Source organism: Crocodylus siamensis, chromosome 4, assembly GCF_052110815.1.
Source record: "Crocodylus siamensis isolate JL-2025a chromosome 4, ASM5211081v1, whole genome shotgun sequence".
NCBI lineage: Eukaryota > Metazoa > Chordata > Crocodylia > Crocodylidae > Crocodylus > Crocodylus siamensis.
Genome location: NC_143398.1, coordinates 42,562,144 through 43,474,883, shown reverse-complemented (window position 1 = coordinate 43,474,883; position 912,740 = coordinate 42,562,144). Strand labels below are relative to the sequence as shown.

Below are 912,740 nucleotides of genomic sequence, written 5' to 3'. Positions count from 1 at the left end.
TGTGCCAGGCTGCAGCCCCTCCACTTCCACCTCCAGAACCTTCTCTTGAGGTTCTGATTGAATTTTATCCCCCACCTTTTTGTTTTGGGTCACCCCGTCCGCAGCCCCACCAAGTCCCGGGACCTCCTGGTCAATCTCTTCCTGGTCCTGGCCAAGTGGGCCCTGTACTTGACCAGGAAGGAGGCTCTGGCCAGGAAGGTGCCCAGAGACTGAGGGGCTGCTTTCCTCTCACTTGTCCGTGCACATTTCCTGGCACGGCACTAGTAGGTATTATCCACCAGCTCCTTGGGTGCCTTTGAGGACTGGTGGGTGCAGCCCAGGGGGCTCTGCTCAGTGTCCCCCTCAGGAGCACTTATTTCATGTTTTGACCATTTGACCCACACAACACTCTTGTCCTGTTTTTTTCCCCCATTAGTTGTCCCAAGTATTTTGTTGCAGCATTCACCCGTTAGCCCCCATACAATAGGGGGTGCTTGTTAGCCAAGTGGGCCTCATGGCCCACGGTATTTGAATGTTACAAATAGGAGCAGGTCCAGGTGTGGTGCAGCTGCACCACCCTTTGATTCCTCCTTCACCCAAACTTTAAAACCAACTATCCAGGAGGAATAGGGGCATTTCTATTCAGGCAACCCTAAGGAAGTCAATAGACTTCATGGCTCATTATAATCTACCTGATTCCTGCTAATCTCTCTTCATTCCACAGATGTTAATGACCCTCTCTCCTTTTTAAGGGTTTGAATGTTCCCTTAATCAAGCTATCCTTTTTTCTGCGGTTTTTGCCATCTGTTAGCCATTCCTAGTAATCTTTCTTTTACATTTCACATCCCTGCAGATTGCTTTTAGCTCTACCTAAAAAACATTTTCTCAGGTGTGTTAATATTAAGTCAGGTGAATATTAAGTCAGGTGTGGAAATGATTTACAGTGAAGTGTTGGATGCACTGTCAAGATGCTCCAAATGGCTAGATTTTTGTTTTACGAATATGAAGAGATGCACATTTAACTATAATGAACAGAGGACTAATACAATATTTTTTGATTATTTTTGGCCTAATTCTTTGCATTTTAAAACTTTATATATAACCCAGCACACAAGTGTGCATTCCTATACAGTTATATTTGTTAGTGCTTCAATTTTGAATTGAATGTTGTAGCACTGGATCCTATCATATTAATAAAGCTTTCAGTTTCTCTTTAACTGGAAAAAAATTGTGTTATATTTGATGAGACATCACACCATCTGCACCTGTTTTCAAAATCCTAGATCTCTCCATGCATGCTATAGTAAAGTATTTGAAAAGTTAGGCGTGTAAGAGCTGTGGTTCCTCCTTAGCCAGTCATTGCCCTACTTTTCTCTACTTCTTTGAAGGGAAATGTCAGAAATCAGTCTCTGAATTTCAAAGAGAAGTCTGTACACCACAAAAGAAAAAAAAAAGGAAATGAGAAATGGTATTTGAAACCTCTTCATCCCTGCATTGGAATAGGGAGCAGGAATATATGCCCCTGCAATAAGAACAAGTGTAACAGGGAACCCTAGCCCTGTTACTAAGAGACAGGGTGGTCCATTTAAATCCAGAACCTTCCAGTCACGGCTGGCCGGTCAAGTAGGGGTTAAGGCTCAAGCCCTGCCAGCCGGTCAGGTGACTGGAAGAGTAAGGCCAGGATCCTACAAATGGCAAGTGGAGAAAGCCAGAGGGGCAGCAGGGTGGGGGACTCCCAATGACCATAATGCTGTGGCCACAGTCTCTGTTGAAAGAATATGTCATGCTGTGAGCCATCCTCATGATCATCTAAAGTAAGCAGGCATGTTGCCTCTTGTTTCTGTATTATCATTTTTCCATTATATTGTCTTAGAAGCCTGTTTTGCGTTGAATGTTAAGATCGGTGCTTTGGGTGAGGCTATTTGGGGAAGAAGGAGGCCTCATTGGGGGCCCACTGCAGTGTGGGGACCCCAGCACCAGAGAAGGCACAATATTCGGGGGTGAGCTGACCCCAGCACCAGAGAGAGCGCAGTATTTGGGGTGAGCAGACCGCAGTGCCAGAGAAGGCACAGGAGCCTGAGTGAGGGGTTTTTTTGAGAGCTAGAGAGCCTGGGAATCAAACCCTGATTAGTGGGGGGGTTTTGACTGACAGGCCTAGCTAGAGAGAGAAGGGGTAGGCCCACAGCAGCTGAGACCCCAACATAAGGAGGAATTTACAAATACCATCTGCAAAGCTTAGACTGTGGTGTAGGAGAGGAACAGAGCCACAGATAGAGCCCCCTGGCATCGGGGCATACAATGGGCAGCCTACCGCTTAATTAACAACAATTTATTAACAACAAGTTATGGCAGGCCAGAAGGTGGGCGGTTGGCCCATAATGGGTGGGTGGGGCCATGACTGACCCCAAGCAGGCCTCCCTGTTACAAACAAATACAGAAAACCTAATAGATACCACTGCAACCATTTCTCCATTTTTACCCCCAATTCAGCAAAGAACCCAACTGTGCATATTTGTTTCTCTGAAATTAATGGAACTTAACGATAACTACTAAACTTGTGAGTCTTCTATGGGCCAATGTCTGTGGAAGTTTGTAGGAGAAAAAAAATCCCTCCTAAGATATCAAGAACAAATTAGTGAAAATCTGGTCTCTGTTACTGTTTCAAAAGGTACTGGCTAGGTACAGACAGTCAAAAAACCCAAGGCTGAAACAATTCAGTCTTTGCAAGTTAGTCTGAACTGCACAGATTAAACTGAAACAGAAGTGAACAGACATTTACCTTTGATTCAGGAAAGGCAGCCACATACCTGCGGCGGCTCAAGCCAGAACAGAGGTGCTAGACCATGGCTTTCTGGATGTGTGTTCACTTCCTCTTCCTGCTGCCCCCAAGGACTCTGGGATTTGCAGTCCAGAATTACAGCAACAGGACTCTGCAGAGTTGCTCATCACTTCCTCTTCCTGCTTCCAGCTGCCCCTGGGATTTGTAGTCCACAGTTGCAGCTAGCAGTAAGTCTGAGTGAAGGAAGGTGTGTTTAACCCTCCTCATGGGTGACTGGTGCTGCCTTAGTCAGGGGGGGACGTGCCCCCCCTGCGACCAGTCCTACCAACCGCAGGGGGTCCCCCAGAGCCAATCCTGCCAACCTGGGGAGGGGTCTCCCTGTGGTCAATCTTGCAATGGCCAATCACAGCAGCTGCTTCCAGGAGTGGCTGCAGCCACTTCTGGGAGTGGCTGTAGCAATCGGCCAGCACTTGCAGGGGAGGCACCAGTGCTTCCGCCCTGTCCATCACTGAAGCAGCGAGTGCAGCCCGTCAGGGGGTGCACCAGTGCTCTCAGGGGGTGCATGTGCAGCCCTTACGTGTCACCACTGACTCTCCTCCCTGGCCCCAGGCCCCAGCTGAGGTTTGCATGAGGGGGCAGTCACCCACTGTAGACTGGGATGCATCCCCAGCTGGGCTTGCCCCCTCCCCACACACACAGCCCTTTGTCAACCAGCCCTCACTACTCCAGCTAGGAAACAGGGGTGGGGCTAGCCCAGCTGGGGATGCATCCCAGTCTACAGTGGGTGTCTGCCCCCTCATGCAAACCTCAGCTGGGGCCTGGGGCCAGGGAGGAGAGTCAGTGATGACATGTAGAGGTTGCACAGGGGTGCACATGCCCCCCCGAGAGTGCCGGTGCCCCGCCTGGAGCAGGCAGCACAGCCCAGTCTAGGGCTGCAAAACATGCTGAAGGACTCCAATTTAACTTGAATCAGGAAGGGGTCTGGGACAGAAGTTTCATGAATAAGTTTGACCCAAATCAGTTAAGTCTGATACTACATCCAACCAAGTTAATCTTAAACCAGTTTCAGCCATTTTGAAACTGGTTTATGTGCACTGAACTTCTGTGCTGTTACAGGTTTAAACCAGTTTCTCATGACAAACTGGTTTATGTGTAACTTCTAGCCCTAGCCTTAAGATTGGTGAACATTGTTTTTTCCTCTTTTATATAATTGCTAAGTTTTGTGGAAAACTATAATAAAATAAAATACAGTACAAGAGTTGTGCAAAAAATATGGGATTACTTTGGGGGGAAAAGTAAGCATAGTAAGCAAAAAACAGATCTTAAAAATAAATGAAGAAAAGGACTCCCTTATTGGATCATCATGAAAATCAAACACATTCCCACCCCAACCTTTTGCTTTGCTCTCAGTCTGGTGTCACTTTCACTCTCACCCTTTCTCCAGCCTGATCCTGGCACTTTGCTGCCCATCTTATTCTTCTTCCTTCACCCTACCTGATCTGCCACATGCCGTAAAAAGTGGCTGCATGTGCCAATTGCAGTATGCATGCCACTGATTGGCCACCCCTAGTCTAAAGCCACAAAATGGAATAATTAGTCTCAATCAAAGTCTCCCAAAATGTTCAAATGTTTTTATTTGGGTGTATTTATATGAAAACTGAAAAAAATATAAGTCATGGCTGCAGCTAACTTGAAGTACACGCTGGGTCTCTTTCAGCTCTTTCACAGGAGATACCTTGCAGTTCAGTAACTCTCAAACTAAATATCTAGGTTGCAGCTGTCCTCTTCTAACATAATACAACAAGAGCAACAATATTTAGTGCCGCAAAAAAACTTTTCTCTAGAAACCACTAAACCCATGACTGAGTCAAGTGACCCAAAGAACTAGCTTCCTCAGAATGAACATAACAATTATTCTCCAACAGGTACATAGTAAGCAAAAAAAGTAAAAACAATAAAAGCCTCAATTCACCTAAACTTCATGCTTTCTTGACAAATTTTGATAAGTTCCCAGCTATTGCAGGGGCAGGCAGTTATTTCAGGTAGAAAGTCACTTAACCAGTTTTGGCAGGCTGTCAAGGGTCACCCCTTGACAGGTGTCCCACCCCTTTACAGGTGCGCTGCCCCCAGGTCACCATCTTGGGACCAATGTCCCAATGTCTCAGGGCCAGCACCAGTGGGGCCCAGAGCAGGCCACAGGCTGGCAGGGGTCTGTGGGGCCAGGTTGGGCTACACCAGCAAGGGGGGGGGTGTAACAGGGGTCCCACTTTCGGAGCCTCTCCGGACGTGCGGCTCCGCCCTCCTGCAATGGGCCAATCTCCCGCTTACTCTCGCCTGCCACGCCTGATCTTGCTTATAATTGATGAATGATTGGAATTAGCGGGAAGCTGCCCATTTTTGTGCGCCCCAATGACAGGGTGCGCCGTCTGCAGCTCCTTTTCCTCCCCTGCACCACAGCCCAAGCCTCACAGATGGTGCTGGTGTGATCTATCTTGGGCCATGGTATTAGGTCCCAGCCCTTTGTTTGCCTTCGGGGCTCCTTGATGCCCCTTCTCTCTCGGGGCCCCTCACTGCCCTCTCACTCTGAGCTCCTCACTGCCCCCCAATGCCGGGGCTCCTCGCTGCCCCCTAACTCTGGGGCTCCTCGCTGCCTCCTAGTCAGGGCTCTTTGCTGCCCCCTAGCTCTGGGGCTCCTCACTGCCCCCCTAGTCAGGGCTCTTCGCTGCCCCCTTAGCTCCGGGGCTGGGCCAACATGCCCCAAGCAAAGCTGTGCCCTCTCCAACACCACTCGCTGTGCCCACTGGGTACCAGGAACCCCCAGATTATTGGGGAGCTCCCGTGAGGCCTCCTCACACCCCTACAGCCTCACCCGATCCTCCGGTCAAACAAAACACAAACGCAAAGCCCCCGGGCTACAACATAAAAGCTAGACCATTCTGGTCCAAAAAATAGAAATCTCTCCTTACCAAAGAGAGAGAGAGAGCTCATCCACCCCCAGCAGGGACTGGGGTGTTCCAACATCCGAGCTCTCCCCTCGCCCAGGCTGAGTTCCTCCTCCCTCGGCTGCTGGAGGGGAACTGCTCTCCTGGCCTTCTGCCTGGGCCTAAGAAGGGCTAAGCTTCACCCCTTCCTGGCTCTAGGCTTCCCTGGTTGCTAGGGCAACCAGCACCTGCGCAATCCTGGTGACTGGCAGCTGTGCTTCCCCTTTCCCGCCACTAGGGGTCTCTCCCGAGCCATTTCTGCTCTCAGTTGCAGAGCACCTGAGCCCTGCGACAGGGGGCAGCTGGCCTGGCTCCATAGAGCCCCTTCTGGTTGAGACTCTGTACTCCTACCACCCTGCTCTGGGCCCCACTGGTGCTTGCCCCAGGACACTGGTGTGGGCCCTGTGTACCCACTCACTCCCAGTGCCCCCCAGCCCCATGGTACAGGTGGGGGGCAGCGTGCAGCCCTGACCCCCTGCTCACCAACAGGGAGCAAGCTAGTGCTGAGCACGGGGAGAAGTGGCCCCTCCCCCCCCATGGCCGGCGCTCCTTGCTGAAGCTGCTTGCAGCCTGTGGAGAGCTGTCCTGAACAGGCACAGGCAGCCCCAGGTGGGCTGCGAGCTGCTGCAGCATGAGGTGCTGGCCACAGGACAGGTGAGGGGCTCCTTTTCCCTGCACTCAGCACCGCCTTGTAACCTACCTCCACAGCCAGCCTGGGCCCCATGCCAGCTCTGGGCTTGCCCATCAGGGTTCCATGCAGTGGCAGCAGCTTCAGGCCTGCCCCCCATTTGCCATGCTGGGAAGTGTTTGCCACTGCCATCTCTGGGCTGCCCCACACGCGAGCTGTGGGTGAGCAGCAGCAGCGAACACTGCCCAGCATGGCAAGCAGGGGGGCCACAGCTGCTGCCACCATATGCAGCCCTGACAGGTGACCTCGGAGCCAGCGCAGGGTCCAGGCTGGCAGTGGGGGCAAGTTACAAGCTGGTGCTGAGCATAAGAAAAGCAGCCCCTCCCCCACCGTGTGGCCGCCCCATGCTGCAGCTGCACAAGGCCTGCATGGAGCTGCCTGTGCCTGCTCAGGACAGCCCCGTGTGGGCTGCAAGCAGCTACAGCAGGGAGCGCCAGCCACAGGGTGGGTGAAGGTCCACTTTTCCCCGGGCTCCTTCTCTGCTTGGGGTCCTCCCCCACCCCCTCTGACATGCTCCCTCCTGGGGTTTCCAGCTGGGGCCAGGGCTGGGTGGGCCCTGCTGTTGCAGGAGCCTGCCAGGCTTCCCCTGGGTCCTACTGCCCCTGGTTCCTGTCATTGTTTACAGGAACCAAAGACATAAATATTAATTTTCTAAATTTTTTAGGGGCCCCACAGGCCAGATAGAATGCCCTCATGGGCTGGATCCAGCCTGCAGGCCGCATTTTGCCCTCTCCCGATCTGAACTATAAGACTCCTTGGGGGCCAGGTCTGGACACAGCAGCAGTAGGGTGAATGTATTGAGGAGTTTGTGACCCCTTGCAGAGCTATTCTCAAAGACACAGAGTCGCTGTCTGTCTCAAAATTTATTCAGCATGCTGGGCACTCTGAGCAAACTCAGAGGCCCCAAATAAAACTGTTAGAGGCATTTTATAGTTTACAGACAAGATGCGTGCACAGGTGAGAATTTTCCACTGTGAAAGAAAACAAGATATCAAGTCAGTTTGAGAGACCCTTAATTGGTTTAAACTGGTTTTTGGCTATGTGCTTGTTTTTGAAACGCTAACTAATCCTTGATTGCTTCAGACTTTAAGGCTACTAAGGTTTAGTCATTCCAGAGTCTTATCAGGCTGTGTTCATGAAATGCTGAGTCTTGCTTTGTAGTTGATTTCTACAGTATTATCTATGATCTTGTTAGAAAATTTCTACAAGTGGCAGCAGCATGGAAAATGGCAGGGCAAGAGGCCTGTGTCAGCACAGCTGTCACTTATCTCCCTGCTGCTGAATTCTTTCCCCAGCAGGGCTCCTATTCCCCAATTCCCAGCTGCTCTGGGAGCTCTGCAGGCCAGAGGAAATGCTTCCATGGGCCAGATCTGGCCCACGGGCTGTATATTTGATGCCTCTGGTCTAGGAACACACTCTTGAGGCACCACCAGCTGCCTCCTACAATCTCAAAATCCATTTGCCTCAGGGGGAAGCATATTTTCTGTCAAGGAGTCCCCAGTTCCACCACAGTCTCTTCCTGCATTTCTCAGTAAGAGCAGCCTCAGAGCTGGGACTGTCACCAGCTCTCAACTGTTCTAATGACCAGTCTCCAGTTCTGCTTGGAAATCAGTCATTAGGTGAAACAGTGTCCCTACCACTGACTCTATGCCACTACTAACCTGAATCTGATTCACAGAACCTGGCAACAATGTCTCAGTTTCCCTACTGTTGAATGGAGTCAGCTCCAGGAAGGGTATTTTCACAAGATGGAAGCAGTAGCTTGGTGTCTTCCAGCTCTTTTACCTGTGCCTCTTTCAGAGCCAAGTAGAACTCTCTGGCATTAGCCCCTTGTAAGGGCCAAGGCATTGTGGGTGTCACCAAGCCAAGAGTGCATATCACCAACAGATCTGTGAGTATCTCTAGTTATGTACCTTTACTCCCCACAAAACCATGCCACTTCAGCGATATTGGTGTAGTGTGGGTTTACATTGAATAAGATATGGAAAGAGTCCAGCACAGACAACAAAAATTATTTGAGGCCTGGGAAGCATGATTTATGGTTATAGTCTTCAAATACCTGAAGGGAGGTTATAAAGAGATGGAGATAAACTTTCTTCTGTGGCTATAGGAAACAAGACTTGGAGCAATGGCCCCAAACTGCAGCAGAGGAACTTTCTGACCTTGAGGTGATCAAACATTGGAACAGTTAGAATTTCCATCCTGGAAATTTAAGAGTGTATTAGACGGACACTTCAGAGCAGATCCTGCCTTAAGCAGAGGGCTGAACTAGATGATCTCATGAGGAAAGAATCCCACCCCTTATATCCTATGATCTTGTGAGCTTACTATCCTAAATAATCCCTGCAGGATTAGATAGTCATTACATATGCTTTTTTCTGAGTCCATTATATCAGGTTGTACTAGTGTCCGTCCCCTCTGCACCCATGTCCCACAGATTTTGGGACTTTTTCTGTACATCACTAATACAGTTGGTCCTGTGTTAGGCCTGAGGACACAATGCGATACAGCAGGCTGGATTCAGCAACATGAACACAGTATTCTCCAGATGAACTTGTGCTGTGTCAACCTCCCTATGAAGAAACCCCAAAGGCTTGAAGTCAGACAGCCTACCTGGGTAAGGGGACACTAAGTTAAACTCTGGTGATTTGTTTTTACTCCCCCAGCTCTGAGTCTTGGTCATTCTGCCTAACTGTATCCTGTTTCCACACAAGAATAGAACCTCAGACCTCTGGGACTTCTCAGAGTTGGACTTTTAAGAGTGGCAGCTTTCCGTTATTTAGGATTACCAATTCCCACTTCCAAGGATCCCTTGGTTGACTGCTATTTTGCAAATGTTGGCTATTTCATAGGCCAAATCTGGTGCATCTGCCCATCAGCTCACAGTGTGCATTCACGTAGGTTTTTTCCAATCATTTTGGGTTCATGTGAATGCAAACAATGTAATTCTAATCACTGAGATGATACGAAACATCTATAGTAGTAATCCTAAAGCTTTCCCCATTTGCTGAGGTCCTCTCCTATATGAATATTCTCTTATAAAATTTTTGCTACTCCTCAGATTTTTCCTGTAAGCTCCAAATATCAGTTGAAAAGTATAGAGCAGAGCTTTTTTGGGTTTTTTTTAACTTTTCTAGGTCATCAGACCTATCCATTTGGCTCTATGTCTCTATTGCTTTGGCCCCAGAAAAGACAACAGACAACAGTACTGTTCCACACTGGGCACCGCACCACTACAAAGAGTAGGTTAGAAAAACAATATTCGGAAATGGCTTGGATAGCAGTGTTCCTTCCAGGAGCAAGAGTCTGGACAAAGCGAATTCATGAGGTTCCTTCCAGCCCTACTTTTTTTTGAAAGGCAGTTGACTAGGCATCTATGTTTACCGTGTGTCTAAACTGAAGCAATTATTTAATACCTCTTTGGTTAGAATTCCTTGGTCTCACCTTTCTTATTAGACTGTAGTCTCTCTTCCTCTTCATTCTCCCAATTTCCAGATTCTGCTTGCACTGTCTCTGTCCCAGTCAGGAAGCTCTTTTCCTGCTGCAGCCTTGTTTTCTCAAACAGAAGATTTGCTGCCTCAAGCTGCAACTGTTGCCATTTCAGGGCAGATTTCAGGAAATCCAACCTGGATAATGCTTCCTAATACTCTCATAGTCCTTATACCCTTCTCCCAGCATGGTAGTACCTATTCATTTAGTCCCAATTCTCCACAGGCTGCCTATGGTAAATCAGATTTTCCCTGGATCCTTGTCCAGATTTGGTTAGTGGTTCCTTACTTGGTTTCTCAACACAGCAAGCCAACCAGCTGAACCTTGTTTAGCTTTCCAGGTCTATTTCCATTTTTCAGGGAGCCATTTAGAATTACACGCCCTGTGTCAACATCCTGCCTCTATTGCCAGCTGTCAGAGCAACCTGCATTTCAGACCCCCTGACAGTCCCTCTTGAATTGTACTACTTGGGCACGGGCATGGCTTTGCAATGAATAGCTTCCCCATTGTTTTTTTTTTTAAAGACCTTGGGTATTTTCCCTGGCAAGATCTTTATTACTGTTTGTTTCCTGCTCCACCAGAAGCTTAATTTGATTTTACTACATGAAGCCAAAGATCATATATCATCAAGTTGAGGTACACCTGATTGCCATAAAAAATAATAGAGATATTTCCTACTTTCTCCACAAAGTATAAGGACATTTTTATTCCAGAATTGTTAGCTGAAAAAAATCTGGCCTTTATTATTTGATTCTTCCTTTTATTCCTCCAAAATCAGAAAGGTGGAGATTCTGTTAACTTTAAAGTACCGTAGGAGTCCTACGTAAGGACAAAAGTAAAAATAGTCTTGTAATTCTGGCAAAGCCTGTTCCTGCCTCCACACCTCCATAACTGTGGAACTCCTTTTGCCCAGTTTTGTTGTTCAAAAAAAAAGAAAGAAAGAAAGAAAGAAATATTCAGAACCCAGTAGCTGTGCATCTAAGAGTGGAGACACAAGCAGAAAGAAGGGGCTTGAGCACGGGCTGGGTCAGACAGTTGGATGCCAGGCAGATTCTGCCATCCTCCAGTCTTGTTTCAGGTGTCTTGATAAGAGACCCCACAGTCCTACCCACCCAAAAAGCCTATATATGCTTTATGGTCTGATGTCTTCCCCACCACAGCTAAGGTGCTGAGCAAATGGTATGCCTCTCTGATGTTACCCTTATAAAAATACTATAAGATAGTATAGTATCTTATAGTCATAACAAGTTATTGCGGGGCTGGGAACCCAGTCAATTGACTGGTCAAATATTATTGATTGGCTAGTTAATTGACTGCGTATTTTTGAATGGTCAAAGATTATAGCAATTTTACAAAAAAAACCCTACATTTTTTGTATGTTGCAGTGGTATAGGTTGTAGCTGTGTTGATCTAAGGACATAGGGAGTACATTTTTTGTAGTTTTCTTGATCAAAAATATAATTTTTTGCTGTTTCTGACACACTGCTTAATGGAAAATTTGTGTTTTTCTCTGTATTATTTGGACCTATTGGCAATTAAAAAAAATGACTTATATTTGAATGGTCACTTGATGGAACTTTATTTGACTGATCAGCCCTATAGTACTATAATACTATTGCAAGCTGTTGTTTTCTTCTGTGTGGTTTGCAATAAAAATCTTGACAACTATCATCTCAGACTATCACAAGAGAACGTTATTAATATATACAAATACTAATAAAACTGAATGTACATATATGCTACTGTATCTAGATCTAGATATGATAGTATACAGATATATACACATTAGTTTTTATCTTTTAAATGAGTGTATTATAAAGTACTAGGCATAGCTATTTGGAGCATTCAAGATGTACTGCAAACTGTAGTGCTATATTAATGATTCAATAGCAGTGCAAGGATTAAAACGCTCAAATTATGTTTATGAAATCAAATCTCTGTGTGTCTGCTTTGTGCATCACATGTTATAAGGATAATGAATAGTTCCATAGCAACAAAAGTCTAGAGCTAAACCATTACCTTGATTTTGATTCTTGGACAGAAGGAACATACAATAAAACAGAAATACCAATCTTCAAATAACAGCAATTGAATAGAAGAGGCTTTTGCAGATTTTTTTCCAATCAGCATAATATTTGTGAGTTTTCTTTGAAAAGAAGATACCATACTCTGAGAACAATAGAACACAACAAAAGAAAGTTCTCCTTAGGTTTACAATTAAATATTATTGAGCAATTCAAAAGTCATCCAGTCAAGCAATTTTCTAAATCATGAAAGGATTATCTAAATATAGAGTATGAAATTCTAATTAGTTATAGCTCTGGCAATATTCAGAAAACAGCCAGCTGAGTGAAGTTCTGAGAGAGAGAGAGAAGAGCAATGTGTGTTATACAACTTAATAGCTAATATTTTAGCCAATAAATAAATAGGAGTGTGTTTATGCTATGTTTTAGTCAAGCTGAATGGTAGTCAGAATAAAAAGAAGTTGGAAATCTCCTATTTTATTCTATGGGCCTGGCACACATTCATTTCACAGGGTGATGAGATCTGTTCCATAATCCCAATACTAGTGCCTCCTGCCACCCTACACATGTGTGGCAGGATGCGCAATTTTGGGATTGAGGATCAGATCCCAGTCATGCAATTAGTACTTGCCAGTGCAGGAGGAGACCATGATCATGGGCTCTCCCCACATGGGCAAGTTGAAAGCTGAGTTCCTAGTGACCTGTTATACTCCGGGGCTGGGGCCAACAATCAGTTGACTGTTGGTCCCAGCACCAGGACTGCACTAGAGCCAGTTCCAGACTCCAGTGTGGTCTCAAGGCTGGAACCAATGATCACCATGAGTCTCCAGCCAGTTTTGGGCTGTCCCAGGGCTGGAACCCACAGTTGTTGGTCTCAACCCTTGGACCCACCAGAGCCAGTTCTAGACTTCAGTGCAGTCCTAGGCCCATGGAGTCACCTGGATGCCCCAGGGCTGGGGGAGCTCTCAACCAAGCCCTGCCATGCATCAGGCTGGGCTTAGTTGAAGAAGTTATTCCTAATATCCAATCCAAATGAACTTTGCTGCAACTTCAAGCCATTGGTCCACAATGACTGGTCTGCAGCAAGAGAGAAAATGTTTTCCCTCTTCTTTATGGCAGCCCTTCAGATATTTGTAGATTGCCATCATGTCCCTTGTTAAGAGCTAAATATGTCTATTTCTTTCAGCCTTTTTTCATCTGACTTGCCTTCCAAACCTTTTATCATATTTTTCCCTTGTCTCTGAACCCTCTTTAAAATTTTTAAAATGCAGAGCCCAAAACTACACATAAGTCTAGATGATTAACTAGTACTGAGTAGAGACACATTATCACCTCCCATGTCTTGCACCTAACACTTCTATCACTGCATCCCAAAACTGCAGTTGCCTTTTGTGCAACTACACCACACTGCAGGCTCAGATCAAGTCTGATCCAACAAAACTCCCAGATCCTCCTTTCTAGTGCTGCCATCCAGCCAGATGTCACCTATTCTGATTTCGTATTTTTTAATTATTTTTCCTTAGGTGTAGCACTTTGTATTTGTCATCACTGAACTTCATCCTGTTAGCTCCAGCCCAACTTTCCAATCTGTCAAGATTCTTCTGAATTGCATTCCCATCATGCAATGTGTTCACAATGCATCCCAATTTCATGTTGTCTACAAATTTATTTGAGAAGCTCTCTACTCCACTGTCCAGATTGTTAATAAATATGTTGAACAGCACTGGGCCCAAGACAGACCCCTGTGGGACTCCTCTTTGAACCATCCTGCCATGGATACATTTATAATTATCCTTCGCTTGTAGCTATTGATCCAGTTGTCTATTCACTTTATAGCAGCTTTGTCTAGCCCATATTTCTCCAATTTCTTTATTAGAAGGTCATGTGGGCTCTTGTCAAAAGCCTTGCTAAAGTCCAGATACACTAAATCCATAGCATTCCCTTCATCCACCCAAGCAATTATTCATCAAAGGAGATCAAATTTGTTTGGCAGAATTTTCCCTTAGTAAATCCAGGCTGGCTGTTTGTGATCAGCCTTTCCTCCTCCAGATGCTTACAAATAGGTGTCCCTAGAATATGCTCCAGTAATTTGCTAGGTATTGAGGCTAACTCAGTTGTAGTTCCCCAGGTACTCTTTCTTGGCATTTTTACAGTTCTCTGGTACCTCACCCATCTACCATAACTTCATGAAGACCATTGTTAACAGCTCTGAGATCTCTGCCTGTTCCTGCAGTACTCTGGAATGAAGTTCATCAAGCCCTACTGACTTAAATCCACTCAGATTCAGATCCATCAAAAGCTCTATGACTAAGGATCTGCCTAATTTGCAGGGGCTTCTCCCTGCCCCTCCTCCCCCATATTGCAGGCAGAATGCAGGTATGGGTAGCCATTTCATGGGCAAAGAATGGCACCCCTCCCCTCCCAATGCCTATGACTGGCTGGGTGTGTAACCCCTCCCCTTACTGCTGATTTGGGGGGTGGTACATGGCAAACAGCCCTTGCATCCAGTGGCGACGTGTAAGGGGTGCACGGGAGTACATGTGCACCCCCTGAGAATGCTGATGCACCCCCTAACAGTAGCATTGCCTACTTAGGCAGCAAGGGGGGGGAACAGGTGGGAGCACTGGTGTCTCCCCTGAGAGCACTGGCCAGGGAGTGGGGATGCCAGGAGAAGTGCCACTGGCACTTCTGGACGCATCCCTGGCCCTTCCAGGTGCACAGCTGGCACTTCTGGGCAGTGTTTCCTCTTAGAGCCAGCTGAGAGGGAACGCTGCTTCCAGGTTGGCACCCATGACCGGATGTGGAGGATCCCCCCCCCCCCCCCCCACAGTCAGTGCAATCAGCTGTGGGGGGACTCCTCTACACCCCTCCCCCTGAACCTCCCACTTCCCTTTCCCATTCTGCCAGGCTGCTGCAATGCATTGAGGACTGCTGGCTCCCTCTGAGGAGCCAGCATTTTCTTTTCTGGAAAGGGTTTTTTCCTATGAATTTCACAGGCAATGCCAAATTTCATTAAATCTATGAAATCTGCAAAACTGCAGATTTGATAGGTCCCTAACTGACTCTCTTTTTGTCATCTCATCCCTCAGCCTGTCCCATTCCTTAGATAAATAATCCTTATTAGGAGTCTGGTTGCAGCTTTTTTGTTGTTTTTGTTAAGACTATGGCATGGTAGCTGTTGAGTAGCTCCATCTTTTCTGCATCTTCTGTTAAGAGTTTGCCCTGGTTATTTAACAGTGGACCTATACATTCCCTGGTCTTTCTTTTCTGGCCAAAATGCTTAAAGGAACTCTTCTCATTGTCTTTAATCTCCCTTGTCAGATGCAGCTCTTTTTTTAATCTCGTCTTCCTGATTTTGTGCCTTCATGTTCTTACTATTTTCTTGGGCAGTTCACCAAAGAAATACACATTTTTCCATTGCCTGTATGCTTTCCTTTCACAGTTGAGACTTCCTTAAAAATCTGCCAAGGACATATATGAACAGCGGGGTTTCTGTCACAGGTTAGAGTCCCAATCACATTTCTAGTGAAATCAACAACAGCGTCAATGTGAACATAGGTGCATGAATGACTGGTGCCTCCCGTGACTCGGGGGGCACCATGGTGGTGAGTGGGAACTGTCCGCAGCCACCACCGGCGGTGTTGGAGGTGGGGGGGTGGCGAGTGGTGAGCTAACAGCCGCACTGACAGCAGTGGGAGGGAGGGAGGGGGAGCAGTGACCTCCCACAGAAGCCAGCAGCGGTGGCCAATCTTAGGGGGGGCATGTGTCCCCCCCAGTGCTCCTCATACACGTTGTCTGTGAGTAGGTGCATGTTATATGTGAGATTTCCTGGGTTATACACACAGACAATTTCCAGCAAGTTCTCTAGAGAGATAACTACATTGTTTATTTAAGAAAGCAGAAGAATTATATAATCTGGCAGTTTTTTAGCATCCAGAAAGTCTATCCACTTTTGTCTCTAAAGTACCCACATATTTATTGTGTCTCTCTCCTGGAAGGATCACTTGCAGAACACTGTATTCCTGAACAAGTACAAGTCACACCACTCTTTTGAGATACAATGGACCTAATTTACAGAAACATTAAGTCCCCTTTACACCACTCTGCCATGTAACAAGCTGGCAAAGAGCTCTTAAAGAGTGCGTAAAAAGCCTCTCTAAGAATACTGACTGTACAGGGAGCTACCCTATGTGGTATAGTGAGGCTTTAAGGGCTCTATCCCAAAACTACTCAAAGGACCCTGACATTATGTTTGTCTATAGCCCCCTCTACACGTGCAGGTAAAGGTGTGATTGGATCTAATGCACCCATTGTGGTGCGTGGAGTGCCCAGTGGCTAGGAGATTGCAATGGTTGGGAGATCGCAGCAGCTGTAATCTCCCAGATGCTGCCTGAAGAGCCCTTGCACCCCTGCAGCTGGGAAACTGCATTGGCTGTGAGCTGCTTCCCCCAGGGTATGTTGTGCTCCCTAGTGGTTGAGAAATTGCAGCAGCTGCAGTGTCCCAGCAGCAGGACTGCCAACACAGGCAGATTAAAGCTGGATAGAAACAGGCTATAAAGTTATTACCTGTTTTTGAGCAATAACTTTATAGCTGGTTGGACCTTTCTGAGGTGTAATAAGGTGTGTACAGAATTTTTTTTTCACTATTTAAAGCACTTTATTGCCATAACTTAACAGAAGTGCAGAGCTTTACAGCACTTTAAAAAAGGGGACCAAGCTTTAAATTAACCCCTATTAAATGAGTATTAAATTTGAAGCACTGTATTTTACAGCATTTTAACAACCTACAATGATTAAATAACTTCTTTATGCCAGTCAAATTTCTGACCAGTGAAGAAGCCCCAGGACCAGAGCACCCTTGCCTCCTAGCCTAGAAAGTGCAGAGAGGCTCAGAGCCCCTCCTTGCTGCCCCCCAAACACTGCACTTCTGTTATGTAACTTTATGGTGCTATAACTGTAAAACACACACACAGAGCACGTGTACACATGCACATATAGCCAATCTAAATTTATTGCTCCATTAACAAGGTAATTTTCAACACCTATAACATGTAAAGAAGGTCTATATTACAGAACCATACTATGCCACCATGTTTTTAGCAGTAAAGCACCTAGTGAAGGCATCACATATTTTGGCAAAAGGAGTTTCTCTCCTGGGGGTTCTCTATCTTACAGTGGGGCACTGAGCAGGCTCAAGTGAATCTAGGGAGCACAAAGATATGTCAATATCATTTCCACTTCTGAGAACAAGGGTTTTAATTCCCCCATCTGTCCCATCAGACCAATTGCACAAGCCAAACCCAAAAACGAGACAGTGGGAATCACCCCTAAGACTCATACCACCACACCTATCAAGCACATGATCTTAAACAAACACAGATCTTGAGAGTAGCAGTGGGTGGACCCATGGGAGACCTTCATTCCCTCCCTTCTAAGTTTTGGTGCTTGTGGAGGAAGAATAAGTAGAAAGGTACGTTTCTTGGGAGCACTCTCAGCAATAATACAGAAGTATTCCAGTTGTACCTAGGGATTGTAAAGAGGATATAGAGGTAACTTTGATCCTGCCATCATAAACATAGTCAAAAAAGAGACTTGTGTAGTTCTTATTTGACACATCACATGAGATACTTAGAGCTAGGATGGGGAGCAGACTAGGAAAACTAGCTAGGAAGAGCACTGCAGTAGCTGAAACAACTGTGTTTTATGCTTCTTAGCTGGGGCTGGGTTTTACGTTCCATAGGTCTTTGTTGTCTTCAAACATGACTCAACTCGCACACAAAACCTTGATGAAAAATTAAAAGTATGCATAGATGATACGAAACCTTAAAAGCATAGTGAATTTGTTTGTTTTTAAATAGCATTTAGGAACAAGAGTCAAAATTAAGAAACACAAACACTTGAAAATGTGGGGTCACAGATAGGCTGTCAAAAAATCATAATTCTCACTCCATTGGGGTCCTGTCAAAAAAACCTCAGAATATCCAAGACAGTCTTAGTAAGTCATACTAGGAGGTGGCTGGGTCATTAGCAGGGATCCAAATTTTCTGTTTGCCACAGTAAAACCCAGGTTCTCATTTTAAGGAGAAAACCCCATATTTTCTTATTTTAAGGGAAAACACAATTTTTCTCCTTTAAAAAGAGAAAAAAAACAGTGGGAACAGTGGGTTTCCCCTTGCAGGCTGGCAAAGTGCTGGAGGACAGGAGGAAGGTGATCAGGCAGGGTAGACTGTGTGTATGTGTGCACGTACGCATTCACATGGCTGCCAGTCAGTCTGGAGAGGAGCTCTCATAGGTAATTCTGGTGTGCGTTGTGGGGGACAGGGCAAAAGGTGAAATGAGCCCCCCATAATGAGGGAGGGAAGGAGTCGGGCAGAGCCAGGGCTGGGGCTGCTGCCCAACCTGGGCAGTGCATGGGGCTTGGGGCCCATGGCCAGAATGCATAGCTCAGAGCCTGAACAGGGAGCAGGATGGGGCCATGGACGGCTCATCTGGCGTACAGGGTGGGGCAGGGTAGGAGGGCTGTCTCCCTGCCACTATACACTATACACACTCCCGGGGAGGGGCATGAGGATCATGCGCCCCCAGATTTGTGCACAGGGTGGGGACAGGCTGCCCGCTGTGCACTCAGGCTCTCCACCCTGCTGCCCTCCCCCAAGGACCTCCATGGACCAGTGACTGGGAACCAATGTGGCAGGGCAGAGTGGGGTGGGGAAGCTCAATACTGCCACCAGTGGAAACCCCACGCTGCCATGGTGAAGTGCCCCTGCCAGCCCAGCAGCAGTGGGGGTGGTGGCACAGAGGCCACATGTCCCCCATGCTCCACCCCAGGAGTGCACGCAGAAGCAGAGAGCTCTCCCTGCCCACCCCCACCCCCCACCAAGCCTGCAGCAGGGAGCCCACACCTGCCTCCCCTATGGGCTCCACTCCAGCCATGCTGCCCATGGGGGAGGGGGAGCCAGGCTCTGCTCCATTGTAGTGGCTGCCACCTCTCATGGGCAGCAGCCAGGGCTTCAGCACTGCTGCAGGGGACAGGAGGCTACGGACCTGGGTCCCTGGCCCAGAGCCCTAGCAGGGCTGGGCTGGGGGGCTGTGGATGGGAAGTGAGGGTCAATGGCATGGGCAAGGCACCAGCATATCAGGGCTGCTCAGTGCCACAAAGCAGGGGAGGAGTGGGGTGACACAGCCACAGCTGAACCCACATTTTGGGAGTGAAGTGGCAGGGATCTCTGACTTTCCATGATAAAAACCCAAAATCAAATGCCAAAATGTACAGGTATTTAAAGGCTGATGTTATTATAGTGACTGAGGCACTGGTAGGCTCCCAAATTGTTTTAAAATTGTAAATGTATCAATAAAATATTGTGATCAACTGATACCTAAGTATATACACTAGTGTTTCATTTTAATCACAGAAAAATGCTGATTTGGGGGTTTTTTACATCAGATAATTTGCGATTTTTAAACAGAGAAAACCAGGATCCCGTGTCATTCATTAGTAATTTACAAATGTATCCCTTTTTCCCCTGTACCAAGGGGCTGATGATTTGGAGATTGATATGTGGAATTTTCAGAACAGCTCTTCCCCTTCTATTGCTATTTCCCATAGAGATGAACATAATTTAGCGATAATATTCTCTCTCTCATTGACTGCCACAAGAGTTTTAAAATAGCCCTCTGCAGAAGAGATTCATAGCTAAATGGGGACTGCTGATAGTCTATAAAGCAAAGGTTCCCAAATGTTCTTATCGTGTACCCCCTTCCAGATTTACCAGCTGTCCACATACCCCTACCAGCATACATTGTATTTTTAAACCCTTAAATGCCAATTATTATTAGAATGAAAACTAAATCCACCATTACACAATTTCTCCCACATACCTCCCAAAGATGTCTTGCATAACCCCAGGGGTACATATGCTGCAGTTTAGAAATCCCTGCTATAGAGTATTTTCTCATAGCACACAAGGAGGAGGCTCTCTTTATTTCCAGCTTCTGAACTGCATTAAATTAAACTAGCAGTATTATGTCATTTTTGTAGTCGTACAGAGATGATGTTAAGTGGTACAAATGGCAGGAGACATAGGGCACATCCACATGAGCACGCATGTGCCTCTTGCCCTGCCTCAAACCCCTTTGAGGAGAGGCAATAGGCATGCATGGGAACACAAAATGTTCCTGGATATCCAGAGGTCTAAAAAAAGCAAAGTACAAAAAAGTGATGTGGCGGGCAACCAGAAGCTGGGTCCTCCATGGAGATTCTCTGGCTGCCAGAGCATCTCTATGGTTGGCCCCACACCCTGGTGCTGAAACACGGCCGGCCAGGCCACGTGTTTCAGCACCAGGGCTCTGGTGCTGGTGTGTAAGGGGTCAGGGGGCTAGAGGAGGGAGACCTCTGCCAGCCCCACCCACTTCCCCAGGCCCCCGACCACTGATGCAGCCCGCCCCTCCCCCGCCAGTCTCCCCCCCCCAGTTCCCCAACCCCTGGCAGGGCTTGCCCCGACCCCCACCAGCCCCCCGACCCCTGCCACAGCCAGCCCCTTCCCCCACCAGCCCCCCGCCCTGGTCGGCCCCATCCCCCCACCCCATTCTTAAAAAAAAAATTTAAAAAAAAGGAACAACAACAACAAAAACAGCACTTACCAGCAGTTGGAGCTGCCGTGTGGCTGCCTGGGGCCCTGCCCACACAATGTGAGGCAGGCTGACAGCCCCAGAGACCCCAGCCCAGGCCCTCCTGCCTCCCCCCCACTGTCCTGTGCTGCCCCACGGGGCTCTGCCAGGAGGCCCAGGAGCCTCCCTATCCCTGCTTCTAAGGTAAGCAGAAGCTTTTTTTTTCTGTTCTTTTTCTGTTTTTTTTGTTTGTTTGTTTTTTAAGTGATGGTGCCTGGGGTTGGAGGGTAGCCTGGGGCAAGGTGGGGGGTGAGACTTGGTGGGGCAGCCATTGTGGGGGCTGCAGCAGCTGGTGGGGGATGGGGCCATGTGGGTTTGCAATCAGGGGACTGGGGTGGGGTATGTGGGCCTTGCAGGGGGGGTGGTAGCTCCTGCAGGGGCTGGACCCCTGGTAGGGGGGCTGAATCCCCTGTTGGGAAGCCATAGACCTTGTGTGGGAAACCAACCCCTTGTGTGGGGGCCATCACCCTGTGGGAGGGCAGCAAAATAAGTATTCATGAATTCATGAAACCTGTATTTAGAGTTCATTTTATTATTATGATAAGAGACTCACTTTAACACTTTAGATGTAACAATAACACATTGCCCAACTGATCGCTGTCTCTGTCTCTCTCTCTCTCTCTCTCTCTCTTTATAGTGGTCTTTTGTTTTACTTGTAGAGGAACATGGATTTGAGAGTATTTTAGAGAGTAACTTTGGGATTTTTTTTATTGGGGATTTTTCAGTCTTCCAATAGGGAACACCAGAATTCCTGCTAGAGAGGCCAATGGCAGGACCCTGCCTGCTCAGAGTTGGCACCTTGGACACATCTGGCTATAGCTGACCTCCTTCAGTTCAAAGCAGGCCACCACACCTGGAACATCTTCTGGGTGATAGCTGCCCAGATGGCCTGGCAGAGGGCACGAATGGCAGTAGTGCCGCACAAAGGCCAACCCTGCAACCGCAGTCCACCTGCAGCTGGCCCAGAGGGGCAGATGCCTCTACTGGCTCTGCAGTCCCCATCTGAGTCTGTCAGGTCCACAGCAGATCACAGCCAGGCAGCAGCCCCCACTGCCAGACTGCTGCAGTAAGGAGAGGGTGCAGGGAACTCTCAGGGCTGCTGCAGCAGTCCAGCTGGCACAACAGGTAGTGTCCACAGCTACCAATTGGCTGGGCCCCAAAAGCTCCTGAGAGTTAGTAGCCCTGAGCTACTTGCCAGGGTGTCTTTTTATACTGCTGGGGATAGCACAGGTGCTGGCCCTGGGCTCTAGCTCCCCCTGGCTGAAGATCCAGGAGGAGCCAGGCAGGGTTATTTTGCCCCAAGTGGCACAATTGGCTCCACAACAGAGTGCACATCTGAGCATGTGCACTGAGGCAAAAAGCCCCAACTCAAATTTGCACCGCTTCTATTTGAGCTGCTGCAAGCACATGTGCTTGCATGTGTGGACGTACTCATAGCCTACAACAAAGCTGTATGCATTACTGCTTTTTTTTTTCAGTTTAATTGCAGTTATAAAAAAAAAAATCTTATTGGATTGATTCAAAGCTATGTTAAAATATTTTGAAGTGACAAAAAGTTTTAAAAATATTCATTTCAGATTAACAATCCAGATTTGAATTTTGCCAGGACAGACAGACAAACAAAAAATCCTTACCCAACTCTATTCTACTCCACTTGAGGAAGATCTTTCTATTACATTGTATGAGCAAAGTTTATGAAAAAAAAAGTTTTAGAACATGTGTTCTGAAGTTAATGTACCTGGTGATATAATGTCTGCTCCCTGATGCACTCTTGCATTCATATTGGAGAACTTCACAATTTCACTTAGTAAGCAAAGGAAATTGTTTTCAATATGAAAAACTAGGAATTGGTTCAGCATTTACTATTAACTGCTTCCAAGCTTTGTAGGGTTGGAGAAATCATTTAAAAATAACATTGTGCAATGGAAAAGGATCAAGTAATAGTTTAGGACTTAAGGGAAACATTCTTAGGTTTACTTAATGGAAATCACAAAGGAAAAAAAAAAGAAGGAAAGAATGTTCTCCTAATAATAACCTCAACAAATGTGGTCGTCCAAATATACAGATAAATAAATAAATGAGGAAAATGACTTGTGTTTTGCTCTGTATAATAAGGAGTTCAGTATTTAAACAAGAGAACAGTTGAGAATTTTCCTATGTGTTTTATAATGGAGCAAAACTTTAAGTGCCAGGATGTCTGCTCCGAACTGTGCACCATCACTTTGCCACCTCTGTTCAGCAGTACAGACTATTTCCACTGGATGGCACCAAATTTTATTTTTTCAACAAACTAAAATCAGCTGGTGAGGATTTAAACAAGTGCGGAATTTGGAGGAGCTGGTTAGGAAAGGTAATCAAGATCATGAGCTTCTTCTGAGCAATTACAAACTAGTGCTTAAATAACTAGAATTTATTATAAGAAGCAAAGAGAAAAGTGAATTTATTGATATGGCTTGTATCATGCAGACCTTTTGATACTTGCTTTTTGCATTCTCAGTTCAACAAAAAATGTGCATTTCTGTACCTTTCAGCCCCTGAGGTCTTTTAGGACAGCTTCTGCCACTAGTTATGTATCTGATGATATGGACAAACATACATGTTAGCTGCTTTCAAAAGGGGAAAAGGAATTGGTTCTTGGGACCCTGCAGCAGATGCTATGATCTGTTACATCTGCACAGTGAGTGAATTTTGAACCTGATTGAAAGAGTTAAAACTTGAAGCATATTTGCTACACTTGTCTTGCTACAGTAACTTCTGTATCCTTTGATACAGTAACCTTTGATTTTGTAAGGATTGTTACCTCTATCTTTATCCTGGAGCTCCAATTGATGCTAGACTCAATAGCACCCATGTAAATAGGGGTGCAACAGAGGGTAGCAATCGAAGGGCTAAATACTAACAGCTACGTTTATCCTGATCTTTGAATTTTCTGTTGTTTAGTATTTAAATTAGCATTTAGTATTCTATCAGTACCCTGCTGTATTAAAACAAGCTTATTTACTAGAATACTTTACTCCTGAGGATGTTTCATCTTTGAATTCTATTCAAGGTGTCTAAGCACTTAGAGCTCAAGGTAAAGTCTAATAAAGGACTTAAGTGACCACACACGCCTTCCAAAAACCAAAGAAAAAATGCCAATCAGATTCCAAACCCCCTCTACAGTAATAAAAAAGATGACATTCTTCCATATTTTTGTAGCCACTGTAAGAACATCCCTTCCCAAATTCTAAGAATTCCATTGTGAAACCATGGAAGTACTTTTCCTCAAAAGATAATCTTTTGAGATTATTAGAACATATTCCTTTGCACAGTTTTGCTAGTGCCATGCATATTGTTAGGTGCCCAACCCCTGGAGTGGAATGCAATAGCCTAATGTCTTTTAGGGTCCTGACAGTAGCACAACTAAGGGTGGCCAAGTGGCACATTGATTTAGAGTGGGCACCAGAATGGCTGTCCTCAAAGGAGCGCACCCCAAGGCAGTGACAACCCCCTCCTCTCTCTTGCTCTCTCTCTCCATCACTTAGCACAACCCTTCTCTTCCCCTCTCCTCGCCCCACCTTCCCCACCCCCACAAAAAAAAGAGTTACTCCTCTGCCTCCAATACAGTACATGGGAAGGGTTAGGGCTTGTCTACACTGGTGAGATGGGAGGTCACAGCACCAAGCGGCCCAAACAAACCTGACCTACACCCTGACAAACTGGACCCATTTCTAGGCTTCAGACCAATACATTTGCTAATCAGGCTGCTCCCAGTTCATATTCAGCAGCTGCTCTCAGAGCTGCCAAAGACAGAAGACTCGAGGGCAGGTGCACAGAGAGATGAACCTGGTGCATCTCCCCTAACATACATCTGGGTTAGAAAACTGATTACAATCTCCTAGGTCCCGCAGACAGGCAGTTAAAAAGTATGGACACCAAGCAAGAAGCCACCTAGGGAGTCAACAGGAAATACTGCAGAAAGAACTGTGTTTTAACCACCAAAAGCTGGAGTTGGTGCCTTTGTCCACTTGGAATCCATAGGGAGCACTGAGGAAAGGGTTGTCTACTTGGAAGCCCAGATTTTTCACCAGAATGAGTGTTTACATTCCCAATTTTCCTTTAAAATTGAGCCAAAAAGGAGAAGGAGCAGGAGAACACAAGGTAGATATGGTGCTCCCAAGACTGTTTCCATATTTGATTCTAATATTGTCTCACGAGAAATACAAAAGCAGTCTCAGTTCCAGAGAAGAGAAACCAGGATTTCTTCCTCCCAAATGGAACCTAACCATTAAACTCCATTTTGTGCTTTCTCTCTGTGAAATTTTCCTTTCTTTGATACCCAGTGTGTGTTTTCAACATAAGAAGTAAAGAATGGCTCCAGTTAGCCTTGCCTTTAATGTTGTGGATCAGGCATTATCAGAGATAATGGGAAATGAAGGCATGAACCCCTCCAGCTGAAGAAAACCTAGAAACCCAGTCTTCTACTTCCTGGGTAAAAGCTCCAATCACTAGATATTATACAAATCAGGAGAGTAAGCCCTGCTCAGCTCTATCCAAAAATGGATGTAGGTGCTACCCCTCGTGAGCGCTTCCCAAACTCACGTAGCTGGTGCTGTGTGTGGCTATTTGATTGTTTGGTCCAAACCTGCTCACCTGCACACAATAGCCTCATTTCCTTGGCTGCTTTGTAGTAGACTGTCAGTCTACCTCGGTGTTCTTAGGTGCTTCCATATCTTGTTTTTTTTTGTTCTTCATGTGGACAACACCAGACCACCAACCACAGGAAACAGTCTTGGTCCTCTGGCACATCAGTCTGTGGAAAGTGTACTGTAATGTCCCTATACTAAACAAGAGGTCTCACTTTGCCATCAATTTCTTAATTGTCTTCACTTCTGTCTTCCTGTTGCTCTGTACATACCCAGGAGAAGATGCCTTGTGCTCAAATTCCCATTTGGCACTGACTCATTTGAATTCTGCTGCTGTGTACTCTATATTCCATTTTCTTAGCACAGACTGTCAGGTGGGCCAGATTTTGCAGGATGGATCTTCATTTTCCAAATCACAGGCTTTATCTGATTGTTCTGCAGACAGCCATCTGCCCAGAAACTGCAAAAGAACTCAGTGTACCCATGTAATTTCTGTTACTTAAAAGGGATCAGGTCTTTTTCAACCTTTTGAACGTATGCTCCCAGGTGGGCATTTATGCTTAGGCTATGAATCATACTCCCTAGATTGTCTCAGGCATGCGTCTTTCCCCAAGTGGGACATACATCCCTTTCTCATGAAGCAAGCTGTTGTATCTGCTGGGAGTACTGATCAATCTCCTTCAAAACAAATCCTGTTTTGCAGGCACTACACATCCCTCATCTGGGAGGAAGGGCTAACATCCTGGGGCATTTGTTCTGTGCAATCTGGTCAACTGCAGAATATAAACTCTCTTACTGCTAGCAGGAACTCATTCTTGTCAGTGTTTTGTGGGATTATCTGGATCCTCCCTTCAGATGTGATGAATTACAGCATGTTGATATACTCCATCTCCTGCTCCTATAGAAGCCAGGTTGCCCTGCTCAGTATACCTGACACTCACAGTGCTTTCCTGTCTAGCAGCTTATCCTCGCATTATAGCCCTGGAGTCTCGATAACATGTTGTAATTACTTCGGTGCATTCAGAAGTGACATTTTACGATGCTTTCTAAAGGTTTCTGATAAGACTGAACATCCACTTTGTGCAAAACGTGAACTGATGGATTCATTCTATTCCAGCAAACACAGCCAGTACCTCTTGTTTCTAGTGAGCATCCCCCAATTTTTTTTCCACCTGAAAGGCTCAAAGTCTTGTGACAGTTGTGCACAGAATCTGGACAGGTAGGAAGCTATCCCTGTAAATCACTACACTTCTTTCATGTCCTATGGAGTAGGCATTTTGTTAATGATTCTCAGTTTCTCCATGCTTATCTGAAGTCACTCAGTAGACAACTAATGCCCGTTTCAGACCTAAGCCTTACCTTGTCTGAATTCAGCCAATGACTCCACTCCCATACGAATTTAGTTACTGAACTTTGGTGTAATGGATGCCTGGATCACCTCTTCCTAGACGTCTTCTCCTATATTAAGAATGTCACCAGTTGCACTTTTAATTCCTGAGAGTCTCTCTACTACCTACTTCAGTCTAGCTTGGCCTCAGGTGTGTTCCACTGTAATGCCCATAAGCATTCATGTGTAGCAGTACCTTCCAAAAGACCAGCCCAGTTATCAAATGGCTGAATGACTCATCTAACTCAACATACCTGGACTCATGACTGACCTCACGAAGAGCAGAGACTTATACCCTAGTAGTATATCTTCAATTATTGATCATGGGTAGTGATTTCTTTCCGATGGCCTATTCATTGGTTTGGCATCCATGGATATCCTGAGTTTATTTGAAGGCTCTCATCATCATTAGACTGTACTCTGGCTCTACACTAATTTCAGTGGATATACAATACCTCCTTTTTGCAGGCTTGCCCATTGCTTTCTTTCTGTGTATGCACAGAAGCAAACCAGTCTGAGCAGCACATCCGCTTCTAAGCCCCTGGGTGGCCCAGTCTCTGAAACATGTTTTGTGCATAGCTAACCCACATCAACATCACTGAGTTTAGTACAAATTACAGCAACCCCAGCCACTTTCACTCAAAAATACAGTCCTGCCACCTTGCCTTTTAAATCCTAGCCTATTGCTTAAGAGTACTTATCCAGTAAGCAGGAGACATCTAAGTTTGTGCATATCCAAACCCACATTTCCCTCTTTCCAAGAGATTCTCCTAAGTACCAGACATCAGAATAGTTAACTCAGGGCATTCTTCACTCTCCTGCTGAAACTGGGCAATTGTGCAGAAAGGAATGCAAGTCACGGGGCCAAAAGGAGAACAAGCACAAAGGAGCCTAAGTGTGTACAAGGGTTTGGGCACTCAGAGTTTTGGTTTTTATCCAGTGTAATGTACATAGCAGTCCTGAGAGCAGGGGCCAGAACTCCTCACTCCCAGCTGAGCACCCCAAGCACTAGGTTACAGAACCAAGTTTCATTTTGCTGTATGCTCCTGGCTAGGTTTAAGAAGCACTTGGAGAAGGAACAAAGAGAAAGGTTCACAGAGTCATAACAGAAGCTTTGGGGACGTGAATTACCATAGCTTTAAGGCAAAAAAAATAATCTGAAGAGGTTAAATTTTTTTTTTTTGCTGAAGGTACGATTTCTTGGCCGCGTTCTGTTTGAAGAGCTGAACTGCTGTGAGAGCTGTATCTACATTTGAAAAGCCTATTAAGAAGAGCTAATCCTAAGTGGATCTCCCCACCTGTATGCCACCTAAATCAAGACAACACATGATGTCAAAAGAAAAAATGACTGACTATAGCTTTTATACAAAACAATGCAAAAAATGTATCATCTATCACCATTAAAAGCGGAAGTCTTCCATGCAACTGGACTAGGTGGGAGGAGTTAACAGAATTGAACTTTGCAAGACCTGAGAGAGTTAAATGGTTTGCAACCTAAAAACCTGTTAATTTGCCAATATATATTTGTCAAAAAGGCAGCAGGATCTATAGAGCATAGGTCTCTAGCGACAAATTCACTGATGGAGCTAGGAAAAAAAATCCAGCCAGGCCTTTTGAGCTGTAGAAATCTATTGTCTTCTAAAGAAAACCACCTCCGTGCACAGAAAAAAAAAGTCTATGAGAGAAATCAGGGACTTCTGATGAGCGGGTAACCAAGTTACAGTTGATTATAAAAAGACTGTTTTCCCAGATGTGGGTGTCACACTGAAGGACAGGATTCTAATAGGATCAAACTCAAAAGAAACAAATGAAAAATTACAATTTAATATTAGCAAAAGCCATTACAATAGCCAGAGCAAAGAGACAGCCAAAGAGTGGATGAAAGTACCCAGTAGCAGCAGTCATGATGTGCATATGGTGAAAAAAAGAAAAATGGCTAATAGACAAGCAACAAAAAGATAGGGGAACAACACAAGTGCACACTCCACTTACACGTTAAAAGAGAAGCGTGTAGCTAAGACACAGAGCCAATTTCACAGCAGATGTGAACTGAATCCTGCAAAGCAGTAGGAAGGTGTAGCACAAGGGAAGATGAGCATAAAGAGCCACAAAGCAAATCATTTTGCATGAGCAGGCTCACAGGCAGACAAAAAAGTACAGGCCATAAAATTCATGCAACTGGGGAATGTCTCCAAGCACAGTAATTTAGCAGCAAGGACTGAGTATCCTTCTCGCTGGTTACTATTCAGAATAAGGAAAAGGGTGGTGATGAGGCAAATGTAACTATATTATGATGTCCAGAAGAACCACTAATAAAATTCGTAAGTCACACGAAGACGCATATCAACTGCATCCCTGAGACACAATGTAACAAAAGTCTGGCACTCACCATGACAAGAACATCTATCAGTAAGACGAGCAGGATATGCAGGGCATTCTCTCTGTACAAAAGGGAAATGCAATGTTATGTGTAAGCACAAGTCAAAATGTCAAGGAGTTAGTTTTCTGTCTAATGGACAGCAGCACTAGTATTGGGATTGAAATTATTATAAAAAATCCTCATGGCAATGGAATCTATAAAAGGACTTTTCATTGCAGAGGAAATTAAGTGGAGATATTCAGTCCATCAGATGAGACTGGTTGAAGAGCACAAGTTAACCACCTTCAACAATCCACTTAGAAGTCTATGATTCAAGAAAATGCCCTTTTATATGCACAAAGAATATTCCAGAAAAAAATGGTGCTTGAAATACTAGACAAGCTAATAGAATTCCAGATCTCTCTGAAGAAACAAGGAAACACCAGAAAAGAACAGGAATGCAACCTAAAACTGAATCACACCTAAATGCAAATCAGTGTATAGCAGGCAAGTTAGGGCATGGGCACAAAAATAAGTTACCAGAAAGTAAAAAAAAAAAAAAAAGACTTACAACACATTAGTTGCTGTATGGTAATTGCCCATGTACAAACTTTTATCCCATGGCACATGAAGGTAAACTAAGTGTATCTTAGTTCTCAACAAAAGGATGAACTACTGCGGGTTAGCTTTCTTTTACCATGGGATACGAGTATGCCCATGGGAAATTACCAGAGAGCTGGTGATAACCAATAAACCCCCACCTTCCTTTACCCCACAGTAACCTATGCCCTTATTTTGTCGCATCTTAGAAAAGGGAAGCATCAGACCTCCTCCAGACAAATCAATAAAGTGGTAAAAAGCACCAATGTCCCATAAAGAAATGGAAGCCATACTAGAAATGGTGACCAACTTATCAAGGTTTATACCAAAGAATTAAATCAAAATGCCTCTCTGAGAAGCGGGGTAGAGGGAAACAGCAATAGTACCGGGTAGCAATTCATTCCAAAAGATTAACTTTGCTATTCCCAACAAAGATAAGATGCTGTTGTGAAAATAAGGAGATAGCGTTACAAACAGATGTCTCTCAAGTAGCAGAGAGAGTAGCACTGTTACAGGAAGACGCTCTAATGACAAATGACTGCCAGTACAGCTGTAATGACTGCTGATGCCAGTACAGGAAAGTTATGCTCAAATCAAAATGGAATTATTTGCCATTATGGCTTCTGGTTAGATATTTCATCAACACATAAATGGCCTCAGAACAACTGTTGAAACTGGTCATAAACCCCCAGAATATGCTCTTGACAAACCTCCAGCTATGGCACTGCCAAGATTTCAGCACAAAAACTTAATGCTGCAGGGGTCTGAAAATATATAACCCAGAAAAGAAATTCATACAATAAAGCATCTCAGAGTAATCTATAGTGCAAAAGAGGGGGCAGACTGAAGAACTGATGTATGTGAAACTACAAGGCTTGCTAGGGTCTATGAAAAAGCTATCAGGAAAAATGAGAAAGAGAGGGACAATGAGGCACATTTTAAAAGGAACTTCAAGGACAGCATGGCTTAAACAAAACCAAGTTCCCCTTGGCTATCAGAAAAATTCTAGAATGAAAAAGCATTGCTAACTAAGTAAAACAGACTAGTGTTGAAAGAGGGGAAATCGTGATTCTAAAGAAAAGGCATCCAGAGACTGAAAAAACAGATACACGAAGGGCACCTCAGCATGGACCTATACAAAGGCAGGCAAGGGACACACTTTAATGGGGCCACCTGACAGCACACACAGAAGAAGTGATCATTGCATTTTTGCAAAGTTCCAGAAAAAGAACTGCAAGGAACATATGATAATTTGTGATTCACCTAGTAAAACCTGGCAGCAACTGGCAATTCAAACAAAGAGGAAATTGCTACCTGCTGAGAGTTGATTGTTCTGCTTGTTTTTCAAAGTAACTCAACTAAGCATTACATTAGCTAGCACCATAGTGAATTACACCAAGACAATATTCACCAGACTGATATTTGTGATGAGCTAATTTGCAGTAATGGACAACAGCACACATTTGAGTAGTTCTGAAGGTTTGCAAAAGATTAGGATTTTTCACATAAGTAGCAGTCTGTTACCCACAATCCAGTGGACTAGATGAAAGTATGCACAAATAACCAAGCACACATTAATCAAGGCAAATTAAGATGGTCAAAACTTTTACCTAATTTTACTTAAACCCTTGAACACACTTAAGGGAGCAGGACTTCCAATATATAAAAGGTAAATGAACAGAACGTTTAAATTACTGATGCCTCCATTTTTTTTCAGTACAATAAAATAGAGCTCAATGAATAGAATGACAAAAGAAATCATACTACTACTACAAGATGCCACAATGCTGAAGCCTTTCACAAGAAATCTCAGGATAACAATACAAAGTCCAAATGGTCAGTGGTACCCTAGCACAGTAATTGAAGTAGCAGAACAACCCCCATCATATGTAATACACACAAAGAACAAACAGTTATTATAGTGAAATCATAGATCTCTGAGAGCAGCTCCTATTAGTGCAAACACACCTGAGGATGAAAATACAACCTGTTATGCCGAAATGGCAACTAAGGAGAACACTTGCTGCAGTCTCAACACACCTATAGTACCACCTGCTAAGCAGAGAAGAGAGACAATGCAATTACAACCTACATAAGCACCATCACCAGATGACCCAACAGCTGGATTAATAGATACATGCAGCAACACTTCCTCCAGACACAGGACAAGACACAAATGCTAAAGAGGAAAGACTTACTATGATATGTCCTAATGCTGTTATTAACAAGGAATATCATTAACATCATCTGTAAGTTTCTTTTCTTTACAGTGAAAATGTATTATATATGCCTAAGCCATGCATAGGCTACAAACTTACTGTACCCAGAGTGGCACCCTTAAACAGCCCACATTGCTCCATGCATACTACCACTTAGACCAGACACACTGTAACCATGTCCCATGTCAACGAGGATGAGCTAATCAGCAAATATGCTGCTATGATCCAAGCAGCAGTGTGCATAGGATCATAGAAAAGTAGGGCTGGAAGGGACCTCAGACGATCACTTAGTCCAGCCCTCTGCTCAACCTTGACTAAACCATCCTAGTCAAGTGTCTGTCCAGCCTGTCCTTGAAAACAGTATAAAACAGTGTACAATATTGTTGGGTACCACTGCCTGGCTCTCTGAGTTTATGGTACAGATACATGAGCTTGGGTAACTACTGAACTGTTCCTTTAACAGGGACAGAGTTAGCGACTCTTAACTACTAGCTCTTGGTTGCTCCCTATGTGTGCTGAGCTACTCCGTGGAAAGGCTGAGAGTGTATTTGATCAGCCTGTTAATAAAATCTTGCTTAATTTACTATTGGGAGTGGAGTAGGGGGGAGGCTAAGTGCCCCCAAAAGAAACAAGAGCCCCAGCCTACCCCACACCTTTCTTAGCAGCTCAGGTGGTGACAAGTAGCGGCAGCAGCAGTGACTCCTTCCAGCTGCCACCACCGCAGCCCCCCCCAAGAGCCAGTGTGTAATTTGAACCTTGGTTGGGAGAACTGCAAAGCAAAAAGCCAGGTCATCAAAAAAGTACCCACCATTTACTTAACAGCTGCAGTTATCCTCAGTTGTCTATTTCAGACTCAGTCCTGCACTGACGCCAAGATCCATTCTGGTGTAAGCATCCATAAACACAGTTGCCTGAAGACAAAAAAAAAAAAAAAGAGGTGGCCTTCATATGTATAGCTCTTAAAGACCGGAAACATGCCTTCTCTGTGTATTTGTACAGTATCCAGCACAATGGAACCTTGCAATTAATAATATATTAACTTCCTTTTTGAACAAGTGAATGAGCCATTATGCAAAGCCAAAAAGAGAGGGAAAAAACAATATGTTACTAACCTCCAATTTCCCACAACCGCCCACTAAATTCAATTGTTTGCTTCCTATTTACCAGCCACAGACAACAATTGCTTAACACTCTGCCCTTCATAACTGAAGCATCAAGCAAAGATTTAACTAGATCGGATTTCACAGAGATGACAAGATCTGTCAGTGACTTTAACAATCAAGATTTTCTCCTCCGTCTGGTTTTGTGTGCCAAGTTTCTTTGTGGTGCACTGAGTTCCTAGCCATAATCAGTGTAATTCCATTGCAAAAGTCTAACAAGTTCAGATTGTTTTTCTGTAAAGGAGTGATCAGCCATGGGTTAGTCAGTATTATAGTAAGATTTGGTGGCTACCATCCGTTGCAAAAAGTATGTTCCTTTTAATTAATGGAGAGTTTAATTCAGGAGAATTTTGTTATGACCCACTTTTGTCTTTAATATGATCAAATACAAAAAGATGGAATTAGTAGTTGGATTTAGGTTTTCCACAGTTTTGAATTCCATCTGTCCTCCTTGACAACAACTCCATCCACTTGCACGAAGAAAATGTCAAAACTAATATAGCCAATACCATGACACAATTTAAGCTATTGGATGAATAAATTGAACCTTTGATTATTTCTTTATTATACATTTCAGGAAAATCTCTCCTTGTTTTGAGAAAACAACAAATAAGCACAAGGAGAAACCTAGTACAATATGCTCACTCATTGGGATTTGATTGCTTTTTGAGGTCAGCCTTGAACTGGATCATTCAAAAGATTTGAACTTTGAGATTTCTACCTCTTTTAGGATTTTGAAAGTACCTGAGTTAACCCCAATCACTTTGGCTATACATAGGTTTAATTTTAAATCTGTTTTCTTCCACTGAATAATAGTCTGTATTAATATAATAAGTTAATTAACAACCTCTTTACACTGCTACTAGTGTTAATAGCTAATGAACCATAAAAGCAACACTCAGTTCTTCAGTTGGATTCATTTTAAATTTAGCTTTAATTTGTTTAGATCTCTGCTGCCTTATTCTGTGCTATAACTGTTGCGATTAACAAAAGTATCCCACTGTGAGTACAAAGCTAATTGCACAGAATATAGTTACAGAAAATGTACACTGGATAGATATTCATCACAGAACATTTGGTCCTTTCAGAAGTATAATAATAGCCTGATTCTGCAAAATACCCATTGATTTCAATGGTTACAAAATCAGCTGTACATGTACAAATTCAGAGAGAAAATTTAAAAAGAACCCTAACTCCAAAGGGTGGTGTTTTGTAGGTGCTATTTTGTGTGTCTAACTTATTGTTTATGACCATGCTTGTGTAAATGTCACCTGTAATTTTAGAGATTGATTTTGAATACTTGACTGTCATTGTCCTTGTTTCCAAATCTTGTTAGAATGGAATTTTAAGTTTCCACGTCTTCATATGGGTGTGTATGAAGAGTAACCACAAGTCCATCTTAATGGGTTGTTGTTTTTTTTAATATTCATGTTATTTCCTTTCAAATGCACTCAAACTGAATACTTCTCAAACTCAGTCCAGCTCCCATTGAAGTCAATGGCAAAACATTGATATAAAACTTCCTATAAAAATCACCATTTTGATAAAATGCTGGAATTATTCATTATTAGCGGAATTCTTAAAAATTGGACTGAAATCTTCAAATTTAAGTTATATAGGCATTTTACTCTATATTGAGAATTCTTATGGAGAAATAGCACGTGGTATGTCTATCACTCAGATCTTTAAAAAAAAAAGTAGTCAAACCCATGATGAAAAAGGTTACAGACAGGTAAACAAGCAGGTGGTAATTAATATAGCTATCAAATGTAGCTATGTAAAGTAAACATAAGCACATATATTTTAATTTTAATGGCATATATTCAACAACTGGTTTGGTTTGGTCTGGTTTATGATCAACAATCTTGAAAAGCTGCAGGTGACATGGGCTTTTATTTTCAATGAAGTTCCTTTTTCAAAAGCAAGCAAAAGACTGGTTTCCTGATTACTCCAAAACATGCAAGATGTATAAACAATTCAACAACATTTCACCAAGTCAACCATGTGAAGTAAGGCAAATTAATGTTAGGTGATGCACCCCACTCCTCTCTCTAAACAAACAGAGGTAGGCTAGTCATGTTTCTCTTTCCTATTTATTTATGGTAATGCTTTTTTTCTAGCTAGAGGGCCCAGAACATTTGCGTTTTCCCAGCAGCACCTTCCACCAAATACAGAAATCCTGCTCTAGCGTATAGAGCAACTAGTGTCCCATGCTAATAAACATGGTCTGTTAAGTTTCTCCAGGCTACTACTAGGATTGTAAAATCTTCAGAAGAGAAACTATACCTATTTCTGTGCTTATACAAATTTGTTTTAAATCAGGTAAGCACTCAAACCTGCAAATGGGGTGACTGAGGCACAGAGATATATTAATTTACAGTCTATTTATCCTATATGGTGCATAGCATTCAACCTGAAGAGCTGGTGAGCTGCATTAAAAATTGATCAGGGGAACACAGGAGGATATTTTAGAAGCTCTGTAGAAAAGATAAGCCAACCAGAAAGAAGGTGTGATAATTCGGAATGACCAGAAAACAAGAATCCTGGTTCAAGAAAAGTTTTGAAGTTTCAGAATTTTTTCCTGCAACATGATACATTCAGGCCTTTTCTTTCCTTCTTTCTTTTCAATTTTTTTTCAATGGATCACCATTCCTGGAATTATCATCACAGTGGACTATTGACAATTCATCAACACAGCATTAGACACAGACCTACCCCAAGAGATCCAGTAGCCCATTGGTCAGGACAACCACCTGCTACCTGATTCAGAGTGACTGAACTAAAGCACTAAAGAATCAGTTTATCTTTCTGTCGGAGCTGTTTCACTTTATATAATTAATTAAATATTAATTAAGGCAGAAAGCGACTTATTCTAGGGCCCTCACCAGGAATACGGAAGACCCAGATTCAAGGCCATACAAATTATTTTTGCTAAACACCTTGTTTACTTCTCTCATTCACAAATTCTCTTTTTGGGAACATATCTTCTCATGAGCTGCACTCATTGTTTGCAAGCTTCTGCTGCCACCCCTCTCTGTGCTATATAGAAGTGGGGATTTTCACATCTGATCCCATTCTAAGCCTATATGATTTGCTGGTAATTTTTAACAAGGAGGAAAGAGAGAAATGTTGACCTGACCCCTGACTATTGCCATCAGGATATAGAATTTTTTACAGTATCTACTTAAATAGATAAACTACTACATGCCTCCTTAAATCAATTAGAGATTAAAGACAGTAAGAAATGCTTGCTTTTTTTCTTAACCTTAGGAAAAATAATTACCACCTATTCTGTTTATACAACCACAATAATGTAATGAATATTATTTTTAGATTCTAATTTCAAGTCTTATTTTGTTTTCTTGTAACGTTTTTGGTATAAATTACTTTCTGCAGTTGTCTCTTGCTTGTTTAGATATATAATCACCTATGAAGGCACACACAGACACATGCACACACCTGCCTTCATGTGATCTTTTTTTTTTTTTATAAACACAGAGGTTTTTACTATGACCAGAATCATTCATAATTTAAAAACAAAGTTCCTGACTGAGATTATATCCCTTCTGAAATCTGAAAGCACTAAAGAGAACATACAGACTGTTTGGCTATTTCATAGTAATATCAAACAATAAACAGGCATTTTAGAATATTTTCAAAATATTATTTTGCATCCTTAGGTCTATTTAATAAGAGTTCTGAGCCAAGATCTCTTTTGAATGATGTGAGGCTTAGAGGTTCACAGGTTAAAAATGAAATTTCAGTTCATGAGACTTGTGACTGTAGAGAAGCTGCTTCCAGGTGGTTACATTTTCAGTTTCCTTATCCTTATTTTCCACCTCAACTCTCACACATCAGATGCTAAATTTTCATAAATCTAGGTCTACAACAAGCAATTTTCTACAGCACTTCTCCGATTGTGTTGGGAATCTAAGATGATCTACTGTGAATCATAAAATAATGGAGGTGAGATCTTAACACCCCTAAAAAGAAAAGGGCATAACCCTCATTTTTTTACTTGCAACATTGTCTATCTAATGCTGAAACTGATCAAATAAGTCAGGTTAAAGTTTCAACCCAATAACTGGACAATGGCATAATTAAGTATCTTTGATGAAGTTTCTAAGAGCATGTGGATGTTGTACCTAACCCTGTTGCTCTTACATAATGCAGAGAAAGGTTCCTTCACAACATCTGATGAAGTACTCTGCTTATGAAAGCTTATGCTACAAATCTCTGCCTTATTTGGCCTATAAAGGTTCAAATCTACCTTGTATTCTTACAGAATACCAAGCTGAATTTTCAGTTTAGGAAGTACTGTTATGTTTCAGTCAGTTTAGTGACTCAAAGTGTCCTCTGAATAAAAGCCTAACTATGAAACATCATCAGTGATTTGGCATCCAAGTGTCTTCCCTCTAAATCATCAAAGCTCACTTTGGTCCAGCGATGCCCTGAAAAAAGCACAGAGCAGGTTTTCTAAATTGCCACTAGTGTAGGAACAGCAATTAAACCAATACTCTCTTACCTGACAAGTTTTACATTCCATTGGTGGTACTATTATTTAATACATAATAATACCAAAACTTCTAATCATGTACTAGGGTCTAATTTTGCCAGGCACTGCCAAACACAGAAGAGTCCTTGCCCCGCAAATTATGCTACAGTATACGTATGGTGCACCTATGGAGGGAGAGGTGGATGGGAAGTAACATCTTTTCCCTCAGATATTTTAGCTGCAAAGTCCCATTAAGCTGAACTATTCCTGGTAGTAGGCTGCCTGATCAAACCATTTTGCTTCCACCTGGCTTCAGAATTCAGTTTCTTAATTACATTGATTCTGAGTGACCATTTCAGAGACGTAATAGTGGTGTTAAGGTTAAAGGGAATAATCAAAAAAAAAAAAACAAAAACCCAGCTCTCATAGCTCAGTTCCATCCCATGTCCATTTCAGATGTTCTAGGGATACAATATATTGTTTCAGTCACCTGTGGATTTTATCCAAGATTTTTGAAGCTAATGAAACCCAGACCTTGTTCTTGCCTGCTCAAGCATTCCAATGTGTTCACAAGAGTTCTTTCCCCAAAAGAGGTATTTTTTACACTAACATGGTTTCTACCAGTTGCTGACCCTTCATCTCCTTTCTGCAAAAGACCCCTGAACAAGTAATAGTGAAAAAACTCATAATACCGCTTCCTTTTCAAAACAAGCTTCAGATCTGGCATGGAAAAAATGTTGATTTCTATCGCTGGCTAGGTTCTTACAGCAATGCATGGAGGTCAGGTTCCCTCACTAATTCTGGAGGCTCTTTCAGCTCCCTTTGATAGTGTTAATAGGACTTGCTGTTTATATAACTGTGGTACCTGACATGAGTGGAAGGAATTCTGCTCAGTCCTAATGGAGAAATCCTGGAGGGAGGTGAAGGGCAACATCTCTTCCTTTCACAAGGGCTCTCAGCTATAGATTTCCACAGGCACCAGTCTCATCTCCCTTTTATTCAACATTAAAGTGAAGCCCTGTTGTGGCTGATTATGAGGCACTATGGACAACAATGGCATCAACATGCTGATGCTCAACTTTGTCTCTGTTTCATCCAACCAGCTGCATCCATCACCCAAGGATCTCTCAGTGTCTGGCAGAGATAGAGGCCTACATGATAACCAGTGTTTATGCTCAATATGGAAAAGATGAAGGTGATACCAATTAGCAAGCAGAATCATTCTGATGAACTGAAAACTATTAGTGTTTTTTTAAAGTAGATATATGATAATCTGTTGTCAAACTAATTCACACACTAAATATTATGCTATTCTTATTCTCATCTGATTGGATTAAGCAAAAGGTAGATTTTTTTTTGCCTGAATAGGAGATTAAGCCCTTTCCTCCCATCTATAGATTTCACTAGATGTATATAGTGGTATAATGTGAAAGTTGCACAATACACCTGACTTGGGACTAACTTTAAAGGCCAGGTGGGTTCAGGTACTGCTGAACAGGCTTATGAGGACAATAGTCTGACCATAAAGTTAAAAAAAAGTTACATAAAGATAACAAACAGGCAAGAGTATAGTCCCAAGGGAAGACAAGTCAATTGAAGTGATTACCTCAGTCAGAACTCATGCCTCACCCTTTGACAACCTTATCTAGCACGCTTCAGAGTAAAAGTTAAGTTCTTTGTCTCTACCATGTTTGACAGTGGCTAGTTAATGCACAGTCATTATTCTTTGGTAAAAATATCTATGTCAAGGAGGACATAGGTCCTAGGTTTGGCAATGCTTATGAGACTTTTGTAGAGGAAAGGTGAAATACTCGTTAGTATTTTTAATGGCCCAGCTACTTCAGGGACTGTCTTCTTCACTAACCAACTTCAAGAGCTCAACTTCAGAAATAATAACCTGACTGCCACAAGGCCTGAGAAGGCCATGGTAGGCATTCATGACAGCAAGACTTTGCCAGTGAAACCTGTTCCAAATTTCTAAGATGGAAGCCAAAATGAGATTTGCTCACTGTACTTGGAAAGGGGTTTTGCTTGTATTCTGAGCAAATGAGACATTATAAAATAATAAATGGTAATTAATTATATGAATACTAAGTCACACCTCAGAAGCCCCATCGTATGTGCAATCAAGGGAGCTGAACGCTGAACAGCAGTTCCAATGTCAGCACCTACCTCCCTACAGCCTCCTCTACAGCCACAGTATTCCATAAATAGATGTACATTTCTCCTGTCCCACAAGGTGGGATAAGGCTAGAGAGAAGGCAGGGAAAACTGAAACAGCTATTTTTTGTTACTGAGTGATCTGTAACCAGCTGAAAGAAAGACTATAGTTAAGGCACTAAAATTACTTAAATTTCTAGTGCCATAACAGCATTCCTCTACAGCAATCAGTTAGACCCAATTTCTTTTGAATTAAGTTCCTAATACCCCTGAAGAGCTGCACCCTAATGTTTTAATGCCTCAATCTGTCATCTGTAAAATGGGAATAAAAGCACCTCCTTACCTCACAAGAGTGCTGTGAGGAGAGAGACAGTAAACCTTGTGAGGCACTGGAATACTGTGATAAAGGTATATAAGCATTATGTCATAGGCAGACAGACAAGCTCTTTTAATATTTGGGTTCTGTCTCCTCTGAAAGCTCAGGGGCAACATGTGGTCTCTCTTGTTCAGCTGGATATCTGAGAAACTTCTATGCTATAGGTTTATCTTTTTACTCAGGCATCTGTACTGGGATAGGGATGGTAAGGAATAAGAAATTAGTGGAGCAGGAGGGAAACTTGAGCTTCTGACTTGCCTCCGCTGGTAGCAATGAGTTATATAAAATTACTGCACTTTATAACTGGTTCTAAGTAATGTTCAGAGTACTTGTAGCATATGGGAAAACATACAAATGAAATCCTGGTTTGCGTTAAGTTAATGTGAGTTTTACCATTGACTTTATCCCAGAGTTTTTATATTAGTAGAGTTCTTGAAAGACAACTCTGAGATTGAGCCAGAAAGCCACAGGAACAGACTTTGCCCTTTCAAAAATGACATGGCTACTAAGAACCTTCCATCTCCTTCAGCACAAAAGCTCATTCTGAGACTCCAGCAGGGATGCTGATGCCTTTCCTAATTTTCTGTGAGCATGTGAATGTTCACAGAAAAGCCCCCAACTGACCAGCTTTAGAGCCAAAATCCTGATCCCTGTGCAAAGCCAACCTGAACAAGATTAGGTAATGTGGCTGGACCTGTCATTTCATAGGGTGATAACAGAAAAGCTCAGGGAAGCACTGGCTGTGTGATCACAAGGTGTCCAAGGGTCTGCTGCAGGCCAGTGAAAGGACATTTTATAAGGTTATTGGTATCACATCCTACCAGACACAATGGAGAAACAATAAACTCAGTCAGACTTTCATTTTGATCTGGTGCAGTCTAGAAAGGGCTTCAATACCAGTCTGATGGACTGCCTAGATAGCATCAAGTGAGCAGGAATTAATCATTTGATGAGTGAGGAGTATCTCTACACTCACATGTGTAAGCAGCAACTTGTTCCTAACGAAACCCAGGTTTTTCCTCACAGCAATCTTGTTTGGGCTTGGAAATGTTATGAGAGGTGATTGCTGAACAGGGACCCTGGCTAAACACAATTTCAATATTTCCAACCTCTAGCTGCTTGCAATATATCCAACTTCCCCACGGTTTTTTTTTTCTAAATTAAAAGGTTTGTAGTATTTTGAGGTTGTACACAGGGGGTGGTTTAGGGTTTGTGTGGGAGTTGGTATTAAGCTGGCACCAGGAATTAGAAACTCCTTTTGGACTTTATGTTGCCACACAGCATTTAATTACTGTACTTCACTCATTGCGGCTATTTATTGCACAAACAGAACCTGCACCTGCCCTGAAAATGCTAGGTTTGAGACCAAAATAACTAAAAATGTACTAGGTGTTTGTGGCATCTGTGGCTTGGACTAGATTGGGGTGGCCAACCTGCCACAAGTTCCAGGAGAGGCACAAGCAGAAGAAGAGCAGCAGATCCAGGAGGGGTAGATGATTCAAGTGGCACTTAAGAAGGATGCAGGGCTAATCTGTGGCATGCCTGGACTGGATGAGGTCCCTGCTGCCCCTACAGTTGCAGACACAACGCACTGCTGCTGCCTCAGAAGTGATGGGGAAGTGCTCCCTGGTTTTAGCTCCCTTCCTGCTTGCCCAGTCCCTAATGCAGACTTTTAAGAGAAAGACTTGGAAAGCCAGAGGTGAAAGCCCCTGAGGGTCAGCCTGGTAACCCTGCCAGCTGTGACACAGATCTTTCTCCTCCAGTGCTCACTATAAGTCTCGTTTCCCAGGGTCTCACCTCCCTAGAAGAGGTGAACAACTGTGCCAGATAGTAAAACATAGAAGGCACCCGTTAGGCCTCCTTCCTCTTGAGTCTCGAGGGGAGGGAAAGTTTGGAAAGATGTCCCAGGGCTGTGAGGGCAAACCGGTGCGCTGCTGGAGGTGGCTATCTGGTGCTGACCTCCCTGCTTAGTGCCGCATGCACTCAAGGGCGCTGCGCCCGCTCCCTATGCGCTGCCACAAGCCTCGGGCTCCTCTCCTCGAAATGCCTGTCAGCAGCCAGGCGGCTCTGGCTGCGCAGCAGCTCGCTTTGTCCCTGGAGGCGAGGAGCTGCGCGGGGCGGGCAGGCCGCAGCCCGGGGGCACAGGGCGAGCGAGGTGACCCCGCTCCCCCCTCACGCAGGCTGAAGGCGGTGGCGACGGGCGGGACGCGGCGGGGCAAGCCCCACGGAAGAGCGGCCCGCAGCGCCGCCCGGCCCGGGTCGGTGCGGTCCCTCCTTCCCGCCGCCCCCGAGCCGCTGCGCAAGGGCCGGGCCCAGGCCTGCCCCCTCCTCCCCGGGGCCGCCGCGCCAGGCCCCGGCCCTTCGCGACCCGCCGGGACCCACGGGCCCGGGCGGGAGGGGGCAGCCCCGGGGCGGTGCCCACCCGCGCGGCACTGCGGGGCCACGCAGCTCCCGCAGTCCTCAGAGCCGGGCCCGGCCCCGCGCCTTTTTTGTTTGTTTTGCTTGTTGTTTTTGGTTTTGGGGTGGTTTTTTTTTTAATTCTTGGCATTGCATTTGACAGCAGGAGGGAGATTTTCCAACCAAGCAATTCCCCGCGCAGCGCGGCCAGCGGAGAGCGAGGAGCGTGCTCGGTTTTCAAGGCTGGTTGGCAGCTTCCCGCGAGCAGCTAATGGTATAACAAGCGGGCTTTGATAAAGCCGAACTAATTACCCCTCTTAATTAAAGTCTTTAGCAGTTGTTGCAGTGTTTTGGCAAGAAAGCTGGAGAGGTTTGCAGTTAGCAACCCCAGAGCCGAGGCTCACAGCGGAGCTGCTGCTGATTAACGCGCGGTGCATTTCAAGGACCTGGCACCCAACCACCGCGCTGGTCCGCGTCCATCTTCCCTCCGCGGCTGGCGACACCCCGGCACCCCCGCATGTCGGGAACCGCAGCTTTCTAAGAGGAGCAGCGCTCGGGGAGCCCAATGATTTCAGGAGCTGGCGCGCCCTCGATGAGTCAATCATCGTGTTCCGAGTATTTATTTTTTTTCCACCAGGTCAACGCATTCAATGTTTCACGTGCAAGACTCAACTCCGTACATAGTGAACCAGCTCTGTCCATAGAGATACGATATTCAAGAGGGGGAGGAACGGGGGAGGAAATCAAGAAGGGACAACCAGCAGGCATGTGAATCAACACAATGGAAATATATACACATCGAAATAATTAAAGTGGTGCAGCATTCCCGGCTCGAATAATACAGATCCCAATAAATACATCAGAAATTGGCTTGGCTTTTTTGCTTTTAAAACCATCTCCAAACCTGAGATGTCAAAGGGGAGGGGAGGGAAAGGAGGGGGGGCGGGAATCGAGTCTTCCAAAAAAAAATAGGAGGAGGGGAAAAACAAACCAAAACAAAACAAAGAGAAGGAAACGATCAGCCCCGTAAATGTGAGTGGCGATATAGAGCATAATACACAAAACCGCTTAACAGGTGCATGCAAAGAGGCGGCAGAGCTCCGGGCCGTGCTGCCCTCACGGCTGGGGCTGGTGGAGAGGCGGCTGCAGCAGGGGGCCCGGCGGCTGCAGGGCTGCGGGCGGCTGGTCGGGCCCCAGCTCGGCGGGGGCTCTGGGCAGTCCCAGGGCGCTGTCGTGCAGCTTGCGGACGTGCTTCTTGAGATCAAAGTTCCTGCAGAAGCCCTTGCCGCAGGTGGGGCACGTGAAGGGCTTCTTGTCGTTGTGGGTGTGCATGTGGAAGGTCAGGTTGTACACCTGGTGGAAAGCCTTGTTGCAGATATTGCACTTGAACTGCTTCTCCCCGCTGTGGGTCAGCTTGTGGTTCTTGTAATTGCCTGCGGACACACAAGGAGGGCAAAGGGACACGGGGCTGAAAACTGCGCGCTGCGTGCCCTCCCCGATCCCCTCCCAGCCCGGGCACGGCGGCCAGGCGGCCTTGGGACAGCGCTCTTCTCTGCGCCCCGGATCAATGCACGCCCAGTCCCGCCGGTCCCGGCACGACCTCAAGCCACCTCTCAACGGAAGAAAGCGGGTCTTTCCAAATGACCTCCGCGCCGGCGCCAGGATCGAAATGAACGATTAGGATCGGCCCGCGAGCCCCGCGCCGAGCGGCAGCGCGCCCGGGGAGGCTGGCAATGCGCTGAAACCTGCGGCTGGCGCTTGGGAAACAAACCCAGGCAGCAGCTGCCAGGGCAGCGGGCTCTGCTGTATTCCCGCCCCGCAAACGGCCGGTGGTGGGACCCAGTCATTTGATCTAGCCGTGCAGTCAGCCACGGAGGTGAAAAAGTGAAATCATAATAAATGATAATGGTCAGAGAAAAACAAAATATCCCCGCGCCGGTTTCGGCGGCCCAGAGCGTGCCCGGTACCTTTCTGATGAAAGCCCTTGCCGCAGAACTCGCAGACGAAAGGCTTGTAGCCGGCGTGTATTCGCGTGTGCGTGTTTAAAGTGGAGCTGCGGTTGAAGGCTTTGCCGCACTGGTTGCACTTGTGAGGTTTTTCCTACGGGGAAACAAGAGGCAGCGAGTGCGGGGCTTTGGGAGGACTCCTGTTCGTCGGGGGGCTAAACACCTCCCGCCCGAGGGCGTCTGCAACGCTCCCTGTCCTGCTACACGTGCAGCCGGCGGCTTCCCACAGCCCTACCCGGGGCCTTTAGGTTTTTCCTCTAAAAAAAAAAAAGCCCGAACCCCAATGCAATCCCCTCGCAGCCCCGCCCGAGTGCCCCCGCGACCGGCCGGCGGCCGGAGGGGTATTCACCTGCGTGTGTATGATCTTGTGCCGGCAGAGCGTGCTGGCCTGGCGGAAGCCCTTGCCGCAAACTTTGCAGACAAAGGGCCGGGCCCCCGTGTGCACCGGCATGTGGCGGGTTAAGTTGTAATGTGCGTTGAACACCTTGGGAGGGAAAGCAGAGAGAAGGGACGTTAAGCGCGGGCGGGCCGGGCCGGGCCGGGCCGGGCCGGGGGGCAGCGGGGCCGGGCCGGGGCAGCGCGGTACTTGCCTTGCCGCACACCTCGCACGTGAAGACTTTGGGCTTGCTGCTGGGCGAGCTGCGCCCGAACTCCGAGCCCTTGAAGGCGATCTTTTCCGAGAGGATCTGGGCGCTTTCCTTCATGTAGTGCTGCAGCTGCGCCTGCGAGAGGTCCTTGAAGGCGACCCCCGCGGGGTACTTGTCCGCGCCCGGCAGCACCAGCTTGTTGCGCTCGGCCAGGTACGCCTTGGGCGGCGGCTGCAGGGGCGAGCTGAGGAAGTAGGAGGCCACGGGGTGGATGTTGACGCCGGAGGAGGGGTGGCACGGCCCGTCGCCGCGGTTGAAGTAGCAGAGGGCGCCCATTGCGTGGAAGGAGGAGTGGTTGACCACGCGGGGCCGGACCAGCTTGTACTGCTGCAGGGGCAGCGCCTCGCGGGAGAAGTCGCCCTTCAGGCTCAGGGCGCAGTTCAAGAGCTCGCCGCAGCTGAAGGAGGCCGGGGAAGAAGAGTCCAAGTGCGCCTTCCTCGGCTCCGGCCCGCCGCCCGCCGCCTTGGCCAGCGGGTCGTAGGCCAGCGGCACGAAGGGGATCATGCAGGGGATGGAGGAGTTGAGGTGCAGCGCGTGCTTGGGGTCCCCCTTGGGCCCGGAGCCCTGGAGGAAGTGGGGCACGGGGATGGCCTTGGGCTCCGGGGTCCTGGCCATGATGCGCTCGATGGAGAAGGCGAGCGGCTTGGAAGTGCTGATCATGTTGCTCCGGGCGGACAGGCTGTCTCTGGCTGGAGCAGGCGCTAGGAGTTTGGTCGCCGTGTGCTGGCCACTATTGTCCATGGCTGGATCGCATTTGCTCGCCGGGCTGCGCCGCTTTGGTAGACGCCTCTTCCCCCCCCCTCCCCCTTCTCCTGTCACTGATCTGCGAGGAGGGAGAGCAGCATCCTCGCCGCCGCCGTCACCAGAGCCGCCGCCGGCGGAACCAGCCTCCCCGGCCCGGGGGCCTCGTGCCAGCCCATCGCGGCTTGCTCCGGCGCTCCAGTGACTCGGGGACAATCGCTACTTATTTCTGTCAATAGGACGTGTTGTGTCAATAGCGCAGCCGCGGCCCCGCCAATCGTTAACTTCCGAGCGCAGAAGGTAAACTAGATAATTGCTCAGTTCGCTTCCAGCAGGCACCGGGAAAGTTTTCTCCCCCCGCTCCCCGCCGGCGCCCGGCGGCTACTTCTCATTGGCTCCCGCCCCGGGAGGAGGTGCCTCCGGCCCGCCCCCTCCCTCAGCCGGCGCGGGGCACGGGGCGCGGCCGGGCTGCGGGGCCACGCGGCGCCGCGATCAATGCACTTGTTTGGCTTTAAGTGACATCATCTGAAATCGTTGCGCGGAGCTGGGGCCGGCTCCGGGCCAGCGGCCGCGGGAGAGCCGCTGGGGGGAAGGGGGTTGTTTCCGCGCCACTTCACAGCCGCGGCCTGTGCTGCCTGCCGCTGCCCTGCGCCCCGGACACGCCGTCCCGGCCCGGCAGCTCGGCCCAGGGGGGCCGGGAGAGCCCCAGGCACGGGCTGCAGTGCGGCAGTCTGCCCGCGGGCTCCGTGTCCCTGCCGGGCGTGACATTAGAGCTGTACCTGTGCAAGGTGCGCACGTACCGTGCTGTGCCGAGGGAAACGCCCGCCCGCACGATCGTCTCACTACATACATCTACATCGATATATCTATCAAATGCTTCGCTATAACGACATACGCATCTATCAAGTGCTTCACTATAACGACCTACGCATTTATTGATATATATGAGTATGCATGTGTGTGTACATATACACACAAACACACATTACATACACAGACACACATAGTACACACACACACGCATTATATATATATATATACACCTACATATATACACGCACATATACACACATTACATACACGCATTATATACACATACACAAATATACACAGACGCATATATACACACAAACACACATTACATACACAGACACACATAGTACACGCACATTATACACACATATATACACGGATTATATATATATGTACACACCTACGCACAAATACATATATATAACATTACATTATACACACACACACATATATAATATATACATGTATATACACGAAGACGTATATACGCACGCGCACACAGCTGCCCATACACACCTGGCAGACTTTAGGCGCGCATATGCACACAGGTGCGCGTACAACAGGAGCGCGCGCGCCTCCAGCCCCCGAGGCAGCCCGCGGACAAGACGGCGCCGAGCGGCAGAGGCGGCCCCTGCCCCGGGTGTGTGCCGGGCGAGGGGCGCGGGCCCTGCCCCACATCCGCCCCTCCAGACAGCCCGAGACGCGCGGGCCGTGCGGGGCGCGGAGCCAGGCGTGTGCCCGGCGGGCAGCGCTGCGTGAGGCGGGGCTGCCCGGGGCCCGGCCGCGGCTCGGGGAGGCCCAGGGCGCACGTGGGGACTCCGGGCCGGGCCAGCGGGGAAGGAAGGAGCTCCCTGTCCTGCCGAGCCAGGTCCAGCCGCGCGCCCCGGGCCCTATGGGCTGGGGGGTGTCCTCGCCCTCGGCGTTGCCCCGAGCACAGCTCTCCGGCCCGGCCGTGGGTTGGCGTCGCCCCGCCGGCCCCGCTCCCGGCCCGGCCCCACCTGGGCGCACACAAAGGCCAGGCCGGTGGCTGCCCCAGCTGGAGCAGAGCCCGCGGCAGATGGGTCGCGGCTAAGTCGTTAATTGCCGCCTTGGAGGGGCCGATCAGGTTCCCGGCGCCGGGCCCTCCTCTTACCTGCTGCTTCCTGCCCCCGGAGCCTGACGGAGACGCTGCGATCCAGGCCCGTGCCTGATCCGCGCTGAGGGACAGTGCGTCCAGACGTGCGGAGCCCGGCCCACCTTCACCGGGGCTCTGCCGGGGCCGGAGCATGTGACTGCGTCCGAGGGACCGCGCGGCTCTGCCCCAGCCCTTCCCCAGCCGGCTCCGCACCGGCCGCCCGGCTCTCCGGGCCCGCGGATCCGAGCCTGCTGTAGGGGCGCGGGGCCGGGCGGGAGGCCGCGGAGGCGGCAGCGCTGCTGGTACACGGGCCCCTCGCCCAGGCGTCCGCTGGTCGTCTCGCTCCGGCCAGCGGCAGCAACGCGGGGCCGCCCCGGCTGCAGCCCCGCGCCCCGCGCCGTGAGTCCGGCGGCTGGCGGCGAAGGCGGCGCCGGCTGCCGTCCCCCCGGGCTGGCGCAACACGTGTTCGCCTTTCGGCTCCCGGCCCTTCCTTGGCCGGGCTCCCCAGAGCCACCCCCACCCCGCAGGGCCCGAGTGCCTTTGGCTGTCGTCCGCCCTGGGAAAGCGGCTGCTCTCCTCGGCCAGCCGTCGGCCCCGCTCCTTCGCCCCTGGCCGCAGCTGTCGCCCGAGCACCGGCCGACTCCTCTGGAGCTGGGGCTACAGCCAAAGGCGATTAGAGGGAGGCACTGCGCAGCCGAGCCCTTAATCTTTCATTTCTTCCTATTTAATCCCAGCCATCGTTCCGCCGCCGAGGCTTTTTAAAGTAGAAAACGAATCGGAAAGGATAATAACGGGGCTAACCTGGTGCGGCGGGCGCGGAGCGTCTCCTACAGCTGCCTGCGACGCCCTGACCCGGCTGCGTCTCCCAGCCGGCTCCTTCCTCTGCTGCCCGCCAGCTGCGGCGGGAGAAGGCGCCGGGGCTGTAGGAGGCTTTGCCCGGGATTGTTTTTGCCGGTGGCTTCCAGGGAGGGAGCGAGACGGTGAGAAGAAAACACTTGTGGCCCCGGCAGCCGGGCCCCTGCGCTGGGGCTTCGTTTGCAGCAATCTCTCCTGCTCCTCGTGCTCTGATCCACGCGCTCCCGCGGCGAAGCCGGAGCCCGAGCCCGAGCCCGAGCCGGAGCGGGGGCTGCTGTTCCCTTCCCCGCGGTCCTGCCGCACTGCTCTTCCGCGGCGTGAACCGGGCACAGGCGGGGGCTAAGCCACCGCGCCTCGGCGTGTCTCACATCGCAATTAGCCCCTGGCTCCTGGGGTGGCCGCCCTGTGTCACAGCCAAGGGCTCGGGTTCGTTTTGTTCTTGGTGGGGTTTTTTAAGTGACACGACAGGCGGTTTCTAGAGGGATCCAGCGAGGAGAAACGCATCTCGGCGCCAGAGCAGAGCGGCTGCTGTGGGGCCGGAGAAGCGCTCTGCCCGGCGCGGTCCGCGGCCCCGTCCAGGGTCCCGCACGGCGCAGTCCTATGGACAAGAGCGGCTCCAGCTTGCGGGAGATCCGCGGGTCCCACCTGCGGAATGCGGGTGCCGGGGAAAAACCTGCTTGTTTTGTATTTTTCGTTGTATTTATTTATTATTTTAAAAGGCAGGAGAGTGAGGCTCGCCTTCGGGCCGGCGTTTTCTCTCTCTGCCGGTACTAAGGACAGGGGTAACGACGCCGCGGCTTTCGTTTTAAATTAAACCTTTTTTTGTTTTGGTTTTGGTTTTTTAAAGGGACTCGATGGGAGAAAAATAGCCGCAGCCAGCCCACGTCCCAGACAGCAGCCCCGGCTGCGGCTCGGCACGGAGCACCAACCCGGGGCATTTTTCCACGTGCAAACCCTTTAATCACGTCTCACTCCAATTAGAAGTGAGCGCGCAGAGCAGCGCTCCCCGCTCGCCCTAATGCATGCATGCGATTTGTCTCCCCGCAGCAGCTCGAGACATGAACTCTAGCAATCACGGCTAATCTAATCAGTCCGCCTATGAGGGGACCCAGTGGTGTCATCAACTCCAAAGGGCCCTTGGAAAAAGTGGCTGGGAGGGGCCAGCAGCAGCTGGGACTATGAATGACACTTTCCTACTTGTTCCTTTCCCAGTTCAGCACATGCTTAGCCGTATTCCTGTGAAGTGAACGTGTTACACCGCCGGGCTCGGGCAAGCGCCCTGCATCGGCTCGGCGGTCATTGACTTTTCTTTTCTTCTAGGCTCCGCGCGCCAGGAGCCGGGCGGCGCCGGGCGCCCTGACCCGCCCGCGGGGCACCTGCAGATCTCCGGGCGCTGCCGGGCGCCGTTTTCCCCTTCCGGTTAGAGACCCGGGACGAGATGCAGTCCCGGGGCAGCCCCCCCCGCAGGCCCCGTGCGTGTGTCCCGGCTGTCTCTGAGCAGCACCGTCACCTCTGCAGCGCCGAGAAAAAAAAGGAAGAGCCAGGCCCTCCACCGGAGCCGGAGCCGGAGCCGGAGCCTGGGAGCGAGAGGAGGGGGCGATCCCCCCAGTCCGGTCGCGGGGCAGCTCAGCACGGCTCGCTTCCACTTCCCCCAGTACAAACGAAACACGGGACAAATCCGGGCTGTGAAGTGAGCCTGGCGGGCAGGCTCCGGGCACCTGCACGGCACTGCGGCGAGCCCAGCCCCGCTCGGTGCCAAGGACACTGAAGGAGTTTCCATCCACCGATAGAAACCAGTTCCTACTTTCTTTTCCTGTGAGAAAGTGCTGTCCCTGCTAATGCCGTTTGTTCGCTAAAGTTTTTTTTTTTTTTGTTCTGTTGCCTAAAAGCCAGTTTAATAAATGTATTACAGACACAAGGTGGCTAAAGCGAACGGCTCTTTTCCTTGTCTCCCTAACACACCTGCAGAGCGGCTTCGCTTCTACGTCCGCGGACGCCACGACGACCCTGGGTGGGTTTGGGGGGTGCGGGCCAGGTTGCTGGAGACGGAGCCGGGCAGGGTGTGATGAGCTCGGACGGGGCCAGGGCTTAGCAGGAGCAGTGCGAGCCCGCGGCCCCGCGTTAGGAGGTCCCGCCGGCTTTTGCGGGCTTTGCTGTAGTTTGCAGGGCGTGGGGAGGGGCCGCTACGTGCCCTGCGCCGCAATCAGAGAGAAGGAGCCCTGCGAGGGTGGGCCAAGGGGGCTCTGACCTCTCCCTTTTCTTTTGTAGAAATAATTCTCGGATTTTCAACGTGAGTGTAAGTGAGGAGTTAAAGCATCAGTTTTACTGGCAAGGAGCCGAGGGAGGGCAAATCCCAGAAGGGATTCATCATCTGTATGAGAAGCAACGTATGTGCACACATGGAAATCGCTAAATATCAGTACAGGGAGGGGGCTTTTGACGTCATTCCCCGGTAACAACCAGCAGATGTGACGTTGCAGCCCCTTCAGCCTCGGAAGAGCAGTTCTCGTTCAGATCCGTCCCTGGGTCAGTCCCGTTTAGAGGGTGAGGCTCAGAGGTTAAAAGACATGCCACAGGGCGGGGCCGTGGCAACACGAGGGCTGGGTAGAGCCTAACTCCGCGTCCTGTGCCCTGAACCCCTCTCATTCCCATCCCTTTATGTCAGTGGGCTCTGGACGAGACCGAAGCCTGATCCGCGCGTGTGAGACGCTCTGCTGTGCATCTTATATCGATCAAATACGCTGCTGAGGAAGCAAAAGCGCTCTCCCAAGCCCCGGAAGGGAGGCTGAGTGTTTGTGGCCTGCCAGCAGCTGTGCGGAGCTGAACTTCGCCTCCCCATTGACACTGGCTCTAGAGCCCCGGTTGAGCTCCCGCAGGCAAGGGCAGCTCAAGCCGTGGCGGCCCCCCAAAGCCGCTTTCCGCCCTTCCCGCGCAGGAGCCGCGGACATTCAAAGCACAGGGCCCTGGAGGGCCCCGGCACTGGAAGCCGCCGAGGAAAGGAGCAGAAGAGCTCGGTCCGCTCAAGGCTGCTCCGCTCCCCTGCCCAGACCTTCACGCGTCCCCCTGCTCTTCCCCTCGGTGTCCCCAGCCTGGACCTGGCTCCTAAGGGTTCATTCAGACTGCCAGGACTCGTCCCGGGACTCCACCAAGATCGCTGCTGCCGGATTCAAGCGCGGGGACTGCGGCTCCTCTGCCTCCCCCTTGGACAGCGCTGCGGGGGCGCTGGGCGGGGGCACTAAGATGGGTTTCCCTCCCCACTCCCGGCCCCGTGGGCCCACACGCACGTGCCCAGAGGCCCTTCCCACGGTCCCGTGCCCGTGGCTTCCAGGGCGGAGAGGACCTCGCCCGTGCCAGGGCCGTGGCAGTGCAGCGGGCAGCCTGCCCCCGCCCGGGTCCTAGCCCCAGCGCCTGCCGGAGCCTCGCGCGGGGCGGGCTCTTCTCTTTCACATCCAGCCACGCGCCTGGGACGCTCGGAGGTGGCTCTAGCTTGCGCAGCTCCCTCCCGCCGCTCGCAGCCCCCGCCGGAGCCAGTCCTGGCACACCTGCCTGCTCGGGCGGGAGCAGCATGCAGCGGTGCCAACCTCTGTGCCGCCGGGCCCGGGGCGGGCCGCCCGCGTCTCGGGGTGCTGCGGCGCCGGATCCCGCCTCCCTCGAGGTCAGGGACGTTTGGCGCTAGACTTTTCCGGCGGCCTGAGCACGCCAGCCATTTGCCACCGTGCGGCCGGGCCCAGGTCGGCAATTATGCCCAGCCGGCTGCTAGGGAAATATCTGAATTAGTTTCGGGGCGGGCGGAAGCCACTCGCTCGGGAACGCAAGTGCTCAACGACCAGCGGGGGCGGCATGCTGGTCACGCCGCCGCCCTCCAGGACCAGCCGTCTATCCTCCCTTGTCCTTTGGGCGCTGACTTCGTCTCTGCCGCAGGCGGGGGCTCCTTCCCGGCCCGGGCACAGACCCGCCCCCGCTGCTGGCCTTTGTGTTTCACAGCGCCCCGCGGACACTTCACCGCACCTGATCCGTGGGGCCCAGTGTCGGCACTGCCGAGGCGTCCGGGGCGGCGGGCAGGGCAGGGCCGCCCGGGGCGGAGCGGCCGGTCTCACGGCTCCTCCAGGCTTGCCTAGTCTGACCTCCCCCGAGAGAAAAGCCACCGCGTCGCCTCGGGGATTGTTGCGCCAGCGACCAGGACCCAGCCCCGGCGTAACCTCTCGCGATTGCCTCTTTGAGTATCAGCAGGGGTGACCGCCCCCTCGGCTGTAAAGCCTGGGGGAGCGGGCCGCCGGCCGTGGGGGACACTGCCACGGGATAGCGGGCAACAGGGACTCACGCTGGGACCCAGGGAAAGTGGGCAACAGGGCCTCACGGGACGGTGGGCAGCCGGCCGTGGTGCCCCGAGGGGGTGGGGAGCGAGCGCTGGGGCTGACCCAAGGGAAAGCCTTAGCCCCAGCGGGCTCTGGCTCTGAGCCTGGGGCTGCGATCACCCGGGGCGCCCCGCACCCCCCAGCCCTGCTCTCGCTCCGCGTGGCTCGTGTGCTGCCGCCCCGCAGGCGGGGGAGAGCAGCTCCGGCCGGCGGCCCCAGCCGGGGCGGGCACAGCACAGGGGAGCAGGGCCCCGCGCCTTCCCTGCCGCTCCGCTGCCCCCTGCAGCCGGCGCCTGCCCCGCCCCGCCGGGGCCCCGGGGCAGCAGGTAGCCGCGCACACACCTTGAGGCTCGGGGCGCGGGATGGAGATTATTGGATTAGTGACCCGCAACGTTAATTGCCCTTGAACTCCCCCGGCCCTTCCCCCCGCACAGGTCTGAAAGCAAACCCAGACCCCGGCATTGCTCATTCCGCACGAGGTGTCTCAGCTCCTCCCCGCCGGGGCCGGCACGAAAGGGGCAGCGCGGACTTCCCACCACCGACGCGCTGCGAAGAGGAGCTTTGCCCGCCCCCGGGGTCAGGCCCTTCCAGCCTCCAGATCAGTGGAGCCCCGCTTCCCTTCGCTTCCCGGGGAGACCCCTGGCCGCGGGGCGGCGCAGCGCCGGGCACACGGGCCAGGTGCCCACAGCTTCCCAGGACCTCTTCAGCCGCCCCTCGGCGAGGAGCCCATCCCGGCCTCTAACCTCTCGCTGCCCTTCTCTGGCCCTCTGAAGGGCCGGGACCCAGAACTGCCCCCTGGTCAAGGCCTGGGCGCCCCGTAGCAAACCCGAGGGAAAGAGGTGCTTTCGCTCGGGTTTGCGGGTGCTCGGTGCACGCCTGTCCCCAGTGCAACAGGCAGCCCCCGCTCCCCGCGGTTAAACCCATCTCCCGCCGCCGCGCCTCGCCCCGCCAGCTGTGGTGCGGCCGAGGCAGGGCTGCTCGGGTTTGGCGGAGCCCGGGGAAGGAGGCGGGGCGGCGCTGTGCAGCGAGCCCCACCGGCGCACGCGGGGAGCGGGCAGCGCCGGCAGGCCCCCAGCGGCTCCCCTCTCCCAGGGGCTTGAAACGGGACACGGCCGGCAGCACCGGAGAAGCGCTGCAGCCTCCTTCCTCGCCCCGGAGGCGGCCGAGCTAGGCTGGGGAAGGGTTTCGAGGGGAGCAGCTTCCCCACCTCTACCCCGCTGCGGTAGCCGCCTCCTCGGCCTGGGAGTCTGGAGTGCGCGGGGCACTTGCCTTCCCCAGCAGCAGCGCCCGCCGCCGGCCCCGCCTCGGCGAGCACCAGCTCTCGGCAGCTCTGCGCTTCCGGCGGCGGCGGCGCTTTGCGCTCCCATCGCCCGCCGAGGTTTCCCGAGCCAGGAGGCTTCACCTAAGGCTCTGAATTGTTCCAGGAGTACAACACTTCACTCTGGTGAATTAAACGCAGGCATTTAGGGTCAAGGAGAACTTTAGTAACCTCTCTCACCCCTTCTTTGGACGTTGTTCTTTCAGCTTTCCTCTGGATTCCTCCGGATTTTATCCCTCTGAAGGGAACAATTTGTACCCCTGCCTCAAGAAAACAACCCACCCCGTCAAACAAAAAAGCAGCACCCAACCTAGTGACATTTTTTCATAGAAACAGCTGTTTTGAGAACCATTTCTGACTTCTTCAGACGCACATCTAAAGAGAGGATTACAGTCATGCCCATGGCCTTGGTTATTCAGGTTGTTCTCCAGTTGAAGTGGGTTATGGAAAAAAAAAGTTTTTGGAAATAACGTTTTTAAAAAGGAAACAATACAAGGGTTCAAATGCTTTGAAATACTGAAAACATTTTTTTATTTTAGAATTCTATACAAAGTTGGATAGATACAGAAGGGGTCACGACAAAATGTGTTCTTATTGCCTGCAAATTGTCACATAGAAATAGAAACATTGATGGCAAGCTTACTGACATCCAACATGATGAGATATCCTTAAACTTGCAAAACAAACATGGGGGGGACAGAATACAAAGCGCTCCTAAGTAGTTAAGTGTCCTTGAAGTCTTCCTATGTATATATCAAACTTAAAACACTAAGAACCAAGGTATAAGTTTTAATGCACACTGCACAATAATGAAAAATTAAGTACAAAGCAGGAACAAATACAAGTAAAGTATAATCCTGAAAACACACTAAATTTTATCAAGGGCACTGAATTATTCCAAGAATGACTTCCTGTCTAATGTGTTTTATGGGAGGCACACATCTTGTTTTCTGCACAGGACATCACTATTTGATGGAGTTACAAGAACAGATGGTAACTAACAAAGGAAACAAACTTGACCACAAGTGCAACTCAAATTCCATGCCAGTATTCTCACAGATCTAAGCAAAACTACACACTAAATTATGCTAAAACTGTTGTTCTCAGAAAGTCCTTGGCACTTTTCTCCAAATAACCTTGCTCTCAATTTAAAAAAAAAGGAATGAATTACATTTCTCCAATTGTGTTATAAGGCAAAACTATAAATGCAAATACCAAGACAAGTTACAAAACAAACACCTAGCATTAACTTCTAGGTGAAATAGCTCACTATTACCCTTCTTCTTCATCACTGTCTTTCATGGTGATACCTTGAAGTCCTCCTGCATCAGAGACTGAGACTGTAGCCTCCTCTACTGTAAGACGGCTGTGAACAGTATCATAGGTTTTACTGTTCAATGTTCCTTCCAACACACCCTGCAACCTGAAGTCTCGGTAGGTTTTCTGTAGTAAGGAGAGACAGTCTGAATGTATCATTGGACTTTCCCAAAGTCTTGGCATATGCATAAAGTGCCTGATAGTCATGCACTATAAAATGTTGTAAGGCAGGCCCAGCATTAAAAAAATGTGATTACTGTAGTGTGTAAACTTTTGGTGAGTGCTCAGCAATTTCTGGATGTTTAAAAATGTCTTCTATTGAGCCCTACCAAAAGGAGGGGCTGAAAGTCAGTTATCACATTCGAAAATGTAGCACCCAATGACAATGTTATGTGCCTATATATCCACAACTTCTGATTACCTGTGAACTTTTGCCTAGGGAGAAAAAAAGTGTTATACCAGTCAAGTACGGAGAGATAGATAACAAGTGACAAAAGGCCAACTTATTTGAGGTGTTAAGCACTTTGTCAAAGTTTGTAAGATGTGTTACAATTATTTCTTCAAGGCAGTTTTCTCTTGTGCACCACTTTAAAAAGGAATCCTATTTCCTGGGACAACTTCTCTCCAAATTTGCCAATCTCCAAAATACTTAGCTCTCAAGTTTTCCTACACTCTGGATTAAACATAGTGTAACTTTCATTAGTGGTAGCGACAGTGAAAGTGCTACTATACTTCAGTCACATAGACATAGACAATTTTACAAAACAGGAACAAAATTATGTACCCAATGCTAAATTGTTATATGCCAAAGGTCCACAGCTTGAAAACCCCTTTATTAAGGGGTTGTATGTTGTATTAAATTTCTGTAACCCACTTCGTGCACATTTCTCAGTAATTCTACAGTTGTCTCATTTATTCTGTGAAAACGTGACAAAGAGCTTTCTGAATACCTAAATCAGTTCACAAACTTTTGTAAATCAGTCTTAAGTATACACATCTTGAAGCTGGGAAATCTACACTTGTATAGACAACTGTAAAACTAGTTTAGTCTAGCAGAAAATCTTAACATCTAGATTTCTTCCCTCATAATATAATTTCCTTCGCATTTATCTCTGGGTTATAAACTAGGTGTCAAAAAACAAATTAGGAAACAAATTTTAAAATGTGTCTATATCCTGTGATGTAACAATTTCTATAGTGACTATTTAAAAAAGAGTGAATATTCACTGAAGTTCTAATCATCTCTAAGCTCTTCCTTTTATTCACTTGTCAAAGTTTTGTTTCTGATGCATAGGTTTACCATGACATATTTGAGTTTTTGCTTTCAGCGAGAAGAGTGAGAGGAGTTGCATTTTTCAGGGAAGACACGCTAAGGTAGGCAGCAGGAAAAATCCCAACAGATCCCTCCTTCCTCTCCAACATTACTCCAGAAGGATGTGATCAGCCCCTCACTAAGGCCTGCTTCCCCTTCCACCCATAACTGTAGGAAATTACATGCTTTTTTTAAAAAACAAACAATCCCTGCTCAGTACTTCCGAGATGGTATACCACTTCCTCTCAATACTTTTTGATGATCTGTCAAAGGGGAGACCTTAATTCTGCCACTAAATGTGGTTATTCCTTAAATCCTGTTAATGTAAGTATACCTGTTGCATTGTTTGACTTTTGGAGATTGACTAAAGACACAAGCCATTCAATGAATTATTTCCTGTGCTCACAAGCTTTTGTTAGTGCCTTGCCTATTCAATTTTATGTATAACATCATATATTCTTCACCAGCTGAGCCTACAGCATTTTCTCATGCTTTGCCCTCTTTCTTTCTTTAGAGAGCCTCTTAGGACTCAATCTTGGCTCTTCTCCTTATAGAATTTCTTGCTGGATGATAACCTCCATTTGCAAATTTCATCCCTTAACTTTCCCTAATTTCCTTCTCAATCTCTCATCTGTCTTCAGTCTGGTGTCTTTACTTATTCAGAGATTCATGGATGCCTTTATTCCATCCCACAACATCTCACTTAGACTCAATGGATGTGTCCAGACAAGAGCAGATGTTTGTTTTCCCAATGACAAGTAGTAGCAGCAAGTGCACCATCCTGTTTTTCTGGGTGTGGATGTCCTGGGGTCAACCCTCCTGCACTTCCACTGCAAAGTAGCAGCGTGGGGAATGTCTGCACATGTGGTGTGTGGAGCCGCAGACAGGTCTGCGGTGCCACATACTAAATGTCCATGCTCATCTGGATGTGGCCAATGTGAGCTCTTACCAAACACACTGGCTTCACTTTTGTCATTTTTGATAATGCCAGCATCCTTTTCTGTGTCCCAAAACACAACCCTGCTGCTGTCTCTGAACCTTCTCATTATTTTTCCCTTCCCCTCTAGTCTATTAAACTCTCATTTATTTTTCCCAGAACACTTCAAAATTCCTTCCTTCCTCTCCTTATTTACTGCCAGCACACCAGGCAACACCCTTTTAGCAGAGGATAAGAGAGACAATGAAGAGAGCACATCTCCTCCTTTTTTAAAGTCAGTTCAACAAGCATCCCATCCATTGGTTTGGAGGAGCAGTGTCCAACTCTCCTCCCTCTCCCTCCCCTTGGCTGGATTGATATAGCAATACCTCCCATATTTCCAACTGCTTTAACTATCACCTATTAATTTTCCATGTAGACTCTTGTAGCCTTTCTTTGGTTAATCTTTCACCTATTCCACTGATTCTGTTGCCTCCAGCCTACTCAAAACACAGCCATCAAGATTTTCACTCTCCTAATACTCTAAAGTTCACATACTAATACTATCAGTTTCCCATATTTAATGTTTTACGTTAATGTATTGAATAACCTGTAGCATTTACACTTAAATTCAATTAAATCAGCAATGAACAACCATTAATTCAAGGGTAACCAAAACAACCAGAAGATGGAGGCATTTTACCTAGCTCCTTCCAGCATCCTTAACCCAATCCCATAGACTAATGAGTTCTGCAGCTTGCCCTGAAAGCCTTCCTGTTATCTCTCAGATCAGATAGAGGAGTAGGTTCCACAGCAGAAGGCTGTCAGTGAAAATGCTCTCTTCTCAGCCCTCAAACATATGCATCAGCTTAAGTATCCCATTTATTTCAACTACTGGTGTGAACTATAGTCTTCTAAATGCACAGATTAAATAAATGTCTTTATGTTTTACAACTTTCAAACTTTGAATTTCATCTAGAAATAAGTTCAAAATTCAGTGATGTAAAAGTGTAATGCGGTTCTTGTAAGTTGAACCAATTAAGTGTGTACATACAGATGTACAGTAACACAGATGGGACTGAGTACTTCAAGGCCTTTTGTAATGCTAAAAACTGTAGGCATTTAAACCACCTTTGGAACATCCCTCTCCTGTCTGTAACATACCATGTATTCAGCCATAAAGTTGCTACCAGTCCTACCAATAGGTGATCTCATTGCTGCCAGGACTGTTCTTCGTCTGATAGTTAACCATCGTGTCAGGTTGCAGTGTGTTAACGTAGACAGCAGTGCTGTGGCTGCAGTTAATCCTCCCAACACAATGCACTGGTCACTGTAAGTGGCATTTTGGGATCTTCTGGATAATACTAACCTGGGCTCAAGTCTTCCAGAAGCCCATACTTAAATTTGGCTCACCCACACTTAAAATTTACTGTATGCATTTCTTGGGACTTATAGAGCCTTTACTCCAGAACAGTGTGGGTTAGTACCATCTCGACTGTTGTTTTTCCTTGTGGAATGCTTTGTAGAAGCCAACACTGGCAGAGGGTCTTAGCCTCCCACCACCATCAGTAGCATTACCTCAAACCAGGAGCCTAATTCTTTTCCTACTGAAACCAATGGTGTTTTAAGATGGCAAAGCTAAAATTGAACTGAACTGATGTTGACCTGATCATGGTAATCTCTGCCATACTGGATATTTTACTGGTTTATGTTGGAAATTTTATATATAATCCCTGTGTCCATGAGTTGAATTTATGTTGATATTTCAGCCATGACTACAATGTGTGACAAGACAAGTAGGAGAAATCAAAGCTACCTCTGAAGCTAGAAGCTTCTTATGGGATATTTCTATGGACAGTGAGGAGTACTCAGAGTTACAACAATTGAGGAGTAAAAAAAAGACCAAACATATAAAACCCACAACTTTACAAAGGGATATGAATCACTGACTTCATGGCTTGCCTCCAACTAACGGGGGTATGAAGAAAATCCTTTAGGACAGGGAGCTTTTTCTGAAGCATTTGATGATTGTTATATTGAGAACATCGGACCAGAGAGATCAGTGGTTTAAATCTATGATGGCAATTCCTATGCTCTTAATTCCCTTGGTCTTAATTTCTGGCCTATGAAAAATTAGGAAACAAAAAGTTCTCTCATTACCCTATTCCCCAGTTTGTACCTAATAAAGCATAACAGATTATAAAAAAATTAATTGAAAAAAGTTAATCCGTTTTTGGGAGACAAGAAAGGACGTCAAGGTAAAAACAGCAGATTAAAAAAACCCAACTACTATATATTTATAAAAAGCACACTACAAAGTCCATATCCAAATGGCTCTAATCTGCTTGTCATAGTGAATATAGAGTGTCATCAAGATTTTTGTTCACTGTTATTTATCATTAGGGACAGCATGGATAATACCTACTAATTCAAGGATAATTAAGTAAGAATTTTAAATATACTTTGTTTCCCTCATATGGAAAACAAAAGTGAACGAATCCATGGGATAAATTAGCAATTTTTTTTATGGAACATAACTGAATTTACAGTGATCCATGTTTATCAATAGCAATTTCTTGTCTGCTAATCAGACCTCACTTTTCTCTTTGCTATACAATTTTATCTAGATGCACATTGTTTACCTTCACTATCTTGATGAGAGTCTTCAGTTGGTATATGTGAAGTTGAAGGTCTAATCTGTCAGCCAACCATACGCATATGACTTTCATGGAGCTGCTGTACCATTGCTGGAAGGGAAAGAAAAAAAAACCAAACAAACCCTGCAGTATTCATTTAAGGTATTTGGTAATGTGAAGTAATAAGACACTTTAAAATAATCACAGATCAGCACATGAAGTCAAGGATGATATCATTTCCTGTTAAGAGAATTACATGTGTTGCTAGAAAATCAACTAAATTGACCTAGACTGTTCTCTACATGAAACAGCAACTGCTGTTTTGTCTTTAAATTGTAACATTTTCATGTGAAATAGTATTTTGCATGCTTTTCTGTTATCAAGAACAGGCATTAAATGTAGAGGTACACAAAAGAATTAACTGCTGAAACAGCAGTGGAAAAAGCAGTTAGGTTTTCTTTAGAGAAAGATTTTTTCAGTTCTTCACATTTTCATACCAGGCAGGAGAATGGCATCAAATGTAGAATAAAGGCATCTAACAATGATTTAAAAATCCTGAAGTCCTCACTTTTCTGTATTCACCCCCTTAGGTGAACACCCAAACTTGAGAAGAGTTTTAGTTTTATTTTTTTTAAGGAAAGATTAGAGAAAGATAATAAGTGGAGTAAATATTTTTGGATTTTAATTTATGCTGATTAGCAATAATATTATTTCTTTTTTCTTTTTATGTGCTAGGCACATTGTCACTCAAAGCTTTATGAACAAATACAGCAAAAATAGTTTTCCTGAAGTTGGTGTTCATTTCATCATGAAAATAATGTTTGGATCAAATTTGCTACTGGCCACCTGGTACCTTCTTATTACATAGACTAAGATTTATTAACCTCTTAGACAATGCTATTGCAGTACTTTTCTTCTTATATAATCTATCAAAGAGATGCTATTATTTCAGCTATGAAAATAAAGGGATTTGTTTCATTTTAGGAGTAAGAGATTATACTTTGAGAGAGCTCAGGTCTCAGTCCTGTTTATAGCCTATTTACAGTCAGTCTTTCCCCACAGGGACAAGATTTAAATCCTTTCCTAATGCCATCACCTCTCTCTTTACTACCAACAGAGCTATATCTGCATATCTGAAAATGTAACCTATTGTACAAGGTACATATGTTATATACATTCAAAGGATATGCAGTTTTTAGCACTTTCTGAATATAGTGAGCAGCAATAAAATATATTGGAAAGTTTAAGACAATGTAGAATTTGTTTCTGGGTAGAATTTAACTAATGGGAAAGTAATTAGTACTCAATATATCAAGATGCAAACTTCCTGTTATAAACTTTGAATACACACACACACACACACACACACACACACACACAGTTTCTTTATAGCAAACAATACATTTTGTCTCAGCAGTGACAAGCAATTAGCTTTACAAAATGTTTGTAATAATGAAAACTAAGATATTAATATAATATTGACTTGTATTTGTAAAAGTTGTTCTAACATCATTTTGTTGAATAGGTATAAAATATGTTTTAATTACAAATCACAGAAAGTAAATTAGTCTTATATTTGATCAAACATTTCTATTAATTTATTACTTTATTGAACTGAAAAACACTGCATAAAATGCATGTGGTTATACAATTTCCACAAAAATTAAGTAACTTAATTAATTTAATATGTGAGATGGATTTGTTATCTATGAAATGTTTTTCTGGCTCATTGAAATACGTTCTTAATAGGATGTCTTTTATTTTATTTGTTATACACACCTTTGTTTAAAGCTTTGCATTCAAATTGCTTTACTTTTTGATAATGCATAATGAGTTTTGTTCAAGTGGGGGCTGTAAACCATACACAGAGGTTTCCATGTATATATAACAAAAGGCATTTCACCACATTCACTTGCTGGACTCTGTTGACATGATAAACGTGAAATCTCCTATGTCCAGGCGTTTTCTCTCAACCATCTATTGTTACTTACAACAAGATAAGCCTAATCTATTCGCTTACCACTCAGGCTTTACACATTCTATTAATTGGTGTAATTAATAGGGGGGAGATATAGAACATGATTATATCAATTAACTTTAATGAAACTGATGATCTTACATAAGAAAAATCCAATGGCATGGCAACAGTTTATTTCTTGAAGGGGGTTGTATATCAAATAATTGGTAGGCAGCAGAAGGGGTGTAAATGGCACAAATGAGCAAACTACAGATACTTTGATGAATTCTATGGAAGGTTATCCCTGTGTAATACAATTGAAATTAACCCAGCTGCAGAGGCATAGCTAAGATTAAAGCATGCCCCATTTTCTCAAAAAATGTGTCTTTCCCCCACTAATAAAAGGAAGTAAGTTACGAAAAACTACCACTGAATCCAAACTCAGCAAAAATAAAGACAAAAATACAGCCAAGCAACTACAGTCACTCTTTAGCATTAGTTCACCTGAATCTGTGTAACACTAATGCTGTAGAGATAAAATTTGGAAAGCAACTGAAAATTTGCTTTCTCCATTTTATGCATTGTGTAAATGCCAATTTTGAGACAGATACAAATACTTTTAGAACTAAAAAAAATGTTAAAATGTTAAAGGTTGGAGTTTTTGGTAGCCTAATTTTAATGTTAATCCTGCAACAAATGTTTACAACAAAGTAGCTGTGAAGTAATACTATAATGTTATTTTGTATTATATGAGTAAATATTAAGAGAACCATTATACAGCAAATGATCAATTGATATGTTGAAGAAATGTATTTTTAACCAGAATCACAGGAAGGATAATTTTAGGATCCACCACCAACATGAACAGATAGAATATATTTATTTTCTTTTGGCCTCTTGCACAGACTTTGAATGCTTAGCATAGATTGATGCAGAATAAACACTTGGTATGTCATCTAGATAATATAAGGTGTTAAAAAAAGATGTTTTCCCAGTTTTGTTTTTTGAATGGATCCTAAAACAAATGGTGCTACATATCTCCTGGGGAGCTGGAATGCAAGGCCTTGCATTTTGATCGTCATTAATACAATTCACAGGCATAGTGCACACCTAACATAACATTTGGAAGATCTGTTGCAAACTCATTTACAAGCCTGAACAATTAGATAATGGCCCTTAACTTTCAAGACTCTAAATAAAAATAAATACATAAAAATAAACCCCAAATCATTTCCCTTTTAACTGGTTAAAATCACCTTTTCTCTTCTAGCAATGGCACTAGAAGGGCATTATAACTCTTGCAGATGTCAGTGATATGGCATTAGTGGCTTATTCTTTGCTGTGGTCTTCAAAGGAATAAAGCAGCAAGTGTATATTATATTTTTTTTTCTTATCAGTGCATGACAGCAGCCAACCACTTTAACAAAAATGTTCCCCCCCCACCCCCCTTATTCATAGTTCATCCAGTTCCTGTAAGGGCATGCATTACTCACTTCATTTTCCTGAGATATCTCTTTTAAAGTAAAAATAAGAGAAAAGGAAAGGCTAGGGTTGACTCTGTGAGACCCCTGTATTTATTCACACTTATTGTGCATGACTGTAGACTGGTAAATCATATTAGCAGCCCATCTCCCCATCAAGCTGCTACTTGCTTTCCAGCCCTGGGAAGGTTCAACAAATCAACAGGAGCACGGAAAACAGAACATCAGTCTAATCTAGTGTTTAAGGTGAAGTTTTCAAACCCAATCTAAGAAGATCTTTAGAGCAAGCAACAAGCTGAAGGGCTCAGAAGGTGGTATTGACAATGAAAGAGTGTTGAAATATTGAGAAGCGCAGCACTTGTGCATTTTTAATAACAAGAGGGTCAACAAGGACACAACTCCCTCAGTGCCAATAGTTGCCACTGACTATGGAAATTGCCACACCAGGGCTATAAACGCTCTCAGTTCATCAGCTTTCTTAAACAGTTCATCAGCTTTCTTAAACACCCTAAACCCCCTCAGTGGACCTTTAGTCTTGAATTAACAAACCAAAGCAATGAAAGAGGGTGCAGCTTGAATGGCTAGCATTGATCCCCAACTGTGTTCAGCACTGCTACAGGCACTGAAAAACTCTCTCCATTGTCAATAGAAATTGACAAACCTCCTCTCCTAAATAGTACAGCTGAGCCAGGCTGGATCCATGCAGCTGTAAAGGGCTCCACTCTCAGGGCCCAGGAGCACTAACAATAGAACAAGCATGAGCTCTTTGTCAGTCCCAGACTCTGCAATTTTCTAACAAGGATTAAAGTTGTTTCTCGGCAGTGCTGGTGAAAAGAGATTTAGCAACATACCGTGCTTTCTTCATGCAAGTTAAAGAGAAGTAGTTAAGGAATTTCATTATTCTGTTGACTATTGGAAATGCAAAACAAATATATTAAATATTCACAATCCTTTTTCTTGCTTAATCTATAACATTTTGAGAATGATTCAATTAAATATAACACTTATCTTGTGAAAGCAAGCACTTCAGATGCATATTTGAAGTTTTATAAAAAGGTGCAGCTGTTTGCCACCTGGGATGAGGACTCAATACATACTAATACACAATGCCTTACACCTTCTTGGTCTGATATTCCTAAATCTGAATCACAAGACCCCATAGGGTTTCTGTATCTTGGCTGCTCTTGGGAAATGGGCACCGTCAGAATGCTGCTTCTGATGAAGATGAGAAATGTACCTTTTTTGGAGGGGGGGAGGGATGTAATGCTTTTTTTCCCCCCACTTAAATCTTCAGCCTGTTATTGATTAGGAATTGGTGTTGCACAATGACAGGTTTTTACCTCCCCTGGCTATATTGTTTTGTGAGGTACAATAATAAAAACCACACTTTTTACTGTAGAGATAGCATGGCAAGACAATGAAAGCTATATTTCCTGTGTAAAATAAATATTTGAGCATCTTTTATAAAAAAAAGCATATTATTTCATAAATAGCTACATTTAGAATACTGTACTACCTGTACAAAATGTATTGTAATTTTGTAAATGCAGGATATCAAAATGTGTTGTTATTTAAATTTAGAGTATTAACATATACTAGGTGCTTTAATACTTCAGAAAATGATATTAAATAATGAAAAATACCATTTAGCTTTTAAAAATACAGATTTTAGAAAAGAGGAAAGTGGAAAAAAACCCCCAAACAATTTCAATGAACAGAAAGCTTTGTTCAATTGTCTAATGTATCAACATTTTTTTTTACTCCCATAAAATCAGGGTGGCAATACTGGCTTTTTCATAAAACAATTTGAGGTTTGTAAGATACAGCAGTAGTAGTATCTTCAAGGATGCATTTTGTACTAAGAATTTATGTTTAATATATTTACATTTGAGTGCTAAGCTAGGCTGCTAAATCAGTAAGCAATCACTTAAATAAGTGATCTGATTTTCATAAGTACTGAGCAGCTAGTTCCCATTATTTCTAATGGCAGCTTCAGAAGCTCACCCTTAAAAACTATGAACTGACTTGGAAAATGAAGAACTCTTGTATACGAGTGTCCTCTTTTAGACTGTTGCATATCCTGCTCTCTTGACTTTCCTGGTTACTGAAACTGTAACCCTAGTTGAATCACTCTATCCCAGAAAGATTAGGACCACACTTCCAAACCCTGTGGTCAACAGATGCCTGGAGTTGCTGGGGTGGGAATTTCTTTCCTTCAGCAGCAAAGCTGAGGGAACTTTATCCAGTTTTTGTCCAGGACTTATCATTCTTTTTCTGAGATATCACTCTGAACAATTCCAACTTGAACTACATGGCCCATTCAGTCTCTTTGGCAATTTGAGATATGGAAGACATGGAGGGATTCCACTAGATTCAGGAAATCCCATCTACGTGCCTCCCTGGGGTCATCTAGGTGGGGAAAAGACTAGGCAGAGAGTGGGGTTAGGGAATCAGAAATCTCTGTAAAATCATTCTTGAGAAGAGTGCATATCTGTACATGGGAGATATCAAAGATACTCAGGATGTGATCACATTTCTTCTACTGTAGCACAAATCACATCTCAAAGTTCTGGTAGGCCTCACACTGGGGATGCAGGTAGGATCAGGATTTGGTTCTAAGAGTCTAATCCAGCAAACAACTTTTCCATGCTCTGTAGTACTAAGTACCTCTGGGAATGGGAATATATAATTTGTATACCTCTGGGAATGCGAATATACAATTTTGTTTTACTTTAAAAACCTAACTTTTCCCTCCTAGGAAGTAAAGAAGATATCTTTCATAATATTTTAATAGTTACAGATATATCTTTTTTCCTTAGGCAAATTAGTAATTTTTCTATACCAAATAATTTTAAAAGTAACAATTTAGGTAAATATCATGTGTTGACTCTACCTTTTAGTCTGAATTATTTTCAGAAAGTGTTTCTAGACTGCACACATTTTATAACAAAGTATCCATAAAGAGGTATATAATTTAAGAGTATAAATAGTCAGATAACTTATGCAGTTCAGTTGCCAGAACTGGAAGTCTTCCAATTTATGAAGACTACAGAACAGAATTTATATTTAGCATCTTATTTTGCCCTTGATATTTACTACTTCTGTATTTGATGTACTTTGGTGTATTTTACTAACGAACTGCTAAAGTTGAAAGCATGTTTTAATGCTGCTTAGATACACTCCAGTAACAATTTATTTATGTTCAAAAACTCTTAACTATTTTTTACTGCGTGAAAATGAACAGTTAAGGGATATCACCAATATACCTTCATCATTCACTATAACCATGTCTGATTTACAGCCATCTTTTTTTTGTTGTGTAGCAAAAACAGGATGCTCAGTGTATACTAGTGACTCTGAATATAGTTGTATAGTATATCTTAAAACTATATTAGATGCCATAATAATTCTATTAAGTTTTTGATAGTGTGATGTTGGAAAAGTAAAATAATCATATAATGACTAACTGATCTTTTGAGTGTTATGATGTGTATAAACTATTTGATGTTTTAGGTTAATATGATTGTAGGGCAGACCTCAAAAGTTGTTTACCCTACTTAAGATATATTTGATAACAAGTACACAGTGTTGTAGTGAGTACTGTTGTGGTATAAATACATAGCATATTAGAAATGGCTGCTTTATTTTTTTTTTTAAATGTGAGCTCTAGTGATTGTTATTTTGACTTAGCACTGCCACTTTTAGGAATCAAAATGAACATCAAGGAAGTGACATAAACCAGAGAGAGAGAGAGAGAGAGAGAGAGAGAGAGAGATGAAGCTTTTCTTTATAAAAATAGAGGGACTGGCTGCATACCTTAACCTGCAAACAGTTTACTGTTTTATTCAGAATTCCAGGATTTTGTAAAGAGATTTACCTTGTTTCAAGTGCCAGCCGGACTTCACTGAAATACATTTTCATACACTTTGTAATTTTTTTTCTTTTCTTTTTGCTTAGGAATTTCATAAAGCATAAATATAAGTAAAAATATATGTGTATACGTAGAATTAAATCTACTAAAAAGGGTACATAGGAAGGGAAATTAAGTAGATGAATGTATGCATGTGGAGGTTCCTTGGTATCAGGCTGGTGCAAAGTGGAAGAAAATTAAGACTTTGTTTTTTACACTGGATAATAGATGCTTAATGTTCTCAGTCTAGAACATTTTAAATGTTTAAATTTAATATGGATAACTCTGTATTTCCTATTCCCCTCTTTTATCATCAATTTCTGTTACTCCTCCCTACCCAAATAACCTGCATTCATTGTCCGTGTCTCCCCAAACCTCTAAAGCGTCTTTTTTATAGCATGCAAACTCTATTTTTCTAGCTAGTTTTAGTTCCAATTTGCCAGTCTCTAATCAATCTCTTTCCTGATTACACCGATGAAAGGTTCATATGGTCTAGCTTTGTAACTTCTCCAACTCATAGCTTCACCAAAAAAACCCAGTAAACAAGACAAAACCCACTTGCAAAGCACAGGAAAGTCAACTAACCAAAACACATTTGGAGTAGCTAACTACTACATGATTATGGAATCGCTGCCTATAAATGCAAATATTTTATAGAGGACATTAATCTGTTCCTATACAGTATACTAGATTGCTATATGGGAGAGAGACAAAATATTAAAAAATATTTAAAGCATTTCCACAATTTTATAACTGCAGTCTTTGTGACCTGCATCTCCTATGTGTCTTCTTCACATATGGTAAATATGCAATGAGGCTGGGGGTTGTAAAATTATATCTACACGTAGCTGTCCGCTCAACCTGGACATCTGTAATGTTGTTCTTATTTTAAATATTTGTAGTCCTATAGTAATTATTAAAATGAGAGACTGATGGCAAATATAGCTTCTCTAGCCCACTATGCTAGCACACTTTATTCCTGAAGTACACTTCCTATGTTATGCCAATATTAGGGCTACCTCAAACAAATATTGCCAGTCATGCCACATTGTGCGCTGTGCTGAGTGATCATTTTTTGATACAGAAAACTGTTTGTGTAGGAACTAAATAAGGCTGCCCAATTAATGTTCCTGAAGGCTTCAGAAATCTTAGGCCCTAAATAAGAAAAACAAATCAAAGAAAAAAGGCAAATTTATCAATGACTTCATAACATTATCACTAAGGCTCCTGCCTTACAAACAGAAGTGTAACTGGGTGAAAGCCACACACACGGCAGAGTCAGTGGCTGTACTGTCTGCAGCTGCATCAGCAGGGTAACTGCTGCTTTTTTTTTGTGGTCCTCTCCTACCCCACTCATCCACCGTGGTTACTGCCCTGGTCACCTCTTTGTTACTCTATTGCTTACAAACACATGTGTATGCACTTAACTTACCTGAGGTAAGATATGTAAGTGCAGATATGTAAGTGCAGCAACTACCCAAGCAGATATGTAAGTGCAGCATAAGAATTTATAATGAAGCATATTATTCTCTGGGTGCCCAATTACTTCAGCATCCCTTATACAAGTGGATCACCCTCTTCTTCACTTGGACTTAAGCTAAATGTATTTTTAATTAAAGCATTAAAATGCTGTCTGCTCTAGACATTTTTGCCAGTAATATGTAACACATTTTTCTCATTTTAATCCTTTTCATCTCTGACACACATCTTTGCGTTTCATACACATGCATCTTTTGTATTTCATTACATCTTGAACTTTTATATGTGGTGTTCATTATTTTTGCTGTTTGTTTTGCACATTTTAAATATGCACAGTGCAGAGTAGAAAATGAAGGAGAGTTGCTTCTGTGCAAGGATGGTAAGTAAAACAGAGAGTATCTGAAGCCCCTTTTCCTGCTCAAAAGAAATCACATAGGTCTCATCCATGTGCTTATTTAAGTCAATGGCAAACATCACACTTACTTCAGTGCTGCAGGATGAGACTAAGCAGCATTTGCCAAATGATTACAAACTCCACAAATTGCTTCAGGAAGCTCTGCTGTGTCTTTTCATTAGCTTATTTTGATTTAAAAAGTAACATTCTGTTGTTTTGTCCTGTTTCTCATAAAACAAGATTATTCTCATTTCGTGTCTCTCATTTTCACTTTGTTTACTCAGGGAACAATACAGTTATATTTCTATTTGTGAAGATTTGCACAGATTTTTCTACAGTAAGCTTCACCTAAATGAGACATGAGAAAAAAACAAGCCTGCATGATAAGGTTTCAGAAACTGTGAGTTTCTGCTACTGATTGTGCGTGTGTGGATTACAGTACATCAAGAAATCAATATTCCCTAGATGGTGCTTGTGCCCAGCACTTCATGGTGAACAAACATTAGATAAAACAATACAAATGGTACAATCCCTATTGATTTTCCTTGACTGCACAGAATGTGAAAGCTGCAGCCATAGTTAACGTTTACCAATAGACTCATCTAAAGTTTCAGTGCTACTTTAAATTTTTCATTTGTACATGCCCAATTGATTTCATTAAGGTACCAGACACTTTTCAAGCCATCTAGATAAAAAATACGATGCTTGTAATGAGCGTCTGCTTTGTGCCTAGCTCTAGCAGGATAAGAGGGTTAAGGGGTTAATACTGAATGGATGTTGGGAGGAGTCCACTATTTATTTGATAAGGTTTACTATTGTTGTTAGTGAATAGGCCCTGTGAGTGATGGATAGGTGCACTGAAAAAATAACTAAATTAATAGATAGATCAGAGCATAAACATGTCTAATAGAAAACTGTACTGAGAACTCCAAACATTCAAAATTAATGATTCACAGCTCTCCTAGATTCATGAGAGCGATGCTCTTTTCTTTTAAATTTGCTCTCTCATTTTCAAATCTGTAGGATCCATGATAGCTCCACAACTACAAGGACTAGAAATTCACTTTTTAAAAAGTGAAAGCTGAGATTCTCACACAATCAACTGAAATCAGGAGCTTCAGTTTTATCACAGGTTGACAGCTCAGAGAAAATGCTTCCATTTCCTTTTCTGCTCAGCAGAACAGTTTTTAGTTTCATCAGATACTGTATAATACTTACCCCACTTTTATAATATCTAATGCAAGAAAAATAGTAAGCTTAGGGAAGATGGAAGCAGGGAATAGGTGGCAGCTGTCAATTCTCAGCATGTAACATGCTGACTGAATTAGACTGTATGTGCGGTCTTAAGGAAAACTACTCACATGCCGCTTCAGGTGGGTAAAAATATAGGGCACTGTTATAAGATGGAGGTTCCAAGAGATTAAGGCAAAGCAACGTCAAAATGAAGATGCAGGAAAACCTCAGGATTGCATCTGGAACAGATACTATGTTAAGGCCTGGGTGATAATAGCCAGGGAATTATTTGCAAGAATGCCTTAATAGAAACCACGCTCCATATAATGCTCACCCTGGGCTCCATTGTCCAAGATGCTCAGCATTCTGTTCCCGAGGTAACAAAATGATAAAGCACAGGATTAAAGTTAAGCAGGTGACAAGTCTTACTCATTTCAGCAGTAACAGATTTTGCTGAATCACCATCAGAATGCTCAGCACCATTCAGCACTGGGCCTTTGCGCCTTGATATAACTTCAAAAAAAATAAAAATATAGCTCCTCTATTCTTTATGAAATCAGTCTCCTGTAATGTTCTCAGCTATTTTAATGAACAGTTCCTCTTTTATACAGCTTTTTATCTCAAGAGGTGAAGGAAAAATATTTAGAAAAAGTCAATAATGCTGTAGTGAACTTTTAACAACACATTTGCAAGATGCTGATTACTTTGTGTTTGTGTTCACACTTTTGCATGTATACACAAAGCATCTTGGTGAAAGTGCCAGAAAATTAAAAAGATTTGTTCTTTCTTTCACCTAAAGAAAAGTGATACTACAAACTGTTTTAAAGAGACAAACATTTTTTCAGTTCAAGAGAAAACCTCAGATTCATTCACATATGAAGGGCTTCCCCTTTCCCCTCTCCCCCTTCCACCAAAAATTAGGCACAATTAAAGGTGAGTAAAGACTTTGGTGGAAATCTAAAGAGCATCGGCAAATCTGAGCACTGCTCAGCTTTTCAATTGCTTTTCTCCTTCTCAGTTCTTTTAAATGGTTTTCTATAGCAGGAACATTTTTCTTAATTAGTCACAGCTAATTAGTGTTCTGGCATAGACAAGTAATCAGAAATGTCAGAGCTGCAAGGCTACATCTCCCTAATCCTTTGATAATAATTTAGCCTCCTGGGAGGGCCTCAAGCTGCGGTAAGTAGTGGCTGACAATAAGGCAAAATTAGGTGGGCAGCAGACCATTAGGATAGAAAAATAAAAAGCACTACCAAATCCTGCTGAGCACCATCAGGCAACTAACTACACTGCCAGATGAGGTGCCTGTTTAAGCCTGTGTTGTTAATTAGCTGATTCTACCAGACCTGCCACATATGTCCAGGTGCATCATGCAAAGATGTGTATTTCTGGGTTTAGGCCAAATGACAATTGTGTTCTGCGATCACATTTCAAGAATCTGAGAAAGAAGTCCACATATTTCTTGAAGATTATTCTGAATTATCAAAGAAATGAGAAGATCAACAAGCTGCAATACTTATTCTTGTTGAGTTTCTTTTAGGTAATTAGGTACGCTCTTCTCAAATTTCCTATATTTCAATTCAAATACAGCTTTTGATTCAAGTGAAGGCCTTTAAACCAGCCTTCCCCAAGTCCCAACTTGCAGATTTGTCTTGGCATATAAGATAGATGAAAAGTAGACCTTTTTGTAAAATCACCCTCTTGCAATAATTATATAATGTTGAAGATGAGGATTATTATCTAAAACTAACATGACAGGCAGCAATTTGAGAATGAACAAATTTTTTAAAATCAAGCATTACATTTTCTACAAAAAACATGCTACCTACTAAATGCTACAATAATGTTACTTTTTGAGACAGACATAGACAACACGGTGAACAAACCAGTACAACAGAACAGGTTGCATATAAAACAATCTTTTCTTATACAACTAAAAATCACTAGAAAAAAATCTATTACTTCTTACTTACCAAGGAGAAAAACTTACACATTGTTAAGTAGAGATAATGTTTGCAAATTATTATAAATGATCTATAAAAACATGCAGCTGAAAGGCCAATACACTGTTTGCTAAAAGATACTAGCAGACATTATGACAAACAAACAGTTAGACAAGTACTTCATATCCACCCTTCAGCACATAATGAGGTACACAACATAACAATCTTTAGAAATAAACTATTACCTCAAACAGCCTCAAGTACATCATTGAACTTATATCATCCATCCCTTTCTACTAATGGAAAAGGAAAATAATGGTTATGACATGGAAACATGATTAGTATTCAATTCAGAGTGTTGACATTATAACCAAAATGATGGAGCAATCAGTTTATTTGACACAAAAAAATTAAAAATAAATATCATGACTGGCTATGACAAGTCAACAGGGCTAATTTTTTAATATTGCAAATACAACAGCAAAAAGAAAAACAAAACACAGAAAAAAACCCTAAAAATAAAGGTTATGGAAAGCTGGGATGTTTGGACACTTTATGTTATATGTCATAAATGTCCAGGTCTTTCTAAGAACCAAAGAATGTCATATGAGTGCTTTAACCTTCCTTTCTATTAAACTATTCAAGGTCTGTGTTCACACACACGTGCACTGTGGTCACCATGACCAAGGCCACAAGTCTGAAACACTTGGGTGTGCAAGTAGTCCTGCTGAAGTTAATGGGAGTAATGCTGTGTCAAAAGCCAAGCTTGCATGTCAGACTGTATCTAAAACTGACACTAACTAGAGTTACTCCACTGTATCATCTCACAGTTGGCAAATACTGACTTTTACATTATTCCTACTGTAAGTATATACATGTGGATAGTAAAACAAGGGTATGATTCTTTCAGTAATGAACAAAGTGGTTTTATTTATTTTTTAAGAGGAACAACAGGTGTACAACTTGTAATGTAAAATAATGGTTGGATTATTCAATATCTGAATGGGTTCAATGGCTTTAATCCATCCAGCTGGGATTAGGCTCCAGGGGTCCTGCACTATTTATACCTGTCCTAAATTGGAGTCCAGGGGCCCAGTGCTGCTCAGCTGGCCTGTCATTCATGGCGAGCTTCACAGGCTGGATGACATGGTGCCAGGGATTGGCCTGTGAGCTTGGGGTTGATCACCCTTGCATTACACCATTAAATGAACATGTGCCAGAGTCCTAAATTCAGCCAGTCAGGATATTGAGATAGGTGCATAAATTAAATCCTGCTTTCACTGAAGTCAATGGCAAAAGTTCCATGGACTCCAATGGTGTAGGACCAGCTCCTTGGAGAAAGTTTCCATTAGTGGACGTTTAGGATATTATAAACACGTATTATGTATGTGCTGGATAAATGACATTCTCCGGATGTTTGTTCAGTGCTTCCTAAATCGTTTGCCTAATAGACTGTAAAAAAAATTGGGTCTTATTGAACACTCTGATAGCCCACTTTTATGCTGGTTGAACTCCCCTTAAATATTTCATCCTCTAGCTCTCCAAATATCCCTCTAGGAGTTCTTCACAGAAAGATGAAAACAATTTTCATGCACTGGTTCAAACAAGTTTGAATATTTTCAAATAGATCTTGGCTTAAAATACACTGATTGACCACTATTTTAAAAAAGGACTACATTTTACATGACAGCAGGCAACTTGAATCATTTATAAGCACAAGGGACTGTTTAACTTTGTGATTTACTAGTTATGCATGGCAAAACAGGTATATTGCAGAAACACACAAGATCTATTTTGAACAACTTTTATATAAAGAACCTAGGGGCCCCATTACAACTGTAGGTAAAGGCATGAAGGGATCTAATGTGTGATCCACACAATCGCACCCCTTGCTATGCCATATGTGAGGCATGATTGTGGGATCGTGCATTAGATCCCATTGCATTTTATTGCCTGTGCCCAGAGAGCCAGCTCCCAAGCTCCACCATGGGCAAGAAGCAAACTCCTGTGGAAGGGAGCAATTTCAGCTGCAGGGCTGCCAGCCACAGGGGTGCCCCATGCACCGCTCACGGCATCCCTGAAGATCTCCGAGCTAGGTCCTGGCACCGGGAGACGCATTGCCAGGATCCAGTGTTTGCAGCTGCTGGGGCTGAGAGTCCTGTCAGCTGCGGAACTCCCTGCTCCAGCTGGGTATGGTGCATCCCTGTGGCTGGGCGCCGATGAGACTCCCAGCCAGAGGGGAGACTCTGCTACACATGCAAATTAAAGCTCAATAGCAACCACTCATAAAGTTAGTACACATTTTCAACTTCACAGCTGGTTGGAGCTTTTTATAGCGTAATAGGTATTTTGCACATGTAGCTGGTCTTAAAGTAACTGCACAATTAACCAGTTAATTCCATGATATTTGTAATGTGTTGAGGGGGCCCAAAACACATTTTGGCTTGATTCGCCATCATGTTTACCTGTTTTACCTGATTGCAGCTTGATTGATTTGCATGACTTAAATGGAGTTACACACCTGTATAAAACTGAGTCAGTGCTGCAGTGTTATTAGGCCTAGGGTGCATACTTAAGTGGTTCTGAAGTATGAATTTTCAGATTGAATAAAAAAAAAAACAGCTTGGCCACTAGTCTGCTGAAGTAGGTACCTGTGGCCTATAGAATAGCCACCAGACTCCAAGTCTCATTAGCTATTAAAAATTTACTTTAACCCAAAAATGCATTTTTTTCTGAGATATGCACAGGTAATTGAATTTCCCCCCTTCACCCAGATGCCAGTTTCCCAGCTGATGAAAACACAAAATAATGTTAGTAGGAAAACAGTACTGAGTTGCAACTGTAACCAGACATAAATAGCTGGAGGAATCAAACAAAAACATTAAATCCCCTTTGAGTGCTTTCGACAGCATGGTGTATGCAAGTTATATTATATATATATTGCTAATTTTTTACACTGATAATCATAGGCAAAATCTTGCTCTCAGTTACACTTGTTTAAATTCTGAGTAACCTCAATAAAGGGGCATTATAGCTATGGGATCTACTCTGGATTTACATTAGGGAACAGAACAGGGTTTCATCTCTTGTTACAGTAAGTGGTTTTATACATCAACTTTCATATGTGTGATAATGTATTTCTGTTTAATTTCAATTCATTGACTCTCTGGGAGTAGTGTTATACAGTAAAGAGGTAACAATATTCAGTGAATATAGCATATATGAACAAAAGCAGAAATGGAAATGGATATTTTTCTTCACAGGATACCTACATACTTGAAAAATCTTGAATACCTTTTCCCTCTCTTATTTCTATAATGTTAGTGACTAAAGGTCTGATCCAAGTCCTGTTAAAGTCAATGAAAAGACTATCATTGACTTCAGTGAAAGCTGAACTTGGCCGTAAAACATGTATTATTATTAACATTCAGAAAATTACAACACAAGCAAAAGAAAAAAAAGGAAAACTTGAAAATGAAACATATGCTTATAGATTCAGTGCAACACCAAACTGAAGCAGAAGTTGCTAATATGGTTTTAGTGCGTTGTGAAAGTGCCAGCTGGATGGATGATAATTTTTCTACCCCTGCAGGGCATCAAAGCTTTTATAAAATCATTCTTTTCACACATATTAACACTTAGCTTATTAAAACAGATGATACTTTTTTTTTTTGTGTAAAACTGCCTAGGAGTGTCTAGAAATATAAAGTCTGAGAGATAAGTCTCATTTTGACCACCCAACCTAACAAACAACAAACACTGACATGACATCTCATGGCTGAGAGTCTATGTTAGGGGACCTCCTGCAATTGCCACAACTGAAGTGTCACAGTAAAGGCTGTGAATTGCTGTTATGAAAACATTTGCTGTAACTTGCATAATTAAATGAAACTGCCAGAAAAGCTTTCTAAAATGCATAGTAGATGGTACACAAATAAATACATTTCAGAGCAAACACTATGCTTCAGAATTAGTATTGTAATGGATTGTGGTAAACTGGATCAAAGGCAGAATTACTTCCTCTGTTAAGACAGCTATATAATTACAAGTAACTGACATCATCCTTATGTAAAACAATAGCTTTCTTGATTTAAGCTTCACATTTTAACAAAAGAATCAGATTGTATTTCCGTTTTTGTGTGAGTGGTGTTTTAAATACCTATAAGACAGGTTCAGAGCTTCTAATTCAGGCCATGTAAAGGCATTCCAACTGGGAGAATAGCTGCCCTTCTGGTAGAAACTGAGCAGACAAGCATTCATTCAGTTTCTCCTTGGAACATGCTTTCTCCTTCAGGAGGAAGTTATTCCAGGTGTCAACCTGGAGGATCTCCTCAGAGAGAAAAACTCTTTTGCAAGAATGAATACCTGGACATTCCCATTTTGGTCTGGTCTGGAAAGGGACCAGAGCAGTGGGGCAAAGCCCCCTGCCTGCTCCCATGACCAGGATCCCTGGTCTGAAGAGCAGGCAGGGGGCTTTGCTCTACTGCTCCCAGTGAACATGAAGACAGCAGAGGAGCAGCCAGCACGTGCGCCCCACCTGCTGCCAAGAATGGCAGTGGGGACAGCTTCCCTGTCCCTGCAGGCTTTGAAATTGCTACCCATGTCATGCAGACAGGTGAGATTTAAAGCCTGCAGGGCCAGAAACTGAGGCTGAGGAAGCTCTCCTGGGCCTGGTTCCCATTCCTATGGGCTTTAAAAGCTGTGTGTGTTGCCCAGCTGGGAAGCCCATGTGGCAATTTAAAAACTGTGATTCAGGAACTAGGTTGGGGAGGCCCCCCTTGGCCCTGCTTTCCTGCACTTCTGGCTTAAAACACCCTGTGTGCAGTTCATCTGGGCAGCACATGCAGCAATTTAAAAGCTGGGGGCTTGCCTATTGACAGCTGGTTCCCTTCCCAGGCAGGGGGGAGGACAGGTTTTCAAGCAATAGGCTCCTTTAAAGGCAGGGATGGCTTGTGGAGCAGCCCTCTAGTGCCCCTGGCTGAAGAGCTTGCCTGCGTAGCTCTCCAGTCAGAGGAGTGGAACACATGTAGGCTCCCAATCCTGGACTGTTTTTCTGCTGGTAAGAATTTCAGAGAAATGATCGCCTATTTGTGGCCTCAGACACAGATGATACAGGAAGTCATTATGTTTCAAGTAATGGTCAAAGCTTGAAGCAGTGGAGATATCCAGAGACAGTACTGTGGCAGGCCTTGTGTAAGGAGAGATGTTGAGGAGGAAAACTTTAAACCAAAACAGAGGGAGAACATTACAAGACAAGGGAGATTGGGGTGAGAGGACAGGCAATAATCTCAGTACAGGCAGATGCAAAGGTGAATGGGGAATTAGAAGGAAAATGTGGGCAGAGCTGGGGTCTGTGGAAGACTTTTAAAGATGAGGATGAAAAGCCCACTTGAAAGCTGAGGTCAATAGGCTGAAGTTGTGAACATTACTGACTCAGTAAGTATTTGACTAATTTTAAACCCCTGCAGTTGAAATTCTTAGACTAAATGTACCATAAAGTAAATTCCAGAAGTCACTTATCTAAAGCCATTGTAAGAAATTTGGATACCTTTAACACAGCTGACTTTCTTACTTAGTTTGAATGAAGAATAAGCCATGAGAGCTGTTATTTAGGGAAATAAAAACAGTTTCTTGATGCATTAAGAAAATCCATTGCAATACAATTCTGTCTGTGGCACATCAAAATCAAAAGGTAAAATAAAGCTGCATTACATATAATGGGAAATGATAAAATAACTTTTTAAAATTGTAACCTTAGAACATTTGATCTACTCATTCTAACATTCCAGCATTTATAGCCGTCATGCAGGAAATGCTTAAAATTAAGATGAGCCTTAGTAGCTAAACAAAATAAAATAAAAAACAAAGCAAAAATGAGCATGAGAGAGAAGCATTCTGACCTGTGTGCTGAATGCCATCAAAATGCAACTTATCCCTTCCAAATGTAACCATGATGCCAGCATGCCTTGCAAGGGTAGTTACTTACATCAAATAACTTTTCTATATACATTTCCTCATTGACCTTTTCTCGAAATATATCTTGGTTTTGCCGAACAAACATGATGTAGGTATCTGCTAGATCCATTCCCGGTTTCTGTGGTAGTGAGGGGGGGAAACACAAAAAGACTGTGTGACTTGCAGGCAAAGAGATTTTTTTAAAAAAAATCACAGTTGTGATTAAGAGTTTACTATTAGAACTGAAAAATGATAACAAGTTATTTGCTTTAATTGAAAGCTGTTGTGAACCTTAGATTAGAGGCCGACATATAGCAGGAGTTAACATGAAAAACTCTTGGTATTGTAATTTCTTGAAGATTTTGAACTACTTGTACAGCCACGTATTTCGGGTGGAACTATGGCCCCACTCATGTCCATAGCAAAGCTTACATAGACATTAATGAGGCCCAGATTTTATTGCTACTGATTCTATGTTCTTGTAATATAATTTTTCATGTTCTGAAATACTGAGGCAATAGGACTTAGGAATAATTAACTTAGGGAGAAAATATGTTATGTTCTCTTGATGCATGAATACAGCAGGAACAACACAATATATTTTAAATAGTTCATGTTTGTGTATCTATGAAAGCTAACAATCTTTTTACATAAACACTTTTTATATGTCTACTGCTTATACATGGAAATAGAAATATTTCTATTTCTATACACACACAGAATTCTGTGATTTTTTTCTGATACATCATCCTGATTGAGATTGTGTCTGTCTTTTTGGTATCACCTATTTATATACAAATATATATATATATATATACACACACACACACACATATATATACACCTACACATATATATACATCTTTGAATACAGATATCTAATCTCTCTCTCTACATATATATATCTATATATAGAAATATGTATGTAGAAAGAGAGAGCAAGAGAGAGAAAATACATATATCTATATCTAATCTATGTATAGTGTCACGGAGTGGGGCCTAGGAGCGGCCGTGATCCCACTAGTGCCCCCTGCTGAGCCAATTAGGCAATCCAGCACCCTCTTTCTCGCCCGCCATGTCTCGATGGTATGTATAAATTTCTATGGGAGGCTGCCTTTGATCCCCTTGTACACGGAGTTATGCTGATACTGTCTCCCGTTCCGTATGGAGTGACCAGGTGCACCCTCAGCCTTACGGGCTATATGTGCCTCCTACCTCCCCTTTATCACGCCCCAAGCCTCGCAGCTCTTCCGGACGTTATCAGGTCCTTTTCCTTTCTGCGCCCTGCCCGGCGCCCCTGGGCTTGTCACGCAACCGGCGCCCCTCTATCAATTAGCCCTCTCGGGCTTACCGATAGTACTCTTCCCAGTTGGGCTCAGGTGGCCTGAGCCTTACCTGGCCCCTTTGACCCTTCGGAGTCCCCACCACTGTGGAGCCCCTCTGGGACCCTTTCCAGTCCGCACCCCTACTGGGGTTTCTATCAATAATATGTGCCCGCTCCTGGGGCTTCTGTCAGTACACATGCCCGCTCCTGGGGCTTCTCTCGTACAGACTGGGTCCTATCGGGCCAGTCTCTTCGTGCTTAAGCACTCCTAGCCCTCACCGGGCTTCTCAATATGTTTATTCCCCTTTCGGGGCTTCTCAAGTCCTTCTCATTGTTGGGGCTCAGGTGGCCGTAGCCGCACCTGGCCCCCTAGACCACCATCAGGGTCCATCACCCTACTTGGGCTTCTCCGCTTATCACCCCACAGGGCTGGGGTCAATACCCCTCAACACCGCGCCACACTGGCGCGAACAGCTATGCCTACCCGGCACCGCTCACTGTACCCCACAGGGCACCAGGAACCCCCAGATTACTGGGGACCTCCCGTGAGGCCTCCTCGTACCCCTACAGCCTCACCCGGTCCTCCAGTTTGTAGCAATAACAAACAAGAAACGTCAAGCCATGAGCCAACTGGTTATAACCGAAAACAAGTCTCCTGGCTAGAACTTAACGGCTGTGCCCTTATGGCCACTATGTCCCACCTTTAAGCTTCCCAGTCAGGGTTCTCTCCCCCTTACCATGATGCAGCCGCCTGAGTGACCAGGCTGCACCGCTTGCCTCTGCTCTGTTTGGCTCTACTGCAGAGCTCTTGCATCTCCGGTTGTCAGCAGGGAACTGCTAGCTAGGCTTCGGCCTGGGCGGTTTATAAAGGCCCGGCCTTGCCCCCTTCTGGTCACCTGACCAGCACGGTTGCCCCAGCAACCATCACCTGAGCTGCCCTTGTGATTGGCAGCTGCCCTTATTCCTGCCTAGGAACAGGGCACCTCAGTGCCCCTGTCACATACAGGTATAGATATAAATATATATTCCAGAGTATATCCAAATACAGGGAGCAAGCAGGCTATGCAGTCCCATCATAGATGTTATTTCATTCTGGCTGGAATGGTGGTGCTTATCGCTGCCTATGTGGTCCATGGTTCTATTGGAGTCTTTCTCAGATGGTCTCTAAGGCCATTATTCATATTAGCTTATTTAAAACTTATAATAAGCCTTCTTCAACGTGGAATAAAACAAGAGCTTAAGATTTATGGATAGCCTTCTTCAATGGTTTCAGGCTTGGGTAAATTTCATTCCAAAAGTCTATTATGCCTGAAAACAGTATTTTGACAATCTTCAGAGTTTGCAAATGAAGGATAACGTTTTTGGTAACCTAGATCAGATGATCGTCCTGAATGTTTCGTAACAACACTTACTTCATAACTGGCTTGACTACAAAAGCTGTTTCTAAAGGCTTGGCTAAGCTGTGTCTGGTGCAGACCCTCAATTGTGGGAGAGGATGGTGGCTGTATCCAACATCTGCAGTCTCAGACATCTATTAAGGCAGCATAAAGGCTGCTCTAATTCATAGTTATTCATTACAGCTTCCTGGGAACTGTTATAATGATCAGGGATTGCCTGAGCAGCATGAGGCATCACTGCATGTGTCAGAAACTATTCTCCAGTCAAATATTTATCGTATTTTATAAAATTACATTTAAACATATGACAAGACATATGTGTATCAATACCTACCTTATTGCTCTATAAAGGTATACAATTGTGTTCTTTTCCCTCATTCTCATGAACTATCATGAGAAAAGGGGCAGGGATAATTGAGTTGGAATATAAAAGTAGTAGGGCTCCAATGTGGAGCCCTTCTGTTAGCCTCAGAAACTTCATCTAAGATTTCAGAATGTCCGCCCTGTGTCAAATTGAGGGTTTTTTTGTTTTACCGGGGCATGAAAAGAATGGTATAAATTTCTATGGATGAAGATTTTAACTGATTTTTAATGCTATCAAGTATGTGCAGATGTCATTAAAAACAGATAACATTTAGTAACTTACAAAGTCATATACAAAATGAGGAACAGTTGAGAAGCCTGCTTCTTTCTGTTTTTACCGTTCTTATATATATTGTTAAAAAGCTCTGTTCTTGGACATTTATTTCAATGACCTCTCACTTCAGCTTAGGAACAAAAATATTCCCACAGAATTTTAATACCTATCATTTCTGTGATACATGCACAATTTTTCCTTCAGGAACTTAAATAAAGAAATATTTGCCTTGAAAACAGTCAAACCTAGAAAAATAACATTTCCCATTAGCATCAACTCTTCATTTTTCTTTGAGATGTTTACCTAGTCTTGAAGCTGCGACATATGGGAATTTCACACCTAGTGAATATATTTTCATGTAGCTTGTGGCACAAGACTATAATCATTAAAAGAATACACACAAGTAAGAGTAACTGCAACAGCTGGTGACATTTACCAATTAGAATTACAGTTCTTTAAAACACTTCATTCTTTTTTAATGTGCGCAAGATAATTATCTCTGAAATTACTTGGGAAAAAACCTGTAATTTTCCTTTTAAAGTTTCTACTTATAGTACAAATGTGTCTGGAAAAGGAACAGTATCACTGTTTTTATGTTCCTTTTTGGTAAAGCTCTCTAGTTCAAAGACTACTGAAGACTTATTCACAAACTCACCCAAAGCTATTACTAAATTTCCCCTTGTTACATTTCATTTGGGATAGATATTTTTTAAAACTTTCAATAAACAAACAGTAAAATGTCATCATCTCTTTAAACTAAGGATATTCTCCCACTTATTGGCTGTTAAATAAGAAAGAGAGAAAAGGCTGTTATAAGCAATAAAACACATCACCGACAGAATGTCTGAAGTTAGAAATTATTCTAGTATTGTTGATTTTAATTTCAGAGAAAACATTAATTACAGAAATATAAATATCCAGAAGTCTATAAAAAGACTGACTTGCATTAAGTGATTAAGTGTGCCTTAAATGACACTGAGTTATACTTGAGGTAATTATATCATGGTATAGAACAGTGGAATTTTCTTTAGACTATTATTAATATAGAATAGGTTTTAAACGGGGGCAAGTATGTCATGTCTTTTAAACCGGAAGTATCAAATTCTGCTTCCTAATCCCTGCATGCAACTCCTATTGAAGTCACTGGAAGGGAGTTACTTGGATGTAACTGAGAGCAGAATAAGTGTAAGGGTTTTCTAACTGGCTGAAATCTTACAGTAAAGAAATAACCACAGTTTGTGAAGGATGAAAGTTACTGTAGTGTTGTTTGTTTAATTCACAGCAGTAGACAAGAGTTTTGTTTATCTGAGAATGAAAGAGTAAGACACAAAGAGATTAATGGAAAAACTGAAAGCACAAAGACATCAAATAAATACCAGGAAATGAAGTGTTTTTAATAGGGTTACTCTGCCGCTGGTTACACAAGTAACTGAATACACTGGCAAGTGAATGAGTTTAAACAAGGGTGTAAGCTTCAGCAGATTCTTTCTAGGGTTAATCACTAGTTAACCTGGCAAGATGAACACGCTGTTTAAAAAAAAAGAGAGAAAAAATTCCTTGTTAATTATATACTGCAAGTGCTCTTACTTCCTGCTGCTGCACCTAATCCCACAGGTGCAGGTCTTCTCTTTTACTATTCACTGGTAGGTGGGTCCTGCTCTGCAGTCATTTTTCATAGCAACAGATTTAGATACAGAAGCTTCTGCTTAACCTTTCACTAGAGGTTAATAACACAACAGGAAAACACTGTCATGGGGCCTATTTAATAAGGAGACAAAATCTTAAATACACTATTACAGTTTCAAAGATGATTCAGAAGCTACATTATAATTGACTTAATTTGAAAGCACATGTCTTTTCCCCTGGAAAATGCTCGCCTGCAGCAACCAATCAAAAGTAATGCTATATTGTCTTGATTTCTGAGAATTAAAGGGTTTTGTAGTTGAAAGGCCTGCAACCAATGCTACTACTTACCACTGCTACTATTATTATTAATGTTTCCCTATGGGGGAGATACAGCTTGGTTCATATGTGCTGCTTTACAATGCATAAACTTGTCCCAAGCTCAGTAGAAACCACATACATTTGTGTAAATACTTGAGTTACATTTATCCTTATTTTAGCACTGAGAAGAGAACGCTATTCACATATTGTATTAAACTGACTCATTTTTCTGAGAAAAAAATCTAGTTCTATAAAGGTTAATGCACCTGTAAAGCATTCATTCTTCAAGAGCTTAAAATGGGCCTTATAAACTACTAACTAAAGCACTAGGGTGGCAATTAGCTAGAAAGGAGTGACGAGCTGAAGGAAGCTACATGGGAGCATCTACTTAAAGTACCATCATCACAATGAAAGGAAGTTATGTGGTTTTGCTCACTCAGAAAGAAATCACTTGTCTGGATACTGCTAACTATCTCTCCGAGAGGTAACTCATGACCGATGCTCATGACTGGCTGGCTTTGAAAAAGACAGGGTGGCACAAATGTTAGTAATTCAGAAATGTGGGTTAGATACCTTTGAAACCCCTTTTTCTTTACCCCTACCTTATCTTCAGACAGCACAAGTAAGGCAAAACAACACGTTATTTGTACATTAAATTTGTTTGCAGGAATTTAGTGTGAGCTGGACATGACCATGAGGAAGTTGTTTGGATGGAAAGAAAACCAGAGGAAAAGATTTCTTGACCCCTTCCACATCCTCTTTGAGAGCAAGAGTAGCTTTTGCACAGATTAAAGGGGAACATGGTAAAAGAATGGTGTCAGGCAAACCTTAGGCCCTAGTCCTGCAAACACTTTTGCAACTAATTTTCTCTGAGTCCTATGAGACTGTGCAGGGTGCATGTGCTTACAACACTGGGCTCTTAATTCTCTAGTACATGGGGTCTTTAAGGTGCAGTTGCCATGACAAAATCCATTTTTAAACATCAGTTTTGCAAAGATATATATTTTACTTATATTATCTTAACTTTCCCACTGACTAGAGTGGGTCATACTTCATATCCACACTTACCAGATACTTCAAAACATGTGACAGGGTTAAGAACAGACTCTACTGAGACTGCTCCGGCATGTCACAGCACACTTAAAGCTTTGCATATAGATTTCATATTCGTTTACATATATATGGATTTCAAAACAGAAGAGACTTGTTTCTGAGTTTGTGTCAAGCAGGAAAAAGAGACTTTAAAAGAACATTAGAAGATCCTTCCTAAAGAATAATGGCACTATATGGTATTGAGGATAGACTTATTTTCAATAAATCAAAACAAAAAACCAAAACCAAAACAAACTGAAACCAAAGCCTTTCAGTTCTTAAGGGCAGTTAAATGAGGCACTGAAGGAGTTAAAATATGACACACATCTGGAAATAAAGACAGATCACTATGTTTGTAAGGAACATGGATCTGGAACAGCTAGCCAGCTCATATCAACAGTGTAAGATTACTGTGGCTGAGGATATACAAATAAGGAAAGAAGTTTCAAAGGCTCTTTTCTCCCTTCCAGTCCTTATGACAATGCAGATGTGGGGTAGAGAAACAAGGTACTGTGCAACTGTAGAACACCTGTGTTTCTGAACAGCCCCAAAATATGAATGCAACTGTACACCTAATTTTTTCTTGTAATGATCTGTTTACATGCACAAAATGGGTAATTGCAAATACAAGTGACTAGACAGATATGTAACCACTCATTTGTGTAAAAAATAACTTGATTTACATGGTGAGAAACTGCATGGACAATTTTGTATATGCAATTGTGTACAGCATTTAGAAAAATCAAGCAAATGATGTCCTGTCAAGGTTAATTATACACTTTTCTTTCTACATGTTGTCACTTTCTCTCTTGATGCTCTGTGGTGAATAGGCTGTATATACAAACCACTATGGTGGCAAAGAAAAAGCACAGCCAGTGTTGTTGCAGTTCACTCAGATCCTCTAATGTTTTTTTCTAGGGCTTTGAAAGAAACCAATCAACCAGTTACAGAAAAAAACTGAGTGAATATTGAGGAAACCTATTTCTGACATGAACAAACCAACCATCCATTTCCAAAAAGCTCCTAAACCCAAGCATTTGATTATTAAAACAACATTATCAAGACTAACAAACTTCGGCTATGAGTACTTCACTGATGTGCTCTCTGCCTTTCCCCTTCTTTTATTTGACTGTGTGGTCTGCTGAGCAAAAACTATCTTTTCTGTGAGAAAAGAACTTAGCATGTTTTAGGGAGCAAAGTAATCTATGCCAATAATTTTTCTTAAAATCTTTAATATCTCCATAATTTATCAGTGCTACTTCTATTCTCAGTTCTGGGCTTTTGGCACTGTTCTGAATATTTTTTGCTGGAACTTTAACTGGTACGCTGATGTTCATAAGGACCACAGATCTAAAACAGCTACCCCACTCATATCAACAAAATAAAATTTAACCCATGAAGGGTGTTCTTTTTCTTCTCCTCTCCTCCTTTTCTTCTTTTTCTTTTGTAAAATACACATGCTACAGTCAGACACCAAACATCCCCAAAAAACAAATCCTTGTGACAGGGTGCCTTCTACATTCCCCAGTAAAGGCTTTCTAAAAAGAAAAGAAATATTGTTTTTACTGTCCTTGATTTAAACAGAAATGGAAAAGGAGATAGTTCATGATGGTTATATTTTGTCCTTGAAAAAGCTGAATCAATGGAAGAATGGATCACAACACTTAAACACTTTTCAAAAGACAATCTGACAGATAAATGGGAGCTCTGAGCTTACTTTCCCTATTCATGTTGGGAAGGCCATATGATGAATACATATTATTTTTGTTGTAATTTTGCCCAATTATTTAAGTATAAAATGTAAATTAACTAGACACTTTAATATAACTGATTCTTCCCCCATAGGTACAGAAATGCAGGATGCTATCAAAATCAAGGAATATAAAAAAGTAAGCAAAATGGACTATTCTATGATTATTCTCTCCTTAATTGGTCCTTTATTACTTACCACTTTCTCTCTCCTATTTTGTCTGTCTCAGTCTATTCATTCACATATGATATTTTTTAAAATTTTTCTTTTGTGGATTTAAATAGTCTATTTCCCACTTATTTCAGTAAAGAACAGGATGGACACAAATTAAGTCTGGGCAACACTACCAAAACTGCTCTGAATGCCTGTGGTTCCCACATCACATGTAAAACTAGGAAACCCACAACCATTTGTTTCACAGCTTCCAAAAGTCTGGCACAGATGAATACATATATGCCCAGGAATAAACTCATGATTTTTAGGAAGAAAAGGGTATGACAGACATTCAAGTCTCAGCCTCTATTCATAATGGGATCCTTGACTACAGAGATACTTAACGTTATGGTCAAAAAGAGGGAGTGCTGAAGAGCTGTCCAGAACAAGGAAGCTGTTTTCCTGAATTGGGGCCTTGTGATTAATTTTGCATTTTCAAAGCAAACTTGGCCCTAAAATATGCCTTTTTTCTTTTTTAAGCTACAGAAAGCACAGAATATTTTCAATGCATGGAATTTCCAAAATGGGCCACACACCTGTAATGTTCAAAAGGTCAGCTGTTGGTGTGGTTAAGCAGTTATATTGCTATTCTGAACCTGGTGAACATCATCATGATAGCACAGATGGCAAATATCTTCCTACTCTAGACCCAAATACTATATTTTCTTGTGCCTTCAGAGCCTGGTTTGGCATTGGTATAAAATTAAAACACTTTAAGGCTGCTCCACTTAACAGTTAGCTACAACAAATCTCAAATGAGTGTTATGCGTCTAAAAAGCAATATTGCTTAGCATCTAACCCTCCTCACCATGTCCCCGTACATCTTCCTATACTATGAAAATATGAAAGAGAGAACAGAATGAAGGGTTATTAATTGGTAGGGAGAACCAATTCATTTTATTTCATGAAACAATACTTAACTCAAGAAAATTACAACTGCTTCCCTGTTGGCTTTCTTAGCCTACCACACTTCTTGGAGTTAATCAGGCCAGGACTCACTGCTGGTAAACTACACAGTACATCCAGGGCAGTTTTTAAATGTCCTCCATTTCCCACTATTTTCTCTTTATATTTCAATTTTTCCTGATGCAGTGCTTTTACAGGTACTGTGGAAACTAAAGCTACCATTCTGAGCTCTTCATATTATTCTTGCAGTTACATTTTTCCTCAGAGGTGGTTCCTGTGGTGTCCATGAAAAGAAAACTGGAGATTTATGTTTTGCTGTGCAGCTACATCTAGATCAGCCATTCCCAAGCTAAAGGGTCATGACATCAAGCAGGATCACAGTACTTGTGAGTGGGGCTGTGAGTCTCAGAGCCTGTAATTCCCTTAAACCCACAATTAACCAGTGTGCCTTAAGAGGTGGCAGAAATATTCTGCTCTTTAGCTGCTCCATGATAACTGTGCCTGTACTCACAATTGCCCCAAGGTAAGTGAAAGCTAAACCAGAAAAATTTAGCTCAGTTTCATTTAGGAGTAACTGCCTTGATTTAGCCGTCACCACAGGGTTAGAGTGGAAGACTGACCATTAGCACAGAGCTGCTGAGGGTCAATTAAGTCCTGCTCCCTCTTAAGTGCAGACACATGACTGGTTACTTCTGTCCTGGTAAGTTCTGGTTCCCTTTTAATTAATGGGTTGGGACTTATAATGCCTCAGGTGCTCTGCAGTAGTTGTTCCTTTGCCTGCTCTCATCCTGTGGTGTGAGCTAGATGAAGACAGCTTGCCACTATATAAAAAGGGGTTAAGTTTCTGTGGTTTAGTTTCTGTTTGCCACAGGGTGTTTGCATACAGGGTGGAAGATTTACTGTGTCAGGTGAGGTGCATTAACTGTGTGTGTGTTGGCTTCTATTGTGCAATAAGTCAGTAGTGTAATGGGAGTGGAGGGCACTGTGGAGGGGGCATGGCTGGAGCACAGAGGTAGCCTCCACTACAGTGTACCTCCACCTTACAACACCCCTGCAGTAAGTGAAAGCTAAACCAGGGTAACTTATCCCTGTTTCATCAGGGGTAAGCTTCCTTGCTTTTGCTGTCACTGTAGGGTAAGAGCAGGCACTAGCGGCAGTTACTGTGAAGCAGATGAATCATGGTAAATCCACCTCCCTTTAATTGTGAGAACATGAACACTGGTGACAGCATGTATGAAATTATCTAAGTGCAGCTAACATGAGAAAACTTTGGGACCTGTTGATCACAACCCTGTTGTTCCTGCTCTTTGGGAGATCATTTGTGAATCAGATCTTTGGAGCAGTGGCCCACACCTGGATGGGTGGAACTGTACATACCCCAGCATGAAATCTCAAGCCCTACTTGGAACAACATTGGTTCCTGTATATCTTTGTTTCCCTGTGAATTTGGGTGGGTTCAGAATTTGGCCATCAGACAAAATGGAATTTATCACATATTTGAAGCAGTATCAAACTAAAAGCAGCAGTGACTCACATAGCCTCACACGGCAAAAAAGGAGGATTTTCACAAGTGTATTAGCTCACACTAATCCAAAGGGGCATCAAAGAATCACACGAGGCAGAAGCACAACACACTTGCTCCACATGCACTAAGACAGAAAACAAACACAATGTCACTTGCTGCCTTAGTGCCTCACTGGGCAAATGAAGGCTCTCTCTCTCTCGAATGCATAATGATGCATGTCCTGCACTGGACTCAGGCAGCTACACTAGGTCTGTTTCAGGGCGCAGTGTATGCGGCATGGGTGGGATATGTTTTGTGAATTTACAGAACTCTGCCAGTTCACATGAAAAGCACTCCCATTTTTCTAGTATATATATATAAGGAAACAAGGTCTCAAAAGCTCTTATCATTGGCCCAAGTCTTCTGTCACTGAAGTTGAAGGTGATGATAAATGCTCTGTCTGGGTAATACAAGAGAGAGGGGACATTTTGTCAGATGAGGAGGAACATATTTTCCTTGGAGACTGGAGGTGAAGGCTCTCAAGTGCAGCAGTCCTTTGACAACACTCACATGGTCTTGGAGTCAATGAATGTTTGCTCAGGAAATTCAGGTCACTGGAAAGGAGATGGAGGTACAGATTTTGGCCAGGCCACATCTTTATTTTGTCCATGTACACCCACCTCACACATTAGACATTTAACAGGGTCCAAGGAAGGCTTACAGGGCTTTCATGATATAACCAGTATCCCAAAGTTGGCCTCTCAGACTACCCTGCTAGGACTCCATGAAATTCTGATTCCAAGGTGCACCTAAATCTGTGACGACTTCAGGCCTCTTCTTACAGGCACAATGTCCATCAGCTAAAACTGTAGCTGACTGAGAGCTCGCATGTTCAGCCTTTAGTCGTACTGGACACTGGCCTCAAATTATGACAACAGATCTTAGGCTTCTGAATTCTAGTATTCTTTACCTCACCTCCTCCCTCTTTTCTGGGTGCAATGCATCCCAATTCTTGGCTCACCCTGAAATCGTATACAATCCAACATGGTAGAGGTGAGGAAGGCATTTTTTTTACCAAGTTTTGTCTTGTCAACACCTACCTCTTGGGGAAAATGTTTCGCCTAGTCCGATGAAATGTCCCCTCCATCTTACATTACCCAGACAAAGCGTTTGTGGCAGCAGACTTGGGCTAATGATAAGAGCTTTTGAAACCTCTTTTCCATGCAAAATGGGAGTGCTTTTCATGTGAACTGGCAGAACTCTATTAATTTAAAAAATAATTTTTTCCACTGGTATTTGTCTTGGTGTCTGAAATGCCTTTCCCAAAGGCTTTTGAGAAAATCCCCTGACAAAAAAAATATTGCCAAATTGAACCCATTGCTTTGAAAGGAGGACAGGTGGAAAGTTTCTGATAAAACAGTGATTATTATGATTTGGTAAAAGGAAAAAAGTACCTAACCAAAGTAAGACAAAAGACCAAAAATATTAAGAAGGAAATTTCATAAACAGCTTTGTGTTGTGAAAGTTGGAGAGAAAAATAAGACAAAGATAATGTAACAACATAATAGAGTTCTACAAACCTGGTAAGGATTTTAATTTTATTGAGGGTCTTTGGATTTTTATTATTGAACCAGTGAAACCTCATAGATATCAAATTTCTAGGGTATGAAACTGAGAAATGGATTTCTAGCTCCTATATAAGATAATGTATTATTTTTCATAATAAACTGTATTTCATGTTTCTTGTTGCATCAATTAAGAAAGACTGTATTAGAAGAGGTATTTCAATATTATTAAATTCATCACATTTTATCACTATATTTACTAGCAAAGATTATTCTACAATTCTGCTAGAGAGGTGGCAATGAAAAGCCTTGTGAGAGAACGGGTTATTTTTGTTGAGTTACTGACCTTTTTCAGGGCTGTCCAAATTCAGTGGCCAGGGGCAATGTGTCTCACTGCTTGTGGACCCTAGGTTGCACACTGCGTGGGTTACATGCCACAGGGGCCGCACACCACACAGGGCAAAGGCAGAAGGACTGAATCTTAAGTAGAGAATTATGAATGGTGGATATCTAAGGACACTGCCTGTATGTATATTATCCAATTGCCAAAGTGTTACTAATCCTACACATCTGAATAATATATCCAAATGATGAAATGTCCCTTATGATAAGGTTCCTAGGTTACAATCCTCTTTCCTCCCACAACTGAAAAAGTGCATTAAGAATAACCTTTCTAAGCTTTGCTTTGAGACTTAGCTGTTGCTTGAGGGAAATGAAATGCCCTCTAAGGATTGTGGTGGCTGTTTAAATACTTTGTGTAACAGTATAATGAACCTCTGTAGAAAAGCAAAGTGACAACAGTGAAAAATGCAAAACAAGGAAGCAATATTTATTTGTGCATTGCATTACTCTTAATATTAGGGAAAAATGAACTAGAAGTCATACTTACAGGTACATCAACATATTTTGCAGCCGCTTTCACCTTTAGGAAATGTAAAAGTAAGAAATAGTGTAAATGGGAACCACTGGGATTATGTGTAGTTTCAGAATCAATAGCTGGTCAAAATTTCTTATACTTACAGTGAATGAAAGGATCGATGAGAAGAAAGTGCCTTCATCATACCGTGATAATTTAGACAGCACACTTTCTAATACTGAAACAAACTAAAAACAAAACAGAATAAACAAAAAACCGAGTATAAACCGAGTATATATATACACATAAACAGTGTCAAAGATAGCTTTTCTGAGTGGGAAATGAATCCTTCCTCTTTTGGCTTGCATTGTATAACAGCATAGGAGTCTGTACAAACCTGACCTCTTTACCTCCTAAAGAGCTAAATCATAGGAAACATTTCTTTTCTCCTGATCAGCAGAGACAAAACTGACAGAAGTCACTGCCTACAACTGCTGCAGACACCTGAGAAATAGAAACCCAAACTAAATCAAAATGCAAAAACCCTCCAGAAAATGGCAAGCTAGCTCATGCCACCTCTAGAATGTATGGTTTAAATAGTATAAGTATCACTTGTATAGTGATACACATATTTTTATACATTAAAATTTCATAATGCATCACAAAGTTTTCCACATGTATACTTGTTTACAGTCATTTGACTTGCACTAATACACCCACTGGAAAACCTTTTTTTCAATATCATAGTGATGGAAAATGAGGATGGACTGCAGTTACTGAATTCACCCTGATATTAGAAATTGTTCTTATTTTTAAAATGGAGATGAAATTACTAACACTGCTATCACTGGTTTGTGAGTTAATCCCATGGACTATGTTGGCACAGCTCTAAGGAAAGTTACCGAACTGCTTCTGAAGAGCCTACTAGGGATCAGAAAACATCAGGCCCTGGCTCTTTGGTCTACATGCCCTTTGATGTGCTTTGGGAGCAGAAAGACAAATGTGCTTATTCTCTGAGTGGTATCATTCCTGAATCAGGATGATGTAAAGGTAGGGTGGACCCATCTTTGCCAACTACTACTGAGTTTTGGCACTAAGCACAGTTCTTGCAGATGCACAAATGGGATCAAAGAATTACAGAAAAGTACAGTTGGAAGGTACCTCTAGAGTCCAGCTAGATCCTTAACCTTTTGTAAAACTTACCAACCCCACTCTTCCAACTCAATTAAAAATAAGGAAACAAAAAAGCCCTCTAACACCTCCGCTTATAATATTTAGTTTGTATGGCATTTAGGAGATCATATGCAACTTAAAAAAGCTGCCAATTACTGCCCATGTACATACTGCTCACAGGTGAACTTCCTCATGACATACATAAAGAATGTTTAAAAAGTAACTGTTTGCTGCCTATGCACTCCTTCCCAGAATCAAGAAGCAGCATTTTATGAGTGTGAGGACAGGACAAAATTCCATCTGGCATGCTGTTAATGGGCACTGTAACAGTGTCACAACAGTGTCACCTTACCTTCTCCCCAAGAGGAGCTGAGATCATCACATTATAAACCCTGCTCCTAACAGTTCAAGGAGCAAGATTGTGTGTACAACTGTACTCTTCACTTATCTATCAACCCCATCTAATCTAATCCTTCACATTTATAATGATTTATTATCATGATAGTAACCAAGAGCTGTACACAGATTTAGAAAAAAATGAACAGGGAGCTTCCTGAAAGGATAGTAGTTGCTGCTTTGCTCTGCTCTGGGTATAATCAAGGTTCCTACCTTAGATGGGATGCTTTGCCATTACATGCTATACAGCAATCATTGCTCAGACACCACAGTCTTCATCTAACAATGTTTATCTTATTCAAAATAATTATTTCTGCAAAACATTAGTCAATATTACTCTGGAAAGGCCTGCTGTAGTACTGAATGGTTTCAGAAATGGTACTGTGATAATGGTTACAACATTTTGAATAATATGAGAACATAAAAAAGAAAAAAAAATCCCTAGCAAATCTAGTTAAATACAAAGCTTCTGATGGAGCTAGCTAGTGTATCTTTAGCTGTTTCCTGTGATGTCTCTATATAGTCCTGAGGGACTATGTAAGTACTTCTGGGTATACTCTACATTTTCAGATCTTCTCAGTTTGTCACAGTAAGACAAGTATTATATTGCTTTATTATTTTGTCTTGTTCAAGTGACTGGTTTAATATTCTGAAACAGGAAATAATATTTGTTAAGTTAGCAGTGAGTACACAAAAGGTCACTGAAATAAAGAGTATGAGTATCCTTTTAATTTCCATAGGGAATTGCTATGGTTAAAAGCAAATAATGAAAGCTTTATCCTCCTGGAAAGAAACAGTGAGAATAAGGAAAAAGTCATAATAAATTGCAAGAGCACAAAAATAGTGTAATAATATAATATTCTCTTTGAATGCCCTAAATAAAAATATACTGATACTATAAAACACAACTCCTGATTCTTGCTGACTGAGAACACAAGTGAAACACCAACTTTATTTTGCACTTCAAACTATTACTTGCAGTGGAAAAAAAACAAGCACTGCTCATATAAGCTATTAATATTTCAGTCTGAAAAGACTGACCATTTACTTGAAAGCTTAACCAGTCATAAAAACTGGCTCTCCCCTTTCCTAGTTTATATTCCTGTACTAGTATCAGTGATTACTGATTAAGAACTAACTTAGTTTTGATCATGTACTGTTTTCAGAAATTTCCTTGCATATGCCCATTACAAATATGACTATCTTTATCCACATAACTTCAAATATTACATGCATTCTAATTAAAGAAGCTTACATTTAGTAGCATTTTTTATTTCATTTACATATATGCACAGAAACTTAGATACAATATTAGCCCAAGTGAGGATTAGCTTCATGTAATGCTTCAAACTTATACATCTTAGTCATTTGTCACTAATATGTGCACAAAAGAAGATGTATATGTATTTTTGTGACTTCATATAGTTTTAAAAAATTTGGACATGTTTTGCTCAAACTTCTATGAAAAGTTCACCTTTGGCATGAGCCCAAGTATGGGGAATATTAGTAAAAATATAATTTTTGAAAAATCTGTGAACAAATGAATAAAAGGCATAGTGGAAACTTGAATATAACCTTAAATATAGCATTCTTCATTGGCACCTTCATTAATTCATGTATCCAGTAAATATAAACAGTTTCTCTTATTTCTGAAATGCAAATATTTCTGGGGTTGAACACATTACATGTTTAATAGTACACTGAGACTGTACTTGAAAGGAGAAAATTATAGTTTAAAAGCTATGCACTTATATAGCACTGTTTTGTTGTTTACTATTTTTAAAACTATGCGTTTTTATTTTTCTATGCATCTGTGATTCCAACTAGATAAAGACATACTAATACCAATTCATTTTGCTTCACTTAATAAACATCCTCTTAGTATTTACAGTATGACAAAATCTTTTAAAAATACATTTAAAAAATAGCCAATTCCAAGAGGTAACTGCTCCCTGAATATTTTAAAAATCAAAATAGTTCATAAAGAAAAAGTAAAAATAGATATTCAGCTTTCCTTTCTTTAAATACTGTTGTAATTACTGATGTAAATACTGTTTTAAAAATGGAGAGAAAGTTTTCTTCATGCTCAAAAAATAAGTATGAAAATCACATAATTAGAAAGGTGGTACTTGTGCTACTGGCTGCCAAAAATTCATAGGATGTAGTAATGTACAAAGGCGAAACATCTCCGATTAGCAAATACAATAAAAATGGGTACCCTGCCAATTTCATTCTGTAAAAATTCATGTTAACTTTGGCAAGTATTCTTTACAAACCTTTTTTCAGTTGCATTACAAAAAAATACAAAAGGAATTGCATTCTATTTAACAATATAAATATATTCAATATAAACATTAGTTTAATTTACCAGCTGAGAGCTGAAAATCCATAATCTGAAATGCATTTATAATGTTACTATAACTCAAAATCTAAGCATGTTTACCTTTGAAACAAGAAGTGAAATAATTTCTTTAACAGTTTCCTCAATCAAGTCATCTATTTTGGAATGGTATTGTTTCTGTATTTTAAAAGACAAAGAGAGCATTAGAATGTACGTGAACACACCACTTTTGTCATAAGTCATAAATGGTACAAAGCTGCTAACCCTGACAGATCAGATTTACTTAAAATTATCATTTTGAACATCAGAAGAACAAAACCTTGAAAACGATCCACCCAATCAACACTTTCTTACATTCTGTGTTGAAAATTTTCCCATGTACACTGTTGAGTTAAGCAGCTAATGGGGTTACTATTTAGATGAATTGAGTTCTTATTCTTATTCAGGCGAAGGAATGTGAAGGATACTTTTTGTCTTCTCCTATATAATTAAGGTGGCCATGTATTTTTTTTCTAAAGGGTTGGTTTAGCAGGAGAAGCAAAAAGACTAGAAAAAGATTTAATTAATACAGCATTTCGTGTCTGACAACTCTCATTCATAAGTTATTTTAAATGTCCCTTAGAAATAAAATGAGCTCCCAATTGTTCATCCTAAAAGGGTCTTTTTGTCAGCACAGTGAGCTGCAGTTTATACAAATCTTACAATATGCTCAAGCAAGGGCAAAATTAAAATTTCATCAACAAAGCTGAATAGATGGTAACAAATTAATAGGCCATAAAAGGCATAATAAACCAGTCCTCATTCTTTGTAGCCTTTTTCTCCTGTTTTTTCCTTGAAAAAGATGCCTCTAAATAAGTGCTGTTTCAAATAAATCTGAAAGACTTTTTCGCTTTCTTTAGATAATACTACAGAGCTCCATCCTGAAATTAACAGAAGGGAGGGCTCCTATTCTGCTGGGAAGGCACATCAATTTAAACAGCAATTCTTCCTTTAGAAACATTTATCTGACAGCAAAGATTGTCCCCAATAGCCACTTCACAGAAAATGTGACTTGTAAAGACTAACCCTATCTTCATAGTTCAAGGCTACTTAGAACAGCTAACAACATAATGCTCGGAGTAAAAGTACTGAGGTCAATATAAACATTAGCCTAACTTAGCAGCTGCCAGCTGAATAGTTGGTTCCAAGTTGTAAGTTTTTGAAGGCTATTTTATTTCTCTCTCAAAGTTGCAATGTAAATCAAAACATGAAGTCAGATTAGTACAACATATTTAGGAGACTATTTTCTAAGCAGTAAATACCTACTGTAGTTACATTTAAATTGAGAGCATACAGCTATGTAAATTTATATGTGTGTATTTAATTAATCAGCAGACCAAATATTATTATTATTACTACACCTTCTCTCATTTTAAAGATAGTCTTTCCTTTAAAAGCAAGCAAACAACCTGCAATTGAATATACATTAAATATACATCAATGCACATATTATTCTTTTTAAAGAATGAAGGAACATGGCAAAAATATACAGAAAAAACTGTGGCTGAACACTACAGATTTCTAGTCCTTACCACACACACAAGGGGGTTTAACAATGTTTTTAACAATTTTGGGGGGCATTTGAGCATGTATATCAATCAATATCACTGACTTTGTTGTTTAGGCCACCTCCAGACTGCAATGCATCCTGGCTACCCAGCAGAACTATTTAAGATTTAAGTTAATAACAAGTGACCTGACATAAAATTTCCTCAGTTTCACCTCTACAGCTAACAATTGCAGAGTTCAAAAATAATGTAAACAAACTCCACTTTTAGCTCTCTAAACCATAGATTTCCACTTTCTTCTTCTATTTCCAATTTGTGTCACACTGGGCCATCAAGGGGCACTCAGCATGGTGGAAAATAGCTGGGTAGTCCTAAAAGTATGGCCACATGAAAGATGTTGGGAGAGTTTCAGTCCTTGGTTACAGTGCAAGTTTGGTTGTTGAATGCTTTCATGAACAATCTGTGAGGCCATGTATACTTTTAACCTCTGTTTTTAACCTTGGTTTTTTTCCTAATAAAAATAGTCTAAATATCTTTCCTGTTCCCTCCTCTTCTCCCTGGCAAACACACACATGAATGAATAGGAAGTGGGATTTTAATTCATTGGCTAAAGTGAGTCTCTTATATGAATATGTGTTGGAAGAAGAGATGAACCAAATGAAAACATTAAGCCTAGGGACAGACATTACATATAAACCAGTTTAAGTGATCAGAAACTGGTTTAAACCTGTAACAGAACATAAGTTCAGTGCACATAAGTAAGTTTCAAAATGGCTGAAACTGGTTTAAGATAAACCTGGTTGAATGTAGTATCAGACTTAACTGATTTGGGTCAAACCAGTTTATGCAATTTCTGTCCCAGACCCCTTCCTGTTTAGGTTAAACCACAGTCCCCCAGCATCCCAGATGCTTTGCAGTCCTGGGCTGGGCTGTGCTCTGTGTTCCAGAGAGCAGGGCTGGACCTGCCCCCTTCCTCCCTTGCCAGAGCTCCAGTGGAGACTGCAGGCACAGCAGGGTTTGCTTACCTTCCTCCTGCTCTAACCCTCCTCGCTGCTCACTGCTCAAGCAGGGATCGTCCCTTCCCTCCCACAGCACAGACCTGAACCCCACAAACCCTAGGCATGTGGTATGCTAGCTAATGCTGAGAGATGTCTGCATGTGTGTGTCTCCAATTTTACTGGGACAGGAGAAAGGCAGACAGGACAAAAGCAGGAAGAACACTTTGAGCTTTTTGGAGCTAATCAACAACTCAGCTGGTAATGTCCCTCTGTTCCTTCTTTGGAAAAAGCTGTTTACAAAGAGCTTGAACTAGTGAGAGAGGCTTTTGTTTTCTTGATAGGCTGCTAAATGCTGTGTTCTCAGCTCTCTGCCCCCTCCCACACTTGTCAGGTTTGCAGACAATCTGAAGAAGCAGGGAGAGGGAGATTGAAAAGCTCAGTATCATCAACAGATGCATGCACTGCACACCCCCCTTCACCTCAGAGTGCTAGCTTGTGGTTGGGGTCTGGCAACACTCCCTCCCCTTGAGCAGTGAGCAGGAAAAAGCCTGGGACAGTGCAGGCAGGGTGGAGCTCTGCTGGGGCCTGGCCATGCCTCTCTCAGCTCAGCAGTATAGAAGGGACAGGAGGGCTGCTCTAGCACTCCCCACCAGCTTGTAGCCTGTGCCACTGCAGGCATATGCCTGCATTTCCTTAGTCCAGAGGGACTGTCTCTGCAGTTGCAAACTGGTTCAGCCTGGCCAGGTTAGACTAACCTGCAAAGATAGAATCAATTCAGGCTCAGGCTTTTTGAATGTCTGTCCTTAACCTAAAAGACTCTGAGACAGGCTCACCAAAATCATGACATTGGTAAGGCATGAGTCATAAGGTAATGAGTCAATAATTCTGAAATATCCAAGAGATATCTTTCCTACTTTTAAATTATTTTACCTGTGATTCATTCAACCATCTAGAGGAATGGGATTTCCTCTACTGTTCAAATTAGCCAGGCTACACAGACCAATCAACCATCTCTTTCATGCCCACTTTAATTTCTCCTTCTCCCTTGTTCTTTGCACTGTATTAAGCTTATTTGTCTTTTTGCAGAACTCTAAAAGTCCTACAAAATTTAGATTATAATGTTTTAAAATAACATATATTACATAAATTATCCATTCTAACAAAATGTATCAAACCTTGACTAAAAAAAAAAAAAAAATCAAATGCTTCTTTATAGGAAAAAAAAAAATCCAATCTGTTCCCAAACAGCAAATATATGTATCCAGGAACTCAGAAGACTAGTATTCACAGGTTCTCAGTTCAGGAAGGTAGTTCAGCATCTAATAGCTGAAGGTAATATCTTCTAAGGATGACAACTCAAACTTGCAGCACCTTCAAAAATGGTACGTACTGGTAACTTTCTCATTGTAATCCATCTCTTATTAGCATATTAATTGGCCACGCCCACGGCACAACGGGCTGTGAACAGTGCTGAAAGAATTGATACTGTAGACTCAGATTGTAGATGTGGAAAGAGATACAAGATTATATCCACAAAAGTATGTATATGATCTGTCAAAACCTTTCATAAAACCTGATAGCCCAAGAACTACTTCACAGTTAGGGCGGCTAGGATTTGGACCCAACTTCCAAGGGAAGTGGTGCTGGCTCCTACCCTGGGAGTGCCTACCTGGCTGGGATCATTTCAGCCCAGTTTTTTCTCCTGCCTTGGTGGGGGGTTGGACTTGAAGATCTATAAGGTTCCTTCCAACCCTACTTCTATGATTCTATGAATATGGCATCTGATGGTCTAATGAAAATTTCTATTTAAAAAGAATATAACTGTTTTGGCCACATCCAATCCATTCTAAACTTCTCCTGGAATTCTAGGACATTGCCAAAGCAAGAGAATTTATTCACTGACTAAGAGTTTCTTTGGTGGGAGATTTTTTGAGATTATTCTGAATAATGCATCTATTTTATAACAAATTGAAAAGGTTGTTCATAATACAAAGCTTGGATGATTCCAGTTTATCTGTCTGACGTAATCACAATGAGAAGAAAACCTAACAATGGCCATGTGTCTGAAGGAGAGAAAGTAAGGGAATTTAGAATTAAATGTAGACTGTACCAGAAGAATTACAGGGTGAAATTTTGATTTCAGGTGAGATTCATTCCTCTGATTATGCTGAGAGTGGAAATTACCTCTCACTTCCAACCTACTACCGCCCATCCCCAGTGCCCAGCTTCCCAGTGTGTGGGGCAGGGGATGGGTGTGTGGGGCAGGGGGGAGCACATGCCCCCCAGATTTGTACACCTATAGAGGGTGCAGGGCTGCCCACCTCTGCAGTCCAGTGGGCAGGACTTGGAGCAGGAATGTAGAGCAGGACAGCGACTCATTGCTACCAATGCCACCAGAATCCCATGCTGCCCACAGCGTGAGGAGTAATGGACAGGCTGGGGGGAGGCTGCACTGCCTTCACTTTCTCCTGCTACCAGCTGGTTATGCACTACGGCTCTATCCTGCTGCCATTGCCCAGCAGCCACTACTGCCGCTCCCCTCAGGCACTCCGCTGCTGCTCTACCCCAGAGAAGAGGTGGGGTGGTGGGCAGTGTTGCCTGGCCCCCTCTGCCAGGTCCTCTATGCCCACCTCTTCCTCCCCTCACCCCACAGACTTACCTACAGGGAGCTGTGGGAGCTATTCTCCACACTGTGTATGTGTACATGGTGCCCCCTGCCTTATTACCCTCTTCCTGCTTCCCCCAGCCCCAAGCGGCCCCTTGCATGCTGGAACTCTGCCAGCCTGCAAGAGGAAATCCACAGTTTTCCACATTTTTCTCCTTTAAAGGAGAAACCATTTTTAAAGTTTGTTTGCAATGCTTTCTTATATTCTTGTGACGCACTTTGAGGTTGTGACCTACGAGGTGAGAAATGCTTTTCTAGAGAACTCTGCATTCCCATGACAGCAATGTAAAAAATTTTCTGAAGATGGTCCAGGTAGACCCCTTTACATGTGACATCCCTGGGAAAGTAAGAGGAGAGAGTGTGGCTGTTCATCTTCTGTGTGATAAATCTTCACAGGAATGATCCCTTCCCTCAATGGGACTTGCCTATTTCCAGTACACTGCTTGAACAATAAGTAGAGGTAGGGCATAAACTTGCAAAGGCAGCCTGAAGTAAAGAGTTCTAGACCTGCTGCTGTTGTGATGGGCTTTATTATGAGGTGTTTTTTTTGCCTCTCCTGATAGGTTATGGAGATTTCAAAATTGTCTGACCCACTCAGTCCTAAAGAGGAGCAAGAGGATTATCACAACTGTGATACCAGAGCAAGCAAGTTAGGGTACCTCTGCCAAGCCACAGTGGGGTTACTTCCTGTTTGTTTGCTTGCTTGCTGTTGCAGGAGGTGTTGAGGTAAACAGGAGATATTTCTCTAACCAGCCTGACTCATGCTGAGTATGGATAAGACAAATTTGGAAGATATCTAGTAAATTTAAACAACAGAGGAAATCCCAGGTCTAGGTTGCTGAATTGGCAAACGCAGCAGCAGAGTTTATAATTTGCCCCAAATACTGAAAATTAGTGAAGACAATGCAGCTTATTACAACAAAAGGCACTTACCCACTGACTAGCAAACTGGATCATGTCATATGAAATTAAAAGAAGAAAAATCAGATGGCATGGCAAAGAACAAGAGAACAATGAACACTTAAATCAACATAAAAAACGTAATACTTAAAATGCTAACTGAAATAGATGAGCTAATGAAATGAAGAGCATAACTGTCAAGAGAACATAAACAGGCAGTCAACAGAAAAGATATAGCTAAATAAAACAAAAGTAAAACTGCCTGTAACAATGCTATGATATATAAATATATTTCTACAAAAAGCAGGGATTTATTTTGGTCAAATTCTGGCACCTTGTTTCTCTCTCCCACCAAAAAACAAATCAAACCAAATTACACAGCAATCATCATCACACATTAATCTTGTAAAGCAGCATCCATTACACCCCATTATTTTGGCTTCCTGCAAACTGCAATTGCTTCCTCTCCAACTGCACAGCTTTTTCCTGCCCAGAGCTGTGGTATTTTTTGACCAAGAGAATCTAGGGCGGTAGCCAATTAAAGTTGTATATTAACCTCCCATATCATGTACAGCATGGAGTATCTCCTCATCTTGCAATAGCTCACTATAGCCCTGTCTGTAGAGCATCTCAAAGATGACCTCTAAAATGATTCTGGAAAAGCAAAATTACATTTTATCACTTTTACTTGATTATCTTCTCCTGGATATGATTTATGTACATATGTACCTATTCCAGTGGGAGCCAATAAGATATAAATCTAGTCCAAAGAAAAGGATTGACGTTTTGGCTCAATCATATTATTAAGACGTAGTCCTAATATGGGATATTCGCTAGCTTCAATGTAGGAGAAGTTCTGGGAGGGATACCCGATTAGTTTATCATACTTGAGGAAGCAAAATCTTCTCTAAGTTCCCCAGAACACACAGGAGTTATGGGCTCTGTACTGGCCATTAGAGTGGAGAGATGGGGGGGCAGTCTGTACCTTTAGTGATGCTTAGTGAGCACCCACCAAAAATAAAAGCTGCTTAACACATTTCAGATCCCCAAATATATTAATAAAAGAAACTTGCTTCTAAACTAATGTAGCAGTGACTGCCCACAGTATTAGACACTTCTGATTACCTAATAATAGAATTAAATACCTACAATTCCACCTACCTCTTGCCCTCCATCCAAAATGCAGAGTTTAGCAGTTTGTTTTTTGGCATCAACTAATACATTAAACATTGTACACAGAGAAGCAGGAATGCGCAAGTCTGTTGATTTGTTTGTCTTTTGCAGCTTCAGTTCAAAAGCAACTCTTGTTCTATTTATTAAAAACATTAATTCATAACATGAAAATCTGTCATAATTCAAAGCAACTGATGCATAAGACCACCTCTCTAAATGTATTAATTTTAACCTTAAGTGTGTGAGCATCAGAGTGGAAGTGTTTATGAACATAATTCTATATGCAGTAGTGTATGATAGCTACCTGTTCAATAGAACATCGCAGTGCCGGTAGCCTCAAGGTTCTGCATCGATTTAGCTGATTTAGTTAAACAATAAATGTATTATGGTTTTGCCTATTAATTAACAATAAGCTTCCTAATACACCAGCTGTGGATAATTTTCAAGCAGTAAAAATGAAAATCTAAAAGAAATATTTGGCTTGTGTGTTAAAACCCAACATCTCATTATCATACCATGGATTCACTTATGATGCACACCTTTTACAGTTTTAAAAAAATGACATTTGCATAAAAGTGAATTAAATTATTTCCCTTCTTCCTAAAACAAAGATAGATGCAAAGTACAAAAACCCCCCTTGAATCTCATCGCACACTGCTGTAAATGAGGAGTAATGTCACTGATGTCAGTTATGTTGCATCAGCATAAATTCAGTGAAAGATCAGAGTAAGACTCATATTATACACATGTAAAACAAATGAGGTATCCAGCATCCAAACTTGTGCAAATTAAATGAGACTTGTTTTTTTCTACATGTCAAGCTAACAGCCTCAAAAAGATTCTCCTCAAAACCCTTTGATCTTGTTATGACTTAAAAAAATCCTGCAATCATCAGATCTCTTTTCCATACCCTGTTCACATTAATTAAATCACCTCTCAGTCTTCTTGTTGGTAAAACAGACTAGCTTGAACTGTTTAGGTCTCCAATCAAATAGTGTCTTTTTTCAAACCCTAGATAATTTCTGTCTTCTTCCTTGAGTATCTTTTTTGAAATATGGACATCAAAATTGGACAAAGCATTGTGGTACCAGTTTTTGTAGGGACATTATCAATTCTTTATTTCTACTGATATACTTTATTCTTTTTATACATTTGAGAATCAAGCTTTTTAGCTACAGCTAAAAAGATCCCTGATCTGGTCTGAGAAGATTTACCTTCCATGAAATTATGGTAACTGATATCAATTATGATTTCACTTTCTAATTTTTGTAATAAAGTCCCAAACTAACTATTCCGTTATTTTGCCTAGGATTCGTGTCAGGATACCCGGTCCATTAACCCCTCTGGGGATCATTCTGCTTACTATTGCTAAAAAATTAGGATTATTTTGGCAGTCCTCCAACCTGGAGTTTGCCCAGTATTCCAATATTTTATAAAAATTAATATTAGTAATGCATAATGCTCCTGAGCTAGTTCTCTCGAGATACAAGAGTGTAGATTACCTGGGCCGGTTGATATGAAAATATTTAATTTTGGCAGATGCTGCTATTTATCTTCTTTTGCTAAAGATGCTGAACTTTCTGTTCCACCCACAGCATCACATGAGATGTATACATCTTTCTGCTTCATTCAAAATACATCATTTATGATTTGACTATCCATATCTACCAATGGACTTATACCTGGCCTAGGGATTTTCTTCTTGCTAATATGTTAAAAAAATCTGCCTTATTGCATTGGTCATTGATATTTTATTGACTTTTTAAAAGTTCCCATTATAAGTTGTCTATATTTTTTAAACTTTTAATTTATAATAATTGCCATTTACTCCCTTTTTCTTACTATTTATATACTGATTATGTTTTATTGTTGTTTCACATCTTTTAATCAGGATGGTAAACAGGTTTTTCCAGGTTTGTATAATCATGACTTTTTAGGTACCCAGTAGGATAACCTCAAACAATATTGATTTTTATACTATTTCTGTTAAATTTAGTGATGCCATGAATATATATGGACATTTGGGCTGCCTAAAAACATGCTCAGGGCAGCAGAAAGGGGGAGGAGTGGGGGGTGGGAGGGTGGTACTTTAATTAAAGTGGCTCCTGGACAGCTGGTCTAATTAAAACAGCTCACCATCACATATATTAAGCCCTAAAGGTTTTCAAAATGGCCATGGGGCATTCTTTCTAAAACTCTTCCAATGGGATTTAGATAAAGTGCCCCTGTGATCAGTTTGAAATGTGCAGGGACTTAATACATGTGATGGTGTAGTGACGCTGAAGTGTTTTAACTAGAACACAGAACCGACTCCATTAGTCAAGTCTTCTCTGATACTTTGTAATTAGTATGTAAACAAGCATGTCTATAGGCACCCCTGGGGAGTGGCAGTCTTACTGGGATTCACTCTTTTTTCTAATGACTGTGCTAGTAATTCAAGATAGTGTTTGATATAAAAGAGCAGCAATAGGCTATTGCCCATTCTGTATTTCCCAAGAGCTTGGCTTTAGAAACCTCAGATGAATCAATCATATCTATCTTGTATTGTAAGTATAACACACTTTATTTACAGCTTTATTTGGTATATAACATCTTTCTTACAGACTACTCTAAAATAATTACATAGTGAATTCATACCATTATTAATGTAAGATGAAAATGATAGAAGAAACAAGAAAAATTAAGGAGATATGGAGAAAGAAGAAAGAATACATCAAAAGTGACTTGAAAAGAGTAATATATAAAGAATTACATTATAAATATAGAATCAAAGTAAGAATATTTTGCTTATTTATTAACTTTCATGGGGATTTTGACAAGATACCTAGACATTTTGATTAAGGCTTCCTGGAGGCTAATTTACAAATCTGTTACAACTTTTAACAGACAATTGTAAAAATATAACTGTACCTTTTGACGCAAGCTTCTATCATATCAGTGGCCATAAGTTTAAGTCTTTGCTCTAAATGATGTGCAAATTCTGGTTCTGGCCAGTGTAGATCAAAAACAAACATCTGCAGTGCATCCAGTTTCCAAAAGAGATCTTCTGATGTAGCTGAACCATTGCTATAAAAAAAACAAAAACAAAATCCAGAATATATAAGAAGATATAAGCCTTCCCTGCCCCTCTGATCCCAAGAGGAGTAGTCATCAAAGAAGAGCCCTTCCTACATCTTTCCATTCCATTTCTAATACACATCTCCCACAGGCTACTGAGGGTCAATGCAAGTGTGTGAAAATGGTTGTAGAAGCCCTGTCCTTTTGATTGAATATTATTTCCTCCAGGGTGTTAAATAAACCCACCTTCATGTTGGAGTGGGGTAAGGGGAAAATATGAGCAATGGGAAGTAGCCCAAATTCAAAAGAGGCAAAGGTGCTGGCACAGGCAGTTTCATTTAAAAAGGGATGTTCCCATTACAATGAAAGCTTTCCACTGAGGACACTGACAGACATGCAGTCCTGCTCTTAACTCTTGGCCCTTCACAGAAAGCACCAAGATTTAGAGTGACCCCTCCCCCCCAACATATGTTCACTGCTGAGTCAGGGGGGTGAGGGCTTGAACTCCACTTTGGAGCCAATCCAGGAGGAGCTGCCTGGTGTGGCCCCTTTCCCCTAACCCTGCTACCCACTCCCACCTCTGGTGCTATCTGCAGGATGGGAGGGGGAAAAGGGAGGGAGAAGGAACTCTGGGCTGGGTTTTACCCAGCCTGAGCGGGAGGGGGACATATGGATTGGAGACCCTCTGAGGTGGGGGGCTCCAATCCATTTTCCCCCTGCTTCCAGCTCAGGCTGGGCAAAACCTCCTCTTTGCTTCTGCCTCTCCTTTTGTGCAGACAACACTGGGGGCAGAGCTGGGCTGCATCGCACACTTGGACAGACAGAAGTTAATGAAGGCACTCTGCTGTGGAGTGCCATCATCTGAACCCTCATTACATGATGGTTAATTTGTTGTGCAATCAGGCACTTCTAAAGTGCTCTGCAGCTGTGCAGTTTTGTCAGGGCATGGCTACAGAATGATTTCAAGGGGTCGATTACACCAGTGGTTCTCAACTTTTTTTTATACCAGGACCCATCTGTAAACTTCAATGACTAGTCTCAACCCAGTGCCCCTCACTCCCTCCCCACTACCCCCCATCCCCACCTCTCTAGTATATGGGGCAGGGTAGGTGTGTTGGGCAGAGGGTCTCAAGCAGCCCCTTGCAATCTGGAACTCTACCAGCCTGCAAGGGAAAAGCCAGGGTTTCCTATGTTTTTCTCCTTTAAAAGAGAATCCATTTTTAAAGTTTGTTGATCCATTTTTAAAAATTGGGTCACAACCCTTTCTTATTTTCTTGCAACCCACTTTTGGGTCATGACCTATGGGTTGAAAAACGCTGGATTACATGACAAATATCACTTCAGTCAGTACCCGGTTTTGCTTGCTTTCACAGCAAAAGTGAGTAGATCAACCAAAGTAACAAAAATACTTAAATGCAGCGTACTGGGAGGGTCACACACAGATGGATACTTTCTTTATGTCTGTGCTTTAACTTGTACTGAACAACAGGTCCCCAGAGGAGAAGCAACTTATATTATCATCAATAATTTTTACAGAATGAGAGAATAAGAGGGAGGAGGTTTTAACAGACACCTCAACTCAGTGGTCCACTACACATCTGTAACTACACTGATAGCATTATAATAAGCAGACCAAATCATTTCCTTCTGTCCTAATGTCCTAATATTTTAATAAAAGTTGACCTGTTATACAAAGAGACTAACATCCCATGGACTAACATTCCAAGTAACAAACATATCAACTTACTTAATAAGCATAAACGACAAAATCTGAGTTCACTAGCTTTGATGCAGCATTTTAATTTATGACTAACCATTTTCCTTCCTATATCTCATGACAAACGAGAATAAACATGAAGGGGCTGAGTGCCCTCAGCTCTCCTAAATGAATCAGTTGGAGTTAGAAGTGCTCAGGACTAGGCAAGGTGAGATTAAAAGGAGTTAGAGATGGATAAAACTTACACAATCCAGCCCTGTAATAATAATAATAATAATAATAATGATGATGATGACGACAGACTGTTATCTATCCAGTAATTTTCTCCTGTTGTGTTTTGCCCTGTTTTAAAATACTCAAGTACTGAAGCTTTTACCACTTCACTTAAGAGGATATTGTAGCCTAGTATCTTACCATTAGGGAGAGTGTCATGCTATTCTACACACATTTTCCTGCTTAATTCTGTTTAACAACTGTTGGTTATACCTCTCAATGAATCTCTGAAATCTACCAACAGAAATTAGAGATGATTAATTGGTTTATTAACATTCCAGCACCATTCTCTATTTATGTAGTTTTGTAGCTTGTTCTGATTACAATGTTTTGTGGAAGGGACTTTTTCCTGACATGGACCAAAAAGCACTAAGGGTGTTCAAATTAGGAAAAATCCCATAGTGGTTCAGTCATACTAGGGTAGAATTGCTCCTTTCATCATAATGAATACCTGTCACAGCAGTGAGTCTGGTCCTTATATATGTCATATTTGTACAGTATTTTCTGCTAAAATGAGACAGTCTGCTGGTATGGAAAGAGAATGAAAAAAGCATAAAAATTAAAATGTCACAGGATGGGGGAGGAGAAGCTAATATGGTTTTATATGAAATCTCAAAATATATTAATTTTGATGAGAGTATATGTCTTCTAGAAAGCAAAACACACTTGCTTAACAAAGCTGATCATTACTTTCCACTATTAGATCTATTGGGATTTTAGCCATTTTAATTTTTGTTCTCTGTAGCCATATATTTTTGCTTAACAGGACTCCAAACTAAATGGAATCCTCTAAGACTCAGGAGGACTCATGTGTTCTCAATACTGTCAATGTATTCTTATGCACGTTCACTCCCTGGTGTCCACTTAAACTGGTTTCATTATACAGCCAAATAAGGTTTCACAATTATAATAATTGTAGTAATAGCCATTGGTTCATGAAATTTGTGAGAAACACTGTAATTAACTTCTCCTGTTTTTACATGATTTGGAGCCACTGTTCTTATTCATTTCACCATTCAGTATCGCCCAGTGACATTCAGACCTATTTTTATAAAGATATAGAATAATATATTATATGGCTCAGAGAAAGGAAGACGTGACAACAGAATGAAATCACATGTTCCTCAACCACACATCTAGGTGGAGGTCTGTGATTTGATCTTTTTTAACTATTATAGTAAATTACTCTGGAGGATTGTGATTTTTTTAACTGACATGCTAATGCTATTGGTTCAACAGTATATACTTTATTTGAGCCTGATCCTGTTCTTTGGTATGGATCTAGTAAAGCACTTGTGACTATTTAATTTTAAACTTATAAAGCACACAATTTTAAGCACTGAACAGGGCTTTATGATTTGTATAGTTCTTGTTCTCTCTGTCTGTATCAGTTAATTATTATTAGGTTGTAATGGTATAAAAATGAAACGTACATTAGACTCATTTTATTTGTGTGTGTGTGTGTAGATAGATATAGATGCACACACACACACAAAATATAAGAAATTCTGATTTCATACAAGTTATTTGTTTAAACTTAAGCACACACTGAAGTGTTCTACTGAGTTGGGACCTAAATACTCAGCATGTCGTAGGACTGAGCCCTTTGAACAAAGGCTGCATCTTCTATTTTCCATCACGTGCTTCTAATTATTCTGCTTAGCCTGCAGCCTACTGATTTAACAAAATAATATTTGGATTTTAAATGTAATGGTACTCTCACCTAGCATCCTTTAGGGATCCCACTGTAATGCTGTAGGCACCCCTCTCCCCATTTAATTCCTAATGTGAGTATCCTCAATGCTATGAAAAGCATGAAGCACTAATGCCTTCAATGAGCTACTTGTCTGAACAAATCTTTGAAGAACTGAGCACCGCGCTTATCCCGCAGCAGGTACTGAGGTATGAACTTGCTACTTCTCTGGAACGGTGCTGTTTCATTTTCCTCCATTTATACACACAAACTCAACATTGTTTGCCCTTTCCACGCCCCCATTATTTTATGACCAGTTCTTATCCCTAGTTTATGCTATTTCTACCCTTTCCTGAAGCATACCAAGGGTGATTTTTGAATTTATTTGACAGTATTTTATAGGCTTATCATTGCACTATTATTCACCATCATGAGCACCTGGTTGAAGTCACACTGGCAGAAAGAATGCTTTGAAAAAATGGAGGGTCAGATACTCAGCCGTAGTTCTACTGCCTTCATAATGCTTGGGCACAGCTAGGCCAAATGAGAATTCCTTCAGCAGATCACCACTGGTATAATGTTAGCAAGGCTGATTCTTATACCCTACTCTCTCCAGGCACAGAAAAAGTGCCTGTCTATCAAGGTATGTCTTCAGTCTTCCCTTTGTGAGCTGGGCCCTCCGAGATCCTCTCTGATCTCTTTTCTTTGGTCCCATTCATGCCCTTGGAATCTACAGGTGCCTGTGTTTTCTTTTTGTTCCCCTGTGTGAGCAAGTGGGGTGTCCTAGTAGGGATTAGGAAGCCTGTGTTCTTGCCTTTCCATGCTTGATATGACAGGAAGTGGAGGGGGATTTGCTATGCTACGACGGCCTGAGCATGCCTGTCTGCCTGCCCCTTATACATTTTTGGGGGGCCTTGTTCCTCTGTGTGGGGAACTGATAATAGGCATACTGGATGTGTACAACAAGCCCACAGTGCTGAGACTGGGGTCAGGAGTTGAGAACAGGCATGCTTGGTGCAATTACAAGCTCTCAAAGTCTGGCACTGGGGAGATGAGAGATGAGAACACCCACTGAGATGAATGGAGCAGTTCATCTCTCTCAGACCTATTGTTTCAGGCTGTATTCATCTTCATGGAGCATTCTCATTCAGTTGGGAACATCATGTTGCTTGATGAGAGCATCACATTGAGATGAATGGGGAACTTCACACAGATCTGAAAACCTCTTTCTGTTTAAAGGTCAGTTCTTTGAAGGCCCAGTCCACATTACAAAGTTGTATCGACAGAACTCCAGTTTTGCCAGCAAAACTTTGAGCATCCAAACTCCTCTGCAGCAGCGGCAGCAGAACCCTTGCATCACAGCCAGAGTTCTGCTCAACTGCTCGAGCTAATTCTTCCAACAGTCAATACAGGTGGAATGACTATCACAATGAATACATTTGAAGCACCTGCAGATCCTTTGAATTGGTTATCTGCCAGCCTGGGGGTAGAGTTAAGGTTGTACAGGTATGTATCTCTGTTTCCTGGTTTACAGAAGTTTGAGTCGGAAGAACTTTAACTCTTCATTGCTTGGTTTTCTAAAGTCTGAATTTTGCTGAACTTGGCATTCTGAAAGTGTATGAGGTAATGCTGAATTAAAGTATACCAAGGATAACAAAGAATGTTATCATTCAAAATATGATATACTGCATATATAATGGAATAATATTTACAAACACAAACATTCATCTCTTCAAAACTGCCCGAAATCCAGCTTAAATGTAAGGTTTAACATTTGTAGTAGAATAAGATTCAAATCTAAAAGGGGTAAAAATGCATTTTAGACTAATGAATCTTAATTAACAAGATGACTGTAAGAAGAAATCCAACCTGACTAATTAAAACCTTTACTTTGCCTTCCCCTAAATACACTGTCCCAGCTCTCTTGTCCTTCCACTATGTTTTCCTCAGCCAAATCTGAAACACCATGCTCCACTTGTCTAGCCAAGGTGTCCTCAGAGTTAACTACTCATGGGACCAATCAAGCAAAACACTGAATACTACACACAACACTTTACTCTCTTAATATCTCCCCGACCTTAACATGCAATGCCCCAAATGTACCATTAAACAAAAGGATCAGCAAAAACAACTGAAAACACAGTAATGATCATCTTGTGCCAGTGTTATGTAAGGGAAGAGTATACATGTACAGTTTCTTTCTGTAGATTGAAGGAAGCAAGGGGGCGGGGGGTAAGAAACTTACTGATGAAAATAGCAACAGAACATCTGCAGAGAATCATTTAGCATAATCTGCACACAATATTTTGCAGCATAGTTAAAAAGGTAAAGGACAAAAGAGTAAGTGTAAACTGTGTCAGAGAGGTAAATCCATTTTAGTATCTATGACCACAATTCATCAAAGCACATAAAGAGATGCTTAACCATAACTATATTCTTAAGCCCATACCTATTCAGCAAAGCTCTTAGGTGAGAGCTCAACATATTGTTGAACAGGAATGGATTTAAACACTTGCTGTAAAGCTTTGTTCAATCGGTGCCTATAAAGCTTTACTTTGGAGCCATAGCCGTTAGTAATAAATGTTAGCCTTTGAAAAATGTCTACTTACTTCACAAACAAAAGGCCATATTCAATAACAGAAATAGGCTGATGATTTGGCATTCTTACAAGATATTAAAAGTTACTCAGTTGATTCATAAAGTATAATTTCTCAGTGTGGTTGTATCCACTAAAAATGATTGCCTGCAAGCCCCCCAACCCTCCCACACCCCCTTCCCTGAAAATAAAGAGCTTTTGCAGTAACTTTAAAGAAATTATTCCTAAAATATTGTTTGAATTTCATAGTATTTTGGTGCCCATCGTTTACAGTTTTGTATGCAGAAACTGATTTTTGCGTGTGCCACAAGCAGACTGGAAAGATAAATATGAATCCCTAGTTTCTGAAAGAAAAGTACTTTTCAGCTTGGCTAATGTCCTAGCCGACAGTGTTTTCTCTAGAAAGTTTAGTGGCACCAGACACACATGACAAAAATCCCACAGGTTGCAACATGAATGTAGATGCCACTTGGAACAAAATATTATTTCTTATAAACTGCTCTTTTGAAAAACATGATCAGTCACTTGTCTTGCAAATGAGCATTCTGAATAACTCATAGACATCAAGAAGACTGCTCCACAAGGGGGCTAGAGACAGTAGCCAGCAGTCAGTTGTGTAGGCAGCACTGGAAATCTACTGAACGAGGTGAGCAAGATGCCTCAAGTGAACTTGCACAATACATGTTCATTACAGCTCGTCTCACTAGAAACAGCCTGAGAGCTACGGCCTGTGAGCACTTGCTGACTGTAGCACAAGTACTAGCTGAATGCAAAGCTGGATTTTTCCTTTCAGAACTTGGTGTGAGATTTGGCATGCCACTTATATTCTTGTATACCACAATGGCATTTTTTCCTGCAAGGATTTTTCTTTCATATCCTCTTCAAATACTTACAGGTCAATGCAGCAGATGACAGAATTTGACCTCCTTCATTGGCCATGTTTTTAGTAACAAATTCCCTCTCCCTCTTTCATATTAAAAAACTGCCCACAGGACACCAACAGCATGGACAAACATTCACTTGAAGTGGTTTCAAAAGAGGAGGGGGAGCTGCTATAACAAGAACAATTACTTGTGCAGGAGCTTACGACTTTAACCCTGCTTCAGCCAGAGTTAAATTACAGCTGTTTAGCTCACTTGTATTAGTATAAGCCATGCACATGTAACAGTTTGAGCCTAACATCTGTGGGTCATTCTTGTGGGCAGTGTCCTTTCCTTTTTGAAACCACTCAAAATGAATGGTTGTCTATGACTTCAGACCTGGCACGTGTCATCCTCTGCCACACTTCAAGTTTGTTTTCCAAAATCTGGGAGGCTTTAGAGGTTTTCAAATAACAGTTTGGGAGAATGTTTTCATCTAGGCAAAAGCAACATGTTTTTCCCTAGGTTCATTCTCAGAAATAGTTAAACAGTTCTGGCTAAAACTAAAGGGGAAAAAGATCAGCATGAAGCAGATGCTTGGAGTGGAAATTTTCAGCCAAAATGGTTAAAATTAGGCAGAGGTGGATACATCTACTTGTGCTATTAAAGCGACAAAATTAACTCTGGCATGGTACGTGCCAGAGTCAACTGTTTCCAGGTGCACTGTCTACATGTGCATCTGGGACTGCAGCACTTTATGCTAGGGTGGAGCAATCCCCAGGCTGGCATGAGGCTGGGGTGGGGGATGGTCAGCCCTGGTCTCCGGGTGGCAGTGTTGGGCAGTGGAGGGGCTGGCTCGGGCACAAGGGTACAGGGTTAGGTGGCAGGAAGTCCCCGCATTTTAGCATCCTCATGCCCAAGTCAAACCCTGTCACTGTCTACATGTGTTTCAGCGTACATAATTACTCTGTCATATGGCAGAGTTAATTAATTTACTGTACCTTAATACTGGCAAACATGTAGACTGTTACGCTTTGCTGCAGCCCTAATTACTCAACTCTGCGGTAAAGTGCACCTGTAGATCTACCCAGTATAAGTAAATGAAAACAGGTCTTATAATGGAAGTGCTGGAACCCAGTCAGTGTTACAACTGCTGCCTACAGCAGTGTTCTACGTTAGTAGATATCTCAGTTTTAGGAATTACTGTATGACAGTTATTGATTAAATGTTTCCACAGCATTCATGTGTAACATGTATTTTAACATTAATTTTTACTGGGCAAAATTACTAGGATGCAGGTGGTTAGAAGACTGAACCTAAAAACGTATACGAATCTCACCATGGAATAAGAAATAGAGGATACTGAAGGAGGGGAATAACTAGCTAGAAAGGGTTTTTTGAATGGCAAATCATCAGGGAGTTGCAATTCAGAGCTGGAGTAATGATTTATAAAGTCAAAGGTATACAGATAGAAAAATGTTAGCATTACAGTTAAAAAAAAAAGAGTGTTAAAGCCCAAGGATGAGAAGAGAAAAGGTTGACAATTTCCGAGTACAGTCAGTTAGAACAATTTCCATAATACCTAATGAACAAGTGCCAGAAGTCTGGAGACATATTTCTCAATATACTGGTTATATAATTCTTAGCACAAACACCAAACTGCTCACATCTCCTTGTAAGAAAATGTTAGAGTTCATTCAAGTTAAATTTTAAATAATTATGTTTTGCTTTAAAGCATATGGTCAAATTATTTTTCATAATTAAGATGGTTTTCTATCATTTTTCCTATTAATCCACCTCTTTGGAAATCTGTAACCGAAACATTTCTTCACCCAAAATGGTAAATGCAAAATTACAGAATTATGGAAAAGTAGGGCTGAAAGGGACCCGCAGAGCTCACCTAGGCAAGATCATCCATACTATCCCATACAAATCCTTATCTAACTTACTAGTAAAGCTATGCAATCAACTTGGTCACACAACTACAAAGCATAGATAGCACCCTAACTTGCCACAATGGGGGTTACTGTCTTGTTGCTGAAAGCTTTTAAATTGTGCTTGAGAGATCCAAAGAAGAGGGCCAGGCCCCATGCTACAGAGGCAGGCAACTCCCCCCTGCCCTCTCCCTGCCATTCTGAGCATAGGATAAAATTCCTTCCTTATCCCTAATATAGCAATCAGTCTGACCCTAAACAGAGGGGCGAGACCCTTTTACAAGGAATCTTTGGGTTTAAGTCCCAGATGCAAAAGTACTGGTACACCCCACTCAAAATCCCCAATCCCCAATGCTTCTGAGGAAGGTGAACTACATCCACCGCCCCTCACCTCCCCCCCCACTTCTGCCCACACACATGTAGCAACAGGAGTGGAGAAAGCCTTTCCAGCTCCAAGTGGCAACCAGCAAAACCGAGAAGTATGAGAAATATTAAACACCTTCCACTCTTCTCTGCAACCTGGGGACAACAAACACAAGTCCCCACAAGCTGGGGGATGGGGGACTACTGCCACTGCTGGCCTGCTGAGCAACCCTTGCAAAGCCAACAGCCCAAGGCACTTAAGGGAGCCCACCCCTACCCCAGCCCTGGCACAATCTGTGGGCAAGGCAAGAGCCCCTAAGGGGACACTTGCCTGCCTGTACACAAATGTTAGGAGCTTGGGGAATAAGCAGGAGGAGCTCATCCTCCTGCTTAATGCAAATAATTATGATGTCATAGGGATAATGGAGACCTGGTAGGACTCCACCCATGACTGGACTATGGGTATAGATAGCTATACCCTATCCAGGAGGGATCATGTAGATAAAAGGGGCGGGGGTGTAGCTCTCTATGTTAAGGAAGGCTATGCGTCCCTGCAAACTGGTGTTGGCAACCAGGGTGGATGACTGGAGACCCTCTGGGTTAAAATCTGTGGTGAACACGACACAGGGGACACAACGGTGGGAGTCTACTACAGACCTCCCACCCGAAGTCAAGAGCTTGACCAGGAATTCGCCCAGGAACTGGCTGAGGCCGCATGTTCCAGGACTAGGGTTGTCATGGGTGACTTCAATTACCCGGACATCTCAGGGGAGGATCACTCACCAAAATCTGAGTGGTCGCAAAGCTTCCGATCGTGCATGGATGACCTCTACCTGACTCAAGAAGTCTATGGGCCAATGAGAGGCAAAGTGCTGCTCAACCTGGTACTGGCTACGGGGGATGACCTAATCGGCAACCTATTGATCAATGGGAAGCTGGGTGACAGCGACCACGAGATGATCATCTTCACCATCTGCCGTAAAGCTGGCAAGACACTCAGCAACACAGAAGTCCTTGACTTTAGGAAAGCCAACTTTGACAAGCTCAGGAGGCTTGTCAGTCAGGCCCTAAGGGACCATGACCCCAGAGGGAGGGGAGTTCAGGATCAGTGGTTGCTGCTCAAGGGAGCAATCCTCAATGCACAAGCTAATTCTATTCCATCTCGCAGGAAAGGCAGCAAGAGGGCACAGCAGCCCCCCTGGCTCTCCAGGGACCTAGCAGACCTCCTGAGGCTAAAAAGAAAGGCCTACAAAGGATGGAGGACAGGATTCACCTCCAAGAAGGATTATTCTGCACTGATTCGGTCCTGCAGGGAGCAAACCAGGAAAGCCAAGGCTGCAACTGAACTCCAACTAGTTTCGAGCATCAAAGACAATAAAAAGTCCTTTTTCAGATATGTGGGGAGCTGGAGGAAAAGCAAGGGCAACATTGGACCCCTGCTGAACCAGATGGGGCAACTGACAACTGACACCCAGGAAAAAGCTAACTTATTACATGGGTATTTGTGTCAGTCTTTCATCAGTCCCATGGTACACCCATGCCCACCATGGGACAGGGCAGTCCGGGTGAGGGGGATCCAATGCCTTCCATTAATGCTGACCTCGTGAAGGAACACCTTGAGAAGCTGGATACCTTCAAGTCAGCCGGCCCTAACAAGCTACACCGCAGGGTACTCAAGGAGCTGGCAAGCATCACAGCCCAGCCTCTGGCATGGATCTTTGAAAACTCCTGGCGCTCTGGTGTAGGGCCCGAAGACTGGAAGAAGGCCAATGTGGTGCCTATCTTCAAGAAAGGGAGGAAAGTGGATCCGGCTAACTACAGGCCCATCAGCATGACTTCTGTCCTGGGGAAGATCTTAGAAAACTTTATTAAAGAGGCCATCCTTAATGGACTGGCTGACGCCAACATCCTAAGGGATAGCCAGCATGGGTTTGTTGCGGGTAGGTCTTGCTTGACCAGTCTCATTTCCTTCAACGACCAGGTGACCTATCACCTGGACAAGGGAGAAGAAATTGATGTCATATATAATGACTTAAAAAAAGCATTCGATTTGGTATCTCGTGATCACCTCTTGGTGAAACTGACTAATTGTGGCCTTGGGTCCACCATGATCTGCTGGCTGGAAAATTGGCTCTGTGGTCAGACCCAGACGGTAGTAATAGATGGAAGTCAATCATCATGGTGCCCTGTGACCAGTGGGGTCCCCCAAGGCTCTGTCCTTGGACCCATATTTTTCAACTACTTCATTAATGATGTGCACATTGGAGTCAGGAGTGGACTGGCGAAGTTCGCCAATGACACCAAACTCTGGAGCAAAGCATCCACACCAGAAGACAGGAAGGTGATGCAGGTTGACCTGGAGAGGCTCAGCAAATGGGTGGATGAGAACCTGGTGGTGTTTAACACTGAAAAATGCAAGGTTCTCCACCTTGGGAAGAAAAACCTGCAGCATCCTTATAGGCTTGGCAGTGCTACGCTGGCTAGCACTACAGAAAAGAGAGACTTGGGGGGTCATCGCTGACCAAAAGGTGAACATGAGCCTGCAACGCAATGCTGCGGCTAGTAAAGTGACTAAAATGCTGGTTTGCATTCACAGATGCTTCTCAATCAAATCCCAGGATGTCATTCTCCCCTTGTACTCGGCCTTGGTGAGGCCGCAGCTGGAGTACTGCATCCAGTTTTGGGCTCCACAATTCAAAAAGGATATGGAGAAGCTTGAGAGAGTCCAGAGGAGAGCCACGTGCATGAGCAGAGGTCAGGAAAACTGACCTTACGACGACAGGCTGAGAGCCATGGGGCTCTTTAGCCTGGAAAAGAGCAGGCTCATGGGTCATCTGATGGTCACCTATAAGTTTATCTGAGGGAATGGTTGTTCACCAGAGTGCCCCAAGGAATGACGAAGTCGAACAGTCACAAACTCCTGCAAGACCGTTTCAGGCTGGACATAAGGAAGAATTTCTTTACTGTCTGAGCCCCCAAGGTCTGGCACAGCCTGCCATCGGAGGTGGTTCAAGCACCCACATTGAACACCCTCAACAGTAAATTGGATGCTTATCTTGCTGGGATCCTGTGACCCCAGCTGACTTCCTGCCCTTCGAGTGGGGGGCTGGACTCGATGATCTTCCAAGGTCCCTTGCAGCCCTAATGTCTATGAAATCTATGAAGTCCATCAAACTATCTTACTGGACTGTCAGAGCTCCCCTTTCTGTATCACCTCCATAAACTTATCCCAGCTCCTTTAACTTTCTCTTATAACTCATGTATGCTCTATCCCTCTACCTTCCCCAACATACACAAATAGTACAGTATTGTACTGTAGACAGGTGGCATATGGGCTGTCAGCTCCATTTTTGTTACACCGAGAATGAAGAAACATTATGGTGATAGAAAAAATATGTATTTTTTTCAACAACATGAAAATTCATATCGTTCAAATGCTGTGTCCATTAAACCTTCATCATTTTCCTTTAGAATTTAAACTTTAAAAATCTAATAGAAATCTTTCAATTGGTTGGTCAAACGGTTTTCCAAAATATTTGGCATATACAGTGACTTAATCACACCCATACAGAAACATTAAGTACTACTTAATTTTACAAAAATATGGCTTAAGAACAATTAACTGAAGTGTCTCTCCACTGCTGATTAATTAAGAAGAGCAATTATGTCATTTAGGGTGTTAACTGCTAATTACACCATAAAAGACCTTTGTCAAGTTGATTTTAAGTGAGATATTAAGTATAACACTCTGCTGTAATTTTATACACTAAAAACACAACTCACAGACATTCCATGCTTGCTCACAGCTGAGCAACTATAATATTCAACTAAGTGATCATAAACACCATGCAATCGAAATTTAACTGTACAGAACATTAGCAAGACCATGCAGAGTTGACATACAGTCAGAAAATTAGTGAAGAATACACACGTGGAATCATATAAAGAAGCCATCCAAGTTGGTGTAGAAAAGCTAGGAATCTGTGGAAGATTAAGAGGCAAACTTGGAACTTTTGGAAGAGCTACATTGGGAAGACTGTTGGTGATGCTCCTGTGAAGAAAACAATGTAGGAACACAATAAAAATAGAATTTTTAGGACAACAGGGGAGCAAAACCAGATCAGACAGAAAGATAAAGCCATGTGGGTTAGACCTTCAAGGAAACACTTACTTGACAGGTTGCCATGATTCTTGTTCAAGACCTCTGTGAATGGACTGAGCGATAGATGATTCCATGAGATCAATGTAGCGGATGACCAGGGGAACAAAAATTTCTTGCAAGTGCTTGTGAAACTTTCCATTGCACAAAAATACTTTAAAAAACAAACAGAAACAGTCCACATTTATTTATCAAGCTGTGATCCATTTAGTTAATATAGCAAAAAGAATTTCCTAAAACATTCCAGTACATAAATAGTTCTAAGAGCAGTGATAGATAGCATGACCCCTTTTCTGCAATGGACTTAATATCAGACTCTTTGCTTTTGCTTCTAAACAACTAACAAATACAGAATTGGGCCGTGATTAAACAAAGCACTTAAGCATGTGCTTAACTGTCATTAATTATAATGTCATTTCATTCTAATACTCAGACCTATACATCAGGGAATTCTTACCTTTAAGAAAATGCTTAACAGTTTCACTGAATTGGGGCTTAGTAATTAGCTTGCTCTAACAGAATATTTAGCTACTAGGTCAGTGAACAAAACAAAGCAAGATATATATCCTATTAGTCATGAAGAAATATCCAATCATTACTCTTTAATTATCTTACATACATGTCCAAAAGCCACAATCACGAATAGCTCTGTACAAATAGACAGATCCTGCAAACACAATGACTGTGGCTAATGTCTGAGAGAGGATGGTGACTACGAATATCATGCACACAGCTTGACTTGAAGAATATTTTTAATGGTTCAAAAACTACATCAAAATATAACCTCCTCTACTCCAGTACAAAAAAGTGGCTTTTGTTTCTTTCATTGTCTCTTATTTTTATATTTTTTATTTGTGAGCATTTTCTTTCTCCTTCTATATGGAGTATCCCCAAGTATTCCCTTATCTAGAATCACAGCATTAGTACCTTTCAAATGTTTACATTAATATATATTATATATATATAAAAACCAGTCAGCACAGACTGTAGACCCTCTCCCCACCATTGTTTTTATTCCTGGGAAAGGCTTAAGCCATGCAGTACATCTGGAAGACATGGAAACTGTTCGGGAAACATTTTCACTATGGCCTAGGGCCCTTCTACACGTACAGGTAAAGGTGCAATGGGATCTAATGAGCAATTCACACAATCCCAGGTTCCCCCTGCATCTGCTCCCATGCAGCTGATGGGACTCAGCAGGTTCGCAGATGGACAGGGCTCACAGCAGGGGCAGCGGGGAGAATGCTGCAAGCCCTGCATTTATGAGGCTAGCAACAGCAGCTGCAGAGTGGCAGCAACGGCAGCGTTTTCTGTGCTGGCCCTTTTATGTTCTCTCCAGCCAACAAAGCTGCTCCCACTGCCCCTGAGGAGGCTTGCAGGGGTGGGGAGAAGACAGTGTTTTCCCTGCTGCAGTTCCATAGCTGACAACACTGCCACCACTGTGAACCTTGTCAGCTGTGGGGCTGTCAATGGGTGGTGCACCCCTGTGGCTGGGAGCCCCTCAATTGATGGGGCTCTCAGCCACAGGGGAGCACTTGGTCACACATTCAATTCATGGCATGATTAGAACAAGCTATGTAGGTTATTGCTTGTTTTATCATGCAATTAATTGGCTGAACATGTAGGTGGGTCACAATTTAAGACATGATTAACATGTATAGAGAGGGCCCTAGTTTCATCCACTGATGTCAGTAACACCAGGGACTGCTGAGGGTTTAGGCATAATATTGTTATTTCAAAGTAATGATCTGAAGCCAAGAATTATTTTCATTAGAAAGAGATGCTATTAACCACCTTTATATTCACCTCTTTGCAAAGCGATATGAAAAGTTTTAATTAGGTTATTTTGCCATAAGTATTTGTACATTAAGCATTTCATTTTTTAATAGGACTTTAAAAAAGTGGCAGCTTTTTATTTTAATATCTTGTAAAATTAGCAAAATAGTAGTCAATAATATTATGAAATAAAGGGATTGATCCTTAGCACAAAGGTGTGTACATACATAGAAATTCAGTGTTCCAAGCCCAAGGACCACCCCAGCAAAGACTTGAATACCCCTAGCCTAAGAGACAAGGAGAAGAGGAGTATCAGCTTATGATTAGAAAGGAGGCAGTTTCAAACCCTACACTGTTAAGAACTTAAAGCTGGCATTGTCAAGTTTTTCTGAAGTCAACATGTCACTTTTCAGGCAGTCATTGAAGACAATGTAGGACTGGCATAATATAATCACAGGTGCTTGAAGACGTGAGCAAGCACGCTATTGCTTTCTGAACAAGCTGTAGAGATGCCCTACTGTAAGCTCTGCTCAGAGGGAATTACAATAATAAAGCTTCATGGGCAGGAGGGCATGTGCTACTATTGAGAAGCCAGAATGGAATTAAAAAGGGGCACAACCAGTAAAAATTGAACACTGAAAAAAATGGTCATACTATACTGATAGTCAGCTTTGCAAGAAAAGGAAATTATCTAAAATAATGCCAAGAGTTTTAACTTGCCTTTATCACCATACAAATCTTACTTAGAAGTGATATACAGGTTGTAGCCATATTGGTCTATAGGCAAAAGGAACTGGAACTCTTGGCAGAGGTGACATCTTTTATTAGACCATCTAGATATATGCAATAAAAACCCCTTTATTTGCAAGCTTTTGGGCACACACCCTTCTTTAGGCATAGAAGAATGCAAAGATTGTAAAATTTCTCATAGGAGAAATTTCTCATGGCCACCTCCCCTTGCGGGGTCTGCTCCCTACTGGGGTCTCTGGTGCGCCAGCTGGAGGACCTCCAGGCCACAGTCCAGAGACTGCGTGCCATCAGGGACTGCGAGCAGGAGATAGACTCCTACTGCCAGGCCCTTCTCCCCCGGGAGCTGCAGGGGAGAGCTCCGTCTCCCTCCACGACTAAGGAGGACTCTGGGACCTCCCGCTCTGCCCAGTCAGGGGCATGGACCAAGGTGGTCAAGGGCCCCAAGGCCCGCCGCACCAAGGGCCCTCCCTCGCCGGAGCTTAGCAACAAGTTCGCACCTCTTGCAGCCCCAGCAGAGCCCACGCAGTTGCCAGCTCCCGCAGGCAACCCAGGCTCGACCGCAGCTACTGGCCCCGCTCTCCCCAAGACAAAGCGAAAGGTGTTTGTTGTGGGAGACTCCATCCTGCGGGGCACTGAGGGGGCAATCTGCCGCCCTGACCCCTTAGCCTGGGAAGTCTGCTGCTTCCCGGGGGCCTGCATCCGAGACATTGCGGAGAGGATCCCGCAGCTCCTCTGGCCCACAGACCACTACCCCATGCTCCTTATTCATGTGGGCACCAATGACACGGCTCGGAGCACCCCCAGCCAGGTCATGAGGCGCTACAGGGAGTTGGGAGCGGGGCTTAGGGGTCTGGGAGCTCAGGTGGTGTTTTTGTCGATCCTCCCAGTCTCGGGCTATGGGCTGAGGAGGGAGAGGAGGATCCACGCAGTGAACCAAAGACTGCGGCGCTGGTGTCATCGGGAAGGCTTTGGCTTCCATGACCACAACCCGCTCTTTGGCGAGAGAGGCAGCCAGCTGCTGGGAAGAGATGGCCTCCACCTCTCTCCCCTGGGGAGGAGGCTCTTCTCAGCCAGACTGGCTGACCTGCTCCACCGGGCTTTAAACTAAGCCCGCTGGGGGATGGGGGGACTACTGCCACTGCTGGCCCGCTGAGCAACCGTTGCAAAGCCAGCAGACCAAGGCACTTAAGGGAGTCCACCCCTGCCCCAGCCCTGGCACAATCTGTGGGCAAGGCAAGAGCCCCCAAGGGCACACTTGCCTGCCTGTACACTAATGCCAGGAGCCTGGGCAACAAGCAGGACGAGCTCGTCCTCCTGCTCAGTGCAAAGAAATATGATGTCATTGGGATAACAGAGACCTGGTGGGACTCCAGCCATGACTGGACCATGGGTATAGAGGGCTATAGCCTGTACAGGAGGGATCGTGTTGACAAAAGGGGCGGGGGTGTAGCTCTCTATGTCAAGGAAAGCTACATGTCCCTGCAAGCTGATGTTGGCGACTGGCATGGACAGCTACAGCCTCTGGGTAAAAATTCGTGGGGAATACGGCACAGGGGACACAACGGTGGGAGTCTACTACAGACCTCCCACTCAAAGTCCTGAGCTTGACCAGGAGTTTGCCCGGGAACTGACTGAGGCCGCTTGCTCCAGGACCTTGGTTGTCATGGGTGACTTCAATTACCCGGACATCTCGTGGGAAGATCACTCAGCTAAATCTGAGCGGGCGCAAAGCTTTCTCTCGTGCGTGGATGACCTCTACCTGACTCAAGAAATCTATGGGCCAACGAGAGGCAAAGCGCTGCTCGACCTGGTACTGGCTATGGGGGACGACCTAATCGGTGACCTAGTGATCGATGGAAAGCTGGGTGACAGCGACCACGAGCTGATCACCTTCACCATCCGCTGTAAAGCTGGCAAGTCAGTCAGCAACACAGAAGTCCTCGAATTCAGAAAAGCCGACTTTGACAAGCTCAAGAGGCTAGTCGGTCAGGCCCTCAGGGACCATGACCCCAGGGAGATGGGAGTTCAAGAAGAGTGGTTGCTTCTCAAGGAAGCGATCCTCAATGCACAAGCTAAATCTATTCCAACATGGAGGAAAGGCAGCAAGAAGGCACAGCAGCCCCCCTGGCTCTCCAGGGACCTAGCGGACCTACTGTGGCTAAAAAGGAAAGCCTACAAAGGATGGAGGACGAGATTCACCTCCAAGGAAGATTACTCTGCGCTTAGAGTTTATTAAGGAGGCCATCCTTGAGGGACTGGCCCAGGCTAACATCCTAAGGGATAGCCAGCATGGGTTTGTTGCGGGTAGGTCTTGTTTGACCAATCTCATTTCCTTCTATGACCAGGTGACCTATTACCTGGACAAGGGAGAAGAGATTGATGTCATATATCTTGACTTCAAAAAAGCTTTTGATCTGGTATCCCATGATCACCTCTGGGCCAAACTGGCCAGTTGTGGCCTTGGCTCCACCACGATCCGCTGGCTGGGAAATTGGCTCCGTGGTCGGACCCAGAGGGTTGTGATTGATGGCAGTCACTCATCGTGGTGCCCTGTGAACAGTGGGGTCCCTCAAGGCTCTGTCCTTGGACCCATACTGTTCAACATCTTCATTAACGATGTGGACATTGAAGTCAGGAGTGGACTGGTGAAGTTCGCCGATGACACCAAACTTTGGGGCAAAGCATCCATGCCAGAAGATAGGCGGGTGATCCAGGCTGACCTGGACAAGCTCAGCAAATGGGCAGACGAGAACCTCATGGTGTTTAACACCGAAAAATGCAAGGTTCTCCACCTTGGGAGGAAAAACCTGCAGCATCCTTATAGGCTTGGCAGTGCTACGTTGGTTAGCACTACAGAAGAAAGAGACTTGGGGGTCATCATTGACCACAAGATGAACATGAGCCTGCAATGCGATGCTGCGGCTAATAAAGCGACCAAAACGCTGGCTTGCATCCATAGATGCTTCTCGAGCAAATCCCGGGACTTCATTCTCCCCTTGTACTCGGCCTTGGTGAGGCCGCAGCTTGAGTACTGCATCCAGTTTTGGGCTCCACAATTCAAAAAGGATGTGGAGAAGCTTGAGAGAGTCCAGAGGAGAGCCACGCGCATGATCAGAGGTCAGGAAAACAGATCTTACGATGACAGGCTGAGAGACATGGGACTCTTTAGCCTGGAAAAGCGCAGGTTCAGGGGTGATCTGACGGCCACCTATAAGTTTATCAAGGGTGACCACCAGGATCTGGGGGAACATTTGTTCACCAGAGCGCCCCAAGGGATGACGAGGTGGAACGGTCACAAACTCCTGCAAGACCGTTTTAGGCTGGACATAAGGAAGAATTTCTTTACTGTCCGAGCCCCCACGGTCTGGAACAGTCTGCCATCGGAGGTGGTTCAAGCACCTACAATGAACACCTTCAAGAGTAAATTGGATGCTTATCTTGCTGGGATCCTATGACTCCAGCTGACTTCCTGCCCTTTGGGCAGGGGGCTGGACTCGATGATCTCCCGAGGTCCCTTCCAGCTCTAATGTCTATGAAATCTATGCCTGAATGTGCCCACCTTTTTCTCTTCAAGTAGAGACTGACCCATGACAGCTCCCAATGCTCAGTTGAGCATGGAGCAGCTCTAGGGTCCAGGACACAACAATAACCTACCCAATCAGTGGTACTGGGCTGGCGGCAGAATTGGGTCCTGGACCTAGCAACCCTACCTGATCCCCAAAGGTAGATGTGGGGGTGCCATGAGCCCAATATCAACAAGCATCTCCCTAATCTCATGATCACTGTGCTCTGGGCCTTTAAAAGTGGGCATGTTAGAAGCCCTAACTGCACATCTGTTTTCTTTCAAGTTCCCAGTTCACTCATGAAAGCAGCACCTAGGGAGCTGGGAGCTCCTTGCTCCCTAGCTGCAAGCACTGCTTCATGGTGTGGGGCACATGCAGCTGGGCAGCCAGGAGTTCCTAGTTCTCTCTGTCCCAGATCATGGTTTCCTCAAGCAGAGAGCTTTAAAGAGCTTTAAAGAGTGTAGTGAAAGCATATTTGCATCAATAGACTTTTCTATGTCCATGTACACCTTTTTTCATACAGATGTCCTTTTGCCAATGTACAATGGTCTGTGTGACTGAGTGGAATTCACATTATCAATAACTTTTTTTGAGAAAACAAGAAGCCTGAGATACTGGAGTTTGAGCTTTCTCCATCCTACCAGATTGTGTAGCAAGAACATTCCACTACGTGAGGCAGATTTTTATCCAAATAATTCCTTTAACCAACAGCAGCCATGATAGCAAGACATTTCAAGAAGTAAGCCCTCAACACATTGCCTTTTCTAAGTTAGCTGCTGTCACACTGTCAATTGGTGTACTAAGGTTTAGTCAGAGCAGCTTTACAAATGTTTTTACTGAGCAACACTTTATGGAGAGTACTTGCTTTCCTAGAGGCCATCTGAATTAACCTTATAACATTCCTAGTTTCTACTAATCTGGGAAAGTGCCTGTGTCACAAAGCAGTGCAGCAATAATGCCAAGCAACTGTACAGTGAGTGATGCCAGAAAGAAGAGCGATGCAGCTGGAAGTAAATGAAACATCAGAGCAGAGAGGGTCCTGGGTAAGGAAAGTCACTGAAAGATAAGACATAAGTTATTTCAATTTTACAAATGTCCATGCCCCAACATTTACTTCAGTCTGAGGCAGGCAACCTTTGGTAGCAGAAGCTATCCCTCACATCATTCTATATTAAGAGGGATTCATTCAAGGATTTCTTAATGCACTAAACTCAAAATGTGGATCACCTGTATAAGTAGCAGCAGAAAATAAACTGCATCCTATAGCAACTCTTCTCTCTAATATGACTCATTATTCATGTGGATGGAAAAATAAGATGGACGTGACAAACTAAAGCAAAGCCAACATCTGCTCAGATCCTCAGGTACTCTAAAAACTTCAAATGTAGAGATATGGAGTGCAGTGAAATCCCCAGTGTGATCCTGATAATGTATATGTGGGACAATGACAGGTAACCATGCACATGATAACAATGAAGATTCAAGCATGCTCTGACAGTATGACTGGAATAAGCAGAAAGAGGGAGATACTTATAAAAAATGTGCTAAATCTGGGCTTAAACAGGAAAAATTATTCAAATGACACTTTATGTGGAGTCATACAAAGAAAAAAAGGACACAGGGTACTATAAATGAAGATGGAGAAACATTTTTCTCCTTTGCCAGAGCATGCAGGACATAAGACACTATTAAACTAAAGCAAAGTAGATTTATATCAAATCTCAGGAAAAGAATTACTAATTGTAACAATAGCAGGGCAAAAGAACAAGCTACCTAGGATTGCTGTGGACTTTCCTACACTGGATTTTAAAGAAGAGACTTTATAAGCACCTATCTCAGATAGGTTTTGGCTAAGTGAATCATGCGTCTGCTCAGGACATTGGACTAGATGACCTGAGGTCCCTTCCAACCCTGTGATTCTTTATGTAGAACCAACAGAAACTAGTAGTTAATTAAGACATTGTGTTACAAACTCAACTACAGACATGAAAGGCACATTTTGCAAATCTTTCCATTTTGTTTAATTTATCAGACCTCTGAAAGACATCTGTGAAATATGCACCTATCCATACAAAATGTCAACCTTCTTCTATCTTTTGCTTCTTTGTGGTCTTAAAAAAAGATAAAATACATTCTTCCAACTATACAAGGTCATTTTTTCAACTCTCTTCTTTTTTGTAAGTACTGTTTTAGCTCAAGTTTAAAAATACAGAAAGCAATTACTCATGAACTGAGGACTAACCTCACAATTTTTTGCTGCAAAGATAAAATGCTGCAAAAATTACCATATCTTCTCATATATCATGTCCCCAAATAAGAAAAGCATCCTGTTTTTAGAAGGGAACATGAAGATTTTTTTCTTTAGTTTTAATTGAATCCTGACTGCAGGGCATCTTGACCACAAGGTACCTGACTGTCACTACTGAGGCAAAAATGGCATGTGGTATGCAAGTAAATATGATAAAGAAAGCTACCACAGGTTTTGCTTCACGCTCCATCTTTTCTATTGAATTTTCACATGCATTAGCCATTTTAAATGTAATACTAGTAGATCTACATAATACTAAGAAAGGCAAAAATAATAATAATATAAAAGCATTTTGATCAGAATTATCAAAATGTTACGATGCATAATAACTTTGCTCTGCTCAGGTATCTTTTCCATTTTACTTCAGCATATGCAGAATGAAAGCCAATTCTGTGGTATCTCCAGAAGACATACTATGCAAGGTTAATTATATGGAAATTGATCTTTCTTGATCCATTTCCAATCCAGTTTACTAGATACTGTTATACTATCTGTCTTCTCAGAAGATTGTATTATCTTTTTATACTAAGTCTTCTCTTGTACCTTTATAACAATAAATCACTCAACTATACTGAAGACCTGTACATACCAATATATTGCAACTTTATTTTAGATATTTTACTTCATATGAATGATATCCCTAAAATAATTTAGTGAAGTAAAAAAAATCATGACAGAGTGTGGGACAAGTTGTGCTATGTGCAGCCAACAGAAAATATAGGCTTTAAATGAAAATATGAAACCAGATAGACCGGTGTAAAATGACCGCCCCAAAAGCAAGAGCTGCAAAAGAAGCCTGCTGCTAAAACAGCAACAGTAAACGGGGGAGGGGGGGCAGGTCTTCAGTTGGCAGTGTAAAGAGGCAGAAAAGCTGACCAAAAAGAGATTCCCACAGGAGAAAAATATCTCTGGGTGATGTGAAAGTTAATGTACTTGGCTACTAGACCACTTTTGTTCAGCTTCCTGGCATGCATGACTGAGGACACTTCAGAGTGTCATTGTGCTTTAGTTATCCATAGCTCAAATGTTGGGCCATAAACCAGCCAAAGTAGTTTGGAGCTGACTTGAAGCTGCTCTAAAGTAACAGACACTGGCACACTTTTGGTTCTAGGACCGGGGACTTGCAAATTGTTCCTTTACAGCCCTCCTTGTCAGCTGTGCCCTGTGCTTTACTGAATGCCACGGAAGATTGAATCCTGCTTATCTAGAACAAGAGTTAGTCCAAAAATATAATCTGCTACCTATTGTTCACATGCAAAACATTAAGGGAAAATGCAATTTGGTCTTCTTTAATACAATGGAAAACTGTGTACCATACAGGTCAATCTTTTCTTTCCTGCTTACTGCTGAGTTAATGGAAGCTGTGCTTGGATGCATTTTGCTTTAATCTAGTATAATGCCTTGTATTCTATAAAAGAAACTCAAAAATGTCTAATGGTTTTAGAATAAAACAAAACACACTGATAAAAATTACACACTCTCATTATTCTGCATTCTTCCTAGCACTAAATTTTTGAGATATTTATGAAAATAATCTCACATAAAGATTTACTTAAATGCATTCAATATTAGTTAGATTATTTCTATATTGTTGGCAGTTCACTCATGTCAGGTTTATATGAAAACTGATTCCTGCATCTCAGATTTAGAGCTCATTTAAAGCTCTTGAGATAGAATAACACGCAGGTGTCAGTCCTCCAAATTTCAAAGGTTGAAGATTAACCTAATATGCAATATGGTGACCTAACAGTTCTTCATTTGAAAGAAATCTGAAAAGTAATCTCTGATATAGCCTCAGTGTGAGAATAACCCAGTGGGATTTCCACCTCTTCATTTCCTAATGAGTTTTTTGATAATGAGAGGTGACTTTGCCAGTCACTCTGGGCTCTATTATGGTTAATTTGACTCCACTTCACTCTCCTTGTTAATTATTAACACTAGCCTTTTTATCCTCATGAGACCACATTCCTGTTTTTCCCTTTTTAGATTTTTATGAGCCTATCTTTATAAAGGTAAAAGTCTTTGAGAACAGGTTTTCACTTAGTATAAAGCCAGAACATTTATTCCATTTAGGAAGACTCTGTTACATCGATTGTATAAGCATGAGGTGTTCTTTCTGATGGCTTTAATGTACTAGCTATGTGAAAGGGCTGTTAATTAAAGAATAAGCACTGTGGTATGTTTCACTTGGGAATTGGTTCTTGATAGAATGGTCATTTGCCACTTGCTAGCATATTCACCGATTAAAAGGTGACTAGTTTCAAGGATTGCTTTTCAACAGTGTTGAAAAAAACCTGATCTGTACAATTTTCCAGATGGGTTTCACCTGTCAGAAATGGTCACTTTCTATATGTATTGCGATTAGGCGAATTATGGAAATAGTATACAGGTGTGACATTTACTTTTTATAGTCATTGCTTCTTTCTCTTTTGGTAACATTTTACAACCCTGCTGATAATTGCTTCATTACGAAAACACATTTCCCCGTTTTAATAAAATGCCTTTCCTGAGACTGTTTCCTTAGTAATCATTTAGAGTAATTATCCATTTAATCTCTTCAAAGAAGAAAAAGAAAGCAGTAGCTTACTAACAGTATATTCTTACCTAAGTATGGAGCAAGTATGTTTGTATTGCCTGTGTGAGTTTGGAAATCAATAGACAAAGAAGCCCAGACTGTGAAATAAAAGGGGTAGTTAAAATGGTGGTGTCATAAAATCTTCCGAACTAAGTACAGACAGTCAAAAAGCCCAAGGCTGAACTGATTCAATCTTTACAGGTCAGTCTAAGCTGCATAGACTGAACTGATAAACAAGTGACTAGACATTCACTTTTGATTCTGGAAATGCAGTCACATGCCTGCAGTAGCTCAGGCCAGAAGCTGAGGGATGCTACAGCACGCCTACCTGCTCAGCTGGAGCAGACACCTTGGGCCAAAGCTCATTTGTCCACTCTGGGGGGATACGGGGGGAGGGAGGGTTGTGGTAGAGGTGCAAAGCATCCTGGGATGTTGGGGAACTGTGAGTTAACTTGAATCTGGAGGGGATCTGGGACAGAAGTTCAATAAACTGATTTAACTTAAATCAGTTAAGTCTGATACTACATCCATCCAGGTTTATCTTAAACTGGTTTCAGCCATTTCATAATGGTTTATGTGCATTGAACTTCTGTTGTGTTACAGATCGAAACCAGTTTCTGATCACTTATACTGGTTTATGTGCAACTTGTGTCCCTAACCCTGAAGATCAACACCCTTATTGCTGCAATACAGTTCCGTTCTCTAGATCTAAGGGTCTTGAGTACTGCCTAATATCAAATTAATAGTTGCCACTGGTTAAATTAAAAACAAAACAAAACAGAACAAAAAAGCCTGTTCCCACCCCTGCCCAAACCTTAATATTCCACAATACAAATGCCAACATTGCAATTATCATTCTCATTGGCAATTTCAGCTCAGACACCAAGGATGGAATGGACACAAAGAACTTTTTTACACCCTTTCAAGCATCTCATAAAAGCTAACAGTTAAGCATATAGGTGTGGCACATGTAGGAAGTTTGTGTTGTCTAAAATGCGCTTTTACTAGGGAGCTCCAAAGGAGCAATTTCCAGCACCATTCACAGAACACAAACAAAAATAAGACAATAGCAATAAAACCCATGCACCTTCTCTCACTTAGAAAACTATGTAAACAAGACAATTATACATCGAGAGTGTGGCTTTGCACTGTACCAATTAATGAAAACACAATTAAGTGCTCATAGTAAGAGATTGTGATAATAAGGGCCACTAACAGAACATAAAACAACAGAGGAATACAGGTTCCTATATGACTATATTACCAATGCTTCTCAACCTGGGCTAGGATGACTAGTTCTATGGCTGAGAGGACAGTTCAATATTCATGTTTATCCAGCCTTTGCCTGCAAAGCAATTTGCCTTTGAAGGCGGTAGTGAACTACACTGTTGCTACTTACTGCTTCTTGTGATGTGGATACTTCTTCAGTAGGAACTGCATTAAGTGATGTGTAACTCCTGATTTAGCACAAGCACTCACTACCTGATGAAATTCAATTATAAGCAATATAAGTTACAGCACCTCTGATCTTGGAGTCAAAGTCACTGTATCTTAGTTCCAGTCCCTCAGGTCATGCTGTTTTCTATACTTAACAACAACTGAAACTAGCAAAGATCATTTTTGGAATGGTTTTGAAGAAAAGAATAAAAAATTTGGTTTTCAGTGCATATAAATATTTTGTAATAAAAATGGAAAAGCTTGGAATTAATTGAGACATAAAACACAGCAGCATTTGTTTTTTGAAAAAAACGTGAAGAACAATAGATCATTCTATTTTTCTCTTATCAAGAATAAGCAGTAAATATAGTAAATCCATGTATAGTAAACTCCATGTATATTGCCTTAAAATGCTCTTAAAAATCTGCCTGCACATTATAGTGCAGCTTTTAAATGCTTTTAAATTTAACTCGACTAACGTTCATGAGTTTCACTGATATTTCTTGAGTAAAATCACTAACAAAAAAGAATAATAAAGTGTAAGTGCTGTATGCTAGACATTTTAAAATTGGCCAGAGCCAAAGAAAGTTAAAACACTGTCTTGTACTCATGAAGTCCAAATTACTGTACAGTACAATGTTTAAAAAAAAACAAGACATTTATTTTGCCTATATGCTTTACTCCAGTTAATGCTGAGTCTTCATTGCCATTATAAATATAGTCATCATTAAAGCAGTTACTTAAATAAATGCTTAGCATGAGTGTAAATACAGACAGACCTATTTAAATATAATATAGTAATAACAAAATATCAAATATTTATTTTGATGAGTTTAGAGTTGAACAGCTGGGGCAATACTATCCGGAAGGGTTTAGCTATAGGAAAGACCTGAGTGGCAGAAAGATGAGCAACAGCTTCATTCCAGAGGAACTCAGCACAGAAACAGGCTGAGTAAAGACGACATTTTATTTCTGCTTTGTTCTGTAAATGATAGAACTTAGAATTTTAAAAAAAAAATATTTCTATAAAACAAGGAAAGAAACTTCTGGACCTTACTGTCATTTCTTAAGAAGTTATTTAGCAACTGAAAAAGTGGAAAACTGTCCCAGGAATCTTGTGGCTGTGCCTCCAGTACCGAATCCATATCAACAGAGAAAAGGGACAAAAATTTCTCTGCATGCTCAGCCAATAGGTCTGGCCACCAAGCAAATGCCTATAAAATGAAAAAAAAATTAGTAAATGTAATCCCCAAATAAATTAGTACTATGGTGCAAGGGTGAACTGTGGATGTCATATAGTTATATCTTTTATTATACAGAGTTGATGTGCATTGCATGTGTAACAAATATAAATGCATTTTGAGAAGTATCAGAAATAATCTGAATGTATAACTCTGAAAGATAAAAATCACTGTCACAAATGCAAAAAAAAGAAAAAGCAGCAAGTAGGTCTCTGAAAAATGAGTATAGTAAATCATTTAAAAAAAATGAATATAATTCCACTGAAGGTAACTGTTTTTGCCAGGCAGAAAGGGGAAGAAAACAAACAAACAAACAAAACCCCCACCAACTGAAACCCTGAAGCATTCTTTGGACAATTACTCTTATTTTAGGTAAATTAAATGCTAATGCAATACAAATTACCCTTGTATTTCCCAAATACTCTATGCACCAAGAAATACAGAAACACTTTTTGTCCTCACTTATTTATCATAATAGATTGTTTTACATTTCAAATACTAGATAAAATTAATAACCCCTGCAATCTGTATTTCTGATTGTAGAATCCTCGTTTTTAACTCTTAGTTTGTTCTGAAGAGACATCATGAATTAATACAATTTGTCTTTAATGTATTTTATGGCTATGTTTTTGGAGATTCAGTAATCCCTAATTTACAATATAATTTTATATTAATGAAACGGCATTTTGCACTGTGCATCTTTCATGAATATAATCTCTGTGCTTTAGCTGGTTTTACTTCAGAAGAACAGTCAGGAAATCTGTAGAAAAGTTCTGCGTTCAGGCAAAGTTTGAAGCTTCTTCACACCCACATCCTGTCCTTTTACCTGTGTTTACATTTCTGTACTTGGAGGAGGAAAAGAATGATACATATTGTAGTTGGCTGTTATATCAGGGTGAGAAATATGAAGGAACGTACTGGTGCTAAAGATGAAAGCAGATAATTTTTCAGAGTTCTAAACTCAGAGTTTAGAATTCATATGAAAATCAATCTAACTGCCGAGAGTATTTTATTCAGTGTCCTGGAAATCATCTGATGCTAAAAAAGTCACCTAAATAAGATTTAAAGTAGATTGACATTTTCAGAAGCGGCCTCCTAATTCTGAACACCTCTGTTTTTGAGGTACCAACAAAGGTGCTGAGCTCTCCCAAGTCCAGTTAAAATCAATGACCTACTGCAAATAGAAGCAAAGAGCATGACAGTTAAAAATCAAGCACTGGTGGGCACTGGCAGGTGCCCTTTTGAAGTAAACAAAATTATTTTCACAAGAGATAGCCAAAACCCGAAAGGTCCAGACTACTGTCTTCCTCCATTTAATATCCATTTGCAAATGACAAATTTTCTTGAACTCCCAAGAATTATCTGTCAGAAATTAGTGAGCAAGTGAGAAGAATGGTGAAAAGATACAATAGCTAAGATGTTGTTTCATCAAAATGCATTATATGGCAACAAGTTACATTTATTTACTGATTAGTCTCAGACATCCTAAAAGAACAAAAACATCTGACCTGATTAAAGAAAAAATGAAGTTCTTAAATACTCATAGGAAGTACCAATGTGGAAAAATAAAACCAGAAACAATAAGAACAATTTACACCACATGTTCAAGACAGTAACAGCTCCATGGTACAAATGGTAACGCCCACCTCAAACAAAGACAACAAAACAAAAAACAAACAAAGAGAAAACAGTGGTGCCTTGTTTGTAATTAATCACATACCTCTCTGGCCTGTGGGAATCCAGAAATTTTGGAAGTGTTGAGGAACAAAAGGAAAGTTGAAGTATTAAAAAAACCCTCTTAAAATCACCTCTTTGAGAGGCTACTAATCATTTCTCTTCACTGTATCATCATACATCAATCATTTCTTCAATGTTTTGACTCTTGGATTTACACTCAGGAGTAGGGCTGCACATTATATACTATTCTGCTCTTTTTTTCACCTACATTTTAATGTTGTATGTTTGATTATTTCATGAGTATCAGTAGACTAGATTTCATGCTGAAAACAAGGGGAAAACTATGCAAGAAACCAACCAACCAACCAAAAAAACCCCTTTAACCTGATTGAGGCTTCTGAACTAATTTCACATGGACAGATAAAAGACATACACGTCTTTAAAATGTTACATATAAAACTATATTTAAGTAATACTTAAATGATGGGCTTTACTTGTATATTGGTATTTTATCAGATACCTTTGTTTTTAAATGACAAATGTTCTTACATCAATGCACATTCTCAAAAGACAAGGAAAAAAGCATATATATTTTTATTAAGAAATCATTTACAGTGTAACATAGTGGCAATACTAGTGTGGAATAAAATCTCCTGGGAATTTATTTCAAATTATTGAAGCAGCTGTTTTTCAGTATAAAATAAAATAACCATAACAAGTTCACACATGACAGATGTAAGCTAAAAAACTGGATTTCACCGTGTGAGCTAAAAACAGATGTTTTGAATGATCATATTTATAACTATACACACGCATACACACACACTAAATCTTGATTTATCTCTGCATAATTTCTGCCCCCCCAATTATTTTTGGATTTCTTTAAGAATGTCTTTTAAAGTAATTTCCTGCATCTTACAAAACTAGACCTTTATATTAAATAGTAATATGATGCTTTTCTGTGTATATGATATTGTTTATTTTTTGTAATACATTTATATAAAAGGTGCTATTATTGTAAAGTCTATTGTAGTTTACATACCAGGGAACAAACGTCTTGTGAGTAAATAAAAAATATGAAATTGCTCTATTTTACCTCTTCTGTGTTAAAATGACATTTTAAAAAGGACAACTTATATAGGCACCATTCTTCAGGCAGTCAAAAGAAGTGTAGAAATAATGCGAATTTTACTGGTCATTATTTTTAAAGTTAAAATCAACAGGTACAAGGCACAATAAAATATAAGGTTCAAAGTTGTATTTCTTTTCCAGTTTGATCAAGGGGTGAGAAATTGGAAGGAACAACGGTATAAGGCTATGAATGTTTTCCAAACCATTTCATCACCTCTGGCACAAATACCCCCTCTCCATTTTATGCTCTTTAATTCTAATTTCTAAATCCTTAGCTTATTCAAGGGAATTCAAGTAGAGATTTATTTCACTTCACTTTCCATAAGCTTCAAAATTCTTATTGCTCTGTAAATGTGAACTGCCTTGAACATATGTCAAGAAACTAAAGCTAGGATATTTCTTGACAGAATTGCTTCACATCATAGGGAAACAATGTAGGTATGAACCATTATCTAAAGCGAATACAGCTCTAGCCTCACCTCTGAATGATGCTCTTCATTTTGCTGCAATACTTCGATGCAGAGTTCTGCAAGGTGAAGAACCTCTTCCAGCTTTCTAGCAGGTATTGCTTGGTTCATGGTCTCTAAACAATGCAAAAAAACAAAACAAATATTTTAAGTAGAAATAAGGCAAAACAACAAAACCCAGCCCACTGTATGTTGGCAGGGAGTGAATAATGCAGTAGTAGGTAATTTTCAAATATGGAGGTGATTCAACATTTTAGGGGGCTTTTTTAACAGAAATGAATTGCAGTTGTATTACAGATTACAGAAAATATTTTATCCACAAAGGAATCACTGGCTACTGTGAATACTACCTGATTTAATACATGAGAACTAACAGGTGCATCAACACATTAGATGCTCAACTTCTGCAACAAGCAAGTTCTAATTCTTTTCAAGGTCAGGTATACAAAGCAGCAGACACTACAGACCCTTTTTCTTATTGTATTGTCAATACAATGCCATTCTCACCAGATGAGTCATTACTGTCATTAGCAAGATTCATGCTTTTTGCAGCAGTTAAAATTCCAGGCATGTTTTATCTGAATAAGAGCCTAAATTTTAGGTCGACATAAAATTCAGAAAGTACAAGAAACAACAATGACATCATACAATTAATTGATTCTTCCATCCCCAATCCCAGCTTTCAATAACAGGACATTCTTTGAAGATGAAGGTCCTTTTCAACATGATAGTGAAAAGTAGCACTATCAAAATAAAGATGTTATAATTAGACTCCAGGGTACCTAACAGAAACCATGCATTGAAAACACAGTCATAAATGAAAAAGATATAAATGAAACTAGAATATTTCACTTCATAAAATGTAATTTTGACAAGACAGCAAAGAGCATAAAGTTGGAATAAATGTAACTAAACCTTTTAAAAGGCAATTAATTTAGATGAAATATAATATCTATAGAACTACATCTCAGTAAGGGAGGGGGGAACTAACAAATTAATATGAGAAAAAAATAATACCATAAAGATAAATATATTGGTGAGACTATATCATTACTTCTTGGAATGGAAAAAAAAATGTTCTTATATGTGACTGTATGAGTGTGAGATAGAGGAGCTCACCCAGTTAAAGACCCTGTGCCGGGGATAGTAATCTAAAGGCATGGGGATGGAAACTAGGTCCTACATTATAAACCAAATACAAGGAAATATGATAAAAAACGGAATGTGTCAGAGTCAGAAAATTCAACCTATTATTTTTTTCTTTACTTATGTATGTATATGATTAAACTAGTAGATGCCAGATACACCACATTCCCAGTGCAGAAGTCTCCTTGGATTCAAGCACAGAAGTTTTTTAACCTGACCAAGAATCTATTAGAGACAATATTTTAATGCCTCAAATAAGAACAACGAAGATCCAAAATGGAATTATATGCTGGAGCGGGTCAGGAATTTTGCAATGAAAGGTTTTTTGATAGTTAATACTGGTTTGTTGAAATAAAAACTTTCTACAAAAACATGTCAGTTTCTACAAAGATGGGATTTTTAGTCATAACCACAGAAAGAAACGATCACCTACCCCAGCATATCAAAGAATCTAGTGCTTAGGTCACTCACCTGGGATGAATCAGATTGGGGCTCAGGTTCCTGCTCTGCCTAAGACCGGTGGCTTTAATCCGTCTCTCCTACATCCTCAGGATATGTCCCCCTGCCATACAACTATTAGCTATTCTGAATGGGGTTTCTCTCCCTTTTCTGCTGCAGCTGTTCCAATTCTTATAAATAACACCTGGGCACAGAAAATGACTAACTATTGCTCAGGACTTGGGCCACTTGCTTATAATGTGGAAGACTAGGGCTGAAGCCCCTGCTCTAATGGGTTATTTAATAATTCATGCAAAGGGGAACAGCTTCAGCAGGAAACTGGGAAAGACTCAATCCAGAAGTCTTGTGATTTGGGAATCTGTGGCGCTGATTAAGATATTTGCAAGAGGTATATTTTTGCTGCATCTGGTTCAGCTCACTAGCACCATGCCTAGGCTCTTTGGAAAGCTCAGTATATAAATACCACACTTTCTCTTTTGAATCAAAAGTTAGAACACAAATATAAATATTTATAACCTACTTAAAAACTAAACTTACTACCAATGTTCAAGCAGGCTGTTCTATAATTTAGCACTGTGGGTGCAGCCACGTGTGCTTTACTAAGTTGTTGACTAATTAACTCCCTAGTAAAGCATCACACATAGTGCTGGGGCTTCTGAAGGTGACCCAGCCAGTCCCTCCACCACCCAATGCAGCCACCAACAGCCCGGGGCTGATCCCCTAAGCCTGCTGCCATCCTGGGCTGCTCTGTTTCTGTTCTAACTGCTGTAGTCTCAGGTGCATGTGTATATGCTGCACCTGGGAGCTGCTGACTCTACTCCAAACTGCCAGAATGTATTGCTCCATGTTAATCGCACATATAGACGCACCCAGTTAAGTATAATCTGCTGTTATTCTGATATCGTTTCCCACTAGTCCCCTGGATTGTGGACAATGGGGACTAGTGTTTATGGGCCTTTGTACACACCGCAAAATTGCCTTAAAGCAGCTTAAACGCCCTTTTGCACTGCATTAATGGTGTAGCTGTTTGCATGTTTGGCAGCATATTTTGCTTTAATGGTGCTGCTGTTTGCATGGTTGGCAACGTATTCCACTTTAAATGACTTTGGAACATAGCAAGGTAAAACACCTCAAAGTGTTTTAGTTTGCTACCCAACGAAGTGCAACATTGCATGGGGTGCTGGAAGCCAATGTGGTCAGGACTTGGCAGGTCCAGTGCAGCCATTGCCTGAACAGAATTTAGAGCCTGAAGGAAAATATATTGGGATTTTTATTAAATAAAATTGAAATATTATTTAAATTGAGGGTAATAAAATAAGCAGAGCAGTTTCATTTTTAATCAACAACTCTTTAAACAAGTCTTGCATAATCCATATACATCAGTTGGCCTGGTAATTTCGTAAAAGTGCATTCTTGAAGCTGCAGTGCATCAGGAGCTGATAAAGTGAGACCACTAATCTTTGGCAGCTCCTGATGCACTGCAACAGAAGACTGCAGTTAATTGTTCTTGGAATTCTTATCCCTTCTGCAGCAGTCATCTTTTGGACTGTACCATGTGGTAACAGTTTATAACTGAAAATATTATCAGGAACATATTTAATAATCAGCTTTTCAATTTCTCTTGTACTATATTAACCTTATTGATAATGGCAAGGGAAAGACATTACGCATAAACCATTTCAAGTGATCAGAAACTGGTCTAAACCTGTAACAGAATTTAAGTTCAGTGCACATAAGCCAGTTTCAAAATGGCTGAAACTGGTTTAAGATAAACCTGGTTGAATGAAGTATCAGATTTAACTGATTTGGGTCAAACTGGTTTATGCAATGTCTGCCCCAACCCCTTCCTGGTTTAAGTTAAACGAGAGTCCCTCAGCATCTCAGATACTTTGCAGCCCTGGGTGGGGCTCTCTGCTCCAGCCCAGCAGGGGCAGGCCCCACCCCTCTGCTCCCTAGCTGGAGCTCTGGCAGAGACTGCAGGTACAGGCACTTGCTTGGGCTTCTCCATGCTCCCTCACCCCTCACTGCTCAAGCAGGGATTCCCTTCCTCTCTCCTTCCCATCTCCCACAGCACAGACCCCAGCACCATGGACCCTAGGCATGTGGTATGCTAGCTAATGCTGAGAAGTGTCTGTGTGTGCATCTAAAATTTCACCAGGACAGGCCGATAGAACAGTGTCTGCTTAAGGGTTCTGGAACTTGGACATTACCACAAGTCAGTTGGTAATGTTTGTCTATTCCTTCCTTGGAAAAAACTGTTCAAGAAGAGCTTAAACTAATGAGAGAGGCTTTTGTTTTGTTGATGGGCTGATAAACACTGATAAATCCTGCTGGCTTGCTTGCCTGTCAGTCTGCTGCAGACAATATGAAGAAGCAGGGAGAGGAAGATCGAAGAGCTCTGTCCCATCAACAGATGCATGCACTGCACACCCCTGCTTTACCCTGAAGTGCTAGCCTGGGTCTGGGGTCTAGCAACACTTTTGCCCCTTGAGCAGCAAGTGGGGAGAAAGCTGGGACAGTGCAGGCAGACCTCCCTAATCGGAGTGTTCTGGCAGGGCCTGGCCATGCCCCGCCTCTGCTCAACACTATGGAAGGGAAGGGAGGGCTGCTCTAGCATCCCCCGGCTTCTAGCCTGAGCCACTGCAGGCATGTGACCACATTTCTTCAGTCCAGAGGGGATGTCTGTGCAGTTACAAACCGGTTTAGCCTAACCAGGTTACACTAACCTGCAAAGATTGAATCAATTCAGGCATGAACGCCACATGCCCACGGAGGCTCGCGGGGCATGGTGAGCTCCCACAGGTAGCCACGGTGCTGTTGGCGGGGGGTGGGGGTGGGTGGTGGCAAGCACTGACCAGTGGTCAGCAACCACCCGCAGATTCCACCGGCAGCATCAGCAGTGGCCAGTGGCGATCATGGACTACCCGCAGATGTCACTGATGGTGTCAGCGGGGGTGGTAACTGGTGAGCGCCCGCATGCATGTGCACCCCCTATGCATCACCAATGAATTCAGGGTTAGGCTTTTTGAATGTCTGTTCCTAGCCAAGGAGGCTCATTTTCTTCTCCATTTATTACTTTGGATGCAATTGCATAGTGCCCATGAAATCTGGTAAAACAGCCAGAAATTGTTGAAAAGCATGAGATCCAAGCAGGTTTGCAATGCTCAATGCTTTTTTTTTCTGAAGGAATGAACTGTATATCTGAATGTTCCTTGCATGAATACCCTGAAAATGAGCAAGAAGTGTGACCCATATGCTCTCTTTTACTTTTGGACCCAGTGACTCTCTCCAATTTGGGCACAGTCTTGAAGAAATATAGTGTTGGGGGCCTAATCTGATTTTTTTTTGCCACATCTTTTTTTTCATTCAGAATTTACTGCTTCCATCATTCAGCTTTTCATCCAAAGAAAACTGCTGGTTTTTTCTACTGTCACTCTTGATAGAGGGATTTAGAGAATTATCTGGAGTATAGGCAAATCTGTCAGTCAAAAAAGCAAGGCTACCTACATGGACAAATGAGCAACTTAATGACTATGAAGGGGAGAAAGGCCTTACCAAGCATCAGCTGTTTTGTGGCAACTTATCTCTATGTCTGCTCTTATGCTACGCTACATGAAAGTTAAACTATGGTAGCTAAGCCCTATGGATTTAGCAAAAGCAATTGCTGTTTATCCTTTATTTTCCATGAATAAAAGCAAGCACATAGACAATTACCACAGAGTAGCTGATACGTAGAAAGACTCTGTTCACTTTAAGTTGTTTATTTTTCCAGCAGCACTTTCAGGTTTCTGGTTCTAGATCAGGCAGAAATTTTGTCACCCAGTTTACCAATTATTCCTCTTCCTATCTGTGCAAGCAGTCATGTTGATGACACCTTCAAACCTTACTCTGCTCTCTCTGTATACCTTGCTCTGTTAACTTCTCTCTTGGACATGTTACTTCTGCTACACGGAATTTACTTTTTTGTTTAACTGTAGCCCAGCATTTCTGACTCTCTGAAGTCACCACAGTCTCCTGTCATGCTCTTCTACTGCTCTTCCTGATGTCCAGATGCTATCTACATAGATGCTGTTATGCTCTATGTCATCAAAAATATGTTCTATTTTTCAGTCTCGTGCCTCAGGTACTGAATACAAGCTAAACAACAATGTTCCGAATGAGGTATTATGTGTGTACAAACATGCTCTCTGCTTGTCCATGGGCACTTGCCAAAACCCTGCTGAATCATTCACTGTACAATACTTTGGCATTATCCATAACTCATATATTTCTTTTATAGGTAGTTAAACATTTTCCCTCCTTATACCTTTGTTTAAACCTTTTAGAACCATACATAAATGAAGGGTTCTATCATAACTTTTTTTTTCTGTCCAGACCAGGAAGAATAGCTGTTCTGTTTTGTCTACATGTTTATGGAATACCCATCTCCTCTTTCACCGTCTGCCTTAGGCCCATAGCAGATGTTTAATTAAAGGCATGATGGGATCTGATGTGCAATCCCAAGTACCGCACCTCCTGCCATGTTACACATGCATGCATCACATCCCAAATCCACCATATTGCCAGTGCTGGGGGAATCTGGGATTCTGTCAAATAGCAAGTCAGCCAGCTAATCTGTGCTCCCAGCCTCAGGAGTGCATTGGAGTCAAGGACTCCCCTGTGCCCCCAAGGCTGGGAGCGCTGATCAGCTGCCACTTCCAGGCTCAGGGGTGCAGCAGAGCCAAGCACTCTAGTGTGCCCTGGGAGTAGCAGTCAGTTGATCTGTGCTCCCAGCCTCAGGAGTGCATTGGAGTGAAGGACTTCCAGGCACTCTTGAGGCTGGGAGCCCCAATCGGCTGCTGCCTAGCCACATGTGCAATTTAAGGTATGATGGGAGCCAGCCAAAGTTAATATGTATAATAACTTTGGGGCTCATTCTTTGTTTTGTCACACCATTAATTGCACTGAAGTGTAGCCAGGTTACTAACTGGTTAATCATGTCTTAAGTGTAATGTCTGCCAGGGGCCCTAGCGTGAGGGCAGCTTTTTGAATGGGCAGAACTGTGAGGGCCCTTTCAGCTCTGTTCAATACTCTATCAGGACATTGCCATATTCCTGGAAGTGGTCATCAAACTCTCTCAACTGTATTGGTACCCTGCCTCTCCAACAAGTACATCCTCTTAGTGACATCAAGGGACTGGAAGAGTTTTAAATTGGAAATGTGTGCTTTTTTCCAAGCACTATGACAAAACTATATCTTTCACAATGGCTTTCTTATCCATATATCCAGTTCACATATTTTTTTAGTGGGAATAAGTTTGCTACTGAGAGCCTTACATTTTATACATTAGTCTTCCTCCCATTTGTGGGGTTTTTCTAGTGTGCCACTGAATGTCACTGGATTCAGCTTTACAGAGTGCCTTGTGTGCTTATTTCTAATTAGAATTGACAAAAAAAATTTCTGGCAGGAACTGTTTCTACTATCTGAGAACACAGTTAAGCATTACTAGTGGGGTAACAATATCTATGAAGCAGGACAAAAAACAAATAAATACAAAATAAATTAATACAAAACAGCACTGGGCTTCCTCCCCCCCGACCCTTACATGTGGCTAACTGTGCTGTCCAAAGGAAGCAGTTAGGGAAGGGTTAACCTGCCTGCCTGGCTCCTCCTCCCCCATTAAGCTGGTGCTCTGAGCTGAGCTCAGCCCAGCCCAGCTCAGAGAGCAGCAGTGACAGTGGCAGCTGGGCTGTCAGGTTGCCCTTGCCTGCTTGCTCCCCCAGGACAGACAGTCACAAGTAAGCAGGGAGCAGAAGGGGGGGCAGTTAGGAAGGATCTGGGGTACTGGAGATGGTGGAGGGAAGGGCAGTCCGGGCCAGGGGAGGGTTCGGGTGGGTGGGGTGTTCACACTAAGATGTAGCCTAGAGTAGTTACACCTTCGTCTAACATAAGCTGTGTAACATAGATCAGAGAGAATCCTGCCCTGGAGTGGTGTAACTTTAAACCACATAATGAGTACTTAAAACTAGTTTCAGATGTGAATACAGACATTCCAGGTTATAAGAGCTCATTTTACTTTCTCAGTTTCCCCATCTGTAACATAAGGATAGTACCACCCATCTCTGCTCCCCCTTTCATGATAAGGGTTAATTTGTTTTCATACATTTTTATGAAGCAATTAAGCACTGTTATCATAGGGCCATGTTTAGGCTTCATATAAAGTAATATTTTCCTTAATTTGTAACTGTTACCAGACTAAGCAATCGTTTTTGCCCTAATAACTAACTATCCTCTTTATCCCAAGTCTATTGGCTTATATGAGGAGATGCTTTATTTTGCTTGAGTATATAAGCAAAAGGCCACAATGCTTAAGCTAGTGCATTGGAAAAACAATGGCTGTTTTTACAAGTGCTCAGGTGGGGGGGTGCTGTAATTAGAGTGGTTCCAAGAGCCTCTCTAATTAAAGTGCTGCAGCAGCTCATGTATCAGCATCCCTGTGCATCAAAATGGCAGTGGGGCCACTTTAACTAAAGTTAATTCAATGAGCTTTAGTTAAAGTGACCCCACCACCATTTTGAAGTATGGGGACGATGACACACAAGATGTGGAGGCTGGCTGGAGCACTCTAATTAGCATGCTCCAGCAGACTCAATTAACTGAGTCCGCTCCAACGCACTGTAATTATGTGTTGGACCAGCCTCCCAGCACATCTACAGCTACCTCATGAGACTAATTCTAAGGTTTTTCTAAAATGAGGGTACATGCCCCTCACTTGTACAATCAGCATTTTAGTTGAAAGCCTCAAACTCTCTGGAGCCTCTGAAGAATATATTGTTTTCTTTGCGTGAGTGATTACAACCACTTTAAAATAAAGAAATGGAATTCTGTTTTGTCAGTTTTCATTATATTCATTATGTCCTGCTGCCCACATTGGTAATGATTGTTAAGATGCATTTACACAGCTCAAACTAACAAGGTGCTATAGGAGATTAGCTTCTGTAAGTCAGCAAGTATGCTTCTTGACATCTTTTAGTAAACAATCAGCCAAAGCCATCAATTATCTGTTTTCAACTCATCTTTCGGACCAAATACAAATGTAAGAGAGGCTTTGGAAATAATGGATAGCATCTCAAGTATGCATTATCAGTGAGTCACATATTATATCAAGAAAACTTTGCAAACAGAGCCAAGTAAACTGACTAATTTCAAGGTCTTGAAATGATAAGGTGACTACTTCATAGATCCAACAAAGCTTGATGCTAGAAGAACTATTAGATCATCTAATCTGACTGCCTATGTAGCACAGACCATAGAATTTTCAACTGGCTATTCCTGCACCGAGCCCAGTAGCTTGTGTTGGGAATAAGCATAACTTTTGTTTATCTAAAGCAGCATTTGTCAACCCGTGGGTCACAAGAATATATGAAAGGGATGTGAACAAAATTTAAAAATGGATCCTCCTTTAAAAGAGAAACCATGGTGTTTCCCCTGCAGGCTGTAAGGGGCTGCTTGGGGCCTCTCATGCCCCACCCTCCATCCCACACACTGGGGGCTGGGGCCTGAGGCCAGGAGTACTTATACACTGAAATCAAGGCTTCCTGCAGTCATCTTTGTGGGAAGCCAAATAGATGCATCTCTCTGAGTCTGTTACTGTAAGGAATTCTCTCTAAACCTCAAATACTTTTCCAGGTGTTTTTCTGCATACTCTCTAATTTTTCAACATCTTTAAAAAAAAAACTGGTAACATCAGAACTGGATATAATATCTCAGTACTGGACTTGCCAATTCTATATACAGAAATAAAATAACCTGACTGCTCCTTCTCATTGCTCTCTTGTTTATACAGTCTAGGATGATATATTACCCTTTCTACCACAACAATCATAATGGAAGGTTCTGATGAGTTGCTTGTCTACTCTGGCCCCTCCAGAGCACCTTTTCTACTCTGTAGGTATGACTAGTATTTCTTATTACTCAGATATATAGCTTGCAGTTTATAGACTGCATCAAAACACCTTTTGCCTTAAACAGACCCAGGTTACCAAGCAGTCTAGATCAATCTTTGTGACTGTCCTGTCTTTATCATTTATGTATGATGCCGCTAATCTGTGTGCCCATAAATTTTATCATCAGTGATTTTATACTTACTTCCAGATCACTGAGGAAAATATGAAATAGCCTTTGGGCTAGTCCAGATTCTTGCAAAATCCCAAAAGAAACACCTCAATTCATAGATGATACAGATAAAAATGATTACGAGTGCTTCTTTCTTTTCTGCCTCATTATTAATATTTACCACCTCCAACTCATAATGGCCTACACAACTGCTAGGATTCCTTTTTCCCCTAATATATTTTAAAGATCTACCTATGATTAACAGGTACCCCTGACAGGAGGTAAAGCATAGGTGCAATATTTCTTGAATTAGCAAAATCACGATTGAGAATGTCTAGAAATTCTAATCTGTTTTACTATTTGCTGCATAAGTCTTCCAGGCAGGATTTCCTAAACAGAAATACTCTATAATAATACTTTCTGCACATTACAGGCAGGTGCTTAAGGAATAAGACACCCTGTTCTCCAGTTTGACTCCTCCGTCCAGTACCCCTTCCTATGCTTTGTTATTTAACACACAGATTCACATGAATCTATGGCTCACTGGGTCTGAGTTATTGAAAGGGCAGTTACACCTTCTGCAACTGCCACTTGCTGCTTGTGTTCACCTACCTCAAAGTGATGTTTATCTACTCTACTTGTTTTTATTAAGGCCATTTTCACTGTATGTGCAAATACTATTTAAATAAAACCCTTTATTTCAAGAAGTGTTCAGTGTAAATTATATAAGGCCTGCTAAGTGATCAAAATAACTTTTTCCATGAAGAAGGCATGACTAGGATATATTACACAACAGAATATAACATTTTAGATTATTTTTCTTCTTTTATGCTATATACATTTTGTGAAGTACGTATCAGTATGTCACATAGGTATGGACCTACCTAAATCACAGTGGAAGTTCATAGTGCAGTGGCACATTTAATTTTGCTCTTTTTTCTGTGCACTTCCCCCACTGAGTGGCTGAAGGGTAATTAATGCCAGTTTTTGCCTCCTAGCTACTCAGTGGCAGGGGCGGGGGTTACCAGGATGCACAGAGTCCAATTAAAGGCACCCCTGTGCTGCAAACTTCCACCACAATTTAAGTAGGTCCCTACATGTAGGAGCTAAAAGATTCTATGACATGAACTCACTGTACCACCATGGGAAGGAATATGACTTGTCAGGGAACAAAGCTAAGAGTTGTGCTGCAATAATAATTGATAGGTGACAATATATAACGATAAAATATACTTCTTTGGCAAGTTCTAGCTATGGCCAAAAGTATGACCTGGACAACTCACAAAACACTTCAGTTCCTATCTATTCTTGATTTCTTGACCTAAGGCTTAACTCTTTGAAAATTGTTTTGAAATCCTTTTAGGGAAAAGGTGCTCTAGAGGGATTAGTGCACATTTTGCAGATTTTGAGAGCTGATGACTCATAACTTTCATATGAATCAACGTTTTATAGTAAATCTTTACAAGATTAGTTTAAGTATTCCTGAATCATCATTACCTTTCACAAACAGCTTAGACTAATCCCCTATTCAGTTTATACATGTTCTAAATTTTCAAAGTCTTTGCTTGCTAGTAAAGCAAGCAAAATGCTTGCTTGCATCCACAGATGCTTCTCAAGTAAATCCCAGGATGTCATTCTCCCGTTGTACTCGGCCTTGGTGAGGCCACAGCTGGAGTACTGTGTCCAGTTTTGGGCTCCACAATTCAAAAAGGATGTGGAGAAGCTTGAGAGAGTCCAGAGGAGAGCTACGCGCATGATCAGAGGTCAGGAAAACAGACCTTATGAAGACAGGCTGAGAGTCATGGGACTCTTCAGCCTGGAAAAGCGCAGGCTCAGGGGTGATCTGGTGGCCACCTACAAGTTCATTGGGGTGCTTACCAGGATCTGGGGGAACATCTGTTCACCAGAGCGCCCCAAAGGATGACAAGGTCGAATGGTTACAAACTCCTCTATGACAGTTTCAGGCTGGACATAAGGAAGAACTTCTTTACTGCCCAAGCCCCCAAGGTTTGGAATAGACTGCTGGTGGTGGTGGTTCAAGTACCTACTCTGAATGCCTTCAAAAGACATCTGGATGTTTATCTTGCTGGGATCCTCTGATCCCTGCTGACTTCCTGCCCCTGGGGCAGGGGGCTGGACTCGACGATCTTCTGAGGTCCCTTCCAGTCCTAATGTCTATGAAATCTATGTCTATAAATTCTGTTCATAATATTTTATGCTTAATTTATACTGCTTTTCTACACACAGGCCTCATTCACCTACCCTACTTACACACGTACAAAATAAAAACACATCATTAAAATGATCAAAGCCTGAAGGTACCAATTCCCTTTATCCTCATATGCAAATATTTGTCTTCTATTTCCAAGGGAAGAAAGAATATGTAATTCAGTTCCGGTCATATGGAAACTGATGGTAAAATTCCCCTTCGATTTTAATAGCAGAAGGATCAAGCCCAAAAATATGGTAAGATAAATTACATAAAAAGCTGTCTGTTTCAGGAAGTACCCCTCTTCTGCATAAAGCAAGAACTATTAAAAGGGGGTAACTAAGTTCCCCTAAAATGTTACTCTAATATGAACTCAAATTATTTTTCATGATAGCAGAGGCACAGAGAAAGGAAGGGTGAAGTCACAGGTTACACTTAGACCATACTAAATCTGTGGAATATTAAGCAGCTTTGGAGTTAAAACATACTGTGAGCAGTTGCATGTTATGTTTTAATAACATTTTTTGCCTGCAGGGCTTCTGTTTGTCAGCAGAGGGCTGGTGAGCAGGGGCATGGCTAGAAGCCAGGACAACTGGGCTCTACCCCTGGCTGGAAATGGGAGGAGCCAGAAGCAGTGCATCTCAAAGCAGGACCATCCCCAACTAGATCATTCCAACCAGGGATCTGTCAAGCTGGGCCTTAAAGACCTCCAGGGATGGAGATTCCATTGCCTCTCTAGGAAACCCATTCCAGTGCTTTACCACCCTCGTAGTGAGAAAGTTTTCCTTAATATCCAACCTAAATTTCCCTTGCTGCAATCTGAGACCATTGATCCTTGTACTGTCATCTGCCATTCAGTTTTAATTCAAATGAATCAATAGACTTATTTTTATATGGTTAGAAAATAATTCTGTTCTGTACGTGCACTACATTTTTTTTTACAAAACAAAGCAGCGAAATTTCTGCTTTATGTAAAAAATGGAATTAAATCTCAACTATGGAGTTGAAACCAATATTTGTTTAATTATAATTTGGATTTATGAGAATTGCAAGTCATGGATCTTAAAATATTTTACTAAAATATTATTACCATAATTCCCAATAGTGAAACTGATGCACAGGGTGATTAAAAGAGAGAGAGAGGAGAATAGATGCTGTTCAGAATCAAAATCCACCACTCTTAGCCATAATGTTGCCTAATTTCATCACAGGTGTTACAATATCTGATGCTTTCTTTAAATGTAATGGGTGTGTAACAGACTCAAGGAGATATATGACAATCACAAGAATTTAAGATCATATTTTAAATATATATATTTCTGGCTCCCATTTTTGAAAAATCTGAAAATGTGAAACCAAAAGGTTAAAAAATGAGAAACCAAATAAACAGAACAAAAAAAAAATCTTTTAATTTTTACAATTGTAATGTTTAATTCATGATTCGCAGCATGTGACTCAGCAATATTTCAAGGCCAAAAGGAATTCCTTGAAGGAATATTAAAAGGGCAGAAAAGGATATTTTGCACTGTTTTCTGGATTCTAATGACTATAGATTTTTTAACAGAAAAAGTTGGAAATGCTGAAAGTATTACACTATAATTTTCTCTTCTTTAAATTTAATTTCAAAAAAGGAAAACATCAAATGATTATTTTTCTGCTGTTCTTTCATACCACTTGTTGCTACAGAATATTTATATCCCTATGGTAATAAAGCTAACAAACATAAATAGGTCCATGAATAGGCTGAGGGCAAGGGTATTTTCTTATGTCCTCGGTGATTTTCATTTAGTTGTATAGTAATCAGAGACCAGCAACAAGGTGTTATGTGACTGTGCAACTCACTGATTTCCTTTGTTCATTCAGTAAAGTGAACATGCACTGAGAGCTTTAATCAAGCCCTCTCACCATATGCACAATGACTCTCTCTCCACTTGCTGCCTCAATTTCAATAATGGTTGTAGTGTACTTGTTCTTAAGTTGGATAGAGCCTTATGATCTCTGAGGGCATTTTACGTGCTTCTCTTCCAGTAGAAAATCTGTTCGTAATGGTTTAGTAACTACTAATTTATTTAAAATAGAGCAAACATGTTGGTCAGTTACTGACCCACTGCTGGTTGGGGTTAACAGTAACTTAGATCTCAGCAATGTAAATAACTAAAAGTGATGGTTGATTGGTGGCTTATGGTTAGTTTTGGAGTAGGTGGACAGTTTGCAGCATCCCTTTAGCCTGCTTTTATTTAATATATTCCAGCTTCTCAAATCAAAACAAATCACCAGGATGTCTGATGAGGATAAAGGTCCAATTTTTATAACCAAAGAGCTTTTATTTTAAAACAAGTATTTTTTAATAATACAACTCTCTGTATGCTGGCTGACTGTTGCAATAGCAGTGGAGGGTATAGCAGAGGATAGATCATTCTAGATATATCATGTTTATATGCTCTCCCTTTCAAGCATTCACTCCTGCCATGGGTGAAGACAGGTCTATTTGTTATGTGGAGGACAGTGGGCCTAGGTCCACCAAGAAAACTATAAGCTTCCCTCAGGGAGGCTACTAAAAGCCTAACAACCGACTGAGCGCAAAACAAATGAAAAAAAAAAAAGCAGGGACACGAATGAAGACTGTAGGCTAGTAACAACCGTTCAAGGTAGGGGTCACCAAGCAGAGAACACTGGCCAGTGCCCGCCAGTGGGGAGGCTCAGGAGACCTACAAAGACCCAGTGCTGTTTTGGCCAGAAGGACCCCAGTGCCCACCTCTGGAAACTGGCCAGGAGGCCCGGGGGCATGGGCATGGTGTTGAAACAGAGCCAGAGCATGGACAGGGTAAGTTGGTTGATGACCAAGGCCCTCCCTTGGAGGGAGAGGCACTGAAGCAGCTCCATCCAAGTCTGTAACCACTCAGACATCTTGACTTCAAGTTGGTTCCAGTTCTATGGCAGGGAGCATGACTGGGGACATGTAGACTCCAGACAGAACAGTGAGCTTGTGCTCCATCAGAAGCTATGGAGCACAGGTGGGAGTGAGCTGACCTGCCGCCTGTCATCTACCATTACTACTGCTCTTGACTCACATGACCCAGGCAGAGGAGGCTGCCAAGCAGATGGATTGGTAGGCCTTCACCTGCACAAGGTCCTCCAGAGCCCGGATGCTAGGAGCATGTCATGAACATACACTAAAAGGACCACTCTTATGGCTGCCATTTGATGAGGATCAACCTCACAGACACTCGGAGGGGTTTTGGCTTCAGTCCCTGCTTTGTGTGATTTCTCCAGGTGCTCAACTGGATGCCGATGGAGCCTATGCCCACTGGGCAGGAAATCACACAAAGCAGGGACTGAAGCCAAAACCCCTCCGAGTGTCTGTGAGGTTGATTGATCCTGCTGGTCAATGTCTCTGCCCACACTACCTCAGGTAGCCAGGGCCCCTTGCATAACATCATCAGGTGGCATGAGGTACACTGCTACCTCCACCCCAATGCATTCCACTCTGAGCTTTATTTGCAGACATTGGTGCATATTATAAGGACCCCCCAAGATCATGGTGGCTTCTGAGATGCCTGGCAAGGAAGTGTTCCAGAGGCCAGCCCCCAAGCAGCAGTGGAGAAATGGATCTCTGATTGGTGACCCTTGAGTTCCTGGGGGACCTGGGTACCAGAGTGGACCTGAGTTCTGTCCTCCTCAACACACCTGTCACACTCTCCCTCCTCAGCCTGGGAAATGTCACCTCCCCAGTCACTATTCTCCTGCTGGTATGCCAAGACCTCAGCTTCTACCAGGCATGATCCTTTCATTGCCAGTTGACCTTGGCACAGAGATGGCTGGGTGGGGTGGGCTAAGGGAGGGAAGTGGAAAACAGGGCTCCCTCCTTTTTATGGGATAGGGAGGGGGCTAGCTGGCACAGTTAGTCAGGGGTGTTTCCTTGGGCTGCACTGTGTGTGGCAAAGTAGAGGGGGCTGTGAAAGGTGCTGATGGGCCTGGTGTGTGTGTGGTGAAGAGGTTTGCATAAGGGAGGTGCAGGAGGCAGGGAATGATGCTGGGAATAATATACACAGACATACAAGAGGGAGGGGAAGGCTCAAAGCTGGCTTGCTCAGCTCAATCACAAACACTGGGGAGTGGGAGAGGGGAGTGTAGGACTCACCACATGAGGGTAGACACAGGGGTATCACAGCAGCAGGTGCTGTTGGTGATGCCCATTACTGCCTACCCATTCAGATTGAAAAAAACTATATGGCAAATTATTTATTTCTGAGGAGGGAAAATAAATGGGGTATGTGATGAATGGCTGCTCTATAATAAATTTAAAACAAAAAAATATATTCATAGTGTGCGAGTAGAATAATCTTTCCTACATAGGAAGAAACTGGGGGCAGAGAACATACAGTTCTAAGTGTTATTAACTGGAGTGTGCTCCTTGTTTATGGAATCATACATTAGACTCATCTCAAAATACCTAGTGATTATAGTCTTAGAGTTTAACAACCCAGGATATGTTCAGACCACATAAATAGAGAACATACCTCACGTTATGTATGAAAATTTTACTTGTTATTCCTATGACTTATTTACAAAATTCAAAATATTTGTAAGAAATATTTATATGCAAGAAAGTCATATTAAAAATATTTTAAAATTTCAGCTTCTCAAAAGTTCGCTTGTTCCTGAATGGAAACTGCTTGAACATAAAATATTATTTGTATCAAGTGCATTTGATATCAAGATAATTTTCCTGGTACAAATTATGAAGAGATTAAAATGCCCTTAAAAAATATTAGAAAAAAGTTATAATGGGCAAACTTTAACAGAGGACTTGCCATTATTCTCTTTGTAATATGAACAATTAAATAGATTATGCACAACAATGAGAATTTCAGCATGGCATTCAAAACAGAATGATAACATAGCACTCTGTTACTTTGGTAATTTGTTATAAATGTTAAGTTTCTTCAGACAGAGGTTTTCTTTACTATAGCATTGCAGCATGAGTGCTAAGTAGAATGCTGATGTAAGTACTGCTAACACCGCAACATCTACCATTAAAAAAGTAAGTACTGTCTTCAGGGAAACACTCTGAGTCTAGTTCAATTGAGACACTTGTGAAAATGTGAACACTTAGGAGTTATACCTGAGAACCTGGCAACCATCTTGCTAAGAAAGGATTCTCACAACACAAAGAATCTGCATGCTCAACTCTGTAGTGCCTTCTATTCAGCATATCTCTCCATTTCAAGATCCTACATTAAAAATCTAGTGCATGAGTTAAAAGGTTAATGATAATTACTATGGAATAATGTTCCATTAATTATGGCTACAATGTGGAACAGTGTTAGGGCTAAATCCCCTACATATTATGGGCCCAATCATGTTCCCACTAAAATCAGCAGGAGTCTCACCACAGGCTAGAAGATTGGGCACCACTGATCTAGAAGGCTGTTCTGCTGTCCTGCAAAATCTAGGTGATGACAAGGACCTTATTTTAAAGTGTGTCAATCCCCAAAAGTAAGGTATAGATGGGGAAAAAAGAGGGCAATAATTGAAACAAAATGCAGTCTTCTCTTCTACTCTGCCTATACTATTTTCTATATCTCCATTTCATCATTTTATTTTATGGATCTAAATAATTTACAAGAATAATAGAGCAGCAAGTTTAAGTGGCACATAAAAAAACTGATTTTAAAACAACAGGCATCACAAAAGTGCACAGTTGAGAAGTCTTATACAAGGCAAAAGGATGCTGTTTCTAAACACATAATGCTACTCTGATGTTCAGCTGCTAAATTACATGTACTACTGCTCTATTTCCTCACTTAAAATTAGAAATAATTTGTCAGTAACAATATGAAATATAACTAAATTAATAGTAATCATGCATATGCATACCTATTAATTACAATAACCATGTAAATGTGGATACAGACATACAGACACACACACACACACGCAGATTTCTTCACCTCTTTCTAATAACCCTGAGAAAAAAATCATGCACTTCATGAGTACCCAAAAACTTATTTGGAATTCATTGGGAGTTTTCAGCACAAAGGGAACGGAGGATGGGATTATATATTATGACCAGTGAATTTTAAAATCTAATTACATTTTTACCATGTACAAGATAATGCTGGTTTATTTGTTACAGAAATTGCTGCTCTTATGGGGGAAGCAGAACTGAGAAATGGACTCTGCAGTCAGCAGTTGTCTTCCTGACCCCACCATTAGCACCAGTAGGGAGTCGCAGCTTGACTCACATTTAGACAGCTTTTACATCATCACCTCTGTCTTCTGAAATAGAAAGTGACCTCATCCTGGGAATATCACCAAGACAACCCTCCCCTGTTGCTGACATAGTTTATATTGTGGCAGCACATCTCAAACCTCCAGGAATCAAGGTTCTACTGTGCAAGGTACTGTATGAATTTATGATAAAAATACCCTATAGGTATATTTAAAGATGTGTATGCACACAATATACACTACATATACCAAATGCTGCATATACAAAGTACACATTGCAAATGAAAATTCTCTCCATTTACAAGGAACAGACCACTACTCAAATAACTGTGTTCCAGGTATGCCCTTTCATAGACCATTTTGCAATTTCTTGTCCATAAACACTCAAGGGCTGATCTCATAAACTCCCTGAAATCTGGACCCTGAAAAACTATCACTATCCCAAATCCCAGGTGACACCAGAAAAGTAAGACATGTCCAAAACAAAGCCACACCATAGAGTTATACTACCAATCATCTAAAACTAATTTTCCTATTAAGACCTTTATCATCATCAAGATATGCAATGGAAAATAAAACCAACTTCCTGTGATGACAATGCCTAAGCACAGACAGTCAAAAAGCCCAAGGCTGAATAGAGTCAATCTTCACAGACTACTACCCTGAGTAGACTGAACTGATAAGGAAGTGAATAGACATTCAACTTTGATTTCAGAAATGCGCCACATGCCTGCAGTGGCTTAGGCCAGAAGCCAGACGGAACTAGAGCACACCTCTCTGGTTGGTTGGAACAGACAGCTTGAGACAAAGCTAGCCTGCCCACCCTGTGAGGGAGGGAGGGGATTCAGGGAAGGTGCAAAGCATCTTGGCATGCTGGGGGAATGCGAGTTGACTTGAACCTGGAAGGGATCTGTGACAGAAGTTTAATAAACTGATTTAATCTAAATCAGTTAAGTCTGATACTATATCCATCCAGGTTTATCTTAAACTGGTTTCAGGCATTTTGAAAGTCATTTATGTCCACTGAATTTCTGTTGTGTAACAGACTTGAACCCATTTCTTATCACTTATAGCAGTTTATATGTAATTTCTGTCCCTAGCCTATAAGATTAGCTGTCAACAAAATTAGTCTGATCTGATTGCAGAAGTAAACTTGTCTGCATCACTGACACATAACTTCAGTTACCTCTCCATTAATGGGGAGGAAATGGGCACTGCAGAAATGTACATGTCTATTAAGTTCACTTTGCCTGAACAACAAACATAAATCAAATTCACTTACATTTTAAATCATTTTCACTTTCCAGTTCTTTTACATAATAAGATACTGTAATGTTTCAATTGCAAACAAGTGAATATTACCTTTCAGAGATATATTCTCTGCTGATTTTCATTAACATTTTAAGAAAAGTGGATACAATTCCATTTATTCCATTCCCTGAGGTCTTTACCTCAATACTTCATTCAAAGAACTTTCATAGATCACAGTGATAACAACAGATTTAAATCAGAGAACAAGTGTAAGGATATACATCCCTCAGAAAACCTAAATGCTGACAATGTGCCTTTACTTACAAATGTAGACAAATAAAAATAAAATATAAGCTATTAATGAATTTCCATGTTTACAATTAAAGACAAAATCCTATGTGTTAAAATATTTTTTCACAATCACATCAAACTTCAGACATTGCTGAATTTTACAATTATCTAGCTTATTAATCAACAGTACCCATCATATTTGTTTTTTACTATTGTGAACAATACATGTTATACTCTATAATCAGTTGAATTGTAATTTGTATATATATTTGTGTCAAAATGTTGATGAATTCAACAAAAATGAGAAAGGAAATACAGTACACAGAAAACTGTGGTACATGCATGCGTACACACAAAGATAAATCACCTTGATCCTTCTCTGTTGTTGCTAAAATATAAAAAAAAAAGAAAATGAAGAAAAACATCAGATAAAAATAAGGTACTTAGTTTAACTTCATTTAAGTACAACAAACATCAGACAACATAGTTCAATGTTTTGTCCGTTTAAAATGCTTATGTGCTACTCATATCTGACTATACTTTGAGAACAATTCTCTTTCTGGTTATGCCCATGGAGTCAGCCTGAATATACGTTACATACTCTGAGAAGTTGGTAAAATGAATAATAGTAAAAACCGGGTTAGGCTATTACTGTTGTTATAACCATCCTTGTGGATTTAATCTGTTCTTGATCATCGTTAGTTTAAGGCCAGTATCACCACTGAACATTGTACATGTAGTAGATTGACTTCTGAGAGAGTGAGGGGAAGTTATTGACTAGAGAACTAGTCACAGATTTGGTATCTAGAGAAATATTCAGGAACTAGAGAAATATTAAGAGATTTGGGATCAGGTCCAATTCCAATATGATAATTACATCTGAGATTTTTAGGCATATTTTAGACAATACTTAGATACTTCTGATGTGGTACAACTAATAAAAAATGACTAATGATTATAAGGAGACAGAAGTCAATTTCAGGGTTCAAAGTCTAGAATCAACACAGAAATAAAGTATCTGCCAATAAGATTTTGGCTTAAGCGTATGATTTTGGCTTATGAAACCTTAGTACTAGAAGAGAGGGATACAGGCCTTTTTAAAACTGAAAGTTGGTAACTAAGGGTTTTTTTTTAATCTTATGAAGCTGGAGCCTTTTACCTCCAATAGCATTCTACTTCATTTTTTAAGGTGGTATGTCTTCTTGAGGCAAGTACACTTGAAAAAAGAATTTTAAAACTGACTTTTGACATGGGGCTTACTATTACATGTCTGTATATCCACTTGGAGAAATTTATTTATGCATCAGGTAGGTAGCAGTGGCTTGATAAAACACAGAAAAAATCACTTCAGTTAAAACACCTATGAGGCCAAATTCCTGCAATTTCAGTTTTACTTCAGCAACTACAAGCATGCTTTGAAGTGCAGAATTTGGTCTTTTACTTTGCATCATTTGCAGAGGTGTAGCTAGCTATTTCATCACCCAGGAATGGGTTGGGGGTAGGAAAGCTGGCAGAGTCTTTCCTGATTCACTGTACTCTGGCTGCTGCTGCTCAATGTGTTGTGGAATTGGTTCAGACTGCTGCAGCTACAGAACTGGCTCCCTGCACACCAGCTGCAGCACCCTTCAATGGCACAGATTCCTTTGGTGCCACCCTCTAAATCCATGCATAGGACTAGCGCCATGCTCCCCTACACCTGGTCACACTAACGATAAATGCACTCCTACACTTTTCCAAAATAAAAGTTGGAACATCCGTGCAATGTTGTATTATTTGTTTCCGTTTTTCTTACAATGCTCCCACAACCTAAAATATACATCCAGCTATGGTTATCTCTCTAAATTATTTCTATTTTATTCCAACAGGCTTACTAAATGTTCAAGATAATTTAAGAGCAAAAATCCCAATTACAAATGTGAAAAATAAAATCTGAGAGAGAAAAGGTATCTTTGCTTTCTTGTTTTCCACAAAAGATCCAATATTCATCCTTCTTTCTTTAACACAACATGATATCATAATTAATTATGGTAAACTGGTTACTAAGGTAGTTTCATGTTGTTACTCCCATGATATAATATCGGTTGCTATAGCGATGAGCTGGCTTTTTGTTAATCACTTGTGAGATTGGTTAACTCATGTTTGTCAGTGACTTTGACCAGAGCTGGAATAAGACAAAAAGTGGATTTTATAACACTACTAAACACATCACCCTCCTTCATATCTATCGGGTTTGATGTTTTGACTTTATTTAATTCCAGTGTACTACCAGAAATAAATTCTACCAAAACAGAATGTTATGTTAACAATAACATGGAATTTTTAAGCCAACATCATGTTCTGTTTCCTGTAATCTGACACACATTTATGGTTTATATTAAAAAATACATATTTATGCAGGATTTACTATTTCTAGAATTTAAATCTGTATCACTATATTACACTGTTATATGGTTTCTGGAAAATAATTATTGCATTTGAATACTGTCAAATTATTTTATTGTTAGCATACTTTACTGTTTTACAGAATTTTTACAATATTACAATAACCTTTATATAATAAAATACTGATTTCCTAGCAACAACCCTGATTAATCTCATTTTCCAGAATATATATAAATTATAAATATAGGAAAAACTCATATTATCATTAAAGCTATTTGCTGTTAGTATATTTATAATAATTAAAAGGCCATTGACGTTTTATCAGTTTATGATTGTATCTTACTATATATACCAGTAACTTTTCTATCTCTGACAATGACAACTCAACAAGCATAAATTGTGTTTATGTGCCTGACTAAGGTATTCAAAAGACATCTCTTGCCTTGATTTCCAAATTTCATGGTGCTGATTAGGAAAGAATGCACTGTCAATAGTTTATTAGGAATATTTAGAGAAAGTAAAAATTAGCCATGAGCACACATTTATATTTGATAAAAATTCAAAATAAGAACAAAAGACAACTTAAACATAAGGTCTGGATATTTTGTTCACGCAGGTTCCCAGGAGGCATATTAAAGCAATGAATAGGAAAAAGCTCTATAGTTCACCAGCTGAGATTTTAATGAGACATTTCCCCTTGCTGTGGTACAGGTTTGTTCAGGAAAGGGAAAAGGCTGCTCACAGAATATTCAGTTAATAGGCACTGTTGGCTTTTACAGTCACTTTGGCAGTTGATCACTATACTCACCTTCTATTTTGGCATATTCTGTAAGTCGAGTGTAATTGATCAAGGCAGCTTTCTCCAGACATTTTCTGACCACTTTCTTCACCTCTTCTGCTGGTATGGGAGTGGCAATATCTTTCATTAAAACCTGTGCCAGAGAATCATATTACTTGGTTGCCCATTACCCAAAGCTCCAGAGCATAACTGGAATTTAATAACTATTTTAGATCTGCTAATAATTAACGGCAAAAATCAAAGAGGAATCATTTCAAATCAGTGGTCCAGTTGGTTAATAAAGTAGGTATTTGTTTCTAGAGGTTTGAGTTCTAACTTTGTTTTGGTGGTTGTGTTAGTTTAGGGGCAGGGAATTATTTTGGGCAGAGGGCTGCTTACCGAGTTTTGGCAAGTCATCAAGGGCCGCATAACAGGCAGCCCGGGGCAGATTAATATTAATTTTCTAATTTAAGGGCCCTGTGGGCTGGATACAAATGGCCTGGCAGGCCACATCCAGCCCCCAGGCCTCATTTTGCCCACTCCTATGTTAGTCTGATGGTTTCACCTTTATCCTAATCTACAGAAGTTATAAGATCATTTCTACAATTTGACACCATTCAGCATGATTGTCAGTCTCTGAGTGAGAATCAAGAATGGAATACCAGAAGTCCTGAGGTCTAGATTAAACTACAGCTAGAGACAGGGATAGCACCATTTCCATGTGACCCTTTTTGTATTACGTTCAGTTCTTAGTGGTGAAATGAACCCCACAAGTTCATGAACATCAACTGGCAATTTTAAAAAGGAAGAAAAAAAAACACTAACAAGACTTATCATCACTGATTATTTTTCTTCCTGCATACAGTTATTAAAATTCAGCAGAACATACTTGTTCAAAAGGATTAGCTATTTAGGCAGAGTACCAGAGTTTTCCTGAAATATTTTATTATGGTAAGCTAGAAGACTAGGCCATAAAAAGACTTTAACATTTTAAATATTTATTTTTTAAATTGACTAATCTGTAAAAATCTTCCAGTTTGACCTTTTGGAAGTTAATTGAATTTAGCCACTGGCTTCAATTGAATCAGAATGTCCCTTGAATTTTACAGTTAAGTTGGCCTCTGCTAGTTTAAACTGAAATAAAACTTGTCAAACTTACAAAAATGCTATTTATATTTTGTAATCTAAATATTGCAAATAAAGATTTAAAGTTTGACAAATTAATTACTTTTTGAAACACAATTAATTGTTGACTAAAATGTCAATACTGCTTTGAAAAAACTCAAGACTCAATTAAAATGAGGCAAGTTGGACCCAGATAATTTAATCTGTAACTTTAAAAATATATTTTTTGCATAATACCAAGGGTCTCGTATGTACCCAAGTCTCCAACAGTGTATTTAATAATGCAATAGAGGTAATGCATATTAATATTTTACTTTTATGGGTAATTTAGCTATTAGTTTTCTTTTCTTGTTTTTTGACTATCCATACTTAGGTGTACCAAAATTCAATTTGATTTTATACAAATATGTTTATTCTACACTTGAACTCAAGAGTCTAAACCAGAAAGGAAGAGTCACAATGTTTACAGGTAAGTATAATAAAAGGATGTTCACAGATGTAGGAAGGCACATTTTCCCTAATTCAACTTGGCCCTTTTTAACTGTAGCAGCACAAATAGAAATATTAGCTCCACAAAAATGATGTCTACATATATGGCAATATATTAAATGAAATCACATTTAAAACCAAATATACAGAATTGGTCACCCAATAGTGTATAGGCCCTGGCAGAATTTTGCAATAGCACAAAATGGCTGTCACTTCCCCTTTTTCGGATGCATCAGGCAATGGACCAGTACCATCCAAAGGCTGGACAGTACTAGAGAGGATGGGATAACTGTCTAGAAAAGACAGAATATTTTGCTTTAACTCACCCTCTTAGTAGTTTCCTGGACTTTAATGCTCCTCATTCACAAGGGAGCATAAATGCTGTTAGTATTGTCTGCCCTCCGCAGGAGCTAGTTCTAGGGAATTTGTTGTAGCCAAGTTTTATTTATATGTTACATTTATATTCCCGTGTCAATTTAGATAAATCTAAACTTTTTCTTTATAAATTGAATCAAATTTTGATTTTCCAATGTGTTTATTTAGATTATATGGATATTTTTAAAGTTATATTTCAAGATACAATCATAACATTTTGTGACCATAATAATCAAATGATAAAGACACAGGGAACCTTTGCAATGACTTAAGAGAAAGTTCTGGTACATATATTTTATTATTAGACTTTGTCAGTTATTTAGCATATAATAAAACCACTAGTATGGTATCTTAGCAGATATTCCTTCTAGCTCAATAATAAAAGAACATACAGATGAAATATCCTAGAATTGAAATAAACTAAAAAGACATACCCTTTCAAGTAATGAAAGTGTGGCTTTTAAAGCTCCTTCAGGACGTCCAAATGGAAAACAGTATCTTAAAAAAACAAAACAAAAACAGGATAAATTTTCCAGAGTGTAATATCTAAGTTAAGAATGTAAGCATAATGGGTATATATTATCCCACTACTCCTTAATTTGCATTATTGGAAGGGACATATATACTGAACACTGATAAATGATTCTTTTATATTTTTTCACAAATCCAATATGGAGGACCGAAATCCAAGCTTGTTGCTTGGCCCGAAGGATAGGAAAGTGCAAAAGACAAGAAGAAATTAGCCCGGTGACTGAATAGTGGAGGATATCTACAAACAGCTGTGGGTTTTATGACTGCTTCCATCTTGCTGAAAAGGCAAGTCATTTCTGACCTTAACACCTTAAGAATCTCTGTAAGAAAATGAGGCTTATTATAAGGCTCACTCTACCTCTTTATACCCTGTTTTAGTATTGATTTAACAATGGAAGGAAACTGCATAAATGGGTGCAAATTACAATGGGTGCAAATTACTTTTTGGGGGGGGGTTAACTAAATCATTTATCATTAGAACACATTTTATTTTGGCTTAAATTGTAAATTCTACCAGACACAAACCTTATTGCCTTTTGTGCCCGGTACAGCACTTATAGTCTTTAACTACTAAAAGAATAACAATATCAAAAATGCAAAAGATGAAACAAAATAAACTAACGTGCTGCCACTCCTACAAGCTGTAGAGCTCATTCTAAAACTCTCTTAATCCTATCTGTGAAGCTTGCTGGGATAGCCCCAATTGAAAAAGGGATTTTCTACTTTGCTGAGATTATTTGTATGTGATTGTTTATTATTACTAATAAAAATGGTAGTCCTATTTTCTAACATTTTTCCAATAACAATTGGATTCAGAGTGATGAGTTTTAGAAATCACTTTGACTGACATTATAGATCCTTGTAAATGAGGTCAGACAAATCATTTTAGCAGACATAGCACCAATTTATGACCTGCTTTATTTTGCTTGCTTACTCTGTGTTAGTAACTCTTAGTGGGCATTAATAAATTAGCAAAACAGATTTAATCAACTTGTACTTTCTTAGTCTTAATCCATCTATAAATAAAATACAAACTTGGCTGCTTTATTTGCCTCCTCCTGCCTCCTCAGTGTATTTGCATAATCCATGTATTGTCTTTCCTATTATTTACTCCTATTAACCCGTAGGTGACACAGCTCATGCATAAATGCCACTGATCCCTAGATAACATTTAGCATTTCAAATCATGAGGTCCCACTGGGTATGTCCTAAAGTGTTGCTACTTTCATATATGTAAATAATGTAATGAACTTTTAAAGTACACATAATCCTGAGCCAATGCTATAAACTAAGTAAGTATACAGAACCCTAATTAACATTTACAATTCTCTATTACTACAGCCACTAAAGGTAAGACCTACTAAGCATTTTACATTACAACTACCTATTTTCACACATTCATACTTTCTGCAAATACCTAATAGGCTTCATTGCTGCATACTATGTGTCTGACCAAAAGATAACTTTTTAGGAAATTGGAAACAAAAATTATGGCTATTTCTGAGTTATGATGGAGTAAAAATAAAGAGCAGTAAGGTTACGTACCATACAGAACTATTATTTTCCAAGATTAGCTGTCTTTACAGACTCCCTTTTGGTATGCATGAGTCCTATACATGCAAGACTGGATTCTTTCAATCAGCAGTGTCTATTCAGGTCAAACCCAAATCCTAGATGACCTTATGCCTTCCCATGAGGGGGCAGAAATTCCACAGGAAACCCAATCTGTTCTTTCACCAACACAACACCTGAGAACAGCAGGATGCCGTTCTTGTTGACCCAAATAATGTGGACAAAGCACAAGAGTCCACGTGGAGAACATGTTTAAGAATCAAAGGTACTGTAAAATACATATATTTTCATTTTTTTTTGAATGACTGTCCACATGGTTTCCATTGCTAGTAACTAGAAGACAGTTATCAAATAGGGGCTGGGGTAATGTAGGCATTAAGGTGCATGGTTGACAGCCCAGAGGTTGAAGTTTGAGGCGCAGCCCTGTCAGGTTCCAACAGATCCTTGAATTTTGCTAAATACCTAGTCACAAGGACACAAAAAAGGAAAGAAAAGGGGTAAAGCAAGGGACAGGACTGGAAATGGATAGAATAGCTCTTGTTTACAGTTTCCAGGGCCCAACAGCCAGAGATGATCCAATTCCAGGGTGAAAAGTAGAAATAAATGATCTTTGAGAGCTCCTGTGACACTAGTCCCTGATGCATGATAAGACTCAAAGTGAAGGGCAGAAAAGGATGTAGAGATTCATCGTTACTAGAACGTTTTCTTCTCTCTCACTGGCTCTGAAGTCCCTTAAGACTAGTTAAAGTAATGAACAGAAGAACACTGCCTGGAGATAGCCCGAAATTTTGTTTTTTTCTTTCTGTCAAAGGGAAGGTCTTTTGTAATTGTCTGAGCTGTCTGAACCTCTCTGGGAATTCCTGAAGATTGAGGCAGGAAGCCCATCACTGTAGGCACTGCTCTATCAGATGTAAAGGCTACCAAATGCTCCCTGCATCCTTGCGTATGATGGTCTTTAAGTACTCTGTCTGTTCTGTTGATTCCAATTCAAGTAATTGCAATCAGGACAGAAACACTTATCAATTAGTAATGGCAAACAGTGTATTTGAACAGTTCTAGTCTTCCTCTCTCTGTACAGACTGAGCACCCCTCTGTTCCTTCAACCTTTCCTTGACCATAGCTACCGCACAAGACCCCTGTATGGAAATAAAGATATCTATGTCTCTTGGAAGAGACATCAAAAATATCTATATCTCTGATACCTGTTGTAAGCTTGCCTGGATGTGACCAGAGGTTGCTGGCATGGTCACAGGTCTCCTGGGGGTCCCAACAGAACTTTAATTTCGACAACAGTAAGCCATCACGTACAGAGGAGTCCAAGATATTCATGGCATAGAAGAGTCCAAGGTGGGCAGCAGTTTGTGAGGTTTTTCCTGCATTTGTTCCAGGGGTATTCTCAAGAGTCTCTGTCACACACGCTTGATAAAATTGTTGTAAAGCCATCAACTGAGCAAAGTCCTGAGGAACTTAACTGCCTTGGTGAAAAAGGATAAGATTAAGTCAGCAGAGATGAGCTACTCTTTCTTTTGCCACTTTCTTCCTCTTGTCTTTCTAGAATCTGAAGCCTAGCTGATCTGGCTGTATTGTATTATATTCTCTCTTCGAGGAGCATAATCTGAAAAAAGCAGGGCAGGCGTGAATATGTAGGCTGTAAGCACCAGTACAGCCAAGACTGATAAGAGAACAGAAACACATGGATGGGTACTAGGAAGGATGTTCCTGCTAAGTCCATATAATTCTCTGTTGTCTCAACCTTACTTTAGCTGTTGGATATTAAAACTTAAGTGTCTAAGAAGTGGTCTGATTTCTAGAGGTGCTGAATACCTAAGGCTCCCATAGATTTCATTAATGAATTTAAGTACCTAACTCTGGGGTCCCAAGTGAAATATTTTGTCTGATGTTCTAACTGTTCTGAAATATTCCCAATACTGATCAGATGACAGAGGGAACAAATCCTATCCACTTCTGTCCCTTCCACCCTTCTTTAAGTTTTAAGGAGACGATATTTTCTGCCATTATCATCATCACCTGTACATCTGATGATATGGAGGTCTAAAATTTGCTAAAACAAGATATTTCCAGTATAAGGATGTATTCAGCCTCCAGGGGGCTGAAATCCATCAGCAGGTGGTTAGCAGTTAATAAGGTTAATAGTCTGCCTTGCTGGAAGGCTGCAACTGATGACTAGAAAATGGGGATGGAGTCATAAAGAGAGTTAAAAGCTCCAGAAAAGGGCAAGGGGGAGAGGAGGTGGTGGCGCTGGAGAAGCACAGAGCCGGGGTTACCCCTCTCAAAGTCTAAACTAAAGAAGATCACAGGTTTTGGTTTTGTTTGTCTTTTGTAGGTTTTCTTGTTTTGTTTACTGTGGGGACAAGGTTGCCCCATGTAAAATAAACTGGCTAGAAATCCTGAACATGGTGCTGATTAGCCTTGATAATGAAGCTGAGTTATCTGCTTGCGCCAGAAACAAAACTTGGTTTACAGTTGATCTTAGTTTTACATGAACCTTTGATGCCACTTAAAAACAAATGTAACTACACAGACAAGGCCTTTCCTTGCAACACAAAGAACTGCGCCTATATTAGGTAGCTACGTTTGGAGCACACATGCGTTGTTTCTTTACTTTTCCTGTATACTACAAAAATGTCCCACCGTAGCATCTCGTAGACATCGTAAGTATGGAGCAAGACAAGGGAACAAGCTGGGAATAGGCTGACAAAGGGACACTGAATGCATGTTTATCTAGATACAGTGGTGCTAACTGCCCATGGAAGAAGCAAAGAGAGGCTATGGTCTCAGTCAAACACCAAAGAGTAGCCCTCAAGACACTACATCTCAGCACTCCAATCCCGACTTCAAAAAGCAGTTGTTGGCTGCTGACCTGCCTTATGTTGTATGGATGTAAAAAAAGATTGTTTTGATTTTATGCAAATGAAGACAATTTTGCCTACAGGACCGTATAAACTCCAAAGGGCCTTCAGCTGATGTTTGTGCAGGATAAGGTGGTCAACATCAGTAGGCATAGGACCAAAGCTCCCCTCTTTTTCCCATTTCATCATATTCAGAGAATGCATTTGGCCATGTGGTAGAGAAGAGGTTGCAGTGCTTTGCTGAAGCTGGGTGAGTGTGCTACCCAGCAGAACTCTTTTAAGCATGTGGGCCAATGATCTGGAAACCACTGAGCTACAGAAAAGTCTACCTTTTCTGCGAAGGGTGTCATCCTGTCAGAAGAATCCTTGGTCTGCTGTGTTCTCACCGCCTTGTTAGGGGATAAAGTCCGTATGAGAGATATACCTTCTTCATTCACTGTACCAATAAACTCAGTAGCTGGTGGTTCATTATCACTATTCCTGTTGTCTCAAAAGAAAGGGAATCTAGACCTTCATCATTCACATATATCTAGGCCCACATCAAGACCCAAACCACTTGGTACACTATGTTTGAATACTTGACATACGTACCAATACTTGACAACATTCTAGACATTGAGGGACATAATTTTGAATTGCCTATCCTGAAGCACTGGGAAGCAAAGGATGAATTTTAAGAAGTGAGTTTTGAGGTTCGGTAGTTGTTGTCAGTAGCTTTTCAGCTGTAAAGGGCACCAGATACCTTCTTAGGCTACTAGTTGCCTCACAAACGTTAGCCCCTGAAAAGTCAAACTTAATAAGTCTCATGCCTTGACTGAATAGGCACTGAAGGTAGGACCAATGCCTCAACTCTGTTCTGGAACACTGCTGCCTCCTACCTCTGTTAAGTGGTAATCAGTACCAGAGTCGAAATGGTCTTCTTGGTCAGTGTAGCTTGAAGCTCCTTATTAGGACCCTCATGGAGAAAGATTGATTAAAGGATTGATGTCCTTCTTTTTGGTATTTATGAAGCTTGCACAGATTACTCCAGTGGAGCAATTAAGCAGGCTTTTCTGCCTTTTTGAACATGCTTGGAAAATGACTGTCATGCAGTATGTCAGTCAGGAATGAATGTCCCTTTAAGAAACAAAATAGGGACCTGGAGGGTGCACCTACACATGAAATCAATGCAACACAATAAATTCTGGAGCATGTCACTGAAGTTTACATGTGCATCTGGGACCGCAGTACACTGACCCAGGTCAGGGCAGCCCCAGTTGGCAGGGGTCAGTCTGCCAGCCTGGGGTTGTTCTGACCCAGCTCAATGTACTGCAGAGGATCTGACTGGGACACAAGGATGTGGGCCTAGCTGGCAGGCAGCCCCTGCACTGAAGCACCCTTGAGCTCCAGCCAGCCCTATCGGCATTTACATGTGTATTGCTGCGCACTAAATAATGACACTGTAGGACAGTGCTTGTGTATACTATGGACTTAATTAGTTTACTGCAGCCTAATAGGGCTGCATGTATAGACACTGAGACTTTACTGTGGAGCTAATTAGGCAGCTCTGCAGTAAACATCTCATGTAGATGCACCCAGATTGTCCATTGTTAAGTGAGAGCAAAATTTCACCAGATTGTCCATTGTTAAGTAAAAGCAAAACTAGCTTTGTCAGGGAAAGGGGAAGACGAGGGCAGCGGAAGCCTTGGACCACTAAACCAAGCGTCACCCACAAGAACAGCCCAGCCTAGACCGATGACAAGCAGAACAAATACCCAAGTAAGCAACAGGGGCCTGGGTAGTACTGGGATGGGGGGGGGGGGCAGTGCACGCATCTTCAGGAGGCCTCAAATGCCTCTACACTAATGCTTGTAGTATGGGGAACAAGGAGGAGGAACTTACCCTCCTGCTAGCTAACACCAACCCAGACATAGTGAGGCTCACTGAAACATGGTGGGACCCAACGCATGACTGGGTGGTGAATATCAAGGGCTATAGGCTGTACAGGAGGGATAGGGCAGGGGGAAAAGGTGGGTGAGTGGCACTGTATGTCAAGGAGAAATACACATCCTCAACGAGTAGCACTGGGTCAGTGGAGGGGCACACTGAAGGGTTAGAACAGTAGGAGGTCGATGGGAAAGGGACTTAATGGTGGGGGTCTACTACAGACCACCCAACCAGGGAGAAGGGCTAGACCTGGAATTCTTAAGTCAGCTCATGGAGGCAGTTAGGTCAAAGGATGTGGTCATCATGGGTGACCTACACTTTCCAGACATCTGCTGGGAAGAGCAGTCACCCAGGTCTGACTGCTCACGTAGGTTCCTAGCTGAGATACAGGACCTCCATCTAACCCAAGAGGTGCACGGTCCCACCAGGGGAAACACCTTGTTGGACCCGGTCCTGGCCACGGGTGACTACCTGGTGAGGGGTCTGTGGGTGCTCGACCATGTGGGTGACAGTGATCATCACCTGCTGGAATTTACCATCCAGTGAAAGGTGGCAAAGGCCTGCAGCAAGGCAGAGCCCTGGACTTCAGGAGGGGTGTGGACAAGATGGAGAGGGTCCAGAGAAGGGCCACCCACATGATCAGGGGGCAGCAGGGCAGGTCCTACAAGGAGAGGCTACAGGACCTGAACCTATTCAGCCTCCACAAGAGAAGGCTGAGGGGGGATCTAGTGGCTGTTTACAAACTAGTCAGGGGATACCAGCAGGCATTGGGAGAGTCCCTGTTCCCCTGAGCGCTACCAGGAGTGAAAAGAAATAACGGTCACAAGCTGGCAGAGGGTAGATTCAAGCTAGACATCAGGAGGTGCTACTTCACTGTCAGGGCAGCTAGGATCTGGAACCAACTTCCGAGAGAAGTGGTGCTGGCTCCTACTCTGAGGGTCTTCAAAAGGAGGCTAGATGAACACCTTGCCGGGGTCGTTTGTCCCCAGTACTCGTTCCTGCCATGGCAGGGGGTCGAACTTGATTATCTGCTCAGGTCCCTTCTGACCCTACCAACTATTAAACTATGAAATCAGCTTTTAAACCCCAGATCCTTTCTGTTGCCAAGTTGCCATAGTTGTCAGAGAGATTAAATTAAACTAAAACAAAAACATTTTTTTTTTTCTTTTGTATATGAACACTATTAGTGTTCACCGTGACTAACAGCCAGGACTGGATCGGGACAGTCCAACTGGTGGTCTGTGAGTGATTAACATGTGGCTGGGGGGGGAGGAGGGGGGCGGTTGTGTGCTGTTTGCACAGCCTGTGTGGTGGGGGAATCTTTGGGAGATGCCCAAGTGGTATGTGGTCTGCGGGCTGCCTGCTGGCACTGCATGCGATCCCCAACCGGTAAGTTGAATAGCTCTGCACTAGGTAAAGAATAACAGGAAGACACTGAAGAGCTCCTGTCTCACTGTTATGAGTGGCAAGAAGGAGCTGAGGGACAGCTGGTTTTGCTCTGCTCTTTATGTTCATAGGTAGAAGGACAGCATGAGGATGTATAGGGCACAGATACAATGCTGGCATGCCCTGTTGGCCAAATGAATACAAAGTCACGTGCATGAGATACATAGGGATCACGGATGAAATTCATATGATCAGTAATTGTTCTTTTTGTACTATAACTCTGAAAACAATCTTTGAACTGGGCAAGAGCAAAAAAAGGTGACTTAAACAACAAACCCAGTACAAACTGTTCACTGAAGCCTGGGGCTTTACATAGTATGGGGGAACATATATAAATGTACAGGTTAGTAACTGAAAAAGGGGAGGTGGAGGTAGATATCCAGAAAAATACTGTACACCGATGAGCCCATTTAGGAAGCAGATACTTGCATATGGTATCTGATAAGCTCAAAGGTTAAAAAAAATAAGTCAGCTGAGCCAGTTATGACACAGTTCGCTTACATGGTTTTACTGATCAACATTATTCCAGAACTTGGTATGATTTAAGCACTCATTTTCACTTGCACATTTGATAGAGTTACATTTAGAGTTTTATAGGTGGAAATGGTAAGGTTAAGATCAGGGATACGATTTTTTACTTAGTGAAACCTCAAGGCAGAGGATTAATTTAATCTAAGTGCACATTACAGCCCAACAAACTTATGGCTGAAGTATATATTATCTTTCTGACAGGCATCCAAATGAATTCATAATATCATATTTACTATACCATGAACTTTTCCTGAAGTAGCAAATGCTATATTTACTGTGTCTTGTCCTTGGTCACAACTATGTTCACCACAATGTCAAAACCCTTTTGAATGAAGCTCATTATGCACTGAGCAAATTAAACACTCACCTGAAGTGGCTTATCTGGTTTTCTAAGAGGGTGGAAAGTCTGTCTTTAATTTCCTCAAACCTTTCTTTCTCTTCAACTGATACTGTTCCAATTCCATCAGGCCTGAAATACAATATACTGATTTAACCTTTTGATCTTTTTTCATATATTTACCATACAAACCAAATCTGTCTGCACCCTTGGTATGCTTTCATTGATTAAAACTACAGTTTTTGTTTGAACAATGGTGCTTCAGTGTAAAAATGTCCTTACATACATATGTCCTTGGCCCTTGCTGTGAAATATGCACAATATTATTTAATGCCTATGGTTAAAGGACAAAAGTGCAACTTCTCAAAAATCAACTACATTTAGAACTTAGTTCAGGCTTAATTAGCCACCCTATTTTTCTGTGGTATATCATTACAGCTTTTCCTGTCATCAACAGCACTGCCAATAACAGCCATGCTTGTCCAATTCAAGGCAATGCACTGTGTTCCTAAACCATTCTCCAGCTGGGTGCTGTTCTTACACATGCAACTGAATATTCCAGTACAACAAGTTAGGACTATTCTTATCCTTGTCCTCCTAATTCCAGCTCTTTGGCTTTTTAAGATGCACACTCTGAACAAATGTGCTGCTGATTCAGCAGAAAAGATGACTTAAGTGAAAAAGCCCCCCACTCTAAGCAGGTAACTCTTGGAATCGCTACATATACCACCAGTCCAGACCTACCAATTCCTAGGATTTTCACTTCAAATGAAGTTTTGCTCAATATAACGGAAGTAGCATGTAAACACATGGCAGCTACCAGAAGAAATCCCAAAAGATGAGGTTCTGTTTTAAAATACCTTCCTTCCTGATTTTAGTTCTGGTAATGAGTAAATGGCCTTAAAGAGATGCTTTTTTTGGGTTGTAATTTATACTCTGGCAAATTGCATTTGAGACTGAACTGAGACTGCAAATGTGAATACTTGCACCTCCAACTTTCTTTTTTCAGGTGCAAAAGTGGTACTTAGAAGTGTAGGTCCTCTGACTGACACCAGCAAGTCCACTTTCTGGGTGCAAACACAAGTGCAGATTTGCTATCGGAGGATGGGAAGCTATGCTTCAGCCATTTAAAAAAATATTCCAATAGGCATTTCGAAAGACCTATCAAGCAATATGAATCCCCATAACATGTTGAAACATAATGAAGCAAATACTTGACATAAGAATAAATTACTGTCATAACCATACCTCTGCAGGTCTTACTTTGATCTGCAATGCTCTTCACTGAATATACCTCTATATACAGAGGACTAGTGTAAGATTTATGCATTGTTCAAGTCCCACTTAAACCTTCAGTAGTTTTTTAAAGTGGGGTTTAAGCAATGTTTATACCTTGTGCTGGCTCTGTACACAGAAGTAGATTTTGCCCAGTGTGGATTGTCAAAGGATTACATACCTTAAGGAAAGGGCACTCATATACTAAATAATGCATAATAGTGACTTAAGCTACAGTGAACAAATATATATAGGTATCAATGTTCTCAAGCGAATTCCTAATGGAATGAGGTCAAATATATTTATATTTTAGTCTCTATCAACATTTCTTTTAGAGAGCACCTATTAGCTCTTGTTGTAAGCAAGGCTATATCAGACTTTCATTACAATCACCTATTTTCACATGCTTATGAGAGATAATTTCTCCTTTTGCTTTGCAATTTCCCATGATTTGTTTCATTTCAGAAATGTAGGTAGGAAAAAATGAACAAACAATATGCCTGTCCTTTTTTTTTTTTTTTTTTTTTTTTTACTGCATACCAGCCAGTGTTACCCCTTCCATAACAGGACTGGCACAGAGTTTTCTTCTTTAGTCAGCAGGGTTGCAGACTTCCCTAGTCAAAGTATGATCTTTCCATTAGTATCCTCTCTCTAACAAAAACTCCTCCTATGTGGGATGGAGGGCTTTGCACCAAGAAGAATTTTACCCCCCCAAATCTTATTCAAGATCAAAGAGTTGTAACCCCGCTATGCAATAACCCGCATAAGTTCTTGTCATTATTTACATAGATTGAATACCATTTTTAAAAGTGAATCTCAGTAGAAATAAGGATATAAGGTCACCTCTGTTTGTGCAACTGACCCCTTGCAGACTGACCTGCCACAGGTCCGGCTCCTTGCCACTTATCTGATGCACAAGGTCAGAAGTTTGAGCACCAAGTGGCATTAATATACTTTAGATAGGCAACAGCAAACTAAAGATGACAAAATATTTTGTATGTAATACCAGAGAAAGGAATATACAGGTAAAATGTGTCCTCCATTTATGCAAGATCAATATAATGAATTTATTACTTATGCTGAAGACTGATGGGAGTATATCAACCTTTCTGCTAGTGCATTTTTTTCTAAATATTTCAACGGCAATAGGTATCATTAGGCCTTCATATTTATAAAATACTTCATGAAAATCCAAAATAAAGTTGATATAATGAAATAATACTAGCTGGTGAATTCGTGAAATTACATTTAGAAAAATGGCAATTTAAGTTACATTATACTGTATTTACTCGAATCCAAGTCAATCCTGAATTCAAGATGATGCCCCCCCAATAATTAGATTCTATATAAGGACTATTTATAATTTGTTATAGTTTTCAAGGTACAGATTCTAATTATCAGAGCAGTGTCTTAAATTTGTCCTACCCAGCAGGGAAAAGAATGGTTGGGAGGGTAAGATGGCTGGCAGTGGGGTGGTCAGATGGCCTTCTTGCCCTCTGCTTCACTCCCTATTACTTCCCCCCCACAGCCTTCATTCTCCCCCAGCCCAACTCCCCTCCCTACAGTCGTCTGCCCCTCCACTCCCAATCCCTACAGTCTCTGCCCCTTCCCTTCCTTCTCCCCTTACTGTCAGATCCTGCTGAGCTCTGTTCCTTCCCGGAGTACAGCATGTGGAAGCACAGCCCCCACCAGAACTGCTGACTGACTGGGCAGGAGCCATGTAGTAGTGTCAGTGCTGTCAGACAGAGGACAGAGCAGTTTACATGTACTCTGTGCCTGGGAGGGAACCCATCCTGAGCTGAAGCTAAGCTGCACCTGACAGTAAAAGGGGGAAGAGTGCGAGTAGGTAGAAGCTGCAGAGGACAAGAGTGGGGGCGGAGACTACTGTGGGTCTGACTCTGGCCCTGACCCAGGCCCACAGTCCAAGCTGCAGCAGTTGCCTGGCCCTGCCTCCTCCACTTTCTATGCAAATCTAAGATGCTTCATGGGCGAAGAACCCCAGGAAGTGCCCTCCAAAGCAGAATGGCAGAAGGTTCCCTCCAGAGCCAGGGCTGCTCATGGCAGTGCAGTATCAGCTTCCCTTGTCCAGCTGAGAAACAGCTATGAGGCCCTGGTGACAATGGAGGAAGAGGAAGGAGAGGAGGAAACCTCTGGAGATGAGGCTACTCCATGCACAGAACAGGCTGAAGGAGGCAAATCGATGCAGAAGAAGAGATGTTGGGTGCTTGTCATGGGTGACTCCACTCTGAGAGGAACAGAGGGTCCCATCTGTCACCAGGATCCCATGACACATGAGGTCTCCTGTCTGCCCAGAGCGTGGATTCAGGATGTGACAGAGATGATCCTGGCTCTTATCTGGCCCACTGATTACTACCCCATGGTCCTACTGCATGTGGGCACTAATGATGTGGCCAGGAACAGTCCGGATCACCTGATGAAGGAATACAAAGCTCTGGGAAACAAGCTGAAGGAGACAGGGGCACAAGTGGTCTTCTCATCTGTCCTTCCAGTGAGCAGATGTGGACGACGCCATGAGACCCACTTCAGGGAGGTCAGCTTGCGGCCTAGGAAATGGTGTCTTTGGCTTTTTGGACCATGACCCATACTTCAGAACAAGAGACACGCTGGGATGGGATGGGCTTCAACTCTCCCCCAAAAGTAAGCATGTGTTCTCTTTCAGGTTGGCTGATCTCCTCTGGCAGGCTTTACACTAGGCTTGTCGGGGGAAGGGGAGGATGAGGACGGGGTTTGCCATGGAACACCGAAGCAAGAGACACCCACAAGAACAGCCCAGCCAAAGCAGACAACGAGCACAAGCAGTACCCAGGTAAGACACAGGGGGACCTGATAGTCCTGGGATTAGCAGGGCAGTGCATACACCCTCATGAGGCCTAATACCTCTACACTAATGCTTGTAGTATGGGGGAAAAGTAGGAGGAACTTGCCCTCTTGCTAGCTAACACAAACCCAGACGTAGTGGGGCTCACTGAAACTTGGTGGGATCCAACACATGACTGAGGATAAACATCAAGGGGCTATAGGATGTATAGGCGGGATAGAACAGGGCGGAAAGGTGAGAGTGTGCTGCTCTATGTCAAAGAGCAATACATATCTGCAGCAAACAGCACTGGGTCAGAGGAGGGGCAGACAGAATTGCTCTGGGTCAGAATACAAGGGGGTCGGGGGGAAAGGGACTTAACGGTGGGGGTCTACTACAGACCATCCAACCAGGGGGAAGAACTGGACCAGGAACTCTCAGGTCAGCTCACGGAGGCAGTTAAGTCAAGGGACGTGGTCATCATGGATGACCTATACTATCCGGACATCTGCTGGGAAGAGCAGTCGGCCAGGTCTGACTGCTCACGTAAGTTCCTAACCGAGTAACAGGACCTCCATCAAACTCAGGTGGTGCACAGTCCCACCAGGGGAAACGCCTTGTTGAACCTGGTCCTGGCCCCAAGTGATGACCTGGTAAGGGGACTGCGGGTTCTTGACCACCTGGGCGATAGCGATCATTGCCTACTGGAATTCACCATCCAGCGCAGGGTGGCAAAGGCCTGCAGCAGCCCAGGACTTCAGGAAGGCAGATTTCAATGAGGTAAGTAGACTAGTCAGGGAGGCACTGAGGTCCAGGAGGGGAGAGGATTTGGGAGTCCAAGAAGAGTGGTTGTTCCTTAAGGAGACAATCCTCCAAGCCCAAAGGGTGACAATCCCAACATGGATCAAAGGAGGCAAGAGTGCTCAAAAGCCCCTGTGGCTCACCAGAAGCATCCAGGAATGTCTCAAAGCTAAAAAGGAGGCAAACACCCAATGCAAGGGGGGTGCTATCACCGAGGAGGATTATACCTCCATTGCTCGAGATTGTAGGAGGGCTGTTAGGAAGGCTAAGGTGGAGATGGAACTAGGACTAGCGACTTGGATCAAATATAACAAGAAGTCCTGTTTTAAATACATAGGAGGTAAAAAGAAGGTACTGGGTAATGTGGGGCCTCTGCAGGACATGCTTGGAAACCCGGTGGTCGCACCAGATGACAAAGGTAACCTCTTTAACAAATTCTTTGCCTCCATTTGTCATCCCCCCACTGGGATCCCGGATGGACCCAGGGGAGGCGCAGCCAGGCCCAGGGTCAGTGATGACCTAGTCAGGGAAATTCTGGTGGGACTAGACATGTTCAAATCAGCAGGTCCTGATGATATCCACTCCGGAGTGCTGAGGGAATTGGCAGAGGTCAGGGCGGCTAGGATCTGGAACCAACTTTTAAGGGAAGCGGTGCTCACTCCTACCCTGGGGGTTTTTTAAAAGGAGCTTAGACAGACACCTTGCCCGGGGTCGTTTGAGCCCAACATTCTTTCCTGCCTATGGCAGGGGGTTGGACTTGATGATCTGCTTATGTCCCTTCCGACCCTCCCAACTATGAAACTCTGAGAGATCTTTTCCCCTCATGCTGATTGGGAAAAAGACCTTGTCTTAAATTCAAGTAAATATAGTATTTATCACCTATTGTTCATAGGGAAAAAAGTGAGGCCAGGGATTTAAAATGTCCATCTACTAAGTGTCTAGAAAATAATCCTATCATCAGAGATTTTCACAACTTGCGCCCTGGAAAGAATACATACAATTCTGAAAATGCTAAGTACATTCTGGTATAATTTGTGTGTGCAATCCTTGTAAATAAATACAGGTTTTTCATAGATTTTCAGGGTTGGAAGGGACCTTGGTAGATCATCGAGTCCAACTCCCTGCCCTGGGCAGGAGAGAGTGCTGGGGTCAGACAACTCCAGCCAGGTATCTATCCAGTCTCCTCTTAAAGACCTCCAAGCTAGGGAGAGCACCACCACACCTGGAAGTCCATTCCAGATTCTGGTAACCCTTATCATAAAGAAGTCCTTCCTAATGTCAAGTCTAAATCTGCTCTCTGTAAGTTTGTGGCTGTTGTTTCTAGTTATTCCAAGGGGCACCTCAGTAAACCTCCGAGTATCTCCTATTCCTTGCAGTCCCCCTCCGACAAATTTGTAGACAGCCACCAGATTCCCTCTCAGCCTTCTCTTACAGAGGCTGAGGTGATTTGGTCCCTCAACTTCTCCTCATAGGACTTATCCTGCAGGCCCCTAACCATAGGAGTGCCTCTCCTCTGGACCCTCTCAAGGTCATCAACTTCCATCTTGAAGTGCAGCACCTAAAACTAAATGCAGTACTCCAGCTGCGGCCTTACCAATGCCACATAGAGGGGACGAATCACCTCCTTAGTCCTGTTCGTGATGCAACTGGTTTATGCATGATAGAGTGTGGCTAGCTCTACTGATCACTTGGTTATACTGACGACTCACGTTCATCTTGGACTCAACTATGACTCTGAGATCACCTTCTGCTGCTGTGCTGTTTAGGAAGTCATCCGCCAATATGTATGTGTTGGTGATTCCTTCTCCCTAGGTGCAGTACTTTACACTTATCTTTGTTTAACTGTATGCTGGTTTGTTCTGCCCACTTTTCCAGCCTGTCCAAACCTGCTTGAATCTGTTCCCTGCCCTCCAGTGTGTCTACTTTGCCCTACAATTTGGTGTAATCCACAAATTTGGACAGTGTAGTCAGCATGCCCTTGTCCAAATCATTGATGAAGATACTAAACAACACTGTCCCAAGGACCGAACCTTGGGGGACGCCACTGCCCACATCTTTCCAGCACAGTAAGAATTTCTAGGAATTAGCAGCCAATAATTATCAACACAACAGTACATGAAAATGGCTTGTGGCCAAAATGCTACTTGCTACTTGAATAGTCTATATTCAGCTTTTCAATATTAGAAGATACATGAACAGCAATATTTACAAATAAAGATACAAACATATATGTGCACTATATATTATATCTAATGTGCATTTGACTTACTTTAACATCAAGTAAATGTTATCTGATGCGTTTAATTTCTAAACAAATTATCTGAGAAGAAGGGAACATAACCAAAGTCACACTGGTCCTGATACTAAGTATTTATGGTCATGTTTAAAATCATCCATGTTCAGAACAAGACTTAGGCACACACTTAAATTTAAGTGCAAATTTAATTATATGTTTAAGTCTTGGTTTGAATAAGGATATACAGCATTAAAAATATTACATCTAATGTAATACTGATGAATTAAATAAACCTGAAATAAAGAACCCCAAAACTATATTTTTGCCATAAAAACGTAAGTTTTCCCCACAGCGCAAGTTATCAATTATATTAACTAATCAGCAAAGCAGCTCACCAAAAGTAATATTTTCACCGTGATCATAATTTTCTCTACCAAGGCCAAATCTAGGAGGAACAAGTTGTCACCAGTCATGATGTGATATACTGTAAAATCAAAAGCACCAACTCCTTTACTGCTGTTCTTGAACCAAATATACTTGTGACCTGCCAAATCAAAGAGGGATACATGCCTGAACTCTTTAAATTACTGCAAAGACAGCAATAAAAATCAGATATGGTGAAGAAATGTGTAACTATGTACATCAATATACTACTACATAAATTTGATGTGAAAGAGCAAATAACTTTTTTTTTCTCTTTTGAAGGATGCCATGGCACTTTATCTCAACACTCTGACAGATGGAACGTGCTCAAATTTGAGTAAATTTCACTGTCTGATTTCATTGTCAGGAGCGATGGTGCTCTGGAGTGATAAAGTAAATAGTTCTGTCATATTTAACCTCACTGAAGCATGTCATGTATGTGACAAGAAAGAGCCAGGGGTCCAGCTAATGACAAGTGAGAAAGGTGAGCTAGGAGAATGTCACATCTGTCAACCTGCACTATGCTAGGATCACCACGTATAAAGAAACTGTCACTTCACTGAGTTTATCATCATATAACACCACCTAAAATTTTAGCATTGCCAAATATATTTTCAGTGAGTGTTTGGATAGAACTGAATGTTCTATAAGAAAAATAAGGAGTTTACCAGGAAATGTTAGAAAATGTATACAATACCCAGAAAGGTTGGACTCCAAAACATTCTTCTGAAAATCACAGAAACTCAGGCATAATTATTTGCTTTCTTCACATAAATCTTACTCTGGCAGAATAGGCTATATACATGATATTTTGCCAGTATCACAAATGGGGGCTGGAAATTGACTCATTTACTTAAGCTGATGAGCGTTTACTTACAACAGTGGTTTTCAAACTTTTTTCATTTGCAGACCCTTAAAACATTTCAAATGGAGATGCAGACCCCTTTGGAAATTTTGAGTGGAGGTGTGGATCCCATTGGATTGTAAATGTAAATATTCACAAACTTTTGATTGATCGTAGTCATCTTTCAGAGACCCCTTAGACAGTCTGTGGACCCCCACAGGTCCATGGACCACAACCTGAAAACCACTGACTTGGTAAATCCAGTTTCGGTGACAGAATTATTACAGAATTTTTCCTTTAACATCTTCAAAGCTAAAGATTTTTTAACTGGCCACTTTTACGGTTTTACTTGCCTTGAAAAATATTTGTTTTAATTATGCTAATTGTTTAATTTGTATTAACTCAATTCTTTTATTTTTCATATCCAGAAGGCCATACTAATCGGTTATAGAATCATAGAATATCATTGAAAAATAGGGCTGGATGGGAGCTCTGTAGGTTATCTAGTCCAAACCCCTGCCTGAAACAGGATCAACCCTATGCAAAGCATCCTATCTGCATCCATTGTCTAACCTATTAGCAAAACTACAGTCAACCCTGACATGACACAAGACATAATGACCTAACCTGCCACAGGTAAAGCAGGGGGACCATGACAAACTACATCCTGCTACATCCTGGTTGTTAATATATGCCCAAGAGATCCCAGGAAGAGGGCCATGTTCCCACCCCATTACAGAGGAACACCCCCCCCACACACACACCTACACACACACATTTTGTATTAATCTGAACATGGGGCAAAATATCTTCCTGACCTCAGATATAGTGATGTCTGACCCTGAGCCAGGAAACTCCAGCTTTAAGTCCAGGTAGGAGCACTGGCCAACCCCAATCAAAATCCCTAGTCTTGGCTGTAGCCAACATCCAGTGCCTCTGAGGAAGGCTTAAAGAAACCCCTGATACAAGTAGCAGAAAGAAGGGGAGGGAGCAACCAGCTCAGAAGCATGAGAAATACCCGCAGAACATAGGCACAGCTATGTCTATATCATCCCCAAGCAATAGCTGTCCAACCTTTTTTTGAACACCTCCAGTGATGGAGAGTCCACAACTTCCCTAGGCAATCTATTCCACTGCCTCACTGTTTAACACTGAAGAATTTTTCCTGGTATCCTATTTTGCTGTAACTTCAAGGCATTGGTCTGCATCCTACTCTCTGCAGAATAGGAGGAAAAAGTGCTTCCCCTCTTCTTTATGGCAGCTTTTTAAATTTTTGAAGACTGCTATCATATCCCCTCTTCAGCGCCTTTTCTGCTAGCTCTTTTAGCCTCTCCTCCTATGACTTGCTTTCAAAACCCTTTATCATCTTTGTCACCTGCTTCTGGACCCTCTCTAACTTCTGCATATCCTTTAAAAAATGTGGAGCCCAGAACAGTATACAATACTCTAGATGAGGCCTAAATGTTACCGAGTAGATAGGCACTATCACCTCCCATGTTTTGCATCTAATGCTTCTGTGGATGCGTCTCAAAACCACATTCACCTGCTGTGCAACTGCGTCACACTGCAGACTCCTATTGAACCTGCGATCTACCAAGACTCCTAGATCCTTCGCCCTAGTGCAGTCCAGCCAGGTATCACCTATTTTATATTTGTTTTTGATTATTCCTTCTGAAATGTAGCACCTAGCATTTGTCCGCACTGAATTTCATACTGTGAGTTTCAGCCCAGCTTTCCAATCTGTCAAGATCCTTCTGAATTGAACTCTCATCCTCCAACATGTTCACAGTCCTGCCCAGTTTTGTATTATCTGCAAACTTGCTCAAGAAGCTTTCTATGCCAGCTTCCAAATAATTATAATAAACATGCTGAAAATAACACTGGGCCCAGAACAGACCCCTGTGGGACTCCCCTTGAAAGTTCCTGCCATTCTGACAGAGATCCATTAATAATTATACTTTGTTTGCAGCTATTGAGCCAGTAGTCTATCCACTTTAAAGTAGTTTTGTCTAGTCCATATTCTCCAATTTTTTTATGAGAAGGTAATGTGAAACCTTGTCAAAAGCCTTGCTGATGTCTAGATACACTATTATCCACCTGTCAAAGAAATGGATCAAGTTCGTTTGATACTATTTATTCTCAGCAAATCCATGCTGGCTGCTTGTGATCAGCTTTTCTTCCTCCAGATGCCTGCAAATGGCTTTCCTTAGGATATGCTCCAGTATCCTGGGTACTGAGGTAAGACTAATCAATCTGTAATTCCCTAGGTCCTTCTTTTTACGATTTTTAAAGAGGAGCACTACATTAGCCCTTTTCCAGTCTTCTATACTCCCACCTGTCTCCCACAACTTCATGAAATCATTGCCAAAGGTTCTGAAGTTTCCTCCACCCATTCCTTCACTACCCTGAGATGATGCTCATCAGGCCCTGCTGACATTAATTCATTCAGACCCATTAAAAGCTCTCCAAGTGTCTCTCTAAATATTTCATCCCACAACTTGTCCCCTTCCTTATCCAAATAATCCTTATTAGGTACCTGGCTGTAGCTTACATTTTTTTGTGAAGACTGAGGCAAAGAAGCTGTCAAGTAGTTCCACCTTCTTTGCATCTTTGATAAGGAGTACCCCCTGGGTAGTTAACAGTGGACCCATAGTTTCCTTGGTATTTCTTTTCTGGTCAACATACTTATAGAACTTCTTGTTGTCCTTAACCTCCCTTACCAGGTGCAGCTCATTCTTTGCCTTCCTGATTTTGTCCTTGCAGATTCTTGGTATTTCTTGGTATACTTCTTTGGTGACCTGCCCATTTTTCCATTGTTCATATACTTTCCTTTTGCATTTGAGGCATTTTAGAAGCTGCTTGTGCAGCCATTTTGGTCTCTTGCCATTCCTTCTTGTGCTTCCATCATGTCAGAACAGTTTCTTGTTTGGCTTCCAGTACTATGCCCTTTAGATGCTCCTAGGTCTTCTGAGTACCTTTATCCTTTAGTCTGTCTTCTCATAGCACCAGGCCTATTAACTTCTTCAGTCAGATAAAATCTACCTTTTTGGTATCTGGTGTCCTAGTTTTAATGACCTCATGCTTAGGACCTACCTAAATCACGGCAGAAGTTAATGGTGCAGCAGCACCTTTAATCTTGCTCTTTCCCTGTGCGCCCCCACAGCTGCTGAGTGGCTGACAGGCAAAAACTAGCATTAATTGCCTCTTGGCTGCTTAGCAGTGGAGGGTGTCGGGGGAAGGGAGGGAGGGGAGACAGCAAAAAGAATAAGAGGGGCTGTTGTGCCCTAGACTTCTGCTATTTAGGTAGATCCTTATTCATGCTTTCCCTGTCTCAGGATCTGTGATTTTATCACATCCTGATCACTTCCTCCTAAGTTACCCATCACTTTCCCATACTTCACCAGTTCTTCCCTATTGGTAAGGGCAATATCCAAGATAGATGATCCCTTAGTTGTATCCTCTACCTTCTGAAATAGAAATATATCCTCCACACTAAGTTAGGAACTAGCTTGACATTTTACATTTGACTGCATTGTTTCAGCAGATGTCTGGAAAACAGAAGTCTCCCATCAGTACCAACCCATAGCTTTCAGACAGATTTGTCACCTGCTTGAAAAGTGCTTCATCCACATCTCTCCTTCCTTATTTGGTGGCCTATAATGAATCCCCAATCTCTGTATCAGTGTTGAATCTTTCACCTTTCATCCACATGCATTCTGTTCTGCTAGAAGTAAACATTTGCTTCCCATTGGACTTCTGGGATTACAAAACTCCACAAATTGCCTAAGAACCATTTTGGAACTAAAAACAGAATTAATGATCTCTCCTATCACCCAGAGATAGTTTTGATATTTTCATTTGAAATAAAAGTTCTGTTTTCCTACTGAAGGTTAGAACCTCTTTCATACATCTATCTAGGGAAAATGAAGGCTTCAAGTAAGCTTTGGCCATATCTAAGGAAGACTGCTATATAGCCAGCAGCAGATGCAGGTGTGTGTGTGGCCATACCACCCTTTGCCATTGGTTCAGCTCTGAGAGTTCTGGTTTCAGTTGTCACGTGTAAATGCAGTGAGCTCTTTGCTGATGCTACTTCCTACTTTTTGCTGATCCAGATTCACTGCTGTGTACAGTTGATGGTCCATTCTATGGTCAGCTACATTTCTCTACCATTTAAACAACTTCTTCCCATAAAGATGGAGCAGGATGTACTTTTTTTCATTTTTGGAAACAACGATGACAAAACCCCATTCATTGCAATTGCTGCTGAGCTTGGTGAATGGAGGGTATTGGCACTTAGAATCAAATAGACTTCACTCAGTGTTGAAAACATTCTGTCTTAAGAGGACTGAATCTGGACTGGACTATCTGCTTTTGTGGAAACAATCTCATACCTGGCAGGCACAGATATCATGTTGCTCATGGTCATGCTTTAAGAATTTTTCTTCCCACTGGTTCTAGATACACTGAGAGATTTGAGGTATTACTGCACATTGGCTTCATATTCATTCTAGTTAGCAAAGTCTAGTGGGAATTAATAGCTGCATTGCTAATGAGGAATACTCCTTTACTCATAAGAACTCGTATTTTGACAATATGACTAATTGTTGCCCATGTACATGACAACCTTTTTAGAAAGTGAACTGAATAGGTGGTAGACTTGGCTCAAGTCCCAATATTTATTCAACCCTTATCTTTCCCATTTGGTGCAATCCTGTAATAGGATGTTGAATGTCTTCACTGTAATTCTGATTTATAATCTAAATTAAATATAAATAAATATAATAAATATAAGTTAAAGACTCTCTTTGAAGAAGTCTGAACTGCAGTAAGTGAGACCATGTAGGACTTTTAATCTTTGGCTCTTCTGGCCAACAAGCTTACTAGGTATGAATCTGTCTGTTTTCAGCGGATTATGGGTGAGGTTTATACCAGTGTTAAGTGATACTGGTTTACAGGGCAAATGGTGTCCTTATAAACAGAAGCAAACTGTACAAAGAGTTACAGTAATTTAACTTTAAAAAGGTGAATACAGAAAAAGCAAGATGAAAAAGGAATGTACAATTTGGTACTTGAATCTTCATTCACTTGGATGGACAGGATTAACAAAAAAAGTACCAGAAAAAGAAAATAAAGTGAAAAACAATTTGTACATATTTAACTAAAGCCTGCTATTTGACATTTGCAACAATTTTTAACATTTCGGGGGGGAAGGGGGGGAACCTTGCAAGAAAAAAATTTCTTGAAAGCCTCACTACTCAAAAAGCATGTATTGATTAATTAATTGTCACAAATGATTGCAGTTCTTAAATCTGCATGTTAAAAATGCAAATTTCCTTTTTTAAAAAGAAAAAATAAGCAAACTACAATTCTGACAAACCACAATTCTGACCAATTCTGGTCTGTTGTTTATATCACAAGTTTCTAAAATCTGAATTTTCTTTTAAAGTACAACAGTGTTAATGAAAACTTTGACCAAAATCTGAGAAAAAAAGTGAGAGGAACTTAATAAAAAGCAAGCATTTGGATGCTTAGCTTAAGAGTAGGCACAGTGGACCTTCTTTTAATTAGAAAAGGAAGAGGGCAAATTACAGTGTGGCATTTATGGGCTGCTTTATCCAGCAGGCACTTGAAGACTAGGCATTTTAGTATTTATATTAACTATTCTTTAAACATTCCTACAAAAGAAAATTTGTACAATAGAGCCTTCTGCTGCATGTGCTTCTCAACCTGATCCTACATCTGCTTACAGGTCATACCCTCTATTTTCACAAGTGAAAGAAAAACACCAATTTTAGAGGCCTATAAAATGGATTAGGAGGATAGGCCATGTCAATTTCATGATCTTTTTACGTGTACATTTTAGATGCGACTCATTAACATCTTTTTGATGAAAGGTTAAGCATGTGTTTAAAAAAAAAACCCAACAAAACTTTTACATACGGCATATGTTTTCAGGGAGGCAGGCTCTACGTAGGTACAAAATAATCAAGACAAACTATAAAATGCATAGAGAGCTTCATTACAACAAAGTATCACCAGCTGCCACTTTACCATCTAAGGAGGCAACTGCCACATCACACATACAGAATTAGATCTAGTATATTTTTGTTTCTTGTGAATATGTAGTTCGCTGACAATTTCTCTCTTTTCCAGGGAAGATCTGGCTCACTTTATTGAAAAATGTGTAGCTGTAAATATTGCAGTAAGGACAGATTTTTACTCTGCAACTCAAAGATGGAAGTCATGTTTTAGCTTTATTTTAATGAGCAAGTGTGATAAAGGGTAAGTTTTTTTTCAAGTGAAATTTTCTTGATAAGATATATATTTAAACAACAACAATAGCAACAGCAGGGACAATAATAGTAGTTCTTTCTTTTCATTCACTTTGTTAAAAGAAAGAAGCCAGCTAGGTCTCTTCACTCTTCCATTGAGGCTGAGCCCCTAGAAAGCAATTACACTGAGGAACTACTGGAAACCTGATCTTTTTCATAGCCTTTTAGAGCACCACTTTCACCAACAGGCTGCTGTGCACTGTCTTCAGTGCGAGTCATTTGCCAATCACTTTATATCATCTAAAGCAGGTATCGGTAACATAAGGCCCATGGATCAGAACCCACAGGTACAGCTGCCGCATCTGACCCCTGGAACTAGAGGGTTTTGGCAGCCTTGATTTGACTAGTGTCTGCACTAGAGCCAGGTGGTAAGAAGTAGGGCTGTGCAAAGCTTTGGTAGCCAATTCGATTTGCAGGAGATTCGGTGGCTGAATCTCCAAATCCAAATTGAATCAGGAGACCAATTAAAAGGTCTGAATCAAATCAGAAGCCTCCAAATTGATTCGGAAAAGATTTGGCCCGATTCGGAGATTCAGCCATAGATTAAATAGGCAGCAGTCCGCAAAGATGAGGGACATAGCTGCCTCCAGCTGGTAAGTCTGATGTGGTGGGGAGAGGGAAAATCCAGGTCACAAAATCCTTAGACGCAGGTGTTGTAGTGGATGTAGTCTTTCTGGGCTTTAGGAAGGCCTTTGACACTGTCTCTCACCCCATTCTCATTAAAAAATTAGGCGACTGTGGTGCTGATGCCTACATGGTCAGATGGGTCACAAATTGGCTGGAGGGCTGCACCCAGACAGTGGTGGTGGACAGGACATTTTTGACCTGGAGGGATGTGGGCAGTGGGGTTCTCCAGGGCTCGGTCCTTGGGCCTGCACTTTTCAACATCTTCATCAGTGACTTGGACGAGCAGGTGAAAAGCACCTTGTTCAAATTTGCAGATGATGCTAAGATGTGGGGAGAAGTAGGCATGCTAGAGGAGAGGGACAGGCTACAACTAGATCTGGACAGATTACAGCGGTGGGTGGATGAGAATAGGATGGATTTCAATATGGACAAGCCCAAGGTACCGCACCTGGGGAGGAAGAACCAGCAGCATACCTACAGGCTGGGGAACTCCCTTCTCATCAGAGCAGAGGTAGAAAAGAATCTTGGAGTCATTACTGTGTTTCAAGATGAACATGGGCCGACAAGGTGAGGACGCAATCAGGGAGGCTAACTGCACCCTGTCATGCATCTACAGATGCATCATAAGCAGGTCCAAGGAGGTGATCCTACCCCTCTATTCAGCATTGGTCAGGCCACAGTTGGAGTACTGCGTCCAGTTCTAGGTGCCACACTTCAGGAGGGATGTGTACAGCATCAAGAGGGTCCAGAGGACAGCCACTCACATGATCAGGGGGCAGCAGGACAGGCCCTACAAGGAGAGGCTATGGGACCTGAACCTGTTCAGCTTCCACAAGAGAAGGCTGAGGGGGAATCTAGTGGCCGTCTATAAACTGCCCAAGGGGGACCAGCAGGCAATGGGAGAGTACCTGTTTCCCCGAGCACTAGCAGGAGTAACAAGGAAAAATGGCCATAAGTTGACTGAGAGTAGATTCAAGCTAAATATCATGAGGCACTACTTCACAGTCAGGGCGGCTAGGATCTGGAACCAACTTCCAAGGGAAGTGATACACGCTCCTACTTTGGGGGTCTTCAAAAGGAGGCTAGATAGACACCTAGCTGAGGTCATTTGACCCCAGCTTTCTTTCCTGCTATGGATCTAGTCACAGAAGGCCACCAGGTTGGTCTGACAGGACCTGCCTCTAATGAACCTGTGTTGGTTGCCCCTAAGCATAATCTCCCCTGCTGGCTCCTCATAGACATGTACCAGAATAATTCTCTCAAAAACCTTGCCCAGGATTGAGGTAAGACTAACTGGCCTATAGTTCCCTGGGTCCTCCTTCCTCCCCTTTTTGAAGATGGGAACCACATTAGCCCTCTTCCAGTCCTCTGGCACCACACCAGAGCACCATGGGTGCTCTTACAGCCGTGCCAGGGGTCCCACAATGACCTCAGCCAATTCCCTCAGTACTCGAGATTTGTTTGATGATCTGCTCAGGTCCCTTCCGACCCTACCAGCTATGAAACTATGGAAAGGGCATGGGAGGACACAGATCAATGCCCCCACAGCGAGGGAGGGATTAGGGTTGGGACAAGCTGCCCAACTAGGGTAGGGGGGTGAGGGATTTGGGGAGGGGAGCAATGGGGTGCAGGATGCAGGTGCAGCAGCGCTGGAAGAGGGGGCTATGCCCTGCTGCTGCTTGGCTAGCCAGGGCGTGGGGAGGGAGGGCGCAATGTAGGTGCAGCTCACTTTGGGTGGAAGGGGGCAAGTGGCAGCAGGGCACAGCCCCTGCTCCCAGCACTGCCACACCTGCATCCCGTGCCCCATCACACTGGCTGGACAAGCAGCAGCAGGGGATAGCCCCTGCTGCCAGAGCTGCTGTAACTGCATCCTGCGCCCTCCCTCCCCCAACCCCAGCTGGATAGTTTGTCCAGCCCCAATCCTTCTCTCACTGTGGGGGCATTGATTTGCCTCCCCCATGCCCCTTCCCTCCCCCCTAAGCCCACCACAACAGACTTACCAACTGGAGGCAGCCAGCTGTGTCCAGTGTCTTGAGGACTGCTGCCTGTTTAGTCTATGGCTGAATCTCCGAAGTGGCACCAAGCCTTCGGATCCAATTCAGCCAAATCGAATTGGGACAGTGATTTGAATTTTGAATTGAATCACTGGCCCTCCAAATCGGCTGAATCTGAATCCAAAGTGAATACTTGCTGTTTCACACAGGCTTAGTAAGAAGCTGCAGCTGCACTACTGCTGGGAGCGGGGGAGGGATAGTTGGGGGAACAGTGGAAGTGAAAAGCTTGTGGCAGAAATATTTGCATCAGAACACCAGCCCACGTCAGAGAGGTTTTTCTGGCCTGAGGCTCTGAAAAGCTGCCAACTGCTGAACTGAAGGAAAGCTGGTCCAGTGGTCATGGTGGTGGCTTTGATCTCAGTTCAGCTGCTCACTCCAGTGAAATTCTTCTATACAACTCTGAAGCTGTATTAAAAGAAAGGTAGCAAGCAGGTATTTGACACCACTACAAAGTGTTTTCTAGAACAAATCCTGGCAATTGACAGAAACCACACACAGGAGTTGGGATTATGTTCAGTAAAAATGAACTGCCTGAAGAAGCATGAGGACAAGATATGAGAAAGCTATACCCTATGAACTCGGCATAACATGAAGGTTGCTAGTTCTGTGGTTTCCAAAGTAAGAAAGAACTTGGTAGGATGGCGTAGTCAGCAGAATCAGGACAGTATCTGAAACCCAGAATGAACATAAAGAAACTGAAAAAAGTTTTTACACCAACAGTACAACAGTGGGCTGTGGAAAAGAATAGCATTACCTTTATATGAAGAACAGGGACTTAACTGTTCAACAGTTGCTGACTATCTTTACAGATTTCTGAAAATTCTGCCTCTCAATCAGACCCCCAAGATCAGATCACATGCCAAACAAAAGCTAAAAGCTCATTTCAACATTTGGGAGAAAACTTTCACTGATCTCTCTTTGCTATCTCTGCTAAGTTGCTGAAGAACAGTATGTTTTCAAGTATATTGTTTTCAGGCACATCGTTCCCACTGAAATAGACGGAGAAGGAAAGCAACACAAAATGTGAAGAAAATTATAATATAAAAGATCCTATCTCAGACCTTTTGTTTCATTACTGAATAAATGCAACATCGTTGCTGACAGATTGACAGATTACAATAATTCACCCAAACTCAGAGGTAAATTGTCTTCCTTTAGCTATTGTAAAGAAGCTTGAAACTTACCCAAGTTCCAGTAAAATGGAATTTAGAAATATTAAAAACTACCTTTGTTATTCAGCTACTCAAGAGCCTACATAATAGAAACTGACCAAGATGCTCAGTACAAAAGCAGCATCTTTAGGATTAATGGATACATTAGCAATGATTTGAACAGTGTAATCGATGCCAAGGGAGATAATTCCGCTGAGAAGGAGCCTACCTCTACTGAGTAGAAATGTCTATCTTAAGGTTTTGCTAATTTCATAGTTAGTAGGGTCGGAAGAGACCATCAAGTCCGACCTCCTGCCTTGGCAGGAAAAAGTACTGGGGTCTAACAACCCCAGCAAGGTGTTTGTTTAGCCTCCTCTTAAAGACCCCCAGGGTAGGAGCCAGCACCACTTCTCTTGGAAGCTGCTTCCAGATCCTAGCTGCCCTGACAGAGAAGTAGCGCCTTCTGATGTCTAGTCTGAAACTACCCTCTGCCAGCTTGTGACAGTTATTTCTAGTCACTCCTGGTGGTGCTCGGGGGAACAGGGACTCCCCCAATGCCTGCTGGTTCCCCCTGACTAGTTTGTAAACAGCCACTAGATCCCCCCTCAGCCTTCTCTTGTGGAGGCTGAACAGGTTCAGGTCCCTTAGCCTCTCCTCGTACGGCCTGCCATGCTGCCCCTTGATCATGCGAATGGCCCTCCTCTGGACCCTCTCCATGTTGTCCACATCCCTCCTGAAGTGCAGCACCTAGAACTGGATGCAGTACTCCAGCTGCGGCCTGACCAGTGTTGCATAGAGGGGGAGGATCACCTCCTTGGACCTGCTCATGATGCATCTGTGGATGCATGACAGGGTGCAGTTAGCCTTCCTGACCATGTCCTCACCTTGTTGGCCCATGTTCATCTTGGAATCAGTAATGACTCCAAGATCCTTTTCTACCTCTGCACTAATGACAAGGGAGTTCCCCAGCCTGTAGGTATGCTGCTGGTTTTTCCTCCCCAGGTGCATCACCTGGCACTTGTCAGTGTTGAATCCCATCCTGGTCTCATCCACCCACTCCTGTAACCTGTCTAGGTCTGATTGCAGCCTATTCCTCCCTTCTAGTGTGCCCACTTCCCCCCACATTTTAGTGTCATCAGCAAATCTGAACAGGGTGCTTTTTATCCCCTCGTCCAAGTCACTGATGAAGATGTTGAAAAGTGCATGCCTGACGACCGAGCCCTGGGGGACCCCACTGCCCACATCCCTCCGGGTTGAAAATGCCCCATCCACCACCACCTTCTGGGTGCAGCCCTCTAGCCAGTTAGCGACCCATTTGACTGTGTAGACGTCGACACCAGTCTCCCAGTTTTTTAATGAGAACGGAGTGAGAGACTGTGTCGAAGGCCTTCCTAAAGTCCAGAAAGACTACGTCCACTGCTATCCCTGCGTCTAAGGATTTTGCAACCTGGTCATAGAAGGCCATCAGGTTGGTCTGACAGCAAAGAAAGTAAATGGACAAAATCTTCCTCTATGCCACATAAAGATCAGTTTTAAGTATGTGTTGAACCTTCTGAGTTTCTGGATCTATAATATTATGTTTAAATTTGTTATAGATAATCATTTCAGGAGAAAGTTTGAGATGTCCAGTGTACAGGCCCTGTTAGTTAAATGTATAAGGAATCCAGGAAAGGGGAACTAGGAAAATATCTACACAGAAGGTTGGCTAATGGAATATGTGTGACAGAGAGCCAAAGGCTTCTGTCATTTTGACTGGAGAATGCAATGGGCTAAAGCTTGCTGTGTGGGCTGGTGGCAGAGGGCAGGACAGACTTTAAGCCAAGGGGGAACACCTGACTTAGTTAAAGAGCACTTAACTAACTTAAAGGTTAGTGCTGACTTAGTTAAGGAGCACTTAGAAGGGCTGGATGGGTACAAGTCAGCCAGCCCGGATGACCTCTATCCACAGGTGCTGAAGGAATTGGCCAGCGTCATTGCTGAGCTGCTGGCACAGCTGTTTGAGCTCTCATGGTGCTCTGGACAGGTCCCTGAGGACTAGAAAAAGGCCAATGTGGTACCCATTTTTAAGAAGGGGAGAAGGGAGGAGCCAGGTAACTTTAGGCCAGTCAGTCTTACCTCTATCCCTGGGAAAATACTAAAAAAATCATCAAAGAGCGTATTTGTAGAAGCCCAGCAGGAGAAATGACACTGAATGGAAACCAGCACGGGTTCATCGCAGGTAGATCCTGCCTGACAAACCTTAAAGTCTTTTATGACCAGATTACACACTGCCTTGACAAAGGAGCGGAGGTCAATGTCATCTATCTGGATTTTAGGAAGGCCTTTGACTCAGTTTCACATCCTAGTCTCATAGGGAAGCTAACGGGGTGTGGAGCGGATGCCTACACAGTCAGGTGGATGGCTAACTGGCTTCGGGAGAGTGGTGGTTGATGGGTCACTTTCAACCTGGAAGGAGGTGGGCAGTGGGATCCCACAGAGTTTGGTCCTTGGGCTGGAATTATTTAATATCTTCATCAGTGATTTGGACAAGTGTGTGTTGAGCACCCTCTCCAATTTCGCAGATGATACAGAATTATGGGGCAAAGTTAATACACAGGAGGGCAGGGAGCAGTTACAGCCCGACCTTGACAGGTTAGATCAATGGGCGGAACGTAATTCAACAAAGATAAGCATAAGGTACTCCACCTAGGAAGGAGGAATCCCTAGCAAACCTACAGGCTCAGGGATGTCCTCCTCAGAAGCTCAGAGTCAGTAGTGCAACGAGGCCATCAACAAAGTCAATTGCACCTTGACGTGTATTAGCAGATGCATGACCAACAGATTGAGGGAGGTGATGCTCCTCCTCTATGCACCAGTCAGGTCACAGTTGGAGTACTGTGTCTGGTTTTGGGCGCTGCACTTCAAGAGGGACATGGAGGATCTGGAAAGGGATCAGAGGAGGGCCACCTGCATGATTAATCGTCTCCGTAAAAGACCCTATGAGGACAGGTTGAGAGATCTGGATCTCTTCAGTCTATACAAAAGACGGCTGAGGGGTGACCTTGTGGCCTATAAATTTATCAGGGGATGACAGCAGGGAATTGGGAATGCGCTGTTTTCCAGAACGCCCTAGGGAGTAACTAGGAATAATGGGTGCAAACTAGTGGACAGCAGATTTAGGTTGGACATTAGGAAGAAATTTTTTACAATACGGGTGGCCAGAGTCTGGAATGGACTTCCAAGAGAAGTGGTGCTGTCACCTAACTTGGAGGTCTTCAAGAGGAGGCTTGACAATCATGTGGCTGGGGTTGTCTCACCTGAGTCCTCTTTCTTGCCAGGGGCAGGGGGTTGGACATGATGATCCATTGGGTCCCTTCCGACTATAATCTATGAAAAACCTGTGGGTGGGTCAGTAGCCACCTGACCAGAAGGGGCAGTGCTTAGGGGCATACAAGAAATGGAAAACTCTAGAACTCTTTGTTCAGAGATGATTTTTTTTAGACCAACTAAGAAATCACCAAAAAAAAAAAAAAAAAAAAAAAAAAAATCTTTTTCTTCACGCTTATGGGCATGCATGACCTTCCTCAGACTTAGGGAAAATTAAAGATGGTAAAAAGTCCCCATAGGTATTTGCCCTGAGTCTGAGGAAGGGCGTGTGTGCCTGAAAGTTTGCAAAAAAAGATTTTTTTTTGTGATTTCTTAGTTGCTCTAATAAAAGGTATCATCTCTGAACCAAGAATTCTAGAGTTTTGTGGGGTTTTTTTTGTCTCAGACCAACACTGTTACCAAATACATTTCTAGGGGCATTTAAGGCCAGTGTCTAGAGCAAGGCGGGCAGGCTGGCACTGCAAGATACAGAATTTCTGAGAGAGATGGGCTTCAGAAAACAGGACAATGGACACTCAAGCTACCCAAGGAACTAGATGGAGATACCCAAAGGGGAAGCATGGCTTGTGGTGGGGCACTGACCCAGAGCAAGGGTAGAGTTTAGTTTCAAACGGGTTTGCTTGTATTTGTGTTGTGTTTAAATCTAAGTCTGGAGGACTGAGTTGTGGCTATGGGGTAGTATGGAGGGCACAGGGGTGCCGGTGGTGCACCCAACTTAGAGCCTTGCCTGGGTCAGAGATCCTCAGGGAAACAGAGAAGAATGAGAGCAGCCTGGCCTGGGTTGGGTACCCTAGGGGGCTGTCATAAGGGACAGGGCCGTGGGGCCCACAGCTTGAGAGGACAAGACCAGGGTTGAGGCCCATAAGCCAAGGGTCAGGACAGTGGACCTTGGCTGAGAAATGCAGCCAGAATAAGAGGACCAAAGCTGGGAAGGTTGCAGCCCGGACAAAGGGTTAAGGTCTTCGGGCCCCTCCAAGGTAATGGCCTTAAGGCAGAGAGGCTGTGCAGTGCAACATGGCTCTGAATTGAGCAGGCTCAGTCGAGCCTGAAGAGAAGCTGGGCAGAAAGGGTGTCCAGAGTCCAATGATCTCTAAGGGCAACCTGCCTGTTTAACTTCAACACAAAGATGTGGCAGGTGACACAGCATGGTGGACCCCTGAGAGGTCAGAGAGGGCACAAAACTGGCAGAGAGGAGCCAGGCAGCTACTAGGTAGAGAGCACAACATGGCCACCCTCAGAGCCTGACTGGTTATGGTATCTCTCCCACAATTCTCCGAGTTTTCCATGATATTCTTTTTGAACGACAGACCTGCAATTTTCCTACATATTCATAAACTATTCTTGAAGCTAGTCACGTTCAGCAGTGATAGATTCATTCAATTTATCAAAAAGTATCAAATAGAAAATAGAAAGAAGCTACAAAGTTTGTTGTCACAGACAGAGCCTCATGAGAGGCTTTTCACCTTCACATAGAAGGAATGCATGCTACATCACCTTCCTCTCTGGAGAGAGACAGAGGCCCAATAGGAGGTATTTTTGAATTTTGAATTTTTCAATACAGTCTGTAGCTCAGTAGGTGAAAGAAGTCACTTTGCACTTCATGTATTTCCCACCAGCATCCATTTCAGAACAAAAGGGGCAGAATGGGAAGTCACAGCATGAGAACCAGAAATAAGTGAAGAGGAAGAGGAAGAAAACAATAGTCTCTTACCTGTGTTTAACACCAACTGCTGTTGTTCAGGCTGAAATGAATATAGTACATTTACATATTCAACCCATTTACTTAGGAATAACAGCAGTGACAAGAAATTACTTGTGAGATAGTGATTTTGATGGGGAGCACCCAAATTAGAGTAGTCTAGAAAGAAAGCAGATTGTGAAGAGGAAATGAAGAGAGAAATACAGTAAAATTCCCTTGCACTTAGGCAGGATGAAGTGCATCCAGGGATGGTGGTTTTCTTTCTTCATTTGAGGGGGAAGAATTAGTGGATTCAGACTGATTTAGCAACAATTATTATTTCACCAAGCAAGGCCACTATCTGGCTCACAGTATTTGGTATTTAGATATAATTATAACTCAATGTTACCTGTCTGATAATAAGAAAGAACAAAAAACAAACAAAAAACCCTTTACATTATACATCCCAATGCCATGCTGGTTCACATTCTTTCATGGAGAGTAATAAAAGCCAGAAGTCCTCTTATATTATTTTCAGGAGTTAAACAATACAGAAAATTCTATTCATTAGTAGCAGTAGAGTGGGTATATATTTTTCATTACTTACACTGTATATATATAAAGGTCTATGAGGGTCAAGTAAAGAAAATTATTATTTTTTTTAAAGTCATTAAAATATGTTCCCTTTACTTTTTAATAACAATTTTCTACCCAACTCTGCCACTGGCTTCCTATCTTAGCTTGGATAAGTTCCTTAATATACTTGTACCTCAGTTTCCTTATGACAAGTGAGAGAAACTTACCTTTCTAAAATGCTTTGAGTGAGAGTTATAGATTTAAAGTATTAGAGAAGAGCTACAAGTTATTATTAGACTGGACTCTCACTCTAGATAGGGAGTTCAATTCAATTCAATTCTAGGATCTCAATTGTTTATATTACTAATAATACAAATACATTAATTATGTTCATCTGTTTCTAAATGTTCTTAGTGAGAATATCATATTTTTATATATACTTATTAAGAACTAGGGTCTAATTCTGGAATTATATACAATTGGCTGTTATGTACATGACTTCTGTTTGTGTTGCGTTCATAATATATGAAGTGCAGGCTTATCTATTTAAAATCTAACATTTATTTGGATGGCCTTAGGAGAATACCCCACAGTGCAGAAATTTTCTGCAGTCAATTTGGAGATGTTTGTTGAATAGCACAAGAATGATTTGTTATGCACAATAAAAGAAGTTCTTAACTTTTTTAAAAATGTGATCAATTTGCTAACATTGTGGTAGTACCCTGCCCTGCCAAATGAAGATCAATCAGATTTTAATGTTTCTTTTCCTGAAGCCATTGTGTGACAAGCGTGATTCTGTAAGAACTTCACAATCTCAGAACAAACACAAATGGCCTAATACTGAGTATTAATATTAGTATTGGTATTAATATTAGCATTGAGTATTGAGAAAATTTGACTTCACTGATGCAAGTAGGCTTTTGGATTAGGCTTTTCCCACTTTTAGAAGTAAAAGCAGAGTTTAAAATAAAAATTTTCCCTTTCTGTGCACAAAGAGAATAGTTTTCTCCATACTTAAACCACTTCTCTTCCTTACCATTTTATACTGCTTCATTTTTTTCTCCATATATACCTAGCAGTTGCACCCACCAGACAATTGAGCCTAATGGCATGTGCCCCCCCACCACTAGAATCCTTTTCCGCTTCTATACTTCTGCAGACCTGGGGACAAGGGAATCATGTGTAGGAATGACAAGTAAAACCCACGCCCCATCACTGGTATAAGCATGGAGAAGACGCTTCATTGCTTTTGCTTTTCACAAAATTAAATCTTGTTTGACATAAGATTTATCCTGAACAAACCACAAGCAAAAGGAGCTTCTTATCGAGGAGTACATAAAATTTCAGCTCATATGTTAGAGGCCAAAGCCATATTTTTGGAATCCCTGTGCTTCCTGACTGGGTCTTCCAGCCTGCTACCCACAGTTATAGCACTCTACTATTTCATCCAGATCCCATCCTAAAACAAGCATTTCACTATAAAGGGAAGGCCACATGGATAGGTAAGGCAGCCTGAATCTAAACTCACCACACATTTATTGCAAAGCAAAGGGGGTATATAAAGCAAGATCAATAATGTGCAATTGTTCCCTGTTCATAAAGTTTTATAACCCTGTGAAAGACCCTGCAGTGTAGGGTTAGCATGGTAATAGAGAGGCTGCTGATACCCACTTCTGCCTGCATGGACAAAACTTGTAAACAGACAGCATCAGATACACATGCTAAAAAACCAAAGCAAACACCAAAGCATACAGATAGTTAGAATTTACTTTATTACAATAATAAATGCACTGGTAGGCTTCCTAATTGCTTTAAAATTGTAAATATATCAATAAAACATTGCCCAAATGATCTCTCTCTCTCTGTATTTTATACACACACACACACACACACACACACACACATATATACACGTACACACACACACACACACACACACACAAAATAAATAAATATATATAAATATATAAATATATATAGTCGTATTTTGTTTTAATCGTGGAGGAACATGGAGTTTTGGGAATTTTAAAGAGTGAATTTGGAATTTTTTTTTTTTTAACAGAGCATTAGCAATTTTGAAACAGGGAACACCAGGAGCCCTGCTGGTGAGGCAAGTGACAGGACCCAGGCAGAGGAACCTACCCAGGGCTGGAACCAGGGACCCAGCTGGAGGGCAAACAAGGTGGCTGACCTCCTGACCATTTGGAGCCAGGAGGACATGCTTTGACAGTTCAAAGCAGGCCACCACAATAAGCACAACTTGTCCCATAACAAACAACTTGCCTCACAATGGCACAACTTGCCCCACATCAAAGTGCATGTTCAGACATGTGTGCTGAGGCACAAATCTCCAGCTCTGCTATCTGAGGTGCTGCAAGCGCACGTGCCTCCATGTGTGTATGTGCCTAAGGGGTTATTTCCCATAATACATACACAGAAGCTGTTATTAATTAGTGCCTCATAATTATACAGAGGTAATATCATTCTAATCTTTGAATATCATTTAAACTAACTGAGAAGGATGGTAAAAAATTTGCTCCTACATAGAAGTATTGCACATAGTGTGGTAGGTTACTATACTTGAACTATATATGAAGAGTAGCTTAGCTCAATGCTTGGTCACCACATATATTATATTCTTTACAATACTTGCTTGTAATTACTGCTTAAGGTTTATCTGTTTCTATATTTAATTCACTTTGCTGTAAAGGCTAAATTTTAATTACAGGAAAGCTGTCATCATCTCTTAGTAAGGTAGCTCATGGAACGCAGCAATGATTCCTTTTACACTTCTGTTTTTGAAGCAGAGATTTATACACACGCTCCCCCTATAAGTATACATATATATACACACATCATAATGCAATAGATGTTATAAATCCTGAAGAAAAGACACATCTTCATCTGATCATTTGACTGATGTCACTAAGGTTGTCTCCTACTCTGAAATAAACTAGTGATTAAAAGAAACAGGGATTACTTTGTATACCAACCACAGTTATGACTGGTACTTCTACATACCCTGCACTCTAAAGCTCATATACCTTAGATGGTCTTTGTCAGGCTAGTAGAAGGCCTAAGATGGCCCTCCGAACCAGAAAAAAAAATCCTGAATACACTTCTTATCCATCATGTCCATACCATTTAATTGGGCCACAAAACTCTTTGTGTTGGTGCTGCAGTCTTTCTCCTCCACAGCATGACTTATAAAACTAAAATGTATAACATCACATATCAGCCTAGAACTTTGGCCTATCATGTATTGTTTGTGAAATTCTTTTTTTCCCTTCCTGCCATTCCTTAGTGGTACTGTAGATGAATGAGTGGCTGTATTATCTGTGTGTATGTGTGTCTGTTTTTGTCCTTGACTTACTTTTCTTCTTTCTTCCTCATTCTTTTCTCTCTCTCTTTTTTACAATGTCTCAGTACTAGTCAGACCCTCTCTGTTCAACACTCTTCTTTTATTCCTAAAAACACTCATAATGCTATTCAAAGAGTATGTATTTGTACAGAAGGAATAGAAGGAATACATACAGAGTGCTTACCACCGGGTAAAATGATGTGCTCCCTGAGATTTTTCCACATATTGTATGCACTGTTGTCCTTCACTTAAGTTATGAAATAAAAAGAAATATCTTTTTCTTTTGAATTCTTGAGAAAAGTTTGAGCAATTATCATTGAATGTTTGTCTTCTTAGGTTCAAAACCAATAATAAAAAGGCTAGAAAGAAAACTACAAAGAACTGTACTTCAGTATGGAATGTATACAAATGTGGCAGGATCTTTACGAACAAGGGAAGAATGACTTACAAACTAGGTTACCACATAAAGTGTAGAAAAATCCATTCACCTTATCAGAATGCAAGTTAAGAAAGCTGGAGAACATCTAAGATTTTAAGGTTTTACCATTTTGTACTTTGCAACCAAGATCTCCTTTCCCCTGACTCCCTGATTCCCTTTCACAAGTCCTCAGGTCATAGATTCCCAACCCACTGCCTCAGAGGTGGGGAAGCTTTATCTGGGCCAGCAGAGAAACCAAAAACTGTGGTCCCTTAAAGGGTTGCTTCCTCTTCCTCTCCTTATGGCCTCAAGGAGTAGGGAAGGGGGCTTTGCGGCTCAATGATTGAACATAAGGGTGAAACGTAAGTCTCTTGGCTACCACACTATCTGTAAGTGGACATGTAAATGCTTTCTATTTTATATTATATTATATTTTATATCCTTTCCACCTAGGTTTGGGATTAGAATAGGACCAGATTTCAGGAGATTACTATAGGCACGAGCAGCCCAAAATATCAGTGGGTAGATAAGCTTGTAAAAGTCAAATTGTCACACAAGATGCCTATAAAAGGTAACTGCTCATCAGGGACTCCAGTTCCATGAAAAACTGGAATTGGAACAGGATTAGTCCAAGACATCATTTAAAGAAGGAAGGCTGTTACTTCTAATGTCTCATACAGTGAGGATAACAGTTTTTCCTCAGCCCTTTAACTCTCATATAAGGGGAGTGTAATGAAGCCCCACAACCAATGCTGAGACCAAGCTAACAGGGTCTGGTGGAATGACTTCTCCACCTGGTGGAATAAGTTATAAAGGAAGGATGAAGTGCACTGGATGGGATGAGTTAATAAAATTGTGGTCCAGATAAACCACATCCATAGTGTCTTGTTTTTCTGCAACTTCTGCAGGAAAAATTCAGTAAAATAAAGACCAGTTGTCAACATGTAGTTTGTTTTACTTGCATTGCAGGATTGTTCAGAACATATAATCAAAACACCAGTTTACTAGCACAATACAAGAGGGGTAGTGCAGAAGGCCTTTTCTTTTTCAACTAACAAGATACGTTTTTTCCTTGTGCTGTTCCTTGACACAATGCATGGGAACAAATGCTTAACAACATGTCAATACATTGAAAAGATATTTTCTATGAACAGTTCTATAAAATCCCCAGAACCACTCTGCAGAAGCTTTTTATAAACTGATCTCTTTGTTCACTTGAAGTATTCAACTTCGCTATCTGCTGAGTACAGAGACCTAAGCAAAAATGCTCTCTTCTTCCCCTTACCCAAACTTAATTAATTTTACTATATATTTGCATGTTAAATTACCTGTTGCCATGAACATGAGAAGCACAGAAAGCAAAGCTGTAATGGAGCAAGGTTGGGTCAATGACAGCACCATTTTCTGAATGTTCAATCAATTCATTAAGATAGCAGAGATGGCGGTGACAGCCTCTCACACCATAACGAGCACAGTATTCATCTAACACAAAGACTTGGCCTGGGCTAAACCAACCCTGGAAAAGAAGGGAAAAAAAAACGTTATTTTAATAAAATGCATTGCTTATAATTGCAAAGTTTTAAAATCAACCCAACAAAGAATGGAGAAGAGAAAAATTATATTTTATGCATACAAGATAAACACTCATATTCCATTTATAATCGCCTTAATGTTAATAATGTTAGAAACGTATTGAAGTATAGGACATAGCAGCCTACTCAATAACTGCTGTGGAGTAACTTTTTGCAGTTCTTCAGCCTGCTACCACTAAAAACCACACAGTCTAAAGATGTTGTACAAGATCTAAACATATAAAAAAAATCTAACAAATTACACAATGCATTAAATAAATGATTTAAATGCATGGTTTTATTAATATAAATAATGATAAACAAAAACAAATAAAAATAAGATTTACTGTCTTTGGAAATATGGTTAAGAGACAGTTTCAGATGGATAATTCTATGTGACTGCACCCTTAATCTGAGAACTGAACCATAAATTTGACTTTTTATCCATCTTTCTTATGTAATCTATTTGTGCATAACATTTTTTTAACATGTGTATTTATTCACGAGACACACAGCCAAGCATTTTGAGACTATTCTTGTGGGCAAGATGAAGAGAATCTGACTTTAAATTATGAATAGGTATGCTAGTGCATTAATTAGATAGGAATGCCAAAAGCCTGTTTGCAAATAAACTTGAGAGGGCGACCTAGAATAGCATAACCTGAGGGAGGCAAGGAGGACATCTTTCAGTTTAAAATTCCTTGAGAAAATGAAAACTTCAAATTCAGAAAAAAATTGCCATCCTCAAATTTTGATAAAGGAGGCTGTACTAAAGTTAAAAAAGAAAAAAGGATGAGAGGTACACACACAGGGCTGGATGAAGACAGAAATGAAAGTTATTGCCATTTTTAACAGGAACTTTTGACTGTGATATGAATTTCTTCCATATTTATTAAAAGAGATTATTGCAGAACATATAATTATACGAAAACAACTTGAGGAACAAAGAAAATATCCCTCCTCAAATAACCAATGCTTCATTGCACCATTGGGTCTCATTAAATAATTGCATTTCTATAGAATGTAAAGAACTTTTTAATACTTCCAAAAAAACAAAAATACTTTTATGGGCAAAGATGTTTATCATTTATATGAAATAGAAACAAAAATCTTAGGAAGGTTCTTCACTCTACCCTCCCCCCCCAAAATCATAAATATTTTTTGCACAGCAGCACCCAAGATAAGAGTTACGCCATCAAGGATTTTGCTTTTGTATTTTCAGTCTATCTCTTGGCTATAATTTAGGAACACTGTCTCAGAGAATCCCATAGTTCTCACAAAACCATTCTCAAAAAGCATTATAACTTGCTCCAGAGCCTACTGAAGTCAATAGGAATCTTCCCATTGCCTTCAGTGGGCTCAGAAGATGACTTTATTGTTTCTAAAGGAAACCTAAAAATGTATCACTCCAATGTAAAAATATGAGTAAATAGTTTTTGCATGAAAGAGGATATAGTATCCTCCAGAAAGTTATATTATAAGAGACATTTATTTGAATCCACATGATAAAATGTATCCATAGATACAATAAACCCTTATTCATGAAAATGTTACCCAGTCAATGCTTTATTAATATATTAACAAATTTAAAGTTAATTACACACGTCCACAATTTAGTAAAAAAATGTAATTAATATTCATATAGCAAAATAGATTAACACAATTCTGTTTATCTGTTCAGAAAGCAGTAAATCATTAGAAAAACTACTATATAATTTTTATATCAGTAACAGATCTGCAAGTTGTAGGACTGTCATTTATGTGTTTAAACCTTGCATATGAACCTTGCATATCCCTTTAATGAAAATGTTGCAAGATGAATATCTTTACATAACATGTGACCCCCACACATATCACATATGTACATTTACACAATTATGCAAACAGTTTTACCCTATGTAGTATTAGGCAAGTAGGTAATTTTTGGTAATCATTTTTTATTTATTGTGTAATTGCAAAAAAAGCTCCCCACTGTTTACAAGGGTGGGAAATTAAAGATTTTTAGGGCAGTTGATAATTTTAATCAAAGACTATATTTAGTTCTTATTATTTAAAATTAAAATTTAGATCTGTGTTGAAGTTATGTCTGCGTGATTATATTTTAATTTACTGAAATTTAATGATACACCTACTTTTTAAAATGTCTGCAGTTTATGCAAATTGAAATGTTTAGCATGGAGCAACTAAAAATACAACTAGTTATTCCCATATAAGCTGCACCCATGCTAGCATTCTCCATTTTTTCTAAAAAATGTAGTTACCAAGTAGTTTATCTTTTATTTCCAAAACCCCCACATAGAACATTATTCATGTCCATTTTGTTTATCAAAAGCTAAAGTAAAAAAACCCAATAAGAAATGCAGTTGCTTTGTGATTGCTATAACACTGTATATTCCATATCACCTCTCTTAAAAGTTCCTGATTTCAAGGTTATATTAAGTGCCTTACTATATTGTTATTATAAAAACGATTTTGACCCTGATGCACTGTTAGAAAGCTAACCATTTTCTCTTTGAGTGCCAATTACTTTGTACAAACATACCTTCAGGCCTTTCCTTTGATTCAGAGCAGAACTCATAGACACAAAAATAAGTCCTTTAACTTTTTCGAACATACTTATCCAGTGCAATACTAAAGATGCCAATAATTTAATGAGTTTTTTAAAGGAAGCAAACACCGTTCAATTATCAAGTTAAAAAAAAAAGTACAATCACCAAAACAATTTTTTTACTAGTTGTATGCTTGCTCCCCCCACAACTGCCCCCTGTTTTATTTACTTGTTAGAGCTGCAGTTTTGAAGACTGTGTGCTGCTTGATTTGAAAACATTGGTTGTGATGCTTTAACTAACAGATTACAATTCCTGATGCTAAACCATTACAAACATAACATCAGGATGTTAAGGGCATGTCTAATGTTACCCCTACCAGTTTTACACCTGTGTAAGTCACTAGTTTCCATGAATTTTTTTAAAAAGTTTTTTACTATGTCAAATAAAGTCATAAGCAGGCTCTCTCCTTCTTCAAGCAGAAAAATCAGAGGCAAAAGGCAGTGTATAATGAACAAAATTGGAAATGAGAATGAAGTTTGAAAGCCTCTATTTAAATCTGTGTTTATAACATACCTTTAGGTATGAAAAGCATTCATTTTGTATACCAATCACACTTTACCCACTTCCTTGTCTAATAAGCATTTTTTCAAACTATGCGTGGTTGCATATAATTCCTACAGGATTTATGCTTATAGAGCCAACCTTGACTCAGCTGAATACAAACACAACAATTCTATTTGCCCTTGTCCCTCCCTCCCCACCCCCCATGGTTTTGATTCTTTTCTTTTGTTTTTTTTACTTCCCTAGCTCAAACAGAAGAGAGAATTGCAAGATAGATGACATAATGTCTGACATCTGGCAAGCTGAATTTGTACCTTAAAATGCCTGTACAGGTGTTAGTAAATCCTACCACAGAGGTTTCAATCTTTATTAAAGCCTTCTGTTTTTATTCAGCCCTCCCTAGAGGAGCTGATAAACTATGGTTCAGAGTCAGTTTGAGTCTATTTGCTTCTCTATTGAGTGGCACAGCAGTAGTCTTCAAGTGTATAATTTTCAAATTTGAAGCCAATCGATTGGAATCCTTTATCCCAACTACAAGCACAGTTATTGAATGAGTCAGGAAGAAAAGACTACTTTGTAACAACTATTTCTCACTTTTTCATTTCTTTTATTTCAATCTTTACTCACCAAACAAGAATAGGAATCATTCAATCTATGATCCAAGGTCTGCCTTTGAAGCAGTCTAAAGAGGGAAGCATGGTCAAATTTGCAGGGATTAGCGGAAATAAACTCATCCATACCATGTTTCTGACCACGATCTGCATCTGTCCACAGAAAGAAGAAAACATATGTGCATATGTATATTCTTTTATAGGGTTTTCACAAAGTAAAGAATATTTTGGAAAACATTTAAGTTTGAGGGTTAAATCATATCAGCAGGTACTTGTAAGTGACTACAATTATAGAATCTTATTTTAAATTAATCTAGCAACTAGTTTTACTGAACTGCCTTTTAAAATGTTTATCACCATCAAATTTGCATCAATGAACAAATAGGTGAAATTTATAATGTCATTTGTGGGCAACTCAGTCTTTTTCCCCTTGTTTTACTCCTACCAAACATACATGACATAGTTATGAGCCTATATAAACCCTTAACCAAAATGACAATTTAGAAAGTCAACTGCAAATTTAAGACAGTATATTTAACATCATTCTATGTGCTTTTTCTACTGGATCACTTTACAAACACTGTAAAATTATAAAACAAATTCAAGAGTATAAGCTATTTATTCCAATGATTTCTTATTTTTCTCAGGCCCTCTATCTCATTTCTGTAAGAATACTAAGAAAATAGCTTTCTTACACTGTAAGTAAAAGTTTGTGCATTTATTTGTTGGTGCCTGAAAGAATACATCTATAGAGATCAAAGGTACCACTAATAGAAAACATTCATCATGCCTAGAAGCCTACTTCCCAAATGGCAAACTAGAGCAGAAATGAACACGTTGACTTGAGCTAAGTCATTTCCAGCCTTCTTTTTGTACTCGGCTTTTAATGAGACAAACCTTAATGTAGTAATGGCAAAGAGCTCCTTCAACCTCCAAGCAAAGAGTAATGAAAAAGGGAGCAGTATTTTTGTGTAAATACATAGAGACAACATACCCTACCAAATGGCACTTCAATCAAAGGCCCAAATTTATTGTTCTTCACAGATTGCATCTTTCAACGCCTTTGAACCCCGCGGGTTTATCAAAAGACAAGCTCTAGTGATTGCTTTCATTAATGGTATGTTTTGTCAAAGTCCTCAATGTGAATTATCTACCAAGTATGGACAGAAAAAAGCCTTACAGTGCCCAAAAGGACTAGTTATGTATTAGCACATTAGCTCTGTTAGATTCTATAGACTATATTGGGGTGAACAGTCTTATCAACTTAAAAATTGACTTCCCTTTACAATAGGGTCTCAGCCTCTTTGTTCCTTTAAATTCAAATATAGGTCTTTTTATATTCGTTACTAGAAAAGTACAGTCCTAAATGTATCCCAAATGTAATTTTGAAAAACTGGACGTACAAACCTAAAATTTCTAAAGAAAGGGAGACAAAAGTTTATTGATTAAACCCAATTATAGAGTCAGGTTCATAATAAAACTCAATATTGATCTGTAGGCATGATGCTAACATAATCAGTCACATTTAGAAATTTAGCCCCAGATCATATTGATCCATGTCAAGTCCAACTTTCAGCTGTATTTGCAGATGGAAGAATTATTTAATTCAAGCTGAAGGATCTGCAGCATCACATCTTGAAAAGATGCACAAACTAATTCATATCACTTGGCTTTGCATTGTCAAAGCAAGAGTCACATCCATGTGACAGATTTCACCAAGGTGGATATAGCAAATAAACAGTGTGACAATGCATTGATGGTTTAAGGTATGAGACTATCATCTATGGAAGCAGCAGCATATTATTTCTTAGTGTTTAAGTAGCAGCAGCATTTATGATTAGGTGTCCTTTTAAAAATTATCATTAGTTTCATAAACATAATAGGAATCTGCCATTAATCACTAGACTTTATTTCATGTATAGTATTAGACTTTATTTTATGTGTAGTAACATGAAATACCTTTGCTTAATTACAAGTGGTAGTTTAATTTTATTTAAAATATAAATCTGAAAAGTAAAATTGCACATTACCAAGATTTCATTTGATTCAAAATAGTAAATAATGACAGGACTTTACCCACATTCTTAGAAAGATTTCCCACTCAGTTCATTTTAATACAATATTTTTTGCACAGTAAATGTTACTTCTTGTATAAATATCTGCTTTACTGAGTCTTTTTTATATTATGGAGTCACAGAAATAATAATAGTCTTGCACTGCACTGTGTCTTTGATCTGCATTACATATATTACACATAGCAGTAGCTTTCTGAACCTGAAACTTGCTTCATTTTTCTCTACATAATTACAGGTACAAGACTTTCTTTTACTCTTTCTGAAAAAAAAATTAAAAAAAGATTAGATTACTTTTGACAATTCCACTGAAATTCAATAGGGTCTGTATTGTGTACAGTGAGGCCTAGAGTCAACATCCAGTCTGAATACTTGCACAAGTGTCCAGTGAAGTCAATAAAAAAGCTGCAATAGCAGACCCTGATACCTTATAAGTTGGTATTTAACTTATCCATATAAACCAAACAAAAGTAGATAATTTGAAAAAAATATAGGCTTGTGGGTATATGGATCTAAATGATTCTCACTGAAATTCCCACTCCTGACCAACACTGTCATCTTCCCTCAGCTGCTAATGTCAAATCAAAACAGGTCATGTAATGACATCTACCACTTAATGGCAAACCTATAATTATGTGTCATTTAAAAAAGAGAAAACTTACCTTTGCCAGTTAAAGACAAATACAAAATAATAGTAGTAATAAAGTTATATAACACTATATTCTAGTTGATTTGCAGAATATAGAATATACAACATATAAACAGTAAATCTTTCCCAAATTAACAGAGAAAGATAATGTGTTATACCTGTGGTTTTAAAATGCAAGTAGGATCATATTTTAGTAATATTTTGTTCCAACCTTAGAGAAATGAATCTTAGATTTTGGGGTATATCTGCCAATCTGAATATAATCCTGTCAGCACCAGGATGAGATTAAAATTGCAATTCCATTTTAATTTCTGTTTACCTTATCAACTTCAACTTCATGGAGGGTAAAAAAAAATGAGGAAAAATGAGGTGAAAGGGACTGAAATTTCTTTCATGCTTTAAAAAATTTTTTTTATGCCCTCCACACCCCAGCAAAATAAATTGCATCAACCTCAGGTGATTCCAACATGTAATGAACATGCATTTTCTATTCTATAAATAGGTTAATTGTTTAATTTCTGTTCTATAAATAGATTAATTGTTTATTTTAATGGACACAGGGTTTGATACAACTGCCACTGAAGTCAATGAAAAACCTGTTTATTCCAGTGGGAATTAGATCTAGCTATTACTTTTCAGGGATTACAAATATTTCTGTTTTATGTAAACAAAATAAGTGGTCGCAAATAATAAAAAAAAGGAAACGTACCAAATCCAAATAAAAGACTAATTACACTTTTCTTAAAACTAACAGTAACATTTTTCCTCTTTTAGGATATTAAAAAGACTTAAAATTTCAATTTGCCATCTACATTTACTATGCAAAATACTTGAGTACATTTTGCACAAAATAATTACTAATCTGATACCAGGTATCAAAAATCAAACTAGAATCTTGTTGGTGTTCAGTTGCATATACTTTACCAAACACTGACAAGTGGGCTGATATTTTCCATGCTAGGTGGCCTGCCTTGAAGTGGAAAAATGTTTTGGAAATTTTTCAGTCTTAAAAGAGTCAAGTAATTTTTGAGGGCAAGATGAGGGAAAAACCTCAAAGATCTTCCCATATTAAACATTCTGACAATTTTTTTCTTTGAAAATATCTTCTTCTCCTATAGAGCAGCAGAAGCATAACAAGTAGGGTTGGCACCCTGAGCTACCTCTGTGGGCACAGTGGGGTGGAGGGTTGTGAGGAGTGTGCAGAAGCAGGGAGGGTTCTGGTGGGGGGGTAAAGGGAGGTGCTGCTGAGCAGGGGTGGGAACTGGGTTTCAGGAGTTTTACCTATGCTGGCGACTCAAACACAGTCCCCAGCTGCTGCTGCTGCATGGTCTGCTTGCCCCAGCTTTGCAGCACAGTGTTTGGGCATCCTGCTACTGCTGCAAGTGGAATGACGTAGGGCTGCTTCTCCTGCCAGGATACAAATTCTGTAGAGGTGACATCCCTCCTAAGTTGGCATCCAGGAATGGTGCCCCACTCGCCCACTGCTAGTTAAACTACTGTGGAGCACAGACATGATGTTTAGCAGAGGAGCAGCCTTTGTGAATGGATGTTGTTTTTTCTTTTTTATGAAAATCTACTGAAATTAAGGAAGAGACAAACCTTCTAAAAAAATCTCAGTTTACACATGTGCAATAGTCTTTCTAGTGCCTAACAAATAAAGATCTTAAAACAGTCCATTCTCCCTGAGCATGTATAAGTCTCTCATTGCTCGTACTGATGATCTAACAATGCATACACTAGAGCTACAGAGCATCTGTACATGACCATCCTCTTACAAGCCCCTACCTGTGTCCAGCCCCACATCAGTCACCCCTATTAGGCAAATAAGTATGCTCCGGCATGAAGCTATGGGGAACACAGAAATATATTCCCTTTAATAGCTGTTCCAGATTTGGGTAGAGTCGTATGCTGCAAATGAAAGCAGGGAGTTGGTCTCTTCTCTCCTGTGAATGGCATACCTGCTGGTACCTTGGCAGAACAGAAGAGGAAAATGTGAATGCAGAGGGGACAAAAGCCAGACAAGTGTATAAAGAAAGGAGTGGATTAGGACAAGGACTCTGATGAGACTGAAGGAAGGGGATGAGAAATGGGCTGGTAGATGAAGAGGTGGGAAGGAGAGCGTCACTAGGAACCACACTGGGAGGGACAGGAGACAGAAAAGGCAGATTGTGTACAATGGGAGGACCAGCACTGGCTGGGCAGGAGAGGCTGGGACAAGTGATAAAGAAGGCTGTGTGGGCAGCAGGAGGAAATGGAGGGGAAGAATGGGGGTAGCGGGGGGAATGGGAAGACAGACTGGATGAGGAACCAGGAGAGGAGAACTAGGACTGGCTGAATGAGAAAACGCCTGGCGAGAGGAGACTGGATCTGCGTGAGAAAGGAAAATGTGACCAGAACAAGAAATCAGGTGCTAGGGAAGAAACAGGACTGGAACAGGGATGAGATGGAGCTCTAGAGCAGATTTAGGCGTAATTATCCCAATCATCTGTATGATAACTCAATATTGCTAAATTTCACCATTCATCTGTGTCAGCAAATACCTGTGAACTCCACTGACAACATTTGTGCTCTTTTTCCATTAACTGTACCTCCTACAAAAGGCAGGCAGATTACTACTGCTATCAGTAACTATAATTTTTTTTGAATTGCTGGAGTAAGTAGGAGTCTTTGTCATAGAGCAAATGCTGCACAGATATAGAAGAAAAGAGGATGATTTAAAGTTATTTAGGGCAAGAACTGAGTACAAGACAAGAGATGAGAGACTGGGGGCCACAAGGATAAAATAAGACAGTACTGGTCAGAATAATGAGCCATGGTCATTGTTAAGAAAAAAACTTTTTGTAGGCACCATAGCAAAGGACATTTCTAAAGAGGATTTTGAAGGGAGATATGGAATGGTTTTGTAGGTGTTTATGGGGAGATCCTCTCATGTGTGAGAAGCACCATGGGAGACATCACAGGAATGATACTTGCAAAGGTAGACATAAGGATGGAGGCTGGACAAGCAGCCAGTTCAATCAGCAACTGGGGTCAAGCTTTAATACTAAATCAAAGATGAGTGATGAAGCAATAGGTTGGAAAGAACCTTTAAAGTGACTGTATGTTAGGCAAGTGGCAGAGGTCTCTGCAATGGATTAAAAAAGTTCTGCTACTGGAAGAAAAGAGGAACATGCTATTAGTAACCACTTCTGAAAAGATCTAAGTGACTTAGCATCACAAAAATCCTGTGGCAGAGGCTACTTATGCCTTTCACATGAGACCTTATCCGAAATGCTAAATATGCCACATTTACTCAAATACAAGACATGTTTTTTATTCTAAAAGGGGAAAATGCCCCTCATCTTATATTTGCATATGGGAAACCTTATTAAGTATATCACTAAATTGCTGCAAAAAGCAGCATGTGCTCAGTAATGGAAACCAACTATGATGTTGATTAAATGCAGCCAACTCTGAGCGTGACTATAAAAATACGGCCTATACTGGGCAAACAAAAACAAGCTGATGGGAACTTTTTTTTAACCTTGTTTACTAATTTTATTAAAAACTTATCACTTGACACTGACAAAGCTACACATATTGAGCATCCTTGTTTTACCAAGACTTCATAGCTCAGAAACAACTACATATCAAAAAATACAGTGAGCGACATATCTTAAACTTAAAAAACATACATCAACTTCCCACAAAAACCAAACTCTTACACAAGCCAACCCTTTAAACACCCTGAGGTTTCTTACTTTCCATAAACTAGTTTATGATCCTTCCGGCCCTCCAGCCCTACCTTCCCTACCTCGGTATGAACATTTCCATCTTGATGTAATGAACAAGCATTTGTCACACCCATGGACTCGTCAAAGACATCTAAAAAACTCCCCGTTTCCTCAAAATTGCACTGAAACTGTGTGAAATTGGGTAATACATGCTGCTTTCCCATCTCCCTCCACTACCACCTTGCATATTGCACTTACATATTTTGCAAAGACAAACAATCCCAAGTCTGGCAGCCCCTATCCCCCACCTCTCTTGCTCCATACAGTTCAGCTCTAACCAACATTTCTCTTTTGGCATTCCAGAAGAATACACATATTTACCTCTGTACTTTTTCTATCTGCTGCCATGTCAGTGGGAATATAATTCCTAGATATAGAATAATCATAGTGCAGCCTTAAATGCTGACACTTTTCCAGCAAAGAACAGCGTCTTTCTGAACCATAACCAAAGTATTTGCTGTAACTGCACTGTCACCTTTTCCCATGTCATATTACCGTTCTCTTCAGCATCCATTGGGATCCCTTGCATTCTGATTTCTCTCTCCTATCCAAAGGCCTACCTTCTCCAAGTCCCTCAAGTTCCCCACTTCCATTGTCATGCTTTTTGATCTATTTAGTTCAGCCCTTGTTGCTTCTCTATACTCTGATGTATGCTTTAGCCCCTTTCCATTGAAAGCCTCTCTCTAACTACTACATTTATATCATCCATGTCTAGTACACATTTTACCTCACCCCCTTCTGGAATCTTTACTCCGCTTATGACCTTGTCTTTTCTTATTCTTTGTGCTAATAGTTTCATAGTGCACACAAATAGTAGCTGTGACAGGTGGTATCCTTGTCTCACCCTTGTATAGATTTTAAAGGCTCCACTTAGGTGCCCATTAGTTTGGACTTGACTCTCTGCTTCTCTATACAATAACTTTGTCCAACATACACATTTCTCTGGGAACTCCATTTTTCCTAGCACCTTGAACAGTAGGTAATTGTGATCCACTCTGTCATATGCTTTTTCTGAATCTAGGTTTGCTATAACTATGTTTGTTTTCCTCTCTTGCATCTGGGACTGCATCTCTGATCACTCTGGAAATCCTTCTGTCTGGTACTGAACATACTTGGTCTTCATGTATTATCTTCTGGGTTTTTTTCCTTATCCTCAAAGCCAGTGTCATGACCATTAACTTATAGTTCATATTAAGTACTGTAATTGGTCTCCAGTTTTTCAGGAATTTCTTTTCTCCTTTCTTAAAGAATAAGATGACAATGCTTCTTGAAAAAATTTTCCCTGCCTCTCCTGTTCCTGCTATTCCCTCCAACACATACACTATACATCTCTCCCTACCCATGCCCAAAACTTCTCACAACATTTCATAGGCAGTCCATCTGCTCCTGGTGATTTACCTCTTTTAAAGGTTTTTAGACACTCCTCCACTTTCCTTAAGCTTATCTTTTCTTTCATCTTTTTGCTTTCACCTCCTCTACTTTCTCTTCAATCTCTTCCAAGAAATCCTTCTTCCTATTTCCTTCTTTTGGTATAGCTCTTAATAAAATCTTCTCAATACCTCCAACACCTCCTCCTTCACCTGTGCACCACCCTCCTCTCACACTGCTGTAAGCTCTCCTTTTGCTGCCTTCATGCTGGCTGAGAAAAGGAGTGGGACCACTCTTCATTTTCTCCCAACCAAGGTGTTAAGTACATTTTCTCTCCCGTCTTTCTTTCAAACAAGGTTTATAATTCTTGCCTTGTTTCTTCTAGGTCTTCTAACCCTGTCTTCTGCAGCTTCCTGTAGCAGTTCTTGCCTCTTTCTTTGCAGCTTTCCTGGCTGTTTCATTCTTTTTCCTGCACATTTTGATCTTCCTTCCTGAAGAATTCTCCTATCCTCTTCTTCACCATCATCCACCATTTTGTGGTGTGCCCCAAAATATTTCTTCAGTGCTCACCATCCCTCATATTGTCTCATGTATGCTTGACATATCTCTTCATCTTGTAACAGCCACACATTTAACTTCCACAGTCCCTTCCCTCTCATGGAGCTCTTAGCAAGGCTCATTTCCACCTTCAGCATCTAGTGATCACTAAAAGCCATGGCTTCTGTCTTTCTTATCCCTATTTCTTTTGATACAAGCACAAAGTCAGTTCTTGATTGTTTCTTTGCATTGGGGTCTGCTCTAGTGGAAACTTTCTCACCTACCCACACATGTTTTAGTGACTCTTCTTTTATTATATTTGTCCACAGTCTTCATGAGCTGTCTGAAGCTGTGCTTCCTCCTTCCCCTGTTGTGTTGCACACATTCATTATACAGTTGATCTGCTATTATGCATGATCTCCCTCCAAACATGTAGACTGGTAGCTTTCTAAGCAGTGCATTCCTTCCCTCCCTCTCCAGTGGTGCCTGTATATTGAAATATCTAATTTTGGTCCCTTGACTGATAGTATAATTTGCTGCAATCTGCAACTGATGACTTCTACCTGTTTTTGTCTCAGCTCTGGACTACTGAATAATATCGTTACCCCTGCTGCTTTGTTCTCATTTGTCCCTGACCACCAGGATGATTCCCATCTCCACCATTTCTCAAAATGTTTATAATCCCTCTCCTCTGGTATACCACATTATCACAGGCAGATTATGTCAGCCCTTACGTGGCTCAATGCTGGTCCCATCTTCTCCTTGTTAAGAAAACCCTGATGTTAAGTGAAACTATTGTCAATGCCATTTATGCTTATTTTAAATTGCATGTGCCTGTCTCTTTAAGGTTCATCTGTGTTACTGCTCAGGGTGGTTGACTCCTCCCCCTTCCTCACTGGCGTTCTTGTGGCCTTTGCAAACTGCTGGATTGCTTTTCCATTTAGGAAGGCTTGCAGATTCCTGCCTCCCTGCCACTACCTGCCTTCTGGTCTCCACTCTGGGCTGGAGCCCAAAGGCATCAGCAAGAGGAAACTGCTCTCCAGCTGCTCCTCCAACTGACCTCCCTTATTATCAGGTTTCTTCTTCCTGGTCTTCAGCCCCTGGATTTTCTTTCTTTACCCAGCGTCTCTCTGTGGTTCTTTCCCTTGCTCCATCTCCACATCTATTGTCTATAGCAGTGGTCTCCAAAGTGGGGTGCGGGAAGAAAATATTAGAACTTCTATATAGGCGTATATTTATATAAATATACATATATTGGGGGGTGTGCTTAAAAATTTTTTACTGATAGGGGTGCGCGAATATAAATATACATAAATTGGGGGTGCGTGCTCAAAAATCGTTTACTGATAGGGGTCCACGATCAAAAAAGTTTGGAGACCACTGATCTATAGGGTGTCTTTTCTTTCCCACCACCACCGGTCTCTGAGATGTTTGCTGTTCCAGCTGTCCCTTCCATTTCATCTCCTATCCCCTCTTGTGCTGCCTGAATCACAGAAATTTCTCCCACCTTCTGTTTCACTTTCCTGCAGGGCTTCTTCTACCATTTCTCTCAGTGTACAACCCCTCCTCTCTTCCTCCAGGTTTTGCTGTTCCTCAGGGGGTCTGATTATATTTGCAAAGTCTTTGGGGGCACCAATGATACAAGTGTCCCTCTTGTTTACAAATAGTGCATTTTAGGGACTCCTCGCATTCTGCTGCTCTAGGACCCATCACCTTCACATCTGTAGTACAGTGTGAGGACAGGTTTCCCACCTATTCACATTTGCTGCACCATTTTGGTTGCCTGTGGTACATTATAAAACCCTGGTGTGCCATGATCTGGATCACTGATGAGAGGTACAGCACCCAACCTGGGCTCCACTTGTCTGCTTGTAACACTACTCATGCCCTCGAAGACCCTATCCAGATCCCATATTTGTCCCTTACTTTCTTCACCAACATTACCCTTCGGATGTGCTTTTCCATTCATCTTTCTATGTCTTCTGTCTTTAGAAAATCTGCGTACATTCAAACTATAATCGCTCTGTCTCTCGACTTGTCCCTTGCTATGAACTTTATCCCTCTTGATTTCTCCCTTCCACATTTCTCTGCATAGTTCTTTCAGAAGTTCTCATACCCTTCTCCATCCCAGTAAGTCAGCTCCAAAGTCTTTTTTTTCAAGAAAGCAATTCGGCTGGTGAGATAATCTGCCTGCACCTCCAAAATCTCAAACAGTAACTTCTCCAGGAAATCAGATCTGTTCATCGCCGATCCCATTTGCCTCCCATTGCTGTTTAAAGGTGCCTTTATCCACAGCCTCTGCTCCTCTCCAGCTGCTCTTGGTGCCTCTTCCATGTTTTTCTGCTGTCCCACTCCTGGTGTCATCATACTACCACTGTCTGCTGCTTCTCACCCAAAATACCTTCTCCTGCTGCTCCTGTTCTGTCTCCTGCTCTCCTCTGTCATCACCACTCTTGTCGTTGCTGACTCCACTGTTGTTCCTACTGTCACCTTCTTTCTTCCCTTTTTCTCCATCTTCATCCACTCTCCATCGGTCTCCAGATCTTCATTTCCACTATTCTCATCTCATGCTTACTTGCCACCACTGTCATTATTTTGAGCTTTGGGTCTCCTCTCCTCTACTCCTTACACCCCAATAATCTGTCAATCCCTTTCTCAACCTTTAAAGCACAGAACAGGCTTTGAGTGCTGATAGAAACCTACCAACAAGGATAGGGTACCAGCTCATTTAAATAAGATATATGGTAGTGCCCATTACATGCAGTTCCCCTCAGTGCTGATTCTAAGTTATGGTGAGTCACTACATTGCATACATTTTTACTTCAAAGTTGAGCCATGCCGTTCTTTCCCATTTCCAGCGATTCCTGTTTCTTCATCAATCTTAATACCTGACAAACTTCGCCAAGGAGGGCATCACACAGTTCACCCAGAATCTATTAACTCCTCTCTCAGTCTGTCACATATAATGTAATATAATATAACGTCACAGCCCAGCCCCTGGCACAGATCTTTGAAAACTCCTGGTGCTCTGGTGTAGTGCCCGAAGACTGGAAGAAGGCCAATGTGGTGCCGATCTTCAAGAAAGGGAGGAGAGTGGATCCGGCTAACTACAGGCCCATTAGCCTGACTTCTATCCTGGGGAAGAACTTAGAAAAGTTTATTAAGGAGGCCATCCTTGAGGGACTGGCCCAGGCTAACATTCTAAGGGACAGCTAGCATGGGTTTGTTGCGGGTAGGTCTTGTTTGACCAATCTCATTTCCTTCTATGACCAGGTGACCTATCACCTGGACAAGGAAGAAGAGATTGATGTCATATATCTTGACTTCAAAAAAGCTTTTGATCTGGTATCCCATGATCACCTCTTGGCCAAACTGCCCAGTTGTGGCCTTGGCTCCACCACGATCCGCTGGCTGGGAAATTGGCTTCGTGGTCGGACCCAGAGGGTTGTGATTGATGGCAGTCACTCATCATGGTGCCCTGTGACCAGTGGGGTCCCTCAAGGCTCTGTCCTGGGACCCATACTGTTCAACATCTTCATTAATGATGTGGACATTGGAGTTAGGAGTGGACTGGCCAAGTTCACCGATGACACCAAACTTTGGGGCAAAGCATCCACTCCAGAAGATAGGCGGGTGATCCAGGCTGACCTGGATAAGCTCAGCAAATGGGCAGACGAGAACCTCATAGTGTTTAACACCGAAAAATGCAAGGTTCTCCACCTTGGGAGGAAAAACCTGCAGCACCCTTATAGGCTCGGCAGTGCTACTTTGGTTAGCACTACAGAAGAAAGAGACTTGGGGGTCATCATTGACCACAAGATGAACATAAGCCTGCAATGCGATGCTGCGGCTAGTAAAGCCACCAAAACGCTGGCTTGCATCCATAGATGCTTCTCGAGCAAATCCCGGGACGTCATTCTCCCCTTGTACTCGGCCTTGGTGAGGCCGCAGCTGGAGTACTGTTTCCAGTTTTGGGCTCCACAATTCAAAAAGGATGTGGAGAAGCTTGAGAGAGTCCAGAGAAGAGCCACGCGCATGATCAGAGGTCAGGAAAACAGATCTTATGATGACAGGCTGAGAACCATGGGACTCTTTAGCCTGGAAAAGCGCAGGCTCAGGGGTGATCTGATGGCCGCCTATAAGTTTATCAGGGGTGACCACCAGATCTGGGGGAACGTCTGTTCACCAGAGCGCCCCAAGGGATGACGAGGTCGAACGGTCACAAACTCCTGCAAGACCGTTTTAGGCTGGACATAAGGAAGAATTTCTTTACTGTCCGAGCCCCCAAGGTCTGGAACAGTCTGCCAGCGGAGGTGGTTCAAGCACCTACATTGAACACCTTCAAGAGTAAATTGGATGCTTATCTTGCTGGGATCCTATGACTCCAGCTGACTTCCTGCCCTTTGGGCAGGGGGCTGGACTCGATGATCTTCCGAGGTCCCTTCCAGCCCTAATGTCTATGAAATCTATTAAATTAGTGTTGCCCTGCCCTCCATGAGGTGGAGTTGGATCATGTTGCCCTGTGCCTTATCTGCATATAAATTTTTGGAGGACCCCAGGACTCATCACAAAAATACTGGGTTACAGGCATGAGTTTGGGTGGGGGGGGTGGGGGGGGCAGGGAAGATGGGGCTGATTAGCACATGGAACCTTTATGGGGGGATATCTGGAATACACACACATAATGAGCAGTGGTAGGCTGTGGGGTCACCATGGCATAAAATGCTTTTGATTCTGCTGGTGTCCAGCCCAGTGAACTACATGGTAAATCATGAGACTTTTGGTTTTGGACTAACATGTATAGTTTGTACTATACATAAGTAGGTACAAAAGTGCTGCTTAAAAGTGTGTTTATAGATGACCTGTGCTTGCAACAGTTTTAAAAAAAGGTAGAATGCATCAATTCTGGATTAACTTAATCTATGGGTACTTGCAACTATTTGCCTATATGAACATTACACTACATTTATGTTTATTTAAATGTCAGTGTTTTCAGATGTGCCCTTCATTTCCTTATGCTCAGGGAGAGCAGAGTCTTACAGGAAGTGTGTGTGTGGTGGGGGTGAAGGGACTGCAGGGGAAAGAAGCTGAAGGAGAAGAGGGCAAGGGCAGCTACCTAACCTTCAGATTTATTATCCCTGCTGTCGCAGTGGGAGAGAGACAAATTTAAGACAAACCTCCAATAATGAGATTCCATATCTGGAAAAATATAACAAATTTATAATTTTTCCTTATACAATCTAATTATTTGAGGGCTAGCGCCTTATATTTGAGTAGATACACTAGTTCTGATCATCTATATTTAAGAAATCTAATTTTAAATTGAAAGAAGAGCACAGAAGAGCTGCTAGAATGAACACAAGTATGGAGAACCTTTTGTATGAGAAGTGACTAAAAGGGCTTGGCCACGTTAGTTAAGTAAAATGAAGGCTTAGATGGGATATGATTGCTGCTCTAAATTCATCAGGAGCTTGGTGTCCACCACTTCAAGGGGCCTGAACAGGCTGTGAAGCAGGTGCAGTTAGGCCAAATTAGGTGGTCACATGACTGCAAGGGGGCCCCCAGATTGGATGAGAGCTGGGCAGCCAAGGTATAAGCTCAGGCCCTAGGAGCTGAGGGGCAGTTACATCTAGGCAGCCAGTGAAGCAGCATTTCACAGTCTCAGGAGAGCAGCTTCCAGAAAACCTGAAGGTTAGGGTAGGAACAATGGGGATGGAGGAGGTTGCTTTTGGTCCTGGGTAGGACCTGAAACTGCATCTTGCTAGGGTAGGGCTGCCTGTGGCAGGGCAGTCTCCAGGAAATGCCACACCTGTGCCTCCCCAGTGAAAGGTGAGGATGGAGTGCCATACAGCATCAGCTCCCGTTGCCTTGTGGATAACCCATGGAAGGGAAAGGCTAGGGGACCACACCCCAACCGAAAAGCACAGGGTCCAGGTCCAGTGAGTGGTGCCTGAGGCAGGGTCTAGGCCCATAAAGTGGGGCCTAAGACAGAGGCCAAGACCCAGTGAGGGGGGCGGAGAGGCCAAGGCATGTCTGAGGACACCTGAGGCCAAGTTTGGGCCAGAGGCCAAGTGTGGCCCAGCTAAGGGGCCGGGGGAGTTTAAAGCGATTTTGGATACCATCTGCGAGGCATGGGACATGGTATAAGGAGAGGTTTGGAGCTGTGTATTTTGCCCTTGGCATCAGAGCAACTAAATGGGCAGCCTCCTGCATATAAACACCTATTTTTTTGAAATATCAAAGGCATGGCTGGTGAGGCAGGATGGACTGCCCTAGACAGGGCCATCCCTAGGAGTGGGGTGCGAATTGGGATGACTGCCCCTGGGTCTGCGCTTTGGGGGGGCCCGCTGAGCCAGGTGGACCAGCGCAGCAACTCTGTGCTACTGCTGGCTTCACATCTGGCAGCTTGGCACACCCAATGCTGAATCTGGTGCGCCTGGCTGCTCACCACCCCCCGCTGAATCCGCTACCGGTTTCCTTGCACCCAGGGGTGGGGCCTCCACAGGTTAATTTGCCCTGGGCCCCACACCCTGTTTGGATCATCTCTGGCTCTAGATAGGTGGGCAAGTCAATGTTGTGACTGGCCTCCAGACAGCCCCAAGGAGGGTTAGAACTGAGGAAGGAAAAGTGCAATTTAAGTGAAAGGAAGATGTTGGCCTGACAGTGAAAACTGTAAACTGGTTATGAAAATGATTTAGGCTCTAAATTAAAATGAAGACTTCTAACCAAGGGTGGTTCTAGAACATTTTTGCCATTGGAGTAACAGGGCCAAAAAAACTTTAAGCATTTTTTAGATAAAGTTCGATATATATGAAAGGGATTGTACGTGGTTGCCTACAATGAAAGGGGCCTGAATTTGATGGCCCAAGAATATATAATTTAATCAACAGCATATTAATGCTACATCACATTTCTAAGAAATGCAACACTCTAGAGTTTTAGTGTTGCGTTTCTTTTTCTTTCAGACCAACATGGCTACCAAATATATCCCTGAAACATAAAACTTCTAGAACCTACTTACTCCTTGATTTTCTTTGAAGCCATAGTTCCCTGACATCTTTCCTTATTTTAATTAAAATTATTTTATGTTTTTACATGCAATATAATAACATTCTGGGTTGTATAGAAGCCTTGGGGCCCATGCAACAGGGTGACCATACATCCCATTTTGGCCAGGACAGTCCTTGATTTTGGAGGCCAGTCCTGGCCAGCCAGTGAAAATTAAAACAAAGTGTCCAAATTTTTAACAAAATAAAAACAAGTTTCCTAGTTGTGGGGTGTGGAGGTAAAGTGGCAGGAGCTGTGAAATAAGAAACCCTAGCAGACAGCAAAATTGTCCTAAAATACCTTAGCTTGATTAGTGGAATGATCATTAACAGTAACTGTTACTTCACAAGTAATAGTTAACACCTATGAAGTAAAGAAAAATGGGTCATTAATGGGTCATTGATTCCCTGCAGCCTGAAGCAGGTGGGGGCAGGGGGAGGGGTAGTGCCCAGGTTTCACATTGCCCTATATGTCTCATTATCCCATCTAGGTCCCCCTACTTCTCCATGTTTATGTTAAACATTTTGGATAATTTATTCAGATACTTAATAAAGTATTATTAAACTAATGAAAATTAATAGGAAAAAAATATTTTCCTTTAGTCACTACAGCTGATTCTTCTAAGAAAAATATATCATACATCCAAACATTATCACTATGGCAATATGCAGTTCACTTTTAAAAAAATATAAAAGTTAATTGTCATATTTTCATGGTTTATAATAGTAACAGTGGCCTCCAAACCAGGCATTCCCATGGCTGTTAATGATATTCTGAGTTAAAGAGCTGTTAGCTAGGAATATATAGCCAGGAAATTTTGCCTTTCCCTGTAAATCAGTATTTAATCTTTATTGAGGGGGCCTCTCCATATTTTACTAATTAAAAAAAAAAAAACTAACAAAAAAACCTAGCTGTCCATTAGGGTTTTGCTGATTTGGATCGTAGATTCGCTGATTCGGATCACTGTTTCAATTAGATTTGGCCGAATCTGAAGATTCAGTTCTGATTCAGCGAGTCCATGATTCAGCCATAGACACAGCTTTAAAATGTAATTTTTTCTACGTACTTGAGGTACCAGGTACGGCTTGTGAATGCTGAGATGGTGGGGTGGGATGGGGTGCCCCACAGCAGTGTGGGGGCCCCCGCATACTTGGCAATGGATCCCCTTGCGCCCCCCTGGCTTGGCAATCAGCTGCAGGGAGATCCCGGGTGCTCCCCCAACCCAGGAGGCACCAGTTGCTGAGCCGGGGGTGGAGGGTGGGGTGTCCCCCGTGTGCTCTGCGGCAGACCTGGAAGTGGACCGGAAGTGCTTCTGGTTTACGTTTCTGGGTCCACTGCTGAATGCACTGGGGATCTCCGACACTCCCACAGGACACTCCATCTGCCCCACTATGTCAGCATTCACAAGCCACCTGATAACTTGAGGTATGCAGAAAAAACATATAAAGCTGTGTCTGCGGCAGAATTGTCCAATCTCCAATTTGATTTTGAGAGATTAATGCCAAATCGGGCTGAATCTCAACCAAATCAAATCAGTGACCAAAGCTTTGCACAGCCCTACTGTCCGTCTTTCCACCTCTTGCCCCCCTCCACCGCCCCACCAAAAAAAGAAAAAAGACTTACAATGCTGTGATAAATCTGTGTGGACATTTCCTCCTTTTGGATTCATCTTTTGTGCTTGACTTGCAGGAATAGGCTTATATGATTGACCTGTTGCCCTGTACATTGCTTGAACCCATAGTATTCTATCCTGCTCATCATCACTGGCAAATATTACTGTATCTCCTTCTTTAACAGCATTGAAAAACATCTGGCCACCCTGAAGACCTGCAAAAATAGGCATTAAATTATAAAAACAAAATTGCATCAGTTATTTATAATTAACTACTTATACTTAATATGTAACCAATTGGATGCCACTATTTAAAATATAGCATACAAACTAAGTTTTTATAATTAAGGAAGGATGATAAAACGCATAGCAACAGGCATTAAATGGCAATATGAAGATATACTATATCTTCATATATAAATTTATGAGATCCTGGCTGTTGACCTGGGTCTAAAGTCATACAATCGCATTTCCTCATTTAATTTTTTAAAAAGCATATCGTAAGTACAACAGACTTCATTCAACAGAGTTCTGTTGACTTTTCTTTGGCTGTCAGTGCTACTAACCATACTACTGTCAGAAGAAGAGAAGCCTTTGGGTTAATTTTTTTCTTGTTTTTTAGTGCAAAAGGTCCTGTGATCTTTTGGATACTTAGTTTGAATTTTGTTCTTACAACAAAGTGTCTTCTTTCTAATGAGTGATTTTTAGAAGTAAACCTAACAAAAATAAAAAACCCTTAAGTACCGACAGAAACTAGATTTACTTGTGTTAAGTGATAGGGACCTAATACTAACAGGCAGAAGTAAGTCTGCCATCCTATATACTGTGTAACAGTTTATAATAGCATAAAGAGTACCTGGGTGAGGAGCTGTATAATCCACCGTGTATCCTTCAAGCTGCATTAATTCCTGAGGCTCAGATTTCTTTTCTCTGTAACTGCACATAGCAAAGGTGTACTGGCTAACCTAAGTAAGAAGAAAGTTCTGGTTTGCTAAATCAAATTTCATAGGTCAAATTGCCAACAGTCAACTGCCTTGCATTGTGTACCATCAAACATACAGAATACACAAGTAGTTCTTAGGGGGAAAAGCCATCAAGGGCCAATTTGCAAATGAAAGATCTATTTAAAACAGCATAAAATTCTGAGTGCTTTCTTTTCTTCCTGCCAGGAAACCAGGAATACAAATGCATGCTCTGTGTGTACTCTGGAGCATAACTTTCAATAGAGCTTCATGGTTCCAGTCAACTTGAAAAGAATCAAATTACCAGGTTGTAGTGCATAAAGTCTCTGTTTAAGACCTACTTGTTTAGGCCAGTTGTCTGGTGGCTAGGAAGCAGGTAGTATTGAAAAAGGTAGTACTGACAGGCAAGTGAGTTACCATCACACTGATGATCCAGCTGGGAAAATGGTCAGACTAATCAAAAAAGATATGAGGTAGTGCCTCTTGTCTGGGAAGGAGAAAAACCCAAATCTTACCATGGGATTAGGGAAGAAGAACTATTAAGATCTTTGGAATCTTCATCCGAAAAAACCTTTTCATGTTTGTCCTTTTCCACATCAATCACATACTTCAATAACAACCCTCAGTGGAAGTCAAATCCCAACAGGGGACTTCAACAGAATTCATGGTGTTCTGCAGGTACAGATGCAGGCAATACATTCAGATACTGTATGTGTTGCCTCTCTCAATAAAAATAATCCATAGATTCCTCTCTGGATGCATGTTCAAAATAGCATAGTACATTATCTTGTGTGTCTTCTTTTACCACTGATAACAGCTTTGATGTGTTTAGATAAAATGTCACATTAGTGGAAATAGCTTTCATTGTTATGATGGCACTATGTTGTTAGTTTCCTGCACAGCATTTTGAAAATATATTGCTTTGTTTCAATTATTATTTATTTCACATTTACTTATATTTATACTTTTTAGAGATCCCCATTATGAAAGGTGAAACAACCCCACCCCCTCCATCCATACAACTTAAAATTTAAGTGAAGAAGACAAAGTGCAGGGGCAGCAATATCATTTCCATTTTACAAATGGGAAACATGGCTGAGAATGAGTATATAAATTAACCAATGGAACAGAGGAAACCTAAGGTGAGGCAAAAACTAATCCAGTGTCCTAAATTCTACTCCAGTACAAATGCCAATCAAAGATATCATAATATAAGTATGGTATATATGAATATTACTATAAGACTGTGCATTCAAAGAGCATGATGAGCTTATGCTCATATTTGATATTCTGTCTGTAGGTTTTTTATTGTATTAGATACAAGAAAAGAATATGAACATGATTTAGTATCATGCTTCAACAGATCTTAAGATGACCAGCACATGATGGGTAAAAGCCAGGTGCCTGTATTTCTCAAGTTTTAAGGTTGTAAGGTACAACTCAAACAGGGCAGGCAAAGCAGAATGTAGCACACTGGCATTTGAAATTTCCTCTTCTAAACTTAGAAATGTTAAATTTAGAACCAACCATTGTGATCATCTTATTTGACCTCCTAACAGCTTGTACAACCCCAATCAGTAATTTCTACATCAAGCCCAAAGCTTGTTTGAGCTGCAGCATATAGTTTAGAAAGATACTGAAATTTGATTTCAAATGAAAGAGAATCTACACCATGTTACAAGGTAAATTGCTCCAACTGTAAATTATCATAACAGTTGAAAAAAAATACCATGCATCTCGTCTGATTTGATCTAATTCCAGTGTCCAACTATTAGAGCTTTTTAATGCATTTTTTTTCTGTTAGGTCAGTAGTTCTCAACCCTTTTGGACTCAAGGCATTGCTTGGTAGACTCAAGGTACCCAAGAGAAATGCTCTCAATTTTCACTAATTTTTGACCACAGAAATATAAGAGCAATTCTTCTGTTGCAAAGAACTCAGGAAGATTACTCTATTTCAGATTGTTTCAACACTAGAATTCCTCTTTTAAATCTTTGGGTTGATCTTCTGAATCATGTTTGCACATCTAACAGTGCTAAGATTGCATGGCACCCTTGAAAAGATCTCAGGTCACTCCAGGGTGTTGTGGCACCCTGGTTGAGAATCACTGTGTTAAAGATATATCTACTATTAGAAGTTTTATTATTTAACTATGCATAGCCAATAATACAGCCATCTCTTAACTTGCTTCTGCATAAACTGAATACATTGAACTTGTTCAGGATCATAAGGCAACTTGTTTTTCAGAGTGTGAATTATTCTTTTCTGAATCCATTCCAGTTTTTCAACATCCTTTTTGAAGTGTTCACACCAGACCTGAATGTGTCATCTAGTAATGCTCTCACTAATGACATGTAGAGATACAATACAACCTCTTTACTCCTAGTTGATATTCCTCTGCTTAGACATCATAATTGCTCTCTTAGGCACAAGATTACAATAGAAACTCCTGTTCTATTAGTAGGCTATCATGACCCCTAAGTCCTTTTTAGTATCACTGTATTCCAAAAGAAAAATCCCCCATCTTCTGAGTCTGACCTTCATTCTTTGTTCCTAGACACATAACCTTGCATTTGTTTATATTAAACATGTCGTTTAAATGAGTCCATCTATCAATGAATCAGGTTGCTACATACCAAAGCTTTTTATAACAATATTGCATTAATAATTACTCCATAATGAAAGTTATCTGCAATACTAATAAACCCTGATCATGATAAGGTTATATTCCAGTTTCCTTGATTCTCATAGCTAGTACAGATTTCACTATCACAGACTACCTTGCATCACAAGATGAGGTTCAGAGACCATAAAAGATAAGTCAGTAATTCAGCTTGAAAAACTTGATACAATACTAACCATTAAGAAAACTGTGGTCAGAAACAAGATTATATTTTCAGACAATAATAGACATAGAAATTACTAATCTTAAACCGCAATATTTGTTAGACGATAATATGTTAACTATCTTCAGTTTGAATTTTCTGTAGATGAGAAGCATGCTGACTCAAACTCCAGGATTTCTTGCACCGATGTAACTAACCCATGTTAGTTTTGTTGTAACAAAATGTAAAGCTGGAAAGCCAGCGTTTGGGGAGGGTGTATAGTTCTCCTATACTCCCAATACCACCCCCATAGCATCCTCACATTTCTAGCATATAGAGGTTGGAGCTTGACTGCTGGCTGTAAATGTGTAGGTCCTGGCAATACCCTGATTGTCCCAGTTATGATTACTAGGGGTGTGCAAAGCAGGCCCTATTTGATTTGGATTTGGTCCGAATCAAGGACAGTGATTTGATTCATTGATTCAGATCACTGACCCTGATTTGATTCGGTCAAATCTGAATCTGAAGATTCGATACTGATTCTGAGAATCAGTGATTTGGACACAGACACAGCTTTAAATATTTTTTCTACATACCTCGAGGTACCAGAGCGGCTCGTGATCACTGTGATGCTGGGGTGCACGAAGCATCCCTCAGGAGTGTGGGGGGCCCCTCCATGTGCTTGGTGGTGAACCCGGAAGTGGACCAGAAGGACTTCTGGTCCACTTACGGGTCTACTGGGGAGCGTGTGGAGGGGGGAGGACCTGCACCCCCTGCCAGCTGAGCAATTGGCCACAGGGGGACCCCGGGTGCCCCCCCTCAGACCCAGGAGGGACCAGTTGCTGAGCTGCAGGGACACGGGGGGGCAGGGCGGGGTTCTGTGGGACACTTCATGTGTCCTGGCATCGCAGCATTCACAAGCCTCTGCTACCTAGAGGTACACAGAAAAAACATTTAAAGCTGTGTCTATGTCCAAATCTCCGAATCTCTCTGAATCAATTCAGAGGGTTCTGATTCAATTTGGAGAGATTAAAAGGTCCTCTGATTCAATTCAGATTTGGAGATTCAGCCACCGAATTGGGCCAAATCTCCACCGAATCGAATCACGAACTGAAGCTTCGCACAGCCCTAATGATTACAAGGGGTAAATAGTCAACTTTCTGACCTCCATGACCTTTGAAGTGCTAGCTTTGTGTCCATTTTGCAACAGTGGAGAAATTCTTTCTGTTGTTATGGACCCATATTGTATGATGAGCACAGGGTTTATGACAGGGAATATCTAAAATAATTTGGAACCATCAAGTTGCACATATCATTTGCTTCTGTAACTGCACAATATTAAAAACATCACCTTCCCTGTGCACACTCTCTTCTTGTTGTCTATTATACTCACCCTATGAAATTGGTCTTAAACAAAAATTTAAGATCTCTGAGTCTCGCTATTTGTTTATACAATGATTGTACCTTGACCCCGATGGGAAACTGTGGATATCACTGTCCATCCTTATAATATTAATTCTAGAGAGGTTGATTACAATTAGTAACATCTATAAAATCTGAAGGCTAATACTGGGTAAGTACTGAACTACCACTGATTGGTAACTTGATCTAACTCAGTTAGAGAAATGAGTGCGTTTGGAACAATATGTTCCAAAACACTTTGTTTCAGTTGCATTAACATTGTCTCATTAAAGAATTAGTGCTGCTGCCCCACAAAATGTTTATTATTCTTACAGAATCTGAAAACGTGTTAGATACTTACCAGAACAAATACAAGAGATGCTCTGCCTGGAAGGATTTGTAGTATAAAGGAAAGAATTTTTTTTTCCCCAAAAGAAAAAAAAAATTATAGTTCCTTTTTCAAATGTATGTTAAACCTTCTTTCGCATGGATCCCCATTCCAAGCTACATTCAGTAAAAAAGTGACCACTGTGAATTCCCTTGAATACCTAACACCACTTAAACAGCCATCCCCAACTGGCAGGTAATTTTGAGCTTGTATTTCCCATCTTGCCACATATATTTCATGGAATATATATAGCTGTTTACATACACAGGTTTGTCAATAGCTCCTGATACTAATTATATTAATAATCCCCCAACCTTGGAAACTCTCAGATAGGATCTGTGGCTCAAGTTCGTTCTCTATCCTCCTAGCGACAAGTCACTGCAGATGCTCTATGTTTTCTCACAACAGATTGTTTGGGATAGAATTAGGGATGCCCAAATGTTGTCACCTGCTTCAAATTCTTCAGTTAGCCTTTGGGCTAGCTTTATGTTTTACTAAATCTTTACCTGGTACAATTACACTACCAAGCACAACACTGTTTTGCCAATACAATCTCTTATATTAAGGGAAAGGTAATAGCTTTACACATTTAACCTAAAACATTTATGAATTATAGAAATTCCTAATAATAATGATTGTACATGTACATTTAGAAAAGCAATATCCATTTGACTTCATGGATGAAAAGTGAGCTGTATTACTTCAGAAAACTTCCCCCCTTTTTTGGTTTTTTTACTGCTAGCCCAAAGAAAGTCAAGGGCAAAACTCCCCGTGACTTCAAAAGAGCACATTACACCTCAAGAATCTAGAGGCAAATTCAGTTCCTATGTTCATGGCTCCTGTGTGCAGCAAATTTTCTTATATTTTTTTCTCTAAAGATTTCTAGGATGTCTGAGGAAGCTAAGGAGATGACACTGCAGGAAGCCACTGACCACAAAAAAACTGCAGAGAAAAATGAAGCTATAAACATTTTTTTTTTGGTTTGGTGAATAAGGGAAGAACTGGTTGAATAAAGTTTGTTGAATGTGTTACTGAGTAAATACTGCTGTTTTTTGTTGAATAATTCATTAAACCAATAGTTTTTGGTAGTATCTGACCATCTCTGAAGCTGCATACTAATACCCAAACAAATTATTCAGCAAGTGGTATTATTCACCAAATTATTTAAATGGACTTGCCAATAGCTGGCTTTTAATGAGCCCTAAGTCAAAAGGGCTGTAATAAGAGTTAAGTGAGTTATTCAAGATATAACCCACAAATATGCATTTTGAATTTTAAATTAATTCTCTTTGCTTCTGCTTCCTGAAATTTCTAAACAACTGTATTTACTGACAAATATTCAGAGGAAGTAAATATCAAAATCGCATTTGTGTATACTTTGCTATTGATATTTAAATTTGTTCATACAAGTCACATGATATAAAATGCCACCACATTTTCCTTGTAGAGATCAAGGAAAAATATAAAAAAGCAAAGATACACGCATAAGTCATCAAGTCAGTCAAAATAAAGTAAAATTATAAAGATAATAAAATAAAAAGATTTTAATAACGCTAAAGATAATACAATAAAAAGATGTTAATAACACTAATATAGCAGAAAAGCTGTTGTTTTTTTTAATATTGTCTCATGGATATTTTGCAAGGCTAACTGTGGCCTAGTGTGTCTCTGGATCCCTGCTGCATGCTTTCCCTGTTACGTCACCCCAGGCGCTGCCCGCAGATCGGTCAACTTTTTTACACTGATTGTTTTCCTGATAGTCTTATTTTTGACATGGTCTTTCCTGTTGACCACAAACAACTGCAACATTTAAAGTAGTCCTGCCTGACCCACTTAGCCAACTGGAGTATGTTAAGTATGTTAGGTTGGCTATTCCTACATGCCACATAACTAGCTGGGAAGAGAAACAGGTCCCCTATTCAAAAAAAACAAACCCCAAACCTTTAATGATTGATCAATGACTGCTCAACTCTCTCACATATACTTCAGTGTAGTTGTTGCCAACCTTCAATTTCCCAAGTTTAGTTTACCCCTTGTAAATAGCAGCACATCTTCTGCTTTCCAAACAGTCAATCAACAATGGTCCAAACAACTTCTCAGCTAGCTCTTTTAAAACTGTTAGATATGAGGAATCTAGACCTTCTGGTATAAAAATATTGAATGTAAATAGCTAAAGCTTCAAACAAACAGCCTAAAATACATATTAGGAGGCAAACTGATCTGGAGGAAAATCAATTTAACACACCATACACAGATGAACTTGATGCTGGAATAAATCACTTGAAGAACAGCAAAGCAGCTGGAGTTGATGACATATGCGCGGAGTAGAACAAGCACTTTGGTCCCACAACCAAGTTATGAATATTATGCCTTTTTAACAATTGCTCATCAACCCTTAGAATATCTAAACTATGATGACAAGTCCATGTAATAGCTCTATTAAAACTAGGGAAGAATACCTCAGACCCAGAGAACTTTAGGTCAGTGGCCCTTCTGTGCCATCTTTAGAAGCTTTATGAACACCTTATTCTCAATTGCCTTTTACATATTTAATACCAGAACAAGTTGACTTTAGACCTGGCAAGTCCTGTACTGGCCAAATACTAAACATCACCCAGCATATAGAAGATGGATTTCAGAGAGGGATGATAACATGTGTTGTGTTTGTATACCTATCTGTGGCATACAACACAGCCAACCATGGAAACCTGCTTGCCCAAGTCTATGATATGATTTTTGACTACCACCTAGCGCAGCTCATCCAATCTTTTCAGAAGAATCAATGTTTTTATGTAGAACTATGCAAGACACAGAGCTGCTGGAGATGACAATGAAATGGCCTCCCACAGTGTAATGTGCTAGCACCAATCCTTTTTAACATATATACCAATGACCAACCCATAAAGAACAATATGAGGAACTTCATATATGCTGATAATCTATTCATCACATTGCAAGAGAAGGACTTCACTATTGTTGAGGACAGACTAATATGTTTGCCAAGCAGCCCCTAAGGTTACTATGATAGGAACCAGCTTCTTGCCAACCCAACCAGACACAGGTCACAGCTTTTTGCCTATGCCAAAGAGAAACCACACCGAAATTAAACATCATCTAGGAAAGAATCCCACTGACTAATCAGTTGGACTGAACACTTACCTACAAAGCACATGTAGAGAAAACAAAAAGGTAAGTCAATGACTGCAACAAGGTACTTTAAAAGTTGGTCACATCAATGTGGGGAGTAAATCCAGCTACATTATGAACCACTGCTACTGCCTTGTGCTAGTCTACTGAGGAGCATGCATGACCAGCATGGGAACAATCAGGTCATACAAAGAAAGTAGACACAGTTCTAAATGACAGCTGTTGTGAAATAACAAGATGACTAAAGCCAACACTAAAGGATAGTTTGTATTTACTGGCTGGCATTATACCACCTGATATCAGAAGATAGGTAGCAAGTCAAAAAGAAAGGTCAAGACAGATGGAAGACCCTAAGCATGTACTCTATGGTCACACAGAATAACTAAATGGCATAAAGCGTGAAAACGTTTTGTGACCAATGTTGTGCCGTTGGACACAAAGGCTGACAGGACACAACTGAGGTTATGGAAGCAAAGATTATGCACAATCAGGTGCTCTGAAACGGACCTGGAACCTCAGGAGAATCTTCCCAGAGGGGCTGATATAAACTGAGCAACATAGTGATGCCTGAATTGCCTGCGCATGCAAACTGGAAGATCAAAAACAAACATGATCAAATGGGGATCCTCTAAATGACATGAATATATTCAAGTGCAGTGATGTGCAGATTATGGAACACTTGCTTGCTTGCCAACTCCTTGGTGAAATCTATGCAAAGGACCTTGGTGCAGCAATGGAAAGAGCCACTGCTTGTGCACAATTCTGGAAAAGCATCTAGTCTATGACAAGAACACAAAAAGCAGAAGCAACAGCTATAATTTAACATTCTATTCGGTTACTGATGGAATACAAAATATGATATGAATACTTTATCTGGCTGTTGCCCATATAGAGAACAGAAATATTTACTGAGCGCTCCTGCTTCTTCTTTACTACCATTGACAACCCTACAATTTCCGTTATGAAGGTTCTTTTTAGTCCTGATATATTTAAACTCTTTATTGTCCTTAACACTACTGTCCATTTCTATACTACTGACCACTAGTGAGATTTCCCTCATATTGTTTTACTCTGTTGGTCAGTTTTTCAGAGTTCCTTGACTGTATTATGTTTAGTGGCACCACATTCTCTATTTGTCTATACTTATTTCATATATGAATGTAATCTTCTTTCCTTATATTTTTTGTCCCATTTAATAAAATGATTTTAAACAATTCCTATCATTATCCACATTTCTCTGCTTAATTTTTTTATTTCACCTGGGCTGGCTTATTCTTCTTTTTCAGTTTTGTGAAACTGGCCTATAAAGGAAAAGCAAGACCTATTTTTCAAAAAATTTGTAAAATATTTTCTCTTAGCTTTGCAGAATTATTACAAGAGTATATGAAATGAGATAGTCCTTACATGTTTGAAACAAAATAGTGACTGAGACAGCTGTAATTTAGAATTTGCTATAATATCAAGGTGTCACTGATCTGTTTTACTTCCTTTCACATGGCTCTCCTGCCAGGCAGTCCATTGAAATATTTAACATAGACTGGGCCATTCCCAGCTGTGACGCCCTTTCCTCAACAACCTAATAAGATGAATGATTTTCTTTTAAAGTTGTATGAGGCTTTTAACAAGAGCACACAGGTTAATTTGAAAAAAACGCAACTAATAACAGTGACAAAAAAAGAAGAAGAAGAACAGAGAAAGAAACCGAGGTTAATAAAAATAAGTTGATAGACTTTCTCATGTTATCTACTGCTTAATTTGCTGGTTGTTGAGAGTTATAAATAAGCTGTGAGTTTTAAAAGAAAGCACATATACAATAAACTATTCTCTACACTATTATGCATCAGAGTCCTCACTACCTCACTGATTTAATGTAGACATTAAAACAGAAGTGGGCTGTCAAAGAAATGGGTGGTGATTTTTGATGAACTTCAAAAACTTGTTCCTGTTTCAAGTTCATCCGAAAAGGCTGGCTCCCCATCATCATGCCCACACACTTTACAGATTGAAAAGAGGTATAGAATACCTTCTGGAGAAATGAGTGTATATTAAAAGGAACACACAAATAGTTATATCACAGAACAGACTAGTTACAATTTCCAAACACTTAAAAGCCACTTGTAGCCTTCCTAGACAATTGTATTGTTCCCTCTTAAAATAGCAGTAGCTTAGAATAAGGATAATGACCACAGGAATACGTAGTCTTCATATCAGTTTTTTTTATGCTATTAACATTACATGTCTAATTTCACACTTGAGTCACATTTCATAGCCATGAGTAAACCAGGTTGAAACTCTCTATCACTGTGTGACTGAATTTCATGTCCTTACTGTTTTAATGGTTTAACAATATAATTTGAATGAATATGGGGTGGGGGAAGAGAGATCACCATCTGTGTGAATTACAAATCAATACAAGTTGATATTCATTGTTCCATGTTTGTTCACATCTTTCTTTTACACTAACGCGATGCACAGAGGCTGATGGTATATCTGATATTATATAGCTGCTATTTAGTTAACAAGATATAGTAGATAAAGCCTGTATTTGAACTGTATGTTTCTGTCACATAGATAATGTGTATCAACCGTACTGATACGAGCCAAAATAAAGTTCTGATATGGAAAGAAGTACTCCATAACATTTAGAAAATTCTTGTAATGCTTTTAAATTCCCTTACATTATAGCTTAAGAATAGAAAACCGGAGGTGCTTTAATTCACTTTAAGGGAATTAACTAATCTTCCTAATACCAGTATTCAAGCAACCTTTCTGGCCACCTAAAATGTTCACTTGTGCATATCTTAGGAAGTCCACAGAAGACAGTGGCAGGTAAGAAGAAAACAAAACCTTTGTAAAATGGTAGGCAGCAGAGTCCAGGAGATACAGAAAGAAAGCATAGTGAGACAGCAGGATAAGGAGGTATTTTACCTATTCCATATATTTTAAGGGATTCCCTGCTTCCCTCTACATACAAATCTTAATATTCACATCAGGGACTCCCCCTCAATAGGCACCTTGGAGGGCACTAAAAACCTCCCATCAGAGCCTTAGAAGGCTCAGAACAACCTGTCAACAATAAGTAAAGTCAATATTCCCGCTGAGGAGCCTATGCACTCTCATAAGGCTTTTTACCATTAAGTTACTGATATGAAGCACAATCTCACCCTGTTGCCATGGGAACTTGTTATTTACTTGAACAGGAGCAGAACTGGACTTGCGTACTCATAACTTTTAACTTTGCTTTTACAAAGTTTTTGTTGTTGTTTTGTTTTTCAATTTCAAAACCCTTTACATTCTAATCACTGGAAGGGCAAAGGGAAGAGCCTGAGCAGGGATGAGTAACAGAATGTTATAAGGGAGCTGCTAGGTCTAATTACCCAACATTACAGAAGCCTGCAGCCTTAAAACATTCTTGGGGGTGATAAGTTCCATTCAACTAACAGGGCTGTCCAACTGTGAACCCCAAAGACTGAACATGCAGCTCACAGGCTCCTGCCCAGCTGCCGCTCTACCCATTGCTCCTGCTGCTATGGTGGCTCTGGGCTGTACCTCTCTTTTCTGGGTTCCGCTTCCTGCTCCACTTCTGGGGACAGAATGTCATGGTGGGAAGGGACAAGGAAAGGGTCTCACTGCTCACATTCAGTGTACAGCTGGGAAGAGAGAAGCCAGACTGCATTTGCATCCAGGAGTGGACCTGCGCCACCTGAACTGCACGCACAGCTGGGAGTGGCCTTAAGCTGCCTGTGTGGCTTGGAGTGGACCCAGGTTGGGGATGTGGCTGGGAGTAGACCAGGGTTACGCACAGTGATCGGAGATAGCATGCAGCCCCAGGGTCTGTGGCCTGCAGGGCATGCAGCCCCTGTCACCTAGAAGTTGGACATCCCTGAATCATGACAATAATAAAATTAAAACATACTTAAGGAGATTCTTATTATCACAAGAATCTTTTTCTGTTAACTGGACAAGACAAACATGGAAGGGCAACTCTCTCTAAATTTGCTCAGGAACTTTCAACTACACTTTGAAGACAGGTATGAGGAAGGAAATACTGACTTTTTTAAACATGCTAAATTAAATCATAGAATCATAGAAAATTAGGGTTGGAAGGGACCTCAGAAGGTCATCTAGTCCAAACCCCTGCTCAAAGCAGGACCAGCCTCAATGAGATCGTCCCAGCCAAAGTTTTGTCTACCTAGATTTTGAAAACCAAGGAAGGAGATTCCACCACCACTCTGGATAACCTGTTCCAGTGTTTTACTACCCTCCTAGTGAGAATTTTTTTCCTAATATCTAACCTAAACTTCCCTTGCTGTAACTGGAGACCATTGCTCCTTGTTCTGTCATCCCTCCAGTTAAAAAAACTTAAGAAAGACAGACATGCATTTCTATTTTAATATATTAATTATACATTTGTATTTTATTACCTCTTGCTGGAATTCAAGAGATACTTAAAGTTTTGGGTTTGGAAAAAAAGGCTAGATATGATACCTCAGCATATTTTTGTGGCCAGAAGCAAGAACAGCCTTGCACTTGCTATCATTATTATTATTTTATTTTCATTACAAATTGCCTATGTAAACAGAAACACTGAACATAAAATATATCAAAGAATGATATAATAATCCTTTGTTGTTTTGACTTAATTTCAAACACAGGCTACAATAACTGAATTAGAATACTTAAGGAGGAGAAAATATTATCACCCCCTTTAAAATATTGTTTTAGTTTAACTGTGTGCTACTAGAAAGAGCCATTATTCATGGGATCATTCAATGTCATAAGCATTTAATACAGTAGTGTATAAATTTGGGTTTTTATACTGTACATTATTAAACAGCAGGATCTGACCTATGCATCTGTAAAGTGCCTTCACTTGTTCTGAGCTTGGTAGGACTTCTGATGCTAGGAAATCTGGGCAATACTTTGAACGTAAGTGTATGATATCTATTTCCAAAGATGACAACACTGCATAGATTGCTTAGAAACCAAAAGCATTTAAAGCTTTGAAATTATGCTTCTGGAAACCTTCACTGTCCCAATTTGGTAGACAAGAAAAATACTAACCTGAACAAGGACAAAGTAGCGTTTTTTCCATCTTTTCCAAACCTTCTGTCCAAAAGCATATAAATATCTGTGAAAGGAAAATGTTTTTTCTATGAAAAACCAGTGTGAAATTAAGAGGAGTTAATGTAAATAAAAGCAATGTAAATAAATACACAAATGCTACCAAGCCCTTCTTTAAATTAAGCACTGTCATCTCTAAACAAGAGCAATTTTTCCCTACTTATTCAAATTTTGAAACTGCAGATGTATAGCGAGCTATGTCTCTACTAAAAACTTGACTGTAATTTTAAAAAATACATGAAGAAGAAAAGCAGGAACAAATGGATTGTACTGATATTTAAAAAAGGCTAATCTGTTTTTATTCAGTCAACTGATGCTATGAAAATAAAAGAGAAAAAAGAATACTCATGACTTAGCAAACCTATGGGTATATACACAACAGCATATTTCCTTCTGCAGAAGAATCAGAATGTAAAGTTGTCTGATTTATTCTTTATAGAGTCATCTGCATTTTGAATTTTTGCCAGTATTCTTCCAACATGGCAGAGCAAGGATGTGGTTAGTAAAATACCGACTGTAGTGTAAATTTGAAAAAAACTCTCAAAAACTCAATCATCAAAGAAACTGGTTTTTATTCTCTTAACATAAAAGAAACTGTGATTTCTCAAACTACAGGGATAGCTGGTACAGACAGCAATATTAATAAAATAAGGATATCTTTCCCAGAGTGACAGAAACTGCAAGACTCTTGAGGCAGAAAGCAATCAACAATACAACGAAATGAACAATACCACAATTAATGATAACTGTTTAGGTGGCAGAGTAAGCTTCCTAATTGTCTTGCAAGGGACACAGAAGTAAAGCAAGGCTTTATTGAAGATCCTTTATCATCTCCAGACTCTGAGCACTCAACCAGGAAGGATGTAGCCTGTGGTTAAAAAAAAGAAAAGAAAGGAAAAAAAAAAGGAGGACAAAAAACATCTAAGGATGGAAACAAACATTGCTTTTCGTTGCCATGCTGCTGCCATACAACTTTTATTGTGGCGCAAAGGCCACATAATTAGATGTCCATGCCCCTTCTCATGCCACAAATATGTGGCCACGACAAAGGAGATATTAATTTGTGTCACTATTTAGCACCAGATGTCTATTTGTTTGGTGGCAGGAGAGCCTGGGCAGCTTAGAGCTGCCTGCACTTTCCAGCCACTACAGACATGTGTTCCAGGGGCTTGAGGGACCTGATCCTGCATATCCTGGGAATTACCATGCAGGCCCTCAAGCACCAGGAGCACCTGCCCAGCTTTACCCACTTACAGAGATGCACCCTGAGGAATGTATTCTTCTCAAAAAGAATATTTCATAAAGGAGTGCATGTTCAATGGTGTAAATTCTGGTGATAGTGTGGGAGGTTCCACTCATCATAGCTACTAGATAGGAATCTGAAGTTCCAGGTATCAGTAACTGAATGGAAAGGCCCCTCTGTATAAATGGTGCCACAGCAGCCTTTTCAGGGTCTCAGATCCTGAATGCTTGGTGATGTATTTTACTTTAATGAGATTATGTTGACAACTGCACTCTCAAATAATGGTTTGCCTTTCTATTCATTGTGTGTACTACCAAGAGCAGCATCAATGTTCTTGCAAAGAACATCCATACAAAGCTGAGTAGAAGGAACCACAAACTGAAAGTCTTCTGTTGTAGCATTGAGGAGGAATATGAATGATTTTCAGTTTGAAGCTTAAGAGCAGGACACCTGCTTATCTGTTCTACATGTAAAAAACCAGCTGCTTTATCCTTCAAAGAGTGAAGTCTGGTGCAATGGTAACTGACAAGTGAAGTTTTGCCTCCAAAGCTGCAACAAAGACTTATAATTCAATGTAAAATCTATGGACTAAAGGGAAGTAGGCAGGTATAGAAAGGGAAGAGCTACACCAAGCATTATGCTACCCTACAAAGACATGGCTGCTTCAGAACAAACTCAGGACTGAGGTAGACCTAGCACTTGAAATGCTTCCAAGCGCAGTGGGCTTGGAAACATTAAAAAAGGCCCATTTCAGCCACTGGACATGCATACAGCTCCTGTCATGCCCTGTCTCCAGCTGGAATTTTCCAAATCACCACAGCTGCATGTTGCCATGTGCTCTCTGGCCTGGGGGCTATGACAGGAGGCTGCAGTGACATGTGGCATGGTTTCCATCCATAGAGTGGGTGCAGAATTAGCCGTAGGGGTGGGCAATGTGGGCAACTGCCCTGGATACTGTGGTTACAAGAGTGCCAGAGGGACATCACACACACACACACAAACTGCCCCCCCCCCCCTTTCAGGTGGAGCTGGGCCAGGCACTGCTGGTAGCTGTGGAGGCACATTCCCTGCCCTGCAGAATGAGCCCACGGAGATACCCACAGTGCTGGGGACTGACGGGCATCTGACAGGCAGCCGCATTCTGTCTGCCCCTTCCCAACTCTCCATCTCTCCGCCTGGCTGGGCAGGCCACGCAGCTGAGCTAGGGGTGTCGTGATTGCTCCTAGCCTCAGCAGTGGCTCCACATGGGCAGCTGGGCAGCAGTGTGCTGGGCATACAACTGCCAAATGGCTGCAGCATGGCAGCCAGAGACAGGGACAAACCAGGAACAGGGACACCTGCCCAGGCAGCCAGACTCTATCACCTCTTCCCACCCCCCCTCCCCTGCTCTGCCTTTCTGCTTGCTTCTAGCAGCGCCGCTGACTTTGGGGAGGGAGGGGGGTGCTGGAGGTGATGATGCCAAAATACAAGTTCACTCAAGATGCCTTTATCTACTGCACAGTAGCCTAATAATACTGTGCAGTAGCTTATTAGCATTGTTTGTGCTGTGGTGCACTACTGCACAGTATTATTAGGCTACTGCACAGTTAAGAGTCTTGGGTAGACCCCCCCCCTCCCCCTGCCCAAGAGAACTGAAGAGGTACATGGGGCTTGGGGGCCAAAGAGAAAAAACCTGGCTCTGGTAGTGGGGTGAGGCAGTCTCATGACAGAAGTGCAAGGATCTCATAGTAGCAGACCCTATGTCCCAGGACCAACATGAAACAGAAACAGCAAAATGCTTCTAAATAGTATGAGGGGCAAAGATTTTAGGGTGGCATCTTTTACTGGACCAACTACAGTCTCTCGTATAATCTTTGTGTCTCACGTAAATCCTGGACCATCATGACTAAATCACTCTAACACCACCATAACAGCTAAATAACACCTCATTCAAACAGATACTTTTGTGGAGCTCTTTGGCCAGGGACAAACATTTCACATAAACCAGTTTAAGTAATCAGAAACTGGTTTAAACATGTAACAGAACAGATGTTCAATGCGCACAAACCAGTTTGAAAATGGATGAAACTGGTTTGAGACAATCCTGGTTGAATGTGGTATCAGCCTTAACCTATTTGCATTAAAACAGTTTATACAATGTCTGTTCCAGATTCCTTGCTGGTTTAAATTAAACCAGACTCCCCCCAGCATCCCAGCATGCTCTCTGGGCTGGATGGGGCTCCCTGCTCCACAGCAGAGCTGGCTCCTCCCCTCTACTCCCTAGCTGGAGCTTGGCAGAGACTGCAGGCATCTGCCTGGCTTCCCCCTGCTCCCCCTTTCCCTCCCCAACCCCCCTGCCTTACTCAGACACATAGCATTAGCTACTAAATCACATACTGCCTATGGTCCGTGCTGTGGCAGATGGGACAAAGGCAGAATCAGCAGGTACCTCTGTTGTTTTCTTAACAGGATGACAAACACTGAGTTAGGGGTGATAAACACTGTGATATCCTTATCAATTCCCTGCTGGGCTGGTCAGAAGGGGGGAACCCCTCCCTAGTCAGAGCATCTTGCTGTGGCCTGCCCACACCCCACACCCCTCAGTTCGCAACTATGGAAGGGAAGGGAAGGGAAGGGAAGGGAGGGCTACTTTAGCAGACCCTGGCTTCTAGCCTGAGCCACTGCAGGCATATGCCTGCATTTCTGGGATGTCTGTGCAGTTACAAACTTATTCAGCCTAGCCAGGTCAGACTATCCTGCAAAGATTGAATCAATTCAGGCTCAGACTTTTTGAATGTCTGTCCCTAGCCTTTGGCTGCTTTTTGGGGTGCTTTGTGCATCTGTATAGCTTGCCCTTGGAAAAACTTTAGAGGTATTTGAACTGCTTCAAATGTGACATCTGTATGCAATTCCAGAGAAAACATATTAGCTTTCTACTTTATCACTCTTGTCCACAGGAGCAGAGTGTAGTCTGGACACTGAGCTTATGAGCCACATGAGAGCACAGAGAAAATGGATGCCTGAGGGCCAAGGGCTTGGGACTGTGGTTTCCTGTGACAATAACTGTTGCTGTGTTTTTGGGCTCCAATACCCAATTGTTCTGTCCCTCATCTAAGGGGCAACAACACATGGACACTAGAGCTCCAGCACATGGGCATTAATTTGTTTTATTATTCTCTTTAATACAGGAAAGAAATATGAGTTTCCAAGGCTAAGAGCAGACAGTCAAAAAGCCTTAGGCTGAATCAATTTAATTTTTGCAGGTTAGTTTAAACTGCATAGATTGAACTGATAAGCAAGTAAACAGACAGTCACTTTTGATTTTGGAATTGCAGCCATATGTCTGCAGTGGCCCAGGCCAGAAGCCGGGCAGTGCTAAAGCATGCTTCCCTGCTGAGCTGAGCACACAGCTTAGGCTATGGATAGCCCAGTCAACCTGCAAGGGGGGCTTGTGGAGGAGGTGCAAAGCATGTTGGGATGCTTGGGAACTGAGTTAACTTGACTCTGGAGGGGATCTGGGACAGAAGTTCAATAAACCAATTTAACCTAAATCAGTTAAGTCTGATACTACAACCATCCAGGTTTATCTTAAACTAGATTTGGCCATTTTGAAAGTGGCTTGTGTGCAGTGAACTTCTGTTGTGTTACAAATTTGAGCCACTTTCCAATCAGTTATACCAGTTTATGTGTAATTTCTGTCCCTAGCCCAAATGTACACCTTCACTTCATCACTACTCTAAAAAATGATATAAATGGCCTGTACTGGAAGTGTGTAGTGCACATCAGTAATAATTTAATTATATCATATATGGGACCTCCTCATCCTGTATCATCACAAAATAAAGATAACTTTGTTTGCCCCTAGCTATTAATTTGTGAATATGCTACATTACTTGAGCAGTGTGTTAGGGTTTTTTTTGTCCTGGTGAGATCAGACAATTTGGTTTGTGTACAACAGGTCTGTTTGCGGGATTACTATGTGATTGTGCTCTGTCAGAATACCCTAGAGCCTGCTGTGTAATTCCTATCTTCTTCTCAATTGTATGATTATCTAAAATTCAATAAAAAAAGAAAGTTTAAGAAAAAGGGTGTGTAAACCAGACATGTCAAAGAAAGGGCATACTGGGAGCACATATTTTACTGTGCTTTATGTGAGAATTTAGAGTGTTTCCCAATAAGCAGGTATTTACCACACAGTGTGCCAGAAACATACTCTAATGTGTAATGTGAAGGTTTGTACTTTTTCTATATATTTCAAAAGAAGCAAGCATATTCTCTAAAGTTGGAACATTTTACTCCTTTTTCTTCCCCCACAACAGAAACCACTTCTCCCACCCTTATCATTTCCTTAAATTTTACTGATTCTGTTAGGGAAGGCGGGAGGGGGAGTGAAAAGGGTGGGTATGAATGGATATATTTGATGAAAAGTGCCAAAAATAACTAAAGACACTTTCCTCATCTTTGGGTTCTAGAGGAAAAACAACAATGTTCACAAAAATGGGGGTGGTGGACTGCACAGTGGTTGCTTGCTCTGTCAATCATGAACTTACCCTGTACCACGCTAATCTTTCTGGCATAATTCATAGAAGCCTGCAGACTGCTTTAACCTGTGCTGCATGCTGACAGTACCATGGAGCCCATACACTGGCTGGGAATAAGCAGCTAAAAAATGAGGTACAAAGACATCTTTGACCATGCTCTTTCCCTTGGGCATAGCTTCTCAGATAGCAGAGGGAGCCATATTCTAACATTTCCCCTATACCAGGGAATATTCACGGCCAATAATGCTGGATTTAAATCTAGAATTAATTACAGGTCTAGCAAGAAATGAACAACCCATACCAGAAAAGCTGGCTTTTAGATCTTTCTCTAAAACCAAATGAACACAGCATTGAGAACTGCTCATGACAAAAAACATGTAACTGAACAAGGAGCCATGCATAGTTGATCTCTGAGTGAAGCATTTAAAACAGGAATTAAAAAGGACCCCTCCAAACACTAAACAATTTTATTTAATTAAAAAAGTATGGCAGATCTGGTCTTTGCTGTCATTTCAATGTGGACAATTCTTACATTCTGTAATGTATTCAAAGTCAACTTAAAACTACAGAAATAAAAGTTAAATACTTGTATGTGCTTCCTTTTATTACAACCAGATTATACCTAAGTAAGGTGTTAAGTAACAGCTTCCTTGAGGTGGGAATAGAATGGAACATTGACTATTTAACTTTAAAATCTGCTGTTTTTACACAGGATTAGGTAACAAAGAAATTACCATTATTGACACAAAGCTGGGATTTAACAGAGAAGAAAATCCTTATGGCACTTGGTTTTACAAATCACTATAAATGCACTGCAAGAATCTTGTACTATTAATCCCTCTTCCAATGCTGTTCCTAATGGGGAGTGTTATTTCCTATTGTAGAATACTGAACTAATTAGCAATATTTATATTTTATATTGTTTCTGTAAATACAAACTCCTGTGCTATCATAAATAATTTAATTTCTGTTCCATGAAGAGTAGAATTTGAAAAATCAATATGAGAAATGTATAGAAATTTTAACGAATGTTCGTTCTGATAAAAGCTAAAGGGCCAATTCATAGAGGCAAACAGGAACTAGTTTGTTGATGGACTGTGTACCTATAGCAGGAAGAAAAACAAGGCCTTATTAACTGAGTTTTTCTTTGGTAACCTCTACTCGCCTTGCAGAGGGATAGGGGGAAAGAAAGACAAAGTGGGAAATTTTTTTAAAAAGGAGTCCAAGAAGAAAGCTGAGAAGAATCTACTCTTACTGGTTACGTGGTAGAAAATCTGTAACCTCACACAGGTTTCAATGAAGTATCTTGTATACGAGGAGGATGGAGGGCATGTTGCACCCTTTCCCACCAATAAATTAATAAAGCTGCAGCCTGCCTCTTCAATCCTGCATCTGTTGCCAATTACCTGCAGGATCTTATCAATCATTCAATGTAAAAAATATGCCCCTCAGACTGTACCCTTTTGAATACCTTCAGCCATTGTGAAAGCCATACACCAGACTTTCCTTCAAACATTAGCTTTCTCTATGAGCCAAAGAACCATTATTTATAATGCACCAAAAATGCTGATATGCAAACATAGCCACAACCACATTCCTCAAAAATATCACATTCTTGGTCAAACATTCTCTCTCTTTATTTCTGTTTTCATCAGAATGACCATAAGTAATTCTTGGATCATTATAGTTCAGCTATGTATTGAGACAGTATCCTGTAAGAGTACAATTCTTCTTTTGGTTATTATTAATTAGCTCCATCTACCTCTTTTTGAAGACTGAATTTTGCTGATCTACATATAAAAAACCCCCCAATACTTAATGGGTGGGTTTGAATAAAAAATGAGATATATCAAATCATTTTTATACATATATAATATATACACTTATTTAGAGGGTGTATGTTTAATCTGCTCTTCAGTCCTTTATATGATGCTCATATTCTTAGACTGTCAGTAATTTGAGACTGCCTAGATCTATGCTAGTATAGCAGCTAGAAAAACAGGATCCCAATCACAGATTATAGCTCCAAGTATGATCATAAAACAAACAATAATAATAAAAGAGAAGTCAATTAAATCAACTGTCTCCAAAACTATGAAGAAAAACTTTCCTTAAAAAGTTTGCTTTTTAAATAACAGCCATTTCAAAGTCTTAACTCAAAACCACCAAGCAATATTGCCTTTTTTTCCTATCAACTCAGAGAAGAAATAAAGCAGCAGAATTTATTTAATAAACTATTCTATGTTGTTGCAATTTTTGAAGGGCAAAAAATATACCTTGTGCACATTTAATATAGTTTTCATACGTCATTTTCTGTATTAGAGATATAAAACGCAAGATAGGATAGCTATTGGGTTTATATACACCACTATACAAATACAAGTTTATATCTCTTTGTCTCAGAAATAATATATTGAATATGTTGTAGTGGTTTCAAGAAACAAAATAGCTGCAAAATCTGACTCCACGTGAATCTTTAGATGTAATAAGGTTAAAGGTTTTTCAAAGTACACTGTCATGTATTACAAAAAGTCTAAAACGTACTGCTAAATATTGTAGTTCAGTTTCAATTATGTGGTGGCATACAAGCTGAATATGAAAAAGAAGGCAGTAGTTTATTTACTCCACGTCCACGCTGCGAGAGTTCAGGGTCCTACTTTTTGATGAAAAATCAGCACTAATGAATAGCTGAAACACATAATTGTATGGAACTACTGGAACTATTCATTGCTGGAAAAAATGTAAGAGGACTTATTACTTCTTTTACACAGATCATTTTTAATCCAGCTTTTTTATTCTAAGGAATGAAGCAATCCATCTACATCTTCAATGATAAATCCTCTACTTTTACAAGGCTTCATTTATCACAAACAATGAACAAATACAGAAAGAAAAATCAATACATGTGGCAGTTTAGTCCAGCAAAGGGTTTTCTTAAAGAGAAACCTCAGTCAAGGTTGAAAGAGCAATTAATGCAGTCTCAAAAATCTGGGCCATTCTGATAGAGTTCAGTTAACATGTGGCAGAAGTAATCATCCACTTGTGAAAATGATTTTCAGTTCATTCTCAAACACCTTTCAGACACTCATGATCCCATTTAACTGACAACAATACAGGCTATCTGTGGGCATCATTGCATTCAATGTGAGAACCAATAGGGACCAAATGCCCACAGGCACTTTCAGTCATCACTGCACGTTCTGTGTTGCCTGCATAAAAGGAATCTTTCTTGAACTGCATTCCTCCTTTTATTTAACCCCACAAGATTAAGCCATTTTTTTTTGTCTTCTGTTGAGGATGAGAGAGAAAACTGATTCAAGACAACAATATGACCTGGGTCATCAGAAGCCTAGCAGTAAACATTCTCAGATATGTTTTAGTACTCTCTGTGCTCTTGAGAAAGAAAAGTAAATAAACCTTCAATAAATGGAAGAAGAAAAAAACCCAGCCCAAACTTCTAATATAATTAATGACAGAAAAGGACATAGAAAACTTAAGTAATGTTGTCAAGTAAGCCAAGCAGCAAAACTGAAGAAAAATATTTTTGTTTATTTCAATGAGCAATAGGAATACATTTTTTCCTCCCAAGAATTTATTTTCATTCATTCTTATAAGCTTTTAATTTTAGTTACATTTCATTGTATGCCCAGCATTTTGATTAATAAAGACACATGGAAGCATCCAAATATTCTTACATTCAAGATACATGCCTGTATCTTAACAGTATGTTGTTGCATTCAATATCACTTCAACATTACTGAGTAAGTCGGAGCATCTACATGAGATGCTTGCTGCATTAGCTTAATAACACCGCACAGTAGTGTGTCAAGGCAAAAGGCATGCTAATAGCCTACTGGGTAGTGTTATTAGGCTAATGCGCAGTAAGTGTCACTAAATAACTATGTGCTGGCACTACTGTGTGGTAACTCTAGGTACTGTGAATTTTATTATTAAGGAAGTACTAAATTAAGTGCACAGTAAAGAATGTGTAATCTGTATCAAGACGCATCCTGTATCTTGTATTTCTATCAACTGGGCAATAAATATGATAGCTTGACAATAAATAATTACCTTATGTAGTACAAAAAAATGAATTAGATATATGAATTAAGGAAGTTAATGAAAGGAAAACTGTCAACTTCAAAAGGACTGCCAAGGTGATAAAAATGATAGTCATGCATGACAACTATGGAATACTGCTATAAAATGAAGTATGATAACATCTATAATTGGCTAATTAAAGGCTTTCTACTTCCCATTTATATGAAAAAATAGTTGAGTCAAAACTGCTTTTTTAAGTGAAGATGCATGATTGTCCTTTGTTAATTAATTTCTCAAGCAGGGGGTATTATTGGAGTTACCAGTGAGTGATCCTATAGCAACAGGATCTATGAAAGGTCCCTGCCCACCCCAAACTTCCATCGCGACTTCTCTGACTTTCTTCTGGAGCTGAATTTTATCACCTGGAATACTGTCACAGCCAGATTAGACTACTACAAAGTACCCTAATAAGGCTATACCTTATATTAGAGCTGTCCAACTCACCCAAAAGGGGTAAAGTTGCAGTCTCCAGGCTATTGCTCAGCCATCACTGTTCCCATTGCTACAGCTGCAACAGCAGCTAGAGTCTCTGGGTTCCCCACTCCTTCTCCCAACTGCTGCTTACTGCCATACCAGGAGAGCAGAGTAGAGCAGGGCAGTGCAGAGCACTGTGCAGGTGCCAGGGGTGGAGAGGGGAAATTGCATCTATACAGTGCAGTAGTGGCGGGGGGCAGGGGTACTCATGTACGCACACAGTGCAACAGGGGGTAGAGGGAAGCATCTATGTGGCACAGCCTGGTGACCTGTGCCTCACGTAGTGGTAGCCGCCACTGGTGTAGGCTGTGGGATCTTAGACATTGAACAGCGCTGCCTTATATCATAGAATCAAAGAAAATGGGCTGGCAGGGACCTCAGGAAGTCATCTAGTGCTTCTCAATTTTCTTTGTACCAGGATGCATTTTTAAACATCGATGGTCATTTCTGACCCAGTAAATAGTTTAAATAGAAACCACCCCCTGGCCCTGTCTGTGCCCCTCAGGCCCAACCCACAATCCCCTCCCCCCCACACCCACCAAACCCTGCTGGTGCCTCTCACTCACAACCCACTGTTCCCTACCCCCAGTGTATGGGGCCAGGGGTGGGTGTGCAGGGTGGGGTGTGCATGTGTGGGACACTGGGGAGCATGTGCCCACCCAGATTTGTGTGCCCACAAGCTGTAGCCTGGCTGATCCACCAGCTGCACTGCCTGGCACTCCTACAAAGAGATAAGCACTGTAATATATACATTATTTTTTAAATTGGGTACCACTTGATTCATAAAAGGTATAGAGAGGTGCCTCAAGTCCAGTGAGGGGTAATTTGAGTCCAAAAAGCTTGAGCACCACTAAACTAGGGTTATTTAGTCTGGAGAAGAGAGGGCTGATGGAAGATTCGATAACAGTCTTCAAATATCTGAAGGGCAATAAGAGAGTGAACAGAGATGGGCTTTTTTCTTTGGCTATGGGGAACGGGACTGGGAGTAAAGGCCTCAAGCTACAGCAGAGGATATTTAGGTTGGAGTTTAGGAGGAACTTTCTGACTATGAGAGAGGTGAAGTATTAAAACAGGCTACCTAGAGAGGTTGTGGAATCTTAATCCCTGAAAATTTTCGACAGCAGGTTAGACAGACACTTGGCTGGGATGGTTTAGTCAGGGATGATCCTCCCTTGGGCAGGCGGTTGGACTACGTGACCTTGTGAGGTCCTTCCAGCCCTACTTTCCTGTGATCCTATAACACCATCTAGGACAAAAAGGTGGAGATTCTTATGTAAGTAAAAAACATTGAGACTTTTAGACAGGCAAAACAGAATTACCTCCTTGGAATTTAGCCAAGACCCCCCAGCTCAAAGACCCACTTGTTTGTGCATGGGTGGGGGGGAAGGTTCCATTCAAAGTAAATAAGAAACCACCATATCACCCCAAATATAAGAGTAAATTTAAAGCAAAGCAGAGGGAATTATACAACTTGTGTCTTTTTGGGACAACAGGTTTAACGACTCTCAGTTGCCGGATGCACTTTATTACCCAACCTAATGAAATCAGTGAAGACAAACTTCTAGCGAATGCAAACTCTACTGAACAAAAGAAAAACACAGCACATTTGTACATATACAACACTTATACATACAAATGATCAACTTGTACTTCAAAAGAGGTAGTAAGTGAAGCTTAACTAAAATAATTATCTGCACGGAAGAAAATATTGCTCTGGGTGACTATTTGTAAGTGACCTAAATAACAGTAGAGCAGAAGCATATTCTGCTCTTCTTGCTAGATTTCTTCAGAGGAAAAGGGTGCACACATGCAAATTTTAGAAATCTGCAAGACTATTAATTAAGTGGAAGGTGTACCTTTACTTTATGGACTAGGGTTGAAAGACGTCTTCTGTATTGATAGTATCCTAGGAATTACTTAATTTTCCTCCAGGTTATTCTGTTTCCCAGACAAGGTATCATATTTTAGAACACTCCCTTTTCAACTAAAAGTGTTGAATAGAACTTCTTTGCAACCCCTGAATACCACTTCTAAATCAACAGAAGAGGTGCTGTAGAGTGACAAAAGGCACTCCCTGTTCCAGAAGTTGAGTGGACTGCCTCAATTGCATTCTAGCCTCTCAAATTGGAGAGGAAAGGAATGGAACCAGACACTGACTCTCATAGCAATATAAAGAAACTGGCTGGTCTGTTTCCATAAAATAGTGTTTTCATTGTGTGGTCCATGCCTAAGAGAAGCTCTATCATAGGACTATCTCTCCTCTCAGTCACAAGCAGAGCGATTTTCTGTGACAACTGTAGAAGTTTCTTGCATTGAAAAATAAAAATTGGGAAATATATTTTAGAGAAGTTTAATACATGGAAACAAGGTGGAAAGATTCTACAGTGACCAACCAGTTCTTTGCAAACCACATTTTAAGAAAACTTGCTATTGAAATCTGTGATTGGTAGTATTTTTAAAGGTATTAGAACAGTACAAGGAAGTATGCGTAGGTGTGTTCATATCACTTAGATTCTTTTCAAAATCTTACTGTTAGTAATAATTTCATTGTTTAGTCTTTCAGCTTGTACGCTTTCATAATGAACAAAATGTATTTAAAATATTCCTCCGAGAAATATACAGAAATGAGTAAGTTGAAACTGAGTTTCTTCAGAAATTAATTTTTATGATGAAAAATTAGGTCCTTTCTACAACATTATTAAACAGCCTTATATAATTTCTGGAAAGGGTAACATTCCCTACTGAAATGATCAAAAATCCATAGTAATAACCTTCTATTTGGGACTCTTCTGTAATGTAATAGCTTGTATATTATATACTAAAAATAGACTTGTTCTGAATATGTTGCATTTATTGGCACGTTGATAAAGCATTGCAGTGATGGCTGTTAAGGAATAACAAAATAGACAAGAAAAATACAAGCCACAGTATCACTTTAATTTGGTCTTTTTCAAATACTATTTTACTTTACAGGAAATTTAAATAATGTTATATATTTTATCTATTGTGCCTATCCTGAAACACCTAAACTCGAAAACATTCACACAAGTATAGGTTAATACACTTGCACTTGATGGAACGTAGAATTTATTACTTGTTGAGAGAATGCCAGAGCCACCTTTTGGAAAATGAACATTACTGCAGAGATCCCTACAAGTAAGGCTCAATCCCTTTATTATTTTAATATATGCATGGTTATACAGATATATGATTCTGTAGACCATATAGATTTATAGAGTATATTACACTAGTATATATTATACTATACTATAAGTTCTCAATTCCAGGGAAGCTGAGCAGACAAAAGTAAAAGTAAAACAACAACAGTGAAGTCACTAAAGGATTATATGTTACACTCTTTCTGGAACACAGAGCACATAAACTTCCATTTTAAGTTCCACAGATATTTTCTTCATAATGAAATTTACTTGTAAATTAAAATATTGTAAAACACCTTTTTTACAATGTGAAAATGGTGGCATTTTTGCTATCTTTTAAAACAGGATAAACCCTCAAAATGTTTTTGTATTGTCCAATGATGTTGTTCAAAGTTTAGACTGAGATTTTCAAGCCAACCACATCCTAAAACTCTCTTCTACATAGTGAGCATGTCTACACATGCACTTTTACTATAGTAACCAAAATTACTGTGCAGTATGGATGCACAATTGCACATTTGCATGTGTACAGCCATACTGCGCAGTAAATATGGTGACTTATGCCAACTTGAGTGTAAATTTGATGCCCGCGTCATACCTGAATAGTTACTGCACAGCAACGCACATGTAGACATGTTACTGCGCTGGAACCCAGGGTGCTTCCCTGCTGGGTCTGCCCAGTCACTAGGGAGGCTGCCCTGAGCCCAGCCCCAAGGCTTCTGGCTGGCCACCTCTCCTGGCTTCAACTTGGAACTAAAGTTAGTTCCAAGGACTGGCAGCCATGTGGCCAGAGGCTGGAGCTCCCCCTGGTGGGCACAGAGCCACACTGAGGGCTACTCTGACCTGGTACTAAATTTAGTCCCAGGTTGACTGCATATATATATATGCCAGCCTATTCCCACTTACTGCACAGAGCTTCTTGCACAGTAAATTTAAGCTGGCATAAATGCACGTGTAGATATGCCCAGTGAGACCACTTTTCGACCTGGCTATCTAGATGGACCCTTCTTTTGTTTAGCAACTTTGGAAGAGTCAAGTACTGCTCTCTGAATCTTCCCTACCACCTGTTTGGGCTGTTACCCCCAGACTGGATGCACATGGCTTAGTATATCTGAGAGAAGGCAGGGTAGATTTTCTCCTTAAAGACTAACTAAATCTCTGATGTAGTTAGACTAGCTGTTTTGGCCAAACAAATCTTATGGGTGCAATTAAATCCCTTAGGTAGCCTCAAAATTTGCAACATTTCCTCCAAATTGATGGTATCTGCATTGTGATACACTTCTTTAATTATTAATATTAATATTAATTATGGCTATACAGGAAAACTAGTAAAGTAACTGCTTAATGTATACCAGTTCTCAACCTTTTTAGACTCAAGACACCACCACCCCCCCTCAGAAAATGCCAGGTCTTAGCTTTTACTCCTGCTTTGACTACGGAAAAAATAATACAGCAGGTCAGAATGGCTTTGACACTGTGAATACCTATCTAAAAATCTCGAGTTTATCTTGTGATATATAGATGCATATATTGGTATTCAGAAGATCTCATGGCACCCTGTTTGAGAATCACTGATCCATACTGACCAAGAAAAACTTTACTTATATTCTTTCATATACTTAGTTTTAATTTTAAACTACACAACCAAATAGGATTTTTCAATGTAAAAAGTAATTCATTCTTAAAGGTTGCCTCTGCCACCCCCACTTGTTTCCTCTAAAATTTAACTATGCTGCCCTCCTGTGGAAGTCAGCATATTCAGCAACAATGAGCAGGAGTGTAAAAGAAAATTTCAGTTCAACTGTTGCATTGATAACTAGGTTGCAGTTGATTTGAACAGTTTGGCCTAAAGTTCTGAAGTAAACAAACTTTTCTTAATATAGAACAAAATATTAAGGTTATAGCTTATAGATGTAAGTAGGATAAGTGCAAGTTCCTGCATATGGGTCAGAATAATTGCATTCACAAATCATCAGCAATCCCCCACAGCCTAGGATGATTGTTTTCCATGACTGTCTTAACTGTGGGCCTAAAGATGGCTGATGAGGCCTATCTGAAAACAATAAACTCTGTCGCAGCTCGGGTGTGAGAGGTTTCATAGTAGCTAGAGTCAGAAGGGACCTAGGTAGATCATCTAGTCCGACCCCCTGCCTTGGCAGGAAAGAGCACCGGGGTCAGATGACCCCGGCAAGGTGCTCATCTAACTTCCTTTTAAAAATCCCCAGGCTAGGAACCTGCACCACTTCCCCTGGAAGCCGGTTCCAGGCCCTAGCCGCCCTGATTGTGAAGTAGCGCCTCCTAATATCTAATCTAAACCTACCCTCCGCCAGCTTGTGACCGTTATTCCTGGTCACTCCTGGCAGCACACGGGGGAACAGGGACTCCCCCAATACCTGCTGATCCCCCCTGACCAGTTTGTAGCAGGCCACAAGGTCCCCCCTTAACCTTCTCTTGTGGAGGCTACTAAACAGGTTCAGGTCCCGTAGCCTCTCCTCATAAGGCCTGCCCTGCTGACCCCTGATCATACGAGTGGCCCTCCTCTGGACTCTTTCCATATCGTCCACGTCCCTCTTGAAGTGTGGCGCCCAGAACTGGACGCAGTACTCCAGCTGCGGCCTGACCAGTGCCGCATAGAGGGGGAGGATCACCTCCCTGGACCTGCTCGAGATGCATCTGTGGATGCATGACAGGGTACGGTTGGCCTTCTTGACTGCCTCCCCACACTGCCAGCCCACGTTCATCGTGGAGTCAATGACGACTCCAAGATCCTTTTCCGTCTCCGTGCTGGCAAGAGGGGAGTTCCCCAACCTGTAAGTGTGGTGCCGGTTCTTCCTCCCCATGTGCAACACCTTGCACTTATCAGTGTTAAACCCCATCCTATTCTCATCCCCCCACCGTTGCAACCTGTCAAGGTCAGCTTGTAGCCTATTGCACCCTTCTAGTGCACCCACATCCCCCCACATCTTAGTGTCATCAGCAAACTTGAACAGGGTGCTTTCTACCCCCTCATCCAAGTCACTGATGAAGATGTTGAACAGTGTGGGCCCGAGGACCGAGCCCTGCGGAACCCCACTGCCCATGTCCTTCCAGGTCGAGAAGAACCCGTCCACTACCACCCTCTGGGTGCGGCCCTCCAACCAGTTGGCGACCCATTTGACCGTGTGGGCATCGACACCACAGTCTCCCAGCTTTTTGATGAGGACAGGGTGAGAGACAGTGTCGAAAGCCTTCCGGAAGTCCAGAAAGACTACATCCACAGCAACCCCTGCGTCTAATGATTTGGTGACCTGATCGTAAAAGGCCACCAGGTTGGTCTGACAAGACCTGCCACTGATGAACCCATGTTGGTTGCCCCTGAGCATGCATTCCCCTGCAAGGCCCTCCTGGATGTGTGCCAGGATAATTTTTTCAAAGAGCTTACCCGGGATTGAGGTAAGACTAACTGGCCTGTAATTTCCCGGGTCCTCTTTTTTTCCCTTTTTGAAAATAGGGACCACACTGGCCCTCTTCCAGTCCTCCGGCACCTCACCAGAGCACCACGAGTGCTCATAGAGCCGCGCCAGGGGTCCCGCAATGACCTCGGCCAGTTCCTGTAGAACCCTAGGGTGAAGATCGTCCGGACCAGCAGACTTGAACACGTCCAGCCTCTCCAGAAGTACCCTAACTAACTCCTTGCTAACCCCTGGCCCAGGCGTGTCTCTCCCGGGGCCTGAGGGGGGCCAGCAGGGAGGTGGCTGAACTGGTCCCTACTTAGGAAGACAGAGGCAAAGAAATCGTTGAATATGTTAGCTTTGTCATCTGGCATGACGACTAAGTTGCCCATCGTGTCCTGCAGGGGCCCCACATTACCCGGGACCCTCTTTTTACCCCCTATGTATTTGAAGAAGGACTTCTTATTGTCCTTAATCCGGGAAGCTAGTCCTATCTCCATTTCTGCCTTGGCCTTCCTGACTGCCCCCCTACATCCTCGGGCGACTGTAACATAGTCCTTCTTGGTGATGACCCCATCCCTCCATTGGGTGTATGCCTCCCTTTTAGCAAGGAGACATTCCCGGATGCTCCTAGTGAGCCATGGGGGTTTATGTGCCCTCCTGCTCCCTTTGACCCTTGTTGGGATTACCTCCCTTTGGGCATGGAGGATCGTCTCCTTAAGGAGCAACCACTCACCTTGGACATCTGGCTCCCTTCCCCTCTGGGTCCTCAGCGCTTCCCCAACGATCCTCCTTAGCTTGTTGAAGTCAGCCCTCCTAAAGTCTAGGGCTGTTGCCTTGCTGCAGCCCTTTGCCACCTTACGCTGGATGGTGAATTCCAGCAAGCGATGATCACTGTCTCCCAGGTGGCCCATCACCCGCAGCCCCCTCACCAGGTCATCACCCGTGGCCAGCACCAGGTCCAACAAGGCGTCTCCCCTGGTGGGGCTGTGCACCTCCTGGGTTAGATGGAGGTCCTGCGCTCTGGCTAAGAACCGACGTGAGCGGTCAGACTTGGCTGACTGCTCTTCCCAGCAGATGTCTGGGAAGTTCAGGTCCCCCATGATGACCACATCCTTAGCCCTCACTGCCTCTGTGAGCTGACCTAAGAATTCCTGGTCAAGCTCTTCTCCCTGGTTGGGAGGTCTATAGTAGACTCCCACCGTTAAGTCTCTATCCCCTGGACTGCCTTTTACTCTAACCCAGAGCACCTCAGAGTACCCCCCCTCTACCCCCTTGCTAATTGATGAGGAAGTATATTCCTCCTTGATGTAGAGTGCTACTCCTCCACCTTTCCTTCCTATTCCTGTCCCTCCTGTATAGCCTATAGCCCTTGACACTCACCGCCCAGTCATGCGATGAGTCCCACCACGTTTCTGTGATCCCCACTATGTCAGGGCTGGTGACAGCTAGGTGGGTGGCTTTGGGTTCTTGATTCAGTCCATGACACACTGTTTTTGCTGCTCCTGCTTCTCTGTCTCCCATTGTGACTAAGATTTCAAACTACTGAGATCCCAGAAGCAGACATTTTCTTATTTGGGATGGTCCTGGGCAATAGTGTCCCATGAGTTGATGTCGATGTTGCATTTTTTTTTCCAAGTTGGCCCTGAGGACATCCTTGAAATGCTTTCTTTACCCTCCTTTCGAGTTTATGCTTTGACTGAGTTGGGAGAATAAAACTTGCTGTGGAAATCTGAGGTCAGACATCTAAATGAGATGGCCGGCCCAGTGACGCTGATGTTGGATGATCACTGCCTTGATGTACGTGGTGTTTGCTTGCAAGAGGACACGAACATTGTTAAATCTGTCTTACCACTGGATTTGAAGGATCTTCCTCAGGCAGCATTCTTCTCTGGCAGCTTCAGTTCTCTCCTGTATGTTGTTCACATCTCAATTCCATAAAGTAAGGAGGGTTTGGTTTCAGATCTGATGTTGCAATCTTTGAACACCCATTGTCTCAAGTGTCCAAAAGGCTGCACTAGCACATTTAAAGCAATGTTGGGCTTCATCAACATTAGCCTTCTGTAGGGAATGGTTTCTGAGATACGGGAAATACTCATTGTTCTTCAGAATCTCACTATGAATCTGAATTACCAGAGCTGGGGACTGCTCATTAAGAGCTTATTGATGAAGCACATTAGTCTTCTGAATATTAAGTATCAGTCCCAATTTCTTGCAAGCCTTGGTAAAGATGTTGATGACTACCTGAATGTCTGCTTCCAAGTGAGCACACACTACAGAATCACTGGCATACTGGAGTTTTCTGATGGAGGATGGGCGGTCTTGGTTTTGACTCGGAGATGGTTGAGATGAAGTAGCTTACCATCTGTTCAGTAGTTTAGATCCACTCTAACTGTAAGCTTGTTGGTGGTCACATGTAACACTGAAATAAGGAATACCAAGAAGAGTCTTGGAGCAATGACACAGCCTTGCTGAACCCCTGTCTTAACATCAAAGGGATGTGTGATAGATCCACTACTGAGAACCATCGCTTGCACCCCATTATGGAGCAGGCAAAAAAGGTGATGAATTTCAGTGGGCATCTGTACTTCAGAAGGATTCTCCATAGTGTTTCTTAGTTGACAAAGTCAAAGGCTTTTGTGAGGTCAAACAAGTCAATGTAGAGAGGTTTATGTTGTTTCTGGTATTTTTCCTGCAGCTGGTGATCAGTGAAGATAATGCCAGTTGTGCCTCTTGATGTCCTAAACCAGGGATGGGTAAAATACAACTGAAAGTCTGGATCTGACTTGCCAACTGATTGGATTCAGCCTGTGACTGCCCCCATGGCGCTCTGCATGGAGCTAAATCCCATCTGGGGCAGCCAGTGCTGTGCTCCTGTTTGCACACAGAAGTCCCAGCCCTGGCCAGCATACACAGCTGCTGTTGGGTGCTGCTCTGCTCCCTTCACTTCCAGCAGTGGCTTCTCCCCCTGGCTCCTGCCCTTTTGCACCAGTCTGGGAGAGGGGGTAGCTTCAGACGGGCAGCTCCTGCCCCAGCATTCAAGGGTCCAGCTCCAGCTCCTGCTTGCCTTCCACCCACTCTGTCTGCCTGGTGTAATGAGTAGCCACTGGCAGATGCCTGAGTGGGGGCAGGGGGTGGGGGTGAGGAGGAAGACAGCCAAGAGCTAGAGCCAGAGCCCTGTGTACTGGGGCAGGAGCCACCTGGGTGTGCAGGGAGCAGATTCCAGGAGCAGCTCTTCAACAAGCAGGAGATGGTTCAGGAGGGTTCTTGCAATGATCTTTTCTATGGTGGACAGAAAGGTGAAGAGCAAATCCCTCTGCAATTTCCAGAGTTGGACTTGTCTCCTTTTTTGAAGCTTGTCATGAACATGGTTTCCCTGAGGTTGCCTGGGATTTCCTCATCATTCTAGATCCTTAAGATGAGGGCATGGAGCTGCAATGTGAGATCCTCTCCCCTCTGCTTGAAGATTTCAGTGGAGATTCCCCATCAACTCCAGCTGCCTTGTCATTCTTCATATGCTTGATGGCTTTCCTCATCTTGTCAAGGCTTGGAGGAATTCTAAGATCATCTCTGACTGGAATTCCTTGGAGCTACCAAAACAATAGAGTCTCCCTATGACTGAAGAAAGGTACTTGTGCCTAAAAAGTTGCAAAGAACTTTGTTCCGACTACTCAGTTGGTCTAATAAAAGATATCACATCTACCCAAAGAATCTTGCCCACCTATGACCTTAGACCAACATGGCTACAACCAAAACCCCTGCAGACTGTAGATGGCTTTGCTGGCACTGAAAAAAACCATGCATATCATGGCTGTAAATGAGATGTTGAAACACTTTTGCTTTGTCTTCCCACCATTTGTTTTTTATATCCTGGGTCCTCCTTTGGACCTCTGCTTTGACTTGTTGGTGACAATTTCTATTGCTTGGAGTTGATGTTCTTCTGTTGCACATAAAAGGCCTTGTGTTTGCAGTCAATCAATTCTTGGATCTCCCGGTCACTCTCATCAAACCAGTCTTGATGTTTCCTGGTAGAGAATCCAAACATCTCTTCACAGGTGCTAACGACAGTGAACTGAAAGGTACACCAAGCACTGCTCACATTATCCCATTGTTGTTGGTTGGAATTTGCCAGTTTTCTGTTGAGGCGCTAATGGAAGAAGACTCACTTGATTGGGTCCTCGAGTTCTTCAACATTAATCTTCTGTTGACACTGCTTCTGCTGCAGCCAGTTTAGAAGCAGATAACTTGAATGGTATAATCAGGCAGGTAAGTCATTGACTGGCCCAGCAATTATCAGCCCCTAAAGTAGCTTGGGTTTTGCAGACATCTTTGTGATCCTGGGCACGAACAACAACATGCTCAATCAAGGGCCAATGCTTGGATTATAGGTATTGTAATAACATCTTGTGCCTGTTTTTCTGGTGGAACAGGATGTTGGTGATGGTGAGTCCTTGTTCAGTGAATTTGTTCAAGAGGACGATGCCACTGGAGTTGACCTTTACCATTCCTTCCTTGCTGGCAACCTCCATTCTAGATGTTTGAGTCTCTTTCAACTGGCACTGACATCGTCAAAAACAATGAGTCTGTCTCCTTTCAGACTGTCAGAAAGGAGTTGGTCAAGGCTGGCATACACTTCGTCCTTGGTTTCATTGATGGTGTTAAAAGTCAGGGCATATGCACTGATGAAAGTGGTGTATTGGCTCCCTGCCAGTTTAATGCAGCCTGGGGATTAAGTGGTTGGGCTGCAGTACTGCAGGGAAGGGCCTGCGAGTTACAGTGGACCACAAAGTGAATATGAGCCAACATTGTGTTCTTGTTACAAAAAAGGCCAATAGTATAATAAGTTGTATTAACAGGAACGTCACTTGCAAAGCATGGGAGGTGATTCTTTCATTCTATTCAGAACTCGTGAGGATGCCTCCCCTGCAGTATTGTGTCCAATTTGGGGCCCCACACTTCCAGAAGGAAGTGGACAGTTTGTAGAGTCCAGTAGATAGCAACAAAAATGGTTAGGGCCTGGAAAGGAGAACTTAAGAAAAAAACCCTGTGGTTATTAAGTCTGGAGGAGAGAAGACTGAGGGGTGATTTGGCAAGGCATTAAATACCTGAAGGACAATTATAGAGATAATGGACTTTTCTCTGTGGCCACAGGAGACAGGACTAGGAGCAATGGGCTCAAGATGAAGCAGGGGATATTTAGACTGGAGATTAGGAGGAACTTCCTGACTACAGAGCAGTCAAGCATTGGAACAGGCTACCTAGAGAAACTGTGGAATAACTGTGGAACGTTTTCAACAGCAGGTTAGACAGATACTTGGCTGGGATGGTTTAGTCTTGAGGGATGATCTTGTCTTGAGCAGGGGCTAGACTAGATCAAAGAATCATAGGAATGTAAAGCCAGATGGGAACTCATGAAGTCATCTAATCCAGCCCATTGAGGATGACCTCTTGAAGTCCCTTCCAGCCTTATTTTCCTATGATCCTATACCTGTCTTCTCTAATGCATATCTTCAACCGAGGGAAACACAGATAATGTAGCATAACTTTTCATTCTTCACCATAGAGGGTGCTTAATAGATTTTTCCACTCAGACAAATTTTGGAGAAAAGCCAATTTCTTTTTCATTTTTGTAAATGTCTTCTGAGTTCTTAAGTGTATATAATGCTTTTGGGTCCATTTCCATGCCTGTGACTCTCCTGGACCAACTCCGTTGTCACCGAATCTCTCAGTAGTGCTGCAGAACAGTTCTCTTTGCAGTGATTTCTATAACCACAGATATATCTAGCCTTTTCCTCTGTGTGGATCAGTAACCTTACAAAGCCTTTACTGAAAACACTGCCAAAAGTGAAGAAATGACTGATTACCACTATGATTATCAGTATATTTACAGCATGTAGATTGCACACACATACAAAAATACAACTATTTGAAACTATTTTGAATTTCTTTTTGAAACTGAGTGGATTTCAAGTTAATAGTGCATTTTACTATTCTGCAACCAGTTTATTTTGTGAGGGCAAAGAACAACTTGTATCATAACACATTTACTCCCAAATAAGAACAGACCATAAAACTCATGTAACTTACGCAAAATCATTTCAGATCAAATGGATTTTCATTAATTCTAGTTTCAAACGTGTTCTATAGCAAAATATAATTGCAAAGTAATATTATGTAAAAATCCTGCCTTATACAATGCACAGTCAGGTTTTTCTTAGCACTTACCATGATACACTGTCATAGAAGTCAGTACTATTAGTTTAAATCACAGGTCTCCAATAGGGAAGCTAAACAGATATCATGATGCTGTAGAGGTACAGCAGCCGAAGTGCCATTTTTACAAACACTGATAGCCTTCTTTTAGATGAAACTTACAATGTTAAATTATTTTCTGATTAAAAGCTTAATTCTAAAAGAATGCTTATGAACAGCACAATATAATCTTTTTTCTAATAAACTCATCTACTGATTATCTAAGAATACTGATAAATACCAGTTTTACAAGATGCATATTCAGAGGTAATCAAATATATTCTTTAGTGCTAGCTGCCCTCTTTTCAAAAAATGCAGAATGAAATGAACTACCAAAATGAGACTTTTTTGACAAATATTATGCGTGTTACTGAAAGAGACTGTTAAATTGATAACAATCTCTGAGAAATTTAAAACTACAAACAATTATAATCTTAAGAAAAAGTAGTAGTAGTCGCATGCTATTTCATGCCAATTAAAAAGTTGTTAACATGCTGTGTTAATACAAAAAGCAATTGACCTAAGTAGTGGGGCTAATTAAATGAAATAAGATAATTAAACGCTTTGCAATAAGTAATAAAAAATTATGGCTGTAAGTGTTTCACAATGTTGTCTTTTTGTTTTCCAGTATCTGCTTTTCTGCAGAATTCTAATCAGTTTATCCATATGCATAAGAGATATATACAGTGCAGAAGTTAATTTGTTAGTGATAGGAATCAGGTGTTCAATTAAAATTTATCCAGTGTGCAAGAGAAAAATCTAAACCCTCCATTTAGTAGAGCACATGCAGCTCAATTAAAAAAAAATGAACGTAGTCATTCTAGATGAAATTATACTCTAGCATTCTTTACTGCTGATAAAATTTTAAATTTTGCACTATACTTGACTACTTTATTAACTTCATTATTTCATATTCACATCCTTTTAATTATTAATGCTTTACTTTGAGAATTTAAAGAACTGCTATTTTAACACGATGTGCAAAATTTAATCTGAATGTCATTAAGTGTTCATGCTAAATAAGTTGTTGGTATCTCTCCTCAGACATATAAATTTGCTTCTTACAGAATTCATGAATGAAAGAGAAACAGGACTAATACATTTTAACGCATCATATATTTATAACTGCTGGAACTATTTGTCCTGACTTTTTTGGCAAGGTGGGGAGGGAGGGAAAGAATATAAACCTGTTTTTTATTTTTAACAGTACTTGTTATGTAGATATATTTTCTAATTAGTTACAGTACATAATCTTTACATTGAGGGAAACTTGTAAATGGTTCACTTCAGCTAATCTCTATTCATTATTCTTGGAGACTAACTGGTTCAGAGAGGTATGAGCTCTCATAGACAACAACTTATTTTGTCAGATACTAGAAATGGACAGACATAAGTAGGCTGTTGCTGATGAAAGATCTGAAACAGTATCTAGGTGCCACCTCCCCTACTTTCTGCCTGCCTTCAGACTAACATGACTAACCACCTTTGTGTTCATTGTTTGTAATGAACTGATCATGTAAACCATATGGTGCAGGTTGCTAGCCTGTCTCAGCCCAGGAAGGGCTGATATCACATCTGACATCTGTTCCAAGTTCTCTCTTCAGAGAACAGCTTTATTTTCCAAGGGTAAGACTGAAAAGTAACAGCATACAAAGATTTCTCCTGATCAAGCATGAAGTAGGAAGTCCTTCCCTTTCCTTTTCCTTTTCTGTCTCCACAACCTTCATCGGGAGACATCGTGTTTCCCACAACTCTATCCTCACCCCTCGTACCCTGAACCAAGTTTTCATCTATCACTACCCTCTTTTTAACAAACTGTCAGTTATTTGAAGACTATTAGCAAATTATTGCCCCCAGTCTTCTTTTCTGCATACTAAATAGTCCCAGTTGGAAGAACTGCAAGACATATTTCCTAGACCTCTAATCATTTTTGTGGCTTTTTGCTGAACTCTTTCCTTTACACTGGTGACATCAGGCATGGTAAAATGGTTCTCAGGTAAGTTCAGGACCTAGTATTGATCTAGGTTTAACTTTAATATAAAGGTAAAATTTCAGTGCAAGAGAAGGGCATTTCTACCCCCAACTACATAGTAGGTTCAATAAAAGATATTAACACAAGAAAAACTCAAACACCTTGCTGTTTGCATATTTCCTGGACCATCACAGTTACAAAAGCATTCAAAACCTACCGTAGCACCGGTAGAGTCCATGAAACCATTACTATGTAGATGATATGGTGGCTCTTTTAGGATTGTAAGAGTACTACAATGATGCCCTCAAGATAGTGTACTGGGTGCTGGATGATTTATTATTAAAACATTGGAATATGGAATTTGTAACAATACTCCCTGATATGTTGAACTACTCAAAGGATACTTGATGTGATGAATATGCTAGTTGGGCAAAACAAGAGCACAGACCAGGGATACTCTATTGTAATGTTAAAAGCAAATGAAATAATGTTAATAGGGTTATGCTACTATGAAAAAATAGAAATGGTTGGTATACCCTCACAACCTAACAAAATACAAAAATATAGAAAATTATTAGTCAAATTTACCCCTATCCTCCCTCAGATTCAGAAGTATTACCAAATTTTATATAATCTGGAAGGATCCATGACTTCAGATCAATGCAGTCTGTGTGACAAATTACTCTCCTATTCTGTCACTTAAAAGAGAGAGGATTCTCTCTGATGCAGGCAGGAAGTACCATTACACTAATAAATGAATATTGGTATCCTATCTTAGTGCTCTTTATTTTCTGAGAGTTTATTTCTTCTAAAATAAAAATAGGGTGAATTTTATGATTGTGTACATGACAGATGGGTAGAACAATTATGACCTCATATCTGGAAAAGATAAACAAGAACATTGCTTGTGTTACTAAGTGTGGTAAGGATGTTAATATTAGTTATTCTAAGTTAGTGAAGTTACCTGCCTCCTCCAGTATCAAACAACAGAGTTAAAATGATAAAATATATTCTCTACTATTGTCACAATTAAGGTCAGATTTTGATCTGTACTAAAACTTTTCCAAAGTTACAGGTATTTTGAAGCAGAATGTGAAGTTTCTCCTGGTAGAGAAAGATGATATCTGGTAGAGAAGTTCAGGTCAGCATCCGAAGTCTCCCAAAATTGCATGCATTTGATATTAGGATGTTCAGTCAATTTGTAGTCCTCATTGTTGCAAAGCTTAAAATGCTTCTGATATTATAATAATTTTTTAAAAGCTGGGATTAGTCTATAAAAATAATTTGGGAAACAACATTTGATACACAGGAAAAAGTATGAGAACTCTCTAAATGCATGTCATGTACACCTGGTGACAAAGAAGCCTAATTAACTGCTTTTTTGTTTTATGACCTCTTTGGATTAATATGTTTTGCTACAGCACAATGCACTGTTACTTTTTTCCTCCCTCTTCTAATACTATCTTTGGCACCTACAGAATTAAGTTAGCAGCAAGTCCACTTCTCCTGTTTTTTCATAGCTGCTGATAATGAAGCTCAAAATAAAATTATTGCACAGTGATGTAGAACAACATCCAGTTACAGATTACATCTGGCATTAGACTGTCACAACTAATTCACATACATCTTGGCCAGTTTTAACTTTAGACTCAAGGTCTATCAAATAAAAATACTGCTTTATAATTTAGGCCTTTTGGCCTGAATGTTTTAAAGATCTTAATGAAGCTATTAAAGATATTAATGAAGATATTAATGAAGCTATTACCAAAAAATATAGCTTTATTAAAAACGTTTAAAACATTTGGCATTATAGATTTTATTTGTCATACTTTTTAAAGGTCTGGTACTAGGAGTATACTGATAGAGGTTTTTTGGGTGGATACCGATGGTCAATTTTTACCGAGCCATTTCGACTGATACCGATCTGATTGCCAACATGCAGCCAGGCAGTGTGGAGAGCAGCATCTGGCTGGTAAGTCTGTTGTGGGGGAAAGGATGTGGAGGGTGCAGACTGAGGCCCCTGTGGTGAGGGAGGGAGTAAGGCTGAGGCTGAGGCTGGGTCCAGCACAGCCCAGGTAGGGCAGGAGAGAGCTGTGAATGCCATGCCTGGGGGGCATCCCACCACTGCATGCACCCCAGGGGGGCATGGGGTGTGTGTGTTCCCCAAATCTACATGTGGGGCAAAGACAGGCTGGGGCCAGGGTGGTGCCTGGTTCTTCCCAGCAGAAGTCAGGGCCAGTCTTCACTCGGGGCAGGTGGCAGTGGTGCTGGGAAGAGAGATGAAGAGGGGCTGCAGCGACCCGAAAATTTACCACAGCACCGCTGCCACCTGCTCTGACTGCAGCTCGGCCTAGCCCCCCACCGGGAAGAGCCTGACACCTCTCTGGCCCCAGCTTGCACCCAGCAGCCCACCCTTGCCCTGCATGCGTATCTGGAGATGCATACCCCTTATGCCCTCCCTGGGTGTGCATAGTGGCAGGAGCCGCCCCCTCCCCCCATGTTCCCCAGATGAGCCACTTTTGGCTCCTTCCCACCCCATCTTGGCTGTGCAGCGCCTGCCCCAGCCCTAGCTCCACTCCCTCCTTCAATGTGGGGTCTCAGTTTGTCCCCCCGACATGCCCTTTCCCTCACACCAGACTTACCAGCCAGACCCATCTGCTCTCCATGCTGCTGGGCTGCATTCCTGGCCACCTGCATGCTGCACTGTGACTGCGTGCATGCACGGGACATTTATCAGCCACATCAGCCAAAAATAGCCAATTGCCAATACTGTCAATTTTCCTTATAGTGGTGCCAATTCGATATGGAACCAATGTATCAGTACACCCATATCTGGTACCACAATAATGAGTTTAATTAGTTACATGAGTAAACATTTGCAGGATTGGCTCTTTCCTTTTATTCTCAGGAGTAATGGTTATTTTACTTGCAATGTGACATTTTAGCTGTTTACTTTAAATAAATTCTGACACTGCTAGCACTAAGCAAGAACAGGGTCCTGAAGGGACTGCCTTGGGATGAGAGTCTTTGTTAGAAATGGTGTTCTTTATGCCACTCTCCTCTGCCCCGTCTCCCCTCACCACCAAATCTTTCCCCATGTTAGGTGAAAGGAGATCTACCATACCTGGGTCCTGGGATTTCTCTCACCCACTGCTACAATATTTGGTGGTGGGAATTAGATATGGTCAAGTGATTGACTCTCATGCAATGATGTAAGAGAGTAATGTAGATTCATGGTAGTTTGCTTCCTTTTTCAGTGGACTCTGTTTTACCCCCATCAATACTTAAACTACAATACTGGATTTCCCAGCTGCTCACTGGGAGGGACTTTTTACTGCAGCAAAACTTGCCAGACGCTGTGTGGGTTTATTTTTTCCACCCATTCTCTTGACATCCTCTAGCTTGTTGAGAAAACTTGAGGGCAATAGTATCTAATCTGATACTATCCAACATAAGAGTGTTCAAGGTGTTCATTCAACATAAGGGGAGTAAGAAGTATAATTATAGATAATTGTTAAGATAAGTCAGAACATCTAGAGTTCTAAATAAATACTGTGAGCAGTAACAGTCAGTTGAGCAAGTACAAAATTTGTATGTGCTTCTACACAAATGCCAGAAGCCTAAAAAATAAGATGGGCAAACTACAATGCCTGGTGACTTCAACATAATAGACATCTCATAGATTTGATACGACAATAATTCTAATATAATAAAGGGCTTGGTCTGTCTGTCTGTCTATAACACCTTTGGGCAACTGTGCATGCGTTGCTGATAGGGCCAGAGGCGATTGGCTGCAGGGGCTCTGCCTCCTGAGGTAGGGAGAGAACCGCTGCCACCTCAGGCAGGGAGCTGGGAGCCCTGTTACTCCATGGGAGGAGGTGGAGGCAGGCACGTGGGTGGGCGGGGGGAGAGGGAGGAGATGCCAGTGCTGCCTCCTCAGGCAGGGGAAGCCCTGCTGTACCATGGGAAGAGATGGAAGTGGGCAGGTGGGTAGGGGGAAGGAAGCTGCTATAGCTTCAGACAGAGGGAAGGCCCACTGCTCCATGGGAGGAGGAAGTGGTGGGCGGGCTGGTGTGGGGGGAGCTACTGCCACCACCACCTCAGGCAGAGGGAAGGCCCACTGCTTCATGGGAGGAGGCAGAGGTGGAGGCAGGGGGGTGGGCAGGGAGCTGCTGCTGCCACCTCAGGCTGAGGGAAGCCCCGCTGCTCAGTGGGAGGAGACAGAGACAGAGATGGGTGGGTGGGCAGTGGGGAGAGAGGGAGCCCCCGCTGCCATTGCCACCACAGCCACAGGTTCAGGGAAACCCCGCTGCTCCACAGCAGGAGGAGAAGGCAGGCAGACTGGAGGGTGGGAGCGGCCACTGCTGTTTCCTCAGGTGGAGGGAAACCCCACTGCTCAAGGGGAGGAGACAGAGGCAGCGGTGGGTGGGAGGGAGGAGCTGCCACCGCCACCTCCTCAGGCAGAGGGAAGCCCTGCTGCTCCAAGGGAGGAGGTGGAGGTGGGCAGGGGGAAGGGAGCTGCTGCACTAAAGGCTGGAGAAGGCGGCGGCGGTGTTGGAGGGACTGTTTACATGGCCAGCCCAAAGGATGAGCAAGGGGTGGGGTCATGTAAACACTCCCTTAAACACACCATCATTTATGATGGGCAACAGGCTAGTCAATGGGATTATGTTCTAACAGATTACAAACTACATAGGAATGACAGAGTTCAACAAGCAGGTGGAGGAGTGGTACTATTAAGGATAGCATAGATAGTAACAGCATAAAATTTTTACCTGAAAAGAAAACTAACATAGAATCCCTGTGGGTAGAAATTCTGTACTTGAATAAAAAGAATATATATAATATTAGGATTATACTACCAATCATCTGAACAGGAATATGAAGGTGATTATGAAGTGCTCAGGAAGATTAGAGTAGCAGGTAAAAAGGTAAAGGGAAAAATAATGGGAGACTTTAATTATCCTCACTGATAGACTGAGTAAACACTTCAACATGGAGAGACTGGGAAATAACATTTCTGGAAGTGATCAATGACTTCTTTCTAAAACAACTCATCTTGGAACCCCCGAGAGGAGAAGCAGTTCTACACCTAACCCTAAGTAACACAAAGCACCTAGTCCTAACACAAAGCACCTAGTCCAGGAAGTATCTGTTGGTGAGCCGCTCTGTAATAGTGACTATACCAATCACATTCAACATTTTAGGAGGAGGGAGTAAACTAAAAAAGTCCACCATGCTGATATACAACTTACGGAAGGGAAATTACACAGAAATAAGGAAGTGCCTGCAGGCAGTTTGGAAGCTGTTTAAAAATACTATATTAGAGGCTTAGGAAAATTGGATACCACAAATCAGAAAGGGTACTGTAACAGGTCGCCCTCCCCAGCGCCATGTTTTGCGTTATCCGCGACCTACGTGGGGCACCCTTGGAGTCCCCTTAAGGTTTCTCATGTCCCGCTTTCTACTATCCTGCCACGTCTTGATGGAAATATTATAAGCATGTTCTTGTAGTGGGAGACTGCCTATTGTTTTTTGCAGGTTGGGGTCCTCCGCCACCACGGGCCTTGACCCCTGTCTTTCTCTAGCTAGGCTTCCCCATCTAGACCCACCAGATAGGGTTTGACTCTTAGGCTCTAGCTCTTTAGTCTTGGAGCTCATGGCCCTCCTTTTTACTCCAATCAGGAGCCCAGCTTTCCTGGCCCAGACGCCCATCCACTGGCCCCCACAACCAGGGAGTCACAAGTTCAAAGCTGGGCAATGGCCCTGAACCTCCACCATCCCAGTCCAAAAAAACACCACACCCTGAAGGTAGTGCACGCTGAAATCTCCAAGTTTGCAGATGCTGCTAAATTATGCTGAATATTCAGGTCCCAAGATGATGGAAAGGAGCTGCAGAAAGATCTCACCAGGTTAAGTGAATGGGCAAAAATATGGCAGATAAACTTCAATGTGCAAGGTAACACACTTGGAAAAAAAAAACCTCAGCTACATATACACAATGCTGGATTCTGAAATCCAGCATTAGGAAATCTAGTTGTCACACCAGACAGCAAAGTTAACCAATTTAACAATTTTTTTTGCCTCCATTTTTCTGAGCAGGGACCAGGTCACCCTCCCCTCTCCCCCACCTGGGACCCCTGTAGGCCCCAGGGGAAGTGCATGCAGGCCTAGGGTCAGTGAGGACCTAGTCAGGGAATTTCTGGAGGGACTGGACGTATTTAAATCAGCAGGTCCTGACTATCTCCATCCCAGAGTGCTGAGGGAATTAGCTGAGGTCATTGAGGGATCCCTGACATGGCTTTATGGGCACTCATGGTGCTCTGGCATTGTGCCAGAGGACTGTAAAAGGGCCAGTGTGTTTCTCATTTTCAAAAAAGGGAGGAAGGAGGACCCAGGAAACTATAGGCCAGTTAGCCTTACCTCAGTCCTGGGTATACTTTTTGAGAGAATTATCCTGGTGCATGTTCATGAGGGGCCAGCAGGAAAGATTATGCTTAGGGGCAACCAACATGGATTCATTAGAGGCAGGTCTTGTCAGACCAACCTGGTGGCCTTCTATGACTAGGTCACAAAACTCTTAAACACAGGTGTCGCAGTGGACATAGTCTTTCTGGCCTTTAAAAAGGCCTTCGACACCGTCTCTCACCCAATTCTCATTAAAAAACTAGGAGACTGTGGTGTTGATACCTACACAGTCAGATGGGTTGCTAATTGGCTGGAAGGCCGCACCCAGAGAGTGGTGGTGGATGGGACATTTTTGACCTGGAGGGATGTGGGCAGTAGGGTTCCACAGGGCTCGGTCCTTGGGCCCACATTATTCAACATCTTCATCAGTGACTTGGATGAAGGGGTAAAAAGCACCCTGTTCAAATTCGTAGATGACACTAAGATGTGGGGAGAAGTGGGCATGCTAGAAGGGAGAAATAGGCTGCAACTGGACCTAGACAGGTTACAGGTGTGGGTGGATGAGAACAGGATGGGTTTCAACACTGACAAGTGCAAGGTACTGCATCTGGGGAGGAAGAACCAGCACCACACCTACAGGCTGGGGAACTTCCTTCTTGTCAGTGCAGAGGCAGAAAAGGAACTTGGAGTCATTACCGATGCCAAAATGAACATGGACTGACTGTGGGGATGCAGTCAGGAAGGCCAACCATACCTTGTCATGCATCCACAGATGCATCTCACGCAGGTCCAAGGAGGTGATCCTCCCCCTCTACACTGATCAGGCTGCAGTTGGAGTACTGTGCCCAGTTCTGGGCACTGCACTTTAAGGGATGTGGACAACATGGAGAGGGTCCAGAGGAGGGCCAGCAGGGCAGGCCCTACGAGGAGAGGCTATGGGACCTGAACCTGTTCAGCCGCCACAAGAAAAGGTTGAGGGGGGATCTAGTGGCCTGTTACAAACTAGTCAGGGAAGACCAGCAGGCACTGGGAGAGTCCCTGTTCCCCTGAGTGCTACCAGGGGTGAAAAGAAATACCGGTCACAAGCTGGCAGAGGGTAGATTCAGACTACACATCAGGAGGCGCTATTTCACTGTCAGGACGGCTAGGATCTGGAACCAACTTCCAAGAGAAGTGGTACTGGCTCCTACCCTGGAGGTCTTTAAAAGGAGGCTGAATGAACACCTTGCCAGGGTCGTTTGACCCCAGTACTCTGCCATGGCAGGGGGTTGGACTTGATGATCTGCTCAGGCCCCTTCCGATCCTACCAACTATGAAACTATTAACAAGCTGTTATGACTCAGAAAAGAGACCTTGGAGCCACCGTAGACTGTTTTCTAAAAACATCATCTCAATGTGTAGTGACAACCAGAAAAGCTAATAAAATGTTGGACATCATTAAGAAGGGAATTGAAAACAAAACAGAGATCATGCCATTATACAAATCCATGATGCTCCCACATTTTGAATACTCTGTGCAGTTCTAGTCCCCCATCTCAAAAAGGATGTAGAAGAGTTAGAAAAGCTACAAAGAGCAACCAAAATGATCACGGATATGGAACAGTTACCATACCAGGAAAGACTAAAAAGGCTAGGACTCTTTAGTTTGGAAAGGTGAAGACTAAACAAGGATCTGATGATGGTCTATAAAATCATGAAGGGTGTGGACCAAGTGAACAGGAAACTGTTGTTCATTAAATCCCAGAATACTAGAACTAGGGGACACCTGGTGAAATTAGTTTTAAACTGGTTACTATTAACAGGAGAAAGTACTTTTTTTTTTTTTTTTTTTTACAGAATGAATAGTTAATTTATGGAATTCATTGCCATAAGTGGTGGTGGAAGCAGATAGTATAGCTGGTTTAAAAAAGGAACTGGATAAATTCATGGATGATGGTATTAATGGCTATTAAATAGAATGGTTGTAGACATTTCCTCTGCTACCTCTAAACTGATAACAAGGGGTGCCAGGAAGGGTACTGAATAGGGGAAGGATCACTCTAGAGCAGTGGTTTTCAACTTTTTTTCATTTGTGGACTCCTAAAAAATTTCAAATGGAGGTATGGACCACTTTGGAAATTCTGAATGGAGGTAAAGACACCTTTGAAATGTAAGGGTGAGTATCTGCATACTTTTGATTGATCATAGGCATCTTTTGTGCTTCCCTTAGACAGTCTGTGGACCCACAGGGTTTAGACTGATCTAGAGCTAACTGATTCAATGCTCTCCCTCTACAGGATACTGGGCTAGATGGACCAGCTTTTTTTTGTTTTGTTTTGTGCTTTGTTTCACATGTATATACAGTGGTGCTCAACCCCTAGCCTGTTAGCCAAATGTAATCTGGCCCTTGGGGCTCGCTCCATCCAGGTCTTAATATTTAGTGGTGAGAAAGTGGTGGCAGTTCTAATTGCCACAGCTCAGGAAGCTCTCCCAGCATTGACCCTGCATGCTGACTGCACACTGGATCTGGTCAGCAGAGCAACACCACCCACAAGATCTGGCCCACAGACTGACCCTATGCCACTCATCAGGCTCATGGAGCCAAAAGGTAAAGCACCAGTGTTCTAAAATAAAATAGAGCTGGAAGATTTCAACCAAGCTAAAATCTTTTGAGATTTCAGACTTAATTCCAGAACAGGATAAAAATAAATGCTGAAATACTGAAATACTCCATTTATGAGAATTCTGTCAAAATTCTACTTTAGTCAAAATTGTCAGGTTTCAGATTCAGTGACCTTCCTTAGCACTGATCCTTGGCACTCACATGGAAGGGTGGTGGGGGTGGGGGCCTTTATGTGGTGCACAGTTGATGGTGGGGGAGGATTGCATGGTGACCCTCACATCCAGTTAGGTTAGGGTCTTTGGGAGGAGACATATGGACACAGCCCTATACTTCATCTACAAGTTTACACAGATTGGCAAGTTTAAGAAATACATACAAACCATCCACATCACAATTAGAACAGCCATCCCCCATTTATTATTGTTGAATTAAGTTAAATAAAGTTGTGGCCTATACATTAACCCAGGGCTGTCCAATTGGTAGCCACAGGCTGCATGCAGCTCACAAGGGATTCAGCTGCATCTCCTGGGTTCCTGCCTGGCCACTACTCCCCTTTATCACTTTGGCTGCAACAGCAACCCGAGTCTCTGGGCTCCCTCTCCCTCCTCTAGCTTTTGCTCCCTGTAGGATGGGGACAGGCAAAGCACAGCTGTGGAGCTAAGGTTGATCCTGGGGCCACATAGTGAAGTGGTGGTGGTGCTGATGGGGGCGGGGACAGGAGGGGGACAAAAATGGACTTGTGTTACAGCGGTGGACGAGGGGGTGTCTGCATGGTATGCTACTTGGGGAGCCTGTGGCTCACTTTGGTGAGACCTGTGGGTAGGCAGTCCCTACTATTGACCTTCAGCCCCCAACTGCTTAGAAGTGAGATAACCCTGCATTAACCACATTATTTCCATTGTCCACATTAATGCTAACACTTCCCTAAAAATAAAATACAAATCTGAACTGAACCATTAGGTCAACATATGATTTTATTCTGCTAAAATGAGACTCAGTATGAATACTTAGAGTACATCTAACTGCGCCAAATACACGTGTGGGTTTTCCCAACCATTAGCTGTATTGGCTCTGCAAGGATAAAAATGACTGAACTGGATTCTATTTTACTGTGTGCATCAAACATTCATTTTCTTAGCGCCAATTGTTACTATCATTATTATTACTATCAATATTATTTTTATTTCTGTGATAGCTAGGGAGCCTAATCTGCCAAGCACCATACAAATAAACAGTTCTTTAAAAAGGGAAGAAAAGGTAACAGTAATAAAAGCACATATAAAAAATAGTGCTGTGAAGAGTTGGCAGGTGACTGGTAAGTAGCATTAATATTACTATGCATCCTGCTAATATCAGGCAAGGATGTATATGTGATTCCAGGAAAACAAAGCCTTAAAAATGAATTTCAAGGAGAATAAGGTGTTGGCTCTATGGATTTTTAATTCTGAGAAAAATTTTACATATAATCAGTTGTACCTGTCTCAATTCACTCTAGGCAGGGAAGATGAACAAGTGGCACTAAAGTGAAAATCTGAGACTGCTAGGATTCTATTAATGTATTTGAGCCTTTATAAACCTATGATGATGTGCAAGAGGAAAAAAATGATTTTTCAAGGTGAGATTTTTAACAGGTTCTTAGATTTTATTAAAATCTAGGAAACATGAATTCCCACCATTGCCATTTTAGTTCTTTTTATCCCAGAGTAGAATCACACTTTAAATATAGGCCTACAGTTTAAACAAAGTTCTTGAAAACTGTTTTCGATTCAGCTACTTCAGATTTAAAAAGCCATAGGAAAAATTAAATGATATATTTGCATCACATTATCTAAGAAAAAAAGTGACATTTTCAGTTTTCTGAGCATTAACCTTGCTTAACCCTTAGATTTTTTCCTTGTAAAGTCTGTTGTGGTTAAGCTAAGTGAGTTTGGATCTAAATTTATCTCTCAGCTTTTACAAATATTTCAGACTAATTACTTAAGAATGAATGAAGAATGACACCTTAATTAGGAATGCTTCTTCTGGCAATTAAGATTCTCTTGGCTTCTCTTAGCAATTAAAATGGCAGAGGCATATTATTAAGGTCTCCAAGATTCCCCATGCCTCCTCACCAGCAATTACGGTGGGAAGCATTTAAAAAAAAAAAAAAAAAAAAAAATCAAGCTCATAGCTATAATCTGTTCTCTGAGGATCTAGCAGCAGGATAAACACTTTTGCTTTTTCTTTCCATAGCAATTTTGCATTTAAACTCATCATCATTATCCAATCAATCATTAATGTAATTTTAATGTGTCATTTTTCCATGAAGTTCAATCTTCCTTTTTAAAATGTAACTGATTACAGATGATTCACTTTGCAGAAAATATACAGTAAGAAAATCATTTAAATCATGCCAGAATTAACACATTAGCACTCTTCCTTATGGTAGCATTTACCATTTTAGCATTTAGCATACTCTAAACTGGCATAACAGATAATGCTGGTATGAAGCATGTAAAAATAATGCCAGTGCATTCATATACCATCTCTCTAAAACCTAATGAGAAGCAAGCTGTTTCATTTTGTACTGTGGTACCATCAAAACACAGACAAGCGCGGTGAGACTATGCCAGTGTTTGGAAGGGAAACAATCACAGACTATCTAAAATCAGCTGTAGGAATTTAGTAGCAGGCAATGTCAATAACTAGAGCACTGTATATAACTCTTTTCCTGGTTCCCTGGCTAAATAAAAGGTAAACCACATACATTTTGAGTTGACTTGAAACACTTTGTTTTGTTTTGATTTCTTATTTGAACCATACCCAGCCCCAATATTTTACTTCAGGTCAAACAAAAAAAACTCAGAAACATTTCTTTTTTTTTAGTAATTGAAATTAAATGTAGGCAGATTTTAAAATAAAATATCATTTACAAATGCTTTGTTTCAAACGGCAAAAGAAAACATTTCTACTTTTTAAACCCCACCCATCCCATCAGTTGTCAATCAAATCTAATTACAAAAAAGGTTAGTGGTTTACAGCTGACCTGAATCTGCATTTTTTGATTAATAAAATACTCAGAATTAAAATGATTGCTCAGCACCATCTGTAAAAAAATGGATTCAGTGAACCACTCTGACAAAGAGACTATTCAAGTACCAAAGGCCATGCATAATTAAAAAAATTAGGCATGGACACGCAAACAATTCTCAACAGGCTAAAAGGTGGTAGGGCTACATGTGAGTGGCTCTGCGATATCTGCTCACCTATATGCTCTTACCCCGTGATAAGAAAGAGGCGTGAACCTCATGGCTTAGCTTTCACTTACGGTGGGGCGTTAGAATCTCAGCTTTTCTTGGGAAAAATAAAAAATGTAAACAAAAAATTATTTACTTTTTTGCCCTCATGATTGCAAAACAATGTAAATAAATTTTAAATGCGATTTATGGGTAGCTGATATGCAGTAGGGTTAGAGAGGGGAGGAGTATGGGTGGGTGACTGGGGATGCAGTGGGAATCCACAAAAATAGCCACTGCCACCAGCAGCATAGCAGCCAGTACTGCTCTATGTGCTGTTCCTGTGCAGGCTGCAGAGCTGCCCTGTTACACTTCTGCTGATACAGTTGTATTTATGAGTTTGGGGACAGCCAAAGATAATAGCTCTGAAAGATGTGAACTCTTCATTTCATCTTAAAGGTATGTTACCATTCTGTTACAAAGGAGAGCAAATGAGGGAGGACAGGCAGCTGAGGACAAGCTGCTTGCCCCCATCACTGCCTGCCCCCCAGCACCTACTTCTTTACTGCCTCCCCCACTTCTTGCCTTGCTACCATAGCTTTCCCCACTGAAGCGACAGTAGAGATTAGTTTAAGATGATCCGTCAATAATTACATTGTATACCTGGAAAATCATAACAAGTTTATAAATTTTCCATGTATAGGATTAATTATTTGGGGGTCGTCTTAAATTCAGGGTCATCTTGGATTCAGGTAAATAGGGTATCTTTCACCTGTATCTCAGGAAAGTACATTTAAAATACCTGTTGTACTCAATTTTCTTCTCTTTTTATAAAAAAGATTGAGAAAACATTTACGTAAAGGTTATGTAATGTTCACCATTCCCACCACAACCCTTTCACTGAGAATATCAGACTCCACAATTATTTCATCTCTTCCCTGTTAACCGTCTCAAGACTTTTTGGCATTCTACCATCTCTGGAAATTACAGAAACATTTAGCTGCCACGTGGTACTTTTCATCTATAAATCTTAAGTGCTTTAAACAGAGGCTAGTATAATTATCATTACAGATGTGGGAACTGAGATGCAGATCATTTATATGACCTGCCAACTGTCACTCACCAGGGGAGTAGCAGAGTTTGGCACAGAACCCAGCTCTCCCAAATTTCAACCCAGTGTTTGATCCACTAGGCCACATTAGGTCACCCAAATTCTGGCCCACTAAGACACTGAAATCCTTTCCCTTTTAAATAGAACAGCTATTAAATAGAACTGTCAGAGAAGTATCCTCTAACATCCTATAACCCAATGATGGTAGATGGTATGATGGGATTTACTCTTCCACTAAAGCTTCTACTACTGCCACTGTCAAAGATAGGATACTGGGCTAGACGCACCACTGGTCTGACCAGAGATGTAACTAGGAAGTCTGGTGCCCTCAACAGAGATGCCCAAGAACTAGGTTTGGGATGGGCTACAATGTTACCACCAGGCCATTCTGGTGTTCTTTCTAAATTTGTGCCCCACTCCCCCACTTTTAGTTAGGCTACTGGGTCTAAGCCAATATGGCACTTCTTACATTCTTACAATTATAATAATAATAGTTGTCATTCAGACCAGACACTGAAGAAACAAGAGGTTCCCACCTAAATTTAACATACAGTACTGAACTGTTGTGGCTGTTGTTTCCCTTCACTCACTCATCATATACTTTTTGTTACTCTCCTAGTTAAGTTACACCTAAAAGTAGATTAACTTCTTCAAAGTCAAGACCATACACCTTCCATATAAGCCTACAGTGGTTACCTGTAGGTGAAGCAGAAACTTAGGCTAAGTTCTGTCAGAAGGCAGTCAACTCAAGTATGAATTATGCAATTTATATCTAATTGTATCCATTTCTTTCAGCATCCTCCTAGGATGTATTATATATTAAAAAAATTAGAACAGTTCTGGAACAGTGAAAACTACAGCAAAATAGTTCTTTCTACATGACTTAAAAATATATCCTGAGAAAATGCTGTCTTGGAATATTTCCATAATATAAATTTAAACTTTGATAAAGAAACTCTATATGTAACTTTTGTCTTGAATAGAATTTTGATCTTTCTGATGACATTATCTAAAAATCTGAATATCTGCCCAAGAAAAGTAATGTTGTGAGATGAATATACACAATATGCCATAAACTGCAAGTAACAATCAAATAGTTATTGAGCTCCTGAAATATTTTATATAAATCTCAGTACTCACCAGTGAAAAGTTGCTAGGACTCATGAGATCATTAACAGGCATTTCTGGGAGCTTTCAGTCAATGTTCATTAGTAGCAAAATGTTGGTATGGTGCTATACTGCTGTTAACCAGCTGTTGCTCTTACAGGGAGTGTCATTTGTCTGAGATGTCTGGTATGTAAAGCAGCTATTTACTGGATAGAACCTAAATTAAAGTTATATTCAATATCAGAGTATATTATAACTCTATGGTCAGTATTAACGTGTAATTAAGAAAAAATAAATGAATTAAGAAAAAATAAACTCAACAGCTAAGTACAGATGATTAAAAAGCCTGAGGCTGAATTGATTCAGTCTTTGCAGGCTAGTCTAAGTGGCAGAGATTAAACTGAGGAGCAAGTGAACAGATATTCACTTTTGATTCAGAAAATGCAGCCACATGCCTGCAGTGGCTCAGGCCAGAAACTGGGAGGTGCTTGAGCACATCTCCCAGCCTTCCAGCCACTGCCAAAGGGAAGAGACTGAATCTCCAAGGCTTCCCCCCCTTCCCTGCTTGAGAGGACGGGGCATGGCCAGGCCCCAGCCTGGGGCTAGCATGCTGAGGCCAGTGGGAGGGGCACTTTAAATCCCCCACCGTGGCCTTCATGAGACGTCATCCTGGGTCCCAAAGCATCAGGTGTCAAGCCACTAGCTGCCCTGCCCCTGCACAATCCACCACCTCCATTCTTCTCCTTTTCTCCCCCAAGTGAATGACTGCTGCTAGCCACTGCCATGTTAAATCTTGCACCCAAACTCTCTGGTGATCTTTTGGCTGAAGGGGGAAGCATAAGGAAAGTCATTTTCAGTCTGCCCCGGTACCCTGAGGCAGCTGGGCCAGCCTCTATCCTATCAGTGCTGCTTTATCAGTTTTGCCTGAGCCTAGGGAGATTTGAAGCTGGAGAAAATGAGAGAGGGGTATACAGATCTCTTGCAGGGACAGCAAAGCCTGGATTGCAAACCTCCCTGGGAAGGGGGCAGGCAGCTGCTCAGACCCACTTCACTTTCTCCTTTGAAGTGAAGCATTGGGTGGTGGTGGGGGGGAGCAGAAAGAACATGGGGGAGATTGGCTGCAGGGAATGCTCAGCCTGCATATGATTTATTAGGTGGGGAGGGGATGTTGGAGGAATGTGCGTGTGGGGCGTATATGTATGTGTCTATGTGGATGGTGTGGGGGAGCGTGGGGTGGTGTGTGCACACATGTGGAGGAGGTGTGGGTGTATGTGTTTGTGTGTGTACATACATGTAGGGGAAGTGTGTGTGTGCATCCATGCATGCGTCTGGAGGTGTGTGTGTGTCTGTATGTGGGTGCGGAGGAGGGTATCTGCATGCATGCATGTGTCCAAGTGTGGGTCTGAAGGACTGTGTGCGTATCTCTGTGTGTGCGCTCACGTGCGGGTGCCATACCTGCTTCCTGAGCACCTTGAATATGACACTGATGGTGTGCACATCAGACCAGCTTCCAGGTCTGCTGCAGGGCTCAAGCAGGGTGCTGGGGGCATGAGGATGGGCAACAGCCTGAAAGAGACTGCCTGCCCCACCCCAGCTGACAGTCTGACAGCTCTGGAGGAAGAGACGGATCTGCCTGTTCATCCAGCTGGGTGGGGGTAGGATGTATGTGTGCCTAGCTGGGGGCGAGGGTGGCAGCGGTGACCTGAGAGGGACAGAGTAGGAGCAAGTCCCACACCCAGCTGGCAGCATGAGGAACCTGCAGCTGGTGGGGGAGGTGGCATGAGGCAGTTTGTGTGTGAAGCAGCTCTGTGGCATCAGGAGGCTAAAGAGGAAAAACAAGATGCATGCCCCAAGGATCCCAGGAGCCCCAGCGCACACAGGAGGTGGTTGGCGGGGCAGCGGCAGAGAGCAGGCTCCATAGGCCATGTCCTAGGTGATGGGACATCCGTGGGGGGAGGCAGTGTGCTGTAGCTGCTGGGAGATGGACAAGCATGCACCATGCAGGGGGTGTGGCAGCTGCGGGCACACAAGTCCCTTCAGTGGGAGACTGCCAGGCTCCAAGCCTGCCAGCATCTCTGAGCTGGCCTAGACAGCTGCGATCATGAAGGGCTGGCCCGATGTGGACAGTCCAGCTGCCCAGGTACCCGCCCGCAGTTGCATCACCTTTGTGCTGCTGCCTGGCTAGCCACGGGCCATGTGCGCCATGGTCCCCAGGATGCTCAGGGCATGCACCCTGCTCTTCCTTTCCAGCCTCATGATACCACAGGGCTGCTTCACACACAGGCTGCCCCATGTTGCCCCCCTTGCAAGCTGCAGGTTCCTCATGCTGCTGGTGGGGTGCAGGGCTCACTTCCACTCTGCCACACTCAGGTCACCACTGCCACCCCCAGCCTGAGCCAGGTATGCACATACACTGACCCCCCCAAGTGGCTGGATGAGCAGGTAGACCTGGTTCTTCCCCCAGAGCCATCAGACTGTCAGCTGGGGTTGGTTGGGGGGGGCAGTTACCCCCCCCATCCCACCCAGTTCTCTGCTTGAGAAAGATGGGGTGTGGTCACACCCTGGCCCAGGGCCAGCACACTGAGCTGGGAAAGGAGGTTTAAACTACCTCCCTGGCCCCACACCCCAGCTGGGGTTTGCATAGGGGGACACTGAACTTCTGTTATGTTACAGGTTTAAACCAGTTTCTGACACTTAAATTGGCTTACATGCAACTTGTGTCCCTAGCCAAGAACTATGCTATCACTCAGTTTGGGGTAAAAAGATCTTAATTCTCTTGCCCTGCATTTTTTCCAATCACACTTTTATTCTGCAGATGTGATTAGATGTCTTGACTTTTGGGAGTCAGTAATCAGTTCACGGAAGCAGCTGGAGAAGATACCTTTTTCTCTTAGCTGGAAATGGTGAACAGCAACTTGAGATGTAGGGGAGAGGGTCTGAATATCCCTACAAAAGCCAGGATGATCTGCATTGGTAGGATTGTGGCTAGATCCATCTGAGTTCCCTAAAAGGACTGGTTCTTATGTGGCCTATATTTTATGAGGGATGCATGAAGCTTACAGCCAGAATACCCTCTTCCTGATTCATCCATACCCTATAGCAAGCCCTTCCATGTACTATGTATGGACTGGGAGGAAGTATTTCACAGATAAATAATGGTAAATACCTATCTTGCATACATGGTGCCAATGAACAAAGAACAAGGAAGCTGGTGCTGGAGTTGGTACTGGGTGTTGGGTATGATTTCACTGCAGGTCTTGATTGGTCTTCTAGTGCCAGAATCTGTCCCAGGGGAACACAAGTGGAGGTCCCGGAGCACTCTCCCATGGTGGGACCCGAAGCAGGGCTGACCTACCCAAAGGAAGAGATGAAAAGCCCTGAAAAAAGGGCACACCTACTATTTCTAGGAGAAGCAGAGCCATGCCGAGAAGAACTGCTGGCACAGTTCATCAGCCACTTTTATTGCCAGCTAGAAATGGCGCCAGCTGATGTCATCAAAAACTGCCTCCCGGATGATTTAAAACCTAGCAGCGGGGAGATGGAAGCGGGGGCAGCAATGCTGGAGCCTGAAGGCTCCCCGGGCTACACACTGGCAGTGCAGGCAAAGGGCTGGACGGGGACCCACAGGAAGTGTCCTGGCTTGATTAAAAGAAGTACCTATCTGGCTCAGCAGGGCAGCTGGGTCAAGGAGAACAGTGTCAAGAGATCCCGAGGACCACACATTCTGGGTCCGCGAGTGGGGCGGGCTAAGGCCTGTACCCTGACTATTCCTTTTTTTTTTCCTTTTATTTGTTACTTCAGAGGGTGCACAGAACCCAGATTGGGAAGGATATCTACAGGTGACCACGGGTCAAGATAGAGAGCTGAGGCAGTGTAGCAGACCATGATATCTCAGAAGGGGAGAACACACAAAGACGAGGATGGTCCCATACACCGTGGTCATCTAGGGAAAAGGGGCACCAAGGGACAGGCTAGGAAAGAAGAGAGCAAACAACATCAAGAGTACAGGCTAGCAACCTGTCATCTGGAGGCCCTGAGGGCTGGCGTATGGCTGGGGCGTAGGGGAGGTGGATCCCCAAGAACGCCTGCAAAAGGCAGCACCTGGTCTGCAAGAATCCGTGAGGGGGACCCCACCACTGAAGGAAAGATCAAGTCATGGCAGGCAAGCGTCGGGGCCTCCCTCAAGGGTGAATGTGACCCAACACACAGGTCTCGGGGACATATCCTGTGGCCAGAGCTCGGTGTGCGCTATAAGGTTGCTAGAGAGCACCTATACGAGGCCAGGTGGGTGCAGGATCAATAGAATCCTTGGTTTCATTGTTGATGTCTGCTGCTTGGTAATTTATTCCTTCTTTATCATCTTTGGTGCCAAGTAGAACTTAGAGAACTTTATTCCTTGATCCTTCCCTGTGCCTCTCTGTGCCAGACTACATTGAATTCTTCCTTGAGCCTTTCTGAAAACTCTGATTAGCAAATTTTGTTCTGTTTTGAGGTCTGGCATATTACTTTGATGGTGAAGGACTTGGTTATTCCAGTGTCAAGAAAGAAAGGCCCTGGTGTTAGTGTCTGTGCTGACTTCAGGCTACAAAATAGCATATATCAGCTCTTTTGTTTAATTTTCCTTTTAAAGATCCAAAATTCCATGAGTATTATAAGAGCACATTTTTGTGATTAAGAGATTTCTTTGCTTGCCTACCTCTTTTGTTGCCACTGAAAAATGTTGAACTGGAAGTCTCCACAAGCTGCATGGCAGCATCCATAAGTGTGGTAAGACAGGAACTAGAAAGTCTCAGACACTTATTCTAAGGCTTACAATAGCCAGAATGTACTAGGTCACGTCCCACTAAGATCAGGCAAGACAGCTGAGCCTGTCGATGTTCCCTTTCAGTTCCAAATTAAAAGCAGGCCACTAAGTGTATTGGATGCACACAGGGTATAGTGACTGGGTACACTTAGATCAAACTGGTGGGTCATGTTGAAAGGCTATTTCACAATCTAAGAGCTATGACAAGCTTAAGAAGCCAGAATCTTGGTTACGGGGTGTGTGTGGGGTGGTGGTGGTTGTATAGTGTGGTTATTTAAATGCTTTAATTTCAGTATTACAGACAAAAAGACAATAATTCACCCAGTGTTCCTACAGAAGGTTAAAAAAAGTTTTATATCACGCTACATATAACATGTAAAAAGCAAATATGACGCTGTATATGCTGTAGCAAGTTAGTAACTTTATTTCCTACAAATAAATTATAACATAACCAATCCAGGAAATATAAAAAAATGCCATGTTAATTAACTGAAATTTGCCAATATATTTTCCATTTAAAAAAATACAGTGAGCATTCACAGATTCAGAAATACTAGGATCGGAGGGTACCTCAACAGATCATTGAGTCCGACTCCCTGCCTAATCAGGAAAGAGTGCTGGGGTCAGATGACCCGAGCCAGATGCCTATTCAGCCTTCTCTTAAAGGCTCCCAAGGTAGGGGAGAGCACCACCTCCCTTGGAAGCCCATTCCAAATTTTGGCCACCCTTACCATGAAGAAGTTTTTCCTGATATCTAGCCTAAATCTCATCTCTGTCAGTTTGTGACTACTGTTTCTTGTTACCCCAAGAGGTGTCCTGGTGAACAGAGCATCTCCAATCCCTTGCTGCGTCCTAATGAACTTGTAGGTGGCCACAAGATCACCTCAGCCTTCTCTTGTGGAGGCTGAAGAGGTCCAGGTCCCTCAGTCTCTCCTTATAGGGCTTGTCCTGTAAGCCCCTAACTATACAAGTGGCCCTCCTCTGGACCCTTGAGTCTATCAACATTCTTCTTGAAGTGCGGCACCCAAAACTCAATGCAGTACTCCAACTGTGGTCTGACCAATGCCACATAGAGGGGAAGTATCACCTCCTTGGTTCTATTTGTCATACATCTGCTGATGCGTGATAAAGTGTGGTTAGCTTTGCTGATGATTTCATCACACTGACAACTCATGTTCATCCACTATGATTCTGAGATCCCTTTCTGCTTCTGTGCTGCTAAGAGGGCCGCTTCCCAGCCAGTAGTTGTTCTGGATATTTTTGCACCCTAGGTGCAGCACTCTGTGCTTGTCCTTGTTGTACTGCATCCAACTGTGTATTGCCCACTTTTCCATCCTGTCCAGGTCTGCTTGCAATTGTTCCTTACACTCTGGAGTGTGCACTTCACCCTACAATTTAATATCCTTTGCAAACTTTGACAGAGTATACTTCACACCCACGTCCAAGTCACTGATGAAGATATTGAAGAGTACAGGTCCAAGGACCGAACCCTGAAGGACCTCGTTACACACATCCTTCTAGGTCGATACCAACCTATCTAGTACCACTCTCTGGGTGTGACAGCTAAGCCAATTTGCCACCCACCAGACCATGTAAACATCCATGTCATAGCGTCTTAATTTATTTATGAGAATGGGATAAGATACCATACTGAAGGCCTTGCTAAAATCCAAGAAAACGACATTTACCTCTACTCCTGCATCTAAGCATTTTGTGACCCTGTCATAAAATGAAACCGGATTTGTCAGGCATGATCTACCTGCTACGAATCCATGCTAGTTTTCCTCCTGCATTATTTTTCCTGCTGGATTCCCACAAATATGATCCTTCATCTTTTCAAAGACCTTTCCAGGGATGGAGGTTAGACTGACTGGCCTATAATTACTCAGATCCTCCTTCCTCCCCTTCTTGAAAATAGGGACTACACTAGCCCTTTTCCAGTCCTCTGGGACCTGACACAAGCACCACAAGCGCTCAAACAGCCGTGCCAGTGGTTCTGCTATGACACTGGCCAATTCATTCAGTTCTCTCAGATGCAGCTCATTTGGGCCCGCTGACTTGAACACATCTACTTCATCCAAGTGACTCTGCACCAAGTCAGTGTCAACAGTGGTGGGCTGGTGTCCCTCTGATGCCCATCTAAGAACCCATTAGGAGACTTATCTTGAGACCTGTTCAGGAACACTGGGGCAAAAACCTCACTGAATAGCTCAGTCCTGTCCCCCCTGTCTGTCACTAATTGCTCCTTCTTGTTCAGTAGGGATCCTATGCTGCCCTGCACATTCTTTTTACTCCCTACATACCTAAAAAAAAAGACTTTTTGTTGTCTTTAAATTGTGTTGCCTCAGCTCTGTAGTTGTTCTGGTTTTTCTAACTGCCTCCCTGCAAGTACAGGCCAAGTATGGATATTCCTCCTTGGTAGCTTCCCTCTGCTTCCACTACCTATATGCCTTATTTGACCTTAGGATCCCCTGGATTTCCCTGTTTAGCCAAGGTAGTTTTTTGGCTCCTTTTCCCCCTTTTCCCTTGTACTGGGATAGTCTCCCTCTGTGCCTGAATGATCACTTCCCTTAGAAACGACCACCCTTCCTGGACTCCTCTCTCACCAGTACTCTTATCCTGTAGTGTGTCATTGATTAGACTCCTAAGCACACTGAAGTTAGCCTTCCTAAAGTCAAGCACTTCCACCCTACTACTCATCTTACCCACCCTCACTGTCCTCATTATTTTATAGAAATTATGCATAAATAGCCAAATGCTATTTTACCAACACAGGTTCATTATTGCTAGCAAAATGAATATGAGATATGAGGAAGAAAGCAAGGGAAATATGAAATCTCTATAAACTTCAAAATGGTGTGGGGTGAAATAAATATGAGACACTGGAAGCCAGGTAAATTTTCACAAGCAATTAAGAATTAGAAGCCCACAATTCACTAAAAGTCAAATGGATATTACCTTCTAAGTCACTTGGTATTTATGGATGTTTTACCACTGGCTTGTAATGTTCTGTCAAAAATTGTGATTTGGGCAGGACAATAACTGATGTTGATAGTCTGATCCTTGTAGGCTTGGTTAAATACTGCATATGTTTGCTTGAAGATTTTCTAAGTCTCTCTCTAAACCTGAAAAATCCAATCCTTATATTTTTATATCCCAAAAAACTGGAAACTTGGTTCTCTCAAGTGCCTGACAATGTTGCTCCTGAACTACCACCTGAAGAATCACTTCATAGTGATAAGTAGCATCCCTCTTGCTCAGTGTCAGCTTTTTGTTAATCTACCATGTATTGCAATAGCAACAAAAAAGAAGCTAGATGGTGCTAATGCACTGATTTTATGACTTCACCTTGGCTTGTACTGAGCACAAACATGTCAAGACAAATCACACATAGAACAGGAAGTTTTGTTGATCTTCTGTGCAGAACTGGAAACTAGATTCTATTTGTTTTCTTTTCCCAGTGGTAAACAACCTTGTTTTCATAACAGATTATTAAAAATGTAATTCTAACATACCCCCGATAAAGTCCTGAAACTGCTTCTACTTCATCATATCTTGTTATAATACAATTCAAGTCTAACAACACGATTCGTTACTGAATTTATGAATACAGATCAGGTAGTGCTGACGTAGGGTAGATGGAGGTATAGCTTTTATAGTTGTATCTGACTTTGGATATTAGAGTAGCTGAACCCTGCAATGGATATACATGAATGTGGTCAACTGAATACTTCTAGCCATCTTCCCAGTCTATGTGGCTCTTGTCGGTTGACTCACAAGCTCACTGGTAGCCACAAGAACTAGTGTCTCATGTACTGGTTCTACTCTACAATAGCATATCCAAAGAAATCTGGAGACCACAGTTCTATTCTCAGCTCTGTCACTGAATGTGACTTTGGGCAAGTCTCTTCAGCTCTTTGTATTTCAGTTCACTCATCTATAGAACAAAGATAATTATACTTGCCTTTCTTTGTTAAGTGCTTTTAAGTCTACAGATGAAAATGTGGCAATAAAAGCAATAATAATCATTTACCGTTTTCATTCCTCATCCGACACATTCCTCTAAAAGTTTTTTGATGCTTCATAGCCACAGAAGCAGAGAAGGAATATGAACCATGTTCTGTGCTAGAAGACAGATGCCACCCTTGCACTACAAATAATGCTGCCTTCAAAATGTCCCTGTCAGTCACCACTGAGTACAAGACAAAGCTCCCTAAATGACTAACAGATTCATTACAGTTATTATATATGTAAAATATACAGGTGAAAATAATGAAGGCAATTCAAAGGAAAATCTAACTCTGGAAGGATATTATCTGGGTAGGATTCTTACTTTGGGAGACTAAGCTGAAAAGATGTTCCAACAAAGAAATAACAAAAAAAAGATGCAACAAGCAGCAGTAATATAACCAATACTAACTACTAAGCAGTAATATGACCAATACTAATATGACCAATACAAACAGCAAAGAAGTTTAAATTGTGTTAACACATGCAGAATTAAGAAACCTTTTAAAAGAATCAGAATTGAGTATAGCACTCAATCCTGTAGACTGAGACAGTCTTCTAGGCAGCAGATCTTAGACGTGGGTAAAACGTTAAAATGAAACACTGCAAAATAAATCAAAATAAACATTTTTGCAGTAAGAAAAATATGAGCAGCGAAACTCGGAACAAGTTCTGAAGTACTGAAACAGTGGACTATAATATACTTTCCAGAGGTCAATCCAAGCAATAATGCTTTGACAAATAACATGTTTCATTTCTCCGATTTAAAAAAAAAAAAATTTCCTCTTTTAGATTCAACTATTATACTCTTATTACCTGAATTTTATTTATTTACTCTTTAAAAAATTATGGGAAAAAATAAACAACCTATTTTGTTCTAAACTGAAAGTGACAAGGCAATATACCCTTTGTTAGCCACTAAACTATACTAAAAGATTATTCAGCTGTTCCAAAATATTTCCCTAGCAAAAATTATCCAGTTTCAAAGCCATCCATTCAATTATGTAAAGAGGTAAATTAAAAGAAAACATATTAGAAGGGAGAATAGTATTTAAATTTAGTTAGGTAAGGTAAGTAGGACTAGCATGTCCCCCTTGGGTTCATAACTACACACAATCAAGTGATGATTTAGGATAGGGAAAACTAAATTAGTACATCCTACCTCTTTAACTTAATAATTTAAGCATATAATCCATTTTCTAATTCAGCTATCACATTTTCATGTGGTTAAACAGTTTTTATGATTGGCTTTTTAATATATAAAATGTTTGGTGTCAGAGGTTTGTCTGCCTTTGAGAAATAAATTATAGCAGAAAAAACTTACTAGAAATGTTAATGAAAATAAAATATTAGGGAAACTGAACTCACTACTTTATAACGTTGACACAACACCATGTAACAAGTTTTACAATCTTTAGCAAGTGGAAGGTCGCCACATGTTCTGAACCACAGAAAGAAGGAATTTAAAAATATCACAAGTTATTATTGTCATTATTTGCAGTTGTCCAGGAAGAGCCTCAAATAATCACACAATTGTACAGTGCCCATCCAAAAACAAAATAAAAATGAGACGTCTAAATGGCCTTCAGTTTCTTTTATACTCACAGTAGTCAAAAAAGAAAAGAAAACCCCCAGAAACAATATCAGAAACATCTTGAGGATAAAAAGGTTAATTCATAAGACTAGGTTTATAATGAAGTATATATAATTGTCATTTATTCAGTGAACATTCATGTATTCATTTTATTCAAGAAGCAACTGGATAGTCCTCTTAAGTTCTTCACGAACTATCTACTTGGAATAAAAATGTAACAAAGTCTTATGACAGTCTAACAAGTGTGTTATTATGAAGAAATACAGTTGACAACAATAACCTATTTCTCATAAATTAAAACCAGCAGTCATGGATAAACTGCGAACTGAAATTTACAATAATGCTGAATATTTATAAATTTTATTATACTTTATACAAAGAGATTTTTCAATACATATAAACAAAACTGTCTCAAGTTTGTAAAACCAGTAGTTAGTAGCATCTTTATTTGTTATTACAGAACAAGGTTTAAAGATGATGAAGTCCAGGATATAGATTAATTTAATTTTTAATATATTATGATACACAGTCTGGTTACTATTGTGGAATCAAACATTGAACTTAAATGCAAGATATGCACAGTGGACTGGAATAGACTTTGAATTATTTCAATACATCTCCTTTACTATTCCCAAGTCTCCACTGCTTGCCCAGAGAAGAAAGAATTTTAAATTGTAAGTACAGCAATGCTTTGATGCCTCTAATAGTCATGATGCACTTCTGCTAAACTCAAAGAATATTGTATTCTCAAATTTAACAGTGCTTCCATTACTATAATTGGCATCTGCTTATCCAATTGTATAATTAACCCACGTAAAATGTAGTGCATTCAAGCTGGTTGTGTGGCACATACTAAAAAAGTTGATTGAAAAATATTGAGATGATCAGATGAAATGCATAACATAAAATAATCCAATAGATCATATATAAATTTGACAGTTTTAGTTCCCAGAACAGTACCTAGGAGAATTTAAATGAATTAGCTCATTTACCATTCAAAAAGATAACAAAATGATGCATCTATGAGAATGAAGAGAACAACATTAAAATAATATTAAGGGTACTGTGTCAAGCAATAAAATATTATAATTAGGTATTCCTTTTTAACAGGATCCCTGCTTCATTCAGTGCCCAGGATGGTGAAACTTACCTAATAACAAGCCCTTCAGCACTTGGGTTTCTCTTTACTATTGAATTCAGGGCCTGAGGCTTTACTTTCTGCACTATGTAAACTATATTATAAAAACCGAATTTGATTACTGGCTTTTCTTTGGTACTCCATCCTTCTGAGTGCTTCACAAATATTAGTTTCTTTTTATACCATGCCTATGAAATCAGAAGGCATGATTATGGCCAACTCAGATGGTGGCATGGAAGAATTAAGGTTAAAAGTTTTGGGTGCCCCATTTTAGGCATTTAGGACCTATTTAGCATTAGGTACCCATTATGTGTTTGAAGTGCAGTTCCCAATGACTTCAGTCACAGCTGTGAATGCTCAGCACTTCTCATCAGAGTCCAGATTATCATGCTGAGCACAGACAGTCCGGGACACCCAATTAGTGACCAATGTGAAAAATTTAGTTTAAGTGATGACTTCAAAGGAGCACAGAAATTGAATACGTTTCTCTGTGGCAGAGGTTGGGATAACATCCATTTCTTCAGGGCAGCATTTAACTGCCTCAAATCATGAGGCTCTCCTTTTATCTCCTTATTTACTCTTGTACGTTTTCCAGGTTAATAAACAAGACAAGTCCTACAGCCTCCTTTAAAATAAAAACCCAATTCATCCCCAGAGCATGTGCATCCTATGCACTAAATCTGAAAGAGTTCCTAGTGAAGAGACAGTATATGGTAATTTAATAAGAGATTGTAATGTGTTCACACAGGGTTGCATGGGAAACCTTAATTCTGGCACTTCCCAATTTAAATTTTGCAACTGGAAAAGTTACAACAAATTGTTTGGTTATAAAGTTCTAGGTTAAAATCAAACAATCAAGCAAATAAACAAACCTTTCCCTAAATGTAACAACTATTTACAGTTATTAGTTAACAGAAGGGTCAGAAACCTTTAGTGGCACAGCACAAGCCTCTGTCAATTGAATTAATGGAGTAACTAGTAACAGTAATAGAGTGTTAATCCTCCACATGTATCAGCTCTGGAGGAGATGAAAAGAAACCCCTTTGCTAGCAGGTCTTTACAAGTATTTGCTGACTACAAAAGGGGGAGACAGAGGTAACAAAGGTGCCCTTTCAGGCACTCAAAGGGGGGGCACAAATTCTTCCACCCATTTTGTCCTAAAGTTGACGACCCTTCTCCATCCCCTTTAATCTGTCCCGGTCCATCTCTTCCCCATCCTAGGCACATTAAATCTGTCCCTTCTTGCTTATACAGTGCCAGGTACGTCCTCCTGGACACAAGTGTTCAGGGTGAGGTTAACAGGAACTTCCAGGTCAAAGAGCAGGAACAAGTAGCCATAAAGATCCTTGCAAGGGCACTACTAAAAACTGTTACCTCTTTACAGTAAATGGTTGTATATAATTTTTTTGTATGTAATACTAAAAACATAATTTCCACATTACAAGTCTCAAGCTACTATATGGCATCAGAAGTGAAAGACACAGTGTGCTGGAAAAGGTAACACAGAAATGACTGCTATAGAATTTGTGAGTCTGCAAGTAACACTCCCCCAGCACTTGAGAATCTAGGGAATGCTTAAGTGGCTGGAAAAAGTTCAAATAGCAATTTAAGCACATATGAGAACCACAGGGGGAGATAAATTAGAGTAAAGCAAAAAATTGCTTGTAACAATTGCAAGCAATGAAGCTATGGATATGTATAATGCCTACCCTACAGAGGGGAAACAGGAAAAGAAGAAAGCCTTGCAGAAATAATGTAAATGTTTGAATATCATTCTGTTCCTAGGAAAAAAGGCCCCCCAAATTAAGCTGGACAAGCACAGTTATGTGGCAAGTAATAAAGAATGTCAGCAGTGTGGAAACCAGCATGAACAGAGACAGTGCCTAGCATCTGGGCAAAAACATAGAAGTTGTAAAACTGAATCATTATGCCAAAATATGCAAAGAAAGAAGGAACATATATGCAGCAAGTACAGAAACAGACTCAAGTGAAGAGAAAGAGGTATTCCTTAAATATCATTCGAAACGTACCCCAAAAGTTCAAGGGCTGACTAATTAAAATGCAGACAAACAGCACTTACCTTATTTACAAGATAAACATTGGGACAAAAGTAAATGCAATCACAGAAACTGAAATACTGGATGCGTCTACATGAGACGCTACATTGCCGTTCCATAATTATGATGCCACCACTATTGTAGTAGTAGTGCGACCCATGCAGTGCCAGGACTGCACAGCAAATACTAAATGACTGTGTAGGACCAACTGCGCAGTCAGGGGCACATGTAGATGCGCTGGCAGAGATATAAGGTGTAAAGTCTCTGTGGAAGGTTAAAGGAGGGACCATTCCAGTTCTGGAGAGTGTGCCCTCACACAGATGCAAAAGTAAAATGAGAGAACAAGAGTTTGTTATGGTATGTGGAGAAAAACAACCAGTTTTGAGTTTGTACACATGTGAGATATTTAGTCTTATTAAGAGAATTGGTAACATAGGCTAAAACCATATGGCACAAAACCAAATCTGAAGGCATTAATAGCATTATATGAAGAGCTATTCACAGGGAAGAGGTGTATCCCAATGACATATAAAATACAAGTAAGAGAAGATACATAACCAGTGATACATGCTACATGAAAAGTCCCATATGACCTATGAAAATGACTAAAAACAGAACAACAAAACATGGCAGTAAATGGTACCATTAGGAGAACAGAAGAATCAACTGGCAGGTCCATTCCCTAGTAGTTGTAAAGAAGGGTGAAGTTCTACAGCTGTTTATAGACCCAAAGCAGTTGAACAAAAACATAAAAAGAGAATGCTTTCTCTTACCCACATGAAGCAAGATCAGAGATCACAAGAGCCAAATTCTTCAGGCAATCAGATATGTCAGCATGATTTTGGCAGATTCCCTTGGATGCTGACAGCTTCAAGTCCTGCACTTTGGAAACTTTGGAAGATACTACTTCTTAAAGCTACCTTTTGGAATATGCTTGGTTCTAGAGGTATTTCATGGCATTGTGAGCCAGATGCTAAAGGGTCTAGTGAGCATGAAGGTCTATGTTGATGATATAATATATGGCAATAGAGTCATTGAATATCAACAATGACTGAGAAAAGTACTAGCTATTACAAGAGCTAGCAACCTCTAACAATGATCAGAAACTGGTTTAAACCTGGGACAGGCAGACAGAACAGTGTTTGCTTAGGGATTTTTGGAGCTAATCAACAGGTCAGCTGGTAATGTCCCTCCATTCCTTCCTTCGAAAAGGCTGTTTAAGAAGAACTTGAACTAATGAGAGAGGCTATTGTCTTGCTGATGGGCTGATAAACACTGCCCTGCCGGTTTCATCAGCTCCCTGCTGGTTTGCAGTCCAGTCAGACAGTATGAAGACGCAGGGAGAGGGAGATTGAAAAGCTCAGTATTATCAACAGATGCATACACTGCACACCACCCCCCCACTTTGCCTCAGAGTGCTAGTTGGGCTAAGGCTTGGCAACACTCCTCCCCTTTGACTAGTGAGCGAGGAAAAGTTTGGGAGGGTGCAGGCAGACCTCCCTAATCAGAGCATCCTGCCAGGGTCAAGCCATGCTCCCCCTCAGCTCAGCACTGTAGAAGGGCAGGGTGGGCTGTGCAAAGGCAATGTCTGTGTGGTTGTAAACTGGTTCAACCTAGACAGGTTAGACTAACCTGCAAAGATTGAATTAATTCAGCCTCAGGCTTTTTGAATGTCTGTCCTTAGCTTTAGGAATGGCAGATGTTTTTAAGAGCATACCCTCCATCAAACAGTCCACAACTTTATGATCTGGAGAATGCTGTAATCATATACGGCAAGGGTTGTCAACTGGGGGTATGCATATCTCTGGGGTTCTTGGACCAGTCCTAGGGGGTACGTGTGGGCAGACAGGGACAGAGTGCCGCCACCTCCCAGGAGCAAGGCCAGGGTGAGGCAAGGGCAGAGGCAGCCCTCTGCAGGGTGGGAAACTTGCATGTGGTGGCAGCTGCCACCACCCTACAGCCCAATGAGCTTCCCCACCGCTCTCATACCAGTCTGGTGAGCTGCCCCACCCCACCCTGGCCCTGCTCCTGGGAGGTGGCAGCATTCCATCCCCACCTCCCTGCTCCATGTCTGGCTGCACACTACCTCTACCCCCACCCCCCTCCCGACTCGGTGTCTAACCATGCATTACCCTCCTGCCCTGCTCGACGTCTGGCCGCTGGGGGTACTTAGGTTAAAAAAGGTTGAATACCCCTGATATATAGTAATATGATTAAAGCATCATGCAATAAAACTCAAGGCATTTGAGATGAACTGGTGGTAGAAAAAAACTAAGGATGAAACACTGCAAGCAATGATACAAGCAACAAGTAAGGGTGGGAAAAAGAATCACCTTTTCCTACCTGCGTATTCTCAATATAAAAATGAACTCTCAGTGACCTCAGGTATACTCATAAAGGGTACACAGGTTGTGAATCCTGATGTGATGAGAAAGAAAATTTTGAAACAAATACATGTAAGACTTCTTGGAATGACCAAATCAAAAAACAGAGCCAGAGATGTTATCTTTTGGCCACAGATGAATAGTGATACGAATAATCATGGTGAGGAGGTAATGATTCATATCAGAATTACAGAGATGCCCAGCAAAAAGAGAACCAGTGATAATCTATGAGCAATATTCCCTGGGATGAAGTAGAAATTGACCTGTTCAGTTTGGAAGATATAACCACCTGATTATAATGGCCAACACAGTCATTTCCCAGAAGTAGTGATGACTGAAAATACCACAGCAACAACAGCTATCAGACACATTCAATCTATATTTGCATGGCATGGTATTCCAAGAAACTGTAACTACTAACAACGGACCCACAGTTCATGACAGGGAATTTTGAGACTCTGTTCGAATTAATGATTTTGTCATGAGATTTCCAGTCCCAAATACCTTCAAGGAACTGGGCTGGCAGAAAGTGGAGTATGCATTGTGAAGAACCTGCTAAAAACGTAAAGAAGGAGAAGATCCTCACCTGGCACTACTCAACCACAGAACTACACCACTACAATGTGGAAAGTCACCTGTGGATCTTCTCTATAACAGGTATACAAATACTTGATTACCTGAAATGGGCTAGAAATGAAGAGTGACAAAGGAGTCTGAAAAGTACTGAGAAGACTGGGAAAGTACAGATGCATCATTTCAACAAAAGAGCAAGGTCACTCCCACAGTTAAAAAAACAAACATTTTGTGTGAATTTGGCAAGATGGACACTGGCCAGTTAAAGCTACTGCAATCAAAAAGGAATCAACTTGCCATACTTGGTGATCAAAGACAGAGGTCCAAATCTTAAGAAGGAATCAAACACTCTCTCAAAATAGCTGAGAACGAGGTTGCTCTGAGTGAAACAGGAACAGAGACACCAGTTGAAAATAATTTACAAGTTGAGCCAGAATGTGACCCAGGACACTGAATGTTCAAATGCAGACAAGAATTTGGGCAAAAAGGGAATGCAACAAGGTACAGCTGGAAGATTGCTGAAACAGCTCAAGAAATCAATCAAGACATGTTTGTTTGAGTTTGTAATAGTTATCTTAATGTTATGGATCTAGTTTTAATTTTATAAAAAGGGGAAGATGTGACACATAGTAAGAGTGGTAGATAAAACCTTTACTTCCTGTAGGAGCCATGATGTGCTTTTGCAATTAGGATGAGAACTTAATGTACAGCTCCAATACTAAATGCTGAAAGAGCAAAGCATTGCTAAATTGTTTCCATAAAACAAACACCTTTGAACAGAAATACCAGACCTGAGAAGAGGAAATTTTGTATTATAAATCACACCATTCACTTATAAAATGTATCTTTTAGTGGAATTATTATTTTAGTGGAAATTTTGTGCCTCCAATAGATCAAGATTTTCTTTTTAATTATGAAGTCTGAAAGCCTAACATTCGAGAACAGTTACTGTAAATGAAACTACACATTTTACTTTAGCATTGTATAATTAGTGGGTGTAAATTGCCTTTACATCTTGCAAATTGTTTGAATGATCTGTTATTCCAGATGATTCTAGACTATTTAAAAGCCAGCACATAGCACATTACATTAGTATAGAAACTGTTGTACAATTTATACTGTTTCTAAACCTCCACATCTTTGCAATACTATCATACATGGAAAATAATGCGGGAACAGTTTTGAAACTAAATAAAATAGAAAGGAGTTCACAAAGTGGCTACTCACCCACAGTGCTTCATATGTGGTGGCTTATCCATTCTCACTGCTAGTTTAATCTTCAAGTCAGTGTCCTGACTGTTTTTGGGGACTATCATTTTATGCAACTCCGGTGACTTTGAGCTATTGGATGTTGGATACAATATCACCTGTAAATCATAAAATAAACGCATGTTATTGCATTGGTACTCAAATCCTCCTAGAGTCTACTAACCAACTGAGAGTTTCATTGCACCTTTTCCAATTTGTAAAGAGATTAGAAAATCCAAGACACAGCTAATAAACCATTGACTCCATCTCATAACAGCAGATGGGCTTTCAAAGTGGACTAATTTATTTCCTGACAAATGAGTGTTTTCATATCATCAGATAACAAGTTTTTCTCCTTTGCTACTTCATTCTGAATTAACAGCTCAACAGGCTCCAGCAGAACTGACAGTTGAGAAATGCTCATGTAAAATTAAGCAAGCATCTAGACTCTTAACTTCACTCAGTACCCCACAGGGAATGTGCCTAGTGAAACAATGTGCAGTGGTACTGTACAATAGATAACCCTCTTCAGTAGTGAAATTAATTAGTTGAATGAGCACAACAGAGCACAGCAGATATATGGTCTCTATTGCCATATTGTATGAAATATGGCATCTATTGTAATGAAATATGGTCTCTTCATTACTCATTCAAAAACAATAATGAAAACCCATGATAGCAATATCATCAAACTTGGAGACTGTGTCTAGTCCATCTTGTTGCAAGTGCAATAGTATGTTAAGTACTCTCCTGTCTGTATACTTTATGTAAAATACCACATTAATGGATCTATAGTAATGACATACAATTAGCAAAAATATTGAATTTATCTCAAATCAGTGAAAGAAGTTTTGCTGCAAACTGTCCAAAACAAAAAGAAAATATTTTTAATCACGTACAATTTTCTAATATATTTTTACATAGAAATAAGCAGTTTTGACTATAACACAACCATGTAGTGGCTAAATAAGATCAGAAACCTAGAGATGCTATATGAGTGTTACTAATCACATTTTGCTTCAGTTCTTCAATCCCATTAATGCTAGAGCCCTTGAACGGAGTATTTTCTAGCATTAATATCTCATTAATGTTAGAGCCCTTATGCTGAATATTGTGGCCTCATGCAGTCAGTTTGTTCAGGCCTATCACCACCAAGGAACACAATTCCAAAATAGGAGCAGGACCCTGTAAAAACCATGTACTCTACCTCTTTGGTACCACTGCTACATAAAAATCTACCATAACATAAACTGGTTTCATTATTTTATAAAAGAGTATATATAAATATGATACAATGCATAACATACTATAAAAACTTTTCTGTGTAATTTTGAAAAGTTCAAATGAGGATTTAAGAATTCTCTAGGAAAGAGCAAGTGTAAAGGATGCTCTCCAAGACAAGAAAATTATAATAGTACTGTAATTATATCCTAACTCTCTGCAATACTAAGGGCTCTCAGCTGACAGTATCTTTCACCATAGCACTATGCTATGGTACATATCACTGGTAACATCAATTGCTTCAATGAAAAAGAAAAACAACCATGATAAATCATCACATGAATGTGTTTTAAGTGTGAGAATTTCTTAACACTAGTGGTAAAAGTAACTTGCTTAGTTCTGTTAGGTAGGTGTAATTCTTTTTCAAGAACTAGTAAACTAATTGTATATCTCAGTGTTAGGTACTTAGGAGAACTGCTTCAACTGTTCAAAACCAAATGTTATTTTCAGAGCAAGGGTCCCTAAGGAAGAAAACAGATTTTCATTTAATGTAAAATTCATCCCTTAAATAAATATTCTAAGCCACTATGAATAAGAATACAGTAGCATTTGGGTTCTGCTCACTGGGCATAAGAAATGATTTCTTGGTTTCTTTCCCTTTTAAGCAGAGACTACGTAAACAGTATTGTTATTCCTTCCTTGTATTTAATGATTTTTGCATTTAATGACTTCATATATATTGAGGCATTCATGCAGAACAGTAGGTAATAATATGTGTTCTTCCCACCCCTTCCATAGACTGTACTTACTGCTGTCCTGTAACAACTTAAGTCTGGCAAAATTTCTCTCACCTTGGTTTTTGTTGTTTGTTTTTTTTCTAAGTTTGATGTAAACTCAAACAGACATGCTTGTTGTTAATTCATATTTATTCTGGTAGTTCTTACTGTCTTTTAAGAAGTATTATCATAGAATCATAGACAATTAAGGTTGGAAGGGACCTCAGGAGGTCACCAATCCAGTAGTTCTCAACCTTTTTTGTACCAGGACCCATATGTAAACATCAATGGCCAGTCCTGAACCAGCACCCCTCATTTGTGACCACTGCTCTCTGCCCCAGGCTTCAGCTCCCCAGTGTGCGGAGCAGGAGGTGGCTGCAGAGCATGGGAATCCCCAGCCAGCCCCTTGCAAGCTGTAACTCTGCCAGCCTGCAAGGGACAGGTCATGGTTTTCCACATTTTTCTCCTTTAAAGGAGAATCCATTTTTACAGTTTAGTGATCCTTTATTTAAGTTTGTTGATGACCCTTTCATATATTCTTGTGACCCACTTTTGGGTTGTGACATGCTGATTTAGTCCAAACCCCTGCTGAAACCAGGACCATCCCCAAGTATATCTTCCCAGACAAAGCTTTGTCTAGCTGGGTTTTAAAAATCTCCAAGGATGGAGATTCCACCACCTCTCTGGCTTGCCTGCCCCAGTGCTTTACTACCCTCCTACAATTTTCCTCCCATTGCTGCAATGATAAATAAATCTCTGTCACAACTCTTTCTGTACTGAAAGAAGTGCAGACAAAAACCATTAATGTAACCAGCAGTGCATTTGTGCTGGGAGAAAAGCACTTGCTCTGACACAAAAAGAATACTGTATGGATGTTCAAGAGATTTCTTGTGGAAGAGAACTATCTCCCACAAGAAGCTGGACCAGATTCCCTCTTCCTTATGTAACTTGAATGGCCGTACACTTTTCTCAGGTGTGGAGGACATCTGATATCCCACAGTCCTCTGCTCTTTCCCCCCTCCAACAAAAAGGGAGGGTGGGGGAGAGCACTGGCTCCCTGATTGCCCACTCAGGGGTGAGCTATCAGGGGGTCTTGTGGAGACCCTTCTCTGAAAAATTACTCTTCCTCCTGCCCTCCTCAGCTGACTGGCAAGCAGGGGTGGGGGAGGCAGGGGTAAGAATATCCTGCAGGAGAAAACCAGCAGGTTCCTCAGGCAGGAAAATGGCCTGCTCTGCCGCCAGTTCGCTGACTGGTAGCAGGGGGACCTTCTCCTGCAGTGGGAATTCTCCTAGAAGTGGTTACTTGTGGCAGCTGAAGAGTATGTCTGTGTGATAAAGGTGCTTGCTGAAGGCTCTATGAAGATTAGATCAAGTGTTTTTCTGTATTTGTTTAGATATTAAGCTATATGTTGTTGCTAAAAGCCTAATTAAAGTTTAAGATGTTAGTGAGGCCTTGTACAAAGTAAAGCCTAGTAAATTTAGCAAAGCCTAGAAGTAGTAAGGCCTTGTGGTACAGTTAAAATTACCTTATCGAAGGAATGCAAGGCTTGTACTGCTATTGGTCAGTCTTAAGGACAGTTGAAGTAAAAGGAATCTGAGTGGTCGTACATTATCAGTGTCCTTCAAAAACTATAAATTAGCTGGAATATCTGGAAACCGTTCAGAAGGAAGATGCAACTCTATAAAAAGGATTAGTTAGCTGTTGCCTGGATCATTGGGCTCGTGGACCTCGAGGAGCCCAAGAACTGCATTCCAGGGTCCTTCCTGGTACCCCTCGGACAGTGCTGATCGGGGATGCCTGACTTCGCTGAACTTTGTGGAAGGAGGAACTTGCTGCGCATCAGGCATCAGAGGGGACTGCCGATAAGTTGCCAATGCGAATTGCTTTTGTCTGTCATCGTTTGTCTTGTTACTACGCGTAGCTGTGTTTTTGTTACGTCAATAAATCTTTCTTACCTTTCTACCCCCGACCACACTCTCAATCCTAAACCTAAATCCAGGCGGCTGGGACAGTTCCTATGGTGGCAGAATGCCCCTGCCTTTCCCCTGTTACTTTGCGTCAGCCAGAGCATTGCTAGGAGAGAGAAGCTGCAATGCTGGGCAGGGCATCAAGGGTCATGGGGCCTGACTGCAGCAGCTGAATGCTTCCCATTGTCCCCTACCCCCACACAGTCTGGTTAGCTGGGAGGAGTCCAAGGAGTAGGCACTATGCTTCCTGTGGCAGGAAGTGGGAGGTTCTCACCACGGGCCCCCTCCTGCCAGTCAACTGATTATCAGGATGGGGGAGGAGGAGCATTTTCTCAGGACCAGAAAACCCTAGCTCTCTGTGGCAGCCACTATTTTATCAACATCTCCCAACTAGCAATTGACAGCTTGCTTCCTTCCCAGGCAGGCTGTCAATGAATAGGCTCCCCTAAGGCCAGAGGCAGCTTAAGGATCAGCCCTCTAGTGTCCTATGGCTGGATGGATCACTTGTGAAATTCTCCAATCAGGTGACTGGAACAGATGTATGATCCAGCTCCTGGGCTATTTTCTACTAGTATGAATTGTGGAGGTCACATGACATTTCTTCATCATGCAGCATACACAGGACAGCAGAAGTGGATGTGGCACCTTTTCATAACTCTAAGCACAGTCTGATGTGATAGAGACCTGATCTCTATTTCAGGGATAGTTGATTTGCACAAGGCCACCCAATTAGTCAGTGGCAGAACTAGGTTAGCACTCAGGACCTTTTAAATTTGTGCTCATTGTCAACTGACACAGTCAACCTTAATTCTGATATTAACTTCTCAGTCCTTGATTTAGCAATTCTAAAACTCCCAAAATTAAGCATTTTCTCTTCAGTTAAAAAATATCCTAGGAAATTTCAACTCCAAGCATCTTCTTGGCAGACATGTAGCTCACTGCCACATTTCAAATCTTTAGATTTACTACACAGAACTCTACAGGTTGTGCCACCTTCTATGTAATCCAGCACCTCAGGCAGATGACATCTACATATTGTTCGTGGGTGCCAGAAAAGGGTTCATTAAAGGCACAGGACAAGCTCTGTGCTGTCTCTTTTTGTGTCTGAATGTGCTAGTCTGTCCTGGAACAGTTGGGAAAGTCTGGCCTCTCTGTTGGAGCATGTTCAGTCTTTGAGGATGGCAGATGTACAGTCTCCTAGGAGATGAGAAAGCAATTCTGGATGTTCTTTGCATGCTTTAGTGCTAAACAGAAATATCTGTTGAGTCTGTGTGAGCTACGATTTTTAAGAGTTAATGGCTTGGCCAGAATGGGGCAGCTTTTCCACAGGAAAAGCAAATGCTTGTTTTAAAGGCTGCGCTTGCCACAGTTAAAGTTTTGGTCCAAAGGTCTGGAGATCTATAACCTTTCATAGAAAAAGTCACCTATTAAAAATAGGGACTTATAATGTCAGGCAATGCTAGTAATATCTGCTGCTACCAGATTCATCCATACTACAACACTATAATCACACATCATCATTTAAAAAAAAATTGAAATATTGCACCACAAGCTACCCAAATATATCTATAATACATATTATATGCAATCATAGAATCTGCTCTGAAAATATGCAAATATAATACGTAAAAATATTTAAATATTATTGAAAGATAATAGGAATAGTTGAAGTACCTTATATAAGAACATTGAAGGAATTTAACATTTTAGAATTTAGAATGCATTTTTATGGGTCTTATGCAGCATAGCAGTTAACTAACTTTTTAAAAGTATATTTTAATTAATGTATATCTGTGGTTTTTTAAAGTTTCAATACTTTACTATGATGTAAACATATATATATGCATCTGGAACACGAAGAGTACGGATTGTTCGAGTAAAACCTTTTCACCATTTAAAACTGAATATCAGAAAATAAAATCTAAAGATAACTGAAGCATGAGATGTGTGATAAAATGTACATGTGATTACACCCTATAGATATAACTAGCACTTTGAGTAACTGAGGAAGGCAGGAAAGAGAAAAATAGTTGAATGGTTTATTAAAAGCAATACTTTTTCAGTGTTTGTGAACAATTTTTTTAAAATTGTTTTGTTACAGGCTTACTTTCAATGTTTAATTCCATAATGTGGATTAAGTTACCTAGTTATAGCCTCCATGACCTGTTTTATAACTGCCAATGCATTCTCTGCATCTTCCCTCTTCAATAATGGGGGCAGAAACCACCTGTAAAGGTTTTTTGTCATAAGACGTATGTCTATGAGGCCCTCTCTACACATTACAATTACGATGCGATTAACCAGTTAATCACCCCTTAAATTGTGACCCAGCTACACGTTCAACCAATTAATAACATGATAAAACAAGGAATAATCTACAAGGTTATTCCACAAAAAATGTGCAATAACCTTGTAGCTTGCTCTAATCATGCCATTAATTGAACAGGTGGCTAGGTGCTCCCCTGTGGCTGGAAGCCCCATTAACTGAGGGGTTCCTACTCACCGCCAGCCTTGCATCTCACAAGGCTCACATCAGTGGCAGCGTACTCCCTGCAGCCACCACTGCAAGTCCTGCAGCCCATACTGGGTACGTGGCTTGGCAGCAGGGGCAGCATAGTGAACACTGCCTCTGCTGAACGCCCTTTCAGCTGCAGGACTCGAAGCAGTGGGAGTTGGTGCTGACAGGATGATCCTGGGCTCTCCCTGCACTGGTGATAAGGCATGATGGGATCTAATGTATAATCCCATAATCACATCTCCTGCCATGCATGTGTTGCTTGGCAGGAGGTGCAATTGTGTTGACTATGTATTAGATCCCATTGTGCCTTCACCTATATGGGTAGAGGGGCCCTAAGTTTTCCTAAAAATTTCCTTCTTTGTTACAGTTATGCAGTTCATTTTATTCTTACTTTATTATTGTAATAGCTGCAGCAGTAAAGACAAACTATAAGCCATCATTCTAGTTTAATGTACAAGGAAATATACTCAGATATGTAATCTTCATTCAGAAAGTCACCTGAATCATTTACATCTAGATCATTATATGCCAGCCATGGGCACTGTGTGTAGCATGGGGCTAAATTATTCTAAGGACAATTTCAAACAACAGAAGAGGATACTTATTATAAATCCAGACAATTTATCAATCTAGAAAATATGTCAGATTTAGTTCATCTTAATGATAAAGGGTTAATTACCATTTGTCTTCCAAATTTTTAACAAATATAACACCCAGGTCTAGAGAAGGTCCAAAATGTTATAGTGGATTACAAGTTGAATATGCACCAACAGTATTATACTGTTGCAAAAAGCTAAGGATAAACTGTGATGCAGTAACAGGAGCGTCATATGGAAGTCACAGGAAATAATTCTTTCACCCCACTCAGTTTTGGCAAGACCTAAACTCAAGCGTTACACATCTAGGTTGGGGTACCACATTTCAAGAAAAACAGAAAGGTCAGGAAGAGCCAGAGGAGAACAAAATAAATAGTTCATAGGATTATAGCAGCGTTTCCCAACCGGTGTGCTGCAGCACACTGATGTGCTATCAGGCATGAACAGGTGCGCCACAGAATGTTGGAAAATATATAAATAAATGAATAAATGAATGCTCTGCCCATAACACTCTTGGGGGACGTGGTCCCCAGTGGGGTGCAGCTTCAGCCAGTGCTGTGAGCCACCCCTCCCCACCCTGCTCTGGGGAGTGGCAGCAGTGCAGGGTGGTGGTGGTAGCCATATTATCTCTTGGGGCCTGGGGGGGCTTGCTGCAATTTTTTTTTATTTATGTCAGTGTGCTGTGGGATGGGACAGGCTGGGAAACGCTGGACTATAGGGAAGCAGGGCTGGAAGGAAGATCATCTAATGCAGCCCCCTGCTCAAGGCAGGAACATTCCTCATTAAACTATTTCAATCAAGCGTCTGTCTACACTGTTCTTGAAAATGTCCAAGGATGGAGATCCCATAGTTTCTCTGGTATCCTGCTCCAATAGTTGACCACCCTCAGAGTCAAAAAGTTCCTCCTAATCTCCAACCTAAAATTTCCTCTGCTGCAGTTTGATGCCATTGCTCCAAGCCTTGTTTCTTACAGCCACCAAGAAAAGCCCATCTCTATTCTTCTATAATTGCCCTTCAGGTATTTTAAACTGGATCAAATTCCTCGTTAATCTTCTCCGCTCAGAGGGCTAGAAAATATATGACATATACTGACGGGTTGGAAGAATCAGAATGAGGTAATTTAGATAAGAGAAGACACAGAAAAGATTTGACAAAGGTCTTCAAAACAAAATGTTTTGTTACAAGAAGGATGGTCATCAATTGTTCCTTGTGTCCACAGGGGAAAGGAGAAGAAATGGGCTGAAACGGCAATAAGGGAGAGTTAGGTTGAGTATTAGAAGACTGATTAAGCACTAAGGCAGATTATTTATAGACAAAGCTGTCATTGGAACTTCTGAAGTGCTAGTGAGACACATATTTGTCTGGAATGACTAGACAGGGATGTTCCTGTCCGGAGTAGGCAGATGAACTAAACTTTTGGAGCTTCCTCCCAGATCCTATGATTCTATATCTGATGAATTATTAATATCCTTGTGTTTTTCTGTGGCGCTTATATATAGTGCAGTATTCTCCCAAACGTTACTCTACTTTCACAAGGCAACTATGTATAGGGGCAGCTGTATTGCTTTTTATTTATCATAAAACCTAAGGTACAAGCCCACTAAATTTAAAGGTGTTCATGTGTTTTGGGTGACCAATGTGAGATGCATATTTCCCCCCAGCTTTTTTTTTTAAAGAGTCCTTAGCATATTATAGTACAAAGGCAGTTCCCAAGAACTTAAGTTTCAGCTCAGCCCTAGGGGGCTTACAGATGTGAAAGAAAAAAACACAAAAAAGCAGTGCTTTACTTTCAGCTTGGCATGCCCCAATGTCAATTGCAGTGCATACCTAGAAGAGGCATTGAGTCAATTTGACCAGGCTCATCCAATGTCTGTATAGATCGCACACTTCTGTGATTCAACTCTTTGATAAAATTGCCAAAAAGCCTCGCTGAAGCATGCGATATATATGGATGTTGGGCAAGACTCATGTCAAACTGACATGCTTCCTCTTCTGGTAAAGCACTGCTTTTGTGGGGGTTTTCCCACCACGTTTGTCAGTGGCCAAAATGGTTACCCATTAGATGCAAAGCATATAGTTGATGGCCATCTTTAAAGAGTGTGGTTTAAGTGATTTCCCAAGCATCAGGGAGAAAGTCTGTGGCAGAAGGAGGGAAAGAATCCATTTGCTGCGGAGTTGCATCCAACTACCTTAACATTAAGATCATTCATGCACTCCCTGTACCATTCACTAAAGTGAATTTTTAAATTATTGAAGTTAAAGTGAAACCAAACTAACTCTATCATGGAGAATCACACTGACTTCTGATTCTAGTCTCTCGGCTCAGCCTGTCACAGGGCTCTACTTAAATCCCTACTGAGCCCCAGTTCCAGTCTCTCTCAAAGTTCCAGTCCCAGTCTATATACGATTTCTTATCCGAGTCTATGCCTTTCACTTTATTCTTGTCCCCTGCACAACATCTTCTCCCCTGCATATTGGAGAGCCTGCAGGTGACACCAGCCTGCACATGTCACCAGCTCAGCCCATAATTAAATAATCTGGGTCAAGGTTTCACAGGCAGTCTGTAACAGACCTAGAAAAAGAAAAGTCATTTTCCTTGACTAATTCATGTGCTCCAAGAACAGGACACTTTTCATTTCTTTTTTGTAAACTAAAACATGTGTGTGCTCATACACACAAATAATGGGGCCCTGATACAAGGCCATATATTCCTTTATTTTTATTATTTTGGGAGTTAATCTTGCAACAAAATTATTATTTTATATTTTTCCACTACAATGTTTGAAAAATGAATACATTCCAACCAAAGTAGGAAGCATGGGTAAGTTCAATGGTATAAAACTGTCACCCAGTGTTATTCTGCACTTGTGACTGTAACATCGAGTGAATCATTCCTATGTAGGCCTAACCTTTGCCTGGGCAAACGTCACAAGGACATTCCACTCCAAGTATAGTTTCCAGTTAATTAACTTATAAAAATAAGCATAACAGTTCAGAATCACTGAGGCTGGTTCAGGATCATATGTCATTATGGGACTGTACCAGCTTGCCACAAAACCTCTAGGAGTGATAGCTTAGCAGAGTAGTAAACTTTAGCTCCTGCAAAGAGCTACATAATATTTTTTGACAAAACTTTGGTGATATTCTGGCTGGCTCCTTACCAGAGGTATTTTCCTACTTTTGGGAGTACACTAATCCTTTCAAGTCTTTTAGTCTCCCACATAAAGGCACACAGGAGTCTGAGGCTGCTTTGAGTCTATACATACATTCAAAACTGAAATTCAGAATCATGGAACTTGTAGTCAGTATGAAAAGAAATGAAGTTCCCTTAAATAGTTCAGTGTCAGACTGTTGGCCATACTCAAGTGAAGAGTCCTTTGATGGACTTCAAATGCTTCTGAAGCCATGCAGCACCTTAAGTTTGAATGCTAAAGGGAGGTAGCATAGAAATTTTAAGGGATGTTCTGAGATAAAGCAAAGAGTGAATGCTAGCAACTGAGGGAGAGAGAGGAAAGGGCACTACCAAGAGTGACTGTTGTGTAACATGAAGGGCAACAGGAGGCTGGTTACCATGGTAACTAGTGGGCAATGCCACACAGGCTTCATTATCTACCCTGTTGAATGATCTCTTCCTAAAAAGTTAAGATGGTATAAAGACCAGGATAAGCAGAAAATAAGCAGGTTCTAGCACAGGGAAAATGGTAAACAGCAAAAGTACCTTCTGAAAAGCAGCCTCTAAATGAGTATAGGAGGGTAATGGAGGGGGTTGGCAGCATGTGAAACCATGCTCTAACAGCACTTGGAGTCATGATGAATTTACCTACCTACCTACCACTAAGCTAAGAGTGTGTGGCCTTCCTCCAAATGCTTCCTGAAGGTCACTTTTGTCCTGCCACAGACCACACACTGAAACTAAAGGTAGATACTAATGTCTGAAGAAAGGAACCTTTAGGGCAGGGAGGACCAACCTAGGCCAATTCTGCCACAAGTGGCACAGACAAACGTGCAGCTCCCAGGTCTAACTTATGGGGCAGACCAGGGGGAAGGCCTTGTTGGATTTGGTTCTAGCCAGAGGGGTTGACCTGGGGGGAGATCTGAGAATTGAGGGTAATCTGGGAGACAGTGCTCATGCAATCATAGAATTCACTATCCGTCGTACAGCAGACAGGTCAGCCAGTAGGGCAGAGGTGCCTGACATCAGGAAGGCTGACTTCAATGAGCTTAAGAAAATAATGGGAGAGACCCTATGGGAAGAGAGGCTGGGCGGGGGAAGGGAGTTCAGGAAGAGTGATCGTTCCTCAAAGGAACCATCCTCAGAGTACAGAAAAGGTCCACTCCTGTATGCAGGAAAGGTGGTAAAGGTGCCCTCTTAGCTTACCGGAGGATTCAAGGAGTGCTTAAAAAAGAAAGAAGGGCTTACAGACAGTGGAAACAAGGGATAGTCACCAAGGAACAATATACAAGTATTTCTATTGAACTGCATCCAGTTCTGATCCATCCACCTTTCCAGCTTGTCCAGGCCTGCTTAGATCTGCATTCCGTCCCCTAGCCTGACTGCTTTTCCCCGTAACTTAGTATTGTCCCGCAAACTTGGCTAGTGTGCTTTCCACATCCATATCTGTAGGGAGAGGATAAGGAAGGGATGGGAGGCGACTGAAACCAGGCTGGTGACTGAAGTCAAGGACAATAATAAGTTCTTCTTTAGGTGTATAGGGAGCAACAGGAAGACCAAGGGAAATGTGGGGTCCTTGCAGAATAGGACAGAACAGCTGCAAACAGATGGTCAGGGGAAAGCTGAACTCTTTAATGAATACTTTGCATCTGTGTTCCTGCACACAAATGGTGGTCACCTGCCTGGTGGGATACTGGACAGATGCAAGGGAGGAGTGATTGCCAAACAATGCTCAGTGTCAAACTGGTGAGGGAGCACTTAGAGCAGCTGAATGTCTTCAAGTTGGCAAGACTGGATGGACTACATCCGATAGTGATGAGGGAATTGGCTGGAGTCACTGTGGGACCATCGATAGAGATATTTGAAGACTCGTGCTCAGGAGAGGTCCCAGAAGATTGGAAAAGAGCCAGCGTAGTGCCAATCTTTAAGACGGGGAGGAGGGAGGATCCAGGAAACTATGGGCTGGTCAGTTTGATTTCAATACTGGGTAAAATTTTGGAAAAAATTATCAAGTCCATTTATAAGAGACTTCAAAAAAGATGTTGAGAATCTTGAAAAGGTCCAGAGAAGGGCCACAAGAATGAATAAGGGCCTGGAGCACTAACCTTATGAGGAAAGGCTAGGGGATCTGGGATTGTTTAGCTTGTGAAAGAGAAGAGTGAGCAGGGACTTGGTGGCCATTTATCAGTATGTAAGGGGTGAATATCAGAAGCTGGGAGAACAATTGTTCAGTAGGGCACCCCAGGGGAGGACAAGGAGCAATGGTCATAAGATGTCAGAGGATGGTTTCAGGTTGGATGTAGGGAAGAACTTATTTATAGTAAGGGTGACTCAAATCTGGAATAGACTTCCCAAGGAGGTGGTACAATCCCCAACCTTGGAAGTCTTCAAGAGGGGACTGGACAGACACCTTGCTGGGATCATTTGATCTCAGCAGTATTCCTGCCCATAGAAAGGAGGTTGGACTCAATCTTTCAAGGTCCCTTCCAGCCCTTAATTTCTATGATGTCTGTGATTTCATGGTGCTTCACAGGAAGTGCCATGAGTTTAACCAATCCTCCTGACTCAACAGACATTACTTGTTGGGTAAGGAGGGTGGGTGATTGAGCTCCAATTTGAAGTCCATCCAGGGAGTGAGGCTGCATCTCTGCTGCCTTTTCCCCCAGCTCCGTTCCCCACCACCCCCAGCTCCCATTCTGTCTGAGGATGGGAGGGGGAGAGGGCAAGGGAGGGAGACCTGTTCTGGGGTTTCCCCACCTTTGCTGGACTAGAGGGGTGGGTGCTCCAATTCACTTGCCCCACTACTATCCAGCACCCAGCTGGGCAACCCCCAAAATGAGCTCCCTCATTCCCATCCCTCCCCTGCCGTTCTGAAACCAGAGCTGGGAACAGTACTGGGCTACATCAGTCAAGCCCTGCTTCTGATGTGTGCAGACACAAGGTAATAAAGGCACTCTGCTTTGGAGCACCTTAATTTGAACCTTCATGTAATGAGAGTTCAGACTGGGGCAGGACTAGGCCCTTTTAAAACGCTCTGTAGCCACGCACTTGTGTTTGGTCACAGCCATAGAGAGCGTTCAGATCAGGTGAAAATTGTCACTTCTGTCTGTGCTTTGTGTGCAGCACATGGCAGACTGGGGAGAGCAGGGGACAGGCAGCCCAGGGCAGATAAAGCAGGAAGCAGAAAGCAGAGCAGTAGATGGGGCATGGAACAGAGTAGTGAATAGAAAGCAGAGAAGAGGAAGGTAACTGGAATAGTACTCAGGGAGGGCATATGGCTGGTTTTTGGCATGCCTGCCAAAGAAGTTGGCTCTCACTGCTTTACAGAATGCTGCTGCAAAACCTCTGCTTCTGAGCATGTAGACCTTTTCAAGATCAAGACACAAAGCTATCCATAGCTTTTCTGAATTTCATGGCACCTCAGTTAAGAACCACTGGACTAATACAGCAAACATTTGACCAGAATGGGATGCATTTAGGATTTTATCTTGCATCCATTTGTTGTCATGGATAATAAATACAATGTAATATAATGCATACAATAAAAGAAGGGAAAAACTAAAAACTATTGGCAAGGCTGATACCACCTGAAAGGAAGCATCCTCAATACCAAACCAAGGAGTAACCCAGCATCCCAGAGGGGTAGCCAGTTATTTCTGTGCCTTGGGCAGGGAAGGGGGAATGGGTGAGGGAGTATATAAAGGGGGGTTTTCTGAACGTAGGAGAACTTTCAGGAGAAGGGAGCTGGGCAGAGTTTTAACTACAGCTGCATAGGTCCAGGGCTGCAGGCCCTCACCCTTGCTTACCCTTTACTGCATTAAACCTCTCATGGCTGCCATCAATCTGTTCATAGATCAAGGGATATAAAATACAATTTGGCTGTGAAAGGGTTAACAAAGTTGCAGCTTCTGCATAGCAGGAGGGAGCTGTGAGGGGAACCTTGCCTCTGGTCTTTGCTCCCATGCAAGCACTACAAAGGACTGAGGTCAGAGCATGTGCTCTTGTGGGCTAAGATCGAGTGTAGGGAGTATCTGAAGTCCCAGACTAAAAAAGTTTGAGTTGGAGGATGCTTGCCTGTAGTATCTGGGGACATCCAAATGCCAAGACGTTCAGGCTTGGGCCTGCATGTAGGATGCCTGCCAATGGATTTAGGAGTATTTGAAGACTCAGGGTGAAATGTCTGGGATGGATGATGCTCACCAGACATGCATGGTGTTTAAAATGATTGAGCTCTGCCCACTCAATCAGTATGGTTTTTGGAATAATTGAGCTTTGCTCAATTGATATGATTTGGAATCGATTTGGCTAATTTGACTTGGAATACTAAATATATTTAGTATATAATTAAAAAATTGTGTTCTTGCCACAGTCCTTCCTAATCTGACCACACATGCTTCTCTTAGAAAGAGGGGCATGGGAGAGTCTCCCCCACCCTGCACACCTCTGTTTCTGGGAGGAACATGTGGAGTTGGGACAGCTGGGCAAGTGTGCACATTCTGGCTGCAGCTGCTTCCCGATATGCCTCCACAGGAAATGTATAGGGTATTTCAACTTGGCTGTGGCGGCACCCATATTGCAACACCTCTAGTATTGTGTGGTGGCACCCATATTGCAACACCACTCTGGTTGAGAACCACTGATGTAGACAAATGTGTGAAGTTACACCCTCCAATGGGTATCGAAGGGGAGATTACACTGGGCATAAAGGCAGAAGGCAGGGCTGAGAGACTATGATTAGAGAAGCATAAGCTTTCATAGGCAACAGCCTATTTCACCAGATGCTATGAGGATGAAGGTAAGAAAAGAACCTCATACCGGTCTTTAGGACTTAGAAAAGATTGAAAAACATTGGGAAAAATGATTGTAAGTTGTAGAAACCTCTACCATTTCAAAACAGAATGGAAAAAACACATTCCTCATGACAGAGGATGACAACTTAGCATATTCACAGCAGGAATCTGTTCTAAAATTTACTTCTCTCTGAGGCTGTTTGAACAAAGCACAGAATATTAATTATGTGCCTGGTGCAATTAGCATTCAAAAATTAAAACATTATGCAAGTGGGGCTACCTACCCTGTAAGCTATTTTAAAACATGTTTAAAGCAATTTTGGAACTGCAGCATCAATGAAAATATAACTATGAAGCTAATTATTACAGACTGCACTGGGATGTGACAAGCAGCTTGAAAGACAATAGTTCTCTTTTAATTGAATAATCAGTGCAACAAGACTAAATTATTCTTATATTTAAAAAATATCTGTAATCAAACACCACCTGCTGTTCCCACGCTGTATGCACATGTGTGCTAAGCAAGCACAATGAATGTCACTTTAAATTATTGGCTTATAACACCTTCATAGACAAAGCAGTGAACAGACAGAAGTAGTACAGTGCCTCTGACAAGAGGGAGGGAAGAAATGAGTTGTCCCATCCCAGAGTCAGATCTTGGGAAGTGTGCACCCCAAATTTCCCAATTTTTTACACCTGCCCATCTGTACCAGCTCCAGCATGTATACTAATTCTAATTTGTGTATATGTATCCATCTGTGAAGTCTGGCAAATTAGAGTCCGGAGCACACAAAGAATGAATATGATTGGGACAAAACAGTAGCATAACTGAGGGTGATATGGGAGCTGCCTTTGTAATGGGGACACAAAAACAGCTGTGACTGTAGCAGCGGGTGCTAACCTGGATGTCATATGGTTGCCCAACGCACAGAGCTGCCCAGCTATATCTCTGGGAAGAATCCTTATGAACTCCAATTGAATTCTACATCTTCTCTCATTAAAGCAAACTTACCTTTCAAAATTGTTCTCTGCTTCACACGCTTTTTTAATTACTGTATTTGGTCAAATCCTTGACAACATTTTTTCCTTCCCCTTTAACATGGATTCTGGTCCCAATCTGGGGGAGACTGCATTGGGCAGGGTGGGTGGTAAGCCTGGGGGAGATTGTGCAGTGCAGGGCAGGGGGAATACAGGGGGATGAGCACAGGGGAGATTGTGTGTTATGGGGTGGGGAGACATCATGGAGGGAGCACAGGGTTGCTGTTGTGGTTCCCGCTCCAGCCCAGGGCCAGGGTTGGAGCTGCTCTTACTACTGCTGCCTGGCTGGAGCCACCATGTGTTCTGTACTCTGGGCCAAACCTGAAGCTAAAGCCACTAAATTGTGTAAGTTGCGTCAGGAGGGTGGATGGGATGAGTGGTCAAAGTGGGTAAGCACAGCACTGGGGAAGCAAGTAACAGGAAGAAGCAAGTGGTGGTGTTAGGGGGAGCAGGTGGCAGTCACCAGGTGGGAAAGGCAGGGGGCAGGCTGCTCGCCACTCCATGTTGCTTTCCCTGCAGAGTGGTGATGGTGGGGGTAAATTTAAGACAATCTCCCAGTTATTAGATTCTATACAATGGAAATGATAAAGAATTATTTACAAATTCTTTATAATTTTCAATGCAAAGAATCTAATTATTGGGGAAAGTGTCATCTTCAATTCAAAGTCATCTAGCATTCTGATCAATATGATAAACGACTCTGACACTAAGGTCTGTAGAAAGTACAACACAGACCTTGGCTCAGCCAGTTTGTAATTCACAAAATTTAAACCAAACAATATTTCCCTCTGCTCGGAGCACTTGTCTTCATTTTATGTTGCATTAGATGTCTGGGTATGTCTAACAATCCTCCAATCTCCTCTAGAAAAAACAGTGAAATAAGTTTTTTTTAAATGTACAGAGCAAGCAGCAGGAAGCAAACAGAATATCCCCAAGCTGGCAAACTGTATCCTTGCAGTCAATTCTTTATAGGGGGAAAAAAAAAGATGTCGGAAAAGTGCCAGGCTAAGAGAAATTTATAATCACAGGCAGATTTTAAGTCCTCAGAAAAGAGAGACTAAAGAGGGATATTATGCTGTTATTATTTACACAATGTCATACATATGCATATTAATTAAAAAAAAAGTCCTTGCCTAGAAGAGTTTGCAGATCAAAAGCCTGTAACTGGATACAATGGAGGGAGCTATGTATCTAAATGCAATCTATTGAAAGATGAGGCCCTGTGTAAAGATTAGATCAACAGATGATGGATGAATCCACTCAAGTGGATACTTAGATGAACACTATATGTGCCTTAAGTTAGGGGCATCAAACTTCTGGCTCTGTGGGTCAGATGAGTTTTGTGGGACTAGTCCATAGGCCAGATGAATGGTTTGGAGCCAGTCCAACAGGCTGGATTGTGTCCACAGAACCCCCCTCTGCCCCCTGTATGCCAGATGCTGTGCCCACTCTGGCTGGTCCAGGGCTGCATTGCATGTGGTGCTCACTCCGGAACCTGTGCTGCACATGACACACACCCCGGACTGGCTGGAGCAGGTGCTGTGCCACATGCGGCTCATGTCCCAGACCAGCTGATACCACTGACTTAAGGTGAAATGGAGGAGGGTCATGGACTGATCCTGCTTGAGTGTCAGTCAGCCTGGGTCCTGTAGCAGGCACTGCATGTGGTGCGTGTCCAGGGGCCAACATTCAGGGCAGTTTTCTGCATGCCAGTGTGGCACATGGGTCAAGTCAAAACCCAAAACCAGCACCAGGGGCTGGATGATGCATCTCTGTGGGCTGCCTCAGCCTGCAGGCTGCATCTCCAACACCCTTTGCCTTCATATATATATATATATATATATATATATATATATATATATATATATATATGAAGGACAGATTACAAAAAACAAGGCATATATAAATGAAGGATAGAGTACATAATATGAACTCTCTCCCCAAAAGTGAAAAAAAAAGATTATTTTTTAAAAGAGTTGGATCTCTTCACATTTTTATGAAACATGCCAGTAGAAGTTTTGCCTGAACAAGAAGTTAGCAAAAAATGTTGAACAGGGCTCTGATAAGATTATCTGCCTGAGAATATCACATTATACCTGGAATAAAGTGACTGGAACATAAGAATCATCATACTGAATCAGACTATTGTTTATTCCAGTCTGGTACTTGAGGCTCCAGGGGAAGACAAGCCTAAGTGCCAATGCATTAACTCAGGTGTGCAATGCTGTCCAGGGAACTAGGGGAAAGCAAGTGTTGCCTCTTATAACTGAGTGAATTAGGCCTTGACACCTTGGTATACAGGGAGCAAAAGGAAGGCGCAGAGTAGCATAGGACCCCTACAGGACAAACTAGGGCAATTGGTGAAAGAGAGAGAGAGGACAAAGCTGATCTCTTCAATGAGTTCTTTGCATCTGTATTCCTAGACGCAGAACAAGACACATCTCCCAGTTGGATCACAGATAGACACAGGAGGGACACCAGCCTACCAACTGTTAGGGCACACTTAGTGAAGAGGCACTTGGAGGGGCTGGATGTGTTCAAATCAGCAGGCCCAGATGAACTTCATCCAAGGGTGCTGAAGGAATTGGCCACTGTTATAGCAGAGCTGCTGGTATGGCTGTAGGAGCACTGATGGTGTCCCAGTCAGGTCCCAGAGGACTGGAAAAGGGCCAATATGGGGTCCTTATTTTCAAGGAGGGGAGGAGAGAGGAACTGGAAAACCATAGGCCAGTTAGTCTCACCTCTATCCTTGGGAAAACTCTGGAAAAAATCATTAAGGATCACATTTGTGGGAGCCCCACAGGATAAATAATCCTGACAGGAAATGAGCACAGATTCACTGCAGATAGATCCCGCCTGACTAGCCTTGTTTCTTTTTATGACCAGGTCACAAAATGCTTAGATACAGGAGTCAAGGTAGATGTCATCTACCTAGACTTTAAGAAGGCCTTCGATGTGGTATCACATTCTGTTCTCATAAATAAACTGACAGGCTGTGATGTAGATGATTACACAGTGAGGTGGATGGGAAATTGGCTTAGAGGTCACACCCAGAGTGTGGTGGCGGATGGGTCGATATCAACCTGGAAAGATGTGGGCAGTGGAGTCCTGCAAGGCTCAGTCCTTGGGCTTGTGACATTCAATGTCTTCATCAGTGACTTGGACAAGGGCTAGAGAGCACCCTGTCCGAGTTCACCTATGATACCAAATTATGGGGCAAAGTTAACACACTAGAGGGTAGGGAATGGATCCAGGTGGATCTGGGCAGGTTGGAAAAATGGGCAGAATGAAATAGATTGCAGTGCCCAGGTAAGAAACAGGGGTCTAGACAGTTTCCCAGATTGGGGGGTGACACACACAGCTAGACAAGTCCTTAAATGCCTATATACCAATGCTTGTACCATGGGGAACAAACAGGAGGAACTTGCCTTCAGAATAGCCAGTTCAGACCCAGACTTAATTGGACTTACAGAAACGTGGTGGGATTCATCCCACGACTGGGCAGTTAGCATTAGGGGCTATAGGCTTTACAGGCGGGATAGAGAAGGAAGGAAAGGTGGCGCTCTAGGTCAAGGAGCAATACACCACCTCTACCAGCAGGATGGGGTCAGAGGAGGGGCAGGCTGAAGTGCTCTGGGTCAAGATACAAGGGGGCTGTGGGGAGAGGGATCTAACGGTGGAGGTCTACTACAGACCCCCCCACCAAGGGGAGGAGCTGGACTGGGAATTTTTAGGCCAGCTTTCAGAGGCACTTTAGGCAAGGGATGTAGTTGTCACGGGTGATTTAAATTATCTGGACATCTGCTGGGAGGAACAGTCAGCCAGGTCGGACCATTTCAGGAGGTTCCTGGCCGAGATGCAGGACCTCCACTTAATTCAGGAGGTGCACAGTCCCACCAGAGGAAATGCCCTGTTGGACCTGGTCCTGGCCACAGGCGACATCCTGGTAAGGGGCCTCCAGGCTCTTGACCACCTTATTTTTGTACAATTACATCGACTAGGCTTAACATCATTTTCATGCAGAGATAAGCAGTTTTCACATCATTTCACGAATGTGCTATAGCTAGGGATATAAACCAAAGGGTGGCTGTGGCAGGACAGAGTCCAAGGGGTAACTGTGACACCCTCATGGAGCTCCTGCCCAGCTCTACCTCCAACACAGCCCTTCCTGATTGTTCGCCTGCCACACCCTGTTTTTACTGCAGGCTGAATAAAGGAACCTGCCCATAGGCTTTAGAGTAAGCCTTAATTCATTTAAATCAGCACTGCGTCTCTACCAGGCCCCAATAGTCTTGATTGATCCCTTAAGCTTGATAAGCCCATAACCCGGAAGTATATCCGTAGCTTTAGGCTAGGCACAGACATTACACATAAACTGATTTAAGTGATCAGAAACTGGTTTAAACCTGTAATGGAATATAAATTCAGTGCACATGAACCAGTTTCAAAATGGCTGAAACTGGTTTAAGATAAACCTGGTTGGATGTAGTATCAAACTTAATGGATTTGGGTCAAACTGGTTTATGCAATGTCTGTCCCAGACCCGTTCCTGGTTTAAGTTAAACTGGAGTCCCCCAGTTAGGCTCCGGAGCACCGAGAGACGCGTGGGTGAAAACCCGCCGTGCCCCCCCCCCTCCCCTGAAGGCCCCCGAGACCCCCCAGCAGCTGCAGAGCCCCCCGCTGACCCCTAGCACAGCTGGAGGCAAGCAGTGCCCGTGGTGGGAGGGGGTTAACCCCCCACTGAGTGGGAGGAGGCGGCTGAGCGGAGCCGGGCTGGGTCAAGCCCCACCCAGGCCCCTACTTCACCCAGCCCCCCCAGGGAACCACGCGACCGGAGCTGCGCAAACAGGTGCACTTGCCTGCCGGCACATGAGTTAGGGCGGAGTTTGCGCGGGAGGCCCTGAGACCCTGCCTGCGAACCCCCCGGGGTAGACAATCCAAGCCATAGCCAGCCTACCAGAGGCATGACACAGATGGGCACGCGTGGCACCCCGAGTGTCCCCTCGGGTTCTGAGGCCCCCCCCCCCGGCACCTCAGAGACCACCACCCAGACAGAGCCCATGGTTCTGGGCTCCAAAAAGAGGGAACCCCCGCCTCCTCGCTGCGCGGGCTGCCTGTGCCTTTTTCAGGCTCTGGCGGCCGGGAGCATAGCCATAACCCCGTGTGGAGTCTCCTCCCTTTTGGGGTCTCTGGCGTATCAGCTGGAGGAGCTCCAGGCCACAGTCCAGAAACTGCGTGCCATAAGGGACTGTGAGCAGGAGATTGACTCCTACTGCCAGGCCCTTCTCTCTCGGGAGCCGGAGGGTAGACCATGGTTTCCCTCCAGGACAAAGGAGAATTCCGGGACCTCCCACTCTGTCCCGTCAGCAGCATGGACCAAGGTGGTAAAGGGCCCCAAGGCCCGCTGCACCAAGGCCCCTACCCCACCGGAGCTTAGCAACAGGTACACACCTCTTGCTGCTCCAGCAGAGCCTGCTGAGTTGCCAGCTCCCACAGGTAACAAAGGCTCAACTGCAGCTACTGCCCCCACTCTCCCCAAGACAAAACGTAAGGTGTTTGTTGTGGGAGACTCCAACCTGAGAGGGACTGAGGGGGCAATCTGCCACTCCGACCCCTTAGCCCGAGAAGTCTGCTGCTTCCCGGACCCGCCTCCAGGACATTGCAGAGAAGATCCCTAAGCTCCTCCAGCCTATAGACCACTATCTTATGCTCCTTATTCATGTGAGCACCAATGACACAGCTCAGAGTACTCCAAGCCAGGTCACGAGGGGATTTGGGAGCAGGGACTCCTCCCAGTCTCAGGCTATGGGCTGAGGAGGGAAAGGAGGATTCACATAGACAACCAAAGACTATGGCACTGGTGTCATCGGGAAGGCTTTGGCTTCCATGACCACAGCCCGCTCTTTGGAGAGAGGCAGCGAGCTGCTGGGAAGAGATGGCCTCCACCTCTCTCCCCTGGGGAGGAGGCTCTTCTCAGCCAGACTGGCTGACCTACTCCACCGGGCTTTAAACTAAGCCCGTTGGGTGACGGGGGGGACTACTGCCACTGCTGGCCCGCTGAGCAACCCTTGCAAAGCCAACAGGCCAAGGCACTTAAGGGAGCCCACCCCTGCCCCAGCCCTGGTACAATCTGCGGGCAAGGCTGCTTGTTGCCCAGGCTCCTGGCATTAGTGTACAGGCAGGCAAGTGTGCCCTTAGGGACACTTGCCTGCCTGTACACAAATGCCAGGAGCTTGGGGAATAAGCAGGAGGAGCTCGTCCTCCTGCTCAATGCAAGTAATTATGACATCATAGCGATAACAAAGACCTGGTGGGACTCCACCCATGACTGGACTATGGGTATAGATGGCTATACACTGTACAGGAGGGATTGTGTAGATAAAAGGGGCAGGGGTGTAGCTCTCTATGTTAAGGAAAGCTACATGTCCATGCAAGCTGATACTGGCGAGCAGGGTGGACGACTGGAGACCCTCTGGGTTAAAATCAGCGGGGAACACAACACAGGAGACACAACGGTGGGAGTCTACTACAGACCTCCCACCCAAAGTCAAGAGCTTGACCAGGAGTTTGCCCAGGAACTGGCTGAGGACACATGCTCCAGGACCTTGGTTGTCATGGGTGACTTCAATTACCCAGACATCTCGGGGGAGGATCACACACCAAAATCCTAGCGGTTGTAAAGTTTCCTCTTGTTCATGGATGACCTCTACCTGACTCAAGAAGTCTATGGGCCAACCAGAAGCAAAGCGCTGCTCGACCTGGTACTGGCTACTGGGGATGACCTAATTGACGACCTAGTGATCGATGGGAAGCTTGGTGACAGTGACCACGAGCTGATCACCTTCACCATCCACCGTAAAGCTGGGAGTCAGCAACACAGAAGTCCTTGACTTCAGGAAAGCTGACTTTGACAAGCTCAGGAGGCTTGTCAGTCAGGTCCTAAGGGACCATGACCCCAGGGAGAGGGGAGTTCAAGAAGAATGGTTGCTCCTCAAGGGAGCGATCGTCAAGGCACAAGCTAATTCTATTCCATCTCTTAGGAAAGGCAGCAAGAGGGCACAGCAGCCCCCCTGGTTCTCCAGGGACCTAGCAGACCTCCTGAGGCTAAAAAGAAAGGCCTACAAGGGTGGAGGATGGGATTCACCTCCAAGAAGGATTATTCTGCACTGGTCCGGTCCTGCAGGGAGCAAACCAGGAAAGCAAAGGCTCCAACTGAACTCCAATTAGCTTTGAGCATCAAGGACAATAAAAAATCCTTTTTCAGATATGTGGGGAGCCGGAGGAAAAACAAGGGCAACGTTGGATCACTGCTGAACCAGATGAGGCAACTGACACCTGATGCCCAGGAAAAAGCCAACCTATGAAATGGGTACTTTGCGTCGGTCTTTCATCAGTCCCATGGGACGCCCATGCCCGCTTTGGGACAGGGAGGTCCAGGTGAGGGAGATCCCCTGCCTTAATGCTGACCCTGTGAAGGAACACCTTGAGAAGCTGGATACCTTCAAGTCAGCCGGCCCTAACACTCTACACTCCACGGTACTCAAGGAGCTGGCAAGCATCACAGCCCAGCCTCTGGCATGGACCTGTAAAAACTCCTCGTGCTCTGGTGTACTGCCTGAAGACTGGAAGAAGGCCAATGTGGTGCCTATCTTCAAGAAAGGGAGGAAAGTGAATCCGGCTAACTATAGGCCCATCAGCCTTCTATCCTGGGGAAGATCTTAGAAAACTTTATTAAAGAGGCCATCCTTAATGGACTGGCTGACGCCAACATCCTAAGGGATTTCATAGATTTCATAGACATTAGGGCTGGAAGGGATCGAGTCCAGCCCCCTGCCCAAAGGGCAAGAAGTCAGCTGGGGTCCTAGGATCCCAGTAAGATAAGCATCCAATTTACTCTTGAAGGTGTTCAATGTAGGTGCTTGAACCACCTCCGCTGGCAGACTGTTCCAGACCTTGGGGGCTCGGACAGTAAAGAAATTCTTCCTTATGTCCAGCCTAAAATGGTCTTGCAGGACTTTGTGACTGTTCGACCTCGTCATCCATTGGGGCGCTCTGGTGAACAAACGTTCCCCCAGATCCTGGTGGTCACCCCTGATAAACTTGTAAGTGGCCATCAGATCACCCCTGAGCCTGCGCTTTTCCAGGCTAAAGAGTCCCCTGGCTCTCAGCCTGTCATCGTAAGATCTGTTTTCATGACCTCTGATTATGCGCGTGGCTCTCCTCTGGACTCTCTCAAGCTTCTCCACATCCTTTTTGAATTGTGGAGCCCAAAACTGGACACAGTACTCCACCTGCGGCCTCACCAAGGCTGAGTACAAGGGAGAATGACGTCCTGGGATTTGCTCGAGAAGCATCTACGGATGCAAGCCAGCGTTTTGGTCGCTTTACTAGCCGCAGCATCGCATTGCAGGCTCATGTTCATCTTGTGGTCAATGATGACCCCCAAGTCTCTTTCTTCTGTAGTGCTATCCAACGTAGGACTGCCGAGCCTATAAGGGTGCTGCAGGTTTTTCCTCCCAAGGTGGAGAACCTTGCATTTTTCAGTGTTAAACACCATCAGGTTCTCGTCCGCTCATTTGCTGAGCTTGTCCAGGTCAGCCTGGATCACCTGCCTATCTTCTGGCGTGGATGCTTTGCTCCAAAGTTTGGTGTCATTGGCGAACTTGGCCAGTCCACTCCTGACTCCAATGTCCACATCGTTAATGAAGATGTTGAAAAGGATGCGTCCCAGGACAGAGCCTTGAGGGACCCCACTGGTCACAGGGCACCACGATGAGTAACTGCCATCGATTACAACTCTCTGGGTCCGACCACGGAGCAAGTTTCCCAGGCAGCGGATCGTGGTGGAGCCAAAGCCACAACTGGCCAGTTTGGCCAAGAGGTGATCATGGGATACCAGGTCAAAAGCTTTTTTGAAGTCAAGATATATGACATCAATCTCTTCTCCCTCATCCAGGTGATAGGTCACCTGGTCGTAGAAGGAAATGAGATTGGTCAAACAAGACCTACCCGCAACAAACCTGTGCTGGCTATCCCTTAGGATGTTAGCCTGGGCCAGTCCCTCAAGGATGGCCTCCTTAATAAACTTTTCTAAGATCTTCCCCAGGATACAAGTCAGGCTAATGGGCCTGTAGTTAGCCGGATCCACTCTCCTCCCTTTCTTGAAGATCGGCACCACATTGGCCTTCTTCCAGTCTTCGGGCACTACACCAGAGCACCAGGAGTTTTCAAAGATCCGTGCCAGGGACTGGGCTATGACGCTCGCCAGCTCTTTGAGTACCCTGGGGTGCAGATTGTCAGGGCCGGCTGACTTGAAGGTATCCAGCTTCTAAAGGTGTTTCTTCACGAGGTCAGCATTTATGGAGGGTAGGGGATCCCCATCACCCGGGTCTCCCTGTCCCATAGCAGGCATGGGCATCCCGTGTGACTGATGAAAGACTGACGCAAAGTACCTATTTAATAGGTTGGCTTTTTCCTGGGCGTCAGTTGTCAGTTGCCCCATCTGGTTTAGCAGGGGTCCAACATTGCCCTTGCTTTTCCTCCGGCTCCCCACATATCTGAAAAAGGACTTTTTGTTGTCCTTGATGCTTGAAGCTAGTTGGAGTTCAGTTGCAGCCTTGGCTTTCCTGGTTTGCTCCCTGCAGGACCGGACCAGTGCAGAATAATCCTCCTTGGAGGTGAAACCCGTCCTCCATCCTTTGTAGGCTTTCCTTTTTAGCCGCAGGAGGTCCGCTAGGTCCCTAGAGAGCCAGGAGGGCTGCTGTGCCTTCTTGCTGCCTTTCCTCCGTGTTTGAATAGATTTAGCTTGTGCATTGAGGATCGCTTCCTTGAGAAGCAACCACTCTTCTTGAACTCCCATCTCCCTGGGGTCATGGTCCCTGAGGGCCTGACCGACAAGCCTCTTGAGCTTGTCAAAGTCGGCTTTTCTGAAGTCAAGGACTTCTGTGTTGCTGACTGACGTGCCAGCTTTACGGCGGATGGTGAAGGTGATCAGCTCGTGGTCGCTGTCACCCAGCTGCCCATCGATCACTAGGTCGCCGATTAGGTCGTCCCCCGTAGCCAGTACCAGGTCGAACAGTGCTTTGCCTCTCGTTGGCCCATAGACTTCTTGAGTCAGGTAGAGGTCATCCACGCACAAGAGAAAGCTTTGTGACCGCTCGGATTTTGCTGAGTGATCCTCCCACAAGATGTCCGGGTAATTGAAGTCACCCATGACAATCAAGGTCCTGGAGCAAGCGGCCTCAGTCAGTTCCCGGGCGAACTCCTGGTCAAGCTCAGGACTTTGAGTGGGAGGTTTGTAGTAGACTCCCACCCTTGTGACCCCTGTGCCATTTTTCCCACGAATTTTTACCCAGAGGGTCTCTAGCTGTCCATGCTGGTCGCCAACATCAGCTTGCAGGGACATGTAGCTTTCCTTCACATAGAGAGCTACACCCCCGCCCCTTTTGTCTACACAATCCCTCCTGTACAGGGTATAGCCCTCTATACCCGTGGTCCAGTCATGGGTGGAGTCCCACCAGGTCTCCGTTATCCCAATGACGTCATAATTCTTCGCACTGAGCAGGAGGACGAGCTCATCCTGCTTGTTGCCCAGGCTCCTGGCATTAGTGTACAGGCAGGCAAGTGTTCCCTTAGGGGCTCTTGCCTTGCCCACAGATTGTGCCAGGGCTGGGGCAGGGGTGGGCTCCCTTAAGTGCCTTGGTCTGCTGGTTTTGCAAGGGTTGCTCAGCGGGCCAGCAGAGGCAGTAGTCCCCCTGTCCCCCAGTGGGCTTAGTTTAAAGCCCGGTGGAGCAGGTCAGCCAGCCCGGCTGAGAAGAGCCTCCTCCCCAGGGGAGAGAGGTGGAGACCATCTCTTCCCAGCAGCTCGCTGCCTCTCTCACCAAAAAGCGGGCTGTGGTCATGGAAGCCAAAGCCTTCCGGATGACACTAGCTCTGCAGTCTTTGGTTCACTGCGTGGATCTTCCTCTCCCTCCTCAGCCCATAGCTCGAGACTGGGAGGATCGACGAAAACACCACCTGAGCTCCCAGACCCCTAAGCCCTGCTCCCAACTCCCTGTAGCGCCTCATGACCTGGCTGGGGGTGCTCCAAGCCGTGTCATTGGTGCCCACGTGAATAAGGAGCATGGGGTAGTGGTCTGTGGGCTGGAGGAGCTGTGGGATCCTCTCCGTAATGTCTCGGATGCGGGCCCCGGGAAGCAGCAGACTTCCCAGGCTAAGGGGTTGGGGCGGCAGATTGCCCCCTCAGTCCCCTGCAGGATGGAGTCTCCCACAACAAACACCTTTCGCTTTGTCTTGGGGAGAGCGGGGCCAGTAGCTGTGGTTGCGCCTGGGTTGCCTGCGGGAGCTGGCAACTGAGCGGGCTCTGCTGGGGCTGCAAGAGTTGCGAATTTGTTGCTAAGCTCCAGTGAGGGAGGGGCCTTGGTGCGGCGGGCCTTGGGGCCCTTGACCACTTTGGACTATGCCCCTGACTGGGCAGAGCGGGAGGTCCCAGAGTCCTGCTTAGTCCTGGAGGGAGATGGTGCTCTACCCTGCGGCTCCTGGGGGAGAAGGGCCTGGCTGTAGGAGTCTATCTCCTGTTCGCAGTCCCTGATGGCACACAGTCTCTGGACTGTGGCCTGGAGCTCCTCCAGCTGGCGCGCCAGAGACCCCAGTAGGGAGCAGACGCCGCAAGGGGAGGTGGCCATGCTCCCAGGCCTCAGAGCCTGAAAAAGGGACAGGCAGGCCCCGCAGCGAAGAGCCATGGGCTCCATCTGTGTGGAGCCCGGAACCATGGGCTCCGTCTGGGTGGCCGTCTCTGAGGTGCCCGATGGCGGGGGGGGCCGCAGAGCCCGAGGGGACCCTCGGGGTGCAGCGTGTGCCCATCCGTGTCATGCCTCTGGTAGGCTGGCTATTGCTGGGGCTGACTACTCTGGGGCGGTTTCAGGCAGGGTCTCGTGCCCTCCCGCGCCCTCCCCTGCGCAAACTCCGCGCTAACTCGAGCGCCTGTTTACGCAGCCTGGTTGCGTGGCTCCCTGGGGGGCTGGGCCAAGTAGCCAGCACAGGTTTGTTGCGGGTAGGTCTTGCTTGACCAATCTCATTTCCTTCTATGACCAGGTGACCTATCACTTGGACAAGGGAAAAGAGATTGATGTCATATATCTTGACTTCAAAAAAGCCTTCTATCTGGTATCCCATGATCACCTCTTGGCAAAACTGGCCAATTGTGGCCTTGGGTCCACCACGATCCACTGGCTGGGAAACTGGCTCCGTGTTTGGACCCAGAGGGTAGTAATTGATGGAAGTCACTCATCATGGTGTCCTGTGACCAGTGGGGTCCCCCAAGGCTCTGTCCCTGGACCCATATTGTTCAACAACTTCATTAATGATGTGGACATTGAAGTCAGGAGCGGACTGGCCATGCTCGCTGATGACACCAAACTTTGGGGCAAAGCATCCACACCTGAAGACAGGCGGGTGATCCAGGCTGACCTGGACAGGCTCAGCAAATGAGTGGATGAGAACCTGATGGTGTTTAATACCGAAAAATGCAAGGTTCTCCACCTTGGGAGGAAAAACCTGCAGCATCCTTATAGGTTCAGCAGTGCTATGCTGGCTAGCACTATGGAAGAAAGAGACTTGGGGGTCATCATTGACCACAAGATGAACATGAGCCTGCAATGTGATGCTGCAGCTAGTAAAGCAACCAAAACACTGGCATAGATGCTTCTCGAGCAAATCCCGGGACGTCATTCTCCCCTTGTACTCGGCCTTGGTGAGGCCGCAGCTGGACTACTGCATCCAGTTTTGGGCTCCATAATTCAAAACGGATGTGGAGAAGCTTGAGAGAGTGCAGAGAAGAGCCACACGCATGATCAGAGGTCAGGAAAGAAGATCTTAAGATGACAGGCTGAGAGTCATGGGGCTCCTAAGCCTGGAAAAGTGCAGGCTCAGGAGTGATCTGATGGCTACCTACAAGTTTTACCGGGGTGACCACCAGTATCTGGGAGAACGTTTTTTCACCAGAGCGCTCCAAGGGATGACGAGGTTGAATGGTCATAAACTACTACAGGACTGTTTCAGGCTGGACATAAGGAAGAATTTCTTTACTGTCTGAGCCCCCAAGGTCTGGCACAGCCTGCCATCGGAGGTGGTTCAAGCATCTACACTGAACACCTTCAAGAGCAAACTGGATGCTTATCTTGCTGGGATCCTATGACCCCAGCTGACTTCCTGCCCTTTGGACGGGGGCCTGGACTTGATGATTTGCCGAGGTCCTTTCCAGCCCTAATGCCTATGAAATCTATGAAGCATCCCAGATGCTTTGCAGCCCTGGGCTGGGCTATGCTGTCTGCTCCAGGGAACAGGGCTGGCCCTTCCCTTCTGCTCCCTAGGCAGAGCTCTGGCAGAGACTGCAGGCACAGCAGGGTCTGCCTGGTTTTCCCCTGCCCCATGCCCCCCCTTGCTATTTGCTGCTCAAGTGGGTATCCCTCCCTCCCACAGCATGGACCCCATCCCCACAGACCCCAAGCATGTGGAGTGCTAGTGAATGCTGAGAGAGGGGTGTATGTGTGTGTTTGTGTGCGCACATGCCCCTCCAGTTTCACTGGGACAGGACAAAGGCAGACAGAATAGTGTCCACTTAAGGGTTTTTGGAGCTAATCATCAGCTCGTAATGTCCCTCTGTTCCTTCCTTGGAAAAAGCTGTTTAAGCAGAAGTTGAACTAATGAGAGAGGCTTTTATTTTGTTGATGGGCTGCTAAATGCTGTATTATCAGCCCCATGCTGGCTCCTTCACCTGTAAGGTTTGCTGCAGACAGTATGAAGAAGCCGGGAGAGGGAGATTGAAAAGCTCAGTATCAGGAACAGATGCATGCATTGCACACCCCACTTTGCCTCAGAGTGCTAGCCCAGAGCTAAGGTTTGGCAACATTCCCACCCTTTAAGCAGCGAGCAGGAAAAAGCCTGGGCCAGTTCAGGCAGGGTTGGGGTTTACACCTCTTCCTAACGAGAGGTCCTGCTGGGGCCCAGCCACTGCTCCACCCCCCAGCTCAGCATTATAGAAGGGAAGGGAGGGCTGGTCTAGCAGCCCTCAGCTTCTAGCCTGAGCCATTGCAGGCATGTGCCTGCATTTCTTCAGTCCAGAGGGAATGTCTCTACAGTTGCAAATTGATTCAATCTAGGCAAGTTAAACTAACCTGCAAAGATTGAATCAATTCAGGCTCAGGCTTTTTGAGTCCGTCTCTAGTCTTAAAGGCTAATTTAATATTTGTGTCTCTCCAGGGCATCTGTAGCCTTAAAGGCTCATTGAGTGGCTCCCCATCCTCCCCTATACCATGCCCCATGCCTCACTGGTGTTACTATACCATCACATACTACTGTAGGGGTCTTGGCCTTATTGGCCTCCTCCCCTCTTGCTCTCGCTGGGCCTTTTAGTACAGGTCCATGGTACTGGACCTGGCTTCTAGGCTCCAGCCTCTACGATTGTGGATCCCAACAGTGGCTTCCTGCGCTAGCTGAGATCACCAGGCTCTCTGGTTCTGGCAGTCCATGGCTATGGTCCCTCTTAGATCATGAGCCCCTCCTGAACCTTCCTAGAGAGAAGGTTCAGGCTGGACATCAGGAGACATTACTTTACAGTTAGGGCTGCCAGGCTCTGGAATGGGCTCCCAAGTGACGTGGTATTCTCTCCTACTTTGGGGGTCTTCAAGGGGAGGCTGGACAGATATCTGGCTGGGGTGATATGACCCAGTATCCAATGACACTATAGGTCCTTCATTGCTCTGATCTTGAGATGGATTCAGATGACCATAGCACTGACATGGGAACATCATCTAAGATCTAAACATCACCTGGAATGTAAAACCACTGTCACTTCCTCCCCGTCTCCTTTCCCTTCTTCACCCCCTTTTGTTTTTCATTTCCTTTTCTATCTCCTTTTTCCTTTTTGTAAGGAGTCTGGCTTAGCCTGTCAGAACATTTTCTATTTGTGTCCATAAATAAAGGCAGCTAAAATCAAGTGTCTTAAGTAACTTAATGCTAGTACAAGTTTGCCTAGTTTCACAGCTACTGACAACACTATGTGCTGTGCTCATCTTTCTCTAGCAGACAGGCTGATATAGAAGTATTGAAAACCAAAGCTGAATTTTTTTCTTTGTGGTTCCTTTTTCTCCCCTTTTGTTTTGTCTTCAGTGACACAGGATCAGACTTTAACAATGAAGACAATAAAAACAGCTCCAGCTCATCTCAATTTTTTCTCTGTTTTCCCTACAGATCCAGCAGATACTGAACTACAAATGATGGTCCCTATTGTCCTATTCCCTCCATCACCTCTTTGTGTCAAGAGTAGAGGATGAAATTTCTGTCTTTACTATTCATCTCTCTCCCCCCTTGTGTACATCTTGCTTTGTCCACAAACCCTTTCTCCAAAAAAGAATAGTTAATACCATCTTCACATCATCTGAAAGCCTGTCAAATGGAGGGCTTTTCTTACAAAAATCCCTCTAAAGCTAAAGGATATTGTTAAAAATGAAATCCTCACTTAATACCCTACTTTCAAATGTTTTACTGTTCTTCCTTCTTTTGTATACCATTAAGAAAAGGTTAAAATTATTATCAGTGATTACCTGAAATGGGACTAAGCAGGATACAATCCCTGTACCTGAGACTCCACACTTTAACTATGTAACATTACACAATAACATGGGTGTTTTTATATTTTTGACTGTCTAGATCCATTTATTCAATTAACACAACAGTCCCAGTCTCACTGTCTCTGGAACAGCTGGCAGGAGGTAAGGCAGGGTGGCACCTTGTAGACTAATTTGTTCAGAAATGAATTAGCTTTTGTATGCAACAGCATATGTCATCATCATAGCATGAAGTAGGCTGTTACCTGAGAATGCTTATGCATTTCTGAATGAGTTAGTCTATAAGGTGCCACCCTGCCTTGCTCTCTGCCTCACTTCCAGTTAACATGACTAACTACCTCTCTTTGCAATGGCTGCCTTCCTTGGCAACTAATAATCTGGCAACAGAAAAAAAGGGTTGCATGTTAGACTATTCACTGTCCTTGCATCATCTTTTAACTCCTATATGCCTGTCTTTCTAGCAGAGTTTGGTTCTCTTTTCATAGCTGTCTTCTCAATAGAGAGGCAGATTTAAGCACTGACTCACAGGGTCGAGGAGCTGGAGACAGGTTGCAAGAACAGTTAAGGACTAGCATGAGATCCACGGAGGTAGAAATGAATCCTCCAGAAAAATCCATGAACTTCACAACTTTGACCCTTCCTTGTATTCACTCTTTCTGATGCACACTCTTTAAACATTCTCCCACATCACCATGCTCTGCTCCAAACCCCAACACTCCCTCAAACTATTCAAATACCTCAACTACTCCAAGTCTGTCAATATTCCCTTTATCAAGCTCACTGCACTGAGCCCACCGCCACCTTCTCAGTAATACATGCCCTGAAAAAAGATCACTTTAAATCTTGCCACCAGCAACACAAAACACACCAGCTCTACCCCTTCTTCATTTCATTTCTTGCCCCTACAAAGTTTGAAGGTGCCACTAGAATGTGGTAAGGTTGTGAAAAAGTACTTGTACCAACTGGAGGCATGAAGAGGGAAGAAAGTGGTAGCATAGGTAGCATAAACATTTGGAGCTAGCATATGAAGAACAGGCTTTAACTGACCATCTAGATAACTGGAGGCATAGAAACACTTACTGAGAACTATTTATCACACTGAGATGTTCTCAATTGTTCTTATCCTACTGTAGTCTCGTTATTTTGAGGAAATTAGTAATCCTTGTTTAGTGAGGCACAACATAGAAGAAATGCATCTGAGGCAGTTCTTTCTCACCCTCCCCCCCAACCCACAGCTTCAGGGTTGCAGAACACAGGAACATCAGCAGCTGGGCAGTGTCATGGAGTTCAAGGCATTCTGGGACTTGAATCTGTAGTAGTGGCAATGTAATTCATCACTGCTGCTGGGGGGAAACTTTCACCCCCACCTTTTTTTTTTGCTGCTGAAGCCCATGTTGAAAGGGCCAAAAAAAATGTTGATTTTAGATGCAAAATTGCAATCAATTCTCCCCACCATACCAGTGAACTCCACTGCTGCTCTACAGAACTACAGCTCCCAGAACACCTCACATTCAAGGACATACACTGCCTGCACCAGCTGCTTCCTGCAGTCAAAAAGTGCAGGCAGAGTATGGGACAGCAGCATGAATGCTACCCCCCTCTGTCCTTCTGGCACCTTTCCTCTTAAACAGCACCCAAGACATATTGCCCCGCTTGCTCATCCCACCTTGTGCTACTGCTGGTTTACACAACTGATGGGAGTATAATCCCACAGATACTGCTGTCCCATTCTTCCCTTTGCATAAAAGGCACAGAGACAGGCAGTAATTTCCATTTTTGCTGTTCTTTTCTTTCCCCTTTTACTCATGTTTTGTTTTTGTTTCTTTTTGGTGGGGGTGGGGGAATTCAATGCCAACAAGGACAATAACAGCAGCTCTGGTCTATCTCAATTTTCTTTATCTATTAGAGCCACAGCTGCATCCTCCCCCATCTCCAAACCAACAAGAACAAAGGTAAAGAGAGCAAGGGCTCAAACTGAAGGGGAAAAAGTGAAGGCAGTAAAACCCCCATTCTCATTTACACTTATGTATGTAAAAATGATAGAGGAATTAGAAGATTCTGTAAAATGTTCTTTTTAGGAAGTTCAGGAAACCCTTATTGAAACTACTCAAAATTTGGATCAATAAATTTATTCTGTCCCCTGTGAGGCCCAGAAAATTTCACTGCAGTCAAACTTGGTATGTGAATTTTTGAGTGCCAAACAGAGAGCTGGCACTCTGCTAAACTTAGTTTATAAATACTTGAATTTTGTAAATGTGATAACACTCACCCTTCCTAGTTCTTTATCTTCAAGTGCTAGGACCCCTGTGCTTTCTGTAAAGAGCTTTACTTTGACCACAGGCCGAGGATGGGTAGTGGTGAAATCCCCTTGAGTTCCCCATCTGCAAAATATAAAGTAATATAAATTAACTGATAGAAGCTTTACAGTAATAGGCCTGTAATTGCTTATAGAATATTCCTGGGCCTAATTTTCAAATACTGTATTTTTATACAAAAAGAAAAACAACATTTATCTAAACCTTTATCTGGCCATCCAAAGGGGACTTCCCCATCTAAAATTGGGCCTCTTCTGTGATGGAAGATAGGTTGATTGATTTTTAATAGCAAGATTGTATATGACAGATAATTTGACAGATGGCATAATCAAAGCATTGAAACAGTACCGTCTTAGGAGAAAACAACATATCTGGATAGGCTTTTGTAAAATCTTTTATATAAAAATATACCAACATTAATACATTTATCTTGTGTGCAAAAATTGATTAATTCAACTGCAAGGTTGGGCCTCAAGCCTGCAACAACTTATGTATACACTTAATTCTGAACTGAGTTAGAATGTGTGTGAATGTTTGTAGGAAAAAAGCCTTAAATTACAATTTGGGAAGAGGAGACAGAGATAACAAATGTTTCACAAAGGATTACAAATTAACATAGGAGTAAAGAAATATATTTCAAAGAAAATATTGCTACTTACCAGACAGACTGTAGTTCTACAAAATAATAATTACCATATGTATTCACACCCTTGGAGAAGCAAAACTAGGCAAACTTACACTCCAAACTTCAAGTGAGCAATCTCCAATCGCTGAAAGGAACACTTGGCTCTCAGCCTTCTCCCTCACTCTGGGCTCCGGTGGCACAACAGAGGACATGACTTATCAATATGATTGCAGTTTCCTCTTACATACTCATGTAATGCCCAGCATAACGTAGCCCTTATTCTGATGGGTCTACTGGATATTGCCAACACACAAACAACAAATTATGGCCCCAGACACACTTCAGCTCTTTCCACTAATTCATAGCTGGTTAGCCTAAATTAGGGGTGGGAAAAATGGCCAATCCAGCAGGCATCCAGACTCAATTTCTCAGCAGCCCCACCCGCATGGCTTGAGCCAGTCTCCATGGAGACCCCAGCCATGGTGTGGGAAAGCTCAGGCTGGGGTTGCCATGGAAACCAGCCACAGCTGTGCTGGCAGCTCGCCTGGCAGAGCAGTGCAGGGGGCTGCTTTGGAGCCACTGGGATTTCGCAGTGGGTAGCAGCCTCCCATGGAGCCAGGGCACAGCCATAATCTGTAGCCTGCACACTCCAGGAAGCGGTGCTCAGGCAGGGGATCATGGCTCTGTCCCAGCTCCAGGCCAACCAGGCTGTCACCGCTACAAGGAACCAGGGCAGAGATGTGATCCCCTTCCTGGATTGTGCAGGCTACAGATCGTGGCTGTGCCCAGGCTCCATTGCAAGGTCTCAGTGGTTCCGGAGCACCCCTTATGCTGCTCTGCCATGCATGCTGCAGCTGGTCTCCATGGCAACCCCAGCCTGAGCTTTCCTGCTCAGGTGCAGCTGGGGTCTCCATGGAGATCAGTCCAAGCCATGTGGGCAGAGCCACCTGGGAAATGGAATCCAAGGCCGACCATATCTGGCCTGTGGACTGGACTTTGCTCGACCCTGGCCTAAATCATGACAAAGGTAATTGAAAAATGTGTTCATAATGGCACTTACTTCAGAGGGCCACATTTATTATGCAAGTAATATTTCTGACATCAAAAAGAGCCCACATGGATCCCCACTTTTAGGAGACTGACAACCTGTAGTGATCCTACAGGAATATTAGTTGAAAATTAATTGAAGAATTTTTCATGTGAACTGGGCTTCAGACTTAGACACTAAGTACAGAAAGTAATTATGCGATGGAGAGAATAAAAGAACAGTGTAAAAATGAGCTGCCCCCTGGAGACTAGTACTACATGTCATGAGCAAATGCCAGATTGTTGATACAGTCAGGCATAATACAATGATCCTTGCTGGACAGCTTGTTGAGATTTATTTAACCCTGGCCTTAATCTCATCTACATTCTTAGTCTTAGTCTATGCTAAGGAAATCAACTCAACTGGGTTGAACCTTCTCCCATGAAATACTGAAGGAACTAAAGGCTGTTGCCAAGTGTGATGAGGGTACATAATGTTGGCCAATCACCATACCAGCCTGCCACTTCATCTAGGGCAGTCTGCCCAGTCTCACCTGCCATGAGTTGTTGGGAATCAATCTGTTGGAATAAGCGGGAGGCTGCCCATTGAATACCATGATGCCAAGGCGGTCACACGTGACTCTAACCTCCCCTTATCATGTCCCATGACTTGCAGATGGCATCCTAGAGTTGCTTTATGCTCTGGCTTAAGGCTGAGCCAAACTCAGCCTCCTGCCAGGCCACATCCATTCACTCTTTTGCTCCACCCCCAATGGGCCTCATTCATACCACCCGCTCTCATTTGCTGCTCCACATGGGGCCACACTCAGCCTGCCCTGCTCCCTTGAGTGGCTCCTATAGGCCATCAGGCTTGCTTACCTGGCCTTGGGACAGCCTTTTGGGCCTTCCCCATGATCTTTATCTGTGCAGTGACCAGCCAATTCACCTGGCCCTAGATAGAGCTCTGACCCAAGACCCTCCCCAGGTGACTCATTACTCTTACCCCTCACACTAGGTCCTCAGGGTCTTACAACCCCTTGGGCTCAGGTGCCATTCTCTGGGCATGCTTGGCCCCACCATCTCCAGGGTCTTACACCCCCGTAAGGTCACGTGCCTCTCAATAGGCGTGCCTGCCCCCACCATTTGCTCTAGACCCACTGGGTAGTGGTGGGGGGGGTGGTTTAAGGTGCCTCTACTCACCTTTCACCAAGGAGGTAACTGGTCTGGCATTTCTGGGGGATTGTCACACCATGGACAGTCCTACCAGACCACCCTTCCTTGGCAGGGTGCAGTTTCAAGTCATACCCAGGACCAGGAGCTTCCCGCCATCTCCACAGCTCCTGCCTTTACCTCCAAGGATGATTTGATCAGACAGGTGTTGCTCTGTTGGCTGCCAATGGAAGACTTCTGGCATGGCCCTGAGGGCCTGGGTCTAAAATGGAGCCTGCTCGGCCCCCTCCTCAAATCACAAGGCCCTCCTGCAGTCATGTGTCTGGCCAATTATTCCAGCTCACACCTGCCGGCTGCTCTGATGGAAAACAGAGGTAGAGGGAAAGAAGTGGCAAACACTCCTCACTTGAAGCAGTTTGTACACCATGCTTTGCTTCTTCCAAGAGCAGAAACCTACATCAGGGATCCAAGTATCAAACAAGGAACTACATTTATTAGCATATGGGACCTCTCAAATAATATTAGTATTGTCCATGTAAATAAAATTAATTTTATTAAAAAAATTAATCCATCACTGGAAAGGAAGCCAGCATGATTTTATGGTTAGTTTTAAACAGTTGTGGATTTAAAAGGTCCCAGAGTTTTATGGAAACAGCTAAGAACTTCTGCCAAAAGCAGTTTGTCAGTGAAGAATGGAGCACAGGAAATATGTTAGATTCAGTCTCTAAATAGTTTGTATTCTGCATCTTCAGCACCAATTAACAATGCCAGCTTCAACCAAGGCTAAATGCTATGCTGTAGTTGTTATGGTCCAAGTACCATAAACATAGCTAAATGTACCAAACATCTACACTTTATTGAGAACAGTCCAAAGGAATAAGATGAATACAGTGAGCCACATACCCATTGTCAACGAGCATATTTTATTTTTACCACTTTGATTCAGTAGTGAAAAAAGCTAAAAATTGTGCTCAAGCACAAAGTTTTCTATTACTACACAGAGGGCGTGTCTACACGAGACGCTGTGTCACTGTACCAATGAGCTACTACTCCGTAGCTTGTTGCTATGATGACATAGTGTTGCCAGGCATGAACCATGACAGTGATACTACTGTGCAGTAGCTCACTGCTACTGCGCAGTAGCAGCTAAAAGTAACCATGTGATGATGGGACTGTGCAATAATGCCAGTTACTGAACAGTCTGGGGCACATGTAGATGGGAGCAGACAGTGCATCTACATGTGCACTTTACTGCAGAGTTGATTAATTAGTTTCAAAGTAAAGCATCATTGTCCACAGGTGCGTTAGTATTAGGGTTCAGTAAATTAATGAACTCCTCCATAAAATAGAGTGTGGGAAGTGGTTATCACAGTTAATTACTACAATCGGGGTCGTAATCCCCGTAAAACAGTACCATCTTCCATACGACAGTATTGTCTTCTAGCAAAGTAATTAACTATGATCAAATGCTTATGTGATTGGTGACCACTGGGTGCAAATTGTGCCTGGTCAGCCCAGTCACCTGGGGGCCAGACCCCAGTTCCTGTCAGCCCCTTCACCACCCTCCACCACCACCTGGAGCTGACCCCCCATTCCACCTGCCAGCTCATAGCTGTTCTACCCCACCTCAGTCCTGAATGCATGTGTAGATGTGCCCAGGAGCAGTTAACTCTGGCACGAACTGCTGGAGTTTATCACATCACCTTAATAATACATGTAGATGCACCCAGAAAGATATATTTGGTATACCTAAAAATTAAAATTAAAAACCTTCTGTTTTAAGAAAGTTCAGAATATGACCATTTTAATCTTCTAAAACTGAGTAAAAATATTAGTGAGGTTATACAGGAGTTGCATTATCATCCTAGTTGTATAATTTCCAGGGTTTATGGCTTATAAAGTATTACATCTAAAATGAGGTAGTTATTTTGATTTTGGTTGGTTTAATCTCAAATGCTAGAAATTAAAACAGATAACAACTCAATTTAAACATTAACGTTATAAATTATGAATTACCTGGTTATGCTAGAATAACACTGATGCCCATTTCATAAATCCCCCAAATACTAAAGCAGAAAAATTAAGTTATTAAATAAATATCATTGTTACTGAAACAACCAACCAACATGGAAAGTCTTGTAGATATTGCTAGTTCACACAGACCTAAACACTGTCACCAAAGGTGGTTAACACAACATACAGAAGAAAAGAGAGGGTAAGAGTGAAAGGTTTCACACACCATACAATGATACTTCTAAAGTTTCTTCCCCACCTCAGTCAAACTGGAGTTGGGCTATGCTCTAAACTAGGAAGGTTGATTTTTAATTTTTTTTTAAGATTAACTACAATAACTAGTGGTGATGGTTCATTTTCCAGTACTGTACTTAATTCCTATTAAGTTATTTACATAGTGGTATGTAACAGTTCATTCCATAAATTAAATATAAACTGCATAAACACATAATTATGTGAAATTAGTTGCATTTACTTGGGTGTTGTCATGTTTCTGTATTAAGAAAAAGAATAATCTGTAAAGCCAGAATGACTTTCTGTACAAATTATATTTTAAATTACGTACTTCCAGGAGTGTCTCCTTGCTAAAAAGGAGGCTTACACCCAATGGAAGGAAGGGGTCATCACCAGGGAGGGCTATTCTGTAGTTGCTCGGGGATGTAGCGGGGTAGTTAGGAAGGCCAAGGCAGAGATGGAACTGGGGCTAGCTTCCCAGATTAAGGACAATAAGAAGTCCTTTTTTAAATACATAGGGGGTAAAAAGAAGGTCCCGGGTAATGTGGGGCCCTTGCAAGACGCCATGGGAAACTTGGTTGTCACACCAGACGGCAAAGCTAACATGTTTAATGATTTCTTTGCCTCTGTCTTCCTAAGTAGGGACCAGAACAGGCACCTCCCTGCTGGGCCCCCCTCGGGCCCCGGGGGAGGCACACATGGGCCACGGGTTAGCGAGGATTTAGTTAGGGAGCTTCTGGAGAGGTTGGACGTATTCAAGTCAGCCTAGATGATCTCCACCCTAGAGTTCTAAAGGAACTGGCCGAGGTCATTGCAAGTCCCCTAGCTTGGCTTTACGAGCACTCATGGTGCTCTGGTGAGGTACCGGAGGACTGGAAGAGGGCCAGCATGGTCCCCATCTTCAAAAAAGGCAGGAAGGAGGACCCGGGAAACTATAGGCCGGTTAGTCTCACCTCGATCCTAGGCAAGCTGTTCAAGAAAATTATGCTGGCACACATCCAGGAGGGGCCAGCAGGGGACTGCATGCTTAGGGGCAACCAACATGGGTTCATCAGCGGCAGGTCCTGTCAGACCAACCTGGTGGCCTTTTACGATCAGATCACCAAATCGTTAGACGCAGAGGTAGCAGTGGATATAATCTTCCTGGACTTCTGGAAGGCTTTTGACACTGTCTCTCACCCTGTTCTCATTAAGAAACTGGGGGACTGTGGTGTCGACACCCACACAGTCAAATGGGTCGCCAACTGGCTGGTGGGCCACACCCAGAGGGTGGCGGTGGATGGGTCCTTCTCAACCTGGAAGGACGTGGGCAGTGGGGTTCCGCAGGGCTCGGTCCTCGGGCCCGCACTGTTCAACATCTTCATCAGCGACTTGGATGAGGGGGTAAAAAGCACCCTGTTCAAATTTGCTGATGACACTAAGATGTGGGGGGACGTGGGCACATTGGAGGGATGCAACAGGCTACAATCAGACCTAGACAGGTTACAAGGGTGGGCGGACGAGAATAGGATGGGCTTCAACACAGACAAGTGCAAGGTGATGCACCTCGGGAGGAACAACCGGCACCATACCTACAGGTTGGGGAACTCCCCTCTTGTCAGCACAGAGGCAGAAAGGGATCTGGGGGTCATCATTGACTCCAAGATGAACATGGGCTGGCAGTGTGGGGAGGCAGTCAGGAAGGCCAACCGCACCTTGGCATGCATCCACAGATGCATCTCGAGCAGGTCCGAGGAGGTGATCCTCCCCCTCTATGCGGCACTGGTCAGGCCGCAGCTGGAGTATTGCGTCCAGTTCTGGGCGCCGCACTTCAAGAGGGATGTCGACAGCATGGAGAGGGTCCAGAGGAGGGCCACTCATATGATCAGGGGACAGCACGGCAGGCCCTATGAGGACAGGCTGTGGGACATGAACTGTTCAGCCTCCAAAAGAGAAGGTTGAGGGGGGATCTTGTGGCCTGTTATAAACTAGTCAGGGGGGATCAGCGGGCACTGGGGAAGTCACTGTTTCCCTGAGCACCACCAGGAGTGACCAGGAATAACGGTCACAAGCTGGCAAAGGGTAGGTTTAGGTTAGACATCAGGAGGCGCTACTTCAGTCAGGGCGGCTAGGGTCTGGAACCAGCTTCCAAGAGAAGTGGTGCAGGCTCCTACCCTGGGGGTGTTTAAGAGGAGGTTAGATGAACATCTTGCTGGGGTCATTTGACCCCAGTAATCTTTCCTGCCATGGCAGGGGGTCAGACTAGATGATCTGCTCAGGTCCCTTCCGACCCTAGAAACTATGAAACTACTTGCAAACGGTAACATTAAGGTAGCTATTGCCCTATCATCTTCTGTGATTAACTTCTTTTCAAATAAATTGGTTAGCATTTATATAACATCCTTATCTATTTCAATATTACCTATTGCTACCTGGTAATCAACTGAACCTGTTGCTGGTTTCCTATTTCTGTTATACAGTTTTATTTTTTTCTTGCTTTTGGCTATGTGCTCTTTAAATCACTACCCAACTGTAAAGCCTACTCAATTTAATGGTGAAAAATAGATTGGAAGACACCAAATAATTCATGAAATCGATATCTGAGCAATATTTATTATAATTATTGCAAGTTCTATTTATAGATTACTTCACATTGTGTAATTTATATGCACCAGGTGTCTCAAAACCTCTTTCCAAAGCTTGTTTATCTCTTGTTAAATACACCTATTAATAATCATTAAAATGTTAATTTTCTCTTATTTTCTTCTTGCTGGTGTTGCTGCAGTGAAACATTTTTCAGATGGACTTTTTTTCCCTTTAAAACTGAGCTGGTAAGAGCAAGGTAAGCAAGGCAGTAGGTGTTGACTAGCGCACAACTTTTGACTAATACCTAGTAAGGGATTAGGTTTGAGGGGGAGGGGCTGGGGAGGGAAAGGGAAATTTCCCATCTGAGGTTTAAAAAGGGCAAATACACTTTTTCCTTTATAAGTGTCTTAATGGTCCTTGAAATATATAGGATGAAAAGCAACTCTAATTTGGAAAGCTTATAACATACATAAAAAACGGCATCAAAAAGGGAATAAGGAAAACAACCTAGGTTTTATAGACTAACTTCAATACCCAGAAAGATTCTGCAGCAGAGAATCTATTTCTAAGCACCTACGATATAATAAGGTGGTATATACCTTATGTTTGTCAAAAGTATATCATATTCCTGATCTGAATGTGTCAGGAACAAATTATATTTAATTAAACAGATTTCCTGTTATGACAATGTGATGTACTTTGTGGATGTGGTATACTTTGACTTTAGCAAGGCCTTTGACACTGTCTCTCACAATACACTCTTAAGCAGGTTAAGAAGCAAACTACTAGAAGGTAGGTACTTAAGTGGTTGGAAGTTTGTGTTTAAAGACCAATTCAACAGCAGCTCCATAGAGTAGAGAGTCAATTATCAGTATACTCAGTTAATTAGAAGGGCTTGTGTTCTTTTTTTTTCCACAAACCCATCAGCCTGCAACTAGGATTTGTTTGTTGGTGGAAGAACTGTACGTTGTTTACTAATGCTGAGAGATTTTAAAACTTACACAGTAACAAATTCGTGGATTGTTAGGCGCTGGAAGGGACCTCGCAGATCATCGGGTCCAGCCCCCCTGCTCTAGGCAGGAAGACAACTGCCTGTGTCTGTGAGGTGACTGTCCAGTCTCCTCTTGGAAACCTCCAGGGTAGGTGAGTGCACAACCTCTGGAGGGAGTTTATTCTACAGTCTGGACACCCTGACTGTGAAGGAGTTTTTCCTGGTATTAAGTCTCAAGAAGCCTTGCAGGAGTTTATATCCATTGGTCCTGATCTTCCCCACAGGGTGCCCTAGTGAACAGTTGTTCACCGAGCTCCTAATGCACTTTGATATAGCAGTAAGCTGCTATCAAGCCCTGTCTCAACCGTCTCTTCTTTAGGTAAAAGAGGCCCAGGTCCCTCAGCCTTTCCTCATACGGCTTGCCTTGAAAGTCCCTGATCATACGGGTGGCTCTTTTCTGGACCCTTTCAAGTTTTTCCATGTCCTCATTGAAGTGCGGCACCCAGAACTGGATACAGAACTCCACCTGCGGTCTTACCAGTGCTGAGTACAGTGGGAGCATCACTTTCTTAGTTTTACATGAGATGCATCAGTTGATGCAAGCCAGGGTGTTGTTTGCTCTGCTGACCACCGCATCACACTGACAGCTCATGTTCATGCAATGATGAATCATTACCCCTAGGTCTCCTTTGGCCATGGTGCAAGTCAGGCTGTCACATGTGAGCCTGTATGAATGTTGAGGGTTATCTGCCCCCAGATGGAGCACCTTATACTTGGAAGTGTTAAACTTCATCTGCTTCCAGTCTGCCTGCATCAGCAACCTACCTTTTGGCATGGCCACACTGCCCCATAACTTGATGTTTATTTCTTGTTGTTTTAAATATTTGCTGTACAATACAGTAATTATAGTTTTCAGCGCTTCACACTGTGGTATTTGCTTATCTAGAAAAAAACTGATCATCCAAAATGATGGTGAAATTAAATATTCTGGGGGTGAAGAAAAAAAAAAATCAACATTTACTGCATCTATCTGGAAGGAGGTAGTCAAGTGGGATCTTCCCATTTGTTTACGCTGGATCAAATACTGTCGATACCATCATTTATAACTTGGAAAAATGAATTGAGTGTACATTTGTAAATCTGCCAATGTTACCAAGGTGGCTGGGGCTGTAGACACTCATGAAGATAAGACTAGGATTCAAAGTGATCTAGGTAAGTTGAAAAAATGGTCCGAAATAAATAGGATGAAATTTATTAAGGATAAGTTTGAAGACCTACACTTCTGAAGAAAGACAAAAATGAACGGGCAGCTGCTATCTTGACTGCTCCTCTTCATGCTGCTTCACCAACTAGTGATTTCACCCCCTTCCTCCCCTGACTACGGGCTGGGAGGCCAGGCAGCATCAGCCATGAGGACTGCTGGCTCCTACTGGGGAGAGCCAGCATTTTATTTTTAGTAAGTTTTTAATTTTGGGGGGAGATTCTGCAGAGAATTGATGCAAAAATCATTTTTTTTGTAGCAATTATGGAAACTGCTGTTTTTCCATGAAAATTGTGAACACGTAATTTGAGTTGGTCCCTATTCATTGTAGTCTGTAAACACTGTTGGATAGCAGCTATGGCTAGGGCTTACTGTAATCAGCCATTTCAGGGTTTGTTTTCCTTCATTTGTACAAAGATGCCCGATTATTCACTTTTTGAGACACTTACCTCAGTGTGCTCTCAACACAGCACAGAAAGGGGCATACACACAAGCACAAACCTTAACCTGAGTTTCCTTCCTTTGTTTCTAGGCTTTTTCCTGCAAGACCTTTTCTGACCCATCTACTGTCTTAGGCTAAAAATATAAACATCAAGTGAAGCGGATCAGCTTCCCTTCCTTAGACACACCCCAGAGATTCCCAGGGCATATCTTTAATGAGAGAACACCGGGCAGGTGTTCCTCAGGCTTGAGGAGCCCCATCCTGCACAGGAATTGAGGGTCACAAGAGATTGGGACCCTCAAACAATGGAAGTGCCTGTCCAGGGTGGCTGGAAAGCATGGGCATCTCCAGGCCATCCATGTTCTCACATCATGAAGTCAACAGATGTCTGCTGCAGTAAAACAGCAAAAACTGTTACTACCTTTTATTATGGCCACAAATTCGGGCATTTGTGGTGTGACAAATAGTACACATATCCCTTTGTGCTGCCAAAGAAATTATTATGACAGAAGAAAGGCAAGGTCTATTCATACCCTTACAGATGCCTATACATACTCACATACTTTTGGATCAGTCTGACCTCTGGCAGATTAGCTCTTCATTTCTTTGTAGGTATCAGATTCACACACTGGACAGCTGCTAAAGCACATTGTTTAATTAGAATTACCAAAAGTAGGAGGAAAACAAGGCCTGAACTCCACCAAAAGAGAAGTCTGAAGAAAGTGAGGGTGCGTTTGGGCCTCACTTTCCCAGTACGTTCCAGTGTATCTGTATCTAGCACATCAGTATCTAGCTTTCTAAAACTAGGAGCAGACTATGACATTTTCCCTGGTACAACTTTTAGTTTCTAATCTCTCCACTTTTTTTTAACATGTACAGAAATAATTTTCTGTTTATTAATCAGCTGAGCACACAGCAGCTTAAATAATTTTGCATTAAAATTGTTTCTAATGAGCTAATGAATCAAGGTGTTTACGAAGAAGTACAACTAAATGTTTAACGAACAAAAGGTCACGGGTTAAATAACAATGAAATGCAACAGAAAGGGACTGGGAAGGCAAGAAGGAAACAAGATAAAAGAAGGCAAGAAGGAAATGAGATAAACTTTTCAAAAAGGAAGATCTGAACAAGAAAATGCCTCCTTCTGAATATTTTGTACGAAACCCTAGGCACAAATTATCAATTTCAGCATTTATCTTCAGTACCTGAAATTCTTGAAAAACCCATTTACCATAATCTTTTCATGTGATTATGCTGCAAATTACCTGTTTCTTATATGTTGCCTGAAAATCTTTTAAAGCAAGAAAACTATAAAATATTCCCTTCTTAAAAATCAGTAAAATCTTTACTATTTGCAAGACTGGATTATTTCTAATGCTTAATATATTATAAATATTTTTACTCTCTATTTGTATTAACATTACTTTTAAATAAACAGAATTATTTAAAACTGATCTCACACACATCTGATCTGAATTTCTCTTTTTTGCCAGGACACAATCTTTGAGATATCAAAATGAATTGATTTTACTGCAAGAACCAGAAGCCTTGGAGACAAAATGCTGCAATCTATTACACTGGAATGAAGCAATTACTCCATGTCAATCACTGCAAATGTAATGCTTATGCAGCTCCGAGATGCAAAGAAAAAACACCCTATTGGATTGTCTGCTCATACCCTGAAAAAATTAACCTCCTTTGAAACAAATGCATGTAAGAAGTAAAAACAGAATATAAAAATGGGATTTAAGGCCAAGCATATATCTGTTAAACCAGGAGGTGGATAGCTGACTGGAAAACCTGAACTAAACAAAACAAAAATAAAAAACACGCATACCCCACACTCACTGCAGCCACGAAGTTGATAAACTTTGGTTCAGAGAAGAAAGAAAAACCTTGATTCTTTGAAGGGTTACAACCCTTATTCTTCCCATTTTTCTTCTCTTTATGGGCACTCAGCTTTCCCATGGGAGGTGGGCAGCAGGCAGAAGTGCAGCTCCCTGCTGCAACTGAGAATGCTTTGCATGAAGCGTTCTAAGTTGCAACAATCCCCTGGACCAAACAGAAGTTCACTGTTGGTTCCAGAGGGGAGGGGAATCTAGCTGCTGGATGCGAGCCTGAAGCTGGTTTCCCCAAACAGCGGCCCCTGCTCCCTGCCAGGCTGCAAAGTTTTTACAATGGGAGAGGGGAAAGGGAGTAGAGGGAGCTTGTTCTAAGGGTTCCCCAGCTGATGCTGGAAGGTGGAGGGGTGAAGGGGTGAACTGAAGTCCCCCATCTCAGGGGGGCTTCAGTACAGCCACCCCACTCTCCAGTGGGGGCGGAAAAAAATGCTAGACTGAACTACCTCTGCTCCCTTCCCCCCACTATCCCATTCTGAAAACAGCAACACTGTGGCAGGGAGGCAGAGAGAAGTTACAGAAGATGCTCTGTTTTGAAGCGTCTTCATCTGACCCCTCATGCAATGAAGGTTCAGATTTTCACCAGATCAGCCATTTTTAAGTGGTCTCCAGCTGTGCATTTGTGTTTGGTCACAGCTCTAGGCTGCTTTCTGTGGTCAGATGGCATCAAAATTGTCAATTTTGTCTATGGACAGGAAGTAGCTTCTTGTCTGATAAACTGTACCTACCTGTCTAACTAAAACAGCCCCATGACCAATGGGACCAATGAGAGGTCTTATGAAATCTCTCTCTGGTCTGGAGTATCATTCTGTGCAAAAATGTTCTCACTGGCTACCGATTCTATTGGCATCCTAACTTTCCATTTCATGACATGTTAATAACACTTTCCCACAGAGACTGTTCAGGTGCTAAGTTTACTTTAAAACAAGATTTGCAGATCCTAATACCAGTGACTGTTTTCATGATTGTTGTGCTCAAATTCATTGTTTAAATCCTAATAAAAGCTATTCTCAATTTTCTAACTGCAACTACACCTCAGACAAGGCAGCAGTCTTGACTTTAAAGCTAACATTCATTAACTAGTCCAATGTTATTGTCCAAGGGGGGAATGAACTCCAAACCTAAGCAAACTGCAGGGGGGAAAATATTTTAAAACAATCTTAATAATTTCCCAGGTTAATGGTAACAAAAATTAAATTTTTATTTAAAATGTACTTTTACTTAGGGCTGTGGGGGGAGAAAAAAGATTTTTGGGACCAAATCTAAATGACCCAAAATAATTTTTTTTCCAGGTTAAATTACAGAAAGCGAGTTTTTTCCAACTTGAAAAACATCAAGATGAAACATTACATTCTTTTTTAAAGAAGCTTCAGTCCCCAGGGGGTAAAAAAAGTAGTTAAAGCAGTTCAAAACACAAGGTGCATGAAAGGACATTATGCTTTGCTATTAATTTAAACATCTTAAAACTTACAGTATATAAATGAAACTTAGGCAAAAAGTTGTCTTAACTTTATACCAAGTTTCACAGTACACAGAAGTCAGTAGAATTTAATTTATGCTCATGAAGTACATATAGTTCTTATCCTTCTAGAAATAGTGAGTTTTTATCTATTTTGAAAACACAAATACATTTTAAGCATAATTTTGAAGGAGGAACAGAGTTCCCAAAGAACATTCATATGCTGTAGAACTGGAGCTGTACCTCAGAGATAAAATAGGAAGAATGCTGTCCTCTGGTGCTGCTTAGTTTGTGTTAATGAATATCCAATATCTTTATCCTAACAATAAAAATAATTTAAGGTTGAAATGTTATATTTGTCATAATTTTTCCTGTAATCTATAATTTGAATTCTTTGATCTTTTAATATTTTTTAAACTGCATTTAGTCTCCAATTTACTCCACAGGATTATATTTTTATGAAAAATTTCTAAGAACATAGATTCATAGATGCTAGGGTCGGAAGGGACCTCAATAGATCATCGAGTCTGACCCCCTGCATAAGCAGGAAAGAGTGCTGGGCCTACATTACCCCAGCTAGATATACATCTAGCCTTCGCTTGAAGACCCCCAGGGTAGGGGAGAGCACCACCTCCCTTGGGAGCCCGTTCCAGACTTTGGCCACTCGAACTGTGAAGAAGTTCCTCCTAATATCCAATCTAAATCTGCTCTCTTCTAGCTTGTGGCCATTATTTCTTGTAACCCCCGGGGGGGCCTTGGTGAATAAATACTCACCAATTCCCTTCTGTGCCCCCCTGATGAACTTATAGGCAGCCACCAGGTCGCCTCTCAACCTTCTCTTGCGGAGGCTGAAAAGGTCCAGTTTCTCTAGTCTCTCCTCGTAGGGCTTGGCCTGCAGGCCCTTAACCATACGAGTGGCCCTTCTCTGGACCCTCTCCAGATTATCCGCATCCTTCGTGAAGTGCGGCGCCCAGAATTGCACGCAGTACTCCAGCTGCGGTCTGACCAGCGCCCGATAGAGGGGAAGTATCACCTCCTTGGACCTATTTGTCATGCATCTGCTGATGCACGATAAAGTGCCATTGGCTTTTCTGATGGTTTCGTCACACTGCCGACTCATGTTCATCTTGGAGTCCACTAGGACTCCAAGATCCCTTTCCACTTCTGTGCCACCCAGCAGGTCATTTCCTAGGCTGTAGGTGTGCTGGACATTTTTCCTCCCTAGATGCAGCACTTTGCATTTCTCCTTGTTGAACTGCATTCTGTTGTTTTCTGCCCACTTGTCTAACCTGTCCAGGTCTGCTTGCAGCTGCTCCCTGCCCTCCGGCGTGTCCACTTCGCCCCATAGCTTAGTGTCATCTGCAAACTTGGACAGAGTACATTTCACTCCCTCATCCAAGTCGCTGATGAAGACATTAAAGAGTATCAGTCCAAGGACCGAGCCCTGCTAGATTATTCCATACTAGCAACTCTAAGCTGTAACTTTCTCCATTTACTTAGAAGGCAGCTGCCATCTACACAATGATCAATAAACCTTAAACCTGACCTGGAGGGCCCACCTTGTGATGAGAAGAGATAATTGAGATCAACACCTTTGCAATTCTGGACCTCCCTACTAAGAGTGTCAACTTGAGTGTCAAATAGTTCTAATTGTTTATTGTTAGCATTTGTCTAGTAAAAAAAATCAGAATAAAATCTTAATCATTTCTCTGTCTCAGATGCAAAAGTCACCCACCCATCTGGTGGTAATTAAACAGTGACATTCTGTTTTACAGTAACTGATCTGCTTGTTGACATCTCCAAAACACCACCCAATTGTTCATTTATTTTTAACTTACAATCTCTCTTTGAAAACAATGCTACATGTTGACTCCTCACCTTTACTGGAACTTTGTTTATGGAAAAATAAAATAAATGCAAGTGTCCCTCATGAGAAGGCTTGTGTATTTCACATCAGAGGAGCCGCCTCACTATGATAACCAGAGGCACTTACAAAATTAACAATGGCCTCTGGGGGCCATTCTGCTTAAAAAGCTGCCCTGCTGGCTCTGGGACTTCCACTTACCTAGGGCTATTTTCTCAAAGGTTTCCCTCCTTTGCCTCCAGGCAACAAAGTTCCTCTTGGAGCTATTTGTGCAAAGCACCTGCTCCCTGCCACACTGCTCCTGGCTGAAGGGAACAGAAAGGAGGCTAGGCGTGTGGCTGTGCCCCCCAAGGTAGTGCTATGCTTTGGCAGGCCAGGTAAAAGTTCTTTGCTGGATGAATCTGGCCCATGGACTGAGAATGCTGATTCCTGATATACATCAAAAAATGACTGGAGCCCTATAAGATTGTACACACTTTGCACTTAGAAAACTGTAACTGTAAGGCTTTGGTGTATAGCCTGCCTGTAACTAACCTGAATTGTCTGTCTGTATACTCTGATACCTTGTCTCCAACCCACATTCTTCACTCTTTATATACTTCCATTGTGTACTCTGGAATCACAGCTGAAGTCTCCTGTTCCACAAGTTCACAATCCCATTTCTAAACAGTTAACTACTTATAGGGCAATGGCAATAGATATGAGAATGCATGTAGCCTTGATCATTTCCATGAATATTTTTCATAGTTACCAGCTAGTATAATCATAATTAAACAACGTATACAGTGTTTTCAGCCCCTAAGGATTCCAGAACACTTTATACCATATGTACTGTAGATACACAAAACATTACTTCTGGGAAGAAGGGGGAGTCACAACACAAACTGGCATATAATGTGAATTACATTAGTGGGAAAGTGTAAACTGACCATGGGCCAGGAAACTCTCCCTTCATGCAAGCACTTTATTCATCTACAGCATAAAGGACCTTTGTTGATTTTTACATCTTTTCTTGCAAGAGGCAAGGATTTTTGTCAGTGATATTTATATATAGATGGCCCAGTAAAAAATATCCCCCACAAAAAACTCAGCTCATTCCTGCACCATCAGAGCTACACATAACCCAATGCTACCACTACATTTTTTCTTGTATTTCCCAGGCACAACCTAGGTTATACTGCAAATTGCATTATTAAACTGATGTGTAGCAGACAGTCTCTAGCAATCCAACATCACTTCCTGCTAAGAGATTCACATTTTAAAAACTACTTCCAGACTAAAGAAAAAAAAAGAGCTCAAATGGCAACAATTTTAAATCCATGTATTTAGAGATGTTGTAGTTATGTTAAAAATGTACAATATATTCAACCTAAGCTGCACTGAGCTAATTTCTGAACTACAAATCATAAGTGGTTTGTTGTACAGATATCTAAGTACCCACAGACTATCCAGAAAAGATTTTTGGAATGTCTGGCTTAAAAGTCTTAGCCCCAAACATTCTGAGGTTCCAGTGACCACATAGGACAGGTACAGACATTACACTTCTACTGGTATAAGCGAGCAGCAACCAGTCTAGATCCATAACAGAACATATATTTGGCACATACAAACAGGTTTAAAAATGGCAGACCCAGTCTAAAATTTGTGCCTCCACCAAAGTTGAATGTGTTCTGTTTGCTAGTGATCTAAACTACGCCACTTCCAGAAAACCATGCAGCTTAGATCAATTCTGCCTCAGGCTTTTTCAATGTCTGTACCTAGCCTTAATGTTCAAAATATACGGATCTGGAAAAGTCAGGCTATATTTGCCATTGACTTGACAACAAACTGAAAGGATTAGTTTGGAATTCAGATCCTTATCTTTAGGACCTTTAAGTTTATTAAAATACAAAATATGCTTGAGTCCATATATGGAAGGTATAAGAGCTGTGATGTACAGGAGTGCTGGGCCCGATCTTAGTTAAATTAAAGTATGCCGTTGAGTGCTCAGCTTTGTCATGGCTTTGTTGATGGCAGGTCTTGCCTTACTAACCTCATCTCCTTCTATGACCAGGTAACAAGCCACTGGACATGAGAAAGCAGGTTGACATTGTATACCTTGACTTCCAAAAGGTGTTTGATCTAGTATCCCATGATGTTCTTATATGAAAATTGGAGGATTGTGGGCTTAATTCCAAGACAGTCAGGTGGGTGAAAAATTGGCTGCAGGATGGAACCCAGAGAACTCTGTGTCATCCTGGTGAGAAGTGGGCAGCGATATCCTGCAGAGGTTGGTGCTCAGTCCAGTACTTTTCAACATCTTTATTAACAGTTTGGACGTGGGGGTGAAGAGCTCACTGACCAAGTTCGCAGAAGACACCAAGTTATGGGGGACTGTGGTCATGCTTGAAAATAGTCCACAGTTACAGGCAGACCTAGATAGCTGGCAAGTTGGGCCGATTAGAATCTGAAGTTCAACGTCAAGAAATGTAAAGCGCACCACCTTGGGACAAGCAACCCCCCAACTCACCTACAGGCTTGGTGGCACCAAACTGGCTAGGACCACAAATGAAAGGGACCTGGGGGTAACAATAGATCACAGTAGGAATATGAGCTGGCAGTGCGACGCTGTATCCAGTAGGAGAAATAATACTCTGGCATGCATCAATTGATGCATCTCCAGCAAAACCAGGGAAGTGATTCTTCTGATCTACTCAGCACTGGTGAGACCGTAGCTGGAGTACTGTGTCCAGTTCTGGGCACCGCACTTTAACAAGGGTGTGGACGAACTTGAGAGAGTCCAAAGAAGAGCCACCCATATGATCAGAGTCTTAAAAGGCAAGCCATATGAGGAAAGGCTGAGGGAATTGGGACTCTTCAACGTGAGGAAAAGAAGGCTGAGAGGGAACCTGGTAGCAGCTTACTATTACACCAGAGGAGTACATCAACGGCACGGTGAGCAACTGGGGAAAACCAGGAATAATGGCCACAAACTCCTGGAAGATCAATTCAGGTTCAACATCAGGAAAAACTTCTTCACAAGTCAGGGTCCCCAGGCTGTGGAATAAGCTCCCTCCAGAGGTGGCGCAATCACCCTAGAAATCTTCAAGAGCAGACTAGACAGTCCCCTTGCTGAGGTTACCTGACCCCCAGTTCTTTCCTGTTTGGTGCAGGGGACTGGACTCAATGATCTTCCAAGGTCCCTTCTGGCCTGACAATCTATGAATCTATGACAATTTGTAGGGCCAGCCCAGCCCAGACTGGTCCTATACCGCACAGCTCCCCATACTTGTTGTGCCCAAGTCCCCTGCCTCACGTGGTGGCAGTGTGTGGAGCCAGCCCCCCCCAGGTCCCATAGCATGCAGCTCCCTATGCTCCTGTCTAAGTCCCCAGCTGCATGTAGCAGCAGCATGAAGGGCCAATGCCACCCAGTCCCATAGTGCACAGCTCCCTTGCACTCCTGCCCGAGTCCCCAGTTGTACATGGCAACAACATGCAGGGCCAGCCCTGCCTGGCTGCACAGCATGTGGCTCTTCATGCTCCCAGCCCCCTTTCCTTCAACAGCAGTCCATGGTCCACTGGGGCCCTTATTTGAATTTCTGCTCTCACAGGGAGGGAGGGCTAGGAAACAGCCACAGGGTTGCAAGGCAAAAGTTTCTAGTCTCCAATATCCCCTATTCTGGGGATGGGGGCAAGTCAGGCCAGGCTGGGCTGGTGGCTGGTTGCTTAGCAACCAGAGCTGGAGTTGCTGCTCCTGCAGCAGATGCCGGCACCTCCTACATGGAGGTGCCAGGTTTCAGAGAAGCAGCTGAGGGTCAGGGCTGGTGATAACCGTCTTTCAGTTTTTAGAGGGTCCCCGCAGTCGAGATGGAATTGCCTAGTGGGCTAGATCCAGCCCATGAGCCATATTTTGCCTGCCCCTGGACTAGGACTAGAAGGATTGACAAGTAAGGAACCTGAGCCCCTGCCCCCTTCACTCTTGCACCCAGATGGTTTTGTGAGGATACTCTAGCATGATTTTTCCTCATTTTCCTGCTTTGATCAGGTTAAGATCATATTCAATAAATTATCTGCTAGTAAGTAATTATTTAAATTAGTTGCAAAGAACAATGCATAAGTCATGATTAATAATGCTTATTAATCACTAGGGAAAAATTCAAGTAGTACACTAATAGCCCTGGTTCCTCAACTGTTGTACCTTGCTATTATTTTATATTATCTTATGAACAGAAGAGAAATAACTGTGCAATGAAAAAAAAGCTGTTGTCTGTAGGATTTTTTTTTACTTTACAAAAACAAATTGAAGGTGTGTTGTGACTGAAGAATGTGATATTAGAAATATGAAGGATGGATTCATGTGAAAGGCTGTTAAATCCTCCATAGAGAACTGAATTCTATACCTAACTCTCCCTCAAAGTTTCTGTGCAAGACTGGCCCACTCATTTATATCAGGCTTTAATTTCTGGGTGTGTGAGATCCTAGGGTCTGATTTGTAGAAGGCTGGAGTCTCACAACTACAACTGAGGTTAACAAGGAACCAGGTACTACACATATAACATGATCTATAATGATAATTACTCAGAAAAATCCAGTCCTACATGTTTCACTTGGTTTTCACAAATCAGTGGGTACTTTAGACCTAGATATCTATGTACCTATATTCCACACCCCTTCATCTTATAAGATTTTTCTGTAAATAACTCTGCATTTGGAAATCATTCAAGTACTGTACAATGAATGCCATACAATAGCACATGAGGAAAGTAATTTTGTCTTCAGAGCAGGTTCTGAATCACATGTAATAAATAAGGTTGGAGGTCACACATTAAGTAATGAAGAGAAAACAAACTACCAAAAAGATGCTCATTAGAGAGTACTAGCCATCCTATTCACTGAGACAGCAATCTGTCAGAGTGGGCTTAATAGCCAATTTGTCTGCCCAGCACCAACCACAACAGATTTAACTGGAGCCTGAGAACTCTATCAGTAGCACTCTACTGGGACTTTATTATGCCAGACAAAGGATTGGCCAGGCTCAGAGAGGAGCAACTGGAAAGAGATCAGTGAAGTTAGAAAGAGCCTAGAAGAGAGGTAAATTTCCACTTCTGGGGGACAACACACACATCACGGAGAAGGAAAACTGTAGGAAGCTACAGGAGTAGAGTGGACTCACGCACGGGGACAATGAAGGAGAGACAATACTCTATGGAAGCGGAGCAAGTAGGAAAGTGGGACAAAGAAGGAGAATGTAATATGAGCTAAAAAGCTCTGTATGGGTTGAGAAAGTATTGATTAGTTTGTATTCTCATCTGTTTTTTTTAAATTTTGTTGATGGGTACCATGGGGAAGACTTATGAGTGTGTGCAGGAAGAAGGGTGGGACTGATGAAAACTTCAAGAGGAGAAAGACATTGTATCAGTCCATTATTTTGCCAGACATCATCTATTACCTTGCCAAACATTGATACTCTAAAAAGTATCTGACCATTGTGTCAGATCATAACAGTACCAGACCACTGAAACATCATTTTATGCCATGAGAGGGCACTCTGAAATGGTGACGGTGCAAGAGTCCTTTCGGGACAAAAAGCATGTCCCCATTAGGGAATATAATTAATGTATAAGCACAAGGGATCCAATTTAGATTGCACAGAAAAGGCAACCTTATTTATGATTCTTCCTCACTTTAGAGTGCTTCGCTTTCCAACTTTTAAAACTGTTATTTTAACTTACTATGTATGTGTATGTGTGTGAAATCTTTTACACATGATGCAATCATTACATCAAATATAATTTGGCTAAGTAGTCCACTGTGGCACAAACATCAGCTGCAACGTTTACTATCTGGAGTAATTTTATTTTAGCAGGTTAAATAACTAGTGTGTCACAAAATAACTTACATTTTCCAGAGAAAACCTGTAAATTCTGACTAGAAAGAGAAGATAATGAATAAGGATTTGTATTCTTATTAGCACTGAGAGATTTTCATTGCACTGGCCAGCTTGTGTACATTTTCAAGTGAGTAGACGGGATAGATCTTTGTAATTTGTATTCAACTGATGGACAAAGCACAGAAAAACCCACATAAGCACACCCAAATCATTTCGTTGTAAAGAAGCTTAGAAGAGCAGTGGCTGTCTAATCTGGACCTGGCTGAGTGCAGATGCTATCTCAGATCTGCTGTTTTGCAAAGCAGACAATATTTGAATACAATAGTAATTTTGTAACTGAATCAAAGCTCCCAAATGCTCAGAGCTCAGTCATTATGATTTCCACCTAGAAACAGAACAAGAATTCGTTCAAAATAAGCTTTCTATCGTATGGTTGGAATAATGCATTTCAAGAACACCTACAGAGCCTTATTTCTCAGAAGGACAAATCCCAAATGGAAATAAGTTTTAACAACTTCTAGAACTGCATACCAGGCTGGAAGTAACTGCAAGTGCTGTGCTTGATATTGGCTTTAGATGGATTTTCAGTGTAACTAGTCTCAACCAGGACATATTCTGAATATAATTTCTAACAGAAAATAGCTTTTATTTGTATCACTGTCAAAAAATAGTTTCTCTATTAGTCTTCCTGTGCTGAGGAAAGGGGGAAGTCGAACCTGCATCAACGGTATTCCTTAGAAACCTGAACCGGTCTCAGAACCATCAGTCACAGGATCACTAAATATGAGTAATGAAAAGCTTCATTTCAGGAGTTGAAATTCCTGATATTAATGAGCCTTTAGTGAACAATGAAGACCTTGGAGTCCACAGCTAAAATCCTTATCCATCTGGCCCATCAGTTTATTTTCCTCCTTTATGGGATGGCCACCTAATTCAGTGTCAGATTCAGAGACTATAGTTGTGACAAAAGCGCAAAACCAACACTGCATATCAGTGTGAGACTAACTTGTACAGTCCAAGCAGCAATCCAAGAAGTAGACTTTCCCCAGACACAACAGAAATACATGTTCATGTTAGAGAATATTAAAAGGTGTAAGGCACACCATTAAAATCTGCTCATTTATCTGGCTATTTGAAGATTTGATCAACCATGACACAAGAGTCCAAGGAACAAAGGTCAAAGGACCCACCCAAATACACCACTCAGAGGTTAGATGAATAGCAGAATTACTGCAAAAATAGGGAAGTGGGGGGAATGGGAGGTGGAGACGAATGGATACAGGTAAAATTGAGTTAAGAAAAAGCCAGACAACTTTCTAATGATCTGAAGGACTATTGGGTCATTGGTCAGGGACCAATGATGTCAGCCTCAGGTGCTGTAGGGCCTTTCAGTTACTGACAATAATATTTGCAAACTATTGGATGGCTAATGAAATCCTGGAAGGCTGGAAAAGAAATAATGTCATGCTTACCTTTAAAAAGGGACAAAAGCAGAAAACAAAGAAATACAGACCAGTTGTGAGAGTATATTATAAAATAGTTAATTTGGATGTATTTAAAGGATGATCGAATGATCACTAACAGCCATCATAAGTTTAAGAACAAAACATACCAAACTAAGTTGATTTCTTTTGTTGATGGGTAGCAGGTTTGGTGGATAACAGAATGTGTTAAACACAGTATACTTGAACTTTAGTAAGGTTACTGACACATTTTCATAGACAAGCCAGAGAAATGTGATTTATGTGGATACATATAGTAGGCCTTGTTGGTTTAATGTAGCCACTGTTTAGTGCATATACAGATCACACAGAAAGCCCTGCTAATTGCACTGACCAAAGTAGGCTTCACTAAGAACAGAACTAGGCATACTAGGTGTGCATGGATAGAGATTCTTTGGGCCAATACCAATAGCCAATTTTTAACGAGGCATATTGGCTGATACTGATCCAGTTGCCGGTATGCAGCCCAGCAGCTTGAAGAGCAATGTCCGATGGGTAAGTCTGTTGTGGTGGAAAGGGTGGAGGAGGGAAGGGGTGTGTTGGGGGTGCAGATCGTGGCCCCCATGGTGAGGGAAGGAGTGGGGCTGGAGCAGGCACGGGATCAAGCTGCGAGCAGCTCATTTGAGGAGTGTGGGGGCTGCATGGAACCCGGGAGGTCATGGGTGGGGGTGTGCCCCCAGATCTGCATCTGGGGCGAGGGCAGGTTGCTGCTGTGGGCTGGGGTCAGGGCAATGGGCTCTTTCCAGTGGGGGGCTGGGCTGCAGCTGCACTCGGGGCAGGCAGTGGTGGCAGTGGGACGGGGACCTTGGGGAGGGCTGCAGCCACCCCAAAATTCACCATAGCTCCCCCAATTCAATTCCCCATCCCAGCACTGTTGCTGCCTGCCCTGAGCACAGCCCAGCTGAGCCCCAACCAGGAAGAGCCCAACACAGCCTCAGCCCCATCCCACAATGGCGCCTGTGGGCAGTCCCTGCTCACCCCCCCTGCCCACACACACACTGCCGACATGGGCGGTGGCAGATGTGGGCAGTCCCCACTTGCCACCATGGTGCTCCCCCAGTCATGGGAGGCACCAGTCGTTCATGATTACGGGCCTCTGGAGACAGGAGCAGCACTACCACAACAGACAGCTTCCCAGCACGGTGGGCACACAAACCACTTACACTGAGGGAGCCTGACATGACCTGTAACACCTAACCCCCTTACAATACCAAGAAAGTGCCCTGACAATGCCAGTGACTCTCTCAACAATACACAGTTGTATATATTTTGAAGAACTGAGCTACAGACAACAAAACACTATCCAACAAAGACAAATGTCAGGTGCTACACACAAAATGCACAGATACAAAATGGTGAATATCTGGCTGCTGAGAAAAATTTGCAGGCTTGTAGTGAATCAAACTCAACAGTGTAATTCTTTTGTGAGGAAAATGCAACCAAAAATCATATGTGTTTTAACAGCTCTCTATACAAGGCAATACGTGATAGCAGCACTTTACCCAGAGTTAATTAAGCTATAGTTTGGAGTTAAGCATTTAGAATAATTGAGAGAAATCTAAATAGTAAGCCATATGAGAAAAGCTGGAAGGAACTAGCTATCCTTATTTTGGAGAAAAGTAGTTTTGTGGGAGGGAGGACAAGTACGGAGGGAGCCATAGGACACCAAACCAAGAGACACCCACAAGATCAGCTCGGGTATGTAGCAAAGATCCTATCAGACAGCAGTTTAAGGCGGGGCCAGGGATAGCCACCAGGGGAATTAGGTGTATATACACAAATGCCAGAAGCATGGGAAACAAGCAGGAGGACCTAGAGCTCTTGCTACTGAGCAATAACTTTGACCTAGTGGCACTAACTGAAACCTGGTGGAAATCTTCTCATGACTGGGTGGTGAAAATAAAGGGCTATAGGCTGTATAGGAGAGAGAGCAGGGAAAAAGGTGGGGGAGTTGCTCTTTATGTCAAAGAACAGTACACATCTTCCCTAATCAAATTAGGGTCAGAGGGCAGTCAAGCAGAGACTCTGTGGGTTAGGATCCAAGGGGCTCGGGGTGAAAGGGATCTGGTGGTGGGGGTCTGCTACAGGATGCTGCACCAGGACGACAAGCTAGACCAGGAATTTTCCAAGCAGTTCATAGAGGCTGTGAAGTCTAGAGATATAGTAGTCATGGGGGACCTTAACTACCCAGACATATCCTGGGAGGAGCAGTCAGCTAGATCTAACCGTTTTCACAGGTTCTTAACCTGTATTCAGGACCTCCACCTAACACCAGGGGCAATACCTTGCTCGACTTGGTGTTGGCCACAGGGGATGACCTGGTGAGGGACCTGTGAATTCATGGCAACTTAGGGGACAGCAATCACCAAATGCTAAAATTCACTATCCAGCGAAGGGCAGGCATTATACCCAGCAGGGCACGGGTGCTAAGCTTTAAAAGAAAGCTGACTTTAATAGACTCAGGGGATTGGTTAGCAGGGTGCCAGGAGCTAAGAACTTAGATGCATTGAGGGTCCAGGACGGGTGGACATTCCTCAAGGAAACCATTCTTGGGGCTCAGAGTGAGTCAATCACATGGCACAGGAAAGGGGAAAAGGGGGCCAGGAAGCCCCTTTGGCTAACTGGGGCATCCAATATACCTTAAGGGCAAAAAAAGAGGTGTACAGGAAGTGCAAGCAGGGGGTAGCTAGCAATGAGGAGTATATTTCATTGGCCCATACCTGCAGGGAGTCCGTCAGGAATGCCGAGGCAACTCTAGAACTCAGGCTAGCGGCAGGGATTAAGGACAATAAAAAGTCCTTCTTTAGGTATGTTGGGAGCAAAAAGAGCGTGTGGGGTAGCATAGGACCACAGGATGGGCAGGGGGCTTAGTGACAGATAGCAGGGACAAGGCAGAGCTCTTCAATGTGTTTTTTGCCTCTGTCTTCTTAAATGGGAATCAAGACAAACCCTCAACATACATCATGGACACCAACAAAGGGAACATCAGCTGACCAATGGTCAGTGCCAACACGGTGAAAAGACACTTGGAGGGACTGGACATATTGAAATCACCAGGACTGGAGGGACTCCACCCATGGGTAATAAAGGAATTAGCAGGGGTCATAGCCGATCCACTGGCAAGGATATACGAGTGCTCATGGTGCTCGGGTCAGGTTCTGGAGGATTGGAAGAGGGCTAAGATTGTCCCAATCTTTAAGAACGGGAAGAAGGAGGACCCAGGGAGCTATAGACCACTCAACCTTACCTCTATCCCTGGGAAAATCCTAGAAAAATTATCAAGGAGCACATCTGTGGGAGCCTGCTGGGTAATATGATGTGGAGGGGTAAACAACATGGGTTTTTAGCAGGCAGATCCTGCCTGACTAACCTAGTTTCCTTTTATGACAAGGCCACCAACTGTTTAGATGCAGGAGTCGAGATGGATGTTATCTATCTGGACTTCAAGAAGCCCTTTGACAAAGTATCCCATACCATCCTTATAAACTGAGGGGATCTGCCTTGGATGATTATATGGCAGACTGGGTAGCAAATTGGTTCAAGGATTGCCCTCAGAGGGTGGTAGTGGATGAGTTGGTGTCAGCCTGGAAAGATGTGGGCAGTGGAGTCCCTCAGGTCTCAGTTCTGGGGCCGGTGCTGTTCAACATCTTCATCAGTGATGTGGGTGAGGGGGTGGGAATTACCCTTTCCAAATTCACGGACTACACAAAATTATGGGATGCAGCTAACACCCTGGAGAGAAGCAACCAGATCCAGGCTGACCTGGACAGGTTGGGAAGTGGACAGAGAGCAACAGGATGCAATTCAATAAGGACAAGTGCAAGGTGTTGCACATAGGGAGGAAGAACTGCCATCATACCTACAGGCTGGGGGGCGACCTTCTCAGCTCCACTGAGGTAGAAAAAGATCTTGTAGTCACTGTTGACTCCAGGATAAACATGAGTCGCCAATGTGATGAAGCAGTTGGCAGAGCCAATCGCACCTTGTCATGCATCTGTAGGTGCTTCACGAAGAGGTCCAGGGAAGTGATGCTCCCCCTCTTCGTGGCACTGGTCAGACCACAGCTGGAGTACTGTGTCCAGTTCTGGATGCTGCAGTTCAAGAAGGATATGAAAAACCTGGGGAGGGTCCAAAGAAGAGCCACTCGCCTGATTAGAGGCCTGCAGGGAAGGCCCTATGGGGAAAGGCTAAGGGACCTTAACCTCCTCAGCCTCTCCAAGAGAAGGCTGAGAGGGGACCTTGTGGCAGCGTACAAATTCATAAGGGGAGAGCAACATGAAGTAAGCGACGATCTGTTCACCAGGGCACCCCCTGGAATGACAAGGAACAATGGCCCATAACCTACTAGAGAGAAGGCTTAGGCTGGACATTAGGAAAAAGTTCTTCACTGTCAGGGTTGCCAGAATCTGGAATGGGCTCCCAAGGCTGATGATGCTCGCCCCATCCTTGGCGGTCTGCAAGAAGAGACTGGATAGGCACCTGACTGAGAGCACACGACCCCAGGGTTGGTGATTCTTTTCTTGCCTGCCAGGGGTAGGGGATCAGACTGGATGGCCCGCTGAGGTCCCTTCCAACTCTATGAATCTATGAATGAGAGGGAAAATGTATAGAGGCCTTAAATGCCTCTATACAAATGCTTGTAGTATGGGGAATAAGCAGGAGGAACTTGCCCTCCAAATAGCCTGTTCAAAACCAAACAGAGTAGGGCTCACTGAAACTGGTGGGATTCATCCCATGACTGGGCGGTTAATATTAGGGGCTATAGGCTTTACAGGTGAGATAGAACAGGAAGGAAAGGCAGAGGTGTGGTGCTCTACGTCAAAGAGCAATATACCACCTCTACCAGCAGGATGGGGTCAGAGGAGGGGCAGGCTGAAGTGCTCTGGGTCAGGATACAGGGGGGTCATAGGGAAAGAGACTTAATGGTGGGGGTCTACTACAGACCTCCCAACCAAGGATAAGAGCTGGACTGCGAATTCTCAGGTCAGCTTGTGGAGGCACTTAGGGCAAAGGATGTAGTTGCGATGGGTGATCTAAATTACCTGGACATCTGCTGGGAAGAGCAGTCAGCCAGGTAAGACCGCTCACGGAGGTTCCTGGCCGAGATACAGGACCTCCACTTAACCCAGGAGGAGCACAGTCCTACCAGGGGGAATGCTATCACCAAAGAGGAGTATGCCTCCACTGCTTGGGTCTGTAGGGGGCTGTTAGAAAAGCTAAGGCAGATACCGAGCTAGGGCTAGCATCAAGGATCAAAGATAATAAAAAGTCCTTTTTTAAATATAAGGGAAGAATGAAGAAGGCACTGGGTAAAGTGGGGCCCCTGCAGGATATGCTTGGCAATCTGGTGGTTGCACCAGAGGAGAAAGCAGACTTCTTTAACAAATTCTTCGCCTCCATTTTCTTGTGTAGGGACCAGGACTCCCTGACCAAGATTCCACACTGACTTGGGAGAAGCACCGTCAGGCCTAAGGTCAGGGAGGACCAGGTTACAGAGCTTTTGGAGGAGCTGGACGTGTTCAAATCAGCAGGTCCAGATGCTCTCCGCCCTAGAGTGTTGAGGGAATTGGCAGGGGTTATTGCGGGGCCCCTGGCACAGCTTTATGAGCACTCATGGTGCTCTGGCCAGGTGCCAGATGACTGGAAGAAAGCCAATGTGGTCCCCGTCTTTAAAAAAGGGAAGAGGGAGGACCCAGGCAACTACAGACTCATTGATCTTACTTCAATCGTGGGGAAACTCTTTGAGAAGATTATCAAGGAGCACATCTGTGATGGGCCAGCAGCAAGGATGATGCTCAAGGGCAACCAGCATGGTTTCATTAGGGGCAGGTCCTGTCAGACCAACCCGACTGCCTTCTACGATCAGGTCACAAAAGCATTGGATGCAGGTGTTGTGGTGGATGTAGTCTTTCTGGACTTCAGCAAGGCCTTTGACAGTCTCCCACCCTATTCTCATTAAAAAACTAGGCGACTGTGGGATTGATACCTACACAGTCAGATGGATTGCAAATTGGCTGAAGGGTTGTACTCAGAGGGTAGTGATGGATGCATCTTTTTCAACCTGGGGGAAGTGGGCAGCAGAGTCCCCCAGGGCTCGGTCCTTGGGCCCGCACTGTTCAATTTCTTTATCAGCAATTTGGACGACAGGGTGAAAAGCAGCCTGTTTAAATTTGCTGATGATACCAAGATTTGGGGTGAGGTGGGAACACTAGTAAGGAAAGACAGATTACAGGAGTGGGCTAACAAAAACAGGATTGGTTTCAATACTGACAAGTGCAGGGTGCTGCACTTGGGCAGTAGGAACCAGCAGTACACTTATAAGATGGGAAACTCCCTTCTCGAGAGCATGGTGGCAGAAAGAGATCTTGGAGTCATTATTGACTCCAAGATGAATATGGGCCAACAATGTGAGGTCACTGTCAGTAGGACTAACTATACCTTGTCGTGCATCCACAGGTGCATCACAAGCAGGTCCAAGGAGGTGTTCCTCCCCCTCTGTGACACTGGTCAGGCCGCAGCTGGAGTGCTGCGCCCAGTTCTGGGTGCCGCAGTTCAGGAGGGATGTGGACAGCATTGAGAGGGTTCAGAGGAGGGCCACCCACATGATCTGGGGACAGCAGGGCAGACCTCATGTAGAGAGGCTACAGGACCTGAACCTGTTCAGCCTTCACAAGAGAAGGCTGAGGGGGGACCTGGTGGCTGTCTATAAACTCACTAGGGGGGACCAGCAGGGTTTGGGAGAGACCTTGCTCCCCCTAGCACCCCCTGAGGTAACAAGGAATAACAGCTATAAGTTCTTAGAGAGCAGGTTTAGACTAGACATCTGAAGATACTACTTCGCAGTCAGGGCGGCTAGGATCTGGAACCAACTTCCAAGGGAAGTGGTGATGGCTCCTACCCTGGGGGTCTTTAAGAGGAGGCTTGCTGTCTACCTGGCTGGGGTCATTTAAGCCCGGTTTTTCTCTCCTGCCCCTGGCAGGGGGTCAGACCTGATGATCTACAGGGTCCCTTCCAACCCTACTTCTATGAATCTATAGAAGTTTTCAAAAATTTGAAAGGCTTCCACAAAAAAGAAAAAATGTTCTGTCCTGCCACAACACGAAGGACAAGCAGCGCAGGGTTTAAACTCCAGCAAAGCAGATTTAGATTAAACCTAGGCGAAACTCCTAACTCTAAGAATAGCTGGACACTGGAACAAGCCTACTAGGGGAGCTCTCGTATCTCTTTTGTTGGAGATTTTAAGAAGCTGGTCAGGCATCTGCCTGAGGTGATTTAGTAGCAGCAAATCATGCATGTGTTTGTTGTGGGGGACAGGAGGCTGGAGGGGTTGAACTACCATATTCACTCAAATATAAGATGACCCTGATAATAAGACAAGTCCCCAACAAATAGATTCTATATGTGGAAAATTTATAAATTTGTTATACTTTTCCAGGTATAGAATCTAATTATTGGAAGTTTGCCTTGAACTTGTCCCCAACCCATTGGTACAGCAGAGAAAATAAACATGGGGGGGAGTTAGGTGACCCTGCCTTGCCCTCTGCCTCAGAAACCGTTTTTCCCTGAAGCCCCTTCCCCCCTCCCAACTTCCTGTCAGACCCTGCTTTCCCTGAGCACATGGAAAAGAGGAACAAATCTGAAAACACTGACTTTTAAGTGAACATGCCTGTCTATGGTCAACCATAGACTTTGTTTATCCAGAATTGATGCATTCTACCTTTTTTGAAACTGCTGTTTTGCAGGTACTTAGCAAAGGTACTCCATAAACACACTTTCAAGCAGCACTTTTGGACCAACTTATATATAGTACAAACTATACACAATATTAGTCCAAAGCCAAAAGGCTCATGATTTATCATGTAGTTCACTGGTCTGGGCCCCAGCAGTCAATAGCATTTCAAGCCACGGTAATCACACAGCTCAGCACTACTCAGTACATGTGTGTGTTTCAGATACACCTCACACAGGATTAATATGCTAATTAGCCTCACATTCAGGGCTGGAACAGGGTGCTCTTATCATCAGTCCTGGGATCCTCCAAAAATGTATATGCAGATGAGATGCAGTGTAACCTGGTCCAGTTCCACCTTATGAAGGGCAGGGCCACACTAATCATATGCAACAGGCGGGGGGGTGAGGGGGAGGAAGGGCAACAGAGGGATTCTGTGTGAACTGTTTGTGGCCCTATTTGGTTATGTTTGCCAGACATTTAGGGCATGTATACATATACATTTGTCTGCTCTGACAGAGATTCAGCGTGATTAATCGAGTCTGCTCTGTATGTGAGCTGATGCACCTGGCTCTGTGTCACATGCATTTATATAAATGGCAAAGTGTGCATCAGTGCTGAGAAAATGGCAGCAGTGCGCTTTTGAACTAGAACACCTTGGATGCTGCCATTTTCTCAGTGCTGACATGCATTTTGCTGTTTATACAAACGCATGTGCTACAGCGCCAGTCACCTTTAAAAAGCACACAGAGCTGCAGTGCAAGCATGTGTACAAATCAGATTAAGGATGGTGAAGAACCAGGAACCATTAAAAATAGGAAAGAAAGGTACAGTTCAGTTGTGGGAGTGAAGAGGAAGTCAAAATGTATTTAATGTAGTGCCTCACTATGACTTGAAAAAGAGTCAGTATTGTGGAGAACTGAGAGCAATGGACACTACTATACATCTTATTCAGATGGGCTGGACTAATCTATTGTTGTGGTAGGTTTCCATTCATGTTTGCCTGTGTGTTTTATAGCTATGCTCAGGATTGGCTGCATTTAATCAACTTCATAGTTGGTCTCCATTACTGAGCACATGCTGCTTATGGCAGCAGTTTAATGATACCTAATGTATTTAATGAGGTTTCTTTGTATGTAAATGTAAAACAAGGAGCTTTTTTTCCCCATCCTGATTGGGGGGACAGAGGCAGGGTGGGGGTGGACCTAGTTTAACATTCAAGTACATAGGCTAGATGATCTTTGAGATTACTTCCAACCCTAAAATCTTCTGCTGAGACATACTGTTCATAATAGAATTTTTATTTTATTAGTGGTCCCAAGCATCACTGGCAGTACGATTTGTGGGGGGGAAAAGGTAGCACACAAAAATAAATATGCAGAGCCCACCTCAAAGAATGCAAAGTTACTGAGACAGAAACTGTACTAGTTAGAGCCATAATTTCCAACTTTAGCTGTGCTACACAGACACACCTTTCTGAAACTTTAATCCTTAAAATAATCTTAATGGAAGCATTAACTCTGTAAGTCTTTCAGACACCGTGCCAATTCAGTACAATTACTGAAGCAGAGGTATGTTTTATGCATTATGTTTAAGAACTGGATTAAAGAATCTGAACCTTAGTAGACTGAAAGACACCACTTTGACATAATTCAAAGCAGTAGGTGACTGTGTAGATTTTACCGCACTTAAATCATTATGTGACTTTCAAAGCTAACAATCATATCAAGAGTTGAAAATATATCACAGCTAGGAGAAACTTTTCAGAATACAAAATTCTCAAGAATCTTTGTCCTCTGAAGGCACAGAAGCAAATGTGCAAGAACAAAAATCAAGAGAAAGATTACCATAATTTGAGATGTATCTTGTATAACTTACACCATAAAAAAACCCCTTCAAATCCCTCCTTAACGTTTTCTTTTGACATGAGCCTACAAAAACCTTGATACTGGCAAGGAATGGATGAGTTAGGGCAGGGGTGGGCAATTATTTTAGCTGGAGGACCATTTAATGACTTTTGATGAGCTGTAGAGGGCCACGAGGATTACCTTGCCACTTGACAGGCCCCCTCTCCTAGCCACCATCTTGGGCCAGGAACTCCCCACCCCCAACTGCTGACCTTTAGTACTGAAAGTCCTTCCCCTTGCACCCAGAAGTACTCCTTTTGGGAAGGCAGTTTGCCACCTTGCAACTGAAACCCCCCAAAATCATATACTAAAAATTAAACATTTACTATAACATTTTAATTTTATTTCAAAAAATATTTTGTCCTGATTTATGTGTTTGCATAGTGTATATAGAGCTGAATGTATAATAGCTTGAACTAAAGTCTTATTCCTCTTGTACATAGTGTAGTGCGTGGGTGTGGGGGAGTGTGGTTGGGGAAGCTGGTGTGAGGTTCCGAGTTAGGAGTGTGAAGGGAGTGTGGAGTTTGTGGGGGAATGTAGGGGTGTGGATGTTGGTATGGTGGGGTGTTCATAAATGGGCTCCTGACCACATGCCCCACCCCCATAGCACAGTCCCTGCAGCCGGTGGCAGCAGCTGCTGGCTGCAGGCCCTTGGTGTACTTATAGACTATGGCAGGCAGAGCCCCCTGGTGGTGCATGGGTCTGGCTGAGTTCCAGGAGCTGAATGTACCTGGCCTGACCCAATGGCATACAGCTTGCAGCTGGAGTGCTGGGAGCCGCATATGATGGCATGGAGCCAGCTCAGCCTAGCCCAGCTGGATGAAATACATCTCCTGCGGCTCCCAGCTGGAGTGCTGGGAGCCCCCCATGGCAGCATGGAGCTGGCTCAGCCCAATGGCATGAAGATCTCTTCTGGAATGCCAGGAGCTGCATGCCATTGGGCCAGGCTGGCTCTGTGACTCCATGTGGGGCTCCCAGCACTTCAGCAGGGAGTTGCATGTGGAGGCACAGAGCTGGCCTGGCCCTGCCCGGTGGCTCCCACTGGCAATGCCAGAAGCCCCAGATGCTGGCATGGAGCCAGCCTGGCCTGGCCCAATGGCAAATGGCTTGCAGATGGAGTGCTGGAAGCTACACATGGTAGCAAGGAGCTGGTCTGCCTTTATTGCACATGGCACCCTATGGCTCCCAGCTGACATGCTGGAAGTCACAGGAAGGTGCATGTCATTGGGCCAGGCTGGCTCTGTGCCTACATATGGGACGCCCAGCTGGAGTGCCAGGAGCCCTATGGAAGTGGAGGCACAGAACCAGCCCAGCCCAGCTTGATGGGCATGGGCTCTGAAAGCCCATGCCTCCTGCCACCTTTCAGAGGCAGCCATGGCCTGGTAACAACCGCCTTTTGGACAACAGAATAGACAGAATGGCTTGGCAGTCTGGATCGTGCCCATGGGCTGTATTTTGTCTGCCCCTGAGTTAGGTCCACTATTTATCATGCTGATCAATACCATCCCATTGTTTTTCTGTACTTTCCCATCTGTCTGTATCTAGCTCTTGTTTCTTTTCTTCTAAGTTTGTGAACTCTTTGGAAGTAGAGACAATTTTCAAAAAGAATTGTGTTTGCACTAGGTCGTCTGGCAGCAAACGTTTGGTCAAGTAGATTTCTAGGCACTATTGAAATAGAATCAATATAAAATAATAATTCAGTTACTAAAACATTATTGAAATATTACTAGTTAAGTAGAAGTTTTGCAGCTAAATAAATTATAAAGAAATGTAACTGGTACTTTACAATGCAGATTTAGCTTGCACATTTCCCAGGGAAGCACAGATGCCATAAGTTAGTTGAGTCTGGTGCAGTGGTGCTAAACTTTTGGCCCCGCAGGCTGGATCCCACGCACAGGGTTGGTTTGCAGGTGCAACTCAGCTTGGGCTCAGCATGTAGACATGCTGGCCCAACACCACACAGTGGATGCAGTCACAAGGTGACCCAGCATGCTGGCTCTACAGCCTCCTGGTGTGATTTAGCAGGGCCATGTCATCCAGCCCACAGGGCTCCCCACGATTATGGAAATTTGGCAGCAGGGGAGCTGCTATTAGCTTCCCCATCATCAAATTACGAGACCCATGGGCTGGGTGACATGTTCTTACAGGCCAAATCTGGCCCAGGGCCTATAAAAACATAGGGCGTAGGAAACCTTGGGAAGCATGATTAGAACTCAAAAGTTGGATAATGTGTGTGATGTATACACAAGATATGTCACTCAAAGGATCATATTCAATTGTTACTTTTTCATGATTAAGCACTTCAAGTCAAGAAATACCAAGGTTAAGTCATTTGAATTGATAAAGATGGTAGAGTAATGCATACAAAACATCTTGGCCCTTTCAAATTTTTTCTCTATTTTTATTTATTTATTTTTTTTAGCTCTTTTGACAGAATAATGTAACTTAATACACACAATTAATAATATTATTTGGGTTACCCAGCTTGTCATCCATACCAGCCACATGATAATATTCTTGTTCAACTTCATAAAGGAACACCTAACACAGGAATTCTCAAACTTTTCAGGGTCAGGGAACCCAACCATCACTTTTCTGAACACGGTGACATTCCTGGCTGAGAACCACTATTGGTACCACCTCAGTTACCTCAGGGGCTCTCAGCCTGATTATGCTGCCTCCAGGTGAAACCGCCTGTGCCTGCTGTATAGCCAGTCCAGGAAAAGCTGTGCCATGAGTACATATTCCTCCTGTATTAAGACTTTAATCAGCCTAAAGCAGGTAGGAGCTACCTCATGCTGCACAGCCGTCTGGTCCCCCCTATGCTACAGTGCTCCAAGAAATAAAAGTGGATAGGACAGTTCCACCAGTGCCTGCTTCCAGGAAGAGCATGGGGTCCCTCAACCAGGAAGGTCTACACAGCACAAGGAAGCTTTGCCGCCTGCTTTAGGCCAATTGGAGAGTTGTAATGTAGGGGAATGCACTGACCTAACACAATGCTATTGAATGTAAAGAAGGTAAGCAAACATATTTTGTAAAATATATGCTTAATAGTTAAAACATCCCTAAAAGCTGAACATCTACTTCTATATTAAACAACTGTATTTCTTTCCTTTCTACGTTATTAGCAATTGAAAATTAACAAAATTAAGGATTAAAAGAATGTGGTCTATTCTGTAGAGGATTCCATCAAAACTGAGAAGCAACACCAGTAACAGTTGAAGAAACTGAAATTAGCATCAGATATCCTTTATTTTGAGAGGAGGCCCCCTAGGGTGTCAACGCAACAAAGCTTTGCTTAGCTTGATATTGCTGAAGGAGTTCTTCTAAAGGTTCTGCTTACAGATCTCTGGCAGAAAAGGTCATTGGCCATGCTGGTGAGCTTTTTTGAAGGACTAAAAGGCAGGAAACAGTTGGAAGAAATATTTCACAGGCAGTAATAAAACTTTAATAGGGCTGGCATGAGATGAAGCAGTACAACCATAATCAATTTATACAACTGAATGAAAAGTAGGCCTTAGTAAGCCACAGAATCATATGCTTATAACCGGCTGGAACTGAGAATCTGTGCTAAATACCTTCCCCAATTAATGCATTACTGCATTAGTCTACATATACTGTGGAACTTTACCTATGTTTTTTAAAAGAGGAAACCCTGTCTATATAAAACATTCAACAGCATGTAAAATTCACAAAAAAAAAAAAAAAATCAGTTGGAGGCAATGAGAAACTACATCAACTTTTAACCCATAAAATATAGGCTAACCTAAAAAATTAACCCTAAAATTAATTATTTTCTTATTTGTTAGACTATAATTTATTTTTCTCTTTAAAAGAGGGACATCCTTCCTAATTTCTTTACTGATCTCATGATAGTCTTTAATAATTCTTTAGAAAACTGAAATGCATGTTTAAAAGAAAATTATTTTTCATCTTTTCACAAGCAACATTTTCCAAATTTTCGCCTAATGGACATATCTTGAAGTGCTTGTTCAGCTTTTAGTATTGCACACATCTCGAATGGGGAATTTCTGAAAAGCACTGCCTTCCATCACACAGACATACCTTGCATTTTTAAAATTTTCCCTAATTTTAATGTGAAGCACATAAAATGATTTGATACTCTCTTTTAACTTCGACAGGTCAGTGCTTCAGTTAAATAAGCATCTAATAGTGAGGAAAAGTGTCTGGCCTAGCTGCGATTCTAAGCTATCCGTTCGTTTTTCAATGTATTTTCTGTTTCCTCCATGCTGTTTTGCTGGATTTCTCTTTTGTCAACAGTAACAGCATGCCAGTGCAGAAAAATACATTCTTCAGAGGCAAGGCTTTAGCTCTAAGGAAGGCTGCAGTTTGCTTACGTCTGGTATAAAAGTACAGGTTGATCAACTCTACTAGAGAGCTGGTTTTTAAGGTTTCTTGAGATATTTCTTAATGCCATTTTTCATCCAGGCTCAACATGTATATGTTAGCATTGTAAAATCACAAAAATGACATCAGCTTTTAGTGGTACTTCTACTTATCAAACACCTGCTGGTCCTAAGATTTACAGAAGCCTAGAGATTTGGCCACATATACACCTCTGTAATCTCATCTTTTCTTACGATCTCTCAACTCCTCTCCCTTGCACAGTTCTTGGCATGTGTTTTGTTCATATGCCCTCTTATTTAGAACAGCCTGGCTATCTTAAGGGTCCCTGAAATGAAGGAATCCACTATTTCAGACGATCTTCTGGGAAAGGGGTTTGGAAAAATTCCTGTTCCCCAGAAAAGGAAGCAAGAAGTCACATCTTTAAAAACACACAAATCCCATTTTGTCTAAATTTGCATACCTTCCCTGTTATCACTGTTTTCAGAAATTGTTTAGCAAATCTATGTGCTTTAATTATGACTGTCCTTGATGGGATAAATGATAAATTGAAATGCTAACTAGAATATACCTGAAAGAAATGATAACCTTAAGATACGGAGGTGTCTTAGTAAGGGACAGGTTAACACTTGAGCTGGGCCACGGGGTACCACTTCCAGAAGGGGTACTAGACAGAGTATCCATACCCAGGGAGTGTGCCAGAAAAATGATTTGAAAGAGATGATGATTGAAGTCTGCTCAGACAAAGTGAGATCTGAAAATACATGGACCCGGTGTGTGGCCTAAATAAAACAGCATGGTATGTTTTCCAGTTAAGGGAACATAACCAAGGCTGAGCTGAGCATGTTTTAGATCTTGCCACATCCATATACAGAACTGTAAATTTGCTATGATGCAGTATTGTGTAGGAGTAGTGGTTTGGCCTTCCAATTTCACTATGTCGTCTTGTACTGGCCACTGACAGAGGAAAAGTGTTGGATTACACAAGCCAAAGTTCTCAGACTCTGTGGCAAAATCTGAAAAATAATAGAAGAAAGTATACTGGCTTATGGCATTTTTACAGAAAAAGTGACCCACCTGCTTATAATTTTGCCTAATGGAATGTTATACTTGTGCTTAAAACTGATCTGAAACCAACTTCACAGTTCTAAGATGTTTTTAAAATTGTAGTTACCTTGGTTTCTAAATTTTTTCAAGAGGCACACTGAGGTGCCAGTAAAACCTTAACAATTTATCTGGAGAGAGAGCTACACAAAGATTCCAAATGACATTTTAACAAAGGAAAACACCTCTGAAGACAATGTGGAGCTACAGGTCAAAGGAATCAACCAAAAGCACACTTAATTTTCTTTCTCTGTGCTAGTCTGACTAGTTCAACTACAGATGGCATGATACTTTCTCCTCAGTCAGCTTACTGACTACATCCTTCAAAAATTAATTGGAAAAAGAGAATCCTATAATTTAAAATAGAACAGGCTCAGCAGGTGAGTAAGTTTCATCAGGACTGATTACTGAGAATTGATTTTCCACTGGTTGTGCAAGCTGAACTCCACTAGGCCACCTTCATATTAACCCAGAGTACATACAAGCACCACAGGCTAATTGGTAACAAAAGGTTTCCACTTTTAAAGGACAAAGAAAAGTGTGTGATACTACAATCTCCAAATGTCTTGCTTGCATGCAATTTAAAAGTACCTTGGCTGACATTGCCTGATTGTAACTATTCCTTTTCTACAATTTCTAGATGTCTTGTTTTCTTATATTATTATCATTAGGTATTGTTAAATATGTTACATTTCCATCTGGGTCAGCAAAAAAGTTCAAGTGTTTTTTTTCAACTTTAAAACATTATTGTAATCCAATATCAAATTAGACAGATGCTATAATATCATTTTTTTTACATGCTCTACTCAAATTTTCAGGTAGAGATTCCACACAATAAAAAATATATTTTAAAAACAAAAAGGTGTGAGAAGAGCTTACTGTGGCCTTGAAGCTTCTGCCTGATCAGTCTGAAGTTTCTCTCCCCCTTCCACTTCCATTGTGCAGTAAACAATCCGATTGGGAGCTACTGACTTTAAACCCTGAACTTCCATTATTACAATCTAAATAAAAGGAAAAGAACACATTTTAGATGTCCAATTTCAGCACAGACAGCATTAAACAGTACAGAGATGGTAGAATTAAATTGCCACAAAAAGTCCAAATGCTGTACTTATTCAAATTGAAGATGACCCCCCAATAATTTGATTCTACATATGGAAAACTTAGAAATTTTGTTATAATTTTTCAGGTATTGAATCTAATTATCAGAGGTTTGCCTTGAATTTGTCCCCCTCCCTCTGCTACAGTAGGGAAAACAGTGGCTAACTGGGGGGTTCAGGTGGTCCCCTTGCCATTTGTCCAACCATCATCTTCACCCATCAGCCCCTTCTCCCCCCCTTTACTGTCAGACCCTGTTTGGGCTCTCTTCCCTCTCTGAGCATATGGACTAAGGTTGTTTAATTTCATCCACATAATTTGCATCACGACATTTACTACCCTGGATAAGTTATGTCAGATTTTCTGACAGGATCCATGTGCATGGATTGTGATGGTTTTGCAGCCCTGAAGTAGCCACATGGGCTTTCACACATTACTATCAAGACTAGAAGCAGCACAGTTGCTGTAATTCATGTGACACCATAAATGAATTAATCAGCAGTGCCAATTATCTCACTCTCAGCATCACACAGACAGGGCAACACTGGTTGTGATTCAAGATTCTAGTAGATATACTCCATGCTTGAATGCACAACTATTGGGCAGAGTTGTTTGGCCACACAAGAAGTCTAAAATACTTTGCTAATCAACATGTCTATGCTTTTGCTGTTTCATTTCTATTCACATATACACATCTTTATAAGTAAAGTCTTGGAAGAAAAATGCAAGGAATTTTACAGCTATTGTCACACACTTCTAAGACTTTAGTAAAATAGGATGAATTGCAAAATGGCTAAGGTCTGATGATATTGCATTGGGATGACAGAACAGAGCTACTCAGGATGCTTTTTTCCCCTGTAAAGTACCACTGCAGCCCATAGAGTTTTATAAATAATAACAGTAATTCATAAAGCAATGATGCAATTATCTTTGCCATATTTTATCATTTGTGTTCTCACACATGTAATTATGAAATAATCGGTAGTTGACGCATAGAAACAGTGTGGTACAGATCCTCCTATATAATAATAGCTAGACTCCCTTTCCACATGCAAAATGTGTATCCTCCTTGAGTGCAGTCAACATGATGATTAATTTCTATGATGATTATTTCTGTTTTCTGCTTTAGCTTCCATTTTAATTAGAAGGTACATTTGTTTCTGTTGCTCTCATTCTGGATCCTAGGGACGGAGAAAATGGACGATCACAACAATCCCAGATGGAAGCAAATCACCGCATTCTCATTAAATAATAAAACAGCTTTCAAAATATTTGCGTGTATTGTTCTGCATGCATTTCCCAAGCTGTTTAATAGCTGAATCACATAAGACATTATAAAGATATCTGTTGCTATTATTTCTATAACTTTTGTAATATGTTTTTGTAAAGAGATCCTTCGGTAAAATATCTGACTTGTGAAACAATCACTGTTGCCTGTAATAATGATGCCATCTGTACAGAAAAAAAAAGTCTATGAACTGAAAAACTGCCCTCTTTCAAATACTAAAATGCTGGATTGAAGCATTATTATAATCCAAGTCAGAAATGAATGCTTGACTGAACAGTGATTTTAATACAGTCCACCCAGCCAGCTCCTGGCATTTATTTGCACTAATTTTGAATAGATCCATATAGATGTTCTGAAGAAAATAGGTTTCTTGAACTAAACAATACAGTTCCATAGAGGATTAAATGTAAGCCATTTTTTAAAGAAGCATCTATTTTTGAGGGGATTACAGTAGGTTGGAAATGCCAAGCATCTCTCAGGAAAGAGACAAAAGTGCTACCACAGGAAGTGATTCAGTATCTCAGAAATGGAACCCTTACTTTAAAAGGGATGCTGCTTTAAAAAAAAAAAGTATAATTCAGAACTGGGATATTTACCTGCTACTGTTTTACAGGATAACTAAGGTTACTGTAAAGAAAAAAAAAAAAACAGGAAAAATACTCTGTCTATCCACTTGCTTTCTTTGAGAATTTGAAAGTGTTCTGTATATTTTGAATTAACTGTCTTAAGCCATACTTTGTATGTCTATGTCATCTATTTTATTCATATTTTATGGGGGGGAAAAAATCACATTACAACAGAAATACTTTTAGATCTTAACTGTCCATAAGTGTGTAATGCAATAATCCATCCATAAACATTTATGACATCACCATTTCTCAACTATCCATGCAGGCATCCATACAGACATCCTCGCCTTGCTCCCTGTTGAAATCAAGGCCATAGTGCCTTAGCTGCTTCCTAGATTATTTTTATAATCCAAGTCCTATTAATACTTCTCCCAGTTTTTATGACTTTATAACCTTCCAACAGCCATTCAAAATCTGTGACAATTCTTTCATTTAAGTGTTTCTGGTAGATGTGGGGGCGGAAATTTTGGATTCCTGCTTTTGCCAGCATTTAAATGTTCTAAATTATGCACATCACTGGTATAAACCCATGTTTTCAAGGTTACTACTACATTTCCTCAGGAGCGCTTCAGTTTTTGTCATCTGGTACATATTTCAGATTGTGTATGGAGACCAGTAGCTGGGGGGGGCTGGGGGAGCAAGGGGGTTAGGGCTTATGGCAGAGCCCCCCACGTGGTGTGGGACAGTGGGGGGCAGTGCGACTCACCTTCCTGTCGGGCAGCAGCTGCTGTGTGTGGCTTTTTTTTTTTTTTTTAAAGGGCTGTGAGCTGGGGCGGATGGGGCAGCCATGGCGGGGGGCTGGGAGAACAGGCAGAGTTTGGGGCCTGGCAGAGATCCCACCCATGGTCCCCTCCCCCCTACTACAGCCCCCCATGGTCCCCTCCCCACTCCTCCAGCCCCACTGCCCCCTAATTACCAGCTCGGAGTTTGGGTCCAGCATCCCGTTGCAGCAGGCAGGGACTGCCCAAATCACTGAAGCTCTCTGAATCAATTTGGAGAGCTTTGAATCAATTCAGATCTTTTAATTGGTCCCCTGATTCAATTAAAAGATTCTGCCACTTAACCAGGCCAGATCTCCTCTGAATCGAATCAGCACCCGAAGCTTCACATAGCCCTACTCATACATCAGAATTTCCCAAAGGACTGAAACTTTCCCTCAGCTATGCTAAAGAACAATTCTTTAGAAATGCCTATTGCTTCCAAGTCCAAAACTGAGACTACCTAAAAGCACAAGACAGAGTTTTCAAATATTAACTTTAAACGATGGCTAGAACTCCCTTCTAATCAGCACAGAGGCAGAAAAGGATCTTGGTGTCATTACTGATTCCAAAATGAACATGGGCCACCAATATGGGGACACGGTCAGAAAGGCTAACCGCACCTTGTCATGCATCCACAGATGCATCACGAGCAGGTCCAAGGAAGTGATCCTCCCCCTCTATGTGATACTTGTCAGGCCGCAGTTGGAGTACTGCGTCCAGTTCTGGGCGCCCCACTTCAGGAGAGATGTGGACAGCATGGAGAAGGTCCAGAGGAGGGCCACTCACATGATTAGGGGGCAGCAAGGCAGGCCCTATGAGCAGAGGCTACAGGACCTGAACCTATTCAGCCTCCACAAGAGAAGGCTGAGGGAGGATCTGGTGGCTGTCTACAAACTGGCCAAGGAGGACCAGCAGGCACTGGGGGAGTCCTTGTTCCCACGAGCACTACCAGGAGTAACAAGGAATAACAGCCATAGGTTGACTGAGGGTAGATTCAGGCTAGATATCAGGAGGTGCTACCTCACAGTCAGGGTGGCTAGGATCTGGAACCAACTTCCAAGGGACTCTGGGGGTCTTCAAAGTGAGGCTAGATAATCACCTGGCTGGGGTTGTTTACGGCAGGCCGCAAAACCTGGAAACCGGATCCCGGAAAGGGATCCGGAGCCTGACAGGCTGCAAAACCCAGAAACCGGATTCCTTCGCATGGCAGGGGGTCGGAGTTGATGATCTGCTCAGGTCCCTTCTGACACCACCAACTATGAAACTATTTGCCAAGATATTGAGTAGCGAGAAAGACAATTTCAGTCTGAATTTCTGAAAATTAGACAGTTTTCTTCAGAGCTTATCTCCCACTAAGTGGGGTTTCTTCCCCAAGTCCTCATTTTCAACGAACTGCTGCATCTTCTCAAATGTATGTCCTTGACTCAGTGCCTGAACTTTATTCTTGTAGAGTCTTTACGCCTTCTGTCAAAATGCACAAAGAATCCCAATCTGCTCACATGCAGTTTTTCCTGTATTGGTATCACCTTTTCCCATTGCCTATCTCTCTCATTTCTTAAATGATCATTCTTGCTACTCCACAAATGCAACTCAGCATCTTTATCTGTCACCCCTATCATGGAAAACTGAGGTTTCTTTATTGCACAACACTCTGATCCATACAACAGCACTAGCCTTATCACTCTTCTGTAGATTTTTGCATTCAAATGAATTGACATGTCTCCTAAAGCATTCCACTCATTTCCCTCCATTTTGGTGATGCTTTACTTGTTTTGTTCCTAATTCTGACCTCTCGCCTTTTTCTTGTATAGTGGACCTCAGATGCTACATTTTGCACAGGTAGTACAAGCTATTCATCCAGTCTTCTCAGTCTAAATATCTTTCTTCCTTCAGAAATCCCTCTCAGTTGAGGACGAGTGTCTTGCCTGCATGTCCAAAGATGGTTTATGAGGCCTATCCAGGATCGACAGACTCTGCTGCAGCTTGGTCATATGTTTCCCTGTGGGGTAGCTGGCGCTGGAATGTGCAATTGGCCTGTAGCGCACTGTTTCTGCTGCTTTAGCTTTTCCATCTCCTGCTGTTGTCATGAGGTTTCAAAGTTCTGAGATCCGTGCAGCAGACTCTTCCTCCATTTGGGGTGGTCCTCAGCAACAATGGCCTATGAGTTGACATTTCTTTAAGCTGGACTTGAGGACATCCGTGAAGTGCTTCCTCTGCCCTCATCTCGAGCATACACCTTAGCTGAGCTCAGAGAATAAAACTTCCTTTGGAAGTCTGGAGTCAGACATTTGGATAACATGGCCAGCCCAACCAAGTTAATGTTGGATGATCTTCATCTCCATACTCGTGTTTGCTTGCAGGAGGATGCTAATGGTAGTGCATCTGTCTTCCCACTGGATTCAAAGTATCTTTCACAGGCAGTGCTGATGGTATTTCTGCAACAACTCCTTATGTTTCCTGTAAGCTGTCTGTGCCTCAGCTCCATACAGCAAGGTAAGGATCATGACTGCTTGATAAACCATGAGTTTGGTTTCATAGCTGATGTTGTGATCTTTGAACACCTATTTATTCAGGTGTCCAAAGGCTGCACTTGTACATTTGATGTGATGTTGGATTTCATCATTCATGTCAGCCTTTTGTGAGATGGCTCCAAGGTATGTGAAATACTCAACCTTCTCCAGAGTTTCACCATGGGTTGCGCTGGGGACTGTTCATTAGGAGCTTGTTGGTGAAGGACCGTAGTCTTCTGAATGTTAAGCGACCGTCCCATTTCCTTGTACACCTCGGGAAAGACGTTGATAATTGCCTGAAGGTCTGCTTCTGAGTGAGCGCACACTACAGGATCATCAGCACATTGGAGCTCAATGATTGAGTTTGGGTGGTCTTGGTTTTGGCTTGGAATCAGCTGATGTTAAAACAGCTTACCATACATTCCGTAGTTTAGCTCCACCCTGACTAGAAGCTTGTTGGTGGTCAGATGTAGCACCATGTCAAGAAATATTGAGAAGAGTGTTGGAATGATGAGGCAGCCTTACTTACCTCCTGTTTTAACCTAAAAGGGATCTGTGATAGATCCATTACTGAGAACCAATGCACACATGCCATCATGGAGCAGGCAGAAAATCATGACAAATTCTGGTGGTCATCCATACTTCAGAAGGATCCTCCACAACATTTCTCAGCTAAGAGAGTTAAAAGCTTTTGTGAGGTCAAAGGCAGCCATGTAGAGAGGCTTAAGTTGTTCCTGGCATTTCTCCTGGAGCTGGAGAGTTCTGAAGTTCATGTCAGTTGTGCCTCTTGATGCCCTAAACTCACAATGAGATTCTGGGAGGAGCTCTTCAGCAAATGGAAGGAGACCATTCAGAAGGGTTCTTGCAATGCTTTTTCTTGTGGTGGACAGCAAGCAGATCCCTCCCTAGTTCCCACAGTTGGGCTCATCTCCTTTCTTAAATATTTTCACAATCATGGCATCCCTGAGTTCATCAGGGATTTCCTCATCATTTCAGATCCTTAAGCTCTCTGATGTGAGCTCCTCTCCTCCCTTTTTGAAGATTTCAGGGGGTATTCCATCCACTCCAGATGCCTTGCTGTTCTTCATCTGCTCAATGGCTTTCTTCACCTCATCAAGGGTTGAAGGGATTCTGAGATCATCTCTGACTGAGTATTGCAGGATGGAGTTGATCACATTCTCATCAACAGCAGAGTCTTGATTGAAAAGGTCTTCAAAATGTTCTTTCCAATGGGCATTGATAGCTATCCTTTCTTTGATCAAGTCTCCTCCATCCTTAGGTCTCAAGGGGGTTGGTCCTTGAATGTTTGGACTATAGATGTCTTTGGTGGCACTGAAGAAACTCTGCATATTGTGGATGTCAGCAAGATGTTTAATCTTCTTAGCCTTGTCTTCCCATCATCTGTTCTTCATATTGTGGGTCCTCCTTTGGACCTCTGCTTTGGTTTGTGGGAGATACAAGGCCTTTTGTGCTTGGCAAAATGACACCAACTCCTACGCAAAAGAAATTGTACTTGCAATCGGTCAACTCTTGGATCTCCTAGTCATTCTCATCCAATAAGTCTTGATGTTTTCTAAGAGAGAATCCAAGGGTCTCTTCATAGATGTGAATGATGGTGGCCTTGAGGGCTATGAAACCCCACATGCTGCTAACATTCTCCCATTGCTGTTGATTGGAATTCACCAGTTTTTTATTGAGGTGCTAGTGGGAGAGGTCTTCTTTGCTTGGATCCTTGAGTCTTTCAACCTTGATCTTCTGTTGGCATTGATTCTGCTGCAGCCATGGTTTGGGAGCCAGTTTGAGTGATGTAACTGAGCAGATAAGTTGGTGATCAGTCCAGCAATCATCAGCCCCTAGTATAGCCCAGATGATATGGACATCTTTGTGATACTGGGCACAGATGATGACATCATCAGGTCAATCAAGTGTTAATGCTTAGATTGTGAGTGTTGCCATGTCGTCTTGTGCCTGTTTTTCTGGTGGAACAGGATGTTGGTGATGGTGAGTCCATGTTCTGTGCATTTGGTCAAGAGGAGGATGCCACTGGAGTTGAACTTCCTACTCCCTCCTTGCCAATGGTTCCATTCCAGAGGTTCGAGTCCCTTCTGACCCTAGCACTGAAATCACTGGGAAGAATAAGTCCATCTCCCTCCAGAACATCAGAAAGAACTTGGTCAAGGTTGGCATGGAATTCCTTCTTGGTTTCATCGGCAGCGTCAGGAATCAGGGCATATTGCACTGATGACTGGCATATTGGCTCTCCACCAGTTTACGATGGACAACTACAGAATCATAGAAAATTAGGGTTGGAAGGGACCTCAGGAAGTCATCCAAGTCCAGCCCCCTGCTCAAAGCAGGACCATCCTCAATTAGATCATTCTAGCCAGGGCTTTGTCAAGCTGGGTCTTAAAACCTCTGAAGATGGAAATTCTACCACCTCACTAGGTAACTTATTTCAGTGTTTCACCACCCTCCTAATGAGAAAGTTTTTTTCCTAATATCCAACCTAAACCTCCCTTGCTGCAATTGGAGACCATTGCTCCTTTTTCCGTCATCTGTCATCACTGAGAAGACTAGCTCCACCCTCTTGGAAACAACCATTCAGGTAGTTAAAGGCTGCTATCAAATCCCTTCTCAGTCTTCTCTTCTCCAAACTAAATACACCCAGTTCTCTCATCCTCTCCTCAGAAGTCATGAGTCCCAGCCCCCAAACCATTTTTGGTGATCTCTGCTGAACTTTCTCCAAGTTGTCCACATCCTTTCTATAGTGGGGGGCCCAAAACTTGTTACAGTACTACAGATATAGTCTCAGCAGTTGAAAATACAGCAGAATAATTATTTCCCTCAAGCTGCTAGCAACACCCCTACTAATCCAGCCCAGTATGCTGTTAGCCTTCTTGGCAACAAGGAGACACTGCTGACTCATGTCAAGCTTCCCCCAGATCCTTTTCTGAAGAGCTGCTGCTTAGCCAGCCAATCCTCAGGCTGTAGCAGTGCATGGGCTTGTTCCATTCTAAGTGCAGGACTTTGCCCTTGTCCTTGTTGAACCTCATGAGATTTCTTTTGGCCCAATCCTCCAATTTGTCTAGGTCACTCTGAATCCTAGTCCTATCTTCCAGTGAATCTACTATACCCCCCAGCTTGATGTCATCCTCAAACATGCTGAGGGTGCAATCCATTCCATCTTCCAGGTTGTTAATGAATACACTGAACAAAACCAGCCCCAGTTCTGACCCCCGGGGCACTCCACTTGATACAAGCTGCCAGCTAGATATTGAACCAGATTACTACCCATTAAGCCCAACAATCCAGCCAGCTTTCTATCCACCTTACAAAATCTATTCACCCAATTCATACTTCCTCAGCTTACTTGGGAGATGGTACAAGAATGCTGCGCGGAAAAACGATGTGGGAGTCATTGGGTGCTCATTAATTCCAATGGGGAGTTGTCTTATTAGTTCTTTCTTAATGGAAAAACCAACTCCATGAAGCTGGTATTCTCCTTCTTGTTTACCCTTCCAGAAGAAGGTATCACTGCCTCCATGTTCTTTGAGCTGCCCATTTTCCACTCTCCCATTCTCTTGCTAAAGTGTAGCTAAACCAAAGTTGCGTCACTTGAGTTTCTGGGCCATGACTGCAGTGTGGCACTCTGGGCATTCCCTATTAGGGTTCTCCATGAGGGTCCTGATGTTCCAGGTACCAAACATGATGGTATGTCTTTGCTAGTATTTTTGACTGCAGTGAAGGTGATCCCACTGAATGCAGTTATCCATTCAAGAAGAAATACAGAATACTGTGTTAGACAGGGTATGTACAGGGTACTTTTTCTAGCCCCCTCCCCATATGCAGTGAGCACAGCGGATCCTGAGGAGGGCTGGTCACAGTTACAGCTGCCAAATCACACTCCTGTCTTGGCACAATCCTGCTCCCATCACCATTAGCTGGTCACAAAAGGACTTGAGGATTTTGCTGAAAAAGCTGTTTTCATGGAAGATGCCTGTGTGTGGCTTCTTTTATTGCAGAGAAGCTGCTGCACATCAGCTTCCACATGGCTCTTGACAGAATGGGACCTTGATCCAATGCCAACGAGACCAAGAAAACTGGGGATCTCATTCCACTGCAACTTTCATTCACCTTCGTAGCTGTTGAGATTCTAACATCTTCTTCCACCTGCTCTACCACTGAGGACTTGTAGACCAAGGGTGAACAAAACATGGCCCACGGGTCAGATTTGGCCCATGAGGCCATTCTATCAGGCCCGCTGGGCTCCTAAAAAAAAATGTAGAAAATTAATATTTCTCTGACCTTGGTTCCTGTCAAAAATGACAGGAACCATGGGCAGTAGGACCCAGGGGAAGCCCGGTGGGCTCCAACAACAGTGGGGCCCGCCCAGCCCCACCAGAAGCCCCAGCTTCTGGGGTGGGAACATGCGACTGCCCCAGCACAGGAAGCTCAAGTAAGTGCGGGAGGACCCTGGGCAGGGAAGGACACGCAGGGGAGGAAGTGGACCCTCTCCACCCACACCCAGTGCCCTGCACTGCAGCTGCTCACAGCCTGCGTGGGGCTGCCTCTGCCCGCCCTGGACAGCCCCATGAGGGCTGCAAGCGCTGGCAATGTGGGGCACTGGGTATGGGGGGGGGGGGCGCTTCCCTCCCCCATGCTCAGCTTTTCCCTGGGCTCCTTCCCTGCATGGAGAAAAGTAGCCCCTCACCTGCCCCATGGCTGGCGCCCCACGCTACAGGTGCTCACATCCCACGTGGGGCTGTCCGAAGCAGGCACAGACGGCCCCAGAAAGGCTGCGAGCAGCTGCAGCATGGGGCACCATCCATGGGGCAGGGGATGGGCTGCCTTCTCCCCCCCCCCCCGCGCTCAGCATCAGCTTGTAACCCAGCCCCAATGCAAGGTTGGCAGTGAGGTGGGTTACAAGCTGGTGCTGAGCGTAGGGAAAAGTGGCCCCTCACCCACCCCATGGCTGGCGCCCCACACTGCAGCCACCTGCAATCTGCATGAGGCTGCCTGTGCCTGCACCAGACAACCCTGCGTGGGCTTGCAGCAGCTGCAGCGCAGAGCACTGGCCATGGGACAGGCAAGGGGCAGCTTTTCCCCATGCTCAACACCAGCTGCTTCCCTGCCGGCGAACAGGGGGTTGGGGCTGTGCGCTGCCCCCCGCTTGTACCGCAGGGCTGGGGGACACTGGGTGTGAGCCAGCAGGGAGTCAGCGGAAGCACAGGGCCCACACTGGTGTCCCAGGGCCAGTGCTGGTGGGGCCCAGAGCAGGGTGGCAGAAGCGCAGGGTCCCAGCTGGCAGGGGCTCTATAGAGCCAGGCCAGGTCCCCCCTTCCTGCTGGTGCAGCCCAGCCCAGCTCCACAGACCCCTGCTGGCCTGTGCCCCAGTCTGGGTCCCACTGGTGCTGCCCCTGGGACATTGGTCCCAAAACATTGGGATGTTGGTCCCAAGATGGTGACCGGGTGTGGGGCACCTGTCAAGGGGCAGGACTACCCACGTGGCCCTCGACAGCCCGCCAAAACTGGGTAAGCAGCCCTCCGCCCAAAATAATTGTCAGCTCCTGCTGTAGACCCATGGATGGGAGCTGGGCAGGCTTATTATAGTGGTGACCTGTACTTGCCATGTAACTGCACCGTCAAAGAATACATGTGGTTTTTTGGGAGGCACACACACACTCATATACATACATACATACATACATATATACGTGTGTGTGTGTGTGTGTGTGTGTGTGTGTGTGTGTGTGTGTGTGTGTGTGTGAGAGAGAGAGAGAGAGAGAGACTGCATGCATGTGTATATATATATATATATCTATACTTACAGAGATATAGATGTCTGTTTGTCTGTCTGTATGAGACAGAGCGGGAGTGAGAGCAAGCGAAAGAGAAAAAGAGTGGCATTTTGTTTGAATCACGGAGAAACAGTGGTTAAAACATAGCTATCTAGCTATAGATATAGCTAGCTATATCTATCTGTAGATCTAGAAAAGAGATGCATGGTTAGAGGACAAAAGGACAGGTCTTATGAGGAGAGGCTGAGAGCCATGGGCTCTTCAGCCTGGAGAAGCGAAGGCTCAAGGGGGACTTGGTGGCAGCCTATAAGTAGATATAGGATGTACAACAGGAACTGGGAGAACGTCTGTTCACCAGGGCACCCCAAGGGAAGATTAGGTCTAATGGTCACAAACTGCTGGAAGATGGTTTTTAGACTGGATATAAGAAAAAAACTTCTTTACCACCTGAGTCCCCAGAGTCTGGAATAGACCCGCCCCCCGGAAGTGGTGCAAGCATCCACTTTGGATACTTTTAAGGAACTTGTGGATACCTAACTTGCTGGGATCATTTGACCCCAGCTGACTTTCTGCCCCTTGGGCAGGGGGCTAGACCTGATGATCTTGCAAGGTTCTGTCCGGCCCTTATGTCTATGGAAGCTATCTAGAGACAGGGGTGTTTCATTTTAATTACAGAAAAATGTGGATTTGGGGAGTTTAAGTTAGAAAATTTTGGATTTTTTTTTAATCAGTGAAAACCGGGATCATGGAAGCAGTTACACTTGTGCTTTCTTACTGAAGTTAGTTTGGCTTGTTATGGAGGCAGTGATCCTCTGGATCAGGCTGCACAACTTGGAGCTTATATTTTTCCTGAGTGGTTTGGGGGAGCTAAGAGAAGGGCGATGGCCTTATGAAAAATGCTTTTTTTCAGGAAATTTTCAAAATATTTGTTTCCTGCTGCTGTAATTAAAAAATATGGAGACTTTGAACTGCAGTTTTCTTCTTTTAAATGTGTATTTTACAAACTAATGCACAAAATGCATACTTTGTTTATAAATTTCTATGCTGTGAATCCATAACAAATAACAGAACCATATTCCAACATATGTAGAGGCAGATTTAAAGGAATTAAAATTATGAAGTGGGGGAGTAGATTTCTGAATGGACTCTCTTTCTAGTTGTACTCTCAAAATAAATCATACAAAAATAAACATGATGATACTGTCCCAGAGTATGAGACAGATTAGGAAGTAAGGATACTTAAAATTCTTTCTTTTAATCTCAAAGAAGCTCTGGAGGTGGGCTGAAACAAAGAACATGATGGGAAGTGAAAGCCAAAATGGACTGAGAAATTAAAAAAAACATGAAGGAATTGATCAGACAACCTTCATCTTAATTTTGGCCAAAATATACACAAATGTAATAAATCAGTATGAGATTTGCAAAAGGCTGATAATTACAAGCAAGGCTCACTTTAACAATATTGTTGTGATTCTGAACCCCACAGTTTAAGAGAAAATGTATGTAACATTTACAGATAAAATCCTAATTATCTAGGAAGCAAAATGTAACCCCCAAACATAATGGGGACTAAGGAAGCAGCAGCAACCAAAAATTAGAACTATCCTAGAATCATTCAAACTGGTAGCAATTGTTATATAAAAAGACTGCTTACCTCTAATGTGAATGAGAGAACCACATCAGATTTTGACAGCTGAATCTCATTTTCATCACCTATGTCCAAGAAAGCTGAATTCTGTGATCGCTTCAACTTCTGCAATTTAAATTCTGGGCCACCTTTAGACACTGGAAGACTTTCCAAATTTGCCATTAACAAATTCACTGAAGACCGCAACTCTTCTATATACATGCTCTCCATTTCTTTCGCTACAAACTTTGGAAATTTTCTTTCCTTGAAAATATTGTTGAAAATTTCGAATATCATTAATTATGTCACAGTATACAAATTTATTAATTAAATCAGACAAATGCTTTCAGTCAAAATAATAAAACAAAATATAAATTTGAAAGCTAAGGCTTATCTAGTATTAGGTTTTTAAAATACATGACTTTTGAAAGTCTCTAACTATACTTCTGCCATTAGCTGAAAAGAAGCAATTCAAATCAAGATTTCCATCAAAATCTTTAAATACACAAACCAACTGGCACCCTCTAGTCTAGAAAACTTACAGAGATAAAGAAATTAAGGAGCATCAAAACAGCCAAAATAATTCCTTCCTCCTGCATTCTAGATACAAGTACATGTATGCATATTAGGCATATTAGGCAGGCACGGTTCTTGGAGTAGATGTGATGTCTTTTATTAGACCAATGACTAGTTGGAAAAGAGTTCTTTGCAAGCTTTGGGGTGCAGTCACCCTTCTTCAGGCATACAGAGTCGCTACTGGTCTCAGACTCTGAGGAATGAGAGAAGCTAAAAGTGGGACAGGATGCCCATGAGAATGTAAATAAGTAGCAATTAGAAAGACAAAAAGGTAAAGCAGGGAAGGGAGCAGAAAGAAAAGGTCAAAGTGAAATAATACATGGTAGAAAAGAGGCTGTCTGTGAAAAAGGAAATAGCTGGAGATCAGGAAAACAGGAATAAGAGAAGTTAAAAGTGTGACAGGATGTCAGTGAAAATATAAATAGGTAGAAATGAGAAAAATACAAAGGTAAAGCAGAGAAGGGAGGGGGTACAAAGCAGGGACAAAAAAGGCCAAAGGGAAATGCTACAGTGGTAATAATACAAGGTAAAAAGAGGCTATCAATGAAAAAGGAAATAGTTGGAAATCAAGAAGACAAAGGGCAGAAAAGTAGGGAAAGGAAGGGGAGAAAAGGCTTGGTAGGTGGGAAGAAGAATGTAAGAGGTCAGGTCAGGCACGTACCATGCGAATCAGATGTTGAGTCCATCATTTTTTTACCTTGTATTGTTCCCACTGTAGTGTTTCCTGTTGGCCTTTCCTCTCCCCTGATTTCTTCACCCTCCCTTCCCTGTTTTATCTTTTATTTTTCTAATTTCTACCTATTTACACTCTCACTGACATCCTCCCACACTTTTAGTTTCTCTTATTCCTTGGAGTCTCAGACCAGCAGAGACTCCCAATGTCTGAAGAAGGGTGAGTGCACCCAAAAGTTTCCCCAGAACTTTTTTCCAACTACTCAGTTGATCTAACAAAAAGATCACATCTACCCAAGGAACCTTGCCTGCCTATGTCCTTAGACCAACACGGCTACAACCAACAACCCAGCTGCATGCATATTACACATTTTCTCTGCCTTGTTTGCATGCTTATTAATTGTCAATATTAAATAAAAATCTAACCAAGTCTCTCACATCTTTGCAATATGAAGCTTCAATAAAAGTCCAATATCAAATATTTTTTCTATTATTTTTATAAAGGTAAAAAACCCCTGTTTCTTTAGAAGACAACACTGATCTTATAGGAAGAGATTTATTTTAAAACCAAAGTTATAAAGTAGCTCATTTTTACTCACTAACAGAGTTCATTTTTATTTGCTAGTCTTCAGAAAGATCACTGATAGCCTTCTTCTTCTAAAATATCTACCTTATTTTTTTGGTTATTATTGTGTTTCCCTACAGTCAACTGGGAATGTAAAACCACTATATAAGCTATGTGATCTATGGACAAGGAAATACAACTACTAATTCATCACAGGCTATGAGAAGTAGACATGCTGAATTTCATTAAAATCTTTATGGTTGCTCTTTATAAAATATAAGAAATATTAAATGTACCACCAACACTTACCTATCAGATAGTAAGGGATAGAGCTTAAGTGATATTCTCAGTGAAATATGAGACACCTTGATACCTGGTACAATGATCATGCTTATGCTGAGGGAATACATAAGGTAAAATTTTGAAGATTTAATGATGATCCATGGTTTCAGGACAAGCAACCAAAAACTTTTAAACAAATCTAAAAGTCAAATTTGACATAGGCTTTGAAACCAGTGCATTCAAATTTTGTTTTAATTTTTCTTTGTGAGGTGAAACTCATGGTGATTTTTATCCCAAAAGCTTTACAATGTTACACTATTCTGTGAGAGTTGTCGAATGCATATTTTGACTGTGCGTGGAAAGTTTCAGTTTCCAGTCAGTACTTGTATTAAAAGCTCTTTCCTCTTACTTATTGTCCTTTTGTGTTTCTTGTCCTTTACTTCAGTTAGTTTCCATCAGTTTGATATTTAAGGATCTGACACAGCCCTGATTCTGGGCAGCAGCAGAAGCACTGGTGGTAAAAAGAGTGACTTCATTTAAAATTTCTATATATTTGTAAAAGTGAATTGTGCAATTTGCCACTACTATGGATTTGAAAACTTTCTGCACTCAAAAAAGGAGCTACTTGTCCTATTTGATATATGCCTGTGGCTCATGAAAGTATAATCTAGCACAAAGATTGATTTTTTTTTTTTAAACAGAATTTTTAGGAAATTCAAGTTGTGAGAAATTATGATAGCACGCTGCCTTTAAAATGTTTCAGAAGTGAGAAGGATAGATATAAGTTTACTTTCCTGGCTCTATTTAAAATTTGAGAGGGAAGGTGTGATGCGACTAACAATGTGGAATCAAGAGATCATGAGTCAACTCAGCTTAGTTTAACACTGCAGAAGGCTTATAACAAGGTAATTAGACCTAGGATAAGATGCCACAGTAATTAAGAAGGCTGGCTGGCTTTGACAGCTAAGGTACTTCCATGTAAAATAAGTATGCAAATATTTTATAGCAAGATGCCAATATTGTCAAAAATTTGTATTACAGACAAGAAGAAAAATTGGGAGGGAAGGCCTACAGACGTGCATGGATAAATAAGCAACTCAGACAGGCCCTTTAGAATCAGCAAAGGATTTACAAGCAACAGAGAAAAGGACTCATCAGTGAGGAGAGATATTTTTTTCTGTGATCGAAGAATGGAGGAATAAAGTGAGAATGGCCAAGGTTTAGATAAGTTAGATATTGAGAAGAATATTGGAATGCATAGCAAAACTTCGTTGATCATACAAATATAAAGAGAAACAGAAGGGAAGAACTGATGCTGTTGGGTTTTTTCAACTTATAAATGCTATTGTCCTTTGGAGGGAGGCTTGCCTCCCTCTGAAGCACTGGAGACTGCCCACAGCTAATGGTGGGATTTTGATTTAAGTGCCCTGGTGCTCTCACCAGTACTTAGAACTGAGAGGTTTTTGGCTAAAAGGCCTTCTTGCTTTTTTGTTCGGGGTCATACTGATGACCAGACTTGGGGCCAAAAATGAATTTTTACTCTAGAACAGACTGGCAAGACTAAAAGTTTTTGCTTTGCTTTACAGCAGAGTGTGCCACAAACCCATCTGTGGGGTACCCCTGTAGTCCCAAGTCTGTTCCCCACTATCCTGCTGCTTGCCCCAAGGAATAGTCCAAGGTTTGCCCTAGGATAACACCAAGCCTCAGTTCTGCTGTCCTCACGCTGCACCCCACAGCTGTAGCAAAGGAATCTCTCCAGTAGCCCCGGTAGTTTCCCTTTGGGTTGTGACAGAAATGCAGGCCCCCCTTTCCACAGAATGTGCTAGCCTGGAGTGTCACTTGCCTTCACATCATGCTTTACCACAGGCAAGGAGTGAAGTAACAAACAACAAAAGGATTTATTATATAGTAGAAATGAGCTGTACAAGAATAACTGACCATGTCGTTTGAAGAGAAAACAAAATGACAAGTAAAGTTTCTCCTCCTCATCTGGCTACAACCTAATCCTTCAGAGTTCTGCCAGTATTTTCAGCGATCATCCCTCCTGCTGATCTGCCAGCCCTGACCACTGGGGACTTGAGACTCCCACAAAGCCTGGGATAATTCAAAGACCATGACTCTCTCATAGATTACCTCTAAATACCTCCAAGCCAGCCCTATCCCAATTGTGGACGAGTCTCAGAATCCTCTAGACATTTCTTTTCTTCCTGGAGCATCTGGATTTCCTCTACCTATTTCTCTGGGACTCTTTCACTCTTGTGGGGTTGATTTTCCCATTACAGGCAGGCAATCCCTTGGCTGCCCATCCCAACAATAGCCTCTTCTGCCCGTGTTTAGGACTGGCAGTTGTTCATGTCTTAGTAATACAATGGCAAGAGATACATCGCAGTTTTGCCTCCGCCCTTTTCCTTACGTATGCATTCCTCAGTTTCTTTCACTAAACCATGAAATCATAAAAATACATACAGGCAGCATAACATAATCCACACAAGGATAAAAATGACAAATTAATATAGTATAACATTGTTTTTTAATGAGATCCCACAAACCAGATCAGTAAAACAAAATTTAAAAAGCATGCACAACACTCCACAAACACCTCAAAATATTGTGAGGTTCCTGATACATAGGACTCCATACTTTTCCTGCAAACCTCTGAGCATATATCAACTGTCCAGCTTCCGTGAAGCCATAGGCTGCATGTCACATGACCACAGAGCCAAGTTCCCCCCCACCACACACGTAGCCTTCCCCTCCCCTTGACCTAGGCGCTATGCTGGAGGACTGAGGGGGGACCTGGAGAGCCCAGCTGCCACTGCTGTGACAGGAGAGCCAGGGGAGCAGGGGGGAGTGGGAGAAGGCAGCTGGGTGGGCTGTAGTTGGGCAGCCCTGTATTAACCAATGATATCTCTGCTACTGCAGTGTCAGGGCATTAATAGTAATCTTGCCTCCCCAGCTTTTACTTGTGGGATGCTATATGCCAGTGGAGAGCGCCCTTTTTTGGCAAGCATGCCACAAATAAGCTCCACACCTTCCCAAATGCTTCTCCAACCCCCTTCTTCTGCTGCTCTGTTTTCTGCTCCCAACCCAATTTGCTGCTCTGTTTTCTGCTTCCTCCCTTATCCGGCACTATGCTAGGTATCCCCTTCCCAATCTGTCATGTGCCACACACACAGGCTACCGATGTCACATGTTGGCCACCCCTGCTGTAAAGCATCCTCGGCATACATGGTTGTGTACCCAGTAGGTAGGTGTGAGGGTTTGAAGTGATGTTTTACTGGAATGCTTATGTAAACAGTTGCCTGCATATGCAGGGGACTGGGCTTGACAGCCTTGGAGGCCTCTTCAAATCCTATGCTCCTATGAGACACAAACCTTCTCTGAAAGATACAATGGCTACCTGCAAGCTTGATATAACTGATAAATCTATGGTTAGGAACATTTCAACAAAATGGAGCAAACCATTCCCTTTTGATAAACTGAGTCTGGAAGGTTCTTAGACCTAGAAAACTGGATGACCTTGGACATATGGACTCCAAAATGCTGATGAATTCTGAAACAGAAGCTTGGAAAGGCTAGGAAAAGAAGCACAATTTAGGTTGAGCCACTGCAAGAGAGGAAGAATGGGTGCTGACAGATTGTTGGATTAGACTATGTAAATCATATTTCAGCAGAGGGTCTTGGGGACAAGAATTATGGGGCAGAAGGTTAGTTTGTTCACTGGATCAGTCTCTAAGGTAATATATTCAGTTTTCTAGGTCTAAGAACCTTTTAAAGCCTTTTCAGGCAGGAGTGTCAAATATTCTGCCCACAGGTTGGCTCTGGCCTGTGGAGCTGTAGCATCTGACCTTTTGGGCTCCCAGGAGGCCCAGGAGGAATTCAGAGGCATCAAATCTTGGGTTTTTATAGTAACTTTTTATGAATGCTTCTAAAATATACTTTCTTTTTCCTTAACAGAGGTTGCAAAGGGCATACCTGTCTGCATGGTAATAAGTACAGCTGTGCAAATAATTCATAACACAATTTATTCAACAATTTTTTTTTGTTTGTACAATATCAGTGAACAAACAATTTTGGCAAATTAATTCATTACTTAAAATGATACAACATTTCTCAGGAATTCTGTTTACTCCCTAGTGTATATATAACAAATTGACCTTTCAAAGTAGTAACTGATTCTTCAAATGTGATTGGTCAATAAGTAATACAACCTTGCTGTTGCTTCCTAATTGTATCAACTTAACCAAGAATTTGGGACACATTTCTATGAGAATGATTCATGGAAAAAATAAAAGGATGTTTGCTTGTTGTCTATTTTTTATTGCTTGCAACAAAAATGTTCACTTTTTCTTTTAAAGGTATATCTTATTTTCCCTGTTTTTGCTGGGGGGATTCCCTGGTCATTACTCAAAATGTTAAACACTGAAGTTATATATATGTTAATGAGACAACCATCTTTTAAAATCTAAAATTCTCTTCCTGTCAGCTGCTCAGTTGTCATCCTTTGCTCCTCTAATGGCACCATTGCATTTGTCCCTGGCCACTGTAAAGTCAGTTTAGTTAGGACCCATATCTGTAATGTACAAATAAAATCCATTCTTTGAGATTGTACAGAGTTCAGATCAGGGCAGAAAATGGCCATACATATATATACACAGCTGCCCGTGCCTTTGATTTGCCGAGCATTTGCTCAGTCGGCTGTGTGAGTTTGGGGCACGTGTTCCGAGAAGTTGGGAGTGATTGCTGACTGCTGAGTGACCGCTGATTGCCTAGTAATTGGTGCTTAGGCCTGACAGAAGCCTTAACGAGGAGACAGAGCCAGTCCAGGCCCAGCAGGGTATAAAAAGAGACAGTCCAGGCGACCAGGGAGCCAGTGACCGGGGGCCGCAAACAGGGTAAAGCAGTTTGCAAGCCAGTTCCTAGTCAAGTTGGTGGGCACTCCCCAGCTTTCTGAGGGGCAAGTCTTTCAGCTTGGTATGAGGAAGCAGGAATAAAAGGAACCCTTTGGGGCCAACAAGGAACAGACCAGCTTCCAGGCGAGTTCATTAGGGGAGGTCTGCTTGGAAGAAGAGCAGTAAGAGAGAGAATGCAGATTAAGAGACACAGGAAAATGGCTGGAGGACGTCGCAATGCCAGAGCCACTGCCTCTGCTTGCACCTGTGAGGTTTCTGTCCAGGCATGACTGCTCACCATTGTGGGGACTGCAGCTTGCAGGTTCTTGGGGGTGACTGTGGTGCAAGCGGTGCCTCCTTGTGGTATCTCTGAGGGAACAGGCAAGAGAATTGTGGGAGAACATGGTGAGGCTTTGAAGCATCCTCTGCTATAAGGCACTCATTGATTTAGCACTGGAGTAGAACTCCAGGACCGTGGAGGAAGAAATGCCGGATGCAGTGCTAGAGAAGAGAGAGGACATGGACACCCAAGAGGGTGGAAGCTGGAGGCTTGTGACTTCTGGCAGCAAGCAGAAATCTTAACCTCTACCTCTAGTCATTCATCTGGAGAACAGATATGCAGCCCTAGCAGCAGAGAGGGAGGAGCACGTTCCAGTGGTGGAGGAAGATAGAGCAGGCCTAACCAAGGTGGGAAGTAGCAAGATGACTGCCACCAAGAAGCAATGGGTGATGGTTGGAGATTCCCTTCCACGGGGGATGGAGAGAGCCATCTGTCAACCTGACCTTTCGTCTTGGGAGGTCTGCTGCAGCTTGCCCAGAGCCTGGATCTGAAATGTCCTGAAAGGACAACCAATGCTCATCCACCCCATGCTTCTCATCCACGTGGGCACCAATGGTACTGCCAGGGGAGACTATGAGCAGATCAAAAGTGACTACAGGGCTCTGGGTGCAAGGGTGAGGGGGTCTAAGGGTCAGGTTGTGTTCTCGTTGATCCTTCTGGTCAAGGGAAAGGCCCAGGCAGGAGCAGATGCATCCTGCAGATCAATGCCTGGCTGCGTAAGTCATGTCGCCAGCAGGGCTTTGGTTTCTTTGACCATGGGATGTTGTTCCAAGAAGGATTGCTGGGAAGAGATGGGATTCACCTGATGAAGAGAGGGGTGTTTTAAACTAGGCTCACCAAGGGATGGAAAGCAAAGCCCTGAGGTTAAGTGGGGAAGCGGGAGACCTGGAGGAAGAGCAGGGAGGAGTGGGCAACAGAGGAGGTGCTCTCATATTTCCTGATAAATCAGGACAATCAACTAGTTACCTCAGGTGCCTGTACACAAATGCATGGAGCCTGGGAAACGAACAATTGGAAGTCCTTGCACAGTCAAGGAACTATGACATGACTGGAATAACAGACTTGTGGGATAGGTCACATGACTGGAGCACTGTCATGAATGGATATAAACTGTTCAGGAAGGACAGGGAAGGGAGAAGAGGAGGAGGAGTTGCACTTCATGTAAAAGAGCCATATGATCGCTCAGAGCTCCAGTATGAAGCTGGAGATAGGCCTGTTGAGATTCTCTGGGTTAGGGCCAGAGGGGAAAGCAACAAGGGTGATTTCATCGTGGGGCCCTGCAATAAACTACCAGACCAGGAGGAAACAGTGGATGAGGCTTTCTTCAAACAGCTAACAGAAGTTTCCCAATTACAGGCCCTGGTTCTCATGGGGGACTTCAATCACGCTGACATCTGTTGGGCAGGAAATACAGCAGTGTGCCAGCAATCCAGAAAGTTTTTGGAGAGTATTGGGGACAACTTCCTGGTGCAAGTGCTGGTGCAGCCAACTAGGGAACATGCTCTTCTTGACCTGCTGCTCACAAATAGGGAAGAATTGGTGTGGAATGTAGTAGTGGATGGCAACTTGGGCAGCAGTAACCACAAGATGATTGAGCTCAGGATCCTGAGGAAAAGAAGGAGAGCAGCAGAGTAACGATCTGGACTTCAGAAAAGCAGATTTTGACTAACTCAGGGAATTCACGGGATAAATCCTGGGATGCCAGACTAAGGGGGAAAGTATCCAGGAGAGCTGGCTGTACATGAAAGAAGCCTTACTGAGAGTGCAGGAACAAAGCATCCCAATGTTCAGGAAGATAGCAAGAATGGCAGAAGACCAACTTGGCTTAGCAGGGAACTCTTCAGTAAACTAAATCACAAGAAGGAAGCTTACACGAAGTGGAACCTTGGGCACATAACTAAAGAAGAATGTAAGAGCGTTGCTCGGGCATGCAGGGATGGAGTCAGGAAGGCCAAAGTACAATTGGAGTTACAGCTAGCAAGGGGTATGAAGGGTAACAAGAAGGGTTTCTACAAGTATGTCAGTAATAGCAAAAGGAAGATCAAGGTAAGTGTGGCTTCCTTACTGAATGGGGGAAGCAGCCTTGTGACAAAGGATGCAGAGAAGGCTGAAGTGCTCAATGCCCTTTTTTTCTCCAAAGACTTCATAGGCAAGGTCAGCTCCCATACTACCGCACTGGGCAGCACTGGCCTCAGTGGTGAAAGAACAGGTTAGGGACTACTTAGAAAAGCTGGACATGTAGAAGGCCATGGGGCCGGATAGGATGCTCCTGAGGATGCTGAAGGAGTTGGCTGATGTGATTGCAGAGTTACTGGCCAACATCTTTGAAAACACATGGCAATCAGGAGAGGTCCCAGATGACTGGGAAAGGGAAAACATAGTACCCATATTTAAAAAAGGGAGGTAGAAGGATCCAGGGAACTAGACCAGTCAGCCTCACCGCAGTCCCTGAAAAACTAATGGAGCAGATCCTCAAGAAACCCATTTCTAAACAGCTGGAAGAGAAAAAGTTGATTAGGAACAGCCAAGATGGATTCAGCAAGGCCAAGTCATGCCTGACCAATCCGACTGCCTTCTATGATGAGGTGATTGATTCTGTGGATGCAGGACCAGTGGATGTGGCGCACCTTGCTTTTAGCACAGAATTTGATACAGTCTCCCACAACATTCATGCACGCAAACTAAGGAAGTATGGGCTGTATGAATGGACTATAAGGTGGATAGAAAACTGGCTGAAGTATCCGGTGCAGAGAGTAGTAATCAATGGCTTAATGTCTAGTTGGCAGCTGGTATCAAATGGAGTGCCTGAGGGCTCAACCCTGGGGCTGGTTTTGTTGAGTATCTTCTTCAATGACACCAAGTTGGGGGGAGTAGTAGATATGCTGGAGGGAAGAGCTAGGATTCAAAGTGACCAAGACAAATTAAAGGATTGTTCAACAAGGACAAGTGCTAAGTCGTGCACTTGGGACAGAACGATCCTACGTACCACTACAGGCTGGCAGCTGACTGGCTGGGCAGCAGTTCTGCAGAAAAGGATCTGGGGGTTACAGTGGACAATGACTTGAATATGAGCCATGAGCCAGCAGTGTGCCCTTCTTGCCAAGAAGGCTAATGGCATACTGGACTGCATTGTTAGGTGTGTCACCAGTAGGTCAAGGGAATTGATTATTTCCTCTATTCAGCAATGGTGAGGCTACATGTGGAGTACTGTGTTCAGTTTTCAGCCCCTGCTACAGAAAGGATGTTGACAAATTGGAGAGAGTCTGGTGGGGGGCAACAAAAATGGTGAGGGGGCTAGGAGACATGACTTGAGGAAAGATTGAGGAAACTGGGCTTATTTATTCTAAAGGGGAGACTGAGAGGTGACTGAACAGTAGACTTCAACTGATGGAGCTAGACTGTTCTCAGTGGTGGTAGATGACAGAACAAGGAGCAATGTTCTCAAGTTGCAGTGAGGGGAGTCTAGATTAGATTTAGGAAGAATTTTGTCACTAGGAGAGTACTAAAACACTGGAACAGGTAACCCAGAGAGGTAGAAGAAGCTCCATCCTTGGATGTTTTCAAAACTCACTAGACAAGGCTTTGGCTGGGATAATCTACTTGGCGATAGTCCTGCTTTGTGCAGGGTGCTGGACTAGATGACTTCCTGAGGTCCCTTCCAACTCCAACCTTCTGTTATCTACAGAAGTCTTGGTTTTGAGAAACGAGGCATTAACGTGTATTGTGAAAAAGCATACACTTACAAAGAACAAAAATGTTTAATAACCTTGCATATTTTGGGTAAAAGGCTGAATTAGATGAGAAAGTAATGAAAAGAAATGTATTTTGTCTTACTAGAATTATTTTGAAGATGAAGATATGGGCATTGGCAGTTAAAGTCTCATGTATTAATCATTTTTCTTTTCTTTAAAAAGTAGACGAGGTAAACGAAGACTCAGAAATTTTTGGTTGGGAATTTATCAAAAGGTATCATTAGGAAATTACTCAATACCTCAGGAGTGTGATAAACAAGTAATCATATTGCTGTGAATGCAACGATCTCCCTCCGTGAAGTGTGTCATAAAAGATTTGGTTTCATAGACGTTAGGGCTGGAAGGGACCTCAGATGATAGAAATAGTGGACATAAAGAGAATCAAAGCATCTGAGAAGAACTAAGCAAGGTCGCAATTTGCCTACCAGGACAAATATAGAAATAATAACAACATCCAGCCTAGGTTATGATAGAGTACAATGCCAATGTAATCCAAATGCTTTAAAATAATTTTTCAATACCAACAAATCTCCAGTTATTTTAATTTAGTATCTAAGTGTACCTACATATGAGTGCAGGAGCTGCTCTGACACACTGTAATTAAAGTGCATCAGAACAGACTCGATTAATCAAGTCTGCTGAAGCGTGCTAATTACCGTGCTCCAGCAGCCTTCCATGTCTTGTATATATGCATCCCTGCGCTTCAGAACAGTGGCAGGGATGCTTGAACTAAAACTTGTTGAATGAGCTTCAATTCAAATGTCCCCACCGCCATTTTGAAGCATGGGGACACTGATACACAAGATGTTGCTGCTTTTTTAATTACAGCAGCTCTCAGAGTCACTCTAATTAAACCGCCACCCCCCTCCAGCACCAAAGCACGTGTGAAAGTGCCCTAGATTTGTATAGTATTCCCTAGAATGACTTCATCAGTTAGAAATAAAAAAACATTAACCAGTATTTTGATAAGTATAATGACAATGTTTAAATTGTCATAACTATAAAATATGTATTCTTTTAATTTATTAATTCATTCAACTCCCCAGTGATGGGTACATTCATTCAGGATGACTGAATACCCCATGAAAGGGGCTCAGGTGAAGTCACAACTACTGGAGCTTGGCCATGACGACATGCAAATTGCACTTCCCCCACCCAATACATTTTGACACATGATACAATTTCACACAGGAGAAAAAAAATGGTAGAGAAGCTACAAAACCAAATAAAACTACAACTGTTTTCCTGCATATAAAACAAAGCAAAATGTAGAGTGGGTAAAAGACCTTGAGATCAACGTCAAGCTTAAAATACTAGATTAAAAATAAGCAAGAGCTGTTGGGACCGCAGACACATACACACACACCTCCCCCATAACAAAGGAAGGAAGTGAAAAATAGTTGGCACCTCATTCTTACAGTCATAGCAAAGTAATGAAAAAGTGAAAATAAGCATCAGTTGTAGTTGCGATCACCCATTGTTTAGAGCAGGGGCAGGCAATTATTTTGGCTGGAGTGCCGCATAATGAGTTTAGTGAGCTATTGAGGGCTGCAAGGGTAGCCCCACCCACGATAGATGCCCCACCCCATGGTCACCATCTTGGGACCAGAAGTTCTGCCCTCTAGCCCTTGACTTTTGCCACCAGAAGTCCCTCCTCTTACCCCCAGTAAGTAACTCCATTTGGGAAGAGGATTTGCTATCTTGGCACCAGGAAAAAACATCAAATTATATACTAAAAATCAAATACTGACAATAACATATTTTAATTTTATTTTGAAAAAATTGGACTGATTTGTGCAAGTTTGTGTCATATATGCAGAGGTGATTGCATAGTAACCCTAAATTAAGTCTTACTCTTATATATTGCGCGGGACATGGAGGGGTATAGGAGGTATGGGTGGATGGGTATGGGGTTTGTGGGGGGATGTAAGAGAGAGTGTGGGGGTAATGTGTGAATGTGGGTGGGTTTTGGGGGGGTGAGTTTGTGGGGATGTGTGTGGGTGGGAATGGAATTTGTGGGGTGTGTGGAGGGAGAGGGTGACTGGGGTATATGTAGGATGTGTGGGTGCGTGTGTGTGGTGAGGTACATGCACACAGCACTGAGTGAAGCTGCTCCCCCCCCCCGAGGCGCATGGGTGTGTGTATGGAGAGGGGTGCATGTGAAGAGTGTTGGGGAGGTGTGGGGAGTATGGTGTTTGATTGCATGTAGGGGACGGTGCGATTGTGGGGGCGGGAGAGGGTATGGTTTGCAGGTACGGTGAGGCATGCATGGAAGCCCTCCACACATGCCCCCCTGAACCAATCAGCACCTGCCCCCACTCTGCAACAGCCTGCACACCCTGTGGTGTCACCCTGACACCACCAACAGCATTCATCTCCTGTCCTGCTCTGCCCACCCGCCTGCTCTGGACTGACCCAAGTGACAGTGGATCAGCCGGAACCTGTGGGCACAGCCTTGACCCCAGCCCATCCTGTGCCTGCTTTGCACCACCCGCAGCCAGGTAAGGGCTATGCATGCAGGTCCCCACTGGTACCATGGGGCTAGGGCCATCGGTGGTGGCAGCCAGAAGGAGCCACCACTGCCTGGGCTGCCTAGAAAGGCAGTCCACATGTGAAGCCACCCTAGCCCCACTGTGTGCCCAGGGAGCAGCAAAAAGTGCCACAGTTGGACAATGCCTGGGTCAGGCAGGACCAAGGGATCCACCAGGGGCCCGGCAAAACTCTCTGTAGGCTGTATCTGGCCTGCAGGCCATATTTTGCCCACCTCCGGTGTAGACCTTAGTTTTGGGGCAGAAAAAACACCAAATTTTCCCTTCATTAAGGAACATCTTTTTATATCATCTCACTTACTTCTTCAGACCTAGCTATGAAGAATTCCAGTATAATTGGGGATACATAACCAGAAATCATTACCGATATAAGTATTATATTTTTATAGGAATTGGGCATGAGCTACAAAGGGTCAGATCTGGAGCCAAGGTCATCAATGTGGGGTTGTTTGGCTTTTGGGTCTTTGTCCTGATCTAGTTTTTTGGGGGGTTTTATTTATTTTTCTGTTCATATAATTCTTGAGGCTACAAATACTACCTGAGATTATATTTATCAAGTGACTTTCCTGACTTTTTCTATATTGTTCCTATACACGATAATTCTTCCACAACCCCTTGTGATATGACCTAAGTAGCCTTTAGGTTCAGACCTGGTTCCTATGTATAGTTATTTAATCTGTTACTGAAATCCCAATATTTGTTTCTTCATTTGGAGATGAAAGTTGAGGAGAGAAAAACAACAATACAAACTGAAATTTGGCCAGAACACAATGGCTGCAGTACCAGTCTGATTTAAGGCTCTTTGGAACATTGTTATGTCTAATAAATATCAGACTCTAGGAACATTTCTTATTCTGCTGGTAATGGGACCATTTTTCTTGTGGAGTAAATGCTTACAGCAGGGGTGGGCAATTATTTTGGGTGGAGGGTCGCTTACTGAATTTTGGCAAGGCATCAAGGACCACATAACAGGCAGCCAGAGGCAGATATTAATTTTCTAAATTTTTTAGGGGCCCCGCAGGCCGGATAGAATGGCCTGGTGGGCCGCATCCAGCCTACGGACTGCATTTTGCCCACCCCTGGCTTACAGGAAGGAGAAAAGCTCTCTCAACTGTGATTTGATTTCCTAATTGGTATAAAAATCAGTTAAGATTTTAAATATACTTGGGTTTAAGCATCCTAACTGATCAGCTGAAAAAAAGATGAATAAATATTAAAAAATGCTCTCAAAGACTCTTTCTGATCCTAGATCAGCACATATCTAAAAAGACTTGCCTTTACTAGGAGGGGTAATTCATTTTTTTTTTTTTATGATAAATATATTTCTGGTATTTTTAAGAACTCTCAAAATCACAAATTTTATACAGGAAGAACGAATATTGTGCTCTTGGAAAATTTCAGAAATGTGTTGATCACCAAAAAGTGCAGTTATTCTTTTTAAGTTAGAATACTGCTTGTATGAAAGCCAGCTTTCAACAAAAGAATCTATTCTTCTTAACTTTGAAGGATGAGAATAAAAGGCCCTGGGAATAGGTTATCCTGTATAAACAAATCCTCAGATTTCATACAGCCAGTCTTAATTATTTTATTCCTTTCAGAAATATCTGAGCCACGCATGTTTGTAGTGGAAATGACTAATACATAAAAAAAAAAAAAGTCAGTTCTATTTATTCCAAGTGTAATACAAAAAAGGAGGTTATAATGTGCCTTCTCTGTTTATTTTGAAGAACTTGATCACTTGGGTCTAGGTGACCTTTCGGTCTCTTACCTGCTGCAACACATCTTATCCTAGATGATCAACACAGAAAGGAAGGGCTCTTGTACAAGGACTTCCCTTTAGAAACTTTTAAAGCTTTGCTTTCAATATAGAGGGTATGAAGGTTCATAGTTTGCAAAATCCTGCACTTGATGCTCAAGAACTGTGCTGCTTTCCAAGTGATGGTATCGCATAGAAAGAGTAAAAAAAAAAAATTGACATATTTCCAGAATACAGGTTTCCCTCGATTTATGCACGTTCTTTATATGCAAATTCACTTTTATGCGATGAGCATATATAGACCCATCATTTGTTATATGCAAGGTAAATCTGCTTTTAAGTGATCAGCATAGATGCCCCCCATGCCCAAGCAGGTAAGTTTGTAGGGGGAGGAGATAGGGCCATGGCCCCACTCACCCCAGCCCTGGCTGTAGTGGCCTCAGGAGCAGCTGGCACCAGCTGCCTGCAGCCGCTGGGCTGCACTGTGCTCTGCCTGTCCCTCTGTACCTGAGCTCCACTTATCTACACTACAGGCCGTTGGTGTCAGCTGCTCCCAGGGCCACTCCAGTATGGGCTGGGGTGAATGCGGATAAATGGAGCCCCAGCCAGTGCGGGGCATGGCACTCATCCCAGCTCTGGGAGCAGCCAACACCAGCTCCCTGTAGCAGCTGGGCTGCACGTGCCCCGGACCTCCCGGGGCTCTACTGGTCCCCACTCACCCCAACTCCTGCTGCAACAGCTCCGGGAGCACCTGATGCTAGTTGCCTGTAGCCTCTGGGTTGCATCGTGCCCTGGTGCATGCAGCTGGTGTCAGCTGCTCCTGGGGCTACTCCAGCATGGGCTCGGGTGTGGACAAGTAGAGCCCTGGGCAGTGTGGGGTGTGGCAATAACCCCAGCCCTCGGAACAGCCAACACCAGCTACCCGTAGCAACTGAGCTGCACCGTGCACCAAGTCCCCTGGGGCTCTGTCGGTCCCCACTCACCCCAGCCCCAGATGCAACAACCCCAGGAGTAGCTGACACCAGCAGCCTGCAGCCGCTGAGCTGCACTGGGTATCAGTTGCTCCCGGGACCACTCCAGCTTGGGCTGGGATGAGTGTTGGCTGCTTCCAGGCCTGGGGTGAGTGCCGTGCCCCGTGCCACCCAGGGCTTCACTTCTTCACACTCACCCCAGCACGTGCTGGAGTGGCCCCAGGAGCAGCTGACAGCAGCTGATTGCACCAGGGCATGGAACAGCCCAGCTGCTACAGGCAGCTGCTGTCTTGGGGCATCCTGCTTGTCTGCACTCACCCCATTCTATCCCTATTTGTTACACTGTAAAGTGGGTTTGCTTTATGCAAATTCAATTTATGCGCCATTCTCCGGGAATGCATGTATCACATAAATTGAAGGAAACCTGTATATATTTGTGCGGAGGAAGAAGCTGGAAAAAAACTGAACTAAATTTTCATACAAGTCAGGAGGATGATTAGCTTTTTCCCTTTCCTGAAAATGAATTTACCCGTAAGCCAGACAAAATGTAAGTCTTACATTTTAGAAAGATTCTTATTTGTAAATATTGCAGAACCCTTATTTGTAGTTTCATTCCACTAGTTCTGACTGGGGTTATCTATTCTCCTGTACTCACTTCAAACCAAAAAAGTAAAGCAGAAGTTAGGGCAGGGTGCCACCTTAGAAACTAACTTGTTCAGGGAAACTTGAACTTTTACAGGCACCAACCTACATTATCAGATGATAGTAAGTGCCACCTTGCCCTACCTTCTACCTGACTTCAAACAAACCTAACTAGTTCTGTACTTAACACAGGGTGGAGAATTATTTCAGCTGGAGGGCTGCTTAACTAGTTTTGGTGAGCTATTGATGGCCACAAAGTTAGCTCTGCCCCTCAACAAGTGCACTGCCCCCTGGTTACCATCTTGGGACAAGAAGCCCCACCCCCTCTCTTTGCCAACAGAAGTCCCTCCCATTTCCCTGGAAGTATTCCGGGGGGGGGGGGGGCAGAGTTCCATCTTGAAACCAGAAAAAACCCCAAATCCGATACTTAAAAAAAAATCCAAACATCTACTGTAACTTATTTTAATTTTATTTTTAAAATATTTTTGCCCTGATTTTTGTCCATTTGCACAGAAGTGACTGCAGAACAGCTCAAAAGCCTTACTATTCTGGTGGCGTGTGGAGGGTGTGGGTACAAGAGTATGCATTTGTGTGAATATGGCGTGGGGGGGCTGCAGGTATGTATGTGGGTATGGTGGGGTGTGTGGGTGGGGGCTGCGGGGTTATGGTGGAGGGTGGGAGTATGTTGGGGTACAGTGGAGGTCAGGGTATGTGGAAAGGTTTGTGTGTGGTGGGGGGGTCCCCTCAGAGTCCCTGGAGTGTACAAGTCCCTCAAGCTGCACATGGTGGCAGTGAGCAGGGCCAGCCCTGCTCAGTCCCATAGTGCGCAGCTCCCCATGCTCCTCCACCCCTCCTCCAAGTCCCCAGCTGCAGGAGGCAGTAACATGCAGAGCCAGCTCTACCTGCCCAGACAGGGCCAAAAGAACGCCCAACCAAGTCCCTAGTTACACACGGTGGCCGCAAGTGGGGTCAGCCCCATAGCATGCAGCTCCCATGCTCCCACCCCAGTCCCCAGCCACAGGTGTTGGTAGCATGTGGGGCCAGCCCCACCTGGCCCTATAGCACTCCTGCCCATGTCCCCAGAAGCACATGCTGGCAGCGTGTGGGCCCAGCCCCACCTGGCCCCATAGTGTGCAGTTCCTGTGCTCCTGGCCCATTTTTCCCCCAGCTGGAGTCCCTGGCCCCAGCCCAGTGGGGCCCATACCTGCATTTTCAGGCTTGTAGGAAGGGGGGACTGGGAACAGCCAACAGGTGGCCAGACCGAGAGCCTCTGCCAGGCAGAAGCTTCTTGTCCCTAGCATCCCCTACCTTAGGGCTGGTGGTGGGTCAGGCCAGGCTGGGATGGGGGGTGGTTGCTTAGCAACCAGAGCCACACCTCCTTCATGGAGACGCTGACTTGTAGAGTGGCAATGAGGGCCAGGGCTTATTGACGGAATTGCCTAATGGGCTGGATTTGGCTTCCGGGCTATATTTTGCCCACCCCTGACCTAAGAAGTAAACTATCTCATTATTATACTCTATAAAATACCACTGGCCATTTGACTGATCTCAAATGGAGATCATGTTCATCTTATGGTCATCACTGACCACATGACGAACACGAGCCTGCAATGCGATGCTGTGGCTAGTAAAACAACCAAAATGCTAGCTTGCATCCATAGATGCTTCTTGAGCAAATATTGGGACGTCATTCTCCCCTTGTACTCGGCCTTGGTGAGGCCGCAGCTGGAGTACTGCATCCAGTTTTGGGCTCCACAATTCAAAAAGGATGTGGAGAAGCTTGAGAGAGTCCAGAGAAGAGCCACACGCATAATCAGAAGTCAGGAAAACAGACCACACGACGACAGGCTGAGAGTCATGGGACTCTTTAGCCTGGAAAAGCACAGGCTCAGGGGTGATCTGATGGCCACCTATAAGTTTATCAGGGGTGACCACCAGGATCTGGGGGAACGTTTATTCACCAGAGCGCTCCAAGGGATGACGAGGTCGAATGGTCACAAACTACTGCAAGACCATTTCAGGCAGAACATAAGGAAGAATTTCTTTACTGTCTGAGCCCCCAAGGTCTGGAACAGCCTGCCAGCGGAGGTGGTTCAAGCACCTACATTGAACACCTTCAAGAGCAAATTGGATGCTTATCTTGCTGGGATCCTCTGACCCCAGCTGACTTCCTGCCCTTTGGGCAGGGACCTGGACTTGATGCTCTTCCAAGGTCCCTTCCAGCCCCAATGTCTATGAATCTATGAAAAATGTAGTCAGAGAGGCTTTAAGAGGGCAAACATTCCATCCTGAGTCTTAAGTGACAATTGGGCTGCATACACAGGTTCAAATGACATGGGAGAATTCTCCTGGGTTTGTTCTCCAGGTAGAAAAGCTTACATAGATATGCCTAAATACACATTCAAATGCTAAGCCCTTGAAAAGTAGAGAGCATGCAGGGTGCACACAAAAGTGCAGCTCCCAGCTGTAACTAAGAACGATTTCCACAAAGCATTCTGAGTTGCAACGTTGCCCCAGACCAAACAGAAGTTCGCTATTGGTTCCAGGTGGGAGAGGAATCTAGCTGTAGGCTGGGAGCCTGCAGCCAGATTCCCATAGCAATGGCCAGGCTCTTTGCCAGTACTTACTGTTTTCAGAATGGGAGGGGGGAAAGGGAGCAGAGGGAGCTCATTCTTGGGGCTCCCCAGCTGGTGCTGAAGGGTGGGCTGAGTGAATTAGAGCTCCCCCCCTCCTCATAGGGGCTCCAATACACCCACACTAACTTCTAAGAGGGTCTGAAGCCCCCCCAGACTGAACTCTCTCTGGTCCCTTCCCCCCTTCCTTTCTAAAAACAGCAACAGGCTGGGAGCTCTACTGGCACAAGCGACAAAAGATACTACACTTTGAAACATCTTTATCTGATACCTCATGCAATGACAGTTCAGGTTTTCATTCAATTGGCCATTTTTGAAGCTGTATGCACTGTGCGCTTGTGTTTGGTCACAACTATAAAGTGCTTTCTGTAGCCAGATCAGGAAAAAATTGTCACTTTTCTGTACCTACAGTTCTGACACTTCAGAGCCAGGGAACCCCTGTGCACACATCCCAATGTGTTTTGCAGACTTGTTCAGTCTGCATGGCAACAGATGGTAGCAGTGCAAAGGGCAGCCCTGATTGGCTGACCCAGACTGTTTTTCAGGCCACGTCTCCCTGAAGCACAATATGGGGGTTGTGATGGGGAGCAGAAAATGCTGGAGCAGAAGAATCCAGTTTGAATGACACACTGTCTCTCAGAAGCGGTACCAGGGACAGGTGCAAAGTACACTGGATGCTGGAAGTTTCTCTCAGAAGAGAATTTGTACAGGCTTCTACTCTTACAGGAGAAACTCTCTCCAGGACAGATTTAACTGTGACTGCTCCCAGATTATATTTCTCCTGGAGTGGCTATTTTTTACTTTGGGAGAAAAATCCTAAACATTTGTACACTCCTGTTTCTCCTGAGAGAGCAGCAACTCTCTCACAAAAAACTGAAGGTCTATACATGGCTATGGGGTTAAATACGGTTAAAAGACATACCAGTTTCTATAACATGCAAAGGCAACTAGCCAACTTATACTTTCAAAACCTGACTGTCCTGATACCTATTTGTAGTAGAATCAACTTTGAATTAGCCTTAGGCTTGCATCTGGAACAAGTCTTGAACTCATGAGATGCTTTAACCACTGTACAACTGTACTATACATTATATAAAACATACAAACTATACTGCCCAGTGTATTTTAGAGTACCTTTTTTGCCTTCAAAAGAGACCTAAGAATTGTACTCTATTTATATGCAAAATCAACCTATAATCAGGGCCCCCTACAGGTTTGATTTTTGTCCTCCTTGTATTTTTGTGCACAATAAAAATACAAAGTCAGGGTTTTTTAAAACTGCTTGGGTCCTTTCCTTGTTTATTTAATATTCCTGTGGGATTTTCTAAAATACAATGCTAGTTGAAAGTTTCATAGTTTCACAGATGTTAGGGTAGGAAGGGACCTATTAGATCATTGAGTCCAACCCCCTGCCCTGGGCAGGAATGAGTGCTGGGGTCAGATGACCCCAACCAGGTCTTTCTCCAATCTCCTTTTAAACATCTCCAGGGAAGGAGACAGCATCACCTCCCTTGGAAGCTTATTCCATATTTTAGTGCAACCCTCAGTGTAAAGATTTTTTTCCTTGTGTCCAAGCTGAAGTTGCAGTCTTTTAGTTTGTGATCATCATTTCTAGTTACCCTGACAGGCGCCCTGGTAAACATTGTATCCCCTATTTCTTGCTCCCCCCCTCGCCTGATGAGTTTGTAGGCAACCATGAGATCACCTCTCAGCCTCCTCTTGGAGGAGGACAATGGCAGTTGAAAATCTTTAACTGCAGTTATCAACCTATATTCAGGGATTTCTCCCGTCCCCCCTAAAACTGAACCTTAAAACCAAGGGTTGGCTTATATGCAGGGTTAGAATTATAGAGAATTAGGGACCTCAGGAGAACATCTAGTCCAACCCCTGCTCAGAGCAGGACCATCCCCAACTATATTATCTCAACCAAGGCTTTCTCTACCTGGGTCTTAAGAACCTCTAAGGATAGAGATTCTATAATATCTCTGGGTAACCTGTTTCAGTGCTTTACTACCATCCTCATAAGAAACAGTTTACCAATTATCTAACCCAGGGTCAGCAACCCCCGGCACACATGCTGAGCATGGCACGCAAGGCCATTTTGCTTGGCACACCACACGCCAGCCCCAACTCTGGGTAGCTGCTACCAGCAACAGACCCTGGGCTGCTCTCAGCTGGGCTTCCAGCATCCCAGCTGCCTGCTGGGAGCAGCCTGGGCTCCCAGCTGGCAGCAGCTATCCAGAGCTGGGGCAGGCTGCAGCTGGGAGGCTCCGGAGCCCCAGCATCAGCTCTGTTAGCAGCATGTGCATGCATGCCATGTGGAGCCTGGCACAGCTGTTTGCAGCCTACCTGCTGCTTGCTGCCGTTGACCAGAGCCCAGGCTGGCAACAAATAGCTGCCAGCTCTGTGCCAGGAGCGAGGAAGAGACTGGGGATGTGCTGCCTCAGGCCCTTCCCACCGCCCACTTCGAGGCGTATGTGCATGTTCCAGTACAGAGCTGATGCGGGGGCTCCGGAGCCTGGCACAGCTGTTTGGAGCCTCCCAGCTGCAGCCAGCCCCAGCTCGGGGTAGCTGCTTCCAGCTGGGAGCCGGGATGCTGCAAGCCCTCCTGGGAGCAGCCTAGGCTCCAGCAGCTACCCAGAGCCAGGGTAGCTGCTGCCAGCCACAGAGCCTGGGCTTGTGGGAAAGGGGCAGCAGGGCTGGGGGGGCAAGGGGCACAAGCAGAGCGTCCTACCATATACCCCCTGCCCTCATTTTGTTTTTCTGCCATGCCAGCACTCCGGCACCTTCCAAGGTAGGCATTGTGGTGTTTTTTGGCACTCCAGCCAAGAAACGTTGCCTACACCTGATATAACCTAAACTTTCATTGAAGAAACTTGAGACCAACTTATGACCCCTGCCACCCCCAGTGCTCCTTCCTGCCCATGGAAGGGGGTCGGACTAGATGATCTGTCTAGGTCCCTTCTGACTCATTGATTCTATGACTCTATGACCATTGCTCCTTGTTCTGTCATCTGCCATCACTGAGAATAGTCTAGTTCAGGGGTGGGCAATTATTTCGGGTGACAGGCCGCTTACCGAGTTTTGGGAAGCTGTCTAGGGCCACATAGATAGCCCTGCCCCTTGACAGGTGCCCCACCCCTGAGCACCATCTTGTAACTAAGTCCTGCCTACTGGCCCCTGACCTTTGCCCCTTTGTCCCTTCCCTTGGCCCCGAAAGTATTCCTTTCAGCAAGGGTTTTGCCATCTCAGAACCAGAAAAATACCAAATTATATTCTAAAAAGTGAACATCTACAATGTTCATTAATATGATTTAAAAGATATTGTTGACCTGATTTACATGTGTTTGTGCTGTGTACATAGAGGTGATTGCAAAATAGCTTAAAATGAAGTCTTACTTTTGTATGTCGTGGGGGATGGGTATATGGGGTGAGGGAGCACGTGTGTGGATATGTGGGCTATGGGTGGGTATGGGGCTTGTGGATGTGTGTGGGGCAAGGGTGGCTGGGGTTTGTGTATGGCAGTGCAAGAGGGTATGTGGGTGCATGTGTATGGTGGGGCGTGCATGTGGGACTCACTCTATAAAGACGCACACTTCCCATGAGCCTACATACACACACTCATGTGCACGCACGCATGCATGTGTACCAGCTTGGTCCCATGCTCCACGGTCCAGTGATACAACTGGGAGCCACGTGGTGCTGGAGCAGGACAGGGGCAGGAAAGCAAGGAACTGGTTGGGGGTAGAGTGGGGCTGGGCTACTGAAGCCTGATGAGGTCCTACTACCCCTGGGTCCTGTCAGCTTTGACAGGCTGCCAGGAGTGAATAAATATTAATTTACTAAATTTTTAGGGGCCCTGCGGGTCAGACAGAATGGCCTGGTGGGCCGAATCTGGCCCGTGGGCCATATTTTGCTCACCCTTGGTCTAACTCCATCCTCTTTGTAACCACCCTTCAGGGTTGGCCCATAATTGGAGCAATACCATGTACTGTTGTAATAGACTATAATCACTGGAGTTACATGTGCACAAAGAACCAGAGGACAGAGCCAGCAAAGAGCCAGGAAATGATCTTCATTAGATATGGCTCTATCTCCCAGGAAATTCTGAGTTAGAGGGAGGCTCATCTGTCTCTTTTTACAAGATGGGAGCCCTGCCCCACCTTGGGATGAAATGATACAGCAGTTTCTGAACTGTGGCTTGTGACCCCAAATGGGGTGACAACATCAGTGGATGGGGTCGTGGGGGTGGGAGGCCAAGCTGAGGAAATTGGGTCATGCTGAGGAAAAGTTTGGGAAGCACTAGAATGATGTCCTAGGATGGTAAAGCAGGAGTTCTTATCCCAAATGCATAATTAGCAGAAATTTCTCTGACCATTCATGATCCCTTAACTTCCACATATAATAAAAAAGATACAAACAATAAATTAGCATTTTTTCTAAAATGTCATAAATAGTATTCCCTACTTTAGCTGCTGTCCTTTAAATCAGTGGTTCTGAACTGGGGTGCTGTGGCCCCTTGGTGGGCTGTGAACAGCTTTCAGGGGGTCTGCACTACACCCCACCGCACTTCCCGTCCATAGTAAGCCAGGGCATGAGGGGAGCAATGGCTGGGTCATAGCAGCAGGGTAGTGCTGCAGCCCAGCATGCTAGCGGCTGGTAGCAGGAGGAGGTGAGGGCAGCAAGGCCCTCTGCTCCAGCCTGTTACTCCTTGAGCTGCTAGTGGCACATGGATGGTGTGGGGGTCCTGCTGGTGGCAGCAACAAGTCTTGCCACCCTGCTCAGCCCTTCCATGCCAGGTCCTGCCTGCTGGGCCATGGAGGAAGCTCCTCCCTGTGCTGATCTCACCAGGCTGCAGCCCAGTGCCCACCATGGGCACAAAAATCGGGGGGGGGGAGGCTATGCACCCCTAATGCATCCCTATGCCCCTTTACCTTGCCTATGCCCTCCCCGCACACACTGGATATGCAGAAAAGCAGTTGTTCTGGCACACGTGGGCCATGGAGTTTTTGCAGTATGCTAGTGGGGCCTCAGAAAGAAAAAAGGTTGAGATCCTCTGATTTAGATTACCTGCTAAATTCATTCATGGCTTTACTACATGTAATGCTAAAATCCATCCCAAATTTTAACTCTTGCCACTACATTAAATGCCTACATAAAAAAATTGCTTACATGAACAGTTCAACATGTGCGCGCATGCATGCACACAAATTTATACCCTCCTTTTTTTACTTTCTATTAAAGCTTACTTTCTCTTCAAAGGATCAAAGGTTAAAAATGGATGTTGTGTAAGTACATGCACACACTACAAATCTGTAGCTACAGAAGTGACAAACAAATTTACCTTTGCCATTTGTTCTGCCAGCTGTAGACGTCCATCTAGCTCACGTCTGATCTGAGCTGCTTGTTCATCTGCATTATCCAGCTTAGATATAAAGCAAACAAATTGCAAAAATTAATCATGTGGGATATGCTCTGGTAGAACAGAACATTTTTATTTTATAGAGTTTAAATATTTAAAAAACAAAGGACTAGCAGAAAAAAATACATCCTCTATTTTAATATAACAATTTCTGAATAAATATTACGGTCTGACTTTCAGCAAAAATATAAGAAATGTACATTTGAAGGTGAGACACAAGTTTGAATCATGGCAACTACAAATGCAGAGTACAGGGGTGGTATTGGCTATTCTGTCACACAAAGGGAACAGTACAGAATAGTTGTGCCTAAAACTTTCCAGGTTTTCCTTCACCTTATTCATTTGTTAAATTTACATGCTTCTTTCCCCTCCAAAGGTGTTCAGGTTAGGTTACAATAAAAGACAAAATAACGTACCAAGACAGAATAAAATATTAAAATATGATAGTGTAACAAAAGAAATTCCCCCACTCCCACTCTGCTACCTCTCCCCAAGAAGAGAGTTCCATTCCCTCCTCAACCCCTATCCATTATCTCTATAAAAGATAAAGATCTTTTTCTTCACATTCTCTCCCATCCATACCTAGTCCCACTCTTCTGCTTCACATCCTGGTAAGTCTCCCTCCCCCTTAATGTCCCACCCAAGTCCATACCTCTATCTGTCACAGGGAGGCTATGGCTATCTTACCCTACCCTCTCTCCTGCCTCACACCATTCCCTTAATGACCCTCGAAAAATCCTTAATTCCCCCTTCCACAGTAGGGCATACTTCCTCCTTCCACAGTAGTTGTTCCCCCCATGCACTCTTCCTTCCTTTCTTCCCCAAATAAACACTGTATAGTATTCATTAAAATATAGATATATCAAGGGACTGTAGGCCACTCCCATCCCTGCCAAATGCAAAGCCCATCCCTGCAATGTAACTCATCACCTACCCTAGGGCAACCTGCATTCCCTATAAAGGGGACTGATATCAGCAGCCCCTACACTAAGCTGGGGGCTGCTGCAGTCCCTGGAGGAACTACAGGGCTACCAGAAACAGCAGTTCTGAGCCCAGGACAGCCTGCAAGACAGTTTATGATGACAAAGCCTCCAAAAATGTATCAATACTTCACAGGCAATAGAACACAGGGTCCTCTTTCAAAGATTTTAAAATTAGTATTTTATAGAGATGGAGTGAGTGACAAAAACCAGAGATGATAGAATAGGGAAAGTTTTCATCTGATGCACATACAAAATTTCCACCGATAAAAGTAGATGGAACGAGTAGCAAATCCCTTAGACGTCTTTAACTTTAATACAGTTAAGTTCCAGGGTGCTAATGACTGCCACCCTGGTTTGATGGTGGCAGTCATTAGCACCCTGGTGGTTTGATCCACAGATCTTGTTTAAGTTAATAGCTTGCTATGTGCTCACTGGTTGGGCTACATGAATACAGATACTTTATAGTCCTTCATGAAGTAAAATAGCTAAAACTATTGGGGAGCTAGGGCCGGAGCTGCTGTCAGTACTGTTGCTCCATGGCTGAGCAGAGGCCGGAGCAACTGTGAGCTCCGTGTCCCAGGCCAGAGCTGGAGCTGTGGAGGCTAAGTGGGGGGTCGGGCAGGGGAGGAAGGGGAGCAGACTTGAGGGTGCAAATAGCGTAAGCAACTGGAAGGGGTCAGGAAACTTGTCTCTCCTGCCACCTGTCCCCATGCAGTGGTGGCAGGGGGTGGGGGGAATTTAAAATGACTCTTCAACAGTTAGATTCTATACATGGAAAATTATAATGACTTTATGGGGGGGAAGGGATCATCTTGAATTTAAAATCACCTTGGATTCAGGTAAATACCATATGTTGACTAATCCTAATGAAAATTAAAGCCAATGAGCTCAAGGTGTAATGACAAGTATTCTACAGATATTTTTAAAATTACATAGAAGGAACTGACTGGGTCAGGTATTAGCGATGTGATAAAAAGCCTTCCAATCTTATTTCATTAGGAATAAAGCACTGCTACATTTTGATGGCTCTCTCTACCCTTGCAGCTATTCAGCCAGATGTACAAGATAAACCAACAGGACAAACACTGAAATGTATCCCAAAAAATTCCAAACTTGGGCTTAGTAAGAGAAAGCAGGTTCCAAGTATGAAAAGTCCTCGACTGGCACTTCCACTGATCTACTCCCAGTACAATCTGAGGCAAAGACAACAAACCACTCGGGCCGGATGTAAATGTCTCAGTTCAAATATAATCCTGCATTTTATGAGAACCTACATAAATCCCAACACAAGACTGAAATGGTAAGATGCTGCTTCTTTAATGTAGTTCCCCCCCGCCTTTTTTTAAATTACAGAATTAGCCTGAAAACCCTTGAAATAAGTAATATAACTTTGTTTTGGATCTGTATAAAGTAGGTCAAAATTCTTTATATCTTAAGAAAATATCACAGGATAAAAAATTCATTAGATAAGTATCAGCTCGAAGAGAATTTAGATAGCTAAATTATACATTCCTGCAAAAAGCAAAAAGGTTTTTTTCCTACATTTCCTTCAGCTGCTCAAGGACAGCTTTAATGACTGGCTCTCTTATTTACTTGGTTAAATAGCCAAAGCTTTGGATTAAAGATTGAATTCTTTACTTATTTTTCCACTTAAGAAAAATACATTAAATGATCACTTCACTTAATGTGCGTATGGTTTTTTTTTAAAATCTGTCTTGAGGAAGCTTGGCATCTTTTAGTTTCCACAATATTTAAGGCTGCCTGTTAGTTGTTTATAATCAACTGCTTGAAAAAAAAAATAGTTATTTTTTAATTGCTATTTCTTCCTGAATTATATATTAATTATACGTGCTTCATTAATTTACAGTAAGCAAGGAACCAAGACTAGAGGGCTACAGTGTAGAAGAGTCTGCTCCAATAATTAAGAAATGTTCATGTGTACTTTACATGATCTTCAACAATACAAATTTTAATTGATTTTTCAGGCATTTAAACCCATCAGTTTCAGTTACTGTTTTAGTAAGGTAAAATGAAGAAAAAAGAATTTCCCAGTCATGCCTGAATGCTGACTTCAGGGGATCCTAATGACAGTGGCTGTGGCAGTGAGAGGGTTAACACCGTAAGCTCTGACCTTGAAGACTGAACTCCATCCCCTCCCTCCATGAGGATGACAGAGGAAGGCATCATACAGTAGTGTTTGGACAACTATTTCTCCAAGCTTCTGTTCTAGAAAAATATAATCCGCTTCCTCACTTAAGACATGGACCCTAATTTGGTGGGACCGATTTTTAGAAAAAGGAGCATGTGGTATATAAACAAATACAGTAATTTTTTTGCCACGGTGAGAACCTATGCATCAAGGCTTGGGTTCTCTCTCACTCAACTACAACTGGGTCATGTATGAAAGGAAGCGAGTCAGCTCCTATTCCAATTACTAGGCACCTAAATGGACTTGGGTGCCTAAGCATGAGCCTAGTCCATGCTGCTTGAGTCCCTGAAAAACAGAAAACATACAAGATACATGAGTCCTCCTCTTGTTTGATGCTCATTGTGACTCAGTCTGACAGCTAAGATGATGATGTGTTTCAACAATAGGCATGTTAACATTTTTTCCAGGAACTTGGCAGGGTGAAAATAGGATCACACTTTTAGCCCCTAATGCATGAAATAAAATCTGACTATGCGCCTCCATTGGAGACATGTATGCTTTTTTGTTGTTGTTTTTTTAATGAATATATAGATTTAATTTCTCTCCATGAAGACTCCTTTCCTCATTTAAGTGATGAATGAGGCTTCCATGGCACCCATGTATGGATACTAAGAAAGCTCAAACCATCGCAAGATTATTAATGTCCTCTAAATCAGCTGGTGAGAGAAGAGTGATTTTGAGTAACATGCTACACTGTCTACTCCGGGCATGTTTACACAAGACATTTATTGCAGAATAGACTAACTCGCTCTTCAGTAAATGTCATGGTGTCTACACGTGCAGCGCTATTAGGCCACAGGGACCTAATAAACATCGCATCTTACAAGTACTACCCTGCTGTAGAGTTTTTAACTTCATAGCAACACATGTAGACACTGACATGGCTGGCTGGGGCACAAGCATACTTCAGTGTAGGGGCTGCCTGCCAGGTAGTAGTTTGTGCCCCAGGCAGCCCCTCTGGAGCATGGTAAGATGGATCAGAGCAGTCCTGACTTAGCAGGCTGATGCCCCCAGGCCTTCTGCCAGCAGGGACTGCTCTGACCTGGCTCAATGTGCTATGGTCCCATCTACATGCAGCACTTGGGAGCAATAAAGTCAGGCATGATATAGTCCAGGGTTTATTGTGTAGCATTAATATGCATGCGTAGATGTGGCCATTTATACCTACCTCTGCCCCTGCAGTTAACTTGAACAAAGTAGAGACTAAAATTACACACAAACCAGTATAAGTAACTGGGAACCAGTTCAAATCTGTAACACAACAAAAGTTCAGTGCACATAAACTGCTTTCAAAATGGCCAAAACCTGGCTGGATGCATTTTCAAACTTGACTGGTTTACATTAAATTGGTTTATTGAACTTCTGTCCCAGATCCCCTCCAGATTCAAGTTAACTCACAGCCCACCAGCATTCTAGGATGCTTTCCACCTCCCTGCAACCCATCCTCACAGTGTGGGCAGGCTAGCCTTGGCCCAGGTTTCTGCTCCAGCTGAGCAGGGAGGTGTGCTCTAGCACCCCCCCGGCTTCTGGCTTGAGCGACTGCAGGCATGTGGCTGCATTTTTGGAATCGAAAGTGAATGTCTGTTCCCTTGCTTATCAGTCAATGTACACAGCTTTGACTAACCTGTGAAGAATGAACTGATTCAGCCTCAGGCTTTTTGACTGTTTGTACTTAGCCCTACAGTCTATTCCTGTTTAAGCTGGAGGGCATAAGACATGCACAGATCCTAGTGATCATATGTGGAATTAGCCCAACAACCTGGCAAGTATTTCCCTTGTTACATTTTTCTCTAAAAAGATAAGTAAAATGTTTAATGGATACAATAGTAAGCAGCTGGCATTTCTGCCAGCTGGGGCATATAGATTCAAGTAGTGACCTAACATCCAGAAGCCTAAAAGGTAGTATATGCTGATCACATTACAATGTAAAAAGCATTTACTCCTCAAGTGATAGCTGAGCCCCTTCATTCATTGAGCAATACTCGATTCTGCTCAGAGTGGAGCCATTCTTAACCCTCTCAATGAGAAATAAAATTCTTTAATATAAGATGGAACACAGAGATGTGAAGATGGGGAGAATAGGCACCTTGATGTTACTTTTTGTACAAAGTCATTCTGCTTGTTGTGTTGTGTCAGATAAAAGACAAGTTTTCAGGCAAAAAAGTCAGTGGCTCTCTGCCCAAAGATGAATGTATAATCAATTCTTTAAAATATCCACTAAATCTGTAGTGGCAACAATAGTAACATGGGCAGATCTAGGATTTTGAAAAGTGGGGTGCAGACTATGTGGCATATCATCACATAAGAGAACACATTTTTCTCCAGTTAAAGAAAAACTAGAATCTGTACTTATATGCTAGGAGTCTAGCATTATATTACTGAGTTTAATATCAAAGTGAAAATAAATATATATTTATTAGAATGCTCACTAATTTGTTAAAAAGAAAAACAAATCAGGCAAAATAGTCAAAAGAGAGCATTTCATTAGTCTTGTGGTCATTACTGTTAAATGTATGCCTCTTATTCAGATTCATAAAGCAAAATTTAGACTTCTTGAGTGTCTTAAGTGTCTCCAAAACTTTACTGTCAGTCATCTGCACACCTGAATTAATATTACCACACCTGAGTCTTTTAGCTAGAGCTACAAGTAGTCTGCAGGGCTGTGAAACGTAAGACAGATATTACCAACAATGGCTGACAGACAGCAAAACTACAGAAGAAGGGATAGTTCTTCAGGACCAGAACTAGAACTAGGCAGCTGGTTTTATAGTTTGGGTAGACTAGGAATCAAAGGGGTGGGGGAGTAAAAATTCATCCCCCTGGATTCACCCCTGAGTAGAAATATAATACAGATCTGACAGATACGGTGATTAGAACTTTCTGGTTGTACCTACCTGCCTACATACAGAATAAAATGTATTCAGCCCAAAACACAAAGCATTATCAAAAAATGTGTACTCTCTCTCAAGTAATTATTTCTAAACCATAAGTACTGGAGCTACTAGTGGGATACAGAAGAACTGCTCTATTATTTTTCCAGTAAAAAAAAAAAGAGTGAAAACTAAGAACTGGCATTTTTGAGGGGGCTTGAGTTTATGAAGGGGGGCTCCGAATTAAATGAGGTGTGCCTTGAGTCTAAAAATGTTGAACACACTGGTGTACATCAAGTATGTCACAGACCTCAGACTTAAAAATAACAATCCAACATTCAACATCTATATTGGCTATCAATATACAGGTACTTCGTTGATCACATTAGTAATGTTGAAAACACTGGTGTTAATCAAGTATGTCACAGACCTTAGTCTTAAGTGTAGAGACCCCAAAAGAGCAATAAAAAAATTAGCAACCCCGTAGATGATTTTAAAGAATCTATAAGTAGAGAACATAATTTAAGAACAATGATCCAACATTCCACATCTATACTGGCTATCAATATACAGGTACTTCTTGATCACATTAGCAATGAGACTCTCTCTTTTTACTGAGGACTCACAATCATTTCTGCATTACTTTACAGTAGACATCTACAACAAAAATTTATTTAGAAATGTAATGAGTTTTTAGTTTCGAGTGTACTACAGCTACAAGTAATCAAAGCAATATTGTCCCTAAACACCAGAATATACTAGTTGTAATAGTTGCTTATACAAGAAATAAAAATGGCTGTCAAGCTGAGCACTCAATAATTTACTAAAGTAATTAAATGGGTGGTAAAATTGAAATTATTACAACCTCTAGTTTCCTAAGAAGGACAACTATACAAATCAGAGACTTTTTTTTCCTTGTTATAGATTATCCTGTTTGCTGAAACAAAAATGTTCTTCAGAAGGGAAAATATTACACAACTTCAATAGGTATAAATTACTATTTATTTTAACATGAAAGAATTGCTTTTTTACTTTTGAAATGATGGCTCATTATCACCCTCTTAATGTGACTTATTTTGCAATAATGTCATATAGTTCAATTCTCTAAATAAAACATTCAATTGCTAAGCAACAAAGTTGGTCATATGTAAATGCCTTAAGACTATTATTATGGAAAGCATTTGACTTTCATTTTAAATAAATAATATATTTAATGCATTATAATAATTTAAAATCAGGAGTTCTATAATTTTCCATTTTTGTCTTTCTGACAAAATAACAACTGTCCAGTCCCTGAACTACATTACCTGAGATTATTCCTAAAAAAGGTGAGCATGAATTTAAAAAAATTAGCTTTAACAATACTTTCAAATTAAAACTCCCTTGTTACAATCATGCACTTAGTGATTTTCTGAAATAATGTGCCTCACTTAAATAGTTAATTGTTAGTCTGGAAATTGGGGGATGAAGTGATGCATAGGCAATGATGTGTTTGTGCAGCCTAAGCCACAGAGGAGGCTGTATCAATAGAAGCAGTTCTATTGTTTTTACATTCAGATTTACACAGAGTAAATTATAATAATCCAATATTCATGGATCCCCGTTTCTGGCTCCCCATCTGGAAAAAACAGGGCAGAGTTTCCTAATGAACTGAAGGAGATGTAAAGACTTTTTTGTCACTTGTGCTACCTGGTCATCCAAGCAAAGAGATGAGTCAGACAGATTCATTTTGATGCTTTGAAATATCTTAATGAATGAGGGTTCTACTTCCATGGAATATAGAAGTGTGAACAAGAAAAAGATAATGATGCTGTCAGACCAATTCTTCAAAGCATTTCCCTGCCAATCTCCAGTCTGCCTCAGTTGAGCCAGGCTGGTTCCCCTTCATTTAAGAGTTGATCTCTAAAAGACCTTGTGGCATCTTTGAGGACAGCAGTTGCATCAGTGATATATGAAGCTAGATGATGAATATGTCGTGAAAAACTAGGACAACTGTGGCATGACCCAAAAACTCAGTAAAGATGAAAATTGGATATTCATGGCAATGAAAAATTGTGGATGACAATGAGAAAGACAGTGATCCAGGCAACTACAGTGCCTTTTCCCTGCATTTAATATACAATACCTTAGACAGACACTGAAAGAAACAACGGTCAAAGATATGGAAGCAAACAGATTTCTCAGCATATAACCAAGTACTTCCCTGCTGTTGTAATAGTAGGTAGGGCATAGGCCATTTACCTATGAAGTACTATAGGATGTTCTTGATATTCTAGATGTAATACCTTGTAGTTTTGTGCAATTATTTGTGATGGCAATTTGGGGGTTTCCTTTAAACCTCCATGTTTGAAGACCTAAGCCAACCTCAAACTCTTGAAAGTAGAAAAAACCAGAGCTGGTCACTGAAGGGTTTCCTGCATCTTCCTCTGAAGTTGGGGGCACCATCACTGATAAGAAAATGAAGTGCCTGGATTCAACATAAACCCAGTTCTTTCTCTTTGTCTCCTTAGGACAGCAGCACACTATTATATCGGTCATTTATTGAGTATTGTGCCTAAATGGTAAATAAAAGAGTATGCACAAGGGCATCCTCATTAAGATTCTGCTCAAAAGTCTACTTTTAGGCAAAACTGGTACTTGAGCTAAGAACCACAGGTTAGGTCAATAGCAAATCTTGTTCTTTTAACCATAGTTTACTGCATATTTGTTTATGCATAAAAAAGCCACAGGAAGGAAAAAAGGTTTAACATTTTTTAGAGGTTGGAAGGCAGCATGCCTCGATTTTAATTTTAAATACCCTTTGCTTACACTCATATTACCAAAAGACCACAACACGTTTGTATATTTTGACACAAAAGGAAAATGTTATTATGGGAAAAAACTGGCTAAAAGTACAGGAACAATTTGAAGTGGGAAAATGAATATTACATTGCCAAGTACTGTGTAAATGTCTCCTGTTCATTTGAATTCCCATAACAACACAGTATGTCAAATATCGTTCAGATGAGAAATTAAAACATTTTAATTGTATGCAAATGGAAATACTGACCTGACAAAGATTATGGTTCTTTACATCCATAATTACTAAATCTAACTGCTCTCTCTTCCCACTGAGCATTTTATTAATATGAAATTAGCTGCCTGTAACTTTTTATTTCATAATAATATTAATATGAAATAGCCTTTAAAGCACCACACAATGGCATACATTTGTTTTCTAAGTTAATGACCGAATTCGAAGTCTTTGGAACATATCTGTAGATTTTGGGTCTCACTTTCATTGCTACGACACTTTAGGAACACTACTGTTAGTTTCTGTAGCACAAACTTATGAGACAGTGCTGCTTCCAGCGCCCAGAAGATAGCTCTCTCCACAGTGGAAAGGTCTAGACCCTGCTAGACTGGGAGACTGCTCAAAGCTCAGTTCTCAGATCAGGCAGCAGATCCCTTCTATGGCACTTCAGTACGACAGCCAAGTTGTCAATGCCCTAATGGGATGAACAGCACAGGGAGTAAGGGGCAAAAAAAGGGAGAGAAGTAGTAAGCCATTAGTCTGAAGCAGCGGTGGGCAAAATATGGTCTGCAGGCTGAATCCGGCCCACCAGCCCATTCTATCTGACCCGTGGGGCCTCTAAAAAATTTAGAAAATTAACTTTTATCTGTCCATGGCTGCCTGTCAAAGATGACAGGCAGTCAGTGGCAGCAGGAAACAGCAGGAGCCTGTGGCTGAGCAACAAAGCTAGCCCAGCTCCACCCAGCCCTGCACCGCCCTCAGCTCCCAACCAGAAGCCTCTGTGGCTTCTGGCCTTGTACCCCTGGAGCTGCTCCCCCTCCATCCAAGTGGAAAGTAAGGTAAGATTGGATGGAGGGAGTGGCAGGAAGTGGCAGATGCAGGGAGCTGTGGGGATATAGAGAGTGGTGCAGCGGCAGGGGAGGCAATAGGGAGCAGCATGGGAAATGGCAGCTGCAGGGAGCGGCAGGGTCCACGTGGTGTGCAGCAGGCAGTGGAGTGACAGCAGGTGGCAGGATCTGGTAGGTGGTATAGCCCTGGAAGGTGATGGAGCCGTGGTGTGCCCCAGCAGACAGCAGGGCCGTGGTAAGCCCCGGGAGGTGGCAGGCCCATGGCAGGTAGCAGAGCCATGGTGGGCCCTGGCAGGCAGTATGGTTGTGGCAGGGCCACAGTACAGTGATACCCAGCAGGCAGTAGAGCCACGGTAGGTAGCAAGGCTGCAGCAGGCGACAGGCTCCAGGAGGTCCCCAGTGGGTGGTGGGGTCGCAGCAGGCAGTGAGCCCTGGAAGGCAGTGGGCCCCAGCAGGCAGCAGAGCCACCATGGGCAGTGGAGGCATAGCAAGTGGTGAGGCCTGGCAGGCAGCAGAGCTGCAGTGGGCCCCAGTGGGCGGTGGATCTGCGGCAGGCCCCAGCTGGCAGTGAAGCCATGGCAGGCAGCAGAGACATACTGGGCCCTGGCAGGCAGTGGGGTTGCAATGGGCAGCAGGTCCTGGCAAGTGGTGGGGCCATGGTGGGTGGTGGAGTGGCGGTGGGCAGGCAGTGGGGTTACAGCAGGCAGTGGCGGGTGGTGGGCCCCAGCAGGCAGCGAGGCTGTGGCAGGCCCTGGTAGGCAACAGAGCCATGGCGGGTAGCAGAGCTGCAGCAGGCCCTGGCAGGTGGCAATGGGCGGTGGAGTGGCAGCAGAGCTATGGCCAGGCCCTGCCAAGCGGCAGGGACTGTGGGGAGCACTGCAGGCTGTGGGGGGGCTGCAGGGAGCAGCGGACAATACTAGAGGAGGGACTCCATCAAAAGCTGGTGGCAGGCAGGAATACAGAGCCCATGCAAGTGCCCTGGGACTGGCAGGAACCCAGGGTGGTGTTGCACAAGCGCAGAGCCTGGGCATGGGGTCTGCCTGGCTGCGTTGTGTGAGGCTCACATAGTCTACTAAAGCTGCAAGCTATGGAGCTGGCAACCTGGCCCCAGCTCTCTCCCACCCCACCCACCATAGCCCCACAACCTCCTATGGCCCCCACCCCAACCACATACCCCACCGTACATGCATGCGTGTACACACACACACACACACACACACACACACAGAGTCTCCCCAACCACACTCCACCACTTACACTCCTTTAATGCCCACACAAAACACACAGTAGGACTGTATTTTGTGTATTATGCAGCCACCTCTAGATGTACTTTTTCTAAACACAGAAATTAGTGCAAAAATATTTTAAAATAAAATTAAAATAAGTTATAGTACATGGGGGGGGGTGCGCGCGCATGCGCGCCTCTCTTTACCAGTTTCCAGACTGCAGCACCCTTCCTCCCAAAAGGAGTACTTCCAGGGCAAGGGGAGGGACTTCTGGTGGCAAAGATCAGGGGCTAGGGGGTGGGACTTCCAGACCCAATATGGTGACCAGGGGTGGGGCTACCCACGTGGCCCTTGACAGCTCCCCAAAACTTCGTAAGTGGCCCTCTGCCCAAAATAATTACCGGTCCCTGGTCTGAAGTCAGGCAGAAGACAGGGTTAGATACACACCTTATACACCAAGTAAGATATATATTCAGCACAAGCTTTCATGAACTTGAGTTCACTTTATCAGATCCAAAAAAGGAATTAAATGTCAGATTCATGGTTATCCCATAAGTAACACAAGAAACATGGGAAGTCAGAGAGAAACTGAGGCTAGAAATATGTTGCCAAATCAAGCACATCAGCTGTGCCAGAATGTGTCCCAGCACAGTGGATTTACTTCATTGGCTGAAAAATATCACCTGCTTTCTCACTATTGATTGGTGATGTGTTCTCCCAGGGCTTGAGGGGCCTAGTCCTGTGTACCCCAGGAATTCCCATCAGGCCCCTTGAAGCCCTGGGAGCACCTGCCCAATTTTACCTGCTTACAGAGATAGCTCAGAGACTCCCGGGGTGCATCTCAGTAAGAGGAAAGTCATGGTTTCCTTGCTTACTGAGATGCATCCTTGGAATTTCTGGAGTGTGCCTTAGTAAGCAGGAAAAGCTAGATTTCTCTGCTGAGATGCACCCCAGCGATCATGGAGACACACCTTGGTAAGCAGGGAAACCTTGCCTTTTCCCATATAGAGATGCACTCTACAGATTCATGGGATGGGTCTCAGAAAGCATGGAAAGCTGGACAGATGCTCCCAGAGCTTGAGGGGACTGATCCTGCACAGAAATGATTGGGACCTGCAAGCCCTCAGAGAACCTGCCTGGGCCAGCTGGAGAGCACAGACAGCTCTGGGCTACTGGTGCTCTTCTGCCATAAAGTAAACAGATACCCACTGTTAAATAGCAACACAAATTGATACCACTTTTGTCACAGCAAAAGTATGAGCATTTTTGGCATAAGAGGAGGTATGGACATCTGTTTCCTTGGCCACTGTGCTGTCATAAAAATATTATGGCAGCACAAAGACAATGCCTGTTTCCACACTGAGAGGGGCTCACTCTTTTCTTAGTAGCCATTGGCAGGAACACTAAAAAGAAGAAATACCTGTTCCAGGCAGATAATTCATCTGTCAGGCCCCAATCCTTCAAAGACTTGTGTAGATTCTTGTCCTTCCGTTCTGGGACTGTTCTATGAAACAGTCCCAGTGGAAAAATATCCAGTGTCATGTTAAGCATATATAAAAATCTCTGAAGCACGGAGAAAAAAAGCAATGAAAACAACACTGTGTACTGATCCCTCTGAATACACAATGTTGTGTATTGATCCCTCTCAAGCTTGAAAATGAGAATTAGCATCTAAATGTGTACACCAAAAGATTCAGCAACTCTTAAATATGCCATAAAATATAAAATGAAAACCAAGTCTATAGTATAGTCTGGACATAGATTCAATAAGGATTTAGCTTTGGGAAATAAAATCCTGATATACCATATTTATTCAAATATAAGATGACCCTGACTATAAGACAACTCTCCATTAGTTAAATTGTATACATGGAAAATTGATAAATTTTGTTATAATTTTTCAGGTATAGAATCTCATGCTTAGAGGTTTACCTAGAATTTGTCCCCTCTGCTCTCTGCCACCCCAACTACTTCTTCCTGCAGCCCCTCCTCCCCACTCCGGTCAGACCCTACACTCCCTGAACACATGGAGGCAAGGAGCAATTTCATAAAAAACTGACCTTGAAATAAATACACCTGTAGTAATTTTCATCTAGAATTACTTCATCTAGAATTAATGCATTATATCTTTTTTGATGTCACTGCAAGTTTTAGCACAGGTAATCCATAAACATATTTTTAAGCAATACTTCTGTACCTACTTATATATAGCACAAACTATGCATATTAGTCCAAAACCAAAATGTTCGTTATTTACCACGTAGTTCATTGGGCTGGGCCCCAGGAGAGCCAACAGCATTTCAAACCATGGTGACCCCAGAGCTCAGCACTGCTTAGTATTAGGGGTGTGTACTCCAGATACTCCCCACAAAGGACCTATGTGCTAATTAATTAGATCCTCACACAGGACTGGAACTGGATGTTCTACCCTGGAATCCTCCAAAAATTTATGCGCAAATAAGGCTCAGGGCAACCTAGTCCAGTTCAATCTCATAGAGGATAGGGCTACACTAATCATATGCAACATGCTGAGAGGGGGAAACCAACGGATTCTGAGTTAACTGTTTGGGGTCTCATTTGGTGAGGTTTGCCAGACATTTAAGGCTGGTGAAGAAACGGGAATCACTGGAAATGGAAAAGAAAGGTGAAGGTTAGCTGCTAGAATGAAGAGGAAGTAGAACTGTATACAATGTAGTGGCTCACCATGACTTTAAATAGTGTCAGCGCTGAGGAGGACCGAGTACAATGGGCACTACCACATCTTATTTGAGTGGACTGTACTAATTTATCCTTGTGGTAGTTACATGGCAGGGGAAATGCTAAGTATCTGGGTCTAAGAAGGCAGTTCTCCTTGAGTGTTCCTGGGGATAACTGTTCTTCTGGCATGGTTTAGTACCTGCCAAGGTGTTAGGGCTTAAAGCCCACTTTATAGAAATGGGAGGCTCCTCCCTAGCTTGCTCCTGTGGCCATATGGCTGGGGGCAGGTGAAACTTGGGGCATCTGAACCCCAAGCCTTTGGGCTTGGGCCTGCATGTAGGATGCCTGCCAAAATACTTTGGAAATATATGAAGCCCCTGGTGGGGGTGGAGGATGTTTGCTGGTTGAGACACTTATAGTTCTAGACTGACTCATGGATTTGGACTTGATTTGGCTTGGAACACAAAAACATTCTTTAAAAACAAATAAATAAATACAAGGTTCTTATCAGCCTGGCAGGGGAAATATGATCACCATAGTGGTTTTCCCATGACCACTAAGGCAGTTTTCCTAGTCACTGGGAATAACCGCTTTTCTGGCATGGGGTAATACCCGCAGAGGTTACTGTAACAGGGGGCTTCCCAGGGCCAATTATGCCTTTGGCCCACCCGCCTGTTTCTGGGCCAACCGCCCATCATCTCATCTGCCATGCCTTGCTGTTAACTAATTAATGGTTGTTAACTAAGTGGGCTGCCCATTTTCTTGCCCTGATGCCAGCGGGTGCTATCTGCGGCTCTGTTCCTCCCCTACACTGCAGCCCAAGCCTCACAGATGGCATTTATAAATTCCTCTCTATTTTGGGGTCTCGGCCGCTGTGGGCTTACCCCTTCTCTCTCTAGTTAGACCTCCCAGTCAAAAACCCACTAATCAGGGCTTGACTTCAAGTCTCTAGCTCTCAAAGACTCACTTGGGCTCCAGCGCCCTCTCTGGCACCAAAGTCCGTTCACCCCCAAGTATTGCACCCCTCTGGTGCTGGGGTCCATTCACCCCTGAATGCTGCACCCTCTCTGGCACTGGGGTCCGCTCACCCCCGAAAACTGCACCCTCTCTGCCCCTGGGGTCCCCGCACTGAAGTGGGTCCCCAAATGAGGCCTCCTCCTCCACAAATAGCCTCAGCCTGATCCTCCAGGTATTAACATCCAATGCAAACATAGGCTTCTATGGCCATAGAATGCAAAAAGGATAATAAAGAAATAAGATAGGCAATATGCCTGCTTACTTTAGATGGTCATGCATCTGGCTCACAAAGTAGTGTGTTCTTCCAGCAGAGACTGCAGCTGTGGCACCACGGTCATTGGGAGTCCCCCCCTCTGCTGCCCCTCTGGCCTTCTCCACTTACCATTTATAAGATCCTGGCCTTCCCCTTCCTGTCACCTGACCGGCTGGCAGGGCTTGGGCCTTAACCCCTACTTGACCAGCTGGCCGTGACTGGAAGATTCTGGATTTAAAGGGACCACCCTGTCTCTTAGTGACAGGGCTAGGGCTCCGTGTTACAGTAACATATACTTAACCTACTGCATTAATTTCCCATGGAAAGATCTTGACTTTACGCCCACTTACAGGAGACTCCTCCCTAGCTTGCTCCTGAGACCATATGGTTGAGGGCCTGCATGTAGGATGCCTGTCAAACGATTTAGAAACATCCCAAGCCCCAGGTGGACGTGGCAGATGTTTGCCGGTAGTAGGGCAACATATGGTTCTTGAATGACTCACAGATTTGGAATTGATCTGGCTGATTGGGCCTGGAACACCAAAATTTTTACTTAAGAATCCTTTTCCTTTTTTTTTTGTAAAAATCAGCCTCTTTGCCCAATATAGGCCATGTGTTTTATAGTCATGTTCAGTGTTAGCTGTATTTAATCAACTTCTTAGTTGGTTTCTATTACTAAGCAGATGCTGCTTTTACCAGCAGGTTAATCAGTGTATTTAATGAGGTTTTCCTGTACATGGATGTAAGATGAGGAGCTTTTTTTTCCCTCCATGCTGGCTGGAGGGAAAATCCTCATCTTGTATTTGAGTAAATATGGTAAATACTGTTTTTTATGTATATATTTTTTGCACGTGCAAAAGAAGCTGAATAAGGGTTCGATTATAAACTGGGCTGTGGAGTTTCCCAAGTACTTCAGATGGCTTCTTTTAGACCAATGTAAAACAAAATTTCACCTCATTTAATCTCTAATTTATGTATAAAATATATTTAATGACAGAAATCAAAATAAGCATTTAGTTATTTCACTTTCGTCTTTCTTGTTTATAAATTAAGCTTTGGATAAAATTTTAAGATCCAGCCCTGAGACCCAACCACAGCCCATCTGAGACTCTGGAGCACTTCTAGGCCTATCCCAGAACCCCTGCAGTGGTATGTCAAAAAACCTCATCTGAAACTTAGCTGCACACAAGTATTTTAAAGTCCAAGTGTGCTGGGACCCTGGGATCAAGGAGAGGTGCACTCACTGCCACATCTTTAATTTCAGATTCAGTAAAAAACCTAAAAAACAGCCACAAAAGACACATTTTCATGTGAAAAAATTTACACATTTTCTGGAATATTTTGGGGGCTGGTTCCAGTTTTTCACATTACTGATCATCTGAACACATGACAAGGTTACTAATTGCCACATGATTAAGGGGAGGGCAGACATTCAAAAAGCCTGAGCCTGAGACTAATCTTTGAAGGTTAGTCTAAAGTGGCTAGGCTGAACCGGTTTGTAACTGGATAGACATTCTCTCTGGACTGAGGAACTTCAGGCACATGCCTGCAGTAACTCAGGGGGGACTAGAGCAGCCCTCTCTTCCCTTGCAGAGTACTGAGCTGAGTGGGGGCATGTCCAGACCCTAGCAGGACGCTCTGATTAAGGAGGTCTTCCTGTACCATCCCAGGCTTTTCCCCCACTGGCTGCTCAAGGGGCAGGAGTCTTGCCAGCCTCCTGCTAGCACTCTGAGGAAAGAAGGGGTGTGCATGCATCTGCTGATGATACAGAGTTTTTCAATCTCCTTCCCTGATTCTTTATATTGCCTGCAGCAAACTGACAACAACAGCAAGCCAACAGCAAACTGATAACAGTGTTTATCATCTCATCAGCAAAACAATAGCTCTAAAAAGCCCTAAGCATAAGCAGTCACTGTTCTGTCTGCCTGTCTCAGTGAAACTGGAGACTCATATACAGAGACACCTCTCAGCATTAGTTAGTATAGCACATGGCTAAGGCCACAGGGCTGGGGTCCATACTGTGGGTAATAGGAGGGAGGAAGGGGGAAGTCCCCTCCTTGTCCACCAAGTGATGGGTGGGGTAGGCAGAGGGAAGCCAGGCAGACCCTGATGTACCTGCAGCCTCTGCCAGAGCTCCAGGGAGCATAGGGGAGGGGCCAGCCCTACTGTGGAGCAGAGAGCCCCACCCAGCCCAGAGAGCATGACAGGATGCTGGGAAAGTCTGGTTTATCTTAAACCAGCAAGGGGTCTGGGACAGAAACTGCATAAACTGGTTTGACCCAAATCAGTTAAGTCTGATACTACATTCAACCAGGTTCATCTCAAACTGGTTTCAGCCATTTTCAAACTGATTTATGAGCACTGAAAATCTGTTCTATTACAGGTTTAAACCAGTTTCTGATCACTTAAACTAGTTTATGTGTAATGCCTGTCCCTAGTCTAACAGTTAATTGTATTCTAAGTTTAAAGTCTGCCAGTGACCAATTGTATTCTAAGTTTAAAGTCTGCCAGTGACCTAAGAACTTTAAATTTGAAGAGATCTTCATTTATTTTTTTCCCCACAGACTCTTCAAAATGTAATGCTTACAGGAAAATTGAGGGCTCAATCCCACAAGGTCCTGAACACTTTGATTCCACACGAACAAAGCCCTCAAGCCCACATATCACTTGTTAGGTGGATCAGGACCAGAATGCATTTCGAGAATCAAGCTCTAAAACCCTGCATTGAGTCTTCAGTCTTATTTGCATTCTTTATGGTGCACTGTTGTAGATTCTTTTACACTAAGGGCACAGACAGAAGTGCAGCTCCCTGCTGTAACTCAGAATGCTTTTCAGGAAGCATTTTGAATTGCAACAACCCTCCAGACCAAACAGAAGTTCACTTTTGGCCCTAGGGCAGGAGGGGAATCTAGTTGCTGGCTGTAATCCTGTAGCTGGTTTGAACTGCAACAATGCTTCCTCCCTGCCAATCACACAGTTTTCAAAATGGGAGGGAGGAAAGGGGAACCATTCTAGGGGTTCCCCAGATGGCACTTGAGAGTCCTTGGGTGCATTAGAGCCACAAGTTACAGAAAATGCTATGTTCTGAAACATCTTCATTTGAACCCTGAGGGTGCATATTTTCACCCAATCAGTCATTTTTAAGTGGTCCACAACTGTTTACTTATGTTTGGCCAGGGCTATAGATTGCTTTGTGTCACCAGATTGGGTGAAAGTTGGCAGTTCTGGCTGTGCCCTAAGTAGGTCCAAGTCAGCAGAATGTAAGGCTTCCAGTTTTCAAAAAGGAGGAAGGATTCAGAAACAAGTCTGAGATATCCATTTGCTCAGTGCAAACCAACTCCCTCATCTCTGCAATGGCAATAATGTTAGGTTGCCAGCTTGTGAGAGATGATTGTGTGTTCACTCTTTACCACAGAGGAAATTCACTATAGAACACAAGCTGTGGTAAATTACTCTACAGTCAGTGTGTTCCATGTCTATATAATGTAGCTGCTAAATTAATCTATAACTCCATTCTCTGTTGTTTTGAAGCATAGTGTAATGACTAATCAAATACTGTGAACGGTGTAGTAATCGCAGGCAAGACAAAGGCTACCTTCTCACAACGTTTAAAAAACCACTTGTGGAAAAACATTCAAATAGATTTTTAATGAACATTGCCCTGGCCTGAGCTACAGCTTTGTTATCCTATATTCTGCAGCTTAATTTAGGGTCGCCTACAGATTTGCTTATTTGCATTCTGATTAGAACGCTCCAGCATCTAATCAACATCGGCTCCAGCACCTAATCAACATCACCTCACCATCGCATGTATTAAAGCACCCCTATGTATTAAAGCACCATCGCATGTATTAAAGCTCATTTGATGACCTTTAGTTAAAGCACCCCCATGGCCATTTTGAAACACAGGGGAGGCTTAATACACATGACAGTGAGCTGTTTTAATTGGAGTGGCTGTCCAGGAACCGCTCTAATTAAAACACAGCCCCCACTCCCCCACATCTGAGCATGTGTATAGGCAGCCCTAGTGCTCAGAGGGGATAATTCGGGGAATACAGCAATACAGTGGTTTCTTACCCTAGCTTTGCACAACAAGAATGGCAGTTGTTTCTGCTTACCTTTTTGGATCTGAACAAAAACCATCATTCTCTTTTAATTGAACAGCCTGGGGAGGGATCAGAACCTTCCCTCTAGGATTTTCATTCATTTATTCATAAGGCTCTTTCTGTGCTGTCAGTTAGTACTAGATTCTCGCCGCCCAAATCCAACATTGTCTGTATAATCATGATACTTGTTTCTCTGGTTTACTGACTTGGACTTGAACTGGGCTTCCTGCATTCTTCGATTGAAAGAACACAGGTATTTGCACCCTGGAGATAGTAGCTCCACTTGTCCTACTAATCTGATGACCCCAGCACATGGTTTGTAGAAGAACAGTGGCTGACTCACTACTGTGCCCAAATCTTTCTGGGTATGCAGGTATCTGTAAGATGTTCAGAAACAAAAAACAAACAAACAAACCACAGCTCTTGCAGCCACTCTTCCTTCAAGGAAGTTTCTATTAAAAATGCCTAGCAAGGCACTACTTGTCCAGCCATGCTTATACAGAACAGAGCTAGCTGCTCCTTTGTGTTTTTCAAGGCCTTAAAGGGATAAAGAGTCCAGTTACGGATACATAGGCAACACTAGTATGGTATCTTTATCTCTCTACAGAAATAGATATAGATACAGGCATATATAATTTCCTTTATCCTCTCTCTCATACAAATTACCTTGGCTTTGTAGCGCTAAGAAATAGTCCACATCTTCACCAAAAATCTTGGCAGCATTCCTAACACGTAAATGCAGTAAAAGTAAATAAATATGATAAAAGATTAAACTTCTTCTGAAATAAGCTCAAGAAAAAAAGTCTTAAAAGAACATAAATCTATTAGTAATTAATATAAAGCTGACTTCTGATATATACAACTATCATGTTCTCTTTATGATCAGGAAAGAGACTGCCTTTTGCACATGTATATGAATGATACTACAAGATTTGCCAGATCCACTAGTATTTCTTGCAACACTGTGAATTTGGGGACATTTTTTTTTCCTTGTTTGGTCTTGCATAAAGTAAATGTAATGGTGGATATTTATAGTATACTCAGGTCACTTTGTGCTGCTCTGGTAATTCAAGGAAACTGGAGTTTAGTGATGGATTAGACTCTACTTGTAAAATGTAGGAAACAATATTTAGAATTAGTTTGCTTTTTTGACCAGACCTACCCTACCTATACTTAACGGTTCTTTTGTACTTTTTGGTCTAAGCCAGTTTACTGGTGACATACCTTTCAATTCTTAGCACCTTATTTTTTCCATAAGGGTTACAGCCCTAGATCTACTTTAAATTGGGCTGAAACCCATCCATTTTTCTAGCAAGAATGCAGACTATATCACTCAAGTGTTAATAATCCTCTTATGCCTTGCCATAACTCACTTTGACAGATAGACAATTGTTCCAAAAATGGATGGGAAAGAACCATAGAACATCTTATCATAAATATCCATAGGATATATTCTCAGATATTCAGGAGGGGATTAGTGGGGTGGAGTGCAAAAAAAGGAGGACAATCATGCTGGTAGAGATCTGCCTGGGGAAGGCTCACACTAGGGCTAGAGTAACTCAGATGCTGAAAATGAAGGCTAACAAGTGAAGTGCAGACTAACACATACTCAAACCCAGAAATCATCCCTGGTCCATCTCTCCTCTATTTACAACAACCTCTCACCTAAGAGTTGGTGCTTTCAGCCCAGGCTGTATAGCTCAGCTGAGGATACAGGTTACAGACTTAGTTCTACTCTCCCCCTCCCCCACCCCCACCACCACCACACACAATTCATATGGAAAGAACCACAGCTTACTTCAGTACAAAATATGGAGGAGGAAATATGTTTCCTGAAGTCCTACGACAGAGTTACACTGAAAAATGCACTGCTATGTGGAGATACCTAAACTAGCTATAAATGAGCTGGCTCAGGTAGAAGCAGCAACATAGCAGAACTCAGCCCAGGCTAATCTATGCTGGAAAGTACATTAAGACCCTGGTTGAAAAGCACAACCCTAAAGACTTGTGGGATGCAGCACCAGTGAAGATACTATAATTTGGCAAGGGCCTTGCACTGCAGTATAGTTTCTTTCTTCTGGCTGGTAATCTTATCACTGCAATGAAAATGTACCATAGACATTCCTATCCTCTTGCTTTAATTTTTTTATTTCAAGATATGCCCAGTATGTCCAACATAACATCACTTTGTTTGTCCATTAAAAGAAATAATTTGTGTCATTATGTGGAACGAGGAGTGGCGTGTCTAGGAAGGAAGGCTACAGCAAAATGTTCACATTATCTAAAAGTAAGTTAGTTTTGTTTGCTCCTGCTCTGAAAGAATAGAAGAAACAACAGAGGTTTTAAAGATTTAAAGTTTACAAGGAAACTTGAGAAGAAAAAAAAAACTAAACCAACCAATAAGATGTCTAGCTGTACAAGCTATTCCATTACTGTAAGTCAGTGTTAGAAGTATGTGAAAGGGATGAATTTTAAATTATACTTCATTGTAAAGTCTGCATTGTTCAATGATAACCTACAAAGTACCCTCTTCTCTCTTGCAATTTTGCAGATATATTATGCATTCAGAACAAAATATAAGAGCCCATCTTCCTATTTGTCCAATTCAAATACTAGGAAGTGAAATTCCTTCCAACTCATAATGATTTCCATAAAATAGTATATTTTTAAAAATCCTATCTTACTTCTAAATGCCAACCTTCCAAGAGCATACTAAAAGGAAAAATATCTTGTTAGTTAATTCTTCTGAGTCTCAGTTTCTGCTAGCATAGACACATCTGGCATCTCCTCATAAACAGATCTGCCTAGATAGCAGCTACATAGAAACCACAGCAGAAGAAAAGGCATAAATCAGCCTCCTTTCAGGATAATAACTTAAGAATCCTTACTCACAATAATAAATCTTTATTCACAGTAATCCCACTGTACTGTGAATATATTTTGAGAAACCTGTCACCCCAGAGCAAACCATCCTCCCTAGTGAAGTATGCAGGCTTCACAGCTTTAAGTCAGCAGCCACTGTAAGGTTAAAGCTCCAGAAGCCGCATTAAAAAATGAGCTTGCAGCTAATAGTGGCAAAGCAGAGTAATTTTAGCTTGTGATGCTATTCAACCCAAACAACTACCAGTGAGCTTTCTGTCCTCTCTCACCGGTCCCCTGAGCTCATGTTGCTTTTCAAAAGTAGGGGTAGCATGGCTCAAATGAATAAACTAGAAGAAACCAGAAAGAAGATGCTTTACTAATCCAAAGGGCAGTGGTTGTAGTATGCCATCTCATCTCAGTTGGACAGGAAAAAAACCAAACTGGAAATGGGCTGGGCAGAAGGACAAGGAAGTCTAGATAGCTACAGGGTACCAATGTGAACGTTTCTGCTTGTCTGTACTTCTATTTAGGCAATACATGAAGTACACTTACTAACACAGCCCATCATTAAGTCTGGAGCTCAGGTTTAGGGAAAAAAAAGTTTGCTTGATTCTCCCAAGAGGTACTAAAGTACTACGGTCCGAAATGTCAAATGCCCTTATTTGAACATCTCTCATATCTCTAGTTAAGGACTGAAGGACTTAAAAACAAGGGGGAAACATACCTATATAATATTCTTCTAAAAAAGCAAAGTGCCAAAATTATGCAAACCATAAAGGACTAAAGTTTAATATTTGATGCTGTTGGCATCAAATATTAAAAATTATGATCTGACCTGTCCAAACCATGTGACTGTAAAGAAACAAGCAAGGTTTATACACTTTGGCTTTTTGAGAATTAAAAGGAAGGGTGGCAGGGGGGTGTTTGTTTTGGATTTTTAAAGCTTTTACCCTGAAGCCTTTAGGGTTAGAATCTGTAAGATCTTCTGTAACATTCTTATACAAGCACCTTAGTCCAAGAGTGACCAACCATCCTTAATTTTCCAAGGCAATCCTGAACTGTGGAGCTGTGTCCTTCCATTCCCTGTACCCGCTCTAAAACAGCATATGTCCATTTGAACCTGGTTCCAGATTGGTGTTGGCCAATATTCTGCCACAGCAATGGCCTGATGCTGTGTTCATGGGGTGCTACATCCAAACAACCCTGCCTTTTACCTGCACTATTCTATTTCTAGTTCAGGAAAAAGCCAAGAGAAGCAGAAATGAAAATGAACACCTCCCCCACACTGCTTCCTTTTACCTCCCAAGCAGGAAGCAAAATAGCCACATTCACATGTATGTATTTAGCTCTGTTATTCATTGCAACCCACAACTGAGATGGTTACAGTAACTAAAATAGGGAGGTACTGTAGAGTACTGGCAATTCCAGAGGTCTGTAGAGCATCTGGAACTGTACCTTGGATTTTACTCCCCAAAGATTGGTCACTTTGCAGGAAGCTCTGTATTTTTCACCCAGAAATTAGTTGTACAATTTAAGCTGGCTATACCGCAATGGCAGCTACCACCATCTGATCACTGCCAAGTGGCTTTAGTTACAAAAGAGACTAGAAATGAGAAGGCTAGGTTCAGAAGAAAATTACATTCTCAAAATATTGTGCACAATCTTTTCTCTCACTATTAATAATGGATTATATTTCCTTTGGAATGTTGGAGGCAAAAAGAATCTATGCAATTAGGGCAACAGATGTTAACGAATGTTGCATTCGGTAAGCAAAGGCACCTCAAGTATCATAATACCAGGGAGTGGCTCCTCAACACTAGGCTTCCTGGGGTGCCTTTTAAAACTTGTTGGTGCATGGGAAGTGTGGTTTTGGGGAGCTGCTCTCTAATACTGGGTACTAGGGGTGTGTGGAACAGGCCGTATTCAATTTGAATTCGGCCCAAATTGGGGATGGTGATTTGATTCATTGATTTGGATCACTGTCCTGATTCAATTCGGCTGAATCCAAATCTGATGAATTGATGCTCCATAGAGACAGCTTTAAATGTTTTTGCTACATACCTTGAGGTACCAGGTGTGGCTCATGAATGCTGTGATGGTGGGGCAGATGGAGTCTCCCACAGAGTGCAGGGGGGCCTCCCGCGTGCTTAGCAGCAAACCCAGAAGTGTACTGGAAGCACTTCTCGTCCACTTCCGGGTCTGCTGGGGAGTGTGCCAGACCTCCCCCCCCACCAAAAAACGCCCCCTGCCTCGGTGATTGGCCTCAGGGGGACCCCAGGTGCCCCCCCCAGAAGTGGACCAGAAGTACTTCTGGTTCACTTCCAGGTCTGCTGCTGAGCACGCTGGGGACCTACCCCTGTGCTCCTGTGGGATGGTCCATCTGCCCCACCACTGCAGCATTCATGAGCTGCCTAGTACCTTGGGGTATGTAGAAAAAACATTTAAAGCTGTGTCAATTCCAAATTGTCAAATCTTTCCAAATCAATTCACAGGGTTCTGATTTGATTCTGAGAGGTTAACAGGTCTCCTGATTCGATTCAGATTCAACCACCGAATCAAAATCAGCAACCAAAGCTTTGCACAGCCCTACTGGGTACTCCTCACACACAGACCTTTTAAGTACTACTCTGGTAACTCCATTGCTGTTGCTGCCAGGCAGCAATGGTACAAGGCAGAGTGCAAGCTTCTCTAACAGCTCTGGCTATCAAGGAGCCAGCTGCTCTCTCTTCTCCTTGGGGGGGAAGGAGATAGGGTGTGTGGAAGAGGGAAGAGCATATATGCCACATGTTCAGATTAATGTGCAATACATACTACCCACATAGATGTTCCACATTTAACAGGTAACATCTTTGCAGTTCTTTTGCCACACAATAAATTGCTTGCACATGTGGCATATTACAATTTATTGTGCGATAAATGTATTGGCTGCCAGGGGCCCTAGAAACCTTTTCTCCCTTAGACACTACTATTCCATATGAAGAAAATCCTATCGGTAAGAGCATTCCATATCACCTACTGCTTTACTCACCTTAGGAGTGTTGTGAAATCAGAAAAGTGAATATGACTGCAAGGAGAAGTTGTCCACAGCATAATCTCTCTTTATGACACAATTCTTCAGAAACATTTCTGAGAGGTTAATTAAATAGTGTGCCGATGGGAGTAGCCTCAACTCACAAAAGATTTTGTTCTTGATCGTGCTCTTCTCTGAGAAATTTAGTAAAACTGAAGAGCGAAATGTTTATCCTTTCATATCAGAAAGTTCCCCTTTCTTGTAACAAGGTCCACAGATTAGTTACAATGTATACATCAACCTACTTGCAGCCAGGGCAAAACTAGACTTGTCAGGCATTGGCAACGGGGAACTCCACGCTTTCTAAAGCTCCCCCCAGCTGACAGCTTCCATGACTATGATCTTTCAGATCTACTCTCCTATATTAGGGATTGTGTGAAATATACTCTGAAAGAGAAAAACAGTATTTTTTCCTTACAAGGTAAATTCTGCCTATATGTCAACAAACCCAAATCCTTGAGGTCAGTTTCTATCTCTTTTTTGTCTCCAGGGGACACACATCTGAGGACTTATTTAAAAAGGCATTTTCTTCATACTAAAGTCCACAGACTTATTACAGTGGGGTTTTCAAAACTGTGTCCCTCCAGGGTAGGAAAATGTTTTTCCTTTAAGTATGGCCATTCAAAATGAGGTAGCTTGTAACATTATATATTATTAATGGATTTGTGGCTGTATAGTAGATTGCAATACAGAAGACATGCCTACTCTACTCTGAGACTGTTACTGAACCTAGGGACAGAACATAGATGCTTAACTGTAAGAGAAATAGCTCTTACATTTGTTAGACAGCAAATGCTATGAGACCTGAGCAAACTACATGAATTAAAAATCTGACTGGCTATACCAGACATGGAAAAACTGTATGTACAATGTACAATTGGAATTAGATTTCTGATAACAGATGAGATGCAATGACATATGGAAAAGATACCTGAAATTAGTGGATGTGAACTCTGGATCATTAAAGCAAGATTTTCTAGGAGACCAAAGTTCCCAAACAGGCTATAGCAGGAATGAGATTATTTATTTCCGACTTACCTCTGCCTCTCCTGTTAACATTCTTCTAGGCTGAGACCTTGTACCAAACTGTATTCATCATCAGCTCAGGCTTAAGTGGAGGCAGAGAAAATGCAGGAAACTACAGAAACCATTTCCTTACTACCCATGATTGACAAGTCTAGTTTACTGCCAAGATGCAAAAGCAAGCTAAAGTACCATAGTAACAGGTACGTGGACCATACATAGCATGAATAAGGAAATACCTAAGTTAATATAGACATGATGGGCTGCATTCTCTAATCTTCCATGTTCACTGAATGCTACATAGCACAGAAATGGATATAGATACAGGCATGTATAATTTCCTTTATCCTCTCTCTCATACAAATTACCTTGGCTTTGTAGCTCTAAGAAATAGTCCATATCTTGACCAAAAATCTTGGCAGGGTTCCTAACATGTAAATGCAGTAAAAGTAAATAAATATGATAAAACATGAAACTTCTTCTGAAATAAGCTCAAGATTTCAGTGATATCCATTTAGTGATTTAGTGAATTATTCTGGGGCCCACACAAGCCCCAGAATAACTGGAAGAAAGTGGAACACAGCCTTCTAGCACAAGTTCCATTAAAGTTCTGAGCCGACCCCTGTGACTCGCACTCCACTGTGCCATGGTTGAGGATCAAGAGTTTCAAGTCTCCAGTAGGCCCAAGCTCCAACCTGATGTGGTATAGAAAACCAGAGACAAACGTATGCTGTTTGTATTCAACCAAATTATGAGGCAACATAGCAAGCCATTCAGAGTGAAAAGAAACAACAAGGTGAAGCAAACAAAGTGACTTGGCTACCACAGAAAACTTTCAATACTACATATGTTAATATAATTGTAATTGCACATTATTTTGGATTCTATAGTGAGTTTTAAATCAAGACTTGCATTTAATAAATTCACAGTATAAGTCAAATTCTGCAGTCTTTTCTCAAGCGAATTCCCCATTGTTTTTATTAAGAGTTTTGTATGCTTGTTAAGTACAGTTCTTGTCCCAATGTTCTTTCAGGAACAGACTAAATTGGCACCCGGCAAGCCAAAAGTATCACAAAAAGTCATAAATCTTAAGAACAAAAAAATAATTTGGGATGCTATCATTCAAGATATAAAATTTATCCATGAAAAACCTCTCCTTCCTACCTGAATAAAATATTTGGATGTATATGTAGAGACCTTTTGTTACAGACATAGACAGAGCATAACAGTGGAGCAACATGCATAGAAATATGTATATTATGATACACACTGGACATTCAATGACAATATGTATATTATTATTATTTCACGTGTTCTCACCTCTCTCTTTCCCTCCATCCTGGGTGGAGAATGGGGAAGGAAGGAGGTCTTACCTAGCCCTCATGCTTTGTTTAGAAGTGAGTTTCAATCTTTTCCACACTCCTCAAGTAGGTACCTTCAGGAACAGAGTCTCAGGCATGAAACCTAAGGAGTATGGCTCCTACTATATAACAGGATGCACTTATGCACATTTCAGACTTGGTTTTTAAACTAAAATTCAGTCAGTCAGTATTACTATGTGAAACCCAATGTTATATTTCAGTATTATTATATGAAACCCAATGTATAAACTACTAACACAGCGAAGGTGAAATGACTTCCTTTTTTCTACATGCTATTTTAAAAAATGTGAAGGAAAATATCTTGGTAGCAAGGTTTATTTTTATTGTTTTCTATTAAGCTAGAGCAATTTTATCCTCAGCCGACAATATTAAACCTACTGAGTCAGTTGCAGCTGTTATGTAAATATAACTGCAAGTTGCATGCTGGCTGTATTTGCCTTTGAGTGAAGTAGAGGCATAGCTTACGCAGATATGACATGGAGTGGAGAGCCACACTAGCATAAATCACACTCAGAGACTAAAAAGGGTTAGAGGAGCACTTTGGGCAAAGCAACATGAGCTTGTAAGAGAGAGATTTAAAGGGCCAGTTTAAAAACAAAAAAACAAAACACTTTTGCAGCTTTTAATTTACACTGGTTTGCTACACTCACCAAATACCCCAACAGAACGAGGCAGCACTTGCTTGAAAAGCAGACATAAATCTTTTAAGTCTGACCCCCTGCAAAGTTGGTGTGATCCTAGCCTCAGGACCAACAATGAGTTGGTTGTCGGCTCCAGCCACATGCTAATTTTAAGGCACCAAACAAACCAGATAAAAATATTCTACATTAAAATAAAGATCTGGATATCAAACTAAGGGGACCCCTTTACACCGATGTAAATTACCTACCAGAATTCCAAGTGGAGAGATGTGCACCTCTTTGGGATAGCCATTTCAAATGCCTCACACCTGGACAGCAAAGAAGCAGGTAACACTCTGTTTGCATTGAGCAAAAAGGCTACTCAATAAAGCTGACATTTGACACACCTACGTAAGTTACACTAGTGTAGTTTTACCCGGTTTTTGCCAGCATAATCCTCATGAGCTGTGATAAGTTGTTTTAACAACAGAACCTTTTGTCACCTGCCCGTTCCTTGATTACACCAGCGTAAAGCCTGATTACACTTGTGTAATTGTATCATCTGTCCAAGCCCTACAAACGACCTTATTCATAGATGCTAGGGTCAGAAAAGACCTCAACAGATAATCAGTTCTGACCCCCTACCTAATCAGGAAAGAGTGCTGGGGTCAGATGACCCGAGCCAGATGCCTATCCAGCCTTCTCTTAAAGACCCCCAAGGTAGGGGAGAGCACCACCTCCCTTGGAAGCCCATTCCAAATTTTGGCCACCTTTACCGTAAAGAAGTTTTTCTTGGTATCTAGCCTAAATCTCCTCTCTGTCAGTTTGTGACTACTGTTTCTTGTTACCCCAAGAGGTGCCCTGGTGAACAGAGCATCTCCGATCCCTTGCTGTGTCCACCTAATGAATTTGTAGGTGGCCACAAGATCACTTCTCAGCCTTCTCTTGCAGAGGCTCAAGAGGTCCAGGTCCCTCAGTCTCTTCTTATAGGGCTTGTCCTGTAAGCCCCTAACTATACAAGTGGCCCTCCTCTGCACTCTTGAGTCTATCAATGTCCTTCTTGAAGTATGGTGCCCAAAACTGGATGCAGTACTCCATCTGCAGTCTGACCAGTGCCACAAAGAGGGGAAGTATCACCTCCTTGGATCTATTTGTCATGCATCTGCTGATGCGTGATAAAGTGCAGTTTGCTTTGCTGATGATTTCGTTACACTGATGACTCATGTTCATCTTGGAGTCCACTATGACTCCGAGATCCCTTTCTGCTGTTGTGCTGCTGAGAGGGTCACTTCCTAGCCAGTAGATGTGCTGGATATTTTTGCACCCTAGGTGCAGCCCTCTGTACTTGTCCTTGTTGGACTACATACTACTGTGTACTGCTCACTTTTCCAACCTGTCCAGGTCTGCCCACAATTGTTCCCTACCCTCTGGAGTGTGCACTTCACCCCACAATTTACTATCATCTGCAAACTTGGACAGAGTACACCACACCCACATCCAAGTCACTGATGAAGATATTGAAGATTACAGATGCAAAGACTGAACCCTGCAGGACCCCAGTACCCACATCCTTCCAGGTCGATACGGACCCGTCAACTGCCACTCTCTGGATGCGATGCTAAGCCAATTTGCCATCCACCCGACTGTGTAAATATTGTGTAAACATCTATGTCACAGCCTCTTAATATATGAGAATAGGCTGAGATACTCTACTGAAGGCCTTGCTAAAAATCCAAGAAAACAACGTCCACCTCTACTCCTGTGTCTAAGCATTACGTGACCCTGTCATAAAATGAAACCAGATTGGTCAGGCATAATCTACCTGCTACCAATCCATTTCCCTGCTATATTATTTTTCCCACTGGACTCCCACAATATGATCCTTCATAATCTTTTCAAAGACCTTTCCATGGATGGAGGTGAGACTGACTGGCCTATAATTACTTGGATCCTTCTTCCTCCTCTTCTTGAAAATAGGGACCACACTGACCCTTTTCCAGTCCTCCAGGACCTGACCCGAGCACCACGAGTGTTCAAACAGCCGTGCCAGTGGTTCTGCTATGACACTGGCCAATTCCTTCAGTACCCTCAGATGCAGCTCATCCGGGCCTGGTCTGGTGACTTGAACACATCCAGTCCATCCAAGTGACTCTGCACCGAGTCAGCGTCGACAGTCGGTGGGCTGGTGTCCTTCTGATGCCCATCTAAGAACCCATTAGGAGACTTATCTTGAGCCCTGTTCAGGAACACTGGGGCAAAAAACTTATTCAATAGCTCAGCCTTGTCCCCACTCTCTATTACCAATTGTTCCTCTTTGTTCAGTAGGGGTCCTATGCTGCCCTGCTTCTTCCTTTTACTCCTTACATACCAAAAAAAAAAAGACTTTTTGTTGCCTTTAAAAGATGGAGATGCTGGGGATTGAACCCAGGACTTCATACATGCGAAGCATGCGCTCTACCACTGAGCTACATCCCCTTTCAGAATAACTTTTAATAAAGAATCTTGAAAACAGTGTCCTCTGCACTGACTCATGATTGGCCTAATGCTAATAATCTGGTTCTTGATAAAGCCATTAATAATACTCTAAGTTTAGACTTTTGGTGACCACATGTGTAACAAAGTTAATACCTACATAAGGCAACAGTTATAAAAGTGTCAAGATTCAGTACTATGTTGTTTATAAACCAAACTATCAAAGACACCTTCAGAGCATATTGTAGCCAGACACCTTAGGAAAAAAAATCAAGGATATCTACGAGGTTCTACACAACCAGCAACTGTTTCTCCATCCAAGTAATAATGCAAATCCCCAGGTAAGATGCACATAAATATGTTTAGTGAAAATGGGTTGTCACCAGTCAGGACACATCACAAAGGAAAGTATGCATATACAAAATAAGAAGCAGAGATCAGGCCTCAATTTTGTTATTGTATTGACTGCTGATGATAACCGAGTAGATCTTGGCATTGCGGCAGTCTTAAGATTGGAAAACTTAAAACTTTCCATAGCATTTAGCATATGAAAGAATTTCCAATTTCACTGATGTACACATCATGTTGAAGTTCATGAGTCATGAAAAACCTCAGCTTTTTTCAGTGTTTTTTGTCCTAACAAGTTACAACAAAGCCTTGCTCTTTACAAGAATGGATAAAAACTTTATTAGAGAGGGGAAATGTATGCAGTGATGTCACAGGTACACAACTAAATCTAACAAACAATACATCTATTGTCAAGGATGAAAGTCTTTCAAAAACTGAACAACATATTGCTTCTCTTTCTGACCATGCCAGAGACATCGCAACTCTTAGTACTTTGTTTACGCACATACTGCACCCATTCCCACAAAACCAGCCCTCCAAAAATATGGAGCGTGTGTTTAGTGGGGAAGCTGATTTTCTTCACTGGAATAGAAGAATGGAAAAGCCGTGCTGTAATGGTTGTCACTTCTCTCTGGACCAGCAAGCAAGAGGGGTAAGTGTCTAGTTTTAACCCACTGCCAGCTGCTGCCAGGTTAGAAGAGTTGTTGTAAATTCAGCAGTACCTATGAAAAGGTTAACTTTCTAGCTTTTGCCTGAATCATCCAGCGAGCTTGTGGATGGGAAATAAGTTGCTGCTTGCAGACAGCTCTCTAAGCCATGATTCTGGAAAAATCTCTCCTCCCTCCCCAACATCCTGCCTTCCAAAAACAAGACGCAGGTCTTATCTGGGGGAAAGGGAGAGGAGGGAAGGGGACGTGGGAGAATATGGTAGTAGGAGGATGGTGTCATTTAGCCAAGACCAGAACTGTCAAAAGCATTCAGTGCAGCTTGAGTGATATGGGTATACTCAGCAAGCAACCCTACAAAATAATTCCTAGCAGAAACCCTCTCAAAAATGGAACTGCTCCCAAATTCAGTCATGCAAATGAAGATTGGCAGCCCATATGGACAACTGTCCCTAAAGTGCTTGTCAAATGCAGTTGCAAAAAAGGATATATTAAAAAATTGTGCAAGTGTCTAAAGGTTAGTCTATCATGTATTAGTGGGTCTTCCTGAGGTGGCAATGGCAAATATGTACTTAGCTGACAAATAAGTTGGCATATGCAGCCCTAAAAACATCCAAAAGCCATATAAGATCAATAGTGACAACCTCAAGACATCAACTTCATTCCCGTGCCATTATTATCCCCACTATATTTAGATTGGCTAAAGGACTAGAAATACATAAGTTTTATATTTCAGGACAAAAAAACATGAACAAACAAACCCAATGCCCCTCCCTTAAAGCCCCCTCCCCCCCAAAACCCCAGCATAAGCTGAGAGATGAAAAATGAATATGCATAAGATAATTTTGATGTTATTTATGGCCAATTCAATTATTTGGAAAGGCTTCCGAATCAAGTTGCTCTTAAAAGATAAAACCTTATCTAGAAATTCAATTTCTATACAAAGCAATCAAAAAAAATCCATGTTGATATCACAGTGCATCATTCTGAAATGGTTCCAACTCTTAGATACAGATTTCATGACCAATTTGTTACCATGCTCATCAAACCCACAGCTTGCCAGAAAACATTTCCACTAGTTACTCCACATACTGCTAGGAAAGGTGCTGGTACAACATGCTTAACACCCAGACCATTGTTTTCCTCATGGTTCCCACATAAGTCCCCCGCTGCAGTAACTTGTACCCTCATAGATACAAAGGAGCAGCAGCAGTAGCTCTGGGAAAGCTAACTGCACCTAAAGCAGGAAGAGAAGTAAGCTTTTTTTTTTTTTAAGCAGAGAAAGGGCATACAAAGCTTCCAGGCAACCAGTGTATACCTGCTGAGTAATTGCAGCAAGGCAAAGAAAGAGAAAGAGTGCAAGGGGTCTACAAGAGAGGCAGCAAAGAACAAACTCCAGGCAACACCACCAACTGTTACATATACTGGTGTGCCTGGCTACAAGCAGAAACATGGTCTTATAGTAATACTATCTTGCAGAGATGCATTCTATAACCTAGCATTACCAAAATGGCTAGAAGTATTAAAAGAAGAGAAAAGGGTAGAAAGCTCTACATAATTGTAATGGTAAAGATTTCTTGGGCTGTACGAGTGATGGTTTCTAACACCAGGTGAATACAATCTCTCAGGTTTTCATTTCGGAATCTTAGTCTCCATCAGAAGCACAAACCAGAAGCTGACTCATCAGAACCCCTATCATCAATACAATTTTACCGTCTGTTTGGTCTTTCACTTATCTCCTTGCTCCCAGATAGCATTGATTATCACTAACTGTGAGCCATTAGCTTTAGGAAAAAGGGAAATAAAACATATATCCGCATGTGTGTTCAAATGGGGTAGTGGCTGAAACATAATTCTGACTTTGCTCTGATTTTTCAATTTACCTTGCTGTTCCCTTCCTATGAATATCCTGAAAATAAAGAGAAGTAAAATATAAGAACTAAATCAAAATACTTTTATAGTTATACTAGAATGACTGTGCTTCCTCTGTCAAAAACATCATTCCAGTGGAAAAAAGACAGATTGCTGCCTGCAGTACACTTGCATTGAAAGACCAGATTGATGGTATTAGTCTATGGACTAGTCTCCATAGGGAGAACAGGAAAAATAATCGTTGGAACTGGGCTACACAAAATACTATTACAGCTTTGAGTGTCAGTGTTCGCGTTCCCATCCCCACATTGTTGTTTTAGTTTTTAACCCATAAAATGGAAAAAAAAAATCCCACAACCCAAAATTCTACTGGGACTGTGCACTGAAACAAATCACTAGATGATATAGAGTTGCTTTGTGGATTATGTACAAAAGAATAGATGGAGACCTGCTGGACTAGACAGCCTAATAGATTCCATCTAACATATGTCATCACTAACACAATTCCTAAATTTAATTAAAAATGTTTTTAAAGCACAACAAAATTATTAGGATGGAAACCAGTTCAAGGGTTTAGTAACCAAAACCCATTCTTCTTTTCATTTTCCAGGGTTCTATTAACAAATTCATTCATGTTATTAGCAACATAAAATGAGATGGGCAAGTCCATGCCATGGCAGCAGAAGCAGTTCTACTTCATTGCTGTTGCAACAGCACCCAGATGCACAGACCCTGTGGTGCTGCCATAGTAGCAGTAACTGGTATGGCTAGACTATGGTGTGGCAGCAGGTAAGACTCCCAGAAGAGTTCCTGGAGCAAAAGGTAAAACTTCTCCTGCCCTGACCCTGCTCCTCACTCCCAGTCTCACACCTCCTCCCCCTGCTCATTATGCTTCTTGAAATGTTCTTGTTTAGTTCGATGGAGTTACTCTTGTTGCAAATCTACCCTGCCTTCTGCCTTATTTAAGACTAACATCAAAAACTACCTCACTTCAATGTATCTGACAGCAAAGCTGGCTACCTGCAAAATGCAGGAGCTAGAGAAAAGAAGAGGGATAGAAAAAAAGCAGAAAATATGGATTTAGTGTTCTTGAGAGGTTCCTTACAGGATTTCAACAACAATTATTGATAGTTTTTATATTTCTAGAAGAGTTGATTTTCCAACATTTTACATTTAAAAACCACCCAAAAAACCCCTCACCATCTTCCACTAGACATTGTATTACTTTGAGGTCTTTATACTACCTGTATGCACCAAGAAATTATTACCACCACACCTCCTTGTGGGTATGTGGAAGGAGGAAGGGGGAGGCAGCGTTAAACAAGTAGTGAAAACTTGCAAGCTCTTTTCATTTAAATTTCTGTTTCGTGATAAATCATCTTTAAACAGTTTACCAACAAAATAAATAGAAAAAGAAGTTTTTATTATATAGTTGAGATTATAATCATTAGGCTTTTCCATCACCAAGGGTAAAACTAAGTGTGAGGACTATTAAACAGTGTAAATGTTTCAACTATAAGAACAATTTTGTGGAATAGTTTTAAGCCACTCTACCGTATAAATTTAACAGTCAATAATTCTCAACTTTTCTCATTTTCCCCCATGCTGCTTTGGTCTAAATATATTCATTGTGTTTCAACATAAAACATGGAAGAGTCTCAAGCATCGTCTAGCGTAGAGTATGATACAAAGGCCTGTAATTAGGGGGAGATCTGGAGTTGGTTTTCAGCCCCACTTCCAACTTGCTATATGATTTTAAACAAGTACTTGAGAGGGGAAGGGAGAAACCAAAACCAACCCCCCACCCTGAATAATCATAACCAGTGTATAGTGACTTTGTGAACTTCATTAATTCATTAACAGGGAATTGCTTGAAGATTAACAGGTAGAAGGCCTCTAGTAGTGTTTACAAAAAACCTGGCCACTCCTGAAATTATGGAACAGTTTAATCTGGGTTTGCGTAATAAAGTAACTCACACATTGTGTTAAATGGAGTGGTGTAAATAAAGAGCTTGTGAAGTGCTTGGCTTATATAATGAAGCATAACATGGCAAAAAATGGGTAGAAAATTCATATGGAAAATTAGGTAATAAGATGCCTTCTAATGAATTCATTTTTATTAAGCAATCTGATAATTTATAATAAAAAAAATAATTTGGACAAAGTATTAATACAATTACCATCATGCTCTACCTAATAATAATTAAAATTAAATAACACCTGATTCACCATCCTATCATTGTTAAGACAAAGTTGGACAGGTAAATAACTAATTCATTTACTGTGGTGTTAAGAGATCTGCTTTTCTTTAAGAGACAATGGAATTAATTATACGATCTCTGTGATGATTTGGAAAAGTATAGTAAGGGTATAGCTAGATACAAGAATAACAATTTAGATGACTAACATTTTATGAAGATACAACATTTATATTAGTAGTAGGTCATTTAATCACTTTAAACCAAATCCTAGATCCTTGCTCAATGCAATTAAACAGGATTTGCTCCAATTCTTTTAATGATCTGGGGGGAATGATCCTTTCCCCATGAATAGAAAAGGAAAGCACCTGCTAATTCAGCTCAAGGGGGATATCAGCAACTAAACCCATCAAATTCTGATACAGAAGAGTTCTCATAATTGGATCAACACAATTGCATCCCCATTCACTATGCTCTTAGTCCCACTAAGTCCTCAACTTCTCTTACTCTTGGCACTGTTAGAGAGAGGCAGTTATTAAAAACATATAGATAATATGTTTTACAACAATCTTCCAAATCACTGCAGTAGCAGTGTTGTAAAATGCCTCAATACATTTTAGAATTAATATTGACTATTTACTTAAAAATGAAAAGAAGCCATTTAGGAACAGTCTTCTACAGTCAACATAGGTGCAAATTATTCTTGTGAGAGCTCTGCAGACAGTAGCTACCACCTAAAACCACATAATGCTGCTAGATTTAAGGTTTCTGCACTTGCTGAGGGTATGGAAGCAATATTTGGTGTGTTGGGAAAAACCACTTTGAATACTACAGAACTGAGGGAGACCAATTACTTACTTGGCAGGCATTATAAATCAACTGATGATCCAATTTTTTGATCCCTAGAATCTGTTGAAACATTTCATAAAGCTGTTCCTTGCTCAGAATAAGTTCCGATACAGCACTTAACGCCATTCTATTCGGCTGTTTGCAAAAGTCCTCTTCTCCCCTGTATATGGTATCGTATTTGGCTAGCCAAGAACTTAACACTGTCTCCTTGCTTAATCCATCAATCTCTGGCAAACTTCGGACCCTCTTTTCTATGTTTTTCTTAAAAACATCTCTAAAGTCATTTGCAGAGCATCCTCCACTGTGAACCATTCGGGCAACTCGGTCACTCTTGAGAAAAACCTTTTGAAATGAAACAAAAACAAAAAATAAAAGTTAGATGCACATATAAAAACTGACCAAACTACTGTACTGGAGTTACATAGGGGCATTGTGCGATAAAAAAAAAAAAAAGAGAATCATAATATAAAATAAGCACCAAAGATGTTAAACTTTTTTTTTTTTTTTTTTACATAAATGTATATTCAATACCTTTTTTTTTTTTTTTTTTAATAGGTTCCAAGTGGCTGTGATTATTTAAGCAAACAAAACAAAACAATCCCCACCTCTACACAGAAATATCATAGCTAAGTGTAACAATTTGGAATGAAAAATTATTTAATGTTTTTTCTCCAAGGCTTTTCTCAACCATTCTTCCATGATCTTCAAGGAGATCTAAAACAACTTGGAAATATTCCCAATGTCCAAAACGTATGGGTATTCCAACTGGAACAAAAAAAACAAAATCTATTCCTCCTGAAGACAGAATAAACAGACTTTTTAAGCTCTACTATTATTTTAAAAAACATCAGTAGGGACCTACCAAATTCATGGCGAGAGTGGGTTATGCAGCACCTCATTTAATCTTGAAGTTCCCCTGCATGCTTCCCCCCACTGCTGATTAGTGAAGGGCCCCCCCTGCTCATCACTCCTGATCAGCAGGGAGGCAAAAACAACAGTTTTAAATACAGTGCCATTTTTGCCACTCACCACTAATTGGCAGCTCCGCTGTCTATTGCTGACCGGCTGGGAGGCAAAAACAGCACCATATTTAAAATCACTGTTTTTGCCTCCTTGCTGATCAGTAGTGGAAGGGGCAAGGGGTGCACATAGCAGAACTCACCCTGAGGTGAGATCTGTGGCTGTCCCCAAGCCCCACCCCGGAGAGCCCGTGCCATACTCCAGCCTGCGCCCACTGGCCTGACCCCAGCCAGCATTCACATCTTCCAGCAGGCCTGCTTATGGTGAGGCTGCAGCCACCCAGATGCTGCTCTGCTCCCCTTGCCTCCAGTAGTGACTCCTCCTCCCGCCATGCTGCTCCAGGCCAGGAGGAAGCTTCTGCCAGGCAGCTCCTGCCCCAGTGCGCAGAGCTCTGGCTCTAGCTTCCAGCTGCCTTCCACCCGCTTACCCGCCCAGTGCAATGAGCAGCCACCTCCCGGTGCAGGCTGAACAATGGCACAGGCTGTCCCAGGCAGGGCTTGGCTCCATGTGAAGCACCACAGGGGCAGCACAGACTGCACCGCCTGGGTGAGCTCTGCTGCATGCGCCCTTCCCTCTACTCCTGATCAGTGGGGTGATTAAAGCTGCAGTTTTAAATATGGTGCTGTTTTTGTCTCCCAGCCAGTCAGCAACAGGCAGCAGGGCTGCCAGGGCCAATCAGCAGCCAGCAGAAAAAATGGCGCTATATTTAAAACTGGTTTTTGCCTCCCTGGTGGTTAGGAGTAAGAAGTGAGCAGTGGGGCCCTCAGTCCACAGGGAAACCTTCAAGATTAAAGGAGCCACTGTGCAGCCCACTCCTGTCGTGAATTTGGTACATCAGTAAAGGAAAATGCAGCCCTCAGAAAAATCTACAATAGTACACAGACACAACAAAGAGCTACAACAAACTGGAGAAGGCATTACAATAAAAGGTGCAAGGACTGGGGAAAACCATGAAGAACCAGTAGTTGTACTGAAAGGATACTGTCATCGGGGCCAACAGTGAACAGCTAGTGGTTCCAGAAGAGATGCAAGTGGACCTAATACAGTATAAACTAAAACACAAAGCAAGAATATTCTCTGTGGAAGAAGACAATGCATTAGAAGAAAATAAAACAATATAAACATAAATGAAAACACAAAACTGTAATAACATAGTTTTTGTTATTTTTTCAGAATTTAAATATTGCTTCAACAAAAAGAGTTTTCTAAACTCCCCCTCCTCCCCAGTACATGGGACATCCTTCATAGAATAATCCTTGACAGTCATTGTGCTCATATTCTTCAGATCTCTTACTAATAACTAATGGATAGAGAAAAGTATTTAAGCATAGCCTGTGGCAGGCAAACTGAGTTATGCTAAGGCTCGTAGCCAGAGTCTAGGCCTTCCTAGAACTAAGCAATAAAATTGTACTAAGCACTTTATAAAGCAGTGGAAAAAGCAAGTGCTGCAACTGGTACACTGGGTGAACCAGGTACAACAGTTTCCCTATAAAGAAACAAAACCAAAAACTGAGTAGGGCTGGAGTACCTTATCTAAAAAGAAACCTGAGGATTGAACAATTTGGGATGAGGAAAATTACAAAAGTAATGAATAAACAAAGAAAGCTATGTGTTTGTGCTGTAACTTTGGGGGGACAGGGGCAACCATGGATTTTCCACTTGAATAGCTGGAAAGCCAGAAACGAACATCCCACATACCCAGTGGAGGACCCAGGGCCCAGTACCCCCAAAAGTTGTTGCTGTAACATCTGAAGGAGCCACTTGCCAGGCTGTATTATGGGGAGGAAACCTGTAATACAGATTAGGGGTTACTATTAAAGTTCACTTGATACCAAAGCAGATGAGGGGTCGTGTCTGTCCTTAGAGTCTCTGGCAAAAAGAATCCTATACGTAGCTGATAACATAGCTGATCTTTAAGAAAAGTGTATAAACTTATATAATTGTAATTGTACTGCTCTTAACCACCTTTCAAACAGTTTGCCATCTTATTCTGGAAGTTCTTTAAGAGAGTAATAGTTTTTATGTATTCAAAAAATACATAGCACATTATGGGCACAATGAGAAAACAAATGACAAAGGCGACAATAAAGTACAGCTGTGATTAAAGATTCCATTTCCTCCCATGAACAGGAGTATTAAACAAACAAATAATATTATTGTGCATAGCATAAAAATACCAAAAACAAATGAAATTAAAAGAGAAAGCAAAAGTAAAAAATTAGTTCAATTTATAAAGTTTTTCTGAACACCCAAAATAATCTGTATTGTCCTATAACCTTTAGATTACAAAAAAAGTCACGATTAAAGCTTTATTTGAAAAATATTTCTATTGGAGAATTATATTTTAGCTAATTAAATATGTTCTCCTGTTTCACCTCCTATTTTGTAGACATTGGTAAAGCACAGGGTTTTTTGCAGCACACCCCTACTGCTCCTCTGGTTGCTGCTACAGCAGAGCTCTCTGGGCTCCCTCTCCCTTTCCTGGCTTTCTCTTCCTGCCCATGCCCCAAGAGGCAAGGCAGCATAGCCTGCAATACAGGGGGAGCCACTCACAGTGAGTCGGGGGTCACGCAGTGTAGTTAGGGGTCACTCACCCATGCAGTGCAGCAATATGGTGGAGAGGGTACCTGCCCACTGTTGGGGGAGCCTAGGGCCAGGGAAGTTAGGCAGAGGGACCCTAGCCCCTACAGCGTGCAACCTCCATCTGCTAGGATTTGGACAACCCTGGTACAGCAAATGAGGCTTTACGAATCTAAAGCTGGCATGATAAAAAGTAGCTCAAATGTTGCAAAACTGCCAAAAGATTTAAATATCACTTAAAAACAAAACTCCAAGATATTGCAAATTTAGCCAATACCATTTGGAACAAATATATTCTGTTGTTTCCTTTGTGTAATCATTTACAATTAAAACAAATTCATTTTTACAGGGTCATCAAAGAAAGGCAAATGTAGTCATAAAGGGGAACTCATGCAGTCTTCACACCTGGCTCCCCTCTTCTTATTTATTCAATTTATATGCCATTCTTACCAACAGCAGCTCAGGGTGGCAAACAATAAGGGGAAAGAGCTCACAATAAGAGAACAGACTAACTTATAAAAATAGGACAGTGACAAGAGAACAAAACAATTTAAAATGAAACTAGATGCCCTAAACATTATCTCAGCCTCAGTTCGCCAAACTTCTTCCCAAATAGGAAGAGCTTACAGTACTCCTGAAAGATGTCCAGGTTCAGGCTCTGGCAGGCCTCAAGAGGCACTGAGGTCCAGAACCAAGAAGTAACAGCTAAGAACCACCTCCCATATGCTTTCATCAAGCAGAGCTGGGGTACTGATGGTACTTTCTTCACTTTCAGGATTGTACTGGGCTCTCTGACGGCAGCAGATTTTCCAGCCCAGTAACACAAACCTTATGAAATAGGTCCAAACCAAATAAACACGTGACACACATGCGCACACAGGCACAAAGTTAGTTATATGTATTAAAGTCTTCACATCACTGTTTATTTCCAGTACAGCAGATGCATCTAGTAAAAATGTGGAATACACAATACATGAAAATCCTTACATTTCATTCTATCACTTCCTTCCTCTGTGCATATTGATTGAGACCATTAATTCAAGATAAGTAAAGGAACCACTCAACTATTTCTATAAAACTTCCATTGTCTTGCACAACAAACTACACGCAGTCTGTCAAGTTCATGGACTGGCTTGAAAATACAGAACTCTCTCAAGGGCGACAATGCTCTGTTGTGTCTTGCAGTTGTTGATCTGTAAAAGATGTAGAAGGCAGCAGCACAATATTTCATCATTGCAAGACTATTTAGGGAAGTGTTATTAACATTGTAATGTTTTTAACGTTTGCACGGCTATTTGCTAAAATAAAATGTGATTAGAATTTATACCAGATCCCTCACCAAAAAGTTATTTGACTCCAGTGTAAAAGAAATATGCCTCCTCCCAAGGTTGTAAGGTTTACAACCAAATAATACAGAGTGCATTTTCCCACTATCTGCACTAGGGTTTGTGAGCATCACAGCACTTATAACAATATATTTCCTTATCATTATTTTTTATAATTAAAAATAAACAAAGATAAACATGCTTAAGCAATACAAAAGAATACACCAGCATTTAATATGTATGTTGAACGAAAGGTTTAATATGACACAGAAGCAAACAAACATCCTGTTCCTATAAAAATTACATGTATTGTAAATTGCATTCAGATTGAAGACAAAAACATTTACTATTTCAAGGTATTTAACACACACGGCCAATGATTAGAAGAGTAATAAAGATAAAAATTTAAAATGACTCAGAATTAAAGGCAATTAGCATACAATTATCATACAAGAGAAGATTCAAACATTTGTTCTGGTGTATCTGATTCAACTTCTCTCATGGTCACTATGAAGGGAATGTCACAGTTAAGAATGAAATGTGCCATGTGTACTGCAAATTTGAAATAATGAATGAACTAAAAAGCTCTTAAGTATCTTGCACACCCTTACACTGAAAGGACATAAGGTCTTTCACTATACACTTGTGGTTTCTCCTGGTAGAGGAAATACTAAAAATTTCTATACAGCTTCTGATAAAGTCCTAAGTTTTAGAGAAATAAACCAAGCTAATATATAGACTCCTCTGGATTCACTACCTCAAATACAGAGCCGTGCAAAACAACACGTTATTATTTTTCTCAAAGTAAAACCTTCTCTATATTTAATTTAATGAAACGCTTACAATCTAAGGTCAGGAGGTCTGCTATTCAGCTGAGGAAATCCAATTGAAGAACCGAGTTATTTTTCCCATAATATATTTATTTTTTCTGTGTAAAAATATTAAGCAATGGATGCTTCATTTAAATGCATTCATTTATATTATTAAATACAGACAAAAACTTTAAGATAAGTTTTGTTTAAAAAGGAGAAACGTATATATGTAGCTTTTTCCACTAGACCTAGAAAGTACAAATCCAGACCAAAAATTAAATGCGACCAAAATACAAGTAAAGTGACACATTAGAGCTTCATACAAACTAACGAAGCTCTACAGAAGCAAGTTACGGAACACACAGGGCGCGTCCACACATGCAAGCACATGATCTTGCAGCAGCTCAAATAGAAGCAGTGCAAATTTGAGCCAGGGCTTTTTGCCTCAGCACACATCCTTGGACATGCACTTTGCTGTGGAGCAAATTGTACCACTTAGGGCAAAATAACCCTGAGTGGCTCCTCCCAGATCTGCAACCGGGGGGGAGCTAGAGCTTGGGGCCAGCACCTGTGCTCAGTATAAAACGCTGCCCTCTCCTGGCCCCATCCATACAAAAAGCTGCCCTGGCAAGCAGCTCAGGGCTACTTGCTCTCAAGAGATTTTGTGGCCCAGCCAATTGGTACCTGGGGACACTACCCCTTGTGCTAGCTGGACTGCTAGAGCAGCATCCCAAATCCATTTTTAAAAATGCCCTAAAATCTATGTTCTTCCACAATCAAGACAAAAGACCACTCTACACACACACACACACACACATCTATAGAGAGACAGAGAGAGACAGCAATCAGCTGGGTAATGCTTTACTGGTATAGTTACAATGTTAAAGCAGTTTGGAAGCCTACCAGTGTCTCTATCATCATGAAAAAAATAAATTCTAAATACCTGTATGTGTTTCATAGTTTCATAGTTTCTAGGGTTGGAAGGAACCTGAGCAGATCATCTAGTCCGACCCCCTGCCATGGCAGGAAACAATACTGGGGTCAAATGACCCCAGCAAGATGTTCATCTAACCTCCTCTTAAACACCCCCAGGGTAGGAGCCTGCACCACTTCTCTTGGAAGCTGGTTCCAGACCCTAGCTGCCCTGACCGTGAAGTAGCGCCTCCTGATATCTAACCTAAATCTACCCTCTGCCAGCTTGTGACCGTTATTCCTGGTCACTCCTGGCGGTGCTCGGGGAAACAGTGACTTCCCCAGTGCCTGCTGATCCCCCCTGACTAGTTTATAACAGGCCACAAGATCCCCCCTCAGCCTTCTCTTGTGGAGGCTGAACAGGTTCATGTCCCACAGCCTGTCCTCATAGGGCCTACCCTGCTGTCCCCTGATCGTACGAGTGGCCCTCCTCTGGACCCTCTCCATGCTGTCGACATCCCTCTTGGAAGTGCAGCGCCCAGAACTGGACGCAATGCTCCAGCTGCGGCCTGACCAGTGCCGCATAGAGGGGGAGGATCACCTCCTCGGGCCTGCTCGAGATGCATCTGTGGATGCATGCCAAGGTGCGGTTGGCCTTCCTTACTGCCTCTCCACACTGCCGGCCCATGTTCATCTTGGAATCAATGATGACCCCCAGATCCCTTTCCGCCTCCGTGCTGACAAGAGGGGAGCTCCCCAACCTGTAGGTATGGTGCCGGTTGTTCCTCCCGAGGTGCATCACCTTGCACTTGTCTGTGTTGAAGCCTATCCTATTCTTGTCCGCCCACCCTTGTAACCTGTCTAGGTCTGATTGTAGCCTGTTGCATCCTTCCAATGTGCCCATGTCCCCCCACATCTTAGTGTCATCAGCAAATTTGAACAGGGTGCTTTTTACCGCCTCATCCAAATCGCTGATAAAGATGTTGAACAGTGCGGGCCCAAGGACCGAGCCCTGCAGAACCCCACTGCCCACGTCCTTCCAGGTCAAGAAGGACCCATCCACTACCACCCTCTGGGTGCGGCCCACCAGCCAGTTGGCGACCCATTTGACTGTGCGGGTTTCTACACCACAGCCCCCCCACCAGTTTCTTAATGAGAACAGGTTGATGTGTGCTTTTGGTTTTCTTCACACATGATGGGTGTGTGATGTGGTGTTTGCAGGCAGGGGGAGGGAAGGGGTGTGAGGGAAGGCAGGTGGGTATGTGGGTGTGTGTGGAGGGATGTGGGTTGGTCTGTGGGTAGGTGTGGGGCAACTGCTGGGGGGACTGTGGGTATGGGAGACTTTGTGGGGGGGTTACTCAAGAGGGGTGGGTCCCTTGGCCCACACAGGGTGCAACCTCCCCCCCAAACAGCACATGGAACACCCCACCCACAGGGCCCCAGCTCCCCTGCCCAGGGCCCATAACTGACCTTTCACAGCAGCAGTGGGGGGACTGTGAGCCAATTCCAGCCGGGTCCTGCCGGCTGTGGGGCTGCTCCTGCTGCTCAGTCAGGCCAGTATCGTGGTGGCAGGGTCCAGTGTGGCATGTAGAGAACACATGCGGGGCTCAGCTGGGTCCTGCCACCCTTGGGGCTGCTCTGCCACCCAGCCAGGCTGGACCTATAGGTGACAGGTCCCGGCACAGCATGTAGGAACCACGTGCTGAACCCAGCTGAGTCTGGGGCCCCTCTGCTGAGGTTGCACACTATGCCATTTTCAAGGTCATTGATGAAGACATTGAACAAAACCAGCCCCAGGATTGAGTCCTGCGGCACTCCACTTCATATTTGCTGCCAACTAGACATTGTGCCATTGATTACTACTCTCTGCATCTGATACGCTGCTCTGTTTTCTATCCACTTTATAATCCATTTATCCAGCCCACATTTATTTAGCTTGCCTGCAAGAATGTTGTGGGAGACTGTATCAACGGTCTTGCTAAAATCAAGGTACACCAACCACATCCACTGGTCTCCCCACATCCACATAGTCAATCACCTCATCATAGAAGGCAATTACATTGCTCAATCTTGACTCATCCTTCATGAATCCATGCTGACTGTTCCTAAACAGCTTTTTCTCCTCCAATTCCTTGAGGATCTGCTCCATAATTGTCTAGGACAATAAAAAAAGGCCTTTTTCAGATATGTGAGGAGCCAGAAGAAAAGCAAGGACAACACTGGATCCCTGCTAAACCAGATGGGACAAGTGACAACCGACACCCAGGAAAAGCCAACCTATGAAATGGGTACTTTGCGTTGGTCTTTCATCAGTCCCATGGGACACACATGCCCATTACGGGACAGAGATGCCCAGATGAGGGAGATTCCCTGCACTCCATCGATGCTGACCTCATGAAGGAACACCTTGATAGGCTGGACACCTGCAAGTCAGCCAGCCCTGACGATCTACACCCTAGGGTACTCAAGGAGCTGGCTAGAATCATAGCCCAGCCCCTGGCACGGATCTTCAAGAACTCCTGGCATTCTGGTGAGGTGCCCGAAGACTGGAAGAAAGCCAACGTGGTGCCTATCTTCAAGAAAGGGAGGAAAGTGGATCCGGCAAACTACAGGTCCATCAGCCTGACCTCTCTATCTTGGGCAAGGTCTTGGAAAAGATTATCAAGGAGGCCATCCTTAACAGACGGCAATATCCTGAGGGATACACAGCATGGGCTTGTTGTGGGTAGGTCTTGCTTGACCAATCTTATTTCCTTTTATGACCAGGTGACCTATCAACTGGACAAGGGAAAAGAGATTGATGTCATATATCTTGACTTTAAAAAAGCCTTCGATCTGGTATCCCATGATCACCTCTTGGCAAAACTGCCCAGTTGTGGCCTTGGGTCCACCAAGATCCGCTGGCTGGGGAACTGGCTCCGTGGCCGGACCCAGAAGGTAGTAAATGATAGAAGTCAATTGTCATGGTGCCCTGTGACCAGTGGGGTCCCACAAGGCTCTGTCCCTGGACCCATATTGTTCGACGTCTTCATTAATGATGTGGACACTGGAGTCAGAAGCGGACTGGCCATGTTCACCGATGACACCAAACTCTGGGGTAAAGCATCCAAGCCTGAGGACAGGAGGGTGATCCAGGCAGAAGTTGACAGGCTCAGGAAATGGGTGGATGAGAACCTGATGGTGTTTAACACCGAAAAATGCAAGGTTCTCCACCTTGGGAAGAAAAACCTGCAGCATCCTTATAGGCTCGGCAGAGCTACGCTGCCTAGCACTATGGATGGAAGGGACTTGGGGGTCACCATTGAAGATAAGGTGAACATGAGCCTTCAATGCGATGCTGCGGCTAGTAAAGCAAGCAAAACGCTGGCTTGCATCCATAGATGCTTCTCAAGTAAATCCCAGGATGTCTTTCTTCTGTTGTACTTGGCCTTGGTGAGGCCACAGCTGGAGCACTGCGTCCAGTTTTGGGCTCCACAATTCAAAAAGGCTGTGGAGAAGCTTGAGAGAGTGCAGAGAAGAGCCACGCGCATGATCAGAGGTCAGGAAAACAAACCTTACAACAACAGGCTGAGAGCTATGGGGCTCTTCAGCCTGGAAAAGCATAGGCTCAGGGGCGATCTGATGTCCACCTATAAGTTTATCAGGGGTGACCACCAGGATCTGGGGGAACGATTCATCACCAGAGCGCCCCAAAGGATGACAAGGTTGAACGGTTATAAACTACAGCAAGACCGTTTCAGGCTGGACATAAGGAAGAATTTCTTTACTGTCCAAGCCCCCAACATCTGAAATAGCCTGCCATCAGAGGTGGTTCAAGCACCCACACTGAACACCTTCAAGAGAAATTTGGATGCTTATCTTGCTGGGATCCTATGACCCCAGCTCACTTCCTGCCCCTCGGGCAGGGGGCTGGACTCAATGATCTTCTGAGGTCCCTTCCAGCCCTAATGTCAATGAAATTGATTAAATTTTTCCAGGGATTGAGGTGAGGCTGACTAGTAGTCTGTAGTTCCCTAGATCCTCCTTCTGCCCTTTTCATAGAGTCATAGATCTAAGGGTCAGAAGGGACCTCAATAGATCATCAAGTTCGACCCCCCTGCTTAGGCAGGAAAGAGTGCTGGGTTCAGATGACCCCAGCTAGATGCCCATCCAATCTCCTCTTAAAGACCCCCAGGGTAGGGGAGAGCACCACCTCCCTTGGGAGCCCATTCCAGATTTTGGCCACCGTAACTTTGAAGAATTTCTTCCTAATGTCCAGTCTAAATCTGCTCTGTTAGCTTTTGACCATTATTTCCTGTGACCCCCAGGGGCACCTTGGTGAGCAGAGCCTCACCAATTCCCTTCTGCGCCCCCATGATGAATTTATAGGCAGCCACAAGGTCGCCTCTCAATCTTCTCTTGTGGAGGCTGAAAAGGTCCAAGTGCCCTAGTTTCTCCTCGTAGGGCTTGGCCTGCAAGCCCTTAACCATATGAGTGGCCCTTCTCTGGACCCTCTCCAGATTACCCACCTCCCTCTTGAAGTGTGGCACCCAAAACTGCATGCAGTATTCCAACTGCAGTTGCACCCAAGGGCGCATCACATCTGATCCCATGGACTTGTACACATCCAGTTTTTCTAAATAGTCCCTAACCTGTTCTTTCACTACTGAGGATTACTCACCTCTTCCCCAAACTGTACTGCAGGGTTTCATTAAAATACAGCCAGCTCTCCTGTACTCCTTTCCCTCTCAGATTGGCCTCCCAGGGAATCCTAACCTTCAGTTGCCTGAGGCAGTAAAGGCTGCTTTTCTGAAGTCCAGAGTTCATACTCTGCTCTTCTCCTTTTGTCAGGATCCTTCATTCAGTCATCTCATAGTCACTACTTCCCAATGTTTGCCCTTTTCCAATCATCTGGGACTTCTGATCACCATGAGTTTTCAAAGGTGACGACTAATGGCTCTGCAATCACATCAGTCAACTCCCTCACCACCCTCAGGTGCATCCCATCTGGCCCTATGGACCTGTACACATCCAGCTTTTCTAAGTAGTCCCTAACCTGTTCTTTCACCACAGAGACCTGCTCACCTCCTCCCCAAACTGTGCTGCCGAGAGCAGTAGTATGGGAGCTGACTTTGCCTGTAATGACTGAGGCGAAATAGTCATTCACTGCTTCAGGTTTTTCTGCACTGTCACAAGACTGTCGCCCCCATTCAGTAAGGGGCCCATACCTTTCCTGAACTTCTTTTTGGTACTGACATACTTATAGAAACCCTTCTTGTTACCCTTCACATCTCTTGCTAGCTGCAACTCCAACTGCGCTATGGCCTTCCCAACTTCATCCCTGCATGCCCGAGTAATACTCTTCTATTCTTCCCTAGTTAGTTGTTCAAGTTTCTACTTTTTATAAGCTTCCTTTCTGCGATTTAGTTTACTGAAGAGTTCCCTGGTAAGCCAAGCTAGTCTTCGGCCATACTTGCTAGTCTTCCCGCATACTGGGATGCTTTGTTACTGCAGTCTCAGTAAGGCTCCTATGAAGTACAGCCAGCTCTCCTGGACTCCTCTCCCCCTCAGACTGACCTGCCAGGAGATCCTGCCCATCAGTTCCCTGCCTTTCTGAAATCCAGGGTCCATACTCTGCTGCTCTCCTTTTGTCAGGATCCTCCACTCCATCTGATGGCCACTGCTGCCCAAGTTTCCATCCACTACTACATCCCCATCCAATTTTTCCCTGTTTGTGAGAAGCAGATCAAGAAGACGACAGATCTTGTTGGTCACTTCAACACTTGCACCAGGAAGTTGTCTCCAACACTCTCCAAAAACTTCCTAAAATTGTCTATGCACCACTGTAAGGCTCTCCTAGCAGATGTCCGGGTGACTGGAGTCCTCCATGAGAACTGGGGCTGGTCATCTGGAAATTTCTGCTACTTGTCTGAAGAAAGCCTCACCTACCTCATCCTCTCTGTCTTGTGATTTATAGCAGATACCTCCCATATCATCACCCTTGTTGTTTTCCCCTCTAACCTTAAACCGGAGACTTTCAACAGGCCTATCTCTAGTTTCTGGAGCTCTGAGTGTTCATACAGCTCTTTACAGACAGTGCAACTCCTCCTCCTCTTCTCCCCTGCCTGTCCTTCCAGAACAGTTTGTACCCAATCCAAACAGTACTCCAGTCACATGAGCTATCCCACCAAGTCTCTGTCATTCCAGTCATGTCATAGTTCTGTGATTGCACAGGGACTGTCTCAAGAATGTTCTTCCTCTTTGCACTCTGTTACTTCTCCCCTCTAGGATGGAGTCCTTGAAGAATAAGCAGTGAAAGAAAAAATGGTATACTTTAAAAGCTGGCTGGCTCCAAGCAGAAGCTAGAATATTCTCCAGGTGCTACTCTCATTTGCTGGTTTTACCCAAATCCCCTGTCTCAAGCAGGTAAGAAGATTAAGTATAGGAAATGTACCTTAAACCAAAAAAATCAATTGCAAAAAACTGATCTGAAGATAATAATGTATTTTCATGGACAGACAGATGTAATCTGACCAAAATATGGCAATACCTATATTTTAAAATGCAAATCTGTACTACTTTGTAAACATAGCTGCACAAGAAGGAATATAGTTGTGTTATACTAAACTCAAAGTCTGAAAGTTTCATATCCAGTAAATTACTAACTTAATACTTTTTCATGACAAAGTTTTCCTAACAAATTTATATGATGCTATATTCTAATTAAAGTTATACAAAAAGTGTTGAACAAAACACATTCAGTATCATCTACTACTTGCCAAGCTCATTCATATTCATCTGTTATATATTTCAAAGACATTCAAACTTAACTTTGGCAATTTGTTCCAAAAATAAAGAGTTCAGATGTTTGACTGCCATCATACTTAGGACTTTATTTAAGGAATACAAGTTTCATTTTGACATTTTACACTCTGGGAGTTCACATCAGAGCAGACATGAATGGCTGAGACAAGGGCTTGACTGTCAGCTTTTAAAGTTATTCATCTACAGATGGTCTCTCTGTACCTCGTACTAGCACATATTCATTATCATTATCCTCTTCATTAAGCGAGGTGTTGCTGGGAGCTTCATTTGGCAATACAGCTGAAAAAGGCTCTGCTTCATTTTTAACAGGCACCTCCATCACTTTAGTTTGGAGAATATCACATTTGCAGACTGGGCATGTCCTGTGCTGTAGAAGCCAGGGATCAATGCACTTCTCATGGAAAAAATGGCTGCATTGCAAAATGCGCACAACATCTTTGGACTTGTACGCTTCTAAACACACAACACAAGTCTCTCCATCTGAATCAGCTTCCTTATCACTCTCTTTTAATATGCGAAGCTCAAGACTACCAATAGCTTTCTTGACATCTCTCAATTGTTGACATCTCTGGATCCAAGTTCTTGCTGTTCTCAGTCGTCCAACACAGCAAAAGGTAAAATAGGCAACTGTGACCAGTGTACAGATGACAAGGGATCCCAAATAATGATTAAACCAGGAGCCATAGTGTTTCCCTACTTCTATTTCTACTGTTACTCTGATGCCATTCTGAATCAGGCGTAAGATGTCCAGGCCTTTCAAGCTGACAATCATAACTGCAACAATATCTTCTGCACCCACAGAAATCATAGGAAACATTCCATTACCTGTCCCTGGATAGTTGTAGATGATCACACCAACCACCCCCTTCTCTGCTGCCACTTTTATTTTGTTTGTGAAGGTGCAAAGGCCCCTCATAATGAGGGCTATCCAGGTCTCTGCATTCACAGGCTTATTGAAGCTTGTGAAGGGGCTGCAGGCATTTTGGTTTGGTCCGTCTGGTGGCACCACTACTCCAGATACCTTCTTTAGTGGAGAATTTCTTCCAAATACTCCATTGTCTGATAGCTCCCAAACTGTCTCATTCCCTACCTGAAATGAAATGTTTAGGTGGGCAACCCAAAAGACAGTGGCTTGGGAACCAGGCAGACTAAGCACCAAAAAGACACCAAGACACAGACTCAGGGAAGAAGATTTGGTTTCTCTTCTCCATGCATTGGTCCTAAGCAACTTCATTCCTCTCCCAGCCAAACAATTCCAATTCCAATAAAACAATGAAAAAATGACCAGACTCTGGTAACTGTGAGAAACTATAGAGAATAAAACATTAGAAGTCTATACAGACAGGACAAGTTCCCTCTGTCCCCTGCACTTCCATAACTTCCTGGAGTTTCATACGAGTAAGATGGGGAAAAATGTTACCTTCAAAATGCCAGACTTTTCAAAATAGTAATAAATGGTCATTCTTAGATAGTGGAATTGTGACATCATGAGCAGCAACCCATTCATCTGCATACCTATAACTGTACTTAAAAGAAATCTAAGGTTTCTCTGTATTACTCTGAAAAAGTCTGTTTTCAGAGTCTGTGTACTTTGGGAAAGATCTAAATCCCCTGTTGCAGGAGAGGGACCAATTTAAACTGCATTTAATCTATAACCTCACCCTCAAAAAAAAGCCCCAAAATATTAAGTGTGAAACAGAATGTTACTTTATGCTAACTGGAGTTTTTACCACAAATTCATTTTAAAACAGTGAAAGTATTACACTACTCAATCAAATTATTGTTGCTTTTGCATATCATGGTTAGTCTATTGGTCTTGGAGCATGAAAGAACCAGTATGGAACTTGAAAGTTTTTTTTTCCTTTAAAAAAAACCTTCAGTAACAAACTCTCACAACAAAGCAGTCATTGCCTAGCTTCTGGTTACCATCCTATATCAATCTCTCTGTTTGGTGGGAAAAAATTCAGTATTACCACTTTCTATGCACAAAATATGATACTGAGGTTACAAGGTACGGGCCAGAAATAATTCATCTCCATTCCTATTTCACTACTGGAATCTGTTTACTTGGCTACACTTAAATTACACATGCAAGCCGTTGTGCCACAGATGGCTAAGAACTTCTTCATAACATAGTGGTGTCACAATCAGACCTCCAACACAACCTGCAAGAAACATCTCAGACAACACTTGGAGGTGTAAGGGACCACTCATGAAGCCAGGGAGACTACAGATACAAATACATTAAGCAAATTTGGCCTTAAAAGGGAACTCCTTATTTCAAAAGGAGTGACAGACTTAGACTGTTGATATTCTGAGACTTTTTTTTCTAGGACTAGATACTGGAACCCTACATTAAGTTGCAAGATAACCAAGTACAAGATCGCTGTCAGATGGATCAATTCAATTCTGCCAAGGTTATGAATGGAGTAAAAGTGGGTCTGTAGCTCCGAGGATCCTCCTCCTTCCCTTTCTTAAAGATGGGCACTATATTTGTCCTTTTCCATTGTCCAAGACCACCTTCTATTGCAATGAGTTTTCAAAGATAACAGCCAGAAGCTCTGCAATAACATCATCCAACTCCCTCAGCACCCTTGGGTGCATCACATCTGGTCCCATTGGACTTATACACATCCAGTTTTTCTAAATAGTCCCTAACCTGTTCTTTCACTACTGAGGATTACTCACCTCTTCCCCAAACTGTACTGCAGGGTTTCATTAAAATACAGCCAGCTCTCCTGTACTCCTTTCCCTCTCAGATTGGCCTCCCAGGGAATCCTAACCTTCAGTTGCCTGAGGCAGTCAAAGTCTGCTTTTCTGAAGTCCAGAGTTCATACTCTGCTCTTCTCCTTTTGTCAGGATCCTTCATTCAACCATCTCATAGTCACTACTGCCCAAACAGCTGTCCATTACTATACATCCCCCACCAATTTTTCTGTTTGTAAGCAGCAGATCAAGAATAGGACAACCCTAGTTGGTCTCCAACACTTGCGTCAGGAAGTTGTCTCCAACGTTCTTCATAAAGGTCCTTGATTGCCTGTGCACTGAGGTATTGCCCTTCTAGCAGATGTCAGGGTGACTTAAGTCTGCCAGGAGAACCAAGGCTGGTAATCTGGAAAATTCCACTAGTGTCTGAAGAAAGCCTTGTCTAACCTCATCCTCCTGGTCTGGTGGTCTACAGCAGACACCTACCACATCATCACCCTTGTTGCTCTCCCCTCTAACCTTAACCCAGAGATGTTCAACAACAACTGGAGAAACTATCTCCAGTTACTGGAGCTCTAAATCATCATACAGCTCTTTCACAGACAGTGCAATTCCTCCTCCTCTTCTCCCCTGCCTGTCCTTCTTGAATAGTTTGTACCCATTCATGACAGTGCTCCAGGCATGTGAGCTATGTCACCAAGTCTCTGTTGTTCTAGTCGTGTCAGTGATTTGGCTGTGCAAGGACACCCGATTCTTCCTGCTTCTTTCCCAGGCTCCATGTGTTTGTGTACAGACACCTGAGGTAATTAGCCAATTGCCCTCTCAGTAAGAACGAGGAGGCCTCCCCTGTTGTCCCTTCCTCCATGTGATTCCTCCAGGACTCCTGCATCCCCACTTACCTCAGGGCTTTGAGCTCTACCCCCCAGTGAACCTAGTCTAAAGCCTTCGTCACTAGATTAGCGAGCCTGTCTATGAAGATGCTCTTCTCTCTCCATCAGGTGGATCCCATCTCTTCCTACCAATCCTCCTTCTTGGAACAACATCCTACAGTTAAAGAAGCTGAATCCACCTGTGACACCACCTGTGAAGCCATGCATTAATCTCTAGGATGCATCTGCCCCTGTCCAGGCCCTTCCCCTTGACTGGAAGAATCGAGGAAAACACCCCCTATGCTACTGTCCCCTTCGCTCTTGCACCCTGTAGTCACGCTCGATCTCATGGTTACTGCTGGCAATATAACTGGTGCCCACACGGATAAGCAGCATGGAGTAGTAATCAGAGGATTGGACAAGTCTCAGTAATCCTTCTATATCTTGGGTCCCAGGCTCCAGGCAAACAGGAGACCTCCTGGGACAATAGGTCAGACTAGCAAATGCGTCCGTTCGTCCCCTGCAGAAGTTTTCAAATACCATCACCTCCTCTTCATGGTGTAGAGAGAGATATACATGTTTTGCTTTTTCTATTTACTTTGGGTTAGGAGTATAATAGCAGAATGCTTTCCAAATGGGCTTACTGAGCTCTATAACATTATTAAGAGTTGTTTGAATGGTTGTGCGGGTGGAAATGTGAATCCCAAGGGTAATACAAGGCAATGGAAGGGTACTGTAGAACAATGGAGCTGGACTGTGAAAAACAAAAATGGGTTTGAGCTGCTAAAGACAAGCTACGAGGACATAAGATTCTGTGAACACTTCTGCCAACTACTAACAGGATGGTAACATCTGCATTTCTACACTGCTTACACAAGAACCTTTTGAAAGGCTTAGGTATCGCTGTAAGATGTGTGGTGATTGGAGAACAAAGGAACCTGCCCAGCAACTGAAGGAGAGTTGCACAATTGGTGATTTGCCACTATTGTGAAAAAAGCTATAAAAAGCTGTAGAAAGGACTTCACAGTGGTCCCCTTTTACATCAAGAAAAGAACCAGAACCAGACTGCATTTTGGAAAAACATGCTGGCAACCCCTCTCCTAATATCAAGCAGCTGAACCCCCATTCAATTGGCCATCGATTGAGGACAGCATAATCCGGTGATGTATGAATGAGTGTGTGTATCTATGGGTATTAGATGAGATTAAGATTTTAGTAGAAAGAGATATATGGACTCAATAAACTTACTTCTGTTTAAAATAAATTCAAGACCTGCTGCCTTTTGTTGTGCTAGTGGCAGTGGTCTTGATTCTCCCCACTTTGGGGATTCCTGGTCTGGCCTCTTCCACCAACAGAACGCTCTCTTCCTTCTCTGTTGCTAGTGCTCCATATGTGTTCTCTAGACAAACGCGGCAGGTGGGGATGACAATTTCTTCTTGCTGCCAGAGGTCACAAGTTCCATCCTCCACTTTCCTGGGACTCCATACCCTCTTCCTTTTCTAGCAGCACCTGTGGCAGTCCTTCCTCCACAGTCCTAGAGGTTTCCTCCAGCATGGAACTGATGAAGTCCTCATGGCAGAGGATGCTTCAGAGCCTTGCTTCCTCCTCCTATAGCTCTCTTGCCTTCTCCGTGAGAGACACCATCAGAAGGCACCACTCACACTGCAGGCACTCCTTAACCCAGCTGACACTGGAAGAAACCTGCAAGCTGCAGTCTGCACAGCACCAACCAGGGCCTAGGGTAGTAATCAGAGGAATGGACAAGTTTCCGTATGCCTGGACAGACAACTTACACGTGCAAGCAGAAGCAGAAATAGAAGTGGTAGTGGCTCTCCACTTTCCAGCTTTCTTTCTGGGTCTTCTAATCTGCTGCTTCTCACTTCCTGCCTCTTTCCAAGCAGACCTTCCCTAGCAAACTCTTCTGTAGCTGGCCTGTTTCCTGTTCCTTGATCCTGAAGGGTTCCTGTTTCCCTGAAAACTTCTTTCTGCTCAGCAAGCTTACAATGAAGGATCATGAGACAGAATTTCAAAGCAAACTGCCTTGCAAACTCCCCCTTGCACTGAACTCTGGTTAAACAAGAGACTTACGTCTTGATCTAGCTGCTGAGTTTTAGCCGCTTAAAATAAATCTGTCTCCAATTTCACAGTCCAAGTGTGGGATCTGGCGCCATTTCTGCAGTTCGAGCCCAGCAGGACACCCCCCATGCCTCTGACTGGCTGAGGGGCCCTGGAAGCCCCGCCCCTCCCTGCAGAATCCCACATGTATTAACATATCAATTAATGGCTTTCACAGGCTTAATCTCAATTTAAACCAGCGGAAGCCAGTGATGCATTATTAAGCAGTCTAAACTGTGGTTAATGACTTCCATGGGCTTAACCATGGCTTTTTCAATGGTTTCCATGGGCTTAATCAGCAAATTAAGCCATAGAAGCCATTAATTTAGACACATTATTTGTAAGCAGTCTAGGCACCTAATTAAGCTCTAAAAATGAAATATCTTATGACAATAAAGCAATACTATACACAACATGAATTGTAATACTACCAGCTGTATACACCCTATTAAACAACATTATAAAAAGGAGTTTACTGAAATTCAGTGCTAACCTTAAGACAAGCAGTTCATGCTATGTATTAAATGCGAGCACGCTGCACCCAGCCACAGTGGCTGAAGACATTCTCCGTCTCTGTATGGTGAATGTTTTTCCATACACTGAGATGGCATGCTCAGTGTCCACCAAATTCATTTGAATGGTGAGGCAGTGTCTTGCCAGGGTGTAAAGATGTGGAAACCAGTCCCAGAGAGTCCCAGAACATGAGCACAAACACAGGCATCTGGCACTCTCTGACAAACTTCACATATGCAGCACATTTATTGTCATGCTCTTTCCCCCCCATCCCTAGATTGCTTTCAGTAGCTGAGGGTCACAACTCAGCAAGGACACATGGTTAGGGTCCAAAATGTAACCGGCACTAAGGAAGGGGGCAGATGGCCTTCTGAACCACAGTAGCAGTTACAGGTTATACCTGTAGGAGTGGTGCAGCTTCACAGCTATTGCCTGAAACAGGTCCCTGCTGTGCTGGTTTTCATGAGCACAGCTTGACAATTCTTGTGATGCCCTGTCTTTGACCCAGCTTATAAAATCCATCAGTTGGTTGTGTGCATGGTGGATCACAGCCTGATGGCTCAAACCACATAAGGACCTCCATGAACCAGGTAGCACTGTCAGCCACAAACATCACTTCATCTGGAATGTCACCTCGCCTTAGAAAATCATGAAGCTTGAGCATGCTCTGTGTGCTGGGTGTGATTTCCAGCTCCTTCTCTCAAACTGCTGATAGTGCTGCATATCCTTGGTGTGGTATATTTGGTATGGACAACACTGAACCAGGAATTCCAGCATGTGAGCACAGGCTCTTGTGGTAGCAGCACAGTGGCATGGAAGTCCCCACTTTGACTGGCGATGGACTCCCTGTACCGGACCTTATGAACCTGGATACTGGTCGAAGGCTTTCTAGAAAGAAAACACCAGGCAATCTTTGGGGAACGGCATGCATCACATGTCACTTACTAAGGACAGAAGGTGCATTTCAGGTGACATGAACAGCATTAGTCAGCATTCCTTGGAGTACTTTGGAGAAAGCTTCCCACATGCACATGGCATTGTCAGACAGGAATGCTGAGATCCTGTTAAAGTCTACCCCAGGAATGGGCAAAATGGTGGATACGGCAGGTGGCTAGACCCCATTTCCCAGCAGCCCCTGCCCATGTCCTTACAGCTAATTTACAATGGAGACCCCAGGAAGGGTTGGGCTGTGACAGAGTGGGGCCGGCGTTTCCATAGAGACCCGCCCAAACAGCACTAATAGAAGGTGCAGCTGGCGGGGAGCTGCCCCAGGGCTGGAGCCGGGATTTTGGTGGCGACAGTGTGGTCTGCCCAGGTCAGGGCCATGCAGGCAGTGGATCGTGGTTCTGCCCTCGCTTCAAATCACACTTTCGCTGCTACAAAATCCCAGCCCCAGCCCTGGAGCAGCTCCCTGCCCAGCCATGTGTCATGGCCCCACCAGCCCTGGGATGTCAATGGAAACCAGCCTCAATGACTGGGCAGGGGCTGCTGAGCAATGGGGTCCACCCTGGGCTGGATCTGGCCTGCAGGCCGGAATTTGCCTGCCCCTGATCTACACCATAGCTGATAATTACCTTCACAATTGCTTCAGACAGTAGAAAAAAAAAAACTGACAAGCTTGAGGTGGATCAGCTCATTTTGAAACAGGCAGGTTCTGGTTGGCCAGGTCCCCAGTTCAAATAAAGTATGCAGCATGCAGTTGTACCGAGGGCCAGTGGATTCATCAGCCACAATGGGAAAGGAATAATACTTTCCCATTGTAGCCTTCATAAACTGTAATTGTGACACAATCGCTGCAGGGAGATGGTCCTGGTGGAGTTTGTTGGCACACAGAAAACTGCCAGAATTTACCATGTTTTGTTTCAAGTAGTCCCTTAACTTGGGGTGATCAAGTTTCTTCAGCAGGATGTTCGCTGCCATTAAAGCCCCTCATCTTGCCAAGCTGCTTTCTGTGGTTCTTTTAAACACGGAGGACATTGTCACTTCCTTCTTGCTCTGACCTTCAGCCTCCGCAACAGCCATCCTCTCCATGTGTACCTCAAACTCCAAATGACAATCGATGCTGGTTTTCCTGGACACATCCAGAGTCGCATTGCAGGAGGTACAGAAGTCTGCCTTGGTTTGTGTGCAAGATCCCTGAAGGATATGTCTTCCATGGTGACCACTAAAATTAATTTTCTGGTCTTGGAAGACTTCTTGGTGCTCACTTCTGCTCTCTGTTAAGCAGGAGTGAGCAGGCATGCTGCAGGAACATTCCTGTGGTCACTTTAAAAGCTGGCGCCAAAACCTTTCTGGCTTCACTGGCTGGTCCCTGACTGGCTACAGGACTGAAACTATATCAGGAACTCAGCCTCTGATTTGCTCCCTCCCCCACCATGCTCCAGGATGCCGGGGCTTCCTGCCATCTTCTGTTTTTGCACCTCCTTTCTCCCCCAACCCCACCTCCCAATTTTGCCTCCTTTCATGGGGTGTGCACTCTGTCACAGAAACCAACTGAATTCACAGGTTCCACAAAAGTTGCAAGATGGTGAATTTGGTAGGTCCCTAATTATGCTAAAACTTACAAGTACTCACACTTCATGGAACCTCAGGGTTGAATTTCTACTTTGGAAAAAAAGAGCTCTGAAGTGGTAATAAGAAAGAAGTGACAAAGATGGCTTTACTTTTCACAAGTTCTTTTCACAAAACCATGCAATACTTAATAATTCTGTATATCTACTGTGTCCAAAATTATGGAAATTCTAACTCATTCTCCACCAAAATTTATGCAACCATGTCCTTCAGATCTGCAAATAGGCTAATAATTTAAGGTTTTATGATGCATACACAAGGACAATTTTTTTTTTTTTATGGTAGACTGATTGTTCTTAACACTGATTTTAAAAAATGCTGTGAAATGCAAGGATTACGCATCATAAATCCATTCTTCTTTTTTCTCTTTCAGTTGAAAACATAATTTTTTATAACTAAGCTTCAGGTCTCATTAAAGGTTGATCAATATATCAAAGCCAATAATTTCTGTAAGGGACTAACATAATGAAATCTCTTTCAAACAAGTTGATGCATGTTATCTGTTCCATTTACATGGTCTGTCATCTTGCTCTATTCTGGGTGGGCACTAAAGTTGTAAATAATATCTGCATATACAATACCGGAGCACCGCAAGCAGTAGGACAATCTCAAATTACCATATTTACTTGAAACAAAATAAGGTTTCTTTCCTCGTTCAACACGGGGGGAAAAATGTTCCCCATTTTGGTCCTGAGTACGAGGCATGGGGCAGATGGATGCTGTGGCTCTGGCTCCAGCTCCGGGCCCAACCCACCACCTGCTGCCACTTATGCTCAGTCATGGGGCTCCAAACTTCACTCTTGCTCAAAGCACATGGTAACTCTGGTCCCTGACAGTGCCAATGGTGGTGGTGACAGCAGCGGCTCCAGCTCTGGTCCTACTCTAACCTGGGCTGGGACTGAAGCAGGCCCCATCATTGCTGCCGACTGTCCAAATGGGGCCCAGAGCCACCAAGGAGCTCTATACCCTGGGCTAGAGTGCAGTCAGAAGCAGATCCATGACTGAGGGTAAGGGGACACAGGGGGAGGGCAGCAGAGGGAAGCAGGTGGGGCAGTTAGAAGGAGAGAGAAGTAGCAGACTGCAAGGTACAATGAGGCACAGGCACTGGGGGGGGGGAAGTGGGGAAGCACCACAGGGGGCAGCAAGTGTGTCTTTGTGGGGAAACAAGTGGCAGTGGGCATGGTGCAGGGCACAATGCTGGCTGCCTATGTCCCACTGCCTGCCCCTTACCACTTCTTGCTTCCCTGATGCTGCTTTCCTTGCTGCAGGATGGACAAACTTAAGATGACTCTCCAAAAATCAGACTATATTAATAGATAATTAGAACACGTTTTATACATTTTCCATGTATAGGATCTGATTATTGGGGTGGGTGAGATTAACAATTCAAAGCTATCTTGGTAAATATAGTAGTCCTTGTCTTACTATTGTGGTAGGCCCTTAATGCCAAGTTGCACTTGCATACAAGCTCACCAAAAACTCTCACAGCCAACACCACTCTCCCAACAATTCCAGACAAAATGCCCCTTAGTTCTGTCTTCAATTTGCATCTATGCTCTCTAGATCGTATTAAAGCAGGGGTGGGCAAAATATTGCCCGAGGGCCAGATCTGGTCAACCAGGCCATTCTATCTGACCCATGGGATCCTAAAAAAGTTAGAAAATATTTGTCTGCACCTGGATGCCTGTCAAAGAACAGGAGCCAGGGGCAGTAGGACCCAGGGTGATCTGGCAACAAAAGGCAGGAACCCAGCCCCACTCACCCCCAGCCATTTCCCCGCTTCCAATTTCCACCCTGCTCTAGCACCACATGGCTCCCAGCTGCATCACTAGACCAGGGAGAATGAGGCCCCACTGGTATGGGGGTGTGCATGCGAGCAGGCATGGGCAGTGCATGTTTTGCGTGCACACAGGCAGGGGCAGAGTGAGTGTGTGTGCGCGCATGCGTGTGCCCGCAGATATCACAGTATCATAGTGCTTAAGGTCGGAAGGGACCCAAACGGATAATTAGGTTTGACCCCCTGCCCCAGGCAGGAATGTTTCCTGGGGTCCTATCACCCCAGCCAAATATCTGCCCAGCCTCCACTTCAAGACCTCCAAGGTAGGAGAGAGTACCACTTCACTTGGCAGCCCTAACTCTAAAGTAATGTCTCCCAACATCCAGCCTGAACCTTCTCTCTAACAGTTTGAAGCCATTATTCCTAGGTGGTGCCCGAGGCAACAGAGCCTCCCCCACTTCCCGCTGGTCCCCCCAGTGAGCTTGTAAATGGCCACCAGATCCCCTTTCAGTCTTCTCTTGTGGAGGCTGAATAGTTTCAGGTCCTTTAGCCTCTTTGTAGGGCCTGCCCCGCTGCCCCTTGACTATGTGAGTGTGCCTTCTCTGGACCCTCTTAATGCTAGCCACATCCCTACTGAAGTGCGGCTCCCAGAACTGGATGCAGTACTCTAACTGCTGTCTGATCAATGCCACATAGAAGGGAAAGATCACTTCTCTGGGCCTGCTTGTGATGCATCTGTATATGCACAAGGTGCAGTTAACCTTACTGATCTCTTCCTCGCATTGGCAGCTCATGTTCATCCTGGAGTCAACAATGACTCCAAGATCCCTTTCTGCCACCACGTTGACAAGAAGAGTGTTCCCCAGCCTATGGGTGTGTTGCTGGTTTCCTCTCTCTAGATGCAGTACCTTGCACTTGTCTGCATTGAATTCCATCCTATTCTCATCCACCTACCTCTGTAACCTGTCTAGATCTAGCTGGATTCTGTCCCTCCTCTCCAGTGTCCCCACCTCGCCCCACATCTTGGTGTCACCAGTGAATTTGAACAGTGTGTTTTCCATACCCACATCGCTGATAAAGATGTTGAACAGTACAGGCCCCAGCAGGACAGAGGTAGGGGCAGAGTGAGTGAGTGAGTGAGTGCATGCGCGCGCAGGCGTGTCAAGCGTCCACCACATACCACACCATGCACATGCACCCACACCCCCTCACACTGCCATTCATGCAGACCCCCCCCACACACTCCAGCCACCCTTCACCCACACCTCCCCCAAATCCCATACCCACCCACAGCCCACATATCCACACACACACCCACATGCTCCATTACCCCACATACCCACACATCCATAGCCCCCAACAAACCTATACCTACCCCCCACAGTATACAAGAGTAAGACTTTAAGCTGTTGTCCAATCACCTCTATGTACACTACACAAACACATGTGAACCAGGACAAAAATATTTTTGAAATCAAATTAATGGAAGTTTTAGATGTTCATTTATTAAAATATAATTTGGTATTTTCCTGGTTGTAAGATAGCAACATCCCTTGCTGAAAGGAGTACTTCCTGAGGTAAGGGCAGGGACTCCTGGTAGCAAAGGTCAGGGGTTAGGGGGCAGGACTTCTGGTCCCAAGGTGGCAACAAGGGGGCAGGGCACCTGTCAAGGGGCAGGGCTACCAATGTGACCCTCAACAGCTTGCCAAAACTCAGTAAGAAGCCCGCTGCCTGAAATAATTGCCCACCCCTGAACTAAAGTGATAGTATTTGAAGACTGCTACCATGTCACTTAAGCACCCTTTTCAGAAGCTGGACATGACTAGATCTTTCAACCTTTCTTCATATGACTTTCTTCCAAGCCCTTATCTTTGTTGTCTGGCTCTGGACCTTCTCTAACTTTATGTCCTTTTTAAAATATGGAGCCCAGAACTGTATGCAATACTCTAGATGAGGCTTAACCAGTGCCAAGCAGAGAGGTCCTGTCACCTTCCACATCTTGCCCCAAATGGATCATCATTTGCTGAACAGGTATACCATTCATCCATTACTAGTTCTCTGAACTCATACTGGAAAATATTAAAAGTGATTCTTCTCATGAAGCATACTGATTCTTAAAGAGTCTGTCAGTCAAAACCCATTTCCTTCAATTCTTTTTTGAAACGTCAGAGTTGCACAATGGGCATTTTCTATATTTTAGCAACCAAAGATCAATGCATGTCTTGTAAAAAAATGCCTGCAAGTTAAAATACGTACTACTACTAGTATGACACTTTCTGCATTCAGATCAGTTTCCATGTCAACTTTTTTTCAATCTGCACAACTGAGGATGCTCTAAAGTTCCCCAAATCTCTCTTCTTTATGACTGCACTCTACTATGCCACTCTACTGCAATAATCAGCTATTTAGTGCAAAAAAGCAGTGTGATTATAAAAGGCTACCATGAAAGAAATACGTGTTCATATTTTTTATCTAAATGAAATGCTTTGTTCCCACATCAATTCCTGCAGTTACTTGGATACCCTTATGAAGCAGGCATAAAATATTTACTTTCCTTTCAAACTGACAATCATGATCGCAAACAATATCTTCTGCACCCTGGTGAGACACCGTTGCCTGTATCTGAATAGTTGTAGATTATCAAACCAATAGCTCCATTTTTCACAACCACTTTTATATTACCCTTAAAATTACAACTTCCCCTTTCAATGAAGGCTAACCAGGTCCCCAGGTTCACTAGCTTTCTGAAATATGTCCAAGGATTGAATGTAATTTGGTATTGGTCTTTTGGTGGGACCAAGCACTCCAGACCACCTTTTTGAAGGAAGACATCTCTCCAAAGAAGTTTGTTTGTAAATGGGTCAATTACCCTCCTGTAATGTTAGGCTCATGTAGGTGAAAGAAGTTCTAGTAGCTTGATAATGAAAGCTGAATAACAAGAAAACATTTTATACCAATAGCCAGAAAAATGCCAGCCTTCTTTCCCATATGCCAGTACCAAGTAACTTCATTCTGTCTTCTTCCAACAAACAACAGAACTAACGAAGCAGAAAATATTCATTTTTGCACAACAAATTTAAAAAAAAAAGTAAAGGAATGGTAAGGAAGGCAGTGGGAATAAGATTTCTATTTGGATATTTTATTAGATTAATTTTGTTAAAGAGAAAGATGCAGCAAATGAAACTGAGATCAGTTAACAAAAAGTTTTAAAAAATCTTAGTAAGTCACTGTTAAGGGGTGGGATTGTGACAACTTTGGTCATAACAGATTGCACCGTTTTATTTATAGATTGAAATATTATTGGCTAGAATTATGTAAATACTGCCTAGGAAATGATATGAGGTCTGATCTCACTGCTACGTAGTCCATTTATCACTGTAACTTCACTGTGAAAAGAAAAGTTCCTTAAAAGTCCCTAATGATTTGAGTAATTGTCAGTAAAGTATGCTTTTCTATGTAACAATTACCTCCAGCTACAAAGCTGAATTAGCTATGCAAAAATTTTAAAAACTCAGATTAAGCTGAAAGCCTTAACTGTATACATCAGATTTAGAAGGGCTAGAAGAAGCAGAATTGTTACAGCCAGAAGATTTGAATATTAAAAATGTTTTGCCCAATAAGAAGCTGCTATTAGCAGTCCTGTTCTAACCTATTTTATTTTCAAGACAACCCTGAGACCAGTTGATATCAGAGGATTAACAGATACAAAACCTTTGGTCTAATCTAAGTAGCAAAGATTTCTAAATTTCCTCTCCCTTCTATAGAAGAAAACTGGATATAGAATCATAGAAAATGGAGGTTGGAAGGGGCCTTCGGAGGTCATCTAGTCCAACCCCTGCTCAAAGCAGAACCATCCCTAACTATTAGGGGAGTACAAAGCAGGCCCTATTCGATTTGGATTTGGCCCAAATCGGGGATGGTGATTCGATTCATTGATCTGGATCACAGTCCCGGATTCTTTTTGGCTGAATCTGAGTCTGAAGAGTCGATGCCAATTCGGAGAATCAGTGATTCAGACACAGACACGGCTTTAAGGTTGGGGGGGGGGGGGGAGTTGGTTTTTTTACATTCCTCGAGGTACCAGGTGTGGCCTGTGATTGCTGCGGTGCTGTGGTACATGGAGCATCCCACAGGAGTGCAGGGAGGCCCTCCATGTGCTTGGCAGCAATCAATGTACTTCCGGCCCACTTCCAGGTCTGCCAGTGAACATGCAGGAGGCCCCCTCTGAGCCCCCCCCACCCCCCCCACTCAGCGATCAGACACAGGGAGACCCCAGGTGTCTCCCCAAACTCATGAGGCACCAGCCACTGAGCTGGGGGAGCACGGAGGGGGCCCCCAGTGTGCTCACCGGTGAACCCAGAAGTGGACTGGAAGTGCTTCTGGTCCACTTCTGGGTTTGCTGCCGAGTATGCTGGGGAGCCCTTCATGCACCCCAGCATCGCAGCATTCATGAGCCCCTGCTACCTAGAGGTATGTAGAATAAACATTTAAGCTGTGTCTGTCAGAATCTCCAAATCTTTCCAAATGAATTTGGAGAAATTAAAGGGTCCTCTGGTTCAATTCACATTCAGAGATCCGGCAGATCTCTGCCGAATCGAGTCAGGTACTGAAGCTTCGCACAGCCCTACTAACTATAATCATCCCAGCCAAAGCTTTGTCTAGCCAAGTTTTGAAAACTTCCAAGGTTGGAGCTTCTACCACCTGTCTGGGTAACCTGTTCCAGTGTTTTACTACCCTCCTAGTGAGAAAATTCTTCCTAATATCTGCTCAGTATCCTCTTATTAGATCTATGTATATGTATTTGAGAAAAAAACTATTTGAAAAAGCAAGCTTGGTTTTAGACTTGCTTCCACACACCACTTATTGCTGTATACTTATTGCTCTAAGTTTTTCCCATAGATATATTCACTTTTGGAGTAAAATTAGCTGCAGGATGTGTGATGAGAAGTATGGATCGTGTCTAGTTAGTGTCCCCTGTCCCAACAAGAAAGGTGAGGTAGAACTTCACCTTCCCAATTTCCCTTATTATCTATTATTGCCCTAATATGTGAACTACTTTTGCTTGACTGTAAAGAGGTAAAGTCCTGAACTGCAGATAAACAGTTCAAGTAGTCTGACTTCCACTGGCTGAAGTCTGTCAATTAATTCTCTGTGTCTAGCGCCAGGCTTTGGAGGCCCCCAATATCATGGAACAAAAGCACTCCTTCATTGTTCTTTTGATTTCTTACAAATGTTTCTTCCACAGACATATTTCCTTCTGGAACATACCATGTCCTGTGGAGGTTTCATCCCCTACTCAGTTTCTTGTATAGTAAGGAAATTTGTTGTTAATATTTTCTTTTAACTACGACTAAGTGACTCTTCTATGTGGGCCCAAGTCCCAATCCCAAAAGGGCAGCAAAAATCCCTCCTAGTGCATTAGTCCCACCAACTTTTCTGTGAGCAGCTCTTATGTTCAAAGATTTCCTACCTGTTTCCCTCAGTTCCCTCTCTAGTGTTGTTTCACACTGACTCTATGGTAACAGATAGACTGATAAAAGGGTAACAGGGAGGTGAAAGGGATCTCTGCAAAATGCCTTCCTCCCCTCCATCTGCAAGTTCACAGTAAAGTAATAATAAATGCAAAAGAAATAAATGATGCAGAGGAATTCGAGAAAAAAGGAAGGGGGTACAAGAAGAAAGAGAAAAGTCCCTTTAGGAGGAAAGGCAAAAACCAGTGAAAGGCAGGCAAATTTGCTGCAGGAGCAGCAGCAGGGATTTTTTTTATGTCCTCCAAATCAGGTAAGACACCTGTCCTGGCTGATCAGCTCCTCCCTCTGTTCCAGCTACTACCTGAAGAACAAGTTCTCCTGTTCCCTAGTGAGCAGAGCAGATCACTGGAGTGGGATTTACATGCATGGGCTCTGTTCCTAGCTTTGCAACACGCCTGTTGGGAGACCGTGGGCAATTCACTTCACTTCTGCATGCCTTACATTACCAGATCTTTAAAATGTGCTTAATCAGACACAACTCCCTCCAGGTCACCTGGGGCCAACCTCTTTGGCATTTGTCCACAAATTGCCCTGTACCCTCTCTAAGTGTCACCCTGATCCCTTTCCCTTATCTGCTCTGCTGCTTTGTGCCCTGTGCTCCCCGCCCTATCTGCCACAGACCCCTCCCCAGTCTGCTGCATGCCACACACACAAACTGCCTGTGCCACAAGCTGGCCAACCCTGCTTTGGAGACCTACTCATGAAAAGTACCACACAACTAGGTATGGTTGTTATTAATATCCTCCCTCGTCAACTGGTTTAGTACACTATACCTCCTCTGGTCCTCATAGCCTTTTGCTTTTGGGAGGCATGGAGGGGAGAAGTGAGGAAAAACCTGTGTTTTATTTTTATTTTTTTATTTGTTCAGTTTCAGAGCTATGCCATATGCTAATACTCAGCATTAAGACACACTGGAATAATATTAAAAGCCATCTCCTTTCATTTAGAGAATCTATAAATAGGAAAAGCAATGAGTGGAAACTCAAGAAACATGAAGTGCATCCATTTCCACTCTGGAAGGGATAATTAGATGGTTAAAATATTTAAAATATCAAACACATGTTAAAGCTGAGAGCTCAAGCTTCTGCTGCATGTCAAGAAGCTTCCTAATTGCTTTTTGATATATAATTGGTTCAGCCCTATTTTCTGTGATTCCAATTATATGAAAACAAGTGTTCTTTTAAGCTTTATACAAAATAAATATGGATCATTATTCAAAATAAACATTTCAGTATCATATTATCATAAGAAAATAGGGCTTGAAGGGAGCTTATGAGATCATTTCATCAAACCCCCCCAGTTAGTCAAGGATGATCCTATCCCAGTCTGGCTAACTTGCTCCTAATAGTTTCCAGGGATGGAGGTATCCTGTTTCAGTGCTTTCAGAGTCAGAAAGTTCTTCCTAATCTCCAAACTAAATTACCCATGTTGCAGCATGATGCCATTGTTCCTAGTCCTGTCCCCTGTGGCCACAGAGAATAATTTATCTTCATGCTCCAACTTTGCTCCAGGTATTTGATGACCGTTCCCAACCTCCCCCCTCAGGTGTTCTCTTCTCAGTCTTTCATCTTAAGTCCTCCATCCCAGACCCCTAACTATTTTTGTCAGTCCCTCATGAACGCTTTCCAATCTGTCCATACCCAAAACTGGACACAGGCATGGCCTCACCAAAGCTAAATGGAACAGAAGAATTGTTTCCATTGATTTGAAAGTAACAATCCTATTTAACTGAGCATCTGGTGGCCATTTTTTTGCAACAAGAGCACACTATTAGGTCATATTCAGCTTATGGGCCCCTGAACCTCCCAGGACCTTCTCAGCAGAACTACCGCCTAACTAGTTATTCCATAGTATGTACTTGTGCATCCAATTATTTTATCACAAATGCAGCATCTTCCTCGTCAACCCTCATCTGATTGGCTGTGGACCATTTCTTCAATCTATCCAAGTTGTTCTGGATTCTAACACTACCCTCTGGAGCATCTGCAATGCCACCCAATTTGGTGTCATATGAAAATTTGTTAAATACGCACTCAGTCCCATCATCCAAATCATTAATGAAGAAGTTAAACAATGCCAGGCCCAGGACAGAACCATGGAGACCCTCACCTGATATCTACTCCCACCTAGAGATGGAGTCATTGATAATTACTCATTGAACAGGATAAACCAACCAGCTATGTACTTCCATCTTATCTGTACTTCCTTAGGTTTTTTAATGACAATATTGTGGGAGACTCTGTCAAAAGCCTTGCTAAATCAAAATATATCACATCAACTGCTCTCCCCACATCCACTGAGCCTGTCAGAATATCAGAGAAGAAAGTCAGGTTGGCCAGATGCGACTTGGTCTTGTTGAATCCATGTTGGCTGTTCTTGATCACTTTGTTCTCTTCTAGGTGCTTTACAATAGATTCCTTGCGGACCTGCTCCATGATCTTTCCAGGTACAGCAGTAAGACTGACTTGTCTGCAATTCCTTGGAAACCTCTTCTTCCCTTTCTGCCCTTTTCTAGTTATCCAGGACTTCACCTGTCCTCTAGGAGTTCTCAAAAAGGATAGACAATGGCTGCAAAAATCTCTCAGCCAATTTCTTCAGTATATTAAAGATGCATCACATAACCAAGTTCAAAAGCATCTAGCTTCTCTAAGTGATCCTTGAACCGTTTTCCTCCACTACTGTAAGCTGTTTCTCACCATCCCTATATTTGTTGCCAACTGTACTCTATGAAAAATTAAAGTTAAAAAGGCATTGAATACTTTAGCATTCTCTGCATCATTTGTAAGTAGATTCCCTACTGTATCCTGTAAGGGACCTATGGATTCTTTGGCCTTCCTCTTACTTTAGATCTACTCATAGAATCTCTTTTTATTAGCCTTTATGTCCTTTACCAGATGCATCTCAAATTCTGACTTGGCCTTCCTAATTTTCTCTCCAAGTGCCCATGCATTACTCTTATACTCTTGCCTGGTACTATGACCAAATTTCCACTTCATATAGGATTCCTTTTTTCAAAGAATTCCTCCTTGAAGAGATTGTTGTTTAGGCAGACTGGTCTCCTGGATTCCTGTTCTTGCATTATGCTGGGATTGCTTGCTCCTGCACCTTTAAGTTTAAAGTTCAGCTAGCTCACCTGAGCTAGGGACAGACATTACACATAAACCAGTTTAAGTGATCAGAAACTGATTTAAACCTTTAACAGAACAGACATTCAGTGGACATAAACTAGTTTCAAAATGGCCAAAACTGGTTTGAGATGAGCTTGGTTGAATGTAGTATCAGACTTAACTGATTTGGCTCAAACCAGTTTATGCAATGTCTATTCCAGACCCTAGACACTGTTTCCCCTCAGACATGCCTCCAAGGGGATCCTGCCCTGAGTTTGTTAGTCTCCTTTTTTGAATTCCCTGTTTTTATTCTACTGCTCTCCTTCCTGCCTCCCCTTAGGATCTTGAACTCTGTTGTTTTGTGATCCCTGTTACCCAAGTTACTTTCTACCTTCATAGTTTCATAGTTTCTAGGGTCGGAAGGAACCTGAGCAGATCATCTAGTCCGACCCCCTGCCATGACAGGAAACAATATTGGGGTCAAATGACCCCAGCAAGATGTTCATCCAACCTCCTCTTAAACACCCCCAGGGTAGGAGCCTGCACCACTTCTCTTGGAAGCTGGTTCCAGACCCTAGCGGCCCTGACCGTGAAGTAGTGCCTCCTGATATCTAACCTAAACATACCCTCTGCCAGCTTGTGACCGTTATTCCTGGTCACTCCTGGCGGTGCTCGGGGGAACAGGGACTCCCCCAATGCCTGCTGATCCCCCCTGACTAGTTTATAACAGGCCACAAGATCCCCCCTCAGCCTTCTCTTGTGGAGGCTGAACAGGTTCATGTCCCACAGCCTGTCCTCATAGGGCCTGCCCTGCTGTCCCCTGATCGTACGAGTGGCCCTCCTCTGGACCCTCTCCATGCTGTCGACACCCCTCTTGAAGTGCGGCGCCCAGAACTGGACGCAATGCTCCAGCTGCGGCCTGACCAGTGCCGCATAGAGGGGGAGGATCACCTCCTCGGACCTGCTCGAGATGCATCTGTGGATGCATGCCAAGGTGCGGTTGGGCCTTCCTTACTGCCTCTCCACACTGCCGGCCCATGTTCATCTTGGAGTCAATGATGACCCCCAGATCCCTTTCCGCCTCCGTGCTGACAAGAGGGGAGCTCCCCAACCTGTAGGTATGGTGCTGGTTGTTCCTCCCGAGGTGCATCATCTTGCACTTGTCTGTGTTGAAGCCTATCCTATTCTCGTCCGCCCACCCTTGTAGCCCTTGTCTAGATCTGATTGTAGCCTGCTGCATCCTTCCAATGTGCCCACATCCCCCCACATCTTAGTGTCATCAGCAAATTTGAACAGGGTGCTTTTTACCCCCTCATCCAAATTGCTGATGAAGATGTTGAACAGTGCGGGCCCGAGGACTGAGCCCTGCGGAACCCCACTGCCCACATCCTTCCAGGTTGAGAAGGACCCATCCACTTCCTACCACCCTCTGGGTGTGGCCCACCAGCCAGTTGGCGACCCATTTGACTGTATGGGTGTCTGCACCACAGCCCCCCAGTTTCTTAATGAGAACAGGGTGAGAGACAGTGTCAAAAGCCTTCCGGAAGTCCAGGAAGACTATGTCCACTGCTACCCCTGCGTCTAATGATCTGGTGATCTGATCGTAAAAGGCCACCAGGTTGGTCTGACAGGACCTGCCACTGATGAACCCATGTTGGTTGCCCCTAAGCATGCAGTCTCCTGCTGGCCCCTCCTGGATGTGTGCCAGCATAATTTTCTCAAACAGCTTGCCTAGGATCGAGGTGAGACTAACCGGCCTATAGTTTCCCGGGTCCTCCTTCCTGCCTTTTTTGAAGATGGGGACCACGTTGGCCCTCTTCCAGTCCTCCGGTACCTCACCAGAGCACCACGAGTGCTCATAAAGTTGTGCCAGGGGACTTGCAATGACCTCGGCCAGTTCCTTTAGAACTCTAGGGTGGAGATCATCATACTCTCAACCAATTCCTCCCCACTTCTGCACAAGTCAAAAGAGCTTCTTCCGCACCTCTGTCAGCTGCATTAAAATATGTTGGCTGCAACACACTCCAAGAATCTGCTGCATTGCCTCTGCACTGGTGTGTTTCCCTCCCAGCAATTATCACAGTAATTAAGATGACGTCACCCACCTGTTCCTCCTGAGTCGGTGGCCTATAGCTGGGGACCTACCTAATTTGTGATTGAGATTTTTGCGGAAACCACAAATTCAGGCTCTGTGAAAAAGTGGGCATCCTGTGAAAACGCATGGAGACCATAAAAAGGTGCAAAATCAGTTAGCATGGGGAAGGAGGTGCAGAAAACAAGGAAGGGAAGGAATCCCTGGCATCCTAAAAAGGGGGCGGGGGGGGCAGAGGGGAAACAAATTGGAGGCCGAATCCCTGCAGTAGGACCAGTCCAGAGACAGTAGGGAACCAGCCAGGGAAGCCAGGAGGGTTTGTTTGGTGCCAGCTTTTAAAGTGACCACAGGTATGCTCCTACAATATGCATGCTCACTCTCACTTGAGAAAGAGCAGAGATGAACTTCAACAAGCCTTCCAAGGCCACCAAATACATTTTAGCGGTGGACTGTGAAAGACAGTATCCTGCAGGGACTTTGCACACAGACTGAGGCAGACTCCTGTATCGCCTGCAGTGTAACTCTAAATATGTCCAGGAAAATCAACATCAATTGTCACTTGGAGTCCAAGGCACTTGTGAAGATGACAGCTGCTGGAAAGGCTGAAGGTCAGAGCAAGAAGCAAGTAACTGTGTCTGCCCTGTTTAAAAAAACCACAGAAAGCAGGTTGGCAAGGTGAGAGGCAGTATTTTCTCATGGAGGCTTTAATGGGGGCAAACATCCTGCTGAAGAAACTTGATCACCCCAAGTTAAGAGACTACCTGAAACAAAACATAGTAAACTCTGGCAGTTTTCTATGTGCCAACAAGCTCCACCAGGACCATCTCCCTGTAGTGACTGTTTCATAATTACAGTCCACAAAGACTGACTTGGTGGAGTATCATTCTTTTTCCACTGTGGCTGATAAAGCCACTGACCTTCAGTACAACTGCACATTTTATTTCAACCGGGTAACTAGACCAACTGGGACCTACCAGATGAGTGGTTGTTCCTTAAGGAGACGATACTCAGGGCCCAAGGGGTGACCATCCCAACAAAAAGCAAGGGGGACAGGAGTGCCTGAAAGCCCCCCTGGCTCACCAAGGGTGTCCGGGAATGCCTGATGGCCAAAAAGGCAGTGTACAACCAGTGGAAAAGGGGTGCTATCTCCAAAGAGGAGTATACCTCCTCTGCTCAGGCCTGTAGGGGGGCTGTCAGGAAAGCTAAGGCGGACAGAGCTAGGACTTGCATCCAAAATCAAAGATAATAAAAAGTCCTTTTTCAAATATATATATAGGGAGGATGAAACCGGGAAATGTGGGGCTCCTGCAAGAACCTCTGGGCAATCTGGTAGTTGTGCCAGAGGAGAAAGCGGACCTCTTTAACCAATTCTTCACCTGTGTTTTCTTGGGCAGGGACCGGGACTTCCCCACCATGATGCAAGACGGACTCGAGGGGAACGCCTCCAGACCTCAGGTTGGGGAGGACCGGGTTAGAGAGCTTCTGGAGGGACTGGACTTGTTCAAATCAGCGGGTCTAGATGCTCTCCACCCCAGAGTGTTGAGGGAGCTAACAGGGGTTATTGCAGGGCCCTTGGCACAGCTTTATGAGCACTCATGGTGCTCAGGCCAGGTGCCGGATGATTGGAAGGTAGCCAACATGGTCCCCATCTTTAAAAAAGGGAGGAGGGAGGACCCGGGCAACTATAAGCCCATCAGTGTTACCTCAATCCTAGGGAAACTCTTTGAGAAGATCATCATGGAGCACATCTGTGACGGGCCGGCCTCAGAGATGATGCTCAAGGGCAACCAGCACAGTTTCATTAGGGGGAGGTCATGTCAGACCAACCTGATTGCCTTTTATGATCAGGTCACAAAAGCCTTGTATGCAGGTGTCACCATGGATGTAGTCTTTCTGGACTTCAGCAAGGCTTTTGACAACATCTCTCACCACATCCTCATTAAGAAATTGGGGGACTGTGGCACTGATGCCTACACAGTCAGATGGATTGCAGATTGGCTGAAGGGTCGCACTCAAAGGGTAGTGGTGGATGGGTCATATTCAACCTGGGGAGAAGTGGGCAGCAGAGTCCCCCAGGGCTCGGTCCTTGGGCCTGCGCTGGTCAATCTCTTTATCAATGATTTGGATGACGGGGTGAAAAGCACCCTGTTTAAATTCGCTGATGATACCAAAATTTGGGGTGAGGTGAGCACACTAGTACGGAAGGAAAGACTGCAGCAAGACTTGGATAGGTTACAGGGGTGGGCTAGCAAAAACAAGATGTGCTTCAACACTGACAAGTGCATCTTATAAGTGTGCTGCACTTGGGCAGCAGTAACCAGCAGCACACTTATAAGATGGGAAACTCCCTTCTTGAGAGCATTGAGGCAGAAAGGGATCTTGGTGTCATTACTGACTCCAAGATGAACATGGGCCGACAATGTGAGGTCATGGTTGGCAGGGCTAACCGGACCTTGTCGTGCATCCACAGGTGCATCTCTAGCAGGGCCAAGGAGGTGATCCTCCCCCTCTATGCAACACTGGTCAGGCCACAGCTGAAGTACTGTGTCCAGTTCTGTGCACCCCACTTCAGGAGGGATGTGGACAACATTGAGAGGGTCCAGAGGAGGGCCACCCACATGATCCGGGGACTACAGGGCAGACCCTACAATGGAGAGACTGTCGGATCTGAACCTGTTCAGCCTTCACAAGAGAAGGCTAAGGGGGACCTGGTGACAGTCTATAAACTCACTAGGGGGGACCAGAAGGGTTTGGGAGAGACCTTGTTTCCCTTAGCGCCCCCCCGGCATAACAAGGAATAACGGCCATAAGTTGTTGGAGAGGAGGTTTAGATTAGACATCCATAAGAACTACTTCACAGTTAGGGTGGCCAGGATCTGGAACCAACTTCCAAGGGAAGTGGCGCTGGCTCCTACCCTGGGGGTCTTTAAAAGGAGGCTTGATGCCTACCTGGCTGGAGTCATTTGAGCCCAGTTTTTTTTCCTCCTGCCCAGGCGGTGGGGGGGGTCGGACTTGAAGTTCTATAAGGTCCCTTCCGACCCTACTTCTATGATATGATTCTATGAATACCATGTGTGCGCGCAAGGCTTTCTCCAACGTGCTTCAAGGAATGCTGCCCTATGCTGTTCATGTCACTTCAATATGTACCTTCTGTCCTTAGTCAGTAACATCTGGCGCACACAGCTCTCCAAGTTGGACAGCATAGTGTCTTCTTTCAAAAGTCTTCCAGCACTGTCCAGGTCATACGGTCCGGTACAGAATCCATTGCCAGTCAAAGTAGGGACTTGTATGCCACTGTCACCAGAGCCTGTGCTCACATGGTAGAATTTTTGATTCAGAACAGTCCGTTACCACCACAAGCGTATGCAGCACTACTAGCACTTCGTGAGCGAATAGCTGGAAATCATACCCAGCACACAGTTCATGCTCAAGCTTCGCAATCTGTTAGGGCGAGGTGACGTTCCAGAACAAGTGAAGTTTATGGCTGACCATGCCACCTGGCTCATGGAAGTTCTGATATAGTTTGAAGGCTGGAAGGCTTTGATCCACCACAAATACAAGGTGATGGATTTGATAACCTGGGTCAAAGACAGGGCATCACAAAAACTGTCAAGCCATCCTTATGAAAACTAGTACAGAAGGGACCTGTGCCATGCAACAGCCATGAAGTTGCATCAGTACTACAGGTACAATGCATCACTGGAACCGCAGTTCAGACAGCCAGCTGCCCCCTTCCTTAGTGCTGTTTGCATCTTGAACCCCAACCATGTGTCCTTGCTCAGCTGTGACCCTCAGCTCCTGAAAGCAATCCTGAAATGGGAGAAGAGCATCATGGTGAATGTTCTGCATACATGAAGTTCATCAAAGAGTGCCAGATGCCCGTGTCCATGTCTGTGTTCTGTGATTCCGTCTGTAATTAGTTTGTTAGCATTGGATTTATGACCCAGATTCCTTGTTTCAGTCAGATCCAAATCCTCAGACTTACCACTACTTAAACCATTTGTACACAGTGATAACAGATAAGAGTAATGCAGGCAAAGCATACCCCCCACCCCGCTTCCCAATTCTATATCTACCAGTCCTAGGGTTCACCGAGAAGATTACAGTTGACCAGTACATAAGTTTCACCATGTGGCTCTTTCTTGAATGTCAGCAGCCTTGGAGGTTGAAGGCTGAGGCCCACCCCACACCCAACGGGGTGGGTGGGACAGGCTGGTGGTGTGCTCTCAGGGACTCTTTGCTGCTCCGAAATCCCTCCTTTTGTAATCTTTCATCTCCAGGTACTATTGACTAGTTTCCCTCTGGTCATCATACTGTCCACGTTCTGTGTCTCATTAGCATGTATCTTTGTTTCCCAAACCCACCACATGCACACATGTACACTACTACAGACCACCCAACCAAAGGAAAGAGCTAGACTGGAAATTCTTAAGTCAGCTCATGGAGGTAGTTAGGTCAAAAGACGTGGTGGTCATCACGGGTGACCTGAACTTTTCAGACATCTGCTAGGAAGAGCAGTCAGCCAGGTCCGACCACTTACATAGGTTCCTAGCCGAGATACGGGACCTCCATCTAACTCAGGAGGTGCACAGCCCCACCAGGGGAGACGCCTTGTTGGACCTGGTCCTGGCCACAGGCAACTACCTGGTGAGGGGCCTGTGGGTGCTCGACCACCTGGGCAACAAAGATCATCACCTGCTGGAATTCACCATCCAGTGCAACGTGGCAAAGGCTTGCAGCAAGGCAGCATCCCTGGACTTCAGGAGGGCAGACTTCAATGAGGTAAGGAGAATAGTTGGGGAGGCACTGAAGTCCCAGAGGGGAGAGGAGTCGGGTGTCCAAGAAGAATGGTTGTTCCTTAAGGAGATGATCCTCCAAACCCAAAGGGAGGTAATCCCAACACAGATCAAAGGGGACAAGAGGACGCAAAAGGCCCCACAGCTCAAAAAGCATACGGGAATGACTCCTAGCTAAAAAGGAGGTGTACACCCACAGGAAGGGAGGGGCCATCAGAAGGGAGGACTATACCCTGGTTGGTCGGGGCTGTAGGGGGGTGGTCAGGAAGGCCAAGACGGAGATGGAAGTAGGACTAGCTACCCAGATCAAGGACAAGAAGTCCTTTTTTAAATACATAGCAGGTAAAAAAGAAGGTACCTGGTAACATGGGGCCTCTGCAAAACATGCTAAGAAATCTGGTCGTTGCACCAGACAACAAAGCTAACCTATTTAACAATTTCTTTGCCTCCATTTTCCTGAGCAGGGACTGGTTCCCCACCTCCCCACACCAAGACTCCCGTAGGCTCCACGGGAGATGCACCCAGGCCTAGGGTCAATGAGGATCTAGTCAGGGAACTTCTGGAGGGACTGGACATATTTAAATCAGCTGGTCTGGATGATCTCCACCCCAGAGTGCTGAGGGAATTAGCTGAGGTCATTGCAGGACTCCTGGCATGGCTTTACAAGCACTTGTGGTGCTTTGGTGCGATACCAGAGGAATGGAAGAGGGCCAATGTGGTTTCCATTTTCAAAAAAGGGAGGAAGGATGACCCAGGAAACTATAGGCCAGTTGGTCTCACCTCGGGCCTGGGTAAGCTTTTTGAGAAAATTATCCTGGCGAATGTCCACGAGGGGCCAGCAGGGGAGATTATGCTTAGGGGCAACCAACACGGGTTCATTAGAGGCAGGTCCTGTCAGACCAACCTGGTGGCCTTCTATGACCAGGTCACAAAATCCTTAGATGCAGGAGTAGCAGTGGACGTAGTCTTTCTGGCCTTTAGGAAGGCCTTTGACACCGTCTCTCACCCCATTCTTATTAAAAACCAAGGGGACTATAGCGTCAACTCCTACACAGTCAATTGGGTCACTAACCGGCTGGAGGGTCATACCCAGAGAGTGGTGGTGGACAGGTCCTATTCGACCTGGAGGGACGTGGGCAGTGGGGATCTGCAGGGCTCAGTCCTCAGGCCTGCACTGTTCAACATCTTCATCAGCGACTTGGATGAGGGGGTAAAAAGCACCCTGTTCAAATATGAAGACGACCTTAAGATGTGTGGGAAAGTGGGCATGCTAGAAGGGAGAAATAGGCTGCAATCAGACCTAGACATGTTACAGGGGTGGGCGGATGAGAACAGGATGGGTTTCAACACTGACAAGTGCAAGGTGCTGCACCTGGGGAGGAAGAAGCAACAGCATACCTACAGGCTGCGGAACTCCTTTCTCGTCAGTGCAGAGGCAGAAAAGGATCTTGAAGTCATCATTGATGACAAGATGAACATGGGCCGGCAGTGTAGGGACACGGTCAGGAAGGCAAACCATACCTTGTCATGCATCCACAGATTTCACAGACATTTGGGCTGGAAGGGACCCCGGAGGATCATCGAGTCCAACCCCATCCCAGGGGCAGGAAGCCAGCAGGGATCATAGGATCCCAGCAAGATAAGCATCCAAATGTGTTTTGAAGACATTCAAAGTGGGTGCTTGAATCGCCTTAGGTGGCAGTCTGTTCCAAACCTTGGGAGACCGGACAGTGAAGAAGTTCTTTCTTATGTCCAGCCTGAACCAGTCACAGTGGAGTTTGTGACTATTTGATCTGGTCATCCCTTGGGGGCTCTGGTGAACAGTCATTCCCCCAGATCCTGATGAGCACCCCGATAAACTTATAGGTGGCCATCAGATCACCCCTGAGCCTGTGCCAATGTCAGCCTGCAAGGACACATAGCTTTCCTTGACATAAAGAGCTATGCCTCCACCCCTTTTGTCCACTCAATCCCTCCTGTACAGGGTATAGCCATCTATATCCGTGATCCAGTCATGGGTGGAGTCACACCAGGTCTCCATTATCCCAATGACATCATAGTTATTTGCATTTAGGAGGAGATGCATCCCAAGCAGGTCAAAGGATGTGATCCTCCCTTTCTATGCAACACTGGTCAGGCTGCAATTGGAGTACTGGGTGCCGCACTTCAGGAGGGATGTGGACAACATGGAGAGGGTCCAGAGGAGGGCCACTCGCATGATCGGGGGCAGTACAGCAGGCCCTATGAGGAGAGGCTAAGGGACCTGAGCCTGTTCAGTCTCCACAAGAGAAGGCTGAGGGGGGATCTAGTGGCCTGTTACAAACTAGCCAGAGGGGACCAGCAGGCACTGGGGGAGTCCCTGTTCCCCCGAGCACTACCTGGAGTGACTAGGAATAATGGTTACAAGCTGGCAGAGGGTAGATTCAGACTAGATATCAGGAGGTACTACTTCACCGTCAGGGCGGCTAGGATCTGGAACGAACTTCCAAGAGAAGTGGTGCTGGCTCCTACCCTGGGGGTCTTTAAGAGGAGGCTAGATGAACACCTGGCAGGGGCCATTTGACCCCAATACTCTTTCCTACCATGGCAGGGGGTCAGACTTGATCTGCTCAGGTCCCTTCCAACCTTACCAACTACGAAACTATGTTCATTTTGTCACTTACCGGTGTCTTACTTTGGGCATGGCATGGCCTCCTAATTTGGTCCGTCCACCAAAACCGGAAATCTCAAGGGCTCTGCAGCTGGTCACTGTGACCTAATGTCACCTTATCTCAGGTTATGAGTACAATGCGCATGCTTTCTACTTCCCCAGCCTATTTGTCTGCTGGCTTAAGACACAGTGAGCCTTGAAGGAAGCTGTGTCACAAACAGGTTTTTAAAAACCACTTAACCCTTGTCATTCCCCTGGACTATTTTTTTAATGTACATTTACTTTACCTACAAGCCAATTCCTAAAAGCGAATCTCTAAATCTCATTTCCTAGCTGTAACAGGGACTCAGTCAGGAGCCCTATTACTTAGCCAAGGTCGGGTCAGACTGACCCGACAATGAACCCCTGCCAGGTGGAGGGGATTACACACCTGGGAGGAGACCAGGTGATTAGCCCGCCAAAGCCGGGCATAAAGCCGACTGTGGGACGCAGACTGTTTACCTTCGGGCACCAAAAGATGGACAAGGAGTGGCAGAGGTCCCTGAGGGGACAGAAGAAGTCGTACCTGTGATACTAAAAGATGTCAGGAGAGCTCCAAACCTGCGGCAGGTCAGCCGGGAAGAGGTTTGCTTCTCAGAGAACCCCCGCTGCACTGGTGAGTGCAGGGAAATATGGTGCTGGGAGACGGATTCATTGGCAAGTTAGGGAGGAAGGCATTGTGTCCCTCAGACAAAAGAGAGAGGATCAGAGTTATCCTCAAGCCTGGACCCCATCAGGATTGCAGAAATTAGAAACAGTCAGGCAGACAGAGTGAGGACAACCGGAGACTGCTTTCAGTATCATGCACTGGCGGAGAATGAGAGCCACAGAGAGCAGATACCGCTAATGAGGTAATCAGTGGCAAAGACTCTTTACAAAGTATATACAAAAGTATCCAGCCTGGGGATTTCTCAACTGTAACTCAAGCTATCCTCATTGATGAAGTAATTGGCTAGAATCCTGTAACTGCATAACTGTTAAATTAGAAATAAAAGCTAACACTGTGAGTAACTGACATCAGGGTGGCATTTATCCATCTCAGAACAACAGGGAACACTGATCTCCTTGCTTTTCTTTCCAATCCAAGCCGTGGCAGGCGAGTACAAGGGAGAAACAAGGATAAGATCACCTACCCCACTCACACTAGCTATCAGTTTCCACATCTTTATGCCCTGGCAAGATGCTGCCCCACCATTCCAACAAACTCAGTGGATGCTGAGCATGCCTTCTCAGTATACGGACTAGTGTTCACCGCACAGGGACAGAAAATGTCTCCAGTCACTGTGGCTGGGTGCAGCACGCTCACACATAATACACAGCATGAAGTACCGGTCTTAAAAGTTAGCATTCTATGTCAATAAGCTCCTTTTTATAACGTTGTTCAATTAGGTGTATACATTTGTATAAGTTACAATTCATGTGCATAGTATTGCTTTATTCTCATAAGATATTTCAGTTTAGAGTTTAATTAGGTTTAATTAGATATTTCAGTTTAGAGTTTAATAGTTGGTATTAGTTAATAAAGTGTATATAGTTGGCATTCATTACAATTCATTACTTTATTTTAATAAGATAATTAAGCTCTAAAATGAAATAAGTGCTTAGACTGCTTAATAATAATGCGTCAATTAATGATTTCCAAAGGCTTAATTCCCTGATTAAATCCATGGAAGCCATTAATTGATGCATTATTATTATTATACAGTCTAAGCCATGGTTAATAGCTTCCACAGGCTTAACCATGCTTAAACTGCTTAACAACACATCAGTTAATGGCTTCCACAGGCTTAATCAGGGAATTAAGACTGTGGAAGCCATTAATTGACATGTTAATAATAAGCAACCCCTGGTTTGGGGCCATCTGGCAATCTGCAGGGAGGGACAGGACTAACAGGGCACCTTTGGCCAATCAGAGGGATGGGGGGGAGGGGAGGGCTGCTGCACTCACACTACAGAAATGGTGTGGAGCTCCACACAAACTGAAATCAGTGGGCACCTACCTCAAATTGGTAGGTCCCTACCTATAGAAGCTCACTGTGTCTTCCCCTCTTCTGCTCTCCCTTCTAACCTTTGGCCAGAAACTTTCAACACAGCTACGTTCCTCTTCATATTGCACCTCAGAACATATATACATCTCTTACATATAGGGAGATGTGTATACATTTTATATTTTCATCTCTTAGAACGTCTGATTATGGTATCCAAATGTCACATTTTACCTCACAAAATCACAACAGCATGCAGGATGAGAAAAATTATGTAACAATATTAAATACTCCTCTGAAGAACTTGTGATTTTAATTTTTACTCCACTGATTGAACAATGGAAATATATAGCCACTGCTGTTTTGTCAATAGCATTGTAGAAAGCTTATTTTGTCAGAGATGAAGCAGCTCATCATTTCAATAGAAGTATTTCCCTTATTGCTGTTTAAGTTCAGTGGCAGTAACTTTTTCTCCCCCAAAAGCCTGAAAGTGCTAGTGTGTGCTCAAAGAGCAGTTTGGCAAGAGAAATTGCCAAAGAGTAAAGTATCTTGAAAGTTTGACCCATAATCTCTTCTGTCACCATGATTTAACCTTAAAAAAGGTGGCTTCCATAAACTCCTAGCAAAAAGGGTGTACGTTCTAAGAGAGTGCATTTGAGCCATGCAACTCCCCAGAACATCACTGGCAGTTGTACAACTGCCTTCATTTCCACCTTAGTGCTCTGAGAAAGCAATGCAGGTTTGGGAATGGAGAAGTTCGAGTTAATTTAGAATGCATGGAAAACATTATTTTAAAAAGTTTAGAAACTTAACTCTCCTGTTCATTTTAGCATGCAGACTACTTTGCCTTACCAATGTGCCTTAGATATTCAGATATTTGTCTGAATGTAAGATGCCTTCAAATTTAAGATGAGCCCCCAATAATCAGATTCTATACATGGACAATATAGAAATTAGTTATAATTTTCCATATAAAGAATGCAACTATTGGAGGCTCTCCTTAAATTTGTCCCTCTCTCCAATTGCTCCAATGGAGCAAGCAGTGGCATGGAGGAAGGCGATGGGAGAATCAAGTGGCCTGCTCCCCTACCTCTGCAGCCTGCTCCCTTGGCACCTCCATGCCCTGCTGCTGCCTCTGTTCCACCCCACTGCCTACCCCCTCCCACCCACTGCCACTTACCCTCTGTGGCTCCAGCTCCATTCTGGCTGGGGGCATAGGGCACATGGTCTCTCCAGCCCCCCAGCCACACAGAACCTGTTCCAGCAGCGGCAGCTTCAGCCCCAGTTCCAGCTCTGAAGCAGGGTTAAAGCTGCTGCTGCTGCAACCACTGGTGCATGGTTTGGTGGGGGCTGGAGAAACCACAAGCTCCATGCCCTGGGCCAGAACCATGGAGGCTAAGGGGCAGGGGGGGAAGGGTGACAGGAAGATGGACAGGTTGGGAGCAGGAGGCAGAGGCACCAGCAAGGAGCGGGCACAGTGCGGGGCAGGGCCAGAGTCAAAGTAGCTGTCTGCCCCCATTCCCACCCTGGCTTGTATCCAAGATAAGGTGCAGGGAAAAAACCCCTCTTCTTGGATTGAAGTAAATATGATCATTTCTTTGGGAAACAGGTAAGATCTGTTAAATTTAGTTTAAGCTGAGTTTGCAGACTTGTCCATCACTACAGAAGACAGGGCAGGATGATACCTTAGAGCAGAAGCGGGCAAAGTAAAGCCCACAGGCCAGATCAGATGTACAGTGGAATCTGCTGGGAAATAGAGTCTGGCCCACAGCTGGATCCACCATTTTGCCTACCCCCACCTCAGAAAATAACTACTGCCTTCTGCCTGACTTTAGACCTGGGTGAACAATTATTTTGGCTGCAGAACCACTTAACAAGTTTTGCTGAGCTGTTCAGGGCTGCACACAAAATCTTGTAGAAGATATAAATTTTAACAAAAGATAGTTTATATACATACATACATATATACATACACATACACATACACACACACTAAAAATCAAACATCCATAACACATTTTAATCTTATTTCAAAAAATATTTTTGTCCCAATATGTGGTTTGTTTGTTTTTTTTGGTGTGTGTGCGTGTCCCGCGAATGATGAGGGTCTCCTTTATACAAGAGTAAGATTTTTATATATATATAAAAAAAATCTTACTCTTGTATAATGGAGACCCTCATCATTTGCGGGGGAAAGATCCCTGCAAATGGCGAAATCCGCGAATAAGGCACTGCATTCATGAACACAGTCTACATTCATGAATGCAGTGCCCTCAGTGGCTGCAGGGGCACAGCTGCACTGGCAATGGCAGGAGCACTGCAGCAGTGATCCTGCTGCAGCAACTGCAGAGCTCCCACAGAGCTCCTGTAACTATATTTAAGATGCAGGTTTGGCATTCACGAATATTTGAAACTCTGAATGCCGTGAATGCTATGTGAACTGCAAGGGTTTCCGAGAGAGAGAGAGGGAGAGGGAGAGAGAGTGTGCGCGCGCATGTGCGGGGCAGGGGAGAACGTGTTGGGTGTGTATGTGGCAGTGTGTGGGAAGCTGCCTGAGCACTATGTCTAAGGAGGCAGTCGTGGGTGGGAAGGGATGCAGCAGAGCTTGCCCAGGCAGTGTAGCGCAGATGCACTCCGTACCCCTACCCAACTGGCTCGTGTCTGCGCCCATGGCACAACATACGGGGCCAAGCCCCACCTGCTCTTGCCTAGGACAACCTGAGCCACGCTTCCGCCTGCCCTGGCCCCAGCTAGTGCACACAGCTTCCTGGCAGGACTGCTCTTGGTGTGGCTACACACACCAAGATGCTGTTTGGCTCCTCCCATCTCTAGAGGTTCCTCCTCCTTCTTCCCCTGCTGCACCACTCTGGGTGTGGGGTGGGGGTGGGGCAGGGAGGATGCTGCAGCCAGACAGCTCCTGCCCTGCAGTGCGGGGCTCCAGCTCCTGGCTGCCTTCTACCCACTCTGTCTGCCCAACATGAGCAGCTACCTGTGAGTGGCCAAATGGGTGGAAGGCAGTTGGGAGCCCCATGCACTGGGGCAGGAGCTTCTCAGCTCCAGCTTCCGCCCCACCTTCTGTGGAACAGCAGGGGCAGAAGCTGCCAGAGGTGGGAAGAGCGGAGCAGCCCCTCCAGGAAGCTGTGTATGCCAGCTGAGGCCAGGGCCATTAGGCCACACAGGCAGCAGCATGGTGTGGGCTGCCCCTCATGGAGTTCAGCCCCATGCCAAGCTCCATGGGGGCAGCCATGTGCTGAATCCAGTCAGCTGGTAGGCCACATTTTGCCCACCCCTGTTTTAAACTAAACACAGCTATCTAGCTCTCTCTTGTCCAACATTGGAACGGATAACAGTAATATCAGAGAAACATTCAGAAAAGGTGTTATCTTTAAATACCAATTCTCTATGAGACTCTCAACTGTTTAACATATATGTGCATGGCAAATATTAACTAAAGAATAACACTGTCGCATTAACAGAGAAGCCAGAGAGCATGTGAATGGTGACTTCACAGTTCTCATAAACAAAGTGGTATACACTGATGACTTTGTTTCCAAAGACTTCTGTGCTTGCATGAGAGAGATGGGAGCAGTTAGTGACTAGGGGTGGGACAGAACATACAGGAAGATGACAGGAAAGAGTCCTAGAGTCCCAGAGGACTAGGACCAAATGTTTTCACCCCAACAAGGCAAAGAAAGGCCCTCCATTGCCCTGAATGGAACTATGTGCCTGGGAGACAGTGGCCTGGAACACCTGGAGACTGGAACCCTCTATGTCTAATCAAGGTGGGCAATTTGTAAGGCATTTGAAGAGTCAGAGACATAAGAGAAAGGTGGCATGAGAGAAAAAGGAAGGAAGCAGACTGACTGTGGATGGTAGAAATTGAAGGGAAGGAGGCTAAATGATGACAGAGGGGAGACAGAAAATTAAAAATAGGTAACATTCATAATGCAAAATATAATGCATTGTTAAAAAAGTTTACTGCAACTCTTTTAAAACAATATCTTCTTCTATCATAAACATACCCCTTGCTTCCTTCAGCTCTAAACTGTATTCATCAGGTATCAAAAGACTAAGAATACATTTTTTCCCTTGACTGATTTTTCATAAGGATGATCAATTCAAAATGCTGGTGGAAAAGTGGTAACACCCATGATTGCTTCAAATAACTTCTGAATCTTAAAATCCTTCTTTACATTTGATAATCACGCAGCTGGCTGCCCTTCAGACAGCAATGCTTCAGTGGCAAGACAAATGAAAGTTTGGACTGCAATCTAATCCCTTTAGATTTTAGCACGCAAAGTGTAAATGTTTATAAATTAGACAATTTTTATGCATTCCAATTATGTGTCAAGGTTCACATACATTTAATAGTAACTTTGAGGCTTTGAGGGTAGCATGGTGCTTTGAGAGGGAGGGACAGAGTACATGTCACAATTTTAACCCTTTCACAGCTGCTGCTGAATTGGCAGTAGTTTTTGGCTTAGTTAAGATTCAGCCACTTGGCCAGCCATGGCTCTGGAAAAATCCTTCTCTTCTTCATTCTGTCTTTTCAAAACAAGATCCTTTTCTTACTTGGGGAGTGTGTGATAGGTGGTAAAAAGAGTATTTCCAATGCCTCGTTCTGCAGAGCACTTCACTTCCAGACACAACTGAGGATAAGAGGACACTTCATTTAAAATTCTTGACTGGAGCTGTGGAATAACAAAGCATCCACATTTTTTTCTGCCCTGGCAACTTTAGGATATAATTCTGCAATTTCCTCTGCTTAGTTAAAGGTTGTTGTAGTGTTAATTTGTTAAGCTACTGATTCACAATGAATATGCCACGAGCTTCTGCAGACATATGCTGATATACAGCGTTACTTTTAACATATTGTCACTTTCAACATACCATTGAACACAAGAAAGATTCTCTTTGATAATCAGTTAAACTAATATTTTTACCATGTGCCACTATAAAAGAGCATAATAATCCTCTGTGAATTTAACTCATTCTTCCCCTGGCTATCGAAATAGCCTAATCACTGCAGCTAATTCACCAAGTACACCTGGCAAAAGTTATTCCTTTACCTAAAAATCACTGCTATATTTAAGGAGTCACCAGAAGTGGATAGTTAACACAGAATCATGGGCATCCTTTATTTTTTTCTAGAAGCTTCTCTTTCACTCATTATAGTTCAATTCTTTTCTACAAGAGAACCTTAGAGTGCAGGGGTGTCAAACTCATCCGCTCGGTGGGCTGAGCAACACCGACCTCTGTGTAGCGTCCGTGGTGCTGGTTCCAGCACATGCACCTCACAAAGCACATGCCACCAGCCCCACAGGTTGCCTGCTATCTGTGACAGGCTGGGCCTGGCGCTGCAGGCCACACAGAACATCAATGCAGGGTGCCACATGCAGCTCGTACCCTGGACCCATTGTGCTGCCTGCAGCACTAGGTCCACCCCGCATTCTGCTGGCAGAGCATGCTTTGTGCCAGGCCCAGGGGCTCCATGCACACCAAGCTCCAGAGCCAGCTGGGCTGGACCCACTGTGCATACTGGCAAGACAGGGCCAGTCAGTGGGGCACTGCACGCAACACTACCCTGTGCTTGCCCTTTTTCTGTGGGCAGTGTGCATGGCTGGCCCAGCCCTGGGCAAAGCATTTGCCAGCCTTGGGGCTCGGTCCACATAGGCTAGATCTGGCATTGCACATGGTCCCACGGAGAAAGGATCCGCTGGTACCATGCAGGAAAGAGAGAAGAGAGCGGGAGTGGGGTGGAGCTGACAGGTTTGGGGGATTGGGCTGCATAACGGTGGGAGGGTGAAAGGCCGCGAGCTGTGAGAACAGCCAAGGTTCTCCACAACCTGCGGTGAAGTTACTTCTATCCTGCTTCTGGGGTGATTTACTACGCCCTCTCTCACTGGGGAATTAACTTCTTATTCTTCCATCGTTTCAAAGCATGGCAGGTGAGCCCCAGAGAGAGAGAGATATTGTTAGTCACCACCACCCAGCCACAAGTATATTTAAGTCTTTCGTTCAGTCTGTTTTAAAATAACTGTAGCATTAGAACTTCAGCTCCTTCCAAAGGAATTAAGGATGTTTAAATTATTTTGAAAAGTAATTCTAACATAGCAACTCAGTGGACATTTTGAGGATTCAGATAATAAGGGGCTGGAAGGGACCTTACAAGATCGTCGGGTCCAGCCCCTCTGCACTAGGCAGGAAAGACAACTGGGGTCAGGTCACCCCAGAGAGATGATTATCCCATCTCCTCTTGAAGATTTCCAGGGTAGGTGACTGCACCACCTGGACAGAGTTTATTTCAATCTGGATACCATGACTGTGAAGAAGTTTTTCCTAGAGTTGAGCCTGAAGTGGTCTTCCAGGAGTTTGAAGACATTACTTTTGGTTTTCCCCAAAGGTGCCCTGGTGAACAGTTGTTCACCAAGCCCTTGATGTATTTCTCTGATGTAGTGGTAAGCTGCTACCAAGTCCCCTCTCAGCCTTTACTTTTTTAGGCTGAAGAGGCCCAAGTCCCTCAGCCTTTCTTCATACAGCTTGTTTTGTAAGTCTCTGATCATATGGGTGGCTCTTCTCTGGACTCTCTCAAGGTTTTCCACATCCTTGTTGAAGTGTGGCACCAGGAACTGGCCTCAGTACTCCAGCTACTGTCTCACCAATGCTGAGTAAAGTGGAAGAATCACTTCCCTGGTTTTACATGAGATGCATGCCAGAGTATCGTTTGCCCTGTTGGCTACAGCATTGCACTGACAGCTCATGCTCATGCTATGGTCTATTATTACCCCTAGATCCCATTCAGTTGTGGTGCTAGTCAAATTGCCACCACCAAGCCTATAAGCATGTTGGGGACTGTTTGTCCCCAGATGGAGCACTTTACAGTTCTCAGGGTTGAACCTCATCTTGTTCTGAACCACCAGCTCTCCAGCCTGTCAAGGTCACCTGTATCTGCAGCCTATCTTCAAGTGTGACCATGCTCCCCCATAGCTTCGTGTCATCTGCAAATTTGGCCAGCGAGCTCCTCATCCAAATCATTGATAAATATGTTGAAAAGCACAGACCCCTGAGGGACACCACTGACCACCTCTTGTCAGGATGACAGATCCATTCATAAGAACTCTCTGGGTCCTACCTCACAGGCAGTTTCCTACCCACCTACCCATTAAGCAGTTTAAGCCCACAATCCTCCAATTTTCCCTGTGAGAACATCATGGCATACCAAATTAAAGGTCTTTTGGAAGTCTAAGTATATAATGTCGACCTCCTCTCTCTTATCCAAGTGGCAAGTTACCTGGTCATAGAAGAAGATGAGACTGGTAAGATAAGACCTGCCCGTGACAAAGCCATACTGGCTGTTGTTCAGAATCCTACTTTCTGCAAGTGTATCACACAGGCTCCTTGATGAATTTTTCCTGGGACTGAAGTTAGGCCAACTGGCCGATAGTTGCCAGGGTCCTTTCTCCCCTTCTTGAAGACGGGAACAACACTGGCCCTCTTCCAGTCTTCAGGCACCTCCTCCAAGTGCCATGAGTTTTGGAAGAGTTTTGCCACAAGTCCCATGATCACCTTGGCCTGCTCCTTCAGCACTTCTGAGTGAAGTGCATCTGGTCCTGCTGACTTACAAATGTCTAACTTTTCTAACTGATCATGCACCAGCTCAATGTCAATAGTAGGAAGGCAGTCAGTCCCGCCATATCCCCTTTGAACCTTATCTCACATGATTTTCCCCTTGGTCCAGTGAAATACCGAAGCAAAGTAATCATTCAGGAGTTCAGCTTTTTCCTGAATGTCGGTAACCAGCTGTCCTGAGGTGTTAAGCACTAGCACCATGCTTCTGTTTGTTTTCCTTTTGTTCCCTACATACTTAAAGGAGGACTTCTTATTGTCCTTAATTCCCACTGCTAACTTAAATTCAATTGCGGCCTTAGCTTTTCTAACCAATAACTGAAGCAGCCATTAGCCTCCTGCTATAGAAAAGCTACTATATTATGCCACGGTACGGCTCAACTGTTTCTTGTAATTGTCGTTGGCCGATTAGTAACATATTAATGAATTTTTAATGTCCTGAAAAGAATTGCTGCACTCATGTCACCTCTAATGTTAAATCCCAGAAACTTGAAAAGTTAGAATCTAATTTCAAATGCTCATTATTTTCTGTTACTTCACTTAATTTATAATAGTACTTTGACTAATGCATCAGATTTTTCATTTTTATTAGAGCTTTTTCTATGCTAGCCTGAAAAGTTATTTCCCACTTACTTGGGTAAAAAACCAGGCTTCTTGTGATCTAAGTAGCTACTATAAACTGTAAATGAATTCCGCCCCAGAGCATTTGAAAATATTTTTATTATCCATCTGGTAGCCTTGGAAATACACAACTCATGATCTGAGGCTTCTAATTTCAAACAGACATCAGTTCTGTATTTGATGTCCTGAAAAGCCCTCTTGTGAGGGTATCCCATCACACCTCTATGACACAGCCAGATGACTCCTCATTGCTATGACTACTTATGAAAATGGCCATGTCACTCTTCTCTTACAATCGTTTGAAATATAACCAGTTGGTATTTCAACATATTGCAATGTGTACAATGCAAAAGAATGGACTACAACATAATTAAACAATTCAGATTTTTGGCAAAAAAGTAGTAAACAAAATAGCTGCTCCAGAAGAGATGTAGGAATAAGGGGAAGGCAAGTCAAGTATGTGTTATCACCACAAGGGTAAAGGTGTTACCCAGCTGCTCAATACAGAAAAATCATTTTAGGAAATTATTGTTAAGCGTGTGTTATGGTAATATCCAGCAGCCTACCAATATGGGGCTTCATTGTGCTACACATTGTATGGACACAAGAGTAGAAGCCTCTGTTATGAGTAGTTTACAGTCTAAACCAGTGGTACTCACCCTTTCAGAGCAGCAGGCCAAGTGCTTCTGACTCAGCTGCACTGTGAACCACTTCTCTCCTCCAGAAAGGGAGGGTGGGAAGGAGAGAAAGACAGCATACCTTCCATAAGCAGTGCCTGCCATAGGGGATGGGAAAGGGAGAGAGCAGGGAGGACTGCAGAAAGGACCAATTGCAGGGTAGGGAAGGATGTGCACCCACCTGAGCTGTGTGGTGCTGACCCCTTGTGGCCTCAGACAGATCCAGTCGCTCTGGAGGCCAGATGCAGCCCACAGGCCAAAGACTGTAAAACAGTCTAAAGAATGAGAGTGATGGCACCAAACTTCTTGTTAGCTTTATGACTTCTGGGGAAGAAGGGCACAAAAGTTAGCTAGGACCAGATAAGCTACAGGAAAAGGGACACTGAATGGAAAGGAGGTGAAGGGGCACGATGGGGGAGAAATGGATAGAAGGAAGACAGACAAGGTGAGCGTGTAGAGCAAGGGAGAGGAGGTTCTGAGGGAAGGGCAGAAGCAAGTTGGAGCCTACAGCCACAATCTGGTCAAACACCATAGGAAGTTGCATGAATATAAGCCTGTAAGCTTTGGCCATTTCTATAAATGTTCCTACTAGCTGAGTTTCTGGCTAGTTCCTTTCTGCAGATGCCATCCTTCCCCAACCTCAGACCTTACAGCAGGGGAAGGTGAGACACCTAAATTCCTCAATTACGGGGAGGGCAGGGCCTTGCCTGCACAGTTCTGAGTCCAGGGTAGTGCTGCTGAAGGGGTGTTGGCTCTTTTGAGCTAGTGCAGCAGTCCCTGTTCAGGCTGCTTCTGTAGCCAGACCTAAACTATTGGCATTACACAATTTAGAGCAATTCATGGTACTCCACTGAACAGAAAAGCAAGCACAAGATTAGAGGAAACTTACTAGGTTCCGTTACATGGAAAAATACAATTATGCAGTAAAAGAGCAGTTATGACAGCACATTAGTGTTCCAAAATGCATGGTATGGGTCTAACAAAACAAACACAATTGGAATGACTCACAGTGATAGAGCACACTAGAAGATGCTGCCTCTGGATTAGCTTAAGCTCCCAGTGTGCTCTTTACTCAGTATATCCAATTGGTTTCGGCAGATGTTTCTTCACATATTAGACAGTGCCAAGTTCAGCATTTATAATCTCCAAGGTAATGTACTTTTGACAGATTCCATTTGGAATCTTTCTGCATCAACAGTACATCAAAGCCCGAAGCTCTCAGACACAGAACAAGGTGCAGTAATAACAAACTACATTCTAAAGCAGAGGCTGGAAACCTGTGGCTCACAGGCTGGATATGGACCACAGAAGGGTTTGTATCTGGCCCACAGAGCTGGCCGCCAACAGAATTCAGCAACCAGATGATTCAGCAGCATGGGAATCCACAGCACAGGGCACTATGGTTAGGGACAGAAGTTACACATAAACCAGTATAAGTGATCAGAAACTGGTTCAAAACTGTAACGCAACAGAAGTTCAGTGCACATAAAACTCTTTCAAAATGGCCAAAACTGGTTTACTATAAACCTGGATGGATGGAATATCAGATTTAACTGATTTACAATAAACCAGTTTATGGAACTTCTCTCCCAGATCCCCCCCAGATTCAAGTTAACTCACAGTCCCCCAACATCCCAAGATGCTTTGCAGGGTGGGAGGGCTATCCTTAGCCCAAGCTATCTGCTTCAGTTGAGGAAGCAGGCGCGCTCGAGCATTCCCTACCTTCTGGCCTGGACCACTGCAGGCACGTGACTGCATGTCTGGAATCAAAAGTGAATGTCTGTTCAGTTGCTTATTGGTTCAATCTACACAGCTTACACTAACCCGCAAGACTAAATTGATTCAGCCTTGGGTTTTTTTTGACTGTTTGTACTTAACCCATGTGACCGTATGTGACAATGGAGGGATTTGGTAGGATTCCATGGCAGGGCAAATCAACATTGTCCAGGTTGCAGCCCTACCTTAGTAACCCATTGCTCAAAGTTTGCTGCCTCCTTGTTCTAGAGCAGCGTTCAACACTGCAGGACGCACAAATGGCCCTGCCCAGCATGCAAGGCCATGTCATCTGGCCCACAAGACTGGAAAAAACTAGCAGCAACGGAGGGGCAATTAATGTTGCCCCTGCTCACCCACCACCAAATTTCTGGACTCCTGGGGAGCCCCTCAGGCCAAATGACATGGCCTTGCAAGCACCACTGTTCTAGAGCACTAGAAGCAATACAAATTGCAATATCTAAAAACCTACAACGCTGAAGAGAATCTAGGGCAGAGAACTTTAGTGAAAAAAAGTAGATGTGCTTGATGATTTCACTGTTCCTGTAAACCTTTGCAACTTAATAACAGAAGGCACCAAAATAAGACTATAGCCATTGTGGTACATGACCAATCTATATGAGGAACCTTTGCAGAAGTAGGAATTTTTTTTAGCAGCGGTAGAAAGAGATTCTTATCCAAACCCCAAAACAGATTTGCTCTCAGTCCAAGTCATATTGAGAACATATTTCAGCAATTTCTCTCATTTCCCTAGCCTGAACAAGAATAAACTGTCTCTTTCATTGGCACTTGGAAGCTTTAGTTAAGATATTTATAGCTCACAAAAGGCACAATTTCTTGCAACATGCAAATCATTAATTATTACTGCATGTAATCAATTTTAGTTTGTAAAATACAGTTTTCATAAAACTAAACTGTTCAACTAAAAACCAGCTTATATAAGCTTCTTTCACTAGACTGTGTGCATTAAGTGCTTGATTTACTGCATATCAACTACTATTAGTAAAAATAATATTACACTTAAAACTCTACAGGGTCAAAAAAATGAAAATAAGGCTTCAGATTAAAAATAAACCAAATTTGGTGTAACAACATTACTTTAAATGTAGTAAAAACAATGCAAGCCTTTATTTCAGATCTAAGGTATGAAAATAAAAGTCAGTATTATCTCACCAAAATCTTAATACAGAATCACAAAGAAGTAGGGCTAGAAGAAATCTTCAGAGGTTGTCTAGTTCAACCCCATGCCGGAGAGACAGGATCATCCCTGACCAAGCCATCTTCTAATAAATGCACTGTCTAATTTATTTGTAAAACTACACTATCAACCCTGACACACAACCACAAGGTGCGACACAACCTACCACACAAAGCACGCAGCTAATTATGATCTTGCTCATAGGATTTCCCATTCCTCCCAATCACACTTCTTAGTATTTCAAAAAAAGATCAAAAAGGGACAACACACAATTCCCTGCCCCCCTTCTTCCAGTTATAGCTAGCTGGAAATTCCATACATTGTCACATGACCCTAAAAAACTAAAGTTCCTACTTTGTGAAGTGAATAAAACCAATGTGCTCTACACAGCTAAGCAAGTGTGGATGCAGAGTTTTTGCTCCAGTCAGCGTTTTTGTTGCTTATATATGGGAATTAAGTTAAAATAGTTTGGTGAGCATTAAATAACTCATATAATACATAGCTGATGAAATTCTGATGAAGACTATTAACCTTTTATTTTATTTTTTTAACTTCTATAACCAGGTACACATCAATACCCACAGACTGCTTTACCTACCTCTAGTCAATAAAAATTGCCAGAATATAAGCTTCAATTACACAGGTCATTTGGTATCACCAGAGAAGCATAAAACAACTAAAGCACAGCTCCATCTCTCCATTTTATTCTCTAAGGCCAGAAACAGGCATTACACTTTTACTGGTATAAGTGATCGGAAACCAGTCTATACCCATAACGGAACAGAAGTTTGACACAGTCTGGTATAAAAATTGTGGAACCTAGTCTAAGATTTGCCCCCCTCTGCCTCTGCCCCCCACCCCCAACCAAAGGGTGAGTGTGTACTCTATTTGCTACCAATCTAAACTATGGCACTTACAGAAAACTGTGCGACTTAGATCAATTCCACCTCAGGCTTTTTGAATATCTGTATTTAGCCTAATTGCCTCCTACATGTTTGTTCTTTCCCTTATAACCACATGCAACCCAACTTTCTCTTTTTACTTGGTCTAATTGTTGAATACATCTGGTAGTCTTTATGTTTAATGATCTTTTTCTTTTATTTTTCATAAGTGACAGCTAGTAGCTCACAAGAATTGCCTGTGCTCAACAGTTACCACCCTCCCTCTCTCATTTGGACTGAAATCACAAATACCCTCAGTAATGGCAACCTTTGATTCGGCAAAGAGATTAAAACAATCAGGGCCCTTCTCTGGAGGCCAGGGACCTAATTCAATGCTAAAAGGAAGCATTTATGTCAGATTAGAATTCACATACCTGAAACCTCTGCTGTAATTAGGGCTGTTCAGGCAATCAAAAAATCCCCTGGTAGAAATGCTCCAACTACCACACTTGACTTAAAGCACTATAAGTTAGAGTGGAAGCAAACTCAAAAGATAATCACCGTTGGGGGGGGGGGTTTGAAGAGTCTGCCCACACTGGTCGAGGTCAGCAGCTGGGGGGCACTTCTCCACTTGAGGAGGCTGTTGGAGCAGCCCTTCTCCCCAGCCGCCCTGCCCCCCCGACTGTCAGTGACAACACCTGGGGGCGGGATGAAGGAGGGAAGGGAGTTCCCCCCCATGATAAGGCCCCCCCCCCCAACAGCTTGCTGGCTGGGGTCTTGGAGTGGGGCAGGCAGGATCTGCATGGTAGGGAGGCTCCCTTCCTCCCCCCACCCCACCTCAGCCTCTAGACAGCTGCAACCAGGCACAGGGCTGCCCAGCCTGACTTTTTGCTACACTAGGAACAGAAACCAGGGGATGAGGGGGAGAGGAGAAGGAAGCCCCCTGTCACACAGCCCTGGCCTGCCCCCCCCCCCGCAACTCCTGCCAGCAAGCTGTATTGATGCTCTATTCCTCTGTCTGGCTATGCAGGGAGGAGACAGAGGTTTTTCCGTCTCCTCTCTGTGACAGTCTGGGGGCAGGGCTGTGCCAGTACTCATGCAGAGCAGATAAGCAAAATACCCAGCAAGAGACCCCTGGGATGCTGAGGGAATGCAACCTACAATAACTTAGGATGGGATGTGGTACAGACATTCATTAAAGCACTCTGATGTAAAGTGCTTTAGTCTGATACCACATCTATCCAGGATTAACTTAGAGCAGGATCCATCATTTTTAAGCACTTTACGCACCATAAACATCTGTTCTGTTACAGCTGTAAAGTACTTTCTGCGTGTTAAGTATAACTTCTGTACCTAGCCTAAGTGACTATGTCACTTACTCAAAGACAGCACGGGAGATGGAGGAAGGTAGTAATGACAGTGCCATCTCCCTTCCACACAACAGTCTAGTTGTTAAAGTATTAAGCCAAGAATGTGGGAGATCCAGGCTAAGGGAGGCTGTAACCCATATTTGCTACTTCCCAGGACAGTGAACTAACGACCAGACAGAGGAACTCTCAAGCCCTGCAGGTGAAGCTGCTACACTTTGCAGAAAAGTAATCAGGCCAAAAAGAGAGGGAAGAACAAGCAGAAGGGAATTTCTTCAGCCTAATGATTAGGACACTCACCTGGGAACATGGGAAGACCTGTGTCACAATTCCTGTCTCAAGAACTGTTGTATAGACGTATCTATATTATATAGATAATTTTAAGTATGTCGATATTTAAAATTTTAGTTAAAAATGAATATATCTATTTATCTATAGCTAAATAAATATATATAGAGAAATGTATAGATGTGTATGTATATCTACCTAGACCAGGGGTTTTCAACTGGGGGTACTTGGGATGGCCTCAGGGGGTACTTAGCAGCAGATGCTGCCGCTGCCAGCACTTCCACTGCCGCTTTGCCACCAGCACATTCATCGATCAGCCACAGGGCAACCCCCAGCTGCTGATCAGTCTCTGGAAGACACTCCCCGCCCCGCCCACACACACTCAACTAGCTCTTGTGGGACTCCTTCCTTCTCGACCAACCGCCAGGGATACACTGACCCAAAAAGCTTGAAAAACCTATGACCTAGACAGACAGATAAAAATTATGCCCATTTAAAAAAAATACAATGACTATTTTATGTGAAACAGACAAGTACTGCTATCTGGGAACATATAGCTTGGAGGAAGGATTAAAGAAGATGGAATACTAACAGAAAGGGAATAAGAACTGGGGGGAAAAAAATAAGTAGAACCAATCCAATTAGAAATCTGCACTAGCAGTTCTGTCCTTCAGGGAAATGAATATTCTGGGACTAGGCAAGAGAGAGAGATTAAAAAAAAAAAAAAAAATCACATATTGAAAACATTTTACTGTACAACCGCTGGAAATAGCTTGATTCCAGAAATCATCATATTTTCAGTGCCACGATTCAGCAATTTTAAAAGAAAAATATAGACTATTAGATCATCGAATCTGACCTTCTGGTTACCAAATTCCATCCTCTTTTCCCTTAACTCAGTAACTTGAACCTGATGAAAAGTTAACATATACCAAGCTAATATCAGTCTTCCAGAAAACTATCCAGTCTTGATTCCAAAGACATTCAAAAATGAAAAGATATTTTCTCTTGGCAAATATTTTAATGGTTAATAACTATCATTGTTTAAAATTTCTGTATCATTTCTAATTTGAATTTTTCTAGGTTCAGCTTGCAGATATTGCTTCTTGTTATGCCTTTCTCTGCAAGATTAGAGCCCTTTTCTACTCAGTATTTTCCCTTTGTGCATGTACTTAAACACTAATCAAGTTGCCCCTCCATCTTTTTGATTTGCAAAAAAGATTGAGCTCTAAGTCTTGCACTGTCTAGTGTTTTCTTCAGACCCTAAACCATTTTTAAAACTATAGTACCAGAGGAGTATATATTGCCCTCGTGTCGGCCTCACCAAGTTATATGCAGACATACACTAGCTCCCTTCATGGACATTCTTATTCCAAAGTGGATTAAAGTAAACCATTAAAAGTCCCTTTTAATACAAAAAAGCATCCCCAGAAAGATTCAGTATGGACTAGTTAATGTGTTTTAAATTTATCCCCAAGCCTATGTCACAATAACTTACTTGTGTAAACATTACATTTCTTCAGTTATCTTTGTCAAATAAATCTGTAATCTCATTAAAAAATATTTTTTCCATAAAATGTTGTTGACTGGTGTTAAATTTACTTTAAACCTTTGAATCTCTACTCATTTGATTCCTATATAAAATTTCCCATTACTTTGGCCAAGCATCAGGCTAGGCTCCCTAAAGTTGTTTGGATCGCTATCACTTCCCCTTTTTGAGTACTGTCACATCAGCACTCTTCTAGTCTTCTGGAAATTATTCAGTATCTCAAGATCTATTAAAAAGTGGAATTATCAACTACAGCCCCCTCAGCTGGTTTTTTAAAGACCCAAGTTACCTGCCCATTCAAAAATGTCTATCCTCAGTGCCACTCTAGTTATTATTGAAAAGCCTTTTAGTACATCCTTCATTTTGCCAAATACAGAAGTATTTACTGAATATTTTCTGTACTGTAAACAAAAATGTTGTTATTTCCATCTAGTAAAGGGCCTCTATCTTTGTAAGAATTTCTTTTCTTCCTAATTATGATTTAAATACCTTTGCATATAATCTGCCAGTCCTACCACTTGTGACTGTGTAATCATGCTCCGCTTGTCATCTAAAACTGGCTAAATTGTTCCATCAAAACTTTTCTCCCAATCCATTTCAGCTTCTTCAACTTTAAAAACTTCATTTGTTACATGCACCAAGTGTTATGGATATAATTTGGTCATTCTTACTAGGCAACCACCAACTTTCAAGCCTAGCAATACATTCATGTTTACCAGTTATAATGATATTTAGGAGTTACTACTTCCTGGATGCAGTAACTTCTTCCTGTTAGAAAAATTGTGATCTAAACTTCCTAGAAATGCTAACGATGTTTTACTACTGACTATGTCTTGAGGCGGGCTTTGGCTTCCTCAACAATGACCGGCACATCACGACAAGAGACATGCTCAGATGGGATGGGCTCCACCTTTCCCCTAAAGGTAAGCGTGTGTTTTCTTCTAGGTTGGCGGACCTCCTCCAGCGGGCTTTAAACTAGGCTCGTTGGGGGAAGGGGAAGACGAGGGTGGAGGAATCACTGGACTGCCAGACCAAGCAACACCCACAAATACAGCCCAGCCTAGACGGACAAGCGAAACATATACACAGGTAAGCAGCAGAGGCCAGAGTAATGCTGAAAGTAGGGGGCCATTACACACATCCACAGGAGGCCTCAAATGCCTCTACACAAACGCTTGTAGTATGGGAAACAAGAAGGAGGAACTCACCCTCCTGCTAGCTGACACCAACCCGGACATAGCGGGGATCATTGAAACGTGGTGGGACTCAACGCATGACTGGGTGGTGAATATCAAGGGCTATAGGCTGTACAGGAGGGACAGGACAGAAAGGAAAGCTGAGGGCATGGCACCCTATATTAAGGAGGAATACCCATCCTCGTCAATTAACAAAGAATCAAAGGAGGGGCACACTGAAGTGCTGTGGGTCAGAATACAAGGCAGTCGAAGGGAAAAAGACTTAACGGTGGGGGTCTACTACAGACCGCCCAACCAAGGGGAAGAGCTCGACCAGGAATTCTTAAGTCAGCTCACAGAGGTAGTAAAGTCAAAGGATGTGGTAGTCATGGGGGACCTGAACTTCCCGGACGTCTGCTGGGAAGAGCAGTCAGCCAGATCTGACCGCTCACATAGGTTCTTAGCCAGAATGCAGGACCTCCATCTAACCCAGGAAGTGCACAGCCCCACCAGGGGGGACGCCTTGTTGGACCTGGTGCTGGCCACAGGAGATGACCTGGTGAGGGGGCTGTGGGTGCTCGATCACCTGGGCGACAGTGATCATCGCCTACTGGAATTCACCATCCAGCGCAAGGTGGCAAAGGCCTGCAGAAAGACAGCAGCCCTAGATTTCAGGAGGGAGGACTTCAATGAACCACAGAGAATAGTCAGGGATACACTGAGGTCCCAGAGGGGAGGGGAGCCAGGTGTCCAAGAGTGGTCGCTCCATAAGGAGACGATCCTCCAAGCCCAAAGGGAGGTAATCTCAACATGGACCAAAGGGAGCAGGAGGGCACACAAGCCCCCCATGCCTCACCAAAAGCATCTGGGAATGTCTCCTAGCTAAAAGGGAGACATACACCCAATGGAAAGGAGGGGCCATCATCAGGGATGACTATACTGTAGTTGCTCGGGGATGTAGGGAGGCAGTCAGGAAGGCCAAGGCAGAGATGGAACTGGGACTAGTTTCCCAGATTAAGGACAACAACAAGCCCTTTTTTAAATACATAGGGGGTAAAAAGAAGGTTCCAGGTAATGTGGGGCCTCTGCAGGACACGTTAGGAAATTTGGTCGTCACACCAGACAAAGCCAACATATTTAACAATTTCTTTGCCTCCATTTTCCTAAGCAAGGACCAGAACAGTCACCCCCACCCCCGCTGGGCCCCCTCAGGCCCCAGGGGAGGCACACCTAGGCCAAGGTTTAGTGAGTTAGGGAACTTCTGGAGGGACTGGATGAATTCAAGTCAGGTGATCCAGACGATCTCCACCCTAGAGTACTGAGGGAATTGGCTGAGGTCATTGCAGGATCCCTGGCAAGGCTTTACAAGCACCCGTGGTGCTTTGGTGTGGTGCCAGAGGACTGGAAGAGGGCCAGTGTGGTTCCCATCTTCAAAAAGGGGAAGGAGGAAGACCCAGGAAACTATAGCCAGTTAGTCTTACCTCAATCCTGGGCAAGCTTTTTGAGAAAATTATTCTGGTGCATATCCTTGAGGGGCCAGCAAGGGAGATCATGCTTAGGGGCAACCAACATGGGTTCATTTTAGCAGCAGGTCCTGTCAGACCAACCTGGTGGCCTTCTATGATCAGATCACCAAATCATTAGATGCAGGAGTAGCAGTGGACATAGTCTTCCTGGACTTTCGGAAAGCCTTCAACACTGTCTCTCACCCTGTTCTCATTAAGAAGCTGGGGGACTGTGGTTTTGACACCCACACAATCAATTGGGTCACCAACTGGCTGGAAGGCCACACCCAGAGAGTGGTGGTGGATGGGTCATTTTCGATCTGGAGGGATGTGGGCAGTGGGGTTCCGCAGGGCTTGGTCCTCGGGCCCACACTGTTCAATATCTTCATCAGTGACTTGGACAAGGAGGTAAAAAATACCCTTTTCAAATTTGCTGATGACACTAAGATGTGGGGGGATGTGGGCATGCTAGAAGGGAGGAATAGGCTGCAATCAGACCTAGACAGGTTACAGGGGTGGGTGGATGAGAATAGGATGGGATTCAACACCGACAAGTGCAAAGTGATGCACCTGGGGAGGAACAACCAGCACCACACCTACAGGCTGGGGAACTCCATTCTTGTCAGTACAGAGGCAGAAATGGATCTTGGAGTCATCATTGATGCCAAGATGAACATGGGCTGACAATGCGGGGAGGCAGTCAGGATCTTGAGCAGGTCCAAGGAGGTGATACTCCTCCTCAATGCGGCACTGGTCAGGACACAGCTGGAGAACTGCGTCCAGTTCTGGGCACCGCACTTCAAGGGGATGTGGACAACATGGAGAGGGTCCAGAGGAGGGCCACTCACATGATCGGGGGCAGCAGGGCAGGCCCTACAAGGAGAGGCTACAGGACCCGAACCTATTCAGCCTCCGCAAGAGAAGGCTGAGGGGAGGATCTAGTGGCCTGTTACAACCTAGCCAGAGGGGATTGGGGGAGTCCCTGTTCCCCCGAGCACTACCAGGAGTGACTAGGAATAATGGTTACAAGCTGGCAGAGGGTAAATGATCAGACTAGATATCAGGAGGCGCTACTTCACTGTCAGGGTAGTTAGATCTGGAACCAACTTCCAAGAGAAATGGTGCCGGCTCCTACTCTGGGGGTCTTTAAGAGGAGGCTAGATGTACACCTTGCTGGGGTCATTTGACCCCAGTACTCTTTCCTGCCACAGCAGGGGGTCGGACTAGATGATCTACTCAGGTCCCTTCCGACCCCAGAAACTACCACTATGACTGGTAGACTTCCAATTTGTAGAGGAACTAGCCATCAGCAGAGAAAGCAAACTAGTCTATAGGAGCAGGACTTGCCCTTGTGAGAAAAAAAATATTTTGCTGTTCACCCAGGATCCATGAACTTGAGTGTGGGGCTAGTGTTCTGGCACTAGTCTGCAATTTGTGGGATCTATGGGAGGAGGTACTGTGGCGGTGACAGAAGTTTGCTGCTCAGGGCCTCACTCCTGCCTGTAATCACAGCTGAGCCGAAGTAGGGAACCAGGCCATGTCAAGTTTTAAAAGCCAGTGACCAGTGTATCGAGAAAACAAAGCAGAAAACAGAAGAGCTTGTGCTGTGTTTTCTGTGTAGAGTGGATATTTTATTTCTTTGATCATGAAATACATGGCAACTATGACACTGAGGGGAAGACCGCAACTATGGCTGAATATGGAAGCTATGGAATGTAGATCATCCCTGAGCGGGTTCCCAATGCAAGCTATGTATTCATCAGGTATGATTTGATGAAAATCCTGTATGACCAGGTGAAAGGGCTAGAAAAACAACTAAATATAGCATGAAGTTTAGTCTTCATATAGGAAGAATATAGCAGAATCAGGTAAAGAAATGGCATAGAATAAAAAAAGAATGACTAGTCCAAAGGGGACAGCGTGGTGGAGGAGAAAATGGATTTATATTATAAGCAACACAATGTGCCCATGTGTAAGGCCAGAAGTTATTTAAAAATCACATAAAGAACATTAGCCAATTGCTAAATCCCATATGCTATCAATATGTAACTCACCAATTAAGCCAAATCAACCATTCCTCCAAATTAAGGCTTTCTCCTTAAGGGTGCTTACATGGTTACCAAGAATGGCTTAGTGCAGGGCAGGAGCTGTTAGGCAGCCAGAACAGCAGTGAGCAGGCCTCTCCTTGCATCCAGAGGTGTAAGTAGAGGTAGGAGAGGGAATGGGAGAAGAAAGGATGGGAGGTGTCACTGAGCATTAAAGAAAGCAGAGGGGGTGCCAAAGAGCTGGGGCTGGTGTAGCTCTTGCCTGATTTGTGGACTCAAAAAAGTCTTCAGCACAAGTTGCTGCTCTTGCACCCCCTTTTTAAATATCCTGGATCTGCTTTGTAGCAATGAAGTTGACTTTCTGTAGCACTCTCATCCTTCTTATGGCTAACTGTATTATTATATGTATATACCTACATTTGTCCAAGTATGCAAGCTTAAAACCATCTTTCTTCTAATGTAACCATTAGATACTTTCCCTGTCATGTCTTTGCCCTTGATCCAGGTATATTCCCCTCTGTTTTATATAACCAGTTACTCCACTATCAGTCTCTGATAAGGCCAATATATTTCTGGCCAATTACCTCCCAGAACCTTTCCTCACTATTCCATAATTAACCACAGAGGCCTTATTGAGTGATGTTGAATACCTTGAGCATTACTTCATTGGAAACAAGAGACTTGGACCAGCTATCAAGCTTACGACTCATCTGGCAGCATCCATTAGCGATAACTCCCGGCCTCCCAATCCTTATGTGCATACAGTTCTGCTAGTTAAACTGTACAACAAGGTCCCCAGAAAAGTGACAAACCTCAGAACAGGAACCAGAAATTATATTTAAACAGTTGTGACATTCTTTAAATTCTAAGATTTACTATTTCTGCTACTATAAAACTCTAAGCTATGCAAAGTGTAGGACAGAAGCAAGTTTTGTTTCAAGCAAATGATGTAACCGATAAATACAACAGAGTTACTGGAACGGACCGCTTGCAGGACACTCAATTTACTTGCTAAGGTACAATTTTTAATATGGCTGAAATTGCTGTAGGTTATTATGCAAATGGTGTAAGAAAACTGTCCCTCAGTTACACTAAGCCTTTTTTTGGCACACAGTTTTCAGTCTTTTTAATGAGATGTCAATTACTTATGCAAATTCAAGGAAACAAATATTAAGGGTTGCCATCAGCAGAGTTTAAGTGCTGTATGCTACCTTCAAAAAGGCTTCCTTTGTGACATTTAAATTCAGTAGTCATCTGTTATACAGCATGTATTTTGCATATAAATTCTGATTCACAAATCGGAAAAAAGTAGCAATATCATTTTTCATCTAAAACATGAACCTTAAGCTGCTATTATTCCCAGTAGTTCCATATATTATTCTATAAAGCTGTTCTAAAAATTTATTTCGAATAAGGGAACACCAGAAAATGGTTCTAATACTCCATTTTTCAGTATATGCTAGGGGCCGATGTTTAAGGAGCCACATGGCCGATACTGATCAGATATGCAGCCAGCCAGCATGGAGAGTGGCATTCAGCTGGTAAGTCTGTTGGTAAGGAAGGGGTAAGGGGGAAAAAAGGCAAGGGGGGTTGCAGATTGAGGCCCCAGAAGTGGGGGAGGGAGTGGGGTGCAGCAGAGGCAGGTGCTACACAACCAGAGCGGAGCAGGGGAAAGAGCCAGGGGTGGCTCATTTGGGGTGTGCATAGTGTGGGGGAGGGGGCAGCTCCTGCTGTTGCATGCACCCTAGGAGGGCATGGGGGGTGCTATCCGCAGATTTGCGCATGGAACGAGCGTAGGTTGCCACTGCAAGCTGGGGCCAGGGTGGCGCTGAACTTTTCCAGGCAGGGATTTGGGCTGGGCTGCGCAAAGGATGAGCAGCAGCGGGTGCTGGGAGGGAGATATGGGGGGGCTGCAGCCCCCCCAAATTGACTGTAGGCCCCCTCCCAGCACCACCGCTGCCTGCCTCTTGCACAGCTCGGCTCAACCCCCCACCAGGAAAGCTCAGAGCCACCTCAGACCCAGCCTGCAGCGTAGCCCTGGCCCAACTCCTGCCTGCCCCCCCGCACCGCCAGGATGAGCCTGGCACTGTCCCAGCCCCAGCTAACAGCTTCAACCTACCCTTGCCCTGTATCCAGTTCTGGGGGTACACGCTCCCCCCATGCCTGCATAGCAGCATGGAGTTCTGCAAAGTAGCAGGAGCTGCCGCCCCACCCCCACCCCATACTCCCTGGGCGATCCACTCATGGCTCTGTCCTACACCCAACAAGGCTGTGCAGTGCTGCCCCAGCCCCACTCCCTTTCTCACCCCTGGGGCCTCGATCTGTGCCCCCCAGGCCCCTTCCCTCACAACAGACTTAACAGCCAGACCTAGATGCTTTCCACACTGCTGGGCTGCACTCCTGGCTGCCTGCATGCTGTGCTACAGCTGCATGCATGCACAGGGCATTTATCGGTAGCATTATCGGCCACATTAGCCTAAAAAAGCCGATTGCCAATACAGTCTATTTTCCTTATATTGGTGCCAATCTTATATATGGGTCCCATATATCAGTGCACCTCTAGGATATGCTTGGTTTAACAGCTAGAAAAACCCTGATTTTAACCTAACTTGTATAAATAGGAGAAGGTAGCCTGTGTAAACAGAAAATCCCAACACAGAATTTCCTGTGAGCAGATATATAGTCTTTATGCCATACACTCAATCCTCTGTTCCTATACTATCACTGCCACATTTTGGAAAAATGAGAAAAGGAAAGAGAACTGCACTTATTTATAGTGGACATTAAAAAAAATTAGATGGCATATCAAGTTGAGAGTGACAGCACAATTATATTGCCTACAGAGATATGCCAGTAATACTGTTAAATCCTGTAGTAGCTACAAGATCAACATTTGTTTAAAGGTGCCTTCTTAAGGTGTTTTCCCTTCTCTTACATTTCTCTCTGTAGCTACAAAAAGAAGACTACAATCTAGAACAATTTGTATGGTGTAGAACTGAAGTAGCAATAGAAAGAATATTTCTACAGCTTGTTTCTACCTGGCCATAGGATTATGGAAGTAGGACAAATTCACAGATGTCTGCTATAGGTAAGCACTGAGCTTCAGAAGTGGCAATTAGGTGTACTGTCAGCTGGACAGTGCAAGGATGTTTTAACTATGTGGACTTTCTGAAGATAAACTCCACATTTTCAGAAGAGAGCAAACTGCAAGTCTGGCAACTCCTCCACACATAGACTAACTGACCTAAGAACAAAACATTCAGTAGTTTCTATTTTAGGTTTAAATAAGGACTCTCTTGTGAAGAGGAGTTATTTTGAACTGCTTTTGTGATGTGTTTTAATCATGGGAGCATGTACAATTCTCCTTCCACTTTGTCATCTTGTTTTTCCTCTGTGCCTGCTCAGCCCATTGTTTAGATATTAGAAATTAAATTTTAACAGGTTTTTAATGGCCTTCTCACTTGACCTGATTCTGAGACAGAGACCTCATTTCTTACTGACTTCAACTGGTGTAGAGGGTATTTCATACACTGCAGGATCAATACGGTTTTCTCCACAGTTTTTTAAGGCTTTAAAGGAACATCAAAAGAGGAACACTTAACATGACTATCTTCAGGTGCCATGCTACTGGTGTAACTTAAACAGAGGAGTCCAGGACATAGCCCTGAGCACTTTCTCAAACAGAGCAATGGAGTAAATGCATTAGCTCCAGCTTCTCCCCACCCCCATTCTTTATATGAACTAATGAAGTTATTCCTTTAGCACAAATGATTCCACAAACAGTAAAGTTGTATAACTGCATCAGATTATACCACCCATTGGCAGTCCACTGACAAACTGAATTTCTCTCCTTCAAAACAACTACCAATTCCTTTGTTACAACTTATTTTGTGAAGAGAGTGCTGTCTTAACAACAGCAACATGGACAAGTTAACAGCTAATCATTTGCCTTTCCTAACTTGACATAGTTAAATGTTGTTGTTAACAGTGCATTAACATTTATTTTAATTAAGGCTAATCTGCAGACTAAAACTGCCTCTCTAATAAATGCACTAATTGGTTGCAAAACATTTTGAAAATATTTCCTTTATCATTAACCTCAACACAAACAGAGCTTTTTCTTAATACACTTCTATTTGAAGTTTCCTACTGACAGGGCATAAAAAGTGGTGATGGGGGAACATTTCTCATTATTTTTAGACATATTTTCCAATGTTTAAGATGCACCCCCCAAAAAAAGGAAAATTGGGCTTTCATGGCCCATAGAGAAGATAGGGAGAGTAGCAGGGAGATGAGGACAGATTAGCATAAGGCTCCTGCTTGCATGGCATGAAGAAGCAGGGTCGCAGTGCAGCAAGGAGTAGACCACAGAGGATGATGATTCACTGAGGGTCAGCCTGAGATGCTGATTCTTAACCAGGCTAGTGGGCTAACTTGAGATCCTGTCAAGTGTGACTTGAAACCCTGGGCTGACTTGAGATACCATGGCCATGAGGTGTCAGAGGGATCACCTTGCTGTCCACCACTGAAAAGATTGCAAGAACCCTGCTGAACTGACTCCTTCCACCTGATGAAAAGCTCCTCCCAGAATCTCAGTGTGGGTTTAGGGCATCAAGAAGCACAACTGATATGATCTTCACACCTCACCAGCTGCAGGAGAAATGCTGGGAATAACATAAGCCTTTCTACATAGTCTTTTTAGACTTCACATAAACTTCCACTATCAGCCAAGAAGTTGTATGGAGGATCCTTCTGAAGTACCCACCAAAATGTCACCATTCTCTGCCTACTCCATGACAATATATAAGCAGTAGCTCTCAGTAATTGATCTATCACAGATCCATTCGAGGTTGTAAAGGGAGTTAAGCAGTGGTGTATCATCACTCCAACACTCTTCTCAACATTCCTCGCTGCAGTGTTACATCTGGCCACCAACAAGCTTCCAGCCGGAGTGGAGCTAAACTGCTGAATGGATGGTAAGCTGTTTAACCTCAGCCAACTCTGAGCCAAAACCAGCACCACCACGACCTCAATCATCGAGCTGAAGTGTGTGCTCACATGGAAGCAGAATTTCAGGCAATTGTCAGCGTCTTTACCAAGACATAAAAGAAAATGGGACTGCTGCTTAACATTCAGAAAACTAAGGTCCTCCACCAACAAACGTCTAATGAACAGTCCCCAGCTCCAGTAATCCAGATCCACAGTGAGACTGGAGAATACTGAGTATTTCTTGGACCTCAGAAGCCATCTCTTGCAGAAGACTGACATACATGAAGGAATCCAACACTGTCTCAAATCTGCAAGTGCAGCCTTTAAACACCTGAAGAAATGGGTATTAGAAGATCTTGACATCAGATCTGAAACCAAGCTCATGGCTTGTCAAGCAGTTGTGATCCCCACCTTGCTGTACAGAGCTGAAACATGGACAATGTACGGGAGACATCTAAAGTTGCTGGCAGGCATTGCTGCCTGTGGAAGATCCTTTAAACCCAGTGGGAAGACAGACAGACAGACCACTATTAGCATCCTCCTGCAAGCAAACACCACAAGCACTGAGGCAAAGATCACCAGACATCAACTGCATTGGGCTGCTTATGTTATCTGGATGTCCAAAAAGAAAACTTTTCCTGGACCAAATCAAGAATTCAGCACCACCCAGTGCACATGGAAACGTATTTATGAGCTGCAATACAGTCTGTCCATCCCACATAGGCCTTATCAGCCATCTTCAGACACACAGATAAGACAATCATCCTCAACTGTGAAGGACTGCTGAAAAGCACTGTGCAAACTGATTCACAAACGAAACCCAGAGATTTCAAACAGAACTCCAAAGTATTAAAAACATACTGACTTTTTGTGATTTTTTTTTAATTCTTTGCAACAGAAAAACTGCTCTATTAATTTTGCTTAGTCAAGAAAAACAGAGTAAAGAAATAAGAGCTGGAATTTCTAAGGGGTGCCTTGGGTCTAGACAGGTTAAGAAACACTGGTCTGGAGTACCCAAGAAGAAGGACAATGGTGGGCTGCTGCATCTCTCTCTGTTTCCCCTGGTAGCCCCTGGACAGCAGTCCTCTAAAGACCAGTCCCAGGGCACACCCTGGTGGGAACAGAGGTAGGCCTGCTACAGCTCCCCTTACCCTGTTCCCCCCATCCACCCTGCTTTTCCTGGGCACTCATTCATGGTCATACCTGCTTGCCTTCCCTACCTGGGTATGTAGGCTAAGTACAGATCATTAAAAAAGCCCGAGGTAGAATCAGTCAAACCTTCTCAGGTTTCTCCAAGCTATAAAAAATAGATCAGGAAAGAACAGAATACACATTCTCCCATCAGCGCAGCAGCAGGAGGGAGGGCGAGTTAATAAGGATGCCTGCACTGACCCAGGCCAGCAGGCTGGGGACACTCCTGCAGGCCTCCCAGATTGCCTGACACTCATTCTCCGAGAGCCCTGCACTGCCCCTACACATAAGAATCAGGTCCTGTACTGCCCTGTGTCTCCAATCCAGTGCAGAGCCACAGCCAGCAGGGCTCATGACCTACCTGTGATGCCCCCATGGACCTGATGACTTTGTGCGGAGGGCTGGATACGGCCCATAAGCTGGAGGTTGAGCACTTCAATCTAGAAGACTGGTTTTAAGCTTTCAGAAATACAGAAATGTGAATAGCTTCCAGTTGCATTTCACTGTCAAGTGGGCAAGTGCAAACAGCTACACCATCATTTCTGTCCTTACTGGGGGGCAAAGGGAGGTCCTAAGATGATTTTTCTGCCCTGGACACTGGTACCAAGAAGCATAAAGCCTTGCATTTGAGGCACATGTACACCATACCTAATGGCATCCACATTGACAGGCAATCAAAAAAGAATCCAATAACAGTGTAGGCAGGGGCATTTTTTAGTTCTTCGTTCATCTCTTCATAGATGCTGGTGATCTCTTCCCCCTATCCTGCCAACAAAGAGTCCCCATTATTTCAATTTTTTTAGACAATTACATTTTTATAGGACTGCTTAATATGCTCTTCACTTCAAAGGGAGCTTCTGTGGTTTTTTCCTTACTAACTACCAGTTGTTCCCTACTAGGTAGGAAACAATGGAAATGGAGATATAAAATTAACTGTGTAAATCTGGAGAAATGGTAAGACCTCACTATATGTCTCAAGATACCCAATATTAGAGGAGATTATTTCCCCTTAAGGAACAAGGGCCATGGAGGAAGACTAGAACTATTTAGAGGATACATAAACAAGGAACAAGATGGAATTAAAAGGAAATAGAAATGAAAACAAGCCATTTTAATTAATTTAATTATAATCCCTTTCTGACAGTAAAATATTGAAGCATGGGGCAGCAGGGTAGTGGAAGGTAACAGCAACAATTAAGGGTATAAGAGATTTAAAGCCTCACATTCACAATTTTTCTCATCCAAAGAATATTCACTGCAGTTAGATGGATGAATCTAAGTAGAATATTTGAGTTAGTCAGACCCTGGGGTTTCTCTACTTTTTGTCTTTTCACAGTTGAGCATGTTTATACTTGTTAGAACAAGAGACTAGTAAGCACAAGAGAGTTGTTTGCATTTTGTGTCATTTCTGCTTCCCCTCAACACAAGTAAAATAAAAGGTACAGAGAGAAGGATTGTGTCAGCAAAATAGCTTTGTTTCAGCAACAGAGAAGAAATTAATTCTAAAGCTAAGGTTTCCATATTTAATTAAACCTTCACTTGTACCCCAAAGAATAAACTTCAGATATTAACTTCTGAGTTTAGAAAAGCATACAATTTAATATGCAAGGAAAATCTTTTAAATTATCAGAGCATAGAACAGTTTCTGCATAAGGAAATGCTGTTATGGTGAGACCTAATTGATTAAGATAATCACTTCAAACCTTTATTCATGAAAACAGTGTAGTAGTGCATGTTTGAATTTTCCTTCTTTTTAAGTTATGCCAAAAATATCATTTGGCACAGGAGTTTGAAAGGTGTAGTCTCAGACACCTCACTCCCCCCCCACAAACACACACACTACTCCAACAAAATATGAGTTTTTAATTATGTTCAGTTAAAAATATTTGTTTAGTAGCCAAAACAAAGAAAATTCAAGAGCAGCTGACCATAAGCAAGTATGGACATACTTACTTTGCCTTAAACAAAACAGAACAAGGCTGGTTAGTCCTTTTTTCAGGCTACTTCCCCAAATCTAGTAAACACTGAGACTTGAAGGTAAGAGTACGGGTTGCTCTTAGTGAGGAATAGTCACACTATTACACTAAAATAAAAAAAACAAAAGACAGGACAAACAGTATGGAAACTGTGTACAGTCAGTGTATTTCCATAGTATTTTATTGTTTTGTGTATACCACAGTACATTCTTGGTGAGCACAGACATAACAATTGCAACATTTCAGAAATGCTTCAAAGGGCCGGCTGTACAAACATACAAGCCCTCCGAAATATTCCAAAAGCAGCTGAAGCACTACAAAATATACGTCTTGGAATACCAGCTGTCCATCTTGCTCTGGGTCCCATGGTATTACAAGCTCTTCAATGGCATCTTATTCCCGCCCCCCAAGTCTACCCATTTCCAAACCTAGAGCTGGGGTTATCCGTCTCCCCGGCCCCTGCCGCTACCAGAGACAGGCCCTCCAGCCAACGCCCCTCAACCTTCTCAGACCAGCAGAGAGGGGAGAGGAGAGTTGGGGCTGGATTATTACTTTACTAGTAATGGGGCCAAGTAGCCCCTGCTGCGCCCCCTCCTTCTACTCACCTCTCAGCTCCAGGCTCTCTACTCTCCCCTCCTGTCCTGTGGTGGAAAGAGGGGAAGGAAGAAGCGGAAGAGTAGAGAGCAGAATTGTCAATCATTGTATTCTCCTCTAACATTTTTTGGCTGACACTGGAAGATACTGCAGCATTTTAAAAACTAGGGTTACCATATTTCCAATTACAAAAAAGAGGACATGTGTCACATACATAGGGGTGCATGGGGGTGTATATGATTGGGAGGGGCAGTGATATGCCAGTGCCCTGGCCCTGCCCATTCCATTGCCCCTTGCTCCCAAGACACAGCGCTCCTCTGCCCCGCCAGCCCTGCCCTGCTGCTGCCCCTCACTCTCGATACAGAAACCCCTGGCACTGCCAGTGCCCCTCACTCCCAACCCGCAGTATCCTGCCCCCTGGGCCATGCTGGTGCCCCTCACTCCACACCTGCAGCCCCTACCCTGTACGCCTGACCCACAGTCCCCTGCCTTCCCCTCCACCCCTCACTTCCAAGCCATAGGCCCCTGCTTCCTCCACCTTCTAGCTGCCCCACCCCTGCAACCTATTTTCCCCACAGTGGGCTGCTGCCTACAACCCTGCCCCCTCCACAAGTTGCAGTCCCACACTGCATTGTGATCAGATGCTCCTGCAAGATGAACAGATATAAAATAGCTGGTGCTAGGACCCTGTAATTAATTTCTCTGGAACAGCAGAGAAGGCAAACTGAACTCAGTAGGACCCTGAGGACATCTTCACTGCAGGGGGCTGGGCAGGAGGCACCCAGCTCCCTACTGCCCTTGAAGGGTCCCTCCACCCAATTCACCACCTCCCCCACCCTGCTGCAGCCCCAGTACCTGGACAGCTTCTCTCAGCAGGCACTCCCCCCCCCCCCCACACACAACTGAGCTGACCAAACTCCAAGACATTTGATCATATTTTTAAAAACTGCCCACACAGAGATCAGGGGATCCAAAGAGGTCATATGTCTGGGAAAACCTGGATGTATGGCGACTGCATTAAAACCCATGGAACATCACTGAGATACATGCCTCCCATCTAACAGCTCCTTTTTTAAGTGTTTCCAAGTGCATTTAACTTGGAAACATTTGATTGTTATGTCTGTTCACACCCCCTGCTAGCTGAAACAACATAAAAATGTGGAAGTAGACAATTATATCAAGGGAAAAAAAATGTAAAATATTTTAAAATATAGTTATTGACCAAATCTCAAAAGAGTCCACAAAGGTAGACAAGTTGAACCAGATCTAGATATACTTGTGAAAATAATGGAAATTGGGGACAGTAATAAAGTACTTCATGAAATCTGGCAAGCTATTTCTGCCACAGTATTCTGGAATGCCTGGAGCTAAAGAAGGGGTTTGTGAAAACCATCAAAAAGGAGAACCTGCAACTGTCAAGATAACATTAAACAAGAAATATGTTTTGGGTAATTCCCTATGCTCAGAGGAAGAAGATAATATTTTACCCACCAGGAAAATATACATTAGTGGTTATATTTGAAGAAATGGCAGAGGCAAAGAGATCCATTACAAAGTAAATCCCAATTTTCCATTAGAAGTATTTATAATTCTATGATCTGGAAGAAAATGCAGATACCATTATACAGTAGATTCAAGTACAATAACGCATTATTTGCTATGAGTGTTTAAACACAGTCTAAAAAGGATGCTCATTATTTGAGAAAGCAGATTTCCTCTGCCACACCCTGTTTTTACTGCAGATTGAATAAGGGAAGCTGCTCACAGGCTTTAGACCAGGAGTGGGCAAAATGTGACCTGTGGGCTGCATGCAGCCTGCCAGGCCATTCTACCTGGCCCGCAGGGCCCCTAAAAAATTTAGAAAATTAATATTGATCTGCCCTTGGCTGCCTGTCACATGGCCTCTGATGGCTTGCCAAAACCCTTCACCTGAAATAATTGCCCACCCCTGCTTTAGAGTTCGCCTTAGCCCATTTAGATCAGCACTGGGTCTCTACCAGGCCCCAGTAATTTTGATTCAACCTTTAAGCTTGATAAGCCCTCTCTGCCTACCCATACCCTGGAAGTATATCTGTACCTTTAGGCTAGGGACAGAAATTACTGTCGGGGATCACCGTCCCCTGTGGACCTAACAGACACCGCCTGCCACTTGCCTAGGGTGTCATCAGCTATAACTGGGGTCTCACATGCGTATGCTTTTCCTGCCACGACTTGATATTAATGGAGTTGGTTCAGATGCCTTCACATGTAGTCCAATTATGAGTCTCCCCGGCGTCTCGTGACGTCCCGAACTTCTGAGGGCTCCGCCACCCCTATACAGTTGCCCGTTCCACCGGGTGGTGGCCATCCGGCTGGTCTGGCCACGTATCCTTAGCTCCTCCCAGATAATCAACAAAAGAAAGGTCAATCAAAGCAAACACGACAACCAAGACGGCTCTCCTGGTCTGTGTAGCTGCTCCAGCTGTCTGCAGCCACCCTCCAACTCAAACTTGACCTTCGAAGGGTCAAGCACCCCTTTGTTGGCTCTTAGAGCCCCTTTGTAAGGCTTGACGAGATTCCTTTTTAACAGCTTAAGTTCGCTATTGGACTGTGCCCCTATTACAGGGACTACAGTACCCCAAAGTCAATAGTGGCCCTCTATTAGGGTTATTACGGTACCCTTCTCCCGGGGCTCAGCCGCTCGGGCTGGTAAACAAACAGTTCTACTCCGCAGGGGCCAGTAAACCGGGTTCCAAAACCCCGCTGGGGTTTTGCTCTCTGCTAGAGGTTCCTACCAGTGCTCAACATTGCCTTCAGCGTTCCCTGCAGCGTGCTGGCCTGCTCCACCTCCTCCTCCTCCTCTTTCCAGTTCTGCGTTGTTGCCGCTTTCCAGTCCCAGGCTCTTCTTTATACCGGCAGGGGAAATATCGGCCCCTCCCTTCCCAACACACCCGGGTAAGGGGAATTTCTGCCGGGCTCCTTGGGGCTGCGGACCTGGGGCTGCTGACCCTCTGCTTAGCCCGGGAGCCTTGGAGCCTGCTGGCTCCTTCTCTCTCTCACAATTACACATAAACCAATTCAAGTGGTCAGAAACTGGTTTAAACCTATAACAGAACATAAATTCAGTGCACATAAACCAGTTTGAAAATGGCTGAAACCAGTTTGAGGTAAACCTGGTTGAATGTAATATCAGACTTAACTGATTTGGCTCAAACTAGTTTATGCAATGCCTGTCCCAGACCCTGATTTAACTTAAACCAGAGTCCCCCAGCATCCCAGATGCTTTGCAGCCCTGGGTGGGGCTCTCAGCTCCACAGTAGAGCTGGCCCTACCCCTTTGCTCCCTGACTGGCACTCCAGAAGAGACTGCAGGCATAGCAGCATCTGCCTGGCTTCCCCCTGCCCCATCCCCACCTCACCACTCACTGCTCAAGCAGAGATCCCTCCCTCCTCTCTCCCACAGCACAGACCACAGCCAGCAAGGGGTATGCTAGCTAATGCTGAGAGGTGTCTGTGTAAAGCAGACAGGACAGTGGCTTTTTTTAATGCTAAATGACAGGTAGCTGGTTATACCTCATTCCTTCTTTGGAAAAAGCTGTTTAAGAAGAGCTTGAAGTGAGAGAGGCTTTTGCTTTGCTAATGGGCTGATAAACACTCTGCAACTCCCTGCTATTTAAGTAAATGCTGTGTAACTCCCTGCTGGCTCCCTCTAATTAGAGCGTTTTGCCAAGCCCTGGCCATGCTCCCACCCCAGCTCAGTACTGTAAAAGGGAAGGAAGGGCTAGCACCCCTGGGCTTCAAGCCTGAGCCACTGCAGGCATTTGCCTGCATTTCCTCAGTTCAGAGTGGATATCTGTGACTAGGGACATATATTTAAAAAGCCTGAGCCTGAACTGATTCAATCTTTGCTGGTTAGTCTAACCTGGCTAGGCTGAACTGGGTTGAAACGGGACATTCTTTTTGGACGGAGGAAATTCAGGCACTTGCCTGCAGTGGCTAAGGCCAGAAGTCAAGGGGCTCTAGAGCAGCCCTCCCTTCCCTTCTGCAGGGAGCTGAGCTGATGCAGACATGCCAAGCCTGGGCCAAACTCTCTCATTAGGGAGGTCTCCCTGCATTGTCTCAGGCTTTTCCCCACTGGCTGCTCAAGGGGCAGGAGTGTTACCAGCCCCCAGCCCCAGGCGAGCACTCTGAGGTGGGGGGGTGCAGTGCATGCATCTGTTGATGAAACAGAGCTTTCCAATCACCTTACCTCCTTTGTCTTATTGTATGCAGCAAACTGACAGGAAAGCAAGTAAGCTAGCTGGAGGCTGATAGTGATAACAGTCTTCATCACTCAATTAGCAAAACAATGGCTTCTCTCCATTACTGCAAACTTCTAAACAGCTTACTGGCTGACCTGTTGATTAGCTCCAAACAGCTCTAAGCAGTCACTATTCTGTCTGCCTGCCCCAGAGAGAGAGAGAGACACACACACACAGACACCTCTTGGCATTATCTAGCATACTACATGACTAGGATCTCTGCTGTGGGAGATGGGAGGAAGGGAAGGATTTCCTACTTGAGCAGCAAGGGGGGGGGGGGGGGCGGGATAGGGCAGGGGGAAGCCAGGCAGACCCTGCTGTATCTGCAGTCTTTTCTGGAGCTTACACAGCATTAGCTAACATACTGCATGCTGGCTATGGTTTGTGCTGTGGCAGAAAGGAGGAAGGGATCCTTACTTATGCAGCAAGTGGTGAGGGGGCAGGGAGAGGGGGGCACGGGGAAGCCAGCAGACCCTGCAAGTCTCTGCTGGAGCTCCAGCCAGGGAGCAGAGGGGAGGGAACAGCTCTACCATGGAGCAAAGAGCTCCACCCAGCCCAGAGAGCATGCCAGGATGCTGGGAGACTGTAATTTAACTTAAACCAGCAAGGGGTCTGGGACAGACATTGCATAAACCGGCTTGACCCAAATCAGTTAATCCTGATAATACATTCAACCAGGTTTATCTCAAACCAGTTTCAGTCATTTTCAAACTGGTTTATGTGCGATGAACATCTGTTCTGTTACAGGTTTAAACCAGTTCCTGATCACTTAAACTGGTTTATGTGTAATAGCTGTTCCTAGCCTGTGTGGTTACAAACTGTTTCAACCTAGCCAGATTAGACTAACTTGCAAAGATTGAATCAATTCAGTCTCAGACTTTTTGAGTGTCTGTCCCTAGCCTTGGAGAATAACCCGTTCAGACAGACATAAGATTTTTGTAGGCTGTTACCAATAAAACCTTAAGCCCTCTGTACCAGGTAGTATCAAGGGTACCACCCTGCCCTGCTTTCTGCCTGATTTCAGACTGACATTGTTAACTACTTGTCTTCTCTCCTCTGAGAAAGAAAAATTAAAAATAAATGTTCAAAAAGGGGACAACCAAAATAAATACTTGACATTTATCATTCAGTAGGATGGGTTAAGGAAACTTAATTTATTTAATCTTTTTAATGTGTTAAGTAGGCGCATGATAGTTCTATTTAAATATCTAAAGGTTAATAAAGTAAGGAGAAGGAAATGGACTATATATAGATTGAAAAACAATGAGCTAAGCAATGAGCTTAAGTTAATATAGGAAAGACTGAACTAGGAAATTAGGAAAAACTGTCTGGTGGCAAGAGCATTCAGGAAGCAGAACAGTTTTGTTAATGAGGTAGTTATCCCTAACTAAACAGACATACACCAAGCACTGGTATTTACTAACAGACTGGATAATTAATTTATTTCTATGTTGTTTTAAGATCAGATATTTCTCCACAAAAAAAGAGATGAACAGCAACTTTAGGCCTAAACGTTAGCCGTTTCCTGCTCAATGAGGTGGTAATAGACTTCAAAGGGAATATTAAATGGGAACAGCTATCTCCACAGCATTCAAACCCTTACTTCAGAGAATACAAACTTGTGAAGAAGCTGATTTCCCAGTTTGCCCCTTTGCAGTAAAGCAGAGTGATGGGAAATGTAAATCAAAACAATATCACAAAGGAAATATTTATGTGATCAGTGCCAGGCCCTATCTATGACACAGAAAAAGTTATTCTGAGAACATGAGAATTTGTTCTCTGCTAAGGTTATAGAACATATAAATAAAATGTGATCCAGAGAGATCAATATGAATTTAATACCTCACTTCTCATTACTGACTTCTGGATTACAGCCAGGCATTTTATGACCTTTTTTTATCCTTACTGTCATACACTGCCTACCTTGGTTTATTTAGAGATTATCAATTCACCGTATTTTTTAAATGCTGCTTTTCCAAGACAGTTTAAATTTTAGAAGATTTTGACAGGCCATATCTCTGTATGGATTTGAGAGGTAAAGCTTTCCATCACAAAAGTAAAATGGTATCAGAGAATTTCAATCAAAATACATAAACAAAAGTCACCACCCTCCCCTGATATTTATGAAAACTAAACATAGAATATAGTATTATATGACTGTACAGAAAAGTATGGTTTCCTTTCTTTTGTTAAACTCCTTACTATTATTCTACTTGTACAGCACCATGAAGTGTAAAGTTGTTAAAAAAAACAATGTCTAACCTAACAGAAGAATGCTAGATCAAAAGATACCCATGTATGTTTGTGAACAAAACTTAGAATACATTGGTCTGGGATGAGAGAAACCCACAGAATAAAGACAGATTTAACTATTATTCTGATGTAAGCATCCATTTGCTGTAAGTATTCTTTGCAACCAATTTACAGAATGTCAAGAGCAATTTTTACTTTTTTCATTCAGAAGTAATGTCCTCAAACGTGTAAAGGGAAAAGGCAGCAAACTGCAGAAGGGACCTGTAACAGGGAGCCAGGAGCTCCCTATTCTTTAAGGGAAAAGCAGCAGCAGAGAATTCCCCAAGTAGAGGGAAAACACTGCCTTGATGAGCTGGCTGTGGGGCAATAGGCAGCCAGGGGTTATAGGCTATGAATGTACAATACAGTACAATAGGGCAGAGCCCTGTGTGGGCAGCAGGGGCACTGCTCCAACAGCTAGACCAGCAGCCCCTTAAAATGAAGGAGGGGCAGCTGTGCCAGGGCTAACACACCACCTGACTGGAAGGGACAGGGTTTAAGATGCAAGTCTACTGCTCGTAAGGAAGCAGGATCCAGTATGGGTGGCAGGGAGTTTTAGTGGTTCAGACAAGGAGCTTATGTTTATGTTCAGATCGAGTGTACAGACACTTTTGTTACAGAGAGAAGGCTTACTCTTTTGTTGTAGTTTACCAGAGGACTGTGTTGTGCTTAACAGGGAAGGCTGGAGATCCCAGTGGTGCCTGAGGGGCATGCGACTGCTTCAAGCCCTCCCAGGGGCCAGGATCAAGGAGCTGGGAAGGGCTGAAGCCTAAAGGAGCTAAGACCATAAACCAAGAGGGAGTAAACCAGGGCCAGGAGACCAAATCCTATGAGGGGTGAGAGCCAGGGCTAGGGGCCTGAAGCCCAAGGGCAAGAGACCAGGACCAGAGGTCCAAAGCCAAAAAGGATGAGACAAGGGCTGGTGTCCAATAAACCAAGGTTCACTGCAGTAGGCTTGACAAAGGAGCCAATGAAAGCAGAAAGGTGGAAGCCCCAACAAGGAAGTTGAGGCCTGAGGTGGCCTAGTATGGTTTTGGGGGACATAGTGCCTCACCTAAGTGATGACCAGTACAATCTGCAAGGCATGGGCAGAGCTGCAGGGGAGGCTGGAACCATAAAATTAACCATTAAGGCAACTAGTGCCCTGAATGGTTTGGGAAGACCTCAGCAGTGGCTCAGACAGATTTGATCTAGAACACCTCCTTTCTCCCTAGGCAGCCTCCTTTCTCCCAGTAAAATCATGACAGCAAGGCATGGCAGGTAAAAGGGTAAAACAGAGAAGGTATCCAGAGCGCCAGGGCAGAGCAGGTATTGCAAAGACACCAGGGGACATAACGGGCACCCCTAGGGCTCTGTCCTGCTACAAGACCAAAAGAAGGAAGTAGAGATATTTATGACTTTTCTTTATCCATCACCACCAATATTTTGGGGACTTGGTAGATATCTGAAGTCCTAGGAGATAGATGGAGGCTACCATCATACAAGACACTATCAAAGGAAGATTTATGGACAGTAAATGCCGCCCCGACCCCTTAGCCCGGGAAGTCTGCTGCTTCCTGGGGGCCCGCATCCGAGACATTGCGGAGAGGATCCCACAGCTCCTCTGGCCCACAGACCACTACCCCATGCTCCTTATTCATGTGGGCACCAATGACACAGCTCGGAGCACCCCCAGCCAGGTCATGAGGCACTACAGGGAGTTGGGAGCGGGGCTTAGGGGTCTGGGAGCTCAGGTGGTGTTTTCCTCGATCCTCCCAATCTCGGGCTATGGGCTGAGGAGGGAGAGGAGGATCCATGCAGTGAACCAAAGACTGCGGCGCTGGTGTTATCGGGAAGGCTTTGGCTTCCATGACCACAACCCGCTCTTTGGAGAGAGAGGCAGCGAGCTGCTGGGAAGAGATGGCCTCCACCTCTCTCCCCTGGGGAGGAGGCTCTTTTCAGCCAGGCTGGCTGACCTGCTCCACCGGGCTTTAAACTAAGCCCGCTGGGGGACGGGGGGACTACTGCCACTGCTGGCCCGCTGAACGGCCCTTGCAAAGCCAGCGGACCAAGGCACTTAAGGGGGCACTTAAGGGAGCTCACCCCTTCCCCAGCCCTGGCACAATCTGTGGGCAAGGCAAGAGCCCCCAAGGGGACACTTGCCTGCCTGTACACTAATGCCAGAAGCCTGGGCAACAAGCAGGACGAGCTCGTCCTCCTGCTCAGTTCAAAGAAATATGATGTCATTGGGATAACGGAGACCTGGTGGGACTCCACCCATGACTGGACCACGGGGATAGAGGGCTATACCCTATACAGGAGGGATCGTGTTGACAAAACAGGCGGGGGTGTAGCTCTCTATGTTAAGGAAAGCTACATGTCCCTGCAAGCTGATGTTGGCGACCGGCATGGACAGCTAGAGACCCTCTGGGTAAAAATTCGTGGGGAATTCGGCACAGGGGACACAACGGTGGGAGTCTACTACAGACCTCCCACTCAAAGTCCCGAGCTTGACCAGGAGTTCGCCCGGGAACTGACTGAGGCCGCTTGCTCCAGGACCTTGGTTGTCATGGGTGACTTCAATTACCCGGACATCTCGTGGGAAGATCACTCAGCTAAATCTGAGCGGGCACAAAGCTTTCTCTCGTGCGTGGATGACCTCTACCTGACTCAAGAAGTCTATGGGCCAACGAGAGGCAAAGCGCTGCTTGACCTGGTACTGGCTACGGGGGACGACCTAATCGGCGACCTAGCGATTGATGGGAAGTTGGGTGACAGCGACCACAAGCTGATCACCTTCACCATCCGCCATAAAGCTGGCAAGTCAGTCAGCAACACAGAAGTCCTTGACTTCAGAAAAGCTGACTTTGATAAGCTCAAGAGGCCAGTCAGTCAGGCCCTCAGGGACCGTGACTCCAGGGAGATGGGAGTTCAAGAAGAGTGGCTGCTTCTCAAGGAAGCGATCCTCAGTGCACAAGCTAAATCTATTCCAACACGGAAGAAAGGCAGCAAAAAGGCACAGCAGCCCCCCGGCTCTCCAGAGACCTAGCGGACCTACTGTGGCTAAAAAGGAAAGCTACAAAGGATGGAGGACGGGATTCACCTCCAAGGAGGATTACTCCGCGCTGGTCCGGTCCTGCAGGGACCAAACCAGGAAAGCCAAGGCTGCAACTGAACTCCAACTAGCTTCAGGCATCAAGGACAACAAAAAGTCCTTTTTCAGATATGTGGGGAGCCAGAGGAAAAAGCAAGGGCAATGTTGGACCCCTGCTAAACCAGATGGGGCAACTGGCAACTGACGCCCAGGAAAAAGCCAACCTATTAAATAGGTACTTTGCGTCAGTCTTTCATCAGGTCACACGGGATGTCCACGCCTGCTATGGGACAGGGAAATCTGGGTGAGGGGAATCCCCTACCCTCCATCAATGCTGACCTCGTGAAGGAACACCTTCAGAAGCTGGATACCTTCAAGTCAGCTGGCCCTGACAACCTGCACCCCAGGGTACTCAAGGAGCTGGCGAGCGTCATAGCCCAGCCCCTGGCATGGATCTTTGAAAACTCCTGGCACTCTGGTGTAGTGCCCGAAGACTGGAAGAAGGCCAATGTGGTGCCGATCTTCAAGAAAGGGAGGAGAGTGGATCCGGCTAACTACAGGCCCATTAGCCTGACTTGTATCCTGGGGAAGATCTTAGAAAAGTTTATTAAGGAGGCCATCCTTGAGGGACTGGCCCAGGCTAACATTCTAAGGGACAGCCAGCATGGGTTTGTTGTGGGTAGGTCTTGTTTGACCAATCTCATTTCCTTCTATGACCAGGTGACCTATCACCTGGACAAGGGAGAAGAGATTGATGTCATATATCTTGACTTCAAAACAGCTTTTGATCTGGTATCCCATGATCACCTCTTGGCCAAACTGCCCAGTTGTGGCCTTGGCTCCACCACTATCCACTGGCTGGGAAATTGGCTTCATGGTCGGACCCAGAGGGTTGTGATTGATGGCAGTCACTCATCATGGTGCCCTGTGACCAGTGGGGTCCCTCAAGGCTCTGTCCTGGGACCCATACTGTTCAACATCTTCATTAACCATGTGGACATTGGAGTTAGGAGTGGACTGGCCAAGTTCACCGATGACACTAAACTTTGGGGCAAAGCATCCACGCCAGAAGATAGGCGGGTGATCCAGGCTGACCTGGACAAGCTCAGCAGATGGGCAGATGAGAACCTCACGGTGTTTAACACCGAAAACTGCAAGGTTCTCCACCTTGGGAGGAAAAACCTGCAGCACCCTTATAGGCTCGGCAGTGCTACGTTGGTTAGCACTACAGAAGAAAAAGACTTGGGGGTCATCATTGACCACAAGATGAACATGAGCCTCCAATGCGATGCTGCGGCTAGTAAAGCGACCAAAATGCTGGCGTGCATCCATAGATGCTTCTCGAGCAAATCTCGGGACGTCATTCTCCCCTTGTACTCGGCCTTGGTGAGGCCGCAGTTGGAGTACTGCGTCCAGTTTTGGGCTCCACAATTCAAAAAGGATGTGGAGAAGCTTGAGAGAGTCCAGAGGAGAGCCACGCACATGATCAGAGGTCAGGAAAACATCGTAAGCGATGACAGGCTGAGAGCCATGGGACTCTTTAGCCTGGAAAAGCGCAGGCTCAGGGGTGATCTGATGGCCACCTATAAGTTTATCAGGGTGACCACCAGGATCTGGGGGAACGTCTGTTCACCAGAGCGCCCCAAGGGATGATGAGGTCAAACGGTCGCAAACTCCTGCAAGACCGTTTCAGGCTGGACATAAGGAAGAATTTCTTTCCTGTCCGAGCCCCCAAGGTCTGGAACAGTCTGCCAGCGGAGGTGGTTCAAGCACCTACATTGAACACCTTCAAGAGTAAATTGGATGCTTATCTTGCTGGGATCCTATGACCCCAGCTGACTTCCTGCCCTTTGGGCAGGGGGCTGGACTTGATGATCTCCCAAGGTCCCTTCCAGCCCTAATGTCTGTGAATATGACTTCTGCAAAAACTGATTTCCAATCTGTAGCTTCAGCTTCCTGAAGATAATATGGCCATGTGGTATTATTTTAGTGCTATTTTTTAGGAATACCAAATTAACTCCTTTTGAGTTGAATACTTACTCCTCTCCCGTCTTTCCAGGATTATGGGAATGACTAGTCCTTTGGTCATCCAGTCAAAACACTAACATTGCCTTTTAAACTTGTAATTCTCAATAAACCGACATGAATGTCCAGATTATTACTGTTGAACTATTGAGGACCTTATAAAATGTTTGCCTATGTCTATAGCAAACACGTGGTTCATCCAATAAAAACAAAAAAACCCCAAATACAAAAAAACCCACGCACAAGAATTCTTGCCTTTCACATCTGGACCACCACAACCCTATCACCTCACCTCAATGCTGCCAAAACATGGAAGATATTAAAATCTGCCACCCACAATGGCAAAGTTTTCTACAAGACACAAGACAGTTTCTCAACAAGTTCCAAGATGTTAAGCACTTGCCTAAGAGGATCATAATTGCAACCATGGATATCACCAGCCTATACAATAATATTCCATACAATGAAGGCACAGCAGCCCATCTGAAATACTTACAGGAAAACAGACTGCATGCAGATTCACAAATACAACATATTGCACAAATCATCCATTTCATCCTAACCACAACTTCACTCAACAACTGATACTTCCTCCAAACCAAGAGCACAGCTATGAGCACAAAAATGGCTACCCATTATACCAATATTTTAATGAGCAACTGGGAAGAAGAGTTTTTAGCATTTTTTTTTACACCAACATGCACTATAGTTGTGCTATGTAGACAACTATCTTTGAAAGAAACACCCAGATACCTGCAGCAATCTACTACAAGTATCCTCCATTTCCACATGACTAAATTGAGTCTTACCTACCATCCTACACTTGAACCTACAAGAACTACAGCCTATATTTGAAAAGGATCAGATCCTGAGAAAAATTCCCAACTCCTGGCCTTCAAAAAGCGCCCCCTACATTGCCCAACTCATCATCAGAAATACAGCCAGTTGATCAACAAGCACCTAATGAGAGACTGCTCTGCTTCAACAATAAATGCAAGATCTCTGTCAACACACCTCTACTGCCACAACAATCAATGCTTTCCACAACAAAACCACTGGAAATCCACAATCATACACGTTTATCTTAGAATGTGGTACGCCATATCCAGTACACCAGATGCCATTATGGAAACTATATGGGTGAAACTAGACAAAAGTATGCACCAAAACCATAGAGTCATAGAAAGTTAGGGTTGGACAGCACCTCAGGAGGTCAATCTGGTCCAGTCCCATGCTCAAAGCAGGACCATTCCCAACCAGATCATCCCAACCAAAGCTTTGTCTAGCCAGGTTTTGAAAACCTCCAAGGATGGATCTTCCATAACTTCTCTGAATAACCCGTTCCAGAATTGACTACCCTCCTAGTAAGAAAATTATTCCTAACACTGTATCTAACCTAAACTTCCCTTGCTGCAACTTGAAACTGTTGCTCCTTGTACTGCAACCTACCACCACTGAGAACAGTCTAACTCAGGGGTGGGCAATTATTTCAGGCAGAGGGCCGCTTACTGAGTTTTGGCAAGCTGTTGAGGGTCGCACGATAGGCAGCTAGGGGCAGATAAATATTAATTTTCTGAATTTTTGCGGGGCCCCGCAGGCTGGATAGAATGGCCTAGCAGGCCACATTTTGCCCACCCTTGGTCTAGCTCCATCCTCTTTTGAGCCCCCCTTCAGGCAGTTGAAGGCTGCTATTAAATACCCCCTCAGGCTTCTCTTCTCCAGACAAAATAAGCCCAGTTCCCTCAGTCTTTCCTCATAAGTCATGTGCCCCAGCCCCCTCACCATTTTTGTTTCCCTCCTCTGGACTCCCTCCAATTTGTCCATATCCTTTCTGTAGTGGGGGACCCAAAACTGAACAGAGTGTTCCAGATATGGTCTCACCAGTGCTGAATAGAGGGGAATAATCACTTCCCTTGACTTACTTGCAACACTACCAATGCAGCCCAATATGCTGTTAGCCTTCTTGGAAACAAGGGTGCACTGCTGGCTCATGTTCAAATATAAGCACTATGTTTGCCCTTTTCTAATCACTCAGGACCTCTCCTGATCCCCATGAGTTTTCAAAGATGATGGCCAATGGCTCAGCAAACACATCAGCTAACTCCCTCAGCACCCTCAGGTACATCCCATCTGGCCCCATGGACTTGTACATGTCCAGCTTTTCTAAGCAGTCCTAAACCTGTCCTTTCAGCAGTGAGGGTCAGTCATCTCCTACCAAACGGTGTTGCCTGGTGCAGCAGTGTGGGAGCTGACCTTGCCTGCGAAGACTGAGGCAAAAAAAGCACCGAGCCCTTCAGCCTTTTCTGCATCCTCTGTCACAACATTGCCTCGCCCATTAAGTAAGCCCATCCCACTTTCCCGGATCCTCCTCTTGCTACCGACATACTGGGAGAAACCCTTCTTGTTACTCTTCACATCCCTTGACAGCTGCAACTCCAATTGTGCTTTGGCCTTCCTGACTACATCTTTGCATGCCCGAGCAATGCTCTTCTATTCTTCCCTAGTTATTTGTTCAAGTTTCCACTTCTTATACACTTTTTTGTGATTTAGTTTACTGAAGAGTTCCCTGATAAGCCAAACTGGTCTTCAGCCATACTTGCTAGTCTTCCTGCACATTGGGATGATTTGTTCCTGCACTCTCAGTAAGGCTTCTTTCAAGTACAGCCAGCTCTCAACTCCTCTCCCCTCAGTCTGGCTTCCCAGGAGAACCTGCCCAAGAGTTCCCTAAGCAAGTCGAAATTTACTTTTCTGAAGTCCAGGGTCCTTACTCTGCTGCTCTCCATCCTTTCTTCAGGATCCTGAACTCAAATCATCTCCTGGTCACTACTGCCCAAGTTGCCATCCACTACTAGATTCCCCATCAATCCTTCCCTGTTTGTGAGCAGCATGTCAAGAAAAGCATGGCCGCTCGTTGGCCACTCCAGCACATGCAGCAGGAAATTGTCCCCAGTACTCTCCAAAAACTTCCTGGATTGCCTGTGCACTGCTGTATTGCCCTCCCAGCAGAGGTCAGAGTGACTGAAGTCCCCCATGAGATCCAGGGCCTGTGGCTGGAAAATTTCTACTAGCTGTTTGAAGAAAGTCTCATCCACCATTTCCTCCTGGTGTGGTCTATAGCAGACCTCCATCACAATATCACTCTTGTTCCTTTCCCCCCGACTAACCCAGACCTTAATAGGCCTATCTCCAGCTTCATACTGGAGCTCTGAGCAATCATATGGTTCTTTTACATTAAGTGTAACTCCTCTTCTCCCCAGCCTGTCTCTCCTGAACAGTTTGTATCCATCCATAACAGTGCTCCAGTCGCACGAGATTTTCCACCAGGTCTGTTATTTGAATCACATCATAGCTTTTTGACTGTGCAAGGACTTTCAATTCTTCCTGCCCATTTCCCAGGCTCTGTGCACTTGTGTACAGGAATGCGTACAGGTTTTCCTTGATTTATGCAGTACATGCGCTCCCGAAAAATCAAATTCGCAAAAAGGAAACCCAGTTTACAATGTAACAGTGGTGAGGGAGGGAGTAAGGCTGGGACTAGGGAAGGGGCAGAGGCAGGGGTCAATGCAGGGGTACACCCACCTCAGTGCTTTGAATGGGTGGCAGGACTAGGAGGGAGTCTCCTGGCACCCCAAAATTTGCTGTAGCCCCCCACCTGCCCTTCCAGCGCCACCACTGAGTGCTGGGAAGAGACCAGTGCTGCCACCAGCCCCAGCCTGCAGCAGCAGCCTGCTCATCCCATGCACAGATCCGGGGACACATGCCTCCCAGGAAGAGCCCAACATAGCCCAACACAGCCCCCCACCCGGGGTGTGTGCAACAGCAAGACCCACACTCCCCATCCTGTACCCACTGACAGTTCCTCGTGTGACAGCAGGGACAGTGTTAGTGACACTGTCAGTGTCACCCACTGACAGTTCCCTCTGCTTTGCTCCCTGCTGCAGCCCCAGGCCTCTGCTTCTCCCCACTCACCCCAGCTTCTGCTGCAGTAGACCCAGGAACAGCTGACACCATCTGCCCATACCATGGCATGGTGCAGCCCAGGAGCTGGGGTGAGTGGGGACAAACAGAGCTCTGGGGGTTTGGGGCACAGTGCAGCCCAGCAGTTGCAGGCTGCCGGCATCAGGCACTCCGAGCAGCTGCAGCAGGGGCTGGGCTGAGAGGGGCCCTGGCCCCACAGTCCTTTCCCCTCCCCTCCCACAGACCTACCTGCTGGGGGAGGGGGGCGGTTCCTATGTCGATTGCATAAGAGTGAATTTACTTGCATATAACAAATTTTGGGTATAAAAATGAGCCATTGCATAAGAATGAATTCACATATACAGAACCCGAATAAATCAAGGGAAACCTGTACATGAATAACTACCAAAAAAAGGCAAAGGACAGAGACACTTGAATACAGGTAGAAGAATTTTTTTCAGGGAGGAAAAAAAAAAATTTCCCTGTCTGATCTCAGTTTTAGTGCTCAAAAGAAACCTTTCCGACACTTTTACAAGATCAACCTGGGAACAGAAATTCAATCAGTCTAGTGGACACTAAGCACCAGGGACCTAACACAGACAACGACTTCATGGTCCATTATAATCTTCCTGATACTTGCTACCCCTGTACTCCGCAGGTAACAATAACCATAATTAAGAAGTGTACCAAAACTCGCAACCCCAGGAACTCGCACAGAAAGCTGAAAAGGGAAGTTCCCACTTTTATATAGAAAATGTTACAGGTTAGGGTCACAAGCCAATCAAAGGATAAAGGAACAAATACAGGTAAATAAACATTTATATTAAGGTCCATACAGTAAGAAACTAGGTAACAGGTAATATGCAGTTACACTGCTGTGAATTCACTCAAGAACAGGTAACAGGAAGTGAGCACTACCATTGCTGTAAATACACTCAAAAAACCTTAAACCTTCCCCATGCCTCCAGAGGTGCTCAAACAGCCCCAAGAGCACTCAGTTGCCATTGGCACATGCTTCCATGTCCGAGTCTTGCTGCTACAGTCCACAGGCCCAACTCCACCAGTCCTCTGAGATCTCTAGCCGCACATTTCCCTCTGCCACTGCTTCATGCATCCTTCTCCCTTTGTCTCCCCACACACAGTGTCTCTGGTGTTTGTAGTCTACATTCAGTCAACACAGCTCTGCAATACCGTTCCCTCCAGGGACTCTTGGAAGTTGTAGTCCAAACCCAGTCAGCAGGGCTGTTCCCCCTGCTGTCACAGATTCACATTACTGTGCTATAGTGAGTTCACACAGTTTATTATATGAGCTTTTGTTTCATCTGCTAGTTTGAAACAGCCACAGCTGAGCTGTCTCAGAGGCTGAAGGACAGGTACTGTGATACCTAAAAGCAGCAGTGTAACTGGGGCGGACAGGGGAGGGGGGAGGAGAAATAAGGGAACCCCAGGTGTTGACTATTAGGGTACGCATGGAGGAGACAGCATGAAAAAAAAACGCTGCTGCTGGTAGCTGTGTGTTTGCAACAGAGAACTAGAAGTTGCTGCTGCCGCTTCACCCTGGGTGTCCAGCTGTGCTCCTACACTACTGCCTGAAAACTTTTGCCCATGGTTATACCAGCCATACAGTTGGTTCAATAAAAGATATCATCTACAAGAATTCTTGCCTTTCACACATCCCCTAGACCAGCAGTCTCCAAACTTTTTTGATCACGCACCCCTATCAGTAAAAAAATTTTTGAGCACGCACCCCCAATATATGTCTATTTATATAAAAATAAATATAAATAGAAGTTCTAATATTTTCTTCCCGCACCCTAATGGATCATCTTGTGCACCCCACTTTGGAGACCACTGCCCTAGACCATCACAGCAACCTTGCCACTTAGACACCACCATTCTGCACCAGTGACATGTTGTTAAAATATTTTCATGTTTCTTATTAGTATTGTACTGGTTAAAAAATTACAACAAGATTTGATTACCTTTAAATGTCCAGAAGAAAATCTTTAATAAATGTGTGCATTCTAAGTTGTACAGTGCAATTTATTGTTCCACACTGTAAAAACAAAGCCTGGATAATTTGTTTTCTACCAAGAGAGCAAAACAACATCAGGATTAGCAGAGAAATAATTAAAACCAGGCAGACTACATTCACTGTTGCATAACGTTTTGAGCCATTCCTTGTTTTGTAATTGCTTATTTATTCATTAACCAAATTCTGCATCTCTTCTAATGAGAATATACCAATCTCATCTACTGCTTATAAAGCAATGAAGGTACCTGACTATCCAAAGCTAATTAGTCTACAATTATAATGTCAAATCTGCAAGAGTTCCTCATTCTGCTGAGGCAACTGTCTTTACAAAAGGTGAGAAACAAGGTTTACACTATAGGCATTAGGGAAAGCGTTCATTTAACTCCTTAAGCGATTTCTTTAACTGTTCCAAGCAGACCAGAAGACTTGTAAAGCTGAGGATAAATACAACTATAAACACAATGTACCATCCCTACATTTGAAAGTTGGAAAAAAGTTTGTTATACCAAGATAAATCAAGTGGCTGTGTAATATTAATAGGGATCATACAAGAATACCAATGCAGAACAGACTTAAACAGTTAGCAGAATTTCAACAGCCTAGAGAATATGCACCCTACTGCCAGACAGAAAACTAGTTTGCTTATCTAATACAGTATAGCTTCAGTTGAAGACGGAGCAAACATAAATGGACTAGAGGCAAAGTGTTCAGCTCATGAAAACTAAAGAATGTAGTTATCCCTAGCAATTGTAACAAACTGAAGAAACTGGTAACTTCAGAAGCAGTACATAAACAATGCAACAAGATAATGGCAATTGGAAGTAAAGTTTCATGGAACTAACATCTTCACAGACTGCCTGCCTTGCTTCCATAGCAGTCCAGCCTCTGGTTTCTTTACTTTTCATTCCATTCAGGAACAGCACACATCAACTGCTGAAACTTCCTTAGCCTGACAAACTTCCTTAGCCTGACAAAGAGTTTTTGAACCCAAAAGCCTGCTTAAAAATTGTTTTCCAACTATTTAAGTTGGTCTAATAAAAGATATCAGATTCACCCAAAGAACCCTGTCTGCCTATGTCCTTAGACCAACACTGCTACAACCTACACCAGTGGAACTGACTTGCTTTGTGCCCACGAAAATATCCTGCATTGTTCCAATATTTTCTTTGAATAATCTCTTACTTTTCTTTTTAAAAAAAACAAAGCAAATCCAAGATTCTTGTAGTGTGTAAACTAAAATACAAGGAAGCAGTAGAGTGATGTTGTAGTTGTGATGGTCTAAGCCAGTGAGGACAAAGGTTTTTTGGCAGGCATGCCACAAATTAAGTCCTGCATCCTCCCCAAGTGCCATTCCAATCCCCTTCCCCTACCCAATATCTTGCTCTGCCTACTGCTCCCTGCCCTGTGCTCCCAGCCTATCTTGCACTTTTCTTTCCACTCCCTATTCCATCTGCTACTGAGCTGCCTGCCTTTTCCCAATACCACACACACAGGTTGTCTGCACCACTTGTGGCACTTGTGCTGCAGATTAGCCACCCCGATCTGTGAAATATGTAAGAAGCAATGATTTTTGGGGGGGTAATATCTTTTATTGGGCCAACTGTATATGGTTAGATGAGATCTCGAAATTGTAAAAGTTTTTCCTCTGTCATTTAAAAAGTTATTGCCCAAGAGAAGCTTGGTATGAACTTTAAACTTCTGCTCAATCCCCAAAAACTTTATGCGCACACAATCATTGGACAAATCAATTTCTATCAAGCATTGTAGAAAGCATGCACATATAAAAAGTACTAACACCATTTCCTGAGATATCTTGCTGTCTTTATGTTTACTGCTGTTCACTCCAGGGGCATGCCAGTCAACCTGTGGTAATAGATGGCCAGTACGAGCACAAACAAGAAGCAATGCAGCTTGAAAAAGAGTGAAATGTGTAAATGATTGTTTTGGTCCTGTTCCAATTCATGTCAAAGCCCAAGACAATCAATCCTGGATCAAGTCTTATACTGTTATACTGAGCAAAATCTGTTTCTCTATCTGCCCTTAAATGAACAGCTGAAGGGCTCATCTGACACTGGTACAACTGGTTGACCCAGTTGGAGTTGCTATTTTAAACCATGGAGGCAATATAGTACCTCAATGTGAAGAGAGTAAATCACTGTTTCCTAATCTCTCCCTCCAAAATGACTGAAACACCTTTACTGAAAAATGTTCTTAAGTATTTCTCAAAACCTTCTTGGCTGAGCAAGGAAATCCAGGAGAGCCTTCAGAGGAAAAAAAGAGGCCTACAGGCTGTGGAAGCAGGGGGCAGCCACCAAGAAGGAGTATACCTGCTTGGCTCGTGCTTGTAGGGAAGCAGTGAGGAAGGCCAAAGTAGGTACAGAACTCAATTTGGCAACAAAGATTAAGGATAACAAAAAGTCCTTCTTTAAGTACAAAGGGAGAAGGAAGAAGGTGCAGGGTAACATAGGACTGCTACAGAATGGACTAGGGCAACTCGAAACTGATAGGATGGAAAAAGCAGAGCACTTAAATAAGTTTTTTGCTTCTGTTTTCCTGGACACATACAAATACACCTCCCAATGAGTCTTTAGCCTGGAGGGAGAGTAATACCAACCCACCAACAGTTAGCACTGACCTAGTGAAGGGGCACTTGGAAGGGCTGGATGTATTTAAGTTGGCAGGCCCTGATGATTTTCACCCAATGGTACTAAAGGAATTGGCTGATGACATAGCAAAACCACTGGTACAACTGTTTGAGTGCTCGTGGCACTTAGGACAGGTCCCAGAGGATTGGAAAAGGGTCAACATGGTCTCTATTTTCAAGAAGGGAAGAAGGAGGATCTGGGTAATTATAGGCCAGTTAGCCTCACCTCTATTTTTGGTATGACCTTAGAAAAAATCATAAAGGATCACATTTCCAGGGGGCCAGCAGGTAACACAATGGTAAGGGGCAACCAGCATGGGTTTATAGCAGGTAGATGCTGCCTGATTAACCCGGTCTCTTTTTATGACCAGGTTACAAAGTGCTTAGACGCAGGAGCGAAAGTAGACATTATTTACCTGGATTTTAAAAAGGCTTTTGACAGTATTACACCCAATTCTTATGAGCAGACTGAATAGCTATGATGTGGATTTTCTCACAGCAAAGTGAGTGAAAAACTGGCTTATGGGCCGCACCCAGTGGTGGATGGGTCGGTTTCTCCCTGGAGGGATGTGGGCCGTGGTGTCCCCCAAGGCTCTGTCCTGGGACCAGTACTGTTTAATATCTTCATCAGCGATTTGGATGAAGGTGTTGATGGCAGCTTGTCCAAATTTGCAGAAGAGACTAAACTATGGGGTACAGTAAACAGACTGGAGGGCAGGGAGTGAATTCAGGCAGATTTGGAAAGACTGGGGAAGTGGGTGCAATTTAACAAGGTGTTGCAGCTGGGGAGAAAGAATCTCCAACACACCTATAGACTGGGAAGTACCATTCTGAGCACCACAACACTGGAAAGAGATCTCAGAGTCCTGGGTGACACAAAAATGAACACCAGTCGCCAGTGTAAGGAGGTAATAAGTTAGGTTAAACCGCACTCTTTCTTGCATCTGCAGGTGCATCGCGAGCAGGTCTAGGAAAGTGATAATTCCCCTCTATACGGCATTGGTGAGACCACAACTGGAGTACTGCGTTCAGTTTTGGGCACCACACTTCAAGAGGGATGTGGATAACCTTGAGAGGGTTCAGAGGAGGGCTGCTTATATGGTTGAGGGCCTTCAGGTAAGATGGACTGAGGGGCCTGAATCTCTTCAGCCTCCGCAAGAGAAGGCTGAGAGGCGATCCTGTGGCTGCCTACAAACTCATCGGGGGGTCAGCAGGGAATAAGGGACACTCTGTTTACCAGGGTACCCCTTGGGGTTACTAGAAAAAATGGCCACAAACTGAAGAATAGATTTAGATTGGACATAAGGAAGAAATTTCTTATGGTAAGGGTTGCCAAAATATGGAGTAGGCTTCCAAGGGAGGTGGTGCTTTCCCCTACCTTGGAGCTGTTCAAGAAGAGATTGGATAGGCATCTGGCTGGAGTTACTTAACCACAGCACTCTTTCCTGCCTGGAGCAGGGGTTCAGACCCGATGATCTAATAGGTCCCTTCCCAACCTAGAAAGCTATGAAATCTAATTTGGCCTGAGGCAGTCCCCTTGAATTAAAACATAAGCAGAAACAGTTAACGTCTGACGAGCTGATAAACAATTGAGATGTGGAGGGGAGGTCCTATAGTAGAAAAGGTCAGGCAACAAAATTGAACTGATAAAGCCTCTTAAAAAACCTATTTTTGAAAGGCACCTTCACGCTGTAAAAAACTAACATAATTAATATATCAAAATGTACTGTTGAGTCAGCTTGCTACACATTAAAATGGAATTAAAAACTACCACTTAAGCTGAATATAGTATTCCATTTCCAACGTGGCCTATACGCAATGTCTGAAGAAAGCAAAAAGTCATCCATGCCTTTTAATGCACCTAGACAACTGTGCTTGACTACACCATTACACACAAATTCTTTAACATTTTTATCAATATCTTTTTTTCTTGTTATATATTAAGGAAGTGATCACCAAAAATGCGGCAATTTGTCAAACTTTTCTGAAATTTAAACCATTAAATTTACATTAAGTTTTTGTATTTAATCAATCTAGTTGCATCTCTTTCTTAAATGTTCTTCATTCTAACTGTTTCAGGAACCATTTTCAAAAGGGTAATAACAACACACATTCCTTTTTTTTTTCCAGAAGATATCACCAAAATAGAAATTATACCAAAAAACCCCAGCATACAAACTATCATAGAAACCCAAAATAATGTGATATTTTTTAGCTTATTTTCAACTCCCAAGCATACAAAAAATAAAAACATAAAAAAAATACATGTGCATTGTTGTTATAGCTGAACTAATTGGATGCATGTAAATGATACATTTTTGGAGGTTTGTTTTTTTGTTTTTTTTCAGATTCTATTCTAAGTCTGAGGTGTATAAACTTTAATGAACAGAAGAATAAATCCTGATCAATAATACACAAATAAAGAGGACACTTAAAGTAATAGTTCCATTTCCTTTCTAATTAATCCTTTTTAATTCCTTTACAGTGTATAGTATAATTAAATGATGGAATTTGAGATTGAGACAAATAATGCAAGGAGATAGAAACATAATTAAACACTTATGTCAGTACACTGGAATAAAAATTGCAGAGTCAATCAATTATATTCCAGGATATAAACTTAACTTACTGTTTCCGTGATATTAAGTAATGGTGTAGTCACAGACCTGGAGATAAAGGTGAAGGGAAATCTACAATCAGCAGTATGTATTCAAAATTATATTAAAAGCTGACTGATAAAAAGAAAGAGAGCTTGCAAAAACATATTTAATTATAGATAATAACGGAAGACGAAATAAGCATAAGGATAAAGACTCCCACAAGGCGTGAGGAAGGAAAAGCCATTTGCAGGTAGCAAACTTAAGCGGGATTAAGGGGTTTTACTGTGCAGTAAGCACGCACACAGACATGTACACTTATTGCACTGTAAATTATGCTAAAACACAGTAACACATCTCATGCAGACATGCCCAACCAGGATGATTCTGGGTTTGCCTGCCTTTAAAGTGAACATTGTTTCCTCTTGTTGTTAGTCTGCCTCTGACATGATGTCTATGCCAGTGGTTCAATATTAGTCTGTTAGTATGTTCAGTATTATTCAAGGGGCTTTTTAGAAGCTTTTTAAAAGAAGCTTGTAGGAAAAGTGTTCCCAGGAATTTTGTTGACCTAATTTTTCATCTTTATTCCTAAAATCTGTTACTTTTCTCCACCTCTCTTTCTTTCCCCATTCCCTTTAGCCATGTCCCTGATTATTCTGGATGTCTTTTATGTCTCTGATTTCACCTCAGACAAAAATATTTAAACAAAATATTTAAATATTTTACCTCTCCCTGCAGCTGAAAACAAAAGGCAACCATCCGTGTAGACAGGGCATTTGGAGCTCTCCATGCCCCCCCCCAGTTGAAACAAGCCAAGAGACATGCTGCTACATTTTGTAGAGAGCAAAAGCAGCAGATTTTGAAGAAGGTTAGAAAAGCTTCTAAACCTACTTTGGGAAGATATAAAATAAAACAAAACAAGTGTTCCAAGACCAGTCACAGGCAACATTAAGAAGTGAAATTATAGCCTCTCTCCAAGAAGCAAATGTAAGATACTGATGGAGTTTTCCTTTTAAACTGATCTTTACATATCAAGCACAAGAATACATGATAAAGGTGGGAAAAAAAGAAGAAAGTCTTAAAATCTTTGAGAAAGTAGACATAATGGAAAGGATCCTGGAATCTCATCCTGAGCCTAACACAGACAGCAGGAAGTAATACCATAATACTGAATGGCAAAATGTTAAGCCCAGGGGAAAGAAGATACCAAAGTATGAGGACAAAGACGGGAAGAAGTGAGAAAACCTAGGAATACTGACGACTATTGAATGGGACTAAATAATGGCATGAGGCTTAGGGTGGATCTTCACATTTTAGGAAATGTACAAAAATAAGTATCTTCTCAGGATCCAACAGGAAGGGAACTTGGACTGGGTAAATAATGGGTGAAGGGGAGTAGGAGCTTTGCTAAATAAAGCTATGTATATAGGGCACAACTGTATAAAATACACAAGGACAAACATCAGTATTGCATGGATATTCAATAAACCAAACAATCTAGATAATGATAATGCTTTATTTCTAATTTTCTTATGTTATAAAAGGTAAAGGCCATTCCAGCTAATGTAGCCAGTAAGCCAGCCTCCAGCCATCTGAAGCAGAGTGGGGGCTGGGCACTGCTAGGACAAGTCAGGTGGCACCACCAGCATCCAAGTTAATTTATCAGTTCCTGAAAATATTTCATCTCATTTCACATTTCAGATAGTCATCGCATCTATTTTATTCATTCTTTCCAACAGTATATGTACTCAAGAGTGAAAAATTACTGCTGTGCAAGAGTCTAGTACAAGACATGCATGTTCAATATGAACTCTATTTTGAGGTTTTAAGTGGCGCACAGGCATCCTGCTGGGTTTCTACACGAGTGCTTTCTGGCCTAGGCAAGTTAAGTTTCAGCGTATGAATGTGTGCCTATTGTTTTATTTTATTCACTTTTTTGGGCTAGCAACTAATTGAGCTAAAATATGCAAAAGAACACTTAATTTCATAAATCACTCTCTCACTTAATTTCACACTTAGTGTGTCCAACATAATTACTCATATTAAATTGCCATTTGATTGATTTTTTCTTTTTATCTAGAAACATCATTGACAACTGATGTTCTAGCAGATTAGAGTCTGGTTTAAAATGCAATGGAATTTTCCATTAAGAAATTTACTACAGGTCTAAGAGTAATCACAAAATCATGGCCAATATTTTTCCTCTCCCCAAAGACATTTTAGGATGGAAATGGGGGGGGGGAATAAATAAATAAAATCAGGCCTCCAAGGAAGCCCTTGATTCAATCTTAATTATGCAAAATCAGAGACATAAAAGACATCCAGAATAAGCATGGACATGGCTAAAGGGAACGGGGAAAGAAAGAGAGGTGGAGAAAAGTAACAGATTTTAGGAATAAAGATGAAAAATTAGGTCAACAAAATTCCTGGGAACACTTTTCCTACAACCTTCCTTTAAAAAGCTTCTAAAAAGCCCCTTGAATAATACTGAACATACTAACAGACTAATATTGAACCACTGGCATAGACGTCATGCCAGAGGCAGACTAACAAGAGAAAACAATGCTCACTGCCAAGGCAAACAAACTCAGAATCATCCTGGTTGGGCATATTTACATGAGATGCGTTGCTGTGCGTTAGCGGAATTTACTGTGCAATAAGCAAGCATACATGTCTGTGTGTGCATGCTTACTGCACAGTAAGACACCTTAATCCAACTTAAGTTCACCACCTGCAACTGCAAGTAGCAACTTTAAACAGGATTTATTACTGTGCAGTAACACGTGTAGACATGACCTGGGAGCAAGTTTGCTCTTGGGTCTACTCAGCTACTAGGCAGCCAGTCTCAGACCAGCCCCAGGGCTCTAGGCTAGGAGCCTCTCCGGCCCCAGAGCTGGGCATGCCTCTATGGCAGCTAAAGCCTGCAGACATTTTCAGCACTGGGGCACACTCAGCAGGGAGCCTGAGGGCACTCCAGGCCATGTGTGTCCCCCTAGGCAAGTCACAGGCTACCTGTGCCTGCCTGCCTACACCCCAGAGCTGCTGCTGCTGCTGCTTAGCACTGGAGCAGTGCCGTTGAGGCCAGAAGGGTGCTACAGGCTCAGGCCAGGTCTATCAGTCCCCAGGGCCATGCAGGTGTTGCAGCGCCACCTGCTTGCAATACACCCCCCAGCCACTTGCCCTGCACCTGCAGGTGCTGTGGGGCATTGCCTCTGCCGTACATGCTGTCAGGCCCTTGCTGTGCCCCTGAAAGCAGCTGCCCAAGGCCAGCAACACAGAGACAGCTGTACTGGGACCCAGAACACACCACAGCCTCCTCCCAGTTAGTAGACATGCCCATGCCAGTCCCCTCCACCCAAGGCTAGATATCAGGAGGCACTACTTCATGGTCAGGGCGGCTAAGGTCTGGAACCAACTTCCAAGAGAAGTGGTGCAGGCTCCTACCCTGGGGGGTTTTAAGAGGAGGTTAGATGAACACCTTGCTGGGGTCGTTTGACCCCAGTACTCTTTCCTGCCATGGCAGGGGGTCGGACTAGATGATCTGCTCAGATCCCTTCCGACCCTAGAAACTATGAAACTGTAAGGCCCCAACTGGACCAAGGAGAAGACTGGTGACCTCCTGGCACTGTGGGGCAAGGCAGAAATACAGTGCCAGTTTGAGCGGGGTGGCCACTCTAACGTGCACACCTATGAGGCACTGTCAGGCCAGATGTGGAAGCATGGGCACAACTGGTCAGCATAGCAGTGCCACGTAATTGTCACAGTCTTACAGGCATAGTGGGTTGCCATGACTGACCACAATCATCAGTCCAGCTGTGCCCATAAAACCATGCCCTTTACACAGCAACTGACAGCCATTCTTGCACCCCAGGATCTAGGCCACAACCATTCTGTATACAGCAACATGGGCAGCCTGCCTGAGCCCTGGCACATCTGGTGACAAGTCACTGGGGGAGGGTGCCTTGGGCATCCAGTCACCTGTCCCATGTAGCTTCCCAGCTGCAGTTTCCACCAGCAGCTCAGGAAGCCCTGGCCAACACCTGCCTCACCAGCTCCACAGCCCAACAGCCAGTCACGAGGCACAACCAGTCACAACACTGCCAGCTGCTAGCAGCACCAGACCCTCCCTGGCAGGTTCCTGCACATGGAGTCCTGCAATCTGAGGACACCAGCTGCACTGAGGACACCAGCTGTACTGAGCCGTAAGCTAAGCTATTAGGTCCAGCCATGTGGTAAGCCTCACTATGGGGGGAGGACGCACCCCACCCCAGCCCCTGCCTCTCACCCCCAGCCCCAGCCCCTGCCCCACCTTCCCTGACCACCCGCCTGCACTCCCCTGGCTCTGGGTTCCCCTGCCGGAGGACACAGACAGGTGAGACACAGAGCAGAACTTTACTGACTAGCTCATGCCCCCACAGCTAGACAGGCACAGGCCTCTCACCTGCTGAGGAGCACATTGATGCTGGCAGATAAGTCTTCCTCAGCAGCAGGAACTGGAGACATGTAGCGCAGCCACGGATAGCCCTCCAAGCAATGGCAGAGGTTGCAAGGCAGCCTAGGCTTGCCCCTCACCCCATCATAGCTCATGGTCCCATACCAGGTGCACAGGTGCACCTGGGGCACTATGAGGATTAGCATCAGCAGGGCACAGTAGGTCAGACACCCCTTGATCCATGCAAACTGCTCATCACACACTGCCCAGGGCATGTGCAGCAGGGGCACACTTGGGGTGCAGTGCAAGAATGGCAGGAAACTGGCCCCAGGGCACCTCCCTGGAGAGGCCCCCAGAGGGGACGGCAGGGGCATGGGCAGCTCCTTGTCCCAGTTGTCCAGGAGCCCTGTGCGCCCTGAGCCCAGGTGTTGTGGACTAGGTGGCAGCCCGGTAGAGCGGTTGGCCTGCAGGAGAAAGGAGGACATTAGGGCCTGGAGCAGCCTGGTGTGTTCTGCCCTGGGAATGGCACAGGGGAGGCAGGCTGCCTGCAGCCAACACCCGGTGGCCCACTGACCTCAGAAGAGTGAGATGTTGCAAACTCTCACAGAAAGCTCATCTCATGACTACAAGTCATGCAGCTGGAAATGGGGAAGAGGCCACAATTGACAGAGGATACGGCCTCAGGGTCGCCACTATCCATAGCCAGTGTAGGACTGCATCAGCCAAAGGAGGAGCAGGTAGGTAGGGTCCCCACTGAGGAGAAGCAGAACTATGAAAGGGCCCAGCTGCAGGTCTAGCAGTCCCAGCAAAGCACCCACTCTCCACCCGTGCCACCCAGTCGGAACTCACGCACATGTATGTGGCATGGTGGTCCATGACTGCCTGCAGGACCACAGAATGAAACCCTCTCTGACTGTAGTACGGCTGGTCTCCATGGGGCAGTCAGCAATGTGGGTCCCATCCAGGGCCCAGATACACTGGGGAAACCCCAGGGTATGAAACCCTGCCACCACCTCCAGGGGGTCATGGACACAGAGCGCCGTGTGCCCCAGCAAGTCCTGGAGGGCCCCACACACCTCCAAGATAGCTTCCATGGTGGTGGCCTTGCACATGGTGAACAGGTGTCTGACATACCAAAGGCTGGGGGGCATGGCCAGCTTCAGCAGGGCAAGGGCCAGGCGGGTGTCCGCAGGGAGACCCAGGTGCATGCCGCTACCCTGTCGCTCCAGGTGGAGCTGGAGTTGCTGGAGGAGATCCTGGAAAATGGCCCAGTTTGGCCAGAATGAGTCCAGCCACTGCTCATCATCCCAGGTGTGCTGGACAGCATGCAACCACCAGCCCTGGCTGGCATGGTGAGCCCAAACACAACAGGGCTGGAGGTCCAGGAGGGAAACGGTGGCCCTGGCAGTGGCATTCTGGAACTCCCATCTGTGTCCCCGCTGGCAGGAGTTGCTCAGTGGCAGTGGTGGCCCTGGGATGGCATGGTGCAGGTAGACAGGCAGTTGCTGCATGTTGGGGAGCCAGACAGGGCAAGATGGCCATGGGCCAGCATAGAGGCCACCAGAGCCTGGAGTGCTGGTCATTGCTGCCAGGGACAGGAGCTGGAGCAGGCCTACTGTGGGAAGTCAGAGTGGTCAAGGAGAGAGCTGATGTGTGCCGTCCCTGCGCTTGGCATGCTGTTCCCGGGCAAGGAAGAGGCTGGCCAGAGAGCAACCAGAGGGTCTGACTTTTAAAGAGGGCTGCCAGGGGCTGGCATCTGGAGCCTATAGCTTCTCCCAGTGGCAGCAGGGGCCCACTGCAGGGCTTCAGGAAACTTGGTGCAAAGAGCAGCAAATCTCTCTAATCCCTGCATGTGGTATAAGTGCTTTCAGGCAGGCATCTACAGAGTAAATTTAGGCTGGATCAAAGTATGTGTAGACGTGCCTGCTCTGACTAAAATTAATGTCGAGTTACAGGTTACAGAATTTAATTGCTCCTCCAGCATAACTATTTTAAGAAAATAAGTTGAAGACAGGACTTTTACAGGGTCTTCCATAGCAAAAGGAAGATTCTGAGCAAAGGAGGTGAAGCAGATCACTTGAGTTGACTTGGGATAGAGTCAGCAATGAATTCATGTTTTGAATCAGGCATTAAGAACAGACTTTTCACTTTGTTGAAGGAGGTAATACTGCAGAGGATTCAACTTACTGTCTAAGAAGTCACATATGGAAAACAGCCTTTTCAAGAGCCCTTTAAATCAAAATATGTGAAAACTAAAGTAGCCTGGCTTTGAAGAGTGTAGGGCGTTAAATCCCCTGGGGCCGCTGCAAAGACTCATGGGGTATTGACAGAAATATTTTTTAGAATAAAGTTATTAATCAGATCACATATCTATTTGTTTCCATGACTGGGCTTCAAACTAGGTGAGGTGTTTAAAAGCCCCAGTATTGTATTAGCTCAGATTCTTGTGTGTGTATTGTTATTAATCATATTTAGTATGTCCCAGGACTAACCAAAAATAGGTGCCATTGTGCTGAACCTTGTAGAGTCCCTACTCCACAGTTTACAGTCTAAACTGATTTAAGTCATTTGCTAGCATCCAGAAAGCTGTGGCTGAAGCACACAAGGACTATGCTTGAGATGTGAATTACTAGAATTGGCAAAGAGCAGACCTATCAGAAGTGAGAAATATCCCAAAGAAAGTGGCAGTCTTTCAAGTTTTCTGGATTGTCAGGAGCTTATGCATGCATGCAACCATGCTTCAGTTTGAGTATGCAATTTTAAGAGTTACTGATTAAACAGCAAAAAACTGTAGAGAAAGAATGATTAAATGGATTAAATTCTTTCCCTTTTCTTCATCATCAGAGTTTTAGTACTGAAACAGCCCATCATGTCTTTTCTATCTGGCCACCAAACTAGCTTTATGGTGGCATTAATCAGCCCTTCTTGAAGGTTAAATGAGTCTAGTAGATCAGGTTTGTCTAACTGGCAGTCCGTGAGCTCCATGGAGTCCTAAGGGGTTAACATTCAGACCCTGGGCTTCCCCCAGCTGCCACTGTCCCCCCCACTTCAGTGACTGGAGTGACCAGGCTCCCAGTCCTTTTGGCTTCTGCTTCCTGCCTCCCCCATCTTGGGGCTGTGTAGTAGGCACATGCAACAGAGGGAAATCTGGGCTGCCCATGGCACAAAAGAGGGGCCCTGTACACAAGAGAGTCTGTGCCATCTGGGCTATGTGAGCAGCACAGGAAGAGACACTGGCCAAGCAGCGTGCACGTGGCGAGAGAAAGCTGGGCAGCCAGGTCAGCAGGAGGAATGTCAGGGATCTATAGCCCGAGTGAAGTGTGGCCCCCACCATCCAGAAAATGAATAGCCCTGTAGTAGATTATCCTAATTCTCCTTAATCTCCTGCTTTTCACATTCCTCTCGAGTCCCTCTGGATCTTCACTTAACCAAACGTTCCTTAAATGCTTCTTAGGTTCCTTATGTAACAAAAATAGTAGCACTGAGCACTGATATAATTCTTCATAAGATAAGAAGTTGTAAATATATCCAAATGAAATCTGCTTCATTTCTGCCCTATTCTCTTAGTATTTTCACATTCCAACCACAGCTTTCTCCGTCTCCTAAGTCTTCCACTGGTATTTGCTCCCAGCGCTTTCCTTATACCCCTGACTTAATCATACCTCTTCTTTGAGGTCACCAGTATTTTCTCCCTCACCCATTTTCCTATCCGTTAACATTCACATCTTCCTTGTCCCCTTAGCTTGCAAACTGTCTAAGTCTCACTTTCCTCCCATCCTCTCCACAAATACAGGGTCTCCTGTCTCCAGGGAGATGGTCTGTCCATCATTTGGTTGACAGGATAAATTCTCATTCTGAACTGTGACACTTTTCTTGAGATAGCTGGGTAACAAATCTCACCTACATTTCTTGTACAGGAAAGGAAAAAAAATAAAACTTGCACATCATAATTGTATTAGTACATATAAGTCTTTCTGTACCAAGAAAGTTTTTACTTAGTAAGTAGAAAAGTACATCAGGAAGGAATACGAAGGAACTATATGCTGAAAGAAAACATGACTAACTTGAAAGAGAACAAACCGTTTGTGACATTAAGAAAAAAAACTAATTAAAGAAATAACTACATTGATTTAAAATATACAGCACTAGTTATATACCTAGCAAACTTGAAGTTTGCTATAAATGTTTTATTTAAAGCAGCTGCTTTCTGCAAAGTACAATGCATATATTCCTCAACTGTGTAACCCAATAAGAGGGACAGAGTTCTCAAAATAATTTATCACCATTGAAAAGGACATTCCCCTTAAGCAATTAAAGAACAAATGTAAAAACCGGGGCTGGCAGTGTTAATCACAACAGAATCCCTAGGGCAGCACAGGCTGAATTCAAGAGACTTGGCACTGCTGTACTGGCATTATTCCTTCAGGAAAGAAAAGACCAACTCATCTCCAAGAAACTCTTTACTGTCCCTAAAAATTCATAGGCCAGAAGACATATATTTCAAGATGGTAATTTACAGCTAAAACCCTGATTAAAAGGGGTAATTTAGACATATGGCAATAAAGATAGCAGTACCCAGTTGTATCAACCAGCACCAGAAACATTTTTAGCATCTTTTTTTGTCTTTTCCCCCTTCCTCAGAAGTGTATATCTTCCAGTTTGGTTTATCTCTTATGTCCAGGCAGTGGATTTAAAGTTTTTGAATTGCAAAGTGGCACCAAAAATGTTTTCAGGAGATTCTCAGGCTCACAACCTTGGAAACTCACAATTCCTTCAATGCAGATGGATTATAATTATACAAAAGTCTTGTGAACTTTCTAAGCAGCAAAGAAAACAAAGCATTCAACTTGCCTCATAATAACTTCGCACAGCGTTGCAAAATGCTTCATCTGCTACAATTTGTGTCTCTCCATTCAGGAAGAGCTGGAAACGCTCCTTTAGTATTTGTAATTGCTGCTTGTTGAGCTGTGAGGGATAAAAAAGGTAAAGGCAGTTAGCCTCCAAGTGAAAATGTTTGCCAACATTACATTACAACAGCATCTTTTCTAAGTATATGGACAAGAAAAGAGCTAGCTCCTCAAAGCACTGGCTCTCAATACACTGGCCAAGTACAACTGGCAAGGAGAAAGAGGCAGGGTGCAGCAGGTCTTAGACACCCACTACAACATCTGAGGCTTAACTTGCAACAGGCAGTGGTGGCTATTCCCACACATACTTGTAGTGATGACAATGGGAACAGAGGTGGATTCAGGATTTTACAAGGTGGGTTTAGAAGCAGCAATAGGTATGGCAGGAGTGACTGCAGCCCTTGCTTCCAGCCCCCTCCTTTCTCCCACTCCTCCCCACCACACTGGGGTAGACAGACCATGCTACAGGGGCAGCAGTGGGGGATTTTAAGTCCCTAAAGCAGGTAGAACTCCCACCACCACCTCTTCCCTGCTAATGGATACATCCCCTCCTCTCTACCTGCTGCTGCTGTCCCTACTGGCGTGGGGGCAATGGGAGCTCCAGAGTTGCTTCAGCGGGGCTACATGGGGCCTGGGCTCAGTCTGGTGAAATGGCAGGTTTCACCTCCCTGCACCTCCTCATGAACTGGTGCTGAAACATCCAGGGGGGGGAGGGGGAACCCACCTGCTTTCACTGTTTCTGCCCCTGGCTGTACCCAGCCCCAGTGCAGCCCAGCTGGAATGGGACAGGAACTCCCTTTTCCCCTCGGGGCAGAAGTAGGCTGGGGAGGGGAATGGGTGGCAGGGATGTTTCTTTGAGCAAGGGAGGAATTGCTCCCCTCCATTCCCTCTTTGGGGACTGGGGCTGCTGCTTCTGCCACATGGTCAGAAAGGGTCATTGCACTCCCTCTGGATCCACTCCTGAATAGGAATATATTAGTGGGAGCAGGGGAAAGAGGAAACACAGTAGCAGTCTGCAGCACAAAAGATGCCTTTGTGAAAAACTAGTTCCAGCTTCAAAAGGCTGAAATTTAACCAAGCAACCTTTATATTTTAGGACAGACCCATGAACTGCTATGCAATTTTTTTCCAAGAAGTTTGCCTATAGAAAACTGGTTCCTGCCAGCCATTTTTTTCCTGCTATTGCACAGGGCAGGCCAAGGAACAGTGCGGAACATAGGAAAAGTGATGTTCTCTGATATACCCTGAACTCAGATGAAGCAAGTGTTGTACAGTAAAGAGATGCTTTAAATAACTGCTTTGTAACTACAGCAGTGAAGCCATTTGTATGGGCCTTTCACCCCTTACAATCAGTTTTTATCAGGTTACCCACTAGAAGATCTTCAGTGGTACAATCACAAGGAAAAAAATCCTGATAGTTGCATACAGCCCAGAAGAGGACTCTGTTTTCAAAGGACTCATGGGCTCATGTAGAATTGACCCATAGATAAAGCAGTCATGGAAGACTATCATCTTCAGCTACAAGGGATTCCAAATGGATGGATGTGAGCTCCAAAATGTCTTTGAGGTTATCCCACATGGGTATAAACCTTGTAAAAGGGAAAAGTTAGAATGAGACATCTTGAAGTAAGAGTACAAATATTTACAATATTCAGATTTTGGGGGGTTTCATGTAGTCATTTCAAATACCGGCATCATATTAAGCTTTTAAGGGTAAAACTGAGAAATTTATTTACCCTATTTTTAATTCTACAAGTTAATCTGAAGTTTTACCAGGCTAGACTTTGACTGAAATGTCTAACAACATTGTATGACAGGACATTTATTTAAAAAAAGTAATTTTAATATAAAAGCATTTTAACATCCTGTTTTAATACAAACCAGCCATATTTTTCCACTCTAAACAAATATGATGTTTCCAGAAATACTAAATGGAGAACAAGGTAAGCATTTAAAAACACTTCATAAAAATCAGTTTAACTCGTTAACACTGCTAATAAAAAAGTTACTGTAAATAGAAAAAGAACAAACTTTTCTGCAGTGTCACTGGCACAGTCATTGTGAGGTCAATGGTTTTTAAAATATTGTAATTGAAAGAAACGAACTTGATTAAACTGACAGTCTATTTTAGAGAGGGTTTTTTTCTTTTTTCTTTTTTTAAACCCTATTATAGTACCAGTGGGAATTTTAAATCCCTTTATGATAGATGAGGTATAAGCTGCAGCACAAAATTCCTCAAATATTTAACAGGTTGCATGACTTGCATGCTAAACCTGTAGCACTTTGCTGCAATATTCACCTTCAAATTGCATCTAAAAGCCAGATGTACTATTTGCTATCCTTCCATTAAAGAGACAACACAAACTTTGCTAATATGTGAATCTCTGAATAGGATAAATCCTGAAAGGGTAGTGATGTACAGAAATTAAGCACCAGCAGTGGAAAAGCTACAGAGCTATGCATACAACTAAAGAAAAGTAACAGTTATCAGCCCTACCCCTCTCCCAGGGCTGTCAGCAGGGGAGGGAAGAGAAAGGGAGCAGCACGGAGCCGCTGGCTGGATTTTGCAGAGCCGGAATCGGAGAAAAAGGTGCGGTAGAATGGAGCCCCCTTGGATTGGGCCCTCCTGACTTGTGCAAGCACCCTAAGTGATTATCAGTACATGAACTTCAGCAGATGTCAAAGCAAACAAAGACCACGGGGGGGAAGGAGGTTCAACACAGACTTAAAGTTTACTACTGAAGGTTTTTCTACCTGCAGCGCATGGTTTCACAGCACATACACTGCTGATTGACACAAATGTTCATCATGCGACTCAGTAGTAGTTCTCTACTCACCCATCGTAAAAAGATATCACAAATTGAAATATGTTCCTCGAACTAAATCTCTTACCTCACACACAGGTGGTGTTAAGAGTTTCAAAAGAATCTCATATCAAATTTTAATACATGAAAAACAACCTCCCTGGTTTCCTCTAATATTATGCATAACCTTTCAAAATTTTTCCTAAGCAAACTGAAAAAAGCTGAAATGTATGAAAATACAAAGCATAAGTTATGTTTACTTGAATGTAAATTAATGCATGTTGTACTGTTTTGCAACGATTTAAGGTAGTTATCTGTTTCCACAGACAATATGCCACCATTGCTAAACAAACAGCTTATCTGTTCTACAGAATATTCAGATTTGTTACTAAAACTTGTGCGCTTTCTGCCAAAACTATTATAAAATTGTTTGTCATGCATACAAACTTTATTTTCTTTAGCTGCATTTCCTGCTTTCTAACTACATATCAAACAAAATGTTATGAATGAAGCCCTGTAATATACATTTGTTTCTGGCTTTAACAGATCTCTGTTTGTAAAAGGAAATCCAGCATGTTATGCAAAAGCCGTTTTTTAAGGGGGGAAAAAAAAAGTTAATGAATACCAAAGCAATGTATTAATACTTTAGGTAGCAGTTTTAAGGGCTTACCAGCATTTGAGCATTGTGGGGTTTTGTTTCAAGAAGGGAGGGTTGATTTGGGGGTTGTTTAGTTGAGTTATCCAAGTTATTTGTACTTTTAATGGGGAAATTTAAAAAATTAAAAAGAATTGTTTTTAAGTGAATGAACTGTTATTTCCACTCTGTAGTTGTCTGTTTGTTGTAAGCTGTTCTGAGCCCTTTAGATAGAGTGGAATATAAATCTAAAAAATAAATAATGCAACTAAATTAGAAAAATTATAAAGCATCCTTTTAGCACTGAGACTAGCATATTTCAATAAATGTTAATAGCTCATCTTGCAAGCAGAGATGTAATTGAACCAGCTGCCAAAAAACATAATTTGTATTATTCCACAGTGTAGTGTAAATCCTTTGCCACAGTACATACCTCAGAATACCGAGGTTTCTTTATGCTTTGTCGTACTTCTCTTGTCCTATTTCAAGATGCTAACTTACATGAATAAATGAACATAATCACAAGCTTTAAAAATATATATAACAAAGAATGGCAGTGAGAGACAGGCAGAAAAGGGGAGAGACATAAGCAATAGAAACCAGAGAAAGAAAAGATTAAGGAGAAAGAAATTAGGATTTTTTTTTTTTTAAATCTCTTCTTTGTCAATGCAGACATGCACTATTAAACCTTTTTCACTTTAATAAATGGCAAACATAACGGTTGTATTCATGTCACTCCCACACAAGTGCTTGAAACTTTACTAAAATTTTTGTTTTGTTTTTACTTTTTTCCCCATGAGAGCATGGATAAACTTGGAAGGGAGGGATGAGGAGGAGTGCACTTTTAGGAGACTGAGCAAAATTATCCCCCTTCTGGTTGTTGCTCCAACGTCCCAATTACACTTTCCACACCAGCAATTCTCAAACAGGGTGTCGCAGCACCACCACTAACACTTGCCAGTTTGTATATGGGGTATAATCTGTGTAGAGTGATGCAGGTTTTCTTAAATGAGATGTTTTAGAAAAATATACCATACTTGCAAATTTGAAAAACTTTGCCTTTGGTATGAGTCATGGGCAACTAGTGCCTCCTGAGTGCCAGCAACCAGCAGTGGAGGGGTGCCACCATGGCCAGTTGAGATGACCTGTAGGCATGAGCCGGGCACCCAGAAGGAAGTGCCAGCGGTGCTTCTCCTGGCACCTCCACTCCCCAGCCAGCACTCACAGGGTGGGGCACCAGTGCTCCCACCTGCCTCACCACTATGCCTAAGCAGGGAATGCTGGCTGTCATGGGGTGCACATGCACCCCCTATGCATCACCACTGGTATGAATACAGCTGTATTGCATCGTTGTTGTTTTTAAATCAACTGCTATACATGTCTGTGTGTTTCACAAACGTTAGGGGTCCCTCTAAGGATGCTGCACGCAACAGCACTGTTGGGTGTGCAAACACTACATGCGATTCCCAAGGTAAACCCAGAAATTTCAAATAGGAATCCATAGTGCTACCATGTTTCCCCGAAAATAAGACATACCCATAAAATAAGCCGTAGCAGGATTTCTACGTATTTGCGCAATATAAGCCATACCCCGAAAATAAGACATAGTGATAGGCGTGGCTAAGCATACTGGCGCGAAGCGGTAAATAAGACGGGCAGCCCTTCTCATTTGCCCCATCGTGACAGCTGCTATCTCGGAGGTGACCGGAGAGGGAGAAATAGAAAGTGAAAGTAAAAGTCTCCTCAGTGAAGTGAGGAGCAGGAAGTTCTGCTTTAGGTATTGTGTGTCCTCAGGGGGAAGAATAAAGCTGTGGCTGCGGCTTTGGATTAACATCATACATAGTTTTGGTATTGGGTGGTGGAACCACAGCGTGCTCCATCCACTCCATGCATTGACCTGGTATTGCAGTGCTTCCAGGACCGGTGCAAAAAAACAGAAAAAAAAAATAAAAAATGCTGTTTTAAAAATAAGACATCCCCCGAAAATAAGCCATAGTGTGTCTTCTTGAGGAAAAATAAATATAAGACAGTGTCTTATTTTCAGGGAAACACGGTAGAAACATTCTGACTTGCTGTGGTCTGAGCTCTTCGTAACAGAAGTGTTCTATTATTTTTCCATGGTGAAAAATGAATGAAAGCTTAGAGCTGGCTTTTTCCAAGGGGTGCTCTGAGTCTAACAAGGGATGATTCAAGACTAAAAAGGCTGAGAACGACTGTTCCATATCAATCAGAAGTCCGTGGCACAGGATAGGAAGAAAGGATGGGTGAAACCAAGCAGCCAAGTGTGACCATCTGCCTGGATGATCACGAACATATCATTTCTTCAGAAGTGCAGTTAACCCTCTCCCTGATTTCATCCCACTTTTCACATCAAATTCAATCTCTCTGTCCTGCCTTGCAAGCATTTATACAAATTGGCTCCAATGCAGCTTTCTGCTTTTCTCTGTCACCTTCCCTCTACTAAAGCCACACGGCACATGTCCACAGTACATATTATCTCACCATTAGTATCTAACATCTTCTTTTCCTCCTACCTGAAACACAGTTTCATAATTGGTAGGGACGGAAGGGACCCAAACAGACAACCCACAAATCTAGTTTGACCCCCTGCCATGGACAGGAAAGGATGCTGGGGTCAAACAACCCCAGCTAGGTGGCTGTCTCGCCTCTTTTTGAAGACCCCCAGGATAGGGGCAAGCACCACTTCCCTTGGAAGCTGGTTCCAGATCCTAGCCGCTCTGACTGTGAAGTAGTGCTTCCTGATATCTAGCCTGAATCTACTCTCAGTTAACTTATAGCCATTGTTTCTTGTTACCCCGGTAGTGCTCAGGGGAACGGCAACTCTCCCACTGCCTGCTGGTCCCCCTTGGCAAGTTTACAGGCAGCCACCATATCCCCTCTCAGCCTTCTTTTGTGGAGGCGGAACAGGTTCAGGTCCTTTAGCCTGTCCTCATAGGGCCTGCCTGCTGCCCCCTGATAATGCGAGTGGCCCTCCTTTGGACCCTCTCCATGTTGTCCACACCCCTCTTGAAGTGTGGTGCCCAGAACTGGACGCAGTATTCCAACTGCGGCCTGACCAATGTCACATAGAAGGGGAGGATCACCTCCTTGGCCCTGCTAGTGATGCATCCATCTATGGATGCATGACGAAGTGCAGTTAGCCTTCCTGACCACATCCCCACATTGGCAGCCGATGTTCATCTTGGAATCAATACTGTTTCCAAGATTCTTCTCCACCTCTAATGCTGTCATAGGCAACTGAAAAATTCTTTATCCCCCACAACCCCAAAATATTAAAATATCTCTCTCTCTATATCTGTATTTTATTTTAATATTTTGAGGATATATCTATATCTATCTTTCTATCTATATCAGGGAATTAACAAGAAATATATATAACAGTAAAACTTCAGAGACCAGTTGCATAGTTTCGATCATAAACTACTCTCTTTGCTTTAGCTCTACATTGCTTAACTTGCATTTCAGCTACTGGTAACATGGAGCTTGTCCTTACATTTCTCTGTACAATAACTAATATACTGTAAACATTACGCACAATGGCGAAGTACAGACAGTCAAAAGACAGGTGCTGAATCGATTCAATCTTTACATGTCAGTCTAAACTGCATTTAGACTGGACCAAGAAGCAAGTGAACAGAAATGTAGTCACATGCCTGCAGAGATTGGCTCAGCCCAGTGGCTGGGGGGCACTACAGCATGCCTCCCAGCCACTGTCGAAGGGAAGGGAGGACAAAAGTCTTCCAAGGCTTTCTCCCCTCCCTGCTTAAGCAAAGGAGGTATGGGCCAGGCCTAGGGCCAGCATGCTGAGGCCAGGGAGAAGAGGGCTTTAAACTCCCCTCCCTGACTCATATGGGATCTTACCCCCGGACAGATCCAGGCTGGCTACCCCTGCCAGGCTAAGGTCCCATGTGGGTCAGGGAGGGGAGTTTAAAGCCCCCTTCTCCCTGGCCTCAGCATGCTAAAAGGAGGAAAGAGAAGCAGTTTAAACAGCATCCCTGGCCCACAGGGGAAGGAGTAGGGAAGCCCCTGCCAGTCTTTTGCCCCCTTGCATCCTGTCGGGGGGGGGCACTCCCTGCCAGGCTTTTGCACCACTTACCTTGAGTGGAGAATGGGGGTGTAGCCACGCCCCAGCCAGGGCTCACACACTGAGGTAGGAAGGGGGTTTAAACCCCCTCCCAATCCTGCACAGGATCCCAGCTAGAATTTGATGGGGGCAGCCTCTGCCAGACTTTTGCCCCCCCCCCATCTTGAGCAGAGAGTGGGGTGCCTGGCCAGACCCCAGCCCCGGCACTGGGGGGGGGGATGCATTAAACACCCTCTTAGGCCTACACAGGACCCCGCCCCAGTCTGCCTGGGAGAGCAGCCCCTGCCAGGCTTATGGCCCATGCTCCCCACTTGAAGGGAGGGCAGTCCCTGCCAGTTTTGCCCCCACCACAGGCAGAGAGCATGGCCATGCCCCAGAGAGCAGGCTGCAGTGAGAAGGGAGGGGATTTAAACCACCTCCGTGGCTGCACAAGACCACATCCTGGGCCTGCCTCAGGATGGAAGGGGCAGCCCCTACCAGGCCCCACCAACTGCTCAAGGAGATAGTGGGGGACTTGGCCACATCTCAGCTGGGGGCTCACAGGTTGAGGTGGGGAGGGATGGGTTTTTAACCCCCCCCCCCCAGCCCTGGACCCCAGCTGGCGTTTGCCTGGGAGGGGCAGCCCCTGCCAGGCTTTTCCCTCCCCCTGCCTCGCTACTCACTCAAGTGGGGGGCGGGGGCATGGCTGGACCCCAGCCCAGGTCTCCCACTCAGGCAGGGAGGGAGGGAGGTTTAAACTCCCTCCCTCTCCACCTCAGCATGCCAACCCTGGGCTGGGTGTGACCACACCCACTGCTCTCCGCTCAAGCAAGGGAGAAAACCCGGCAAGGGCTGCCTTCCCCTCTCCTAAGTGAGGAATGTGGGGGCATGAGTCTGGCAGGGGCTCTCTCCCCCTCCAGGGCAACCTCAGCTGGGTTCCAGTACTTGGAGGGGAACCCCTCCACACCCGCATGGGATCCCAGCAGGGGTGAAGCAGCCCCTGACCGACTTTCCCCCTGCTCCCCACTCGAGCGGAGGGGTGAGGGCATGGCCAGATGCCACCCAGGCTGACATGCTGAGGTGGAAGGCAGGGAGCGGGGTTTACAGCTTCTCCTCTACTTCCCCATCAGCATGCCAGCTACTGGCTGCACCCCCCACCCCTCCACTGGAGAACGGAGCAGGGGAAAAGACTGTGAGGGGCCCCCCCACCATGTAGACCCTGGCTGGAGTTCAGAGCCAGGTATCCCACCCCCACCCCTTTCACAGCCAGCTAGAACAGGCAGTTTGTACCCAGCAAGACTCATGGGTGAAAGCCCATCGTGCCCCTGCTGAGCCTGGGACCTTGAGGACCCCAGCACACACCCAACAGACCCTGACCCAGACCCCCAGCACTGCCAGGAAGTAGGTGGGGCCCATGGTGGGTGGGTGCCAAGCAGCTGAGAAGAGCTGAGGAGGGTCACCCCCCCCACAGCTCCTACTTGGCCCAGCCCCCTAGGGAGCCATGTGACTGGAGCCTCGCAAACAGAATGCGCAAACAGGCGTGCTTCTGGGTCCAGTGCGGGAGTTTGCGCAGGAGGAGCTCACGCAAGAGGGCACGAGGCTCTAGCCAGCAAGCCTGAAGGGAAGGGTCTACACAGGAGTAGCCCAGACTACTACGTGGACCATGGTGGGAGGGACGCATCACACCCTGAAGTTCCTCCCTGCAGTTGGGCCCCCCATTCTGGTAACACCAAGGCCTTCACTCAGATGGAGCCTATGGTTCCAGTCTCTACCCCAACAGAGCGTGAGGTCCCTGCCCACACCTGGGCAGAACCCATGGCCCCAGGCTCCACCCAGACTTCGTCCCTGGCCTCTGGCTGTGGATGCTACCTAGCACAGATGCAGGCCGCTGGGTTTAGTAGCTCTGACACTTCCCCTTGTGAGGCATGCTTGACAGTGGAGGCCCTGGAATGCCAGATTAGGGAGCTCCAGGCAGCGGCTGTGCACCATTAGCCAGACAGAACAGGAACTGGACACCTACTACCAGGCTCTCCACCAAGACAGCATAATGAAGAGCCACCATGAAGTCCAGCCAGGGGTTGCCTGGATAAAAGTAGCCTCCAGCCCAAGGATGACCGCACTAGGATAATCACTCCCCTGGAGCTGCACAGCAAATTCAAATTCCTTACATCACCAGTCAGCCGAGCTGCTGGCTCCAGCACGTGAGGATGAAGGGCCACCAGCAACCACAACCAGAAGGCGCAGAGTAAGTGTGGTAGGCAACTCCCTCTTGAGGGGGCCAAAGGGGGCAATCTGTTGCCCTAAACCCTGAACCCACGAGGTCGCTGCCTCCCAGGGGCTCATGTCCGGGATGCGATTGAGAGGATCCTCAAACTCATCTGGTCCCCCAACCACCACCACCCTGTGCTACTCATCCACATGAGCACAAATGACATGGCTCGAGACAATCCCTGCCAGGTCACAAGTGACTACAGGCCTCTGGGGGTTGGGCTCAAGGGCCTGGGGGCGTAGGTAGTTTTTTCTCCTCCATACTCCTGGTCACAGGCATTGCAGGGAAAAGTGCATCAAACAGCTTAACAGAAGACTCAGGCAATGGTGCCATCGCGAAGGATTTGGCTTCAGGGAAAGAGGCAGTGGCTTGCTGGGAAGGGATGGCCTCCACCTTGCCCTTAAAGGGAAGCAGCTTTTTTCAGCCAGAATGGCTGACCTACTTGATAGGGCTTTAAACTAGGAACACTGGGGGAAGGGCAGTCAATTAACAGTTCAAACCCACATGCCAACCACACTATTAACAGGCTAAGTAGCCCAAGGGAACCTACTCAGACAACAGCACAAGGACAGGTCACATCCCAGCACACAGGGAAGCCCAGAGTTTCTCATGGCAGGCTCAGTTCCCTGTATACAAGTGCCAGGAGTTTGGAAAACAAGCAATAGGAAGTGGCCCTTCCCTAAGCGACAAAGATTATGATATCGTAGGGATAAGAGACCTGGTGGAACTCCACCTATGACTGGTCCACAGGTATAGAAAGCTATACCTTGTACAGGAAAGACTGTGTTGGGAAAAGGGGTGGGGGTGTAGCTCTACATGAAGGAGCAGAACACCTCCCTTCAAACTGAGTTTAGTAAGCAAGGAGCGAGTCTAGAGACCCTCTGTGTTAAAATACATGGAGAGCATGGGGAAGGAGATATAATTGTACAACTCTATTACAGACCTCCCAAACAAAAGGATGAGCAGGATCATGAATTCAATAGGGAACTGGTTGAGGCTGCACACTCCTGATTCATGGTCATCATGGGGGACTTCAACCTCCCTGACATCGTGTGGGAGTGCACGGCCAAATCTGACTGGCTGCACAGCTTCCTCGCTTGCGCTGATGAGCTCTACCTAATGCAAGAGGTTTATGGGCCAGCTAAGGGAGAGGTATTGCTGGATATGGTTCTGGCCAAAGGAAATGACCTGTTGAGTGATCTGAAGATTGAGGGGAAGCTTGGTGACAGCGACCATGATCTGATCACTTTCTCTGTCCAACACAGGGCAGGAAAATCTGTCAGTAAAACAGAAATCCTCAACTTTGGGAAGGCTGACTTTCACAAATTCAGGAGACTGGTCAGTCAAGCATTAAGAGACCATGGTCCCTTAGGAAGGGGAGTTAACAAGGAATGGCTGTTTCTTAAGAACATAATTCTCGAAGTACAAGGAAAATTCATTCTGTCCTGCAGGCTGGGAAACCCCTTTGGCTTAACAGGCAACTTTTGGACCTCCTGAAATTAAAGAGAAGCCTACACCAGACGGAAAAAAACAGGAATCATCACCAAAAAGGACTACATAACACTACCCGCACCTGTAGAAAGTGGACCAGAAAAGCCAAGGCAAAAACCAAACTTAGGCTAGCCACAGGTATCAAGGACAGCAAAAAGTCCTTCTTCAGATATGTGGGAAGTCAGAGAAAGAACAAAGTCAACATTGGACCCCTGCTAAATCAAATGGAGCAGCTAACATTTGGCCTTTTACTGAGCATTAACCTCCTAAATGATTACTTTGTGTCGGTCTTCCACCTGCCCAAGGGGGTTACCCTGTTGGACAGGACACAAAGCATCCAGGAGGTGAGAGATGGGCCCAAAACTGATAGATCAAGTGAGAGAACCCCTCAAGAGGCTCGACATCCAGAAGTCCACAGGCCTGGGCAGAACGCACCCAAGAGTCCCGAAGAAGCTAGCAGACATTGTAGCACGCCCCACTGCAAAGATATTTAAGAACTTGTGGCGCTCAGGAGAGGTACCAGGAGACTCAAAAAGAACCAACATGGTCCCAACCTTCAAGAAAGGAAGGAAGGAAGGAAGATCCAGGGAATTATGGGCTAATCAGTTTGACATCCATCCCTGGGAAAATCCTGGAGAAAAGTCAAAGGTTCCATCAGCAACAGGAAGACAACTTTCTGAGCACCAGCTAACATGGCTTTGTTGCTGGAAGGTCTCGCCTGACCAACCTCATCTCCTTCTATGACCAGGTGACACACTGCCTGAACAAGGGAGAAGAAGTTAATGACATCTGGATTTCAAGAAAGTCTTTGACTTGATCTCCCATAATGTCCTCATGGTTAAATTGGGGAACTGTGGCCTCTACAATCTCATGGTCCGATGGCTGGGGAACTAGCTCTGGGGTCGGACCCAAAGAGTATTAGTTGATGGAAGCATATCAACATGGCACAAAGCAACCAGTGATGTCCCTCACGGTTCAGTACTCAGACCAGTACTCTTCGTGTGTCAGATGTGAACTGGTAAAGTTTGTGGACAACACTAAACTGTGGGGAAAGGCAGACACACTAGGAGATAGGCTGGGGATATAGGTCAACCAGGACAGGCTCACAAGGTAGGTGGACCAAAACCTGATGGCATTCAACGTAGAGAAGCACATGGTGCTCCACGTTGGGAGGAAAAACCAGGATCATACTTGTACACTCGGCATTGATACGCTCGCTAGCACCACAACCAAAAGATACTTGAGGGTCCTGATTGACCACAAGATGAATGAGCCACCAACGCAATGCCCTAGCCAGCAAAGCAACCCAAAACCTGGCATGCATCCACTGATGCATTTCAAGCAAAACCAGGGACATCACCTTCCCACTTTACTTGGCCATAGCGAGGCTGCAGCTAATGTAGAGTACTACGTCCAGTTCTGGGCCCCCCACTTCAAGAGGGATATGGATAAGCTCCAGAGTGCAAAGGAGAGCCACTCACATGATCAAAGGCCAAGAGAGCAAGCCTTACAAGGCGAGGCAAAGGGACATGGGACTCTTCAGCCTGGAGAAGGGAAGGCTCAGGGAGGGACTGTGCATGTCAAGAGGGATGTGGATAGCATCGAGAGGGTCCAAAGGAGGGCCACTCACATGATCGGGGGCAGCAAGGCAGGCCCCATGAAGAGAGGCCTGAACCTGTTCAGCCTCCACAAAAGAAGGCTGAGAGGGGAATCTGGTGGCCACCTATAAAACTTGCCAAGGGGGACCATCAGGAAATGGGAGAGTCCCTGTTCCCCCAAGCACTACTGGGAGTAACAAGGAACAACAGCCATAAGTTGACTGAGAGTAGATTCAGGCTAGACATCAGGAGACACTATTTCACAGTCAGGGTGGCTAAGAGCTGGAACCAACTTCCAAGGGAAGTGGTGCTCACCCCTACCCTTAGGGGTCTCCAAAAGGAGGCTAGACAAATCACCTGGCTGGAGTCATTTGACCCCAGCACCTTTTTCTGCCCATGGAATGGGGTCAGACTTGATGATGATCTGCTTATGTCCCTTCTGACCCTACCAACTATGAAACTTGGTGGCAGCCTATAAGTATATAAGGGAGAGCGTATACCAGGATCTGGAAGAACACAGTTTCATAGTAGCTAGGGTCAGGAGGGACCTGAACAGATCATCTAGCCTGACCTCTGCCACAGGCAGGAATGAATGCTGGGTTCACAGGACCCCAGACAGGTGATCATCCAACCTCCTCTTGAATTTGCCCAAGGTAGGAGTGAGGACCACTTCCCTGGGAAGCTGGTTCCAGATTTTGGCCACCCTAACTGTAAAAAATTGCCCTCTGATCTCTAACCTAAACCTATTCTCCATCAGCTTATTACCATTGTTCCTTGTCAACCCAGGTGGTGCTGGGGAGAAAAGGGTTCTACCTATTTGCTGTTGATCTCCCCCGGTTAGTTTGCAGGCAGCCACCAGGTCCCCCCTCAGCCTCCTCTTGCTGAGGCTGAACAGGTTCAGGTCCCTCAGTCTCTCCTATAGGGCCTGTCCTGCTGCCCTCTCACCAAGCGGGTGGCTCTCCTCTGAACCCTCCCCAGGCTGGCCACATCCTTTTTAAAGTGTGGTGCCTAGTACTGGACACAGTACTCCAACTGCGGCCTGACCAAAGTCACATAGAGGGGGAGTATCATCTCTCTGGACTGGCTTGAGATGCAGTTGTTCACCAGGGCTTCCCTAGGGATTCATCAGAGCTCCCCTAGTTGTTCACCTGGGACAGTTGTTCACCAGGGCTCCCTTAGGGATAACAAGGTCCAACAGCCACAAACTTCTGGAAGGCTGATTTATACTGGATGCGAGGAAAAACTTCTTTACAGTCTGAGTGTCCAGGGTTGGGAACAGACTCCCCCCAAATGTGGTGCAACTACCTACTCTGGACTCTTTCAAAAAGCATTTAGATAATTATCTTGATGGGATCATTTCACTCCAGCAGACTTCCTGCCTAAGGCAGGAGAGCTGGACTTGATCTCACAAGGTCCCTTCCAGTCCCTAATATCTATGACTCTATGAATTTACAGAGCAGTGGCATGGGGCCAACTCTGCTCCACTGGAGCAGACAGCACAGCCCAGCAAAGCATCCTGGGATGCTGGAGGAACTGAGAGTTCATTTGAAGTGGGAAGGGATCTGGGACAGAAGTTCCATAAACTAGTTTAACCTAAATCAGTTCAGTCCGATACTACTTCTAACCAGGTTCATTAAACCAGTTTTGGCCATTTTGAAATTGGTCTAAGTGCACTGAACTTCTGTTGTGTTACAGGTTTAAAACCAATTTTTGATTACTTATATCAGTTTATGTGCAACTTCTGTCCCTACCCTATAAGTCCTAACCATTGTTTCAAAGGAGAAAAGTAAGTTATTCTAGTTATTCTGACCCTCACTTTATTAATTCTTCTGGAAACAGAAACAAGATGGAAGAACAGACTGCTTGGCTTAAACTGATTCTTGTTCAACTACAGGAGGGAAATGCATATTTAAAATATGTATTTGGAAGGCTCTTCAAGACCATTTTAAAGAAATAATGCTGTTTAACTACAGTACTATCTTTCCACAGTCTGTGGCAAAAAAAAATAACTAAATTACATGGCATGCCATCTTTTATATTTAAACATAGGCAGTTTGTCATGAGCTGCATATTAGTACAATTAGCGACTAGATGCACACCTTTCTGGGGTCATCTGACATCGGCAGTCTTTCCTGCCCAAGTGCAGGGGGACTGGACCTGATGATCTCGTGAGGTCCCTTCCAGCCCCTAACATCTATGACTCAGAATGAACTAAATGCCTTCACTAAGAATGAACTGGAACCAAAGCCACAACTTCTTGTGCAGAATTAGTATCAAGACTCATTTATTTCACTTTAAGAAAATAACTCAGATGAATAAGGAATCCTCATGGAAGTCAAGTTTTCCAGGACTGCATGCTAAGTTGGCATCAACTATTACTACTGGGCCTTTTGATTTACTTTTCATTGGCTGTGTAGGTGGAGCAAATCAGCACAGCCCCAAAAGAAAGCCAAAGCAGCAGGTAGTCAAAGACGCATAAATCACAGTACAAAAATGAAATTCAGCACCACTAATTTAATAGGAGTTCTGATTTTAAAATGTCAGTTCTCTCTCACCGACACGCACACTTTGTTGTATAAGTAAATACCATGCTGGTTGCACACAAAGGGAAATGTGAAAATGACAGACCCAATAAAGGTCACCATAATGTTCTAACACGCTGCCACCTTGTGGCAATTTTAGAATGATAGATCAGGCACACTGCAGCTATGCTGTACATACACTACATTCAAATGGCACCTTAACACACATACATTTTGACTTGTCAAACCACAAAACAATATACTACTGGTTCCCAGCTCCCAAACAAATTAACAAAAATCAGAACAGATCCTCTTGCAAATCTCACATGGATTTGAGATTAAAAGAACCACAGACGTCTGTTTTTGATCCATTTATAATTATATGCAATATGTTTCTTCTTAATGTCGACTGCCAGGATCTGCATTAAATATTACTTCTCTTTACAGCTATGGTATATGTGAACTCTTCTTGTAATATTATTACAGACATGACTAGTAACATCACATATGGAACTTCTCTAACACTTCCCAACTTAAAGACTGTTTGATTATGTTTGGACTGACATTTTTTCTTAGAAGTATCCTCCCGAGGCTCTTTTTTATATATTACAGCCAAACCAGTTTCAGGCATTTCTGAACAGCAACAGGAGAAAATATTTTGTTCAAGTTTTCATGTTCTGAAGCAGAGTTTTGAAAGTTGTCAAGAGATGGACTTTTATATGAGACATGCTTTTGGCATATCCATACACACACTTGGATACTCATGACAGCTAGCAAAGAAGTCTTTTGCAGAAAACATGACTTTTTCCATTCTCAGAGACTACTTAAAAACTGTTGCAAAAGAGGTCGCCAAAGATTCTGTCTGTAGTTAAAGACAGGAGACAACTTTCCTTGCAAGTGCACATCTACATTGCTGCTGGTCATGTTGGGTCTACCTCCACAGTCAGTTGAGGGAGGACAATTGACTCTGTGCACTCAATGATGCTCCTACTGGCCCCAAGTTGGAAAGAGGAGGAACCTACCCAGTCTGAATGCAAAGCAGATAAGAGCCAGCCAAGACATGAAAGGTAGAGTAAAAATTAGGATAAACTAAAAGTTGCACTCCTCCTGCTCAGAAGATGAGCAGAAACTTCTTTCCCAGTTTTCTCAATCACCCCCACTTCCTCTTTCAGTGTAGAGTTCTTGTCAGTATCCCCAACAAGGGACAAAATTAATCCTTGCCATAGCTCACTAATGTTAGTCACTTAAATTGTACCTAAATTTTTAACCATTTAAACCAGCAGTGCTCATAGTTTTGGCTCCATGGGCCAGATGAATGGCACTGTGCTGATCCACACACAGGATCAGACCCTATGCTGCCTCTGGTGGTTCTGCACCATCTCCACCTTGCCAAGATCCAGCTCTGGGGCCCCACGGTGCCTCCCCCATACCACTCCCCAACCTCAGAATGCTGGGATTGGGCCCTGAATCACCCTGCATGCTCTATCTAGGCCACAGAGTCATGGTCCAAAGGTCTCCCTATGGATCTATAAAGGGGCTGGATCTGGCCTGCAGGTTGGGGGCTGAACACCTGTGATTTAGACCAATATTTTCCTGATTGAACATCTACTGAAGGCTGATCTCTTCTCTCCTCTCCTCTTTTCTCCTATCCCTAAACTATCCATGCAGTTTGCAAGACTGGATTCGTCTTGCCTATACTCTCAAACCACTGAAACCAGGGGAACACACTTGCTTACTGTATTCCATCATGCACCTTAGTTGGTCCAGTAGCAGAGTGTCGGGGAAAACCGAAGGATCGGGCCCCAAGGTCACGGTGGGCCAGGGTGGCAATTAGATATGGACAGGTGGGATTAGCGGCGTAGAGTCTGGAGTTAGGGACTCGGAGCGGGTTGAGAAAAACAGGTGAATTTATTTGACTTACGCTTCAGGCGTAGGCAGAAAGGTCTTCAGTTACAGTTTTGAAACACAAACAAACAATTAACAACAAAGGGGTCTGTTGGCCCACGAGGTTCAGTCCGAAGACCTAGTCCCAGGGCTGGTCAACAGCTCATAAATGGGGATTACAAACAACGAAAACGAACTGTAACACGGTGATGATGAACCGCATGACGCCAGTCCACAGCAATGGACAAATCGGGTGGTCGAATGAGAAAGCTGAGGTCAGGAGCCAGAAGGTGAAGCAGCGGAGACGTCAGTTGGAGGGATGAGCAGAGTCGTAGTTGGTGAAGAAAGCCGAGGTCGATGATCCAGAACCGGGTTAAACAAAGTCCAGAGGGTGATCCGAAATCGTAAGCCGTTAATCAGTTCAAAAGGTAAGTCAGGAGCCAGATGATCGTAGTCAAAAACCGCAATACAACGAGTAATACGAAGGACTAAGCCACGGAGCCAAAGGAGGAGATCAATAGGCCTTGAAGCCTGACTCAGAGAACAGTCCCTGCAGCAGCAGCCTCTGTCTCTGGTCCGCGCGATCTCCCCTCAAGGGAGGGGCTCACAGAACTTTTATATCAATTTGGTAGCCAATCAACGTGCTCTCCGCAGAGAAATTTCTAGTCCGATTACCTCATGTCAGGTTCTGACTGAGCATGCTCTCAGTCAGGAGCTGACACAATCTGAGCATGCCTCTGTGGGGAAAGTAGGTCAACAATGATTGACAGCTCCGCAGGTCACCCAGGGGGCAAGGACTGGGTGAGCCTTGGAAATTTCCACTCACAGCTTCAAACTGCGCATGTCAGTTTAACCTCTTCTGTGCTGGCAGCACATACTCAAAAATTTCCATGACACTGAGGTGTAGCGAGCTCCTTATGGCCACAACCTTACCTCGGCTTCCCACATTCTGACAATGGTAGCTACTGCAGTGTGGACTCAGGCTACTGCAGCTGGGACACAGTCTCCCCACACACCAACTCCAGCACTCCAGGGTACAGGCTCCACAGGGGCTGCCAAATCTAGTGCCCCCTCTAAAGACTGGTGCCCTGTGTGCCCATCCCCAGAGATACTACTGACTAGTAGCAAATAAAAACAGACCTTTCAATTGTAAGAGGTGCTCAGGCAGATTCAGAAGACATGCATCATAAATTTGCAGGAATGTTTCTCTTTTGTTTAAGAAGAAACCATGATCTTCTCCTAGCCTTAATCTATCGCTGTCCTCCGCCTCCAACTGAATGTGTCCATTCATACTTGCTATTAAGGTGGATTCATCCCAACCACATAGCACAGCAGATCAAGATATGGATCAGCTTACATTGCTATTCACAACTGTTTACTGTTTATGTTCTGGCACACTAAAAAAAAAAGAAAAAAGTGCCACTGAAGGTCAATAAAAAGTTCAGTTCCTACATCTGCTTTAAAAAATGGTTTAAGATGATGTTGTGTCTTCTGACCATCTTCACCAGCTTAGTACACAGCAACCCAAAGCAAGCTTTCCAAAAGCACACTCTCAGTTACACAAAGCTACCACACCATCAAGATGTCTCCCAAACCAGTATCTTCCTCCAGCCTTCTTACCTCCCCGTAAAGCTACTAAAACGTCGTTCCTGGACAAGTTCACCCAGTTAAGCTCCCAGCGGCCAATCCTACCTTCAAAGTCCCAACTCAATCTAAGACTGTACTACTGTCTGGGCTATGTAAGGGCCTTGTAGCAAATTACATTTTGGACATCTTTTATTGATGATTAGGGGTGTCAAAGATACAGCCAGTGAAGCACCATCACTCAGTCCCTAGTGTTGCCCCTGGGCCCGAGTTGACCCATGTGGTGAATGTGGGACCAGTCCTGTGTGCAAGACCCAGTACACACGCTGCATGTGGCTCCCACTCCAGGGTCCACACTACATGCAGTAGCCACCCCAGCAGGTTCAGAACTACACTGCACATGCCACCCCTTCCAACCAGTCTTGGATCTGCAGAACATCTGGGTCAGGCACTGTGTGCATTGCAAATCCTGGATCGGGCACCAGGGGTGCTAGATCCGGCTAATGGATTGGCCCACACCACTCATGCAACCTGCATAGTTGAACACCCCTGATTTAGATCAGAGGAAACATTACCATGAGTTAGTTTTCTGAGCAGTAGCATGGTATAAAGCTTGCTATGATCTCAGCCTTCTGACAGGGCTGGAGCTGACTGTCAGTCCTAGTAGGGATGTATATCATTAAAAAATTAACCATTTAAAAACTATTCTTATTATATCAGTTAACTGTCTAACCAATAACACATACCTATGGGTCAAGTTGAGAGTTGTACTGTGCCAGTGCAATGGTATGGACAGGTCAGGGTGAGAGACATACCTCAATGCCATGCTCAGTAGTACTGGTAAACCACATGATAATTCACACAATGTAGTTTGAAAATCTGACACAGGTAACTGCATCCTAACAAACTGTACACTCAAGCACAATCCTGTGCTTTAAAAAATAAGTTAACTGCTAAATGTTAACTAATGCATTAACTGTGTAAGTGTAATTATAGTTTAACCATTTAACCTTTCACATCCCTAAGTCCTAGCCTTTCTGTGTCACTGAATCCAGTACAAGACTCCAGTGTGGTGTGAGGGCTGGGAACAGCTAACAACCGACTACCACTCCCAGCCCCCCCACTGCACTAAGGTCTTGAACCAGCTCCAGGGTCAGTTCCAGCCCTCCCACCACAATGCATTTGCCTGCTTGAATGTGCAGATGCTCAAGTGCAGTTAATACAACCTAAGCATAACATGTGACAAGGCTCTCAAGCTAAAAACAATTGTGGCATTTCAGGGAGTTTTGATTGCTTCAGTTAAAACCTGGGACAAAACAAGAGTTACACATTCAGTTCATCCCTGAATGAAAGACAATTAACCTGCATTAACACTTTTTCCTGGCGCAATAGCAGGTATATCAGATATTTAACAGGTACTTAACATAGAACAACAGATGTATACATCTCTAGGATCCCAGAATAAAAGAAACCCCAAAATCTGTTTTTACTCTAAAGTAGCTCAGTCTCCACAATCCTCACTGATTTGATACTCACTTGTTGCCCGGGGGAGGCGGGGGGGGGGGGGGATATTGTCTCATTTTGATTGATTTAGGCTGAAATTTATTATTAGAAAAGTTTAATTAAAAGCTATACCTATTTTTAAATTTTAAAGGATAGTTTCCCACTTGACTTCATTCTTCTTTCAAAACTTTCAGTCAATATTTAAATATTTTATTTTTAAAATCATCCTATTGTTTCACATTTTCTCTATATCATTTTTTTCCAGAACGCATTCAGTTATATGCCATTAGTTTTACATTCACTTCATGGTTCTTAGAGTCCGTCTAAAAATGCTTACAAAATATCATAGTTCAACCCTTCTCCCCCTTCTATCCCAGGAGAACAACATGGTTTCAAAACAAAAAGAACCTTGTCTGTTTTAAGTTAAAATCAGGCATTCCTTCCTTAATTCATTCCATCGTGTTTCACTATAGCAACGTACTCAGTTCAGAGCACCTCTCACCAAATATATTACCTCTTGCAATATACTGTAACAGAGAAGAACACAGGAGACAACAAAACATTGCCCATGAAGTAACACTGTCATTCCTGCTCATGATGCCAGCATTAAATTTATCACTTTCACTTTGCTTTATGCTTACATCCAGCATACCATCTTCTTGTGCTCATCCTGCCTGCCCAATATCATGAGCCAGTAAAGATGGTGAAACAGGCAAAAGGGAGGAAGAAGTATAGTCAGGTAAGTGGTGTATGGTTCAAGAAAAATGCAGCACCGCTCCTCAGGGAAATTGACTATTCAGAAGCCACAGCCTCAAGAGAAGAATGGCTTTGCTGTTAAGCCCAGGAATAAGGAGCAGAACAGGGACAGAACTACGTAATCCTTGCCTAGTCGTTTCATTTGTGGCACAGCTGTGAGTAAAGCTTTGCTATAATATAGTTAAATGATGGTCTCATCTAGTAAACCAAAACCTTTCTGTTGGGGGGGGGGGGTGTCTGTCATAAGTAATTTGCAAGGAACATGGGAAGCTCCATCTCATAAATTAAGGCAGCAAAACATCTCAGTCGCTATAATCTCAGTGGAAACAAAAAAGGGAATGGAGCAGCTCATTCACTCTCCATCTTACTTTTCCCCGTGCTTCCAATTCTCAGTTCAACCTTGTTCAAGTTTTCCACTTCCTAGCCCTCCCATATAGAGATGACATCCCTCAGAGAATAAAAAGGGATAAAATCCCCAGTCTCAAAGGCATACCCCTCAACCCTACAGCAATCATTTCTTAATCAGCACGTACCACAATTCCCTCTTTTGAAGAGACATACAGCATGAAGGACTATTAGTAGCAATCTTACACCAGAGACGGGAGATTGCCATCAGCTTCAGGGGTATCAGGACTGGGAAGCCCTGTAGAGAAATTTGCTAAAAACAACAGTTCTCTTTGTTTTCCTTCCAGCCCACCTCCACTTCCAGGTTTTCCCCGGGATGGCTGCATATTCCAGTTTATAAAAGCTTCTGAAGAGCAAAGTGCTTCAACTAAAAATCATAGTTCTACTGGAGAAATCATAAATGAAGTGATATTTTTTCTTAAGACAGACAGTTAAAGTGAACAGCGTTATTACCCTTACCAGAATAGCAACCCCTCTCATATTCAGGGCTCAGAGTGGCAGTTATTGTGCTGAAATATGCAATTTCTCACATACTTTTAAAAAAATAGTTAGAAATATGACTTTTTTAATTATGTGGGTGGTATTGATTTGTGAAATCCTTTACTATTCATTGCTTTGCTCCAATATTTGGGTTTTGTAAAAGTGCAATATGTAAGTATATTGCTATCACTTAGCAACCCTAACTTTAAAAAAAAAAAAACTAAAACCAAACCATTGTTGGCTTTAGAATAACTTTAAAGGGTGCTTGCTGTTTGCTGCTATTCAAATTGCACCATCACATGTAATTCATTGTGCAAGATGCATCAATCAAAAACAATATTGCAAATGAATATTAGATTTTCATTGATGTGGCATATTTAGTATGAATAACTAGCACTCTCCCATAAACAATTCAAAATGCACAATTATAAAAAAAAAAAGTGCCACTTCTCTCTTGCTCCCCTGCCACCAATTTAGGAAACAGCTGTATTCTACAGTCAAATAATTAATCATTCACTCCCATTTCTAAGCATCTCCATATGATACAAGAGAAGACTCCATTGAATATGCCATGTTCTTGTTGTAAAAAGACACACTCAAGAGTCTCAATAACAGAATTCTGAAATGTCACATGTGGAGAAGGGGGTTTAGGAATGACCTTTTAACTCCAATTAGTGGAAGCCACATGTGGTCTGCATCTCTGAAGTGCAACTTTGCAAGAAAAAAGACAGCTGCAAATCATTTCTTTCAGCGCCCCCTAACAGTCAACTTACGAAGCAATTAAAAACAGTCTTACAGAATACATGCTCAGGTAATCCATATTATCAGCAGGGGAAAATGGTAAAATGAGAAGGAGTGTAGAAAGTAAGACAGAGAGGGAGAAGAGAGAGAAAACAAGTTTTTGAAACAGAACAGAGTTCTTCTAACAAGAGTAGAACTGAGAAGTAAAGAATAAGAATAAGACAGAATAAGGAGGACAAAACTAAAGGAAATATAATGCATGAGCAATAGCAGGCGTCATCTTGTGATGCCATAATAGTATTCAGGAGTTACTTTTCTTATCACGTGGGCCAATATTTAGTCTTGGAAAGAAATCCCCCAAGGACTTCGCTTTCTACCTTCTTCTCTAATCGGAGATTATTAGAACTGCTCCTTGGAACCAGGCATCAAGAGTCCTGAAACAGATGGCCCACTTCGTGTCTCCTATGACATGTACAGTACTAATGCTACAGAGGGAAGAAATAGACGTAAATGGCCAGGCCTGACCAAAACACCAATTTTTTTGTTGTGTCAAAAAAGTCAATGTAGAAAATGTATCATCTCAAATCCAAATGAAAACAGCTTTTTCACAGCAAGGAATTCTAACAAACAAAAATGTGTTTTACATTTATTCAACAGGAAAACTATGTGGCCATTTTGACTGAAATATTCACTGCATCAGGCAGAGCAGGGCAGGTAAGAGAGAGGCAGATCATGTACTGCTGGAGGAAAAGAAAAGACAAAACCTTAAAACCAGTAATAAGGGAGATAGGAGGTGAAAGAACATGATGGCAGTGAAAGGCAGAGTAAGAGGGAAGAAGAGAAGGAGAACGAAACCCATGGTCACTCCGTAAGGCCCTACTGGCATTTTATTATGCACTAAATTATGGTGTTGGGAGACCCCTCACTGTGAGAGCTGCTCCACAGCAGAACAAAAAAGGAAGCAAGAAATCACAGCTCTGTAGCCTCATGTGCAAAAGCAGCAGTGAGATATTTGTACCTGCCACTGAACCCAAGAGTGATGCTGGAAGACAGTTCAAAGGATAGGGATTAGCACAGAAAAAAAAAAGTCTCAGCTCTAGCCTCAAGGTCCTCCAACAGACTGCTCCTCATACTTTGTCACTTCTGGAGTGAATTACTCAAACAAAATGCATCTATTTGTTCTGATAAGTAAATGTTTACACACATCTGTAGAGAGATATCTGCTGGATACCTTGTATAACAGACACCATCTGCACTAGAGACACTTACTAAGAGTATTGGATGTTGGAAAAAAGATTTGCATCAGCTGGCCACCATCCAGTGCTGGCCAAGCATCCTTCAAGTGCCATTAACAAAGACAGAGAGTCAGGACACATCAACATCTTATCTTGAAAATATCCTTTCCTTCATTATTCTCCACAGCAGTAACATTTCTTTACTTGGAGTTGGAAGAGACTTTTCTCCGGCCTATGCCAAAAAGAGAAGGACCTTCTGTTCTCTCCTTCACCAGTATTTTTGCTGGTACTCCTCTCCTGCCACATTATCTGCCATGGTACTATCCCCTGGCAATGATGGTAGAAAAAACAAGAGGCACTGACTTCAGTCTGTGGTTCAAATCCCATTTAGCCTAAAGGCATCCAAGAGCTACTTGGGTGGATTTTAATTCTGTTTCCACCTGGATGGACAGACTTCAGACTTCTTTGACTATGCTCAACAGAACCACCGTGGCAACATACATTCTGTGGAAATGTGGTTCCACTAAGCAGACAAATGTACAACATTAGTTGAGGGGGGGAGGGGCGGGGGGAGAACATAACTAGCTGAATGGAGTGGAGACAAAAGAGGAGGACCCCACCTGCTTACAGCCCAACAGCCTATGTGATTAGGGCATTTGACCAAGGAGTGGGAGATCCAGTTCTCAGTAATGCATCTAGCAGCGGGTAAGCAGGGCCCTAGCCGCACATGCCTAGAGAGGGCACCAGAATGAAGTCCCCCAAGAAGTCTGAGCCACAGCAGACTGAAGAGGAAATATTATTTATTCTTATATACTTTGGACAAAGTAGATTCTACTAGTTCCCCTACATTCAATCCCCTCATGATTCACATCAGGAGCTTTTCCACATGGATCACTTCAGGGTTCGAAAAAGTGACCATGAAGAAGTACCCCAGAGAAAAGGGCTGTTTGAAAGCCACCGCAGACTGCACTCTTCCAGACCTCCCAAAAAAGCTCCCAAAGTTTGGCTGCAAGAATGTGGGACCATATGGGTGTGGACACACAAACACTTGGGAGACCTTTCAAAAAGGTGAATGGTTCAAAAGGGCAGCAGGTGGTACATTCTAATTCTTATGTGCAAATAAGCTAGGGTTAGCATACATCTGGGTTCTCCCAGACATGTCCTCTTTTTGAGTCCTCCCATGTCCATCTGGGCAGTTTCATAACATATCAACAAATGACCAGGATTTTGCTCTGCTCAGCACTGAAGTTTTTCCCAGAACTTCCCAGCTTGCCCTAGGAAGGAGCTGCTTGGGGCTGGGGCGGAGGGCAATTGGAGCAGCACGTGGCCAGCATGCAACCAGTACGGTGGTGGGAGCAGCCCCAGCAGCTGCATGCAAGTAAGTCTGAGGAGGGGGGGCTAGATGGACAGGGCTCAAGGACTGTCTGGAGGGGGAGGGGTGGGCCCTTTTGGGGCAGCAGGGAGCTGTATGGCCCAGCACCCTTGCTTGCAGGGGCAGGGCAGCCTGGAGATGCTGCAGGGCTGTGGGGAGCTAGACAGGAGGTTTAGAGTGAGAGGCACCAGCAGGGCTGGTGTGGGGTTTGTGGGTCAGGAGCATGGGGTACAGGCAGTGGCAGGGGGGCTGAACGTCAGCAGGGATGGGGTGAACTGCGGGTTGGGAATGAGGGGTACCAGCATGGTCTAACAGGCAGGGTACTGTGGGTCAGGCATGAGGGGCAACAGCAGGGCTGGAAGTGGGGGCTATGGGCTTGGGAACGAGGGGCAGGGCACGGGCACATCACTGCTTCCCCCACCCTGTACAATCATATTACCTCCCCACCAGGAGTCCTCTTTTTTGAAACTGGAAATATAGTAACCCTAAGCAAACCCCTCCATCTTCAAACACCCCTTCAATTAAGTCTACTACATGTACAACTCAAGGGAAACAAAAAGAAGAAGAAAAAAAAGATTCTGATCTTCTATGCCACGGTAATCATATAAATAAAAGTAGTTTATACTTTTACAGTTTGCTTGCACAAGCATCAAGCAAACAAACCCTCATCCACAAGAAAGAAGAGGAGTTGGCTGCACTGTGGACTCAGGATGAAGACAGAAGTGATAAATTTTGTCCTGTCTGGGCACAGAAAGTGGTCTATAGCCATGACCAAACAAGCGAATAGCTGCAGACTGTTTTAAAAAGAGCTGATCAGGCAAAAATCTGATCCCTGGCTTCATGAGGGCTCAGATGAAAATGTTTCAAAACACAGAGTCTTCTGTAACTTCTGTCTGCACTGCCTTCCAGTCTTTTGCTCTTTTCGGAATGGGAGCTGGGAAAGGGAGCAGAGGGAGTTCAGTCTGGGGTTTATTCAGCCCCTACTGGAGGCGTAGGTGGGTTTGTTGGAACCCCCTTCCTCCAGAGGTGGGGGGCTCCAATTCATCCACTCACCTTCCAGAGCTGGCTTGGGAACCCCTTAAAACAACCTCCCTCTGCTCCCTGCCCCCTGCTCCCATTCTTAAAAACAGGGACAGGCTTGGAGGGAGAAGGGGCCGCTGCAAAGGGAAATAGGCTGCAGACACCCAGAAGCTAGATTCCCCTCCCCCCTGGAACCAACAGTGAACTTCTGTTTGATCCAGGGGGGTCGCTGCAACTCAGAACGCTTCCTGCAAAATGATCTCAGTTACAGTGGGGAGCTGCACTTCTGTCTGTGCCTACAGTCAAGCCAGGAACACACATGATAACAAGCAATAAAGCACAGGGAAATGGTGAGTAAAACAGAACTTAATATTAATTTTATTCTGAATCATTCATGAAATTTTGTTGAAAATTTCCTGGGGGGGGGAAAAACCCTGTGATAGAAAATTTGGGGGAAAGAGGAGGGGATATGGGAAGTAGTGACGTAACTGTACTTTTTCAAAAATAAATAAATAAAAGCAAGTTAATCAAGCTAGCACAGATGGCATTTTTTCTGCTCGTGTTTGTTTGGCAACCACTGATCCTTCCAGATCATGATGTATGCATGAGAGACCACCCATGCCTTTGATGCATAAACCTAGGCAGGAGTTTTTGGAGAAGCTGAGGCTGCCCAGACTTTCCTTTCGGCCACTGCAACAGAATCCAAAGGCCAAACTGAGTCCACACTTTTGGCACCTCCCTGGCTGTATCTGTATAAGCAGCCAGGAATTGAACCCAGGTCTCCTGTGTGACAGATAAGGATTCTACCACCAAACCACAGGGGATTCCTCTGCTTGTGTAGGCAGGTAGAAAAAGAAAGGGAAATGCTTGGCAGTTGGAATTGGGGCTTCTCTTTCCTGCCACAAAGTAAGAACTACAAAAAATGAAACACAAGAGTTCCTCAACACTCCTAACTGCCCAAGAGACCATATTTATGAATCCTATTAACCTAATCCTCTATAATATCAATTTCCATTCACTGACCTTTAGACTGTTTTTCATAAAGCATTGTTTCAACTGGGATTTATGAAGATAACATTGAAATATAGTCTCTCTCATAGATTTCATAGACATTAGAGCTGGAAGGGACCTCAGAAGATTAGAGTCCAGCCCCCTGCTTTTTGAAAAAGAAAAAGTTCCTGCCACTAGAAATCAGGAAAATAAGGGACAGCACACAAGCTGGGTAACAGCTTGTTACTATAAAAGGTGGAACATCTTATTTAAAGGAAACAATGCCTACTACTACTAAGTAAATGTTGTTCCCTCTTAGATGCATTTGTTAAGTATTTGCTGCCTCCACCTGCCTGGCAAATTGAAAGGGTCAGCCAACAACAGTAACACCAACAATAAAAACTGATCAAATTTGTTATGAAAGAGCAATTAGAAGGTGTGGGAAAGATGAATCCGAAAGTGGTCAAATTCATAAGGTTATAGGAAAGTAGGGCTAGAAGGAACATCTACTCCAGCCTCCTGCTCAAGGCAGGATCACAGTGATAATCATCCCAGCCAAATATCAGTCTAACTTGCTGTGGAAAACTCCTAAGGATGGAGATTCCACAGTTTCTCTAGGTAGCCTGTCCCAATGCTTGACTGCTCTGTAGTCAGAAAAGGTGCTTATACACATGCAGAAAAGGTGCTTATGCTTATGCATGTAATTACAGCACGTCAAAGACGACTTGATTAATCAAGTCTGCTGGAGTGTGGTAATTACCATGCTTCAGCAGACTCTAGGATCATGTGCATCTGTCCCTGCACTGAAAAACGGTAGTGGGGATGCTTTAACTAAAGCTTGTTCAAGGAGCTTTAGTTAAAGGAGTCCACACTGCCATTTTTCAGCACAGGGGTACTGATACACATGACACCCCGGATGCTTTAATTAGAATAGCTCTTGTAGCCTCTCTCATTAAAGCATGCCCCAACCAAGCACATACGTATAAATGCTCAAAGTTCCTCCTAATCTGCAATGTAAGATTTTCCCTGCTGAAGCTTGAGGCCATTACTGCTAATCCTGTCCCCTACAACCACAGAGAAAAGCCAAACTTCATCCTCTATAACTGCCATTCAGGTATTTGAAGATTATTAAATCCCCCTCGGTCTTCTCTTTTTCAGACTAAATAGCCCCAGTTCTTTCAGTCTGTCCTCATAAACCTGCCTCTAAGGGCCCTAATGATTTTTGTCCTCATAAACCTGCCTCTAAGGGCCCTAATGATTTTTGTTGCTCTATACTGGACCCTTTCCAACCTGTCCATAACCTCCTTGAATGTAGGGCCCAAAACAAGGCAGAGTATTCTGGGCCTCAATCCCAAATACAGTGAAAGAATCACTTCGCTTGATTTGCACGTGACACTCCTATTACTATAATAAATCAGTATGCTGATCTGTGCGGATCAGGGAACTGATTGACAGATGAAAGATGCTACTCTTTTTTTTTTTGTTTTTTTAGTGACATTGGTATAAATGGTGACATTTTCCCAAAAGACTCCTTTACTTATTTCCAAGAACCCAGGTTTCCTGTTCACCATGAAAAAAACATGGAAAAATAGGGATTTTCTCCTTTAAAGGAAAAAAAATCCAGGAAATGGCAGATTTCCCTTTACAGGCTAGCAGAGTTCCAGTCTGCAAGCAGGTGCTTGAGAATAGCTGGAACAGGATGCAGGGGGTGCCATGTGCATGAGCACACACACGTGCATAGGGCAGCTAGGCTAGGGTGGTGGATAGCAGCTCCCACAGCTCCCTCCAAATAAGTCTATGGGTGTGGGGAAAATGTGCATAGGTGACTTACCAGGTGGGGGGAGGAATAGGCAATGCGTTGGGGGGGGGGCACAAGCCCCTCCATGGCCCAGCAGGAAGGACCTGGTGCAGGAGGAAGTGTTGCTCTGCCACAGCTGCCAAAGTGAGGCACCCCCACACCTGCCCAGCAGCAGAAGGCACAACTCCATGCTGCCACCATGGCACCTCAACTTGGCAGCCATGATGCTGTGCTCCATCCCACACTGGTTCCCGTCTACTGAGCTGTAGAGACAGCTCCTGTCCATAGTTGATCTGGTCCAGTTGCAGCCCTGTGCCTTGCTGTGGGGGGGCTGGAAATGCCTCCTGACATTGCCTGCGCTCCCCCTGCCCTCCATACATCACCTGTGCCCACACCTTACTTTCCCCACATGCCCACTCCATTTCTTACACACTGGGGGGCTGGGACTTGGCGGTAGTGGACTGTAAGTGAGGAGCACCAGCAGGGCAAGTAGGCTGTGGGTCAGGAGTGAGGGGTACTGGCAGGGCTGGGTGGGAGCTGTGGATTGGGTGTGAGGGGCAATGGCATGGGCAGGACACCATCATCTCAGGGTTGCTCAGTGCCACAAAGAACCAGGAGGGAGGGAGAGCCACAGCCCATGTCCTGGTGAGCAAAAGGGACAGGGGAGCTCTGATTTTCCGTGATAAAAAAACAAAATAAAAAATGCCAAAATATGTAGGTACTGAGAATTTATTTTATTATAAATGACTGGAGGCACTGGAAGGCTTCCAAACTGCTTTAAAATTGTAACCGAAGAACATGGATTGGTGGGGGGGAGGGCTTTAATCACAGAATTTGCGATTTGTAAACAGTTAAGTTGCATGCGACTGGAGGCTGGGTAATAAGTAGGAATCCTGGTTCTCTATTTAAAAATCCCAAATTCTCTGATAAAAACCACAGATTCTCCACAGATTTAAAAAAAACAAAATCTGCAATTAAAATGAAATGCAACTATACACACATGCATCAAATGAACACTCTTTTATTGATATATTTACAATTTTAAAACAATTTTTAAGCCTACCAATGCCTCAATCACTATAATAAAATATATTCTAAGTACCTATACATGCTAGTATTTGATTCTGGTTTTTATATTATGGAAAAATCAGAGCTCCCACTGCTCTCTTTGCTCACCAGGACTCAGGTGCAGCCCCCTCACTCCCAAGCTACAGCCCCCAAGTCCTGCTGGTGCCCCTCATTCCTCACCCACAGCCCCCTGGGCCCTCCTGGTGCCCCTCATTCCTCACTGCCAGCCCCACACCTCTCCCAGCCCTGCCAGAGGGGCCCCCCAGCTACCAGAGCTATGGTCCAGGGACCCAAGTCTGCAGCCCCCGCCTGCAGGAGGCAGCGTCTGCTGTCACAGAGCAGAACACACAAACCGGCTCCCCCTGCCCCACAGGTGGCACAGCCAGAATGAAGCCTGATGGGGTACAAGGGCTGATGTGGGCTGCCCACTGTGGGCTCTGGCAGAAGGGAACTGGCTTCCTACTGCTGTGTGCGCTCCCAAGGCGCAGCATGAGGGAGGTACATGCCCGGCAGATTTGTCCCCAAGACAAGTGCAGGCTACCCACCCTGGTGCCCTCTCCCTGGGGCCTTAACGACCTGGAAAGCAGGAACTGGCATGGAAGGGCAAGGCAGGGTGGGAAAGCTCAGTGCTGCTGCTGGGAGCCCCACACTGCCATGGTGAAGCATCCCCTGCCCAACTCACAGCAGTTCGACTCCGCGCCGTCACTCCTGCTGCTGCCAGGCAGGCAGGCAGGGGGGTGTCTTGCCATGGCAGTGTGGAGCTCACAGTGGCGGCCTCAACTTTCCTACCTGGCCCTGCTCTGCCCCACTGCTCTGGGTCCCATCCGCTGGACCCCATAAGTAGGGCAGAACGGCAGCACAGCAGGGAGATGGAGCCCACAGTGGGCAGCCCACACTTGCCCCCACCCCATACACAAATCTGGGGGCATGTGCACTTCATATCCCCCAAGGAGTGCATGCAGTGGTGGCGAGCCAGCTCAACCCCCCAGACAAGCCCCACACACCACGTGGGCTGGGCAGCAGCCCCAGTCCAACCCTGCCCAACTCCCTCCCCCTTCCCTACGGGGACCTCTATCCCCCCATCAGACTTACCTGGTACCTCCCCACCAGACTTACCTGCAGGAGCTGATCTCCAGGCTGCCTGGCAGCCATGTGCATGTGTGAGCGCTCACATGCACATGGTGCCCCCTACCTGATCAACCTCCTCCCAGCCCCTTGCAGGCTGGAATTCTGCCAGCCTGCAGACAGCTCTTTACAAAAAGTGGAAAATCCATGTTTCTCTGTTAAAATGGAAAATCCACATTTTTTTCTATTTTTTCCATGGGAAACTGAAAACCCAGAGCCCCACACATAAGAAACTCTCTTCTGAGCACTACATGCATTTATCAATGCATTATCTGTACAGAAGATTTGGGGGTGGGGGCAGAGGGGAAATGGTTGTTTGCTTTGCTTTGTTTTACAAACCTCAACCCCATCACTTCACTAGATCGAAATCACCACCTTCCAGGTCAACATCACATTCTCGGATAGGCATTTAGCAAAAGACGAAATATAGTGATGCAGACTGATCCATATTTTCCTTAATTCAATCTTAGAATAGACAGGGTAAGTGCCTCTATACTCTGTGCAATCTGTGGCAGCAAGGACCCTGAACATTTTCTGAGGAGGTTAAAAAACAGCCAGATAGTATTCCGCATGATTTAGGATGAAGGACAGACACTGACCCTACCATACATCTGGCATCAGTGAGACTGGTAGTAGAGGTAGCAATTTGTGCATGCATATGGTGAGACGGGAGTCTTTTTCAGTAGACGACTAGTCAATCACTCCTTGAGCTGACACGCATGGTCAATTTTATACCCTTAACTCCATAGTCTTGACCCTGTTAAACTCAGCTTCACCCCACAGTCAACAACAACATACGGCTGGCTTCTCATTTACTGAAAATAACTACACTATAACTTTATATGTGATCTCCATAAATTTTATCCATGACTTCATTCCATTTATCTTCCCTGTATCAAAAAGAAATCCCATGTCACTTTTCCAGGCCATCAACTAGGGGTGCATCGATAGGTATTAAAAAAAAAAACCTTTGTGGGAATTGAAGAATCCAAATAATTATTAAAAATTCAAAAATTCAAAAAAAAGGTAGGTTGTGGTAGAGTTGGGGTGACATCATAACTGTGCTGTTCCAATAATGAAAGTGAGAGGCAGGGATGTTGTGGGTGATATCTTTTTTCAGGCCAACTATAGCATTGGGAGAACAAGAGAAATAAGCTTTCAGGAATCAAATACCCTGAAATCTGAATATCCAAAAGCTTGTTTCTATCCCTCCAAACTCTGCCCACTAAAATATATCACCCACAAAACCCTTGCCACTTGCAAAGTCATGTTGATTTCAAGTGTTATTCTTTATTTATATGGTGGTAACACTTCAAGACTAACCTCAAATCTCCGTTGTGCTTGGCAGGGGACAAAACCAACAAAACCAGTCTCTATCCCAAATCACATGGAACAGTCCAGAGTCCACATTAAAAAACAAAACAAAACAATGGACAACTATCCTAAATTATTCACAGAATCAAAATATGTAATAAATTCATGTATTTCTAAACAATATGCCCTAGTTCAAACAACATGGGCCAGATACAGGAATCGTTGAGCAAAACTGTTGGCCTGTAATTCAGGAGGTCAGATTAATTTATTTGTTTGAAGCCTAGCTTTCCAGTCTTTGCAGAGTATTGCTCCAGGCTTATTATTTACAGAAAAATTACCAGAAGACATACATTTTAAAATAGCTTTTAAAATAAACTGGTTCAAGTCCTAACCAGAACTTCAACCAAGTTTTCACTTAAGCCAAACAAAAACCTTGTTAAAAATGTTATCAGCTTCTACTTCGGAATGTGTATGATGTGAAAGTGTGTTATAAATCAACTGTCAGTTATCTAAGTTTATTGAACTCAGTCCTCTCTCATACGCAGACATACAAATGGTAGCCAAATTCTGCTACAAGATGTGCTCTTGTTCACCCACATACCCAAGATCAAGATCACGCACTTAGCATTCATAAGCTGATTCTAGGTAATATTAATTATATGATTGGTTTCCTCTCTTGTAAGGATGCTATTTTAGTCTGTGAAAAGTCTGCATACAACACACATAATTCCTACTGGCATTTCCCACACAATCTTATTTAGTAAAAGATAAAGTATGTTTAATAACTCCCATAAACTGAACCATCTTTACAGAAAAAATAATTCATCATATGAGCATTAAGTTATAGCTTTATTAACATGGAAAGAAATTGTGATGCAAAAGTCTAAATGCACAATTTCTTTGTACCAAATATATCCCTAAACTTTTCTGATAAAAATCTTTTATCAAATCTTTTATGATTAAAAGATATTTGAAAGAATGCTGTATTCATTCTATCCAAAATGTTATTTCCCTGTCTTTTGAAGTCAAAGAAAAACCTTACCTTAATCTTTCAAAACCTATGCTCCTCCCACAATTAAGGAATATGCAACGGTAAGGTGTCCAGAGCTTAATTTTAAAACGGTTCTAAATGATTAAATTTACACTATCACTAACTTTCTAAATTATTCCACAGCTACCAGATCTCATTGTCAAGATCTGCCTGATGTTCAACATAAATTTTCAGTCTTACTGTACTTTTATCCTCTTACACATTCCGTTTTACTATGCTTAGCAATTTCTCTCCCTCCTAAAGCGTAGTTTCATAGTTTCATAGTAGCTAGAGTCGGAAGGGACCTAGGAAGATCATCTAGTCCGACCCCCTGCCTTGGCAGGAAAGAGCACCGGGGTCAGATGACCCCGGCAAGGTGCTCATCTAACTTCCTTTTAAAAATCCCCAGGCTAGGAGCCTGCACCACTTCCCCTGGAAGCCGGTTCCAGGCCCTAGCCGCCCTGACTGTGAAGTAGCGCCTCCTAATATCTAATCTAAACCTACCCTCTGCCAGCTTGTGACCGTTATTCCTGGTCACTCCTGGCAGCGCACAGGGGAACAGGGACTCCCCCAATACCTGCTGATCCCCCCTGACCAGTTTGTAGCAGGCCACAAGGTCCCCCCTTAACCTTCTCTTGTGGAGGCTACTAAACAGGTTCAGGTCCCGTAGCCTATCCTCATAAGGCCTGCCCTGCTGACCCCTGATCATACGAGTGGCCCTCCTCTGGACTCTTTCCATATCGTCCACGTCCCTCTTGAAGTGTGGCGCCCAGAACTGGACGCAGTACTCCAGCTGCGGCCTGACCAGTGCCGCATAGAGGGGGAGGATCACCTCCCTGGACCTGCTCGAGATGCATCTGTGGATGCATGACAGGGTACGGTTGGCCTTCTTGACTGCCTCCCCACACTGCCGGCCCACGTTCATCGTGGAGTCAATGACGACTCCAAGATCCTTTTCCGTCTCCGTGCTGGCAAGAGGGGAGTTCCCCAACCTGTAAGTGTGGTGCCGGTTCTTCCTCCCCATGTGCAACACCTTGCACTTATCAGTGTTAAACCCCATCCTATTCTCATCCCCCCACCGTTGCAACCTGTCAAGGTCAGCTTGTAGCCTATTGCACCCTTCTAGTGCACCCACATCCCCCCACATCTTAGTGTCATCAGCAAACTTGAACAGGGTGCTTTCTACCCCCTCATCCAAGTCACTGATGAAGATGTTGAACAGTGCGGGCCCGAGGACCGAGCCCTGCGGAACCCCACTGCCCACGTCCTTCCAGGTCGAGAAGAACCCGTCCACTACCACCCTCTGGGTGCGGCCCTCCAACTAGTTGGCGACCCATTTGACCGTGTGGGCATCGACACCACAGTCTCCCAGCTTTTTGATGAGGACAGGGTGAGAGACAGTGTCGAAAGCCTTCCGGAAGTCCAGAAAGACTACGTCCACAGCAACCCCTGCGTCTAATGATTTGGTGACCTGATCGTAAAAGGCCACCAGGTTGGTCTGACAAGACCTGCCACTGATGAACCCATGTTGGTTGCCCCTGAGCATGCATTCCCCCGCAGGGCCCTCCTGGATGTGTGCCAAGATGATTTTTTCAAAGAGCTTACCCGGGATTGAGGTAAGACTAACTGGCCTGTAATTTCCCGGGTCCTCTTTTTTTCCCTTTTTGAAGATAGGGACTACATTGGCGTTTTGCACCCTTCAGATCTTTTCAAATATACGTCTCCATCTGGTCATCTTAAGCAAGCCAACCACATTTGAGTTTTTAGTATATTTCACTATTTTCTGAAGCAGGTAGCTCTTGATATTTCAAACTCTTGCACTCTTCTAGTTTCTTTCTTCCAATGAATATTTGATTGTAAACTGATATTAGGAGGAAAACATTCTACTGCATTAAAAGCCATGTTTTTCCTATATTTAACCTTTTGAGTTCCATTATTTATGTTCACAGCAGCTTGCTATTATGTTTCATCTGTGAATTTCATTAATAACTGTTTACTCTCCTCCAGCTCATTAATCCAACATGGGTGCCAAGTAGACCTCAGCAGCTCCTCCTCCTCCCACCACTTCTGCTGCACCATTCTGGGCAGCAGGTAGTGCAGGGAAGCAAAGGCAAACATGGGGACACATGCCAGACACCATACCCCCAGGCAAGTACAGGGGAAGCTGCTGCTAAGCAGCTCCTGCCCCAGTGCCTGGGGCTTCAGCTCCAGCTCCTAGGCACCTTGCACTCACTCTGCCTGCCTGGTGCAATGAGGGATGGAAGGCAGCTAGAAGCTGGAGCTGAAGCCCCTAGCTGGGCATGCGGTGCCCAGCACACGTCACCACTTGTACTGCCATTCCCTGTGTTACCTGCTCCCCTGAGCAACACACCAGGGGCAGGAGGAGGAAGAGCCACTTATTTGAACTGCATTATCCTTCTCTGTTGCAACACTTTGACAATTCCCCCTTTTCTCCATGGAATAAAACAAACATCACATGTTTTCAAGTTTAAAGGTGCTTTCCAAGCCCTCCTCCACTGCCTACCATCCATTTCTTCCACACAGTGAAGAACTTGATCCTTTTCTGTACTCTGCCAAGGATGTCAACCTTCCCCATTCTTTTGTTAATGTTTTGAACATACCTTTGCACAACCTCACCTCTACCTCGTGCACAGGACAAGCTCCTAGACAATCATCCACAAAGCCACCTTTCCTTAGCCTCCTTCAGATTCTCCCTAAAAACAGTGTCATAGGATCTTCAGAAAGTAGGGTTGGGAGGATCTGAGGAAATCATCTAGACCAGCCCCCTGCTCATGACAAGGTCATCCCTGACTAAATTAATCTGTCCAGCATCTGCCAAACATGTTATTGAAAAGTCCCAGGGATGGAGATTCCAAAACTTCTCTGAACTAGCCTGTTCTAATGCTTCACCACTCTCATAGGCAGCAAGTTCCTCCTAATCTTCAACTGTCTTTCTTTTCCTACTAAATTTCCTCTGCTGCAGTTTCAGGTCTTTGCTCCTAGTCCTGTTCCCTACAGCCATACAAAATAGCCTACTGCCATCCTCTTTATAATCTTCCTTCAAGTATTTGAAAATTTATCAAATGCCCCTCAATTTTCTCTTCTCCAGATTCAACAATGCCAGTTCTCTCAGTCTTTCCACATGTTGTATTTTCCAATAATTTCTGTCACTCCTGCTGGACACTTTCCAATCGGTCCCCATCCTTCTTGGAAGTAAGAAGCCCGACACTGAACAAAGTACTCCAATGAGGCCTCACCACTGCTGAATAGAACAAAAAACCACCTCCCTCAATTTACAAGAAACATTTATGTAAAAATAACCATGTGCTGGCTGGCCTTTTTTTTTTTTTTTTAACCAAAAAATGGGCATACTTTGGCTAACGTTCATTTTATGGTCTACTGTAAACCAGATTCTTCTCCGCAGTACTGCAACCTAACCATTCTTTAGCCTGTATCTGTGCATGCAAGTATTTTGTTCCAGGTGCGGGACTTTATACTTGCTCTTGTTGAATTTAATCCATTTTTGGACCATTTCTCCAGATTACCCAGGTCATCCTGAATCCAGGCCCTACCCTCCAGAGTATCTACAGTTCCAACCAACTTGGTGTCATCCACAAATTTGCTAAACATGACACTCAAGCCCATCTTCCAAATCAGAGCTGTTGAACTGATATCCGGTTAGGGGTTAAACTTGCATCTCCCTAGACTCCCGCCCAGCCTTTGCTCACCCTATCACTCCATCTGCAACAGCAGTTAGAGTCTCCAGCCTCCCCCTCCTTCCTACAGTTTCAAATTCCTGCCCTTGCCTTAGGCAATGGCCAAGCAGCTACGGGCAAGGTCCGCTTGCATGCATATTGCAGTGAAGTAGGGTATTCATTACTGTCCCATAATTGTCTCTCTTCCTAGTAAAATAAACAGTACATCTATATTGCAGCAGGGCTGTGTCCTAGCCACGGCATTCCAACACAGCCTGGCAACTAACTCCCACATGCATACTCCAAACCAACTCCATACTAACACCCACTGCTGAGGTCTGAGCTCCCAGAGGGCTTAAGAGTGCCCACTGGGGTTAATCACATACCGTCTTAATTGGCACATTTCTGACCTGCAGTATGCATTCAAAAATAAGTGGGAAGGGCAGGCTCAGGAACAGGCTGACGAGGACACCATCTCCTCCAAAATCCTCCTTGCACCCCCTGGTGTAGACACGGCCAACTTGTCAGAATCAGGGCTGCTTTTTATTTTCTTATGTATTCAGTTATAACCTCTGTTCTTTATGGCCCCACCAAAAAATGGAAGCGTCCTACGTTCTACCACATGCTACCAGGTTCATTTCCAAGGTCTTTTAATATTCCTGCATTCAAATTTTCTGGGTTCTGAAGAAAAATGTAGCCCTGTTTTTCTTAACTTCAAACACTGCTTCCCTGAAATCTAATGTTCTTCCACAGTTCCTTTCTGCACACTCATTTCTTGTATGGCTCCCCTGTGTAAATGGTCAGGATCCACCAGCTACAGAGCCATGCAAAGTGCAACTAGGAATAAATCAGGCTGTATTCTATGAAAAGAAATATGGTGTGCTAATCTCAAGAACTTCTGGCCTTATCATCTTGACTTCATCCCTGCATAAATATTCCTAAACATAGGAATGTAGGTAATGATGGAAAATTTAACATTTTCATAGAAATATTATCTACAAAAATCTCACTTAAACAGCGATGTTAAGAATTAGGAACTTCATTTCTAAATTACAAGGCATAATTTATATTTGCATTTTTGCAAGTATGGTAATGCTCAACTTTAAAGTTTTAACATACTTGTAATATACACTCACAGCAAACAAGGGAAACTTGATTAAGATACGTTACATTTTCTTACTGAACTGTATTGTTCACAGGCCAATTTCTGAACACGACAGTGATAAATTTCTATTTTTTCTACCAAAAAATATTGTTGAACTATTTCCTTCATTGCAATGGTTGATGCCTTAAGGGAACCAAATTAAATGGCTGTGTCAGTCTGTAAAACAGCAGACCAATTCGCTTATATCACATTCCTATCCATGCACTGAATACTAAAAAGGAAAGAACATCAAAAACAAAAAGGCAGACTAAATGTCTGCCAACTGAAACATGACTTTGCACCTTGCAAGATGCATTGCTAACCTGCCCTCTTCAATGAATGAACTACATGAACAAATCATAAACAATAAGGTGATGTCTGTAGAATATTATAGATTAAGCTAATCTAGTCAACAAATCTATAACCAACTAACAAGGGTATATTAATATGATGAGCACCAGAGTCATGCTAAAAATTATTTTTGCATTTAAAAATATAATAAAGAAGCTATACAAAAGCAGTGTTCCAATATAGTTTCAGTTCCAAATTCTGTTTAATACAGTGATCTCTTCCTTAGTCCTGAAACTTCAAGAAAAAAAATACAAAAACATTCTCACAGCATAAAATATGAAAGTTCAAAACACATTAGACATATGAATAAGTATTTTTTTTGTTTGGGTGTTAAAAAGAAAACAAGAAACTATTCTGCAGGTACTCCAAAATGGATTTCTCTCACACAGACACACAGAGAGCTTGGCTACTCAAACTGACTTACCAAAGCAGTACAAGAGTTAAGTGCATATGTTTTCACTATAAAGAGAATTAAAAAGTATAGCAATGCAAAACCATCTGGATAAGAAAGTATGATTGCATTTTTTTCTGTTTTCTTTTACAAATCAGTATTTATTCATTCAATGGGAACCCACTGAGCTGTATTTTGAGAAGATATAGCAGGTGGAAGAACAGGATGAGGTAAAAGTAAAGCAATCACCATATTTTCTTGCATACAACATACCCCAGAATAAAATATACACCTTATTTTTCAAAGGCAGAAAGAAGAAAAAAGAAAAGATATTTCCCTGCAATGAGTAACTGAGTAGCAATAGCTAGTAGGGGTGCACCAATAAAGATTTTCTTGGCCAATACCAATAGCCAATTTTTAACCAGTCACACTGACTGATACCAATCTGATAGGTGATTTACAAGAACATAGACTGGCAACTTGGAGAACAGTCTCCTGCTGGGGCGGGGGGGGGGGGCGGGGGCGGCACAAAGGGGAATGTGGGAGTAGGAGATCGAGGCCCCCACAGTAAGGAAGGGAATGAGGCAGGGGGCACTGCCCAGCCACGGTGGTGAGTGGGACCCTGGGGCCAGGAGTGGGACAGAGTCTCAGGCAGCTTGTCCAGGGGGCTCAAGGGGGTGGGGAGGGGCACAGCTCCCCGGCATTGTGCACACCCCTGGGAGAGGCATGGGAGGCACGTGCCCCGCCCCCCAAGATGTGTGTGCAGGGCAAGGGTGGGCTCCCTACAGTGGGCTCAAGCAGTAAGGGCACCAGCACAGGGGTGGGGGTAGGGCAGACAGTGGCAGTGCTGTGAAGGGTGGCCATAGCCACCAAGGTCCCCCTAGCAACCTTCTGCCACCTGCCCCACATAGCTGAGCCCACCCTGAGAGCAGCCCCAGCCCAGTCCCTCCCCCAGGAAGAGGTGGGAGCAGCCCCGGGCCCTGAGCCCATAGTGAGCACAGGCTGCCCTTGCCTTACATACAAATCCAGGGACACATGCCCCCCTATGCCTCCCCTGGAGGTGCAGATAGCAACAGGGAGCCATACCCCCTCCCCAGCCCCCTGCGGGGACAAGCCACCCATGGCTCCATCCCACTCCTGGCCCCAGGGTCCCATGCACCGCCCTGGCTGGGCAGGGCCCCCTGCCCCATGCCCTCCCTCACTGTGGACACCTCAGGCTACCTTCTCCACACCCCTTCCTCCCCCACTGATTTACCAGCTGGACACTGCTTTCCAAGCTACCGGACTGCATTCCTAGCCATGTACATGCTGAGAATGAACACAGGTACATGGCATTAATCAGTGACATTAATCAGCCAAAAAAAGCCAATTGGCGATAATGTTAATTTTCCTGTTATGGGTGACAATCCAATATGAGACCAATATATCCATGCTCCTCTAGCAGCTAGAGAGCTAAGCCTGCTCACTGTATTAGTCACCTGTGAGTCATACACAGACTTTACTTTCACTTTTGACCAATAAGGCAGAAACAGCTCTTGCCACATCTCACAGACATAGGTGGTTACTTATTTTTGCTGGGAGGGGTCCAAAATGATGGACATGAGACACCCCTCTTCTAGGGTGACCAACTTTGCACAAGACTCATGCTCACCTTCCCCCACAAACCCTGGTGGCACAGCTGGAGCAGAGCTGAGGGGAACCAGCAGGAGGTGAAGGGTGGGGGCAGATGATGGCTGCCTCTGGGCTCCCCACCCTGTTGCTCTCTCCCCAGCAGCCCCATGCTGGCCACACCACCATTGCAAGGCACTCCCATGCCCACTCAGCAGCCGGGGGGGGGTCACAACTCCATGCCACTGCCCCTGCTGCTGCTGGATGGGCAGGGGTCACCTCACTATGGCAGTGTGGCTGGCACAGGGCTCCCATGGGGAGGGCAGCAAGGTGGGAAGCCCTAAGTTCACAGCAGGCAGCCCACATCCACTCCTGCCCCACACACAAATCGGGGGGGGGGCATGTTTCCCCACTTTCTCCCCTCCACAGGAGTGCATACAGCAGTAGGAGCTACCCCCCACCTCATCCTGGATTAGCTGCCCATGCCTCTGTCCTGCTCCCCGCCCTGGGCCCCATGCACCGCCCTGGTTGGGTAGCACCTCCTCCAGGCCTAGCCCCTGTCCCACTCCCTCCCTTACCATGGGGGCTTCAATCTGCCCCACCCCATAGACTTACCTGCAGCGAGCTAGGGGAGCTGATCTCCATGTTGCCTGGGGCTGTATTCCTGGCCACTTGTGTGCACGTGCACACATGCATGTGGCAGCCTCTACATCCCACTCCCTGCAGCCCCCTTTCAGACTGGACCTCTGCCAGCCTGTAAGGGGAAACATGTATTATCTTGAATGTCTGCATCTAGCCAGAGTCAGACCCTGTTACATGCCTCACTATTAACAAACAGAAGAACACTGTTCTTTATCTATATGCAGTTAGCATATATGTAGAAATCTCACTTCAGGAAAAATCTTTACCATTCCTATTGATCCATTTCATTTCCAGGAAAGACTAAACTCAACCTCTTTTCATTCCCTTCTCCTCCTCTCTATCCCCATCTGTCATATCTCAAGTTGTGTGTATAAACAGGTCTGTATTTGTTATTCTAGAAGTTAATAACTGGAAGCCTACCAATTGAAAAACAACTCTTTGAGAAAATTCAAATATGGATTAAATACCTAATACTGTATCTAAACCATAGTACTGTATCTAGTAACTGGTCTCAAGACAAATGTACTACTAAGAATCAGATTTAGGTACAGGTATATATAGCCCTAATTAGCCTGTCAGGAACTTCATTAAAGTTTGAAAAGTGAATAAGATTGGTCTATTTTAATAAATGAACATATCTTAGAACACCACATACACTGTAGAAGAAATTATTCAAATTATTATTGCTATAAATATTACAAAAGTTTAAATTTTCTAATTAAAGCCTAGATAATGGAAAATACTCAGCGAACAATGTAGAATATTATATGATATTAGTAGAAAATCTAGAGAAATGCATTAGTAAGATTTAGTGATCATTTGAACAGTACATGAAATGAGAATTTATACCCTGCAGGTGTCCTAAACTCACCTGCATCCCACAGTCAGATCCAGACTGCAAGAAGCCTCTCAGGTCAGACATGGACCCAGCAGTAGCAAAAAATAAAGTGGTGGCACACAGGTTAATGCAGTCATTGCCTGGCCCCTTGCTGCCAACACGCGTGGCCATCAGGCTCCATTCAGTGGAGGACAACACCACTGCTCATTGCACTCTGCGAGTCCTGTGGATTAGACAAAACTGCCCTGTAAGCCAGACCTGGCTTACAAGCTGTATGTTTGACACCCCTGGTAGATGCTATCAGAAAAGAATATTTAAACTAAGTATTTTACCTTCCCTGGCATCCACCATCATAGACTTAGAAATCCTAGGAGAAATATCTCCAGCTGTTCTATTAATAGCTCTTAATATATCTATCGTCTGTGAATCTACTTAGACCCTTTTTGAACCTAGCTATACCAGTATTGCTAAACCTTTTTCCCCTGGCAGTGCTCCATCCATCTAAGAGCTGCATCCCACTGGTAGTCCTGATCCAGCATCGAGGCCAGCACAGTGGGCTTCATCCAGACATGTGGAAAGGGGGCATGGGGCAATGCAGCCACAACCCAGCCCTGTAGGGGAAAAGGGGGCAGAGCTTAGACCCCCCCAAGGGGGAAAAGGGAGGATGGCTTGGCCTCAACTCAGCCCTGTGAGGGAGGGGGCAAAGCCCGGCAAGCAGAAAGGAGGAAAGGAGGACTTGGGGTTTGGGAATCTGGCTGGGGGACAGTGGCTGTATTAATGGCCACTGCTCCCTGCTGCCAAATTCCCTGTCCCACAGGGATATCTGCAGGCCAGATGCAATGTCCCTGCAGCCTGTATTTGGCCTACAGGGTAGAGGTTGAAAACCCCTAGCCTATACCATCTTTCTCTACAAAGTCCTTCTTCTAGCATTGTGGGACTTTGTGAACAACAACATTTTCCTCTTTACTTTGTCAATTCCCTTCAAGATGGACCTCTATCATGTCCCACACTCAGGCTTCTCCTTTGCCAACTGAAAAACCCTAGCCTTTTCTGGTCTTTCCTGGTATGGCAATTGCTCCATCATACCCCTGATCATTTTAGTTGTCTTCCTTTTTATCTTTTTAATTATACTATATCATTTGAGATGTGGAGACCAGAACTGAAAGAAAAATAAAAAACAATTAAGTTAAATCACCTGCTCACTTTTTAAATCCATGATTTATTTTTTCTATTGGCTTCCACTTACAGAGTGTCAGGTACCTATGGATGTGACAGAGAAACACAGAAATCCTCATGCTAACCATGCATCTCTCCTTCCATTTCAGAACTACTTCCCCGTGAAGAAAGCCAAATGAAGTCACAGGGCAAAAGGCAATATAAGATTTTTTTTTAAATGTTTGATAGATCCCCAAACATTTTTGGGGAGGGCAAGTGGTCAAGGGAGAAAATGAGTCATCATGTAATTGATCAAATCTATTACACCTGACTGACATCTACACAGTCACAAAGGTACTTTAGGCAGCATACAACCATAGCTTAACCTCCCCTTGGGTAAGACATAAGTTTTTATCTCACTCCTAATACACATTAAAAGTTTGATGCAGTTGTATACAGGAAGCAAGAGGCTTCTGAAGAACAAGAACAAGCACATAAAAAGCTCCATACAACCTTTGGGCTAGAAAAGTGAAGTTGTGTCAAAACTGCACAGATAAATGCAGGATACAAAATTAAAGAAGGAGCACAAGGAAACTGGAACAGGCCTCAGCCCCAACTGCTACTCAGGGACTAGAGTAGTAGTAGCCGTTTCCTGCCCGATTCACTTCCCTGGATACCCAATAAAAAGTCACCTTAGAACATTCTCAGTCATGTTGAAATATGTAAGTGTACTTTAGGAACTCTTCTCAAGTTACTAATAGTCCCTAATTGTCAAATACATTCTTTTTAGAATTTGAGGAAGGCACCCATCAGAGATTGTTTCAGTTAAGCCACTTCTACCTGCTGAAGTCTTAGCATCATGTATATTTGTGAAAATGCTGGAGTAGAAGAATCCAAAAAGAAAGTACACAGTTGTTAACACAGAACATTTCTGAACACCAAAACCAAAACTAGGTTAATGTTTATATGAAAAAAAAATGAAAGCAATCCATGAAAAGTTGTGAACACCTATTTTCTATTAAATAAAAAAACTTCCTCCTTAATCATTAATACATCATCAAGGCTGTTGGGGGGGGGTCTTAATTGGACTTAAAAGCACAATTCCAATTCTGGGAGGAGGAGGGGGCATGCAACTGCAAAAAAGATGCATCTTCCCCAAAGATACAGTCCATACTCTTAAAGTACCTAATTTTTATTTTTTTTGAGAATTTACAAGCAAGCCGGTTAATGATTTATAATGGTAAAAAAACAGGGCAGCCCTTTAACAAGTTTAAAAATTGCACATCTTCTCTTCTACTCTAATTACTTTGACAGTATAAAACAAACTTTCCCTGTAGTTAAAGACAACTGTAGATGGACAAACAGCTTAAATTAGACTATATATGAATTAAAGATTGTATTAGTTCCTGTATCCAGTTACTATAATTATATAGGATGCAGACTCAGAACAAACTGCCTAGAATTCTGAAGTGGGATTCTGTAACATCATCAAAAGCTGAAAGCCAATCACTAACCTCCTCCCACAGGTAACTCTGCAATAATTCTATTGGTAGTAATGACCCAGCAGCACGAGGGAAACTTTAGGGTCATTGGTTGTAGCTATGTTGGTCTAAGGACATAGAAAGACAAGTTCTTCAGGTAAATGTGATATCTTTTATTAGACCAACTAAATAGTTGGAAAAATTGTTCTTTCCAAGCTTTTGGGTACAAAACACCCTTCTTTAGGTACAGGGAGAGTTTCTTGTTCAAGCTTTCAGGAACAACATGGGGGAAACAACATGCATCAAGAATTCTCAATGATAAATTGCTTGGCCTAAATGTTACTGCTCTTTAAAGATTCTATATCTACAAATCGTTAAAGGCAACATTGCTTAAAAGGACACCACTGACAAAGCTACCAACTTCAATATTAAGTAGCACAATAAAGGAATTGATGAAGAGGCCCTTAAAAACCACAGATGTGTTGGGTTTCACAGACTGGTCTCTCCTTGATTCAGCTTTATATGGCACTGATATTGGTAAAACTATTGTAAATTAGAGGTTGGATTCACAAGTTTGCTCTTTGCATTTATTATCCAAATACAACTCCTTTGAAGTTAAAGTTAAAAACAAGTGATTGTACCTCTGTCTTCCAGCCATTAGGCTTATTGCATAGTAATAGTCTCCTGGGTTGCCATGCTTGGTATTTATGTATTAAATTTTAATTAGCTTTAAAAACTAAAGAAATACCAAGGAAAATGCTGTATTGCAGTGGACTTAAGGTTGAGAGTACATAGCAATCATTTAGGCTAAGTACAGACAGTCAAAAAGCCCAACACTAAAACTGATTCAGTCTTTGAAGGTTAGTCTAAGCTGCACCAATTAAACTGGAATAGAAGTGAACAGACATTTACCTTTGATTCAGGAAATGCAGTCACATACCTGCAGTGGCTCAGGCCAGGAGGCACTAGAGCATGGCATTAAGCCAGCATGGGCTGTGTTTTCTTCCTCTTCCTATCCCCAAGGTTTCTGGGATTTGCAATCCAAATATCACAGCACCAGGACTCTGCAGGGTTGCTTACTACTTTCTCTTCCTACTTCCAGGTACCTCTCGGATTTATAGTCCACAGCCAGCAGTAGGTTTGAGAGGGGGAATGAGTATTTAACTCCTCTCCCTGGCCCCAGACAGGGTTTGCTGGAGGGGTAGGGGCCGTTGTTTCCCTACCCCACCCCCCATAGACCGGGCCGAGAAGAGAGGCACAGCCAGCCCTGCTCTAAGGCAGACAGCACAGCCCAGGGCTGGGATGCTGGAGGACTGTGATTTAACTTGAACCAGGAAAGGGTCTGGGACCGGAGTTTCAAAAACCAGTTTGACCAACTCAAATGAGTTAAAAGACTACATTCAGCCAAGTTTATCCTAAACCGGTTTCAGCCATTTTGAAACTGGTTTATGTGCACTAAGTTGCTGTTCTGTTACAGTTGGAAGCAGTGGAAGCAGGGGGAAGCTACCAAGGAGCACTCTACCTACTTGGCCCGCACTTGCAGGGAGGCAGTTAGAAAGGCCAACGCAACTATGGAGCTGAGGCTGGCAACACAGATTAAAGACACTAAAAAGTCTTTTTTTCTTTTTTTTTTTTTTTTTTTAAAAGGTATATAGGGTGTAAAAGGAAGGCACAGGGCAGCGTAGGACCCCTACTGAACAAGCAGGAGCAATTAGTAACAGACAGGGGGGACAAGGCTGAGCTCTTAAGTGAGTTTTTTGCCTTCACATTCTTGAACAGGGGTCACGATAAGCCTCCTAATGGATTCTTAGATGGGCATCAGAGGGACACCAGCCCACTAACTGTTGACGCTGACTTGGTGCAGAGTCACTTGGATAGACTGGATGTGTTCAAGTCAGCAGGCCCGGAAGAGCTGCATCCGAAAGTACTGAGGGAATTGGCCGGTGCCATAGCAGAACCACTGGCACGGCTGTTTAAGCACTTGTGGCACTCTGGTCAGGTCCCAGAGGACTGAAAAGGGGCCAGTGTCATCCTTACCTTCAAGAATGGGAGGAAGGAGGATCCAAGTAATTATAGACCAGTCAGTCTCACCTCCATCCTTGGAAAAGTCTCTGAAAAAATTATTAAGGATCATATTTGTGCGAGTCTAGTGGGAAAAATAATGCAACAGGGCAACTAGCATGTATTCATAGGAGGTCCACCATGCCCGATTAATCTGGTTTCTTTTTATGACCAGGTCACAAAACGCTTAGATGCAAGAGTAGAGGTGGATGTCGTTTTCTTAGATTTTAGGAAGGCCTTCGATACGGTATCTCATCCCATTCTCATAAATAAATTAAGAGACTGTGACTTAGATGATCACACAGTCTGGTGGGTGGCAAATTGGCTTGATGCGGGGACAGGTTGATATCAACCTGGAAGGATATGGGCAGTGGGGTCCCGCAGGGCTTGGTCCTTGGATTGTACTCTTCAGTGTCTTAATCAGCGACTCAGATGTGGGTCGAAGTATACTCTGTCCAAGTTTGTGAACGATACTAAATTGTGGGATGACATGAATATGCTGGAGGGTACAGAACAATTGCAGGTAGACCTGGACAGGTTGGAAGAATGGAGAGAACACAATAGGATGCAGTTCAACAATGACAAGTACAGAGTGCTGCATCTAGGGCATAAAAACATCTAGCATACCTAGTGGCTGGAAAGTGACCCTCTCAGCAGCACAGAAGTGGAAAGAGATCCGAGTCATAATAGACTCCAAGATGAACATGAGTTGTCAGTGTGATGAAATCATCAGCAAAGCTAACCATACTATATCATGCATCAGCAGATGCGTGACAAATAGTTCCAAGGAGGTGATACCTCCCCTCTATGCGGCATTGGTCAGACCGCAGTTGGAGTACTGCGTCCAGCTCTGGGCACCGTACTTTAAAAAGGATGTGGGATAACCTTGAGAGGATCCAGAAAACAGCCACTGGTATGATTAAAGGTTTGCAGGCCAAGCCCTATGAGGAGAGACTAAGGGACCTGAACCTGTTCACCTCTCAGCCTTCTCTTGCAGAGGCTGATCTTGTGGCTGCCTTCAAATTCATTAGGGGGAATGCAGCAAGGGATTGGAGATGATCTGTTCACTAGGGCACCTCTTGGGGTAACAAGGAACAATGGTCACAGACTGACAGAGAGCAGATTTAAGCTAGATATCAGGAAGAACTTATTCATGGTAGGTGGTGCTCTCCCCTACCTTGGGGATTTTTAGGAGAAGGCTGGATAGGCGTCTAGCTGGGGTCATCCGACCCAAACACACTTTCCTGTACAGGGCAGGGGCTCAGATTCAATGATCTATTGAGGTCTCTTCCAACCCTAGCATCTATGAATGTATGAATCTAGGTTTAAACCAGTTTCTGATCACTTAAACTGGTTTATATGCAACTTCAGTCCCTAGTCTTAAAGTTAAAAAAATATTTCAGGGCATAGATGTAACTATTCCAGACACAAGCATAGAAAATTGTAAGTTAATCTTGCACTTAAATCCAAAATGAATTAAGCCAAAAAAGAACAGTTAATATACCCAACCACCCATAACTCTTCCCCTAGAGTGATACCATATGGGGAAACACAGAGAAGTTCAATTCAGGGAAAAACAAAAACAAAAACAAAAACCAGCTTTATCTAATCATTGACTACTAACGTGAAAAAGTTTTAACTATAAGGTGTCACTATAAAGCCTATTTATGGCTGTTTAGATAACCATGCTGTTATCTTACCTCTTGAATGTAAGTGTACCCTTATTTCCAGATAACTTGGGTTTATAATGCTTGGATTACTCAATCGTATTTTTGTTTTAATATATTTCTATGTGTATAGCCTTTAAAGAGCAGGAACATTAGGGCCAAACAATCTGTTTAGGAATCATAACAGGAATACTGTTCTAAAATACTAGTGCTGCCAAGTCCGTTCCATTTTGAAAATCTTGATTTTGAAAATATTTCTTCCCCTTGTCTATTTTATGCAGAAAAGAACTGATCCAAAATCCTTCTGAAATTTATAGAAACAACTCTGAGGACTTTGTTGAACTTTCCAAACCCAATATATACAAAAGACTTGTTCATCCCCATTGAGTAACAAAAGCAGCAGGAACGCAGCAACCCTGCCCAAACCTCTCCAGTAGTCAGAAGAATTTCTTCCCCTGGGAAATGAAAAATTATGTTACACTTATGGAGTAGATACCACGATAAAAGTCTTCATTCTAGAAATTAAAAAATGTCCATTCTAGGGCAGAATGACCCACTTCCCCCTTCTACTCTTTTGCAAGCTTCAGCATCATGCAGTGCCCTCCATCGCTCCTTTCCTCCAGCCTATAGTACTCTTCCTCAAACACTTTCAGTCTAGCTAGCTCTGTCATGATTATCAGCTTATTTTTCTTTCAATTTACTTTTCCCCATTTGAGAAGTCCTAATAATCTGAATCTCAGGACTCAGAATGTAGCAAAGTCCAAGAGTTTGAGGCAGGCTGTGATGAAAGCTGCTTCTTGCCTTGACAAACTTTACCTGAACAAAAAGTACCTGGAGAATGAAGGACAGGGAAACAGGCCCTACAGTGGCGTAACTAGGGCAGGGTAAGTAGTCTTAGATATCAGCTATGAGGAAGCACCAGAGTCCCCCCAACCAGGAGTCTTTACCATGGCTGGAGGAACCCTGTGCCAACTCTCTCTCCAGCCATAGGAGCCAGGCAGCACAGCACCACAGCAAGCAGTGTATCCTAGGTGACAAGGGCCAAGTGGGGCATATAGGAAGATGCTTCCCCTCCAATCCCCTTCCATGGGGAAACTTTGCCAGAGAAGCCACAGCCTGCAGCCAATACGTAGGTATCGGGGTGAATGGGGCAACTCTCAGAGGAAGTATCTACACGTTCATTAATATGTAGTAGTTACTGCACATTTAATTTCATACTTGCTTAATGAGGTACCAACTAAATGTGCAGTAACTACACTGGCAAGCACCGTTTTAGTGACGCTACTGCGCAGTAGCCTAATACTACTGCACAACAACATATTAGCATGGTGTTTGCCCAGCATGCTACTGTGCAGCGTTATTAGGCTATTACACATTAAGCATCTTGTGTAGATGCGCCCAAGGAGTCTGGCCATGGGGCTGCTGCTGCCAGAGCTGACGCTGCTACAACAGCAGCAGCTGACCCCACCGCTGTTGCCCAGGCAGGTAAAATTTCCTTTTGCCTCACCCTGCCCACCCCTGCCTACAGTGATCAGCATACCTGCCCTCCCCATCCTCCCCACCTCAGCCTCAGATAGTTGCTACACCTCTGGGGTCCTGAGTTTCTTACCTCAACATCCAGACTAAACAATTATTCAAGGTTGTGACCAGCTGTGCAAAGATCTCAAGATTATATAAAGTTACTCAAAAGTAGAGGCATCAAATGAGGGACTGAGTCTATTGTATTAGAGGCATTCTGTCTCCTGGGAGACTAGTCACAAGATGCATTACACAGTTGTTAATCAACCATAGTGTGAAACAGCAGCTGTCATGTCCTCTGGAAAGACTTTGATGTCTGGAGAGTTTGCAGTTTAGCCAATTTGTTTTGCCACTGAATTCAAAGATTAAGTGGACCAGCAGGCCAAAGGGTTTCATTCTGAAAGATATTTTTCCTGCATTTTTCCATGGGTATTTAATCCCTTTCCTTCTGATTCATCCTACCTGAGTGAAATCCTGTTGGTTATTGCAAGAGCCCGGAGGGTACTCACTGGGCGCGTAACCCCAGCCAGGAACATGAACCACCTCACACGGCAATGTCTATTCTACAGCGAGAACTCCTGATCTACACCTGCTCAGCTTTACCTAAGCATCAGGTGAAGCGAATTGGGGCCAATATGCAGCACAGGCTATATCTGGAGACTGGAGGTGGACCCAAGAGAGGGTCAAAGGAGCAGGGGCGAGTAGCAGAGGAACCAGAAGCATGGGTAAGCCCCTGGGCTGAGGCTGTGGCACCCTCACCACAGGAGTGAAGCAGAGGGCAAAGTGGAAGAAGCCAGGCACTGGAAGGTAATCCAGGGATAGCCCCTGGGAGCCGCAGAGGTGGCGGATACACCTGAACCACCTGCCACAGCTTTTTTTTTCTCTTTTTCTTTTCTTTTTGCCTCCCGTGGACATTGCCCGGCCAGTCAGAGTCCAGACCAAGGCCAGGCACCTGCCAAAGTGAAAAGGGGAGCAAGGCACCCCCCCAGAAGCCTTCAGAGCTGAGGCAGGGCAGGCAAGATCCTGAGCCGCAACGACTAAATCCGCCCCAGCTGATTAAGTCTGAGGCAATCCCCTGCCGCTCCAGCGGCACTTGCTGGTAACTGGGCTCCCTGCAGCACTATTTGGAAGTCCTGGGGAAGAGATCTGGACAGGGAAAGTGGATCGTGGAAGAGCCTGGGGTAGCAGCCCCAGGCAAGAGAGCACCAGATGTAGAAGACCCCTGAGGAAGAGAAGGGCAAAAGGTCAAGGACTCTTTAAAAAAATAAAATAAAATAAAAATGAAAAGAGGGAATTAGAAAGTTGGCTCCGAGCTGGGCCTTCCTTCACTCTCAGATTTGGGCCCCGGGCTGCAGGGCAGCCCCTTGTGATTGAGCTGGGCAGGAGACAAGCAGTCACCACCACCCTTTTATAGATCTCTTATATCATCCAAGTCATGGCAGGAAGGAAAAGAAGGGGCAAAGATCCCATCCAGCTCAGCCATAGGGGCACAGCCACCCTGAGGGGCTGGTGAATGCCAACAGGACATCAGGGCGTATGCCCTTACATGGTGACCACCTGACAGGTATACATAGGTTTACTGAGGATGACAGCAAGTTATTTGATCATAGGTTGAGCAGCCAATATGATACAGCCATGAAAAAGGCTAATATAATTTTAGGGTGCATCAGACAGGACATTTATTATTAATGCCTTGTAAACTAGTACTAAGACCACATTTAGAGTGCTGTGCACAATTCTGGTCACATATGCTCAAGAGACTAAATGTAATGGACTACATACAAAAAGAAGACAACTAAGATTGGTTAGAACAGAAAACCTATTTTATGAGAAGGGATTAAAAGAGTGTGTGACATGTTAAACATAACAAAATGAAAGTGGAGAAGGGTTTTGATTACCATAAACATGTTCTCAGGGTGAGGTATTAAATAATTTAAAGAAAAGTGTATCTGCTTAATTTTATGACGATAAACTGGTCAGCAATACACATTTAGATGGGAAATTTGAAGGGTTCTAACAATAAGAGGAAGACAAATGCTTGTCTGAAGACAGGTGACTAGATTCAATGGCCTGAGGTACCATTCCAGTCCCACATTCCTGTGTTTTTTCAAACTATACTGAAGGTTAAAAATCTTCCACTCTTGCCTGTTGTTTAACTATTAACATATTCATTTATTAGATTTGATTTTTCAGCAACATTCTCCAACCAGAGAAAGTTGTAAGCAACCTATAAGTTTAGGTGGCTTAACATTTCTCCCATTATAAAGACTTTGAGCCTTTCTTAAAACTCTCTAGAAACCTCCATTGTTTGCCTCAGGCTTCTGAAATTCATCTGGTGCAAAACTCTAGAATTAGATGTATGCTTATAACTACAACACCTAAATGAGATTTCATAGGTTGAGAGAGAAAAACAAATCACAATTGCCCTTTACTTATTTGCAGTGCTCAGGAAAATTGCCACCATGTCAAAATAATACATGAACATATATTCTAAAGAATCAAGGTGGGAAACAGAGAGAGACACAGAGAGGAGGAAGATTCAAGATTCAATTTAAACCTGACTGGTAAGGCACAATTTTTTTTTTTATTAATTTTCCTTTTAAGAAATTGGAAATAATATACAAAAACCGTATTTAAGGAACATTAATATGCAACACAAAACAGTTTTAAAAAAGCCATTTTAAATATGCAGCCATGCAGACTTATTTGTAGAAGGTAAAAGTGTACAATTTACAGGCCGTTAAGGCCCATTGGGACAGAAGCACCAGGGCTCCACTATTTAACCTCAGCTTGAGATGGAGGTGACGTGATCAGTACCATGCTTTGACCTCCTTTATCCCCAGGCAGCTCCCGGTATCCATTGACTAGGCAGACCTCAGGGCTATGCTGGAAGTAGAAACCCATCACACCTTCACCTGGGATTAAACCCAGGTTCTTCCATAGCGAGCCACCCGAGCTACATGCTGCCCAATAACTTAGCTGCATGATGATATTTTTTCCTTGCATAGGACCTTGCCTTAATTCCATGCACAGGATGAACATACTAATGAACAGAATGACAGTTGCACCGTCAACCTTAAAATCCGACATTTCCTAATTTTTCAGTGCTCGACTCAAGAACCTGAGTAATGGTTTAACTTTTCATCTCTTCCCCGTCCCCTCTCTCCTCCAGAAATCACAAGTTTTTTTACAAAAACAAAAGAAAAATCCCACCATTCTATAGCACGCCTCTCTTATGTTTGCTACTAACTTAGCTATGATCCCAAGATACTCAGATGACAGCTTCCAATGTTGACAAACCAAGAAAATTACAATATCCAATCAAAAGACCAATAAAATCATTATGGAAGAGCAGAGGATGTTTTAGGTAAGTCAGTAAAATGGCAGTAATAAACTGGTACCATTCCAGTGGCATACATAAAGCTTAACTTTCATCAGGATGTAAATGGTGGGTTGCCCAGTTCTAAAACCTAATAACTTTAGCGATAACTATAAAGTTAAATTACTCAGGAGCTTAGCTGAGAGTGTAGTATTCTTTCTTGTGGTTTAAAAACCAAAGAACTACAAGAAATCTAAGCTATTTTGCTCAACTGCTCTCTATAAAACAGGATGACCTACTCACACCTCTCCAACATCAAGTTCAAATCACAAGAGAAAGGTTAAACAAATAGGAAGCAGGTCTTGGTTCAACCGGCAGATTATTTCCAAGTACTTTAGGTATTATATTATTGGCCAAGATTTCTATTAATATTGTTATGCAAGCATGCTTCTCAAATCTCTCTACAGGAGACTGAGGAAAAACTAAAATCATTAGGAATCTCATTAATAGAAGAAAGGAACAATGATCGATCAGTATGCTCAAACAGTCTCGTTAAAGGTATTTAAGCTAATGCTAAAAAGGAGGTAAGATCAGCAGTCAATAAATCTTCTAAATCTGGAAGTCCAGAGATAACCATTCCTGATAAGGAGAAAGATTTAATTCTAAGTGATGAATTCTGAATATTGTGAAACATTTAGATCTTCAGTTCTCAACGTAAACTGTCAGGAAAAAAAAAATGCAATTAAAAGATAGTACTAGGAGTTAGCAGACTAGCTGATTTATTTTTGCTTCAGACTAATTAAACAAATAGGTTTCATTTCCTACTCACAAAATAAATTCACATTTAAATTTAACAAAATCTATGGTTTCAATCTTTACAAGTTACACAACTGAATTGCAGCTTCTCCGATTAAAACACCAAAATCTGTGATTAAAATTAAATATAGGCATGTACGTCAGTTGAATACAATGTTTTATTTATATATTTACAGTTTTAAAGCAATTAAAAAGCCTACCAGTGCTTCAATTATAATTTAATTATAAATACCTATATATTTTGGCATTTGATTTGGGGTTTTTCATCATGGAAAAAATCAGAGCTCCATCTGGGACCACTCTGTACCCCCCCCAGGAATTATGCACAGAAAAACTCCGAATGAGTTACTTTTATTTTTTACAAATTAAACTACAAATAAAACATATTTTAACCTTCTTTAGAAATATATGCAGGTACTTTGTATGGTTGGAGGGTGGGTGTGGAGGTGTGCACGCAGAGGGGATTCATGAAGGTATGGGAGGTGTCTGGTTAATGGGGGGTTGTAAAGCGGTGTGGGGTTTGTGAGGGGAGTGTGAGTATGGGAGTTTGTGGGTGGGTTCTGAAGGCACAGGGGAGGGTTGAATGGGTGTGGGTATGGCACTATGTGGCTTTTGAGGACTGTGGGTGGGTGTCAGAAGTTTTAGGTATGGGAGTATATAAGGTTTGTGGGCGAGTGTGGGGGGTTGTGATGTGTGTGCATGTGTAGGGGAGTTTGTGAGCAGATGTGGGGCTTGTGGAAGGTTGTGGGGGGGGTTGAACAGGTGTGGGACTTGTGCTGCACAGCCCCCACCATGAGCGGCTCAGCAGGAGGTGGTGGGCCCTTGGGTAGCTCATGGCTGTGGCAGGCAGAGCCCACGGTGGCACGCAGCTTTGGCCCAATCCCACGGCCTGCATGTGTTGGCACAAAGTCAGCCCAGTCCGCTGGCACTCGCCTTCACACCACACATGCGAGGATCACAGCAGTGCAGGACACGCTGCAACACGTGCAGACACATGAGGATCACAGCAGTGCAGGTGGGAGCTGCACACCATCCAGCCAGGTAGGCTCCATGCCTCTATGTCCAACTTCCCTCTAGAGTGCTGGGGGCCCCACATGGAGGCATGGCACTTGCTGACCCAGCCTCAGGGAAGCCACCCATCAAGGCACAGAACCCACCCGGTGCGATGGTGTGCAGCTCCCAGTCCACGCGCCATTGGGCCAGGCTGAGTCAGCCCTCCACATGGGGCTTCCTGCGGACACCTCCCAGCTCCCTCAGCCCCTACCAAACACACGCCTTCCCGACCCCCAGCCCACCCCGCTGGCTCTTCCCACAGCCCTTAACCCCCCTCAGCTCTAGCAGGCACCCACCCCACTGGGTACTTCACCCCTGCCAGTGCCCCCCATCCCTGACCCACAACCCCCTAGTCCCCCCAGCCCTGCCAGAGGGGGTCCCCAGCCCCCTGCAAGCCCCATTTACTTCAAAGGCTCCAGGAGGCAAAGTGAACCTGAGCAAAGCCCTGGCTGGCTAAGAGTCTCAGGCCCCTTCCCCTCTGGACAGGGCTTAGGGTTTAGCACCCTTTTTGCAAGAAGCTTTTGCAAGTGGGAACCCTGCCTGCAAAGAGCTCTTTGCAAAAGTGGAAAATCCATGGGTATTTGTTAAAACAAACAAACAAAAAAATCTGCTTTTTTCCCCTCTGTTAAAAGGGAAAGCCTGACTTTTTTTTCCATGCTTTTCCCAAGGGAAATGGAAACCCTGGATCACTGTTCATATGTATTAACCATCTGCAGGGCAGGGACTTTAATTCATAATGCAAATCCAAGGTAACCATTTCATAGATTCATAGATGCTAGGGTCAGAAGGGGCCTCAACAGATTAGGGTCTGACCCCCTGCATACCTGCACAGACAGGAAAGAGTGCTGGGTTCAGATGACCCCAGCCAGATGCCCATCCAATCTCCTCTTAAAGACCCCCAAGGTAGGGGAGAGCACAACCTCCCTTGCGAGCCCATTCCAGATTTTGGACACTTACTGTGAAGAAGTTCATCCTAATGTCCAGTCTAAATCTGCTCTCTGTTAGCTTATGGCCATTATTTCTTCTGACCCCCACAGGCGTCTTGGTGAGTAGAGCCTCACCAATTCCCTTCTGCACCCCCATGATGAATTTATAAGGCAGCCACAAGGTCGCCTCTCAACCTTCTCTTGAGGAGGCTGAAGAGGTCCAGGTGCCCTAGTCTCTCCTTGTAGGGCTTGGCCTGCAAGCCCTTAACCATATGAGTGGCCCTTCTCTGGACCCTCTCCAGGTTATCCACATCCCTCTTGAAGTGTGGCGCCCAAAACTGGACACAGTATTCCAACTGCAGTCTAACCAGCGCCTGATAGAGGGGAAGTATCACCTCCTTGGTTCTGTTTGTCATGAATCTGCTGATGCATGATAAAGTGCAGTTAGCTTTTCTGATGACTTTCGTCACACAGACGACTCATGTTCATCTTGGAGTCCACTAGGACTCCAAGATCCCTTTTCGCTTCCGTGCTACCAAGCAGGTCATTTCCTAGGCAGTAGGTGTGCTAGACATTTTTCCTCCCTAGGTGCAGCACTCTGCATTTCTCCTTGTTAAATTGCATTCTGTTTTTTTCTGCCCATTTGTCCAACCTGTCCAGGTCTTCCTGTAGTTGTTCCCTGCACTCGGTGTGTGTACTTCTCCCCACAGTTTTGTATCATCCAAAAACTTGGACAGAGTACACTTCACTTCCTCGTCCAAGTCATTCATGAAGACATTGAAGAGTATCGGTCCAAGGACCGAGCCCTGTGGGACCCCACTACCCACTCCCTTCCAGCTCGATACCAACCTATCCACTACCACTCTCTGGGTACGACCCTCTAGCCAATTTGCCACCCACTGGACTGTGTAAACATCTAAGTCACAGGCTCTTAACTTGTTCACCATTATGGGGTGGGATACCATATCAAAGGCCTTCCTCAAGTCTAAGTAAACGATATCAACCCCTACTCCTGTGTCGAGGTGTTTTGTAACCTGGTCATAAAAAAAAGACCAAATTAGTCAGGCATGATCTACCTGCTATGAACCTGTGCTGGTTTCCCCTCAGCATAATTTTTCCTTCTGGGCTTCCACATATATGAGTCTTAATAATCTTTTCAAAGACTTTGCCAAGAATGGAGGTGAGACTGACTGGCCTATAGATGCCTGGATCCTCCTTCCTTACCTTCCTGAAAATGGGGATCACATTGGCCCTTTTCCAATCCTCTGGGACCTGTCCCATGTGCCACAAGTGTTCAAATATTCTTGCCAGTGGCTGTGCAATGACATCAGCCAGTGCCTTCAGTACCCTTGGATGGAGCTCATCCAGGCCTGCCAACTTAAACACATCTAGTTCCTTCCAAGTGACTCTGCAACATCTCAGGGTCAATGCTTGGTAGTCTAGCACCCAGCTGCTGCCTCTCTACAATCCCATTGTGAGAGTTGTCTTGTCCCTTGTTTAGAAAGACTGAGGCAAAGAACTCATTGAGGAGTTCAGCCTTGTCCTCCCTGTCTGTCACTAATTGCTTTTGCCCATTCAGTAGTGGTCCTATTCCACCCTGGGCCTTCCTTTTACTCCCTATGTATCTGAAAAATAATTTTTTGTTATCCTTAACTTGGGATGCCATCCTCAGCTCCATGGCAGCTTTGGCCTTTCTAACTGCCTCCCTACAACTGTGAGCTGAGGAGGTATACTCCTCTTTAGTAGTCTCTCCCTGTTTCCACTGCATATATAAACCCCTTTTTTCCTTTTGGCTGCTCTGGATTGCTCTGGTCAGCCAAGGAAGCCTCTTGGCCCCTTTCCCCCCCACATCGGAATCGTCTGCCTCTGCGCCCAAAGGATCATTTCCTTGAGGCACAGCCACCCTCCTTGGGCTCCCATCTCGCCAAATCTCTTACTCTGCAGTGCATCAATGACTAAATGCCTGAGTTCGCTGAAGTCAGCCTTCCTAAAGAATAGCAATTCCACCTTACTAGTTACCTTACCCACTCTACGCCTTATGATTTGGTGGTCACTGTCCCCCAGGTGACCACTGATCTGCAGGTCCCCTACCATGTCATCATCCCCTGTTGCCAATACCAGGTCCAGTAAGGCATTCCCCCTAGTGGAACCATGTACCTCCTACGTCACGTGGAGGTCCTGCGCGCAGGATAGGAACCTGCATGAATGGTGGGAATTCACTGTCTGCGTCTCCCAGCAGATGTCAGGGTAGTTTAGGTCCCCCATGACTACCGCCTCCCTAGTCTTTATGGTTTCCGAGAGCTGCCTCAGGAGTTCCAAATCCAGTACTTCTCCTTGGTGTGGGGGTCTGTAGCAGACCCCTACCACCAAATCCCTTTCTCCTTGACCTCCATGTATCCTAACCCATAATCCTTCTACTTCCTCCTCCTCTGATTCCATTTTGATAAGGGTCGATGTATAACGCTCCTTGACGGAGCACAACCCGTCCCCCTCTCTTCCCCACTCTATCCTTTCTGTATAGCTTATAGCATAACTGTTCCTATAAGAGTCTCTGGAATACTTCAAGAAGTTTGCATTCATGAATCCCCATACTGATATACTATTTGAGGGGTGAATTACCATGAAAGACACCCCAAGGGCAAGAAAAACTGCATTTTTTTTTCTTCCAAGTCACTGATCCAAAATGAACACTTGGAAACCTTCACTAGGTCTCAAAAGGCATCGCGAGTTCTTAAAAACATGATTGCTGCTCTCTTACATACTAAAACACTTTGAGCCTTTTGCAAATCATAGGTGGATCAATCATGATCACCAAAAAAATTGTGACTATAAAAACTAGTATTCTCCATGAAACTTGCAACTATTAAAATCAATATAAATATCAGTATAAAGATAAAGAAAGTAGGCAAACTAAAACAGGAGAATAATAGGGTCCTGTTTACTGCGAACTGCAGAACTAGGAAACCATGAATTATACTGCAAGAAGACTGGAAAGGTCATCTTTTTCATAAGGAATTTGTTTACTGCTGTTCTTGTTGGTCACTATGCTAGCAGTGGTTAAAAGGAGAGAGAGAAGGGAGCAAAGAGAATGAATGCATTTTACAAGGAGGATGAATGAAAACAGATCAAACAAAGGACACGCAATAAAAACAAAGGCAGAAAATATATGCTATCTGAAACAAACATTTAAGAAAGATACCCATGTAGATTAATAACATTTCATGTTACAGATAGCGAAACAAAGCCTAAGTGACTTGCTAAGGGGACACCATTGGATTAGGCCTAAAAAACTAGGACATCCAGAGGGGGGCTTTTTTTTTTTTTTTTAAACCAAGACTAGAGATTTTAGGGAGGGGGAGAGACGAGGCAAGTTTGAAGAGCAGGGAGCATCATTATCAACACATTTTTCAAAACTTGAATTGAGTGGCATGTTATTTTAAAGATGCTACATATCTGCAGCTCCCAATGAAGTCACATGCAACTTCCCTACGTTTCAAGGGCTTCAGCCGCATGAATATAAAGTGAGTGCAAATTCTGGAAATGAACAAAAACCCCACCACTTAAAGAACTAGAGTACAACCATATTTGTTCTTTAGACACTTAAAGGATCTTATCTAATCACATAAGCACCTTTTTTGGAACTTATACACAGTTCATGATTTTAATACCCTTCTTTAGCATAAAAATAAACTGCACACACTTAGTATATTACACACTGGCCAGGTAACTGTGTGTACATGCAGACAATTCCCAGAAAAAGACAGGAAGGAGGACCCTCCCATGTTTTGGCCCCAGTAGCCGAGTGGGTTGGTCATTCACCCAGAAGTAGGAAACTAGGGAAGTATGTTCTACTCACTACCAATCTAAACTACGCTACTTACAAAACCCATGTAACATGCTGGTCACAATACTGAAGATTACTAGCAAAGGCCACTGCTGAGACTGCAGTAAAGAACTGTTTATGGTAATGACTTGGACCTCTTGAAAAAGAAAATAAGAAAAGAAAACAAGAGTTTTGAGATCTAGATAGGCAATACTAACTCACTGAAAAATCCTCCACTCGTATTACTTATTTGAAAACAAATACACCAAGGGACGGTGGAAACTGAAAACATTAAAAATAGATTACATCTGTGCAGAAGGTTAATAAAATGCAAATCAGCTTGCAGGTTTTTATTTTTCTTCTCCTTTTTGGGTAAAACACACCAGTATTACTCTTAAATTTACTAAATGCTTATGTAGCAGTTTACAGCGTAATGTCTCTTTTACTAGACAACAGCAGCTCACTCTTCAGGTCTGTGCCTTCTTAGTTTACTTTGTCAGAGAAATATTATATTTGGACATGGGAACTGCTGTATGTTTTCAGTTTTATTATATTGCATTACTAGGCACTTCTGAACAGGGAGATAATTCATCAAATTCTTTGGAAAATTTTCCATTAAATCATAAAGACTTGGGGGTCATCATTGACCACAAGATGAACATGAGCCTCCAATGCGATGCTGCGGCTAGTAAAGTGACCAAAATGCTGGCTTGCATCCATAGATGCTTCTCGAGCAAATTCCGGGACGTCATTCTCCCCTTGTACTCGGCCTTGGTGAGGCCGCAGCTGGAGTACTGCGTCCAGTTTTGGGCTCCACAATTCAAAAAGGATGTGGAGAAGCTTGAGAGAGTCCAGAGGAGAGCCACGCGCATGATCAGAGGTCAGGAAAACAGATCTTACGATGATAGGCTGAGAGCCACGGGACTCTTTAGCCTGGAAAAGCGCAGGCTCAGGGGTGATCTGATGGCCACCTATAAGTTTATCAGGGGTGACCACCAGGATCTGGGGGAACGTCTGTTCACCAGAGCGCCCCAAGGGATGACGAGGTCGAACGGTCACAAACTCCTGCAAGACCGTTTCAGGCTGGACATAAGGAAGAATTTCTTTACTGTCCGAGCCCCCAAGGTCTGGAACAGTCTGCCAGCGGAGGTGGTTCAAGCACCTACATTGAACACCTTCAAGAGTAAATTGGATGCTTATCTTGCTGGGATCCTATGACCCCAGCTGACTTCCTGCCCTTTGGGCAGGGGGCTGGACTCAATGATCTCCCGAGGTCCCTTCCAGCCCTAATGTCTATGAAATCTATGAAATTTTTTTAAATCTGTTTGTTGTTGTTGTTCTCCCACTCCTCCTACCCTCATCAGGGTAGACTTCTCAGTCCGAACCGATTGATTTTCAGATTTTTGTTTTGTTTTTTGTCATGAATCAGCATTCCCATTCTCAGCCCTGTTAATTTTGGACTTGATTTGGTCTCTAACTTGTCTGCTTCCCCATTTAGTCCCCAGAGTGACTGCCTACATAACATGGAGCTACAAATCTATCTGTCAAGCTACTCACCCACTGCAGTTTTCCTCTGCCATCAGAGCAACGCTAGCAATATCATTTCCTTAGCAAGTGAAGAAAAAACCTTGAAATAATGCTATAGGATCTCTCTTAACTGAGAGCGCAGCATTTATTCAGACAAATTCAGCTCTTGTTTCTCAAAGATGGGCAAAAGTCTGTAAATACTTCAGATTTTACCTTTCTTTTCCTTTATCAAAACCCTACTATACCTTTTTATATGGATTTGTCATAAACTAAGATCCTCAAAACATGGAACCTTTGTGGTTACTTTGAAAGAAAAACTGGAAGGGAAATAAATTTTGTTGGTGGAAGTATTGAAAGCTACTAATGCAGCTACTATCTGCTATAATTATGCATTTTAAAGCAAGCATTACATACCTTAAGCATATGCAACTGTGAGCTTGATGAAAATGTATTTCAGATCATTTTAATTTAAAGATATCTTTTCTAAAACCTGATACACATAAGGTATATGGTTCAATTCTGATTATTATAGAAACAGCAGAACGGACACCAATGAAGAGGGAAGTAGTATGTTTAAACACCTATAAGTTATACTGGCTCTGGTGGGAGGAAGAAGTGTCATGGCACCAAACAAGAGACTAATTTAATCTTCCCCCATTCAATCCTATTGTCTTTAAATAATGCCCTTAGTTACACTCGTTTAACCTTCAGAATACAAGTTAGTGAGGAGAACAAGGGCAGAAAAGTCTAAGTCCTGCATGCAACCAACAGGTAAAAAGAAGAAATATTTACCCACATGTTGCTACAACCTGGGGAAAGAAAAAAAGAAAATCAAAGAATTCCAGACAGAAGGGAGACATTTGGGACCAGCTCTCCTACACGACACCTTCAAAGAAGCAGAACAAAATTAAAGTAATTTCTCATTTGTTATCCATAAAAAAGCTTTAACTGACCAAAAGTATTAATGATTGAACACATCAAAGGGTTGAACTATTCTTACTATGGTAAGATTGTGATGCCTCTACTGTGAAAAGAATAAGTAGTTACACAAGGGTTTTAGCTTTGGGACTTGCTACCTAGTCTCACATGGGCAGCAGAGGGCAAGAATCCTGTATTGGTGGTATCTAGCTTTATTAGAAAAGGGAATAGAAATGTAATATTGCCAGCCACAAAGATATCAGATTTACTAGTCAGACCCAACTCCTCCTGAGGAGAGGTGTAGTGAGGGTTTTTATAAGTTACATAGTGCATTTGGTTCGCCTTGGTTCTCATGCTTCCCAGACAGCATTCAAAATAATTACCATGTTGCTGACTAACAACCTCAGACCCAGAAACACAATCTTGGCCCTTTTTTAGGATTCTACTGATGTGCAGAAACCAACCAAAAAATATCCACTTTCCTATGCATTGTACAAATGCCATAGCAAGAGAATTCTTCTCCCAAATTGCTTTTAGTCTACATTTCTGGATATGGGAGCTGAAACTGAACACCAAACATCTTTCCTATGAACTGCCAATGAGGAAAGCACTTTTGCACTCTGTGTACAACTGGATACATTGCTGATCTATTAGATAAACTGCTCTGCAGATCACTAAAAAAAGTACACATTCCACTCAGAGCCACTCTACACATGCCAAGTGTCAAAAAAATATAACAGCCATTGTTTGGTGCACACCCACAAATACAATGCTGGTTTCAGGCTCTCAGGGGTGTGTACTGGCATGGACTCATTGCCACACTAACAGAAGTTCAATTACTAAAAAAAAAAAAAAAAGTATATGGAGCATTCAGAACAGTAGAATCATAGAAAATTAGCGTTGGAAGGGACTTCAGGTGGTCAACTAATCGAACCCCCTCCTGAAAGTAGGACCATCCTCAACTTTATCATCCCAGCCCAGGCTTTGTTTAGCTGGGTCTTAAAAACCCCCAAGGATGGAGATTCCACCACCTCTGAGTAACCTGTTCCAGTGTTTTACTACTCTCCTAGTGAGAAAATTCTTCCCAATAGCTAACCTAAACTTCCCTTGCTGCAACTTAAGACCACTGCTCCTTGTTCAATCATCTGTCAACACTGAGAACAGTTTAGCTCCATCCTCTTTGGAACCACCCTTCAAGTAGTTGAAGGCTGCTATTAAATCCCCACCATCAGTCTTCTCTTTTCTAGACTAAATAAGCCCAGTTCCATCAGCCACCCCTCATAAGTCATGTGCCCCAGCCCTTTAACCATTTTCTTGCCCTCCACTGGACTCTCTCCAATTTCTCCACATCCTTTCTGTAGTCGGGGGCCCAAAACTGGACAGTACTCCAGATGTGGCCTCACCAGTGCTGTATAGAAGGGAATAACCACTTCCCTTGATCTGCTGGCAACACTCCAAACAATGTAGCCCAGTGTGCTGTTAGCTTTCGTGCAACAAGGGCACACTGTTGGCTCATATCCAGCTGATTATCCACAGTAACCCCTGGGTCCTTTTCTTCAGAGCTGCTGCCAGTCAGTCACCAGCCTGTACTAGTGCAAAGGACTGTTCCATCCTAAATGCAGGATTTGCTTTTGTCCTTACTGAACCTCAAGAGTTTTCTTTTGAAATCTCCTCCTAGAAAAATCCTCCAGTTTTTCTAGGTCTCTCCGAATTCTAAACCTACCCCTCCAGTGTATCTATTAGTCCCCCCAGCTTGGTGTCATCTGCAAACTTGCAGAGAGTGCATTCTATGCCAGCTTCCAGTTAATTGAAGAAGATACTCAACAAAACCAGCCCGACGACCGACCCCTGGGGCACTCCACTTGATACCAGCCATCAAGCCATTGACTACTACTCTCTGAGCTCGAGTTTTCTATCCACCTTCCAGTCCATTCAATCAACCCATACTTCCTTATAGATTCATAGATGCTAGGGTCGGAAAGGACCTCAATAGATCATCGAGTCCGACCCCCTGCATAAGCAGGAAAGAGTGCTGGGCCTACATTACCCCAGCTAGATACACATCCAACCTTCTCTTGAATACCCCCAGGGTTGGGGAGAGCACCACCTCCCTTGGGAGCCCGTTCCACACCTTGGCCACTCGAACTGTGAAGAAGTTCCTCCTAATATCCAATCTAAATCTGCTCTCTTCTAGCTTGTGGCCATTATTTCTTGTAACCCCCAGGGGCGCCTTGGTGAATAAATACTCACCAATTCCCTTCTGTGCCCCCCTGATGAACTTATAGGCAGCCACCAGGTCGCCTCTCAACCTTCTCTTGCGGAGACTGAAAAGGTCCAGTTTCTCTAGTCTCTCCTCGTAGGGCTTGGCCTGCAGGCCCTTAACCATACGAGTGGCCCTTCTCTGGACCCTCTCCAGGTTATCCGCATCCTTCTTGAAGTGCGGCGCCCAGAATTGCACGCAGTACTCCAGCTGCGGTCTGACCAGCGCCCGATAGAGGGGAAGTATCACCTCCTTGGACCTATTTGTCATGCATCTGCTGATGCACGATAAAGTGCCATTGGCTTTTCTGATGGTTTCGTCACACTGCCGACTCATGTTCATCTTGGAGTCCACTAGGACTCCAAGATCCCTTTCCACTTCCGTGCCACCCAGCAGGTCATTTCCTAGGCTGTAGGTGTGCTGGACATTTTTCCTCCCTAGATGCAGCACTTTGCATTTCTCCTTGTTGAACTGCATTCTGTTGTTTTCTGCCCACTTGTCTAACCTGTCCAGGTCTGCTTGCAGCTGCTCCCTGCCCTCCGGCGTGTCCACTTCACCCCATAGCTTAGTGTCATCTGCAAACTTGGACAGAGTACATTTCACCCCCTCGTCCAAGTCGCTGATGAAGACATTAAAGAGTATCGGTCCAAGCACCGAGCCCTGCGGGACCCCACTGCCCACACTCTTCCAGGTCGAAACCGACCCATCCACCACAACTCTCTGGGTGCGACCCTCCAGCCAATTCTCCACCCACCGGACTGTGCAGTAATCCAAGTCACAGCCCCTTAACTTGTTCACCAGTATGGGGTGGGATACCATATCAAAGGCCTTCCTGAAGTCCAAGTATACGACATCCACCCCTCCTCCTGTGTCGAGGCGTTTTGTGACCTGGTCATAAAAAGAGACTAGATTGGTCAGGCACGATCTACCTGCCACAAACCCGTGCTGGTTTCCCCTCAGCATAATTTGTCCTGCTGGGCTCTCACAAATGTGAACCTTGATGATTTTCTCAAAGATTTTGCCAAGGATGGAGGTGAGACTGACTGGCCTATAGTTACCCGGGTCCTCCTTCCTCCCCTTCTTGAAAATGGGAACCACACTGCCCCTTTTCCAGTCCTCCGGGACTTGACCCGTGCGCCACGAGCGTTCAAATATTCCCGCCAGTGGCTCTGCAATGATGTCGGCCAGTGCCTTCAGTACCCTCGGATGGAGCTCATCCGGTCCTGCCGACTTAAAGGAATCCAGTTCTTCCAAGTGATCCTGCACCACCTCACCTTAGCTTGCCTGCAAGAACTTTGTGGGCAACTGTATCAAAAGACTCACTAAAATCAAGGTATACCACATCCACTAGTCTCCCCGCATCCACAGAGCTAATCATCTCATGACTTGCGCTTGGTGAATCCATGCTGACTGTTCCTAATGACCCTTTTTTCCTCCTTCAAGTGCTTAGAAATGGATTCCTTGAGGATCTGCTCCATGCTTTTTCCAGGGACTGAGGTCTGTAGTTCCCTGAATCCTCCTTCTTCCCTTTCTTAAATATAAGCACTATGTTTGCCCCTTCTCCATTCCTCCAGGACCTCTCCTGATCGCCATGAGTTTTCAAAGATGATGGCCAATGGCTCTGCAATCACATCAGTCAACTCCCTCAGCACCCTCAGGGTGCATCCCATCCAGCCCCATTGATTTGCACACATCTGGCTTTTCTAAATAGTCCCTAACCTGTTCTTTTGTCACAACTGGTTGCTCATCTTCTGCCCAAACTGTGCAGCCAGGTGCAGTAGTTTAGGGGCTGATCTTGCCTGTGAAGACTGAGGTGAAAGAGGCATCGAGTACTTTAACCTTTTTTGCATGATCTATCACTAGGTTGCCATTCAGTAAGGGACTCACACTTTCTTCGATCTTCCTCTTGTTCCTAACATAATGTAGAAACCCTCCACATCCCTTGCTAGCTGCAATGCCAACTGTACTTTGGCCTTCCTAACATCATCGCTGCATGCCCAAGCAATACTCATATACTCCCCTCCCTAATTGTTTGTCCAACTTTCCACTTCTTATAAGCTTCCTCCTTGTGATTTAGCTTACTGAAGAGTTCCCTGCTAAGCCAAGCTGGTCTTCTGCCATACTTGCTAGTCTTCCTGCACACTGGGATGATTTGTTCCTGCACTCTCATAGAGCTTCTTTCAAGTACAGCCAGCTCTCCTGGACTCCTCTCCCCCCTCAGTTTGACTTCCCAGGGGACCCTGCCCATGACGTCTCCGAGTGAGTCGAAGTCTGCTTTTCTGAAGTTGAGGGTTCTTACTCTGCTACCTCTCCATCTTTCCTTTTCTCAGGATCCTGGACTCAATCATCTTATTTCCCAGCAGCCCCTGCCCATACAGCTGGGGTCAGTCTCCATGGAGACCCCAGCCACAGCTGCGCTATGATAGAGCAAGGCTGGGGTTTCCATGGAGACTGGCCCAGCCACACGCAGCAGGGCAGGACAGGGCAGGGAGATCCTCCGGAGCCCTGGGATCTTGCAGTGGGGGCAGCTTAGTCAGGGCCAGAGCAGAGCCATGGTCTGCAGCCTGTACTCTCAGGGCAAGGGTGCACAGGCAGTGGATGGCAGTTCTGCCCTACCTCGGGACCAAGCTGTCACTGCTGCAAGGAGCTGGTAGAGCTGCAATCTGCAGCCAGCATGCTCCAGGCAAGGACGTGCAGGCAGCAGATTGTAGCTCCGCCCTGGCTCCTTGCAGCAGTGGCAGCCTGGTCCGGAGCAGGGGCAGAGCCATGCACCCCCGCCCCAAACATGCAGTCTGCAGATTGTGACTCTGCCCTAGCCCCAAACCTAGCTGCCCCCACCACGAGATACCAGGGCTCCAGAGCAGCCCCCTGCCCTGCTCTGCCTTGCATCCTGCCAGCACAGCTGGGGCTGGTCTCCACATGGGCAGGGGCTGCTGGGAAATGGAGTCCACTGCCAGCCGCATCCAGCCCACAGGCTGGACTTTGCCCATCCCTTGTTTAGCCTATTGCATAGATAAGCTAAACGAATAACTACCTCCCTTGAAGGTAGCCAGAAGACCTTGGTTAATAGCAATCTCTCTGCACTTTTAAAGAAGGGGAAGAAGGGGGACTAGGACTTGGTTTCTTGGCTTGCATCTTAGCACATTCTCCAAAGATGCAGGGCAGTAAGCATAGCCAGTTATTCTCTCTCTCTCTCCCACTCCTCCCTTTGAGGAAAACAAAACAAACCATATTGCATCACAGCAAAATGTTGCTGCATATCTAGGAGAGCTCTTCTAGCAGAGGCCAAAACAGTGTTCTTGTAATTTATTACAAGAATTGACATAACATATTCCATGCTCTTCCACATGGAAATTTTTGCCATTCCAAAATATTTTCTTTAAAATGTTGACAGTAAAAAAGCACTGCATTTCATAAATAAACAAACACATATAGAGCACCATCTCCTTCATTAGCAAATTGATTCTTCTATTCTTACTGTTTACATTATGGCTTTACTTGAATACAAATCTAGAAAGTGACAATTCCTGCACTTAACCATGCAATAAGCATGTGAAAAAGGACTTACTTAAAAAAAAAAAAAGAAAAAGAAGAAAACAAAGCAATAACTTAAACACCGATCATTCTAAAAAGATTTTTCCATTTGGCAATTTATAAATCAATTGACCCTGATGTGAAGAGAATTAAACAGACTTTTTTTCTGAAAAATCTGTTAAGTTACAGAAAAGAGAAAACGGTAGAAAGTTGCTGAAACATTGTAAATGGATGTTAACAAAATGGAACTGCAGTCACAGAGCAATGCAGTCTCTTCTACAGATTTTTGGGCTCATGAAGGTCAATTGTTACTTAAACTTCATACCAGGAAATTCAGACTACTCCTACTAAAAAGTCCAGTGCATGCAAAGGATACCATTAGAAAGGAACAGCATAAAAGGATTAAGACCCTATCACTTTTCATTTTTCCAAGTTTCAGTATTAAGCAGCTATAGAGCCTAAAAAAAACTATTATCTTACAGGAAAGTGCCAGCTAATTATGTCTTTATCAGTACTGCTTTATCCTCTACTTGCTTCAGAGATGAAAGTCAAGCCTATATTTAAATGCAAATTACCAAAGATGAGCCAAATATTCAGCATTTTTATAAAAATGGATGTATTTAAGGAGAGTTGCACACAAAAAAATTGAAAAAATATTGAAGAACTTTCAGGATAAATTTATAAACTCATTTTTAAACAAATAAAGTCTACCTTCCTCTTGAGTTTTAGAGTAGTTTATACCCCGAGTGGAAATGAGACACTCAAGCTTGTTTGTTATTAAATTATAATATAGATGAGAGAGAAACTTGACAGATATCAAGACCTTGACCACATACAGATATTCAGTTTCTCCTGAGACAATCATTGCTCTCCTGGTTGAAGCCACAAGCGTGCAGTTTGGAGCTTTTTCTCCCAGAGGAAAAAGGGCTGCTCCAAGAGAGAAAATAACTAAGGAATAACTGGAGCTTAAATATATCACTCCTAAGAGAGACTGAATGTCCATACATTTTCCCTTGGGTTAACTCCTCTTGAGGATCAGGAAGGGTGAAGCCCAAAGGAAAGGCTCCTGTGCCTTTCCCAGCTGGGGTCACCCCACTCTCCCCTATGCCACAGACCAAGATGGGAGGGAAGGAGCACGCCAGGTGCTTCCTGCCTGCTTCTCACACCCAGGCTCCTAATGTGAGGAGGTGGCAGGAGCTTTGTTATAGCACTACCTCTGCTTGGCTGCCAGGCACCAAGAGCCAAGTCCAGGGAGAGTTGCCTCCTGCCTGCTTCCCATGTCCCCCTACCCCCTCACTGAGCAGTGTGGGTGGCAATTAAAAAAGCCAGCACAGCTGGAAGCTGTGCCTATAAGCCCAGTTCTTGGCTGTGTCAGCTTTTCCTTGCAACACCAAGGCAGGGCTCAGCTGGGTGGCAGGGGCAGCTATTTAAAAGCCCAAGGGGCCAGGAGTCTGCCTTGAGAAAAATCTCCACACTTCCGGATCCTGGCCCCTTCAGCTTCCCCTTGCAGGCCACACTGCCCAACTGACCCAAAGTAGTACCAGGCAGCTGCATGCAGTGGCAAGGCCAGGTAACCTTGCTGCCACCATGAAATGCCCCTACCTCACTTTGAACTGCTCTGGGTCAGCCTGAAGCAGCATTGGGCAAGGTGTCATGCCTCTAGCAACCTTGCTGTGACAGCTGAGTGCTCCCTGCCCTCCCTGCAATCCCCCAGGGTCAACCTGGAGGAGTACAAAGAGCAGGACTACTCTTCTGAAGGGGATAATGTCCCTCCTGCCAATCAACTGATTGCCCTCACCTATCCTGTCATTCTCCCAGGGCTGGAAACCTCCACAGCTGTCTATGGTAGCTGCTTTTCAGCAACTACCAACTGCCTCTTGACAGTCTGTCCCTTGAAAATGGCCCTTGAAAAAAGAATATCTTTTCCTGAAACATCTACACTCTCCAGCACAGTATGATGGTGGATTGGTCAGCCCTCTCGTATCCTACAGTGTTCTGCTCTCCACTACACCTCCCACCCAGGGAGGGAAAGCCAAGAGCCAGTGAGCACCTCCCTGTGCGTGCTGCTGCTGTTCTTGGGAATGTCCAGAGACTGGAGGCTAAAAGACATGCAGGGATGCCTGCTCTCCAGCCCCTTTCACAGACCTGCACAACATCAAAGTGCGCCCAATCTGAAGTGACCATCTTGGACCGAGATTTGGAATGCTTGACACGTGCCTGTCCCCACCATCAAGAAAGTAACCCTTGCAGAACGAGCAAGCGATTCTCCTTGAAGCAGTAAGACCCTAAGAAGGATCAGGAGTCCATAAAAAGGAGAGTTGAAGAGAGCACTCAAGTACTCACATACACTATTTTCAAATCTTAGGGTGAAAGATTCTACAACGTACCATTTTTCAAGGTTTCCCTTCTTTAGTGATAAAAAGGAATCAATTTAATTTCACAAGTAGGAGTTCCCCATTCCAGTCGCACAGCAACATGAAATAGTCACGAACAGGAAAAAGAGAGGGTAATAAGTGGCTAAATTAAAATAATGGATAAGAAGTTAGTCATTTATTTTTTTAAAACTTGACTGCAGAAAGATTTTAACATTAAAAACTTTCAAGCAACACTTTAAAAAAAATGCAAGAAAATAGCTTGTGATTTTTTAAAATTAGTCTTGCAAAGGTTGTATATTTTCTTCAAGTCAAAAGTGTGCAGTTGAAAAGTATTAAAATATTTTAATAATAAAAAGTAAAGCATTTAGTCAGCAAATGCTGAACCAACTTTCACAACAGAAATCTTCAGTTTCTCTTGGAATCATCGTGTGTCTAAAGGCCCAGCCTGCCTTAATCCAGGACTGTCTAGGGCAAAAGGTGATCACCAGCAAGAAGCATTAAACTGCCTGAAGCAAACAGGTCTTTGCTGCACATGATCCTTGCTGGATGTTCCTTCTATTTTCCCCCTTCCCTGCACACATTCACAAAACACCTGCTCACCTGAACTTAGTGGTACTTTCAACATGAGCTAGTTGGCATTAGATCCCATAGGCCCACTAAGTCTGGTCTTACTACTTACTCTGTAGTAAAGACATGATTGAAGCATCACACAGACTCCAAGGGTCTCCCAGTGCCTCCCCACAATTCAGCCCATGTTCCCAGAGGACAGACACATTCTTCCGCATTTCCCTAAGCAACAATCCTGGCTCAGCACATGGAACATGGTTCCAAAAGTGAAAGCTGCACACCAATGCACATGGGTGCCACTTTAGTTGGGGGGACATGTGCCCCCCGCAATCAGTCAGCGACCCAGGGAGGAGTCCATCCCCCATAGCCAATCATTCTGACCAGGGAAGAGGTCCCCCCACAGCCAATCCCATCCCACCGACGAGACAGTTGCAGCCACTTCTGGAAGCACCACGGTGCTCCCACGCCCCAGCCAGTGTTTGCAGAGCAGGCAATGGCCCTCCCGCCTGCCCCCGCTGCCTGTTGACTAAGCAGCAAGTGTGGCTGGTCAAAGGTGCACTGGCATGCTCAGGGGGTGTGCATCGCCACTGTCAATGGAATACCAATGGGTATAAAATAATTAGGATACAACTTTGCAGTGTGTTAGCTCATAGACAGACCAGAGTAATCAGAATAAAATCTGTGCGCCAAGTATTATCTGAACAAACTGTAGTAAAGAATTACTGGCAAATATAAATTAACCTCAAAGGTAACAGGCAGGAATTCAACCCAAAATTAAAGCCAGTCATGAGCAGGGATCCAGGTTTTCTGTTTCCCACAGAAAAATGGGACCCCCCTCCACAGACTTTCCCTTTTAACAGAGGAAAAAACATTTTTTCCAGTTTAATAGAGATACCCACCAGCTGTTCACTTTTGCATGGAACTCTCTGCAGGCAGAGTTCCCACCTACAGGAGCTTCATGCAAAAGGATGGTAAACCCTAAGACCTGTCCAAACGGAAGGAGACTGGGAAGGACATGGCCGGAGACTCTCAGACAGTCAGGGCTTGGGTCAGGCTCACTTGCCCTCTTGGAGCTTTTGAGGTAATTCAGGCTTGCAAGGGCCTGGGGACCAGCTGGGAGGAGATACCCTGCAGGGTGGGTGCAGGTGCCAGCTTGGGCTGGAGAGGGTTGGGGGCTGTGGAAAGAGCCAGTGGAGCATGTAGGGGCAGAGCGGTATCTGTGGTAAGCCTTATGTGGAGGGCTGGCCCGGCTTAGCCCACCCCAATGGCATGCAGACCAGGAGCTGCACACCACTGGGCTGGGCAGGAAGCTGCATGTGGAGGCACTAAGTCACATGCCTTTGGGCTGGATGGGCTCCTGCTTGCCTCCAGGTGCTGCTTCCCACTGGAGTGCTGGAAGCCCCACATGGAGGCATGGAGTCCACCTGGCTTGATGACACATGGCTCCCAGTCCATGCGTCATTGGGCCAGGCCAGCCACTCTGTGCCACCATGTGGGACTTCCAGTACTCCAACAGGAAACTGCACATGGAGGCATGGAGCCTACCCAGCCCAATGGCACACAGCTTCCACGTGCCAGGATCAACACATGCTAGCATGAAGCCAGCTTGGCCTGATGTGAAGGCACGTGCCAGCGAGCCAGGATGGCTTTGTGCCAGCATGTGCAGGCCCTGGGACTCAGCTAGATGCGCATGACACTGGGGGCTCTGCCTGCCATGGCCATGAGCACCACAAGAGCCCACCTCCTGCTGCTGCTGAGCTGCCAGCGGCGGGGGCTGTGCACCACAAACCCCACACCCACACCAAACCCCATAAACAGACCCTTTACAACACCCCCACAAACCCCACATACTCCCATACCCACATCTCCCCACACACCCCATACCTACCCTGTGATGGCCAGAACCAAAAAAATTAATATGCAATAAATATGTGATTCTTGGAGGCATTTGGAACTTTTGTCTAATATGAAGCTTGTATTTTTGTAACCCATAAATGTAACTTGTAACTGTTTGGGGAACTGACTAGGTCTCAAAGACAAAGCCATAGCTGTGAAATTAGCTGACCTAATAGATCTCTCGCTCAGAATTTAGCCTTGTTGATGGTAAAAACTGGATTCAACTGCCCAGCTTATGCAGTACCTTTCAAGAAAGGACATCTCAAAAAAGCATAGTCAAGGAGTTTTGAAGGGGCTGGATTTAGGCAGGGTAATGTTAATTTTAAACCCGAAGATGTTGTGTTGTAATGTGTTTATTGGATAAACCCAAGCTTGGGCAGTAACTTATTATAATAATTTCTAGCACCTTTTAACCCCATAGGATAACAGCTATAAAGCAATATTATGAATGGCTACATAACTAAAAAATGAACATAATTAGAATATAAAAGAACACACACACGTCATAGTAACCCTCAGGAAGGACAGAACAGAAGGGTCATTGCTGTCCCATACCCCCACAGATCTCTCTTACTCCCTGTGAGAGTGAGGACCAGATCCTGACTGAGGGGCTTCCACTGGTATTCTTCGGGCAGCCCAGTTCAGAGACATCTGACTTCGCTGAGTCAACTTGACATGCATCTTCTAACAGGGACTATCAATAAGTTACTAACCAAGTGGGAACTCTGTTTTATTATCACTGTCAATTTTAATCTGTATTGTTATACTGTCTGCTTATTAGCTTAACCTTTTTATTAACTATTATATATGCAAACTATATATTTTGTTGTCATAAGTAAAATTCATTCCTTTTTGTAAGTGAAGCTTGTCATTTCTTTCCTTTCCAACATCACCCCCTTGATCCTGAACCAAAAAGCCCAGTGGCTAATGAAGCTGCAGTGCTCAGTCAGTCTGCAACTAAATTAATATACCCACAGTGCCCAGCTAACCTGTGACACTACCCACAAACACCCCTACACAATTCCCCCACAAACCCCACACCTGCCTACAACCCCCCCACATCTTCACAAATCTCTAGCCACCCCACAACCATACAAAGTACTTGCATGCATTTCTAAAGAAGGTTCAAATAGTGTTATATATTCCAAATTAAAAGTAATTAATTAATTTTACATAATTTTGTGCTTTTCTATGCATAATTTGCTGGGGTTTACTGAGTGGTCTCATCAATAACTCCGATTTTCCATGATGGAAAACCCAAAAATCAAATGCTAAAATATACAGGTATTTAGAATTTATTTTATTATAATGTTTGAGGTAGCTTTAGAGGTATCATGTAGGGGGTGCTGGGGGAGCAGCCAGGGGATGGGACCTAGCAGAGGTCCCCCCATAGTCCTGTCCCCCCTCCTACAGCTCCCCCATACCCACCCCCTACTTACCAGCTCCGAGTCTGGCTCCAGCAGGCAGGGACTGCCCAAATCATCGAAGCTCTCTGAATCTTTTCCAAATAACTGGAGAGCTTTGAATCAATTTGAACCTTTTTATTGGTCTCCTGATTCGATTCAGATCTGGAGATATGGCCACCGAATTGGGCTGAATCTCCTCCAAATTGAAACAGCACCCAAATCTTCACACCACCCTACCAAACATATGTACAGTTTGGCACTTAGACTGACTTACCCCTAGTTAGGCTGGTCTAAGTACAATATCTCCACATACCCTTAGACTGCGTCCTAACTCCTCCCCTTTCCAGCCAGATAGCTTCAAAACTGGGGTAGAGGGAAGGCAGGAGGAACATCAATGGGTATTCCCACACAGGCTAAAAGTTGGGAGGAAATTACATAATTCCATTTCTTGCTGCCTCCCCTTCCCCCACCCCAGCCTCTAAAAAGGACCCATAAAACTATTTAGGCTCTGAGCCACAAGTTAAGGCCCAAGTGCTGGTCTCTCACATATACCAGTAAAGAACAGATCAGGATTCAGTATTAGGCTCCATGTGCAAGTAAAGGAGGTATAATTTGGCTTGTATGACAAATTTCTTCTTGAACATTAAAAGCAGCAAAGAAAAATAGTAAGTACCAGAGCCATAACAAAGCCATGGAAATAACAACACCTTATTAAAAACAAAACCATTTACAACATTAAAAACAGTCCCTTCTTGTAAAGGTTTGTCACCTGTTGTTTCAAGTTTTTGTTAGGAAAAAAAACAACCCTGCAACATCTCCAGCTTGGTATTCCTTTCTTCCTGTACTGCTTACCCCGATTACTTTGTTTTCTAGTAAGACAAAAAAAATGTGAGGCACTAAACTTAACATTTTCATTTTCCTCACTGCCTCTCCTAATAAAAAAAATATATATATATAAACCCAAGCCTATAAAAGCTGCCACAAAAAGTTAATTAAATTTAACTTAAAATAGGAAAAAAAACCCCCAGAAAACAAGAGTAAGACAGTTTTAAGGGCAACCGCAAACAAGTAATTACAACTATCTATTACTCTATGAGCACAGGTCTCAAAGAAACAAGCACCCTACTGGACACCTGAATTTAACTTAAATATATTTGGAAAGAGTAAATAATAAAGCCAAACTATAATAGATGACTAGCAGAACATTCTTAAGGTTCACACTTTTTATTTATGTCATGTTTCTTAGGTAAAAAGTCTCGAAAAGCACATATGGGGGCTGAAGTTTTCCATGTGTTGTCTGCCTGCAACTGAAGTGCTACCTTTAGTTTTAGCCTCAATGGTTTAGCCTCATTCCACGAAAAAGTTAAGAGAAATTATGATGTTTCACTCATGTTACATAATTATGGTGACTTCACTTATGGGGGGGATGTGCACGTACACACGCGCGCACACACCCCACCCTTAGGGATTTAAAACATGGAAGATAGTGGCCTACATGTCAGTTGCATCTGTCAACGTTCCCATAGAAGCCTTCTGAAATTTGATCAAGTTAACGTCTTTGGGAAAATCTCAGTTCACCCATGGCTCAGCTATATTTTCAGAAAACTGATTCTGCCTTCAGCATACTTAAGCTAGCATTTTTATAGCTGGTTATACTATATACATACCACCACCTCCCTTCACACAGTACCCGAGTACACTTTGATCAAAAGCTGCAAAAATAAAACCCATACTTCCCTTGCAATTATTACTCCAAGCCGCTCTCTCCCCTTTGTTCTCAATGGTCCCTCCTGGCCAGAAAATCCACACCACAGACTGGAAGAGGACAAGTAGGAGATTGAGTCATGAAGACAGACCAGAGTAGGGGTACGCATAACGGGCCATATTCGATTCAGATTTGGCCCAAATCAGGGGTCCCCGCATGCTGCCTGGCAAGCCTGGAAGTGGACCAGAACTGCTTCTGGTCCAGTTCCCGGTCTGCTGCCAAGTGTGCTGGGAAGTCACCTGCACTCCCATGGGATGCTCTATCCGCCCCAGCATTTCAGCATTCACAAGCTGCCTGCTACCTTGAGTACTGGTGTCTGATTATGGGTAAGCAAGTGAAGTTGGACTAAATGGAAAAAATAAATCCAGGTTGTTTAATAAAAGAGACTGTGGTCTGCAGAAACACTGCTTACTTGTTTATACATGTTGAAAGGTGAATAGCAAATAATCCAAGGGACAGAAGGAAATAGCTGCTTTTGACTGATGAATATTGCCCTGGAAATTCTGGTTCTATCAATACCTCCACCAGCTAGACCCTAGCTAAGTCACTTAAAAACATACCACAGACCCTGAGCATTTCTTATTTTCTGGGAGCTTGCTTCGATCATGTGGCATCCGATTTGCGGAAGTGTAGCTACAAGTAAAGTCAACGGAAGCTCTGCTTTGAGCTTATATTGTGCTAAATTCTCTGACAAACACTGGAGGTCAAACTGTGCGCCCAAAATTAGCACAGTCTTCTGACCTTAATCAGTCTCCACTTCCCATCAGTAAAATGGGGATAATTATACTGCCTCAACTCACAGGGGTGTAAAAATAAACACGTTCATAATCATGTGCATTATAGCTCCCGTGGAAAAAGCCTCACACGTCAGTTTGTAATTAGTCTCCAGAGTTTGGCTTGAATAGTGTGCAATGACGGTAATATACTGAAAACAAGACTAAAACCACTTAGTTAAGAGTTGCTCATTAAGTGCAGGGCTTGTACAGTGCAGACCATTTCCAGCATGTGACCCAGACCAGCTCTGTGGGCTGCATACAGCATACCCAGCTAGAGCCTAATACAGCATGTGGTACACAGGACTAGTCTGGGGTGTGCGCTGGATCTGGCACAGGCAGCTCCCCTGCAGGCCCAATTCAGACCAGCTGTGTACCTGGGATACAGGGCCAGTCTGCGGCCCAATGCAGCTCCTGCATGGAGTGAGCCTCCCAGCCTGGCCCTACAAGGCTACACGTGGCAGGCAGCACTGCTAGCCAGACAGTCTGCAGGCTGAATCCAGCCCATCTTCAACATTCCTATCGTAAGGTATACAGAGACAAAGCAAACAACTTAAATTATTGCTTCTAAAATATTGAGGATTTTACTACGTGGGTTTGTTGGTTGAGGTTTTGTATCCATTCTTATGTGGTCTATTTGCATATTTCTACACAGTATCGTGGGGTGGGGGGGAAGAGATGAAACTGGACCTGGACTGTAAATAAATACTAGTTTTCCTAATTGGGCAATTAAATTTTTGTACGTTGCGGTTAAGTGCTAACAGATATTTTACAGATATCTCCTCTATATTGTACCCCCTAAGCAACAGACTAATATTAGCTAAGTAGCTATCCCTTTAAAAAGAGTACACTTTATAGTTACACTAAGCAAAAATTAATAAGAAGACATCAAGCTTCTCCAGAAATATGAATCTCATGACAACATTATAACCAATCTTGCAACAAAAACAGTATCTATTTGACATGTAATATACTGCATTAGAGTTTTGCTACCAAGACAGTAGTATACACAAGCAAAAATAACCTCAGGCAGCCAACTGTAAATAATACCAACAAACAAACAGTATGCAACATTATAACAGTGAAAAAAAAAATCACTTCTATGAAGAAGCTTTAAATGCCCTGTAGTAACTTTTAATTAAGCTTTACGATCTATGCAATTTATTTAGAACAGTGGTTTCCAACCTTTTTTTGCCATGACCCACTGCTGCAAGCTGAGTACAGTGGCGGCGCTGCCGTCATGGCTTATCCTTTGTGTGTGGTGCCGCTGGCATTGCGACCCTCATTTCGGTCACAACCCAAGGTTGGAAACCGCTGATTTAGAATCTACTTTATATAAAGACTCTCTTAAACTTTACAGCTGTATATTGAAGTTTCTCCTTCTACCGTTTTCCTCTGCAGTTTAATGTAGTCCATAAGAACACATTGACAAAGCAGAGGCTGCAACTGATCTGGCTGGGGGAACGTTTGTTCACCAGAGCGCCCCAAGGGATGACGAGGTCAAATGGTCACAAACTCCTGCAAGACCGTTTCAGGCTGGACATAAGGAAGAATTTCTTTACTGTCCGAGCCCCCAAGGTCTGGAACAGTCTGCCAGCGGAGGTGGTTCAAGCACCTACATTGAACACCTTCAAGAGTAAATTGGATGCTTATCTTGCTGGGATCCTATGACCCCAGCTGACTTCCTGCCCTTTGGGCAGGGGGCTGGACTCGATCTCCCGAGGTCCCTTCCGGCCCTGATGTCTATGAAATCTATGAAAAATTGAGCAAATGCTTGTAGTTTGTCTAGCTTCCGATGCAAAAATTTTTACATGTATGCAGTTTCTGAATAAAAATCTCCCAAAAATCCTCAGATCTACCATTATATACATTAGTTGGCGGCCAAAATATGATATATGAAGCACAACTGGGATTCTGGCTTTCAGGCACCTTAGCTCATTTCTGAAATCCTACAATTTATTCTCAAAAAAAGTGACAAATGTAGTTTTTCCTCTTCTGTTCTCCATCTACAGAGAACTATACAAAGCTCTGTAAGTAGATTATAATAAGATAGCCAATCACTGAAATCTTGTGGATCTGCAGTTGTTCAAGAATGAATAACATGGCAGACAACTACTGTTAATAAAAGGGTTTCAGGTGCGTCCTTACAGCAGGGGTGATCAAGCTACAGCACACGTCCCACAGCCAGCCTCTGTGTGGCATAGGACAGACTGGGGAGTGGGCAGGCAGGATAGGGAAGGGAACTGAAAGCAGAGTGGCAGGTTATTGGGGGGGGTGAGGGGAGGTTGTCAGAAAGAAGGTGCAGGGTTTAAATTTGTGGCACACCTGCCAGAAAGGTTGGCTCCTACTGCCTTAGTGTTTCAATACGGAGGAGTTCTGGACTGCTTGGATTTCACCATAAAAATATGCAAGAGGGCCCCAGCAGATCCTAGCAAGCCAGTATCCAGTAGAGGACACTATGGACACAGTAGATTACCCGTTTCTTAAAGCAGTGGTCACCAACCAGTTGATCCCAATCAACTGACTGTCAGGGGCTCCCTGATTGACCAATCCCGCCCCCCCGAGGGAGAGCTCCTGAAGCACTTCGGAAAAGCTTCGGATGCTGAAAAAGTGAAAGTTAGAACAGGGAGGGGGAACGGGGGGAAGATTGATAGGTGGCCAGTGAGAAGGATTTTCTCTCTGGCTGTCTTTCCAATGACAGCATCTGTGGTGAGGGACATAGAAGCAGCATAAAAGCCTCTGTTTGGAGGCGTGCTGGGCCTTTTGCAAGCTTGTTTCCTCTCAGGAACTGCATGAGAAAGGTACCCTAGGAGACTCCAGCATCTCAGCTTTATTACTTTACTCAGTAGTTGAACTTGCCTGCTCCTTTTTGTTGTTAGAAAGGATTGGGTAGGATTTAGCTCATCTTATCTTAGCTATTCAATTACTATTACTATTCAATTCATTTCTTTCAATTTATATTTGCTCTTTTTTGTGTGTGCAAACTTTGAAAAAAGAAAGCTGTCACTGTGCAGGGAGGCACACAGATTGCACACACATACCCAATATAAAGAAGATATTCATAGGAGAAGACGACAGACAGCACACAATTTTTACATAACTCAACACTGAAGCAAACAGTTAAAGTAGAGTCTAGTGCATGCATGCAACAGAGGGAATAAAACAGAACACAAAAGGAGTGACATACACACAGAGACCTTTTGCAGCACAGAAAAGATTAATATGAAGCGTACTGGAGAGGTAGGTTCCAGGTCTTCTGGCAGGAGAGAAAGAGGGGGTAGGGAGACAGCTAGAGCTGCAAGAGCTCCCCCCACCCCCCCAACACCGACACATTCTCTTCCCAAGCAGCCATGACATCAGTGCTGCCAGTGGAAGCAAGGAGGTGGGAGCAGTGTCTGCACCCGATGTCCCTGCACCTGCATCACCTCCCCTCAGTCCAGAAGTCGCCACCAGCAGTGGAATCTTTGGCTCCTCCACCCCAAGTTCATCTCTCAGTATGAGCCTCCCACTGCCAGAGGAGGAGCTGGAGCTGGAACCAGGGATGCTGAACATGCTGGCTCAAGTAATTCTGAGGACTGAGGGGGAAATCAGAGTATGTGCTCCATACCCCTCAAATTTCCCCTAAACCCAGGTCTCCTCCAGGAAAGCAGCACTGTGGAGGAGATTAAGGTTGTAGAAGCAAGTGGCTCAGCTGAGGCAGCTCTTCCTGCTGTTGAGCCTCAGCCTGCTGAGAAGTGGGATAAGGCAGGATCCTCAGCCTGAACCCAGAAGCAGGGGAGTAGTGTAGTGTGGAAGCATTCTGAGCTAGCAAGTGATCCCAGGTTTGCCATCTGCCAGCACTGCTGAAGCCACATGAACCGTGGCAAGGATGTGAGACACTCTTCCACCACGGCAATGCTGCTGCATCTGAGAAGGCAGCACCCCCTTGCCCTTCTTCCTGCTCAACCTGGCACCAGTGCAACTGTGCCCAAAGGGATGTCCCCCACTCACTCCAAAGCCCTCTTCCCCCTCAAAGCGGAGGCAGGACAACCTGGACCAGTGGGGGGAAAGGGGGACATGTTCCCAAGGCGAGCTATCACCCAGACCATTGGGGAGATGCTTGCTCTGGATAGCCAGCCCTTCTCCCTGGTTCAGTGGCCACGGTTCAGGTGGTTCATAGCACTTCTGGCCCCATTTTACAAAGTGCCTGTACATGCCACCTTTAGCAGGGCAGTGGTGCCCTTCCTGTATGGGGCACGCAGGGAGTACTAGAGGGAGGCGCTGCACAAGGCAGGGCCACAGGTAGCCTTGCACTTCACCTCCGACATCTGGACCAGTTGGGGTGGCGATCATGCCTACCTCTCCCTCACAGGGCACTGGTGTGCTCAGTCAGGCCATCAGTGGGCTCTCCTCCAAGCCGAGGTGCTCAATGAGTCCCAGACGGTGAGGGAGATCATGGGGCCCATGAACCGCATGGTGCAGGGGTGGCTTGTTGGGCAGGCCAAGCTCACCTGCGGGTTCACAGTCACTGACAACAGGGCCAATATGGTGAAAGCTGTCAGTGATGCCAACTTTGTTGGCATCCGCTGTGAGATACACAGGCTGCACCTAATAGTGAGGGATGCCTTGGAGGGGAACAGGACTGCCAGTGACAGCACCGCCACCACTACTGCTACAAGCCATCTGACTTCAAAATGCAGGAAGGTGGTGGGATACTTCTACAGCAGCATCAAGCAGGGCAAGATGTTGTGGGAGAAACAGTATCCCACAGCACAGAATCATACAGGATGTGGAGACTTGGTGGAACTCCACATACCTGATGCTTGAGAGGCTGGTGGAGCAACAGAAGGCCAGCCACGAGATGGCCTTGCTTGGGGAGACAGGGATTAGCACCTCCCTGAAAAGAGCTGAGTGGGGTACCATCTCCCAGATGCCAGTGGTCCTCAAGCCCTTTCTCGAGGCCACCAAGACACTTAGCGCTGGCGATCCCCTCCTCAGCCAGGTGATCCCCCTAGTGAAGGAACTGGAGAAACAAATGGAGACGTTCCAGGGATCAATGTTCCTGGCTGGAGCAGGCCGCTGTCACCAGACATGCAGGCACTGGTGAGGTGGCTGAAGAAGGGCATCAGGAGATGGCTGAATCCCTTGTGTTCCAGTACAGTCCAAATGATGGCAGGCATGTGCAACCTGAGGGTGAAGGCGAGCATGTGCACTGGCAGCACCAAAACTCATGATCACTGGACGCAGGTGCTGGTGAACAAAGTCAGGGAGACTCAAACGCAGAGGCAAGGGGATGTGGAAGAGGGGAATCCACTTTCCCATGCCAGCACATCTCCTCCACGCCAGCTACTGCCAATGTGGTCCATGGGCATGGCTTCAATGCTGGGGTCCAAACACACTAGAACCCAGCCTCAGGCAGGCAGCACCAAGGTTTTAGTGGCTACCTGTCTCACTGAGGATGTGGAGCCCCTGGACTGCGACCCCTTGGCCTATGGGGCAAACCACAGCCAGATGTGGCAAGATCTGGCTACGGTTGCCCGGTAATACCTGTCCAGTCCACCAATCAGTGTTCCAAGTGAGAGGGAGTTCAGCACTGCTGGGGATATTGTGACACCCCACCGCACCTGCTTGGATCCTACTTTGGTGGAGCAGCTGGTGTTCCTAAAGGTGGACTTCCCACTGCTGGGGTTCCCCAAGCTCCACCTGCAGACAGACTGAGTGCCAACCTCCTCACTCCATCTGCACCAGTTTCCTTTTTCGAGTTTTTTAAAAGCCAAATAATGCCCCGCTCTCAGTTAGAGGGGGCACTAACTGTATCACCAGCCAGCTGAGGAATAACACGTCCCTGCTGAGCTCATTCCCCTGCCAGGACAAACTCGGAGGTATGGGATTGGAGCTACGGGAAAGGAAGAGGCCCCAGGTCCTGGGCATGACCACTAAAACTGCACCCTGCCAGGGTAGGGAGGCCTGGTGGGACTGCTGGCAGCGTGGCAGCCCCGTAAATGCCAAGACCAACAGTCCCATGCTGAAAGGTGGGTAAGGAGGTGCCATAACCTCCAGCTAATGCACACAAACACACAAAGCCGTACCTGGGGAATGCCCAGACCGATCATGTCGTTGACAAGCCTGATGCTTGCTGGTTGCAGTGAAGCTGGGAGGATCCCAGGGAGCTCAGCTTAGCTGCCCAGGATGCCGTCTTTAGGGTTGAAAACACTTTTGTCAGGCTGAGGAAGTACCTGCAGGTGGTGGAAGGAATAGTAAAGAAGCCAGAGGCTGGCCTGGCCCACAATGCAGGCAAGAAAGCCAGTAGGTAAAAATGGAAATGGAGGCATCAGGAGGGTGAGGGACAGGCTCAGGGAAGAGGGATGTAGCAGCACAGGTAAAAGTGGAGAGGTGATCGGGGTATCAGATGTCCAGCAGGTCGCAGTGTGCCAGAATTCCACTGTGCCAACTATTAATTCCATGAGTTTCTGTACCTACTACCCAGGAACTGATGAAGTGCAGTTCATAGGCCCAGCTCTGAGAAGCTATTTGCATTGTAATTTGTTCTCTCCCAAGATCAGGCCTGAGAGACTGGAAGCAGAGTGGGTTTTTTGGTGAGGAATGCACCCCCACAGGAAGTTGGGTTTTCTTGTCTTTGACAGATTCTGGTGTGCAGTTTGTGGGGGTACTGGAGATAGTTGGCAGGTTTTGTCTTTTGAGCTGTAGGAAGTTGGCTTCAGTCCTGGTGATGAGGTTAGGTGCTTGTTTGAATGTACAAACCAGGTGTGAACCTTACACTTAGATTCCTAGTTCATCTAAATGTGAACTGTACAGAAGTTCAGGAAAGTTAGATTGGTCTAAAAGGCTAGGGACAGAAGTTACACATAAACCAGTGCAAGTGATCAGAAACTGGTTTAGACCTGTAACAGAACAGAAGCTCAGTGCACATAAACCAGTTTCAAAGTGGCTCAAACTGGTTTAAGATAAACCTGAATGAACGTAGTACCAGACATAGTACTATTTTTATCTTCCAGGCGCCTTGCCTCACCCCCAGACAGCCATCCCCTCTGCCCCCACAGACCCTGCTAGCCCCCCCCCCCCGATCCTGCCAAACCGTTTCAGACCACATCAAGCCCCCCAACCTCCTTCCAAACCCTGGTAGGCCCCTCTTCCTGACTTGCCTTAGATCAGGTGGACATTTTTAACTCAATCTAACCACCCACTAAGCTCCCTGAATGTCTGTATGTACCCTTAAAGTAGTAGAAATATTGAAGGAAAAACTTCTCGGTTCACAGAGACCAATTATGAGAAGCATACTGGACATGCAAAAGCAGGAATGATTTCCCATATAAAAGAGAAACAAAAAGTAGAAAAGCAACAGCAACTGGATTTTGCAATAGTCTGCTTCTTCCTATTTTTTTAAAAATCTAGTTGAAATACTTGCAGCCTTTTACTGAAGACTGATCTAATTAAGGTATTGCCAGCAGTGAGAACAGACCTAGAATTCAGTCTTTCTAAACCTTTCAATTCAAAATTGGACCAAATCCAACACGTTACTGAAGATTTCAAGCCAGTTCAGAATTCAGTGTGTTGAGCTGTAATTTAACAGGGTCATTGTAGTAATTTCTGCAGTTACCTACCTTGGATTCCATCTAAAGAAAAGCTAAGAAAAAAGTTTTAAAACTAGTTTCATAGGCCTGATGTTTCCACAGCGAGGGCAATTTAAAAGAAATTAGAAAGCAGAGGCAAATTTTTCATGAACCGACTCCAAGATGAACATGGGCCGGCAGTGTGGGGAGGCAGTGAGGAAGGCCAACCATACCTTGTCATGCATCCACAGATACATCTCGAGCAGGTCCAAAGAGGTGATCCTCCCCCTCTATGCGGCACTGGTCAGGCCGCAGCTGGAGTATTGCGTCCAGTTCTGGGTGCCACACTTCAAGAGGGATGTGGACAGCATCAAGAGGGTCCAGAGAAGGGCCACTTGCATGATCAGGGGACAGCAGGGCAGGCCCTTTGAGGAGAGGCTACAGAACCTGAACCTGTTCAGCCTCCAAAAGAGAAGGCTGGGGGGGGGGGGGGGGGGGGGGGGGGGGGGGGGGGGGGGGGGGGGAGAGGGGACACTAGTGGCCTGTTATAAACTAGTCAGGGGGGATCAGCAGGCATTGGGGGAGTCACTATTCCCCCGTGCACTGCCAGGAGTGACCAGGAGTAACGGTCACAAGCTGGCAGAGGGCAGGTTTAGGCTAGACATCAAGAAGCACTACTTCACAGCCAGGGCGGCTAGGATCTGGAACCAACTTCCAAGAGAAGTGGTGCTGGCTTCTACCCTGGGGGTTTTTAAGAGGAAGTTAGATGAACACCTTGCTGGGGTCGTTTGACCCCAGTACTCTTTCCTGCCATGCAGGGGGTCAGACTAGATGATCTACTCAGGTCCCTTCCAACCCTAGAAACTATGAAACTACTTCAGCAATTCCAACTCTTAGTGATCCAAGTTGGCTATAGCTCCACTGTATGAATGTGGAAATAGGATTGGGGAAGCACATGAAAATAGAGCTGAGAATAGAAAGTGAACTTAAAAGTCTTGCTTAAAATAGTGTTTCTGCTGTAATTTTACAGAATTATAAAAGAACTTTCTCCTTCTCCCATTGTTTTCTGGCAGGAAAACTCACTATAAAATTCATGTTTGTTTCCTTAAAACAAAGCAAATTTAGGAAGGTGTCACCTTTAAAACACACTATAAAGGCAAAGCTTCCAAGACAATGAAGTACTCATAAAGGTATTGCATCTTTGAAATTGAACTAGGAGATTTCAGGTTGGATTTCAAAAGCCCACAATTCTAAAAATTTGCTTTTAAAATTCTATAAAAGGAAAGAGTTGTATTTTTAACAAAGTAACCAACTAAAGCAATGTGGAGCAACAGGATCAGAGTGAAGTTCTTATAAGAGTCTCAATGACAACTAACCTGAGAATTCTGTCTGGGTCAGTTAACTCAAAAATAAATGCAAATCTCTTTAGACAGAAGAAAAAGAAAAAGGGGGTGGGGAGAGAGAGGGAGAGAGTGAGCGAGCATATGGATAGCACAAATTGCAACAAGCAGAAGCAGCAGGACAATGTGAAATAAAAAAACCAACAAAACTTCACATGGTAAGAGAGTACTGAAGCTCAAAACCAGGAAACAGACAGGTAATACCATTTTAAGTACTAAGCCAGTACTCGCTGAACACAGACCTAATACAAACCTGAAACATTTATACTAAAATCATGGAGGAAGAGCAGTGACCATCACGGGTGGAACTTGAATTCTGCCAAAAGGGGTGCAGATGAAGTCCATTATTACATATACAACAACACATTTTTCTCCAGTAAAAATAAACTAGAAGCCTTAAAAATACGCAAGGGCCTAGAGCTTTATTATTCACTTTAAGATAGAAGCAAAAACAAATAAATTTACTGGAATGAGATGAAAACAAATCTGCAAGGCTATGAAATAGGAATTTCATTACCAGGAGCACCTAACAGACAAAAGAATTGCAAAATAAAGGAGAGCTTGACTGGGGGACCATCAAGGCCATTAAAAAAGAAGAAAGGTTCATTAACACTTGTGGAGTGAAGAATTTAGAGGGATCAGATCGATTATAAAGAGACATGAGGTTAACTGATACCCTCAGCACCACCCGACTAGAATTTGGGTGGATGAAGAATGAAAAGCTAGTGGCTATTTGTTTTTTTAATTCTGTAAATGCAGAATGTAATTTAAAAAAACCAAACTTTTCTTATAGTTGTCTTTTGAAAAATGGCTGACAGCCAAAGTAAAGGTTAAAATTAATATGATATCATAATATCAGGAAAAACTATGGACAGTTTCTGGTTTTTTACTAAGATAAGGCAAGCCCTAAAATTAAAGCAAATTCACAAGTATAAAACAAGCAAAAAAAGAGACACTACCATTATCACTCAACTTGCAACAAATGAAATGAAAATGAACATAACAGAACTAAGCAAAAAGCAAATTCACCTACTTAAGCAGGGTTTAAGTGCCCTCCTTTATTTCTGCTAAAGAGAAAAAAAGACCAATGGCTCAAATACTGCACTGTTGACCCCAAATCTGAAAAAAAAATCTGAGCGCCAAGGCCCTAAACATCGTAACAGCTTCAAAATCATGCAATTCTTTTGAAGAAGATAATTAAGTGCCTGTTGAGGGATGGGAGGAGGAGAAGGATTATATTTTTCAAACTTGAAGATTAAAAACAAACAAACAAAACCATATTTAAAAACATGACCCTAGTGCAGGGGTCAGCAACATTTTATAGCAGGGCCAATGCAAAGAAGCTTACCTCCAAGGTCACTGGTAGCATCACTGTCTACCAGATAGTGCTTAGAGATTGTTACAGCACAACTAACCCTTAAATGGAATGTGAAATATGAACACAGACAACTCAGTGTCCTAAATTCAAAAATTTAACTTTATTAGTATGACAAGTATGATCTTAGCAGTTTCTATATTCCGAGAGAAAATTTAGTACAATGATCTCACCCAATCCCAGATGTTACTTTGCTTCAGAAAAAAGACAGCCACTCAGTTCCTGAAGCAGAGGGTGCGTCGCTGGCTGAGACAATCCAGACAGGTGTTGAAAACTAGATTCATGATGACAATGATGACATCAGCACACTTAACTTCCTTGCTCCCCGCTTTCATGCTTTTCTTTAAATTTGACTCCTTAATGATTCCTTGCTTTTGGATTGGTCTCTCTGCAGTCAGCGTAGGTGTCCATATTTTATCCTGTTAGCATATTCCTTAGTTCAGACCCATCATGAGCATACCTCTTACTTTGGCCTTTTTCCAGTGTTTTACTTGGGGCACTGTCCATTGGTATCCTTTATCACCTTTCAATAACATTATCCAAACATTTCATCCCTCTCATTCAACAGTTAGTGCCAAGTTCAGTTAATTTGAGCTCATAACAAAACCATTACTATGTTGTGTTAGAAAGACTTCTCGGTGATAGAAAAGGAAATAAACATCACGTGAGCAAACTCAAGGCCATAAGCCACTTGCAAGAGACAAGGCCAGCTAATACTGCAAGCACCATCAAAATGAAAAGTTCAGATAACAGTGCGGCTATACAGAACTGTTTAGGCTGAATATAAAATAAAATATTAAACAATACTGTAATTCACCACTCCATAAACAGGTGCAACTTTAAAGCATAAAATATGACAAACTACCCTAATACCACTTCCAATCTGGCTAGCACTGTCAGCTCCAGAACTAGTGTCACTGGTCCATCCACCATGCTGCCACCATTGCTTCTCCCTGCTGCATGGATGCCATGTGGGTGAACTCTCCCACTACAGAAACACCAAAGTCCCCCAGCTCCATAAGCAAGATAAAATGGCAAAGCCTGTTGGCTGTAAGTTGCTGATTGCCACCCTTGTATATTTTGTCAGTTCAGAAAATGGAAGGAACAGAACTTAAAAAAGGTGGAAGTGGAGATTCTCACGTTAGCACTCGTCTCCAGGAGCTTGGCAACAGTATTTATATTTCTTGTACTTCCTTGGGAAGAGAAGATGAATACCCAACAGCAGATGGAAGCGTGCAGATGAGAAAGATACCTTACAACATTGGAAATCCTATGGCTCCACTCCAAACTTCATTCTGATCCCCCACACAGAAAGACCACAAGCTAATCCCTCAAAAGCCATGAAGATTTAAAAATGCTGAATGCTGATTTTGGAACTTATTTTTCATTTTTTCTATCCCTAAAAGATGACACTAATAAATTCACACAAATTCATCAGAAGATGATCTTTGGCCTTTCCTAGATTAGAAGACCAAACCAAAAAAGAATCAGGTTTAAAAACAGGGGCTGGTAGCCTACAATGTGCAGACCAAATCTAGCCAGCAAAGAGATGATATCCAAACTGTCAAGCACAGCTGGATATATATAAATGGCTTGTTTATATTTCATTGTCAGTAATTTTTATGCAAGAACATCCCATCCAGCAGCAGAATCTCTCAGCTGCGTTAATTTGCCCCATTCTTGGTGAAATGTAGCATTTCAGACTGTTTGTAAATGTATGGATGGTCTGAAAAAAAAATTAGAAAGCAGCCTGAAATTGCCTGCCTGTATATTTTGTAAAAAAATAATTTTGCCTCCATAAAAATAAGAAGCCGTGAGCATATTTCAGGATTTCTTGTCTGAATGAGTCTTTGATGTTGGACAAAGCATTGAGCAGCACCACCTGATACCCAAGTAGCAGTGCTGCTTGATGCCTTGAGGTGAACTGTCCGTCTGCCAGTGCTTTCTAGCTCACCAGAACCTTTGTAATTTTGGAGTGGAATGGAGTTGTGAAGGAAGGAGGCAGATCAGGGTCCATGCTGGGGGGAGTGGGGCCACCAGGAATAAGGCTCGAGAATGGTTGGCAGGGGGAAGCAGGGGCAGAAACATCCAGTTGGGGGTGTCAGGGTATGGGGTGAGTAAGGGATTCCTGTGGCAAGGGCAGCAAACCCTTGTTGCAGTCGCACAGGGCAGCTAACCCAAGAATGGTTTGGTTTTTTACTAGCATGTGTTTTTACTGTCAGTAAAAAGAAGGTTGCCAGTAAAACGTTTGCCAATTGTCAGGAGAGAGGGAAAAAAAAAAAAAAAAAAAAGAGAATTTCTTGGTTGGCAACCCTAGTGAAAGGCTGCTGACCCCTGGTTTAGAACAGTCCCTCATTTTCAAGAAGTGCACTGTATTCTAAGTAAAAAGTTCCTTTGAGCTCTTTATATCTACTGTGAAAGATTAAGAAATGGATCAATGATAATAAGAAGCCCAGATATCTGTGTGTTGAGCAGCTGGCAAATAGTTAACTTTGTGGGGTAAGTGTATGTAGTAGTAAAATTTTCTTAATTATAGAGTGCAACATTTGCCTTACCTTGAACCTATCCTGGCTCCCCACTTTCCAACAGCCTTTTATGACTCCCCGGGCATCACAGGTCACCAAGGGAAACACTAATCCAGGGGTTCACAAGATTATTGGACAGTGCCAAAAACAACCATAACCTTGACTTGTAAGATGTTAGTGTACCAGGGGTAGCCACAAGGGATCCTTGTTGTGGCAGCCCCAGCCCTTCCCCACCATCTGCCCCAATATGTGCATGAAGCCACTGCTAGCTACAATCTGGGCTGGGGCTGCACAGACCCCAGTGCAGCTGCTTGCAGCTTCTCAACTGCCTGCCGCAGCTCATCCAGGCTCTGCGCAGACCCCTGCCCCCTGTTATGGAGCCCAGGCTACTCTCAATAGGTGGCAGGGAGGCTGCAAGCAGCTGCACCAGGGTCTGTGGAGCCCTGGCCTGGCTTATTGTTGGCAGCAGGTGTAAGCATGCCTTGAGGCAGACAGCAGGACTGCACTGCCACAAGAAGGACTGTGATCCCCAGCCATCTGCCCCAAGGTGCACATGCCAAGCAAAATACCTTTGCATGCCACGTTTTAGCATGCATGCTAGGGGTGCCTACCCCTGTACTAGTCTATAGCAATGCAGTAAAATGGTTTAGGGTGTGGGAGCTAGAACTGATATCTAAAACATCTGATAAGGGAGCTGTGAAACTCCTATTAGATGGCAGACATCCTTTAATTCCATTTTACAGGATTAAACATAGATGACCCATAGATGAAATGCCTCAGAGTACTGCTATGGATTCAACTCTCCCCATTAAGCACCAATATTACCCCTTTGAGAATGAGGTTTGCTTGTTAGATGCAAGTCTGTCTAATCTACTTCTGACCAATATTTTAGCTTTTTAGAGTTTAGTCAGGCAGAGTGCTCCATCCCAAACCCACACAGTTATAGTCTCCTTCACACTTATCCTCTCAACCACACTAAATCTGCCAAACCTTTGTTTCAAAGGGAGAACACCAATGAATCAAAATACAAAAAAGCTTAACAGTACAGCATATTAACAGCAGACAAAAGTTTGCTTTTAAACGCATAGCTTTACAATACAAGATCATTCTGACAATGAATCCAGGGCCCTTACACTAAATTATGTCATACATGTACATGCATGGTCACACCCAGGTCCTTTCATTTTAGCACGGGCCATCAGCGGCATATCCACAAGGCTAAGGTCCATAGCATAAATCTCTCCCATTTCAGCTGTAGGACTAACAGGTACAGGCAGGCTAGCTTGTACACTGGAACATCATATGGACTTTTTCAAAGTTCTGAAAAGCATTTGGGCAGAATACTTGATTTTCTTCTTGAGGAAGCAGATGGCTATCTAGTTCTTCCGTTTAACATTATCCCTCATTAAGCTGTCTAGAGAAATATACCATGGATCACTGGATAAGTAAAAAAAATTCTTCCACTTGAGCTGAAGAACTCTATCATTTAACATAAAACCACTAGACCCATAGGCCTCCCTCTGTGGTCTAGAAAGCAGTATATGCTCTTTTAGTGTGCATTACAGAACCATTTAAAAATCAGCCAGTTTTCTCCCAGCCTATATCAAAATGGTTGATTGGGTTGGCTCATACTTCACTCTATAGCTCATATTTTGCTACAGGCTTGGTAAAGAAAATCTTTAGAAAACAAAACCTCGTATTCCAGATTCACACTAATATAAGTAACATTTCTTAAACTGACCGAATTACATCTATTAAATGATCAAAACCAAATTATTTATATACTACCTAGTTTAAAGTCATCTAATTACATACTCTACCCATGAAGCTTATTAAATAAATAAAAGTAGCATGTTTCTATTATTTTTAAAAATACACAGATAGCAAAAGGAGTTTCTAAATTGATTTCATAAACTGTCCCATAGTATGGATTTGCACTTGCAGTCAATTTTGATAGCAGTTTTCACAGTAGAATACTTCTGGAAAAGCAGCTCACAAGAATGGGGGGGGGGGGGAGGCATTTCAGAATATGGTGAAGAGCTGCTGTTTGTGAAAGGCCTAATCTCCAGCATTCCGGTTTCTTTTCATGAGATTATGACCTTGCTCAAGGAACATATTTAAATCCTTTTGTTACTTCCAAGTTGGACTACTGCCACATACTAATCATTAACTGAGCAGCCATATAGTGCAGCTTGGTAGAAGTTTTCAAGGAAAACTCAAATTGGGATTTGCTACTAAACTCAAACTAATCCTTACCAGTATTTTAACCGATCAAATTCTGTGGTCCTCGGCCTACATCATTTTCTAATTTTGATCTGTGTACTTCAGAAGGTACTCGCATTGAACTCTATTCCTTCACTTGTATGCATTATTTCTGTCAATTTACAAAACTAGTCTCCTCAGATTAATATTTAATAGAAATTAATTTCTTTATAGTGACTAACACAACAAAAAGACTTCATATCAAGACGGGAAAGGAAAAGTAAGCCTTGGCCTGGGAAAAATAAACCAGAAAAAAAAAATGTATTTTTTAAAAGTACATTTTTATATTTGGGAAAATCAAGATAAGATAATGCTGAATTCTAAATATAAATGGTGTTTTCATTGAAAAAAACATCACAAGGCTAGTTTTTCTAACCTCAAAATCCCCTCCCCATGGTACACAGCTGGGGTCAGAGTTGGCATGACCTCTTGACAATTCCAGGCTTTACTAAAGGGACAATTAATTAGTTTCACACCATCTTCTGGACACTTCCTATGCTAATAGGAGGAAGAAGTAGAAGGGGGGGTGGAAAAAAAAACAAAAAACCAAAAAACCATAGGCTGAGCACTTCTACATGTGCTTACTAATGTGTTGCAATAAACTCCAGTGCTAATAGTACCAGAGTTTACTGTTCCTGGGTGTGTGTTTACACATTCACAGGGGATCGCAGCATGTTAAGCCAGGTCGGAGTGGTCCGGCTGGCAGGAGTCCCAGGGGGTCAGCTGAACAGCCTAGGGCTGTTCCCCCTAGCTCAATGTGCTGCAAAGGGCCTGGCTGGGGGTTTGAGGGTACTTCAGTGCAGAACTAGCCAGCAGGCAGCCCCTGCACCAAAGCATCCTTGTGCCCCATCCAGCCAGGACAGTATCTACATGTGTACTGCTGCAGAGTAAAAAATCTGCAACAGGATAGTACTTGTACTATCCTGCTGCAGAGTAAATTAGTTTATCCATCCTAATAGGGGCACACATCCAGATGTGCAACATTTACTGTGCAGCTAATCAGTCAACTGTGCAGAAAACCTCTCGTGTAGATTCACCCACTAACATGGAAATTTGTACTCGTACTTTTCATACTCAAATCTTAAGCAGCCATTTATTCTGCACAGAGAAAAAAAAAATCTCCCTCTGTCCCAAGAGTTGAAGATTCTAACTAATGTTGACCAATCAAACTTAATGGTTTTACCAGCTAATCATTCCCTGGGAAGGATAACTGAACTTTTATCCACTAATTTCTAAAACCTGATGTACTTCACTACCACCACATGCAAAGAATCCATCCAAAAACATTCTGAAAAGAAACCATGAGAGTCTTGCTGGTATATAACCTGCACACCACAGTCATGCAAAGAACATTGAACTTATTCACAACTTATGTCTCCGCTTGAAGAGGAAGATTATACAGAAATTGACAGGTCATACAACAGCCTGCCTCTGACAGCACAAGCCAACGAGGGACATATGGTATGTAGTACCCAAAATAGTCTTCCCAGTTAACTGGGCATCTGTTTCAAGGTACTGACCCTGCTCTTTCAAGTACATAAATGAACCTTAATATGCAACTTATTTGCTATTCCTGCTACATATATTCTCTTAAATATGAAAGGGAGCAATGAAAAAAAAAAAAAGAAAGAAAGAAAAAGGAAAACCAAAAATCTTAAAAATGTATCTCTTCCTCCCAACGGAACTTGAGTCATCAGTATCTAAAGGCATTCTGTCCTGCAGCCACCCATCTGATAAAGTAAAAAAGTCTTCCTTTAGACCAGTCTTGTCCAACATACGGCCCGCAGGCCGCCATGCAGCCCCACCAAGGCATTTTCTGTGGCCTGTGGTGCTGCAATGGGAAACAAAAGTAAACACTGTTTACTTTTGTTCCCATCCCTTGTCCCTCCCCCAGCCCCCCAGTAGCTTTCTACTGCTAGCTAAAGGGCTGGGGAAGGGACAAGGTACCCACACACACCACGTCAGCTTGATATTGCCAAAGCAGTGCGTGTGGGAAGAGTAGCCGCCATGTGCCTCTCGGGACGGGATGAGCCCAGCCAGAGCAGCAGGGCCTCAGCTGCACTTTCCCCCTTCCTGCGCCAATCAGTCCTGAGCAGCACACAGCTCAGCCGCCACCTCTGCTGGCTGGTGCCAACCCAGGTGGGTCTGTCCCATCCGGAGCATCATGCAGTTGAAGCCCGATTCCCACATGCTGCTGGGGACAGGAGGCGGCCAACCAGGTTGGCACCAGCCAGCGGAAGTGGCGGTGGAGCTGTGTGCCGCTCAGGACTGACCGGTGCAGGCAGGGGAAAGTGCAGCTGAGCCCCTGCCGCTCCTGCCAGGCTCATCCTGTCCCAAGCGGCACACGGCTCCACTGCCACCTCTGCTGGCCAGTGCAGACCCGGCCGGCCTCCTCCTGTCCCTAGCAGCTCGTGGGAAGCCGACTTCAGCCACATGCTGCTCTGGACAGGACGGACCCAACCGGGTCAGCACCGGCCAGGAAAAACAGCCCCCTGCCTGCACCAGTCAGTCAAAGGAGCCAGCTCCAAGTCCACCAGGCAAACCTCCGGCCTCTGCTCTCCCCCAGAGCCTCCGGGTGGGGTCCGTCTGGCCCGGCGGGACTGCCCAAGGCGCCTGGGGGCAGCAGGGCCCGGCAGGCACCTGTCCCTGGGCTCCAAAAGATAACTTTGAGTGCAGCGCATGGAGTGGATGGAGCTGCCTCTGAGTCTAGCTGCAAGCCTCCAGCCTGCTGCTCCCCCCTGGAGCCTGCAGCAGGCCTCCAAGGAGGGTCTGCCTGGCCCTGGGGGCCTGCCCGAGGCACCTGGGGCAGCACGGCCCAGCAGGCGCATGGCCTTGGGTGCCCGAGAAGCCTGATGCATGGAGCCTCTCCTGCAGCTAGGCTCAGGTCCACCGGCACTTCCCATGGGAGCAGGGCCCTCTGGGTACCAGGATGGCCATGGGGAGGCAGGGGGGCAGCAGGCTAGGACCTGGAGCCAATGTTGGGCAGGGGGAACTGGGGAAGCAGGGGGAGGAGGGCAGTGAAACATGGAGGCATGATGCCCTGGGGAAAAGCATTTTCCCCCTGCCTGCACCAGTCAGTCCTGAGTGGCACATGGCTCTGCTGCTGCTTTTGCTGGCTGGTGCCAACCTGGCCAGCCACCTTCCGTCCCCAGCAGCATGTGGGAAGCCAGCACGGGGGTGGGTGGGGTGGCCTTGTCAGGTGGGGTCCTGGTATGACCTTTGCAGGGCAAGGCGGCAGGAGCCAGTATCTGCCAGACCTCACGCTCTGGGCTCACAGCACTGAGGCCACCGGGGCTGTGTGCGTGGACGGCCAGGCACCACCGTGACCGGGACCATGTGGGCAGGCAGGTGAGGGGCTACAGTACAGTGGCTGTCTTGCTCCAGCCCCCCCTCAGGCTGTGTCAGCTCATGGGGCTGCACTGCTTGGGAGATGGAGATGTGGAGCTATTTATTTCTCCTCTTCAGTCTCTGAGGCAGTAGCTGACTAGATGCAGAATAGGTCCCTCTTGCCTCTGCCCACCAGCAGTAACACACAGGTGCAGTAGGGCTACACAAGCAGGGTCTCTAGCCCAGGACAGAGGGTGTTTGAATTTGGCTCACCAGCCCACTGGGCAATAAAAAGTTCATGATCTGGCCCCAATCAAAAAGGCTGGACATCCCTGCTTTAGTCCCTCTAAGATGGTTTTTTAAGTGACCAGATACGAGTTCAAATTGAGTAATAGAAGTTTAAAAACTGTAGGAAGGCACTAAAAATGAATTACTCGGTAAAAGGATCTACATTTACCAAACTATATTTTAGAAAAAAAAGCTCATAAAAAATGTCAGATAAACGGCAATCCAACTGTGAAATATTAACATATAGATGAACACACTAAGGGATGCAAGTGTGATATTATATTGTAATGCTTCTTTCTTGCTACAAGAGTATTTTAAAAGTCTCCCCTGGTTGCTTGAAGTTTTAGGCAGCCATTCCAGCAAATCATTTGTTGCCAGATTTGTTATTCCTCACTGATAGCAAGCACAGATGAGAAGACATTTCTCTTAGAAGCTAATTACCAAATTATAATATTCAGATTTCATTGTAGCAATTATTTCATTAAAAAGCAGGGGAAATGTACTGCTGCAAACCATTTCAGGCAAGTTCTGCAGCTGCATTCCATGATCTCATTTAGTTTTAACAAAACTATTGTTCACATTATCAGAAGAGTCCATCTCCCCAAGGGAAGAAAATGGTTCTAAATACCTAACTTCATTAATTTATTTTTTTTGCCGAGTCTCTGAATCTCAAGAGGACTCTTTAGAAATAGTCCTCATGAGAGAACTCATGAATTAGTGTAGATTAATTCATGAATACAGCCTCTGTGAAGTCAACAGGTCACTGTGCAGACAAACATCTGTGCTGGGTGTGTCCTTTTACTGACACAGTAGTCTGATTGCGAACCTTTTTGCAGGATGTACGCTTTAGTTTCTCTGAAATTCCTGCTCCCTCATACTGATGAGTTGCACAAACTGTGGAACAGAAAGCATATACTTTGTAGCATGGTTTATTCTAGCACACATTTTCATGCAGTGCAATTGCCTGCATATAGTGACATTATGCACCTCCAGACTCCACAAGGGACACTGTCACTCGCCTATTGCTAGAAATAGGAAAACACACACTGAAAATGTACATTATGGGATATTTCAGATCTGTGAATATGGCAGCAAGTAACATTTACTCTATGTTTCTAGTTCAACTTCAGTTCCAATTTAATAAGTTACTTGAATTTCATTTAAATGAGTCACCCAACTCTCTCAGCTTGCTACCAGCAAGCTTGTTTAGAGAGACCTTTAAAATGAAATGTTAAAAAGTTGTGACCACTTTTTTTTATCCCTGATAACTGCAGTACACTCATTCCTTTCAGAGAAGTTGACCATCTCATGTAACACCCTCAAAAATAGTTATTTTGTGACTATGCCATATGCAATTATTAGCATTTCATTTCATATGAGTCACTGATATTCATTCTGAAAAGCTACAATATAAAAACATTAAAGTATGACGAGAATAGGATCATAATCAAAATGTGAATAGAAGTATATGTCGAATAGGGAACAAGACCATACTAAGGCACACAGGTAGTCAACTGGTGACATGAGTGCCACAAGTGGCACAGGAAGCCTCTGCATGTGGCAGATCAGAGAAGGTACAGGAAGCACAGAAGCAGATAGAGAAAGAAGCAGAAAGCCGAGGAGGAAATCACGAAGGGACGAACAGGTAGGAAGCAGAGCAGCAGACCAGGCAAAAAAAGAACTGGAATGGCACTTGGGGCAAATGCCAGACTAATTTAAGGCACTCCTGCCAAAAAAGTTGGCCCCTAATGCTTTTGAATATAATATGCTGGTGACTAACTTGAATGGAATGGTCAAAACCAAATGGTGGCAGTACCAACCTGATAACATGTCTCATATTGTGGTGGGTGAGGGCAGAGTAAACTAAGCTAAGCAGTTCTCTCCAAAACCCAAAGCTTGTAATTGGTGTATGCATTTGCAGACAGAGCTCCAACTACTGCATATCATATGCTGAGCACATATTTCATACATTGAAGGAAACTTCCTCCTGAAATGAATAGAAACTTTCCTGGAGCAGGAGGACCTGAGCAGGGCTTCCGAAGCATGTCGGGGGAAAAACAAAAATAAATAAATAAAATGGAAAAAGGAAGAGTAAAGTATTTCTACAGCTGCTGCATAAACACAATATAGAGCTGGATGGGATCACAGTGAACCTCTGGAAAACAATTGAAGGAAGGCAGTTGAGCAGCCTGACAATCAGTTCCCCACAACTGCCACATGAAAGACAAGCTTCACAAGAATATGGTAATAAAAGAAACGACCTAGAGAAAAAACCAAGAATTGTAAAAAGTTTAAGATCTACTATTAATAGACTGCCAAAAGGTTGACGTTACAGGGAAGAAATTTAAATATTCAAATCACCAAAACACTATTATACAAGTTACTTCCTGCTATTTTTGAGCTAGAGCTAAATAAAGAGCTTCACCCTGACCTCCACTCTCTACAAACAGAGCAGGAGAAAGAGTAGCAGCCTCCTCCCAGCAATCATTACAAGAGGAAAACAAAAGCCCTGTGGGAAGAGTGATATATTAAACTATCAATTGAGTTCATCTGAGGTGTTTAACATCTAACCACACGGTCAAGAATAAATGGCAGCCCTTCATCTCAAGTATATACATGCTTGAAAAGTCTTTCCTTTTATTATAGATATCTAATATGGCCGAGGGAAAAAATATTAACTCAGCCGCAGCCCACCTTCCCATATCACAGCCTAGGAGCAATTTAGATCCAAGTTACAAGCCAAGTTGGTCTGCTGTGATTTAGTTGGTCTAATTTTAAAGCTTAAATACTTTTCACAATTTCACCCCTTTCACTCCTCCTTCAGAGTTGGCTGCTCCAGCCCTCATAGCAGAGGGGATTAGTTTCTTGCTCTGCACTACTACCAGTCATTCAGATTCCCTTCAGTTGCGAGGACTTTTCCAGACCAAACAGTGCTTGTGCACCATGACTGCACCATTTTGTTATAGGACAACAGAACGATATCCAGACACATGAAGTGCAGTTAGATTAGGGAAAACTTCACCTTACCATGTCTTACTCCAGGCATATCAGTTCTTATAACCATGTAGTGAGTGCTCACTTCTATAAACAAAAAATCCAGAAGTTTGGGATTTTAAAGAAATTTGGAGGCCTCTGCTGAACTGTTTCCAGAGGTAGCATAAAAAATACATGACAAAAATGGAAAAAAATGAAAACCCCCCTGGTTCAGCTGGCCAGCCAGGGCAGGGCACAGGACAGACCGGTGGCACCTCTGGGGGACATGGGGGGGGGAATTTCTCCCCCATTGCGCATACCCCAGGAGGGCATGGGGGGCCATGTGCCCCTGGATTTGTGCCCGGGGCGAGGGCATGCTGCTTACGAACTGGGGCTGGCATGGCGCCAGGTTGCACTCAGGGTGGGCAGCAGCAGTGCTGGGAAGGGAGCTACCGTGAATTCTGGTTTGGCTGCAGCCCCACCAACCCCAATCCTAGTGCTGCTGCAACCTGCCTTAAGTACACCCTGGCCCAGCCCCCACACTAGGAAGAGCCCAGCACAGCCCCAGCCCCAGCCCACAGCAGCAGCCCACCCTTGCCCCACATGCAGAGCCTTAGGGCACAACCCCTCCTCCCATGCCCTCCCAAGGTGCATGCAGCAGCGGGAGCCACCCCCTCCCCTCCCCCAGTGAGTCACAGCTCTGTCCTGAGCTCTGCTCCACCCCGGCTGGGCAGTGCCTGCACCTGCCACAGCCCCAGCCCCAATTCTTCCCTTCACTGCAGGGGCCTCAATCTGCCCTCCCTCACCACCCTTTCTCCCACAACAGACTTACCAGCCAGACCAGGCTGTTCTTCACACTGTCAGACTGCTGTATTTAAAATCAGCCACATTAAATCAGTCACATCAGACAAAAAAGCCAACTGCCGATACGCTCAAATTATCCTCATCAGTGCTGATCCAATATGGGACCAATGTATCAGTGCACCTCTAAAAGTTAGACTTTGGCATAATGCCATAAGAAGTCTGGGTATTAATAAGCCTCTGGAAGAGAACAGACTTTTATATAGCAGTTTATCTAACAAAAATTATTAGTCCAGGCAAGCACATATCAATGTTATGACTAGGTACATTTTAATAGTACATAGCCAACAGCAACTTGAAACTGTAGCATCTAGCAATTAGAAGTGTTTGTGGAACCACAGAGCTGCTGAACAGCACTCCAGTCTTACTACCTTGTCTCATCAAACAAATTAAGAGAAGGTCTCTATAGCTTGGAAGTTGTAAATGGTAGTTTACAATCTGGTGATCTGATTTCTTCAAAATACCATTGTGTCAGCTTGCCAAAGTTTTTCTATAAAATAAATGAAGGCAAGAAATAAAAGAGACTTCTTGTGACACCATTCCTAACAGAGGCCTGTGCCAGCTATTGCTGCTTAGCAGAGACTTCCTTAAAAAACTAATTCCTATATTAGATGACACTTCAGAATAACAGCCAACTCCATTGACAAGGGGCAAGTCACTGGATGGCAGAGCAAAAAATATTAAATAAAAATCAAGAGGTTTGAGTTCAACCCACTCTCATGCCATCACCCACAGGTGGAAAATTTCCCAGAGCAGCAACCAAAGCCTGAAAAAAGAAAGTGGAGATCACTAAAATCGCCCCAAAAATAAGGGATTGCAATCAAGATCAATAAAAAGGAACAATGCCATAGGCTACAAAGCTCATAAGTGCACGCATGGATGTCCAAAGTCAGTGGCCTCACAGCTCTGCAGTCAGAAGTAGCATTCCTTCCTGCAATGCTCAGTGGCCAATTTGTGTAAAACATTTACATTCAGCAAGCATAAAAGCCTGGGAGGGGGGTTATGTTGAATTCTGAGGTGGCTGCAGGCCCGGCCCCCATAGCCTCCTCCCAGCACTGCCACCACCTGCCCCAAGCACAGCCCTGGCCCAACCCTGCCAGGAAGAGCTTGGTGCCACCCTTGCCCCAGCCCACAGCGGCAGCCTGCTCTCACCCTCACAGATGTGGTGGCACATGTCCCACGTGACCTCCCAGGGTGCCTACAGTGACAGGAGCTGCATACCTCCCCCTAGCAAGCTGCTCACAACTCCATCCCATGCCCTGAAACAAAGTTGAAAGGCATTATCAATACAGAAAATAACCAGAAAATCCTTCCAGAAGTGCAGAAATGAAATGAAAAGCAACAGTACAAAGTGTAAGGCCATATACTTAGGGGCTAACAACAAAAACTGATACCATATAACGACGGCTCAGTGAATAGCCCAACAAGGGAATGAGTACCATTCAATTTAAAAGTTAAATTAGTGCATTGGCTTACATGATAGCAAAGGATAGTTAGTACTTGATGTTCCAGGAAGTCCCTTCCAGTCTTATGTTCAGCTAGCAAATGTACAGAAATGCATAATGTTCACTGATCTCTCAACTTTAAAATTTGTTCGTACTCTAAATTAAGTCTATATAAAAAGTAACACTGTCTTGATCTACAGATATATCCTGTGCATATTCAGAATAATATCTGCTTACTTACAGACAAACACATATTTTGCTACTTTACTACACTACATAGTTAATCCATCCAGGAGAAAGCCATCTGGATTCTACTTCTTTTCCTTCAAAAGTTATTTATTGAGTTACAATCAATTACCTGTTAAAACCCACTGAGGCCCTGTTGGTGTGCATTCAGAGTTTTGTTGAGATGGGCTAGGATGCAGAAGCAGTGCCTAATTCTGCAAGGGTAGCTGTACCATCACTCCTAGTTTCAGGCTCCAACACCAAAGTGGGCAGACTGTCCCAAAGAAACAGCAGGTGGGGACTTTTTTTAAATCCCCCAATCAGGCAAGAATCTTCCCTCCACCATTTTGGTCCTTTCTCCTTTCCCCTCCATGCTCAGGAGCATGCCCCCTCCCCTCACCTCCCTCCTCTATTCTTCCTCCCACACTCACTTGCTGCTCCTGCGTCTACATTCCCCAGCTGACCTAAGGGTAAGGAAAGACTCCCCAGCCATACCTTCCTGACTTGAACTTGGCTCCCTGTGCAGTCCAGCTGATCAGCAGACAGTAGCAGTGGCAGACAGGTTTCCCCTCCCCGGCTCTGCTCCCAAGCTAGCAAGGAACACCAATGGGATTGGACAGGGAAGAGAAACTCACCAGCTGCCATCGCTGCTGCTGTCCCCAGCTAAGCCTAGGTGGAACAGGTCATAAACCACCCCTCCTCCAAGGCAGCCAGCAACCACAACAGCAATGGACAGGAGGCTGAAGGGGAGGGAACGCAATGCTGAGCACGGAGGTGAAGGGAGGAAGGATTTCTTACTTGCTTGCTTTAGGGGCTTGTATCCCCAACTGCTGCTCCCATAGCATCAACTGAAAAAGCCACTGCATCCCCCTCAGGATCTAGCCCTGACTAAGTGGACATAAAAAGAGGTGCACCGATATATCTGTGGCATATCTGATCAGCAACGATAAAAGGAAAATTAACATTAATCAGCAAACAGGGTTTTTTGGCCATGTAGCCAACAACTTCACCAACAAATGCTGCGTGCATCCATACAGCCAGGAATGCAGCTGGCCAGCTTGGAGAGCAGCGTCCAGCCACTAAGTCTGGGGGAGGGCAGAGGCAGAGCAAAACCCCCACAGCAAGGGAGGGAGTGGGACACAGGCAGGCACTAAACGTGACCCTGGGAGCGGTATGGAACTGCAGGCAGCTTGTCCAGAGAGGACGGAAGAGTAGAGAGAGGGGTGGCTCCCCACTGCTGCATGCAACCCCAGGGGGAGGCATGACGGGCATGCGCTGCCCCGCCCCCCCCCCCGATTTGTTCACAGGGTGAGGGCAGGCTGCCCACGGCGGGCTTCGGGCCAGGGGCTGTGCCTACCCTCTTCCCAGCAGCAGGGCCGGGCTGGGGCTGCGCTCAAGGTGGGTGGCGGTGACACCGGGAGGGGACTACAGAGTGAGCTACAGCCACCCCAGAATTCCCCGTAGCCCCCCTCCCAGTGCTGCCACTGCCTGCTCCACCCTGCCGGGAAGAGGGCGACATCTCCTGGCCCTGAGTCCACAGAGAACAGCCCACCTTCACCCCACACACAAATCCAGGGGGGCACATGCCCTCAATGCCTCCCCTAGGGGTGCGCATAAGAGCAAGGAGCCATCCCAGCTCCCTGCACTGCCCCTTCCCACCCCCTGCATGAGCCACCCATGGCTCCATCCTGCTCCTGGGGCCACATTCACCGATCTGCACGGGCAGCACCTGCCCCTGCCCCACTCCCTCCCTCACTGTGGGGGCCTTGATCTGCCTCCCACACTCCTTGCCCCCACCCTCCCACAGACCTACCAACCAGACACTGCTCTCCAACCTGCTGGCAAATCAACAGCAAGCTGTAAATCGCTATCAGATCAGCAACAGCCAATATGGTTGGTCAACAATTGGCTGTCAGTATCGGCCAAGAAAATCTTTATTGGTGCACCCCTAAATATAAGCAATCTCACTGCTGATCCATAACTAGGGCTCCTAGGTACAATGATAATAAGAGAAGTAGTACCAGACTTCAGTGTGACTGCTCATGTGCTTCACATTAAAAAAGTATAATAACTGCCTTGAGCCAGAGCCAAGTGAAATTTAAAATTGTAGCTTTGATGACCCTGACAATAGAGCTGCACAGGTAAAACTATGGATGGAATTAGACCCACAGCATTTCTGCTGCTATGTGATCAGGAGAGACTTACTGACATGGCTTGCCAAAATAAAAAAAAAGCCTTACTATTTATTTTTAAACTGATGTAGCTTAATATACCAAATCACTGAGTGACAAACATGGAGCCCCACCATGGCCTGTTTGCAGTCACGTTTCAGAATAGAGCCACAGTTTAATTCACTCATGACTTAAACTTCCCCAAACATGGGCTTAAAAGCAATCATTTGTTCAGAAAAAGCTTCAGAAGAAAGCATCCCTAATTTAGCCTACAATCTCTGCTCAAGTTTGAGCTCTATGACTCCCATTAAAGCCAATGGAAGTCTCCTGAGCTAAGTAACTTGCCACACATTTTGTAATTGTCTTAGCATGTTAATGGATTTAACTCTGAACCAAGTACAAAGAATAATTTGGCCATGCTTAGAATGGAAGCAATCCGTGACACGCTCTGGTAACAGATTACCATAATTTACATTTCTCTTAATTACACAGAACAGGTAAGCTGCTGCAAAGCATGTAAACATTTCCTGATGCACCAGCTTTAAAAATGCATGAGTGCTGTAGGAGAGGCTTGAGTCAGTTGTCAAAACAAGTTAATTTCTAGTTCCAGTTTCATCACTGTAGTTTTTCATGGGTTGCAGGGTTTCTAGTTCTGTCTGTATCAGTATTCAGTTCCATGCATTTTCAAGATCTGTGGCATTATGTACTGAATGGATGTACATCACTGACAGTCTACATTACAGTGGACTCCACCATTTCATATTTCCATCTAGGATACCTATCTACATATCACTAACCTATTACAAAGAATTTTGAAGGTTTATGCTTATATATTGGCAACATTAGTCAATCTGGTGTCCTGAACAATGACTTAAAGAGCAGTTTTGCTATAAAAGCCAGTGCTAACAATATTTGATAGGGCTTAAAAAAAGCGCTTGGTGCCAAAAGCTAAGCTCCACATTAATGCACAAAAATAAAACAGGCCAGTCCTGTGTGCTGCTCACCCGCCGGTTGTCAATGAAGTCAGAAGGAACACTTACCCACTCAACAAAAATGACCTTAAGTTGTGGAAAGATAATTTAATAGAAAAGCAGATGTCCTAGGTTAATAATTTTGTTCCACTCTTGGACAAAAGCCACAAATTTAAATCGAATTTGGAAAACAAAGAGTCTTTCCTGCTGAGAATTCATACACTAAGTTTCACCCCAAAGCAAGATTTCACCACCAAGGTATAAAAGTTATAACAGAATGTAATAAGACACAAGTATCCAAGTCAAAATGGCAACAAACAGAGTTAGATCAGTAATTATTCAGTGCACTATGAAAACAGCAGATTTTAGTCTACTGAATTCGGGGGGAGGGGGGAATTCTGGGGTAGTACTGTAGGATCAACACGTCCACAAATTGCAAAACAGAAAATATTAGTAATGGAAAGTATTTTTATTCCCTTACAACGAATCTTTATATTGCAAATAGATGTTGAGTTGCAAACATGAAAATTAAAGGCCCAAATTGTGCAGTCCTTACTCCCTCCCACTGAAACAGCTGAGACATTAGACAAATGGATAGGTGGATATAAAATGTGGCCCCAAAACTGGACCTAAAATCAGGCACAGACTTACAGCAAATAACTGTTTCTAGAAGCTGACTGACAATTCAACAATAGTAAGCTACCAAAGTTTGTGGCGAATTAGTAACACTAAATGGATCATGGCCAGTAGTTGGGGGCCAAGACAGAACCTGTTTTAAAGAGGGTATAATCTAGTAGGAAATGTCTTCATTTTTTCTGGTTACACAAATATACACTCTGCATTTAAATCTGTTATTCAAATGAATATGTAGTGGACATTTATTCACTCAGTTTAGCTTGGCACAGTTAAAGGAACACTTTAAAAATGTAAGCGACAGACACCTTATTCTGTGGATCTGTACAGCACCTGGCACAAGAGGGACCCCAATACAACAATGATAAATTGGCTGAAATTGTCACCGTCCCCAAATTGATATATTCAACATAACAATGTTGAGACAAACAAGTGGTAGCTTTTCTGGCATCCCTGACAAAGAATCAAAAGATGAATTAAACTATTATCTGAACTCCAGAAGGGGTCTGGTACATGAGGTAAGACACGGTGGATGAGATGCATATTTTGGTTTCAGATCAGCCATCTTCCAGCATATTCATAGATTCATAGATGCTAGGGTCGGAAGGGACCTCAATAGATCATCGAGTCCAACCCCCTGCATAAGCAGGAAAGAGTGCTGGGCCTACATTACCCCAGCTAGATATACATCTAGCCTTCGCTTGAAGACCCCCAGGGTAGGGGAGAGCACCACCTCCCTTGGGAGCCCGTTCCACACCTTGGCCACTCGAACTGTGAAGAAGTTCCTCCTAATATCCAATCTAAATCTGCTCTCTTCTAGCTTGTGGCCATTATTTCTTGTAACCCCCGGGGGCGCCTTGGTGAATAAATACTCACCAATTCCCTTCTGTGCCCCCCTGATGAACTTATAGGCAGCCACCAGGTCACCTCTCAACCTTCTCTTGCGGAGGCTGAAAAGGTCCAGTTTCTCTAGTCTCTCCTCGTAGGGCTTGGCCTGCAGGCCCTTAACCATACGAGTGGCCCTTCTCTGGACCCTCTCCAGGTTATCCGCATCCTTCTTGAAGTGCGGCGCCCAGAATTGCACGCAGTACTCCAGCTGCGGTCTGACCAGTGCCCGATTAGAGGGGAAGTATCACCTCCTTGGACCTATTTGTCATGCATCTGCTGATGCACGATAAAGTGCCATTGGCTTTTCTGATGGTTTCGTCACACTGCCGACTCATGTTCATCTTGGAGTCCACTAGGACTCCAAGATCCCTTTCCACTTCCGTGCCACCCAGCAGGTCATTTCCTAGGCTGTAGGTGTGCTGGACATTTTTCCTCCCTAGATGCAGCACTTTGCATTTCTCCTTGTTGAACTGCATTCTGTTGTTTTCTGCCCACTTGTCTAACCTGTCCAGGTCTGCTTGCAGCTGCTCCCTGCCCTCCGGCAAGCTTCACTTTGTAAGAGGAAAAGGGGGGGGAGCTAGCATCTCTTCAAAAGTAGTGCTGCAAAAACCTTACCATTCTAATAGCATGAAAAATAAAATTGCTGCCGTTACCACTGCATGCATACAAACTGGCCCATCTCCCTTCCCTCCCCTCCCCTTGACAGCACTGCACCTGCCTTATTGCAATGATCACAGGTTGAAATGTGAGAATTAAATGTAATGCCTATCTAGAGAGGCATTCATATATCCATGTATTTGTTTGAATGCCTAATTACTTAAACAAATGCACCTGCGCCTTTTTCAATGTAGGGAGCTCTAGCAATATGCTCATGAATGCTTTGGTATACCTGGAACTCCCTACCCCTCATCTCCCCAGAGTAGATGCTTCAAAATGTAATAGGAAATTACATAGTACCTGCTACATGATTTCAGGCAATTACAGCTTCATTATTCCTCATCTAAATTTTGTCAAACATGTCAAAATAATTGAGAATCAAGTCCATGGCAGATCTGAAGTTTACAAATTAAGGTGTTTCTAAGTGAAAGGAGTGTAGAAGTAAACATCTGAAAAAAGTTAACACCTTGTTACCTGTGGATGAGTAAAGGTTTAGCCATTGTAGAGATACCAAAAAATTTAACTCCATTCTTCAAGGAACTGGAAAACAAATCTTCAGAGAGAACAAGCATGAGCCACTTCATGAAAAACAAATCATCTCACACACACACTATTAGCATGAAAAGACCCAAACCTAGTGTTTTTCACTTGAGCTGTAGGTCCTTCAGGTCTGACTGAGACTCTTGTACTGCTAATCAGATTGACATGTGAAACAGTTAAGTAGAATCTGTTTTCAGTACACTCAAAGGGTAAAGAGTTCAAGAGCAATATTTGACCATTAGAATGAAACTACCTTTATACTGTATAACTAAGTCTATGGACATGCACTGCAACTGTAGCAACAGAAAAGTACCATATTAACTTGGATTCAAGAAGAGGATTTCACCCCCATTAAACAGCTGCCACATGGCCAGGCTGAGGCAGAGCAACCACATGCTCTGTGCCCTGGGCTGGAGCAAGGCCAGAGCCATGCTGAAGCCACTGGGTAAGTGATGGTGAGGGGTGAGGCAGGGAAGTAGTCAGGGAGCAGAGGCAGAAGGGGGAGGGTAGCAGCTGTAGATCTGACCCCAGGTGGGGTGAGCTGCTGCAGCCACCTGACCCCCACCCCCCAAGTCACTGGCTTTTACTTGAATCCAAGACAAGGGGCTTTCCCCCCCAAACATGTTAAGTGGGGGGGGGGGGGAGGGGGAACAGAGGCCGTGGGAGGCAGGTGGGGGGGGGGAGTGCCAGAGGGGTTAGAAAGCAGAGGCAAGCCACTTGACTCCTCCAGCGCTTACCTTGCCACCACCTGTTCCCCTGCCACTGCATGCCCCCCTGCAGCACTGGGAGGCAGAAATGTAAAATTCCCCATGTATAGAAGCTAATTATTTGGGGGTCATCTTAAATTCAGAGTTGTCCTGAATTTGGGTAAAAATGTTCCCAAAAGTATGTCCACAGATACAGAAATAGATTGAGTCAAGACTATATTTTATACATGGTGCTTCTCACAGTGAATCACAATGCCCTGTAAGGGACATTTTTAGTACCAATAGGAGCCGCTTGAAACTGCTCATAGAGCCTGCTACCACCTGTATAGCATGCATTGCATTCCTTATACACAACCTTTTATTTAGAAAAATTAGAGATCTTAGTTGATGGTTCCTCATCTCTAAGAAGCAACAGGCTCCTAGCTGCACAACTAACCCCACATACAGCATGAATGGGTGGCTAAGTGACCTTTAGTGCTTCAGTTGTTCATTAAACAGATGCAGTTTTTTATATTGTAACTACATATAAATTAGCTTCTTGTAGCTAGTAAAGTAGAAGTCTTTGCAACAGTTACATTTCAGTTAAGTAAAGAAGTAAAGGCTTTAATTAGATCTTGACTCCCTAAATGGCCAGTAGCACTTAAAATGTGTAAGCCAACATAGTCTCTTTCCAAGACTACAGGCATTATCTTTAGCTGAGGTCAGTCTTTTTCAGATCACAGTGACCTCATCAGATTATGCTCATACATTTACCGGATTTTGCCCTTTGAGCTAGGGACAGACATTCAAAAAGCCCAAGCCTGAATTGATTCCATCATTGCAGGTTAGTCTAACCTGCAGAGACTGAACCGGTTTGCAAGTGGATAGACATTCCCTTTTCATTCTAGAAATGCAGGCACATGCCTACAGTGGCTCAGGCCAGAAGCCCAGGGGTACTAGAGAAGCCCTCCCTTCCCTTCCACAGGGAAGCTGAACTGACCGGTGGTGGAGGGGGGAGGGGTGTAGCCGCGCCTCAGCAGGCCTGAGTAAGACTCAGGGGTTTAAACCCCAACCTTGGCCTACAGGGTTTGGAGGGTAGGGGAAGAGGTAGCATGGTCAGACCACTGTGGCAGGCAGAAGGAAGAGGAGGAGACAGCTCTGTCTGTCTCAGCAGCTCCTGACAGCTAGAAGCAATCCTGGCACAGAGTGCTGCCCAGCCCCAGAGGTGAACTCTTCCCACTCCTACCTCTCCCCCACCACTGCAGGGCAGAGAGGGGGACTCTGTTCAGCGATTGGGGGGAGGGGGTCTTCTCCTTCCTCCTCCCTCCCCCCCCACAAGGGGTACAGAAAGGGGCTCTGCGAGGCTGCCTGACCCTGAGGGGAACTCTTCCCTAACCCTGCAGGGCGGGGATGGAGACCTTGTTCCATGCTGGGGGATAATCTTCCCCCCTCTTCCTACTGCCACGGGGCAGGAAGGGGTGGGGTTCTGTGCAGCCCAGCCTGACCCATCTGGGGCATGGCTGTAGCTGCACCACAGGCCTGGGGGAGGCCCCACCCCTGCAGCCTGGCCCGGCCTAGCTCAGCCCCAGCCAAGACAGCCAGGCATTGGGGCTGGGTCAGACCATAGGGGCAGGGCCAACCCCAGCAGCTGTAGCTCAGTGACGGGGATGCTCAGCCTCACCAGCAAGGGCAGCCAGGCAGCAAGCTAGTCAGGCCAGCTTGGAAGTGCAAGCAGGTTCAGAGCCCACCAGTCAGCCACCATGGGGGCTCACTGCAGACCCACAAGCCACCCCAGTGTTTCCAAGCCAGCCTAGGTAGCCCACTGCCCAGCCAGCTGCCTGCCGCACAAGCCAGGCCAGACCATGCTGCACTTGCTGACGGGGCTCCATGTCCTCATCACTGAGCTGCAGCTGCTGGGGATGGCCCCAGCCCCATGGCCTGGCCCCAGTGTATGGCTGCCCCAGCTGGGGCTGAGCAAGGCCAGGACAAGTTTGGGGCAGGGCCACCCCCTGTGGCTGCGGCACTTTCAGCTGCTCTCCATGCCCCAGATGGCCCAGGCCAGGCAGTGCTGTACAGAGTCCCCCCTCCCCACCCTGTGGCAGCAGAAGGAAGAGGAGGAAGAGGGGGAAAGAGTACCTGCAGAACTGAACACAGCCCCTCTGGGGCCAGGCAGCCTCACATTCAGGCCCCTTCACCACCCCTCGGCAGCAGGGGAGGAACGGGGGAAAGAGTCCCCTTCTAGGACCAGGCAGCCTCATAAAGCCCAGCTCCCCACCCCATAGTGGTAGGGGGGAGAGGGAGGGGAACGAGTCCCCACTCCAACACCACACAGAGCCCCCCTTCCTGCCCTGGGGGGAAGAGGGGGAGGGGGAAGAGTCCCCCCCAGCACAGAACACCCCTCCCCACAATCCCCCATTGGGGGGGGGAATTAACACCCTCCCTGCCCCCTTAGCCTTAATGGGTCGATGCCAGAAGGGCTGCATTTCCTGCTGGTAGGACAGGGAAGAGAGCCCGGGGGGGAGGGGGGGAATAAAACCCCCTCCTGGGCACTTTGGTATTTAGAGGGTACTGATGTCCCTTCCCATCTCCTCGCTGCTCCAGAGACGGGGACATGGCTAGATACCCATCCCAGCATGGCCCCATTAAGGTGAAAGGTGCAGGAAAAAGAGTTAATTCCTCCCTCCATCTCTTCTGCCCTGCAGCCAGGGTCTGCCAACCCCAGGGTCACCACCAAAGTCCCCTCCTCTCTGCTCCCCGGCAGACAGACAGACCCTAGCCATGGTGCCGGAAGAGGGGAAGGCAGGATTAACCCTCTCCCTTCCTACTTTGCCTTAACGGGGCCAGGCCAGCTGGTGTCTCACCACTTCCTGTCCCTGCTTGGGCTAGAGAGCAGAGGTGTGGGGCCAGCCCTGCTCTGGAAATGAGAGCACAGCCCAGCCCAGAGATCATGGTGGGATGCCAGAGGACTCTGGTTTAACTTAAACCAGGAAGGGGTCCAGGACAGACACTGCATAAACCGATTTGAGTTCAATCAGTTAAGTCTGATACCGGATTCAACCAGGTTTATCTCAAACCAATTTTGGCCATTTTGACACTGGTTTATGTGCACTGAAGGTCTGTTACGTTACAGGTTTAAACCAGGTTCTGATCACTGCCACACCTAAATGTGGAAGTGGCTATCTGCACATTGGAAAGCCATTGCCAAGGTATACCTGATAGACTAACTAAAGATGCAACTGTACCCTGCCTTCCTCTGACTTCAGACTAACACAGCTACGTGCCTTAATCTGTACACCAACAATTGCTACAATGGGTTAACAAAATACAGTACTCAGAGTGCAATGGTTTCTGGGAAATATGCCCTCTGCTGTTTCATTCTCTCTCCAATATTATAGTGTGTACAGTGGCTTTCCATTAAGTGCTATTTTATGTGATAAAGTACATTTGTAATAGATGTGGTTTTGTAGCACAATGAAGGGATTTGCCATGTGTAGCTTTTGTCAAATAAAACTGATCTCACCGTATATTGGTGACCTTCTGAAACCAGCACTAGGCTGGGCTTCAATTCCTACCAACAGTTACATAAATCCTGTGTTGCTATTGCATACAGAAGTTCAGTGACACTGGCGTATAAGCTGAGGATCCGAACCATCCAAAATGTAGTATGTTAGCCACTGTTTTAAAAAGAAAGTCTGCGTAAATCCCATTGAAGGTATGAAAGTTTAGGCACTAAACTGCCTATGTTTTGGGGTCTGCCCCTAAACTTTACCCAATTTATATTTCAGGCCATTAACAGATCCAGCATAGGACCTAAGTCTCCTGGCTTCCTTTGCCATTAACATGTCTTTGATGCACAGGAAACAAGATCTTCCTAAAATTCACCCTCCCCCAAGGCAGTGAGGATGGAGAGGGGGAGGAAGAGAAAAAGGCAACCATCAGAGCTTTTAAAATAAAATAGTGCTCTCAAACACTGAAAATGGCTGCAAGACTGCTTGAAAGAAACCCTCCAACATCCTCCATCTCTGGTAACAGAAGGCACCCTCATCACTGCATTTTCAGGTCTCTAGTGGGCAGAGCTTATTTTTTTACACCAGTCTTGAGGGACACTTGGAGGTAGGGCACATCTAACCTCAGAAACCTAAAATGAAAAAAGGGGGAACTAGAAATCCACTGTTTTTAAATTGTCACTATTTTAAAAGACATTTATTTGTAGTACATAATTCATGAATTGAGGTATTGGGGTTGGTAAAACTGATACCATAAAGTGGAGATGCCACAATGCAACTGGATGAATCAAAAACCATCAGCCTTGCAGGCTAACATTGTCTAGCCCCTTACAGACTGGGGCTGAATCCAAGGCAAACCGTCACTGGTTTCAGGGAGAATTTGGCCCCATTAGCACTGCAGGGTCTGGCCTGAGGTCATATTAACTGACTACCAAGGACTTCCTCAATCTTAGCTTCTAGAATTCAACTCACGAGCAAGTAAAAGTTACCCCTCTCTCAGGAAACGGTGGGGAGGAGGGAAAGAGAAGGAAATGCTTAATCCTGGTCAGAGACTAGCAAAATAGCGCGCTATTCCAGATCCACCCTAAATTACTTTTAAAAAAAAATCTTTTCCTTGCCACACTCCATCCATAAGGAGTCTGGAATAAGGGAAATGGCCAACATTAATATTTTAACACTTAATGCATATTTTATATGCTAAACAGTTGCAATAGCAAAACATTCTTAGGGCATTTTTGCCTGAGAAACAGCCTCCGGTACCCTGCTATGAAGCCTCTGAATACGTAATTCAGAAATTAATGAAGGAATACAGGACACACTAGACACAAGCTGGGGACTCTTCTGAGCAACAGCTAGTTAGATAAATATTTGGCACACTGTGCCTAGAGACGTTCATTTATATTTTAAATGAAGCGCACAAAGTCATCCAGCTCTCTCATGAGCAGTTAAAATAGCCACATCATTTTTAACATTATATTCAGCACCATTGGGGGGGGGGGGAAAGGCTTCTTCCTGTTCAGTTTTGCATACCACATCTCCAGTGAATTTACCTTCCACAAAGGTAAAACAACTAACATCTTAAGCTGCATCTTTCTTCACCTGTTTAATTTGCAGCCTTGATGCAACTCTCAATCAATTAATCACTTCAGTTAACTTGGTCTTCATCAAGGACTAATCTGTCTGCTACCAAGTTTTGTCCTGCCATCAACTAGTTTCTTTCAGCTTTACCATTCAGACACACACACCCCCATCATGCCCCATCACCAAGACTTTCCACAGCTTCTAGTCCATCACAGTTGTCAATTCTCCCTGAAACTAGTATCCAAGCCATGGATATATGCTTCCTCCCCTCCAGATCTCAACTTATTAAGTATCTTTGGCAAGAGATCCTGATCAGACAAGCTTCATCTACTCCAAACTTATTCTCTCCTCCTTCAGTTTTGACATCTAACCTAAAAAAAATTCTGCTTCTCCAAAGAAGCCAAACTGCATATCAACAAGTTCACCTACATACACATTCATCTCTTTTGACTCCTTCCTCAAACTCTTTCCTTCAGCCTCTACCTCTTTCTCCATACAGGGTCTCACCAATTCCTTATAAAAAAGAAATTCTAAAAAAAACCTTAAGATTTGACCTTTCTCCGCCCCTCAACTTGCCTCCCCTTCTTTCTCCCACAACTCTCCTATAGAAGTAGAAGGGCCTTTTCTACTCTCCCCCATTAGTCTCTTCATTGCCCTCTGACCTCTAATATCACCTCCCAATATCCCTTGCACATTTTCATTCTCTGCCTTATGCTTCCTTTGCTCTCTTACTCTATCATTTCACAATCCAAGCGTGCTTGAGATGCACTTGCCCTGAATCTCACTTTCCTCTCCAAGTCTTGCTCCATATAGAAGTTCACTGAACATAATGTTAACTAGGGATGTGTGAAATGGGCCGTATTAGATTCAGATTCAGCCCGAATTGGGGAAAGTGTTTCAATTAATCGATTCAGATCATTGTCCCCGATTCAATTCTGCCGAATCCGAATCTGAAGAATCTATGCTGATTTGAAGAATTAGCAATTTGGCCATAGACACAGCTTTAAATGCTTTTTCTATGCATGTGTGTCGTTTCCCCTCCCCCCCCAAGTTTGGCAACTGGACGTGGGGGGGGCCCCACGTACCCCCCAGACCCAGGAGGCACCAGTTGCCAAGCCAGGGGAGCATGGGGAGGCCCCCCAGCAGACCGGAAAGTGGACTGAAAGTGATTCTGGTCCACTTCTGGGTCTGCTGCCAAGAGCGCTGGGACCCTCCCCCCTACCCATGTTCCTGTGGGATGCTCCATCCACCCCAGCATCGCAGCATTAACAAGCCACCTGGTACCTCGAGGCATGTAGAAAAAAAACATTTAAAGCTGTGCTTATGTCCAAATCTCGAAATCTTTTCGAATCGATAAGGAGAGATTAAAGGGTCAAGTCAGGGACCAAAGCTTCGCGCAGCCCTACTGTTAACTGCTGCCATTTGGAGCTCCTCTCCTGAAAATGATGGGTGACAAAAATTTCCACAAGGTGAGGTAGGGTGTATAAACTACTCCACACTAACTGCAAGGTAACTTGTCTTTCAGCCAAAAAGTGAAGTAAAGCGCTTGCACCACTGGATAAGATCTTGACACAGATAGTTATAACAGGTTAGTTGTCCATACTCCTAGACTGCCCAGTATAGCTACCCCCCAACCCAGCAGTCCACTGTCTAAACCCATTCTCAACAAAGTCTCAAGAAACCTCTTCCTAGTCAAATCTTAAAACAAGCATTTTATTGTCATCCTCTAACTTGTCAGCTGCTTTCAACACCATCACCAATTCTCTTCTTCTCAAAATCCTTCCCTCCCCTTGTCTTCCTCCTCTATCTAAAGTCTTCTTTTATCCCTTCCAAATTGACAGAAAGTTTCCACAGGGCTCTGTATTTGGCCCCCCTCTCTTTTCCCTCTATACCCTATCGCTGGGTAAGCTTATGGGCAAACAAAACTCAACTACTATTTCAGATCTACCCCTTTATTCCACATCTGTCTCTTTCTGCCTAACTGAAACAGACCATGGTATCTCCTTGTGAGGACCCCCTTTTGGCTACAATAGTACAACTGAAGTCACCAGAACAACCACAACAAGGCTCTGGAAAGGAAAACTGCAAAGACCCTTCCACATTTCCTTCAGACACCAAGATGAGAGAGACTAGGGGCTGGAGCCCTGGGGAATGAACACTCCACTGCCACATTGGTTTATGCAATGTCTGTCCCAGACCCTCTTGCAAATTTAATATACACCAGACTCCTCCAGCATCCCAACATGCTCTCTGAGCTAGGCAGGGCTCTCTGCTCCACAGCAGGGCTGGCCCATCCTCTCTGCTTCCTACCTGGAGCTCCTGCAGAGACTTGCAGGCTCAACACCATCTTTCTGGCTTCCTCCTGCTCTCCCCTTCCCCTCACCACTCCCTGCTAAACAGGGAACCCCTGTCCCCTCTGCCTTACACAGACACTTCAGTATTAGCTACCACACCACATGCTGGCTACAGTCCATGCTATGGCAGACAGCAGTATCGGCTTAGGGCTTTTTTGGAGCTAATCAACAGCTCAGCTGGTAATGTCCCTCCCTTCCTTCTTTAAGAGCCTGCAATAATGAGAGGCTGTTTTCTGATGGGGTGATAAGTAATGGTAACAGAGCTGATACATGCTTTGTTATCAAGGAGGGGGAGAACCCCTTCCTAATCCTGCTGGGGCCTGGCCATGCCCCCACTCAGCTCACCCTCATGGAAGGGAAGGGAGGGCTGCTCTAGCACCCCCTGGCTTCTAGCTTGAGCCATTGCAGGCATGTGTCCACATGTCTGGGATGTCTGTGCAGTTAAAGTGATTTAGCCTAGCCAGGTTAAACTAACCTGTGCAGATTGAATCAATTTAGAATCGGATTTTTTGGATGTCTATCCCTAGCCATTGTCTAACTTCTTGACAAAACCACAGTCAACTCTGACACAAGGAAGAAAAAATACCCTAACATGCCACAGGTAAAGCAGAGAGGAAGATGCCAGCCAACATCCTGCTGCTGTAAAGGCTGTTAATATACATTCAGGAGATCCCAGGAAGATGGCCATAGCTGCTGTTACAGAGGAAGGCAAAAACCCTCACAGTCCATACTGATCTGACCTTGGGGTAAAATTCCTTCCTGACCCCCAATATAGTGATCGGTCTGGTCCTGAACAGAGGGGCAAGACCTTCTAGCCAGGAAACTCTGAGTTTCAGTCCCAACAGAAGCAGCAGCACACCCCTGTCAAAATCTTCAGACTTGGCTGCATCCAGCACCCAAAAAGTGTCTCTGGAGGAAGGCTTATTAAAAAAAATACCCCAAACCCTGACATATGGAGCAACAGAGGAGGAGGGAATTCCCTTTCAGCCCCAGGAGACAAGCAGTAAAGCCCTGAAGCATGGGAAATAGCCACAGTAGAATATAAGCACAGATGCATCCGGATCAGGGGACGACAACGTATCTAGACCAGGTGCCAAAAAACCCTGTAACCTGGACCCAGAAAATGTCAACATGCCAGGGGTGGCCCAATCCTTGCTGTGGTAGCACAGCCCTATCCCCTTCCCTGCTACGCTCCCCACGGTGCATGTGCAGCTGCTGCCAGCAACAAACCAGGCTGGGGCTCTGGAGGCTGGTACAGCCTCCCCCGCTGCCTGCTGTGAGCAACCCAGGCTCTGTGGCTGGCAACAGCTGCCCAAAGCCTGGGCCAGCCATGATGGGCTAAGCAAAACTGTCTCATGTGCCAAGCTCTGGCACATATGCCAGGGCTTGCCAACCCTTGGTCTACACCATCCGTGACCAGCGGCTGTCCAAGCTCATCCTGAACACCTCCAGTGATGGAGAGTCCACAACTTCCCTAGACAGTCTATTCCACTGCGTCAGAGTTCTAACAGCGAAGAAGTTTTTCCTGACATCCAGTCTAAACTTACCTTGCTGCAACTTCAAGCCACTGGTTCATGCCCTACTCTCTGCAGCAAGAAACAAAAGGTCTTTTCCGTCTTCTTTAGGACAGCCTTTCAACTGTAGCAGCATTTAAAAAATGGACCCACCTGAAAGAATGGGAAGGGCTGCCCAGCAGAGTGACAGAGTTTGTCCCAGCAGGAACACTGCAGGCTCTGAGGTAAAGTGAAGCTGTTTTGGAGGCAGCCCTGTTGGAAGTGAGAGGGGTGACATAACCCCATTAGCAAAAGCCTGGGAAGGACCCAGGGCTGGGACTGAGAGGCTTGGATAAAAGGGGGGAGCAGTTTTCCCATGGGGGGGGGAGAGAGAGACAGAGAGGCTGAGAGACAGGCTGGAGACCGGAGACACAGTGTCAACACAGTGGTCCCTGGGAAAGCCCCTGGGAGTGCCCTGCAGAAGCAGCAGCAAAAACTGTAACAGAAGTGATACAGTATCCAGTTCCTCCCTCTGGCCCAGGAGCCTGCAGCAGCAGGATCAGAGAGGGGCTGCTTGTGTGGAGAATCCAAGCCTAGGAAGACCTGCCTGCAGCCCAATGTGGCTGGGTGAGCACAGCAGAGCGGGGGGGAGGGGGCAGGGGAAGACTGCCAGAGCCTGCCCTGTGTTCCCTGACGGGTGAGAGGGTCCAGGGTCAGGCAAAGCCCAGGGAGGGGAGGGACTGCATTTGCTGGGGCTGAGGGACAGGAGTTGCTACAGCCTGCAGCTCAGACACTGCTCCCTGCTGAGCCGGGGAAGGGGGTCAAAGGCAGGGGAAGGCTGTCTTGCAGGGACTGCAGAAGAGCAGCCGCCACCTGATGCCCGGAGATCCTTGCTGCCCAGAGACCCCAGGAGCACGGAGACGGACACCAGCACCAGAGAGCATCTACAGACTACCTGCAGGGACACAGACAGTTCCATTCCCTGAGACACCCCACCAGGGGTAGTGCACACAAGATCCCCAGTACACCATGTGCAAGTAAGAAACTGTGCAATTAAGTTCTTGAGGGTTTATTAGTTGGTATATCAATATGTTTATTTAATGGTCATTTGCTATGTTGTAAATAATTAAATCTTGTAAAAATTTTCAGAACTGTCTGCAAGGGTGCTTGGTTACAAGAGGAGGCTCTCCGCTCAGGGGCACTGCAGCAGCTTCCCAGGGGGGCTGGGCAGGGCTACTGGATACCAGGTACCCCAGGATCCCACTATTCAGGCGAGGGCGCACGTAGTGTCGCGTCCAGGCTTACACAACTATTTTAAGACTGCTACCACTCTTAAGTGCCTTTTTTGTAAGCTGAATATGCCTAGTCCCCCCTTCAACCTCTCCTCATGTGACCTGCCTTCCAAGCCCTTTATCACTTTTGTCTCCCGCTGCTGGACCCTCTCTAACTTCTTCACATCCTTTTTAAAACACAGAACCTAAAAACTGCATACAATACTCTAGATGAGGCCTAACCAGTGCCGAGAAGAGAGGCAATATTACCTCCCATGTTTTGCACGTAATGCTTCTATGGATGCAGCTGACCTTAGGGGTGTGCAGAGCCCAGGACACATCAGCCTGTGAGGGGTCTGTGCTGGGGGGGAGGGTTTGGCAAGCGGGCAGAGTGCAAAGCAAGAGGGGTGGTGAGCGGACAGAGCACAGAGCAGGTAGGGTGGCAAGTGGCTGAAGTGCAAACCCAGTGGTGCACGGGGGCTGCACAGAGTGGTGGTGCCCTTGGCACATGTCAATGGTGGTGCATATGGGGCCGGTACAGCACTGTCTGCAGGGCCTCTGGGCAGTCACCCCAATTCACCCCCAAAGGGACAGGTTTGTACGGGTATATCCTAAAACTGCATTCTCCTTTCATGCAGCTTCATCACACTGCAGACTCATACCAAGTCTGATTTACTAAGACTCCAAGATCCTTCTCCATCGTGCTGCTACCCAGCCAGGTGTCACCCATTTTATATTTGTGTTTTGACAGGTGCATTTTCCATAAACAACTTGTCCTTTCATGTTTTTCAGTGACATACAGCTCATACATTTAGTCCAGTGGCTATTAACTGTGTGGTACATGTGAGGACAGAAAAAAAATAAGTTAAGTTAGAAAAGAGAAACACAGGTGCATGGAGACATTTAGAGGGGGGAAACAGTAGGTGTGAAAACAAAAACAAAAAGAGGTGGAAAGCACAAAAGGGACGGAATAGAGAAAATGCACACTACAGCAGCTCAGTCAAATTAATGCTAAGCTTTTGAATGAAAGAGTGAGGAGATGGGGACCAAGAAGGCAAATTAGGTCTAACAAAAGGCTGATTTGTTAGTATTTTCCAAATATTAGTCACAGATTTCTAGAATTGGTCAAATACTATTAGCAAATACATTATTCAATAAACAGAAGTGAAATTAGTCAAACAACATTCAAATGCTTTCTGCATTGACTGACAGAATTCCACAAATACACACTAACGCACAGCAAGAGGCACATGAATGTTTTACTCCATTAAATTGCAAGGGGAACAAATGTGGCTTTGATAGAGGGGCTGCACTTGTGGCAAAGCACATATTTTTCCACACTGGTTTAAGTAAATTTTTCAAATGCTGTCTAAGAAAATTGGGAGTGGGTGGGAAGAATAGAGAACAGTACCTATACTTCTTCAAGTACTAGGAAGCCTGTAGTGGCAAGATAAAATACACACACAAATAAAAGGGCAGGAATAATTGCCTAAAAAAGGGAGAAGGGCAAGTCAGGCAGCCATCCAGTTCCCTCCCACTACCCCCCGCAGAGATGATGGCAGTCACTTGGCTCCTTGTATTCTCTTCCTGACAGTTCTTTGATCAGCCACCTGTGCAGAACCCTGAGTTCTCTTCCCCAGCATTCAGAACAGGGTTTTAGCAGACACAGAGGTGACAAGTTCCTTCCCCAATTCGAAATAAATAAATGAATAAACAAACAAACTGACCCTGGAAGCATAATTGTGACTCAAATGTAGAAGGCAGATGTTAAGCAAAACAAAACACTTTTAGACGTACAAGTAAGATGCATAACAGTACTGCTAGTTGGTTCTACCTTTCTTTGGTTAAGAACAGAATATGCACCGACTCCAGAGAAACAGTAGAGTGAATGCATAGTGCGCAGCCCTACACCAGCATGACATCATGGGATTAAAATCACACTTCAGCAAGTAGCCCATACACAGCAGCATCCAGCATGCAGATAAACAGAGAAGCATATTATCTGTATAACATAAAATGAGTGATCCCAATTTCTGCCTACTGCTTGTATTGTAATAAATTTGGTTATCTGCAAATTCATTAAGTATATAAACCACTTAAGAGCACAGGAACTCTACAACCCCCATATCTACTTTGTACCATAACTGTAGTCTGAGTAATTCATGAAACACATGAATTTTCAAGCAGCCCTGGATGTACAGTTCCTATTAATTTCTATGCTGCTATGAGAGACGTAAGGAACTCTGAGTAACAAGGTAAGGAGCTCCGTGGTGCGAAAAGCTGGGCAACAAGCTGTTTCTCTAGTTAGGTGGCAGGTTTTAAGCAAATGTTTTGTTTGCATAATATAATTAACATGTGGAACTCACTGCCACTAGATGTGGCCAGTGGGTTCAAAAAAAGTCAGGAAACATTTATGGAGGGTTGGGCCATTATGAGCTTTTAAACACAAATTAGGAGCCTGTGAACACTGCCCAGTGAGACTGCTCGGAGATGTACACAGACAAGGGAAAGAAAGGTAGGCTCCTTCTGGCTAACATCTCCTTCCTGATCTGGTAGATGAACAGCTTGGCTAGGGCCAGAAGGAAAATGGCCAGAAGATCTTAGGACTTTGTGGGGTTATGGATGAGGTATGCATAAAATAAGAGGCACAGAGAAAAGCGCAAACAAACTTCAGTAAGAATCATAGAAAACGGGTTGGAAGTGACCTCAGAAGGTCTAGTCCACCCCCTGCTCAAGGCAAGACCATCCCCAAGTAGATCATCCCAGCCAAGCCTTTGTCTAGCTGGGTCTTAAAAACCCTCAAGGATGGAGAGTCCACCACCTCTCTGGGTAACCTGTTCCAGTGTTTTATTACCCTCCTAGTGAGACACTTTTTCCTAATATCTAACCTAAACTTCCTGTGCTGCAACTTGAGACTGCTGCTCCTTCTTCTGTCACGTCACCAGTAAGAACAGTCTAGCTCCATCTTCTTTCAAACACCACTTTAGGTAGCTGAAGGCTGCTATTAAATCCCCACCCCCTCCCCCCAGTTATCTTCTCTAAACTAAATAAGCCCAGTTCCCTCAGAAGTCATGTGCCTCAACCCCTCACCATTTTTTGTTGCCCTCCACTGGACTCTCTCCAGTTTGGCCACATCCCTTCTGTAGTGGGGAGGCCCAAAACCAAACACAGTACTCCAGATGTGTCCTCACCAATGCCTAATAGAGGAGAACAATCACTCTCCTGGCAACACTCTTAACAATGCAGCCCAGCATGCTGTTAGCCTTCTTGGCAACAAGCGCGTGCTGTTGGCTTATATTCATATTATGGACACCTGGCCACTGTAACCCCTAGGTCCTTTTCTGCAGAGCTGCTGCCCAGCCAGTCAGCCCCCAGCCTGTACCCATGCTTGTGATTGTTCTGTGGATCTTGAGACGGTGAAAGAGAGGCTGCTATCTGGTGCACGCCAGATCCACATGCACCAGAATCTCCCTCAGACACAAGGTACATTTAGGATAGCAAGCTAAACAGACCTTTGGTCTGACACAGTATGGCAATTTCTACTTTCTTAGTAAGCATTGTTTAAATGGAGCCAAGATAAATGCCAAGGCTATATACTTAAAGGGAGTATACTATAAGACATGATAGTGTCTTGAGTCTACTCCCCAGCTCAATCTATTCACAGGGTAGCATTTCCTGAATGCAATCTGACTCCTGAATTCCAGATGTTATAATTATAAGACTACCTAGCGCACACAGCCAGCTTGGGAGAGTCGGTTGTGTGTTTGTGCTTTACCATGCAGTATAATTTATCCTAGATTTTTCTCTGGCTAAGTCACTCCATAGAAGTCACGATGCATGTTCACTTTCATAATATCTGCTGTGAGCCTGGTAACGCAACTCAGTATACATCTGCTTTTTCACCACTGGTCTGACTTATGACCAACCCACATGATTGACACTGAGCTGAATGAAGAGAACAAGATTTCTGAACTGGTATTGGACATGGTTTGATGTCAGCTCAACCAGCAGGTAAAGTATTCAATATTTTTTCAGCGGCATTCCACATTTGACACATATTGTCATCAGTGACTAGTTTTATTAGTGCAGCAGGGGTGAGAGGCAGGGGACCAACTTGAGAACCAAGTTTGAGAAGGAAATAGGTTTTTTTAAATCATATGAAGCTATGCTAGCCTGTATCTTAATAAGATCATCAAATTATGTTACACTAACTTAAATGAACTTCAGAACCAAGTGAAAAATAAACAACGTGTTGCTCATCAACACAAGACCCCATCAAGCTGCTTAGGAAGGATAAAGATTTGGCTTTATCAAAACAAAGTCTCTAGGAAATCATTTAAAGACCTATAATGTACAAGTGTTAGTAGGAATTAAGAGCAGAGACTTGTCACATTTTACCTCCATTGTTTAAAATATATGTAATCCCCCTTCAGATAAAAGCATGAGGATTTTTTGTCATTTACCTCTGCCTCTCAAATGCATCTCAGATCTTCATCAAATTGTTTTACTCTTAGTTTTATGATGTATTCTTATGGTTAGATTAATGTTAATCCAAGACCACCTTAAGCAGAAGGCTTGGAAGCATCAGGGAAATATTTTGCAGGGGGGAAAATGTATATTTTGAGATCTCATTCAATACAGATCTGAATGAGAAAATAAACTGATAATAGGGTATTTTCTTTGAACTAGTTTTACTTTATTTTTATCTTTTCCTGACAGTTGGCTATTTTTCTTATAAAATTTATCACAAACTTTGCTGTTATTGGTAAAACATAAGTACCAGTCAGAGGAAAGGAAGCTCAGGAGATTCTGGTGAAAATAAACAATGGAGAATTCCACCACTCACCATTTTAATCAATATCTTTAAAATAATGTTTTTGATGTACTCATTTGGGAGGGAAGGGTAAGATTTTCTGCAAGCTAAACATGCAAATATCACCATATACGCAGTTAAATATTTTGGGGGGTTTGCTTTGTCTTATTCAGACATTAGACTGACCGGGTTTGGTTTTAAATTGCCAAGTCAGTAAGTTCCCAATATTTAGCAACATCTCTTAAATCTATGGTTTAATTAATAATTCCTAATATAGCAAGGATTCCTTTTTTTAATTCTTCCCTTCCATTACTGGATTTCATCTGCAAGTAAAAGTTAATTATGAAAGCACATTAAAATATAGAAAAGAGCTGTGGTTTGAAAACTTTTCTGGCATTAAATCTTACCACTTTATTCCCATCCTCACATATCACCCAAATGCAGAACAAGCTTTTGACATGCATTACATGAAAAGGGAAAGTAAGCGCTCTGCTAGCTGTATGAGTTTTATTCACTCACAAAGTAGAAAGTATAACAGCTAGGAACACAGTATTAATCCCCTAACTGAATGATTATGCATGTTCACATACAAGATTCAAATCTAAGTCAAGTCATCACCCACTTCTGATCAATACCATGCGACCCATACCATTAACTGGCTGATTGTAAACAAAAGATTATTTCAGTCTAGTTCCCAAAAGATGGTTGTCTACATGTGCCCCGTAATGACAATTTCTAATAAGGAGAATAAAATATCATATTTACTTGCATATCACACACACCTATTCCCCAAAAATCAGCCTTCCAAAGTTGAAGTGCATATCTTAAGTGGGGAAGCTGCTTTTCCTGCCCAGAATAGAAGTATGTACAATGTAGGAAGGCTGCTGATTCCTTTCCTTCAGCAGCTGCATGAAGAAAGGGGCAGAATCCAACCGATCAATGAGGGGGCCAGCAGTGGAGTAGTATGGTTATACCATGCTTTGATTCTTGCTCTCCTCAAAATTTAAAATGGCCTGGCAACAGCAGTAGTATTTCTATTCAGACAGCACTGAGGCAGTCTTCATAACTTATTATGATCTACTAGATTCCAACTAATCACTCTTTACTCCACAGGTGTTAACAACCCTCTCTCTTTTGTAATGGTCTTGATGTTCCCCTAATCAAGCTATCCTTTCTTGGGCAATTTTGCTGCCTATTAGCTTCTCCTGATCTCTCCTATTTTGGAGCCCGATCTTTAGCTCTTTTCAAAATCTTACATCCATACATGGAAGTCCAGCTCTCAGCAGCAGCTACTGCTTCAGCTTTTGGCTCAGCAGCCAAGAGCTGCAGACGATTCAGCTGTGAGAAGTTTAAAACTACCTTTGGCCTAAGCAAGAAAGGGAGGGTCAGGGAGCTGAAGATTAGGCTCTGTCCCTGCTCTATGCAACTATACTTCTGAAAAAAAATATATATATATATTCCCCTCAATTCTGCCTTCCCAAAAATAAGGTCTGTCTTATTTAGGGGCATGTAGAGGTGATAAAATATGGCACAAGAAACAAAGGATTAAGTGCACACAGAGAATGGCTACAGCTTCCAGCATTTGATGTAGTAAGAAGGAGCCTGTCTGGTGGCTGAAAAAAATGGAGATCTTGATTTATTAAGCAACTTCATCACAAACCTATTTAGTGAAGTCACTTAAACCATCTGCGCTGAGTTCTCCATCTGTAACTTGGAAATGATACTTGGTTTGATCTCTTCATAGATTTTGAGGCCAGATTCAAAGTTGCACAGGCAAAGGACTGAAAATTGTTCATGCTTTTTGTCCTGGTGTTTACCTGTAAGCAAGATGTTTACTTTTAAGATGCCTTTAGAGTTTCAAGCACCCTTTGGTTACAGTGTATGAGGCCAAATTGCAGAATATCTGCTAAATGTTTTAATAGTACTTGGGAGAACAACACCCATCAAGAACAGGGAATTCCTGAGGTAAATTTCTCTTTTAAAGTGTTCTTATTAAGACAACTTGTTACTAAAATGTTAAAAACATGTCCTAAGGTAGTCCCAGGGGTAGAGACACAAACTCAATTTAAGTAGTTTAGACCCTGGCCTGTCTACAACAGGAATGGTTAGTTAGCTAGTGTTAAAGGAGAAAGAAAGAGCAAATACCACATACACAAACTACACCAGTTCACCTAACATACAAAGGGAGTATCCCCATGTACCATATATTCCAATCAATGCCTACATATCAGCTGGTTGTGAGAAGATGGTTTCATATTTGTTACCTAATACTTTCATTTACAAGCAGTAACTACACCTTGTAGTCTTTTAGCGAGTCTGATTTTTGCATAAATTTATATCCAAAAAGTGTTTTAAAAGTCCTTGAAATTTCCAAGTGGATTAATGTAAAAAACAAAAGAAAATCCAAGAAAATTATCAAAATCCTCCTCAAACAATGTTTCCCTCTTTTTAAGAACACGCTTTATTGCATTAACATTTAAACTCTAAAAATATTAAAATTTGAAAGAGGAAAAATCTGGGCTATTTTAGACAAAAGGTTTTTTTCACGTAGGTCTTTGACGGACTTCCTTGGAAGACACCTAAAAAATAAAGGCTACTGCTTCCATTAAAAACTGTATGGTTTTGTGTTTTGAAATTCCAGAATGGATACCTAAATCCTAAAGATTTCTCTAGTATAAAGTAGGATGCGAGTTTTCTTTAGAGTTTGGATAGCATAAAAAGTTAGCAGTGTATCTGTTATAAATACACCCCTTAACTCAAATGATTTGCTAAACAAGGCATTCTTGCTGAATGCCCCCCAAAATCTACAGTATTAAAAAGGAGATGAGTACTAACTATAATCAACATTTGGTATTCACTAACTTCTATCATGACTTTGCATACAGAAGACAATCCTTACAAAAGCAGTAGACTTTCGCCCCGATTAAAGATATATTCTTCTAGTTCTACAGCTCCTAAGCAAAGAAAGTCTTTCACTTCAATTACCATACCCTGAATGTCAAGTCTCACTTGGAACTGCTGAGTGCAAATAGTAGCATTTGATATGAAGTGAGGTGTCAATTTGGATGACGTACAACTTGGTGTCTATACAGAACCCCACAAGTGTCATACTTTCATATTGCTTGTTATGTCATTGCATTTTAAAGATTCTTTTACACATTAATCTATTAACAACACATACTCAGGTACAGCCTTGGATCAGCATCATCAAGACGGTTAATTGAGGCTGCAGATTGTATAGCAATTCTAACAAAAAAAACAAACTGGTCAATTGTTGGATTCTAAACATGGATTCAGAAGAGCAATTTTAGCACAGGATACTTCACTGCGTATCAGACAAGTGTACCAGTACTTAGCAGGATAACATAACTCCAGTCTCTCTCTTTTTTTTTTTTTTACTTACTATGTAAAGTTACAGCAAACATCAGTTAACCATTTATATGGGACACATAAGCACCCAAATGCATAGCATGCATACCCACTCTCAACTTTGTATCATAATTGTCTACCTAAGTAATATATGAAAATCGACTGGGAGCCATCAATTTTAAGGTTTCTTAAAACAGCTTTGAAGTGTCTACTTTACTTTCATGGCTGCTACTGCACCAGAAGGTACTTTTAGTAACAAGGTAAGGAGCCTTAAAATGATGCAAAGGCTTAGCACAGGCTGTTTCTTGAGTTAAGAAGCATTGTTTACCCTGAGCTGGAGTAAGTGTATACTCCAGGTAAGTGCACAGCCTTTTCTCTGTGCCAATTTGTTAAAGTTTGGCATGGGTTAAAAAGGTAGAAATAGCTACTGTAATGCATTATTTTGTTGCTGTTAATTATTAAGTTGTCAAAAGAATCTACTGGGCACTAATTCCCTGGAGCACTTGCATTCAAATTGGCACCTTAAGTCTTGATGTGGGTTTTTGTTTATGGGGGGGGGAGGAGACGACACACCTATATTAAGATTCAAACAGATGTAAAAATGTCTAGACCTAGACCCCTTTTCCCCAACAGCACACACAACATCATCCCATCAGCACCCATAAGCTGATAAGCAGAAGTACTGTATACACAAATTAAACATAACATCATCCGAAGTAGCATTAAGAGAAGTGATTAACAAGAGGTGGGGATTAAAATCCTTCTGGAAAAGGATGGGGATTTTGCAGACTAAGTACACAATGAAAATAGATTTCATTTTAAAATGAAAATTTCAATAATTGAGGGAGGGGGTGCAACAAGAAGAGGCCATTTAACAGCAAGTACAGGGCCTTCATTCAAAACTTTAAATCTCCTACTGATTCACTCCTTGGAGCAAGCACAAAGGTAGTACAACAACATGCACTATATATTATGACAAGATATTTTACAATAGTGTAGAGCTGTATCATTAGAGGTTTCTCAGTAAGGGGACTCTCTCTCTACAAGTCACCCCGCTAGGTATGGTGGGAACAGGAAACAACTTTGGCTTTCTACCGAAGGTGAAGCATGCTCATCTCTCACAAGCTGTATCGACTCCTTGAATTGTTAAGGCAATGTATACATGCCTGCATTTAGCAACAAAACAACCTGTTCCTATTTTCTCACTGGGCCGATAGTTTCCTTCCCTGGTTCCCTATTCTACAGATTTTCTTAGCCGAGTTTCCTGACCAGAAGGTTACCGCTGCAAGTGCACTGGGGGGACGGCGGATGCAACCCCTTGGGGGCGGCAAGATCATGCAAGTCTTTCGCCACAGGGTTAACTGCAACCGGCGCCCCGATCTGACGGGGAGATGCCCGGCACCAGCCTGCTGAGCTCGGGGAAACTTCCAACTGGGGAATAAGAGACATCGCTTGCGACTCGCAGCTCCGCGCCCAGGCTCTGTCTGACAACGTGCCCCGGAACCGACCTGGAGGCGTCTGAGCCGCGGCGCCGGCCGCAGGGGAAGCGAAACAACCCGCCAAGTAAGCGGCGCTGCCAGGCCGGCCGCGGGCGCCGCGAGCAGGGGCGCAACCTGTTGCAGCGGCGGAGAGGCCCCTGCCGGGGCAGCGCGGGGCGAGCCGCGGGCACAAGCGCGCCCGGCTCCCCGCGGGCAGGGCCCTGCAGGTCTCGGACGTGCTCGGCAGAAGTTCCCCGCGGGTTCCTAGTTGAGGCCCCGGCGGCGCCGAGCAGACGCGGCGGGCGGCGGGCGCGGTGCAGCCCAGGAGCTCCCGGGCAAACCCGCGGGGAAGGGCAAGGGGGCGCTCACCTTCTGCTGCCTGCGGGCCATGTCCGTGGGCTGCTTGGCGTTGAACGGGTAGGCGATGCACCGCGCGATGAACACATAGAGCTGCAGCCGGAGCCGCTTCTCCCTCTCCTCCCGCTGCAGCCGCTCCTGCTCCTCGCGGGCCTCGCTCCGCACCGAGGGGCTGGGGCTGGGGCCGGGGCTGGCCGCTCGCCCCGGCTCCCGGGCGCGGGGGTCCCTGGCGGGAGCCGGCGGGGCGCGCTGCGAGCCGGCGCCGCAGCCCGCGGCTACCACCAGCACGTCCCGCCTCTCCTCTTCCAGCACCTCGTCCGACTCCTCCTCGCTGGAGGACGGGTCCAGCATGGTGCCGCTGCGGAGCAGGGCGAGCGCCGCGCGCCTGGCCGGACACGTCGAGTTTACACACGGGCTCTCGCGGCGGCTGGCGGGCGCGGGGCGGGGCGGGCTTGGCGAGGGGGTCGAGCTTGGGTTGCCTTGGGAATTGCTCCGCTCGGCTCCTATCAGAGCCGGGCCCGGCCTGTCACAGAGCGGAGTGACGGGGACGTGCTCCGCCCGCCGGCGGCGGCCCGCAGGTGGGGAACCTGTAGCGCCCGCCACGAGCAGCACGTGGAGCGGCATGTTAATGCGGCGCCCGGCCCGGCCGAGGAGAGGAGCGGCGCTGCAGCCAGTCGGACCTCCGCACAGCAGCCCCTGCCCCCCGCAGGGATCCAGCGCCTGGATCTCGGGGAGACACCATGATCAATCAGGTGGTTTTCCCAGGGCAGGGGAAGCAGCGTGACCACGTAGGCGAGCTCCCCAGGGTAATTGTCTCTGATATGTCCTCCATAGGAGGTCTATATTGAGCAGATTCTTTTTGGTATTGGGTGGTGGAACCGGAGTGTGCTCCATCCACTCCGTGCATTGACCTGGTATTGCAGTGCTTCCAGGACCGGTGCAAAAAAACAGAAAAAAAAAAAAGGATCTCGGCAAATCCAAGCGCTTGTTATTTCCAGACATCACAGTCACTGCTTCAAAATAAACCATGCATCCCAGTCCTGCGGCCTCCCTCCCGCTGCCCGCCGGGATCCGGGCTGGGGGCACCGGAGAGGGCACGGAGCAGGTCACTGTTCACGAATACCAATGCGGACGAGCGGGGCTGAGGGGAGCATGTTACTGCCCAGCTCTGCCTGCGTGGGGGGGGTCCGGCTGTGTGTGCTCCCAGCTCTGCCCAGGGCCGAGCTTGTCTCCCACCTCCGGAGCAAGCCAAGAGGTGTTTTCCAGCCCCTCCTGCTGGTGGCGCCCAAAAGTGGCATCTCTCGCGGGCCATTATGCAGCCCCGTGATGTCCCCTCCCCTGTCCGAGAGATGAGGGATGAAATATTGCACCAGGCTGAGATTTGAATCAGTGGTTCTCCCCCCTTTTTGCACCAGGAACCATCTGAAAACATCAATAGCCAGCCCCAACCCAGTACCCCCCACTCCCAACCCACTGTGCCCAGTGTGGGGGGGAGGGTATGGGGGGGGCAAGCAGCCCTTGCGGGTGGAACTCTGCCAGCCTGCGAGGGGAAAGCCACGGTTTTCCACGTGTTTCTTCTTTAATGGAGAACACATTTTGAAAGTTTGTTCACAACCCTTTCATATATTCTTGCAACCCAGGTTAAGAAACACTGGTTTAAATGATGATCACTAGACATCTGTGTTAACCACCCGCTGGGAGGTAGTGGGCACACTTGTTCCTGGCTTTGCAGCCCATCTTGGGGCCACATGAGTGGTTTTCCTCACAGCAAGAACAGCTGGAGAATTAAGCAAGTGAGGGAAAGCTGCTCCTCAGCACAAGAGCAGAAGATGTGAAACAACACACCCATCACCAGGCCCTGCCTCCACCAACTGCACTCACAGGCTGTGCCTGCCCTGCCCAGCACAGAAGTAGAGAGATCCTGAAAGCCCTCACCTCCCCCTGTCTCCCTGCTCCTCACCTCCATCTCCAGGTGCTCAATAAAATCTGACCTGTTGCTGCTTCCTCTGACTTGGGAGACGAAAATGCCATACAGGCATCAGAAACTCAACAAATCAGGTGAATCTTTGCCAACTTTCATTCGTTGCCAAACTTTGGAGGAGAGGGGAGAAGTACCCTCAGGTATTCAAGTCACAGATACCGGACTTTCCTCTACTGTATATTTACCACCTTGTACATGTAGGTTTGTAGGATCCCTGGCTGTGTTGCTACTTACTGGGTGCATCTACAAGTGCAATGAAAGTGAAACAAACTCCAATGCATATTGCAGAGTCTATTGCTCCAAAGGACCTCATATACACGTGTGCCTGGGACCACAGCACACTGAGCCAGGTTGGGGCAGCCCCAGCTGGCACAGGGCTCAAGGGAGCAGGTTGCTAGCCTGGACATAGCTTTCAACTCCGACCCAGCAGAGGGGCTCGCTGGGGCAAAGCAGAGACAGCCCCTTGCCAGCAAGCAGCCCCTGAACTGAAGCATCCTCAAGCCCCAGCCAATGCTGTCAGCATCTTCAGGTGCATTGCTGTACAGTAAATAATGCTGCCACAAGATAGTATTTGTATTTAAAAGTACTAACCTACAGTGGCGCTTATTAGTTTACTATGACCTAGTAGGGCCAGGTACATAGAGGTGGAGACTTTATTGCAAAGCTAATTAGGCAGCTCCACAGAAAAGGTGACATGTAGAAGCACCCACTCAGTTCTTTCAAGACCACAGCAGCCTAAAACACCATGTTTGCTCTAAGTGAATTCTGCTTTCATACACAAGGGAGAATGTTATAACACTCAAAGACACCATAAAACTTCCATGTGATTTGTTTTTAACATAAAGGATGAGTCCCTACAAAAAGGAGGGTCAGGAGAGGTGGGGGGAAAGTTGTGTGTAAGCCCTGCAGAGCTGGGCTGTGAATCTATACCACCTCATGACTACTGTGATATTAATTCCAGGCTGATCCTATTATCATATACCAGCTTACTCAATGCTGCTTGTTTATAAATAGGATTACATTTGTGACACTTGTGGCCTGGACCTTTCTTGAGAGGAAATGTCTCTCCTAGTTTTCTTAGGTGCTCTTTAACCACTTAAAAAATCTTCCCCAGAGCTGCAGTCAGTAGGAGCTCTTAGCAAGGGAACAAAAAGTTCTAGGCTTTGCTTTCAGGCAACTTCATTTTTCACCATGTCTCCTTATTAAGGAAAAATATAAAAGCAAGAACAATCAACCTTCATTTTGTTTTTAATCAGAACAGACTGAAATTTAGAAAGTTCCCAGTGGTAAATAAATTAATTCTATTGAGAAAAGGCCATTATGTATATTAAAAAACTTCTGTCAGACAGAAGTAGGCACTTAAACTTACTACTGCTATTTTCATAGGAGAAGTGACTGAACCCTTTACTTTGCAATGTCAGACCTCTACTTGGTTTTTTTAGGGACCACCTCACTTGTGAATCAAAGAATCATACAAGAGGTATGATCAATTCTCCATAGCAATGAAAAATTAGCTTGCAATAACTATGCCATAAATGATCTGCAGAAATCAGAGTGGCATAAAATGTGTTCAACAGTGCTCTTTCATAGTTTCCAGTGATTCCAGCATGCAGCTTCCGATATCCATTTTGCCCCAAGGGTTTTTAAAAAGAGCATCTGTCAAACTTTTTCTACAATATGATGGCTTTCATATCTGAATTGTTTAATCTAATTTATTTGTAATGTTATGTTAGATTTCTGTACGAGTCTTAAACAGAGCAGAAATCCCTGCCAATTTCCTTTCCTTATGATAACTGCTATTTGTATGTTCAAAAGCTACTGAACTAGTTAAGCCCACAAGTCAACGTAAAATGTTTATATATAAAAGATCAACATACTTTAAAACAAGTTTGCAGCTCCTTATCCATATAATCCAACCCAACCAGTTTTGTTTTAGACTTCCTGCTCACCCCATCTGACCTCACAGGTTTACTTCCAGGTTATTTCAGACCTAAGAATAGCTTTTTTCCTTGAATGCTATAACTGGCATAATTTACTGTTCCATTATTTATTTAAAAGAATTAGTATGCAGAGAAAAAGTTATCCATTTCTGCAATTTGTTTTAATGGCCTATCCTTCATTCAGGCAAGTAAGTATATACAAATGCAGCAAGCACAAGTAAAAGTATTGTATATTCTATAACGATATATTTAGACGCAGACAACTGGATCCTTCTTTACGCATTAGATACCTTGTAATTTGCTTGAATAACTGCTTTTTGTTGTTAATGTATTCATCTTCTAAGTTTTTGTGGTTCATACTAATGAGTTTTAGCTTCATAAAGAGTTGTAAAAGTTTGTATTATTTGGGGGGGGTTGTGGATGTTTTTGTTTTCTTGTTTTTAAAGCCCTAGTTGAACCAATCACTTGATTTTAAGATTTTTTTTTTTAAACAAGGCTTATAGCCCACAATGTGGAAAGTATCTCATAAACATGAAGCATGCCCTAAAGGCAAAGAACCTACAAGGAATATTTTTAAAAATATCATTACGACTACAAAACTAATTTCATGACATTTTGGGTTGACTCATGTTTTTTTTAATGGTTCAGGTTGGTAGTAGTATAGTCTGTTCACGTAAGAGTTTTGACTCGGAAAGAATTTCAGAAGTGAGCTGCCACATTCATGAATGGCCTTTGTAGAATATAATATAGATTACATTAATTGGGAAATCGCTTTACTCAAGTCTATTCTGAAGCATGCAAACCAAAACCAGGGACCTTTGATTTTGTTCTCTATTCTATGATAAACAAACCATCTCTAGCAGATCATCATAGGAAAACGAAACACAAACATATGCACACACTCACCCCACCAGCATCATTACATTCAAGCAACAGTGTATTGGGGGCCTCTGCAGTATGTGCAGAGCTGTGAATATTCCCCATCCATACCCCTTCCCCATGTAGCAGATCTCTTTGTGTTGCGGCTGGGGATCTGTGGGAAGGTGAAGACAGGAACAGGATTCATACCATAATGCTTTTCTCCCTAAGGCAGAAAATGTGAAACTAACATTTCAGTTTTGATTCCTATGTGCAGAATCAAGTGTCTAAGTGGGTAGCTGTGAAAAGCAGGCAGTAAATAATTCCCCTGTACTGGTCACACCTATCATTAGCTTGGCAGGAGAACAGTGTAATGTTTGCACAAAAATGAAGTGTGTTGGAGCAAGGTTGTCAATCCTCCATGAAAAACAAATAAAAAGAGCTTTCCTTGGAGGCCAGCCTTGCTTGCCTGCTTTGCCACCTGTTTGTCAGCCTAGTGGCTCCTATTTACAGGAATGCCCTAGAGGGCATGGAATTCCCTCTAGGCAGCGCTTCCTCATACTTTTTCGTTGGGATTTCCTTTGTTTCTGTCTCCACTACAAAGTAGCTAAGGACTGAATCTTCAAATAAATTTGAAACTCAAAGGTTCTTTTTCTTACAGAAGTCCCTGGTCTTCACATTAGCACTGACCCCGTAGCCTTCTCCCTTGCTTGACAGACTTGATCCAAAGGAGCTGTACCACCAAGTGTTGTTCTGACTACTGCAACCCATGAATACACTTTTGGAAGACTGCACAGGATAAGGGAATACCACTAGTTGCATGTAGTTCCTGTATTTGTTTTGAACTAGAACCTTTCAGAACAGTTATCTTGAAAGGCTGGGATAAGCTAAGCACTAGCTCGTGCTAACCCACACTGGATTCTGCACATTTTGAGTCTCTAAAGGAGAGCTTGAGGCCCCTGTGAACTACCAGGTTCTTTCTGCAGCTTCATAGGGTGCTGGTATTTTAGATCAGTGGTTCCCAACCTTTTTTTGGTACTAGAACCCATTTGTAAACATCAATGGCCAGTCCCAATCCACTACCCCTCACCTCTGACCTGGTGCCCCCTGCCCCTAGGCCCCAGCCCCCCCCAGTGTGTGGTGCAGGAAGTTGGTCTGTATGGCAGGGGGTGTGCATGGGGCATGAGGGGCTCCAGTTGACCCCAGGCTACCCCTTGCAAGTTGGAACTCTGACAGCCTGCAAGGGAAAAGCAACAGTTTTCCTTGTTTTTTCCCCTTTAAAGGAGAATCCATTTTTGTTTGTGATCCTTTCATATATTCTTGTGATCCACTTCTGGGTCACAACCCATGGGTTGAGAAATTCTGTTTTAGATGGTTTTCTAGTAGTACAGGTAATATAACACATAGGAAAGGAATAGGCTGCTGATGAAGGCTTTCCAGAATCTGCCACCCACTGTCTTCAGGAATTATAACACTCATTAAAAAAAAAACAACAAAAAAACAACAACCCCCCCATTACAATTTAACCTTTAGCTGCGTTCTTCCAGACTTTTAGGTGACAAGTTGAACCACTGAACAACAGCAGGGTGGACAAACTGGAAATTGATGACAGGAATATTATGCAACAGGACAGTATCAGTGAAGCTGAAGAGGGAAGTCTACAAGACATGTGCAACCAGTGCTATTGTATGGAGCGGAGACACAGCCCCTGAAGATGACTCAAGAAATGAGACTGAACATGACAGAGGTGAGATACTCTGATAGATGTGTGGAGTAACAAAGATGGATAAAGTAAGGAATACATACATCAGAAGGTCAGTGAAGGTCATGGACATATCTAAGAAAGTATAAGAGAGAAGACTGGTATGGTATGGACATGTTGAAAGGAGTCTGGAAGAATACATGGAAAAAGAAGTTACCAGAATGGCACTACAAGGGACAAGGGGAAAAGGAAGACTGATGATGAGATGGAGAGATATAGTGGAGAGGGACAGAGAGAAGGAGTTGGAAAAAGAAAATGAATATGACAAGCTGGTGGAGGATGAAGCAGGATCTGCAACAGTGACCCCGTTTAGATAGGAAAAGCGAGGGAAGAAGAAGAAGGAAGATAGATCTCAATATCTTTGTATTCAGAACCTGAGCTGCAATTATGGCATCTTTCTCATTTTGTATGTTTACAGACATACACACACATGCACACCTACACATAAAAATGCATAACAGTGTGCCACTGTATAAAACTTTTTAAAGTGAAGATTCAGGATGATTGCATTACTCACAAGCAGTGGAGCGTCAGTTATCAACAAAAGGTCAAAGCAAAGTTTATATCACACCATCAAATAGAAAAAGCATTTAAAGAAATCTAACTTTTAAAAATAATATGCGTTATTCCTGGTATTCTTCTGTCTGAGGTGCAGGGTTGCTTTACTTACCTTGAGATAGAGCCTGGTGCTAATAACACCAAAGTTTTAGGTTTGATACCCAGTTGGACTAGATGGTCTCTTGAAGTCCCGTAGAGCTTTTCTTCTCTTTCACTCTCCAAGATGCGGTAATTATGGCTTTTTGACCTTGCAAAGGAGGGAATGGAAAGGTAGTAATAATGGATTTTTTTCAACTTTCAAAAATATTCTAATAGATTCTTAGTAGAAACATGCATCCAGGACAGGATGAAGGTATCCCTCAAACAAAACAAAAACCCAAAACTAAAACCCTTTTTCGCTGTCCCAACTGGCTGGTACATTAGAAACCCATTCACTGATCTAGCAACCTGCTTAGTTTAGCAGATCCTGGGAGGAAAAAGTTAAACATTTACATTTAAGAAAGTTGAACTTAGATTGACAACTACTTTTTCATACCTCCTTTCTTACTTTTCACAGAAATTAGATGTCCAATGAACGGTGGCTCAGTCCCCTTGAAAAATATTTGGACTTTGAAGCTTTATAAAAATGGAGTTCAAAGATCACTCTTCTAATATAGAAAAACAGTATGGACATGTTCCCATGAGCAGGGATCTGCATTTCTCCATGGACAAGTATTATGTTGCTGGTAATTATCCCTGGGGGATGCCCTTGCATGCTCACTCTGGTATGTAGAAAGTTGCCTTGGGTGAGGTAAGGCAGGATGGGGCCACTTGGAGTCCTGGGGAACTTGTGGGGCTGCAGCAGTGGTGATCCAAGCATGTGGAACCTGGCTGGCAGCCAGAGCAGTGCTCTAGCCAGCCAGGTCCTGGTTTCAAGCAACACATGCTGTAGCTACAGCACCCAGCTTTATTCTGACACGTTTTTTTTGCCGCTATGGTACAAATTAGCAGTGTGGTGAATGCATTGCATGTGTAGTGTATGCAGTTTGTAGCACCATGTGCATGTTTGCGGGGACACACCCTAAGAGTCAATGTGTGTGTGTGTGTGTGTAATCAAGAACATGAAATGGAGGGTACAAAAGGTCATTAACTGGTTTTTGAAGTGATATAGTTTTCTGTGTCATAAAGAACTGATCATTTGTACGTATATTGCCAGTTCTTTTACAACATATGGTCAAAACAAAAGGAATCCCTATGGCTACATTTGAAATCTGCATTTAACTACTTGAAATCCTGTTGTGATGCCTGTATGCAAAATGTATATTTAATATAATTTTATAACAGAATATTATGCAAACAGCTCATCTATTGTAGTGCACAGGACATCTCATGATGAATACACATATAGGAAGAATGCCAATATGTGTGAATAGTGCTTTTAGTAAAAGTATGCTAATTTATATGATACCTTCCTATTTTGGTAGCATTCACACACTATGTAATTGTAGATCTCTTGAATATACATTTTGCTAATTTGGAACCCACTCCAAACCTCACTGAAGTCAACAGTATTCTTTTGACTGATGTAACAGGCTTTGGATTAGGCCTCAATTCAGATACTGAAGAAGTCATGGTCAGGTACAAGCTAAGGTTAGGGTCCCAGAGCAGTGGTCCAGAAAAAGCCAAAAGTCAAGGAACCAGGATCAGGAAGGTACATATCAAACACCACAGATAAAGAGCTAGGGTCAAGAGCTGAAAATTATAATCAAGAACAAGTCAAGGATCAGAAGCCAAACAGCCAGCAAGACAAGGATCAAGGCAAGATGCTGGGAACAGGGCAATCTACAAGCGCACAGGAGACTTGTGCAAACACTTACGACAATCTGTTCCACTGGTTTTAAGGTGGTATTTGGGGTAGAGTCATACAAGCGCACAGGAGACTTGTGCAAACACTTACAACAATCTGTTCCACTGGTTTTAAGGTGGTATTTGGGGTAGAGTCAGCTTTTTGCCAGCACAGAAGAAAATGATGGGCAACACTGCCCACCTCATCCCCAGCAGAACCTACTTCTAGGTGGACAGGAAGTCTTTTGGTACCTCTTAAGGCTGAAGGCCCTTCCTATGACTCGGGTTGGGCCAAGGATCTAGGTTACAGTGTTTGCAGCTTTGGGATTAGATGAGAGTAGGGCCTAAAGCCAAGTGATACACTACAGGAAGGCATTTCCAGAAGTAGCAAACCAGGCTAAGAATGACAGAGTTTTTTTCAATCTTTCTGTATCTGTGGCAAGGCTTGTAACAGATGTGGTCCAAATGTTTATTCGTTTTTTATTTTACGTTTAACATGACATTTTCTAAAGCACTTAACTGGACAGTCAGGACATTCAAGACTTTTTCCATTATCTTGGTTTTGGCAGGAACTCATTCTCTTATCTCCCTCCATATTGCCATGGGGCACCTCACCCTCAGGTCAGCTGATAGTCATACTAATGCTTGATTGTCTTGAGGGTGTGGAGCTCTATTCTGTGCATCCCATTCTCTTTTTTAAAAAAGCAGCTGAAAATCCTCTCTCTCTCAGAAGTTTGGCTATCATTTACAGTTGCATTGCTGCCAGCTCATGCAATTTTACTGCATGTCTCACAATATGTGGTATTTTTATTAAAGCTCCAGCTGCTGCAGTCAATAGCTCAGCTTTCATTTCATTCACTTGGAGAAAAAAAGTTTCTAACCCTCACATTTTGGAGAAAAGCTGAAATGACAGTAACCTGATAGTTCAGAAACCGGAAGGTTATTACGAAAAGTCCACTTTTTTCACAAAATGTAATAATTTTAAAGCCAGTCTCACAGTTTTGGAAGGTCTGATTCATGACTTTTGAACTCTTGTGGTTGATAATATTTGTGTTATCTACTTAGGACTCTCCTTTTTTTTCCCCTCTTTCTTTTTTTTAATAATGCCATAATGGCTTTTTAGCTTTTTGTGAGCTTTCCACTCTTATTATTTGAACTGTATTTTGCAAGTCCTGATCATCACCCTGGTAGGAAGCATGTCATATATGCATTAGTATCATTATTATTCAAGACAAGTAGGATTTTGATTTATATCTTGTGAAGCTCTGTAGTAGGTTGACTGAAATTGCTAATTTTCTGGCTGATAGTATACTGAATGGGAAACTGAACATTTACTAGAATGTAAACCATTTAAAAATATGTACATTTGTCTCCAATGTAAATACAGAGCTAAGAGTGCAGTTAATATTTTATATTAGTTTCAGAAGCCTTAATGTATAATAGATATTTCAACTGATCCAAACATTTAACAAACAAATTATTTCAATAAAATCTACATACCAAGTTTAATTTTATTAAGCCTTTTTTCCAAGAACTAATTTGAAGTCAGTTGAGTACAAGTTTAGGACATGTGATTCAGCATAGTATTATTAAAAATGCATTAAATATTTAACTTATAATTAATACTACAGTCAGGAGGCCACATTGCTTCCTCATATTAAATGTATAAAGTTATTTGAGTTAAACCCATTCCTAATGTGAATGCCACATAAAAATGTAATTTTTTCATATAGCCTCTTGTCCTGCAATCAATAGTTTGATTTAAATCATGGTTTCTTGGCAACTCAAGACCAAGGTGATGCCAGGTGGCAGAAGTAGCCATAGTATATGGCAAAGTTGGTATCAGAGCCAGATAGTACCTTTGTTAGTCTGAAGTCACTCAGAAGGCGGGTTAGATATTCAGCTTATAGACCAACTAAATAAGATATATAGAGAGCATACGTTTTTATGAATTGGAGCTCACTTCATCTGATACCAGTTCACAGAAGCTTTATGCATCTTATTTAGTCAGTCTATAGGGTCCAAACGTTATATCAGCTACTTTAAGATGAACATCTGTCTATATTTACTAGGGTTTGCCACTTAGCTCAGATTTTAGATACACTCCAAACCACTCTTTAACTATATTGCAGCAACAACTCAGATTTCCACTATCTGTCCTGGGCTATAAGGTGGCAACTTTTGCTTTCCAATATGGACTGTATTACTGTTACCCAGGCTTTGTTACCTCAAAGCTAGGCTACTGTGCACACTAGACATGGGATTAACCCTTAAAGCTGGCTTGTCCAACATACGGCCCACGGGCCGTCATGCAGCCCGCCAAGCCGTTTTCTGAGGCCCAAAGTGCTGCGATGGGAAACAAAAGTAAAAACTGTTTACTTTCATTCCCACCCCTTGTCCCTCCCCCAGCCTCTCAGCAGCTTCCTAATGGCTGCTGAAGGGCTGGGGAAGGGACAAGGTTCCCACACACAGCCTGCAGCGAGCTGTGCCCCATGGTGGGGACCAGGCACACATGTACTCCCTGGTGCCTGGACGACTTACTGGGCATCCTTGAAAGCAGGCAGAGGCGGCAGCGGGGGGCCGGGGCTCAGCAGAGGAGCCGTGTGGGCCTGAGGCGGGAGCAGGGGGCGGCATAGGCATACACGGCCACCAGGGCAGCGAGGTGGGTTGCGGCAGAGCAGAGTGCACCTTTTCCACACATCCCGGGGAGACTGCAGCCAGGAGGACAAGGAGGAGCCTGGACTGGGGCTCCCACGTGTGGCAGCAACTCTCCCCACCCTGCCCTGATCTGCTCTGTGCCCAGCTGAGCCACCGGGGGGGGGGGGGGGTGAGGAGCAAGCATCTGGGCTGGGACAGAAGGCTGCTGCCATCTCTTGTCGCCTAACTCCCAGGATGAGCAACCACTGCAGAATAAGGAAGCAGCGGCAGCAGCAAGCAGGAGTTTCCTTTCCCTGCCAGCTCTGCCATACCCGATTCCTCACCTGCACCGTGCTTCCCCCCTGTCTCCCCTTCCCCAGCCACCTACTAGGGAGCTCCCTGCCACCTGATTTACCTGCTGGCACATGCCCCTGTATCCTCCGGGCGGGCTTGAGAGAGAGGCGAGGGGGAGGGGGGGAGATTCATATCCCCCCCCCCCCCCACTCATTCTCAGGAGGAATTAAAAAAAAAAAAAAATAGCCACAGCAGCACTCGAAGTTCTTTGCATCAGCAGCCCAGGTGGTGCTGCTGCTGTCTGCACTACTGTTCCCAAGAAACAGGGCAAGGGCACGTGGGAGGGAGGCAGCTACACTTCTCCCCGCTAACCAGCAGGTAAAAATCTTTGTAAAAATACTGTCCAGTGTTTGGATTGTGTTTGACTGATTCTGTTTCTCTTTGAGGGGGATTGGGGGTTCAGCTTGTTACTACTTGTATACCTCAACTTTAAAAAAGCCATCGATCTGGTATCCCACGATCACATCTTGGCTAAATTGGCTAACTGTGTCCTTGACATCACCACAATCCGCTGGCTGGGGAACTGGCTCTGCGGTAGGGCCCAGAGGGTGGTGGTCGATGGGAGCCAATTGTCTTGGTGCACTGTGACCAGTGGGGTCCCACAAGGCTCTATCCTAGGGCCTATACTGTTTAACATCTTCACCAATGATGTGGACACTGGTGTCAGAAGTGGACTGGCCAAGTTCGCCAACACCACCAAACTCTGGGGTAAAGCATCCACACCTGAGGATAGGAGGGTGATCCAGGTGGATCTCGACAGACTCATGAAATGGGCGGATGAGAACGTGATGGTGTTCAACACCGAAAAATGCAAGGTTCTCCACCTTGGGAGGAAAAACCTGCAGCATGCTTAGAGGCTTGGTAGTGCTACCCTGGTTAGCACTACAGATGAAAGGGAGTTGGGGGTCATGGTTGACCACAAGGTGAACATGAGCCTTCAGCACGATTCTGCGGCTAGTAAAGCGAGCAAAATGCTGGCTTGCATCCACAGATGCTTCTCAAGCAGATCCCAGGATGTCATTCTCCCGTTGTATTCAGCCTTGGTAAGGCTGCAGCTGGAGTACTGCATCCAGTTTTGGACTCCACAATTCAAAAAGGATGTCGAGAAGCTTGAGAGGGTGCAGAGGAGAGCCATATGCATGATCAGAGGTCAGGAAAACAGACCTTATGATGAGAGGCTGAGAGCAATGGGGCTATTCAGCCTGGAAAAGCACAGGCTCAGGGGTGATCTGATGGCCACCTATAAGTTTACTGGGGTGCTCAGCAGGATCTGGGGGAACTTCTTAGTAACAGGAGCAGGGGTCCCTGTTACAGCAACCAAGAATGTACAAACCATAAAACTTTTTGGTTAATAAATAGTTACATTTATGAATATATACAGAAATATCCATAAGATGGTGCTGCATCTTTAATTTGACCAGAGTCATTTACTTTGAAAAAAAGTATATTTCAGTTGTAGCTAAAATCTGAAGGTTGGTGACAATTTCTTTGGCAGGCATATTCCACGTGCTAGTTTCAAAATCATTCCAATATGTTAATTTACATGTATTAAAATATTAATCACAGTTTCTTTGTTCATGATAATTCAAGGCTGAAAATCTGAAAACCAACCGAAATGTAGCTTCAGATGACATTCTGATCAACAGCTCGCTGTGAGAGACAGTGGAGTAAGGTACAAATGGGGAAACAGATAGGTAAATGATATATAATGTGGCCAGTAAGTGAAATGGGTGTTGGAGACACCAGCATTATCACCAACTACACATACACCAAGACAGCAGAAATATCATGTACAGCATAGCTTTGTGGGACTTTTGCTGAGCATGGGGCCATGCAGAAAAGCTGCTTGCTGCTGCAAGCTCTGTGCTGCCCTGGCAATGCATCCCTTGTGCGTGTGGCACCAGCAGGGGAAGCAGCATGGGGCTGTGCTCCTTCTTGCTGCAGCGTGTGCAGGAGACACATGGACAGAGCAGCGCAGAGCTCACAGTGCTGGATCACACCCAACAAGCTGTGGAGTCCCTGGGGGAGAGCAGCAGGGCAGTGAGCCCAAGCCCTGTCCGGAGATCTGAGGGGCATGGGTCCCCTCTGCCCCCACGGACTGTGCACAGTAGTGGGGAGCCACCCTACCTCCTCCCTGAGCTCACAGAAGGCAGGCAGCATGCAGGGATTCGGGCTCCGCTCCAGTGCAGCAACTGCTGCTTCCTGCCAGGGGTAAGGGGATGCAGACCCAGGTCTCTGGCCCTGTAGCTCTGGGAGATGGGCTGGGGGAGCAGGGGCTGTGGGTGGGAGGTAAAAGGCACCAGCAGGGCAAGGGGGGTTGGGGAGTAAGGGACACAAGCAGGGCCAGGAGTCTGGGGAGGGGTACCAGCAGGGTCACGGGAGCTATGAGGGCCTTTCATTTTAAATCACAGATTTTGGGGGTTTCATCAGAGAATTTGCTAATTTTTTTTTTTTTTTTTTTAAAGAGAAAACCAGGATCCCTGGTCTTCATCATCCTTTCCACCTTGGGAACTCATGGAAGCACCTTAGAGCTGGAACATTAGGCAAGAGGAGGGCCAAGCTCAGGCTATTAGTTTTTCTTTACACAAATAGCAAAGCATAAGGTTTTGATGTCACAAGATTAAGGAAAATTACAGACAAAGAAAGGATGCATGTAATACCCCAAGGTAGAGAGAGAGAGTACTTGGTCTCTGGAACTGACCATGGGCACTGCTCAGTAGCACCAAGCAGACTCTTTTCAGTATCCTCCCAGTGTTTACATAGATAATTTACCACAGTGGGGGATAATCATATTCTACAATACCACCTCTTTCTAATCCTCTTTCCCTCACAGAAGTGCAAATTTTGCCTCTAACTCACCAGGAACATAGAAAACTTGTACAGAAACGGCCTTTCCAGACCAACTAGTTTGTACATGGGAAGGTAGGGTCCACTTCCGGTAAGATGATATGAATTAAGACTCCTAGCCACAGAGGTTTCCTAGAATAGAGTATTGTTTGGACCTAAGCTTACACAAGTTTATTCTTTTTGTGAGCTGCACAATGCAGACATGATATCTACCTCTATTGTTACTGCTGCCACTTAGCAGTTAATGGAGCAAAGATGCCAAAATCATGCTTGATAATGTAACCCCTCTCCCCCAAGCACCGTCAGCAACGAAAAGGTCTGGGTTCGCATTTTGGGGTACCTCATAAATTATACCAGTGGCTCAAACCCCCACCTAGAAATCTGGGAACACTGAATTTGCTGGGGCATCCCATATAAACAAAAAAAATTCCCCTCCTCACAAGCAGTGTAAACACAAACACCCAAGTTTATTGCAGAGAATAAAACAAAATAAAAGAAAACATTAATTGTGTTTCAAAATTAGACTTAACTACAAAGTCTATAGGTGGCACCCTCTTGGCAGGGCTTCACCCATACCCAGGCAGTCTGGGACATGGGGGTCCCCAGCAGGTAGTTCCAAGGGCCTGTAACATTATACCTGCCCTTCAACAATGGACTGGAGAGAGGGGGGCTCACACAAGAGAGTCCTATGAGCTGCTCCTTGGGTTACTATGCTGCAGGGAGCTGCTTGAAAGCATGGGTCCTTCTGTGTTCCAAGGAGCTTCATTGCTCCTGGAGAAGTGGTAGAGTGCCGATTGGTGCAGTGCAGTGCTGTATGATTGTGGCTCCAGCCAGCATGCATGTACCAGAAAACTTCTGGGCTGGATTATATATGACCTGCTGAAGTGAAACGCCAGGACAAACTCCAAAAGGAGCCAGGTTGATTAATGGCTATAGCCAGTCCAGCCACACAGCTTGGCTGGAGCAAAGGACCATAAAAAGAAACAAAGGGGAAAAGCCAGGCCTACTCTCTAGGCCTGAGCTGCAGGTAGTCTGGGTCACAGCTCTGCAGGCATTAGAAAGTTGCAAGCCTTAACCCCAGCCCAAAGCTGGCAGGATCAGAAACTCCGAGGTTTCAACCTTGTTTAAGACTGCCACGCCTGATTCGTGGCCAGTATACCCAAGGAACAAATACTCTCTTCCCCAAGATTAATTCCTTAAAACCTCAAAAGAAGGGGAAGAAAAGGAGGAGAGGTGTTCCCAGACACTGAGAAAACTCTCCCTCTTTCTCTCCTCATCTTGAGTTTTTCCCTTTTTGCTCTTTGCAAATTCCTTCTCCCTTGGAGGAGACTTCACTCCTCAGTAGGCCCTAGCAACTTCTCCTACCCAAACCAGCCTGGCTCACTTTATATCCCTCTGCATGACATCACCCTGCCTTTGTCCAGTCAGGGAGTACCACACTCCAGTCTTTCTCCCAACCAGTCTGCCTAAAGAATCCTTTGCTTCCTCTGGGCAATAAGGCCAGAGGGTTTTACATATTTTTCCCAGATACACTAGGGACAGACATTCAAGAAGCCTGAGTTTGAATTAATTCAATGTTTGCAGATTAGTCTAACCTGGGTAGGCTAAATCAGTTTTGTAACCTGACAGACATCTCAGAAATGCAGGCACATGCCTGCAGTGGCTCAGGCTAGAAGCCAGGGGATACTAGAGCAGCCCTCCCTCCCTTATATAGGGAAGAGCTGAGGGGGGCATGGCTAGGCCAGGCCAGGCCAGGCCAGAAGACTGCAATTAGGGAGGGGTCCTCCGCCTTGAAAACAGAGCATTTATCAGTTCTGTTATCAGCATTTAACACCCCATCAGAAAACAAAGCCTTGCTCATTACAAGCTCTTCTTAAACAGCTTTTTCCAAAGGAAAATATATACCAACCTCTGACTTCTTTACTGTTGGTTCTATCCACATAAAAACACGCACACAGGCACACAAAAACGCAATACACAACCCAAGTGTGTGTGTGGGTGTTACATAATACATGGTCATGTAACTGCTTTCCTGGAGGTATTTACATAATCAAGGAACAAAAGAAGAATCATAAACCATAACAGTGGAAATGTTATAAATGGCAAACGTATATAAAACGTATATAAAAGAGATTAATAGTGCAGCATTACTAATCTGGCATTACAGTAATAGTTACAAGACAAGACATGTTAATTTAGGGCCATCACTGCTACCTGATATCATGTAACAGCTGCTGTCACTATGCTTTGGCTAACTTTATTTCTGTAAATGTTTGTTAAATCTGTTTCTGGATTTTTCCCCTTCTTTTCAGTAGTGCCATCTTTCAAATAACACACTGATCGCTTCTCAGTGTAGTGAAGCAAGACCTGATTATACAGACAGCCAACTTTGCTGATGTGCTACTTTAATACAATGCCATATGATATTCATTCATTTGATATATTAGATGGTAGAGTAAATCAACAAAGCAAAGCATTCCCATTCAGGCTTCAAAAGTGTATAAGCTGCTGGTATGCTTTCAAATACATCTTTTAAAAAGGAATGTATTTTTATATATATATAAACAACTATTTATCCCCACAACAAGTACCTACAAGATAGAAGTGGACACTTCAGTGACACGCACATTCAGAAGACTGGCTTGAAAAAATGAATTCCAAGATTCACCATAAAGCAAATATTAGAAGAAAGGCATCAAACTGCATGATTTCTAGCATAATGGTACAGAGGGAACAGGTTCCACAGCCAAAGGCCCTCACTGGAATTTGCCCTTCTACAAGTCCTAACAAGTGCAATGACAACAGCAAAACCAAATGACTCATCCCACTTATAATGATCTGACAGGGCATAAAGGAGGGGCAGTGACTCAGGTATTTGGGTCCTGGATCAGTAAGGGCTTTAAGAGCCACTTCTATCTGGAGATAGTAACCATTCTACAGGGATAGCCATGACTATTGATCTTTCTGCCTCATGTTGTTACTGGCTGGGTCATCCTGAGCAAAGGGAAATGATATGCATCTAATATGGATTTTTTTCCACAAAGATATACATGCAGAAACCTCCAGGATTTGCAGAGGAGAGAACTGTAGAAAGCAACCACAAGCCCCTGGCATTGAAATCCACCCTGTTCCTTCTCTGTCCTACTCCAGCAGAAAGGACACTGTCCTACCCAAGCTAGGGGTTTGAAACTGTTGGGACAACATACCTTCATGTAGAAAAAATATCCCATTATATATATCCCATGATACTTAAAAGCAGTGAATAAAGGCAGAAATGGACAAGCTGAACTAGTCAGATGTTAAATGTGATGTCCAAAGCAAAGCACTAGAAACTGGGGGAAAAAAGCACATTTTGCATGCAGAATTTGCATAGCTGCTAAACTTAAGTTAATGTAATTCCAGAGTAACCCCGTGAATCCAGTGGCACATGGGTACCTGAAGGCACAAGGCAGTCCTGTGTATCCAACTCAAAACTATTAGGACACAAAGAAACAATTAGAGTAACAGGCAATGAGGCTGCATCCCAAAGGCCCAAGGGCTAGTTATTGCTTTTGAGGAAGATTAATGAGGATGTTTTTTCCCCTGCTTTTTCTTTTGGTGTCATGTTTACCTTGTGACTATTAAAGTATGACTAGCACTGAGAGATTCAGTGACATTTAACATATATTAATGAAGTGCCATGCTTAGTCTAGGGGGCTAAATGGAGGATGCTATTTGTATATTTGCAATGCATTTCACCTGAAACCCCAGCTGAGAAGTAAATTTCATGGACTTTAGCCTTACCAGGGGAAACACAGTAGAAAGTGCCTTTGCTGAATTGCTGCTTAATAAGAACACTTGAACAGAACTTATTGTGCCCGTTTGCAGCTAATTCATTATGGTGCACATCATGCTGTCAAAATGCTTCACTGTTTTTTGGAATAGCTATTTTTTTTCTTGCTGAACAACAGTTTTGCATCACTGCATCGATAATTACCATGTAAAATATTTGATATGCTATTAGATGAAAGTAAAGGCATCTTGCACTGGAAGTTGCATCAGAACCTAATAAATGCATTTGATTCTCACTGGGCTTTTCAGAGAGAGGTACTTGAGATAGCAGATCATTTGGAATGAAACTGCCATCTGGAAATTTTGTGTGAAGATGGATTGTAATGGAGGCTTAAAGGGACACTTGATTTTTTTTTTAAATATGCTTGAAGGAAATAAATTTGCATGGGTAATTTAGGAATAAAATGGATTTTAAGGAAGACGTAGAAAAATGAGATGTACTAAAGTATGCAATCTATCTGCAGTTCTAGCCTCTCAAATACCATCATATCTAAATAGGTATTTTAGTGTTCCACAGTAATGCTCTGCGCATGTGGAAAGTAAATACACTAATGTGACTTTTGCCTATTATGCCTCAGTTAGGATTAGCAGTTTGAAAAAGCTTGATTTAGAAACAACAAAGGACCAAGTATTGCAAAAATCATGGGCAATGATGTTACTGAGGATCTATAGCCTGACAGTAATTTGTGTGTTTTGGTATAAGAAATGAATGAAAGAAAATTAAAGAGTCACAGCCAAGCTATTTCTGTGTACAGCGAAAATAGAGACTAGGTATATCAATCCAGGTGGTGCGAGCTAGATTGTTTAGAATGGCACAATGATAGAGAGGGTTTTATGAAATGAAAATTACTAGGGCTTTTTACATATCTGATTTATGTGCATACATAAATCTCTGGGACCCTTCACCTTCACTTTTCAGCTTCTTGTGAAGAAGTTAAGCAAGTGTGAATGTCTTGTAGTCTAACCATCTGAGAAGACTTCTGTTAGCTCCCATCACTTAACACGCAGATTGACACGGAAACATGTAGATTGTATTCTCCTACAGCCCTTATCACCATAGTATCTTCCAAAGGTGATAGATGTTAGTCATGTAATTTTAAACTACATGTGGCTAATTTTCTGTCACACTTCTCTCTTTGGAGGGAAGATATGCGTAGTGTGACGTTTTGATTCGTTAGGGCTTTGGTTTGGATTTTTTTTTAAGTATGCGTGTTGCTCCTTTCACCTGCTTCCTCTAACATAAGTGGCACTTCTTGAACTTGTTGTGGCAGGTGGTGATGTCTGTAGCAATTCTGAGTCTGTGCAAGTTTGTTTTACAGGTTCAGACTGGTCTACCATGCACCCCAGATACTGCACCCACCCTGGTGCCGGGGTCCCCACACTGTAGTGGGCCCCCAATAAGGCCTCGTTCTTCCTCAGTAACCTCAGCCCAATCCACCAGATTACAAACCAAAACCAAAATCAAAATACAAGCCCTTGGGCTATAGCATAATGCAAACAGCTCAAGCTATACTCTGTCCCTTTAAATTAATCACTCTTGCCCCAGCACAACACGCCTTACAGGCCAGGGTCTGGCAAGCTCCTGAAATCCCTTAACCTTACCAGAAGCAGGAGCTGGGCCATCAAGCCTCTTGACTTAGGCTCCATCTAGGAAAGCTCCTTCCCCTTTAGCTGCTGGCAGAAAACTGCCTCCCTGGTCCCAGCCCTAGGTTTTATGTATGTGCCAGGCCCTGCCTCTTCTGGCCAGCTGACTGATGGCAGGTGGGGCCAGCTCTCTCATTCTTGCTGCCCTGGCAACCAGTAGCTGAGGGGAGCTCCTGACTGACTGCTAGGGCTCTCTCCCTAGCAGTTTCACCCCTTAGAAGAGAAGGACACCTTAGTGCCCTGTGACAAACATATTAAATACTGTCAAGAGTCCTTAGAGCCTTTCTCATTTGTTTTTGGTATAAAGTATAAATAAATCATTTAAAAAAATACATGCATCGTTTGGCATTTTAAAAGCCTGTATCAGGTCTTTCCCCCTTAGTCTGTTCTTTGAAGATTACCAATCTTTCCTTTCTCTCTCTTTACAGGGGACTTTTTTCCTACTCATTCTCATAAACCATTTACAAAGCCTTCCTGTTTCGGCTGTATCTTTTTTGGAGACTGGGAGACCAGGCATAGAGTTTCATCAGTTCAGAGAATAACATTACTGTACCTTCCAAATCTTGTACATCCTAACATTATGTTTAGTTTTTAACTGATACTGTACACTGAAGCTCTGCACTGAGCAGAGATTTGTGTTGAGCTGCCTAGGTCTGTTTCCTTATTCAGGGCCATCCCTAGGGAGGGACGAATTGGGGTGACTGTCCAAGACCCCGTGCTTTGGGGGACCCTGTGGAGCTGGACAGAGTGGCTGCAGCCCCTCCTGCAAGACCCACCTAGTGCTGGTGACTCTGTGCTGCCGCTGCCGCCACTAGCTTCCCTCTCCCCTTCCCCCTCCCCACCCCACCGGCTTCCTCACATCTGGGCCCTGCGCAGGCTGATTTGCCCTGGGTCCCGCACTCTGCTAGGGTCATCTCTGTTAATAGTTACAGTTAATTTAAAACCAACCAATTTTAAATTACCTGCAAGCAGTGTGGCTGACTGGTTCTTCCAATGTACACTAACTTTGCATTTATAAACATTAAAGTGCAATTCCCTTAACCATTAGTAAGTGCTGCCTTAATATTAGAAGCACAGAGGATTTATTCACTCGCATCACTTTAAGAAAAAAGGTACTGAAAGCTGAATTTTAAATACACCTTTGACCCAACCAAAATGAAACCTACCACCTGCTGTGCTATAGCCAGTTACTCTTATCCATAGGGCTATAGAAAGTCTTTGATTCAAAAAATAAATATGAATTTTCAGTATTAACTACTAGAAATAATCCAGACAATGATTTTACCATAACAGAAGGATCTGACAAAGAATAAAAATTAAAAAATATATAATATCTGAGTTCAGGGAAAACATTCCTCAGGTAACACAGGTAATTCTGGACACATTCCCTAATTACTGGTTCCTCACTCCCTGTCTCCATTGAATAATCACACATCTTTAGGAAACCCTTCTTCTGGGCAGCAGTTGGCAGCAACAAGGGCCAGGTTCAATTTTGGGGTACTAAATATATTTTATCTTGGCTTGAGCCCCCACCCAGACCACCTGGGAACCACTACATGAATTATTAGGGTGTCCCACATAAACAACCCCTGCCTCCTTGCAAGCAGTGTAAACACAAAAGACTGATTTATTACAGAAAACAGGAAAATACCAAATGCAATTTAAAACATTACTAACTACAAGACATGGTTGTTTCGGTTGTGCTGCGCCAGGGAAAGCTGCTAGAGAGTGTGGGTCCTTCTGCGGTGCTAGGGGCCTCTTATTGCTCCCACAGAGAGGCTGTATGTGTATGGGGAGTGACTGTGCTCCAGACAGCAGCCACACCCCCCCCCCAAACTTTTGGGCTGGATTATGTGACCTAATGAAACAAAACTGGAGGAAATATTCCAAAAGGAGCCAGGTTAATTAACGGCTATAGCTGGCCCAACCATACAGCTTAGCTGGAGCAAAGGACCATCAAAAGAAACAAGGGGAAGGACCAGGCCTACCCTCTAGGTCTGGGCTTTGGATAGTTTGGGTCACAGCTATTCATGAGGAGCAGAAAGTTGCAAAACTCAGCCCCAGCCCAAAACTGGCAGGGTTAGAGACTCCTAGTTTTCAACCCTGTTTAAACTGCCAGGCCTAACTCCTGGTCAGTGAGGAACCAGTACTCTTTCCTCCGGTAGTAATCCCTTGTCCAGTCAGGGATCCCCATGCTCCAGTTTCTCTCCCAACCAATTGGCCTGAAGAATCCTCTGCTTCCCCTGGCCATTGAGGCCAGGGGGTTTTACGTGTTTTCCTCAGGTACAGGCCCCAGCTTGCCACATGCTGAGCACACGGCCAAAACACCAGGGCCATCTTGACCACATAAAAAAAAAAAACCAACCCACACACAAAAACCACAATACACAACCCAAGTATATGTCAGGGGTAGTACATTTATACTTTCTATTGTTTCTTCCTCTTTAGCATTTCCTAAATCTAACTCTTTCTTCATGGTAAAAGTCTTTATTCAAGGTGAGTTCATCTTTTTCCTGATTCTCTGGGTAATTTTACTAAGTCCAAAATGATACTGGTAAACTCTTCTTCATCTGTAGCTCTTCCAGCCACATTATACCTTTCTCTTACTCCCTTCATTGACCTTATTTTATCCAATTGAACCTCACTTACAAAGCCCTATATCATTTTGCCTCACTTACACCTCTCTAATTCTCTCTTTTCCTGTTTTCTGCTCTCTATACTCTTTCAAACCATTTATATCTAACTGCACAGATATAAGTGAATCAGAATTTAGCCTGCAGAAGCTTTATAACCAAGCAATGAAACATGAGCCAAAAAGAAAACAGCTTGATTCTCAGATGCCAGGTTGAGTTTCCAGAGCTGGCAGTTAGAAAAAAACACATATTTACTTGTAAACTGAGAAATTTCATTTGGAAGCTTCTGAGACTTGACAATATGGAACCTCACAATATAATTTTTACAGGGTTAATTTTATCCAGGATCAAATTTTACATAAAAGAAGTTACAGTATATCAATTATAGTATAGGGGAAAAAAGCATTAAGGGTAAGCTCTTAAACTCTTTCAGCCTGGATTAGCCCATTTTGTCTTTCTGGAAACAAAAAAAAACCATCACTGTACATAAGAAATATGTATATTCTTGTTTGATTATCTGTTACAGCTAACATGCTTTATTTAAAAATTAGAGTAGATGCTCAGTTCCCTAGAGGACAAAAGGTTTCTCAACATTTCAGAAGTTTTAGCTATGGAAAACTGAATAGCTGGAAAAAAAATTAACGGGACTTGGATGCATAGTGAAGCCTCTGTAAACTTCTGAAAAGTCCCTAGATTGACCCACATGGCCTATTCCTCACCTTGACATATTCAAGGCGAGATTCTCACCTGGTGAAAATGAACCAGGCTCCACTCACTTCAAAAGAGGTGCAGTAGCTGAAGATCTGGCCCAGTGCATTATTTACTTGTCTCTACAAGATAAGAATGAAAGAATAACAATATTGTATTTTAATTAGGTATATCCTGAATTTCTTGTGCATCTAAGTCAAGATAGATTTTGTAGGCTAAATTGTGGATATACCTACAACCAAATAGTTGAAAGATGTCTAGTGTAATAATCTTTCAGAGGCCCCAGATATATGATATGGAGCTAAACAGAATGCCCCTGGGAACTCCAGATGCACATTGTCCAGTCCCCAACATCAGTTAAGTAGGCTTAATAAGAAATTAATCATTATTCTGAAATGTATGGAATAATTGTATTGGATCAGTAACAAATACCTTATAAATGTTACTTTAAAATGATTGTTACATTGAGAGACCAATTTTAGTGCTCTTTTGAGGGTTCAAGTTTTGTACCTGCATCCAAATATTGATGCAAAATCTGTCATAGAGTTGAATTCCTGATTGTACCCTCAAATCAGTTTCTTGGACTGAAGAATAGTAAGTTCTGCACACTCTATTAATTGGGACATTATGACCATAAAAAAGAAGCCAGGAGGAGTCTGCTTTAAAAAGCAGGGCCTAGAACTATAACTATATTGCCTTTTCTCTAAATAAATGTAGGGTCTTTTTCCAAGCAGTTGCATTTATGGCATCAACCCCTCTTTGGGCGTTACGTAATTCCTGTGTTGAATTAGGTTAAAATATGGGAACTCACATTCTTCCCATATTAAATGTTGTGGGGAATCGTCTCAGAAGCTAATATAAAATCAGACTGTATCAGCTTTTAGGCCTAGCCCTTTTTGAACTGTGGAATTAGGAACACAGAGTTTGAAGAACTGCCAAACATTAGAGGACTCCACTGGCCTGGAGGCAGTGCAGAGATACAGGATTCATGCAGATTTTTTCCAATGAATCCTTAGATGTGCCTATTGCAGGGGACCTATATGAATTGGGAATGGAGCCCATTTGTTTCTGCTATATAGATGGCAAACTGTGTGCCACCATAAATCCAGATCTTACTAAGAAAGCAGTAGGGGGAAGCCTCATGGAGGGAGCCTCAGAGATTTCATTTCCCCAACACCTGCTTCCTCACCTAGGTTTTCCCGTGGAAGAGGTTAATGCAAGCCATAAATCTCACCACAGGCATACTCCTAAGGTAAACAAATAAAGATGAACAATATTGTCAAAACAGGCATCTAGGAATTGGACAGTTGGTATTGAAATTAGCTCAAGGCCATCTGGAAGTCTTTGAAAGGAAGGAGGAATTGGCTGGCACTCTACTTCTAGAAGAAACAAACATTTTTGGGTGTTTTTTCTCTAGGTTTTTTTTATATTTTAAAAAAATTATAGATGAGGGAAAAAAATTAAATTCACTTATTAAGTACCATAATTTACAAGCATACAAGTCTGAGTACAGCCTGAGATGTCTCTTTTCTTATTCTGAATTGCTATTACAAAAGAAGCATTGTGTAATGCATTAATATGGCTACTGCCTCTCTAACTTACATTTTATTGAAGATTGGTTATGTGACCTCAAGCCTGTATTACTTCATTGTCATGGGAAAATACAGTAAAACTTCTGAGGGTTGTTGGTTGTAGCCGCGTTGGTCTAAGGACATAGGCAGGCAAGATTTTTTGGGTAGATGTGGTATCTTTTATTAGACCAACTCAATAGCTGGAAAACACATTTTTTGCAAGTTTTTGGGCACAAACACCCTTCTTCAGGTATTGGGATACTCTGCTGCTGTTATGAGTTTTCAAGGTAGAAAGAAAGATAAAGAAAACAAGAAGACTGTGAAGATGCAATGGGCTACTGGTGCCCCAGGGGCCCTCCCCTAGCCAGGCTGGAGTAGGGGCTCAGGCAGGCCACTTGTGCTGCTGTACATAGCATGGCTGTGGCCTGATTCCTGGACTACAAGGGTGGTGTCCAGTTGCCGCATAAAGGGCATGGACTTGTGGGCACTTCCTGACTGATGACTGTGGTTGGTGATGGTGACCCAACTGTGTCCACAAGGACTTGACCTTTATGTGGCACTGCCATGCCAACCAGTCATGCCTATGCTTTCACACGTGGCCTGCCAACCCCTCACACACGTAGGCGTTGGAGCGCCTGCCCTGTGTGAGCTACTGCTGAACCTCTGCCTTACCCCACAGTGCCACAAGGTTGCCAGTTTCCTCCTGTGACCAGATGGAGCCTTCAGTGGCAGCATATGATGGGGATGATGATGACATTGGGGCTCCCATACTGGACCTCCGGGCTTTTGCATGGCTGTCACTGTGCTGCCAGGCCTTGGCAGCTGCCATCAGTGCCCAGTGCAGAGGCACAGACCAGGACTAGGAGCCACAAGGCAAGACAATGCCCTGTAGCACCTGGAGGCTCTGGGCAGGCTGCTGGGGGTAGACTGCAGACAGCTGGCGCTGTGTCCAGTGGCCAGGAGCTGGCTACAGCTGAGTCCAGGTGCTGGCAGGCTGGGATGGTATGGGCCTGATGGCTGCATAGCACTACAGTGCCAGGTAGTGGCACCAGGGTGCAGGCAGGCTAGCACAGACAACCCGCAGCCTGTACAGGGGCAGCAGAGGCCAAGAGTTCCTCCAGGCTTCCTGCTGTTCTGCCCAAGGGCTCAAAATGTCAGCAGGCTTTTAAAGAGCCTGGGGCTGGGGGCTGCCATAGAGGGGGCCCAGCCCTGGGGCTGAGCTCAGACTGGCCCCCTAGTGGCAGGGCTGACCGGGGGGCAAATCTGTTTCTGGTTGGCATCTACATGTGTGTTACTGCACGGTAAATTCTTGTGAGTAAATTTGCTACTTGTATTTTCAGGTAGCAAATTTACTTGCGAATAACGGAGTTTACTGCACAATAAGCATATGCGTGTATAGATGTACATGCTTACTGTGCAGTAAACCACAGTACAGCATCTCATGTAGACACACCCAGAATGTACCAGCTGCTGCCCAGTTAAATTGTTTTACATTTGAAAGGGCTCCAAACATTCATGTGTTGGTACCCCAAGTGTTCCTAGTGCTCTTTACCTCCAAATCTTCTCTAATGTTTCTAGAAGATGGCCACTGTTGACTGAGTATCTGCATGTAGGCTAGTCTCTGGCTTGAGTTTTCACACAGTCACCTCTTGTCTGGGGTTCTGGTTCTTTTTCCATCTTCACGATTCAGTGGAGGAGACCACTAGCCCTCAGTCATTAACTCAAAAGCACTTCATTGTATCTGGCTTTTCCAGTGCATTATGATATGTGAGATCATAAACTTCCCTCAGAGCTAACACTTAACACAACAGTTTTAAGAACACTGGGCCTGAACCAAATACTAATGATGTTAATAGGGGTCTGTTCATTGACTTCACTGGTTTTGTATCACATTTATTGAGTTAGGCACAAGTTTCATAAGCGGAATTAAGGCAAAATAAGGTTTGTAAATTCCTGTCTTTGTTTAAGAGAGACACTTCTTTCTGTGAATCTGTTTATCTTTTTAATGCAACCTTCATATCATTGAGATTATTTGAATTCATCAGACTTGATTTTTTGTGCAATATAATGTGTAATCTCTTGATCAAATTAATCAAAAAAACAGATTTAGTCATGGGAAACCTCTGGAAAAAAACACTGTTTGCAGCAATCCAATTTAATTTGAAACATATCACATCAGCTTCTATTGTTAAGTGTAGTATTTCAGCACTATGAAACCTGATGAGATTAAATTACATTTTCTCTATAAAATCAGATTTAGTTGTTGAAATGATGAACTGGTAAAGGATTGTATTTCATTATGTATTTTGCTAAGGAAACTGCATGTCTTGTAATACAATAGTAGACTGTAGGTGGTTGGGTTTTTCCTTTTCTTTTTATTGCAGAATTAGATGCAAATGCCTTTGATTCATGCATTGCCTATGTCTCCAAATTTAATCTCTCCAACTCTGGTTACTATTAAAATGACCAATAGCAGACACAGCTTGAATCTACAAAACTGTCATTAAAGTTCCTTAAAGTTTTATATTAAGTTTATAACCTTTATACTCTGATATCATTTATAGTTTAAAAGGGTTGTTTGTTCATGAATTCAGCTAAAATAAGATTACCTGCATTTGAAAGGTCAATCTGTGACCTTTAGGTGAAGTTAAGGCGTATGAGAATCATACTATTTTAGACTTAACTCAGGAAAACATGCTAAATCAAGATGGCACCTGGCAATGCATTTAAATCTCATGGGAATAAATGGAATTTAAACTTCCACCCATGTGCTTACTTCAATGTGGATAGTTTTCAGCATATGCTTATTTGTTTCCCTGAATTATAACCTTAAAAGGAAATAAGTTTAAATCTAGCATTTGAAACAGTGTTTAGTTACTTACACTAATGGACTCTAAAACACCCTATTGATGAGTAGGTTCAGTCCATTGCTGAGATGGAGAAGCCAATTTCAAACTTCTTTAGGGCCTCATTTCTTTCTGATTCTGGAGATTTATATATTCTGTATGTCTAAAGAGGCTTTGGAAGCATCTAACATTGAAAAAAAATTAAGGATTTGTAAAGTTTATGGAGTCCTGCTCAGTCTGAACATATTTTCAGTTGTAAACTAATGAAATTAACACAAAATTAAACATTTGTTTACACACATTATTTAAGGATAAGTTTTAGGATTTGAGTATAGAAAACATTACTATAACGCAAAAGTAGTAGTAGTAATAGTAGTAGTTTATTTAAAGCTTTTGTCAAAACAAAATGAACAGTAAAGTTATGTATAATAAAATAATATTAAATTATATTATATTATATTATATTATATTATATTTATAAAACCCCAAGGTTTTTATTTGATTTTGCAAATTATTATTCTTTGTGGAAGTTAAGTAAATACGCCTACAGAATATAAGATAGGCTCCAAATCATTAGGGAGAAGTCAGATTGTTTTTTCTTCAACATAAAAGTAAAAAAATCAGTCACACTAGCAATTTTTCTATTAGAATTTTGCGTGTTTTTGGCACAACTTAGTTTCCAAGTCTCTAAGGCTAGATAACAATGGTAGGTTATTTCTTTGTTTGAAATTAAATAACTTGCCACAAATCTGGACACTGTGGGCACATCTACACATTGATTAATGTTCCGTAGTTACTGCACATTAAGTTTAGTACTTGAATAACTAAGTACAAAATCTATGCTCAGTAACTAGTGCTATTGCACAATAGTGCCAGTGCATGGCTTTTTAGGGACACTTACTATACAGTATCCTAATACTACTGCAGTCGCATATTAGTACAGTTTTTGCATGGTACACTACAGTTTGTGCAGTGTTATTAGGCTACTGCAGTTAGTGTCTTGTGTAGACATGCCCTGTATCCCACTGCAGATTAAGTTACTGAGAAATTTTAAAGTCTTGAATAGGGATGTTAATGTGAAAAATAAGCTATTTATAACTTGCAAATGTGGAACAGCAATTTAACAACTGCTAGCCCACAATTGTTCAACTCTGAACTAGCCATTTTTCCTTTCACCTGTTTTTCCCATTTACTAACAGCTGAGTCTTGATTCTCTTGTAGTTTGCACTGTACATTTTTATTTATGTTGATGCAAAGTCAGCATGAAATTATCGCTGGTGTAAGTTAACAAAATTAGAACTGCCCATTATGATACACTCATGCTGCATAGTAAATAAAAACACAAGCTCCAAGGTACTGTAGAATGAGACTTTATATCTTACTGCCACATTCCTTCATATGCTCTCTACCCTCATGATGTAGTGTCAATTAGAAACACATCAGGGAGTTTTTCTGGCTTCCACTTCAGTTCCATCAACTCTAGCTGTTTTATCTTATAAAACAAGACTCATCTAAATTCAATATTCTTTTTTCTAGTGGACCAGGCATCAGACCTCATCTAGTTTTGAAACACATTTTTGTTTTTACTTAAGTATTTTAAAGTAGTCTGATGCTGTCTTTCAGAGCTATCAGTTAGATAATGGTAGTTAACCACATATGTGGGGGCCATTTTAGGTATTTCCCTGTTTTTACTACATTTTCTTGTTTGTGACTGCCTCCCCACAACTACCCTTCTTACTAACACCTCAATAATTTTCTTCAAGTTGCTTTGTCTTGTTACTAACTAGGAAAGATAGAAACACTACAGTATTTTTATGAAAAACTATATTTTAGGACACTGTTTGTAAGAAAAGATACTACAGAATATATTAAGTCAACTCAGTAGCACTATAATTCATATATTTGCTGTGAATATTGTCTTGGGTTGTAAGGTTGCAATTGTAAAATTTCAGCATTGAAAGTGGATAGGTGCTTTATCCAGGTCTATCTACCTTTCTCTCTAGCATTTTTATTTGTATTGTCAGTCTCCTCTAATTTTCCTCTGTGCTTGTCGCATTTATGTATTACAGACTGTTCATGACTGATACAACTGCTACACTTGACAGCCTGTTTCACACACTAATTTCTTTGTACACAAAGAATTTTCTTCTGAATATCCTCAGGTCTTGCTTTAGCTAAAATTAGCTGCTGTAGCTGATGGGTCCCAGAAACTAGTGCAGGCTAATCTAAATTCTAAGATGAGAGGAAATCTTGCTTTCTTTTTTTATTTCAGGATATGAGGAAAGTCTGACTGTGCATTTCACATTAACCCTTCCTCCAAAGCAAATTCCCAGTCCAGCTGGCATATTATGACAACAGGACGCAATAATGAACATGTTGAGACAGTCGCTTTAAAGACAATGGTAGAATTTTCCTTCTGACCAGCTTGTCAGGCAACTGAGCAACAAATGTAAAAGGAGTCATGAATGAATGTTCAGGTTGTGTTCCTCCTTGAAATCTCTTCCTCTGAGATCAGGCGTAAATCACTTCCCACTTCTGTCTAATCCAGTGGTTCCCAACCTTTTTTTCTGAGACCTGCTGCTAGGAGTACAGTGCAGCGGGGGTGGCGGCTGCCCAGGGTCAGAGGCAGGGGAGCTCCCAGCACGTGGCACAACTTGTCTTTTGTGTGTGGTGCTGCCAGCATTGACTCTGCGACCCTCATTTGGGTCATGACCCGGGGCTGGGAACCTCTGATCTAGTCAAAGTAACAGTTCATTCTGAATAAAAAAAAAACTCCAAGACCTTATTTTTGTTTGCTGCAACGTGTATGGACACTAGTTACCCATTTGCTGAAGTTTTATACACTTCCTAATTGCTTCTATATTCAGGGTGTGTCTACATGTACATTAGCTGTGGCATCAGTTTACTTGCAAGTACCATTTACTTGCAGATAAACTGATGCCACAGCTAATGTACATGTAGACACACCCTGCTGCCAATCTGCTCCTGTTTCCTGGGGCCCTGCAATGGGCCCCAGCTGTCACCGAGGGAGCTCCAGGCTCTGGCTGCAGTTGCTAACACCTGGCAGCTCTCTTAAAAAGCCAGCCCTGCTTGCTGCTTTCTGGCAAGCCAGTTCCTTGGCCAGGGGCAGCATGCACAACACAGGGATAGCATGCAACAGTGCTCTCCTTGTCGCCTCTGCCTCCCTGTGCCATGGATGCTCCTGCCCCTGCCAGTGATAACCAGTGCCCCATGGTCCTGCTGGTTGTTGTGCTAGCCTTGCTGACCAGCCATGCTGACCACCACCTGGCCCACAGTCATCTTCCCCTCCTAGCTCCACAGCGCACAGTGACTGCCTGCACACCTGCTGCCTCAGCCCCATTCACTTGGCCAAACCCTAGCAGGGATGCTGCTGACAGGCTGCAGGATGCCACTGCTGGAGTTGCCATTGCCCTTCTGGGCCTCTGGGCCCAGCATGCCAGCCAAGACTGTTGGCAGCATGTCTTCCAGCACATGTGGGATGATAAACAGAGGCTGGAGGCCTTCAGGATGACCCAGGACACCTTCCAGGATCTTCGGGAGCAGCTCCAGCCACACCTGGAGTGGCAGGACACCTGCATTTGGCTGCCTCTCCCCCTGGACACCCAGCTGGCCTTGTCCTGTCAAGCTGGCCATGCCTGCCAGCCTCCACTACATTGGCCACTTGTTTGGTGTAGGCAAGCCCACCACTGGGGACCCCATCCTGGAGGTGTTCAACACCCTTCAGGACATGCTGGGGCACACTGCTCCATGTGCACCACACCCTGTTGGTGGTGGTGGGGTTCCATGCCCTAGGATTCCTCCAATGCATTGGGGCCCTGGATGGGACCCACATCCTTGTCACCCACCCTTCCCAAGGTGACTGCCCTTATTACAGCCATAGGGGCTTTCAGTTCGTGGTGCTCCAGGCCATTGCATACCACTGAAATGCCTTCATGTACGTGAGTGCCAGCTGCCTGGGCAGTGCCTATGACACCCAAGTCTTTGGAAACTCCACCCTGCCAGGCCTAGTAGAGTGTGGGCAGTTTGTGCCACTGGTGCCCAACCTGTAGCTGGATGTCATGGTGGTCCTGCTCCTCCTCATTAAGGACCCTGCCTACCCGCTCCTGTCCTGGTTCATGTGGCCCTACACTGGGCACCTGGACCCATGTCAGGTCCACTTTAATTGCTGCCAGATCCACTACACAAGGCCAGATCATTGCCTTGGTAGAGTGTGCCTTAGGGAGACTCAAGGGGTGCTGGTGCACCGTCACCACCTGCCTTGAGTTTGCTGAGCACAACCTCCCTTGAATAAATGTTGCAGCTTGCATGCTACATAACATCTGTGAGGCCTGGGGGGAGCTCTCCTGTGAGCTCTGGGCAGAGGAGGTGAGATGCATGGAGGATACCTGGCAGCAGGAGCACCACCAGCAGCAGCAGTTGTCCCCCCCGCCGTTGCCCCCATTGCGGCCCCAGGAGAGCCACGGACCTGGCAGCAGGGGCTAGGGCAATGGGTGTGGAAGGTGCTGGCCAATGACCACCTCCAGCACTCCCCACTCTAGCCTGCACCACTGGCCCTGGCCCCCCACACTCCCCGCCCACTCCCAGCACCATGCTTACTGCAGACACATCTTAGAAGAACAAATTTATTCCCTCATGACAGGGGGCCATCCTGAGGCTGGTCCCAATGTAGGTCCACCCACCCATCTACGGCAATCTACTCATCTGCCTCACCTGCCATGCCTTTGATATAACTTTGGAGTGGTTGTTTTGTAAATGGGAGGCTGCCTGTTTAATGTCTGATGCGAAGGATGTAATATATGACTCCATACCAACCCTACACTGTGTCCCATGCTTTGCAGATGGCATCACTATATGGCTCCAGCCTCACACTGGGCCTTACTATATGCTCATCTGGCATTTGGACACAACCTGGATCCCTCCTATTCAGGTAGCCTAATCTCCACCCTCATTCTGGGCTGCAAAACTCCCTAGACCTCCTTCCCTCTCAGCAGTGGCCCCTTCTGGGACCTTTGGCCATGCAGGCCCTGGCCTCGCCTCTAGGCCAGTTGGGACTCCCAGCCTCTGACAGTCCCTTGTGGTGGGCACTCTGGCCCTTTGACTGGGCTGGTCCTGGCCCCAGTATGGACCAGCTGAAGTTTTTATGGGTAGGTTCAAGCTGCTCGCCCTCACTCTGCCATATGGGTCCACCTTCTTGGGCCCCTCCAAACATTGTACCATATAGTTTTTCCAGAACCCTCCAGGGCCTGCTCTTCCACCCTCACTGGGTTCACTTGGCTCTACTTAGGCTGGCCTATGCACAGTCCTTCAGGCCTACCCCCTGACCCTACTGTATGTGGCCCATGTGCAGTCCTTTGGGCCCCCCATATGGTTTCTACTCTGTGTAGCCTACTGCTTTCTCACACCCCTCCTCACTGGGGTCACTACACTGCCCCTCATTGGGGCTACTAGGCCTTAGGCCCCATGGGCCTCAGGCATATGATGATGTACCTGGACCCCTTGCCTATCGATTCTATGGGGTAACCCACCAGGTCATGGGGGCTCTGGCTATATGGTACCCCATACTCACCTTTCACTAGGGAGGCACTGGTGGGGCATTTCCTGGGGACCACCCTGCCACAGGCAGCTCCACCTCACCATCCAACCTTAGCAGGGTGTAGTTTTAGGTCAATCCCCAGGACCGTGGACCTCCTCCAGCCCTATAGTTCCTACCCTTGACCTCCAGGTGTTCTAGAAACAGCAGATCTCCAGCTGGGTGATGTTAGTCCAGCGGCATCCCTACAGCAACTGCCACCTCAGCTCTGAGGGTTTATACTGAGGCTGTCCAGCCCCATCATCCAATCCGGGAGCCCTCTTGTAGTCATCATAGAATAATAGAATCATAGAAGTAGGGTCAGAAGGGAACTTGTAGATCTTCAAGTCTGACACCCTGCCTGGGCAGGAGAAAAACTGGGCTCAAATGACTCCAGCCAGGTAGTCATAACGGCTCTTCCCAGGGTAGGAACCAGCACCACTTCCCTTGGAAGTTGGTTCCAGATCCTAGCCGCCCTAACTGTGAAGTAGTACTTATGGATGTCTAATCTAAACCTACTCTCCAACAACTTATGGCCATTATTCGTTGTTATGCCAGGGGGGTGCTAGGGGAAACAAGGTTTCTCCCAAACCCTTCTGGTCCCCCCTAGTGAGTTTATAGACAGACCCCCTCAGTCTTCCCTTCTAAAGGCTGAACAGGTTCAGGTCCCACAGTCTCTCTTTGTAGGGTCTGTCCTGTTGTCCCCAGATTATGTGGGTGGCCCTCCTCTGGACCCTCTCAATGTTGTCCACATCCCTCCTGAAGTGCGGCGCACAGAACTGGACACAGTACTCCAGCTGTGGCCGGACCAGTATTGCATAGAGGGGGAGGATCACCTCCTTGGCCCTACATGAGATGGACCTGTGGATGCACAAAAAGGTCCAGTTAACCCTGCCAACCGTAACCTCGCATTGTCGGTCCATGTTCATCCTGGAGTCAAAATGACTCCAAGATTCCTTTCTGCCTCCATGCTCTCAAGAAGGCAGTTTCCCATCTTATAAGTATGCTGCTGGTTACTACTGCCCATGTGTAGCACCCTGCATTTGTCAGTATTGAAACGCATCCTGTTTTTGTTAGCCCACCCCTGTAACCTATCCAGGTCTTGCTGCAGTCCTTCCCTCTCTACTAGCGTGCTCACCTCACCCCAAATTTTGGTATCATCAGCAAATTTAAACAGGTTGCTTTTCACCCCGTCGTCCAAATTGCTGATAAAGAAATTGAACAGCGCGGGTCCAAGGACCGAACCCTGGGGGACTCCGCTGCCCACTTCTCCCCAAGTTGAATATGACCCATCCACCACCACCCTCTGAGTACGACCCTTCAGCCAATCTGCAATCCATCTGACTATGTAAGCATTAATGCCACAGTCGCCTAGGTTTTTAATGAGGATGGGGTAGGAGACATTGTCAAAGGCCTTGCTGAAATCCAGAAAGACTACGTCAACAGTGACACCTGCATCCAATGCTTTTGTGACTTGATCATAAAAGGCGATCAGGTTGGTCTGACATCACCTGCCCCAATGAAACTGTGCTGGTTGCCTTTGAGCATCATCCCTGAAGCCGGCCCATCAGAGATGTGCTCCTTGATGATCTTCTCAAAGAGTTTCCCTAGGATTGAGGTAAGACTGATGGGCTTATAGTTGCCTGGGTCCTCCCTCCTCCCTTTTTTAAAGATGGGGACCATGTTGGCTATCTTCCAATCATCTAGCACCTGGCCTGAGCACCACAAGCACTTGTAAAGCCATGCCAAGGGCCCTGCAATAACCCCTGCTAGCTCCCTCAACACCCTGGGGTGGAGAGCATCTAGACCCGCTGATTTGAACACATCCAGCCCCTCCAGAAGCTCTCTAACCTGGTCCTCCCCAGCCTGAGGTCTGGAGGCATTCCCCTTGAGTCCGTCATGCATCACGGTGGGGAAGTCCCAGTCCCTGCACAAGAAAATGGAAGTGAAGAATTGGTTAAAGAGGTCTGCTTTCTCCTCTGGCGCAACCACCAGATTGCCCAGAGAATCTTGCAGGGGCCCCACATTTCCTGGTGCTTTCTTCATCCTCCCTATATATTTGAAAAAGGACTTTTTGTTCTCTTTGATCTTGGATCCTAGTCCTAGCTCTATGTCTGCCTTAGCTTTCCTGACAGCCCCCCTACAGGCCTGAGCAGAGGAGGTATACTCCTCTTTGGAGATAGCACCCCCCTTCCACCGGTTGTATACCACCTTTTTGGCAATCAGGCATTCCCAGACACCCTTGGTGAGCCAGGGGGGCTTTTGGGCACTCTTGCCCCTCTTGCTTCTTGTTGGGATGGTCACCCCTTGGGCCCTGAGTATCATCTTCTTAAGGAACGACCACGCATCTTGGGCACTGAGTTCCCCTGCTCTCGAGAACCCCAGCACCTCTCCCCCACCTTTCTAATCTCCTCAACTCGTTGAAGTTGGCCCTCTTGAAGTCTAGGGCTACAGCCTTGCCGCAGGCCCTTGACACCCTGCGCTGGATGGTGAATTCCAGCAAACGATGATCGCTGTCACTCAGGTGGTCAGGAACCTGGAGGCCCCTTACCAGGTCGTCACCTGTGGCCAGGACCAGGTCCAACAGGGCATTTCCTCTGGTGGGACTGTGCACCTCCTAAATTAAGTGGAGGTCCTGTATCTTGGCCAGGAACCTCCTGGAATGGTCCAACCTGGCTGACTGTTCCTCCCAGCAGATGTCTGGGTAATTTAAATCACCCATGACAACTACATCCCTTGCCTAAGTGCCTCTGCAAGCTGGCCTGAAAATTCCCAGTCCAGCTCCTCCCCTTGCCTGGGGGGTCTGTAGTAGACCCCCACCATTAGATCCCTCTCACCACGGCCCCCTTGTATCTTGACCCAGAGCACTTCAGCTTGCCCCTCCTCTGACCCCATTCTGTTGGCAGAGAATGTGTATTGCTTCTTGACATAGAACACCACACCCCCACCTTTCCTTCCTTCTCTATCCCGCCTGTAAAGCCTATAGTCCCTAATGCTAACTGCCCAGTCGTGGGATGAATCCCACTATGTTTCTGTAAGTCCTATTATGTCTGGGTCTGAACTGGCTATTCTGAGGGCGAGTTCCTCCTGTTTATTTCCCATACTACGAGCACTGGTAAATAGGCATTTAAGGCCTTGTCTAGCTGCGTGTGCCACCCCCTGATTTGGGAGACTGTCTGGACCCCTGTTTCTTACCTGGGCACTCCTTGCATTTGTCACCTGTCTTGCTCAGGTGGTGTCTCCTCATCTTCCTGCACTCCCCTCCCCCGGCGAGGCTAGTTTAAAGCTCGCTGTAAGAGATCAGCAAACCTGGAAGAGAAGACACGCTTGCCTTTAGGAGAGAGGTAAAGCCCATCCCACCCCAGCAAGTCTCCCTCCTGAAAGCATGGGTCATTATCTAGGAACCCAATGCCTGCCTGGTGGCACCAACTGTGTAAGCACCTGTTGACCCCGCCAATGCAGGCCTCGTGTCGCCATCCCTGCCTACTCACCGGAAGAAGAGAGGAGAATAACACCTGCAACCTCATCACCTTACGCATGTCCCCCAGAGCTTTGAAATCCATAATACGGTCAGGGTTGCCCCTGGCCATGTCATTCGTTCCCACGTGGATGACAACCAAGGGTACTGGTCTGCAGGTTGGATGTAGGCCGGGATCCTCTCCGTGATGTCTCTAACCTGAGCCCCAGGCATGAAGCAGACCTCTCACGTCATGGGGTCAGGCCGGCAGATGGGACCTTCCAGTCCTCGTAGGATGGAGTCTCCGATGACAAGGACCCGGCATTTCTTCCTGCTGGTGTTCACTCTCTGCCCATTCTTTATCATGCGGGGAGCGGCATCATCTCCACTGGAGGCAGTTTCTCTGTCTTTATCCATCACAGCTGCCAGGGCATTGAATCTGTCCCCCAGGTGAACCTGGGGAGCTTCCACCACTCCAGGCCTAGCAGTTCTGGATTTGGACACCTTCTGCCACTCATGCATTGGATGAGTCTCCTGTGGGGGCTGTACAGTGGGAGACTGGGCCTGCAGAGAACAGAAACAGGCATCAATTTCATTCTCTGCATCCCTGATCCCCCTCAGCCTGCTCACCTTAGCCTGGAGCTCCCACACCTTCTCCTCCAGGGCCCTAAGTCATGCACAGGAGGGACAGGCAAGGGGACCACCAGGCCTCCCCCCCAAGACCCCACTGAGCTCCCCCCACAGACAGGGGGGCAAGAGACCTCCAACCCTGCCATGAGCTCCGTCTGGGTGGAGGCCTCAGAAGAGCCTATGGCAGGTGGCAGTGCCTGGGCATGGCCCCTGGCAGCCACACTCCATGTCTGCACCATGTCTGCAGAGCTGCGCCTGCTGCTTTTGCTCACTGGGGGTGCCACTCTGGGCAGCTACCTGGTGCCTGCCTTACGTGAATGCCAGCACAAATGCCGGTGCACCTTTATAGAGCGCACCTGTTTGCACGCAGTATTTGCTCGCGCTTCAGAAGCACGGCTCCCTGTTGAGCGAGCTAAGATGGCTCCAAAGGGCTTCCCCTCTGGATCCACCTCAGTTGCGATGTACCCTCTGCCACACTTACCTTAGGGGGAAATCAGCTGTTGCTGCCCCCGCCGCTCTCATCTCTGCAGCTGCTGCCTTTGCCACCTAGGTAAGGGGGTACACGTGGCACACGTGCACCCTGCTCCCTCTGCTCCTGCTCCCCAACTGCCATGGGAATTTCAAACTGTGGCTTTTTAAAGCCTGTACTTTGAAATTCCTGCGGTTGACCCCCTCAGCCAATCAGGCCTTCTGGCTAGGCTGGAAGTGCGTGCCAGTGGCCCTGCCCCTACCGACCCTCCCACTGAGATCCGGGGGTGGCAGGGAATACCACCCAAGGGACTAGCTGGAGCTGCCCCCCCACTTGGGGAAAGGTCCCCCTGCTTGGGGGAAAGGCCCTTGGAGCTGCTCCCCAGCTTGGGGGAAAGAGCCCCACTAGATCTCCCCCTGCAGTCTGCCTGTCTGCGCGTGGCTTGGGAGTGCGGCTTCCTGTCGGGCGAGCTAAGAGGGCTCCAAAGGGCTTCCCCTCCACATCTGCCTCAGCTGTGCTGTACCCTCTGCCCCATTTACCTTAGGGGGAAATCAGCTGTTGCTGCCCCCACTGCTGTTTCCTCTGCAGCTGCTGCCTTCGCCGCCGATGTAAGGGGGTACATGTGTGGCACACGTGCGCCCTGCTCCCTCTGCTGCTGCTCCCCAACTGTGAAAGAGATGTGACTGCCTTGTTAGAATTCACTGCACCTGCTGGCTGTTCCACAGCCCGCTCCAGTTTCTTAAAGTGTCAGGCACCAAAGGTGGCCTGCCACATTCCCACATCAACCCAGAGTCCAGAGAGGAGCCACGTGCATGATCAGGGGTCAGGAAAACAGACCTTACAATGACAGGCTGAGAGCCATGGGGTTCTTTAGCCTAAAAAAGCGCGGGCTCAGGATGATCTGATGGCCACCTATAAGTTCATCGGGGTGACCACCAGGATCTGGGGGAACATTTGTTCACCAGAGCACCCCAAGGGATGCCGAGGTTGAACAGTCATAAACTACTACAAGACCATTTCAGGCTGGACATAAGGAAGAATTTCTTTACTGTCTGAGCCCCTAAGGTCTAGAACAGCCCGCCTTCGGAGGTGGTTCAAGCACCTACACTGAACACCTTCAAGAGTAAATTGGATGCTTATCTTGCTGGGATCCTATAACCCCAGCTGACTTCCTGCCCTTTGGTTGGGGGCTGGACTCGATGATCTTCCAAGGTCCCTTCCAGCCCTAAAGTCTATTAAATCTATGAAACCAGAGCCCCCCTCCCCAACAAAGAGAGCCCCTCCACCACACACCCCACCCACCAACAATAAAACACTTTCTTCCCCATGAAAACTATGTACAATATTATTTGTGTGCTGTCCTGGGGTGGGGGGCTGTGGGGTGGGGGCAGCTAAGAGGCAAAGCCTGGGGACAGGTGGCCACCACCCTAGCCTCTGACTGTTCCCCTGCAGGTGCACATGCCATGGCAAGTGCAGCAGATGTAGGGCTCACCCAGGGGCAACAGCAACCAATACTCCCCTGGCACAGATGACTCCACCTCTGCAAGCCAGTGTCCATGGCCAGCAGGGCTGGCATGCAGGCCTGGCCCTACCACAGGCAGCTCCACACCCACATGGAGCCAGGGTGAGCAGTGGGCCAGGGCCCAGGTGAGGGGGCTGGGTGGCACAGGACCCAGGGCAGGATCTGAGACAGGGACTCCTGGCTGCTAGAAGTGGCATAGGACCTCCTCCCTGGCCCAGGCAAGGGTCTGCTGCTGGGTGGCAGGTGGGTGCTAGGAGGCAGTTGGGACTAGGGTTGTGGGCTAGCAGCAACCAATGTGGAGGTGACCACTAGGGCCAGAATATTCTCCAGCACCCAGTGGTCATTATCTGTGGTCTGCGCTGCCCTGCTCAGGTCCATGGCCTGCTCCTGTAGCACTTTCACCAGCTTGTGCTCCAGGGCCAGGAGCTGCACCCAGAACTCCCAGTCCACTCAGTTCTGCACCTCCTCATGCTGGTCTTGCATGTCCTCACGGGCCAGGTCCTCTTCCCACCACCTGTATTGGTGGGCCATATTCTCCACCTGCCAGGCCCATGTGTTCACCTGCCAGCCAGTCCTCCAACACCATGACCAGGCAGTCCAGGAGGAGGGTCCTGTCCAGGGTCCTCCTCTGGCAGAGTTGGAGCAACTGCAGGGCACCAGCTGTAGATGTTGGTGACCCTGAGGCCACATCCTAGCTGTCAAGGGTGTCCTCTCTTCCAGGTGTACCTGCAGGCCCTGTACAGCAATGAAAGAGAAGGTGTTTGTGTGAGTTTGCAACATTTCTTAGATAAGGTGCTCTGTACCAGGGACCATGTGGTGCCTGGCCTCAGATCAGGGGTCAGGCATGCACAAGTGCCCAGGGAAGTCATCTGGGCAGACTTGGGCCTAGGTGGCTGCTGCCTGAGCCCCCTGTCCCTGCTTGATCCCTTGGGGCTGGCAGGCCTCTGGGTGCTGATCGCAGGCAGCCTGCTTCCCTGCCCATTCCCAGGGCAAGACAAGCCAGGCTTCTGGCAGCACCTGCTGCTGAAGCTCCAAACACTACTGCCCCTCTACCTGCCTGCAGACCAACCTACTTCCTGTGCTGCTGTCCAGCCCATGGTGCCAAGGCTCAGGGGGTGTGGGGTTTCTGGACAATTGGGATGAGGAGCTGCCCATGCCTCCACCTTCCCTGCAGGGGTCCTTTCCAGGGAGGCACCTCAGGGCCAGCCCCTATCACGGTACCACTGTGCCTCAAGCTTGCCCCTGCTTCACATGCCCCAGGCAGTACATGAGGAGCTGTTTGCGTGAAGCGAAGATTCTCCAACCCACTATGCCCTGTACTCCTGCTCTTATATCTGATCTGACACCCCTTAGACATGGGTGTTGGAGCGTCTTCTCTGCTCGAACTGGCGCTTCACCTTTACCTCGCCCCACAGTTCTATGAGGTTGCCTGTCTCCTTCTATGACCAGGTGGGACCGCAGGTGGTGGGCACGGGCTTGGGCATGGGTGTCAGTAATGAGGCCATGCCAGCTCTCTGGGCCTCTGCATGGCGGCCTGTGCTGCCAGGCCTGGGCAGCTGCCTGCAGTGCCTCATGCAGGTGTCCAGCATGGGACTGACAGCCGCATAGCTGAGGCAAGCCCCACAGAACCTGCAGGCTCATTTTCAGGTGTCAAATTTATTCACAACAAGTGGTTTTTACTGCACAGTAAGTGTGCACACATGTAGACTCTCACACTTACTGTGCAGCAAACTAGGCTACTCCTCAGTTAAAAGTCTCATATAGACACACCCTCATTGAACAATACTGACACAACCTTGCTTTGATACACATAGACTTCACCTTTATGAGCTCGACCAGAGACAGAACTTTGTTTAACACAATATTACTTTCCAGAAGAGACCAGACTCTGTTGTTTTTAAGCAATTTTAGCCCTGTCTGCCTTAGCCAATCATCATGATCACAACCAATTTTGTCTACTGTCTACAACTATACCACCTCAAGCTGTGACCTTGACAGAGCTTATAAATAAGGCAAAGTTAGGTTTGGGGAAGTAGCTGGATGGAAGACTGCTAGAACTAATACAGAAAAAGTAGTCTGAGTTGATAATTCAGAAGGTAACATCCATTATTTGACTCTGTACTCAGCCAGACCATCAGACATAAGTCTGGAGCACTGTGTTGCTAATTTTCAGGATTTCTCATGAGGCTTATGATCCTCAGTATTTTCAGGAGGTAGGTAAATAATTGCTCTTAAATCCACATAATTAGGTTAGAATCTACACAATCATTTAAACAAAATTTAAGTAGGTTTCTAGTTCTCATCTTTTCAGAAAAAAACCCTGAAAACATGGCCCAAGTAAGCCATAAAGACTAAAACTCCAAATAGCAAGTAAAAATAATATTCTTATCTTTATTAATTTAAACACATTATATGATTTTAAAGCCAAACTCATGATTTTAAGGCCTAACATGAATACTTGGGGCTGGCAATACTGAGAATCTTGTGAGTTGCCTTTCCAAGGAGATATACTAGGGACAGACAATTATTTTGGGCAGAGGGCCACTTACCAAGTTTTGGCAAGCCATCGAGGCCCACATGACAGGAAGCCCAGGGCAGATAAATATTCATTTTCTAAATTTTTTAGGGGCCCTGCGGGCCAGATAGAATGGCCCAGTGGACTGCATCCAGCCCCTGGGCTACATTTTGCTCACCCCTGAGATATACTGTCCTTGGAATGTATATAGCATGACTGTCACAATTACCAGGTTAGGTTCATCTCTCACAACTCACCGAGGCTTCACCTCTCCTGGAGTGAAACCATGTAATTTTATTTACTATGTTGGACCAGCTTCTGGACTATGGCACTCTTTGATTAACAGTGCCTACCCTGCAGATCATCCCAAATAGCCTTCTTTGAAAAGTATTGTTTAAATTCTAATGGTAGGAACAAATCACAATGGAAGGACAAGCCTAAAAGTATTGTCTTTCTTGCCTAGAAGGCAAGGATTTTTGGGATATCTTTTATTGTATGCCAAATAAAAGAGCTAGAATAGCACGAAAGGCTCAGAAGGTAAATATAGGATTTTTATACGTCCCCTTCACAATTCTGGCATAGATAGTGTGTTGGGGCCAAGAGAGGAGGAGTATCAAAGGCAGAGTTTCAAAATGACGTGTGTTTATTTCAGAAAGTGCTACAGCCCATAGACTGGACAGTGGAAAGGCTCCTGTAGCTTAGCTAGGCTGCCAGCACAGTCTAAATTAAGCTGGGGTCCTGTCTGCATAACAACACGAGAGTAGGAGTGTACTTTAAAGCCACTTTAACACCTCACTGAGCCATGATTAGCGCATTGTACTTCTTAGAGATGCAGTTTAGAATCTTACCCAAAGTCATCATCACTACTGTGCTAAGTCCTGAAGATGCTGCCGCCAAAATCATCATCCTGGATCACACTGATGGCAGAAAAGCCCATTGGCTACATCTTTGCCATTGGTACTTTTGTTTGCTCCAGCTATCCCCCAGTTTGCCATTTCTCACATGTATAATTTCTCTTGTATCCCTACTTGAGTCACAGACACTCCATTGCCAATCAGTCAAATTAAAATTAACTTGTCAGACATCTAAAAAAAACATTGACACTTACATGCAAAAATGTTTTTAATGTAACAGTCATCATTTACTGCATCTTGGCTTTAACTCAAAATCTATAACGAATGAAAGCATTTAGCTGATGAGAACATTTTTAAGACATGTATCAGAGTAATAAATATGGCACTGAATTGATTTAAATACATAAAAAGTATGCTTTGTTATCAAGCATTAACTGGCTTGGATTTCACACCAGTTCTGTCCCAGTATGTGCCTACTAGTACTACATCAGCACTACATCTAAACCCTATGTACTCTTTATGCATTTCCCTATGTAACAGTGAGTGGTTAAAAATTCTTTGGGAAAAGAGTTGAATTAAATCTCCCTTATTTAGTGAGGTTAAGATTAGCTTTCTGTTTTCATACACAGGCTAAACAGAGACCTCACTTTGTGAGAGACTCTGAAAGCCTGATGAGGACTTGGAGTTTTTTATTGCCAAGTAAATGTAGTCCTAGCTACAGCTCCATTGAGCAACAGTGCCATCTAGCAGCTTGTTGGATGAATCTTTCAGAACTGTTTGGGTCAGTTGTGTGAACATAAATATTTCACAATTCTCTTTCTTTGTTGCCCATTTTTCTTGCTGTTGTGGGTGGATTGCTTTTATGCAGGGTTTTCATTACCTGTACTTGTATCAGTAGTTTTTTTACTACTAGGGTCCTCTCAGAAAAAATTACATTTGATTTTCTTGTACCATTTGCTATTGGTCTAGACCTTGCTACCATGACATTAATGGAAATAAATATGTGAATTATTCCACATGCTCTTAAATATGTGATGCCCAGTATAGTCAGCATTACTGGGCTGTAATTCTGCAAAACACAATACAGTTACTCCTTAGATTCTATATCAAGTAACCGATATCCTCTTGACCCTGCTTTTTAGGTCAGCAGTGGGCAAAATACAGCCCATGTATTTGGCCCACCAACTGATTTCATCTGTCCTATTGGTGTGTGCCTGCTAAGGGAATTGATCTGGCCTGTGGGTGGGCAGCAGCTTGTGGTGCTGATTCTGGTGTACTGGGTGCTCTCTCTCTCTCTCTCTGGGTTGGGGCTGCTATCAGCACAGAAGCAGAGGCTGGCCCTAGGCAAACAAATTTGTTGGCTCTGGGCTGGTCAAGACCCCTCTCCCTACCCCACTGCTGCCACTTGTGTGGAGCGGGGCTCAGAGCTGCTAGGGGTGGCCACTTCAGCAATGGGGCCGGCAGAGGGGAAGGGAAGGGAGATTGACAGGGCCATTCACACCACCGCTGTGAAGGGAAGGACTGAGACCCCCACAGCTCAGGGAGCTAGGCATGTTTGCCTATGTGTTAATCTGGCCCTGGCTGTAGCACACTTTCTGCCCCCAAGTCTGGACTCAGTGGCTGCTGGCTGCATCCACAGCTGCCCAAAAGAGCCAGCAGCTTCTGGGTTGGGTTTCTGGGCATGGAGGTGGGCATGCTACACATGCAGGTAGGTTCAGGCTTCCATGCTGGTCACAGCCCTGGAAGGAAAGGAGAGGGTGGGGAGAAAGGAGTGAGAAGGGGGGTGGCCCTTGACAGGTTACCAAAACTCATTAAGTGGCCTGCCAGCCCAAATAACTGCCCACCCCTGCTTTAGATGGTATTCCTTCAACTGGAAACAAAAGGTCTCTGACAATATACTATATTGTACCTATACACAGATGAAAGATTTTTACTTATGTGGCAGTCTTGCCTATCTTCACATGGTTCCTTGGGCTTAGAGAATTGCCAAGCGATTGGTGGGGCAACCCTACCAATCAGAGACCAGCAGGGGAGGAGCCTCGGGAGGAGTCTGCCCCACCCCTACATTGGAGTGAGGCAAGGAGTGGACCTAACTGAAGACTACACTCCACTTCCCCCTGACTGGCCAGTCTTCAATCTTGGAGTGGAGCCCCAAAAGTTTATATAAGGATCTGTGTGCACAGCATGGAGAGGAGATCATGAAGGATGGAGAAAAAAGAAGCTGGGGCTGAGGAAGAGCTACCCAGGGGATGCTTCCAGTTGCCCTGAAGAGCTCAAAGACTCTGCCATTGGATGGGAGTGGCAAGCAGCCATGTCCCCAACCCCTTGCTGCAAGAGATTGTGGTGAGTCAGTCCAGGCATTGCTGCACGGAGAGTCTGAGACGGACCGGGACCTTGGGAGCTGCTCGAGATGGCTCGGGTCTCCAACCCCACCATGAAGCTGGATGGTGGAGGTGCCACTGCATGGTGAGTCATTGACAGGCTGAGGGCCCTAGGAGGGAGCGGGGGCGGTGCAGGCCCCATTCCCTGCTGCTGGGCACGAGGACCCTTGGGCAGCGCGGGCTCTGCAGCATGGTGGGCCTGTACTGGACCCCCAGCCCTGGGCATGTACGAGGTGGGCCAGGCCTGCAACCTGCTGAGAAGGCCAAGCCATCCAAGCACATGAATGAGCCATGCACCCAATGAGGGGACTGAGACAGAGTACCCTCTGCAGGAGCTGTTTATCTGGCTGGGGATGAAACACCAGGAACCCTTGATGGACCCCTACTTCCCAGGAAGCATGAGTTCTCAGGCTAGAGGTTTCCCACTGAGGAGGGACACAATGGATAGCCCCTTCAGATGGGGTTTATGCTAGAGAAAGAGAGACTCCTGTAGAGGAGGTGGGTATTTGGGATTGCCATATATTTTGGAGTGTTTATTAATTGCTTGCTGCATCACATATTTTGGAGTGTTTATTGTCTTTTTTTTGCTTTATATTTTGGGGTGCTTACCCATCAATTGTTGGGACATACTTAGCCTCTTGGGATCTGTGGGTGAGGTTTGTCTTGTGGGTCTTGGGGACTGCTATACTTACCTATTCTGTTATTTGCTGATTTGAATACATTATATGTAAATATTTATCTTTATCACTTATTCAGTTATTCTATCCCGTCCTCTTTTATTCTGCACCTGAATAAACCATGTATATAGTTAAGCTACTATATCCTGGTCTTCCTCCATAGAGACACTGGAGAAGGGGAAACTGCGAGCAAGCTGCAGTTTCCATCTCTACCACGTAAGCCCTGCTGGCCATCTGCTTCTATTGGAGAGGGGAGTACACACTCTGGTACATCCAGGTTACTCTTACATTTCTGTCACTGTATGATATAGGACTGCATTATTTTCTCATTCCAGTTTGTTGCTTGTTTCTTAGTCTTGGAGTTTTATTTAAAGGAAACTAAGCAGAGATACAATGATAACTACAACAAACACCTCAAGTGTTGCAATTAAAGAAGAGCCAAAAAGAGCCATGAACTGGAATCATAGATTTCATAGACATTAGGGCTGGAAGGGACCTCGAAGATCATCAAGTCCAGCCCCCTGCCCCAGGGGCAGGAAGTCATCTAGGGTCAAAGGATCCCAGCAAGGTAAGCATCCAAGCGTTTACTGAATGAGTCCAGAGTAGGTGCCTGCACCACTTCTGGAGGGAGTCTATTCCAGTCTTGGGGTCTTGGACAGTAAAGAAATTTTTTCTTATGTTCAGCCTAAAAGGGTCTTGGAGGAGTTTATGACCATTGGTCCTTGTTTTTCCTTGGGGTGCTCTGGTGAACAGACATTCTCCCAGATCCTGATGTACACCCCTTATGTACTTATTAGCAGCCACCAGGTCCCCGCTTAGCCTGTGCTTTTCCAGGCTGAAGAGTCCCATGGCTCTCAGCCTCTTTTCATGAGGCTATTCTATTCTCTTGCCCTCTGATCATGCATGTGGCTCTCCTCTAGACTCTCTCAAGCTTCTTGAATTGTGGAGCCCAGAGTTGGATGCAGTACTTCAGCTGAGGCCTCTCCAAGGCTGAGTACAGTGGGAGGATGACATCCTGAGATTTACTTGAGAAGCATCTATGGATGCATGTAGGTTAGCAGTGTGAAATCCTGAGCAGAAATAACTTCTCATTGTTACAAGATTCAGAACATTTTAATAGGAACTTACAAGAACCATTAAGCAAGGTAAAGCCTCCAATTTCTCTTCATTTTTCCTCAGTTAAATAATAAGCACCATAAGAATAAAGGTGGCATCCACACAGCAAACTTGCTGTGGCAGGCCATGGCATTGTCAAACATACCATGCTGCTAGGATGCCTCCTAAATTGGAAGTAGTATGTCAGGCAGCTCAATTAACATAGTTGTATGACTGTACCAGTTAGCACCTACATGCCTAGCCCCATTACCTGCTGTTTTGTGCAGGCACTACTACACTGCTTCCAGTTTAGGAGGCAGCCCATGTGAAGCAGTGTAGCATGTCTGAAGGATCATGTCTGCGGGATTAACTGGCATAATCAGTTTGGTATGTAGATATGCCTTTGACTTTAAAAATGTATTATTATTTGTATAGCCCTGGTGTCTCATGACAGAGTCCTTGTCATGACCTGGAACCACATTTTGCTAGGGCCTACTTAAACATGGAACAAAAAGAACTTGCAATGCCCCAAAGAACTTACAGCAAAAGTACAGACAAGAGACAAAAAATAGACACAGAGAAAATTGTTAATACAAGTAGACACTGAGACAGTATTAATCGGTGTGATAGGCAGTAGTCTGAGGGAAACAGTAAACCTACAGCTGTCAAGAATTTTGTAGGCACCATAACAGAGTTCCTTCATTTGAGGAGCTAAAAAGGGAGGAATATGCTTTTCTGAAAATTCATCTAGAATATAATGGAGTTTGGCACTATGGGCTGCCCAAATCCTAGAGCTGGCCTCTTGTTACCATTGTTGAAAATGGGAGATTATTATTGGCACGGACTGTGAGGAGCTTTGAAAGTGAAGACACATAGACTATCTTTGAAGGATACAGTCAGGGGAGGCATGTAACAAGATCAGTGACATCAGAGGTGTAACAACACAAGCTAGGTGCGTAGGGCAGTTTCCACACAGGGAGGCAGTGCCAACTTTCAGTTGCTGCTACCGCTGCTGACTCAATCATGCAGCAGAGGCAACAGCTGTTTTTTCCGTCCCCGCTCCCCAAGTCAGTGCCCAAGATGGTTGCCCCAGTTGCTCTACCCTAATTATGTCACAAAGCAATAGGCTAGGAAAGTGATCTTTGCAGAAGCATCTGAGTGTAGGCAAGATGGCACTTATCTCCATCAGCGATAAGATGCTTGCTAATGGAGATATGAGATGGTAAAAGCCTACATGAGATGTACCTGTGTGAATGGACAGCAAACACTGTCTTAGAAATGTATTGCAGAAAAATCTGCAAGATATAGACACCATTTAAATGTGAAAACTTAAATTTCCAGTCAAAGATGATACTAAGGGCCTGACTGACAGATAGACTCATGGGATTATAGGAAAGTGGGGCTGGAAAGGATCTCACAAGGTAATCTGGCCCAGCCCCCTGCTCAATGCAGGAGCAAGCCTGATTAAATCATGACAATCAAGTGTCTGTCTAATCTGCTCTTGAAACCTTTCAGGGATGGAGATTCCACAGCTTCTCTAGGTAGCCTCTTCCAATCCCTTTCCACCTTCATAGTCATATAGTTCCTCCTAATCTCCAGTCTAAAGTTCCTCTATTGCCGCTTCAGGCCATGCTCCTAGTCCTGTCCCCAGTGGCCACAGAGAAAAGTTCATCTTCATCCTTTCTATAATTGGCCTTCAGGGATTTGACAACTAGTTCTTTCAACCTTCCTTCATAAGTCTGGCTTCCCAGGCCCCTAATAATTTTTGTTGCTCTCTGCTGGACTCTTTTCAACCTGCCCACATCCTTACAAAGTATGGGGCCCAAAACTGGACACAGTACTCCAGGTGAGGCCATACTAATGCTGAATAGATCACATCCCTTGTTTTGCAAGTTTGCGCACCAGGTATGGTGTTATGCTGTTGACTTTTGTTGCAAAAAAGACCCACGTGTTGGCTCATATTCAGCTTCTGGTCTACTGTAACTTTCTAGATCTTTCTCTGCTCTACCACAGCCTAGATAGTTACTCCTCAGTCTGTACCTATGCATGCAATTATTCCATCCCAAGTGATGGACTTTCAGCAAGGACAAATGAAATCTCATCTGACTGGTTATGGAGCATTTCTCCAGCCTATCCAGATCATTTTGGATCCTAGCTCTTCCCTCAAGAGTGTCTGCAACTCCACCCAACTTGGTGTCATTTCTGAATTTGCTAAACATTCACTGATTTCCATTGTCCAAATCAATAATGACCCCAGGGGGAACCCCACTTGATGCTTCCTCCTAACTAGACATCAAGCCATTGACTACTCAGTGAGCACAGTAATCCAGCCAGTTTTGTATCCACCTTACAGTACTTTTCATCTACTCTGTGTTTCGCTTAGCTTGTTAAAGACAATGCTGTGGAAGACTGTCAAAATCCTTGTTCAAGTCGACTGGGTTTTTGGTTGTAGCCCTGTTGGTCTAAGGACATAGGCAGGGAAAGTTCTTTGAGTAGATGTGATATATTTTATTAGACCAACTGAGTAGTTGGAAAAAAATTCTTAGTAAGCTTTTGGGCTCAGTGACCCTTTGTCAGACATAGGGAGTCTCTGTTTGTCTCCAGGGAGACTCTTGAAAGCTTGCCAAAAACTTTTTTCCAACTAGTCAGTTGGTCTAATAAAAGATATCGCATATACCCAAAGAACCTTTCTCAAGTCAAGGCATTTTACATCCCCTGATTCCCCCCCAGAACCTGTCGTTTTATCATAAAAGGAAATCAGGTTCATCAGGCATGAATTTCTCTTGGTGTATCCATGCTGACCGTTTATGATCACCTTTTTCTCTAGATGCTTCACAGTAGATTTCTTTGTAACTTGCTCCATGATCTTTCTACTTATTGAAGTCAGACTGACTGGTCTGTAATTCACTGGATCCTCCTTTTCCCCCTTCTTCAAAATGGACAATATTTTGTGCTTTTCCTGTTGTCTGGGACCTCACCCAGGCTCCAGGTGTTCTCAAAGAGGATAGCCAATGACCTCAAAATTACCTCAGCCAGTTCCTTCAGGACCCTAAGGTATACTCTATCTGGCCCTGATGAATTGAAAGCATCCAGCTTCTCTAAGTAATCCCTAACCTGCTTTTCTACTATTCTAGGATGTTTGTGCCCTTCCCTATCTTTGCTGCCAACTGCATGCAGCATCTGGTAGCTGCCCCTGTTTGTGAAGGCTGAAGTAAAAACGGCATTAAATATATCAGTTTTCTCTGCATAATCTGTAAGTAGATTGCCTTTTGCATTCCCTAAAGGACTTAAGGGTTTTTTTCTAGTCTTCCTCCTACTTTTGACATACTTGTAGAATCTCTTTTCCTTGTCTTTTATGTTCCTTGCCAGTTTCGCCTGAGATCTGTTCTTGATTTTAGAGAATCCCTCTCCTGCTCTGTACAAATATAGGAGCAACAGACTTCTGGTTCCCTACCCGACAAGGAATAGTATTGAAGACAATGGGAGTTCTACACACACAGAGTTTATAACCTCAGATCTCCAGTTTAATTTTATTTTGTATCACAGTCCTTAAGAAAGGAGAAATACTGAATTTTCATCTCTTATATATATGCAGAGTATTTTAGCCTCTCAAGTGTAAGCAGAAACTACTTACAAAATCCTTTTTTCTTTAGCTTTTCTACTGTCTCTCTATATCCCAGTTTCTTTATTTATGTGCAACTGTCAGTTCTCTCTCCCCATCTTATCCATTCATCTGACACTTTCAGGGATTCTCACTGTGTAGATAACTGTTCTAACTACATAACTGCCAATTATTAGCTGATACCCTGTAACTTTTCTATTGTGACTTCCTATTTTTATTAGAAAGAATACGACAGATTGACAGCTAGCTAGTTAAAAATCTCTTTGTTTTATTTTAGCAGCAGTCTGTACCCCTTGCTGAACTTTCAGGGTTGAGCAGATTCTCAATATTGTCATATAGCAGTTTTTGAAACAATGTTTTAGTTTCCTCACACTCATCCCTAGTGCCTTCAACTTTTATATTACTGAATCAACTATGTCTTTGCTGTATGCTCCTGCACTCAAGTCCCCATTCAGCCTTCAGTCCCCAGTCAACCTTCCCAATCTAAAAAAGGATCATTTTGTTGCCTTGATCTTCACCAGGAACTGTTATCCCCTGATTTCATTGTTACTGAGTTTCCATCTCTGTGTAGTCTTTTTCAGCACTGCCATTCAGTAGTACACACAACAGACTCAGACTTCCCTTGAAATACAGTCCACCAGTGTTGATCACTTCTTGTCTGCTCTCAGGCTTCTCCTCTGACTTCTTTGCCACTTCTGGGGTTTGTTCTTACTATACTTCCCCTTAACCTCTCACTTTCTTTTCACTCTGTCTCCCTATAAGCATACAAGCATGCTTTAGTCTCTCCCATTTTAAGAAATTCACTTTGCCCTCACTTGTCTTTCTACTACTACCCTATCTTCCTTCTTTTTGTACTTTGTCCGTTTCTCTTCTCCCTCTGCTCCTTTTCTACATTTCGTACACAAACACGAACACAATATAATTTCTGTGAAGAGAGCTCTCCTTTATTGCTCTACTTTATATCTATTTACTTCTGTACAAACTAAAATATCTGTGTGTATCTTCAACATCTTGCCATGGATGGCTAGTCATTTGCTCAAACTCAACATGGCTAAAACAATGTTTACTCCATCTATCCATGCCTTCCTTGCTCCCTCCTTTTCTATTCACCTAGGACAACACCATCATCCTCAGGGAGAATATCAGACAATCAGTTAGATACTTGAAATGTTTACATAGTAATGCAAGATGCATTACTGTTTGCAGTAATGCAAATTTATATGTCATGCCAGGAATAGGTTTCCAGTTGTACAGACCTAAAAAAGTATTGCCTTTATGATTAAAAGATTGGGATGCCTGGATTCAGTACCTGTCAATCCACAGACTTCCTGTGCAACTTTAAGATAGTCATTAAACTCTTTGGGCCAAATCCATTCTACCTATTAGACCAAGTGGGACTTAGGTACCTAAATACAATTCTATTCTACCTGAAAAGCCACTAACACAAAATACATATGAAGTCCTCCTCTTCTTTGGCTTTTGTGACTTAGTAGTAAGGTTAAAAGGACAGCAAATTACAGAAGTAAACACAGTAGTGATTTTTCATGGACTCAAGCAAGGTGGAATAAAAGTCACATTTAGGTGCTTAAGTCCATTTAGGTGCCTAATAGGTAGAATAGGATCTGGACCTTTGTGTGTCATTCTCTATCTTTAAAGGGAAATAAAAATGCTTCCTTTATCCAACACTTCGTCTTTCCTATCAAAACTAAGTTCTTCAGCATAAAGAACATGTGTGTACAGAGCCTAAAACAAGAGGACCTTGACCTCTTTGGAACGTCTACGTATTATCAACTTCATCTACATCTCAAACTTCCTGCAGTTCAAGTGTTCACATTTGAGAGTCATGTAAATACAATATAAATATAATAATAAACTATCCTTAAATATGAAGAAACATATGTATCTGCCCATATATACAGATGCATCCATCAAGTAATTTAAGTCTTGATCTGAGTTCTACAAAGTTTCAGATTTGTTCAGATCATGGTTTTGATCAGAAGTACATCCAATCAGAATCAGTGTGAATCATATTCAGAAGTTATTGCCTCAGCAGTGACTCACATTCTGCTTTTGTAGAGGTTGGTCAAAACCTTGAGGTTTCCCTCTTGACTGTAATGTGGCCCAGGGGCCTAAATGTTAATTAGACCTGAAATTACGCAGGATTGCCACTTGCTTTTAAATGGGTGTTCAGAGTCAGAAAGAGGTTCAGTGTTCCTCTGGCTCTTTTTGTAGATTGCTGGGATCATGGTGTTAGAAATATTATTAAAAATGCATTATCAATAGCAGATTTAGAAAAAAAAAAAAGAAAAACACAGCTGCTACCCATCCTTGTCTCCTTAATGGGAGAGGGAAGGGGGGGGGTGGAAATTGAAGGGAAAAGCCACCAAAAGGCCCTTTGTACTAAGGCATCACCCCCTCTCTGTCCTGCAAATTTACTATCTCTTTGTCACACTAAATCACACTTTCTTTTATGACCCCAAATTCCTAAGGCTAAGATAAGAGCAAATGCCATTTTTGCCTTCAGGATGAACCTTGAGTAACCTTGAGTCCCATCCACGCACGCGTTATAACCTAATGCATATTAAGCCTACCCGCCCCGCATACTTAAGTAGTTAATTATAATGCACATGGGACGTATGAAGCGACATGTTTACATATATGTTTGTATGAACCGGAAATGAGTTGTAAAAATTCCTCCTTCTGCACACGTGGTCAGGAGAGAGGGGATAAAAGCCTGCTAATGATTATGCTCGGGGGCAGAGGGATTTGATCTTTTGTCTTCTCCCTCTGACCCTATTTGCAAATATATACCTTTTGTATTGCTAATAAAGTGTGTCTGAAGCGGAAAGTTTTTTTCCACCTCCCGAGAAACGAACCACGATCTTTTTAATTCAACAATTGGCGCCCAACGTGGGGCTTCTCGAGGACTACCCCGGAATTCAGTGACAGAGCACCTCCAGTACCAGGGATTTGTGCACACCGAGCCGACTTTGGACTCACCCTGGTATTTGAGGTTTAAGTCCAAATATCCGGGAAGTTAAAGGAAGTATCCTATGTAAATTCTGAGTTTCTGGAGAGGCAGACACACTTTGGAATTTGGATCGAGATCTCTGGGGTATCTGAGTGAGTATACGAATTCCCTTTGCCTAATCTGGTGTACGGATCTAAAACAAAGGATGTGTAAGTTTGCTGAGAAATTCTAGGCTTAGCTCTCATTGTAAATCATCTGTTGTTGAGATCTTTTTGGTATTTGGTGTGCATTGGGCGCATTTTTGTGGGCAAATGGGTACGAGTAGCTCTCGTGTAGAAAACAATATTGATACCCCTCTAAAAGTCTTATTACGTCATTTTAATAAATTTGCAAGGCCGGCCGATTATGGAATAAAAATGAGAAAAGATGATTTAATTAAGTTTTGTCAACTCGAGTGGCCAACATTTGGGGTCCACTGGACCGCGAAAGGATCCTTTGTGCTAAAAGAAGTGATAGCTATCCATGAAATTGTTATGCAAAATGGGTATTGGAATCAGTTTCCTTATATTGATTGTTGGTTGTGGGTGGTTCAAAATCAGCCACCTTGGATTAAGAATTACTTAGCAAAGTCTCATGTGATTCTTGTTAAGAAAAAGGCTCGGGGGGGGCCGCCTGTACTTCCTGAGTCTAATGAGGGGGGAGATTCTGAATTGGCTGAGTACCGGACCCGTGCTCCGGTTGCCCTGTCGGGTAGCGAAGATGAGTCAGACGCCTCCTCGGCATCCAGTCCTTCTGCACCACCGCCCCCTCCCTTAGAGAGACCACCACCGACGTACCAATGCATACCTAATGAGTTAGAGCGTGAGCCTCAGCCAAGTGCCTCATCTGAATCAGGAAATAAGGGTTATTATTTGCGCAAGCCTGTGGAGTCACAGCCGGTGTTGAACTGTCCGATGCGAGAGGTTATTGGGGAAGGAGGCACTGCAACTTTCGTCTACACCCCATTTAGCACTTCAGATTTATTTAACTGGAAAAATCAGAGCCCCTCTTTTCGTGAAGACCCTGAAAAGATGAGGGATTTGTTTCGATCTATTGGGCAGACTCATCGACCCACTTGGGCTGATGTCCAGACGATGCTCCAGACCCTCCTAACCCCGGAGGAGAGGAGATTAGTGTTAGGTACAGCAGAGCGTATTGCGGCAGCCAGAGTTGAGTCAGAGGGTGCTGCTGGTCGTACTCTGCGTGATACCTACCCGGTAGAAGAGCCAGGATGGGACAATCATACTGCAGAGGGCAGAGAGCTGAGTGCACGGTATTTGGGAATTATAGTGGAAGCAATGGGAAAGGCAGTGCCTCGGATTACCAATCTGTCTAAATTGTATGAGGTGAGACAGGGAAGAGAGGAGGATCCCTCAGCTTTCCTTGGGAGGCTGTATGAGGCGTTTCGCAGGTTTTCGGATCTGGATCCAGAAGCCCCAGATAACCAGCGCATGGTAAATCTTATGTTTATTGGTCAATCTGCTGCTGATATCCGTAAGAAGTTACAGAAAACTGAGGGAGGTGCTGGGAAACCGATTTCAGAGCTGGTGGAAATTGCATATAAGGTGTATGGGAATCGTGAGCAAGTGCAGGAGCGCAAGGAGGATAAAAAGGCTCAGCGACAGATGGCAGCACTAGCAGCTGCTATAACTGGAGGGAACCCTGGAAAGGCTGGGATACAGAAGAGGAAGGGAGAAAGAGTGGGAGCAGATGTTTGTGCTTATTGCAAGGAGAAAGGACACTGGAAGAGGGAATGCCCGAAGTTGAAGGAGAAGAGAGAGGGGGAACCGAGAGGTCACCTCATGCGGGCAGAAGACAAGGGTGAGGATTCAGAATGAAGGGGACAGGGATCTAAGACCACTACCCTTCGGGTTGGAGCCCGAGAAGATCCCATGGTAACCATTAGGGTTGGTGGCAAAAACTTTGAAGCCTTGGTGGATACTGGGGCTACATTTTCAATGATTCCAGAAAAACCCCCCTGTGCAGGAACTAGTGAACAGCATGTACTTGTAGAAGGGATTGAGGGAATGCAAACTCGACTCCCTGTTTGTAAACCACTCCTCACCAAGGTGGGAGACCATTTGCTCGAGCACTCCTTTGTGTATTCTCCAAGTTGCCCGGTTGCACTCCTTGGGCGGGACTTACTCACAAAATTGCAAGCTGAGATCTTTTTCAGAGACGATCAGATGGTGGTCCAGCTACCTGTCAAGCAGAGCTCGAACTATCAGATGGCTCTCCTGGAGGACCGACGCCCTGCAGTAAGTCCAGAAGATCACATGACTGGAGTAGACCCCTCAGTATGGGCTGATGGAACCCCTGCGCGAGCTAAGTTCGTCTCCCCGGTAAGGATCGTACTCAAGGATGGGGAGGGGCCCGTTCGGGTAAAGCAGTACCCACTCAGCCGAGCGGCCAGAGCTGGACTCAAGCCGTTAATAGAGAAATACAAGAGGTACGGATGGCTAGTGGAAGGGTCTTCACCCTATAACACCCCCATTCTTGGAGTGCCAAAGGCAGATGGGGTCTCATACAGACTGGTCCAAGACTTACGGGCAGTAAATAAGAAGGTCCTTTCAGACCATCCTGTAGTCCCGAACCCTCACACGATTTTGACACAAGTACCGGGGGAAGCTGAAATATTTTCAGTGCTAGATTTGAAAGATGCTTTCTTCTCTATTCCTCTTCACCGAGAGAGTCAAAAATTGTTTGCTTTTGAATGGGAGGATCCAGATACTTTCCATAAAGCCCAACTCATGTGGACAGTTCTTCCACAAGGATTTATAGCAGCCCCCCATATTTTCGGGCTTGCCCTTCAGAAGGACTTGGGGGAATGGAAGGGATCACACCCTGCAGTGACTCTCCTCCAGTATGTGGATGACCTGCTAGTTGCAAGCCCAAACTTGCAGCTCTGCGAGGAAGCCACCAGGTCACTCCTAAACACTCTGGGAAAAAAAGGATATAAAGTCTCTAGAGAAAAAGCCCAAATATGTCAGCCTGAAGTCACATTTTTGGGATATAAGCTCTCAAAAGGAGTCAGAGCCCTGAGTGCAGATCGCATACAGGCGATTCAAGGTCTAACCCCACCTAAGTCACCCAAGGAGCTGCGAGCATTCCTAGGGCTAACTGGGTTCTGTCGACTATGGATACCAGATTACGGTGGGAAGGCTAGACCACTGTATGAATCCCTGACTAAGGAGAGTCTCACTAAATGGAAATGGAATAAAGAAATGCAGCATGCTTTTGATCTGCTGAAGGCAGCATTAACCCAGCCCCCAGCCTTAGCCATCCCAAACAGTAAAAAGCCATATCGACTGTATGTTCATGAGAATCAAGGGGTTGCATCAGGGGTGCTGACACAGCCATCGGGCCCGACCTGGAGACCCGTGGGATATTATTCAAAGGTTCTAGATCCAGTTGCACTCGGGTGGCCAGCCTGTCTTCGGGCTGTGGCAGCCACAGCAGTGGTTGTTGAAGAAGCCCAGAAGATAGTCATGGGTGCGGATATGGAAATACTCACTCCTCATGGAGTTCCCCAGATCCTAGGGACTGAGGGAGGGAAATTTCTTAACCCCTCCAGACAATCACGGTATGAGATATTTTTGCTCTCTAATCCAGGACTTACTTTCAAACATACTACAGCCTTGAACCCTGCAACCTTGCTGCCAGAGCCAGGGCAACCGACGCATGACTGCCTTGAGGTCCTGAATCAGACCACGCAGGTGCGACCTGATCTTGCTGAGGACCCAATTGAAGACCCAGATGTTGAATACTTTGTGGATGGCTCCAGCTCTGTCATCGATGGAAAAAGACGAACAGGATGTGCAGTGGTAACCTTGGATAAGGTAGTATGGAGGGAGTCATTGCCGAGCTCATGGTCGGCACAGGCCGCAGAACTCACTGCGCTCACCCGAGCATTACAGCTGGGGACAGACCAGCGAGTTAATATATACACTGACTCTCGCTATGCTTTTTCTACAGTCCATGCGCACGGACTATTGTGGAAAGAAAGGGGTTTCATTACTGCCTCTGGGAATAAGATTGCTAATGGCCCCCAGATTATCAAACTACTAGAGGCACTCCACCAGCCTAAAGAGGTAGCAGTCATTCATGTGCGGGCCCATGGGAAGGCTGCTGAGAAAAAGCATAAGCTTGGAAATGCAAAGGCTGATGCAGCAGCAAAGGAAGCTGCATTTATTGGGGGAGAAGCGGAAGAGGTATCCAAGCAGGCTATGTCCCATGCCATATGGCCATATGTTCAGGATTTAGTCCCACAGTATTCCCCTGAAGAAGATAAATTTGCACAGAAAGCTTGTGCAGAAAAGAACTCCCAGGGGTGGTGGATAGTACCAGGAGGAAAAGTCATGATACCCAGGCCATTGCTTCGGGAGGTGCTGCAACAGCTCCATGCAAGAACCCATATGGGAGGTTTGGCCATGGGTGATCTAATGATCCGCCAAGCAGTAGCCCCAGGGCTATATGTAGAAGCTCAGCGCATTGCTACCAGGTGCATTACATGCCAGAAAGTAAACCCTCGAAGGAAACCCCCTGTGCCAATGGGAGGTAGACCCTGGGCGGCGTACCCTGGACAGGCATGGCAGATTGATTTTGCCGAGCTCCCACGATCCGGACATCACGGGTTTTTACTTGTCATGGTAGACCAGCTCTCTGGTTGGGTCGAGGCTTGGCCCACCAGGACTGCCACTGCAGCTGCAGTAGTGAAGTATTTGTTACAGGAGATCATTCCCCGGTATTCCCTGCCTGAGTCCATCGAGTCGGATCAAGGACAACACTTTGTGGGAAGAGTGGTTCAAGAAGTCGCACAAGCTCTCAAGGTTACTTGGAAACTACACACACCATGGAGACCACAGAGTTCAGGACAAGTGGAACGCATGAATAGAACTTTAAAGACTTTGCTCACCAAAATCTGTATTGAAACACGCCTTAAGTGGCCTCAAGCATTGCCGCTAGCTCTTACTTGCATTCGAAACACTCCCCGACGGGGCCTCAAATTGACCCCATATGAAATTATGTTTGGCAAGCCACCTCGAGTCTTACCTCCTGGGATGCGAGAAAATGTAACTTTTGAATTAGGTAATAGTGAACTTCATACATATGTTATTGCCTTGCAGTCTGTCTTGTTTTCTCTTCACAGGTATGCAGCCTCCTTTCAGCGTCTGCCTTTAGATGTACCGGTACATGACTTCTCCCCGGGAGACTGGGTCTTGGTGCAGCGGTGGAAAAAGGAGCCTTTGACTGAGAGGTGGAGTGGCCCTTTCCAGGTACTTCTAACAACCCACACCGCTGTAAAGATTACTGGCCATGATCGTTGGATACACCATACTCGTGTGAAACGACATCCACAAGCGTCAGAGGACAACATCTCCCAAGACGAACTCACTCCGGAAGCTGAGTCGTCTTCGGAACAAGAAGCCAGCAAGTGGAGCTGTGAACCTACTGGTGATCTCCAAGTGCGCCTGAGACGGCTTAATCAAAGCTCAGAAAATTAGACAAGAAAGTAAAAGGGAAAATATGGTGGGAATCTTAATGTGCCTTGTTGTTATATGCATAATGAAAGAAGCAGAATTGAGCAGCCTTAACCGCTGGCTCACACCCTCGCTTTCCCAAATTGCTCCCCCAGGGACAAATTTGTATGTTGATATGATGGAAAGAATTGCAGGTACTTTTAATCTTACCAACTGCTGGGCCTGTGGGGGGCTTCGGGAGGCCAGAGGCCAGTGGCCTTGGAGGGCTTTTCCTTTGGCCCCGAAATGGCTAGTAAGTAGTAAGGCAGATGTTAAGAGTACTAGTCAAAAATGGGATGAGAACCACAGTTGGGAACTTTCCCAAGTGGCGTTAGGAGAGTATTGCATCAGTAATAATGGTACAGGAAAAAGGTTGGGACACAGCCGTTGCATATGGACTTTAAAAGTAAGGTGGATGAACCTTACAAGATTAGAACGGCTTTATTATCCTAATAGCCCAGGGTATAATCGGCTAGTGTGGCAGCATCCCAATGGAACAATTGTGTGGTTTAATAAATATTGGAGTGCCACAAATCAAAGTGATGATCGGACAGATTGTACAGACAAGAACCAGGATGGGCTATGGGAATGTTCCATGAAAGGAGGCCACGCAGTTGCTGGTCCTTTGGGTCCAGAAGGAGGCTTGGGATTTCCCGAGATGCCCTATGGTTGGGCCCCTCCAAATGCCACCAATAGAGAAAATAGGGCCTTAAGAGGATACTATTGGATTTGCGGACGACGGGCCTATACAATACTACCACAGGGATGGACGGGAACTTGCTATATGGGAGTAATTGTACCAGCTTTCTTTTTGTTACCGTCTGAGGTTGGAAATAAGCTAGGAGTCTCTTTGTATGATGATTGGAAAAGGGCCAAGAGAAGTATTGATGTAAGTTTGACACAGGGTAGCTCCCAAAAGTGGAAGAAGGATGAGTGGCCCCCTCAGAGGATTATTGAGTATTATGGACCAGCTACATGGGCTAATGATGGGAGTTGGGGATACCGGACACCAATATATATGCTGAATAGAATCATCCGGTTGCAGGCAGTCTTGGAAGTAATTACTAACCAGACCGCCACTGCTCTCGAGTTATTGGCCCGACAAAGTTCTCAGATGAGAGCAGCCATATACCAAAATCGGATGGCCTTAGACTATTTACTTGCAGAGGAAGGCGGAGTCTGCGGAAAGCTCAACCTTTCTAACTGTTGCCTCCAAATAGATGACAACGGGAAAGCAGTCTTAGAGATTGCCAAAGAGATTAGAAAAATAGCCCATGTACCAATACAAACGTGGGAAACCACATGGAATAAGGACTGGTGGTTTCAATTATTTGGAGGACCCTGGTGGAAAAAGGTAGGGTTTGTGCTTTTGTGTGCTCTAACTGGTTTGATTTTTATCCCTTGCCTTATTCCTTGTCTCACTAGATTGATAACCACCACAGTGGAAGGAATGCAGGTCGCAGCAGTCCCTCTAAAAGCACAGACTGCTGCAAAGGTCATGGTCCTCAGAAAAATTCCTCGTAATTATCTTGATATGCCCGAATGAAGTAAAGATCAGAAAGCATCTCGAGGGGGGATATTGTTAGAAATATTATTAAAAATGCATTATCAATAGCAGATTTAGAAAAAAAAAAAAGAAAAACACAGCTGCTACCCATCCTTGTCTCCTTAATGGGAGAGGGAAGGGGGGGGGTGGAAATTGAAGGGAAAAGCCACCAAAAGGCCCTTTGTACTAAGGCATCACCCCCTCTCTGTCCTGCAAATTTACTATCTCTTTGTCACACTAAATCACACTTTCTTTTATGACCCCAAATTCCTAAGGCTAAGATAAGAGCAAATGCCATTTTTGCCTTCAGGATGAACCTTGAGTAACCTTGAGTCCCATCCACGCACGCGTTATAACCTAATGCATATTAAGCCTACCCGCCCCGCATACTTAAGTAGTTAATTATAATGCACATGGGACGTATGAAGCGACATGTTTACATATATGTTTGTATGAACCGGAAATGAGTTGTAAAAATTCCTCCTTCTGCACACGTGGTCAGGAGAGAGGGGATAAAAGCCTGCTAATGATTATGCTCGGGGGCAGAGGGATTTGATCTTTTGTCTTCTCCCTCTGACCCTATTTGCAAATATATACCTTTTGTATTGCTAATAAAGTGTGTCTGAAGCTGAAAGTTTTTTTCCACCTCCCGAGAAACGAACCACGATCTTTTTAATTCAACAATGGGTTTGGACATGGGAACAGGGAGCCTTTCCTCTTAGCTGGAGGCTCCCACATTATGTTAGGCAGCCCAGTAACCTTTCTTGGGGCTTCCTTCTGCTTGCTTACTCCAAAAACAGCTGTCTCTTGCTCACCTGTCTTCAACATAACACAGCTCTGACTTGTTGCTTCCCCTCTTTAAGGAACAGGGGCCTTGGCCCCCTGTTATACCACCACTGTGCTCCTCCCCCCACAACAAACTTGGGATCTTAATACAAAAACAAACTTAAAAAATTGCAATATGCCCCAGGAACAGAGAAAGATGCCATAAATGCCTTGGGTGCCTGCAATGTCAGGGAAGCTGTTAGCTAAAATATGCCCAGAGGAGATACCTTTTGCAGTAACTTACTTCCCACCTGTAGCAAAGAGATATTAAGGAAGTGTTTGTGAATGTAAGACGTTGTTACAAACCCCATTTATCCTGCAGATTTTTTTTGTGCTTTGTTGTACTGATGATGTGTGGTCTTGTTGACAAGCCCATATTATTCTGTATCCATTTATGTCACTTTTCTTACTATACACATTATATTATACTGTTCTTTATGATTTTGGTCATAGTTTAAGCAAAGGGATGCATAATTAAGGAAACGTGAGTAGGTGTAACTGCTAAATCCCTCTTACTATTGTGATACTAGGGCAAGGAGAACTGCCACTCAAAATCACAGAAAGAAAGGGCCACTGGTCAGATGGCACCCCAGTTATTGTCTGCTTGTAATGGAAAAAACAAGGCATATGAGAGAAATGGCCCATCATTCAGAGGCTGCAAGATGTGCCAGGAAAGAGAAACTTCTGGAGGATTATTGAAACTCCTCAGGAACTGGGACAGTGCTGGGGGAAGAGGGGTGCTGACTTGGAAGTTTTATGAGGTTGTCTAAGGATTTTTCCCAAGCTGGAGGAGGGTCCAGAGCCCCAGCAGTCAGGGCTGGTAGAATCAGTGGGATTTTTAATTTGTCTTTTTGTTGTCTGAAAAGCTATAGTCAGTTTATCATGAAAATTCCTGTATAATTTTTATAAGTCGTTGTTGTTTTGCCACCTTACTGACAGTCTGTGGCAGAGAGTGATCTCTGGGCAAGTGATATTCCAGGCTTACCAATTCTATAGGCAGGGGGACCCAGAATGTCTTCCACAACCCAAAGGGTTGCTACCTGCTACCTAGAGCTGGCAGAGATTCCCTGCTGTAGCTGTTAAGTTCAGTTTAAGGGCAGTAGAGGTGAGGCTTGCAGTGATAAAGAGTTATCCCAGAGCAAACTTTGGTTTATTCCTTTGGGGAAACAGCAGAACAGAGGGGAGAAACTCTGAGCATTGAGGGGTACGCTGCAGAGAGTTTTGTGACAACAGTCTAGCCCCTTCTCTGGGTTTGCTCACCCCAGATGTTTCCCCATTGGACCCAAGGGCCCAATGACTTATGCTATTGCCTGCTTAGGAAGTGTTCCCCAGCTTTTCTTGGCTCCACTCTTCTAAAGTCCCTCACTGCATCTGCCCCTTGTGCTGCGCATACAGCTCCTTTTATATGCTCCAGGGCTCCGCCCCTGAAGTCTTCCAGACCTGACAATTTACAGTCTTCACTTAGGTCCAGGGGAGCTCTTTTTCCCCTCCCCTCAGGAAAGGGGTGTGACTTTATTTCTCCTGCTGCCTCCTGATTGGTGGATGGGCTCCACCAATCAAGACAGCAGAATCTCAAGCCTGGGACTCAACCCAAGCTCTGAAAGGTGAGCCTGCTACACATAGAATATAAAATAAAGTAATTAAAAGAATAGGCAAGCAATTCTAGTGCACAGAGGCACACATAGCCCTTTAGTTCGAGAGGCTTCTGTGGCAGGTGTGTTGCCCCCTGGTGGCTGTGTGACTTCTGCCCAGCTCAGTCTCTGTTGCAGCCTCCCCTTGAATGCTCACCCACCATACCTCGTTCCAAGTAGAGGCTGAATAAGGGAGGCCTTAGAGTCAACCTTAGTCTATATACAACATCACCGGGTCTTTCCGGGACCCCCAGTAGCCTTGAATTGACCCCTATGCCCAATGGGCCCTTCTCATCTGGTTTGTACCCCTGCAGGGCATCTGTAGCCTTAAGGGCTCAATGAATGGCTCCATTACTCCCCTACACCATGCCCCAAGCTTTGTGGGTGTTCTCTCTTAGATGTTGCATATTTATACAGTCAGCTCCATTGGGCCCACAGAGCCCTTGGGCCCTTATTTAGTCTCCCTCTGAACTCCTGGACCCTGATCCTTCATGCAGCCCCTTCTTTGTGCTCTCAGACCTCTGATCCTGCATGCAGCTCTCTGGGCTCGTGGACTCTGTGCTCTGACTCTTTGCCCATCTCAGGGCTCTGGGACCTTCTAGTCTGGCTTACCTCTGCTGGAATTGTGAACCCTTTGGTTCAGACTTCTGGCTAGGTCCCACTCTCAGCAGATGGGCTCCTGAGTTACTTTTTCTCTAAGCAGGCCTTGAGCCTGGGACAGCAGGGCTCCAGGCTAATGAACTGGTGCCACTTAAATAAAAAGAAGCATCTCAGCTCTCTGGCAGACACCTCAAACCCTCTCTGGGTTTAACATAAAACAAAGGCCACTTGCCTGTAAAACCCAGTCTCTCTCTGCCCAGGTGACTTGCCTCCATTCCCAGGCCTGCAAAGCTGTTTACATAAATCCAAGTCCCTTCTGCAGCCAGAAGTTCCTCATTTTGTGGCTGCTAGGGATAGACTGCCTGACTGGTTCAGGCTTTGGGCTTATACAGCGCAAGCCTGAGCTCTCTTTCGGTTAGGTAAGTCTCTCATTAGCCCCCTGCACCACACGTGAGTGGCCTCTCAGGCTGCTTGCTCCCATAAAGAAGCAGGCACACCCCAGTGCTCTGCTACAATGCCTCTCTAGAAAGCCATATGTATTAATTGTGGAAGTATGGCAGACCTTCCTCCACATTTCCCCTTCCAACAAAATACTACTGTTGCTGGCACAAGGTGCCCGAGGGAGGCAACAATTGGGTTCGTTGCCCAGTGTGCGTCGCGCCAATAAACACACTGGGGGGAGAAGTAGACAGAGTTTATTTGAGCTCAAGTAAAAGGCGCAGGGAGACTGTATTGTCTCAAATCCTGCGCCCCTAGCCCTGCAACAGTGTATATTTATACCCTGGTCATTTTCTGCAGTAATTTTCCACTAGCTGGCTCCCACCTCCCCACTTTCCCTCCTCCCTTCTCTCTCTGAGCGGTGCCCTTGCATTCCACAGATAACAGTTTTTAGGGAGTTTCAGCTTGCCTGCTACTCATCCTGTTTTCCAGTATTACAGGAGGTTACAAAAAGTTTAAAGAAAGGGTTACAAAGGTTCGGGGGGGTGGGGGGGGCCTGGCTCGCCTGGGCCTAGAGCAGAGGGGCTTCATCGACACTCGTGGTCTTCCATCCCTCTGAGTTACCTAGGGTTATGCCCAGTGACACCAACAACTCCCCCCTTTGAGAATACTCAACAAAGTTTTGGCTGAGTTTTCTCATATGTTGAAGATAAAAGACGATTAAGTGTTTGGGAACTGGGATCTTCAATGCAGGGGTATAGTGAAGTGCTTGGGGAGGGGGATACACAGACTTTGCGCAGGAGGGCATTACAGCACACAAATAAGAGGAGGGTAATTAAACACAACACAACACCTGTGACCAGGAGGTGAAGGATGCTCATTCCTAGGCCTCCGAGGTTGGGCAACCAGCTCCAGAGGGAATTGAAAACAGTGGGTTTACGTTCCTGATTTTTCCACTGCTTAAAAGCCTGTTCAGCTGACAAAATGTGTTTGTTAATATCTTGGAAATTTTCTGGAATATAAGTACAACATTTGTTCCCAATTAGAGCACATACCCCACCCACCCCGAGATGCTAAAACATAATCTAGAGCCTGACGGCTTTGAAGAGATAATAAACGAAGTTGATAAATCTCGGAGTTAAGGCTCTTTTCAATAGCTGAAGTGTCATTGGCAAATTTTGTAAGAAACGCAGAAAGTTGATGATACAGCTTGGCTAACCGGCTCACTCCATACGACGGGAGAAAGATCATGGCAAATCTGTCTCGTGATGAATCCAGTTCTTGTGTCCGTCGACCTTTGCCACTGTGTGGGAAACTAGTAGGACAGCGTGAGGTCCTTTCCACTCCTCTTGGAGGGGCTCATCCTTCCAGGTACGAACGAGCACGGAATCCCCTGGCTGTAACGAGTGGACTGGAGCATCCAGTGGAAGAGGCTGCAAGTCTTTAGTGTACTTATGGAGAGAAGAAAGAACAGCAGACAGAGAGCACATATACCGTGACAAAATATTACATTTTATTTCCCACTCCCCTGCTAGAACCGGCGTCCCATTCATAGGCCATGCCCTTCCAAACATAATCTCAAAGGGGCTAAGCCCTAATCTTCCCTTGGGGAGGGCACGGATGCGAAGCAGAGCAAGGGGCAAAGCATCAAGCCATTGCAGAGAGGCTTCCTGGCAGATCTTTGATAGATGACGCTTGAGGGTTTGATTTGTACGAGTACTGGGGATCCGGGAGCTCCCCCACTGATGGAATGAGGGCATGCATATGGGTGTCAGCAGGTCTCGGTGTCTTCAGGGTGGCAGCATTTTTAGCTTCTCTGTCTGCCCGGGCGTTACCCCTGGCTACGTCTTGATCCTCTTTCTGATGCGCCTTACAGTGCATTACTGCCACTGCTGAGGGAAGTTGAACAGCTTCCAGGAGTCGGAGAATTTGGGGTCCATACTTCACTGGGGAGCCTTGGCCTGTCAGCAGTCCCCTTTGTTTCCATAGGCCAGCATGGGCATGCAGTACTCCAAAAGCATACCTAGAGTCAGTATAGATGTTGACCCGTTTCCCTTTTGACAGTTCTAGTGCCCAGGTCAGGGCCACCAGTTCAGCAAGTTGAGCAGATATTCCGGTGGGCAAACCCTTGGCCTCAACAACATCATAGAGGGTCACAACAGCATAACCTGCCCTCCTTTGCCCTTTTACAACAATGCTACTGCCATCAGTGTACCACTCACAATCAGCATTCAGAAGTGGCTGATCCTGTAGGTCTGGACAGCTGGAGTACTGTGCATCTATGATGTCTAAACAATCATGCTCTTGTTTTTCCGTTTCAGGTAAGAGAGTAACCGGGTTGAGGGAGGGGCAGGTTTGCAGAGTCACTTCAGGGTTCTCCAACAGCTTAGCTTGGTACCGAGCCATCCGAGCCTGGGTGAGCCAGAGACCCCCCTTCGCGTCTAGCAGAGCCTGGACCATATGAGGGGTATACACCTGCATGACTCCTCCCAGTGTTAACTTTTCAGCTTCCTCAAGTACTAAGGCAGTTGCCGCAACTGCTCGTAAACACGCTGGCCATCCCTTGGCAACTGGATTAAGCTGTTTGGAGAAATAAGCAACGGGACGTTTCCACGCCCCCAACAATTGAGTAAGCACTCCCAGAGCCATCCCTTTTCATTCATACACATACAATTCGAAAGGTTTAGAAAGGTCCGGTAAACCCAGGGCGGGGGCTTCCATTAGTTTCCTTTTTAGTATTTTAAATGCCTTGTCGGCTTCTGGAGTCCAATAAAAGGGGTCATGGTCTGCCTCTTTTACACAGTCATATAGTGGTTTTGCCCATAGTCCAAATTCAGGGATCCATATTCTGCAAAAACCTGCCATGCTGAGAAACGCCCTGAGCCCCTTACGGTTACTTGGGGTGGGAACCTGGCATATAGCCTCCTTTCGCTCACTTGAAAACTGGCGCTCCCCCTGTCTTAAGTGAAATCCCAGGTATCGTACTTCGGGGAGAGCAATTTGAGCTTTATTTCGAGCCACCTGATATCCTCAAAGTCCAATAAAGTTCAGGAGGCTTACAGTGGCGTTAAGGCGAGAGTTTAAATCTACAGCAGCAATTAATAAATCATTCACATATTGTAACAAGAGAACTTCACGCTCATTATTCCACTCCTCTAAGTCTTTAGCTAAGGACTGGCCGAAAAGGGTGGGAGAGTTCTTAAATCCCTGGGCTAATACTGTCCAACAAAGTTATTTCTTAACCCTTTTCTGTCCTCCCATTCAAAAGAGAATATCTCCTGAGAGGGGGGGTCAACTGGAATTGTAAAGAAAGCGTCTTTCAAATTAAGAACTGAGAAATGAGTATACTGCCCCCCTAGGGAGGCCAGCAAGGTATACGGGTTTGGGACGAGGGGATGAATAGTTTTAACCCGTTCGTTAACCACCCTTAGGTCCTGCACCAGTCGATATGTGCCATCAGGCTTTAGTACAGGCAAGATAGGAGTGTTCCAGGCTGACTGACACTCTCGCAGTATGCCGTACTTTAGGAAACGGTCTATAGTCTCCTGCAGTCCCTCTTTGGCTTCCTTTTTGATTGGGTACTGCTTGATTCATACCGGACCTTTTCCCAGCAGTAGTTGGATATTAATGGGGGTTTGATGTGTAGCCTTCCTGGGGACCCTCCTTGCCCACACCAAAGGGTATACCTGGTCTTCCCACTGGTTCCACTCCGGGGGGGGGAGGGGCGTTCATAGCCAAGGGTTCAATCGCGAGGGTCATTATCCATGCATTTTCAGGGGGCAATGTGAGGGTTATTTCATCCTGGGTAAAATGCAGTGATGCACCTAATCGACAAAGCGGGTCTCGTCCTAGCAGGGGTGTTGGGCAATCTGGAAGGTAGACCAATTTGTGAGAAAGAGCCCAGTTTCCCAGAGTACATTCTGCAGGAGCATACACTGGCCACTGAGTCTTTTTTTCCCGTGGCACTTACCATGGTGAGAGAGTCCGCTATGGGAAGTTGAAGAGGTTGATTTACAGCGGTCCGTGCTGCCCCAGAGTCTATTAAAAAATCAATTTCTGAATTCCCCACCCGCATTTTTACTCGGGGTTCCATGGGTGGGGTGGTCCATTTCCCCTGACACCCCTACTCCTGTCCTTCAGCTGTCATTACAGGAGTACAGTCTCTCCCTTTCTCTGGGCATTCATTCTTCCAGTGTCCCTCTCACCGGCATGAGACACACTGGTTCCGTCCCAGGCGTCTTTCTTGTGGGCCAGGGCACCCACGCCCACGACCCCTTATACTTTTGCCTCTCCCACCTTCTTGTGGCCTTTCTCTGACTCCAGCCTGTACTGCTGCTACTAGCATTCTAACTTGTCTCTTTTCTTCTTTTTCCTTTCTGAGGGTATACGCCCTGTTTGCAGTTTCCAGGATTTGTGCTACAGACATATCCATTAAGTCTTGTTAGGGTCCCATCTAGGGTCTGCTAGGGGAACCACATCTGCCGGACCAGGAACATTGACGGGATCCCTTTCATGCCTCCGCTGTGCTTCCTCCCTTGCTTTGGAAATAACTTGATTCTGCTCTACTTCAGATAATAAGGTTCGCATAAGGATATTACAGTTGTCCCAATCAGGCTTGTGACTAGCTAAACATCCCTCAAAGACAGAGATAAACGTACTCGGGTTAGTTGAAAATTCTCCAGTCTGTGCCTTAAAAGCCGCCAGGTCCACTGGATTAAAAGGTACATGGGTGTATACTTGCATGGTCTGGGCTGCACGCCCATCTGCCCCAGGCCAGGCTATTACAGTTTTAGTAAGTAAAGGGTAAAATCCCACTGAGGGAGGAATCTCTGGAACCGGGGGCATCTGATCTTTATATGGTGGAGGTGTTAAAGCCGAAGGGGACGCCGACTCTGGCATTACAGTGGTTTGGGGGGGAATGCTGAGACTTAACACTGACAGCTACTGATCCTGTTGGAGTCAAATTACACTTCTGCAAAATATCTGTCTTTATTTCGTAAAGCCATAAACAATTGTGCGTACAAATGTTCATTCCACTTACCCATCCGCTGACAAAACAGGAGTAATTGGAGGATTGTATTATAGTTAATTGACCCTTCCGGAGGCCACCTTTCCTGATCCTCCAGTTGATAGTGAGGCCATTCCACTGTACAGAACCTTTTAAGATTATTTTTAGTCATTAGATCTGACTTAAACAATTTCCAATTAGTCAGAATGCATTCTAAGGGTGTATACTGTGCCCTGCCAACCGTACTCTGTCTCTGCCCATACTCCAGGGAGACACTGGGCATCCCCAGGTCCTACAGGGAGACATTGGGCAACCCCAGGTCTTAACGGGCAATGCTCAGACTGCTGAGCTTATCCTACCTTGTCCGAGGGACTGGTTCCACACCGTCGCCCACGATCGCTTCTCCACTATTTGAGCGCGTTGCACCATTGTGCCCTCCGGGGTCGATCAAACCACGTCTCTGCCGAAGGCCCCGATGAAACCACCGGTGCACGCTGGGCATCGGTCATTGCCGCAAGTCGTTGACCCCAGGAGGGATCCGGGCAAGGCAAAATGTTAACCTCGAGCTACCATTGGGCACCAAAAACTGTTGCCGGCACAAGGTGCCCGAGGGAGGCAACAATTGGGTTCGTTGCCTGGTGTGTGTCGCGCCAATAAACACACTGGGGGGAGAAGTAGACAGAGTTTATTTGAGCTCAAGTAAAAGGCGCAGGGAGACTGTATGGTCTCAAATCCTGCACCCCTAGCCCTGCAACAGTGTATATTTATACCCTGGTCATTTTCTGCAGTAATTTTCCACTAGCTGGCTCCCCCCCCCCTTTCCCTCCTCCCTTCTCTCTCTGAGCGGTGCCCTTGCATTCCACAGATAACAGTTTTTAGGGAGTTTCAGCTTGCCTGCTACTCATCCTGTTTTCCAGTATTACAGGAGGTTACAAAAAGTTTAAAGAAAGGGTTACAAAGGTTCGGGGGGGGGGGGGCCTGGCTCGCCTGGGCCTAGAGCAGAGGGGCTTCATCGACACTCGTGGTCTTCCATCCCTTTGAGTTACCTAGGGTTATGCCCAGTGACACCAACACTGCCCTTGCCTCACTTCTGGAATATTTGAGAATAACTGAACTATTCCACCCAGCAGGGGTCAGCATTTGAGGGCCTACTACTATTGAAGCTAGTTTTGTCATCAATACACAGAAAAGTGAAACAGAATTACTCTATTGGAAAGTGCTATTCACCTGATCCTTTGATGTCCTCTCTGGTGGCATTGCCATCTGCAGACATATAAAAGCAACACCTGTTCAGTGAATACACAATAAGGACAGATTTTGGAGGCATCCACATGGAACGTTATAATATTCCAGGCTAGCAAGCAGATTTTGTAAACAGCTTCAACTGACAAAATACTGATACTATCAAATCTATTGCAATGCACTGCTCCATTAAAGGAATAGGAACAGGGCTTTTCTTTTCACCTTTTAGCCAATTCAAAAGTTCCAGGTCAGATTCTAATCTCAGTAACAGTGGTTCAAATTTTGAGCAGGTCTACAGATATTAGCAGAATTACTTTTCATTTAAAACTGGTGCAGATGGGAACAGAAATGGGTTTTCGGTATTTTAATTGGGCTAACAAGCTAATAAAAGCATCTGCCTTCCATTCTTCTTGCTGTAAGTTTACCACATTGATTTCTATACTAACTCTGTTTAGCTCATTTTTCATTGCTCAAAGTGTCAAGCTCTTCATCTGCTGTTTGGTGATTTATTTGGGTATGTCTAGCCTTTAGTTGATTTATTTCTTTAGGCCTTATGCACATTTTCTTATATATTCCTTTTGGATTCAGGCTGTATATATTCACACAGCAAAAATCAGCTGTCTTGTACAAACCTGTAGAGTTGCCACAATCATTTCAAAGGTGGCTTGGATTGATTTTTCCTTAGTATTTGAATGTATTTTAAAACAAATACAAAAACATGTCTGCTGTTGTAGTTCTTATTACATGAGACCCATAGCACTAGGGGTTGTTTTCAGATAGAGGTGTGTTGCTGTCTATTTGTCATGACAAAGCATCCCAGTGATGCCCAAATGGATCGGTGTGTAGCGAAGTATCTTTCAGTAGAATGGGTTTAGTAGAATAAGATACATTGATTTAACTTTGCTATGCTTAAAAACACTATGATATTATACATAAAACCCCTATACATATTAAAATGTAGATGGCTTAATACACCAACACAATGTTGTTATGCTGTATAGAAGTTCAATAAAATACAATAAAACTGCAATCAGGGGAAGTCTGTAATTTGTATTACTTTTCCTCTAATTCTTGACACTTTTTAAAAAACATTTTCCATTATGACAATCTTCTGTGCCTCGAAAAAGTGAAGATACCATGAAACATGATTTGTTCAGGGATTCTCTTAATCTAATTCCACTGCTTGTTTTCCCCCACTTGGAAGTTCAAAATTGTTTGCTGGCAGCCTTGCATGCAATGAGATAGTGCATAGCTTTGAACTTTCTGGTGTGGGTAGAGCTCAAAATTGTAATCTGGGGCGCCATCTGCACTGGTAAGTAGAAAGGGCACAATTGGGATCTGAACCCTGGTCCTAAAATTGCCCATCCTGACAGGCATGTATGGTATAGCAGGTCATGCAAGTGCTGGGATTTGGGATCAGATCCCTTCTTGCCCTTAAATTAATATCTGCCAGAGGCCTCTCAGATGCAGTTCTGCCTGGCAGGACTGGTGAGCAAGCACAGCATGGTGCCCCATGCAATCAGATAGACTACATAAGCCGCTGCGATGTATAAGTTTATATAAGCCTAACGCCACTATTGCTTGAGCTGGAGCAGCAAGGTTTAAACCTGTAAGATAGTCTGTTCTTACTAAGTTCACTGGAGCTGAAGCATTTTTTAATTTGTTTTCCTTTTTTCTGACATCTCTCTGGCACTTGGTTTTCTCATTGGTCCTTGTAGTCATCTTTCAGCAACATTACATCCATCTTCTTTTTTTAAAATTTCCGACATTATTAACAAAGAGGAAATCATACTTAGTCATCCTTTACAGGTTGGAAGGATGATTCGAAAAACCTTCCAAACATGATTTGAAAAGCCTTGTCCTTGACAGTGTGAGTGCTTTTCCAATTCTAATAGAGCTTCTACTAAACAACAGTGCTTATTTGTATGTCCAGACAGTCTTTATAGAAAAATAGTTAAGTGGTGATTTCTTGCAATATAGAATGATGCAGATCTTAACAACAGGCTTTTATGAATTTTTAACTGGACTGTCCAGCTCAAGGTCTCACTTCTCCAATTTGAAATAGCTCATAAATTATCTAATGCACTTTTTTATCTGGGTGGCTATATGCTAGCCAATTTTGCTTCAGATATTGCCACTTCTGCTTGAATTGTTTTAACGTTTTTTTCTAAGTATAACAGATGGCTTTTTTGTATTTCATGTCCTTCATATAGGAAGATAATTTATATGCTTTTTGACCAAATGTTTAGCTTTTATTTTAAGACACGTTTTTCTTTGGTAAATGGGTAAATCTTGGAAGTATTTGTTGAAGCAACAGATCAGTATCAGAAGCGCATACTTGGAATGAAAAACACACAGAAAGCAATTTGGGTAGGATGATTAAGACAAAAGAGTGAAAAAGCCGCTGCTTTTATAAATGGTTATTTACATAATCTGCCATTTCTCTATCTGCAACATTCTGCACTGCAAAATTACAGCTAGCAAATGAAATTTAAATGTCATTACATGAACTAATCTTAGCCAAACCATAAAAAGTTTAAATTAGCTCATAGTTATGAAGCAACTTGCCAGCTGCACTTAGAGATTTCAATAATTTTTGTTGCATGAAAAGACTGGTGTCTCATCCTTATTTTTTAAACTCCACTCAAATGGTCATATTACCATGCTCTTTGTTCTGAAGGGGATAGGTGGGATTATTAAAGGTGGCACTCAGTCCTGAAAAAAGAAAGACTGCAGGCACAGAGGCCCCAGTTGTAGACTACTTTGTTTATTCTGGAACATTCATGTTTATTCTGTTGTAGTCCCCACTTGCTGGTGCAGGGGTGCTGTTTAGCTAGCTCCATAGCTGGGGAGAGTCTACTAAAAAAAGAACATTCTTGGATTGAAAGAAAATTAAGTAACCAGGACTCAGTCCTGCAACCTGCTGGGAACTCTGGCCTTGGTTTGGTGAAAAAGTCAAACATATGTTTAGCTTTAAGTAACAAATAGGGATCTGGGTTTTCCGTTTCCCATGGAAAAGTGGAGTAAAATGCAGATTTCCCCCTTCACCAAAGCAAATAGTGGATTTCTCATTTTAGCAGAGAAATCCATGGATTTTGCAGTTTTGCAACAAGCTCTCTGCAGACTGACAGCTCCATCTTGCAAGGGGCGGGGAGGCAGCGGGAGGAGAGCAGTCAGGCAGGGGGTGCCATGTGCATGTTTATGCACATGACTGCCAGGCAGCCTGGAGAGCAGCTCCCACAGGTAAGTGGCGGGGGTGAGGAGGGGGGAGATTGAGGCCCCCATAGGGTGGGAGGGAGTTGGGCAGAGCTGGGGTTGGGGCTGCTGCCCAATCAGGCGGTGCGTGGGGCTTGGTGCCCGGGGCCACAATGCGCAGCTGCAGGGCTTCGGTGAAGAGTGGGATGGGACTGCAGGTGGCTTGTCTGAGGAGCAGGGGTGGAGCCAACTCCCCACTTCTGCAGGCACTTCCGGGGGGGGGTCTGTGCCCCCCCAGATCTGTGTGTGGGGTGGGGGTGGTGCAGGTTGCCCATTGTGGGCTCAGACTCCTGCCCTGCTGCCCTCCCTTGGGGCCTCTACAGCCTGGCAGGTGCAACCTGGTAATGCTGGGCACAGAGGGTCTGCATGGGGATCTTTTTGCTGCTGTGAGCTCTGTACTGCCCTGGTGAGGTGTCCCCTGAGTGCAGCCCCATGCCACTGTCCCTGCTGGTGCTATGCACACAGGGGATGTGTTGCCAGGGCAGTGTGGCGCTCACAGTGGGAGGCAGCTTTCCTGCATGGCCCTGCTGTGTCCTGCAGCCCTGGGGTGCACACACTGGGCTGTGGAGGCCCCATGGGAGAGCAGCAGGGAGGAAGCCTGAGCCCCCAATGGGCAGTCTGCACCCGCCCCCAACCTTTGCACAGATCTGGGAGGTGCAGGTCCCCCCGACCTCCTGGGAGTGTACGCAGAGGCAGGAAGCTAGCCCCACCCTCTGGCCAAGCCCGCAGCAGGCAGCAGTGGGGGGAGCTGGGCTCTCTTCCACTGCAGCAGCCACTGCCTCTTGCCAGGGGCAGGAGATTGTGGACCTGGGTCCCTGGTCCCATTGCCCTGGCAGCTGGGGGGGCCCCCTCTGGCAGGACTGGGGGAGCAGGAGCTGTGGGTGGGGTGAGGGTCACCAGCAGAGCTTGGAGGTCTGTGGGGAGGAGTGAGGGGCATGAGCAGGGCTGGGGGAGGGGGGCTCTGAGAGGGGATGAGAGGCACAGCAGGGCCAGGAGGCTGTAGGGGGGAGGGAGGGGCAGCAGCAGGGCCAGGGGGGCTGTGGAGAGTCTTTCATTTTAATCACAGATTTTGCAGATTTTATCAGAGAATTTGCAATTTTTAATCAGGGAAAACCAGGATCCCTGGTAATAAAGCTGTTACTTACGTTCTCAAAGTTATGTTCATATATCAGTCCTTTGCTGGACTGAGGCAAACTCATTACAGAAATAAGCCCTTGATATGCTCTCAAGATCCATTAGTAATGATACACTTGTACAGCACCTTTGATCCCACTGTGAGTTAAAACTGAGCTCCTGGCAAACATATACTAGGATCACTTCACGAATGAAAAAACATATAGCAATCTGTACACAATAGAACAGGGTTTCCCAAAGTTTTCATGCCATGTTCTGGCAAATTGCAGCCTGGAAGTGGCCATGGCCTGGCAAACTGCAGCCCAGCTGTTAAAGCTGACTACAGCTGTTATTTCCGCCTGACAGACAGGTAAAGATACCCCCATGCCCCACCTCTCCGCCCAGCTTTGCAGGGCCGCAGTTTGCCAGTTCGCAACCACTTCCAGTCTGTTCTGTGGACCATGAGCCAACCTGCCATGGCCCAGCACTGGGCCACAGCCCAGGGATTGAGAATCCCTGCAGGAAAGTTTAGGGCAAGAAGTGAAGAATACCTTTCCTTGTTAACCCTGTATGGAAAGTTTAAACTCTCAGTTACTTTTAGCATGTCTAATACACAACCAAGGCAAGATTTCAAGGTGTAACTCGGCCAGAACAATAGGGCTAACATCCTGCTGTTACAGGGCCTAAGCCAAAGATGGGTAGCCAATCCATGGTAGCTTCCAGTCAGGCACAAGTAGTGCCAGTGGATTTTTTAGTATAGTCACCATGATTTTAGTTTGTCATTTGAAAAGCTGCACCTCCAACAACAAAAGCTCCCCTAACATGTGAGGTAGGAGTACTTGAACTTTTTTCCCCATGTGGATCACTTCTAAAAGAAAAATGTCTTTTAGAGCATCTTTCCCATTCATGATTTCATCAACACTTTGGAAACTGCAAACTATATATCTACTTTGGTTAATATACTGCCTTTTAATTGCACCCTTTGCCTACATGGAAAGTAATATTACAAATATAACAACATATAACTGTAGTAATACAGTCCCCTTCAAAGCCTATCGAGTTCCATCTTAAAAGCGGTTAGATTGTCTGTCTACATTTCTTCAGTTGAAAGGCTGTTGCAGAACCTCTTTCTTCAGAAAATTAGAAACCTTTGTATAATTTCTTCTCTACATTTATTCATGGTGAATTTGTAGCCACCTATTCTGTTGCCAAGAGTTGTTTTCTATTCTACATACTACATTCTATATAGCTCTTCCCTCTCCCTTGTTTTTGTGGCTCATGATTTGTTCAGAGAGCAAAACCATAAATGAAGAACTTACCTTCACCTATCTGCTGCTGGCCATTCACGTAAGCATCCTAGTGGCCTTCTGTTTAAATGCAAACTGAACCATGGGTGTGTCAATACATGCATTTAGTTGCAACTAAATTTACTGCATATAAGCTGCTGTGGGGTAAATGATTTTGGCTAGGCATCTACACATGCAGCTACCTGGCAGAAAATTTGCTGCCAGGTCCTTCCAGCCCTGCTAGACACCCCTGTATTGCCGGATTATGACATGCTGCGGTCCTAAACTATGTCCGGTTTAAGAGGCCCCATATAATAAAAATAATCCAATGTATGTATGTCTTTGTCATATTAGAATGAAAATGTCCATATTTGGAGAGTCATTTTCCCATATCTCCTTTATCTCCTTTATTTACCAACTGATTATTATAAAACTTGATATTGAGTCAGTAACATGTCTTGTCTAGAGATGTCCAGTATGTCATGAATCAGTATGTCCATGTCTCACCTGGATCCATCCTGGAGCAGCATTTATCTTTCTCAAGGCTCCTTTCCATTGGTGATTGATAGTCCTTTGATCAGTCAGGACCCTTTGCCCCCTCTTCAGTTATCTCCAGATAATGAGCTCCAAACTTTCAGCAGAAGTTTTTGGTTTTAGTCCCCATACACATGGCCTTGCTTTGTATGCAGTCAGATTTTATCCCATTTCTATTACTCTGGTCCTCAAGGTCACCCAGTTAGTTTTTGTGTGGTATTCTAAACCACCTCTAGATTGATGATGCCCCCTTTCTTTGTGTAGTCAGCAAGTTTTATCAGAACACTTATTATGCCAATGTCTTTAATGGAAATATTAAACAATATCAATCAGAGGATCAGTAATCTCCCTCCAGCCAGATACTTTCCCTTTCCCAAAGAGAAATAAGTTAATTTGTTGCAGCATATAGTTATAATGAGCATTTGGCAAACCGATTTATTTCAGTAGCTTTCCAGATTGCATAAGCTATGACAGAGGTCTCCAGGATTTACGGTTCAGTTACTCATATTTTCATAGTTTCTTTTGTTATCCTAGTGAATACTGCAAGTGCAAATAAATAAAAATTGTTTCACTGGATTATTTTCTGCACAGTTTTTCAATTCTTTGACAAGTTACTTGATGCAACTACAAAAAGTGCTATTGGTGCCATAATTAATTTTGCATAATACGGTCATTATATGCGCATAATCTAAAACAGACTCATAAATCTTTGGGGCATTTCTCTTTTACTGACTCTATTTGTATCAAGATTGACAGCAATGATTTTAAACTTTAAAGTCCATTAAATGCTAGAATGTCTGCTTTTGTGCCAGTTTGTAATGCTTTGGCTGACAGGTCACCATGATCTGCTTTTCCTAAGTATTTTTATATGTGCATAATAATCTTCTTAAAAGAAACCCTAATAACAAATGATTTGGAAGTCATAGGGCATGTCTAAAAGAGATGCTAATTTTACAGTAGCCAAATATTGCTGTACAGTAGCACATCATAGTACCAACAGTGCTAATATGCTACTGCACAGTATTATTAGGCTACTGGGCAGTAGTGTAATTTAAAATGCATTCATCATCACTGCTGCACAGTAACTCCAGTTACTGTGCGTTTATTTAGTTCTTGATTATACAAGTACTAAATAAATATGCAGTAACCACTGCACAGTAATGTCTTGTGAAGATGCAGCCACAGAGTAGATAAAACAACTTTTCTTTTAAAAATATATTTATTATAAAGTCCCCTTTTCTTTTGGAGTGAATTTAATACTATGTATAAATCTGTCTGATTTTTAGCTTCGCGAAGACAAATATTTTGCACTGAACGTATTCTTCAGAGTTTTTTTTACCTTGCTAGTGTGACTGTTCCCTTTCTTTTGAACAGACTAACTGCATGGACAAAAAAGTAGGTCAGTTCATTCAGTCTTGCTTTCTCTCCTGCCAAAAAGGTATAAACCAATGCCAGATGTGATAAGGATACCTGCTCAAGATTGGACTGAGATTATCAACCTCTTTTCTTACAGCCAAGGAATGACGATGACTTCTGTCTATTTGAGGCTAGATTTAGTGACTTAAAACCAAACAAATATAGCTCCTGTTTTTTTTTGTCTTGTAAGCTTCTCCTGTCTCTGAAAGCTCTATTTTCAGATGAACATGTTTGTGAATTATTTTCAGGCAGGATCCAAATGTGGTACAGAGCATTCTGCTGGATATATCCATCATTGTTGGCTAAATTAAATCATATTTAAAAAATTCTCCCCCGCCCCGATATCTTTTGCAATCTAAAATGCTGTCTCCCATTGCAATTTTGGAGATAGCAAAACCTTCTTTCCTGAATTTCCCCTCAAATTTTGCATAAAATATCTACTCTGAAAAGGGATACAATAGCAAATCCGGATAAATTGCTTTCTTTGGGTAAAGATGCAGAACATTGAAAATATGACTTACAATATATTTTTATTCATCTGGAATGGTTATCATCACTCTAAAATAGATTCAACTCTTATATTTGGTTATATTATTCAATAACTTTTTTCATAAAATCTAATAAATTAGACCTGCACAATCAATATTTCTCCAGCTCTATTCTAATATACTTATTGGTAACTTAGCTGGAAATTTAGTGTTTTTCTTTCCTGTGTTAGGGTGTTCGCATCAGGAATGGATCAATTCTAAAAATTATATTCAAATTTATCAAATGCTGGATTCTTTACAGAAAAACTTTTCTCCAATGTTCTTTGAATTCTTTTTTCAGAGTCCTACCCTGGCCTCCTAAGTCTCTTTCATGGTATCGCATTTCATCCCTTGGCTATAATGGACCATTCTATTCCATTAATCTATTAATGCACCTACTTCTGTAACGTGCTGTCATCTCCCCCTTAAGACCGAGGCATGAAAAGCGAAGGAGGAGGAAAACTCACCCATCTTCATACCTGTTTTTCAGGGGCTTGAGCAAGATAACTTAGAATCGTACTTAGGTACCTGATAGGTGAAATGGAAACCGGACTAATGTCACCTCTTCACTGACTTCTTTGTGATTCCATGCTGCAATGGCCTCTGTACCTGGATTTAATATGAAACCTTCCTCCATTTCTTCCTTCTTTTTATTTGTATTTCTATTTGGGAATTTCTAATAGCTGTTCATGTCATATAAATATCAGGGGAGTAATATATACAGGGTCTGGAGGCAACACACAATGCAGCCAACACACTAGTTTTCATTTTTAGCTTTCAATTTTCGAATTCATTTTAAGGCCAAAACTGAAGTGAGTGGAAATATAAATATTAAACTCAGCATTTTCTGATATCTACATGATTTTGACAGTAAACAGTTTCCCAGATCACAAATACTTAACTATGTCATGATTCAGTGCCATGGCAAGACAAGATCTCAGAAGAGATCTTTAGTGTTTCTGCATTTAAGAATGGATATTCATTGATAAACGTGTTGTGTGGAAAGCTTGGAAAGGCTCCATCTATATGGTGTCAATTATTAGTGAACTCTATTCAGATTCATATATTTAAAAGGTCAGAAGAGATCATTGCGATCAGCTAATCCAACCCCCTGGGCCAAAGGAGCCATAAAAATTCACCCAGTAATTCCTAAATCAAACACAATAATTTCTGGTTGAACTAAAGTATATCATATTGGGAAAAAATCCAATACTGATTTAAATATTTCAAGTGATAGACAAACTGTCATATTACTTGGTGAGTTGTTCCATTCGTTAATTATACTGTTATTCTTCCAGTCACCAAAGTCATCCTCTTTATTCTTTATTCTTAATCATCTTTACGTGTTGTTATGGGAAAAACAATGTTTATTCCTTAAAATGTATAAACTTATGGGCATTGGAAAAACCTATACAGCTTTGCAGTGTATCTGTTGCAGTTTCTCTTCTATTTTTCTAAAGCTGGCTTTCCTTAAAAAAGCCCTTATAGTATATAACTTTTGTAAAAATGAAACCTAGGAAACAAGTTTATCTCTTGCCAGCCAGCCATTGCTGTTATATTTCATTCCAATACTATTTTAACAGAGCTTGTCACTCCTCCAGTATATTATTGTAATAGATCACCAGCATGTGGGCTAGCGGAAATGTTAACTCCCAAGATGGACCTGTTTCATAAGCTTTATTAAAAAGAAAAAAATATATAATGGAAGAGTTACTTTTGAAGTTTGGGGCCTATATGAATAGCCCATACCAACCTACAAAAACATTTTAAGAAGAAAAAGTAGGTTTCTTCCTAAAAGAAGCAACAATATTTAAAATGTATTAATAGTAAAAGAATATATTTTACAGTAATTTTATGTTGTTAGCCATCAGCATGAGCAGAATAATATAGTTACCTGGCCCCATAATTCTTCTCCTGCTCTCAGTGGTGTTAAGAAGATGAAGCTGACATGCAATCTCTGAATCAGGAATTATTCTGGTCATATTAGCATTTATTTGAGAGATGGGGTATACTATATTCCAGGGTACTTCTTTGAAATACAGTGCCCACAAATGGGCTGTGCATCCAGTATTCTGGTCTTATATTCTATCAGAGGATGCCCTCTTTGTGAATGGGATGGTGTGCTAGCCAGATTTCTTTAAGAAGTTTCAGATGCTAGGAAAACGTTTGTCTTGGGGTTTCCATAGATATCTATATAGAGAAAAATTCCCTGTGAGCTCCTTTTCTTCTGACTCACAGATGCAGCAAAGGAGTACAACATACAGCATTGACATCTAACACATTTTAAAATTAATGGAGCATATCCAGCATCTTGCTGCCATTAACACTGATATATAGGTCAGTAATATTAAATCTGGCAATGTATAAAACAATGCTAAAGTTAGTGTTTACTTCACATCAGTCAGTTTATGATATACAACAGTACAAGTCAAAATATGATAGGTTATTTAAGATTCTTTGTTAACAAAAGTCAGATTCCCAGTTCCATTGGCAAGATAACAAACAGTACCTATGATCTAGTCACATCTCACAGATGGGTGCCCCTCAGGTCACTGTTAATGGTAACTGGTGGGATCTCAGTCCTTCAATTTGCTGTCTCATTTATTCAGCACATAAGGCAATGCAAGCTATGTAAAGTTAGATATATCCTATAATATATTGCCATTCCCTGCAGTAAATGTTGCAAAGATCAAAGTCAAGTCAAAATACCCACTAAGATGTATAGGTACTCGAGCATTTACACCCATCCTGGCTACTGCTAGAAATCACTGCGAGTTCCAGCTCTTTCCACTCCGCAGGCTCCTCACTGTCAAACAACCTCTCAAAAATGATGTGGTGATATTGTTTGTCTGGATGAATCTATGACAACATAGCAAATGTTTGTAACTGTTAACCCTTGAACTCAGCTATGTTCTTTCTGATTGGTATATCATTTTTAAAATAAAGCTTTTGCTATTGGTATTTAGTAGACAGTTCTGTTGGTGTATGACAGACAATGAGCTAGATTCTATTCCATTTTACCTGACTGGGCTGTACAGGGTAAGCAGCTGATCTATTCACCCATCCATCAAAGCATGCATGCGTCCATCCTATTTGCTTATACAGTACATATCACCAGGGTGCTATCAATGGAAAGCTGAGTGCAGAATTTCTCCCTCCAGCTGGAACTCAGTTAATATGTTGATGCAGGAGCCAGCATAGAATTCTGCCCACTCTCCGAGAGTCGTGCTGGTGCTGCACTGCTAACTAATGTAAGAAGCAGTAAAAGCTTGCTTCTGTCTCAAAGGAGGTAGAAACAAATCAGAATACAGAACAGAAAACTCTATGAAGAAGAAAGGTGCTTTGTTTAAACAAACATTTTCCAGAGTGGCATCACATTTTAAGAAATTCCATAGGGAAGCGCAACTGGTTTATTACACCCTGGTATTAGATGTTGATTACAAAGTTTGAGGGAAGGGGGTAAGGAGAGAGACTGTTGCAAATATTCAAGTCTTCTCATTTATTTTAGTATTTGAGCTATCCAATATTTTAATAAACCTATTAACACTGTAAGGGGCTTTCCCTCCCCCATTAACTTTATTGCAGATGGGTATGAGCTGAGAGAGAAGAAAAGGAATAAGAATAGCAATGAAGGGCTGTTTTCTTGTTTGTTGTCTGTACCAGAAGAAGCAGATTCTGCTGTGCAAGGACTCTAACTGCTTGAAAGTTTGTTGGAATTTTTTTTTAGATGAGATGCCTCTGATGCTTTGAATGAAAGTTAAGCTGGCTGGTTTTGCTGAGTTTAAAAGCTTTACTGACAGCAGAGCACAGAGATTTCAGGACTCGCTGATAGTAAGTTGGGAGCTATCCTTTATAAGGAACAATTAGCCCCTGGGTGACAAGTCTTTTGAAATAATCTTTGGACTAGAGCCAGGAAAATTCCACAAGCTGGACCAGTCCCTTACTTACTTGATTCTTCTGTTAGAAGAATTCAGATATTTCTCTTCTTAGCCCATGAGGCTGACCCCTTCAGCACCGGCAGACCACACTGCCATCCCAGACTACACCATATTACTCATGGCATACTACCTTCCACCTCAGCTGCCTTCTGGGTCTATGTTGGATGGCTGTTCTCTTCCATTTTTTAAAGCTTGGAGAGACCAATTGACAAAGGTGCTGTCCCCACTCCAAGCACCTTAGATATGAAGGATCTTTTGAACTGACCAGAAATCCCCAAAATCTGTCTTCGTTCCTTCCCCCACAGCAGGTTGCATCTATAAACTTTTCACTTTCATTCACTTTCTTCCCACTCATGCATTTAACATAATGGGAGAATGGAAGTAGGGATATTGGATGTGATGGGATTTTATATCTAAAAGATTATGCTTCATTCTAAGTGACTTATAGTCTATGAACTTGTGGCAAGAGCAGTGGAAGGGTATGGAGGTTTTTGTTTGGTTTTGGGGGGATTTTTAATGTAAGGTCTGCAGGCTATTGAAAACAGGACACAATTTAATTTAAAAAATATATGCAACTATTGGGAAAGCATTTTAAATACCAGCCTGCAGATATTGACATAAAGTGGCATCAGCTGGCTAGAAGAGCTACAGATTTTTAGTAGGGCTGTACAAAACAGCACCATTTCGTTTTGACTTTCATTTTGCCATTTTGATGGGACAGTGTTTCATTTCCAGTTTTGTTTCACTCTTCTGTTTTGTCAAAACTGTGTTGCTGTTTTGATGCTGTTTTGACGTTTTGCCCATTGGCTATAATGGGCAATCACAAAAATGCCTAAAACCTTGTCATTTCATGTCTGATTTGGATGAAACTTGCAAGAATAGTAGCCCCTTCTGAGGGCATGAAGCTGGCTGAGTTTCAAGGTTCAGGGGTTTCTGGGAAACTGCACCTCAAGGTGTTGACAAGCAAAACTTGTGTCACTTCCTGGCAGCGGCAGCCTCCTGTCACCTGGCCTGCAGATCCAGTGGCCCACACCCCCAGGAGGGCTGCAGGGATGTGCCAGACACCTCCCAGGGGTGCAGGACCCCGAATCTGTGCACCAGATGACAGGAGGCTTCTGCTGCCACCTGGGACCAGTGCTGGGCTCAGCCCACACCCAGTGCTGGGAAGACTGGTGCTGCTGCTGGCCCCAGGCCGCAGCAGCAGTCTCCTGTTATCTGGCATGCAGATTGGGGGCCTAACCCCTGGAAGGAGTCCAGCACAGCCCTGCAGCCCTCCCAGAGGTGCAGGCAAGCTCCTGATCTGCATGCCAGATGACAGGAGGCTGGTGCTGCTGCCTTGGACCAGTGCTGGGCTCAGCTCATACCCAGCATGGGAAGGCCCTGCATTTGCCTGCTCACTCTCAGTGCCCCTGCCCCAGTTCTGCAGTACAGGCAGGGAGCAGGGCACAGCCTCGATCCCATGTGCCCCATGGACTGGAGTGGGTAGTAGCGGTGGTGAACGAGCTGGTGCTCAGTGTGGGGGAAATGCAGCTGCTGTGGCTGGCGCCCCATGCTGCAACCACTCGCAGCCTGGGTGGGGCTGTCCTGCCTCTCTGCATCATCACTGCTGCCCTGCAGGACAATGGAGAGCAGGCACAGGCAGCCTGGCATGGGCTCTGAGTGGCTGCAGCACGAGGCGCCGGCCATGGGGATGGGGAGCAGCTGCTTTTCCTTGTGCTGAGCACCAGCTTGTAACCTGTCACCACTGCTAGCCTGGGCCCTGCACCGACTCCAGGCTCACCCACTGGGGCTGAGCTGCGGCAGCAGCAGCTGGGCAGAAGCTGCTGTTGGGTGTGGAGGAAAATGCCCCCCCGCTCCACTTGCCTCCACTGGGCAGTGTTTGGTGTGGCCACTGACTGGACCCTGTGCCACACCAGGCTGCTGTGTGGCTGCTTCACTGCCACCTCTGTGCTGCTCCAGCGCTGGCCCTGGGGCATGGGCACGGGCCCTGCACTCCTGCCCAGCTGCTACTGGCTTCCGTGGGCCTGTTAGAAATGCACAGCTTGCATCTTGCTCCTGATAAGAAAGAAATACTGTCCAAGGCTCCTCTCCCCCATCCTCCTTAGACTTTCTCATACTGATTACAGAGACTGGAATTTAGCTGTATGGCCTTGGGGTATAAACTTTTGAACTCTTGTAGCATTGAGCATGCTTAATGAGCTGTTGCATATTTACCTCTCCACCCCGTATACTTAAATAGCTAATTATACTATACATGCGATGTATGTAATGATGTAGTTACATGTATGTTTGTATGAAACGGAAGTAAGCTGCAAGAATTCCTGTGTCTGCACACGTGCCCAGGAGAGAGAAGATAAATTCCTCTTGCAAACGCATTTAGGGTGCCAGAGAGGTAAGCTGAGCTTCAAAGCTCCACTCTCTGACCTTTGTTTGCAAACAAATACACATCCTTTTGTGCCGACTGATGTCTGTGTGTCTGTGATCTCTGCGTCGCCTCCAGGGAAACGAACCGTCTTTGTGCAACAGGCCCACTTACTCCCAAGTGCCCCAGCCCCACGGTACATGTGGGGACCACTGTGGAGCCCCGACCCTGTGTGCTCCACGCCTGCCTGCAGGGAATGAGCTTGTGCTCAGTACGGGCGAAAAGTGGCCCCTGTTCCCCATGGCCAGTGCCCCATGGTGCAGCTGCTAGATGGGCAGCACAAAAGCAGCAGTGAAGCAGCTGCACTGCAGCCTAGCATAGCGCAGGCTCTGGTCAGCGGCCCCACCAAACACTGCATGGTGGGGGAGAGTGGGGGCCACTTTCCATTGTGCTCAGTAACATCTTCTGCCCAGATGTAGCTGTCATGGCTCAGCCCTGATGGGCGAGCCTGGAGCTGGCAGGGTCCAGTCTAGCAGCAGCAGTGGATTACACGCTGGTGCTCAGTGCAGGGAAAAGCAGCCGCTTCCCCGCCCCATGGCCAGGGCCCTGTGCTGCAGCTGCCTGGAGCCCACGCTGGACTGCCTGTGGCTGCTCTCCTGTGATGCGGTGGGGAGGCAGGACAGTTTTGCCTGGGCAGAGAGCGGCTGCAGCATAGGGCACTGGCCATGGGTAGGGGGAGCAGCCACTTTTCCCCTGTGCTGAGCACCAGCTCCTTTCCTACTGTTGCTGCTCACTACAGTCCGTGCGGCACGCCAGGTCAGGGGCTGGGGCAGGGGCACTGGGAGTGAGTGGGCAAGTGTGGAGTTTTCCTGGCTCTGGATGCAGGCTGTGCCCAGCACCAGTCCCAGGTGGTAGCACCATCCTCCTGTCATCTGGCATGCGGATCGGGGGCCTGCACTCCCAGGAGGAGTTGAGCACAGCCCTGCAGCCCACTTGGGGGTGCGGGCCCCCAATCTGCATGCCTGATGACAAGAGGCTGCTGCTGGCAGCTGGGACTGACACTGGGTGCAGCCTGTGCTGAGCACCGAGAAGACTGCTGCTGCCACTAGCCCCAGCTAGCGGTGACAGCATGTTGTCATCCCACATGCAGATCTGGGGGCCTGCACCCCCGGGAGGGCTGCGGGGCTGTGCCAGACTCCTGTAGGGCATTGCCCCAGATCTGCATGCTGGATGACAGGAGGCTGCTGCTGCTGGCTGGGACCCACACCAAAGCCAAGCAAGCCTGGCTTTGAAACTCGAAACGGTTCAAAACTTCTGAAATGTTTTGAGTGCCCTTGTTTCATTTCAAAGCTGTCTTGAAGGCTTTTGTTTCATTTCGATTTCACTGTTTTGAGCTCAAAATGAATTGAAGCAGCTTTGAAATGAAACACCCAGTGAAATTTCGCACAGCCCTAATTTTTAGATGTCTGTGTTTTTTTTAGTACATATTGATTTTTCCCAGTGCCTCAGCATTTTGTTTAAAGGTTTGTTGCTCTGTTTAATTATCAGAAAGATATTTTATTTTATTTTTAAGATCTTTGGACTATCTAATATATATGATAGATTTTATGAACATTCCTAATGTACAGCTTTTGCTCCCTGGGCCATGTTGCATTTCTGATGTCATACACATCATTCATGTGAACAAGTTGAGAAGCTTTAGCTTTGCACATAGTGGGCACATCTACACGTGACCCTATACTGCTGTTGTTACTGTGCCATCATTTGGTACTTCCTTTTGAAAGTACTAAATGACGATGTAGTAACAGCCTGTAGTGCGCCATGCTGGAGGCGCATAATTACCTGTGAGAGAGCATGTTGCTATGGCGATGTAGCTGCAGCATCACAGTTTGCGCCTGCCAACCACACATCGCCATAGCACATTGCTACAGAGATGTAGCATCTCGTGTAGGTGTGCCCAGTGTGCTGTGTATGCTTTCTGCTGTAGGATTATTTTTAAGACAATATAGAAGAAATTGCTATGGTCCCACATCTGCAAATTGTTCCCCGCGGATGGAGTGCTGATGTCAGAGGCATGCAGTGTGGACATCCTTTTAGAACAACCTACAAGATTGATGTCTGTGTGGTTTCTCTTGTTTTCTATTAGATAGGAAGGGGTAAATATACGCAGGAAGAGCTGTCATCAGGTCAGAGGTTTACTTGCCTCTTTGGAGAAAAAAAGAGTTGGCATTGGCGTGTCTACTTTCATGTCCCATTTCCCAAAAAATTGTAACTTTTCTCTTAAATTATGGATTTATATCATCTAAGATGATTCAGTGCTTCAGAAGAAGGTTGAACTATCTGATTATTAGGCTTACCGCTATGTGAGACTGTAGTTCCCTGAGGCTCTTCATCTTTCAGTAATCTTAACTGCAGTTTGCTGTAATTGACATCCAGTTATCTGTTGTGTCTTCTGCTTTTGTACTTAGAAAATTCAAAATGCTGACAAGCCAGTTCTAGTATTTAGTGAATGTGTTAATTATGGAGGAATTGGCAACTATTTTATAGTCAGATTGCATTCAGACTGCATTCCTTCACTGAAAACCATATTTAAACTCTTTGAAAAACAAATCCTAATCATACTGAAAATTATACCATTTATTTTAGATTAAGGATGTGGGCCAGACACTTAGCTGGTGTAAATCAGTGTTAACTGAAATCAGTGTAACAGTGCTCATCTATACCAGCTGTATGTGGGAGCCATAATTTGCTGGTAAGTTCTGAGAAAATCTCTCACCTCCCTTTGATATAAAAGGAGTTTAAAGCTAACACTTTAGAATAAAATTCTAGGCCAAGTTGTCTAGGTTTTTTCAGGGCAATAATTTCCCAATAGCTTTGTTTCAATTTTTGAAATTGTTGCCAGATATAAAACTAAACAATGATGCCCATAGACTGGTTAAAACACAAGTCATTGTTGCTGGCAGTCACTCAGTACAAGAATCAAAGCCTTCCAGTAAATAGGGAAGTTACTGGTGAGTCTACAAATGGCTCAGGAGACCAGTCTGAGATCTGGATGTTTGGTTGCAGACATGGCAAAGAGTTCCAGGCAGGAGTACATGGTGGTGATATCAGCATGTCTGTCTGTCTCACCTGTATGCCTTCATAATGAAATAAGCTTGCTCAAAATGATCAATGCCTTGTTGTATATCATAGCACCACTGGGTATAATTCACTGCTTGAGTCACCCAGGTATTGATGTTAATATTGCATTTCTTCAGATTGGCCTTCAAGGTGTCCTTGAAACTCTTCTTTTGCCCACTTTGAGCATGGTGACCATTGGTGAGTTTAGAGTATAGGATCTATTTTGGGAGCTGTGTTGACAGGCATCCTTAGGATGCATCCTTTTCAATGGAGCCGGTGCCATAGAAACAGCTTTGATACTAGTGGTGTTTGCTTGAGCCTGAACACTGGCATTCATTCCTCTGTCCTTCCAAAGACATCACCGGCAGTAATATTCCAAGCCTTTCATGTGTTTCCAATATGTCATCCAAGTATCACACCTATACAACAGAGAAGGGATGATAAAAGCCTGATAGACAAGAAGGTTGGTTTGGGTCCTGATGTCATGATTATTGAAGACATGAGTTCAGACAAGTACAAAGGAAGCCCTGGCTGATATTAATTGGTGTTGAATACTGTTTTCTATACCTAGTTTTTTGCAAAAGGTGGTCCCCAGTTAAGGGAAATGTTCAGCATTCTCAAAGGGTTGCTCTCTCCCTGTAATAAGTAGAGGAGCAACTAGTTGGTCTGGAGTAGCTTGGTGAAGAATCTTGGTTTTCATGAAGTTGGCAGTGAGCGTGTACACATGCACTTTACTATGCATTAGACTAATCTAATGCTCAGTAAAGCATCACTGTCTACATGTGCATGGCAATTACTGCACAGCAGAGTAATGTAAAGTCCTGTTTGCTAGTACTAACAGATACAGGTACTAGCTAATAGTGCTTTACATTAATGCACCTGAATACACATGTAGATGCTGACCTGGGAGCAAATTGCTCCTTGTCAGCTTAGGCAGCGGAAGGCCACAATTGCTGCTTGGCTTAGGGGCAGGAGAGGATCTCCCTCACCCCCATTCAGACAGCTTCTGCCCTGTTGGGGACAGCCCATGCCCCCTGCCAGCCTAAGGCTGACCCCTGTCCACCTGTTAGCCTGGGACGGGTACCTGGGCAGCTGCAGCCAAGCCTGGAGCTCCTCTTGGCTGCTGCAGGGGGCAAAGTGGGGCAGAAGCAGCCCTGGACTAGGCTGCTCATCCTGGGCTCAATTTCCCCTGACTTTGGTCAGCACTTGGGTGCAGTTTTATGCATCTGAACTTTCTGTGAAGAAAATTTTCTGTGAAGAAAATTCAGGTGCATTAATTGCATGTGTAGACATGCCTGGTGAGTCTAAGCAATTAATATACTTCACAAAAGCAATCAACAGTGACCTGGAATGCTTCAATCCAGGTTATGGCCAGGAGAACATTTCTTCCCATCAGTCCTGTTTTATTTAATCCTCTTCTTTATTTTATGGCCTAGGGACAGAAATTACACATCATTCAGTATAAGTGACTAGAAACTGGTTCAAATCTATAACACAACAGAAGTTCAAGGCATGTAACTACTTTCAAAATGGCTGAAATGGGTTTAAGATAAACCTGAATAGGTGTAGTATCAGACTTAACAAATTTAAGTTCAATTGGTTTATTGAATTTCTGTTCCAGCTTCCCTCCAGATTCAAGTTAACTTATAGTCCCCTGGCATCCCACAATGTTTTGCACCTGCCCCACAAGCCCCTGCACCCATCCTAGGTTGGGTGGGCTAGTCTTGGCCCAGGCTGTCTGCTCCAGCCAAGCAGAGAGGCATACTCTGCTTCTGGCCTGGGCCAGTGCAGGCATGTAGCTGCGTTTCTGGAATCAAAAGTGAATGTCTGTTCCCTTGCTTATTAGTTCAATCTACGCAGCACAGACAAACCTGCAAAGATTGAATTGATTCAGCCTTGGGATTTCTGACTGTATGTACTTAGCCATGGTTCTGCCAGATTGTTTATCTGAACCTTTGTGCTAAATACAAAACTAAAGCAACTTGTTGCCTCATTGTTAATTCATATATACTAATATTGCTTCACTAAAGATGTAGCACAAATAAATACATTTTGAAATTGCAGTCTGGAGGTTTGGAGGATCTTGGACTAAACTGTGGTTTTACTACAAGCCCTAGGGAAAGGGCAGCACATTGTTGTACTGTCAGTGAAGCAGACCTAAACAAGGTTGTACTTCAGGTAAAGCATTTCAGGTTACCTTGTAGATGACTTAAGAGTTGACTTTTGATAGGGTTACCATATTTCCAGTTTCAGAAAAGAGGACACCTGTCTGGGGGGGAGGTAGGTGGTAATATGATTGCGGGGTGGGCGGTGATATACTGATGGCTTGCTCCTGCCCCTCACTCCCAAGCCACAGTCTCCCCAGCCCTGTTGCTGCCCTTCTCTCCAAACCTGCAGACCCCTGGCCTTGCTGCTGCCTCTCACTCCCAACCTTTCTGGGCCATGCTGGTACCCCTCATTCCTGACCCTTTTTCTAGTGTGCATAAAATTTAGTAACTCCAATGTGAGCTATTAAATAAATGTGCATTAGGCTGCTCTAATGCATAGTACTGAAAGCACATGTTTTCTTAAGTGATGCTTAATGCGCAGTAGCCTATTTTAGTGTGGATTAGCATAATTTCAGTTTTTTATGTGATGCTTTAATGCACAGTAAAATAGGCTACTACATTAAAGCACATGTGTAGACATGCCTACTAGGTATCTAATGTTAGGGAATCTAAAAGCATTTAAAAATCTGCCCCTAAGTCACTTTTTAAAAATAGGATTTAGGAGCCTAGGTGACACATTAATACTTCTGAAAATTTTTCTGGGGAAATATTCTGTAACAGCCATGTTCCTTCTGAGGCAGTTACACTGGCATGCACTAACTTTCTGGTAAGTGAACTGGTGATGGCTTGGGGCAGATCAAGTTGGAAGGAATGGCTCCACCTATTTTTTGCCTGCCTTTCTCCATGCATAGGACTGGAGATTGGAGGCTTTTCAATGGTTGCTCTTTGCTTGCATGCTACTACCTGCAATCTGGCTAACTGGCACAGTGTTGCCAACTCCTGAAAGTAAAACTCCACCAGACACATCTCAAAATGTTGCTAGATGTGGTTTGGTAGAATTTATGAACTCATCAAAAAGCCACTAGATAATTTACTATGTATTACTCAGTGTAAACTGATATAGAGCCTAGATAAATCTATTTTGTGGTTTTGTTGAAATACTGTCATTTGCAACATCAAAAAGTTGCTACATTTAGGGCACGTTTACACACGATGCTCTAATGCATATTAAGTTAATATGCATTAATCGTGTGTAGCTCCCTGGTGTGTAGTCTACATGTGCACACCCTTAATGTGCATTAAAAGTTCGTATCTTTGCTGTGAATAAAGAAAGTGATCAAGTCATGGATCTTTGAAAACTCCTGGCACTCTGGTGTAGTGCCCGAAGACTGGAAGAAGGCCAATGTGGTGCTGATCTTCAAGAAAGGGAGGAGAGTGGATCCAGCTAATTACAGGCCCATTAGCCTGACTTCTATCCTGGGGAAGATCTTAGAAAAGTTTATTAAGGAGGCCATCCTCGATGGACTGGCCCAGGCTAACATCCTAAGGGATAGCCAGCACGGGTTTGTTGCGGGTAGGTCTTGTTTGACCAATCTCATTTCCTTCTATGACCAGGTGACCTATCACCTGGACAAGGGAGAAGAGATTGATGTCATATATCTTGACTTCAAAAAAGCTTTTGATCTGGTATCCCATGATCACCTCTGGGCCAAACTGGCCAGTTGTGGCCTTGGCTCCACCATGATCCGCTGGCTCAGACCCAGAGGGTTGTAATTGATGGCAGTCACTCATCGTGGTGCCCTGTGACCAGTGGGGTCCCTCAAGGCTCTGTCCTTGGACCCATCCTGTTCAACATCTTCATTAATGATGTGGACATTGGAGTCAGGAGTGGACTGGCCAAGTTCGCCCATGACACCAAACTTTGGGGCAAAGCATCCACGCCAGAAGATAGGCGGGTGATCCAGGCTGACCTGGACAAGCTCAGCAAATGGGCAGACGAGAACCTGATGGTGTTTAACACCGAAAAATGCAAGGTTCTCCACCTTGGGAGGAAAAACCTGCAGCTTCCTTATAGGCTCGGCAGTGCTACGTTGGATAGCACTACAGAAGAAAGAGACTTGGGGGTCATCATTGACCACAAGATGAACATGAGCCTGCAGTGTGATGCTGCGGCTAATAAAGCGACCAAAAAGCTGGCTTGCATCCATAGATGCTTCTTGAGCAAATTCCGGGACGTCATTCTCCCCTTGTACTCGGCCTTGGTGAGGCCGCAGCTGGAGTACTGCGTCCAGTTTTGGGCTCCACAATTCAAAAAGGATGTGGAGAAGCTTGACAGAGTCCAGAGGAGAGCCACGCGCGTGATCAGAGGTCATGAAAACAGATCTTACGATGATAGGCTGAGAGACATGGGACTCTTTAGCCTGGAAAAGCACAGGCTCAGGGGTGATCTGATGGCCACCTATAAGTTTATCAGGGGTGACCACCAGGATCTGGGGGAACGTCTGTTCACCAGAGCGCCCCAAGGGATGACGAGGTCAAACGGTCACAAACTCCTGCAAGACCGTTTCAGGCTGGACATAAGGAAGAATTTCTTTACTGTCCGAGCCCCCAAGGTCTGGAACAGTCTGCCAGCGGAGGTGGTTCAAGCACCTACATTGAACACCTTCAAGAGTAAATTGGATGCTTACCTTGCTGGGATCCTATGACCCCAGCTGACTTCCTGCCCTTTGGGCAGGGGGCTGGACTTGATCTCCCGAGGTCCCTTCCAGCCCTGATGTCTATGAAATACTATCTCCCAGCTTCCCTTCAATTCTCAGGTCACTGACTAGATCATCCCCTTTGGCCAGTACCAGGTCCAGCAACGCTTTGTCCCTTGTTGGTCCATAGACTTCTTGAGACAAATAAAGCTCATCAGTGTTTGTGAGGAAGCATTGCAGCTGACTGGATTTCGCTGAGTGCTCTTCCCATGTCTGGGTAGTTAAAATCGCCCATGGCAACTATGCTTGAGTGTTCAGCCTCAGCCAGTTCCCTGGCAAATTCGTGGCCAAGTTCTTGCTCTTGTTTAGGTCTGTAGTAGACTCCTACTGCTATATTCCCTTCACCATGTTCCCCCCTTATTCTTACCCAGAAGATTTCAAGGCACCCTTCTTGGTTGCCACTCTTTACCTGTAGGGGAGTGTAGCTCTTTCACATACAGAGCTACACCCCTGCCCTTTCTTGCAACTTCATCTCTCCTGTACAAGGTATAGCCATCTATACCTGTGGTCCAGTCATAGGTGGAGTCCCACCAGGTCTCTGTTATCCCTAAGAGAATGTAATCATTACTGTTTAGGAGTAGGGTTAGCTCCTCCTGTCTGTTGCCCAGGCTCCTGGCATTTGTATAAAGGCAAATGAGCAAGCCATTGGTGGACCTAGGTTTCCCTGCACTGCTGGAAGAGCCACGTTCCTGGGGTGTGGTAGGAGTTTGTTTCTTTGTACACCTTGTCCTGATGGTTTGGTGGCTGATGCTTGGTGGGCTTGCACCAGAGATTATCTTCCCTTCCCCTGTTGTTGTGGGAGACTCCCTGTTGCAGGGGACCGAGGGAGCAATCTGCTGCCCTGACCCCTCAGCGCATGAGGTCTGCTGCCTTTCAGGGGCCCGTACCTGGGAAGTTGCTGAGAGGATCCCAAAACTTATCCAGCCCTTCAACCACTACTCCATGCTCCTTATCCACGTGGGCACAAATGACATGACTTGGAGCAATCCCAGCTGGGTCACGAACAACTACAGGACTTTAGGAGTGGGGCTTAAAGGGTTGGGGGCACAGGTTGTTTTCTCCTCTATCCTTCCTGTTATGGGTATGGGCACAGGAGGGTAAGAAGAATTCAGGAAGTAAACACAAGACTGTACCGCTGGTGCCATCTTGTGAAGGTGATCTAGCCCAAAGTGGTCAGCATTTAGGTTGGAGCAAATCACAGAAATAATATTTGAATTGAACTACTTTTGTTAAGGGAATAAAAGCTCCCCAAGCCTCCAGGAGGAAAGAATCTGTCTGTAACTATTTTGTCATGGGAATGTGATCACAGAACACAGGTTCATATTTAGACAATTCCAAATGGGCACATTTCAAATAAAGCTGAGAAGTTGTGGCTCACCCGGAAGACAGCTCAGTTGCCTGTAATGGGGGAAGTTAGAACTTTTCTTCTCAATGGAAGGGAGCTGGAAGTATTATAAGGCATTACTGTCAGTCTTCTGTGAGCACAACTCTCACCTCTCAGAGTAGGGGCACAGGTTATGCTCTGTGTTGTCACAAAATCCTCCTTTAAGCATGCTGTGAGGAAGTCATGGTAGATCATCATATCAAACCAGCTTTGAGCTATTAAAGTGGTAATTTGTACTGACACTACATCTATGGATAAAATCCCCTAAATGTCTGAAGGAAAGGAATTGCAAATCAGGAATATACAGGAGACTTGCTGGGTGTGCCTTTATCACAGTCATCTACTTTCAACTTTGAATGAGGTGGGCCTTGAGCTTTTCTGAGTGAAAGGAGAAAGTTACACAATTTCACAACGGGAGTGGGGGGAGGTAATTAGCTGTGTTATGGTCTTGTTGAGTGGCTTCTGCTCTTAACACCTGAATTGTTGGGTATTCCTGACCTGCCTGCTCAGCTGAAGTCACTTCCACTGCCTGTCCTGCTCTCTGGGCCAGCTCAGCCTGGAAAAGAGCAGCAGCCTGGAAAGTAGGCAGGGTAGTTAACCTTTCCCTGCCTGCTCCTCTGGGGCAGATAGCTCAGGCAGTCACAAGTAAATAGTGGGGAGGGAGCCCAGAGGGGTGAGGGGAGCAGGGGGGAACCCCAAGGAGCAGGGGGCACCCCAGGGCTGGGGAGAACTGGGGGGCACAAAAGGTAAGCCTGGAATGGGAGGAGGAGATTCTTACCTTTCAGTCCTCCAGGCCCATGCTGGCCAAAAGTGTGGCTGCTCCAAACTTGAGGTTGCACTAACACCAATGAACATTTGTGCAGCTCACAGTGCAATGTGTAACAAGGGCCTTTGTCTGTAGTCAGGCAGAAGGCAGGGAGGGTGGCACCTTAGAGATAAACTGGTTCAGAGAGGCACACGCCTTTGTAGGAAACAATGGAGAAAGAGTCAGACAGAGGAGAGAAGAATTGCAACCCCAGTTGAGATTTTAACTCGATGCCAAAAGCAGCCTTTTTAGCACAGACCATGGTAGTAGCATAGTGAAAAAGGGCAGGTTTACTGCTTCCCAATGATTCATGCAGCCCTGTGTAAAATATTTACATAATAATGGAACATAAGGATGGCTCTCCTGGTCCAAATCCAAAGTCCATCTAATCCAGCGTTCTCTCTGTGACAGTGGCTGGCACTAGATGCTTCAGAAGAAAGTGTAAGAACCCCACAGTAGGCACAGGAGGCTCTCAGCCTGATTGGTAGCAGGTGGAGATTTGCTTAAGCCCTGAACCATAAGGTTCTATCCATATCCCTTCCTACATTTTTGTAATTAATGATGACAACTTGGGATATGGCTGAAAAACAATCGCTTTATGTTCAAACACTTGGTCCAAACAGCATGCAGTCTAATTTAGCAATGCTTTCAATGCATGACAGGGTGAGGCTGGCAAAGCAGGAGTGGGATAATCAGTCCTTGATAAGGGTGGGTCACAGAGGCAGGGCAAGGCAGTCTTTTAAAATGGGAGAATTCTTGCTGGGTTCTGAAGATGAAAAACACAGATGCAGTAACCATAGAAACATGATGGGCCAAGGATAATGATGAACTTGTGATTAGTTTTCCTTTTTCTGTTTAGCATAAAATGCAGTTTGGAAAAGATGAGATGTAGATGAGATACTATAATAAAACTTTCAGTAGCACTGTTTATTCAATGCATCTCTGAGTGCTTTAAAAGGGATGGCAGTTATTATTATCTCCATTGTACAGATGGGAAAACTGAGGCCCAGAGAAATGAAGTGAGTCCCCCCAAAATCCCACTGCATTTTCAGGAACAAAAAACAGTTTACTGAGCTTTAATCCATGTTGCAATCAGAAGTGCAATAAGAGGTGTAGACATACCCCTAGCTTTGGTATCAGTAGCCCTAAGGGTGCAGGTTTTCATGGAGGCTATATAAGCTTGTCTGGGACCCCAGGTAGCTAATGACTAGCCCTCTACCACAGCCTCTCTACTATTGGTCCATAGACTAGTTAAATTAAAGCTAGCTTGGGTCTGCCTAACTGTCCTGCAATCAGACTTTTGATACAGTTTAGTCACACTTTAGCCTAGTGATAATTTGGCAGACCCAATGGCATCACAGAGAAACAAACCTTTACAAGCATTCTTATATCAACTACCAATGATCTATCCAGTATTAGGACACAGAATCAAATGTCACCCTCACACTGAAATGATCACGTTGGCTAGGGAGAGAAATTACAAATAACCCAGTATAAGTGATCAGAAACCAGTTCAAATCTCATAGATTTCATAGACATTAGGGCTGGAAGGGACCTTGGGAGATCATCGAGTCCAGCCCCCTGCCCATTTTTTTTAAAAAAAAAACAAAACAAAAAACCCCCCACTGATCCCCAACCCCATCTGCCATCCACCCCCACCAATCTCCCCCCACCGTGATCAGCTGCCTGCCCTAAGAGGGAGACACAACCCCCATGCCCCAGCCATCAGGGAGGACCTGGACTCCCTCGCACCCTGCCCTGTGGTGGAGGCAGGCCCCACACCCCATGATACCATCACCGCGTGACGGGGCGTGTACCACGCTTTGCCCCAGGCATTGTGGCAGCACCCAGCAGGGCTGGGTTGTGTTGTAACACAACAGAAGTTCAGTGCACATAAACTGCTTTCAAAATGGCTGAAACCAGTTTAAGATAAACCTAGATGGATGTAGTATCAGACTTTACTGATTTAGGTTAAATTGGTTTACTGAACTTCTGTCCCAGAGCCCCTCCAGATTCAAGTTAACTCATAGTCCCGAAGCATCCCAAAACGCTTTTCATCTTGCATGGTGGGTGGGCTAGCCTTGACCCAAACTTTATGCTCCAGCTGAGCAGGGAGACATGCTCTAGGACCCTCTGTCTTCTGGCCTGGGCCACTACAGGCATGTGGCTGCATTTCCAGAATCAAAAATGAATGTCTGTTGACTTGCTTATCAGTTCAATCTATTTAGCTTAGACTAACCTGCAAAGATTGAATTGATTCAGCCTCAGGGTTTTTGACTGTCTGTACTTAGCCCTTTAGACAGTATGAATGAAAATTTGACCCTAGAGAATTGTGGATGATTTAGAAAAGCAGTAGTATGAATAGGCCTGAGAACAGGGACAGTAGTGGATGTAGGAGTGAGCAAGATGAACTGCAACTCCAGGTGCCAATTTAGAGGGGGCACCAGAATTGCAGTCCAGCAGCATCAGACCATGTCTGGGCAGCTTTCCCCACAGCAGCAGCTGTGGTCTCTGTGTAAGGGATCACTGTGTGAGTACTTGCCATGCTCTTCTTGCTCTCTGGCATGTGGCACCCCACCAAGTGTGCCAACATTCCTAGTTAAACCTCTCTCAGAATACATTGTCATATGGAGTGTCGTACTGGGTCAAACCAATGGTCCACAAAGTACAGAATCATGTCTCTGACAGCAGCAAGTAGTTGGTACTTAGGGGGAGAATATACGTACAGGGCATGTTTAGATAGTCAAGCCAGATGGAAGATAAAAAACTGACTAGTGCAACAGATCTCCTGCTTGCATACCTGTAACTTTTAAAAAACCTCATCAGCATGGCAAAAAAAAAAGAATGCACAATGTCAGGTCAACCTGCCAGGAATAATTGTAGTTGGCAATGAAGACAAAGTGCTGCAGTGACAGTAAACAAATGGAAATGTCATAGGAAAGGAGATGCTGGAAGTAGGATCTGCAACTCAACTTCTGAAAATATCACCAGTGCAGAGGTATCTTGTTTTTAAATACATCATAGTCACACTTAAACCCGGATTGAAATAGCCATGAGAGAAAATATTGATTGATATACAAACCTAAACAGTCTCTCAAACCTCTCAAAGCATTACCACTTGTACATAAAGATTAACATTATCTAGTGACCCTACAGAGCAAAAGACAACCTTTGTGCTTTGAACAAATGTGACACAGGATTAGACAATGAATAATTAGTTATTTAGCAATAACTAATTGGTAAAGAAAAAACACCCTGAATTGTGCAGTATTTTGAGTCAATAAAGAAATGAATTTGTCATGTATCCAAGTATACAAATAGGATTTTTCTTCTTGGAAATTTCTTTGATTTTGATACAAGACATTTATACAGAGGGGGCATTTGTAAAGCTAAATGGCATATTTATGCAAAAAAGACGGATCTCTATCTAATCATGGGTAACTAATTTATTTACACTGTGGAAGTCTTTACAGACTTCTGAGAGCTTAGGCAGACTTTACAAACTAGAACTTGGATACTATGACTTTTTTGTCACTGTATATACATATTTTTATTTTGCTCTAGTAAATTACAAACTTCCAAATCTGAAGTGCAAACAATTTTATCACACTAAGTTGGGGAGGAGAGGCATCAGCCCTAGCAAGTGATGTATTATGCATTCTTTGTTAGTTTCAAAGTCATTTCCAACATTCTGGCTTCTGAGTTAAGGAGAAAACATAAATCTGTGGTTTTAAAAAGTAAATATGAAGATCACATGCTCTTTTGAAATGCTAATACATATAGAACTGAAGGCTTCACTTTTATTCTGACAGACCATGGGTAAATGATTAAATCAGTCTGTCTACCCATCATCTGTCCTCTGTCTGAATGGTCTTTTGGCCATGATGCTCTAGCAATGAAATCAAATTTTATGAAAGACACTTGTTCATATGGGATCGTCTTTCTTATAGATGCATATATTTTATTTTGCTTAGAGAAAAACTAGAACTAAAGTAAAAAGTGCAATAGAGTTGTAGGGAGACTCAGTCTAATACAGTAAAGGGAAAAGATTAAGGGTATTCTGTAAATCAATTCATCCTTACCTTCTTCCAGTAGCATGAGACTACTATTCAGCATCTCTTTGCAAAAGATATCAGGTAGTATTTATGAACACCCACTTCTCAGTGCACAGTGTAAGACTTAATTTGTATGCACTAGATTACAATGGCTGCATCTACACATGCACTTAACTGCTGAGTAGAGTAGTTAGCTTTAGAGTAGAGTCTACTAGGGGTGTGTGAAGTGGGCTCTATTCAATTTGGATTCGGCCTGAATCAGGGACAGTGATTTGATTAATTGATTTGGAACACTGTCACTGATTCAATTCAGCTGAATCCGAATCTGAAGATTTGATGCTGATTCGGAGAATCAGTGATTTGGACATAGACACAGCTTTAAAAGTTTTTTCTACATACTTTGAGGTAGCAGGCATGGCTCATGATTGGTGTTATACTGGGGGGCATGGAGTGTCCCACGGAGTGCTGGGGGGCCTTCCACATGCTTGGTGGTGAACCTGGAAGCAGACCAGAAGTACTTCTGGTCCACTTCCGGGTCTGCTGGGGAGCATGTGGGGTGCCCCCAGCAAGGTGACTGTCCCGTCTCTGCAGTACTGTTTTATGGTGAGGTAATTAACTGATTAAATGCACATATAGATGTTAACCATGGGTGTAAATTGCACCCAGCTGGCAGGGGGCCAGATTCCTACCTGATGTGTACCCACATGGCACTGCACTTTCAACACCCTCATGCCCCAGCCAGTCTGTTTGCCACCAGGTGCCACCACCTGGAGCCAAAGCCTGACCCGTGGTGCCCCCTGCCAGCCTGGGCCTGCTCTGCCCTGGCTCAAATAGCTGCCGTCCTGGGTGCATGTGTAGATGTTGTGGAGCTTATTGCTTCAAATTAATTGCATGTGTAGGTGCACCCAGTGGATGTGTCTACCTGTGAATATTAATATGACACAAACTCTGGTACAGTTCATGATGGAGTTTATTGCTCCTGGATGCAGCATTTATAAGTGTGCCTGGGACTGCAGCATGTTGTGCTGGGGTGGCTCAGGCCCAGCTGGCAGAGGACCAGGGAATCAGCCTGCTAGCCTTGGGCTGCTCTGACCTGACTCAACATGCTGTGGAGGGGCTGGCTGGGGCATGACCACGCTACAGTGCAAGACTAGCCAGCAGGCAGCCCCACATTGTAGCACCCTTGTGCCCTAGCCAGCCCCAGTCAGTGTTGTTACCAGATTTGCCTATCACTTTGGGATGCGCTCTTTTATTAAGAATACATTTCTAGGGTCTTTGTAATTCTGTCAATGTGCTCCTTGTTGTGACAGCTAAGAGTTCTGCCTGTGTGGTGAAGGTGCTTGCTGAACACTCTGTGAGGATTAGACCAGGTGTTTCTTGTTGTTTGTTCATGCATTGTGAGCTGTATGTTGCTGCTAAGAGTTTAATTAAAGTAAAAGATTAGTGAGACCTTGTATGTAGTGATGCAATTAAAATTAACCTTGTCAGAAAAATGCAAAGGCTTGTACTGCTATTGGTCAGTCATAAGGAAAGTTCGTAGTATAAGAGTATGAGTGGCTGTGAGTCAACAGCGTAGCTCAGAAGTTATAAATTGGCTAGCACATCCAGAAATCAGCAGAAGGAAGACACAGCATTGTGAGAGAAGCTACTAATTTAAAAATTAGCTGCTGACCTGGATTTGGTGGGCCAGTGGATCTCGAGAACCCGAAGATTGAATACTAGGGTCCTTCCCGGTACCCCTCAGATAGCACAGATTGGGAAGGCCTGACTTCGCTGAGCTTTATAGAAGAAGAACTTGTCATACATCAGGCATCAGAGGGGACTGCCGATAAGTTGCTGACGTGAATTGTTATTGTCTGTCATTGTTGCCTTGTTATACTGTACGTAGTTGTATACTTGTTAAGTCAATAAACCTTGCTTACTTTTTTACTCCCAAGCACTCTCTCAATCCTGAACCCTCCCACTGGTGGCTGGGATGTAAAGTAGAGTCATGAGCAGGATTGAGAAGCTCTGGTCTGGAGAGAAAGGTTGAAATGGAGGGAGTTGGGTGGGCTCTGTTGGTGGCTTTGCTTAAGGAAGTGGCAAGAACGGAGAATCCCAGGTGAGATAAGGATAGGTTGAGGCCTGCCTGGAGTGACCCAGGAACCATACCCGATCAATGGGTTAGGTTTGCTGCTGCCGTGTGGGTTAAGCCCAAGAAGGGGTGCCTGTCATGGCTGCTGGCCACATGCCTGCATTTAGGGGCTGAAGAGAATGCTCACCTCCGGGAAAAGGTCACCCGGCTGAGTAAGGAGTTGGAGGACATGAGGGATTCCAACAGTGGCATGTAAGGCTGCGCAAGCTGTCCAGAGTCACTTGGAGACATTAGAACAGAGGGAAGGAAAGATTATGATCATGTGTGCAGCTGCTTCCCTCCAGAAGAAGGCGCAGTTGGTACAGGCTGTGGAGCCCCCCTTTGAGAAGGTACAACAGTGCCTATATGGTGAGAGACCAGAAGCTGAACTCTGGGAAGATCACGGGCAGGGGACAGATGAAGGGGAGGAGATTGATGGCAAGCCTGGTGCTGAACCGCCCCTGTATGTTCCCACCCCAAGGGAGGAGCTCAGCCAAGCATTCCCAGTAGTGGTGACTCACTCAGGGCCGCAAGGGGGAAATCCCTGAGCAGAGCTTCATTCCTTTACCTGTGCGGAAATTGGAGATATATAGGAGCAGCATAAATCCAAGCCAGGAGAGCCAGTGATAGACTGGCTAGTTCGAATGTATAGTGAAGGGGCATCTGGAATACCAGTGAGCCATGGTGAGGAGGCCCAACTTGTCCTGTGCCCTGAGCTCCAATTGGATCAGTTTGTAGGAGGTGATGAAAATGTTACTTTGTTTTCTGCTGCACTACAGGCGACCACCGCCAGTTATGGTAATATGGAAGAAGAGCTTAACCCCGCCCCTTGGGCGTGGGCCAATTTGAGGAGGTTGTCTGCTGCTTGTATCAGTTAGTGCTAACTGAACTCCTTCATGCAGGAGTTTCGACTCACACGCCAGATGCAGAAGTTGTGACAGCACTGTTGTGGAGGAGGTTTTGCCGACAAGCACCAACAGAGTGCACCTCACCCTGGTGGCCTTGGAGCCAGAGGCAGTAAATCACCTGGTAAGAGATGCGACCTGGCAATTAGTGCAGCTTCTGCCCATTTTGCAGAAGCCAGGGCTTGCCAAACCAACAAAAAACGCCAAGGCCATGGTGGTGGCCTCAGTGAAGGACAAACCTCCTGACCCCCCGGAATTGTTGGGAAAAGCTAGGGAAGGTTGGCCCAAGACTCCATGAACAAGAATGTGGAAAGACTTGTTGCCTGTTGGTTTCAATAAGGTGCAAATCGATGGACTGCCCACCAATGTGGCTAAACACTGTAGCCTTGTAAGCCTCTGGCAGTGTCACCGGAGGGATTCTCTGCCCTAAGGGCGGAACTGTTGATATTTTCCCTAGCATATGTGGGGCCGCCAGCATTTACCTCTCCTGATCGCGTAGCCTAGGCAGTTCGGCCAGCTCAACCCTCAAGGAAAGGGGCCACCATGGGGGCAGTAGCGGGCTAGGGATCAGTATCAAAGTTAATATTAGTCCCTTAATTTGGATACCCGTAAAGATTCAATTATGTAAAAGTGAGAAGTCAATTGATATGCTATTAGACATGGGTGCCCAAATTTGCATTTTAGATCCCACTGCACACCTGGAGAACGAGCTACAGAATGGCTACATGGACAACACAGACACCACGGGAGCTGCCTAATTGGCCACATCTTGGGGCATTCATGTAACTAAAAAGAAAGCACAAGAAATAGTTGGCACATGCGTCACTTGCCGAGAGGTCAAGATGTGACTAGAGCTTTTCCCGACTGTCCCATTGTCATTGCGTAGGGGAAAGGTAGCGTGGCAAGTATGGCAATGTGATTTCATAGGCCCCCTCCCTTGAACTTCCCGTAAGTGACAATACGTATTTGTAGCCATAGAAGTTATCATGGGAATAACGTTTGCCCACGCCTCAGCAGGAGCTACTGCCCAAGACACTTGTGCAGCACTGGAAACTCTGCTAGCTGTGTATCCACCAGCCATAGAACTACAGAGTGACAATGGCCCTCACTTTTGCAATCATCTTGTGTATGATTGAACCACAAAACATGGCATGTTATGGACGTATCACATCCCATACCATCCACAGTTTAATGGATTGGTATAGCAAGCCAATGACATTCTCAAATGCAATTGGTGGTTGGCTGCTGGCCCAGCTCTTAAGGAATGGGACTTGCACCTGGATTGAGCTATCAACTGGGCCAATAATTGACCTTATCCGGGATGTAGCCCTATGCAACAGGCTTTTGGATTGGGTGGTCCCCATGAGCCAGCAGTAGAGCGACTTAGGGGTGGTGACCCAGGAAAGCTCCAGGCAGGAGACTGAGTGGTAGTGAAACATCCTCAGGGAGATAAAAGAGAGGGCACATTATTGGCAAAAAGTATGCATAATACCTGGTGGGTATTTAAGTCAGATTCATCTAACGGGAGCCAAGCTCCTTGTTGTCTTGTTCCTACAGATTACATCTGTCCACAAATGCAGCTGTAGCCATTCCTAATTAAGCCTGCTATTGAAGATGAATCCTGCTCTATCACTTGTCTGAACTGATTAGTACCATAAAATGGTGGACTGTTATAATTGTATTCTACTATCCTTCTTATTACCCAGATATTAATGAACTTACTCTTGAAGATCTAAACGAGTGGCCTGACTCAGAGGAGCATTCCCCAGAACTGCATATGTGCTCAGATGACCTTCACGTAGCCCATCTTCAGTATTCATATTGGAAGAAACCCGCCACCCTGGAAATCCTGTTCTCTGAGTAGAAGAAACAGAATAGTTGCTTGGCAAGGTGGTAACTGTCAATGCATCTGTGGTACCAGTTATTATCTTGGGTTCGTTCCCTACCTGAAAGTTGGAATGGCTAACTATGGGTGGGGGAGGTAATTGTTGTAGCTCTGCTCGTTTATGGGTTTGTTGTTACATACTTCCTGAGGGAAACCCCATTGAGCTCAATGCCCCTGAGTCTGTGCCCCCAATAGTGCATTCTGCATTTGTTCAGCCTCTTGAGCCACTGCATTTATGGGAAAATCTACCCTTTCCCATTCCTATGGCTGACAACACTTTCCAGCAATGGTGTGAAGCCCACCAGGTGGGAGAGCATGCTACAGCTTGGAACAAGGTCATTACATGGTTTATAAATCATACCTACACAGAAGCATGGTGGAATGGTACCCACTTTAATAAAACTAAAAGGAGGCTGTATCTGCAAGTCTCCACCACTTATCCCTATCCTTTTATACTGGTGGGATTCCTAAAGCAAATTAGTGCTATGATTCTGCCAGGGCAATGCCATTTCACCAACCCAGTACCATATCGTCTCCACGAACAACAGTGAGAACTCTTCTGCTCTTTGGGAGGTGAAGCATGGTTACAGGCTCCTAAGGAGAAAAGGATAAACGTGAACTGTGAGAGAACGGGGTGTTCACTATTGTCTCTAGCCATTCCCCCTCAGGAGGCCCCGACACTGCCCACGTATAACTCCATACCCTGGAGTTAAAATCCGAACCCTCCTAAACACTTTATTGTTCACTGCTTGGGTATTGTTCAGACTGGAACAATGGTATGTCCGAGTTACCTTTCCAAACTGTTCAGCAGGAGCTCGCGTAGCTGAAGGGTTACTTAGGGGGGAATAGCCGACCATTTTCTGTTCCACAAATACAATTAAGCCCCACCTTGGAAGAAATGCCAGGTTATCTTTAAGATGGACTTAACTCGGCTATGAATGTATGGAACTTAAATAAGTCTCCCCAAAATACTAAAGGAGTAGCCAATTTCTGACAGGCAGTAGAGCTGCTCACTAAGGGAAGTGTTCTTGAGAGAAGAACTTTAGAGCACACTGACAAATTGCTAACTGATGTAAGATTAGAGACAGCCTGTCTTGCCCAGGCCATGATGGACACAGCTTTTAGAGCAGACAAAAATCAAACCTCAAGTACTGCTTGTGTGCAAGTTTGGTTATCATTAAACATGCATTTTTCCCAAATAATAAGCAATGTTAAAAATAGGGAATGGTTCCCTAGTTTAGAGCATCATAGAATGCCTGCAACATTTAAAGAAAGATACCACCATCAAAGTACCTGGATTACGACTTGGGAAAGCTGTAATAAAGGAAAGTGTTCACTCCTAGTGCAGGGGGTAAAAAAATGGAAGCTTGATCACTGCTTATTTGCTTAGCATGGGGCTAGGAGGAGGATGCCTTTGGGACTGGAATCTGCATTGCCCTATATAGGAGATAGTTACCCCAGATGGCCCTTTGTATTTGGCACAATCTCCCTTAGTTCAAATCAGTAACACCTTAATTGGACTAGGGACCCTCTCAGCCCACCCAAAATGACCTGTATACACGAACTACCTAATGTTTCCTATGTAATGATAGGGCAACGTGTTTGTTGGGAGGGACCAGGTCGCTTACTGTATGAAAATAGTACCACCTGGGCTTTGTGCAATTCATGTTGCTTAGGAGCTAAGAGTGGAGCTGTTGCTCTGCTACAATTAAGTAACCATACTATTGCCCTGAAATGGCCAGAAATTTCTTCTGAGACTAGATAAGTTAAATTACCAGTTATTATCTTGGGTTAAATTTAACTTGCATGGATCTGTGAATGAACAGGTTTATGACAACAACGATTAAAACACCATTTAGCTGTTGCCACTAGGGCAATACATAGCACTATGGCGCTTAAGATGGTCAGCCACGTAGCTGAGGTGATACCCAGTGACATGCGAACAGTGCAGATCACATCGTACCATTTACATGGTTTGGGCACATTGACAGTCACACTGATGATCCTCCCACCCTCCCAAACAAGGAGGCCCAACTGAGTTCCTTGCTGAGCTTTTGCCTCAAGGCTTTGCAGCTTATCTTTTACCTCATTCCAGTTTTCTACCTGTGGCATATCTACATCTGATACCCTAGCCACCCTGACTGTGAAGTAGTGCCTTTGGATGTCTAGTCTAAACCTACTCTCTAACAACTTGTGGCTGTTATTCCTTGTTACCCCGGGGGGTGCTAGGGGGAACAAGGTCTCTCCCAATCCCTGCTGGTCCCCCCTAGTGAGTTTATAGACGGCCACCAGGTCCCCCCTCAGTCTTCTCTTGCGAAGGCTGAACAGGTTAAGGTCCTGTAGCCTCTCTTCATAGGGTCTGCCCTGCAGTACCCAGATCATGTGGGTGGCCTTCCTCTGGACTCTCTCAATGCTGTCCACATCCCTACTGAAGTGTGACGCCCAGATCTGAACACAGTACTCCAGCTGTGGCCTGACCAGTGTTGCGTGCAAGAGGAAGATCACCTCCTTGGCCCTGCTTGAGATGCATCTGTGGATGCACGACAAGGTACGGTTAGCCCTACTGACCGTGACCTCACATTGTTGGCCCATATTCATCTTGGAGTCAGTAATGACTCCAAGATCTTTCTGCCACTGTGCTCTCGAGAAGGGAGTTTCCCAGCTTGGGCAGTAGCAAGCAGTGCTGCTGGTTCCTACTGCCCAAGTGCAGAACCCTGCACTTGTCAGTATTGAAACCCATCCTGTTTTCGTTAGCCCACCCCTATAACCTGTCCAGGTCCTGCTGTAATCTGTCCTTCCCTACTGGTGTGTCCACCTCACCCCAAATCTTAGTATCATCAGAAAATGTAAACAGGTTGCTTTTCACCCCATCATCCAAGTCACTAATAAAGAAATTGAACAGTATGGGCCCAAGGACCGAGCCCTTGGGGACTCCACTGCCCACTTCCCTCCAGGTTGAAAAAGACCCATCCACCACTACCCTCTGAGTACGAGCCTTCAGCCAATTTGCAATTTATCTGACTGTGTAAGGATCAATGTCACAGTCACCTAGTTTTTTAATGAGAATGGGGTGGGAGACCATGTCAAAGGCCTTGCTGAAGTCCGGAAAGACTACATCCATCGCGAGACCTGCGTCCAGTGCTTTTGTGACCTGATCGTAGAAGGCAATCAGGTTGGTCTGATAGGACCTGCCCCTAATGAAACCATGCTGGTTGCCCTTGAGCATCATCCCTGCTGCTGGTCCATCACAGATGTGCTCCTTGATAATCTTCTTAAAGAGTTTCCTCAGGATTGAAGTAAGACTAATGGGCCTATAGTTGCCTGGGTCCTCCCTCTTCCCTTTTTTAAAGATGGGGACCATGTTGGCTTTCTTCCAGTCATCTGGCACCTGGCCAGGGCACCATGAGCGCTCGTAAATCTGTACCAGGGGCCCCGCAATAACCCCTGCCAATTCCCTCAACACCCTGGGGTGGAGAGCATCTGGACCTACTGATTTGAACACGTCCAATCACTCCAGAAGCTCTCTAACCCGGTCCTCCCCTCAAGAAACTGATTAACAACTAGGAAAAACATTAAGTTTTGAGGAGTAACCAGACACCTAGGAGCCAGCTTGAAATTATTATGACTAGAAGATATACTGGATGGGATACTACATTGTTTCTTCTCAGATGCCTTAGCTATGCTTGCAGCATCAGGGTTTTGTATTTTACCTGTTGTGAATAAGCCTCAGTTTAGCATGACTCTCAGATTTTACTGTAGTCTTTTAACAGACTTAAGAGGATTATTAGAGTGTTCATAAACTTTGTGGGGAGGACTTCCACCAATTGTCCTGGGAAAAGTTTGACAGCACTTGTGGTCAGGGCTCCAATGGGCTGGACACTGTAACGAACCCTTAACCATTGTTCAAATGTTGCCCATACCCCCTCTGGCTCAGTTTCTTGCCTTAGCATTCCCTAACCCAGCAACTGTTTTAGTCAATCAAGTTTAAATAGGCCTCCCATAGTGGGACCGGGGAATGTACAGCCTGAGATGCCTAGTAAACAGGTCACAGTGTCTACACATGTGTTGCAGCAGAGTAAATAACTCTGTCATAGGATAGTACTTGTATCTGGCAGTACTAATCTATGATGGAGTTAATTAGTTTACCTTGGCTTAATAGCTCTGCACATTTAGACTGGTGATGCTTTATGAAGGAGCTAATTAGGCAATTCCTCAGTAAATGTCTCGTGTTGATGCACCCAGTGGGCACATCTACATGTGCAGTTAGTGCACCTGAATAAATTCTGGTGCAGTTCACACTGGAGTTTATAGCTCCTGGGCACACTGCTTGTATGTATACCCGGGACCACAGCACATTGAGCAGGGTCAGCTTGCCAGCCTGTGGCTGCTCTGACCCAGCTCAACATGCTGTGGAGGGGCTGGCTGGGGCATGAGGGTGCTTCAGTGCAGGGATAGCCGGCAGGCAGAGTAAATAACTCCACCATAGGATAATACTCATGTCTGGTAGTACTATCATATGGCAGAGTTAATTAATTCACTCCATCCTAATAGCATTGCATGTTTAGAAGCTGATGTTTTACTGCAGAGCTAAATGGGCAACTCCACATTAAATGTCTCATGTAGACACACCCAGTGGCTGCACCTACATATTCATTAATGCACAGTAGTTACTGTACATTTAGTTTAGTACTTGGTTAATGAAGTACTAACTAAATGTGCAGTAACTACAGTTACTGTGCAGTATCTCGCGCAGACACACCCAATGTGTAGTAAATTCCTCTTCTTCCATTCCACGTGGTATAGGGGCCTTAATCTCTTTTTTGACTTTGGGTTCCATCTGGGATGTTGACATCAGTTTGGGAAAAACTGAATTCATCTTCTAAAAGGAAATAAAAATAACTCATTCAAGAGTCTTAGAAAGGAATGGTGAAAAATAAGTGCCCTGGAGGATGAGCATTGGATTCTTTTCTTGCATTGTACTGGAAACCAAAATGTTGAATGTTAACTGATCACAGAATTGGCCTTTGGATCTGAGTGAGGCCCCTGTCTGTGGGTTGTCTCTTGTGGGAATTAACAGTGAAAAACATGTTATTTAAAATAATACCCTTCTTCCATTTAAAGGTAGCTTTATAAATAGTTGTTTGCAAGCCAATAAAAAGAGCTGAGAAAGGAGCTGGACTCATTTCTGCAGTAGGCAGCTGGGGGACAAAGCTACAGATCTCCATGCTTGTTACCATAAAGATTGGCTGAAGTGTTTTGAACATGGTATATATAGGAGTAGTTACATTTTAGATAGACTCCATTTAGAAATATATACCAGTAAGGTAAGTATGTCTAAATCTTCTTTTCAGGTTTACAGAATAAAGGATTAAGTGCTATTTTTAAGAATTTGTGGGATGAATTCTTTTTGCAGTACAAAACTGACTACTTTGGCCATGGCACTGATAATTTTCTCATGAAAATTATTTGGGAAGCCCTCCAAGCCTGGTGATTTATGCTGGTCTGGATTTTTAGCTCTTGAATTCTTTCTTCAGTTATATCCCCATCTAACTGTTCCAAAGATCTAATGTTGGGGTTTTTTGGGGAGGGGAGGGGGTTTGCAATCAACTCCAAAACATGCCCCCCCAAAAAATCTTCAGTTCTAGGATTTTCAGTGTCTTGGCTGCTTGTACATGGCTTTTCATAGTAATGGAAAACTTTTCACTGATACCTTAGGATATGAAGTGAGGTGTTGATTAGCTAATTCAGTTTCAAGTATTACCCTTGACACTTCTGTCTGCCTTATTAAAACAATTGTGGAGCTGCCATTTTTGTCTCCATATTTCATAACCAATCTGTTTTGCTTTTCATGTAAAGTTTGCTAAAGGGAGGACATCTAGCAAGTTTAGTACTGTCCAGGCATTCTCAGAATCCTTTAGCATGTATGAAAACAGTCATAACTGTGCTGATTCTTGAGTCAACTTGACTTTTGGTGTGTGACAGGGGACATCCCCAAGGCCAGTCACAGTATCGGCTTGCCCACCTGTCTAGGGCAGTCCGCCTACCTGCCTCACTTTGTTGTAATAAAATCAGTAGTTGTTTTCAAGGTGGGAGGCTGCCCATTTTCTGCCCTGATGCTAAGGGCATTATACATGGCTCCGACATCCCCTTTACTGTTGTCCTATGCCTCGCAGATGGCATCCAAATTACTCCCCCAACTCCCCTGGCCCCATTGCTGGGCTGCACTAGGACATTGGCCCAAACTATCCACTGCTGCTCCCCAAGCCCCATTGCTGGGCTGCACTTGGGCTTTAAACCAAACTTGGCCTCAGGTGTCTGGAGACTTACTATGACCACATGCTTCAGTCACTGGGGCCTCAACTCATGGTCCCTCATTGGGGCCTCAACTCATACACACACTCTGGACTTCCTGCCTTTCATTAGGCTCCTAGCCCTTCTCACTCTCCCCTTTTCTGTGGTCACTGTTCTGCCCTCTTACTGGGGCTGTGGGGCTTTATGTCCCTCAGGCCTCAGGCGTTTGCCAGCATACCCAGACCTCACTCTCCTTTGGGCCTCCTACTAGGCCCCACTCTCATTTAGGCCTGGGGCCCTCCTGGCCTTTGTGCTGTTGGTCAAGCCTCACCCTCAGGCCTTGGGCCACAGACCCTCCTGGCCTTCATGTTGTGCCCAAGCCTCCCTCTCAGGCTTTGGGCCTCAGCCCCTCCTGGCCTCCAAGATCTTGCCCAAGCCTGTTGCTTTTCTGCCAGAGTATGCTCCTTTAGCTTTTCCCCTCCACAGAGTCACCTGCAAGGCAGCAGGGGATGAAGCTTTCTGGCACCCCATACTTCACTGGGGAGGCAGAGGTGTGACATTTCCTGGAAGCTGCCCTGCCACAAGCAACCCCACCATTCAACCTCAGCAGGGTGTAGTTTTAGCATTCCCCGGGGCCAGTGGAGGCCTACCTGCCCTGGTCCTATTCCATCACTGGGCTTCTTGATGTTGTACCTGGGCTGCTGTGTCCCCTGGGGTCTCTGTTGGAGCCTCCTTCTCATGGGTTCCTCTCACTGACCCATCTCTCTCTGACCCCTATCGCAGGGTCAGATAATTATTTCAGGCAGAGGGCCACTTACTGAGTTTTGGCAAGTCATCGAGGGCTGCATGACAGGCAGACATGGGCAGATCAATATTAATTTTTAAAATGTTTTAGGGGCCCCATAGAATGGCCTGGTGGGCTGCATCCTGCCCATGGGCTACATTTTGCCCACCTCTGCCTTATTGGATGCCTCCCATCTAGAGGCTGTGCTTCAGCCTCCTTCATCACAGCTTTCTGACCCACTGAACCTGGCCTCCCTTCAGCAGTGATATCCCCCGCATTGAAGGGACCTTCAGTCTCTTTAGGCTCTGGCTCTGCCTCCAGGCCAGCTGGGTTGCCAGATTGCTCTCTGCAGCCCTGGCCTGCCCCTTGCAGTGGGCTCACTTGCCTTTCAACCTTTTGGCCCCCTTGCTTTGACCAGGTGGGATTCCCTTGCATCAGTACAGCAACAGCTGACCTTCCTACTCAGAAGCAGTTGCCGCTGAGTCCCATTATGAATAGCCAACTCTTACTGGGCCTGCCTAGAGCCCCAGAGATCTCACATGAGATCAGCCTTTCAACTCAGCTGGGCTCACCTGAGCCCCTGGCCTTACCCCTGCCAGTTCTGATCAGGGACTTGCCTAGCCCCTTGTGCAGGCTCACAACTCCAAGCCCCCACTCTAAGCTAGCCTACCTCTCCTTAGGCCTAGCCATCCCCTTAGGGCTTGGGACCCAACTGGGTCTCTAGGAACCTCTTCCATCCCCATAGTTCCTACCCTAGACCCCCCCAGATGTACCTGGGAGCAGCAGATCTCAGGCTGGTGATGTTAGTGCAGCAGCATCCCTGCAGCAACTGCCGGCTTTACCTCTCAGGGCCTGCTCTTATGTGGAGGCTGTACAGCTCAGCTCTAATCAGGCATGTTTTAATCCATTGCGTCTTTGAGGTAAAACAAAGCAGTTTTTAAGACAAAGTAAGTGTCCTTGAACAGAGGGTTAGGAAACCTGCTTTATACTTGAATTTCTGATGCAACTCACATTCTCCAAGGTCCTATTTTCAAATGTTCCTCTAAAGATCTGCCTTTTCCCATGGGTTTAAATTCAGAAGGTGTTTTTCTTTACCGTAGGTCTAATAGAATAGTTTAAATCAGAATTGTCCAACTCAAGGCCTTTTGGATCTCACCCAGCTGCAGCTCCCCCAGCACTCCTTCTGCTACTGCTGGGGTCTCCAGGTTTCTTCTTCCTCCTCCAGCCTCCTGCCCCCATGCCTGGTGGTAGAGTAGGCTGACCCAGGGAGTCCACACAGCTGTGTGGCAGGAGTGGTAGCAGGGTGGTGCACAGTGTGTGGCCATCAGTGGCTCAGAATTTGGACAGTGCTGGTTTAAATCAACACCCACTTTAGTGGGTACTAATATAGAGCAAAAACAATCTTTGGTAATAAAGAAAGAGCTTGCCACAGAATTAGAGACATGTATAGTCATAATCAACATCACCATAGTCGTCATCTTCTTCCCATGATCATCATTCCATTAGTTTATCTTTGTGAAAAAACATTTGTCATTTGATACTCTTTAGAGCTTGGCAGTTTTCTTTTTCCATTAACAGTTTTTGAGATATCAAAAATGGCTCCCATCCCAAACAAGGATGAAAAGACAAAACCTAGAAAACAAATCATCTAACTTTTATTTTGGGTCACTTGGAAAATTGTGTTTAAATCATTTAAAAATGTTTTTGTTTGGATTTTCACCACTCAAGAGTACAATTTGAGCTTCTTTTACACACATTTGCTAAAATTTTGACATAAAACACCTTTCAAATGGGAATTTTTCCTGTCCAAAATGTCAGACAAAATGTTTAGACTATTCAACACTTTCTTCATATTTTTCTGAAAGGAAAATATGTTGAAACAGATTGTTTTTCCAACAGAATGTCTCAGTTCCAGCAAATCGGCATTTTTAGTGAAAATTAATTTCATCAAGAAATTCCCAACCAGCTCTTTGATTATGTCTTTTGCACTCTAAGCAGGCATATGATGATCCTCCTATAGTTGGAGTTTTTTGTTTTCACTATCCTACTCAGATATTGTTAAGTTGCAATAAATGAGTAACATAAAATACAGTTATCAGTAAAGGTTTAAGAATTAAAAAGGGATGTTATGTCCTTCTAAAAGGATTGCTCAACCCTCTGTCATCTGCAAAAATACTAGCCACAGCTCTCCTCACTGCCCTGCATCTGAAGTCAATAGCTTATATGAACTCCAATCTCAAGAGGTACAAAAGCCTTAAATCAGATGTGTGGAATTCTAGATACTCATGGATAATAAGCATCAGAAGTGTTTTCATGCTGGAAACAGTGCAGATTCCTAAACTGTACAAGTTCTCTCCCTCAACTGACCTTAATCCTCAACATCAAGGATTCCCCAGGGATTGAGGGCCCATGAGGAATGTGGTGCAAAGACCTAGTTCACTTCCCTTTGGAGATTTCATAGACATTAGGGCTGGAAGGGACCTCGGAAGATCATCGAGTCCAGTCCTCCGCCCAAAGGGCAGGAAGTCAGCTGGGGTCATAGGTTCCCAGCAAGATAAGCATCCAATTTGCTCTTGAAGGTGTTCAGTGTAGGTGCTTGAACCACCTCTGATGGCAGGCTGTTCCAGACCTTGGGGGCTCGGACAGTAAAGAAATTCTTCCTTATGTCCAGCCTGAAACGGTCTTGCAGGAGTTTGTGACCGTTTGACCTCGTCATCCCTTGGGGCGCTCTGGTGAACAGACATTCCCCCAGATCCTGGTGGTCACCCCTGATAAACTTATAGGTGGCCATCAGATCACCCCTGAGCCTGTGCTTTTCCAGGCTAAAGAGTCCCATGTCTCTCAGCCTATCATCGTAAGATCTGTTTTCCTGACTTCTGATCATGCGCATGGCTCTCCTCTGGACTCTCTCAAGCTTCTCCACATCCTTTTTGAATTGTGGAGCCCAAAACTGGACGCAGTACTCCAGCTGCGGCCTCACCAAGGCCGAGTACAAGGGGAGAATGACGTCCCGAGATTTGCTCGAGAAGCATCTATGGACGCACGCCAGCTTTTTGGTCGCTTTACTAGCCGCAGCATCTCATTGCAGGCTCATGTTCATCTTGTGGTCAATGATGACCCCCAAGTCTCTTTCTTCTGTAGTGCTATCCAAAGTAGCACTGCCGAGCCTATAAGGAAGCTGCAGGTTTTTCCTCCCAAGGTGGAGAACCTTGCATTTTTCAGTGTTAAACACTATGAAGTTCTCGTCTGCCCATTTGCCGAGCTTGTCCAGGTCAGCCTGGATTGCTCTCCTGTCTTCTGGCATGGATGCTTTGCCCCAAAGTTTAGTCTCATCAGCGAACTTGGCCAGTCCACTCCTGACTCCAATGTCCACATCATTAATGAAGATGTTGAACAGGATGGGTCCAAGGACAGAGCCTTGAGGGACCCCACTGTTCACAGGGCACCACAATGAGTGACTGCCATCAATTACTACCCTCTGGGTCTGACCACAGAGCCAGTTTCCCAGCCAGCGGATCGTGGTGGAGCTAAGGCCACAACTGGCCAGTTTGGCCCAGAGGTGATCATGGGATACCAGATCAAAAGCTTTTTTGAAGTCAAGATATATGACATCAATCTCTTCTCCCTTGTCCAGGTGATAGGTCACCTGGTCATAGAAGGAAATGAGATTGGTCAAACAAGACCTACCCGCAACAAACCCGTGCTGGCTATCCCTTAGGATGTTAGCCTGGGCCAGTCCATCGAGGATGGCCTCCTTAATAAACTTTTCTAAGATCTTCCCCAGGATAGAAGTCAGGCTAATGGGCCTGTAATTAGCCGGATCCACTCTCCTCCCTTTCTTGAAGATCGGCACCACATTGGCCTTCTTCCAGTCTTCGGGCACTACACCAGAGCGCCAGGAGTCTTCAAAAGATCCGTGCCAGGGGCTGGGCTATGACGCTCGCCAACTCCTTGAGTACTCTGGGGTGCAGATTGTCAGGGCCGGCTGACTTGAAGGTATCCAGCTTCTGAAGGTGTTCCTTCACGAGGTCAGCATTTATGGAGGGTAGGGGATCTCCCTGTCCCATAGCGGGCATGGGCATCCCATGGGACTGATGAAAGACTGATGCAAAGTACCTATTTAATAGGTTGGCTTTTTCCTGGGCGTCAGTTGTCAGTTGCCCCATCTGGTTTAGCAGGGGTCCAACATTGCCCTTGCTTTTCCTCCAGCTCCCCACATATCTGAAAAAGGACTTTTTGTTGTCCTTGATGCTTGAAGCTAGTTGGAGTTCAGTTGTAGCCTTGGCTTTCCTGGTTTGCTCCTTGCAGGACTAGACCAGTGCAGAATAATCCTCCTTGGAGGTGAATCCCGTCCTCCATCCTTTGTAGGCTTTCCTTTTTAGCCACAGGAGGTCCGCTAGGTCCCTGGAGAGCCAGGAGGGCTGCTGTGCCTTCTTGCTGCAGTTCCTCCGTGTTGAAATAGATTTAGCTTGTGCATTGAGGATCGCTTCCTTGGGAGTTCAAGAAGAGTGGTTGCTTCTCATCTCCCTGGGGTCACAGTCCCTGAGGGCCTGATCGACAAGCCTCTTGAGCTTGTCAAAGTCGGCTTTTCTGAAGTCAAGGACTTCTGTGTTGCTGACTGACTTGCCAGCTTTACGGTGGATGGTGAAGGTGATCAGCTCGTGGTCGCTGTCACCCAGCTTCCCATCGATCACTAGGTCGCCAATTAGGTCATCCCCTGTAGCCAGTACCAGGTCGAGCAGCGCTTTGCCTCTCATTGGCCCATAGACTTCTTGAGTCAGGTAGAGGTCATCCATGCACGAGAGAAAGCTTTGCGACCGCTCGGATTTTGCTGAGTGATCTTCCCGCGAAATGTCCGGGTAATTGAAGTCACCCATGACAACCAAGGTCCTGGAGCAAGCGGCCTCAGTCAGTTCCCGGGCGAACTCCTGGTCAAGCTCAGGACTTTGAGTGGGAGGTCTGTAGTAGACTCCCACCGTTGTGTCCCCTGTGCCGTATTCCCCATGAAGTTTTACCCAGAGGGTCTCTAGCTGTCCATGCTGGTCGCCAACATCAGCTTGCAGAGACATGTAGCTTTCCTTCACATAGAGAGCTACACCCCCGCCCCTTTTGTCAACACGATCCCTCTTGTACAGGGTATAGCCCTCTATATCCGTGGTCCAGTCATGGGTGGAGTCCCACCAGGTCTCCGTTATCCCAGTGACGTCATAATTCTTTGCACTGAGCAGGAGGACGAGCTCGTCCTGCTTGTTGCCTAGGCTCTGGGCATTAGTGTACAGGCGGGCAAGTGTCCCCTTGGGGGCTCTTGCCTTGCCCACAGATTGTGCCAGGGCTGGGGCATGGGTGGGCTCCCCTAAGTGCCTTGGTCTGCTGGCTTTGCAAGGGTCGCTCAGTGGGCCAGCAGTGGCAGTAGTCCCCCTGTCCCCCAGCGGGCTTAGTTTAAAGCCCGGTGGAGCAGGTCAGCCAGCCTGGCTGAGAAGAGCCTCCTCCCCAGGGGAGAGAGGTGGAGGCCATCTCTTCCCAGCAGCTGGCTGCCTCTCTCGCCAAAGAGCGGGCTGTGGTCATGGAAGCCAAAGCCTTCCCGATGACACCAGCTCCGTAGTCTTTGGTTCACTGCATGGATCCTCCTCTCCCTCCTCAGCCCATAGCCCGAGACTGGGAGGATCGAGGAAAACACCACCTGAGCTCCCAGACCCCTAAGCCCCGCTCCCAAGTCCCTGTAGCGCCTCATGACCTGGCTGGGGGTGCTCCGAGCCGTGTCATTGGTGCCCACATGAATAAGGAGCATGGGGTAGTGGTCTGTGGGCCAAAGGAGCTGTGGGATCCTCTCCGCAATGTCTCGGATGCGGGCCCCCGGGAAGCAGCAGACTTCCCGGGCTAAGGGGTTGGGGCGGCAGATTGCCCCCTCAGTGCCCCGCAGGATGGAGTCTCCCACAACAAACACCTTTTGCTTTGTCTTGGGGAGAGTGGGGGCAGTAGCTGTGGTTGAGCCTGGGTTGCCTGCGGGAGCTGGCAACTGAGCGGGCTCTGCTGGGGCTGCAAGAGGTGCGAACCTGTTGCTAAGCTCCGGCAGGGCAGGGGCCTTGGTGCGGTGGGCCTTGGGGCCCTTGACCACCTTGGTCCATGCCCCTGACTGGGCAGAGCGGGAGGTCCCAGAGTCCTCCTTAGTCCTGGAGGGAGACAGTGCTCTCCCCTGCGGCTCCCGGGGGAGAAGGGCCTGGCAGTAGGAGTCTATCTCTTGCTCACAGTCCCTGATGGCACGCAGTCTCTGGACTGTGGCCTGGAGCTCCTTATTTAGCTCCTTTAGCTTATTTCTTTTCAGGAGCCTAATACACTCATGTGTGTTCAGCAGCAGAAAGCTTCTGCACAAAGCTAAACACTTGTGGTTTCCTGTAATGTGTAATTGTAACATATGCACCAATTTCCATCCCTCTACTTCACTGTTTCACCCCTGGAGGTCTTCTTCTCATACAAAAGAAACTCAAACATTATTAATGCCAGTGCTTTACATGCTTGCTTTTAAGAATACAGTTTGTTGGGGTGTGCCACCTCCTCAGGAATGAGAAAAAGGAGACCAGAAGAGAGTACAGTAGAATCTAAAGTACTTACAGCATGCAATCAATGAAGAATGATCCTGCAGCACGGAGGAAAGATCCTGTATACAGAGGAAAGATGTAAGCAGCAGTCAGATGTAAAATCACCACATTTATGACTGCAGCTAGTGGTTTTCCCCATACTTAAGGAGCCAGCTGCTGGTACACAGCCTGAATGGAAAATAAAAGGGTTGAGCCAAAGCTTGAGGATTAAGATTCAAGCTGGCAACAAGATGATTCTTGTGAGGTGTTGTGGCAGGACGGCCCCTAGGGGTGCCGTGACCTCCCCTAGTGTCCTTGCCTACCGTGCCAAATCTGGGCCTTTAACACACCCTCCGTCTCGCCCGCCACGTCTTTGATCTTCCTGGTTCAGTTAGGGAGGCTGCCTTCGTACCCTTCTTGGCACGGGGCCGGTCTTACGGTGCCGGGATTTCCTCCGAGTCCCGGTGCTGGTCTTATCCCAGGGCCAACTCAATACATGTGCCCCCTCCTGGGGCGGCTTTCTCTGACTGCACCCCTTCTCACCCAGCCAGGAACCCCAACAGGCTTACCCCCTCTCGGGGCTTCGTGTCTCCCAGGCAGCGCCCTACTCAGCCTGCCTCCCTTATGCTCGCTGCCCACACTCGGGCCTTCTATGCCCCCACTGGGGCCCTCGCTCGCACCTCTTGTGCTCGCTGCCCACACTGAGGCCTGTCTATGCCTAATTTGGGCCTGTGGTCGCGCCTCGCGCGCTCCCCGCCTGCACTCGGGCCTCCTATGCCCAACTTGGGCCTACGGCCCACTGGGGCTCTTCCCAATTGGGGCTTCCAATTGGGGCCTGTCCCAGTACTGCCCCCACTCGTGGCACCCCCCTTGGTGCCAGGAACTCCCCCACCTTACTGGGGAGCTCCTGCTGAGGCCTCCTCCACCCCTACAGCCTCGCCCGGTCCTCCGGTGTAATAATCACAACTCCACAAACTATGTTGGCTCTCTCCAATACCTTTCTCAGGGGTTCTCTCCCTCCCCTCGCATCATTGCAGCGGTCAAACTGCCAGCGTAAGCTTTGCTGCTCAGCTCTCCGCCGCAGAGCTCCTGCTCCTGCAGTGGCCAGAGGGGAACTGTTTCTGGCCTCAGCCTTCCCTTCCTTATGAAGGCCAAGCCTTGCCCCCTGGTGATCAGCTGATCTACTCAGCTCCAACAGCTAACACCTGCTGTCTTACTAACTGGCAGCTAAGCCATTTCCTATCTTCAGTAGCAGGCACCCTAGTGCCCTGCTACAGGTGTCTGATACTCTAAGACTTTCATGGACAATGCGGAATGTTGTATGAGTTGCAAGTATAGATGTCCATGGCTTGCACTACAGTATTGGGTTCAGATTTTGATTTGCTTTAGAGTTTGATACTTAAACTTCTCAGAGCATCTAACACCCTGATCCTTAGGGAATGATGAATTTTGTGCTTTGTTTTAATCCATTTGAATGGTTTAAAGAAGCCCTGGTAATAAAAGCTTTATAAATATAACCATAGATAATAAAAAATAAACAGCAGCTTCCATTAGCTCCCAGGTAGTTTATAGGAATCCCTAGCATCAACCCATTCTTTTAACGTTAATTTCTGGTTGAAATATTATGCCTTCTCATTAATAAGTAATTGCCACAGCATTGATAAATATAGCCTGATTTTGCAATTGAATCCATAAGCCCTGGGTTAGATCTGATTTAGAATCAGGGTCATACAGGGAAGATGCATACTCATAGAATGAAAATATTCATTGACCATTTCTTTCTCTCACTGCCTTCTTCTTTAACGTGATAATCTGATAATTCTCTACATCTGGTTTATTTAAAAATTTAGAAGAGAAAAAAGGAGAAGCAATTATAAAAAATTGGAAAATTTCCAAAACAAAACAACTTAACCCCCCCCCCAATCCTTAGCTATTCATTTCCCAGTTTTTAACTAGTAGAGTACTGTTAATGATGTGAAAGGTTAAGTACATTTTTGTTACTAAGCAACCATGAGTAGTTTTAAAAACTTTTCTTTTAAAATACATACCCTATGTATTTATTTATTTTTTTAGCAGATTTTTCCTCTTCCTCTGTGCTCCTTTTCCTGGAATTTGAACACACACAAGTTTGAATACAGTCAGCTTTTGAATGCATGATCTTTGACCATGCTGTAATTAATATAAGTAACAATTATAGATGATCAAAACAAAAATACAAATATTAGCAACAGATCCTTTTATAATCTGATAAAATCAGAAATCTGTTCCCAGTGGGTTTTGAAGTTGCATTGAAATAGTTTAGGCAGTACTGTGAGGAAAAATACAAAGGCAAATTTAAGTTATTTGTAATATCTTTTTTTATTATTTATATAATCTTTCCCATATTTTAGCTGGAGTGGGAATTAGTATTTTATCAGTGTTAACCTCAAATATGAAGCCTTACTAAATTTTAATTATTATTGGTATTTCTACCTGAATATTATGATTAATATGGGAATGAATTTACATATTGTGATGCTGTGTTGATTATTTTAATATGAGATGAATAATTAAACTAAAATGGTCAAATATTTCACATTATTGTAAATGAAATCCTGACTGTTGTAATCAGTAGGAGTTTTGCCACTGGTTTCAACGGGACCAAGATTTTGGTCTGTTTAAAGAAATGAGTATAGAGCAGAAGAGATGCATAGTCAATAAATATTAAGCAGTAAGGATTCACGCAACAACTGCAGCTGCTAAGGATTCCGTTTTTCTAAATTTGAGTACAACTTTGCCTCTTGTTAGGATTCAGGAATTTGGCATCAAACTGAGCAGTAAAACGCTGATGTCTTAGTTGTCATAATCAAAGGAACTAGTACATCAGAAATTACCTGGTGCAGGGATTTCAATTGTTAGCTCCTTTTAACCTCCATGGTGTTCAAAACCAACTGTGAATGCAGTGTAACACAAGCCATAACAAATGCACCATTACACTGAGGTTTATTTTAACATTTTTGCTAATGAGTTTTGCTAATGAGAGCTCTGCAAATACATCTCCTTCTGGTTACAGAAATAAGGTGAAACTAAAGGAATATTTTTGCCATTTAACTACTCATGACCTAGGAGCCCAGTGGTTTTGAAGTTTCATTTATTTGCTTCAGTTCGACATCACCCCTACAGTACTTTGAAGATGGGGAGCCCAAAAAACAGTTAGTAGAATAAGAACATTTTGAATCTTGATCATTACTTGATGCATTTGATATATTCCTCTGAAGCTATTTTGAATACGAAAAATGACCATAATAGTTTCAGAAGGGTCAGGTGTCTCCTGCTCTTGCTTGCTTGTTTTTAAAGTGACAACTAAGTAGAACCATTTTGCCATAGGCAACACATAGGGGAGGACACAGCCCCCCCCCCCAAGAGTGCTGATGCTCCCCCTGACAGAGAGCACTCCAGCTGGTAGGGGGGCATGGAGAGCACTCTGCCCCGCCCCCCCAAAATTTGGCTCCACCAGAGGTATGTGCCACTTGCGGAAGTGTCTGCACTTCTGCTGCTGCTGCTGTGCCTCTGGCACACTCAGCAACCGGCCACTGGGGGATGGCTGGCTGCTGGGGGACCTTCTCCCCCATGCCCCTCTGCTGCCCCCCCAAACTCAGGAGGCACCAGTTGCCCATGCATTTTGCTGTTCTTTTTTGTTAAATTAGAATGGTCAGGTAACTAACAAAGCAAACAACCTTGTTTCTTTTAAATTAAACTTGGGAAAGAATTCTGTAAGCTATAAAACATGAAGGTCAAACAAGTAAGTTCCTAAAAATGGTTACAAAGTCTCAATATTTTCCTTGAGAGAACAAAGCCTTCCCTTGGTCAAGGCTACTCAACTTGGCCTTGAAATGCTGTCCTTTTTCTGCTTGTTCATTTTAGATAAAAAAGATTAAGGTTTTTATTAGCTCTCTCTTTATTACTTCTTTTTCTTTTCTTTTTTGTACCTAAGAAACCCCCAAATATATGGTTTTCATTTGATCTACAGTTAATTTTGGTACCATGTAAGCAGCAGCAAAAGAGAAGGAATTCAAACATTAGAGCAGAAGGCTTTCTGCAGCTTGCTTTTCCTTTTTCTCTTTGGGAGAGGGATTAATTAGTGCCTCAATGCATCTTCCATCTTTCCTGGCTAGGGATGGCTCCTGCCTTTCTATCCCACCTACTTTAGTGTTGCAGACCCCAAAAGCAGAGTCACTTATTTGTAGGAACACTGCAGAGGATACAGCCATAGGAGATCTCAGTAGAGATCAGGAAGCTTTGCACAAGAAAGCCCACTCTCTCCACTCTTCCACCTCCTGAAACAGGATATCTCCTTCTTCCTTCTCCTCCTTTTTTTCTCCTGTGTTCTCGACTCTGTAGTAGCAAGGGTTAATGCCTTTCCTGAGGACTAACCCAATGACATCAACAGGAAGTTGTCAGTTATCCTTGTGTGTTTGTTAGTTGTTACAAAATGTCTCCCTGCCTTTTCCTGAGCTAGCACATTGTGTCGAAGTGGCTGACTCCTGCCATCAACAGGAACACAAATGCCAGTCAGCAATCAGGTGATTCCCAAACGACAGACCAAGCTCCAGCAGCAGCTGAGTTTAGCTCAGAGCAGAGGCTGGCTGTAGAGACAATGCAGGCACTTAAAGTTATACCACCAGAACAGTTTGATTTCCAGTACTCCAGGATGTGCCCTAGATGGATCAGACATTTGAATGGTTTCAGGGAAGTGTCAGGTCTGGACAAAAAGTCTAAACTTTACCAAGTAAGCACTCTCATCTACTCCATGTGGGATCAAGCTGATGAAATTGTGATGTTACTGCCTCATATAAATGCAGAGAAAAGCAACATCTGAATGTGGTTCTGATGTGGTAGAAGCATTAACTGAACATTTTTTGGGCAAAAGAAATGTGATTTATGAATGAGCTACATTCAATCTCCATAAACAGCCCTCAGAACCTGTGGGCAGCTTTATCACATTTTTGCATACATTGGCGGCATCTTGCCAATATGGGAAGCTCAAGGAAGAACTAATTAGAGACTGCTTAGTTGTGGGTCTTCACAATGGAGAGCTCTCACAAAGACTACAATTGGACTCTGATTTAACACTCCAGAAACCTATCACACCAGGCTGCCAATTAGAATTAGTTAAGCTGAAACAAAGGGAAGTCAGAAGTGATTCCAAGCTCTATCAGACATCAGATTATATGGATGCAATGCACACTGTCAAGAAAATACAACCAAAAATAAACAGAATTGATATGTACAATGAACAAAGGGAGTAGTCCCACTGGCACCTATAACAACAACCAAAGGGGGACAGTGTCACAGGTGTGGTAAAAATCCATGAATGTGGCTATGCTAAGTGTCCTGCTAAGGAAGAGATATGTCAACAATGAAAAAAGAAAGGTCACTACACTTTAGTTTGTCACTCAACCACAGGAGTCCATGAAATCGCAGAACAGGACTCAAAGGATTGTACTGTGATATTAGAAGAACTCACAGTCTTCATCAGACCCAGGAGTCAGGATAACAGAAATAGAGCTCAATGGACTATCAGTTCCATTTAAAATTGATACAGGCACAGCAGTTTCAGCTATACCTTAAACTTACTACAGCCAACATAGAGATGCGATACTCCTCCCTCCTACTAAAAGGTTACAGAGACCAGATGACAAAGTACTGGGAACCTTAAATGGAAAAATGACACTGAAGCAGAGAACTATAGACCAGGAAGTCTATGTGATCTGTAATCTTGCTGTACCTTCATTTGGCTTACCAGTCATACAGGCATTACAACTTGTCTGGCAACTGGATGAAATAGCAGACCAGAAATCCTTGGAGTGGTACTACAGAACCAAATACCCATCTATCTTTCCAGGTCTTGGAAAAATGTCAGGTGAATATAAATATGCCTGAAAGCTGATGCAGTTATTTATGCATTAACTGTACCAAGACAAGTACCCTTGTCACTAATGGACAAAGTAAAAGACAAACTAGCGTGAATGGAAAAAATAGGAGTAATCACAAAGATTGAAGAAACTGTTTTGTGATGTTCTGGGATGGTGGTTGTGCCAAAACCCAGCAGTAAGATTAGGATGTGTGTTGACCTCACACAGTTGAACAAATAGGTGTGCCAAGAAAGACATATTCTTCCTTCAGTGGAACAAACCTTAGCTCAACTTGCAGGAGACAAGATCTTTATAAAATTGGATGCTAGGGCAGGAATCTGGCAGATTCCTCTAGCTGTTGAATCACCCAAGCTAAGATCTTTTTTTTCCATCTGGATGATACTGATTTAAATGGTTACCTTTTGAGATCTTATCAGCTCCTGAATTCTATCAGATTCAGATGTCACAGATACACAGATGGCTTAGAAGGTAGCCTTTGTTATGCCAATGACATTTTTGTTTTTGGAACCACCAAGGGATAGCATGATATGAGATTGGACACAACACTCAGAAAACTCCAAGAAGCTGGAGTTACACTTAATGAAAAGTACACTTTTGCTACCTCTCAGCTCATGTTTGTGGGACACTGGATTACACCACAAGGAATCCAATCAGATCCAGCAAAAGTTGCAGCTGTCAAGGGGTTACCAGAACCCAAGGATGTCCCAGAATTATGCAGATTTTTAGGAATGGCTACATATTTGGGCTGTTTTGTGCCAAACCTGGCAACAGTAACAAAACCTTTATGAAACCTTTTAAATGACAAGAACAGGTGGCTCTGGGATCCTCTACAACAGCTGGCCTTCAGTGAAGTCAAATCTATACTCAGCTCATCCCTGATACTAGCCCAATACAATCTGGCAGAAAAACACATATTGCAGCAGACAGTTAATCCTATGGACAGCAACGTTAAGAAGATGGCCATTAGGCCTCTATTGCCTTTGTGTCAAAAGCACTTGCTCCACCTGAAACTCAATGCACAAATAGAAAAGGAAGTACTAGCAGTTACATGGACATGAGAGCGACTCAGAACTTTCCTCATTGGCCTGAGTTTTACTTTACAGACAGATCATAAGCCCCTTGTGTCCCTGTTCAGAGACAAACCTCTCAATTAATTAATACCTGTTGGCACTGGATTTATGGCCCAGATACCTTGTGGTATTTATGATTTATTAAAATTTATGATTTATGGCATATTAAGGTATTAAGGTATTAAGATTTACAGAGGACCCAAAACCTCAGACTGACCATAGAATCATAGAAGTAGGGTTGGAAAGGAACTTGTAGAAATTCAAGTCTGACCCCCCCGCCTGGGCAGGAGAAAAACTGGGCTCAAATGACTCCAGCCAGGTAGGCATCAAGCCTCTTCTTAAAGACCCCCAGGGTAGAAGCCAGCACCACTTCCCTTGGAAGTTGGTTCCAGATCCTAGCCGCCCTAACTGTGAAGTAGTTCTTACGGATATCTAATCTAAACCTACTCTTCAACAACTTATGGCCGTTATTCCTTTTTCTGCCAGGGGGCGCTAGGGGAAACTTTGGGGTAAGGTGAGCACGCTAGTAGGGAGGGAAAGACTGCAGCAAGACCTGGATAGGTTACAGGGGTGGGCTAACAAAAACAGGATGCGTTTCAATACTGACAGGCAGCAGATCACAGCTCTGGCTCAGCTCTGGGCCATGCTGTCACTGCCAGAGCAGCTCCCACTCAGCCCTGGAGCAGCTCCCTGCCCAGTCACATGCCCTGCCAGCACTGCTGGGGCTGGTCTCCATGGAAACCCTGGCCCCATGCTGTCAAGGTACTCCTGCTGCTGGGGTCTCTATGCAAACCAGCTGCAGTGATGCAGGCAGGGGTTGTTGGGAAATGTAGACAACTGTGGGTCCAATTCAGCTCACAGGCCAGACTTGGCCCACCTCTGCTGTAGAGCCATATCATAGAATTAACAGGTTGTCCTTGTGTAACAGTGATGCCCCCTGGTGGCTTTGTGACCATACCTTGCTCTGCCTCTAGGGCGCCTTCCTATCTGTCCTGCCGTGCCTTGATGTTATTTATAATATATAGGGAGACTGCCCACAGGCCTTCGCTGGGCCTCAGTCCCACTGGTCCCAGGCCCCTGGCTAGGCCTCTGTAGTCAACTGTTCCTGGCAGGGAACCCCAAGTCTTAAGGGCTAGTTGTATGGTTAAGAGGTCAGTGCTGTGTTGCCTGGAGATGAGTTGCCTCTCTGCTGGAATAGTAGTGTTCTGTGGTCAGACCCAGAGGGTTGTAATTGATGGCAGTCACTCATCATGGTGTCCTGTGATCAGTGGGTCCCTCAAGGCTCTGTCCTTGGACCCATATTGTTCAACATCTTCATTAATGATGTGGACATTGGAGTCAGGAGTGGACTGGCCAAGTTTGCTGATGACACCAAACTTTGGGGCAAAGCATCCACACCAGAAGATAGGCGGGTGATCCAGGCTGACCTGGACAAGCTCAGCAAATGGGCAGATGAGAACTTGATCATGTTTAACACCGAAAAATGCAAGGTTCTCCACCATGGGAAGAAAAACCTGTAGCATCCTTATAGGCTTGGCAGTGCTACGCTGGCTAGCACAACAGAAGAAAGAGACTTGGGGGTCATCATTGACCACAAGATGAACATGAGCCTGCAATGCGATGCTGCAGCTAGTAAAGCAACCAAAATGCTGGCTTGCATCCATAGATGCTTCTCAAGCAAATCCCGGGATGTCCTTCTCCCCTTGTACTCGGCCTTTGTGAGGCCGCAGCTGGAGTACTGCGTCCAGTTTTGGGCTCCACAATTCAAAAAGGATGTGGAGAAGCTTGAGAGAGTGCAGAGAAGAGCCATGCGCATGATCAGAGGTCAGGAAAACAGACCTTATGACGACAGGCTGAGAGCCATGGGGTTCTTTAGCCTGGAAAAGCGTAGGCTCAGGGGTGAACTGATGGCCACCTATAGGTTTATCAGGGTGACCACCAGGATCTGGGGGAACGTTTATTCACCAGAGCGCTCCAAGGGATGACGAGGTTGAACAGTCATAAACTCCTGCAAGACCGTTTCAGGCTGGACATAAGGAAGAATTTCTTTACTGTCCGAGCCCCCAAGGTCTGGAACAGCCTGCCATCAGAGGTGGTTCAAGCACCTACACTGAACACCTTCAAGAGCAAATTGGATGCTTATCTTGCTGGGAACCTATGACCCCAGCTGACTTCCTGCCCTTTGGGCGGAGGACTGGACTCGATGATCTTCCGAGGTCCCTTCCAGCCCTAATGTCTATGAAATCTATGAAATGTTTGAAAAATCTTCTGCCACGCCTTGATGTTAGGGAGAGAGGTGCCAAAACACTTTTGGGAGACAAAAAAGGTCGGTTATAGACTCCAGAGGTCAGCTTATTTTTGCAGGGCTCCACCGTCCCCATATCCTGCCCCAACCACACCAGATGTTCCAGGCATGTTGTTATTTGCCTATAGTACTGGGGGTTCAATCTCAGCCTTACAGACTCATTTGCCAAAAGGTCCTCCTTTTAACTTAGGTGCTTCCCTGTTCTCTCTCAGAACGGGTCCCAAGAGAGCTACCTCTTAGTTCTAATCCCGCCTTTATCTTCAGGGTCGGGACGGATTTACCCCCTCCTTGGGTGTAATCTTGTCTGTGTCTCTGTTCTCCTCTACATTCCTGAAACAGTTACTTTCGCCCCTTGGGACTGGACTCACCAATGAAGTAGTCTCCTCCATCTCTTTGCTGGCTCTCACCAGGTAAATCGAGGGACTGGGGCTCTCATCCAAGCCCCAGTGTTGGTTCCTTCTCTACTTGGCCTTTGCCATCTTCCATCTCTTCACCTTGTTCCCCACTGCTCTGGTCTGACTGCAGATGTTCCCTTGGAGTCTCTTTAAATTTTTCTTCTGGCCGGCTGGGTTGGCCGTGGCACCAGCCAATTGCTGCCCTCTGGACCTAGCTGTTTTGCCTTTAATTTTTCAGTGTGGTTTTTTTTCTTCATTGGCTGCACCATTCTCCCTGTCTCGGGCTTGAACCCTGGCAGCTGTGTTTGCTATGGTAGCCTTCAAACTGCCACAGCCTCAGGTGGTTCCCTTAATTAGTCAGGGTGCAGTGTCTTTCCTGCCCCGGCTCACCACAGTTTCCTTGGCTTTTCTTGGAAAGTTTCTTTCCTTTGTTTTATTCCTCGTTTTCTCGTGGTAGGGTACTTCAGCCATCCTGTCAGTGTGGCTCCAAATCCTTCCCTTTACCATGCCCCATGCCTCATGGGTGTTACAGGTATGTTGTTCCCTCTGTTGGGGCTTTGACCTCTTTGGCCCCTGCCCCTTTAATCTTGCTAGGCCTTCTAGCTTAGGCCCACTGAATCAGATCTGGCTTTGAGGCACTAGCTTTGTGTGTCCCTTCCAGTCACCAGGCCACTGGCCCATCTGCCAGGCCCCTGTATGGCTATACGATCTTTGGCACCAGGCCCCTGGGCCTTGTGCAGCTATACGATCTGTCTCTCTGCCCACTCTGGGCTCAATAAGGAGTCAAGCTCTGAACCTGCCCCTGGCAGGGCTCAAGGCAGTTAAGTGTCCCCTGGGAACTAATTAGGCCTCCTTATCTCCCCTTCCAGGTTCATAACACACCACTGGTTGAAACAGTAATGTAAATCATAATCCCCTGGGCTATAACATAAACAACAAAATAACAGCCCTCTGTCCCTTTAAGAGCCCTCTGTCCCTTTCAAGTTCCCTGAGCCTTCCTGTTCCTGTATGCTGCAAAACAGTCAGCCCAGCATCCCTGGGCAGCTCCTCTGGACAGGAGCTCCTTCCCCTGTGGCAGCCAGGGAGAAACTCCCTTGCCAGCCCCAGCCTAGGGCTTATGTGCTTTCCAGGACCCTGCCTACATCCGGTCAGGTGACTGCCTGGTTGCTAATTTCCTGGCTGGCTGCTAATTTCCTCATTAGCACTCTTGCCCTGGCAACCAGCAGCTGCTGCCCCTTGCCTAGCCTGCAGAGCTCCCTGGCAGGGCTGTTTTTCCTCTTAAAGGAACAGAGAGCCGCAGGCTATTTGTTACACCATGGCAGGTGCTGGGACCCAACTTACTGACCTTGAAGGGTTCTGCTTACTTTGTTGTTAGCAATTATTACTCCCATTACTTGGAGATGGCACAGTTACAGAATACAACAACTGAGAGAATTATAATGGTGTTAAAGAGTATATATGCACACCGTGGCATACCTTCAGTTTTAAGACCAGATAATGGTCCACAATTTTCTGGAGCTTCATTTAAGCAGTTTGAAGCCCAGTATGATTTTCAGCATATTACCAGCAGTCCACATTTCCCCGTGTAGTAATAGGGAAGCACAATATGCAGTGTGGACTTTGAAGAATTTGGTCCAGAAGAATTAAGATCTCTATAAAGATATACTGGTCAACACTATTAGAGCATGAACGGAGCACAGCTGAGTTGCTTATGAGTCACTGACTCCATACAACTCTACCAACTATAATAAATGACTTGGTTCCAAAACCTGTCAATGCACAGTAATTTTGTGAGAAAGATAAACTGATAAAGGACCAGCAGAGATCGAATTATAATACCAGGCATGCCTCAAGAAATGTACCTGCTCTTGCCCTACAGCAGGAAGTTTGGATTCCAGACACAGGAATACAAGGCACTGTTCAGGCTAGGGCGGATACCCCTCATTCATATTGGGTGGAGATATCTAGAGGTCTTCCCTGTAGGAATTGAGAGCATCTCTGTCATGTTCCACCTGTTTACTACACTAGACGAGGACATATATCAGTTTAACCAAACAGACCAGATTTGTGAATCTATCTGCTTTAAATAAAAAGCGTATTGATGTTTCTGTGTTGATTATTCTCTTTTTGTAGGGAAGTGAGTGGTAAAGACTCAAAAAAGAGTGATGTGCTTGTAACCTCTCCTTTCAAGATGATTTTGCCGTTCTTTGGAAATCCTTCCAGTTTCTCCTTAGAAAGGGGGATGTAGCAGTAAGCGTTAACTCCTTTCCTGAGGACTGACACAATGACATAAACAAGAAGTTGTCAGCCATTTTTATGTGTGTTAGTTATTGTAATAGAGACCTTTTGGGAGCAAGCAGTCTCCCTGCCTTTTCCTGAGCTATGAGATAGCACAGACTCCACTTGTGGATTGAGGGCTAGTTTAAAGATTATGTGGTAGTGGGAGATTTTCCAGTAGGTACATGCTTCCACTGAGGGTGCACCCAGTATGTTTTCCCAACAGATCCTCCTCCTCTCAATCAGTCTGTTTGCTTCTTATGCTCTAAGTGATCCACATCTTGAGTACAACCCTGAAGAGCAGTATTGTATTTTCCAGGAGAAGAATCTAACTGTCTGACAGTCCTACCAGTGCAATTGGAGGTAGGACACAATGAGGGCCAGAGAATGGGGAAGACTGGGAGGTGGAGGGGTGGGGAGGGAGGGAGGGAGGGGTGAAAGGACACAGTGGGGAAAGGCTTGGGGATATGGCATTGACAGAATTGAATGGGAGGGACAGATAGGCCATGAGTGGGGATACAGGAGCCAATGGAAAAAGGAACATTGGGAAGAGTGAAGGTTAATGCACATCTGAAGGATAGTTTGGATGATACACAGTGTTTAGTTCTAAACTAACTGTAAACATTCAAGATAAGACTTGGGCATTACCAAAGGCAGCTGAGTGAAAACATTTTCACAGTGTGCTGTGGCAATGACAGGCATAAAGGGAAAAAATGTTGGGAAGGGCACCAAATATTAATATGTAAATTGACCATAAGCTCCTATTTGGTATCCTGCATTAGTTCTGGCCATCTTCTCTCAGAAAAGGTATAGCTGATCCATAAGAGGTCTATGGAAAGGCTTTAGGAAACACTGGGCGCAACTACATGTGTGCATTTACTATGCAGTGACCAAAATTATTGTTCAGCATGGGCGTGTGTCTACATATGCACTCCCGTAGCGTGCAGTAAATATGGCAACTTATGCATACTTGAGTGTAAATTTGATACTTGCATGATAAGCGCACCATGCGGGTCTCAAATTTAAACCTGATTAGCACACATTAACATTAACACACATTAACGCACAGCAGAAATAGGGCTCTTGGCTAGCTGCCTCTCCTAGCTTCAACGTGGGACTAAAGTTAGTTTCAAGTGCTGGAAGCTGGCTCTGGCTTCAACTTGGGACTAACTTTAGTCCCAAGTGCTGTCAGCCAGCTCTGGCTTCAATTTGGGACTAAAGTTAGTCCCATGTGCTGGCAGCCATGTGACTGGAGGCTGGAGCTCCCCTGGTGGCCACAGGGGCACATGGCAGGCTGCTCTGACCTGGGACTAAATTTAGTGCCAGATCACCTGCACATGTAGACACCGGCCTATTCCCACTTACTGCACAGTAACTTATTGTCCATTAAATTTAAGCTGACATAAATGCATGTGTAGACACATTCATTGGGAAGCAGGAGACTTTTGCAGAGTTGGGCCTTAGGTTCTCTACTAGCTGTATTTGATTCCTATTAAGACCCATGGTCCATCTAGCCCAGCATCCTGTCTCCAACAACAGCAGAAATAGTTTCTATAGAGGGAAAACATTGAACTGGATATCTCTAGAGTGATTTACTCCTATACAGTACTCTCCTTGGCGTCCACCATTATTGTTTTAGAAATATCACAGGAAACATTTTCAACCATTCTGCTCAACAGCCACTAATAGATCTATCACGCATGAATTTATCCAATACCTTTTTGAATCTGGCTATGCTATTCTAAAAGTTAACTATGTGTCATGTAAAAAAGTACTTTCTCTTGTTAGTTTTAAACCTGTAATCTACTAATTTCAGTAAGTACTACCTGCTTCTAGTATTCTGGGACTTGATGAACAAGTCCCAGAAGTTCCCTTTTCACTTGGTCCACAGTCTTCATGTCTTTATAGATCTCTGTCATATCCCCCTCATCCTTCTCCTTTCAAAACTGAAGAGTCCTAGCCTTTTTAGTTTCTCATGGTATGGCAACTATTCCAGGCCCCTTATTATTTTGGTTGCTCTTCTCTATACATTTTCTAATTATACTATATCCTTTTTGAGCTATAGAGACCAGAACTGCACACAGTATTCAAATGTGGGCACACCATGGATTTGTATAATGGCATGATGATGTTCTCCATTTTGTTTTCAATTCCATTTTTCATGATGCTCAAAATTTTATTGGCTTTTTTGGTAGTTGCTACACATCGAGCTGATGGTTTTAGAGAACTATCTGCAATGAATCCAAGGTTTCTCTCCTGAGTCATAACAGTTAGTTCAGAACCCTATTGTTTGTTTGCATGCTTTTTTTGTATATTTGAAAGCTATACTTCACACAATCATATCTTCAGCATGTTCCCATATTGATTATAAAATAAACTACACAATGTTACTGGTTTAATATCCAAATTATGTGCATTTTCCAGAGTTTCCCAGATTGATGTTCCAAGACAACAATTGACATTTCCTGAAAAAAAAAGTATAAAAAATAAAAATAGTCCCTGAGCTGACAGAATGCAACAGTAGGAGGGAAGGATTCAGTTGGCAGTTGCTTACTTCCTGGCATGCAATTTTAATTAAGGAGTCAGTATGTATGCTATACAAGCCCACAGGAGTCAGGAGCTAAAAATGACTGGGAAAGTGTCCATGGATAAAAAGGTAAGGGAAAGTAACAATGAAGTTGTATTTCAGGAGGCTAATTGGATCTGCACATCCTACTTTTCTCCAAATAAATCTTATTTCCAAGGGGAACACAACAAAAATTGCTGTAGTCAAAGCGTGCATAAGAGCAGCTATTTTGCATTGTACAGTATGAGGGGAATTACTGAATCAGGGTAATGTAGCATAAAAGCAGGCTTTATTTTTTAGACATGTTCTGCATTTGTACCAGTCTGCACAATTCTTTTGGTAAGAGACATTTCATTCCCAGTTATTACACCTGTCACTGAACAGCTTAACTGACATAAGCACAAGAAATAGAAATGGCATCACAAACTGAGGCATCACAGTTACCAGTTAGTATTTTTAATCAGAATCTGGGCGAGAAACTTCTTTTGCCTTTTGACCATAGCTATAGCCATTACTAACCCAATAAGTCTACAAGAAAATACCTTTAAATCATCGCTTGTAATTTTTCAAAAATACATTTTTCCTGGGATAATGAATCTTTCTTCAGAGCTAATCAACAGGATAGAGAGGGGCTGATTCATATCCTGAACTTTCAACAAGCATTATTAATCATACAAACATCTTTCCTAAGAGGTATTGCAAAATCCTGCTGCAGAAATCTCATTCTTGGCTGTTATTTTCTTCACTGGTAGACTGTGCAGACATAACACAGAGAAGTAAGGGATGGGGTTCATGAACCTGCCTTGTTTTATATCTACACACATCAATCTACATGGTCTGGGACTAAAAATAATTTGTGAAGGAAAAGCAAATTAATATGATATGACTTCAAATTAGAGCTCTGAGCTCTGTGAAAAAAAAGAACTGGGGAATCTAATCCACCTGGCTTTGTCTTTATGTCACTTTCATTTATTAAGAGCTCTCCAGCTAACAGAGTGTATAATTTATGTCAATAACTAAATAAATAGTTGGGTAAATATGACAGAACTGTGATGCCGGATCAAGAATAATAGTTCTCTCTCCAACTGACTCAAACTTTTTTTTTCTGATTTGTAAGAGCATTTTAATGTGCTCCTTAAGGGTTACAAAAGTATTAAAATAAGATTTTCAAAGCTGCTGTGACTAGGGATGAAACACTGATTTTTTTATTTTTAGAACAATCAATAATGAGTTTTCTCCCTCCTCCTGTTCAAATGCCCTCACAAATCAGAATCTCTTGAGTAATGTTCAGCACAAGATACTGCCAGAATGTGATTTTATGTATTGCCTATTCACTTCATTTATGTTTGCAGCTGTTCCAGAAATCAGACCAAAAAGATCCTATATCCTCTGTTGAAAGCTCTGAGGTGAGACTTAATGTGAACAAAATTACTGGGCCAGATTTTTTCAGGCAGACCTATAGGGAGAGTTTGTCTGCTCCTTCCCACTGGGAGCAGCAGAGAGGTTTTCTTAGTTGTGCCTCAGGACACAGGTCAGAACAGCCTAAGGCCTACTTTCATTTGTAGCAGCTCACAATAGTCCTGCAAGGAGACCATATGCCAGCTAAAAATTGCCAGAGAATATTACCTCTCCTTTACTCCTCCTTCCTGCTCCCCTCACCCACAACATGCATGACAGGGAGGTGCCGAAAGGAAGGTGAAAGTTCCACCTCGCTAATGTTGTGCCTGCTGAGGAATATACAGCGGGGAACTTTAGCCAATGAATGGAACAGATTGTCTTGTAATGCTGTGTAACAGTCTACATCTCTGTTAAACACTGTGCTGCCATAACACTAAAATGAATATATTTGGTCTTATTGTATATTGGCTTGCATTCTGTAAATTGTAAAGTGGTTGCAAGTGTGTGTGTGTGTGTGTGTGTGTGTGTGTGTGTGTATGTGTGTGTGTGTGTGTGAGAGAGAGAGAGAGAGAGAGAGAGAGAGAGAAAGAGAGATAAATGCTTTCTATATTTAGCTAAGTGGAGAATGTGGTGATGTGGTGGCATTTCACCATTGCTATAAATGATTATACAACAATCAAGACAGGGGAACCAGGTCCAATGACTAGTCTAGGCTAAGTGCCAGGTGAGGCTAAGTGCCATTCAACTTTCAGAATCACCAGATAAACTGAAAAGGAAATGTCTTTTTATGTCATTATTCTGCACAAAGTCATCTATCTTGCACCCAGTATTTCTTTGCTTTTGTGGTAATACATGCTATTTTACAAATGCACATAAAAAAGTGTATTCCTTTTTTAACAGTAGACTCTTAAATGATCCACATACTTCTTCAGGTTTTACAGTTGCCTTGTGGACCTCAGATTTTAATTGCCTTTCAGTGATAAATTGGCACCTGGCCTTCTCAAAGTTCTCTAAGCAATTATTTTATACTCTGTGAATATCTTCAGAAATGTGTCACATATTGAAAGGAGAGGGGAGGGTTCCATGTCCAAAAGAGGCTGCCCAACTGGAGAAAGCGGCAAAACCAGCTCAAACTGGAAGGATGAAGACATGAAAAAGATGTATTCGATTGATTACCATACTGTAGACAGCACAGTTTCCAGCTGCATGACAGGAATGATGTGCTCATATGGATGAAATGCTCTTGATTAATTTCTTCTTTTCTGTAAGATTAATTTATTTGCTGTATGGCTCAAATAGGCTTTCCATAAACATCATGGCTATACCAGAACAGCATGGTTCTGGGGGAACGAGAACTCTCTAGGATGTATGTGTGTTGGTATGTGTGTGTTGGATGTCTGCCTAAAGCTATTTGGGGTGGGGGGGTAGGGGTGAGGGAAGAGGTGTGAAGAAAATCAGCCAAAACAGTTAAGGTGTTTTTGAGAATGCGCTATGTAATTCTAAATACTCTAGGGGAAAAAACAAGACAAGTCCTATTATCTCAAGTTGTTGTGGATACCATAATCTATTTTTATTAACCTTGATTGATTTGTTTTCTGTTTGTAAATTATTGATAATATCAGTGCCTGACTCACTGGGATTTTGTGAAGATAGATTTAACACTGCATATAAACCACTTGTGTACTATATGACAAACATCATAGAAAAGAATCAGGAGGAAATTAGTAATTCTTTCTTCAGGAATTGTGTGGTGTTCAGTGAATAAAGCATGGCACCACACATTAGTTAATAAGGACAAAACAAAATATTGCAGAGTTTTGGCCATTGAGTACCCACAGTACTATACACTGAATGAAGCAGGAATTTTGGAGAAAGAAATGTAGGTGACCATATACTTGAAAAAAATAATCTAATGCATATGCACAAGGGAACCAAATATAGGTTTTTGACATAAACTCTTCTGTATTTTGTCAAAAGTTTGGTTTTCAGTTAATTATGTCAGGATATTTTGGGCCAAATCTACATGGAATGATCTGATAGTTATTCCAATATGCATTGGTACAAGGACCAAACTCCCTTCCCTGACCCCCCCGCCCCCCTTCCCCCCCAGAAAAAGCAAAACCAGCGTTAGAAACTGAAGGGTCCAAGTAAAGAGGGAGAAAGTTTTTTTATGATGTTGCTTGTAGAGGATGGCAGCAGAAATGCAGGTTGGACTTTATAGTAGAAATACAAAATGTATGGTATTCAGGTATACATAATTCAATTACATGTTACTGGTTACACATGGGTGTTGAGTTTTCATGTTTTCCATAAAATATTTTTAATAAGATCAATCCACCATTCTGGATCCACCTTCCATTAAAAACCCCCAGGTTGAGAACAACTCCCCCACCTTAAAAACAACATTACCCTTCAGCACTTAAAACTTATTCCTCTTCTACTGGACAGTCACCACTCCGCCCTGCAAAAGAAAAGTGGAAGACTGGAGGTAGAGAGGTAGCAGAAGCAGAATGTGTTGAGCATCATGACTTCAGAAACAGATTCCGGGAGCACTATACCCTGTGGGGTAAACCTGAATTACGTCCACAGAAGCCCATACTCATAGGATCATAGGACAGTAGGGCTGGAAGAGACCTCACAAAGTCATCTAGTCCAGCCCCCTGTCCAAGGCAGGAACATCCCTGACTAGGCAATCCCAGACAAGTGTCTAACTTGCTCTTGAATATTTTCAGGGCTGGAGATTGCAGAACTTTTTGAGGCAGCCTCTTCCAGTGCTTGACCATCCTCCTAATCTCCAGCCTACTGTATTTATCCAAATCCAAGATGACTCTGAATTTAAGAGGATGCCCCTGCTACCCCCCCAATAATTAAAGTCTATGCATGGAAAATTTATAAATGTATAAAATGTAGCAAATCAAATTATTGGAGTGTCATTTTAAATCTATCTCTCCCATCACTGCAGGGAGGAACACAGTGGCAGGGGGGAAGGGGGAGGAGCGGCTGTAGGAGGGAGCAATAGGGGAGTAATAGGTGGCAGATGGTGGAAGGGCAAGTGGTGTGGAGATCCAATGGAAGGGCAAAAGGTGGTGAAGATAGTGGGGTATCAGAGGGGGCAGGCATTGGGGAGTCAAGCAGCCTGACTTCTGCCCCTTGCCCCCCTGTTGCCTGTCCCTCCAGCATGCTTGCATACCACAGCACCTGCCTCCCTTTCCTGCTTGGTACTTGCTCCCTCATGCCTGCACCGCCAGATACCTAGTCCCCACTACCTGCCCCAGTTTGCTGCCTCTGCCTCCCCCGCCCCCTCCACCTCTGCCATTTTCACTTACCCTCCCTCTTCAACATGACTTCAGCCCTGCTCCAGCCCAGAGCACAGAGCATGTGGTTCTTCCAGCCCCAGCCTGGCCTGGTAACTGCTGTTGCAGATTGGGGCCAAAGGCAGAGCTGCAATTGCCACCTGCTTCTACCATCTCATATTTGAATCCAAAAGAAGGTGCCTTTTCCCTTAAGTTAAATGGAGGGGGGAAAAAAACCTTGTCTTGGATTCAATTAAATACAGTAAATTTCCCCTTTAGAAGCTTGAGGCCATTACTCCTAGTAAAGTGTCACCTAAGGATACAGAGAAAAGCCCATCTCTACCCTCTATATAATTGCTCTTCAGCTATCCCTCCTGATCCATCTCTTCTGTAGACTAAAAAACCCTAGTTCTTTCAAACTTTACTTATAAATTCTGCTTTCAAGGCCCCTAATCATTTTGGTTGCGCTCTGCTAGACTCTTTCTGATCTGTCCACATCCTTCTTGAAACATGAGGCCCAAATTGGACACAGTACTCCAGGTGAGGTCTCACTAGTGCTGAACAGAGTGGAAAAATCACTTTCCTTGATTTGCAAGTGGCAATCCTGTTAGTATTCCTGTTAGTCACAGTGGGTGCATCTACACACGTGCTTTAATGTGTGGTAGCCTGTTTTACTACACATTGAAGTGACGCATAAAAATGTGCTATTATGTTAATGTGCAGTAAAATAGGTTACGGCACACTAAACATCACCTAAAAATCACTCGCTTGCGCTACTGTGAATTAGGGCAGCCTAATCCATATTAGTTTAGTACCTCACATTTAGTACTGTGCATTAGAAAAAGCATATTAATGCACATGTAGACATGTGTAGTATGTGGTAGACTTTTTTGGCAACAAGAGCACACTGTTGGCTTACATTTAGTTTATGATTTATTGTAACCTCTAGGCCCTTCTCTGCAGTACTGCTTCTCAGCCAGTTATTCCCCAGCCTATATTAGTGCATCCAGTTATTCCACGCTTAGTAAAACTTTGCACTTGTCCTTGTTGAATCTCATCTGATTGTGAACCATTTCTCCAATCAATCCAGGTCATTCTGGACCCTAGCCTTGTCCTCCAGAGTATCTGCAACTCCACCTACCTTTGTGACATCTGCAAATTTGCTAAGTGTGCACTCAATGCCATCATCCAAATAATTAATGAAGGTGTTAATGACAGACCTGAGACAGGCCCTGGGAACCCCTGTTGATATCTCCTCTCAAGTAGACATTTGGCTACAGATGAACCAACCAGTTATGTATCCACTTTATAGTGCTTCCATGTAGACTGTATTTGCATAGCTTGTTAATGAGAAGGTTGTGGGAGAAAGTGCCAAAAGCCTTGCTTAAGCCAAGGTATATCACATCCATTGCTTTCCCTCCATCCACAGGGCCTGTCACCTTATCACAGAAGGAAATCAGTTTGGGCTAGCATGACTTACTCTTGGTGAATCTGTGCTGGCTGTTCCTGATCACCTTGTTCTCTTCTAGGTGTTTCCCAAGAGATTCCTTAAAGACCTGCTCCATGAACTTTCCAGTATCAATGTCAGGCTGATTGGTCTGTAATTTTCTGGATTCTCTTTCTTCCCTTTCTTAAGTACGGGCACATTTTTTTGTTTTTTTTACACTCATCTGGTACCTCACCTGACCTATACAAGTTCTCAAAGGAGATAGCAAATGGTTCTTAAATAACTTCAGTCAATTCTTTCATCCTATCTGTTCCTGTCAACATGAATGTATGTGGCTTCTCTAAGGAATCCCTAATCTGTTCTTCTACTACTTTAGGATTTTTTTTCTCCTTCCCTATGTTTGCTGCCAGCTGAACTGATCATCAGGTAGGTGCCTGTCTTTGCAAAGACTGAAATAAAAAATGTGTGAAATACTTTACCCTCCTCTGAATCATCCATAACTAGATTGCCTTTTGCATTCTGTAAGGGACCTATGATTTCTCTGATCCTCCCGCTACTTTTCACATCTGTAGAATTTGATGCTTCTACATTTTTTTCTTGGTTACCTGAAGGTCTTGCCCAAGAAGAGTTTAGGATCAATAGCATGGGACATGGGGTGCATGTATGTGCCTCTTGCCTGGTCTCAAACCCCTTTGAGATGGGGCAAGAGGCACTGCAGGAATGAAAAAATGTTCCCCACACTACAAGCTTGCAGTGCAGGAAGAAAATTAGACCTGGTCAAAAAAAAACCCAGGGGAAAAAAAATGGATCAGGGCACAGTCCCAGAACATGCCCTGAAGCAACCGGAGGCTCAATCCTCTATGATTGGCCCTTTCCCCAGCCCTGAAGCATGCTGTCTGCCTGTGCTGGGCAGGCAGCGGTGCAAGCTGCAGGGACCCAGCTTTTGCCAGGTAAGCAGGGGGTTGTGGGGCTGGAGGAGGGGGGAGGGGACCTCGGGAGGCTGGAGACAGCAAGGGAATGAGCAGGGGGCTGGAGACAGCCCTGGGGGCATTCCCCTGCCCTCCCGAGGCTGGAGGCAGTGGAGGAATGTCTCCGGAGCGGTCTCCAGCCTCCTGCTCCTTCTCCTGCTGTTTCCAGCCTCCTGAGGCTAGAGACAAGCAGGGGAAGGAGCAGGGGGCTGGAGGCAAGCAGGAGGCTGGAGACAAGCTGGAGACTTCCCCTGCTCTCTCCAGCCTCCTACTTGTTCTCTGCTACTGCTGGTGAGTGTGTGGGGTCAGGGGGCTGGGAGAGCAAGGGTGAGCTGCGGGAATGAACAGGAGATGTGGGGAATGAACAGGGGGCAGGGGAATGAGTGGGGAGCAGGGGAATAAATGGGGGGCATGGGGAACAAACAGGGTGCAGGGAAATGAATGGTGGATAGGGGGAATGAATGGGGAACAGGGGAACCAATGGGGGTGGGGGGAATAAACCTCCTGTTCATTCTCCTATTCTCACCAGCCTCCTGCTTTTTCTCCTGCTCATCTCCAGCCTCCAGAAGCTGGAGAAGAGCGGAGGAATGAGCAGAAGGCTTGAGACCAGCGGAGGGTTGGGGGGGAGCTGTTGCCCCTGGGGGGGCCTGGGACCTTGCAGGCAGGGTAGTTCATGTGCTGTGGGGGGTGGGGCTCTGCCTTGTCGGGGGCAGGGGACCATTGGTGCATGTGCACTCCCTGAGCATGGAGGTGCAAAAAACATGCCACTGATACTGTCAGTGGTGCATGTAGGTGATTGCTGATTGCCACCCCCTCAGTGCCCCCCCCCACTGCCAGTGATGTCTGTAGGCAGTCAGTGATTGCTGTTGGACACCACTGCTTGCCACTCACCACCCCTCCCCCTGCTGCCGACAGTGCTGGCGGCATCTGCGGGAGCTCCCCGCATACCACTGCCACCAAGCTCCCACTGCCACCAGTGCCACCAGGCCCTGCCAGCCATCAGGGGCATGAGGCATTCATGCCTCTCCTAAGCAGCCCCCACACCCACAGTCTCCCCACACAGTGACTCACAGCCCCCCACATGTCCCCACCCCTTTCCCATCCCCTCCTGCAAACCCCACATCCTGCCATCACACACCCACCATGTGATAAAGGAAACCCAAAGCAAACATTAAAACATATAGATATTTAGGATTTATTTTATTCTGATGCTAGAGACACAGATAGGCTTCCAAATTTCTTTAACATTGTAAATATAACAATAAAACATTGCCCATCTGATCAATCCCCCTTTCTCTCTCTCTTTTTTTCCAATTGTGGAAGTGTGGATTTTGGGGTATTTTAAAAAGTGAATTTGGGATGCTGCTTCAGCAGTCTAGCTGACCCAAGGGGCTAGTGTCCCCAGATACCAATTGCCTGGGGCCCAGAAGCTCCTGAGGTCAAGTAACCCTGAGCTGCTGGCCAGGGCAGATTTTTGTACAGCTGGGGCCAGGACAGGGCGCTTTTTATACTGCTGGGGACAGCAGGTGCTGGCCCCAGGCACTAGCTCCCCTGGGCTGCAGATCTGGGAAAAGTCAGGCAGGGTTATTTTGCCCCAAGTGTCACAATTTGCTCCACAATGAAGTGCATGTCCGAGCACGTGTGCTGAGGGAAAAAGCCCCACTCAGATTTGTACCACTTCTATTTGAGCTGCTGCAAGCGCACATGCTTGCAGGTGTGGATGTGCCCATGAAAGCCAAATTTCATAAGGTCAGAAAGGTACTTGGGGAAAAAGACATTAGGGAGTGGGTATTAAACACAGACAGTAAAGATATGTACTCAGAAATCGGTTAAATGGAGCAGGAATTTCTTGCACTGAGGAGTAGGCCACTGTGGTTTAGTTTTCATTTACCTCAAGTTACATGTGTTCACATAGGCAGTTTCTACACAGTAAATCTTCCCCCACTTTTATCATGAAGTAACTAATTTATGTGCTTACCCCCCATGCTGGAACTAATTGATGGAGGCTGCTGAAGTTTAGATAAATAAATAAACTCAGCATTTATAAAGTAAAGGGCAGCAATGTTACCACTGGTGATAAACATCAGACGTAGTCCCATGGAAAGGTCCCTGGTGGATAATGCCTGCATAGATATTCAGTTTTTAAATATTCACAATGGTCACTGAAACATGGAAGAATTAAAATATCCCTTTGAAATTCCTAGAAGCCATTTGGAGATGTTTAATGAAAAGGTCTGACCTTTAAACTCTTGTAAAATTTATCATTCCTAGGCAAAAGGCACTTGGTTCACAGCCCGAAATCATCTGACTTGACAGCAGTTCCATTCTTATCTCCACAGTCTCCTGTCAAGCAATGCCTTCTCATCACTGATTCCATATGAATCCTCCTGTGCATTCTGCAGTGTTCTTCCAACTTCCAATTGTACATCCCAGGCGAATTTGTCTGGTTTATTGAAGCAAACCTTAGCTCCTGTGGACCCAGTTCTTAAAACCTCTGCATTTTATTTAGCCAGGCGTTTTGTACTGCTTTATTTGTATTCAGGATAAAAACTTTTTTTCAAGTTACATTTTGTAAATTAAAACAAAAAATAATGAAAGCAGTTCCCCACCTATACAGTACACAAGTGGCCGACACCCAGAGAATGGCATGAAGCAGAGTGAGCCCCAAAAGAATTTTATTGAGGCCATACGGTCTTACAATGTCAAAATGACCCCACTCCTACAGGAAGGGAATATAGCTCTTTACAGACATTATTTAAAAGCATTCCTGTATAGGGCAGCCAATCCCCTGCAGAACAAGAGGAATTTTAAGGCCGTGAGGTCATGAATTAGAGACTAGACTTATCCTTAAAAGTAGAAGTGAAACACTGAGAAAGATGTATGGATAATAAGTTAAGATATTTTTGTGTTTATCTAATTTGTGGTATCAATAAGCTTTGACTCTACAACAGCTGCACAGTAAGTTCATTGGGATCAATTTTGTATGGTGTTTTCTAAGCATTTTGGCCCTGAATCACCAAAGCATCTCAGCACATGGTTATGTTTAAGCACATGGTTGCTTGGCTTGAAACCAGAATTCCCAGTACTTTTAAGTAATGAGCCAATAACAAGCTACTGCAACAAACACAACACACTTTTTGCTGCTTCTTCAAGAACTTATGCATTATTCATTCTGATAACACAGCCATTTACTTTTCCTACGTGTTTTAAGAAAGAGTATAATCTGCAAACAGCAAAATTCTTTGTCTGGGTAAGTAGTGATTGTTTTTAGCCAAATTGTTCCTCTCTATATATATTCAGATGAATAATCATCCATTAAAAAAATGAACAAAAAAACAAATACCTGGTAGAGAAGAGAATGAAAGGGGGAGGTAATGTACACATTCTTCTGGCCATTCTCTATGGTGTCAATTTTTCCTTGCTGCTCTTGCTGAAATTAAGCATATCTTGTTATATTCCAGCTGTGAATATATGATAAGTTCTTTTCCCTAATCTACTGATTCTTGTATCAGTCATTTATTCACCCTAAGTGCCAGCATTTTCAATTTTTCCCCTCATTTCTCTTTTCAAAGTAAAAGAACATTGTGCTACAGATGAACTAAGTAGGAACAAAAATACCGCACACAGAGGTCTTTTAATTAATTTCTAATGAAGCTCTTCATTTAGAATATCCTTATTTGCCATGCCTCACCTAGCTGTTCACCTAACACTGTACTATTTTTAAGCTTTTCCTGGATAATAGTGTCACTGATATTGCAGACTAGATCATCAGAATACTCCTTTATGGTCTGCCACACCTTGATATTATTTCCATTCTGTGCTTGTTCATATAAATCAGTCTGAAGTTTTTTAGCAGGCACCTATGATTCAGCCTTTGCTACAAAGTAGCTGTCCTAACACAGCCTCTCACACTCTCTTAGATGGCAGCAGAAGAAATCTTTCTGCTTCTATATGCTGCACCTCTGCTTGGAGGGGTTCCACCACAATACCTCTGTTGGCAAAGCCCTCCTGGCAGCAATCTTGGAATACAGACAACTTCACAATGTGCATTCAGGTATCTAAATAAAAATTAGACAACTACATATTTTTATGGACCTGGCTTTCAATATTTAAAACAAAACTTAGGCAGATAGAAGTCTTGTATGTCCAAAATAGTGATTCAGAAGTCCTGTACCCAGCAGCCAGTTAAATCCAGAGGCTCCTATATAATCAAAGCACCTCCCTATTTAACTGGGCAATTTCCTTCATTCCCAGAGTTCTGTTTCTGGAGATGTGTGCAATTACCATAGTTTAAGTCTTGGGACTGTCTCCCATCTAAACTTAATTGGGGTCCATGCGTTGCATATATTTTATCTAAATTCTTTGAGAGGTCCAAACTAGAAAGTGTTTTCAGAGTACATCTAGCACACATCAACAAGATCAGGCTACTCAGGAAATACACGTATGGACCATTTTGTTTTATAATCTTGCCATAGGAAGAGGTGAGGGTAACCTTTTTCATCTACCTTTTTCATCAACCTAATGGTTACAGCACTCACCTAGCAAATAAAATATTCATGTTCAATGCCTCCTTCAGCATGAGGAAATGCAAACCTGCCTCTTCTTAAAGCTCAATTACAGTATCAAAAAGAATTCAGGAGTCATGTGGCCAGTGTGCCAGGGGCCTAAAGAGAGACTTTATAGTGCAACCTAGTGATTAGGTCATTCACCCAGGAGGGGGGAATCCTGGGTTCTGGTCCCTCCTCTAAGGACTCTTTCCATATTGTAAACTCAGCAGTCATAGGATACAGATCTTAATTCTGTAACAAAACCAAAATGTTTCATAATTACCTGCAAGCCAGAAATCTTAAAAAAATTAAACGGCTTGGAAACACCAATATACAGAGATGAAAAGTGCTCCCTAGGTCTCTAACAGCTGCTGTATGAAATTGAGGTTCTTGTTAGTTTCCTCTCTGTCATGGGAACCTATGCTTCCAACCAGCTAGAAGTCTGGGAAACCTGGGAGCCCCAGCCCAAGTCAGTCCACATGGTGGGAATGCTATGGAGCTGCAGAATCTTTAAGCCAATCCCAAGCCCAAGATGCCCAAAGGTGGAAACAGGTCTTGCCTTGGTTACAAATGCTGGCTTTGAGAGGGTTCTGGGTTCCTTTAGGGAGTAGGTATACACATCACTAGGGACTGGTGGTTACTTTGTCATGTCTGTGACAGAAGAACTTAATCTGCTTAAAGATCATGGCCTTTCTAGTGCTGTGTAACTCCTGTGGTATACTGGATGCCTGAAACCATAGGCCTTCCCCATCAACAATTTGTCTTATGCATCCATGATGGCTTACCTTAGTGGTCTAGCAACCATTTAGCCCTATCTCATGGTCCTTTTTCACTCCTTCCTGCTGTCTTGTGGGACTTTGGACAGGAAGAAAGTGATCATCCTCCATATAACTTGACTCAAGAATCTCTATGTACGTGGGTTTTCAGAAATACAACTTCCACAAAGAGCATCCATGAGATGTGGATTTCATCTACCAGAAAGGGGATCAGGTGGCAAAGTCAACATGTGATATAAATCAAGACATCACAAGACTATGGGGTTTAAAACCTGATATTTTACCTTCTACCACAAAGGGTAGCAACTGGCACATCCTCTCCACTCCATACTTTGGGGTAGCAGTAATTGATCTGGTTGCTGGCAAACTGAATAACTTATAATATCCTATGTCTCTGTACAAGAGCATTCACAGGGAATTTACCTCTTTGCAGCCTATGCAGCCTGTGTGGGCAATTCCATGGAAATTAATTAGATGCAGTACACGTTTATATCCATGTAAAGCCCATTTAAGTTATCAACCTGTTATGTTAGGGCACGTAATTTTAGTTGCTCTTATCTGACAAGCACATTAGTTGTTTGTTCCTGTTGAGATAGTTAAGACAATAGACTGTAATACATTTTCTGGAACAGCTGTGAATTTGAGGGCTGTGTCTTGGTATACCCAAAGTTCCCCAAATTAGTTTTTTTCCAGTTTAGAAAACTGGTCTCAAACCTTTACAAGCTATTCATGATACACAAGGATGCTTACTTAATTCTGCTCTTGTTCTACCTTGCATAAATCTCTCCCATTCTCATCTGCTCATGATTATTTTTAAAATTTGTATTATGCTATAGTCTGCACAGAAGGCAGAGGTAACTGCAATCATGTACCAGCAATTACCAGTAGTAGGGGTAGGACTGTAAGAGTGGTCAGAGCTAAACTTGGACAGCTTGAATGAAATAGGTCCAAACTGACCTTGGTTATCTTTCATTTACCATAAGGTAATTCCCAGAACATGAACAGTTACCATGGGGTAACTGAGGTACAGTAATACAGGCAGTCCTTGACTTACAACGCTTTCAGGTTACAATGTTTATAAATTGACACGCTGTTTCAACTTTATGACATCGGTTTCAACTTTACAACACTTGATCTGATGCGACACCACACCAGAGAACAAGTTTGCTGCGTCACTCATCTCCCTGGAGAACATCTGTCCAAACTTCCTTGGACACTTTCTTTAAGAAAACAGACAAGACTCCAGAAAAACCTGCAGCCAAGACTCCAGAGAAGACTCCAGCCAAGAACCCTTCAAAAAGTCCAACCAAAAGCCTTTCAAAAAGTCCAGCAAAGTCACCTCAAGGAAGTCCTTCCAAATCAATATAATCACTATTTACAATAAAAAATCACTAATGTAGCTATATTACTCATCTATAATTGATTGAGTACAAAATTCTGGGTTATTTTTAATGAAAATAGGCTATTGGGCTTTGGTTCAGGAACTAATCCCCCATTTTTAACATTGTTTCTTGTGAGAAAATTGGTTCTGAGTTACAACGTTTCGCCTTAAGACCTGGTTTTCAGGAACAAATTGTGTTGCAAGTCCAAGGACGGCCTGTAACCCCCTATTAATTAGTAACTGCAGGTACCTGAAAAGTTACTGCCTTCAGTTAGCAGGGTATAGGCCCATATCACGCTCCATCTGTTACACAGTCATGGAAATCATCTGCTTCTACCCTAGATGTACTCTTTTTAAGAGGGAAAAGTGACATTTTTCTAGTTTCCTGCTTAAGCCCTGAACCAATCAGCCCTTGATGCTGCTACTGTGGTTTTGATGCTGGTGGATGGTTGAAGACTTGCAGAAAGTGGCTGGCACATTAGGATTTAATGGAAGTTTAGAAGCATGACTGTGATAGTACATCTGAGATATTTAGGTCACAGGTGAGCTAAATAACCTGCCGATACCAGTGTACTAAGGGAACTATGTCTCCTCATTCTGGTTTTGGAGGTCTGCAGTGGAATTCCGACCTTTGGAGGGTCACAACTTTTACTTTTCCAGTGCAGTTGCCTTATCAATCACTTTTAAAAACTGAGGCTATAAAATTTAGAGAAGGTTCATGGATGTTTAGGGTTTGGGAAAGAAACTGCTGGATCTCATATTCTGAGCTGCTTCTTTCATTATAGCTAGGGCACCACTTCCAATAGTGCCCACTTTCACCTTCTAGAACTGGCACCACCACTTTGATCTCCATTTCAGTTACATGGCTCCACTTGCTGCCTATTCACAACTATGATAATGTATATTCAAAACAATAACAAATGTTTTGTGAAAGAGTATCCCATATTCAGGTCAAGGTGACTACATTTTACTATGGCTGAAGGCCAGTGTGGCTCACTCATTTGCACTATACCGAAAGTGACGAATGTGTATTTTATATATGTTAATCACTCTGACAAATGTTTGCAGTGAAGGCTTCCAGCAACTGACATTCCTGAAGACAGGTTATCTAAATGATACATTTTTATCCTTCCCTCCCCTGGATTTTCTACTTCCACTAAGTCTATGTCTTCACTGGCATAAGTATCAGGCCTACATTTGGTACAGAAAGAAACGCTGAGGCCCTTGGCACACCTTTATTTAAAGGTGCCTGGGATCTGCACAGGTGGCATGGCAGGAGGCACAATTTTGTGATTAAGGATCAATCCTAATCATGCCCTTTTTACTTGCCAGTGCAGGGGGAACTTAGGATCATGATGCCCTGCACTGGCAAATTGAAAGTTGTGCATCTCCAGCCCCACTGCAGGTGCAGGGTTTAAAGTCACAAGTGAGGGGAAGCCCTTCAGCTTCCCACACAAGAAGTTTCTGATCCCTCCTGCCCAGGAGCCCTGCTGCAGCTATGGGACACTGGATTTAAAGTACCTGAGAACTGGGTTTAAAGTCCCTTTAGTTCCTTACTCCTTTCCCCTGTGCTCTGCAGCCTGACTGGGCTGCCAGGCATGGGGGAATATGGGTGCAGGGGTTTAGACTCCTTGGTGGGTGAGTTCTTTGGCTTCCCCTGAAAGGAGTTTGCAGGGAAGACTGGGCCCGGTAGGAGACTGGGACTGTCCAGGGTTGATTCTGACAATCAGCTGACTGTTGGGCATCTGCCCCAGACAGCCCCAGTGTATGGAAATGCCACACATTCAATATAAGGTGTCATATAAACCAGCCATAAAATGTTTACATTATATAATATATGAAACATTTTATGGCTGCTTTACTATTTTAGGACATCTTAACTTGGGCACATGTGTAGCACTCTTGCCATTTAAGGTGAAATTAACAAGTTAATTGTAGCATAAATGTAATGTGTAGAGGGGGCCTGAGATCACAAAATGAGACAGTGGTAGTATAAAGAAGAGAACCCCACATTTACTCACTTACTGCCTTAACTTCATGAACTATACAGCAGTATTATACATGAACATTCTTCAACTTACTGGTGCCAATTTATTACATGAATATGTTTTATGGTTTGGTTGGGAAATTTAATTCATTGATAGCTAGTTGAATGACATTGCATATTTTAATTTAATATTGTGATTAGACAATGCAATGTTAAATTTAACATGTTTTAACAACATCTTTCTTCAGATAACCCATTTTTACACTGAGCCAGTATCTAAATAGCACAAGGCAGATTTAGTATTGCGGTTAGGGGACGTAGGTCACGCTTAAATCCATATTTGCATTTTACTATGTTTCTCTAAAAAGACGGGGAAAATGGGTGGGGAGGGGACTAGAAATGTCAGCAAGGCAATTTAAAAAAGCCCTAATAGATTTGCTGACCTTTATTCCCAGAGATGAATTAGTAGTCATTATAATGCTGTGGATGCTCTCTTAAATAATTTAGATGCTATTGCTTGTTTCCCAAAGATTGTAGACACTTCATCAAGCTTTAGTAAAGCTAACAAAGCATAGCTAAATATGGAAATTCCTGAAAAATAAAATACGCAAATTACTGTCTTATATTTTAGGTGGATTACCTTTTAGTTTCTGCTGAATAATTAAAAAAGCTTCCAATACATATCCTTAGACAAATGTTGCAATAATGATGTACATTCTGAAGCAGAAAAATGTCAAGTGAGTAACTTTCTACATATACCTGTGCATTAAGGATGCTTCTTCTTTCATTTCATTTCTGAAAAAAATCCTCCAATAAAAAAGAAAAAGAAAGGAAAGGAAAGGAAAGAAACTAAAGCAAACAAAAGTCTAAACTATCTGGTCACAAATCACAGAAAAAGATGGGAAGTTAAAATAGACCATTTATAACATATGGTAACATTTTGAGCAGCCATCATTAAACTGAGGAGTCTAACTCTTATTTGTGTTATTTCTTCCCCATAATTATTCAGAAACCTTGTCAAGGGTCTCGGTGCTTAAATTTATTTGTTCCTCTTAATAGGCTAAGTGCTGTTTGCCCTAATCACTTGGAGCCAGGGACCTTATAGTTTTATAGCACACCATGGACCACATCTCCCCATTTGCAGAAATAAAGGTGTAGGGCCCTCCCCTACCATTGGTGGCAATGGGGCCCTCCCCTAGGGGGTAACAGTAGAAGTAGCAGTGGTCACCTCTCTTCACTTTGGGGTGAGAAAAGGGGAATCTGGTAAATACCTTAGCAGCAAAGGTGTATCCACTTGGTCAGGCCCATTACATGAAGGAGTCCAGTAAGGCCCATGGTCCTGGATTTAACTCCTCATTTTGATGTAGGAAGCAATTCATCCCTCTCAAGACTATTGTTGAAAGCCACCTACAGATTTAGAGAAGCACCACTGCATTAGTTATGTTCAGAGCACAGTTCTGAGTTGTTCTTTGCAAGCCTAAAATAGTCTACTGTGCATTAAAGTACACATGTAGATGCGCCCAGTTTCTGTCTAATTGGTTGGAACCTTCCCTTAATTTACCCTTCATCTATTTCTCAAAAGGTTTCTGGTCTCATTTGCTTAGTCCATCACAAAAAAGACTTTTCCTTTTTACTGATGCTACTTTACACTTTTACAGTATCAGGCAATAATTACTATTGTTGATTTTTACTTCTCTGCTAATGCTAAGCACTCAGAGTGAAAATTTCCAAGAAGTTTCAAAATAGGATTAGTCATTTATTTATGCGCAATTACTGTAGCTGAGATACAGAGAGGCTATTATTCTTCATGATTCTGGCATCAGATGAAGTTAGAAAGTAACATCTTTTTCATAGCAGAGTTTTTTACAATGGTGTACATCCAGATGGTGAAGCAGCTTGCCTTTCCCCGTTTTCAGAAACAAGAAAAAAAAGTAGGTGAACCAAGACTCACTAGGCACTTCCTTCCACTCCACCTGTCCCAAACGTCTGTGCTATGCCATCCTTGGAGGAGAGTTAGCCAGCTAGTGGATGGATGTCTTATTATTAGACAGGAGAGCGTTTGGGCAACTTATTACACCTGAGGATTTTCCATTTTTCCTGGCAACACCACAGTATTGTTTCTCAAACCTTGATCAGCATTATTCACTATGCTGTCTATCTCATGAAGTACTGCTGAATGAACAGCATATGTCAGTGTAGCTATACCACGGCATAAACAAGACTTATGAGTGAGGGACCACTGTGGCTTCAAGGTGAGTAGCATTGGCTAATATGGTCCTGGTTAAAAAATGGAGGTATAGAAGTTTCCTGTACCTATACATTTCTAGCTTTATGCTATAAAATATTCATAGAATACTGGAGGGAAAGATGAGCCTAACATTGTGCAAACTATACTTGTTGAATTGGGATTTCACAGTGAAAACAGTAAAGGGATAATAGTCTATTGGAATAAATGAATGGTTCATAGTGGGTACAAAGATCCATCTATTTTTACAATGCATCAGTGTAAATTATGGTATTTCTATGCTATCCATTTCCTCTTTCTCTGATGCATTTTAATAGCATCTTAACAAAGAACCAGACAAATGCATACTTTTTTTAATCGTATACAAACTGAATGTTTTGAATCTAGGAAGGATGTCAACAAAAGGTGTCAATCTTGTATATGAATAATGACCACTTATTAGAGTGAAGTCAAGCTGCAAACTGCAAGTTTTAGCTTCTCAAAACCTTTTAAAAATTGTAAGGGCTAAGCAATAACAAGTGTATTATTGCAAGGTAATATGGCTGATAAAAGACAATCAATTCAGATAGCTCACTCAGGAAAGTAGAGACCTCGTGTTAAATGTTGTACTTGAATAGAGGTACTGTAAAAAGCAAGAGACTTTGAGTGCATGAGGAGACATTGAACATAGTTGAAAGCAGCAAAACTTTCTGATTCAATAATATGTGCCTACAATGCTTATTTGATATAGTTTTAGTAACTATACCATGATGTTGTGGCTTATTTCTCAGCTACAATTATGGCTTTGAAAAGTAAAGGTAGATGTCACTTCACATGGTCTACAATAGTGGTGATGATAAAGTTCATGAATTGTGGTGATGCTTTGTGCACTTTAGAGACTGAGATCCTTCATGTGATAAACTGCAATGAAACTTGTGTTAGAATATACCTTCCTCAAGAAACCTCCTAATCACAAGTCTAAATTCTTCCACAAGGAAATTCACTAGCCTGGTATCTGATTCTTGGGTATGTCAAAGCATTGAATGCATCTTGGAATGTTAAATTACATGACAACCCTTTGAAAGTTGTTCAGAATTAGTCCCATATGCATCAGCCTCTAAGGGTATATCTACATACACTAACAGGGGTCGGCCTATACAAAGAGGATATCTACACTTAAACTTAACCTCTGGTGGTAGTCAAGCCTGAGCCTGGAAGCTCTGCTGAACTTTTGGGGGTGAGGTTATCCCATTCCTTTGTGCACTAGGTTTTGGTGTACAGGAAATTTGCCAGCAGACTAATTCCTGGAACAGGCCTAGAGGGGAATCTAGAATACTTCTGAAGTAGGAAGTATGGTTGGAAAAAATAGGAAGTATGGTTGGAATGACTTTGCTGTTGACTACATGGTATAATGTAGAAGGGAGAGATGGGTCATCAGGCTTGGGCTGGTTGAGAGCAACCTCAAGGTGGACCCTAAATATCAGTGTATATGTGCATTTAGAGACCAGATGAATTGACTTGGACTTCCATGCACTTGAGACAAGCAATGACGGTCCAATCCAAGGATGCTGAAGTCATTAGAAAAACTGTCTCTGATATCAGGAGGCACTGGATCAGCGTGTGTGCATTGCTTTAAGGTTTTAAAACAAAACACCAGACAGTAGAGGACACTAAAAAAGGTTACATTTTTATGTAAAACCCTTTTACTTTTATTTAAATATAGGATTCATGACTTGAGGAACAATTTTCACCTAGTATATGTAAAATAAAATACATAAAATTTCATTTTATTAAATATTTGTGTTTTGATTACTTTATAAAAATACAAATACTTCCTCCTCTGTGTTTTAAAGTTATTTTTTATGCAAAGTTAGCTTTTCTGGTATCAAATATGTATAATGTATTTTCTAATGCAATTTCCTTCAGCTTTATTGTCTGTTCCTGCATGGACTTTTAAATTGTTATAACAATAAAACACATTTAAAAAAATTCTCAGTCACCTTTATTAAAAAACCACTGTCCATCAGAGACCACTTCTTCTAGGTCCCCTTCAATGTTCACTTAACATAAGTTTGGCTTTACAGCATGTGGCAAATGTTTTTTTTACAAATAATTAACAGTTTAAAGGTAAGAACATATATCACAGAGGTACACTGACATAAATGATATCACAAAATAGCGCTAACAAGCAGTCAAAAAAAGAGCAAATGTTTCATTCATTTCACCTGTGCAAAGAACTATGCAGATACCTTCTGGTAACATTTTAAGTGGTATCTCACAGACTCATTCATATTTTGTGGCAGTCTTGATACCTTAGTACTTTGGAGCGTCTTCGTAGTGTTTCAACCTTTATCATCACAGTTAATAATGACAACAATAAAGCCGCCCTAAACTTTGGTACATCTGACCACTGGACAATTACGCCTGCACTGAGAAATTCTAGGGGGCATACTGGTTTTTTCTGTGTTTGCTATGTCTCTTACATGTGGCTGCCAAGGATGGAGTCAGAGAAACGGGGAAGGTGCATGAGCTTCCTTGCAACATCCACCAATGTCAGACTGGCCTTCAGATGTAGCCAACATAAGGTTCAATAGCTTTTAGACTGCTAATATTAAAACAAAAATAAGTTTGGTCTATGGATAATCAAAAGTGGCTTTGCATTATTTCCTATGTGGAGCTGCTGTACTGAGCATTCTTCAGCTGCAGTGTAGGTTATGGGCCAACAGACTTTAAAGTAGGAATGAAGAGCCTTGAAATACACAGCCATGTATACTTCCTCTTAAAAGACCATACAGCAATTTATACTTCAAGACTGAGCTGACTGATCCTCAAAAGAAAAGAATAAAGCTGTGACATTTCTCAAAGTGCATATTCTTTACATTTTCCAGTAATTTGAAGGAAGATCTTTGAGCAGTACAGTGAGAGATAAAGGATAAATTAGATAAAGCACAAAAATAAAAACAAATAATAAAGCAAAGGCCTTATCCTACTCCTTCTATGACAAGCTCCCATTGAATGCAGCAGGACTGGAGCCACTAATAAATAGTATTTCATAAATATTATATATACGCCAATATATTTTATGTGTATTCATTAGATCAAAAATATACATTCAGTTTATATGAAATATATGTAAGAAGATGCTTAAACTATAGGAACACAGGACTAAGGGGAACAAAGGACCCTTATTTTCATTCTCCACAAAAAGTCCATATGTTCCTAATCTACCTGGAGACCCAATAAAAAATAAGGGTTTCATTTTGCTAGGTGTTATGCTAACATAGATTAAAAAAAAAAATTCCTGTCTTGTAAAGCTTACAGTATAGGTAAAGCAGAAGGGAGACTGTATAAAATAATGGCGGTTTTTATAATTGAACATCGACATTTCAAAAATCCGGCTTCATTCTACTGTATCATGGCATCTGATGCACTAACCAGTAGCAACTGGGAATAATTCACATGTTGTAACAATGCTGTACATTCCAATCCTACACTGCATTGACATCTATATTATAGCTCTTAACAGGACAAACAATATTTATGTTGCATCTTTATCATAGCTATTAACAAGAAAAACATAATATTAACAATGTAAGTTATTTCTAAATACCCACTCAATGCAAACTTCCTCTTCAACTGCATTGGCCCTTTTGTATTTCTAACATTATTACAGTTACCTTAATATTCCACATGTCCTGTAGGAGATGCTTCCTTCTGACAAAGAGGTACTTCTGTCCTACTTGACAGGTTGAATGTTAAGACCCCAGAAGTGTTTATTGTGTGTGTGTGTGTGTGTATGTGTGTATACACACACATATACATATATATACACATATACTATATATATATATAGTATTAACTGGTTTGAAGTGGACTTAGCAGAAAATAATTCTGCTAGCTTACTTTTCACTCCAATAAGCTTCACTCAGGAGTGCATCTCCATTCAGAAAAATTCTAGAGTATATTTTTAATCCTAAGCATAAGTTTTAAGAAAGGTCCTAAATATGATATTCTTATAAAACATTATTAAAGGCATTCCTGAATTGGGATCTTAACGTTTCCACTTATAGATAGTGAAAGAATGGCCAGAGTAATGTTGACAGAAAAACTGCTGTATAAATAGCCATGCTGCTTTCCTCACGTTGTTTTTTGTGTTTCCTGAAAGAGCACATCTGCAGACAGGTCTCTTAATGGACTGTTCAGACAATTTCCAACCTGACCTTTTGTTTGCAATCATCATTTTTAAAAACATCACAGCTGTATAATACCAAACTAAAATAAAAACAGTGTATTCTTAGGCTAGCAACAAATGTTACCACCACATTTGAAATATCAAAAGCTGTACTTTGTACTATTTTATGACCCTAAGAAAAAGGGGCTCATTGATATTCATGATGAATGTGCACTACAGATGTTCCTTCAAAACACATAAAAAATACAATCTGAACTAGGTGAACTGGATACAAAACATATTCATCTTTGATAGTTTTTTTCATGTCCATGTTCATATAGCATTCTTTCCAATTAGGAACACCAGAACAGACTGCCCGTCCTTTGGACTGGGAAATACAGTGTTTACAGTAACCTGGATCACTATCATCACTGAAGCACTCTGTATTTTTAGTAACTCATTATATGACAGCGATCTAAAAATCAAAATTAGAACAAACGCTGGCTAGTTGGCTTCTATGGCCCTGTGTTATTCACAGAAGAAAGAATTGGTGCCCAGGCTGGATATGTATAGAGGTCATACAGGGGTACTACCCATGTCATAATAGCAAGCATAACTACAGCAACTCCGATGATGTTAATGCCCAAGCCAGCTTTCACCTAAAGCAAAAAGAAAAATCAAAAGTTGATACCAAGAAATACTACAATCAAGTTTGGCTAAAGCAAATTTCCATAATAGTAAAATCATACATTACTGCTCCAGGATGATTATCAGCACAAAGAGTTACATACATTAATTAAGGATTTTTTGGTAATAACTCACCATGTCAATAATGCTTAAATGACCATATGAAAATACAATGGCATTGGGTGGATTTGCTACTGGTAGCAGGAATGCAAATGAAGTACACAGTGTAGTAGGTATTAGTATAAAAAGTGGGTTCACATGAATAGCTTCAGCCTGTCAAATAGTAAAAACAATGAGAGAATGGATTTCAGAGGATATATTAACTACATCAAATAAAAAAATACCTAAAAATGTCACACAAGTACATTAATTAACTGAACCCCTAGTTCAAATACAAAGAAATACCCTTGTGCGAGAACTCCGTTTTTACTTATGCGATGTGTCACACTGGATGCAGATAAACCAAGAAAAGGTGTTAATATCCCACAATAAGTATATCTGGACATGCAGCTATTCTAGACTAGCTGGTGTACTTTAAACTGACAGCCTGCCCCCCGCTTCCCAACCCTGATTAATTTCCAATTGTAGAGAAGTCCATCAAAAAAAGCACAGAGAATTTGCATTTTAACACACAAGAGTTCAGCAGTTTAAGTCTGCTGAGAACAAGGATGTTGAATCTGAATTTGGATGTGATAAATGGAAGTTAGTGCCAGACTTCATGAAAATAATAATATATATGTTATAATGAAGTAGTGGGAGAGGAAGAAGACTATAGTATTTGAAAGCTGGGCAGGAAACAAGGAGAGGAAAGGGGAGATTAATGTTGTAGGTTTCAGAGGAGGAGTTGAGAGTTTTATGCTGCCATCCAGCATTTGTTCCAGGGAAGAGGAAGAGACACAGATACAGTGAGAACTGAGGAAGAGATAATTACATAATAAACAACTCCATTGTCTTACTGCACTCTTTTAGAAAGAACTGGTTTTTAATGTTTATATTTCAATAACATTTTTGTCAAAAAGATTTTTTTTCAAAATCTGAACTTTGAAGGAACATTTTTTTCCAGAAAATTCAGAAAACCATTTTAATTTATAAATGACAAAAAAAACCCAAACAAACAAACAAAAAATTTTAAAACGTTTTCATAGTGTTTTTTTTTTTTAATAAGATGCTTCTTTGAGTAGGTGCTACCACTTCACTGGTAGGTTGGTAGAACCAGTGCTTTGAACGAATCTCATATATTTGTGTTCTTTCTGAACAGAGCAAAGAACAGTAAGGATAAAGCAGACCTTACACAGGGTACTAACCAGAGGTGCTAGTATAGGCAAGAATATTGTAATGGTAGCTGGATTGCTGGCCACTTCTGTCACTGAAGTTACAATCAAAGATGAAATTAGGATAATTAACCACATTGGTAATGATCCCAGAGGAGTTAATCTACTTCCAATCCAAACTGATAGTTTTGAATCCTGCACAGGGAACAAGATTATGTAATTATATCACAGCAGCTATTGAATACAAAATAGTAAGTCCAAGTACTACAAATTACACACTGTTAATTTGCAAGGTAGTTACATAAACAGAGATAAGACATTCTTCATGATCCACCATATATTTATCAGGAGAACATTCTCATGTCAAAATGTTGTGCTCTTTTACTATAATGAGAATTGAAAACGATATTGCAATATACATCTCGTCATGGATATGCTTAAGGAGACAACTTCAAATGTTTTTAGTGTTTGTGCATAACAAGCTTTACGAGCAAATGCTGCGTATTTTACTCGTATGTTTGGACAGCTGAGCTCCAGATGGGGTGATGAGGAGGTGTCATTCAAGTAAACAGCTGCAGGATGGCAGCATTAGATTGTAATGACTAGCTAGCTCAGGTGCTGTGGGAAGAATACAGTCACATAAATGCAACACTGCATGGGCTAACTATCTCGATTCAGAAACAGTGTATATTAGCTTGGATGGTATGCCGTGCTAACACAGCTGTACTTCTTCCAGCATCTCACTTAGCTCTGAACAGGTTAGCACAGGTGCCCCTATTTATTGAAATATTTATATTTTTAAACAGTTCTTTAATTATGGTTAATTTCTTGTCTTTTAAATAGTAGGAAAATATAAAATGTATTCAGATGCATCAAATGTAGATTGACTGGAGTCGCTTATGTCATGATTCTGATTAGTAATCACATTTTTCTGCAGACTTACAATTTTTAAGGCTGTTAATAGAGGCACCACTGTAATTTTTACCCTCTTATATGAATAATCTGGAATCTCCTCAGCATTACCATGTACAGTGTTTGGTTCATTCTTAGCAAAATTGCCTGAATGCTCAAATAGAATGTTCAAATTCCCTTGAATATGCTATAAATCCATATTGCACTTGGTGCGGATCATTTAAATATTTCAGCATATTGTATACATTACCTCACAGCCATCTGCCAGTGCAAACCCTCCACCAACAAGAATAGCTATTTCCCATGGCATGCAGGACTGAAACTCCTTCCAAGTAATCAGTGGAGCATAATCAAAAAAAGCTAGAAAAAAAACATAACGACCATTAATAAAATACTCATTTCCAATACTTGGATAAACGTATACCTGTGCTATGGAGGGAAAGGAAATATTTAAAGTAAATCTTTGTCATCATAAAATTAAGAAGGTTTTTCTTGTAACCCATGTTGGCTTCTTGGGGCACAGCCTCAGCTCAGGTGAATTGTCATAGTGTTAAGTCATCTGAATTATGACTGTTTACACCATAAAGCCCTGTAAAGCCAATGGAAAGATGTTTTCCATTTAGATAACAGATCCCTAGGTAAAGCTAGCTTCTGCTACCTCTATAGGGCATCAGTCCTTACTCTGCAAGTATTATCCATGATTATCAGTGCAAGGGATTGATTTCCCGGTAAGATACTAGTCTGTGTAACAAAGTAGACCCTGGGCATGTCTACATATGATGCTATGTCGCCGTAGCAACATGCTAAAGCAATGTAGCATCTACATGTGTCTACCCATGACCAGCAGCTACATTGCCATAGCAACGTGCTCCCCCAATATAGTGTGCCGCTGTGGCAAAGTATCTGCTAAAAATAATTGGGCACCACATGTACGGTACAGTGCGGTTTGTTACTGCGTCGGAATTTAGTACTTCCAAGAGGAAGCATTAAATCACAGTGCAGTAACAAAGTTGCCATAGTGACACATGTAGAAGTGCCCAATGCAGGAAAAATCCAATATCAAATGAACATCTAACTGCCAATTTAGTTATATTATATTTGTTTTTATGTTTACATTGTAGTCTTCACTTCAGCTTCATTGAAATGAAATTGTATGTTTCACTCCCTTTCCATAAAATAATTATTTTCCACTTCTCATAAACTAGCTCAGTGCTTTTGTGTATAGGCTTCCAGAACTGCAGAAGAAACATTTGAAAAAATAGCACATATTTTTTCTATTTATACCAGTTTCCAGGCACCACTAACCTCCTATCCAGTTTTCTTTCATTTAGCAACATCAACAGTAATTGCTGGGCTTAAATATCTGACAATATTCCTTTAACAAACACCAAATTATGGTCACATGGGGCCAAATCCTTCAGTTCTTACTTTAGAAAAGCTCCCAGTAAAGCATACTCAACTGTTTTCTCCATTTGAAGTCCTTGACACTCTTTTTGCAGGAATTATAAAGAAGAGGAGGCCAATCAGTAAGGCAGCTGTTGAATCGGTAGCGAAACCTTTGTACCTGGAGAGAGATTAAAGATGTTATTTGCTAAATAAAGAATGAAGAATATACAGCACCTAGAAAAGTAGTTAGGTTAATAGCTGCAGAAATATACACGGATGCCATAAAAAGTAACCTTTGCATGTGTACAGCATTTTTTCACCATTTAGTGATCTTTAAATTTCAGGATTTTTATGCTTAAATTTCCCTATTTCCACATGACTTTACCAGTTTCTTGGGTACAGTGTTTGCTTTGCACCTTGGTAGTGGTGCATTTAACAATAGACATAACATTGGTGCTAGGAGGATTATTCCCCGAAGTTTCTTAATAGTAAAGAGCTGGCCTGGTGCTTCTTCTAACATCCCATCCTGTGAGCACAAAAGCAGTGCCCTACACTGCACCCGTTTCTGGTATATTTTCCACCCTTGGAACTATTTGCAACAGTGTCCAATTCAGTATTTTCTTCTCACCACAAATTCCCGTTCAGTTAAATGAGATTTTTGCTTGATCAAGAATTATTGTTTCGATAAGGGGCCATATAATACACACATTTCTACACAGACTTGATACTATTGTGGTTGGATATTTGCCTAGCATAACTTAGCCCTGTTTTTTTTTTTGTACTATGTGGGTGCATCTACATGTGCAATTAATTCAAATCACTAAACTTTGGGGCATGTTGCCCTGGATTTTATTGCTCCTGGGTGCATGGTTTGAATGTGCGCCTGGGAATGCAGCACATTGAGCTGGGTCAGAGAACTCCAGCTGGCAGGGCTCGGAGGGTCAGCTTGGGGCTGCTTCAACCTCGCTCAGCGTGCTGCAGAGGAGCTGGCTGGGGCACAAGGATGCTCCAGTATGGGCCTAACCAGCACGCAGCCCCCTGCTGAAACACCCTCATGCTCCAGCCCACCAGGTCAGTGTCTATATATGCATTGCTGGGCACAAAAAAACTGTTCCACGGGATAGTAATTGAATTTATAAGTACTAACCTGCTGCAGAATGTATTATTTTCCTTCAGCTTAATAAAGCTTAATGTGTAGAAGCGGAGATGTTTACTGCAAAGCTAATTAGGCAACAGCAGTAAATATCTCATGTTTGTGCTCTGTTATTCATAAACCATCACTCTTTGTTACATGGCCACACTTTATGACATCCCATAATCCAGTAGGGCAGTCTAGAACACCCAGACCTTAAGAGCAGTGCTGGGTAAAACTCAAGTTATTTTAATAAATATAATGTACTGAACTCCCCACCCCCATTTAAAAACTCATTTTCTCATGCGGGCTCTACCTACTATAAAATAAACACTGTCAGTGTGTTAAAAATAACGGCAGTGAGTGACTCTTTTAAGTATAGGCTAGTTTTTTGTTGTTTTTTTTATACTGCTTGCTACCATATAATTGTTTATGGATATTAGACTTTAGAAATATGTGGGATGCACTATTTTCCATGCTGCAGGAGAGGATTGCTCAACCCTCCAATTAGTTGCATTCATTCATAGAATAGCCATGTACCTGCTAATGTCCAAGGCAGCCACTTAAGAGAAGTCTACGCTGCAAAGTTCTGCTCTAATAGCTATGTGGGCTAGGAGTCAGTGTAGCTATTTTAACAAAACCTGTGGGTACATAGCTACACTGATGAAAGAATGCTTTTATTGGCCTCATTTTTATTGTTTTGGGATGGGGTATAGCTCTGCCAGCACATACACTGTACCTCCACAATGGGATTCTGCTAATACACTTAGAGGCCAAGTTCAGAGATGCAGGCACATGAGGTTTGTGGCATCACAAACCTCTTTGTGGTGCCACAAATCACACCATGGAATGTTAAAACGCTCCCCACACTGCAATTTGCAGCACAGGGGCAAATTTTGTTACCAGCAAAAAAAAAAACACCAGGAAAAAAGTGGCATAGAGGAAGGGAACATAGCATGCAACAGAACAAACAGAAGATTGGCCCTCCAGTGAGATGCTCTGGCTGCTGGCCAGGATGTCGCTACCACTCAGTCTGTGCCCCTGCTGCTCCAGCATGTTAGGAGCCAGGAGGAGCTGGGCAAGGGCATTTTGCCCAAAGCGGGACAAAGTGTCCCGCAATAAAACACATAGGCAGGAGTGTGAGCTGCAGCATAAAGTAGCAGCACAAATTTTACTGCTACTATTTGAGCCATTGCATGTACATATGCTTGCATGTCTGGACGTGGCCAGGCTGATATAATTCCAAAGATAAAGGCCTTTGTTGTGTCAACAAGGCCTATACTGTAGGATCCAATCCTACAGTTCTTGCATGATTGGCCTGGATGCAAGATTTGGCTTGAAATGATATAATTCCTACAGTTACCTCTTTTTGGAAGCACAGTCTTTTGTGAATAACAAAACTGTATGGTTTAATAATCTGTTCATGGGACAGTACTGCATATACATGCATGGGCTCAAAGAGAGAAAACTACTTGAACTGGAATTAAAAAATAAAACAGCAAGTGACACTACTGTTTGATGTGCTGCACATACACCTCATCTTAGCAGGGGCATTTTAAATACCATTTTTTTGAAGTATTTGAATTTTTCAAAATCTATTTGTCTCATTTTTGGTGTACACATATAAATTGTGCAGCAACATAAGGTACTATAGAAATACTTGCCCTACAAATCATCTAAGTGCTGCCCTCAAAGAAAATCTTGTAGTCAGCTAAATTGAGGTAATTCTGGGGAATAGGAGACATGGCAATCTAACACAAAGTATTCTGTTCAGGTACCTGCAGCTGCACCAAGCCCTATATACTTCCAGAAGTGCATGTAGTAGCCTGATATTAGCACAAAATAAACATCCAAGCCATCCTGTATGTGCACATGTACCTTATTATATAGTACATTATTAAAGTGGAAGTATTTCAACCTGAAACATCATTCAGCCAACACTCTTGTTACCTACCCTAGATATATCATCTCTACTGAACCACTTGTCAGTGTAAAAACTTCCATTCCTGAGCAAGCTCATAAAGAACCTGGGCAAAGACCAAATTGCAGCTCATCTGATTTAAGCTAATATCCTAGGCCTAGTGCAATCTGGATTCAGTCTGGGACATCAAACTGAGACTGCTTTACTGGGATTGATGGATGATCTCATGATATCAGGAGATAGCAGATATCCATCCTCATCTTGGACCACTTTGCAGGATTTGACACTATTGACTATAAAGTATTGCTGTCTCTTCTGAGAAAGGTAGCCCAGAGTCAAGGTAATATACTGATTCATAATTCTTTAGCAAGGTTATAAGTTAAGTTGGTAAAGATTAGCTGTTAGATATAATTGACTTTTGTAAGGCATTTACCTTAGTACAGAGGACTTTCTGATAAAATATTAGCACTGCACAATATTAGTAAAGCATATATTAAATGTTTTAAGAAGTGGCAACTGACAGATCTCAAAATATTAGTCAGCAAAAGGGGGTTGTTAACAAATGGAGAATTCTCTGGTAGTGTTTCAGAGGAATCAGAACTCTGCTTGTCACTATTTAAAATATTTTCATCAGGTATTTGGAACTAAATATAAACTTTGAAGACGATGCAAGTTTTGGGGTAATGATGAAGATGGAACAATCAAATAGTACAATTTTCAACACTTGATAATCTGAGCCTATTCAAACAACATGCATGTGAAGCAGCCAAATGGAAAGTCGCACATTTAGGAATAAGGAATGTAGGCCAGATCTACATCAGAAAGGACTATAACCTGGAAAGAGCCAAGTCTGAAAAGGATGTAGTGCTAAAGCAGCGGCAACTCAACATGAACTCCCAACATGAAGCAAAGGCGAAAAAGGCTATGTTGTCCTTGGGTCTACAACCAGGGCTGTCATGGGTGGAATTTCAAAGTGATTTTGCTTCTGTGTCCAACACTGGTGAGACCATTACAAGAATACTGCATATAATTCTGTATTCTCATGGCTCCTTACACATGCTCTCAGGAGCCACTCTAATTAAAGCACTTGCAGCATCTCATGTATTCAGGTTCCTGGACTTCAAATGGTGGCAGGGACATTAACTAAAGCTCATTAAATGACCTTTAGTAAAAGGTCCCCCACTGCCATTTTGAAGTGCAGGTATGCTGAATATACAAGACACTGAGGCTGCTGGAATGTGCTAATTAGCACTCTCCAGCAGACTTGATTAATCGAGTCTGCTCCAACCCGCTATAATTACCACACATTGGAGCAGATGTCTCACACATCTACAGGCACCTGGTGTCCACGTATTTAAAAGAATATTAAATAGAGATGATACAGAGAAGAGTCATATAAATGAGGAGACAGGAGAAAATGACAAAGTAAGAAGCTTAAAAGCACTCTTCTCTTTGTTTCTGAAAAAAAAGTTGAGAGACTTGATTAGTCTATCCATGGGGAGAAAATACCAAGTACTGATGGGAGGAAAGACAGAATGAGAACAAGTGATTAGAAGCTGATTCCTTTCAAAATGGAAATAAGGCAAACATTTTTAGCAGTGGAGGCGATTACATCACTGGTACAAACTACCAAGGGAAATAATGGATTCTCTGTCTTTTGATATCTGTAAATCAAACTTGGATGCTTTTCAGGAAGATATGTTGTAACCACGTACAAGTCACTGGACTAAAAACAACAGGAAGCACTGTAAGGATGCCTATACACGAGCAGTGAGGCTGGTCTGATGCAATGTAATTATAGCACATTGGAGCAGACTTGACTAAAAACTCATATAGAACAGAACAGAACACTCCTGAACAAATTCTCAGTTCTCATTTGAAATCATAACGTACAAAACTTGGATAAACTGTAGTTAGACTAAATTTTTTGATATTTAAAAGGACACAATATAATTGTATATTTTAAGGATAATAATACAATAAAGTAATTATAACAAGAGCTCTGCACAAAGAAGCAAGATCTGAATAGCACAAATTTTTTCTTATGTTTCTTTTGTAAAGAATTACAGGCTTTGTATTTCATTAGGTTAGGTAAAAAAAACATACAATATATCATAATTAAACCTAATGTGAAATGACACATGCTTATATTCCAAATAAAAACATTAGAGGGCATACATGAAGCACTATCCCTGTGACGGCTAAGTTCACAGATGACACCAAATTATAGGGAAGTGCTGTCAGAGGATAGGCTGGCAATTCAGGCCAAGCTGGACAGGCTCACAAGGTGAGCAGATTAAAACCTGATGACATCCAACACAGAGAAATGCAAGGTGCTCCACCTAGGGAGAAAAAACCCACATCATGCTTATAGGCTCAGCAGTACTACACTCATGACCAAAAGAGACTTGGGGGTCATGAATGACCACAAGATGAACATGAGCCAATGCCATGCTGCAGCCAGCAAAGCAAATAAAACTCTGGCATGCATCTACTGATGCAGCCCAAGCAAGAGTCAAAAAGTCATCTTCCCACTTTACTTGGCCTGGGTGAGGCTGCAGGTGGAGTACTACATCAAATTATGGGCTCCACACTTTGGAAAGTATGTGGAGAAGCTAGAAAGAGTTCAGAGGAGAGCCACATGCCTGACTAGAGGTCAAGAGAAGAGGCCTTGTGAGAAGAGGCTGAGAGGCATGGGACTCTTCAGCCTGGAGTAGCGAATACTCAGGGGTGACTTGGTGGCAGCCTATAAGTATATAAGGGGTATGCATCATGAACTGGGAGAACATCTGTTCACCAGGGCATCCCAAGGGAAATCAAAGTCTAATTGTCACAAACTGCTGCAAGATGGTTTTAGACTAGATATAAGGAAAAACTTATTTATCGTTTGAGTCTTCAGAGTCTGGAATAGACTCCCCCCAAAAGTGGTGCAAGCACCTACTCTGGATCCCTTTAAGAAACGCTTGGATGCTTATTTTGCTGGGGTGATCTGACCCCAGCTGACTTCCTGCCCCTTGGGCAGGGGGCTGGACCCAATGTTCTTGTGAGATCCCTTTCAACCCTAACATCTACAAAGTCTATGACGTTTCTGTGAGTATAGTTATTATAAGAACACTCCATTCTTCTCTATTTGTGAGAAAAATACTTTTGTCAGACAATAAGCAGAGAAGTTTAAACAGGAAAATATTGGTCTTTAAATGGAAATAATTTGACAGTAAGCCTCAGCTTTTAAAGACCTATTTACAATTGCTTTTTTTAGTATGTGAGCTAGGTCATTAAGTGATGCTATGTGAACATTAAATGCTATTATAAAGCAGGAAGGCATGTTCAGCCAGTCTGATTGCTTGATTGGCTGATTGCTTGATTAAATCAACTTATTTTAGAAAAATGTTGCTAAATGAAGAGAAAGATCATAAGCTCTTCTGTGTGGAAAGAAGGTTCTCTGCATTTTTCTATTGCTTGGAAAATATATTCAAAAGGTAAAGACAATGCAAATTCCTAATGATAGGCAGCATCTATTAACTGTTTTTGCACTCCAAAATACCTCTGCTTTGCACTTTACATTTTCAGAGTTACAGTCCTTTCTCACACACTCTCCACCCTTCTGCTACCACCCTGCTAACAGGTCTGTGTCTGTATCATTAATTGTGGAACTAAATGCATATATAGTGAAGCGTATGATGTGCTTGTTCATGCATGTTCACCTGATATGAAAACATAGATAGGGCTGTCATTAGTTTGTATATTGTAACGAGAGAAATCAGAGTTGATAAGGTTGTCAAGGAGAGGATGTAAAAAGACGAGGTGGGGGAAAGAGGTAGGTACCCTTGGAGGGAAACAACAGACAACAAGGAAGGAAGAAAAGCTAGAAGTGCTCAAGGAATAGCCAGGGAGGTAGGAGAGAACCAGAGGAAGACACAACGTAGTAACCAGGGGTAGGAAGAGAAAAAGAAGCTGGAGAAGGAAAGAGTTTTCAGTTACAGAGTGTGATCAACATGTTAAAAGCAGCAGACAGATCAGGAAGGGCAAGAATGGAACCAAGTTAGTGATAAGATAGTTAAGACATTTCAGAGTGAAGAAATTAGGGAAATGATATAAGAGGGAAATGACAGCTGGGCAAACAAACAGGTGAGGTCAAGAAAGGATTTCTGATGCATGTTTGGTGAAATAAAATCTAAATGAACATTCAGAGAATTTATCGACTTATAGCACACAAAGGGTGAGGACCCATGACAAGCATGTGACCAGGTAAAAGATCACAGGGATTTATCACTGTTACACATTAACTGCCCATGTGCATGTTCTTACCCCATGATAGATAAAAGCTAAATTGTAGTAACTTGGTATCATGCTTCTCATTCATAAATGATTAAGCTAACATAAGGCATTTGCAGATGTTCCCAGGACCTGATCTATGATCATACAGCTTGCTTTAAGCCACATGATTGTAGATCAGGTCCCATTTGTGCACATGTTTGCCAGTGTCAGGAGCCACAACGGGAACATGATTTAAGTAAGGCAGGGTGGAGGGAGGGACAGGTGGGACTGGGCGGGCTGGTGGGTCTGCAGGGGTGGGGGTTGTACATTGGGGTGTGTGGGGATCTTAGGGCTAAAAATAGCTCTACCAGGATGGTGGGAGGGTGGGGGGAGGGTAGGAAAAGTGTAGTCTTGAGGTTGGGACAAGTGGCTGGGCTTTCTCAGTTCCAGGGATGCACTCCAAAGTTCTACACAGATTTGGTTAGATGAACTAAGTCAGATCAGGCTGGCCATTTTTTGCCCTATCTAAACTACCCGAATGTATGTAGTTTATCACTTAGATCACCCTAATTCTAGTTAGGTCAATCTGCACATACCCATAGTTTGTATTTTCATAGCCCTGCAGGTTGTAAATTAGCTTCTTTTGTGTGTTGGCCAACACATAACACCAGCAGAGTCTCTGTATGCCTGACAGAGGATGTTTGTGCCTTAAAGCTTGCAAAGAATGTTTTCCTAACTATTTAGTTGGTGTAATAAAAAATATCACATCTACCCAAAGAACCTTGCCTACCCATAGTTTAGCTTTTATGTACTATGGGGTATGTGGGTAACTAGTTTATCTGCCCATACTAAAACTAAATACATTTCTAGATATTTTATTATTTTCAGACTATGCAGACTATTCTTTCTTCCTTCCTTCTGCCTACCTACCTAGAAATATATAATTGCTTAATGTTAGTACATAAATGCATATGATCTACTAATATGAGACTTATACGCATAAATAGGATATAAGCATAAATAGATCCCACTATCTCCACTTTGTCACCCTGATTGCTAAACCAGAATGACACCCTTGTCAAATAAACTTATGAATTTATATAAAAACTGCATTTGGTTTTACAGTACATCTAAACAATAATAGATTATTAAAATCAGGGCAATAATTACATAGCTGTAAAAATACATTTTAATAAGTATTCTTTTATCATCATCATATATAGGTTCATTTAGGACCAAATAGTGTAGTTATTGGTAGCATTTAAATTGTGTTACTCACTGTGGAAAAAGCGAAGACCATCCAGGGATGAATCCAGGATCTCTAGTAAACCACAATAGGGCCATTAGAATGAATAGGACAAGAGTAATAATCTCCGGGTAGCTGCAACAAAAGCACAGTTTATCATTGTCTGTTTTCCTTGCATTAAAACTATGCTTGCTTTCTAGTGCCTTTGTTTTTTGCCTGCAGTTTGCAGTTTTCCTTACCTTACTGGTCCAAGCTTTTTATATTCCTCTTCAATCACCTGGGCTGCGACTTGTTCTCTGGCTGATTTTGTCTTGCCGCATCGGAACATTTCTTTGAAACTGGGAAGTAAATCAAGAATAAGAAATGTGTTCTCATATTACAGCCCAAATTCCCAAGCTTTTTAGGTATTGGATAAATGTATTAGATTAAGAACTCAGGTCTACAAGCCAAGCTGCTGTCTCCCATTTAGTTGTGCATACCAAGGATCTCAGAATACTGTGATTAGCTGAAGAGTACACAACTTAATAGGGGACTGATGGAGGAAGCAGTAAAATAGGGCCCAGTATTGAGGTTTATGATTAAGACAGAGCAGGTAACCTGCATGTTTAGATTCTTAGGACATGCAGCATGGCTTAATAGATAAAACCCTGGATTGGGAAATCAAGAAACTGTGATTGATAACAAATGACCTGAGATGTGGCTGCAGGCAAGTGCATCCCTAATTTTCCTTCTACTTCTTGTTCACTTTAAATGTAAACTGTAATCTCTTTAAGGAAGGGGTATTTTTTTATTATATGTCTACCACACTTGCTGCAAGTTGGGACCTTACACACATGCACACACAAATATTAACAATAAATGACTCACAAGACTGAAGACCTAGTAGGTATTCTATTTCCAAATGCTGAAATTTGTCATTTAGACCAGGAGTGCTAGACAATATATGATTATGTCTTTACAATTTTATTCAGACTGGTTTATCTGTCAGAAAGGACAAAGATCTTTAACCCCCATGCCCCAAAATGGCTTATTTACCCATGAAGGGGGATTTCTTTGCAAAAAACCAAAAATCAGATCTAGTTAAAGGAAATTGTCAGTGGCTTTGTTGAGTCTGACTCTTTCTGATGCAGCATCATTTTCTTCTGACCTGGAAGAGTTTTTACTGCATTTATTAGCCAGTGCAGTAATTGGGGAATATGTTAGAGTATCTCACTATGAATTAGATCATCGATTTCAGCTCTCAGTTCACCTTCTCTTGGATCTCTCAATCTACTCTTCTACTGTGTTACAAAGAACACCATCAATACAGCCTAGGAATTTTTTTTTAATTATGCCATTATTAGAAGGGGAAACACTTCCAATTGGTTTTCTACAACCTGCGTCTTACATGCTATTTACACCCCTAGAAAGTAAGGGCTCTGTGGATAGCATTTAATACCTGTTTAACATAGTTATATATTCATTCACAAGATTCAAGGCAGTGGAGCCCCAAAACATTGTTATTCTATACAAAAACTTGCAGCACAACTCTGAACAGTACAAATCCATATGAAACAACCTTCCCCTTGCACATGCACACTTTTCTGGGAACAAAGCACACTATGGCTAGGGACATAAATTACACATAAATCAGTATAAGTTATCAAAAATGAGTTCAAATTTGTGACACAACAGAAGTTCAGGGCACAAAACCACTTTCAAAATGGCTGAAACTGGTTTAAGGTAAACCTGGATGGATGCAGTGTAAGACTTAACAGAGTTGGGTTAAATCAGTTTATTGAACATCTAGCCCAGATTCCCTCTACATTAAAGTTAACTCAGTCCCCCAGCATCTCAGGATCCTTTGCACCTCTCCCGCAAACCCCTCTCCCTCCCCTTTCCCCTCTGCTCCCACAAATTGGGTGTACTAGACTTGGCCCAAGCTGTCTGCTCTAGCCATGCAGGGAGGTGTAGTTTAGTGCCCAACTCCACTGCAGGCATGTGGCTGCATTTCAAGAATCAAAAGTGAATGTCTGTTCACTTGCTTATTGGTTCAGTCTATGAAGCATAGACTAACTTGTGAAGATTGAATTGATTCAGCTTTGTGCTTTTTGACTGTTTGTACTTAGCCTATATGTTTGCTGTACAGTCCAATCATCAACTTTTAGATCTATGGGCTGTGTCCAGACAAGTGTGGATGTTTGGTTCCTTGGGAACAACTAGCAGCAGCACACTTTGTAACATAGCTACTTGTCCCTGGGGAAAGCCTGACTCACGTGTGCTTTGTCACAGGGCAACTTACCCTGGAGGCAGTAGGGGAGGCTGAGGCCAGGACTGTGCTGGCCCCAGCAGCCTTACCTGGGTTCCTGAGGGCCTCCTGGGGCTTCAGATGCAGTGATCCTGACATGTGGAGCCTGGCTTTTCAGCTGCACGTGCCGCCCATGTGTGCTCTGATCTGTTTTTTTTCCATGTTATTTTTTTTGACCCCTTGATATCCAGGGATAAAAAAAAAAACATGGAAAAAAAACCTGGAGCGGCACACACGGGCAGCATGCCCTTGCAGCACAGAGAACAGCTGACTACACAGTATGTGGCTCTGCAGATGTGTTTGCGGTGCCACATACCACATGGCTGCACTCATCTGGATGTGCCCATGTGGTTCAAAGATGGAATCAAATCTTGGTCCCAATAAAGATAAATGGCAATCCCTTCATTAACATCATCAAGATATGGACCACAAATTATGTACCATGTGAATTTTTCTCTATCAGGCCCTCCTTGCTTATTAATGATGTGCAAATTTTATAGAAGTAGGCAACATAGTTTTGAAATGGGGATCTGAATATGTTTTCAAACAGTGCCAGGATGGATAGTCATTCATCATATTGACTAGGAGTGTGAATTCCTATCACTTCCAGAGACTTCACTTGTGCCATGTGATGATGCAAAGACAATCATTTATCACCATTCCACAGGCTATATTTTCATTATAGATAAGATGTTCTTTTGGTCTGAACAAAGTATCTTACATATTATCAAAGTGGAGTTATGTTAGATGCTTTTAATATTTACTCACTTGAAACCAAGGAAAAGCCACTGGAGCCAGAACCAGGAGAACAACAGAATAATAATGGTGATGGGGATGCACAGTATAAACCAAGATCCAAAATTGATGCACTGACAACCTGGATAGCGCCTAAAGGAAAAAAACATAGACTTACATTCAGAATTGCAAAAGGAATCAAACCATGTTTGAGGTGCCTTCCAGCTCTGCTAGAGCAGGGTGCACCAATGGAGCTGCTGGCTTTAATGTAGCAGGAGTCTTTAGTAGGGGACTGTGCATAATGAGGCAGCCAAGGCCCTTCACTGTCCTACTCTGCTCCAAGCATCACAGCCATTGTGGGTACTGGACAGCACATACCACAGTATATAACCCTCATGCCATGTCATGATCACTACAGTATATGACTAGCAACCAAAGACCCTACTGCTCATTTAATCTAAAAAATTAAGTATCTAAAGTGAGACACAGGAAATGAGAAAGGCCTATTTCTTCAGGGCTCAGTGAGACAGTAACAGAGGAGGAAGGGCCATTAAGATTCAGAGGATATGAGGCAATGGAGGCTCAGGAAAGTCCTTTCTCTGAAAAAACAGTGCTGACAAAAGACAAGAGGCTCCTGAGAGACATCTAAAGTAGATGCAAGTGGGAAGCCTGGACTGGACAAAATGGCTCATGGGGAATTCAAGGATCAGTTTGATAATAAAAACTGGTAATTTTTCAGAAGTCAAGAGTCCATTTGCTCATTTGGCTGGAGCAACATTTAATTTTAACCAAACACATAGGTTTTCAGGTAAAAAGGTCACAGGTCAAGAGGCACATATTTAAGGAAAACAGAATTATTCTGTGATTTGCCAGGGAAAAAATAGCAGAGGTGGAAAGGGGCAAATGAGCAAGTACTGTGTTTCCTTAGTGCTTTTACCTTAAAAATGGCATCAGTAATTTTGTCTTTGGTCACTCTCAAACTCTAATTTTGGAGCCTGTAATTCTATAAATAAGATTGTGACCGTCGGGCTGGAGAAGGGGGGAGGGTGAACCCCCTTCGGAATAGCGGCTCACGGTGGAAGGGTGCCGCTATTCACCCTGGGACGCCGTTGGTCCGGAGCAGATGTTGGATCATCAGGTTCCCACCCTGGTTCTCGCCCGCCACGACTTGCTGTTAGGTTCAGTAGGACGGCTCCTGGTTCTCCGTAGCCCGGGGTCCCTGGCGGTCACGTTGCGGGGCTCCGACACCCCCTTTCACCCCGGCCTCATGCCCCCTCGGGTCGCCTTGTACTCGAGGCCCCAGCTCTCGCCCGGACCTTCCCGGTGATGCTCCTCACCGGATTCCTCGTCCAAGGTGAGAAACCTAGCCGGCTAACACCAAGCCTTCGACCTGGACCTTCCCGGGGATACTTCTCACCGGGTTCCTGGCCGCTAGTGTCCGGCACCAGTCTAGGCTCTTACTGTGCCTCGTCGGTGCCCTCCCGGGCCCACACCCTGGCCCCAGACCTGTGGGTCCCATGAGCTGGAGGGTCACAGTCCCAGAACTCCCCGTCGCTGGAATCCTCATCCTCCGGGCTGATCCACCGCTCCCCGCTCGGGGTACTGGGTCCAGCTGCCACCGCTGTCCTTCCCTCCGCCTGGGCGGGCGGCCACTCCCCGCCGGGGTCTGCACTCCCGCCTGGTGCGGAGTTGTCTGCCAGTTCCCCTCCTGGAGCCTTCGCCTCCGCGGCAGCGAGTCCCCCCTCCGGGCCCCTGCCCTGTTCTTTCTGGCTGGCCATTTTTATTGCAGGCTCCCGGCCGCCGTCACGGGCACCGGCTTCCAGTGTAAACAAGCGGTGGATGTCCCGCTCGGGCTCCGCCGCTGCCGTAGGTAAGCTCCGCCCCGTCTCCCCGGGACAAAGATGACTCTAGCTTTCTAGCAATAGCCTCTCTTGTCATGGTCACAGGGAAAAGAAGTTACTGCTAGCAGATGCTATAAGAATTCCTACAGTTATACCTGCATTCCACCTCTTTGACAGGAAGACTATTTGTGATGTTCAGATAGGTCATTGATGCAGTCTATTTCTCCTATTTATGCTTTCTAAAGCTCTATACAAGGCTAGGGAACTATATACAGATTATATTATAATTGTAACGATAAAAGATTAATGTAATAAAAATGTTAGGTGAATCTGAACCAAAATATCTACTTGCTTCTTAAGATGAAAATTCCAAACTTAAACTGTAACCAGTGACGAGATGGTAATGTTGGAATCCAGTTGTCACCAATTAATATTTAAAATTAAATAAGAGACACCATGTTACTGTACATGCTATATTCAACTATATAGCTGGGGGGGTTATTAAATAATGATCTATAAATTAATAGCATATGCCCAAGTATATGACTTCTGGGTATCATAGTATTTATTATATGACTTCATCGAACAGCAACTTCATGACTCAGCTGTTTTTATACTTATCATTCTTGCTCCTGATTTATGCTCATCTCAATTACTTGATTTTGTCAGGAGCAAAATGTTCTTAAATCACCATACTACTGGGGTCAGGTCTCAGAATGTAACTTTACATAGATCTGAGACTATGAGGGCACATCTACACGTGTACCTGACTTCAAAGTAACTGCCGCTACTCCATAGTCCCAGTGGCGTGCAGGTCATTTCTGACCCTACTGCACTGTAGCTCATTGGTACTGCATGGTAGCATTGGTGTCATGGTTCGTGCCTGCCAATGCTATGGAAATGTAGTCTCATGTAGATATGCCCTGATTATGTATTTACAGTAACCTGAAGATTAAATTTACATAATCATTAGATCCTTAGCAAGTATTGTACAGAAAGACTGACCATTTATCAATTAAATGTTTAAGCTATCTTTGTTTAAGCTATCTTGACCCTGAGGATGGCACTGATTGGACTGTCCTACTGATATGATCCAACAGAGGTAAGCTGGATGACCTACTATAATGGCTTTCTCATCTCCAGTTTGTGATAGATGCAGAAGTCTAAATGGCAGTAACAAGCTCCTATATTACAGCAAATTATACCCATGATACTGATAACAAAAAGTCTGCCTTCCTAGAAATACTCAGTAATGATAATAACAAAACTCTTTTTGTAGGTCAGATTTAGTTACAGTTATTACACAGCAATCTTTGAGTTATCTTTGGAATGTTCCTAAGGGTTGATACTGTTAATATGTGATAAGACTTGACTTCTTCATGTTCATGTCATGTTATATTAAAGTCAAATTCAAAATCTGAAGTAATCAGGAGGATTTTCAATTGGCTCAATTACATTTACTCTGCAGGTCATCCCTGTGCCAGATATAGTGTCATCAACCTTTGAGGCATCAACACCTTCTGCTCTAGCCTCAGAGAAAGCAGTCCAAGAGATGAGAAAGCAATATTACTAAGGAAATCTAGTGTCAGTACATCATCCCAAACTTCATCAGCTTTTCCATGGTTATCCTCTTCAATTGAGAGCTTGTCTTAAAACTATGCTCTAGAACAAACACCGGATGAGGATTCTTGGCCAGCAGGAGCCAGACAAACTTCATGGACTTCAAAGCCATCAGAGAGACATTAGGCCTTCTCTCAATGCGTCAAATGGAGGAAAAACTTGTAAACTCAGCAAATTTAACATATTTATATCAGTAAATATAGCACCCTATGATACCATTTTAACTGTTGTGAACAAAGTGGTGAAACTTTAATGATAAGATTCCTTTATGACATCAGTCTATTAATGAGAGCTTGAACTGAACAAGAAGTACAAATATGTGTAACATATACTAGTTTTTCAAGTCCCTTTCCATAAGAGAATAGAAAAACCTTTGGTGCCTCTCTTTGGGTCAGTGGGAACTAAGCACTGGAAAAGGAAGGCGCTTTAAAGGAAAAGTCTAACATTAGCCAGTATGTAGAGGAAGCTTAAGTTAAGGTTTATGATCCATAATAGAGTTGGAACACAACAAAACCCAGGAGTGTCATATTTGATTAGTGTGTGTATAGAAGAAGAAAAGAAGAACAATTCTGTCTTACACCTTGAAAAGATCATTAAAATATTAGCTGAAAAAAACTGGTGTTGATGCAGTCCTTTAAAGTTCCCCAAACCTTGAGGAGATGAAAGAGAATCTATCCCCAGCTCTCTGTGGCACGGAGTCCAACCAACCTCTGAAGGACTGTTTACTGTCTAAAAATTTAAACTGACGAGCAATTTGCTTTGTTTTGTATGTCTGAAAATCTTCTGAAGACCTTAAGACTTACCAAGGTCATTCCTAGACAGGCTTACTTATTCGGCATAACCCACAGTAATTATCCCTGAGAAAGGGACAGAGTGTAGTTGCTTTACCCCAGGAGCAGACTGTCAGAATTTGGATCTTACTTTCCCCACTGCTTAGTGGGATGGCCTTGTTACATGTTACACTTCAGCTTCTCAAAGTGGGAAGCAGTGTTAGTGTTAGCTCCAAAATGAAAAACCTTCTCTGACTGTGCTGGATCTGCACAACTTCAGTTTGCCCCTAGTTACCAGGGGCCTGGAGAACTGAAAGGTAAGAATCCCATCTCCCCTCCCCTCCCATTCCAGGCTCCCCCATTTCCCTCCACCCCGGGGGCTTCCTCACCACCATAGATTTCATAGACTTTAGGGGCTGGAAGGGACCTTGTGAGAACATTGAGTCCAGCCCCCTTGCCATAGGCAGGAAGTCTGCTGGGATCAAATGATCCCAGCAAGATAAGTATCCAAACACCTTTTGAATGAGTCCAGAGTAGGCGCTTGCACCACCTCTGGGGGGAGTCTGATCCAGACTTTGGACACTCGGACTGTAAAGAAGTTTTTCCTTATGTCTAGTCTAAATTGGCCTTCCAGAAGTTTGTGGCTATTAGACCTTGTTATCCCTTGGGGAGCTCTGGTGAACAACTATTCTCCCAGCTCCTGGTGCACCCCCCCTTATATACTTATAGGCTGCCCCCTGAGCCTTCTCTGCTCCAGGCTGAAGAGTCCCATGTCCCTCAGCACCTCCTCATAAGGCCTGCTCTCTTGTCCTTTGATTATGCGGGTGGCTCTCCATTGGACTCTCTCAAGCTTATCAAGGTCTGTCCTGAAGTGGGGGGCCCAAAACTGGATGCAGTACTCCAGATGAAGCCTCACTGAGGCTGAGTAAAGTGGGATGATGACGTCTCCCTCAGGGTTTCCCTCTGCTCCCCCACCCATGGGGCTACCCCCTACCTCCCTCACCCCCAGGTTCCCCTTTTGTCCCCTCAGCCCTCATACCTCACCTGCACCCCTGTGTCCCCAGACTCACTTGTAGCTGTGAGGGCTGTTTCAGCGGAGCAGGTAGGGAAGGCAGTGGCAGCAGGGCTGGTGGTTTCTTGTTCCCTGCCTTTTACTCCAGAACAGCGCCAGCAGCCTCAGGTGAGGTAGGAGCTGTGGTGGTGGGGAAGGAGTGAGTGGGGATCTGGGGTGTCAGGGAGATGGGGGTGCTGGCCCAATTGGCAGGTGTGTGTGTGTGTGTGTGTGTGTGGCGGGGGGGGGGCAATGGGCCCAATCCAAGGGACAACAGTGGGGGAAGGTAGGCCTAATCTGGGCTGGCAGTGAAGGGGTGGGGGCAGGCTGGGTGTTGCCTAGAATGGCCACACATTACTGTCATACGAGTTGGGTGACATAGATCACAGATAAACCTACCCTGGAGTGGCATAACTTTGATGCAGTATATGGCTGGCCTTAGATCTTTGTGCTGATGAAGCACAGAAACAGATTTAAGTTGAAGTTGTAGTTATTTTTGTTATTCTTCTGTTTTAAAACCTAAATTGTGATATGTTTCCTATTGTAAATGCTTAATTTTTAGTGATGCCATTTTTTACAAGATGTAGGTGGTAGCCAGCCATTATTTCTAGCACTTATAAATCATGATAGCCCACTGGAGACATTTGAGATAATAAAGAAAATGGTCAAAATGGTTATCAATATTGGTCAAAGAAATACCAAACACTATCCAGAAGATAATGGGCTATTACAGATGCTTCAGAATTGAAGAGCAATCAAAATCTAGTTCAAATTTTATTTAGCAATGAGCAGAAGTCTGCTATAGCTAGATTGTTTGACTGGCATTCATGCCAAGTGGTGACCTACTCTTCAAAAATTCTCATCCATTTCAGGAGGGTTATTCAAGATTAAGTCACAGAAAAGATTACACAATCTGTCCATAGTTTTGTATTTTGTGAGATGATTACTAGCATCCTTTCCTAAGGCAACGGAAGGTTTTCAAATAGAATGCTACCATAGCATCTTATTGTATATCGTACGTATGGCAACACCCAACCACCTCAAAATAAAAGAAGTATAATGCCAAGTTCTGTCACATCATAGTGACTATCTCAGGGAGACCTGCCAAAAGGACAAAATACAGACTTCCAGTTAACAAAGGTAGAGAGAATTTGGTATATTTTCTTACGTATTGAACTGCTCAGCAAAAATCAAATTTGTGGATGTTCCTGTGATTGTAGTCAGTCCTCCAATAGTAGAAGAATAAGCAACAGATAAGCACATAACTTTGCACATCATATGGTTTTTCTGGGTTCTGTATCTCCTTCCTGTTTCAGTTGGTGGGGGATTCTGCTGAGTAAGATTATATATTCGTTTGTACTAATACAAAAAAGGGTTCATCTTACATGAAACAGGGTGTAACTACACATACATTTACACCAGCTTAAATTTACTGCACAGTAAATTAAGGTGCAGTAAGCGGGAATAGGCCAGCATCTACACATGCAGGTGCTAAAGTGCATTAACGCTTTGCGTGGACTGATTTGGGACTAAAGTTAATCCCGAGTCAGTTCACACACACAGTGTTACTGTGCAGTAAGGCATCTACACGTGCGTTAATGTGCAGTAACTAATCAGGCATAAATTTGATACCTGCGTCATGCAGGTATCAAATTTACGTTCAGTTGGCATAAATTGCCATATTTACTGTGTGGTACAGGCATGCACATATGCATGTGTAGACATGTGACCCTACTGCACAGTAATTTCAGTTACTGTGCAGTAAATGCGTATGTGTGGAATCGCCCACATTATACAAAAAAAAAGGTTTTTACGAGTCAGTCACCTTTCAGAATTTCTCATGTTTTCCAGCACTTTTGGCTGTGAGGAGCATACACACATACACTTTAATATGTTAATATTAAATCATCATTCAAATAATGTTGTGAAAGGTGTGGTATAAATTCCAGATTTAAATTATAATGCTAATTACATTACTTTTTTTAATAATCATATCTTAAATACCTTTTCCTTTTCAATCTTACACACTGTGTCAGCCACATCATTGTTGTACCTGGAAAAAAAATAGCTTATTGCAATAAAAGATCAATTTCATTTAAAGGAATTATTAAAATACAAATCATGAAATCAATAAGCATTACCCATTAGCTTGTTTTGTTTTCTCTTTCCAGTCACTGGCTTCACATTCACTGATACTTTCTGTAACATAATCAAGGGTAAGAAAGATAAATACTTATGGGGATTGGACTGGAAGGGACCTCCTGTCCAGTTCTCTGCCATTTCAGACAACCACAATGTAATTCATAAATTTATCAATTCCCTATTAAAACTGGTTAGATTGTTTGATTTTACATAATCTAGATTGCCAATGTTTCAAGTTTCATTTTAACAGCAAGCTGTTTGCTTCTATCCTTGCTTTTGGAAAGCTATTCCAGAATTTCATTCCTCTGATAGAAATCTTCTTCTAAGTACCAGTTTGCATTTATTCATAAAGGTTTTACCCATTACTCGGAGCATCATTGCCCTTCAGTTTAATCAGCTCTCTTCCCTCCCTGGTTTTCACTTCCTGACAAATTTATGAGAGTAATCACATCACTTGTCAAGCCTTCATTTTTGCTAAACAAACCAGGCTTTTTTAGTTCACTCTTCAATGACAAATTCTTCATTGCTCTGATCATTCTAGTAGCCCTGTTATGTATCTGTTCCAGTTTCAATTCAACTTTTGTAAGCATGGGCCACTCAAATTTTTCAGGTGAGGCTTTATCATTGTCTTGTAGAATGGCATTAATGTTTCTTTATTAATTTAACTTCCATGTACCTGTGCCCTTTAGAGCTGAAGAACATGGACATATATAAAAATTGCATTTTGTGCATACCATCAAGTTCCAAGGCCTGATTGGTGGATCCATTCGCATAAGTCATCTCTAAAGCATCAACTTCTGCTTCAGCCTTGATGATCTGCTGAGCTACAGCCTCTACAATTGGCATCACCATAGCAGCAGTAGAGGTGTTGCTAAGCCACATAGACAAGAAGGCACAGCTAATCATGAAACCCAGTGTAAGCCTGAAATGAGAGATACTTCAATGTATTCCTGTTATGTTAACCTCTGCTATCAGCACCCAATTTAATATACATGGAAACATTTTCATCATAAAAATAGAATTTTGAAAGCACTAAACTAAGCATTAAAAGAAACTAAACTAAGCATTAAAAGAAAATAATTCACACAGATTATTATATTATTATACACTTAAAAATAATCACGTTACAATTTGTAGGATATTTGATTGGAGGTGTACTGACACATAGGTTTGTTACAGATTCAGACAAAATATAGCACTCAAATGAGGACTAGATCACTTTAATGTTGTCATATTTTATAAGCTATCTAAAAATGTAGAACTTTGCTATTGCTTAGACCAGTGGTTCTGTAGGTAAGATTCTAGGTGCTGCAGAAAGAATCAGTTGGGTGGGTGGCACTCTTCCTTTTAAGTGAATACTGAACCAGTGCCCCGGATAGTACTATGGCTTACCTGTGCTACAGTAAATGTTAGATTTTCAGCTATGCATAAAACTTATACTAATATAATATAATATACATATAATAAGGTGGATCACACAAGTTATTCTAGATGGTTGGACTGATCCTGATCTCACTCACACTGATTTTACACTTTGGTAGTAACACTGTTGATGTTAGCAGTTGCTCCTGTTTTATTAATTATTAATGAATACCATTAAGCAATTGCCATGCTTTACACTCAGAAGTGGTGACACCATTTTGGGAGTAGATGAAGTGACTCTAATGCATATCATTATTTGCAACTAGTTAATATAGTTCATAAAGCACTTTGGAACCCTTCTCTGGATGAAAGGCATTACAGGAGTTATAAGGATTACTCTACAGGAGAGAAGACTTTTTTTCCCCTCATAAAATAATTGGAGTATTTAAAAAAACATCATAGCTACTCCTCTAGTATTTCTCATCCTAATGACTCATGGTAATATTTCCATTTGAAAACTAAATTGCTCTTATGTGATAGAGACATAATAAAGAAATTGTGCTAAATTGAGACTATGGGCCAATAGATAGTCTCTCTCTCTCTGCATTGTTTCTCTCTATATTTGAATAGACAACTGACGGATGATACAGAATTGCACTTTTTTATTTTAGATCCTGTTAATATAGAGCCTGATTTAAAGCACATTGAAGTCAATAACATGACTGGCATTGATTTTAATCATGTTTTGGATTAGTATTTTATACGACTTGTTGAAGCGATTGGTTTTCAGGGAGGAGTTTAGTGCAGGGAGAGTGGTGGCTTAGCAAAACAAAAGCTTTGAACAAAGATTTGCATTGTAAATAGATGCAATATAAGTCAGGCTCACAGAGTGCTGAAGAAGTAAAGAAAAAATCTTCACTGACAACTCCTTTGAAAAAACATTTTCATTAATTTGAAACATTTGATAGACAGATGTTCAAATGATCGTTCAGTACACTGGAGCTTTAAACTGTTCCCAAAAGCTTCAGAGATTAAGCGCTGATGATTCACTCTAAAAGAGATCCAAAAAAAACAACAGAACATGTCCTGACCTAGTGAACCTCCGTTTTTCCTGATGTATTCCATCTGCTGTTATTTAAGATAGATTCTATATGGAATCTTGGATGATGCCTTAATTCATAATTATCAATAAAATTAACTCCTTTCTGCCATTGAACACTGAAAAAAGAACCCTGTTTACCTTACTCACATGGCTAGTTCCTATGGGCTATATCCTCAGCTGCAGCTGAGATGCACTTGATGTATATAGTGGGTGGGCAAAAGTTGCCTGATGTCATCTTTGTGACTTCTTGTTCCTGGGCTAGCCAGAGGAGGTTTCCTGGTTCCTGATGTGATTTAGGGTAGCTTTAAGGATGCTCTAAAGTTATGCCAAGCTGCTAATGGGACAAAGGCAATTCTGACAGGCCTGTTGCGGATGTTAATATAATCAAGCAATAGGGATCTGAGGAACTTTATCCTCAATCTTAAAAAGCACTTAGCCTGCCATATCAGATGCACATGGAAGGGCACACCATTTTTTGGACTGGGCATACAATTTTTCAAATTCCAAACTCATGAGTGTTGGTATGAGAGGAAGTGTGTGACTGTTGGGCATCAAGGGCACCTAGACATGTGATGGACCTTGCTCCAATGCATGATAATTAGCAAATGTCAGAACAGACTCGATTAATCAAGTCTAATACGAGTCTAGTGGAGTGTGCAAATTAGTGAACTCCAGCAGCCTCCACTTTATGTGTATTCAGCATCCCCACACTTCAGAATGGCAGTAGGGGCTCTTAAACTAAAGCTCATTGAATGAGCTTTAGTTAAAGCACCACCATCACCATTTTGAAGTGCAGGATACTGAATACATGGCTGTTGGAGCCGCTCTAATTAAAGTGTCCTCCCCACCTCCCTCAAACTATGCAGTACATGTGTAGATATCCCAAGACCTCATGGCTGCCCATCTGCCTGATCCTGACAAACAGCATGCAAGGTGCAGGACAAGGCGTTTAAAAATATTGGCATGTTGGGCGCCAATGGACTTCCCCTGTAGCCAGCACGTTTCCAGCCTTACCCGTCAGCCCACATGTGGGGTTGCAAGGCAAGGCTGAACATAGCACACGTTCAAATTTAAGTACAATACAAACAAAGTTGAGGTTTTTCCTAAATGTGTCTGTATTGAGACTCAGGGCACAACTGTACCCTGAATTTCAGGTCAGATCAATATGCAAAGGGTATGCCTGTTCAATTAAAACATGTATTGCTGGTTTACCATGAAGAATTTTCTGTCCTGTGTGATTTTGGGCTACATACAAAGTAGTATTACATACCGAATATCTGAAGCTGCCATCTCTCTGTATCCTGTTGGCACCATTGTACCTAAAATACAGCATTTACTTTTGGATGCCTTTATATACTCTTACAAACCTGGAAGGAATTCAGACATGAACATAAAAGGGCAGATTCACTCTGTCTCTGTGATTGCACAGGCTGCCCTGGTACTAAAAGTAGAAAAATTCTTACAAGGAAGGGCAGGGCCTGCATGCTGCTGACTACTGCTTTAGAAGAGCAGGGTGTACAGCACAAAGCAGGTCTTTGTATAACAGCTTGCTATGGATGTGTGGAACTGGCTATGAGTTGGATGGAGATGAGAATTACACTGGAGGATCCTTTACTACAGGATCTTCCCACCTTAGCTGCAGACTGAGCTTGTGCTTTCATACTGTGTTGTAAAGAAACTACTGCTGCCCCCAGGGTATTGGCTGTAGAATGGCTCCGTAGACACTCCATGCTCTGAGGGCACATTTCCTTCCTGTATAGGAAACTGTCCAGCAGAGAACTCAGATAAAGATTGGCTTACAAGATTTCAGCCATAACGTAGAGACTAAATATCCAGGAAGCTTAAAATTACTAAACATGTATAGCTCAAGGTATAGAGCTAAGAGTGAATAGGAGAAAATAGAACAAGGTAGTAAAGGAACATTTTTTCTAATGGTGAATTCTTATCAAAAGAGGAAATAATGTAAGTGCCATCATGTAAATTATTTAATAGTGGGCCTGACGAAGCATTGTAGAATAGGAATGATCCTGTTCTGCCAGGAGGAGAGATTAGATCTAGCAGGCCCTTTGTACCTTTGATATCTATGATTTCTGTTTTTCAAGTCTTTTAATTTCCATCCCTTTCTGCTTCTTAAAGCACTTCATATTGTGGGAAGTCAGATCCATACCACCAGTTCATTCACTACCCTATCTTTCTGGCATGCAGATGTAGGCCTCTGCTCTACCCTTGGCCTTCCTGCTCAGAACCAAAGAGTGGAATATTAATTTCATGCAATATTGTTGGTTTATATTAAATGAGCAACATGTCCATTCAGTTCCCTCAATGCACTATTCAAGTGAGAGGAGAGTCAATTTTATTTGGTAACTTTTTTCACAAATACCACCTAAGGAGAGGCCAATTATAAAGAATTAATGCCCTCAATCTAATTTTTATAAAGTATAATTTTTTCCTTCTCTTCAGTCCTACAGATTTCATTTTCCTCCTTTGAACTGTGAAATCTTAAGGGCTTTTAACTGTATATTTGGAAAGTGCCTATTATACTGTAAGTAGTACTGATTTAGAAATTAACAATGAACACATGACATGGCTTTTCAGTTGTGTGCTTCAGGTTTGTAATTTATTATCAATAAATTAAGAAATGGGAACCTCAAATTACCCAGAGATTTGTAAGCTTTCTGTGTTCTGAAAGCTGCATAGCAATTCTGAACACTGGTAGCATTAAAATCATTTTCATTCTTATCCACAGTATCCCTATGATTAGAATTTCAGCAAAAGAATAAAGTTTCACCTACTATACTTCAATCAAAGCATTTCACGTATCCATTTTATTTCATCAGCAATGAGGGCCTGGATTTCCACTCTGAATAAATAATACCCCACCTCTGTGGGCTGTTATTTCCATGATACAAAATTTTCTTTGAACATTACTGTCTTTTGCTACAGTATTTAGTACATACCAGGCAGGATTTACGCCCACCAGCATCACCATTTTCAAAGCTATTCTCCTGTGCAAATTCCATTTTTCTATTGACGTTGACAAACAAATTACTCCAGCTAACAGCAGATGAAAATCTTTGAAATAAGATGATGCCACCTGAAATCAAACAGATTTGTTAACTAAATGGGTGGGGTTTTTATTTCTCACTATTTGATATGATCACATTTTTTAAATCTCAGTTTCAGCAAAAGTAAATTTGGGAATATGTATAGAATATACACCATGTGCCAGAGCACCTTTGGGTGCCTGCCACTTTAAGGGCTTGTGCAGGCTGCAGACCAGGCTGCAGGTGGGAGCAGGCCCAATCAGACAGTCACATGGCAGTCAGGAGGCTGCCTGATTGGTGGAGGGCTGGTCAGCATGGGTATAAGATCTGGCTCAGGGAGCAGGGCCAGGCATTGCAACTGGGGAGCCAAAGGGTGAACATCTCCCAGCAGAAGTCCTGCTGCTGTCAGAACACTTGGTGGACAGGGTAGGAATTATGGGCATGGAGGAAGCTCCTGGTCCTGGGTCATGACCTGAAGCTTCACCCTGCTGGGGTTGGATGGTGTGGTGGGGCTGCCTGTGGTGGGGCAATCCTCAGGAAATGCCATACCAGTGCCTTCCCAGTGAAAGGTGAGGATGGGGTGTTGGAAATCCTCAGCCCCCATGACCTGATGGGTAACCCTGTGGAGTGGAAAGGCTAAGGGACCACACCATGACAGAAAAGCACAGGGCCCAGGCCGACTGAATGGGACCTGAGGCAAGGTTAAAGCACGTCGACAAACACATAATGCCTGAGTGAGTCATAGGCTGAGCTGTGGGGTCCAGGCTCATCAACAGACACCTGAGACCCAACGGACCTAAGGCCCAGAATCCCCAGTGAGGGGGCAGAGTGAAAGCCAAAGGCCGTGTAGGGTAGGGTCTGTGGGGGCCTGCAGGACTGTGCATAAGCTCGCTGGAGTAGAGGCCCCAGTGAGGGGGCAGGTGGCCAAGGCATGTCTACAGACACTTGAGGCCAAGTTTGGGCCAATGGCCAAGTGCAGCCCAGGTATGGGGCCAGGGGAGTGATTTTAGATGCCATCTGTGAGCATGGGACATGGTGTAAGGATGGTTCAGAGCTGTGTATTATGCCCTTGGCATCAGGGTATTAAAATGGGCAGCCTCCTACCTATAAACAACTATCTAGTTACAATAAAGGTGTGGCAGGAAGGTCAGGTGGGCAGACTGGGAAGTTTCTATTTTGTTTTTAATTAGATCAAGGTTGTCTTTTAGACCCTCGTGAATCAGAATAATTCCACTGAAGTAAGTGAGTTAAACTAATGTAAAAAATGGGAGAGATAATAAGGCCTATAGCACCAAAAACCAAGATCATCAAGTGTATTTCATGTATTAACTTTAATAACCTGTTTACCATTGATGCAACCAGCAACATCTCACTGAAAACACATCAGATAACCTCCTGCCCCATAGAGCATGAGTATATGGAGGTGTTTAGATAGGTAGGTGTTTGGCACTTGGCATATCATATCTTATGGCAATATTAACATTTTCCACATATACAGCAATTTTTCATCTACTGATCTTAAAACAGTTATTCTCCGTCTAAGGCAATCATTTAAACTTCTACTTAAATTTAAGCAAGCAAGTGATCCTTATTCCAGTAAATGTTCTACAAACATGTAGTAAGAGACAAGTAACAAGACTACCATATTACACAATTCCTTCTTTGGCAGTTATACAATTGATGACTATTTAATTTATGCAGTGTAAGAAAATAGAGAGGAAAGGGAAGATTACCTGCTTGGATGCCATTATGCCAAACATTGGGAACATTAGTGCAGGAAGCAATGCTGAAACAGCCAGGGGCAGAGCTTCTGTGAGCCAAAATATAGCAACTACAAACAGGGTGTAGGCACATTCTGCTTCCTAAAATACACAAGGCATCATTAAAAAAACATCTAGCAAATAAAACCCACTGTGACATAAAAGACCAGCTCAGAGACCACTGACTTCTATGGTTTTTGGATGGGGCCCAGATTTTACCCACACCTTATGTGTTCCTGATAATATGAAGTATGCTGTTGTAAATAATTAATAATAAACTAATGTATAATGACATGACAGCGTTTAATCCATTTTTAATTTAGTTTTTAAAAATTTAGCTCAAGTTCTAAGCACAGAACAGTTAAAACAAGCACTTCCCTTTTGCTTCAGGCACAATTCATCAGACATATTATACAGGGACCCTGCTTTGACCCATGAGTTAACATAAATTAAAATACTCAACAGCTAAAAAAACCTTAGAAATCTGTGATCTCCCAGGAAAGTCCCAGACAGACTTTAGGTCAAATCTTGCTCCCAATGAAATCCATGAGATTTTGTCAAAGGTCAGTGCGATCAGGAGTAAATCTGATACCTTTTATTAGACCAACTCAAATAGTTGGAAAAATTCTTTTATTTTTATAAGACCAACTATTTGGGTTGGTCTAATAAAAGATCAGATTTACCCAAAGAACCTTGTCCGTCTATGTCCTTAGACCAACATGGCTACAACCTACACCCCTGTAACAGGAAAACACTGCATCATAATGAAATTAGCAAAAATGGAATTTTTTCAAATCCACTCTGAGCTTTGAGTTTACAGTAAAACCAGGTGAGTTTTGTTTTTTGTATCCATCTGGTTAACACTTCTACTGTAGCGGCCTTTATTACCATAAGTGGTCTGGAGATGAAAATTGAACATGTGTGTAGACTGGCCAGCACTCAGTGCTTTCTTACCACATGTGAGTGCGGGGAGGCGGGGAGACAGAAGAGTTTAAGGAGAAAAATGCTGGGATACAGATTCTTTTAGCTCAGAAAGATAATTTAAAATTGAATACAGATCAGTAACAGCTAAGTATTAACTCTAATAGCAATAGTCTATGTGAAATGAACTTTTGGCACCTGTTTGCTTCTTTGTGACAGAGTGCCTCTATCACAAAACTTTTGCCCAATTTGACATTAATTTGCAAGTTTGTTTATAGGGTCTGCAGAAATGGGATTGCATTTTGCTGCCTGAAATTGAATCCTGAAGCAATATGATGAGGTGCATTGGTGGGTGAATGTGAAGGTGGGTGGGTGAATGTCCTATCTGTTCTGTAGAAAAAAAGTAGACTTCATTTTCTAGTACTCTCAGTCTAACACCTTTAAGTTGTAATAAAAAAGTCTGATTATTATAGAGAACAAGGGCAGAGTATCTTTTAATGTCGGTGTGTATCATGTTCCTTTGGAATAGGTAATGGTTATATATTCTTTCCATTTAGAATTTATGGGATGTAACAGTTCACTTCTCCATGGGAAATGTTTATATCACAAAATTCAAGGCACGTCAGGTACCTGCTCTAATATCTGCATAATATGGATCTAATATGACTATCTTAAAGGTCTATGCTTGTGTTTTTATGCAATAACATCACATTTTCTTGATTTTTGCTTGTTTTTGTTAGTTTCACATACTTGTTTTAATGTAACTATTTCTGAAGGATTTAATGAATGATTATTTCCCCCTTCACTGTAATTTTATAAATAGGAGTTTTCCACTGAGATTCAATGACTTCTGAATGGGACTCCTATGTGTCATCAAACTATTTAACTGAAATCAAACCTATGCCAAAAGAAGTACAAGAAAACCCTTACTCAGTGTGGTTTTTTATTAACATGGAATTGGCATAATAAAAGTCACTGAAGCTTGAGCAGAAGTTACTGATTCTGAAATGACTTAATAAGTATATCTTATGTAAAAAAAATGTCCTGCCATATCCTATTTGTAAGTGACCAGCTCTGGGATGTATAACTTTATATTAAAATCTGGGTAACCAGACTTGAAAATGAAGATGTGGATCATGTCAGACCAAGAGGTTTATTTATTATGTTAATTTTAAAAATAATGAATGCAGTGGGTCTGATTCTAATTATACGAACCTCTCTTTATTAGAAGTATAAGGGGCTTTCCGGTGGGAGCAGAATATATTGAACGGGACTGTAATTTAGATGGTGACTGAGATTGTGTAAAACTCTTTGAGGCCCTGTTGTTTTGTTCTGCTACTGTACTAACAAAATGAGGGGCATTATTTTGAATATACACTTATGTCACTGCCATAAAATGAAACATAATATCAAGTTACACTTAAACACTTAATCTGCCTGATGTGCAAATGGATTGATACACTTTTTAAATACATGCTCACAAAATAGTTTTCTTTGGTACTCCTACGTCATTCAGTACCCAGAATTAACCTGTTGGGGGGGCGGCAGCAAATATGGTTGTACACAGGGCCAAATTAATCCTTCAGTGGGCCCTAGGCAAACCGACTTGTGGGCCCCTACTTAATACTGCATATTTATATTACTTTATTCACTCAATTATTTTAATATGTAAAATAAGCACAACTGACCCCCTCCTTCACTTAGGGCCCTAGGTATGTGCCTAGTTTGCCTATGGATTAATCTGGTCCTGGTTGTTTATACAACTGGTCAGAATTTTCCAATGAAATATTTTCCCATTAGAAAATACTGATGCTTATTGGTCAAGAGTAAAGGCAAATGTAACAAACCTCCTTTATGGACTTCTTTGGAGCTGGGACTTCCAGAAAGTATTCATGATTCTGGGTTGACCCTGCCATGAAGAATTCCCCAGGGCCAAAGACCCCACATGCAGACTCTCAAGCCAGGAAGCTTCTCACTCCCATAACCTAGAGTGCTAGCTGCCTTAGGAATCAGCCAGTCCAGTGAGCCGGGTGGCTGAAGGATCTGGAAACCCTATCTGGTGAGGGATGTGGGGAGGAAGAAAGGTGGGTCTCAGGGTCTAAGCTTCCGGGTCCACAGCAGACAGCCTATAGTTGGGAGGTTGGTGGGGTGGGGAGTGGAGCTTTCAGGGTATAGTCTCCAAGCTCTATGTCGGCCAAATGTATTTTGGCATTTCCTCATTTCTCAATGCCTGATTTGGCACTTTAATAATGTTCATTACAAGGGTGGCCAACCAAGAGCACATGCCGCAAGTGGCACTTAGCAGGTCAGGTAGAGAGGAGGGAAGAGAGAAGAAGTAGGGGAGGGAACAGAAACCAGAGCAGAAAATCAGATGGGAAGGGGATTGGAGTGGCACTGTGGGAGGTGAGGGGCGTACCTGTCAAAAAGGTTGGCCTTCACTGTTCTATTAGAGATTTTGAGTGTTCTTTTAATGTGTGTGTGTGTGTGTGTGTGTGTGTGTGTGTGTGTGTGTGTGTGTGTAAGCTATAAACTGCTGTAGCCAAGGAATATTGATTTTCTATTTTGAACAATATTCATATATTCAATTCCCAAATGCATAAAGACTACTAATAAAAAAACTATTGAGAGAGAGAGAGACGTGTATGAACCCGAGGTCTCTTTGTCTCAGACCATTTTATACATCTCTTAATTAACACCTCTCCTATATGTAAGAGTTTTTTCAATCAGTAACATGGATTAAATGATGAGATTAGCATACCCATATAGCATCTTCATTACTTGAAATAATTTGAAACCCCACAATCACATGCCTCATCTTGAGAGAAAAAGGGCAGATTGTGCCATAAAGTCAATTCAAGCAAGAAAAGTATCCTGGGTTGTTAACCCTGGTAACTGAGGTCTTCCCTTTATGCGCAACATTGGTATAGTATAGGAAACAGCAGTGTGCCCCACTGATGTGCCTAACACCAATGGACCACCTGTGACAGGGTGACTGGCTCCTTTGAAGTTATTTGGGTTTAACCTCACATGTGACTGATCATTTGTTTCCTAGTAATGACTCTTAGGCAAGTGACCTGTAGAGCAGAAATCTATAGGGTCTTTGAGAGGAGGTCCTAGGTTATCTGGGCAAGGAATGATGAAGATGTGCTCCATTAGTTATATGTAAAGAAATAAAGTTGAAGTGCTGAATAAAGGTCCTTGAACCATACCTGGCTATATTGTCACTCCACTAGGGATTGAGGGCACTGAGCACCTACAAACCTGTTGGGGTTAAAAAGCTCATAAAAAGCACGGCAGCATCTTGTGTATCAGCATCCCTGCACTTCAAAATTGTGGCATACTGATGCTGATACACAAGACAGAGTCAGCTGAGTCTGCTCTGATGCATTGTAATCACAGTGCATTGGAGCAACCTCCATGCTCATGTTCAGGCAGCTTAGACATTAATTAATTCAGAAAGACACGCTTTTGCAAACAACAATATATTTCATTAGATGCTGAAGTTGGTTGCCTCAGTACATGACTAAGTAGGTAATTCCCTATGAAAGCTTATGCCTCTGAACAAGCTAGTCTCTATGGCCAGGTAAGAAGTTACACTTATTGCACAGCAAGTGCACAGGCAGTGCTTTACTGTCATAACTGAACAGATGGTCAGACTACAGAGTGCTGAAAAAAATGGCAGATCCTGCTCTATGATAACCCTGGATAGATGCGGTATCAGACTTCAGTGCTGCAAGTTAGAGTGCCATAATGAACATTTGTACAAGATCTCATCGCAACTCGTGATAGGTTACATTCTGCTGCCACCCATGGGACTTTGTGGGATCCTGCTCACCCCCCTCCTCCCAGGTGGAGCTGTAGCTTTGGCCAGAGCTCGTGTGGTCTGCCCACATGCTGAGCCAGCCCTGCCCCTAGGCTTTCACTGAAAAAAGTCAGTGAAGTCTCTGTCCCCAGGCCTGCCCATGCCCTCCCTCCAGTTAGTATAGATCCATCCACACAAAGAAAACTGCTTATTGTTAAATTTCTCTTATTGCCTATTATCATGGGTGCAGTAGAGCAAATGCTGAATGTGGGTTAGCTGCTATTTTACTTCTGTTCACAGTTAACCTGTCTTAATAATAGATTCACCTGCACTGATTTCTGGCAATGGGCACGTATGGAAGTAAAAAATATACTTGAACATGCCCAAAATGTACATCAGTACAGATATGTATATTAGTATGTAGCATCACTACTTTCCAGGTTGTCTGGGGAAACCAAATGCATGTGTAAAATGTAGATTGTGAGAAGCACTTACTCTACCTGTGCTCAATACAGAATGCAGGACCAGAAACCCATGAGTCCAGCTCACAGACCCAAAGTCTCAGAAATCTTGGATGCATTCAATGGCCCATAAAGAAGCAGAGACTGTTTCTCTGTTCTCATGTCTTAAAGACAATTTCTAATAATTCTGGTCGCTTAAGTAATGGTGTGGAGTCATGTGCACTTGGTAGAAAGATGGTTCAAACAGTCTGTTACAGAGTCTGAGGTATGCTGCTGGGAGTCCCACAGATACATATGTAGGGCAGCTAGGTCCAGGAACTTCAGTTTTGTCAAGCTCCCACACTGTATGTTTTATTAGTTACCATTTTTCTGTTGTCACTTTTCCTGGCCATATGAATAAAAATATCCAATGGTCTTGCTAGCTTTGAAGTAGCACTCCTTTTCTTTAAGCCACTGAGCAATAAAAAACAAACAAACCCAAAAGCTTTTTTACATATTGTCTATGATGTTCCCCTTAGGAAACACCTCACATTCTTTAATGGGAGCAGAAGAAACTCTTTCCTGCCTTCCCAATCTGCTGCCTGCAAAAGCAGCAATGATTTCATTTTCACTTCTGAATCCAGTAGATTCCCTAAAATCTGTACAGATTTAGGAAGCCAAGAGACAAACAACACCTCTCCCCCTCCTGCCAAAACCCTAGCAAATGGAAGCTGTTAGGTTATCCCGCTCGCCAAAAAGGATGACATAGGATCACCAGGTATTTGGTACTGTGGCAATATTCCATCAGTTCTTTTTTAATTGCCTAATAAGCTGGCATCCTAACACTAGCAGCCAATCGGAGGCATTGTGTGTCTGCAGGACCGGCAGCAGAACTACTACCTGCACTGCCTGGATTATTGTTTACCAAGAAATGGGTCAAAAGTTTTCAAAGGCATCATTTGTTTGCGCTCAGGGCAACATTCCCATTGTGAGTTTTCTGAAGTAGTTTAATGGATAGTGCAGTGAAATTTGGTGGGGGAGGAGGTTTGGGGGTTTTTTTTTTAAGTGCATTGCACAGTTCTTCAGTCACATGCAAATTGTTGAGATGTAGTAATACTTAAAACGGAAACTGGGGTAATTTCCCCTTGATTTCAAGTGGAACAGGCTTGGTTGCTTGTAATGTGCTGTTTAGTCTATAAACTACATCTCTAACCTGTTCTTGTTTCATCTCCTAGCAATGAATTAGAGAAACTGCCTGAGCTGGGGAAAATCACATCCCCAGCTGGGTTAAGAGAAGTTACAAATATTAAAAAATTCCACAGTTTAGGGGAATGGGGAGAGAGCAGACAGCACGTTCAGGGGTGAATGAAGCCACCTAAGGCTTATCAGGTGAAGCTGCTGAGCTGTATATATCTGTAAAGAAAATAAACATAGAGCTAGTTATGTGCGTGGGTGTAAACCAGGAAGCAAAATCTTGTCTGAAATATTTTAATAGCACTCAACTTCCTTCATCTGAAGGCTTTTGTGGGGGGGAAAAAGAACCAAAAGTAAACCGTATTTCTTGTTTTCAGGATCTAAAATCCATAATATCTACTCTCTCCATATTGTATTTTCCAAAGTGATTTCAGATGAATCTGATGCAGTATGTGGCTGTGTATACTCAAAAGTATTTTGCAATGTCCTGATGCAAACAGCATCTTGTTCAAACCAAGTTTGTGTTTCCCTAAGCCTTAGGTTAGCTCTTGACTCTGAACCAAAAACTCTCTGGACTTATCTACATGAAAGTGATTTTTGAATGAACTAGGCAAGGGATAAAGCCCTAAGTATGTCATTTCAATTTAGGTGTGTAAGAAAGTGTTTGCATTAGAGTCTTGGATCTGAACCTGGCATATAGTTTTGGTTCCAACACTAGGGGCATTTTTACATGTGCAAGTGCTGTAGCACTGAGTGCTTTGAAAAGCACCTGGTGCTGTGATGCTTGCAGTTGTGTAAGTGGTGAAATGCGCATCAGCGCTGAGAAAAATGGCAGTGGCGTGCTTTTGAACTAAAACACCTTGGATGTGCTTTGGTTCAAAAGTGCACCATTGCCATTTTCTGTGCACTGACGTGCATTTCACTGCTTATACAACTGCATGTCGTGCAGTGCTGGTCACCTCGGCTCATGTGCGGAGCAGACTTGATTAACTGAGTCTGCTCCAAAGTGGCAGATATCTGGCGCATTGTGGGGAAAAAAAGGCATGTATATAAATGCCTTAAAATAGTTTTGCTTACATTTGTTCTTGAAGGGTTACAACTGTGGATGATGGAAAGTAAAAAGAGATGATCTCTCCTTATTTTTATCATATACCTCCTTTGTAAGTGTCTTCTTTTTTTTTTTAAAAGAAAAAAGTGTACTGGCGGTGGAAGCAGAGGACGGGGACAAAGGATGAGTACACCTTCCTGACCTGAGCTTGTAGGGATTTGGTAAGGGAGGCTAAAGCAGCACTGGAGCTTAGATTAGCTACTGGGATTAAGGATAACAAAAAGTCCTTCTTCAAGTTTATAGGTAGCAAGAAGAAGTCTCGGGGTAACATTGGACCCCTACGGGGCATGGCAGGGCAGGGCAGGGCAGGGCAGTTGGTGACAGATGCGCGAGAGAAGGCAGAACTCTTTAACATGTTTTTTGCCTCCATGGTCCTGTCTGCTGACAATGGGGTGCTCTCGGATGATAGTGTAGAGAGGCCCAGGAAGGATGCGAGTCCCCCGACTGTTAGTTTAGACCTAGTTAAGGATTACATGGAGGGCTTAGATGTATCCAAGTTGGCGGGCCTGGATGACCTTCATCCGCGGGTGCTGAGGGAATTGGCTGGTGTCATTGCGGAGCCATTGGCACGGCTGTTTGAGGACTCCTGTGCTCGGGCCAAGTCCCTGAGGACTGGAAAGGGCCAATGTGGTCCCTATTTTCAAGAAGGGGAGGAAGGAAGAGCCTGGCAACTACAGGTCAGTCAGCCTCACTTCTATACTGGGGAAGGTCTTTGAAAAAATTATCAAGGGCCACATTTGTGAGCGCCCTGCAGGGGAAGTGATGTTGAGGGGTAACCAACACGGGTTCATGCCAGGCCGATCCTGCCTGACCAACCTGGTCTCTTTCCATGACCAGGTAACAAAGAGCTTAGATGTGAAGGAAGAAGTCGATGTCATCTTCTTGGACTTCCAGAAGGACTTCCCACCCAATTCTGGTGGGTAAGCTGAGGGACTGCGGCATTGACAAATGCACAGTCACATGGGTGGCAAACTGGCTCCAGGGGTGAACCCAGAGGGTGGTGGTGGACGGGTCGATGTCGACCTGGGAGGGTGTGGGCAGCACAGTCCCCCAGGGCTTGGTCCTTGGGCTGGTGCTGTTCAACATCTTCATTAGTGACCTGGACGAGGGTGTGGAGAGCACCCTGTTCAAGTTCACTGATGACACCAAGCTGTCGGGTAAAGTGAATACACCGGCAGGCAAGAACCGCATCCAGGCAGACCTGGATAGGTTGGAGAAGTGGGAGGATCTGAACAGGATGCGGTTCAACAAGGACAAGTGCAGAGTGCTGCACCTGGGGAGAGGGAATCAGCATTATGGTTATAGGTTAGGGGCTGACCCTCTCGGCAGCACAGAGGTAGAGAGGGATCTTGGAGTCAGATTGACTCCAGGATGAATATGAATTGCCAATGCGATGAAGCTATAGGCAGAGCCAACCGCACCCTGTCATACATCAACAGGGGCATTGCTAACAGGTCCAGAGTGGTCTTGCTTCCCCTCTATGCAGCGCTGGTCAGGCCGCAGCTGGAGTACTGTGTCCAGTTCTGGGCGCCGCACTTCAAGAGGGATGTGGGGAACCTGGAGAGGGTCCAGAGGAGGCCACTCGTATGGCTGAGGGCCTCTGTGGCCAGCCCTATGAGGAGAGGCTGAGGGACCTGAATCTCTTCAGTCTCCGCAAGAGGAGACTGAGGGGGATCTTGTGACTGCCTACAACCTTATCAGGGGCCAGCAGCAGGGACTCGGGGAAAGTCTGTTCACCAGGGCCCCCCTTGGAGTCACCAGGAACAATGGCCACAAGCTGAGGGAGGATAGGTTTAGGTTAGATATTAAGAAGAACTACTTCACTGTAAAAGTGGCCAGAGCTTGGAATAGGCTTCCCAGAGAGGTGGTGCTCTCACCTTCGGTGGAAATCTTCAAAAGGAGACTGGATAGGCACCTGGCTGGGGTCTTATGACCCCTGCCACCCCCAGTGCTCATTCCATGGCAGGGGGTCAGACTCGATGATCTGTTTAGGTCCCTTCCCACTCAGTGAGTCTATGATTCTATGACTCGGTGCCAGGGCGTAGGCACTCAAAGCCTTCCAGCCCTATGTATCTGGGGAGGGCTCCTGGTCCATGTGGGTGGGGAGATAGTAGGACAGGGCTTCATGGATCTGGACAGCTTGCTGTGGTACAGGGCTGGGGCCACACACACTGGTGGAAGGCTCGCCCTCTCCCCCATCCCTGTGCTGCGAGTGCCCAGTTCATAGTCAAAGTGCTCCCCGTGGCGGTCCAGCTATCATCCATAGGGCTTCATGAGCCAGGGCAGGAGGGGAACAGAGATTTGTGCAACAGGCAGGAATGGTCTTTATGGGCTGCGTAAAAGTCAGTGACACAGTCATGTTTCAGATACCTAAGTTTTCTCTGTGTGTGTACAGAGTGCGTGCACACACACACACACACACACAACACAACTGAACTCAGGTGTCTTGGACACACACATACACACCTACCTACACAAAAATAGAATCCAAACATCCTGACTGCTCACACACCCACAGAAACCCCAGGCATCCGGGACACACACACACACACGTGTGTGAACACGCACACACAACCCAGGCATCTGGGGCATGCACACACACGGTGGGCGTAGGGTGCACTGGATGATCATGAGTGGGATGGTTGGCTGCTGGCTCATGGCCATGAGTGCATATGCCATAACAAGCTGCTGTCACATCAGGTCCAGGTGGGCAGCTGTGATATCTCACAGTCTCACACAGGGAGACCAACAGGACCTGCCACAGCTCCTGGGTTTCCCTGCTTGCTTGGGTGCACAGGCCAGGAAACAAAGGCACATGCAAATTACAGTGGTAGGGAGTTGGGGGCATGGTGTGGCTTGGCCATTCAGCTTTGCACAGGAGTCTTCAGCAGCCCAGGGAGCCCACTGAGTGCGCTGAGAGGCATGTGAGTGCCCTGCTACCTGCTGGGCTTGGGCCATGCAGGCAGGCTGTGAGCTCCCCCTCCTCCCAAGGGCTAAAGTGTGTTCTGCTTGTTCCTAACCTAACCTTGGGCACTTAGAGTAAAGCTCGGAGGTTAGAGCACGTTCACCTCAGCCATCTTGAACACCTGTTCTGAGCCTATTATGCCATCCTGCTCTATCTTCTGCCAGAGACAGAAGTAAGTTTGCCAATTAGGACTGTTGTGGTATTATAACAACTAGAAGGTTTTTTTCATACCCAAACTATGCTGTTAAGGGTAATGGAAGCATTTAGCTTTTAAACTTTAAAAGTGGTTACTAGCAAAGATTAAGAATTACTTATTAAATATTGCTATTGCCATTAAGTGTTTTAAATCCCCACTACAGCTGGCCAGCTCAGCTGGAAGCTGCAGAGAAAGGGTAGGCTATAGACACATAATCACTCTGTCTTGACTTCATCCCTCATGAGGAATAACAGTGCTAGGAACACCAGAAGCATGCCCTCTCTGCACTTCATTTGCCTTTGCCACTAGCATTCAGCCAGGGGTCAAAAGCAGTGATGGTCTTTATGCTCCCTCTACATAATCTATAGCACAGCCCCACCTTCAGTATTGATATATACAAAAATACATTTTTAATTTAATCCAATTTCACTCCACTGGAATTTTCTGTGTTTGAGTTGGATCCAGTGGTTTGGGCTATGTGCCAAATTCTCTGCTTGCAGAAATGGTTCTGGTTCCACCAAAGGCAGTACCAATTTATACTGGCAGAGATTCAGCCTTACCTTTTCCCCTTATTTATGCCTGCCTCTTTCTTTAAACAGTATCTCACTGAATACACTTAACTTCAAGATATACATGTTCCTTTCTAGTACGTTGTTTTGACCAGAGCCAAGAGGAATACAAATCAAATGATGCTGTTTTAATTAGCAATGGGCTGAATGATTAAGAACACATTTAGAGTGAGCATAAAACTCAAATCACTCTACTGCTCAGGGGAAAAATCTTTTCATTAACATTTTGACCAATGTCTAACAAATGACCTATTTAGATAAGAATGGAAACGGTAATTTTGTGTTAATGGTAAGCATGCCACCATTTTCCACAGCAGACATGATTTGGCTTCAGATGTTCAGTTAATACAAACACCATAGTATAAAGCACTGATTTTATTAACAGAAATTGGATTTTTTAATGCAGATTCTAACTTTTGCTGTTAAATTATACAAAGCAAGAGGTTTTCTCCCTTTCTCACCCAACTTTAAAGTACTTGCTGAGCATTTCTTCTGAAGGGCTCAATGAGATACATTTAAGAACAAGTGAAGAACAGAGCAAAGGTTATCAGTTTCAAGAAAAAAGGGGTAAAAAGTAATTATAGCAATGGACAAGCATAAGATATATGACAGTTATACAGGATATCATGTCACACTTGCTGATGTTTAAGATCAGAATTTTTTCTTTATTTCTTTTTACATGGTTGGGTGGGTGGGCAGGCGGGGGAGGGGGCTGCAAGGGAGAATTTGGTCTTTTCTTTAGCAAACTCCTTCCTCTGCACTCTGGGTCTTGGGAACATGGGTTATGGATAAGCCTACAAATTTATGGGGAAGGACTGGGACACATGTTGTGCTGAAGACATTGTGAAATATCTCAGCCCCATGAACTGCATTTCAAGGCAGCTAAATGAAGGCACTTTTAACCTTCTGTCCCACTCAATTAAACATGGGGATAGGCTTCCACTCTGGTTCTTTTTCCTCCATTGTGACTGCAGGTTAGACAAGAGTTAATGTTTCTGTTTTTTTAAAGTAAAAAACAGAAAAGAAACCATAATTTCCCTCCTTTAGAATAATAATAAAAAAACCCAGTAATCTTTAAAAGGCAAAATACAAGGGAAAAAAATCTTAAAGCCATGGAAAAATACACTGCAAATAGATCAAGCTCTTTCAATGTGACCAAAATTAAATACTAAGGGCAGGATTTTCAAAGCCATCTGGATGATTTGGATTTTCAGTTCTCCCTATTAAATGAGAAATCTAAGCCTAAGGAGAGAAAATAGATATGAAGCCAAATCTAGAATAACTGCCACTGACATTTGCATTATGGCTGTTCTATTTTAGATATCTCTGTAGAAATGCCATTACAGGATAAGCATTCATGATGCAAACATATTTCATAATTCATGATGCAAACGTACTTGAGAAGCTAACCTTTCTGAATGTGCATCGGAGATTCACAGAAACGTATAGGCATATATAATTGCCTCGTATACTAGGTCACTTACTTTGGTTCTGATGATGAGTGGCAGTGGAAGCAAGAGCAGTGGTGTGAGGAGAATGAGCAGGAACCTTCGAAAGACCAAGAGCTGACTGAAAATCTTCATCATTGGTGACTGGAGGCTCAGCTTCCCTGCAGAAACTACCAAAAAATCAGATGGCCTTTAAGTAGCTGCCTCGGATTAATATTTTTCTAAACTATCACCTTTAGCCATTGCAAAAGATGGGCTAGTGAAGCTCAGTTAAAATTAAATCTTGTTCTTTATTGTTTTAGTGTCTTTATTAACACTAGGGAGATAAAGTGTATGTTCACCAATAACCTGAGACTAGATTTTTCCCTTCCTTGTAAGGTGAGATGTTTCCTTACAATTTTCTTTTGCCCTTGAAAATGTATTTTGATAAACTGAACAGGGGATAGTGAGCCAGACATGGAAAGGTGTTAAGAGACTTCTAATAATTCTTGAACTGAAGATAACCCATACCGAACAGGAAGCATTTGCCCTCTTCATACATTCAGGCCCAAAGACAGGTTACCTCTTTATGCAAATGCACCTTCCAAGTAACTCAGGAATTTTAAGTACGTTGGCAGAAGAGGTCTGTTGATTACTGCTTGACTACTTGTATGTGAAAGAGAAGCATAAAAAGGGCTTTAGAAACTGAAAAGAAAACCAGACAGAGCCATTGTCTCTGGTAAAGGTAAAAGCAGAAAATGGCAGGGATGAAAACCCCTCCTGATTAGGAAGAGGGGGATAAGGATGAGCAATGATCAGAATTACCTAAGGAAGGGACTTTGTGGTCACTGTTCCCTCTAAGCTGAATAGTGTGTGTTGCTGCACAAGCGTGCCTGGCAGCGCAGCAATAGCACACCTGCACGGCCGTGCACGCCACGTAGCTTAGGGAACACTATTTGTGGTAATGCGGAATTTTTAACTGATGAGATATTTATTGGAGGAAGAGCATGGAAGGACACAGTTCATCAATGTATGGGGGACATTGCTTCACTTCTGCTTCACATGGTGGAGGAAAGTACTGGGGAAACAGCTGTTTTAAAACTGGGAGGGAGGGAAATATTGTGGAATCCAATTGTGGAAGATAATGGGGCAAAAGCAATTATGAAATGAGAATATGCAATCTTAATGAAGGGACTCAGGAGCAGAGTGCTTACAGCATCCAGAAACTAGTATGTCAACCACACTAGATTAATGGGCCCTATATGCTCAGGTAGACTGACTTTTTTTTTGGATCATTCCCACTGAAGAAGTTGAGAGAGCAGCAGAATTTAAATAATGGATTTCAAAGGAGCCAACTTCAATAAACTGAGGGAAATGCTAGGCTTTGCTTCTCCAGGTGATAATCAAACTGGTGCAGAAGAGCTGCCAGTTACTGAAATAGATTATATTAAATAAACCACAGCAAACTAACCTGATGAAAAGGAAAAATTAGAGCCTAACTATCTACATTAAGACCCCTTTAAGGGCTTGAAAATCAAAAAGGAATCAGGCAAACTATCCTCCATAAAGAAAATTCAGTTGACTATTCAGAAAATAGCTTTTTAATTATCAGCATGGTAAAATGTTGGAACCAGCTGCCTAGGAATGCCACGGACTCTCTTTCACTAGGTCTTTAAGAACACATTTGGCAAACTTCTGTTTGTTATTCTGCAGACAATACTTTATCCTGTCTCAGGGTAGGGTTTGGATTAGATAACCTCCTTCAGCCCCACATGTCTATGACTTTACAGAACAAACACCTGCCTTCACCATCATTTTCTTCTTCTAGCTAAAACAACCCTGCAAGACCCCAAAGTTTTGATTAATCACTCAAATCAAAAAGGTTAGGACCAGTGTCAGGCATGGGATTTAATTTCCAAAGACAGTCATTGTGAACTTGCACTTCTGTTAAGTAAAGGTTGAACAAATGAAGGGAATACTTCAAGAAATCTAATATGGTTAAAAAGCAACTATAACAAAACCTAAATGGCTAGTACCCCTACAAGAAGTAGAGGACTGAAATATTTCTTACCAGCAGAGATGAGATCTTTATTGGGGCAGCAACTGCAAAATGCCCGGACTGAAAAGGCTAGCTGCAAAATTTCTGGTTAAATAATAACATAGATTAAACAACTGACCAACAACTTGATTGCCGTGAATAGAAAAAATGTAGGGAAGAACAAGAAAAGCAACACAGAGCTTTCTAAGACAGGAGCTGAAAAATCACCCTAAGAAGGTAATCAAGGGATCCCAGACTGGAAATTGCCCATTTATATGTGGAACTGGGTCAGCTAGAGGACTTGGGTAAGACCAGACATTCACAATCGTTTCTACCCTGACTATAGTACACATAGGTCCAAAGGAAGGAGGCTAGATTGTCCCTTTCTGCTCAATAAAAGCCAACTCAAAGCGAGAAACTCCCTGGGAGTTATTCAGGAACAAACAAAGATTTTCAGGATAAATCAGCAATTAACCAATTTTACAGATGCTCAGATGGACTTTGACTTGAAAATATATATGATCAGTGAAAAGGGCCAAAGGGGTTTTAAGAAGCTATGAAATTTGACAAGAATCTTTGTTTTTCTCAGTAACAGAAAAGCAGAAGGGGAAGTGTCTACTAGTGAGGAACAAGGAAACTTATCACCATGAGCCATGTAAGTACAGCTTAATTTGTATGAATGAGAATGGACTTCTAATCTGGTCCCTGACTTTTTTGAACAATAAGAAAAACGGATAAGTTATCGTAAAATAAGGGGAACTGGATGTAATATAAACATTAAAAAAGCAGCAGAAGTTCAGTTCAGTGCTGAAACACAAAAAATAGGCCACAAAAAGTAAAGCTTACAAGACTGGACAGACGAGCATGTCAGAAATGTCACAAAAGTCCATTGTGGAGTTCAGAAAAAGGGGTGGGGGACACCAAATGAAAGAGACAAAGCTTAGAGATAAAACGATTGACCCGCGCAGTTTTGTTTAGATCTAGGCAGCTGCATGACAGTAGCAGAAGGTTAGAGTTAAGTAACAGGAGCTATGAAATGCACAGAGGTGACTGACAATTGGCTCAAATAGCAGCTATTACACCAGACATGCCAAGAAGGTTAGGGAACAGAAGACCCAAGCTGAATTATCTAATTCAGTAGTTCTCAACCTTTATTGTACAAGGACCCATTTGTAAATATTGATGGCCAGTCCTGACCCAGTGCCTTCACTCCTGCCCCACTGCCCCCAGGCCCCAGCTTCCCAGTGTGGGGCAGGAGGTGTGTAAGTGGGGCAGAGGGGGCCCCAACCAGCCCCCCTCAGGCTGGAACTCTGCCAGCCTGCAAGGGACAAGCCACGGTTTCCCATGTTTTTCTTCTTTAAATAAGAACCCATTTTTTAAAGTTTTTTTATTGATTTTTAAAGTTTGTCCACGACCCTTTCATATATTCTTGCAACACACTTTTGCCTCACAACCCACAGGTTGAGAAATGCTGATCTAATTGAATGCAAATGGAAACAACTGGGGCCTGGATAGCTATCTAGAAATTGGATACAAAAACAGGATCTTGAAATTCAAGTGAAAAATGAGGAGAACTGATGTAGTAGATTACATTTATAAATGATCTGGGTTTCATTTCAGCTGCTTGAGAAATGCCAAAGCTGGGAGCTGGGAATTTCAATCAAAAGTGCAAAACAATCTGGAGTTTCTATCTCCAGCAAAAGGAAATACTGATAGGAAAAGATTAGAGATCTATCTGGAAGAATAAACACCTCATGAAGGATAATATAAGTAAGGAGAAAGTCTACCAGGAATGGGAAAAGGTTGATCTGCAAAGACAGTCATTTATTGGAGATCAATTACTGTAGGGATAAAGTGAGAATTGCCAAAAGTCAAGCTGATTTAGACCTTGCAAATGATATTAAATATTTTAGAAGTGTGTTAATCATGTGAACAAAAAAGAACTAACAACAGATACAGAAATAAAATGACTTGTCTCATGTTACACAGGATACCATTGGCACGGATGGGCACAGAACCCCAGGAAGTCTTCTCCAGTGGTTATGATGCCTCCCTTCAAATTGGTGGTGATATAAGAAAAAAGATGGCAATGTGCTAGGCCTTGATAAGAATTTTCTTCTATAAACAGCATAAATAGCATTGAGGGAAGAAAAACAACTGATGTCAAAAAAAGACAACAATATCTACACGATTTAACAGCTAGAGCAGTAGACAGTGCTACCCATTCTCTTTTCCAGGTATTGAATGGCATCAGATGATGTCAAATGCTTTTTTGGTTTCATTTTTTATTCCCTCCTGAGGCACAATTACTTCTAAACTTATCAGAAATCCATTATGGAGAATGAGATCAGAGTGGAAAAAAAATAAAACCAATCAGAAAAAAGCCTCTCAATGGAATTTTAATAAAATGGGATTTAGGAATCTGGACTGGAAGACATGGGTTTAACACCTAGGCATGGATTCCTCTAAAAACATTTGGTTGAAGTAGGTTCCTATGATCTTTCTGCCTGATTTTGTATGGGCTACTAGAAGATTATGATTTTTAACATTTTCCTTCCAACTGCCCTAGGGCTTCTGTTTCTGTAAAAGGTGGAGAGAAAGTGATAGAAGCAGAGGACAGTCCATGCACAACCTCTGGAGAAGCAGCTTGTGGGGTCCGTGTGAAAAAAATCATGTTTACCATGTAACCCTGTTATCCACCTCTCCCCTGAGTAGAAGAAACCACTCACATTTTCCATTTAGGTATGCCATGTAAGTTTTGGATGGAAAGGATTTCACTTGCATTCAATTTATGCTGGTTTAGTATCTGCAGAGCACATTTGATTCAATAAACTTGTTGCACTCACCTAAAGAGTAACTGTGGAGATGCAAAATAAAACTATTGGGAGCTATGCATTGCAAGATATTTTGTAGTTCCTTTTAATTTTTGTAGTCATGGAACCCTATTATGCCTAGATCAGCCGTGGTTTAGGCTGAGCTGTACCTATAACACCCCCTCTGAGTCAATTTGAAATGATGCTGTCAGGCTTCAAATCTTCAACTCTTTGGGGCAAAATGGTGATCTTTCCTTCTTTAAGACCGGAGGACATGGTTAAAGCCCTTCTGTATGTCAGAGGCCTAACCTGACTGGACTCGGTCGAAGCAGTTCTTACATTTGGGAGCTATGAGCAGTGATGAATCTAGTGATAGAATCAAGTATTGTTTTCACAGTATTCCAAATACTCAACTTTCCAAAGATGAATATTGTTTAATCCTTACAGTAGGAACATAGCATAGCAAGCAAAGGGATTTTAAAATAATAAAAGGCACATGCATTTGATTGTCTTATCTAAAGTTTACCATCTCCCCAAAAGCTTAGGCAGACTCAGCTTTGTCAGACCCACCATACCAGGTCTGTCTCTGTGTCAGTCTGCTCCCCATAAGCAGCTCCCTGATATCTTACCCCTTCCTCTCTACAGTGACTTTTTAACGGTTAGCAGAGAGGTACTTAGCTGCATCAGTTTGAAGTCTGGCAGAAGACAAGGTAGATCTACACCTTACAGGTTAGCCTCCCTTTCATTTTTAGGATTCCTGGAGAAGGAAAACAGTTGGGCAGTTTTAACTGGAGCAAAGGAAGTGTACTCTTCACAGTTAACTGCTGACCTGTTTATTAGGAGATGTATTATCTGAACCCATTGCATTATCTCCCAGGTAATCATCTAATAGCCCTGTTATCAGAATATGCTATCTAGCTTTATAGTACATAGCTCAGAAGTGACATGAATTCACTGTGTGAACAAGTTTTGAAAAATATTTGTTGCACTTCAGTGTGCATACTGCATGCATAGTTTAATAGCAGGAGATAACACAATATAACATTGTGTTTCTCACAGGTCACAGCATTTACTCTAAAGATATGCAGAGATGGAGTAAAAATCAGGTTGAGGTACTGCTATATTTTCCATGATCTTGTCACATGCTGCCTTCACTAATTCAGGTCACTGGTCCTCAACGTTTATATAGCAGTCCCTGATGTGAGATTGCATTGTCTTATTATATAAGCCACTATACCTTGGCACAATAGGGTAAGGTAGAGAAATACCAATAATCCTAAGATTACATTTCTTCAGCTAAATAATACAAACAGATTAAATCCTAATTACATTACTGTTGAAGAATGGTTGTCCAGATTCCCATCTTGTCATGGGCGAACCAAATCCTGTTTGTTACTTATACTACTCTCATCAAATTCAATGAACATTTTGCATAAACAAAGAAAGCTGGACTTAGAACTTTGCCTCCTTTCAAGTCACATTATATATTATAAGGACAAGAATTACTTTATGGTGTTTGTAGAAAGCATACAGTCATATGCCTTAAGGTTTGACTCATCACTGTGAAGTTACATGATTTCTTTGAAGGTAGAATTTGTTTTATAGGGTGCGGCCAACATGACAATCATGGTCACCTTGGCCTCAGTTGAATCCAATCAATTCATTTACTCCCATGGGTTATAGTTAACATACTTTATTTGGGAGCTGCTGTACTAAATCATTGTAGTTCCATAGCAAGAGCTATTTGCTTGGCCTTTTTGAATACCAATAATTCTTTCTCTACTTCACGAGGGACTACTCCTAGGAGCTTCAGGGCTTCTACTTGCCCCTCCTACTATGGCTTCAATGTTGTGCACAAGATTTTCTCTTACCTTTCCTCAACATTCATCAGGTCCTTCAAACAGGCTCTCATGAATTTGCACCTGAATACTGAAAAAACTTTCCCATCTTACCATCAGACTTGTTCTGCCGTAGAATAGCTTTCTAGCTATCTGTTGATCCCTCTCTCAGGCAAAGGGCTCAAGTTACAAGATATAATGTCTCTGAGCTACATGCATGTGATTCTTAGGTTACTTTTATACAGTACAAAGGTAGGTCATGCCAACACATGCCAGGATAACGCCACAAGCACTAGCTGCTCAATCAGAGGCAGTGTTGCTGCATTAGCACAGCATGCATGCAGCATTGCATTGAAGTGGCTGTGCTACTGGTTTGGGAGCTGGCACACATAGAACTGTGATGGCATGTCCCAGTCATTTAGCATGTGTGTAATTGCTAAGCCATGTCACAGTATCCTCAGTGGGCACATACAGTTCCTGTAGTCTTCCACTGAACTTAGTCAGCAGGAAGTCATCAACAATATGAGACATGGTGCGTGTTATGCCACAGCTATAGTCTGGATTGTTGTGAAGATCCCAGTGGTGGAGGTTGGCTGCACACAGACCTTGCCCTGTCTGGAACCCATTCAGCAAGGTCCACTGACCACATGGAAGGCTGAAGCCATGTGGGCAGACTGTAGGATCTGTGATAAGGAACTTGTTTTGTGGTAATGTTGATCTCCATTCCTCACACCAGAGGGTCTCCACCATGTGGTCCTGATGCAGCAGTTTGGACCACAGTGAATATCATGATGCTAGGTGTGCAGCAGGTAGATTTAAGAGATCATCATACACTGGCAGGCTTGGATTGGTGTAGATCTTCTCCAGTAGCTTGCTAGTTGCAACTTCCCATCAGATACGAGGGGGAACAATGTTGCTTAGGACCGGGTGCCATGGTAGAGGGTTGGCTGAAGAGTTCCCGAGATGATGCCCATTGTTGACTGTAGCTGCACATCAGCTAGTTGGTGTGCGATGACCAGTTCCAGTTTGGTATGCAGTACTCTACCATAGAATATGAGATGGCAAGAGCTGACATCCTTAGGGTTAAGGCTCTTGTACCCCATGATGACCCAGCCAGCTTAAGGAGGTTGTTGTGTGTTGTTTCTTTCACTGCTGTCTTTTTCAAGTGTTCATGGTAGCTCAATGTCCAGTCTAGCATCACGCCCAGGTAGACAGTTGGCAATTGATCAGTGTTCATGTTGCGCCAACCATCAGTATCTGCCCCACACCAAGGAAATCAGTGATCCTCCAAGTGAACTGAATTCTGAGAACTTTTCAAGGAATCCCGGTGTTACTCCCACTGACCATCCAGATATTGTGCAATCCTACAGCTTTTGTACCATTTTGCCTGCTCTCTCAATCTTACAACTTAACATTGAGGGTCTGTCAGCTGCCAAATGAAGCATGTTCCAGTGCATGGCACTGTATGTGGACATAGACTTGGTCATGTGACTCAAGGACAAGACAGAGCTTGAACCTTAAACTAGTAAGGGTACACCTACATTGTGCAATGCAAGACTGTGAAAACTAGCTCTGACTGAGCTAGCAGTATAGCTGGGTCAGCTCTACCTGGACCAGTTATCCTCATTTGTTACTGCACAGTCATTCAGTACTTGCTAAGTACTTGTTACTGCACAGTCCTGGCGGTGCATGGGTCATTTTCAACTGTGCTGTGCAGTAGCTCATTGTTACTGCACAATAGTGTCAGTATCATGGTTTGTGCCCACTGATACTGTCGCCGTAGCATCTCATGCTATTTCCTAAATCCAAATTACACAGCTTGCCATGGTTCTCTGTGGACATACCAGCTCCTTCAAACTAGCACAGGTACCTTTATATAAAGTTCCATTCCACAATGTTCACATACAATAATAAGCCTAGCTCACTCTGTAACATTTTTCTTAGACAGTGCCATCTTACATTTATTACTTGTCAAATGTTGACAACATAGTTGGTGCTGTACCACTGTTACAGCCAAAAAGATCCTATACAGACTAAAAGCTTTGTCTTTCTAGAGGTACATCAGTATCAAATATATTCCACATACAACAAGGTGCTGACTTGTAGAGTGCACATCCCTTTGCATACTTCTTAAGCTCACAGTGTGCAAATAATGCTGTCTTGACTTGGAAAAAGCCTCTAATAATTTTTTGTTGGGACCTTTCCTTTTCAGAACAGGCATAATTTAGCAATCAAAATCTGAGCTACAAGAGCAAAAAACACCCTAAATCAAGCACCTTGCTCTACCATTGCTTTTTAGTGCTGCTCCCCTCATTGCTTTTGATATAGTGGCATCAGGGTCTCTGAGCAATCACTCCCTCCCTGGGTTTCCATTTCCTGCCCTCATTTGTCCAGGAAGGGCAGCACAGCTGGCGGTCATAGAAAGCCTTTTATTTGTGTAAGCTCTTCCTTCATGTAAGTAAAATATGTACAAACACCCATCTGTAAGCATCTGAGTCAGTGGCATTATGCTAGATCGGGAGAGTCACAACTAAGGGACACTATTTACAGCATTTCATTGTTTGGTAGCTTTAGAATCCTTAGCCATGGCACTTATTTCAAGTGATGAAAGCCAATTGCAGGCAGCATAACTCTTCTTTCAGGCAGCATCAATTACCCCATGGTGATGGCATACAGAATTTCACAGTTAATCCAAATATATCCATGCTGACTATGTCAGAGTTGTTAGGTCAATTTGTGTTACTGTCAGGGTATAATATTAATTTGACAAAAAATCTGAGCTAATAGCATTGATTTATATTCAGAGTAACTGATTAATCAAATTCCTCTCTCTTGGAAGAGACTTTGGGAATAAAGAACCTTGAGGGATAATACTAAATTGTTCTTAGTGAAACAGCAAATTTGAATCATGGTGGTTTGCCACAAATTATTTAAAAGTTTCAGTAGAGAATTCTCACTAAAACTGTCTTCAAGGAATAAATTTGGTAACCATTAAAATACAACAGTTCCCACTTATTTATTCACTCCCTAGCTCTATAAACCCTAGAGGTCCTTTATTGCTTTCACAGTTTGCTTTCTTCTTTCAGTGAAAGATATATTTTTTCCCAGTTGCTGATAACATAAATTAACAGCCCTTAGAGGTCTTTTTCAATATTATCCCTCCATCTTCTTCTTGGTCAATCATAAGTTTGAACACCATAAGAATGACCTTGTAAAAGATATTTATGCTGACATTCAGCCTATCTCTGTGTGCAGGGCAAGTCCATATAAAAGTGTCATATACAGGAATAGGTAGGCTGTAAAAAGCAAGATAAAACTAGATAATTTTTGTATTCCATCATTTCCCTTTTTCACAACTGCAACCATCGCTACTTCCTTCCATGCCACTGAGTTAATTTATCATTCCCATTTTCAAGAATTCAGGAGGTATATTCAAAATAGGAATGACTACATAAACTTAACATGGTGAAAGGGTTTGTGTATTTCCAGAGCCTTAAGAGGTATGCCAGTGGCATCTTGCACCCAGTACAGTCTCCTAAGATGAATGGGTCAATGGATAAAGGACAGAGTAAGGAGTAAACCACTGGTCATCCAGTTTGGGGGATGTGCATGACATTAACATCTTTACCCTATAAAAAAATACAGTTGCTAAGGAACTTAAATAAACCAAGCTTAACTAATGGCAGAAATGTTAACGCAGAAAGGACCAGGCCACACAACTTTCACTGACCTTAGTGAAATCCAGTAGTCAACTTTGAAAATATCAATCCCTCTATGTGTCTATATAAGCTATCAGAAGGATTTAAATTAATTTTAAAAATGTTAATGTTGCTACAGTGTTAATAAAAAAAATCTTTGGAACCATCAGAATTCCAATTTAAATGTTAAAGTATTTGAAATGTATACAAATATTGAAAGGCTTAATCTGGATATTTGAAAATTACTAAACCTTTGTATGAAGACAGCAAGCTGTGATTTCCGTGTTCAGCACTAAGGGTGCTGACAGACATGCAAATCCCCACTCTAACTCATGGCGCTTCACATAAAGCACCATGAGTTAGAGCAACCCCTCGACCCAGCATCCATTCGCTTGTTGGATTGGATTGCGGGGGACAGGGGAGGAATGGGATGGTGGATCAAGTCTGCCTGCCTGTTGCATGATTGGGGCTGTGCTGATGCAGTCCTGCCCCTCACTCCCAACTCTGGTGTTGTCTGTAGGAAGAGAGGGGAGGGAGGGGGAGCTGCGGGCTGGGGTTTGTGCTGGAGGGGGAGGGCGGGGGGGGGCCTGTGAGGCGGGGGGGTCCAATCCACACCCCTGCTCCAGCTCAGAGTGGGCAAACCCCAGCTGGCAGCTCACTCCCCCTTCTCCCCTGTTTTTTCAGATAGCATCATGGGCACAGCTGGGCAGCATCAGCCTAGCCCTGATCACACCACAGATTGATCCTAGGAAACAGAAGGGGTTTCCATTTGGTGAGGGTTAATTTTTTGTGCAACTGGCCACTTTAAAAGTGCTCTATAGCCAGGTATCTGTGTTGGGACAACTGTAGGGTACTTTCAGGGGGCCAACTACATAACAAACATAACTTCTGTCTGCTCCCTAAAGGCTGCTACCTCATTATTTGAGGAAGAAGCTAGATTTTGGAAGGTTAATTCTGCTTGTTAAGAAACACTTCACTAAATTATATTTTTCAAACTTCTTACATATCAGCATTGGCAGTAGCAGTCCCTTGTTATGAGGATGACAGTCTTCCAGTAAATAGGAAAGTCATTAGTGAGTCCATAGATGACTGAAGAGGACAATCTGAGATCTGCTTGTTCTACTGCAGATGTGACAATTATTTATAGGAAGAAGGAACAGAACCTGGTCATTTGGAGTCATAGCTCTTTTCCTTTGTCTCTCTTGTCTATCTGCTTCCATAGTGAAGTGATTTTGCTCATAATGATCAATACCTTGTGTCAAGCGGTCACTGCATAAGGACATATACCCTGATGTCTTGCTGACATTCACTGGCCCCTTGGGGTGGCTGCACCCCTACAGTTGAGCTGGGTGAGATCTGGTGCCTTTTCTTTTCCCACTTGCCATTACTTTGATGATATAGGAGATTCGAAAATAGGGAGGTGGTGACTACCTCTCTCATGCCTAGGTCAATTGCAGGGGCAGCCCAGTGCCTGAAGTCTGGAGCCCAAAATGATGGAAGAACCAGCCTGGAGCCCACTTTCCAATTCCACTTCTTTTATTTTACATATTATATATTTTTACCTTTTCTTCTCTCTCTCTCCCCCCCCCCCTTTTTTTTAAAGAGTCCTTCGACCTTTGCCCTCTTCTTCCTCTGGGCATCTGCAAGGTCTAGTGCCCTGTTTCATAGATTTCATAGACATTAGGACTGGAAGGGACCTCAGAAGATCATTGAGTCCAGCCCCCTGCCCCAAGGCCAGGAAGTCAGCTGGGGTCATAGGATCCCAGCAAGATAAGCATCCAATTTACTCTTGAAGGTGTTCAGTGTAGGCGCTTGAACCACCTCTGATGGCAGGCTGTTCCAGACCTTGGGGGCTCAGACAGTAAAGAAATTCTTCCTTATGTCCAGCCTGAAATGGTCTTGCAGGAGTTTATAACCATTTGACCTTGTCATCCCTTGGGGTGCTCTGGTGAACAAACATTCCCCCAAAAACTGGTGGTCACCCCTGATAAACTTATAGGTGGCTGTAAGAGAGAGAAAGAGTCACAGGGATCAAAAGTACAAGGGCTAAACAAAGGGTCAGTAGCCTCAAATTCACAGCCCCAAAGAGCCTGGCAGAAACCCTCCTTACCCAGGTGTTTCTGGAAGGGAAGGGCTGTGAGCACCAATGCTGGTATAAAGAGCCCGGAACAGGCAAAGAGGGGGAGCGTAGAACTGGAAGGAGGAGGACCGAGCCGATGCACGCTGCAGGGAACAATCAGAGCAACTTGGTGAGCCGCTAGGAGACTCCTGCAGACAGTGAGCTCCCCAGAGGGAACTTAGAGCAAGGACTGATGATCTGTTTGTTACCATGCCAGTTTTTGTACTATAAATTCCCTAATAGAGGGGCACTATAGAATTTTGGTACTGTAAAGTCCCTAAAGGTGGCGCAAGCCAAAATGGTGTCACAAATGCACCTAATGGGATGAGGGAAATCATGACAACCTCAATAAGAGGCTTGGGAAGAGCCACCCAAGTGTGGGTAGGGGACGAAGAGAGGGACTGACCTTCCGAAAGTCAATTTTGATTTTCGCTCGGTTAAAAGGAGCTGGAATCATAACCCTGGGCCAGGAGTGCTGGGTTTTGTTTTTTTCCTTTTGTTTTTCTTCTGCTCAGGATGGAAGTCATGCTGCAGGACCAAGCGGTTGATCAGAACCTGGTGGAACGGACGAGGGTGTAGGGGTGGCGGAGCCCTCAGGAACGTAGGACCTCCTCGGGACGACGGTGGGACAACGAATGGTTGTTCTAACTGAACTAATGGTTCAGTTCCTACACATCCAGGAACTGAACCAACTCCTTTAACACCAACTCGTGGCAGGAGAAAAGCATGGGTGTGTAGCTCTCCAAATTAGAAACCGTCTCACTCGAGTTGGCTGGCAGGCGGTGGCCTACAGGTCTGCAAGTGACTGAGATACTTGACAGTGGCCATCAGATCACCCCGGAGCCTGCTCTTTTCCAGGCTAAAGAGCCCCATGGTGATCACCTCATGGTCACTGTCACCCAGCTTCCCATCAATCACTAGGTCACCGATTAGGTCATCCCCAGTAGCCAGTACCAGGTCGAGCAGCGCTTTACCCCCTGTTGGCCTGTAGACTTCTTGAGTCAGGTAGAGGTTATCCACACATGATAGGAAGCATTGCGACTGCTAGGATTTTGTTGAGTGATCCTCCCATGAGATGTCCGGGTAATTGAAGTCACCCATGACTGTGCTGCCCTGCCTGGACAAATGAGGGCAGGAAATGGAAACCCAGGGAGGGAGTGATTGCTCAGAGACCCTGATGCCACTACATCAAAAGCATGGTCCTGGAGCATGCGGCCTCAGCCAGTTCCCGGGCAAACTCCTGGTCAAACTCTTGACTTTGGGTGGGAGGTCTGTAGTAGACTCCCAGCGTTGTGTCCCCTGTGCCTTGTTCCCCATGGATTTTAACCCAGAGGGTCTCCAGTCGTCCACCCTGGTCACCAACATCAGCTTGCAGGGACACGTAGCTTTCTTTAACATAGAGAGCTACACCCTCACACCTTTTATCTACTGGATCCCTCCTGTACAGGTCATAGCCATCTATACCCGTGGTCCAGTCATGGGTGGAGTCCCACCAGGTCTCCGTTCTCCCTATGACATCATAATTATTTGTGTTAAGCAGGAGGACAAGTTCCTCCTGCTTATTCCCCAAGCTCCTGGCATTTGTGTACAGGCAGGCAAGTGTCCCCTTGGGCGCTCTTGCCTTGCCACAGATCTATACCAGGGCTGGGGTAGGGGTGGGCTCCCTTAAGTGCCTTGGCCTAATGGCTCTGCAAGGGTTGCTTAGTGGGCCAGTAGTGGTGGTAGTCCTCCTGTCCCCCAGCGGGCTTAGTTTAAATCCCGGTGGAGCAGGTCAGCCAGTCTGGCTGAGAAGAGCCTCCTCCCAGTGGAGAGAGGTGAAGGCCATCTCTTCCCAGCAGCTCGCTGCCTCTCTCGCCAAAGAGTGGGCTGTGGTCATGGAAGCCAAAGCCTTCCCGATGACACCAGTGCCACAGTCTTTGGTCAACTACCTGGATTCTCCTGTTGCCCGGGGCCGTTCCATTAGGACCTTCAGCAGTCCACCTGCCCACTCTGGTCTTTTCCCCCGGGACATTAAAGCGGAGCTGCAGCGGGCTTAATCACCAGCAAGCACCACTTCCACAGCTGGGGATTCCCTCTGGAGTGATCAGCTGGGGTGGGGCGTGGTCCTTGCTGCTTGGGGTTTCTGCCTACCCTTGTCTCAGCTACAGAGGCTCTCCAGGAACCTGCTTCTCTTCACTTCCTGAGCAGACTCCTGGCTTTGGTCAAAACTCTTCGACCAGCTGAAAGACTTCCATGGGGAAGATCAAAGCAAGAGAAGAAAAAAAAAAAAGATACGGAGAAAAAAAAATGCCACGGCGAGTGGTTCAGGTGGATCCCTTGCCTCCGCAGTCTCCAAGGGTTTTTCCCGGATCCCCTTCCCCAGCTGGCCTCTGCTACTCTCCTCTTCACTTATGTGGTCAGGGTGTCATTTTCTCCTCCCGGTCGGACCAAGGGTTCACCCACACTTCTGGCTCCTTGGCTTTGCCATTCTGCTCCTTCAGTGCCCACCCTTCCTCCAGCCTGCCTCCAGCCTTTAGACATAGCCCATGCTGTGGATTGGTTCCAATCTGCTTCACCTGGCGCAGAGGTAAAGTCGGGCTGGTGGAGATCAGGAGTTCCTGTTGTAGCCTGGATGTTGCAGCGTGGAGTGATTCCTGTCCCTGGCTGGGGATACAACTTTGGTGAGTGCCCTCCGGGCTCTCACACGTTGTCATACATCACAGTGCCATTGGGGATGATTCTTAATATTGTATTTCTTCAGATAAGCCTTCAGGGTGTCCTTGAATCTCTTTTTGCTCACCTCTAGAATGGTGCCCATTGGTGAATTGGGAGTATAGGAGTTGTTTTTGGGAGCTGGTTGACAGGCATTCTTATGACATGTCCTGACCAACAGAACTGGTGCCATGTAAACATGGATGCAATGTTGGTGGTGTTGCTGGTGGTATCTGCCTGAAATAGAACACTTACATTTATTCTTCTGTCCTTCTAATTGATATGGAGAATTTTCCAAAGACATTGCTGATGGTAACATTCCAAAACTTTCAGGAGTTTCTGATATTTTGTCCAAGTTTCACACCCATACAACGCCTGGTAGTTGAGAAATTTGGTTTAAATCCTGCAATCATGATCATCAGAGGCACAATTTAAGGGACATGCAAAGGCAGTACTGGCAGATTTTCTCTAATGTTGAATACTGTTGCCTGTATCTACTTTTTGGGAAAGGTGGCTACCCAGGTGGGAGAAATACTCAACATTCTCTAAGGATTGTTTTTTAATTGTAATATGTAAAGGAGCAGCTGGTTGGTTTGGGCTGGATTAGTAAAGGATTATGGTTTCTGTGAAGTTGACAGTCAGTCCAAGCATTTAATATGCTTCATAGATGCAATCAGAAATGACTTGGAACTTTTCAATTGAGTGGGCACACACAACACAATCATCACTAATGGAGGTGTTGGTTATCTTGGGTTGGGAAGATAACCTATTCATGTTAAAGAGATTCCTCTTCATGCAATACTGGATACTTACTCCAGCTGGAAGTCTATCAGCAATCAGAGGCAGAACAGTTGCAATGCAGATGGAAAAGATTGTTGGTGCCATCACACATCCTTGCTTGACTCCAGTTCTAATAGGGAAAGGGTCCTTTACTGAGTCACTGATTAGTATGGTTGGTGTCATATCTTTTTTAAGAAGTCTGACGATAATGGTAACAAATTTTGGTGGGCATCCACATCTTATTAGGATCTTCCATAGAGCAACCCCATTAATTGAGTCAAAGGCCTTAGGTCAGTGAAAGCCATGTAAAGATCCCAGTGTTGCTCACAGCACTTCTCCTGCAGCTGTCTAGCAACAAAGATCATATCTGTTGTATCTCTGAGTGGTCTGACAGCACATTGGGACTCAGGTAGAGTCTCCTCAGTGAAGAAAGTATTGAGGAGAATGTGGCAAAGATCTTCCCAGGTATAGAGAGGGATGCAACATCCTGATAACTGTTACAATCCCATCTATCTTCTTTTTGGGATATAGTAACAATTCTGGCATCTCTCTAGTGACTGGGAATCTTTTCATGTTTCCAGATTTTCATAATTCAAGTACTATCCTGCAGCAGTGTTCTTTAGGGCACAGCAACATGTGTAGATGCTGACGGAGCTGCCTGCCAGCTAGCCCCACACTGGCTCACCCTCATGTCCCAGGCAGCTCCTCCATCGCACCTGAGCTGGGTTGGAGCAGTCCTGGGCTGGGGCAGTCCCAAGATGGCAGGCTGACTGCCTGATATGTGCCAGAGTTTATTCATTCACACTAATTTCACATGTAGACCTGCCCACTGACATCTGGAACTATCCTGGTTATGTGTTATAATAAACAATGAAAGACTTTTCATCTCAATGTCATGGATGAATATCTTCTTTTCAGCATAACTTCTCTTCAGCAAACCTGTTTATTGAGGGGTCCAAGGGCAGTGATATAGCAAAGATAACTTGCTCCTGTAAACACTATTGATTTAATAACTAGGGTAATGTTATATTTGTTTTAATTCAGACTAGTAACAAATACTTCTATCAATGAACTTAAGTTAAGATGAGAGATCACATTATGAATTTCTAAATCTCATGATAGGTATATTAAAATAATATGACAGAAATCTGGAGAAGAAAATATACTAACCAATCACTATTTGGCTCATAACATTTTCTTTTAAAACAGATAAAAAGTTCACAATTCTGATCCAGAGTCACATTGCTCCATAGTTTAGGAAGCCACAGAGGGACTATTTGAATGTAGATCTACAACTGCATTTTAAATAGCTTGCAAGTTCCTGGATTTTAGTTTAGACACATTTTCAACTCCCTTTTACAAACCACTAATTTGAACTTCAAAGTAAGTTGTAAATTAATATTGCAAGGCCATTCTATCTTTAGAGAGGATTCAGTGTTCTTACTTATACCTAAGAAGAATAAGAAAAATCATAGGTAATCCTTATAATTTCCATTATAATGATTTCCAGCCTGTTCTTAGGATTTTAACAATTCTAAGAGGAATTTTCTTTTAAATGTGCATTTCTCACCTTCAGCCATTGTTCATTTAAAGTCAACCCTTTCAAGTCAACTGGAGCTCTGAGTACCTAACAGGCTCTTAATTAGTGACAAGCCTATTTATGGTTGTTAAATGCAGGACTGACCCCTATGGAGAGTAGGTTGGTAAAGTGTAAAAGCCATTTTGGTTTCCCATATAGTGGTGGGCAAAGGGAAAGGATGGCAGGAGATGAGAAGGGCAGGGTATTGTCTAATTAATTATCATGGATGAATAATAGCAATTCAAAGTACCTGAATTACTTTTTGGAAACATTTTAGGCTGAACAAACATATAACAAAACCACAAACAGAATTCCAATAGAAACTTAATTTCCTTGAAGGTTGTTGGGTACTGCAGGGTTTCAGACAATCGCATAACTAGGAACCTACCTAATTCACAGAAGCTGCTTCCGTATTTTGTGGTCCTGGCATGGCATCTGATGCCATTTTCGTGGTGGATTGTGGTGGGCACCCCCAATGCCTCTAATTGGCTGAGTAGCCCTGGAAGTCCTGCCCCTCCCTGGAGACTGACAGGTGGCTATCTGTGGGACTTCCAGGGCCCCTCAGCTAATCAGAGGCATGGGGACCTCCCACTGTGCTCTGCCAGAAAAGTCTCCCTCCCTCCACTTTGTGCTTCAGGACACCAGGGCTTCCTGCCTCTCTTTGCAGCTCCCTATTTTTTCTCCTCTCCTCTTTTCCTGCTTTTCGACATTCCCTGTGCTTTTTTCATGGTCCAAGGGCTTGTTTGTGGGGACCAGGCTTTTTCAGGGGGCACCTACCAAATTCATGGTTTCTGCAAAAATCTCACACAATCATGACTTTGTTAGGTACCTAAGCATAACCAAGGGCGAGCTCATGATGGGAGCACTAGTCCTACGTGCCAATTTAGTGGGGAATGATGGGCACAAGATTAGAGGCTTTGCATTACCTGCCTGGTCATCACCACTGCCCCATGCATCACAGCCTCCCAGGGTGAAGAACTGCCAGGTTACACATGTGGTTCCAAGCTCTCAGTCCAGCTGACTCCCCATGCTGCCTGACTCCTGAGCTATGTCAGAGCTTCAGATCCTGGGAGCCCAATCATCTATTAACTGAGGTCGATACACCTATCAGTTTCACAGATGCTATCAGGTAAAAGTAATGTGACTATGTCGATTTTAGCCAATGGCTGCTAGGTTCACGTAGACAATACTTCATTTTGGAAGCATCTTGTCTGTCAGTGTTTCTAAAACATCAAAAAAAATCTGGTTTTATTCCAAATCAGAATGAATACAAAAATTGTAATATTGAGGTTTTCCATGAATCAGCACTGAAGGTCTGTTATGTTGAGACAGGACCTTTACATCATCAAAACATCTCATCACACAACAAAAATTGCCTAGTTGTCAGACCTCTAAGGAAAACAACACAAATCAGAACTTACACACCAGAGGATAGGGACTCTAGCTTTAAAACAAAGTGTATTTAATTATCCCTATTACATGCAAAATTTTATTCACTGTAGGTTTCACTTTTTCAAAAAAATATGTAAAGATTAAAGAAAAAGAACAATTTTCCAATATTTATAGACTAACTGTATAACCTTTATAGAATAAAGCCAAAAATCTGAAATTCCTTGCTTAGTGCTTACATTGATCCTATAGACATGTTAATAGCTGCGCTCTGTAACTTGGCTTCAAGTCACTACCTTTACTCTCAATATTCTTTGCAAAGATTAACATTTAGATAGCTCACAACCCTGTAAAAGATTTACAGACATAGATATGTGAAGAAACTTGATCCCTAGTAAGTTTTCTGGTTCTTTTCAATTAATTCTTGGAATATATTCAGAGATGTTGCAAGTTTTTTTATCCTATAAAAAAGCAGTATAACTCAGCATATAACAACATCCTAAATACTATTGAAATCTGGCTCCTTCCTCTGAACCGACTGATTATATGACAACTGCTTTACTCTTGGAAGACAGCAGAGAGAGACGCTTAAGGAAAAAGAGTGTGTTGTCAAAGGGCAAAACAGGGTAATTCCTGCATCTCTCAGGCCCTTTGTAACAAGGAAGTTCAAGTACCTTTGTTTCACTGATGGCATGTAAAGATATACTTAATCTTATGTAGTTAATAATCTGATAATAGCATGCCCGATTCAGCTCAAGATATTTAAAAAAAGTTTCTGTAGACAGACTTCACTGTTAGTGAAACAATGAAGGGTTCTGTGGGTGTATCTACATGAGACATTTACTGCAGAGCTGATTGATTAACCCCGCAGTTAATGTCTCAGTGTCTACAAGTGCACCCATATTAGGGTGCACAAAACTAATAAACTCCATTGCAGCTTAAACATTACCCTGCAGTGGATTTTTTCATGTGTACCACCATGCATGTAGATGTTGACCCAGATGGTTGGGGCTTGAAGATGCTTCAATATGGGGGCTGTCTGCTGGCTAGCCATGCACTGAAGCAGTCCTCGTGCTCCAGCTAGCCCCTTGGCAGCACATTGAACCTGGCCAGAATAGTCTTGGGCTTGCATGCTGACCCCTTGGTTTCCCTGCCACCTGGGGCTGCTCCGACCCAGCTCACTGTGCTGTGACCCACTGCATGTGTAAACAGCACACCTGGGAGCTTCCCAGGAGCAATAAACTGCAGAGCAATAAGCACCATGATTTATTCATGTGCCATAATGGCAAGTGTAGATGCACCCTGTAACGGATAATGAGTGAACCACAACATTAGACTATTTTTTGATAAACACTTAGTAACTCAAAAGCTAGGTCCAGAGCACTGGCTGTCCAATGGCTCAGTTGGCAGAGAATTGGGATTTGGAATTATTTTCCCATGAATGGTTTTCAAGAATTTAGAAAAATGTTCATCAGGATTGGGACAAATAAATCCTCAAAAGCTTCCAAACACCAAAATGCCTCATGTTGGAAATAGCAAAACAAGATATTTCTGAATTAAAAAGCTTTCCAGGAGGTCTCCAGCACCTGCTACTTTTCTGGAACAAAACCGGCATGGTTCTTTTCAGTTCCGTTGATGGCCACTAGTGAACAGCAACAGAAAAAAGTGATAGCAGCTGCCAGGGTTTCCATAGTACCCAGCTCTATGCCAGCCCTGCCTTTCTTACTGTTTTGAAGTCTGAGACACCAGGGTTTCCAAGATCTGTAGCTCTGGAGATGCCCCACAATGTGGACTGCTCCAGGGTTGATAATTTCTGGGTGTCTAAACTCCAGGGTCAGCTGGCTCCATGGGCACCCTTGGTGCCAGGTGGATGAGCCAGCAGGAAAGCAAATGGGATTTCTGTGGAAACCTTCCTGGCAGGCAGGATCCCATCAGCCCCTTCATGTGTTCATTTGGAACATTCTGTGAAATCATTGTGTTGCTGCAAAAGGCTCCGCTTTCAGAAAATCTTTATTTTCTAACAGAAAAAATGTTCCATATAAAAATTTCTGATTAATTCATTAAAAAAAACTCAGCCTATTCCAGCCCGACCATTGTCTTGCTGTATATTCTCAGACAAGTCAGTGGAACCTGATTTTAAGAAGTATTTGCAGCTGTCATTGACTCTAGCACTTCCAAAATTCAAATCTTTATATTTCCAGCGCTCAGTTTCTGCCACAGTAACACCATAATGCTTAGCCCACTGTTTTCAAGTGTTTTGAGAGTTATGGATCAAGAATTCTCTATTTCAGCTGCATTTATTGTTTTATTGGCACTAAATTGTGACTGTGTTTGAGTTCACATCATTTGCTTCTTAACCACAGAAATTAGCCAAAGTTTGGGGTCTTGCAGGGTTTTTTCTCTGAGGATGAGAAATTGTGATTAGCAGTCAGATAGAGTCTGAAGCAATTATCACTTATTTACAAAAGATGCAGACATAGAATCCAATAGACACAAACAGCAGGGAGTTTCTTTTCTTACTCAGAAATACCAGCCTATCTTCCCAGACTTTTGGGTCTAAGAAACTGCCCTTTTGCTTCATCTGAAGATAATAGCGTGCGAGCGCACGCACGCGCACACACACACACACACACACACACACACGAGCAGCCAAACGACTAATTTCTGTTAAATTAGTCCAGTGGTTCTGAATCTTTCTGAACTTGCAAAACCTCTTTAGTCAGCTCATGACTCCACTTACAATGTAAATCCAGCTTTTCCAACTAAATATCAGTGGGACTTATGACTCCCACTTTGGGGCATGATCCCTAAACTGAGAACTGCTGTTAGTAGCCTGTGTATCTGTAGCCAGGGAAACTCCTGTTCACACACTTTGCTTTCTCAGCTGGTAGCTTTGCAGCCCTGTTTTTACCACATACAGGAGCTTGTTTCTCCTTCTGCTGAGTACAGCCACTGGTTTTAATGAGGTCTGAGACTGACTTTGTCCTCTACTGACAGTCCTTAGCATCTTTGGCAGGTTCAGTTGTGTGGGTTGAGTCCTAGTATCAGAGAGTCCTACACAGGCCACTCCGAGTCCTATAACTGATATGCACTGGACTATTTTACTGCCAAAGATATAAGCACAAGAGAGCTTCACTTTAAAAAGTACATTCTGTACCATGGACAAACAGTGAATAACATATCATTAAAAAGTAAGGTTATATCACTATGGCGGGCAAAAACAAAACAGTACGTACATGAATGAACCTCTTACCTTCCTGATAAGTCTTTCAGCGCCAGAAAATAACTAAAATATGGATAAGAAGAACAATATGAGCACACAGTGCTCTTAACTGCTTTCCCTGGTTCTGCCAAACAGCACATTCTGTTAAGATCACATAAGTGTTGCAAAAGCAGCTCTTCTTCATGAATAACTGTAAATCCAGTCGGAAGCCAGATAATTCAAATTTTAATCATCCAAATTTTATGTGATCTATGTGCTGTTTTCCTAGTGCCTATAGTAGCAGGTGATGCACTTATTCTGAATTGTTGAATTCACTATATCAACACCTGAGAAGCAAATGCTCTGCCTGCAGTGAACTATATAACATCCAAACAAACTAAAATGAAAAACAAAAACAAAAAGCAAATTTACTGTTAATCTACCTACCTAGTGGGATTAACAATAATTGCTGGACAAGATTAGTTCAGGAGCTGTTTTGCCCACATACCAGATGAGAGAAGATGAATGAAGTTAGTGTTAGTTATAGAAAGGACTTCCTGATTTTCCTGGTATTTCATTGTATTGCTACACAGCAAGAAACCATAAGTTTGTCATTCAATTCTTAAAGACAAAAATAAACAGTATGGCCGCTTCCAGACAAGCACGTACATGCCTGTTGCCCTGCCTCAACCCCCTGTGAGGCGGGGCAACAGGCACGTGCAGGAACAAAAACATGTTAAAAAAATTAGACCCCTGGATATCCAGGGGTCTAAAAAAAGCACTCCACAATAGAACGGAGCAAGGCACAGTTCAAGACTGTGCCCGGACCCAGTCCTCCAAAAGAGATGCTCTGGTTTTGGCCAGAGCGTCTCTTTTGTGTTCCTACTGCCCCCGACACTGTCCAAGGTAAGTTGGGGGAAGGAGAGAGGGTTCATGGGTGTCGGGGGGTGAGGGGTGGCAGGAGGATGTGGGGGGGGGGGGGTTTGGAGAGTGGCGGGGGAGGAATGTCCCTGGGGCTGTGAGGACCTGGCCCAGACCCCTGAGGCTCACTAGTCTGGCCTTGCACTGGAGCAGGTCCCTGGGTGGCTCATGCTCCCTGGCAGCCTGGTGTGCAGGGACTGTGTGGAGTCGAGCTGCATCCTGACAGCCCCAGGCAGCTCATGTTCCCCAGTCCATCCTGACTCGCGGAGCCGAGTCAGGTCCTGCTGGCCTTGGGGTTGCTCGTGCCACCCGGCTGCCAGGCGGCACAAGCAGCCCCAGGGCCAGCAGGACCTGGCTCAGTTCCGCGTACTCACTGCGCCAGCACTGGACCAGGTCCTGCAGCTATAGGAAGGGCCCGACTGTGGCAGGACCCAGCGCAGCATGTAGGAACTGCATAGTTTCATAGTTTCTAGGGAAAGAAGGAACCTGAGTAGATCATCTAGTCCGACCCCCTGCCATGGCAGGAAGGAGTACTGGGGGTCAAACAACCCCAGCAAGGTGTTCATCTAACCTCTTCTTAAAAGCCCCCAGGGTAGGAGCCTGCACCACTTCTCTTGGATGTTGGTTCCAGATCCTAGCTGCCCTGACCGTGAAGTAGCGCCTCCTGATATCCAGCCTAAATCTACCCTCCGCCAGCTTGTGACTGTTATTCCTGGTCACTCCTGGCAGTGCTTGGGGGAACAGGGACTCCCCCAATGCCTTCTGGTCCCCCCTGACTAGTTTATAACAGGCCACTAGATCCCCCCTCAGCCTTCTCTTTTGGAGACTGAACAGGTTCATGTCCCTCACCTCTCCTCATAGGGTCTGCCCTGCTGTCCCCTGATCATGCGAGTGGCCCTCCTCTGGACCCTCTCCATGTCGTCCATTTCCCTCTTGAAGTGCAGCGCCCAGAACTGGACACAGTAGTCCAGCTGCGGCCTGACCAGTGCCGCATAGAGGGGGAGGATCACCTCCTTGGACCGGCTCGAGATGCATCTGTGGAAGCATGACAAGGTATGGTTGGCCTTCCTGACTGCATCCTCACACTGCCAACCCATGTTCATCTTGGAGTCAATGATGACTCCAAGATCCTTTTCCACCTCTGTGCTGGCAAGAGGGGAGTTCCCCAACCTATAGGTATGGTGCCAGTTGTTCCTCCCCAGGTGCATCACTTTGCACTTGTTGGTGTTGAATCCCATCCTATTCTCGTCCGCCCACCCTTGTAACCTGTCTAGGTCTGATTGTAGCCTGTTGCATCCCTCCAATGTGCCCACGTCCCCCCACATCTTAGTGTCATCAGCAAATTTGAACAGGGTGCTTTTTACCCCCTTGTCCAAGTCACTGATGAAGATGTTGAAAAGTGTGGGTCCGAGGACCGAGCCCTGTGGAACCCCACTGCCCATGTCCTTCCAGGTTGAGAAGGACCCATCCACCACCACCCGCTGGGTGCGGCCCTCCAGCCACTTGGCGACTTATTTGACTGTGTGGGTGTCTACACCACAGTCCCCCAGTTTCTTGCTGCACCAGCTCCTGTCAGCATCCGCTGGGCCTCAGGGTCAGCTCCTGCCTTTGCTCCCTGTGCCTGTTGGGGGGTGGGGGTGAGGACCTGGCCCAGCCCCATGTGACTCGCTAGTCTGGCCTTGCACCGAAGTGGGTCACAGGGCTCTGGGAAGCGCGGTTCCTGTGCATGCCTCCCGGAGCCATGCGACCCGCTTCAGTGCAAAGTCAGACTAGCAAGCCTCAGGGATCTGGGCCCAACCCAGCTGGGCTGCAGAGAGGCCCCAGGACCTGTCTGGGCCTGGCACACGGTCCCCACATGTTGCACTGGGTTCTGTCATCATTGGCCCAGCCCAGCTGGGCTGTCCTGGGGGCCCAGGACCCGGTTGGGCCTGGCACACGGTCACCATATGCTGCACTGGGTCCTGCTGCCACAAGACCAGCCCAGCTGGGCAGCAAGAGCAGCCCCAGGGCTGGCAGAACCAGGCTGGGCTCAGTGCATAGTCCCCCCACTGATGTTGTTAAAGGTTAGTGATGGGCCCTGGGCAGGGGGCTGTGGCCCTCCAGGGTGGAGCTGGAACTCTGGGTGGGGGCACCTCCAAAGTGCCTGGGAACCTAGGCAGGGGGGCTGGGGCCCTGTGGGGGATAGGAGCTGTGACCCTCCAGGGGGGAGCTGGGACCCTTGGTGGGGGGGAACTGCAGCCTGTGGGGGTCAGGGGACCCACCCCTCCTGAACAGCCCCAACACAAGATCCCCCACACCCACAGTGCCCCCAGCAAATACCCCACTCCTACCCACAGACCAACCCACATCTTTCCACATCCACCCACCCACCTTCCCCCACAACCCTTATCACCCCCTTTCTAAAAACACCACATCCCCCATCACACACCCATGATGTATGAAGAAAACCAACAGCACAGATCAATACATATAGGTATTTATAATTTATTTTTTCATGATGATAGAGACACTGGTAGGCTTCCAAATTGGTTTAACATTGTAAATATACCAATAAAGTATTACCCAACTTATCACTGTCTCTCTCTCTAGGTGTGTGTGTGTGTGTGTGTGTGTGTGTGTGTGTGTGTGTAGAGTAGTTTTTTGTTTTAAGTGTGGAAGAACATGGATTTTGGGGTATTTTAAAAAATGGATTTGGGATGCTGCTGCAGCAGTCCAGCTGGCACAAGGGGTAGTGTCCCCAGGTACCTAGTAGCTGGACACCAGAAGCTCCTGAGCCCTGAGCTGCTTGCCAGGGCAGCTTTTTATATGGATGGGGCCAGGACAGGGCAGCTTTTTATACTGCTGGGGACAGCACAGGTGCTGGCCCTGGGCTCTAGCTCCCCCTGGCTGCAGATCCAGGAGGAGCCGGGCAGAGCTATTTTGCCGCAAGTGGCACAATTTGCTCCACACCAAAGTGCATGTCTGAGCATGTGCACTGAGGCAAAAAGCCCCGGCTCAAATTTGCACCGCTTCTATAGAGCTGCTGCAAGCTCATGTGGTTGCATGTGTGGACATGCCCTATTAGTTTAAGTGGCAACTTTTCCCCATGTTTTTAAAAATACTTTAAATAGATTGTCAGAATAGTTCTTATTTCTGACTAGTACAGAACTACATTGACTTTAACCTTTCTTTCATTATATTTACCCTCTTTTTATTATGGTCCACCAGCATTTCCATGCAAACAGATTGACCACTTGGTAACTTCTTGTTTTACTTCCTCTTAGGAAAAGTAAAAAGAATGTAATGGCACTTTGTGAGCTTTTTTGGGGGCCAAATTTCCATAACAATGTGAAAATAGCTTACCTTTAGAAATTGGCTCAGCATTTTCATTTTCATTGCAATACTTTATAAATAAAAACCTCAAACACATTTCCTTTCTGAGTTGATCTTTGTGTGTGATGATGAAATCAGAAGGTTTGTCTCCTTCACCAGAGAACAAGAAAAGTCCTCTATTAATTTTTTTTTTGCAAAAATCTTGTTCGTCTAATAAAAGTTATCACTTCTACCATGAACCCAGATTACTTTTTCCACTAGACCAATACAGCTACAACCTGGATACCTGACACTTGGAAGGTATCAAATGTAGCTGATTTTTTCAAATGGAATCTTCATAATTCCCCAAGGAGGAAGCAACTTTGTCCACCTGAAACCTGAGATACTGCTCCTGCCTTTGTTTAAGGTAATTTGCATCATCACAGAGCTTCACAAGAGAGCTGAGAGACTACTTACCAGCTAAGAACTGCCTGCCCATAGGAGTATTTCATCTATTGACGTCTCTGTGAAATCCTATGAAATATGAACTTTCATTTCTACCCAGGAGAACTTTTACAATCTTTTCTCTGATGCCTGATGAAGGGTGTTTGTGCCCGAAAACTTGCAATTAAAGATTTTTTTTTGGCAAAAATCTTGTTAGTTTAATAAAAGACATCATCTCTATCATGAGCCCTGATTACTTTTTCTGGTACAAGAGTACATCAATAACGAAGTGCAACTTCCAGTTCCTTTCACCAAATCTTGCAGTCAGCTGATTCCACACTCTTTGAAAACAATTAAAAAATTCCACTGGCTGGAATACAGCAAGGCTGGAACCACAGAGTGAAATTCTGGTCCACCGAAGTTAATACACTTTTGCCACTGAATTAAATAGGGCCAAGATTTCATGACTGGTCTTGCTTTCCCATGTCAGAGGAGCTGAAAGAAGTTATCACCTATCCTCATTAAAACTTTGGAGACTAAACAACCAGTAATGGCACAAGTACCAGGTATGTCACAGACACTAAGGGCAAGTCTGCCCAATTTCAGTTGATGCCAAAATCTAGACCATGCCACCTGATGTAATACAGCTGTTCAACTGGGTGCATGGCAACAGGCTCTATTTTAAATGTGCTGTTTGGCATGCACCAGCACTGCTCTATAGTGGCTACATTATATCTATTTTAGGATTCACTGTATGTGGAGAGGTGATCACGGTATTTCTTAGCACTGTTTGGAGGTAGTGTTGATACCATAATTTTGTCACATGCAGCACACTTTTTCCCCCAAAATGAGCTGCTGGCAATTACAGTATGTATTATAACAAGAAAATAGAGTAACAGCAGTTTCTGCCACTTAAGCTTTTACTGGTTAAAAACAAAAGAAAAGGCTGTACATGGTCCACAAGGAGCAGAACAAAGAGCAGACTCAGGTCCCCAGCTATTGCTACTCAGTTACTTACTACAAGGAAGGATCTTCATTCTAGCTTTCAAAAACAAGGTGCACATTTTATTCCTGGATATACTCTACGCAAGAGAATATGGTTTGTCCAATGTAGTGCAATTGTAATATTACAAACTGTAGTTCCACATGCTGCTACTAGGTGATCCAAATGGAGCTGAAACTTCTCCAGTCTCTGGATTTTGCAGTATAACTGGCTATCATGAGGAAAACACTGGTACACACATGCCTGGAATGTGCTGGGTTTTAACCTCTATTCTGCTTCCTCAAGAACTCTATGCTGAGGCTCTGGCTGCACTTTTTCTTTCACCTTTTAATGTATACACATCCTGTCCATAGCCTTACAAAATCCTGAGACCTTTAGTCAATCTCTTCCTTGCTTTGGCCAAGCTATCTATTTACCAGACTAGGTATAAGATACAGGATGGAAGAGACACAGTCTGTGTATACACATTCAAATAATCTGGGAGAATTATTTCAGGTTTGTTTTCTTGGCAGAAAAAATTATTCAGTGCCACATGTATAGACATTTGAATACTGAGGCCCTGAAGAATGATTTAGTGAGCTCTGCAGGCTCCCTTAACCTCCCTGGCAACAGGTGATAGCACTGCATAGGGCAATCCTCATTTGCTGACCTAGACTGCCCATGCTCAGCCTGTGTTTCAGTGCAGCACAATGTGGGGATAGTGAAGGGGTTGTGCTTTGCTCCCTGATGAAGCATGATCCAGTGAGCAACACACTGTCTCCCAGGAGGGAGGGGGGATGCTGAAGGACTAAGTTCTCTTCTGAGAAAAGCTGTGACATGTACTTACGTTCACTTTCCCAGGAGAAATCCTGGGAGTGATTTAACCATGCTTGTTCCCAGGTTATTTTTCTCCTGGAGCAGCCATTTTTACTCTGGGAGAAAAAGCCTGAATGTCTATACAACATTCACGGTTCCTTCTAGAAGATCAGCAACTCTTCCGAAAGAGACTGTAGGTCTGTATGAGGCTCCAGGCACTACAGGGCTGTTTTCTTTTCCTTTACCCATGTACATCTCTAAGCAGAGTTTTACCAGGTGGCACCCAATAGCTCCTTAGATGCCTTTGAGCTATCTGCTAACTGTCCTTCCTTAGCACCTTGGTTATTCAACTGCAAATTTAGCTCCTGTTTCTGTTCTATCATTTGCTGTCCCAAGGAATCACTTGCTGGGCACCTGATGTCTTCCTTCTAGCCTCTGATGGGGAATTTTAGATCATGAGAGACTTGGGTCTGCTGTCACTGCACAACAAATTTGGCTGTCAGTGGGTCTACAGGGCCTGACACACACAGGATCCAGAAAGGAAGCATGGGGAGTCTGTGGATTTACTTCACTTTAGATTTACAGTGGCACATGCCCTTCACTCACATATAGGCAATTCAATCTCAACAGCATTTCCTGTCAAATGAAACTTCAGTAACAAGCCCAAACAAAATTGTGGAACTGAATCACACCCAAAAGCCTTGGAGAAGCCCAGGTTTCGTAGCTTTATTTACAATGTAACATTCTTCCTTTGGTCCACTCCCTTCCACACAGATACTGCAAACCTAATGACAAGACAATTAAAATAATTATATATGGGAAATACTTGATCCATATTTAATTGATGCTTTAACCCAGATTACAGGAAGAAAATTATGAGCTAGGCAGTGATCGTCACCTCACAAATCTCAAAAGGGCTTTCACCCAAGAAGGACACTCCTCCAGAGAGATACATTGTACTTTTGAAAGAGCCACCCAGATACCATGTGAAGAATTGCTGCATTACAAAAAGAAAATCCACACAAATTGCACACCATTAGTTTTGACATACCTTCCTTCCCTGGAACCTATATGGAAAATTCTCAAACAACTGCAACTCATACTAGAAAAAGGCCCAATTCTTAAAGAGATCTTTCCAGAACAACCCATCCTAGCCTTTAAAAAAGCACTGAACCTCAACAGCCTCATCACCAGAAGAAAACTTCCTATGGCCCAAAGGACACTGAATGGATCTAGACCATGCGGGGACAAGAAATGTAAAACCTGCCAACACATCTCCAACTCACACCCCTCTGCCCCCAATAACTACACCCCACAACAGAATCATCAGCATTCCTGGATCTTACACCTGCTCCTCCATAAATATAATATATCTCATCCAGTGCACAAAATACACAGCTGGAAAATATGTAGGAGAAGCCAAACAACAACTGTGTACCAGTATGAATGCACATCAAAAATCTATCAAAGACAAAAATACCCAACTACTTGTGGATACACACTTCTCACAAGATAACCACTCTCTCTCCAATCTCTCAATTCTAATCCTCAAAGTGAATTTACAAAACACCTTTTGTACACAAGCCTATGAACTATGGTGTCAGTTAGGGGCCTCAGTTATCTGTACACCAAAGCCGGGAGCATGGAGAACAAGCAGGAGGAACTAGCACTCCTTCTTCCTAGTGGCCAATATGACTTGGTAGGGATCACAGAGACCTGGTCGGATTCCTCACATGATTGAAGCATAGCTGTAGAGGGCTACTCCCCATCCTAGCTCAGAAGAGACTGAGCAGGGAGAAAAGGTGGAGGGGTAGCTCTCTATGTGAGGGAGCAGTACATCTCTCTGGAGGCTGACATTGGTCGAAAGATAAGCAGCTTGAAAGCCTCAGGATCAAGCTTTGCGGGAGGGGAAGGACGAGGTGAGAGAGACCTAACTGTGGATGTTTACTACAGGCCACTGAACCAAGGGGAGGAGCCTGATCTGGAGTTTTCGCAAGAACTGACAGAGGCCACACATGCAAGGGACTTGGTTGTCATGGGTGACTTCAATTACCCAGACACAGTTTGGGAGGAACACCTGTAGGTTGGATCAGTCATGTAGCTTCTTTATTGTAATTGAGGAGCTCTTTCAGACCCAGGAAGTACAAGGACCAACCAGAGGTACTGCTCTCTTGGACTTGGTCTTGGCCAAAGGAGATGATCTAGCATGTGGCTTAAACACTGAGGGTAGTCTGGGTGGCAGCAACCATGAGCTCGTCTAGTTCACTGTCCACCACAAGGTTGACAAATTAACTAGCAGGATTGAGTCCTGGACTTCAAAAATACTGACTTTAACAGGATCAGGGCATTAGTAGAGGAGGCGATGCAGCACCAGGGATGGAAGATGACTGGGGTGCATGAGTGCTCATTCCTCAAGGACATGATCCTTGAAGCACAAAAGACAACCATTGATATGAAGTAGAAAGGTAGCAGAAGGGCTCAATAGGGACATCCCGGTCCTCTTGAAAAAGAAAAAAAGAGGTGTACACACAGTAGAAGTTAGGAACAGTCCTCAAGGAGGACTATACAACAGTGGTCCACACTTGCAGGGAAATGATTAGGAAAGCTAAGGTGGTGACTGAATTTAAGTTAGCCAAGGGAGTCAAGGACAATAAGAAGTCCGCCTTTAGGTACGTAGGGAGCAGAAGGAAAACAAATGGAAGCATGGGACCCCTAATTACACCTCAGGACAGCTGGTAATGGACACTCAGGAAAAAACTGAACTCCTGAATGCCCACTTTGCTTCGATATTTCACTGGACCAAGGGGAAAGACAAGCGAGATAAGGATCACAGGGGGCACGGTGAGAATGATAGCCTTTCCACTGTGGATACTAAACTGATGCAAAATCAACTAGAGAAGCTAAACGTTTATAAGTCAGCAGGACCAGATGGACTCCATCCAAGAGTGCTGATGGAGCTAGCTGAGGTCATTGAGGAAACCCTGGCAAAACTCTTTCAGAAACTGTGGCACACAGGGGAGATCCCTGAGGATTGCAAGAAGGCCAACATTGTTCCTATCTTCAGCAAGGGGAAGAGGGAGGACCTGGGCAACTATAGGCTAATCAGCCTAGCCTCCCCAGGGAAAATCCTGGAAAAACTCATTAAGGAATCTATGTGCGATATACTCGTTGGCGGAACGATTCTGAATGACAGCCAGCATGGCTTTGTCACAGGTAGGACTTGTTTACCAAGCTCATCTCCTTCTACAAATAGGTCTCTTGCCACCTGGACATAGGAGAGAAGGTCAATATTATATACCTAGACTTCCAAAAGGCTTTTGATCTAGTATTCCATGATATCTTTGTGGAAAAATTGGAAGATTGTGGGCTTAACTGCTCAACAGTTCAGTGGGTGGAAAACTGGCTGCATGGTAGGATCCAGACAGTTCTCATGAATGGATCTGTGTTGCTCCAGTGAGAAGTGGCCAGTGCTCTTAGTGTTCTGCAGGGGTCTGTGTTTAGACCAGTGCTTTTCAACTTCTTTATCAAGGATTTGGATGTGGGGGTAAACAGCTGGCTGGCCAAGTTTGTGGATGACACCAAGCTATGGACATGTGTGGACATACCAGAAGACAGGTTGCAGATACAGGTGGACCTGGACAGGCTGGAGAGTTGGGCAGACTAGAACCAGATGAAGTTCAACACTCAGACGTGTAAGGTGCTCCATCTGGGGGCAAACAACCCCCAACATACCTAAAGGCTTGGTGGCGACAATTTGACTTGCACCATGGCCAAAAGGGACCTTGGGGTAATGATGGACCATTGCATGAGCATGAGCTGGCAGTGAGATGCTGTGGCCAGCATGCATTAACTGCTGTATCTCATGCAAAACTAAGGAAGTGATATTCCCACGGTACTCCACACTGGTGAGACCAGAGCTGGAGTATTGTGTCCAGTTCTGGGCACCACACTTCAACAAGGACATGGAAAAACTTGAGAAGGTCCAGAGAAGAGCCACCCATATGATCAGGGACTTGCAAGACAAGCCATATGAGCATGGGCGACTGGTGACTCCTGAGTCAGGGGAGGCACATCCCCCCCTCGGCCAATCTCGCTGACTGGGGGGGGAATCCCCCCCCAGCCAATCTCACTAACCTGCAGCCACTTCCAGGAATGCCATTCACTGACTGATGCTTGCAGGGGGGGCAAGGGCTTTGCTCCCAGCCCCCTTCCCTGTCATGTAAGCAGAGAGTGTGACCAGTCAGGGGGGCACCGGCACTCTCAGGGGGTACACGTGCACCCCTGTGCACCCCCTACACATCGCCACTTCATACGAGGAGAGGATAAGGGACTTGGGCCTCTTCAGCCTACAGAAGAGAAGGCAGAGAAGGGACTTGGTAGAGGCTTAACACTACACCAGTGGAATACATTAAGAACTTGTTGAATAGCTGTTCACCGGGCACCCCTGGGGAAGACTAGGAGCAATAGATACAAACTCCTGGAAGGCTGCTTCAGGCTCATTTCCAGAAAAAACTCCTTCAGTCAGGGTGTCCAGACTGTGGAATAACTCCCTCTGGTGGTGGTGCAGTTACCTATCCTGGAAATCTTCAAAAGGGGACAGGACAGTCACCGTGCTGGGGTCACTTGACCACAGTTGTGTTTTTCTGTCTAGTGCAGATGGAGTGGACCCAATTATTGACAAGGTCTGTTCCAGACCCTAACAATCTATGAAACTATGAGCTTCACTTCATAAATCTACTGGATATGAAGTCATTGACTAAATATAGACATTGAATTAATGGCGCATTATAATCTGCCTGCCATCTGATAACCCCAGGTAATTTGTCTGCATTCTCCCTCTTACCTGTCTCACACCCATTGTCTCCCAGGGCCTCTGATCCTCACTGTCACCCATTTGCATTTTCACAGACCTGCATTTTGCACACTGGCTTCCTTTCTATCTAGGAGAGCGCATAAGGAAACAACAAACTGTCCCTGTGCCTGAAGATGGGGTTTTGTACCTGAAAGCTTACAAAAAACAATTTCAGAACTTTTTAGTCAGTCTACCAAACAAAACTTATCAGCTACGCAGACTAATTTGTGTCCAGTTCCTTGTGAACATTCAAGCAGTGTGGTGAACTGAAAGGAAAGATATGCTGCATCATCTGTTTCTTTTCCTCAATTTATCTGAATTGATAGTTCCCAAGTGCAACTACTAGCATTTGCTAATTCAGAAGTAATTCTGGAAATATTGTCCTGTTTTCTGTTCTTGCAAACCTTTCTGACAGCAAACTGGTTTGCTAAACTATTCATCAAAAGTGAGCAAAAAAAGAGATGCAATCCAGGCAAGTTCATTTACACATTCCTGCTATTTTTTCTCATCCATTATCTGGAAGATTGCATAGAGCACACCTCCAGCAAGTCTACTGATGACACCAAGCTGGGGGGAATAGTAGATATGCTGCAAGGTAAGGCTAGGATTCAGAGTGACCTAGATGAATTGGAGGATTGGGCCAAAAGGAATCTCATGAGGTTCAACAAGGACAAGTGCAAAGTCCTGCACTTAGGACAGAACAATCCTATGCATCAGTACAGGCTGGGGGCTGACTGGCTGGGTAGCAGCCCTGCAGAAAAGGACTTGGGGGTTACAGTGGATAATAAGCTGAATATGAGTCAGCAGTGTGCCCTGGTTGCCAAGAAAGCTAATGGCATACTGTGCTTCATTGACAGGTGTGTTGCTAGTAGGTCAAGGGTAGTAATTATTCTCCTCTATTCAGCACTGGTGAGGCCACATCTGGAGTACTGCATCCAGTTTTGCACCCCCCACTACAAAAAGGATGTGGACAAATTGGAAAGAGTCCAGCAGAGGGCAACAAAAATGATGAGGGTGTTGGAGGACATACATGACTTATGAGGAAAGACTGAGGGAACTGGGCTTATTTAGTTTAGAGAAGAGGAGACTGAGAGGAAACTTAATATTGTCTTCAACTACCTGAAGTGGGGTTCGAAAGAGGATGAAGCTAGACTGTTCTCAGTGGTGGCAGATGACAAAACAAGGAGCAACAGTCAAAAGTTACAGTAAGGGAAGTTTAGGTTAGATATTAGGAAGAATTTTTTCACTAGGAGGGTAGTAAAACCCTGGAAGAGGTTACCCAGAGAGGTGGTAGAAGCTCTGTCCTTGGGAGTTTTCAAAACCCAGCTAGACAAAGCCTTGCCTGGGATGATCTAAGTGGGGCTGGTCCTGCTTTGAGCACAGGGTTGGACTAGATGACCTCCTGAAGTCCCTTCCAACCCCAATTTTCTATGGTTCTATGATTTAGAAGGTGAATGTGCGCTTGCAGCTTGCAACCTGCACTGGCTTTCAGTTCTTTTAACTTTGGTCAGGGAAAGTGAGCCTTTCCTATCAGTGGAACCTTGTTTACTGCAACTGAAGGAAGGGCTTAACCAAGGGCAGAATATATTATCACCATCTACTTTGTCTCCTTTGTTGGTCTCTTATTAGCTCTCACTGGATTAAATCTAGCTTTTCTTTTCCAGATTCCTTTCCCACCCCTCCATCCCCTTTTTGCTCCATCTATTCCCTTGTTGGATTGGATGATGCTAATACACGCCATCTCCTGCAATGGAGAAGCAAGTGGTGTACCATGATTAAAGACAAAGCTTCTCTTCTTTAGTTAACAGGAAGTGGTGCTTCCAGCTAAACAAATTTTATCTCTGTGAATTTTTTTGAATTCAAGCAAACCATTACAATTTCAGAAGGAGGGGGTAGGCTCATGGGCTGTGCTTCAGGGTCTTCCAAAACAAATTACCTAGACTTTTAAAGACTTGCACACTTTAGGTCATTTATCTTTGGTGAAGATTGAAAAATCTGGTTAATTTTAATTCATTCTTCAGATATGAAAATGAAAAATTAATATCATGCTGCTTAAGTTCTAATTACTTTTGGAAGGAGACATTTTAACTTGAATTTGAAGTATTCTTTTTTGCCCAAATGATAGTTGAAGGGGAAAGGTGTGATTCTCTGTATAAGACTGGCAAGAGATTAAATATAGAAGAGGGATGGAGGCAGTTAGAAGAGGCAAAAATACTTTCAATAAGGGCTGTTTACAGAGCTTCTCTCCATTTTTTTGTTTATAACCACTTCTACAGTCAGCAATTCTCAGATCAACATCTTTTAAGATGATTGAAACAAGTGTGCACCTGAAACATTTGAGAATTTGATACAGTTTGAGATGCTGGGGAAAAGGAGGGGGGCGATTGCACTAGCATGATGAGCCAGGAGGAATACTTGAAGAGATGAAAATGAGATTGTCTATATAATATTTGATGTAACACAAATTTTTCTAATAGCAAAGTCAATAAGACAATGGAATAATTTACTAAGAAATGCTGTCTGAGGACAGGGTCTAAGAACAAGGAAAGCTATTGTGCAGGTTCTCAGAATGACTACAACACCTAGCAGATATGTCCCAGCATGATCCCGAGAGTTGATGCCAACACAAAATGACATTACAACTCAGCATACTGTAGCTTGCTAGGGTAATGGTAAAGCACAAGTCTCTGAGATTATTGACTCAACACTTCTGAATTTTTTTAATTTAAATTTTCCGTATTCCAAGCCAAATTAGCCAAAACAAATTCCAAATCCAAGAGTCAGTCCAGTACCATAAGTGGTCCTACTACCAGCAAACTTCCTCCACTACCATCTGGGGCTTCAGGTGTTTCCAAAACGTTTGGCAGGCATCCTACTTGCAGGCCCAAGCCTAGAGGCTAACACCTCTGAGATCTCTCAACTAATGCTAAGGTTCAGGCCTCTGGGAAGCCAATGTTTTTAGAAGAAGCTCCTGGGTACCCAGAAGTTCTGCCCTGTTTGGGTGAGTAAACACAGACTTATAAGCATAACTTTCTACACCCCATTTGTTCAAGCTGTTTAACCCCTTTTTCAAATAATTAACTGACCGGTGAAGAAATCCAGCACATGGAATATGGATAGGATTTGGAATTTCCCTTGGCAGTTCTGCTATCAAAACACCTTCCTTTATTGGTTTACAGCCATGCAGGAACTGCCATACAACCTGGAAGACAGCAGCAGATGTCAGGAAAATGTGAAGCTGGCAATTTGTCTTCCAGGTGCTTATCATCATGATGCTATCATCATGCAATATGATGAAGTGACAAGCCAAAAGGATAAAATGCTAGTACCTTGCCAACCACTTAAATGGCAGAACAGCTGGCTTTCCCACATGGTTCGCAGCAGCAGCTGTGGGGAAGCTTCAGTAAACAAAAGCTGAAAAAAATTACTCTTGCAACCTACTCACCAGGTTTGCTTCACAATTTCTCAAGAGCAGCTAAACATGAAAAATGCTGTAGATTTCCCACTTCCAAGTACTGTACTTATACACTATTTGGAGCAGATATGTGTTTCAAGCAAAAAGGTTCATTAAATGGAAATTGAAATGGTAAAAAAGATGGTCTAAACAGGCCCACTACTTTCTAGTAAAACCACTGGCAACGTGTAGGGAGTGCATGCAGGTGCACGTGCACCCCTGAGCGTGGCGGTGCACCCCCTGTGAAAAGGTGCCACTGACATTGTCAGTGGTACCTGTGCGTGGTTGCTGCTCACCGCCCCCTCTCCCCACGACTAACACCATTGACGGCATCTACAGGTGGTCCTCGGCCACTTGTCGGCGCTTGCCACCCCCCTCCCCACTGCCAGCAGTGCCGTGGCCACCTGCAGGAGCTCCCTGCTTGCCACCACCACGCTCCCACTGCTGACAGTGCTGCTGCCACTTGTGGGAGCTTGTTGTGGCCCGCCAGCTTCTGGGCTCACGTGGCATTCATGACTACAACATCTAAGATGTGAGGAATAATGATTTTCTAGCTATTTTATTTTTTCCAGTGGCACACATGTAAGAAATGCTTAGCACTCATATAGTTGGTTTATAGGATATGGGGATCTAAAGCTTATTTGCTGCGTTGCATACTGTCCTAAATTACATGAATGTGAAAGAAATATTAGACCTGTCATGCACTAAGCAGGTGAATTCTAACTTAATTTCAGACAAACTCATTTTTCATTGACCAGTGATTATGGTTGGTTGTTTCTAGGAAGATTATAGCTAGCAATAATAAAGGTAACTCAGATGCAGCTAGATATCTCTTAGTTATTGGCATGATTTTATCAGAACTTTGGAAGGGGATTACCATTTCCCTCTTCTGTAACTCAGCCTGAACAGACTTCCATGTCTGCGAGCCAAGTTTTGGTTCCTGTACTCTGTATTGTAAATTCATGTCTTGTTTTTTGTCTGTTAACAGCCTTAAGGGCCAAGCCCCAACTCACTGTACTTAATCCAGACTTGGCTTGTCTTTTTTACTTCACGCTGGCTTATTATTATTTGTATTACTGTAGCATCTAGAAAGCTAGGCATGTAGGGCATTTATACACATGCTCTGCAAGCTGTGGGGTGGAGGGAGTCACTTTAATTAGAGCCACTCTCAAAGCATCTTCTGTATTATTGTCCCCATGCTAAAAAATGGTGGTGGGGAAGCTTTAACTAAAGCTTGTCAAATAAGCTTTAGTTAAAGTGCTCCTGATGTCGTTTTTCAGTGCAGGGATACAAACACACTTGGAGTCTGCTGGAGCATGGTAATTATCATGCTCCAGCAGACTTGATTAGTTGAGTCTGCTCTGACGCACTGTAATTATAGAGCAGCCTCACTGCATGTGTATAGGTGCCAGTACAGGTTGATTTTCCTCCAACTTAAACCACTTTTATTTTTAACAAGAAAATAATTCCATTGACCTCAGTGGAATTACTCCCAACTTATTCTGAAAGTGACAGGAAAATTAGGACAAGAGATGATATCCCCCCCCCGCAAAAAAAAGTTTTAAGTACTATTTAAGTTAGACTGCGGCAACTTTCTCATTTTAGTCCAGTGCAATGTTTCTTTCACTAGCCCAAATTTAAAAAAAAGATCCAGAAACTATGTCTTAGAAGAGTCGATGCTGGATTATCAAAACAGCATAAAATAATCCTTTGTAGTTATATACTGCTGTTTACTTCTGGATCACAGGTTGCAAAGATCTTTATTTTTCAGAGGTAGGTAGGTTTTTCTTCTTCCACTCTACTGATGTAAACTGGGGCACCAGCCATAGTTTTCAAAAAGTCAGTTGTGTGTTGGCCTTCCTGATTTTATTCCTGCATGGCCCAGAAAACTCTTATACTCCTCCCTAGTTGTTTGTCCAAGCTTCCACTTTTTGTAAGCTTCTTTTTTGTGTTTTAGCTTGCAGAAGAGTTCCCTTCTAAGCCAAGCTGATTATATTGTCAGTTTTCCTGCACATTAGGATGGTTCATTCCTGCACCTTCAGTAAAGTTTCTTTAAAGTACAGCCAGCTCTCCTGGACTCCTTACTCCCTCAGACTGGCCTCCAGGGGATCCTGTCCATCAATTCCCTGATTTTGTCAGAATCTGCTTTTCTGAAATTCAGGGTCCATACTCTGCTGCTCTCCTTCCTTCCTTTCGTCAGCATTCTGAACATGATCATCTTATGGTTGCTGCTGCCCAAGGTGCCATCTACTACTCCATTACTCACCAATTCTTCCCCATTGATGAGCATCAGGTCAAGAAGGGTATGGCCCCTAGTTGGCCTCTCCAACACTTACTCCAGGAAATTGCCCTCAATATTCTCCAAAAACTTCCTGGATTGCCTTTGCTCTATTGTATGCCCTCCCAGCAGATGTTAGGCTGATTGAAAACCATGAGAACCAGGAAATCTAGACCTCTGAACAGGACTGGCCATTTTTATTACTGTAAAGATTTCTGCAATACCTCAGCACTGAGAATGAGATCAAGGCTTCTCCTCTAATGTCATTGTGTCATCTACTATATCAATTGTGGCCACTCCAGACAGAGAATGAGCTTATACATTTAAATACAAATATGATGAAGAAAAGCTAATTAAGTTCCATTCTGATACAGCCAAAACAAAGGACTAAAGAGAGAGAATGTAGAGCTCGCTGATGGTTTTAATTTTAATTTCAAAGTGCACCACCACCATTTTCTTAGCACTGATGCACATTTCATCATTTATACAAATGCATGTGATGCAGTACCAGGCACATCAGTTTGCATAGTCCACAGACGTGATTAATCAAGCCTATTCCGATGCGCTGGATTTCTGGCATGTCGGAGCAGACAAACATATGTGTATAAATGCCCCTGAGACTAGGGTAGGAATAAAGATATGCACTGAAGAGCAGAAGTCACAGACAACAGTCAGGATATGAACTCAGGGTCAGAAGCCAAAACAGGAAACAAACCAAAGGTCTGAAGACGGGGTTGGAACAACACCCACTGGCTTCATTGTTGACCAGGCAGAGTACTACCATCAGTGCTGGCCTAAATACCTGGGTTGCTCTATCCAACAGTAAATCCCAAAATGTGACTAGTGCTATGGTTACTCCAGGCTTAGCTTCAAAGGATAACCCCTCCTGTTAATATTTCAATAGCCTTAGCTGGCAGTCCACTAGCCTTGCAAATGTGACAAGTGACAGAGAGATGCAAGAAACACTTTTCCAAGAAGCTTCATAGGCCTGAATAATACATTTATAGACAATGCATATATGAAAAGGTGACCCCTCACAATCACTGAGCTCTCTGAACAATTGACTGCACAGGCAGAGGCATAGCAGGACAACTCCACTTCCAGGGCAGCCACATCAAGCTGCCATGGTGCAGATTGTGAAAGCTCTGTTGGCCATTTCTGCAGCAGCAGCAGCGATTTTTGAAACTTTGCCCCCCCACACACAAAGGTGACACCCAGGGCAGTTGCCCTGGTCACCACTCCTCAGTCAGGCTATTGTGCATAGGAAATTCATTCACTATCTGCCATTTGCAAAACAGTTAAAAGTGAAACTGGTTCTCCATTCCTTCACAAGTTTGTTGCAGATAGTTTTTGAGCTGCAATTCACGGCTAATTTGACAGTGATGGCAAGACAAAAGGTCTGCACAAAAACATCAATTTCTTTCCATGTCAGTACCCCCACTTTAGCCTGGCTCAGCTTCTTTCTGTGATACTTGAAGGACTAATAATAAACTGTTTGACACTTCTCTACTACATCTTCTTTTTGCTCTGCATGCATGATCAAGCAGATGAAAATGGAACAAGTAATATAGAAACACACATACCAGAAGAAAAAAAACCTAGGTGTAAATTAGTCTAATCCTTTCTCTGACTGCATTGAAAAGACCATGAGTAAAACATACTAGATCAATAGACCTAGTTCACGGATATGAATGTGAATAGTATACCCTTAATCAGAGCAGGGTTCAGAGGATTATTACTTCATCATGTGTTGTGCAACCATCAGTTCAGCCTATCCTGCATCATGCTATGGTAGTTTTCTAAAACAGGGCCTGATCCTCAGTCTGTGGAATCTAGTGAAAGATTCCTATAGACTTCAGTGGGCTGGGACCAGGTCTACAGTTTAAAGAAGTACTGCCTTCTCCATGTACATATGTTGTCACGATGCATCATTTGCTGAAAATTTGGCTCCTCTTTGGATGATGCCACATAGAAAAAGCCCCCCATGCCTGCACCTTGTCTGTCATCATAGGACATGTGCACAGCTTGTTTGCATTGGGAACTACAAGAAATGGATGCTGATCTGTTTGTAATTGCTCA

The 912,740-nt window shown here is 43.8% G+C and overlaps 4 protein-coding genes, 2 long non-coding RNA genes and 1 other non-coding gene across 18 annotated transcripts; 2 read left to right on the top strand and 5 right to left on the bottom strand.

Moving 5' to 3' along the window:
- Positions 1–43,453: 43,453 nt before the first annotated feature.
- Positions 43,454–45,803, bottom strand: FEZF1 (FEZ family zinc finger 1). Of its 2 annotated transcripts, XM_090046326.1 has the most exons (5): positions 45,354–45,803; positions 44,982–45,209; positions 44,741–44,875; positions 44,353–44,485; positions 43,454–43,818 (listed from the first exon to the last, which is right to left on the bottom strand). In XM_090046326.1, exons 1-5 carry the CDS (start codon positions 45,777–45,779, stop codon positions 43,502–43,504), a joined length of 1,239 nt encoding a protein of 412 aa, XP_089902452.1. In that variant the 5' UTR covers positions 45,780–45,803; the 3' UTR covers positions 43,454–43,501. The 2 variants fall into 2 exon arrangements, with proteins under 2 accessions (XP_089902452.1, XP_089902451.1); XM_090046325.1 differs by having other exon boundaries at positions 44,982–45,803.
- Positions 45,804–54,744: 8,941 nt separating this feature from the next.
- CADPS2 (calcium dependent secretion activator 2) lies at positions 54,745–674,281 on the bottom strand. 9 transcript variants are annotated; one of them, XM_090042182.1, is made up of 30 exons: positions 673,844–674,281; positions 545,561–545,674; positions 439,726–440,058; positions 403,056–403,136; positions 378,109–378,345; positions 365,250–365,371; positions 326,301–326,412; positions 292,306–292,445; positions 234,867–234,933; positions 221,938–222,046; positions 221,093–221,296; positions 204,040–204,176; positions 200,060–200,247; positions 170,802–170,903; positions 161,993–162,056; positions 159,600–159,723; positions 136,738–136,841; positions 133,267–133,423; positions 119,813–119,954; positions 119,573–119,692; positions 106,059–106,214; positions 103,137–103,284; positions 102,009–102,023; positions 95,968–96,042; positions 92,120–92,203; positions 91,989–92,021; positions 78,799–78,906; positions 73,058–73,105; positions 60,422–60,526; positions 54,745–55,677 (listed from the first exon to the last, which is right to left on the bottom strand). In XM_090042182.1, the coding sequence occupies exons 1-30, from the start codon at positions 674,180–674,182 to the stop codon at positions 55,507–55,509; spliced, it is 3,939 nt and encodes a 1,312-aa protein (XP_089898308.1). In that variant the 5' UTR covers positions 674,183–674,281; the 3' UTR covers positions 54,745–55,506. The 9 variants fall into 9 exon arrangements, with proteins under 9 accessions (XP_089898308.1, XP_089898310.1, XP_089898309.1 ...); XM_090042184.1 differs by lacking the exon at positions 91,989–92,021; XM_090042183.1 differs by lacking the exon at positions 102,009–102,023.
- TRNAA-CGC (transfer RNA alanine (anticodon CGC)) lies at positions 433,716–433,787 on the bottom strand. The gene has a single exon. It is a non-coding gene; the product is annotated as a tRNA-Ala (tRNA).
- RNF148 (ring finger protein 148) lies at positions 453,315–454,403 on the bottom strand. The gene has a single exon (XM_090046323.1). The coding sequence runs from the start codon at positions 454,401–454,403 to the stop codon at positions 453,342–453,344; it is 1,062 nt and encodes a 353-aa protein (XP_089902449.1). The 3' UTR covers positions 453,315–453,341.
- Positions 674,282–826,142: 151,861 nt separating the features above from the next.
- Positions 826,143–871,649, bottom strand: SLC13A1 (solute carrier family 13 member 1). 2 transcript variants are annotated; one of them, XM_090042180.1, is made up of 15 exons: positions 871,534–871,649; positions 858,828–858,956; positions 857,008–857,144; positions 852,321–852,508; positions 851,586–851,643; positions 851,449–851,497; positions 850,613–850,776; positions 844,196–844,315; positions 841,380–841,478; positions 841,174–841,275; positions 832,659–832,762; positions 831,449–831,558; positions 830,320–830,481; positions 829,151–829,288; positions 826,143–828,987 (listed from the first exon to the last, which is right to left on the bottom strand). In XM_090042180.1, the coding sequence occupies exons 1-15, from the start codon at positions 871,633–871,635 to the stop codon at positions 828,844–828,846; spliced, it is 1,806 nt and encodes a 601-aa protein (XP_089898306.1). In that variant the 5' UTR covers positions 871,636–871,649; the 3' UTR covers positions 826,143–828,843. The 2 variants fall into 2 exon arrangements, with proteins under 2 accessions (XP_089898306.1, XP_089898307.1); XM_090042181.1 differs by having other exon boundaries at positions 850,613–850,773.
- LOC149865671 (uncharacterized) lies at positions 844,329–848,509 on the top strand. Its single transcript, XR_016441749.1, has 3 exons — positions 844,329–846,032; positions 847,032–847,105; positions 847,472–848,509. It is a non-coding gene; the product is annotated as an uncharacterized LOC149865671 (long non-coding RNA).
- A 1,932-nt stretch (positions 871,650–873,581) lies between the features above and the next one.
- On the top strand, positions 873,582–876,415 carry LOC149865669 (uncharacterized). Of its 2 annotated transcripts, none has more exons than XR_016442154.1 (3): positions 873,582–873,751; positions 874,104–874,169; positions 875,504–876,415. It is a non-coding gene; the product is annotated as an uncharacterized LOC149865669 (long non-coding RNA). The 2 variants fall into 2 exon arrangements; XR_016442153.1 differs by having other exon boundaries at positions 873,582–873,819.
- Positions 876,416–912,740: the final 36,325 nt, after the last annotated feature.

What these genes read in the sequence shown, in the direction of transcription:
- FEZF1 (XM_090046325.1), bottom strand. Translation starts at nt 45,779, where the DNA reads ATGGACAATAGTGGCCAGCACACGGCGACCAAACTCCTAGCGCCTGCT. An exon ending in CGTGCGAGGTGTGCGGCAAG is followed by an intron (nt 44,876 to 44,981) that starts GCAAGTACCGCG and finishes TTCCCTCCCAAG; the next exon opens with GTGTTCAACGCACATTACAA. An exon ending in ACAAGATCATACACACGCAG is followed by an intron (nt 44,486 to 44,740) that starts GTGAATACCCCT and finishes GTTTCCCCGTAG; the next exon opens with GAAAAACCTCACAAGTGCAA.
- RNF148 (XM_090046323.1), bottom strand. Translation starts at nt 454,403, where the DNA reads ATGAAGTTGCTTAGGACCAATGCATGGAGAAGAGAAACCAAATCTTCT.
- CADPS2 (XM_090042182.1), bottom strand. Translation starts at nt 674,182, where the DNA reads ATGCTGGACCCGTCCTCCAGCGAGGAGGAGTCGGACGAGGTGCTGGAA. An exon ending in TCTCATGTTCATGGCAACAG is followed by an intron (nt 170,904 to 200,059) that starts GTAATTTAACAT and finishes ATTGTATTTCAG; the next exon opens with GCCTGATGGAATTGGAACAG. An exon ending in ATGAAGAGCATCATTCAGAG is followed by an intron (nt 133,424 to 136,737) that starts GTGAGGCTAGAG and finishes TTCATTTTATAG; the next exon opens with GCATTTGCTTGGTGGCCAGA.
- SLC13A1 (XM_090042180.1), bottom strand. Translation starts at nt 871,635, where the DNA reads ATGATGAAGATTTTCAGTCAGCTCTTGGTCTTTCGAAGGTTCCTGCTC. An exon ending in AAAACAAAACAAGCTAATGG is followed by an intron (nt 851,498 to 851,585) that starts GTAATGCTTATT and finishes TTTTTTTTCCAG; the next exon opens with GTACAACAATGATGTGGCTG. An exon ending in AAAAAGCTTGGACCAGTAAG is followed by an intron (nt 841,276 to 841,379) that starts GTAAGGAAAACT and finishes CTTTTGTTGCAG; the next exon opens with CTACCCGGAGATTATTACTC.